Genomic DNA, 1,153,433 nt, shown 5'->3' on the forward strand with positions numbered 1-1,153,433 from the left:
AGTGGCCATCTTCAGTCCTGTGTCTTCTCCGCGCGGAGGAAATTAACAGACTGATTAAAGGGCCAGTAGCATTTTAATTCTTCATTACAATCTATGTCAAGAGCATTTGTCTACTATGGGGAGCAAAATTTTAAGTAATAACTAATTACATATTACCTTATATTTTACTGACTCATTTGTGTATGAATTATGCTGATTCCTGGAATACTCCTTTAATGGTTGCTTAAAACTGAAGCCACACTGTAGTGTCTTACTTAATGTCCTTCAGTACTATGTTTGGCTGAGATTTTTGTCTAGCGTGATGTTTTATATCTGTCTGACATCTACAGACTTTATTTGTTGTATCATTCTTCTTTCTGCTCTTTTAGGATATGCTATCTCTAGCTGTCTGCATTCTCTGTTTATCCGCAGGGCTGATGTTGTGACTAGTGGGTCAAAAACAATCTGCTAAAAACTTTTCCATTTCAGTCGTCTGCTTCATTATATTACAGGGTCTGAGCCAACAAAGTGCTGAACAGCTTCAAAACCAGATGTTGAAGTGCAGTTAATCACTATGGAGAACATTATTTCCTCTCATCATTTTCTTCAAAGATAAGCGCAAGTTCAATTCTCCTTTGTTGCCCAAGTGTTGAATTTACAAGGGACAATGTCACTGGTTTCTTTGTCTCATATGAGACATCCTACCCAGTGTCAATAGAAGAATGCACTTTATATTTGGCAAGAGCCCCACAGGATTCCCATTGTGGTTTTGGAGATGTGGTTATATGTAATTGCACATAAGTATGTATCATGGACCCATTGTACGGGATGGGGTTTTGTAATGAATGCCAGAAATACCATCCCACTCATAGTGATAAAACAGTCTACCCCACTAATAAAATGTATACTGCGTGCTGTGTATTTTCTACTGGAACTGGCTTGCATTTTATTTGACTATTTTTACTGATGTATACAAAGCACAAAGGATTTGTGGGATTATGTGGGTTTATATGCAGGATAATGCAGAATATTAGTTGATTGATGATCAGACTACAATTTTCTACTGCACTATAGAAACCAGTAGGTAAATAGATAGAGGATAGATACTGTAAGGCAGATTTGGAAATATGTAAAGGATTATTCCAATAATAAAAGTGTAAATAGAAGGCTGTTAAAAGTTTATCCTGCACCAGGGTAGTGACCCCAAACATCTAGACAGTGCCATTAAGAAATATTTTCTGCATAAAGTAAAACAAAGAAACTTGAAAGTAGTGATATGGCCCGCAGAGCCCCGATCTCATCATCAAGCGTGTCTGGAATTACATGAAGAGACAGGAGGATTTGAGCCAGTCTACATCAACAAAAAATTGCAAATGAACTTAGAAGAAGTGATTGGGGCACATTAAGGGTCCTTTGGACGCATTTCCGTTGGGTTTCCCGAATTTTTTAGTTTTGCACTGAATTGACCCGTTTTTTGCCGCACGCAATCGGATTGTGGCACCGGCTTTCACCGATATTTCACAAATAGGGGGTCATGGCCGTCGGGCAACCCGACTCATTCGGACAAACTGCGGAATTCAAAAATAAAATTGTGTCGCAAGATCAGCACTCACATGCAGCGGGAAGAAGAAGGTGAACTCCGGCGGACCTGAGCGGGGAAGCGAAATTGGACGCACGATCTTAGTGAATTGCAGCAGCTCCGAATCCTCGCCGGACTTTCCGAATTGGCAGCGTCAACAGGACAGGTAAGTAAATGTGCCCCATTATGTTTTGAAGTCAAAAGGTGGTTATACCAAATATTAGGTTGATCTTGTTATTCACTTTGCATTTCAGTAATTGATAAAAATAAACTGATTTAGCCTTTTTTTTTTACTTGTACTATATTTATCGTACTGCTATCTACTGTATGTGTACTATTTGTACTTTTTTCACTTAAGTTTGTAACTTTTTCTTCTAAAAGTTGCAGTGTGCCACAAAAAGAAATAGTGCACATGGATGTGGTCTATTGCACACAATCAACAAAAGGAGAATGACCTCCAAAACCCTCTAAATAGGGCCTATGTGGGTCAAAGGTCAAAAGCCTTCCTTCCTTAGTGAAAGCCCATCTTATTCCCAGCTTCCACTTGGGCTGTCACCTTATTCTCAAAAACCAACACATATTAGAAAGAGACTGGTAATCCACAATAACAATACATGTGACAAATCACATGTCAAACACTCAAACCTATTCAAAAAGCACCAAGGGCAAACATCCACAAAGCTTTGCATAATTCTGTGCTGCCCTATCTCGCTTCTCTCATCTCATACTATCACCCAACCTCTGCTCTTCGATCTGCCAGTGATATTAGATCAAATCTCTAGTTTAATTTGATCCTCTCACTCATGTCTCTAGTACTTCTTCTGAGCTGCACCAATTCTCTGGAATGCCCTTCCCCGGAGTCTGAGACATATACCTAACCTCCAAAGTTTAAACATGCTAATAAAACCCATCTCTTTAGGCAAGCCTATCACACTTACTAACTCCATTAAATGTCAACTATCCCTTTATTAATCCATCCTATGTTCTCCTCCGGTCTGTTATCCGGCAAACACCAGATATGCACCAAGCTCCAGGTTTCTCTGCAGTCACTTTCACCTTAGACCCTGTATATAAGATGTCGGCTGATGACTAGTTCAAGCAGCACAATTTTAATTTATTACATTATTTTATTCTGTTCCCTTATAAACAATGGCTGGACCATTATACAAGCTCTTTTACTTCTTGTGTCACTCCCTTCATCCTCATAGACTGTGAGCTCTTGCGAGAAGGGCCCTCTCTCCTATTGTTCCATTTGTACTCTAATGTAATATTATATTTGTATATGTTCCCTATGATTTGTAAAGCGCTACGGAATTCGATGGGCTATTTAAATAAAGATGATGATGATGATTATTATTAATAATAATTAAAAGGTGACATTGTTTGGCAATTTTTGACTTTTAGGCTCCATGTCTCACCATTTCCTACAGCTTCGTGAGACTACCATCATTTTATAGACAATCTTAGCTATCTAATACATAAATGTGACTTGCAACTATTTAGCATATGCTTGGTCATGTCATGTAATTGCATTGTTACTGTAAATCAGTAACAATGCAGACAGTTACATGCTAAGAGTCTGCCAAGATGATAGTTAAAAGCTGTAGTGGATGGTGACATAAGGAGCCTGGAAGTCCAAGTTTAAAACATTATAACTAGAGATGAGCGAGCACTAAAATGCTCGGGTACTCGTTATTCGAGACGAACTTTTCCCGATGCTCGAGTGCTCGTCTCGAATAACGAACCCCATTGAAGTCAATGGGAGACTCGAGCATTTTTCAAGGGGACCAAGGCTCTGCACAGGGAAGCTTGGCCAAACACCTGGGAACCTCAGAAAAGGATGGAAACACCACGGAAATGGACAGGAAACAGCAGGGGCAGCATGCATGGATGCCTCTGAGGCTGCATAATCGCACCATTATGCCAAAATTATGGGCAACAGCATGGCCATGACAGAGTGACAGAATGAAGCTAGATAGCATCTAAAACATCCAATAATTGACCCTGACACTATAGGGGACGGCATGCAGAGGCAGCAGCGGCAGGCTAGAGAGTGTCATGGCGACATACCCTAAATGGACTCAGGCTTCAAACCAATGGGTGGCAGAGAGGAACCAAAGGAGGTGAGCAAGAAGCGCTCAAATAATATCGGTACATGATAAAAGTTTGCCAGTATATTTTGTGGATTACACAGCAGGGTGGCGACAAAGTTAACATGGAAGCCATGAAAACAACCCAAAATTCTGCCTGACACAGCTCGTTTGATAAGGGGACCATGTATGGAGGCAGTGAACTAGTAGTAGATTAAAGGTGCTGCAGTTAAAACTATGTTAGTTGGATCTTGGCATGGAGCTGGCGCTCCGCTGCCAGGCGAGCTTTCGCCAATCCAAGCCCCTGTCTCTAGGCTACTCCCCAAACAGCACTTCTAAGAACCTTTTGTATAAGATCAAGTGTAGTAGCGTTCTTATAAGTTTAGGATATGGCGGGTGAGGGGAATGTAAACAGATGCGCAAGAAGCGCTGAAATAATATCGGTAAATGATAAAAGTTTGCCAGTATTTTTTGTGGATTACACAGCAGGGTGGCGACAAAGTTAACAAGTTTGTTGTGGAAGCCATGAAAACAACCCAAAATTCTGCCTGACACAGCTCGTTTGATAAGGGGACCATGTATGCTTACAGTTCATGCCAGTAGCTGCACTGGCTGCCAGTCTCCTTTCGAATAGTTTAAAATAATAACCCTCATCCATAAAGCTCTGTATAATGCTGCACCCCCCTACCTCTCCTCTCTTATCTCAGTCTATCGCCCAACCCGTGCTCTTAGATCCGCCAGTGATCTTAGATTAACCTCTACCCTAGTGCGGACCTCCCACTCGCGTCTCCAAGACTTCTCTAGAGCTGCACCAATTCTATGGAATACTCTGCCCTGGACTATCAGACTAATACCTAACCTCCAAAGTTTCAAACGTGCTCTTAAAACCCATTTCTTTAGGCAAGCCTATAACACTCATTAACTGCATGAAGTTTTAACTCTTCTACTAACCCGTCCTGTGTCGTCCTCCCATCTGTTATCCAGCAACCAACAGGCACCAGACTTCTCTACAGTCCCATTCACCCTGGACCTGGTATATAAGATGACGGCTGAGTGGTTCAAGCGACAGCAATTCCATTTATTATATTTTGTTCTATTCCCTAAGAAGAATGGCTTGACCATTAAATATTCTTTTACCTCGTGTTACCCCATCATCTTCATAGACCGTAAGCTCTGGCGAGCAGGGACCTCACTCCTGTTGTTCCATACAAATGTTGTGCTCTGTTACATTACATTTGTATTTGTTTCCTATGATTTGTAAAGCGCTACGGAATATGATGGCGCTATATAAATAAAGATTATTATTATTATTATGGAGGCAGTGAACTAGTAGTAGATTAAAGGTGCTGCAGTTAAAACTATGTTAGTTGGATCTTGGGATGGAGCTGGCGCTCCGCAGCCAGGCGAGCTTTCGCCAATCCAAGCCCCTGTCTCTAGGCTACTCCCCAAACAGCACTTCTAAGAACCTTTTGTATAAGATCAAGTGTAGTAGCGTTCTTATAAGTTTGGGATATGGCGGGTGAGGGGAATGTAAACAGATGCGCAAGAAGCGCTGAAATAATATTGGTAAATGATAAAAGTTTATTAGTATATTTTGTGGATAACACAGCTGGGTGGCAACAAAGTTAACAACTTTGATGTGGAATCCATGAAAACAACCCAAATTTCTGCCTGACACACCTCGTTTGATAAAGGGATGATGTATGGAGGCAGCTATATGGACGACTTTTGGAGGTAGCAATGGAGACAACGTGTGGAGGCTGCTATGGAGACAATTTAATTTGGATAGTGCCTGTATGTGGCAGTCCCAAAAATTTTTCAAACCAGAGGAGCAGGTAGGTGGCCCTCCAGAAAAATAGAATAGATTGAGTGCCTGTATGTGGCAGTCCCAAAAAGTTTTCAAACCAGAGGAGCAGGTAGGTGGCCCTCCAGAAAAATTGAATAGATTGAGTGCCTGTATGTGGCAGTCCCAAAAAGTTTTCAAACCAGAGGAGCAGGTAGGTGGCCCTCCAGAAAAATTGAATAGATTGAGTGCCTGTATGTGGCACTCCCAAAAATTGTTTAAAACAGAGGACCAGGTCGGTGGCCCTCCAGAAAAATTAAATGCATAAAGTACTATAGCTAGAGCCAGTGGGCCCTGTCAAAAAATAGCCAGTTTCCTCTGCTTTACTGTACAAAGAGGAGGAGGAGTGGATCAATTATTCAGGTTGAGCTTCCTTCACCTGGTGGAGATTGGAAATTATGAGAAATCCAGGCTTTATTCATCTTAATAAGCGTCAGCCTGTCAGCGCTGTCAGTCGACAGGCGTGTACGCTTATCGGTGATGATGCCACCAGCTGCACTGAAAACCCGCTCGGACAAGACGCTAGCGGCAGGGCAGGCAAGAACCTCCAAGGCGTACAGCGCCAGTTCGTGCCACATGTCCAGCTTTGAAACCCAGTAGTTGTAGGGAGCTGTGTGACGATGTAGGGAGAGTAGGACGATGGTATGGTCAGCTACGTACTCCCTCACCATCTTTCTGTAAAGATCAGCCCTACTCTGCCGAGACTGGGGACAGGTGACAGTGTCTTGCTGGGGTGACATAAAGCTGGCAAAAGCCTTGTAAAGCGTACCCTTGCCAGTGCTGGACAAGCTGCCTGCTCGCCTACTCTCCCTCACTACTTGTCCCGCAGAACTACGCACTCTGCCGCTAGCGCTGTCAGAAGGGAAATACTGTTTCAGCTTGTGAACCAGGGCCTGCTGGTATTCATGCATTCTCACACTCCTTTCCTCTGCAGGGATGAGAGTGGAAAGATTTTGCTTGTACCGTGGGTCCAGGAGAGTGAACACCCAGTAATCGGTGCTGGAATAAATTCTTTGAACGCGAGGGTCACGGGATAGGCAGCCTAGCATGAAATCTGCCATATGCGCCAGAGTACCAACGCGTAAGAATTCACTCCCCTCACTGGCCTGACTGTCCATTTCCTCCTTCTCCAACTCCTCCAACTCCTCTTCTTCTGCCCATACACGCTGAACAGTGAAGGACTCAACAATGGTCCCCTCTTGTGTCTCGCCAACATTCTCCTCCTCTTCCTCCTCATCCTCCTCCACCTCCACCTCCTCCGATATGCGCTGAGAAAAAGACCTAAGGGTGCTTTGGCTATCAACAAGGGAATCTTCTTCCCCCGTCTCTTGTGACGAGCGCAAAGCTTCCGACTTCATGCTGATCAGAGAGTTTTTCAACAGACCAAGCAGCGGGATGGTGAGGCTGATGATGGCGGCATCGCCACTGACCATCTGTGTTGACTCCTCAAAGTTACTCAGCACCTGACAGATATCAGACATCCACGTCCACTCCTCATTGTAGACTTGAGGAAGCTGACTGACCTGACTACCAGTTCTGGTGGAAGTTGACATCTGGCAGTCTACAATCGCTCGGCGCTGCTGGTAAACTCTGGATAACATGGTCAGTGTTGAATTCCACCTCGTGGGCACGTCGCACAACAGTCGGTGAGCGGGCAGTTGGAGGCGGCGCTGCGCTGCCCTGAGAGTGGCAGCATCTGTGCTGGACTTCCTGAAATGCGCACAGATGCGGCGCACCTTCGTGAGCAAATCTGACAGATTGGGGTATGTCTTGAGGAAACGCTGAACTATCAGATTTAACACATGGGCCAGGCATGGCACATGTGTCAGTCTGCCGAGTTGCAGAGCCGCCACCAGGTTACGGCCGTTGTCACACACAACCATGCCTGGCTTCAGGTTCAGCGGTGCCAGCCACAGATCAGTCTGCGCCGTGATGCCCTGTAATAGCTCTTGGGCGGTGTGCCTTTTATCGCCTAGGCTCAGCAGTTTGAGCACCGCCTGCTGTCGCTTAGCAACGGCACTGCTGCTGTGCCTAGAGCTACCGACTGATGGCGCCGTGCCCACGGATGGTAGTTCGGAGGAGGAGGTGGAGGAGGGGTGGGAGGAGGAGGAGGCATAGTAGGCCTGAAACACCTGGACCGAGGTAGGCCCCGCAATCCTCGGCGTCGGCAGTATATGACCAGCCCCAGGGTCAGACTCGGTCCCAGCCTCCACCAAGTTAACCCAATGTGCCGTCAGCGATATATAGTGGCCCTGCCCGGCAGCACTCGTCCACGTGTCCGTGGTCAGGTGGACCTTGTCAGAAACGGCGTTGGTCAGGGCACGGGTGATGTTGTCTGACACGTGCTGGTGCAGGGCTGGGACGGCACATCGGGAAAAGTAGTGGCGGCTGGGGACCGAATACCGAGGGGCGGCCGCCGCCATGAGGTTGCGAAAGGCCTCGGTCTCTACTAGCCTATAGGGCAGCATCTCCAGGCTAAGCAATCTGGAGATGTGCACATTAAGGGCTTGGGCGTGCGGGTGGGTTGCACTATATTTGCGTTTCCGCTCCAGCGTCTGGGGTATGGAGAGCTGAACGCTGGTGGATGCTGTGGAGGATCGTGGAGGCGACGATGGGGTTTTTGTGGCAGGGTCCTGGGCAGGGGGCTGACTATCAGCTGACACAGGGGAAGGAGCAGTGGTGTGCACGGCCGGAGGTGAACGGGCTTGTTGCCACTGAGTGGGGTGTTTAGCATTCATATGCCTGCGCATACTGGTGGTAGTTAAGCTAGTAGTGGTGGAACCCCTGCTGAGCCTGGTTTGGCAAATGTTGCACACCACAGTCCGTCGGTCATCCGGTGTTTCCTTAAAGAACCTCCAGACTTCTGAAGATCTAGCCCTCGCCGCAAGAGCCCTCGCCACGGGAGCTTCACTAGTTGACACATTTGGCGCTGATGCACCAGCTCTGGCCCTGCCTCTCCGTCTGGCCCCACCACTGCCTCTTCCAACCTGTTCTGGTCGAGGACTCTCCTCCGTCTCAGAAGCACTGTGTTCACCCGGCCTCTCAACCCAGCTTGGGTCTGTCACCTCATCATCCTCCGATCCCTCAGTCTGCTCCCCCCTCGGACTTCCTGCCCTGACAACAACTTCCCCACTGTCTGACAACCGTGTCTCCTCATCGTCGGACACCTCTTTACACACTTCCACTACGTCAAGAAGGTCATCATCACCCACAGACTGTGACTGGTGGAAAACCTGGGCATCGGAAAATTGCTCAGCAGCAACCGGACAAGTGGTTTGTGACTGTGGGAAGGGTCCAGAAAACAGTTCCTCAGAGTATGCCGGTTCAAATGCCAAATTTTCCTGGGAGGGGGCAGACTGGGGGGGAGGAGGCTGAGGTGCAGGAGCTGGAGGAGTGGCGATTTCGGTGACATGGGTGGACTGCGTGGAAGACTGACTGGTGGACAAATTGCTCGAAGCATTGTCAGCAATCCACGACATCACCTGTTCGCACTGTTCTGGCCTCAACAGTGCTCTACCACGAGTCCCAGTAACTTCAGACATGAACCTAGGGAGTGTAGCTCTGCGGCGTTCCCCTGCTCCCTCATAAGCAGGTGGTGTCTCACCCCGGCCAGGACCATGGCCTCTGACCCCTGCAGTAGTTGGACGCCCACGTCCCCGCCCTCGTCCTCTACCCCTAGCCCTCGGGTTAAACATTTTTAAAATGAGAGTTATAGCTTGAATTTTTTTTTTACTTTTTTTTGTGTTTTTTTTTTTTTTTTGTGTTTTTGAGTTTTTAAAACCAAACGATGCTATCCTATTGCTATGGCTATTTTCTAGCCAAGTATGAAAGCACACTACTATGCCAGATGAGATGACGCTGAGTTATTAAACAAAATAAACGTAAAATAAAAAAGGACAAATGGCAGACTGTGCCTAATTGAAATCCAACCCCTACTAAATTTTCCCACTTCGGTCTTTGCAATGGATATGTGCGTCACTAAGCGCAAAACACAGCGGTCGCAAGTCTCACTACAAATTGCTCACAATTGGCTAGTAGATGCACTGCAGCAAGTACAGCCACCAGCAGATCAACCAGAAATCAAATATATAACGCTACTGTAGGCGTAAGCCGTTTGGATTCTCCTATGGCTATTTTCTAGCCAAGTATGAAAGCACACTACTATGCCAGATGAGATGACGCTGAGTTATTAAACAAAATAAACGTAAAATAAAAAAGGACAAATGGCAGACTGTGCCTAATTGAAATACAACCCCTACTAAATTTTCCCACTTCGGTCTTTGCAATGGATATATGCGTCACTAAGCGCAAAACACAGCGGTCGCAAGTCTCACTACAAATTGCTCACAATTGGCTAGTAGATGCACTGCAGCAAGTACAGCCACCAGCAGATCAACCAGAAATCAAATATATAACGCTACTGTAGGCGTAAGCCGTTTGGATTCTCCTATGGCTATTTTCTAGCCAAGTATGAAAGCACACTACTATGCCAGATGAGATGACGCTGAGTTATTAAACAAAATAAACGTAAAATAAAAAAGGACAAATGGCAGACTGTGCCTTATTGAAATCCAACCCCTACTAAATTTTCCCACTTCGGTCTTTGCAATGGATATGTGCGTCACTAAGCGCAAAACACAGCGGTCGCAAGTCTCACTACAAATTGCTCACAATTGGCTAGTAGATGCACTGCAGCAAGTACAGCCACCAGCAGATCAACCAGAAATCAAATATATAACGCTACTGTAGGCGTAAGCCGTTTGGATTCTCCTATGGCTATTTTCTAGCCAAGTATGAAAGCACACTACTATGCCAGATGAGATGACGCTGAGTTATTAAACAAAATAAACGTAAAATAAAAAAGGACAAATGGCAGACTGTGCCTAATTGAAATCCAACCCCTACTAAATTTTCCCACTTTGGTGTTTGAGGTGGATATGTGTGCCACTAAGAGCTAAACACAACGGTAGCAAGTCCCCCTGCTAATTCCTCACAAAATGGTACTAGATGCAAATAAAAAAAAAAAAAAGTAGAACGTTATTGTAGCCCTAAGAAGGGCTGTTGGGTTCTTGGAGAATCACTCCTGCCTAACAGTAAGCTAATAGAACACCCTAACGCTTTCCCTGACCAGCAGCAGCTCTCTCCCTAGCGGCATCCAGACACAGAATGATCCGAGCAGCGCGGGCAGCGGCTAGTCTATCCCAGGGTCACCTGATCTGGCCAGCCAACCACTGCTATCGACGTGTAAGGGTACCACGTCATGCTGGGTGGAGTGCAGAGTCTCCTGGCTTGTGATTGGCTCTGTTTCTGGCCGCCAAAAAGCAAAACGGCGGGAGCTGCCATTTTCTCGAGCGGGCGAAGTATTCGTCCGAGCAACGAGCAGTTTCGAGTACGCTAATGCTCGAACGAGCATCAAGCTCGGACGAGCATGTTCGCTCATCTCTAATTATAACTTTTGCTTGTCAATGTAAATATACATCACTAGTGTAGCTTGCACAGCTGGGGATGATACCCCAACACATACATTTCAGTTGCTTTCTTAGGGGAGACCACCTTTGTGACATTTGAATTGCCTCAGCTTGGCTAAGGTTGGTGGAAGCCCCTGTGCAATATATTTATAGCGATAACTAGACCTGTGACTTCTATAGATCTGCTGGAATAGAAATTTTGTACAATATTAAAGGATCACATTTATGTGACAAGTATGTTATAGGTATATATACATAGAAAATACTTTACCCCCTAGAAAACATTTGTTGGAGTCCTTATAGTTCTTATAATGCAACCATATCTACTAATTACCATCTATTCTATGTACTGTACTGCTATGGACCTTCATTAAGTTTGTTGCATAACTATACTACTCTCTACTGTAACCACCAGTCCTCTTTTGTACTCTTCTGATACATATGGTGTACTTTAGTGACTTCTACCTGTACTACTGCACTATACATGCACTGTGCAGCTCTGCAGCTTTGTGTCTGTAGCTCTGGCTGCAACGCTTTCTTGGCCATTATAAATAACAAATGCATGATAGAAGTGAAATTTGCTCACTTGCAAGTGAAGAAAGTGTCTTCCGTTCACTATCAGTTCTAGATATCTGTTCTGTTTTATGCCATAATTGAATAAAGCAATGGACGATGTTGTGAACTCAGACTAAGGGTGCGAAGGGTGGCCGGCCACATCACAACTGCATCATGGCCGCACCGTCTATTCGCACCCATAGGGCAGATGCACACAACAGCACATGGAGAGCACTAATTGCAACAATTTAATGGATCAGTACCTCTACTTTAACGGATCGTGGTACCAAGATATTAATAAGCAGAACATATCTTAGTCAGATGTTTTATGTTTAATAAGGAACTTTGTAATAATATAATGTGTGAATTACAGGGAGTTTAACTTGGACAAGGACATCCAAAGACATGTTCTGCTTTATAGTTTCTTTCACCTGCAATGACAAATTCTTATTTCTTTGTAGTATAACACCATGTCTTTGATGTGATCTGCGTAAAGCAATTGTTTTAGATAGCTAGATAAACAAATTCCAGCATATGTGAGATACAGGAAGAATGGGATGAGGGTATTGAACCCCAGTATTAAAATTGCTGTGTTAACTGAAAGGACAGACATTCCAGCGGATTAATTCTTTGCTTCAGGGCAGATCCTGTACTATGGGAATGACTGTGCATTCAAGCAGCCACATTGCACTAATTATCAATGTTTGCTTAGTAAATCTGATAGCGATGGGCGATTTGCTTGACCAGCTTCATGTTAAACTTCCCCTGAGCCTACATCTGTCTTTGTCCATGTTATTGTAAGTTTAGTGTAAATGTGTCATGAGGGATATGTTCCAATCCTGACAACGCAAAATTCTAGAATCTGTGACTATATTCACTGACCGTTACACTACAGGGGGAATGTGCTACATGGTTTAGAGGACAGAAGAGTCACAGACGTTCCTGTCCTGCACCTGCCCCATTCTGGCGCATGTTAGGATGCAATTCTACACCAGGTCAGGAATGGGGTAGAAATACACCGCAGGTGCATCGCATCGCATCTGCCCACTGGGATGTATCAGTAGCCAGAGCCTGCTGATAGATCCAGCAGGGTTGGGGGCACCATGGCACGCACTTTGTGTCTGCGTGTGATAAATACACACAGCAAAAAGAGATAAAAACACTTAAAAAGGTGCAACTGAAATGATTGCACACTCCAATTGTGCTAATGGAAAATACTGTCCAAGGCCTCAGATAAATACTGTAATGGTCCATCAAACAGTCACTACAGATACAATTACCAGTGTAGGGTAGAACAATTGGAATCAGTGCCAAGCCAAGAAACAAGGCAGAAAGGGAGGAGAGGTAGACCCCTCATGTATATTCACGGTACAGTGACTTCCTCAGGGGTAAGTGAGTGTAAAGCTCTGTGTGCCTGTTAGAAATGTTGCCCCAGTAGTTTCTGCACTAACCCTCCGGTACCGAGACGCCCTGGAAATAACACATGCAAAAAACATTGATGCAGTAGATAAACAAGTCTAAAAAACCCTGATGTGCGCGTGACCAGAAGTGACACAAGTGGACTGTACAACAAAGGAGGCTGTCCCTTAATCCAGGAGATTATTAATCAAACCATTATAATGCATTTGGCAAACATCCAATCACATGCATGCGCAAAAGTGCCCAGTGCAAAAGGTATCAGCAAATTCAAAGTAAGTGTTAGTTAGGGAGACAGACTCAAACCCCCCACATTAAACTTTGCCATAGAATGGTGATATAGTTGAGGCCACAAGTGTTTTTGCAAGAAATGAGAATCACACCAAGAATTCCAACTTGCATGGAATATATAAAGGAATTTAAGGAAATTCCTGGTAACATAAGAATTCAATGGATTTTAGACGAGGAGAAGTGACCAGGAGCCACATACGTTACCACCCTGGAGCTCAGATAAAACTAAAAAATAATTTACAGAGCTCACAGAAATGTTAAAAAGGTATTCACATTTTATGATAATGAACACAGTAAATATATATTTGTTGTAATATTACTGACACTGGTGCTCCTGTCGCAGGATCCCACATGCTCGCTGGTGCGGCTCATCTGTCCTCGCTCCTGATTCCGGTCCATAGGCCGGCTTCAGAAAATTTAAAGGACCAGCCCACCATTAATTGGCGCTGGCTATTTCCCAGAATTCTATTTAAACCTGCCTCTCCTTGCACACTCTGCCAGATCTTTGTGCGTAGTGCCTCAAATAAAGCTGTTCCATGTGATTTACTGTGTTTCTGAATCCCCGTTGTGACCCGTTATTGACTCTGATTCCATGCTGCCTTCCCTGACCTTCTGCTACGTCCCTGACTCCGATCCTGTGCTGCCTGTCTATATCTCCTGCCTATTTGCGACCACGAGTTTGTCTTATATTTCTGCACTTCGCCTTGGCAGCCACCGCAGACAAAGTCGCACCGGTGGAACGACCTGGTGTTACCATGTCACAACAAGTCCAACCTGCTTCGGGTTGGGCTCTGTTGAAAACCTGGTCTCACTTAGACCCCAGTCCCAGGTGTCGGCTTACGTCATTGTCCACGGTGATACAGAGGATCCACTACCTCCGAATCCTGACAATTACAGTACAAAGGTAATGAATCAGGGATCTCACAGTACAGAAATAATTAAAGATAGTAATACACACAGCGATATAGCAGTGAAGAGATAATCAATGATGTGATGTGACAGTACAGAGATAATAAACACAGTGATCTCATAGTGCAGGGATTATAAAAGAGAATGATTTTGCAATAGAGAAATCTTCCACCCAGTAATTACATAGTATTTACATATTAAAAAGATGATGTCACAGAATAGGGATAAATGATGTAAAAATAAACATATACTTACCTTGTCCTGCGCTCCTACTGTCCTGCGCCACTCGGCTCCAGACTACCTGACCCGTCCAACCGTCTCTTGTCCCAGCACTTGCTACACATTGAAATTAATGCTGTTTCAGGCGCTGGGAGAGGGGACGGGTGGTCTTGCCAGGCTGTCAGTAGTTTTTTTATGCCAAGCGTGCCTGCTTCTGTAAACAAACAGGGGCATGGCACCAACAGATGGAGGCGCTGGATAACATAAGTATGCATTTATTGTTTGTACAGTCTCCCTTCCCCCTTACAGGCCAGCTATATTTTTTTTAACATGCTCAAACAACCCCTTTAAAAGGGCTTCACTCTGATTTCACTTTCACATTTCAAATAAGGAAATCAGCAAAGAAATTAGCAAGCATTAACTGACGCTCTGTGGTTACAAAACCAGTGAGTAGGTATCTTCACAGTACACTTTTTATCTCATGGTAAAGGGATCAGATTGTAAAATCTTATCCACTGTGCTGCTTCTGTACTTAATCCACTGCAAACCCATCCATAACCTTCATGCGCACAAATCATGCTGAGAATTATCCTGCGTGTGATCCAGTGTTTTCATGGACCCATTTACTTAATTTAAAATAGGTCTGACAGAGCAATGTGCAAATTAATAGTCAAAACAAATTTTATGGAGACCATGGACTTCATGTATGCCGAAAACTGGGGAGTGCATGTGAGCTTACACACATTTACCCAATAAACACATCGAAAACTGATCAAACACACATAATGCAAACAAATATTATTATTACACACATGTACAGATTTTTACTTATAGTTACTTTTGAAGATGGTAGAACTTCTGTGCAGAGGAGAAGATCAAGAAAACTGCAGCTATTGGGGGACTCACTAAAGGTATTTTACCTTCTGTGGTTGTCCTGCCTTGTTTGGTGACCCTGTACTTTGTAAGTAACCCACTGCCTCATTGTTATTTTATCAGCCCTGTACCTTGTGTATAGTCTCTGAACTTCTTCCATCCCTGAATATTGAGTGCAGATCCCTCACTGTCCTACTTTGAGCCCCCATGATGTTACTTGTTATGCAGCTTAGCTTCCTCCTTGTCTTCCCACTCCCTGCTCAGTACAGCCAGTGTAGCCTCCCTACTACAATGCAGCTACCTAATGTGCCCTCCCCTTTTCAATTGGCCTTATAGTAGGCATGCTCCTGGGTGGCATCATGGGACTCAGAAGAGAAGTCGCTTACCTCTGCCTACCCCTCATTCTGGCCCTGGCTATGACATTTTTATAAATCTTATTACTTATTAGGGGCGTAACTACAGTGGTAGCAGCCATAGCAGCTGCTATGGGGCCCGAAGTGTCAGAGGGCCCCAACATCTGACTTGACATACTTAATCATGGTCGATGTGCACCATTTTATACATATTATACTGCAAATCTAACAACATAATGATCATACCGACCCAAAGAATAAAGTAGACATGTCATTTGGGGCGCACAGTGAAAGCCGTAAAAAATCCAATCCCACAAGAAAACATCGCAAATGCGTTTTTTTTTTACCATTTTCACTGCATTTGGATTTTTATTCCGGTTTCCCAGTACATGGCATTGAATAATCAATACCATCACTATGAAGTTCAATTTGTTAAGCAGAAAACAAGCCATCACAGAGCTCTTTATGTGTGAAAATAAAAAAGTTATAGATTTTTGAAGGTGGGGAGGGAAAAATGAAATGAAAAAATAAAAAAGGGCCCGGGCGTTAAGGGGTTAATGAGGGGAGGCTGTTGCTGGACATTTTATTAATGAGTAGAGGCTGCTGCTGGATATTTCATTAATGAGGGAAGGGTACTGGCCATTTTATGACTTAAAGGAAACCTACCACCACAAATCTACCTATAAAGGTAGATCGGGTGGTAGGTGAATCAATGGGACGTGAGGATAGCCCTTTTAAGGGCTAATCCTCACGTCCCCGCACTGTTTTATAAACTTTTATTACCCCAATATGTTAATTTACTTATGTGGCTACTGGGGCGTGGAGTAGCCGCATCTGAGGTTACACGAGGCGGCTACTCCACGCCCCGGTAGCCACATTACCCCTCCTACTCACCATGTTCGGCGCCGATCCTGACGTCTGCGCATGCGCAGAACAGCAGGCCCGCGCCTGCGCGGTCACTGCTCTGAAGCCGGGGCTGCGCAGGCGCGGGCCTGCTGTTCTGCGCATGCGCAGACGTCAGGATCGGCGGACGAGGGCGCGCAGCTACGAGCAGCTGCGCGCCGAACATGGTGAGTAGGAGGGGTAATGTGGCTACCGGGGCGTGGAGTAGCCGCCTCGTGTAACCTCAGATGCGGCTACTCCACGCCCCAGTAGCCGCATAAGTAAATTAACATATTAGGGTTATAAAAGTTTATAAAACAGTGCGGGGACGTGAGGATTAGCCCTTAAAAGGGCTATCCTCACGTCCCATTGATTCACCTACCACCCGATCTACCTTTATAGGTAGATTTGTGGTGGTAGGTGCCCTTTAAGTCAGTTTTACCATTTTTTGTGGTAAAATTAGGTACCTCGGCTCAGTTTATATTTTTTTTTATTGCAGTGAAAACGCAAATAGGAGGGCTACAGAAAAATGAGCACTATAAAGGGGGCAAGAGAAAAGGGGCAGCTGATGAAAAGGGGGCATTTTAGATCAGGGGCTGCCAGAAATGGGACATTATATGGGTTGGGGGTTATATATGGAGTATTTGCTTGGCATACAATCTTTTTCAAATGGACCATGCTAAAGCGGTTACCTAACTTGGTCCCTGGAAAAAGATTTTGTGTACAACCAATCCCTGGATACAAAAAAGTTGGGGACCACTATTATATAGGATTTCAGTCTGCTGACTGTATACAGCTACTTCTATGTTTGCAGTTAATCCATTGCTATTTTAGTGGCCAGATACATTAAAACCTCTGGCCTTCAAGTGCAACGTGCTTATATTGGATTACAGAAAAAATTCTAAACATATGTATATTCTATACAGTTAACATCTGCTTAAAACATCCGGAGGTCATTATACAAATCCATAAGCACAGTATTGCTTGAGGCATTTCATAGTTAATAGCAAAGGTTAGTTTGGGTCATGTTGAAATAAATAGTTTATAGTCAAATGTCTTCTATTTTCTTAACTATCTTCTTAAATGTTTGTCATATCTTTGTACTTTTCCTGGTAGACAGCAAGAGATAAGATAAGAAAGTAAATACTTTACATTAATATTTAGAGCTGTAGGCTTAGGTTGATTTCTGCACAATTTTTCATAGTGTGACATTCTACGACAAAGGGGATCATTTACAAAGGGCCCGAATCGCGTTTTTATGGCGGGTTATCCAAATTTTTCTGATTTGCGCAGATTTTCCCTGAATTGCCCTGGGTTTTTGGTGCACGCGTATCGGCGCCGGCATGCACGCGACGGAAATTGGGGGGTGTGGCCGAACGAAAACCTGACGGATTCGGAAAAACCGCTGCATTAAAAAAAAAAAGTGTCGCTGGACACGTGCTTACCTGCACCCAGCAATGGATCGTGAACTCCGGCGGACCTCAGCGGACTTCAGCCCTTAGCGACACCTGGTGGACGTCGGAGGAACTGCCTCCGCAGAGAATGCGCCGCTGGATCGTGAATGGACCGGAATATATTTATATCTTTCTATCTCTTTATAGTGTACTTCTAGATCTGTCTCTACATATTTTTTGCAGGCATCTACAATTATATAAAAGGGGAAATTTGAAAGAAAATGTATCAAAAAAATTAAGTTTGGGGGGAAAATTTTTAAACCTACTTCAATAGAAAAAATAAACTTTTTTTCAAAAAGAAATCAGGATAAGTGACTACCGTACCTATTGTAAATTTCTACTCATTGTAAATTTTCAGCTTATGAACTTGGTTTGAGTGTGTGACTTGAGTCCTCATGCCCAACCATGTTCTCTTCTTCATTCAGTGAGCCATCCCTCGTGCCCCCCCCCCATTCAGTGAGCCCTTCCTGATTGTTCCTTCATTGAGTTTCCCCCCTTATTGTTCCTCTCTTCATTTAGTTAGCCCACCTCCTCATGCAATTTTTCTTACCAAAAAAAGCCATAAAATAGCTTTGTAAAAGAAAAAAGAAAAAAGTTACATCTTGTGGAGTGAAACATCTTAAATAGGTTACACAAACTTTCTCCCCTAAAATAAAAAATTGGAATAAACCCCACATCATCGGAATTGTGTCTGAATTGTCTTTTTAACTTATAGCGTTTGTCTAAGTGTTTCAGAATTTTTTTTTCACTGAGGGAAAAATTGTTTGTTCTGTGGCCAGTATGAAAATGAATGCGAACTAATCACTGGTGGTTGTTCAACTAGCAATCTACTTCAATGTAATCTGTTTGGGCATCTTTAGCTTCCCTTCCAAGAACTAAAAAGCATGTAAAGTAAATCTCTTGTTACAAAATTAATGGTTACAATTTTTGGGATGAAGATAAGCTCCTATGTTCTGCACTAGGGCCTTTCCAACATTCATATCTCAAGTCTTTGGTGGTAATCTCCAATTAACACTCGCAATTTCCTTTGTGCCAAAGCAATTCTTGCTAGAAGCATCAAGAATATTAAAAAAGACTGATACATATATGGGTGGATGGGTGAAAACATTCCAATTAAATACATATGGACAACAAAAGCCATACAATTGTGGATCTAAATAGGATTTGTTAGGATTAAACCTGTATTGGTCGAATGCCATTGACTTGTTTTACCATTGGTTTCGTATAACCTTATAATATAAAAGCTTAATTTTAAAGCTACTACTTAAGACCATTGGCATGCATACAGACATTAGACCATTGCTAAGATCATTTAAAATATTTCATATTTTGTATAGTTGAAATCTTTTTGTCCTTTATTAATTGGACTTTTATTGTGCACACAATGCGTTCATTACAGATTTGTACCTGTAAGTTTTAACTACTAAATAAAGTCCTCAGAAACCTGATCTGCTGAAGTTACATTGGGCTTACTGGTGATTAGAGGTAAATGAAGACATGATGAGTAGAGATGAGCGAACACTAAAATGCTCGGGTACTCGTTATTCGAGACGAACTTTTCCCGATGCTCGAGTGCTCGTCTCGAATAACGAACCCCATTGAAGTCAATGGGAGACTCGAGCATTTTTCAAGGGGACCAAGGCTCTGCACAGGGAAGCTTGGCCAAACACCTGGGAACCTCAGAAAAGGATGGAAACACCACGGAAATGGACAGGAAACAGCAGGGGCAGCATGCATGGATGCCTCTGAGGCTGCTTAAACGCACCATTATGCCAAAATTATGGGCAACAGCATGGCCATGACAGAGTGACAGAATGAAGCTAGATAGCATCTAAAACATGCAATAATTGACCCTGACACTATAGGGGACGGCATGCAGAGGCAGCGGCAGCAGGCTAGAGAGTGTCATGGCGACATACCCTAAATGGACTCAGGCTTCAAACCAATGGGTGGCAGAGAGGAACCAAAGGAGGTGAGCAAGAAGTGCTCAAATAATATCGGTACATGATAAAAGTTTGCCAGTATATTTTGTGGATTACACAGCAGGGTGGCGACAAAGTTAACATGGAAGCCATGAAAACAACCCAAAATTCTGCCTGACACAGCTCGTTTGATAAGGGGACCATGTATGGAGGCAGTGAACTAGTAGTAGATTAAAGGTGCTGCAGTTAAAACTATGTTAGTTGGATCTTGGCATGGAGCTGGCGCTCCGCTGCCAGGCGAGCTTTCGCCAATCCAAGCCCCTGTCTCTAGGCTACTCCCCAAACAGCACTTTTGTATAAGATCAAGTGTAGTAGCGTTCTTATAAGTTTAGGATATGCCGGGTGAGGGGAATGTAAACAGATACGCAAGAAGCGCATGATGCGCATGGAGCTGGCGCTCCGCTGCCAGGCGAGCTTTCGCCAATCCAAGCCCCTGTCTCTAGGCTACTCCCCAAACAGCACTTTTGTATAAGATCAAGTGTAGTAGCGTTCTTATAAGTTTAGGATATGCCGGGTGAGGGGAATGTAAACAGATGCGCAAGAAGCGCATGATGCGCATGGAGCTGGCGCTCCGCTGCCAGGCGAGCTTTCGCAAATCCAAGCCCCTGTCTCTAGGCTACTCCCCAAACAGCACTTTTGTATAAGATCAAGTGTAGTAGCGTTCTTATAAGTTTAGGATATGCCGGGTGAGGGGAATGTAAACAGATGCGCAAGAAGCGCATGATGCGCATGGAGCTGGCGCTCCGCTGCCAGGCGAGCTTTCGCAAATCCAAGCCCCTGTCTCTAGGCTACTCCCCAAACAGCACTTTTGTATAAGATCAAGTGTAGTAGCGTTCTTATAAGTTTAGGATATGGCGGGTGAGGGGAATGTAAACAGATGCGCAAGAAGCGCTGAAATAATATCCCTAAATGGTAAAAGTTTGCAAGTATATTTTGTGGATTACACAGCAGGGTGGCGACAAAGTTAACAACTTTGATGTGGAATCCATGAAAACAACCCAAATTTCTGCCTGACACACCTCGTTTGATAAAGGGACGATGTATGGAGGCAGCTATATGGACGACTTTTGGAGGTAGCAATGGAGACAACGTGTGGAGGCTGCTATGGAGACAATTTAATTTGGATAGTGCCTGTATGTGGCAGTCCCAAACATTTTTCAAACCAGAGGAGCAGGTAGGTGGCCCTCCAGTAAAATGGGATAGATTGAGTGCCTGTATGTGGCAGTCCCAAAAATTGTTCAAACCAGAGGAGCAGGTAGGTGGCCCTCCAGTAAAATGGAATAGATTGAGTGCCTGTATGTGGCAGTCCCAAAAATTGTTCAAACCAGAGGAGCAGGTAGGTGGCCCTGCAGTAAAATGGAATAGATTGAGTGCCTGTATGTGGCAGTCCCAAAAATGTTTCAAACCAGAGGAGCAGGTAGGTGGCCCTCCAGTAAAATGGGATAGATTGAGTGCCTGTATGTGGCAGTCCCAAAAATGTTTCAAACCAGAGGAGCAGGTAGGTGGCCCTCCAGTAAAATGGGATAGATTGAGTGCCTGTATGTGGCAGTCCCAAAAATGTTTCAAACCAGAGGAGCAGGTAGGTGGCCCTCCAGTAAAATGGAATAGATTGAGTGCCTGTATGTGGCAGTCCCAAAAATTGTTCAAACCAGAGGAGCAGGTAGGTGGCCCTGCAGTAAAATGGAATAGATTGAGTGCCTGTATGTGGCAGTCCCAAAAATTCTTCAAACCAGAGGAGCAGGTAGGTGGCCCTCCAGTAAAATGGAATAGATTGAGTGCCTGTATGTGGCAGTCCCAAAAATTCTTCAAACCAGAGGAGCAGGTAGGTGGCCCTGCAGTAAAATGGAATAGATTGAGTGCCTGTATGTGGCAGTCCCAAAAATTCTTCAAACCAGAGGAGCAGGTAGGTGGCCCTCCAGTAAAATGGAATAGATTGAGTGCCTGTATGTGGCAGTCCCAAAAATTCTTCAAACCAGAGGAGCAGGTAGGTGGCCCTGCAGTAAAATGGAATAGATTGAGTGCCTGTATGTGGCAGTCCCAAAAATGTTTCAAACCAGAGGAGCAGGTAGGTGGCCCTCCAGTAAAATGGAATAGATTGAGTGCCTGTATGTGGCAGTCCCAAAAATTCTTCAAACCAGAGGAGCAGGTAGGTGGCCCTCCAGTAAAATGGAATAGATTGAGTGCCTGTATGTGGCAGTCCCAAAAATTGTTCAAACCAGAGGACCGGGTAGGTGGCCCTCCAGAAAAATGGAATAGATTGAGTGCCTGTATGTGGCACTCACAAAAATTGTTTCAAACAGAGGACCGGGTAGGTGGCCCTCCAGAAAAATTAAATGCATGAAGTATAGCAAGAGCCAGTGGGCCCTGTCAAAAAATAGCCATTTTCCTCTGCTTTACTGTACAAAGAGGAGGAGAAGGAGGAAAATGAGGAGGAGGAGGAGGAGTGGATCAATTATTCAGGTTGAGCTTCCTTCACCTGGTGGAGATTGGAAATTCTGAGAAATCCAGCCTTTATTCATTTTAATAAGCGTCAGCCTGTCAGCGCTGTCAGTCGACAGGCGTGTACGCTTATCGGTGATGATGCCACCAGCTGCACTGAAAACCCGCTCGGACAAGACGCTAGCGGCAGGGCAGGCAAGAACCTCCAAGGCGTACAGCGCCAGTTCGTGCCACATGTCCAGCTTTGAAACCCAGTAGTTGTAGGGAGCTGTGTGATCATTTAGGACGATGGTATGGTCAGCTACGTACTCCCTCACCATCTTTCTGTAAAGATCAGCCCTACTCTGCCGAGACTGGGGACAGGTGACAGTGTCTTGCTGGGGTGACATGAAGCTGGCAAAAGCCTTGTAAAGCGTACCCTTGCCAGTGCTGGACAAGCTGCCTGCTCGCCTACTCTCCCTCGCTACTTGTCCCGCAGAACTACGCACTCTGCCGCTAGCGCTGTCAGAAGGGAAATACTGTTTCAGCTTGTGCACCAGGGCCTGCTGGTATTCATGCATTCTCACACTCCTTTCCTCTGCAGGGATGAGAGTGGCAAGATTTTGCTTGTACCGTGGGTCCAGGAGAGTGAACACCCAGTAATCGGTGCTGGAATAAATTCTTTGAACGCGAGGGTCACGGGATAGGCAGCCTAGCATGAAATCTGCCATATGCGCCAGAGTACCAACGCGTAAGAATTCACTCCCCTCACTGGCCTTACTGTCCATTTCCTCCTCCTCCAACTCCTCCAACTCCTCTTCTTCTGCCCATACACGCTGAACAGTGAAGGACTCAACAATGGTCCCCTCTTGTGTCTCGCCAACATTCTCCTCCTCTTCCTCCTCATCCTCCTCCACCTCCACCTCCTCCGATATGCGCTGAGAAACAGACCTCAGGGTGCTTTGGCTATCAACAAGGGAATATTCTTCCCCCGTCTCTTGTGACGAGCGCAAAGCTTCCGACTTCATGCTGACCAGAGAGTTTTTCAACAGGCCAAGCAGCGGGATGGTGAGGCTGATGATGGCGGCATCGCCACTGACCATCTGTGTTGACTCCTCAAAGTTACTCAGCACCTGACAGATATCAGACATCCACGTCCACTCCTCATTGTAGACTTGAGGAAGCTGACTGACCTGACTACCAGTTCTGGTGGAAGTTGACATCTGGCAGTCTACAATCGCTCTGCGCTGCTGGTAAACTCTGGATAACATGGTCAGTGTTGAATTCCACCTCGTGGGCACGTCGCACAACAGTCGGTGAGCGGGCAGTTGGAGGCGGCGCTGCGCTGCCCTGAGAGTGGCAGCATCTGGGCTGGACTTCCTGAAATGCGCACAGATGCGGCGCACCTTCGTGAGCAAATCAGACAGATTGGGGTATGTCTTGAGGAAACGCTGCACTATCAGATTTAACACATGGGCCAGGCATGGCACATGTGTCAGTCTGCCGAGTTGCAGAGCCGCCACCAGGTTACGGCCGTTGTCACACACAACCATTCCCGGCTTGAGGTTCAGCGGTGCCAGCCACAGATCAGTCTGCGCCGTGATGCCCTGTAATAGCTCTTGGGCGGTGTGCCTTTTGTCGCCTAGGCTCAGCAGTTTGAGCACCGCCTGCTGTCGCTTAGCGACGGCACTGCTGCTGTGCCTAGAGCTACCGACTGATGGCGCCGTGCCCACGGATGGTAGTTCGGAGGAGGAGGTGGAGGAGGGGTGGGAGGAGGAGGAGGCATAGTAGGCCTGAAACACCTGGACCGAGGTAGGCCCCGCAATCCTCGGCGTCGGCAGTATATGAGCAGCCCCAGGGTCAGTCTCGGTCCCAGCCTCCACCAAGTTAACCCAATGTGCCGTCAGCGATATATAGTGGCCCTGCCCGGCAGCACTCGTCCACGTGTCCGTGGTCAGGTGGACCTTGTCAGAAACGGCGTTGGTCAGGGCACGGATGATGTTGTCTGACGCGTGCTGGTGCAGGGCTGGGACGGCACATCGGGAAAAGTAGTGGCGGCTGGGGACCGAATACCGAGGGGCGGCCGCCGCCATGAGGTTGCGAAAGGCCTCGGTCTCTACTAGCCTATAGGGCAGCATCTCCAGGCTAAGCAATCTGGAGATGTGCACATTAAGGGCTTGGGCGTGCGGGTGGGTTGCACTATATTTGCGTTTCCGCTCCAGCGTCTGGGGTATGGAGAGCTGAACGCTGGTGGATGCTGTGGAGGATCGTGGAGGCGACGATGGGGTTTTTGTGCCAGGGTCCTGGGCAGGGGGCTGACTAGCAGCTGACACAGGGGAAGGAGCAGTGGTGTGCACGGCCAGAGGTGAACGGGCTTGTTGCCACTGAGTGGGGTGCTTAGCATTCATATGCCTGCGCATACTGGTGGTAGTTAAGCTAGTAGTGGTGGAACCCCTGCTGAGCCTGGTTTGGCAAATGTTGCACACCACAGTCCGTCGGTCATCCGGTGTTTCCTTAAAGAACCTCCACACTTCTGAAGATCTAGCCCTCGCCGCAAGAGCCCTCACCACGGGAGCTTCACTAGTTGACAGTGGCGCTGATGCACCAGCTCTGGCCCTGCCTCTCCGTCTGGCCCCACCACTGCCTCTTCCAACCTGTTCAGGTCGAGGACTCTCCTCCGTCTCAGAAGCACTGTGTTCACCCGGCCTCTCAACCCAGCTTGGGTCTGTCACCTCATCATCCTCCGATCCCTCAGTCTGCTCCCCCCTCGGACTTCCTGCCCTGACAACAACTTCCCCACTGTCTGACAACCGTGTCTCCTCATCGTCGGACACCTCTTTACACACTTCCACTACGTCAAGAAGGTCATCATCACCCACAGACTGTGACTGGTGGAAAACCTGGGCATCGGAAAATTGCTCAGCAGCAACCGGACAAGTGGTTTGTGACTGTGGGAAGGGTCCAGAAAACAGTTCCTCAGAGTATGCCGGTTCAAATGGCAAATTTTCCTGGGAGGGGGCAGACTGGGGGGGAGGAGGCTGAGGTGCAGGAGCTGGAGGAGTGGGGATTTCGGTGACATGGGTGGACTGCGTGGAAGACTGACTGGTGGTGGACAAATTGCTCGAAGCATTGTCAGCAATCCACGACATCACCTGTTCGCACTGTTCTGGCCTCAACAGTGCTCTACCACGAGTCCCAGTAACTTCAGACATGAACCTAGGGAGTGTAGCTCTGCGGCGTTCCCCTGCTCCCTCATCAGCAGGTGGTGTCTCACCCCGCCCAGGACCACGGCCTCTGACCCCTGCAGTAGTTGGACGCCCACGTCCCCGCCCTCGTCCTCTACCCCTAGCCCTGGGGTTAAACATTTTTAAAATGAGAGTTATAACTTTTTTTTTTTTTTTACTTTTTTTTTTTTTTTTTGTGTGTTTTTTTGTGTTTTTTGTTTTTTTTGTGTTTTTTGTTTTTTTTTGAGTTTTTAGAACCAAACAATCCTATCCTATTGCTATGGCTATTTTCTAGCCAAGTATCAAAGGAAGCACACTACTATGCCAGATGAGATGACACTGAGTTATTGCCTAATAGAAATCCAACCCCTACTGAATTTTGCCACTTCAGCCTTTGCTATGGATATGTGCGCCACTAAGCGCAGAACACAGCGGTCGCAAGTCTCACTACAAATTGCTCAGAATTGGCAAGTACATGCACTGCAGAAACTACAGCCACCAGCAGATCAACCAGAAATCAAATATATAGAACGCTACTGTAGGCTTCAAGAAGCTATTTGTATTCTCCTATGGCTATTTTCTAGCCAAGTATCAAAGGAAGCACACTACTATGCCAGATGAGATGACACTGAGTTATTGCCTAATAGAAATCCAACCCCTACTGAATTTTCCCACTTCAGCCTTTGCTATGGATATGTGCGCCACTAAGCGCAGAACACAGCGGTCGCAAGTCTCACTACAAATTGCTCAGAATTGGCAAGTACATGCACTGCAGAAACTACAGCCACCAGCAGATCAACCAGAAATCAAATATATAGAACGCTACTGTAGGCTTCAAGAAGCTATTTGTATTCTCCTATGGCTATTTTCTAGCCAAGTATCAAAGGAAGCACACTACTATGCCAGATGAGATGACACTGAGTTATTGCCTAATAGAAATCCAACCCCTACTGAATTTTGCCACTTCAGCCTTTGCTATGGATATGTGCGCCACTAAGCGCAGAACACAGCGGTCGCAAGTCTCACTACAAATTGCTCAGAATTGGCAAGTACATGCACTGCAGAAACTACAGCCACCAGCAGATCAACCAGAAATCAAATATATAGAACGCTACTGTAGGCTTCAAGAAGCTATTTGTATTCTCCTATGGCTATTTTCTAGCCAAGTATCAAAGGAAGCACACTACTATGCCAGATGAGATGACACTGAGTTATTGCCTAATAGAAATCCAACCCCTACTGAATTTAGCCACTTCAGCCTTTGCTATGGATATGTGCGCCACTAAGCGCAGAACACAGCGGTCGCAAGTCTCACTACAAATTGCTCAGAATTGGCAAGTACATGCACTGCAGAAACTACAGCCACCAGCAGATCAACCAGAAATCAAATATATAGAACGCTACTGTAGGCTTCAAGAAGCTATTTGTATTCTCCTATGGCTATTTTCTAGCCAAGTATCAAAGGAAGCACACTACTATGCCAGATGAGATGACACTGAGTTATTGCCTAATAGAAATCCAACCCCTACTGAATTTTGCCACTTCAGCCTTTGCTATGGATATGTGCGCCACTAAGCGCAGAACACAGCGGTCGCAAGTCTCACTACAAATTGCTCAGAATTGGCAAGTACATGCACTGCAGAAACTACAGCCACCAGCAGATCAACCAGAAATCAAATATATAGAACGCTACTGTAGGCTTCAAGAAGCTATTTGTATTCTCCTATGGCTATTTTCTAGCCAAGTATCAAAGGAAGCACACTACTATGCCAGATGAGATGACACTGAGTTATTGCCTAATAGAAATCCAACCCCTACTGAATTTTGCCACTTCAGCCTTTGCTATGGATATGTGCGCCACTAAGCGCAGAACACAGCGGTCGCAAGTCTCACTACAAATTGCTCAGAATTGGCAAGTACATGCACTGCAGAAACTACAGCCACCAGCAGATCAACCAGAAATCAAATATATAGAACGCTACTGTAGGCTTCAAGAAGCTATTTGTATTCTCCTATGGCTATTTTCTAGCCAAGTATCAAAGGAAGCACACTACTATGCCAGATGAGATGACACTGAGTTATTGCCTAATAGAAATCCAACCCCTACTGAATTTTGCCACTTCAGCCTTTGCTATGGATATGTGCGCCACTAAGCGCAGAACACAGCGGTCGCAAGTCTCACTACAAATTGCTCAGAATTGGCAAGTACATGCACTGCAGAAACTACAGCCACCAGCAGATCAACCAGAAATCAAATATATAGAACGCTACTGTAGGCTTCAAGAAGCTATTTGTATTCTCCTATGGCTATTTTCTAGCCAAGTATCAAAGGAAGCACACTACTATGCCAGATGAGATGACACTGAGTTATTGCCTAATAGAAATCCAACCCCTACTGAATTTTGCCACTTCAGCCTTTGCTATGGATATGTGTGCCACTAAGAGCTAAACACAACGGTAGCAAGTCCCCCTGCTAATTCCTCACAAAATGGTAAAAGATGCAAATTAAAATAAAAAAAGTAGAACGTTATTGTAGCCCTAAGAAGGGCTGTTGGGTTCTTTGAGAATCACTCCTGCCTAACAGTAAGCTAATAGAACACCCTAACGCTTTCCCTGACCAGCAGCAGCTCTCTCCCTAGCGGCATCCAGAGACAGAATGATCCGAGCAGCGCGGCCAGCGGCTAGTCTATCCCAGGGTCACCTGATCTGGCCAGCCAACCACTGCTATCGACGTGTAAGGGTACCACGTCATGCTGGGTGGAGTGCAGAGTCTCCTGGCTTGTGATTGGCTCTGTTTCTGGCCGCCAAAAAGCAAAACGGCGGGAGCTGCCATTTTCTCGAGCGGGCAAAGTATTCGTCCGAGCAACGAGCAGTTTCGAGTACCCTAATGCTCGACCGAGCATCAAGCTCGGACGAGCATGTTCGCTCATCTCTAATGATGAGACATTCCTATAAAGCTAGAAGAAGTGACAGAGACAGCTGGTTCGAAGTGTCGCTGTACTTGTGTGTTCAGCAGTTCCAAGAACAAGTGTTTCAGCACTTTCATAGTTTTAGAAAACAACTCCGGCTCATACAGAGAAGCAAGATGAACCTTAAATTTTCATTTTGAAGACCAAGCCAGCAGCATTTTCTTATACTTCAGCTGTTCCAATGGTTCTCCTTGAAAGTCATTATCAAAAGGGGGAATTGATGCCAAATAAGATTTCATATTTACATAAGTTTTTGGAAAACTATGGGAGCTAATTTTTCACATCAGCGTTCCAAGAACAAGGAGACTAAAGGACAAAGATCACCAGAAAAACCATCATCATTCAATTTATTGCCAGAATCCGATACACTGGGCAAAAAGGCCTCTGTTATCTTCAACTATGTCTTAATGGATGCTGAGGAAATCCCAAGTTTCATTTGGCACATGAAATCTATAGAAAAGCTCAATCTGTCACATAACCGTCTTTCAAAGGTTCCTGCAGCAGTGGCTAAACTGGAACAAATAGTGGTGCTGAATTTATGTGGAAATCGCATTGTTCACCTTCCAAGGGAGATCGGCCTATTGAGGAACCTCAAGGTTCTTTTTGTCAACATGAATTATTTATGTGAAATGCCAGAAGAAGTGGGCTTATGTAGAAAGCTGGAGGTCCTCAGCTTGTCTCACAATTTCATTTCAGGACTCCCGTCAACCTACAACGACTTGTCTAAACTGAGGAAGCTAAACTTAAGCAACAACCAGATAGTTAACATTCCTGCATGTGTCTTCCACATTAAGACACTGGATTTTCTACACTTGGGATCAAATAAGATTGAGAACATTGCGGAGAACATTAAATATCTGGAGAGGTTGAAAATACTGATTATCGACCACAACAACATTACAGTTCTTCCTCGTACGGTTTGTTTATTGACCACTTTGGAGCTGTTCAATGTGGATTACAATAAAATACAGACTCTTCCCAATGATTTGTACTTATTGACAAACTTAAAGAGAATTGCCTGGAATCCATTGGACAAAGGTCTCCACGTTATAAATAATCCTTTAGTGAAGCCGTTGTCAGAGTATGTAGAAGGGGGACTAGATATGCTGTTCAGTTACCTTAAAGACATAAAGAAGACATAAACTAATCAAGATCACATTGCTAGAAAGTCAACACATGGCTCAGGCAAATAGCAAACTGTTGTGCGTACAAATGTAGGATGGGAAATATTTTACTTAATGGCGTGTACAGTCTCATATAGCAAGTTATATATATGTTGTGATATTTAGCTCATGTTGATAGAGCTTTTAACTTTCATAGCCATACTTCAGATTTATATGTCTAAGAGAAGTTTGAGTTTTCAGATTATGTATTATAATATGTTATAGTACTTTATAAACTGTAAACTTATGACTGATTTTAATGTTATATAATATGGAGTAATCGCACATTAGCAGCACATTCAGTGTAATGGAACATAAAGGATACGTTAGGAAATGCTCTAGGGCCATCTGCTGGAGTTATGTATTATTGCTTTTATATACTGTAGGTACAACAAAGTTCTGTATGTTCTCCCTTAAATTTTTAAGAAATTAGAAACTTTAGCTGAGATTAAAGTTGGGGAATCACCCTCTACAGCATATTCAGAAAATAAGGTCATTCAGGGTACAGTTTACAGTTTGATTTTTATGACCAAATAAACTAGCATGAGTCTTTTTTTTTTTACTTTTTTGATTATAGGTTGGACCTACAAATATATTTAACGCAGTCTTCTCGATACTAGAGAGTCTATTAATACATGTGCTTGACTATTATTATTGACTAATATAGGCCCTGATTGTACTTGCCTCAAAGACAAGCAAGGCGTTTTATCAATCCTATAAGCTGTAGAATGTATTTCTAACATTGCATGTTTAATATAGGACTGAAGCACTGAAAATAAGACTGAAAATACCACAGCCAAAACCTCTTTATAAGCTGAAAAATCACTGCTTTAATTACTAAATAAATTGTTTAAAGGAATATAATTTCCTCTAATTAACAAATTTCTTCTACAGTAAGTGATACTGTACAAGAATTTTGTTAATATGGAAAATATTAAACAATCAATTGTAAAGAATATCATGAATTAAGCATAACTATTTTCTGTGATAGACAGAATAGGTACAACCTATTTATAACTGTTTCTCTTAAAATATGTCAAAATCAAAGTGCTAAGGATTAAACAACCAAAATGGGAAATCCATGAAACAACCTACAGCTCTTAAAGGAAACCTACCATTTGATTTGATACATTTTGAAGCAAACATACCTTGAAAATGCTATAGCTACCCTGATGCATGATCATATCTTGGTTAATCCTTGAGTTGAGTGGTTTTGCTGAAAAAACTATTATGACGTTCAGGAGCTTGAGAAAGATGGATTGCATGATTTCACAAATTACACACAGCTTGTATTACACACTGGGCTTTGTCCAGACAAGGCTAATCAACCTGAGCTGGATGACTCATACACAGCAGCTGGGGGATGGTGCAGGGATTGATCATTCTGCCTTCAGTCACAACCCGGGGATTACATCATCCTGTGAGCAGTGAATAACTAATGTGCTAGAAGAAATGCTGAAGAGACAGCTTCATTATCATAATTTTATAATTGTTTTAACAGCAAAAACACTCAGCTCAGGGATCAACCAAGATATGATCCTGCATCAGTGTAGCTTCATAATGCATAATGCTTCATAATGCATCAAATGATAGGTGTGATAGGTTTCTGTGGAAAACAATGACATTTTCTCTTTTAGATTGTCTATTTAATCTTTAAACTGCAACTTCTCGGGTTTCTTTTGTGTTTCTGTTTTTAACAACCTGCCTTCCAAAAGCCAAAACATTTTGATGTAGCTATAAGAGGGTTTGTTATTTGCAGGAGAAATTGCAGTTCTTAGTGTCAATTTTTAATATTCCATGCAATATACTATCCAAATGCAATACAATTGACACACTGGGGCTCATTTACTAAGGGGTCGAATCGTCCATTTTCGTCGGGTTTCCCAAATATTTCCGATTTGCGGCGAATTGCCCCGGGATTTTGGCGCACTCGATCGGATTGTGGCGCATTGCCGCCGGCTTTCACGCGACAGAAATCCACCCGTCGGACAACCCGCGTTTTTTCAGAATCTGTCGGAATTTAAAAAAAATTTGTGTTGCAAGAATAGCACTCACATACACTGGGATGAAGAAGGTGAACTCCGGCGGACTTCAGCGCAGCAACGACACCTAGTGGATAGCGGGCGCACGACCTTAGTGAATCCCAGCAGACCCGAATCAACGTCGGACAACGTACCGCAGGATCGCGAATGGACCGGGTAAGTAAATGTGCCCCAATTTATGCCATTTTTAGATGTCCTTTTACTTTGCAGATTTCACTGTACAGTCCAAAGGAAACCTCTACTTTATTCTTTGGACAGTATGATCATCTAGATACCAAATTTAGGATAGAATAGGATCAAACTTTAACCTCTTAACGCTCAGCGTCCGATATATCGGACGCTGAGCGCAGTGACTTAGCGCTCAGCGTCCGATATATCGGACGCTGAGCTGATGCCGGTTCAGCTCAAGATCTGAGCCGAACCGGCATCGGGAAACACGGGGTGCCGGCTGTGACTGATAGCCGGCACCCCAGTGTAACACCCGCGATCGGAGTTGTCTCCGATCGCGGGTGCTTAACCCGTTAAATGCCGCGGTCAGCGCGACCGCGGCATCTAACATGTATCTGGGGGATCTTTCCCCCACGATCGGCCCCCCCGAACCGTTTTCGGGGTGCGCCGATCGTTGCTATAGTAACTCTGGGGTCCGATCTGGACCCCAGAGCTACCTGCAAGAATTGCCAGTAAGATGGCGTCTGTGACGTCATCTTACTGGCACAGTGCCAGCCTATGCAAGTGTATAGGCTGACACTGATAATACTCTGCAATACATCAGTATTGCAGAATATTATCATGAAGAAGCAATCAGATGATTGCTTCTTCATGTCCCATGGTATAAAAGTGAAAAAGTAAAAAAAAAAAGTTATTCAATAAAAAAATAAAATCATAAATCACTAAAAATGCCCCAAACCCCCAAAACATATAAAGAGACATATAACTCAAAAAAAAGTCTAAATCATAACACAAACCCCACATATATAGTATCACCGCGTCCGTAACAACCCGTAGAATAAAAGTAAATCATTATTGAACCCGCACGATAAACGCCGTAAAAAAAAACTGTTATAAACCCTCCAAAAATTATGATTTTTACCTTTTCAATCCCACAAAAAAAGCTATAAAATGTGATCAAAAAACCATATGTACTGCGACATGATACTGGTGCAAAGTACAACATGTCCCGCAAAAAACAAGCCATCAACCAGCTCCGTAGCCAAAAAAGTAACAATGTTATGCTACTTGGAAGACGGCAATACATAAATGATAGATTTTTCCCCACATTAGGGTTTTATTTGACAAATTTAGTAAAACGTAAGAAAATATATTCATGTCTGGTATCCCCGTAATTGTATCGACCCATAGAATAAAGATAACATGATTATTAGTCTATACGGTGAACACCAAAAAAAAAAGAAGTAAAAAATCCAGTACAGAATTGATGCTTTTCTACTCCTGTCCTCAAAAAACGTTCCTAAATTTTCAACAATAGGTGATACAAACCCCAAAATGGTAACATTGGAAAAAGCATCTCATCCCGCAAAAAAAATGGCATCACATGGCCCCAATAACGAAAAAGCGAAAATTTTATAGCCTTCAAAAGGGGCCAATGAGGAAACTAAAATCCTGGCAGCTGCAGGGTGCTCCTTCCCTCCTGCGCCTCGCTGTGCCCCCATAACACAAGTCACAGCCACATGTGGGGGGTCTTTGTACTCAGGAGAAATTGCAGAACAAATTGTATGGTGGGTTTTCTCTTTTTATCTTTTGGAAATGTGTAAATTTTAGGGCTAAATGAACGTATAAGGGAACAATATGACCATTCTAAATTTCACCTCCATTTTGATTCAATTACTATGAAGATCTCAAGGGGTTAACAATCTTCGTAAAAGCTGTTTCTGATAGCTTGAGGGGTGCAGATTTGAAAATGGGTTGGTTATATACGGGGGTTTTGATGCTAAATATGTAAAATTTCATTCCAAACTGTATTTATCCCCAAAATAGTCAATTCTGAAAATCCGGAAAAGCGATATTCTATTTGCAAGCCGCGTGACATCAAAATAAATTATCCAAACATTTCAGAAATTATGAAAATGTAAAGTAGACAAATGGGAAATGTTATTCAGCAACTTATTTAGGTGGTAAATCGATCTGCCTGAAAACGCAATGATTTTGAATTTCGAAAATGGCAAATTTTTCCAAAAATTTATCATATTTTCTTTTTTTTTGTAAATAAATGCAAAACTTATCTGCCAAAATTTACCACTAAAATGAAGTACAACATGTGGGGAAAAAACAATCTCAGAATCGCTTTGATAAGTAACAGTGTTCAAAAGTTATAACCGTATAAAGAGACGCAAGTCAGAATCCAAAAAATCGGGCTGAGCCTTAAGCTACAAAATGGCTGCGTCCTTAAGGGGTTAATAATCTAACATGGGATTATTATTATTTATACAGTTTTGTTATGTTTTGACCCTTATGAGTACCCCAATGTGCTGTATTATACTGTGGTGGCACCTATGGCAGCAGTTAACCTGTTATGTGGTTGTCTTAAAGGGAACCTGTCACCAGGAGACCCATTTTTAGCACTCCCCCAGTCCCCACAGAGGACAGTGTACATACACTGCCAAAGTGTTTTTGTATAAAAAATAGGTTTTACAGAAAAAAAGATATGTTATATTGTACCTTTCATTATCATCTGCTGTGTGACTAGGCAGTTGCCAATTGGGAGGAGCTGGAAAGGAGCAATTCCCCTCCACCTTTGGGAAACATGTGACCTTTTCAAATATATGATATAACTCCTCACACTCGGGAGTGGCTGTAGAGGAGCAGGGGGCGTCGCTAAGCCCAGTGAGGGGTGTTTTCATATAATACAAAAACACTTTGGCAGTGTATGTACTATGCTCTGTGGGGACTGGGGGAGTGATAAAAATGGGTCTCCTGGTGACAGGTTCCCTTTAAAGCCTATTCTGTAACAATCTGGGTCTAGCTGGCTGGCTATATATTGGGGGGCAGGAGCGGGCTGGCTGGCTATATGCTGGGGGCATTGGCTGGCTATATACTGGGTGGCATGGGCTGGATATATACTGGGGAGCATGGGCTGCATATATATTGGAGGACCGGGGTCTGGCTAGACTTGTAGTTGAGTCAATGGTTTTTCTCAGTGTTTTGTGGAGCATGGGCTGGCTATATAATGGAGGGCAGGGGGCTGGCTAGACTTATATTTGGGTCAAGAGGTTTTCTAAGTGTTTTGTGGTAAAATTAAATACCTCATCTTATATTTGAGTCAGCTTATACTCGAGTATATAAAGTAATTGTTAAAGAATAAATCAAAGCCATTTCCATACAACACATATAAAATTAAACAAAATCAGAAAGATTTTCTGTATTGTAGCTTTCCAATATTCTATTAAAACTTAAACATGACTATCCCATCCTGTAACACCCTAAAGGAAAATAGCATCCACATGTCCAAATCACAGCTTTTTTGCCATTTTCCACCCATAAATGTTTGAATGAAAAAGTGATCATATAGGTCTCAAAATTATATCAATGAAACTGTCAATTTGTCATGCAAAAAATACACTTTACACAGCTCTGTACAACAAAGGGTGTATGGGTGTCAGAAAATGGCAAAACAGGTTATTTTTTCTGGCTTAGATTTAAAAAAAAATTTTGAGTTTTTTTGAGTTCTTACAATATGACAACATTATGTAAATTTGGTATCTCCATGACTTTACAGACCAAAAGAATAAAGGGGACCCATTTTATGGACCTTACAGTGAAAACTTTAAAAACCCATAAAAATATGCTGCAATTGCTGCATTCAGCATGGAATATTAAATTGTGCCACTAAAAGTAATGTTTATCCCGCAGATAACAAGCCCTCTTAGTTCTAAATAAATGAAAAGAAAATTGTTTTTTGAATAAAAACAGAAACACAAAAAATGCCTTTTTAAAGAAAACCTTTGAGTTTTTTTTTTGCTTTTTCACCATATCCTCAAACCAACAACGATTTTTTTATACTTCGATGTACAGAGCTATGTAAGGTGTCGTTTTTTTGTAGGTTGACATAATCTTTTTATTGCTACAATTTTGGACATTTTGTATGTGCTGCAAACACAACTTAGGAGGGCTGAATACATGTCACACTGTGCTGTGCTATAATGTAGGTGTCACAATTCTGCATCCTATCTCTCTCTAGTGGCAAGTATACTGATTGCTTGCTGTTATGATTCAGTATTCTGACTCCCTCTGGTGGCTGGTGCTTAGCATTGCAGCAATTCCTGGAACTTTCTCCTGTGGTCAAGTGATCTGCTCTGTGGGAAAGGCTGTAAATCAGCTTCCTGAATCATTAGTCTTTGCTTGAGTATAAGGTCTTTTTCCTCTGCTCCAGCCCTCCGCCTACTCCACGCTACAGTAACTATCAGACCTAGAGTTTGTGGCTACTACCCTGAAACCTGTTCCTGCCTTCAACTCTGGACTCTGCTCCGTCATCTGCCTGTCCACGGCCCCAGACTTGAACCAACCACTACCTGTCAAGTTAAGTTTAACACTTATGGCTTCCATGCAGGCTAAGCATCCTGCAAGCCCCTCGCAGCAAAATCCATCCTGCTTTGTGGACTGGTGGATTGGTAGGCTCTGCATGACGCCACTTAGGGAAGCTGGCGACTTGCAGTAGTTCACACTTTTTAATTTTTTAATGAGCAAATATTTGCCAAAGCACTTATAAGTTGTTTTACATTTAACAAACATCATGATACTTTTAAGATGTAAAAATTTCAAGGGATCTTACTTTTTAAACACACTGCATGTAGACTAAAGAGACAGTGATAATTCTATATTGTTACTATTATAATAATAATCTATATATATATATATATATATATATATATATATATACTGTATATACTCGAGTATAAGCCGACCCGAGTATAAGCCGAGACCCCTAATTTTACCACCAAAAACTGGGAAAAGTATGACGTCAGTAGCAGCGCCCGGGAGAAAGAGCAATGGCGGCGCCCAGCGCGATCTACAGAAGACAGAAGACGGGCGCGGAAGCCAGAAGAGGACCCGCGCGGACATCGGGGGAGCAGCGCTGCAGATCGGGGCCACCGGAGGGTGAGTATATAAGTTTATTATTTTTTAAGTGTTGTATTTTAACTTGTGACTCATGTATAAGCCGAGGGGACGTTTTTCAGCACATTTTTTGTGCCGTAAAACTCGTCTTATACACGAGTATATACGGTATATATATACCGTATCATAGACAAAAGTTCTTTACTGTAAGAGCAGTGAGACTATGGAACTCTCTGCCACAGGAGGTTGTTATGGCGGACTCTATGTACATGTTCAAGAGAGACCTGGATGCCTTTCTGGAGAGAAAAAATATCACGGGTTATGGGGATAAAACATTTATTTAATTCTTAAAGGTTGGACTTGATGCACTTGCGTCTTTTTCCAGCCTTATATACTATGATACTATGATACTATGATATATAGCGCCATCATATTCCCTAATGCTTTAACCCCTTAAGGACGGAGGGTTTTCCGGCTCATTTCTCGCTCTCCAACTTCAAAAATCCATAACTTTTTCATTTTTACGTGTACAGACCTGTGTGAGGGCTTATTTTGTGCGTAACAAATTTTACTTTCCCGTAATGTTATTTATTTTAACATGCCGTGTACTGCGAAGCTGAAAAAAAATTCCAAATGTGGAAAAATTGAAAAAAAACCGCACGTGCGTCACGTTCTTGTGGGCTCAGTTTTTACGACTTTCACTCTTCGCTCCAAATAACACGCCTACTTTATTCTTTGGTTCGGTGCGATCGCGGTGATACCAAATTTATATAGGTTTTATTGTGTTTTAATACATTTTCAAAAATTAAACGAATGTGTACAAAAAAGAAAAAAAATTTTTTGCCATCTTCTGACGCTAATAACTTTTTCATACTTTGGCGCACGGAAATGTGTGAGGGGTCATTTTTTGCGAAATTAGGCGACGTTTTCATTGCTACCATTTTGAGGTCTGTGCGACATTTTGATCATTTTTTATTTCATTTTTTATGTTATGTAAAAAGGTGTAAAAGTCGCATTTCGGACATTTGGGCGCCATTTCCCGCCTCGGAGGTCACCGCCGGCCGTAACCGTTTTTATATTTTGATAGATCGGGCATTTTGGTACCTAATACCTAATATGTCTGTGATTTTTACTGTTTGTTATGTTTTATATCCGTTCTAGGGAAAGGGGGGTGATTTGAACTTTTAATATTTTATTAATTTTTTTTATTTTTTAAACTTTTTTTTTTCTTTTTTTTTCCACTATTTTTTAGACCATCTAGGGTACATTAACCCTAGATGGTCAGATCGCTGCTACCATATACTGCAATACTACAGTATTGCAATATATGGCGTTTTTGCAGGTCTTACATTACAATGAGCCACTGGCTCATTGTAACGAACCTGCATAAACCATGTAGCCTCGTGTCAAGAGAAGACCCGAGGCTACCATGGTAACCGATCGCCGCCCCCCGATGACGTTCGGGGGCGTGGCGATCGAAAAAAAGATGGCGGCGCCCGCGCGCCGCCGTCTTTTAAACGCCGCCCGCGACTTTGCGGGCGGCGTTTAGAGGGTTAATAGCCGCGATCGGTGCAAGCACCGACCGCGGTTATTAGCGGTGGGGGTTTTGTGCAAAATGCAAAAACCCCCACCTCTGTATGAAGAGGACTCAGCCCGTGAGCCCTCTTCATACTTCCCTTATACCTCTGCGCCGTAGAGCTACGGCGCAGAGCGTTAAGGGGTTAAAACTCATAGGTAACATATACAAATAAAATAAGACATTACCGAGTACAAGCAGTCATATGGAACAATAGGAGTGATGGCCCTGCTCGCGAGAGCTTACATTCTATGAGGATGAGGGGGTGACACCAGAGGTATAAGAGCTTGTATAATGGTCCAGCCATTCTTTATAAGGAAACTAAATAAAATCATTTAATAAAGATGTTACTTGAATCAGCCATCAGCCAAACTTTAAGGTCAATGGGACCGCAGAGCTTGGAATCTGGTGTTTGCCAGATAACAGACAGGAGGAGGACACAGGATGGGTGAGTAAAGAGAGAGCTGACATGCTATGCAGTTATCGAGTCTTAAAGGCTTGCCTAAAGAGATGGGTTTTAAGACCATTTTTAAAACTTTGGAGGTTGGGTATTAATCTGATAGGCTGGAAAAGGGCATTCCAGAAAATTCCTGGAGGAAGGATTTAGAGGTTTGAATTAAGGTAGAGAATAATGTACTGGCAGATCAAAGGGCATAGGTTGGACTATAGACTGAGATGAGAGAGGAAAGGTAAGGAGGTGCCACACTTTGCAGAGCTTTGTGGATGAGGGTTATTATTTTAAACTGTATTTGGAAAGAAACGGGCAACCAGTGCAATGATTGACACAGACTGGAGGCATCCGTGTAGCGTTTGGACTGAAAGACAAACCTGGCTGTTGAGTGTTTAGTGAGCAGAAGACAGATTAGTAGGGAGTCACGGTAGTCTAGTCAATAGTGAATCAGCTCAACAATTAGCATTTTTGAGGTTTGATTGGGAGAAATGGGCGATGATAATTTTGCCCTTCATTTCATCCGTCAGAGTCTGCTTTCAATCGGTCAATAATCCATCATTATTGCTAAAGCCAAAAACAAACAGGAGTGGATCCAAAAGAGAGATGGCCAGTAAATGAGATATTTGCATGTCCTCTGTGTTCTGTATCCACTCCTGCTTTTGGCTATCAATCCTGAAGGTTTTCATTCTTTCTTACAGATGAAATGAAGGGGAAAACCAAACATAGTGGCAATGTCATAGATTTCTGGAGGGGGGGAACAGCATTATGGAAATCACAGGGTGTTCCATGGAGACAGCGGTCAGTTGGCAGCAGCATGAGTAGGCCGCAGGGTGGCACAATGACGAATTATGGAGATGACAGCAACATGGTTGGCCACAGAGTGGCAGAACGACAGAGTGTGGAGGTGGCAGCAGCACCAGGAGCAGAAGGTCAGAGAGTGGCACAATGACAAATTCTGGAGCTGGCAGCAACATGGTAGGCCACAGTGTGCCACAATAACAAAGCGTGGAGGTGGCAGCAGCAGCAGGAGGTAAGAAAGTGTCACAATGACAAATTCTGGAGGTGGCAGCAACATGGTAGGCCACAGAGTGGCACAATGTCAAAGTGTGGAGGTGCCGGCATCAGCAGGAGGTCAGATAGCGGCACAATGACAGTGTGTAGGTGGGCGGCAGCAGTAGCAGCATGAGGTCAGAGAGTTGCACAATGACAAAATCTGGAGCTGGCAGCAACATGGTAGGCCACAGTGTGGCACAATAACAGAGTGTGGAGGTGGCGGCAGATCCCATCCCTACACCATCAGATAGGGATCAACGCCTGGGGCTCCACACCAGGGACCCAGTAGATGACCCTACACTTGGGTTTATCAGACTATTTACTACACCCCAAGGGATGCTCCTCTACATTGGAGACCCCATGTTTTATTGATTCCACCGCAATCCCTCTGAAGAACCTACAGCAGGAAGAAACGCGTCAGGGAAGGGGAATGCAGGGTGTTTTTTTTTTTTTTTCTAAACTAGGGCAAGTTATTGGGACTGCCCTTGTCAGGGCGGGAGCTAATCACACCTGGGGACAGGGACAGTTGTAGCCTTGTTACAGTTTGTGACGTTTTTGGATCTAACATATACAGGTATGTCCTTTACCATCTTAATGCTCCCGTCAATACACGTACTTTGGAAACAGCACAGCTGACCACTGGACACAACTACAGACCAATACCAGTTGTGGTAAGAACCATCTTTTATTTCCTCTTTGCAAGGTATTTTTTGGATGGTATGGTGCATGGCACAGTGATTTGCAGGTACGTGGTATCCCCATTGTTTGATCCACAACCGTTGGGGGTTGTGGTGATCAGTATAGTCGCCTAGGTCGGCGTCTATAGTACGGATTGTTGTTGTTGTTTTTAGAATTCACAACCTGTGACCTTTGTATATTTTAAGGTATATCTAATAAAAATATAAGCTTTAGTTCACAGCCATGCTGATAAATTTTGAATATTGAGTGAACCAGAGGCAAAAACGTCCTTGATTTTGGGCCATAATAATACATGCTTTGTGTTTAGGTGGCGGCAGAAGCAGCAGCAGCATGAGGTCAGAGAGTGGCACAATGAGAAATTCTGGAGCTGGCAGTAACATGGTAGGCAAAAGTGTGACACAATGACAGAGTGTGGAGGTGGCAGCAGCAGCATAAGGTCAGAGAGTGGCACAATGAGAAATTCTGGAGCTGGCAGTAACATGGTAGGCCACAGTGTGGCACAATGAAAGAGTGTGGAGGTGGCAGCAGCAGCATAAGGTCAGAGAGTGATGGAAATCACAGGGTGTTCCATGGCAGCCGCATGAGTAGGCCGCAAGGTGGCACAATGGCAAATTCTGGAGGTGGCAGCAACATGGTAGGCCACAGAGTGGCACAATGACAAAGTGTGGAAGTGGCAGCAGCAGCATGAGGTCAGAGAGTGGCACAATGCCAAATTCTGGAGCTGGCAGCAACATGGTAGTCTACAGTGTGGCAGTGTGAAGGTGGCAGCAACAGCAGCGGGAGGTCAGAAAGTGGCACAATGACAGAGTCTGGAGGCGTGTTACAATTCCAGTCCCTGGTAAAGATGGTGGGAGGCAGATAGAGCAACTGGCAGCAGATGTGTGGCATGAGGCGGATGGCAGCATCAGAATAGTGGCTGAGGCACGTAGTTAGAATCCAGACTAATTTCTCAAAGTTTGGAAGAGGCGTCATTGCTGATTTAATCTGATGCATAAGGCGTTGCTGTGTTGAAATCCTGGCCGATCCCCACCTGATTCATCTTGACAAAGGTCAGTCTCTCCACAATCGGGTTCTCCTTGGGATGACGATGGCCCCAGCCACACAGAAAACCTTCACTGATGCCACACTATTGGCTGGGCAGGACAGCTTCTCTACTGCAAACTCCTCAAGTTGCGACCACACATCAAGTTTGGCTTCCCAGTAGTCCAGGGGATCCTCTACCTGGGGTGGTAGAGTGCTGTCCAAGTAGGCCACACAGTATTTCTCTATAGTACGCCAGTTGTTCCTCCCTCCTGGCAGCTGGAAAAAAAAACACCCATTTTGGACCGGTAGCGAGGGTCCAAGAGGGTGGAGAGTCAAAAGTCATCCCTATGTCGGATGTTTACTATTCGGCTGTCTCTAGTTAGGCAAAACAACATGCTGCGGGAAATCTGCCCAAGTGAGGGACTCCCGGCATCCATCTCCACTGTATACTGCCACGGTGCTTCTGGGTCATTTGCCTCGTCTTCTACCTCCTCAGGATGCTCCTGCTCCTCATCTTCTGTCACCTGAGTAGAAAAACCACTAACACCAGACTCTGCTTGTGCTCCAATGTCCTCCATCTCCTCCAGTTCAGGCCCCACCAGACTCATGTGGCCATGAGATGTAGTCACCACTTCTCCAGTGCCCTGACCAGACAGATTTTGCAGCATCTGTTCCAGGACATGAAGCAGTGGAATGATGTTATTCATCCCGTAGTCCTGGCGACTGACAAATAACGTGGTATCTTCAAAGGGCCTGAGCAAACGGCAGGTGGCTGACATCAAAGTTACACATGGGAGTACTCCTGTCCGCCTACATCATCAAAAAATCATTAATGGCTTTTCTTTGTTCATACAGGTGGTCGAACATATGGAGCCTGGAATTCCAATGGGTGGAAACATCGCATATCAGCCTATGTTGGGGGAGGCAGTTCTGCCACTGCAACTGGAGGAGGGTGTGCTTGGCTTTGTAAGAATGGCTGAAGTGCATGCACAGCTTCCTGGCCATTTTAAGAATGCAGATGGGTGGAAGACTTCAGGAACCTGTTGACAACCAGATTCAACACGTGCGCCATGCAGGGAGCATGGACCATCCCTCCTTGGTGCAGTGTGGACATCATGTTGTTGCGGAGAAAGCCACAGATTATATTCTTCTTGCATGAAGCAGAGCAGTTCCTCCCCTGTGTGACTTCGTTTGCCCAGGCAAACCAGGTGTAGAACTGCATGACACCGCTATGCCCTGCACATGTGGTACGATGGAGCAGCACTTGTGGAGGCTGAGGTGGTGGTGGAGAAGGCGGAGGTGGCAGACATTGGCGCAGGAGCAGCGGTTTGACAACTTGGAGGAGAAAGCTGTGTCTCCTGTTCAAGTTGTTGGTGTGGCTGGGCAGGAAGCACATTCACCCAGTCGGCCGTAAAGGACATGTATTGGCCCTGACAGTAGTTACAGCTCGACACATCCGCGCTGCTGTGCACCTTGGAAGAAACTAATATGCTCAAGGACTGGCCCAATACGCTCAAGGACTGGCTGGTATTGCCTTTTTGGAAAAGAAATTTGGCTTGGAACTCTCCACCTCGGTTCAGCACAAGCCATTAGTTCTCTGAAGGCTGCAGAGTTCACGACTTGGAAAGGGAGGGACTGGAGTACCAGAAACTTGGACAGGAGCACGGTCAGCTTCTGCACCTTAGAATGGCTGGATGCATACAGTTGTCTCTTTGTAATTGCCTCATTCAACTACTGGTGGCGCCATGCGTAGTGAGGAGCAAGAGCATCTGGACCGGTAGATGATGTCAAAGACAAACAGCTCCTTCAGGAGAGGTTCTGGAGCCTTGACTGACTGAAATGGCATGTGTGCCACTAGGTGCTGCTGCTGTTGCTGCAGCGGCAGGATGGACCACCACATCTGAGACATGTTTCTCCCAGGCAATTTGATGGTGACGCTGCATGTTTCGATGCAGGGCCATGGTGCCAACATTAGCTCCCTGGCCACGCCTCATTTTCTGCTTGTAGGTTCTACATATGCACACGCTCGGCTGCTCTGGTGTCTTAACAAAAAACTGCCACAACTGCATTTGACAGTCAGTTTTGGATGCAGCTCCTGACCTGTTGGTCCATCTCTGTAATGTTTGGTTAAAATATTGCTGGATCATTCTGTAAAATTTAATAGAATTGGCACTGAACATTTAAGATATCATTATTTCTAGCACTTGCAATTATTTAGCCCAATCCACCACCTTCATGCCAGTGGGGTGTGAAAGGGAGGACAGGAGTGGGCCGATGCAGGGTGTTACTGTCCCCACGCCTGTGCACTCAATGCAGCCAGCCACTTGCAGATGTAAAAATTCGCTGGCTGTGTTTATTTCTATGCCAGGCATGCCGACATACAAATAAACAGTGCGCAAGACCCCCCTGGATACATCAAGAGTGCTACTCCGGTGCACAAGCCTTTATGATATTGCTGGATAATGCTGTAAATTCTTATAGTACTAGGACTGGCCCTGCACTATAGCAGCCTATCAGTAGTTTAATGTATTTCTTCAGAGTACCCCCAAATTATCAATTATTTCAAATTTCCACTTGTCCCTAATTACAGCATCCTTCTTTTCCTACCAAAGTGCCCTGAAAAGGGCAATCATTGTTTATTGTCTCACTGACCCTATGAAGTGCAGCATTCTCTCCCTAGCTCTGTCTCCTGGACATGTGACCCTGCTAAGTGACCCATCTAATGTACATCACATGGGGCTAGACATCACATGTCAAGCTCTGCCAATCACAGGCATGCCTACAGAAGACATGTTAAACATTTGCAAGTTAACTGTCTGCTTGGTAGTCAACCAAGCAACTTGCTGTGATTCTTCTGAACACAAACCTAAAGCTCAAGCAGCGGCGGCTTCATGGTTTTGGGGGTCATTGGTGCCAAATCTGTCAAATTCGGTACAGACCCAGCCATCACTTCTCTCTACCTTTATTCAACCTACAAAAATTCAGTCCCTACACAGTAATTCTTAGCTTTTTAACACCTACAGAGTTACATTTTCCACTTTGGTTCCATCTGCATTACAATAAAATAACTCTCAAAATACGGTACAGCAGCACTTAGGATTCCTCCACATGGATAATTCCATTAAAACCTTCTTTATTGAATCTGGAATTATCCGTGTGGAGGAATCCTAAGTGCTGCTGTACCGTATTTTGAACGTATTTTGGATCGGGAGTCTGAGGATCTGGGAAGCATGCACCCCCCCACACGGCAAGAGCCTCTAGAGGAGGAGAAGCGTGATTGGGTGAGCGGACAGTTTATCTTCTTTGATACCATGTTTTGAATAAAATAACTTGAGAGCATTTTTATTGTTTGGCGAGTCGATTGAGTTCATTAATAGGATTATTCCCATCTTAGATGTTTACACTTCGCTGAGAGGGTTGGAAGCTGCAGAAACAGTATAGCTTAGTAAGCCAAACTTTGTTTTGTAACTCACTAAGTCTTCTATACTATTGACAAAACTATAAAGCACCTCTAGGAAACTTTGGAAACTGCATTTGGCAGTGGGGTTTGGATGTAACTTCTGATCTGTTGAGACAGAAAATCACTGTATATTTTCACCTCTGTCATGTTTGGTTTACATATGAATACCCCTTTAATATGCTCTTTCTTGTCCATATTCTTCTCCAATTATATAACTGTAAGGTAAATGAAGAAGGGTCTGTGGGAGGCTTTCCTCCACGTGTTCTTTTCCCAGCATGGCTTTATTTACCCCTATAAAATATTATACAGTACATAGACAGGTGTGCGTTCCGAACTTGTGTGCCTTGCTTTTTCCTCTTGCTGTGCATTTTATGTGACAATAATTGGCCGCCATCTCAGAGACTCTATGATCCAAGACCAGCATGTCATGTGTGTTGGCTGATCAGAGATATATGGAGGGGACAGGGTTGTGGACGGCTTTGTAAATAGTACAATAACCTGGTGCTTTGCTTGATAAGAAGTTATGTGGCTGCAGTGCTTGTCCATTGAGGGTATCAGACCTCTACTAATTTGATATTGACAACATATTTAACAGATATGTATATCTAATGTACAGTGGCGTAACTCGGAGAGACAGGGCCCCCTAGCAGTCTACTTGCGAGTTACAATCACATATAAATACACTCATGTGCACACACAGCATATACACAAACATACAGTGCCATATGCAACATACTCACATACAGTGTATACAGACACCATATATACACAGATACTGCATATATACATCATATTATACGTTATATACATATTATGCTGGACAATGTGGAGTACAATATAGATATAATGGTGGACATCCTCCATTTTTTATTGTGTCAGGTCGGATGAAGGGGCCCCCTGACACTGTGGCTGCTATAGCTGCTACTGCTGTAGTTACGCACCTGCTAATGTATGTATAAATAAAGATAGGTGAAAACCATTTCCCATAAACCTAAACCTGAGTTATTTCCAAAGAACACTGGTAATGATACTGACATTGCTAATGGTAATACATTGACTGGTAATGACATTTTCAGGACACCTTCTATAAATGTTTAGTTTATATAAATATATAATCATCCAATGATGATTTTATATACTATTCAAACTATTTTGTGATATTTCATTTTATGATACCAATCTCCATTTATTGTGACATTTAAGGACTATTTATACTTAGATAAAACTAAAGCAGCTTGTGAAGACATATTTTCTAGTGCCAAACGCTAAGGTTAAATTTAATTGAAAATATGACATTGTGCATGAAAAATGCAGAATATTCAAATTGCTCTTTGTTTGATATCTTATTTCTGAAACACATAGTACTAAAACGTTTAAATGCACATTATAGATACATAGTAATAAAGTGATGATTGATAGAAAGAAAAACAAAAAATAGCAACACAATGCAGGTACGCAGGTACTGCCATTTTTTGCATGATAGATGTTGGTTTAATATATTTGCCAGATGAAGCCACAGCCATGAAAGGTAGTATAAGAGATGCATAAGTAATAAAGAAATGGCAGTTATTAGGGGGATTTATCATGTGCTGGGGCATTGTACGCCAGTGTGTAATATGGCTGGGTGTTATGAGTATGGGGGGTGTATGAGTGAGGGGGTTAATCCCACCCCTACCACCTTCCCCAGACAAGCCGGATTCATCTAGAGACATGCAGCTGGCCAGTTCTATGCCAGGTCCTGCCTGGTGTCACAGCAAGAAAATGGTATATAGGTAACTTGATATAAAGACTTTGAAGCCATTTATCTAAAATTTCTTTTACTTTAGCTTCATATAGGGATATGTAAAAAAATATGTTCATAAGTTTTCCTGGATAGAAAAATTAAAACTGTGCCTCTAGTGCCACTTTATGGAAGGTAGGTCAGTGGGTGACTTTCTGGAAACCTTGTGATGTGACTTGGGATTGAAGTAGTTTTGATATGTGAGAGACCATCAACATCATCAGTAGAGGAGTTTCAGGTGGAAACACTGAGAGACAATTGTCTAACCCAGGGAAATGCTGGTTTGCCCCCTTAGTTCTATTAAAACATCCAAGATTTATTGTACAATCTATTTTTCAACCCTGCATCAGGCTTCATCTGCCTTGTATCCTTTCTCCTTTTAGAATTATCTTTATGCTCTTCGGTTTTTCCATCACCAGTATATTGAGCACTTTACATCTCAGGTGACAGGTAGACTCATGCATTATTGTATTTTAGTGCATGGAATGTCAGCATCTAATTTCTTGCCCTTAATAAGAACTCAGAAAGTTACTTGCATTCTTTCAGCATCTTTCCCAGTTTATTGGAAGGGCCAGTAATCTACTCTTTGCTCTTCTATTTTTTTCTCATCCCATCTTTTTATTTTCCCTCAGGGGCAAAAACCTTTGTATTCAAAGAATGGTCTAAATTAGTTTCCATCTGTTAAGGAGCCAGGTTGAAGAAGATGTGAATTCTGCTGTGAAAAATGTATATCTTGTAAGTGACCAGGGAATAAGAAACATCCTCCACAAACATCTATACTTCCATTTTTACCATGCCTAATATTAAGGGAGTGTTATACACAATTATTATGTTTTTGCTATTAGATTAGTCTCCTTTCAATGTATTTTTTTACTTATAATGGACGTGCTACTTGCCGATAAGACAAAAAAGAATAAGATAACTGCACCCTAGGATACTGTTGTCAGGCCCTAAACTTTTCTCCCATTAGAAATTTGTACCATTAATCAGCCCATTAGTTTATGTGACCAATGATAATATCGGCATCTAATGCATTTGTATATGCTTAAGCTTTTCTTAATGCTGTCTGTTTTTTTTTTTTTACAAAGATTTCTAGTCTACTACAACAGTCCACTATCCATCTGAACTGAGCCCGTTACTCCACTCTTTTGGACTGCCAATTATTTTCTGTACTGATATCTATTCTGAGCAGTTCCAAAGAAAATGAAGTGAGAAGCAGTTCCCAAGCAGTTGATGTTCCATTGCTCAGATAGTAATCCTCTATTTATTGGAAAGCAGCATCAACCATGCTTATTTAACTCTATAACAAACAAGGGTTCACAATTCTAACACAAATCCAAAAATCCTGTTATATGGCAATAAGTCTACATAGAGAGATATATGGAACTTGTTTACTGCTGTTTATATATGGAAAGGTTCTTAGATATTGGAATTAATCATTATAATGATCCCCTGTCATAGTTTGCATTGTCTGGCAGCACAATCTTATTTACAGGAGTGTATGTGATGCCGGCCAACAATAATTTCTGTGACCACATAAATGATCTAGTTATCCTTCAAATAACCATGTTGTTGTTTGTCAGGTGACTGATCAGGTCATGTTTACATGCGGCAATGAAGCGGGAACACATTTTCCTATGCACATTTGTTTGTGTGATCTTCAGCCGGTGTTGTGGCTAGTTAAGTTCCCTTTATAGTCTTAGAGCATCATATGTCAGCATTAATCAATGATAGATCATTTTGTCTTGTGGTTAAAAGGTGACTATTATTCTGTCTACACCACCTACGGTCATTGAGATGTGTATTATCTACAAGACAAGGCCGATTGTAGCCTTTTTGCTACCTGAGGCAAAAATTTTAAAATGCTGCCCCCCCCCACCCCCCACGCCAGATAATGCTACCTCACACACTAGTAGTCAGTCAGTGATGTGGCATCTAGTATGTAGTATCTTACAGGTGATGATCTGCTCCATTAGGAATAGGACTTCTTCACGTTTTCTTCCGGATATGGTTTCTCTGTGCTGAATTTACAATCAAATGTCTTCATCTCCATGAAGCACAACTCCACACAATGCCCCTAAAAAAACAGTCACAGTATAATGGGTCATGTTCTTAAATATATATTATCCTCACAACACGCCTGAACCCACTATTACCCACATAAAATATTGTTTATATAGTTCCTCAAAAAAATTATGACACCCATAATTTATTATATATGCACTTATAAATGCACACAGGATATATAATCCATGACTTAAGTCTAATAGGATATTTGCAATGAATCCATGAGACATAGACCCTGGTGACAATTGTAAAGCTCCAAAATAAGATCTCCCCCATTAACTCCTCTACTTTGCATCTTTTAGTAGGCATTGATTATGGCATAGATGGTTCATGTCATAGATTGAATTTGGGCATAAATCTGTTTTAGGGGCTTCACAGTGTAATAAAGTAAGGTGAGTCATGCTCTAACACATCCGTCATGTATTAGCACTGGGCTGATCTTATACTAACTAGATAAATGATAGCCAAATATCATGTAACGTGTGCCATAAATGAAATCTATTTTATTTCCACTTGTATGGTAACAATGTAAATTCTTATTTCTTATTTAATTTTAAATTTACATTGTGACCATACTAGTGTAAAGCAAATATATTTAATATATTAAAATAAAATAGATTAATATATGGTACATGTTACATGATATTTGGCTATCATTTACGTAGTTAGCATAAGACAAGACCATTGCCAATACTTCGCCATTTTTAAATAGGTGGAATATTCTCTCTAGACTCCTATTATTGAGTAATATCATAATTTCTATCTCAGTAATATCCTCTCCAGCTCAGCATCACTCAACTTACAGTGGAAAGCCTAGTTAGCATAGTTTCAGCATTTAATATGCTAGTTAAAAATAATGACAATAATTATTCAGAAATGAGTGGAGGGCTGAGAAGAATAAAAAATGGAACTATACCAGAATCAGTGGAGTGTCACCTATTAAATGAGAGGAAGTTGATTGAGGTGGTGAAAGGTCCCCTTTAAGTTAAAACCAAATAGTCTGAGCAATGGGAACAGCAACAGTAAATGGAAAAGTTTAGAAAATATTGAGTTACTTTCAAGCTCGATTACAAGAAAAAAAAAGTATTGACATCCATCAGGAGCAATTAATAAAGGAGAGAAAGGACTAAGGCTCTGCATAAAATAAAAACGATAAATTACTTTAAAATAGGAAAATTGAGCCAAGTGAGACAGCATGATATACATTACTATCAGGGCCATATAAATTATGGCTGTAAATTACTGACGATCTTAAACAAGATATACTGATAATATATCTAGCACCATGAACATGCTCACATGGTTAATTTAAAGTTGCACTGATTAGACTGTAGAAGCTCTCAATGTGCCAAGAGGTTATAATATAAATCTTCCTGTATTCATGTGAGAAGAAATCAGAGATTTCCAAACGAATGATAACAGCCTCTCTGTCTTCCCAGCTGGGGGAAGATTTACTATCCTTTTCAGATGCTAAGCATGTTGAGTCACTCTTCAGCCTCATCACAGATACCTCTAAATTAGGAGATGAGATATTTAGCAATTCTTGGAACTGTTATTATAACTTGTCTCATCTATCACAGCTTCCAGGTGTAATTCTCAGCATTAATTGTGTATGCTACAGATATAATGTGCTCGTGGGTATATGAGGTGCATCATTTGCATCATTTTGTAGCTTCCGAGCACAGATTTGTGTGGGTGTAAAATTGTTTCCACAATTATAATAAAAACAATTAAATAGAAAAGTAGCATTTGGTTACTACTGGAGGCTTAAAATACTTGAAGATTTGTCTGAAAATTCTCCATTTCTCTGGCGAAAGCCATACCCAACCTTCTACAAAATAAGCAAATGGAATACATACATTGCTCAATTAATGAATCTTCAAGAGACCTGCCTACTACAATAGCACATATACTTGTCAGGGGTGCTCCTGCGACCCATGTTGCTGGTTGCAGGAGCACCCGTGTGCCTCTGTGTGCCCCCTCTCGCTGGCAGCCTCACTTACCTAGCCCTGCTCTTGTGAGGTCTCCTCGCTTCAGCGTGCGTGTCCCCAATGCACTGCTAATTGGTGCTGGCCACCTTACAACCTATAAATACCCAACCTCTTCCAGTGAACCCTGCCTAATCTTTGTGGTTCTATGCCTAAGAGAAAACTGCATTCCAAGCCCTTTGCAATTATCCTCATTTCCCCCTGTGACCTCGATTCCTTTCCTGGCTCTTATTTCGTGCTACCTGCCCTGACCTACGGCAACGTGCCTGACTCTGATCCTGTGATGCCTGTCTCAACCTCCTGCCTCTCCCCGACCATGAGTTTGCCTTACGATTCTGTACTACGGCTTGGACAAAGTCGCACCTGTGGAACGACCTGCTGGTACAATGCCACAACAACCTGGTTTTCGGCGGCTCCAGTGAAAACCAGGTGCCACTCAGACACCAATCCCAGGTGTCAGCTTACATCATCGTCCGCTGTGTTACAGAGTATCCACTACCCCTGGTGCCTGACAATACTAAAACTAATCAAAACCAGTCATATACTACCCCAACTAAATTACAGTGACTGATGCTGGATAAACGTTCATATTATTAACCCTTTCAGGACCTGGCCCTTTTTTGTTTTTTCATTTTCATTTTTCACTCCCATGATCAAAAATCCATAACTTTTTTATTTTTCCATGTACAGAGCTGTGTGATGGCTTATTTTCTGCGTAACAAATTGCACTTCATAGAGATGGTATTGAATATTCCATGCCGTGTACTAGGAAGCAGGAAAAAAATTCCAAATGCAGTGAAATTGGTAAAAAAACGCATTTGTGCCGTCTTCTTGTGGGCTTGGATCTTACGGATTATACTGTGCGCCCCAAATGACATGTCTACTTTATTCTTTGGGTCGGTGCGATTACGGGGATACCAAATTTGTATAGGTTTTATAATGTTTTCATACATGTAAAAAAATTAAAACCTCCTGTACAAAAATCTTCTGGCGCTAATAACTTTTTCATACTTTGGTGTACGGAGCTGTGGGTGGTGTCGTTTTTTTGTGGATTTTGATGACGTTTACAATGTTATAAATTTTAGGACTTTTCAACCTTGTGATCACTTTTTATAGAATTTTTTTATTTTTTTAAATGACAAAAAAAGTGCCATTTTTGACTTTGGGCGTGATTTTCCGTTACGGGATTAAACGCAGTGAAAAACCGTTATCATATTTTAATAGATCGGGCATTTTCGGACGCGGCGATACTTAATGTGTTTATGATTTTTACTGTTTATTTATATTTATATCAGTTCTAGGGAAAGGGAGGTGATTTGAGTTTTTAGGGTTTTTTATTATAATTTTTTTTTTAAACTTTTTTTTATTTTTATTTTTAGTATTTTTCAGACTCCTTAGGGTACTTTAACCCTAGGGTGTCTGCACGATCCTATCATATACTGCCATACTACAGTATGGCAGTACATGTGTATTTTACTACTCATACATTACAATGTTCTGATAGCACATTGTAATGCATGGGTTAACCCGAAGTAGCCTCGGGTCTTCGTGAGACGTCACGGGGAGCGGCGATCCTCGAAAAGATGGCGGCGCCCATGCGCCGCAATCCTTTTGAAGCCGCCGGCAGCTTTGCCGGCGGCGATCAGCGGGTAAACACCCGCGATCGGTGCTGGCACTGATCGCAGGTGTTACCGGTAAGCCTTTGCTGCAATATGCAGCAAAGACTTACCGGCTATGGAGAGAGCTCAGCGCGTGAGCCCTCTCCATGCACCCGCGGCCGACCCGTGACGTGCTATTACGTCACGGGTCGTGAACGGGTTAAAGTTAAATTTGGATATGACTATTATATACTATTAACTTCTTAAGGACGCAGGGTTTTTTCGCTCATTTCTCGCTCTCCACCTTCAAAAATCCATAACTTTTTCATTTTTACGTGTAGAGACCTGTGTGAGGGCTTATTTTGTGTGTAACAAATTTTACTTTCCCGTAATGTTATTTATTTTAACATACCTTGTACTGCGAAGCTGAAAATTTTTTATTTTTTTATAGGTTTTATTGTGTTTTAATACATTTTCAAAAATTAAACGAATGTGTACAAAAAAGAAAAAAATTTTTTTGCCATCTTCTGAAGCTAATAACTTTTTCATAGTTTGGCGCACGGAGCTCTGTGAGGTGTCATTTTTTGCGAACTGAGCCAACGTTTGCATTGCTACCATTTTGAGGTCTGTGTGACATATTGATCATTTTTTATTCCATTTTTTATGTGATGTAAAAAGGTGTAAAAGTCGCATTTCGGACATTTGGGCTCTATTTCCCGTCTCAGAGGTCACCGCCGGCTGTAACTGTTTTTATATTTTGATAGATCGGGCGTTTTGGGACGCGGCGATACCTAATGTGTCTGTGATTTTTACTGTTTATTATGTTTTATATCAGTTCTAGGGAAAGGGGGGTGATTTGAATTTTTAATATTTTATTAATTTTTTTTATTTTTTAAACTTTTTTTTTCTTTTTTTTTTCACTATTTTTTAGACCATCTAGGGTACATTAACCTTAGATGGTCAGATCGTTCCTACCATATACTGCAATACTTCTGTATCGCAGTATATGGCATTTCTGCACACTATACATTACAATGAGCCACAGGCGCCGCCGTCTTTTAAATGCCGCCGGCGACTTTTCCGGCGGCAATGGAGGGGTTAATAGCCGCGATCGGTGCAAGCACCGACTGTGGTTATTAGCTGTGGGGGTTTTCTGCAATATGCAAAAACCCCCACCTTTGTATGAAGAGGACTCAGCCCGTGAGCCCTCTTCATACAGTCCTTCTACCTCTGCGCCGTAGAGCTACGGCGCAGAGCGTTAGGGGGTTAATAGTTATTACAGATAATGATAATCTATAATAATATTTGTTTATATAGTGCCATGATATTCCGTATCGCTTACAGATAACTTTCTACATCTACTATTAGTTGGCTTTGTTTAATATTGCTATGCAAAAGCAAGTTTGGTAACTTAGACCATCCCCACTTTTCCTGGAGCCATTCCTCTTTATCGGGAAGACGCTACCTTTTTTGGCACCAGTCATAAAATTTGTCCATAATCATTTCTTAGGGAAGTTAAGTCAGATCTGGAAGATGTAAAGAAGGAGGGTCTAAGCTTCAAAAGTTTGTAAACCTTAAAAAGACCATGCTTTTACCCTCTCAAAAGCATACACTATACAGGTAGCAGCAGGTTTAGCAGAAAATTTGCCCCTTCATTTACCTCTATTGGGACTGAGTAAACATTGGACTTTTGATAGCATGATCATAACAAACTTACCCATCCTACCCTAGGTGGTAGATAGACAGCTAGATGACATTCCCTAGACAATACAAACAAAGCGGGATGGTCACCAAATATGGTTCAGGACAATGAGGTACCAAATCACTTGGCAAAAAGATGTCAGGAATTCAGGCAAAAGGATCAAAGATACCAGAATACAGACAGAATGACAAAGATCTCCAATTACAAGACTATAGTAGGCAAAGAATACTGAATCAAAAGACCTTTTATAAGAATCCATAGCCCTGCTATGGTAGGGCAGGATAGCAATGGGAGTGAAGAGACTCTGTCAATCACAACAGGTTATCTGTTAATGAACTAGAGCAGAGTCTGCAGGAGAAAATTAAGGTTGCCTGGAAAATGAATACACCAGTGTTTAGACTAGGAAGACGCAACTGAAAACAAACTGATACTATCAACACATCCTCAGTCAAAGTAACACTTTGGGGGTTATTTATCTTTAAGCTGGCTTTTCCACAGTTCAATGTCTGTTTTTGGATATTTGCTGCCCGTAAGATGCATTTAAGTGGATTTGGCCCTTTAATAAATGTTATTATGTTCCGCTTGCTGTCTGGGATGTTTAATGATACAGTTTTAATAGTGATGCTTGAAACCAAAGCAATATATATAAATCCACCCATGGTAGGATAGTTTAAGCTAGAGTGGTACTTGGCAAGTCACAGTTCAGGCTTAGAGATCTGAGCAGCTTGTCAAGTCTATTGTATGACCTGTATAAAATTCTATTAATTTTAGCATAAAATCGCCCCAAAAACTGTATCCAAAAACTTTTCTTTATGGAGGATATAACTTGGGGCAAAAATTATGAGACATCTTCAAGACATCTTCCAATGAAAGAAATTTAAAGGGAACCTGTCATAAGAAATTGACCTACTAAACCATGTCCAAGATGTTGTCAAGCAGCTGAATACCTTCCAGAACATGTTTCTTTCAAGGTCCAGTGTGGCAGCATCATCCAGAAAAATCAACTTTGAAGTGAGATGTAAATTGGTTGTATAAAGTCATGGAGGCGGAAACTTGAACATATTGAACTATAAAAAGTGGAATAAGGACAATGAATGAGGGTTCAAAATCTTTATGGAAGAGTTAATGGAGCACTGCTTTGCAGCCCTGGGGTCCTGGGTTCAAGCCCATCCAGGTCAACATCTGCTTGAGTTTTTATGTTCTCTTTTGTTTGTGTGGGTTTCCTCCGGGTCCTCAGGTTTCCTCCCACTCTCCAAAACATACTGGCAAGTTGATTAGATTGTGAGTCCCCAGTGTATACAGCAAGCCAAGCAAGCCATACCCCCCCAGTGTACAGCCAGCCTGCCCCCCCCCCACGTATACAGCCAGCCTGCCCCCCCCTGAGTATACAGCCAGCCTGTCCCCCCCAGTATACAGCCTGCCCCGAGTATACAGCCAGCCTGCCCCCCCCCTGTATACAGCCAGCCTGCCCCCCCCCCTGTATACAGCTAGCCAGGCAGACCTCAGTATACAGCGAAGGGGGGGGGCCTTAATAAAATATAGAGAAGGGGAGGGGGCCTTAATAAAATATGGACAAGGGGTGGCCTTAATAAAGTATAGAGAAGGGGAGGGGGCCTTAATAAAATATAGAGAAGGGGAGGGGGCCTTAATAAAATATGGAAAAGGGGGGTTTTAATAAAATATAGAGAAGGGGAGGGGGCCTTAATAAAATATGGACAAGGGGTGGCCTTAATAAAACAGAGAGAAGGGGAGGGGGCCTTAATAAAATATCGACGAGGCGGGGCCTTAATAAAATATAGAAAAGGGGAGGGGGCCTTAATAAAATATGGACGAGGAGGTCTTAATAAAATATGGACGAGGGGGGGTCTTAATAAAATACAGAGAAGGGGAGGGGGCCTTAATAAAATATGGATGAGGGAGGGCCTTAATAAAATATGGAGAAGGGGAGGGGGTCTTAATAAAATATGGGGGAGGGGAGGCCTTAATAAAATTTGCAGGTTGGGGGGGCTTAATAAAATATGGAGGGGGCCCTAATCAAATATGGAGGGGGGTCCTTAATAAAATATAGAGGAGGGGCTTAATAAAATATGGAGAGGGTTGGGGCCTAATAAAATATGGAGGGGGGGTGGCAGTTTGCATGGGGGGGCCTTAATAAAATATGGAGGAGGATGACAGTGTGCATCGGGGGCCTTAATATAATATGGAGGGGGGGATGGCAGTGTGCATGGGGGGCCTTAATACAGTATGGATGGGGATGACAGTGTGCATGGGGGACCTTTATATAATATGGATGGGGGATGGCAGTGTGCATGGGGGGCCTTAATAAAATATGGAGGGGGGGTGGCAGTGTGCATGGGGGGCCTTAATAAAATATGGAGGGGGGATGGCAGTGTGCATGGGGTGCCTTTATAAAATATGGAGGGGTGGATGGCAGTGTGCATAGGGGGCCTTAATAAAATATGGAGGGGGTGGCAGTGTGCATGGGGGGCCTTAGTAAAATATGGAGGGGGGATGGCAGTGTGCATAGGGGGCCTTAATAAAATATGGAGGGGGGGTGGCAGTGTGCATGGGGGGCCTTAATAAAATATGGAGGGGGCAGTTTGTATGACATTGTTTTATTCAGGTTACATTATACTGTAAGTAATTGTGGTATTTTTAGGGGCGCAGTGAGGGGGATCTGCTTCCCAGAGCTGAACACATCTGCCAGAAAATTCTGCAAACAGATTTTACATCGATTCTGGCCATGAAGGAGAAGACAAGTCACCTGTGAGGTACTAGATCCTACTTCTTCCTGTGTCAGATCAGAATTGTATTCAGTGACTAACCCTCTACTGTGAGACAGCTCTCAGCTTATGTACTGTTATATCTATAGGGTCAGAAAGCCAGGTGTGACTTATCTATGTGGTGCGGGGACGCCATAGCAGGGTTATTGTCATCAGTTCTTATAAAGGTTTTCAGAATTAACTTATAGGAAGGTTGTTGTGCAGTGTAAACACTTACATCCATAACCAGGGGTAAGTCTTATACTATCCCTAACCACAGCCCAGCCACCGGCAGAAAGGCCGGGACACCAGGGGTAACTCTTATACTATCCCTAACCACAGCCCAGCCACCAGCAGAAAGCCCGGGAAACCAGGGGCAACTCTTATACTATCCCTAACCACAGCCCAGCCACCAGCAGAAAGCCCTGGAAACCAGGGGTAACTCTTATACTATCCCTAACCACAGCCCAGTCACCAGCAGAAAACCCCTGTACACAAATCAAGAGCCAAGCACTAGCAGAAAGGGAGGGAGAAAGGGCTTAGCTTATCACCTGCTTCACTGCCCCCGCTAGTGCTTAGAAACAGTGGCGTAACAACAGCCGTAGCTACGGGGCCCCGGCCCCCCCCCTGTCTCTGTCCGTCCACCTAATCCACCTGGCCGGCTCACTCCGTCCGCCCCCGCTCGGCCGGTCTAGTTCGTCCAGGGCCATCCCACTCTGTACTTGGCCGGCGCACACCTTCCGCGGCCTAGGCCACCTGCTGCTTCCCGGTCCAGTATGTTTGCGTCCGCAGCCGAACCCAATCCCCTGCCCCCATCCGTGACCAACCCCCCCTCCTCAACCGACTCAGCATGCCTGGCCGGCCCTCTCCTTCCCCGACCTAATCCGTCCGCCCGGCCATCCCACTCCATACGCGGGCGGCTTACTCCGACCACAGCCGCCCGGCGGTCGCTCCCGGCATCCGCGGTCGCCATCTGGCAGGCTTACCGCATCCACAGTCGCGCGGTCGGCCTACTACTTCTGTGGCTTCCCAGGCCCGTTGGCCCCCTACCCTCCCGGAGAAACAGCCTCCCACAGCAAGTCTGCAAGAAGTGTAAGTCCCTATGTATGTATAGTTAGATGTATGTATGTGCTGTACAGTATATACTGCATGTATGTGTGTATGTGCTGTACAGTATATGCTGTATGTATGTGTGTATGTGCTGTACAGTATATACTATATGTATGTATGTGTGTACATGCTGTACAGTATATGCTGTATGCATGTGTGTATATGCTGTATGTATGTGTGTATTTACTGTATGTATGTGTGCATATATTGCATGTATATGCAAATGTGTGCAAACGCTGTGTGTATGTGTATATGCTGTTTATACTGTATTTGTGGTTATATGCTGTATGTAGACACATGCATATAAATATATATTTATATGCATATGGTATATTTGTGTATCTGCTGTATATAGTGTATGTATGTATATAGTGTATGTATGTGTGTATGCTGCAGGTATATGCATTATGTATGTATACATTGTATATACTGTATGTATGTGTGTATATGCTGTATATAGATTCAGTATGTGTGTAGCGTGTTTTTATACTGTATGTATGTGTATACACAGTGGGTGTATACTGATGTAAAAGAATATGATGTATTTATGCTATATGCATGTATATAAAAAGTTTGCAAGCAACTTTGATGCACATAAACTGTATGTATATATACTATGAGTTTATATATATTGCATGTATTAGTGTATAAATGTATATATGAGTACATAAATGTGTGCATATGAGTGTATATGTATGTGTGTATGTGGGTACGAATATATAAAAGTGAGTGTAGAATGTTATGTGTGTGTATTTAAGAGTATAAATGTGTGTGATTGTATAAATGTGTGTGTATGTATGAATATTTTTAAGAGGGAGGGGACCCCATGCAGAAATCTGCTATGGGGCCCTCACTCTACTAGTTACACCACTGCTTAGAAATTCCCTTAACCCAGAATATTACATACTGGCAACATACTAGTAGTAGGTGGGCCCCTAAAATCAATTTCACTGGTGGCCCCCAGGCACCCCAGTCCGACCCTGCCTCTATGGATCACACATACAGGCAGGATCCCTCCCATAGACAGTGTTGACAGGTAGACCACCTCATAGATAACATATACAGGTAGTAAATTAGTAATTAGTTTAAATATCCCCACAGGCTTAGTTTGGCACTACTTTGCAACTCCCTATAGGCCAGACATAGGTGGTAATTACCCAAGCATTCCAGACTGAATAGTTACTAGGGTGGTCTTCCGGATAGATTAGAACAATCAGAAGGTGAACTCATACTATTACTGTGGAACCAGCCAATATGTCAATAATTAGGTGGCATGTCCACATATTTTTTGTAAGGCGGGATTCACATGGACGTATGTAAAACTGTCCATTTTGTTTACTTGAAAACTGACTTTTTTAAGTTCTGGAAAATTCCATAGAAAATTCTGAAGACGGACTGCGATACTTGGACTGTTGGATACAGCTATCTCAAAAGTTTGCTGTCCTCCAAAATTGGATTGTGGACAATCCTATAAAATGCAAAGACTTTTAATTTATTATAACCAATACATTATCATCTTCTGCTGGTTATTGGTGTTGAAATGAAATATAACAGTGGATGGCGCTCTTGTGTTACAGATAACAGAGGCTCCAATCTCCCTACAGTGGATAGTATGGAAAGAGTTTCTTTCCTCAGACACTTTGTATCAGACTGGCCACTGCATCAGTACATTTCACACATCATTATGCTTTCCTGTTATTACAACTGTAATGACATATAGTAATATATTCCAGTTCCACAAAATGTTTTGCAAATTAATAATTTTCTGATATTATTTTAATGGCAGCACAACAATTCCTCTGTAAGAGATATCATGCATATGCTTTAAGACCTCACTTTGATGAAAAGGAATAAGCCATTAATCTCAATTTCCGCATTTACCTTGAACGGAAGAAAATAGCGGCATCACACCTTGTTCCATTATTAGAGTTTAGTTTTCATAATGATGATAGGTAATGTTCTATCTTCTTCTATGAATATGAGTCTTTTATGTGCTTTTATAGGACTCTGACAATGAATGAATTACCAACTACTTGTCTAGTCCAGGATAGCACCCTTAGGTCTTTTCACCAAGTGAGCCTACTTTGCTTTTTGTGCCTTTTGGTCTAAAAGTGTATTGAAATGCCACATCCTTTCATGAATAATTTGCAGTTATATTGTGCTAAACTTGAAGGGAGTTTACCACCTCTCTACTGGCGTAGAAACTTAATATAATGGTTTGTAGGGCAATCTGACATTTTATATATGAACCTATTTTGTTGCTCCAAAATCCCTCATTATAGCCAGTCCCTGACTTATGTACAGGACAGGTTCTTTAGGTTTTTTCTTAAGTCGAATTTGTATGTAAGTCGGAACTGTATATTTTATAATTGTAGCTACATTCAAAAAATAAGTTTTGTTCCTGTGAAAATTTGAATTTCAAAATTTTGTGCTGTCATGGGAACAAGGATTGTCAATAAAGCTTCATTACAGACATCTTATACTGATCATTGCAGCCTGGGACTAAAGTAAAGCAGCCAGAGAGCTTCACCAGAGGTCACATGGGGCAGAGAGGTCCGTCTGTAACTAGGGGGCGTCTGTAAGTCTGCTTGTAATTCACTTTGATATTGTTTATGTAATGAAAAGTTATATAATTTTCCAATCTATGTCTGTAATTCAATTCCTCACGGTTTTCTAGATCTCTCATGGCTGACATTTTATAGGAAGTATCATTGTTTACTTCCTGTGGAGAAAAATGGTTCAATCGTCATGTGATGTCACACAGGTGTACGGCTCGTTATAACACACATCTCTGATTATGTCCTGTGATACTAACGAGGCGTACTCCTGTACGTCTCATGATCATGGACCAGTTTTTATCTACAGGAAATAAACATGTTATGTTCCTAAATAATTGCAGCAAGTAGAGATCTAGAAATGATAAGGAATTGATACAGAAAGTATATTGAAAAATTGTATTTTCATTACACAAACAATATCAAATATTATCTGGACAAATCCTTAAAGCTCATCTTAAGTTCATTTGCAGATTTCTTTTTCCACAGTAAAGTATGGAATTTGCGGGTGCTGGTCATCTCTGGATGGCACAGAGGTTCAAGCACTAGCAGGCAAGAGAACACCTCTGGTAATCTAAGATCCTCATTTTATAAAACATATAACAGATTTTTAGCAAAATGATACATTCAATTGCAGTACAAGAAAGTGTGCAAAGCTGTCAGGTTTTCTGTATAACTATTTACATTTAAGGAGTTAGCCGTTTTCCTTTGATAGGAAATATCCACCACACAATAACTACAAGCCTAGCTTCTCTACCTGATTTTTGGAATATTTTTTTTTTTTGTCTCTCTCTCTGCTGGCTGATTTGTGGGTAGCAGTTTTCAGGATTATACATGGCGCCAATCACTCCATCATTCCATCCTTTTAATTAAATGTTATCTTTATTAATGAGCTATGTAATACGCGTTTCTAGCCTGACCTAGGCTCTTCCTCAATTACATCAAGCTTAAAATTACATAAAAAGTATGTCTGGCTTAAAAACTCTTGTTTTTGGCGCGAAGATCTGGGAGACCTTACGTCAGCAAGTGAGCACTCCTCCAGCTCCTCCACCTCAACCTCTTTCCCCCAGTCTGCCCCCTCCCAGGAAAATTTGGCATTTGAGCCGGAATACTCTGAGGTACTGTTTTCTGGACCCTTCCCAGAGTCACAAACCACTTGTCAGGTTGCTGCTGAGCTCTTTCCCGATGCCCAGGTTTTCCACCGGTCGCAGTCATGATGACCTTCTTGACGCATTGGAAGAAATGTGTAAAGAGGTGTCGGACGATGAGGAGACACGGTTGTCAGACAGTGGTGAAGTTGTTGTCAGGACAGGAAGTCCGAGGGGGAAGCAGACTGAGGGATCGGAGGATGATGAGGTGACAGACCCATACTGGGTTGATAGGCTGGGTGAGCACAGAGCACAGTGCTTGTGAGACGGAGACGAGTCCTACACGAGAACAGGTTGGAAGAGGCAGTGGCAGGGCCAGAAGGAGAGGCAGGGCCAGAGCTGGTGCATCAGCGCCAAATGTTTCACGTAGTGAAGCTCCCGTGGCGAGGGCTAGATTTTCTGAAGTCTGGAGGTTCTTTAAAGAAACAGCGGACACCAGGATCAGCATGGGTTCCACCACTATTAGCTTAACCAACACCAGGCATATGAATGCTAAACACCCCACTCAATGGAACCAAGGCCATTCACCTCCGGATGGGCCCGAGCATCGGAAAAAGTTCTACTCGAGTATTTTAGTGCTCGCTCATCTCTACTCTTTACATGTTGAAGTTCACAAAACAGCTACTGTATGTCCACTTATATGATATCATTTTTTTGCTTTAAATATTGCAAAATCACAAAATCACAAAGCTGTTATCAATGACAGACTTAGATGGACACGTCCGGCCCGAGAGGATAGGAAAGTATCAGTATATTTACACAATATAAAACACAATATAAAACAAGTTAATATGCACATTCTGCCCTTTCACTGAAGTCTATAGAGTACATTTTATTCATGAAAATACAGCAGAATGACTATGGGGATAACATTTACATGTTTGGTACCAGTAGACAAGCTTTGGAAAGTTGTGCGAGATAGTGAACAAGTGTAAACAAACATGGTTGTCAGCATCAATGAATGTGTTCCATTATCACATTGTCAAAATTACATTATAACCACTACAGATGAAAAACGTATGCCAGATGTTTCAAAGACTGAGATCCCACTGAGGTGCAAACGATTTTTTTACTGTCAATAAATAATGTCTCTTTATTTGTGTCCTTCAGCCCAAATCTAATCTATAAGATGATGAAGCATATCCCGTTGTGTACAGCAGGCTCTCCTTTGGAAATATTTAATGAAGAATAAATGAACTCTAAATACTGTTTATTATTCCTGAGAAATACGGGGAAATTAGGTTGCCAGAGCATTTATAGCAACACACTGAGATTTAAATAACTTTATCACCTTGATAAAAAGTGATATGAAAACAAGGAAATATTGGCATGTTGTACAATGTAATAAGGACACGGTATCGAACACAGCCCAAGCCAATGCACCCCAGACAGTATGATAGTGAGAAGAGCTGAACTTTCCATTTCAGGTTTATCTTGTTATCTAACTGTCTCTCAAAACCAATTTTTAACAAGCAGCTTTCTCGACTTAAAAGCAAAAATAGAAATGTATTTGTTTCTTTCTTATATGTCATGTGTCTTTTTGCAAACTGCTCATTGAAGCCAGAAGCAAGTCTGCTGCTGAATATAAATCCTTCTCCTCTCTACTAGCGCCTCACACTTTGTCACCTTGGACTGTTGTTGTTTTTTTTTTTTTAGCTTTATGTTACATGTACACAAGTTGTGGAATAATCAGACTGGAAGAGGAAATGGTCTGCAACATGTGGATTAATGGGTCACATTATTTGAAGCAGGGCTTAATGTTCTCCATAGAAAATGTCCATGAAAAATGGGAGAAAAGAAGATGAAATGACAATTGATGCTAATTTTATTTGTCACAAATTTTTATAATTTTTTTTTTTTTAGATAATGTTTCCATTAGTTACCTGGAGTGTGCTATTGTTCTGTTTTTGCACAAAGATGTTTATTGATCAAAGCAGTACAAAGCAGGCATATGAAAACAAGTTTGGATAGTGAATCAAATGCACTGAAATATTACTGCGTGTAATCTCCAGGTCCATACCACCACTTTGACCTTCCACATGACATTTTCAAGTTTTCCTCCTAAAGTGAATGAAGATGCAACATGCATCATAGTAGAAACAACATATGAAAAATCTTTGCAGCATGTAGATTTGATGATGCTAGGCTATGCAGGTGGACTTTATGTTATAGATGTTATCAGTGAGATGTATTGATATAAACGTGCACCATTTACGGAAGAAGGCTTTGATTCGGTTGTTTCCCCTTCTTATCACCTCCAATCTATCGACCTCCAGATAGAGCTTGACCTGGGAGATTTTTTAAGAGAGCGTTGGTAGGGTGGACACCAACCAATGATTAATGAGGGTGCATTTAGCTACCAACAGAAAGATGTGGGCAATTAGGGACAGGACATGTCCGGTGTCCATGTCTGCAATTGTTCTTAAATCAGGTGTAATTTTATTTAGTAGAGCAGCTGCTGGTTTTCTCAAGTAACAGACTAGTTGTGTAACTAAGAGAGGCTGGGCCCCATAGCAGACTTCTGCATGGGGCCCTCCGTCCCCTTATAAAAATATATACATATTTGTAAACAGATTTATATACTTATATACACACATAAAGTTCTACACTCATAGACACACTTTTTACACTTTTACACTCATACATACATTTATTCACTAATATGCACACATTTATGCATTGATATACATTTATACATTAAAACAATAAATACACACAGTGGCCCTCATTCATTAAAGTGTTTGCGCCAGTTTTCATCTCACTTTGCACTGAAATGAAAAACATGAAAACTGCAGACAAAAACCTGGCGCAGGGCCATACTATATAGTATATACACATTATATACATACATACATATAGTATATATGTATCTTATATTTAGACATACAGTATAAACACACTATATACACACACATAGGGGCACATTGATCATAGGCTGGCATTAAATGCACCACCATATGATGCATCTTCCCCCCACCCAGGCAGTCGCCGGCTCTATGATAAGGCTAATGTGCTGCGGTGCCAGGTATCTAATGTGTCAGCTCCGACCTGGTTCAGAATTGCGCCATAGCCTGCTCCTGAACAGGCGCATGCTATAGGCAATGTGCAGGCACGGCAGGGAAAGAATGCAGCACAGTGCAGCAACTTCGCTTCCCTGCGGACTGGTAGACAAGGGGAATAAGTTGCAGTTCCTGGCCTCTGTGCCGGGAATTGAGACTAAATCTCAGTTTGTACACTTATTTCAGGTGTACAGGCTGTGATAAACGTGCCCCATACTGCGTATACACACATACAGAATATACATGACATACTCATACAGCACATATACACACGCACAAAAAAGATATGAACACATATAGTATATGCAGCATATAAACAGCTTATACACACAGATGTAGCAGATATACACATCATAAGCACACAAACAGCCATGCAGACATATATAGACATACATACATACATGCATAAAAACATACATAAATACATACATGCACACACATCTAAAGATACTTACATTTTCTGGTATGGAGGCAGGCGAGGCTTGGCTGTAGATATTGCTATGCTGGTAGCTGCAGATGAGCAGGCTGGCCGCGGTTAAAGCCATGGGTGAAGCTGGCCATGGTCTGATCGGGGCCCAGATGAGGCAAGGCGGCGCCTGCCAAGGGGGCACAGATGAGGCGGGCCGGTGGATGAAGAACAGGCCAAGGATGAGGCAACCCGGGTGCCACTCATCTGGCCATGGATGAGTGAAGCCGGCAACCACAGATCAGGTGCCGGCTGCATGTGTAGAGGGAAGGCGAGCACCAGCACATGCGGGGTTTGGCTGCTCGGCCACTGATGAAAGCCGGCGGAAGCACGTGCGTAGGGTGGAGGGTGGGAGATTGGGTGGGCAAATGAGGTGGGTGGATGCCTGGTACTATGGTCCACCGCCGGCTGTTGTTATGCCCCTGAGCACGGCAGTGTGCCAGGGCGGCCCTCTCCCGCCAACAGGCCCAGTCGTTTTGGTACGCCCCTGAACAGGACCCTTCACCCATAAAAGCCCAACAAAGTTGGTCAAAATGTAGATTACATGTGTACAATTGTGTGAATTTCATCTTAACAGGTTTTCCTGAGACTTTTATGTTAATTACCTATTCTGATGATAGCATTGTTATTTTATATTAGAAAAAGCAAGTTAAATAGAATAGAAACTAGCTGCACCCAAACATTCTCAATTGGATAAAACAAACCTATGTGCTGTTCAGATCCCACAGACATAGCACAGTGCAGTGGTCAGGAATTATTGCCTCGTAGTAAAATATGATGGAAGGAGTCTGTCTGCTGGACGGGCAGCAGTGCAGTTTCCATGGACCAAGCACAATTGTGTGCAGGTAGCATATGGTAGAAACTTGGTTCAACAGGATGGTGTGGATTTTTCTCTAGGTGTTAGGAGATTTGGCTTCAGTACCTCCTTTATTAATTTGGTTAAGTTGTTTTATGTGGAACCCAGGGCAGGGACTTAGCGCTTATCCGTCCCTGGATCGGAGCCCAACCGGCATCGCCCAACACGGGGTGCCGGCATCAACATATAGCCAGCACCCCAGTGTAACACCCGCGATCGGAGTGGGCTCCAATCGCGGGTGTGTAACCTGTTAAATGCCGTGGTCAGCACGACCGCGGAATCTAACATGCTTCTGGGGTGTCTTTCCCCCACAATGCCCCCCCCCGAACCGTTTTCGGGGGGCGCCGATTGCTGCTGTGGCATCTCTGGGGTCCGATCGGAACCTCAGAGATACCTGCAGGCACTGCTAGTAAGATGGCGTCTGTTACGTCATCTTACTGGCACTGTGCCAGCTTATGCAAGTGCATAGGCTGACACTGCTAATACCCTGCAATACATGAGTATTGCAGAGTATTATCATGAACAAGCAATCAGATGATTGCTTGTTCATGTCCCATGGTGGAAACAGTGAAAAAGTAAAAAAAAAATGTTATTCAATAAAAAATAAAGTAATAAATCAATAAAAATGCCCATAAGCCCCATAACATATAAAGAGACATATAACCCCCCAAAAAGTCAAAATCATAAAACAAACCCCACATATATAGTATCACCGCGTCCGTAACAACCCGTAGAATAAAAGAAAATCATTATTGAACCCGTATGTACTACAGAATAATCCTGGTGAAAAGTACAATATGTCCCACAAAAAACAAGCCATGAACCAGCTCCGTAGCCAAAAAAGTAAAAATGTTATGCCACTTGGAAGACGGCAATGCAAAAATTATAGTTTTTTCCCACATTACGGTTTTATTTGACAAATTTAATAAAACATTAGAAAAAATATATATGTCCAATATCCCCGTAATCGTATCAACCCATAGAATAAAAATAACATGATTATTAGGCTATACGGTGAACACGAAAAAAAAAAAGTAAAAAAATCCAGTACAGAATTGATACTTTTCTACTCCTGCCCTCAAAAACGAGTTCCTAAATTTTCAACAATAGGTGATACCAACCCCAAAATGACAACACTGGAAAAAGCATCTAATCCCGGAAAAAAAATTGCCATTACATGGCACCAATAACGAAAAACCGAAAATGTTATAGCCTACAAAAGGAGGCAACGAGAAAACTAAAAACATGACAGCTGCAGGGTGCTTCTTCCCTTCTGCGCCTCCCCTTGCGCCCATTAAACAAGTAACGTCCACATGTGAGGGGTCCCTGTAATTGGGAGAAATTGCAGAACAAATTGTATGGTGGGTTTTCTCTTTTTATCAGCACAATTTGACAATTCTAAATTTCACCTCCATTTTGATTTCATTACTATGAAGATCTCAAGGGGTAAACAATCTTCCTAAAAGCTGTTTCTGATAGTTTGAGGGGTGCAGATTTGAAAATGGGTTGGCTATATAGGGGGTTTTGATGCCAAATATGTAAAATTTCATTCAAAACTGTATTTATCCCCAAAATGGACAATTCTGAAAATACGGTAAAATCAATATATCCGATTTGTAAGCCGCGTAACATCAAAATAAATTATCCAGACATTATGAAAATGTAAAGTAGACATATGGGAAATGTTATTCAGCAACTTATTTAGATGATAAATCTATCTGCCTGAAAACGCAGTGATTTTGAATTTCGAAAATGGCAAATTTTTTAAAAAATTCATCATTTTTTCTTTTTTTTGTAAATAAACGCAAAACTTATCATCCAACATTTACCACTAAAATGAAGTACAACGTGTGGGGAAAAATCTCAGAATCATTTTGATAAGTAACAGTGTTCAAAAGTTATAATCATATAAAGAGATGCAAGTCAGAATCCAAAAAATCGGGCTGAGCCTTAAGCTACAAAATGGCTGCGTCCTTCATGGGTTAAAAGAAGCAGTTAACATCGTTTCGGTGATTGCTCCATTAACATAGGTGTGGGTGTTGATGAGGACAGGGCTGGAGATCAATCAGTCATGATTAAGAAAGTCATCATTGCACTCCACAAAACTGGCCTAACAGGGAAGAGTATCGGAGCTAGAAAGATTGCACCTTAGTCAACAATCTATCGCATCATCAAGGAATTCAAGGAGAGAGGTTCCATTGTTGCCAAAAAGGCTCCAGGGCGCCCAAAAAGGACCAGCAAGCGCCAGGACCGTCTCTTAAAAGTGTTTCAGCTTCGGGATCGGGCTACCAACAGTGCAGAGCTTGCTCAGGAATGGCAGCAGGCAGGTGTGAGTGCATATGCATGCACTGTGAGGCGGAGACTCTTGGAGCCAGGCCTGGCGTCAAGGAGAGCAGCAAAGAAGAAGAGAGTAGACTGCTGAGAACTGGGGAGAAGTTATTTTTTTTTTATGAATCCCCTTTCCGATTGTTTGGAACATCTGGAAAACAGCTTGTTCGGAGAAGACAAGGTGAGCAATACCACCAGTCATGTCTCATGCCAACTGTAAAGCATCCTGCAACCATTCATAAAGCATCCTGCAGCCAATCTTGTTTAGGGTTGCTTCTCAGCCAAGGGAATCGGCTCTCTCACAGACTTGCCTAAAAACACATCTATGAATAAAGAATTGTACCAGAATGTCCTCCAAGAGCAACTTCTCCCAACCGTTCAAAAGCAGTTTGGTGATCAACAATGCCTTTTCCAGCATGATGCAGCACCTTGCCATAAAGCAAAGGTGATAACTAAATGACTCAGTGAACAAAACATAGAGATTTTGGGTCCATGGCCTGGAAACTCCCCAGATCTTAATCCCATTGAGAACTTGTGGTCAATCATCAAGAGACGGGTGGACAAACAAAAACCAACAAATTGTGACAAAATGCAAGCATTGATTGTGCAAGGATGGACTGCCATCACTCACCAGAAGTTGATTGACAGCATGCCAGGGAGAATTGCAGAGGTCCTGAAGAAGAAGGGTCAATACTGCAAATATTGACTTGCTGCATTAACTCATTCTAATTGGCAATAAAAGCTTTTGTAACTCATAATATGCTTGCATTTGTATTTCTGTATGTGATAAAAACATCTGACAAACACACATAAAAACCAGAGTGCAACAGATCATGTGAAAATATAATATTTGTGTCATTCTAAAAACTTATGGCCTTGACTGTAGAAATCAACTAAATAGAAATCTATGTTATGTAAATTGGACCCATTTCAAAGTTTTGACTTTATTGGGATCATCAGATACCATTGATTACAATCAGCCTGTAGGTATCAGACTACATAGAACTTAACCTAGCCCACTTAATCGAGAAATCCAAAAATAAAATTAATGTTTGGGCCAAATTGTTATTATCAAAAGTCGTTAGGATAGCACTGATAAAAACAGCACTTCTTCCCCAAATTTTATATATAAAATAACCAACAGTCCATGCAGGATAAAGGATAAATATCTAAGAATCGTGAGACAAATTGGGAAACATGAATGTGATAAACAAGAGAGAGTAGCCACTAGTAAAATTGTAAAATTCTTGGAAATGGTATAAACACTTTTTTGGGATTATTTGGGCAACAGAATTCACCCCTATTTGGAATAATGAGCATTCGAAAGAAATCAAGAACATTTAAAATTTTGGTAAAATAAATGTATTATTTATGCATTAGCTTTTTTGGGGATGGACTCTATAATATAATATGAAAGATATAGATGTATTATAATATTTGCAAATTACACATGCAATAAGGGCAGATTTAAATAAAGAATGTAGATAAACACAAACTTTTTTATTTATTTTAAATTTATTTTGCTCTAAAAAATGCACCTATACATTTATCAAAAATATATAAAGGAATAATGCAACGGATAGAGAGTAGGTCATGACACCCAAACCAGGAAAAATGTTGCCATTTGTCGAAAATTGTAGTTAGAAGACACTAGCACACGATCCATGCAGACAGGAGGAACGGACAGGTCCACCGAGGAGAGCTGCTGGCTTGGAGACGTCTGGGAAAGCTGGAGACACGGGACACAGGAGCGTCTGGAAACGTTGGAGACACATGATACAGGAGAGCCTGGAAATGCTGGGAACACAGGAGTGTTTGGGAACACTGGAAACACAGGAGCGTCTGGGAACGCTGGAGATCTCACACCAGGTCAGCTTAGGGAAGCTAGGGAAGCTAGGTACGGAAACCACGTAAGTTCCTTTAGGCAACCAAGATAGGGCTTTCACTTAGATGAAAAAATGCTGAAGCAATGCTGAAGATCTGGCAAGCCAGGAAGGGAGGTGCTGGATTATAAAGGTGAGCCAGATTAGCCAGCGCAAATCAGGAGGATGCTGGCCCTCTAAGGCCCTAGTCTGGCTGCAGGCGTGTGGCCTAGTCGGGAAGCAGGAGCGCTGGAGAGGTGAGCCTGGGCTAGGGAGTTGCTGCGCCGCACGGAAGGGCATGAGTGTACCCGCAATCTTCTTCCTCTTCTTCCACCTCCTCCACTTCTTCTTGGTGACAGGACAACTGAGGCAGAGAACAGGAACTGTCATACTAGGAGACACTGTAAGGACACTACTGGTGGTCACTCCCAAGACCCCAAGGTGTTGGCGTCTCCTGGACAAGGAAGAAAGAACAGGACAAACCCCAATGAGGTGCTCAGCACTGGCATGAGACAGGCTGAGGTTATCCTGGGGACTTCTGAAACCTCCTATGGCCGTGAGTCTGACTCTGTTAACTTGCATTGACTCCCCTGCAAGTAGTATGGCTGGAGGCTGGAGTGGCTGTTGGCAAGCTGGAGGCTGGAGTGGCTCTTGGCAAGCCGGAGGCTGGAGTGGCTTTTGGCAAGCTGGAGTCTGGAGTGGCTTCTGGAAAGCCAGAGTCTGGAGTGGCTTCTGGAAAGCCAGAGTCTGTAGTGGCTTCTGGAAAGCCGAAAGCTGGAGAGGCTTCTGGAAAGCCTGAGACCGGAGTGGCTCTGGGAAAGCCAGAGGAGAACTTGGAAGCTATGGAAGCATGGCAATTGGCTAAAGTGGTTCTTGGAAAACCAGAGCCAAGCGAGGCAGATGTGGAAGCCGGACTTGAAACTGCTGGGAGTCAAACAGCTGTGGAGGTAAGAGAGCATGCTGAAGATGCTTTAGGGAAAGCGGAGCCTGCAGTTGCTGGGATTCAAGCAGTTGTTGAAGCAGGGAGGCAGCCACGTTGGAAAAATCAGCAAGAAACTAATGAGAATCCTTGCCAGAGTCCCTGATCCTGGCGGGATCCATGGCCATATCTTGTTGTGCACAGACACGGGACTTGAGTCTCTTTGGGAAGAGTCCAGAGGGAGGAGTCTGTGGACCCTTTGGACCACCGTGGGAGATGATGATGGTACTAGCCGACACCCGGGACAAGTGGCACCTGGTCTTCACTAGATCCTGCCGCAAAGCGGGATGGTCTTGCTGCAGCGGGGTTCCACCAGATCATTCTACCAGGTGCGACTAGACCCGCGGTGGCAGCCAGGGAAGCAGGGGGTGTAGGACACAGTCCGAGCCTGGGATGAGAGCAGGATTACGGTTTGGAAGGATGAGCTGGAACTCACGGCAGGCAAGCAGGCAGCTGGCACATGACCCAGGCAGACAGAAATGGACAGGTCCACGGAGGTGGCTTGGAGACGTCTGGGAACGCTGGAACACAGGAGCAACCAGGAGCGTCTGGAAACGCTGGAGACACGGGACACCGGAGCGCCTGGAAACGCTGGGAACACAGGAGCATTTGGGAATGCTGGAAACACAGAAGACTATCTCACGCCAGCTTAGCTTACCTAAGCTGATCCTGACCAGCGTTCTGTACCGGAAACCACGGTTCCTTTAGGCAACCAAGATAGGGCTTTCACTTACAGGAAACAATGCTGAAGCAATGCTGAAGTGAGGCAGGAAGGGAGGTGCCGGATTATAAGGGCGTGTCGGATTAGCCAGTGCCAATCAGGAGGACGCTGGCGCTTTAAGGCTAGGAGAGCCGGCGCACAAGCCTTAGTGAGGGGGGACGCGCAACCTAGTCGGGCAGCAGGAGCGTTGGAGAGGTGAGTCCGGGCCGGGGGGTTGCCGTGCCACAGGGAAGGGCACGGGTCTACCCGTGATCCATACCGAGGATCGCGGGTGCGGCAGTGACAGTATTGTTGCAATGTATAGTCTAGTTTATTTAGAATTCTAGGTTTGTAGTTGCACACCTTTGTCTGTGCCATGCACTCGCTAAGACCTTATATAATAGAGTGTAGAATGTTAATGAGGCCAGACTTGGACAAAGGAAGAAGCATAAACCTCACCAACAAATGCAAAATATCTCCATGATCCTTTAAAGAGCAAATAAAGTTTTGACAAAATTGCATAAATGAATAGTGCATATTATAATATATTTTATTAGAGAAATATGTTCATGTTTCCATCTCTTATCCCTGTCTTTCTGACTGAAAAGAGAGCTGAATCATCAAGTGAAATATGATCAAGGCTTGGAAATAGTTAATTTAGCTTTCTTTTCTTATCTCTGTGCTGTATAACTGCAGTTGGGGTATTTATCCTCCACTCAAAAAATCACCTCAATTAGTCAAGAATAGTGGTACAACTGGTCATATCTTAACCTTTATCTTCCACATGATATAACAATTTCTATAAAAGCATATATAGTGAAGTAATTTAAAAAGTATACATTCATAGTAGGAAAATGTAGAATTTTGCATAAAGATATTTGATTTATCTATAATTACTATAATTAAACAAATAAACAATCCCACACAATAGTTAACGGGTTTGTCATTGTGAAGGAAGTATGGGAGGGCTCATAGATGTATTTCACTGTGAAATACAGCCCATGAGCCCCCTCTATACATCCTTCAAAATGACCAGCCATTAACATATGTGTGCGGGTCCTGAAGGAGTTGAAGTTGAATTTGTATGTAAGTTGGAACATGTATATTGTGTAAGAGTAACTCCAGAAAAGTTTTTTTTGTCCCTGTAACAATTGGATTTTCCAACTTTTGTGTTATCATGAGAACAAGGACTAACAATAAACCTTCATTACAAACACTTTTGATTACTCTTAAAGCTATTACTTCCGTTCTGGGGCAAATTTTCTTTAAATTACCCGCATCCAGAGAGCTTCACCAGAGGTCACAGTGGGTAGAGAGGTCTGCCTAAAAACTAGGAGTCATCTGTGAATTGGATGTTCTTAAAGGAAATCTACCTCATAGATTACTTAGTTACCCTCATAGGGTGAGACAGTCTTACCAGATCACAAAAGGGCCAGGGTAGCCCCTAAGGCTCATTAGCATAATTTTAAAAGTCAAAATGCCTGGATCTATGAGTAGCTGTCCATGGTTTATCATGCTACAATTTGAAGTTAGAGACAGTTAAGGACTGTCTGTGCAAATCTATTTACCATTATCATAGTAAACCCCTGTGGTGCTAAGAAGGCAGTACCTGGCTATCTAGTGATGACTACATACTGGGATTCTGGGAAAACCCCAAAACCATGGGGTCCCTGATCCACCGACACCATCCCACCAACCCTGTTAATGCTAGGTTCCTGATATTGAGAAAAGTGTAGTCATGGGTGGTTGGAAAGTAAGGAAGATACCACTTATATATAACAAAGTTTCCTATATATACATACATCCCATTTATGGTAAATAATATATAAGTATATATAAACTTTAAACACATCAGCACTTTAAGAGTCTGATTGATAGTTTAAGGGCTGGCAGAAATGTTTACATGCAGTATTCAGCCAAGAAAAGTTGGCAATTGAATCTCAATTCATTTTATTGAGATCTGCTGTAAGTTGATTTAGCTGAGAACACTAAGATCCTCAGAATACTGCATTTCCTTTCTTTTCTGCTGTTTTCTGTACCTGTCCAAACCAAGTAGCTAAACAAATACGTTATCAAGTCTGTATATAACTTTTCTTTTAAATACATAAATAATTCATTTTACAAATAATTGCTTCAATAAGGGAGATTTTTCTCTTCTCCCAAGAGTGACACATTGAGGGAGGAATTAAATTACATTTCATCCAAGAATTTCTAACATGAACCGCAGGCCAGTTTATGTCATTCAGTTAAGTCTGCAAAAACAAGAATTTAGCTGAAAGCCAGAATGTTTAACCTTTTCTGAAAATCAAAAACTAATGACCATTATATTGTTAGGGCTGTCTGCTTTCCTGAACCGTCTAGCAGGTTTCCAATTATTGTTTATCATGGAGAATATTCTGTACCAAATGTACATCGGATGTAATACACATTTTGGTGGTCAAGGCATTACTTTTGTTATTTACTGATTTCTTTTATAAAGTTTAAAACTCAATGGTCCACATTTTTTAACTCCTTAAGGACGCTAACAATATATATATTTTTTTGTTTTTCGCAGTTTCATCCTGTGGCCACGGTAATGAGAATAAACTGAGGTCAAAACAAGACTAAGGCCCAGGTCAATGAAATAAGACTAGGCCTAGGTATCTGTGGAAACTTCATAAGAAGACATATTCCTATTATTAGCATGTGGTAGATGGGCAGCCATGTCACACACTTTGTATTCAAGTTATTTTTCTATCATCAGGTTCTCTTATGTGGGTTTTGCATTAAAATTTACATTTGCTACTGTTGGTCCTGCTTGTGTGCAACAACTAAGATGGTCAAAAGTATTCCACTGTTTGTCTTGTGCAGCACTGGTCTTGTGAAGGAAAGACACCAAAAATCTTAGTTGAAACCATTGTCAAGGCAGCATTCAATAAAATCGGATCAACCATCTTAAATGGAGTTTGACAGCTTGACCATGCTTGTTTTGGCTTCCTCTTGGTTAGATAATTTTCTCCGATAGTACAAGAACATTTAAGATAAGCGGACATGGCACTTTGTACATTGTGAATGTACTGCTCACTATTCTTCCTCTCAGTGTTAAGTCTTTGCAGCAAACAACTGAGATCCCAAGCACTAACGTATAGATTTTCTCTTCAACCTTCTACAAGGTAGAATTGCTTTTCATGTTCACAATCCTCCTTCTCTATGTGACTACTTGCAGTGGGTTGCCAAGTGTCTAGCGCATTCAGATGATTCCAACCTACTCTATTTTATACCAACTTCTGTTTCTAGATGTCTTCTGGTGATAAAGCTATGTTTCTTTACTGGTTGCTTTCCATTTACTGCCTTTTTTATTCTATTTAACATTAACCTTGTTCCTAACCACATCCCTATCTAGTCACGTTTAATTGTCATTCTACTCTAGAATCCTGAACGAAGCTTTGCCCTTGACCTTAATTCTGCCTTGCTTTTTGAATTCATGTCAGAAGAAAGAAAACATAGAGATAGCAAATATGTGAAGCAGGTATAAGCAGCTCTTACCCTTTTTATACACACTCAACATATGGTATTGTGGGATTTGAGACATATCTCCCATAAAAGCTTGTGAATTTGTATTGGATGCCGGTCCCTTGCCCCCTGACGCTCCCTTTTTGGATCAATCAATTGCAAAAATTCTGGGAAAGTCAGATGTGCCACAGCCTTAAAAGCAAACTGCTGTGAAAGGATGATCATGACATAAAGAAGTGGCTCATGGATTTTATAAGAAGAATAATACATGTAATTAAACACCTAATTGTTATGATCATCCTTATACACCAAGACAGCACCAATCCAAACCCCCAGCTTTCCCGGAACTTCTACAATTGTTCCTTTGATTATCTGTACCTGTTTGCACCCTGCTGGCTAAAATTCTTGTCTACTCTTTTGATATGTGTTCATCTTGTTGTCAAATACATCCTGTCAGTTCTCATCCTTCTGACCTTTAACTTTATTACAGACCTAAAATTGTACCTGGCAAACTCCTAAAAGGGAGTCCATTTCTTAATTGATCAGTACAGTAGTTGTTTGTGGGAATGATTATAAAATTTCCCCTCCTAAGGTCAGAGTAATATGTTGACCTCGTATTGTTCACATAACAATGTAATATGCAATCCATGTGAGGTTCATCATCCCTGATACAAACAGTTTTTATTATACCGTAGTTAAACCCTATGGAAATTCTATTTTAGGTGCTGAGAAGTTTTCTATTTACCTGGTTCATATCTGATTGACATTTCTATACAATGTGATGCGCCAAAGAAAACTAGACATTTTTTCTATTATGCCACTTTGAGACATTTTATATTAGTACAATATATGTATATTCTTCAGGAAAGAACCTACAATTATTTCCATATATATTCCATTAATTCTACATTGTTGTTGCTGAGCAGGTTCGCAGTGAATTTATGGTCATAGGTCAATTAAATGTTTGGTTACTGCAAACCTTGCAGGCTGCTGAGAAAATTTATTGTGTGCAGTCTGGAGAGATAATAAACAACACATCCACAATAATCAATTCATAGTCATTTTTTTGTACAGTGTAAATTTTATATCTGTAAATGACATACATTTGTTAAAATCTTCACATTATAGTATTTCAATTTGTATTGCCATGGCTAAATTATATCAGACACTGCTGTGTTCTAGCTGTCTTTATGTTTTATTCTTATGCATTTACATAAAATAAACCATAAAATATAGAGCCATAAAAAAATCTTCTGAGCATTAATTTTACAAAATTGGACATCTAGTGATTTTATTTGGTCATAAATCATAGAATACTAGATCATAAGGTTTGAAAACTCCTTTTTATTAAAATTAAGCAGCAACAATAGAGTCAAACATAGGGGTTACATATGAAGAAAAAGCCAATATGTTAAGATTAGCGATGAGCACACCCGAACCACCCAATGTTCGGGTTCCATTCGGGAACCCTAACCTGGACTGAAGCCAGAAGTTGGGATTTGGCCTTCAGCTCACCAATAATTCCCCCCACTGTTAACACCCGCAATCGGTTAAGCTTGTATAGTTGTGAAATATGAAGGAAAGTGATAAGTAATTGATATTTCTTTGCAATAACTAAGTCATTGCAATGAAGATAATCTGATATCCAGTTGGAATGTGAAGGGGATACCTTACCATTTTGCAGGGCTTTTAAAGGTTAAAAAAAAATATTTATACTTAAAGGGAATCTGTAAGCAGTTGTGATTATAAGTATTAGTACTGACATGTAGAAAGATTCCAGCACGATCACGGAGGACGCATGTAAGCTCCAAATTCTTTACTCCATAGTTAAAATCTCAGTCACAAACATGCAGCAAACAGACAATAGTAGACAGGTCTGTCTACTATTGTCCGTTTGCTGCATGTTTTTGACCGAGATTTTAACTGTGGAATAAAGAATTTGGAAATTACAAGCGTCCTCCGTGATTGTGCTGGAATCTTTCTACATGTTAATTTAAGCTATGCTCGTGTATGGCTTACAAGCTGTGACCGTGCACCTGGAGGATTGCAATCGGAGTCGGAACGGTGAGCTGGCTTTTTTTGTTTGTTTGCTACACTATTAGTACTGACAAGACTGTGAAAAAGAAATTATAATCCTGGCCTGCAGATCTTGCAAGGGTTTTGGATTGGTCTTTCATCCTATTCTCCCTGTTGTGCTGTTCCACTGCCACTCCTCTCTGATATAAGTAGGAGCTGTATCCGGATTCTGGTTGGATACTTAAAGCAATTGCAACATCCCCCACCGGGGCCTAGCCATTTCTTGAGGACCTAGAGGCAGCCAGGTCCCAGAATACCGGAGTGTCGGGCTATTGTGGCCTAGAGCACACTGTTGTCATGGTGCTTGGTATGGGGACCGGAGGACTGTCCTACAGCCTTGCAGGTCTCCAACTGCAAGAAACAAGGAGGGAGAGGCTAATGTACTTGTTTCTTCCTGGAGCAACCCCTGAGTGTCTGTAAGATAGGTCTCTGGGTAATGGATGGGGAAGCCCGTGGTGGTTACAGCCATTTCCAAGGATCAGACAGAGGCAAAGTTGTGCAAATCAATTCTTTATTGTTCTTTATTGAACAACAAGTAGCAGAACAGCAGATTTGAATTCTTTTACTGGAGTGGTGGTGGAGAGTGGTCTGCAGGAATAGTGCACCAGGCTGAGAGAAGATACAGGCTGGGAGAATTTAGATGGAGCTGTGTCCAAACTATGGAAGCTCTGGGTTCGAGTCTCCTGACTCAGTTTCTGGAATTGATTTCTGTGACCGCACTGAAGGTTTGCTGTCTCTCTCTGTTCACTGTGACTCTGCAGACTGGGCCATGTGGTCAGACTGCTGACAGACTCTGAAGGACCATGTGCTCCCACTGCACAGGGGTTTTATACTCCCCCTGGTCAGGTGGTAGCACCTCTCCAATCACACTCCAGTTTACAATACATCAAAGTAATTGGATAACATCCAAAACCCATTTAACTATTGCCTTTCCAGGCAGCTGCAAGTTCCCTAAGTTCTCCCGGCATTATACTCTGTGTGAGTTGCGCAGGCTGACCAGATGGATCCTGACAAGGAGAGGGCCCTATTCGCAACAACCACTTTGCCTATACGTTGGCAGGGGTGTTGCACAGTCCCTTCAAGCAGAGGGGAGGGGCCATGGAACAATTCATTGAAAAGACTAGAAAACTCTTCAGGCTGAAAGACTGCCCAGGGCACTTAAAGTAACTACAAACCTTTCATAATCCTGCTGTTACTTATTATGCACACAAAGGTATGATTACATAGATCTCCATGGTTTATACTTAGCACTTTTTGCAGTTTATTGAGGTCAAAACTGATGACAGATTTCATTTAAATGGGAAAAAAATCAGGCTTATGCCATGCAGATTCTTTTTATCCCTCATCACTCACCACACTGTGGATGACTGTGGGTGATTGATATTTACATATAAGTGGAAGTGTACTTTAAAGGAAATTTAAATTATAAACCAGACACACTTACTCATAGATCCAGGCAGTGACTGTGGTAATCTTCTTATATTTGTTATCCATGGCCTCCTCCCTTACTTCTAAATTAAACTTTTTAAATTATGCTAATGAGCCTAGGGGAGGGGAGCAGGAAATGCAGGGGGAGGGGAGCCATCTCCGCTCAACAGCCAGTGAAAAGACATCATAGAGGTGCTCTGGAAACACTCACCAGAGCCCCTCAGGCTAATTAGCATATTTGTAAAAGTTTATTTTTTAAGGAAGAGGCCATGGATAACAGATGTAAGGAGATAACCAAAGTCACAGTGTGTGGTTCTATGAATGAGTGTCCCTGGCTTATGGTGGATTTTTATGGAAGATTTTCTTTTACAATCAATTATCTAACAGCATGCAATGAGTGCAAATTCAACCAATAAGTAAAGAAAAAGCTAAATTAAGAATTAACCTTTTTTCCTATTTTCAGCACTGATCTAGCAAGTTTTCATATATCAGAATTATGGCAAATAAAAAATGCATTTTATTAAACAATAACACTAGAAGTCATTGAATTACCATATAATTAGCATTTTTGTAGATGGAGGAGACAGCATCATGTAATCAAGCATGTAATGAAAATATTTATGCATGATTATTGTATTGTTGACTAGCAAAGAAAAAAATTAGAGTAAAATGAAGGTAATAAAGTCTGAGCTGACCTTGGGGTATATGTTGCATGGCAAAAATAATGTTATACATGTATGTATCTGTTTGTGTATTAGTTCTATTTTCATGGTGAATTGAGTCACTTCTTGTCAAAGTAATAATCTGCCCTCATGTATGATTCTCTTTTATTTCTACCAATTGGTTTTTCATCAGTTCTGCATTGTGATTTCTCCAGCCAGCCTTATATAATAATATTCAACATAAACATGAAATGCGTGGTTCACACTAGCATCGGAATCTTCATCAGCAGTTCCGCCAGATTAGACAGGAAGCTCTTCCTGAAAAACAGACACCACAGTAAAACCGTGGCAGATGGAGCTAACATTGTCTGCTGTCTGACACCACCCTGCCTTCACAGTGTCTGCAATAACAGAAACCATGTCAGTAGTGTAATCAAACCTTTATTTTGTCACATAAAATGTTAATTTTTTAAATACTAGATTTACTATAAATGTGATGTATTATAGAAACTAGGAAAATATAAATATGTATAAATTATATTATTGCATAACTATGTTTTATTAACCAATAAGATAGACAAAATGTGGTCTGTTGTTTTGCAGAAATGCAGAAACAAATTTCTTTAATAAAGTATAATACAAAGTTTACTACTCTCATTTGCATTACAGTTGTATGATTTATCGAAACCTCGGTACTTGTTTGATATTTTTATACTCAAAACGGTTCAATATATTGTCCATTTTTGGTACTGAATGACTTATGCCATTCTACAGCCTTCTAGTAGCTGACTGCGGGGGAATCCTTTGGATAGATGTGTAGGACCATCGGCAGAGCAGGTTACCACATCATCAGGAAAATATCATGAACTGTCCATGTATGGTGTTTCTATATCTATGTGACTTCTGGTGTCATTTGTGCCAGAAAATGCTTCCCCCCCACATTTATCAAGGCTTTTAGACCTGTTTTCAACACTTTTGAAAACCTCGGCCTGAGGCTTGAGAAAGTGCTCCAGTGCGAGACGGCCTGTCGCCTTGTCACATCTCCCCTGCATGTTTGCCATATCTCCCAATAAAGACACAGTCAACTGTACCGGTGAGTGCCGTCTCTTTTATACTTTTGGATTGGAGAAAACTATATTACAAATTTCAAAACAGCTTAAAAAAAGCTACAGCTGCATCATGGGCAGAGTTGGGTCATAAATATTTTTAGCAAATATGTAAAGCTGCCACATGGTCTTCGGTGTCTACCATCTTATAATGTTACAGGCTTGATAATCTTGAAGCAGAAGTAGCTGATTGTGATAAAATAGTGCTCCAGTTGGCTTCAGCTATTCCGCCCTCTTAATGTATTGCTTGCTAAATCCCATTAGTATGAGCTTCTGGTTATGATCAGGAAGTGTAAAAATCTTCTTAGCAGAATTTTTTTTCCTGGAGTGTTAGGGCAGGACAAGACAGCTAGTTGCTGTTTCTTTTGTATTCGATTGCATACGGCTGGATTGGCTGAAAATTGTACTGCCTTTGGACTCCAGGAAATAAAAATTCTGGTCGGAAGAATTTTACACTTTTCATATCTTTTCCACTGTAGCTGGGCCCCCACCTACGGGTGAAGACTGCACTATTACAGTAACAGCTGCCATTGTATGGCCTGTGCTTGGTCTAGAAAGCCAATATTCCACACCAGACATTTGGCTACATGATAATAAGCGGGCTTTTTTCATCCTGGATTTCTGCCGTATATAATATATATACTTTTGTGTTGTCCTTCTGCTGGGTTTTATACAGCTGGGTTTACTTTCAAAAGTATACTTGCAAATCTATTGCAATGTTTAACAGAATTTGGTATTTCACTTAATGAGAAAGCAAAAATTAACCTTGATAAATTGCTTTATAGCCTTTTGTTGCTTATTCTGTCTAGTAAAAAAGGGATTAAGAAGAGAAATCACATATCTTATTTTCTCACATTGCCTAAGTATAATGAAACCATCTGGAGAGCTAAATGAGTACTGGTAGATGAGAACACAACTTATACTGTAATGAGCTGCTCATTTTAGTTTAAGTGTAATATACATATATGTGCAAGTAGAAGAAAGTGTGCAATCCTCAACAATAAATGAAGGCATTGATGGTCTGTGGTCTAGGCTTACGGTACTTTGATGTCATCAGAATGACAGCATACATAGCATATGGTCAGGCTCGGACTGAGCCACCGCCCGGTGGGCCCCAGCAGCTCTTGACTCCGCCCCCTCATTATACTATGCAGAATGCTGAGGCAGTGCCTCCTGCATCTGTGAAACCATGTATCCCTGTCAGTGAATGTGTCTGCTCGCAGCACTAGGTCTGGATTGGCTCCTATGATTGTGAGCAGACACATTCAGTAATCCCAGCAGGATGGGCACATTCACATAGCTCCCAACCGTCCAGATTTTGCCGGGAAAGTCGTTTTTCTTACTTCTGCCCCGCGTCACGGGCAGCTATGAGATTGTCACGGATTTTCCCCCCAGGTCCCGCTGTGTCCCGGCGCTGTGTCCGCATAGTAAATACTTTGAAAGCCAGAACTAATAGTACAGAATGGCTTCTACACACATCGGGAGGGAATCCTTTTCAGAGAAGTGTCGGGCTTAGCGGAGAGCAGGGACCACATCATCAGCTTCAGATCAGCATCTGTCCATATATGGTCACTGCATCTCCTAGGGTTCCCCAGAGCAGACATCGGGCAGGGAATCCTTTTCACAGAAGTGTCGGCTTAGCGGAGAGCAGGGACCACGTCATCAGGCCCAGATCTGCATCTGTCCTTATATGGTCTCCAGGGCTTCCCCAGACACAAGCTCTTTATATAATTAAATTAAATAAAGTTTTGCCCAGGCTGAGATTCGAACCTGGGACCCTCTGCACTGTAGACAGGAGCCTTAACTAACTGAACTATAAGCCCAGTGATACAGAGCTGAGGATTTCTGGTAACTAAGAAGTGTTATCTGCCAGTGTTACACTGTGACACAGACTTACTGCCCTGATATATAGAGAGGGATCTTCTCAGAGATTATTTATGTTAATTATTGAAACTATTATTATTATTATTATTATTATAAATTTTATTATTTTTATTATTATGGAGACGATTATTAATAATAGTAAAAATAATAATAATCATCTCAATAATAATAATAATAATCTCCATAATAATAATAATAGTCTCAATAATTACAATAATCTCTGAGAAGATCCTTCCCTATATACCAAAGCATTAAATCTGTGTCACAGTGTAACAGTAGTCATAGTAGTTCTTAGTTACCAAAATTCTACATCTAGATAATCACTGAGATTATAGCTTAGTAGGTTGAGGCACTGTGACACTGCAGGTTATGGGTTCAAATCCCAATGAGGATAATTTTTTTTTTTTTTTTTATTGAGATGATTTTTATTATTATAATATGGCTAAAATTTGGGGCGTGGTCAGGGAGTGATTGGGGGTGTGGCTTAGGGGGATCGCCGCGGCATGCTATGCGTGCCGCCATTTTGTCCCTCTTTCCCTTTCACAAATGTTGGGAGGTATGCATTCATACCTCCGGGAGCAGCAGAAGGCAGAATCAGCTGGAGAGCGGAGGAGTCTCTCATCTTCACACAAAGCTCCGGGCAGTGACAGTCACTGTGAGCACATTACACCTCACTGCCCAGTGCTGGGGGAAGATGAGAGTCTCCTGGCTCTGCTCCTAGCAGCAGGTAAAGAATGGGTTAATTGTACCTCCAGCTGCACTGAGCAGCCAGGCAGAGAGCACCAGCACTGGAGCTGCTGAGCAGACATGGGCCCACTAGATTGCACAGTGGGCCCACCCCTGCTCCTGACAGGCACCTGGGGCCACCAATGAGAAGGCAGCTTGTAGCTGAGGCATCATCACTCTGCCCCACCTAACCCTGAGCTGCAGGATTAACAATAAAGATTAATTACAGGCACCATTAAAAACTGTTACAGCTGTTTATTGTAGCCTAGGACTAAAGTACAGTAAATTACCAACATCCAGAGGTCCGTTTGTAACTAGGGGTCGTATGTAAGTCGGGTGTTCTTAAGTAGGGGACCGCCTGTAATACAAACATAAGCATGCCCCATAAATGACATCTTACCTCACCGAAGTATAAAAAACACAACTTCCTAATGATTTCCTTTCAGAAAAATTAAAAACAAACCCTTTTTTAAATCGCCATGATCGCACCGACCAATAGACTGTGTTTTATTCTATCACATCTGATTTTTTTAATGCTTCCCAATACATGACACAGAATAGGATATACTGACAGAAATGCGGGGCTAACGTATGCTAACTGCACATCTATGGCCTAGATTTATCAGAAGTGAGGCAATGTGCGGCATATACTGGCGCACGGTCTTCCATAATCTAACGCCCCCTGCGCTGCTCAGGAAGTGGCCACCAGCCTTTTTTTGGTGCACCTTTAGCATACAGCATGCAACACAATTCTGTCAAGTTGCAGCAATAAATTAAACTCTGACTAAGCAGTAACTCGCCCCGTTAGGTGTAAAACGCAGAGCAGCCGCGCCACAAAATTGGAGCAGACACTTTATAAATACCTGTGCAAGCTCCAAAATGTTCTTTCTAGTGCAAAGTCAATAGAAAAATTACGCAGCCAGAATAATAGACCCAGGCCTATGTGTTATCGGATTGTAGTCAGTTTCTGAGCCATGTGTAGTCTCTGTGTGATCTGTGTGTCATCCATTTTTGCAGAGTGACCAATGTTGCCATTACATGATTATGGACGGCACGGTGGCTCAGTGGTTAGTATTACAGCCTTGTAGCGCTGGGGACCTGGGTTCAGGTCTCATCCAGGTCAACATCTGCAAAGATTTTGTATGTTCTCTCTGTGTTTGCGTGGGTTTCCTCCGGGTCCTCCGTTTTGCTCCCAGACTCCAAAACATACTGGTAGGTTGATTAGATTGGAAGCCCCATTGGGGACAGGGACTGATGTGACAAGTTCTGTGCAGCGCTGCGTAATCTGTAGGCGCTATGTAAATAAAGGAATTATTATTATGATGTCACCTAGTCCCAACCATAGCCTTTACATTCCAACAGACTTCTATGCAATTGTCAATTTAACAGCCACTTAAAGGGGCTGTCCACTCGCAGTAAATAAATGGTATTGTTTGTGTAAGGAAAAGTCATACAATTTTCCAATATACTTTCTGTATCAATTCCTCACAGTTTTCTAGATCTCTACTTACTGTCCTGCTATGAAAGCTTCTCCGTTTACTTCAAGAAGATAGAGATTTGTCCATGGTCGTGTGATGGACACACAGGTGTGTGAGCCAATAATAATTGGCCATGCACCTGCATGACCATCACATGGCCAGGAACTGGTTTTTATCCACTGGAAGTAAACTTAGAAGCTTCCTATAGAATGACAGCAAGCAGAGATTTAGAAAACCATGAGGAATTGATACAGAAAGTATATTGGAAAATTGGATAACTTTTCTTTACACAAACCATAGCACTTATTTGCTGAAAGTGGAAGACCCCCTTAAAAGTTAATGGAGCACCATGGATACATTTAATAATAAATAATAATAATAATCCTTTTTTTTTATATAGCGCCTACAGATTCGGCAAGGACTGTAAGTAGCTTGCTAGATCAGTCCCTGTCCCCATGGGGCTCACAATCTAATCAACCTACCAGTATGTTATTGGAGAGTGGGAGGAAACCAGAGGACCTGGAGGAAATCCACGCAAACACAGAGGGAACATACAAACTCTTTGCAGATGTTGACCTGATGTCAAAGCTTTATTTACAGGGGTAATTTCATCTCTGTTAAACTACTTGTACCGCCAGTACGCTTACATTCAAACGAAATTCAATTCATCTTAGGCCCCTTCCACACTGGCGTTTTTCACGCGCGAGGTCTGCGCGGTCTGCGCGTGCAATATATATGTGTGAAGAACACATTGCAGATGTATTTAAACATCTGCAATGTGTTCTTCACACACATATATATTGTTCTTCACATGCTATTTTGGGCGCACCGTTCCGCGCGTATCTCCCGACAAGTAAGCAGATGTGCCGAACATCTGTAATCTGTTCTGCACTGTGTTCTGCACTGTGTTTTTCTCTTAAATGATCCTGTGTTCACTGTGTTCACTGTGTTCACTGTTTTTATTCTATTCTTCACTGTTCTTCACATCTGCTAACTTGTCGGGAGATAATATACACGGGGAACAGTGAAGAATAGATCGCAGATGTTTGCAACTTATCAGAAGACATTATTTTTCAATTAAATAACACATTTTAATCCCAAACCATGGTCCCTTTGAAAAATGCTCGAGTCTCCCATTGACTCGCGCGTGAAAAACGCGCCGAAAACGCAAAAAAACCGCTAACAACACGCGCGTGAAAAACGCAAAAACGCTAATTACTCCAAGGAAAAATGGAACAAAAACGCAGCCAAAAACGTCAGTTTTTCACGCATTGCACTCTGACGTGAAATGCAACGCTAGTGTGGAAGGGGCCTTACGCTACATTCAAACGGCGTTATGCCCGCCGGGCGGGCATACCGCCGTGCGCTGGACAGGAGTAGGGGGTGAAATATGAAACAGAATGGCAATAAATCTTGCTTATAATACCAGGATGTTTTTGGAAGAAAGTAGACAGGTCTTTAACCCCTCGGACAACCCCCTTAACATTTCTCTACCAAATGCCATGTTTGCATTGCTAAATTTAAAAAAAAGTTGTGATTGTAAGATGCGCTATAATCCACTTATTCATATGCAGAGGCCTAAAAATGGACATGTAATATTTCCATGTAGCAGTAGGTGGGCCCCCATAATCAATTTCCCTGGTGGGCCCTAGGCATCCCAGTCCGACCCTGCATATGGTCAAAACCCTCTCATGCCTGCTACTTTGTTTGGCAGTTGGCTTGGGAAGTCTCTTACATATAGTTTGTGGTTAGTTCTACATCACTGTGTAGATGTCAAGGCCAGGTAACTGCAGGTCTTCTTCCAGTCACTTAAACGGTATAGGTCATCAACATACAGAATCAGAGGTGTAGCTACAAGGTTGGCAAAGGGAGTGGTGGTTCCAGACCCTGAAACTTTGAGGGCCACTGAGAACCTTTTAACCCTATCAGTGTCCCTGGGGCAAAGAGAGAGAGAGTAATATAAAGTGACTAGTGAAGCCCTGCTCTATAGTAAAACATGTGTGCCTGGACAGTGCTCGAAAGGTCCTTTTTTGTAAGCACAGCAGGAAGACGTGACGTAAGTGTGAGGTAAGTATGAGTTTTATGATTGACTATGTCTGACTGTCTGTGTGTTTGTTTTTGGTCTTATTTGTCTATGTCTTCTTTGCAGCATTTCCTACTTTTTTAGCATATTACTGCTAATACACCTATCCTACATTAGGCTAATGTTCAGTACTACTACCCCTCCCCTGTATACATGGGCACTAGATGGGCACTAGATGCAATTTGACTCCTGGCCCTCAATCAGTGCTGTGTGCATCTAAGGGAGACACAGTACTAATCAGAACCAGATGGGACAGGCAATAAAAAAAATAAAATCACTACTAACCTACCAGCGCTTCCATGCAGTTCCTCTGACAGTCAGTGCTCTCTGACCTAGCTCTGCCTGCTCTACTGCTATGGAATATCTGGGAGAAGAGGAGCTGTCTGGGAGTGCCAGAAGGTAAGTTATGATTTCATTTTTGTATGTTCTGGGGCAGTGTGCGCTGGGCTAACTAACTTCTGGGCAAGGGAGGGTCAGAAAGTGCTGGGCTCCCTATCTACTGGGGAAATAGTATGTGCTGAACTACCTTTCTACTGGGGTGGTCAGAGTGTGCTGGGTTGCCGATCTACAGGAGGGGGGGGGCAGTGTATGCTGGGCTGCCTACCAACTGGGGGCAGTGTGTGCTTGATTACCTATCCACTGTGGAGGGGGCAGTGTGTGTTGAAGTACCTACCTTCTTAGGGGAGCAATGTGTGCTGCTCTACCTATCTACTGGGGGGGCAGTGTGTCTGAATACTTTAAAAAAAAATTGATCTTACCAATTGGCTGCAATCTGGTGTTAAAGAGAGGACAGTAGATTTACACCCTAACTGCATGGGGTTTACTTAATTAGAACATACAGATTGCAGGAGGGAGAAGGTTAACATCACAGACGATAGAAAGTATTTTAGTGGTTTCTAAACTGTCCTGGAATAATACTCCTGTAAATCACTTTGGTTTTCAAGGCCATCAGTAATTTTTTTTTTTTGCACTATATGTGATCAATTTCCACCAGCGCTTGCAAGGATCATGTAAGGATCTTTCTCATTATTGATAATACATTCATGCACAAGGCTACAGTTATACCCCCCAAACAGAGCAGATAATCCCTTATTCATTTGTGTTAACAATATTAAGTCCAAGGTTTTGAAAATTAAAATCATTCTACTAATAATTGATCACTGAAGCCGCACTGGGACATTTAAAAGATGTCTTAACAGACAAAAGAACAATTTATGCATAAATAAACACTCTAAATTATTCAGGAAAGATTTAATTACATTGACTTATGCTCCAACATGGTTTGTACCCTTTCTGAATGGTGCAATGGTCATGCAAGAAAACTACTGCTTCATTCATAACTATGGGAATATGCAGCACCATAGGATTTAATGAACCAGCAGCAGACCGGTTTCTTGGAAAAACTCCTAGTTGGGGTAACAAAAACAGAACCTGGGGCTGATTAAAAAAAACATACTTACCCTTGCATAGTTACATAGGGGGACATTTATCAGGGCTTTTACACCAGAAAACTGGCATAGAAGCTCTGATTTCTTGTAAAACACCAGTAACTGCAATTATTATCCCCTTAACACTATCTCCGTGTCAAGTGGGCATAGAGGGTCGTGACCAGAAGCTGGTGGGGCAGAATTGGGGGGCATATTTACATGGTATTTGTGCAAAACAATGCCTGCTAACAGCTGTCATAGTTTTGCCCAGCAGTTCAGATACCCACTGGATACATAAAGAGACCTAATGTATGCGACGGTGCCAGAGGCGAATGGCTTAAATCATATGCAGTTAAGAAAGACCCATATCCATCAGGCTCATCCAAGGAAGACAAGGGAAAGGGCTAAGGGGAAGGATGGAAGGCAACATTATTCTATATTATAACATAACCATCAATGTTATATGAGTAGTATCGTTGTATCATTGTATATAAGGTTGGAAAAAGACACAGGTTCATCAAGTCCAACATGCAAGATTAAACAAAAAGTTTTTTCCCAAAAACCTGTGATATTTTTGTTCTCAAAAAAGGCATCCAGGCCTCTCTTGATCATGTACAAAGTATCCACCATTACATCATCTTGTGCAGAGAGAATCCCCTCTCTTCTAGGCGAGGAGGATGTATACCAAAAGCCTATGTAAAGAAAGACCTATGGAAAGATCTCTGTACTGCCGTTTTGATATTTGTACATTATAATAAAATCTCCTATCAGCTGTCGTTTTTTTATAAGCTGAATAAACCTACTTTTAGAAATCTATCATTGTATTCTAGTAACTGTAAAATAGACAATATTCCATGTGTGGTCTGACCAGTGATTTGTTCAAGGGAAAAACTATGTCCTTATCATGAGAATCTATGCCTTGATGCATCCCACAATTTTATGTGCCTTATTAACAGCTGTATGGCACTGGTCTATTAAATTTAGATCACCATCCACTCAAATCTTACAATGCTAAAATTTTACCAGCAATTGACTGTTTAATTATACTTTTCTGTTTCCACTGCTCAAGTGCATAACCTTACATTTATATATATTGAACCTCATCAACCCTTTCTCTGCCCGTACTTCCAGCTTCCACAAATCCCTCTGTAATATTATATCGGTAACTGTATTAATTACTTTTCACAGCTTAATATTCAAACTCTAGTGTGTAAACACTCCATGGTCATTAATAAAAAAAAATTAAAAAGAATGGGCCCAATGCTGACACCTGTGGCACCCCACTGTTAACTTCTGTTAACATCAACCCAATTTTAGAATGTGCCATTTAGGTAATTACACCCATTTACACAGATTTTCCCTTAGTCCCAGCAGTCTCATATTAAGAACAAACCTTTTATGCAGCATTGTATCAAATGCCTCAGAAAAGTCTAGATACACAACATCCACAGCCTCCCCCAGGTCCAGCCTGAACATATTAGTCTGACAGGACTGATCCTTCATAAACCCATGCTGATGCTGTGTTATAAGGTAATGTACAGGAAGATACTCCACAATAGAATCATCTAACAAACCCCTCAAATATTTTAACTTCAGCCGGAGTTAAACTCACAGGTCTTAAGTTTCCAGGATCACATTTTTTTGTTTATTGGTACCCCATTTGCTATATGCCAGTCCTGTGGAACAGAACCTTAATAAATCTTCAAATATTAAAAATAATGTCTATCACAGTATATAATTCCATCAATAGAGGGATTGTATGCTATCTGGGTCTTTTTTAGTGGTTCTGAGATGGTGCCACACCTCAACCTGGCTTAAGAAGAGCCAGCAATTTAAATGAACACACCCGAAATAAATGCTTTATTAACCCCTTACCAATGTGTGATCTATTAGTATGCCATGCATCAGCTGTGGGTGTAGGGAGAGCGCTCACAGGCCAAGCCCTCTCCATACAAGGTAGGTGTTTGCTATTTATCGCAGCAAACACCCAACGGTAACCTCAGTGCTAGCACCGATTTCCAGTATTACCCTTTGATTGCCGCTGGCAGTCAAAAACCGTGCATTGATTGTCACTCCCCGTGATGTCATTGGGGATCAACGATCTGTCACCATGACGTTCAGTGGCACATTGTAATAGATCATGTGTAAAAACCCTCGCGTATTGCCATATGGCAGTACTGTCTACAATGGTAGTAAAGAAAACAGCATCTCGTCCCGTGAATATTGACAACTCTCACGATTCCATACACTGAAGTATAAAAACGTTTTAATGACAGAAGATTGCAAAACAAATAAATTTTTTGCTACAATAGGTTTTAATATTTGGAAAAGTATTAAAACACAATAGAACCTATATAAATTTAGTATCCCTGTGATAATTCCAACCCAAAGAAAAAAGAATATGGGGGACAATACATGATTGCCCCACCGCTGCATAGTCGCAGCGGGATACATCAAAAGGCAGAAAGTCGCAAGCGGCCGGCTGCACTACCCCTCAAGCCCCTTCACTGGCGTGAAGGTGGCGGAGGGGGCTAAATAGTCGCATGTGCTAGCAATAGGCACTGACGTGGCACAGAGGTTCTGATAAATATGCCCCTATGAGTGGCAAGGGCCCAAAGAGTGCCAAAAAATATTCCCCACACCATGACACCACCACCACCAGCCTGAACTGTTGATACAAGGCAGGATGGATCCATGCTTTCATGTTGTTGACGCCAAATTTTGACCCTACCATCCGAATGTCGCAGCAGAAATCGAGACTCATCAGACCAGGCAACGTTTTTCCAATGAGCTTGTGCAAATTGTAGCCTCAGTTTCCTGTTCTTAGCTGAAAGGAGTGGCACCCGGTGTGGTCTTCTGCTGCTGTAGCCCATCTGCCTCAAAGTTCGACGTACTCTGCGTTCAGAGATGCTCTTCTGCCTACCTTGGTTGTAACGGGTGGTGATTTGAGTCACTGTTGCCTTTCTATCAGCTCGAACCAGTCTGCCCATTCTCCTCTGACCTCTGGCATCAACAAGGCATTTCCGCCCACAGAACTGCCGCTCACTGGATGTTTTTTCTTTTTTGGACCATTCTCTGTAAACCCTAGAGATGGTTGTGCGTGAAAATCCCAGTAGATCAGCAGTTTCTGAAATACTCAGACCAGCCCTTCTGGCACCAACAACCATGCCACGTTCAAAGGCACTCAAATCCCCTTTCTTCCCCATACTGATGCTCGGTTTGAACTGCAGGAGATTGTCTTGACCATGTCTACATGCCTAAATGCACTGAGTTGCCGCCATGTGATTGGCTGATTAGAAATTAAGTGTTAACGAGCAGTTGGACAAGTGTACCTAATAAAGTGGCCGGTGAGTGTATATATGGGACAAATCCTTAGCACAAGTATTAGCCCAGTCTTAGCTATTGTCCATCCATGTTTCACTGCTACCCTCTATATCATATTTGCCCTCCAACATTAAGACTTCCAGTTCCTCCATATTCTTATTAAAACTTCTGGCATTAGTGTGCATACTCTTTATATTTTTCACTATCCCTATTCCCTTCTTTATTATTCCCTGATCTTATCCCAGCCCCTCTTCTTCCCCATGTACCATAACTCTTCCCAGTTTCTATGTACACTGTCTTGTTATGTTCTCCAACCTTCTAGCCTTTTCCCCATAAATAGCTGCACCCTCCCCATTGAGATGTAGACCATCCCGGCTGTAGAGTCTATAGCCGACAGCAAAATCAACCCAGTTCTCCATTAACTCAAACCCAAACCCAAACTCCAACAACAACTTTTAAACAACTTGTTTACCTTCCTGATCTCCCACTGACTTTGTGGTGTGGCATGTGGTACATTTCATAGAAAACTACCTTTACCCTGACCTTATGCCTTAAGCGCCTGATATAATTTTTGAGGACCTTCCACCTCTTACTTTGTCATTAGTGCCAATGTGGACCATGACCGCTGGATTTTCATCAGCCCCTCCCAGTAGTTGGTCAGCCCAATCTACAATAAAAGTCACAAAAATCAAATGCCGTATATATGACCCAAGTCAAAAATGATCAAACAAGTCCAAAACCCAGAAAAAAATAAACAACAACATGCAAAAATATCCTGACTACAGATACATGACCCCTATAGAATTTATTTGATTATTATTCACATTGAACTAAATTTTCCAAGTGGATGCCTAAACACTCTAACATGACTGGTTACCCTTCTCCTGCACCTAAATCACATTGCCGGTCAGTTCAACAACAGTCCTGACCGACTCATAAGTCACTTGTCCCATTGTTGGAGTGGATTCATCTGTAGTTCTTGAGTAGTTCAGCATACATAAAATTACTTTCAGGCGAACTCTGCACATTCCTTAATGTGCAAACTGCTTACACATGTATTTAAGAAGTGTCCGCCAATATATGTGTCGCACGCAACTCATTTGTGTTGCAGTTGCCCTATTTCCAATGCAACACAAATTTCTTCACTGAAATGGGTGTTCCTGAGCACAGTCAGCCCGTGCGCCACACTTATCATGCAAAGTCCAACATTTTGCACGCCCCATGTTAAAGGTGCACCAAAAAAAGTTGGTGAACTCTGGGCAGTGCAGGAAGTGCCAGATTCCTGAAGAATGTGCGCCACTTACCCTGAATCTGGCGCACCATGCACACTTCTTGCAGTTTGCACTTTTTTTTAGTAAATGTGGCCCTATGTGTATGTAACTATATTTATATGTATAAAATAATTTAGATCATAAATATCCCGTCCAAAAATGTCACTACAGCCCACAGTAGGGATGCAACCTTAGTGGGTCCAGAGGATACAGCTGTACCCAGGCACATGGGAGAGAGAGAACATAGTATGAACATTGCATTGTACATGTTTGGCAGTGTGGGGCCCAGCAGATTCATGTTATGCCTCTGGGCCACATTATACTTGACTAACTATATTTAAAAAAATGTCTTCATCTTTCTAGCTAGAATTATCTGTACTGCAGTGTTTATTTACCGCATAGAACTTTCCACTATCTTATTTAATGGAAAAAGTGATGAATTATCAAAAACATTTAATTTCAAGAATCATTTGCTCAGATGGTGAGAAGATTTAATGAGGACTGAGGCTACTAAATGTGAGCATGTAATGTGACTCGAACAGCTCTGCTATAGAAAGGAGTCAGGTGGAAGAAAGAGAAATCTTATCAATATAAACATACTCTTCTCTCTCATTTATTCCACCCAACTCTCATCAATGTCATCCCAAATTACATTCAGATAAAATATTCCCTGCTTCACTGAACAGTTTTACCAGACATGATTGGTGTGGAGGATTAGACGAAAAACTTACAAATGATAAAGAAATGCCAAGTTTGATTAGTCTGGGCAAGGAATTGCTGATGTGTACAAAATTCCAAGTTGCAACATTAAAAAGCCCATTTTTTTTTTCAAATGTTGGCATTAAACAGAAGTACTATCTAAATAAAATAAACAGATTTTAATCTAGGGCTTCACATTAAAGAAATTAGTTTCTTTGCTCTATGGTGATATTGACGTCTCGCTGTTGACCATCTCAGTCTCAGTATTAAAAGCTGGCAAAACAAAGTGCTGTGTACACATATTTATGGATGGAGATTAGTCCAGGGGGTGGCTACCTCTCTGACCAAGTTGTGTCTAGAACAACGTCATTTACAAAGTCACTGAAGCTCTTGCATCATGTGTTTTGTCACAACAGAGACCTTGTTGCAGGATGTTAACAGGGAAAAAAATTAGGTGTACAAGGTTAAATAAAAACCTTTTTGATGCAAATTTAGGAATTCTGTGCTATTTTATTTGAAAGTGTGCGCTTTGGAGTCAAGGATCCGTTGGCGGGCACCACCACGAGGATGGAGTGGAGGAGAACGATATATATGAGTGATTAGGTGAGCAAATCTAGTTTTTGTCGTTTTTCACAGGGAAAAAAAATTAGGTGTACAAGGTTAAATAAAAACCTTTTTGATGCAAATTTAGGAATTCTGTGCTATTTTATGTTTATGGGAAATGCTGCCTTTTGCAAATTGGATTAAATTGGTTTAACCCCTTAACGACTAGGCCCTTTTTTGTTTTTGCATTTCCACTTTTCATTTCCCACCTTCAAAATTCTTTAACTTTTTTTATTTTTCCATGTAAACAGCTCTGTGATGGCTTGTTTGCTGTTTAACAAATTGCACTTCATAGTGACAGTATTTAATATTCCATGCTCTGTACTGGGGAAAGGGAGAAAAAATTCTAAATGCAGTGCAATTGGTGAAAATTGGCAATTATCTTGTACAGGTGGTTTTTATGGCTTTTGCTTCATTTTGCCATTTTCTGGCGCTAATAACTTTTTGATACTTCAGTGTAGGGAGCTGTGTGGTGTCATTTTTTTGGGAGATGAGATGGCATTTTCAACACTACTATTTTGAGGACTGTACAACCTTTTGATCACTTTTTACTACATTTTTTATATGTCGCAAAATGGCAAAAAAGTGGCAATTTCAACTGTGGACACTATTTTCTATTACAGGGTTAATTGCTGGGAAAAACTGTTATTGTATTTTGATAAAATGGAAATGTTTATTATTGTAACAGTTAATTTATTTTTATATCAGTTCTAGTGAAAGGGGGGTGATTTGATTTTTAATGTTTTTTTTAAACTTTTTCATTTTATTATTTTTCAGAACCCCAAAGATACTTTAATCCTAGGTTGTCTGATTTATCCTATCATATACTGCCATAATTTTCTACATCATCTATTTCAATGTGCAAATCGGACATTGTGATAGATCGGCTAAAAAAAGACAGTCTCGGGTCTTTGTATGACCCATGGCTGTCATGATAACAGATAACTTCTCCCAGTTGACATCATGGGGAGTAATTTCCTAACCAATATGGCGGCACCTACGAGCCGCCTGCCTTTCGCCACCGCCGCAAGTGAATATACCACTGTTAGAATGTTGTTTAGCAGTGAGTTATATAAAGTTACTGAAGTGGAGAGCTCAACGCTGAATTCAAGCTGTTTTCACCTCAAAAGACCCTTCTGGTGTGATTGACAGCATGTACCGGACTTTAAAAAAGCCAATTATTGATGACCCTTGACGTAGAGGCATCAGTTACTGTAAAATAGTTAGGGAGGGTTGACTTCAGTGTAAGACTCTCCATGACTTTATACAGCCAATTTTCACCTCACTGCAAAGTAAATTTTCTGAATGAGGCCACCATACTCGTGCAAAAGTAAAATGATTTGGAAGGTGTGGACCTGCTTGACATCATCCTGGTAATGGTTTAGCAGGTCAATTACTGCTGACAAGTTCCCTTTAATAGTGGCAAGGTGCCCAGGGCCCTTCTCCACTATGTTTGATAGTTTGTATAAAAATATACAGTGTTTGGTTTCCCACAAAACATGGTTCTTTAAATTATGGCCACTATTTATTTTGCAAGGGAAAATTTGCACATTCTTTGCAATATTTGTGTATTTTTACTTTAACTCCACAAGTCCAAATGTTACAGAAAAGATAAAGAAAATATCAATTTACCCCATTTTTTCCAGACTCTTGCCTTTTCCCAAGTTGCAACCATGCCAACTTATGCCATGCAACCTTGCAGGGCCAAGACTAGGCGTTTTCATTCTTTAAGAAGACAAAACAGGGCCTCCCCTCCATCCAGTCTTCCACCAAAAATAGCATCAACAATCCTTTTCTTAAACCATAGCACCCCTCACCCTCATTATAAAAAAATTAAACTTCTTCCAATGTTTTTTCCCTTGTATGTTTCAACCACTAATGTCCCTATTTGCATGAAAAATGTGTAGCAGTATCATGTTAGCCAAGAAAGTAAAAATTCTCCTGTGTTGTTAAATACTAAGCAATTTTCTAGTTTACTGCAATTAGCTATCTGCAGGTGTTTAGCAGCTAGCAGAACTTTTACCTTGTCCCCTCAAACTACTCTCCTGTTGTCATGTTTTCTGGAGACCATGGGAAACCGTACAGGATGGCTGGAGAAGAGAGTAGGCTTGTTGGTAGGGGCATTATAGAAGAGTGCAAGAAAATAGGACCTGGAGTGATATCACAAGCATGTGACTCGGACAAAAAGGATTGGACCAGCACTACCCAGTAAGCAACATGAAGACCACAGCATGCCAAAAACTTACAAGATTATAATATGAAGAGAACAAGAGTGATGCAACAAAAGGTCAAATTAATCAAAAATGTTTTATTGGAAAAAATATTATCACAACACAAAGACAATAAAAACATTTAATAATGTGACCCATGTCATCACTAAACCGATCCTCAGGACAGTGTAAACGCATGATAACGCCCACTGTCCTGATACTCCAGCTCCCCCTGCTGGCCAAAACCTGAAAATTACACAATACACAACAATATATAAAAAACAGGCTGAAGGGTAATCCTGGTATACAATGCCTAAATAGGAACCAATATGACACCCATGCCAAGACCACCAAGACATTACATGTTTTACCTATAAAGTAAGGCCCAGCAGGAAGAGGGAGCTGGGGATGCGAGACTCATCACATTCTTCAGGACTTACAAATGTAAACATGCTGTCCTGATTTGTACAAATGTACAAATACCTGAACGGACAGTACAAGGATCTCTCCAAAGATCTTTTTATACGTAAGCCTGTGACCAGGACAAGGGGGCATCCTCTACGCCTAGAGGAGAGGCGATTCTACCATCAACATAGACAAAGGTTCTTTACTGTAAGTCTATGGAACTCTGTGCCGCAGGAGGTTGTTATGGCGGACTCTATGTACGTGTTCAAGAGAGGCCTGGATGCCTTTCTGGAGAGAAAAAATATCACGGGTTATGGGGATAAAACATTTATTTAATTCTTAAAGGTTGGACTTGATGGACTTGCCTCTTTTTCCAGCCTTATATACTATGATACTATGATTTCTGTGAAAGGCCTTAGGATCTTGAGTGATGTCACAAGCATTGACTTATCACATGCTTCAGGTCTTCCAATTAAGAACATGCTGTTCTGATTTATATAAATGCCCTTAGTGTTCTGGCCTCACTGCCCTTAGCTGATGTCACAACCAGGATGTGCCACGCACTTAGCTTAAAATAGCTAATAGGAATAGCTTAAAATAATTTTATAAGAAGGGATGATAGATATGAGGCTATATCTCAGGATAGGAAGAAGACAGAAGCATGATAAAGTTATCATTGGAATTGTTGTCAAAGTGTCTCTCCAGCTGTGCTAAAATTAATTTTTTGTTGGTAAGTTTACAGTTCCGCTTTAAATTAGTTGTGTCATTAATAATATTTATCCCTTATCCACGACTGTTGGACTACCCCACAATCAGCAGAATGAGGCATTGCAAGTTCCCCTGATCTGCTTCATACCACGGGGGCTTCTGGGTTTATACCGGCTGTAATCCTACCCAAATGTAGCGCTGGATTGAGCTTTGTCCTCTAACAGACCAGCTGAAACCCGTAAGCCCAGAGAGGATTAGAGGAATTTGCTATACTCGGTTCTGCTGATTTTATCCCCTATTCCTGTGGACTCACATGTACACATTACCTGCAGTAATTTGTATAATTATACACAATCAGGGGTGTACCAAGCCTGTCTGCTGCCTGAGGCGAGCCATAGAGAGATGCCCCCCCCACCCCCCATATATGTAATATATCAGGGAATGTCAGGACCAGATCCATCATATTGGTTTGATGTAAAAATAAAGAAATGCAAAATGCATACAGCATATCGCCATGTAGTATAAAATGCATACAGCGTACCGCCATGTAGTATAAAATGCATACAGCGTACCGCCATGTAGTACAAAATGCATACAGCGTATCGCCATGTAGTATAAAATACATACAGCCTGCCGCCATGTAGAATAAAATGCATACAGCGTACCGCCATGTAGTATAAAATCCATACAGCATACCCCCATGTAGTATAAAATACATACAGCCTGCCGCCATATAGAATAAAATGCATACAGCGTACCACCATGTAGTATAAAATGCATACAGCGTATCGCCATGTAGTATAAAATGCATACAGCCTGCCGCCATGTACAGTAAGATAGATGCAGCGAACCACCAAGTAGTATAAAATGCATACAGCGTGCCACCATGAAGTATAAAATGCATACAGCATGCCGCCATGTAGAATAAAATGCATACAGAGTACCACCATGTAGAATAAAATGCATACAGCGTGCTGCCATGTAGAATAAGATAGATACAGCATACCGTCATGTAGTATAAAATGCATACAATGTGCTGCCATGTAGTAAAAAATATAAGTTCTATAAATATTACAAACACAGCATATACATACAGCATATATACACATATACAGTCGATACAGCATATACACACACTGCACATACATATAGCAAATATACACACATATTCATCATATACACACACACGCATATACATATATACACACTCACACGCATATACACACACAAGCATATATACATATATACACACAAGCATATTCACATATACACACACAAATATACACATATCCACACAAATATACACATACACATATATACACACACATATATACATATACACACATATATATATATATATATATATATATATATATATATATATATATATATATATATATAAGATAAAATGCCATTACCTTTCTTTTATGGTCTTGGTAAGTTCTGCCTTGTCCTGCGGCAGCGGTGGATGGTTTCAGGCCTGGAGCGACGATAGGAAGGAGGGAGAGTCGGGACCGCGGGAGCGAAGGGGAAGGGGGGTCAGAGCCAGGAGCCAGCAGCCCAGCAGCGAGGGTTTGGGAAGGGGGGTTTGAAAGTCGGGACCGCGGGAGAAGGGTCGAAGCCGGGAGCTTAGTTTGGGGGGAGTGGAGCTGGGACCGCGGGAGCGGGGTCGGGAGCTTGGGCTGGGGGAGTGCAGCCGGGACCGCGGGGTCAGAGCCGGGAGCTTTCGTTGGGGGGACCGCAGCCGGGACCGCGGGAGCGGAGTCGGGGTCCGGAGCTTGGGCTGGGGGGAGGGGAGCAGGTGTGGGGGTAGCGGCGGAGTGTGGGGGTAGCGGCGGAGTGTGGGGGGCGGAAGCATGCTGGGAGCAGAGGTATGCGCGCAGGAGTGTGGGCCAGCGGCCGGAAGCACGGAGCTGGAGAGAGCACTGGAGTGCCGGAACCACGGCGCACAGTGCCAGCGGGGAGCATGGTCCCGGACGAAGGGCAGCAATGCGGTCCTGTCCGGCGACAGCGGGGGTCAGGGACACGGTGCCAGCGGCGGCGGGGAACTCGATGGCGGCTGACGGGGAGTGGGAGCACGGTGCCGCCCCCTCGTCAGGCAGGAGGCGCGCCGCCTGAGGCGAGATGCTCAACTTGCCTCATGGCAGGTGCGCCCCTGTACACAATAATATATAAATAAGACATATTAAAGGGTATTTGCAAAGCTGCATGTACAGGGAGCTGTTTGAAGATATATCATGGATATCTGGCGGTTGTGCTGTCTGTCCTCTATAAAGTCTACTACAGTCTACTACAGTCTTCCTACAGTCTAATACAGTCTTCCTATACTACAAAGTCAGTGCAGCAAGTGGCAGCAGAATCCCAGGACAATGAAGGGTGGACAGCTGCAGCTATACAGTCACTAATAATGATACCTGGGTGACATTCAAACCTTTCTGTGTTGTGTTAGCATAATCCTGAATGTTCCAGACCAGACCATAAACTGGTAAAACTTAATAATAACTAATAATAATTATTTATTTATATAGCGCACACAGATTACGCAGCACTGCACAGAGCTTGCCAAATCAGTCCCTGTCCCCATGGGGCTCACCATCTAATCAACCTACCAGTATGTTTTGGATTGTGGGAGGAAATCAACACAAACACGGAGAGAACATACAAACTTCTGCTTTTATAAAATTAGCCACACTTTCTGATAATCAATTTATCAGGGGTGTATGAATAGAGGCACATTGCTGTTAACTCAACCTCTGAATTCCTATTGAAGGTATCTACTAAATTCTTCATACATCATCATTTTGGCTAAATTTTTCTCAATTAAAAAACACAGCAGAATGTGATATGTTTTTTAACCCCTAGGCGCACCAGGACGTTATAGTACGTCCCCGGGGCTAGATGCTTAGCGCACGGGGACGTTCTATAACGTCCTGCTTCTGGCACCGGCTCACGAACGGAGCCGGTACCAGAAGCAGCGGCTGTCAGCTGTCTAGTACAGCTGACAGCCTGCGCTAACACCCGCGATCGGAGCCGGCTCCGATCGCGGGTGTTAACCCCTTACACGCCGCGGTCAAACATGACCGCGGCGTGTAAGGGTGTTTGCGCTGTGGATCGGATCCCCCGTGCCGCTTACCGGGGGATCCGATCCACTTCTGGGCAGCTCCGAGGACTGGCATGTGCCCCGGAGCTGCCCGGTCTCCATGGCAGCCAGACCCCTTCCGGGTCTGGCTGTAAACTGTCTGAGCATGCGCAAGCTTGCTCAGACAGTTTACACTGCTCTACAATAAAATAGTATTGTAGAGCAGTGTATTGAACTTAAACCAGTGATCAGAGCATCACTGGTTTAAGTTCAAGTATGTATAATTAAAAATATGCAAAAACAGTTAACACTACACATTATAATAAATAAAAAATAAATACATAAACATATAAGCCCCTAAAATGTCACTTTCCCATAAAAAACTTAATAAAGTATAAAAAACATAAAAACACAAAAAAGCCCTGCATATTTGGTATTGCCGCGTCCGTAACAATCTGCATAATAAAACAGAATTGTTACTGGACCCGCACGGTAAACGCCGGAGGAAAAAAACGCAAAAAACATTCCGAAAAAAGAAAATTTTTAATTAATACCCTATAAAAAATGCTCTAAAAAGTGATTTAAAAAACGTTATGCACTCCAAAATAAGCCCACTAAAAAGAACAACTGTTCTCGCAAAAAATAAGCCCCTAACAAGATTTATCTGCCAAAAAATAAAAAAGTTATGCATATAAAAAGATGGTGATGCTAAAATGAATAAGATTTTCTCCAAATTAGTTTTTATTCAGTACAATTGAATAAAATACACAAAACCCCCACATATTTGGTATCCCTGCGTCCGTAACAATCTGTATAATAAAACAGAATCGTTATTAGATCCGCAAAGTGAACCCCGTAAAAAACAACCTAAAAAAACTCTCTCTGATAAAGATGATTTTTTATTAATGCCCTTTAAAAATGCTCTAAAAAAGTGATTTTAAAAAGTTACGCAATCTAAAATAAGACCACTAAAAAGAGCTATCATTCTTGCAAAAAATAAGCCCTTAAACAGATTTGTGAGGTGAAAAATAAAAAAGTTATGCATATGAAAGACGGTGATGCTAAAATTAACAACAATTTTGCCAAATTACTTTTTATTCAGTAAAAATGGGAAAAAATAAAAAAATATATATAAATGAAGTATTTTCATAAACGTGGCGACCCATAGAATAAAAATAATATACTATTTTCATGGTATGGTTAACGGCCAAAAAAAAAAAACACATAAAAATGTTCCTAAAAATTGATGATTTTCATTTCCTCCACCAACAAAGAGTTAATTAAATCTCACCAATTAGCTATAGATGCCCCAAAATTATGTATTAGAAAAGTGCTTCTCATGTGGCAAAAGAAATAAGCCCCTATAGGTCCTCAATAAAAAAAAAGAAAAAAAATTATAGCCTGTACAATGTGACATAGCAAATCTGATTTGAATGGCGCCTCCTTCCCTTCTATGCCCGGCCGTGCGCCCATACAGCAGGTTACCACCACATATAGGGTATCCGTGCACTCGGGAGAGATTGGGTAACAAACTTTGTGGAGCCTTTTTTAATTTTATCCATTACAAATGTTTAATTTTCCACCCAAAATGAGTGTATTGTGAAAAAATATTACAATTTGCAGACTCCACCTCCATTTTGTTTTAACCCCTATAAAACACGTAAAGGGTTAACAAACTTCTTAAAAGTGGTTTTTCATACGTTGAGGGGTGTAGTTTCCACAATGGGGTAATTTACGAGTCTCGCTATTATTTAGGCCTCTCAGTGTCAATTAGAAGTTGAGCAGGTCCATCTAAATACAGGTTTTGGCGATTTTACAAAAAATGTGAAAAATGGCACCCAAATTCTGAGCCTCATAACATTCTAGTAAAATATGTGGAATCTGAAAAACCCATGCCAACATAAAGCAGACATTTGGGAAATGTAAGTTATGAATTTATTTGGGTGCTATGACTTTCTGAATCAAAAGTAGAGAATTTAGAACGTTGAAAATAAAGAATTTTTCAAAATTTTTGCCAAATTTTGTTTTTTTTCATAACTAAACGCAAAAGATTTCATCCAAATTTTTAAACTAATTTGAAGTACAATGTGTCACGAGAAAACAATCTCAAAATCCCCTGGATATCTCATAGCGTTCCCACGCTATAACCACTTATAGTGACACAGGCCAGATTTGAAAAATGGGGCCGCGTCCTTTAGGCCAAAAGATGCTGTGTCCCGTAGGGGTTAATTGTCTAAGGTTGTATTTATGTAATTTTAAGACATTCTAAGGGCCATATTTTTCTCATTATGCTCTAATATGTAAAAGCATAGTATTCAAAAAGGGTTAACTATCTCTTTCTCATGACTTTCTCATGCCAACTCTTTAACAGGTATTTTCACTTACTGCGCTATATGAAATTTTTAATAAAGCAACCTCTTGTACCTGTAGAGCCAGGTATCAACTGTATTACTCGTACCCCCCATGGCTACACATTTCTGCATTTTCTCAAACTTGTGGACTCCATGCTGGCTCGAGTACATGCTCTCATTATAGCAAAAAGATATACCAAATGCTAACCATTCAATGTTATAAAATAAAAAATTGAAGTAGCAGCATAATAGCGGCTCTGCAGGACACATTTCTATACACAACAGACCAGAAATATTCAGAATAGCTACTTAGTTCAAGTTCAGTCACATTAAGGCAGTTGATGTTTCCCCGGTACACAAACTGTGTAACAGATGGCAGGCATGTTTGTAGTCATTATATATAACATTTGTGGATTTGTTTCCTTTGGAGACCAGGGTTACAACCCAGATTGTCAAAAACAACAAACGATAAAACTTCAGGTCCCAAAATATTCATCTATATCTGCATCCAGGCTGGTAAATGTGCAGACTGCCTGATTACTTGGCGGCTGTTGTAGCAGAATCACAAATGGAAAGTACAGAGGATATCTCGGTAGCTGATACACATACTAATGAGCGCAAAGCACTCATCATGTGGCGTTAATTTAATAATGCAGCTTCTCTGTTGTCGAATGGTTTTCTAATATAGCAAATGATGCCTCATTGGTCATTTAATTGCTTTAACGACATAAAAATTTCACATTACTTTACCTTAGATTTTGTATTTTTTTGAAAATGATGAAACAAAGCATATCCAATGTATTCTTATGCAGCATTTTGAAGCTTTCTCCAATTGTCATGTTGCTGAAACTGTATAATAATTTGGAGACTGAGATGTAATATTACTGATGAAATGTAGAATCTCCGATATATTTCTATTGGTGGGAATACAGAGTTTTGGAACCACCACCTAAAATGATCTGTGCAATCCGGTTCAAATATTTAGAGGATAATTTCATCTGTGAATATTATCCGTTATATCGCAGATGTAGCACACACCAGCTTGTCTGTAGATGCCTGCTGATTCATAATGAAAAGTATTATTTCTGTATTAACAAATGGCATGGTGTAATGTTAATATGAGCCATCTGGTGGCAGAGACTTTAGCATCGGGTTGAGTTGTCTTCAATTAATGTGATCAGTAGGTACAGTATTAGATTGTTGATAGCCTAACATATAAATGAAGGCAGGGCAGCTCTTCTTTGTTATTTTGGCTTTTTTTTTTCGTAATTGAAACTTCAATAATAAAAGTTTGGTGTTCACATTTTGTTTTGTTCATTCCTTCATTCTGCAGTGAATGTGAATATGAAGGATAAGACTGGAACTCTCTGCTACATGCATAGACAATGACAGTACTAGGTGACACCTGCTTTCTTTTATTCCTTCCACTCTTCCACAGACTGTCACAGATAGGAAAATGGAAAATCCATTATTATCTAGGAACAATAGTAGAAGCTGAACCCAAGTGTCATGAAATAAGGAGGAGTTTTGAAAAATAAACTGCATAAAGTAAATTTATTTTATTTAAATGTAATAGAAAAGATATATTTTTGATATTTGACAACTCCTGTAGTCAAAAAATGTAATTATAGGACACAAACATATACATAAAGAAAGATTGGGTTTGAGTAGGGACTGTACATCCTCTGCGTTACAGCCCAGATTCTCTATTTTATTCCCCAGGTGAATACAGGACAGGGGTTTGCTGTACTGTACAGAAGATCCTGATCCTGTCACTATTTTTAGTGCCATGGTTGGACTTCGCCGTGGCACCTTTTATGTCTTTACACGCCGTTTTGGTGTGGAGATCACCTGAAGGGGGAAATTATCACAATTGCTGGTGGTTCACACAGATGCACAGCTCATTAGAACCAGAGACTAATCAGAGCTGAAACTGGACAATCTCTTTAACATCAATTAAAACATTGATTTCATTTGGCACAGGTTAGCCTCTAATTGTGTAATGTTGATCCAGCATCATTCATATACACATGGGCCCTTAAAATACAAGCTAATATGTAATTAGTTGTTATTTAAAATTTTGCTCCTCTTACCAGAAAAATATTGGTGACATAGACTGTAATGAAGAATTAAAATGCTACTGGCCCTTTAATCAGTGTGTTAATTTCCTCTGCGTGGTCCATTGTGGAGAAGACACAGGACAGAAGATGGCCACTGGTCACATGTCCACATCACATGTCCTGCACTTGTCTGGCAGGTCTTGTGATCACCACTACATTTGGTTGTAGTCAGTTGGTTGCAGTGCATACAGTATGGCCTGTGTTGTGGTAATGGCAGTTACACATCATTACTTATTTGGTGATAACTTTAGAGAGGCCATAGAACTTTGTGAATCATAAAATCAAACTATTTAAGCTCCATTTTGTAACAAATGACATTGAGTCTTGTTACATTCATTTATTTATAGCATTATGGGTTTTTGTATCAGACGTTCAAATTCCTGGGATACCCCTTTAAGGGATATCTATCATCAAAATCAAGGGTGAAAAACCAGGGGCACTTACTCAGATCCAGACACAGTGACTGTAGCTATCTTCTTATATGTGTTATCCATGGCCTCCTTTGTTCTAAATTAACTTTAAATCATGCTAATGAGCTAGAAGGGCTCATGAGGATGTTACCAGAGCCCCTCTGTTCCACAGCTTCACAGGCTGTTTTACTGTGCAAGAGCACTTCACCCTCCCACTGAGTGAGATTACAGCAGACAGAAGGAAGGAGTAAGTGCCCAGAGAGAATGGGGGAAGGTGAGAAGTGCTCCAGTGCACTGTACCCTGTGAATATCCAATACAGAGGGTATCTTTTAACAAACCCAGGAATTGGCTTCTACCTTTAAGAAAATCTACCTTCAAAATCAAGCATGATAAACCAGGGACACTTACTCATATATCCAGGCACAGTGACTGGTAATCTTTTTATATTTGTTATCCATGTGACTGTGACTATGGTAATCTTTTTATATTTGTTATCCATGGCTTCCTTTCTTCTAAAATCAACTTTTAAAATTATGCTAATGAACCAGAATGCACAGCAGAATTTCTCACAACCCCCTGCTCATTTGGCAATTACTCCCTCCTTCTGTCTGCTATAATCTCACCCAGTGTAATGGTGAAGTGCTCCTTCCCAGTGAAACAGCCTGTGAAGCTACGCATGAAGGGGCTCTGGTAACACCCTTCTGGCTCACTAGCATAATTTTAAAAGTTGACTTTAGAAGAAAGGACGTAATGGATAACAAATATAAGAAGATTATCATAATCATGGCGTCTGGGTCTATGAGCAAGTGTCCCTGGTTTATCATGCTTGATTTCAATGGTAGGTTTCCTTGAAGGTAGAAGCCAATTTTTATTATCTTATGACTTGAAATCTGGCATATTAAATTCTTGCATCAACAACCCATCTCCAGAATTCTAGTAATTATAAGCTTTATTAATGTTGCATTAAATTAAGGGTCTTTGGAACTCCTTAAGTGAATTCCCCATAAGTACTTCCTCTGGGAGAGAATTCAGCACTCTCACCACTCTTCCAGTGAAGAACCTCCATCTATAATAGTAAAGATTCCTTATTTCTGCTAAATGTTCCGGGTGACCCCTTGTTATAGTTACACGTGTGCTGAAAGCAAGAAATCACATACACATCATAGATAAATATTAGATTATCATGTAAAATATTGGAAAATTACACATTATACATTCACCTTAGAAATGTCTTCAAATTGATTTGCTAGATGTATATACAAACCCATTTTCCTGTCTTAAATGTCTCAGCAACCCGATAGATGACAAAACATCAGAGCCCTGCTGCAGTTTAGCTATTCATAAATAGGAAAAACATTACAGAAACGATATTTTGAAAGGTATGGTTTAAAAAACACATTCATCAATTTTCTGAACAACATGAGAAATGTCTCCCAGGAATTTGTGTACTGATGCAAAGGACCAATTAGAATGTAAGAACTGAGAGAGTTTTTCTTTTGATGTTTTCAGCAACTCCATCAACATGCTGCTATTTAATAGTGATTTAATGAATGAGTTTTTAGCCAAACAATAGAAAAGCAGTTCTGTAAATATTTTGTGATTGATAGGCAAAGATTAGTCTAAGCACACAATTATGGGTCTGTGCAGTCATTAATCAATATAGAGTAAATAGCCCACAAAATCAACACATAGCTCATGTTCGTGTCATAATGTGCAGTACAATGTGCAGGCACTCCACATCATATAGAGCTGGGAACATTTAATAACTTTTTAGGTTTTCCTCCAGTTACTTATCCAGTCTAACTTCACTTCACAATGGGGACTATTTGTTAGTATTTTTTTCTTTGACAGGAGTTTTGTCATAAAGGAACAGCACCCTGTAGCTATATGAATAAATGAATATGAATGCAAAGCTTCTGATGAAGACTTGGGTTGAATCGAGGTTGATAAAATGTTGTTGAGGGTTCCTTCCATATAACAGTTAATTCTACCTCAGTACCTTCTCTGGGGTATATGTGACTGTTCATCCACTACGTCTTTTTTGGTTCACCCTTATCAATCACAGTTGTAAGCAAATAGTGGAGAACATATAATATCATTTTAGATATCGATAGATAGGTCAGTCTCCAATCAGTCAAGGGATGACACCCAGACCCTACATTAAAGGGGTTTGCCTATGAAAGAAAATTCTCAAATTTCAATCTCCTAGTAATGTTTACTCAATAAAGATCATTTTAACCCCTTATTTTACAATTTTTGTCAGTTTTATTGCTGTTTAGCTCTTATCACTCCCAAGGTCGGTCAGTGTAAGAATCCAGAGTGTGGACAGAGACTCTAAGAAGATTCATGATTCATGATTTCTCTGTGCTTCTCAGTCTCAGACGTTGTGATTTCTCTGTGCTATGAGATGCTGTGTGCTGACAATGTGGTTACTTTCTCAGGGTCCAGGCTTATATACACTTTTATTTAGCTTCTGAACATTCACTAGTATCTGTCACATAGAAAGAAAGATGAGACCTATGAGAGATGAGAGGTAATGAGATCCATATAGAGAAGACCTAATCTACCTGTAGCTTGTACATTTAATCTCCTCCCACTTGTGTTTTACTGGCAGGAAGTGTCTGTGGGTGTGAGAGCTCATCTTGGAATGCAAGGGGAGGGGCTGATGAAGAGAGGAGCAGACCACCCTGCCCGACCCTAGACTTATGATTTATGGTCGGATCCTGGGGCTTCCCAAATTGTATACAAAAGGACTGATAGAGACAGGTTGGAATTACATCTCTGAAATTCTGTATTTTTGTTAATAACAATGTGTTATTTTGTTATCCTGAGGATATTTAAAGAGGACCTGTCACCCATAACAAAGCACTAGTTACTAGTTACTAAAGTAAGCAACTCCTAGCGCAATCTCAGAAGCAGCAGTGTTACACTGCTAGCTTTATCGGAACACTCTGATAAAGCTAGCAGACACTGCTGTGAAGTACAATAGGCACGCGGGATCACACTGCATAGGCCGGCGGAGACTGCCAAGTTTCATGTGGCAGTCACCGCCTCCTAGTCCCACCCCCTCATGAATACACCTGACCGTTCCTTCGCAGCAGTCTCTTCTAGCTTTATCGGAGGGTTTCAATAAGGCTAGCAGTGTAAAACTTCTGCATGCATCTGAGATAGCGCTAGGAGCTGCTTACTTTAGTAAGAAGCTCCTAGTGCTTTTTTTTATGGGTGACAGGTCCTCTTTAAGAATCCTCTATTCAGGGGAGTACCCCTTTAAAAAGCTGCTTCAGCAGCATTCACTGTATAGTGTTGGTACCAGACATCTGTAGCTTTGCTCCATGCCATTTGTTTGTTAACCATTTGTGGCTTTTCTCCGCAGTCTGCTTAAAGGGACTCAACCACCTCCCAACTCTTTCACTCATAAATATAACATGGAGAAGAGCACTTAAAAATCTTTGCCAACATACAGTACATTTCCTGTTTCCAAGCAATCTGTCATTTTTGAGAAGACTATGTTTCTATTTTTATACAAATTAAGGTCAATTGCATAAGATAAAATCAGTATTTTCTCTTGAATTAAAAATCACTGGGAAGAGAAAAGCTATGTCTGAAAAGCTTATAAAGTGCTCTATGCAATACTTTTTTTGTGGGTGAGTTGGGAGGTGTTAAGTTTCCTTTAAAAAACAGCTGCAACTTGGTTTATCCCCTACTAGTTACCTCGTGCCACCCAGCTAGAGTTTATAAGTAGTGGACTGTCTATTTGTTATTTTTCATTTTCCAATTACAATTGTGGATGAAACATTCCTACCTCTACCAATTGAGGAAGAGCATCACGGTATGGTGCAGGTACACAAGATGCTTACTATACACAGGACTGTACACTATACACAGGACCCCACAATATGGGGGCACATTTTGTGGGTCCCCTCTCATACTCCCCCCTTATTGTGGGCTCCCTCTTATACCCGCATCCATATTGTGGGCCCCCTATCATCCCCCCATATTGTGGCTCCCTCTTATACCCTTTCCCCATGTTCTGACCACCCCACTCGTCCTCTTTTCATTGTTTTAAAAGAGTTTTTTTTAAAAATCACATACATACCTGTCACAGCCCCCTAGCAGCTCTTCTCTTTTTGTCTTCCTCTGTTCTGTGATGTCGGCAGACAGAACAACATCATTACTCCACGACTGCGGAATCACAGCAGGCAAACAGTGAACATGCTGAAAGCTAATAGCTATTCAACTCTGTTTCCTCTCCTGACACAGATATAGTTGAAGTCGCGACTCAGACAACAGGGGGCTGAGTCAGCAGTGGCAAGATCAGGGCTAAAAGGTGTGCTTTCACCAGTACACCGGTGGGTCAGTCTGACCTTGTCAGACAGTGGTACACATTACTATTCTAAATTATCATTAATATTCTAAACTTTCTCCTACTTATATGTTAGCCTAGCTGGCACAGTTGCAGTAGTACTTACAACTAGTCCTAGTCACCCCCCAAGTCCCATGTGGCACTGCTTCAGAGTTTTATCCTCTACTCTCACAGATCAGGTCAAGTGACTGTCACTCTGCATGTAGTGCAGCTCCTGAAAAGCATAACACATGCAGAATGTGTTTGAGTACAGGTGGGCTGGCAGGCATGCTCTGACACACTCTCACTGGCTCCTGTCACAGCTTAGAGGCAGTCACCGCTGTGCATCACTCCCAGAGAAATCTGTCAAACATCACTGGCAGGGGCCCCTTATGAGTAAAGTGGTGTGGGCACTGGGGCATGCGCCACTATAGCCCTCCCTATAATCCAACCCTGAATGTCAGGTTGCTCTGAATGACACAGGCTGTCATGATGACAGGCCCTTCATCGCCAGTAATGAAGCCGCAACCCTGCAGAAAGCTGCAGCAGTGCACTACTGGAATGACCAAATTTTGCATAGTTGTTGCCTGTGACTCAGAGAACGTCTTAGACCAGGTTTTGGGCTGAAATTTTCAGTGTTTTCCAAAATCCACTTATTAACCACCATATACTGGAGCCATTTCTGCTGCTGCTGTGGCAGTTCGAATCTGAGCCGTGATTGGTTGCTGTTATGGCACAGGTCATTAATATGAGTTCTGAGCTGTGATTGGTTACTATAGGCAATCAGTATAAGATGCTAATATGTGAGATAAGATGGATAGGGATACAGAGATAGGGGGAGATTTATCAGAAATGTCTGAGGTGAAACTGTTCCAGTTGCCCATGGAAACCAATCAGATATCAGCTGTAATTTTATAAACAGCTGTGTAAAAATGAAACTTGAGCTCTCAGAAAGTCACTGAAAGAGACTACTGGCAACAGGCAGACAGTCACTGAAAGAGACTGCCGGCAACAGGCAAACAGTCACTGAAAGAGACTGCTGGCGACAGGCAGACAGTCATTGAAAGAGACTGCCCCTGACAGGCACACAGTCACTGAAAGAGACTGTGAACCCTCTTTATACAACCCACACAGCTCCGTGGCGGAATATCCCCTTCTGCATTTGCTGGGTTATTTTATAACATCTTTTAGCAAATACTTAATAAAAGTTACTTTTAATTGTATTAGTCTTCACCTATAATTTGTTTTTTGACTGTAAATGAGGCAAAATAACTTTATTTTATTTCAATGTTTTGAGTTATGTCTGCAAGTAATTGAGGTAAACTGAAGAAAGGTGCCCCTTTTACCTTATCCAATGATAATGTATCATGTATGTTTCTACTTACTGTAGCTGGTTCATCATGCAGTGTTTCCCACTCATGCTGACATCAGGGGTCAAAAGACACTATTTATATATGGTCCAAAAGGTATCCTTACCAATACAGCTGTGGTATATTCTGAAGCTCAGTGGGAAAATCATGTCTTCCACTCAAAAACCAAGTGAAGATCCAACATAGTAGAGTATTTTAAAAGTAATAGTGAGAAAATAGATAAATAATGTATAACTAATACATGTAGGAGTATGTATATATTTTTATTAATTTACTGGGAGGGTTTTAGATATTAACATTAATTAAATATGGACACAAACAATACGTGAGGGTGTGATTCTTCCCCTATTTTCCTGTACAGAATTCTACTTCTACCATAACCCTACTTCCCTACTTTAGTGCCTAATCAGATGGAACTCCCACCAGAACCTAGCCCTACAAAATGTAGTACTACATGGCATTTCAGGTGACAATATAATAATATTGCTGAAAACTAGACCCCAAATTTGAACCACAGTCCAGATACTGAAAGCAGAGTCATATGTCAAAACATGAATCAACACATACTGTATATAACAGGGATGTCACACACACCGGGGTATGGGAGAGTCTCTTGGGACTAAAGTCTGTGGACTCCCTGGACCACCGCGAGAGATGATGGTACAACCGCAATCCGGGACCGGAATCTAAGTGGACTCCTGGTCTTCGCCAGAGCCCGCCGCAAAGCAGGATGGTCTTGCTGCGGTGGGGAGCCACCAGGTCATTCCATGGGTGCGACTAGGCCTGCAGTGGCAGCCAAGGTAGAGACACAGGGAAGGCAGGTCCTCGGGTAGGCAGAACCTCGGGTAGGCAGGACCTCGGGTAGGCAGGACTTCGGGTAGGCAGGACTTCGGGTTGGCAGTACCTCAGGTAGGCAGGACCTCGGGTAGGCAGGACCTCTGGACAGCAGGACCTCTGGATGGAAGGACCTCAGGATGACCACTGGGATACAGGACCGCCAAAGGAACACGGAACTGCCACAGGAACACGGGATCACCACAGGAACACAGGACTGCCACAGGAACACGGGACCGCCACAGGAACACGGGACCGTCAAAAGAGCACCACAGGAACACAGGAACTCAGAAGAACAATGGAGAATAGACACACGGAGGAAACCTGAGAATGCTGGAACACGGGCTTTCACTTCAGGGAATGACTTGAAGATCTGGCAGAGAGTGTAGGAAGGTTCCGGATTCTAAGGGCGCGCCAGATTAGCCGGCACCAATTGAAGGGACGCTGGCCCTTTAAATCACAGAGTATCACCGCGCGCGCCCTAGAGAGCGGGGACGCACGCGGCCTAGTCCAGGATGGGACCGGGAGCCAGGACGAGGAAGATCGGGACCAGGACCAGGGAGAGGTGAGTGCTGGTCCTGGAGATTTCTGGAACAGCTTATTGGTGTAGGATCTACATGTTGGACCTCCATCAATTAGTTAATGATGAACTACCTGAAGATACATCATAGTAGAAATCTACTTTTGTGTCCATTCATGTATTTAGCTACTACTCCAAATATTTCATGTGTGATTGCACCCCCAAACAGTGTCCACACTAAGCAGTCTACAGTATGGGTTTCCACTGAAATTCTGAAAATGGTAGAAACAAACTTGCATTGTGTATTCTAACCTTTGGGATAATTTAGAATAGGGTTAATACTCACAAATGGAGTTAGTCAATAAAGTCTTCCAACAGTTTTGAACATGAACAATGCAGGCAATGTTAAGCAGCTTTTTTTACTTATCCTACCCACACAAATATTAAGACGTCCTTCTCCCGGGGAGGGCACACCGCCAGGTGGAGAAGGGATAGGGTGTGAGCATTCCTCACGTCTTTCTTTTAGTGGGCTGATCATGGGCCCCCATACGGCTGTGAAAATGGGACCTTAGTTGCATTTTCTACAAGTCCTACATATACAACTGACATTATTTTGCTTTTCTTATTTCTATGCAGCTTATTTATTGACATTGTCTCAGTTTTCTATGAAATTGTAATTCTCATATCTTGCTTTTGTTTTTATCTGTAGCAACATCGGTACTCTAATAATATACTATGGTAATTTATTATATATATATATGACTGTCATTAATTCCATACAACCTGTCCATATGACCAGACCCAATAGTCTTTATCTCCGAGACGCAATTTATAAATACAGTAAAATCTGATAGCGAGGAAAGTCATTTTATGACTAGAGATGAGCGAACATGCTCGTCCGAGCTTGATGCTCGGTCGAGCATTAGGGTACTCGAAACTGCTCGTTACTCGGACGAATACTTCGCCCGCTCGAGAAAATGGCAGCTCCCGCCGTTTTGCTTTTTGGCGGCCAGAAACAGAGCCAATCACAAGCCAGGAGACTCTGCACTCCACCCAGCATGACGTGGTACCCTTACACGTCGATAGCAGTGGTTGGCTGGCCAGATCAGGTGACCCTGGGATAGACTAGCCGCTGGCCGCGCTGCTCGGATCATTCTGTCTCTGGATGCCGCTAGGGAGAGAGCTGCTGCTGGTCAGGGAAAGCGTTAGGGTGTTCTATTAGCTTACTGTTAGGCAGGAGTGATTCTCAAAGAACCCAACAGCCCTTCTTAGGGCTACAATAACGTTCTACTTTTTTTATTTTAATTTGCATCTTTTACCATTTTGTGAGGAATTAGCAGGGGGACTTGCTACCGTTGTGTTTAGCTCTTAGTGGCACACATATCCATAGCAAAGACCGAAGTGGGAAAATTCAGTAGGGGTTGGATTTCTATTAGGCAATAACTCAGTGTCATCTCATCTGGCATAGTAGTGTGCTTCCTTTGATACTTGGCTAGAAAATAGCCATAGGAGAATACAAACAGCTTCTTGAAGCCTACAGTAGCGTTCTATATATTTGATTTCTGGTTGATCTGCTGGTGGCTTTAGTTTCTGCAGTGCATGTACTTGCCAATTCTGAGCAATTTGTAGTGAGACTTGCGACCGCTGTGTTCTGCGCTTAGTGGCGCACATATCCATAGCAAAGGCTGAAGTGGGAAAATTCAGTAGGGGTTGGATTTCTATTAGGCACTAACTCAGTGTCATCTCATCTGGCATAGTAGTGTGCTTCCTTTGATACTTGGCTAGAAAATAGCCATAGGAGAATACAAACAGCTTCTTGAAGCCTACAGTAGCGTTCTATATATTTGATTTCTGGTTGATCTGCTGGTGGCTTTAGTTTCTGCAGTGCATGTACTTGCCAATTCTGAGCAATTTGTAGTGAGACTTGCGACCGCTGTGTTCTGCGCTTAGTGGCGCACATATCCATAGCAAAGGCTGAAGTGGGAAAATTCAGTAGGGGTTGGATTTCTATTAGGCACTAACTCAGTGTCATCTCATCTGGCATAGTAGTGTGCTTCCTTTGATACTTGGCTAGAAAATAGCCATAGGAGAATACAAACAGCTTCTTGAAGCCTACAGTAGCGTTCTATATATTTGATTTCTGGTTGATCTGCTGGTGGCTTTAGTTTCTGCAGTGCATGTACTTGCCAATTCTGAGCAATTTGTAGTGAGACTTGCGACCGCTGTGTTCTGCGCTTAGTGGCGCACATATCCATAGCAAAGGCTGAAGTGGGAAAATTCAGTAGGGGTTGGATTTCTATTAGGCACTAACTCAGTGTCATCTCATCTGGCATAGTAGTGTGCTTCCTTTGATACTTGGCTAGAAAATAGCCATAGGAGAATACAAACAGCTTCTTGAAGCCTACAGTAGCGTTCTATATATTTGATTTCTGGTTGATCTGCTGGTGGCTTTAGTTTCTGCAGTGCATGTACTTGCCAATTCTGAGCAATTTGTAGTGAGACTTGCGACCGCTGTGTTCTGCGCTTAGTGGCGCACATATCCATAGCAAAGGCTGAAGTGGGAAAATTCAGTAGGGGTTGGATTTCTATTAGGCACTAACTCAGTGTCATCTCATCTGGCATAGTAGTGTGCTTCCTTTGATACTTGGCTAGAAAATAGCCATAGGAGAATACAAACAGCTTCTTGAAGCCTACAGTAGCGTTCTATATATTTGATTTCTGGTTGATCTGCTGGTGGCTTTAGTTTCTGCAGTGCATGTACTTGCCAATTCTGAGCAATTTGTAGTGAGACTTGCGACCGCTGTGTTCTGCGCTTAGTGGCGCACATATCCATAGCAAAGGCTGAAGTGGGAAAATTCAGTAGGGGTTGGATTTCTATTAGGCACTAACTCAGTGTCATCTCATCTGGCATAGTAGTGTGCTTCCTTTGATACTTGGCTAGAAAATAGCCATAGGAGAATACAAACAGCTTCTTGAAGCCTACAGTAGCGTTCTATATATTTGATTTCTGGTTGATCTGCTGGTGGCTTTAGTTTCTGCAGTGCATGTACTTGCCAATTCTGAGCAATTTGTAGTGAGACTTGCGACCGCTGTGTTCTGCGCTTAGTGGCGCACATATCCATAGCAAAGGCTGAAGTGGGAAAATTCAGTAGGGGTTGGATTTCTATTAGGCACTAACTCAGTGTCATCTCATCTGGCATAGTAGTGTGCTTCCTTTGATACTTGGCTAGAAAATAGCCATAGGAGAATACAAACAGCTTCTTGAAGCCTACAGTAGCGTTCTATATATTTGATTTCTGGTTGATCTGCTGGTGGCTTTAGTTTCTGCAGTGCATGTACTTGCCAATTCTGAGCAATTTGTAGTGAGACTTGCGACCGCTGTGTTCTGCGCTTAGTGGCGCACATATCCATAGCAAAGGCTGAAGTGGGAAAATTCAGTAGGGGTTGGATTTCTATTAGGCACTAACTCAGTGTCATCTCATCTGGCATAGTAGTGTGCTTCCTTTGATACTTGGCTAGAAAATAGCCATAGGAGAATACAAACAGCTTCTTGAAGCCTACAGTAGCGTTCTATATATTTGATTTCTGGTTGATCTGCTGGTGGCTTTAGTTTCTGCAGTGCATGTACTTGCCAATTCTGAGCAATTTGTAGTGAGACTTGCGACCGCTGTGTTCTGCGCTTAGTGGCGCACATATCCATAGCAAAGGCTGAAGTGGGAAAATTCAGTAGGGGTTGGATTTCTATTAGGCACTAACTCAGTGTCATCTCATCTGGCATAGTAGTGTGCTTCCTTTGATACTTGGCTAGAAAATAGCCATAGGAGAATACAAACAGCTTCTTGAAGCCTACAGTAGCGTTCTATATATTTGATTTCTGGTTGATCTGCTGGTGGCTTTAGTTTCTGCAGTGCATGTACTTGCCAATTCTGAGCAATTTGTAGTGAGACTTGCGACCGCTGTGTTCTGCGCTTAGTGGCGCACATATCCATAGCAAAGGCTGAAGTGGCAAAATTCAGTAGGGGTTGGATTTCTATTAGGCAATAACTCAGTGTCATCTCATCTGGCATAGTAGTGTGCTTCCTTTGATACTTGGCTAGAAAATAGCCATAGCAATAGGATAGGATTGTTTGGTTCTAAAAACTCAAAAAAAAAAAAAAAACACAAAAAAAAACAAAAAACACAAAAAAACACAAAAAAAACAAAAAAAAGTAAAAAAAAAAAAAAAGTTATAACTCTCATTTTAAAAATGTTTAACCCCAGGGCTAGGGGTAGAGGACGAGGGCGGGGACGTGGGCGTCCAACTACTGCAGGGGTCAGAGGCCGTGGTCCTGGGCGGGGTGAGACACCACCTGCTGATGAGGGAGCAGGGGAACGCCGCAGAGCTACACTCCCTAGGTTCATGTCTGAAGTTACTGGGACTCGTGGTAGAGCACTGTTGAGGCCAGAACAGTGCGAACAGGTGATGTCGTGGATTGCTGACAATGCTTCGAGCAATTTGTCCACCACCAGTCAGTCTTCCACGCAGTCCACCCATGTCACCGAAATCCCCACTCCTCCAGCTCCTGCACCTCAGCCTCCTCCCCCCCAGTCTGCCCCCTCCCAGGAAAATTTGCCATTTGAACCGGCATACTCTGAGGAACTGTTTTCTGGACCCTTCCCACAGTCACAAACCACTTGTCCGGTTGCTGCTGAGCAATTTTCCGATGCCCAGGTTTTCCACCAGTCACAGTCTGTGGGTGATGATGACCTTCTTGACGTAGTGGAAGTGTGTAAAGAGGTGTCCGACGATGAGGAGACACGGTTGTCAGACAGTGGGGAAGTTGTTGTCAGGGCAGGAAGTCCGAGGGGGGAGCAGACTGAGGGATCGGAGGATGATGAGGTGACAGACCCAAGCTGGGTTGAGAGGCCGGGTGAACACAGTGCTTCTGAGACGGAGGAGAGTCCTCGACCTGAACAGGTTGGAAGAGACAGTGGTGGGGCCAGACGGAGAGGCAGGGCCAGAGCTGGTGCATCAGCGCCACTGTCAACTAGTGAAGCTCCCGTGGTGAGGGCTCTTGCGGCGAGGGCTAGATCTTCAGAAGTGTGGAGGTTCTTTAAGGAAACACCGGATGACCGACGGACTGTGGTGTGCAACATTTGCCAAACCAGGCTCAGCAGGGGTTCCACCACTACTAGCTTAACTACCACCAGTATGCGCAGGCATATGAATGCTAAGCACCCCACTCAGTGGCAACAAGCCCGTTCACCTCCGGCCGTGCACACCACTGCTCCTTCCCCTGTGTCAGCTGCTAGTCAGCCCCCTGCCCAGGACCCTGGCCCAAAAACCCCATCGTCGCCTCCACGATCCTCCACAGCATCCACCAGCGTTCAGCTCTCCATACCCCAGACGCTGGAGCGGAAACGCAAATATAGTGCAACCCACCCGCACGCCCAAGCCCTTAATGTGCACATCTCCAGATTGCTTAGCCTGGAGATGCTGCCCTATAGGCTAGTAGAGACCGAGGCCTTTCGCAACCTCATGGCGGCGGCCGCCCCTCGGTATTCGGTCCCCAGCCGCCACTACTTTTCCCGATGTGCCGTCCCAGCCCTGCACCAGCACGTGTCAGACAACATCATCCGTGCCCTGACCAACGCCGTTTCTGACAAGGTCCACCTGACCACGGACACGTGGACGAGTGCTGCCGGGCAGGGCCACTATATATCGCTGACGGCACATTGGGTTAACTTGGTGGAGGCTGGGACCGAGACTGACCCTGGGGCTGCTCATATACTGCCGACGCCGAGGATTGCGGGGCCTACCTCGGTCCAGGTGTTTCAGGCCTACTATGCCTCCTCCTCCTCCCACCCCTCCTCCACCTCCTCCTCCGAACTACCATCCGTGGGCACGGCGCCATCAGTCGGTAGCTCTAGGCACAGCAGCAGTGCCGTCGCTAAGCGACAGCAGGCGGTGCTCAAACTGCTGAGCCTAGGCGACAAAAGGCACACCGCCCAAGAGCTATTACAGGGCATCACGGCGCAGACTGATCTGTGGCTGGCACCGCTGAACCTCAAGCCGGGAATGGTTGTGTGTGACAACGGCCGTAACCTGGTGGCGGCTCTGCAACTCGGCAGACTGACACATGTGCCATGCCTGGCCCATGTGTTAAATCTGATAGTGCAGCGTTTCCTCAAGACATACCCCAATCTGTCTGATTTGCTCACGAAGGTGCGCCGCATCTGTGCGCATTTCAGGAAGTCCAGCCCAGATGCTGCCACTCTCAGGGCAGCGCAGCGCCGCCTCCAACTGCCCGCTCACCGACTGTTGTGCGACGTGCCCACGAGGTGGAATTCAACACTGACCATGTTATCCAGAGTTTACCAGCAGCGCAGAGCGATTGTAGACTGCCAGATGTCAACTTCCACCAGAACTGGTAGTCAGGTCAGTCAGCTTCCTCAAGTCTACAATGAGGAGTGGACGTGGATGTCTGATATCTGTCAGGTGCTGAGTAACTTTGAGGAGTCAACACAGATGGTCAGTGGCGATGCCGCCATCATCAGCCTCACCATCCCGCTGCTTGGCCTGTTGAAAAACTCTCTGGTCAGCATGAAGTCGGAAGCTTTGCGCTCGTCACAAGAGACGGGGGAAGAATATTCCCTTGTTGATAGCCAAAGCACCCTGAGGTCTGTTTCTCAGCGCATATCGGAGGAGGTGGAGGTGGAGGAGGATGAGGAGGAAGAGGAGGAGAATGTTGGCGAGACACAAGAGGGGACCATTGTTGAGTCCTTCACTGTTCAGCGTGTATGGGCAGAAGAAGAGGAGTTGGAGGAGTTGGAGGAGGAGGAAATGGACAGTCAGGCCAGTGAGGGGAGTGAATTCTTACGCGTTGGTACTCTGGCGCATATGGCAGATTTCATGCTAGGCTGCCTATCCCGTGACCCTCGCGTTCAAAGAATTTATTCCAGCACCGATTACTGGGTGTTCACTCTCCTGGACCCACGGTACAAGCAAAATCTTGCCACTCTCATCCCTGCAGAGGAAAGGAGTGTGAGAATGCATGAATACCAGCAGGCCCTGGTGCACAAGCTGAAACAGTATTTCCCTTCTGACAGCGCTAGCGGCAGAGTGCGTAGTTCTGCGGGACAAGTAGCGAGGGAGAGTAGGCGAGCAGGCAGCTTGTCCAGCACTGGCAAGGGTACGCTTTACAAGGCTTTTGCCAGCTTTATGTCACCCCAGCAAGACACTGTCACCTGTCCCCAGTCTCGGCAGAGTAGGGCTGATCTTTACAGAAAGATGGTGAGGGAGTACGTAGCTGACCATACCATCGTCCTAAATGATCACACAGCTCCCTACAACTACTGGGTTTCAAAGCTGGACATGTGGCACGAACTGGCGCTGTACGCCTTGGAGGTTCTTGCCTGCCCTGCCGCTAGCGTCTTGTCCGAGCGGGTTTTCAGTGCAGCTGGTGGCATCATCACCGATAAGCGTACACGCCTGTCGACTGACAGCGCTGACAGGCTGACGCTTATTAAAATGAATAAAGGCTGGATTTCTCAGAATTTCCAATCTCCACCAGGTGAAGGAAGCTCAACCTGAATAATTGATCCACTCCTCCTCCTCCTCCTCATTTTCCTCCTTCTCCTCCTCTTTGTACAGTAAAGCAGAGGAAAATGGCTATTTTTTGACAGGGCCCACTGGCTCTTGCTATACTTCATGCATTTAATTTTTCTGGAGGGCCACCTACCCGGTCCTCTGTTTGAAACAATTTTTGTGAGTGCCACATACAGGCACTCAATCTATTCCATTTTTCTGGAGGGCCACCTACCCGGTCCTCTGGTTTGAACAATTTTTGGGACTGCCACATACAGGCACTCAATCTATTCCATTTTACTGGAGGGCCACCTACCTGCTCCTCTGGTTTGAAGAATTTTTGGGACTGCCACATACAGGCACTCAATCTATTCCATTTTACTGCAGGGCCACCTACCTGCTCCTCTGGTTTGAAACATTTTTGGGACTGCCACATACAGGCACTCAATCTATTCCATTTTACTGGAGGGCCACCTACCTGCTCCTCTGGTTTGAAAAATTTTTGGGACTGCCACATACAGGCACTCAATCTATTCCATTTTACTGGAGGGCCACCTACCTGCTCCTCTGGTTTGAAGAATTTTTGGGACTGCCACATACAGGCACTCAATCTATTCCATTTTACTGGAGGGCCACCTACCTGCTCCTCTGGTTTGAAGAATTTTTGGGACTGCCACATACAGGCACTCAATCTATTCCATTTTACTGGAGGGCCACCTACCTGCTCCTCTGGTTTGAACAATTTTTGGGACTGCCACATACAGGCACTCAATCTATTCCATTTTACTGGAGGGCCACCTACCTGCTCCTCTGGTTTGAAGAATTTTTGGGACTGCCACATACAGGCACTCAATCTATTCCATTTTACTGGAGGGCCACCTACCTGCTCCTCTGGTTTGAAAAATGTTTGGGACTGCCACATACAGGCACTATCCAAATTAAATTGTCTCCATAGCAGCCTCCACACGTTGTCTCCATTGCTACCTCCAAAAGTCGTCCATATAGCTGCCTCCATACATCGTCCCTTTATCAAACGAGGTGTGTCAGGCAGAAATTTGGGTTGTTTTCATGGATTCCACATCAAAGTTGTTAACTTTGTCGCCACCCTGCTGTGTTATCCACAAAATATACTGGCAAACTTTTACCATTTAGGGATATTATTTCAGCGCTTCTTGCGCATCTGTTTACATTCCCCTCACCCGGCATATCCTAAACTTATAAGAACGCTACTACACTTGATCTTATACAAAAGGTTCTTAGAAGTGCTGTTTGGGGAGTAGCCTAGAGACAGGGGCTTGGATTGGCGAAAGCTCGCCTGGCAGCGGAACGCCAGCTCCATGCGCATCATGCGCTTCTTGCGCATCTGTTTACATTCCCCTAACCCGCCATATCCCAAACTTATAAGAACGCTACTACACTTAACTTGGTGCAGGCTGGGACCGAGTCTGACCCTGGGGCTGGTCATATACTGCCGACGCAGAGAATTGCGGGGCCTACCTCGGTCCAGGTCTCAAAGGCCTACTATACCTCCTCCCACCCCTCCTCCACCTCCTCCTCCTCCGAATTACCATCCGTGGGCATGGCGCCATCAGTCGGTAGCTCTAGGCACAGCAGCAGTGCCGTCGCTAAGCGACAGCAGGCGGTGCTGAAACTGCTGAGCCTAGGCGATAAAAGGCACACCGCCCAAGAGCTATTACAGGGCATTCCACATCAAAGTTGTTAACTTTGTCGCCACCCTGCTGTGTAAGCCACAAAATATACTGGAAAACTTTTACCATTTAGGGATATTATTTCAGCGCTTCTTGCGCATCTGTTTACATTCCCCTCACCCGCCATATCCTAAACTTATAAGAACGCTACTACACTTGATCTTATACAAAAGTGCTGTTTGGGGAGTAGCCTAGAGACAGGGGCTTGGATTTGCGAAAGCTCGCCTGGCAGCGGAGCGCCAGCTCCATGCGCATCATGCGCTTCTTGCGCATCTGTTTACATTCCCCTCACCCGGCATATCCTAAACTTATAAGAACGCTACTACACTTGATCTTATACAAAAGTGCTGTTTGGGGAGTAGCCTAGAGACAGGGGCTTGGATTGGCGAAAGCTCGTCTGGCAGCGGAGCGCCAGCTCCATGCCAAGATCCAACTAACATAGTTTTAACTGCAGCACCTTTAATCTACTACTAGTTCACTGCCTCCATACATGGTCCCCTTATCAAACGAGCTGTGTCAGGCAGAATTTTGGGTTGTTTTCATGGCTTCCATGTTAACTTTGTCGCCACCCTGCTGTGTAATCCACAAAATATACTGGCAAACTTTTATCATGTACCGATATTATTTGAGCACTTCTTGCTCACCTCCTTTGGTTCCTCTCTGCCACCCATTGGTTTGAAGCCTGAGTCCATTTAGGGTATGTCGCCATGACACTCTCTAGCCTGCTGCCGCTGCCTCTGCATGCCGTCCCCTATAGTGTCAGGGTCAATTATTGCATGTTTTAGATACTATCTAGCTTCATTCTGTCACTCTGTCATGGCCATGCTGCTGCCCATAATTTTGGCATAATGGTGCGTTTAAGCAGCCTCAGAGGCATCCATGCATGCTGCCCCTGCTGTTTCCTGTCCATTTCCGTGGTGTTTCCATCCTTTTCTGAGGTTCCCAGGTGTTTGGCCAAGCTTCCCTGTGCAGAGCCTTGGTCCCCTTGAAAAATGCTCGAGTCTCCCATTGACTTCAATGGGGTTCGTTATTCGAGACGAGCACTCGAGCATCGGGAAAAGTTCGTCTCGAATAACGAGTACCCGAGCATTTTAGTGTTCGCTCATCTCTATTTATGACCTGTTGACATAAGGTAAACATTTTTCCTGAATCTGCAGATTTTTGATCATCTTTTTTTTTATTCTTAAAACAAACTGTAAAGCGCATAGGAATTTCCCGTATTTTCAATGAAAGACAACACATTTATCTGATCTTTTAGAATTTTAAGGTTTAAGCTTTTGTAGCTAGCAGAAATGATATGGGAATTGAAGGAAGAAGGGCAGAGGTTTTACCTAATGTGCATCATATTTGTGAATACACTTATTTATGCCATTTGAGTGTCTTGTATTTCAGTGTAGCAGTTTTATCTCTGTCTGAATAAGAGGATTGCATGCACTGGCAGGATTCATTTTCATCCATTTCCATGAATTTAAAATTTGGAGTACATGTTACTGTAGGATAAATGGCACTGATCTCATGAATGTCTAAAAAGTTAAAGTGAAGCTCCATAAGTCATATTAAATAATACCTCAATTGAGTGATCCTTGAAAAATATGTCATGCCAGGTGCAAGACATTGAGGGCGTTGCTCTCAAACTGTGACATTTCCAAAAAGATATGTCCCAAGTAACTTCCTAACTTCTGCTACACACTATAGTCTGTTCATGCTTTGAAGCAGTAGCATGAGACCCATTGACAAGCCCTTTGGTGTAATTTTTGTTTAATTTTTCCCATATGGATATAAATGTATAGGAATCAACATTTTTAACATGTTGGCTACAAAAACTGTATAATAATATAACAAAACAGATTTTCCAGGAAATTAGTTTCCAGTATAGATAAGTGAATGGCCCAGTTAGACCATTGGAGGAGAGCATGTCTGGCAGCCCCTGTCATAACTCTCAGCAATACGAGCATGTGGGGAATATTTAGGATATTTAAATTACAATACATGTAAGGGCATCAAAGTGTTGAGTGAGGGACCTCTGTCTCCCCTTTGACGAATGTCCTAGGAAGAAACTACTTCTACTGTAAGGTACTGCCGCAATTATACAGTATCTGGGGGTTATCATATGCCGATGCCATCATATTCTTTTGCGCTTTACAAATCAAAGGACACATATATAAATAAAATACAAACAGTCATAGGAAACCATAGGAGTGAACGCCCTGCTCATAAGATGTAACTTAATGTATCTGCTCTGTGCTTATTTCTACGTATTTGGTTAGAACCTGGGCCCACCGGGCTGGACCAGCCCAGCATGTAGTGATGGCATAACCCAATCATTTACAAGGACTTTATAAAATCTCTTAAATCAGGTCATATGGACATCAATCCCTTCATTTGATCTAAAAAGAGAAAACATTGTACAGATCATATATTAATATAAAATTATTCACTGTGTGTTCTTAGGAGAAGAGCAATATTATATTTCCTCTAGATATTCAACGAGCATCTTGTGGCTTGGATTGCCAGTTTATCAAGCTACATTACTTTGTATTCTCTGAAATGTAAACTGGGAATGTCAAACAGGAGAGTTAAGATCTGTGAAGCAGAATTTTCATCTAATGCATCAATGAATCAAATGCTGTCCATCATTTTATATGTCCCAAGCAAATCAATCCTCATGTTGGTCATGCAATCTTGCTTGTTTAATGATGTCTTACTAATGAATAGACTCCATATAATTGCTACTTTACAAAATTCATATCAGTTATCAATTAAAATGAAACTACATATGTATTAGAAAAATTATTGAAGTTCTTGCAAGATGAATGAATTCATATGCATTTATATTACTTTGAGCAGCATATAATCAAGCACACATGGGGAGATATTTATCATGAGAGGTAATTTTAAAAGTCAGTTTTGCTAGAAATGGAATTGCCATAATTTGGGCAAAATTTATTAAATGATGCATATATATATATTGCCTTGCATGCTAAAAAAAACTGGTAAGTTATGTAAAAAATTAATCACAATTTCAGGCATACGCAATTAAAATTGTTGAGGAGATTTATCAAAACTGTCGGAGAGCACAACAGGTTGTAGCTTGTGGCAACCAATCAGAGCTCCACTTCCAAATTCTTACATCAGTTTATAAAAAGAAAGCTGAGCTCTGATTGACCTTGAGTAAAGAACAATTTTGATCTCAGACACTTGTGATAAATGAGACTTTTTTTCTTTTGTCCAGCAATTAAAAAAAAGTTGGTGGCACATGCAAGGGATACAACAATTTTCTATAACTTGTGTGGTTCAAATCTATAATTTTTTTTTTAAATCCGACTTTCCGTTCTAAAAATATAGTCCATGAAAATGTATATGTGAATACTTACCTAAGGGGTGGTAAGGCTGATTTTCCTAACGATCACACTCCTTTTCTGGAGCACTAAACCTATAAATAAGAGTAGGAGCCTAATCACACAAACAGATCTGTGTCATTGTGGTGGAAATGGTTCCTGACAAACCTAATGATTGACGATAACAGTAGATAGACTACATTGCTTCCATTTTTTACAGATGGTTGAGAATTATGTTTTGCAGGTCTGAGGAAAAAAGTACAGGGTGGTATAGATTGATGCGCTACATCCAGAGTTAGATATGTTTTAGAGTTTTTATTAATAATTGTTATTTGACAACGGGTTTCAACACCGTATCGGTGTCTTTATCAGGTCAGAGTCTACACCGCGCCACATCTAACGTACAGCCAGCACTCCCAACAATAGAAGCACCATGGTTGGATAACAGCAGGAGATCGCCTTGCAGACTCTGACCTGATGAAGACACTGATACGGTGTTGAAACGTGTTGTCAAATAACAATTATTAATAAAAACTCTAAAACATATCTAACTCTGGATGTAGCGTGTCAATCTATTGCACCCCGTACTTTTTTCCTCAAACCTGCATACCCTTTCTAGACTACCTCCCAGCTTCGTGGGCTGACGGTGCAACTCCACCTAACCTGGCAATTACTCCGTTGTTTTTTCGTTATTGTGCACACATCTCTAGGCGCCTGGCTCAAACAAATCCCTCAAAAAACTCTTTTACCCTAACCCCAGAATTATGTTTCTAAACAAAGCATTGGGGAAGCTAGTTGTTTCACAGCCAGACACAGCAAGCTATTGCTGGTCAGACACAGACAGAAGAAAGGTTGGTGGAGCCTTGCTGGTGTAGATAGGGCCTCCGCTGATTCAATTTGCATCAGAAATTTGTGTAAATTAAATCCCAAATCTGTGACTGTTCATCACTTCTGTAAAGATCAATTTCTAGCACAAATGCAAAAAAATGTTAAGAACTGTATGACTTTGATATGGGTAAATCCTCTAGAGTTAGGGAGACTAGTGTTAATTTAGCTCCCCAAGTGATGGGGATTTTCAAGATATATTTAAGAAGGTTATATTTTAAACCAATATATTTGTATGTGAGTATAGGTCCACCAGGTGAGTAATAAAGTACCAATTCCATTTTGTTATAAATCTCCAACACATACTTGAGAACCCTTGAGAACCCTGAATAACCTTAATTTCTAAACCTTATTTTCTAATGCTATATCATTTCTTCTGTTATTTCTAATTCTATTCAAAAGGCAAAGGGGAACAAATTGATTATTATTTTTGTATAATACTATAATGCAACCAAAACTGTACTTGCCCCACGTGACATATTTTCTTATACATACTATTATATTACATTGTTTCATGCTGTATACGAAAATAATAAAAAAAAATATGTTAATAACAGGAGTGCATGTCTATTAATGATTTTGGCATTAATATATATACTGTATGACTTTGTATACAGTATATAGTACAGTCTGAGTATAAAGCATATTTTCTTACATTTCTAGTTAATACCACCATCCAATTTTCCAATCATGAACATTGCTCTGAAAATAATTTATTGTAGCAGGCACTGAGTAAAAATCACAATAAAATAGAACAAAGATGAGCGATCAACAAATGAAATGATATTTTCTTACCATTTATTGCACAGTAATTGCTGTTTACAGAGGGTTGAACCGCATTAAACGCAAAATCATTACATGTACTTTTCATAATATCTTTTAAGAATTTTTGGAATTCCTGAATACTGTGCATTAGGTTACATTCAAAGTATGTTAACTTATTTTTCTTTTTGTCACATTTTGCTTAAAAGTTTTAAATTGTTGTTACAAAATGACAGCCCATAAAATCTGCCTTTTTAACTTACTAATGTTATACTGTGCCTCCTGTTTATGGGTGGCATCTTGACTACATAACATCAATGGATGTCCATGTAATGATATCTACGGGGGCATCATGTGAATGGCTCATCCACAATTAGTCAAATGATGACCCTCTAGAGGCGGCAAAATGAGACTAGGTAGCTCCCTCTACATCAACAGCACCGTTTAACACCAGGATCTGGCAGGTTTTTCTTGTTGCATGACCCCCGGAATACAGAGTGGCTATGGAGCGAGACTGCCTCTGCTCTCTGCACCGCGCTCTATTTGACTGCTGTGTACAAAAGAAGGAGAAGACAGAAGAGGTAAGTACTTTCCATGTGTCTCCTGTCTGACCTTCGGCTGCCTGATCGCTTGGGCAGCTGCCTAAAGCCATGCCATAAATATGTACCATGGTGCAGGCATTAGAGACCTCGACTGGTCTTTAAGCAGTTAAGGATAGCAAACAGAATAAATGATGCATATCATGTCTGGCGATTATGATGAGTGTCACACTATTCTTTAGTCTTTTATTTTTCCACATGAGAAAAGGGATTCTAAATATTTATTTTAGACAAATGACTAGTCTTAAAGGGGGTGGCCACTTTACCCCATGTGTTTTGTAATGTGTGTTTAAGTATGTATGTGGGGGGTAATCTACCTATATAAATCCATTAAAAGTTCTGCTCCGCTTTCTTCATTAGTAACGTAAAACCTCCTGTAAAACCTCATCAGTCAGACATTCCTGACCATAAAAAGGCAGCAGATGGTGGATCATGTGATCTCAATCTGTCCATGAACAATTGCCCTACTAGGACCTAAGACCGGTTCCACACTTTAATCACACTCACAACACATGCTGTCCGATCTCCCGGCCCGAACACTGCAAAGAGGAACTTAACTGACATGCTGAGTTCAGTTTCTGTTCGCAGCGTTTGGGCCAGGAGACCCGGGCAGCATGCGTTTCAAGTGTGATGCGAGTTCATTGCCCCACACTCGCAAGTGTGGAACTGGCCTTAATCTTATATTCATGATTACAGTCATACTGACCAGAGCCATTATATGATAAGGAATATCTGGCTGATGAGGTAAAGGAGGCTTCACTTTACATATCAAGAAAGTGGAGCAGAACTATTAATATATGTATGTTGGTAAATTACCTAATATCCTCCCCAAATCTACATGTGGTTCCTCAATACGGGGCCATTTAAAGGGAACCTGTCATCAGTAATTGGCCTAATAAACCACTACCAGTATGTTGTCAAGCAGCTGAGCAGCTGAGCCAGGGAGTGGTGGCATTAACCAGAAATCAACTTTGAAGTGAGATGTAAAGTGGTTTTATGAAGTCAAGGAGGCAGAGAGTTTAACACTGAAGTTTCCCTGCCTTAGAACATCCCCTTTACTGTAATTAATGGTCTTGTGTCCAGGGACATCATTGATTAGATCTACTGAAGTACAGTGCATGATGTCAACTACATGGGAATAGGTGTTCAGAGGCAAAGAGAGCTTGATTTCAGTGTTTAACTCTCCGCCTCCCTGACTTTATACATTTAACTTAAATCTCACTTCAAACATGCTGGGCCTTGAAAGAAACATGATCTGGAAGCTGTTCAACTGATTACTAATATTTGGTTTGTTAGGTCAATTTCTGTTAACAGGTTCCCTTTAAGTCAATCATGAAAAAAATAATGGTTTTTTATTTTGGTTATAATGGTTTATTGATCGTGGTACAGCCCTTCAATTAAAGGTCCATATTATTTACGCATTTTTTGGCAGAAACTTGAATGGCATTTTTCCATTCCTGTCTAGAAAATGGGTGTGTTATTCAGACACATTTATAACTGTTGCCTTTTTAGAATTTTGAAAACAATTCAAAATTTACATTCCTATAAAATGTCAGCAAGCAGAAATCTAGAAAACCATGAGAAATGGATACAGAAAGTATATTGTAAAATTGTATAACTTTCTATTATACAAGCAATAACAGTTATTTTCTGAAACGAGAACACCCCTTTAACTCTTCTAATAAAAATATCCCTTTATTCAGGCTGCTTAACGTTTGATCCTCGCAGTATATTTCCTTTAACCCTTTGCCGCAAAGTGACCTAATATTACATTGACATGTGGCTCGGGGTGTATAGAGAGGGTGTTTTGCATGTTGCACCAAACACCCATTGTTAACACCCGCTATCGGTGCTGACTCCGATCATGGATATTAGCCCTTTATATACGGCCAGTGGCACATTGTAACAGATCATGTGTAAAAATGCCACATACAGTGCCTTGTGTAAGTATCAGTATAAATACACCTGATCTGTGATCTGTGAGTCTCAGGGTTCTGCATTATGAAGACCAAGGAATACACCAGAAAGGTCCGAGATACTGTTTTAGAGAAGTGTAATGCTAGATTTGGATACAAAAAGATTTAACAAACCTTGAAGAACCCAAGGAGCACTGTTCAAGAAACCATATTGAAATGGCAGGAGTAACAGACCACGGAAATCTACCAAGACCTGGCCCTCCCTCTAAACTTTCATCTCAAACAGGGAGAAGACTTATCAAAGATGATGATGATCCATCTGGATGAACTGCAGAGATCAACAACTGAGGTGGGAGAGTTTGTCAATAGGACAGCAATCAGTCGTACACTGCACAAATATGGCCTTTATGGAAAAGTGTCAAGAAGAAAGCCATTTCTCAAAGATTTCCATGAAAAGTCTCATTTAAAGTTTTACACAAGCCACCTGGTTGCTACACCAAACATGTGGAAGAAGGTGCTCTAGCCCTGCTTTTCGATAGCAGGGACAGGGAAGATGTTTGAAATTGATAGGGAGATGGATGAATGCAGGACCAATCTGGAAGAAAACCTGCTGGAGTCTGCAAAAGACCTGAGACTAGGACAGAGATTTATCTTCAAACAAGACAGTGTGGCACACAGGACTTTGGTACAGTTTTCTGTCGGACTTTGCACGCTCTTTTCAGTGGATGCCGGTTACACAGGGGTTTAAGAAGTGTCTGCACCACAAATGTGTCACACCATTTTATAGCGCAGCTGCAGAAGGCACCGCGGGACAGTACGGGGTTAAGGGGGGCAAATGATATTTCACACCTTACTTTTCAGTTTATTATGCGTTACAAAAGTTTAACATTTCCAATAAATTTCATTCCACTTTACAATTGCTTCCCAATAAAAAATAAAAGTTTAAATCATCCAACTTTCACTAGAATTGATTAAAAAAAAAATAAACAATAAAAATATAATATTAGGCATTACCATGTCCCAAAAGTCCCAATCTGTCAATACATAAAAGGATTGTCCCCAGCTAAAATGTATGAAATGACACTTTTTTGTCATTTTCCACACATAAAAAATTTAATAAAAAGTGATCAAAAGGTTGTACGGTCCCCAATATGCTAGCAATGAAAACAACATCATGGCCCCCCAAAAATGACACTTTCACAGCTCCTTATGCCAAAGTGTGAAAAACTTATTTGTGTCAGAATATGGCAAAATTAGGACATATTTAGTACAAAAGGTTTTAAGTTTTTAAAACCAATATACATTTGTTATACTTGTAATTGCACTGACCCACAAAATAAAGTACAGATGTAATTTGGTGTACACAGTAAAAACCGTAAAAGCTGAGCCCATAAGAAAAAGTAGCAAAATTGTTTTTATGTCAAGTTTATGCATTTGGAATTTTTTTCCAGCTTCCCAGTACAGGCAGTCCCCGGGTTACATACAAGATAGGGTCTGTAGGTTTGTTCTTAAGTTGATTTTGTATGTAAGTCGGAACTGTATATTTTATCTTTGTAACCCCAGCCAAATTTTTTTTGGTCTCTGTGACAATTGGATTTTAAAAATGTTGGATTGTCATAAGAACCAGGATTAACAATAAAGCTTCATTACAGACACCTGTGATAACTGTTATAGCTGTTTATTGTAGCCCAAGACAAAAGTACAATAAATTGCTAACATCCAGAGGTCCGTTTGTAACTAGGGGTCGTATGTAAGTCAGGTGTTCTTAAGTAGGGGACCGCCTGTACATGCAATGGAAAATGAAAAACCGCCACTAGGAATGACTATTTGTTATGCAGAAAACAAGGCCATTAAGAACTCTGTACACTGAAAAAATTTAAAAGGGGAGAAAAAACTAAATGCAAAAACGAAAAAGGCCATTGGTGTGAAGGAAATAATATTGAATGGAGAACTAGTGCAGAGTTTCATCTACGTGATTTGAGACATTTACACATACCTCCCAACCGTCCCGCTTTCGGCGGGACTGTCACGCTTTTTAACCCCAGTCCCGCCGCCCCGGGAGGATAAGGGAATGTCACGCTATTCCCCGCATTGTCCCGGGCCAGGAGACTGAGTCCCGTCTCCTGGTCCCGGGACCAGGGTCCGACTTGCCTGGCTGAGAGTAACCGCGGTTACCGCGGACGCGGTGACCGCGGTAACCGCGAGGGGGGGGGCGGGGGGTTCGGGTGGGCAGGGCACACCTGCTGGCTGCAGCACACACTACCTCTGGGGATCATCACAGCAGTGAATGTGGTCAAGGACCTTCGATGAGGTCATGACCATGTGACGCCTATGTGGGAGGAGCTACTGAAGACCCCGGTAGAGGTTGCTGCCATGCATGCCGAGGTATGTATGAGAAGTTATACAGAAGCAGTGCAAGGAGGTGAGACAGGTATATAATGTGGGGGTGGGGGGCAGTGTGACAGGTATATAATGTGTGGGGGGGCAGTGTGACAGGTATATAATGTGTGGGGGGGGCAGTGTGACAGGTATATAATGTGTGGGGGGGGCAGTGTGACAGGTATATAATGTGTGGGGGGGCAGTGTGACAGGTATATAATGTGTGGGGGGGCAGTGTGACAGGTATATAATGTGTGGGGGGGCAGTGTGACAGGTATATAATGTGTGGGGGGGCAGTGTGACAGGTATATAATGTGTGGGGGGGCAGTGTGACAGGTATATAATGTGTGGGGGGGCAGTGTGACAGGTATATAATGTGTGGGGGGGCAGTGTGACAGGTATATAATGTGTGGGGGGGCAGTGTGACAGGTATATAATGTGTGGGGGGGCAGTGTGACAGGTATATAATGTGTGGGGGGGGCAGTGTGACAGGTATATAATGTGTGGGGGGGGGCAGTGTGACAGGTATATAATGTGTGGGGGGGGCAGTGTGACAGGTATATAATGTGTGGGGGGGGCAGTGTGACAGGTATATAATGTGTGGGGGGGCAGTGTGACAGGTATATAATGTGTGGGGGGGGCAGTGTGACAGGTATATAATGTGTGGGGGGGGCAGTGTGACAGGTATATAATGTGTATATATGTGATCTAGTGAAAGGGGGTTGCTTTAAAATTTTTCTTTTTTTTCAATTTTTTAAAAAAAATGTTACCATTATTTTAGACTCTCTAATATAATATACTGGAATACTAGTGTATAGCAATATTACTGCTGATCTCTAATAGCCTCTCATCTGCTATTAGAGATCATTACACATGGCAGGCCTACTAGTCTCAATGGGACTTTAGGCTACCATGACAGCCGATCACCAAGAGGAGGAGTTTGGGAAATCAGGAGGCTGCTGGAGGAGGAGGCTGGGGACAGGAGGAGGAGGAGGCTGGGGGACAGGAGGAGGCTGGAGCAGGCTGGGGAGCAGAAGGAGGAGGCTGGAGGACAGCAGGAAGATAGAGGATGGAGGGGCTGGGGGACAGGAGGATGCTCGAGGCGGCTGGGGGACAGGAGGAGGCTGGAGGACAGGAGGAGTATGCTGGAGGAGGAGGCTGGAGGACAGGAGGAGTATGCTGGAGGAGGAGGCTGGGGGACAGGAGTATGCTGGAGGAGGAGGCTGGGGGACAGGAGGAGGAGGCTGGGGGACAGGAGGAGGAGGCTGGGAAATCAGGAGCAGGCTGGAGCAGAAGGAGGAGGCTGGAGCAGAAGGAGGAGGCTGGAGGACAGCAGGAAGATAGAGGATGGAGGGGCTGGGGGACAGGAGGAGGATGCTGGAGCAGGCTGGGGAACAGGAGGAGACTGGGGGACACGTGGAGGAGGCTGGAGGACAGGGGGGCTACAGGAGGAGGCAGGGGGGCTACAGGAGGAGGCTGGAGGACAGGAGGAGGCTGGAGGACAGGAGGAGGCGACAGGAGGAGGCTAGAGGACAGGAGGAGGCGACAGGAGGAGGCTGGAGGACAGGAGGAGGCTACAAGAGGAGGCTGGAGGACAGGAGAAGGCTGGAGGACAAGGGGATACAGGAGGAGGCTGGAGGACAAGGGGATACAGGAGGAGGCTGGAGGACAAGGGGATACAGGAGGAGGCTGGAGGACAAGGGGATACAGGAGGAGGCTGGAGGACAGGGGGATACAGGAGGAGGCTAGAGGACAGGGGGATACAGGAGGAGGCTGGAGGACAGGGGGATACAGGAGGAGGCTGGAGGACAGGGGGATACAGGAGGAGGCTGGAGGACAGGAGGCTACAGGAGGAGGACAGGGGGCTGGAGGCTACAGGAGGAGACTGGAGGACAGTCTATATGTTTTACATGTTACAGAGTTGCATTAGGGGATATTATATTGGTCCACGGGAAGGGGGGCAAATTAAGGGGCGTTGTAGCATTTGGGGACCATCAAGTTCGATATTATACTATGCTTGAGGGTTGGACAATGGGCGTGGCTTAGAAAAAGGGGGAGGAGCTTTGTGTCCCTCTTTCTCTTCTCCAAAAGTTGGGAGGTATGATTTACATATAAATGAAATCAGTAGAAAGATTTCTAAGCACAGTTAATTATAAAGTTTTGTAATAGCTGTGCCTGATGTTCTATGAAAATATATTGTACTAGCATCCAGGTGATCAAGAATATGTAATCATTTAAAGGTTAAGTATCAGAAAACGATTTATGACACCCTAAGAGGAGCTGCACCTGACTACTGCTAAACTGGCTGCTTTTCATTTTCCATCAATGAAGATGAAACAGGTGTTTTTTGTATCTTGTCTAAATTGATGATAGCTGTAATCATTACAAGGCCACAATTTTATGCATGTTAATAGATGTAATATCTGCAGCACGCCTATTCAGATATGACCTTACTTCTTACAATCACACTTTATTGAAATAATGCTTTATTACTATTATTGTCTGCCCTTCCAATGGCAGATTATTTACAACCATTATCATTCTAATAATAATTCCTTTATTTATATAGCATCTACAGACAGGCCCGGCGCCAGCACCCGTCTAACCCGGGCAAGTGCTGGGGCCCCGGGGTACTGGAGGGGCCCACTCGGGCCCCCAGATCAATTGTAGCAGTGTCGGGCGTCTCTCATCGCGATCTGTGTCTATCGGACAAGATTGCGATGAGAAAATTTGCAGTCACTCACTGCTTTCCTCGGCAGCAGCTGCTGCATCGGAGACTGAAGGACCTGCAATGATTTCATGGTCACATGAGGAGGGGAGGGGAGGCAGTGTGTATATAGGGGGAGGGGGGACAGTATGTATACAGGAGGAGGAGGGGGCAGTGTGTATACAGGGGGAGGAGGGGCAGTGTGTATACAGGAGGAGGGGGGCAGTGTGTATACAGGGGGAGGAGGGGGCAGTGTGTATACAGGAGGAGGGGAGGCAGTGTGTATACAGGGGGAGGGGGGACAGTATGTATACAGGAGGAGGAGGGGGCAGTGTGTATAGAGGGGGAGGAGGGGGCAGTGTGTATACAGGGGGAGGAGGGGGCAGTGTGTATACAGGAGGAGGGGGCAGTGTGTATACAGGAGGAGGGGGAGCAGTGTGTATACAGGAGGAGGGGGGCAGTGTGTATACAGGAGGAGAGGGGGGAGTGTGTATACAGGGGGAGGGGGCAGTGTGTATACAGGGGTAGGGGGGCAGTGTGTATACAGGAGGAGGGGGGCAGTGTGTATACAGGAGGGGGGGCAGTGTGTATACAGGAGGAGGGGGGCCAGTGTGTACACAGGGGGAGGGGGGCAGTGTGTATACAGGAGGGGGGGCAGTGTGTATACAGGGGGAGAGGGGGCAGTGTGTATACAGGGGGAGGGGGGGCAATGTGTATACAGGAGGAGGGGGGGCAGTGTGTATACAGGAGGGGGGGGCAGTGTGTATACAGGAGGAGGGGAGGAAGTGTGTATACAGGGGGAGAGGGGGCAGTGTGTATACAGGGGGAGGAGGGGGCAGTGTGTATACAGGAGGAGGGGGGCAGTGTGTATACAGGAGGAGAGGGGGGAGTGTGTATACAGGGGGAGGGGGCAGTGTGTATACAGGGGTAGGGGGGCAGTGTGTATACAGGAGGAGGGGGGCAGTGTGTATACAGGAGGGGGGGCAGTGTGTATACAGGAGGAGGGGGGCCAGTGTGTACACAGGGGGAGGGGGGCAGTGTGTATACAGGAGGGGGGGGCAGTGTGTATACAGGGGGAGAGGGGGCAGTGTGTATACAGGGGGAGGGGGGGCAATGTGTATACAGGAGGGGGGGGGCAGTGTGTATACAGGAGGGGGGGCAGTGTGTATACAGGAGGAGGGGAGGAAGTGTGTATACAGGGGGAGAGGGGGCAGTGTGTATACAGGGGGAGGAGGGGGCAGTGTGTATACAGGGGGAGAGGGGGCAGTGTGTATAGAGGAGGAGGGGGGGGCAGTGTGTATACAGGGGGAGGAGGGGCAGTGTGTATACAGGAGGAGGGGAGGCAGTGTGTATACAGGAGGAGGGGGGGCAGTGTGTATACAGGAGGAGGGGGGCAGTGTGTATACAGGAGGAGGGGAGGCAGTGTGTATACAGGGGGAGAGGGGCAGTGTGTATACAGGGTGAGGCGGGGGCAGTGTGTATACAGGGGGAGAGGGGGCAGTGTGTATACAGGGGGAGGAGGGGGCAGTGTGTATACAGGTGGAGGAGGGGGTAGTGTGTATACAGGAGGAGGGGGGCAGTGTGTATACAGGGGGAGGAGGGGGCAGTGTGTATACAGGGGGAGAGGGGGCAGTGTGTATACAGGGGGAGGAGGGGGCAGTGTGTATACAGGGGGAGAGGGGGCAGTGTGTATACAGGGGGAGGAGAGGGGCAGTGTGTTTATAGGGGGAGGAGGGGGCAGTGTGTATACAGGGGGAGAGGGGGCAGTGTGTATACAGGGCGAGAGGGGGCAGTGTGTATACAGGGGGAGGAGGGGGCAGTGTGTATACAGGGGGAGAGGGGGCAGTGTGTATACAGGGGGAGGAGGGGGCAGTGTGTATACAGGGGGAGGGGGGGCAGTGTGTATACAGGGGGAGAGGGGGCAGTGTGTATACAGGGGGAGGAGGGGCAGTGTGTATACATGGGGAGGAGGGGGCAGTGTGTATACAGGGGGAGAGGGGGCAGTGTGTATACAGGTGGAGGAGGGGGCAGTGTGTATACAGGGGGAGGGGGGCAGTGTGTATACAGGGGGAGGGGGGCAGTGTGTATACAGGGGGAGGAGGGGCAGTGTGTATACAGGAGGAGGGGAGGCAGTGTGTATACAGGAGGAGGGGGGGCAGTGTGTATACAGGAGGAGGGGGCAGTGTGTATACAGGAGGAGGGGAGGCAGTGTGTATACAGGGGGAGAGGGGGCAGTGTGTATACATGGGGAGGCGGGGGCAGTGTGTATACAGGGGGAGAGGGGGCAGTGTGTATACAGGGGGAGGAGGGGGCAGTGTGTATACAGGGGGAGAGGGGGCAGTGTGTATACAGGGGGAGGAGGGGGCAGTGTGTATACAGGGGGAGGAGGGGGCAGTGTGTATACAGGGGGAGGAGGGGGCAGTGTGTATACAGGGGGAGGAGGGGGCAGTGTGTATACAGGGGGAGGAGGGGGCAGTGTGTATACAGGGGGAGGAGGGGGCAGTGTGTATACAGGGGGAGGAGGGGGCAGTGTGTATACAGGAGTTGGGGGCAGTGTGTATACAGGGGGAGGAGGGGCAGTGTGTATACAGGAGGAGGGGGGCAGTGTGTATACAGGAGGAGGGGGGCAGTGTGTATACAGGGGGAGGAGGGGGCAGTGTGTATACAGGGGGAGGAGGGGGCAGTGTGTATACAGGGGGAGGAGGGGGCAGTGTGTATACAGGGGGAGGAGGGGGCAGTGTGTATACAGGAGTTGGGGGCAGTGTGTATACAGGGGGAGGAGGGGCAGTGTGTATACAGGAGGAGGGGGGCAGTGTGTATACAGGAGGAGGGGGGCAGTGTGTATACAGGAGGGGAGATGTGTCCACGCGGGGGAGGGGGGGCAGTGTGACTACTGAAGGGGGGCCCATAAAGGGGCCCACTAGGGCTTTGTCGCCCAGGGGCCCACTAATGCCGGGAGCCGGCCCTGTCTTAAGATTACGCAGCGCTGTACACAGCTTGCCAAATTGGTCCCAGTCCCCATGGGGCTCACAATCTAATCAACCTACCTGTATGTTTTGGAGTGTGGGAGGAAACCCATGTAAACGCAGAGAGAACATAGAAACTCATTGCAAATGTTGACCTGGGTGGGACTTGAACCCAGAACCCCAACGCTGCAAGGCAGAAGTGCTACCCACTCAGCCACCGTGCTGCCCACTAAGATGTGAAAACTTATATTGTACAGTGGTTTATTCAGCTGGGTGGTGATGGGGGGCTCACACCCTTTCCATTAACATAGTGAAGGAGCGGCAGTGTCTCAAATATGGGTAGGAATAGGACCTGCTCTATAATTTACCGTCTGACTCGGTCATGGTGCGGTGAGATACCATGTGCTCGCCACACTATAACTGTGCACAAGAGACCTCAATGGTTGCTGTGAGCTAGAAGCCGTTTTGATGGTTAACTCAAGGCCCTCATTTACGGTCCTGTGCACAAGGTCTTAAATGTTGAACGAGCATTCAGTCCACTCCATTCGCTAAACAAGTGAGACATATGTGAAATTAAAAGGCCTTTTGAAGTAACACTCCTAAATTCTAGTGCCCCTTTTCCTTCATTATACATAATTTATGGCCTTAAAGTCCTCCTCTTAAGTGTAGTAATGTGGTCTCATTGCTAGGAACTGCCAGAACTCTACAAGTCACAATCCCCCATCCTGCATTAAATAAAAATATGATGATGATACACAGTTATAATGAATACAAGGGGGGAAGCATATCACACCAAATTAAAAGAGGACCTGTCACCAGATTTTGACCACCCTGAGTAACAATGCCTGCTGCGAATGGTTTACAAGTCCTCCACATATCACCTAAAGTTATTTGCCAGTGAGGCACTGTGCCTTAATTCAAGACGTTATTGAGATGCAAATTAGCTTTTGTGACTCATGTTTGGTGTTTGTGACATATAAAGCTCTATGTACAGCTGGGAAATATTGTGTCATTTTGTTTACACTGTGCCATGAGTTACAATCATGACACGTGACCAGAGTGACATCATCGCACGTCCTTTAGCTTTCTAATAATAGCAAACTCTACACCATGCATGTGATTACATGAAATCACAGCAGCCTCCATGGAGAGGAGTAGAAGTCCATGGAGGCTTCTGTGACTTCATGCGGTCACATACTTGCATGGGGTACTGTTTGCTATTGTTAGAGGCAAAAGGACCTAAGATGAGGTCACTCTTGTCACATGACATGAACTGTGGCCAGCAAGGAGGCATAAGGAAAGTATTAGATGGGAGGGGTCGGATGAGCAGGACATGCCCCCTCTGATGCCAGGTAATAAGAAGGATGTAAGCAAAACAATTGTTAGCTAAAAGAAGGGTGTCCGTTTGTTAAAAGGGCTGTACAGGAACCAGTCACTGGCTGTATATGTGCAAATGTGGTGACAGGTTACCTTTAAGTTAGTAATTCTGCCACAGCGTAGCTGGTTTGAGCATGATATCTATGGGGTAGCTATGCCCTAGTGATAAAAAATGTATCAATTTTTTTGTGGGGGAAGTAGAAAAAACATAAATTCTGTAATTCATTTTTGACATTTTTATTTTTGATACCCTAAGTTATATTTAATCTATATTCTATGGGTCAGTATGATTATGGCAATACCAAATTTTTATCTTTTTTCTCACATTTTACTAATTTTGTAGAATAAAACTTAACATGCAGTGAATAATTTGCATCATTATTTTCCAAGTGGCATAATATTTTTAATTTTGGTCTATAGAGCTTATTTTTGTGCAGCACATATTGTAAAACAGTAACCATTCTGGTATAGATACCTTTTTGATCACTGTTTATTGCATTTTATTTGGGACAAAATAAGTAAAAATCATAATTTTTGGGGCGTTTTTGAAAAAAATATTTTTATGCCATTCATTGTTTGGGTTCAATAGTGTTCCTGTTTTATTGTATAGGTCATTATGGATGTGGCTATACCATATATGTGGGGTTTGTGTGGTGATTTTCACTTTATGTTATATGTCACTTATATGTATAGGGGCTTTGGGGGCATTTTTACATACTAATATTTTACATACTAACTATAATTTCAAGTGTATCCAAGGCTGGAAAGAGCAAGGTGCGGTATAGAGCCAAAGGGATGTGAGAAAACAACATTCTGTAAAGCTACTGGCTATACATCTAGTATGGCAGCAGAATCTTGTTAACATTCTGTGTCATGTAATAAAACAGAATATATGTGGTTCACTGAAGCTAAAAAGTTGCTTAGAATAAACCATTAAAACATAAAAGTTTTCAATATTAAGCTCTTTCATTGATGTTAATAACTTGTCTTGTCAAATAGAAGCCAGGAGATATTAATAGTAATAAAGCTATTAGAATGATTGGCAGAAGTACAGTATTATGTGAATAGCAGTACTGCAGATGGTTGTAAGTACTATAAAGCCCAACATAGAGGCATCTGAAGCTTCTCGTCTAGTAAAAAGTGGATGGAAAAAATAATAGTTGAACCCCACAAACAATATAGATTAGCACAGTGATTTGATGGACCTGGCAACAAAAACAAAGAAAAAAATTGCTAGAGGTTGTTGCAAAAATTGCTAAAAGGGACCATGTGGAGAATATTCTGCGACTGGCGCTGAATGTGTACCAATGCCAACAAGCTGACTGGTGGAAGGGGTGATGTGTGTGCCTGGCCCAAGGCTGGGGGTTAACCCAGTGTGCTAGGAAAGAGAATCAGGATAAAATAAGGACTCAAGTTTAGACTCGTTCAACACCAAAAGATAACAGTGGATAGAGGGCAACATGGATTTTATTGAGTTAATAAAACAACTTGTTTCAACACTGGATAGGCGTCTTCGTCAGGCATAAAACCACAAGCCCACTCTACACTCAGGGTCCCTCTCTGTCTCATCACCATACTGTCATAAGCCCTGGGATATAGGATTTGCGGACTTGTGCTTTTTGCCTGATGAAGACGCCATTCCGGTGTTAAAATGCTCTGCTTTTTTAAATCAATAATATAAAGCCATCTACCCACTGTTATATCTAAACATGTGCCCTTATTTTATCTTCATTCTCTCTCAAAGAAACAAAATGACAAGATAAAGTACACAATAAAAGTGCAAAAAAAGATTAGTGCAAAAAATATAAAATGATGCACAAATGCAAATGTATTAATGCACTAATAACAATGAATAAACAGAAATAGTAAACATAACCGATCACGTTGTAGTGTTTTTTTTAATCAATTTTATTGCTCCCCACCTTTAAAAATCTATAACTTTTTAATTTTTCTGTGTACAGAGCTGTGTTAATGCTTATTTTCCAAATTTTAATTGTCACTGATGTTATTTATTGTTCGATGCTGTGTACTGGAAAGATGGAAATAAATTCCAATTGTGGTGAAATTGGCAAAAAAAAATGCATTTGTGTCACTTTTTTGTGGGCTCAGTTTTTATGACTTTTACTGTGTGCTCCATATGATACATCTACTTTATTCTTTGATTTGGTATGATTATGGTTATACCAAATTTATATAGGATTTATTGTGCTTTAAAACTTTTCCAAAAATTAAAACAATCCTTCAGGTACAGAGGGTATACGTCAGGTCACAGAAAGGACTGAGAAAGCCACATGATATCACCACCAGGTTTTACAGGAATAGGTATTACCTGGTACCTTCCATTTGATGTTCTATACTCTGTGTTCTCTGTTTTACGAACTTCTAAAAAATATTTACTATATTACACATCAGTTTTCTTGTGTAATGTTAATTCATGTCCTTTCTACACTCACCGGCCACTTTATTAGGTACACCATGCTAGTAACGGGTTGGACCCCCTTTTGCCTTCAGAACTGCCTCAATTCTTCGTGGCATAGATTCAACAAGGTGCTGGAAGCATTCCTCAGAGATTTTGGTCCATACTGACATGATGGCATCACACAGTTGCCACAGATTTGTCGGCTGCACATCCATGATGTGAATCTCCCGTTCCACCACATCCCAAAGATGCTCTATTGGATTGAGATCTGGTGACTGTGGAGGCCTTTTGAGTACAGTGAACTCATTGTCATGTTCAAGAAACCAGTCTGAGATAATTCCAGCTTTATGACATGGTGCATTATCCTGCTGAAAGTAGCCATCAGATGTTGGGTACATTGTGGTCATAAAGGGATGGACATGGTCAGCTACAATACTCAGGTAGGCTGTGGCGTTGCAATGATGCTCAATTGGTACCAAGGGGCCCAAAGAGTGCCAAGAAAATATTCCCCACACCATGACATCACCACCACCAGCCTGAACCGCTAATACAAGGCAGGATGGATCCATGCTTTCATGTTGTTGACGCCAAATTCTGACCCTACCATCCGAATTTCGCAGCAGAATTCGAGACTCATCAGACCAGGCAACGTTTTTCCAATCTTCTACTGTCCAATTTCGATGAGCTTGTGTAAATTGTAGCCTCAGTTTCCTGTTCTTAGCTGAAAGGAGTGGCACCCGGTGTGGTCTTCTGCTGCTGTAGCCCATCTGCCTCAAAGTTCTATGTACTGTGCGTTTAGAGATGCTCTTCTGCCTACCTTGGTTGTAACGGGTGGCGATTTGAGTCACTGTTGCCTTTCTATCAGCTCGAACCAGTCTGCCCATTCTCCTCTGACCTCTGGCATCAACAAGGCATTTCCGCCCACAGAACTGCCGCTCAATGGATGTTTTTTCTTTTTCGGACCATTCTCTGTAAACCCTAGAGATGGTTGTGCGTGAAAATCCCAGTTGATCAGCAGTTTCTGAAATACTCAGACCAGCCCTTCTGGCACCAACAACCATGCCACGTTCAAAGGCACTCAAATCACCTTTCTTCCCCATACTGATGCTCGGTTTGAACTGTAGGAGATTGTCTTGACCATGTCTACATGCCTAAATGCACTGAGTTGCCGCCATGTGATTGGCTGATTAGAAATTAAGTGTTAACGAGCAGTTGGAGAGGTGTACCTAATAAAGTGGCCGGTGAGTGTATATTCAGCAAAGAAAATGTAAAGGGTTAATAGAAATGTGAACAGAAAAATCAATGCTATTTTTTATTCTCTTAATTAATTATCTCTGCAATCAAGACAGTAATGTTTAATGGTAGATTTGCGTATAATCTTTAAAATTGATAGGTGAGAAGTAACATATTGCAGTTTAATGTTTTAATGCCGCCATCTTCCAACTACATTATGTTTATGACATTTTTATGTTGTGTTTAAACTGTTTAAATCAGTTTTTATTATTTAGACATCAATTACTTTAATTTCTAGAAAAAAGCAGCAACAAACAAGATTCACTTTTTTTTTTCTATTTTGCTGGCTTCATTTGGAGCAACTGCAATAACAGACTTCAGTTTAAGACATGCAGATACACGAGTGCCCTCGGCAGACAAGGAAAATTCCGCCACTCTCCATCCAACCACTATGTGGCGGAATCAAAGCTGTTCCTGAAAAGAAAACTTTAAAGGAAACCTCCCTCATTAAAAATCATAAGAAAGAAATCTAAGATGCCAACTACTATGGGATGATTAACTATTAAGCCTAGCAACAGTAAATACAGCACACATAAATATGTACCTGGAGGGAAAATACTGCACATATAAATATATAACTGAAATGAATATCCTGTATATATAAATAGGTACTTACAATGAAAGTAGCAAAAACTTAAATATACAATGGAGATCAGACAACACACAATTTCCTAAATGTCAAGGCCATTGTGAATCCCTCTGTGAATATATCCTAACAGCACTGTTAAGCACTGAACAGGGTAAGAATCTGTCTCATCATAGTGTCTCAATGTTTCATAGCATTTGGACTGAAATCCCACTCTGCAGTGACCAAACCTCTCATTTGCAGAAAGAATCAGAAGGCTACACTAATCCTTGCTGAGGAGCATATTGTGTGGACAGAGTTTTGATTTATTTATATCTGATGGGAAACATCAGGATAAGACTGAACCAAAAGTGTGTATAGAAGTCAGTGAAAGGTGGTGGAGGAAGTGTTATGGTATGGGGAGTTTAACCTCTCATAAAGCGATGTGTGAATGCCTATGTGTATCAGAAACCTCTTCAACAACATATTGTTCCTTCCTAGCGTTCATCACTCTATCAGACAACAATTTTCTTGTAGGACAATGCCCCCTGTCTCACAACAAAATGGGAAAAGTAGTTCTTTAACCCCTTGAGGACGCAGCCATTTTATAGCTTAAAGTGTAACCGTCATTTCAAAAAACTTTTGATATGTTGTAGGGCAGGTAATTTTAAGCACTTTTGCAATTGGATTAGTTACCTGAATCTTGCTCCTTTCTCTTGCATTCTGCAGACAGTATACTCTCATATGTCTGTTGCTAAGCTCATCCCGTCTTCATAAAGAAGTTGAGACTACAGGCAGGAGACACGCCCCCATCCCCCTCCCTGCTCACAGATGATCACCTCATGTCTGCAGCAGTCATGTGCTGACAGGAACACTGACTAATGTAATAACCAAACACCTACACTTATCTCTCCTCTGCTTTCCCTACACCTGTATACTGTATAAACAAATAATCCACACAGACAGAAACTGCAGCCCCCCCTCCCCACATCACCTCACACAAGGAAGTGGCAGGAGAGAAGAGACTCCAAGCTGTGCCCTCATGTGCTGTGCTGAAGTTTTACTTAGATAGTAGGTACAAAAATAGACAGATAGATAGATATGAGATAGATACATAGATAGATAGTAGATAGATAGATAGATAGATAGATAGGAGATAGATAGATAGATAGATAGATAGATAGATAGATAGATAGATAGATAGATAGATAGATAGATACGAGATAGATACATAGACAGATAGTAGATAGATAGATAGATAGATAGATAGATAGATAGATAGATAGTTTGTGCTTCCTTGGTTCTCCTTGTCTATAGATAGATAGATAGATGGATAGATATGGTCTCATTGGTCAGCACCATGCGCTTGTGATGAGGTGACAGGAGGCAGGCTCCGCCCCTCCATCTTGCTGATTGTAGGTTTTTTGAGAGCTGGAAACCCTGGTTGCTATGGGCCAAAAGAGGTACTAACTGAGGACCGAGAGGCAAAATACTTTGAGGAATGATTCCCAGGGACACCTGGAGCAGGATTGTGTATTTTAGGTTTTTTTTCGCTCAGATGACGCTTACACTTTAAGGCTCAGACCCATTTTTTAAATTCTGACTTGCATTGCTTTATATGGTTATAACTAGAGATGAGCGAACATGCTCGTCCGAGCTTGATGCTCGGTCGAGCATTAGCGTACTCGAAACTGCTCGTTGCTTGGACGAATACTTCGCCCGCTCGAGAAAATGGCAGCTCCCGCCGTTTTGCTTTTTGGCGGCCAGAAACAGAGCCAATCACAAGCCAGGAGACTCTGCACTCCACCCAGCATGACGTGGTACCCTTACACGTCGATAGCAGTGGTTGGCTGGCCAGATCAGGTGACCCTGGGATAGACTAGCAGCTGCCTGCGCTGCTCGGATCATTCTGTGTCTGGATGCCGCTAGGGAGAGAGCTGCTGCTGGTCAGGGAAAGCGTTAGGGTGTTCTATTAGCTTACTGTTAGGCAGGAGTGATTCTCCAAGAACCCATCAGCCCTTCTTAGGGCTACAATAACGTTATACTTTTTTTTTTTTATTTGCAGCTAGTACCATATTGTGAGGAATTTGCAGGGGGACTTGCTACCGTTGTGTTTAGCTCTTAGTGACACACATATCCACCTCAAACACCAAAGTGGGAAAATTTATTAGGGGTTTGATTTCAATTAGGCACAGTCTGCCATTTACTTTTTATTTTACGTTTATTTTTTTAATAACTCAGTGTCATCTCATCTTGCATAGTAGTGTGCTTTCATACTTGGCTAGAAAATAGCCATAGGAGAATCCAAACGGCTTACTTACGCCTACAGTAGCGTTATATATATTTGATTTCTGGTTGATCTGCTGGTGGCTGTACTTGCTGCAGTGCATCTACTAGCAAATTGTGAGCAATTTGTAGTGAGACTTGCGACCGCTGTGTTTTGCGCTTAGTGACGCACATATCCATTGCAAAGACCGAAGTGGGAAAATTTATTAGGGGTTGGATTTCAATTAGGCACAGTCTGCCATTTCCTTTTTTATTTTACGTTTATTTTGTTTAATAACTCAGCGTCATCTCATCTGGCATAGTAGTGTGCTTTCATACTTGGCTAGAAAATAGCCATAGGAGAATCCAAACGGCTTACTTACGCCTACAGTAGCGTTATATATATTTGATTTCTGGTTGATCTGCTGGTGGCTGTACTTGCTGCAGTGCATCTACTAGCAAATTGGGAGCAATTTGTAGTGAGACTTGCGACCGCTGTGTTTTGCGCTTAGTGACGCACATATCCATTGCAAAGACCGAAGTGGGAAAATTTATTAGGGGTTGGATTTCAATTAGGCACAGTCTGCCATTTCCTTTTTTATTTTACGTTTATTTTGTTTAATAACTCAGCGTCATCTCATCTGGCATAGTAGTGTGCTTTCATACTTGGCTAGAAAATAGCCATAGGAGAATCCAAACGGCTTACTTACGCCTACAGTAGCGTTATATATATTTGATTTCTGGTTGATCTGCTGGTGGCTGTACTTGCTGCAGTGCATCTACTAGCAAATTGGGAGCAATTTGTAGTGAGACTTGCGACCGCTGTGTTTTGCGCTTAGTGACGCACATATCCATTGCAAAGACCGAAGTGGGAAAATTTATTAGGGGTTGGATTTCAATTAGGCACAGTCTGCCATTTCCTTTTTTATTTTACGTTTATTTTGTTTAATAACTCAGCGTCATCTCATCTGGCATAGTAGTGTGCTTTCATACTTGGCTAGAAAATAGCCATAGCAATAGGATAGCATCGTTTGGTTTTAAAAACTAAAAAACACAAAAAAAAACAAAAAAACACAAAAAAAAGTTAAAAAAAAATTAAAGTTATAACTCTCATTTTAAAAATGTTTAACCCGAGGGCTAGGGGTAGAGGACGAGGGCGGGGACGTGGGCGTCCAACTACTGCAGGGGTCAGAGGCCGTGGTCCTGGCCGGGGTGAGACACCACCTGCTTATGAGGGAGCAGGGGAACGCCGCAGAGCTACACTCCCTAGGTTCATGTCTGAAGTTACTGGGACTCGTGGTAGAGCACTGTTGAGGCCAGAACAGTGCGAACAGGTGATGTCGTGGATTGCCGACAATGCTTCGAGCAATTTGTCCACCAGTCAGTCTTCCACGCAGTCCACCCATGTCACCGAAATCGGCACTCCTCCAGCTCCTGCACCTCAGCCTCCTCCCCCCCAGTCTGCCCCCTCCCAGGAAAATTTGCCATTTGAACCGGCATACTCTGAGGAACTGTTTTCTGGACCCTTCCCACACTCACAAACCACTTGTCCGGTTGCTGCTGAGCAATTTTCCGATGCCCAGGTTTTCCACCAGTCGCAGTCTGTGGGTGATGATGACCTTCTTGACGTAGTGGAAGAAGTGTCTAAAGAGGTGTCCGACGATGAGGAGACACGGTTGTCAGACAGTGGGGAAGTTGTTGTCAGGGCAGGAAGTCCGAGGGGGGAGCAGACTGAGGGATCGGAGGATGATGAGGTGACAGATCCAAGCTGGGTTTATAGGCCGGGTGAACACAGTGCTTCTGAGACAGAGGAGAGTCCTCGACCAGAACAGGTTGGAAGAGGCAGTGGTGGGGCCAGACGGAGAGGCAGGGCCAGAGCTGGTGCATCAGCGCCAAATGTGTCAACTAGTGAAGCTCCCGTGGCGAGGGCTCCTGCGGCGAGGGCTAGATTTTCAGAAGTCTGGAGGTTCTTTAAGGAAACACCGGATGACCGACGGACTGTGGTGTGCAACATTTGCCAAACCAGGATCAGCAGGGGTTCCACCACTACTAGCTTAACTACCACCAGTATGCGCAGGCATATGAATGCTAAACACCCCACTCAGTGGCAACAAGCCCGTTCACCTCCGGCCGTGCACACCACTGCTCCTTCCCCTGTGTCAGCTTATAGTCAGCCCCCTGCCCAGGACCCTGCCACAAAAACCCCATCGTCGCCTCCACGATCCTCCACAGCATCCACCAGCGTTCAGCTCTCCATACCCCAGACGCTGGAGCGGAAACGCAAATATAGTGCAACCCACCCGCACGCCCAAGCCCTTAATGTCCACATCTCCAGATTGCTTAGCCTGAGATGCTGCCTTATAGGCTAGTAGAGACCGAGGCCTTTCGCAACCTCATGGCGGCGGCCGCCCCTCGGTATTCGGTCCCCAGCCGCCACTACTTTTCCCGATGTGCCGTCCCAGCCCTGCACCAGCACGTGTCAGACAACATCATCCGTGCCCTGACCAACGCCGTTTCTGACAAGGTCCACCTGACCACGGACACGTGGACGAGTGCTGCCGGGCAGGGCCACTATATATCGCTGACGGCACATTGGGTTAACTTGGTGGAGGCTGGGACCGAGTCTGACCCTGCGGCTGGTCATATACTGCCGACGCCGAGGATTGCGGGGCCTACCTCGGTCCAGGTGTTTCAGGCCTACTATGCCTCCTCCTCCTCCCACCCCTCCTCCACCTCCTCCTCCGAACTACCATCCGTGGGCATGGCGCCATCAGTCGGTAGCTCTAGGCACAGCAGCAGTGCCGTCGCTAAGCGACAGCAGGCGGTGCTCAAACTGCTGAGCCTAGGCGATAAAAGGCACACCGCCCAAGAACTATTACAGGGCATCACGGCGCAGACTGATCTGTGGCTGGCACCGCTGAACCTGAAGCCAGGCATGGTTGTGTGTGACAACGGCCGTAACCTGGTGGCGGCTCTGCAACTTGGCAGACTGACACATGTGCCATGCCTGGCCCATGTGTTAAATCTGATAGTTCAGCGTTTCCTCAAGACATACCCCAATCTGTCTGATTTGCTCACGAAGGTGCTTCGCATCTGTGCGCATTTCAGGAAGTCCAGCACAGATGCTGCCACTATCAGGGCAGCGCAGCGCCGCCTCCAACTGCCCGCTCACCGACTGTTGTGCGACGTGCCCACGAGGTGGAATTCTACACTGACCATGTTATCCAGAGTTTACCAGCAGCGCCGAGCGATTGTAGACTGCCAGATGTCAACTTCCACCAGAACTGGTAGTCAGGTCAGTCAGCTTCCTCAAGTCTACAATGAGGAGTGGACGTGGATGTCTGATATCTGTCAGGTGCTGAGTAACTTTGAGGAGTCAACACAGATGGTCAGTGGCGATGCCGCCATCATCAGCCTCACCATCCCGCTGCTTGGCCTGTTGAAAAACTCTCTGATCAGCATGAAGTCGGAAGCTTTGCGCTCGTCACAAGAGACGGGGGAAGAAGATTCCCTTGTTGATAGCCAAAGCACCCTTAGGTCTGTTTCTCAGCGCATATCGGAGGAGGTGGAGGTGGAGGAGGATGAGGAGGAAGAGGAGGAGAATGTTGGCGAGACACAAGAGGGGACCATTGTTGAGTCCTTCACTGTTCAGCGTGTATGGGCAGAAGAAGAGGAGTTGGAGGAGTTGGAGGAGGAGGAAATGGACAGTCAGGCCAGTGAGGGGAGTGAATTCTTACGCGTTGGTACTCTGGCGCATATGGCAGATTTCATGCTAGGCTGCCTATCCCGTGACCCTCGCGTTCAAAGAATTTATTCCAGCACCGATTACTGGGTGTTCACTCTCCTGGACCCACGGTACAAGCAAAATCTTTCCACTCTCATCCCTGGAGAGGAAAGGAGTGTGAGAATGCATGAATACCAGCAGGCCCTGGTTCACAAGCTGAAACAGTATTTCCCTTCTGACAGCGCTAGCGGCAGAGTGCGTAGTTCTGTGGGACAAGTAGCGAGGGAGAGTAGGCGAGCAGGCAGCTTGTCCAGCACTGGCAAGGGTACGCTTTACAAGGCTTTTGCCAGCTTTATGTCACCCCAGCAAGACACTGTCACCTGTCCCCAGTCTCGGCAGAGTAGGGCTGATCTTTACAGAAAGATGGTGAGGGAGTACGTAGCTGACCATACCATCGTCCTAAATGATCACACAGCTCCCTACAACTACTGGGTTTCAAAGCTGGACATGTGGCACGAACTGGCGCTGTACGCCTTGGAGGTTCTTGCCTGCCCTGCCGCTAGCGTCTTGTCCGAGCGGGTTTTCAGTGCAGCTGGTGGCATCATCACCGATAAGCGTACACGCCTGTCGACTGACAGCGCTGACAGGCTGACGCTTATTAAGATGAATAAAGCCTGGATTTCTCATAATTTCCAATCTCCACCAGGTGAAGGAAGCTCAACCTGAATAATTTATCCACTCCTCCTCCTCCTCATTTTCCTCCTTCTCCTCCTCTTTGTACAGTAAAGCAGAGGAAACTGGCTATTTTTTGACAGGGCCCACTGGCTCTAGCTATAGTACTTTATGCATTTAATTTTTCTGGAGGGCCACCTACCCGGTCCTCTGTTTTAAACAATTTTTGGGAGTGCCACATACAGGCACTCAATCTATTCAATTTTTCTGGAGGGCCACCTACCTGCTCCTCTGGTTTGAAAACTTTTTTGGACTGCCACATACAGGCACTCAATCTATTCCATTTTACTGGAGGGCCACCTACCTGCTCCTCTGGTTTGAAAAGTTTTTTGGACTGCCACATACAGGCACTCAATCTATTCAATTTTTCTGGAGGTCCACCTACCCGCTCCTCTGGTTTGAAAACTTTTTTGGACTGCCGTCTGCCACATACAGGCACTCAATCTATTCCATTTTACTGGAGGGCCACCTACCTGCTCCTCTGGTTTGAAAACTTTTTTGGACTGCCACATACAGGCACTCAATCTATTTCATTTTTCTGGAGGGCCACCTACCCGCTCCTCTGGTTTGTAAACTGTTTTGGACTGCCACATACAGGCACTCAATCTATTTCATTTTTCTGGAGGGCCACCTACCTGCTCCTCTGGTTTGAAAACTTTTTTGGACTGCCACATACAGGCACTATCCAAATTAAATTGTCTCCATAGCAGCCTCCACACGTTGTCTCCATTGCTACATCCAAAAGTCGTCCATATAGCTGCCTCCATACATCGTCCCCTTATCAAACGAGGTGTGTCAGGCAGAAATTTGGGTTGTTTTCATGGATTCCACATCAAAGTTGTTAACTTTGTCGCCACCCTGCTGTGTTATCCACAAAATATACTGGCAAACTTTTATCATTTACCAATATTATTTCAGCGCTTCTTGCGCATCTGTTTACATTCCCCTCACCCGCCATATCCTAAACTTATAAGAACGCTACTACACTTGATCTTATACAAAAGGTTCTTAGAAGTGCTGTTTGGGGAGTAGCCTAGAGACAGGGGCTTGGATTGGCGAAAGCTCGCCTGGCAGCGGAGCGCCAGCTCCATGCGCATCATGCGCTTCTTGCGCATCTGTTTACATTCCCCTCACCCGCCATATCCCAAACTTATAAGAACGCTACTACACTTAACTTGGTGCAGGCTGGGACCGAGTCTGACCCTGGGGCTGGTCATATACTGCCGACGCAGAGAATTGCGGGGCCTACCTCGGTCCAGGTCTCAAAGGTCTAGTACACCTCATCCTCCTCCCACCCCTCCTCCACCTCCTCCTCCTCCGAATTACCATCCGTGGCCATGGCGCCATCAGTCGGTAGCTCTAGGCACAGCAGCAGTGCCGTCGCTAAGCGACAGCAGGCGGTGCTCAAACTGCTGAGCCTAGGCGATAAAAGGCACACCGCCCAAGAGCTATTACAGGGCATTCCACATCAAACTTGTTAACTTTGTCGCCACCCTGCTGTGTAATCCACAAAATATACTTGCAAACTTTTATCATTTACCGATATTATTTCAGCGCTTCTTGCGCATCTGTTTACATTCCCCTCACCCGCCATATCCTAAACTTATAAGAACGCTACTACACTTGATCTTATACAAAAGGTTCTTAGAAGTGCTGTTTGGGGAGTAGCCTAGAGACAGGGGCTTGGATTGGCGAAAGCTCACCTGGCAGCGGAGCGCCAGCTCCATGCGCATCATGCGCTTTTTGCGCATCTGTTTACATTCCCCTCACCCGCCATATCCCAAACTTATAAGAACGCTACTACACTTGATCTTATACAAAAGGTTCTTAGAAGTGCTGTTTGGGGAGTAGCCTAGAGACAGGGGCTTGGATTGGCGAAAGCTCGCCTGGCAGCGGAGCGCCAGCTCCATGCCAAGATTCAACTAACATAGTTTTAACTGCAGCACCTTTACTAGTTCACTGCCTCCATACATGGTCCCCTTATCAAACGAGCTGTGTCAGGCAGAATTTTGGGTTGTTTTCATGGCTTCCATGTTAACTTTGTCGCCACCCTGCTGTGTAATCCACAAAATATACTGGCAAACTTTTATCATGTACCGATATTATTTGAGCGCTTCTTGCTCACCTCCTTTGGTTCCTCTCTGCCACCCATTGGTTTGAAGCCTGAGTCCATTTAGAGTATGTCGCCATGCCACTCTCTAGCCTGCCGCTGCTGCCGCTGCCTCTGCATGCCGTCCCCTATAGTGTCAGGGTCAATTATTGGATGTTTTACATGCTATCTAGCTTCATTCTGTCACTCTGTCATGGCCATGCTGTTGCCCATAATTTTGGCATAATGGTGCGATTAAGCAGCCTCAGAGGCATCCATGCATGCTGCCCCTGCTGTTTCCTGTCCATTTCCGTGGTGTTTCCATCCTTTTCTGAGGTTCCCAGGTGTTTGGCCAAGCTTCCCTGTGCAGAGCCTTGGTCCCCTTGAAAAATGCTCGAGTCTCCCATTGACTTCAATGGGGCTCGTTATTCGAGACGAGCACTCGAGCATCGGGAAAAGTTCGTCTCGAATAACGAGTACCCGAGCATTTTAGTGCTCGCTCATCTCTAGTTATAACCTTTGAACACTGTTACTTATCAAAGCCATTCTGACATAATTTTTTCCCCACATGTTTTACTTCATTTTAGTGGTAAATTGTTGCTGATAAGTTTTGTGTTTATTTACAAGAAAAATGAATTTTTTGAAAAATTTGCCATTTTTGAAATTATTGTGTTTTCAGGCAGATAGATTTACCACCTAAATAAGTTGCTGAATAACATTTCCCATATGTCTACTTTACATTTTCATAATTTTTGAAATGTCTAGATAATTTATTTTGATGTCACGCGGCTTACAAATCGAATATCGATTTTCCATATTTTCAGAATTGACTATTTTGGGGATAAATACTGTTTTGTATGACATTTTTTATATTTATATATTTTTTTTATATTTATATTTTTTATATACCTCACGAGGTGCTGGCCTACTGCCAGGCACCCCAAAACTCACAGTAAAAGTTGACTGCCACAGCTCCACAGACCTATGATGTAGCCTGTCTCTCCCCCAGGGTGGAACCAATCTGAGAAGTCTGCACCAGGTAGTTATGCAGGACTTCCAGCTGGATGCAAATTAATCCTCATTAGAGACAAAACACCCAGCTTTCTGTACTTTCTGTATAAATGTATCTGCAGTGTGTGTAGATGCTGTATAAAAGTATACGCAGTGTGTGTAGATGCTGTTTATACTGCATGTATGTGTATATGTTGTGTTTATATGAGTGTGCAAATTTGATGTGTATAAAAGTATGGATGTGTAAATACTGTATGTGTGTATATACTGTATGTATTGGTATATACAAGTATATAAAAGTGAATGTATGAGTTTAGAACTTTAAGTGTCAATATATAATATAAATGTGTCAATACCTCTCTATACTCTAGTAAGTCACAGGTCTGTAAGGGGTTAAAGGGACTGTCCCAAGTTTCACTCCACAGGATAGGAGGTAATTATCTGATCAATAGGGGTCCTAATGGGACCTCCATGAGAAAGGGGATCCGTTCTCAATAACTGAATTGCTGAGTTCAGGGGCCATGTTGCAAGGCAGTCATCAAGCAGGTAACTTATCTGCAACTTGACCTGACACGTTCTGTATCACATAGGTTATAAATATTTATAGAGAGTTATCAAGAGTATTTTGATTCGCTGATAAATAAGGTACCATGTTGATTGACAACTGGAAATACTTGTATCCAGATGTATGAGTAAATCTATATTGCTTAAAAGATAGCAATCAAAACGCCTCACAGTAGAGACATTATTATTGTACAATATTATTGTACATAGAAGAGCAAACAACACATGTCAGATATAACGCAGATAAAGAGTTGTAACATTTTCATTATCCTGTATTTCAGCTTCACTAAAAGAGCACCAGAAGATTTAACAGAAAGCTGTTGCAAATGGCGTCTTAATTTGTGAATTAGTAACATTTAAAATGTGCTGATTCTTGGATGTGTCCCAGTGACTTAGCAGATTCCAGCACGCAGTAAAGTGTTTTATGTGCCTTGTTGTTTTACATCATGCTATTTCCACTTATAGCTTTGCATTCTGCTGATTCTGCCTCTCCAGAAATTAGTTTTTGCTTAATCATGGCATTTTAGAAACTGCAAGAATAGTGAATAGTTTATATGACAACGATGCAGAATGTTATTTTCAGACTTGACAATTTAGCAGTGACAAAGTCAGCTTTAAGCAAGCGATGCTATGACTTTTGTCATTATGCTGCTTTCTAAACAGATGTAAATTCAAAAAAACAAATTAAAAACTGCTGTCATAAACTTTTTTTAAGATTTTGTTTTTCCCTAAATTGTAAGAAAATGACCTAAAACACCTCAAGAAAAACAATGAGGCGCCTGACAAAATAATATTGTCTATGTTTTAAGGACATTCACCATCAGTTTAACTAATGGCAGACTAGTCTTACTCACTTGCTCCTTACTCCAGGGAGGCAGAGGGAGGCACATCCAATCTGATAGTGTGAGAGTAGAGATGTAGTAGTGCTGACTGTGTCATTGGGGAAGATTTATCAAGTGTCTGAAAGACAGAATATTTCTAGTTGCCCATGGCAACCAATCACAGCTCAGCTTTCATTTTACCAGCGCTCATGAATATTTTAAAGCTGAGGTGTGATTGGTTGCCATGGGCAACTAGAAATATTCTGACTTTCAGACACTTGATAAATCTGCCCCATTGTGTGTAATATGCATCTCATAGATCTCATCTCTGATCTGTCTCATCTCTCTTTCTATGTGTCAGATAGTAGTAAAATGTTCAGAAGCTAAATGAAAGTGTAGATAAAGTGTTTACTCTGATAAACTAACCACATTTTCAGCTCACATAACTAGATGGAACATAATGTATGTGCTTAGAAAGTTCCTGCCCAAACTGATCAGCCTAGGGAGTGATAGGAGGTAAAAAAGCAATACAACTGAGTTAAATTGTAAAGTAGGGCTCTTCTCCCACAATTGCTTATTTTGTCTGAATGGCGAGGTCAAGGAAGAGTGGTGTTTCTCCCAAACTTCTTGTATTTAAGGATTACCGAGGCCACTGTGCTCGTAGAAACTATGAGTGCTGCAGAAATTCTTTTGTAACCTTGGTCAGATCTGCACCTGGCCACAATTCTTTCTCTGCGATTCTTGGCCAGTTCCTAAGACCTCAGGATTCTCATGTGCTCTGATATGCACAGTGAGCTGTGAGTTCTTATATAGACAGATGTGTGCCTTACCTAATCAAGTCCAATCAGTTTGATTAAATATAGCTGGACTCCAATGAAGGAGTAGAACCGTCTCAAGGAGGATTGACTGCATGTGAGTTAAACATGGGTGTCAAAACAAACAGTCTGAACACTTATTTGACCTTACCCATTGGCTGCAATGAAACAAAGAGTGAAAAATGTAAAGGGAACCTGTCACCACATTTTTCACAAATACAGGTATTGCCAGGTTCCCATAGGGCCCTAGTAACTAACTGACACCTTTCTTTTAGCCAAAAATTGTTTCCTGAAGATTTCCATATATTCAACTTTATAGTTTTACCTGGTATCTAAGCATGGCTACAGCGAGTGGATATGACTGTGGCTGAATACAGCAGCTCCTTTCCATTCTATCTCTATATGCAGCTATAATGTCATGTGACCAGGGTGACATCATTGCAGGTCCTTCAGCTTTTTAGCATTAGAAAACTGTCCACCAAGCATATATCTGGTGATGATGTCACCCTGGTCACATGACATTAGACCATGCATGCCCCCCGACTCGCTCCAAAGATGCATAGATACCAGGAAAGATTACAACTCTGATTTTATGGGGATCTGAGGAAAACTATTTTTAGCAAAAAGAAGGGTGTTGGATAGTTACTAGGGCTCTATAGGAACCCTCCACTACCTGTATTTGTGAAAAATGTGGTTCTGAGTACTTTCCTTACCCACTGTATATATGTAGGAACAATTATGTTACATTGACCCCTTAAAGCCCCTTTACCTCCATACCAATGCACAGTGTCTTTTGGCATCAAAAAGGTAAAAAGCATCCCTGATCTGCCAAGATGACACCATAATGCTCAGAAATCCAATGACCCCATAAAAATGTCAAGATCCCCCAAAAGGGTGATTTAAACAAGACACCCCTCCTCCATAACACCTCAAACATCAGGGACATACACACTCTGAGAGTAAGTATATATTACAGTTCTTAGTACTGTTATGTATGTGTGTTGCTATAATACTATAGATTTGTGATGATATCCTATCACTCTAGGCTTAGTATGTTGTTACCATACATGATCTATGAAGGACAAGGTGTTACTTTTTGGGCATTTTGTTTGTCTTAATTTTTCTTCTACTTTTCTCCATCATCTGAACCTAAACCTAACCTGGTCTTGGGACACATTGCAGAAAGCAGATGGAAGGAATACTAATTGGCTTTTGGTTTATAGATTAAAGTTTATGGCTTTCATGCTACATTTGTAGATTGCTCAGGACCCACAATTATGGAATCTTCTAAAATGTGACCTCATTTTGGAAACAATAGACTTAAAGGGGTATTCTCGTCTGGGCATACACATTCAGTTTTGTTAATCTGCCATACATTAACATTTCTTCAATTGGATGTTATTAAAAAAATTGTTCCTGTGTGAAGATAATTTCTCATAAATGTAGTCATATGGTCCCTTAGAAATGAGATAGCTTCCTCGGACACGACCACGTCACACTCTGACGTGGTCGTATCCGAGGAAGCTATCTTGTTTCTAAGGGACAAAATAACTACATTTATGGGAAATTATCTTCACACAGGAACATTTTTTTTAATAACAAAATTGTTAAATTTCTTGAGGCCTGTACATTTCTAAATTGGTCATTCAAAGAATGATGCTTGCCAAGCATATTGCATTTAAAATTCTTTTACTTTCTCATGAATTGTTTTACCATAGTTTTTAGACTACTGGACCATAAGACGCACCTATGTTTTAGAGGAGGAAAAGAAAGAAAAATGTTTTTTCCTTAAATGGCGTGCTCAAATATTTCATAAAGCAAAATTTCAACAATGTAAACATGAACAGCAGCATAAACTCCAACAAGTCCAAATTTACATTTTCTTAGTGGAAAGGGGTTGGAGGGAGCTAAAAAAGTTAGTGACACTGTAAACATGATGGGTGATTCCTTTTAGAGGGTATTATTAAAGGGGTTCGCCACTTTCTTTTGTTAGACTAGCCCAATGACATGTTTCTTGCTATATCCCCCGGCTATTCAAGCTATTCTATGGGAAACTAGTAGTAAGAGTTCAATTTCTCAATGAATTCGGTAAACAATGCTAAGTGTAGACTTTATGGCCAGAGCCAGGAAAAATATATACAGTATATTAACATTTGATCCATGTAGCAGGCTCCCACACTGTATGTTGCTTGTTATTTCACTAGCCAGACAGCAATAATACAAATGGTTTGGCCCCTGTCCTGTTTGCTTGGCAGACGGCAATAATGTATCCCGTGTGGTTCTAAATAACGCACTTCCATATATACTTCCAGCTAAGCTCCACAATTTCAGAATGAAAGTCCAAGTTTCTATGAGTCCCTATAAAAAGAAAGGAAACTATCCTATTATATGCCGCAGAGCTAGTACATTATTGCAATGAAAGCATTCGTCTTCCAGTGGGAACGTAAAAAATGTCATGTGCCCGTTTCCATCTTTTATATGTGATTAAAACACAGAAACAACGCTGTACTTTTTGACCCTGCTGTAACATTCTCACAATGAGCCCATTGCAATATTCTGAATAACTTCTGAAGAGCTCTGGTTATATACACCTTAGCAACTAAGCTGACAGACGTGAAATTGGGTTTCCAATTCCCTGTATGCCGATTCTCTCTCATTTGTTTTACTTGCAGAATCCAATTTCAGAAATGTGACAATAGATTTCACAAAGTGAGCCAGCTGAACTCAATGGAGACCTCTTAAATGTGCAGCTTAGATTTCCCATACTGCCATTTGTTTTGGATGGATTCACTATATGTTTAGCATTTACCTAGATTTCAATGTGCCCCATTCATATGATGAACAGTTTATTGTTTTTCATTTGACAAGCCATGTTATCATAGCACTGCACGCACTGCGGCTTTCACCATAGAGGTTAATGCCTTTGTTTCAAGTTCATTTATAGCACACCGGAAAATATTTCCTGCTGACCAATGGGTTTAAAAGCAGCACCATGTTTCTGTTTATGTGGAGTGTAATTACAATGGAAACTGTCCAGACAATAAAGTTTAGTTGCTTTTTCAACAAATGAAAGGTGGGAGAGAGGGTGAAGCACAATCTGGGACTCCCAACCGTATATCATCGGTCAGAGCCTATTAAATGAATGTGCTTTACAAGGGGCATCCACCTAATAAACAAGGAGGATACTTATGGGTAACAAAGTTTTATTCATATAATGTTTAGTACAGGGAACAAAGAATTATTTTATTACAACAAATGTGCATTATTAGGCTGCCCATCTCATTTCACAGATTACAGCAGAAAACTTTTGGATCATTAAAATTTGTACATTTTGCAGAAATTAGATGTGAATGTTTCCTAGGGACTTACCGATTAAAATAGCCACATGTATTATGTAATATTAGTAGACTGAGTGTTTAACAAAACCTTACCAAACTTAGAATTAATTGGCCATTTGAAGTGGGCCACTGTTTTCTATACACGTGCTATGTGCATGGGGTATGTGCAATTAGGATGGATACAGCCATATGGCAGCCATAAAGGGGTTATGGGAGTAGAATAACATCACCTTTATGGCATATGCTAATTACTTTGCACTGGAAATAGGCCTGATTTTCGTGAGTTGCCCACAGACAACTGACGGTACTACAGCTCTTGTGTGGAATCGCCCCCAATGCTGCCCCTTTATAGGTCATGGACCTTCCCTGCATCTGTCCACTTTGCAGCTGTCTATAGGCAAAACAGGTTCACACTTAGTGTACTTTCAGGCTTATTTGTATATCCATATAAAAATGTTTATCTCTGCATTGCTGTATCAGTTTATGGTATAAAGAGTATCCTTTATCAAGGCTCCGACATTACATCACAAATAGTAATTTATTACTCCTTACTGATCATATGTTCTGCATGTGCAATGAAATCAACAAAAAAATGGACTCCTTGCGAGGTAATTAACGGAAGTGACGGTACAAGTCCTGACAAACCTCCTCTGGTGTCACAATACTCTATTCTTCAGCCATGTGGCTACTTCTACAGTACAAGCACGTTTTTCCGGAGAATTGCACTGTTATCATTCTTGAAGAGCTACTAGGGGTCAGCTGTTTTATGCTGTTATGCTTGCACAATGTAGAAAAGCCATTTTGTTTTTTTATGTGGAGACCTGAGCGAAGTTTGTGGCCATTGAAAATATCAGGAGCCTAATGGGGCAGATAATGTTGCAAGGATTTTCATGCCAGAGAAAATTGCCCTAATGCATTGAAATAATGGAGGATGTATAAAAAATAATAAACTTTATAGTACTAGACATATTGGACAATGTACAATGTTTCTTAAAGGGGTTTTCCCATGAAAGAAAGTTCTCAAATTTGAATCCACTTGTGATTTATTCAGTTTTGTTCCTGATCCTGATCCAGTTTCCGTATTCTATTAGACAACATTACACATGTAATTCCAGTTTCATTATCTACTTAATACAATGCCCTTGTGGTTTGTTGTACGTAGACGAGACAACACAATTGTGTCGCCTGCGTATCAACCAACATAAATCCACGATAAGAACCCGAAAAACAGATTTACCTCTCCCAGACCACTTCGTTAAAAACCATCATCATATTGCACAATTAAGATTCCGGATTATTGACGGAATAACTAGACAACGCAGAGGAGGCGATAGGGAAAGTGCATTGAAACGACTTGAACTTAAGTGGATTTATGAACTTAACACTCTGGAACCAAATGGTCTAAATAGGGAATTCAAGATGGGTGGCGTCATTTAGGACCTCTCTGGATATGTCTGCATCATTTGTCTGTAATAAATCGTAAAGTCATTTTCATAAGTTTTTGGACCCGGTGACACTTTAGTCACTGTGATTTGCATATACTTTTTGGATTTTATCTATGTACTATCTATTTTTACAGATTTTCACTACAATTCTTCACTTGTGCATGAATCACACGTTCACCTCACTTAAATGCTGTCGTGTCTTTTCCATTCTGGTGAATATTGATCTAGGACGTTTGGATTCTCGTATTGGTCAGGTATGATACTTATGTGTCTCCCCCCAAAAAAATATCTTTTTTGTAGTACGGGGGTGTATGAGTATGTTTATCTAGTTTGAATGTATCTAGGGTATGAATACACCAAGTCCTAAGAATTAAGGACAGTACACATCCTTATGAGTGACTGATGGTCGAAGTACAAATACGCTAGCACATTACCCGTCTATGGTGGCCGGTCCGTACTTACGGACAAATCTGGCACAAATTACGGGGTGTACTATAAGCGTCGGGTACCGTTGACCTTTATGGGCCATTGGTTGGGGTATTGCGAGGAGTTATGGTACTGTCTAGTATTAGACCTAGTCCACTCTCGATGCACCCTTATAACCATGGATGCCCTTTTGTATAAATCTCTGATGACTGTGTGTACCCCCTAATTATTAACAATCATTAACAATTTACTTATCTTGGGCCTTTAGCCTGACATATTTGATTATACCTGCACGAACGACTATTCCGATTTTTGATTGAGACTAGAGATGAGCGAACACTAAAATGCTCGGGTACTCGTTATTCGAGACGAACTTTTCCCGATGCTCGAGTGCTCGTCTCGAATAACGAACCCCATTGAAGTCAATGGGAGACTCGAGCATTTTTCAAGGGGACCAAGGCTCTGCACAGGGAAGCTTGGCCAAACACCTGGGAACCTCAGAAAAGGATGGAAACACCACGGAAATGGACAGGAAACAGCAGGGGCAGCATGCATGGATGCCTCTGAGGCTGCCTAATCGCACCATTATGCCAAAATTATGGGCAACAGCATGGCCATGACAGAGTGACAGAATGAAGCTAGATAGCATCTAAAACATCCAATAATTGACCCTGACACTATAGGGGACGGCATGCAGAGGCAGCGGCAGCAGGCTAGAGAGTGGCATGGCGACATACCCTAATTGGACTCAGGCTTCAAACCAATGGGTGTCAGAGAGGAACCAAAGGAGGTGAGCAAGAAGCGCTCAAATAATATCGGTACATGATAAAAGTTTGCCAGTATATTTTGTGGATTACACAGCAGGGTGGCGACAAAGTTAACATGGAAGCCATGAAAACAACCCAAAATTCTGCCTGACACAGCTCGTTTGATAAGGGGACCATGTATGCTTACAGTTCATGCCAGTCGCTGCACTGGCTGCCAGTCTCCTTTCGAATACAGTTTAAAATAATAATAACCCTCATCCATAAAGCTCTGTATAATGCTGCACCCCCCTACCTCTCCTCTCTTATCTCAGTCTATCGCCCAACCCGTGCTCTTAGATCTGCCAGTGATCTTAGATTAACCTCTACCCTAGTGTGGACCTCCCACTCGCGTCTCCAAGACTTCTCTAGAGCTGCACCAATTCTATGGAATGCTCTGCCCCGGACTATCAGACTAATACCTAACCTCCAAAGTTTCAAACGTGCTCTTAAAACCCATTTCTTTAGGCAAGCCTATAACACTCATTAACTGCATGAAGTTTTAACTCTTCTACTAACCCGTCCTGTGTCGTCCTCCCATCTGTTATCCAGCAACCAACAGGCACCAGACTTCTCTGCAGTCCCATTCACCCTGGACCTGGTATATAAGATGACGGCTGAGTGGTTCAAGCGACAGCAATTCCATTTATTATATTTTGTTCTATTCCCTAAGAAGAATGGCTTGACCATTAAATATTCTTTTACCTCGTGTTACCCCATCATCTTCATAAACCGTAAGCTCTGGCGAGCAGGGACCTCACTCCTGTTGTTCCATACAAATGTTGTGCTCTGTTACATTACATTTGTATTTGTTTCCTATGATTTGTAAAGCGCTACAGAATATGATGACGCTATATAAATAAAGATTATTATTATTATTATTATTATGGAGGCAGTGAACTAGTAGTAGATTAAAGGTGCTGCAACTATGTTAGTTGGATCTTGGGATGGAGCTGGCGCTCTGCAGCCAGGCGAGCTTTCGCCAATCCAAGCCCCTGTCTCTAGGCTACTCCCCAAACAGCACTTCTAAGAACCTTTTGTATAAGATCAAGCGTAGTAGCGTTCTTATAAGTTTAGGATATGGCGGGTGAGGGGAATGTAAACAGATGCGCAAGAAGCGCTGAAATAATATCCCTAAATGGTAAAAGTTTGCAAGTATATTTTGTGGATTACACAGCAGGGTGGCGACAAAGTTAACAACTTTGATGTGGAATGCCCTGTAATAGCTCTTGGGCGGTGTGCCTTTTATCGCCTAGGCTCAGCAGTTTCAGCACCGCCTGCTGTCGCTTAGCGACGGCACTGCTGCTGTGCCTAGAGCTACCGACTGATGGCGCCATGGCCACGGATGGTAATTCGGAGGAGGAGGAGGTGGAGGAGGGGTGGGAGGAGGATGAGGTGTACTAGACCTTTGAGACCTGGACCGAGGTAGGCCCCGCAATTCTCTGCGTCGGCAGTATATGACCAGCCCCAGGGTCAGACTCGGTCCCAGCCTGCACCAAGTTAAGTGTAGTAGCGTTCTTATAAGTTTGGGATATGGCGGGTGAGGGGAATGTAAACAGATGCGCAAGAAGCGCATGATGCGCATGGAGCTGGCGCTCCGCTGCCAGGCGAGCTTTCGCCAATCCAAGCCCCTGTCTCTAGGCTACTCCCCAAACAGCACTTCTAAGAACCTTTTGTATAAGATCAAGTGTAGTAGCGTTCTTATAAGTTTAGGATATGCCGGGTGAGGGGAATGTAAACAGATGCGCAAGAAGCGCTGAAATAATATCCCTAAATGGTAAAAGTTTGCCAGTATATTTTGTGGATAACACAGCAGGGTGGCGACAAAGTTAACAACTTTGATGTGGAATCCATGAAAACAACCCAAATTTCTGCCTGACACACCTCGTTTGATAAAGGGACGATGTATGGAGGCAGCTATATGGACGACTTTTGGAGGTAGCAATGGAGACAACGTGTGGAGGCTGCTATGGAGACAATTTAATTTGGATAGTGCCTGTATGTGGCAGTCCCAAACATTTTTCAAACCAGAGGAGCAGGTAGGTGGCCCTCCAGTAAAATGGAATAGATTGAGTGCCTGTATGTGGCAGTCCCAAAAATTTTTCAAACCAGAGGAGCAGGTAGGTGGCCCTCCAGTAAAATGGAATAGATTGAGTGCCTGTATGTGGCAGTCCCAAAAATTTTTTAAAACAGAGGACCGGGTAGGTGGCCCTCCAGAAAAATGGAATAGATTGAGTGCCTGTATGTGGCAGTCCCAAAAATTTTTCAAACCAGAGGAGCAGGTAGGTGGCCCTCCAGTAAAATGGAATAGATTGAGTGCCTGTATGTGGCAGTCCCAAAAATTTTTCAAACCAGAGGAGCAGGTAGGTGGCCCTCCAGTAAAATGGAATAGATTGAGTGCCTGTATGTGGCACTCACAAAAATTGTTTCAAACAGAGGACCGGGTAGGTGGCCCTCCAGAAAAATTAAATGCATGAAGTACTATAGCAAGAGCCAGTGGGCCCTGTCAAAAAATAGCCATTTTCCTCTGCTTTACTGTACAAAGAGGAGGAGAAGGAGGAAAATAAGGAGGAGGAGGAGTGGATCAATTATTCAGGTTGAGCTTCCTTCACCTGGTGGAGATTGGAAATTCTGAGAAATCCAGCCTTTATTCATTTTAATAAGCGTCAGCCTGTCAGCGCTGTCAGTCGACAGGCGTGTACGCTTATCGGTGATGATGCCACCAGCTGCACTGAAAATCCGCTCGGACAAGACGCTAGCGGCAGGGCAGGCAAGAACCTCCAAGGCGTACAGCGCCAGTTCGTGCCACATGTCCAGCTTTGAAACCCAGTAGTTGTAGGGAGCTGTGTGATCATTTAGGACGATGGTATGGTCAGCTACGTACTCCCTCACCATCTTTCTGTAAAGATCAGCCCTACTCTGCCGAGACTGGGGACAGGTGACAGTGTCTTGCTGGGGTGACATAAAGCTGGCAAAAGCCTTGTAAAGCGTACCCTTGCCAGTGCTGGACAAGCTGCCTGCTCGCCTACTCTCCCTCGCTACTTGTCCCGCAGAACTACGCACTCTGCCGCTAGCGCTGTCAGAAGGGAAATACTGTTTCAGCTTGTGCACCAGGGCCTGCTGGTATTCATGCATTCTCACACTCCTTTCCTCTGCAGGGATGAGAGTGGGAAGATTTTGCTTGTACCGTGGGTCCAGGAGAGTGAACACCCAGTAATCGGTGCTGGAATAAATTCTTTGAACGCGAGGGTCACGGGATAGGCAGCCTAGCATGAAATCTGCCATATGCGCCAGAGTACCAACGCGTAAGAATTCACTCCCCTCACTGGCCTGACTGTCCATTTCCTCCTCCTCCAACTCCTCCAACTCCTCTTCTTCTGCCCATACACGCTGAACAGTGAAGGACTCAACAATGGTCCCCTCTTGTGTCTCGCCAACATTCTCCTCCTCTTCCTCCTCATCCTCCTCCACCTCCACCTCCTCCGATATGCGCTGAGAAACAGACCTGAGGGTGCTTTGGCTATCAACAAGGGAATATTCTTCCCCTGTCTCTTGTGACGAGCGCAAAGCTTCCGACTTCATGCTGACCAGAGAGTTTTTCAACAGGCCAAGCAGCGGGATGGTGAGGCTGATGATGGCGGCATCGCCACTGACCATCTGTGTTGACTCCTCAAAGTTACTCAGCACCTGACAGATATCAGACATCCACGTCCACTCCTCATTGTAGACTTGAGGAAGCTGACTGACCTGACTACCAGTTCTGGTGGAAGTTGACATCTGGCAGTCTACAATCGCTCTGCGCTGCTGGTAAACTCTGGATAACATGGTCAGTGTTGAATTCCACCTCGTGGGCACGTCGCACAACAGTCGGTGAGCGGGCAGTTGGAGGCGGCACTGCGCTGCCCTGAGAGTGGCAGCATCTGGGCTGGACTTCCTGAAATGCGCACAGATGCGGCGCACCTTCGTGAGCAAATCAGACAGATTGGGGTATGTCTTGAGGAAACGCTGAACTATCAGATTTAACACATGGGCCAGGCATGGCACATGTGTCAGTCTGCCGAGTTGCAGAGCCGCCACCAGGTTACGGCCGTTGTCACACACAACCATTCCCGGCTTGAGGTTCAGCGGTGCCAGCCACAGATCAGTCTGCGCCGTGATGCCCTGTAATAGCTCTTGGGCGGTGTGCCTTTTGTCGCCTAGGCTCAGCAGTTTGAGCACCGCCTGCTGTCGCTTAGCGACGGCACTGCTGCTGTGCCTAGAGCTACCGACTGATGGCGCCGTGCCCACGGATGGTAGTTCGGAGGAGGAGGTGGAGGAGGGGTGGGAGGAGGAGGAGGCATAGTAGGCCTGAAACACCTGGACCGAGGTAGGCCCCGCAATCCTCGGCGTCGGCAGTATATGAGCAGCCCCAGGGTCAGACTCGGTCCCAGCCTCCACCAAGTTAACCCAATGTGCCGTCAGCGATATATAGTGGCCCTGCCCGGCAGCACTCGTCCACGTGTCCGTGGTCAGGTGGACCTTGTCAGAAACGGCGTTGGTCAGGGCACGGATGATGTTGTCTGACACGTGCTGGTGCAGGGCTGGGACGGCACATCGGGAAAAGTAGTGGCGGCTGGGGACCGAATACCGAGGGGCGGCCGCCGCCATGAGGTTGCGAAAGGCCTCGGTCTCTACTAGCCTATAGGGCAGCATCTCCAGGCTAAGCAATCTGGAGATGTGCACATTAAGGGCTTGGGCGTGCGGGTGGGTTGCACTATATTTGCGTTTCCGCTCCAGTGTCTGGGGTATGGAGAGCTGAACGCTGGTGGATGCTGTGGAGGATCGTGGAGGCGACGATGGGGTTTTTGTGGCAGGGTCCTGGGCAGGGGGCTGACTAGCAGCTGACACAGGGGAAGGAGCAGTGGTGTGCACGGCCGGAGGTGAACGGGCTTGTTGCCACTGAGTGGGGTGTTTAGCATTCATATGCCTGCGCATACTGGTGGTAGTTAAGCTAGTAGTGGTGGAACCCCTGCTGAGCCTGGTTTGGCAAATGTTGCACACCACAGTCCGTCGGTCATCCGGTGTTTCCTTAAAGAACCTCCAGACTTCTGAAGATCTAGCCCTCGCCGCAAGAGCCCTCGCCACGGGAGCTTCACTAGTTGACACATTTGGCGCTGATGCACCAGCTCTGGCCCTGCCTCTCCGTCTGGCCCCACCACTGCCTCTTCCAACCTGTTCTGGTCGAGGACTCTCCTCCGTCTCAGAAGCACTGTGTTCACCCGGCCTCTCAACCCAGCTTGGGTCTGTCACCTCATCATCCTCCGATCCCTCAGTCTGCTCCCCCCTCGGACTTCCTGCCCTGACAACAACTTCCCCACTGTCTGACAACCGTGTCTCCTCATCGTCGGACACCTCTTTACACACTTCCACTACGTCAAGAAGGTCATCATCACCCACAGACTGTGACTGGTGGAAAACCTGGGCATCGGAAAATTGCTCAGCAGCAACCGGACAAGTGGTTTGTGACTGTGGGAAGGGTCCAGAAAACAGTTCCTCAGAGTATGCCGGTTCAAATGCCAAATTTTCCTGGGAGGGGGCAGACTGGGGGGGAGGAGGCTGAGGTGCAGGAGCTGGAGGAGTGGCGATTTCGGTGACATGGGTGGACTGCGTGGAAGACTGACTGGTGGTGGACAAATTGCTCGAAGCATTGTCAGCAATCCACGACATCACCTGTTCGCACTGTTCTGGCCTCAACAGTGCTCTACCACGAGTCCCAGTAACTTCAGACATGAACCTAGGGAGTGTAGCTCTGCGGCGTTCCCCTGCTCCCTCATCAGCAGGTGGTGTCTCACCCCGCCCAGGACCACGGCCTCTGACCCCTGCAGTAGTTGGACGCCCACGTCCCCGCCCTCGTCCTCTACCCCTAGCCCTCGGGTTAAACATTTTTAAAATGAGAGTTATAACTTTATTTTTTTTTTAACTTTTTTTTGTTTTTTTTTTGTGTTTTTTGTTTTTTTTTGTGTTTTTTGTTTTTTTTTGTGTTTTTTGTTTTTTTTTGTGTTTTTTGTTTTTTTTTGAGTTTTTAAAACCAAACAATGCTATCCTATTGCTATGGCTATTTTCTAGCCAAGTATCAAAGCACACTACTATGCCAGATGAGATGACACTGAGTTAGTTCCTAATTGAAATCCAACCCCTACTAAATTTTCCCACTTCGGTCTTTGCTATGGATATGTGCGTCACTAAGCGCAGAACACAGCGGTCGCAAGTCTCACTACAAATTGCTCAGAATTGGCTAGTACATGCACTGCAGAAAGTACAGCCACCAGCAGATCAACCAGAAATCAAATATATAGAACGCTACTGTAGGCGTAAGTAAGCTCTTTGTATTCTCCTATGGCTATTTTCTAGCCAAGTATCAAAGCACACTACTATGCCAGATGAGATGACACTGAGTTAGTGCCTAATTGAAATCCAACCCCTACTAAATTTTCCCACTTCGGTCTTTGCTATGGATATGTGCGTCACTAAGCGCAGAACACAGCGGTCGCAAGTCTCACTACAAATTGCTCAGAATTGGCTAGTACATGCACTGCAGAAAGTACAGCCACCAGCAGATCAACCAGAAATCAAATATATAGAACGCTACTGTAGGCGTAAGTAAGCTCTTTGTATTCTCCTATGGCTATTTTCTAGCCAAGTATCAAAGCACACTACTATGCCAGATGAGATGACACTGAGTTAGTGCCTAATTGAAATCCAACCCCTACTAAATTTTCCCACTTCGGTCTTTGCTATGGATATGTGCGCCACTAAGAGCTAAACACAACGGTAGCAAGTCCCCCTGCTAATTCCTCACAAAATGGTACTAGATGCAAATTAAAATAAAAAAAGTAGAACGTTATTGTAGCCCTAAGAAGGGCTGTTGGGTTCTTTGAGAATCACTCCTGCCTAACAGTAAGCTAATAGAACACCCTAACGCTTTCCCTGACCAGCAGCAGCTCTCTCCCTAGCGGCATCCAGACACAGAATGATCCGAGCAGCGCGGGCAGCGGCTAGTCTATCCCAGGGTCACCTGATCTGGCCAGCCAACCACTGCTATCGACGTGTAAGGGTACCACGTCATGCTGGGTGGAGTGCAGAGTCTCCTGGCGTGTGTTTCTGGCCGCCAAAAAGCAAAACGGCGGGAGCTGCCATTTTCTCGAGCGGGCGAAGTATTCGTCCGAGCAACGAGCAGTTTCGAGTACCCTAATGCTCGACCGAGCATCAAGCTCGGACGAGCATGTTCGCTCATCTCTAATTGAGACACCAGTTATTGAGTTGATAACTCTCCTCCGTATTTTTTGTATTATTAAGCCTGTAGTGACTATACTCACCTGTGGTTACATAACTGAATCTCGTAGCTATATCGGGAGTTCGTAGGACAGTCACATGACTGAAATCTCGTAGAGATATCGGGAGTCCGTAGGACAGTCACATGATCAGCAGGAAGGAGGTTGTCCCACATACACAGACCTCGTGACCAACTCGGATCGTCATGACTACGAGAATAACCACGCATGCGCATACAAATCGAACCTGGAATCCGACACTGACACGCTGTTTTTATATGTTCTATATATAATTCATATGAGAAATACTAAATTGCATTTTTATATTGATAGGAATTGTTAAAATATCCTCTGGTACACCACTGCACTTTAATATTCTGTATTTGTATATATTTTCACTTACGTATATTTTGCATATTGCATCACTGAAGGAAATGATGTCATCACACACCTGTGTATATATATGGGCCTATATCGGCCATTTTTTTATGCTTGAGAAAGATTCATTGTGAATCGAAACGTTGCGAATTCTATGCTTTCTATGTAAATAAAGCCTTTATACTTTGGATTTCCCGGTGTGCTGCGGTTTCCTCCATTGATGTCCCGGACTACAGGTTCAGGTACCAGAACCTTTGGCTGCGAGCACCCAACTATTTGAACTCACGTGTAGGTTATGGATTGCTGTCTTTTTTTCTTTTTTCTGTTCCTGATCCTATCACACCCTAGACAGGTAGGTAAAAGAATCCAGTTTGGGTGGGGACTCTCTAAGCAGACACTTCATGATCATTCTGTGCTATGAGATGCTGTGAGCTGACAATGTGCTTAGATTGTCATAGTGCAGGGTTTATCTACACTTTTATTTAGTTTGGGTCTTTGGGAGCCAAGAAAATAGCTATTACAGCATTGGGCCAACATTTTATAATGGTGTTTGGCATTGTTGGATTTGTTGTTGGGAATTGTTCTGGGCAGATCTTCTCCTTAGGAGACCCATGGAAGAAGATATGACATAATTAGGAAATATGACAAACCTCCCCTAGTGTCGCAATACTCATTAGGAAATATGTCCCCAACTCCTTCATATGTCCCCAACTTTCCACCTTGATTCAGTTTTATGTAGGATTCAGTTTTATGCACACTCCTCACATGATTAAGGGGGTTAGTCAAAAACAATTTCCTTTCAAAGGATCTCTATTAGAGATGAGCGAACATGCTCGTCCGAGCTTGATGCTCGGTCGAGCATTAGCGTACTCGAAACTGCTCGTTGCTCGGACGAATACTTCGCCCGCTCGAGAAAATGGCAGCTCCCGCCGTTTTGCTTTTTGGCGGCCAGAAACAGAGCCAATCACAAGCCAGGAGACTCTGCACTCCACCCAGCATGACGTGGTACCCTTACACGTCGATAGCAGTGGTTGGCTGGCCAGATCAGGTGACCCTGGGATAGACTAGCCGCTGCCCGCGCTGCTCGGATCAGTCTGTGTCTGGATGCCGCTAGGGAGAGAGCTGCTGCTGGTCAGGGAAAGCGTTAGGGTGTTCTATTAGCTTACTGTTAGGCAGGAGTGATTCTCCAAGAAAACAACAGCCCTTCTTAGGGCTACAATAACGTTCTACTTTTTTTTTTTTTATTTGCATCTAGTACCATTTTGTGAGGAATTAGCAGGGGGACTTGCTACCGTTGTGTTTAGCTCTTAGTGGCACACATATCCACCTCAAACACCAAAGTGGGAAAATTTAGTAGGGGTTGGATTTCAATTAGGCACAGTCTGCCATTTTTCCTTTTTTATTTTACGTTTATTTTGTTTAATAACTCAGTGTCATCTCATCTGGCATAGTAGTGTGCTTTCATACTTGGCTAGAAAATAGCCATAGGAGAATCCAAACGGCTTACGCCTACAGTAGCGTTATATATTTGATTTCTGGTTGATCTGCTGGTGGCTGTACTTGCTGCAGTGCATCTACTAGCCAATTGTGAGCAATTTGTAGTGAGACTTGCGACCGCTGTGTTTTGCGCTTAGTGACGCACATATCCATTGCAAAGACCGAAGTGGGAAAATTTAGTAGGGGTTGGATTTCAATTAGGCACAATCTGCCATTTGTCCTTTTTTATTTTACGTTTATTTTGTTTAATAACTCAGCGTCATCTCATCTGGCATAGTAGTGTGCTTTCATACTTGGCTAGAAAATAGCCATAGGAGAATCCAAACGGCTTACGCCTACAGTAGCGTTATATATTTGATTTCTGGTTGATCTGCTGGTGGCTGTACTTGCTGCAGTGCATCTACTAGCCAATTGTGAGCAATTTGTAGTGAGACTTGCGACCGCTGTGTTTTGCGCTTAGTGACGCACATATCCATTGCAAAGACTGAAGTGGGAAAATTTAGTAGGGGTTGGATTTCAATTAGGCACAGTCTGCCATTTGTCCTTTTTTATTTTACGTTTATTTTGTTTAATAACTCAGCGTCATCTCATCTGGCATAGTAGTGTGCTTTCATACTTGGCTAGAAAATAGCCATAGGAGAATCCAAACGGCTTACGCCTACAGTAGCATTATATATTTGATTTCTGGTTGATCTGCTGGTGGCTGTACTTGCTGCAGTGCATCTACTAGCCAATTGTGAGCAATTTGTAGTGAGACTTGCGACCGCTGTGTTTTGCGCTTAGTGACGCACATATCCATTGCAAAGACCGAAGTGGGAAAATTTAGTAGGGGTTGGATTTCAATTAGGCACAGTCTGCCATTTGTCCTTTTTTATTTTACGTTTATTTTGTTTAATAACTCAGCGTCATCTCATCTGGCATAGTAGTGTGCTTTCATACTTGGCTAGAAAATAGCCATAGGAGAATCCAAACGGCTTACGCCTACAGTAGCGTTATATATTTGATTTCTGGTTGATCTGCTGGTGGCTGTACTTGCTGCAGTGCATGTACTAGCCAATTCTGAGCAATTTGTAGTGAGACTTGCGACCGCTGTGTTTTGCGCTTAGTGACGCACATATCCATAGCAAAGACCGAAGTGGGAAAATTTAGTAGGGGTTGGATTTCAATTAGGCACAGTCTGCCATTTGTCCTTTTTTATTTTACGTTTATTTTGTTTAATAACTCAGCGTCATCTCATCTGGCATAGTAGTGTGCTTTCATACTTGGCTAGAAAATAGCCATAGGAGAATCCAAACGGCTTACGCCTACAGTAGCGTTATATATTTGATTTCTGGTTGATCTGCTGGTGGCTGTACTTGCTGCAGTGCATGTACTAGCAAATTCTGAGCAATTTGTAGTGAGACTTGCGACCGCTGTGTTTTGCGCTTAGTGACGCACATATCCATTGCAAAGACCGAAGTGGGAAAATTTAGTAGGGGTTGGATTTCAATTAGGCACAGTCTGCCATTTGTCCTTTTTTATTTTACGTTTATTTTGTTTAATAACTCAGCGTCATCTCATCTGGCATAGTAGTGTGCTTTCATACTTGGCTAGAAAATAGCCATAGGAGAATCCAAACGGCTTACGCCTACAGTAGCGTTATATATTTGATTTCTGGTTGATCTGCTGGTGGCTGTACTTGCTGCAGTGCATGTACTAGCCAATTCTGAGCAATTTGTAGTGAGACTTGCGACCGCTGTGTTTTGCGCTTAGTGACGCACATATCCATAGCAAAGACCGAAGTGGGAAAATTTAGTAGGGGTTGGATTTCAATTAGGCACAGTCTGCCATTTGTCCTTTTTTATTTTACGTTTATTTTGTTTAATAAATCAGTGTCATCTCATCTGGCATAGTAGTGTGCTTTCATACTTGGCTAGAAAATAGCCATAGCAATAGGATAGCATCGTTTGGTTTTAAAAACTCAAAAACACAAAAAAAAAACAAAAAAAACAAAAAAAAACAAAAAACACAAAAAAAAAAACAAAAAACACAAAAAAAAAGTTAAAAAAAAATTAAAGTTATAACTCTCATTTTAAAAATGTTTAACCCGAGGGCTAGGGGTAGAGGACGAGGGCAGGGACGTGGGCGTCCAACTACTGCAGGTGTCAGAGGCCGTGGTCCTGGGCGGGGTGAGACACCACCTGCTTATGAGGGAGCAGGGGAACGCCGCAGAGCTACACTCCCTAGGTTCATGTCTGAAGTTACTGGGACTCGTGGTAGAGCACTGTTGAGGCCAGAACAGTGCGAACAGGTGATGTCGTGGATTGCTGACAATGCTTCGAGCAATTTGTCCACCAGTCAGTCTTCCACGCAGTCCACCCATGTCACCGAAATCGCCACTCCTCCAGCTCCTGCACCTCAGCCTCCTCCCCCCCAGTCTGCCCCCTCCCAGGAAAATTTGGCATTTGAACCGGCATACTCTGAGGAACTGTTTTCTGGACCCTTCCCACAGTCACAAACCACTTGTCCGGTTGCTGCTGAGCAATTTTCCGATGCCCAGGTTTTCCACCAGTCACAGTCTGTGGGTGATGATGACCTTCTTGACGTAGTGGAAGTGTGTAAAGAGGTGTCCGACGATGAGGAGACACGGTTGTCAGACAGTGGGGAAGTTGTTGTCAGGGCAGGAAGTCCGAGGGGGGAGCAGACTGAGGGATCGGAGGATGATGAGGTGACAGACCCAAGCTGGGTTGAGAGGCCGGGTGAACACAGTGCTTCTGAGACGGAGGAGAGTCCTCGACCAGAACAGGTTGGAAGAGGCAGTGGTGGGGCCAGACGGAGAGGCAGGGCCAGAGCTGGTGCATCAGCGCCAAATGTGTCAACTAGTGAAGCTCCCGTGGTGAGGGCTCTTGCGGCGAGGGCTAGATCTTCAGAAGTCTGGAGGTTCTTTAAGGAAACACCGGATGACCGACGGACTGTGGTGTGCAACATTTGCCAAACCAGGCTCAGCAGGGGTTCCACCACTACTAGCTTAACTACCACCAGTATGCGCAGGCATATGAATGCTAAACACCCCACTCAGTGGCAACAAGCCCGTTCACCTCCGGCCGTGCACACCACTGCTCCTTCCCCTGTGTCAGCTGATAGTCAGCCCCCTGCCCAGGACCCTGCCACAAAAAACCCATCGTCGCCTCCACGATCCTCCACAGCATCCACCAGCGTTCAGCTCTCCATACCCCAGACGCTGGAGCGGAAATGCAAATATAGTGCAACCCACCCGCACGCCCAAGCCCTTAATGTGCACATCTCCAGATTGCTTAGCCTGGAGATGCTGCCCTATAGGCTAGTAGAGACCGAGGCCTTTCGCAACCTCATGGCGGCGGCCGCCCCTCGGTATTCGGTCCCCAGCCGCCACTACTTTTCCCGATGTGCCGTCCCAGCCCTGCACCAGCATGTGTCAGACAACATCACCCTGACCAACGCCGTTTCTGACAAGGTCCACCTGACCACGGACACGTGGACGAGTGCTGCCGGGCAGGGCCACTATATATCGCTGACGGCACATTGGGTTAACTTGGTGGAGGCTGGGACCGAGTCTGACCCTGGGGCTGGTCATATACTGCCGACGCCGAGGATTGCGGGGCCTACCTCGGTCCAGGTGTTTCAGGCCTACTATGCCTCCTCCTCCTCCCACCCCTCCTCCACCTCCTCCTCCGAACTACCATCCGTGGGCACGGCGCCATCAGTCGGTAGCTCTAGGCACAGCAGCAGTGCCGTCGCTAAGCGACAGCAGGCGGTGCTCAAACTGCTGAGCCTAGGCGACAAAAGGCACACCGCCCAAGAGCTATTACAGGGCATCACGGCGCAGACTGATCTGTGGCTGGCACCGCTGAACCTGAAGCCAGGCATGGTTGTGTGTGACAACGGCCGTAACCTGGTGGCGGCTCTGCAACTCGGCAGACTGACACATGTGCCATGCCTGGCCCATGTGTTAAATCTGATAGTTCAGCGTTTCCTCAAGACATACCCCAATCTGTCTGATTTGCTCACGAAGGTGCGCCGCATCTGTGCGCATTTCAGGAAGTCCAGCCCAGATGCTGCCACTCTCAGGGCAGCGCAGCGCCGCCTCCAACTGCCCGCTCACCGACTGTTGTGCGACGTGCCCACGAGGTGGAATTCAACACTGACCATGTTATCCAGAGTTTACCAGCAGCGCAGAGCGATTGTAGACTGCCAGATGTCAACTTCCACCAGAAGTGGTAGTCAGGTCAGTCAGCTTCCTCAAGTCTACAATGAGGAGTGGACGTGGATGTCTGATATCTGTCAGGTGCTGAGTAACTTTGAGGAGTCAACACAGATGGTCAGTGGCGATGCCGCCATCATCAGCCTCACCATCCCGCTGCTTGGCCTGTTGAAAAACTCTCTGATCAGCATGAAGTCGGAAGCTTTGCGCTCGTCACAAGAGACGGGGGAAGAAGATTCCCTTGTTGATAGCCAAAGCACCCTCAGGTCTGTTTCTCAGCGCATATCGGAGGAGGTGGAGGTGGAGGAGGATGAGGAGGAAGAGGAGGAGAATGTTGGCGAGACACAAGAGGGGACCATTGTTGAGTCCTTCACTGTTCAGCGTGTATGGGCAGAAGAAGAGGAGTTGGAGGAGTTGGAGGAGGAGGAAATGGACAGTCAGGCCAGTGAGGGGAGTGAATTCTTACGCGTTGGTACTCTGGCGCATATGGCAGATTTCATGCTAGGCTGCCTATCCCGTGACCCTCGCGTTCAAAGAATTTATTCCAGCACCGATTACTGGGTGTTCACTCTCCTGGACCCACGGTACAAGCAAAATCTTTCCACTCTCATCCCTGCAGAGGAAAGGAGTGTGAGAATGCATGAATACCAGCAGGCCCTGGTGCACAAGCTGAAACAGTATTTCCCTTCTGACAGCGCTAGCGGCAGAGTGCGTAGTTCTGCGGGACAAGTAGCGAGGGAGAGTAGGCGAGCAGGCAGCTTGTCCAGCACTGGCAAGGGTACGCTTTACAAGGCTTTTGCCAGCTTTATGTCACCCCAGCAAGACACTGTCACCTTTCCCCAGTCTCGGCAGAGTAGGGCTGATCTTTACAGAAAGATGGTGAGGGAGTACGTAGCTGACCATACCATCGTCCTAAATGATCACACAGCTCCCTACAACTACTGGGTTTCAAAGCTGGACATGTGGCACGAACTGGCGCTGTACGCCTTGGAGGTTCTTGCCTGCCCTGCCGCTAGCGTCTTGTCCGAGCGGGTTTTCAGTGCAGCTGGTGGCATCATCACAGATAAGCGTACACGCCTGTCGACTGACAGCGCTGACAGGCTGACGCTTATTAAAATGAATAAAGGCTGGATTTCTCAGAATTTCTAATCTCCACCAGGTGAAGGAAGCTCAACCTGAATAATTGATCCACTCCTCCTCCTCCTCATTTTCCTCCTTCTCCTCCTCTTTGTACAGTAAAGCAGAGGAAACTGGCTATTTTTTGACAGGGCCCACTGGCTCTTGCTATAGTACTTTATGCATTTAATTTTTCTGGAGGGCCACCTACCCGGTCCTCTGTTTGAAACAATTTTTGTGAGTGCCACATACAGGCACTCAATCTATTCCATTTTTCTGGAGGGCCACCTACCCGGTCCTCTGTTTTAAAAAATTTTTGGGACTGCCACATACAGGCACTCAATCTATTCCATTTTACTGGAGGGCCACCTACCTGCTCCTCTGGTTTGAAAAATTTTTGGGACTGCCACATACAGGCACTCAATCTATTCCATTTTACTGGAGGGCCACCTACCTGCTCCTCTGGTTTGAAAAATTTTTGGGACTGCCACATACAGGCACTCAATCTATTCCATTTTTCTGGAGGGACACCTACCTGCTCCTCTGGTTTGAAAACTTTTTGGGACTGCCACATACAGGCACTCAATCTATTCCATTTTTCTGGAGGGCCACCTACCTGCTCCTCTGGTTTGAAAACTTTTTGGGACTGCCACATACATGCACTCAATCTATTCCATTTTTCTGGAGGGACACCTACCTGCTCCTCTGGTTTGAAAACTTTTTGGGACTGCCACATACAGGCACTATCCAAATTAAATTGTCTCCATAGCAGCCTCCACACGTTGTCTCTATTGCTACCTCCAAAAGTCGTCCATATAGCTGCCTCCATACATCCTCCCCTTATCAAACGAGGTGTGTCAGGCAGAAATTTGGGTTGTTTTCATGGATTCCACATCAAAGTTGTTAACTTTGTCGCCACCCTGCTGTGTTATCCACAAAATATACTGGCAAACTTTTATGATTAACCGATATTATTTCAGCGCTTCTTGCGCAGCTGTTTACATTCCCCTCACCCGCCATATCCCAAACTTATAAGAACGCTACTACACTTGATCTTATACAAAAGGTTCTTAGAAGTGCTGTTTGGGGAGTAGCCTAGAGACAGGGGCTTGGATTGGCGAAAGCTCGCCTGGCTGCAGAGCGCCAGCTCCATCCCAAGATCCAACTAACATAGTTTTAACTGCAGCACCTTTAATCTACTACTAGTTCACTGCCTCCATAATAATAATAATTAGAGATGAGCGAACACTAAAATGCTCGGGTACTCGTTATTCGAGACGAACTTTTCCCGATGCTCGAGTGCTCGTCTCGAATAACGAACCCCATTGAAGTCAATGGGAGACTCGAGCATTTTTCAAGGGGACCAAGGCTCTGCACAGGGAAGCTTGGCCAAACACCTGGGAACCTCAGAAAAGGATGGAAACACCACAGAAATGGACAGGAAACAGCAGGGGCAGCATGCATGGATGCCTCTGAGGCTGCCTAATCGCACCATTATGCCAAAATTATGGGCAACAGCATGGCCATGACAGAGTGACAGAATGAAGCTAGATAGCATCTAAAACATCCAATAATTGACCCTGACACTATAGGGGACGGCATGCAGAGGCAGCGGCAGCAGGCTAGAGAGTGGCATGGCGACATACCCTAATTGGACTCAGGCTTCAAACCAATGGGTGTCAGAGAGGAACCAAAGGAGGTGAGCAAGAAGCGCTCAAATAATATCGGTACATGATAAAAGTTTGCCAGTATATTTTGTGGATTACACAGCAGGGTGGCGACAAAGTTAGCATGGAAGCCATGAAAACAACCCAAAATTCTGCCTGACACAGCTCGTTTGATAAGGGGACCATGTATGCTTACAGTTCATGCCAGTCGCTGCACTGGCTGCCAGTCTCCTTTCGAATACAGTTTAAAATAATAATAACCCTCATCCATAAAGCTCTGTATAATGCTGCACCCCCCTACCTCTCCTCTCTTATCTCAGTCTATCGCCCAACCCGTGCTCTTAGATCCGCCAGTGATCTTAGATTAACCTCTACCCTAGTGCGGACCTCCCACTCGCGTCTCCAAGACTTCTCTAGAGCTGCACCAATTCTATGGAATGCTCTGCCCCGGACTATCAGACTAATACCTAACCTCCAAAGTTTCAAACGTGCTCTTAAAACCCATTTCTTTAGGCAAGCCTATAACACTCATTAACTGCATGAAGTTTTAACTCTTCTACTAACCCGTCCTGTGTCGTCCTCCCATCTGTTATCCAGCAACCAACAGGCACCAGACTTCTCTGCAGTCCCATTCACCCTGGACCTGGTATATAAGATGACGGCTGAGTGGTTCAAGCGACAGCAATTCCATTTATTATATTTTTTTCTATTCCCTAAGAAGAATGGCTTGACCATTAAATATTCTTTTACCTCGTGTTACCCCATCATCTTCATAAACCGTAAGCTCTGGCGAGCAGGGACCTCACTCCTGTTGTTCCATACAAATGTTGTGCTCTGTTACATTACATTTGTATTTGTTTCCTATGATTTGTAAAGCGCTACAGAATATGATGACGCTATATAAATAAAGATTATTATTATTATTATTATTATTATGGAGGCAGTGAACTAGTAGTAGATTAAAGGTGCTGCAACTATGTTAGTTGGATCTTGGGATGGAGCTGGCGCTCTGCAGCCAGGCGAGCTTTCGCCAATCCAAGCCCCTGTCTCTAGGCTACTCCCCAAACAGCACTTCTAAGAACCTTTTGTATAAGATCAAGTGTAGTAGCGTTCTTATAAGTTTAGGATATGGCGGGTGAGGGGAATGTAAACAGATGCGCAAGAAGCGCTGAAATAATATCCCTAAATGGTAAAAGTTTGCAAGTATATTTTGTGGATTACACAGCAGGGTGGCGACAAAGTTAACAACTTTGATGTGGAATGCCCTGTAATAGCTCTTGGGCGGTGTGCCTTTTATCGCCTAGGCTCAGCAGTTTGAGCACCGCCTGCTGTCGCTTAGCGACGGCACTGCTGCTGTGCCTAGAGCTACCGACTGATGGCGCCATGGCCACGGATGGTAATTCGGAGGAGGAGGAGGTGGAGGAGGGGTGGGAGGAGGATGAGGTGTACTAGACCTTTGAGACCTGGACCGAGGTAGGCCCCGCAATTCTCTGCGTCGGCAGTATATGACCAGCCCCAGGGTCAGACTCGGTCCCAGCCTGCACCAAGTTAAGTGTAGTAGCGTTCTTATAAGTTTGGGATATGGCGGGTGAGGGGAATGTAAACAGATGCGCAAGAAGCGCATGATGCGCATGGAGCTGGCGCTCCGCTGCCAGGCGAGCTTTCGCCAATCCAAGCCCCTGTCTCTAGGCTACTCCCCAAACAGCACTTCTAAGAACCTTTTGTATAAGATCAAGTGTAGTAGCGTTCTTATAAGTTTAGGATATGGCGGGTGAGGGGAATGTAAACAGATGCGCAAGAAGCGCTGAAATAATATCCCTAAATGGTAAAAGTTTGCCAGTATATTTTGTGGATAACACAGCAGGGTGGCGACAAAGTTAACAACTTTGATGTGGAATCCATGAAAACAACCCAAATTTCTGCCTGACACACCTCGTTTGATAAAGGGACGATGTATGGAGGCAGCTATATGGACGACTTTTGGAGGTAGCAATGGAGACAACGTGTGGAGGCTGCTATGGAGACAATTTAATTTGGATAGTGCCTGTATGTGGCAGTCCCAAACATTTTTCAAACCAGAGGAGCAGGTAGGTGGCCCTCCAGTAAAATGGAATAGATTGAGTGCCTGTATGTGGCAGTCCCAAAAATGTTTCAAACCAGAGGAGCAGGTAGGTGGCCCTGCAGTAAAATGGAATAGATTGATTGCCTGTATGTGGCAGTCCCAAAAATTTTTCAAACCAGAGGAGCAGGTAGGTGGCCCTCCAGTAAAATGGAATAGATTGAGTGCCTGTATGTGGCAGTCCCAAACATTTTTCAAACCAGAGGAGAAGGTAGGTGGCCCTCCAGTAAAATGGAATAGATTGAGTGCCTGTATGTGGCAGTCCCAAAAATGTTTCAAACCAGAGGAGCAGGTAGGTGGCCCTGCAGTAAAATGGAATAGATTGAGTGCCTGTATGTGGCAGTCCCAAACATTTTTCAAACCAGAGGAGCAGGTAGGTGGCCCTCCAGTAAAATGGAATAGATTGAGTGCCTGTATGTGGCAGTCCCAAAAATGTTTCAAACCAGAGGAGCAGGTAGGTGGCCCTGCAGTAAAATGGAATAGATTGAGTGCCTGTATGTGGCAGTCCCAAACATTTTTCAAACCAGAGGAGCAGGTAGGTGGCCCTCCAGTAAAATGGAATAGATTGAGTGCCTGTATGTGGCAGTCCCAAACATTTTTCAAACCAGAGGAGCAGGTAGGTGGCCCTCCAGTAAAATGGAATAGATTGAGTGCCTGTATGTGGCAGTCCCAAAAATTTTTTAAAACAGAGGACCGGGTAGGTGGCCCTCCAGAAAAATGGAATAGATTGAGTGCCTGTATGTGGCACTCACAAAAATTGTTTCAAACAGAGGACCGGGTAGGTGGCCCTCCAGAAAAATTAAATGCATGAAGTACTATAGCAAGAGCCAGTGGGCCCTGTCAAAAAATAGCCATTTTCCTCTGCTTTACTGTACAAAGAGGAGGAGAAGGAGGAAAATGAGGAGGAGGAGGAGTGGATCAATTATTCAGGTTGAGCTTCCTTCACCTGGTGGAGATTGGAAATTCTGAGAAATCCAGCCTTTATTCATTTTAATAAGCGTCAGCCTGTCAGCGCTGTCAGTCGACAGGCGTGTACGCTTATCGGTGATGATGCCACCAGCTGCACTGAAAACCCGCTCGGACAAGACGCTAGCGGCAGGGCAGGCAAGAACCTCCAAGGCGTACAGCGCCAGTTCGTGCCACATGTCCAGCTTTGAAACCCAGTAGTTGTAGGGAGCTGTGTGATCATTTAGGACGATGGTATGGTCAGCTACGTACTTCCTCACCATCTTTCTGTAAAGATCAGCCCTACTCTGCCGAGACTGGGGACAGGTGACAGTGTCTTGCTGGGGTGACATAAAGCTGGCAAAAGCCTTGTAAAGCGTACCCTTGCCAGTGCTGGACAAGCTGCCTGCTCGCCTACTCTCCCTCGCTACTTGTCCCGCAGAACTACGCACTCTGCCGCTAGCGCTGTCAGAAGGGAAATACTGTTTCAGCTTGTGCACCAGGGCCTGCTGGTATTCATGCATTCTCACACTCCTTTCCTCTGCAGGGATGAGAGTGGGAAGATTTTGCTTGTACCGTGGGTCCAGGAGAGTGAACACCCAGTAATCGGTGCTGGAATAAATTCTTTGAACGCGAGGGTCACGGGATAGGCAGCCTAGCATGAAATCTGCCATATGCGCCAGAGTACCAACGCGTAAGAATTCACTCCCCTCACTGGCCTGACTGTCCATTTCCTCCTCCTCCAACTCCTCCAACTCCTCTTCTTCTGCCCATACACGCTGAACAGTGAAGGACTCAACAATGGTCCCCTCTTGTGTCTCGCCAACATTCTCCTCCGCTTCCTCCTCATCCTCCTCCACCTCCACCTCCTCCGATATGCGCTGAGAAACAGACCTGAGGGTGCTTTGGCTATCAACAAGGGAATATTCTTCCCCTGTCTCTTGTGACGAGCGCAAAGCTTCCGACTTCATGCTGACCAGAGAGTTTTTCAACAGGCCAAGCAGCAGGATGGTGAGGCTGATGATGGCGGCATCGCCACTGACCATCTGTGTTGACTCCTCAAAGTTACTCAGCACCTGACAGATATCAGACATCCACGTCCACTCCTCATTGTAGACTTGAGGAAGCTGACTGACCTGACTACCAGTTCTGGTGGAAGTTGACATCTGGCAGTCTACAATCGCTCTGCGCTGCTGGTAAACTCTGGATAACATGGTCAGTGTTGAATTCCACCTCGTGGGCACGTCGCACAACAGTCGGTGAGCGGGCAGTTGGAGGCGGCGCTGCGCTGCCCTGAGAGTGGCAGCATCTGGGCTGGACTTCCTGAAATGCGCACAGATGCGGCGCACCTTCGTGAGCAAATCAGACAGATTGGGGTATGTCTTGAGGAAACGCTGAACTATCAGATTTAACACATGGGCAAGGCATGGCACATGTGTCAGTCTGCCGAGTTGCAGAGCCGCCACCAGGTTACGGCCGTTGTCACACACAACCATTCCCGGCTTGAGGTTCAGCGGTGCCAGCCACAGATCAGTCTGCGCCGTGATGCCCTGTAATAGCTCTTGGGCGGTGTGCCTTTTGTCGCCTAGGCTCAGCAGTTTGAGCACCGCCTGCTGTCGCTTAGCGACGGCACTGCTGCTGTGCCTAGAGCTACCGACTGATGGCGCCGTGCCCACGGATGGTAGTTCGGAGGAGGAGGTGGAGGAGGGGTGGGAGGAGGAGGAGGCATAGTAGGCCTGAAACACCTGGACCGAGGTAGGCCCCGCAATCCTCGGCGTCGGCAGTATATGAGCAGCCCCAGGGTCAGACTCGGTCCCAGCCTCCACCAAGTTAACCCAATGTGCCGTCAGCGATATATAGTGGCCCTGCCCGGCAGCACTCGTCCACGTGTCCGTGGTCAGGTGGACCTTGTCAGAAACGGCGTTGGTCAGGGCACGGATGATGTTGTCTGACACGTGCTGGTGCAGGGCTGGGACGGCACATCGGGAAAAGTAGTGGCGGCTGGGGACCGAATACCGAGGGGCGGCCGCCGCCATGAGGTTGCGAAAGGCCTCGGTCTCTACTAGCCTATAGGGCAGCATCTCCAGGCTAAGCAATCTGGAGATGTGCACATTAAGGGCTTGGGCGTGCGGGTGGGTTGCACTATATTTGCGTTTCCGCTCCAGCGTCTGGGGTATGGAGAGCTGAACGCTGGTGGATGCTGTGGAGGATCGTGGAGGCGACGATGGGGTTTTTGTGGCAGGGTCCTGGGCAGGGGGCTGACTAGCAGCTGACACAGGGGAAGGAGCAGTGGTGTGCACGGCCGGAGGTGAACGGGCTTGTTGCCACTGAGTGGGGTGTTTAGCATTCATATGCCTGCGCATACTGGTGGTAGTTAAGCTAGTAGTGGTGGAACCCCTGCTGAGCCTGGTTTGGCAAATGTTGCACACCACAGTCCGTCGGTCATCCGGTGTTTCCTTAAAGAACCTCCAGACTTCTGAAGATCTAGCCCTCGCCGCAAGAGCCCTCGCCACGGGAGCTTCACTAGTTGACACATTTGGCGCTGATGCACCAGCTCTGGCCCTGCCTCTCCGTCTGGCCCCACCACTGCCTCTTCCAACCTGTTCTGGTCGAGGACTCTCCTCCGTCTCAGAAGCACTGTGTTCACCCGGCCTCTCAACCCAGCTTGGGTCTGTCACCTCATCATCCTCCGAGCCCTCAGTCTGCTCCCCCCTCGGACTTCCTGCCCTGACAACAACTTCCCCACTGTCTGACAACCGTGTCTCCTCATCGTCGGACACCTCTTTACACACTTCCACTACGTCAAGAAGGTCATCATCACCCACAGACTGTGACTGGTGGAAAACCTGGGCATCGGAAAATTGCTCAGCAGCAACCGGACAAGTGGTTTGTGACTGTGGGAAGGGTCCAGAAAACAGTTCCTCAGAGTATGCCGGTTCAAATGCCAAATTTTCCTGGGAGGGGGCAGACTGGGGGGGAGGAGGCTGAGGTGCAGGAGCTGGAGGAGTGGCGATTTCGGTGACATGGGTGGACTGCGTGGAAGACTGACTGGTGGTGGACAAATTGCTCGAAGCATTGTCAGCAATCCACGACATCACCTGTTCGCACTGTTCTGGCCTCAACAGTGCTCTACCACGAGTCCCAGTAACTTCAGACATGAACCTAGGGAGTGTAGCTCTGCGGCGTTCCCCTGCTCCCTCATCAGCAGGTGGTGTCTCACCCCGCCCAGGACCACGGCCTCTGACCCCTGCAGTAGTTGGACGCCCACGTCCCCGCCCTCGTCCTCTACCCCTAGCCCTCGGGTTAAACATTTTTAAAATGAGAGTTATAACTTTTTTTTTTTTTAACTTTTTTTGGGGTTTTTTTGTGTTTTTTGTTTTTTTTTGTGTTTTTTGTTTTTTTTTGAGTTTTTAAAACCAAACAATGCTATCCTATTGCTATGGCTATTTTCTAGCCAAGTATCAAAGCACACTACTATGCCAGATGAGATGACACTGAGTTAGTGCCTAATTGAAATCCAACCCCTACTAAATTTTCCCACTTCGGTCTTTGCTATGGATATGTGCATCACTAAGCGCAGAACACAGCAGTCGCAAGTCTCACTACAAATTGCTCAGAATTGGCTAGTACATGCACTACAGAAAGTACAGCCACCAGCAGATCAACCAGAAATCAAATATATAGAACGCTACTGTAGGCGTAAGTAAGCTCTTTGTATTCTCCTATGGCTATTTTCTAGCCAAGTATCAAAGCACACTACTATGCCAGATGAGATGACACTGAGTTAGTGCCTAATTGAAATCCAACCCCTACTAAATTTTCCCACTTCGGTCTTTGCTATGGATATGTGCGTCACTAAGCGCAGAACACAGCGGTCGCAAGTCTCACTACAAATTGCTCAGAATTGGCTAGTACATGCACTGCAGAAAGTACAGCCACCAGCAGATCAACCAGAAATCAAATATATAGAACGCTACTGTAGGCGTAAGTAAGCTCTTTGTATTCTCCTATGGCTATTTTCTAGCCAAGTATCAAAGCACACTACTATGCCAGATGAGATGACACTGAGTTAGTGCCTAATTGAAATCCAACCCCTACTAAATTTTCCCACTTCGGTCTTTGCTATGGATATGTGCGTCACTAAGCGCAGAACACAGCGGTCGCAAGTCTCACTACAAATTGCTCAGAATTGGCTAGTACATGCACTGCAGAAAGTACAGCCACCAGCAGATCAACCAGAAATCAAATATATAGAACGCTACTGTAGGCGTAAGTAAGCTCTTTGTATTCTCCTATGGCTATTTTCTAGCCAAGTATCAAAGCACACTACTATGCCAGATGAGATGACACTGAGTTAGTGCCTAATTGAAATCCAACCCCTACTAAATTTTCCCACTTCGGTCTTTGCTATGGATATGTGCGTCACTAAGCGCAGAACACAGCGGTCGCAAGTCTCACTACAAATTGCTCAGAATTGGCTAGTACATGCACTGCAGAAAGTACAGCCACCAGCAGATCAACCAGAAATCAAATATATAGAACGCTACTGTAGGCGTAAGTAAGCTCTTTGTATTCTCCTATGGCTATTTTCTAGCCAAGTATCAAAGCACACTACTATGCCAGATGAGATGACACTGAGTTAGTGCCTAATTGAAATCCAACCCCTACTAAATTTTCCCACTTCGGTCTTTGCTATGGATATGTGCGTCACTAAGCGCAGAACACAGCGGTCGCAAGTCTCACTACAAATTGCTCAGAATTGGCTAGTACATGCACTGCAGAAAGTACAGCCACCAGCAGATCAACCAGAAATCAAATATATAGAACGCTACTGTAGGCGTAAGTAAGCTCTTTGTATTCTCCTATGGCTATTTTCTAGCCAAGTATCAAAGCACACTACTATGCCAGATGAGATGACACTGAGTTAGTGCCTAATTGAAATCCAACCCCTACTAAATTTTCCCACTTCGGTCTTTGCTATGGATATGTGTGCCACTAAGAGCTAAACACAACGGTAGCAAGTCCCCCTGCTAATTCCTCACAAAATGGTACTAGATGCAAATTAAAATAAAAAAAGTAGAACGTTATTGTAGCCCTAAGAAGGGCTGTTGGGTTCTTTGAGAATCACTCCTGCCTAACAGTAAGCTAATAGAACACCCTAACGCTTTCCCTGACCAGCAGCAGCTCTCTCCCTAGCGGCATCCAGACACAGAATGATCCGAGCAGCGCGGGCAGCGGCTAGTCTATCCCAGGGTCACCTGATCTGGCCAGCCAACCACTGCTATCGACGTGTAAGGGTACCACGTCATGCTGGGTGGAGTGCAGAGTCTCCTGGCTTGTGATTGGCTCTGTTTCTGGCCGCCAAAAAGCAAAACGGCGGGAGCTGCCATTTTCTCGAGCGGGCGAAGTATTCGTCCGAGCAACGAGCAGTTTCGAGTACCCTAATGCTCGACCGAGCATCAAGCTCGGACGAGCATGTTCGCTCATCTCTAATAATAATCTTTATTTATATAGCGTCATCATATTCTGTAGCGCTTTACAAATCATAGGAAACAAATACAAATGTAATGTAACAGAGCACAACATTTGTATGGAACAACAGGAGTGAGGTCCCTGCTCGCCAGAGCTTACGGTTTATGAAGATGATGGGGTAACACGAGGTAAAAGAATATTTAATGGTCAAGCCATTCTTCTTAGGGAATAGAACAAAATATAATAAATGGAATTGCTGTCGCTTGAACCACTCAGCCGTCATCTTATATACCAGGTCCAGGGTGAATGGGACTGCAGAGAAGTCTGGTGCCTGTTGGTTGCTGGATAACAGATGGGAGGACGACACAGGACGGGTTAGTAGAAGAGTTAAAACTTCATGCAGTTAATGAGTGTTATAGGCTTGCCTAAAGAAATGGGTTTTAAGAGCACGTTTGAAACTTTGGAGGTTAGGTATTAGTCTGATAGTCCGGGGCAGAGCATTCCATAGAATTGGTGCAGCTCTAGAGAAGTCTTGGAGACGCGAGTGGGAGGTCCGCACTAGGGTAGAGGTTAATCTAAGATCACTGGCGGATCTAAGAGCACGGGTTGGGCGATAGACTGAGATAAGAGAGGAGAGGTAGGGGGGTGCAGCATTATACAGAGCTTTAAGGATGAGGGTTATTATTATTTTAAACTGTATTCGAAAGGAGACTGGCAGCCAGTGCAGCGACTGGCATGAACTGTAAGCATACATGGTCCCCTTATCAAACGAGCTGTGTCAGGCAGAATTTTGGGTTGTTTTCATGGCTTCCACAACAAACTTGTTAACTTTGTCGCCACCCTGCTGTGTAATCCACAAAAAATACTGGCAAACTTTTATCATTTACCGATATTATTTCAGCGCTTCTTGCGCAGCTGTTTACATTCCCCTCACCCGCCATATCCTAAACTTATAAGAACGCTACTACACTTGATCTTATACAAAAGGTTCTTAGAAGTGCTGTTTGGGGAGTAGCCTAGAGACAGGGGCTTGGATTGGCGAAAGCTCGCCTGGCAGCGGAGCGCCAGCTCCATGCCAAGATCCAACTAACATAGTTTTAACTGCAGCACCTTTAATCTACTACTAGTTCACTGCCTCCATACATGGTCCCCTTATCAAACGAGCTGTGTCAGGCAGAATTTTGGGTTGTTTTCATGGCTTCCATGTTAACTTTGTCGCCACCCTGCTGTGTAATCCACAAAATATACTGGCAAACTTTTATCATGTACCGATATTATTTGAGCGCTTCTTGCTCACCTCCTTTGGTTCCTCTCTGCCACCCATTGGTTTGAAGCCTGAGTCCATTTAGGGTATGTCGCCATGACACTCTCTAGCCTGCTGCCGCTGCCTCTGCATGCCGTCCCCTATAGTGTCAGGGTCAATTATTGGATGTTTTAGATGCTATCTAGCTTCATTCTGTCACTCTGTCATGGCCATGCTGTTGCCCATAATTTTGGCATAATGGTGCGATTATGCAGCCTCAGAGGCATCCATGCATGCTGCCCCTGCTGTTTCCTGTCCATTTCCGTGGTGTTTCCATCCTTTTCTGAGGTTCCCAGGTGTTTGGCCAAGCTTCCCTGTGCAGAGCCTTGGTCCCCTTGAAAAATGCTCGAGTCTCCCATTGACTTCAATGGGGTTCGTTATTCGAGACGAGCACTCGAGCATCGGGAAAAGTTCGTCTCGAATAACGAGTACCCGAGCATTTTAGTGTTCGCTCATCTCTAATCTCTATGCCAATCTAATTTGTAAGAAGTCTGTTTTTTCTTTATTTTATCCCCTTTTATTTTACTGTTTTTGCTTTTATGTATGTTTGTTTATTTTACCATTTAGAGGAGTGTGTATCTGGGTATATTTTTGCGGTCCTGGTGCACAATTCCGAGTGGAGGCAGCTAGGAGGTGTATGGAATAAGCATGTGACTGTATCGGGTGCAGAGTGGCTCTGTGCAGTAGTGTTCCATGGCATTTAAGAGGTAGGAGAGTACATAGGGTGGTTGTGCGCCCCCTGAGCTGTGCGTGCGTGGTGTGAAGTGTCTGGGATTCTGATGTGTTTGGTGTCCCTGACAAAGTTGGGTTGACTGAGTGCTGTTGTGCTGAGCACTTGGGAGTGGAAATTAGTTCAAGGAACCCTTTTTGCATAAGTGCAGCCTGTAATTGAACTGTAGGGGTTCATCACACAGCCGTATATTCTGGGCTATCCAAAGCTTTTCAGATTTCCTGATGTTTGTTCTTGCCTTAAAATGAATCATAGATGCCTTCACCTCTCTGCTCCCGCACCCCAGATGAGTCATTGTTTGTATATTGTTATTATGATGTTTTTAAGAATACTGTGCTTGTCACATCTCAAAAAACACTTGTAACTAACAAAGCCAATCTAATTTGTAAGAAGTCTGATCAAGAAGATAATGATCAAAAGCGAATTTGCACATTTTGATTATAGTTGTAGGGTGGATCTAGTATTCCCAAGAAGTCCATTTAGATGCCAAAGACACAAGTATACTTTGGGGGAGATTTACTATGCCTTCTCTGCCAGTTTTCTAGCTGAGAAAACATATAAATCTCCCCGTTCCCACCAGTTCAGAGCTTTTCACGACCCTCACGCAACTTTGGGTGCCGGACTATAGTCTGTTGTTCTATAGTCTATGAGTTTACTGTAGACCAGAAAACTAGTGTAGACCATACATGAAATGTTTACATGTGGTCTAAACAGGTCCGACCTGACTGGAAATTGAGGCCAGAACTTCATAGTAGATCTAGGTTTGCTGACGAGGGAGGGGGGTTTAAGATTGGCATTTAAAATGCCAGTCTTAATAAATGGTGTGCTGAATTTAGAGCTATATTTTTCACTTCTATTTGGAATATGCTTACATTGTAACTGTGGAGTCATAGTGGACGATATAAAGTCAGACACTGTTCCCAGTTCTTTTCATGATTTTTCAAAGCAAAATCTGTTTTACCCAGCGGTATCAGTATGTGTGAACAATAAATATTTATATCAGATTATAAAAGTCTTAAGAGTAGTAGTTACAGTTAAGAATAGTAGCTGCATACAAAATGATATAACATACTCACTTATACAGTAACGCTAACCAATCCTTAGGCTATTTAACAATGGGACACAGCTAATACCTGCATTACAGCATATGCTTCTGCCAAAAATCTGAAATATTACACATTATGTTCACTTTCCCTTGATGTAAAACAATTGCTTACTTAAAATATGGAAATGATATCACGTCATTATAGCTGTAAACCTTCTGTGGCTGCAGCATGGAAGCCCAATGGGAGGACAGTTTTAATTTGGTTCATGCAGTGTGCACATGCCAATCAAATATTATTTATGGGATTAGTAGGGCATATTTGCTTGTCATATCCCCTTGAACATCCATCTGTTACATCAAAATTATTTTTATAATACACGGTTATATAAAAATTACCACAGGGATGGAGAGACAGACATTAAATTGTTTCCATATTTCTAGTACATTGACAAATTTCACAGCTTAATAGGCCTTCAAAAATACAAGGATCAAGAAGAAACTTGTAATGCAGGGTCTGGGAACAGAACAAATACAGTAGGCCCTTAGAATAATTCCCAACTGTCCCTATCTACTTGCCTCAATACTCTAGGCATTAATAGGTAGCTTTAATACATAGGGAGACATTGCCTCCCTACACCAGTGTTTTTCAACCTTTTTTGAGCCGCAGCACACTTTTTATACTTAGAAAATCCTGGGGCACACCACCAACCAAAATGACACTAAAACAGTCATATTATACATATAGTTAATAATATAGATTCTAAATTTATTTTTCTCACTCATTGGGAAACCTGGGCCTGTTTCGATAAACACAAAAGGGATATCCTGGCAGGAATGGTGGAAAGACACACACAAAGCTCTTCCTCAACAGTTCTCAGTTTCTCCCTGTTTTTAGTATATGGTGCTGATTATTATGTGGCTCATATACTGCAAAATAAAGGGGTACAATGAGAAGTACTATGGCCATGAGGCCAGAGTACAAGTGGCAGCTGATATACTCAGCATATGAGCTGGTACTTGTAGTACTCCAGCCTCATGACTATAGTATTTCTCATTTTACATTTCTCATTGTTATATGCAGTATACTGCTGGAGTACTAAAAGTACCAGCTCATATGCTGAGTATTTTGCCAACAGTTCATATACTCAGGCAAAAGCTCATATAGTCAGCATTATTGGTGGGCATTACCTTGGTGGTGGGCAATTGCGGGAGTCTCTCCGCTCTCATGATGATGCACCGGCCTCGGTGACGTCATTTTGTCGCACGAGGTTCAAAGCTTGCACATGTGTTATTGTACACGTCTCCTACATTGTAAGAAGCCGTGACTGCGCATCGCTGCGCATTGCCGGGAAACAAAACACAGGGGGCACCATAGTTTGGGGAAATTTCCCCGCGGCACACCCGACCATGTGTCGCGGCACACTAGTGTGCCATGGCACACAGGTTGAAAATCACTGCCCTACACCATACAGATATCAGGAAAAACACAGGAGCTTAGTGCAATCAATAGAATATAGAAAGCAGATAACTAAATTTGAGCAGATGATTAATGTGACACCAGAGCCCCAAGGAATGATTGGAGCTGAGGTCTGAGATCCAAATCAAACTGCACAGCAAAAGAGTGATATGAGTGTATAGAGAACCTATCAGTAACAGTGGGTAACTGCTGGAGAGCTGGAGCCAAGCTACAGGAGAGTGACAGGTTTGGCACAATCAAAGTATTCTGCAAACATAAACTTCTGTTAACACAAGCGGTGTTAATCAAATAATCTGATCATCCTCAGTTGTACACCGGGGACATTTTCTGGTCTAGTTGAGCTTTGAACAAGTTCAGTAAGGGTGCTGAGATAGATATTAAATAATAATGAGTAAATCTTTATAAAGCGCCATTATAACCTGCAGTGCTTTACAGATCATGATGTACATATGCAAGTAAACCAAGACATTAACATGGTTAGATGAAACAAAAGGGATGAGGGCCCTACCAACAAGAAGTCAAAGTGATTTGTGGGTCCCCAATTGCTGTCATCTGCCTTTTTCTTTCAGGTTATCTGTTCCTACAAAAAATATTGTTTTTTCTATAAGAACTTCTTTCCCATGTATGGGAAAAGAGTGCACAACTGCCACTAGTGTATTAAATCAACAGGGTCAATAATCTAATGAAAGATCTGGCAACTTCTACAATGGAAATATATAGTGAATTCTACAAAATTTGGTTTCATTGTAAAGAATTTCAACAGACCCGCTTTTATCATAGAGTTCTGTAGCCTGTCCTGACTAGTGGGACATACTGACTCCACACACATATATATACTCCTTTGTAATGAAAACCAGTTTAACACCCACTCACTTCTCCATAGTTTCTCTTTTGTTGTTTTATACTTCCTTTCTCATTTCCTTTTCTGATTGTTGGCCACCCTTCAACTTTGGATAAAAATGCCATCATCTGCAAGGACTTGTAAAAAAGCTACACATGAAATCAAACATATGACAAATATTGCAGGTCATTTGAATCCCAAATATATGCCTGGCCTCTTCAAACTTTGAGACCAGGACCACATTCACTATTTAGACCACCGTTACCCGGAACATCAGGAAATTTCTTACTGCATTTTAAATTCTGTCTCAGAACATGGAAAGATCTTTAGAAAAATAGATGACAATGATCTTTTATAGGAACTAAGAAATGTTAAGCAGTTCTTTTTTCTTTCAGTAGCACAATGTGCTTATAATAAGGGATATTGCCAGTCCATGGAAAGGCATAACTATTTGCATAGAAAATATGTATTTTCTCCATCATGTAACATAAAAGCTATTAATGAAGAACAAGAAGTACTTTTATGTTCAGTGTTTTTTTTTTCTAAAATGAAGCCTTGGCAGGGATGGTTGCCTGTACCATCTTAATTCATCCATTTTACAGTTAATGCAAGGAAATGCTAAAATGTTTTCCATTCATAAGCCACAAACTGAACAAGGAGGAAATTGGAAAATAGAAAGAAACAACATTTCGGCTTTAAAAAGCTGCATCTTTTTTCTTGTAACAACAATCACTGGATCTAGGAATGTAAATGCCACTGGTTTGTGAATTAATGGGCATCATCAGTTTCCTGAACATCCCATTATAGAGTTCAAATAGCCTTTGCACATCACCTAGCTGCGCCTCATTTGGTAAAGCTTTTTTTGCCATGAATTCTGCTATTTGCAATTACAATTGGAGATGATTGCAACAACAAGCTAAATATGTGTTCAAATGTATGAAATGCTCTACACAAGAAGAAGAAGCCCACTAGAAGGAAAATAATGAACTAACTTCTCCTTATGCCCAAGGTCAAAATTTAGAAATGGGCTCAAGCTGATTTATGTAACAAAAATAAATTCTAGCTTATAAACATGGATGTTTTAATGATTTTTTTCAGCACTCCATGCATTATTTAGATATTAGTGACATAGCTAAAGGGGTCATAAATGTCACAAGATAAATTAGTATTTGATCCCCTCCTAACCATTAAGAGTTCTGGCTCCTACAGACCAGTTAGACTCCTAATCACCTCATTACCTGCAGAACACAGACAGCATCCTATATGTAACCTTTATAACAGACTCAATTTGTCAGTCAGACTTTAACCTTTACAACATGGGCAAGACCAAAGAATTTCAGGGATCCTAGACCTGCACAAGGATGAAATGGGCTACAAAACCATAAATAAAATGCTGGGTGAGAAGGAGACAACTGTTGGTGTAGTAGTATGAAAATGGAAGAAGTACAAAATGACTATTAATCAACATCGATCTGGGGGACAATGCAAAATCTCACCTCATGGGGTCTCTTTGATCATGAGGAAGGTCATGTTGATGATCTCAAGGCAGCTGGGACCATAGTCACCAAAAAAACCATTGTTAACATATGAATTCATAATGGTTTAAAATCCTGCAGTGTATGCAGCGTTCCCCTGCTCAAGAATGCACATGTGCGGGTCCATCTGAGGTTTGCATTGCACACCTGCATGATTCTTTGCATGATTGGGAGAAGGTGCTGTCAAACATGGAGGTGGAAACATTGGGGCACATTTACTTACATGGTCCTTGCGCGATCCCCAATCCGGACTGTCCGACAAGAATGAACTCTGCCGCAATTCATGTAGATTGTGTGCCCGATTTCCTACATGTGTCGCTTCCCCGATCAGGTCCACCGGAGTTCACCTTCTTCTTCCTGGTGCATGTAAAGTGTACTTTACTGCAACAATATGAGAACAATTGGATACATGTAATCCTTACTGACAACTTCCTTCCCTCCGCCAGGACATTAAAAATAGTTGTGGCTGGGTCTTCCGGCAAGACAATGACCCAAAAATACAGCCAAGACAACAAATGAATGGGAAACAAAGAAGCACATTAAAGTCACGGCGTGGCAGTTTCCAGACCTTAATCCCCAAATTTATGGAGAGAGCTGACACTCAAAGTTGCCAAACAAAATCTTAATGAATTTAGAAATGATCTGCAATGAGGAGTAGACCACAATCCCTCCTGACATGTGCGCTTATCATCAACTTCAAAAAACATTTGACTGCTGTGCTTGCCAACAAGGGTTTTGCAACCAAGTATTAAGTCTTGTTTAAGGTAATCAAATACTTATTTCTCACTGCAAAATGCTACCAAATTTTATGGATTTTATTTTTGATGTTCTATCTCTCAATGTTAGAATTAACCTACCCTTAAAATTATATGTTTGTCAGGGGGCAAACTTACAAAATCAGCAATGGATCAAATAATTATTTCCTTCACTAAACAACATTGGTCACAAGATTAACCGCTTCCTAACGCATGCCGAATAGTACGGCATGCCTTGGGTGCGGGTACATGGAAAGGGTTCATGGGCTGAACCCTCTCCATAGCCGGTAAGTCTTTGCTGCATATTAAGGGATTAATATTCTTCTGATGCTGAAACTCAACCAATGGTATCCGTATCAAATAATGCAAAGCTAACAGGTTCATATTCATTTAGAAACAACAATACTAATGTTTTAAGTCAGGAAGAAGTCAATATTTGGTGGTGATTTTAAATCACAGCTTTCATGTGTCTTGGCATGCTTTCCAACAGTCTTTCACCCTGCTTTTGGGTGACCTTATGCCACTCCTGGCACAAAAATGTAATCAGTTCTTCTTTGTTTTATGGCTTGTGACTATCAAGCTGTATGTCTACACTGTATAAAAGTGTCAAGTGGGCACCGTTTAATGATTATATTTAGACTGAATGTTATGTGGACCTACCACTGCCATGTTGTTGGAATTATTTGAAATTAGTTTAAAAATGTGGTGTTACAATATCAGCCAGTGAAATGCAAAGGTAGCTCTGTAATTCATGATGGCACCAAGTCCTTTTGAAGACCATTGATGTTTATATCTAAAGCACCTTTACTTCCATACTAACATACAATGTCCTTTGGCATCAAAAAGGTAAAAAGCATCCATGATCCACAATAGGGTGATTTTAACTAATGAAGTTAACCTCCAAATGAAGCAACCAGGAAAAAAGCAGCTCAAACATCAGGGACATACATACTCTGAGAGTAAGTATCTATTACAGTTCTTAGTACTGTTATGTATCTGTGTGTTGCTATAATACTATAGATTTGTGATGATATTCTATCACTCTAGGCTTTGTATGTTGTTACCATACATGATCTATGAAGAACAAGGTGTTACTTTTTGGGCATTGTGTTTGCTTACCTTTCTTCTACTTTTCTACATCAGCTGAACCTAAACCTAAGCTGGTCTTGGGGCACATTGCAGACTGCAGAAAAAAGGAAAACTAATTGGCTTCTGTTTAATGGGTTAAAGTTTTTGGCTTTCGTGCTACATTTGTAGATTGGCAAGAACCCACAATTGTAGAATCTTTTAAAATGTGACTTCATTTTGGAAACAGTAGACTTAAAAGCATTTATCTAGGATAAAGTGAGCATTTTCAATTTTGGAAAATACCTTAGGGGTCCAAAATGCAGGCCTTGTTAAATTCCTTGAGGCCTGTACATTTCTAAATTGGTCATTCAGAAAACGTTGCTCGCCAAGCATATTGCATTTAAAATTATTTTACTTTCTCATTTATAGATTTACCACAGTTTTTAGACTATAAGACGCACTGGACCATACAATGCACTGGATCATAAGACACAGAGACACATAAGACAACAGTCCTGTTTGAGGGAACATGAAATGTTAAAGGGACTTCATCCATATTCCCAATTTTGCCTACTTCAAAGCCTGTTTCTTCCTTTGATCAAGTACAAATTTGAGAAAAGAAACGATCTCAGACTAATATTTTTTGAGTGATTAAAGTTTTTGTGCACATAGCAAGACCATATCTTGTCATAAATCTGTGGCACCATACTAAATTTCTGGGTGTTTATCTGGACGAGTACCTCGACTGTAAGTTTAACACTGAAAAACTTCATGCGAAATGTGTTTTTTTCACATAAGCTCTGCTCTTTTAATGTAACTTACATATGCCAAATATCTGCTATATGTTGGCATGGTTTTTTAAGATTCCATGTATTTTACTAGAATGTTATGAGGCTTAGAATTTGGGGGCTAATTTTCCCATTAATTGGAACATCTGTATTTATAGGGATCTTATCAGCTTTTAATTGACTGTGATACGCCTAAATAATGAAAAAGCACCTTTAAGAAGTTTGTTAACCCTTTAAATGTTTTATAGGGTTTGAATTAACAAAGGACCTGTATCTATTCTGTAGACAACTTATGTTTAAGGTCTTATACCACCAACCATCCATCTTGGAGACGATACCGGAAGGTGATAGACCAGTGTTTCAAGACCTGCTGGAATTGCTTCAAGAGAACGAAGGCGAACTGGGTAATTATAACAACAAGAGGTTCCCATCCAGACTACCGTCACAGGCCACTCCATCTCTGAGCCTGTGTCCGGCAATCAATATTTTTTTCAACTCTGCTTACAGGGACATACAAGAACTCACCCCAAAAAAGGAGAAACACTATAACATTACTAAGGAAGAAAACCAGGCATTGAAAACTTTACAGAAAAATGAAAATATCATCATACGTGAAGCAGATAAAGGTGGGAACATCGTAATATGGCCGGTTGAAATGTATGTTCAAGAAGCAAAGAGACAATTACAGGATAAAATCTCTTATACAGACTTACCATCAGATCCCACAAGTATATTCAAGAAAAAACTGGACAGATTGATCGACTCTGCTCATCACTATAACATCATCACCCAGCAAGAGGTAAAGTTTTTAAAAACGGATTACCCTGTGACACCCACATTCTACTTGGTACCTAAGGTACACAAATCCCTGTCTAATCCCCCGGGAAGACCGATTGTCTCGGGCATAGACAGCTTGTGCGAAAAAGCGTGCATTTATCTAGATTTCTTTTTACAGCCCCAGGTCCTACGCCTGGAATCGCATCTCAGGGACTCAATGCATTTGATGGAACTGTTGCAGAACATACAAATAGAACCAGGTATGTTGTTGGTCACAATGGACGTTGAGTCCCTCTACACCAGCATCAGACATGATGTTGGTGTAGCAGCTGTAACTCATTTCTTGAACAAACAAGAAGACTCAGACAGAAGGCACGATTCCTTTATTTTGGATTTATTGTCTTTTGTGCTTAACCATAATTATTTCATATTTGATCGGACTTACTACAGGCAAACTTCGGGGACAGCGATGGGCGCTAGGTGTGCCCCCTCCTATGCCAACCTATTTTTGGGTTGGTGGGAGGAGGTACACCTGCGCCCATCCAGGGCCTACAAAGATCATGTGATCAAATGGTACCGATTCATAGACGATATAGTGGTATTGTGGAAGGGCACGGAAGAACAATGTCATGAATTTATAAAAGAAATCAACTCCAACATATTGAATATTCGACTTACCCCACAGATATCCACAAGAGAAATCGAATTCCTGGACCTACGATTGAGGATACAAGGGGACAAAATTGAGACCACACTATACCGGAAAAAAAAAACCCACAAATAATATCCTTCACTACTCAAGTTTCCATCCAAAACACCTCAGAGACGGTATACCGGTGGGACAATTCTTGAGACTTAGACGCAACTGCAGCAGCGAAGAAGAATTCAAAAATCATGCGAAGGATCTGACCCAAAGATTGCGAGACAGAGGATATCCAAAAAAAGTGATTTCGAGAGCGTACATACGAGCTAGAAATAGCAACAGAAATGAAATCCTACATCCAAAGAAGAGAAATAGGACCGGATAAAGAAAATTGCGCTTAATAACAAATTACAATAATCAGTGGAATGAAATACACACAATAATGAGAAAAAACTGGAACATCCTACTATGCGAACCCAAACTTGTTTCCCATATCGACACAAAACCAACAATCACAGCTAGGAGGGCAAAGAATCTAAAGGACAAGATCACCAAAAGTCACTTCACAAGGCCATCACAGAGAACAACAAGGGGCTTTAAGATAAAAGGAAGCCATCCATGCGGCAATTGCAATATTTGCCAATACATGGCAGGCCAGGAGACCTTTAAAGATCCGACTAATGGTAAGATATACCCTTTGAATGAATACATAAACTGTAGATCTAGAAATGTAATATATGCCATAGTCTGTTCATGTCCCAAGGTATATGTAGGACAAACCGAGCAAGAATTAAGAAAAAGAATCCAACATCATTTATCTACAATTAATACTGCCAAACGAGACCTGACAAAAGATAAAAAGTTAACATCAGTAGCGACACACTTTCTTCAACAACACAATTGTAAGTATGGAGATTTAAAAATCGTCGGACTTGACAGAATTCAAACAAATATTCGGGGAGGAGAAGTAACAAACAGATTATTACAAAGGGAAGCACGCTGGATTTATGAACTGCAGTCGATGAAACCAAATGGACTAAACGAGGAACTCCTATACACGGGATTCTACAAGAAAAAATAAGCAGGTAATCTATATAACAGCTTAGCACTAGTACTGTACAATCACACAATAGCAATAATTGCACTCACTGTCTCATCTTATTTTACTTGGTCCCTTCACTTAGGCACAATATTACCTTCACTTCACTATAACCTCACCCCCCTAATACAACTGCACGGACCATCACTGTATAGGCACTGTTATGCCCCTTTACTTGGCACAATAGATCCAGTCACGAGCATAGTACAGGAATAACGGACACTTCACCTTTCACCATAACCCCCAGCACACTTTTTGCACCACACACCACCCAATCTGATCACGTGCACAACCCAATATTGACTCAAGGCCCGAGGGCACACAGCACACAGAGCACTTTTTCAGCACACCTGTCTGTCACCCCCGATCACCAGCACTTTCACTCATCTCCAACTCTTCGATATACCAAAATCATTAATCCTGATGCAATTCCCATAGATATACTCTCAAACTGTCTTCTCTTTATAGTTAACGGTCTCAAAATGGAAACTTGCACATTGTGGGGTATACAATGCATGATATGAAATCAGGATACAGCATTGGCCCGAGGAACCATATCCAGCCTTGCCAAGGAAATGCCCCAAGAATACTGAAAACCCAGGACAAAGAACCCATCAGAACAGAACAAATATTACCTTTTCAAAAAAACTGACAGCACGGAAACTGCACACGTACGCTCAGATTATCGCTTACCAGACCTGTCACCATGGAGATCCCGGAGCGTCGGCGCCTCCCCGCGCATGCGCGGTGCACGCACAAGGAGGCAGGAGGAGTGTGGCACCGCGCGTGCGCGCGGGGGTGACGCGGCGCCCGGGGTCTCGCGATACTTCGCGACCCAATAGCGGGGAACTTCCGTGACACACGCTAGGAATAAAAACCCGACCTAAGATATGCAGCTTACCCCTGACGAAGCCACAGCGAGGTGGCGATACGCGTGGGGCAGCCAGCCTCCCCCCCCTGCGACCTGACCCATCGGGTAAAGTTATTTGGCTCTAGTGATTTGTTACATTGTATGGTACCCTTTGTATGCTTTCACTATTTCCTGTGGGTCACTCTATTTGTCTGCATTTGGACTGTAGGGGGAAGTGAGCACACCAGCCAGCCCGCATCAGGGGCTATTGGTGGTCTGCATCCAATTGATGGATGTATGGCATGTTTTTAAATGTTTTTAATGCATATCAATAAAAGTTTATATTTTTATATACAGACAGTATTGTCATTTAGGCTCCATAACATCAGTTCCCGGTTGGGTCCTTTTTCATATACTTTCAGTTTTTACTGATGTGAGAGCCGTGTTCATCAAGGGTTAGACAGTCTGTGACACAGTATAGAATATATATACTTATGAAACGGGCATAGAACGCCACCCCAAAGCAGATTTGCCTTGTCAAATTGTACAGGCTACAATTTTTTTTTCTTTTTTAATGTGGACTAGAGATGAGCGAGTATACTCGTCCGAGCTTGATGCTCGTTCGAGTATTAAGGTACTCGAAACGGCTCGTTGCTCGGACGAGTATTTCCCCTGCTCGAGATCGAGCATTTAATTAAAAAAACACAGTGAAGAACAATGAAGAATAGAATAAAAACAGTGAACACAGTGAACACAGGATCATTTAAGTGAAAAAGACAGTGAAGAACACAGTGAAGAATAGATTACAGATGTTCGGCACATCTGCTTACTTGTCGGAAGATACGCGCGGAACGGCAGCAGGGAGACATCAAGCAGCAGGGAGACATCAAGCAGCAGGGAGACATCAAGCAGCACGGGCAGCGGGGAGACATCGGGCAGCACGGGGGAGACATCGGGCAGCACGGGGGAGACATCGGGCAGCACGGGGCAGACATTGGGCAGCACGGGGAGACATCGGGCAGCGGGGAGACATCGGGCAGCACGGGGGAGACATCGGGCAGCACGGGGGAGACATCGGGCAGCACGGGGGAGACATCGGCCAGCACGGGGGAGACATCGGCCAGCACGGGGGAGACATCGGCCAGCACGGGGGAGACATCGGGCAGCACGGGGGAGACATCGGCCAGCACGGGGGAGACATCGGCCAGCACGGGGGAGACATCGGCCAGCACGGGGGAGACATCGGCCAGCACGGGGGAGACATCGGGCAGCACGGGGAGACATCGGGCAGCACGGGGGAGACATCGGCCAGCACGGGGGAGACATCGGGCAGCACGGGGAGACATCAGGCAGCACGGGGAGACTTCAGTGGAAGAAGAGGAGCGATCCCGGGACAGCGTATCACCCCGACAAGTAAGCAGATGTGCCGAACATGTGAACCTGTGTTCACTGTTTTTATTCTATTCTTCACTGTTCTTCACATCTGTTAACTTGTCGGGAGATAATATACGCGCGGAACAGTGAAGAATAGATTGCAGATGTTTGCATACATCTGCTAACTTATCAGAAGACATTCTTTTTCAATTAAATAACACATTTTATTCCTGAACCATGGTCCCTTTGAAAAATGCTCGGGTCTCCCATTGACTTCAATGGGGCTCGTTATTCGAGACGAGCACTCGAGCATCTGGAAAAGTTTGTCTCGAATAACGAGCACCCGAGCATTTTAGTGCTCGCTCATCTCTAATGTGGACCTATGGTGGCTTATTTTTTTGGCACATGAGATGCACTTTTCAGGTACATAAATTTGGGGTATCTATAGCTATTTCATAGTATCAGTTTATACTGTTGAAAAAAGACACTTGTCCATCAAGTTCAACCAAGGAAGGGAAGGGATTGCATGAAGAAGGGATTTAGGGGGAACAATTCTATATAACATAACCATCAAGGTTATTTAGGTGTAAAAAGGCATCCAGGCCTTTCTTGAAGCTCTCTGCTGTCCTTGCTGTGACCAGCTCCTGAGGCAGGCTATTACACAGATTGACAGTTCTCATAGTAAAAAAGCCCTGTCGCCTCAGGTGATTAAACCAAATGGAGACAGTGCCCCCTCGTCTTTTGATTTGATTTAATCTGAAACAACTTACCACCATATTTTTTGTATGGGCCATTCATATATTTAAATAAATTAATCATGTCCCTTCATAGTCGTCCCTTTTCGGGACTAAATAAATCTAGGGTATAACTAAGACCCTCCATACCCCTTATCATTTTTGTGGCTCTACTTTGAACCCTCTCCAGCTCCAGGGCATCCTTTTTATGGACCGGTGCCCAGAACTGGACATCATATTCCAGGTGAGGCCGAACCAATGCCTTGTACAGTGGTAATATTACATACCTATCACGAGAGTCCATACCACTTTTGATACATGATAAGATCCTACTGGCTTTAGAGGCAGCTGATTGACATTGCATGCTATTATTCAATTCATGATCTACTAGCACCCCAGGTCCATCTCAACAAGGGACTTTCCCAGATTTACTCCCCCAAGGACATATTTTGCCTTTGAATTATTAGCAACCCAGGTGCATAACCTTATATTTATCCACATTAAACCTCATTTGCCAAGTGGATGACCAAACATTCAGTTTGTCCAAGTCACCTTGCAGCCTATGAACATCCTCTATAGACTGTATTACACTACACAGCTTGGTATCATCTGCAAAAATAGACACAGTACTATTAATTCCTTACTATATATCATTAATAAATATATTAAATAGTAGTGGGCCAAGCACAGAACCCTGGGGTACACCACTCATAACTGGTGACCATTCCGAGTAGGAATTATTGACCACAACTCTCTGGATACGATCCTTCAGCCAGTTCTCCATCCAATTGCAAATGATTTCTGCCAAACCAATAGCCCTAATTTCAGCGATCAGGCGTTTATGAGGGACAGTCTCAAATGCCTTTGCAAAGTCCAAGAACACAATATCCACAGCTGTTCCTCCATCCAGGCATCTGCTCACCTCTTTATAGAAGCATATCAGGTTGGTTTGACAACTTCTATTCTTAGTAAACCCATGCTGGCTGTCACTTATTATTCTATTTGATGTCACATACTCCAGTATATACTGTATATACTCGAGTATAAGCCGACCCGAGTATAAGCCGAGACCCCTAATTTTACCACCAAAAACTGGGAAAACCTATTGACTCGAGTATAAGCCGAGGGTGGGAAATGGATTGGTCACAGACCCCACCCCCCAGTATATAGCCAGCCAGCCCCCTATAGTATACAGCCTGCCCCCAGTAGTATACAGCCATCCCAGCCTGCCCCCAGTAGTATACAGCCTGCCCCCAGTAGTATACAGCACTGCCCAGCTTGCCCCCAGTGGTATACAGCACTGCCCAGCTTTCCCCCAGTAGTATACAGCACTGCCCAGCTTGCCTCCAGTAGTATACAGCACTGCCCAGCTTGCCCCCAGTAGTATACAGCACTGCCCAGCTTGCCCCCAGTAGTATACAGCACTGCCCAGCTTGCCCCCAGTAGTATACAGCACTGCCCAGCTTGCCCCCAGTAGTATACAGCACTGCCCAGCTTTCCCCCAGTAGTATACAGCACTGCCCAGCTTGCCCCCAGTAGTATACAGCACTGCCCAGCTTGCTCCCAGTAGTATACAGCACTGCCCAGCCTGCCCCCAGTAGTATACAGCACAGCCCAGCCTGCCCCCAGTAGTATACAGCACTGCCCAGCTTGCCCCCAGTAGTATACAGCACTGCCCAGCTTGCCCCCAGTAGTTTACAGCCCAGCCCAGCATTAAAAAAAATAATAAACTTATATACTCACCCTCCGGTGGCCCCGATCTGCAGCGCTGCTCCCCCGATGTCCGCGTGGGTCCTCTTCTGACTTCCGCGCCCGTCCTCTGTACATTGCGCTGGGAGCCGCCATTGCCCGGGAGACAGCAATGGCGGCGCCCAGCGCGATGTACGGGAGGCAGCAGAGGCGCCAGGAAGCCAGAAGAGGACATCGGGGGAGCAGCGCTGCAGAAGAGGACATTGGGGGAGCCAGAAGAGGACATCGGGGGAGCAGCGCTGCAGATCGGGGCCACCGGAAGGTGAGTATATAAGTTTATTATTTTTTAAGTATTTTTTAACTCGTTGTGACTTGTGTATAAGCCGAGGGGACGTTTTTCAGCACATTTTTTGTGCTTAAAAAACTTGGCTTATACACGAGTATATACGGTAGCCTTTTACTAACCCTTCCAATATTTTCCCCACAATGGAAGTTTAGCTTACAGGCCTGTAATTGCCTGGCAAAGTTCTAGAGCCTTTTTTATATATTGGCACCACATTTGCCTTGCGCCTGTCACTTGGCACCACACCAGACATTATGGAATCCCTGAAGATTTTAGACAGCAGTACAGCAATACTAGAACGGAGTTCTTTAAGAACTCTGAGTGTAACCCATCTGGTCCAGGAGTCTTGTACACATTGATTTTATTGAGTTTAGATTGGATCATGTCTACATTTAGCCAGTCTAGTATATTTCAGGATGCATGACCCGCACTGGCACCAACCACATCAGAAGTACTTTCTTCTATCATATAAATGGAGCTAAAAAACCTATTAAGTATCTCCGCCATCTCTTGGTCTCCAGTCACCGATGCCCCATTTTCAGAATAAAGGGGTCCAACCTGTTCTGATCCATTTTTTTTGCATTGATATACTTAAAAAATGTCTTTGGATTTGTTCTGCTATCTTTAGTCACCCGTCTTTCATTTTGTATTTTGGCTGATTTGATTTCCTTTTTACAGATTTTGGTAAGTTTTTTGTAAGTATTGAAAGCCTCAGATGACCCGTCAGATTTATATTTTTTTGAATGCCCTCTTTTTCTCATTAATTGCCCTTTTAACTGTAGCTGTAAGCCACGCGGGGTGTAATCTAGCCCGTCTATACTTGTTACCTATTGGAATGAATTTAAAAACCCAGGATCCCATTTAACATTAGTATCATCATTTAAAAGTATCTGATCACAGTCTATATCCTGTATTGCAGCCCTGAATTTCTGGAAATTAGCCCTCTTAAAATTCAAGGTTTTCGATTTTTCCACCTGTTTCTGCTTTTTACAGTTTAAGAGGAAAATAATTATATTATGATCGCTGTTCCCAAGGAGTTCCCGGACACTGACATTTTGGACAATCTCCTCATTGTTAAAAATCACAAGTTCCAAGAATGCGTCACCTCTTGTGGGATCTTCTACAAGCTGCACCATAAAATTATCCTGCAGAAAGTTGATAAAATTTCTCCCCTTCACAGATGGGGAGATTTGATTTTATTTGATTAACTCCTTAATGCTCTGCACCGTAGCTCTATGAAGCAGAGGTGCAGGGAATGTATGAAGACAGATCACGGGCTGAGTCCTCTTCATACAAGGGTGGGGGTTGCTGCATATTACAGTAAACCCCCACTGCTAATAACCGCGGTCGGTGCTTGCACCGATTGCAGCTATTACTCCTTCCGTTGCCGCCGGCAAAGTCGCCGCCATCTTTATTTCGATCATCACTCCCCGGGGGCGGCGATTGGTTGCCATGGTAGCCTCAGGTCTTCGTTTGACCCAAGGCTAAATGGCTTCTGCAGATTCGTTACAATGAGCCAGTGGCTCATTGTAACGGTAGGAACGATCTGACCATCTAGGGACCAATAGTGAAAAAAAAAGAAAAAAAGTTTAAAAAATTAAAAAAATTAATAAAATATAAAAAATGTAAATCACCCCCCTTTCCCTAGAACTGATATAAAACATAATAAACAGTAAAAATCACAGACACATTAGGTATCTCCGCGTCCCAAAATGCCCGATCTATCAAAATTTTAAAACGGTTACGGCCGGCGGTGACCTCCGAGACGCCCAAATGTCCGAAATGCGACTTTTACACCTTTTTACATCACATAAAAAATGGAATAAAAAGTGATCAAAATGTCGCACAGACCTCAAAATGGTGGCAATGAAAACGTTGGCTCATTTAGCAAAAAATGATACCTCACACAGCTCCATACCCCAAAGTATGAAGAATTTATTAGCGTCAGAAGATGGCAAATTTTTCCACATTTGGAATTTTTTTCCGGCTTCGCAGTACACGGCATGTAACAATAAATAACATTACAGGAAAGTAAAATTTCTTACTCACAAAATAAGCCCTTACACAGGTCTGTACACGTAAAAATTAAAAAGTTATGGATTTTTGAAGGTGGAGAGCGAGAAATGAGCGAAAAAAACCTGCGTCCTTAGGGGGTTAATTTGATTGGGGTATTTTTTGGCCTTACACAATACCAATAAAAAGTAATTTGGTGAAAATGTTGTTAATTTTAGCATTAGCATTTTCAAATGCATATCTTTTTTATTTTTTGGCTGACAAATCTGGTTAAGAGATTATTTTTTGCGATAAGCATTGTTCTTTTTAGCGGTCATATTTTGGAGCATGTAACATTTTTTAAAGCCCAGTAATGATCCTGTCTTATTAAACAGATTGTTATAGATGCAGTGATACCAAATATGTTGGGGGCGGGGGGTTGTGAATTTTATTAAATTTTACTGAATAAAAATTAATTTGGAGAAAATCTTGTTCGTTTTAGCGTCACCATCTTTTCAGATGCATAAATTTTTTAATTTTTTGCTGACAAATCTGGTTAAGGGTTTATTTTTTTTGAGAGAAGAGTTGTTCTTTTTAGTGGTCTTATTTTAGAATGTGTAACATTTTTAAGTCACTTTTTAGAGTATATTATTAAGGGTATTAATTAAAAATGATCTTTTTTCTGCATGTTTTGGGTTTATTTTTTGAGTAGTTCAACGTGCAGGTCTAATAATAATTCTGCTTAATTACACAGATTGTTACGGATGCGTTGATACCAAATATGTGTGGGTTTTTTTGTGTATTTGTGTTAGTGTGGGCAGGGGTGAACCAAGCCTTTCTGCTGCCCGAGGCGAGCTATACAGAGACACCCCCCACCCATATATGTAATATATAAGGGACCAGATGTGTCAGGACCAGATCCATCCTATTTGCTTGGTGTGAAAATAAAGCAACGCAAAATGCATACAGCGTACCGCCATGTGGTATAAAATGCATACAGCATACCACCATGTAGTATAAAATGCATACAGAGTACCGCCGTGTAGTATAAAATGCATACAGCATGCCGCCATGTAGTACAAAATGCATACAGCATGCCGCCATGTAGTATAAAATGCATACAGTGTACCACCATGTAGTATGAAATGGATACAGCATACCGCCATGTAGTGTAAAATGCAAACAGCGTACTGCCATGTAGTATAAAATGCTTACAGTGTACCGCCATGTAGTATAAAATGCATACAGCATACCGCCATGTACTATAAAATGCATACAGCATACTGCCATGTACTATAAAATGCATACAGTATACAGCCACGTAGTATAACATGCATACAGCGTACCGCCATGTAGTATAAAATAGATACAGCATACCGCCATGTATTATAAGATAGATACAGCGTACCACCATGTAGTTTAAGATAGATACAGCATACCGCCATGTAGTTCATCAATACATACATCCCCATATGTTTGTGTGAATTCAGCGCCATCAAATTCGGTAGCACTTTACAAATACACACATATATTGTATATACATACAGCATATGCATACAGCATATGCACACAAACATAAAACATATACATACACACCATATACACTCATACAGCATACACAAACACACATACAACATATATATACATATATATATATATATATATATACACATAGAGAGAGAGAGAGAGAGAGAGAGAGAGAAAAAAGAATAAAGTTAACAAAGTTAACACATAAAGTTACTTGCTCTTACTTGCTCTGGGTGGGCGGGTGGCTATGGCCGGGTTGCAGAGTCAGAGTCAGTGGGCAGCTGGTTGGATATGTCGGCGTGCTGTCGCGCTGGTGGGAGCCCTGTTGGCCGACTGGGTGTCTGTGTCAGCAGACGGCCGACTCAGTGGCCGGACGGCAGTGTCGGCAGGTGGCTGAGCAGACATGCCGGCGGCCGGCTGGGTTACAGGGTCAGCGGGCGTGAATGGCTATGTCAGCTTGCGGCCATGCTGGCTGGGTTGCAACGACGCAGTTGGGAGGCAGTGTCAGCAGGCGGCCGGGTTTCAGACTCAGCAGTGTGCAGCCAGGTGTCTGTGTTGGCAGGTGGCCATGCGGGCTGGGTTGCAACGCTGGCAGTTGGGTGGCTATGTCGGCTGGCGGCCAGGTGGCTGCTCCAGCAGGCGGCCCTGTAGCAGCTGCTGCAGCACGATTCCGCCCCCTCGTCCAGCAGGAGTCGCGCCGCCTGAGGCGAAGTTCTCAAAGCGCCTCATGGCAGGTGTGCCCCTGAGTGTGGGAAAGTGACATTTTAGTGACTTATATTCTATTTATTTATTTTTTTACTTTATTGTTTTAAACTTTTGCTTTTACTTTCTTTACTTTATACAAACTTGAACCAGCGATGCTCTGATCACTGGTTCAAGTCCAATGCACTGCTCTACAATACTAATGCATTGTAATCCATGTAATCCATTTGTGAACTGTTGCTAGAAGCTGGGCATAATAGAAAGTCCCAGGGATGTAATATCACGCCCTGGTGCGCGTAGGGGTTAATTATATTGTGTGAATGTGATTCCCTAGATGCTGACGCCTTGTCCACCATATGCTGTTTATTGTCATTATAACACTATATGTATTTCAAAATAGGATCACTCTAAAAATGACAGGTTCCCGTAGAGGTCTTCTTACTGCTTCCTATTTAGTTTTATTTAAAAAAACTGACTGCTTATATGTTTTTTAAAACATTTTTAATGCCATAAGGGGCATGTTTCCTCTTCTCTAATATCTGTCTCATCTCCCTCATTCCTGAATTACACAACAAATGGTTGAAGAGAGATTCCTGATAGAAAGGGGTGAGGGAGCTGATGGAGACTTTGGAGAAAAGCAAACATGCCCCTTGTTACAGTAATACGGTAGCTGCCCTTTAACCCCTTAGAAAAATATAAAAAATTACATTTTTAAAGGCCCATGTTGATAAATTCTGTTCTAGCAAAATCTGTTCACTGGGCGTCCCTAAGCTAGGACCTCTTGAAATTAGCTGTGTTTAGCCCAGGAACCCTGAAAATATTCTGTTTGCAGTGTCACTGTAGGTCAGATCAATCATTCCATACAGCGCTGAACACTACGATCATAGACATAATGTTCTCTGTTCCTGTTAATTGATGGAGATTCCAAAAAAAGGACTCCAGACGGTCCAAATTTCCCTATAGGATATTTGAAAGTGAGCTTTCTAAACTTGACAGGTTCTTTAAATATAAATAATCCGTGTTTAGCCAAGCTGGGAATTGTCAAATATTCAGACTTGGATGTAACATGCGGGGAAACATCTGCCAGGAATAAAGCATAGTGTAATAGGCATTCATCAATAGATAGCACGTCTTGTCTATGTCTATGTGTTTTTTAGTTGGGTTTGATTTCATGGAGTTTTTTCCAACCCAGGATAAATAGGTTTTGTAGAAAAACTCTGGATCTAATACAAGTAGGATGCAAGAATATGTAAGGAAAAGCTTCTAGGTTTACTACAGAAATCTGACAATGGTCACACGGATGCACCTGTGTGACCATGGTCAGATTTTGTTCACTAGTAGTAAACATAGAAGCTTTCCATAGAATGACAGCAAGCAGATATCTAGAAATCCACGAGGAATTGATGCAGAAAGTATATTGGAAAATTGTATAGCTTTTTATCATAAAAACAACAACAATAATTTGATAAAATGGGAATACCCCTTTAAGCTTTTTTTAACAGATTCCATTTCTATTTAGAGTTAAGAAATAATGAGAACCAAATGCTGCCCTGTAACAGTATTTTTACTGTACCAACAACTGGGCCCTACATTCACATACTATACAATTATCTATTGCCGCTAGGCTACATTTACAAAATAAACACAAGGTTCTTAGTTACATTTTGATCAAATTGTATAAGTTCACTAACCACTTCACGGTGACCTCGTTGTAGTGGGTCTCTACGCTATTGTGTGAGGTATCACATGGCATCCACCGCAGCTGCATCACAGCACCAGCAGGCACCATGTCCCAGTTGCCCCCAGAACCCATATTGGCAGGCATAGCCCCCATGGCTCTGGGCCTCGGGTCCCCACCAGCACCGCACCACAGAACAGCAGATGCCATGCAACACCGCAACATGTGAACAGGACTAAAATACACACGTTGTGTGAACAGCTCTTGTTCCATGTGGCCTCAGACAGGAAGTAGGCGACCACTATATGCAGCGCCTTGCTAATTTAAAAACACCTGGGTCAAATGGGCTGGAGTGCTGGTACCAGGCAAAAACTAAATAAATGAGGGGATAGAATGGAGCTAAACCAATATTGGGAGAGAAAAGAACTGAACCGCACATCCACACACTATACAATGATCTATTGCTGCTTGGCTATATTTTTAATGGAAAGCTTCTAGGTTTACTACTAATCAGGGGCGGACTGGCCATTGTACCCACCGGGAATTTTCCCGGTGGGCCGGTCGGTCCTGGGCCGGTCTGGGGCCGGTCAGGCGCTGATCCGGGCCGCCCGCACTCCCTCCTTACAATTTTTGATTTAATGTATAGTACCTGCATCGTACGATCGTACGATGCAGGTACTATTAATCAGTACACAGACGCAGCGCAGCACCGCTGCTTCTGCGTCTGTGTATGCCCGCAGCTACACAGGTCGCGCAATCGACGTCATTGCGCGACCTGTATAGAGTGGAGGAGGCTGACTCTTACCACCTCAGATGTCCGGCCCTCCCTGCAGCTCCGCGGCTTGGTGTGGAGGTGCGGAGCAGTGACGTCACTATCCCGCGCCTCTACACCAAGCCGCCGAAGACCGAGGACAGGAAGAAACCTGCGCCAAAGGGGTGAGTATTATGTTTTTTTTTTTTAAATTATAGAAAGGGGGACATTATTCTGCATCTGGGGCCCGCAGGGGGCAATAATTATATGACAAGGGGCATTCTATATCTGGGGCTGGCAGGGGCATTATTTATGTGTCTGGGGCAGGGGGGGGACATTATTCTGTATCTGGGGCCCGCAGGGGGCATTAATTAAATGATGGGGGGCATTCTATATCTGGGGCTGGCAGGGGGCATTATTTATGTGTCTGGGGCAGGGGGGGGGACATTATTCTGTATCTGGGGCCCGCAGGGGGCATTAATTATATGACTGGGGGCATTATTCTATATCTGGGGCTGGCAGGGGGCATTATTTATGTGTCTGGGGCAGGGGGGGGGACATTATTCTGTATCTGGGGCCCGCAGGGGGCATTAATTATATGACGGGGGGCATTATTCTATATCTGGGGCTGGCAGGGGGCATTATTTATGTGTCTGGGGCAGGGGGGGGGGACATTATTCTGTATCTGGGGCTGGCAGGGGGCATTAATTATATGGCGGGAGGCATTATTCTGTATCTGGGGCTGGCAGGGGGCATTATTTATGTGTCTGGAGCAGGGGGGGGGACATTAATTATATGGCGGGAGGCATTATTCTATATCTGGGGCTGGCAGGGGGCATTATTTATATGGCGGGAGGCATTATTCTATATCTGGGGCTGGCAGGGGGCATTATTTATGTGTCTGGGGGGGGCATTATTGTATTTCTGGGGCAGGCAGGGGGCATTAATTAAATGTCTGGGGTGGGGGGGCATTATTGTATATCTGGGGCTGGCAGTGGGCATTAATTATATGTCTGGGGAGGGCAGGGAGCATTAATTATATGGTGGGGGCATTATTGTATATCTGGGGCAGGCAGGGGGCATTAATTCTATGTCTGGGGCAGGCTGGGGCCATTACTTCTATGTCTGGGGTGGGCAGGGGCCATTCATTCTGTTTCTGGGGTGGACAGGGGCCATTCATTCTGTGTCTGGGGTGGGCAGGGGCCATTCATTCTGTTTCTGGGGTGGGCTGGGGCCATTCATTCTGTGTCTGGGGTAGGCTGGGGCCATTCATTCTATGTCTGGGGTAGGCAGGGGGCATTTATTATATGTCTGGGGTAGGCTGGGGCCATTCATTCTGTGTCTGGGGTAGGCTGGGGCCATTCATTCTGTGTCTGGGGTAGGCTGGGGCCATTCATTCTATGTCTGGGGTGGGCAGGGGGCATTCATTCTATGTCTGGGGTAGGCAGGGGGCATTTATTATATGTCTGGGGTAGGAGAGAAAGAAGAAATAAATTACCCTTACCATTACAGTGTGTTACATTATGGGGCACTATTTGTGTGGTACTAATATTGTAGGGGGCTCTATTACAGTATTTGGGGCACAGTATTGGTGGTAGCAGAAGAAGGGACAATGGGAAAGTGCAGAACATAAGACGTCTGTGTGGTAAACTCTGCAGGAATGCTGTGTACCTGGAGGAAGAGACAAGGTGATGGTGGAACTAATGGAGAAGAGGAACGAGTACAATCCGAGGAGACGTCACCTGATGTCACTGGATGCAATAGGTGAGGATCTCATGTGTTTTCTGTAGCTGTATATGATACATACTGATTTTTTTCATGTTCGCTTCTGTGTATATATGTAGTATTATAGTAGTTAAATTCCTGTACATAGGGATCAGTATTATAGTAGTTATATTCTTGTACATAGGGGGCAGTATTATAGTAGTTATATTCCTGTACATAGGGGGCAGTATTATAGTAGTTATATTCCTGTACATAGGGGGCAGTATTATAGTAGTTATATTCTTTTACATAGGAGGCAGTATTATAGTAGTTATATTCTTGTACATAGGGGGCAGTATTATAGTAGTTATATTCTTGTACATAGGGGGCAGTATTATAGTAGTTATATTCTTATACATAGGGGGCAGCATTATAGTAGTTATATTCCTGTACATAGGGGGCAGTATTATAGTAGTTATATTCCTGTACATAGGGAGCAGTATTATAGTAGTTATATTCCTGTACATAGGGGACAGTATTATAGTAGTTATATTCCTGTACATAGGGGGCAGTATTATAGTAGTTATAGTCCTGTACATAGGAGGCAGTATTATAGTAGTTATATTCTTGTACATAGGGGGCAGTATTATAGTAGTTATATTCTTGTACATAGGGGGCAGTATTATAGTAGTTATATTCTTGTACATAGGGGGCAGTATTATAGTAGTTATATTCTTGTACATAGGGGGCAGTATTATAGTAGTTATATTCCTGTACATAGGGGGCAGTATTATAGTAGTTATATTCCTGTACATAGGAGGCAGTATTATAGTAGTTATATTCTTGTACATAGGGGGCAGTATTATAGTAGTTATATTCTTGTACATAGGGGCAGTATTATAGTAGTTATATTCTTGTACATAGGGGGCAGTATTATAGTAGTTATATTCCTGTACATAGGGGGCAGTATTATAGTAGTTATATTCCTGTACATAGGAGGCAGTATTATAGTAGTTATATTCTTGTACATAGGGGCAGTATTATAGTAGTTATATTCTTGTACATAGGGGGCAGTATTATAGTAGTTATATTCTTGTACATAGGGGGCAGTATTATAGTAGTTATATTCCTGTACATAGGGGGCAGTATTATAGTAGTTATATTCCTGTACATAGGAGGCAGTATTATAGTAGTTATATTCTTGTACATAGGGGGCAGTATTATAGTAGTTATATTCTTGTACATAGGGGCAGTATTATAGTAGTTATATTCTTGTACATAGGGGGCAGTATTATAGTAGTTATATTCTTGTACATAGGGGGCAGTATTATAGTAGTTATATTCCTGTACATAGGAGGCAGTATTATAGTAGTTATATTCTTGTACATAGGGGGCAGTATTATAGTAGTTATATTCTTGTACATAGGGGCAGTATTATAGTAGTTATATTCTTGTACATAGGGGGCAGTATTATAGTAGTTATATTCCTGTACATAGGGGGCAGTATTATAGTAGTTATATTCCTGTACATAGGGGGCAGTATTATAGTAGTTATATTCCTGTACATAGGGGCAGTATTATAGTAGTTATATTCTTGTACATAGGGGGCAGTATTATAGTAGTTATATTCTTGTACATAGGGGGCAGTATTATAGTAGTTATATTCCTGTACATAGGGGGCAGTATTATAGTAGTTATATTCCTGTACATAGGGGGCAGTATTATAGTAGTTATATTCCTGTACATAGGGGCAGTATTATAGTAGTTATATTCCTGTACATAGGGGGCAGTATTATAGTAGTTATATTCTTGTACATAGAGGCAGTATTATAGTAGTTATATTCCTGTACATAGGGGGCAGTATTATAGTAGTTATATTCCTGTACATAGGGGGCAGTATTATAGTAGTTATATTCTTGTACATAGAGGCAGTATTATAGTAGTTATATTCCTGTACATAGGGGGCAGTATTATAGTAGTTATATTCCTGTACATAGGGGGCAGTATTATAGTAGTTATATTCTTGTACATAGGGGGCAGTATTATAGTAGTTATATTCTTGTACATAGGGGCAGTATTATAGTAGTTATATTCCTGTACATAGGGGGCAGTATTATAGTAGTTATATTCCTGTACATAGGAGGCAGTATTATAGTAGTTATATTCCTGTACATAGGGGGCAGTATTATAGTAGTTATATTCCTGTACATAGGGGGCAGTATTATAGTAGTTATATTCTTGTACATAGGGGCAGTATTATAGTAGTTATATTCTTGTACATAGGGGGCAGTATTATAGTAGTTATATTCTTGTACATAGGGGCAGTATTATAGTAGTTATATTCCTGTACAAAGGGGGCAGTATTATAGTAGTTATTTTCCTGTACATAGGGGGCAGTATTTTAGTAGTTATTTTCCTGTACATAGGGGGCAGTATTATAGTAGTTATATTCTTGTACATAGGAGGCAGTATTATAGTAGTTATATTCTTGTACATAGGGGGCAGTATTATAGTAGTTATATTCCTGTACATAGGGGGCAGTATTATAGTAGTTATATTCCTGTACATAGGAGCAGTATTATAGTAGTTATAGTCTTGTACATAGGAGGCAGTATTATAGTAGTTATATTCTTGTACATAGGGGGCATTACTATAGCAGTTATATTCTTGTACATAGGGGGCAGTATTATAGTAATTGGCTTGTATATGGGAGAAGGTATTGTAGTAGTTTTATTTTGTATATAGAAGGCAGGATTGATTGTGTTATTCTAAATGTGTTATTGTAGCATTATTACTGTACATAGGAGGCAGTATCAATATATTCTTTCTCTGAATTGTACATGTATGGCACAGGGGAAAGGTATGTAAGGCTTATCGGGTCGTGTGTTTGCATCATTTACTGATCGACAGGTCACATTCCTTGTACATTAGATTCACTTACTAGCAAAAGATGTTTCATGTTTTGCATTAAGGCCATCTACCAACAATTTGTCTGTTATAACCCCACCCACATTATCTGACCACACCCACTTGTTTTTACTCCGCCCATAAAATGGGGCCACTTTTATAGTTTTTTCCAGGGCCATTTTAAATTCCCAGTCCGCCCCTGCTACTAATGGACATAAATCTGACCATGGTCACACTGGTGCACAGCTTATTATAACACACAGCTCTGATTACTGTCTGTGATATAAAGAGCCGTGCACCTGTGTGACCATGGCCAGATTTCTGTTCACTAGTAGTAAACATAGAAGCTTTCCATTGAATGACAGCAAGCAGAGCTCTAGAAATCTGTGAGGAATTGATACAGAATTGAATCATATTGATATTTTTATCATAAAAACAATAACAAACATTTGCTGAAAGGGGAATACCCCTTTAAGCTTTTTTTTTTTTTTTTTTTTAAGATTCCATTTCTATTTAGAGCTAAAGGGGTATTACGGCAATATAAGCGTCTGATATAAAAACCCATGATGCTATAAATAAATGAATATAACAAAACTCAATGTCATTAGTTATAAAATGAAGCTTAAATAGTTTGATTTTATGATTCACAAAATTTTATGGCCTCTCTAAAGTAGGCAGAGTTATCACCAAGATGGCCGCCACTGGAAACTACAAGACCCATGATCCATTTAACTGCCATCACTGCACATCACCAAAATGCTAGTCACACTGGATACACTGCAACCAACCGACTGCATTCAAATTTTGTGATGATCACATGATCTGCCCAGGCAGGTACAGGGCATGTGATGGGGTCATGTGACCAGCGGCCATCTTCTGTCATTTGTCTTCTCCGCGTGGAGTAAATTAACGGACTGATTAAAGGACCAGTAGTATTTTAATTCTTCATACAGTCTATGTCACCAGCATTTTTCCGCTAAGGGGAGAAAAATTATAAACAACTAGATATTAGCTTATATTTTAATGATCCATTTGTATATGAATTATGTTGATTCCTGGAATACTCCTTTAAGAAATAAGAAGAACCAAATGCTGCCCTGTAACAGTATTTTTTACTGTTTACATGGTAAAGAGAGCTTTACATGTCATGAAGTTAATTTCTCTCAGATCAGCTTGCGCATTATACACTGCTTAAAAAATAAAGGGGGCACTAAATTATCACATCCTAGATCTCCATGAATGAAATATTTCAGTTGCAATTATTTATTCATTACATAGTGGAATGTGTTCAGAACAATAAATATAAAATTCATCAATCAAAATTAGTAATACATTGATGTCTCTTCAATTTAAAAACTAAGCATTTTATCATATGTTATCATATGGTGTCTACATTGTAGAGGTAAATAGCATTTTTAAAAATCTACAGTGCTCAAAAAAATTAAGGGAGCACTTAAACATCACAAACTTCTGTGAAATCAAACTGTCCACTGACAATTAATTTCACAGGCAGTTAGCAAGACACACCCAATAAAGGAATGTTTCTGCAGCTGGGGACCTAATTTGTTGGTGCTTTCACACTTGTGGTAGTGTGCTGCCCACTGGCAAATGTTATGCAGGTTAAATGATGTTCATAATTTGTCCATTATGTAACATATGTTTATTTGCAGGCGCCATCTAATGGCCAAAGTTAGTAACTACTTACATTCTGTTTTCCCCACCCACTAGCAGATACAAAGGATTGTGGGTAGGAGAAGGGCAGTTCCCTTCATGTCTACACAGAGAGAAGACCTATATTCAACCATCTTAACCCTTGTTGTAGTATAGCCGGTAAGGAGACTGTCTATAAGAATATATAGCTACTAGCAGCTATAGGACCACTCTGTATAAAGTCTCTTATATGAAGTGTGATGTATAGATCTGTAATTGCACTGTAATTGCACAGATAGGCCCAACCTCATGGTCGGCCATGTTTGGTCCCAGACTGTATATGTATCAGCTTGTTTCCTGTTATATGCTAATGTAATGTATGTAACATGCTCCTGTTATATTATTGTACTATTCTAATAGATTGTACATTCCGGTTTTTCTTCAGTTTCACCCTAATCCTACATCAGTTTAATAAAGCTACGGACTTTCAACCAGTCTCATTTGTTGAACTGTAGGAAGGCGTTTAACTGCCTGTCGAGCTCCGCATAGACCCCGGGGGTACGTGAAGTGGGGGCAGGACAGTGAAACGGCTGCTTGAAACAAGCGGGAAGATTTAGACTACACAGAGGTCTGCTACTGTCTACGCAGTCACCTGCAAACAGGAAACACAGCAATCTATAACCGGTCAAAGCATGTCACAAAGCCAAGTGTCTTCTATTAAGACAAGATCACGGGCCAGTTCCTCAAAAGCATCTACCACTAGCAATGCAGCCGCCATCGCCCGCGCAAAAGCGGAAGCAGCGAGGACACGGGCTACCTTTGCTGAACAAGAGATGCAGCTGAAATTACAACAAGCCTCCTTAGAAGCAGAGAGGGCACGACAACAGGCTTCCTTAGAAGCAGAACAGGCTTCTCTAGACTTAGAAAGAGCACGCCTGGAAGCAACACTCGAGAAGCTGACAATTGAGAGGGAAGCCGCAGCTGCCATGGCGGAAGCAGAAATCTTAGAGGCAGCCGTGTTCTCTCACAGCGAGCCCAGCAGACACAGTAGCATGCCTGATCTGGAACAAGAACCCCAGGATACACTAGAACGCACTTCAGAATATGTCCTTCAACATCCTGCGTGTAATCCTCAGACTACACATGAAACAAAGGTTACCAACTGCGAGTCAAGTCCAAGGCATCATATTTTATGTCAAGAAGCGGACCTCAGACCACATTTCTGCAAGCAAGAGAATGCTACGGCTCAAGTCAACTTCCCTGCCTACCAGAGAACCCAAGCTTCATCCCAGCATCCAGGAAGTTACTACACTCCCAGAAAGTGTGGCACTGTGAAACCTAAAGCAGAGACTTCTGACAGGTATGGCTACACACCACACTCTCACCAAGGCAACCATTTGCCAACCTGTCTCAGCACAAACCAAGCCACTATAGACTTTGCTAAGTTCTTGCTAGACGTGAGCTTGTCACCAAAGGACTTGTAAAGTTCAATGATCGCCCCGAGAACTATAGGGCTTGGCGATCCTCATTCCAGAGTTCCAGAGTTAGATCTGTCTTCTAGGGAAGAGCTAGACCTACTGGTGAAATGGCTTGGGGATGAATCTGCTGAGCATGCTAAGAGGATCAGAGCCATTAACATAAACTATCCAGAAACAGGCTTAAAGATGATCTGGGATAGACTCGATGAGTGTTATGGCTCAGCAGAGGTTATAGAAAATTCATTATTCAAAAGAATTGATGACTTCCCTAGAATAGCTAGTAAGGGCTACCAAAAACTTAGGGAACTAAGTGATCTGTTAACTGAACTACAGGTTGCCAAAGCAGAAGGAGATTTAATGGGACTTGCATTTCTTGACACAGCCAGAGGTGTCAACCCCATAGTGCAAAACTTCCTCACAACCTACAAGAAAAGTGGGTCAATCATGGTTTCAAGTACAAGGAAATCCATGATGTACAGTTTCCACCCTTCAGTGTATTTGTGGAATTTATTACTCAGCAAGCAAAAATCAGAAATGATCCCAGTTTCGATTTTACTCTATCCTGTGCCACTCCATCTGGTCTTAAACAACATAAAACTCCGGTAGCAGTTCACAAAACTAATGTTTCTTCTAAAAGTAATTCTTACAGGCCTTCAAGCTCCTCCCACCAGGATGGAAGATCCACGGACCCAAGTAAGCAGTGTCCCCTGCACAAGAAGCCACATTCCCTACTGAAATGCAGAGGCTTCAGAGAGAAGTCCATGGAGGACCGCAAAGCTTTCCTCAGGGAGAACAAAATCTGCTACAAGTGCTGCTTAGCAACATCACACTTCGCAAAGGACTGTAAGGTCAGTGTTAAATGTACAGAATGTGACAGCACAGATCACAACTCAGCTTTACACCCTGGGCCACCACCGTGGGCCTCGTCTCATATAGAAAGTGGCCAGGAACAAGGTGGAGAGGAGGGAAATACTGAAACAGAGACACCAGACGTTACTTCTCAATGCACTGAGGTCTGCAAAGGACTTGTAGGTGGCAGGTCCTGCTCAAAAATCTGTCTTGTCAGAGTTTACCCAACGGGCTGCAAAGACAAAGCCTTCAAAGTATATGCCATTCTTGATGACCAAAGTAATAAATCTCTGGCTAGATCTACTTTCTTTGACATTTTCAACATTAAGGGACCCAGCTCTCCCTACTCCCTAAAGACTTGTGCAGGCACTGTTGAGACGGCGGGGAGAAGAGCTACTGGGTACACAATAGAGTCTATAGATGGTCGCACCAGCCTGACTTTACCAACCATAATTGAGTGTAACCAGATCCCTGATAACAGGTCTGAAATCCCTACACCAGATGTTGCAAAACACCAACCCCATTTGAAGCATATAGCTCATCTCATACCCAAGTTAGATCCTCAAGCTCAGATAATTCTGCTCCTTGGAAGAGATATCTTGCAAGTTCACAAGCCTAGACATCAAATTAATGGTCCTCACAATGCTCCATTTGCCCAGAAACTTGACCTAGGGTGGGTGATTGTAGGTGATGTTTGTATAGGTGGTGTGCACAGACCCACTTCGGTGAACAACATGCTTACCAGCACATTAGAGAATGGACGCCCTTCTCTCTTTCAACCATGTTACAGTAACATCTTCATAAAAGAGCTTCCACACAGCATTCCTCTACCCTGTCATATCACTAGCAACCTTTGTGACAACCATACTTGTACTAGTGACCATGACCACTTAGGATGCACAGTCTTCCAGAGAACAAAGGAAGACAATCAACTGGCAATGTCCTTTGAGGATAGACTGTTCTTAGAAATAATGGAGCAAGGAATAGTTAAAGACGAATCAAATAGCTGGATAGCACCTCTTCCCTTCAGACCCAAAAGGCAGTGTTTGCCTAACAATCGAGAACAAGTTTATAAACGCTTTGCTTCCCTTAGACGGAATCTTCAGAAAAAGCCTGATATGAAAGACCACTTCTTTACATTTATGGAAAGAGTATTTGAGAACTCCCACGCAGAGATAGCTCCAACCTTAAAGGATTCAGAGGAATGTTGGTATCTACCTATATTTGGAGTTTACCACCCAAAGAAACCAGGACAGATAAGAGTAGTATTCGACTCTAGTGCCAAATTTGAGGGTGTTTCCTTAAATGATGTCCTGCTGCCAGGTCCAGACCTCAACAACCGACTCCTTGGAGTGCTTCTCAGATTTCGCAGAGACTCTGTTGCATTTATGGCTGACATCCAACAAATGTTCCACTGTTTTCTTGTTAAAGAGGAACACCGAAATTTCCTTAGGTTCTTTTGGTTCAAGGACAACAACCCCTTGGAAGAACCCATCGAGTATCGCATGCGTGTGCACATCTTTGGTAACAGCCCTTCCCCATCAGTGGCTATATATGGACTTAAACATTCAGCCAGGGAGGGTGAAAAAGAATATGGTTCAGATGTTACACAGTTTGTCAAAAAGGACTTTTATGTGGATGACTGTTTAAAATCGCTACCTACAAATGAGTCTGCAATCAGTCTTCTTAAGAGAGCTCAAGAAATGCTTGCTAATTCAAACCTGAGACTCCATAAAATTGCCTCCAACAGCAAAAAATTGATGGAAGCATTTCCCTCTCATGATTACAGCAATGACTTAAAGGACTTAAGTACTGACACTTTTCCAATGCAACGTAGTCTTGGACTGCTCTGGGACTTAAAGTCTGACACCTTTACCTTCCAAGTCAGCGAGGAAGAGAAACCCTTTACTCGGAGAGGAGTACTATCTGCTATAAACAGCTTGTATGATCCTTTAGGGTTTGCAGCTCCTGTTACCATCCAAGGTAAAGCAATACTTAGAGATTTGACTCATGATGCCTCTGACTGGGATGAACAACTTCCCAATGAAAAGAAAGTACTGTGGGTAGAGTGGAAGGACTCTCTAACAAATCTCTCTCATCTTCATGTTGCACGCTCATATGCCCCTGTGCCATCTACAGAGGTTCAGCTACAAAGACTTTATGTGTTTTCTGATGCTTCTATCAAAGCCATTGCTGCTGTGGCCTATCTTAAAACAGTAGACATTAAAGGACAATGTCATATAGGATTCGTCATGGGCAAAGCAAAACTTGCACCACTCCCTGAGCACACTATACCGAGACTAGAACTTTGTGCTGCAGTATTAGCAGTTGAGCTAGCTGAGATGATCGCAACAGAGATGCATTTGGAGATCAAAGATGCTGTGTTTTACACAGACAGCAAGGTAGTCTTGGGATATATCTACAACGAAAGCCGACGCTTCTACGTGTATGTCAACAACAGGGTTCTACGAATTAGGAGGTCAACTTTGCCAAAACAGTGGAATTTTGTTCCTACTGATCAAAATCCTGCAGACCAAGCAACTAGATCTGTTGCTGCCAACCGCCTTAAAGACACTACATGGTTTACAGGTCCTGCCTTTCTATACAGCTCAGAACACAGCACTACGGATCTTAAAACATTTGAACTTGTGGACGCTGACAAGGATGCAGAAATCCGCCCCAAGGTGTCAACACTACACACAGTGACTTCAGACAATTACCTTAAGTCTCACCGATTCAGCAGGTTCTCAACCTGGAAATCACTTGTTCGTGCCATCACTTTCTTAACCCACATAGCTCGTTCTTTCAAAAATACCAAGCTTGCTGATGTTAAGGAGTGTAAAGGCTGGCACCTCTGCAAAAATGTTCATGCAGTGACTGAACTAGATCAGTCAAAGAATGTAATCATTCGGACTGTCCAACATGAAGTTTATGCTAAAGAAATTGACAGTATCATTAATCACAGACCTATTCCTAAAGATAGTGTCTTAAAGAAACTTGATCCCTTCATTGATGCAGATGGCCTATTAAGGGTTGGAGGCCGCCTCAACGAAGCAAGAATAGACTTTGAAGGAAAACATCCGATATTAATTCCTGGGCATCATCACATTTCCTATTTGCTTGTCCGACATTACCATGAACAGGTAAAACATCAGGGCCGGCTGTTCACAGAAGGGGCTTTACGAGCTGCTGGACTGTGGATTGTTGGAGCAAAAAGATGTGTTAGCAAGTTCATTTTCAAATGTGTCACATGCCGCAAACTTCGGGGTATTTTCAAAACACAGAAGATGGCCAATCTTCCATCTGACAGACTGAGTACAGAACCTCCTTTCACTAATGTCGGGCTTGATGTATTTGGTCCATGGTTTGTGGTTACCCGACAAACCAGAGGAGGTCAAGCAAACAGTAAGCGCTGGGCAGTCTTGTTCACCTGTATGTCTGTCCGGGCCGTGCACATAGAGGTAATTGAATCAATGGACACCTCAAGCTTCATAAATGCTCTCAGACGCTTTATTGCCATTAGGGGGCCTGTGAAACACATTCGCTCTGACAGAGGCACCAATTTTGTGGGAGCAGCCAAAGAGTTACAGATTCCTACAAACCTGGATACTGTCAGTGTAAACAGATACCTAAGTGAACAGGGTTGCACTTGGACTTTCAATCCGCCACATTCCTCCCATATGGGTGGAGCTTGGGAGAGAATGATAGGCATAGCCCGTAGAATTCTGGACTCTATCTTCTTACAAGTGGGTATGGCTAGACTAACCCATGAGTGCCTAACTACTTTCATGGCAGAAGTATCAGCCATCATTAATGCCAGACCACTAATTCCAGTTACCAGCGATCCTGATGATCCGACGATACTTACTCCTGCAATGTTGCTTACTCAGAAGACTAAGACAACCTGTTCTCCAGCTGGAGAATTTACTACCAAACATCTCTATAAATGCCAATGGAGGCAAGTACAAAGTCTTGCCAATACCTTTTGGGATAAGGGGAAAAAGCAATACATCTCCACACTACAACCAAGAAATAAATGGCAGAAAACCAAACCCAACCTCAAAGTCGGTGATGTTGTGCTGATGAAAGACTGCCAGTCACACAGAAACGCGTGGCCTTTAGCTCTTGTTACTAAAAGTTTCCCTGGGGAGGATGGGAACGTCCGCAAAGTTGAAGTCAAGGTCCATGATCAGAATGAAACCAAAATGTTCTTCAGACCAGTAACTGAACTAATCTTATTGCTGTCATCTGAGGACTCTTATGGTGGCATCGATTGACGCCAGGCGGGGAGTGTGCTGCCCACTGGCAAATGTTATGCAGGTTAAATGATGTTCATAATTTGTCCATTATGTAACATATGTTTATTTGCAGGCGCCATCTAATGGCCAAAGTTAGTAACTACTTACATTCTGTTTTCCTCACCCACTAGCAGATACAAAGGATTGTGGGTAGGAGAAGGGCAGTTCCCTTCATGTCTACACAGAGAGAAGACCTATATTCAACCATCTTAACCCTTGTTGTAGTATAGCCGGTAAGGAGACTGTCTATAAGAATATATAGCTACTAGCAGCTATAGGACCACTCTGTATAAAGTCTCTTATATGAAGTGTGATGTATAGATCTGTAATTGCACTGTAATTGCACAGATAGGCCCAACCTCATGGTCGGCCATGTTTGGTCCCAGACTGTATATGTATCAGCTTGTTTCCTGTTATATGCTAATGTAATGTATGTAACATGCTCCTGTTATATTATTGTACTATTCTAATAGATTGTACATTCCGGTTTTTCTTCAGTTTCACCCTAATCCTACATCAGTTTAATAAAGCTACGGACTTTCAACCAGTCTCATTTGTTGAACTGTAGGAAGGCGTTTAACTGCCTGTCGAGCTCCGCATAGACCCCGGGGGTACGTGAAGTGGGGGCAGGACAGGTAGCATGAGACACCCAGACACAAGTGGCTCAGGTAGTGTAGCTCATTCATGATGGCACATCAATGCGATCTGTGGCCAGAAGGTTTGCTGTGTCTGTCATTATGGTGTGCTTCCAGGAGTTAGACCAGTACACCAGGAGACATGGAGGTGGCCATAGGAGGGCAACAACCCAGCACAAGGACCGCTACTCTATACTTTGTTATCTGGAGGAAAAGGATGCACAAATGGTTACAAACTGACTCCATGAGGATGGTATGAGGGCCAGACGACCACAGATGAAGGTTGTGCTCACAGCCCAACACCCTGCAGGACACTTGGCATTTGCCAGATAACATCTGGATTGTCAAATTCGCCACTCACTGAGCACATGTGACAAACAAGACAGCGTCACCATGGAGAGTGAACTGCTGATTTCATCATGACCACTTTGGGAGTGGGACAGTAATGGTGTGGGGTGGCATTACTATGGAAGGTCACAAAGCCCTCCATGTGCTCGCCATGGGTAGCCTGACTGCCATTAGGTACCGAGATGGGATCCTTAGACCCCTTGTGAGACTAAGATGAAGGCATTGAAACTATGGACAGGCCTTCTTGTTCCCCAGACCTGGATCCAATTGAGAACATCTGGGACTTCATGTCTAGCTCCATCCACCAACGTCACATTCTACCACAGACTGTCCAGGTGATGGTGGATGCTTTAGTCCAGATCTGGGAGGACATTCCTCAGAAGACCATCCGCTACCTCATCAGGAGCATGCCGAGGTGTTGTAGGAAGGTCCTACAGGCATGTGGAGGCCACACACAATACTGAGCCTCATTTTGACTTGTTTTAAGGACATCACATCAAAGTTGGCTTAGTCTGTAGTGTGTTTTTCCACTTTAATTTTGTGGATGACTCCAACTCCAAGCCTTCATTGGTAATAAATTTGATTTCCATTGATGATTTTTTTGTGATTTTGTTGTAAACACATCCAACATTGTACAGAATAAAGTATTCAATGATAATATGTCTTTCCTTCAGATATAGGATTTGTTATTTGAGTGTTCCCTTTATTTATTTGAGCAGCGTATATTTACACTAAAGCTCAAAAGTTTTGGGTTACTTAGAAATTTTCGAAAGAAGAGCACATTTTCTTTAAAGGGGTATTCCAGGAATCTGCATAATTCATATACAAATGGGTACTCAAAATATAAGCTAATGTTTAATTAGGTGCGTTCCCGCAAAATGCAGTAATAGTACGTCAAGCTTCTGACGCCGGCTCCTGAACGGAGCCGACACCCACCTCTAACACCCGCGATTGGAGATTACTCCGATCGCGGGTGTTAACCCCTAACATGCCGCGGTCGCGCTGACCGCGGCGTGTCTGGGGCATTTAGCTGGAATTGGACCCCCCCCCGCGGGGCTTACCGGAGGGTCCGTGGCTCCGATCGCAGCCCCGGGACTGCCAGTGCCGGGGCTGCGCGATCTGCTTCCTTACCATGAGAATGCTGTAGCTACTCTGATGCAGAATCATATCTTGGCTTTCACAAGGCCTCCAGTAACTTTTCACTCAGCCAGCTGCGCTCCGCCCCCTTCATGCCCCTGCACGCCCCACTAGCGTGAAGGTGGCGTAGGGGGCAAAATAATCGCAAGTGTAGTGCAAAGGCCCTGATAAATATGCCTCATTATTTTTATGGTAAGTGAAAAAAAAAGAAAAAAATCCTAAATGAGATTATGATTTTCTTTTCTTCCTTACATTCATCTCATCAATAAGCTAAATAACCTAGATCACTAAAATGAAGTATTTTGAACCCCTTAACGACATGCTCTGTAATAGTACGGAGAGCGTCGGGTGCATGGAGAGGGCTTCAGGCTGAACCCTCTCCATATCTGCATATTGCGGTAGCACTGATCGCGGGGGTTATCCCATCCATTATCCCATCTAAGTGAAGATTGTCACTCCCCGTGACATCATCGGGGGCCGCGATAGGTTTGACAGCCATGACAGCCTCGGGTCTTCTGAAGACTGTCTCATTTTAACCTATTCATTGCAATGTGTGATTTGCACATTGTAATGAATGAGGAGGAAAATCCCCATATACTGCCATACTGTAGTATGGCAGTATATGGTAGGATCGATCAGACAACCTAGGGTTAAAGTACCCTAGGGGGTCTGAGAAATAATAAAAATAAAAAAAGTAAAAAAAAAATATTAAAAAACCCTAAAAATTCAAATCACCCCCCTTTCCTTAGAAGTCATATAAATATAAATAAATAGTAAAAATCATAAGCACATTAAGTATCAACGCATCCAAAAATGCCCAATCTATCAAAATATAATCATGGTTATTCACTACGTTTAACCCCATAATGGAAAATAGCACCCAAAGTCGAAAATGGCACTTTTTTGCCATTTTGAAAAATATTAAAAATTCTATAAAAAGTGATTAAAAAGTCGTACAGTCCACTAAAATTGAATATGTCATCAAACATCACAAAAAATGACACCACCCAGAGCCCTGACACTAAAGTATGAAAAAGTTATTAGCGCCAGAAGATGGCAACATCGAAAAGAAATTTGTACAGGAGGTTTTAAATTTTGTAAATATATGAAAACATTATAAAACCTGTACAAATTTGATATCCCCTTGTTGGAAATATGACATGATGTGGCTTGAGACAGTGTAAGGGTCTTTGTGGACAGAGGAAGAACTAAGCCATAAATGTCTACATTGCCCCTAATAAAGATTGTATAAACAGCCTTCATGTGATTACAATGGACTGTGCTATTACATCTGGAGGCTAAGGCCATCCTGACAACACTGAGGACAGCTGCATGTCATTGCCCCCTGGAGATTCTCCCAGATCCTGTTGGAAACAAAGACTCAAGTTACTTGTCCTGCAAGTTGTGTGATAAGAATGTATTGACTCTACATCATCATTGGATTGGCCAAGACTGTGGTGGAGGTGGGATGATGGGCAATATGTGTGTGTGTGAGCTACGTGTGTGTGTGTGTATATAAGATGATATACAGATCCTGAGTCAGAGCACTTCCTCCCCTACCCTCTCTCTGTCCTTTAGTTAGTTTACCCTCTATCTATATTTCACTGTATTGTACCCTTAATAAATCTTCTATAAAGATCCATTGAATATTGTTGTTAATTTAATATTAACTGGCACCCCAAAACCAAGCAAATTTTACACCCCTTGATTGCATCGACCCAAAGAATAAAGTAGACATGTCATTTGTGCCGCATAGTGAAAGCCGTAAAATCCAAGCCCACAAGAAAATGTCGCAAATGCATTTTTTCACTGCATTTCACTGCATTTGGAATTTTTTTCCCACTTCCTAGTATCGGCATGGAATATTAAATACCATCACGCAGAAAACAAGCCGCCACACAGCTCTTTACGTGATGGTGGGGAGCGAAAAATGGAAATGAAAAAACAAAAAAGGGCCATGTCACCAAGTGGGTAAGTGCATCTATTCTGGCAGAAAATAAGCCCTTATGTCCAAATTAACCAAAACATTTTTTGTATAGACTTAAAAAAGTGCTAACTTTTGAAGTGTTGTGGTTTTTTATCCCATAAGAATGTGCAAATTTTTTGAAACAAAAATGAAAAAATGATCTTACCTGATTTTATTTTAACCCCTGTGAAACAATTAAAGGGTTAACAAACTTCATAAAAGTTGTTTTACATACTGTGTGGTGTGTAGTTTCTAAAATGGGTTAATTTATGGGGTTTTACTATTATGCAGGCCTCTCAAAGTGACTTGAAAGCTGAGCCGCACCCTCAAAAGTTAGATTTAGCGTTTTTTATGAAAATGTGAAAAATCTCACCTAAACTTCTAAGCCTCATAACCTTCTACAAAAATAAAAAAACATGTCAACAGAAAGCAGACATTCGGTAAATGTTAGTTATGAAGTTATTTTGGTGTTATGACCATGTGTCAGAATGGTAGAAAATTTTTAATTTTGAAAAAGTCATAACCACTTATATGTCACATATGTCAGATGTCAGATTTAAAAAAAATGTCCTGTGTCAGGAAGGTGCAAATGCCAATGTTGTTAAGGGGTCAATTGCTCAAAGAACACTTTACAGTATACAAAAAAATATCCAACAAGCATTTGAAATATTCTTAAGCCGATAAAGGTCAAACCTTACTAAAGTAATAAAACTAAACAACATGTTTCTGCTTCAGTAAAATTACTTACCACTATCAGAGAAATAAATACCGTAAGTCTAAAACTGGAACAGGGAAATGTACTTACACAATACTATAAAAACAAGGTCTTGCAAATGGCAGTTATAAATCAGAAGTATTAGGAATACATTATGCTGATGTATAAAAACAATACAACACATAAGAGTTATTGTCTTAAAGAAATGTGTAACCATCAATGCAAATGTCACAGTAACACTAGCACTAGAATTTATAGTATTTTTCTACACATTGATACATACACATACACAAACTGAGACCCGGCTATAGAGGAATACAAATAGCACTTTATGTGCCTTTGTGTCTATTGTTCATATAAAGGGAATCATACAAATAATGTCAGTAGCAGCAGTACTGTAAAAATGCACTCTCTCATAGCTTGACTTGGAGCACTTTGTTCACAGCATAGCCACTCTCTCTGCTGTTATACCTTACCAGAAACCTGCTAGCAGAGCAGAGTGACTATGCTGTGTTCTGTGATAAGATCTGATACTCCAGTCAGGGACGGATCTGCCATGAGGTGGGCTGAAGTCCTCACCTCAGGCGGTAGATTGTGGACCTTTTCTGGGGGGTGGAAAATCGCTGTTAGTACAGACAAATACTGACAAGTCCATACTACCTGAAAATCCAATGATATTGACGCCTTTAAGTAATTTACAGGCAGAGCTGTGCAGAGCAGTGCAGCGCGCCTGTGTGACTTCAGGACATAGGCGAGCGTGACAGAAGAAGAGGACAAGGAGCTGCAGAGGGAGTGCCAGAACTGGAGGTAAGTACTAGGTTTATTATTTTTGGAGGTTTCATGGCTGTATGTTATATGACTGGGGAGGCTTTGTATACTAGGGGGAGGGTGTGTATACGGGGTAAGCTGTGTATACTGGGGGGAGGCTGTGTTTACTGGCGAGAGGCTGTGCATACTGTGGGGAGGCTGTGTATACTGGGGAGAGGCTGTGCATACTGGGGGGAGGATGTGTATATGGGGTAGAGGCCGTGTATAGTGGGGGAGAGGCCTTACATACTGGGGAAGGCTGTGTATACTGGGGGATGCTGTGTATACTGGGAAGGCCATGTATATTAGGAGGTGAGGCCATGTATACTGGGGGGGAGGGCATACGCTGCTGGCGCAGGCCATGTATCCTATGTGGGGTGTGGCTTTATATACTGTCTAGGGGGGATCTGCATATGTGGGCTGGATTTTAATTAAACTGGATGCCTTAAATGGAGTAGGGGAACTGAATATAAATAAAACAGGTATGTATATAAATTAGCAGGGTTCTGTAGCTCAGAGGGTTTAGGTAAATATAATATATTATGGGTGCTGTAGATACTATACAGGCGGTCCCCTACTTAAGAACACTCGACTTACATATGACCCCTAGTTACAAACGGACCTCTGGATATTGGTAATTTATTGTACTTTAGTCCTAGGCTACAATGATCAGCTGTAACAGTTATCAAATGTGTCTGTAATGAAGCTTTAGTGTTAATCCTGGTTCTTATGACAACCCAACATTTTTAAAATCCAATTGTCGCAGAGACCAAAAAAGTTCTGGCTGGGATTACAATGATAAAATATAGTATATGGTGCTGATTATTATGTGGCTCATATACTGCAAAATAAAGGGGTACAATGAGAAGTACTATGGCCATGAGGCCAGAGTACAAGTGCCAGCTCATATACTCAGCATATGAGCTGGCACTTGTAGTACTCCAGCCTCATGACTATAGTATTTCTCATTTTACATTTCTCATTGTTATATGCAGTATACTGCTGCAGTACTAAAAGTATCAGCTCATATGCTGAGTATTCTGCCAACAGTTCATTTACTCAGGCAAAAGCTCATATAGTCAGCATTATTGGTGGGCATTACCTTGGCGGTGGGCAAATGCGAGAGTCTCTCCGCTCTCAGGATGATGCGCCGGCCTCGGTGACGTAATTTTGTCGCGCGAGTTTCAAAGCTTGCGCATGTGTTATTGTACACGTCTCCTACATTGTAAGAAGCCGTGACTGCGCATCGCTGTGCATTGCCGGGAAACAAAACACAGGGGGCACCATAGTTTGGGGAACTTTCCCCGCGGCACACCCAACCATGTGTCGTGGCACACTAGTGTGCCACGGCACACTGGTTGAAAATCACTGCTCTAGTACACTAGAGAGCTACAAGTCCAGCCCCAATCCAGGAACATAAATATGAATGCAATTTTCAGTCATTCTTCTGCTCTACATGACTGCTATTTAACAATGCTGGAAGCTTTTTGACAGATTCCCTTTAAGATGGTCACAAGGTCCCTATGACAAAACTTACAAACCTACCAATTTAATTTCCCATCTGCAGCTAATTTGGTAGGCTGCATTGCCGCCATTGGCTTTATGCCCTTTAAAATAATTGTCACATGTGCTCCTGTGACCCATACCCCAGGTCGCAGGCGCACTGTGTGTCTCCCTGTGCCCCTGGATCGTATCTGCAGCCTCACTTACCTTCCATAGCTCCAGTGGTGGTCCCTGCACCGGCAATTGGCACTGGCCGGCCGCCTGCCCTGATAAATTGCCTGTGTCCCCTGCCGGATCTTTGAGCCTCGTGTCTTAGGTAAAGCTTGTTCCCTATGTCCTGTGCGTTTATAGTGATTTCTCATTGTGACCTTGATTTTGTTCCTGTTCCTTTGCCTATATATTGGATAGAAGAAATAGTACTGTGCTATTGCCATAAATGCATTGACCTTATGCTGGAAAGAATACCCTTCTACTACATGAATATAATTGCCAGTGTAGTTCACACTATGGGCATTGTGAGGACGTAGATAGAGTTGAAATAAGGACTAGCATTTGGTCCTACACAACCCTAGGGCCAGATATATCAGTGCCAGATTCAGGTAGTTGGAGGCCCCTAGGTACAACATCTGGATTGGTCCCCCCATTAAATGTAGCTGAGACAGTGGTATATATTAATATTCTAAATTATTATTAATATTTTTAACTTTCTTCTGCTTATATGTTAACCTAGCTGTTGGCCTAACTGGCACAGTGGCAGTGGTGTTAGCCAGTTTTAGACACTGATTGACTAGGACATGGCTGGCAACCAGTTCAGCCAACCAGTATTATGTACTAAGGGGGAGCAGGGATCAGGTGTCACTCCGCTCCTGGAAAAGAACAATGCAGAATGTGACTAGAGGTGGGCTGGGCGGGCACGCTCTCATTGCCAGAGCCAGTGAGTCATGGTCATAGCTTAGAGGCATTCGCATGTACGACATGGTGGCACCACCACTGACTGTCAGATTTTGCTCCTTATGACTAAAGTGTCCCCTCCTTTAATCTGGCCCTGCCAACACCACTTTCCTAGGCTATGTTTATAGTGTCACATACTAAGCCTCTGGCCCATAAGAACCTGGGTTGTTTAGTCATATATAGACCTCAGAGGTTCCCTTTGAGAGAAAGGTTTAAGATCACTGAATTCGATTGCATAAAGTAGTGTGCAGATGCCTTGTTCCTACTTCTGCATTACTGTATGGCAGCCATTTTGGTCTTTGTGTAGAGGTTTAGCCCCTTTCAACACTTTTTCATAGTGGGTGTGTCGGGACAGGGAATGCAGGCTATAGCTGAAATCTATGCCGTGACCTGCTGTACATTTTATTTAGAAACACAGAATTACTCAGAGGCCAGAACCCCTGAGGCAGTAATTCTAGTGCTCCATGCACATGAAACATAAGAGATGGCACATGATGCGGTACAGCTTACCATACCATAAAAATCTTCATTCAGCAACAGAATGCGAAGCCTTTAAGCGTGGCAAAATTTCCTGTTCTAATCTAAGCGATTTAATCACCTTTACATACCCAAATTGCTCACTAGGTAAATCAGTTACACTTGTCTCTTTAAATCACAGGTGTAATTCATATGCAGAGCGATGCAGCACTTATCCTGCTATGTACGTCCTACTGTACTATTCAGGGACACATTCAGCGTCACTGCACGGAGCCGTGGCCAACAGTAGAGCCTGGAGAAGAAGAGAGCCACACAGTGTGGGAGAACATTTACAGCAGTAATAAACTGGGGGTGGCTATATGGAAGGCTGTACATAATTGAACTGGGGGGCTTCTGAATATGATCAAATGGGCTGTATATAGTCAAACTTAGGCTGCATTCACACTACAGTATGGGGGACGTATATACGGCCGACGTATATACGGCCGATATACGTCCCCCATACACTTCTATGGGCTCGCGGCGCCCTACGGCAGCGGTACGGTGCAGCACACGTGCGGGACCGTACCGCTCCGTAGCCCGGGAAAAGATAGGACATGTCCTATCTTTTCCCGTATTACGGCGCCGCGGCCATACATCGCTATGGAGAGGGGCGGGGGTGAGCTGCGCTCACCTCCTCCTCCTCTCCCCGCGCTGCCGTGTGCCCGCCGTGCTACGGTGCGGCGGGCTCACGGCAGTGTGCATGCAGCCTTAGGGGGATCTAGATAAGGGTCCTGATTAGAGATGAGCGAACATGCTCGTCCGAGCTTGATGCTCGGTCGAGCATTAGCGTACTCGAAACTGCTCGTTGCTCAGACGAATACTTCGCCCGCTCGAGAAAATGGCAGCTCCCGCCGTTTTGCTTTTTGGCGGCCAGAAACAGAGCCAATCACAAGCCAGGAGACTCTGCACTCCACCCAGCATGACGTGGTACCCTTACACGTCGAAAGCGTTAGGGTGTTCTATTAGCTTACTGTTAGGCAGGAGTGATTCTCCAAGAACCCAACAGCCCTTCTTAGGGCTACAATAACGTTATACTTTTTTTTTTTTATTTGCAGCTAGTACCATATTGTGAGAAATTTGCAGGGGGACTTGCTAGCGTTGTGTTTAGCTCTTAGTGACACACATATCCACCTCAAACACCAAAGTGGGAAAATTTATTAGGGGTTTGATTTCAATTAGGCACAGTCTGCCATTTACTTTTTATTTTACGTTTATTTTTTTAATAACTCAGTGTCATCTCATCTTGCATAGTAGTGTGCTTTCATACTTGGCTAGAAAATAGCCATAGGAGAATCCAAACGGCTTACTTACGCCTACAGTAGCGTTATATATATTTGATTTCTGGTTGATCTGCTGGTGGCTGTACTTGCTGCAGTGCATCTACTAGCAAATTGTGAGCAATTTGTAGTGAGACTTGTGACCGCTGTATTTTGCGCTTAGTGACGCACATATCCATTGCAAAGACCGAAGTGGGAAAATTTATTAGGGGTTGGATTTCAATTAGGCACTGTCTGCCATTTCCTTTTTTATTTTACGTTTTATTTTGTTTAATAACTCTGCGTCATCTCATCTGGCATAGTAGTGTGCTTTCATACTTGGCTAGAAAATAGCCATAGGAGAATCCAAACGGCTTACTTACGCCTACAGTAGCGTTATATATATTTGATTTCTGGTTGATCTGCTGGTGGCTGTACTTGCTGCAGTGCATCTACTAGCAAATTGTGAGCAATTTGTAGTGAGACTTGCGACCGCTGTGTTTTGCGCTTAGTGACGCACATATCCATTGCAAAGACCGAAGTGGGAAAATTTATTAGGGGTTGGATTTCAATTAGGCACAGTCTGCCATTTCCTTTTTTATTTTACGTTTATTTTGTTTAATAACTCAGCGTCATCTCATCTGGCATAGTAGTGTGCTTTCATACTTGGCTAGAAAATAGCCATAGGAGAATCCAAACGGCTTACTTACGCCTACAGTAGCGTTATATATATTTGATTTCTGGTTGATCTGCTGGTGGCTGTACTTGCTGCAGTGCATCTACTAGCAAATTGTGAGCAATTTGTAGTGAGACTTGCGACCGCTGTGTTTTGCGCTTAGTGACGCACATATGCATTGCAAAGACCGAAGTGGGAAAATTTATTAGGGGTTGGATTTCAATTAGGCACAGTCTGCCATTTCCTTTTTTATTTTACGTTTATTTTGTTTAATAACTCAGCGTCATCTCATCTGGCATAGTAGTGTGCTTTCATACTTGGCTAGAAAATAGCCATAGCAATAGGATAGCATCGTTTGGTTTTAAAAACTAAAAAACACAAAAAAAAACAAAAAAACACAAAAAAAAGTTAAAAAAAATTAAAGTTATAACTCTCATTTTAAAAATGTTTAACCCGAGGGCTAGGGGTAGAGGACGAGGGCGGGGACGTGGGCGTCCAACTACTGCAGGGGTCAGAGGCCGTGGTCCTGGCTGGGGTGAGACACCACCTGCTTATGAGGGAGCAGGGGAACGCCGCAGAGCTACACTCCCTAGGTTCATGTCTGAAGTTACTGGGACTCGTGGTAGAGCACTGTTGAGGCCAGAACAGTGCGAACAGGTGATGTCGTGGATTGCCGACAATGCTTCGAGCAATTTGTCCACCAGTCAGTCTTCCACGCAGTCCACCCATGTCACCGAAATCGGCACTCCTCCAGCTCCTGCACCTCAGCCTCCTCCCCCCCAGTCTGCCCCCTCCCAGGAAAATTTGCCATTTGAACCGGCATACTCTGAGGAACTGTTTTCTGGACCCTTCCCACACTCACAAACCACTTGTCCGGTTGCTGCTGAGCAATTTTCCAATGCCCAGGTTTTCCACCAGTCGCAGTCTGTGGGTGATGATGACCTTCTTGACGTAGTGGAAGAAGTGTCTAAAGAGGTGTCCGACGATGAGGAGACACGGTTGTCAGACAGTGGGGAAGTTGTTGTCAGGGCAGGAAGTCCGAGGGGGGAGCAGACTGAGGGATCGGAGGATGATGAGGTGACAGACCCAAGCTGGGTTGATAGGCCGGGTGAACACAGTGCTTCTGAGACAGAGGAGAGTCCTCGACCAGAAAAGGTTGGAAGAGGCAGTGGTGGGGCCAGACGGAGAGGCAGGGCCAGAGCTGGTGCATCAGCGCCAAATGTGTCAACTAGTGAAGCTCCCGTGGCGAGGGCTCCTGCGGCGAGGGCTAGATTTTCAGAAGTCTGGAGGTTCTTTAAGGAAACACCGGATGACCGACGGACTGTGGTGTGCAACATTTGCCAAACCAGGATCAGCAGGGGTTCCACCACTACTAGCTTAACTACCACCAGTATGCGCAGGCATATGAATGCTAAACACCCCACTCAGTGGCAACAAGCCCGTTCACCTCCGGCCGTGCACACCACTGCTCCTTCCCCTGTGTCAGCTGATAGTCAGCCCCCTGCCCAGGACCCTGCCACAAAAACCCCATCGTCGCCTCCACGATCCTCCACAGCATCCACCAGCGTTCAGCTCTCCATACCCCAGACGCTGGAGCGGAAACGCAAATATAGTGCAACCCACCCGCACGCCCAAGCCCTTAATGTCCACATCTCCAGATTGCTTAGCCTGGAGATGCTGCCCTATAGGCTAGTAGAGACCGAGGCCTTTCGCAACCTCATGGCGGCGGCCGCCCCTCGGTATTCGGTCCCCAGCCGCCACTACTTTTCCCGATGTGCCGTCCCAGCCCTGCACCAGCACGTGTCAGACAACATCATCCGTGCCCTGACCAACGCCGTTTCTGACAAGGTCCACCTGACCACGGACACGTGGACGAGTGCTGCCGGGCAGGGCCACTATATATCGCTGACGGCACATTGGGTTAACTTGGTGGAGGCTGGGACCGAGTCTGACCCTGCGGCTGGTCATATACTGCCGACGCCGAGGATTGCGGGGCCTACCTCGGTCCAGGTGTTTCAGGCCTACTATGCCTCCTCCTCCCACCCCTCCTCCACCTCCTCCTCCGAACTACCATCCGTGGGCATGGCGCCATCAGTCGGTAGCTCTAGGCACAGCAGCAGTGCCGTCGCTAAGCGACAGCAGGCGGTGCTCAAACTGCTGAGCCTAGGCGATAAAAGGCACACCGCCCAAGAACTATTACAGGGCATCACGGCGCAGACTGATCTGTGGCTGGCACCGCTGAACCTGAAGCCAGGCATGGTTGTGTGTGACAACGGCCGTAACCTGGTGGTGGCTCTGCAACTCGGCAGACTGACACATGTGCCATGCCTGGCCCATGTGTTAAATCTGATAGTTCAGCGTTTCCTCAAGACATACCCCAATCTGTCTGATTTGCTCACGAAGGTGCGCCGCATCTGTGCGCATTTCAGGAAGTCCAGCACAGATGCTGCCACTCTCAGGGCAGAGCAGCGCCGCCTCCAACTGCCCGCTCACCGACTGTTGTGCGACGTGCCCACGAGGTGGAATTCAACACTGACCATGTTATCCAGAGTTTACCAGCAGCCCCGAGCAATTGTAGACTGCCAGATGTCAACTTCCACCAGAACTGGTAGTCAGGTCAGTCAGCTTCCTCAAATCTACAATGAGGAGTGGACGTGGATGTCTGATATCTGTCAGGTGCTGAGTAACTTTGAGGAGTCAACACAGATGGTCAGTGGCGATGCCGCCATCATCAGCCTCACCATCCCGCTGCTTGGCCTGTTGAAAAACTCTCTGATCAGCATGAAGTCGGAAGCTTTGCGCTCGTCACAAGAGACGGGGGAAGAAGATTCCCTTGTTGATAGCCAAAGCACCCTTAGGTCTGTTTCTCAGCGCATATCGGAGGAGGTGGAGGTGGAGGAGGATGAGGAGGAAGAGGAGGAGAATGTTGGCGAGACACAAGAGGGGACCATTGTTGAGTCCTTCACTGTTCAGCGTGTATGGGCAGAAGAAGAGGAGTTGGAGGAGTTGGAGGAGGAGGAAATGGACAGTCAGGCCAGTGAGGGGAGTGAATTCTTACGCGTTGGTACTCTGGCGCATATGGCAGATTTCATGCTAGGCTGCCTATCCCGTGACCCTCTCGTTCAAAGAATTTATTCCAGCACCGATTACTGGGTGTTCACTCTCCTGGACCCACGGTACAAGCAAAATCTTTCCACTCTCATCCCTGGAGAGGAAAGGAGTGTGAGAATGCATGAATACCAGCAGGCCCTGGTTCACAAGCTGAAATAGTATTTCCCTTCTGACAGCGCTAGCGGCAGAGTGCGTAGTTCTGCGGGACAAGTAGCGAGGGAGAGTAGGCGAGCAGGCAGCTTGTCCAGCACTGGCAAGGGTATGCTTTACAAGGCTTTTGCCAGCTTTATGTCACCCCAGCAAGACACTGTCACCTGTCCCCGCCATATCCTAAACTTATAAGAACGCTACTACACTTGATCTTATACAAAAGGTTCTTAGAAGTGCTGTTTGGGGAGTAGCCTAGAGACAGGGGCTTGTATTGGCGAAAGCTCACCTGGCAGCGGAGCGCCAGCTCCATGCGCATCATGCGCTTCTTGCGTATCTGTTTACATTCCCCTCACCCGCCATATCCCAAACTTATAAGAACGCTACTACACTTGATCTTATACAAAAGGTTCTTAGAAGTGCTGTTTGGGGAGTAGCCTAGAGACAGGGGCTTGGATTGGCGAAAGCTCGCCTGGCAGCGGAGCGCCAGCTCCATGCCAAGATCCAACTAACATAGTTTTAACTGCAGCACCTTTAATCTACTACTAGTTCACTGCCTCCATACATGGTCCCCTTATCAAACGAGCTGTGTCAGGCAGAATTTTGGGTTGTTTTCATGGCTTCCATGTTAACTTTGTCGCCACCCTGCTGTGTAATCCACAAAATATACTGGCAAACTTTTATCATGTACCGATATTATTTGAGCACTTCTTGCTCACCTCCTTTGGTTCCTCTCTGCCACCCATTGGTTTGAAGCCTGAGTCCATTTAGAGTATGTCGCCATGCCACTCTCTAGCCTGCCGCTGCTGCCGCTGCCTCTGCATGCCGTCCCATATAGTGTCAGGGTCAATTATTGGATGTTTTAGATGCTATCTAGCTTCATTCTGTCACTCTGTCATGGCCATGCTGTTGCCCATAGTTTTGGCATAATGGTGCGATTAAGCAGCCTCAGAGGCATCCATGCATGCTGCCCCTGCTGTTTCCTGTCCATTTCCGTGGTGTTTCCATCCTTTTCTGAGGTTCCCAGGTGTTTGGCCAAGCTTCCCTGTGCAGAGCCTTGGTCCCCTTGAAAAATGCTCGAGTCTCCCATTGACTTCAATGGGGCTCGTTATTCGAGACGAGCACTCGAGCATCGGGAAAAGTTCGTCTCGAATAACGAGTACCCGAGCATTTTAGTGCTCGCTCATCTCTAGTCCTGATAGTAATCAAACTGGGGGGTGGGGACCTTTATCAGAAGCTGTATATAATTAGACTGAAGGGGTGGACCTATTGGTTATGGGACACAATAAATTACTGAGATCACATGTCGGATTTGCATTGTGTTTTGAAACGCTGTGCAGATGAATTTGGAAAAAACGAATAATCAAATGCGTCATGTGTTATAAGTACAGGCGGTCCCCTACTTAAGAACACTCGACTTACATACGACCCCTAGTTACAAACGGACTACTGGATATTCGTAATTTACTGTACTTTAGTCCTACAGTAATCAGTCCTACAATAAACAGCTACAGTTCCAACTTACATACAAATTCAACTTAAGAACAAACCTACAGACCCTATCTTGTATGTATGTGTTTGTTGAAGTGTTTCGTGTGATACCCAACTGTTAGGGGGGTCTATATTGATAAATTAGGGGTGCTGCACACTATACTATAATTTTAGTAGATTAAAATATATGTATATATACAGGCAGTCCCCGGGTTACATACAAGATAGGGTCTGGAGGTTTGTTCTTAAGTTGAATTTGTATGTAAGTCGAAACTGTATATTTTATAATTGAAGTTCTAGACAAATTTTTTTCTTTTGTCCAAGTGACAATTGGAGTTTCAAAATTTTTGCTGTAATTGCACCAAGGGTTATCAATAAAGCTTCATTACAGACACCTTACAGCTGATCATTGCAGTCTGGGACTATAGTAAAGCATCCAGAGAGCTGCACCAGAGGTCACAGTGGGCAGAGGGGTCCGTCTGTAACTATGAGTTGTCTGTAAGTCGGGTGTCCTTAAGTAGGGGACCGCCTGTATATATATATATATATATATATATATATATATATATTAATCAAGGGATTTTATATGTAGGGGAAAGTGTGGTCATTTGTTTTGTGAGGGGTATATATAGTGTTTAGGAGCACAGTGCTGTTATCCAGATGAATTTGGACTATAAGTGGCTGTGGTATTTTTAGGGAAGTCGGGTGGAGATGTGCTGCACAGAACTGGAGACATCTGGCTGTGAATTGAAGAGTGATACATCATGGATGGGAAAGCCCAAAATAAAATCCTTCGCCAATGACTTTCAGAATGTGTAGTCAGTCAGAGTTTCAGTGAACCTGCCTTTGGGATGTTAACAATTATTAGTAAAGTTTTCAGCATTTACTGAACAGGGTAAGGGAGTTTTTAAAAGATTTGTCAATGAAGGGGGTAGGATTCTAACTTTCGCCTCAGGCAGCAAATACGTTAGAATCGTCCCTGGCGGACAGTTATTAATGTACCTACCAGTGCTTTCTCCTGCTGGGTGGAGCTAGGACAGGTAAACTTCTAGTACAGATGTTTTTAGTAGGAAAAGAAGTATAGTGTGCACAATCCAGCGAAGAAGAAGAACACGGCACTCACCGGCACAGGTAACGTTGGTATAGTGTGCACAATGCTCCAGGCAATTCAAACATAATACATTTTTTCACATTCCCATCACCACTGATGTACATACACCCACTCCACCTTCTCCTATGGAAGTTCATTGATAAGTGGAAAAGTGCATTACAATGAAGCAAAACACTTTGTGCACATTATGACGTTTGTAATAATTAGCTTTTTTTGTAATTGCTGCAATTTTTAGTTTGCAGACGTTTGGCTGTAATTGAGAATAATCCCAGTCTTAACATGTCAACGCCATTGAATGTCTAGATAATGACAAAAACAATACAAGTCTATAGATGTTTCATCATTATTCAGGGTTGGATATGGCTGATTTATTACACTGATAAGTATGTATGTTGTGTTGCAGCAGCGCTTGCTCAGAATGCATGATTCATAAGCAGTAACCTGGTATACACAGAGACCTTACTAAGCGAGCAAGAGAAAATAATCATGAGACAATTCTGCATTATGCCTCATGCTAGTGAGATGCAAATTACTGTGTCAGTAGCAACAGCAGCTACAAATTTCTGAAACATCCAGAGACAGTGTGAGATTTCCAAATGTGTTAAAGGCAGATGCAAACTAGAACTCTCCCGTGTGTTTATAAAGCATGCCATGGCATACGGGGTTAAAGACTGTTTCGCAGAAACCTTCAAATCTTTGCTGAACAATTTGTCCTAATGCGCTTAGGGCAACAGTGAGGTACTTTTGGCCAATTTTACAGTATGACCCCGCAGCTATCTGTAAATAATCCTCCAGTCTCCCTGAAATAAATCTTCCTGAAATACCAAGGAACATATTGAACCCTGTGGAATAGATTAGAATTTTGCTTCTTATACAGCTGCATGTAAATCAGATATTCGGTGGGTGACCATACACTTGCTGTGTAATTTATAGGCATGTGAGAAGTGATTTTTCCACATTGATCATGTTTCTGTGATTTAAAAGGACTCTCAGTTGCTGGGCATGAATACTTGATCTTCCCATTTCATGTAACTGTTACTTATAAAAGGGGCTAGATAGGAGCACAAACAATAACACAAGCCTCAAATCCAATCCAGTTATGTCTGAAAGACACTCTCAGCTGCTGATATATTTCAGAACATGCCCCATTCTTCTCCTGAGGCTGGTGATATAGGTTTTCTTTCATTCTTTGTACCACAAATTGACTTTAAAGTTACTTTTCTACACTATAAATTCACGACAGAGGAAGTTATTCCTACACTGAAAGTTGAACATGAGAAGAATTACTTGTCTACTATTCCCATTGCATCTGACTTGTATTCTGGCCAACCGTCATTTGTTCTTCCCAATAATTAAAATATGAGAATAAAATCAAATAAATATAAAAAAAAACTATTGAATGAGAAATGTGACTTTTCTGTGAGTCAATTCCCTTACCTGGGATTTAATGTGGTTTGACCTGGGAAATACGCTATGATGGGCCTTGGCTTCTGCTATGTCTATAACAAGAAAATCCGCACACTGGGACAGATTTATTTACCCGGTCCTGTCGCGATCCAGCAGCGCGTTCTTTGTGGAGGATTCGGGTCTTCCGGCGATTCACTAAGGTAGTGCGCCCAATGTCCACTAGGTGTCGTTGCTGCGCTGAATTCCGTCGGAGTTCACTGAAGTTCACCGTCCTACCCTGGGTGCCGGTAAGCGCGTGTCATGCGACACTTTTTTTAATTTTAAATATGGCGGTTTTTCCGAATCCGTATGGTTTTCTTACGGCCACACCCCCCGATTTCCATTGCGTGCATGCCGTCGCATGGGGGGGCTAGAACTGGCGGCAGCAGGGGAGGGCTAGAACTGGGGGCTGGAGGGGAGGGCTAGAACTTGGGGTCGGAGGGAGGGGGAACTAGACCTAGGGGGCAGTATTATGGTAGTTATATTCTTGTACATAGGGGGGCAGTATTATAGTAGTAGTTATATTCTTGTACATAGGGGGCAGTATTATAGTAGTTATATTTTTGTACATAGGGGGCAGTATTATAGTAGTTATATTCTTGTACATAGGGGAAGTATTATAGTAGTTATATTTTTGTACATAGGGGCAGTATTATAATAGTTATATTCCTGTACATAGGGGGAAGTATTATAGTAGTTATATTCTTGTACATAGGAGCAGTATTAAAGTAGTTATATTCTTGTACATAGGGGGCAGTATTATAGTAGTTATATTATTGTATGTAGGGGGCAGTATTATAGTAGTTATATTCTTGTACATAGGGGGCAGTATTATAGTAGTGATATTCTTGTACATAGGGGACAATATTATAGTAGTTATATTCTTGTACATAGGGGTCAGTATTATAGTAGTTATATTATTGTATGTAGGGGGCAGTATTATAGTAGTTATATTCTTGTACATAGGGGGCAGTATTATAGCAGTTATATTCTTGTACATAGGGGACAGTATTATAGTAGTTATATTATTGTATGTAGGGGGCAGTATTATAGTAGTTATATTCTTGTACATAGGGGGCAGTATTATAGTAGTTATATTCTTGTACATAGGGGTCAGTATTATAGTAGTTATATTATTGTATGTAGGGGGCAGTATTATAGTAGTTATATTCTTGTACATAGGGGGCAGTATTATAGCAGTTATATTCTTGTACATAGGGAGCAGTATTATAGTAGTTATATTCTTGTACATAGGGGGCAGTATTATACTAGTTATATTCTTGTACATAGGGGGCAGTATTATAGTAGTTATATTATTGTATGTAGGGGGCAGTATTATAGTAGTTATATTGATGTACATAGGGGGAAGTATTATAGTAGTTATATTCCTGTACATAGGGACAGTATTTCTTCCCAAAAAGAAGCTAATTTTTTGTTTAATAAAAACCCCATCACACCTATCTTTCACGGATTGCCAAAAATCCACAAACCTGTTTTCACCTCCCCTAAGACCCATTATTGCGGGTATTGGCTCCCTGAACGAGGGGCTGAGTAACTGGGTGGATTTGCACCTTCAGCCCCTTGTTCAATGAGCCCCTGGATATCTAAGAGATACAACATCTGTACTTCAGGCAATGCTCAATATTGCGTGGGATGAGGGATGCAGGTGGGTGACTTGTGATGTCACAGCTTTATACTCCTGCATCCCCCATCACCTGGCTATGGAAGCACTCAAACACCACCTATACAAATACAGTGGGTATGATAATAATTTGAAAGAATTTCTTTTGTCAGCTGTATTCCACTTGTTTCAGACTAACTACTTTTGCTTCAATGGTGATTTTTCTCCTACAAACAGAGGGAGCCCCGATGGGGTCAAAATTTAGTCCATCAATAGCTAATCTATATATATCCTGGTGGGAGGAGGGTGTCATCTATGAATCTGCCAACCCTTTTATAGGTGATATACTATGGTATGGCAGATTCATGGATGACATCCTCATTATTTGGAAGGGACCAGAGGACAGAATAAGTTCATTCAGGCAATATATTAATAATAATTCCTGCAATCTGGTGCTCACAGGAGATATGGCAAAGGATACGATATCTTTTTTGGATCTGCTCCTCACAGGAGATCCTAAATGCAGATCAATCCTCACAGAGACATACAGTAAACCACAAGCAGCCAATTCAATTTTACAGGCTGATAGCTGTCACCCGAGCCACACGATAAAAGCAATCCCACTAGGTCAGATGCACAGACTAACACACACTTTATTAGAGTCTGAACAGGGTGCAATAAGAAAAAAACATAAAAAGGAAAAAATCACCTTTTCAACAAATTTTAACAGCAACTATGGGCAAGTGTGTAATATAGTAAAAAAAAGTATCTGCCAATGCTGAATAGTGACATAAAATTACGAACTATCTTAAAGAAGGGAGTGCAATTTGTAGCCAGACGAGGTAGAACCATTGGAAGCATAGTGTCCCCTAGTCTTTACAAAGAACAAAAAAACAAAAAAATTTGATTCTCACAAAAGGGCTTTTTTCCTTGTCATGGGAGTAGGTGCAATATGTGCGCATATGCCAAAAAATTTAACATTGTGATAAGCAATGACAGATCCTTTGATATTGAAACATTTATTAATTGCATATGCATATGCATGTCAGTCCACTTTTCTTTTAAATATGGTTGTGCATTGAGCAAAATGTTACCATGATTAAGGGAGATTATTCTCCTGAAACGCGTTGGTCTTTGCTATGGACTTTTTAATTTAAATGAAATAAAGAAGAATGGATTTTTACTACTGATGCTGAGCTATTCCTTTCATTTAAATTTTCACTATTTGTGTCCGTGGCTGGCGGACTAGGCTCTCTTGCATCCCAGAGGAGTGTAGACTGGATTACAGACTACATAGGGGGCAGTATTATAGTCGTTATATTCTTGTACATGGTTTGGGGTCACCGCAATATGAGGAACTGTATTGCGGGGTCACAGCATTAGAAAGGTTGAGAACCACTGGCATAGGCAGACAGAAATCTCTGCTGCACAATCTCACACAAAAATCCAAGATGGCCGCCACCTGAGGGACCTTCATAAAATGTTTCCACTATTTATCACAAAGCTGGAGTCCTAGTATAGCAATTGTCTATTGATAAAGTTATGGAAAAGCCAATAGTCCATGTGATATGCAAACAACCACATGTAGAGAGAATAATTACTAAAAGCATAACAATAAGCCACTTTAACACAAGATGAATCTCTTCTGGGCAATTTATAAACTATATCACACCAGAGATTAATGGCTGATTAACCAATCTACTAAAAAGTGTGTAACACAGAATATCAGTAAGAGGCGACCTTGCTCAAAAAATAACTGATACTGAGAATGTGAGAATGTATTTGGACACTTAGGGGCAGAACAGCCTGCTCTTCTCATTCAGTTGAAAAGAACTTTCTAGATGCAGAACTTAATAACACTTTTCAGCTCCCAATGATCTGTGGTAAGTGCACTATCAGCGGGAAAAGAATTACTGTACTGAGAAATTGTGTCCATTTCTGAGAACTTGAGGAAATTGTTGGAAATTGGTGATAAAAATATACTGACCAATGTACAGTGGTTTAATAAGTAAAAGTTGATTTTAGGTATTTTCCTTTAACTGCTTTGGACGTCAGCGGGTGCAGGTCCGGAGTCTAATGCAATGTTTATTGACGTTTCTGCAGTTTCTCTTGCTCCCACGCTAAGCATGTGAGCAGGGCCAAGTCTCTGGCTGTTAGACACAGCTGAAGACCCTAGGAAGAAGCTAGAAGCAGTTTATTACCGCTTCTGCCTTCTCCTCTCTTCACTGCAAAGCTCTAAATAGCGGTCATCTGGTCTGCAGGGGTTAATCAGAGCTAAATGTTCATTTTGAGTTATTTTGAAAATTAAAAAATACTAAGCATGACAAAAATGTAGATTTGTAGAGCTAACCCCAAAAAGTAAATATGAAAAAAATGTCCTTAAACATTTAAGTTTTAACTTGACCTATTTGCCATGAAAAAATTCCAAACAACTTTAAGGTAGAACACAAAACAAAGACATTATGGCCCTTAAACTGCTACATATGAAACTTGAAAATACCCTGGTCATTAAAGCCTTTTCAGGTCTCATCATTAAGGGGTTAATAACTTGTGATGTTATTTCTTGTGTTACTTTCTTTGTATACAGAGAAGTACAACTTTTTTGAACATTAAATAATACCTCCTATTAGAACTGTAGTACAGCTGTCTCAAGGTGATATGTAAATCTGATTATACATTTCATCATTAAACCCCCTCCCCCCTCTCCAGGTACTCTATGAAAGGTTTTGCAGGGGTTACTAGCAGTATTTGGTAATGTACCTCTGATAGATTGGTCATTGATTGCAAAGAAATGTTGCCCAGTTGACAGACTTTGTGAAGGGACTAGCAATGAGTGGACCCATAAGAATTCCAGTATGGCTGAACTTTAAGGTTCGTTTTTGGTTAATGAACCCAGACTCCAACCAGTAAAACCTGCCAGCACTGTTCACAGGCATTAAGAGTTTGCTGCTGGCAAATTCATCCTACCTGGTGTAGAAATATACATTCACTTGTGACAGGCATGGGGCAGAAACACCCAGCACCAGCCCACTTCAGCCCTCTCCCTCCGCCGAGAGCCCCCACACACACACATGCCACCCACATGGCAAGATTTTTGCCATAGAAGCCCTGATAACTGCCCCCCTACATCAATTTTTCATTTGGCCTATTAGCATCGGCTGAAAGCACTAGCACTGATGAAGTATTTATTTCATGTTAATCTGATCAGTGGGTATCTCACCAGCATAATATGGTTGAGTATGTAATCAATGGATAGTTTGCGCCTGTGTCCTACCACTCTATACACTGTCTATACAGTGTAAATTATATTATGTCCTATGTAGTTGCCTATTTTTGGCACTCAGATATACAGCAGCAGCAGGCTTGACCTGTGCCCCCATTCTTGTGATTGTGAGGGTTCCAGCTATCGGACTCCCGCCAAACAAACTCTTATCTCCTGTGGTTACTTGATAATAATCAAATTTCCTATAGTCCCTTTAACTTACAGTACATTTACCTAAATTGCTTCTAATTATCTCCACAAAACAAAGTAAATAATTTTCCTGTTTCAATTGTTGAATGGATAAGCGCAGTTGTTTATCTATAATCTGATATTGTCTCATGTAATTTTGGATCCCAGTCTTGGGAACATAGTACAGTCAGTAAGAAACACTGTATTGAGGTCCAATTATTACAATATAATTATATGCTTTGCATCTAGCAACTAAATATAATACTTAATCATTTGAGAACCCCTTTATCAAAACAGAATACAACACAAGAAAAACAGATTTTATTTTCCTTTAACCCCTTCACGCTCCGTGGCGAATATATCCGCCACGGAGCTGTGAAGGTTGTATGAAGAGGGCTCACGGGCTGAGCCTTCTTCATACAGAGATGGACTTTGCTGCATATCGCAGCAAAGATCCATCGCTATCACCCGAGGTCGGTGCTGGCACCGATCGTGGGTGTTAACCCTTTCTTTGCCGCCGGCAAAGTCGCCGACGGCACTTTAAACGGCATCTTACCTCCGATCGCCGCTCCCCGAACGTCATCGGGGGGCAGCGATCGGTTGCCATGGTACCCTCGGGTCTTCGTTTGACCCGAGGATACATGGCTTCTGCATATCCATTACAATGAGCCTGTGGCTCATTGTAATGTATACAGTGCAGAAATGCCATATACTGCGATACAGTTGTATCGCAGTATATGGCAGGAGCGATCAGACCATCTAGGGTTAATGTACCCTAGAGGGTCTAAGAAATAGTGGGAAAAAAAAGGAAAAAAAAAGTTTAAAAAATGTAAAAAAATAATAAAATATTAAAAGTTCAAATCACCCCCCTTTCCCTAGAACTGATATAAAATATAATTAATAGTAAAAATCACAGACACATTTGGTATCGCCGCGTCCCAAAATGCCCGATCTATCAAAATATAAAAACAGTTATTGACAGCGGTGACCTCCGGAACGGCAAATGGCGCCCAAATGCCAAATGCTTTTTAGATGACATAAAAAATGTAATAAAAAATTATCAAAATATCGCACAGACCTCAAAATGGTAGCAATGAAAAAGTTGGCTCATTTCGCAAAAAATGACCCCTCAAACAGCTCCGTGCACCAAAGTATGAAAAAGTTATTAGCATCAGAAGATGGCAAAAAAATTTTTTTCTTTTTTGTACACATTCGTTTAATTTTTTAAATTAAATGTATTAATGTATTAAAACGCAATAAAACCTGTATAAATTTAGTATCACCGTGATCGCACCGAACCAAAGAATAAAGTAGAGGTGTTATTTGGAGCGCAGATTGAAAGTCGTAAAAACTGAGCCCACAAGAACGTGACGCACATGCAGTTTTTTTTTCAATTTTTCCACATTTGGATTTTTTTTATGGCTTCCCACTACATGGCAGGGAATAATAAATAACATTACGGGAAAGTAAAATTTGTTACGCACAAAACAAGCCCTCACACAGGTCTGTACACGGAAAAATGAAAAAGTTATGGATTTTTGACGATGGAGAGCGAGAAATTAGCGAAAATACCCTGCGTCCTTAAGGGGTTAATCATGTAAATAAACCCTATAATAGACTACAGCCTATGCTAGCATCCTGCAATATGCCTTGGAATAAGGCTTTGGGTATTGGATGAATGTTATAATAATAGTTTCTTTAAAGTATTTTTATACCTTCTTTGAATTAAATTTTCATTTTTAGACAAATTACAGATACAGAAGAAAACAGTGCTAACAAGTGTGACAACTAAGGATTGTCTAGGGCCGGAAACAGGATCAAATTACTGTTCAGTGTTACTTTGTATTCATTACATCAGACTTTCACACATTCAGTATTTGGTCAGGATATGCTATAGTGTTTCTATGTTGAAACCCCGAAGTGGTACAAATTCCCAAAATACTTTTCTTTTGATGAAAAACACTGACCAAATTCTGAATGTGTGAAAAGCAACCTTATGCACAATTCTCATTTCTATCTTCTCTACTGGGCATTTGGTGTTTTGATCTGAGTTGTCACTACAAAATTGCATAGTGCTTCTACAACTGGCATTCTAAAAATTAGTTTCTTTAGTACTCTGGAAATAAAGTTTTATCAACAGCTAGCATGAAAGTTGTTTCCCTAAAACTTTATACCTTTTTGTAAACCCTTCTATAAAAGGCAGCATATTTCAGTATATCAGTGTTACATGTTTGTAAAGGTTTCCCACCAAAATTTTATATCTACTGTTCTTTGGTATAATCCTCACTTCAGAAAACACACAAATGACATTGCACACATCACTGTGCCTTTGGGCTACATTCACACAGTCATACGGGGGACGTATATACGGCTGACGTATTGGCTCCATACAGTACCGTACCCGGGAGAAAGATAGTACATGTCCTATTTTTCCCCGTAACTATGCGTCGTGGGCTATACATCACTATGGAGAGGGGATGGAGTGAGCAGGGCTCACCCCCTCCTCCTCTCCCGGGCACCGACGTGTACCTGCCGTTCTACGGTATGTCAGGCACATCACTGTGTGAATGTAGCCTTAACCTGTAGTTAAATGTATTCAAATCCAAATTACCCAAGTGTGAGAGTAGTGTGAGAATCTCCCTGACCAACTGGGTTGTTATTTCTCTCTCTTCACATTGAATTGAAAATACAAGAGTTTATCTTCAAAAATATGATATGAATTGGATAGGAAAAAAACAAGTCAATGGTATCTTGTTCCCCAATTGTATATGTGTTTTTAGGTATGATTGATTGATGGATGAATGGACAAAAGTACTGATACAAGCAACAAGCTAATAAAAGTAATAGAACCATCTACCAAGATGATAAATATACAGGGTTGAATATTTAAAAAAATCTATGATTATGATCCCAACTCTCCATCTCTAGGTTAGTTCCATAGAAAGACAAAATAACACCCAGAATCTCCCATCCAATCATGTGACCTGAATCCAATTGTAAATCTTGTGGAAAGAACTAAAGCTTGAATTTTCTTAGAAGGAGCCATCTGAAAATTCAGGATGTGAAAAGTTTTTCTGTGGAATATGGGCCAACCAGTTTCTCCATACAGGAGGTACCATGAAGCTGTCATCATCAACACAGGCTTTTGTACAATGTATTATATAGATTATAATTTAGTAAGTTTGTTCAATATCATAGCCCTGTTTTATATCTCATTATTACACATTCTATGAATATTGATAGCTTGATATCTTTGCAGTGTGGATTGCATGAGTTGAACCTGACATCTGGCACAGTTATAAATAGATTTGCTTAAAAAATTGTTTGCAATTTCAACACATATTTTACCTATTACAAGTTAAGATTCTTTTCCTAAAAGAAAAGACTTTATGAGTTATGGTATCTTTCTGTTCTGAATCTACTAGTTATGTTCTTTTATTAAGTAACTTAGCAGCGAATCTAGTAAAGTTCCTCTAAGCAAATCCACATAGTCTGTATATACAGGGTATACACAGTTACTACTCTCATTACATGGAACATGTAATAAGTAGTTGAAACCAGCAGTGAAATAGTTAAAGTGTAGTCTGTACTGAGTAAGCACCAAGGGTTAAAAATATCCCTTTTGTGAAAAAAGTGTCAAAAGCAGAGAAAGGTTAAAGGGGTATTCCAGGAATCAGCATAATTCATATACAAGTGGGCACTCAAAATATAAGCTAATGGGTAATTAGTTGTTATTTAAAATTTTGCTCCCCTTAGCAGAAAATGCTGATGACATAGACTGTAAAGAAGAATTAAAATGCTACTGACCCTTTAATCAGTCCGTTAATTTCCTCCACTCGGTCCGTTGCAGGACAGAAGATGGCTGCTGGTCACATGTCCACATCACATGTCCTGTACCTGCCTGGGCAGGGTCATATGATCACCACTACGTTTGGCTGTAGTGGGTTGGTTGCAGTGCATCCAGTATGGTCAGTGTTGTGGTGATGGCAGTTACACATCATTACTATGGTAACAGAGCAAGAAAACCTGTTACATCATCACTGGGAGCAGAGCATAAGAGGTAGGAGGAGTTACTGAGTACTAAAGGATCATGGAACTTGTAGTTTCCAATGGCGGCCATCTTAGTGATAACTCCACCTACTTTAGAGAGTCCATAAATTTAGTAAATCATAAAATCTAATTATTTAAGCTCTGTTTTGTGACTAATGACATTGAGTATTGTTGTATTAATTTATTTATATCATCATGGGTTTTTGTGTCAGACGTTCATATTCCCGGAAAACCCCTTTAAGTGAGGAGTCCATGACACAGCTTGAGGCTAATAGACATACAAGGAAAGTTCTGAAAAATCACAGACTTCGGTGTACAAAGAACACTTTCAGAGAGATAAGCAGCACAGCCAGAGGAGACAGTTACTGCAGGTACAGGTTACTACAGGTTGGAAAAAAAGGCTACTGCAACATAGTAGGAGAGTTGTACTACATAAAGGGAATATGCATCTATAAAAGTACCTAAATTGTAAGCCAAGTTTGGATTTAAAAAAAAATAAACTTTTTGGGATTTTTTAAGGTTTTTATTTTGCTGTCAATATTTAATTTACAGTGTATACCCTCTCTTTTCCACTAAGTTTCCTCTTTAACATCCCAAACAGGATTACAATAGAATAGAACACCTCCATAAAGCACACAGTTGTTTACACCTCTAATCTGCAGTCAACATAGATACAGTTCAATCTAACGTAACTTTTGCAGTTTATCACTAAATGCAGTTAACAGCAGCTTATATAAGATGGCAGCCTCCATATCTATGTACAGACGATAGAATAACAAAATCTGAAAAAAAACAGATTATAGTGATATATTTTGATCTATTTTTTTAATTAGTAAAATACGATATTTGGTGATATTTATGAAAAAGTAACATGTTTCCAAAACATCCTTATGGGATCACACTGACTTACATTAGGATCCATTAGGTACATTGAAATCTAGGATGGCTACTGGTTAGATGATTCTTGCCACGAAAACTTAGATATCTTAATAGTATCTGATAAATTGAAGACAATCGAAGGGGCCTTTAAGATGAACAATAATCAGACGAACAATCGATACATTTCATATCATAGCATGGGTATAAGAACCTAGGATCATCTGTTAAAGGTTTCTTGGCTGATCACATGAGTGTTCCATGTAAAAAGAGATGCCCACATTATGCATACCTTCCCCCAGGATACATGCAGTATAATTGCTGGAATCAATGGTCAATCAACAGCATCATGATCGGTGGTCAATCAACAGCATCATGATCGGTGGTCAATCAACAGCATCATGAATAAGATTTACACAAAGTTTAGAATCCACAACAAATCAACTACTACTATGGATTCTTGGTGCAGATATCCACCTTTGCAATTCAAAATTTGAGTTCTGCCTTAATACCACTATAGCAGTAAAAGCACAGCTAAAGGCCTAACATTACAAAATGATTCCACCCTTTGCGTTCCTTCAGTGGACAAATGAACATTATTTGTTGGCACCTTTTGCATGATGAAATCTGCCCATATTAAAAAATCCTTCAATATCAATTTTTATTTTATCTGATATAAAATAAAAGACTACACAATTAATAACAATGAATGGATAATGAGCCATGACTGCTGCTCTACACTGTTACGTTAGTTTAGTCATTTAAAACGTTCCCGCTGATGGATCTGAAACTTTGTTATGACTTACACTACATATAATTGGAAGTTTTGAAGAGTAGGGTCCTAAAATAAATGACTCTTCATCATTATGTAAAAGTTGATCAGCAGTTTTATTGTAGATGGTCATGTTTTCTGCTGAGCTGATTGAAATTACCATTTTAAATTCTGAAGAAATACCTGTAATTAGCTCGTATTAATGTGCAATCTATTTGCCGTTCGGTGTAATTATGAAATTAATAATTAAATAGATGATGGGCAAAATGCCCTTTGGAGCATTCAAGTCTGATATAAAACGTCAGCCTTTTCCTCTGTCATAATTAAAATTTTATTGATAGCTTTTTGTCTCCACATATTTTAATTATTCCAATATTTTATATACTACTCTACATCATTACATCATTACATTTTTTCACTAGTTTATAAATGAACTTTTTATGAATTCACATTTTCCTAAACACTGTGGCTTAAAGTTATAGTAAACCCCAGTAATCTAATTATCATGAAAGGAGAGATAAGTACCTCATCTCTTGATGCAACTGCCTCTCCATTATTTGATTAAAAAAATTCATAACTTTTTTATTTTTCCACGTACAGAGCTGCATGAGGGCTTGTTTTCCTTTGTAACAAATTGTACTTCCTATTGACAGTATCTAATATTCCATGCCGGATATCCAAAAAATGTGATAAGGCGATAAGTATAAAGGTGGTCTTTATTCCCCCATGGCAATATAAGGTGCAATGTTTCAGCTCATCTATAGAGTCATTATCAAGCATACAAACATGTGTTACAAGGTGGGTTTTTATGCCCCCAGGAAATCACATCAAGAATGACATCAATACATTGGATAAACATCAAATCTTAAAATATATATATATATAATTTTAATAAAGTGAACAGTGTGCGATGGCCTGCAGAGAAGATAGAAGAGAGAAGAAGCCACCGGGAGCCGCAACAGGGATCGTGAGCCGCGAGGAACATCAGTGACACTGGAGGGTGAGTATTATTTTTTTATCTGTATATTACATGGGGGCAGGCTGTATGCTACACGGGGGCAGGCTGTATGCTACACGGGGGCAGGCTGTATGCTACACGGGGGCAGGCTGTATGCTACACGGGGGCAGGCTGTATACTACACGGGGGCAGGCTGGCTGTATACTACACGGGGGCTGGCTGTATACTACATGGGGGCTAGCTGACTATATACTACATGGGGGCTTGCTGGCTGTATACTAAACCCTCGGCTTATACTCGAGTCAATAGGTTTTCCCAGTTTTCTGTGGTAAAATTAGTGGTCTCGGCTTATACTCGGGTCGGCTTATACTCAAGTATAGACGGTACTATCTATCCATATTCTAAGTGACAGTTTTAAACAAAGTCTATATATGTCCATAATCAAAATGTAGCCATGTATACGGGTTGCTCGGATACCATAACATCAAACAAGATCGAATAAAAGACGTCAGATCGGGCATTATGCTAATTACTGTGCATCACCGGATCAACCGTCTGAAGAATCACAGATGATGTACATGTGAGTAGCGTCACTATTTAACCAGTCATGTGACTCTAATAGTCATGTGATACACTCGTTGCCATTTTTTATTAAGGGAATCCATGCCCATATTGTTAAATCGACAAGAACTGTGGGTCGGAGGTATGTACCGCTTATAGCCTCACATATTTTATTCATAAGGTCACTTTATTCTAAAACAAAGTAACTATTATAAGTAAAAATCGAAACAGACACTTTTAAGATGGGCTACAGTACATAATATCCTCACGATATCTGTATGTCAGTTTAGAAGTCACACCCCAAGGGGTTATCCCTATGATAAATATGCATTATAATAAGATGTTTACACTAAAGTCAACATTAAGTCCGTTTGGCTAAATGTTTTTAATCAATCGATCCATTCAATCTCTCACTTCATAAGTATTTTTTTTGTCTGTCACCTCCACGTCGGGGGGACGTGATCAATGATGCAGAATTTAAGTTAATTGACGTTATGACCATACTTAACAAAGAATCTGGGGACAGGTTATTCGATTTTGTGTGTATTGGAAAAGGAACGGTGATTATTGCTCCCTTTAATCATATGATTGCAGTTGTCAGAATTTAAGCATGGGTAACTACCAGTTTTTATAGAGGAAGCTAGATTTTTTTCTCAAGGGATCTATGTCACTTTTGACCAATTTGTCACGAATATTTGCAGTTCTCCTATATGAAAGGAGAGGAGGAGTTTGAAATTCTTCAACATCCTTATAATATTCTATTAGTACATGCCAGTGTTTGCGTACCAGCCAGGAAACTGTAGCGGCATATAAACCATAGGTCATGACAAAGGGGATATGTTTTTTTATCAATGGTGGATTGCTTCCTACCAGATAGTAAATTACCTCTGTCCTCGTTTTTTTGCTCGTAATTTAAGTTTTTTCAGATAACCTCTCTTTATGAACTTATCGGACATCTTATCTTGTCTACGGTCAACCAAACCTGGATCATCCACAATTCTTATTATGCTGATCATCTGACTATTAGGCAAGGATTCTACAGTCTTCTTTGGATGTGCACTAGTAAAATGCAACAAATTATTGCGATCTGTTTGTTTCACAAATAGGTCTGTTTTTAGACTAGATACCTCCACATATACTGTAGTGTCAATAAATTGTATAGATGTGGTGGAGTATGACATGGTAAACTTAATATCACAGAATTTAAAAAAGAAAAAAATAGTAAAAATTGTTCCTCACTACGAGTCCAGAGCATGAAGACGTTGTCAATAAAACGCCACCACCTGAGTACATGCTCGAAGAATGGTGACTGATTCCTCTTCAAGCCTGGACATGAAAATATTGCCATACGTGGGGGCCATATTGACCCCATCACTTTCCCTCTCAACTGTAAATAATAATCACCATAGAAACAATTGCATTTTAAAATTATCTCTAACAGACCTAAAATAAAGCTCTGACATTCATCTGAATATGTAGTGGCATGTAAGACATGTTCAATACAAGCTAGACCTCTCTCATGATTGATGCTTGTATATCAGCTAGAAACATCAAACGAGGCTAAGATCACATGTTTGGAATAATCACCTCTCCTAGTTTTAATAAGAAATTGGATGTGTCCCTAATTAAAGATTTAGCGGAGGTTGCAAAGTGACATAAGATCTTATCCATCAGTTTTGCAGATGGTGACAAGAAGAAATTCATCCCAGACACAATTGGTCCACCCAGAGTTGACTCCAGTCTCTTATGTATCTTAGGCAGACAATAGATGACTGGAGTCACCGGTTTATCTGGAATCAAGAAAACATGTGTAGATCTGTCTATGATATTGTTATATGCATTGTCAAGGAGAATTTTTAGGCGCTTTGTGATCCAAGGAAGTGGGTTGTGTGGTAACTTTCTACATACCTCACTGTCACCAAGTTAACCCTCAAGCTCAGACTTATATTCTGAACGGTCCATATGCTGTCGCCATGGACCAATTCAGACAGAGCTGACCTAGCTGCTTGAGACAGATTGGATAGTTCATCTGCTCATCTCGTGTTGATTCCTGGGTAAATCAACATCTTGTCTAATTAATGACATAAAGGTTTCAATGGCATAAGAATTAAGGAAGGGTAAAAAGTTATTTTTATTGTGTAACCCCCAATCTTTTAAACATATTTCGGTGGTGGATACTTGCCCACCATGAGCCAGATACTGTTGTGAAAACCAAGCTTTTAATTTAATATTTCTAAAGAAATTACACAATTCCGATTCAAACCGTAACCAATTCACATCCATAGATGGACAGAAAGATAGTCCCATCTCAAGCAACTTTAGCTGTGTATCAGATAGAATTTTAGAGGAAATATTTACCATGAGCAACGCGTACACACTTCATTTTGATTAGGACTCCCACGGGCTGATAATCCTTATGCACATATATAGACTTTTTTTTAAACTGTCACATAGGATATGGATAGATAGTATATGCACCTGTTCACTTTATTAAAACCTACCTTGCAACACATGTTTGTATGCTTGATAATGGCTCTATAGATGAGCTGAAACGTTGCACCTTATTTTGCCATGGGTGAATAAAGACCACCTTTATACTTACCGGAGTACTGCCTTTTCACATTTTTTGGATATCTAACCTTACAAACCTGCAGATTGGGTTTGTTGGAGGTGTGCACCCACTTTTGGACTTGATCCATTATACTTGCTGTGCTGCTCCACAATCGGACTGTTTGCTAATATTCCATGCCGTGTAGTGGAAAAAATTTCAAATGCAATTAAATTGCAGAAAAAACTACATTTTTAGCATTTTTTAGTGGACAGCTTTTACAGTTTTTATTGTGGGCTCCAAATGACACAGGGATGTCACATTTATATAGGTTTTAATAGTTTTAAATAAATTAGAACATGTTGTGTAATTTTTTTCATTTTGCTGTATTCTGAAGCTAATAATCTTTTCATACTTTGGTGTACAGAGTTGTGTAAAAGGTCATTTATCATTGCTGACATTTTGAGGACTATACGACTATTTGATCATATTTTATTTAAAATTGTATGTGTAAAATAGAGAAAAAGGGGCAATTTGGATGTTTTGTGCACTGTTTTACTTTATAGGGTATACCGGGGGAATAACTATTTTAATATTTTCATAGATTGGGATTTGTTGGACATGTTGATACCTAACATTTCAGTGAAAGGGGTTTGATTAGAATCTTTATTTTTTTATTTCTTTGAAATATTTTTTAAAGTTTTTTTTTTTTTAATATGTGCTACTTTTTTAAATTTCTTGGGAGGTCTTATCACCCATGCAACAAACTGCAATCGAACTGTATTACAATTTATTTTGAATATGAGTCTTTTTTACCTCATTTGTCTTTATCAAATACTTTTTTTTTAGACTTTGTAGGTGCAAATGTTTGTAAAACTAATATCATTTTTCCTAAGCATGGTCAAGACTGAAGTGTTTTTGCTTGATTATTAGTTTGATTTTAGGCACAAATTATTGTGAAAACAGGGGCAAACATCTGAGAGCAGGAAAATACTAACACAAATTAGGAGCAATTCAGGTTTACTGCTATATGGCAAACTCCGATGCACAGCTTGATAACCCAGTGCACCCTGAATGTCACTAAAATACAACCAAAACACCTGTATCAGACTAAGATAAATCTGCCCCTTGGTGTTATTCAGTTTACAAAATGATGTAGAAATACCTGAATGGGCAGTACAGATATATGATCTTTTTACATTTAAGCCTGTGGGCATCAAATACCCTTTGGTGCTGTGACCGCTGAGTCTACATACCTGGTGAGGGAGGGGGCGTAGGAGACTGATCAAAGATGCAACCAACAGGCCCATGATCACTCCAGATGTCACGCCAGAGAGATCTACAGCTGGGTTCGGAGAGACTGTCCATAGAACAACAATCAGTCATACACTGCACAAATCTGCCCTTTATGGAAGAGTGGCAAGAAGAAAGCCATTTCTCATATAAAAACTCTTGTTTAAGGTTTGCCACAAGACACTTGGGAGACACACCAAACATGTGGAAAAAGGTGCTCTGGTTAGATGAAACCAAAATCAAACTTTTTGGCCACAATTGCGTAAAAACAACACAGCTCATTACCCTGAACACACCATCCCCACTGTCAAACATGGTGGTGGCAGCATCATGGTTTGCGCCTGCTTTTCTTCAGCAGGGACATGGAAGATGGTTAAAATTGATGGGAAGATGGATGGAGCCAAATACAGGACCAAAAGAGTCTGCCAAAGACCTGAGACAAGGACGACAATTTGTCTTCCAACAAGACAATTATCCTAATTATAAAGCAAAATCTACAATGGAATGATTCACAAATAAACTTATCCAGGTGTTAGAATGGCCCATATAGAGGGGCCTGACTAAATAAGAGGGAATATAAATATGAGGGGTTATATATCTTCGGGGGCTGCTAAAAATAGAAGGGTCCTGCACAGAAATTAATAATAAAGTGGCCAATATTAATTAGAGGACACAATGGGGTTTATTTACTAAGGGTCTGCGGAACACACTTTCATCGGATTTTGGAAACTTTGGGGATTTGCGCCGCTGGGACAGGTATTTAGCTGGGGATTGTGTCGCACACGATCAGATTTTTGGCGCCGGCTTTCATGCAACAGAAAACGGGGAATGGGCCGTCGGCGTATCAGACTGATTTGGACTGAGCGCGGGATCTTATATCACTTACATACATCGGGAAGAAGATGGTGAACTCCGGCGGACCTGAGTGGGGAAGTGACAGATGCAGGAAATCAGGCACACAATCTTTGTGAATCGTGGCACGGTGCATTGTCGTTGGACAATGCACTTCAGGTGAACTCCGTCAGCCGGGTAAGTAAATGTGCCCCAATATTTCAGGAGTGCACAACCAGTCCAATAATTATGGAGACCCTAGAACAGACAAATTACACTGGAAACCCCCAGAGCAGACATATAATACTAGAAACCACCAGAGCAAATGTATAATACAGTTGACCTCCAGAGCAGATGTGTATTACTGGTGTTCCCCAGATCAGACATATAATACAGGAGACCCTCAGAGCAGAGTTATAATACTAGAGACCCCCAGAGCAAAATATAATACTGGAGACCCCCAGAGCAGACCTATAATACTTGATACCCCCAGAGCTTACTACGATACTTAAAGGGGTATTCTGGGAATATGAACGTCTGATACAAAAACCCATGATGCTATAAATAAATGAATATTACAAGGCTGAATGTCACAAAATGGAGCTTAAATAGTTTGATTTTATGATTCACAAAATTTTATTGCATCTCTAAAGTAGGTGACGTTATAACCAAGATGGGCGCCACTGGAAACTACAAGTCCCTTGATCCTTTAGTTTTCAGTAACTCTTCCTCCGTCTCATTTTCTGCCCCCAGTGATGATGTAACAGACTGCCCTGCTCTGTTACCATGGTAATGATGTGTAACTGCCATCATGGCACATCACCACAACACTGGCCATACTGGATACTGGGTTTTTGTCAATTGTTAGTAATGTTGTCATCCTTTTCTGTTCAGGTAGTGGGCTTGATTTGGATAACAATAGCTGGGGATCATGGGTAGGCTCCTGGGGATGGAGAGGCAGAATTTCAGTTTTCACATCAGTCAGCACAAAGACTAGAATCAACACTATTCTAACAAGGCATAGAAGATGCAAACATTAGGGAAAAGATACACCTATGATAAAAGTATCAAGGGACTTCTCTTAAGTATGGTATTTGGAGGAATAAATTGATGCAAACTTTGGAAGAAATTGAAATCTTCATCTTGGATACACATTACTCTTAATGGAGATACGTATAATCCCTTCTCTGTAAATCACTCCTATAGGATGGAAATGCTATGCCATACAACTAATACAATATGTAAAGTTGAACTAAAGTCTTAGTCAAGTGTAAACAGGAACATTGTAACTGCTGAAACAAAATGAATCCAAAATATTAAGACATCATAATGCGGAAAATATGTAAAATGCTGTGTTTATTACTTTTAGTTTTAACAAGGTTAGGTAAGTATATCTTCTTTGTGCATATTATTTTTCTCCAGACTATGAAAAGATTTCATTCAATTTAAAATGGAAACATTACAGAAAATATTAAAGTCAAGTATTTGCTCGGAATGCATAAATCCATAAAGTACACTAAGTTAGTTGAAATGTATGAGAACACTTTCCGTGATGTCTAGAAGAAGAAAAAAAATCACAATTTATGGCTTATCTGGCCTTTGCACAAGTTTTGGTGTTTGATTAATAGGCCCTCGACATTCACCTTGAACAATATCCGAATGTTAATCTTGATACAAAATTGAGATTAGAAGCAGCTTCCTCTACACACCTGATGTTTTTCGCAAGACCTTTAATTTTTCGTTGGAAGTCATTTAATCTGTGGAAATATTTATGACTGAGTACATGAAGAAGAGCCATCTGGTTCACTGCTCACTATGCTTTCTACCTGTAGACTCACAGACTTGCTTTGCCAGTTGCATCCTAAAAGTATTATTTATACTATTGGATATGTACATTTAATTGTGCCTCCCGCCTCCTTTCAGCAGCAGGCATACCAGATGGCATAGAACATACCCCTTGAAGTTCAATGGATTATATTGTAGTACATTGAAAAGCTACTTTGATGGGGAAATCCTAAGCCAAATGATATTCTTATAAATGTCACTGTGTTCAAACTAACTGTGTAAAATACCTTGGTACAGTGGGTTATGTAATAAGACACTTCAAGACAACATTCAAAAACCTTTTTCTTGACTAGAGTTGGTGTAATAATAATGAAACACATGTTAAGACATTGTGATACCTAATGGTTAAATAAACATAAATTATGATTGTTGATAACTTTTATTAAATTAGTTAAAGTATATTGTCAACCTGGCAACTGACAATCCTGCCCCCTTAAATAGTATGCAAAGTATGATAAGTCATTCTGTAGTCTTTGGGCACTTCCAGTAACAATCTTAATTAATTTGCTTAAGAAAGTGTAAATGATACATAATACTGTCAACAGCCAAAATAAAGGTGGATAATTTACTGTTCTGAAAAGTCCTAAAGAAAAAAAACATAATAACATAAATAAATGACTACATGCCTCAAAATTGGCTGTGCAGGCACCTGAGGGTAAGGGAAGTGACAGGCTTGCAGGTGTGGATCCTCTAGACCACTGCAGACGATGTCTAAGTCTAAGTCTAAGTGGTACCCAGTTTTCACCAGAGCCCGCCGCAAGGCGGGTTAGACAAGCTGCGGCGTGGTACCACCAGGTCGTTCCTCAGACGTGACTTGTCTGCAGTGGCGGCCAAGGTTGAAGTACAGAGACGGCAGACAATCTCGTGGTCGAAGTCCAGGCACAAGGTCAGGGCAGGCGGCAGAGGTGCAACGTCAGAGTCCGGTCCAGAGTCAGCAACGGGAGGTCCAAGCAGAACAGTATGGGAACACAGCACACTGGACAGCAGCATGGAGGAATACTGGTACACAGGAACACGGAGGAGGTCAGGTAACACAAGAACACGAAGGAGGTCAGGTAACACTGGAACACGGAGGGACTCAGGTACGCAGGAGACACGCAGGAGCAGAATAGCTTTCTCTCAGGCTGTGAGGCACAAAGATCAGGCAAGGGCTTGCAGGGAGAGGCAGGCTTATATAGAATTAGTGAAATGGCCAGCGCCAATTAATGGCGCGCTGGCCCTTTAAATCCTAGCAAGCCAGCGCGCGCTCTAGGAGACCTGCGGAGGACGCCGCTGGAGCCGGGGAAGGTAAGTGAAGCCGGCCCCCGAACCAAGGAGAGGCACGGGTATACCCGCGATCAGAGACAGGGATCGCGGGAGCACCCATGACAGGAAGTATCACCTGTGCATTGCTCACCAACTGCAAAAGAAGACTGACTGGTCAATAAGATCTTCATTCTCTTTCCTCCTTCACATAAATGGTCCACATTTCTCTCTAGTGAGAGATAGGGTCTCCACTGAACTTAAAGGGAACCTGTCATCAGAAATTGACTTAATAAACCACTATCAGTCAACAGTTGTCAAACAGTTGAGCAGCTTCTAGATGATGTTTATTTCATGGTAGGGTGGCATCATCCAGAAAATCAGCTTTACATTGAGATGTAAATTGGTTTTAAGAAGTAAAGGAGGCGGATAATTTAACACTGAAGTCAAGCTTTCCCTGTCTTGTGACACCCCCTTCATTGTAATTATGGGCCTGCATCCAGGGACATCATAAACCAGATCTTTTGAAGTCCAAATTAGATGAGAGGAGGTCTTCAGAGGCAACTCCCTGCCTTCATGACTTGTTACAACCACTTAACATCTCACTTTAAAGTAGATTTTCTGGATAATGCCACCAAGCTGGGCCATAAAAGAAATATGTTGAAACTGTTAAGCTGCTTGACAACATACTTATATTTGTTTATTAGGCCCATTTCTGATGACAGGTTCCCTTTAGCCTAACTAAATTGTAATGCCATTGTATGTTAAGCAGCAAAAATGCAGTGCCACTCTGAGATCTCCTTAAAGCCCCTCATATATCCATTCAACAATTGAGCCGTCTTTCACCAACATAAAGTCACAAATAATCACATCTATATGCTCCGAGGATATGTTCATATGCTATATGCTCTGAACTCCAGAGGACTCTACAGCAACAAAAGCACCAAAATATGTCACCTCCCATGACAAAAAGCTTTTACAACATTTTTAACATATTTATTTTTTTCTTTTCCATTGTTCTAATTTGTTATTTGAGCAGAACAACGAAAATAAAAGTATTGATGGATCTTTTATATGGCAGACCCCATAACGGTTAAAGGGTGTGCAAATAACATATGATCCTGGGTGGTTATTCTGTATATATGAGCTCTCATAACTCGGTATTGGGGAAAAAGTAGTCCAGCAGTCACTTCTCACCTCACTAAAATCTTCAAACTCTCTCTCTCTTCTGGTGGCATACTCTCTTCTTTCAAGCATGGAGCTGTTACCCCATTACTAAAGAAACCTTCCCTGGACTCATCTAGTGCTACTAACCGCCAACCAGTTTCTAATCTCTTTTTCATCTCCAAACTCCTGGAACGACTGGACTGTTCTCGACTAACTCGCTATCTCTCAGCTAACTCCCTCCTTGACCCCCTACAATCTGGTTTTCGTACTGTGCACTCCACTGAAACTGCTCTTACTAAAGTTTCCAATGATTTTCTCACTGCTAAATCCAGAGGTGACTATGTTCTCCTCATTCTTCTGGATCTATTGGTAGTGTTCGATACTGTGGACCACCAGTTTTTTCCTCAGGATGCTTTGCTCCATTGGCCTAAAGGACACTGAACTCTCTTGGTTTTTTTCCTATCTCTCTAACTGTACTTTCAGTGTCTCCTTTTCTGGATCTTTCTGTTTTCACCTTCGTCTCACTGTTTGGGTTCCTCAGGGCTCAGTCCTAGGTCCTCTTCTCTTATCCCATTATACTACCCCCATCAAAAAAACCATCAGCAGATTTGATTTGTCATCTCTATGCTGATGACACCCAGCTATATACTTCTGCACATAATATCACCAGAACAATAGTGAATGTCTCTCTGCTGTCTCTAACATCATGTCCTCTCTCTTCTTGAAATGTAATCTTTCTAAGACAGAACTCCTTATCTTTCCACCATCTACTAACCGACCCAACCCTGACCTCTTCATCTCGTTGTGTGGGATCACTATAGCACCAAGGCAGCAGGCCTGCTGCCTTGGGGTTGTGCTGGACTCTGACCTCTCCTTTTCACCATATATTCAAACTCCTGCTCACTCTTGCCACATGCATCTCAGATACATCTCCAGAATCCAAACATTTCTGACAATTGAAACCTCTAAAATGCTAATTGTTGCACTTATTCACTCTCAACTAGACTACTGTAACTTCCTACTAATCGGTCTTCCACTCGCTAAACTCTCTCCTCTACAATCTATTCTTAATGCAGCAGCTAGGCTTGTCTTTCACACCAAATGCTACACGGATGCCTCCAGTTTGTGCCAATAACTGCACTGGCTCCCTGTCTCCTTCTGAATTCAGTTTAAAATAATAACCCTCATCCACAAATCTTTGCATAATGCTGCACCTCCCTATCTCTCTTCTCTTATCTCAGTCTATCACCCAACCCGTGCTCTTAGATCTGCCAGTGATATTAGATTAATCTCTACCTTTATTTGAACTTCTCATACACCAAGTAGCACCAATTCTCTGGAATGCCCTTCACCAGACTCTAAGACTCCACCCACTACACCTCTAACCACTCTCCAAAGTTTCAAACGTGCTCTTAAAACCCATCTTTTTAGGTAAGCCTACCACGCTCGCTAACTGCAAGAAATGTCAACTCTCTTTACTAATCCATCCTGTGTTCTCCTCCCGTCTGTTATCCGGTAAACACCAGATACCAAGCTCCAGGCTTCTCTGCAGTCACTTTCACCTCGGACCCTGTATATAAGATGTCAGGTGATGGCTGGTTCTACAGAATTTTTATTTATTAAACTTTATTAACTAAAGTATTGGGGTAAAATCAGGCACATGTTTTCTCTTTAATCTTTATCCACCGTTCACACACATAAAAATATACTGAAAAAATCATTATCTACTGTACATCATGTAGGGGAGGCTGGGACATAATAGACATAAAACTATATGATACAAGGGCAAAATCTTAAGCCCCCAAAATGTGATGAATTGAATTTCCAGCTTTTTTTCATTTCACACAAGGACTTTCTTTCTTTATTCTGCACAGGTAATACTAGAAGTGATTCGTTTTGATGTACCCTAACATTGTGATGGATAGGGTTATGCTCTTTTATTGACTGGACTAAAATGAAATGGATTAGAAGTAGATTGTCACCGACAAATATTTAAATTCCAGCTCCAAATTTTGTGTCCTTTTTTATTGTACGAGGCATTTTGTATTTCATCAATTCTTTCCGTTCAGTCCATGTATAACAGTATAGCAGTTCTCTGTAATATGAAAGTCAATCAAAGTATAAAGCTGAATTTAGACTTTGAGTTATTTATTATTTCCAGGAATGAGAATAAGGGAAATAATTGCATCTAATATAAATATAAATTAGATGTGACAAGCTGCATTGACTCTCATTAGCCTTCAGAAATATTTACTTTTTTCTACAATTATTTATAATGTTGTAACCTCCGCTGTATGTTCTGTAAAGTAAAGCAGGTGTTCATGCTGCATTGCTAAGCATGCTGCTGTAAAATATTAGCATGGTGAAATAATAGCACTCTATGGCGCCACTTAATGAGGCACCATAGAGTGCTATTATTTCACCATGCTAAGTGGCTATTAGGTGTGTTTATTTGGCATGTCCAGAATGGCTTCAACTAACTTCAAGGAAGAGATCTGTCATGCAACACTGTACCATTCCATGGCCCGTAGAAAAATAGGACGTGTAACATCTTTCTACGGAATACGGCGCAGTTGCGCTGTGTATTTCTATGGAGAGGGGCGGGGGTGAGCAGCGCTCATTCCCTGCTCCTCTCCCCGGCACCGATGTATGCCCACTGTACTACGGTACGGCGGGCATACATCGTGTGTAGCCTTAGACTTACTAAGCCACATTTGCTGAAAATATGGTTTAATGTGTACCATAAACTGGTACATACTGTACATATTTCACTTGTGCTGTATACACTTTTTTGGCCATGCCATACAAGAATTTTGTTTAAATTAGAGTTGTGTGTATAGAATTCCAGAAACCAAGTTGTAACTTTAGGGGGTATGGATGATGTAGTCATACATGTATTCAGGCATCCAGATGGAGTCACATCCTAATATTAAAAGACCAGAACAATAAAAAATTTATTTTAATTCGGGTTTCCCTGTAAAAATTTTGCATCAGGGACCAGCAGCAGCAATTAATGCCTCATGGCAGAATATGAGGGAATTAAGATATAGTCATTTATAATAGAATTTCTGCAAAATTGTGTCATGTCATAATCTAATAGTCGTAGGCTACATGCATAGGGACTTGGCTTATTCTATGAGAATAAGCCTGAATGTAATCTGATATTTTTAGTGACCCCTTCAATAATAAAAAAGCTTACTATTAGCATCACAAGCAGCTCTTGTCATGTAGAATAACTATGTCTTTTAGTTTCACTACCTGCGGCCAGCAGTTTCTTTGCTATTCTCCTCTGTTTGGCCTGATGTAGTTGTCCCCTCTGTCCATCTGTGAAATTATCTGTATCTGTAGGTAGTTCAGACAAGAAATTCTTAAGACTAACTACTGGAGGAAAGTGTTTTCTGCTCCCTTTGGAGGGAGGGGGAGGTCATGTGATGCTGCTCTGAATAGCTAGCTGAATAGCTGAATAGCGAGCAGGGGAGTAACTACAGGAGTAGAAGCCATAGCAGTCGCTATGTGGCCCACAGTGTGAGGGGGCCCTAGCATTTGCCGTATGGGGTGTGTGGGTTGTATATACTGTACAAATGTGTATATGCTGAATGTCTTTATATGGTATTGTATGCATTTGCTGTGTGTGTATATGTGATGTGCATATGATGAATGTGTGTATGTGATGTATATGTGGTGTGTTTATTCTCTACGTATGCTATGCTGTATGTCTGTATATGGTGTGTATATACTGTATGACCTTATATATAAGTACATAAGTGTATAAGAGATCATTGTGTCTGTGCAGTATACTCTCTTTCTGCACATCAAGCTTTATTGTAGACTTCTCAATCCTGCAAAAGAATAGTGCATCCACATCCTTTGTGGCTCAAAGGCAGCACATAACCAAAAAATACCAATGAATGCATGTACACTAGGCTAAAGATGCACTAAATTTCTCACCAGACCACTCATAGCTTTTTGAGCCACTCAAAAGGGAGCTCACTGCATAATGCCTCCCAGCAGAAAGATGTCATTTAAAAGGGTATTCCCACAAAGACAAGTTTCTTATATGTACTTACATGTGCTATTTTTGGATGACAAAATAACACATTCTCTAATTCACTGTTATTTTTTAAAAAATGCTGCTTGACATGCACTTACCTGCACCAAGAAATAGAAGGTGAACACGGCGCAGCAGCGACACGAAGTGGATATCGGCGGACGGACCTTAGTGAATCCCGGCCGGACCCGAATCAGCGTCGGAGAACCCGCCGCTGAATTGCGACTGTAAGCAAGTAAATCTGCCCCTATGTGTAATAGGCATCATGCATCTCCTGCACCTCTGATCTGTCTCATCTCTTTCTATGCATCAGTGTGTTAGAACAATGTCAGAAGCCAGATGAAAGTGCATATAGACCTATACCCTGATAATCTAACCACAATGTCACCCCGCAGAAATAGATGGATTATACAGTAATGTAAATTCAAAAGAAATGGTCACAAAAATGCAGTCGATACTGTGTTCACGGGTGAGAGGGAATATATAAAAGAATCTGTGAATTACTAACACTAGTTTGTCATTTACAGATTCTAATACAGTAATGTGTCTGCTTAGAGAGGCCCCTCCCACACCCTGGGATTTTTGCACTGAACTGCCTAGGGAGTGATTGCCAAAGGCCGCCTTCCAGGCACGTGGTAACTTACCTCTGTAACCCCCACCCTGTTTTAACTACAGTGCTCCTTCATAGGTTGCATGGATCTCATGTGCAGGCTGCTTAATTCATCCTTTTACAATAAAATGACAAATTATTAATGAAATCGCTCCAATTATCTCATCTTCAATTAAATTGAAAAAAATATAAGCATGTATAAAAATAAAAATTGGTATTAAAATGAAAATATGTTATGTTATCTGCAATCTTCAATATTTTCCAAACTGGAAACTAAACTAATTGTTGAATAAACCTTGGGCTGCTGCATGAGGGACCTGTGTATTTTGTGGTGTAAACCCAATAATATCAATGCTTTAGGAGAATGGATGCAAGTTTAAAAAATTCTTCATTTCATATCATATATATATATATTCAATTTCAGAATGCAATTTCAGATAACAAAATTCACATAGCTTAAATTGAAACACGCTTATCTCTATATTAGGAATAGCGGTCACATATTCAGACCATATTTTGTTTCCTTCAGTCTGGTTTATCTAGCTTAAGGTTCACAAGCGCGGATTGCTTTCTGAGGTTCTTACTATTGGTTGGGGATTGATATCTCAATAAAATGAAGTAGAAAAACATATTGCTATCCATATGCATCATTTTACAAAACTTTCTGATTAAAATGTTTTAAAATGTTCTTAACTGTATATGAGTCTCAACAGATGGAGGCTCTACAAATGTCCTAATATAACTCAGCAGCTGCTTCCAGATGAAGCAATTACAAGATATTGTATGTTAAAGAGGACTGGTCAATTTAATTTAGAAAATCTGTTATTAAAATACTTTTTAATGTGATTATATTAATGTTGAATAGTGTAATCAAACTGTTGAGACAGAGAGAATGCATGTTAAAGCAGGGTCACTTGCTCAAAGATCCAGGCACAGTAACTGTGGTAACCTTCTTATGTATGTTATCCATAATAACCTCATTCATTGTAAAATTAACTTTTAATATTATGCTAATTAACCTGAAGGGTTCTAGTGGGTTTTACCAGAGCCCTTCACAGTCTTCACAGTCAAGTGCCCATGGTTTATCATGATTTCTTTTGGTGGTAGATTTCCTTTAACAACATAAAACCAAGACAAGGACAGTGAGCCCTAATATGAGCCCTCCAACCTGTTATTGGTTCCATCCTATACAGTGGCCAATAATAGCCCGTCATTCCCTTCATGCACCACGGTATAAACACCTAGCAAAACAGACAAACAAATAACACAAAGGGGAGGTAAAAAATCCAAGTCACAACTAGATAGCAAGTAAAGTGCAGAATTGAGTAAAAGGGAGAATAGGATAGAATAAGATAGAATGGGGATATAGCCAATATACACTCACCGGCCACTTTATTAGGTACACCTGTCCAACTGCTCGTGGCGGCAACTCAGTGCATTTAGGCATGTAGACATGGTCAAGACAATCTCCTGCAGTTCAAACCGAGCATCAGTATGGGGAAGAAAGGTGATTTGAGTGCCTTTGAACGTGGCATGGTTGTTGGTGCCAGAAGGGCTGGTCTGAGTATTTCAGAAACTGCTGATCTACTGGGATTTTCACGCACAACCATCTCTAGGGTTTACAGAGAATTGTTCGAAAAAGAAAAAACATCCAGTGAGCGGCAGTTCTGTGGGCGGAAATGCCTTGTTGATGCCAGAGGTCAGAGGAGAATGGGCAGACTGGTTCGAGCTGATAGAAAGGCAACAGTGACTCAAATCACCCCCCGTTACAACCAAGGTAGGCAGAAGAGCATCTCTGAACGCACAGTACGTCAAACTTTGAGGCAGATGGGCTACAGCAGCAGAAGACCACACCGGGTGCCACTCCTTTCAGCTAAGAACAGGAAACTGAGGCTACAATTTGCACAAGCTCATCGAAATTGGACAGTAGAAGATTGGAAAAACGTTGCCTGGTCTGATGAGTCTCGATTTCTGCTGCGACATTCGGATGGTAGGGTCAGAATTTGGTCATCAACATGAAAGCATGGATCCATCCTGCCTTGTATCAACGGTTCAGGCTGGTGGTGGTGGTGTCATGGTGTGGGGAATATTTTCTTGGCACTCTTTGGGCCCCTTGGTACCAATTGAGCATCGTTGCAACACCACAGCCTACCTGAGTATTGTTGCTGACCATGTCTATCCCTTTATGACCACAATGTACCCAACATCTGATGGCTACTTTCAGCAGGATAATGCGCCATGTCATAAAGCTGGAATCATCTCAGACTGGTTTCTTGAACATGACAATGAGTTCACTGTACTCAAATGGCCTCCACAGTCACCAGATCTCAATCCAATAGAGCATCTTTGGAATGTGGTGGAACGGGAGATTCGCATCATGGATGTGCAGCCGACAAATCTGCGGCAACTTTGTGATGCCATTATGTCAATATGGACCATAATATCTGAGGAATGCTTCCAGCACCTATCAAAAAGGACTGACAGAGATCTCGCAATAAACAGTTTGACCAGCAAGGGAAGATGTTCAACAGGAAAAATGTGCATGGGTGCAGTGGAAAGGAGTCCCTGTATTATATAGAAATTTAAATATAATGCAATGACGTCCCGTCTGCAATGACGTCCCGTCTGCCGCCCAACAGCTGCACTGGAAATGTAATAGTTAAAGGGGTATTACGGGAATAAGAATGTCTGATACAAAAACCCATAAAGCTATAAATAAATGAATACAACAAAATTCCATGTCATTAGTCACAAAATGGAACTTAAAAAGTTTGATTTTCTGATTCACAAAATGTTATGGGCTTTCTAAAGTAGGCGGAGTTATCTCAAAGATGTTCACCACTGGATACCATGATCCTTTAGTTCTCAGTAACTCCTCCTCCTTCTTATGCTCTGCTCCCAGTGATGATGTAACAGACTGTCCTGCTCTGTTACCATAGTAATGATGTGTAACTGCCATCACTGTCTCACCGCAACACTGGTCAACACTGGAGGATGAACCGCAACCAACCGACTACAGCCGCACATAGGGATGGTCACATGAGCTGCCCAGGCAGGTGCAGCACATGTGGCCAGCGGCCATCTTCTGTCCTGTATCTGCTTCACGCGGAGAAAATCAATGGACTGATTAAAGAGTCAGTAAAAAAAAATTTCGGCAGCATTTTTCCGCTAAGGGGAGAAAAATTTTAAATAACAACGAAATATAGTGGAATTCTTTTCCTGGAATACTTTTTTCAATACAGTTACACTATTAAAATTCGGGCTCGGCTGTTCCGCAAACAGGCAGGACATTCTTGAATTATATTTATACATAATGCAGGGACTCCTGTCCACTGCATTATATACGGCCTGTGGGATCGGGCCACCATATAGCCAGTTACACAGGCTGCACACATAAACCCCTAATCAGAGTGCTCCAGGTGAGAGAGGCAGAGCTCAGAAGTTTTGTGAGCCTTAACCCTTGATGGTCTGGAGCAAGGGTTGCAGATTTCCACCAGTCCAGAAATAGAGCGCTGGACAGCCGACTGTCGACTGAAAAGCACCTAATAATATTGAGCGCCTTCTCAGCAGAAGACTGAGACACAGATATAACATGCTGTAAGGTTATGTTCACAACTGACAAACTTAGGGTTCTTCTGAACGGTGAGGTCAGATTTTAAAAACCCTTTACAAGGTTTCTATATTCTCGAAAATGTATAAACCAAGAATTCCAGAACTTGGTTAAAAATAATGCTCAAATTGTGAAGTCCATCTTTGGCCCTGCATTTTTGGTCCTGTCTCTGCACAGTCTGATACTACCAGCACTTATTAGACAGTATAAAAGTATGCATAGGCACACCCCTCCCCTAAATGGCAATACTATCTTGGTTTGCTACTTATACATTTCCAGTAGGAATAGCAAAACACACAACATAGAGGTGCATGAAAGGTGATTCAAGAATGTGAAAGGATTTCAGGGAAATTGCAATGATTTAATTAAACAGCTACAGTAATTCATGAGATCACAGGTCCTCTAGGTAAAAAAAACAAACAAAAGTTCCTGAAAACTTTTAAATTAAATGTAAATGTACTCAGCTTATTAAAGACATGCAGCAAGTGACAGTTCTCCTCTGTAATGCATGATGTATGTTTTGCACAATAATATGTTACTTTATATGTGAGTACCATGTAAATAAACATTTTTTACTACTGTTATTTTATGAAAATGTATTCTCTTATAAGTTGCCATATTGTACAGAATATTCATTTAGTGGAGGGTTTTGTTGACATTTTGACAATGTAAGTTCACTATTCCTAATAAATGTAAATAAATGTTCTGATTAATATTAAATCAGAGGTTTTAACATTTTGGCGCTCCCACTAGTCCCGCTTATAGTGCTCTACGTCATTCTAGTACAACACCTTCAGTAAGAGCGAGCTCCGATCATGAGTGTTAACCCTTTAAATTCTGCAGTCAACACGACAGTGGCATACCTTAAGGGGGATTGCCTGCATGATTGTTGCTCCATGAAGCATTTTTGGGGGCTCCAATCAACACTATGGCAACCCTGGGGTCTGAGCTAAAACTGAGCTGTTTACATATTACAATTACATAAAAAATTTTAAAAAGGGAAAATCACTATACTAACCCCCAAATAAGGTATCGCAATTTCTGTAATGACCCATACAATTAAAGTCACTATTAAACCCAAATGTAGTATGAGTAAAATATATGAAAAAAACACCAAAAACACTCGCCCCCACAAAAAGTATCCCTGAAAACAATCTCATCCAACAAAAAATAAGCCCTTACATCGCCAGATAAACAGAAAAACAAATATTTTATAGCTCACGAAAGTGTGCCCATGAACCAACTAAAAACCACTAAATTGTATAGGGCAAAACTGGCTAATATATGACCCTCCTTCCCTTCTGTGCCTTGCTGTGCATATTGCAGCAAACACTTACCAGTAACACTTGCAGCTGCCATCGGCATTAAAGAGCCGGCGTGGATTGGGGGCGTCCACCATCTTGGCTCGGATCTTTGCTCCCCGTGACGTAGTTGGGGTGTGGAGATCCGTTGCTATGACAGCCTTGGGTAACACAAAGACCTGAGGCTATCATGTTTTAGGCTGTCTATTGCATTGTGCGATTTGCACATTCAAATAAATAATGTGGAAAATCCCCATGTACTGCCCTACTGTAGTATGGCAGTATATGGTAGGATCAATGAGACAACCTAGGGTTAAAGTACCACAGGCTAATTTGGATATCTTATAAACTTATTTTTTTCAGAAATGCGGCCATGCAAATATATAAGAAATGAATCTTGCGATACACGGAGACGGGACAGGGAGGTAAGTAATAGTCATCTACCATCAGGTAATCTCATGGTAGATGTCCTTTAAGCTATAAACTGGCTATGTCCCAAAGGGGTTAAAAACTTGGAGAGAAATAATGTTCTGCTATTTCCTATGCAAATGATAAACCTGTCAGTACCTGTCCAGCAACCGCGTAACCACAACCAGGCTAGGCACTAGCTGTCAGACTAGGTAGGTGGTGGCGAACTCACCCTGCGATGTCCCTGCGGGCTAAGGCCCTGCCTACAGCAGATAAACCACCCTGACGAGGGGGAACCCACTGTCAGGAAACTAAATGACGGTCCTTGAGTGACCCTACAGATGACAGGAAAAACCTACTTTGTCTGGCAGCTCCTGGATGGTGGAGCGGACAGGTAACCGGAATACAGATATAGGTCAGTGTTCACACTTGTAACAGAAACCGACACTAGACAGACTGGAAGGTGGGGTCACACTAGGAGAAAACGATACTGAGGAACAAACAACAGATACAGACAGACAAGCGGAGTCAAACAAACCAGGTCAAAACCAAGATGGTGGCAAATGTACAGAATCGTATAGCAAATAGAATGGTCAGTAGGCAAAGCAGAAGTCAATACACAGAATAGCAAGAAACGCAATGGCAAGAGCAGTAGATAAACATATAGGGGCACATTTACTTACCTGGTCCGTTCGCGATCCAGCGGCGCGTTCTCTGCGCTGGATTCGGGTCCGGCCGGGATTCATCAATGCAGTTCCTCCGCCGTCCACCAGGTGGCGCTGCTGCGCTGAAGTCCGCTGGAATGCCTCGAAATACACCGGCCTACCCAGGATGAAGGTGAGTGAAATTTTCGCGACACAATTTTTTTTTTAAATGCGGCGGTTTTTCCGAATACGTCGGGTTTTCGTTCGGCCACGCCCCCCGATTTCCGTCGCGCGCATGCCGGCGCCGATGCGCCAAATTCCGATCGCGTGCGCCAAAAACCCGGGGCAATTCAGGTACAATCGGCGCAAAACGGAAATATTCGGGTAACACGTCGGGAAAACGCGAATCGGGCCCTTAGTAAATGACCCCCATAGACTGCAATAACCAGCATCTAATGAAGGGCTGGGCAGAATATAAGGCAGAAATGGACAAAACCTCGAGCACTGACTGGCTCAGATGTCCATCACTCAAACAGCTGCATGCAAAACTAGTTCAAAGACACACCCAGCTTTCCCAAGATCAGAAATTGAGCTGTCAATAACAGGCATCTCTAGGTGTGGTTTTCCAGCAAGAAGCCTGAAACCTGATCCCATCAGTACAATTTGCGAGTTCTGACAAAACCAAAAAACAAAGAGTTAACTTTATATTAGTGCAAAGGAAGTGACTGTCATTATTTTTCACTTGACTCATCCTCTAGGTTACAGAAAAGAACTTCCCTTAAGTCTGCCTTCCTATCCTATTTCAGCAGAACAGGCAGTTCTCAGCATTGTTTGCTGGGCATGCAAGCTCTTATTTGACTCCAATGAAACCACCAATCAATAAATGTAGCATTTACCCTAGTGTAGAGGACAATGTTTACTGCTATTACTTTAAACTTTAGCTAGAATTGTAGCATACTTAATAAACTATATATCTATTGTACCAGGAGTTATAACATTGTTTTAATAAGGAGTTGCTCAGCAACTTGGAATTCAGATGATCTAAAGAGAAAACCAAAATAGTAAGAATAGGGCTGCTGCTAATTTAAAGCTCCTGCCTGATAAATTTTGTGGACCCCCTCCCTCTCACTTTATTTTCCCATCTTATACTACACCACATCACAAACAAATATTTTAAGACTACAATAAGGTTGTAATATTGGTAGGATGCTAGAACTAAGTAGTTTATGGACACAGCCTTATGTACTGTTCTTGCAATGTATTAACATCATTATCCTATGCAATATCCACCTATAAAAGATCACATGCACTGTAAACTAAAGGCGGTCGGAGGGGGCTGCTTCAAAAAATAAAGATCTACTTACCTTCTGGCGCCCTCCGGGTGTCACGCTGGGATGCAGGCTCGACTCTGGATCGGAGCCAAACTGGCATCGGCAAACACAGGAAACATATAGCCGACACCCCAGTGTAACACCCGCGATTGGAGTGGGCTCCGCAGCATCTAACATGTCTCTGGGGGGTCTTTCCCCCACGATCGGCCCTCCCAAACCGTCTTTGGGGGGTGCCGATCGCTGCTTTGGCATCTGTGGGGTCCGATTGGGACCCCAGAGATGCCTGCAGGCATTGCCAGTAAGATGGCGTCTGTGATGTCATCTTAATGGCACAGTGCCAGCCTATGCATATGCAAAGGTTCACACTGCTAATACCCTGCAATACATAAGTATTGCAGAGTATTATCAAGAACAAGCAATCAGGTGGAAAAGTTAAAATAAAAAATGTTATTCAATAAAAAATAAAGTAATAAATCAATAAAAATGCCCATAAGCCCCATAACATATAAAGAGATATATAACCCTCCAAAAAAGTCTAAATCATAACACAAACCCCATATATATTGTATCACTGCATTTGCAACAACCCGCAGGATAAAAGTAAATAATTATTGAAACCGTTAAAAAAAACTGCTAAAAACCCACCAAAAATTATCATTTTTACCTATTCAATCATACAAAAAATGCAATAAAAAGTGATAAAAAAACATATGTACTCCAGAATGATACTGGTGCAAAGTACAACATCTCTCACAAAAAACAAGCCATCATCGAGGTGCATAGCCAAAAAAGTAAAAATGTTATGCCACTTGGAAGACGGCAGTGCAAAAATGATAGATTTTTCCCCACATTACGTTTTTATTTGATAAATTTAGTAAAACATAAGAAAAAATATTCATGTCCTGTATCCCCGTAATCATATCAACCCATAGAATAAAGAAAACATGATTATTAGGATAAACGGTGAACACGAAACAAAAAAAAGTAAAAAATCCAGTACAGAATTGATGATTTTCTACTCCTGCCCTCAAAAACGAGTTCCTAAATTTTCAACAATAGGTGATACCAACCCCAAAATGGCAACACTGGAAAAAAGCATCTCGTCCCGCAAAAAAATTGCCATCACATGGCCCCAATAACGACAAAGCGAAAATTTTATAGCCTACAAAAGGAGGCAACGAGAAAACAAAAATCCGGGCAGCTGCAGGGCGCTTCTTCCCTTCTGCTCCTCGCCGTGCGCCCATAAAATAAGTAACATCCACATGTGGGGGGTCCCTGTAATCAGGAGAAATTGCAGAACAAATTGTTTGGTGGGGTTTCTCTTTTTATCTTTTGGAAATGTGTAAATTTTAGGGCTAAATGAACGTATAACCGGTACAATTTGACCATTCTAAATTTCACCTCCATTTTGATTTCATTTCTATGAAGATCCCAAGGGGTTAACAATCTTCCTAAAAGCTGTTTCTGATAGTTTGAGGGGTGCATATTTGAAAATGGTTTGGTTTTATAGGGGGTTTTGATGCCAAATATGTAAAATTTCATTCAAAACTGTATTTATCCCCAAAATAGTAAATTCTGAATATACGGAAAATCGATATTCGATTTGTAAGCCGCATGACATCAAAATAAATTGTCCAGACATTTCAAAAATTATGAAAATGTAAAGTAGACATATGGGAAATGTTATTCAGCAATTTATTTAGGTGGTAAATCTATCTGCCTGAAAACGCAGTGATATTGAATTTCGAAAATGGCACATTTTTCAAAAAAATCATCATTTTTTCTTTTTTTTGTAGATAAACGCAAAACTTATCATCCAACATTTATCACTAAAATGAAGTACAACATGTGGGGAAAAAACTTTTTCACAATCGTTTTGATAAGTAACAGTGTTCAAAAGTTATAACCATATAAAGAGACGCAAGTCAGAATCCAAAAAATCGGGCTGAGCCTTAAGCTACAAAATGGCTGCATCCTTAAGGGGTTAATGATGTTTTTCAAAATAAAGAATTGATTTATTTTACCTGAATACTCTTTGTTGTCTTTTGGTTTTGGAAGGTTGTAAAGAGATAGTGGCCACCCCAATGATCTAGAGTTTTTAAAAGATCTGAAGTTTGGTGCATAAAAACAGTAACATAACAAGGACTGGGGCCACCGTAGCCCATATGCATAGAGCCAGAACAGTAGCCAATACTCACAGTGCCCCCACAGGATAGCCAATAGTCACAGAAATCCTACAGTAGCCTAAAGTCACAGAAAACCTACAGTAGTAAACTGTCACAGTGCCCCCAGTTGCCAATAATCACAGTGCCCCCAACAATAACCCAGTCACAGTACTTTCTATAACCAATAGTCACAGTGACCCCTATAGCCCATAGTCACAGTGTCCCAACAGTAGCCAATAGTCATAGTGCCCCCAATAGTAGCCCATTGCCACAGGGTCCCAACAGTTATCCATAGTCATAGGCCCCCTCACTGTAGCTAATAATCACAGTGCTACCCATTTGCCAATAGTCACAATGCTCAGCCAATAATGTTGCATGTAGAGAACAGAGTTGGAATAGTCACAGTACTTTATCTAATTTTGGAACTTTCTGATTCTGTAATCCATAATTATATATATATATCTTATAGTAAACTAAGCTGCTAGGCCTTTATAGGAGTTCACAGTACTAAGCATTGTTTATGCTGTTATTGCTCTCCGCTTAGTCGTGATTTAAGGTTATGATTGCTTTGCTTTAGGAAATTTATATGTTTGCCATCTAAACCTCTACCTGATGGTACATTGCCTCATTTGTATTTTGTTTTTGATGGGCTTATGTACATGAAAGCACTTATTATTTAAAGGTTTGGATAATAATTTAACTAAATAGAGATAAATATGTGGAGTTGTTTGTAGTTCTAAGTGAATAAAGAGCTGTTATTTCTGTTATTATAAATTAGAGCATTAAACTGAATATTCTGAAAGCTTTTGACACATAGGTCTATGTATCTTTGTAAATTGAATTAAGTGCCTGCTACTTGCAGGTTCGGTGAAATAAATTAATTATGTACCTAATGAAAAACGCAGCAGAGTTTGTAGAAATAATTGTTCACTATTAGTTAAATCAAACATAACTTTTATGCTATTATATATTTGCTAGAGAAAGTGAGTGCATTTTTTTCTACAAAAACACAGAACATTTAAAGTATTTATAAATACAGGCAGTCCCCGGGTTACATACAAAATAGGGACTGGAGACTTGTACTTAAGTTGAATTTGTATGTAAGTCAGGTATATTTTGTAAATGTACAGTAACTCCAGACAAATTTTTTTGTTTTGTATGGAATATGATACTGTGAATAACCCTGTCAAGTTGGTTTTGATGCCCTTGTTCAGATTTTATTTTACTTTCTGTCACTGTGACAATAAGATTTTTTGCGCATGAAGTACTGTACAGAATAGCTGTAAGGGCTGCCATCTTAATGTGATCCCTACCCAAATATGCAAATCGCTGTATTTAGAACAACCCACAGGTTGCTGATAACTAAGGAAGCATTAGCTGGTGCAATCTTATGCTTCCTTAGTTACCCGCAACCATCAGCTTGTAGTTTTTCTGTGCACTGGAAGCCCTCCGGCCACTGACTGACAACTAAGGAAGCGTGAGATTGCGCCAGCTAAAGCTTCCTTAGTTACCTAAAACCTCTGATACTGCCGCCATGTACTTATTGCATACATCGGCATCAATCGCCGGCATCTCTGTTTCCCGCTCCATCCTTTCGCTCTGTCCAATGAGGAGGCAACATTGAAAATCACTGTACGTAAAAATAGCCACGAGATCTCGGGGATCGCATACAGTTGCCAGTGTATGCAGTAAGTACATGCCGGCAATATCGGAGGTTTCAGGTAACTAAGGATGCATTCGCTGGTGCGATCTCATGCTTCTTAGTTACCCGCAACCATCAGCTTGTAGCTCTTTCTGTGCACTGGAATCCCTGGTATAATAGGCACAACATCTGTTATGCCATCTGTAACAGGTATTATGAGGTCTAGATGTTTCTGCCTTCTCATAGGCTATGTTCAGATCCTGATCGAGCTGATCCGTGGTCGTAAAAAAAATGGACCACTTGCATCCTTGTGTGTTTAACTAATCCTCATAAAACAGTTCAGACCAAGGCATGCTTTATTTTTTAACAGAATTTACACACAACCATTGGGGGGGTCAGACTATGGTGCTTTAGCTGCTCATGAACCAAGTATTGCCAATATCAGGGGCAATGTAAAGGATTTGGGAATCCAATTTGGCAGGGGGTGTGTAGGGCAATGTGTGTGTTGTGGGATGGAGGGTGTGGGCACTGAACAGCAAAGTTGCAAAGATCCAGGCAGGTGAATTTTTGATCAAGTCACCACACATGACAGTTGGCTTTGGCCACATATATACTTCCCTTGGCCCAGAGCTCTCGGCACCTGTGTCAGTGAGGGCTGTGAAGTGCACCCCAACTTCACTGGCAGTATTGCACAGCAACAAGAGATTTGGACCAAGGAAAGTATATATGTTGCCATGGATAGCAGTCATACAGGGCAATTTGGGACACTAAACAGGACCTATAGTTGTTTTGTGTCCCAAAGCCAACTAACAGGTCCTGTTTAAGAATTTACAACTTTGGATACTCAACTGCTGCCTGTGAAAAACACACAGCTCCTACTGCCTGGCAGGTCTCTAGCAGGGGGTATGTGCAAGAAATATGGAGGGAGAGGCTGATGTACTGGTTATCCCTGGGGCAACTCCTAAGTGTCTGTAGGATAGGTCCCTAGGTAATGGATGGGGAGCACGTGGTGGTAACAGCTGTATCCAGGGATCAGACGGAGGCAACGTTGTGCAAATTAACTCACGGTTCTTTGTTGAACATCAGCAGGCAATGGGTCTAAATAGTCTCACAGCAGATTCTGGTACTGGAGTGGTCATGGAGAGCGGTCCTCAGGAATAGTGCACCAGAATCTGCAGGCTGGGAGAATTTGGATGGAGCTGTGTCTAAACTGTGAAAGCTGCAGTTCTGAATCTGAGACTCCTGACTCTGGTCCTAGGATTAGGTTCTGCGTCAGTACTAAAGGTGTACTGACACTGTCTCTCTAACTTCACTCTCAGTTCATGTGCTGAGAGCATGTACTAAGACCTTGTGCTCTTCAAGAGAGCTGGTGGTAAAGACCTCATGCTCCTCTCTGCCCAGGGGCTTTATTCTCCGAGTCAGGTGGTAGCACCTCTCCAAACACACTTCAGTTTACATTGCAGTAACATCATTGGTCAATAACTTACACCCACTTAACCATTGCCTGTTCAGGCAGAATCTACAGCTGCTGTTATGTAATGACCAGGTTCTAGAACATTCCTAGAGGGTTCATGGCTCCCTCTGTCAGCTCCTAACCTGGAGAGGGCATTATTCGCAACTACCAGCCTGCCTATGTGTTGGCAGGGGTGTTGCATTAGCAAGAGAAACTTTCACTCATGTGTCCTGCATTTGGGGCCTAATGATTTAACAACCTAAGTACGTCTCTTCTCTTCTCCCTCTAAACTGCGCCCATTGGAAAAACCATCAGCAGATTTGGTTTCCAATATCATCTTTATGCTGATGATACCCAACTATATACTTTGGCACGTAACATCACCCCTGGCCTAATCAAGAACACTAGTGATTGTCTCTCTGCTGTCTCTACAATCATGTCCTCTCTCTTCCTGAAACTTAATCTTCCTAAGACCTAACTTCTTGTCTTTCCACCATCCACTATCCTAACCTCTCCATTTCAGTCTGTGGGGTCACCATAACCCTGAAGCAGCAGGCCCGTTGTCTTGGGGTTGTGCTGGACTCTGACCTCTCCTTTGAACTACACATTTAATCTCTTGTTCACTCTTGCCGCATGCATCTCTAGAATATCTATCGAATACATTTTAAAATAATAACCCTCATCCACAAAGCTCTGCATAATGCTGCTCCCTACCTCTCCTTTCTCATCTCAGTCTATCGCCCAACCCGTGCTGTTCGATCTGACAGTGATCTTAGATAAACTCTACCTTAATTCAAACCTCCCACTGCCGTCTCCAAGACTTCTCTAGAGCTGCACCCATTCTATGGAATGCTCTGCCCCGGATTATCGGACTAACAACGAACCTCCAAAGTTTCAAACATGCTCTTAAAACCCATTTCTTTAGGCAGGTCTGTAACACTCGTTAACCACATATAGTTTTAACTCTCTTTACTAACCTGTCCAGTTTCCTCCTCCCATCTTTTATCCAGCAACCACCAGACACCAAGCTTCAAGCTTATCTGCAGTCCCATTCACCTTGGACTTTGTATACAAGGTAACGGCTGAGGACTTGGTCAAGCAACAGCACTTCTATTTATTATATATTTTTTTGGTTGTATTTCCTTATGAAGAATGGCTGGACCATTACATAAGCTTTTTACCTCTTGTGTCACCCCATTCTTCCTCATAGACTGTAAGCTTTTGTGAGCAGGGACCTCACTCCTTTTGTTCCATATGAATGTTTGTGCTCTGTCATATTTTATTATATTTGTATTTGTCCACTGCTGGCCTCCCTTTAAAGAAATGTCCACAGCATAGGCCCCATTTATTGAAAATTTCCACAGAAGAACCACCCTTTAATAAAATGTCCACTTCAGAGCCCCGCTTTAATTAAATTTACACTGCAGGGCCCCCTTTAATAAAATGTCGACAGTTGAATCCCATTTTAATGAAATATCCACTGTAGAGCCCCCCTTTAATGAAATGTGCTCTGCAGAGCCCTCCCTCATAAATGAAATGTCCACGGCAGGGCCTTCAATAAATGAAATGTCCACTGCAGGGCCCCCATAAATGAAATATTCACTGCAGGGCCCCCATAAATTAAATGTCCTCTGCAGGACCCCTCCCTTTACAGAAATGTCCACACTGAGTCCCCTTGGGAAAAAAAATGCTATATCTTGCCCTCTCTGCACATTACACTATGACATCATATGGCCGCTATACCAACACCAGACGGAAGAGGAAAAGGCGGAGCTGCGGGGTTGGGAGAAGCCGGAAGGTGAGTATAGATTTATTTTTTTAAACCTAGCAATTTAGTTTTAAGGCCCAGGCATGAGGGGACATGGGCCCCTAGGAAGCCGAAGATCCCAGGCACCCACCTGTACGAAGGTTCTGCCTAACTCTCCACCATCTTCCCAGAATACAGAGGGTTAGGGAGTAGAAAGCTTGGAACTGATCTGCTGCTGTTACTGTAAAGCAGCATTAGTGAGAACAAAGCAGGTCAGATGCAGCCTACAGTATGATAAATCACTGGAGCTCTTGGCGACCAGCTGCATTTCCTGCCTGGTCAGAGCTCCAATGATGAATATAGAGAAGGCAGGGGAGATTGTGCACATGCCCACACAGAGGGCTCTGTGTGCCCCCCCTGGCACATTTACCATAGGTTTTTCACCACTGGTCTAAAGTTTTTCTAAGAACAGCAATACAGCAAAACTTGTTTCACAGAAACTAGAACATAAGTAAACATTTTACATGTGGACAGTACCAAAACCAATATTACTATACAGATACAACAGCAGGACCAAGTTTTCTACATAAATATGATACCAGAACCAACAGCAGTACCGTTTCTTCACAGAGCTGGGTCACACTACTGCTCAAGAAGAGGGAAGAACCAGAAGGCTACCTATATTCTGAGGGGCGCTGCAGTGTGCTGGATACTATACATACTGGGAGTGGGGGGCTGTAGTGTGCTGACTACCTATATACTAGGGGTCTGCAGTGTGCTGGCTCCCTATATACTGGGGTGGCTGCAGTGTGCTATTTATATATTAGGAGGAGGGGGTTGCAGTGTGTTGGCCCACTATATACTGAGGGGTGCAGTGTGCTGTCTACCTATATACTGGAGGCAGTTTGCTAGATACCTACATATGGGGAGCAGTGTGCTAGGTCCTATATACTTGGAACAGTGTGCTGGATACCTATATTTTAGGGCAGTGTGCTGGATACCAATAATAATTAATTATAATAATATTTTTTTATTTATATAGCGCACACAGATTAAGCAGTGCTGCACAAAGCATGTCAATGTATTTCACTGTGTTATGTTCACTGCTGCGCATGCTGGATCCAGTGCCAGAAGCTGGTTCTTAATGGTACGTCACAATGCGGGAAGTCACTGGGAAGGGGTTAACCACTGTTCTGCCTTCTAATCAGTTTTATCTCTCAAATGCCATTATTTTTCTCAGATGACATGCCTAGGTTGCTCCTGCAGGTTTTATATTTCTTTCTATTAAAAGCTATCAATAAATGATCAATGCAAAAGATGAACCCATATTGCAATTTGTCAATGTCATGTGAATAAGTCTGATGGTTAACAAAGAAGATATGAAAAATAAATATATCATTTATTCATGGCCAAACCTGCCTGCTCTCTCCCAGTCCTCCCAACAAAAGTGACAAAGAAAAACAACAAATATGTCATTAACCCCTTAACGCTCTGCGCCGTAGCTCTACGGCGCAGAGGTAAAAGGGAAGTATGAAGAGGGCTCACGGGCTGAGTCCTCTTCATACAGAGGTGGGGGTTTTTGCATTTTGCACAAAACCCCCACCGCTAATAACCGCGGTCGGTGCTTGCACCGATCGCGGCTATTAACCCTCTAAACGCCGCCCGCAAAGTCGCGGGCGGCGTTTAAAAGACGGCGGCGCGTGGGCGCCGCCATCTTTTTTTCGATCGCCACGCCCCCGAACGTCATCGGGGGGCGGCGATCGGTTACCATGGTAGCCTCGGGTCTTCTCTTGACACGAGGCTACATGGTTTATGCAGGTTCGTTACAATGAGCCAGTGGCTCATTGTAATGTAAGACCTGCAAAAACGCCATATATTGCAATACTGTAGTATTGCAGTATATGGTAGGAGCGATCTGATCATCTAGGGTTATTGTACCCTAGATGGTCTAAAAAATAGTGAAAAAAAAAAGAAAAAAAAAAGTTTAAAAAATAAAAAAAATTAATAAAATATTAAAAGTTCAAATCACCCCCCTTTCCCTAGAACGGATATAAAACATAACAAACAGTAAAAATCACAGACATATTAGGTATCGCCGCGTCTCAAAATGCCCGATCTATCAAAATATAAAAACGGTTACGGCCGGCGGTGACCTCCGAGGCGGGAAATGGCGCCCAAATGTCCGAAATGCGACTTTTACACCTTTTTACATAACATAAAAAATGAAATAAAAAATGATCAAAATGTTGCACAGACCTCAAAATGGTAGCAATGAAAACGTCGCCTCATTTCGCAAAAAATGACCCCTCACACATTTCCGTGCGCCAAAGTATGAAAAAGTTATTAGCGTCAGAAGATGGCAAAAAATTTTTTTTCTTTTTTGTACACATTCGTTTAATTTTTGAAAATGTATTAAAACACAATAAAACCTATATAAATTTGGTATCACCGCGATCGCACCGAACCAAAGAATAAAGTAGGCGTGTTATTTGGAGCGAAGAGTGAAAGTCGTAAAAACTGAGCCCACAAGAACGTGACGCACGTGCGGTTTTTTTTCAATTTTTCCACATTTGGAATTTTTTTTCAGCTTCGCAGTACACGGCATGTTAAAATAAATAACATTACGGGAAAGTAAAATTTGTTACGCACAAAATAAGCCCTCACACAGGTCTGTACACGTAAAATTGAAAAAGTTATGGATTTTTGAAGTTGGAGAGCGAGAAATGAGCCGGAAAACCCTCCGTCCTTAAGGGGTTAATGGTTCTTTTTACATGCCTTGTTTACAAACTTATCTGCTATTGTCACATTCAATAGAATTATTCAAATTATAGCTTAGGAAAGTACAAGGCAAAGATACTCCAAGCCAGAAGCAATGGTGCCCAGTTTGTGCTAATCCTCATAAAGGTAAAGGTTCTAAGAAGTTTGGCTTTTAATTTTTACCCTTATTACAAATCCTTTATGGTTTCAAATTGCAAAAACGTAAAGCACTGAATTCTTAAACAACTTCATAAACCAACAAAGAGAAGTTATACATAAAAAATATGATAAATTGGTCTTAGCTTAAATCCAGTTTAAAAAATAATTTCTATAAATAAAAGACAAGTCTATAAAGTGCTGTCTAGTGACCCTGTCCTTGAATTGCTTTTTTGAATTTATCGTGTTAAAGCATCCGTATGTTATTTAACATGACAGTCTCCAAGTCTCCATTTCCTATTTGCTGTGACCTTAGACTGTTTCCAAATGACAGGTGACATAAGAAGACGTCTTGCAACAATAACTATTGGGATGTTTTGAGATCGTTGACGGTAATGATTCACAGGATATATTGTTAGAACAAGACATCCTGCGTGATAGAAGGGCATCATATGTTTTTCAAGGTAACTTTTCAGACAGCTCAGATATTTTAGCACTTTAATAAAGAATATAAATAGCATTCCAATAAAGTGAAAACTGAATAGACCTGTGGTATACAATACCATCCTCTGGATCTAGCTGTATGGCTATTATTTTTGGTAATTGTAAGGAATAAAACTAGGTTTTCATTGTGTTTAATGCAGGTGATTGCAGATGACCTTGCTAGAGAACAATCTACTTACGAGCTGTGGATAGAAGGAGATTGTTGAATTCCAACAGGATGAATTTTAAACAAATTTGTCCTTGGTATACTGCTAGGCTTGGTAATACTAGGTCTTTAGAGCTTGTGCCATCTGAAGATAAAATGTCTCAGGAAGGACTTAAATTATGTCTACCCTTGTAATATGACCTCCTAATTAACTGATTGTCCTTTAAAACATGATGCTAAGTGCTTCACCAGTGAATTATACATAAGGATCCTGAACTTTAATTAAAAGCATCTGTTAATCTTAAGAATCCTCATAGTTATATTACCATCAAACCATTCCTGATTTTTTTTTACTTAAATACATAGATCTGTCTTATGAATTTAAGTTAAAAATAACATTTGCGGAATACAAGACTAAGCCATGAGCTCATCAAAGCAAAGCATATAATATTATTATCAGCCGGGTATTAGAATTGAAACAGTTATATTACTGCCACAAAAATCTGTAATATAGCAATGAATTTACTGCCATTGCATGACACGCCATAAATGAGTCTCTTTTTTCCAGCTTTGACTGCTCTGTTCTTAAAAATACAGACTGAGAATATTTAATAAAATTTAATTGCAATTTTTATGAGATCAAATATATTGAAGGAAGTGGGGAAAAGATAAAAAGGATACAGCAACGCCACTTTACAAACTATTTATGAGGTCTCACCTGGAGAACTGTTTCATTATTGATGACTGCATCTTAAAACGGGGAAAAACAGACTGGGAATGTTTCTGTAAGAGTTCAAAATGGCTGTTGAAGTGGCATATAAATACATAATTATGGAGGCCATGTTATGAACTATGAATGAGAATAAGGTAAAAGAAATATGAGGATGACTTTCAGTTGATCTTTACTGATGCTGAGCTTTAAAAAAGGAAATGCTCATGCTTTGAATAAAGAACATTTAAATTATTTTTATCATGCCGATTATAGACCACACACCTTCAAGTTAAACATTATTCTATTAAATTGTTTTTCTGGGGCTGAAAACAGCTTTGATGATATGTATTTCAATTATATGGGAGGCATTTAATCTGAAAATATATATAATGGATACCTTGGTTATTGTTATTGCAGGTTTTTCTCAGTATGAGACCTAAAATACTATTACATGAGTTTCTCAGTGCACCTGCCATTAGACAGTTATATCTCATAGTTTAAAAAAAAAAAAAAAGAAAATAACAGCTCACTCTCTGGTCATATGAATGTTGCCCAGGATCCAAGAAGAACCAGCACTCGTGAAGTTAAAAAGATAGCGGTCCTTTATTTCATGTAATTTTAAAATAGAATTGCAGTAGAGATCATAATACATTGTACATAAAGCTTGTATCCATTAAACAAGAAAACAAGAAAGCCTACGTGTTTCAGACAAAAAAAGCATATGCATTTCTTGTCCTTTTCAATGGTACCATTTTGATAACACAGAGTTCACCAAGCAGGTCCAATAATGATTCTGATTTATTGTACACGCCAAATATGTGTCATTTTTTTGTGATTTAGTGTTTGATGTACTTTTTTAGTTGTGTATATGATTCCCTATTGTACAGGCAATCTTCTGATCGCTTGTTCAAGCTCCAATGGGGCTAACACAGTGCAAAACATATGCATTGCGCTGTGTTATGTAATCCACTGGGCATGCTGCGCATGCTCATTAGATTATAGCCGGGACCTGTCAGAGGGCAGTGATGGCACCCATAGAAGGTCACGCAGCCTCGGAGCACTTGCCGGATCCCGGATCTGCCATTGGAGGATCAGATCCCCCCCGGTAAGCGTGGGGGGGGGGGCCCGATCCACATGAAAAGCCCATTGCTGACTGAAGGTACTTGCCGATGTGGTGACGGCTCATAGAGGCATGTGCAGCTGACACTCATTCTGCATGGTGCCGTTGATAACATGCACAATAATAGTACCACGCACATTGGCAAGTACATTCAGTAATACTATTACGGGTCGGGTAGGAGTTAATATCAGCTCTTTCTATAATATAAGCTTCCCCCAATATGAATATTTGTGGAATAAAATCATGATAGTTTATTATTTCTTTATAACCTCTTATCCCTCTTTATAAACAATACTTAACCAGATGCCATACCTTATAAAAACATTTACAAAACAGGATTTTAGAAAAACCGGTTGTGCCAAGCTTATCTGACTCAAATAGTTCAAAATATTTCCCCTCTTATCTTCGGCCATATATAAAATGAAGGCTCTTATATCAGCATATTCATAAATGACCATAAACCCCTCTGAAAGCATCTGTTCTTATATCGTAGTTAGTTCAGAAGCATGTGGCCAGCATAAATTTTCCTGAAAAAGTAAATGTCCCCCTTCTTCCTCCTTGGCATGGAGTGTCTGAATTTGTCCTCAAAGTGACTTTTCAGACCCTATTGGTCTTCTCTTTGGTCTGTCTCACGTTCCAGCCTCAGTTCTGATGGTTTTGCAGGGATCGCAGCTGTCGATATAACCCTCTGAAGTTCCTCTTTGCTTCAAACCCCTGACACTTGCTTTTGTCCTGGAAGGAATGAAAGATTTGAAACTAAGCATGCTCCCATTATTCATTGACTGTAACAAATAAACATTTGTCATTTGCGAGCACCATGTAGACCTCTCTAAGTTCCACCTTGGTTTCCTCATCCTCAATCAAGGCACAGTTCGGTTTCCAGGAGGGTGTGCCAGTTTAAAACCATGACCCAGAACTACCTGAACTCAGATGCCCCTATGGTTGGAGAAGAAGCAGGGGAACATAGAGTTTCTGCACGGTTTGACAGATTGGAAGGTGATCACAAAGTCTATCCGGGAATATAATGAACGATCGGGACAGCTCCACATATAATTTATGCAGCCACACCAATGTAACCCATCATGTCCTTTAAGGATATTTCAGTTGCCAACTTGCACATGGGATCCAGTCTGCTTGCTGTGCTGAAACTGTGACCATCCTCTACTATGGGGCAGATGAAGTCGCCGGCCAACACGACCAGCCTAGTGGTGGCAAGATGGGATCTCAGTTTCTGGAAAATCTCCAGATGCTCATGCCGGTCAGGGGAAACTTGCACATTGATGAGCCGCACAGCTCACCCATTCATGAGGCGTATACAATCAGAAGTCGACTGCAGACAAGCTCCTGGAAGGAATAAAGCATGAAAGCACTACCACTTAGAGGGATGGTGATGCCTGCAGACCTGCAATCACCTCCACTAGACCAGAAGGAAGGACCTTTATTCCAACACTCCACCGGATGTTAGTAGGACCAAGAAGAGGGGAAAGCACAATCTTGCAACATGAAAAAATCGCTAGACTGGGAGGCAACAAAGTACTGTACAGCAACAAAACTTGTCTCTAATACACTTAACATTGATGGAGAAAAAGGTTAGGTCTGCTATAATTTAAGATGGAAAAGAGAGTTAGGTTAGAGAAGGTAAACGAAGGCTAGGAATAGCCGAAACGTGCGTCAGGGACAGCTTTACTGTGGCTACGTTGCTGCCATCATTAAACATGGTTGAGTGTTAGTTGTTTATATTACTTGGTCAGTGCAATAGGGTCCTGTATGTTTTACATAGATAATATTCCTGTCATTCATTGGGATGCCTGATTATTTTGTCATCTGATCATGATATACCTACCATTGTTGTATAAATAAATAGATCTAGTTTGCACCCAATGTAGCATTCTTTCTGTAGGGGTAATTAACTGTCTGCTTCAGACTTTTCTGCTGCTAATATTTTTTTAAATTTTTTAAATTAAATTGTTATAATAAAAGTGATATTTATTTAGTTTTTCCTTTGGTCTTGTTCTTCCCATCAATTGGATTAAAGCAGGTATCATGTTCTGGTTCACCAGATCAGGGCATGGTGTTAGTAGGGGTTTTCTCTTTTTTTGGCCAGTAAGGCATAAATACTACATTACATTACAAGGTGCATGGTCCTATGCCCCCCTTAATTGTTAACAATTTGATACTATGGGGCACATTTACTTACCCGTCCCTGGAGTGTTCCCAGATCCGGAGTGTCCGACGATAATGAACTCTGCTTAGATTCACTTAGATTGTGAGCCCGATTTCCTGCATCTGTCGCTTTCCCCGATCAGGTCCGCCGGAGTTCACCTTCTTCTTCCTGGTGTATGTTAGTGCATGTCTTGCAACACAATTTTAAAGTTAAATCCCGTGCGTCAGCCTCAACTCATATTTAGTTGTTTTCAAAATTAAGGCTATAAAGGTTTGTAAAGATTCATTGAATCTGGTAGGGATCCATTACCAAAAGTCTCATTTAAGACCTCCAAGAGCATCGGCAGCAATAAATCTATATCTTTTATATCTTTCAAATGGAAAGCCATTGAGAATTTTTATATATATAAAAAAAACCACTTCTCTTAGTTATTTTAGTAACATGGGGTCTTCGAGTCTACATAACTGACTCCATTGCTCCCTAAACTCCCTTCCACTCTTCCCTTCAAAACTGGTACCCTAAGAGAACCACTTAAACATTTATATAGGAAAAACAAAATCCACAAGCCCTTTATGTCCAGGCTGGTATAGTACAACTTTTCAAAGTGCTTTCATGTTAAGCCTTTTCTAAGCATTCTCAGGAGGCTAAAAGAATAATAGCTGGTCATGAAACACCACTATCAATTTGGCTTGAAAAATTAGTTCACAATTTCCTTCTCGCTCATAGATCTGAGGACAGCTTCCCTATCTTTGAAATACAACAATTTAACCATTATTTGCCTTGGCAAACTACCTGGAGGGTGGGATTTATTTGGAATCTTATGGGCTCTCTCTACACAAAAAAAGCTGAAAAATACTCCTTCCCAACTGTCTCCAGTAGCCATTTCTCTATGAACTTACATGGTTTATTGCCCTCTTCCACAATAATGTGGAGGTTGCAACACCAAGATCTGTTCTCCATATCATTATGCTTAAGTCATTTAAACAGAGTTTATAATGTTCCGTTAAACAGCAGAGCAAGTTCCAGTCACTATAGTCCTAGGTTATAGCTTATGAGGATCTATGAAAAAGGAATGCCAGAGTGATGCAAGTCGGCCATCAAAGTTTGCGTAAGCGTCTGTTTTTCATGGCTGATATGGCAACATGCATGTGAAGATAGCCTTAGATGTTAAGTTTTTGTGTCAAATTAATTTTTTTGAACCAAACCTAAAAGGCACTGTTCACACTGGCACAATGCTTACATTCTGTATGGAATCCATCACCCTAAAAGGCAGGGTACAGCACAGTAGTCTGATATACTGTATTGGTGTAAAAAAATATGATCCCTCAAGATTTGTCTCAAAGTGGATCAGGATTCTGTAATATTGGCATCCATTGGCATTGGCATGACATTCCTTTTGTGTAATAGTGAAAAGCCTAGGATACTGTGGGTGATTTTCTCCAGTCAAAAATATGAGTTCTAAAATCTTGAACTTGAGAAGAACTCCTTTCTTTTCCAAACATTTCTGACATGGAAATAATTATGTTTCAATGTTTTACAGCCTCTTATAAAACACCAACATCTAACATTTAGTATATATTTATTTTGTCACATTAGTACTTTACATTCTGGTAGTAAAATATTGCACCTTTATCAAGCATATATGTTTGTTATAGTGAAGAGCAGATGCGGTATTATAATACCATATGCTACTAGATATTGTATTTTTTATGTAAGTACCACTTAAAGATGAAATGGGACTGCAGGGGATTCAATTAAACTTGTCCTTCTTTGTAATCATTTATTCAAGTGCATGTCCTTTAAAAACATAGCTAAGTGCTTTTTGACTGCTTTGTGTATCTGTTGGTGGCAGAAAATTTATTACACAAATAAATTCTTTCTGATGTACCAATAGTTATCACCACTTTGCTGCAAGAAAAGATAAACCAAATTATGGATGAAGATCCAGCGAGATGTAAAATAAAACTAGCAGCAAATCTTCCTCTATTCAGATGGGGATTTACTGATGAACAGAGTTATCTACAAGTTATGAACATTTTTTTGGTAAGTTTGTTCTGGGCTATAAAATTACTAATTTCTTTTCTTTACACAATATATTTTCTGAAGTGCTTATCTGGGGCTTCTATGTAGAAAAGCTGAAAATACACAATTTTTTTATTACAGTTTATAAAAGGAAATTTATCAGATTCATCCATTACACTGAATATATTTGCTGGGTTGTTTGTTCTTATGAAATAATCATTGGCTGATATATTCATATATTTCTGTGTGGTGTCGGCACTCAAAGTAAGGAAAGAAAATGTGATGTAGCACTTGTGAAGGTTTGTACTCTTTAATTGTAAGTAAGAAAATAGAAAAATATCATTTAAAAAAATGTGAGAAATACAAAAAAAAGTTTTTTAACAATTACAATTATACTCTACCAATTACAACACTTGATTGCAACAATATCCAGCACCGTTCCTTTATATTAAAAAATGCCATATTTTATCAAAGGTTAAGAAAAAATACTGCTTACACAAAGGGGATTAATACCAATCTTGGGGTCCCATAGCATCATTCAGTTTTTGCCCCTCCCTCTACATTCTCCCTTAATGAGGTCAAACACACGGCCCCCCTAATTTATTTTTATACAGCTCCCCACTATATACAGTGCCATCCTCTACACAACCACCATTATACAGTGCCCCTCACTAATTTATATGATTATGTTCCTTAATAAACTAATATATGCTATAGACTTCCCCCTGTATAGTTGTATACAGCAATAAAACCCCCTCCTCCAATAAAGTAAATCTTTAAAGGGGTATTCTTATCTGGGCATTAACATTCATTTTAATCCGACTGCCATATACAAACATTTCTTCAATTGCCTTTTATTTTAAAAAAATTACCGGTGTGAAGATAATTTACCACAAATCAGCAATAGTAGGGAAAGAGGAGCACTGCTACAATGTCCAAATGTGGGGTGTACATGAACCTAGCTCCAAGATGCATGTAAGCGACAAATGAAAAATTCAAGGAAGCAGCACTCCAATGAAGTATGAATGGCTTAAAAAAACATACGTTGTTTCTCAGAAACTAGATAGTCGTCTTTGGATATGACCACCACGGCACTTGTGGCCAGATATGCGCTGCTGATTTGCCAGACCTGGGTTCAGCGTTCATTGCCACAGGACGGCTATGAGACATGCAGTTACCACCGTAATTTCATAAGCAAAAACTATTTGTTTCTTTGCTCAATCACTCCAGTAGAGGTGATCATATCTAAGGACAGTTGCCCTCAGTTTCTAAAAGACCATATGACTACATATGGAAATTATGAAGGAAATTATCTTCACATGGGTACATTTTTTTAAGAACATGCAATTGAAGAAATGTATGTATTTGGCTGTTAATTAAATTAAATGTTAATGCCCAAATGAGAATACCCCTTTAAATGTGGCCAATCAGAACATAATAAAACCAAGCAGCCCCCTGAGTCATGGCTTTTATATTTGAAAATTCTGGGTAATGGATGCCTACTGTTTCTTTTTACCAATTTCCTGCTGCTCCTGTGCCAGTGCTTTTGTGTGCCAAGCTGTTTTCTGTTTCTCTTCCAGTGGTGATATGTTATTTCTTACAGCAGTAATGTTTCAATACCAGTGATTGGCGGTGGTAGTTAGATGGCGTGAAGCACAGAAACAAAGACAAAAGCAAATGCCACAAGACTGTTTCTGTTATTTATTAATATTGTAATGGATTTGTCGTTTTAAATTGATTTTACCTTTTGTTACCCTCTTTTATATATTGTGTACCCCAATTTAAAAACTGTAAATGAGGCATTAACATAATCATGACATGTTATATAAAATCTGCACAGCTGGGAAAACTTTGGAGCAGTTACACAAATACACTGGCATAATAAATTGTAAATTTTGGTGAGCAACAAATAAAAGTGGTAAGAAAAGTGGGGGGGGGGGGGCAGGGATGGTAAACTAGGGTAATTAATTTACTGCACCTCTTCAGAAATAGTAATTTAAAATTCTTACACCAACACACTTTAAATTAAGATCATACTAAACAATAAAAAGTTGTCTGGTTTAAAATATTTTGAGTGCCCAAAATGCACTGCAACCCCCAAGGTTCTTTGTTATGGGTGAGGCAGCGTGTGACCTCTGAAGCTGATCATCAGCTGACCACTACATTCAATTAGTGTCTGACTCATTATAGTCATTGGGCATTGCTTGTAACCATAAGGCCAGTGAATGATAATTCTCCTCTTCTCAAGTGCTTCTCAATACATTAGAATACTAGAAAACTAGTGAATTTTTTCAAGTATTTATTTATGTTAATGTTGATGATTATGGCTTATAGCCAAGGAAATCCCAAAAGACATTGGCCCACATTTATCAAAAACAAAGTGGAACAACTTTTTTGTTGCACCTCTAGCATAGGACGTGCAACACATTTCTGTCGGACAGTGCATGATTAATGTCTCGCACACTTAGACTGTGCACCGGAACGCTTCCGTTTGTGTCGCTTCGGGTATAGTGCAACCGCAACACAAATGAGTCACGTGCAACATATATGTGGTGCGGACACTTTTTAAATACATGAGCAAGCAGTTTTCACTAGAAAGAACAGGCAAAGTCTGACAGAAAAATGGCGCAGGGGTTTTAGTAAATGTGCCCCATTATCTCAGAAATGTGAGTGATTAGTGAAAAACACTTGCAAAGTCTTCGTAAGTGTTTTAAAAGGTCCTTTAGTCTGGTTCACAATCATGGAGAAGTCTGCTGACTTGACAGATGTCCAGAAGGCAATCATTGACACACTCCACAAAATGTCATCTCTAAAGAAGCTGGCTGTTCAGAGTGCTGTATCATAGCATATTAATCAAAAGTTGCGTGGAAGGTTCACTGTGTTTGTAATGACTTCATATAATATATGAGTTTCCCTTTGTAAATTACATCGCTGAAAAAAATAACTTTTTTTATATTTTATTGTATTGTGAAGCAAATATATAAAAATAAAACATATATGCTGCTTTTTCTGTAGTATTAAGACTATATTTATTGCTAACAGCTATAATTATGTTGCATAGCTTGTAACTTTCGCCGTTCTGCTATGATAAGAGACCTCAAACCAATCCTGGTTAATTTGTGTTCTCCACAAAATGCTTGTTACACGTTGTAATTATTTATATTTTCTTATTTTCTGTACTCTCGTGGGTTTGTATTTGCATTTCAAACACTATTTGTTATTTGTGTACTTGTTATATTACTGTATAATACATAATCTTCACTTGTTCTTTCACATTGTTTACACATGATTTGGAACCCAAACAGTATCCACGAACTTATTTGTTAAGGCTACATTCACACGGACGTATAAAAACGGCCGTATACGTACCGTTTTTTTACGGGTTACATACAGCCACATTCATTGCAATGGACAATACATCCAACCATTTATATTGCCGTTTTTGACACTGGAGTGTACGTACCGTATACTGGCCGTATAAAAATATAGAGCATGTCCTATTTTCTCCCGTATTTCAGTTCTGTATGCCCTAAAAGTCTATGGGCATGTATAAAATACGGGTTAAATACGTGCTGCATACGGATGAAAAACGTCACGTATATACGGGCTCATACGGCCCGTAAATACAGGACTGGAGAAATCATAAGGTCGTGTGAATGTAGCCTAAGAATGCTGAAAACTACCATCATGAGTTGTTCCTCATTTCAGATGAATATAATTCTATTTTCTGATAATCCCAATTTAATCAGTTTATTACACCTTTTTAGATTCTCCCATTATAATATTCTATATTTGAATATATGCTTTTAAAAAGTCCCTAACAACTTTTCAGATGAAAATGTCAAATATGCATATGAGGAGCAATATTGTTACTGGCATATGGCCTTTACAGTATGCTCCCTTTTTTCTAGTCAGCAGGGTCCTTTACAGATGATAATAATAATAATAATTCTTTATTTATATAGCGCCTACAAATTACGCTGCGCAAAGCATGACAAATTGGTCCCTGTCCCCATGGGGCTCACAATCTAACCATTATGTTTTGGAGTGTGGGAAGAAACCGGAGGACCCAGAGGAAACCCACGCAAACATGGAGAGAACATGCAAATTCTTCGTAGATGTTGACCTGGGACTAGAGCCCGGGTCCCCAGCGCTGCAAGGCAGAAGTGCTACCCACTAAGCCACCATGCTGCCCATGATACATTGAATTTACAAAATACTGCAATACTGTAGTGTTACAGTATATTGTATAAGTGATCAGACCCCTTAGGGTTAAAGTACTCTATGGTGTCTAGAAATACAGTAAAACCTATTTTTTTATACAGTTGAAATTAAAAAAAATATGTAATCATGTCCCACAAAAATTACACCTTACACAGCTCCATATCCCTAAATATAAAAACCTTCTTAGCGTCACAAAATGGCCAAATGAAGACCTTTTTTGTACAAAAGGTTTTCATTTTTTGAAACCTATTAAAACCAAATAATACCTATATAAAATTGATATCCCCATAATCACTCTGACCTAAAACATAAAGGGAAGATGTCATTTAAAGTGCACAGTCATAGCTGTAAAAACAGAGTCCATATGTAAATGGTGAGAAAGCTCTTCTTTCGTTAAGTTTGTTGGATTTGGAATTTTTTCCCCCGCTTCTGCCTCTGCCACAAGTAAGTACCATTGTTAATGCAGAAAACAAGCCGTTAAAAAGCCCCACACACATAAAAACGTATGGGTTTTTAAAGAAGAGGAGCAAAAAACGGAAATGGAAAAATGAAAAAGGGCATTGGTTGGAAGGGGTTAAATATGTGTCCTAACGAAAAGACTGATCGCTATTGTAGGCTGCAGACAATGCTGAATGCCCCATTATCATAGCAACCAATTAAGTTACATGAATGATAATACAATTATGAAAATAATAGTTTATATTCTCCTATATGAACTGAATACAATCAGTATCTGACATACAACAGAATGTACGGAATGAGTCCTTCCAGGTCCCTAAGCTTCTGTGATGAGTAAATGCTTGCTAAGCTTATCCTTGTCAGATGCATCGTTATCACTACTCCATTAAAAAATGCAAAACCACAAAATAATTTCAGCGTTTTTTCCATGAAAAAAAAAACTATGGCAAATTTCAGTGCAAAGCTGGCCAAATGAGAGCTTTGGATAAAGATGCAAAATAATTATTTTGTCTCATGTCCAAGTCATTTGTTAGATTTGTAAATGGCTAAAAACTAGCAAAATATTTTTACAAAAACATGTATTTTGAAGCTGTATGATGCTGCTGTGCTAATTTAGGCCAAAGTTCTAGCAAACAACATAGAACGGTGTGTGAGTGCTAATGAGAGCTTGGGGGTTAATTAACCAACTTATGGATCTATAAATAGTCAGGACATTCTTATTATCCCAGAAGCCATGGCAGGGAAACCACTGCAGGAGGAGATAATTAACCACTTCAAACTTTCTGCATTTATAATGCTGCTATCATTTGCATGTTCCCACCATATGCAGCTTAAATTTAAGGAACTGTTTTTTTTGGGGGGAGGGGATATGAATTATTTTTTGTCTTTAAATCAGTCATTTAAAATAAGTCAATATGTTTACTGTGCCTTGGACAAGACTTCTCAAAGTCTGACTTCTAACCTTTTCATTGAAATGTCAAAATTTGACATTGATTTTATATTTTTTTCTTCATGGGGAATTACATTTTGATCTTACATTACTAAGGCCACCTGAAATCTGAGTATGGAAAGGCAACATTTATCACACATTTGTAAAAGAATCTGATAGTGGGAAAATAAAAAAATTATCTATCTATCTATTATCTATTTTTCTAGTCTGTGAGATTACCCACATAATGGGGCACATTTACAAACCCGTCCGGAGGAGTTTACAGAAAGTGCATTGTCCGACGATCATGCACTCTGCTGTGATTTACTAATATCGTGCGCCTGATATCCTGCATGTGTCGCTTCCCCGCTCAGGTCCACCGGAGTTCACCTTCTTCTTCCTGGTGCATGTAAGTGCTTCATCTTGCGACACAATTTGAAAGTTAAATCCCGCACTCAGTGTGAATCCATTGGATTGTCCAATTTCTGTCACATGAAAGCCAGCGCTGCTGCGCCATAATCAGATCGCATGTGACACAATCCCCTGTTAAATAAATTTCACAGCCATGCAAAACCATGAAAACATCAGAAAGTGCATCTGCAGACCCTTAGTAAATAAGCCCCTATGTGTTGTTACAATCATACACCATGATGCCAATGAGAATGCATTGAGAGGGCTCCATACAGGGCATTATTATCTGTATTATACAGTTGGCACCTTCTGTTAATCTGTTAGGTGCTGCAACCATGGTACCAAAATGGCCTTGGCCCATGATATCATTAGAGGGCACTAATTGGATGCATTACAGACTGGAGCCTCTAAGAGGTTCCAAGGCTTGTCACTCGACAATTTCTACTTACAGCCTGCCAGGGGTGTATATTGCAATATAGATGTATACAAGTTTATATATTTGTTGGAGTGGACAGATCCCTGAGGGGATGTAAAAAAATAGTATATAAAAATATTAAATCTCTCCCTGTTTTTTAGAAAACATTGGTAAAGATATAAAAAAATAAACCTGACGTATCAAAGTCTAAAAATCTTTATTCAATACTGTGAACAGAAAAAAAGCACAAAACATCACTTTTTTGCCATGTTTAAAGGGTAAATGGTACTAATGAAAATATCAACATCAAAACATCATTGCTCCACCAAAAATTATACTTTATGCAGCTTTTGCTAGAAAGTAGTGCAGCTGGAGTTTTTGTCAATACCACAATGTTTGGAATCTTTTTCCAGCTTCCTAGTACTAGCAAGAAATACTGAATGGTGCCACTATGAAGTATGATTTGTCTCCCAGATAACAAGTCCGCATATGGCTCTGTAAATGAAAAAATAAAACTGGCCTTAAAGGTTAATTTGGTATATAAGGGATTATTCTTAAACTGTAAAAAATATAAGCATGAAAATATAGAAAGGGACTCAGCGCAAGATACCTTGTTGAAATTGTCATCTCGGTTTCCAATACCAATACCTCCATTGGCAAATTAGAACATGGTTAGTTTGCACAACCGTGTGACCCAAGGCTGAAGGGGCCCACAAAACATATAAAAATCATACCAAAAAAATAAACCATTTAAGTTAGATGAACTAAAAAAGAAAGAAAAAGAAGAGGAGAGTACAGGGGAATCAAAGACATAAAATTTGGCTACAAAATGAAGACAGTAGTCCGTAAACTATTGATTCCGTGCAATTTTAGGGCTACATCTCCCATGAGGCAGGATGAAGTCCCTGCCTCACACAGCAGACTGTGGACCAATTTTTATGAGCAGCATACTTCCACTGGTAGTACAGAATTGCCAGACAGACTTGCCACTACTTGAAAGATAAATTATATTTGCGCCTAATTGATTAAACAGAGCAGTGCAACGCTCTGCAGGACACAGGCTGGCTTGTGTCACTACACAGTAGACACAGCTGTCGACAGGAGTACAAGAGGTAGCTGTGGGGGAGTGCCTAAGCTGGTGAGGAGAGTACTAGGTTTATTATTTTTTTAGGTGTCATGGTTGTGCATACTGGGAAGGCTACGTATGCTGGGGGAGGCTGTGTATACTGGAGGAGGCTGTGTATTACTGTGGAGGCTGTGTAAAATAAGAGAAATAGGCTGTGCAACACTTGTATCATTATGCAATTCATAATTTATTGTAGAAGTGTGGACTTTTCGGCCCCCTGGGCCTCTGTCAAACACAATGAGGATATTGGGGCGCTGAATGTGTTGTGCATTTAGCACGCTGGAATAGGTTAATGGAGGCTGTGTAATAATGTGGAAACTATGTACTTTTGGGGAGACTGTGTGCTGCTGGGGGAAGCTGTGTGCTGCTTGGGGGCTGTGTATATTGTATGCTACTGGTGGTGGCATGGTTCTATATAATGTCTATGGGGGATCTGTATGTAGGGGCTGGATTTTAATTAAACTGGGTGGCCTTAAATGGAGTACTATATATCATTTAATTTGGGAGTATGTATATGGTGGCTGTTAAAATAAATTAGAACACCCAATAAATTGTGGATGCTGTATATCCTATAATTTATTCAGGTGACTATATAAAGGATGTTTTATGTTCAGTCATGTTGCGAGGATAATATATATAAGGAATACACTTCATCATACAGTAAGTGACTGTGGGTTTTTTTAGAGGCGCAGTGTGGAGTGCTGCATGAAGCTGAAGATGTCTGACTGTGAACTCAGCAGAGAAAAACCATGGCTGGTGAAATTGTAAAGAAGTCTTCTTTCTGATGGAGCAGATCATAACCTGCAAGGTACTATATACTACATGCCATTAATGCCTGTGTCATTGAATGACTACTTAGGTAGCAACCTTGTAAGGTAGCAACATTGGGCAAGTGAGGGGCAGAAAAAAGGCTAGAATCAGCCCTGCATGCAATATATAAACTATAACAGGATAAGATAAGACATTTTGTACATCCGCTCCCTGTGGCTCATGGCATGTCATAGACTAGGTTTTGAATTGAAATTTTCACCTTGTAATCTCCATAATACACTTATTAACCACCAACAGGTGCCATGGGCTGCAGTAAGCAACCAATCACAGCTCAGCTTCTATTTTCCAAAGGGCATTAATGTGAGCTATGAGCTTTGATTGGTGACTAGAGTCAATGAGTGTAAGCAGCTCATGTGTGAGGTAATATAGAGAGACAGAGAGAGAGACAGACATAGTGAGTGAGATGAGCAATGGAAACACAGAGAGAGACAGAGATGTAGAGAGACGGCAGAGGGAGAGAGACAGAGAGGGAGGGTGACAGAGAAGGAGAGAGACAGAGAAGGAGGAAGACAGAGAAAGTCAGTGAGAGAAACCAAGAGAGAGAGACAGAGAAAGAGACCGAGAGATGGAGACAAAGACGACAGAGAAAGAGACAGAGACAGAGAGATAGAGAGACAGAGAGAGAAAAATAGACAGAGACAGACAGAGAGAAAGACAGACACAGAGAGAAAAATCCACGCCACTACAAAAATATCACACCAAATCAACCTGCACCTGCAATAATTTTGTAGGAAGGATGGATGCCTTAAAGTCTAATAAACCTTCAGTAAATTTTACTTTTCATACTTCACAAATGCATCAGCAGTGTAAATGGATGAACTCTACTTTATTGTCTTTGTACTTTACAAAGATGTTCCTGAAGATGATGGCACTCTGAAGAAATGTAGATCCCAAAACCACATATTTTCCTTGCTCAAGGATATCACTACAGAATAATGTATATAGGCTTAGTTCCTAGTACATAAGTATACTGACCGCACTGGGTGAACAGAATTTGCAATTTTTACTTTGGTGTTAGGCTGTGCATCTGAGCTTTATTCTGAAAAACAACTACAAAGTAAAAGCCATCAAAACACATACACAAAGGAGTTCTTACTGTCAGAAAGTGAATGTAGCGTGTTATTTAAAGGGAACCTGTCCGGGCCCCAGTCATATATAAACTAAACATGTGACCTTGGTGAAGTGCTCTGCATCTTAAACAAGCATTTCTTGAGAAAATCTTTCAGAGAAATGTATATGTAAAGATAATTTAATTGTACTATGGACACGGCTATTGCTTTCCTGACAACTGTCTACACTCTAGAGTGGTACTGTCTGACCCCACTCTAGTTGGTGTAGCTCTAACTGCCTAAACTCAGATTGTATTCCAGCATCAGTGTTCTGCAGCACTAGCTACCCAAATTCCAATTGTTCCGTAGCTTTAGCTTCAAACATTCAAGTTTCTCTATAATAGTGACTGCACTATAGTTTTAGCTGAACATTTTTTACGTATTCAGGAAGAGCAGGGCACCATCATTCAGGTTTTGTGGGAGATACTGCGTCTTGAAATTGGGCAAATGACAGTGCTTCCAGCTTTGTAACCAGGCCCATGGTCTACTGAGGGAATGTTCTGAGCCTGTCATATATTGCTCCCTAGCATGAAGATGACCTGACCCGCTGGCATCCTGAGTGTTTGTGCCAGCGTGCCATGTTTCTGTGCTGGTGTGTGTGGATGATTGCTGATTACTGTTGTAAGCACTGCGGTCTGTGCCAATGCACGCTCTGCTTGTGCTCTGGCCCTTGGTGTTATCATTTCTGAGTGTTCCGGACCATGATACTACCATCTCTGAAGGTGCTTCTGCCTCCCCTAATGCCTTTTCAGTAAAGTCTTCTCCTAATCTGCCAGCTTGCTAAGCATTCGTGCTGGTGTGCCATGTGTCTGTGCTCGTGTGCGCGGATGATAGCCGACGACTGGTGTGAGTTCCCTGGTCTCTACTGATGTCCTCTTCATATGTGCTTTGGCCTCTGCTGCTGCTACATCTCTGTGGGCGCTCCTGCCTCTGCTGATGTCCTCTTTTTGATGTCCACTTCATTGCTGAACTAACCTGCCGGCTTGCTGTGTGTCTGAGCCAGCGTGCGTAGATGATTGCTGATTACTGATGTGAGCAGTCTGGTCTCAGCTGATGTCCTTTCCATGTGTCTTCTGGTTCCTGCTGCTACCATATGTGGGAGCTCCAGCCTCTCCATAAGTGTTCTGGTCACTGTTGCTAACATCTCCTTGAATGGTCCAGTCCCTGTTTTTACCATTTTTGTGGGGGCTCAGGTCTGTTGTTCCCTATGTGGCTGTCTGTTCCAGTCTTAGTTCCTGATTGTGTGAGATTAATTTTACTGTCTCAAGGAAGACATAGAAAGTGTGTTGCAGCCATCCCCTGGAAGTGCCTTTGCTGTCACTGTAGACGTAGATAGTTGGAAAGATGTACTAGGTTCCGTTTCTGTATACTTGGAGAAATCTGGCTACATAGCTTTGGTGGAGGAGCCATGTGTGCTGCTTGATTCACCAAGCAGTGAGGGCCAATGCAGCTGTTCAATTCTATACCCTCCAATATGTTGAATCTGTTGGCCATTTTGTTTATGGAGCACTGCCGGGGAAGTGGTGGCTGCTACAATACTCCTCGTTGTACTGTTTAATTATATTTCATCTACTAAGAGCACATTTCCAAACTAATTTGCAACTTCATCCTTCTGCCCCTGAATTATCCCATAATTAATAACTAACTCCCTCTGCTTTCTAATTTGCTTTGGACTTGTGGCATGTGGACTAACCCTGGTGTGTGAATTTTGATGAATTATTACTGTCGTGTATGCAGTTATTTGTACTAGTTATTGCCTCTTAAAGGCTGTTTAGTAAAGATACAAGATGACTCCAAAGAAAGGAGATAAAATTTCCTCTTGGCTATAACATCAATGGCTAGCCTATCTCCAATGAAGAAAAAGTGGAATATTGATAACTTCAGTCTCCTTCCTCGGGCCCCAGCAGAATTAAGAAAACAGTTGAGAAGAAGAAGGTTATGAATGTCCATTCCTCTCTAGACGTATCAATAGAAAATATTTTTGATCAGAAAATAAGTTGGTGTAGGGGGTTTGCTCAGGGAGTTAGGGGGATTAAAGCTGAGGTCTCCTTTATTAGAGCTGATTAGAATAAAGTATGGGAGACAGCATGGGTGAAATCAGGGTGGACCAGGTTGAGGAGAAGGACGCCAAGCATGAGGGAAGGATTACTGCACAGGGAAAAGCTGAAGAGTGGGCTAGGGTAGGTGCAAGTTATTATGTTATGGACTATTTTTCTATGCTTGAAACATTTGAAATTGAGATGTTGATGGATGGGGGAAAAGACCTAGAACTTATTATTGTGTAATATAATGAAAACTAGAATTTGCATTACTTTGGTACATATACAGTGATTTTAATGCTTTATAAACTTCTTTTTCTATCTGTTTACACATAAAAATGTTTTAAAAAATTGGCCAGAACCCCACCTGAGCAATATATGTGACTAGTTTCTCCATATTGATGATATCTTGAAGTTGTTATCACCAACAAAAGTTTTCGTAAAAAATTATTGAATACATATTTGGCAGTATATGGAGAATTTGTTATAGATCTCTAAAAGTGTGACAATGGCACATTGTTATAGATCTTCACCAAGTCCTTGAGTCTTATAAAGATTCCACCATGTCATGGCAACCGATCATCTTGATGATGTCATGGGGAGAAATGAGAAAAGAATATATGTTGGCGCCCATGCACCATTGTCGTTTAACTGAAACACTGGCTGCTTTGCCAGCACAGATCGTGGGTGTTATCAGTGGGTGTTTGCTGCATTATGAACCCCCGTGAACCCTCTCCATTCTCCCTTAACTGTCTTGTGACATACTATTATGTCATGAATCTTTAAGGGGTTAAGCTTCAATGGGTATAGCACACACAGAATATTTAGGGCAGTAGAAACGCTGCTGCAGGTGCAGGGGTTGAACTTTGTGAGTCAGAGCATGTTAAACATTGCTGGTCCACAATGAAGCAGAGAACCAAGCATGACAAATTCAATAAACAACCCAGCACTAGAGCAATGTTCAGACTGTAAACTTTAGTGACTCAGACTGAAATGCAGCATTTCTTCAGACTGATAGAACTGAAGAACTGAAGATGATACTGACACACTTGTAACAGTACACTCTCCCCTCATTAGGACCAGGTATGGAAGAGTTCTGGCGATGGTACAACCTGAGGAGATATGGGGCATAAAGATCTCTGCCAGAGACCCATGTGCACTGCTACAGCCATATACCTTCCAATACACTAAATATTGTACATCTCTTTAAACCCTGCAAGAATCAAGATTTTTGTCAATTTCCAATTGTCACTAAATGATAACAGGAATGGCAGTTTAGAGCTAGGCAAAACAGGATGGATGTTTTTTTTTCATCATTGATTTATAGGACACATGTATACAGAGGGCACAGGGCAACAGCAAATCTTAAGGACACTGGATTGATGGTTTCAATTATGGTCCCACCTAGTCAAGACTGGACTTTAAGAAACAGGTTCTTGGTTGATAACCACACCTGCTGTCTTGAGAGCCTGGCCCCAGACTGAGCTCATTTGGTGAGAAATATTAAGGGTTGAAATCCATATGTACTGTATAAAGCAACACTTCGGTGGACGAGTGTTCTCTAAACGAATCAGAGGCATAACACCTTATAAATTGTTCCAGAGCCTGATTTAGTCTCCCTGTCTGTCCATTCATCTCCCAAACAACCATAGAACTTTCTCCAAAACTTAGAAATAACATTTCATTCAAAAGTAGTATGTGGCTAATAAACAAGGAAGTTAATACCTTAGCACTAGGGAGTTTACTCAGGGGTATCAAATGGCTCATCTTTGAAAACTCGTCACACACCACTCAAATAACTGCTGTTCCCCTGGTGAACCGGATAAGTCTGTAATAAAGTCCATGGAATTATGGGTCCAGTGCATATTAGGGAGAGGAAGTGGGTGGAGGAGCCCCTTAGAAGAGCGATGGGGTGCACACATTTCGCAAGCGGTTACAAAACCTTGAACTTAATGTGAAAATGATGCCCACCAATAGGAGTTAGATAACAGAAACTTCCAGCGTATTCCAGCAATGCCCGGATGTCTTGCTAAAACAGCTGTCTTTCTTCAAATACTTGAAGATTGGGTGGAGAACATAGCCAAGGGATATTCTCAGGAACTGAATCTGGAGCATTAGCAATTTCCAAAACATTGCTGGAAATCTGCAAGAAAGGGCATCAACCTTAACAATTTTAGTGCCAGGACGGTATTTGATGACAAATTCAAAATGAATAGAAAACAATGCCTAACAATCCTTCCTGGAAGATAATCCAGATACAGTATATTCTTGTGGTTGATAATTACAGTAATCCGGTGTCTCTATTCCTAAAATGCCCATTTTATGGCCAGGAGTTCACAGTTACCCACATCATAATTGCACTCTGAGGGGGAGAACTTTCTTGAGAAAAAGGCCACTGGCTGAAGACTGGTTATTGGGTCTGGACCCTGGGAGAACACTGCCCCCATCCCAAACTCTGAAGAGTCAACCACCACGACAAAAGGTCAATTTAGATCAGGTAAAATCAAGACAGGTCCCGTTCATAAATCTTTTCTTTAGCTGTACAAACACTCTGGAGAACAATTGTTTACATCAGCACCTTTCCTGGTAAGGTCTGTCAATGGCTTTTCTAGCACAGAAACATTTTATACAAATTTTCCATACTAGTTCAAAAAAACAATTGTAAACAATGGTAAGATGTTGTCAGTTCTCAATAGCCATAACCTTGATGGGTTTCATATCAAAAGATTCAGGAGTGATAATGTAACCTAGGAAAGATGATTGATTCTGAGAACATTATTGACACATGCATGTCAAAAGGATACAAATAAAGGGCAATGAAGAGGAACTTAAACTTTGAATAAAATGGAGGAATTTCAACATCAGATTACTGATTCCACTCCAAATCCAGTATGTAAATTTAAATAATAGTTAATACGTAAAATACAATGCACCCTTCCTCAGATATAGGACAGGGAGATCTAGGATGCTTTAGAACATCTTGGTCCACAGTCATCTAAAACCTTAAGAACATACTAGTACGCAACTTTCTTTTCTTCCCAAAACAATATGGAGCATTAGGTGTGGGCATGCACAATGAAGGTGCCGTGAGACTACTAAACATAGAAAGTCTTGCTTTCCATGTTTTATTCAGGTCCATTCGAGGACTAACAAATGCTCCAATTCACAAATGCAAACTCGAAGGCCTCACACTTGCAAGCAATCTTACCGTGCGTTTACTGAGGCCCGACATCACACACTGTTGTAGATCGAGTCACATGTGCACAGGCATGAGTGCCTGACATCATATCCTGGTAACGGAGTGTCCCTTTACTGTATAATTGAAGGAACCTGAATTTAAGTTTTGTTTTTATTAGTATGTTATAATTATTTGGCGAAAGGGTGGAGCTATTATGTATCCAAGCAACACACAGACATTTAGTGATTAAAAGTATGATACAATTGCATTGTCTCCACCTATCTGAAATAGAGACAGCTAAATTTCGTTAAAGGGAATCTATTGACCACACATATTTTATGAAACTTTCATGGACCAGGAAGTTGCCTCATACAGAAAAACAACTTTGCAGTGAAATGTAAACTGGTTGTATAAAGTAAAAAAGATAGAGATTTAAGCACTGAAGTCAAGCTCTCCTCACATCCGACCCACCCTCAGACTTCAGAGCCGGTTACTGATGATCGTGAATGAAGGGACATCAGTTACGACAAAGGGGCATTCCAAAGCAAATGTAACTTGACTTAAGTGGTAAATTTTCTGCCTTTGACTTTTTTAAGCCAATATACATTTCACTTCAAAGTATATTTGCTGCAAAATGCCACAATGCAAGTCCCTAAAAGAAACATGATCTGGGCGGTTATTTAGCTGCTTTACAACAAACTTATGGTTTATTAGGGAAATTTGGCTGATCGGCTTTCTTTAAAGTTTAATAAGCATTATGGAGACATTGAACTCTAAGACACCAGTGACGGTTAAAATCTGGTCCATTTTCAATGTACTGGGGTTGTCAAACAAAATATTTTTCATTGTAAAACAGCGGACTTCACATCAATGACAAACAGGCCACAAACAGACTGCAGATCTGTTGATTTTGCCAGAGTGCAGCCCATGTTTGTAACCTTATACTATATTTTTGCTAAGATAAAATAACTTTAAATAGAATAAAATGTTGACATTCTGAAATGTTTAGGCTAATATTAACTTTTAATATTGAACAATAATATATTTTAATTTAGCCTTTATTCATTAGCTTTAAAAAAAATGTATGAACATTCTGCCAAATAGTCCCATAAAAATGTTTGGGATTATTTGACAGAATGTTTATACATTTATTCAATGGAAAAATAAACAGCAAATACACCATTTCTTATTGGATAAAAGCCAAAGCATTATATCAATTCCAAAAGAAACAAATTCGCAATTGTAGACAACAATGTTACATTGGGGCACATTTACTTACACGGTCCAGCGGCGCGTTCTCCGACGCTTATTCTGGTTCTGCCGGGATCCACTAAGGTCGTGCACCCGATGTCCACTAGGTGATGCTACTGCGCTGAAGTCCGCCGAAATTCACCTGCTTCGTCTCGGTGTATGTGAGTGCTATTTTTGCGACACAAATTTTTTTTTTTAAATCCGCAGTTTTTCCGATTCCGTCGGGTTTAGCGACAGCCACGCCCCCCATTTCTGTCGCGTGAAAGCCGGTGCACCGATGCGTCACAATCCGATCGCGTGTGCCAAAATCCCGGGGCAATTAGGCGTAAATAGGAAAAATTCCTGAAACCCGGGGGAAAAATACGATTCGAACCCTTAGTAAATGTGCCCCAATGTGTTTGCAAATCCTCAGGACAGTATAGGGAGCGGTTTTTGAATGTGAGTGAGAGGCTTTTCCAAATAACATATTTGTTATATGTGTTTCCCAGAATATACCAATAGAAAATCAATAGCTGAAAAACTTCACTTTCCTGGAAAGTGGCCTGGCAAAGTATCCATAAGGATAGATACTTCCCTGATCTAGTCAAATGTTTTATTAATTTGCTTCTATGAGAACTTGGGGGTTGTTAGCGAAATTCAAATTAAGGTTATAGGTAGAGTTATTGTACTATTAAAGACAGCAAAACAATTATATTTTTGGAGGACAGTTCCAATTCCTCTATCTTCCAGCTGATCAATCATACTGTGCTTGGTTGAAGCCCTTGCTGTCTGCTCATAATACAGGATATGTATCTAGTTAAGGCTCCATGCCCGCACAGCTATGGTCAGGAAGGCTCACGTCGGGCATGGAGGAGAGGATGAGAAGCGAATAGAGAATAGAGGTGAATGCTATGCTTATGGCCGACCATAGAGAAAGCTCTATCTTTTTTTCAGCCACAGCTCGGTACGGTGAGCACACGTTTTGCTCACTGTACCGCGCCCGGGAGCTATGGACAACTATGAGGGACATATATGTGTCCGTAAATTTGCAGCCGCATATACGTTCCCCATACGTTCATGTGCATGGAGCCTAAGGATTAAAAGAATCACTAAGTATCTGTCTACCCAAAGAATCAAAGTTTAGAAAGCAAAAATAAAGAAAAACATTTTGCAAATGCTTGGTATGACCTCATTGTCAATTTAATTTCACATTCTATTTTTTGTTAATAATATTTTTAAAGATTTTAAACATTCCACACTTTTTGGAGACGAATCCAGTGTGTTGACAATTCATTTCCATAAGCTAGAGGATATATGTTTGGAGTATACAACATTGTTAATATAAATGTTAACAAGTTTTTTTTTTTTAATAAAGATGAAAATGTCCATGTATTCCAACATACAGAAAAAGACCTTTAATTTTGAAGTAGTTCTTGAAGGCTTTGGACCCCAGAGACTAGAGGAAATGACGGCACTGATGATTTGCAAACAAATCAACATGTAACCTTTGAAGTAGCTGGGAAATGTCTAGGTCCTGCCACTGCAAAGGTTACTTTTAACACCAGATACACAAACGAAGCTCCTTACAAGATGAAACAAATGAACACTTGAAAGTTGGTTGTGATCTATAGAAGAAATATATTCCCATAAACTGTCCATTTCCTTTCCAATAGCTATTAAGAATTTTTAAATTGCAGTAAGTATGGTATAATTTCAGCAACAGGTCATTAATATGATTGCTTGGCTTTGATTGGTTATTATAAGGAATGAGTATAAGACCCTTATGTGTTAGGTAATATGGATAGGGATAGAGACAGAGAGATAGGAAGGGAGAGTGAGTGAGTGAGAGAAAGAGAGACAGGCAGGGTGAGTGAGTGAGTGAGTGAGTGAGTGAGTGAGAGAAAGAGAGACTGGCAGGGAGAGTGAGTGAGTGAGAGAGAGAACGAGAGACAGGCAGAGAGAGTGAGTGAGAGACTGACAGGGAGAGATATACATATAGATAGATATAAAATATTTTGCTATAGCTAAGAGAAGTTATTTAATATCCTGGGCAATGCCGGGATCTACTGCTAGTTTAGGATAAATTGGATGTAAACTTGTCAGTTTTTCATTGACCTTCAAAATTTCAGTATCATAGTTGATATGATGTTAACCCCATCCTGGCTTTATCTACTGTTCAGCATTTATCATCTATCATCTTTACAGGGATTTACTATTTGAAACACCAATAACAGCCCAAAGTACACTGAAGTAAAATCATAGCCGGTCTCTGAACCAGAAAAGCAGATATTTCATTATAGGTATAAATTATTCAGTGAAATAGGGAATAGGGTAACATTTTTGCACAAATCCCACCTCGTCCCATACATTTAAGGAGACTAAAGGCAGGTTTTTTTTATTTCCGTTATGCTATACATTTAAGTCACTGATTAAAATAAAGAAGTGCTAAAGTCAAGTTTAGCAGTCAAGTGATGAAAAAAACTACCTAAACATCACCCACAAGTATTTACTCTTAAGTGGAAAGCTTACATAGCACCTTGCAAAGCATCTATGTATATGTAAATTCAATTTTGGAATTATGCAAATATATGTAAATATGCACACAAAAGAGCATTTTTCATTTCAAGTAAAATATCATCTCTCTGCTTTGCTTGCAGTATATATTACTGTACAGTATTTAGTGTATGAAAATCTAAATAGCTTGAGGCATTAACAACAGTTGTTCAAGGTCTCTGAAACAATGGTTATAAAGTAAATCTATCCTTAAAATCAAGTAAGATAAACCAGGGACATTTAATCATAGATCCAGGTACTGTGACTGTGGTAATATTCTTAGATTCCTATAACTTTTAGAATTATGCTAATGAGCCAGAAGGGCCCTGGGGGACATTACCAGAGCTCCTCTGTGCTGCAGCTTCACAGCACAGCATCAAATGAACCAGGTCACATTATTGCTGAACCAGGGTTCCCGTGAGACTGGAACAGTAATGGGAGAGGTAATAAATTATAAAACTGTGACGTAAGCCAGAACGCCCCAGACTGATTAGCATCATTTTTATAACTCCATATTGCCGAAATCGTGGCACACATGGTTATAATAAAAAAACTTCTGAGAAAAGAGATTCCTCTGGAGCTTGTAAGTAGGACTAGTCTACCAAAAGTTAATCTCATGGTAGGTGTACCTTAAGTAAGGACCACTTTCCAGGCCCTTATAGATCAGGAACTAATGACACAACAGTAAAGCAATATTACATCACTTCTAAATGGAAACTTCTTCAACTCACTGGGATATTATGGTTTCTTATATATGAACCACATGTACAGACAATACGTACTGCCGTGAACTGTGCAAAGATCTGCCACCTGCTGGTCATTTATTGAGCTGCTCCTCATAATCCGATGCGCCTTATAATCCGGCACGCCTTATATATGATCCTAGACGTTTTAGCAGGCATTTACTGACTTATAGTCCGAAAAATACGGTACATGGCTGGTTGACTATAGTGATCTGTAATTCTAATAGAATCTATTTTTCCTTGCTTGAGTCAACTTTCAAGGATGCTATTTTTATTTCAGTTTTGCTGACAAAATTTATAATGATCTTACTGAGAAATGAGGAACATATTGAGAACTTCTTCATTAAGGAGCAGTTTAGAAGCAGTAGAAACATGATAGTATCTTAAACTATGTCACAGTGGCAACAGTTAGACAGTCGAAGAGCCAAGGTAAACGGCTTTCAAGGCCAAACATTTATGTTAAACATCTGGCGTTGTTGCACTTTCGCCACGTTGTTTCCCTTGGTGCCTTGTTTATAGTTTTCTGCAGTAAGGGAGCACTGATATCGTTTTCTTAAATGACTATAAATAGAAGTCTTGCAAAAGTCTTGTAATTTTTCTAGTTTCGTAAAATAAAATCTGCTGAGTTTGTTGAACAAGATGACTGTTTTTAAATTTAAGACAAATAAGAAAACTATAGTTAGATGCTTGGTTATACTCTTCTTTATGGTCCTTTTGTTCAACAAAATGTTGAATTATTATTCAGCAGATATTAGGGATATTTTCTCTGCCCAATATATATTTAGATTCCAAAATATAGGCATGATAACAAGGACCTGCACAGTGACAATGCAATTGCTTTTCATTTTCTGCTTTATGGTACCTTTGTAACCTCTTCATGACCGTCCATCGTAAAATATACAGTGGCGGTCGTGAAAAGAAGTATGGGGAGGACTCACAGATGGACTCCTCTCCATAGGTGGTGGATGTCATCTGTATTACACAGCTGACACGTGTCGGGAACTGCCTGGTTGGTGCTGACACTGATTGCGGCCGTTAACAGCTGGGTGCTGCCATCTTTATATGGTGGTTGGCGCCCTCTATGACGTCATTGGAAGGCAATTGGTGCAATGACAGGTAGGAGTCTATTAAATGATAGTGATTCTATATTGACAGGTAGGAGTCTATTAAATGAAAGTGATTCTATATTACAGTGTATACATACATACATATATATATATATATTGTGGGGAATTGCTCTGGTAGTTGGCAGGTAGCAGTGCAAGAAGCAGTGACACACGCAGGTTTAAAAGTCCAACTTAAGTGTTTATTCACACTCGCAAAACAGAACACAAATTCAGCCTTGGCTTAGGCACATGCAAAAACATTATAAAAGTAATTCCTGCCCGGCTAGGCGCTGTCTAATACATTTTGAGGACCCTAGCTATCCGGGTACCAGGCTGCCTGGCACACGCTCTTGGCCAGCAGCAAGACAGGAGACCCTCAGTTACCTTTTGCTGTGAGAATGCAATCTCGCTTTCAGCTCTCCAGGTAGGGCCTCCCCTACTGCTTCTGGCCTGCAGACTAAATCAGACCCTAACGAGGCCTGTGACCTGCACCTGTGGGCTATACAAAAGCCCAGGACCGAAGCCCGGGTGGAGTAGGAGTCCCACTACCAGCCTACCCCTACTCCATAATAAGCAGCCCAGTACGGACATTACAAATGTGTCTGTGTTAGCTAGGCCAACACAGACAAAACAGACTATTCCTGCTTATCATGTCTGCATTAACCCTTGGGTTACTGCAGACAAACCCAGGGCTTTTACCACCAGCATTTCATCTGCCTGTAAGACAGATAGCGGTTTTCCCACACAACACCTCTCACTTTCTCACATACCCTCCCCCTCAGTTCAGACCCACCGGGGCGAACTCCTGACATTAAGCAATGCGTTCGGGACAAGGCATCCGCATTGCCCTGTAGCTTCCCGGCTCTGTGCTCCACCATGAAACTGAAATTTTGGAGGGACAAGAACCACCTAGTGACCCTGGCATTCTTCTCCTTAGTTCTACTCATCCACGTGAGAGGAGAGTGGTCAGTTATGAGACGGAATTGTCGTCCCAGCAAGTAGTACCGTAGGGACTCCAATGCCCACTTTATCGCCAGACATTCCTTCTCTACGATACTGTAATTTTTTTCAGCTGGCGTGAGCTTCCTGCTCAGGTAAGTAATGGGGTGTTCCTCGCCATTCACCTCCTGAGACAGGACAGCTCCCAGTCCTACATCTGACGCATCCGTCTGCACAATAAACTCTTTCTTGAAGTTTGGCGCAATGAGGATGGGAGATCCACACAACGCAGACTTCAATGCCTGAAAAGCACCTTCTGCTTGTTCATTCCACCGCACCATGACCGGCCTTTTACCCTTCAGCAGGTCTGTCAGGGGAGCGGACATGGTGGCAAAGTTTGGTATAAACCGTCTGTAGTACCCTACAATGCCCAGGAATGCCCTGACTTGCTTTGTGCTCACTGGTTGAGGCCAACCCTGTATAGCGTCAATCTTGTTGATCTGAGGTTTAATTATACCTCGACCGATCACATACCCCAAATAGTGTGTCTCCTCCATTCCCAGCGCACACTTCTTGGGGTTTGCAGTCAGGCCCGCTGCCCTTAGAGAGTTCACTACGGCCTGTACCTTGGCCAAGTGACTCGCCCAGTCTTGGCTGTAGATGATAATGTCATCTAGATAGGCGGAGGCGTATCTCCTATGTGGCTTTAACACTATGTCCATTAACCGTTGAAAGGTAGCGGGGGCCCCATGAAGCCCAAACGGTAATACAATATAGTGAAAAAGGCCCTCAGGGGTGATAAAGGCTGTCTTTTCTTTAGCCCTATCTGTCAGGGGTACCTGCCAATATCCTTTAGTTAGATCCAGGGTGGTGAAGTACCGAGCACCCCCTAGTCTCTCAATAAGCTCGTCCACCCGGGGCATGGGATAGGCATCAAACTTAGACACCTCATTCAATTTTCTAAAATCGTTGCAAAATCGCAACGTCCCATCCAGTTTGGGAATTAGAACAATTGGACTGGCCCACTCACTTTTGGACTCCTCAATAACCCCTAGCTTCAGCATCTTCTGAACTTCTTCTGATATGGCTTGTCTACGAGCTTCAGGGACTCGGTACGGCCTTAATCTTACCTTTACCCCTGGCTCAGTGACAATGTCATGTTTAATTACAGACGTGTAACCAGGCAACTCTGAGAACACATCTGTATTTCTTGCTACAAACTCTCGAGCCTCTCGCTGTTGCTCTTTGGTAAGGGTATCGGCTATTCGCAGTTCTGCCTCCGGCACAGGCTTATCTGCGGCCGGTGAGGGTATCGCAGGAGGTGGACTAGCCAGAACCATCTCTGTATGCAGACTCTCTCTGTCTTTCCAGGCCTTCAACAGATTTACATGATAAGTCTGCTCGTGTTTCCTCCGTCCGGGCTGACGTATCCTGTAGTTCACCTCTCCTATTTTCTCTATAACCTCATACGGTCCTTGCCATTTAGCGAGAAACTTACTTTCTACAGTGGGGACTAGCACCAACACACGATCACCGGGACTAAAGCTCCTTACTTTTGCTGACCTGTTATAAACCCGGCTTTGAGTTCTTTGTGCCTCCTCCATATGCTCTTTGACAATGGGCATGACGGCCGCCACCCTGTCCTGCATATCTGCGATATGGTCTATTACACTTTTGTGGGGGGTGGGCTCTTGTTCCCATGTCTCCTTGGCTATGTCCAGGAGACCCCTGGGATGTCTGCCATACACTAACTCAAACGGTGAGAACCCAGTAGAGGCTTGTGGGACCTCTCGGATGGCGAACATTAAATATGGCAACAGTACATCCCAGTCCTTCCCATCCTTGTTTACCACCTTTTTTAGCATACTCTTTAAAGTTTTGTTGAACCGTTCTACCAATCCATCCGTCTGAGGATGGTACACAGAGGTGCGTAACTGTTTAATATTAAAGAGCCGACATAGCTCCTTGGGAAGTCTCACCCGGCAGAACATGGCAAACAACTCTTTAGCAATTAGTTTCGCAGAGGTGTGCCGCAGTGGGATGGCCTCAGGATATCGGGTAGCATAGTCCATGACTACCAGGATATGCTGATGCCCCCGAGCAGATTTAACTAAAGGACCGACCAAATCCATGGCGACCCTTTCAAAGGGTACCTCAATAATGGGCAGAGGTACCAACGGACTTCGAAAGTGTACCATGGGAGCATGCAATTGACAATCAGGGCAAGTTTCACAATACCTTTTTACCCTATCATATACTCCTGGCCAGTAAAAACGCTGCAAGATGCGTTCCAGAGTTTTTGTGGTACCTAGGTGCCCTCCCATCACATGCTTATGTGCAAGGTCTAACACCATCTGACGATATGGCTGAGGCACCATTAACTGCTCCCGGGTTTCACCGTGGACCTTATCAATGCGGTACAACAACTCCTGATTTACCACCACACGAGGGAACAACTTATCCGCACCTGGGTGCTGAGGTACGCCATTAATTTCTACCACATTTTCTCTGGCGCGGACCAGATTGGGGTCCTGGAGTTGGGCAGTACCAAAGTTGTCACGGGATACCTCCAAATCAGACAACTGCGGTCCTGTCACTACCTCCTCAGTTTCGCCTGCCATAACATCTAGGGGAAACATTACACTTCCATCTTCTGTGGCGGTCACCCCTACGGCAGGAACTCCAGAGTCTGGGTCATCAGGCTCAGCTTCAGAGATCTGACCAGACAACACAGGAGAACAACCCCCCAACTCTTGGTTTCCCCGCCATAGAGTCCAGAACATGGGGAAGTCCCGTCCCAAGATAAGGTCATGGGGCAAGTTCTTGACAACCGCTGCCTCATGTAGTGTCTCTCCACAAGAGGTCTGGAAGTTAATAACTGTGGTGGGGTAGTCCTTTACGTCCCCATGGATGCACAGGACTCCAATTGTGCGCCCTGTGACCGCCTTGGGGTCTGTGAGGGACCCATTAATCAAGGTCACCCGACTGCCTGAGTCCTGCAGGGCCAACGCTGGATGCCCTGCCACAGTCACCCGACACAGGTGGCGCTCATCAGCAGAGTCGGGGCTAGTAGCTGTGTAGGCAGGGGCAGCATAGAGAGAAACCCTTCTGGCGGAACTGCAGTCCATGGGCTCTGAGGAATTGGGGCAATGGGCTGCAATATGACCTGGCTCATGGCAGGTCCAACAGGTGGGAGCCTCCCCCCTCCTCCTCCCCTGGGGTACTTCCCGGACATTGGGCGTTGTCCTGCCCCGGGAATTTGTGGGTGACAAGACCTTCCGTGCCTTAAGGCCTGCCTTGGTATAAGGGGCTTTCTTTGTTAGGGCCTGAGTGGCACAAAACCTCTCCACCAACCCCACCAGCGCATCGGCATCAGACGGGTCCCCGTGTCCCACCCATTGTTGGATCTCATCCGGCAAAGCCCTCAGGAAACGGTCCAAAACAACCTTCTCGACCATCTGGGCTGGGGTTGATGTCTCCGGCTGAAGCCACTTGCGGACCAAGTGAACAAGTTGGTGCATCTGCCCCCTCGGTGGTAGCGCCTCCTGGTATCTCCAGCTATTCACTCTTTGAGCGCGTAGATGCTGATCCACTCCTAGTCGGGCCAAGATCTCTGCCTTTACCTTGGAGTAGTCCCGGGCATACTCCTCGCTCAGGTCGTAGTATGCCTGCTGGGGATCAGCGACGAGGAAGGGGGCCAACACCTCTGCCCAGTGTTGCTGTGGCAACCTCTCTCGGGTGGCCACCCTCTCAAAGCCTGTCAGATAGGCCTCCACATCATCCTCGGCGGATTAACTCCTCCATGGCTGTGGCTTGCAGCTTCAGTGCTGTCAACTTCCAGGACATGCACTAGTGTATACTTCACTGCACTTTGCCCGCTCCAATCCACCATATGTGGGGATTTGCTCTGGTAGTTGGCAGGTAGCAGTGCAAGAAGCAGTGACACACGCAGGTTTAAAAGTCCAACTTAAGTGTTTATTCACACTCGCAAAACAGAACACAAATTCAGCCTTGGCTTAGGCACATGCAAAAACATTATAAAAGTAATTCCTGCCCGGCTAGGCGCTGTCTAATACATTTTGAGGACCCTAGCTATCCGGGTACCAGGCTGCCTGGCACACGCTCTTGGCCAGCAGCAAGACAGGAGACCCTCAGTTACCTTTTGCTGTGAGAATGCAATCTCGCTTTCAGCTCTCCAGGTAGGGCCTCCCCTACTGCTTCTGGCCTGCAGACTAAATCAGACCCTAACGAGGCCTGTGACCTGCACCTGTGGGCTATACAAAAGCCCAGGACCGAAGCCCGGGTGGAGTAGGAGTCCCACTACCAGCCTACCCCTACTCCATAATAAGCAGCCCAGTACGGACATTACAAATGTGTCTGTGTTAGCTAGGCCAACACAGACAAAACAGACTATTCCTGCTTATCATGTCTGCATTAACCCTTGGGTTACTGCAGACAAACCCAGGGCTTTTACCACCAGCATTTCATCTGCCTGTAAGACAGATAGCGGTTTTCCCACACAACACCTCTCACTTTCTCACAATATATATATATATATATATATATATATATATATATATATATATAATAAATATATTAATATGGACATTACATACATATCATGTACAAATATTACATACATGTTGTTGGCATGATGGGGGGATTGTCACTATGGCACACACTGATAGTCAAAAATGATTCGAAGAGTACTTCACAACAAATCTGTTTATTGGTGTCTCGGTAACACATGTTGTTTGTATACCTCTTATGCTATTAAAGTTTACACAGTTTCAATTAAATATAAAAATCTGTCCTTCTTATCCATCACTTGGCAGTAACTGACAGCAGACAACTCATGGCTGTCCAAACACAATAGAGAAAAAAATTGTGTATATTGGTTCGAAATACAAAAACCACTGCAATACTTTAAAATAGTCAGTTTTATTAACAATTGCTAAAAACCTACACAATAATAAATAAATTCATAATCTCAATATATCAAAGTTCCATATATACTACACCAAATACTTCATAGACATATAACTCGATGGGGCAGATTTATCAAGCTGTCTGAAAGTCAGAATATTTCTAGTTGCCTATGGCAACCAATCACAGCTCAGCTTTCATTTTACCAGTGCTCATGAATATTTTAAAATGGAGCTGTGATTGGTTGCCATGGGCAACTAGAAATATTCGCAAATAGGTATATACAGTAGAATTGCAGTATATACCTATTTTACTATGATTTTTAATAGCCTGCCCTCTACAGTAGTATTGCAATATATAGTATTAGCAATCGGACCCTTCAGGGTTAAATTACCCTGGGGGATCTAAAATAATGGTAAAAAAAAAAAATTAAAAATGAAAAAAAAAAATGAAATAATAGTAAAAAAAAGTAAAAGTTTAAATCACCCCCCTTTCCCTAGAACTGATATAAATAAAAATAAAAAATAAAAATCATAAACACGTTAGGTATCATCGCGTCCCTAAATGTCCGATCTATCAAATTTATATTAGCGATTTTTCCCGCCGTTTAACCCCGTAACGGAAAATGGCGCCCAAAGTCAAATATGCCACTTTTTTGCCATTATAAAAAATATAAAAAATTCTATAAAAAGTGATCAAAAGCCCATACAGTCCTCAAAATGAAAGCATTTAGAACGTCATCAAAAGTCACAAAAAATTACACCACCCACAGCTCCGTGCACTGAAGTATGAAAAAGTTATTAGTGCCAGGACATGGCAAAATGAAGAATTTTTTTTTTGTACAGAAGGTTTTAATTTTTTTAAATGTAAGAACACATTAAAAATTTGGTATCCTCGTGATCGTACCGAACCAAAGAATAAAATAGACATGTGATTTGGGCGCTTAGTGAAAGCTGTAAATTTGAAGCCCACAAGAAAACGGGGCGAATGTGCACTTTGCCTTAGCCCGCACCAGTCACGCAGCCCCATATAACATACACTTCAGCCCACACCAGACACGCAGTCCCATGTAATATACTCCTCAGCCCGCACCAGACACGCAGCCCCATGTAACATACACCTCAGCCTGCACCAGACACGCAGTACCATGTACAATATACCACAGCCTGCAACAGACACGTAGTCCCATGTAACATACACCTCAGCCCTCTCCAGACACAGTCCCATATAACATATACCTCAGCCCGCACCAGACACGCAGCCCCATGTAATATACACCTCAGCCTGCTCCAGACATGCATCCAGATGTAACATAAACCTCAGCCAGCATCAGACACGCAGTGCCATGTAACATAAACGTACGGCCCACAGCAGACATGCAGTCCCATGTAATATACACCTCAGCCCGCACCAGTCACACAGTCAAATGTAGCATACACCTCAGCCCACACCAGACACACAGACTCATGTAACATACAGCGCAGTCCACACACGCACAGTCCCATGTAACATACCCCTCAGCCCGCAGCAGACACACAGCGCCATGTAACATACACCTCAGCCCACACCAGACACACAGCCCCATGTAACATACAGCGCAGCCCACACACGCACAGTCCCATGTAACATACCCCTCAGCCCGCAGCAGACACACAGCGCCATGTAATATACCCCTCAGCCCGCAGCAGACACACAGCGCCATGTAACATACACCTCAGCCCGCAGCAGACACACAGCCCGATGTAACATACACCGCAGCCGCATTCAGTGAACAACGTCCAAAAATATGACCACACAGGTAACTTTGCACAAATGTGTTATTTTTACTTCATGAATTCACTTCCATACATTAACCATTAGAACTTTCATTTGTTCCATCAATACACATAGGAAATTGTACTTTTCTCATTAATGTTCATTTGCTTGCAATGATATTAATACCTTCGGATCATATGCACCAGTTACTGCTTCAATTATTCAAAACTTTGAGTCCGATATATACGGTACATACAATAGTAGCATACTGGGCTAGACTCACGTCAACTTGATCCCCAGGGCAGACACTCAACCTCATTCAAACACCGAGCCACGATCTAGTAAGCTCCATGTTGGTTGTGACGTTTCAAGGGACACGCCCCCTTCCTCATACATGGCAAGCTCTCATTCCTTACCACAAGTTATAGTTACCACTACCGGAAACCCCTGTGTATATATAACACTATATATATAAAGTTAAAAACATAATAAGTATTATCCTTATGCATAACCTAACTATACTAACATCATAATAATCATAATACTATTAATGAGTCTAATCACAGATAAACATTAAAGTTACATTCTTCATTCAACCCTTTCAGGCTTTTTGTCTCCAATCTGCAAATCCAGTATACCTCTCTCTGTAGGAGGCGTTTCTTTACCTGTTCCTTATCATTCCCAAAAACCTCACTGTCTCGCCACTGTAGTTTCTCCATATTTTCTCTTTTCTAATTTCCCTTTATTTATATTAGAGTCAGCAGCTGTCATTACACTATCTTGTTTCCCATATATTCTAATCGCGGACCTATGTTCGTTTATTCGTAACTTAATCGATCTCGAGGTCTGCCCTACATACATTTTGCCACAGGGGCATTTCAGTGCATAAATTACATTCATGCTGTTAGATGAGTTCCACCCTTTAATCATTATACTTGTACCATACAGGGGATGCGATAGTTTTTCCCCTTTAATAATGGAACTACAGTTCTGGCATGACAAACATGCATGAGTCCCACTTTGTCTAGCTCGTAGGACTTGTTGTCTATTCAGATTACCCTTCTCAATGTCTGCTCGTATAAGCCGACTGGCTAATAATTTGGTCTTTTTAAACACAAATCTAGGTTTTTCTTTAACCCGTAACGCTCTGCGCCGTAGCTCTACGGCGCAGAGGTATAAGGAGTGTATGAAGAGGGCTCACGGGCTGAGTCCTCTTCATACATGGGTGGGGGTTTTTGCATATCGCAGAAAACCCCCACCGCTAATAACCGCGGTCAGTGCTTGCACCGATCGCGGCTATTAACCCTTTCATTGCCGCCGGCAAAGTCGCCAGCGCCGCCGATCGGTTGCCATGGTTGCCTCGGGTCTTCGTTTGACCCGAGGCTATGTGGCATCTGCAGATTCGTTACAATGGGTAACAATAGAACTGATATAAAACATAATAAACAGTAAAAATCACAAACATATTAGGTATCACCACGTCCAAAAATGCCCGATCTATCAAAACATAAAAACGGTTACGGCCGGCGGTGACCTCCAAGGCGGGAAATGGTGCCCAAATGTCCAAAATGCGACTTTTACACCTTTTTACATCCCATAAAAAATGAAATAAAAAATGATCAAAATGTTGCACAAACCTCAGAATGGTAGCAATGAAAACGGTGGCTCATTTCGCAAAAAATGACACCTAACACAGCTCCGTGCGCTAAAGTATGAAAAAGTTATTAGCATCAGAAGATGGCAAAAAATTTTTTTTCTTTTTTGCACACATTCGTTTAATTTTTGAAAATGTATTAAAACACAATAAAACCTATATAAATTTGGTATCACCGCTATCACACCAAACCAAAGAATAAAGCCGAGGTGTTATTTTGAGTGCACAGTCAAAGTCGAAAAAACTGAGCCCACAAGAATGTGACGCACGTGCAGGTTTTTTTCAATTTTTCCACATTTGGAATTTTTTTTCAGCTTCACAGTAAACGGCATGTTAAAATAAATAACATTACGGGAAATAAAATTTGTTACGCACAAAATAAGCCCTCACACAGGTCTGTACATGTAAAAATGAAAAAGTTATTGATTTTTTAAGTTGGAGAGCGAGAAATGAGCGGAAAAACCCTGCGTCCTTAAGGGGTTAAAAAGCTGTCCATATTGTGGATCGTATTTAAGCATATCCCAATGTTTAAGGATGGTGTTCTTAATCAAATTGGAATGGTTATCATATGTTAAAACGAAAAGATGTCCCTTAGCATTTCTCTTCTGGTTTGGACCTGGTTGTCGTAATTTTTGCCAGTTCTCCTGTGCTACCTGTTTACTAACTTTAACCATTTCCTTTTTACAGTAACCCTTCTCAACAAACTTCTCTATAATTTTTTGACTATGTAGTTCGTGTTCTTAAAAATTGGCCCTTAGGGATCCCTCTGAAGGTACCTGGATGGTGGAAGCTTGATCTATTTAAGAGGTTATTTTTGTCTGTCGGCTTTGAATACAGTGTGGTAGTAAGTCTTCCCTCTTTTAAAATAACGTTAACATCAAGAAATTGGATATTAGTAGTGCTAGATTCTGCTGAAAATTCAATTAGTGGATGACATTGGTTAAGATATGCTATCCATTCCATAAGTTCAGACTTAGTGCCGCAGCCCGCTCCAGATACAAAGCCCCATGTAACATACACTGCAATCCGCACTACACATGCAGCCCCATGTAACAGACACTGCAATCCGCATCAGACATGGAGCCCCATGTAACAGACAGCTGAGCCCACACCAGACACGAAGCCCCATGTAACATACACCTCAGCCCGCTTCAGACACACAGCCCCATGTAACAAACACCTCAGCCCGCACCAGACACACAGTCCCATGTAACAAACACCTCAGCCCGCACCAGACACACAGTCCCATGTAACAAACACCTCAGCCCGCACCAGACACACAGTCCCATGTAACAAACACAGCAGCCAGCACCAGACACGCAGTCCCAAGTAACATACACCTCAGCCCGCAGCTGACACACAACCCAATGTTGCATACACCTCAGTCCACACCAGACACACAGCCCCATGTAACATACACCTTAGCCCACACCAGACACGCAGTCCCATGTAACCTACACCTCAGCCCGCACCAGCCCCATGTAACATACCAGTAGCTTTTTGTAATCAAGCTTATTTAGGTCCATGCACTTGTTTCAATAAAATTTATTTTTATTTAACCAATTTAAAGGAATACATCATTCATCTCCTCCTCCTCCAATAGTCATGGATAAATCACTGTAAAAACATGCCTAGACATGTCTAATAGAAACGCATCTGTTTTTCATGTATATGGGGTCTTAAATCAAGCAATGTATACCTTACCTGTTGCTCGTTCAGGGATCTTGTTCAACACCTGATACATCGCCATACCCCTTTGTGAAGATGGCATAATTATGTAATACTTGTGAATGCATTTAAATGTTGCTTTTTTGTGATTAGCTGCATCTGTTCAGGAGGGGCATAGCTATAGGCTTTAGGGGCAAAATGTTGTGCACCAATGTTGTGCCCTTACTGTGCAGTAAGTCATAAACCCCAGCATAAAGATATGACAGTGCTATCAGGCCTCTGAGCATGTTTGACCAAATTATTAACTTGTATGAAACATAGCAAATTATATTTACATGGTGGCATAAAAAAAATCCACTAATGATTTGGCCCAACACTTTATTTTCAGGAAGAAATTATACCTCACGGTTTCCTATGAAATTTCTCCTACTGCAGTTTGGGCACAAAGATGTTTATTTATTTATTATACTAGTTACTTTGACGCTGTTAAAAGTAAGGTCTCTATTAGAGATGAGCGAACACTAAAATGCTCGGGTACTCGTTATTCGAGACGAACTTTTCCCGATGCTCGAGTGCTCGTCTCGAATAACGAACCCCATTGAAGTCAATGGGAGACTCGAGCATTTTTCAAGGGGACCAAGGCTCTGCACAGGGAAGCTTGGCCAAACACCTGGGAACCTCAGAAAAGGATGGAAACACCACGGAAATGGACAGGAAACAGCAGGGGCAGCATGCATGGATGCCTCTGAGGCTGCTTAATCGCACCATTATGCCAAAATTATGGGCAACAGCATGGCCATGACAGAGTGACAGAATGAAGCTAGATAGCATGTAAAACATCCAATAATTGACCCTGACACTATAGGGGACGGCATGCAGAGGCAGAGGCAGCGGCAGCAGGCTAGAGAGTGGCATGGCGACATACCCTAATTGGACTCAGGCTTCAAACCAATGGGTGTCAGAGAGGAACCAAAGGAGGTGAGCAAGAAGCGCTCAAATAATATCGGTACATGATAAAAGTTTGCCAGTATATTTTGTGGATTACACAGCAGGGTGGCGACAAAGTTAACATGGAAGCCATGAAAACAACCCAAAATTCTGCCTGACACAGCTCGTTTGATAAGGGGACCATGTATGCTTACAGTTCATGCCAGTCGCTGCACTGGCTGCCAGTCTCCTTTCGAATACAGTTTAAAATAATAATAACCCTCATCCATAAAGCTCTGTATAATGCTGCACCCCCCTACCTCTCCTCTCTTATCTCAGTCTATCGCCCAACCCGTGCTCTTAGATCCGCCAGTGATCTTAGATTAACCTCTACCCTAGTGCGGACCTCCCACTCGCGTCTCCAAGACTTCTCTAGAGCTGCACCAATTCTATGGAATGCTCTGCTCCGGACTATCAGACTAATACCTAACCTCCAAAGTTTCAAACGTGCTCTTAAAACCCATTTCTTTAGGCAAGCCTATAACACTCATTAACTGCATGAAGTTTTAACTCTTCTACTAACCCGTCCTGTGTCGTCCTCCCATCTGTTATCCAGCAACCAACAGGCACCAGACTTCTCTGCAGTCCCATTCACCCTGGACCTGGTATATAAGATGACGGCTGAGTGGTTCAAGCGACAGCAATTCCATTTATTATATTTTTTTCTATTCCCTAAGAAGAATGGCTTGACCATTAAATATTCTTTTACCTCGTGTTACCCCATCATCTTCATAAACCGTAAGCTCTGGCGAGCAGGGACCTCACTCCTGTTGTTCCATACAAATGTTGTGCTCTGTTACATTACATTTGTATTTGTTTCCTATGATTTGTAAAGCGCTACAGAATATGATGACGCTATATAAATAAAGATTATTATTATTATTATTATGGAGGCAGTGAACTAGTAGTAGATTAAAGGTGCTGCAACTATGTTAGTTGGATCTTGGGATGGAGCTGGCGCTCTGCAGCCAGGCGAGCTTTTGCCAATCCAAGCCCCTGTCTCTAGGCTACTCCCCAAACAGCACTTCTAAGAACCTTTTGTATAAGATCAAGTGTAGTAGCGTTCTTATAAGTTTAGGATATGGCGGGTGAGGGGAATGTAAACAGATGCGCAAGAAGCGCTGAAATAATATCCCTAAATGGTAAAAGTTTGCAAGTATATTTTGTGGATTACACAGCAGGGTGGCGACAAAGTTAACAACTTTGATGTGGAATGCCCTGTAATAGCTCTTGGGCGGTGTGCCTTTTATCGCCTAGGCTCAGCAGTTTCAGCACCGCCTGCTGTCGCTTAGCGACGGCACTGCTGCTGTGCCTAGAGCTACCGACTGATGGCGCCATGCCCACGGATGGTAATTCGGAGGAGGAGGAGGTGGAGGAGGGGTGGGAGGAGGTATAGTAGGCCTTTGAGACCTGGACCGAGGTAGGCCCCGCAATTCTCTGCGTCGGCAGTATATGACCAGCCCCAGGGTCAGACTCGGTCCCAGCCTGCACCAAGTTAAGTGTAGTAGCGTTCTTATAAGTTTGGGATATGGCGGGTGAGGGGAATGTAAACAGATGCGCAAGAAGCGCATGATGCGCATGGAGCTGGCGCTCCGCTGCCAGGCGAGCTTTCGCCAATTCAAGCCCCTGTCTCTAGGCTACTCCCCAAACAGCACTTCTAAGAACCTTTTGTATAAGATCAAGTGTAGTAGCGTTCTTATAAGTTTAGGATATGCCGGGTGAGGGGAATGTAAACAGATGCGCAAGAAGCGCTGAAATAATATCCCTAAATGGTAAAAGTTTGCCAGTATATTTTGTGGATAACACAGCAGGGTGGCGACAAAGTTAACAACTTTGATGTGGAATCCATGAAAACAACCCAAATTTCTGCCTGACACACCTCGTTTGATAAAGGGACGATGTATGGAGGCAGCTATATGGACGACTTTTGGAGGTAGCAATGGAGACAACGTGTGGAGGCTGCTATGGAGACAATTTAATTTGGATAGTGCCTGTATGTGGCAGTCCCAAACATTTTTCAAACCAGAGGAGCAGGTAGGTGGCCCTGCAGTAAAATGGAATAGATTGAGTGCCTGTATGTGGCAGTCCCAAAAATTTTTCAAACCAGAGGAGCAGGTAGGTGGCCCTCCAGTAAAATGGAATAGATTGAGTGCCTGTATGTGGCAGTCCCAAAAATGTTTCAAACCAGAGGAGCAGGTAGGTGGCCCTGCAGTAAAATGGAATAGATTGAGTGCCTGTATGTGGCAGTCCCAAACATTTTTCAAACCAGAGGAGCAGGTAGGTGGCCCTCCAGTAAAATGGAATAGATTGAGTGCCTGTATGTGGCAGTCCCAAACATTTTTCAAACCAGAGGAGCAGGTAGGTGGCCCTCCAGTAAAATGGAATAGATTGAGTGCCTGTATGTGGCAGTCCCAAAAATGTTTCAAACCAGAGGAGCAGGTAGGTGGCCCTGCAGTAAAATGGAATAGATTGAGTGCCTGTATGTGGCAGTCCCAAAAATTTTTCAAACCAGAGGAGCAGGTAGGTGGCCCTCCAGTAAAATGGAATAGATTGAGTGCCTGTATGTGGCAGTCCCAAAAATGTTTCAAACCAGAGGAGCAGGTAGGTGGCCCTGCAGTAAAATGGAATAGATTGAGTGCCTGTATGTGGCAGTCCCAAACATTTTTCAAACCAGAGGAGCAGGTAGGTGGCCCTCCAGTAAAATGGAATAGATTGAGTGCCTGTATGTGGCAGTCCCAAAAATGTTTCAAACCAGAGGAGCAGGTAGGTGGCCCTGCAGTAAAATGGAATAGATTGAGTGCCTGTATGTGGCAGTCCCAAACATTTTTCAAACCAGAGGAGCAGGTAGGTGGCCCTCCAGTAAAATGGAATAGATTGAGTGCCTGTATGTGGCAGTCCCAAAAATGTTTCAAACCAGAGGAGCAGGTAGGTGGCCCTGCAGTAAAATGGAATAGATTGAGTGCCTGTATGTGGCACTCACAAAAATTGTTTCAAACAGAGGACCGGGTAGGTGGCCCTCCAGAAAAATTAAATGCATGAAGTACTATAGCAAGAGCCAGTGGGCCCTGTCAAAAAATAGCCATTTTCCTCTGCTTTACTGTACAAAGAGGAGGAGAAGGAGGAAAATGAGGAGGAGGAGGAGTGGATCAATTATTCAGGTTGAGCTTCCTTCACCTGGTGGAGATTGGAAATTCTGAGAAATCCAGCCTTTATTCATTTTAATAAGCGTCAGCCTGTCAGCGCTGTCAGTCGACAGGCGTGTACGCTTATCGGTGATGATGCCACCAGCTGCACTGAAAACCCGCTCGGACAAGACGCTAGCGGCAGGGCAGGCAAGAACCTCCAAGGCGTACAGCGCCAGTTCGTGCCACATGTCCAGCTTTGAAACTCAGTAGTTGTAGGGAGCTGTGTGATCATTTAGGACGATGGTATGGTCAGCTACGTACTCCCTCACCATCTTTCTGTAAAGATCAGCCCTACTCTGCCGAGACTGGGGACAGGTGACAGTGTCTTGCTGGGGTGACATAAAGCTGGCAAAAGCCTTGTAAAGCGTACCCTTGCCAGTGCTGGACAAGCTGCCTGCTCGCCTACTCTCCCTCGCTACTTGTCCCGCAGAACTACGCACTCTGCCGCTAGCGCTGTCAGAAGGGAAATACTGTTTCAGCTTGTGCACCAGGGCCTGCTGGTATTCATGCATTCTCACACTCCTTTCCTCTGCAGGGATGAGAGTGGAAAGATTTTGCTTGTACCGTGGGTCCAGGAGAGTGAACACCCAGTAATCGGTGCTGGAATAAATTCTTTGAACGCGAGGGTCACGGGATAGGCAGCCTAGCATGAAATCTGCCATATGCGCCAGAGTACCAACGCGTAAGAATTCACTCCCCTCACTGGCCTGACTGTCCATTTCCTCCTCCTCCAACTCCTCCAACTCCTCTTCTTCTGCCCATACACGCTGAACAGTAAAGGACTCAACAATGGTCCCCTCTTGTGTCTCGCCAACATTCTCCTCCTCTTCCTCCTCATCCTCCTCCACCTCCACCTCCTCCGATATGCGCTGAGAAACAGACCTGAGGGTGCTTTGGCTATCAACAAGGGAATATTCTTCCCCTGTCTCTTGTGACGAGCGCAAAGCTTCCGACTTCATGCTGACCAGAGAGTTTTTCAACAGGCCAAGCAGCGGGATGGTGAGGCTGATGATGGCGGCATCGCCACTGACCATCTGTGTTGACTCCTCAAAGTTACTCAGCACCTGACAGATATCAGACATCCACGTCCACTCCTCATTGTAGACTTGAGGAAGCTGACTGACCTGACTACCAGTTCTGGTGGAAGTTGACATCTGGCAGTCTACAATCGCTCTGCGCTGCTGGTAAACTCTGGATAACATGGTCAGTGTTGAATTCCACCTCGTGGGCACGTCGCACAACAGTCGGTGAGCGGGCAGTTGGAGGCGGCGCTGCGCTGCCCTGAGAGTGGCAGCATCTGGGCTGGACTTCCTGAAATGCGCACAGATGCGGCGCACCTTCGTGAGCAAATCAGACAGATTGGGGTATGTCTTGAGGAAACGCTGAACTATCAGATTTAACACATGGGCCAGGCATGGCACATGTGTCAGTCTGCCGAGTTGCAGAGCCGCCACCAGGTTACGGCCGTTGTCACACACAACCATTCCCGGCTTGAGGTTCAGCGGTGCCAGCCACAGATCAGTCTGCGCCGTGATGCCCTGTAATAGCTCTTGGGCGGTGTGCCTTTTGTCGCCTAGGCTCAGCAGTTTGAGCACCGCCTGCTGTCGCTTAGCGACGGCACTGCTGCTGTGCCTAGAGCTACCGACTGATGGCGCCGTGCCCACGGATGGTAGTTCGGAGGAGGAGGTGGAGGAGGGGTGGGAGGAGGAGGAGGCATAGTAGGCCTGAAACACCTGGACCGAGGTAGGCCCCGCAATCCTCGGCGTCGGCAGTATATGAGCAGCCCCAGGGTCAGACTCGGTCCCAGCCTCCACCAAGTTAACCCAATGTGCCGTCAGAGATATATAGTGGCCCTGCCCGGCAGCACTCGTCCACGTGTCCGTGGTCAGGTGGACCTTGTCAGAAACGGCGTTGGTCAGGGCACGGATTATGTTGTCTGACACGTGCTGGTGCAGGGCTGGGACGGCACATCGGGAAAAGTAGTGGCGGCTGGGGACCGAATACCGAGGGGCGGCCGCCGCCATGAGGCTGCGAAAGGCCTCGGTCTCTACTAGCCTATAGGGCAGCATCTCCAGGCTTAGCAATCTGGAAATGTGCACATTAAGGGCTTGGGCGTGCGGGTGGGTTGCACTATATTTGCGTTTCCGCTCCAGCGTCTGGGGTATGGAGAGCTGAACGCTGGTGGATGCTGTGGAGGATCGTGGAGGCGACGATGGGGTTTTTGTGGCAGGGTCCTGGGCAGGGGGCTGACTAGCAGCTGACACAGGGGAAGGAGCAGTGGTGTGCACGGCCGGAGGTGAACGGGCTTGTTGCCACTGAGTGGGGTGTTTAGCATTCATATGCCTGCGCATACTGGTGGTAGTTAAGCTAGTAGTGGTGGAACCCCTGCTGAGCCTGGTTTGGCAAATGTTGCACACCACAGTCCGTCGGTCATCCGGTGTTTCCTTAAAGAACCTCCAGACTTCTGAAGATCTAGCCCTCGCCGCAAGAGCCCTCGCCACGGGAGCTTCACTAGTTGACACATTTGGCGCTGATGCACCAGCTCTGGCCCTGCCTCTCCGTCTGGCCCCACCACTGCCTCTTCCAACCTGTTCTGGTCGAGGACTCTCCTCCGTCTCAGAAGCACTGTGTTCACCCGGCCTCTCAACCCAGCTTGGGTCTGTCACCTCATCATCCTCCGATCCCTCAGTCTGCTCCCCCCTCGGACTTCCTGCCCTGACAACAACTTCCCCACTGTCTGACAACCGTGTCTCCTCATCGTCGGACACCTCTTTACACAATTCCACTACGTCAAGAAGGTCATCATCACCCACAGACTGTGACTGGTGGAAAACCTGGGCATCGGAAAATAGCTCAGCAGCAACCGGACAAGTGGTTTGTGACTGTGGGAAGGGTCCAGAAAACAGTTCCTCAGAGTATGCCAAATTTTCCTGGGAGGGGGCAGACTGGGGGGGAGGAGGCTGAGGTGCAGGAGCTGGAGGAGTGGCGATTTCGGTGACATGGGTGGACTGCGTGGAAGACTGACTGGCGGTGGACAAATTGCTCGAAGCATTGTCAGCAATCCACGACATCACCTGTTCGCACTGTTCTGGCCTCAACAGTGCTCTACCACGAGTCCCAGTAACTTCAGACATGAACCTAGGGAGTGTAGCTCTGCGGCGTTCCCCTGCTCCCTCATCAGCGGGTGGTGTCTCACCCCGCCCAGGACCACGGCCTCTGACCCCTGCAGTAGTTGGACGCCCACGTCCCCGCCCTCGTCCTCTACCCCTAGCCCTCGGGTTAAACATTTTTAAAATGAGAGTTATAACTTTATTTTTTTTTTAACTTTTTTTTGTTTTTTTTTGTGTTTTTTGTTTTTTTTTGTGTTTTTTGTTTTTTTTTGAGTTTTTAAAACCAAACAATGCTATCCTATTGCTATGGCTATTTTCTAGCCAAGTATCAAAGCACACTACTATGCCAGATGAGATGACACTGAGTTAGTGCCTAATTGAAATCCAACCCCTACTAAATTTTCCCACTTCGGTCTATGCTATGGATATGTGCGTCACTAAGCGCAGAACACAGCGGTCGCAAGTCTCACTACAAATTGCTCAGAATTGGCTAGTACATGCACTGCAGAAAGTACAGCCACCAGCAGATCAACCAGAAATCAAATATATAGAACGCTACTGTAGGCGTAAGTAAGCTCTTTGTATTCTCCTATGGCTATTTTCTAGCCAAGTATCAAAGCACACTACTATGCCAGATGAGATGACACTGAGTTAGTGCCTAATTGAAATCCAACCCCTACTAAATTTTCCCACTTCGGTCTTTGCTATGGATATGTGCGTCACTAAGCGCAGAACACAGCGGTCGCAAGTCTCACTACAAATTGCTCAGAATTGGCTAGTACATGCACTGCAGAAAGTACAGCCACCAGCAGATCAACCAGAAATCAAATATATAGAACGCTACTGTATGCGTAAGTAAGCTCTTTGTATTCTCCTATGGCTATTTTCTAGCCAAGTATCAAAGCACACTACTATGCCAGATGAGATGACACTGAGTTAGTGCCTAATTGAAATCCAACCCCTACTAAATTTTCCCACTTCGGTCTTTGCTATGGATATGTGCGTCACTAAGCGCAGAACACAGCGGTCGCAAGTCTCACTACAAATTGCTCAGAATTGGCTAGTACATGCACTGCAGAAAGTACAGCCACCAGCAGATCAACCAGAAATCAAATATATAGAACGCTACTGTATGCGTAAGTAAGCTCTTTGTATTCTCCTATGGCTATTTTCTAGCCAAGTATCAAAGCACACTACTATGCCAGATGAGATGACACTGAGTTAGTGCCTAATTGAAATCCAACCCCTACTAAATTTTCCCACTTCGGTCTTTGCTATGGATATGTGCGTCACTAAGCGCAGAACACAGCGGTCGCAAGTCTCACTACAAATTGCTCAGAATTGGCTAGTACATGCACTGCAGAAAGTACAGCCACCAGCAGATCAACCAGAAATCAAATATATGGAACGCTACTGTATGCCTAAGTAAGCTCTTTGTATTCTCCTATGGCTATTTTCTAGCCAAGTATCAAAGCACACTACTATGCCAGATGAGATGACACTGAGTTAGTGCCTAATTGAAATCCAACCCCTACTAAATTTTCCCACTTCGGTCTTTGCTATGGATATGTGCGTCACTAAGCGCAGAACACAGCGGTCGCAAGTCTCACTACAAATTGCTCAGAATTGGCTAGTACATGCACTGCAGAAAGTACAGCCACCAGCAGATCAACCAGAAATCAAATATATAGAACGCTACTGTATGCGTAAGTAAGCTCTTTGTATTCTCCTATGGCTATTTTCTAGCCAAGTATCAAAGCACACTACTATGCCAGATGAGATGACACTGAGTTAGTGCCTAATTGAAATCCAACCCCTACTAAATTTTCCCACTTCGGTCTTTGCTATGGATATGTGCGTCACTAAGCGCAGAACACAGCGGTCGCAAGTCTCACTACAAATTGCTCAGAATTGGCTAGTACATGCACTGCAGAAAGTACAGCCACCAGCAGATCAACCAGAAATCAAATATATAGAACGCTACTGTATGCGTAAGTAAGCTCTTTGTATTCTCCTATGGCTATTTTCTAGCCAAGTATCAAAGCACACTACTATGCCAGATGAGATGACACTGAGTTAGTGCCTAATTGAAATCCAACCCCTACTAAATTTTCCCACTTCGGTCTTTGCTATGGATATGTGTGCCACTAAGAGCTAAACACAACGGTAGCAAGTCCCCCTGCTAATTCCTCACAAAATGGTACTAGATGCAAATTAAAATAAAAAAAGTAGAACGTTATTGTAGCCCTAAGAAGGGCTGTTGGGTTCTTTGAGAATCACTCCTGCCTAACAGTAAGCTAATAGAACACCCTAACGCTTTCCCTGACCAGCAGCAGCTCTCTCCCTAGCGGCATCCAGACACAGAATGATCCGAGCAGCGCGGGCAGCGGCTAGTCAGGGTCACCTGATCTCACCTGATCTGGCCAGCCAACCACTGCTATCGACATGTAAGGGTACCACGTCATGCTGGGTGGAGTGCAGAGTCTCCTGGCTTGTGATTGGCTCTGTTTCTGGCCGCCAAAAAGCAAAACGGCGGGAGCTGCCATTTTCTCGAGCGGGCGAAGTATTCGTCCGAGCAACGAGCAGTTTCGAGTACCCTAATGCTCGACCGAGCATCAAGCTCGGACGAGCATGTTCGCTCATCTCTAGTCTCTATTTATTATGCCTTCTTGATTTTTCCTCTGCCTTTGACACTGTTGACCATTCTCTCCTGCTGCAGACGCTTTATTCTCTTGGCATCACTGACCTGGCACTCTCCTGGATCTTTTCATACCTTCCTTTCAGTGTCTATCCCTATCATACTACCTCTTCACATCGTCCCTCAAGATTCTGTCCTGGGACCACTACTCTACTCCATTTACACCTCTGGCCTAGTACAGCTCATTAAGTCCCATGGCTTCCAATACCACTCTTATGCACACAGAGATCTATATTTGTGCTCCAGATATCTCCTCTCTTCTAGCTAGAATACCTGAGTGTCTATATCTTTCCTCCACCTAATACATCCCTCCCACCAGACCTAGCCGTCACAATTAATGGCTCCACACTCTACCCAGTCCCTAAAGTCCGCTGCCTTGGAGTTATCTTTTTCTATGAGTTATATTTTAAGTCTTACATACACACGCTTATTACAACCTGTCACCTCCATCTCAAGAACATATCGCACATCCGACCCATCCTCAATCCAGAGTCTACAAAATTACTAGTCCATGTCCTTATTATCTCCTGATTGGACTACAGCAGCATTCTTCTTTGTGGCCTCCCAGCAAACTCTCTAATGCCCCACCAATCTATCCTAACTCTGCTTTCCAGCTGATCCATCTGTCTCCACTCTACTCCTCTGCCTTTTCTTACTGTCAGTCTCTCCACTGGTTACCCATTGTACAACAAACTCAGTTTAAAATAATAACAATGACTTACAAAGCCATCCACAACTCATCCCCTCCTTACTGTATATCTCCGAACTAATCAGCCAACACGTCCCACACAAAATCTACATTACTCACAGGACCTTCTGCTTCACTCCATTACCATCCAGGTCAGAAAGTAAGAGTTCTCCTTATGGAGAGTTTGCCAATTAAGGCCACCTTGTAGGCATATTAAGACTTATAGTCATTGATACTTCACTAGGGGATTCTGGGAAATATGCAATTATGTTTACAGAGTGGGAAAAGGAAAACAATGCCTTTTTTCGCTACCTTGAAAGGCAGCCCCCTCAACACCAAGCATGACGTATGTGATATGCAACATCACAAACCATTTACTGTAATTGAGCCTACAGGGTGCCTAGGAGTTTGTAGCAGCAACAGGGTTATTCTATGTTACTCCATATATCAACCTTGTTTTACATAATACTGTAATTTCTAAAGTGTCCGGCCTGTAAATCTAAATTTTATTTTTATAACATTTTTTTATCTTTTTCAAATAAAATGCATCTGAAAATCTTCCATTTGTTACTGGGCAACGCTGTCATTTTTATGCAAAACAATTCATTTCATCCCAAACCTTCCCTCCTGTTAATTGAATACACATAACTGTGATGTAGATACCGCTAAATGATAATTGTAACTGTAGCATTCTAGTTGCTTCATACCAGGTGTTTGAATTAGAGTTTTCACGTATTTGCAGCCTCCAGATACACTTTAATTGTTTACATATCAGTAAATCTCAGAAGTGCAATTTATGTAAAAATCAATCAAGGCAATTAAATGTGATTTCCATAAATGAGAAGTAATGGATTGTAAATTGCAGACTCTTTTTAAAAAGAATGTGATATGCCTATTTAATACAGTAGCTGGAATATACAAGTGATGCTTTTCTTTTCAGCTGCCGACTTAAAAAAATGACCACCTTCAAATCTCCTCTGGGATAAAGATGGTTCTAGTAGCACGGGCATTTTAGATGAAACTGTCACAAGAGTATTGAGATTTTGCAAATGGAACTTGGAAAACATGCAACAAAAATCTCTTGTCCTTCCTTCTCAGATAGATTGTTGAACAAGCTGATTTATGAGATTAAAAGATGTCTAATCTCATGCAGGAACAACAAAGAACTGCTACTATATTTCTTTAACGCTTTACAATTCCTTGTCATCTTTGGCATATCAATCAAAAGAACAGAGACACCTCTCTTTCATTAGGTTGCCAGTATACCTGTGAGTAATGTCAGAGGTTTGCACTATTAACTACTGAAAAATATATGCCTCCAAGTTCATTTCAATGTCTACTACAGCACAGCAACATGTCTTGCAATTTGTATGGAAGTAAAAACAAGGAAAGATAATACAGATATTTCTTTATTACCTTTTTTCAATGTCCTGACAAAGTGTAATCAAGTCTCATCCCATACACATTAGACCGTATACATATATTTATCTTCTGCTGCAAATGTGCTATTTTGGTTGTAGAATAGACCCAAGATTGCAACCGTACATACGCCATCCCCCAGAGGTGCAAGGAGCAATACAGTGCTGCACAGGTGCGGTACCGCACTGCTCCGTACATGGGGAAACAATAGGACACGTCCTATCTTTAACCGTGTTACGGCCTCTTGCATGGCTATAGAGAGGGGAGGGGTCACTACTCATTCTCTCCATCACGGTGAACGGATGCCTGCATACGTTCATGTGAATGTAACCTAACAGTATAATTCTGTTGCACTACTGATGTTTAAGTGCACAGGTCCAAAACCGTGAAGGTACAGGAAATGATTATTGTACATTATGATGTAACATTGTGGAAACTATATACACAGTGCTGTGACAACAGGTATGAGATCCAAAGTAATGTCAATGCTAAACACAAGGTTCAGGAGTAATAGTAGATAGAGTAGATAGATCATATTAGATAGACCATATCATAGATAGGTAGAGTAGATAGATCATAGTTCATAGATCATAAATAGATCACTGGGGGGGATGTATCAGAAGTGGCTGAGGTGAAACTGTTCTAGTTGCCCATGGAAACCAATCAGAGCTCAACTTTCATTTTATAAACAGTGGGAACTGTGGGAAAATTAAAGCTGAGTTAGGTATTGGTTGCTCACAGACACTTCTGATAAATCTCCTCCAGTAAATAGATCATGACAATACAAGGTGGGAATAAAAAAAAAATCTTTCAGTTGAAGTATACAATTATACTAGAATTGGCCACTGGACCCCATAAGGCCCACAGGCCCAGGTGGACTTGTAGTGCAACACCCCTGCCGACGCAAGGCAGAGGGGTTGTTGTGAATATGTCCCAATATGTAGCTTGCAACCTGTGTAGAGTCTGATCAACCCCACAACAGGTCACTACACAACACGGGGAACACTGCAGCGGTAGATCCTGCCTGGTAAGGCATGAGTTAATTGTTCAATGTGATGTCATTCCATCAGACAATCACAGCTGTTATAATATTGTATTGTAAGCTGGGATGCAATTGGAGGAGTAACCCCCACCTGACCATTGGGAGTAATAAAACCCCTGGTCAGGAAGTTTTAGATCAGTTAGTCTCTGATGGAGACCAGTACAGTACAGCCAGTACACCAGATCAGACCAGAGTGACAGGAGAGACAGAGAAGGGTCAGTGAGACCAGTCAGTCAGGCCAGTCAGACAAAGCAGAGCAAAAGAGCCAGCTCCTTGCTTGAGCAGCTCTGAGAAGTTAGTGAGAGTAAAGGGGTATCATCCTACCTTCAAGGGTGATATCTGAAGTAACCCAGGACAAGCTGAAGCATCTTACAAGGACACAGCTACCTCCCAGCCTGCCCTTGCATCCAGGCTGGTGATCAATCCCTGTGGTTCCCTCTCCAAGTGCATCCCCAGCCTGCTATCATTGTTAAGATTCATTTGGCACGTTATCCACTGTTCCTGTTGGTTCCAATAAAGAACTGTAAGTTGCTTTTAGACAACGTCTGCCTCCGTCTGCTCCCTGCTACTACGGCTGTCACCATCACGGGCACCCTATCCACTACACAGGGACTTATATTCCAGACCCCAAAGGGTTGCCCTAGGGAGAACTACTATAACAGTCTCTCCCTCATCATTTCTTGCCAAAACCACCTGCTGGAGACCTGCCAGGCTGTAGGACAGCCCTCCAGTCCCCATACCAACACCGTGACACTAGCGTGCCTAGGCCGCAACCGCCAGCCACTCCGTTATACCGGGCACTGGCTGTCTCAAGGCCCCAAAAAGAAAAAGGCTAGGCCCCGTGGGGGATGTTGCAGTAGGAACTGCACCCTTTCTAGTTTCACCTCTGACCCCAACCAAAAGTCAGGTTGCTAATGGATTCCTATTTGTACTAAAATCAATACCCACATGTACCTAGGATATAATACAAATTGTTAGTTGGTATACGTGTCCTTACCCATGGACAGAACCGCACGCCGACCCCGACGTACGTTTCAGCCGTCAAGCCTTCATCTGGGGGTCTACCCCAGGGATATTGTCTACCCCCAGATGAAGGCTTGACGGCTAAAACGTACATCGGGGTCGGTGTGTGGCTCTGTCCATGGGTAAGGACACATATACCAATTAACAATTTGTGTTACCATATATACCCGAGTATAAGCCTAGTTTTTCAGCACAAAAAAATTTGCTGAAACCTCCAACTCGGCTTATACTCGAGTAAAAAAAAAAATGTTTTACCAGGTTTTTGTGGTAAAATTAGGGGCCTCGGCTTACACTTGGGTCGGCTTATACTTGAGTATATACAGTATATCCTAGGTACATGTGTGTATTGATTTTAGTACCCACAAAAAAGTGTAACTTGATGTACATTTGTCCGGACCCTTCCATGTTTATACAGTATCTTATGAATGTTTGTTCAATTGATAGTTATATGGCAATTATTTGTATCTCAACCCACGCTGTTTCTAGCCTGGGATATTGTCACCTAGCAGATGTCTAATTGTAATATGGTATATTTTATGATGTATTTACAATAAAATTGAACCTTTTTAACCTCTATATGATCAATGTGTAGTGGAATCTCTTTCCTTTGGTGTACTTAGTAAATCTGGCACAACTGACACAGACCAAAAAACATAGGATCACCCAACAAAAAACTGCCTCACAAAAATTAATACATTCCCCCCCAAAGAGGCTGATTCTATACGACGTTTTTTCCACCAATGTAACAACACTTTGAAGGGCATAAATATATTTAGAGTTTGTCAAGGTCTCATTAGGAGCCTCATATAGTAAGTTGTCAGGAAATGCTCCAGGTCAGTCTATTTATAAATGCATGAGTTACTGTAACATCCTCATTATTCAGTCTCAGACTTGTATGCTGTTGTCAAGAACTCACTGACCAAATTACACCCAAGATTGAACCATAAAAAAGATAACACATGTTCCAAGGAAATTTACTCTTATCAAGAAGTACACAATAATAAGCTTGCACACACCTGTAACTTTGCTTCTCAGTTGATATTAGATGATACAAATTGCTGGCATCTAAAGTAAGACTTTTGGTCACTGTCTGTTGATCCCATTAATTAACTCCCATAGGAGGCAAATTCACTTTGCCGCAGGCTGTAACTGCTGATATGGATGGGCTCTGCTTAAGTTCAGTCTCTATCACTGTCTGCTTTCCTCATCTTTTCCCTATTTTTCTTCATTGCAGAAATCAACTATATGTTTTTATATCTAAACAATTTATAAAATGTGTCTATTTCAGATCATTTGAAAATGTTTACATATATTGATCTCTCTGAATTCACTCCTTCTGCACCTTCCTTGTGATTCTTCTGATATACTACTAGTATTTTCCCCTTTGCCTGAACTTTGACTGTTCTTCTGCTTCATAATTTTGTACCTTGCCACCATCTTGATTTTGGCTTAGCTTGTTGGAATTGTTGTCTGCCTTGTCTGGTGTCTGTTTGCCTGTCTATCTCTGCTGTGCACTTATTTAGGGTAAGGAACTTCATCCACTTGTTGCTCGCGGTTTAGCACAGGACCAGCAAGTAGGCAGGGACGCCAGGTGTGGGACTCACACTTTTTCCTGGTATTGACAAATTAAATCTCAAATGGATGTAAGCATAGATATTTAATTATTTTTACTAAATTGTTATATTTGATTCCCTCTTTCTGAACAATCAGAATGATGCCCATATGGTGTTGTGTTCCTTTTTTTCTTTCTATATTAAGGCATTTTTTGTGTTCTGAAGCTACTTGTCAAAAATATTCCTCAGCGGCAGAGATGTTTAACCTCTTCCTTTGTTTGTTTTTAAGCCGAGACAATCAAATCCTGCCAGCAATTCCTATGATGACTTATTTTCTCTCATGAAGGATCTTAGCTGCAAATCCAATGAGATTCTACTGAGTAAATCAACTGAGCTCTGCATAGTCTCTATTTACAGGATCTATATATTACAGCATCGTGCATGGAATAAGGACTAGAAACCAACAGTGAAATAGCACTAAGCACTAAGGGCTAGAATCTTCCATGTTGTGTAGATGTGTGTGCCTGGAGAGCAGGACATGGGAAGGAGCTTCCAATGAGAAATAAGTCTGTGATACCACCTGTAGTGCAGAGAGGGATACATATAAAGTTTTACAAACAGTCCGATTGTGGAGCAGCACAGCGAGTATAATGGATCAAGTCCAGTGTTGGGTGTACGCCTCCAACAAACCAGATCCGCCGGTTTGCAATGAGGCAGCACTCCGGTAAGTATAAAGGTGATCTTTATTCACCCATGGCAAAATAAGGTGCAACGTTATAGCTCATCCATAGAACATGCTTCGAAATGGCTCTATGGATGAGCTGAAATGCTGCACCTTATTTTGCCATGGGTGAATAAAGACCACCTTTATACTTACCGGTGTGCTGCCTCATTGCATTTTTTTAGAATGTTTTACAGATTCACTGACTTTGGTGGACGGTCTGAAAGGGAACAGGTAAGACCCTCTACCACAACTATTCTTTGACGGAGACTTCTGCATTTGCAAAGAATAAAAAGGATAAAATTACTGCACTATATGACAGTATGTAATGTGGCATTTTCAGTATTTCTATATTAGTTTTAGCTAAATTAATATGAAGTACAAACTGTAGATTGCATGTACAGTTGTCCTATTTAATGTTTTAAACTGTACGATCTATAATTGTGCTTGTAACTTTGTTATGAATTGATTGTATGAATGTTTGTTTTTATAAAATTACGGGTTTTTTTAAATATTGATGAACATTGTTATTATAATAAATATAATTAATTATAATAAATTCATTTGAGTACAACAATAAGGAATGTGCCAGAAAAATTAAAGGAATATATGATAATACCCTATTTAACATTTGCACTTTTTGCATTATATTTTTCTATGGTATAAGAACCATCTAAAAAATTAAGACTTTAGATGTTGCCTAAATCTCTTGGGAATATGTATGCCCATATCCTCTCAAGGTCTACTATCGAGCAAAACCTGATCTTTTTCAATAAGACTATTGTCTATATGTGTTGCTGACTCCTATCAGGTAGTAATTTGACAAGTCCAATGTAGAACTTATCTTTCCCCACCAGATGGCTTACAGTGTTACATGCAGACTTCATGCAAACCGGAATAGGGGAGTAGTGAAGATGAGTCAGAAGACTTGGCTTTAATAAAATTAGAACCTTAACCTTCAATTTTATATTCGTACGACATTTGTTATATACTACAATAAATGCCAATCTATCCAGAACAACAGTAAACTGAAGTGAAGTGGATGAACTTTATATCTATCCAACTCATCTGACTTTACCTTCAACTTCCTATCTTTGCATAACAAGAGAAGAATGTCAAGAAACATCAAAGAAAACAAGCTAATCACTTAGCAAATCTCCATTTTGAATGTCCTCTACAAGGTCTTTACTATTACAAATTCACAAACTTTCTATGTGATTAAATCTGTAAATTGAAATCTTGTTATTTTCTTAAAAGCATAGACACATATTAGAATATCCATGTGTAGATGTGAGATTAGTGGAAAACACTGGGTAAGTGACTTTGATGTGTAATGTGTCTGGCCTATCCTGTTTGCATGCATGCACCTTGCTGTATGTCCTTGTTGAGTGATCTGTGATACATCAAGATAGGGCGCAGGATGCATTGTAATTTTCTTCAGTGCATTACATAGCAATGTGGAGAGATTAAGATCAGCATATTTATTAATCCAGTAAGTAACCAGAGAAGTATCTCTTCACTTTGTTTTACCCCAAAGTTGTTCAATCTATAAAACAAATTAAAGTGAAGAAAAAAACAAATGAGTTGACTATTTAAAGGTAAAGCAGAGCATGTCAAAACATATGATTTTTGCACCATTTTATTCAGACTTTTGTAAAAATAAAAAAAGCTAGTCTTTTTGGTTTATTCATTATTTGATTAAATATTCAATATTTTGTTAATTTTTTTTTATAAAAATTTTTACAGTATGTTACTTGTTTGGTTTGGCATAGCAATAGTAATAGTACAATAGTAGGTACATTTATGAAAATAAATCATTTTTCGACATGTACAAACAGATATAAAATAAGTCCAGATGACTGCAGTTAATGCATAGGAAAAAAAAGGTAACAAGATAAAGGGCTTTTCCAGGAATAAGTATAATTCATATTCAAATGGGTCTTTAAAATATAAGCCAATGAGTAATTAGTTGTATTTTAAAATTTTGCTTGTGGACATGCACTATGATGGAAGCCCTTTAATCAGTCCTGTGACTTTGTCCCTATGGGGGAAACACTGGACAGAAGATGGCCTGTACACATCACATGTCCTGTACCTGCCTGGGGAGGTCATGTGATCATCACTATGTTTTTTTTTGCTGTAGTTGATCACTTGCAGTGCATCCAGTATGGCCAGTGTTGTGGTGAGATACCATCTCAGTGAGGTAATGTGCAGTCATGGCAGTTACACACACCATTACTATGGTAACAGAGCAGAACAGTCTGTTAGATCATCGCTGGGTGGAGTGTATAGGAGGGAGGAGCTGTTACTGAGAACTGTGAGAGTTGAAGTGTCCTCTGGAGGCCTGTTGAGTGTATTTGCAGTCATTTATATATGGCATTGTGGGTTTTTGTTCATATTTTTGGAGAACCCTTTTAATAATAATAACTGCTGTGTGATAGTTGTATACTTGGGTCACTATGGACATGGAAAACACCAACAGATAAAATTTTTATTTCCATATAAAACACACTTTTGAGATTTTGTAAGTTACTATTTTATTTATTTATTTATTTGCAGTATTGTGCAGGCAGACCTCCAATAGACAGAGAAAGGCAAAGTGTCGGTCACCACTGATACTTTAGCGTTTCCCTGTTTCAGAAGCACGTTGGTCCACATCAACAGCCCATTGTGTACAATATTCCAAAGGTATTGACCAATGAGCCGATATTTCTTTCTCATATATGGCCACCAATAGACACCTCGGCTGCCAAGTGACATAATTGTCATCCCACAATTGGACGGATATCTTACAGAGAAAGCCTATTCCCTCCATCAAATCTATTATAAACCCTGCATAGACAGCTCAACCACATAACTTCATGCTCAGCTGTGAACCACACATTAACTCTGTAGGACCTGCAAGTATATTGTCTACTACTGGTCTGGAATTGGTAAATATAAATTTATGTAACAATTGCTAAAAAGCTATTACCCAACTAGCCCAAAAAGCCTATTGACATTTCTCTGATCAGTAATTAGTTTTTCCAATGGTACTTTTGTGAGCTGATTTTCATTACACCCATATATATAATTTTTTTAATGTACTGTATCTAAAAGTGGAATTGAAGTTCATATAGCTTTGTATACAGCATACCTACATACATTTAACTCGAGAACTACAATGATTTTTTTAATAAGAAAAGCCAGATTTTACCTGCTGCAGAAGAAAAAATCCCATATTGTGACCGAAGCAACAAAGGAAATCTCAGAATATATGTTTAGGTTTAAGTCTGACAGTAGCGTTTAAGGAGGAAAGCCACACAGTAATGAACAGAACTCTATCTACAATAACACTAAAATGCTGGGGCATCGTATTCGTTTTAGTATTTTAGCACTGGACCTGTTTCAAGTTTTGGGTAGTTGAAGCCAAATGAAGCTAGTTGCAGGCAAATCATTTGCATTACAGCTGGCACTGCTATGGTACCTCCTGGAGTCATTGTCACCGTTGATTACCCAGAATCATATAAATGTAAGTAAAGAACCAGATTCACAGATGGGATGAGCAAGCAGGCAAAAATTAGTAGGACTAAAATTTGATCCTGTTTTTTTAACACTAGTAACTTGTCATTACTTAACCCCTTTCTGTTTTTATTAACAACATGGATTAATGTTTTTCTGAACCTAGAAGTAATACTCACACAGTAAACAAAAAAGCTGAGGGCAAGACAGTCGTTAGTTTTGTGTTGAAGAAGACTTACAAGCCAAGTGATTGATAGAGAAGAGTATGTTGTGAGCATCAGCTGATCTCCTCATGTGGCTTACTGTGTTATCTGATTTATAACATTACATTTCATTGCAAATAATCTTTGTTTGATAATGGTTTGTTTGTAGTTTGTAACCACAGAAATGCATACAGTAGTTCTGTACACAGAACACATACACAGTGGGGCTTATTTACTAAGGGTCCGCAGCTGCACTTTTGTCGATTTTTCAGACGTTTTCGGTATTTGCGCAGCTAGGACAGGTATTTAACTGGGGATTGTGTTGCACACTTTGGATCATGGGGCAGCTGCGCTGGCTTTCATGCAACAGAAATCAGGGAGGTGGGCCATCGGACGATTGGACTAATTCAGACTGAGCGCGGGATTTCACTTTCAAATTGTGTTGCAAGATCAAGCACTTACATGCACCAGGAAGAAGAAGGTGAACTCCGGCGGACCTGAGCGGGGAAGCGTCACATGCAGGATATCGGGCGGACGATCTTAGTGAATCGCTGCACAGTGCATGATCGTCGGACAATGCACTTTTGTGAACTCCGTGGATGGGTAAGTAAATGTGCCCATAAGTCCATATTTATCCTTTGACCACTGCAGCCTTCTTCTTTTTTTGAGATTCGGTTTTTAACTTCCTGTTGTACTACATAGCTGTTTTTTTCTCTGCATTGAACTGAGAAAGTGAAAAAAATTTTAAAAATTCTTTGAAATTGACCAAAAGTACCATTTGCTTATGGGTTTTGTTTGTATGACTTTTACTGTGTGGTCTAAATGATGCCTTAGCTTTGTATATGTATAGTTTGAAAAAAAATTTACATTTGGAAGTTTTTGGGGGATCCCAAAGTGCTGACATGTGATCAGTGGTGGCATTGGTGTATATTATAACATTCATGTCTTAATTGTGTTCTGCTCATGAATTCTCTCCACACGGCTTTCATAACCATGCACTTTTAAAAGGTTAATGTTCATGCTCAATAAACATTTTTCAGTTCATAAAGCAAGTATCTCTATTTGGACATGGCAATCACATGAAAGACACACATCAGTTCTGCATCAATGCCAATTGAAAATAAATTTATAAAAGTAAACAGAATGTGAATGAATGTATCACGAAGAAAGAAGAAAGCACCATCAATATGCTAATTATTGCCATAGCCACCCCACTTTCAGGGTGCAGTCACATGTCGCGTTTACTGCATGTGTTTAAAAACGCATTGGAATAGCTGAAGAGGGATTTGCCAAATTAAACAGCTGTTAACACTTGCGTTTACAAAACACAACTGTTAACGCTTGCGTTAATGCACGTGTTAACATTGCGCAAAAAACCGCAGGTGTTAACCACAATGTTAACATATGTGTTAACAATGTGTTAACATTTGCGTTTTGTAAACGCAAGTGTTAAGAGCTGTTTAATTATGCAAATCACTCTTCAGCTATTCCAGTGCGGTTTTAAACGCATGCAGTAAATGCGACGTGTGACCGCACCCTCAGACTACAAACATTAGGTATTGAAAAAGACCCACACAACATAAGGAACTCATTTTGATTTATTTTGGTAAAGAAAATGCAGTATACCATCTAGAAAAAATAGTGTCAACAAAAATAGTAATCTGTGTGCACTATATAAATAATTATTATTATTATTATTAAACAAATATTAATGTTCAGTAGCCTATTAAATAAAATACTTATGGCCACCTAATACACTAAATTGCTAAAATATGTGTGGTCATTTTCAGTCTTGTTCAGTAGTTGTCCACAGAAACAGGATACCATCATGATTGCGGAGGTTAAACTGCTGAGAACCCCACTAATCATGAATAAAACAATGATGGATATGGCAGATCAGTGCATCAAGCTGCTCCAATCACTGTCTATGAGCTGTCAGAGATAGATGAGCAAATATTTCCTGCGGTGCCATAGAACAATAAGAGCCACTTAGCTATCATATACTGTAGTTCACACTGCATTTACAGAACGTTCCCAATTCTAGATTTGTAGTACAAAAGCAGGATAAATGGAGAATAAATGTAAACCCTTTCCCCCTCTAAGGCCCCATCAAACTTCATCATAGCACATTAATTGAATGTAAAAAATTTTAAAATGTATTTACATCTACACAATTGCATAAGTTTAAGTTCAGTGATAACATGTCATGTAAGCAACACTGTAAAATTTAGAAAGCTGAACTGTCTTTTAATTGTTGAACTCCAGAATCCAGGTGCAGATGCTTCTCTTCTCCAGAGGTCTCCACCTTTTGTGCTCACATGAAAGAAAATAAACTGCTTTTGATGCTGAAAAAGAATATGAGTGTTTGTGATCAAAGCAAGTGAAAGCTCCTCTCAAAATGAATTGACACATTGGATTAAGAAGATGGGAAAGTATAAGTTAACTCTATCATGCCTGCTGACATCAATCAGTTTGGACAGTGGTGAAGGTTTTTCAAGCTGAAGAGAAAGAGCACATTTTTTTCCACTCATTGCGTGGCCCTTGGATCATGTTTGAATCTGATTTAAAGCCCACTTTGAAATATGTGCAAATGTTAGCCCCCCTGAGGAATCATCCACCTAATCATTCTCATTACCATTTTAAACAGTTCCTTAAAATATATATTTTAACGTAGCACAGTTATCCATTTAGAAGCCAACAGAGATATAAATCCCATCTCATGCATACAGATAAGGCACTCACATACGTTTCACCTACATTTTGATAAAAAGAAAACATCATATGGCCATGAATCAAATTTGCCAGCTACGGTTATGATAAATCTTTCCCAGGAGTCACCAAATAAATGCATGCATATGAAATACAGGGGGGATATTTCAGGTCTTCTACCAAAACTGATATGAAAAAAATAATATTAAAAAATAATAATATTAGCATTGCATGGCATTCGAAATAAAAGGGATCAGTAGGTATATCTTTCTCCAAAAAGAGGTTGTGGTCATATACTGTGATCCCTCCATCATCCTTCATCATATGATTTTAAAATGGCAAAAAGGGTCATTCTGTTATTGAACATCTTTGTGTGGCTTGTGTAATTTAGGGGCCTGGAAGAGGTACAGTGGGTACAGAAAGTATTCACATCCCTTTAAATTTTTCACTCTTTGTTTCGTTGGAGCCAATTGGTAAGAGCAAAAAATGTTTTTTTCTTCTCATTAATGTACTCTCTGCACCCCATCTTCACAGAAAAAAAACAAATATAGATATTTTTGATAATTTATTAAAAAAAGAAAAATGGAAATATCAGATGGTATAATTATGACCCTTTGTCTTGGCGATCATATTTAATTCACATGCTGTCCATTTCCTTCTGATCCTCCATTAGTCAGTTCTACTTCTTCATTGGAGTCCAGCTGTGTTTAACTTAACTGATCGGACTTCATTAAGAAAGGCACACACCTGTCTATATATAAATTGTCACAGCTCACAGTGCATGTCAGAGCAAATGAAAATCATGAGGTCTAAGGAACTGCCCAAGAAGCTGTGAAAAGAATCTCGACAATTTAGCTATATAAAAAAGAAGAAAAAAGTGCTTATAGTATAACACTGTATGGCTGGTGCAGGTGTGGAAATATTGTAATTGCTCACCTGGTACAGTTATGCTAAGCACATAACTGCTTTAAGGGTGTTGGAAACGAAGGATTATCACCGTCACAGGTCAGCTCCTCTCCTTGGATCTCCTCTGATAGGTCCATTTCATATAAAAAAACATATCTTGGAATCTTGGAGCACTCCACATGTAATAGTGTCTCCCACACTCCATTTAAGGAATAAAATCTACAAAGGGGTAGATCAAAAATTAAGTTCTATTTTAGTTTTTAAAAAATGTACAATCCATGCATAATTTAAAAACTACAAATATATGATAAAAAGACCTCTTAGCTATGCGTTTCAAGGCTTTAGTAGTTCTGCACTACTCAAGGCTCCTAACAGCACAATGGCCTCCATAATCGTTAAGTGGTAGAAGTTTGTTCGACCACAACTCTTCCTCGATCTGGCCGTCGAGCAAAACTAAGTAATCATGGGAGAAGATTCCTTTGTGTCAGAGGTTAAGGAGAACCCCAAGATCACTGTTCATGAGCTCCAGAGATGCAGTAGGGCAATGAGAGAAAGTCAACTATCACTGCAGCCCTCCACCAGTCGGGGCTTTATGGCAGAGTGTGCTGGCGGAAGTCTCTCCTCAGTGCAAGACATATGAAAGCCTGCATACAGTTTGCAAAAAAACACATAAAGGACTCTCAGACTATTCGAAATAAGATTCTCTGATCTAATGAGACATGCCTGTATATACTCGAGAATAAGCCGACCCGAGTATAAGCCGAGGCCCCTAATTTTACCACCAAAAACTGGGAAAACCTATTGACTTGAGTATAAGCCGAGGGTGGGAAATGCATTGGTCATAGCCCCCTGGGTCCTTTTTTCTTAGTGCTGTGACCAGGCCCCTTACTGCATAATGCTAGTTTTGCCCTGATTATGGCCCTCATAATACAGTTCTCAGCATGTGTAGTATCAGTTACAGAGTTGCCTTCTGGGTCAGAGTGACTATAATATTTTCAACATTTTCTAATTTGGGGCAGGTACCTTTTTTTAGATTTACCTGGTAATTTCAATGGATATTGCCAAAACCTACATTGCTTTGGATAAGACATGGAAACCTAATAAAGTCGTTAGAAACTGTTAAAATCTTTTGGCAAAAACAGTGTTAACAGTGTAGAATGGGAAACTAATGTGTTCCTGGGAACAGGAAGACTAAAAATATTCCTGTGTAGGACCCACAGAATCCTTATATGCATCTGTTGACCGGGTAAGTAAATGTACCCCACTGGGGGTCATTTAGCCTTATATCTCATTGCATACTTTTGAGCAATTACCGTAGCTTTTTGCACATGTTGTGCAATTTTTCCATATTTGCCCCACAACTTGGTATGCACAGCTTTTGGATGGATTTGCTTTATTTATCTAAGAAATCCAGCTGTTTAGACTAAAGTTGGTTGTATTGACCATTTGCGACTTGCATCCAAAAGTTGCATCCTCCACACCAGGCAGCAATGTTAGACTAACAGGCACAGACGGTCCGGGGCCGGTCCTGGACTGGTGGGGCCGGTGGAAATATAAAAACACATGAAACTCACCTCTCCGATGTCCCGACGCTGCTCCCCTGTTTGATCCCAGTCCGCCCGCACCCGCGTCGCACAGACCATGACGTCGGCAAGCGGCTGACGTCATGGTCTGTGCGATGCTGGCCTGTACGGAGCTGACACCGCGGCCGGACTGGGATCAAGCAGGGGAGTAGCGTCGGGACGTCGGAGAGGTGAGTTACATGTGTTTTTATTTTTATGTACTGGGGTGGGGCTGTATACCAGGGGCAGGCTGTTAACCAGAGGAGGCTGTACAGAGGGGCAGTGTGGCTGTATACTGGGGCTATGAGATGTCTGGCTGTATACTGGGGCACTGTGGCTGTATACTGGGGCAATGTGGCTGTATATTGGGGCACTGTGGCTGTATACAGGGACAGTGTGGCTGTATACTGGGGGGGGGGGGGGTAATGGCTACTAGTAATAGTAGCTGCATTCCTGTACATAGGGGACAGTGTTATAGTAGTTATATTCTTGTACATAGGGGGCAGTATTATAGTAGTTATATTCTTGTACATAGGGGGAAGTATTATAGTAGTTGTATTCATGTACATAAGGGGCAGTATTATAGTAGTAATATTCTTGTACATAGGGGGCAGTATTATAGTAGTAATATTCTTGTACATAGGGGGCAGTATTATAGTAGGCATATCCTTGTACATAGGGGGCAGTATTATAGAAGTTATATTCTTGTACATAGGGGGAAGTATTATAGTAGTTATATTCTTGTGCATAGGGGCAGTATTATAGTAGGTATATTCTTGTACATAGGGGGCAGTATTATAGTAGTTATATTCTTGTACATAGGGGAAGTATTATAGTAGTTATATTCCTGTACATAGGGACAGTATTATAGTAGTTATATTCTTGTACATAGGGGGCAGTATTATAGTAGTTATATTCTTGTACATAGGGGGCAGTATTATAGTAGGTATCCTGGCCAATTTATACATGGCCTTGTGAGTATTTGCTCAATACTTCCAACCCATACATGTAACACATCTCTTGGTATGGCAGATATATAGATGACTGTCTCCTGGTCTGGAATTCGGACCAGGAGACAGTCACTAAGTTCATTGAATTCATTAATGTGAACCCTTACAATCTCAAATTCACATATGAGTACCAAAAGAAAGAGATTTCCTTGAAGGGGGACCCCAACACAAAGAAAGTTTACACTTCCCTTTTTTGGAAAAAAACGTCGGGAAACACACTGTTGCATGCTTCAAGCTGCCATGCTCCACATACAATAAAAAATCTCCCTATCGGCGAGTATATCAGGGCTAAGAGAGCCTGTACAATTGACATTGACTTTAAACATGAGTGCAACATCATTACCCAAAGATTGAAGTCCAGAGGCTACACAAAAAACTCTTGTAAAAGAGTCATTAACATCGTGAACAAAAAACCCCGGGCCGTTTACTTACAACCTAAACACTGGGCAAATCAACACAAAGCCAGCATAACAATCAGCACAAAATTTTGTGCCCAATTTTATGCCATTGTCTCAATAATAAAAAAGCATCTCCCCATTTTACACCATGAACCTACTCTCAAAAAAATTATATCGGAAGGCATTGCTTTTGTATCTACCAAAGCTAGAACACTAGGGGATATATTATCCCCAAATGTGTTTACAGACACTAAACCCAAGGCTTCTTGGCTCCAAGTCAAAGGTAACTACTGTTGCGGTGGCGCCAGGTGCAACATCTGCAAGTATATGAATAAAAAAAACACTTTTTCTTCCTTGAGCACTAGCATGGTTTTCCACATCAAATCATACATTAATTGTGAGTCAACATATGTGGTTTACCTAGCACAGTGCAATAAATGTTCCCTACAATACGTAGGATGCACTGTGTGCAAACTCAAGGATAGAATAAGTGAGCATATCACGGGTGCCAACCCCAACACGATAACAAGTACCATTTTAAAGATGCATTTTAAAGATGTACATACTGGAAACATGAGTGGCCTTACCGTTATAGGCATTGAATATGTTGCTCGTCCAAACCGAGGCGGTGATTGGAAGAAGGCTCTTCTATCTAGAGAAGCCTTCTGGATCCTGAGCCTCGACACCCGATATCCCAAAGGCCTTAACTAGAAACAAGATCTACTCTATTTTTACTAAGATTAAAACATTCTATCTGTGTCATTCTCTACCGTCATATTACCTGTGGGTTAAATGTCATGTGATGCACTGCCACACCCCCTTCCCCGAGCCTCATGTGATGCACTTTCACCCCCCCCCCCCGAGGGCGTGTTTGCTACACGCCAGAAACTCGCAATGGGCCATAGAGCCAGTTTACTATTTAAATGTAGAAGCGAGGTCATGCAGACTAGGTATGATGTAAAAGATGTAATAGTCCGAAACACGTTACTCTTCTTTTTTTCGTTTTGTCTCGTGTTTTTTTGTTATATTTTTTGTGTCCATGTTTCTTACCAACATGTGTGAATTTTTAAATGATGAAGATTAAAATTTGGATGAAGTTTTAACCTAACACGTGCATGTACTATTGGATGCTGGAACCCCACTACCCGCTTTCCTTTCCTTTTTGCTGCAATTATAATAGGTATATTCTTGTCCATAGGGGGGCAGTATTATAGAAGGTATATTCTTGCACATAGGGGGCAGTATTACAATATTTTACTTAGGGGCAGTAGTATTATAGTAGAAACATTCTTGTTTATTGAAGTAGGTATTGTAGTATGTTTTTAGTGTACATATATGGCAGTATTAAGTTGTGTGCTCTTAAAATAGAAGTGTTATTCCTTTACAAGGGAGGAAGAATGAGTCTCTTTCTCTGCACTGTACATGTTGATTTAGACCATCTATTAACAGTTTGTATGGAGTTTAGTAACTTCACCCACATCACAAGGCAACGCCTACTTGTTTTGACCCTGCCAACAGAATGGGGCCACTTTTACAGTTTTTCCAGGGCCACTTTAAATTCCCAGCCCGCCCCTGGGCACAGGTGCAATTTAACATTAACTAGACTAAATAACAAGTTAGCAAAGGACCTAGACTTACATGAAAACTAGAAAGAGAAAATATAAATCTCCCCCAATAGTCACAGACTAAAAATAGGAACAAATAAAAGTGCTCATGGGATGACCTCTTTCTTGCAAAATATATCTGTGTATCTAACATATGGTACTGCTCACCTTCGTTGGTTATACCCAGTGCTTAACTTCTTAATTGAAAAAGAAGGGGAAATTCCAGCTCACCTCTAGCCACTTTATACTCCGGAATCGGCACGGGCTTTACCTCGTTTGTTGAGGTCTCAAATTACATGTAAAAAACTCTTGACAGACCAGCCACGTTCCAGGAAAACTTCAAGACTTTATTTGGACAAATCCATACATCCACAGTATTGTTTCCAATGCTCCCTTTCCAATCCAACGCGTTTCGAACGGGTTAACCGTTCTTAGTCATGGTGTATCTGAGGAGGAGACGCGCACTCGACTTTATATTGTCCATGATGGAATGCTTACACCTGTGAAGAGGTGTGTTGTGTCGAGATTATGCACGTGTGCCCCTCCTATACTCCATGTTACAAGAGTTTACATGGAATTTTACATATACAAAAGTTAAAACATACCAAACTTTATTCTAATACATTGTAAAACAACGAAAAAACCTAAAATAGTAAAAATGCACACTTTGAATATCAAAAGTGAAAATGGAAATGAAAACCTTTGTTGTTTCCTACTCCCGATCCAACTTCCGGTGTTTCCCTTCACCAGGGCAACGGAGGCGTCTCCAGAGATGGTTGTTAGGGGATGTTATGCCGAAACCTTGTGTGACGTGTTGGCGAGGCGTGGGTCTGGGAAGTCACGTGTGTCATCACGTGTTAGGTTGCCATGGTGACCCATGTCCAATGGAATGAATAGCAAAGTGTGGGTCTCGAAATTACCCGTGGCATCACCTGTCCGAAAACCCCGGAAATTCCCATATAACGGGAGGGAATAAATCCTCCTGTGCGGTGTTTGTTGGCAATATGTAAGTAGATTGCTTCGGCAAATATGGGGTGTAATGTGCGTCCACGCTGCCCTGGTGTTCCGGGAGCACAATCGGATGTAAGGAGATACAACTAGGATAAAAGGAAATGGAAAAAATTATTATCGTTCTGTGTGCATTTGGTTCTTTATCATGAGATCTGATACAGAAGTAAAATGACATCACAGCCTTAAGAATGTTAAAAACAAAATCAAGAACAGGATAGTTTCAAGTCTATAGTGACATTACTCTAGAGCAAACTGCCTTATTCATATGTAATAACATTCCAGGCCTAGTTTCCTCACTTTCATGTCTGTTGACTGCCACTAATGATGTCTAGTATGTAGGTCCTGGGTGCTCTATCTATGACTCTGTGACAGGAATTACTGAAAAGATGTTCATGTGTGAATTATCCTATATGTTTCATAGAGAATTACACAAAGGAAATGCATTGCTGTTGAATATGTTAAATTGAAAATGCACTAATTCGCTGTAACAAAATATGTAAAACTTAATTGATATCTGTATAATGATTTATTGTAGTGAACTGTTCCAGTTTAGTCATAAGTTAAATCTGGACATGAGAAATGTTTTGTGTGTACAGCCTTCGCAAAAATAAACATATAGTGATTACTTACAATAAAAATTTGTTACATTGACTGTACACTAATTCTGGATATGAAAAATATTTTGTTGCTCCCTAATAATTTTCAGCACACCAAGTACTCTGATAATTTTCTACACTTTAATAGTGATACATGAATTCTTTTCTATAATTCATACCCTTTGGGTATCGGGTGTCTAGATTAAAAATCCAGTATGCCTCCCGGTTATATAGTTTTGAGTTGATATTTCCCCCTCTGACGGGTTTGAGTACTGTTTCAAAGGCAAATGTACGAAGGGATCTAGTATCTTTCTGGTGGATGTTTACAAAATGTCTAGAAGCCCCGGACAATGATTTTGTGTCTGTTCTATTAATTCCATTTAGATGTTCTAAAAATCGTGTTTTAAATTTGCGTCCTGTATGACCCACATAAATCAAATCGCACTCTATGCATATGATGGCATAGATAACATTGATCGTGTTACAATTGATGTAACTTTTTATGTGGTATTCCTTCTCATGATTACTGCTGAAAAAAACATTGGTTTTCTGTACATATTTGCATGTGTTACAGCGATTCATGCCACATTTAAAAAAACCTTTTTGCGTTAACCAGGTCAAATTAGTTTTGGTGGTATATAATGAAGGTGATAAAAAATTACCTAATGTCTGTCCTCGTCGTGGTATGATGTTACAACCTGTAGTTAGAATTTGTTCCAAGATTGGATCTGCGTGTAATAATGGAAGATGTTTACGCACAATATTGGATATATTTCTGTATTGTGGACTGTAAGTCAATATCAATGTAGGTTTATTAGTTGTCGATTGATTTTTCGTCTGTTTATGGACCGTAAGCCTCTCGTCATGTTTTTTATCTACTATTTTTTTAGCTCTAGTGAGCATCCATTTAGGATAATTCCTATCTTGGAGTCTATTGCTTGCTTTGACTATTTCCTCTTCATACACATCATCTTTGCTGCAGTTGCACCTCAGTCTCATAAATTCACCCACTGGAATAGCCTTTATAGTGTGTTTGGGGTGCTGTGAGTCAGCATGCAGTATGGTATTGCCTGCTGTGGATTTGCGGTGTGGGGAAAACTGTACCTGTTCTCCCTCCCTTGCATGTAGGCTGAGATCCAGAAATACCATATTACTTGGGTGACTATTAAAAGTGAAACCCAAATTGTACTCATTGTTATTCAAATACTCTATAAAGAGCGGTATGGCAGGCACATCGCCACTCCAAATGATCAAGACGTCGTCGATGTACCTGCCATACCACTCCAGGCAATGAGAAAAGGGATTGATATCTGTAAAGATAAACTGCTCCTCCCACCACGCCATCGTAAGATTTGCCAGCAAGGGGGAGAACTTGGCCCCCATACTGACACCCCTGACCTGTAAGAAATATTCACCGTTAAAAAGAAAAAAATTGTGTGTTAACAAATATAGGCATACATCAATGTTAAATTCCTTCAGAGCCGGTTCATAATCACTGTATTTGTCAAGGTGAAAACTTAATGATTTTATGGCTATATCATGGGGTATCGATGTGTACAATGAAATTACATCGCAACTGAGCCAGGTGTAATTACTCACCCACACTATATTGCGCATGGAATTTAATACATCATTCGTGTCCTGGAGATAGCCCGGCACTCTCTGTACAAGAGGTTGAAGTAATGAATCCAACCACCCACATAGATTTTCATTTAATGAGCCTATTCCAGAGACTATTGGTCTCATTGGTGGTGGTTGTGTCCCTTTGTTAATTTTGGGTAGGGCGTGCATGATGGGAGTGACAGGATCTTTGATATTAATAAGATCTGCCTGTTTCTGTGTTAATACTCCCATCGCTAAACCCTCATCCAGCAGCTTGCTGATCTTATCCTTGAAGCACATAGTTGGATTTGACTGCAACTTTCTGTAAGTGGTGGAATCCTTTAACAGAGCATACACCTGGTCGCAGTACATGTCTTTATCCATTACTACCACCATACCCCCCTTATCCGCCATTTTGACAATTATGTCATCCCATGTCCTCAGTTCTTCCAGGGCTTCCCTCAGGTGTGAAGAGAGGTTATAGGTCTTTTTCTTATGTATTTCGTATAAGTTTTTCAAATCCCTCTCAACACGTTCCTGAAAGAGGTCCATGGAGTCACTTCTCGACTGTATGGGGTAAAAGGTAGGATTTTTTATATTAAACTTCTTCACTTGATCTAACCCTATTTTGTGTGTAGAGCTACTGTCCAAGCTCAATAGAGTAGACATAGTTAACTGGTCACGGAAAGACAAATCTTTAAACATGTTAATCGATGATTGCATAGGTGAAATATTATCAACATCAACATTATAAAAATGCTTCTTAACTGTCAAATCCCGTACAAACTTGTTGATATCCACTATCGTCTTGTATAAGTCAAAGTCCCTGTTGGGTACAAAATTGAGACCCAATGAAAGTAAATGTTCCTGATTGTTAGTTAGACTATGTTTGGACAAATTCATAACGTCAAATACCTTTAATTGTGTCTCTGGCTGCGCAGATTCCTCTTGGGGATGCCGTCTCCGGTGTTTCCGCCCCCCTCGATGTTTTTTGCTGCTTTTCTTCTATTTCTAGGTTTTTTATAATATGATGATTGATTTGTGGGTCTGTCCGGGGACTCTAATTCAGAGTCTTGTGTGTGTCCTTCTGAAGATTCTTGATCAGACGATGTAAAATTGACTCTGGGTATAGATCCTTCATAATTCTTTCTGTTGTTTCGTCTGTGTTTAAGAATAGATTTAGGCGTGTGAAAAGGCTTCACCCACCTTCCCCACTCATACACCTGGTTGTTTTTGTAATCAAATTGGTCACGATGGAATTTAGACCTTTTGGTGGATGAAATTTTCTCCTCCAGTGTGGAAATGCGTTTGTCCAAATCTGTACAGATAATCTCTGCATTTTCCAAAGGTAATTTCTCTTTTATCAGTTTAATCTCTGACTGTAATTCCTGTAGTTTTAAATCTTCCTGTTCGATGATAAGATCCATGAGCTGTAGTTAGCATTTCGAAAGGACATCATTCCATTTTTGTACAAATGTATCCGAATAAACCGTAGATGGGATCTTCTTAATCCTAAGACCTCTCGGTATCATTTGTTTGTCCACGTATGTCTGTAAGGTTGTCCTGTCCCACCATATTATCGTTTCTGTTTCCATGAGTTTGAACAAACCCTTTTCATTGTTGACTTCGGTGTGAACAGGGTTGATAACTTCTGTGTCAGAAAATACCGCAGCTGCTCTCTCCAGACAATTCATTATATGTTCAGTCTTATATGACTTTAATTCTGTATGGGTTGAGCAGGTTCAGTATGTATGGGAGGAAAACATACTATCGTGGATGAAATTTCGGAGGCGAGGTGTGCATGGTAGACAAACTGATATCTCACGTGAAAAAGAAGGGGAAATTCCAGCTCACCTCTAGCCACTTTATACTCCGGAACCGGCACGGGCTTTACCTCGTTTGTTGAGGTCTCAAATTACATGTAAAAAACTCTTGACAGACCAGCCACGTTCCAGGAAAACTTCAAGACTTTATTTGGACAAATCCATACATCCACAGTATTGTTTCCAATGCTCCCTTTCCAATCCAACGCGTTTCGAACGGGTTAACCGTTCTTAGTCATGGTGTATCTGAGGAGGAGACGCGCACTCGACTTTATATTGTCCATGATGGAATGCTTACACCTGTGAAGAGGTGTGTTGTGTCGAGATTATGCACGTGTGCCCCTCCTATACTCCATGTTACAAGAGTTTACATGGAATTTTACATATACAAAAGTTAAAACATACCAAACTTTATTCTAATACATTGTAAAACAACGAAAAAACCTAAAATAGTAAAAATGCACACTTTGAATATCAAAAGTGAAAATGGAAATGAAAACCTTTGTTGTTTCCTACTCCCGATCCAACTTCCGGTGTTTCCCTTCACCAGGGCAACGGAGGCGTCTCCAGAGATGGTTGTTAGGGGATGTTATGCCGAAACCTTGTGTGACGTGTTGGCGAGGCGTGGGTCTGGGAAGTCACGTGTGTCATCACGTGTTAGGTTGCCATGGTGACCCATGTCCAATGGAATGAATAGCAAAGCGTGGGTCTCGAAATTACCCGTGGCATCACCTGTCCGAAAACCCCGGAAATTCCCATATAACGGGAGGGAATAAATCCTCCTGTGCGGTGTTTGTTGGCAATATGTAAGTAGATTGCTTCGGCAAATATGGGGTGTAATGTGCGTCCACGCTGCCCTGGTGTTCCGGGAGCACAATCGGATGTAAGGAGATACAACTAGGATAAAAGGAAATGGAAAAAATTATTATCGTTCTGTGTGCATTTGGTTCTTTATCATGAGATCTGATACAGAAGTAAAATGACATCACAGCCTTAAGAATGTTAAAAACAAAATCAAGAACAGGATAGTTTCAAGTCTATAGTGACATTACTCTAGAGCAAACTGCCTTATTCATATGTAATAACATTCCAGGCCTAGTTTCCTCACTTTCATGTCTGTTGACTGCCACTAATGATGTCTAGTATGTAGGTCCTGGGTGCTCTATCTATGACTCTGTGACAGGAATTACTGAAAAGATGTTCATGTGTGAATTATCCTATATGTTTCATAGAGAATTACACAAAGGAAATGCATTGCTGTTGAATATGTTAAATTGAAAATGCACTAATTCGCTGTAACAAAATATGTAAAACTTAATTGATATCTGTATAATGATTTATTGTAGTGAACTGTTCCAGTTTAGTCATAAGTTAAATCTGGACATGAGAAATGTTTTGTGTGTACAGCCTTCGCAAAAATAAACATATAGTGATTACTTACAATAAAAATTTGTTACATTGACTGTACACTAATTCTGGATATGAAAAATATTTTGTTGCTCCCTAATAATTTTCAGCACACCAAGTACTCTGATAATTTTCTACACTTTAATAGTGATACATGAATTCTTTTCTATAATTCATACCCTTTGGGTATCGGGTGTCTAGATTAAAAATCCAGTATGCCTCCCGGTTATATAGTTTTGAGTTGATATTTCCCCCTCTGACGGGTTTGAGTACTGTTTCAAAGGCAAATGTACGAAGGGATCTAGTATCTTTCTGGTGGATGTTTACAAAATGTCTAGAAGCCCCGTTGCCCTGGTGAAGGGAAACACCGGAAGTTGGATCGGGAGTAGGAAACAACAAAGGTTTTCATTTCCATTTTCACTTTTGATATTCAAAGTGTGCATTTTTACTATTTTAGGTTTTTTCGTTGTTTTACAATGTATTAGAATAAAGTTTGGTATGTTTTAACTTTTGTATATGTAAAATTCCATGTAAACTCTTGTAACATGGAGTATAGGAGGGGCACACGTGCATAATCTCGACACAACACACCTCTTCACAGGTGTAAGCATTCCATCATGGACAATATAAAGTCGAGTGCGCGTCTCCTCCTCAGATACACCATGACTAAGAACGGTTAACCCGTTCGAAACGCGTTGGATTGGAAAGGGAGCATTGGAAACAATACTGTGGATGTATGGATTTGTCCAAATAAAGTCTTGAAGTTTTCCTGGAATGTGGCTGGTCTGTCAAGAGTTTTTAACTTCTTAATGCATGGTTTGTGTAGAAATAAAGGCTTCTTCCCCTAGCTGCTGGCTTGCTCTTCTGTCGGATCCCTCGTGGAGTCCATTTTTCATGTAGATTCAATGCAAAAATGTCACCCTTGATGCTATTGCTTCTCTACGCTGAGCAATGGATTCTTCAATAAGATCAAATTAAATCCTGACTTGGCTTGTGTTGATGAAGTCAAATCTATCATATTATATGAGAAAAAGAGAAAGTTTAACCAGTAATTGACCCAAAAACTGTCATTTTCTATTGAATCATCTGAACAATGACATCTTTTTTGGGGAGGTACCGCTTTACTGACGGCTGTTGTATGCTGGGTGGCTGATTCACACGTCCATATACTTTATTAGACCTGCCTTTCATACTACTGATGCACAGTAACGGTTTCACTTCTCAGAAAGGAATAGCTCTGCATGTTGCTTCAAAACATAGTGATGGAAACTGTGGCATGCAGTTTACACATCAAAAAAAGTGCAGACACTTTTTATAGAGTAACCCTTTAAGATTGTAAATTCATATGGTCATCAAATTCTACCAGGTTTATATTTCAACTTGTGTGACTCTATACATTTACTGGCAGTCCCATACTTAAGAACAACCGACTTATAAACAACCCCTAGTTGTCGGTAATTTACTGTACTTTAGCCTTAGAATACAATAAAGAACTACCGGTATAATAGTTATTAAATGTATCTAAAATGAAGCTTTATTGTTAATCCTGGTTTTTATGACAATCCACCATTTTTAAAATCCAGTTGTCACAAAGGGGGTTACAATGATAAAATATACAGTTCCAACTTACATACATATTCAACTCAAGAACAAACCTACAGTGCCTTTCTTGTACGTAACCAGGGGACTTGCCTGTACACTGTGTTATTACAGCATAACCTGTAAATAGTCCATTATTCTTGTAAACTGAAGTATATACTTTTTCCATCCTTGATCTGAAAAAATATTAGACTGATTTGCTTTAAAACTAATAGAACATATTCGTGTGTAGCAATATTAAATTAAGTCTGTGCCTAAAATAACGCAACTGTTGAGACTGATAGTCACAGGCTGTGCTTACAAGTTCCTTTGACATATGAAATATGTAAGAGCTTTTTAATACAACCAGTCTCAAGAGTCCCTTTAGCAGCTGAAACACTAAGCAATCATGTGCCCCACTAAGAGATGGTTATTACTGAACTGTAGTGTCAGATTTTTTCCTCTGTAACACTTTCATTATATAGTATTTATTCATGAATCTCTGGTGAATACATTTCCTTTAATTTTACTTTAGGTCTCTTTTGTACTTCCCACACTTTAAGACTTTTTCTACAATTTTATTTAAGCTCCATCAGTAGCTGATCAGATGTTATAACTTAGCATACATTGTTTTTTTGGGTTTTTTTTTTTTTTATTATGCCTTGGATTTATGGTTTGGTAAGACCATGATAAATTAGTACGAAAATTCAGTGGATGCAAAATAATCTGCCGTTCAGTCACTACAGTCTAGTGAAATAACCAACCTGGCAGAAAATTTTTTAAAACATAACGTTTTCCATTAAAATAGGTCACATTTCTCAATGTCAATCAAGCAAAATAGCTGAGATACCCTTATTGCTGTTCCTTGGATTTGCAAACTTCTACCATAAATTCATTTACACTTCTCTTCTGTTGTGGCCCCATCTCTTCCATGACCAAGAAGGGGGTGAATGAAAATACTTGGACTGCTGAGGCTGAAATAGCTTGAAGAGAACCTGTCCCAGGGTTTTACCCCACTAAAATACTATTCCCCTTTGGTATAGAATGAAAAGCCCTTTCTAAATTCCCTCTTTTATGTGAAATTTCACCCACTTGCCTAAAAAAAATCTCCTTCAACGTCAGGCAGATATAAAGCTTCTCTCTTCATTTTCACATTAGATGAGTCAAGTTTAGTGGTTGCAGTTGTAGTGTCAATTCACAAGCCCTATCATCTGTTCTATAGGACCTAGAAACATGTTTTTGTTTTGGCCCATTAAAGCTAAGGAGTAAGGACCTCATCTTTCAGATCACATAAGGCTTATGGCTTTGAGAACCAGAGATCCAGACAGCTATAGGCATAGCTGGAAATACAAGCTGCATATAAAGTACCAGTTACCACCTATTTATTTACTACCTGTGTTTTCAGGCAGAACAGCTCCACAGAACTGTAGGCTTATAAGATGAGATTCTTACCTTTCATATGACTCGATAAACTTAATATGACTCTGCATCTTTGGTGTTATGAAACCAAAAATACAGGCTTCTGAAGTGACTCTACCCTTGAAACCACTAAACTGGCTCATCTCATGTGACTTTGGGGGAGACTTTTTATAGATAAGCCTGCTTTCTCCTCTCCTTCCAATAGCGATGCTCTATCTTTTTCCCGCGCACATAATAGTATGGTGCAACACATTTGTGGACGCCGTACCGCTGGTGGACGCCATAGTCTTCAAACTTCAGAGTATTTCAGACTCTTCCAGAGGGAACTAGTAGTTTAGTGAGGTAGAACCTGGTGATAGGATCCCTTTAACCCTGTATAAGTGTGTAAGCCTCTGCCTTTATTCGCCACCATCACAATTCTCCAGTTCTTCTTAGAGGTAGGTGCCTCTTCAGTGTGTGCAGGCGCTTCACTATCTCATACATACTCCATGGGGAGCTACTTCAAGTTTCCTGCAACATCTTTACACAGCTATTACTACTGATCAGTAGTACAAAGCACAAGGTATAATCACAAAGCTTATAAAAAACATATGCACCATACTGAAAGTTTGAAGTCATAGAGACACCATCATCTGCTACCTATGGGGGCATAAATCCTTCAACATTACCCTATGCACTCACATTTGTGATGGCAAGCTGTCAGCTGTGTTATCCCATCACCTGAGATGATCTTTAACCATTTAACGTCAAAAATAAAATTTCAGCACTTTATGTAGTCAAATAACTGCGGCTTAACAGAAATATGCAGCTGCAATGGTTACATTCTTCTCCCTTTACTCCAATCTCACTACATTCAGAGAAAATGTCCCAAAATGTAACAACATTATAGAGGTGCCTATTTTACATAGAGCTAAGCTGCTGTATGTAAACTGATGTGTTACTTCCCATGCTGTTCACCAGTGTAATGTACAAACTGAATTTGGCAGATCAGAATGTTCAAATAATTACCGTGCTACAAAGTTACAAGTTACAAAGAAATATAAATACTGTAACTGATCATTATAAATAATGCTAGCTTTTTAAAAATCTTTTTACTTAGATTATATCTACAAAATGCATATAGACAGATAGGCCAGAACTGTAAACTGACCCTGAGGGTTTCTTAAAGGGAACCTGTCAGCAGAAATTGACCTAATAAGCCACTACCAGTATGTTTCCAAGAAACTGAACACCTTCCGGATCGTGTTTCTTTCATGACCCAGTGTGGTGGCATCATCCAGAAAATCACTGTTGAAGTGAGATGTAAATTAGTTGTATAAAGTCAGAGGCAGAGATTTTAAGTCAAGCTCTCTCTTCCTCAGAAAGCCCCTTTCACTGTTATTGATGGTCCTGACTTCATCTCCTGAAGTCCGAGCATGATGTTAACAGAGGAGGAGGCGTTCTCCAGACTTTGACTTCAGTGTTAAGCTCTCCTCCTCCTTGACTTTATACAACCAATTTACCTCTCACTACAAAGTTGATTTTCGGATGATTCCACCACACTGAGACGTAAAAGAAATAAAAATTAGTTGTTACACTGATTGACAATATACTGGTAGTGGTTTATTAGGACATTTGCTTATGGCAGGTTCCCTTTAAGCTTTGATTCCCTAAAGAAAGAAAAATCTACATAAAGTAGAAATGAAGAAAATGTACCTTTGCTGCATTAGTAACAATTTTATCAGATGTAGAATGGATCTAATCTAAGCATTTTGTAGGACTGTGCCTTGTGATATTTATTTCTGATTACCAGTTGGAATAATACAGACATATATCTTGTCATAATGGAGGGAAAAAACAACAAATTTTTCCACAAGTAACAAGACAAGTGACAAATGCTCTGATGACTGCATTTCTATTTTACTGGTGAAATGAATGTTGATTTAGAAGAGAAGTATTCGGCATGATAGAGTATTTGTTATTTAATCAACAGAAGGCTTGTGTGAGAAAAGTTTATTAACTGGGCTGTAGAATTTGTCTTTGCACAATGAGGGAACAAAGGCTAAAGGTTTAATAAATCATTTCAAGAAATTCCAACTTTTACAAGTTTCATTTCTTATTTGTCAATTGTATGTTTCACAATTTATAGTATTATAAATTAACCCCTTCATTATTGCCATACGGCTGTGTATGTCCTATTTGCACGTGCCCCGTGCAGAAAGGACAGTAATAAACGTCATGACAGTGATTAACTTCAAACAGTTATATCTCCTGAACCCTGGAACCTAGAAACAAAATTATGGTGCCATATTTAACAATTTAATAATCAAACAATATTAAACCATTTAATAGAATATGTGGGATTTGTATGGATGCTTCGCAGAACCAGAGATATCCACTTTTATATGCAGCTATATCTGAGTGTTCCAATTGTAACTTGGAGATTCTGTTAATTATGACAGAATTGTGTTTCTAGGTGCCAGGGTTCAGGTGATATAGGCTTCTGAAATTTGCCCTCCTCCAGCCTGTTAGCTGAAGGCAGAATGTGAAAGGAACTGCAGGAAATAATTAGCTTACAGAATTGTAGAAGTAAATGCACCCTCTTCTGAATTTGGGCAAAAGGTGATGAAATGATGCTGTACATATTCATAACATATTTTGGAAAAAAAATTATTCAGTTTTTATCAAAAATATTCCAATTTTTTTTTTCACATTTGTAGTGAAAATAAAGAATTTAATAAAGAAGAAAATATGTTACGTTAAAGTATCAAATGTTATGGAAAAAAACAAAGTAACAATTGTTTTGATACATAAAGTTTTTTCAAAGATGATTTAATGAAGCGCAGAACTGCAGAAATTGACCTGGACATTCAGACATCAATGACCCTCAATCAAAAAGGGGTTAATATAAAGTAATTGACAACATTGTAAACGTTTGGCATCTAGGATACAAATTGTGTTATTGGTAAGTAAAGTGTAGGTTTATAAAATATGTTGACCCAGGATTATCATTTAGAACTTGGAATACAACAAGTTGTTAATGCATATGTTAATGGAAGCTGCCAACACAAAAATGCACTCAATGTAGCATGTTATAGAGATAGAACCCCGGGATTTAATAAGGCAAAGAGACAACTATTATAAATTACAAGACAAGAAAAGAATAAACCAGGCACAAAAATAGGTGAACTTGAGACACAGTGGGGTACATTTACTAAGAACAGTGCAAACTGCATTTTATACAGTTTGTCTGTGTAGTTTGCAGTGTGCCAGATTCAGTATTTCTGGTGCCCCCTGCACAGCTTAAGCAGAGAGCACAACTTTTTTTGGTGCACCTTAAAAATGGTGTGTGCAACACAATTCTATCAGACTTTGCATGTTAAACCTGGAGCACAGGCCCTTTCCTGTTTTTTCCTTTCCATTTTTCACTCCCCACCTTCAAAAATCTATAACTTTTTTAATTTTACACGTAAAGAGCTGTGTGATGGCTTGTTTTCTCCATAACAAATTGCACTTTATAGTGGTGGTATTGAATATTCCATGCTGTATACTGGGAAGAGGGAACAAAAATACCAAATGCAGTGAGAATGGTGAAAAAAAACACATTTGTGCCGTTTTCTTGTGGGCTTGGATCTTATGGTTATCATTGTGCGCCCCAAATGACAAGTCTGCTTTATTCTTTGGGTCGGTACGATTACAGGGATACCAAATTTGTATAGGTTTTATAATGTATTCGTACATTTACAAAAATGTAAATCTCCTGTACAAAAATTTTCTCTTTCTCGTTCCTTTTTTTGCCTGGTTTCTTAGCCTTATTTGTCTTAGGTGGATTCTCCTTGTGTTAAATTGCACCTGTGCCTAATAGTCTAAAATTGCTCACTGGTGTGGTGGATACAACTTTAATAAAAAACAAAAAAAAAGGTTGCAAAATTTTGTGCAAAAAAGTTGCACAGACAGGTGTCTAATTGTCCGCCTTTCTTTATATAATGCTTTTCTTTTTATAATGCATTTTTTGCCATAACAAAGTGGCACATAAATCGCTAAGGGGTTATTTGCAATTTTTTTACTCCAAGAAATCACAAATAACCCCTTATCAATTTTTGTACCACTTTTTATGGCAAAAAGCCTTTTCCCGCCACTGGCTTAAACATAGAACCATTGCTAGTGCAATGCTGTGCCAAACCAGATTTTTTTTTTTTTTTTAAATACTCACAAAAAAGTCGCAGGTCACTCCACTCCCCTCCTGGTGTATGTGCTGTTGTGATTATTTTACTCTACATTTTTTTTAATCCCAGAGAGCCTTTGTAATAAATCTGAAAGGCAGAATAGCTCCAAAGGCAAACATAGAACTATCGCATAGAGCCTGCATAATTATAAATCTCCCCCTATCTGTTAAAATGGACCTCAAAATCAATATACTAACCTATTTTGGATTAATTTATAATACTAAACTCATAGGGGGTAATTTTATCTTTAGTCGTGATATTTGTGCTCGTGTTTTCTTGTTTTCTTACTTTTGGACTTGTTTGATTTATTTTAGAGGTTGATATATCAGGCAGCTGTATCTGTAGGGTTTTTGTGACTTTTTATTAAAAACTCACACAAAAGTCTCAAACTCTTCTTCAACGTCCATTAAAGGTTTTCCTACGCATGGTCAGGACTGGATTTTTGTGACTTTACGTGCACATCTGAATTTTAAAGATATATCAGGCACAACACTGAAAAATTCTTGTGTGGCTAGTTTTGCTAGGCAAGTAAAAAAGTCGCAAATTTAGGCACAAATATATATATATATATATATATATATATATATATATATATATATATATATATATATATATATATATCTTGACTATTGACTATTGATTATTTTGATTGGTTAATAACATGTTTTCTCTTCATTATTACCTGAGGTGGTACTTTCATGTTCGTCCTGGATCTATGAATTATTGAAAACATGTATTAGCAGGATTCATGAAAGACATATAATATTCATCAATTCTGTGACATTAGATGCATATCATGTTAAATAATTTTATTCATATATGTCTGTACTTTATATATACACTATATATTTTTATCTAAAAATTTAACAACAGAGTGTGAATGAACTATACACATAAACTGATGTGGCTGCAATTGGCAAGTTTGGTTGACTCTTATCTGAATTCTATGGCTTTGAGTTTCAGGGTATCTGATTGGAGAACATATGGTAAAATTCGGTGAAACAAAAGTTTTGATGCACATAAATAGGAGGAACCATATGTGAATAATAACAATCAGTCCAATCATGTAAGTGGTTATTTTGGATGAAGCATGCATGAAAAATGAACCATTGCCTCATAGATGAGCGCAGCTATGGAATGTCAATGTCACCTCTGATTTCAAAAGACTCTTCTTGCATGTAAATATTCTAGACAGAGCCTTCTTGAAAACTCCAATTTTACTGTATTTTACCTGCTATGCAGTTAATGTAAAACTGTTGTAAAACCATCAAGACCTTATATCTTAGCTACATTACTGAGAAAAAAAGAAAATGTAACCAAATAATTATTGCAGTTTTACAGAAATGTAATTGCTAAAAAGCATTTTCGGAGAACATTTAATCCATGGTTTCCTGAATCATATGCATATTTATCTTTTAGATATCTTTTAGATGTGAGCAATGAGAATAATGTACCATTGCTTTAGAATGCAATATTTTTGGACTATTAGAAGTTCCTTACTTAATATAAGTCCATAACAGGATTATATAGCGTGAGGTACCAACCCGGCAGCATGTACACTCACCGGACACTTTATTAGGTACGACAAGCTACTAACGGGTTGGACCCCCTTTTGCCTTCAGAACTGCCTCAATTCTTCGTGGCATAGATTCAACAAGGTGCTGGAAGCATTCCTCAGAGATTTTGGACCATATTGACATGATGGCATCACACAGTTGCCGCAGATTTGTCGGCTGCACATCCATGATGCGAATCTCCCGTTCCACCACATCCCAAAGATGCTCTATTGGATTGAGATCTGGTGACTGTGAAGGCCATTTGAGTACAGTGACCTCATTGTCATGTTCAAGAAACCAGTCTGAGATGATTCCAGCTTTATGACATGGCACATTATCCTGCTGAAAGTAGCCATCAGATGTTGGGTACATTGTGGTCATAAAGGGATGGACATGGTCAGCAACAATACTCAGGTAGGCTGTGGTGTTGCAACGATGCTCAATTGGTACCAAGGGGCCCAAAGAGTGCCAAGAAAATATTCCCCACACCATGACACCACCACCACCAGCCTGAACCGTTGATACAAGGCAGGATGGATCCATGCTTTCATGTTGTTGACGCCAAATTCTGACCCTACCATCCGAATGTCGCAGCAGAAATCGAGACTCATCAGACCAGGCAACGTTTTTCCAATCTTCTACTGTCCAATTTCGATGAGCTTGTGCAAATTGTAGCCTCAGTTTCCTGTTCTTAGCTGAAAGGAGTGGCACCCGGTGTGGTCTTCTGCTGCTGTAGCCTATTTGCCTCAAAGTTCGACGTACTGTGCGTTCCGAGATGCTCTTCTGCCTACCTTGGTTGTAACGGGTGGCGATTTGAGTCACTGTTGCCTTTCTATCAGCTCGAACCAGTCTGCCCATTCTCCTCTGACCTCTGGCATCAACAAGGCATTTCCGCCCACAGAACTGCCGCTCACTGGATGTTTTTTCTTTTTCGGACCATTCTCTGTAAACCCTAGAGATGGTTGTGCGTGAAAATCCCAGTAGATCAGCAGTTTCTGAAATACTCAGACCAGCCCTTCTTGCACCAACAACCATGCCACGTTCAAAGGCACTCAAATCACCTTTCTTTCCCATAAAAAAGGTTGCAAATATGACAAAAGTCTCAAAAATGAGACAATTTGACTAGCAGAAATAATGATACATGTCCCCATTGTCTCCTGTTTAAAAATTGGAGGTAAGCCTCAGAGTCACTGCTACTGGGGAAATGCTTTGAAGTAGTGTTAGAGAACACTTTAGCTAGCTCCATTATGCTAATTGGGATGAGGCTAGAGGGAAGGGGGGATTTCAGTAGTATAAGGCCCCTTGGCCGTATTTATCACAGTGATGTAGTAAGCATGTGATCTGTCATATGCTTCTGACATTACTGTAGGTTCTATGTGTTACAGCTTGGACATCCGGGAGAGAGCAGTGCAGATGCTGTACTCTCTAAGAGATCAGGTGAAGCGCAATGTCAGAATATCACCCAATCTCCATTACAGGAGTCAGGAGGGTCTGGCACCGCTAAATCCTCCTGACCTTTGGACTATAAGACACAGGCACTTTTTAGCATGATTATTATGTCTTATATTCCGAAAAAATATGGTACTTCCTTTTTACAGAACGTCTGTTTGGTGGAATTTCTAGTGCCCCACGGAAAATTATACCTGGAGGTCCCCTCCAACGCACAGAACAGAGATCCTATTGCCCCTGTAGCCATAAACACCATTGGTGTGATATATCGGTATCCCAATTAAGGAGTTTCTTAAAATGGCGCTGGAAATTTTTGGTTTTAGTCCATTAGAAGGGTAAAAAACATTAAAAAGTATCTGAACAACGCGTTTCGCGCTTCATCTGTTTCATGGTTGGATGAACCGGACAAAGAGTATTGCACGATAGCAGCGTCCCTTGTCTTGCCTGTTATCTTTACTATTGGTGTGACATGAGGATGATGCAAGTCAGCATCCTGCTTCTGCCCTGTCCCTCTAACCAGCTATTGTTTTTTTTAAAACTATTCACCACCTCTATAAATTAAAATAGTTACATTTTAAAACTAAATAGACAATTTAGAAATGGAAAATTACATTAAAAAGTTTGAAATTTGTAGATCTCTTGTTTCCATCATTATACTTCTAGGCAAGGTTTTGGGGACTGTTACTAATTCCCATTTGTTCCAAAAGAGGTTTGAAATTTACATGGCCCATATCAATCAGTTATAAGATCAGGGGATTTTGGAAGAAAGTTTTTCATTCTCCTGCAGCATGTGAAAGGGAAGGCTGAGTATATTACTGACCATAGCAATAAATGTTCAATGTTTGGTTTCTAAATCACCTGTCCCAGCAGCACAAATCCCGAAAAAGTCGGGAAAACCGACAAAACTGTGCCCGCGGACCCTTAGTAAATAAGTCCCTATGTGTATAATTGTTAATAAGAAGTATATTGAAAAAAGGCAGATACAATACCGACATTATTGACATACATGTACTGTACTAAATACGGTAACTGTGTAATATAAATTTTTTAATGTTTTAAAAGATACATTTGATTATTAGGTTTTTGGTACCCAAATATTTTTTCATGTTTATGACCTATCCTTAGAATAAATTATCATTAAGTGTTCATTGTCCCAACTGGCTTTTGAATCGTCTGATCACATACTGAAATGAGTCAGGAAAAATACCTTAAAATCCTGTGTTGGATAATATAACTTAGGTTGTCATAACTGACCTGTAAAATAAAATTATTATGTCACCTTGGAACATTTTGCCATAAAGAAACATCAACACATTCAAGTCTGGGAGGAATCTTCTGCTATAACAACTTAATTTTAATTACAATGTATTTGCCTTTTTATATTATGGCATTTGTACAGAGATATGAACGCACTTTCAAGAGAAGCACTGGCTCTATGTCATGCAATTAACCTGCAAACGGTCCAGATTACCGTTAGTATTATCATCTCACACATGCTGTCACCAGGAAAGGGAACAGTTTGTGCCCGCACAACAATGAAAATGAAGCCACAGGACATCTTATTGGCTGTTAATATAGAAAGAACTCCCATCTGCATTCACTTTCCAGAATAACTTTGATGCAAGCATAAATCAGGTTGACATTTTCTAAATTCATACATTTAGAGATTAAAAAGACAAATACAGTAGCTATCTTCACTGAATAAAAAGTAGAATACCACTGCTTAAGATGCAGCCAGTATTGTGCATTTAATCATATAGAGAGGATTTAATTCATAACTAAGTGCCTCTAGCCCATAGATACAGGAAATCATAAACTATACATATTTCATCAGCCCAGCCCTGTCCCCTTTATCACTTGCCATGTGAGTTCTTCCATAGTGACCAGACTTTTAGCTTTGGAGATACAGTTGTAATCTTACTGTATTTTTTTTTCTATTCGAATGACCCTTTACATAGATCTCTCAGCATTCTTTTTCATTTATATAATGATATCTTGTAAAAACTGCCCTTGTCTTTAACCCCTTAATGACTTGGCCATTTTGCACCATTTTTCCAGAAACGGCCCATTCTTTCAAATGTGACATGTTTATTACTTCGGAAAACTTCTAAATATTAGGATGACTTTGAGATTTTTTTCTCAAGAAACATTGGACTTTGTGTTAGTTGAAAAATCTTGGTGATATATTTTGTGTTTATTTATAAAAAGAATGGATACTTGGTGAAAATTTGGAGATATTCAAAATAACTTGACGACTAATAATTACTAAATGACTGCTTTATGTTTGAGTGTTTTTTTAAGCATCGTATAATATTTGTAGGATATTATAAGGCTTAGAACCTTGGGTGCGATTTTTCACATTTTTGCTAAAAAGGCGGAATCATACTTTTGAGGGACCTGCTCAGCTTTCAAGTGACTTTAAGAGGTCTAAATAATAGCAAAACCCCATAAACTGCCCCATTGCAGAAGTTACACCCTCAACGTATATTAAAAAAAACTTTCATTAAGTTTGTTAACTGTTTAAGTGTTTAGCAGGGGTTAAAACAAAATTGAGGTGCAATTTTGAAATTTACATTTTTTTGGCTGAATGAATGCATTTTTCAAAAAAATTACACATTCTCGTTGGATAAAATACCAAAGTGCTCCACAAAGTTTAATACCCAATTTCTCCTGAGTATGCCTGTGCCCTATGGGCACACACCATAACATTGAAGGGAAGGTACAACATTCAGAGCAGATTTGCATTGTCACTTTTTACAAATCTATACCTTTTCTTTGGCAATTTGGCCATGTGATGGCTTTATTTTTGTGGGATAAGATGTACTTTACAAATACTGTGGAGGAAAAGAAAATCATACATTCATGCTAATTGTTTTAGCCTTTAGAGAGTGGGTTGTTTACTGTCGATAAAAATAATATACTATCTTTATTCTATGGATCACTACGATTATGTGGATATCTCATATATAGTTTTCTTTATATTTGTCTTATTTTACTAAAGAAAAACCAAAATAGAGAAAATCTTATATGCTTTAGCACCATAATATTTTCAGAGGCATAATTTTACTATTTTTGGTTCCACAGAACTGGTTGAGGCCTTATATTTTGTGTGACGAGTTTTTCTTTTCAATGGTACCATTTTGACACACATAACTTTTGGATCACTTTTCAGAACATTTATGTAAAGGGATTTGATGAAAAATTAATATTTCTAAACCTAAAGTTTTTAGGGTTTTTTTTCCACTGCATTCACTGAGCGGTTCCAATAATGTTTTGGACTTATTGTTCGATTTGTTACAGATTCTGCAATACCACATATGTATCTTTTTTTCTTTATTATATGTTTACATGTTGGTGTTTTGGGGGACTTTATTAACTTTTTAAAACATTTATTACCGTATATACTCGAGTATAAGCCGACCCGAGTATAAGCCGAGACCCCAAATTTTACCACCAAAAGCTGGGAAAAACTACTGACTCGAGTATAAGCCGAGGGTGGGAAATGCATTGGTCAAACCCCCCCAGTAGTATACAGCCTGCCAGCCCCCAGTAGTATACAGCAGCCCCCAGTAGTATACAGCAAGCCCCTAGTAGTATACAGCAGCCCCTAGTAGTATACAGCAGCCCCCATATAGTATAGAGCAAGCCCCTAGTAGTATACAGCAGCCCCTAGTAGTATACAGCAGCCCCTAGAAGTATACAGCAGCCCCCAGTAGTATACAGCAGCCCCCCTGTAGTATACAGCAGCCCCCTAGTAGTATACAGCAAGCCCCTAGTAGTATACAGCAAGCCCCTAGTAGTATACAGCCAGCCCCTAGTAGTATACAGCAGCCCTAGTAGTATACAGTAGCCCCTAGTAGTATACAGCCTGCCCCTAGTAGTATACAGCCTGCCCCTAGTAGTATACAGCCTGCCCCCACGGCCCTTAAAAAAAATAAACTTAAATACTCACCCTCCGATGTCAGCGCGGCTCCCCGATGTCGGCGCAGCTTACCGATGTCCCCGATGTCAGCGCGTCCCGTCTTCTTTCTTCTCTGCGGCTCCTCTTCACTCTTCCGGCATGGACGCGCCCATGTTTTCTTCTAGCAGGCGCATACTATGACGTGGCCGCTGCTGACGTCATAGTATGCGCGGCCACGAACAAAACATGGCCGCGTCAATGACAGAAGAAAGAAGAGAGAAGAGGAGCCGCGGAGAAGAAAGAAGCCGGGACGCGCTGACTTCCAGGACATTGGTAAGCCGTTCCGAGGTAAGCCGTTCGGGGAGCCGCGCTGACATCGGAGGGTGAGTATTTAAGTTTATTTTCTTAAGTGGGTAATTTTTTTTTGGTAATAGACTCGTGTATAAGCCGAGGGGACGTTTTTCAGCACATTTTTTGTGCTGAAAAACTCGGCTTATACACGAGTATATACGGTATTTATTGTTCTATGTTTTTTCCCTCATGCTCAGTAAGTTACAGTCGGCTCCTGCCCAGAGAGAGGGCTTGACATTTAAAGGGAACCAGTCAGCAGAAATGTACCTAATAAACCACTACCAGTATGTCATCAAGCAGCTGGACAGCATTTCTATTTCAGGGTCCAGTCCAGTGGCATCGTACAGAAAATCAACTTTGAAGTGTCATGTCATTTGGTTGTATAAAGTCAAGGAGGTGGGGATTTTAACACTGAAGTCAAGCTTCTCTCACTTCAGAATGCCCCCTGTAATTGATAGGCCTACAACCAGACATATCACTAACCAGATCTCCTTCATTTTGAGGTGAGGAGAGCTTGACTTCAGCGCTGAGCTCTCCACCATGACTTTATACAACCAATTTACATCTCATTTCAAAGTTAATTTTCTGAATGATGTCATCACCCTGGACCATTAAAGAGACATGATTTGAGAGGTGTCAATCTGCTTCAAAACATACTGGTAATGGTTAATTAGTCAAATCTGTGATGATGTTCCCTTCAAGGTCATCAAGCAATAATCAGTACAGAGGGGATGAGTGAGAAGCACCAGCCTTGACATTTTTGTCTGCGGGACGGAAATGAATCAGCAGGTTGAAGCGTGAGAAAAACAATGACCAAAGGGCTTGCCTGGGATTCAGGCGCTGGGCTGTCTGGAGGTACAGTAAGTTCTTTTGGTCTGTGTACACACAAACGGGATGGAGAGCTCTTTCCAGTATGTACCGCCATTCTTCCAGAGCAAGTTTGATAGCTAACAGTCACCAATCGAATAATTTCTCTCTGCGGGAGAAAAAGTCTTTGAAAAGAAGCCACATGTGAGAGTTCAGCCCTTAGGCCCTTTCTGGGTGAACACCACTCTACCTCCTACGGAGGATGCATACACCTCAGGGTGAAAGGGTTTGTTCGTGTGAGGCCTATTGAGCATGGGAGCCGAGGCAAAAGAGGACTTCAAACTGGAAAAGGCCTCTTCAGCTGCAGAAGGCCAGGCATGTGGATTGGCTCTCTCCACGAGAGAGACCAGAGTGGAGAAATGCCAAATAAACTGCCAAAACCCAGGAACCTCTGTATGGCTCGTAGATATTCTGGGCGTGGCCACTGTATAACTGCAGACAGTTTCGCAGGATCCCTCTGGAGACCTCTGTCGGAACTTATGTAGTCGAGGAATGGAAGGCTGCGTTGGTGAAACTGACATTTTTCCAGCTTGGCGTAGAGATGGTCAGTACGGAGTCGGCCAAGAACTTGACGTACGTGTGCCTGGTGGGACTCAAGGTCTGGAGAAAAGATGTCATCTAGATAGACCACGACACATGTACAGAGAATGTCCCGGAAAATGTCATTTACAAACCCCTGAAAGCCAGCAGGGGCACTACACAGTCCAAAAGGCATCACCAAATATTCAAAGTGGCCATCACGGGTGTTAAACTCCGTCTACCACTCGTCACCTTTGTGGATCCGGATCAGATTATAAGCACCACGGAGATCCAGCTTGGAGAATACCCTGGAACTGCGCAGTTCTGTAATCAATGGCAGGGGGTAGCGGTTTTTAACCTTGACCTTGTTCAGCCCGCGATAGTCTATGCAGGTACATAAGAAGCCTTCTGTAATGATCTGGGTCTGGTTTTGGAGTCTAAGTGTTGTAACTTACTTGAGCTATTGCAGGCAGGAATCGTAGTCAGTAAGGCCAGAAGTCGGAACACAGGAGAGGCTTAGCAGTACAGAGGAGCAGGCAAGCATCATAGTCAGGAGGAACCTGGAGGTTGTAGCACAGAAGATCAGCGTCAGTTTTGAGGGAGCAGGCAGGTATTGTAGTCAGGAGGAAGCCGGTGGTTGTTGCACAATAGAGGAGTCAATCACATGAGAGACAAGCTAGACTACAGGCTGGAGGCATAATAATCTTGCAAGGATATATAGGCAAGGCTGGGTTTAAATAGGAAGTCCAATCTAGGAAGGGGTGGAGCAAGGCCAGGGAAACAGGAACTAGGAACTGGAAAGTCAAAAACTAGGCCAAGGATCAGCACTGGAGCTGTCCAGAGTGTTGCATAGCTCAGTTGGTAGAGCTGCAGACTGGGACAGCGGAGTAAGCCGGTATCAAGTCCTGACACCTTCCTTCTTGGTGACAAAGAAGAAACCTGCACCAGCTGGAGAGGAGGACTTGCATATGAAGCCCCTTTGCAGGTTCTCCTTGATGTACTCGGACATGGCAGCTGTCTCAGGAACAGAAAGAGGGTAGACACGGCCTCTGGGAGGAGAGGCACCTGGTAGGAGATCCACAGGGCAATCATAGTGATGATGTAGTGGCAAAGTCTCTGCTTGTTTTTTGGAGAAAACATCCGTAGAGTCCCGGTAACAAGCTGGCAGACCCTCCAGAGACTTGGGAGACACAGAAGAAGTCAGGACCGGAAGTGGTGCCATCAGTGGCATTCAGTGCCCCAATGCAGGCTCTCACCAGTTTTTGGAGCATGGAGTTGCAGCCATGGAAGACCCAGGAGAAGAGATTATGTGGAGCATGGCAAGACATAGAAGACCAGTATTTATTTGTGTAGGGATCCAATTTGAAGATGGATAGGCTCTGTGCGGTATCAGACCAGATCGGGGAGAAGCTGTCCGCTTACTGAGGAGATAACAAGGGATTGCTTGAGGGGAACCACTGGAATGTGATGCTGAGAGACAAGAGCGGCATCCACAAAGTTCCCCACTGAACCAGAGTCCAAGAATGCTGAGACTTGCACTGGAGCGCTGGTACCGACACTGAGGAGCACTGAGGAACAGTCAGGCGTGGAGAAGCTGAATTCACACCTAGGGATGCTTCTCCGAGAAGCCCTAGGTGCTGGGGTTTCCGGATGTTGGGGACAGACAGGACAGGTACCGATGAGGTGCTTGGGACAGGTACAGTACAGGCAGAGGTTTTCTAGACTACGTCTGGAACGTTCCCTGGCCGTGAGTCGGGCTCTGTCAAACTGCATTGGCTCCACTGCAAACTGTGCGGCCAAAGCCTGGAGCGGCTTTTGGAAAACCGGAGCCAAGCGAGGCAGATGTGAAAGTTGGACTTCTGGTTGCTCGTCATACAACTCTTCAGCACGCTCCATGAACTGCACGTCTATCCGAGTGGCCAGGGTGATGAGACCACTCAGAGCAGCCGGCAGATCATGGGCAGCCAGTCCGTCTTTGACCCATGAAGACAGTCCCATTTTGAAGGTTGCTGATAAGGCCGCATCGTTCCAAAAGAGCTCAGAAGCTAGGATGCGGAACTTGACAGCAAAACAGATGAGTCTCCTTAGTGCAGGTTCAGCAGCGGCATTTCAGCTGAGGAAACTCATGCGGGTTCCTCAAACACGGAGCGGTATTCAGCCAGAAAGGTAGTATGGGTAGCCATGATTGGATCATTTCTGTCCCATAGAGAGGTAGCCCAGGCCAGGGCTTTCCCGGAAAGAAGGCTGAGGATAAATGCCACCTTGGAGCGTTTGGTGACAAACTGAGATGGCATCAGCTTTATATGCTTCAAGCACTGTGTAATGAAGTCCCTGCACAGTTTGGGGTCACCGTCATATTTATCAGTCATAGAATGTCTGAGCCTTGGTTCTGCTGCCAGTGGACAAGCCGGGATGACTGGAGAAGTTGCAGGAATGGTCGCAGGAACTGCTGCAGGAGTAGATGCTGGTGCTGGGAGTCAAGCAGCTGTTGAAGTGTGGCGGCAACTTGGCCTAGGAGCGGGAACACTCGGGAGCACAGGAACACTGGAACGCAGGAGGGCTTTCACTTCACAGGGAAAGACTTGAAGATCCGGCGAGGAATGATGGGAGCTGCCGGATTATATAGCAAACCCGGAAGTGGCCAGCGCCAATCAACAGTGCGCTGTCCCTTTAAATCCCTAGGGGGTGAGGACCATTGGATCACAGGGGCACCTGTGACACTCTATCTTTACCCCAGGGTACAGCATGGTGGGCAATACTTCCATCAAAATGCATGGAGGATCATTGAAATGCATGGGGGATGTATGAATATATGGGTTGCATACCGCCGTGTTCACTAAGAAGCTGAATAGATGAAATCTAATTAGAGAAAGAAATTAGATTCCAGGCATAATATATCTTTTTATAACCATAAGAATAAAGTTTATTCTAAGGTTTTTGTAATGAAAAGGTTTTACAATATACGTTTTGGGTTGATTCCTCACGGTTTTCCAGGTGCTGTCATTCTATGGGAAGCTTCATTGTTTACTTCCAGTGGAGAGAAATGTATCCAAGGTCACACAGATGCGTGGCTCTTTATAGCCAACAGTAATCATAGAAGCTTTCTATAGAAGAACAGCAAGCAGAGATCTAGAAAAGAGTGATGAATTGATACAGAAAGTATAATGGGAAATTGTATAACTTTTCATTGCACAAACAATGTCAATTATTTGCTTAAAGTGAACAATCCCATTAAAGTTAAAAGTCCCATAAAAATATGTGGAAATCTAATATAAATACAGTAGACCCTTTCATATACATTCAGGCAGTCCTCGACTTACACGGTTCCCAGTTACGAACAACCCGTAAATATGAACGGGGACCTGGCCAGCGCATGCGCAGCAGAGAACCCCGTTTGTACCCAGGAGTGGCCCGTAACTCAGGACCGCAGTATCTTATTTCTGTGCCCGGTGCCCCACTTCATGCCGCTGGTATCGCAATCTCAGGGGAGGGTAGCTGTAACTAAGCACTTAGTGATGGCAGCAGTATCGCGATCTCGTCGGCTTCGCAAAACAATGAAATAACCTTGAGGGAGTTCTGGAAGAGCTTTAATATTTATGATGCCATCAAAAATATTGCTGATTCTTGGGATGAAGTAAAAGAGACAAATATGAGAGGAGTTTGGAACAAGTTGTGCCCCCAATTCACTCAAGAGTTTTTGGGGTTTACAGATGATGAAGTCGCTGAAACCATAAAAGCTGTGGTTGCTATTGGTAATGATCTCCAGTTGAACATCAATGAAAATGATGTTGAAGAGTTACTGAGCTCCCATGGCAAAGAACTAACCAATGAAGACCTTATGGAACTTTAGCAGCAAATCTCAGAATTTAGTAAGGAAAACCAGGACATGGAAACTCCAAAATCGAAAAAATTTTGTACAAGAGACTTAGCCGATGCGTTTAGTCTCATTGAAGCATGTATGGCAAAATTAGAGGAGCAAGATTCTGATACAGAGAGGTTCAGTAAAGTGTACCTTACAGTTACTGAAGGCCTAAGATGCTACAGGGTTATTTATGATGAGAAAAAGAAAGGCAAACCTCCCTTGATGCCTACTTCAAAAAATCTACTCCAGCCGCAGAGTCAGACTCTGACACTCTAATACCAATCCCATCCTCTCCAACAAGTCCCTCATATTCTACCATGATTGTTTAAAGAGGACCTGTCACCCAATTTATCGGCTTTATACTAAAGTAAGCAGCTCCTAGTGCTTGATCAAACGCCGCAGTGTTAGAGTGATAGCGTTACCGGAAACCTCCGGTAACGCTATCTAACATTGCGGCGGAGTACAATGTAATCATCGGACAGCTCGCAAAGCTGTCCGATGTATTCATGAGGGGGCGGTCTGAGGCGCTGCCTCTTCCCCGGACTGCCCCGCTCACTCCATAGGCTCCATAGGCCAGCTCCCTCCATAGGCCCCGCTCGCTCCATAGGCTAGTCACCGCCCCTAGCCATGCCCCAACCCCGCCCCCTCATGAATACATCGGACAGCTTTGCAAGCTGACCGACAATTACACTGTGCCCCGCCACAGTGTTAGATAGCGTTACCGGAGGTTTCCGGTACCGCTATCACTCTAACACTGGGGCGTTTGATCGCGCACTAGGAGCTGCTTACTTTAGTAAGCAGCTCCTAGTGCCGATAAATTGGGTGACAGGTCCTCTTTAAGCTTGTAACAGTAGAGTACATATACGGTTTTGAAAATGTTTGAGTTTATATGCGCAGTGTAAAAATTAAATTGTTAAGACAAACTGTTGTTGAAGTTGCATTTAATTTGCACCATGCAATTTATTTATCTCTATTTTGTATGTGGTGAGCTTAAAGCCACTGTGAGGTCTTTACTACAACAACAAAAAAATTCGACTTACATACAAATTCGACTTAAGTACATACCTACAGTCCCTATCTTGTATGTAACCCGGGGACTGCCTGTACTGGTTTAAATAAGTTTAATGCTTACTACATGAGCTTTTCTATTGTCTAATACAGAGTAAATATTAAAAAAAGTTAAAAACCTTCTCATTGTGAAACTGGTAAAGATCAATATACAGCGTGTAAAGGAGCACCTTAGTCAAATAGGTGTTTTTCCAATAAAATGGTTGAGTCTTTGAGCCAGTCATGCTTGCTATAGATCAGCAGAGTCTGGGCATTAGATGTGCAATCTTCTTTCATGTTACAATGACCTGCATACATTATTGTATTGTATATCAAAAATTGTGAAATCATTGCCATTGTAAATTGTGGGACCACTATACTAAGTTAGAAGCTCCCCCTGGTGGTACATGTAAAAAAATATTAGTCACATGCCCTATGACAGTGGTGGCGAAGCTATGGCACAGGTGCCAGAGGTGGCACTTAGAGCCCTTCCTGTGGGCACCCAGGCCTTCATCCCAACACAGAGTTTGACAGCTATGGCTCAAGGATTTCTCCTGTGATCCAATAAAGCCCAGGACGTGCCAAACTCAGCGCTATTTTAAAGCGACAGCCTTGGCTGCCTGGACTACATTAGGAGCAAGAAGGTGTGGATAGAGATGAACTCAGGACACCAATACAATTAAAACCTGTGTTACATCAATAAGTTACTGCCTAAATTGTCATGTTGGCACTTTGCGACATATAAGTGAGTTTTGGTTGTAACTTGGGCACTCTGTCTCCAAAAGGTTTGCCATCACTGCCCTATGATATAATTAAGACTGCATTTGCATGTACACATCTGTCATTGTCTCCAAACAATCTAAATCTCTAATGTTATCATTTAAATTGTACAACGGCAGCCACTGACTTACTGATTGCTGGACCAGGGGTCCACTGAACAGGGTTCTGAGGACTTCCTTACTGGTGACTGGTGCAGGTGCCAGAGGTGTATACCATGTATAGCAGATAATAAAGCCTGACAAGCTCACTCTGTGCGCATGCAGGATTTTCATGCCAAACCTAGAATCAATCAAATGAACTCAGTAGTAGTAGGTGATTCAAGGTTCAGAATGATCATCTGTGTTTACATAGCATTTACATGAATGCGATGTAAAAAAATAAACGATGGTTAACGTTAATTAGAAGGCAAAAACCTTGTTCCAGTATCCCCAATAAATAGAAACTGACTGCAAACAAATACCATCAGTTTTTATGTGGTCCATATATAAAAAAATAGGACATTCTCCAAAATATTTTCAACAGATTAATAATCAGTTGAAAAACATGAGTTTTTTGGATTAAATGAAAATGAGAATAAACACATAGAGGGGTATTTATAAAGAATAATAGAACATTCCCCCAGTGAATGGATGGAATTTGTATTGTGGATTGTACTGACCTCTGTAGATGACAACAAATTGGAATTCAGTGAGGTCTAATCGGCTTTATTAGGTTAAAATACACCCCAAAAAATAAGAAAATAAGAGTCCACTTGTTCCACTCTATTTTTTGTATTTTGAACTTGCATTTGATCCCTTCTTAATTTAATGTATGTATACTGTATACTGAATGTACAGGACTATGGAATTAATGGTGCTCTATAATATATAATAATAATAGTAGAGAGTCTAAGCTTTCTGTATGCTGCTATATTTCAAAGCCACCCTACAACATCATTTATTCTGCTCTGAGTTTTGAATGGTTTCAGGAGGCTCTGCATGGGAATAGCAAATTATCTGAGTGCAGCAAACATTCTTAAATGTGTTTTTCCAGTTTTATGTGTAAAATATTTTTTTACTTCAGTCCAACAAATATAACTTTACAATAAGACAAATAAAGGTGGAGAAGGGAAAGTTTAGTTAAAGCCATATACATTATTGATTTTCCCAAGACATGCTCATTTGTTTAACCTTGCAGCATTGACTTTTACAAGTAGTTCTGTGATCAAAGGCTAATGTGAGTTTTTATTTTGATTTCTTTTAGTCTCAATTAATAAGTTGTATGTAGAAATACTAAGACCTGTAAACATGATTATCCTGATACATTTTAAGCAATGATTATTACTGTGAGTGTGATAAAAAATATATGTAGGTACAGTGTTAGAGATGAAAGTATAAGTTTACTGGAAAATAATTACAATTTTATAAGAGGCTCTAGTACCCTATTGGGCTACCTCTAGTCTGGGTACTAATCGGATATCCTGCATATGTTGCTTCCCCAATCAGGTCCGCTGGAGTTCCCCTTCTTCTTCCCTGTGTATGTGAGTGCATGTCTTGCGACACAATTAGACATGCTAAATCCCGCGCGTTGTCTGAATCTGTCAGATCGTCCGACTGCCCGCTCCCCGATTTGTGTCGCGTGAAAGCCAGCGCTGAGGCGCCAAAATCTGTTTGCGTGCAACACAATCCCCGATGCGATCCCCAAAAACGTCGGAAAACCCAACAGACCTTAGTAAATGAGCCCCAATGTCTGATGCTGGAAGACAATTCTGGTGTAATATAGGACTGTCTAGTCTAGCTTTGCACCTCCTATTAGTTGGCACAATTGGCACAACTAATACTATGAATAATGATCTGTTTAAATGTATGAAAAATCTACTTGATTGCTGTATTTTAATGTAGTATTGAAGAAAATATTGATCACATTCTGCTACTAAAGCAACTGAAATTTTTAGACAAGAGAATAATGAATTAATTGCCTTGTTATGGATAAACAGCACGTATTTAGGTCAGGTTTCCATCTTCTGTATTTAAACATTCAATGCCAGCAAACAGAGATGCTGCACATTGCCGATATTTCATGAGGTTGAATTATTTATACATAGTCTCTGAAGATTGCTGTTTATTTACATAAGCCTGGAAACCGTGTGTTTAACGATTATCACAATTTGTCAATAATGTAGATTTATATCAATAAATAGATTTTTGTATCAAGGGATTTACACTATTCTATTGATCATAACAAACAAAGGGATGGTATTAGATTTTCTTTATTTTATAAATGCTGCAGCTAGCAAATTACATGACAATGCACTGGAAAAACGGTTTATTATTAAAGGGCATCTGCCACCAAGATCAAGGATTGCAAGCAAGCACACTGACATATTGTTGTGTGCCCCTCTGACAGGATACACTTTAAATGGGTATCCCCACTTTGGCAAATCAATAATATGTTTGTATGATGAAAAATAATACAATTTTCCAATGTACTTTCTGTAACAATTCTTCATGGTTTTCTAGATCCCGGCTTGCTGTCCTTCTATAGAAAATTATAGAAAACATTGTTTATTTCCAGTGGACAGAAATCTGACCAAGGACATACAGATGCTTGGCAAGTTAGTATCATATAGAGCAGTGATGGTGAACCTTTTAGAGACTGGGTGTCCAAACTACAACCAAGACCCACTTATTTACCATCAGGTGCCAACATGACAATTTAAACAATAACTTATTGCTCCCTGTTCTTCCACTACATTTACTTGTATCTACCCCCTGAGGACACCAATGCAGTTGAAAGCAGGAGGGCAAATTAAGCCATCATTGTAGCTTCTCTTCAAGTTCTCTCTGTACAGGAAGAATCATGGGGCCAGCAAGGGGACCTCCAAAGATAATTCAGCCCTGTTCACACCTTCTCACTTTTCCTGCAGTTCCAATCAGTCAAGGATGATTAAAAGAGCATTGAGAGCAGCATCTTCTGCAGGAAGATTTGAGTCCTGTCTGGTGAGCTCTATCCTGTCTCTAAATGTCTATATAGCAGCTAGAAAAAGGTTCTAAAGTCCTTCTGTATGTGAGCATAATCTGGGTGCTACAAAACCATAGATACATGATTGTTAATGTTTAAAGGGGATTTACCCGAAAAAATATATTTTTTCTCTAATAAAATCAGTCTCTCAAGAAAAACTGTTCCTTCTCTGAATTATATATATATACATTTTGCCACTAGTAACATGACCATAAGGATGTTTTTTTTTTCTTAAGATCATTCCCTCCATACAAACTTCCAACTCCTTTAGGATACCTGGTTTGGGCAGAAGTTGGACATTGCTTTATTATTGAAAAATGACTTTTATCAACTATTTGCTTGTCAGTTTAATAAACCATGTTTCTCCTAGTTGGATGAATTAATCTCTCAAGAACAGTTTAGTAAGTTCCAAGTGAAAGTTTATGGTGGAAAGTTTTACTTAGAAAACCCCTTTAAATAAACACAACTTTGTCCTTGTCTTTCATAGAAGTGTCACTTTAAAATTATAATGGTAGGTAGGAAATCTACAGGAAAAAAACAGAATCAGTTTTTAACCACTTCTGCAGTATGTCCAACTTGTGAGTACTAAAAAGGGCACTCAAGAAGCTTCAGAGCACTGACATGGAATAATGAGGTGATTTCTGTATACCCCCAATGTATGGAAGAGTTACTAAGACTTGGAAGTCTTGGATCAGTCACTACAGGGAGCTGTTTTCCTCTTTAACAGACCTATGTATCACAACATAAATCACAAAAACTTGTTTCAGTAGTCAAACAAATAAAAAGTTAGGGCTGTTAGATGACAATGTGAACAAAATGTTCAAAGACCCTTCAAGGCTTTGTCATAAAGGAGTTTATATAGCAATGTATATTGCTACTAATAAAAGTAATAAAAACTTGGAATCAATTGAACACATGGAAAGTGATCTTCACTTTCTTTCACTCTTCTATAACCCATTCATTTATTTGACATCACATATATTTTATCCTGAATGTCTGCTTCATGGTTACTATGTGTCCTTACTCGCTCTGTTTAACCTGTAAAATAGATTTCCATTATAACATTTTCTATTTAATTTTCAACCAGAGGTGGCAGCATTCACCACTTTTCAGATTCTCTCCTCCATTGTACTGTAAATGCTCCTACAGGAATCAGCAGAATCATAGGCAGAATAGCAGTAGAGAGCTGATCACCATCTCATGACTGAAGGCTGTGATATGATGCCAAGGAATCAGCAGAACCACATTATGATTATAAAAAATGTGTATTTCATCCTACAAAAAGGACCAGTAAAAGACAAATAGAAACACTTTACCAAGTTATTACAATCCAAACAGCAGACATAAAGTTTCAGTTACAAAATTACCAAAGTATATCAACATAAAACCTTTATTTTGCCAAAAAATGACTGTAGCTCAGAGAAAGATTGTACATTAATTTTGAAGGTTACAATTGTTGTGGGTGTCTTGGCCATAACATTGTCACCAAGGATTTTCCAAGGTTTTCTGTTGGGTTTTGATCAGGACACTGGGCTGGCCATGTCATTGTTTCAATGTTTTCTGCTTCAAAGAAATTCCATACCCGTTTTTCTGTGTCACAGGGGGCACTGTCCTGCATGAAAACTTCTAGCTGATTAAGTGATAAATGCAAGGAAGTAATCACAAGATCCACTTCCTGCTGCAGAAAACATTCCCCAACCTATGACACTTCCTCCATCACCTTTCAATTACTTCTTTATACACTTTGGGTTCAGTCCTTCCTCAGTTTGTCAATAAACACAATGGCCCAGATTTATAATGGCCTTACATCAATTTTCAGGCAAAAAAAGCCATATATATGTCCCAACATTTTTCATGTTTCTACGACCTGCAAGCTACTTTGGGGCGTGTTGGGGCATAGAAGGGGCAGAGGGTGGGTCTGTCACATTTACTATAGTCTCCGCAGGAGTTCAGGTGGAGAGTAGATCAATAAACTCCACCTGTGGTTGAAACTGTCGAAGTTTGTGCCCATATTCACTGAAGCTTCTTATTGAGTACCTGCACAGGACCGTTAGCAGGGGGAATTTTAAGACTGGCGTTATAATGGCTAGTCATAATAAATTTCCCTCCAATGTGTCCCCATATACGGTGGATGGACATACCCCCATATGCTCCCAGTCCTCATCCACTTTGTACACTAAAGAGAAAAGATGGTGGAGCGGCACCGTGTGAAGGCAGTAGGGTGCAGGTCTTCGCCAGGGGTCCGACAAATCCCACCAGTATTAGCAGAGATCGATGGATGAAGCAGCAATCCAAAGAAAATAAAGTGAAAAATTTTTATTCCACCGTGGATACGACGTTTCCTCTTTTCTATAAAGACATTTTCAAGCTTTGTACACTGATTGTTTGGCTTGAGAAAGGCTCAATGCAAGTAGGAACGTCTACGGTTACACATGAAATAAAGAGGACCACTTTTTCCTTATTTGGATGCCTGGAGTGCTGCTCATTTTCTGTTTTTTATTGATGGAGGATCTTTGACCCAATCCTATACAGCTTGCACCCATTGTTGCTTAAATACAGCATGAGGCCTGGACTTTCTGTTTGTATATAAATATATATAACCATTCATTCAAAGATGTGCTGTTGCATACCACAATTAGGTGACTCAGGCCTGCTTTTCAACTGCAGTATGGAGAGCCCCATACAATTGCGATATTTGGTTACAGAACTGACCAGTAGTTGACATAATACTCTCATGCCAGCCCTATACTATAATAATAAATAATAATAATTCCTTTATTTATATAGTGCACACAGATTACGCAGCGCTGCACATGTCTCGCCACATCAGTCCCTGTCCCCAATGGGGCTCACAATCTAAACAACCTACCAGTATGTTTTGGAGTGTGGGAGGAAACCCACGCAAATATGGAGAGAACATACAAACTCTTTGCATGTTGACCCTGGGACTTGAACCCAGGTCCCCAGCACTGCAAGGCTATAGTACTAATCACTAAGACACCGTAAAATCAGCAAAATGTCAGGAAAGGTGGTTGGTGGCTTATTACAGTTTAGGAGAATGGGTATTGGACTGATCTTTTATTTTGCATTTTCTCCCACCTATTAAATTGTTTCCCATTTGTACTAGTTGAGTTGTGACCTGGTCCCCAATGAAATCTAAACTGCAACCTAACATCTGTTGAACAAAACTCCCTACTATTGATTGGGGTATGAAATCCCTAACTAGTTTGGTGCTGAAAGAAGAACTTTGCTTCTTCTTTCTATATGTATGCCTCCTCCAAATTGTTATTCACTGCTGTTGGGTGTCTGATTCTACCAGGATGGAAACTGATGGCCCCTCACTCTTTTATTGATTTATGAGTACTAGAGTTTCGCACTGTAGAGCACTTGATGGCCATGTTCCAAAATAAAATAGAAAATTGTATTCTCTATGGCTGATATAATTTTATTGTTCGCTGTAGTACCTAACTCCCTTATACACATTCCTAACTTTTGTTTCTTATCCCTGGTTATATGTCTCTTTGCATTAAACTAAAATAAGTGGGTTCTCCCCTTGATTTCTCTTGCATATGCTTCAATAATCAATTATTCAACTTGGGAGTCCCACCGACACATTTGAACCTATTGTTTATAATGTATCTGAAAATGTATTTTTAATAATATGCAACCAAATGGTGCAAACTTGCTGAAGTTCTTGCCAGTTCTAAAAAGCAACAAAGAATTATAGTGCCTAAACATCACTTTACTTGGGTCCATTCTTGGCTATTTTTTCATGTTTAAAGAGAACCTTCGCCAGGCTTTACCTCACTAAACTACCAAACCCCTAAGGTAGGGTGTGAAATGGCATTTCTAGAATTCCTTTTTTTTTGTGAAATCTCCCCAAAGTTAGGCAAAAATGACTCTACTGACCTCATTTTCACATGAGATGAGTCAAGTTTACTGAATGTAGGGAGAGTGTCAAAAGCCCCTATATTTCGTTCTATAATGCCCAGAAGCTTCCATTTTGTGTCATAATGAAAACATGAAGAAAATAATTTAACTTTCAGATCACTTCAGGCTTATGGTTCTGTGGGCTACAAAACAAGAGTTCCATACCAAAGCAGAGCAAATAATAGGTACTACCGTATATTCCGGCGTATAAGACGACCTGGTGTATAAGACGACCCCCCTACTTTCCTGTTTAAAATATAGAGTTTAAGATATATTCGCCGTATAAGACTACCCCTTTTTCAACGCATTCAAAACACCGGTAAAAATTAAAATTATGCCCCCCTCCCAGTAGCTATAATTAATGTCCTGCCCCCCAGTAGCTATAATTAATGTCCTGCCCCACCTCAGTAGCTATAATTAATGTCCTGCCCCCCCAGTAGCCATAATTAATGTCCTGCCCCCCCCAGTATCCATAATTAATGTCCTGCCCCCCCAGTAGCTATAATTAATGTCCTGCCCCCCCCCAGTAGCTATAATTAATGTCCTGCCCCCTGTAGCTACAATTAATGTCCTGCCCCCCAGAAGCTATAATTACTGTCCTGCACCCCCAGTAGCCATAAATAATGTCCCCCACCACCAAACAGGGCCCTATATATTTAAGCTAAATAAAAAACATAATTCTTACCTTATCCCGCTCCTCTTCATGCTGCCTCTCATCAGGGGATCCGGCGCAGGCGATGGCTGATGACGCGTCTGCAGGTCAGGTGCCGGGTCATAGACCTCAGCAGACCCGGCGCAGGCAGACGCGTCACATCTCCTGCGTCAGCGATGGGGTCGATGGCGGGTAAGTAGTGTGAGGTGGGTGGGACGGGGGCGGATCGGGGGCCCGTTCTAATTTTGAATTATGACAGCTCCGGGCCCTCCCTGATCCAGCGCACGGACCAGATGCAGAACAGTCCGTGCGCTGTAACAGGCAGGCCCGTGGCTGTCACAATTCAAAACATCTGCCTGCTGTGCTGCGCCGAGTTATCAGCGCAGCGCAGGGGTCAGGTGCGGGCCTCTGACTGACCGGCAGCGGAGCTTCAGTGGATCGTGGGAAAGGTGAGAAACATTACCGGCGTATAAGACGACCCCAGACTGGACAGAAGATTTTTAAGTCTTCAAATGTCGTCTTATACGCCGGTATATACGGTACTTCCTTATTAGGGCCACATGTGTCAACTACCGAAAATTCAGTTTTATAATCCAAAATGCAGTGCCATTAACCATTGACCCCATGCTCCAAGCAGTGGGAGGTGGGAGGGAGGAAGAGGCAGAAAGCTGGCAGAGCAGAGAGAAGATAATGATGATGACAATGACAATGACAAGGCACCTATTACTTGATGGAGTTTTCTGGCAGGAAGCCAGGTATACTTTTATTAAACTCTCAAAATAGAGTGAAACCATTAATATTAATTATGAACTGGCTCTCGACCGCGCGCCGTGCATTCACGGCGGGCAGCGGGTTCCGGTGCATGGAGAGGGCTCAAGGGCTGAGCCCTCTCCAAAGCCAGTAAGTCTTAAAAAAAAAAATTATAATAAAAACACCTAAAAATTCAAATCACCCCTCTTTCCCTGGAACTGATATAAATATAAATAGCAGTAAAAAGTAAAAATCATAAACACATAAGGTATCAACGCGTCCGAAAATGCCCGATCTTTCAAAATATATTATCGTTTTTTCACTGTGTTTAACCCCGTAACGTAAAATAGCTCCCAAAGTCGAAAATGGAGCTTTTTTGCAATTTAAAAAAAATGTAATAAAAATCTATAAAAAGTGTTCAAAAGGTCTTACAGTCCTAAAAATTATATCATTGATAATATTATCAAATGTTGCAAAAAATTGAAAATGTGTATGTCAGCACCCGTCCAGCAAACCGCGCAACCACAACCAGGCTTGGCGCTAGCTGTCAGACTAGGTAAGTGGTGGCGAACTCACCCTGCAACGTCCCTGCGGGCTAAGGGTGAACACGTGGCGTTTTTAGGCCATTTTTGGGCCGTTTTTAGTTAATGCGTTTTCAGATCGTTAAAAACGCATGCGTTAAAAAACGTATCCGTTTTTTAAAAACGCATACGTTTTTAACGATCTGAAAACGCACTAACAAAAAACGGCCCAAAAACGGCCTAAAAACGCCACGTGTGTCTTCACCCTAAGGCCCTGCCTAAAACAGATAAACCGCCCTGGTAAGGGGGAACCCACTATCAGGAACCTAACTGACGGTCCCTGAGCGACCCTACAACATGTCAGGGGAAACTGACTTCGTCTGGTAGCTGCTGGATGGTGGAGCGGACAGGTAACGGGAATACAGGAATAGACCAGTGTTCACACTGGCGCACAGAAACCAACACAAGACTGAACAGGTAACCGGAATACAGGAATAGACCAGTGTTCACCTGGCGCACAGAAACCAACACAAGACTGAACAGGTAACCGGAATACAGGAATAGACCAGTGTTCACACTGGTGCACAGAATACAAACACAGGACTGAGACAGGGAAAAAACAACAGATATATACAGGTCAGGTCAAGATACAGGTACAGGCGGGATATACACAGGTCAGGTCAAGATCAAATGGGTTATATACAGGTCAGGTCAAGATCAAGCGGGTAATATACAGATTAGGTACAGATACAGGCAGACAAACGGAGACAGGTAAAACTGAACTAGAAACACAGGTAAGACTAGACTAAAAATAACCATCGAGGTAAGATGGGAATTGGCAGGCATATGAGGCCGATCCCGCACACACCTCCAGCTGCACACTGGGGAAACTGTCCATCAGGCTAGTAACCCTTGCTGGGCAGGACAGAAATGCAAGGAGCAGGGTGTGGCTCAGTTAATCCAAACACAAGCATTAAGCCACAGTTCACACACAAATAAACGCCATGTATTCCGCCAACTGCGGGATAGAGCGACATTCAGGCACAGACGTTACAGTGTGTCTAATTGACAGGTTCTTGTGTCTAATTGACAGGTTCTCTCTAAGTAAATTAGTAACCTTTAACACTGCTGGGTCCCCGCAGCGCCCCTGTACTTAATGTATGAAATCAACTTTATTTTTGTGCTATTAAATCACAGGTGCTCAGGGGGCCATCACCAGGGCCTCCCTCAGCGATCCCTCTCTGTGCCGGAAATATTTTGGCAGCACAGAGCTAGTACTTTGTGCTGCCTGGAGATTTCAGGCAGAGCGAGCAGGGAGGCGAGAGTGCAGTGCTCAATAGCATACAAATTACCTTGGGAATATCTTGGAAATTAAAAATTCACTGAAAGGTATGCTGGAAATCACAGTGATTTCTCTCCAACATGCCACCAGCAGATTATAATACTTGCTGGAGAAGATAGATTACGCTTTAACCCCTTGCCGCATCATGACGTTTTCCAATGTCTTGATGTGGCAGTAGGCATTTGAAGAGGTTTTTACGGGCCTAGCCTTCATCAAATACAATGAGTGTTTGCTGTATAATGTAGCAAACACCCACTACTAACACCCGCAAAGTAGCATGCACGCTGCCATTTTGGGCCACAGCTGGGAGTCTATGTGAGACTTTTAGACATGTGTGAGACTCTTATAACACTGTTATAGGTCTGTATGAAAATCCCTACGCAATACAGTACAATTGCAGTATGTCTTAATGGCACTCCATTTTTGATTCTAAAACAGAATAATGGGTAATTGCCACATTTGGCCCTTATAAGGAAGTTGGATCCGTTATTTGTTTTGCTTTAAGGTATTGATATTATTCTATGTTTAGCTAGTGGATTTTTAGTGTCATTGCCACATAAAATATATATGTTCTAATTAGACAGTTCGATTAATTTAACAATACACGGCATAGACCATGGTGCTGTACAAGCAGTAAAGGATTCACATAAATTACATTAGGACTAGAACAAATGTAAGTACAAATGCAAAATGACAATGATCTGGAGACAAGTGGAAGGGGTACCCTGCCCATAAGTCCTCAAAATCTATATGTGAGGGTAGATGGAGACACAAAGTGAGGGAGCAGAGCAGTGCAGTTACTGTGTATTGTAGGCAATCCTGAATAGGTGGGTTTTCAGGTTAAATTTGAAGGATTGGAAGGTGGGAGACAACATGAGACATTGTGCTAGAGAGTTTCAGTGTATAGGAGATGGAAGGGAGAAGTCCTGGATATGAGAGAGATGTCCTGGATGTGAGAAGAGCGGATAGTAATAGATTAAAGTTAAAGGTCCTGTGAGGAACAGAGATTACGTGTGGGACGGTGTTGGCTATTTAGTTCAGAGGGGAGGGGACAGGTTGTGAAAATCTGGGAGACCACAGAGAAGAATGTTGCAGTAGTCCAAGCGGGAGATGAAGAGGGCATGGACTAGCAATTTCGTAGACTCTGGATTCAGGAATGGTGGAATTCAAGAGATGTTCTTCAGAATGAGGCGGCAGGATGTAGTAAGGGCCTGGATGTGAGGCTTGATAGAAAAAGAACACTTTCTGCTGTCAACCATTCCAAACAAGACATTCAAGTTCAGTCTTCTTCTAAATGATCTGTCATGAACTTGAACATTTACCATGTTAACTATTGGGAATGAGAAGTGTCTCTGGTTATCTTTTCAATTGTTCCTAGCATTGCACGGTCTGATCCTATTATGAATTTTTTTGATCATCCACTCCTTGAAGGATTTCTATTTGTGAATAATCTTTCTCAGTGTAGATTGAAGAACTCTCAATTGTTTGCAAAGAGCTTCATAATCCATCCCAAAGTAATTGAAAGCAACAATTGCTTCTCTAAATTAACTGCCAATAACTTCTGGTCATTGTGTTAACAAATACAAAAATACTCCAGACCCTTACTGGTTTTATAGTAATTTTCTCTCATGACCCTATGAAGATAAACACAAAATATATATATAATAAGGTCTGTATTTAATAATAAATGATTTGCTTCATGTCACAACCAACACAGAAATTGTTCAGCACAGACTATTGGACCCAAAAATAGCGTGAAGTCAACTCTTGATATCAGCAGGACCTTTAAATGATCTAATGTGAATGGGGAGTATCTGACTATCACAGAACAGAAGAGGAGGGAAACTTCAACTTATTCAATTTACTGGGCTTTATAGAAGCATAAAACTAAAGAGTGTACAGTAGTTAAAGAGGACCTGTCACCAGATTTTGACCCCCCCCCCCCCCGACTAGCAATGCCTCCTGATCAAAGCTTACAAGTCCTCCCCATATCACCTAAAATTAGCTGCCAGTGGGACACTGTACCTTAATTACAGACGTTTATTTGATTAGCTTTCTGACTCTTCTCTCTCTCAGACAGTCAGTGAGCCACACCCCATTATTATGACTGACAGCTCTGTGTCTCTACAAATCACTGATCTGCCTCCTTGTACTTAGGCACCATCTGCTAATATTCAACTACAGACATATAAAGCTTGATGTACAGATGGGAAATATTGGGGCTTATTTACCAAGGATCCCGCGGCTGCATTTCCATCGGGTTTTCTGACATTTTCGTGGATTGCGCCGTTGGGACAGGGATTTAGAAGGGGATTATGTCGCAACGATCAGATTTTAATGTATCGGCGAAGGCTTTCATGCAATAGAAATCAGGTGGCGGGCTGTCAGACGATCTGGCTAATTCAGACAGAGTGGGGGATTTGACTTTAAAATTGTGATGCAATCCATGCACTAGGAAGAAGATGGTGAACTCCGAAGGACCTGAGTGGGGAAGCGACACATGCAGGATATCGGGCGCACGATGTAAGTGAATCGCGGTAGAGTGCTTGAGCGTCAAAACGCGCAGGACCGGGTAAGTAAATGTGCCCCATTGTGTCAATTTTTTTACACGGTGCTTTGTGTTACCCTCATGACATGTGACCAGTGACATCATCGCATGTTCTTCATTCTTCTAAGAATAGCAAACTGTACACCATGTATGTGATGACATGAAATCACAGCAGCACGGCTCTATAGGAATCTATCACTGGCTGTATATGTGTAAATGTGATGACAGGTTACCTTTAAATGCCCATAAAAGACAATATTCACATTTCAAACCCCTGGTGATGTTTACACAATAAATAGAATTTTTAAACCCCTTACTTCACAATTTTACTCCGTTTCATTGCTGTTTTAGCTCCTATCACTCAATGATGGCCCGTGTAAAAATTCCAGAGTGTGGGCAGGGACACTAAGCAGAAACATTATGAACCCTGTGTTCTCACAATGTGGTTAGATTATCAGGGTACAGGTTTATATACACTTTCATTTAGCTTCTGAACATTCACTAGTATCTGACACATAGAGAGATGAGAGATCCACAAAATGCATATTACACGACATTCTCAGCTCTGCTATCACAGCCATAACATACACTGTGAGCTTTGCTATATGCTATGTGGTGGTCAGTATGTAAAGGGTATATGCAACACCCCTGCCGATGCAAGGCAGAGGGGTTGTTGCAAATACGTCCCACCATGTAGCTTGCAGCCTGTGTAGGGTCTGATCAACCCCACAGCAGGTCACTACATAACACAGGGGAACACTGCAGCGGTAGAGTATGCCTGGAAAGGCAGGAGTTAATTCTTTATGTGATGTAATCTGTGTTGACCAATCACATGTGTTATATATTGTATCTGTGAGCTGGGATGCGATTGGAGGAGGAACTACCACCTGACCAGTGGGAGTAATAAAACCCCTGGTCAGGAATGTTCTAGAGTTCAGAAGAAGAGTTCAGTCAGATGAGGGAGTCTGAACAGTTCCAGTCCCAGTCTAGTTAGACAGGGAGACAGACTAGAGCAGCCAGAGCTCAGCTGACTGCCTGAGCAGCTCTGAGGAGCTAGTTAGTGAAAGGGGTATCATCCTACCTTCAAGGGTGATATCTGAAACAACCCAGGATAAGCTGAAGCACCCTACTAGGACACAGCTACCTCCCAGCCCGCCCTTGCATCCACGTTTCTACTGTTTCTGTCTGTTCCAATAAAGAACTGTAAGTTATTTTTGTTCAATATCTGCCTCCGTCTGGTCCCTGCTACTATGGCTGTCACCATCACAGGCACCCTATTCAGCACACAGAGACACATACTCCAGACACCAAAGGGTTGCCCCAGGGAGAACCGCTATAGCAGCCTCTCCCTCATCATTTCTTGCCAACACCACCCTGCTGGAGACCTGCCAGGCTGTAGGACAGCCCTCCAGTCCCCATACCAAGCACCGTGACACTAGCGTGCCTAGGTCGCAACCGCCAGCCATTCCGGGCCCCGGCTGTCTCTAGGCCCCAAGAAAAGGCTAGGCCCCGGTGGGGGATGTTGCATATACAGGGCACATTGTTGTGTACACGGGGGAGGCTAGCCCATACTACAGCCCATACTACAGCTATTGCTTTCCATTAGGTAGTTGTATGGTTCTGGCTCAGTATACAGGCAGTCCCCGGGTTACATACAAGATAGGTTCTGTAGGTTTGTTCTTAAGTTGAGTTTGTATATAAGTCAGAACCGTATGGTTTATTATTGTAACCCCAGTCAAAATTTTTTTGGTCTCTGTGACAATTGGATTTTAAAAATGTTGGATTGTCATAAGAACCAGGATTAACAATAAATCTTAATTACAGGCACCATTGATAACTGTTACAGCTCTTTATTGTAGCCTAGGACTAAAGTAAGTAAATTACCAAAATCCAGAGGTCCGTTTGTAACTAGGGGTCGTATGCAAGTCAGTTGTTCTTAAGTAGGGGACCGCCTGTTCTGTATGTTTGCCTTTTCCTTCTGTTCCAGCATCCTTACAACACAGAGGATAGCAGCCTGGTGCCCTGTCCCTGGTACAGACACTGTGTATAACACAGGAGTGGAGGGCACAATACAGAGGATACCAGCCCGGTGCCCTGTCCCTGGTACAGACACTGTGTATAACACAGGAGTGGAGGGCACAATACAGAGGATACCAGCCCGGTGCCCTGTCCCTGGTACAGACACTGTGTATAACACAGGAGTGGAGGGCACAATACAGAGGATACCAGCCTAGTGCCCTGTCCCTGGTACGGACCCTGTGTATAACACAGGAGTGGAGGGCAAAATACAGAGGATACCAGCCCGATGCCCTGTCCCTGGTACGGACCCTGTGTATAACACAGGAGTGGAGGGCACAATACAGAGGATAGCAGCCCGGTGCCCTGACCCTGGTACCGACACTGTGTATAACACAGGAGTGGAGGGCACAACACAGAGGATACCAGCCGGTGCCCTGTCCCTGGTACAGACACTGTGTATAACACAGGAGTGGAGGGCACAATACAGAGGATACCAGCCCGGTGCCCTGTCCCTGGTACGGACCCTGTGTATAACACAGGAGTGGAGGGCACAATACAGAGGATACCAGCCCGGTGCCCTGTCCCTGGTACGGACACTGTGTATAACACAGGAGTGGAGGGCACAATACAGAGGATACCAGCCCGGTGCCCGGTCCCTGGTACAGACACTGTGTATAACACAGGAGTGGAGGGCACAATACAGAGGATACCAGCCCGGTGCCCTGTCCCTGGTACGGACACTGTGTATAACATAGGAGTGGAGGGCACAATACAGAGGATAGCAGCCCGGTGCCCTGTCCCTGGTACGGACACTGTGTATAACATAGGAGTGGAGGGCACAATACAGAGGATACCAGCCCGGTGCCCTAGCCCTGGTACGGACACTGTGTATAACACAGGAGTGGAGGGCACAATACAGAGGATAGCAGCCCGGTGCCCTGTCCCTGGTACAGACACTGTGTATAACACAGGAGTGGAGGGCACAATACAGAGGATACCAGCCCGGTGCCCTGTCCCTGGTACGGACCCTGTGTATAACACAGGAGTGGAGGGCACAATACAGAGGATAGCAGCCCGGTGCCCTGTCCCTGGTACCGACACTGTGTATAACACAGGAGTGGAGGGCACAACACAGAGGATACCAGCCGATGCCCTGTCCCTGGTACAGACACTGTGTATAACACAGGAGTGGAGGGCACAATACAGAGGATACCAGACCGGTGCCCTGTCCCTGGTACGGACCCTGTGTATAACACAGGAGTGGAGGGCACAATACAGAGGATACCAGACCGGTGCCCTGTCCCTGGTACGGACACTGTGTATAACACAGGAGTGGAGGGCACAATACAGAGGATACCAGCCCGGTGCCCTGTCCCTGGTACGGACACTGTGTATAACACAGGAGTGGAGGGCACAATACAGAGGATACCAGCCCGGTGCCCGGTCCCTGGTACGGACACTGTGTATAACACAGGAGTGGAGGGCACAATACAGAGGATACCAGCCCGGTGCCCGGTCCCTGGTACGGACACTGTGTATAACACAGGAGTGGAGGGCACAATACAGAGGATAGCAGCCCGGTGCCCTGTCCCTGGTACGGACACTGTGTATAACACAGGAGTGGAGGGCACAATACAGAGGATACCAGCCCGGTGCCCTGTCCCTGGTACGGACACTGTGTATAACACAGGAGTGGAGGGCACAATACAGAGGATAGCAGCCCGGTGCCCTGTCCCTGGTACGGACACTGTGTATAACACAGGAGTGGAGGGCACAATACAGAGGATACCAGCCCGGTGCCCTGTCCCTGGTACGGACACTGTGTATAACACAGGAGTGGAGGGCACAATACAGAGGATACCAGCCCGATGCCCTGTCCCTGGTACGGACACTGTGTATAACATAGGAGTGGAGGGCACAATACAGAGGATACCAGCCCGGTGCCCTGTCCCTGGTACGGACACTGTGTATAACACAGGAGTGGAGGGCACAATACAGAGGATACCAGCCAGATGCCCTGTCCCTGGTACGGACACTGTGTATAACATAGGAGTGGAGGGCACAATACAGAGGATACCAGCCCGGTGCCCTGTCCCTGGTACAGACACTGTGTATAACACAGGAGTGGAGGGCACAATACAGAGGATACCAGCCCGGTGCCCTGTCCCTGGTACGGACACTGTGTATAACACAGGAGTGGAGGGCACAATACAGAGGATACCAGCCCGGTGCCCTGTCCCTGGTACGGACACTGTGTATAACATAGGAGTGGAGGGCACAATACAGAGGATACCAGCCCGGTGCCCTGTCCCTGGTACAGACACTGTGTATAACACAGGAGTGGAAGGCACAATACAGAGGATACCAGCCCGGTGCCCTGTCCCTGGTACAGACACTGTGTATAACACAGGAGTAGAGGGCACAATACAGAGGATAGCAGCCCGGTGCCCTGTCCCTGGTACAGACACTGTGTATAACACAGGAGTGGATGGCACTATAAGGAGCTAGTTCCCTGAGAGTGAGCGGAGGCTCCGCTATAGACCGGCGCTTGTTCCCTGAGAGTGAGCGGAGGCTCCGCTATAGACCGGCGCTTGTTCCCTGAGTGTGAGCGGAGGCTCCGCTATAGACCGGCGCTTGTTCCCTGAGAGTGAGCGGAGGCTCCGCTATAGTCCGGCGCTTGTTCCCTGAGTGTGAGCGGAGGCTCCGCTATAGTCCGGCGCTTGTTCCCTGAGTGTGAGCGGAGGCTCCGCTATAGACCGGCGCTTGTTCCCTGAGAGTGAGCGGAGGCTCCGCTATAGTCCGGCGCTTGTTCCCTGAGAGTGAGCGGAGGCTCCGCTATAGTCCGGCGCTTGTTCCCTGAGTGTGAGCGGAGGCTCCGCTATAGACCGGCGCTTGTTCCCTCAGTGTGAGCGGAGGCTCCGCTGTAGACCGGCGCTTGTTCTCTCAGTGTGAGCGGAGGCTCCGCTATAGACCGGCGCTTGTTCTCTCAGTGTGAGCGGAGGCTCCGCTATAGACCGGCGCTTGTTCCCTGAGAGTGAGCGGAGGCTCCGCTATAGTCCGGCGCTTGTTCCCTGAGTGTGAGCGGAGGCTCCGCTATAGTCCGGCGCTTGTTCCCTGAGTGTGAGCGGAGGCTCCGCTATAGTCCGGCGCTGGAGGGATGTGTGACGTCACAGCTGGAGTGCGGGGGGCGGCGCTGGCAGTGCCACAGACAAGCTGCAGCAGGACACACGTTACTACCACAGCGAGCAGCGGGCACAGCAGCGCTGCCCACACACAGGACTATCTGCACTCGAGGGACTTTCCTGTTCTGGGACTGAGGAGACTTATTTGTCCGGCAGCCGCCATGGGGAAAGTGTTTACAAGTTGCCTGCTGACTTTAGCCGGACTTCTGCCCGCTGTGGCGTTTGGACCGTACTCCGGTGAGTGCGCATTACTGGGTGGGCGCGGGTGTCAGCTCCCTGCACCCACAGCCGGGCACGGGCAGAGCCGGGGAGGCTGCCGGGCACAGCGCCAGGTGCAGAGTTCGGGGAAGTTTGTATGGAGTATGATGATGGCTTCCTGCTTCTTCCCATGACATGTGTATGGCTGTATACAGCGCGGTGTGATGTGCTGCCCCAGCTCCATGCACTGCTCAGAGAAGTAACGGATCGGTACCGCTAGACCAATGTAAACACAGCCTCCCCCTCCTAGCAGACCCGGTGCCATGAGCTTGTGCCCAGAGTATCAGCACGGGCTGTGGTAAACAGGCACACATGGCACAGGGGGCAGCGGGGAGGAGTGCGCTGTCATCATAGCATGGGGTATAGGCTGGTGTGTACATACTACATAGTTTACATACTACACACATACTACACACTGCACTGTACATACTACACACCTACTATGTACTTCACTGTACATACTACACACATACTACACACTGCACTGTACATACTACACACATACATAGTACATGGCTGGCTGGTCCATCCCTGCTGAGAAGCTCCTGACATCATCATGGCACATGTATGCGATAGGTTACACATCACCTTCACACTTTCAGCAGGTAGTGCCCACCTTGTCTACATGCTGTGCCATACATAACAGTAGTGGGGTAGATACTTCTAATACATGACTAGTATTTTTCACACCTCCTATCGCTGCTATAGGCTGACCATGCTTATGGAAAGTGATAGAGAGTGATTACACATGGCTGGACATACTTCCAGGTGATATACTGGATTTTCTAGGTCTGAGATAGGTGACAAGCCCAAAAATGGCCAGTACCTCCCATGCATTCCCTGGCATTGTTCTGTACTATCATACTTATCAGCACACCTCCATGTACTGGCACTTTCAGGTATCTGGTTATACTTCCACTGCTGTGGCTCTACAATACCCATCATGGCACAGATGTATAACATGCCCCTAGTACCACAGGGTAACTTTTCTCCAGCACATGTTATATATAGATGCTTCCATCATAGTGCAGGCAGTGATTGTGAACCCCGGGCTGGATCATTATCTGCTCTTGCAGCTTGTTCTCATGATTTCCCTTTTCCTTTTTCATTTCATCCACTTTTCAGTCTCCTTATTCTCCACCCTATTTCCTCTGCTCTCTTATCTTCCCAGCTGCTTTCCTGCACCCCCTCTATTAGAGTAAACAGGGTAATTTCCTCTTGGACTTGTCATGTCCTGCTTAGACACCATAGTCCTGGAGAACAATGCCGTATGGGCTTTGCGGGCGAGCGGGAAGAACCAGGTGCATTGCCTGGGAGACGTGACTATGCTGTCATGAATACTGCCAGTGTCACATAATAACAACCTCTGCAAAGTTTTCTGAGCCGCCTTGTGCTGCTGAATGGCTGGCTGCTGGAGTGTATGTCATTCTATCTAGTGCAGCTTTATAACTCCATCAGCGGCTTAATAATCCATAGGATGTAGCTGGGGAGACACCATGTCCTTTGAATCAATCACATTGTTATAGCGACAACTTCTTATTAACCTATTGGGCACTAAGTCTGAGTCCGAGACAGAAAGCCTGTCCTGTACATAACAGTATACATGAAATATTATGGATAATAATCAGGTAATGGCTTATTGTAGATGCACTTTGTTATACCCTGCTATGCGAATCTCAGTTTAAATCCACCAGTTCTTAGCTCACTTTAAGGTTATATGAAACAGAATATCCCTAACCACATCTTTATTTTGGACCCATTCATGGGGAGAATTACAGGACATTACCATAACATTGCAATTATAGTCATAGCAATGTAGGTCCAGCCAAAGTCCACAATAAAAGCATCTTCTCCTGAGCATGGACACTGGAATACTGTATTACTCCAATCATATGTACAGATGTAACACACTGTAAATGGAGTTGCATGTTATGTGTTAAATGTTAGTTTCAACTTTGCTACTTCTTATACTTGTATTGTTATGTTTCTGCAATTTAGTTACAAATACAGTAGAAAGTGTGGATATTTGTATTGTATACTGTTATATATAGAGCTAATATCTAGAATCCCAGCTACACAGCACTATCTTGTAACTGTCAGGTGGGTCGGGGGGCGAACAAGTTTGAAATGGTTGATATTCTCAATGTTAGGTCATGTACAGTATAGTCCCAAGGTAGTTACAGCATCTCCCTATACATGCAGTCCAGGATAGGTTCTGCAGGTTTGTTCTTAAGTTGAATTTGTGTGCAAGTCTGAACTGTATACTTTATAGTTGTAACCCCAGTCAAAAATGTTTCTGGCCTCTGTGACAATTGGATTTTAAAAATGTTGGGTTGTCATTAGAACCAGGATTAACAATAAAGCTTATTTGTAGGCACCTTTGATAACTGTTATAATTGTCTATTGTAGGGCTAAAGTACAATAAAATACCAACATCCAGAGGTCCGTTTGTAACTAGGGGTTGTCTGTAAGTCAGATGTTCTTAAGTAGGGAAACGCCTGTAATTCTTTTACTCCTGAAGTGCCTGTTATTCACGGTACTGTTATAAGATGAAAGTCAGTTGTAGTGCTATCCAATGTATGGCGGCTGATAAGTGCTGGCTAGAGGATATAATGCCAGCAGCTCTTTCATTCAGTTAGTGAAAAAACACTGTGAATAAGTAAAATGCTGGGATTTTAGAAAGTCGCCCCTATATTGTACTCTTCAGTAATCTGCTGTTTTCTTCACAAGGGAAAAGGAGGAAACTGTTGCTATTGTTATCCCTATTGTTTACTTATGATGTAGACTTTTCTCTGCGCATTAACAAATAACTAACAATTTCCTGAGTTTGAGTTGTATCCTGATATTTTCATCCGCTCATGTTTATGGTCCAGGCATATAATGTATCTACCTATCAGGTCAATTATACCATTGATCTGTATTGACTTCTTGTCATATATAATGTCACTAAGTTTTATAGTATCATAGTAGATGAGGTTGAAAAAAGACATTGATCTTTCAAGTCCCATCTATAAATCCTAAATATTTGATATTGCATACTCCAGAATGAACTTCATATGACAATGACATTATAAGAAGACCTCGGTGGTTGCATAGATAACAATTCCATAATATAATAAAATTATCCTTATGAGCCCATTGCTAATGACTTTGGGAACTACTTCACCCATCATTTACGAGATTCCTAGGCTAATAGCGTTTCCAATGATTGATTGCAATTTAGGAAATATGATTTATGTATTTTGCATTCATAATGAGATCTTTAAAGGTACATGTTCACTTTAAGGACCATTTTCCAGTTACCCACTGAAGTGTCTATTAAATGCTCCTCATCATTAGTGAGAGGGTTAATTGAGAGGGTTTGCTGGTCTGTATGCAGAGCTTTAGATTGGATTGGCATGAAGAAGCAGATGCAAGTATGAAGCAAATAAAGTTAAGCTACCTTAGAATGAAGCATAGTTTAGTTCTGTCATACCTCTAGAATTCTTCATATATGTCTTGCACATATATCATTATATTGATTTATGATTTATGATATTGTATGGTATATGGTATGTAGGACAAATGACTTTGACAACTATTATATATCTATTATATGAATGAAACACATGATTCTATGACTTTGCAATCTTTCCACAACCCTGCAGGCCAGTACAGGATGAGAGTATTTCATGTAGCAGCATCCCGCTTGTTCTCACAGTCCAGAGTATAGTTCTGAGCTAGACGTTACCTCTCATTGTGCTAGAAATGAGAAATGCATCAGCCCCAGTGTCTGTCTTCTCTTCCTTTCATCCACACGTCTTTCTCCTGCCTGCAGTATACGGCTGTGCTTTGTAATAGCCTGCGAGACCCTGAACTGCATTTTGTGAAACTCCAAAGTTTCCCTCTTTCATAATAGTCTGTCTGTGAATACATGGCAGAGATACTGTGTGCAGCGTTCCAATTTTCCATTGCATTGAGAGGGAAGGCTCCATCAGACATTCTTTACAAGCTGAAGTAAGCCAGATTGTAACATTTCTAAAGAAAAGCAAACTCAGTGTGAAATATCCCAACTCACTACCCCTGAGAGCAGCGGGTCTGTATTACTTTGTCATTTATTTCTAATTACTCGGTAAAGAACCACAGAATACTGTGTAGATAGAAGATGGAGTAATGCTATTTTCTGGTTGGATATATCTATTATCTTATTCTGTTGGGTCTAGTTCAGTGTGTTACCTGAAGTGTCCCATTCGGCGCCATAAGTCAGAATCCATGTAACAGCATATAAAAAGGTAAAAAATATAATGAATTAAAGGAAATGACAGAAGAACTAGTACGTGCCAACTTTCCACCCTTACAGTCATCCCGGTGGACATTACAAAGGTGACTGCTTGGGGAGCCTATACTTGCTACTTGTACTGATTGATTCACTTTTCCAGCAAAAACTCACCTGCTCTGCAACTCCCAAAGGGTATGTTCGAAACAGCAAAGCCTGGATATGAGATGCTGTGCACATTCTGCATATAAAAGCAGCGAAAATCTGATGTGTTGTTGATGAACATTCAATAAAAAAAAGGAGTTATTGCAATCAATTGTGAGATAAATAAAGATTCCTGTAAATTTGAGGAAGTGTGCAATTGCAGCCCCATGATCCATTGTTTTCATGTCATCAGCTCTCCAGCAAATGACAGGAGATAAAAGACTCTATAAGGCTCTATTATTTGCAGCTTGGACATACACAAGGCCTGGAAAACAAGGTCATGTGCATGAGCCCATAGATATTAACGGGGAATCTGTGCTATCTAGATCCAGGCACCACGACTGTGGATATCTTCACGTATTTGTTACTCATGGCCTTCTTCCTTTTAATATCAACTTTTAAAATTATGCTAATGAGTATGAGGGGTTACCCTAGCCCAGTGTTGGCAAACCTTTTAGAGGCCGAGTGCCCAAACTACAACAAAGACCCGCTTATTTATCGCAAAGTGCCAACACAGAAATTTAATTTGTGATTTATACTCCCTTCTCTGTCACAGTTTTCATTGATACCGGCACCTGAGGACACCAATAAAGCAGAAAATAGTCCCAGGTAGCGCTGTCACTTTAAAATACCTCTGCGCACAGCAAGTCCTGGGCTGTCTGGGACTGCAGGAAGATACCTGGAGTCATCTCTGGTGATGGCCTGAGTGCCCACAGAAAGGGCTCCGAGTGCCACCTCTGGCACCAGTGCCATAGGTTAGCCATCACTGCCCTAGCCCCTCTGTGATATGGCTTTTTCAGACTGTTACACTGTCTCACAGCAGGAAGTGCTCACAAGTGCTGAGAGGGTGTGTGTGTGTGTGTGTGTGTGTGGGGGGGTAGTGTAACAGTGTATAAAGCCAGATCACAGAGGGGCTAGGGTAGCCTCTCATACTCATTAGCATCATCTTTAAAGTTGATTTTAGAAGAAAGAAAGAAGTTAGAAAATCAGTCACAGCGCCTGCAACATCCTTGGTTATCATTCTTGATTTTGTTTGTAGATTTCCTTTAATCCTAAGGAAAAAAAAACTCCTCATTCCTCTTTATGAAATCAGAGGCGTGCAGTGGTACAGTTTGTCCCCGACATAGTCTGGTGTATTACAGAATATGTGTATCAGAGGTTGTAAAGAATCATAATAAAATTGTTTGCTTGAGCCCAAGGTTAGATGGAGACTTTTGTCTGGGTAGAACTTTTCCCTAATCAGAACATAAAAGTAGCAGAATTAAAACCCATCCATTAACTGTATAAGGCAGCAATGCGAGGAAATAATGACAAAATGACAAGCAATTGAATAGATTCCCGTAGACTGTGATTTGTGAAGAGTCACAGCTAACAGTATTAGGATACTTGTTGTTGGCTTTTTTCTTGTTCAAGGAACACGACTAAAAACCTCAGTAGCGGTCCATTGTATGAGGTTTCCTGAGGAAAAAGGAATGTAAGGCATAGTTTCCATTCATCTTGTGTAAGTAACGTAACCCTGAGCTTTAGATGAATCCTCTGCTTTATAGCTGCTCTTCTTAGAGGGATAGGTAATACAGTAGTAGATAAGTTGGTGATAACTAAGCAGCCACAGCCCCCATGCTGTGTCAGGTTATCCGTTCATTCCTGACTGCTAAAACTTTGCCAACTTTTTAAAAAACATAAAAAATGACAAAACCATACAGAGGCATGGCACAGCTTATAAAGGACGAGCCTTATGTAATGGCAGATTAGAGATTTGGGTTATTGTCTCATTTCGGTTTGTACTAAGTCTTGTGTAATAGCACTTACTCCTCTCAGTATTAACTTTTTCCATTCACATACATAAGGGCTTCAATTGAGTTGTTGATTTGATTTGTTTTGACGTGATGCTATTTATGTAATGATGGAGAGAAAACTGTGTATGGGTGCATTTGTTTTCTTGAACCTTGATAAAATTTAATCTTAAAGGGGTTTTCCAGTTTCCAGTTTGGACAGGGGGAAGGTATAAAGATGCACTTACCTCTCTTCAACTACCCCCTCCTTTATTGCCATGCTCCCTTGCCTCATAGGTTATGTATACCTGGATCATAGCTCATATAATTTTTTGGTTCACACTGCAAAAAGCTGGTCTATGGAGTTCTATTTCACCTACACGAACGCATGAAGCTTTAACTTCCTCCAGCTACTCAAAGGGGATTTCCTACAAAAAAATTAGGAGTACTGTGGATCACTGAGACCACCACAGATCTTGAGAACGGGGAGTCCAATGTACCCCTGTTGGATCCCTAGTCACTCCCTGAGTTGAGCGGAGCAGTCGGTCACACATGGCCGGGCTTCTCCGTTCATCTCTATAGAGCTGACAGAAATCACCAAGCACTGTACTCCATAGAAATTAGTGGAGCAGCCATGCATGACCTTGGAGCCTTGCGGGATATGATCGACGCACATCGGAATCCTTGTTCTTGTGATCTGTGGGGGTCCCATCACCCCACAGTTCTGTGGATAGGACCTAACTTGTGTTGTGGGAAAGCCCCTTTAAGTATAGTTTATTATATGTTCTTCAACCTTTTTTTCCAATGGAATCCCTATAAAGGACTTTTTTACTTTTAAATAAACATTGTATAACATAATATAAAATGTGGCCCTGCATTTCAGGGACCAGGTCTGTTCAATATATCTGCAAGTTAATTACAGACTACAGAACATTAGAGCATGTTACTTCTTAGTACTCTAGAGTGAATCATTCTGACATCTCTAATATAGCTGTCTAAAAGGTTGACTTTATAAGGTCTAAAAAAGGCAGGTTATTCGCCTTCCATTCATATTTTTCATTTTCATTGGCTGCCTTTCAGCTCTGTTCCATTAGGGGGCAGCTATGATCAGTAGCTTCATCTAGAAAGGCAATTTAGTCATTTTCAGGTACCAAAGAGGGAATAGCTGTACTTTAGATGGGATCTGACTGCTGGGACCACCACTGATCACCAGTGCGGAGGTCCCTTGTACCTCTAAGTGAATTGAGCAGCTGCTTGTGTATTTACTGCTGTTTTATTCACTTCTGTGAGAGTGCTGCAGATAGCAAAGCACTATTCTGCTAGTTCCCATTATATTTGTAGCTTATTATTCTTTAGTCTCATTTTGAATGGTTGCAAACATCAGGATTTTCACAGAATATTATTGCACTTCCTGACTTGTATTGGGGACATAGGATGTGCAATTTATTTATTTTGTGTTTTTTTTTGCCAGTTAGAAGGAATCATATAAAGCCTGTATATGATGTAGAATTCTGTATAGCCTAAATGTATTTAACCCCATTTAAATGACTGTGAGTTAAAGAGCACTGAACCCTGTGGCACTCAGATAAATCGCAGCCTCGATTGAAAAGCTTTGCCTGCTGTGATCTGTCGCTGATCACTAGGTGTAGCTGCATCTCCAAATCCACTAAAGACAATACGGGATGGAAACACCAGGCTGCCGAAAGCTGCTGAGGCTGAACTTCTATCATTCCCTGCACAGTGATCAGATAGATAATACACTGCGCACCGAACGTCTTCTACAGTATTCACAAGGAATGTATTCAGAAGTATTCAACTTATATAAGTATTTTAAAATAAGATTTTTAGCACTTCCAGTTCTACTTTAATGGACTTGCCCTTCTGTGACAAATACTATTGTACACCGGATTACATTGTATCTCAGATCACTATTAGTTTATGATGTCTACTGGGACGGTAGAAGTAAAATACTATGAAATCTAACATTCATCTGACTTTTTCTTTGCTATATACTTGGTGCAATTATTATGTATATTCGTTTTTTTTTAATATGCTGATGTATCTATGATCTTTAGTGAACTTGCGACTTATTAAAACAAAAGTTGCAAATAGTCTTCAAATGTCGCAATCATTTCCAAGCTGATCTCTACGCCTGACTTTTTGGTGACTTTTTAAAAAAGTAGCAGGTTGACCATTTTCGACAAATTTCCTGCATTTGTAAAAAGTGGACAAAGAGGGGCAGATATGAAAGTGGGCCACAAACCCAATTATTGTTCATCCACGTCTATACAGCGGTGGGGTCGCACAAAAACATATAGCACACAGTATAATTTTACAGGGTGGCCTGGTATTAAATAACTAACCATAATAACCATGAATATTCCATATAATTAACAAAAAGTATGCTGGCACTTTAGGAACACCTATTACAGAGGGCCAACCGGTGCTGTCCCTTTGCTGCATCAAACAGTAATTCTTGAATGTTAATGGTTACTACATTCCTAAATCCAAGTTAGATCATTTCTTTAGCACCAGATGGTATAGTCTTGTTGGTATTTCAGAAATAGTAGGGGGCACAGGTTGAATTCATGTATAGAGGACAAATATAGCAGTGTCCACCTTGTATATCAGCCAAAAAGGTCAATTGACCATTTTAGCTTCTTTTAGCAGGATAAATTGTTGCATCTGAGTTTATAAAATTCCGTCTGGAAAAAAAGCAGAATTCAGACATTCAAAATGAACAGGCAAAATTTGCTAAAACATCCATCTTCACTAGACATGAAGGTTAATGTTTAATGGACGTTGACTTCTATCAGGATGTCAACCTAGGGCAGATAAATCTTGGTTTTGTTAGCAAAGCACTTAGAGTTACAAAATGTAAAAAAATCCATAATAGCAACAGTTTGTTCCTGCCCATTGCCTGCACAATGGCCTTATTTCCAGCCAGTGGTCATAGCTCTTGCATAGGGACGAAAGATTTGTTCTTATCTATAATCATTTTTTATATGATCACCCAAAATAAATGCCATGCACCTCATGGGGATTATTTAGTTGCTAAGTACTTGTCTTGGTCTATATTGGAAGTCTTGAGCTAGCTGAGTGTTTAGCCAAATGCTCTTCCTCTGTTGCCTTTTTTCTATCCTGAAGCATAACTTGAGAAGAATACTGAATGTATAATTCTGACAGAAGGCTGCAACATATGCTACTGTATACAATACATCAATAGAAGAAGCAACACTTCAGAGCATCGTAGAATAGTTTCAGCTGAAGTCGTATGTAAGGCAGTAGGGGTATACAGTCTTATATATACATCATCTATTGACTTCCACTGTAAAAATTGTGCAGTTTGTTTTTTAATGTATCCACCTGTATGCTTTCTTAACAGTACACATGTGTGCCAATGGGTGCAGACACAGCATTGCCGAAACAACTCTCCTGGCATACCCTTGGCATACATTGGTGCCAAGTGAAAAAACTAAAAATGTTATTATACTAAAGGGGTTGTCCAGTGTTAACAGGTTATCTTTTGTCCACAGGCTAGTGGCTAACCTCCTGATCCAGGGGCTCTCAGTGATAGGAGCAGTATGGATCACAAGAATGGGGGCCTGTTGTACCTCAGATAAACAGAGCGGCTGTCAGTCAGGGGTGCATACAGCTGTTCTATTCATCTGTATACTGTACTCAGCTATCTCTGCCAGTTCCATAGACAGTGAATGGAGCAGAAGGGAGCAAGGGCGACCGGCTGCTCCATTCTTTTGCCATGCAACAGGTCTCATCACTGAGAGCCCCACCCATTAGCAATTTAGCCCCTACCTTCAGGATATGGGTTTCCTTGTTGTCACTGGACAACTCATCTGCAAAATGTTTCTTCTCACAGATTTGATAAAATCTTCCTATATTTTACTTTTAGCTTTTATATTTATATCTTTATTTTGTATACTGAGTATGTTAGGTGACTTAGTACAGATTTCCACCATAGCAGCTGTATGATTGTAGAAAGGCATTGAGTTTTACAGAACAGTGAGGGGATTAACACCTGATACCCTGCAGTACATTATAAAATGTATCCATATAGGTCAAGAACTATTACTTTGTTGACGTGTAGCTCTGTGGCTCGGGTTATTGAAGTTGTCAGTGTTGGATTGTTCATATGGCTGCAAAATGTTCACATGTTGGCATCTTTCCTCACATTTTCTAAAACATTTTGTAACTGTGATGAAATCTGAAAACAAACTGTTGGTGCAAATCCAGTACAAGTACAAGTCTGACTTGTATATTTTAAGACTCCTCATATTACAGGATGACAGATGGAGCTAATTTTAAATCCATCTTGGCAAGAAATATAATGTCTCAAAACGGGATGAGGAGGACTTAAGACGTTACGGGTGTAGACATCACTATTTATAATTGTATCAGATTCCTATCAGACTTTTGTAAGAAATTCTCTGAATTACATAATGCAAGTATAGTCAGTGATGGGTCACGGATCTTTAATTTTTCTGTAAAGCATTTTTTTTTATGTAGTTTGCAATCTTATCTTTACTTTCAATATCATATAGTAGTTGTTTATAATAATAATAATATGATCCCGATAAGAGAAATAGTTACCAAATGAAGGCCCACAAGTCCTCTATTGAATATATGTAAATGTAGGCGACAGGACCTTCCGCTGGTTTTCATTATGAAAGATTTCATATTCGTTCATATTGCTCATTTCCCATCTTATTACTTTTGTTTTATAATGCCCCCTGTATATTGATTCTGTCTTGGAAGGAGATAAGGAGAATATTGTACCTTTATGGAACATGGTAAAATATGCAGAACTTAAAGGTCACTTTGTCTCTTTTACTAAGCCTTGTGCTTTGTTGTTTTCTGGAGATGTCGGTAGTTCATTGTCAGAGCAATATCCTCATGCATCACATGTAAAGCAGAGTCAGGAGGATCATCATCTAAATAGGAATCTGCCAGGCTCATATGTTTTATGCATATGAAGACATATACTTTGATTAAATCTGGAAGTCTTTCCTACGGAATCACCCTCTTCAATTTTGGAATGTGTTGTAGTACGGGCATAAAATCTGAAGCACTAGCACTCGAAATGTAATAAATGAACCCAAGAGCGAGAAGCGTAGGGAAAATACTCTCCTTAGTTGTATTGTAACAGTGGGAGAGATTTATCAATATGTAGGCTCCAAAAATGAATTACAACAAATTAGTTACACAATTTGATATTTGGTGTCATTTTTTTCTCATAATCACATCATCGCATGGCAAGTTAACAAAAACATCTCCATGCACATGACTTGGCTACGTAATATTATTCTTGTGAAAGGCATCATTATAAACAGGATTTCCAGACCTCCTGCTTGTAGTTGGATTTCTACATTCAGGGTGTTACCCAGAAACTGGACTGCTGTACACTGCCTGAGGTTACATGCACGCAAAAGTCTTTTTAAGCTTCTTGCTAGCCAGTGTTTTAACGGCTAGCTCACAGCCTCATGCATTTCTATGGGATCAGATGTATTTCTGTGCGTAAGTTACAAATTTTGGAGCAACTCCTTTTCCTACCCATATTTGTGGTTTTGGATGTCCCATCAAAGACATTTTCTCAATGTGATGTTAGTGCTTGCCCATAGAATCAGTCGCCCAACAGTCACACATAGATAGATTTGGGTAGACCATCAAATATTTTCCTGGAAATTCCCGTTAAGAGATATTATATAAATTAGACCAATGTGGGCCGAACCCACTGATTTTTGTGGGTCAATTGATCTTTATTGTTTTGCGGGTAACCTAACTTTTTTTTAGGAAATATAGCTCTTACACCCCCTTCACCCTCACAGACTGTAGGCTCATGCGACTAGGGACTCCTACTCTGTAATGTGTTCTTATATTTGTATATGTCCCCTATGATCTGTAAAGTGCTACAGAATATGATGGTCCTATAGAAATTATACAAAGATTATTACTGTTATTATTATTATTAAGATCTTAAATATCACCATGTCCCGTCCTTTTTGAAGTGGGGTTTCTTGTTTCTTCGCTTCTTGATGACGTGCACTCGGGCAAGCCCCTATATTTCTTTAGAGGGAGAGATATCTCTGACATTTTTCTGATAAGTATGCTTGGCCTATGGTAACCATTGAGCCAAAACACACTTGTGTTACTCTTATTGCGTCATGAGGAGGTAATTTATCCAAATGCAATGCAATATAATGCTAGATACTCCCTCAACCCTAAAACTTGTCTGACTATGAAGCAGTTCTGAAGATAATGGATTTTTTATGGATTATCCTGATTTTCAGATCATCGGGTGCTAAACTATTCTAATTTTATGTGGCTCGGAATTACTGGGCCTATCCTTTATGTAGTATTTTAATATTTTGAATATTCAGAAATGTAGTAAACATATATTCCCTATCCATTTAGACCAGTGTTGCAAACCAAGAAGAAGCGATTGCCAGTTCAAGGATTTTGATCATTCCAGCTTGTGGAGACATGAATATGTATGACCGTCATGTTATAAATGATAAGGATGTTATTCAGGAGAATCTGTACCATGTAAAGAAGTGATTGTTTATTAAAGAAATCAACGTTGCACAAAGGCTGCATAAAACTGCAATTAGTTTTCAGATAATGTCTTAGGCAAATATGAAAATCACATTGTAATTTATACACATGCTGGGTGCAAGGATGTGGGTTCCTTTGAAAATTAAAAGGTACATACTTTATATACATTCTCCATCAGGATTTGCACCTACTGTAGTAAAAAGTTGAACTTTACGCTGAGGCCTGGCTGCTGGTTTATCGTTCCTTTTGTAGTAAAAAGTTGTACATTGTCTTTTCATCACTGCTCTGGCAACAACAGTTTTGTTACCAAAGTAAGAAAAGTGGACAGGAAATTCCTTAAGACTTCAGTTTTCTGGTGGAGAAAGCACCCCCTCCCCGCCAGTTTTCTTGCTTCTCCGCCTCGCATTCCACTTTGGAAGTGGGCACTACAGCTCATCAAGTCCCATCCAGGTCAACATCTGCAAAGAATTTGTATGTTCTCCTCATTTGTGTGGGTTTCCTCCGGTTTCCTCCCACACTCCAAAATATACTGGTAGGTTGCTTAGATTGAGAGCCCCTGTGGGGACAGGGACTGATTTGGCAAGCTCTGTGCATCGCTGTTAATATTATTATTTTTAAGTGGATGGGTAGTGGTGCTATGGTAGCGTGCAAAACTGCCAGAGACTGTAGTAATAAACTCTGCCAATTCAGACCTGGTCTTGGGCTCCGAACTGGCAGTAGACATGGGTGCTGGACCAACAGCAGGGAACATTTTAAGACTTTTTAAGAATTTAAAGACACCAGTCTAAATGAACTCCCCCTCTTATGTGCATCTTATTTTATTGGATGTCATGTTAACACTGGATTTTATAAATCCTATGTTAATAAACATTTATTTGTGTTTATGTGCTAACACAGGCAGGCAGGGCACTGTTCTATAATTCTTACTGTTTGCAGATTGTGGTAGGTGCCTGATCTCTATGACTAAACAGCCCTAAAAAAACAGCCCACACATGCTGCCAAGATAGAAAGATATTTTAATTTTATTTATTACTCCATCATGTGTGTATACATGAGTGTAAACATTCTTTCAAAACTGCTGGTGATAGTACATTGTAAATATATGCTACAGGATACAATACATCTTGTCTTATCCAGCCTACTAGTATTATGCTGGTACACACACAGTACAATATGTATGTCACCCTAGTACATATATACTTGTGTTGTACATATACCACACTCATACATAGTGTTTACAGGAGAAGTATAGGCTAAAAGAATTTTGAACCTAAGAAATGGATGTTGGATCCCCATGAGGATGGTGATACCAATAGGTTGGGGTCCAGCTTCTGTGATTCTTACCTGTTTGGAGAACTGGGGACACTGGACTGGTTTGCCGCTTTCTCTTACTCCCAGTGGGGGGAATTTTCATGGCTTGTAATGGCGTACAAGCAAAAGTCGCTATTTCTGGCAACCTTATATCACCTCCATGCCAAGTGGACAGAGAGGGGTGTGGAATGGGTTATGCGGCTGCACACAGTGGGCAGGGATGCCTCATGACGGTGCATCAGTTATAGCCTTTACCAGTTACTGACACTGGTTATGAGGTTATGGCTGGCATAGAATTGATCAGGGCTGGAGACTCTCAGTATATCCACTGTGAAGTGTGGGGCAGGAAGAACATAAATCGTCCCCAATAACTTTAATAGATTGAACATGCTTAGTTACCACTGAAATCACTCTATGGCTGGTTGCAGTGGCTGACAGGATCGGGGTTTAGGATACTCTCATTCTAACGATGATTGAGGTCCTAAAGTTTGACCATAGCTGAGCTCTACCTATGATGTCAATTACAGACCTCTCTCATCTTTTTAAGTGGGAGAACTTGCACAATTGGCTGACTAAATACGTTTTTCCCCAAGGTACACATTAATGTATAAGTACAGAAAATACACACACATTTTGATGTTGTTGAGTGTGAATTTACAATTACAGTTGTACAAAAATTCTCTGGATAGTGCCCCTGGTGGTGTTTCCATAAGCTGCAATTAATATCAAAGCCAAATTATCCAATAAAATGCCAAATCTGTGTAACTTGTACCAGGAAAGTGGATGTTTGTGGGGTTTGTAATACAGACAGCAGTAAAGCCTTTTAATTAATACACTTCAGGAGCGGCTGAGTGAGCAATCACATGGCTACAGAATACAGGCATGGAAAGGCTTTAACAAATCTATCCTCATCTACAGAGAGCCCTGAACAGCATCCTTGGGACCTGAGAGGGAATTATCTTTTGACTGTGAAATAAGTTAGTGGAGTTTCTCATTGCTCCAAAGCCCGACATAGAAATTGCTTTTCTCTGTAATCTGAAGAGCAATGAGTCTGGGAGGGCACTACAGTTTTATTAGGCTGTGTCGCCTCTGAGTGTAGGGGATGGAAAATGTAACACATCTGTAAATAGTCTTCTACAACGCTGTTCAGAGATACATTGGTACAATGCATTAGTCCTTTAATCCGCAATCTTGTTTCATTACTTTGTTTATTTGATTCTTATATTGTATTTGTTCCCCTTATATCCCAGCAATGTTAATAAACCGCCTCTGATCTTGTTAAAGGAGAGGCATGCACAAAGCTGCACCGTGTGATTATGGTTATCAAAAAGCATCTGTGAAGTGTAATAACCATAAATAATTTTGTCCCTTATTGTCATTATCCCCTTTTATAGTATATTCATCATTATGAAATGGCGATTTTTGAACAATGCTTACATTGCAATATTTTTCTGTTTTGAGAACATAATAATATGGGAAATCTTTAACTACTAGCCCCTGGAGGTTGGGTATGAGATGTCCTTTCTAGAATCTCCTCTTTAATGTGAAATTGAGTGAAAGGGTTAATAGTTTTTTTAATATATTTTTGAGGTGGTTGGTGTCCTTTAATGCATTATTTCATATGGATTTACTACTTCCCATATCGCTCAACCTTAGTCATATACTTTTTTCTCACCTACTGTTGATGTCTTCTGTACATTGTTTTCAAAGTTTATATTGCTAATAACCTTGTGATCAATACATTTTGCTTTGTTCCCTTCTAATCTTTAGAAGGGCTGATTGGGACTAGACTCGCTCTGCATTTTCAAGGTTCATGGATTGATAATTTGTCAGTTACATTACTAATTGCATTAGGTCTAAGCCTTTGTGTACAAATTAGAGACTGAGAGCTGAGAGCTGAGTATTGGCTGGTCAAAGGTTGGCTCATATTAAAGCTCTGCTTCAGAGAGGGAATGTCTCAAGCTCCTTAAATGAATGAATTCCACAACACAATTTGTGCTCTACAGAGCGCTCTTATATTGATTTCAAATGACTTAAAAGTAACGCTTCTTTCACATTGCTCCCTGGGTGCAATACATCACTGCGATCTGGATCTATTGCTATATGTCTGTTTACTGCACCTCATTAATGCCTACATTAGCAGGGACAGACATCGTGTATAGTTACACCGACTCCATGGCTTCAGACCTCACTCATCAAGTAGTATTACAGCTTTCCATTACTGAGCATCTGATTGTTGTATGTTAAAGAGAAATAGAGGGAAAATGATGACAAAAACATGTACCAAAATAAGGAGTCCCTAATCCTGGCTTCTCAGCTGCTTTTCAACCTAGTCAAAAAGTAGTCAATTATTTGTCTCTCTGGCTGGCAGTATTATTTCTGATTTTGTAAAGCTTACAAAAGCAGAAATAGCCTTTTGAACAACTTTTCAAGTTAACATGAGAAATCACGATTTCTTGTCATTATAAAACTTTTGGATTTTAGAAACTTCCCATCCTCAGTTTTTCTCAATTATTTTTATCTACTGGATAGTAACGTTTTTTTATAATGTATCACATAAACTAGACAACACAAAAGAGGGAAATATAAAACTGTGGGGTGAGATAACAAACTTACTGTTAGCTCCAGCAGCAAGTCTGAGTGTTTCAGTGCCTGTATTTATCTTTTTCTTGAATTAAGCTACTAGATATTTTTGTTTTGAGATATTATTTGACACTTCAGTCAGCTGCACTCAATCTTGTGATGGATACAGGAGGGCAGGAAAGATCCTGTAAATGGGGAAAAGGGTATTTTTCTGTTATAATATACAGTTTTGCTTGTACTGCAATGTTTGAACTGTAGTAGGCAACCCCTCAGCATATAGACATTAATACTTTTGTCTTGCATTACTTAGCTTCCTTACTCTATCATTTACAGGAAAGCAGCAGCATTAAGCATATTATACAGCATTTAAACTATGGGGGAGATTTATCACTGCTTCTATGCCAGTTTTCTTTCATAGAAGCAGTGCAAGAATTTGCGATACTTACAGCGACTACACCACCTGTGGCGTGAAGGGAGCAGAGAGGGGTGCGGCGGCCGGAATCCTTGCATAGTTTTGAGAAACCTGTGAACGTTCATTCACAGGTTTTTACGCAAATCTATGCCAGGTCGTACCCAGCATAGTTTTGCCTGGTGGCCGCGCAACCCACCAGATGCATTAAGAGGCCTAAGCGTGGCCAACATCATATAATCTCCCCCTGTAAATCTAGGACTGGAGTGATACAGAAATATGTGTGTATGTGTGTGTATGCTTCCTCCTTCCGTTTCTCTTCCATTTCCGATTACTTTATCATTATGATAATCTGATGCCATCTGTCTCCCTCATAGAAGACAGTGACATAATATTTTTAGCATATCATTATTATCATTATTACTTATAATTATAACTATGGTTTTCTGAGGTGACTGAAATAAAACATACCAACTCCACAAATGTCATACAGCTCAACTTTAAGGGGCTGCACCCGTAAACAGCATCCTAGATGCACCAACAACCAAAGTGCAGCAATAAATAGCACCCCAGGAACGACATACTACATTCAGAGTAGAGAATAATAGTGGAGACCCCAAAGCAGAAAATTATTATAGCTGAGGTCCCAGAGCAGACAGCATTAATAATGGAGAGAACCGAGACAATGATAATACTGGAGACCCCCAGAGAAGACAAAAAATACATTCCTGGCATCTCTTTTGCTCCCTGCACCACACTGCAGCTTCTTCTCCTCTCCTTGTCTCGCGCTGCTCTCTGCCCCACGCTGGCTATATGTGCCACATTGCACCAGGAGCAGGAGAGGACCAGGGAGCAGTTCACATGGCGGGCTCCATGTGGCCTGTCAGTGCAGGTTGTGCACTCCTGATACCTCTTTTAGTAGAGATAAATGTATGTTGCACTTTATATAGATGCTCAGGAGTGAAGCTCCTCTGCTATAGGTCAGGAAAAAAGGCACTGACAATGAATGGCTGCACTCATCTTAGAACTGCTAGAATGACCAGGAAAACAGGACTGTGAAGTTGGAGTCATTTTGGCAGAGCTGGAGTTACGGAAATTTTTGAGTCAGTAGTTTGGCTTACCAACTCCACAGCCCTGCTTGTGGTATCAATGTGCAAGTGGATTGGCCCATTATCATTCAGTGGGGATACTAAACAGCATTTTTTTCTGCAGTGACTAGGGTATAAACTCATTATTGACTTGAATTAGCTTTCAGTGGATTCTGACAGGTTTTATGTATGGAACCAGAAAAAAAATTGATTCTGCTGTAGCAAATAATTAGATTGAATTAAAAATATTGCTACATTAGAATGGAAACCAGATGTTTTTAAATTGTGAACGTAAAATGACACTTGACTGCTAACAGGGCACATAGAGCAGGGAAAAACTCTATGCTCCCATACACTTGTATAACATAAGTGGTTGTGACACCTGTGTTACATCTAAGACCACAAGAATCAGCTCCTCGTGGCTTAACAAATGTTATCCGCCAGGTACATTTCACCTAATCCTTTTTTGTGTCATTGACATAGTGTCATAGATTTTTGTGAGAAATTTAAAATGGTGGTGTCACATTTGTATGCTACAAACCCAGTAGATTTGTATTTCCATGTAAATTAAGAACTACTTGCAAGAAATCCTATTCTCTTGAGAGGGAGTAATGCGGTTGTGTCCATCTTATAGCAACTTTACTTTTATAATATAGAAAATCTAACTAAAGCTTTGAAGGAAAGAAGAATTGTATTAATATCTTAGGAAGAGTGTCTTGGAGGGATTTGCACTATGATCCAAGACATTGCTGGCATCTGTAGAGGCATGCATGTCCAGAGCATGACTGGTGATTCATACTTTAGTTCCCATGTAATCTGGGTAAACACTTGCATTAAAATAGATCAGGTTTTATCTTCTTATAAGCTTTGGAACAAATGCTTCTAGGTAAGGAAATGTAATCTACGCATAAATTGGATGCGTCTTCAATCTGTTACTAGGGAGTCAACTGCTTTTTACTACTTGTGCTCTTAATTGGATAAAGCGAATGTACCTTATGTATATCTAGGACACGGCAAGTATTTAATGGGTGGCATAACGTCTAAGAAAAGAAAAGCTTTGCCATTAACATAATAAATAATTATTGCTTCCAGGGTTTTGTTGTGAGGATAATAAAATGTTAAAAAGCAAAGCACTTGAGTAGAAAGTAATTGCAGTGACAAGCACCGCACAGCCAGCTTTACAATACAACAAACCTTGCCTCAATGTCAGACCAATTTTCTACCCACATAAATGCTTCCTTGCATTATGGAAATGCGTTTTTCCTATCAGCGGAACTGAATCAAACCAGAGGCATTTAATTAATCTTGTCTGACAACTGATTCTAAGCCCAGGTTAAAGGCAAGAGGCAGGTAGGTCGTTTCTTGCTCCCCTGTGCATGACCACAGGCAAATTTCTCCATTAACGTCACCCTGCATCTTGTGCGTCTGCGTTGTGCTGCCACACGCCAGTCATTAATGCATTACTCTGCTTGCATCCAATTCATATGCATCAGTTTCTTTGACTTGAGGGCTTGGCAGAAAAAGAGAGTCATGAAGGAGACTAAGTGCACGCTGCAGTTTTACATTACTAGCATTTCACCTTGAACCTTTATGCACTTACTTCTTTTACTAAAATGCTGAAGTAAGAATCGTGATGATTTATGGTTCCCTAGCACGAGGAAAAATTGTAATAATGAGAGAATACAACGTAATGAAAGAGCTGAAAAATATTGCAGGATTAATAAAAGTGGTTTGTCAGGGCTATCTATGTCTAGATGGCCTATTACACCACAACTTATAGATGCCCCCAATTCAAATCAATCCCCACCTCACTAGCTTAAACAGATTTTACCCTTTTAAACTACCCTCAGAATTCCCTCTTTTATGTGAAATCTTGCTTGATTACCTATTAAAAAAATCTCCTCCAAAGTTGTGAAAAGTGAGCAGAGAACAGTTATGCAATGCCTGAGATGAGTCAAGTTTAGAGGCTGCAGGGGTTTGTAATGTCAGACACCGCTATCTTCGGTTCTATAATACCGAGAAAAAGGTTGCATGCAGCCACATGAACAAAGATACATACAGTTTAAAAGTATCGACTAAACAATGTGAAGTAAAATATAACTTTTAATTCTGAATTTTAAAAAAATGTATAGAACGAGTGTAGAGGGTGTGTAGTACCACACCAATTTCGTGTGCGTTAAAAACAATTTTTTTTATTTTTTATTGGCCCCAGTTCATAGGACTAGTCAGGGACAGACTATACCAGGGTCGGACGGTATTGCAGGGGTTACAGGATAGTGGATAATGGAGAGCCTTTATATGTGCCGAAGGCAGGCTAGTGCACCTCTTATCCGGCCAACACCTCTTGCTTGAGATAACAATTATAATTTATTGAAAATATGTATCAGGTCCCAACCACAGTGCAGAGCAAAATGTGCCCCCTGCGCCAGGAAGGGAGAGAAATAAGGTGGAGGCTATCAGCTGAAAAGATGTAGGAGAAGGGTCAGCTAGTCGGCTAGACTGAAGCCACAATGGGCTAAAATCAGCTGCTAACCTATTATCAAAGCTTTCTACAGCCCTAACTCCTCAGCGAGCACTCCTAAACGATACTAAGATCCTACGCGTTTCCTGACAACTCTCATCAGGGATCAGATAAATTTGTCATATTAAGATTGAAAGTATAACGCATTGTGATAAGTGCACATTCGCACAGCGTATCCCCGTATTGATATCAACGGCAGCGTGCACGGGGACACGCCGGGTATTTAAACTTGAGACCCCGCCCACCTGTGACCTCACAGGGTGGCTAGGAGCCAATGCAAAGAGCCGTATCAGACGAGCCCTCTCATTGGAGGGCTACCCACGTAGCGTCAGGAAGTTCCGGCCCCTAAACACAGCCGGGGGCGGAGACCCACCGCCGGTCATGTGATCACGGATCTGGCGCGTCACTCGGACCGCCCAGATTCCGTGTCGACTGGGGCTATTGGACGACTACGAGGTGGACCAGATACCGATGATGGGAAGCCACTCCTGTTGAAAGAAGAGAGGTAGGTACAGGGTACCAAATAGATAAATGGGGAATCAGATCGGATGCCCGTCATTTGGCATCCTCGGTCAGGTACAGATGTGTAAATAGCAGGCCACTGCAGCACGAATAATGTGAACATCACAGAGCGGTAGAGATCTTACAGCAATGTGTATATGTAAATATGAAAAATGTAAACCGAACTCAACAAAAGATCAAACAATTGATAAGGGGACTATTGTTTCACAGAAAAGGGGAAGACACAGCAGACACAGGAAAACTTTAAGACAGACATGAAAAACAGACATAAAAAAGGCACACAGACCATAGATTAATAAATGAATGGCTGAGGAATGGCAAAGTGGACGGGAAAGGAGATTAAAGGAAGCTCACAAAGGAAAGCTTCTCATTTAGACCGTTGGGGTCCACTGTGTTCAAGGTATAGATCCACCTTGTTTCTTTTTGTTGTATTAGTCTATCCCAATTGCCTCCTCTTTTTGGGGGTCTCACTCTTTCTATCACCTGAAAGCGTAGTAATTTGGGATTGCTGTTATGGTGGATCTCAAAATGTCTAGCTACAGTGGTATCCCGTCGGTTCCTAATATCTCCTACATGTTCCTGTATCCTGATTTTAATTTGGCGATGTGTTTTACCCACATAATTTAGTGGGCAGGGACATGATAACATATAGACAGCACCTTCTGTCCTACAGTTTGAATATTCCCTGATGGAGTATATGGCACAAGTGCTAGCACTTTGGAAGTTGTTCCCCAGAAGCACCAGTGGACATATACTGCAGTTTCCACATTTGAAGGTGCCAACATTTTTTATTGTCGTCAGCCATGTCTGGGGGGGGCGGACAGGTTCAAGATGGCTATGAACCAATCTGTCACGAAGGTTTTTCCCCCTACGGTACGTGATAGATGGAAATGATGTTAGGCATTCCTCCAAATCCTGATCTTGTCTCAAGATCCGCCAATATTTACTGAGGATTTGTTTGACCGCCACAGCGTTCTTATCAAAAGTGCCAATCATCCGCACGATGTTATCATTCTCCCTCGTTTTAGGGCTCAAGAGATCTTCTCTTTTTGAGCCAAGGGCATGCTGAAAGGCTTTCGTGACAGTTCTTTTAGGAAAGCCACGCTGTGCGAACCTGTCACTGAGATCCTTGGCTTGTGTCAGGAAATCCTCAGTTTGGCTACAGTTTCTGCGCAATCTGAGAAACTGGCCCTTCGGAATACCCCTTTTAAGGGGTGGAGGGTGACAGCTCTCCCACCGCAGTAAACAGTTAGTTGCCGTTTCCTTTCTGTGTACCTTCGTCTGCAGTTGTCCGTCCACGGATTTCGATATACGTAAATCCAGAAAAGCTATGGATTCCTCATGAATTTCACTTGTAAATTTTAAGCCCAGGTCATTCACGTTGAGTGCCTGGACAAATGCATGAAACTCACCGGGGGTAGATGACCAAAGAATCAGTATATCATCTATATACCGAAGCCAGATGGACAAATGCGATGTCCATCTGGCATACTCCTCTGAAAAGACTATTTGGTCCTCCCACCAGCCGAGGTAGAGATTCGCGTAGCTGGGGGCCATCGGGCTCCCCATAGCGGTCCCCCTCAGCTGGTGGAAGAGCTTGTTCCCAAATAGGAACACATTCCTTTCCAGGGTGAATCTGAGAAGGTCCACCACCAATTTGTTATGGTTAGAGAAGTGAGTGCCTCTCATACTCAGGAAGGTCTCCACAGCCTCACATCCTTTAGAGTGTGGGATGGAGGAGTACAGAGCCTCCACATCCAAACTTGCGAGATATATGTTCTCCTCCAGGACAATTCCCTCAAGATGCTTAAGGACGTCCGTGGTATCTCGTACATATGAAGGCAAACTCGTGACAAATGGTCTCAAGATCTGGTCCACATAAATGCTGATATTCTGAGAAAGGCTATTTATCCCCGAGACGATTGGTCGTCCTTTGAGTGGGGGATAGCCTTTATGGACCTTTGGGAGGCCATAAAAGGTTGCCATGGTGGGAAATTTTGGGAGCATAAAGTTATGTTCCTGATCACTGATCAAGTGATCCCTTAAGGCCCTATCAAGAATTATCTTAATTCAGAATTAAAAGTTATATTTTACTTCACATTGTTTAGTCGATACTCTCTTTATACCCCTTCAGTGATGTACCTTTAATTCAGAGAGGTGAACAAATCCTTATCTCTGTACAGTGAATAATACAGTTTAAAAGGCAAGAATTAGATTTTTTAACTGCAGCTCACAGTCGCAGTCAGTTCAAAGATGTGTTTAACAGTCTATATCTCTGGTTTTCTAGATTACAGAACCTCAAGCCTGGTGTGTTGGAAGATGAGGCATATATCACCTTTCTCTGCCTACCTTTTCACATTGGAGGAGATTTTTTTAAAATTTTTTTATAGGTAAACAGATATTTCCCAAAACAAGAGTGGATACTAGAAAGGACATTTCATACGTTACCTGAGGAGGCTATTAAAATGGTGTAAAATTTTTTGACAGTGACCCTTCAACACACCTTTTGGACTCAGACATGAATGAAGCATTTGGATGTCCTCCATGTTATGCTGCTACAAAAACACATGTTCATGGTCAGTCTGTGAATCCATGAATGTGTGGAGGCGAGAAGTGATTACAGTGCAGAGGACGGGAATATTACATCATAGTGATATACAGTGGGTACGGAAACACCCCTTTACATTATTCACTTGTTGTTTCATTCAGCCAGTTGGTAAGATCAAAAAAGGTTTTTTTTTTGCTCAGTAATGTACACTCTGCACCCATCTTGACAGAAAAAAACTTAAGTTTAATAAATTAGCAAAAGTATCTACAAGAAAAACTGAAATATCACATTGTCATAAGAACTCAGACCCTTTGCCGTGAAACTTATATTTAACTCTGATGGTGTCCATTTCCTTCTGATCCTCCTTGAGATGGTTGCACTGCTTGATTGGAGTCCAGCTGTGTTTAATTAAACTGATTGGACTTGATAAGGAAAGGCACATACCTGTCTCTATAAGACCTCACAGCTCACAGTGCATGTCAGAGCACATGAGAATCATGAGGTCTAAGGAACTGCCCATTGGAACTGTTCCTGAAACTAGACTTCAGCCACAAGTCTGGGTTCAGCGTTTGGCTCCCCCTTCCTTTCCCACTGGTAACACCTGCAGTCGATGCTGGCAGTGATCATGAATGTTGCTGATGTCACAGGCATTTAAAGAGTCAATATTTATGAACAGTTCCAGCAGCAATTGCGGGCGTTTCCTGCAGGGGTGTGTGTGTTTGAACTAGGCCACAAACAAATCTTAATGGGTCTGCTCATCCTTACTCCTGAACTGTATACATTTTATTTTCTTTATCTGTACTTTTCACTCTTACTGCATCTACAGTATGATCCATGTCATGGGTTGGGGAGATTGAAGTCTGCGCAAAAGCTAGTGCTTGGTTGTCAGGTTTTTATTTGTAATCTGTGTTTTGATCTATGGAAATTTTTATCACATGCATATGTTCCTTTGCAAAGGAACATTTGAAAATAATGTTAAACAAAACATCTCCTTTAAGAAAAGAGCCCTTTGACATCTATTGATGTTACTTAGAACACTCAGCAGTCAATCTCATTTTTTATTATAGAGTTGACAAGATATTCAGAACTTGAATGGCAGGAAAGTAAGAATTACTTTAATTCCTCATTTTGTTCTGTAACGGCATTGTACTGAATCCTTACATTCCACACACTTCATAATAAAAGATGAAATTATAATAAATTTTAAGTAATTGTTGTCATACTCTGTGCACTAATAACATAGATCTCGTAGGTTTTTTTCAGTAGCAAGAACAAAGTGCAACCAGCGACCTAATTTAGTACACTTAGGTAGATGATGCTGACTTTGAGCGAGCCTTTGTCATTCACTTTTAAGTGTATTTATTGAGGGGCCATTTATTTAGTAATATGATTGACATTTAGTTTTGGAGAAATTCGGATCTTGATTTCATTAATACATTGAATTAATCTGACTTTAAATGAATCATGGGTTATGATGGGCATAATAACAGTTCCTGTCAATTTCTGAAATATTTCAAGAATACTACACCTACATATTAATATGTGCAATTACCTTAAGTGCCATCAAAGTGACCCATTATTTCCCTTGCCCTACAGAGAAGGCTTTATTTTTAATGAACAAAGAGGATTTTATTATGATCTTATTGTAGGACTGTGTCTGTCTTAGAGAGCTTAAGATTGGTAGATCAGAAGAATTTAAAATCAGGTAGATACCCATTAACTCCACTTTTAAAAGGGTTATTAACCTTATAAATCAGGCTTGAAGGGGTGACACCAACTTTTATTGTTACCAGCTATAAACATGAGAATATTAATAATAGTCTTTATTACATATAGCCGTCACATTCCAAAGCACTTTACAGATTGTAGAAGACAAATAGAAATACTGTAAAATAAGAGCTTACAGAGTAAAAACATTTGAAACAAGTGGTGACACAAGATGAATAAGAGCTTGTATAGTTGCTTGCACCAGTCATCAGCCACCACCTTATATAGAGACCCCGAGGCCAATGGGACTGCAGAGAAGCCTGGAGTCTGGTATTTGGTTCTTGCCATAAAACTGACAGGAAGTTGGGTTAATAAAAAGTTGAAGTTTCATGCAGTTAAGGGAATGTGATAAACATGCCTAAAGAGATGGGTTTTAAGAGCTTGTTTGAAGGTTGGATATTAGTTTGATAGGCCAGCATCGGGCTTTCCAGAGAATTGGTGCAACTCGTCAAAAGTCCTGGATGTGAGTGGGATAATCTAAGATCACTAACAGATTGAAGAGCACTGTTTGTGTGACTAAGATGAGAGAAGAGAGGTAGAGGAACTGCAGCATTGGACAGAGCTTTGTGGTGAGGGTGAATGGTTTAAACTGTATTCAGAAGGACTCAGACAACCAGTACAATGACTGGTACCGACTGGAGACAACTGCAGTGTTCTTCAGGCCAATGGAGCAAAGCATCCTGAGGAGGAGCTGGTGGTGCTCGGTATGAAACACTGAGGAGATATCCAGGAGAATGAGGAGAGAACAGTCACCTTTGGATTTAGCAGTGAGGAGATCATTGGGGATTTTAGAAAGAGCAGTTTCAGTGGAGTGCATAGTGTGGAAACCAGATTGTAGGGGGTCAAGGAGGGATGTTAGCTGAGTGATAGTTTAGAGATGAAAGGGAAATTAGAGTCTAGATGGTGAACAGTGGGGGTTCAACTACTGGGACACATACTGATCACAAGAACCTCGCAGTTCAGGAAAACCAGTGTCCCATATTTCACCAATTTAATGAAGCGGCAGGTCGAGCTTGTGTCCTGCTGAACTATTCAATATTATGAGAGTGCCAGAAATCGCAGAGCACTCGGGTTCTCTCCAGAGTTCTCACTGACTGAATTAATAGGAGTGGAAATACTTTCCAGTACTCCAGTAGTATTGAATGGAGAGACAGGACACATGCTCAATGTGATGAATGGCGAGAATATGTTCTCATGATTGGTGGGGGTCCCAGCAGGTGGTTAGGGGATAACAATCAAAGTTAGCCATAGAAATAGAAAACTTGGCACTTAATGATAAATTTGGCACAGGCCAGTGATTACAGCCTTGCCATGCCCCCACCATACCCCATTTTCAGAAAGTGACAGGAGTGATAAGAAACCTCTAGTTGCTAGTTGTGGCTAAAGGACAAAAATTCTAAATTCTATGGTTTGTAACTTTCGTTCAAAACAGACATGATAAGTCTTGCCTAATGTTTATATCATATAGGAGGGCATGTTAAAGTTTTATTATGCAAGCTCATATTAGCCTCATTTTACAAGATTGGAAATAGAGAAAGAATAGACACCTGTAGACAAACCATACATAAAATGTACATTATTGTATGATAGAAGCTTATGGATTAAAATGTATCGACGAGCCAGTTGGGATTTGCTCTAACTGAAATAATTGCATTAAAAGAGGAAATAATTAGATGCAATTCACCATGGTGTTGCCAGGGCTCTTGTAGGGATATGCTGCTTCTAGTATATGTCATATAATCACCCCTCAGGAAAATAATTGTCTTTTTTCTAAATACCATTAGGTTGCTTAGCACGCTCACTGTTTCTGCATGTATTTACCATGGTATTATTAGTCATTATTGTTTATGTGTAATAAAAGGATATAAATGCAGAGTACCTTGTGGATGCAGACTTGTTTATTCTCTACCAGATAATAAGCATTAGTTAACGGTTTCTTTTCCCTCTTGGAAACAGTAACTTTTCTTTTGCAGATCTCTAATGATGTATAGGCACCCCAGGTCACAAATTGGTTTGTGTGATAAATGCTACTATCTTGTGCATAATTGCTTTCACCAAGTGATTTAGTATTTCCATTAGTCCTGTGTGTCTTTTTACATGGCACTTCAACTAAGCGTTCGATGCATGTGTTGTTTTGGGGGGAGGAGGGAGGTGGGGAGATAAAATGGATTGCTGCTGATCATTGTTATTAATAGCGGATAGATGTCCAATTAAAATGAATGTAGGCTACACATCCCGAAACACGGTGATTATTCCGTTACTAGTTATCTACAATAGGCAAGTCTCACAGATTTATGGCCCAGGGTAGATATATCTGCTTTATAGTTTGCTATTTTTTTTATGAACTGTGTAAATACTCAGAGAGACAAAATATTTTAAATTATTTTATATGCCAAGTCAGTGTAGCTAGAATTAACCCCCCCCCCCCCCCCACACACACACACACACACATTTTTATAATACTATTTATGGAGATTGAGTTACTTCATAACGACTAACTGGGAATTTATTAAGGTTTTACGCTTATGTCCTACCAACGATCATTGGAAATGTTCTCTAAGATAGAGCTAAGCTGTTTCTTATGGTCTTGTAAACATTAGCTGAAGAGGTAAGGTTGAGGAGGATGCTGCTCTATTGTAGCTTATGTGTGGAGGTGCATAATGACTTAGGGACCTTAATTATAGTCACTGGTGAATGTACTAGCAATGAGACCTCCGGAAACGAGACAGGGGCATCCTGTAGATAGGTGTCAAATGTTGATTATATATAAAAAAAAAGATTTCACTCTAAAAGTATAGGACCTACACCCAGTTCTCCATTAGGTCTTTAGTTATTTTCATCAGTTATTATGAACCAAAACAAGGTGGGGTCAAACACAAAGAACATCTTTCCATTTTACCGTACCTCTGCATGGTCACTGAAAAGACTTGTACCTGGTCTGTGTGTTCAACCACTCCTGGTTTTGGCTCACAAGACTTTTGAGAGTGTATAGCAAGAAGGTTTGGCATTTTGCCAGTGGCATTTTCTCAACACTAACATGACTGGCTGAGGAGTTCAGTGAAATAACTAGCCAGGCCTCCTCTCGGTCTGTGCCTTGGTTGCTATAAAGCAGGCTGCTGGCTATTGCTTTTACATTGAACCAGTCATTCAGGCTCCTTCAGATGATGCAGATGACGCTCTTCAACATCTGTTGAACATAGGACAGAAGTTGCCCTAAAAGGAACTAGTATCTCGAAAATGGAGTAGCTATACCTCAGAAAACAATATAATATGCTTTTCTTATTTTAGTTATTTTACCAAAAAAGGTAAATTCCTGATTGTTTTAACTTTTAGCTGAAGAACAGTACTGTTGACCTGTCCATTTCCCAAGCTGTGTTGCTGAAGAAGGATTACCATCCATATTAATGTTAGTTCTGGAATTACACAGCTTCGGGAAGTAAACAGTTTATTTTAATCAGGGATCAAAGTAAATAAGATAAGTAAACATAAGCCATACTGTGCGCCATAGCGGAGACGTAGGGGGAACAAACGATAAATATGTCTGAAGAAATAGAGTTGATGGAAGATGTACACATAAAAAGTTCCTGGTGATTATATGTATGTGACCCTTGTGAGAAAGATTCCTTTCAATTATTATCTGAGATGTCTTATAAATGTACTTGGTACAGCTACAACTTTCCTCACCATTGTTAATTTGTCTCCCTGTGCTACGGCAGGGATTGTTTAACCTAGAAGTCTCTAGTCACTCCTCCATTTTGTTCTTATTTTATCCCTTAAGACTTAGTTGGTCAAGAGGGCAAGTAATGACTGCAGAAGTAGGGAGTATGATCTGTGTCCGTGACCGAAGGATAGAATCAAAGCTTTGTACAATATCAATTGGACGGAAGATGAAACCTGCTCAATAAGGAGGCAGAGTGTGTAATAAAAACACTGCCTGACCAATGATTTATGACTTGTAGGTTTGTAAACTGTAGGCATAGTCAGGAAATGACATGGGAATGTCCCCCCATTCTAAGATTCTTACAAATATTGATCTTATTTAAAGGGGTATTCCAGGAATATGAACATCGGACACAAAAACCTATGATTCTATAAACAAATGAATATAACAAAACTCAATGTCATTAGTCACCAAATGGAGCTTAAACCGTTTGATTTTATGATTTACAAAATGTATGGCCTCTCTAAAGTATGCAGAGTTATCACCAAGATGGCTCTGCCATCAAGACACATGATCCTTTGGTTCTCAGTAACTCCTCCTCCCTCTTATGCTCTGCTCCCTGTGATAATCTAACAGACTTTCTTGCTCTGTTACCATAGTAATGATGTGTAACTGCCATCCCTGCACATCACCACAACACTGGCCATACTGGATGCACTGCAACCAACCGACTACAGCCAAACATAGTGCTGATCACATGACCTGCCCAGGCAGGTACAGGACATGATGTGGACATGTGACCGGCGGCCATCTTCCTTTGGCTGCTCCGCGCGGGGGAAATCATCGGACTGATTAAAGGGCCGGTAGCATCTTAATTCTTCATTACAGTCTATGTCACCATAGACTAATTACAGATTAGCTTATATTTTGAGTACCCATTTGTATATGAATTATGCTGATTCCTGGAATACCCCTTTAAGTTATGCATTTTGGGCAGGTGCAGATGGATGTTTTTTCTGTTGGGAAAAGGAAAATCCGGAGAGGTTTTCTTCTGCAGATTTGTAGTTTGACAATGGTGCACATATCAGGACTAATGGTGAGCATATAGCTTTTAGCTTAAAACAAACCTGTCACCAGGAATGTGCTTTTCGCCTGTTGACAGGTTTCAATAGCCTATGCTATGCTGACAAATATCTTTGTCATCATTCTGAACCATTTCAGTAGTTTATATAAGTTTAATTCACATTATCTGGCTAGGGTAGAGAGGGATGGTGCAGCTGCCCCTCCCACAGAACTCGCCACACGCTGCTGGCAGGGAGCCAGGTAATGTGAATTAAAGCTATATAAAGTACTGACATGATTCAGAATGTTGACAAAGGTATTTTTAAAAAATCAGAATAGCATATGCTATTGGAACCTGTCACCAGCTAAAAATCACATTCATGGTGACAGTTTCTCTTGAATGTAATTGGATGTTGTCAATATGAACCAAATAAAGAAATTAAGCAACACATTTTAAGGAATAATTGCAGGGTGCTGGTCATCTGTACATGTTTCTTGTGGGAACTGGTTGGACCTTGCACCACAAGGTGTACTGGGGAAATCTTCTTTATTTTTAATGTACCAAGTGGTTAGTTCCTGCCTGACCCTTTCCATCGCTCAAAGTGGGAAATTGCAAAACCATATAGCTACTTTGAATAATTGAAACGCCCAAAGCTCTAAGGCCTTGTCCACATGAAGATTTGTTTTATAGATTTTTGATCAGGAAAATATGTGGAAATTATGATTTTTGTTCAGAATCTACATTAGAAAGCCCGTTGTGTGGACTTGCTTTTTATATGATATAATTCCTATCTTTCATGTTTTAGAACGTTATTAATTTTCATACTACAGATTGATGATGTGACATATGTTATCCTCATATAACAGCATAGAAGAGTTTTTAAATGACGACATACAGAATAGTCTGCTTTCTATTATTGTGGAAGTAAAAAATTAATGAATTTGGATTGGGACTTGACTCAATATAAATAGCTCGAGCTGTGGGTGGAACTGTAGTGAATATGTTTTATTATTATTTCTTATTTTTTCACACATTCATAGCAGGATGAAATCTAAATCGCTGGGGAGTGAGTAATGAACATTTGTTTTCTATTCTAGCATGTCACGTGTCATCTGGACAGAACGTCTCATTGGATAGTGGTATTAAGTTTTTGTAACTGTGGGATTGGACCCAGTTCACTGATGCACACAGTAGATTAAGTCCTGACACACTCATTTTATTGTTTACAGTGAAATGTATCTGTGTGATTAATATTGTAATCACATTCAAGGAAATCTACCATCAAAATCAAGCATGGATAAACCCAGTACACTTACTCATAGATTTCGATACTGTGCTACATTGTGCAGAAGCACTTCCTCCCTCTCGCTGTGTAAGATTACATCAGGCAGAAGAAGGGGGAGACAGTGTAACAGTCGAGGAAGCTGCAGCACAGAGGGGCTCTGCATACACCACCAAGAGCCCTTCTGTCTCATTAGAAGGCTTGATTGATTTTAAGAGGAATGAGGCTATGGATACCACATTTCTGGTTTATCATTCTTCATTTTGATAGAAGATATCCTTTAAGCTGCGTGCCATATCTTTTTTTCAGATACTCGTATCTCCATGTAATAACTACTCTATTCTGGATAATGTATTTCTCACAACTTTGTCTTGTGCAGTTCCTATACAATTCCCACTGCATATTAATATACAGGCGGTCCCCTACTTAAGGACACCCGACTTACAGACAACCCATAGTTACAGACGGACCCCTCTGCCCACTGTGACCTCTGGTGAAGCTCTCTGGATGCTTTACTATAGTCCCAGACTGCAATGATCAGCTGTAAGATGCCTGTAATGAAGCTTTATTGATAATTCTTGGTCCAATTACACCAAAAATTTTGAAACTCCAATTGTCACTGGGGCAAAAGAAAAAAAAATGTCTAGAACTTCCATTATAAAATATACAGTTTCGACTTACATACAAATTCAACTTAAGAACAAACCTCCAGACCCTATCTTGTATGTAACCCGGGGACTGCCTGTATACATTGGCATAACTTGACTCCATAAATTTGCAAATGAGGCTAACATGCTTTGAGGGGATTCGACACTCAAGGCTGTGGCTCCTGTGTCAGTGTGTGTATAGTGGTGTTGTTATTGCTCTCTGAGGAGCTCTGCTGACGCTTCCCAAAGCACTTCAGCTTCAATTATATATCTGCAAAGTGAAGTTTTGACACAGAAGGAGAATGGATATCATAGTCCTGCATGACATGGCAGTTGCTTTGGGTTGGTAAATCATGGTGACCAGATATATAGCAGTGAATATTATCTATTTTACAACATATGGGCATAAGAGCATTTTGCAGAAACACTTTTTGCTGTGTTCTTTATCTCTGAATCAAAGTCAGTTTGATATAACAGTGGTTGCCAGTTTTATAAGGCTCAGCCACTTGCTATCACATCCTGTCACTCTTATTAAACGTTTACCAAACTGGAAAGAAATAGCTTTGAAACATACAAGCCATTGCATTTAATCCGTGTCTTGCAATTGTGTGTGGGATTGGGTATTGAGAAGCAGCAGGGCAAATAATGAAGGCATATGTTTACCTATAATTCTTTTTACCTTGGGAGAAGGATTAAATAGGAACCGTTTGGCTGTTGTCAAATTCTTAACAGTTGCTTTCAAGCATGAAACAGTCCTGAGGCTCTCCAAGGATTTATGCAGCAGTAAGAATAGGGAGGTCTTCAGCGCTAATGGCGTGGAGATGTCAGGCGTAAGCAATGGGGTGCTTTGCAGTCTCTTTAGTCACTTAAGAAGATAGAACATCAAGAAGGAGAAATGTATTGGCCTCTACTGGTGTTTTGGGAGTGGTGCAAACACTGGTGGATTAATAATTCACGGATGTGCGAATGTCTTGATGCTGACGTCTGGAAATAATCTAAAGGCACGATTCACAGAAGGACTAACACCCAGAGAATTTTTATTTTGGTTCAAAAATCAATCTTGCCTCCAGGGAGCATTTAGAAATGTAGCAAACAAATGCATGCTGATAAAGAGTAACGCGTGTAATGATTTCCACAGCACCAATACTTTATCAGCTATTTAGTAGTTAGTCAGAACTTCGATTAACGTTCTCTAACATGAGATCCCTGGTGTTAGAAGACATTTAAGTAAAGCTTACTTTAATTGATGTAAATGCTGCATACATCTTCAGTGGGTTGAGCCAAAATGCCATACAAGTATGGTGAAATAAGGACTTTTTTACCATCTCAACTTTTTTGTCTATTTTTGCAACTCTTGTTCCACATGACCACCAGCAATGACATATACACCACAGTCTTTTTCCTATGTTCTTTGCTATTTAACTGAAAGTCAATGGTTACCAAAAAAATCATCTTGAGGTCTGAATATCATTTTACTTCTAAGGGAGAATACGCATAGATTGTAAAGGAGCCTGCATGGTGGTTTTGGAAGCTTTCTGGGATACTTTATCGTAAACCCCATGGACCTTTGTTCCTGTCTGACTTCCCATTACTATTGATGAAGAGCTATGATATAGTCTAGCCCCAAGCTGCCTTGATTCAAGCCTAAGGCCCAGGGAGACTGTGACAAAGTCTTCAAATTCCTGGTCCTTACCTTTAATTTATATCACATCTCCTGTCTACCGCCAGTAAATGATTGTTAAATGTAACTTGAAATGACAAAGAAACTAAGGTGTAAAAATATAAAAATGTAAAAAATGCACCCGCTGACCTGCATACTTCTAGACATCTGCTTGAAAGAGCAGAAAATGAAATAAAAATGCTTTTCTGAAATGCATAGTGCCTGCAAAACGTACTGGGAAGCATTAATGTTCTGTGACCCCTGGTATCAACACTAATTATTAAACTGCATATATGTATTTGGTGAGCAGGAGAATCTACAGCTTTGTTCTCTACAAGCAGCTTTTTCAAAGCTGATAGAAATCTGTCATCACAATTGACCTTCCCAAATTAAAACCTATGCTATATAGGGCTATGCCCACACATGCCACTCGTGCATGTTTTTATTTTCCAGCTGCTCCTTTCATGCTAAAACTTTACTTTAGAAATCTGCGAATGAGAATGAAGTGCTTTGTGGGTCTACACTGCACATCAACCCCCCTGGCTTCACGCGCTAGAACCAGGAATGACATGGTTTGAAGGGGATGGATGATAAAAGAAGTTGTGCTATGGCAGTGTAGCAAGGGGTATTATTATTGTTGGAGAGCCAGAGCTACAAGGTGTTCTGCTAAACCCCCCTTAAGAAGTTCAGCCTCATTTGCTTATTGCTGAAGTGAAGTTAGCAAAATTGAAGCGATCCAAGCGATCCAAAGGTTACACATTGCTCTCAGAAATGAGTAGACCCGAACACCCCATTCAGGTGCACCCCATGGGTTAAAATGAGTCCAAATAGGATTAAGGGGTATTCCGGGAATATGAATGAATGTCTGACACAAAAACCCATGATGATATCAATAAATGAATGTAACAAAACTCAATGTCATTAGTCACAAAACGGAGCTTAAATTGTTTGATTTTATGATGTAGGTGGAGTTATAAATTTTACATTACAACTAATTACACATTAGCTTATATTTTGAGTACCCATTTGTATATGAATTATGCTTATTCCTGGAATACCCCTTTAATGAATGTTGCAAGTGCCAAACAGCCAATCCGGTACATTAACGCACATAGTACCTAGGCTTGGCTCAGATTGGCAAGAGGTGTTCCCTTGGCCAATCACACCCATAGCTATTAGCTAGGGGCATTAATGTGTCGGTTTGGCTGTTCGGGACTTCCAACATTCTTTAAACCTATTTGGACTCATTTTAACCCATTAGCAAACAGCGCTTAATGCATTCAGTTTCCTTTAACTTCTTGTAGAAAACACCATCATAAATCATATACCAAATGTTTCAATTCATGAAAATGTTTAGCCACTGTTGTCTCACAATAGTATTTCTTTTTAGTGTTCTCCTGTGTCTCTTTCCTCCTCTTTTCTCATTTTAGCCTCAAATGTCTTTTATCGCTGAGCGATGCTTGTTCAGCCTTAATTTTATCGGGCGAGTGGTATGCCCTACATATATTTTACCACAAGGGCATTTCAACGAGTAAACCACATTGCTTGAATTGCAAGTAAAAAAAAATGTACGGGGATAGAATATCCCTAAAAGTGTCTAGTGATTTAACAGATAGTCCCTGGATAGACTAATTACCATAGATAGCTTAATCATGAAGGTAAATAAGCTCCAGGTACTTAAAGGAAACCTACCACTTGGGATAGGGCTTATAAGTAGGACATGCCGTGCACCAGCTCAGGGTGAGCTGGTGCCGGCACTTATCTCTGTTATGTTTTTAAACTGTTTTAAAGTGTTTTAACAGTTTATTAATGTTTATATCCTTACTAGCTTCCCCGCACCGAGGTCCGTGCTCGGCGCACCATGCTTGCTTCCACTTCCTATTCAGATGCGCGCATGGTGCGCCGAGCGTGGACCTCGGTGCGGGGAAGCTAGTAAGGATATAAACATTAATGAACTGTTAAAACAGTTTAAAAACATAACCCGATAAGCGCGATAACGAGATAAGCGCCGGCACCAGCTCACCCTGAGCTGGTGCACGGCATGTGCTGCTTATAAGCCCTATCCGAAGTGGTAGGTTTGCTTTAACTGAAGTGGAAGGACCTTAGAAGGTTTTCAATGTCACTGCTCATTGCAGGAGAAAGAACAGAAAAACGGCACAACCTGTTTTTACATACTCTATTTCAGTTACCGGCTCTACTCATGTGTAAATAAAAACAATAGTTTATAAGGTTTACTTACTCTTTAATCACTTTAAGACACAGGACAAGTATGCTCATCCTAATTTACTACTTCTTGCATGGGCATACTGATCCAGAAGATCGGGCTGGCAGATCGGCCAGTTTGCCAGCCTGATCAGCAGTAGGAGACTGGCTGTTATATACAGCCTGGTCCTTGCTGTGATCCCTATGCAGGGCATTTCATCCCCTTAACTACTGTGATGAAGACCCCAGACTCCCTTCAATGTGATTTTTTAAAAAAATTTGGAGTAATCTAAGTAATCTACTCAGCCGTCCGAATGTGTTAAGGATCCTCAAAGTTTCTTATTAATAGATTTTGCCTTTATACTATAGTTTCAAGGGTTCCCCTTTGTTAACAAAGCTAATTATATCTGTCCCTGCATTATATTTTTTAGAATATATAGTCTGATGTGGTATGGGATAAGTCTTAACATTTCAGTAAAGTAAGTAGCATGTGTTAATCTTCTGCATTTGGGGAGGTCAAACTGGATTTTTATGACTAAAAACCTTGAACACACTTATTTTTCATTGCCATTTGTCAAGCAGTAAACAACATCTTTGTAATTGAATGGCTTTTACAAATTCTTTCACATTTATGTGAAAGGCAGCAATTCTCCTTTCACCATTAAAATGATTTCATTTTTCTTTATTATCTTTTTTTTTAACTTTTGACTTTTGTATTTACCTGCTTAGCTTGTAAGCTTTTGAATGAAATTACTTCTTTGTCAAGAAAAAGGCATTTGTTGACTTTTTTATTAAGTGACCTTTTTTGACTTGTGTGACGTAGACCAACTTAACTTTTAACATTTTAAATCCTTAATGTACTGTATACCTTTCCTTTTTTTCTTACATTAAGAAAAGCTATCTTCTAGCTAGTTATTTCAGTTGTAGTGCTGGCTGATGATACATGTATACAAGTTATCGGTACTTGTAAGTTTTAGTTTTTTTGGAACATTCTCACAAATGTAAAATATTGCAGAACTTCTCGCCATACTTGGTGATGTTACCAGTTGGGGTATTCCCACAAATGGAAAATTCTTAAAAATACTCAGAATGACTAAATCACATATTCTCTAAACAAAAAGACAGCAATTAACAGCTATAATTGTAACCTTTCTTTATTAGTCCTGATGCTGTGTGATTTGGTTGTCCATGGATACGGACAAAATAGTTCAGTACTGACTATGGTCATGCAGGTCTTCCTCTCCGGTCAGATTCCCACAATCTCCTGTAATGGAGCATGTGCATAGGGTTTCCTTCCCTATAGCTGATGTCCCGGCGGATCACTTTACTGTCCTTCATCCCTATGCCCAGTATTATATATACACTGGATGAACTACACGTGAAGGAACTGATTTGCACAATATCTAATTCACAGCACCAATAACGTAGCGTAGGCTCCTCTTCCTGCTCTTGTCTTCTCATAAACTTGTGACTGAAGTCACATAATCGTGACATCACTGAAGGTCCCTGAGCTGAATGGATGAATTATCTGCAGTGGGATATCAGGCAGTGGAGGGAAATAGTAAACATTGTGGTGCAGTGTCCACGCAGGATCCCTGCACCCTGTGATAGGTGGGCACATGTAGTTATATGCATACTGCACTGTATAGTTTCTGCTGGGCTGACATCTCAGTCCAGCTACATCCCCTTCACATTTCCCAGCAAAGAGTGTGATAAGTGGTTAAAAATTGTCTTTTTCATGTTAGGATCACTAGGGGATTAAGATTTGATAACTTTCTTTTGTGGGCAAACCCTTACAAATATACAAATCACTGTTTTGTTTTTAAAGAGATGCTATGTTGCTATTAAAAGTACCTTTGTCAGCATTTTGAATACTTTTTAATACTTTATTTCACATTACCTGACTCCTTGCCAGCAATTTGTGGTGAGTCCCGGAGTCAGCCCCCGGACTCACCACACACTGCTAGCAGGGAACCAAGAAATCTGAAATAAAGTTTTATAAAGTTGTGGCAGTATGCAGAAGACTGACAAAGGCATTTTTTAAATCAGTATAACATAGGCTAGTGGTACCTGTCACAAGCTAAAAATGACATTTCTGGTGCACTTGTAGTAAGATGTAGTCCAGGATGTATAGATAACCTACCTCAAGCTACATTCACATCCTGTTTATGCATGTTTATACAGTGGGGTATGTCCAGTTCCGCTCCTACCCCCTGAATGCAAGAGGAGGTGTGGACATCAGCAGCAAGCAGATGTTCATAGTATCTCCCTAGTGATATATTTGTCTTTACATACAATATCCTTTCATCACTGGGGAAATACCCACATGTATGCTCATAGGAGGCTGGAGATGGATGCCATATAGTTGCATCTGTCTTCCATAGCATCTAAGAGCCCCTAAGACTTAGAGCTTTCCTGTCCAAAAATGAGGTGTGAACACAACCTTACTTTATCATACTTGTTTTTGAGAATTTTCAGGATTTCTTGGTTCTGGTGCAAAGTGCCAAAGAACTGTCTGAGTTTTTCAATCTTGTCATTTACTGTATGTCTGCCAACTACAGTCAGCCCAACAGATCAATTGGCTAAAATTGCCACTGGTTGGTTAAAATGGCAAAAATCATTTTGGTGACTTTTCTCCCCGATACCTCTGCAGCTTTAGTTTTTATGTTTTTCTTGAACTAATGACTAATTTGTCTTAAGTACAAAGACATAATAGCCTTATATTAGAGGTTGATTTTTTTCCATCAGAAAACTTCCCACATATTGGTTTTGTTAAATTCACCACAATATCCTTTTGTTTCCTTTCACTACATTGTATTACAACCATACCCTTATGTGAGAAATATGTCAAGGTTTCATTCTTTGAGTTTTAGTCCAGAATGACTACTTTTAGAGTTTTTGGATTTGTAAAATACTCTCACAGTTCCAGCTAATGTAAGTTAGATTGAAACCTAACTAAAACATTCATTAGACCTTTGAATAGGTTGATAACAGTTGGGTATTTAATAAGGCAGGTTTTCTAGAATTGTGGTATCTATTATGTGTTTCAGACTTGTTTTTCAATTTCTCCCACACTGTGTGGGTGTTTTATTAATTAATATTCAATAATATATTTGCTGCAATAGACGAGCACATAGTAATACCAGCTATATGTTATACAAACCAGAGAATTTAAAGTCTGTCACATTGTCTTTTTTTAAATACAATATATTTTTTTTCACTTTAATTAGGTAGAACAAGTGTAAAGAAGAATACAGGCAGGTTACGTACAGGATAGGTTCTGTAGGTTTGTTTTAAGTTGAGTTTGTATGTAAGTCAGAACTGTATGCTTTATTATTGTAACCCCAGCCAGAATTTTTTTGGTCTTTGTGACAATTGGATTTTAAAAATGTTAGGTTGTCATAAGAACCATAATTACCAATAAAGCTTCATTACAGACACATTTGATAACTGTTACAGATGCTAATTGTAGCCTAGGAGTAAAGAACAGTAAATTACCAACATCCAGAGGTTTGTTTGTAACTAGGGGTCGTCTGTATGTCGGGTGTTCTTAAGTAGGGGACCGCCTGTAATGTAAAAATAGGAAATTTACTTTATAAAACTTAGTGTTACCGTAGTATACAAAACTTGTGTTCTTTTTTTTCACTCACATGTTTTTATAATAATGGTGTTTTTTGCTTTTTTGAGGGGAAATGATTTATTCAAAAATGTGCACCACTCCATTTTATTCCTCCATAGGGCCCCCAAAGTTCCATGGCTCGTCGTCCAAAAATGCATTCTGCTCAATCCCAGAAAGTGCCAATGAAGTTAGCAGAGTTACCCTCTTCACTCAGATCTGTTTATGTGATGTGACAGGAGTATATTTGGTATAAAGTTTTGTACAGACAGTCCCTGGGTTACGCACAAGATAGGTTCCATAGGTTTGTTCTTAAGTTGAATTTGTATGTAAGTTGAAATTGAATTTTTATAATTGTAGATCCAGACCAAATTTTTTTTGCCCCAGTTACAGTTGGACTATGGATTACCAATAAAGCTTCATTACAGACGCCTTACAGCTGTAAGGCTCATTGGAGCCTGGGACTAAAGTAAAGTATTCAGAGATCTTCAGCAGAAGTCACAGTGGGCAGAGGAGTCTGTTTGTAGCTAGGGGTTGTTTGTAAGTTGGTGTCCTTAAGAAGGGGACCGCCTGTACATAGCAAATTTTTTGGTTCCATATAATCACCAAGATGTAAGGCAGTGCTTAGAGGCAGATAGTGACTAAAAGGTTTTAATAAATGTGAAATTATGGCGTCATCTATATACTACAGCCTTAAAGGGGTATTCCCATCAGGGAATTTACATTTAATTAAATTTATTTGCCATATGTAAAAATTTCTTCTGACCACAAGGATTCAGCGATCATTACCACAGGACGGCTGTGGGACCTGCAGTAACTCCCGGATATTTCATATACAAAAACAATTTGTTTCTTTGTGCAGAGGTGGCCGTATCCGAGAAAGCTATCTCGTTTCCAAGGGACCAAATCACTACATTTATGAGAAATTATCTTCACACAGGAACAGAATTTTTAATAACATCTAATTGAAGAAATGTATATATATGGCAGATTAATGAAACTGAATGTGAGTGCTCAGACGAGAATACCCCTTTAACAGGGGAGCAATACGAGAGTACATCGAAGGCCTGCAGCTCAATTTCCCTCATTCCTAATAAAGTAACAGGAAAAAAACATCTTAAGACTCTAATTGCACTCATAGATCTCAGTAGAAACTTCTTAATTGATTTGTTTTTCGAAGTCTTAATTACCTTTCCAAATCTGAGTGTTAAGCGATGGCTTCCACACACACAGGGTTGAACCTTTGCTAAATAAAAATAATAGATATAAGAAGCTCCATTTACTTATTCTATACATACTCCACATATCAAGTCTTTCAGACAAGACACAAAAAAGTTGTTTCTCTAAATACCTTGTTTCCCTGAAAAGAAAACCTAGTGGAATTTTTTCAAGCTTAGAAATATAAGGCCTCCGCTGAAAAGGACCTAGCGGTAGTCATTGCTACAACTCCCCCCACACCATACATAATTCTAAATGAAAGGGAGTCACAAGGAATTTAACATGGAATTCAGAGTTTGGAGATATATACAGGCAGTCCCCGGGTTACATACAAGATAGGGTCCGTAGGTTTGTTCTTAAGTTGAATTTGTATGTAAGTCGAAATTGTATATTTTATAATTGTAGCTCCAGACAAAATTTTTTTTTGCCCAAGTGACAATTGGAGTTTCAAAATTTTTTGATGTAATTGGACCAAGGATTATCAATAAAGCTTCATAACAGACACCTTACAGCTGATCATTGCAGCCTGGGACTAAAGAAAAGCATCCATAAAGCTTCACCAGAGGTCACAGTGGGCAGACAGGTCCGTCTGTAACAAGTCGTCTGTAAGTCGGGTGTCCTTAAGTAGGGGACCGCCTGTAATGATGTCCCAGAAGATTATGACATGACTGTCTTTAAATAAAAAAATCTTTCTTTTTTCGTTCCATAAATACCAGGATCATTTCATGTAATTGTACATGAAAATAGATTCTTGGAAAATTCTTGATGGAATCCAGAGTTTGGCTGGTTTTGCTGATGTATGTGATGGCATCACTACAGTATATGAATAAATGTAGATTTTTTTGTTCAACAATAAATGTGAGTATTTGGTGATGGAAAAATAAGACATCCCCTGAAAATAAGACCTAGTGCATCTTTAGGAAGAAAAATTAATATAAGGCACTGTCTTATTTTCAGGGAAATTAGCGAACTTTGCATAAACATTGTCCTTTTTTAACCCCTTCAGTACTAAACCATTTTAGAGCTTCAGGACCAAACCAGTAACAATTTTATTTTTTGTACAAATTGTTACAGACTTGTTGATACTCAACATGCAGTGTTTTTGTGTTGTATATGATTTTTACATAGGATGGAGTAAGAGGGAGAATTTTATTCTTTTTTTTGTATTTCTTTTTTATTTGCACTTTTTAAAAAAACTTCCCCCATGAAAGGGGTCACTTGTTCACCGAAAATATCAGAGTATTGCAGCATATAAGATTAGTTAGCCTATGCATTCTGAAAGCACAATCTAACATCCATTTGATGGAGAACCATTGAAACAATCGGCAACCCCCAACCCAGCATGAAAGATGGCAAAAGTCCAGTGAGTAACTGGTAATGCGGTACTAATGGGTTAAACAGACTAGATCACGACTAGCACAATCCCAGCTGTTACATACAGCCAGGATTCTGCAGTGCTATCCTGGGCTCAGAAGTGTCCTGGTGCGGTAACTACCTGTCCCTTATGACATACAGTTACGCCAAGGTGCAGGAAGGGGTTAAAAAAACCTAAAGTCATCTGCTGTAACCCCACCAAACTACTGGCTCCCTAGAGAAGGGTCTATTGTTTCTATAATTCCCTCTTTTATATTAAATCTTGGATGTTTACCTATGGAAAATTATCTGCATAGTCATATGCAAAGGAGCAGAAAAGATGAGACACATTAAGATTTTAGATGAGATTCTGAGTTTCCTGATACTATAGATCCCAAGATATGGGCTTCTCAAGTGATCTTCAGCCATATAATAAAAGACTTAAACTCAAACATCCCAGAGAAATGACACTTTTGTAACAGTAGAGGTTAAACAGTCAGTGACAGGAATATCACGCTAATATCAGTATTTTCTCCTATTAGTAAGTATTAGTATTTCTTTCCATGCTTTTTAGGCTAAATAGGAGGAGGCAGTTTGGAATAAAAGTAAAGACATGAGGCTGAATATCAGCTAATGTAGCGTGGCTGCCATGAAATGTACATAGGCATTGTTATGACATCATGTTCTACGTGCATATGGAAAGTATTGCTTCTTTGTCTATTTTTTGCTTTTTTCAATAATATATATATATATATATATATATATGTATATATATATATATATATATATATATAATTCATTTATGCATTCATACAAATTGCCACTCAAACTAATGATCTCCATTGGATATTTTACCAAGTGCCAGGTTTATATCACTGCTAGTGGTGTCTTAGCTATCAGTTCACGATTTGTGCTTTAATCCTGGGCTAACACCAGCACTGCTCATGGCATCCAGTAGGGTGATGCATGAGAGGCTAATCCGGAGGTTTTACACAAATGATTTCCTATTATCTCTTGGTCTTAGAATGTGCCACATCAGAACTCTGATGGATTAATGAAACACTGCTCCTGCTAATTGCTGACATAAGTGTATTTAGGACATCACACAAATTCAAAGAAGTTGCTTATATAGAAGTGATGTGCATTTCCAGCAGTTTCTATGTCAAACAGACTTTTAAAAAATGAACAGTTTTCCTCCTGACATATTTATGCAAGATGTAATTCAAGGCTTCTGATTTACTGCTTGGAATGAAAATGCTAATTAGTGCCATGAGATATTGGGCATTACCAGATCCACTCTGTGCTACCTTCACTGGCTGTTACACTGTCTCACCCATCCTTTGTTCCCTCAACAACACTTCCACCTCCTTCTGCCTGCTGTAATCTCACTACAGTATAAGAAGTTTCTGCATACAGTGGAAGGGGGTCATCTGCACGGTGTAACAGCTTGTGAATCAGCAGCACAGAGGGGCTCTGGTAACACCCCACACAGCTATTCTGGATCATTTGCATAATTTTAGAGATTGATTTGGAAGGAAGGAGGCAATGAATAACAAATATAAGAAGATTACCAAAGTCACAGATCCTAGGTCTGTAAGAATTGTCTCTGGTTTATCATGCTTGATTTTGATGCTAGATTTTCCTTAACATATGTTTGTAGAACTGAATTTTTAGTGTTTTTAAGTAAAACAACACCATAACAGGGCTTTATATGGGGCACTTATATAGGAAAGATGAGACATTACAGATTGTTATTAGTTTACACCTAGGTGCAAGAGCTTACAATCTTGAAAGGAAAAGGGGTGACACGAAGTAAAAGTGCTTTATAAGGTAAAAATAAATAATAATAATTAATAGAGCTGCATAAACTAGTCACAAAGTGATACACATATGTATATGCAAGGTTATTTATATGAAGAAATTAGCTCCTGAGAGGGTTCATTTGACTAGATCTGTTTCTACAGGTCTAATGGCACAGGAACAGCTCAGAAAGTAAAGGTTTTCTGGGAAACTAAAAATAAATCACTTGTCCCCATGAAATATGACAAGAGCCTTAAAAAAAACTATAAGAAAAAGCTGCTCATTTTGTCTAGGGAGACATAAAGTATCCTCCTGCTATTGTAAATCATGAACTCAACAAAGATGTAAAGAGGAAATCACACGATAAAGTACAGTATAATGCTCTATGGGGCATATTTATCAGGACCTCTGCGCACCGCCAGTGGCGCAGAGGCCTTGAAATAATCGCAAATGCTAGCTTATTGCTAGCTTTCGCGATTGTTTTCCCCAATTCGCCACCTTCACGCCAGTGGGGCGTGAAGGGGGGCGCGGGCGGACGGGAGTGGGCCGGCGCGGGGCGTTACTGTCCCTGTGCCTGCGCACTCGCTGCTGCCGGCGACTTTTCATCCGTGAAAAGTTGCCGGCTGCGCTCTTTTCTACGCCAGGCCCTGCCTGGCGTAGGAAAAACGCTGCGCAACTGGCAGCCCGATACATGAAGAGGCTTCTGCCTCTTCATGTATCGGGCTGCGAATTTGGAGCGGCGGGGCGATCATACGCTGGTGCACGAGCGCCAGCGTATGATAAATATCCCCCTATGTGTCTATACATGTACCTGAGATCACACAGGGAAAGACTCTGGTTATGATATGATTATCAAAAATGTAGGTATTACTAATTACATTGATCATTTATAATACTGTAGCTTTAAAAATATGTACAAACTTAAAAATAAATCCTTTAAATTAAAATGTCTTCTTCCCTGTGAAAGAAACTCCTAGATTGTTACTAGGACAAATTTTGTGCAATTGGAGAACTACAACTCCTCCATGTCAATTGTATGTTACAGCTGGAACACGTCTCTTGTACCCGTCTCTAGCACCATGCGTGACCGTGGCGTGCAAGGGTCTTCTACAGAAGATCGGACCCCCCCAGCGGTTACCGGGGGGTCCGAACCTCTGCTGGCAGCCCCAGAGTCTGCCATCTGTATTACACTGTGTTATAAGAATTAGAGCTTGAACAAGCGATCAGAGCATCGTTTTTTCAAGCCAACCTGTAAAAGTAAAAAAAAAGTTCAAAAGACTTTTTAATAAAAAGAATGAATTAAATAAAGTTCTAAATAAACATATGCATATAAACATATGCATATCTAATCACCAAAACCCCCCACATATTTGGTATCCCTGCGTCAGTAATAATCTTTAAAATAACTCAGAAACTTCATTGGACCTGCTCGGTGAGCGCCCTAAAAACAAAACCCGAAAAACTTGCCAAAAATTTACATTTTTCATAAAATCACTTCACAAAAATGTTCTAAAAAGTGAAAAAAAGTTACGTGCACCAAATTGGTACTACTGAAAGGGGCAACTCAGCGTGTGAAAAATTAGCCCTAAACCACCTCTGTCAATCAATATTAAAGTTATGTCTCAGAAAACATGGCGATATTTAAATAAATGAGATTTTCTCTATAATAGTTTTTCTTCAGTAAATTTGTAAAAATATCTAAAAAAAAAAAAAAAGCTATATAAATGAGGCATCGGCGTAATCGTACTGATCTATAGAATAAAGATATGTTATTTTGATGGTACGGCCCCAAAAAAACACAAGAAGAAAGGAAACCAGAATTTATGATTGTCTCTTCCTCCATACATTCAAGAGTTAATAAAATCTCATCAATAAGCTACTGACCTACTAAAATGAAGTGTTTGTAAAGTGCATCTAATCTGGCAGAAAATAAGCCCTTATATGTCAAAATTGCCCCAAAAAATAAAGATTGTATAGCCAATAAAAAGGGAAAATGTATAATCTGCTCCGAATGGCACCACATATGGGTATTGTTACTCAGGAGAAATTGGGTATCAAAGTTTGTGGAGCGTTTTGGTATTTTATCCACTGAGAATTTGTAAATTTTTTGAAAAACACATTCATTTAGCCCAAAAAAATTAAAATTTCAAAATTGAACATGATTTTGTTTTATCCATTACAGGGTTAAGAAACTTCATGAAAGTTGTTTAACCATACGTTAAGGGGTGTAGTTTGTTTAGTAGGGGGATTTATGGGGTTTTACTTTTATTTAGGCCTCTTAAAGTGACTTGAAACCTGAGCAGGTCCCTCAATAGCAGGATTTTGTGTTTTTTTTATGAAAATCTGAAAAATCACACCTAAAGTTGAAAGCCCCATAACATCCTACAAAAATGAGGGGATGCATAAAAAACCATGGACACCTAAAGTAGAAATTCGGTTAATGTTAACTATCAAGTTTTTTTGTTGTTATGAACATATGTGAAAAAAGTAGAAGATTTTGAATTTCGAAAATCAAGATTTTTTTCAAAATTTTCACCAAATATCCATATTTTCATAAATAAACACAAAACGTACCACAACAATTTTTTACCAAACATGAAGTGTAGTTGGATCATGTTAGAGCGTTCCAACGTTATAACCAATTATAGTGACATAGGGAAGATATTTAAAAAATTGGCTGTGTCAGGAAGGTTAAAAGTGGCTTGGGCATTAAGGGGGTAACACAAGGAGAACCCACCTAAGAGAAATTAGACTAAGAAACTAGTCAACTAGAAAGAGAAATTTCCCCCAATGATTTCAGTTTCCTATTAAAGATTTTTATGACAATATTTAGGCTCCTTGACCATGTTATAAAATGAATGTTTTTTTTTTTTATATTTTCATGGAATTTCCTTTAACCCCTTAAGGACGCAGCCATTTTACAGCTTAAGGCTCAGTCCCATTTTTTAGATTCTGACCTGCGTCTCTTTATATGGTTATAACTTTTGAACACTGTTACTCATCAAAGCGATTCTGAGATTGTTTTTTCCCCACATGTTGTACTTCATTTTAGTGGTAAATTTTGGCTGATAAGTTTTGCGTTTATTTACAAAAAAAAGAAAAAAATGATGAATTTTTAGAAAAATTTGCCATTTTCGAAATTCAAAATCACCGCGTTTTCAGGCAGATCGATTTACCACCTAAATAACTTGCAGAATAACATTTCCCATTTGTCCACTTTACATTTTCATAATTTTTTAAATGTTTGGATAATTTATTTTGACGTCACGCGGCCTACAAATCGAATAGCGATTTTCCGTATTTTCAGAATTGACTATTTTGGGGATAAATACTGTTTGAAATAAAATTTTAGATATTTAGCAACAAAAACCCCCTATATAACCAACCCATTTTCAAATCTGCACCCCTCAAACTATCAGAAACAGCATTTACAAAGATTGTTAACCCCTTGAGATCTTCATAGTAATTGAATCAAAATGGCGGTGAAATTTAGAATGGTCAAATTTTGTCGGTTATACGTTCATTTAGCCCTAAAATTTACACATTTCCAAAAGATAAAAAGAGAAAACTCACCATAAAATTTGTTCTACAATTTCTCCTGAGTGCAGCGACCCCCGACATGTGGACATTACTTGTGTTATGGGGGCACAGCGAGGCACAGAAGGGAAGGAGCACCCTGCAGCTGCCAGGATTTTAGTTTTCTCGTTGCCCCCTTTTGAAGGCTATAAAATTTTCGCTTTTCCGTTATTTGGGTCATTTTACGGCTTTTTTTTGCGGGATGAGATGCTTTTTCCAGTGTTACCATTTTGGGGTTGGTATCACCTATTGTTGAAAATTTAGGAACTTTTTTTGAGGTCATGAGTAGAAAAGCATCAATTCTGTACTGGATTCTTTACTTTTTGTTTTTTTCGTGTTCACCGTATAGCCTAATAATCATGTTATCTTTATTCTATGGGTCGATACGATTACGGGGATACCAGACATGAATATTTTTTCTTATGTTTTACTAAATTTGACAAATAAAACCCTAATAAATCTATCATTTTTGCATCGCCGTCTTCCAAGTGGCATAACATTGTTACGTTTTTGGCTACAGAGTTGGTTGATGGCTTGTTTTTTGCGGGACATGTTGTTCTTTGCAACAGTATCATTCTGGAGTACATATGTTTTGTTGATCACTTTTTATTGCTTTTTAGTGGGATATAATAGGTAAAAATCATAATTTTTGGCGGGTTTTTAACGGTTTTTTTTTTACGGCGTTCATCATATGGGTTCAATAGTTATTTAGTTTTATTCTATGGATTGTTACGGACGCGGTGATACTATATATGTGGGGTTTGTGTTATGATTTAGACTTTTTTGAGCGTTATATGTCTCTTTATATGTTTTGGGGCTTATGGGCATTTTTAGTGATTTATAAAGTAATTTTTTATTGAAAAACATTTTTTTTTACATTTTTTTACATGATCCACCATGGGATATGAATAAGCAATCATCTGATTGCTTGTTCTTGATAATACTCTGCAATACTAATGTATTGCAGGGTATTATCAGTGCCAACCTATGCAGATGCATAGGCTGACACTTTGCCTTTAAGATGACGTCAAAGACGCCATCTTAAAGGTAAACCCTCCAGGCTTCTCTGGGGTCCCGATCGGACCCCAGAGGTGCCAAAACAGCGATCGCCCCCCCCCCCCCCCCGAAAACTGTGCGGGGGGGCCGATCGTGGGGTAAAGACCCCCAGAAGGCATGTTAAATGCCGCGGTCGCGTTGACCGCGGCATTTAACGGGTTAAACACCCGCGATCGGAGCCCACTCCGACCGCGGGTGTTAGCCGGAGATGTCAGCGGTAAATTACCGCTGAAATCCCGCGGCTAACGATGCCGGTTCGGCTGCTGAACCGGCATCGTCTCTGCGCCGTAGCTGTACTGCGCTGAGCGCTAATCGTCGGAAGCTGCGCAGTTCAGCTACGGCGCGGAGCGCTAAGGGGTTAAGTGATTGGGGCCATTGAAAATAGCAAGGATTTCAGTGTGATCAGATAGTGACCAGACAAAAGATGTGTCTTAGTAATTACTCTGGTGAAGGTGATTTTTGTACAATTCTCTCAAAAGAGACTGGTGATACATCACAGACGTCACTTTATTGTTGTAAAGTATAATCAGCCGAATGTATTAAAACCTCGAAGCAACAAAATGAATCCATATTTTTCTGGGTCATGGCTTCTTCAATGCGAGCAGCTGCTTCCTCCTTTTCTCATCTTCACATTCAGATGATCATCGAGGATGAGAAACCCATTGTCTTTATTGTTGAGGGAAGTGGGTAAAAACCTTGTGATGGATAACATCAAAACAAAATGTCAATTTTCTGCTTAAATTCTTCTCAGGCACCCTCCCACTCTTTCATATGGAGATTTATGGTGAAACTCAATATTTCACATAATCCGAGAATAGCAAATAAGCTGCATCAGAAATAAGCTGACGAGCTGTTCTTATTTGCACACTTAGTTCAAGTAGAAATTGCAAAAGTCACCTTTTAATATTGTGATATAATAACCATCTGCCTTCAATTTCTTCATCAGAAAAACAAAGAAGCCTCCATAATAAGTAACCAGTGCCTGTGCTATAAGAATTAGATAGTTTGATATTTTATGTGTAAATTCAAGTACAGGCAGTCCCCGAGTTACATACAAGATAGGTACAAATGTTGCAAATCACTTCTTTCCATTTCCTTAAGTATTGTTTAGTCTGAAGTTTTTTGCACCAAAAAATGTTGCAAGTTTGAGACAATTTGAAATGATATGTCGTTTGCGACATTTGGCACATCTGGAATAGAAGATAAATGTGACTTGCTGATGGAAAAAAAAATGTCCTGACATTTCAAAATGTCCCCCAAAATAATTGCAATGGGGCAAAAATTGTCTCAAAAAAGACATAAAAAACAGGAATAAAAATAAAGATAAATGACTCCAATTGTGTTTTACAAGCATCTCAAAGATCTCATCTTTCATCTCTGATCTGTCTCATCTCTCTTTTTCTATGTGTCAGATGCTAATAGAATGTTCAGAAGCTAAATAAAAGTGTAAATAAACCTGTAGCCTGATAATCAATGCACATTGTTAGCACATAGCATCTCATGGCACAGAGGAATCATGAAGCGTCTGCTTAGTGACCTGAGTTACAGGAGCTAAAACAAGTAAAATTATAAAGAATGGGGGTTAAAATGATCTTTATTGTGCAAACATCACTAGGGTATTAAAATTTCAGAACTCTCCCAAGTATTTCCTAGTATTTTTAGTATGGTAATTTTATGTTATCTCCTATCCACTATAGAATGAATGTTTAAAAGCGTACCCGTGCAATACCCGTTTTCTCAGAGCTACATGAGTATAAGCACATGATTCTCAATCGGACTGCATAGCCAATCCCAATTTTGTTTTTTATTTAAGGCCTCTTTTAATAATTCAGTTTTCTTCATTTTGATGTACTCTTAAAATCTCTTTAGGCAAAACTGTTGAATACCTTCAGTCTGTTCAGTCCTTTGAATTGTCCCAGCACATGATGTTAAATAGTCCTATTTTATTACTATTTGTTAATGAGTGCACATAAAATAAAGTTATTAATAATTAACAAAGCTTTTAATGAATTGTACAGTGCAGGAGCATTGGGGTCCCTGGTGTCTGTTTTTTTTAGCAGTACAAACATAGATAGAAACTACAGGTGTCTCATGCTATTAAGATTACATTAGTTAGTTTCAGCATAATTTCAGAGTTGTGCAGGGAAAATCAGACGAGGATTTAAGAAAGTTTCTGAATGTAATTTTCCATGAATTCATTAGGCAGATTTTGCCATGGCGATCATACATATTGTAGATTAATATATTAATTCATAGAGCTGTAGACCAAAGATTCACTGATAATGTGGAAACAAAGAATGAACAGAATTATAGAGACAAAAATGTACAGCTTCAGAGCGGTGTTATAAATCGGATACTACAGCAATGTTTCCTGTTGGGACTTCTACTGTTGTGTGGCTACGTGGGTTATTTCCATGTTGATTATTAATAGTTGATTGTATGTATAATTAATGTCTACCAAGTAGAACAATGCATGCCCATTTACCCTGTTAGGGCAAAAAGATGCCCATATTTGAGCCAAGTGGAACTTTACTAACAAACAATGGATCAGACTTGTGCCATATTCGAATCAACTCTCATATTAAAGTAGTGTTGTGTGACATAATGCCTTTAAAAGTTATTAATACTTTTAACAAATTATATAGCACCGTTAATTTCCTGGTGCTGTACATGCTGTAGCTGTAGTTCTGATGACTTTGTACATGTAGAGTAACATCCAGGTCCATACTTTTCAGAAGGGCGCCATGCACAGGGAGCTGGCCAACCGAGTAAATAAAGTGGGCACCATAGTAGGAACCTGCACAAGGTAAACCATAGAGAATATATACGAGTATAGTATATTAGTACAGGCGGTCCCCTACTTAAGAACGAACACCTGACTTACATACGACCCCTAGTTACAAACGGACCTCTGGATTTTAGTAATTTGCTGTACTTTTGTCCTATGCTACAAAAAACAACTATAACAGTTATGACAGGTGTCTTTAATTAAGATTTATTGTTGATCCTGGTTCTTATGACAACCCAACATTTTTAAAATCCAATAGTCACAGAGACGAAAAATTTTTTGACTGGGGTTACAATAATAAAGTATACAGTTCCGACTTACATACAAACTCAACTTAAGAACAAACCTGCAGAACCTATCTTGTATGTAACCCGGGGACTGCCTGTATAGTGTATAACAGAATACACCATTTGTTAGTATCCAGGATACCAGTAGAAAGTTTAGTGGTCGTATAAATAAACCAACTTTGCTTTAACTCATTTGAAGATTAGCAGAAGCATTTGTATAATAGGAGATATCACTGAAAGATTAAGCATTCATGTTTGCCCTTGAGGGTGTCATAGGGCTGTGCCCCGTGTTAAACATTTGTAACAAATGTAATTAAAATAAATGCAATTAGTCACAGAAGCTGAGCCACAACAAAACAATTTCATCTACTGCATCTTATGGAATGGTTAACATATGAATATATTATTGCTGTCTGCAAAGAGACTCAACCATTCTCAAATGAAGTGAAAAAGTGCATGGTAGTATAATGTGAGTAGTATAATGTGAATCTTATACAGTACAGTGCAATGCATTGATCCTTATGGCTTTTATATATTTCAGTTTCATTTGTTATACAGTAAGGAACTCATGCAAATCTTAAAGAGAACCTGCCATTTAAATTAACCCTCCTGAAGTCAATATTTCAATAAAAATAAATTACTATCAAATCCTTTGTAAACCTCATGTGAGTCCATTACACTAAGTGAGTCCTGCATAGTAAATTTTACTTGCACTGCTCTTATCTCTTACTCTGCACTGATATCATCTAAGGTCCTGTTACATTTGCAACGTCTACCCTGTGTATTTATCTGCTCCCATAAATTCACAGCACGCCTCTATGTACTTATACTCCTCTCCATCCTCCATGGCTGTGTAGGCTGTGATTTCATGTGATCAGATACATACATGAGGTAGAAATTACGTGAAAATGCTGTGTAAGATAAAGTTGATTTATGGGGATGTGAAGGAAACAATGCGTAGCTAAAAGAAGGGGGTCAGCTTGTTCCTGGGGCTCTATGGGAACCTGTCGTTAGCTGTATTTGTGAAAACTTGGTGGTGCCCTTTAAATTGGCCTGTAAAGTCCACAGGAAACCAGTTGTATGTACTCGTTAGAATCACTGTGCAGTGTATGCTTGTTTTCCCTATAGCAGTTGGCTTAGTCACCTAACAAAGGGCTGGACTGCCTTTAAAACCCGAAAGAAATTATGCCGATCCTCACCAATCGTCGACTTTGCCCTCTTCCAGTAGTCTCTGCTTCCTGCTATCTCTTGACATAGCTGAATGCCTTCACTCAGATCTGTCAAAGACACCTCTATTGATGCTTACTTTACTCCATTTAGGGATAAGCCATTTTAGAGCTTCAGGATGAAGTCTGTTTTTTTCAATGTGCCCTGTGTCAGTATAAGTGGTCATAACTTAGCGAGGCCTGACCTTACATTTATGTAGCCTTACATACTGGCTATACAGACTATACACGCTGAGTTGGGTGCTCCAGAGCAAGAACCCCTCTTTATTAGAGGCTTTCCCCTCCAGCTTATACAGCCTTTTATCTCAGTTTGACGCACCATTGTTATGTACTGTACTTGTTTTGCAATACTTTAAATCAGTAACATTTAGGTAACATTAGGTACAATATCTATAAGGTAAATTGTGGATGTCCTTTTATAAATAACATTTCATTTTCAATACCACACCCAACATAACGCAAGTCATTGTTTTTTTTATATTGTCGTGTATGTAAGTATCACCGGATATAAAGTCATTGGCGTGTATTAGATGCCTGTAATGTGTGTTTGTGACAACATTTTTCGGACAGGAAGGAAATTATCTTTCATGTCTATTGTTAGTGAAATGAAGAGACGCCAGCTTCTTGGTGTATGAGCCTTGGGAAAGAAAAACAAGACATTCTCATCTGTAACGGGATGCAAATGAAGGGTTACTTTAGGGGTGACTGAATCCCAGATAAACAATTACTGTGACAAGTTGTAGAAAAACAAATTTCTTTGTGACCTGGACTGCTCCTTTTAATGTGCTGTTTACCTTGCGATCTTGTTGCTGGTGATTATGATATGCAGATAGTGATGGTATACCAGAGGTCACTGATCTGTGCTTCAGATTGTTCTGTACTTAATAACATATCACATATGCAGACAACGCTTATAATAGATGTTATTCGCAACAAAATGACTAACACCGGTGGGCGCTGTGTCGTACAGGAGCGCGAACACTGTAATTCTGATTTACCCTGATGAGTTGATTATTTTATCCCCCTTCAACAATGGTATCATAGGGACAGATTGTTATCCAGCTCATTTTCCAGGTGGGAGACTTCAATCTTAGAAATTGTATCGTCTTTGCACTCTAATTCCTTATTTGTGGTTGCAATTTCCTCCTCTAATCCCCAATCTCTGCACTTTGATTGCATTGGTTAAGGGCTCTCAGTGCTGTAACAGCAACTGGACAAGACATAGATGACATTTTAGGACAGACAGGAAAGGGAAGCCGTTTATATGGTTAAAAGATTTAGGAGTTTAGGAAGAAGATAGGGTAAATTAATGTGCAGGAGCCGATAAATGAAAATACAGTGATAAAGCCTGCTGCAGCCACAGGCATCAGAGAAGCTTATAGTATCATGATTGGGAACAAACCAGGGCAGTCTTAAAGGTTGGAGATCAAAAAGTACAAGCCAGGGGACTTAGAGGGACCAAAAAGCTAGCCGCAACCTCGAGTAGGGAATGAAATATCCTTTTTAGCATTGCATCTTTAATTATTCATATGCAAATTAGTTGCAAAGTGTCACTTTTTGCATGCGATGAGTCATGCCGTGAGGCTGGAGGGACAGCATTAATTCAGATGTACCTAGTTTAGGTTCTGTAGAAGTGAGTATCATGCTTCTAAATGTCATCTTTTAAATCGCATCAGGATTGTTCTTTTGTGCGTTATAGAACTAAAAGCGATTAAAGAAAAGGCAGCAATTATATCTTTATCTGCAGGAGAACTCCCAACATTCGTGTTTTTACATAGAAAAGGTAATTCTAGATAGGATCGCTCATACACTACCTGAGGGGGCTGCTGGTTTGGTGGGGTAATAGCTATGGTCCAAACACATGAGGGAAATGGGAGCGAATAATGGGAATAAAGAAGTGATGTGAACTCTATTCTGCCAAAGCCTTGCTGCTGATTTCTTTATAAATACTTCCTCTTAGCTGGTCTTTCCAGATCTACTTTTGAGGCATATAGTTAAAATATCATCATTTGTTGGTCAGAAATAAAAAGCAAGAATTGTTTTTCCAGAGCGTTTGACAGAAGACAGATTGTATTTAAGTCCACAATATGACGGCTTACAGCAAGCATGCCTTTGCTTGAGGCTATCAGTGATGTAGCCCAGTGTAGCATCTTGAATGTGGACATTCATCCCTCCTGAGGTTCCATGTCCTTTCGGGTGATAGATTTATAGAGACAAGTAGCACATGGGTGGGCAAACACCTCGCCTGGGCACTGGCTGCCATTTAGCACAAGCCTTCAATTGACATTTCCATTCCCCTTCTTCACCTCTCAAGTCATTGGCAATGTCTATCTTATATGCTGTTCATGTTGCTAATGCTTTTTGACAGGACATCACCCCTTGCACGCATAACATTACATGGGTGATATTTAGTCAGGGGTTTCTATGTATTTTTAGTAACTATATACAGGCTTTAATGTGTATTACAATACACTGTGGCATTCACAGCAGTAGTGTTTTGATAAGAACTCTTTATAGCTAGTTAACTATTTGTTACATTTATACCGTTATCTCTGCACTAGCCTTGCCCCGCAGACTTTAAGTAATAGTGGGACAGTGGAGGTGCTAACAGGTGATATACAGGTGCCTTACCTGTACCAATATACAAAAAGGGATTGAAATGAAATGAAAAAACCTAGCACCAACTCACACTGTACACCAGATATACAGTAAAAATGTTTATTGGATCTAAAACTCGAACATATGAGTAGCATATAATTCTATGTTCAAAATGGGAGAACGTATAGGACCTGCAACAAACATAAAAAATAATAATAATAATTCTTTATTTATATAGCGCACACAGATTACGCAGCGCTGCACAAAGCATGTGAAATTGGTTCCTGTCCCCATGGGGCTCACAATCTAAACAACCTAACAGTATGTTTTGAAGTGTGGGAGGAAACCGGAGTACCCGGAGGAAACCCACGCAAACACGGAGAGAACATACAAACTCTTTGCAGATGTTGACCTGGGTGGGATTTGAACCCAGGTCCCCAGTGCTGCAAGGCAGAAGTGCTACTCACTCAGCCACCGTGCCGCCCTAAAGAAATATAGAAAAAGAAATATATATCTAAATCTTTACTTAAGTTTTATGTTGTGAACTATGTAAACTATGTAAACTAACTAAACATATATCATTAAATGCGTTTAAGATCACAGGCTGGGCGAGGGGTAGGGTGGCACTGAAGGGCCCCAGTGCATTTTCGTAGAATTAACTTATTAATGCTCCTTGGTGTACCTGTCAAGGATGTATGAAGAGTGCTCACCCTGTGATACAGACATGGGGTTTGCAGCATAATACAGCAAACACCCACTGCTAACACCTGCGATCGATCCTAGCACCGTTTGTGGGTGTTAACCCTTTGATCGCCGCTGGCCATTTGAAAGACGGCGGCACGTGGGTGCTGCCTTCTTTGTTTCGATCATTGCTTCCTGTAATGTAGTATGGCAGTATATGATCAATCAGACAGAGTTAAAGTTTCCCTAGGGCAGTGATGGCGAACCTTTTAGAGACTGAGTGCCCAAACTACAACCAAAATCCACTTATTTACCGTGAAGCGCCAACGAGGCATTTTAAGCATTAACTTACTGCTATGTGTTCTTCCACGTTTCAATTTTATCGGCCGCTTAATGCCACTAATACAGTTAAAAGATAGAGGACAAATAGCTTCTCTCCAGGGTTTCTCTGCAGAGGAAGAATAGTGGGACTAGCAGAGTGACCTCCAAAGATAATGCAGTTCTGTCAACACCTTCTCACTTTTCCCGCAGTTCCAAACAGCCAATGAAGTGTCACGTTAAAATAGCGCTGAGAGCAGCATCTCATAAGTTGCCTGCGACTGTAGAAAGATTTGGTGGATTTGGTCCTGTTTGGTGAACTCTGTCCTGCAGTGATGACCTGAGTGCCCACAGAAAGGGCTCAGAGTGCCACCTCTGGCGCCCATGCTATAGGTTCGCCACCACTGCCCTAGCAAAAAAAAAAAAATAAATTAAAAAAAAATAAATATATATATATATTTTATATATATAAAACCTAAAAGTTTAAATCACCCCCTAGCCCTAGAACTGATATAAAAAAATAAACAATAAACATGTAAGTTATCATTATGTCCCAAAATTTCCAGTCTATCAAAATATAACTACGGTTATTTATGGTGTTGAATGAGTGGTGTGGTTAGCGGCAGTAGACCCCACCAATCTGACACTTATTATTTATCCTATTGATAGGTTAGTAGACATTACATTCATGATTTGTGAATCTTTGTGTCCAGAGAGGACAGTGCTTGGACTGTGCTGGACTGTGCTTGGTATTGATGGCAAGTGCTTGGCCATATGTTTCTTACACACACTGTACAGCCTGGACGGCTTAGAATTTCTCCCAACTGTATTTTAAAAATAAAGTTAATATATGAACAGTTACATTTAATAACTCGTTTTCTACAGTTGGGATGTATACAGCCAAGAAACAATGCTAGCCATAGCCAATTTGCATTTTAATGATGTGTACACATTTTTTGAGATCATCTTCAAGCAGTGTTAGCTTCAAGTTTTTTGTGTGTGTTTCTGTTTTGTTTTCATAAGAAAAAAACTGAGGAAAGCAAACCTGAATTTCACAGGCAAGTAATAGTAGAAAACCTCACATTTAACATCTCATCAATCGCTTTAAGGATGTTTGGACTTTTTGCACAATAATGAATTATTGAATACTCCATGGTATAAAGGGAATCAGATGAAAAAAAAATATTTGTCTTTTTCTCTAACTCTTGCTAACTGATAGAGGCTCTTACTGTGCCATCCCCAGGCAGGAGAAGAAAAGGATCATTTGCATAGAAGTCACTTGCAAGTCATATTTTGCCTCAAAATGATCTAGAGTTATATAATGTATTCACAGACCTGTAGGGATACATACTATCTGTATGCCATCCAATACATTATTTATATTAGCCCAGAGGTCTAATTATTCATTGAAGTGGTAACTAAGGAAATTAGTATCTTATTAATATTTGTTGGACATGATTGCAGGATTTATGTGCTCTTGTAACATATCCAGAAAAATGGGATAATGACAATTATAGGACATTTTCTGGGGGGAGTTGATGTAGTGCTGCACTTTAAAATTCCAGCCTAAAAAGTTGAAAAATAATAATTATAAATGCCTCCCTCTGTATTGTCTCACAATAAAAGAAGCACTTCCAACACCCCCTCCCCTCCATCATTTCAAAAAACTTTTGATATGTTGTAGGGCAGGAAATTTTAAGCCCTTTTGCAATTGGATTAGTTACCCAAATCTTGCTCCTTCCTCTTGTATTCTGCAGCCTTCCCCCTGTTGTCAGTGACTCTTTATATGGCTGTTGCTAGGTACATTCCGTCTTCACTGAGGAGCTGACTACGAAGGAGATTGAGACCTCCCCTCTCCTCTGTCTGCTGTCACCTGTTTACCTCATAGCTCAGTGCTCCAGCACTCATGTGCTGCCAGGAGCACTAACTAATGTAACCAAAAAACTACACTCCTATCTCTCCCTCTGCTTTCCCTAAACTTGTATATAAATAGGTAATCCACACAGACACAAGATGCAGATCCATCACAATCCCCCCTCCCCCATTCACCTCACACTCCACAGCAGGAAATGACAGGAGAGACTCTCCAAGTCTCCAAGCTGTCCTATCATGTGCATTGCTGAAGTTTTACATAGATAGGTAGATACATAAGGTTTAGGAAGAGGCAGCACTCCAAAAGGTAATTTCAAAAAAGTGGGGTGTCTTTATTCCATGAGCGACGTTTCAGCTCCTTACGAGCCTTTTTCAAGCATGGTGAAAGGAGGCCAGCAATCAAACATATAAAGGCCTGCTATGCATTTCATTGGTCCACATGGACCGTGTGTGCATACATAATAATACAAGTGTTACATCATATGATATATACTAGTGTTAACATAAGATCAATATCACAGTTAAACAGTGAAAATACATAGTGAAGAGTGAGATAATTCATTGTGAAATCTTACACCTAAGTAAATGACAACCAATCGGCTACCGGATCCTCCCCATCTCGGCACGTTCATTCATAAATTCCGAGATGGGGAGGATCCGGTAGCCGATTGGTTGTCATTTACTTAGGTGTAAGATTTCACAATGAATTATCTCACTCTTCACTATGTATTTTCACTGTTTAACTGTGATATTGATCTTATGTTAACACTAGTATATATCATATGATGTAACACTTGTATTATTATGTATGCACACACGGTCCATGTGGACCAATGAAATGCATAGCAGGCCTTTATATGTTTGATTGCTGGCCTCCTTTCACCATGCTTGAAAAAGGCTCGTAAGGAGCTGAAACGTCGCTCATGGAATAAAGACACCCCACTTTTTTGAAATTACCTTTTGGAGTGCTGCCTCTTCCTAAACCTTATATTGCAGTCCCCCTGCCTGGGGACTTACGGACTTGCACCCACCGGAGTTGCTGTGCTGCTCTAAACTTTCCTTTTTCTAGGTAGATACATAGATAGATATGAGATAGATCCATCTTGCTGATTGTAGTTTTTTTGAGAGCTGGAAACCCTGGTTGCTATGAGCCAAAAAAGGTACTAAATGAGGACCGAGAGGCAAAATACTTTGCGGAATTATTCCCAGGGAAACCTGGGGCAGAATTATGTATTTTATTTTAGATTTTTTTTGCTCTGAATGACAGTTACGCTTTAAAGAAAATATACCATCAAAATCAAACATTCTTGTGGTAATATTCTTATATGTGTTATCCATGGCCTCCTTCCTTCTAATATAAACTTTTAAATTATGTTAATAGAGTCTGCCCAAAGTTAATTAGTTATATATGAACGTATTCATAGAATATATACACAGCCAGTCTGTAGCACCAATCCTCAAGGCAAAAAATATACATATTGCACAGGCCCCAAACATGAACCTATAGCAAAGGGCGAAACAGTACAAAGTACAAACCCGGGCAGAGTAGCGCCAATACATGTGCTGATCGTGCTTAAACTGAATGCACCACTTTTTTATTGGTGTGCTCAGTTTAACAGCCATGCGCTACTTTTATGTCAGTTTGCTGTAATAAATGTGGTACACCGTCAGACTTTGCACTGCAACGTTGTGGACACAGTGAAGCCACACCCCAAATTGGCGCACACACTTCATAAATACATGTGCAAGCATTTTGCACTTTCATTTCAGCGCAAATTCATATAGAAAACTGGCACAAACACTTTAATAAATGCGGCCCAAAGTGTTCATTCTGGAGCTGCAAACAAAGAGCATGCGGCCCAAATGTCATCAGTGTGTGAGGTCTGCTCTTATGTCCATTACAGAAGAAGAGACTGCTGGAGCTGCAAGCATGGACAGGAATATGACCTGCTATAAAAATGTGTGGCACAGGCAGTCAGGTCAAACATAGGGCCATGTGCACCATCCATAGAAAAGCATTTGTCTCTGGACTGTCCTTGAATCAATGGTCAGCACACAGGTAAATCCTACGTTTCTGTGCTTGTAGCCCTCGCAGGAAGGATTGTTGGGAATGCCTCTTTACAAACAACAATAAAAATGTAGGTACCAGCTTGGCAAAGTGGAAGTAACCACAGAGTAGCTTGCCAAAAAGTTCATTGATTGGTAACAATGTTTGGGGAAACTGCTGCAATAATCTGCCATACGCTTAAATTCTAAAATATATGATTGTAACAGAGATTCATGTTCCAGTACGCTAGGTGTTCACTGGCATTCACCTTGACTCAATGGGAATCATAGCCTGGCAATACATTTACTGGTGAAGTGTTGTGGATGAACTGCAACATTCATCTTATTCATTCTTCAAGCCTATGGGAAAATCATTTAGGAAATAGTGAAAAGTGAGAGAAAAATGTGTAATTTCACATTATGGTCAAAGGATCGCAGCATAATAACTACAGAATAGTAAAAATAGTGTAGATTCTACCACATATAACAATAGAAATGACAGAAGTATATAAACACTTCACTACTGCTTTTGTACAACTGTAAAATGAATTTGGTAACTGGTACGGTATCACTGATCGTCAGATCATCAATATGTAAACTTTGTAAATTTCAGAGATTTAGGACCCTCATATACTGAGTGCACAGAATGGAGCTGGAAGTAGTAGCTCTGTCCATTGTGTAACATCCATTGAGACTTGTGGTGGCTGATCGGTGAGGGTGCAAGGTATCGGACCACCACAACCCTATGGATCCTATTGATCCTTAATATTTTTTGTTGAGATTGTAAAAGATTTAGTTTGTTAGAAATAGATTGGTAGCAGGGCCCTCGTTCCTGTGGTTTCATTTGGGCTGTATAAAAAGATGAACTAGTACTTACGTCATCCAGCGCTCCCAGTGTCCAACACCCTTTCTGAACCCCTGTAAACAAATAGGGCTTGGCATGGAGAAGGCATGGGACATCAAGAGCACCGGACCAGGTAAGTACTAGTTCTTTTTTTATATATATAGTCCCCAGCCACCCCATTTATTTTAGTTAATCTTGGACAACCCCTTTAATTTGTTTATATAAATATCCCCTGATCGGGGAAGCAATGCAGAAAATAATGGCACAATATAAATAAAGATTTATTATTGTTATTAGTATATTATATTGTTATTTATTATAGTATTGTTATTATAATTGTAGTTAAATTTTAAATACTGACAAAAACCATCTTATGTTAGTAGTGATAAATTAGTATAATGCATTATATATATATATATATATATATATATATATATATATATAATTATACACTGTCATCTAAATTACTATAATATGTGTTAGCTGATAATGTATCTCCTTTCACTTTATTAGACCATAGATCCTAGTCCTAGTTGTTTAATACACTATTTTAGCATTTTTCCACCTATTTATTGCTTTATACAAGGACATTTTGCTAAACAAATGTCAGTAAACTAAAACATAAAGATGATAATGAAGACTGTCTAAACCTTTCCTGAACAATCAGCAACTATCAGATTCATTGCCATGGAAAGCTTGTGATCATAGATCTTAGAGTGACGCCATGTTGCATATGTGCAGCCATCTGTGTGACTTTATTGACTCTATTTTGCATTTTAACTCGCTAAGCAATTTCAAGTGACTTAGGTCTTTTTTTACATTCAATCTTGAGGTTTACACGAAAAGGCACCACATCAAAACAATGTGTGAATAACAAGGCAGTGATAGAACAATAGTATGGATATTACATTATGTTTTACCTTATAGAATGCATAATCCAGCCTTTAGGATATCGCAGTTTCCGTAATGGCGGATAATACAGCAATTGTCATTGCGTGAAGTGTGGTAGTCACAACAAATAATTCTGATTTATATGGCAATATAAAAGGAAACATACATCTGCATTCATTGTGTATGGTTGTAGATTAACAGCATTTAATCTAAGTGCAGGTAAACATGGAGCAAAGTTAAATGTTATTATTCAATAATATATACATATAACATACACTGCAGTGCTGTACAAATCATAAATGCACAACCTATTAGACCTCAGCAACAGTATAATAACTACATCAAACAATAGGGCCCTGCAGGTAAGAGCCTCCAATCTCTGGGTTTTCAGCGCTACATTATGGTGTCTATGAAGCTGGTTTTCAATATTCACATGATAAAGATTTAGCATTGAGCATTTGTTGGCAATGTAGGGGCAGATTTATCAAGCTGTCTGAAAGTCAGAACATTCCTAGTTGCCCATTTCAACCAATCACAGCTGAGCTTTCATTTTACCAGTGCTCATGAATATTTTAAAGGGGAGCTGTGATTGGTTGCCATGGGCAACTAGAAATATTCTGACACACACAGATTACGCAGCGCTGCACAAAGCATGTCAAATTGGTCCCTGTCCCCATGGGGCTCACAATCTAATCAACCTACCAGTATGTTTTGGAGTGTGGGAGGAAACCGGAGTACCCAGAGGAAACCCATGCAAACACAGAGAGAACATACATCTTTGCAGATGTTGACCTGGGTGGGATTAGAACCCCGGACCCCAGCGCTGCAAGGAAGAAGTGCTACCCACTGAGCCACCATGCCACCATTTAAGCAGTCTTCTGGTGCCAGCTTTTTTAGACAATAATAAATTCTACAAGTGGAGCCTTATGTTGCCCCTTCCCCTTCCAAGGGGGAGAAGTTGATGGCTTGGCACCCAAAATTGGTTAAAGTTATGTTATTAGAGTATTAAAAGTTCAGTTTGTTTTTTTCTGGAATTGTGGCAGAACAGTATTGCTCTTATACTTGTCTGGACTTGTATGGCACTGTTACCAGGATATCTTACTTTATGATGCTGTAATGAGGCATTGTATGGGATGGTTAATAGTATAGGAGATGGTTACCAACAGCTACTACACAGGGCATGGTAGCCTTCTTCTCAGACACAGAGGTTACTGTATGGTAACCCTGAAAATACAGTGTTGTCTGAAGGCAGCTTCCTAGAGAGGAGGTGATGCATGAGGATTAAGCCCTTCCTAGGAAGTTGTGGGTTAATAATCTATGAGTAATCCTTTTTTTATAGTATGTAGCAGAACATATGGATTATTCAACCATTTCTGTGTCGCTTCTTCACGGCTGAACAATTGTGTGTACACAGTCGTGTATGACAGCCTGCTATACCAGCGGACATCTCCCAGCAAACAGTCTGCCACAGATAAGGGCAATAAATAGAGTAATTGGGATGAGATAAGCATATGCAGCGTAAATATAGATGGAATGAGACAGATCTCCATAGTACTGTCTGTAACATACGCTTCCAGGCCGCTAAATGCTTGTGACACTAACTTGTTTAATTTGAAAAGTTTGCGGAAAGCCTGCCCGTGCCAACCCAGACATCACATCGCATTTTCCACCAGCGAAGGAACCTTCTAGTTTACACTTTGTCAACTTGCCTTTCCTTCTCTTTTCATTTTAACAAATGATCACATGCACACCAGCTAAATGTCTAATAAATCCTGAGGCGAATCCAGGATGGTTTGTGTGGAACTGACTTTAAAAATGTTTGATGGAACATTGCCCTAGTCTGTGAATAGTTGTCAGATTGGATTTATTACTTGTGCTGCCATCACAAAGATGTGCACTCAGGTCCCTAGGGATCAGTCTTTCTATAAAGAATATGGCTTTGACTATTGCGGTGTCACAGTCAATCAATTATTTACAGTGACGCTCTCCAGCAACTTTGTTAGCGCCCCCACAGAACAAACTTTTTTTATTCTGTTGACTTGGTTTGCACATAGCGGATAAGGATTTCTAGGATTGATTGAGTGATTTACAGCGGAGCAGCATTCTGACCTCTCATCTGTGATCCTTGTAAGAGAATGTATCTACAAGAAACACAATTTATTTTGTAATCCAATATAATTTAATGTGTGGTGCAGAAGGGTCAGAAGCAAAGCCTCTTTATTTCTAAATCATCCACTTGTGCTGATACAAAATGAGGGAAATTAACTGGAGAAGCCAATGTTTACATGAATATCATTTGTTTTCCCCCTTAGAAATCCTCATATTCCTATCACTTCCTCAGTATTAAAACAACAACTATTGTTAACATATGGAAATGTTTGAAGATAAGATTGTGGTGACTTTGATTATGATATATCATACACTTAATCACAGCCCAATGAATATTGGTGAATAGACAAATGGTTCAGGATAGGTTAACACATGGTGGTTACCTGTGACGATAGACGATTTGTGGTGCCAATAAAAGTGATTTCCACTGTTGTCAATCGATTCAATATGTCCTATTAGAAGAGACTAAGGGTTAGTCATAGTGATATCATCAGCAGCTAACACATAGTGATTTATACTCACAGATTAATGTTTGGGATACAAAAAATATTCCCATCCATCACCCATTCCCATCACATCACATCTTTCATCACAAACAAACTACAGCTTAGATCATTTAGTGGTATTGATTCCCACTGTGTAATTCAGCTTTTGCAATACAAAGTTGAGCCATACAACCCTGAGGCAAGCATATTGGGGCTTATTTACTAAGGGTCCCGCGGTTCGCACTTTTGTCAGCTTTTAGAAATTTTCGGGATGTGCGCTACTGTGACTGCTATTTAGAAGGGGATTGTGTCCCACGTGGCCAGATTTTGGCGCAATTGCGCTAATTTTCATGCAACAGAAATGGGGGTTGGGGCGGGCCATCGGACAACCAACAGATTCGGACTGAGCGCGGGATTTAACTTTAAAATTGTGTGGCAAGACATGCACTTACATACATCGGGAACAAGAAGGTGAACTCAGGCGGACCTGAGTGGGGAAGTGACACATGCAGGAAATTGGGTGCACTATCTTTGTGAATCGCACCGGAGTGCATGATCGTCGGACACTCCGTATTTTGGGAACTCCGTCGCCGGGTAAGTAAATGTGCCCCAATATTTCAGTTCGGTGACCAGTTTTTTTTTTTTTTATGCCTGGTTTCTGCCTATGAATGTCTGCAGTGATTCCTCAATGTCAGTGTTCTTGTCTATAGATAAATAGGGGGCTCTCATATACTTTAAGATAATTAATTGTCCTAAAGCCACTTCAGATTTCCTCTCACATGTCATATTTGTTTCATTTACCTGGTTTATTGCCTGGATTGTAATTGGATACACTAAGCAGATATTTTCTCTGTAAGAATTTTCATAAAATGCTCCTTTGGTATAATTTTTCTATATATTTTATTTACATATAGTAAATTTTACAGGGATTTCCAAAGCATTACTTTTGGTGGAAAAGAAAATGAACATTATACATTGTTAAGCCATTGTAAGTTTGGCAGCCTTTCAGTAAATATGTTCAGTAGAGAACTAAATACAAAATCTTTGGCAGGCCCCTCATAGTGTCTTCATATGGGAAGAGATCTGGCTCTCGGATGTGACTGTCCTCTTTGTACCCACATAAGTTGTGTCCCTTGGGTCCAGTGAAACATACCGTAAATGCTTTTTTCACTTTTGTTTTCCTGTTCCAAATTTATAAGCAAACATGGCTGGCGACTGTACAGAGCAGCCCTCACAAGGGAAGACTCAATGCGGCCGCGTATGACATACAGTATATGAATAGATGTACTGATACTTGTACTGCCACTTACACATATAGTGTGATGCCATAACAAAGGAAAAAAAACACAAAGAGATTTATGAAAAGATGCATCAGAATATCTATGAAATACAGACAAATAGTAAGGCCTTATGCACACTCACACACATATATTTGTGTGCCGTGAACTAGCTGCAGAAACGGTGACTTATTCCCTGCACTCTTGATTTCAGTAGCACGCACTGCATATTACCACAACGTGAATGTGCCGCTTGGTCGTGGCGCTAATAATACAGCAGGTCATCTTCCTGCTCAGAATTGAGAATTGAAGCCATTGTCATTCCCTATGGACATCCACTCACCATGCCGATTTCAGACAGGCCGCAGGCAATGGCAGATGCAGCATTTGATGCAGCCTGGAAATTGCACAGGCCTCTTTAATATGTACGGTAGTTGTAATACCAGTTTGCTACTGATCCGTTATAGATATGATCAGAAAGAAACTGCTTTATAAGTCTTTTGTACAGTTGATTTTTTTATTGACTTCTTGTAGTATATAGGTAGTAGAGGCATCAGTGTACATAGACTTGTAGGACAAAGCCCTTATCCTCTGTACACAATGTTAATCACCAACACACTATATGATAAAATAATGGTCTCAAAGTTTCGCTTAATGTTTTTTGTGCTGTGTATTTTAAAATGAACAGTGGGTGCACTTGATGCAACATTTGAGAGTTTACAATTTATGAGTAAGCTATCATAGTGTAATAGCATTGTACCGAAAGCGGCTTTTCTTCATAAACCCTTACATTTAATCCCTGAAGCCAGTAAGGAGCATGCCGCCCTGGGAATTAACTTGAGATTGAAGATAAGAAACGGGCCAAAGTTAATGACAACCACTGAAAGCAACTGATAGATAAATAATATCATTGCAACATGGCATAACATTTCATGAAGCTTCTAAATAAGCAGAGGAGAAAATCATTGTTTAAGGGTCAGCTCAAGAGATATGTGTCTTTTTCTCCAAGATGTGACCTTGAATGGGATCAGTGAAAAATAGAACAGGCAAAACAGTTACATTGCTGCAGTATGAAGGCAATACAGTGTATAGCTATAGACAGTAGACAGTAACAGTGCGTAAACTGCATGTATTATTGGTATTATGTGATCAACAAAAAGTTGAACATAAAAGAAATACGTATAAACCCCTCTCCCCCCAAACAGTGCTTTGTATGCCGGGCCGGCGCCAGGACTTCGGGGTCTTATAGCTGCTGGGGAGGCCCACATAAGGCTGTCGCACTCGGCCTACTATACTGTACACTGAAACTGCGAATGGCTCATTAAATCAGTTATGGTTCCCATGGATAAGGAATCCATGGGGGTGAGGGGGGCTGTATCTTATGAATCCATAGGGTATAAGGGGAGCTTATATAAAATAACCATGAGGGGGCTGTATATAAATAACCATGAGAGAATAAACTAGGTAACATTTTAGGGAACAGGAGACTGCCACGCGAGTTCACTGCAAAGGGGAGCACTGAGTCTCTGTCGCCCAGGGGCCTACTGAAACTTGGAGCCCAACCGGTTTGTAGGGCCCTTTCATAGAAGCAGAAACATACCTTTCTGGCCTCAAACAATAAAACAATGATTCATGAATCATTTTGTATTCATTTGTAAAACACCCTAAAGAGCTATGGCTATTAGCTAGATATGTTACCACTGCAATCAAAGGCCCTCACAAAACTAAATTTTTGGTTTGGGGGGCATTTTGGACCTGCTAGACCCCCTGTAAAGGGGTTAGCAACTGTTACAACCTTTACCAGGGTAATAAGACCCTTATAGGGACATCGTTATTATACTTAATCTGGCAAGGTTTTTGTGTAGATGCTAGATGCTTATAAAGGACGATTATTAGCTGTAATTGCAAACAAGGGTTATTCCACAAAATATTAAACCTAGGGGTTGAATAATAATTGACCCACACTTTTATGTTTAAAATTTATTAAAATTTAACTGAGCAACATAACTTTTTGGTTGGTAAGATTAATGCAACCGGTAATAAATCCTGCTCTTGTTTGAAGTTTGAAGGCTCTAACTTATTTGCTTCTTATCAAACCTGCTAAATCTGCAGGGGGTTGAATACTACTTGTAGGCACTGTATGTGATCTCCTGACTGGTGTATTGCTTTAATTTTGGTTACATCTAAGAACGCTAGATGACTAGTATTAGTCCTATGATAACATTGCCATGGATCTTGTGAGATTCCACAATGGCAGAAGTGCAATCTAAGGTCCCGCATTTATTAAAATGACCATGTGCTACCAATACCTGACTGTTTTCATACAGGTAACATTCACTACAATGGGCAGTACATGGCTGTATTGCCAACTGTACCGTACTGTGAACGTGATGTAAAGGAATATACAGTACATCCTATTTTCTCCAGTATTTCTATTCTGTACTCCCCTTTGAAGTCTATGGAAGCCTTTAAAATAATCATTGCATGTGATTGTGCACCGTATGCTGCTGTATGTATTCGTGTGGCATCCAGGGATTTGGGGGTTTAGCAAACTATTAACATCATTTTTCTACCTCCTATATTTTATATGGATACAGTGACATACTGTTATAGGGAACCTGTGAAGGCAATTTGGGACACTTCCACAGGTCCTTATGGAAAGATGGATTAGTGTCTCAAATCAAATGTTTGATTTTCAGGCATTGAGAAAAAAAACACTACTTATATATAATTGCCTTGTCCATTGTTTCCCTAGCGTCTGCGCACTCTAGCAAATGAAGCCGGAGTATTACATCCTGGCTTTACTGCAGGCACGGTGCATGCACAGTCAAGTCGGGCTTTACTTTTTTGTCCTGGCTTTACTTCCCACATCACGAGAAGAGGCAGCGTTTCCAGATCTTGTATTTAAGTTTATTTTGTTTTTACATAGAATGGCTTCCGAAAGGTCAATTTAGGACCCTAAACCAAAGGTCCATAAGACCTGACAGTTCTTCTTTAAAAAAAACGCCATGTATGTACGGCTAAATACGGCACTGAAATAACATGACTGAAAAAACATACAGTGAAAGGAGCCTCACTGTACTAAGTAACAGAGAAAGTTTGTCACACAAATAATAGCAGTCATCAGTTGTCACTCTCATGTGACAGACAGGGCTTGTTAAGGACATATTTACTGGTGATTTTTTAATTGTATTTTAAAGAGCTTGATATCTCCAGAGTTCAGCCCTTGCTTTGTTACGCCAGCTCCACAGTATGTATAGCAAGACAGAATATGAGATAGACTCTGTCTCACTAACACATTATTTATGTTGCAAAGCCGCTTTTGTTCCTGAGCTTCTCTTTTCATGGAGTTTCTGGCTGCCTTTGTTCTGCAGTTCTGGTGATGTCCTAGCTCACATCAGCTGCAGATGTAGAGGTTACGCTGCGACAATTACAATGTCATAATTACCCCATGAATGAAGCATTTGGAAACAAATACAGTCCTTTTCCTATTATCATTTCTTTTTATTTTGCACAGATGTAATATAAAACTAAAAATTACTCTGGCAAAGCTTAAAATTACAATAATTTTTGAAGATTCCAGTGTAAAAAACATAATCAGTCCTATCAAGTATATTATAATGCTCTCATTGCAGCAGCTCCATTGAACTCGCGTTCTGTGTAAATGGGGGATAGTGGGTGGCTTGGCGGTCTCAAAATCTCTGCATTTATACTGCGTTTTTATGAGGATAGAAAGACAATTTGCTAGGTTTTTTTTCTTTCTCTCAACACTGATATTATTGGATTATATGATACGTTTTGGTGATTATTTTATGTAGAAATTGCTTTAACAGTGAATGTAGTGGGAAAAAGTAGGCAGATGGATTATAGTTTGCTGTACTTTTTCTAGTTTTGATGGTATGAATGCAAATTAGTATTTTCTTTACCTGTATGTAGCTCCCATAAATTAAATATCAATAACAACAACCAATGAATATTGGAATAAGGTTAAGGATGTGGTGATGGTGGCAAGTTCAGAGACTCCTACCTCAACCTATGGGGAGAGGTGATTCATCACCATTTGTTTGGTTTTGTTTCTTTTTGAGACTTTCATTGTCTCAACTTTTTCAAAAAGTCTCAATTGAGACAAATAAGTCTCGAAAAGAAACAAAACCAGACAGAGTGGGGATAAGCATCCTCCCCCGTATGTATGCAAACAGTAGGTGTTAAAACTGGTGCTATGTGCTTGCATCTTAGACGCCTACATTGAAATCTTTGTCAGGACAGGGTCAAAAAACTGAAAAAGATTATAGTAAATTTGGCCCTGTCCTGACCCATACTGTTCCATACCAGGTCCTGCTGATAATATGTCAAACAAATCTATTAATAAATGTGCCACAGTTCATACTACATACTTTTTTATACTGGCTTATAAAATCCCTTATACAGGCTGTCCCCGGGTTACATACAAGATAGGGTCTGGAGGTTTGTTCTTAAGTTGAATTTGTATGTAAGTCGAAACTGTATATTTTATAATGGAAGTTCTAGAAAAAAATTTTTCTTTTGCCCCAGTGACAATTGGAGTTTCAAAATTTTTGGTGTAATTGGACCAAGAATTATCAATAAAGCTTCATTACAGACATCTTACAGCTGATCATTGCAGTCTGGGACTATAATAAAGCATCCAGAGAGCTTCACCAGAGGTCACAGTGGACAGAGGGGTCCGTCTGTAACTATGGGTTGTCTGTAAGTCGGGTGTCCTTAAGTAGGCGACCGCCTGTATCTTAAATCTTATGTTAAATCTTGTGGGCCCTTGTGTTTTCAGACTTCCTGCTTGTTGTCAATTAATGGGAACAATCTTATTTAATTCCTGAGACTTCTTCTAAGAGTGCATTTTGACGGCAATGTGCTTGTACAGACTGGATCCCTGGGCGAGCACAGGGCCGGGAGGAGGAGGTAGGATGGGTGAGCGCTCTTCACCCCTCCTCCCTCTGTAGGCAGACAAGTGGCCACCATGTTCTCACCTCGCTGTGATTGGGAGCTTTAGAGTACTATGAGGGCCGTGATCTGGTTGCAAATTATGTGACCAGATCACGGCCCCCATAACGGCTGTCTGAATGAGGCCGAACTCATAGTTACATTGATGCCAGCAGGGCTATGTGTGAAAAACCAACCCATTTAGGCTGCTTATTGCAGAAAACCAAAAAACAATCAATGTCGCCTCAGTCATAAGGTTCGACTTTGGGCTCCATGCACACATTTGATGTATTTGTCCATTTGCTGCCCGTATTCAATGGATAATAAAATAAAAAGAGAAGAATTCTAGGGGCTTATACGCACGGCCTTGACCCCCTATCTCAGCCGACTGCCTTAGCTAAAAAACTAAGAGCATGTCCTATTCCTGTCCGTGTTTATGGCTGTGACGGTCTTTTCTGTTTTCAATGAGTGAGAGGATTTCACACACTTATGACACATCGGCCTCAAACAATGGGCCAACAAAAAGTGGAATCATTGTTTGAATAAGTTGGGTTATTTTAATGACCACAAATTTGGCTACAAAGACACTGCAGGTAAATGCAGGAAAAGCATTGAGAGAGGACATGTCCATTTTGGGAGCAAAAAAGAAATATAGCTCCTATCCAATGACATATTGTGTATGTCCACTGCAGGTAAGACTTAGGTCTTACTCTACTGGATTGTTTAGATCACTCACTGCCTTAATGCTACAATTTCAATGGTGTTCTGACAAAATTAGTGCCCTGAAGTCCAGTGTGGCACTACATTGAAATAGCCTCAGGCAGTCTGTCCCTGAATCATCAGAGGTTACAAAACTCAACAATTACAAAAATAATGTTTCCGTCTTATGGTGTCTGGACATTATAAAGAGACACATCTGAAAATTATAGGTTGTGGTGAAAGCGCTGAGATCTCCAGCCGTCATTGTCATACTTAATTACTAATGGTAAAAATAGTAAAATGTACAAGCCACAGTTTCTGCACAGTTTTGTTCAGTGGGAACCTGAAAGAGAGTGTAGTACGAGGGGTGACACACTGATCCACTACTTATACATTACTAATTTATGTAAGAAAACAGCATGTCTCATATAGACCAGAAGATTAAGAGAATATGGATTGCTATTAATTTGCATATCATTAGAATATGTTTGTCATGATCATAGGGGTTGGAATACAAAATGTCATCTTACAAGAGCCAAACAAGTGAATTTCTCCTCTTTGTTACAAGAATAAATGCATTTAGCTTTTTTTGAACAAAATTGTTGAAGATTCGCCTATCTGTAGAAAATCAACCCCCTGGTAAGACAATCAGATAGATTTATGATTCACTCACCTTTGTATTGTGGTCCCTGATCACAGGTCAGGATGACGGGTCTATTCCACTTTACTTGCAGATGTGTTGTGCATTATGAACACATCTCTGATCTTCTCTTAGAATATAGGATGTCATAAATGGCTTTGCAAAATGTATGTAGTTGATCATGTATTACTTGTTGCATTTTAGTCTTGTTGCATTTTAGTCTAGTCCTCTTTAAATAAAGATTGTACAGTCAATATGGAAAGTTCAGAGCCCTTTAAATTTTTCACTCTTTGTTTCATTGCATAGTCATATTTAACTCAGATTCTGTCCTTTTCCTTCTGATCCATCTTGAGATGGTTCTACTCCTTCATTGGAGTCCAACTGTGTTTAAATAAGCTGATTGGACTTGGGTAAGAAATGCACACACCTGTCTATATAAGACCTCACAGCCCTCAACGCATCCCTCAACTATCACTGCAGCCCTCCAACAGTCGGGGCTTTATGGCAGAGTGTGCTGAAGGAAGCTTCTGCTCAGTACAAAACATATGAAAGCAGCATACAGTTTGCAACAAAACACTTGAAGGACTCCCAGGCTATGAGAAATAAGATTTGCTGGTCTGATGAGATGAAGATTGAACTTTTTGGTGTTAATTCTAAGCCAAGCTCTGCTCATCACCTGCCGAATACAATCCCAACAGTGACACATGGTGGTGGCAGCAGCATCATGCTATGGGGGTATTTTTCATCTCCAGGGACAGGATGACTGTTGAACGGCTGAATACTTATGTCCATGTGATATTTCAGTTTTTCTTATATAATAATTTATAAATAATATCTACGTTTCTGTTCTTTTTATGTCCTGGTGGGGTACAGAGTGCACATTAGTGAGCAAAACAAGAACTTTTTTGATCTTACCATTTGACTGCAGTGAAACGAGTGAAACATTTGCCCTAATTGTACATACCCCGTGCAGATGGCATGTGCACAGATGTCATGACAGTTTCCCACTTGAAATGGCATTATTTTCTGAACCGTGATGTCTGCTGTTATTTTGAAGTGGAGAATCTCCCATTCATATTATATGTGTTGGGTGTGTTTCTAGGTGCCACAGAACTGGAGATATCTATGTTTAAATTTGCAGTGAGAAACACTCCTACTGCTTACTATAACTTTAGCAGTGGATATCTCCAGATTGTACTTACAAAATGTGCTCTAATTAGGAAGATCTGGGCATTGTCTCTTGAAACCACTTGTTGGACCCTTGGTTCTGTATTGATTTAGAAGAGTTACAGTCTTATCAATTCAAATTCAACTCTGCACCAGTTTTCTGGTGGAATTTGCACGTTCTTTCTAGTGGAAACTGCTTGCACAGGTATCTATACCACAAATGTGTGGAACACGACCCTTTTGTGGTGCAGCTGCACTCGGCATCATGCGACTCAAATTAGGGGGCGTTCCGGTGTTCACTCAGACCGTGCACCAGATGTACCATGCAAGTCCGACAGAAGTTTGACGCACCCCCTATGTTAAAGATAGACCAGAAAAAAAGTGATGCACTCTGTGGGGCCAGTTCAGGGAGCGCTAGATTAATGAAGAACGGGCGCCAGAAATCCTGAATCTGGCGCATTCTCCATTATACACAGGCAAACTGCGATGAGTGCAGTTCTAACTATTATTAGTAAATGTGCCCCAATATATCACTCTTTTTCTACCTAAAACATTTATGTAAATACATTTTATATTTTGTAGCAGATTTTTTGCAAGTAAATATAATGTACAAGCCCAGGGAGGATGGGTAAGTTTCTGAATGATGCAATAACTGGTACTTTACTCCTGTGGTATCTGCATAAGCTGCGCATGCGTAATAAAGTGCACGTGGATGGACATGAGGAGCTCTGTAAGGCAGGCCTTGCGGGTTTCCCTGATTATGGTGCCTTCCCAGCAGTGATGCGCTGATGACTGGGCTGTTGCTTGTGGTGTGTTTTTTTCTTCCACCTGCACATATCTTACCTGGCTGCCTGCATAGCTTTTGGAGAAGATGTTTCAGTAACGAATACGGATGACTTTTCATGATGAGTGGAAGTGTTTTTCTTGCTGTATATGACATTATTCTTACCCTAGTAAACTTTCCCCTTCTTCTCGTCCAAAGCATGTGCCCACCAGCAGACACTTTTGGGACTATCTGTGACCCGTGGCTCCAATATTCACCAGGGTATGTACTACACTCACCGGCCACTTTATTAGGTACACCTGTCCAACTGCTCTTTAACACTTAATTTCTAATCAGCCAATCACATGGCGGCAACTCAGTGCATTTAGGCATGTAGACATGGTCAAGACAATCTCCTGCAGTTCAAACCGAGCATCAGTATGGAGAAGAAAGATGATTTGAGTGCCTTTGAACGTGGCATGGTTGTTGGTGCCAGAAGGGCTGGTCTGAGTATTTCAGAAACTGCTGATCTACTGGGATTTTCACGCACAACCATCTGTAGGGTTTACAGAGAATGGTCCAAAAAAGAAAAAACATCCAGTGAGCGGCAGTTCTGTGGGCGAAAATGCCTTGTTGATGCCCGAGGTCAGAGGAGAATGGGCAGACTGGTTCGAGCTGATAGAAAGGCAACAGTGACTCAAATCTCCACCCGTTACAACCAAGGTAGGCAGAAGAGCATCTCTGAACGCACAGTACGTCGAACTTTGAGGCAGATGGGCTACAGCAGCAGAAGACCACACCGGGTGCCACTCCTTTCAGATAAGAACAGGAAACTGAGGCTACAATTTGCACAAGCTCATCGAAATTGGGCAGTAGAAGATTGGAAAAACGTTGCCTGGTCTGATGAGTCTCGATTTCTGCTGCGACATTCGGATGGTAGGGTCAGAATTTGGCGTCAACAACATGAAAGCATGGATCCATCCTGCCTTGTATCAACGGTTCAGGCTGGTGGTGGTGTCATGATGTGGGGAATATTTTCTTGGTACTCTTTGGGCCCCTTGGTACCAATTGAGCATCGTTGCAACACCACAGCCTACCTGAGTATTGTTGCTGACCATGTCCATCCCTTTATGACCACAATGTACCCAACATCTGATGGCTACTTTCAGCAGGATAATGCGCCATGTCATAAAGCTGGAATCATCTCAGACTGGTTTCTTGAACATGACAATGAGATCACTGTACTCAAATGGCCTCCACAGTCACCAGATCTCAATCCAATAGAGGATCTTTGGGATGTGGTGCAATGGGAGTTTTGCATCATGGATGTGCAGCCGACAAATCTGCTGGAACTGTGTGATGCCATCATGTCAATATGGACCAAAATCTTTGAGGAATGATTCCAGCACCTTGTTGAATCTATGCCACGAAGAATTGAGGCAGTCCTGAAGGCAAAAGGGGGTCCAACTGGTTACTAGCATGATGTACCTAATAAAGTGGCCGGTGAGTGTATATGGGTCAATACAGTCCCTACACCAGTTTCTGTAGTTATTTTTATCTATTTAGTTCTTGTGTCACAATAGGAAGGACATTCTCACCATCTTACATGAAGAGGTCATAGAAGTGGAGATCATCTCTATCTCCCGCCAGCTTTCCCATCTGTTTCTCTATTTCTAAGCATGCATACATTGTAAGATATGAAGGCTGAGCCAGGAATGATTGCAAGAAATGATTTATGTGGATGACTTTACTTTATCTTATTAAATGCTATGATCATGACCAGGGGCAGATGTGGCCATAATGCATCACACACACCTGTATTGGGCCAAAGAGAGAGAATTATTGGTTTTGCAGATTTAGCGCCTCCTATACACCCTGTCATCTCAAATCATTGAAGCATTGTTCTTATTTCCTTGTTCTTTCCAATTTAATCCTCGCACTAATATTAAAAGTAAAAGTCTAGCACTTGCTGCAAGTCAATAGCTAATGATGGGGTGTAATGTCACCATCATAATAGATACATCAATCCAATTAGATGGATTTCATTTCTCACTGACACTAAATTTTCACAATTTGACATCTTTAATGAAGCAAATTAATGTTGACAGAGATATCGACAGGGCTGGCACTGCAACGAGATGAGTAAAATATTAGATACATTTCCAAATGGAAAATAAGCTGCCACACAAATGATCTTCTCGTCACTGGAGGTATTTCATTAATCATAATGTAAACTCTCCTGTCAGCAGCACCTTTCAAGGGCTCTAATTTGTTTAATGGATAAGGATGACATTTAGGGTTATCACACCCCTCACTCTAGTGATCTCACCTGGCTCCTTAATGCTGATTCCAGTTTTTTTGTATCGGTTTCTGGACACTTATGGCATTAAGACAAGGGATGAGTCTATTGTTCTTGGAAGAGACTGACACTTTCTGATTTTTAGTTGTTTAGTATCATCTTTGTAGAAGCAAGTTTTATCATATTTAAACAGCACCCTTTACCTCTCCTGGTTTGGCTGCTTTGTGAAATATTTCTAAATCTGTGCTGGCATCTTCTTCGGATCATGCTGGGAGACGGAGGAAACACTCATTTTTTATGTGCCTCTCTTTCTTTTGCTGTGTGAATGCTGGTTTAGTTGTGGGGCTGCTAATTGAATTCACCACAGTCATCCCTGTGCAGCCTTTCTCTGGATCAGAAATCACCTCGGTCAGAGTTCTATCTGTCCACAATGATCCTATGTCCAGGATTCTTCTGTTCCAGTTAAAAGTTCTCTTTACCTGCTTCTCCTTTTTGTGTGTATTCTGGTCTATCATCTGTAATTCTGATTCCTTCGTCTCTTGTTTTGCAACTTTCCCTTTGTATCAACGATTTTGTGCTTTATATGCTATCTCTATTGTGACCCAGACCACTCATTACTTTTTTGGGTTATTTGTCCGTTTGACCTCTTACGTATCTCCACTTTGGCATAGGGAAGGAATTACGTCCAGTTACTGGTCAGGGGTTAGGGTGGACCAGGTAAGTAGGCAGGTGGCAGTATGGAGGCTCAGTTTTAAGGCTCACTGTCCTTATCTGTGTCTGGCCATCGATAATACTTATGCTCCATGTCAAGAGAGTTGACAGATCTTTTACTTTTAAAATAAGTATGTCTATATTTTATTTTCTTATAATTTTATGTTTATATATAGTTATATTAAGTTGGAAGCCACAGCTATCAGACTTGTGTGGCATATCTTGTATTATAAGTGTACTTCCATGTTAGATTTATGGCACATGAAATCCCCACTATAAAGAACTGAGAACGAGGAAACAGGATGGTGGCCAATACATTATATAAACACAATTGGGGCAGATTTATCAACCTGTCTGAGAGTCAGAATATATCTAGTTTCCCCATGGCAACCACTCACAGCTCCCCTTTAAAATATTCATGAGCACTGGTAAAATGAAAGCTGAGCTGTGATTGGTTACCATGGGCAACTAGAAATATTCTGACTTTCAGACACTTGATAAATCTGCCCCAATGTGTAAAATGAAGCTACAGGTATAATTTATACAAGAAAAAATCCAGCACTTGATTCATATCCATCCAGAGAAAAATGATTTTCTTATAAATTTGAAAACATGAAATTTATTATCTTCTAGTTAAAAACATAGCTGTAATGCGTCATGACACATATAGAAAAAATGTACGTGTTTCAAATCTTACTATTATTAACATTGTTAAGGTATAATTTAACATAGTAGTAGGTCCTCACCTTCCCAACTGTGCGTGGAGTATTTTATATAAAACCATAGCAGATTAGGATTTGTATGGTAACATGATTTCAGAACAAATAATGAGTATTTATAGGACAGTCACAGAAGCAATGCTCATCCCTTATTAACAGGTGGATAACCAACCAAACTTTGAGAGTGCATAATGGTAGCAAAATGTAACAGATGACAGGTACAGCACAATCGTGCAGCCATTGGGTGTGGCAGGTGCTTGGGTGCTAATGAATAGAGTGTTGATGATCCATCACAAACTTTTCTGCATTTTGCATTCTATTCTAAGAAAAAAAAATTTTCTGCAAAGTAAAGTAAATCATGGGAATAGTTATCATAAATGACTAAAAATAGGAAGTAATATTGAGCAGAAAAGGGAAGAAGTGTGGGAAATGCAGCATGTCAGCTCATTACAAATACATCCAGATATTAGTGAGAGCACAAGTAGTAGTAGTTGACAGTCACATGAGAAAACATTTCCCCTCGTTATCAGTAAAAGCATTTACAGGAGCACTGATATTTTTTTTTCTTTCCCACTGAATCAGTTTGTCTGATTCTAAATAAAATCCCAGTTTTAGTGTTATTAGTTTAGGTCATATAAGTGGTGTTAGAGAATGACTTCATAAAATGAATTGGTACTGCATGGCCCTAAATCCCTTCCTTCATCTCTAACTACCTTCTGCCAATGATCCATGATTCATTATTTTCAGAAATTAACCCCCCCCCCCCCCGCCCCCACACACACACCTTCTTCTGATTTGCTCTTCTAGAGCTGCTTCAGTTCTCTGGAATGTGTGACCATAATAACCAACATCCACAGTCTAATTCAGCTAAATCACTTGAACATGCTCAGTACATGAAACACTTGAGATTAAGAGCCACCACTGGGGCCAAATAAGGAACCTTTATTTAGGTAAGTGTTTGCATTGGCCTAATCGGACCATTTAATAGTTTCCAGAGATAAGGAATTTTTATGAACATAATTTCACTTTGCCGTAAAGAGTCATCCTTTACGTACCCTACCCAGTGCCAGATGTATAAATGTAAAATGAAAGAATCAAAATATAATTGCTTCATTTTCTTACCAAGGTAAACAGACAATCAGCTGTCACTCACATGTCAGTAGTTGTGCTGGAAATAGGCAGATGAGTCTTATGTTTCATTATTAATCTTCTCTATTGTCTCTGAACATTGCTAATCCACTCTTTTTATCAATGCTGTTTGGTAGTATGTGAAAAACAAGTCAAGATGAAAGTGATAGACTTGTTAAAGACAAACATGAATTCCTCATCCTTTATTGGGCTCACCTGCAAGAGTTATTTTCCAGCTCATTTCCAGAATAAAGCAAGATGAAAAACACAGATATTTTTTCAAAATCTTTGTACTATGCTTTATATGAACAGCCATACATGAATAGTGGAGGTAGCAACAGTGGGGCTCAATATAAAATATTACCTTTTTTAAGCAGCCAATTACAGTTGAGCTTTAAATTTTTTACCTTCTCAGACGTGATTTTGATATGTGAAACTCAGTGATAAGATACCAAGTGCCCCTGGTTTATCTTACAGGCAGTCCCCAAGATAGGGTCTGTAGGTTTGTTCTTAAGTTGAGTTTGTATGTAAGTCGGAACTGTATATTTTATCATTGTAATCCCAGCCAGAACTTTTTTGGTCTCTGTGACAATTGGATTTTAAAAATGTTAGGTTGTCAAAAGAATCAATATTAACACTAAAGCTTCATTACAGACACATTTGATAACTGTTATGGCTGTTTATTGTAGCCTAGGACTAAAGTACAACAAATTACCAACATCAAGAGGTCTGTTTGTAACTATGGGTCGTATGTAAGTCGAGTGTTCTTAAGTAGGGGACCGTCTGTACTTCATTTTGAAGGCAGATTTTCTTTAATGCAAAACAGAGTCTTACAATGTTTCTTTTCTTAGACAATTTGTGTATTTTATCTGCTTTTTTGCACAAGCTAAACTACACTAAAGATGGCCATGGACCTACAATACATCCTTGGCCACTGTGCACATATATGCCTAGCTTGTCAATAACACATGTGTGTACAGCGAGAACATGAAAATGTAGGATTGATCATGCTCAATTCTTTCTTCTCCCAATGTCATCAGTTAGGTGACAGTTTAGAAAGTCAGGTTTTTTTTTTTATGGGGAAGTATAAAAAAAAAGTTTAAATTGTGGTAAAATTGTACAATTTTGTTGTAAAATTGCCCTGAACAGGTATAGGTAAAAGGGGGTTGCAGAAGAATGTGCTACTGTTTAATCTTAATCTTGATTCTGGTGCTTGTCTTTGCTAATCTTGACACTCAGGGATCACCTAGAAAAGAGACTTATAAAAAGCAGGTCGGAGCGTGGGGACAATATGGCTGACACTCCCATGCTAGGAGAAGGAGGTGATGTCACATAAGAAGTGTGAATTCAAGCCTCCTGCTTGATAGATGCCTCCCTCTCCCATGTTTAAGAGGAAGATGACATCACACAGGTGGCGTGCATAATTAGCAGAATGGACCCCCAGACATCTCGTCCCCATGCTCAGGCCTGCTTTTTATAACTCTCTTGTCTAGGTGATCACAACATACTGAAGACAAGCAACAAAATCAAGATGAAGAGGAATGTGGGTGATTTTATTTTTACAACATTTTTTTTAAAGGAAATCAACCAGTATGAAAAAGAACAGACTCAGCTGTCTGATATGACCATCTCAAATGAAAGTCCTAAACCCATAAAAATAAAAATAAAGAAAACATGCACACAGGTCCGACTAAAGATAAATGACCCCAATCTATGTAATTATTGTAACTTTCAAATTACTTTCTTATTTGTATGGTTAGAAACATCTGCAGCAGTAACACTGTTACAAAAATACTGCAAATACTGTATGTCTTTATGACTGGTCCTGTATAACATCGAGGTTCTCTTATGTGTTACTGGGCTCTTCATTCTCCATCATACAATGAGACTTAACCGGTTAAGGACCGGGCCCTTTCCTGTTTTTTCATGTCCATTTTTCACTCCATACCTTCAAAAATCTATAACTTTTTTATTTTTACACGTAAAGAGCTGTGTGACGGCTCGTTTTCTGCGTAACAAATTGCACTTCATAGTGATGGTATTAAATATTCCATGCTATGTACTCGGAAGCGGGAAAAAAATTCCAAATGCAGTGAAAATGGTGAAAAAACGCATTTGCGCCATTTTCTTGTGGGCTTGGATATTACGTCTTTCACTGAGCGCCCCAGATGACATGTCTACTTTATTCTTTAGGTCGGTATGATTAAGGGGATACCAAATTTGTATAGGTTTTATAATGTTTTCATACATTTACAAAAATTAAAACCTCCTGTACAAAAATTTTTTTTTTTGATTTTGCCAATTCTGGCGCTAATAACTTTTTTATACTTTGGTGTACGGAGCTGTGGGTGGTGTCATATTTTGCAAAATTCGATAATATTTTCAATTATATCATTTTTAGGACTGTAAAACCTTTTGATCACTTTTTATAGATTTTTTTAGATTTTTCAAAATGGCAAAAAAGTGCCATCTTTTACTTTGGGCGCTATTTTCCGTTACGGGGTTAAACGCATTGAAAAACCGTTATCATATTTTGATAGATCGGGCATTTTCGGACGCGGCGATACCTAATGTGTTTATGATTTTTACTGTTTATTTATATTTATGTCAGTTCTAGGGAAAGGGGGGTGATTTGAAATTTTAGGGTTTTTTTATTATAATTTTTTGTTAAACTTTTTTTTATTTTTATTTTTACTATTTTTCAGACTCCCTAGGGTACTTTAACCCTAGGTTGTCTGATCGATCCTATCATATACTGCCATACTACAGTATGGCAGTATATGGGGATTTTCCTCCTCATTCATTACAATGTGCTATCAGCACATTGTAATGAAGGGGTTAAAACGAAATAGCCTCGGGTCTTCGGAAGACCCGAGGCTACCATGTAGACGTCACGGGAAGTGGCGATCCCAGTTAAGATGGCGGCGCCCAAGCGCGCGGGTGTTACCAGTAAGGCTTTGCTGCAATATGCAGCAAAGACTTACCGGCTATGGAGAGGGCTCAGCCCGTGAGCCCTTTCCATGCAGCGGGACCCGACCGCCGCCGTGAATACACGGGGGGGGGGGGGGGTCGCGAACTGGTTAAAGGGGTTACCTAGGATGGATGAATAATTATTTCATTAGCATTAGGGCCGCTGTGACAAAACAAAATATTTACTGTTCACCTCCATCTTCCTGCTCTTTGTTGGTATACTGAGGCCCAGGGCTGATGTCCCATAAACAGAGGTAACAGTATACTAACCTTAGCCCACAGGGATTTGTTGTCGATGCCCTGTAACCCCAAACACAGTAAGAGAGACTGAAAGTGACAGGAGGCATTGGGCTGGACCGCTTGTCCCACCAGAGGTTTGTATAACTATCCTCCCTACCAGTAAAAAATTATTTATCCTATATAACACCTTTCAAGGTATCTCCAAGCTCTACAATCCCAGCTTTCAGTGTGTTTTCTATTTAAATCCTTTTTAGATTTCTATATCTGTTTTGGGTCTTCAGTTTTCTTCAGGAACACAACACATCTATAGGCTCCATAGTTTATTTCATAAGCTTTTATTATCGAATAATAACAGTCACTACAGCAGAAAAAATGAATGTATTTTATTTAGGTTTTCTCAAATGCTAGGAGAGTAACATCTGTCAAACATCCACAATCTGGTTTATCTAAAAGGCTAAAATATGAGCATTTTATTTTGAGTGTTTTTATTTTGAGCATTATAACCAATCTACTAGTTAGTGCCTACCTAGAGTGCAGGAAATAGCTTGCTAATAAATTTCCTTTTAATGCATGTTTAAAAGAGGCAAATCTAGCAGTAGGGAGTGGAAGGTACTCCTTGAATTGTCCATTAAGCTGTATTTGTAAAGATTACAAGTATATATGTTTGTTCCTTTTGGTTGCAGAACTGAAACATTTTGTCATCAGTGTAGAAAAGTTACTGAGAGATGAAGATTTTGTGCATTGGTTATAAGGGGATATGACATTTTAAGCCTCAAGGCTATTGACATTTGGTAAAAAAGTTCTCGGAGACTTAGTTCTACTGCGTTTAAGCGTTAATCCGTGCGGGCATACTGCCGTGTGCTGGAGAGGAAGAAGAGATAGCTCCTCCTCCCTCCATAGAGAACAACAGCGGACAGCCACACACTCGGAAAAAGATAGAGCATGCTCTATCTTTTCCCGGTGTACGGCGCGGAACGGTATACAGCGCGGCCATTGCCGTCAGTGGAGATGTATATTCGGCCGCAAATTTACAGCCGCATGTATGTCCCCACAGACGGTCATGTGAATGAAGCCTAAAGCCTCATGCACACGTTCAGATTTTCCCCTTCCAGTATTTGTGGTCCCGTATTTACAGACCGCAAATACAGACTATAAGAAACTGGTATGCAATGTATGTGATCCGTGTCCGCAAAAAATTCTGCTCTGATGCTCTGCAAATCCCTGCCAGACTATGCCCTTCCACCTGCTGGTCTTCCTGCAAACCATCTGCAAATACAACTCACGTACGCCTCACAACTTGTGTGTGCCGTATGCATCCCATATTTTTTACGTTCCCGCAGACTTCTATGGGGCAGATCAGGTTCAGATCTGGAAGAGAATAGGATAGCAAATGATGCAGCAACGAGGCCGGGAAGAAGGACTACAGGGGAGTGTAATAAACAGAGGCTCAGAGGGGCACTGGTGACGCCCCTGGAACTCTTGCACCTTGTTTCCATAAAAATATAGTAGTATACCGGAACAGAGCTGATAATAAACATATTATTAGAATTACAAAATAAGTGGTACATTTTCTTCAAAGAACTCCATGCTGTTTCATATAAAAATGCCTATAGAAGGTTAAACTCATGACCTGACTCCAAGTCCTGCAGTAAACTCAGAATACTTCAGTTTGTATAGTCTGATGCCAATTCATCTCAGCTTCGCTTCATCCCTCTCCTCCAGATGTGCCTGCAGAAACCACTGTTGCTTACAACTCCTAGGGGTACATGTATCTTTTATTTGGTTTGTCTTTTTTTCCTTTTTTGCACCTAAGAGGATCTCTCTTCAAAGTGCGCTATGAGCAAGTTGTCTGCAGTATTCCCTGTTATCACCCATTTCTAGATGTGAAAGTTGGGTCTTTTTTTCTTTTTTTTTTTAAGTTGCTAATTTTGCTACTTGCCACCCTAGCAGACATAGGAACTAGCTTAGAGCTGTTTGGGCCTTTTTTAGACTGTATAAAGACCGTTACTATTAAAATGTCACATGTATTAATAAGGAAAAACCTTACATCTGACCAGCAGAAACAAAAAAACAAGTGCACAAAGCCAGACAGAAGATAAATGTGTCCCTTAGGATGACTGTGACACAGGACACTATGTGAAAAGGTGTGGAAACCCCCCATGGGTCTTTTATGATAAAGGACATATTAAGTGTAAAAACATCATCGTAGCCACCCCGTTTGGCAAGACTATACACATTCTATATTAAAACGATAACGATACTCGATAATTAATTTATTATGGTCATTTTGAGTTAATTTGAAAACAAAAATATATATATATACTATACATTACAAAAATAATTTTCAGGCCTGGTCAGAAAGAATTTAAGTAAGACTACATGCATGTGAATGCTGTTTTCTTCCATCTCCTATCAATTTTTTTGCAGGTGACACACTGATGCATTAATTTCAAAGAAGAGGGCTATGTTTTTCAAGGATCCATGTGGAAGCAGGAGACAACCCAGAGCAGTTCCCATTCTTTGAGAAAAACAGATATCACACGGATGACATACTGGTATCATCCACGTGTGGACCACTTGCTAGTGGATACAAATATGTGACCCTCCAAGTAGTTGGGACAAGCTAATGGCCATCCTTTGGTTTGTTACTGGTGGTGGCCCGAGACCAGCACATTTTTATTTGCAGGTAGTCTAAGACTCAAGAAAATATCCATTATACCAATATACAGTATAAGAGACATACAAGTATGGAAACCCCTATTTTGAGGCATCATGTGGCTATATGCCATAGTTACTAAAGTTCTGCACCAGCCCAAACCACAGGCTTTCTACCTATTTCTCACCACAAAGCCGTCTACTTATCCTTATACAGTCATTGAGATTCTGCAGCTATATCATACACTGTCTTATGATCAATTTATATGGTAATGTGATGGAAAACAATATTAAGGCTGAGGTATATACTCATTAGGAAAAAATAATTATTCGATGATAATTGTAAAGATTCTCGTTGATTCGTAAGGAAAAAACTCTATTAACCAAACTGCTGATGCATTGAAAGAATGTTTCTTTTGCTGCATTGTTTAATATGCACACGTGAACGGATTCCCATTGTTTGGTATAAAATTATTTTAACTGAAAGTTACATTTTGGTTGGAAGTTTCTTCTCATTGCCTTACAGACTGTGTGCGCTGAGTGCAGTTTTACCCTTGGTGAACCTACACATATATATCTCGGAAATGGGATAAACAGGAATTTCCTAATATTAACTATCATATGCTTTTCATCATAAGTGCTCACTTTAAAAGCAGGAACCATACAATAATAAACTTGCTAAGTAGCAGAGAAGGCAAATTCAGAAAACTGTAGCTTTAAAGCGGTCTATACCTTTTATGATAACAGCTATTAAAAAGAGCATCATCTTCCAGACATCAGTGCAGACTATGGAAGTTTTCATACTGGTTGCCCTGGAGACCTAGATCATATCATTCATTTCTCATATAGTCTAATATATATATATATATATATATATATATATATATATATATATATATATATATATATATTCACTATATCAAATACACAACAGTTCATAAACATTCAGAAAAAATATACCATAAAAAAAAGGAAATAGAAAAACTTGTCCCTGGACACAGCCTTGGCAACCAGAATGAAAATACCGAAGACTTCATTGGCGATTACAGGACAAGAAAACAAGTTATGGAGACTATTGGGTTCCAGAATTTCCGTAATAAAGCTTCAGCATTCGTGATACTGCACCCTGATTCAATGGACTAACAGAAATGCATGCATTACCCTACTTCTGATGGGTTTAGATCAGCGAGGTGGGTTACCTAGTAATCAGACAAATTATAAATCCTGTGAATAATTAATTCACTGTTTCCACAGCTTCACAAGCTTTTTCACTGTTGTACCGTTACATCATCCTGTTCTGCCCCCCCTAAAAGTCGGAGTAGTAGTGAACATCCGCAGAAGCCAGTGAGTTCCCCCAGTGATGACGCTGTCCATATATGGACATTAATATAACTGGGGACCTCCCTGCATTGACTCTCACCGGAGCCTGCGGGAGGGATTTAATACTTTGCATCCATCCACTATGGCCTCCAATTCCCACTCTGACCATCTAACTCGCTCAGCAGCCAAGAGCAGGATGGAAAGACATAGATTTCTGCGTCTTTACATCCTGTGTTTTCCATAGTATATGACATATAATGAGCAGACAGAGGAGAAAGGGATGCCGCTGTCTGCTAGTATGTGTCTATGTTTATGTGTCTATGAGCATATGCAAAAGAAATGATGTGAGTGTAGCATTACTGGATACAAGCCAGGTCCAGGTCTCAATAAGACCTAAAAGTCTCAGTCACACAGGTGTGATGGGGAAAAGTAGGTCAATCCAGCAACCAGGCAAAAAATATATTAAATCATAAGTATAAAACTTAGTTTTTATTTCATCCTTTTAAAAGTAGGTTAAAAAGGTACCATGGTAATGACAGAAACTGACGCGTTTCGAACTAAATGCTGTTCTTAATCATAGTCAACACATCACCATACTATATAAAAAGTTATATGGAAAAAGGAAAGGAAGTGGGCGGAAGAGGGAGTCGACAATACGTCACAAATCAGGTGCAGCTGAGTGGCAACAAGAACACATCAAAAGACAGAGCAAAGAAAAGCATGGTCAAAACATGATTAGTAAATGTACATTACATCATTCCTGGAGTTTAGACCTAGTGGTATTCTAGTTTTCATGGTTAATATCCAATAGGCTTCCCTATTTCGGAGAGCTTTGATCCAATCCCCGCCTCTTGGATCAAAGCTCTCCGAAATAGGGAAGCCTATTGGATATTAACCATGAAAACTAGAATACCACTAGGTCTAAACTCCAGGAATGATGTAATGTACATTTACTAATCATGTTTTGACCATGCTTTTCTTTGCTCTGTCTTTTGATGTGTTCTTGTTGCCACTCAGCTGCACCTGATTTGTGACGTATTGTCGACTCCCTCTTCCGCCCACTTCCTTTCCTTTTTCCATATAACTTTTTACATAGTATGGTGATGTGTTGACTATGATTAAGAACAGCATTTACTTCGAAACGCGTCAGTTTCTGTCATTACCATGGTACCTTTTTAACCTACTTTTAAAAGGATGAAATAAAAACTAAGTTTTATACTTATGATTTAATATATTTTTTGCCTGGTTGCTGGATTGACCTACTTTTCCCCTGAATATGCACTGAATCGGCTCAGTTTGTCCGAGCACCGGCTCTCAACACGTGGCTACAAGAAATGGGTGAGCTGAAAAAAACTTTTTCTCTTTTTGTCCACACAGGTGTGATCTTCAATGTGCCTCTGAATAAGACTCGAGGTGGCTCCTTTAGAGGGAGATTTATCAGAACTGTCTAAGAGCAAAACTGTTGTAGTTGCTCATGGCAACCAATCAGAGCTCAGCTTTCATTTTATAAACTGCTGTTTTTCAAAATTTTCTTCTTCAGACTTCAGTAGAGCTACAATAGAAAAACAATACAAATGCCACTAATACACAAGAAAAAAAGCACATAGTAAACCTCCCTGAATCTGCATCACATAGTAAACCTCTCTGAATCTGCATCACATAGTAAACATCTCTGAATCTGGCATCACATAGTAAACCTCCCTGAATCTGGCATCACATAGTAAACCTCTCTGAATCTGGCATCACATAGTAAACCTCTCTGAATCTGGCATCACATAGTAAACCTCTCTGAATCTGGCATCACATAGTAAACATCTCTGAATCTGGCATCACATAGTAAACCTCACTGAATCTACATCACATAGTAAACCTCTCTGAATCTGGCATCACATAGAAATCCTCTCAGAATCTGCATCACATAGTAAACCTCTCAGAATCTGCATCACATAGAAAACCTCTCTGAATCTGGCCGCACATAGTAAACCTCTCTGAATCTGGCATCACATAGTAATCCTCCCTGGATCTGGCATCACATAGTTAACCTCTCTGAATCTGGCCTCACATAGTAAACCTCTCTGAATCTGGCATCACATAGTAATCCTCCCTGAATCTGGCATCACATAGTAAACCTCTCTGAATCTGGCATCACATAGTAATCCTCCCTGAATCTGGCATCACATAGTAAACCTCTCTGAATCTGGCATCACATAGTAAACCTCTCTGAATCTGTATCACATAGTAAACATCTCTGAATCTGGCATCACATAGTAAACATCTCTGAATCTGGCATCACATAGTAAACCTCTCTGAATCTGGCATCACATAGTAAACCTCCCTGAATCTGGCATCACATAGTAAACCTCTCAGAATCTGCATCACATAGTAAACCTCTCAGAATCTGCATCACATAGTAAACTTCTCTGAATCTGGCATCACATAGTAAACCTCCCTGAATCTGGCATCACATAGTAAACCTCTCTGAATCTGGCATCACATAGTAAACCTCCCTGAATCTGCATCACATAGAAAACCTCTCTGAATCTGGCATCACATAGTAAACCTCCCTGAATCTGGCATCACATAGTAAACCTCTCTGAATCTGCATCACATAGTAAACCTCTCTGAATCTGCATCACATGGTAAACCTCTCTGAATCTGCATCACATAGAAAACCTCTCTGAATCTGGCATCACATAGTAAACCTCCCTGAATCTGGCATCACATAGTAAACCTCTCTGAATCTGGCATCACATAGTAAACCTCTCAGAATCTGCATCACATAGTAAACATCTCTGAATCTGGCATCACATAGTAAACCTCTCTGAATCTGCATCACATGGTAAACCTCTCTGAATCTGGCATCACATAGTAAACCTCTCAGAATCTGCATCACATAGTAAACCTCTCAGAATCTGCATCACATAGTAAACATCTGTGAATCTGCATCACATAGTAAACATCTCTGAATCTGGCATCACATAGTAAACCTCTCTGAATCTGCATCACATAGTAATCCTCCCTGAATCTGGCATCACATAGTAAACCTCTCTGAATCTGCATCACATAGTAAACCTCTCTGAATCTGCATCACGTAGTAAACCTCTCTGAATCTGCATCACATAGTAATCCTCCCTGAATCTGGCATCACATAGAAAACTTCTCTGAATCTGCATCACATAGTAAACCTCTCTGAATCTGCATCACATAGTAATCCTCCCTGAATCTGGCATCACATAGAAAACTTCTCTGAATCTGCATCACATAGTAAACCTCTCTGAATCTGCATCACATAGTAAACCTCTCTGAATCTGCACCACATAGAAAACCTCTCTGAATCTGCATCACATAGTAAACCTCTCTGAATCTGCATCACATAGTAAACCTCTCTGAATCTGCATCACATAGTAAACATCTCTGAATCTGGCATCACATAGTAAACCTCTCTGAATCTGGCATCACATAGTAATCCTCTCTGAATCTGCATCACATAGTAAACCTCTCTGAATCTGCATCACATAGTAAACCTCCCTGAATCTGCATCACATAGTAAATCTCTCTGAATCTGCATCACATAGTAAACCTCTCTGAATCTGCATCACATAGTAAACCTCTCTGAATCTGCCTCACATAGAAAACCTCTCAGAATCTGCATCACATAGAAAACTTCTCTGAATCTGCATCACATAGTAATCCTCCCTGAATCTGGCATCACATAGTAAACCTCTCTGAATCTGCATCACATAGTAAACCTCTCTGAATCTGCATCACATAGAAAACGTCTCTGAATCTGCATCACATAGTAAACCTCCCTGAATCTGGCATCACATAGAAAACGTCTCTGAATCTGCATCACATAGTAAACCTCCCTGAATCTGGCATCACATAGAAAACTTCTCTGAATCTGCATCACATAGTAAACCTCTCTGAATCTGCATCACATAGTAAACCTCTCTGAATCTGCACCACATAGAAAACCTCTCTGAATCTGCATCACATAGTAAACCTCTCTGAATCTGCATCACATAGTAAACCTCTCTGAATCTGCATCACATAGTAAACATCTCTGAATCTGGCATCACATAGTAAACCTCTCTGAATCTGGCATCACATAGAAAACCTCTCAGAATCTGCATCACATAGAAAACTTCTCTGAATCTGCATCACATAGTAAACCTCTCTGAATCTGCATCACATAGTAAACATCTCTGAATCTGGCATCACATAGTAATCCTCTCTGAATCTGGCATCACATAGTAATCCTCTCTGAATCTGCATCACATAGTAAACCTCTCAGAATCTGCATCACATAGTAAACCTCCCTGAATCTGCATCACATAGTAAACCTCTCTGAATCTGGCATCACATAGAAAACCTCTCAGAATCTGCATCACATAGAAAACTTCTCTGAATCTGCATCACATAGTAAACCTCTCTGAATCTGGCATCACATAGTAATCCTCTCTGAATCTGGCATCACATAGTAAACCTCTCTGAATCTGCATCACATAGTAAATCTCTCTGAATCTGCATCACATAGTAAACCTCTCTGAATCTGCATCACATAGTAATCCTCCCTGAATCTGGCATGACATACAAAACTTCTCTGAATCTGCATCACATAGTAAACCTCCCTGAATCTAGCATCACATAGAAAACTTCTCTGAATCTGCATCACATAGTAAACCTCTCTGAATCTGCATTACATAGTAAACCTCTCTGAATCTGCACCACATAGAAAACCTCTCTGAATCTGCATCACATAGTAAACCTCTCTGAATCTGCATCACATAGTAAACCTCTCTGAATCTGCATCACATAGTAAACATCTCTGAATCTGGCATCACATAGTAAACCTCTCTGAATCTGGCATCACATAGTAAACCTCTCTGAATCTTCATCACATAGTAAACCTCTCTGAATCTGCATCACATAGTAATCCTCTCTGAATCTGCATCACATAGTAAACCTCTCTGAATCTGCATCACATAGTAAACCTCTCTGAATCTGGCATCACATAGAAAACCTCTCAGAATCTGCATCACATAGAAAACTTCTCTGAATCTGGCATCACTTAGTAAACCTCTCTGAATCTGCATCACATAGTAAACCTCTCTGAATCTGCATCACATAGAAAACCTCTCTGAATCTGCATCACATAGAAAACCTCTCTGAATCTGGCATCACATAGAAAACCTCTCAGAATCTGCATCACATAGTAAACCTCTCTGAATCTGGCATCACATAGTAAACCTCCCTTAATCTGGCATCACATAGTAAACCTCTCTGAATCTGGCATCACATAGAAAACCTCTCTGAATCTGGCATCACTTAGTAAACCTCTCTGAATCTGCATCACATAGTAAACCTTTCTGAATCTGCATCACATAGAAAACCTCTCTGAATCTGGCATCACATAGAAAACCTCTCTGAATCTGGCATCACATAGTAAACATCTCTGCATCTGGCATCACATAGTAAACCTCTCTGAATCTGGCATCACATAGTAAACATCTCTGAATCTGGCACCACATAGTAAACATCTCTGAATCTGGCATCACATGGTAAACCTCTCTGAATCTGGCATCACATGGTAAACCTCTCTGAATCTGCATCACATAGTAAACCTCTCTGAATCTGCATCACATAGTAATCCTCCCTGAATCTGGCATCACATAGTAAACATCTCTGAATCTGGCATCACATAGTGAACATCTCTGAATCTGGCATCACATAGTAAACATCTGTGAATCTGGCATCACATAGTAAACATCTCTGAATCTGGCATCACATAGTAAACATCTGTGAATCTGGCATCACATGGTAAACCTCTCTGAATCTGGCATCACATAGTAAACCTCTCTGAATCTGCATCACATAGTAAACCTCTCTGAATCTGCATCACATAGTAATCCTCCCTTAATCTGGCATCACATAGTAAACCTCTCTGAATCTGGCATCACATAGTAAACCTCTCTGAATCTGCATCACATAGTAAACATCTCTGAATCTGGCATCACATAGTAAACTTCTCTGAATCTGCATCACATAGTAAACCTCTCTGAATCTGCATCACATAGTAAACATCTCTGAATCTGCATCACATAGTAATCCTCTCAGAATCTGCATCACATAGTAATCCTCCCTGAATCTGGCGTCACATAGTAAACCTCTCTGAATCTGGCATCACATAGTAAACATCTCTGAATCTGGCATCACATAGTAAACTTCTCTGAATCTGCATCACATAGTAATCCTCCCTGAATCTGGCATCACATAGTAAACCTCTCTGAATCTGCATCACATAGTAATCCTCCCTGAATCTGGCATCCCATAGTAAACCTCTCAGAATCTGTATCACATAGTAAACATCTCTGAATCTGGCATCACATAGTAAACTTCTCTGAATCTGCATCACATAGTAATCCTCCCTGAATCTGCATCACATAGTAAACCTCTCTGAATCTGCATCACATAGTAAACCTCTCTGAATCTGCATCACATAGTAAACCTCTCTGAATCTGGCATCACATAGTAATCCTCTCAGAATCTGCATCACATTATCATTCTGCCCCTATTCACTTTGCTGATCTGTGCCTCACTATTTCGTTTCCAGGTTTGTTGCCTAGAACATTGTCTTTCCTTTTCTGTTTTATCGTTCACATAAATGTAATTTGGAAGTGTATGGATCGGCTTGTGACCCCTGTTCTCCTTCTAGACGGAAATGTCTGTGGTAATAACACGCTGTCTTGCATGATGAATATAAACCATAAACATACTTCTTAGGCCCAAGGACATTTTACATGATCACTTTTACTTTATTTGCCTTCTGGTTTCTCAGGAGTTTGTGAAGCAACTGGAGAAAAGAATCCATTTCCATGTAGAATATGGCAGGACCAGTAAATATATCTACAAAGTTTGCATCTAGAATTGCCTCTTGTCAACTTTTCCTGTGTAGTGCGGTCCCTCATGCATAGCACATCCCTGGTGGTTGTGGGTGGTGGTGGTCATAATGAGGAACGATAATGCAATTAAGATTTCAATCAATTCTACACGAGTTTAACAGCAGGCAATTATGCTGCTTAACAGCTGGTAAGTGAGTGTAATTGCAGAGTGCAGATCACAGTTTATCAGATTATTACACACAGTTATGTATGGAAGGTAAACATAACAACACTAGATATTTAGAGACGTGCAAAAACGCAGCCTTAAGCATTCCTAATTATCCTTCTGTTTTTATTCAATATATTTCTCATGTATGAATACATTCACTGCACATCTTTGTGGCTGTTCTGCTAAGGAAAAAGAAGCAAGTCTAAGACACTACAGTTATGGTTCTGTGTGTTCTTGTAACATACAGGTCCCCGGATGTGACCTCTGCACCCTCTAAGCTTATGTGATGTGCTATAAAGAAAGACTAGACAAACACATCATAGGCAGGAAACGGTCACTTAGAGATTTTGGACAAAACCTCCACCATGTAGGAGACAGAGAATGTCATAACATGCCTGGTTGTTAAGTTTATAAAGCTGTAACCAGCCACACATCACACTGTTTGTTCACAGCGCATCCTCACAAAATCTACAAGGAGATGTAGAGTAGATTAATGCTGATACAGAACACTGAAAAGTTCCATTCATTTTAATAAATCTGCTCTATTAAGACGAATAGGACAGAAAATCTGCTCATCCAAGATAGGAAAGAATGAGACACTAATATTGATAGTTACCAAACATCTTTATTTAGCGATATTATATTTTCCAGCACTTTACAGATGATGGGTTACATATACAAACAAAATAAGACATTACAGGGCAATTACATGGTCAAATGGAGCTTACAAGGGCTTATTTTTTGCGTAACACATTGAACTTCCTAGTGGCAGTATTTAATTCCCAATGTCGTGTACTGGGAAGCAGGAAAACAATTCCAAATGGCTTTTGCACCATCTTCTGTTATGCTCTGCTTTACGGCTTTCAGTGTTCACTCCAATTGATACCTCCTCTTCATTCTTTGGGTCGATGTGATGACAGGGACACCAAATTTATATAGTTTTTATTAGGTTTAAAAAAACCTTTTGTACAAAAATAATCTTTATTTTGCCATGTTCTGGCGCTAATAATTTTTTCATACTTTGTGTATGGAACTGTGTAAGGTGTCACTTATTTGCAGGACGTACATTTGATACCATTTGTGGGACTGTATGATCTCTTGATAACTTAAAAAAAACACATTTTTTATCAGTTGCAAAATTACAAACAAGTGGCATTTCGGACAGCAGTACACTAATTTCCATTACAGGATTTACCTTCGGAAATAACCATGTAATAAACACTCACCGGCCACTTTATTAGGTACACCATGCTAGTAACGGGTTGGACCCCCTTTTGCCTTCAGAACTGCCTCAATTCTTCATGGCATAGATACAACAAGGTGCTGGAAGCTCCTCAGAGATTTTGGTCCATATTGACATGATGGCATCACACAGTTGCCGCAGATTTGTCGGCTGCACATCCATGATGCGAATCTCCCGTTCCACCACATCCCAAAGATGCTCTATTGGATTGAGATCTGGTGACTGTGGAGGCCATTTGAGTCCAGTGAACTCATTGTCATGTTCAAGAAACCAGTCTGAGATGATTCCAGCTTTATGACATGGCGCATTATCCTGCTGAAAGTAGCCATCAGATGTTACAGGGTACATTGAGCTCATAAAGGGATGGACATGGTCAGCAACAATACTCAGGTAGGCTGTGGCGTTGTACCAAGGGGCCCAAAGAGTGCCAAGAAAATATTCCCCACACCATGACACCACCACCACCAGCCTGAACCATTGATACAAGGCAGGATGGATCCATGCTTTCATGTTGTTGACGCCAAATTCTGACCCTACCATCCGAATGTCGCAGCAGAAATCGAGACTTATCAGACCAGGCAACGTTTTTCCAATCTTCTTCTGTCCAATTTCGATGAGCTTGTGCAAATTGTAGCCTCAGTTTCCTGTTCTTAGCTGAAAGGAGTGGCACCCGGTGTGGTCTTCTGCTGCTGTAGCCCATCTGCCTCAAAGTTGGACGTACTGTGCGTTCAGAGATGCTCTTCTGCCTACCTTGGTTGTAACGGGTGGCGATTTGAGTCACTGTTGCCTTTCTATCAGCTCGAACCAGTCTGCCCATTCTCCTCTGACTTCTGGCATCAATAAGGCATTTCCGCCCACAGAACTGCCGCTCACTGGATGTTTTTTCTTTTTCGGACCATTCTCTGTAAACCCTAGAGATGGTTGTGCGTGAAAATCCCAGTAGATCAGCAGTTTCTGAAATACTCAGACCAGCCCTTCTGGCACCAACAACAATGCCACGTTCAAAGGCCTCAAATCACCTTTCTTCCCCATACTGATGCTCGGTATGAACTGCAGGAGATTGTCTTGACCATGTCTACATGCCTAAATGCACTGAGTTGCCGCCAATGTGATTGGCTGATTAGAAATTAAATGTTAACGAGCAGTTGGACAGGTGTACCTAATAAAGTGGCCGGTGAGTGTATAAAGCCTTGTATGTGTGTATGTATTTGTGTCCGCTAAAGGCATCTGTACCCATTTACAATTACAGCCACTCTCTGTGACTCAGGGAATGTCATAGACTAGGTTTTTAACTGAAATTTTCACCCCATGCTTTCCAAAATCCACTTATTACCCACCATATGGAGGAGCCATTGTCTGGCTGTTGTGGCAGCTAGAAGCTGAGCCATGATTGGTTGCTGTTTTGCCACAGGTCATTAATATGAGCTCTGAGCTTTGCTCGGTTACTATTGGCAGTGAGTATAGGGCAGCTCATGTGTGAGGTAATATGGATAGGGGGAGTTCTATTAGAAATGTCTGAGGTAAAACTGTTCCAGTTGCCCATGGAAGCCAATCAGAGATCAGCTGTAATTTTATAAACAGCAGTGAGAAAACTTAAATTGAGCTCTGATTGGATGGTCTCAGATACTTTTGATAAATCTTCCCAGAGACAAAGTGACAGTTAGAGACAAATACAGAGACAGTCAGAGAAAATTAGAGTCCTAAACAGACAGAGAGAGCTAGTCGGAGACAGAGACAGTTGGACACAGACAGACACAGACCGAAACAGTCAGAGACAATTAGAGACAGTCAGAGACAGAGTCAGTCGGAGAAAGAGACAGTCAGAGATAGAGACACTTAGTGACAAAGATTGCCAGTGACAGAGAAAGTCAGATACAGAGACAGACACAAACAGAGACAGAGAAAGGCACAGCCACAGAGACAGTTGGAGACAGTCAATCAGAGACACAGAGACAGTCAGAGAAAGAGACAGTGAGAGAGAGAGAAACAATATAAAATATTTTTTGTTAACCCATTCTATTTTGTTAAATTTATAATCAGTTTTTTACTATCGCGGGCAACACCGGGGGCCATCGCTAGTTTTTATATATTAAAAGATGAGGACGTATAGGATGTGACGACAAACATGTTTATGATTTTTACTGTTTATTTTTATATCAGTTCTATGGAAAGGAGGGTAATTTGAACTTTTAAGGGTTTTTTTTTTTTAATTTCTTAAACTACAGTTTGACAATATATGGGGATTGTGCACGTGATCTTCAGAAATGAGTCCTTGTATCTTGAGGCTCTCATGGTGACAGATCATCTAGATCATCTCTTCCTGATGAAATCACGACGAGCGACAATCACAGCTTTGTCGCCAACACTTAAAGGTTTAAAACCTGCAATTGGTGTCAGCACCGATCACTGGTGTATGCTGTAATATGCAGTCTTTATACAGGAGGCTCAGCCAGAGAGCCCTCTCCATAGAACTCTAGCTGCATGTCGATATACTATTACGTCGATTTGGGGCAAGGGGGCAAAGGTTACAAATACGGTAAGCCAAAGTGGGTAGTTAAATATAGGCCACAAAGACTCCCTATTTTATTATATTTTGCCCAGTTATTTGGTGCAGTGTGTTCCTACATACATCGTATTAATAAGTCTTTCCTTTTGTCTTTTAATAAGATCCATCTTGTAATATCCCTCAGGCCTCCAGTCAAAAAGCGTTATGTTGTGGGATATGTTGTATGATACATCAGATTTAATGAAGATAGTGTTCATCCTTGCCTGATAAATATTAATAAATTTGTTGATGTCAACACATTTCTCTTTATTAAGTGGATTTATAGCTTTCACATCATGTCCCCCATGGGATGTCAGTGACATCATGTCCTCAGGTGTGGGGGAATGATTCTCAGTCATTGACATGACAACATACAGTTCTCATATCCTTCCTTATTTCTTCACACAGCCTTTCAATAATTCATATTAATTCACACATTATCCTTGTAAAGAATCTCATTTCCTAGAATTATCATAATACGTTCACTTGAGAATTAATTTAACTGCTTCAGAACTATAAAAGATTCTGGAGCTATGCAACAGGAATAGTATTTCTAAGTCCTGAAATTAGTGTACAAAGTGAATATGTAATTTGGGGTGTTATCATTACCTCTGTGTTTTTGGAAATAGATATAGAGAAGATGACCTTATCTGCAAAGACTTTTTGTAGCTTTTGAGTGTTGGCTGCATCCACAAGATTGCATTGTAATACACTGGCAGCTTAAAAGTTAAAATAAACCAGTAGTGCTGCAGAGATTCTCTGGCATTGCAACTTTTGTATTGTACATGAGAAAGTGTACTTGCACGCCATTCATACAGTAAACTTGGCACTCCATGCAGTATTCTGACGCTTGCAATACTTTATACAAACCTGAAGTATGTTAATGCAGTCCAATATTACAGTACCCTTATCTGACATTTAAGTCCCCCAGACTTTTCTCAAACATGAGTTGCATAGGTAAAACAAGATATGTTAATGTCCCACATTTATTAAAGTGTTTGATAGTGACAGTGAGATAGTATCAGGCTAAGGGAAGGGAAAGTGCTGGGTGAGCTGGGGGAGAGTGAGAAAGAGAAACGGCCTGTAAAGCTACAGCACAGAGGAGCTCTTGTAACGCCCCCAGTATCCTTTTGGCTTATTAGCATAATTTTAAAACTTGATTTTAGAAGGAAAGAGGCCATAGATAACCCAATATGAGAATATTACTACAGTCACGGTGCCTGGATATATGAGTAGGTTTCCCTGATTTATCATGCTTTTATAAACCCTAGTTAAACATGCTTTTATAAAGGTTTATAAAGTGGTACTAAAATTCTAGCAGAGTTGTATAAATGAAGTGCAGGTGATAAAAGAAAACTTTGTGGGTAGGTAAGAATGGTTTGATGCTTTGTATCTTGTATTCTTTGTTTCTCTGTGTAAACGAAAAATAAGGAGATGGTGTCCAGTAAAAACAATCAGATATAAAAGAAAAAGTTCCCTTTGCAATATATCTTATTAAAGAAATGTGTTCCTGTGGCCATCCTTTTCCTCTGTCATACTTCCTTTAAGCAGTTTCTGTAAGTCTGCTTTCTATCCTGTATCCACTGAGAAATAGAGGGACCTGATGAAGTGTCTAATGATATAATTCTAAACAGAGAGTCCCTGTATAGTCTAATCGATTCAGGGAGCTGAATAATCAAGGGAAATGTGCTCTAGATATGTAAAGAGTTAATCAGTAGCCTTCTTATCTGTCTGATGTGGATGGAGCTCAGGTGGCTTTCAGATACGCTGCTCACTGTAGGAATAAGAAGCATAAAAGAAGCAGCTTTTCTGTATTATCACCTGTTCTTACATCTTCAGGAACAGGTGCTTAAAATACACAAGCACATGGCACTGATATTTACTACAATATCAAAGATTTGACAGCAGAATTGTGGAGGACATCTGACTTCCTCCTACAATGCCACTACTACTTTATCCTATAAATGTGATTCATGTTGTAATTACAAGGAAAAAGAGGAAAGTGGCTCTTTACAAATGTTATCACTTCTAGGGTCTCTCATTTGAACCCTGTCATATGCTTTGGTGTGATGAAAAGAAAAAGAAAGACAAGCTGAGCTTAGTATTCTGGAATGCTCCTCTCCTGTCTCAGAGAGTTTTTAGTCACTAGAATGTATTCTGATTTCCGTTCTTTCAATTTTCAGGATTTCCTATGAAGGGAGAAGGAATCATAACTAATTATTCTGCTGCTCCTAACTGTCTTTTATTTTACTGTGAGTCATGATGTTTCAACGCGAAACATTTATTCAAAGAACCCGGCAAACTACTTAATTGAACGCTGAAATTGTGGAGAATTTGTTGAAACAGTCACACCACTGTGACACTTTGAATGCTCTTCACATCGCACATATTATCAGGGGACCTATTCTGTAACATTTAAGGCATTCTCCTTCTTTATCATAATTGCAGAGTGTCACATTGTTCTGATGGAGATAGATTTAGAACAATTGTTGATTGCAAGTTCTTTATGAAAACAGAGAGAATGAGCGACAGAGAGTGTGCATTGAAATTCAGCAATGTACATCACTCATCCATCATAATTTAACAAATGGAAAGCCCTCAGACAAGCTGCCATCCGTCATATCTTTTTAACCGCACTCCAGAGTGAATTAAATTGTATTTAACAACCTTTATGTTTGGCGTGTTAGCGAGAAAAATCATCCCGCAAAAAAATACATTCCCCGGAAAAAGTTATTGCCGCCACGTGTAAGATTGGCTCTTTGAGGTTCTCGACAACATTAAGTGCACTTTGCTAGATCACGGGCAGGACTGTTTTATAGCAATTTGGAAAAAGTGAAAAATATACAGCTCAGTGCTATAATTTTCCATGTCATAACCATAGAAGATGATGAGCGACGCCAGGCTGTGCTAGTGAGACTTGTACAAGGTGTTTATCTTGTGATAATGGACTGTCAGTTCTTCAATGTGATAGCTGTCAATGGTATCCCATTAACCTTGTAAGTCTTGTTAGGATCACACACAGGCATTTATTGTTGGTGTTGGATTTGGTTGGATTTCCAGAATTCAGGGTAAAATTAGTTTGCAAAGTGTTAATTTCTGTCACTTATTTACACATGACCAAATTAATCATATGGATTAAAGGGGTTGTCCAGCCATGTCAAGTCCACAGGATAGGGGAAATCTATCTGATCATTAGGGGTAGGGCTCTTACGGATTATAAGTACGGGGGTCCAAAATGAACTGAGCAGCTGGTCGTACTTAAGAAAGTTGCTTTTTTCTTTTCTATGGCACTGTTGGAAATAACTAAGCAGAGTACTTGGTGAATGGAGCCACAACACGCATGTCTGACCTGCCATTCCATTCATTCATTCATTCTTGTGATCCATAAGGGTCACACCACTGGGACTTCCACCAATCAGCCTTCTATTATTGATGAGCCTGGCCTACCCCTTTAAGTAGCACCCATTTGCACAGACCAACAAGCAAAGTAATCATACAATGGTTTTAACTGGCTAAGACTATCTGTAGGTAGGGGGTCTGACTCCTGTCACCATAAGTCTAAGAGCGCTCTGTTGCTTGTCCTTCAGACATACAGGCAGTCCCCGGGTTACATACAAGATAGGGACTGTAGGTTTGTTCTTAAGTTGAATTTGTATGTAAGTCGAAACTGTATATTTTATAATGGAAGTTCTAGACATTTTTTTTTCTTTTGCCCCAGTGACAATTGGAGTTTCAAAATTTTTGGTGTAATTGGACCAAGAATTATCAATAAAGCTTCATTACAGACACCTTACAGCTGATCATTGCAGTCTGGGACTATAGTAAAGCATCCAGAGAGCTTCACCAGAGGTCACAGTGGGCAGAGGGGTCCGTCTGTAACTATGGGTTGTCTGTAAGTCGGGTGTCCTTAAGTAGGGGACCGCCTGTATATTATTATTATCTAATTGGTTCAAGTTTCTGATTTTTCAAGGTTAAATGGGTTTTGAAGATAAAACCTGAAACTACATAGTCATTAAAATGTACATTTCCAATCATTTGGTCCCCACTGGACTTGCATAGTTATATGTAACAATATTCACCCTACAGCTATTCTGAATGGTCAGTACCATATATATACTATAGACTGTAGCTGCAGCATGTTACATCATTGCGGGGACCACTGGAGCATCGGGAAATGTAATAGGTAATTATAGGCATTTTCTTTATTTTGTACTATTTTCTGCTTGTACAGAAATTACAGAAGTCTTGGACAACTTTTTTAATATAAGAAATAAATGTACCCAAAAAAGATTTTTTATTTTTCTTAAATCTTGCTAGTAACGCTACATCTTGCTACACTGTAGCTTATATTCTGCATCATGATGAGAGCATTCTGTACATTATCACAAGTGTTGTCTATGGATGCCTTGCTTCATGGTACCATGGCTCCAGTAGATTTTGGGATAGTAAAACCTCACAGAGAGCAGATTTCCAGTAAAGAGGGCAGATGCTATGTAAAGATTTACACAGCGTGCGGCAAAGAGTCAGGAGGATCTGGTGGCTTTTATATGGGAAACAGAAGGGTAATGGAGTATAATAAACATTTTCTGTTGTAAGCAAGGCCTACCTCCTTGTAAATGTATACAATGTAGTGAAAGATCTCTGGGACTCAAGCAGGTTTATTCAAGCAGGTACTGTACACATAACTCTGCATGATACAAGTCACAATATAGGAAGAGGTTTATCTATTTGTATACTTTCTAACTTTCTTCTGGTTAAAGGATTATTTAGGTTCTAGGAACTCCCCAAATTCAGGCAACTTTTTCTGCAAGCCCTATCCTTTTTCCTGTACAAGACAAGCCTACTGACTTGCTGTTGTGTGTAGAATCTAAGGGAATACCTGCCTGAATTGTAGGAGGTGGACATCTGAGAAACATTTGTCTTCAGCGGTCCATCACAACCTTGAAAGAACTAGTTCTGTACCACTATATTTTATCTGACAGATTGACTAGTCACTCAGTGGAGCACATGTATCATAAAAGTCTGTCTTTTTCCGTCTTTTTCAATTTTTATGCAATTTCCTGCTGGTCAGATGTATCTAAGCAATTTTTCCTTATTGATACATGTGGCGTTTGGCCTGTGCGCAATTTTTTTTTGCAACTTTTTAAAGAAAAATCACAACTTTCACATCTGGATGTAGGTGATAACTCAGGGATCACTGCAGAAAATGAAACAATGGCAAACTTTGAAGGGAGAAGGCAAGCCAAAAGTTAGATACGTGTTCCCCAGTGTGTACTGATTTGGATTTCTTTCAGTCTAGAAATTTTCAAGCTCTGCTACATCTGTGTATGTCATAGTATACTCTGGAGGAAGTGTGTTCCTGAGAGGAAGTTGCTGTCTGCCTGATTATACTGTATCTGTCGACGTCCACATTATTTCCTGAGGAATTCTGGCTTCATCTTTCCCACCACATTGTTCAGTACAGAATAGGGTGTATGTGAGAAACCAAGGGTAAAAGATGCATTAACTGGTAGCATTTCATTTCTGTATTGTCATCTCTGAGTTTTCCTAGGTCTTAGGGTACATTTAGACGGCCGTCTGTGGGGATGTATATGTGGCCCCATGCTCTATCTTTCCCCGTGTGTGCGGGCTGTGCGCCGCTTGTCTCTATGGAGGGGTCGCCTCCTCCTCCTCTACAGTGCACAGCGATATGCAGTGTGTATGTTCCCTTAAATAATAAACTCACTTAAAGGGGAATTCCCATTTCAGAAAATAAATTTGTGTGATAAAAAGTTATACAATTTCATAAAGTTTCAGAAAGTTGTTAAAATGATTCTCTGGGCACACCTCCTCCTCACTTCCTTCTATATAGCCACCTATATCCGTCAAATTGCACCGTCTTTTGCTGAATATGTCATTTTATTAGTTATTCTTAGGTACATATGTTTCATTCACTTGTTGCACAGTGTGGCATATTTCCATGGGCATAGGTCAGCATTGTCAAGAATGAGCCCAATGACATTTGTAAATCTCGCTATTTTAGCCGTGTATTTGTGCACATTTGCAGTGCTGTACATAAATAAGCAACATGTGACACACATTGATCCTATAAGCCAAAACAGTTTATGGAGACTAAGAACTAACATTGTATATGTATATGGATCCATAAATATTCAGTTTTTCATTGGTGCAGGGGATAATATTGCATGCAAAACCAGAATGGCCAAAGGCAAAATACATTAGGTGGCTGACATGTCATACAACATCATTTTAGCTAAGAGTAGCTCATAGATTGTTAGCTCTCGAGAGCAAGGTCCTCATACCTATTATGTCATTTGGTTGCTTTATTGTTCTGTAGTCTCTTATTTTGATCTAAAAAGTACTCCAGAATATGATGGTGCTATATAGATAAAGATATGTAGATGCAGGCGTTACATTTTACTCATTGCCATAGATCTGGCCATCTTACTATGTGAGTGGTAAAACATTTGGATGACCATATCTAAAGATGGTACAATGATAGCCAAATGATGCCACCCGTGACAACTTCTCAAGAAAGTTGAATATAGTCTTCAGAAATATCTTTAGGAGGTTTAGGAGTAGAGTCAGGGAATAAACACCTTTATGAAACTACCAGGAAAACAGAACAACATGTCCATGATAATTAGACTTATTAATCTCCAAGGAAAATATTGTTTGGTGGCGTGTTGTTTTCCTTGTGGATTAATACGTTGGATATTTTACCCTGTTGGTGGTGTAGAGTCAGTGCATGTAAAATTCCAGCTTAAAACAGTTACTTTGTGCACAGGAGGGTGAATATTTATTATTATATGTTGCTTTTATATTCCGTGATCTACCTGTGATGTTTTTTATGGCTTCAATATGAGTTTTAACGGCACAATAGGTTACATAAGGATAGAAACTATTATGCTCTTGAGTTTCAATTTGTTGTCAATTCTAGAAAGATGAAGTAATGTGGTCTAGTGTTCAGTCTTTATATATTAATGCGGAGAAGCTCTGTGTGGCATTGAAAGATATAATTGTATTCTTGTTATAGGCAAAGCAGTATTTCTGCAGCATTGACCAATACATTGTCCAGTGCATAGAAATAAGATGTACACAATTTGACAAGAACAATGCAGGTTGCAGGCCAAAATGTCTTGTGGTTTTGTTCTTTATTATGTCCCTTAGTACAAGAAATGCATAAAGTTAATCAGTCATTAATAGACTATGGAGCACTGTGGAACTCTTAGCAACCATCCAGCGTGCTGTGGGTATGCCAAGCCTGCCCTGCCAAGTTTAACAATGCATCTTGCCTCGAAGCTCACACAAAATGTCATACTAGCTGACTCTAAAATACCACCACAATTATTTTATTGATTGATTCATTCACCAAACACCTGCTATTTTCTTCCCTAAATGATTACAAGGTTGTTTTGTTAATTTGGAGTAAAATTCACAAAATAATGAAAAAATTTTTTTTATTATTATCATAATTAATATCATTATTATTATTACATTTATGTTTTCAGCCAAGTCATAAAACTGGATTGCCTGGATAAATCCGTTGTTAGCAGAGAGGAGTCTAGTAGTGGAGTAGGTAGGCAAAAGTTACAAAAAAAGGCACAGAAATGATGCAAAAAGGATAATGCTACAATATAGCGACAATCAAAAGCTAGTAAAGTTGCGTAACAGCAATGATACATTCCCATTATGTCTATATTAAATAAACAGGCAATCAAAATCTATATATTAGTAGCACTCAGACATACAGTCAAACACTTTGCAATGGAAGCAATGAAGTTGACAGAGCTGGAATCAGAATTATCTGTCCATTACACAGCGACAGTTCTGGGGAACTGCAATACACCTCGTATTCTTTATGTAGGAGCAGAGCTGTAGTTCCCCAGCACTATATATTGTTAGAGGTAAAGTTTGATTGTGGGGAAGTATCTGCAGGGGACCCCCATGGGTGTGTGCCCAGTGCCCATGGATGTTTCCTTAACTTCCACTTTAGAATGAAGCATTCACATCCACCTCTTTATAGGGAAAAAGGAGACCTGGGACCCTTTTACCTAAGATTGTGTTACGTGGTCTTCCATCAGTTGTATTATACTATATGCAGTCTTATGCTGTAAATTATTGTAATGGAAAGCTCTGTCTTATTAAAACCTCTTATTCCTCTCACGCTCTGTTTCCCCAGTTGCAATTACATGTTACATATTCATTTTTTATATTTAAATATATGTCATAACAATTGCATTTTTTTAATGAAAATCTACACAAGAAAATAGCAGTGGAGTAAAAAAAAAAATCCTGGGGAATTGAAGATTTTCCATTATAAATGGCGTGCGCGCTCTCAGCCGCTAACACACTGACATTTGTCTAATAGAATGGGTGATTGTTTTGAGGCATCTGCAGCGCTCATCAAGCAAATGGAAAAGATTAGTCATTAAATCAGGCTTCAAACTTTTTTATTTTCTCACAATCAATGGAAAAGCAATGCACTTGGATTTCTAATGTTATTGAGATTGGCTTTTCAAATCCTTTCTGGAGTTCAAAGCTTGGAACAGACAGTATGTACAAGCAATTCACAGCGGAGATCCTTCTTAGTAAGGGCTTGTGATAAATAAGTGAAATTGGGTTTGACTGAAATGGCCCAGCAGTCCCTCATGGACTTAACAGGAAGATTTCAGCTCAAAAAAGGCAGTAGTTAGGGGAGGCATCAGGCGCTGCCTTTAAATTACCTGAGATTGCTCTGTGCGCTTTGTCTTAGGAGACACAAGAAGACAAGACGCTCATTAAAAATGTGAATTCATCGTAGATGATGATTGAGTGTCGAGTACGCTTGTGCTTCTTGGCTTGAGCAGTTAAACAGTGACAATATCTAAGAGAAAGCTATATTTTCTCTCTTACTATAACAGCCTAAAGACGGAAAAAGAAGATTGTGAAAGCGAATCGAACTCCTCAAGGGCCAGATTCATAGCGTTGGATTTTGGAGACAGTTTGCGGAGATTCTTTCAGTTCACACGAGTTGTAATCATTTTTTTTTAGCCTTGTTTTCAATGTGTCAAGTCATGTATTTAGTGTATTGATTTTACTTCAAGCACAATAGAACTTAGGTCTATTTATTAACACGTCCACATACATGCTGGGAATTGTTGTTCCACAATGTCTAGAGGTCTCAGTATACAAAGGTGTTGAACTGTAGCTATAAACCGATTTTTTGCATTTACATTTTTTATACATAGTTTTTCAAGAAAAATGAAGGTTTGAAATTGAAATTATTCACCTGCTCTTTGAACCTATCCATGGATAGGTATTTTTTTAATGCAGGCAATCCATGGTTTATGTACAAGATCTGTAGGTTTGTTCTTAAGTTGAATTTGTATGTAAGTTGGAATTGTACATTTTATAATTGTAACCCCAGCCAAAATGCTGGATAGATTTCAGGTGTTAGCCGTTTCGATTATACTCCTCCACACTAACAGCAGTGGCAAGCTCTTGTTGCTTGATTTCTTAGAGCAGGATACTTAGCGATTTGACCAGACGGTCTTAATGTTGTAATGTAAGCATTCTAATCTGTAGTCAATCAGTCATCAAACTCGTTTTGGAAGTAACTATTGGAAGTAAATTGGGAGTATTTTGGAAGTAAAATAAGGTGAGTAAAACTCACCTTTCCAAAGCCTCCCTCGGATCTTCTCTACTTTCGTTGGCGGCAGCAGGTCCATGCGCCGGACGTTCAGACTATGACATCAACCTCCTCTGTCATCATATTGGGTGTGGGCGATGGATATATACTCTGGGAATGCTGGCTGGCTATAAACCAAGGGCAGACGCTGGCTGTATACTTTGGCAGGGGGCTGGCTATATACTGGGCCAAGGGGCTGGCTATACACTGAGGGCAGGGATTGGATGGCTATATACTAGGGGGGAAGGGGACTGACTATATACTGGCTATGACCAATGCATTTCCCACCCTAGCCTTATACTCGAGTCAGTTGGGTTTCCCAGATTTTTGTGGGGCTTTGGCTTATATTCGGGTGAACTAATTCTCAAGTATATACGGTATACATTTCCATATTCGTTCTTCTCCTGGCTTTTACTGATAAAATGACTCTAAACAGTGACTCAAACATATATCAAATATATGTGTCCACGCCTTTGATGTAACTTTTGAAGCCAATAACAGGATTGGATGAAAGAAGAAGCGATGTAACATCTGCACAGCTGAATTTGGCTTTAAAAACTGCATTAAAAAAACCTGAACATGTGAACACTACCGTCAGAAGGGTCCAGTGGAAGACTAATTAGGACTCCCATAATTGAGTTTGTAGTTGTTTGTGTCTGCGGGATTAACTGGCCAGAGGGTACAGTCACACGTGGCATTTAACGCATGCAATTCAAAATGCATTGCAACAGCTGAAAAAAAATTTCCTTAATTAAATAGCTGTTAACATTTCTGTTTACAAATGTAGTTCCTATCAATCATTGTAAAATTCCAAAGTGTGGGCAGGGACTCTTTAAGCACACACTTCATGATTCCTCTAGTTCTCTTTGCTGACAATGTGGTGATAGTAACAGGATACATGTTTTAATACACTTTCATTCAGCTTCTGAAAAATCTTTAACATATTTTAGGGAGCCGGAGACTATTTTAGTTTCTGAATGCTTAATCCTGCCATGTGAGTTCACTGCCTACTGAGGCTGTCGCCCAGGGGCCTAGTGAAACCTGGAGCCAGCCTAGGTAGGACCTATAGGTGTATTGCCTTATTACTTACTGGAAAGTTTACCAAAGATTACATCTAATTACTAATTACCCATTCAGAGTAGATTTAGAGGAAGCACCTTTATATTCTGCTGTCTTTACATAGGATTTCGCTTTACCTTGATAGATCTGCTTTAGGTTTACTTAAGCTTTATAAGAACAAGAAAGAAAAAAAGGTAACAGTACTTGACTAGAGCACCTTACAGTGTAAAGATTCATTCTATAACTGCCTCGTCTGTCAAAGAAAATGAAAGGCATTAAATGAGGAAAATCAATGTATGCCATAATATGGTGGAAATAGCAGGAGAACAAGAATAAGGGCAGATGCAGGGAAGGTTAACAAAAGCTGCTGACTGTTTCCAGGTAATTGGGGCAGACAAATACTAATCCATGGGAAATACAAATCAAAATTAAATGCGCTACAAAGATGGCAATTACTCTCCCCATAGGACTACTATTGTATAGACTTTTAATTGTATTGTATGATCGCTCCTGTCCAACTTTATGACAGTTTGCAGAATGGTATCCTCTGGTACAGAGACTTAAAGAAGTAATTGTCCTGTACAGAAGAATCTTGTTCTATGTCAGAGACGGCTTTATTTTATAACTAAAGATGTCAGCGGCACAGAATACAAATACAATTGAAACATAAATGTTTATTATGTTCTAAAAAAACATATATATGTGCAGTGGCATAATGGTTTCCATCTCTTAGACATGATGTCAGTAAATGCAGAACTCCACCTTGTAGCTGCTGGAGCTTGCTTAAAAATAAGTACATTTTAAGCTACTATTTGAATGCATTTTGGTCCTTTTAAAGTATTGAAAACACAGATCACTCCTTGTTAGTAGTATGTGTGGCTTTAAATTGCATCTGTGTCATGTTAGCATGTTTTCACACTACATCTGCAGTGTATATTTTATATCTACACCAGTGGGCTAATGATCTATAACTTTTCTCCTGCTACGCTAACATCTTTGCATATAAAACGCAAATCTGTGTGAACTGGGCTTTTTCTACTGTCCATTGTTATGGGACTTTTTTGGTTTGTCAGTTTTATAATATGGAAGTGATGGTTAGTCATAACTTTAAAGAGAACCTGTCACTAGCGCCCCACCCCCCACCCCATAAACCACACACACAGTAGTTTTCTAGTCTTTTTTACATGTTTCAATGATGCCTCTAACCATGGGATTTGGGCCACCTTTTATTGATGTCCACTGTTCCAGTCATGGAGGCGGGAGGTGCAGTATACAGTCATGCTAGTCTGCCCTCCTCAATGACACTTGACACTACCAAGCTGACGAGAATTCCTGAGACAGAAGGTAAGATTGAGGGTGATAGTTGCTGGGTGAAGCAAAATCCACCATGCTCCTCACCCCTCCCTCAGGAACTCCCTTAGCCAGTTATCAGCATCAGCTCAGTGAGGAGGACAGGGTAGCTTGCCTGCACCCTGCCTCTGTGATCTGGAACAGAGAACATCAGTAAAAGTCCTTTTAAGAAGAATGCTGGCTCTAATCACATGGACAAGGACATCAGTGGATTATGTGTAAATATATATATAAAAGGTGTGGTTTGCGGGGCGAAGAGGGGTTACTGGTGAAAGTTTCTCTTAAAGAAAGTGGTATGTAGTTCTTTTAGGACATAGATTGCTGTGAGTTTTTTAACATGTTTTTATAGTTTACAGCCAAATTGTAACAAATTATGTTGGAACATTTCACTAGTTATGCAGATTCTGCACTATAAATAGCCACCTACAAAATGCATTAGAAAATTACATACACAACAAAGTGTTTAAGACTGCGCTGAAGTTCTGCTGCGGGATAATAATCTTAGTTGAGGGTACAAACGTACTTGAAGTAAGTCTCTGATCATATTCCACGGATCTGTCAAATTTCACATTAAACTAAAACCTCTAACTCTAAAGTCATGTATATATATATATGAATTCAGAAATGCCTACTGTCTTATGTAGTGAGCATTAGATTGTCATAATTTAACCTAGTGTATAGTTATAGTGCTCTGGTGTAAGGAACTTTTAGCACAAGAGTTTACAGTTCATTCTATGTATGTAGCAGTCTCTGATTTTGTTACAAATCTAAATTATTGTTGGTCTTTTCATATGTGCAAACTATTGTGGGTTTCAGGAAGCCCCATGTGAAGCCATGGTGTAAAGTCTGTATGAATGGCAGTGGCAGTCAATGACATATGATAGTGAACATCAACTTTGGTAATAAAGTAAACCCCATTCAGTGGAGGAGATATAGTTTTGTGACTGTCGTTAGACCAGTACAGAGTAGATTGAGACAGTTGTCTTCTGCGCTGGATTAATCACTGTGTCTGATGCTGGACAATTAATCTGGTGCAGTATAACAGTGGTACCCAACCTTGTTTTGCCCAGAGACCAGCTGTGAGCATATATTTTCTCCAGGGACCAATGAGTGGGGGGATGAGGACTGGGGTCATTGTTTCATAGCCAAAAATGTATGTTTGCATGTGCCACCATAACTCGTGGTGTGCCCAGCTTATATTGTCCCCTTTCCTGTTGCATGACTCCTCTGCTTCCATAGTCCCCTTTCCTGTAGCACGCCTTCCCTACTTCCATTTCCCCCTTTCCTGTAGCACGCCTTCCCTACTTCCATTTCCCCCTTTCCTGTAGCATGCCTTCCCTACTTCCATTTCCCCCTTTCCTGTAGCATGCCTTCCCTACTTCCATTCCCCCCTTTCCTGTAGCATGCCTTCCCTACTTCCATTGCCCCCTTTCTTTTAGCATGCCTCCCCTACTTCCATTGCCCCCTTTCTTTTAGCATGCCTCCCCTTCTTCCATTGCCCCCTTTCTTTTAGCATGCCTTCCCTACTTCCATTGCCCCCTTTCTTTTAGCATGCCTCCCCTACTTCCATTGCCCCCTTTCTTTTAGCATGCCTCCCCTACTTCCATTGCCCCCTTTCTTTTAGCATGCCTTCCCTACTTCCATTGCCCCCTTTCTTTTAGCATGCCTCCCCTACTTCCATTGCCCCCTTTCTTTTAGCATGCCTCCCCTACTTCCATTGCCCCCTTTTTTTAGCATGCCTCCCCTACTTCCATAGTTCCCTTTCCTGTAGCATGCCTCCCCTACTTCCATAGTTCCCTTTCCTGTAGCATGCCTCCCCTACTTCCATAGTTCCCTTTCCTGTAGCATGCCTTCCCTACTTCCATAGTTCCCTTTCCTGTAGCATGCCTTCCCTACTTCCATTGTCCCCTTTCTTTTAGCATGCCTTCCCTACTTCCATTGCCCCCTTTCTTTTAGCATGCCTTTCCTACTTCCATTTCCCCCTTTCCTGTAGCATGCCTTCCCTACTTCCATTGCCCCCTTTTTTTTAGCATGCCTCCCCTACTTCCATTGCCCCCTTTCTTTTAGCATGCCTACCCTACTTCCATAGTCCCCTTTCCTGTAGCATGCCTCCCCTACTTCCATTGCCCCCTTTCTTTTAGCATGCCTTCCCTACTTCCATTGTCCCCTTTCCTGTAGCATGCCTCCCCTACTTCCATTGTCCCCTTTCCTGTAGCATGCAACACTTGATATTTCAATTATGGTTAAAGAGGTTAGATAGGGTAACAATGAACAGTAGGAAGCCCTCATATAGCCCTCATTCTTGGTAACTAGAAAATATATATTATTGGCTAGTAATAATTAGCACAAAAAATAAGGCATTCTGGCAGGGGTTAATGTGAGAGGGTTAAGAAGGCTTTTATGTGCTGGAGAGGACAGATTGGCAATGTGTTCATTTTCTTGCTGACATCAAGAATTTTGCGCTTCAGCATCGTTTACTCAGCATTTGGAAGACGTTGCAAAGTGGTATCATTTATGTAGTACTTGCAGTTCTCTCAAGAAAATCACACCAATGAATATGTGACTGGATGTCAAAGACTCACACAGATATTTGTCATAATCACATTTGTCTGAGCATCAGCAGGGTAGACAGTACTTAGCTGTCTCATCATGCGCACTCGTGACACTCAACTTGTGGTCTGAGAGCTAGCAGAGGCTTTAGTGGGTTTGTCAGCACATCTCGTTTAAATCTACAATACATTTATTAAAACAGCAAAGAACATAATAGAAAACGATACAAATGTCAAGTGTGGAGATTACATAAAGCGGAGCAATCAAATTGCAGTCAGAGCAGAGGATGCTGGAATAGATAATTGAAATATGGAGCCTGGAACCTAACCACAACTTCAGTTTGTTATTAATTCTCATCCAAACCCTCAGTCCTCTCCCTAGCTGCACCTGTAAATGTATCAAAGATAATGTATATCAGTCATTACTCTGCTTTACTAAGTTGACAAAGCTTTCCTTGCTCATAGTTATGGAAAACAAGGCTACATTCATTTCTGTGTTAAAGAGAACCCGTCATGCAAAATAACCCCCCTAAACTAAATATATTTTCATAAACTGCCATTAGAGAGCATTGCCTCTATCCCTTTATTGTCCCTCTACATGCCTGTAAACCTAAGCAATGAGGCCCTAAAGCTGTATGCAAATGACCTGTGAGATGTCCAATGAAGTATTAGCATATTCAAGCTGTCCACTCTATTCATGAGTGGGAGGCACAGACACACCCCCAGTGCATGACTGACAGCCTGTATAATGATGTGCTTCCTGGTGCTGGTGGCCACGCCCCCTTCAGCCTGTGTGTGCATGTGTGTGTGTGTATAGGACAGGTACAGCAGCTCCAGGATGCAGCCATGTTACAGCAGAACATGTCAGATTCATGTGTACCTGATGTCTGTGTCTCTCACCTGTATATTAGGAGGATGCAGCATGTCAGCAGATGCAGCACTCACACTAACTATACATTACTATACATTACACACAGACATGAGCAGGGGGAGGAGAGGGGAGGGGGGACAGGGGTGACATCACTGCCTCTGACCATGTGACCAGCCTCATTTACATGATAAAAAATAGATGATTTTACAATGAATAATGTATGAAATAACTAGATAAAGGCTGGGATGGATCCTTGTGAGCTGCTCCAACAGGTAGTAGTGACAGGACTAGTGGCACAGACCTGATGACAGGTGTCCTTTAAGGCCTTTTTATCATCCCCTTCTGGCAAAATCATTTTCGTCAGAAGTATGAATGAAAGTAACCATCCACATGTAGAGTTGTTACATATCAAAAATAATATTAATTCAGAATGTAACAGATGCCTTACCTGTGTGGTGTTCAGCGGTTGCAAACATATATATATTTTTTTGTTTGCAGCGCTTATGTCATCTACCTGTACATGTGAGGTCCGCTCAGAATGATGACAGGAAAAAAGACTGCCAGGCCCGCAAACAAGGGTAGGAATAGGACCTGCTCTAAATTTTTTGCTCAAGCAGTCAGCACTCACACGGAGGTATAGAAACAATAGCCATGTGTTTGAGCCCATAGGAATACATGAAGAAATGTGTTAGCCGTGGAAACGACCACTGCACATCTATACGGGAGTCTTTTTATGTTTTATGCAACAAGGTCTATGAAATATATTTTTTAATAATAATAATAATAATTCTTTATTTATATAGCGCACACAGATTACGCAGCGCTGCACAAGCATGTCAAATTGGTCCCTGTCCCCATGGGGCTCACAATCTAAACAGCCTAACAGTATGTTTTTGGAGTGTGGGAGGAAACCGGAGTACCCGGAGGAAACCCACGCAAACACGGAGAGAACATACAAACTCTTTGCAGATGTTGACCTGAGTGGGATTCGAACCCAGGACCCCAGTGCTGCAAGGCAGAAGTGCTACTCACTCAGCCACCGTGCACCGTTAAAACACACAATGGGGCAGATTTACTTACCCGGTCCGTTCGCGATCCAGCGGCACGTTCTCTGCGGTGGATTCGGGTCCGGCCGGGATTCATCAAGGTAGTTCCTCCACCGTCCACCAGGTGGCGCTGCTGCGCTGAAAAACATCTGAACGCACTCAAGTTCACCGAGCCGGACCAAGTGAAGGTAAGCGCGTCCCAAGCGACACTTTTATTGTTTTAAATGCGGCGGTTTTTCCGAATCCGTCGGGTTTTCGCTCGGCCACCCGATTTCCGTCGCGTGCATGGCGGCGCCGATGCGCCACAATCCGATTGCGTGCGCCAAAATCCCGGGGCAATACAGGGAAAATCGGCGCAAATCGGAAATATTCAGGTAACACGTCGGGAAAATGCGAATCAGGCCCTTAGTAAATGACCCCCAATATGTCAAGATCAATTAAAATCAATATCTTATGTAGTTAATATTACACTTGTAATATTTCCATCACCATCTGTATTGTAGTGGTGGTGGAACCACCGCTTCACTAAACTGATTTGACTACTATGGTCTAAGTGTCCCACTGGTATATACACAGATATTGTACTCCTCTCTAGTGGGACCAACTAGGTCGCTTCTTCATGACTTCCAACAGTTACTGTAACTAAGTCACAACGGAACAAGATGGGTCAAGTAACAGGCAAGGACATGGTCAGAAAACAAACCAAGGTCAGGGCAGTTAGAATTCTACCAAAAACCTGCTAACCAAGTTTGTAAGAACTGTGGTGGTGGTGGTGCTATAGATTTCTGAGTTGTAAGGCAAGTGACAGATTATTAAGCTTATCATCCAGTATAAATATGGTGTCAGATGTATAACATGCCACATGCTTTCTAGTTGCCCAAATAGGACATATAATATTATCAATAAAGCTATTTGCTAATAATGAGAGCTGTTAAATTCACTGAACCATAATTAATTTAGCAATCTTGGCTTCCCTGTGTTTTCTCTTTGTAAAGAAAATGTCAATTCTATTTCATTTCAATGACCTCATAAAATTATAGATTGATTCAGCTGGATGTTTAGAGACACCAATAGGGAAATCTGAATTTCATTTGGGCTGTTGATAGAGAATCAGCACTTATGACATCTTTCAATGCCGTACCCTGATCTTCTCACTTTTCACAAATATCCATCTTTGTTTCATCTTACTTGCAGCCTGTGCTTCTTTGAACCTCTTTTCTGAAGGCGTATAACTTTTTTACTGCCATTTGTGTTATCAAGAAGCTTCGTCACAAATCAGCAGTCAACTTGTGAACCGTTCTTTTGAAATTTCTTTGGTCACATTTGATATCTTCTTAGACACTCTTAACCTTCATCTGTTGGAAAATTGCATTTCTATATTTTATTTATAGGTTAGTAAGAGGGCTGCCATGGCATCTCTAGGTTGATATACTCACAGAAAGAATTCTCTGCCTCCCTAAGATTGATATAAACATGGAGAGGCTCAAATCTAAATTATATCCTTTGCTCTTATTTCTCTTTTGCATATAGTGCCAGAAAATTCCATAGTGCCTTACAGTCATTATCATCACTCAGTATGCAAAGTAGGAAACACAACAAGGCCCCATTCCCATGACAAAACATTGTGGTCGAAAATATATGTCCCCTTAGATGGCTGTGGTGACCCTATGGGGAGGAAGCGCTCAACCCTCCTCCTCTCCAGCTTGCCGCCATATGCTCGCCCAGCTACAGCCAGGCAAGCATATGTTGCACCCTAAGTTGCCTTTCAATGTTTGTTTGAATGTGGAAAGATGCCCAAAGAAAAAACATGCTAGCAGAGGAAGAGCTTACAAAAATGTTGCCCTTGCTCATATTTGAATAGAGTGACTAATCTATTAGGGTCACTACTTTCATTTGGGATTTTACACATCCCCTTTGATATACGTGTATACGTGTACTGATCCAGTTGTATGGAGAATACAAAGTGCTAATTATGACTACCGTATAAACTTGAATATAAGCCAACCCAAGTATAAGCCTATGGTGGGAAATGTATTAGTCACAGCCTCCCCGGTATATAGCCAGCAAGCCCTCAGTGAAATATAGCCAGCCAGCCCCTTGTAGTATACACCCAGCCCCCTGTAGTATATAGCCAGTCCGCACCCAGTATGGCCAGCATATAAAAAAATAAGCTAAGTACTCACCTTTCCGACCCCCCCGGCAGGTCCTCTTCTTATTTCATGTGCGCTGGCGCCAGCTCCAAGTCGCTTTGTATTCTGTGTTCCACATTGATGTAACTTAGCGCTACATAAATGACGGAAAATTGGCAAGGTATCTTTGGTATACTAATTGGCTTTATGTGTGTGTCTGCTTACAAGGTATACAACTACTAGAGCCATTGTCCAGGATTACAAAGCTGCTTTGCTTTCTTCCACCAACAGCACATCAGCAATGCCGCATACAAACTGTGGACCGTTTTTTATCTTGTACCATCCATTAAAGCTTGTTGTATTTCCTGCACTATGCACATTTTAGATGAAAATGAAAATGGCATTTCTAAAAATCATTCATTGTAAATGTTATAGTGTCCCCCCAAGGATCCAATAAAATGTAATAACAGACAAAACAAGCATCCTACCTTATACTTTATTCTGTGTGGCTGCTTATGATGTGCATTACACATCCACTTGCACATATCTGCCATTATTTGGTTAGTGTACTGTAAAGCCATTTTCTAAGGTTGAGACAGTTTTAATTCAATTTACTGTTATAATCATAGCATTTCCGAGCCGGTTTATAATTTATTTAAAAAGAAATAAAGCATGACCATCCCAGCTGCTTTAGAAATGAAATCAATGTTTTTACGACTTCTACTAAATTAAAGGAGGAAAGTTTTCAATAGTTAACTTGGTCTGCACTCTCAGATGAGAATGCAAACAGTAGCTCTACCAAAGCTTAAACTTTAGTAAAGTGAAAAAGTTACACCATAGAGGCAATGGCAAAGCTTAAAATAATTCTACCATCAGAATCAAGCATAGATAAACCAGGGGCACGTATAGATCTAAACATTTGTCATTCCTTCTAAATTCAGCTTCTAAAAATTCCAAAATTATGCTAATAATGGAGTTCTATAAATGTTCTATAATTTACAATGTATTACTTAAAATGTATTTCTGTCCATTATGCCGAGAAATTCACATTTTAATCCATATGCTAATGATAATGCTAGTAGATTATAATAATATACCATATATACTTTAGTATAAGCTGAGTTTTTCAGTACAAAAAGACAACACCAGTACACACCTTTCTGGCGCCCCCCGCAGGTATACTTCTTTATTACGGCAGCTGAAGTCTGTTCACACAGGCCATGTGCAAAGTATGGCCACCGCGCAAGGACCTGACGCTGCCAGAGCACAGGAAGCAAAAAGAGGACCTGCAAGCTGAATAATGAGTTTATTTTTTATATACTGGGGGCTGACTATATACTAGAGGCTTGCTGGATATATACGAGGAGCTGACTGACTATAATTTGCGCTGGCTGGCTATATACTTGGAGCTGGCTGGCTATATACTGGGGGCTAGCTGGCTATATATACGAGGGGCTGGCTGGCTATATACTAGAGACTGTCTGGCTATAAACTAGGGGCTGTCTGGATATATACTGGGGGCTGGTTGGCTATATACTAGAGACTGTCTGGCTATAAACTAGGGGCTGTCTGGATATATACTGGGGGCTGGTTGGCTATATACTCAGGGCAAGGAGCTGGCTAGCTATATACTGGGGGAGGAGGTTGGCTAACTATATACTAAGGAGGGCAGGGGGCTGAATAGCTATATAATGGGCGCTGCCTGGCATGCAGTCTATATACTGGGTGGAGGCTGTGACCAATACATTTTTCACCCTAGGCTTATACTCTGGTCAATAGGTTTTCTCAGTTTTTTATGGTAAAATGGTATCTCAGCTTATACTCGGGTCGGCTTATACTTAAATATATACGATAACACTTTTTTGAGACTGATGAAGGGTACCAGGAGAGGAACCCACATCTATATGGGTTCATTATTAGTACAAATGAACAACCTTGTTAATAGAATCAGTATATCAGTACAGTCTACTTGTACACTGTATACTGTGTTATTGAAACTTTTTTTTATTCCTGTAAAAAAAAAAATAAAGGTGCACATGAATGGAAGGGACAGGTGGGAAAAAAGTGTAAATTAATTTTTCTGAGTCTCTTAATGCCTGTAAGAGAAATTCATAGTCAATGTTGTGTATCTGTATTTATGTATAACCTGATTTGCTTTGAATACTGAAAGTTTGTTTGCAGTTCTGAATGTACTGTATAGATATGTATGAAATCATACTCTACCTACAGACATTCTGAATACCTGTAGCCTTGAAATCCATTAGTTGACACTTTCTGTGCCTCCTTCAAAATAAAATGGACTGTAAAGTACTTAAAGTGTATGTTTTGCAGATAACTATGAAATACTTTATCTCTGAGAAAGGTAATGACATAAACTTATGTGCTGTTTCTGCTTCTTCTGTCCTCAGGTAGCTGTTCATTTGATGAGCCATACCAGTCATGTGGCTACAGCCAGCTAGAAGTCAGTGACCTGAAGTGGGAGCAGGTGAACACATTGAGACGGCCGCATACAGATTCTTGGATGCCATCAGGTTTGTGATAGTAAAGCTCTTGATAGCATGCAAATTGCTTCATCCATCTAACAATTTACTATCATTTCCTTTACAATTATACATACACAGGACTTGATTCCTGCAAAATATTTTACACATGACACATTATTAGTACCATATAAAATCCTGTTAGACATGTATAAGAAGTCCTGTGTATAGTATTGTTTTGCTGACCTATAAACACATAATTATACATTAGTTATAACAATGCAGATTGTGCTATATGTGCTACACTACACTTATCATATCTTATCACAATATTATATCTTGTATCATTTAGGAAACATTTTCGTGCAGTTCAGTTAATGACGTGTGGGACTTTTGGCAACCTACCTGTCAAACCATGTAGTCTTTTCCTATTACACCAAACTGGCTGGATTTAATCAATCCATATAGGAGCAGGTTAGCTCTAGAGTCTAAACCATCCATATAAAAGCAATCTGGGTGTGCAGTCTAGACCGACAGGTAACAACATTTTTTGCCATTTTTTCCCTTTAATAGTTGTAGGAACCAAAAACTATGACAGCAGTCTGATTTGGTAGTCTGGACTGCCACCCAATAGCAGCATGGACATGTAGTCTTGACCAATTTACTGTTGGGCAGAGTTTAGTGGATCTAGTCTAGTCTGGATCAGCTCAGTTACAAAAGTTTTGTTCTGTTCTCTAGATTTGTATCTATAAAATCAGTCTCAATCTATAGTGTCACCTAACCTTTATAACAGCAGTCTGACAGAAGCAGCTGTCTTTAACATGCGGCAACCTGATCACTGACAAAGTATATCACAGTATTTAAGCTGTGTAGCCTAAGCCATAAGATGACTCTTTTGTCTGGACATGTGGCTATAAAAGTTGCATCATCAGAGTCTCCACCAATATAGACAGGCTGACTTTATAGTCTCGAACACTCCCTACGTAGCCTGTCGGGCTATATAGTCTGGACCACCCTTATAACAGTAGTCTGGCTGTGTAGTCTGGACGGCCCCCCTCCATACTACTGTTTACTCTGGATTACCCAAGATTATAGTCGATTGGGTGTTTTGTCTGGATTTCTACATATAAGAGCGGTATGGACCATTAGCTCAATGTATAGTTTGATATTTTGTCTTGTTCATTTTTATGGGCATAGAGATGGATGTCGAAAGTGTTGATATTTAGACTGATTGAATGGCAAGGTTTTTTTTGCCTTCTTATAAATCTTTATTGTTTTACCAAAAGCAATATACAAACATTTTTATATAAAATATTAATTAATTACCAATACATCATAAACATTATCATTTTTTTTCGAAATGATCCCATCCCAAAACCCACTCACTAACAAACCATATATGATCTGGGGGCAGGAGGGTAAAAAATACCCCAAAAAACTGATTGGTTGAATGTCAAGTTAATTATGGATACTCTTAACGATGCCCTAGAAACAAAAGATGAATATGGAAATATGAGTAATTAATGTCAAATGGCGATTGCAGAATAAAGTAAATGTCACTGCACCCCTTTGCCACCAGCATCTGTCACTCAAATATCTGCCATTTCATCATTCCATCTATTACTTGACAAAGAAAACCATTGAAGTTTGTCTTCTGATTCACGTGTGACAGTGCAGCATGCTTGGTGTAATATTTTGAGAACTATAAAAAAACAAAATAATTCTCATGCCTTTATATTGGCATATGTATTGCCATTATAAAAGAGAAAACACTCAAGTGGCCATCTGGTTAACGGGCTTGAAATATTTGTATATATACTGCTGCTTCACCAACACCAAGTTACCCCTGAGGAAGCCACGGAGGTGGCGATATGCGTGGGGCACTAGCCCACACTTCTCCCCTATGCAAGTCTGAACTAGGTAATATTGGATCTCACTGGCAATTGTATATGGATATATAGAGGCTATTTTAGCCTTCATGCACTGATGATTGTGATACTTTGTTTTTGCCAGTTTGTATCTCTGCTTGTATGTTCTTGCACATGTTCATATAGGGGATAGTGTGGAGGGGAAAATTACTTGTTGCATCATAATCAATTCCCTTCTGTGGCACGTATTCTTACACGTGCGTTTTTAAGTGTTTTTATCGGTGTTGATCTAATAAACTTCAGATTATTTGGAATGCATTTACGGCATGGACCTTTCTTTGCACACCACCCTGTTGTTTTTTGAATTCACGTCCTCTGAAACCCCTCATTATTCCTACATATTTTCTCTACTCTATAGAGGTTGTGGAAACAGAAGGAAATCATAATAGGATTCCATTATCCCCAGGCCACTGGTGGGGAGAAGTACTGTACAGGCTGTCCCCTACTTAAGGACACCCCCGACTTACAGACGACCCCTAGTTAAAGACGGACCCCTCTGCCCACTATGACCTCTGGTGAAGCTCTCTGGATGCTTTACTATACTCCCAGACTGCAATGATCAGCTGTAAGGTGTCTGTAGTGAAGCTTTATTAATAATCCTTGGTCCAATTACAGCTAAAAATTTTGAAACTCCAATTGTCACTGGGGCAAAAAAAATTTTTGTCTGGATCTACCATTATAAAATATACAGTTTTGACATACAAACAAATTCAACTTAAGAACCAACCTACAAACCCTATCTTGTATGTAACCCGGGGACTGCCTGTATTCAAGCCATGCTTGGCTAAAGTGGGAATATCACACTGAAGGGAACCTGTCAGCAGAAATTGACCTTATAAACTACTACCAGTATGTTGTCAAGCAGATGATCAGATAGTAGTATTAGCAATAGTTGTGTTGCTGCACAATAGCATTACTATATAAATTTGTGAGGGCTTGCTGCTTAGTTGTAATGGTTCTACCACATAGGTGGGAATCATTTGTTCCATACCATGTGTCCTATATAAAATATTCATTTATGTATTATGTGTAAATGGAATAGCAGCTATTATAGATTGCTTTTAGGGCTCTGACAGTAGAAATGAGATCATCCAGATGCATGCCGGCCTGCTGTGTCATATCGGTTTTTGCATAGCATGAAGCCACGGTTGAGCAACATGTCAATACATCATCTGATAAACAGCAGTTCCCTTCAACTTTGTAAACTGGATCTAAGAGCTCCAGTGTCTGTTCCTGTACTGTGTGACATTTGGTTTTATTGTGTCGGTCAATATTTCATCTCAGAACATAGATACTTATAATTATTTCAGTCCATCACACTAACCTCATGTGCAAATCAATGCCTTCACTAATGCATCTGCCTGTATAAACTCTATCCATGATCTATTGCAGATAAAAGTTTCTGAAAGTTTCTTTAAAAGTCCTTGTCACTGGAGATGAGTATATCTGAACTTTCTGTTTGGGTGCATCCTGCACGACCCAGACATATTGATGAGCAACCAATATGGCACATTGATGCCCCTGGCCCACAAGCCATAGCTCTGAATGGCTGGGGGACACCTCTGAGACTGTTCATCTCTACTTGTCACCCATCTTCTAGAAAATCCACCTTTTAGACATTTATCATTGTTTTTTTGTAAACCGCAGGAAAGTTGCCATTTCCTTGTCCTATTAGTGGGACGTAGACATGGACATAACCACACTGGCAGTACAGTCAGTAGAGAAAACTTCTCTGCTCACATTCAAATTCAAAGAAGCTTTATTGGCAGGACCAAATATAAGTTAGCATTGCCAAAGCATCAATAAAATATTGGATTGCGGGGAATAAGGTGGGGTACAGGGTCATGGGGAACAGGATGAAGGGGGACATGGGCTTAGGGGGTTATTATAGTCCATGGTATCATATGTCTCTAGGAAGCAGTGACATATTGTGTGGCTATGGCCATTGTGATCTCCTCTTCCCCCAGGAGGATGGAGATCTTCTCTCCACCCCCACCACTGCTATATAGGATCCTTGACTTGACTGGAAAATTTCACACACATTCTGCTACCAATTTGACCTAGAGCTTTGTTACAAAGAAAAATGGTCAGAAATTCCAGCCTGTATAAATGCAAAGCTGGTAGAGACATACTCCAACAGACTTGCAGTTGTCATTGCAGCTAAAGGTGGTCCTACTAAGTAGTGTACCATTGTACATATATGCTGCAATATTCCAGATAACAGAAAATTCCAGAATGTTCTTTGTCTTTTACTAACCTGTAATCTAGAGAAAATGATATGTAATGCAGTTGAATTGACATACTGTTAGTCATAGCTATAAGTAGTTATAAATATCCCCTACCGGTTTCTAGCAAGGTGACGCCACCATGTCTTTGTCTGTTGACATGAAGAACACAATCTATTCCAGAGGACGTCACCACTGCAATTACACAGTTATACCAGTAATTGACTGAAACGTGTGTGGATGCAGCTGATTGTCTTTATAAGGGCTCCACTACTTTCCCTTGATCATGGAAAAGCAGCACCTAGGTTTATGGACCAAGGATATGTGATTGCATCCCAAGGTTGTGATTGACACCGCTCCTGCCTATCTGAGATAATAACCATGGCTTGTTTGCGATCACTTATATTGGCTTGTCAAATCATTGTCAGATTAATGAGCTGGCGCCTCTGCGTGATATTGTTTTTCTTAAGCTCAGAAGATGTAGCGACATTCCAGATAACTGCTCCTGTTTTCTCCTTGTTATTATAAGATTTTATTTAAAGGTTTCATGAAATTAATCATATCATAAAATATTATTGCACCTAAAGAAGAAATAAAGTTTGTTGATAATATCAGGGACAATGGTCCTCCTGAAGTAACATAATATAGTGACTTCTAGTTCACGCTGTACTATACCTATATCTAGGCATTTTAATAATTATATTAGATGCCACAATGCTTCTATTTATCAAGTACAACATGTATGCAGAGCATGTTTTCATCCCAAAATCATATTTCCATAAACATATTGTACATAGAAAGTAAAAGGAGTTGTCAAACTTAGACACATTTACCCTTCAATTTTAGAGCTGAATGCCCAATGCCCTCTGTGTTGTCATGGGCCAAGTCACTGGTTCAGCCAATCATTAGCATCAATGTTGAGGTCACCACTTAGACCAGTGATTATGTCAGGTTTCCCTTACTTACATAACCTTATTTATCTATTTTTATACTTTATATTGGCTGCTGAGTGAGCTCATAGAAATCACACCAAAACTGAAGTATGGTATAAAGATCTTCCTCAGCAGAAAGTGCTACTGACCAAAAGAGGAAGTAATTCTGTGATTTATTTCTGACACATAACATTATATACAAACTATTTTGGGGCGGCACTTCCAGTTAGCAAGGAGTGATTACATAGATAATTGGTTGTCTGATCACATGGTCATCACAAAGCCACATAGCACTGTAGCATCATTTCCCCCTAGTCCATATATGGTTGTGATAGTGCCGCTCATGTTCAGTGGATCTGTGACGTTGGTAGCAGAACTTCTCTGTAATTTCCAGGAACTGACTTGGTACAATACACCCATCTATTCCATCTATGAAGGGTGCCACCAGTATAATTCACATGCTGGGGGTTGATCCACAGGCAGGCACTGCTTAGTACCAGCATTTAGCAAGCGTGTAAAATAGAAAACATTTTCATTAATCATACAGTAGTACTTCACTATTGCATGGATCAATATCCTGTCAAAGGATGGCTTTATGATTAAATAACACCTGTCAGTTAAACTAACTCACACTAACGAAAATATTTTCGAAAACTGTTATTATACATCAGTAAAACTATCCCTATATTGTTCCTCTCCATGCCTGAAAATCTACACAGTCCAGTCGTAAAGTTGACTTACCATCTATGCAAATAATCCTATGAGTGTCCAATCATTGTCTTTCCTTTGAACTGAGTATGGTGTATTCATGTCTTCGATGCTTAGCTATGCCTCCAACTTCTTCGTAGAGAAACTGGCTGTGTAATTCACTAAAGAGAATTCCTGAGGAAGGGGGAATGAGGGAGTTGAGAGAGATGCTGACTAGCTGAAGAGAAATCAAGTCCCTCATTTTCCCTTCCTCAGAAATTCTCTTCAGTGAGTCACACAGTCAAAGTCTTCCTCATTCATGGCTCAACTAAAGAGAAAGGTTACCCCTTGACAATCAGGAATCTGGAGGCATGGCTGAGGTAGAAAAACATGTATATACACTCACATTCATAGATGGTGAGTGAACTTTATGAATGGACTGTGGAACTTTACAGGCATGGAGAATAATAATATAGGGATTGTTGTACTGCTGCATAATATTTGTTTTCAAAGATATGTTTAGTTAGTGTATGTTAGTTTCACAGACAGGTTCCCTTTAAGTTAGACAACCATTTCAATTTGTTTAGTCATAGATTCAACACACAATAGAGTAATTTATTTGTCAGAGTAATTTCTTCCTGCATAGTTGCATATGAGAGATTTATTAATATATTCATACCATACCAAGACATTGAAAAATAGTGTTTAGAATGAGCACCATAAGCAAAAGGCAGGTGGTAGATGCTACAACACTTTTATACAACATTTACATCTGCCTGCTACTGGCACTATATTTTAAATTCTAACCTTTATAACAGACTTGAAAAGTCAAATGATAAAATATAAAAGTCATGATGTAACCCCTGCCAGTGCATGATGTGCCCAATATACAGTAATAAAAGGCTCCAGCCTCTTAGTATATTGAGCTTATTCAGTGAATTCTTTTCTGAGTGTAGATTTCTGTTATGACCTGCGCCAGGACCCTGGTGAAGGCTTTAGTAAATGTCCACTCCCTACCCACTTGATATGAGAGTTCTGTAGGAGTGAAAATGTTGCAATTCCTGGCTGTGCGCCAGGAATTGCAACTTTTTTATGGGTTGTTTACCAGAAGTACGAGCAATGATCATTTCCCCCACTGTTTCTATGTATTATGTGACTTGTTCCTTTGGCAGTTTGGCAGTTTCCCCCTCTACAGCTAGTTTTTCTCAAAGCTGTTGGCTAAAGTCCTAGCTGCTGCAACTCAGTCCTGTGCTTCTTTGCAATCTGACAGAATTCAGCCTCCTTTTAAAAGCCTCCTTTTGTAAAAAAAAAAACAGGGCATAGGAAGCTAAGAGAAGAGCAGATCCTTCCAAAGGGGGCACACACCAGTATGTCAGTGTGCTTGGTTTACAATCCTTCATCTTGGTGGTAGATGTCCTTTCAGCAAAGTTTAGTGACAATCTTCTCTTTGGAATTAGATGTTCTCCAGATTATTATATGTTATACATACCCTTACATAAGTGTTTATGAATATTAAGTAAATATATAAAACTTACTCTTAAAAATATGGGAACATAGAGGCAGCCTAGCAAAAAATGTAAATGAATGAAAATAAGTATTTTATTGTTTGGTTTCTCAGTAATGGATTGTAATGAGCAGTGTTCTAGTAAAGGACAGGTGTTACCATCTGAAGACTGCCAAATGTTGTAGCCATTCCTAATAGAGAGTGATCCAGAACATTTACTGGATGCCTAGAAGAAGGCTTTACAGTCATCCTTTCCTTTACTACACATATCACCCGGGCAGCTGCATCTATTAATACTTCATTATGATAGCTACATTACCATCATTTCATTTATTTGAGGTATTCGGAGGTGTCACAGGTAATATCACTCTCTAAGAATGATTAATTGCTTGATATTAAATGGCTAATTGAATGGGGCTTGTTTTTATTGGCGTCAGTAAATGATTAAGGAAGCCGCAGGGTTGAAAGAACAAGTCGTATTATCTCCAGGCTTCTACATCGCTGTGCTCCATGTTGTGTGCCGTGCCAGGCATATCAAGTGCTTTCCATAAACCTTAAGCGTTCCCTTAATGGATACTTAGGTGCAGTATGTGGTCCTCTTAGGTTCTCCTTCAAGTAGTAACAACTTCATAGAACAAAGTTTGTTTTCACTTCTTTTGGAAAAGTTTTGACTGCAATTTTCAATTCAGATATTTTTTTTTATATAACTGGGCAATAGCTGTGCAGTATTACATGATAGTTGGATAGAAAGCAAACAGAAATTCTCTTTCCTTATAGCCTGATATTCACATGGATAGAAGAAGGACATTGGGAAAATCTGGGCCAATCTGCCAGTCATGCCGTTCTAAAACACAAATGTAGTTACAAGTAGATTACTAGAGAGATTTTGATAAAGGGAAGAATAATCTTAGCAGGTATTACCAATTTTGTTAGTAAAATGTCATAATTGAAATCATGTAATCTATCAGATATTTCTTTATCATATTCTTAGTGTTTCTGTAGGCCTCCTTCTGAAAAATAGATATTTCTTTGGCATAGTGTTAGTATTGCAATCACTATTACTATATTCACTTTAGCAGAACTCCAGCTGAAATACCATCTATTCATGTGTGTATCTGTGTGTGTATCTGTGTGTGTATCTGTGTGTGTATCTGTGTGTGTATCTGTGTGTGTATCTGTGTGTGTATCTGTGTGTGTATCTGTGCGTGTATCGAATTAAGGACATCTTGTCTCAACTTTGTTATTGTTATTGTCTTTTTGTTTACATTTTGTTTGCATTACTTCTCTGTTCATTGTGTATAAAATCTGATGAAAGGACCTAAGATGTCCCGAAAACATCTTATATTTCTCTTAAAGAGGACTTGTCACCCAAATTTTCGGCACTAGGAGCTGCTTACTAAAGTAAGAAACTCCTAGTGCTTGAACAAACGCCGCAGTGTTAGAGTGATAGCATTACCGGAAACCTCCGGTAACGCTATCTAACACTGCGGCGGGGTACAGTGTAATCATCGGCGCTGCCTCTTCCCCGGACCGCCCCGCTCGCTCCATAGGCCGGCAATGACTGCCGCGCGCCAGGCGGCAGTCACCGCCCCTTTTCACGCCACAACCCCGCCCCCTCATGAATACGTCGGACAGCTTTGCGGTAACGCTATCTCTCTAACAGAGAGCTGCTCTTCTGTTCACGCTGCCGGACAGGAGTTGCCTTTGACTTTTCCTCCCCTACTCCTGCTGTGCAGTGTTTATGTGAGAGGAGTCTGACCAGTCCAGAAGACCTCCCCAGCCATAGTCAGGACTTGTATACTTGTATCCCGTGCCAAAAAATAGCAGGGCTGATAGAGACTGGTTACAATTATATCTGTGAAATGCTGTATTTTAGTTCATGTTAAAGTTATGTTTTCCATCCTGAGTATATTTAAAGGAAACCTACCGCTTGAAATGGCAGGTTTAAGAAGAAAACACCAAGCACCAGCTCAGGGTGAGCTGGTGACGGAGCTTATTTTTGTTAGTGTTTTAAACCGCTGTATCGCGGTTTAAAACACTTTTTAAACTTTATAGCAGGCGCAGGGAGGCACACGCTCGGCACTTACCATGCTACATAGGAAGTGAAGGAGAGCCGCACGCATGGTAAGCGCCGAGCGCGTACCTCCCTGCGCCGGCTATAAAGTTTAAAAAGTGTTTTAAACCGCGATACAGCGGTTTAAAACACTAACAAAAATAAGCTCCGGCACCAGCTCACCCTGAGCTGGTGCTCTGTGTTTTCTTCTTAAACCTGCCACTTCAAGTGGTAGGTTTCCTTTAAGATTTTATTCCTCATGGGAATACCCCTTTAATGTCTGTGTGTAGGATCCATTTCAGATTTTGGCTCACAAGCTTTCATGCAAATCAGAAATGTTATTTTCCATTGTACATTAAATAGATGATTAGATCTTTGTTCATTACTTGACATCTATGGCATAAGTGAGGTTCTGCATGTATTTCTGGTATTAAGTCACTAAGTAGGGAGCCTTAGTAACCATCCAGTGGAATTATAAAGAGTCTTACCATTACGTGTTAAGCGTCTGTCTGATCAGATTAATAGTATGTGTGAGGGCTGCTCCCAGCATGCAGATACTAGCGTGTGTATGAAGAAATTAAATGATATAGCTGCAGATTAGAACCAGAGATTAGAAGTCATGGATCTGCGATTAAATGTGAGATTTATAAACATTTGATTTATTAAGATCTTTTTAATGTGTCATACTTTTCTGATTTGCCATAATAGAAGTAGAATAATGCTACTTTTAGATTTAGAAACCGGTCAAAGTCACAGAATCTGCATTTGGACAAAGGTAATTTATCGGCATGATGAAGTGCTGCAGTTGCCATGGACAAAGCACAGTATGAAACAAGAAAAATAGGTTTCCAAGTTATTTTATAGTAACAAGTGAAAGCTATGCCCTCTGCTTCCACTTAATTCAGAAAAACTCACAACAGTATGCCACCCTGTGCCAGGGAAAAACATTGTTTAATGGAACCCTATCTAGATTCTGCTCATTATTACTGGCACAAAAGTTTAGGTGAGATTAGCAGAGGCAAGAACTTTTTCAATTATTTCCATCTACTGTAGCTGGCAATTCATGTTGTGTGTGTCAGAGGTAGCACTCAGATGTGTCCTGGTCAGCGTGTCCAAAATGTCATTAACTTAAACTTCTCTGTTAACTATGCAGAATAGTAATATTCCAATAATTGCCCGAGCTCAGCACCATTACTTATTTCTCTAGACAATAATATAGTCCTGGGTACCTAAAAGGATATTCCCACAAAGACAAGTTTCTTAAATGTACTCAGGATAACAAAATAAAACATTTGCTAATTCAATGTTATTAACAAAAATGCAGCATTTCACAGATATAATTCCAACCTGTCGCTATCAGTCCTGGTGTACACAATTTGAGTGGCCCCTAGACCCGACCCAGTAACTTCTGACTTCAGGGTCAGCAACCATCTTGGATTTCTGTGTGACGGCCAGGTAGCTGAGTTTCTTTCTCTCTGCTCCCTGCATTCAAGCCCCACCCCCTGCAGTCCAGGACGAAGCCCACAGAGACATACACTGCCGGCAGCAATGTGAGGAGAACTATAAGCTTCAGACAGATACGTTATTTATCAGGGAAGGGGGAGACAGATCTAGTGTGTTGTGGAGTAGCAGAGAGCTGACTGTGTAATTGTGTGCAGTAGACATGTCATGTATCTCATCATCTCTGATCTGTCTCATCTCTCTTTCAGTGTCAGTGTGTTAGTACAATGTCAGAAGCCAGATAAAAGTGTATAAAAACCTGGACCCTGATGATCTAACCACATTGTCAGCTCATAGACCAAGAAGTATCATAATGTGTCTGCTTAGAGAGGCCTGGCCACACCCTGGGATTTTGCACTGAGCACCCTAGGGAGTGATAGGAGCAATAAAACTGTAAAATTGTGAAATAAAGGGTTAAAAGGTATCTTTATTGTGTTAACATCACTTGGGGATTGTAATTTGAGAATTATCTTTCTTTATTCTGCAGCATTGGACAGAGATTGACAACATTTGTGTAAATCTTGGTCCCCACTATGATTCATAGTTTTATTTCACCCGTCATCAGTAACTTACCAGCATGTTTTACTAGACTATCCTTAGTACACATCTAGTGAGGAGATTTATCAGGACTTGTAGGTCATTATTCTAGCATGCAAGCTCTGAATTAATAGCAAACTGTCATTTATTGTGATTATTTCCCTCTGTACGCCACCCACGAAAATGGGACATGCATTCACACTCGCTACAGCCTACATAAATTCAGGACGAAACGTTTGCATTCAATAGCACAATTCCACACCAGACAGGGCCTGGCATAAAGTTATATAGGGGTGGGGCTTTCATCATACATCGATGCACAAGCACCTGCGTATCTTAAATGTCCTCCTGAGGCTTCATTCAGATGCTTCCATGATTTGGTTAAGACCAAAGGGCATAAATGCTGCATATGGGAAAGTCATGGGTAATTGTGCTTTCAAAATAAAAATGTTTATGAAATAAATGGATGATCATTGGATGATAATAAAATACAATATTACAATATTCCCCAAAATACTTTTATTTAAGAAAAATAAAAATCCAATAAGCCATGTAGTCAGGCAGGAGTAAATTTGGTCATATTTGTGGGGTGCAGTGTCTTGTGGTGACACAATTTGTACCATACTGGTATGATAGCTATGTGCATACCAGTATCACTCTAACCATTTTACCTCTTATAAATATTACATATTTAGCTACAAGATACAAATGTAATTGTGCTTGCTTTTTAGATAATTGTGTGATTAGTCTAGATGAATAGTGCGGTGCTACAGTTATTACATGATTTTAGCATCTAATTGATTGAGTTGTAAAATCTTTCATCTAACTTTATCACCTCATTATTTAGTTGATACATATTACATCTCTGGCTAGGAAACCGAAGAATAATAATTTTATATTTTCATAAAGCCACAAAGATATAAAGTTTATATGATATGTGCCCTAGGGCATATCCACATAGAAGGTTGCCAGCGGAACAGCGATGCATACAGGTCTGTTCTTTTCTATGCCTGGTGGTCATGGGAGGTTTTATCATTGTTTGATGTCATTTTTTTTTTATAAATTTAATTCCATCTATAGAACAGCACTTCTGATGTACTCATACGCAGCTTGGTATAACCAGGAGAATACTAGTATTACAGATATATAGAACCATTTCCCTGACAAATTATGCCGTGTTACTTAATATAATTGTTGGATTATTTATGGAACTATTACTAACTAGAACCAAATAAAGGAAATGGATACCTGTAATCAAAGACAAGGCCACATTACTGATTTGAGAACTTATAAGACCCACATAAATTTCATTTAACTAGGGTTTATATGTCTATTTAAATTTATTACACTATCCCCTTATTGTAGGTATGTATCACTTCTGTAAGTGCTTCTGTTATTGCAGTAAAAAATTGGACAAAGGCTTCCGTGTTATTTTTTCAGTTGCAAAAAACAAAGTAAACAAAAGTGGTCCAAATAGACACCAACAGAAGCCAATAAAAGTTGATTGCAAACAATGGACATTTTAACAGATGTATTATTATCTTTTAGTGCCATAAGAAAATAACAGAGGTCCATATGCAATTCTTAACTGGGAATTAGAATCATTCAGAATGTTGCTATGTAATGTTGCATTGAAAGGTTTTTCCAGCGCTTAATGAAATGGATTACTTAACTACCCATAAAATATGGCACATATTTCATATGTATTTCATAGATTCTATGAGTGAGACAGTTTTCTGGCATGCAATGCTAGGAATTACAATTAGTCTCTTCCTTATGCCACCTCCACGGCAGGTGGGCATGGAGGGGTGTGAAGGGGGCTATACCGGGCCCATTCAGGTATATGCTGTAGTGCAATTCTCCAACAGACACCCTATAAGAATGTAAATTATACAGATAGTTGTGTAATTGATCCTTTTGTTCCTTCTGTCGTTAGTAATCCATTGCATACATTTGAAAAAGTAGAATATGTAGAAAGTGAATAGGTCATTAGTGAATAGGGAACACCCACTAATCAGCTGATTGCAGAATGGATACAGAGAATGGAACTGGCATCTCAGTTTTCTGTGTAGTAGCTGCCCATGGTTATGACCATTTAGATGAAAGGAAGTGAGCTGCAGACACTACATTGGGAATCAAGGTTTTCTTCCAACTCTATTCTCTGTGATGATTTCAGAATCAGCTGATCAGTGGGGGTCCTGGGTTATGGACCACTCTCATAATGAGAATCTAACACAGCTAGAGATGAGCGAGCACTAAAATGCTCGGGTGCTCGTTATTCGAGACGAACTTTTCCAGATGCTCGAGTGCTCGTCTCGAATAACGAGCCCCATTGAAGTCAATGGGAGACTCGAGCATTTTTCAAAGGGACCATGGTTCGGGAATAAAATGTGTTATTTAATTGAAAAAGAATGTCTTCTGATAAGTTATCAGATGTATGCAAACATCTGCAATCTATTCTTCACTGTTCCGCGCGTATATTATCTCCCGACAAGTTATCAGATGTGAAGAACAGTGAAGAATAGAATAAAAACAGTGAACACAGGATCATTTAAGTGAAAAACACAGTGAAGAACACAGTGAAGAATAGATTACAGATGTTCGGCACATCTGCTTACTTGTCGGGAGAGGAGATACGCTGTCCCGGGATCCGCTCCTCTTCTTCCACTGAAGTCTCCCCGATGTCTCCCTGCTGCCCGATGTCTCCCTGGTGCCCGATGTCTGCCTGCTGCCCGATGTCTCCCTGGTGCCCGATGTCTCCCTGCTGCGCGCGATGTCTCCCTGCTGCGCGCGATGTCTCCCTGCTGCGCCCGATGTGTCTCTGCTGCGCCAGATGTGTCTCTGCTGCGCCAGATGTGTCTCTGCTGCGCCAGATGTCTCCCTGCTGTGCGATGTCTCCCTGCTGCCGTTCCGCGTGTATCTTCCGACAAGTAAGCAGATGTGCCGAACATCTGTAATCTATTCTTCACTGTGTTTTTCACTGTGTTTTTCACTTAAATGATCCTGTGTTCACTGTTTTTATTCTATTCTTCATTGTTCTTCACTGTGTTTGTTTAATTAAATGCTCGATCTCGAGCAGGGGAAATACTCGTCCGAGCAACGAGCCGTTTCGAGTACCTTAATACTCGAACGAGCATCAAGCTCGGACGAGTATACTCGCTCATCTCTAAACACAGCCAATTTATTAGGATGAAATGATCATAGGAAGAATTGTTCCTGATAATCGCCACGTTTAGTTCTGCTATGGATGAGCGATCATTTGTTTTTTTGACCATTTGCCTGTTTTTTTTTTAGACAAAGCTGTTTGGTTAGGTGGTCCTGTGTATACACAGTTAGTGAAATGAATTGGAGGAAAGTTAACAATAGCATTTATTTCATTGGCCTATCTGAAAGTCCAGTGCAAGAGGGCACCAAGCAATATTTTCTATTCTAATAGTATGAAAATAAATTATACATCTCTGTTGAAGATAAAAATATGTAGAAAAATCATCTAGTTTTAAAGTCCATGTTAGTGTATATTCTAGTGTACATATTCTAAATTGAAGGACTTATTTATATAACATGGCATCTTGTATTGTTACCACATTCTACATTTATCACAGCACTGTCGTGTGATAACCCTAATGATCGCTTATGTGGCACTATGCATACAGGAATACCTGGGCAACACAGCTTAAATTATGCTATAATACAATGTGTGGTTTTCTCCTTCCATCTACATTTTTTAAGAGCATCTGTTCATTTTACGCTTGACGTTTTCCATCTGTCTCCACACATCTTAACTAGAGCTTGTCTAGACCCATGACCTAGGTGCCCTCATATTATCCAATGTATTGTAGTAACTTAACCTGTCGTGACCAGTCGCACCACCTGTCTCTTCTATTAGATTTTTCTTATTGCACTAGGGGCATCTTAGGTATTACATTAGCTCTTAATCGTCCTTACACCTGGTGCTTTTAATAATTCTGCCTCATAATCGTCAGGCTTCGGCATGATTTACAACAATGTTTTGTTATATGCCTGAGAGTGTGTCCCAGATATATGTTATAAATGTATGGTAAGAGATTATTAGGATTCCTCAAGCCTGGAATGTGGGTTTATGGATATTTATTATTTCCAATATTATTCTTTGACAAAGATGGCAATGAGAAAATGACTGTGGTAGTGAGAGGAATACATTCTCTTGGTAAGATACCCTTCCTCACATAGGTTTTATATTTGTATGCTATGTGCAAAAACTTTTTTTAAAATAATTGATTGATTTGTGACAAGTTACAAGTACCTCGCTCTGACCCTGACAAAATGTAGAAAATGAGCAGGAAAGGGTTTACACCAGGTAAATAAACACAATGCTATTTAGTCATTTTGTAAGAAACATAACGGATTATTGTTGCCGGCTGTGTAACCTAATATTAACTTTACTGTTTTCATTTGTTTGGTGTTTTTCTCAAATTAATGGATAATAATATACTATTTTTTCTGAAGAATAAGCCACATATTTCCAGTGGGAGAACGTCAGTAGTGCATTAGAAATAGGAAACATAATTACATATTAAATATAATAGTAATAAAAAACATATAACAAAGAACCCTCCAGGATGGCAGAGTGCCACCATTCAAGGGTAGGAGGCTAGCAATTATTAGATAAGGAAACATCGGTCTATTCTTACCAGAAAGCAGCAGAAAAGAAAACCAGTATTTTGTGATGGTAAGTGGGTGGCACATTTATACATACGGGTAGTTAAGTAAAGAAAAAAATATATAGTCATTGTGTGTAGTTGTAACATGGCATTAACACAGCAGGGGTTGCTACGGAGAAAAAAGGCTTCAATGTTGTTTTTAGGGCATTGATTCTGGGCTAATATCAACTTATTCAATTCTGTATGATTCCTTATAACATGCTAAATGCAAACGTTCTAAATATGATTAAAATGTAAGAACAGTCTTAGCTGGGAAGTCGTAGCACTCACTACTACTCTGGTAATAGATAATGTGCCCATGTGCTTATCATAGTTTCTTTGTACCACTGTTGAATCGAAGAAAAGACTATAAGAAACTAAACTAACATTGGAAAGTTTTACATTGCAAGATCAAAATGCTTATTTTAGGAACACTTCTGCTGTATATTAGGGAATTGATTTGTTCAGTAATTACAGATACAGGTGGTTCCCTACTTAAGAACACCAGACTTACAGATGACCCCTAGTTACAAACGGCCCTTTGGATGTTGGTAATTTACTCTACTTTAGCCTTAGGCTGCAATAAACAGCTCTAACAGTTATTAAAGGTGTAATTAACCCTTATTGTTAATCCTGGTTCTTATGACAACCCAACATTTTTAAAATCCAATTGTCACAGAGACCAAAAAAATTCTGTGTGGGGTTATAATTATAAAATATACAGTTCCGACTTACATACTTACTTACACATTCCTGTGTTAAAGTTTTTTTTTGTTTCATTGGAAAATCAGGGAAAAAAATAAATAAAGGGTACTTACAATTCACTTCCTATTCTCAAGATGCAGTCTCCAGTCACTTCTAGCCAAGCCAAAAATGTCAGTCACTGTGTGACTTAATGATAAGGAAATGTGTATATGTCGTCTAATGTGTATATAGATGATATGTCAATTGTTGGAGAGTCCCTTTTGATGCCAGTTTTATGACTGAATGTATGAACATTTAAGTGGTGTAACTTATGGTATATTTCTAGTTTCATAGTAGCTGGAGAAAGATGTAGGTCAATCAAGTCTACAAGCCTGATGCCAATTGGCCCAAATTAGGAGCAAATTCTTTCCTTACCCCGATGTGGCAGCCAGAAGAACTCCCTGGACTGCCTGAGCATTGAATTTACAGGATGTTTTGTTCCCATAGCGTGATATTTTTGTTCTCAAGAAAGAACATGTACAAATTATCAGCCATTACAAGATCCTGTCACAGATAGTTCCATAGTCTCACTGCTCTTATTGTAAAAAAAATCCCTGTCTATGGTGAAGGTAGAACCGCCCCTCCTTTAGGGGATGCCCCCTGTCTATGGCTATGTTAGAACCACCCCTCCTCTAGGCGTAGGGAATGCCCCTGTTTATGGTGATGGTAGAACCACCCCTCCACTAGGCGTAGGGGATTTCCCTTGCCTATGGAGATAGTAGAACCGCCCCTCCTCTAGGGGATGCCCCCTGTCTACGGCTATGTTAGAACCACCCCTCCTCTAGGCGTAGGGAATTCCCCTGTTTATGGTGATGGTAGAACCACCCCTCCACTAGGCGTAGGGGATTTCCCGTGCCTATGGAGATAGTAGAACCGCCCCTCCTCTAGAGGATGCCCCCTGTCTATGGCTATGTTAGAACCACCCCTCCTCTAGGCGTAGGGAATTCCCCTGTTTATGGTGATGGTAGAACCACCCCTCCACTAGGCGTAGGGGATTTCCCGTGCCTATGGAGATAGTAGAACCGCCCCTCCTCTAGGGGATGCCCCCCTGTCTATGGTAGAACCACCCCTCCTTTAGGCGTAGGGGATGCCCCTGTTTATGGTGATGGTAGAACCGCCCCTCCACTAGGCGTAGGGGATTTCCAGTGCCTATGGAGATAGTAGAACCGCCCCTCCTCTAGAGGATGCCCCCTGTCTATGGCTATGGTAGAAACACCCCTCCACTAGGCGTAGAGGATGGCCCCTTGTCTTCTCCAAAGGCCTTGGTATAAAAGGATGATTTGAAAAGTCAATTTTTGATGAACCATCCCAAGTTTTGTAATCTATCATTGTATTCTAGCCCACCAATTACATGAATAATCTTGGTTGCTCTCCTCTGCACCTGTTCAAGTTCTATTATGCCCTTTTTATAAACTGGTGCCCAAAATTTAACAGAATTTTCCATGTGAGTTCTGACCTATATGTGACTATGATAGAATGATGGAGGGATGCCACCATCATAGACATAAATGGTATCACTTCACAAAACATATTAAAAGAAATGTATGTGAAAAAATGGGTTGAAATGTGAGTGTATAGTCTACTAGTGTTGTAGTTGCAGATTAGTAAAGAAGGCTAAACAATGTTTTATGGCTTTCTTCTGCTCTATCTTAATTACTGACAAGTTTTATACATTAAGGTATGACCTCAATGTTTGCTTCATTGACTTCAATCCCCTAGCAAAGATAACACTAATATAAAAAGCATTACAGGTAATTGCAAGCATAGGGTATAATTAGCTAAATTTTTCTCCAGATTACTATTTGTTACCAAGCAGCTAAACTCTATTTTCTCTGATGGTTATAAAACCACACCGGGCTTTAGATGACTAGGTTTGCCAAATTTCGCCACTGCTTATAAACTAGGTTTTGACTAAATGTAAGAGCACTTTTACGTTTGCTCATGTATTAGGCAATTGCAGCAGTAGCACGGAATATTACTCTGCTGCTCTCTCATATTATACACATTGTTCCTGATCATGATAGAATACATTTGTTGTTGAAAGTTCAACTGTTGTCCAGAATTAAAAAACATTTAATACGTATCTCCAGGGAAGTGGGGTTGTTAAAAAAATTATAAAAAGCTGATATGTAGCTTCTCCTTTGCTACTAATATTATACTATTAGTATACTAATAACTGCCAGTCTCTGTTTATATATAGAGGCCAGTGTTGATGTCATGTCAATGTGACACTATGGGGCAAATTTACTTACCCGGTCCATTCGCGTTCCAGCGGCGGCTTCTCCGCTCTGGATTCGGGTCCGGCCGGGATTTAATAAGGTAGTTCTTCCGCCGTCCACCAGGTGGCGCTGCTGCGCTGAAAGTAAACTCATCGCGCCGGAATGCACCGAGCTGGACCAGGTGAAGGTAAGCGGTCCTTATGCGACACATTTTCGGTTTTTAAATGCGGCGGTTTTTCCGAATACGTCGGGTTTTCGTTCGGCCACGCCCCCCGATTTCCGTCGCACGCATGCCAGCGCCGATGCGCCACAATCCGATCGCGTGCGCCAAAATCCCGGGGCAATTTAAGTACAAGCGGCGCAAAACGGAAATATTCGGGTAACACGTCGGGAAAACGCGAATCGGGCCCTTAATAAATGACCCCCTATGTGTGTTCTACAGCCTAACACTCCTGCTGTAGCAGGCTTGCAGCTGTTGATATGACATCATCCCCAACCTCTGCATACAAGGGAAAGAATTAGGAGTGACAGGTGGCACTACAGATAAATGGGAGCGCAGGTTAAAGTGAGCTATTTATTATTTACTTACTTTTGGGGCCACTGCAGCCCTTAATCCACATAACCTTAGCTTTTCCATTCCACACATTTTCACAAAGTTTTATTTGTTTTTACAGTTTCTTTCACATTTGCCATATGATTATTAGATAAACCATCACCTCTCTCATTCTGCACTACCAGAATAGTAGTACCATATGGCCATCAATGGATTTAAACAATGGATTTAGACACTGTTAACAAACAGAGGCACGGATGAGCGAGACAGCAGCATGGGACTGCAGAGGTAAGTAAGTGTTAATTTTTTTTTTTTTATGCAGCCCTGCCCAGCAACATAAAAACTTACATACTCACCTTCCAGATACTCTGTGCGGCTTCCCGATGCTCCACTGGCCTCCTCTTCTTTCTTCTCTTTGTGTGTAACGGTGGGCAGAGAGGCTATTGCACGCAAAGAGAAGAAAGAAGAGAAGCCTCAGGGAGCATGGGAGAGACGCTCGGAGCATCTCGGAGTGCTGGGAGGTGCGTATGTAAGTTTATTCTTTTATACGCAAAGGGACTGCAGGTGGCATTTCATCAGAGGGGGGGGGGAGGCTGGCTGCATGGGACATTTCATAACTGGGGGAGGATGTGACCAATACATTTTCCACCCTAGACTTATACTCAAGTCAATAAGTTTTCCAAGTTTGTGGCAAAATTAGGGACCTCGGCTTATATGCGGCTCAACCTGTACATTTCCAGAATGTCTGCTTTATTTTGGAATGATATTTTATGCGTCCTCTCATTTTATTAAGATGTTATGATGCCTAAAACTATAGGTGTGATTTTTCATGAAAATCATCAAGATTCACGTTTTGAGGGACAACCCCTCGTCCAACCTGTCTGTATCAGTCCTGGTGTACACAATTTCAGTTGCCCCTAGACACGACCCTGTAACTTCTTATTCCGGATTTCTGTGTGAGATTATGCAGATGAGATTTCTGTCTCTCTCTGCTCTGGGTCTGTAGCCCCGCCCCCTGCATGGAGCTCAGAGACTCTCACTGATTGCTTCCTCCAGGAGATTGTGAGCAGAGAGAACAGCTGTAGACTACAAACTACAAGGAGATGTCTGTGAGATGTAGCAGAGCACACAGTGTAACATTGTAAAAATCTGTCAGCCTCTGTCTATCATGCCTCTGTGTAATGGGCATTTCATGGATCTTATCATCTCTCATCTGTCTCATCTCTCCTTCTAGATGTCAGTGTGCTAGTACAATGTCAGAAGCCACATGAAAGTATATATACACCTTGTACCCTGATAATGTAACCACATTGTCACCCCACAGAACTAAATGGATCTTAATGTGTCTGCTTAGAGAGTCCCTGCGCACACCCTGGGATTTTGCACGAGGGAGAGATAGGAGCTAAAACAGAAATAAAACAGTAGGGGGTTGTAAAGTAGGGGGTTAATATGATCTTTATTTTGTTAACATCACTAGGGGATTGAAATGTGATAATTTTCTTTTGTGGGGAAAACCCCTTTAAGTGTTTGACAGGGTAGAAACAAAATGGAAGTGCTATTTAGAAACGTAAAATTATTTGGGGAAAATTACACTTTCATTATGAATTAAATGATTAAATGCTCTGCAAAGCTTAATACCCAATTTCTCTTGAGTGTGCTATTACCCCGTATCTGTTGGTAAACGGCCGGCCATGGAATGTATGCAGCGCCATTCGGAGCAGATTTCTATTGTCACATTGTACAGGCTATATAATGTTTATGTTTTGGTAATGCGGATATATGAGGGTTTCTTGTTTGAGGGATGTGATACAATGTACAGATAATTTATTTTGGGGTCTCAAAATTCATGGGATTTTATTAACTACTTACACAAAATCTTCAGTTTTTATGTAGGATTTTTAGCACTTTTTTTTCGGCCACTCACTGTAATATAAACATAATATTTTATCTTCATTCTCTGGTTCACTACAATTACAGTGATGTCTCATTTATATAGTTTTTCTTATCTTCACACAATTTTACTGAGCACAACCATTAACATTTTTTTAGTATCAACAACTTTTCAGAGGTTTTATTTCTGTATTTCATTGTTGACAGCTTATTTTTTTATTATTTATATCTCAAGTAAAGATAAGTTACATTTTTTTAAAACTAGTCTTCACAAACAGATGAAAATGACATAACAGATGAGACTCTGTCATCATGGACACCAGAGCAGAAGAAAAGATCCCATCGACTATAATAGGGTCCATTCAGCTTCTGTTCTGCAAGTTGTCATTTTGCTACATAATCTGCAGCTTCAACAAACTCTTAGGGGGACATTTATCATACGCCAGCGATTGTGCCCCGCCGCTGCATATTCGCAGCGGGATACATTGGGGCAGGAGGATGCCCAGCGTTTACTTTTACTGGTGTGAAGGTGACGGATTGGGGCAAATAATCACAAGTGCTGACGTGGCGCAGAGGTCGTGATAAATATGCCCCTTAGAGAGAAAGTGAATTTACCTCCAGACGAGACTAAAAAGAGCCTCCTCAGCCTTTTGTGCACTATTAGCTATCTATCCAGCTCAAGAATTTAGTATAAGTGGTATTTTCCATGAAGTTTCTCTGGAAAATGCAAGGTCTACAGAAGGTCTGCACAAAACAGATATCACTGTATACACAATATAGCATCTCACCAAAAGTCAAAAATATTCTTTGCTTTATTCAATCAAATGAAGACAAAAGAGAGCGGCACTCACCCAGAAATCTTCTTTATTCAGTTACTGCATAGGACAGGGAGGTGCAGCACAAGAAAGGCTTCGGCGACGGGCCGTTTCGCGCACTCCTGCGCTTCGTCTAGCCGTATGAGGGACGCCGGTGGAGTCGGGGTTTTAACCGTCCTCCCTCTGACGTCACTCATAGAGAGATCATGTGATCAAAGGAATCATGTGATCGGGAAACAAGGGGGTGTGTATGTGTGTGTGCAAAGGTGTAGGCGGCGCCCGCACAGGACCGTCAGCTGACCAGTCAAGTTACGGACGTCGCCGACGGGCACAATCCCTCAAGCCGCTGTGTATACAAGAAACAAGGAAGGGTGAAACAAGAAACGGCAAGTTGCACATAATCCTAATGACATCACATAATTAAAAACAATATTCTATGCAGTGTGGTATATCAAAAGGTTGCAGGGTGCAAGTCGGCTTGCTCCATATCTCTCTTCTAGCACCTAATACGTCTACAGGAAAACTGCCATGTCGTTTTTATCATTTAGTCCTACTGGACCTTCTGCTTCTGTCTTAAGGATCCATCTAGCCTCGCACCGCAGGAGCTCTCTATGTCTATCTCCTCCGTTGGTATTAACTGTTACTCTTTCTATTCCCGCAAAAGATAGTGCATCAGGGTTACCTGCATGCGCTGTGTGCACATGTTGTATCAATCTAGGGGAACCTTTCCCTGTGATGACTGAGCGATGGTGCTCCCTAAACCTAATGTAAAGAGGTCTAATGGTTTTTCCTACGTAGAATCGTCTACATGGGCAAAAAACAACATAGACTACGTAATCGGTTTTGCAACTAGTAAAATGCTTCACAGTAGTTGTGACTCCTCCTATCCTGAGAGTCTTGTCCCTTAAATGGAATTTACAAAAATTACAATGGTGACATGGAAAATTACCTTGTGGACTCGCTTTGTCTAACCATGTGGTTTTATCGTCTCCAAATCTACTTCTAACCAGAAGGTTCTTAAGAGTGGGGTTCCGTCTGAAAGCTATCATGGGTCTATTGACCGTGAGTGTTTTAAGCTCCGGGTCCCTTTCTAATATATTCCAGTTTTTCTGGATGGCCTTACGGATATTATTTTCATTGGGTCCGAAATCGAAGGTGAATGTAAATCTATCCCTCTCGTATTTTTTATTATTATTCCGACCCCCGTGTATTAGTTGCCTCCTCTCTAGCCTCGACGCCCTTTCAAAGGCCTTTCCAATAATGTCATCGGGGTACCCTCTGGTTCTTAGTCTATCCCTCAGTTCCACCGCTTGTTTTAGAAAGGATTCGTCTGTATCATTGATACGTCTCAAGCGGACGAACTGACCATAAGGGATGGCTCTCTTGACGTGATCTGGATGGGCACTATCGTAGTGTAATAATGCATTGGTGGCTGTGGACTTACGAAACCCACTCACTTGGATGTGATCACGCAGTGTGTCCACTTGAACATCTAAAAATTCCAGATGTGTATTGCCGAAAACACTAGTAAAACGCATATTCATTTTGTTCCCCTCGTTAAGGTAGTCTACAAAATTATTGAATTCCTGCTCAGATCCGGACCAGGCCATGAACACGTCGTCCACGTACCTTAAATAAGTGTGTATGTGTTTGATGAATGGATTGGCCGTATTGAGGATATACCTACTTTCAAACACGGCCAAAAAAATATTGGCAAAGGTACATGCGACCGGTACATGCGGAAACATAGTGATCATGCAGGTAGACTACTATGTGGCAGAGGCCGAAAGGCAACTTAACGACACCTCTACCTATATACGATTGGCAGGAGACCCCACATCTAAGTATTTGTCACTCTTACGCTCGGTCCTGAGACGGGCAGTGGAGAAAGGGGTATTAACAGATAAAACAGCCGAGAAGTTGCTCCCTAAATTCCCCAAAAAACCCTCGTGGTATTTTCTCCCCAAGATTCACAAATCACCGAGTCGACCCCCTGGACGACCAATCGTCGCGGGGATCGGCTCGGTGACAGAATCCTTGTCACAATTTGTGGATTGGTTGCTTAGACCTATCTTAGCCGATATTCCATCGTATTTGAAAGACACTAATTCATTTTTTCGGGCCGTAGAGGGTATCCCCTGGCGAGAGGACCTTAAGCTTACATCCATTGACGTTGAAAGTCTCTACACTAGGATCCCACACCAGGAGGGAGTAGAGGCTATCTGCCTCGTCCTACGTAAGACAAACAAAAGTGACGCTCTTATAGAGTTTGTACGAGAAGCCTTACTATTCATCCTTACACACAACTCGTTCCTGTTCAATAACCAATGGTTTAACCAGATTACAGAAACGCCCATGGGCACACCGGTCGCATGTACCTTTGCCAATATTTTTTTGGCCGTGTTTGAAAGTAGGTATATCCTCAATACGGCCAATCCATTCATCAAACACATACACACTTATTTAAAGTACGTGGACGACGTGTTCATGGCCTGGTCCGGATCTGAGCAGGAATTCAATAATTTTGTAGACTACCTTAACGAGGGGAACAAAATGAATATGCGTTTTACTAGTGTTTTCGGCAATACACATCTGGAATTTTTAGATGTTCAAGTGGACGCACTGCGTGATCACATCCAAGTGAGTGGGTTTCGTAAGTCCACAGCCACCAATGCATTATTACACTACGATAGTGCCCATCCAGATCACGTCAAGAGAGCCATCCCTTATGGTCAGTTCGTCCGCTTGAGACGTATCAATGATACAGACGAATCCTTTCTAAAACAAGCGGTGGAACTGAGGGATAGACTAAGAACCAGAGGGTACCCCGATGACATTATTGGAAAGGCCTTTGAAAGGGCGTCGAGGCTAGAGAGGAGGCAACTAATACACGGGGGTCGGAATAATAATAAAAAATACGAGAGGGATAGATTTACATTCACCTTCGATTTCGGACCCAATGAAAATAATATCCGTAAGGCCATCCAGAAAAACTGGAATATATTAGAAAGGGACCCGGAGCTTAAAACACTCACGGTCAATAGACCCATGATAGCTTTCAGACGGAACCCCACTCTTAAGAATCTTCTGGTTAGAAGTAGATTTGGAGACGATAAAACCACATGGTTAGACAAAGCGAGTCCACAAGGTAATTTTCCATGTCACCATTGTAATTTTTGTAAATTCCATTTAAGGGACAAGACTCTCAGGATAGGAGGAGTCACAACTACTGTGAAGCATTTTATTAGTTGCAAAACCGATTACGTAGTCTATGTTGTTTTTTGCCCATGTAGACGATTCTACGTAGGAAAAACCATTAGACCTCTTTACATTAGGTTTAGGGAGCACCATCGCTCAGTCATCACAGGGAAAGGTTCCCCTAGATTGATACAACATGTGCACACAGCGCATGCAGGTAACCCTGATGCACTGTCTTTTGCGGGAATAGAAAGAGTAACAGTTAATACCAACGGAGGAGATAGACATAGAGAGCTCCTCCGGTGCGAGGCTAGATGGATCCTTAAGACAGAAGCAGAAGGTCCAGTAGGACTAAATGATAAAAACGACATGGCAGTTTTCCTGTAGACGTATTAGGTGCTAGAAGAGAGATATGGAGCAAGCCGACTTGCACCCTGCAACCTTTTGATATACCACACTGCATAGAATATTGTTTTTAATTATGTGATGTCATTAGGATTATGTGCAACTTGCCGTTTCTTGTTTCACCCTTCCTTGTTTCTTGTATACACAGAGGCTTGAGGGATTGTGCCCGTCGGCGACGTCCGTAACTTGACTGGTCAGCTGACGGTCCTGTGCGGGCGCCGCCTACACCTTTGCACACACACATACACACCCCCTTGTTTCCCGATCACATGATTCCTTTGATCACATGATCTCTCTATGAGTGACGTCAGAGGGAGGACGGTTAAAACCCCGACTCCACCGGCGTCCCTCATACGGCTAGACGAAGCGCAGGAGTGTGCGAAACGGCCCGTCGCCGAAGCCTTTCTTGTGCTGCACCTCCCTGTCCTATGCAGTAACTGAATAAAGAAGATTTCTGGGTGAGTGCCGCTCTCTTTTGTCTTCATTTGATTGCATCCATCTGGTTGAACAAGCTGTGCACCACCTGTATACTTTGGTTAATTAAGCCCGATAGCACTGTGCCTGTGCCCTAAAGCCATCAATTACTTACACTCTTGGTCTGGCAGTGCCGACATCTCGCTGGGAGACTTGCCGGTCCCCGGCGTTTTTCCTGTTTTATTCTTTGCTTTATATTTGCTAATCAAGGTAATAAATTGAGACAAATTAGGTCAAAGGTCACCCAATTGGATGCACTGGAAATAGCTTACTGTTTAAATGATCCCCTAGTCGGGCCGGATTTACTTTCATATATCAGTTTTGATTGGCTAGAAAGGTGGTTTTCAGCAAGCATATAGTCCCACTCAAAATTCAATTAAAAAAAACAACAACATTTCTTACAGTATTCTCATAAAACAGCTGCCCATCTGATGAGACTATATACCCCAAATCAGCCACGTGGGCCTGCACTTACTACTTTGTCATGTCATGCAATTCGGAATATGGTTTATTGATCTTTTTCAGTTACTGTAAGTCTGAACCCTATCAAAAGAAAAGAAGAAGTGATTTCCTCTATCCTTCCTCTCAAGCAGTTGAAAGTTAAATTACTTCACATTATAAACTAACCCCTATAGCTAGTAAAAATTCCTAGCTGTACAAAAGTAATAAGAGTTTGCCTACCATTGACATTTTCCAGTCATTAATTCTTCTCTTTCTCACTATGACCTCTGTGATTCTTATTACTGAAATACAAGAAATGGTGACAGAGGATTAGAGAACAGATGAGGGAAATCAGTAGACTTTAAGCCCAAACTGATATCCTGCCCTCCATTAACACAATGGTATTCGCTAGCCTGTTAATATGGAGGAAAATGAACTTCAAATGATCAGAGCTCGGTCCAGAGTTCTGTTCTGCCTTTTGACAACCATGCATAATATCTGCAGCTGCATGGCTTATAAAGTAAGCAGAACATTAAATTGTCATTTAGAAGAGCTTTCAAATAGATCGTATTTCATACAAATGCTGACCAAATTATACAGAATCAGGCTGCAGTGTTGGTACTTACAGTAGAGGACTGCACACAGTGCGATAGCGCTCATCTGCTGGCAGCTTTCATTCATCCGCTTGATTTTGAGTGGATAATTATTGAGCTGGAGGGTTCTATAAAGACCATCAGTGACATTCCAGCCTAGCTGCTTCATATACATTGGATATAATGCTGTATGTCTTGCTTTATTGCCCTATTCACTTAGATTACGACAGACGTCTATCAGTACATCTACAGGATACAGGTTTAGCAATCATCAAAATTGGAAGACAGACCCTTTTTTTACCTAAATGGTCACCAACTTCTAGAAATTTTGTACATATCAAATGTGACAATAAGAAACTTTGTAATAAATGTAGTGAGAAAAAATTATTTACTTGGAGCCTCTCATTCCCCCACCTTTCTGATTAAATGGAAACTGTCAGTAAATTTGACCTCATCCATAAATTGTTCCTCCTCATGCCTATAAACTTTTGCATTCTGTTCCCAAAGTTATCTCACCATGTATGCAAATCACACTATGTGAGTCCAATCTGTGTCTTCCTCAATGCTGGGTCCAGCGTATTTATAAGTCTCTTCCACAGCAGTGCCTACAGCATGATGAGGGAGCTGGTTTCTCTTTAACGAGTCACACACAGCCAAAACCTCTGTCAGCTCCCTCATTACCCCCTCCCTCAGTAATTATCTTCAGTAAGTCACACTTAGCCAGCATCTCTCTGATTTCTGGGGAAGGTCAGCCAAGTTAAAGGAAATCAACCATTTGGTTTAATGCATTGTGAACCAGAAATACTTTGAGAATGCTGTAGCTAAACTGATGCAAAAACATATTTTGTTTAATCCTGGAACTAAGTGGGTTTGCTTAAAAAAACTGTTAGAAAATTATGATAATGAGACTATGTTGCTCCTGTGGATGCCCCGGAGCTTTTTCTCTTACCCTAATTATGCACTGCTACAGCCTTTTTCTGTTCAGCATAAGCTAAGAATACATCATTACTGTGTTGTCCCTGACAAGCAGAAGTAATCAATCGTTGCACCATCACCCAGCTACTGTGTATGAGTGATCCAGCTTAGGCTGATGAGTCCTGTCCTCTGCATATCGAAGTAATGTGTTTATGTACAGCAGCCAGCCTGCACCCGGCTTTCCCAAGGTCATGAATTTTATAATTGTTTTTTTGAGCAAAACGACTCAGTTCAAGGAATAAACAAGATATGTTTCTGCATCGATGTCGCTATGGCATTCTCAAGGTATCTTTGGTTCACAATGCAGAACAACAAATGGTAGATCTCACTGTAAAGCATACAGTAAATTTTATTAAATTTACCACATTCTCACTTCTCAGTGCATATGACTAGCTCTGATGTGGTTGTGTTTGGCGAATACATCCAGCTTTTAGGTCTTCTGGATTCACATCGCTCAACCCTTAACAGAGATTTGTATTCAGATGAAAGAATATCATTCTCTAAGTTATAAAGTTTCTGCTATGTGGAGATTGGTGTCATTATACCTCGAACAAAATGCAGGACCTTTTCAAGTCAATTATCTCATGAAGTCATGATCTATGGGCTTCCCTGAGAATCTACCGCTTGTCTTTCTTTTACCTGTGTCATTGGCTCCTTATCTATTTACTGATGTGACATGTCAGTCATGTCTGTAATGATTGACAGATTGTGTAACTGTGGAAGACATGTGATTGTCTTCCATGGACTCCGATAGTGTTCTCAGCCTTCATTAATGCCGATTGGATGTCTGACGAGTGCATTGGATTGATAGAGATAGACTTCACACCATTAAGAAAGGGCAAACCCATTTGTATTTGTATTGCTGTGATTGATGAACGCTGTGTTCACTGTGTAAAAGCCTCGAAAATACATTTGTTTATGGCATTATCTGTTTATGCAAATTCCCTGCAAGCCATCGCATGCTGGTCTTCACAAGGCAAAATCAAATCTATCGAAAATATGTATTAGACCTGGCTAATGGATATGGCAAGTTATTCAAAAGTGTAATCAAAATCTGAGATAGCAGGGCTCAGGGACCTTGGCCTATAGGTCATTTATGATGAAATTGAGAACAAGCGTTTTCTAAGTTGCAGTTCTTTTCGATATACAGAAAAGTACAAATAGCTGGAGGGGTTTATGGAAATAAATCTAAACATTTGGCACAGGCCCCCTTCACTGTACATTCTGTGGAAGATTGAGCTGTGCAGATAGTGAGTGGTCTGTCTGTTAATATTAATAACACATTTATAGGTGCCATTTACAGAGCTGTAAGGAGTACATAGTAACTATTTAAGAAGCAAATTAAGCATGATCTGAATACCGAATGAATATAGCGTTCTGGTAAGTCCGAAAAAAACACAGTCTAATGACAAAGGTGCGTGTTCCATTACAGAGATGTAACCAGATGGCCAATTTATAGGGTTCATAAGGTTTTGACTTATTCACATTCACTTTAACAATATACTGATTTTTTTATTTTGAAGTATAAACTGCCAAAAATATGCATTAAATAGCTATGAAGGGAATTTTGTACTATTTTTATATACTGAAGGGTGTATCTGGAGTTATCTAAAGAAGCTAAGTGTGAAAAAACATATATTTTACATATTAAAAAAAGGAGGCTACTGGCCAAATTGTTACGGGATTCATGGACTAGGCTGATAGGTTACAAACTATAGATTAATAGCGCTCAATAACATTAATAAAATATAAGTTACACATCAAATGCCAATGTATCAAAAAATAAATAAATGAATAAGATCCACTAAACCTTGTCCATAGTTAAGTCATCAACCATTACACAATGTAACAATTAATACAACTTTAGGACACGGTTATCGTACCACATGACTTTATGCAATAATAACTAAGCCCGAGCAAAGATCATTATAATGCAGCAAATGATTGGTCCACATTTACCAAAGTGTTTGCCCTAGTTTTCTGTCTGACTTTGCACTGAAAAGAACATGGAAACAGATAAAATATGTGTAAGTTTGTAGTCTGAGTTTATGTCACATTTATTACTGACCTGCATCACAATTCTGTCTTTACCACAATTCTGCAGCATGAACAAAATGCACCACAAAATGGTGCACACTTCCGGAGCAGTGCAGGGGGCACCAGATTAATGAAGACAATGCGCCAGTTTTGATTGATCTGGCGCACTCTGCACACTCCCCAGGCAACTTCACAAACTGCTTCTATCTAATAATATGCCAGGTATTGACTAATACACAAGTGGAATGGATAATGTAATCCTGCAAAATCAACAATATGCCGGCCACACGCTAACAAGCATTTCACCTACCGCTTCCTAACTTCACGCTACAGTGCCAGGTTAAATGTAGGAAGGGGAAGGGTTAAAACTAAGGTCAACCAATGGTCACAGTTACATACAAGCATCACCTGGACTATAGTCTCCTATGCCCAAAGTCCCAGGAGTGTCATTGGGGCTCATGTTCATATATCTTTGAACAAGACAGTGGGGCTTATTTACTAAGGGTCCGCAGATCGCATTTCCGTCGAACTTCCCAACATTTTGATGATTTGGACCGCTGTGACAGGGATTTAGCAGGGAACTGTGGTTTCATGTGATTTTGGTTCATCGGCACCGGCTTTCATGCAAAATTAATAAAAGTGTACCAAAATAATTTTTTTTCTTGAAAAAAGCCAATTGTGTTTAAGACCCAAAGGCTAAAGCTTAAAGTATGAATTGTTTAGCAATGAACATCACCTCTCTGCTGCTGTACATAAAGGGGGGGTGGGGGGTGATAGTTCAGCACCACATTCAGCTTTCTCCGTAAGTGCCATAGACATTAAATCAAGCAGCACCTTCAATGTCAGTCTTGCAGTTCTAGTCATTTTGGGTACAACAGTCCTTGTGCCCCTTTAAAACTGCAGCCCTTTTTTGTTTTTTAATCGTCATACCTTTATGATGTCACGCGGCTTACAAATAGATTATCGATTTTACGTATTTTCAGAATTGATTATTTTGGGGATAAATACTGTTTTAAATGAAATTTTACATATTTAGCATTAAAAAACCCTATATAATCAACCCATTTTCAAATCTGCACCCCGCAAACTATCAGAAACATCTTTTAGAAAAATTAACCCCTTGAGATCTTCATAGTAATTGAATCAAAATGAAGGTGAAATGTAGAAATTTTGTCGGTTATACGTTCATTTAGCCCTAAAATTTACACATTTCCAAAAGATAAAAAGATAAAACCCACCATACAATTTGTTATGTAATTTCTCCCAAGTACATAGACCCCCACATGTGGCCATTACTTGTTTTATAAGCGCACAGCGAGGCGCAGAAGGGAAGGAGTGCCAGGATTTTAGTTTCCTCATTGCCTCCTTTTGTAGGCTTCAAAATTTTCGCTTTTCCGTTATTTGGGCCATGTGATGGCATTCTTTTTGCGGGATGAGATGCTTTTTCCAGTTTTACCATTTTGGGGTTGGTATCCCCTATTGTTGAAAATTTAGGAACTTTTTTTTGAGATCACTAGTAGAAAAGCATCAATTCTGTACTGGATTTTTTACTATTTAATTTTTTCGTGTTCACCGTATATCCTAATAATCATGTTATCTTTATTCTATGGGTCGATATGATTACTCGGATACCAGACATGAATATTTTTTCTTATGTTTTACTAAATTTGCCAAATAAAAACCTAATGTGGGGGAAAATCTATCATTTGTGCATCGCCATCTTCCAAGTGACATAACATTTTTACTTTTTTGGCTACAGAGCTGGTTGATGGCTTGTTTGCTGTGGGACATGTTGTACTTTGTATTCTGGAGTACATATGTTTTGTTGATCACTTTTTATTGCATTTTTAGTGGGATTCAATAGGTAAAAATCATAATTTTTGGGGGGTTTTTAAAGTTTTTTTTCACGGCATTCATTGTATGGGTTCAATAGTTATTTCATTTTATTCTACGGATTGTTACGGACGCGGTGATACTATATATGTGGGGTTTGTGTTATGATTTAGACTTTTTTTGAGCGTTCTATGTCTCTTTATATGTTTTGGGGCTTATGGGCATTTTTAGTGATTTATAAACTTATTTTTATTGAACCTGTCAGTGGAGCATCTGTGTTAAGCCGGTCTTTCCACTGCCTACAGCTTGTCTCTCTTTGTTTATTTAAATAAACATGTACTCTACATCATTCCATTGATACATGTTTATGGAGGAGATCACTGCCAGTTTTGTGTTTTTTTCGAGTTTTTTTTTTTTTGTGTATGACCAGCTTTAATAATAATTTTTTTTCTTAAATCTCAGTGTTGTCTTGTTGATATTGTCTTAACAATGGCCAAATACCAATAATGTAATAGCAGAATTTCTGAAACGTGACTGGTGACCTCATGCAGATCAGACTGATGGATCTAAGTATGCTGTTGTTTTTTCATATATTACAATGTGTATATTACAGATGGCTAAAATAATAGAAAACAGCGTGCATTTAGTATAGGAAGCTTTTTAGGGAATATGCTTCGTATTTAGAAGTACTTAGCATATTGTTCACTACACCCCTTTCCCTCTATTTTCTAATGTAAGGATTTAATATGGTCTACAGTAGTCTGCAAATACTTTGTTTCTTACAAAACAAAAAGCTTTTATTCCTGCTGCTAGAGGCATTTAGAAAATTAATCCATCTGAAGCATTTGTTCTGAAAATGCAATGCATTATTTTTATTACAGTCTTCATTTTCCGTCCCAAAGTTTGAAAATCCACGCTCTGTACATTTAATAGGTCTGACAAGCTCAGAGGTTTAGAGCTATAATGAAAGATAACAGTATACTGGGCTTATATTTTATCGCCATTTACTTTGGGATTCTGAAATGCTTCAATTTTCTAAAAATATGTCTGTGTTCATGGTATATTTGCATTTGCATGCCTACTGTGCTAAGTCTTCACAGGCAAAGGTCAGCGGGCTTGGGAATGGCTATGAGAGAGTGCACAGGATTACCGAAAAAATTGGTTTTAGTCTTTTGAGTGAAATATAATTTTTTTCTTTGGAGTTGGCATACCTTTAAAGGGATACCTCCATCTGAGCCAGCGGTTACGGCTCTATAGGGCTGTTCTGTGCTGTTTCTGTTCATTCCTCTTTACCTCTATGGGAGTTACAGAAATAGCTGTGTATCTCCCAACCAACTCAGGTACTTGATAGTCTTCTTTCCATTTCTAGCAGAATAGTAATTACTTTATAATCATTTCCTTGCTATAATATAGATCAGATCTCCTTGCACTCACTCACTATAGACTTATAATTATTACAGCAGCCAATCAGAGCAGCAGAGCTACAGTGGAAATAAGTTTCTGACTACCTCGGACCCCCTGTATGTATGTAGCTAAGTTGTACTTAGTAATTACATCTGTGCCCTAATGGAACAAAAAAGCAGCAAGCAGCATGTATGCTACACAGGTTATGGTATGATACGCAGGTTATGGTATAATATACATGTTATGGTATGGTCCACAGGTTATGGTATGGTCCACAGGTTATGGTATGGTCCACAGGTTATGGTATGATACACAGGTTATGGTATGGTCATCAGGTTATGGTATGGTCCACAGGTTATAGTATGGTTTGCAGGTTATGGTATGATACACAGGTTATGGTATAGTGCACAGGTTATGGTATGATACGCAGGATATGGTATGGTACACAGGTTATGGTATGGTGTGCAGGTTATGGTATAATATGCAGGTTTTGGTATGATAGGCAGGTTGTGGTATGATACACAGGTTATGGTATGGTGGACAGGTTATGATATGATACACAGGTTATGGTATAATACACAGGTTATGGTATAATACACAGCTTATGGTATAATACACAGGTTATGGTATGGTCCACAGGTTATGGTATGGTCCACAGGTTATGGTATGGTCCACAGGTTATGGCATGGTCCACAGGTTATAGTATGGTTTGCAGGTTATGGTATGATACACAGGTTATGGTATGGTGGACAGGTTATGATATGATACGCAGGATATGGTATAATACACAGGTTATGATATGATACACAGGTTATGGTATAATACACAGGTTATGGTATAATACACAGGTTATGGTATGGTCCACAGGTTATGGTATGGTCCACAGGTTATGGTATGGTCCACAGGTTATGGCATGGTCCACAGGTTATAGTATGGTTTGCAGGTTATGGTATGATACACAGGTTATGGTATAGTGCACAGGTTATGGTATGATACGCAGGATATGGTATGGTACACAGGTTATGGTATGGTGTGCAGGTTATGGTATAATACGCAGGTTTTGGTATGATAGGCAGGTTATGGTATGATACACAGGTTATGGTATGGTGGACAGGTTATGGTATGATACACAGGTTATGGTATGGTGGACAGGTTATGGTATAATACACAGGTTATGGTATGGTACACAGGTTATGGTATGGTACACAGGTTATGGTATGGTACACAGGTTATGGTATGGTGCACAGGTTATGGTATGATACGCAGGTTGTGGTATGATACGCAGGTTGTGGTATGATACACAGGTTATGTTATGATACGCAGGTTGTGGTATGATACGCAGGTTATGGTATTGTACACAAGTTAAGAAATAGCACTAGTCAATGCATTACATCTATACAAAGATATTTATTATCTGATTTGCATTGATACATTTTACACTTATTCTTTTATGTTTCAGGTTCCTTTATGATGGTTAATACAACTGGAAGACGCATCGGGCAGAAAGCTGTCCTGCTCTTACCGCAATTAAAAGAGAATGACACACACTGCATTGACTTTCATTACTTTGTGTCGAGCAAGAGTGGAGCTCTACCCGGATCTATGAACATTTATGTGACTGTAAACAATGGGGAAAAGGGGAGCTCAATCTGGAATATATCAGGACCAGCAACAGGAACGTGGAACCGAGCAGAACTGGCAATAAGCACCTTCTGGCCCAATTTCTACCAGGTATGATAGTCAACTTGTGAACCTTAAGAATTACATGAGCAAAAATACAAAGCAAATGATTGTATGGGAACCTTATACATAGTAATCTGTCAACTGTATTATGTACAGATAAATCATTATAAGATGGTTATAAGTAAACTGATATCATTCCCTACTCTGAAGTAGGATCTGTAGGTTCTTCCAAGAAGGATTACAGCACAAATCCAGAACATAGATGCCCCCTGTAGGACAGAAGTAGGACTCTTAGGCTACATTCACATGACTGTAGGGGGACGTATCTACAGCTGCAAGCTTGTGGCCGTACATATGTCCCCCATAGACCGTCAATTTGCGCACAGAGTGATACGGTGCTGCATAAGAGCATAGATAGGACTTGTTCTATCTTTCCCCTTGTTATGGCACCGTGCACCGCTATGGGTGACCACTCCTCTTCTCCATTGTGATGAATGCATGCCCTTCTGGCTGCAGCCTGTCGGGCATACGTTTGTGTGAATGTATCCTAAAAGGTATCACCAAGTGCTAAACATACTTTTTAGAAATTTTACAAACATTTTCCATGTCACATATACTTAATCTTAGTATTATATTCTGTGATTTTCAATCTGCCCGTTAATCCCAATAATAGAGGTCTGCTAATCCACAGTCAATAGATGGTGCCATTGGTTATCTACACCCTGTGCCTGCAGGGTATGTCTGAAAAACAATCCAGTCCATTGCTGCCTATGGTGATGAGGCCGCTGTAAAGTTTATTATCAAATGCTGTTAGAGCTTAGGCCAGTGGTTCTTAATGGGGTTTTGGTGTGTCGTTCTCATAGGGTTCGGCAAAGCCTCCGCCATGGAGGCACACACGTTTTTGACTAAAGAAGGGTGAATGTGCATATGAAACTGCTGGGTTCGGTACCTCGAACAAGGGTAAGAGCCACTGGCTTAGGCAAAATTGGAAACCCCCATAATCATAGACAGTCAAAAGAAACCTACATTTAACAAAATAGAAAATTGTGACACATTCCCTTTAAACCAGCATCTTCACCCTGTTTGAAGTCAGAATTCTCCTGCTTTTCAGTTGCTCTGCATTACAGAAGTTATACATTTATAAGGACTATCTATAGAACTAACCCATGAGCACAAACTCTAGTTATTACATAAAACAGACAACATTGCATCTTTGTCATAGCCTTTAGCACAGTGATGGCGAACCTATGGCACTGGTGCCAGAGGTGGCACTCAGAGCCCTTTCTGTGGGCACTCAGGCAATCCTCAGAGAGGACTCCAGGTATCTTCCTGCAGTCCCAGACAGCCCAGAACTTGCTGTGCACAGAGCTACTTTAAAGTAACAGCTGTACCTGGGACTATTTTCTGCTTTATTGATGTCCTCAGGGAGCTGGTATCAATGAAAATTGTGACTGAGCAGGGAGTATAAATCACAAAATTAAATTTCTGCGTTGGCACTTTGCGATAAATAAGCGGGTCTTTGTTGTAGTTTGGGCACTCAGTCTCTAAAAGGTTCGCCATCACTGCTTTAGCATATTAGCATTTGAAATCCTTTACTGAATTTACTGCCATGACAAACTTGGATTTTTATTTTAGAAGAACCAAATCCCCCTCACATTTTCCTGTTATAATTGAATTACTTTACATATCTGAGCACAAGTCGCCCTTTAAAGAAAGTGTATGATGTTTTCTGTAACAAGGAGAGATGACAATAGATATTGTGGCTGTGGGAGGTGATGAATGTCCTTTACATTTAAATGCTCTTGAACATATAATTAAGATAGAAGCCGGTGTGAACTTTACGCCCATCACCATCACAGTAATCACTGGCGCCGCTCCTCCATGTACCATATACACGACCGTTCTGAGAACACAACAATTTGCCAGATAATTATCATCCGCAGCAATTTAAGATGGAAATTATCCAGTGATTAGGCACAAGCTCAGTATCTAATTAATGCCAACTTTTATTTGACCACCGTAATATAATTTCCTTTCACATAAAGTGAGAGTAGCGTCTATCCCTTCACTGCTGTATGGCAGCGACAAATGCAGCCATGAAACGAGAGGAGTTTATGTTTGTCATCATCTTGATTATAAATCATAGAAACATAATTGAGCTTCTTGTAAATATTTGTTGCTTTGCTAAATGAAATATTGCAAACTATAATTTCTACCTGATGTAAGTTAGTTGATGCTGAAGTAGCAGAATGTTCACAGTCCAAATTACAGGGAACCTGTGTAACCACCAGCAGGTCTCTCTCCACTGAAAATGTCTCAGTTGTACAGTAGCTTTGGGAATTAAAAATAGGATTTATCATTAGGAGGCTCCTTTGGACAGTTCTGTGTCTAAATTTGGAGCTCCGCTGCCTGTCAGATTAATTAAGGTGGCTTTGGTTCATTAACCTCTTCGCGGCCGATGGTCATTGATGTCCAGGTCAATTTTTGCAGTTCTGTTATGCGCTTCTTTAAATAGTGATCTCTTTGGAAACGCTTTACATATCAAAACATTTTTTGCTTATTTTGTTTCATGACATGTGAGACTAAGATAGTTTTGTAAATTCCTTTTTGTTTCTTTATAAAATTATCCGCTGAATGACAACAAATGTAAAAAAAGATGTATTTTTTTGTCATTTTTCCAATTAAAGTGTTTTTAAAGGACATTTACCACCAGGATCAAGGCTTGTAAACCAAGCACACTTATCTGTTGTTGTGTGCCGACCTCTTGGGAGAATCTACTCTTCTTTTAGCTTTCCATTGCCTGTTTTTTACCAAAAAGCTTTTAAAATTATGCAAATGAGCCTGAGGGGCTCCATTGGTGTTAATGGAGCCTGGAGTCCCTAAAGCTCATTTGCATACATTTTAAAAGCTTTTTGTTCTTAAAAACAAGAGCATAGGAAGCTCAAAGTAGAGCAGATTCTGCCAGAGGGGTCACACAGCAGCATGTAAGTGTGCTTGGTTTACAATCCTTGATCCTGGTGGTTGATTTCCTTTAAGAATTAGTAAAACTGAATAAACTTTTACAAAAATATGGTATAAATGTACAGTATCGTTCCGTCAATCTTTCCCAGGGTCAGCTACAGATGCAGAGTGTGCATGTACTGTAACTGTAAGCTAATTCTCTCCTACAGCTCCTTCTATACTCTCCCTTATACTAACAGGCTGGAGGGGGCACACTTCAAACGCCTATATCTCCTGAACCCTGGTTCCTAGAAAATAATTCTGGTGTCATATTAAAGAGGAGAATGCTTCACAGAACCAGATATATCCACTCTTTTAGTAACAATTGGACAACTGAGAAATAGAAAGCTGTATATTAAAATCAATTTTTTCCTACAATTTTAAGAGTGGATATCTTTGGTTATATGAAGCATCCATACACTACCTGCATATCATATTGAATATATATATATATATATATATATATATATATATATATATATATATATATATATATATATGTATGTTTAATATGTCACCAGTATTGTGTTTTTAGATGCCAGGGCTCAGGAGATATAGCTGTTTGAAGCTGCTCACTGTTTGGACGTTCATGTACTGAAAAAATGTGCAAATAGAATGTATGGCAGTCATGAATGGGTTAATAAATGTTCTTATGCTCTGATTGCTGGCTAGAATTTTATTCCCCAAAAAGTTACAAAATGTATAAAAGGTCCCAACAGAGCACTGGAGTGACTATACACCTTTTTTGGCAACTTTTGAAAAAGTCATAAATGTGGCTTTGCACGGCGTTGCACTAGAAGTAGTTCCATGTTTACATCAGAACAGTAAAGAGGCATAAATAGTCCTATGCAACTTTTTAGCAGTGAAAAGTCACAAAAAAGCTCAATGCTAAAAAAAAGCCAGACAAGACCTACGATACATAACCCCCGGTGTGTGGCTGTTTACCCCCTATGCATTGGTTTCTTCTATACACTGCATAAGCATCGGGGGCTGCTGACCACTTATGCAAAAGGTTCCTTCTCATACAGCGTATGATGTGAAATAACTTTTTTTATACCCAATTCAACATGGGAGAATTTTGACGGTATAGACAAATGTAAATTGTGTTCTGTACAAAAGAAAGTTTATTGAAGGTTTCGTTTAAATAGAATAAAAGAAAATGTGCACAAATGTTCACACAAAGAGGAAACATTTTGTAGCAGATTTTGAAAGTGGATTTTTAGCCTCTATTCATCAGAAAGAGTCCCTGCACAGAATCCACTTGAAGATAGGTTATGGCCACTAGGTCACTAGTGGGAAAACACTTATTAGGCCTCCCATTTTAATAAATTGAATTATGCACTTTTTGTTATCCCCCATTTGAATAAAACCTTAAAGGCATTTTTAGCTTATCAATATACAGGCAGTCCCCGGGTTACGTACAGGATAGGTTCTGTAGGTTTGTTCTTAAGTTGAGTTTGTATGTAAGTCGGAACCGTATACTTTACTAATGTAACCCCAGTCAAAATGTAGCCTAAGGCTAAAGTACAGTAAATTACCAACATCCAGAGGTCCGTTTGTAACTAGGGGTCGTATGTAAGTTAGGTGTTCTTTAGTAGGGGAACGCCTGTAATATTGTTTGAGGTCCAAAATCAGCATCCCTGAAATCAGCTCCATTCTTAGTGTAGTGGTTGAATCGAATCATTGCAGCTCTCTCATGCACTCTCTTCAATAAGTGAGGGGTATAAGAAAGGGAACAAAGCTTCTGGCACAAAGGACTCATAAGCTAACTAAAGAACCCCATCCTATCTTCACCTCAACAAGTTTGAAAAAAGTAACATATAAACCCAGAGAACAGGTTGATTATCAATAATTGGAGTATAAAATGGATAGACCACCCACAACAGCTAGGGGTACCTCCCGAGTGGCACTCATACCTCCATAGCAAACATTAAGAGCTTATCTACAGACATGGTTTGTAGGAGTGAACCAAATCCCTGTAGCTTTCAACATGTTAAAATGAATATGAGGTGATCTGCAGTAACCTACTTCGATCACTACACAGAGAATGGCGCTCTCTGCTTTCTGTTGCATTTTCTGTTTATTAGATACTTGGTGCTGCTGGTCTGTGGAAGTGCTGGACTTTGTCCCCCAACCAATCTGATAATGAGGGTTTTGACTATGTATAGGCCAGGAAACCACTTAAAAATACTAGTTTTTAATAGTTAAAATACTTTTTTGGGTTGTTTAGCAGAAGGATTGTTATACAGTCTTTGCCCTGCATTGAAACATTTACACCTCTTAGCAGTTTACCACAACCTTCTCAGCAGAATACAGCATCTGGACCTGTATCTTGGGTCTGCTTTCTGATACATATACTGTTTATCCAACTGTAGGAAGATCTGAGTATATCACATGTTTTGGGGACACTCCCTTCATCAAACAATAAGACCATCCTATAACCTCCACAATGGGGGGGGGGGGGGGGCACAAAATAATATTACAAACTATATCTGGTGAAAAAGACAACTCATGAGGGATCTAACAGCTCAGACTTCCTGAATTAGATTATTTAGGAAAATGGGACTTTTTCTCATATATTCTGAAAAAGTCCTGTGAGAAACACATACCTTATGGAAAAAAGCATAAAAGGAACAAGAAAAAGCCTATGTGGCTAACTAGTCTTGTAAGGAAAGCAATAAGCGAGAAAGATAAAGCGTTTAAGGTGCTAAAACGTGAAGGTAGCGATGAGGCATTACAGGATTATAGAGAGAAAAATAAATCCTGTAAAAAGCAGGTAAAGGCCGCAAAAATAGAGACTGAAAGAAATATTGCCAGGGAGAGCAAAAATAATCCCAAATTATTTTTCAAGTATATAAATGATAAGAAACTAAAAACAGAGAGTGTGGGTGCCCTTAGAAATAACATGGGGGTCATGGTGGAAGGAGATGAGGAAAGGGCCAATCTACTGAATGTCGCCTTCTCAACTGTCTTTACCCGGGAAAATCCCCTGGTGGAAGACACAATGAGGAATAATGTTAATTCTTTTTATAATGTCAACAGTTTAACCCAGGAAGAGGTACGGCGCCGCCTCGCAACCACTAAGATAGATAAATCACCTGGGCCAGATGGCATACACCCCCGGGTTCTGCATGAATTATGTACGGTGATAGACAAACCGTTATTTTTAATATTTGAAGATTCACTGAGGACTGGTTATGTTCCACAGGAATGGCGCATAGCAAATGTGGTACCAATATACAAAAAAGGATCAAATAGCGATCCTGGAAACTACAGACCCGTGAGTCTAACTGCTGTGGTGGGGAAAATATTTGAGGGGTTTATTAGAGATGCTATCCTGGAGTATCTCACTGAGCACAACCTTATAACCCAGCGTCAGCATGGGTTTATGAGAGATCGGTCCTGTCAGACTAATCTGATTGATTTCTACGAGGAGGTAAGTTCAAGACTGGATCTGGGGGACGCTGTAGATATTGTATATTTGGACTTTTCAAAGGCATTTGACACCGTGCCACATAAAAGGTTGGTATATAAAATGAGACTGCTGGGAATAGGAGAAAATCTGTGTATTTGGGTAAGTAATTGGCTTAGTGATAGAAAACAGAGGGTGGTCATTAATGGCACATTCTCAGATTGGGTTGATGTTACCAGTGGAGTGCCACAGGGGTCAGTATTGGGGCCACTTCTTTTTAATATTTTTATTAATGACCTTGTAGTGGGTTTACACAGCCAAGTTTCAATATTTGCAGATGATACTAAGCTGTGTAAAGTAATAAATACTGAGGTCGATAGTTTTGCATTACAGAGGGATTTGTGGAAGCTTGAGGAGTGGGCAGAGAAATGGTTGATGAGGTTTAATGTAGATAAATGTAAAGTTATGCACTTGCGCCATGGAAACAAAAAGTATAATTATGTTCTAAACGGTCAATTACTTAGTAAAACTGAAACTGAAAAGGACTTGGGGGTATTGGTGGATGGTAAACTTAATTTTTGTGACCAGAGCCAGGCGGCTGCTGCTAAAGCAAATAAAATAATGGGATGTATCAAGAGAGGAATAGATTCTCATGATAAAGACATAGTTTTGCCCTTATACAAATCCCTGGTCAGACCACACATGGAATATTGTGTACAGTTTTGGGCACCAGTGTATAAAAAGGATATAGTAGAGCTGGAACGGGTGCAGAGGAGAGCAACCAGGATTATTAGGGGAATGGGGGAACTAGAATACACTGACAGACTAAAAAATTTGGGATTATTCAGTTTAGAAAAAAGACAACTGAGGTGAGACCTCATTACAATGTACAAATACCTGAACGGACAGTACAAGGATCTCTCCAAAGATCTTTTTATACCTAGGCCTGTGACCAGGACAAGGGGGCATCCTCTACGCCTAGAGGAGAGGCGATTTTACCATCAACATAGACAAAGGTTCTTTACTGTGCGAGCAGTGAGACTGTGGAACTCTCTGCCGCAGGAGGTTGTTATGGCCGACTCTATGTACATGTTCAAGAGAGGCCTGGATGACTTTCTGGAGAGAAAAAATATCACGGGTTATGGGGATAAAACATTTATTTAATTCTTAAAGGTTGGACTTGATGGACTTGCGTCTCCTTCCAGCCTTATATATACTATGATAGAGAGGGGTAAATACAGTGTCCCTCACCAAGAAAGAAATGGTATTGTCTTTAGCTGCCCATGTGAATCTGTGCTGATGCATGATAAGCAAATGTAGTAAAATGTGGAATTGAAAATTAAGTTATTACTGAACCATATTTGCTTCTTTATTGAGGCTTTCAAGGAAGATATGAACTGAAACCAAAGCATTATATTTGATGTCACATTGGATGGATCAGCCGCTGTCACATTGGATGGATTGACCCATGTATATTGATTTTTGAGGGAACTCCATACTTTGCGGCAAGTGTTTATTTCTTTGGGCAGGAAACGTATTCCATCTTTTTGAGAGGGAACAATATTCCCATTACTCTTGAACAGTGACATGCTGTCTTTGGGCTCCTGGTTGGATGGGTTATGATAATGTACAGCAAGTCCAGCACAAACAGCTGGGGAAAGTTGTGAGGATGAAAGCTAATTTTGCTCTTCAGTGATGCAGGGAGGATCATTGCTGTGGTACGTTGATTCACGGCTTCCTGTTTGGCACATATCTGATGAATAACCTCATGTAAAGCATCTCTCAAAGAGGCGTTCAACCTAGCCAACTGCTGGGGAAGTCAAGCACCACTTTCACACTGTGGTTGAACTGATATTATATGTGAATTTGTGATAAATAATGGAATAAGTATTACTTGAGCACATCCAGAGCCAGGTTAAAGGTTGAATGCCCTTGTGAGACACACCATAGCTTTTTAGAAATTAATGTTTATATTATGTTTTTATTTGTTTTTTTCTTCAGGTATTAAATAACTTTTTTTTATTCCTCGTTTTTTAAGTTTCTATTATAAGACAATAGTAGAGTAGAGTAGAGAGATCCTTTAATATTGTTCTGCATAGCTGCAGACAAAGGAGCCCTGATAACTTGGCTGATATCACAATCATGTATATTAGGTCTAATTAGAGAATGGTCACAAAACTGGATTAGTACTGAAGTAGCATAGCCAGTTAGGGTTTTTTCATATCATCAATTCTTTTTCTTCCTGTTTTTTCTGTCTTTTTTGGCGCATTGCAATTTTTGCACCTTTTTGGGGACATTTTGAAATTTACACCGGGCATTTGTTTATCGTCAGTAAGACACATTTATCTTCAATTCCAGATGTGCTAAATGTCGCAAATGACATTTATCATTTCAACTCTAAAATTTGCAAAATTTTTGGCACAAAAAACTCCAGACAAAACCCTACTTAAAGGGTGATTCTCACTTTGGCATATTAATGTTATTGTTTGTATGATGAAAAATAATAACATTTTCCAATATACTTTCTATATGACTTCCTCGCAGTTTTCTAGATCTCTGCTTGTTGTCCTTCTATAAAATTGTCCTTCATTGTTTATTTCTACTGGACAGAAATCTGACCATGGTCACACAGGTGCAGAGAAAAAAACTAAATATTTTGAAGTTAAATAAAGAAAATAAAAATACGTTAAAAATAAATATTTCTGTTTCTTAATTTTCTACCTCTCTACAAAGGAATTTTCTTTCCTTTTTGTACCTGCTGAAGTCAAGGCTGGTATGATAAAAGGTGCAGGGATGAGGATAGAATAAAAATATCATTTGGCAAGCTAGACAAGAGATGGAGCATAAATGATGGAGAACACAGCACTGGAGTAAGTCACACATTTTCTCTCCAGAGATATATTGGAAGTGTCAGCTTTGTTTTAGTATAACTGCATTAAAATGCCACTCTAATGACTGTCATATTTCTTTCATGATGTCTTTAATGTGTAAGCACTCAAAATGGGATCTAAGCTGGGGGTACTGCAAACATTTGCATCCACCATCAATTTAATATAGTCTAGAACTCAAAACTCTATATTCTGTGTGAGCACTTCACATTTTATTTACTGGCTGACAAATGTTCTTGCCCATTACATTGTATTCAATTATAACAAATATTTATTAGTTACATCATCATTTTTGGTATGTACTGTAATAATGTATGCAAATGGTAAAAATGGAAAAATATTTGTAGAATGCAATATTCGAAGACCTGCTTCAAACAAACATGTTAAGCCTTTGAAAATAGAATCATAGGGGAATATTTATCATACGCCGGCGCTCGTACGTTGATGTATGATTGCCCCGCCGCTGCACTTTTGCAGTGGCATACATTAAAAGGCTTCTGCAGGTCCTGGCGTAGAAAATGTGGAAAGTCGCCGGCAGCAGCGGGTGTGCCACCGCGAGGACAGGAACGCCCCGTACCAGCCCACTTCCAGCGTGAGGTGGCTCAGAGGTCCTGATAAATATTCCCAATAGGTTCGGTGGTCTGTTTGTGACTACAGCTTCTGTAACAGATGGCAACTGTAACACCAAAGTTGAAGACCGAAGGGGCTGTATAAAGCGGATATACCGTAGTTCTAACACAACGCTGCAGTCCCTTCATTCCTTCTTTCTCAAGACCAGTGGAGATCTCAGAAAACAAACACCCGCCACTCATGGGCCCAGATTTGTTAATGCGCCTGCACCAGTTACCGGTATGACTTTGCACATTCTTTTCAGTGCAAACTGCTTGCAAATGTATTTAGAAAGTGTCCATGACACATTTGTGTCGCAACTGCACTACACCCGTCGCAACACAAAATTCAGCACTAAAAGGGGCGTTCCGGTGAACGGTCGGACCGTGCGCAACATTTATCATGCAGTGTCTGACAGAATTGTGTTGCGCATCCCATGTTAAAGGTGCACCGAAACAAAGTTGCTGCTCTCTGTAAGAGGAGTGAAGGGAGCATGAGATTCATAAAGAACGTGTGCCCCAATTCATGAATCTGGTGCACCCTGCACACTTAACAGGCATATTGCACCTTGCCTATTTCGGCTTTATGTTTGATCACTCAGTTTAGGCTGTAAAGGATGCTATTCCACTTGGAATAAAAGTGTAAAAAGATGTTCTTTATTGCAATTTTTAATGTCACATCCCGCCTTAGGCAAGTGCCTATTCCTGCTTGTGCCTCGGCCTTGTTCGGACTACATTGTGACTTTTCAGTGTATTTTCGGCCCCTTGTTCTCCCGATGACTTTTGTTTTTGATTGGGTATAAGTTTGTGGCATTACATCACAGTACAGTTTATGACTTGCAATATTACAGGTTGGGCTCATTCACACTGCCGTCTGCGGGGCCGTACATGCGGCTGCAAATTTGCGGCCGCATGTATGTCCCCATAGACGGCAATAGCGGCGCGGCACAGATACGGTGCCACACATGTGTGGCACCGATCCGGCCCGCACACCGCAAAAAGATAGAGCTTGCTCTATCTTTCGGCGTGTGTGCGGCCGTGCGCCGCTATTCTCTATGGAAGGAGGAGGGGTCACCTCCTCCTCCTCTCCAGCACACGGCGGTATGCCCGCAGGGTGGGCATACCACGTGTGAATGAACCCTATAGCTCGCACCTCTGTATGTGCAGTAGTAGTTCTTGTCAGATTTATAATAGTGGAAGGACCAGCAGCTTGTCATAGAGAGTAATCTCTGATACTGATGCTACAACTCATGTCATTGATCTTTGTTAGACAACTGAGGCATATCTGCATAGAGGCAGATGGAACATTAAATATTCCAGATATTGATAAACCTACGGGAGTAGCACTGGGACCTTCTCACATTGTGCTCTCCAGAACCGACATGATATTGATGCATCTGTACAAACAGTTTCTCCTTCCAGTGAAGTCCCCAGACATCAGTCACTTCTCCCTGGGCTTTCATTAGTAGATACTTGGCAAACATGTGAAGGGGTTTTACTTTTTTTTTTATTTTAAAGACAAACAGAGCAGAACGCTTATCTATTCTGCTAGCTTTCCCCATTACACTGTCACAGGGGTGATTGTAAGACCCCTGTGGTGACAGCTGATTGGTGTTAATGCTTTGATAGTTAACTAGGGCACTCCCTTCTTATTGTTTATTAGTATTACATTATAAAGGCCTTTACTAAACAAAAAATTAATAAAAATAGAGCTATCTTTCTGAATATTTTTGTATTTATAAACCATAAATTCTTGTCCAGGAGACAGAAATCCCATGTCCATTTTTAGATGTTCATCTTCATTACTGTATGGATGATATGGTTACACATAACTGGCAAATGCTGTAACATCCTAATAGACAGGGACCTAGAAATAATGGATAGTAATAGAACTATTATTGTGACAATGTAAGTAAGAAACTGAATTACTTAAATCTGAACATATATACATTAGATAACATGTGCATCCAGCAGCTATCTCAACAGCAAATTCATAGTATGTCTTGTAGGCATTTTCATCCCAGAGAAGACTTTAGGTCACATTTACTACAACCCCCGCCCCAGTTTTCTGTCGGACTTTACACGTTCTTTTATGTGCAAGCTGCTTGCACATGTATTTAAGAAGTGTCTGCGCCACATGTGTCGCACGCAACTCATTTGTGTCGGGGCTGCACTATACCTGACCCAACACAAAATTCTGGACCGAAAGGGGCCTTCTGGTGCTCAGTCGTGCCGTGCACCACATTTATCATGCAGTGTCGCATACCTCATGTTAAAAGTGCATCAAAAAAAGTTGGTGCACTCTGTCGGAGCGGAGCAGGGAGCGCCAGATTCATGCAGAACGTGATCCAGAAATCCTGATTCTGGTGCACTCTGCACTATACACAGGCAAATTGCACATAGTACAGTTTGGACCGTTTTTGAAAAATGTGGACCATTATGTTAAAGCATTTTTGCCACTAATCTTTACTAGATGCTCTTGGCACACCTCTCCAACCTCAGTTATGGGAGTGGTTATGATGATGGGGTGTGTATACAGTAATGTCTGCACCCACTATTCCATCTGCTAGAAGCCAGCAGGACATGGGACGTCACAGGAAATACTATGTCCTGCTGTTGGAGGGTCATATCATGTGGCAGTCACAGCTGCTTTACACCAACTTTACCAAGATTATAGTACTATATGGGTGACCCTGGTAAAGTTTAATAGTAGTGGACAACCCCTTAAAATCTACTGCTTATACCCAAATATTCTCTAACTATATTTTGCATGTTTGCACAATGATAAAAGACTGATGCATTTATCCCTTTTTTGTTTTACAGGTTTATTTTGAAGTGATTACCTTTGAGCAGCATGGATACATAGCTATAGATGAAGTTAAGGTCCTAAGGCACCCTTGTGGTGAGTTTTATTTGTATCATTATTGAAAAGATATGCACCCTTATAATGAAATGAGCAGTGAAAACCTTCAATCATTACTAACCTACTACTAGAAATGAATAGAGCAGGTGAAAATAATAAACTTTATTATATACTTCATAAAAAGACATCTACCACCAGGAACAATAATAGTAAACCATGCACATTGACATACTAGGGTGTGCTCCTCTGGTAGGATGTGCAATTCTTTTAGCTTTTTATGCAACACAAAATTATGCAAATGAGCCTGAGGGACTCCAGGCTCTATAGGTCTTAATGGAGCCTGGAGTCCCTCAGGCTCATTCAAATGATTATTTTCTTAAAAACAAGGGCATAGCAAGCTTAAAGAAGAGCAGAGTATGTCAGTGTGCTCCGTTTACAATCCCTGATCCTGGTGGTAGATGTCCTTTAAGTAAAACAGCTGTTCTGTTCCTTTTTTGCTCTTATTTCTCTTGTAGTGAGCAATGTATCTGAGTTCCCCTACAAAGCATAGCTATAAGGGGGAAGTCTAAAGATTAACTCTTTCCATACCTAGAGACTATTTCTCTTGATAAAAGACAGAAAGCTGATTTACACAAACTTCTTAAATTAGGAGAAAGGTAGTTTAAAAAGATGGAACATGTTTCTTTAATAAAATGTATTTATACTTTTATCATCTTCACTATTGATTTATGGAATTTTGTTAATGGTTAGTTACTTTTTAAGACCTTTTTGATCAGAATTGGCATTCCCATTACAGTAGATAGGTAGTCAGATTTGTTGAATACAATAGATTATATTAGAATCCCAAATACAGAAATACAATGAAAATATTACATTAGCAATGTTACTACCAAGGTTTTCTTTTATTCCAGTATGTGAATAATCTTTTGTAAATTAACAATGTAAGAGATTAAAGGCTTCAGTTTTGTCCGGATAAACATGTAGAATTTGCCTTTAGCCTGAGTTGTGCTAAATGACTTTGGCAACTTCTTTGTTAGTAATCAGTGTAAACTTTGAACAGACACTGGAAGATATCCACAAACAAATGTTTCTGGATAGAAGATAATAGAATGTGAACCATCATAACCAGCCACCAGCACATCCTCCCAGCCAGATTTTCATTGTTGTTTCATAGGAAAGAGGGTAATAAGTCAATGCCATATCCAGATCAGGCATGATGACAGAATTTGTTATTATTCTTACCCTTGTTGCCCAAGACACAGACGTTTAATACTGCAAACATATTTTAAAAGCATATCCCGACAATAGTCCAATATTGAAATCTAACTTGTTTTCTTAACAGTATATGATAGCTAACTCATTATACCAGCATAAAAAATTAAAAGGAATCACCATGAAGTAAATAGAGGAAGCATTAAGGCAATATTTGTCTTAAAGGACCTCTACCACATGGATCAAGGATTGTAAACCAAGCAAACTGACATACAGTATATGTAACCCCTCTGGCAGGAACTGCTCTTCTTTTCGGATTTAAAACGTTTTTTAAAATTATGCAAATGAGCCTGAGGGGCTCTAGGCTCCATAGATATCAATGGAGCCTGGAGCCCCTCAAGCTCATATAATTTGTACAAAAAAAATAAAAACAGGGGCTTAAGAAGCTAAAAGAAGAGCAGATCCTGCCAGAGTGGGCACACACGAGTATATCAGTGTGGTTGCTTTACAATCCTTCATCCTGGCGGTAGATATCCTTAAAAAAATTATATACAAGCATACATAGAAGTAAATAGTGTTCATCCTAGGTAGTGTGCAGACTTATGGATGATTATAGATTCTTTATTAAACTGACAGCAGCAGGGGAGAAGGTGGACTGTGTGGGAACATGAGAGCAGAGTGTACACAGAGCAGACATGACAAAGCTGCTTCCTGTACTTACTGAGCAGAGACCAGAGATAGCTCAGTGGATGGTCCCGAATCCTTCTTAGCAACCAAAATACCAAGCAGTCGGGAGAGATCTGAAACAGGATGATAGCAAAAGATTAGAAGGGAAGAAGCCTAAGTAAGGTAATAAATGTACCTATTGGAAAAATGTTAATTTTTTAATTATTGCAGCTATAGAAACATTTTTAATCAAATTTGCAGTTGCAATTTAAAAGGTGTCCATGAAAAGTTTTAACATTTGAGACAATGACTTCATCAGGATCTACTACATATCATCTTGAGATGGCTGTAATGCAGACACACGGATAGCATAGCGCCTATACTAACTTAGTGATTCACATAATAATTGAATTGCAGTCTTATTTTTTTTCTTTTTTTTTACGCAACACAACATGTTGTTTTAAGGATAATTTCATAACAACTAGCCAAATTAGCTTTAACTGTGGTTTACTTTACAGTAAATGTTCTTTTACTGTTGTTTTTCAGGTAAAACGCCTCACTTTATACGGGTAAAAAATGAGGATGTTAATGCAGGAAAGTCTGCAACCTTCACATGTGTGGCAAATGGAAAGACCACACCAAGTGACAGACTGTGGCTTCAGGTACTTTATTTCTAAAATGTTATTATCTCAAAATAATATATCATTGTTTTGGTCACCTGTGCTGTTAAAAAGTCTTTGAGGTATAAGAAAACCAGGAAAGTACATGTTCTAAATGCTATATCAAGCTATATATTTGATCTATTTGATCTCCATGTAGCCTGATCTTACAGTCATTGTGGCGTAACTAGGAGAGGCAAGGCCCCATAGTGGACTTCTGAATGGGGCCCCATTTACCCCTTAAAAATATAAATACAGCATATATATGCATATATATAACCATATGCATCATATACACAGCCATACAACATATACACATCATATATGCATACACATTTAGAGCATATATACGCATCACATATAGCATATTCAGATGCAATACCCCAGTTGCCTGGGGCCCCTGACACTATGGGCCCCATAGCAGCTGCTATGGCTGCTACCCCTGTAGTTATGCCCCTGCATGTAGTCTTCCGAGTGCCTCCTATCCTTTTCTCAATTTCTAGCTGGGCTACTGATTTCTGTAAAATTTCTTGGACAAACATTTTAATTTGCCCTGTCAAGGGGAAGGAGGCACAAATATAAGAGAAAGTGAGTGAAAGACTACAGACTACAAATACTGTTCTTTGTTGGGTGTCTGCCCTGAGTGTCTGCTTATGAGCTATTGACTGGAAATGGTAAAAAATTACTAATCAGTTACTGACCTTTTTTATTTATTTTTATTGTTCAAAATGATGAGCTGAAACTATAAAAAAATTATAAGGCTACATTCACATCTCGTTTTATGTATACATGCTGTGTATATGCCAGGAAAGTTCCCTGCAAACACACTTCCAGTGAACATATGTACGCTAAACTTATCCATACACATATAACATGAAGTTGGAGGCATTTGCTTGCCTATGTCTGCTTAGACATATGTTGTATCCAGCAGCTGCCACGTGACATATATTTTCATCAGTGGCCGTAATAGTCTGGGGTGGGATGCAGGGGCAGATGCAACTGTATTACATCCATCTCCAATCTCCGCTGAGCATAGGGACATTTAAGGACAGTTGTATAACTGGGGAAAAACCCTGAACATGGACATTAGTAAGTCACTGCCTGCTGCAGATGTCCATTCCATTTCCCACTTTAAGGGGGTAAGAAACAGAAGAATACATGTGTATACATTGGGATACAGTCTAGCTCTTTGTTCAGATATATCATCAATCCGCCTCACATATCCTTATATTGAAGAATAATAACCAGATGTGAACGTAGCCTAACACATGTCACCATATAGGAAGTCCAGAACTATTGTCCAATCATTGTTCTAAAAATTGTTCACTTAGAGAGCAGACCAATCATATGTAGAAGCTGTCTTGGAGATTTTGCCATTGAAACTTAAACATCAACTTCTTACCTGATTTCAGAAAATATGTTTAGCTGGTATATCCGTAACAAAAACTTGTCGCTTCACAATTTTCTCTGCAGTGAATAAACAAACATGTTGTAAAATAGTGGCATTACCGATCCAGACTGCAGTGTAAATCCAATGTTCTCATTAGCTGATACACTAAAAAATAAACTTGCCACCAAATAAATGTGAGGATGGCACTAATGAAAGGATGTTTATGATTAACAGATGTGTCCCATCTGCTTCGATTTTCTTTGTCACATCTGCTGACAACACAAGCAAGCACTAAAATGGGCATAATATTTCTTTTGTATTGACTCACTAAACAAGGAAAATAATTATATTGCATATGTTGATAGAGGTGTTTATATCTCACTTGTAGTGTGCAATTATGCTACGGGCAAAGGAAAAGACTGGGTATTAGCTGAGGCTTGTCACCATGGAAATTTGACTGCAGCGCTCTGTTTGTGTAAGATCAGACAATGTCATTTGCAAGCCAAAAAGTAATTAATAAAAGTTGAAGAGGATTACATGTCAGTTTATTTTGTCTGCTTCTTTTTTTGAAGCTTTCTTCACTCAACTTTTGTTATGTTGTCTGCATCTTGAATTTTTCTTTCCATCAGTTTGTATCTCAGCTGTCACAAGGTGTCATAACAGAAATGATACAGAAATATTTTCATCTCCCAATTACAGTCATTCATAGAATCTTCCATGACAATTATATTAACACTCTGCAATTAGCTGCTGCATGACATGAAGAGAAGCGCTTTCCAACCAGAATATTCCCATGAGTGCCATGGTAATGTGTATATTATAGCGTATATCTTAAAGACAAAGATCTAAAAATGGAAAGCCATTGGATTCAGAACCAGAGGGATCCTGTTGACTTGAAGAAAAGCTAATCCTTTTAATGAGTTACCTCCTATCTATTTCTGTCTTCAACCAAGAAACTTCTGTAAAGCTGCTTATGAAATTGTATACCAATGACAGCCGCCATTATAGGAAAATAAGGCAAATCAGGAAATAAATACATGAAAAAGTGATTTCCCTTTACCTGTTAGTATCACAGTGTTGTTGTAGGGCTGTGAATTCAGTAATCCAAAAGATAAGTACTCAGAATCCTCTGATTACCCATATTACAACTTCTCCATAAATGAAATAAACATTTAAAATCTGTATATGCAATTTTAGCTACTTTATACTAGCAGCACTAAGATGCCTGCAAGTCTGCCTAGTAATGAACTTTCTTCCTGTTTCACTGTTCTTGTGCAGAACTTGTTTGGACATTGGATTAAGGCCCCTAATTTGTCTAATGAAGAGGAAAGAACAAAGTAGAGTCAATGAGGGAAATATATCATACACCAGTGCTTTGTGCGTATGATGAAAGCCCCGCCCCTTCAGCAAGCCAGATACATCAGGAAGCTCCTCCAGCAACCAGGCTAGAAGGACCACGGGCTATAGGGAGTGCACAGGTGTGAGGCAGGAACGCCCCCTTCAAGCCCACTCTGCCGATGGCCACATCCCCCTTCATGCCCCTCCACACCCACTTGGTGGCTCACAAGGAATTGGGATTATTTCAGAAAACTAGCCTACAATCCCTGATAGCCTTGTTTTTTTACCAAAAAAATGAATAGAATTGAACATATATTTATAATGCAGGTTAATGCAGTAAGGCTTTTTTTTATATAATATACCATACAATATATATGGTTAAAGCTCCGAAAGACATTTCATATTTGTAAAATAATAGATTGCGAGCAGTTGACAGATGCATCTCTTGTGGAGCACTTGTGCCATTTGTCATGAATAACTCTCCAAGTTTGCCAATGTCTGCACCACACAACAGCCAAATAAATCCAACACAGAGGAATTATTTTTGGTTTTGGTTGTCATCTGTCCTGCTCTTTCATTTCACAAAATTTGGCAAAAATTGATCTAAAGTGGTTGTTATCTAAAACCTCTAGTTTTAGAAGCACGAGTTTAAAGGGATTTCCCTCTGAGGATCGGTGGTCTATACAGTACTATATGTATTAGAGAAAACAAAATGTTCATTATTATTAATGGTGGCATTTTGAAATTGAAATAATGAATGTATCAGAAACAAAAATGCAAATGTGCAGTATTAAATCTTTATATTACTGAATTCCAATATATTGCCAGTTCATGGGTAGTTAAGTGGGAGAGGTGAAAGTTACTGTCAGCAGTGGCTTATCGTGTCCTGAACAATGGTTTCTTCCCCTTTACCACATAAAATAAATTTTGTTTAAAATGCAGGGAAGCAAGAAATGGTGTAAGAAAATAGGGTAGCATTGTGTCACTAACAGATCTGCACTTTCCCACTCATAGGAATCTCTGGCAGCATCAAAGCAAAGGTTCTGTACAGAGCTATACAAAATAATGGCGGTAAATTGGGAAAAAATTTTTATGTTTGAGCTTTAGTGGCATCATATAGAGAACTAATACAGATTTAGGTACTTTTCTCTACTTTTTATGAGCTCAGAAAATCTTGTTTTTTTCTAATTTGATTTATGTTTCAGTTTCTATTTCCTAAGAAGTGTCTACTTCAGATGTCAAAAATGTAATTAATGATAATACTTTATAAAATATAGACACCAGCTGGCTGTCCAAAAATATCCTACTCTGCATATATTGGGTTAAGTAAATTTTGCTGTGTAAGTTATTGTGTAGACTTAAAGCATTATATTTTATTAATCTAAGAAGCCTGTACTGGAATGAGGTTATTCTCATGCAAATTAGACTTATAGCTACTTTTGTGCAATGTGCGAACTCTTAAGATCTTAACACATGAGTAGTAATTTGCTAAAAAAAATACTTATTATGCAGTTTCAGCAATAGTTGTAGCAATGATCAGACTCATAATTTAAATAAATTGAAACTCCAGGAGCAGCATTACAATAAGTAAATCAATCTCTGAACATTGTACAAGCAACTCTTCAGCTTCACCACTGCTGTTTTATGGGAAGTCCAGGTCAATTGTCTGTTACTGTCCGCATTGCTAGATAAAGGAGCTTTTCACTTTGCTATTACTCCACATTACCTCACTTAGAAAATGACTGTTTCTTAAATTATGGCATAGTTTATGCCACTGAAACATTTAATCATGTCATCTGTTCTCAGAAGTAATTTTGTTTAATACATTTGTATCGTTGGAATCGTACAGTAATTTAATGTCTTGGCCAAATGCCTCCTCGGAGTTTAGCTTGCCATTTGAAAATTGCAAGTATTAAAACATCAAATTCCTAAAATTGCAGAGATATAAGTAAAAGCTGGTTATCAATTGTTACCCAAGGATTAACTTTGTGGATTATATTCAGCTTGACGATGAAATATGGCAAGTGCTTAAGTCATAAGCTCAATAGTGGATTGGAAAATGGGATTTCACCTCACAGATAGCAGAATCCCTGAAGAATGGTCTTCTGGGGCCATAAAATGTTAGCATTGGGTCTGACATTTCAGACTTTAATGTTGCACATTTCTGACATGATAATTATAGTTTACTTGAGATTATTTTTCACTTTCACTCAAAATTCTGGTTCATCTTTAAGTTTTTTTTTTCTTTTACCTGATCAAGGATAAAGTTGTGGATGGAAAACCTCACTAATAAAAGAGCCTAAACAAGTTCATCATATTACCAATGTCTCTCGCCATATTCAATGCATAATGAAGCTAATTGCAGTACAGGTAATGTCATATTTTGAAGAGTTATTAGCTGTGATGCTTAAAGGGGTAGTCTGACCACTTAATTTTTACATTAATAAAGGATAGGAGTATAAAATCACAAAATAAGTCCAGCATTACCACTTCAGCACTTTTCCCATCCAATATGCCCACCACTGATCTGTGTTTCCACATTTCTCCTGACACACAGGAAATGATAGTTCAGCCAATTGGAGGCTTCAGCAGTGACTTGATTGGCAGAGAAGTCATTTCCTGTAGATGAAGATAAAAACAGGAAGTTTAGACATTTGTACAAACCATGAGCATATGAAATGTTGTTTTATTTTATAATTATATACCAAACTATTACTGGATGTAATAAAGCAAATGACTGATACCCAGTTGTGTTCTCCCTCTATAGACTAGAGTTGAGATCAACTGCAGATAGTGCCTTTGCCTAGGATATATTTAAAGTTAATGGCCTATTGCTTTCAGTATAACCCATGTAATATAAAAAGAATCAGTCTGTCAGCTTCACTGACAACAATGCAAAGCTGTCAACTCTTTAATGAGGAGAATTCAGTCAGTTTATATTTTTCTGATGATGATGTAGTTGCATAAAGGACCATTGCATGTCCACCAATGCTTGTACTGTAAATAGAATTGATGGACCCTATAATAATAAGACTACAGTCAGTCCCCTATCTACATACAAGATAGGTTGTGGAGTTTTGTTCTTAAGCTGAATTTGTTTGTAAGTCGAAACTGTATATTTTATAATTGTAACCTCAGACAAAAAAATGTTGGTCTCTGGCACATTTGGATTTTAAAAATGTAGGGTTGTCATAAGAACCAGGATTAAGAATGAAGCTTCATTGCAAACAACTTTGATAACTGTTAGAGCTGTTTATTTTAGCCTGCGGCTCAAGTACAGTAAATTCTCAACATCCAGAGGTGCGTTTGTAACTAGGGGTCGTCTGTAAGTCGGGTGTTCTTAAGTAGGGGACCACCTGTATAACTAGTTTCCAGAGAAAATTGACTACATAAATCATAAACCACTTTACAGAGATTCTCTTATTAACCCCTTATCACCGACACTAGTTTTCAGCTCAATGACCAGACTCGATTTTTCAAATCTGACATGTCTCACGATAATTGGTTATAACTTCGGAACGCTTTAACATATCCGGGTGATTTTGAGAATGTTTTCTCGTGACACATTGTACTTCATGTTAGTTGTAAAATTTAAGTGATAAGTTTTGCGTTTCGTTCTGAAAAAAAGTAAAAATTTGGCAAAAGTTTGTAAAAATTCTTCATTTTCCAAGTTTGAAATGTTCTTGTTTCCAGACAAGATGTAAAACTACCCAAAAAGTTTGATAATTAACATTTACAGAATATCTGCTTTATGTTGGGGTGATATTTTATGCTTCTGGTCATTTTTCTAGGATGTTATGAGGCGCAGAACTTTAGGTGCGATTTTTCTTATTTTCATGAAAATTGCCAAAACTCACATTTTGAGGGACAACTCAGCTTTCAGGTGACTTTGAGAGGCCTAAATAATAGTAAAACCCCATAAATTACCCCACTATAGAAAGTTCACCCCTCAATGTATGTAAAACAACTTCTATTAAGTCTATTAACCCTTTAAGTGTTTCACATGGGTTAAAAAATATGGACCTGCGATTTAGAAACTATAGAATTTTTTTGGAAAATACATTCATTTAGGCCAAAACTGACATTTTCAGAATAAATTAAATGATGAAACGCACTGCAACGCTTGATGCCCAATTCCTCCCGAGTGTACTGATACCCCATATGTGGTGGTAAACTTCTATACGGGCGCACGGCCGAGTATAGAATGAATGGAGGCGCCATTCACAGCAGATTTGTATTGTCACATTGTACAACCTATAAATTTTATTTTTTTTGGTAATGCTTATTATGTACGGGATGAGATACAATGTATAGATAATTTATTTTGTGAGTCTAAAGCTTATTCATGAGATTTTATTAACTATTTCAAGGGGGCACAAACAAAATAATCAATTTTTATTTTGGATTGTTAGCATTTTTTTTCCCCCGCTCACCGTAACATAAAAATAATATTTTATCTTTGGTTCACTACAATTGCAGTGATACCTCATTTATATAGTTTTTCTTATTTTTGCTCAATTTTTCTGAGCAAAACCAATATTGGAGAAAATCGCATTGTTTTTACTATTGACAACTTTTCAGGGCCATAACTTCTGTATTTTTCTGTTGTCAGATCTGGTTGAAGGCTTATTTTTTCAGTCGTATCATATTAGGGAACGTAGCTTTTTTTGATCACTTTTTAGAACATTTTTTGTGATGGTGTTTGATGGAAAATGGTATATTATGGGAAGTTTTTTTTTTACGTAGTTCACTGAGTGGGTTCAATATTGACTTAGATTTATTGTAAAGATTAATACGGACGCGGTGATACCAAATATGTACGTGTTTTTGTGTTTTATTTACTTTATTTGCATTTTATGTGTTACTGGGGAGATTATGGGACTTTTATTTTATTTATTTATTTGATTATATTATAAAAAGATAAAAAAAAAATTTTTTGAACTTTTTTTACATTTTCTACTTCTTGGCTTGAATAAGCGATCATCCGATATCACAGCCCGACACCGGCACCAGCGAGACCCGGTGTGCCGAAATCTTCTTCTGACGCGCCGCCATAGAAAGGCGTACGCGTCAGAAGAAGTACCCTTAATGACCGCCGTAAAAAGCCGATACGGCGGTCATTAAGGGGTTAAACAACAACAATAATAATAATAATTCCTTTATTTATATAGCACATACAGATTATGCAGCTCTGCACAGAGCAACAACATTGTTGACAACTGCCCAAAGATTTAAAGGGAATTTATCATAGAAGGTTTTGTGATGTTTCCACTAATCTGGAATGCTCCAAAAGAAGCACCTTGGAAATGGAACACTGGAGGTTTTCTTTTTTTTGTATATATATGTTATACCTACCCGGCCACCATGGGATTTACCAGTTCTGTGGACTGTGTAACAGTCCTTCTTATCTAAATGACACATGTATCAATCTTTGTGCCTGCCACCAAAACAGCCTTATTCAGATGAACAGAACAGAACTTGATTCCATCAAGTTTTCGGCAACAAATCTGCTGCGTGTGGATATACAGTATCCTTGCAACCTTTCTACCATCATCTATTTTTTGTATCTAGTTTGCTTTATACTTTTACAGCAATTAAAGTCGAACTTTGCTTCATGAATAAATATTATATCATTTCTTTGCGAACAACTTTTACTGAATTTCTAATTTCTTACTCTTAGATATCTAAGATTTATTTCCATAACAATAGTCTCATTAGTTTTACAGTCTGCACAATTGAAGATATTGTTCTTGTTACAAGGCTAAGTTATAGATAGTTTACATATCATTAAATCCGTTTGGCCTTCATGTGTTTACAAAGGCTACACAGTATATGTTTTTTTTTCTTTCAAAAACACATGGATATGCATCAATAGTATTCAATATTCAGACAATTCTGCAGACTGATAGAAGATTCGGGGCTCTCAGTCTTACAAACTGGTAAAGGAGTGAAAGGAGAATTGCAGAACCGAAGATACCGGGGTTATGGAATACTTTTTCATAAGAAGCTTCCATTCCCATTCCTAGCTGACTCCCAACTATGAGGTTACCTGCCCATATCTCCAGTTCTGTAGCTCACAGAAACATATACCTGTCCTGGCAAAAGTATTCTTCTTATGTTCACATGAGTTTGGAAGAGAACCTGTGAGGCAAATTAATGCCCCAAAACAAAATATATTTTCATAAACTGCCATTAGAAAGCATTGCTTCTATCCCTGACAGCATGTATAATGAAGTGCTTCCTGGTGCTGCGCCCCCTGCAGACTGTGTGTCTGTGAGATACTCCTATACACAGGACTGACAGCCTGTATAATGATGTGAGGTATAATGGTGTAATGGCTCCTGGTGCTGGAGCCCCCTGCAGCCTGTGTGTATGAGATACTCCTATACACATGACTGACAGCCTGTATAATGATGTGAAGTATAATGGTGTTATGGCTCCTCCATGTGCTCCTGGTGCTGGCGTCCCCTGCAGCCTGTGTGTATGAGATACTCCTATACACAGGACTGACAGCCTGTATAATGATGTGAGGTATAATGGTGTTATGGCTCCTCCATGTGCTCCTGGTGCTGGCGTCCCCTGCAGCCTGTGTGTATGAGATACTCCTATACACAGGACTGACAGCCTGTATAATGATGTGAGGTATAATGGTGTTATGGCTCCTCCATGTGCTTCTGGGAACTGGCACCCCTTGCACCCTGTGTATGTGTAGGAGATACTCCTACACACATGACTGACAGCCTGTATTATGATGTGAGGTATAATGGTGTAATGGCTCCTCCATGTGCTCCTGGTGCTGGTGCTCCCTGCAGCCTGTGGGTATGAGATGCTCCTATACACAGGACTGGTAGCCTGTATAATGATGTTACACTCATGGTGATGGCTCCTCTATGTGCTTCCTGGTTCTGGCGCCCCCTGCAGCCTATGTGTGTATGAGATACTTCTATATACATAGCTACAGCCTGTAGCAGTGGTAACAGCCTGAACTGCTGTTACTCCTATACTCTACTTGTGTAGCTGATGACTGTGTCGCTCACACAGACACTAGCAATGCTATACTATTCTTTACACAAAGACATGAGCAGTGGGAGGGGAGGGGTAACAGGGGTGATGTTACTTTCCCTCTCCATGTGCCAAGGCTCATTTGCATAATAAAGACAAGATGATTTTAGAAATATTAATGTATGAATTAACTAGATAAAGGCTGGGATGGAATCCTTGTGATCTGCTCTAGCAGGTAATGTGACAGAAATAGTTACAGATACCTGATGAAAGGTGTTCTCTAAGTCAACAGAGCCAACTAAATTATTGGGTCAGAATATGTCTGTATTTGCAATAATGAATAACATAGCTTGCAGAGAATTTTCATTAACAAACACATATTGAAATGGTATGTGTGAACCTATAAATGCATCCCTATTCAGTGGCATCAATTAAAGTTTTATCATTTAATCATTCCTACATATACATTAAGAATAGAACACACGGTTACAGGCAGTCTCTGACTTAAGAACACCTGACTTAGAGACAAGTCCCGGGAGTCATGGTGGCTGAGTGGGTAGCACTTCTCCCCTGCAGCGCTGGGGTCCTGGGTTCTAAGGTCAACATCTGCAAAGAGTTTGTTTTTTTTCTCTGTGTTTGCGTGGGAGTCCTCCGGTTTCCTCCCACACTCCAAAACATACTGTTAGGTTATTTAGATTGTGAGCCCCATTGGGGACAGGGAACAATTTGCCATACTCCTTTTTAAAGGAAATCTACTATTAAAACCAAGCACGATAAACCAGATGCACTTACTCATAGATCCAGGTACTGTGACTGTGGTAATCACCCTTCTTAAATCAGCTTTTAAAATTATGCTACTGATTATAATGCAATGAAAACAATGCTAAAGATTACCACAGTCAAGGTGTCAGGATCTATGTGTAAGTGTCTATGGTTTATCATAGTTGATACTGATGGTAAATTTCCTCCGTACCTCTGTACATTTCAATGATGAAAGGTGTTATATCACAGCTGGTGACTGGACAATTAAACTCACATGGTGGCATCCATTTCTGCAGTGCCAGCTTTTCTCCAGTTCTGAAGCTGTCACTACATTCAGATGATCTATCTCAAATCTAAGCTTGTCTCCTCTCAACAGGTCTGCTGTCTGGCTGGTTTTGATAACAGCCCTGTACAATATCAAAGTGTCGCATTATTCCATCCTCAGAAGTACAGAAATAAAAGTAAAATATACCAGCTATGTGAAGTGTGCACTTTTAAACTCCTAATTCCCCATAACTTCAGTATCTGTGCAATGTCTTGCCCTGACAATAGTCCAGTCATTATTTCTATAACATTATGAAGTTGCAATTCAGTGACATATAAGATTATTGTAAAAAAAAATAAATTAAAAACAATTAAAAACATTATTATGAATCTATTTGTACACTAACATTTAAAAAATGGTATTAAGTACTGATTTCAGTTATTAGGATTCTAATATCAATGTGCCATTAAGGCATATGGACATGCACATTAAGTGGGTTGTTGTTTTATTCTAATCCTGTGGTTCTATCCTCCAAGGATGATGACAAGTTCCTGCTGACCAAATGCCAAGGAGATCATTTTCCTTCAATGCAGATATCAGTATTGAGTTAAATAATACACAGGACATATTTTCACGGCCATATATGCATCCTAAACTCTGAAAATTACCTAATACAAGTATTTATCAAGTATCTATAGCCGGTTGTATATCTTTCATTTCCATTAATGTAGAATCTTTGTTATTTTAAGAATTATGATACTTTAATTTAATGATATTTATAATTAAGCACAAAGATGCAGCTTTATGTAAAACTCTATTCCAGTACTGCATTATTTTCAGCTGTTTTACATATCACATGCTCTTTGTGGTCTTGGCTCTGAAATTCCATGTGTGTAGAGATCACTTCCGAGGCCGTTGATAGTGACCTACCATAAACTGCACCTACGTGGGATGCAAGTGCCAACATTGGAATGGAGGGAGCAGTTTGGTTTGTTCTGATACATTCATATTACGTTTTAGCCCATCGTTGTAAGGAAATGTCAGGAAATTCCCAAGAAGGGTGCAATCTATATATTGGGGTGCTGTATAATACAGCACTCCAATATATATAGCATTTCTCTAATACATATACAGTACCTCCATTTATATACAGTACCCTCGAATATATCTATAGCACCTTCATATAAGGACCCATATGTGTATAAAGTGTGTGTGTATATACATATATATATATATATATATATATATATACCGTGTATATATATATATATATATATATATATATATATATATATATATATATATACTGTACATACAGCATTCCCTTGTTATAGATATACAGGCTGTATATAAGGGGATGTGCTGCAAAATAATTTTATGATTGGGGGTCACCACTAGATAAGGAACTATATTAAAGGGTTGTGGCATTAGTAAACTTAAGAACCATTGTTTTAAATGATCTATCAACACCTTTATATTGACTTGTATATCCTGTTAATTGAAAACTGTGTATATATTTCATATGTGAATACATGTTCTAAGATTTTAAACAAATGTATGTCAATATATATACAACATGTTCAATAAAAATGATTGTTATTTATTATTATATGTGCCTTTGCCTGTATCTGATTCACTTCCAGTTTTTATTCCATTGGTCAGACACTGTCATAGCAGCAAATGTGTCTTTTCTTTGAATTGTTATAAATATGTCCCCTTTTTTGAATGCGTTGCCAGCTGGATGTATGAAAAAACAGGGCAAACATAATAACAACAAAGCAATCAATCAGCTATTCTTTCCTGCCGCAGCATCTGTTTCAGAAACAGAAGAATGAATATTCAATGTACAGTTATGGAAAATACAAAAATTGAATATGGTTTTTTCCTTTTTTCTTTTCAGGGCGTAAATGGAAGAGATGCTCCTTTAAAAGAGATAACCGTGAATAATGATCGTCGATTTGTGGCCATATTTAATGTGGTGAACACAACAAAGAGAGATGCTGGCAATTACCGTTGTATGATCCGCACTGAAGGAGGAGTTGGAGTCTCAAACTATGCTGAATTGGTTGTTAAAGGTACTCTACAATGTAATGTGTGCTTCTAGTCAGCTCTTTATACTCACGTCAAGGTTATCTTTCCTGCTCTTTCATATGTTTACCTTGGAGAAGATCTGAATAAAGTGTGTGGGGGGGGGGTTCTTCTGTGAATTGATTTTAAAGTGATTTATACCAGCCATTTTCTAGAAACAAAACATTAAGGAGATCTGCCGCTTAGACATTCTCCAGCCATGATAAATTAAAGTTCTAAGCTATAGCGAACAACATTGCACTGAAGACCCAAAAGTAGAGACATATTTATGGAAATAATCAATATTAATAGAAAAGTGATGTGTAGCCAGCTACAGTCTGCTTAAAATGATTGAGATGAGCAAAGCCAAAGAACTAGTCATCAAATAGTCTTCAGAAGAAACAATAATATAAATGCCTCCTGGGCTGCAACATCAAAATCACAGGAGCTCCATTTTTCCAAATTAGATTTACTTGTTACCTTCTCAATCAAAAGCTGAAAAATTTTATGTAGATAATAAGTCAGTCCTTAAAGAGTAGCTGTAAAGGTTTTTTCCCACCAAATCAATAGCTCTTGGAATGTAAAACAACTGTGCCTATTATCTTTGTTACCTATATGAAGTAGTTTCTTTGCTATACCCCTCAGATTACCTCAGAGATGCAATAGCTGCTTCCTCTCTCTCTGCTGACAAGCCCTGCTATCCCATACTTTGTTTATAGTTTGTTTTTCAGTCGGTTTCATGGGAGGGGCTGCTGCTCCCTGCTCATTGAAAGGAGGTCAAGATCTCCCCTGTTCCTTATCAATCCCTCCATCCAAGTCTGTGATTCTACAGAACTTTCTCTGTCTCTCTCTGCATATCATGCTGCAGCAGTCAGCACACAGTGGGAGGAGGAAGTGCTCCTTCAGAATGTAACTGCATGTGAATCCAGATAACCCCCCCCCCCCCCCCCCCCGAGAGCCATCCATGTTTATTAGCATATTGTTGATTTTTAGAAGGAAGGAGGCCAAGGAAAACAAATATAAGAGCATTACCCCAGTCATAGTGCCTGGATCTATGAGTAAGTACCCCCAGTTTATCTATGCCTGATTTTGATGGTAGGTTTCCTTTAAAAGATCAATAGTTACAAATCAGTAAAACATATGTTTTCCCCCAAACCACCCCTTTATAATATTTCATTGGGTCTTGATATTAATCTCTACATGTGTATACAGACATCACAAGAAATGTAAATAGTAACCTTTCTGAACCCCAATTTTTCAATGTGGTCGGATTTGACCAAATGTTGCAAATCACATGTTGTAAATCACATATTGTGACAGTGACCAATGTACAGACGTAGGACACTACAATAACTTTGCTCTGAGAAAGATTTTCTCATGAATCCAATACATCAAATAGTACAACATGATAACATTCTTGAATGACTACAACAAAGAGTGGCCACACATTGGTATATATACAGGCAGTCCCCGGGTTACATACAAGATAGGGTCTGTAGGTTTGTTCTTAAGTTGAATTTGTATGTAAGTCGGAACTGTATACTTTATCATTGTAACCCCAGCCAAATTTTTTTTGGTCTCTGTGACAATTGGATTTTAAAAGTGTTGGATTGTCATTAGAACCAGGATTAACAATAAACCTTCATTGTAGGCACCTGTGATAACTGTTATAGCTGTTTATTGTAGCCGAAGGCTACAGTAAATTACCAACATCCAGAGGGCCGTTTGTAACTAGGGGTCGTGTGTAAGTCAGGTGTTCTTAAGTAGGGGACCGCCTGTAATTGAATAACATTGTATTGAAAAGCTGGAGTTCCCATGACACTTATTTCTCATTAGAAGGAAAGGTAAGGCAGGGCATAGCTGTTTGTTAAAAATATTGTAACCCAAGGTCTGAATAGACCACTGAAAATAGATGGGAATTTGGGTTACTCTATACTTTGCAGAAGGTTGTGCATTTATGGGATTGTTTAGTGGATTAAATGTAAAAGAGCACCTTTATCTTATTGAAGGTGGAATCTGCAGGTGATAAACAAATGAATTATCCTGAACTGTTTATTTCTTTGTTTTTATTCACTAGATGGAAAACTAAATTAAAAATAAGAATTAAAGCATCATTAAAAATATTTACAGTCCTATTACTTTCTAATAAACCTTACAGTATCAGCGCTGGTAGAAAAAAATGTGTTCTCTTTCTTTGTGAAATGTAGAAAGGTTATTAAGAAGTTTTATTGCCGACTTAGCATATAAACTAGTCCAGGGCAAGAAATAAATCTAGACCGCATTGTGGAAGGTCAGGATGTTCTGTTAATGTGGAAAAGCTCATCTGGAAATTCAGGCAATGAGCAGGTATCATCCTTAGGCTGGATTTACACGACCGGTACCCGCTGTACCGTAGCACGGCGGGCACACGGCAGCACGCGGGGAGAGGAGGAGGGGGAGAGCGCTGCTCACCCCCGCCCCTCTCCATAGGGATAAATGGCGCACGGCGCCGTATGCCCTGAAAAAATAGACATGTCCTATTTTTTCACGGGGTACGGAGCGGTACAGTACCGCTCCCGTAGGGCGCCACGCGCCCATTGCCGTCTATGGGGGACATATATCGGCTGTATATACGTCGGCCTTATATACGTCCCCCTTGCGGTCGTGTGAATGCAGCCTTAGGGTGATCTGCACTGTGGACCTCAGCTCTTATCTACTGCATAGACTGTAAATGCATTGTGCAGTGCTATACATATACAGGCGGTCCCCTACTTAAGGACACCCGACTTACAGACAACCCATAGTTACAGACGGACCCCTCTGCCCCATGTGACCTCTGGTGAAGCTCTCTGGATGCTTTACTATAGTCCCAGACTGCAATGATCAGCTGTAAGATGTCTGTAATGAAGCTTTATTGATAATTCTTGGTCCAATTACACCAAAAATTTTGAAACTCCAATTGTCACTGGGACAAAAGAAAAAAAATTGTCTAAAACTTCCATTATAAAATATACAGTTTCGACTTACATACAAATTCAACTTAAGAACAAACCTCCAGACCCTATCTTGTATGTAACCCGGGGACTGCCTGTACTGGGGCTACCAAAATAAAGTAAGCGATAGTATCCCTTATTATTATTTGCTTTATGTGCACATTAACATTGACATGGGTAGTGAGTTTTAGTCACATGACATACAAAGTGGGCTCTTGTGATGTTGGCAGAAGGTGTTGTGGCATTGCACATGACTCCCATTGGTGATTCTGATTAAGCTAATGTACAGAGCCTGGTTTACTGCAGCTTCGAACACTTTCACATAAATATGAAATGACCTATGGTGCTGTTCAATACTGTGGGGAACCATATACATCTCCACACTTTAGAGTGTGTTGCCCTGAAATCGCTTCACACTCGCAGCGAGTGCTGCCTGGATCGCCCGACCCGAATGCTGCAAACCAGAACTGAACTGACATGCTGAGTTCAGTTTCGGGCCGGGAGATTCAGGCAACACTGTGAGTTCAGCGCATCACAATCGCAAGTGTGTAAGGGGCCATAAGGTTCTGGCACAGTGACTGCTGATATCAAATGATGATTATACTAGCTTATTATATCTTAATGTCCTTTTAAAATCATTGGGTGTCCAATATCAGAACTGTTTATTTTTCACAGATAAGATAAAGTATTGAGATTTCCCATGGCCGAAAATCTTACCTAGTCTGCTCCACACTTTGATAGCCTCAAGGTCTCTTCACATCTGTATTCACCAATTCCATGGTTCTGTTCTACAGTAAAATTAGAACAATGGAGTAAATGAAATTGCTGAATCCCTTGACTGAAACCAGCGGCACTTGACAAACCTATTGACTTTTAATGGGATTGTTGACTTTTCTATTATGGTGTCATTTTTCTGGAAATAAAAGCTATTTTCCCAGCATTTCTGATGGAAGCTGTAACAAAGTCAGCGGTGCAGATGTGAACAAAGCCTTACACTGAGAGGCTTTTCTCCTACGAATAAATGTGAACACTCTGCTAGGTGCGATTCTGCTATTTCTTGCACTTTCAGATTCTTTTGTCCCTAATTTAATATCTGTCAGTTTTCAGTGACTGCTGAACAATGAGCTATGAACTGTCACAATTATCTGATGATGAAAGTCGAGATTTGGCTAATCTCTAATAAAAAAAAAATGGATGTGAAAAGTTATTTCTGTGCTAAGCTCCTCGAGTTATGTTATTGCTTCCTTGTATAGATGGGAATCTTAGATTATGATGTACAGGACCGGATTTCTCTAATACGACAGCAGACCTTTTCTCCGAGCTGTTATTAAAATACATAGGAACAAAAGGCAGGCAGCAGGGCAGTATTGATTTAATACGTTTGGAGAAGCATATTAGTCTTCTACATATGGTTCACTGGCTAAACTTTTCTAATACTGGCATGGCCACAGGTGCATTATTAACCAGACAAAGAGCACTGTAATAGTGCCTTCTGAAAAGACATCCGCTTATTGCAGGGTTCACCCTACTTATTGAGTTCAGGCAAGGAAAAGCTAGGTGTCTCTCGGCTTTTAGAAGTTGGTTTTCAGCATTTAACAGAGGGCATGTAGGGGAAACCATCTGTAGCTTTGGTGACCCACTTCTATTCAAAGCTCAGCTTCTTCTGCAAGAACTTAACTTTTTTGCTTCTAAGAAGAAAAACCCCTCATTCATTCTGCAGCTTAGTCATTTTCATTTTAAGCCTGCAGGATGATTCAAGATAATATCAGAACACTGTATGTTTTTCCCCTCCTATAAGCGATGGAGGCATTTATTGAAACATTGGCTTCTTATATGTTCTTTGAAATAGTAAGATCTGCAGTATTATTTGCGTTGTTGAAAGAAATAGTCTAAATGCATTCTTTGTATTTGTTAAAGAACTGAGTAAGCTCTATTTAGCGATAAAATGTGTTACTTATCACAAACATGAAAAATATTATGACATTAAAAGATAAGGCTTCGGCTAGGACTGTGCTCTGTGTAATATCTGCCATTTTCCAGAAGTATTAGTGAAATGTCAGTTCAATTGTCCTCTAAAAACATTAAAGAACAGTCTTTCTAAATAGGAGCCGCACGGGGCTGTAGAAAGTAGAATCCAACGTCTTGCCCTATTTTTTTAATGTTAATGTTTCCATTAATATTCTATATAATAACATTTTCAAAAAGCTGCTACAATGCAGATAGGAAGATGCTGATGGACATGTTTCTTAATTTGTACTATTTATTGTGTGTTCACTATCTACTCTGACATTCACATGTTTTAGGATTAGATAGGCTGATGATAAGGAGGGGGAAGGACTGACAGAATAGTGAGTCCTGAACTAAGCCCCCCAAGCTGTCACCTGCTTATGTACTGGTCACCACCCCAAGCGGTGGGCAGTAACTGGGGGATGGTCCCTCCATAAGTCACAGGGGAGACACAAGACAAAACTTTCAAATGAATAACACAGAAAGCGAGGTCAGGGGTCCTGGTCACAACAGAGATAGTGTATACGGTACAGAATCAGAGTCCAAGAGGGAAAGTCAAGGTTACAATAGCCAAGATCACTAACCAGAATAACAGTAGTATAGCAAAACCACAAGCAAGAAACAAAGCTGAGATCTAATATATAAAGCTGACTGTATGTATGTGTGTATAGATGTCCACTAAAGGAATCTACACTGTAGCATTTACAATCACCAAATTTTGCAGAAACAGTCAGAAACAGAGACAGTTGGTGACAGAGACAGTCAGAGACAGTCGGAAACAGAGGCGGTCAGAAACAGTTTGAGAAGGTCAGAGACGGACAGAGACAGAGAGAGAGAAAACAGTGCTGAACTGCAGAGTGAAGGGTGCAGCTCAGTCAATCCAAAACAGCAGAAACCTAAGCTGCAGTTCACACACAGAAAATGGAAACAGACATTAAGCCACCTATTCTGCCATCCGCGGACAGGTGAATGTCTTGGCACCTACTTTACATTGATATTTACCTCAATGTTTGCAGTTTCTCACTTAATGAAGTAATCTGATTTTCTACAGCTTTTTTAGCTAGTAAGAAAAATATGAAAATTATTTTCTTACAAGAATTAGTTTGCTGCAGTTTGAAGTACATTTACCCTGTGTTGCCTATGAAGTTTTATATAAACTTGTAATGTAGTTCTCTATGCTCTCCAGTAGTAGGCACTCATCTGTTTTTTTTTTGCATGTTTATATATAGAACTAAATTAAATACAAGAAAAGGAATTATAAAATGCCCCAAATGTTATGTATGCTAATGCACTCATAGGTCCTTATCAGGCTTATCAGTTTAATGTTAAAAGTGTATTTTACAAGGAGGAAGGCCATGGATAACAAATAGTGTTCCTAATTTATATGGGTGGATTTTGATTGAAAATCATTGTTACAATGAGTAGAACATTTCCCTCCCCCCTGCTCTCTCTGCTCTCTCCCTCCTCCCTCTGCCTGTGTAATCTAGCAGCAGCAGGAAGTACAGGGGGAGCCTGCTCAGTATAAAGCCTGTGATAAGACATCAATGAGGGGCTCTAGAAACATCCCCCAGAGCCCCACAGGCTTATCAGTTTAATGTTAAAAGTGTATTTTACAAGGAGGAAGGCCATGGATTACAAATAGTGTTCCTAATTTATAATGGTGGATTTTGATTGAAAATTTATTTTGAATGACTTCCACTTAATCACCTCTTCATATGTTTAGCACTGTCCACTGCCTGGATCTGCTTTTAAAAGGGGGACAGGTATCAGCTATTATGCAGCCAATAATATTCACTATTCGCTTTTAGCCCCAGTTACTTAACCATATACTGACCTACTGCTACTTCTGACAATAAAAGGTTCATTATATCATAAGCGGGAAGTGAGACATGTCTGGCAGCTTGTGTCACAAAAATTAGTGTGCTGAGTAAAGTTAAGCTATTTACAGTACTTAAATTGGAACATATCACATTTGATCAAAGCTTATGAACCAGGCATCGATATGAGCCATATACTTAATGGAGTATTCTCATCTGGGCATTTACATTTAATTTAATTCATCTGCCAAATATATACATTTCTTTAATTGCATGTTATTAAAAAAAATGTCCCTGATGTAATCATGTTGTTCCTTAGAAACTAGATAGATGTCCTTGGATATGACCACCTCCACCCTATTCTAGCAGTGGCCAGACACAGGACGACTGTGGGACATGCAGTAACTCCTGGCCATTTCATATGCAAAAACTATTTGTTTCTTTGTGCAATCTCTCCAGCAGCCGTGGTCATATTTAAGGACAGCTGTCCTCTTCATCTACGGGACCATATGACTACATCTATGGAAAAAATTATATTCACACATTTGTTTTAATAACATCCAATGGGGGAATTGTATGTATATGGCAGATGTATTAAATGTGAATTTTTATTACCCCTTGTTTTATGCTTTGTTGGTAGACCTCTTATGATTTAAGAACTCCGCTTTCTGCTCTGATCCATCACTTGTATCCTCTTTTCTACTTCACCTCTCTTCTCTCCCTCTTGCCATTCAAGTAAAAAAAAACTGTGAGAAGCAGGAGCTGCAGTTCCCTCTCCCCTTCCTCCTTTTACTATTGGCTGTGTTTTAGTTGAGGGAGATACACAGTATGCCAGTAGGTATCCTTTCTCAGAAAGTGTTTTACATAGACTCTTATATAATACATATTGTACATAGCTCATTCCAGCTTATTGTAGGTGAAGGGGACACTCTTGCCATTTGTGAGTTAAATATGTATATACTCTGTCTTTATAGTCTTTGTAGCAGGAGGTGTCGGTATCTAGGTTTTGTCTAAGAATAAGCTGTCCCTGTGCTTTGTTTAGCCTCTGGGATAGTACTGCCTCATTGCTTCTCACTACCCACTATGCACAAGTGGCTGCAAATAGCTTTGGGGTTTCCACAAATAATAGAATACAGAAGCTCTGAATGTCTTGTAACACTGTTACCTAATTGCTGTATCCTGTAACCCTTTCGACCTTACCTTTGCATCTCAGCTCAGCAGTTCTTAATATATAGATCAAAACAAGAAAGTAATTAAGTGATCTTTCAGCATGGTTACACTCTTGCCTTAGGATCTCCCATGCAGCATTGTATTGCGTCCTGGTTCAAGAAATAGCTTAATCACTTAAATTGATGTTAAATGATTTTGAGTTGGTGCGGAAGTGTTTTCAGCACACGGCTCCTGCACATGGCATTCACTCAATCATTACTAACGCAACAGCCAGTGGCTAAAAAGAGATCATACAGGGTGATTTCATAGAAATTATTGTACATTTTTCTTATTATGTTTCTACTAATAAATTCAAAGACTATAGGCTGTAAAAGATTACATTTTCCTTAATCAAAATGTGCCCCAAACCCTCAATTTATAGAAGTGTACAACTGACCCTTAAAGGGATTTCATGGATTTTTGTAAACCAAGCTTAATCTCTGTATAATTATTATCATCGATTTTTAGAGCACCTTTGCATTGCATTCCATGGTGCTGTAGATTTTAAAAGGGTTTTACACTTATAGAACTAAATAGTACATCAGCAAGTACAATGGATGCTAATTTAAGTAGATGGCTTTACTCATCCAAATAACAAAATAGTCATTCTAAAGTGGGAGGAGGCAATAGGTGAAAGAGGAGGTTATGTTATGGTAGGGTAACCATGGCAAATTTTATGGCAAGTCCAGTACCACAGTAGCAGGGAATCCTAGGAGAAGCCTTCAAGTTGGTTGTGAAAAGAAAAGATCATGAAACTCTGTTTAGTGAAAATCTATGTATTTCAATCATGTGAGAGATCTTCACTGCACGCATCGCAGCCCCTCCCCCAGGTTATTGCTGTCCTGTTACAACAGAAGCCAGCCACTGCAGTGACTCATAGCAGAGGGGAGGGGCTGAGCCACAGTCCAGCTACAATCCTCAAATATAAATGCATCCTGCTACTTATTATATACAAAGGTATTGTTACACAGATCTTCAGGGCTGCTACCTAATTCTCTCTGCAGCTTTCTGTAGTCAAAACTGCTGACATATTCTCTCTAGCTTACCATAGGGAGTGTCCACTGTATTACCGAATACTTCAGACTCAGATATCATATCTAGCTGAGGAGTTTAGCCAGTCCTGCTGAGAAGTGCTACATCTGTATACATATTGTCAATTTGTGAATGTCATGTATTGAAATGTATGTAGAATGAATACTGATACATCCTGGACTTTATTGCAGAGCCACCTGTACCTATTGCACCACCTCAACTTTCATCTGTTGGAGCAACATATTTGTGGATACAACTCAATGCTAACTCAATAAATGGAGATGGCCCCATCATTCAGCGTGATGTGGAATATCGTACTACCAGCGGGTCCTGGTCTGATGTCCAGTCTGTGGATTCATCCAGCTATAAGATTGGACATCTTGATCCTGACACAGAATATGAAATAAGTGTCCTGTTAACAAGACCAGGAGATGGTGGAACTGGATCACCTGGACCTGCATTGAGGACAAGAACTAAGTGTGCCGGTGAGTGGAAGCAAATAGAGTATTTGATTTCTCTGGTTATAAGAACTTCAGCTTCTTCCAATGTCATGAGTGTTAGTACAGCGTGACCTTGAAGCTTTGCTGTATGCTGGCGTTTTTTATCATAAGATTTATATGTAAAGATGATAGCTAAAGAAGCAGTGTTTCAGCTGGAGCATTATGCGTATTGTGCAGTATAATCTTAAGCCTCTCAATTGTTACAAGCCTTACGGGAAGAAGAGGGGTGGGGGGCACATGCATTAATGCAAAGTTGGCTTACAGGAAGAATTTTTCTTCTCTGGTTAAAATAATGCAATATTAAATTATATGACTTGCGTAGTGTTTTACTGTCTCCTTGCACATACTGTAAGAAGAGAAAAAAGGTGCATCTGGCATTGCTCATACAACTTCTGAGCAGTTCATTTTCAGATCACTCCAGTCAATAAATTAACCCTTTATTTATATCATGTTAGAAATGAATTTCTCTTAAATTGAAATTGTGACCTTGGTATAGTCACCAGTCGTTAAAGGTAATCTGCCATGAGGATTTTGGCTTACGTGCCATCATTAAGCCATTTTCCATGTTGGCTACAGGACTATATACTTCTATTTTCTGGGAAGTTCAGCTTTATGCAAAAGGGGAACTTTGAACACAGTATACAAAAAATCGCAAGAAGTCATGGGGACAGAGAAGAGTCCCCCTCATGATTCCCTACAGGCCATTTGTAAATAATAAAGGAAATCTACCATTTGATTTCATGCATTATGAAGCCAACATACCTTAAGAATGCTGCTGCTACACTCATGCAGGAACAATTCTTGTTTAATCCCTGAGCTGAGTAGTTTTGCTGAAAAATCAATTATAGAATTATGATAATGAGGCTCTGTCGCTTCTGTGCCTGGCACCAGCGCTTCTCATATTACATTAGCTATGCACTGCTCCAGAGAATGATGTAATCACTGTGTTGGGCCTGACAGGCAAAAGTAATCAATCACTGCACCATCCCCCAGCTGCTGTGTATGAGTCATCCAGCTCAGGTCAATTAGTCCTATATGGACAGTTCAGGAAGGTCAGTGTAAAGTGTTTATAAATGGCAGATTAAACAAGATATGTTTCTGCATCAGTGTAGCTACAGTATTCTCAAGGTATTTTTGGGTCATAATGCATGAAATCAAATGGTAGATTTCCTTTAAGTTCTAAATTAAGAAAGAAACTACACATCATTACTCAAGCAACCTGATGTTCCTGGTTCTATGGACTCAATATTATCAATCCAAGGATAAGGGCAACAACACTCCAAGGTATCAGTATGACCCCATTGTGTAAACAGTGATGTTTACACAATGGGGCAGATTTACTTACCCGGCCCATTCTCGATCCAGCGGCGCGTTCTCTGAACAGGATTCGGGTCCGAACGGGATTCATGAAGGTAGTTCCTCCACCGTCCACCAGGTGGCGCTGCTGCGCAGAAAATCATCTGCACGCGCCGGAATACACCGAGCTGGACCAGGTGAAGGTAAGCGCTTCCCAAGCGACACATTTTCGGTTATTAAATGCGGCGGTTTTTCCGAATACGTCGGGTTTTCGTTCGGCCACGCCCCCCCGATTTCCGTCGCATGCATGCCAGTGCCGATGCGCCACAATCCGATCGCGCGCGCCAAAATCCCGGGGCAATTCAGGTACAATCGGCGCAAATCGGAAATATTCGGATAACACGTCGGGAAAGCGCAAATTGGGCCCTTAGTAAATGTTCTAGCGTCACCCTGTGTCAAAAATAATAAATGCCCCTCTTCATCTTTTGAATCAAGAATAAAGCCTCTTCCTTGGAATTTTGGAGGCTTGCTTAACTACATCAAGATGATGTGATTATAGCTCAGAAGTTAGCAGGTGCTTGGTGATTTCTAGGTGGGGTGTTGCCATCCTGCCCATTTTTTTAAGTCTAAGCGGTGTTAACTTTGATATGTAATGTAGAGTATGTTTGTTATTGATATCAAGAGAGTCCAATTTGTCCTTGGGCAATGGGATAAGCAGAGGTCGCACTAAAGTTGTTCTTGCAGAGTAAAAATATGCCTCTTTGTATTTTTGAGGAGTATTAATGGCCAAGGAAGAGTGCAAATAGGATTTGATCTAATGGGTTTAGTCATTTGATGGACTCATCACTTAAAAGTGCTTAAAATGCTTATGTTATGAAGCAGAAAACTGAATGGAGGAGATTTTGATCAGGATAATCTGTACCAAAATCCACCATGTGAACAAGCACTAAGGCCTGTGATTCCAAACACTATTCAAGTGCAATAAGGAAGAGCAGGACTGAGATAATGGGGGTCATTTACTAAGGGCCCGAATCATGGTTTTCCGACGTGTTTCCGAAATATTACCATTTTTCCTGAATTGCCCGGGTTTTTGGCGCACACGATCGGATGGTGGCGCATCGGCGCCGGCATGCACGCAATGGAAATCGGGGGGCGTGGCCATCAGAAAACCCGACGGATTCGTAAAAAACGCTATTTTAAAAAAAAATGTGTCGCTTGACACGCACTTACCTGCACCCAGCCTAGCTTGGTGAACTCTGGCGGACCTCGGCGCACTACCTTAATGAATCGCCGGAAGACATGAATCAGCATCAGAGAACCCGGCACTGGATCGCGAATGGACCAGGTAAGTAAATTTTCCCCAATGAGTTCAGTTCTGGTTTTCAGCGTTTGTGCCAGACTTTAGAACCTGCACACACTGTAAATGCCATCAGGTTGGATGCATCATACACGCTAGTGTGCAAGGGGCCTAAATCCTCATCAAAAAGCCTGACAGATTGTGGTACCAAAAGTGATGTGGATTTTCTTAATGAAATGTGAACAGATCATTAAAGCAGGTTACTGTGAGTGGGAATGATGGCATTTTTAATCCGTGCTCGGGCAAAAAAAACACTGTAAGTGCCACATGAAGTATTTAAACAGTTAGAGACTTGTACAGGCATTATTGCGACTTCTGGGGATAAGGAATTTCCAAGAATCAGGGCAAATAAAAGGCAAATAACGCCAGCCTTTCCTAGGTGACTTGTGGATAGATAATAAACCATTGATATTGTTCCCTCTAATACAGGCCATACAGAGGTTGTCCCAAAACAGGCCAAGCAGGGGAGTGACATTTACATATGTTGATGTACGTGGGTGCCTGGTCAGTGTGATACCCAGATATTTGAATAACTCAGCCACTTTAAGTCATGGATGAAGATGGAAGGAGGCGAGGAATGTAATACAGGATTTATTCCAGTTAATATGTGAATAATGGCCATAAGTATTAATAACATCAGTAATACGGGGGAGGGAGATATCAGGATGGGACATGGAAGATCGTACACGTATAAGACTTAACAGTCTTGCTCTGAGCCTCGAGGAATACTTGAGTAAGTGGGGTCAGCATGCAGTTGTATATTAACTGTCTCAATAGAAAGACCAAGTAGAAGGAAAGACAAGGGACAAAGGCCCAATCTTTATCCAATGCAACTCCAATTTGGGCAGACATAGAACTGTTGACAGGAGCCTAAAGATAAATTACCCCCATAGAGTTTTTATGTTATACAGTACAAATGACAAAAGCATAAGTCTCCTTACACTTGTTGTGTCTGAGAAGTTGTACCATCTATGCCTGGCACTCTATACCCAGCAATCCATTACTAGAGATAGCTTCATAATAAGAAGGAAGTCCTTTATTATCTGTTATCACTTATCAGATATCTACTGTATATCCTGGTTGTTCATTGGAGTGTAACCTTCTGCAGGCAATTGTATGTAGGGTATGTAGGGCCAGTGTTTAATGTAAAAAGTATTTTGAACACACAATAAAGGAGGTACAATGGCCCCTTGTGCACTGTGCCAGTTTCAATATTTTGCCTGTGCCCCACATCCCATAATGGCGGTTGATAAAGGATAGTATGTAACAGAGCAATGGGTCTAGCCCAAAGATGTTAAGATTGCCTCCCTCCCAGGGTATTCCTTGAATTATGTAATGGAAACCAATGTATGAAATGTGAATTATACCAGTCAAAGCAACAGTTTCTACTACTGTTTGTATATTATGTTATACCTTATTTGTAGGAAAACTAAATAAAATGTTTTTCCAAAGAGGAGCTTATGACCAGATCCATCTACCTTATTTCTCTAGTGAATAACACTTCAATTTCTTTATTAGATTTTCTATGATGTGTCATTTCATGGAGGCCATACACAGCTTTTGTCACACCTTGTTTGGCATTTTGGTGCACTCTTGTTGCAGCTAGACTACAAAAGTGGAGGGGGGCAATGCTGATGGATCTATTACAGTGCCTGTGCTTATAATCCTGCTACCTGGGTTAGAGTAACTTGTACATTTATGATTTCAATTTCTATATAGAGCTGAAGGCCTGTGTCAGGTCTTAGTGTTGCAGTTTGAGTTTTCTAGGCTGAAAAACACACCCAGGTTACTCTTGTTATCTGTATACTCTTTGTGCGTTTGCTGTGTATTAGATCCTTTGCTTGTACCTTGATTGTTCTTTGCCTTAAAATATTGTGCCTTAGTACAACCTTGGTTTTAACTCGGTTGTCAACTTTGCTATTTTCCTGTCTATTGCTCTTAGTACATTTGTTTTTCTGTTCTGTAAACTAATCTAGAGTAAAGTTTGTCACTCAGTGGTCACCTGTAATTTAGCATAAGACTGACAAGTAGCCAGGGAAAAATGTTTTAGGGAGCGCAAAGCGTGTACTTCTTCTCTTTTTTGACAGCCTGGTCAAGCTGTCCTCGATCAACCGTTTGAGGAAGAATTATATCATTAGACTAGTGAAGTGTATGACTAGACTAGGATTGCACAGATACCAGAATTTTGATTGTGATGTGTTACCCAGAAAAGTATCACAATACTCTATACTGATGCAATACTTTCAGGCTGCATTCACACATGGCATTTTGGATTCATCAAACCGCGTGCATTGAAACACATTGCGCACATTGCGTTTTTAAATGTTACAATGCATTTGGCTACTCTGGAAACGTTTTGGCGCATCCAAAATGCCACATATGAATGCAGCCTGAAAGTGTAAGCAGATGTGAAAATGTTTACACGGCTGCTTACACTTACAGCGATGAAGAAAAACCCTTCCAGAGTAGCCAAATGCATTGTAACATTCAAAAACACATGCATTTTGACGCATCCAAACACCACATGTGAATGTACCCTCAAGAAAAGAAAGGAATTTTCAGAATTTTACATTATGTTTAGAAATGCAATGCAAATATCTGTGGGCGCGGCTCAGCCCAATTGCATTTGCATTTCCATTGAAAAACATGCAATCAGTAATGGTCAACCAGTGATTTGCGAGGAGAAACTTTAGTATTTTATGACAGTGAAGTAAATGTGTGGCAAAAGTTATCCTGGTAATGTTAATATAAAATAGTATACTAAATAGTATGATTTAGGGCTCATCTAGACGGGCATTTTTTGATATCCGTACGCTATCCTTTTTTTGTGAATGGCAAACGGACCCATCGTTTCCTATGTCACAAGTCTGTTTTTTTTTCACAGATGAGCAGATGATGATATTTCCCTGGTGGCTTGGTCCCTGCTCTGACGCTAACCTGTCCGATATCTGCTCTATGGGACTTCCCTGCAGACAGAGTCTGTACAACACTAGAAGTCTCTCAGTACCACAAGTGACAGAAACCCAGTATTAAACCGTTCTCACTTTGAAAGTATTGCACAAGTACTGAGATTTTGATGCATTGTGCAACCCTAGAATAGGCAGTCTTCTGCTGTGCCAGATTTATTACTTTGCCTCATGCTGGATGATTGATCTCGAGTAGTTTAAGACAATTTATACTTTGTACCATCTATTAGTTGGTATAGTTTACTGCGCCATATTTTGCCACACCAACATTTATTTGGTGCACAAACTTTTTGCCGTGAGGATATGCCTCCTTTGTTACCCTAGTTGGAAAAGTGTCAAAAACTAGTTTAAAAGCCTTGATAAATGTTGCACAAGGCATTTTTAGGCAGTTTGTGGTTCCAAAGACACCAACATTCTGGTGCATGTAGATTGACAAAAAGTAGATCAATCTGTACTAAGTGCAGTTTGTCTTGTGACTGTGCAAAATGTACCTGATTATTGAAAACTGGTGCACAATCTTCAATTATCTGCCACACTCTGCACTGGTTGGGAAGAGTGAACCAGCTTTTTTTAGGTGCATCTTTAACATACAGCATGCGACACAATTCTTTTGGTTTGCTTTATTAAATGTGTTGCAAACTCCGTCTAAGCAGTAACAAACCCCTTTAAGTGCATATTTTTTTCTTTCTTGTCGGACATTGTAAAACAAATCTCGTGCAGACACTATATAAATGCATGTGCAAGCTCCAAAGATGTTCTTTTATGTGCAAAGTCAGACAGAAAACTGGTGCAGCCAGAATAATAGTTGCGGCTGCACTATTCTTCATGCAACACAAATTTCTTTAATGTAGAGGACGTTCTGGTGCTCAATTGGACCTTGCACCACATTTATCATGCAAAGTCCACACAAATGTGTTGCACTTCCCATGTTAAAAGTGCACCAAAAAAAGTGGTGCACTCTGTCGGGGCAGTACAGAGGGCACCAGATTCATGCAGGACGTGCACCAGAAATCATGTATCTGGCGCCCTCTGCACACTACACAGGCACACTACACATAATGCAGTTTGCACTGTTCTTAGTAAATGTGCCCCACTGTGTCTAAACTTTGTGGGGTTTCTCTTTTCAGTTACACATTTCATTTTGTTACTTCATTATCATCTAACTTCATTTTAAGCTGCAACAATTCAATTTAGATCTCCTACCAGCTAATTTGGTTTGTTGGATGAGTTGCTTCATTGAAATAGTCTTTATAGAGAATATAGTTGTTTATACTGTTCTATAATTGGACAGGAGTTAGAAAAAAATAATAATTTTTGCTTCTTGAAAAAATGTCATCAAATGAAATTAACCATCAAATACAGAACGAAAATTACAGTACTTGTGATACATGGTGAAGGTGTGTGGTGTCACAGGTCACCAATAACTACAGCAATATCTGTAATTGTCTGGCTAATTTGACTATATTACTTTTTCATGGTAATTGTGGTAATTATGTCTTGTTTGGGGGAGTTGAGAATTGGAAAATAAATGTGAGTGTATGTTGTATCTACTATTGAATTAGGTATATGCTGTCACTTTTCAGCGTTTTTTTAGAGCGATCTTCTTCTTTAGAACTTGAAATGTGTTAGAATGTTTGCACTTATTTCAGTTTATTGAATGGATTTTTTCCAGGTCACATTATACGCACACTATAGAAATTTATGGTGCACTTTGAATAGATTTTCTCACAGTGCAAAATGTATAATGCATAAAATATTGAGTGACTGCTGAAGAAATGTGGCAGGAAAGTGTCACTTCAGTGTTCTGTGACGTTCCGTGACATCGATAATTGGGGGGCTGCGGGATTTAAACGACTTCCTAATCACTAGTTAATGGGGTTAGTAGATGCTGAAGAGCTAATGACAAACACATTAAGAATGGAAGGTGTAAAACATTGCCATCCTCAGATGTGCTTCTTCCAATTAACAACGGGAGTCAATTTAAGGGAAGAGTCATTGCACCTGGTTAATGACAGTGATAATTACATGCTGCCATTCTGAAACTATGGGGACTAGAACAACTCCACATTCACATCACCATTCTTATGGCTAGGAGATCTCTGCTGCAGTACTTAAAGGAAACCTACCACCACAAATCTACCTATAAAGGTAGATCGGGTGGTAGGTGAATCAATGGGACGTGAGGATAGCCCTTTTAAGGGCTAATCCTCACGTCCCCGCACTGTTTTATAAACTTTTATTACATTAATATGTTAATTTACTTATGCGGCTACTGGGGCGTGGAGTAGCCGCATCTGAGGTTACACGAGGCGGCTACTCCACACCCCGGTAGCCACATTACCCCCCCTACTCACCATGTTCGGCGCGCAGCTGCTCGTAGCTGCGCGCCCTCGTCCGCCGATCCTGCCGTCTGCGCATGCGCAGAACAGCAGGCCCGCGCCTGCGCGGTCACTGCTCTGAAGTCGGGGCTGCGCAGGCGCGGGCCTGCTGTTCTGCGCATGCGCAGACGGCAGGATCGGCGGACGAGGGCGCGCAGCTACGAGCAGCTGCGCGCCGAACATGGTGAGTAGGAGGGGTAATGTGGCTACCGGGGCGTGGAGTAGCCGCCTCGTGTAACCTCAGATGCGGCTACTCCACGCCCCAGTAGCCGCATAAGTAAATTAACATATTAGGGTAATAAAAGTTTATAAAACAGTGCGGGGACGTGAGGATTAGCCCTTAAAACGGCTATCCTCACGTCCCATTGATTCACCTACCACCCGATCTACCTTTATAGGTAGATTTGTGGTGGTAGGTGCCCTTTAAACCCATTCATCTTATGATGAACTCTCTTATGTAATCTATTGCCAAGGTGAACAACCTGATTTTTATATCTTCTGCTTTATGTGTCCGAAAATTTCAAAATAAGTTTTTACAGACACATGAAAATGCAATAATGAATAATTCTTTAGCTCAGAATACTCATATAAATATATTACAAGCATTTACTGTGACATTTAAAACATGGTAATTATTCCCCATTACTTATAATCATCAGAACATGCTCTTCCTGTTTCCCATTGCGTTTTCTATTACTTAGTTATTTGTATTACTTTTTATCTATCGTCCTTTAAACAGGACCAATTTGGCAAGCTCTGTGAAGCGCTGCGTAATCTGTGTACACTATATAAATAAAGAATTATTATTATCATTATTATTATTTGTCATTTGGTTAGATCTGTCAAGTGAAAGCTAAACTTTCACCTAGTGTAGCGTTACCAACTACTGATTTTGAAGGAGCAGTTCTAACCATGCAGCTTTAGCAACCTTTATGTATGTTGTTAGTAGCAGCAGTACTGTGAAAATCCAATTACGGTATATTCCTGGATTAAAGGAAACCTGTCATCAGGTCTCTGCCACTAGTCCTGTCACCTCTACCTGTTGGAGCAGCTCACAAGGATCCCATCCCAGTCTTTATCTAGTTATTTCATACATTAATCATTATAAAATCATCTATTCTTTATCATATAAATGAGGCTGGTCACATGGTCAGAGGCAGTGATGTAACCCCTCCCCTCTCCTCCCCCTGCTCATGTCTGTGTGTAATGTATAGTAAAGCATGGCTAGTTTCTGTGCTTTATCTGCTGACATGCTGCATCCTCCTAATATACAGGTGAGAGACACAGACATCAGATACACATGAATCTGACATGTTCTGCTGTAACATGGCTGCAGCCTGGAGCTGCTGTATCTCTCCTATACACACACACACACACACACACAGGCTGCAGGGGGCGTGGCCACCAGCACCAGGAAGCACATCATTATACAGCCTCACATCATTATACAGGCTGTCAGTCAAGCACTGGGGGTGTTGCTGTACCTCCCACTCATGAATAGAGTGGACAGCTTGAATATGCTAATGCTTCATTGGACATTTCACAGGTCATTTGCATACAGCTTTAGGACCTCATTGCTTAGGTTTACAGGCATGTAGAGGGACAATGAAGGGATAGAGGCAATGCTTTCTAATGGCAGTTTATGAAAATATATTTAGTTTAGGGGGGTTATTTTGCATGACGGGTTCTCTTTAATGTTGGACTCAGGGGACTTTGGTTCTCTGCTGTGTGAGATATCTTTATTGAACAGCTCCACAAAAGCATATACACAGAATAGGGGGGATTTATCACCCTACTTGCAATAAAATTCTGGTGTCATTTGTGCCAAAAATTAAAAAAATAAAAATGCTCTGCGTCACATTTTTCTAGACTTTTTAACAATTTTTTGACACAGCATAAACAGCATGTAGAGGGCTCTGTATAAGCTTTTAAGACATACGACATATTTTGTGTTTCTAATGACCTCTCAAGAAAGAAAATCCATTTTTATCTTTTTGCAAATTAGCTTTTTTGGTGCACCAGGAACGGGGCTATATTTTCTAGTGTATCTATTTGTTATTTATATGCACCACCCAGCTCCTTACCTTTACCCAATGATTGACAGCTTTTGCGGAAACACAAATATAAAGGTATGTGTAGAAAGCAGATGAAATAGCGTACACAATTCTGCTTTTACTTTTAGAATTGTTAGACACCTGGGAGACTCCCTATAAGTACAATACTTTGATTATTATTTCTAATAGATTTTATTATATATTCTGTTTATTCTTTTTTATATAATTAGATAGATTTTTTAATGAATATATATTTCTATCTTATAGTGACCCTAAAATGTATCCACACGGAATGTCAAAGCGGCAGATTTTCTATCCCTCAGCTTTTCTAATATAAATTCCAATTGTGTGATTTTTATGTAGATTTTTTGCATATTTACGTCATGTAATGCTTAGGGTGTAATCCTCAGTGAATAATAACATTTCAGGTCCACTTGCGTGGCGGTTTATTAGTGGCAGCTTGTGAAAGACATCTGGTTCAGTTTTTACCAGTTTGATGTTACTATAAACTTTAAAACAATTCTGCAGCAAAAAATCCACAGTTATGTATTGTTACCTTTCTTTACCTTGTGTCTTTTCCATCCTGTCATTGAATAGAATCAGATTTAATGAAATTATCATCACTGCATATTAAATCAATGCAACCCTGTACACACCTATCCTGAGCAATAAATCACTGCAAGAGACTGCATAATTTTACAGATAACCTTGAGACTTTTCCATTGTCAGCACCAGCTTGCCACAAATCCAGCCCCTGTGTGGCATTTTTTACTTGACTATTCAGACTCTCTTTCGGCATGTGTATTACGGTAAAATGGAATAAAGCCAAACAGGAAGGAGAAAAATATCGTCCCTGCAATCATTTCTCAACTTCAAGAATCAATAACTCCTTGCCCTGAAGACACCGTCATGCCGACACTCGTGCCGCTGTTTGGAAGAAGAAAAAAGATGCCAGATAAAAAGGATAGATGTCTCTTCTGTGTTTTCCATTTACTTCTTTCTTGTAAATACATGAACTGAAAAATAGTTTTTTTCCATTAGTTTCCTGAAAGGAATTAGGATGGGCCTGGGGTCTAGGCTTCTATTTAGCTTCAACTGGACGTCATGAAGCCACATGAGGATTGGGAAGGTGTTGGTTATATTAATAACTTAGATGTAGATGATGACTTTATGGAAGTCTTTGTAGTGATGAATAGTTCTTTACTGAAACAAATTCTTATCCTTGTGGCTAAGCCACGTTGGAGCATTAACATTTGACCTTCATTTGAACAGTTTCAAGTTCGACATTACAGCAGAAAATTTCAGACGAAAGGTTTATCAAGGACATATGAAACATCCTGGATAATATGCAGTTTCTATAATGTATTTAAAAAGACAATTGGAATGAATAATATAAGAATATTTCTTCATTTATGGTATATTATTCATATTTTCTTTAAGTAGAAAGTCAAGGCAATTCTATGACTATTTCTTCATAATCTAAAGTTTCTATTCCTTTCTTTTTTTTATCAAGAAAATGTTGGCTTCCCACATATGTAATCAACGGGAAGTGCAAAGTGAATTCAAAGTGTACAGCCGCACACCCAAAATAGCTGGTGTGGGTGCTCAGAACTAGGGTTCCCACCACTCGTACAAATGTTTAGAAAAAGGAACAAAAATTTTTCATTTTCATTCTGGTAAACATAGAAGCTTTTTTATTGTTGGTGAAAATATTTTTTGTGTGTAAAGTTTCAGCTTTCTTTCAGCTTTTGTCAACCATATAGACCACAATTGGGAGTAATGGCCTCTTCTACCTTCTACCTTACTTTTATCATGCGTCTCTCTCATGTACATGTATTACAGCTTGAAGTGCTGAGGCTGCTATAATCACATGACTTCAGCAAGGAAATTCCCACTATAAACATACAGGAAGCTTATATTTCTCTGGGGGGTGGGGAGTAACTGTTAGAGCATTTTATTTGCATGTTAAGCAAAAACCTGCTATGTACTAACCACATCAGCATCTTATTGAAAAATTCAAACACAGTGGTTTTGACCCCACACAAATTAGCAAAAATTCATTTAATTTAAAAACTCTGCCACATAAACATAGTCATATGGCCCCTTGGAAACAGGGGACAGCTGTCCTTGGATATGACCACTGCTGATGCTGGAGTGATTGCACAAAGAAACAAACAAATAGTTTTTGCATATGAAATGGCTGGGAGTTACTGCATGTCCCACCACCATCACTGCTGAATCCTGAACACCGGAACACCTTGTCATGAATGTGGGGGTGGCTTTATCCAAGGACAGCAATTTTGTTTCTAATGAACAACATGGCTACACTTAAGGAAAATTAACTTTACACAGGTTTATTTTTTAATTACATGCAATTGAAGAAATGTATGCAATAAAAACACATTTTTTTACTGCTTTGACTGGATTCCCCAAATATGTTACAAGGACATCCAACCGTGCCTGGCTCTGGCCCTTTTCAACATCTATCCAGACGATATGCGTGAAATAGAAAATGGCTGATCAATAGGATATGTGCAGCAATCAGAGTTTGGATTACAAAGAGTTGAAAGATACCCCTTATTTCTACCCTGTACCAAAAATGTATGTGGGAACAAGCTTAAACAGTTTAAAGATAAGCTTATTGGGATATAAAGGTAGAAATCATACATTTTAATTCTTCTGATCCCCATTTGCATTGTGTTTCCGTTTTTGGCATGTATATTGTACTTTTTGTACTTTTGTACTAAAAATAAATAAATAAAAAAATGTTGTCAAAGAAAGTATACACGTTAAACAAGATCTAAGATAGAATTTTTGCTGTATAGACGTCTCACTTGCCTTACCATGCTTTTTACCATATTATAATGTGTAGAGGTAAGAATTGTTTTTCAATAGATTAAGTTATTTAACCCCCTTTATTGTAATATGTGTTCTAATCCTATCAAATAAGCCTCTATAATTCCTTATTTATTCCTCCAATTCCATTAACTTGTTCAGTTTTATGTTATTCATGAAACAATTAAGCATATAAGAAATTTCATCTTGGGTGAGTGTTTTTAAAAACATCCTTAATAGGTTATTGATTTATGTCATGGAACTTGAAAGAAAAACGTTTTCATCATTAAAATCATCTGTACTAGTAGCGTTAAAGGTAATTAGAAATCGTGACTATGTCTGACACTGACGTTTTTAGGTATATAGATAGAATCAAGGTTTGTAGAAACCTTTCTATTTGAATAATGTTTTTCCTTCTTTGGCTTTTTTATATTTATCTGCTGCTGTAGTTTTAATATTTCCCTCTTAAAGGTAATCTACCATCAAAATCAAGCATGATAAACTGGAGCAAGGCACTGTGACTGTGGTAATATTCTTAAATCTGTTATCCATGGCCTCCTTTCTTCTAAATTATGCTAATGAGTCTAATTGGCACCATGGGGTATTACTAGAGCCCCTCTATGCTGCAGCTTCACAGGCTGTTAGGCTGTTTTCCCCCTCACAACAACAGAAGCTCACTGTGGGGCATATTTATAGCCCCGCCGCTGCATGTTCGCAGCCCGATACATCAAGAGGCTTCCACTAGGGCGTGGCATAGAAAAAAAAATGCAGCCGGCGACTTTTCACATATTAAAAGTCGCCGGCAGCAGCGAGTGCAAAGGCGCGGGGACAATAATGCCCCGTGCCGGCCCACTCCCGGCCGGCTGTTTGCGCCCCTTCACGCCCGACTGGCGTGTAGATGGCGGATGGGAGCAAATAATCGCAAAAGCTAGCAATAAGCTAGCATTTGCGATTATTTCAGGGCCTCTGCGTCCTGATAAATATGCCACTGTGGCTGTGGATTGCAAAGATTGCATATTAATATGTTAATGTCACTGCAGCTGACCTCCTTAGGCTCAAAAGATGCTTTGAAATATAGAGCCCTTTTTGGTATCTGCCCTTAAAAATAAAGGTACAGATGCACATCAATGTGAGTAGGTGCTTCTATTTTGGGTTTCCACTCCTTTCCATATGATAAGCAAGAATAGAGCAAGTGTTAATCGATTGCAATTAGAAATTTTTATTCAGGCTCCAATAATCTAGTGACATTTGAGATTTACTTTGTATTCATTATTGTTTTGTATGTATTTATTCACAGTTTGACAAAGGCCAACTAGGCCGAAACCTCACTAGATTTTTGGAGCCTGAATAAAATTTCCTAACGGTATGCTCTATTCTGGGGATAGAGGAGGTACCCTCATTTACAGTAATATGTCCTTTATACTGAAGCTTTGTTATTGTAGATTAGTGGATCGCATAGTAACTATTTTATCTCTCCAAACGCCTTTTTATGAAAGTGGGTAATTATTTTTATAGTTTAAAACCCCCATGAATACTTTCATCAGGCAGAAAACTGAGCAAATAGTTTGAGCACTTCCTCCTGTAGTGGTTAATTTTATGGAGTGACCTTCTGTTTTATTATAACTGGCATGTTTGACCAAGCGTTTGACAAAAAATCCTTTTGCCATGACCTATGCATCATTAGCGATGCCGCCAAATGACAAGTGTTTAAAATGGCACTACAATTACTTTTCCATTATAAAACCTGGAGCTCCTTTTTGACAAATGAAAAGCTCAGTAGTGATGAGTCCCTTTCTATAGGAGCTATAATTTTCACCTCAAGTCTTATCTGCCAAACACTGCTGGTTCTTTCAGTGAGACATTTAGCAAAGGTCTTTCAGATATGAAAGACATTACAACTCAATGTGAAATCAAAGAACCTTACATGAAGTGAGACCATTAGGCTGCTTGTTATTGATGCAGTCTTAATGTTTTACAAAACCTAATTTTCCTTTTTTAATCAAATTCACTTGTATAGATATCAACCCACCTTAAAATAAAAATTAATGGCTTTTAATAAGAGTTTATTTTCATAAGAACAGGTCAAACAACAGCTCTTCATCTAATAACTCAAATACCATAGCAATATGTCAAAACTTCTCTTTCTATGAGTCCCATGATCTTCTTGAGATCACCGGTTTAACAAATTCAATCAGTAAAAATACATTTATGTATTTACGAATACGTACTGTACCATGTGGCTATGTATGATATCCTTCTCTGTCCATGGAAAATGTTATAAACTTTTAAGAGACATAAACAAATTGGGGGAAATTTATTATAGCTTCTCCACCAGACACTGAAATCTCCCCTGCCCCCCAGAGTGTGCATGCAGTGGGCAGGACGCATCTTCTATAGTCTCCAGAAAATCAGATCCTCTTAGTAGATACAGTGTATTCAGTATTGACGTTTAAAACACTAGTCTTCATAGATTTCCCCCTTGGATTTTGTATTTCATTAGTAGTAAACAGCAGAAAACATTAGCAAAAGGACAGGTATCTTCTTGCAAAATCTATTTTTATTAAAAAGTTTTTACAACATGAAGACATAAATAGACCATAGATCTAGTGAGTCAATAAAAATTAGAGCTACGACTTAAACAGCAAACCTTGGAAGGCAGCTGACAAGTAAAGATGTGGATGCTGATATAACCTATCACAAAGATGGATGCTTACTGAAAATCTAAGCAAACAGGATCCTAAAAAAGGAAACAACAAGACCTTAAGAAATATCTTGTCTTAACCTCATAATAAACTAATATGTTTGCCTTTTTAAAACTAAGGGGTGAACAAAAGGGTAGGATTGTGGGCTTTGTTCCTACTGATCTTTGGAAGTTTTGTAAATATTGGCAGGAATGCTCAAGGGGTATTTATTGCTCCCAAATGTACTGGTCCATGACATGACACTAGGGGCTCATTTATATAAGCATTTCAAGGGACTCTGTCTCCAGGTTTATGATGCCCAATCTGTTGTAGTGCTAACAGTGCTATGCATTTGCAGGATAGACTAAGGATTCATTAACTGCTAAATCCCCCCAACCTTTAACTGATTGAAAGCTTTCTTACTTTGCACAGAATAATGATAAAGCAGTCAATCTGCTTTATGAGGCCACGGGGTCAACAGCTACTAAATACTAGCACTGAGTACTTGCACAACATCCCCTTCTCTGGGGGGTAAACAGTATTGATTGTGTGAAAAGTACAGCTCCAACAGAGGAGAAAACAAGTAGCCTCAACTTCTTGAAGGGGTTCGGGCCTGAGTAGAGGTCTTGGGAGACCGAGGACAATATCTTGGACTGTGGTCTCTTGAAGAGGTTCCTCCAGGCCAAGAAGAGCGGAGGCCGCAAGCTGGGGGGGGGGGTGTTACTGTCACCCATGTCTTGGCCACACCCGTGCTCCCCACCGGGTCCCAACACCCCAGTAGTCTAACGTACTCGCCCTCACTCTTGCTCTGGGTCCGGCGGATTGGTGTCCCCCTGCCGGTTCTCGAAGATTTAAAGGGCCAGCGCACCATTGATTGGTGCTGGCCATTTCCGGAATCTGTGATAAGCCAGCCTCTTTCTTCATACCCCGACGGATCTTTGTGCCTCGTGCTTGAGATAAAGCTTTGACTCTATACCTAGTGATTGTCCGCTGAATTCCCTTTGTGACCCTGGTTCCCGACTTTGCTCCTGTGCTGCCTGACCTGACCTTCTGCTACGTCGCTGATTCTGATTCCGTGCTGCCTGTACTGAACTCCTGCATATCCCTGACTTCGATTCTGATCTTTGACTCTGTACTTCACCTTGGCTGCTGCCACAGAATGTGTCACGCCTGTGGAGCGACCTGGTGGTTCCCCGCCGCAACAAGTCCAAACTGCTTTGCGCCGTGATCTGTTGAAAACCGGGTACCACTTACACTCCGTTTCCAGATGTCGGCTTACGTCATCGTCTACGGTAGTACAGATGGTCCACTATCACTGACCCTTACACTTTAACTTACTTATGCTGGACACTTCAAATGTAAATGAATGGATGAAAGTGAATGGGCACCAGAGGACAAAACTTGTATAATATGCTGCATCAATGACATAAGGCAGCAAGTAAAAAAATGTACCACCGGCACTATCCCGTCCTCTATAAACAGTGAAGTGGTCTCTAGGAAGCAGCATGAAACACACGACCCTCTGAAAAATGCACTCAAAGTGGTGCTCAGCTCACGCAGCATAGGTCCAAATTAATCCAAATTGTAAGAAGATAGGCAGCACTCACCGGACTCTTGTGCAAACAGCTTAATTGAAAGCATGCAGTACAGCAAGGGTGCGGGGGCCAGGCAACGGGCCATTTCGCGCTACACTAGCCCATTCTCAAGCCGCTGACCGATCAATGACATAACCATAAGACATGCATGAGATATGGGGAACATCTGGGACTTATAAGGCCTGCATAAGTTTTTGGTCTGGGTTAGCGTGCTGAGAAATGACCACTATGATGCATGGATCACATGTACCGTCTAGGTTTGGAAAAGCCCTCTGTAAGTGGCCGGTTGCATGGAGTGATGATCCCAGTCTCTTCTCCTGCCTACTAGCTGGGAGCACAGGAATCACAGGAGAAAAATTATAGTTGCCTGTTGCCCCAATTTCCTGAATTGACCAGTGTGACCACACTTCCCCCCCAATGCAGTGACGGTTGGCAGAGAAAAAGTTTCTCACCCTTAACACAGGAATTTAAGAGATGACAAAGAAAAGGCTCCTGGTTTTTACTGACACTCAACGAAGCTCAGTGTTGTGGATTGATGCTTGATGATGAATACCTTTTGGTTGGCTTACTTATTGTAGCAGTGGAAAGAGGCATTTGCTGGATATTGGTAGACACATTAATCTTGCTCTTTCCTTATTTCTTATGTGCTGGTAATTGGCAGAATATCACGAATATTCACACACTTAACTAATTTTCTTCTATTTTTCCCATCACCTTTCATCCTAATATCAGTTGACAATTAACCCTATATATTTTACATCTTATAAATGGTATAAAAATGCACTTGAATTCAGCAACAATAATCATAATGCATTCAGATTTTATCTCCTCATTATCTCAGCCCCAGAACGACAACTAAACATTAACTGAACCGACATAATGTATTGACAGTCGTTAAAAGACATTGACATCTATTGACATTTTACTGACCTGAAAGTTGAAGTTATCTACATAATGATGCCTCATGTCATTGCTGCCAATTGGAGCTGCTACAAAACACTTGGACAGTGTATAACTTTACACTTAATAAGAGACATAATCAGTTCTTCATTTTACTAAATTAATATGTTTTTACTGACTTTCTAAAAATTGTATTAAAGAGAAAATCACTAGCATTTACAACAGTTCCTTCTTCCATAGTTGTTGCCTGAATTGCTACATATACAGGCAGTCCCCAGGTTACGTACAAGATAGGTTCTGTAGGTTTGTTCTTAAAGGGTTATTGTCTGGGCATTTACATTCAATTTAATTAATCTGCCATATATAAACATTTCTTCAAATTTTTTTTTACCTGAGTGAAGATAATTTCTCATAAATGCAGTCATTTAGTCATTTAGAAACAATACTGTGTCCTTGGATATGACCACCTCTGCTGGAATGATTGCACAAAGGAACAAAAAGGTTTTGTAAATGAAATGTCAGGGAGTTACTGCAGGTCCCACAGCTGTCCCATGGTAATGATTTCTGAAGACAAGTGGTCAGGCAGGGCTTAGTAGTGCATGCCTGACCACCCCTGCCAAAGTGCGAGGTAGTCGTATCCGAGGAAGCTATCTTGTTTCTAAGGGAAAACATGGTTACATTATGAAAAATTATCTTCACACACTTCAAACATATAATAGAAGAAATGTCCCCCTTGGGAGTAACCCTTTAAGTCAGCCAGAATTTGTTTTGGTCTCTGTGACAATTGGATTTTAAAAGTGTTGGGTTGGATTAACACTAAAGCTTCATTACAGACAACTTTGATAAATGTTACAGCTGATCATTGTAGCCTGAGAATAAAGTACAGTAAATTACCAACATCCAGAGGTCCGTTTGTAACCAGCGGTTGTAAGTCGGGTGTTCTTAAGTAGGGGACCGCCTGTATAAGAAAGAACAAAATGGGTAATGGACAGATAAGACTTGAGAAAGTCTGATGCCTTCAGCGGAATACTAGTGCCATTTACTACTGTAATCTGTCAGAGCATAGAAGGGCAAACCATTAGTGCTTTCCACCATTGAAGAATGGTCCGAGATGAGCAGCTTTAAAAAATAACTCATTTTTTGCCATATTCTGTCTAAAGATGTTTATTCTGTATGTTCATGTGCATCAATCAATTGGTTGTGATGTGAATAGCTGCATTTCAAGGGTTTTGTAAGCAAGTCCGAATATTGTATTGAATTTGTGTCCTGTTAAATTGCCGTCCTAAAATTTAGGATTCAGATTTACACTAGGTATGAATTTTATCCTCCACCTAGTTTTATTTTAAGGTCTTGACCTGTCTTAAGTCTAACACAATTGATAGAGTACAAGCCCTGTCTTGACCTCATTGCCACTAAATCACAGGCAATAACTGGGAAATGGTGACTACACTGGATTCCTAGACGCATAAACGAGAGGAACAGACAAATATCGAGGTCAGACAATTTGAGTCAAAACCAAGATGGCCTTGAGGTCCAAAATTCATCAGACAGAGGAAAAGTTTAGGTACAGGAAAAAGATCAGGTACAGCAAAAGCACAGTAGAGTATAAAGATAACCAGAGACAAATGACTTGTCAAACAGGCACCTATTTTTGCTGTGACTGGACACTGCCCCAAAGCTGATTGCTGATACACCCAGCACTCTGATAGGACCGTGTACACTCACAATCCTAGCTGGGAGAGGCTCCTGGCAAAATCTATCAGCTACTCTCTGCAGAGCATACACCTGGGTGTGCTACTTCAACAAGGAGAACTCAGACAGTTGACCTAGATCCTACAGGCGCTATGACGCAGGGTCTTCTTTCAGTATAATTGTATCTAAAATCACTATAAAAACTGTATAATCTAAAAACAATAACTATAAATAAATTATATCTAAGGTGGCAGCAGTTAGGACATGCTATGGTTGTACGGTATGCAGTCTATGTTGCTCCACTGATAAGCATTGAATGTGATCGAAGGAGATCGTGTTTGCTTCTGAATCACATAATAAGTAGGGTAAGAAGTGTCCATTTTGATTACAGCATCCCTACCCCAGGCAAGGGGCATCACTACAGCAGCCATCTTTGTGTATTTTCTGCTTGTGCAGGAGGTTACAGGTTATTGTGGTTTCTCTTGCATCAAAATTGTGGGTTTATCGTAAAAAACAATCTTCTGGCATTGATGCAATGGAACGCCACATGAAAACACATGAAGGCACATAGAGCTCATATTGTGACAAGTCAGTGTATCTTTCTTCTTGGAAAGACCATGCTTTTTATCATTTGTAGTCTATAATGCCGGTTTGTTATACAACACCATCTGCTGTTTGTATATGAAGAGGGACTTTGCTAGTAAATATTACATGTATAATCCTAATAGGAGTTGTTTTGTAATATTTAAATGTTTTTAGAAAATAGAGAAAAAAGTTTTCATGCATGAGACCTAGTATGTCTATTTTATACATAGGTAACATGTTTAGTAATGCATGCATACTCTGAGAGTTGCTACTTGCCCACCTTCCACCAGTAAAATCGTTCCCAAAACCTTTCCGTGCTCCAGCCATTTCTAGTCAGAATTTGACTCATTGCTATTATAAAAACAGCTGTAATTAAGGTACAGTGCCTCAGTGGCAGGACTTTTAAGCCTTTTCACGCAGGTATTACTGGCGTAAGGGGCAACATTCTAGTGACAGGTGTTCTTTAAAAGAAATCTACCTTGAAAATGCTGTAGCGACATTAATGCAGAAACATATCTTGTTTAATCCCTGAATCGAGTGGTTTTGCTCAAAAAACAATCATCAAGTTAATGGCTTTGAAAAAGCTGAGTTGCATTCAGGCTGCCATTCATAAACACATTACACGGAGCTTCCTGGACTGTCCAGACAGGACTAATCAAACTGAGCTGGATGAATCAATTTGCCATGCTTTGTGCAGCGCTGCATAATCTGTAGGCGCTATATAAATAAAGAATTACTATTATTATTATTATTACTTCTGCCTGTCAAGGACAACACGGTGAATTCAGCGTTCTTTGAAGCAGAGCATAATTAGGGTGAGAGGAGTAGCGCCAAGGCAGCCACCAGAGCGACAGAGTCTCATTATAATTTATTATTGTTTTTTCAGCAAAACCACTCGGATCAGGAATTAAACAAGATATGTTTCTGTATCAGTGTAGCTACAGCATTCTCAGGGTATGTTTCGTTCATAATGCACAAAAGCAAATGGTAGATTTCCTTTAAGGCTTCTGTTCTAATTAGTTTCAGGACTCAGAGACTAAAGAACTCCACTGATAAATTCAGGTGGCAGCATTATTGATAGCAAAAGATTAAAAAGCAAAGTAGACTGGACCGTCCACCAGTGGATGATGTAATAAGACAATTAAATACCACGTGTGCGTATGAAAAAGCCATAGCTATACAAAATGGGAGAACAACTGACTTTGAAGCCCAATGGGAGACTTGGACCAGTTCCCAATGCTACACTGAGTGACTTAGCTATTCGCCACCAAGGCACCATGAGGCAAGATCACCACCACAATAAATTATAAAGAATGTTTGTTTTCTTTCCCAATTGAAGTTGATGGACAACTTAAGGAACCGGACTCCAGTGATACTGACCGGCCTAAGTAAAGTCCAAGTTTTAGTTAAATTAAGAAGCACTACTACACATGTTCTAACCTAACTAACCAGCATAATTGCAAACTAGCATAACTACTGATGTATCGGGATAGACATGTAAAATGTTTATTATATACAATTGCATGTATACTTCTTTTTTTTATTTCCAATAAAATATAAAAAAAAAAAAAAATACTAGTAAACTTCATATAACTCCATAATGCAAGTGTAGGCAGAATCTCAGAGTGGATCTACATCCATGATCCGTTTTTCTTAATGAAGCTTGTAGGAATTCATATACTTGCCACCAATACCACCAATGTAGTCTAGTCTAACTTGGCAATCTTCATCCAAAATGTGTTGTCCAAAATCTTAATAAAAAGGAAGTTTTCACCTCACTCTGAGTAAATGTACATTGGGAGCACATCAATACATGTATGCTTTGCAACTGCATCCCATCACTTGCTAGTTTCTATAATTGGAACATAAGTGACATAGCGACCATCATCCTAAAAATCTTCACTTACAAGATTTGGCCTGCTGCAGGCTGAGCAACCCCTCCATTTGGTGACTGATAGCAATGCTCAGATCAAATGTTGCTGGCCTAAAGTGCACTGTGTTAATACTTCTTGTCCAATGCAGATAGTTATATTAAGACATAAAGGGGTTTGCCCATGAAAGAAAGTTCTCAAATTTTAAAGGGGTGATCCCTTTATTAAAAAAAACAAAAGGTGGCTGGGAGGGAACAGATTAAAAAAATCAAGATGTACTTACCTCCCGGTGCCCTCTGGGTGTCCCCCGCTGCTATCGCTCCAGTCCATGTAAACAAATATGACCGCCACACACAGCCATCCCTTTTCACGGCATTGTATTTGTGGGACAGATGAGTGTCGGGTCCGGGCAGAGGCTGAATGCAGCGCTGCTTCCACAGCCATGTCTGTTTACATGGCGCACAGACCAGAGTAATAGCAACGCAGGACACCTGGAGGGAGCCTTGGAGGCAAGTACATCTTTTTTTGTTTCTTTATTTAAGCAGCCCCCTCCCAGCCACCTTTTGTTTTTTAATAAGTCTCTGACAAGCCCTTTAATCCCTTAGTTATGTTTACACAATAAAGATCATTTTAACCCTCTTACTTTACAATGTTACTCAGTTTTTTGCTGTTTTAGCTCCTACCACTTAGCGATGGTCAGTGTGGGCGGGGACTCTTTAAGCAGACACTTCATGACACCTGTGTGCGATGAGTTCATGTGTGCTGACAATGTGCTTATATTATTAGGGTACATGGTTTATCTACACTTTTATTTTGCTTCTGAACATTGTACTATTCTATCTGGCACAGAAAAAGAGAGATGAGACAGATCAGAGTCATGTGATGGATATAAAACACTATTCCCTTCCTATCAGATACTCTTGAGGAAAAGCACAAGCTCATTGTGTATCTTGTTTATTCAGTAATTTGTGGATTCATAGTGGAGACATCTATTGATTTAATATTAATTTGGATGATTATCTGTATGCAAAAATGGATATTATTTGACGGGAATTCGTGTACAGTTGTTTTGTAAGTTGTTTATCAGTCTTTGAGGTGTTTCAATTGGAACTGTCAGTAATGGAAAATAATTTAGATTACAGCATTTTCTTCAAAGGAAAGTTGTAATCTATCCAGCTCTTTTAATTTGTGCAGAGATGATTTATTTGGATGAGGTAATTAGCATTGTACAGTGTTATTCTGCTCTAGGTTATGCCTTTTCCTTTTCTAAATGATACTTTTATTGGACGGAAAATGAAATATTAAAGCCCAGCAATGCAGGGCCCTGAACAGAGACAGCGATGCAGTGAAATAGGATTGTGGACAATAATATAACAGAAGACATAAAAGGCATTCATAATTGATAAATGCTTTACACACACACTAGTGTTTTTGCAGAATACATAAATTGTAACCAGCAGTACAACCTAGAACTATATTACAAGTCGTTAAGGATTTTAATAATTAATATCTGTGAGTTAATAGATGTAAGTATATGCATATGGCATGAACTAATAAATAACATTTATGAGCCCTCTATTGGATTACTGTGAGATGACTGCTAAAATCATTTATCCCAAGGAAAAGCGGAACAGGGAAATGAGATTCGATAGAAAAGGTCAGTGTATCAGTGGAGGTATAGCAGAAGGAATGAAATTCTCTGTTGTTAAGCAGAATTGGTCAATTTCTTTTTGTGTGGACACAGTTTATTATTGAGGCATATAATAAATGAGTTAATAAGGTTTTATTGTTGGTTGTCAGTGTCTAATCATTTTGTAATGTTCACAATGATTCATAATATATATGAACCATTTTTGTAATAAATTAAACTTCCAGTAGTTCCATTTAGTTTTTTTTTATATGCAGTGTCTATAAATTCAATAATATTTTTTTCCAGCCACATCTTCTACACAGTGTATTCTACAATATAGCCCTGGAGTCACTTGAGTGGGGTCTACAGTTTAACATCTCTGTATAAAGATTTGACTTTCTGTCCCTCTGAAGAATTGGCCCATGTTGCCAAAATGTTACTTTTAAAAACTGCATCTCATTCTGCAAAAACTAAGCCACCACACAGGTACATTAACAAAGAAGTAGGGACCTATTATTGCCCTGAATGTACCTGCAGGGTCGTATGGACTATATATACAGTATTTGGTATCACTACAAACTTAGTGATATACAGAATAAAGATAATGGGGCAAATTTACTTACCCGGCCCATTCGCGATCCAGCGGCGCGTTCTCTGCTCTGGATTCGGGTCCGGCCGGGATTCATGAAGGCAGTTCTTCCGCCGTCGACCAGGTGGCGCTGCTGCGCTGAAAATCATCTCCACGCGCCGGAATGCACCACCTCGGACCAGGTGAAGGTAAGCGGTCACCAAGCGACACTTTTTCGGTTTTTAAATGCGGCGGTTTTTCCGAATACGTCGGGTTTTCGTTCGGCCACGCCCCCCGATTTCCGTCGCGCGCATGCCGGCGCCGATGCGCCACAATCCGATCGCGTGCGACACAATCCCGGGGCAATTCAGGTACAATCGGCGCAAATCGGAAATATTCGGGTAACATGTCGGGAAAACGCGATTCGGGCCCTTAGTAAATGACCCCCAATGGGGCACATTTATCAAAAACAGTGCAATCTGCAGTATTTGCAGTTGTCTGTGTAGTGTGCAGGGTGCATCAGGTTATATTCTCCAAGAATCTGGCACTCCCTGCACTGTTCCGACACGAGTACAAGTACACGATACGACACGAGTACACAAACTTAATTTTTTGGTGCACCTTTAACATAGGGCATACAACACACTTCTGTCGGACTCTGCATGTTAAAAGTGGTGCACTGTGATAAAGGGGGTTTTGGGGATTGGGTTTTTTCTCAGTTCCTTTAGGTTTCAGTCCCTTAGTCTGTACTATTTACCATAAGCACCTACTACAGTCCTTCGTACATCAGAAGAGTAACATACAACCCTTGCAAATACTTATATATAAAAAGACTTTACTAACAACATGCATGTGACAAAGTAACTACATAAAATACAATACAAATTACATAGAGAACACAACTACACACAAACCTCCTTTCCTAACCCCTCCTGGACCACAGTAATGTGTATGTATATAAAATATATTCTATTACTACAGCACGTCCTGGATATATCCTGAAGCAGGAGTCACACCCAGTACCTAACCATATACATGTACATATAGAGACTCATGCGCAATAGCATCCATATCTCTACTCCTCCAATACACATGCAGGGCACAGATCCACATGTGAATGGGATATGGCTACAGGTTATGCATGTAGTTACACTGATATATACACACTCACTGCAGACACTTAGTTATGTATATATGGTAAAACACATAACACCTGGAATATCTATAGGTACACGTATAAAGTCTACTATATTATAATAAGTACTATCTTAGAATTACTCTTATAAAGTTATATACATACATAGAAAGCTCACACAATACAACCTGGTTCCTAATGTTAAGTGCTGGTTGTCCAGGGAGGGTCAGGAAAACAAAGAGCGAGATTTCTAGTTTCAACAGCCTAAAAATCCATATAATTATAGAGCAGAGCGTCAAGTCCAGTTAGGAACAATGTTCCCCTGTAACACATGATATGACTGAGCACCAGAAAAACCCTAACTCGGCTTATACTCGAGTCAAGGAAAAAACAAAAAGTGAACTCACCTTCTGATGCTCCCCGGCATCCATCGCAGCTCTGACATCGGGTCCTGGTCCGTCACAGTCTTCGTGACGTCAGCTGCATCGGCAAACATTATGATGTCAGCTTGCGGCTGAAGTCATGGTACCTGCGACGGACCGGGAGGGGCTGGCAGGCTATATACTCGAGGGGGCAGGCAGGCTATATATTGGAGGGGGCAGGCAGGCTATATACTCGAGGGGGCAAGCAGGCTATATACTCGAGTGGGTAGGCAGGCTATATACTCGAGGGGGCAGGCAGGCTATATACTCGAGTGGGCAGGCAGGCTATATACTCGAGGGGGCAGGCAGGCAGGGTATATACTTGAGGGGGCAGGCAGGCTATATACTTGAGGGGGCAGGCAGCCTATATACTCCATGGGGCTGGCAGGCTATATACTCCAGAGGGCTGTCAGGCTATATACTTGAGGGGGCAGGCAGGCTATATACTTGAGGGGGCAGGCAGCCTATATACTCCAGGGGGCTGGCAGGCTATATACTCCAGAGGGCTGGCAGGCTATATACTTGATGGGGCTGGCTGGCTATATACTCCAGGGGGCTGGCAGGCTATATACTGGGAGGGCTGTGACTAATGCATTTCCCACCCTCGGCTTATACTCAAGTCAATAGGTTTTTCCATTTTTTGTGTCAAAATTAGGGGTCTCGGCTTACACTTGTGTCGGCTTATACTCGAGTATATACTGTATTCTAAAATTGTGTCAGGGAACCAGCGATATCTATCTTTAAATGAGAATTTCGGGTGCAATTTTTATATATAAAAATCACTCCCGATGGCACTTTAACAGTGCCGGTTCCCTGGCACTTAAAAACACACAAGTTAGATTTATATGAAAGAGGCGATACCCTTTGTGGTTGCATATTTTGGTGAATATACACATGTGGGGTATATATGAACTCCTTACATCTTACTGGCCCACATTTATTAAAGCCCTTGCGCCAGTTTTTTGTCTGCAAGTGAAAACTACTTGCACATGTATTTATAAAGTGTCTGCGGCACATTTGTATCACAGCTTCACTATACCCAACGCAACACAAAATTCTGCACTGAAATAGGCGTTTTCGGTGCTCAGTCAGACTGTGTGCCACATATATCATTCAGAATGCAACAGAGTTATGTTAAAGGTGCACCAAAAAAAATTGGAGAGCAGTACAGGGGGCACCAGATTCATGAAGAATGTGCGCCACATTTCATGGATCTGTCGCACACTGCACCCTCTACAGGCAAACTACATATAGTGCAGTTTGCACTAGTTTTGATAAATGTGGGCCACTGTTGTACATATTTTCATGGAAATTTCAAATTTTCATGTAATTTTTGTATTTGATCACTGTTTGCTGCAAGTTGCATGGAGGTGATATTGTGTATGAGTTAAATAGTTATTTTTGTATACATGGTAGGCAAAAAAATATATATTATTTTAACAGAATAGGAGCTTTTTACTTTGTGTGTTATATATGTTTAAACACATTTGTGAATTGCAACCAAATATTGCACAGTTTTTGTTTTAGCATTCTTCGGAGTGTAAATTCTTGTTGATGTTGTTTGATGTGGTATTTAGAAATCTGCTCTATTTGTGCATAGACCTCCTCTTGAATATGAGTTTTATGCAAAAATGTATGTTTTCATTGCAGTTTCAATGCTTTTTTAAAAAAATAATTTGTCACAAAGTTGCATGATGGCGGCACAGGTTATCAACTGTTAATCAAGACAAATGCAATCGCATGGTTGTCTGCTTTCAAAAAATATGTAGGTTTTACGGGTGCCTTTACATTTTAATCTTTTTTATTGCTATAATTTATCTAAAAATGTCTAACTGAAATGCAGATGATTTCTGGTTAATCTCAGTTTTAGTGATATTGTGATGATTTATTCAAGTAAACATATGATTATGAGGTATTTGTGAAATCTATTCATATTCATTAATGTTCATCTATTACATATAGGAGATGTGTAGCTATATATTTTTTGTTTGGGGCACATTTTTGGCCATCAAAGTAAATTGTTATAAAATGTTACTCTTTGAATCAAAATTGCCTGAAGGTTCCCATGTCTATAAACTCTTTAATGCAATTTTGAAATGGGCCAGGTGTCTGCTTTCAGAAAATATATGGTTTGTTGGGGTTTAATACAATTCTTTATGCTGTAATTTTGGTTTTATTTGTACATGTCAAAATTGTAAAAATTGCTCTGGCCAAAAACGCAACAAAATTTCCAGAAACACCTGCCAGAGAAAGGACTAAAGGGACTCTGGAAAAGGGGACAAGGCTCTGCCCATGTGCCAAAAAAGTTAGCCTGTGCACATTGAAATGTGTTATTGTGGCGCAGCAAAGTAAGACCGATTAATAGGAGGTGCAAAGTTTTTGATTAAACAAATATTTTCAACAAAAACTTTCAACAAATATTTGATATTGTTTTTGGAAGGAAAAGTTATAGAATTCCACGGTTTTCTAGATCTCTGCTTTCTGTCCTGCTATAAAAGCTTCTATTTTTACTTCCAGTGGATAGAAGTCTGTCCATGTGATGTGATGTCACACAGGCGCACAAGTCGTTCTTATCGTACAGCACCTATTACTCTCTGTGATAATAACGGTTCATGCACATGGACCTTCATCACATCACATGGACAGATTTCTATCTACTGCAAGTTAACAAAGAAGCTTTCTATGGCAGGACAGCAAGCAGAGATCTAGAAAACCATGAGTAATTAATACAGAAAGTATACAGACAGTCCCCGGGTTACATACAAGATAGGGTCTGTAGGTTTGTTCTTAAGTTGAGTTTGTATGTAAGTCGGAACTGTATATTTTAATATTGTAACCCCAGACGGAATTTTTTTGGTCTCTATGACTATTGGATTTTAAAAATGTTGGGTTGTCATAAGAACCAGGATTAATAATAAATCTTCATTACAGACACCTGTGATAACTGTTACAGCTGATTATTGTAGCCTAGGACTAAAGTACAATAACTTACCAATATCCAGAGGTCCGTTTGTAACTAGGGGTCGTATGTAAGTCGAGTGTTCTTAAGTAGGGGACCGCCTGTATTGGAAAATTGGATAACTTTTACTTAGACAAACCATATAAAATATTTTCTGAAAGTCATATTTGATTAACCCCTTTAATCATCCAGCATTCGACACAATGATAATTCTGATCTAGTTCTACCCTGCACTGATCTAATGACCGACACATTAATACATCTCCCTGACTCAAAATATTAAAAAACAAAATACAAGTGCAAAATTGGGAGTTTTTCCCATTCTCAAAAAGCTAAAGTTAACAGGAGTTAGAGAATAAGTCTGTCCCAATATGGTAGCATTAAAAAAAAGAACTTGTCTTACAAAAAAAAAAGCTTTTACAATGCAAAACTAACAAAAAAAAGTTATGTCCTGAAAGCTAAACTTGTCTATGTCCTCAAGGGGTCAAGTTGTCCCATATAATGGAACCTGCACGTATACAAGGGAACCTGTCATGAGCATTAGTCCCACACCCTATCACCAAGCTGTTATTCAGGACAGTGACAGGATCACATTGATCTCCTTATATATTTTGAGAGATTCAACATTATACATAAATAGAATTTTGAACACCGCATATAAAAGACCTAAGGAGTCAGAGATGTGGAGAAAAGTCACACTGATTTGACTCCTCCTGTTTCTAAAAATTCCATTGAAACAAGTTGATCAGCTTCCAGCCAAACATCTGATGATCTGCCTGAACTATGGGATGCCAATTAAGCCAGGAGGGGACACCGTAGTATGACTCTAGCCTTGGACACCTTACTGGTCATTGAAATACAGCGATCAGATATCTATTTGTGAAAGTAAATCTCCCAGAACAGAGAAGGACATCAGTTTGTTCCTGACACTGTCATGGATAATGGGTTGGTAGCTGTATCTGGGCCTAAAACCTCATGACCGTTTCCCTTTCAATTATGTTTTGATAACCATTATAAGTAAAGTTTTAGGTCATTGAGCCATTTCAGAAGGTTAACTTGACCCTTGTAATACATAAATCTAAAAGCTAATGGACTAATGTTAACTTTAGCAATATCTAATTTACATGCCACATAGTAAACATAAAGGATCCAATATAATTGTGTATAATTGTCAGCAATAGTGTATTACTAGAGAGCTGTCTTTCCAAGCTGTTTTGGCTTGTTAAGATTCTACTATTTCTGGATATTTCTTATAATCCCTCATTGTAAAATTATAGACTGATGCATAAGTCTCATTTTATATGTAATGCAACTTTTATGTTTATCTTGTATACTTTAACCACATGAAAAACAGTAGGTGAAAATGCAGTGGTAAACAACATTTCTAAAGCCTTACATCCAATTATAATGTCATTTTCCATGTAGACAAAAAGGCTCTGTTTGTCTAGGTGGAAGTTTGTTCCCTAAATTAATGTCAGTACGACTGTGAGAATGCTAACAATATGCAAGTGTGAACATAAAAAGTATACCCAAGAAAGCTGTTAGAAAATGTCACCGAAACTTTGAATTCCATTTACTGTCTCACTGTTATTTTACTGAGGTAATTTTATAACATATCAGTCGTGTATCAGGGAGACATTACTAAAACCCTTTAGGTGCCAGGGGGTTTGCAATCATTTTGCACCTTCTGTGGCCAGAGTTTTTACCATAACATGTACAAATAAAACCAAAATCACAACATGAAAAATCATACAAACCCTTAAATAACCAGACATTTCCTATTTACTTAATAATTAATAACCACTCATAACCACATTCTTGCAACTTTACAGCAAGTAGTTCTGAAATTCAAAAATTACACGAAAATTACAATTTTTTACTAAAATATGTAAAATTCTGACTCCTTGTAAAATCTAAATGCACTCGCCAAAAAAAAAAAGTTGAATGTAAGGGACTAATCCATAATCCCATATGTTTATTTTCACTATAGCTTGTATCAAAAAGAATAAATCTGGAAAACAAGATTTTAATAAAATTTCACTGGAAATCACAGAGGTTAATATTTTAACACCCTTTGTACAACTGTACACTTAAAGGGGTATTCCCACAAAGACAAGTTTCTTAAATATACTTTGGATAACAAAATACCATTTTCTCTAATTCACTGTTATTAACAAAAATACAGCATTTCACAGATATAATTTTAAGGCTACATTCACACGGACATATGATTTCTCCAGTCCCGTATTTACAGGCCGTATATACGTGACGTTTTTCATCCGTATGCAGCACGTATGTAACCCGTATTTTATACGTCCCCCATAGACTTCTAGGGCATACGGAACTGAAATACGGGAGAAAATAGGACATGCTCTATATTTTTATACGGCCAGTATACGGTACGGTACGGAACGGAACGGAGTTAACAACGGCAATATAAATGGTCAGACGTATTGTCCATTGAAATGAATGTGGTTTTCATACGTCTGTGTGAATGTAGCCTAACCTGTCTCTTTCAGTTCTGGTGTTCACAATTTTGGTTGTCCCTGGATATGACTGTAAATCTTCTGACTATGGTCAGATTCTTCTCATGAATAGCTGCTTTTAGTGCAGAGACTTTTTCTACAAGCTACAGACAGAAAAGGTCTTTATCTAGGTGAGGGAGGCATATAGCAGAGCTGACTCTGTTTGTGTTATAGGTGGGTTAGCAGTGCTGAGAGTGTCAATGTGATTTATATCCATCTCATGGATCTCATCATCTCTGATCGTTCTCATCTCTCTTTTTCTATACTAGTAGAGGGTTCAGATACACCTGTACCCTGATACTCTAAGCACATTGTACACAGTAAACAGAGTCATGCCATCCACATGATTGAACCACAATTTGTAATTTTAATCATTCATTTCAAATCAGGATGGTGTTTCTAGCCAGAACATATGAGATAAGTCCTTAGCTATCTAAGGGCCAACAAGATGTGCACACAGTATAACATGCCCAAATTATGATACTAGCGGCAAAGGCAATGAAAACATCTTTGTCCTTGCAATCCTGCAATGCACACTCTCGTGTTGCAGGATCATAATGGTGGACTCATGAACCTCTAGCCAATATGAGAAAGGCCTTTAGTTGCTTAGTGGCTACCTTGGGTTCCTTTGTGACCTCATGGACTAGAGATATTGGGGGATATTTATCATACGCTGGCATTTCTGCGCCGGCGTATGATAGCCCCGCCGCTGTAAATTCGCAGCCCGATACATCAAGAGGCTTCTGCCTCTTGATGTATCGGGCTGCCAGCAGCGCAGCGTTTAACCTACGCCAGACAGGGCCTGGCGTAGAAAAAACAGCAGCCGGCGACTTTTCACGTCCGTTCGGCCGGCCGCGCCCCCCCTTCACGCCCCTTCATGCCCCACTGGCGTGAAGGTGGCGGATTGGGGAAAATAATCGCAAAAGCTAGCAATAAGCTAGCATTTGCGATTATTTCAGGGCCTCTGCGCCAGTGGCGGTGCACAGAGGTCCTGATAAATATCCCCCATTGACTTTTGGATTTTGTTACTATTTTCATCCTGATGAACATCAACTCTTCTTCTGAGGTCCTCAAAAATGTTTGTCCACTTCCACGTACATGTGTTTCTCATATTTTAACATTGCTCCCTTATCCTTTTGTCAAAGAGGATCAAAGAGGATTGAGATGGCTATTTCACTAACAATGTGCCAACTCTGTTACATAAGCTCTTTTTTGTGAGCTACCCTGTGGCTAATAGCTGCTTGAAGAGCCACAGGTCTTAAATATCACGAACACAGATGAGCGGCCCCAACATTTGCATCCTGGTTCAGTTGCAGAATCTGAACATATTGCTGTATTGGGGCCCATATGATCTGCCAGGGGCTGAACTCAAACCCGAACACAAACATCAGACCCTTGCAATCCGCTGTATCCATTTTTCAAGAAGCTGCGCAAAATTATCATAACAGCCTTCATAACGGCAACATCCATTCTTCGTGGTAACAATAGACTACTTTTAGTACTGAAGTGAGTTGTCCATGCCAGAGTATGTGGTATACACAACTTAAAAGAAACAGCAGACCTAATAGCCCTCTACCAGTATATTATCAAGCAGCTCAACACCATCATGTTTCTCTCATGGCCCAGGTTGGTGGCATCATCCAGAAAATCTGAAAATATATTATTAGTTTGTATAAAGTCATTGAGTTTAGCACTAAAGTCAAGTTTTCCTTCCGTAGAATGCCTCCTTCACTGTAAATGATGTTCTTGCATTACTGACCAACTCTTGAAGTTTGGTTGGGCATGATGTCAATCACAGTGCAGGGTGTTTTCTGAGGAGAGAGAGAGCTCGACTTCTTGACTTTTCGCTGCCACCATGTAAGCTTTGAAATTTCTGCTGGCAGGTTCCTTTTAAGATGCCATAGCCCTGTAAATAGATTTAGTGTTAGCTAGCATCCATATTCTCGTACACTATGTATATCCAACACACCATCTGTGTATTTGTTGTTGAAAATTATATGGACCACAGTGTTTTTATGTGAAGTTTTGTCTAACACACAAGTAACCATGTTAAAGGAAAAAAACAAAACAAAAAAAAACATGATATATTTTCTATAATGGAACATCTGACAGTGTTCAGAAAAATAGAAATCAAATATTTCTATACCATCATCTTGGAGGGAAAGATAGAATACTATCATGTAGGATAATTAAGGCTGTATACATAAAAGATACTTCCCGGTTCAATTTACATAAATGAAATGGTGAAATGTGTGTACTAAGAGCGCAGAGAGAATGTCGGCATGAAGCAGGGCTTGATTGCTCAAAATTTTGATTGAGAATGTCTCATAAATGGAAAAGTGGTTTCTGTCTGGCTTCCATAGCAGGGCTTGATCTGTTCTCAGTTCTGATGGCACTTTCTACTGTGCAAAGTAAAAACTGTGACTATTCACCCTTCAAATCTATTTCCCAAAGGTGCAGATAACACATGTCAATTAAATGAATTTGCACGCATGCTCCAGTAGTCAACCATCTAGGTACAGAAAAGGTCTTGCTCTTCCCTGTCCTTTAGATTCTTGTTGGCTGAGTGGTAGATCTTCTTGGATGAGTTCAGTGAGCTGTGGAAATCATCTCATTTAAAGATATTCAGGCTTGTGTGTTGTGTTCATGGTTGACCAAATCACAGTCTGGTACAAAATACAAATGCCTTGCTGACAAGAATAGTAGGGTGTGGAAAAGGACCCTTAGTTATTATGACAAATTTTGCTTAAAACTCCTGCACAACACACCGATCATCCATATGATTAAAGGATGTGTAACTATAAATTAACTGAAAACATCTTTGTGTTCTGATATCCCAGTTATCTGCCACTTTCTCAAATTAGCTTCTCAGTGTGGCTATGTTGCTGGTGTACTCGTGTTTCTATGCCTCCTTAAAGGGGTTTGCCCATGAAAGAAAATTCTTAAATTTCAATCCCCCAATTTTACTCAGTTTAATCGCTGTTTTAGCTCCTTTAACTCAGTAATGGTCAGTGTAATGGGGACTCTCTAAGCAGATACTATGATTCCTCTGTTCTGTGTGGTGACAATGTGCTTAGATTATCAGGGAACAGGTTTAAACACACTTTCATTTAGCGTCTGATCATTCACTAGTATCTGACACATAGAAAGAGAGATGAGACAGATCAGAGATGAGATGACGAGATCCATGAGCTGGATATAACACACAATGACACCCTGCTCTTGTATATAGCTGCCTGCCCCTCACCCTCCCCTGGATAAAGATCTTATCTGTCTGTAGCTTGTAGCTTTACTCTCCTCACGATGCCTATGTTTGACAGCAGGAAGTCAGTGTCTGAGCTTGTCCTGGAAAGCAAGGGTGGGGGCTGGAGGCAGAAGCAGAGAGGAGCTCACGCAGTGTCAAACAGAAGAACAAGATGTCTGCCCATCCTAAACTCAAGATACATGGTTGGGTCTTGGGGCAACCAAAATTGTGTAACAGGTTGGTTCTATATACTGACAGGATGGCACAAGGTAAACATAGGCTATTATTTTGATTCTTATGAGTCCTATTGCATGGTTTTACTTTGTTGCAACTTACTTTTAGGAGGTGGTATATCACCTGGTTATTTTTGTAGTTTACAGTTTTATATATAGTTATATAGCTGTAATATATAGTTTTATAAGAGGGTTATTTCATGGTGACATATTATAACTGGTATTGTCTCCATTCATTTCCACCTTGGTCACCAGTGAGCCATTGATCCACGTTGTGGAAGCTTGGGTGTTCACCCACTTTTTAGTCAGTTTTTTCTTATGCTATATTTCTGACTCTCTCTCCGTGTGATATGTAAAGTGATTTATTGATGTTATGTGTTATTGCGATATATTAAAGTATTGACTTTTTATCTATTTTGCGTTGTGTTTGTTGTGTGCTCTCATCTGCTTTTGGTGGATACACATTGGAATTATATCTGTGAAATGTATTTTTGTTTTATTTTGTTATCCTGCGGACATTTAAGAAACTTGTCTTCGTAGGAATACCCCTTTAATGGGGATGTCAATAATTGTATAAAGAGACAATGGAGGGCAGTATGGGAAGATATAAAATTGGTACACCAAGAAAATAATTTGTTATGGAAGAATAAAGAATACATAAGTAAGTCAGAGCAGATTTAAAGAGAACACGTCAGGCAAATTAACCCCCTAAATAAATATATTTTCATAAACTGCCATAAGAAAAATTATCTCTATCCCCTCATTGTCCCTCTAAATGCCTCTAAACCTAAGCAATGAGGTCCTAAAGCTGTATGCAAATGACCTGTGAGATGTCCAATTAGTCATTATCATATTCAAGCTGTCCAGCTTATTCATGAGTGGGAGGCACAGGCACATCCCCAGTGCTTGACTGACAGCCTGTATAATGGTGTGAGGTATAAGGTGTAATGGCTCCTCCATGTGCTTCCTGGTGATGGCGGCCACGCCCCCTGCAGCCTGTGTGTGTATAGGAGAGATACAGCAGCTCCAGGCAGCCTTGTTGTAGCAGAACATGTCAGGTTCTTTCACATTTGTCTTAGAGAGCATTAGAGAGCATTTAAGCAGATAAAGCACAGACACTGGCAATGCTTTACTATACATTACACAGAGACATGAGCAGGGGGAGGAGAGGGGAGGGGGAACAGGGGTGACATCACTGCCTCTGACCATGAGACCAGCCTCATTTACATAATAAAGAAAAGATGATTTTACAATGATTAATTTATGAATTGACTAGATAAAGGCTGTAATGGATCCTTGTGAGCTGCTTCAAAAGGTAGTAGTGACAGGACAAATGACACAGACCTGATGACTGGTGTCCTTTAAATATGTGTCCCCAATATGCAGTTATTGGAAGGAAGATCAGCAAACAAGTAATTGATGCACATCCATGTGCATTGAGCTACCATAGCACATACCGCTTCGTAAAGTTAATATGATGCCTTTCCAAGGATAATACTCCCGCCACATAAACTGCCTGGGGCTGACAAGTAACTTTACGTTAATCTGTTCTGGACTGTTGTTCAATATATAAGATAGTTTGCCTGATAAACATGCAGTAATTCACATTATGTATGTAGGATCCATTTTTTAGGACCTTAAAGGAAACCTACCACTTGAAGTGGCAGGTTTCAGAAGAAAATACCGAGCACCATCTCAGGGTGAGCTGGTGCCGGAGCTTATTTTTGTTAGCGGTATCGCGGTTTAAAACACTTTTTAAACTTTATAGCCGGCACAGGGAGGTACGCGTCGGCTATAAAGTTTAAAAACTGTTTTAAACCGCGATACCGCAGTTTAAAACACTAACAAAAATAAGCTCCGGCACCAGCTCACCCTGAGCTGGTGCTCAGTATTTTCTTCTGAAACCTGCCACTTCAAGTGGTAGGTTTCCTTTAAAAAATCCAGCTGCTGGTTGAGCTGTGACATATAACTGACTTGGACAAAGGTAAAAATTAAGACCATGCATCGAGCTCTGATTTGATCTATAGATACTTATATGTCAAAAAGAGAAAACACACAAAAAATAAGTAGAAACAGAATAACTTCTGCTCACAATGCAGCCTATTGGTAACCTGCAACTTTTCTGTTTTGCTAAGTTATCTTCTGGTGGAATTGGAAGTTTAGCCTGGCTGAGGCCGTGTCTGATAAATGTGCAGCTACTCTAGTCTATGTCTAAATCAATATGTGGATAAAATAACACATCACCTATTAAGATATATAGCTTTTTATTGTCAAGTTAATACCTGTCTGTGGTTCCAAGTTCCAGAGTGCATTGCAAGCGGAGGTGAACTATTCCTTCTATAAATGCAGCCTGAGAAATCATTTGCAGGTTATGGAGAAATGTAGCCTTATTTTATTTGCCTCTATTTGTTACAGTACATTAAGTTTATTCTCCTTCAGGCAAAACCTGGCATCTGCTTCTTTGTGCCACTTGTAGGGAACACATGAAATCTTCATCTAAATGACATCATTATTTTCTTAGAATCACTGGCGTTGTGGAAGAACAGTCACAGGATGTGTCTGATTATTAAAATATAATGGATCTCTCCAGTAACTATGACCCCTTCTAAAACAAACTATTCTGTACGTAATTAGAATTTACTACTCAAATTCTGTAACAAAAATATGAAATGCATCTATTTACATAGGACGGCATACAATACAATCAGAATAATTGGAGCATAATCTCCATTAATACTGTATTATTCATGGCATCGACTGGAGGAAATGTAAAATCCTACAAAGTTGTCAACATCATTTGCTTATATCGGATGTATTTAATTAAAGTGACACATGCTAGCTGAGGCGTGTTTTCCTGAGTACATATGTGGCATTCATAAACATATTATTTATAATTTTTTTAGGCAATTTTTAGTCTGTATCTTCTAATCATTTTCTCTGTGCTGTAATGGTAATCAGCTTCCAATGCACCTTCTGGTTAGCTTTGTGGTTATACATTTAAAGCGACAATCTGATGGGTCATAACTGCAGTGCAGATGATAATGGCAATGTATTGACAAGGTTTGACCAAACCGTCTTGTCATCAAGGTAATTAAAATATGATGAAGTAGGACTCCTCAAGCAATGTATCAAGCATCCGCACATGCGTATGAAGCATGCAGTCATATGACCTAGGCAGCTTCAGCTAGAGGCTTGGCCGTCCACATGCCAGATGACTGCTGAATCTTAGTTGTTTTTTTTTGCTGAAATTGAAAATTACATCACTTCCCACATGCATTGTTAATTAGAAACATTGCTATATATAAACCTTCACCTGGTAATGCCTTCATTGAGAAGGTGAAACGTTGCATGTCTGAACACTGGTGGAATAAAAAACACATTGCTTGAGGAGTACTGCTTCATTGTATTTTATTGATCTGGTGGGATAAGGAGTTTTTCTGACTACCTCAGGCTCCCTACATGCCCTGGAACTAAACTCCACAAAGGCAAATAAGTGCCAGCCAAGTATCTCTCTCAGACCCATCAAACTAATCTGAAGCATAACGCTTCCATTAAAAGTCATAATATTGTTAAAAAGCACTAGAATTTATAAAAAAGAAAAGTTATTATCTCTGTCTTTTATGAAAAATTCTGTGAAATTCCAATTTTAATCTGTATGTTAATGAGCCAATTGGTGCATCCAGGGCACTGCTATTCCTGCCTGGACCATTGCCCATTGTCAGATGAGTAGAAAATTTGACTTTGGGGCCAGTTATTTAGGCAGAAATAACAGTGCTCCAGGTACTGAGCACATGACCTGGGTGAACAAACTTCTTCCTTACCATACAGATTCATTTGGGAATATCTTGGCAATGGCATAATGATCAGAAATAATAAAAGTAATTTGGAAACCACAGATAATTTCTCTACAACATGCCACCAGCAGATTATAACACTTAAAGGGGTTGTCCCATCGTAGTAAGTTAGGCCCTATCCACAGAATAGTGCCTAACTTGCTGATCAGTGGGGTCTCAATGATAAGACCTCCAGGGATCACGAGAATTGGAGTCTAATGTATGCCCAACCAGCTGCTTCGGTCATCTCAAGGTGCGACGGGGGTACATCCGACCCCTGTACTCGTGATCGGTTGGGGTCCCATTATTGAGAACCCTACGCAAGTTAGGTTCCCTCTTCAAGTTACATGGTAGACACCCATGTATTAGTACCCCTGACTTATGGTTTCTCAATTACTATATAAATGATTTTTAAGCTGTAATTTAATCAAGTAGAAACAGTTATGTAAGCAATCAAAGACATCTTGACTGAATGTAAAGCCACAAAACTTTTTGTTACAGCAATGTATTAATTAATCCCATAATTAGCAACACTTATACCAGAGTGGGATTTTATTACTGCACACCCTCGATGAAAGGAAGGTATAAATAAATGTATTTTTACACATTGCATTTTTTTGTTATAGAAGTAAGTTGCTTCGTATCATTTTTGACTAATTGGTAGAAGTGCAGTATAGTAAACTGTGCGCTTCTCTAGAACAACCATTTGTCAGACTCCTACTATGTAGCTATTGATATATTTTCTTAATTATTACCTCAGAGAGTGTTGTAACAATTAGTCTGTGACTTCATTGTTCCCTGTAGGACGACTTGTTGCTGTGACTTATCTGCATTTTATATCTACATCTAATTGTCGCTGCCCTGGAAACAATGAACTTTCTTACAATCTAGGAAAGTAACTGGTACTGTTCTCTCTTCAATAAGTTTTTTCATTGATTAATTTAGATAAAATATTGCAGTTAACTGAAGCTGTGGGTGTCTACAAGGTATCTAACCGCTGTAGCCATATCTTTGGAAATATAAAATAATCTCACTTACCAAAATTTCAGCATTTTTGGCAATTTTCTTATTTTTCCTTTCTATTTTTTCTTATTGCTTGTGACATTTAATAATAAACTGGTTTGTAAATTTACTTTATACACTTTCCTAAAATTATCGATCTTAAAGCCAAATGAAGTACCTCAAGATCTCCCATTATATTGTGATGGTATTCAGTTTATGCCTATTGTCTTATCTTACTGCAATTGAGTGGATTCTGCCAGACAAAGAGGAGGGAATCATCAAAGATTCAATCTGTAAAGTTTTGAAATACCGTATTTTCTGGACTATAAGACGCACTTTTTAGCAAGAAAAAATCTTGCTAAAAAGTCCCTGTGTCTTATAGTCTGGAGGTGAGGAGGATCCAGCACTGCCAGACCCTCCTGACCGCTGTAAGGGAGATCGGATGATGCCCTGATGTAGAGCTGCACCCGATCTCCCAGAGAGGAGCCTCCGGACTGCTCTCACCTCTCCCCGATGTCCTACTGGTACAGGACCTGCGGTGATGTCAGAATCATGTGACTGATCACATGATTCTTACATCACCACAGGTCTCATACTGTCTGGGACAGGGTGAGAAGAAGAGGAATGGGGGAAGTATGTCTGTGAGTGTGTGTGTGTATAGGTGAGCTGAGTGAGTGTGTATAGGTGAGGTGAGTGTGTATGTGTATGTGTGTATAGGTGAGCTGAGTTAGTGTGTATAGGTGAGCTGAGTGATTGTGTATAGGTGAGGTGAGTGAGTGTGTATGTGTGTGTGTATAGGTGAGCTGAGTTAGTGTGTATAGGTGAGCTGAGTGATTGTGTATAGGTGAGGTGAGTGAGTGTGTATGTGTGTGTGTATAGGTGAGCTGAGTTAGTGTGTATAGGTGAGCTGAGGGAGTGTGTATAGGTGAGCTGAGTGAGTGTGTATAGGTGAGCTGAGTGAGTGTGTATAGGTGAGCTGAGTGTGTATGTGGATGGATGATGCAGAGCTGAGTGTGTGTGTGGATGATGCAGTGCTGAGTGTGTATGTGGATGATGCAGAGCTGAGTGTGTATGTGGAAGGATGATGCAGAGATGAGTGTGTATGTGGATGGATGATGCAGAGTGTGTAAATCTATGTGTGCACTGTGCTTTAGTGCGACCAACAGGGATATTTTAATTGGTGTAAAATATATTTTTCCTTTTTTTGGAAGCCTAAATCTGGGGTGCGTCCTATAGTAATAAGCGTCTTATTGTCCGAAAAATACGGTATTTGGTTAGTTTCGAATTTATTCCATTCAAACCAATATTACTCTAATTTTACTGTAAGTTGGTATATAACCCCATCTAGTCTTCCAAGGCACAGATTTCTCATGTAAAAACCCTATCTCGTTTAGTCAAAATTTTAACAATTAATTTTTATTTTCCATCACCCAACCGCCTCTCTAACCTCTGGGATGACTACAGTAGCTCGTCGCTGTTTTGTCCAAAGTGATTAAAATTTTATTTGGTTCCTAAAAAATGCTAGAATTGTACAACATCTACAAACCGATGACTAGATTCCCTCAATTGTACTGCCAGAGTTCGACAAGCACAGCATCCAGTGGTTTCCAGTAGTCTCTGTACATATTCCTCTACCTAAAGGACCTTGTACTGTTATAGTCGCTGTGTCCGTCAGTAGATATATTTCAGGTGTAGTGTGTCCACTCAGTGTTGCACCTCTTTGCCACCATGTTCATTTTCTGAGCTGTCATTTCTGCGCTCTTCTAGAAGCCATTTAGCTGAAGTCCAGTATCATTTACATCTTGGCTCCTTATTTCAGGCGGTGATAATTGCTGTCACATAGCCTGTCTTTTTGTGTTACTATCAGTGTGTATTCAAGGAGCTATATGTCGGTGAACATTTTGGACTGTATAATGATTTCCTTTGTATCTCCAGCCGGCTGGTGATAACCAATGTAACCTGCTGGAAATTAAGGTTACATATTCTCAGGTGGGGATCTTAGACTTGCAGCAATCAATATTTGATGCTGATAGTGCTAACAGTTTATTCCAATGAAATATGTTGACTGGACTGTGAAAAATCAATGCCTGGAAATGAAAAACAAGTGTCAAGCTCAACGGGGCCTCGTGTGTCTTTGATGCTTGGAGGCTGTGCAGTATTTTCTGCACAGCAATGAATAATTTTCAAAACTACAAAATGCACAGAAATAATAAAAAGAACAGCAAGATTGGTCTAAGCTGTGGATTTACTGTATAAATACAAATACTATTTTACTGGACAGTAGGCGAACCGCAATTTATTAAATATTTCCCTTTTAAAGTGAAAGATTAATTAAATAAGTTAATTGCTTTATTAGAAAAGTGTGTAATGTTACAGAAGAACTTTTAGAAGGAAAGGTATTTAGTTAAAAATCTCTTGCAATCCAACATTGCTGCTTCTGATTACCTACCATCTGTATGAGGCCTAAAAACTTGTCCTACCGGCTGTATTCCTAGGTGCGGCATCTGTGAGAGCAATACAGTTTCTTTTAAGATAGATGATTTATTTGAGATTCTTGGCTATCTCGCGTCTGGGAATCCCATAAATCTGCTCCCTGAAGTGGTTGTGGTCTTCTGGTGAGCGCTGCTTCTATATCATCCGTCAGTGACGACATGTCCATTTACGCCATGACCTGCTCAGTCCATTTCAAATACATTATCTCTTCATATTAATATATCTAACATCTCAAGATATATTGAATAAGAACCTTTACCAGGATAAGTACAATTCCCTCTATGGGTCAACCATATTGACAAACTTTTTAATTTTTTCCATCTGTGAGTAAGGCCCGTTCCACACTTGCGAGTGTGATGCAATGAACTCGCATCACACTCGCAATGCAAGCTGCTGGGAACGCACGTCCCGAACGCTGCACACCAGGAGTGAACTTGCATGCTGAGTTCACTCCCGCGGTGTAGCGTTCGGGACGTGCGTTCCCGGCAGCTTGCGTTGCGAGTGTGATGCGAGTTCATTGCATCACACTCGCAAGTGTGGAACGGGCCTTACTCACAGATGGAAAAAATTAAAAAGTTTGTCAATATGGTTGACCCATAGAGGGAATTGTACTTATCCTGGTAAAGGTTCTTATTCAACTCGCAAGTGTGGAACGGGCCTTAGGGGGTGGGGCACTTATTACTGAACAAGTAAACACTGCTCCTTTATCAATGGTTGGAGGGGCATGCAGATTTTCTAGATGATCATTGTAAAGGAATGCATTTAGTAATGAGCACAATGCCTTCTGTCCCAGGAGAAGTCCACAGGACCCGGGACTTCACAGGAAGTCTGGAAAATGGCTACTGCTCTACCGGACAGAAGGGGAATGTGTATCAGTGTTGGGGTAGGATTTAAGATATGTTCTTTTAGTGTGCGTTGGCTGCGTATTTCTAATCAATAACAAATTGCTGATGTAAGATTTGCTAATGCTGTTACCCATTGCAAAAATCTGCACTGCACAAGCTTTATTTGGTTTCAAAAAATGTTTGGCAATTTAGAAGGAAGCAGAAGGGGGCGGAGAATTCCCAGTTTATGTAGTCTCTTGATTGGAGAACTTCCCTGCTGTCGCACATTGAAGTCTTATTGACATTCCTTAGCTTCAAAACTTTTCTGTCTCGGCGCCATCTTGGGTTTCTATTACAGTATATTTTAGGAAAATAAGAAAAGTACAAATGACAGGATTTGATCTATCAGCTAGGTTTACCTTAACAGTCCCCCCTAAATCCTAGAATTTCTCTCAGTTACTCTTAACATCAGGATCAGTACAATATGGGCTACCTTGTCAAACTTTCTCATTCGTACCCTTTTCACCCTTTTATGGAAAACCCCTTAAGAAAAATCTTTCTCAACAGATATTCAAATACAACATTTAGATATTTCTTGATACAATCCATACATCTTGATACAAAGTACGGTAGTTTTGAATCTAAAGAAGGATTCTTGCACTTTCAGCAATTATATAGTTAGGCACAACTGAGAGCAGAAAATTTTAGTTTATGGTGTGGAATAGCACACATGACCTCCAGGCACTAATTCCTTGGCAAGACTAAGACTTACAAGATGAGTAAATCTTTTATACTGCTGCATTAATAAGATTATATTTTCTTTGAACAATTATGTCTGTAGAAAGTTTTAATAGAGTGGTAAGAGATGGGACTGGTAGATTACACTCAGGTCCTGGTGAGCTTGTAATGTTTAGTTTCTGATATATTTCAGGGTATTAGCTCGCTTCACATACCGGATCTTACAGGCACTGCTTGAGAACAGCCCTGCGGTCTCAATTGGACCTCAAGGCTGCCATAGAAATTATTGGGGGGGTGTTGTGGGGGAAAGACCACTGGCGGGCAAGTCATGTAGACCACGGCATTTAACGGGTTAAACACCTGCAATTGGCGCTCACTGTTACAGCTCCGATTAACCCCTTGACGACTTGGCCTTTTTTTAGTTTTTTCACTTCCATTTTTCACTCACCACCTTCACAAATCTATAACTTTTTTATTTTTCCACATAAAGAGCTCTGCGATGGCTTATTTTCTGCGTAACAAATTGCACTTCATATTGACGGTATTTAATATTCCATGCCGTGTACTGAGAAATGGAAAAAAAATTCCAAATGCAGTGAAAACGGTAAAAAAAACACATTTGCGACATTTTCTTGTGGGCTTGGATTTTACAGCTTTTACTGTGCGCCGTGAAACGCAGTGAAAAACCGCTATTATATTTTGATAGATCTGGCATTTTCGGATGCGGCGATACCTAATGTGTTTATGATTTTTACTGTTTATTAATATTTATATCAGTTCTAGGGAAAGGGGGTGATTTGAATTTTTAGGTTTTTTTATTATTATTATTTTTATTTTTTTTTACTTTTTTTTAATTTTTACTTTTACTATTTTCCAGACTCCCTGGAGTAATTTAACCCTAGGTTGTCTGATCGATCCTATCATATACTGCCATACTACAGTATAGCAGTATATGGGGATTTTCTTGTGCAATTAGCACATTGTAATGAATGGGTTAAAACGAGACAGCTTCGGGCCTTCGTGAGACCCGAATCTGTCATGGCAACAGATCGCCACTCCCTGTGACGTCATCGGGGAGCGAAGATCCACGGCAAGATGGCGGCACCCATGCGGCACCATCTTTTTGAAGCCGCCGGCAGCATTGCTGGCGGAGATCGATGTGTAAACACCCGCGATCGGTGCTAGCATTACTATCCTATCCCATAGTTTACATGTATTGCTTTATGTTTATTTTTAGTCATTATTTTGGCTCAGCACATAGGGGCAGATTTATCAAGCTGTCTGAAAGTCAGAATATTTCTAGTTGCCCATGGCAACCAATCACATCTCCCCTTTAAAATATTCATGAGCCCTGGTAAAATGACAGCTGACCTGTGATTGGTTGTCATGGGCAACTAGAAATCTTCTGAATTTCAGACAGCTTGATAAATCTGCCCCATAGTGTCATGAATAAAAGTGATACTTCTATTTATGATCAGGGACAACTGACAAGACTCCTGACCATGCTGTGGCTTCTAACTCAAGTCACTAAGAGTTTGGGTCTGCAGAGCCCCATTATGGTGCATCAGGCGCCATTGATGTCCACTATCTGATGGATCCGGCTGTTGTCTGTGTTTTTCATATCTTACGTGCAGATGTGAGATCAGCCTTAATTTGACATACTGTAAATCTTTCACTTTGGTTTTCATATTTTCCTTTCCTGCTACAGTACATAACAGGCCTCAGTGGCATTGCACTCTTATATTTTTTATTCTTCTCTTGATTATTCAGTTCCTTCTCCTTCCAACATTTATTATCTTATAATGATGCCCTTTTACAGTGTTCAATGGGAGTGTTAGAAATTCATACTGCGAAGCGCATTTCCTTTTTTCTTGCTCCCATACCTTACTTGTGTTTATAATTGGTTCCCTCTTTCCTTTGCTCGAGGATAACTATAGTACTTATGATGTAATTATAAAGTATGCTGGTTAACTTTGTATTAATCCTTTGCTCTTTCCTAATGCCTGACTTTTGTTTGTTGCTCTTGACTTTGTGTTCTGTTAAAACATCTGGTAAATCTCATACAGGCTCTAAATTGTACAGTAATACTATATTTTGCAGGTAGCCTATATCAGGAAAAGTAGCACTGGAAAAATCGGCCACAGAATATCTCAGATTAAAGCCAGAGTTTGCAGAATAACATGCCACAGATCTGTACATGTACTATATGTAGCTCCAATCAGTTGACTGACCAATTTTTATTTTTTTGTGATGCAGATTTAACTATTTGTAAATTCTGTACAGGTATGAACAGTAGTGCAGATTCCCATTAAGAAAAAGTATAATTTGATAATCTGAACATGCTATATAGACATGCAAACATTTCCTCTACTGCAGGGGTGTCAAAGTCATTTTCACTGAGGTCCACATCAGCATTATGATGAAATTCTCCTTAACGCACTACCCCCAGGTCTGAAACACATCAGATCATACTGGATCACTCTCATGGCTGTATATTTTTAGTGCTTCTTATCCTGAATTCATAAAGAAAATCCACATTTTTATTCGAACTGTGAGTGCTGATCCAACTGTTTTTGGTTACCCCGCACTCTCTAGCAAAGATATTCTCCATCATGTACACCACCACCCCGTCCAACCCAGAAGGACATTTCCCTTGTTATGTCACCACTTATCCCTCCTCAAAAAGGGATATTCATTATTGCACACAATTTACGCAACCTAACTCCCATCAGCATCTGCAGCAGGTTAGAGAATGATGTGCCAAGAATTGCCCGCCTGGTGCACTTTGTCAGTCCACGCTGGACAGTACCAATATGATCAGGCCTTGTTCGACAGCCACTTAACATGAGACAGCATGAGAGCGCATTGACCATGAGTTTGACACATGCGCTCTGCTGTAAGAACTTCATTGTTGGGAATTAATATGGTCAGACACTGGATATTATTGCACACTCTTCTGCCATGTACTATACAGTTTAGTTTACACTACCGGGGTTACATACTTATGGGCACTAATGTCTGTATAAGATTGTCACTTTTTATTTATTGCAGAATCCACAATTTTGTTTTTCCCTACATTTCAGAAACTTCTCTTTGCTGCAGTCCAACAAGCTGTAAATGTTTTTACAGCAGTTCCTCGCTGCCTCTGTTTAATGTAGTGTACAGACTCTGAAAACATGTAATCTATCTGTAATTGCACCATGCAGATGTAGGGTAATGCTTGGCAAGAGCTAACCCATTTTACAGATGCTCACCAGTCTGCTGAACAGCTATTCTGTGACCATGCAGCGTTCCTGATGGTTCACATCCCTTGCTTCGAGCTTTTGCATGCGGTAAGTCATAGCTATGTGGGAAGCAGTATGGGCATCTATTAAAAAAAGCTATATAAAACTAAAACTGTAGAAAGAGCTGAAATCAAGATCCGTAAAGTAGAATGTGAAACAAAATGCATTCCACATCTTTATACTTTATACACAAAGCTGATGTTTTAGACTGCCGTCCATGGACATAGGACGAGAGTGTATGCAACACATATCTGAAACAGTGATTCCAATTTTGGAAAGTTTTTACCCACAAATCTCTCACTAGTCCCATTTCTGGTTGTACATGACAATGCTTGGCATGATTAAGTACAATGTAGAACTAACAACATTGCAACTACATGCAGTCCCTGGGTTACGTAGCAGATAGGCTCTGTAGATTTGTTCTTAAGTTAAATTTGTATGTCGGAACTGTATATTTTATAAGTATAACTCGAACCAAATTTTTTTGGTCTCTATGACAATTGGATTTCTAATATGTTGGGTTGTCATAAGGACTGAGATTAACAAAAAAGCTTAATTACAGACACCTTTGATAGCTGTTACAGTTGATCATTGTAAAGTACAGTAAATTACCAACATCCAGAGGTCCGTTTGTAACTAGGGGTCGTCTGTAAGTCAGATTTTCTTAAGTAGGGGACCGCCTGTATAGAGGTGTTTCTACAAAAATTTTTAATAGTTTACACCAAGTTATTGCATCCTATTATATATTCTAGACATTTCAGGATAATGCTGTTTATTTATATAATACAAAGCATCCATTTGTCCATTTTTCTTATTGGAGCAGAACACTGAAAATAACATAAACCATCACAGTTTAAAATTATCGACACTGATAGGACCTAAGAGATTCCATTGACTACAATAGGATCTGTGGAGGAAATGTTTAAGGCCGCGGTCACACGTTCCGCTAGGCGTCCATTCATAACGCAACGCTAGCGCACAGGTGGCGGTCCTCGACCTGAACGCACATGTGTTTCCAGGGAAACACATGTGATCGGCTTATCAATTGCATGCGTTTCCCCTGTGCGCTAGCATCACATTATGAACGGACGCCTAGTGGAACGTGTGACCACAGCCTAAGTTTCTGTCGTTTTGGATGGAGGAATGGTGATACCATAGAGAGAAGGTGCAGGGAACTCTAAGGTCGCGGTCACACGTTCCGCTAGGCATCCGTTCATTACTAGAGATGAGCGAGTATACTCGTCCGAGTATACTGCTCGGTCGAGTATTAGCATACTCGGACCGGCTCGTTACTCGGACGAGTATCTCGCCGGCTCGAGATCGAGCAGTAAATTAATAAAATAAATTGAATAAAAGTATTTTTATTGTAAAAAAAAAATATTACACATGTTTCCATAGGTTTTACTTGTAAGAACACATTGAAATAACACTATTTTTCACTTTGCAGGTGTTTGCGCGTGGCTCCCGCTAATTTAGGAGATGTTCGGAACATCTGGAATGTGAAGAATAGTGTTCTTTCAATGTGTTCTGCACTTAAATGGTCCTGTATTCACTGTTTTTAATGTTTTAATTCTATTCTTCACTTTGCAGCTGTGCGCGCGTATCTCCGAACCTATCGGGAGACACACGCGCACACCTGCAATGTGAAGAATAGAATTAAAACATTAAAAACAGTGAACACTGGAGCATTTAAGTGCAGAACACATTGAAAGAACAATATTCTTCACATTCCAGATGTTCGTGCACATCTCCTAACTTAGCGGGAGACACGCGCGAACACCTGCAAAGTGAAGAATAGTGTTATTTCAATGTGTTCTTACAAGTAAAACATCTGCAAACATCTGGAATTTTTTTTTTTGCACTGTTCTTTTACTGTTCAGTTTTATTAAAAAAATGCTCAGGTCTCCCATTGACTTCAATGGGGCTCGTTATTCGAGACGAGCACTCGAGCATCTGGAAAAGTTTGTCTCGAATAACGAGCACCCAAGCATTTTAGTGCTCGCTCATCTCTATTCATTACGCAACGCTAGCGCACAGGGGGCGATCCAGGGAACCGCATATGATTGATAAGCCAGTTGCATACATTTCCCTGGAAACGCATGTGCATTCGGGCCAAGGATCGCCACCTGTGCGCTAGCGGTGCGTTATGAACGGACGCCTAGTGGAACGCGTGACCACGGCCTAAACCTCAACTTACATTTTTATGCTGGAAGATTGAGATGGAAGTGCTCCATAGAATAGTGCTGTGCACCATAGCAGCCTCTGTGGATGCCACTGCGGTAATTATACTAATTTAACAGTGTTAACAAAAAGCTATTGTTTATTATATTGCATTTTTGAAAAAAAATTATTTTAGGAAATTCTTATCGAACCTAAAAAATTGTGATAAGGGATTTAACTTCCGTCTAAAGGTCTCCTGCAAGCTTTCTGAGGCTTTCCAGCTGATAATAACTCCATAATTGTAGGTTCTCTTACTGAGTCAGTATTAAAACCCTTATGTGCACATATTCCCTTTTTTTGTTTAGTTACCTGTCAGAAAGCTTTTTGTGTTCCCTGGTTGCAATCAATATGGCATATATTCACAAGATTAAAACAAATGCAGGTCTCTCCATAGAAACAGCTTTATGAGCAAATAATAGTTGGCTGAGCCCTGAAGTTAAAAAACCCAGCAACAGTTTTTCATTTCCTAAAGTGTATTCTGAAGGCTCCGAGTTGTAAGGGCGGTGTCGTCCTCAAAATATACAAAGCCAGATTTCCCTGCCAATAAAAGCAAAACAGCTCTTAAAGGGGTATTCCCCTTTCAGTAAATTAACCTTAATGTTTTTATGATAAAAAGTTACTTAATTTTCCAAAATACTTTCTGTATTAATTGCTCATGGTTTTTTAGATCTCTGCTTGCTGTCATTCTGTAGAAAGCTTCTATGTTTGCTTCCAGTGGACAGAAATCTGACCGTGGTCACACAGGTGAACGGCTCGTTATATCACACAGAGCTGATTACTCTCTGTGACACTAACGAGTCGTGCACCTGTGTGACCATGGTCACACAGGTGCACGGCTCGTTAGTATCACAGCAAATCATGAGAGCTGTGTGATACTAACAAGCCGTGCACCTGTGTGACCATGGGCAGATTTCTGTCCACTGGAAGCAAACATAGAAGCTTTCTACAGAATGACAGTAAGCAGAAAACTGTGAGGAATTGATACAGAAAGTATATTGGAAAATTGTATACTTTTAATGCAAACAATAACATTAATTTGCTGTAATGGTAACACTGTTTTCATTGTAACTCCATTAAAATACTAGTACCCACAGAAATGGTTTCTCTTCAACTATAGACATAGTTGGAAATAATAATAATTGCTTTATTTATAAAGTGCACACAAATTATGCAGCGCTGCACAGAGCTTGCCAAATCAGTCCATGTCCCCAATGGGGCTCACAATCCGATCAACCTACACGTACGTTTTGGAGTGTGGGAGGAAACCAGAGGACCCGTAGGAAACCCACGCAAACACTGAGGGAACATACAAACTCTTTGCAGATGTTGATCCCGGGACATGAACCCAGGTCCCCACCACTGCAAGGCTGTAGTACTAACCACTGAGCCACCGTTGTGTGAGCGTCTTATATAGATCCACTTTCTACCTATTTATTTACCTGTCTCTATCTCTGCTTCTGTAAATCGCAGAAACTAAAACCTTATGTGATCAGAAAGGTGAAATTCTTATTTTAGCACAGTTGAAACACTGAAAGTGCGTTTGGTGCGTTTGAAGTGGCACTCCCCCCCCTCATTCAGCAAAATATGACCCTTCTCTGCTCATTTTCACATGACTTTAGAGGGCATTTTCATTTATAGGCAAATGGATGAGATTTCGCATAGAAGAATTCAACTAAAGACATTTCATACCTTACCAGAGGTGGCTAGCAGTTTAATTGGGTGCTTCTCACAAAATAATGTGACAATGCTGTTTTTCGACACTATCCTGTGGTGATTGGATATCACACTGCTCTTTCTTATATTGGTGTATTATATTTGGAGTCACTATCTTGACAATGCTGGTGTCGAGCTGCTCAATGACTTGCATGTTCCTTAAGTTCACTATTATGCATCTGGTGTTGAACGGGGTTCTGTATTATAAGCCTCAGTTGAAACCCTTTACCTAGGTAGTAGATGTATTTCCAATCTACCTTCTGTATTTTGTTAATATTGATTTGCATATCTGCCGATGGCACCTGGAGTCCGGTTTATAGAAAATGTTGCTGGAGGATGGGTAAAATGGAAATGTATCTTTGCACTCCTCCACTTTTCATTTATCAGCAAGAAACATGCTTGCTCCATAGCAAAAAAAAGAATGAAATTACTTATGCACATGGTTGTCTGTCTTCAGACTTCTCTAGATTTAGGCTGTCAAGGAATGCGAGCCTAATGTGCACTTGTAGCAAGGAACGTTTCTCTACTGCAAGCTGATGTCTAAGTAGATTTGAAAATGAAAGGGGTTATTATAAAGTGATTGCAGCATACAGAGGTATGTCATTTTTACAGGACTCCCGTTTTTTTTCCCTCCAGAGATGTTTTGTTTTATATCATTTATATTTATTGTCTAGTTTTGACTATGAAGAAGTAGGAAAAAATTGCTGAAAATAGAAAAAAAGAGAAATTGGGCATTTAACAAACTCTATAAGGTGTTTGTCGATCTAAAGTGTTTTCAACAGTAGGGAACATCCAGGTGTTTTATGGATGTGCAGATTATAGGCACAGGTACCATTACTTTATAATTACCATTTCAGAGGGGGCGGATAGCTGCCTCCTCAAATTATGGAATTTACTGTGATTTTATTCTTAAGCAGTTCTCTCACGCACAGCATAGATATCAATCTTTGTTTTGGAGAGAATAACACTTGTTGGCAGCTAGCACTGTGCTTAGTTCACATATAGGCCTGTGTCTGTGGGAAGACCTTTCACAAGTTTGACTGTGTTTCAGTTTCAGAGTGAGGTACAGCGAATAAGAATTCAACTGGGACCAGAGAGAATTCCTCTATACATACTTCGGCCCCCTGCACACAAATGTGTTTGGTCTTCGGAAATTGTACCATTTGCTGGTCATATCCTACGGACCAAGCACAGTGTAATGGATGGGAGTCCTTGCATCATAGTGAAATATCATGCAAAGCGCTGCTGTCTGCCGGCCAAACAGCAGCACGCCAACACTGTAGCAATTGTTACAATGCCAGCACTGCAGTTCTGCTGGCAGACAGGGATTCCTTTAATCATATATCACTATGATGCAAGGACTTCTGTCTACTGCACTAGTCCATGGGATCTGACCAGCAAATGGGTCTGTTTCCCCAGACAGGGGTCTGATAGAGGGGGGCCTGACAGAGCCTAGACACTATGAAAATGGCACATGGTAATCCAACCTATTCCTATCATCCGCCGCACCATATTGTAACAATTCATCAGGGCCTGATGAAGAGACCTGAATTGTCTCGAAAGCTTGGAACTTACGTCATCATTTTTGGTTAGCAAATAAAAGATATCAAAAACTGAGGACTCTCAACTTTCATCCAATAATGGATGATAAAGATGTTTAGCCATAAGTGTCCAAAAAATGTTGTTAAAGCCAAAGCATTTAAGATGTTGAGGGTAATGTACCATTGTTTTGTTTGTCTATGTTTGACGTTGTTTTGGCGCAGTTGTGGTACTATTGTATTTGTGGTGCTATTGCGCCAAATGAAAATAGGACAGTGAAAGTCACCTTGACATAGACCCTGCATTTTGTGCAGCAACTTTTGGTGCATATTGACAACAGTCCCTACCCTGGTCTAAGTTCTGCTGCTTTTGATGGTTTTTATGTGACTTTTCATGCTACTGTCACAAACAACTCATATAGTAGAAGACACCGCCAGCAGATTTATCAATGGCCACAGCTACTTTAATGAATCTGACGGCAGTGGAGCTCCAAAGACAGACATAGAGCAGTCGTAAGGAGCCGCCTTATGATAAGTTACCTCCATTTTCTGTCTTTGGGTTTCAGTGCTTTCCGCCTATTGTATTGTCCCCATCTCTGTAGTCAGTAGTCCACAAATTTCATGGCTTGGGTGGACCGATGTGATTCTGCAGCGCAGCTGTGCAGTAATATATGGGACTGCCATAATAACACTCATGTGACCGATGGTGCAGAAAATAAAAAGGATGGCTGTGCCAGCTATCCCAGCGCCGACCTGGAAAGGTGACTGGGCAGGTTTGTTGTGAGATAAAGAAGAGCATTTGCATTTTGGTCATTGCTGAAGCGCTGGCGACATCCCATTCTCTGTCATTAAAGCCATGTTTTGGAAGTAAATTAAAGACTTACTGTATAAAAAGAAAAAAAAGCAAAATGTCCCTGGTTTGCATATTTCTATCTCTGCACAGAGCCAGTACACAAACTAAAGAGGAATTGAGCCCCTGCAGCAAGATCTTTTCTTCCTAAGCCAGGTTTTGATTATCATTGGCAGTATCCTCAAATTACACCTTAAACATCTCAGAGATTTGGAAATTGAGTTTCATGGGAGAAAACACCACAGTTGTAATAGAAGCTAAAGTGTAAATTCAGAAGAAATGAACTATGAATCGTACCTGCAATGGAAATTGATTCTATCAGTCAGTTGCCGTGCCATATAGCAAACTTAGAAACAGCTAGGATGTCTGATTAAATAGAATTCTGAAGTGCCACAGGCTAAATATGGGCCTGCTACTCCCTCAGGTCAGAGCTGCACCTGTCAGGCTTCACTGCTTGATACCCAGCTTAAGCTGGCAGGAGGAAAGCACTGGTGGATGTCGGATGCTACAGGCACAGTCAGGGGAATTGATAGGCATTACCTGACTGAACTTCAGGCATGATAAACATTGCTCTCTGCAGGGAAGCAATCTGCCTTCCTTATCATGAATCAGTGGATCCAGAGTGTCTCCGCTGACCTCATGATTCATGCCAATGGGGCCTATCATAAATGGAGATAATTCCGAGAGAGACACTGCTAGTTTATCAAGGAAACTGGGCCACAGTAAAAAACAGCTTTGTAACCTATAACTAAATTAATAGAAAATAGAAACCTATCACTCATAGCACAGTGGCTAAAACAATTCCATAACAAAGTTAACTTTCTCTAAGGAACCTTGGCTCTTGTTTCTCACTACTACTTAAAGGGACCAATGCATCCGATAATAGCCTATAGTTTCGATTATGTATTTATTGTAAACCTTTTTGAGAAGTTTCTCCCAAGTAATTTCATCTGTTTATTTCCCCAGAATACAAACTTTAAACATTTTATCCTGTGGCTGCTCCCTCTCTCTGAGCACCATAAATGGGTTATCAAGTTACTACAAATTTATCCTGTGGATAACGGATGACTTTCTGATCGGCTGGATCCCCACGGATCATGAGCCAGGGATGCATTGTACCTCCATATCAATAGAGAACTTGTTTATCCATGTGCCTTACTCTCTATTCATCTTGGGTTTAAGGAGATAACCAAGCACAGTATTAGGCTACTTCCGTCAGTAGAGTGGCAGCATGCATGTCTAACCTGTCGCTGCATTCATTTGCGGTACAATAGATCCCCGGTCTTTTGATCTTAGGATTCCCACAATTAAAATGTTAGACAGTTATGTATTTTTATAATTCACTTAAGTTATACAGTTTTAACTAGTTTTCCTTTCCTGTGGATAGAACATCTGCAAAAAGAAAATAACATCACAAAAACATATTAGAAAGAAACATTTAGGCTTCATGCACATGACCTCTATCGTTGTCGTGATCGGGTCACATCATGGGCACAGTAGAGGTCTATGTCTCACTGCACTGTGACCTGGCCGGGCGGAAACACTGCAAAAGATAGGACATGTCTTTTATATTTTGCCGAATCGTGGCTGCTCCGCCTCCTATGAAGATAGGATGGATTCAAAGCTCTCTCCTCTTCTGGACCCAGTCGCATGCTCACCCAGGATCTGACTTGAACTTTACCTACTAGTACAATGCAGTACAATAGTTAGTCTCAAACTCATTCAGTTTGCACATTTTCATTACCATTGCCTTTTTTTCCATATTGCATACATCTTTTTTATTAGTTATTTAGAATTGTGTCTTATACATCTTCGTAAAAAATAACACATGGGTAAAGTGAACAGAGGTAGAAACCCCTATCATGGGAGTCAGTATATACTACTGTCAATAGGACCAGCACAGCATAACTGTGAGACAATAACTGTAATAATGCCATTTTGTTGTTTGTAATAGTAAATATACATATATTTGTTTGGCTTACAGATCCAATGCACGGCCCACGGAAACTGCAGGTGGTTGAAATGAAATCCAGGGAGATAACCATTCGTTGGGAACCATTTGGATACAATGTTACACGCTGCCACAGATACAATCTCACTATTCAATACAGGTATCAGATTGGAGGGCAAGAGCAAGTACGTGAAGAAGTAAGCTGGGATATGGAGAGCTCACATCCCCAGCACACAATCACAAAACTGACACCTTACACAAATGTCAGCATCAAACTTGTACTCATGAATCCTGAGGGCCGGAAGGAAAGTCAGGAACTAGTAGTACAGACGGATGAAGATGGTAAGTTGTTCCAATTTTTAGCAGTGCCTGAATTTGTGAGTTATCTGCTCTGCTGCTGCGTCATGTGACAAACTGACAAGCACCTTATGTGTGGAGAATAAGTCAGTTTTTCTGGTCATTCTTAAGAGTATTCAATTTAGGCTTTTCTTTCTTTCATTTTTTATATTGCTTTTTTCCTTTTTTTTTTAAATTAGACTGTTGCATGGTGAGTCAGTGCTTGATGTTCCCCCCACCCCTTGCTGCTGCGCTGGATATATATCCAATTTTATGCCAGGTCCTATAGCTAGTGCGCACTTCACCAGGAATTGGAATTGGTGGCTTGTATGCCATAAAACTCACAAGCTTTGATAAATATCCCTCTATATTTGGAGAGGCCTCTGTAGTTCAGTGCATGGTGCTAGCTACAGTTTTAGGGGTATGTGTCATTGGATCGCGCGGCCCGAATGCTGCAAACCGGAACTGAACTCAGCATGTCACTTCAGTTCCGGTTTGCAGCGTGTGGAGTGGGTGATCCAGGCAGCACACAGTGCGAGTGTGGAAGGGGCCTTAGAGGCATCATTCCAGAGTATGTTGTTAGCCACTTTATTATAGAACAGATGGATTGTAAGCAGCGAGCAGCAACATGCAGTAGACCAGGTAAGTGTAAAATACATGTTTAATGTACAATTTATTTTTAGCAGGTAGAGGGTCATGTGAAATTATCTTTGAAAGTGCTTCCTACAGGTACACCCTCATTCACATAAATGGAATTGGCTTCTGATTACACTTATTTTAGTTAGGAACCTGCAACATGTGATTATACTAGAAATTAAGTGAATACTTATTAGTAAATAAAAAAATCATTAAGGGCCAAAATGCCACAAAGAAGAACCATATAAATGTGAGAAACCTTTTTGAACAACCAAAGAGAAGGTCCTTTAGAGTACCCCAAATTGAAGTCTCAGATCATCGACCTAGGCTCCTAGTCTACATGGATGATTTTGCTCTGGAGGTCCCGTAGAAGTGAAGGGAGCACGCGGAGCACTCCAATCTTTATGGATCGCTCTCAGTCTGTTGATCCTTATTGCTGGGGGTTCCAGAAGTTGGACCCCCAGTTGTCAGACTAGTTTTTCCATCATGTGGATGGAGAATAAGTGCCTTTTGTAGAACATGGATGACTAGATGCTTTGTTGTTATTCTGCAATGTTACAAAAGTCACTAGATAATGAATTTTCTTCAATCACCTCTTAGCTGGCTTTTTATGCATGTATTGTATATGTAGCAGAAGCTCAGGTTGTTCCATGCCTGATGTGCACCAAATTATATTAAACATCAAATGGTTTCTTGTAAAACACCTGCTTCTTCCTTCTTGTCTCACACACGTTTTATGTGTGTTAAAATAAATTGAATTCTTTTGAAATTCATATTATATAATAATAAGAATATGTTCTAAGATGTGTGGAACAAATCAATCATGTAGAATAGTGCTCCTAAAACCCGTGAGGGGTCCCACAGTTGTTAGCAAGGCTAGGAAGGTGGTTGTGATGCTACATGCCTTTTCCTGGCCGCACTTATCTCTTTCACAACCTATTTGTGATAATCGAATGTACATTGAAAAAATTAACTTTTTATTTTAAAATAGACTTGAGCCACCTTGGATAGTAAATGCATTACATGCAGATAACTAAGACCATTAGAAATTGTTTCAAATGGATTTAGTTCTTTAAATGGTTCAGATCCAGGGTAATTTGAGTCTTCAGAACCAGACACCAGGGGGCAGATTTATCAATGCATGTTCACCGTGTGCCAGAAAGTATGGTGACATTTGACAGTTTTATGGACACCAAAAGAAGGGTCAACTAGAAGTTGTTATATGCTTATCCAAATTGGGCCAGAGAAGGGGAGGGAGAGTAGGGCCATCAAGAATCTGTCATCAAAAATAATGATATATAAAATAAGTACCGTAATTGTAAATGCCCATGCCACATGATGATTTTTGTTTTTGTAGTGCCGGGCGCTGTACCTTTAGAGTCCATTCAAAGCAGCACGTTTGAGGAGAAGATTTTTCTACAGTGGAGGGAGCCTGCACAGACTTACGGCATTATTACATTGTATGATGTAAGTGAAAGTCATCTAAAAGTTTCTTCCTTGTACAGAAGATTTATGTGGAAAAAAAACTATATTTTAATGCATTGAAATGTAAATTTTTTTTAAGGCCCGTATATATTTGAACATTTTTATTGCCACTATTACTATGTCTTAACTATGTATCTCTAGTCACTGTTTCTCTGGACTGTCTGTCACTTTAATGGAGCTGAGCCACAAAACCTATAACTATAAAAACAGAAGTAGAAAACAGATACACTGTATGTGTAAGAGGGAACAAAGTCTTCTTACCATTCCCAAATAGTTACACTTGGTCTCTTTTCCACAAAGCATGGGTACTAACTGATATTAAAAGCCATTGGCCATTTACTCAGGTCTCTGTGTCAGTTTTCTGTTGGACTTTGCATGATCTTTTCAGTGCAAGCTGTTTGCACATGTATATAAGAAGTGTCAGTGCCACATATGTGTCACACATAACCCCCCTTTTGCGGCACGGCTGCACTATTCTTTATGCAACCCAAATTTCTGCACTGAAAGGAGCGTTTCAGTTCTCAGTTGGACGGTGCGACACATTTTTCATGCAAACTCCAACAGAATTTGGTGCACTGTGTTGGAGCAGTGCAGGGGGCTCTAGATTCATGAAGAACGTGCGCCAGAAATCCCGAATCTGGCGCCCTCTGCACACTACACAGGCAAACTGCACATAGTGCACACTGCACGGTGTTAAGTCAATCTTGGCCATTATCTCATGACATGACAATTCATATGCATCACTTTTTGTCAATGCTTCTATAATCCCATATTTCCACAGACATTGTTCATGTGTGAGACACTCTTGAACTTTCTTTATGACATTCTCAATTGTGGAAATTCATTCAGATTTCCACTTGCAAGACCCTTGCAGCTGCACTATGGTAGCATGTTCCTTTGTTCTAAGGATAGGACCACCAATGTATATTCCGTATTATAAAAATACATTTGTTAAAAAAACAAAACAAAACACCAAGCACAATACTGTCCTCAATTATGACATGGTTCAAGCTGGATGGATGAAAGCTGTTTTACAGTTTTAGGTACATCCTCAGAGGTGGGCACTAAAAGCTGATATGTAGGAGTCTTTCTTTAATACATTGGGGCTCATTTACTAAGGGTCCGCGGACCGTGATTCTGTTGGGTTTCCCAAATATTTCCTTTTTGCGCCGAATTGCCCCGGGTTTTTGGCGATCGGATTGTGGCGCATCGGCACCAGCCGTAGGACAACCTGACAGATTCGGACAAACCGCGGAATTTAAAAATGCAATTGTGTCGCTTGATCAAGCACTTCATGCACCAGGAAGAAGAAGGTGAACTCCGGCGGATCTCAGCGGAGAAGCAACACGTTAAGGAAATTGGACACACAACCTTAGTGAATCGTGGCAGACCCGAATCCTCATCGGACAACGCTACGCGGGGATTGCGACAGGACTGGGTAAGTAAATCTGCCCCATAATCTTCCTTTTGGATGTTCTCTTCAGTCTTGAATCCTAAAATACTTCCAAAGTACAGTGCGTTTAGTTTTACTTTTAATTTGTGTAAAAATAAAACATTTTATTGCTAATGATACTTCCATCTCATAGGCATATCGCTAGGTCCTAGAGGCTTCACTTTACAAGAAAGAGGAGCAGAACTGTAATTAGATGTATATTGGTAAATTACCTAATATCCTGCCCCCAGGGCCGATTCTAGCATATTTGCTGCCTGAGGCGAATATTAAAATGCTGCCCCTCCCGCTCCCTGTTCAGTAAATACTGAAAACTTTACTAACAATTAACATCCCAGACGGCTTACTGACACTGTGTGACTGACTACAGGATCTGAGAGGCATTAGTGGCATCTAGTACCTTATAGATGACAATCTCTTCCATCAGGAGGACTTTATTCCGGGTTCTCCAATCCATAACATATCACTGCTGAGCTCACGGCCAGATATCTTCAGCTCCGCGCAGCATCTCCACCCGGCGTCCCTAAAAATACCACAGTCACTTACAGTATGAAGTCTCCTGGATAACAACACTGTGCTCCTAAATAATATATACCCCTCACAACGTAATGGACGTCACTCTCCCCACATATAAAACATCCCTTCACTATAATATATACATTCTACTGGAATTATAGCATGCACAGCAGCAATCAATATACAACACCTCCAATTTATTAATATAGACCCCCCCCCCAACATTTGGTTTACACGATGCAAAGTTGTATCCTATTGTATCCTATAACTAATATATCCCACCCTTTTACATAAGATTTTATATATATTTTAATGCACAGCACCCCCCCCCCTTCCCAGATAAAAGGATTATGGCCCCATATAAAATGCACAGCACCCCCCCCCCCACCCCAGATAAAAGTATTATGGCCCCACATAATATTAATAGCATCACCCCCCCCCCCAGAGAAAAGGATTATGGCCCCATATAAAATGAACAGCCTCCCCCCCCCCAGATAACAGGATTATGGCCCCATATAAAATGAACAGCTCCCCCCCCCAGATAAAAGGAATATGGGCCGATATATATAAATATATAGAAAAACCTCCCCACCCCTACACAGCTATATTAACTATATAATCCTATATCCCCCCTTATTGGCCACATTTAATTAGTAGCGGGACATCAAAAATAATAAAACTTATACTTACCTCCGGCAGGGTGCTTCCACGGAGCGCAGCTCCCATCTTCTCGCGGCTCTCCTGTCAGCCGCGGCTCTGATCAGAGACACAGGCGGGTGACGTCATCATCCGCCGCCTGTGTCTCTGCTTAGAACGGAGCGACGCCAGCAGCAAGATAGGCGCTGCGTCGCTCCGCTAATAAATCGCGTCTGTCTCTTAAAGAGACAGGCGCGTTTTATTTAGCTGGTGGGCAATTCGGGCGGCAGCGGGCGCCCGAATCACCCACATTAGAGCAGCGAATATCGCCGCCCTTTACAGGGACCCGCAATCTGCCGCCTGAAGCGAGATTTTCATCTCGCCTCATGACAGATGCGGCCCTGCCTGCCCCCACACTTATACATATATTACAAAAACCATGAGGTACAATGACCAAACCCCTTTAAAGCTTGCATAATCTTTCTGATAGTATTTCAGAATAAGCTGGTAAAGACTGGCAGATACATCTCATAAGTAAAACGCTCACTGTAAGCTACTAGAGGACATCCTAGATCGGTCCTGGAGTCAAAGATGGATCTGTCAGACACTTTAGAGTAAATTACAGATTAGTAGGAAATAGCAGGGAAAGAGTCTGAGAAATGGAGAAGGATAAGTTATACACTATTAAAAAACATTGTATATTCCCTTCTTCTATATAATTATGAAAAGTTTGCGAAAAGTTAGTGACCATTTAAAATGTGAGCTGTTGGAGCTTGTGTTCATAGTTCTTGTAACTCGTGTTTTTGATTGTACATGATCATAAGCTTTTAAGAACATAACCTGCTTTTAGCAGCTGCAGACATACTGTAAACCAGTTCTTAGAAATACATTATAATTCACAACACTAGTATTTGTTCATGTCTAACCTTTCCTTATATGCCTATGCCAGTCGAACAAGATGAATGATAAGGATGACAATTTGAATGGATTTTCTGGGACAATGAAGTTGAAATAGCATAATGGTCACTTTCATTGCATTTAGCGTGAGTTTCTTTCTATGAGGCCTATTATAAGAGAAACAAGCAGGTGTAATTTGGAAAGCTACCATGTATGTGAATGCAAATTCCTCACAATTATAAGCTGCTTGGTCTCTAACAACCATTCCCTGTCTAACAAGGGGCCCTTACCTGACTACATTGGAAGTCTTCTGACAAAGAAAGGAACAGTCTAAGCTGTCAAGCTGTAATCACAAGAACGGCCTTCACCTCAACCAACAAGCTGTTTTGCTGCTTTTTGACTGGCATTGTAATGAGGAAATTATCCCATTCAAGAGAACAAAAGTACATGACAGCTGAAGCATTTTCTTACTGCTTCAGAAACTTTTAATAAATGTAGGGGTCCGTCACATAAAATATATCTCCACCTAAATATTAGCCAAATTAAATAGGTGCTGGGCATAAAGACTGAACTATTTCCACAGAGAAATCTGTAATTTTGAAAAATAGGACTTTTCTTTAATATTTTGCACACAAGAGGTTTCTATGAGAAGCACGAATAGTGAAGCTGCGGAGGAAGAAAACTGTACTTTTCACCTGTCAATCAGACTCTTGACAATTGGTGGGACTCGAAAGTCACAGATACCTTTGCCAAGTCAAAAACTGTCATTCCTGACAGTTAAAAAGGGAACTAAAGGATACTGAAATATTTATTTTTGTCCTTTACTATGCATATAGGTGTCCTTAAAAATGCACATGAATTGGGAGCGCTTGAGGAAGTAGACAGTAATATTGGGATAACTACTGAAGAGGTTTTCTGCAGCTATGACCAATGTGAATGAATTGGATGAATGCTAATAGGCTCAGATTGACTTATTTTGATAGCTCCACTTCTAATTATGCTCCAATTATGTTCACAAAACATAAGATGTAAATATCACTAAGAAAATACTTGGTAATGAACTTCCAAGCTTCAGATTTCCATCATTGTATTAAGTGATAAAGAAGAGATTTTCATTATCTCCTTCTAGGATGATTGGATTCGTTTGAATTGTAAAGTGAACAAACTGTAGCAGTGATTTTAGCATTTTTAGGGAATTTTTGGGGATATTAAGGAGACTTAGTCATGGGTATCAAACTTTCCCGAGGGGCCCCAACAGCGGCCACAGTGCCCCCATAGCTGCCAGAGTGCTACCACAGTAGTCACAGTGTCCCCACAGAAGACACAGTGCCTGCCACAGTGCACCCCATAGTAGCCACAGTACCCCCACAGCTGCCAGAGGGCCATCTACAGCAGTCGCAGTGCACCCAATAGATGCCACACCTCCCCCCATAGTAGTCACAGAGCCCCAGAGCTGTCACTGATCCCCCCCAAAGTAGCCAGCAGCCTCCCCCCTACCCAATATATGTCCATCTGCATCGGAGGGGGTGGGAAAAGGTGAGGATAGTAATTATCCTGCCCTGTGATTGACACCCATGGTCTAACCTGCAGTTTCCAGACACATTATCTCACTTAGTTAATAATTAATACTACTATTTAAGGGAACCTACCACACCTATTCTACCTATAAAGGTAGATCGTGTGGTAGGTGGATGAATGGGACGTGAGGATAGCCCTTTTTTGGGCTAATCCTCACGTCCCGGCTATCTTTTAGAAAAGTTTAATGCCGGCATATGTAAATTTTTTTATGCGGCTACTGGGGCGTGGAGTAGCCGGACATGAGTCGCGGCTACTCCACGCCCCAGTAGCCACGTTACTCCGCCTACCAGGTAATCTTCGGCGCGCAGCCCTCATCCTAGTCCCCGGCGTTCTGCGCATGCAGAGTGCCATTACCACTAAGAATATAAGTATACTATTACTAAATACAAAACTCTATACAACGTATAATACTACTGCACAAGGGCTAAAAAATGTCACCACACCTTTACTTTGAACAATACCACTAGTGGCTCAGTATTAGCAACTCTGCATTTTTGCAGAATACCCTACAATCCAAAGTTCAAAGATAAATTTTAACACCATAAAGGGCCATTTTAAAATTTGAACCGAGGTGTCCCATCTCTGCAATCCTGGCAAGGTTCCATATCAATTCAAGCAATAGTTGGAATGTCGTTACTACTCAATTTCACCTTTGTTCCAGTAGCACCAACTGCAATTTGTGTTCTTTATTGCAAAATATTACCATTATATTGCCAGTCATTAAACCTAGTTAGTATCATGCAGTTTTCCGTTTTGTTGTATCATTTATCCCTCATATTGCCCCTACAGCCAGTACTGCCGGAGTATTTGGCCCAAGAGTGGTAGCTTCCTTTATTTGCAAATGGTTTCCTCATAATACCAGATGGTTCCATCTTCCGCTCACTTATGTCATCTTTAGCGTGAGGGAATGGAACTTGGTAATTCCGTGCCAGCACTTGGATCTATCACTTAGTGACGTGGTATAAACGTTTATCAGTAGAAATACATCATTTATAATAAAAATGTCAAGATCTGGTTTTGGCAGTACAGAATGGGTTACTCATATCAGTCATGGCTCACAGCATGCATCCTAATATACTGTATCTAAAGAACTGTCTGTCAAGCTTCCGCTATCTCTGGTCTTGAATCTCCGTTTGTACATAAATACACAAAAATTAGAAAATCTAATATGTGAAGTCAATTTAATTATTAAAGGACAGAACAGAAAATTGTGTATATGACATGTAAAAGGCAGACAACTTGTAGGTATTAGGCTAAGCCAAGAGCCATCTTTCACATTAGTAATCCATCTGGCTTGTATCTATAAAAGTAATAGCTCAGAACGGTTTTGGCTGAGTTCCTTCATTGGATTCAGGTTTTGAAGAGTCTAGAGGAATATGATCTGTTATCATAAAAGTCTGACGGTTCATGCATCAGAAGGGTTTACTAGATAAAGATGTAACACAAGCCAACACAAGCCTTTCCATTGACTTTCCATTAATTCTCCTTGCTTCTTTACACAGATCTCCTACAAGGCCGTCAGCTCCTTTGACCCAGAAATAGATTTATCCAATCAAAGTGGACGGATTATAAAGCAAGGAAATGAAACGCACTACTTGTTCTTTGGATTGTATCCTGGCACAACATACTCTTTCACGATACGAGCCAGCACAGCCAAGGGCTTCGGCCCCCCTATTACTAGTCAGTTTACAACCAAAATCTCAGGTATTACTTTGAATGATGGCAATCGTTTGTTCTCTAATCTTGCTATCTCTCCTTGTACATCACCATCTGGCTTATGAAGAAAATCCTGACTTGTAATAGTCATCATGTCAAAAATGTCATGAAAACGTGAACGCTTTCCTTCTGGGATATAATACTTCAGACATAAATGCATGATAAATATATGCAAAGTTCAGTGTGACACCTGAGCTTCCCTTTGTAATATCAGCTCCACCAGTAAGCACGTTACAGTTATATTAAACTTTTATGTCTTGCTGGACTAATATGGGCTTTTATCATAGCCTTGGGATCTACACGTAAGCTTACCTTTATTAAGTGCATCTCCTTACATGAAACTAGGTCATTGCCTCATAACACATTACCTAACGGAAACAGTATGTGAGGGGTCAAATCTCAGCGCATGAGAAGCCATTGAGTTAACAATTGCTAGGTTTCTCTCTAAAGAGCTCTATTTGCATAATTACCGAAAAGGCTTTCTGTATGCTTTTTTCATTAACTGTTGTGCCCATCGCAACTATTGTGCCCAATGTACCGTAGGTCATCCACCATATCATTTTGTTCAGTACATCATGAGTATAGTGAGTTAGTGAGTTTGATAATTGTGCTTACCCTCTTAATTTTTTATCCTCTTGGGTAAACAATCTTTGGTAACTATCTCTATCTCAGTACTTACTTTATTACCTGCAATTTTTCGAAATATTTGACATAACAGAATAACATATCAGACATTTTCAATGGTGTTGATCTGAAACCTAACAATTGTTAAATGAAGAGACATTAGGAACTATGGCAGTTTATTTCCGGTTATTTCCAAGCAGATGCCATCATAAAAGGCTGTATTTCTCACCCTTTGGAAAGACTGTGTGGTACTGTTAAGATAGTTAAAGTTTGAGGAAGTAAGAGTGAGACATATGCTCAAATGCATGTAATTCTGAGCAGATCATAATAGGATTACATGATCTGGATGAAATAACGCATCTTTGGAATTTTCAGATAAAAAGTTATAAGCTAATATGCCATCACCATATTCAAGGCAGAGCACATCCTTCTCTCTCCATTGGCAAAAGAGTGGCCATGCTGAAAATTGGTCGATACATAGTACCTGCTTTATCTTTTGCGGCACGGCCATCTGTGTCTGTCATAGTGGGGTGAGATCCAGAGCGCTCAACACATTGTAACCGTGAGGCATTGACCTCTATGGGAGTTGTGATCTGGTTGCAGTATATGAGGCCCGATCACAATTTCAATGCGGTCATGTGCATGAGGCCTAAGTGTGTCTAAACCCTGCTCAAGCTCCAAATTAGCGCCTAACATGAAATGCATGATGTAAAAGAATAAAAATTTTGGCATAAATGCATAATATGTATGTCCTAGAGCAGATTATACATAACATTAAAAAAGCTCAAACATGTTGAAAAATGTGAACCATAAACCCTTTTATTAGCTAGTATTATGGGTAATATTGGATCATAGAGTATTCATTTCAAGGGTAAACCTTTACTGTGTGAGGCGAGCTATAGAGTGGCGCCCCCTCTGCGCCATCCAGTAGTAATATATCAGGTTATTTTTTGGTGGGTGTATCCTCCATGAAGTGACACCAATGCTGACATGGTATGAGCAGACCCTTTTTTAAGTAGTAGGTCCTGCTCTGTAGTAGATAACTGTGCCCCTGATGCTGCCCCCCATCTTCCTTCAAGTGGTTCTGCCTGAAGAAAGAGGCTCAACTTGCCTCATGACTGCTGCTCCCCCTCCCAATAGTTATAGTGACAGAAGACTGGACAAAAGTAATCTAGTATAGAAATGAGAGGTCTATAATATTTAATTTCTATAAGATAAAGAGAAATATGAGTTTGTTGTGGGATTGCTGATTTGCAAACTGTATATGTAGATATATAAATGTCATTTTGTAGCTAAATCTCAATTTTGTGTATCCCAGCCCCATCGATGCCCTCATATGAACTGGAGACACCACTGAATCAGACTGACAGCTCCTTGACAGTTCTACTAAAGCCGGCTCAGAGCCGAGGCGCTCCTATCAGGTATGAGGAACAAAAAAAAGAGGAAAAGATCTTCTTAAAAAAATGTAATTGATTAATTTCTTGAATATGTTTCTAGGGATTACTTTTCACGCAGTGTACACTGTGTAAATCCGTGTCTGTATTAGGACTAATTAAATTAAATAACAGTAAAAGGGAAGGCACTTTGATGAGTGTCTGAGAATTGTTTTAATCATTTGATCCAGATGCAAGTGGTTGATTCTTTGAAGATGGAGAACAAAGCGGCAGCTTCGGTGTGTGGGTGGCTAATTCGCCCCGGCAATGTAATTGCTTGCTGTTATCAGCAAAATTCATGGTTACTGCAAATTTTTAATCTGGATTGTTTTACAGTTACCTTTCAGTATTAACCTATGTAAAGACTTTGCTTGGGTTTATTTTACCTTTGTGTCACAATAAAACAGGAGGGGGTCTTTTTAATGAACTTTTCTTTATAACCACTTCCTTATGTACAGTAGTTGCTTACACCATAAACGCAATCCGTTTCAGTTTAGTTTGAGGTGGGTTAAAGTCAAACAATAGCATGGAACTTTACTCCAGAACGTAGAATTATTTTTTGCTGGATTTGCATAAATTGAATTGTTGTGCAATTCTTAATTTGTATATGAAGTTTCCAGAGGGCACGTGACTTTACCTGCTACAACTAAGGGTTTCTTGAGATTTTGTATAAATGATAACCATTCTTTGCTTCACTTCCAGTGGTAACTAAACAAAGTACTAAGCATCTTTAATGGGTAGTTGTGTCTAGTCTTTACATGATCTGATATTCATTGTAGCACTGCATTATGTAATATCAGGTCATCATCTTGAAATTTAAGAACAGTTTACTTTGCATTTACAGTAAATGCAAAGTCCACAAGAGACTTTATAATGACAGCCTTACGTCAATATGTATGATCATCCTATCCTTCCTTTACAATGTGTAGTATACAGCTTTGTCAGGTCACATCATAAGCACCTAATCCCTGCTCATAACTCATTTACATAGATAATGCCATTCAAAGGGGTCCTACAAATTTTAAAAATTGAATGTGAGTCGTTTACTTACAGTAAGATAAGTTGCTTCCTGGTGTACTGTAGCTGAGATGTAAGCCCACCATACAGCCATACATGTTCCTGGTGGTAATCTCTAGCTTGTGTGATGTCCTGTACACTGAACATGGGGTCATTCTCCCATTCTCCATCCCTTCATGTATAGATTGTCCTCTTTACTTCTTCATGCACAGGGCTTTATAAATCACATCCTCTTGAATTCCATTGCTCCGAGCTCTCCTCCTGATCTCAACTCCTATATGTACAGACATGGCACATGCTGCTCCCCGGCCCTCGTCTTACTCTTTCCCTGAAGGGATTGTGTTTCTCATGCTGGGCAGCGCAAAAGTATGAGTAGCAGAACTGAGTTGTCTTGAAGACCAAAAAAATTACACCACTGCTTTGTAAAAGAAAATAAATATAGGGGCAAAATGATTAAATGATACACAGAGCACAACAAGATCATTAACATTTTTAAGAATTAATTTTTAGCCATGGTGGCTTCTTCGGATAAGTATTCAGAAAAGGGAACAAATACAAGCAGTTCTACGGTTACATACAGAATAGGTTTTATAGGTTTGTTCTAAAGTTGAATTTGTATATGAGTTGGAATTGGTATATTTTAAGTGTAACTTCAGACTTTTTTCTCTGTGACAGTTTATAATTTTGGGGTATCATGGGAACATGGATTAATAGATTAATAAGAAAGCTTCATTCTAGATGCCTTTGATAACTCTTATGTTGACCCTTCCAGCCTGGGGCTATAGTTCAGTAAATTACCTACTCCCAGAGAGTTTCACCAGAGGTCACAGGACACAGAGGTTTGTTTGTAACTAGGGGTCGTCTATAAGTTTGGTGTTTTTAAGTCAGGGACCAACTGTATAACATACATATGTGCTTCATAGGGTAGAAATAATGAGTAGTTTAATTGAAACATACCGTACTTGACTCAGACTCTCTATTCAGAACAGACTCCTTACAGGCAACACCTTATTGCATATCACATAAAAAAGAGAAAGTGTGATTCATGTTAAGCTTTTAGAGGTTTGCAGAGGGATATTGGTTTCGGATGATGAAATGTCTAGAGCCATCTAAACAGAATAATCCAGGTCATGAGGTAAACTTGTTGATTGAATATTATGGTTTGATCTCTATGACACACTATGTGAAGTTTGCCTGTGTAGTGTGCAGAGGCCACCAGATTCTTCATGAATCTGGGGCTCCCCTACAGAGTGCACAACTTTTTTTTGGTGCAACTTTAACATGGGACGTGCTGCACATTTCTGTCGCACTTGACGTGATAAATGTGTCCCATGGTCCAACTGTGAACAGGAACACCCATTTCTGTGCAAGATAGTACAGCTGTAACACAAATGTTTCCCGTGCACCAGAAATGTGTCTCTGACACTTTAGAAATACCTGTGCAAGCAGTTTGCACTGAAAAGAATGTGCAAAGTCAAAAAGGAAAGTGTCGCAGGGGCATTAGTAAATGGGCCTATGCATATAGAACAATAGGAAACGTGACATTGCTTATAGAGAGGTCACAGTATTTTATATATATATGTGTGTGTGTATATATGGCATATGCATATTAATTGTGTTGGTCTGACGGGGTCATGTATTATAATCAACTTATGGAATAGCTTGTTACCAAAGGTTGTACCAAATGTTTATGGATCAACTTCATTAGCCTTACTTTCTATTTATGGTGTGGTTTCAATGGCAGATCTACATATAGGTGGTATGGGCGGGCGCCCGGGCCTTTGGCATCTGAGGGGGATGGGTTGTAACAGCATGTTTGAGGTTCATCATTAAATTACTTTTGTGAACAATACAAGATTAAGGATATAGAGTATACAGAGGATAAAGAGTAGTACTTAAGTCCTAACAACCGGGCACATGTTGGTTTGAATGCTGAGGGGGCCCTAGTCATGTGAACAGCCCAGGGCCCGTGGGACACTTAATCTGCCACTGTGTGGTTTACATTAGATAGTCTTATTATACCACATATGGATGCATTTTGTATACAATACATATAAGGCAATCTATAGTGTCACAGTAGGTTGCCACATAACCTACCGTGACACTATAGATTGCCTTGTAGTGTATAAAAAATGCATCCATATGTGGTATAACGAGACTACCGTATATACTCGAGTATAAGCCGACCCGAGTATAAGCCGAGGCCCCTAATTTTACCACAAAATACTGGGAAAACCCATTGACTCGAGTATAAGCCGAGGGTGGGAAATGCATTGGTCACAGCCTCCCCAGTATATAGCCTGCCGAACCCTGCCCCATAGTATATAGCCAGCCAGACCCTGCCCCAGTGTATATAGCCTGCCAGACCCTGCCCCACTGTATATAGCCTGCCAGCCCCTGCCCCAGTGTATATAGCCTGCCAGACCCTACCCCAGTGTATATAGCCTGCCAGACCCTGCCTCTGTGTATATAGCCTGCCAGCCCCTGCCCCAGTGTATATAGCCTGCCAGACCCTGCCCCTGTGTATATAGCCTGCCGCCGCTGCCGGACAGATCGCACAGAAGATATACAGGGGTCGCCGGAAAGGTTTAGATATATTTATTTTTTTGACTCGAGTATAAGCCGAGTTTGTTTTTTTCAGCACATTTTTTTGTGCTGAAAACTAGGCTTATACTCGAGTATATAAGGTATATATTTTTATTTATATTTGTATGAATTAATGTTGGTAGATGGAATTCAGTAGTGCATGGTTAGTGTCATTTCTATATACCGAGAGACACACGGTACAACCATAGCAAGTTTAGTGCTGTTTAGAGTATATTTGCTATGCACTGTGCACTGATGTTATATTATTAAGGACTGCTTTGGAATGGATTTGAATGATTAGCCTGCTTTCAGGCACAATCCCATATACTGCATAAGTAGAATCATTTCTATGCTGTCAGAAATGTATTACCTTCCTGCAGTCAGATGTGATCCAGTCAACTCCCATAAGATTATTTTCCATTATTTGCTGTATTAAGTCTATCTTTTCCCACCTTCAACATGGCCACATATTGAGAAATTCATATATTTTATGTCCCTTTTATAATACAATATTTAATCGGGTAATATTATCTACTATTACTAGTTTACTTTGTAATTCAGAATAGGCTTGTATTGTGTCTCGTTGTTTCATGGGATCAAGATTAAAGTCTATATCATAAAATTACATTTCCTGCTTCTGTAATGCTAAATCTTTGTCTATTAAATCTCACATTTCTGTATAATCATGAATCTAGACAGGAAATCAAACCCTTTCTGGCTGAAGTATCTCTCATAAATTTATTCTGTTTACTTCCAGCCAATAAAAAAATATATGCAAACTGAAAATAAGAAAAAAACAACATCAAATTACATTTGGAAGGAAAATCTTGAAGTGGTGTATTGTTGAATACAAAATATATGAAAAAAGGTCCATATTTCCCGGTAGTATTGTAGTTCAAACTAATATAGCAATACCAAATGCAGGTACATTCAATTTTTCGAAGCCTTAAAAGCCGACTTTAGTCATGCTTGACTACCTCCAACCATTAGAGGGAGCGCAAGAACTAATTGATATATATAAATGGGGACAAACTTACCCTGTGACGTCCCTTCAGCTAAGGCCCTGCCTACAGCAGATAAACCACCCTGACAAGGGCGAACCCACTCTCAGGAACGTAACTGAGTGACCTTACAACATGACAGGGAAGACTTACTTCGTCTTGCAGCTGCTGGACGGTGGAGCTGACAGGTAACAGAAATACTGAGTTAGACTAGTGTTCACACAGGTACACAGAATACTAACACAAGTCTGAGAAAGGGAAAGCGGAATAACACCGGGAGAGACGCAACACTGAGGGACAAGCAACAGATCCAGACAGACAAGCGAAGTCAGATGGAACCGGGTCAAAACCAAGATGGCAGCATAGGTACAGAATAGTATAGCAATAAGAATGGTCGGTCGGCAAAGTAGAAGTCAAAACATAGCAAACAGCAAGAAAAACCGTAGATACAGAGATGAGACTGAATAACCAGCAAGGTCTGATGGGAGTAGGCAGGTATATAAGGCAGTTCCCAGACATACCATCAGGCTAGTAACCCTTGCTGTGTAGGGCTGAAATGCAAAGAGCAGGGTGTGGCTCATTAATCAAAACAGAGAAAAATAAGCCACAGTTCACACACAAATTAACGCCACCTATTCTGCCAATTGCGGATAGAGGAACGTTTTGGCACGTACGTTACACATGTGGCATTTTACTTCTTTGTTTACTCATCAGATCTGATGCACTGTATTATAAAAACAAATTCACACTGGTAAGAAAAATGTAAGAAAAACTAACAGTTGTCCACAAATTTTGATTGCTAGAAAATAAATCTCTCAAATTTATAATGGGAGTGATGTTAGCAGTTATGCCACCTGGCTACTACACAGAACATTGATCAACTTAGTCTTCTGTATTTTGCCCTGCTGGAGAAGGGGATGTGGAACCCTGCCACATACGTGTGGCACCGTACTACTGCCGGGCCGCCATTGTTGTCTATGGGGACGTGTTTGTGGCCGCATATACATCCACCTAGACGGCCATGTAAATGCACCCTTAGCATGTTTAAAAATGCAGCGGTTATTAGTCTACTTTCAAATCTCTTTTTTTGGACATGCATGAATGTGTGCAAAAACGATATTGGCTTCCTTCTGGCATCTGTTTGACACCTTGAACATCCATCCAATCACTGGCTGCTGACAATGTTCACCCGTCCTCTAACTTTCAGGCGAGGGTGCTGAACTAGAAGACATCTCCCACTCTATGGGCATACAGTGGACTACACTGCTATCCCTCATTGTAAGGATACATTAGGTAAAAAATATGAAGCACTTGAAAACTAATGTGAAAGCGTGGTCTGACTGTTTCTGACACATAAACCAAGAAATAATGTAATAGGGACAAAGTTTTGGTCACATGATCCGACTGTTTTATGCAAACCGGCTGTGTTGACTTTCGGATGATGTTGGGAGAAGGAGAAGCAGGCATTCTGTATTTTTAATCTCCAGTTTTCACAGAAGATAAGCCACAAGCTATGTGGGGTGTCTGCCAGCAGCTTGCTTTTGTTTCTTCACACACTTGCACTTTCAGCCTAACCAAACATATGTTTATCTATGCTGGAGTTACAGGGGTAGCTGAAGGCTGATGAAGCATTTAGGTGCCAGCCGCCTGTAGTGCACGGCCAGTGTAGGTACAAATAACCTGTCATGACCAGACCTCTCTCTACAATAAGTGATACTCTTACATTTATGCATTCTGGAATGTTGTCCTGGTGACTTTCTATACTTGCAAGTGCAATTTTGACAAGTAGCTGATACTTTAGGATGATTGATTATAAGTAAACTACACATCAAACCTGCAGCTGCTTTCAGAATAGTGCAAGTTCTATACAAAATCCCCAACAAATCCCAAGCTCTGAACTGGTATAAACATTTTCCCACATTGCACTGTGGGAAAATTTATTATATTTTTGTTCAAGATAATATCTTGTTTTTAGCAGATCTTGATGCAGTTTCCATAGTAACCACCACAAGGACAGTATTGGTGCAGCTTGTTAACTTTGTGTTAGCGTCTTGTTTTATTAAATCACTTTAGGGAAAAAGGATTTACAGGATTTATACCATGTCTGCGGGAACACAAGCAAACTGTTTAATTCACTGACATTAGGTGGCTATGTATTCTGAGTTGTCTTCCTACGATACATGGATAGATAGAGGATATATTTCTCTTTCTGGTCACCCTAATGTATTCAATTAAGACATTCTTCGGGCGATCACTATATTTCATTTATTCCCGGGACCCGAAAGAGGTGTTATTAAGTAGGTGCAGAAAAGAAGGGCACACTCATCACATTTATTGGTTGGAAAGTGTATCCACTTCACACGTTGCTTCAGATCATGTATAGCATCAGTATATCATACCCGTATTGTCACAATCTATATCGGTCACTGTCACCAGTTCAGTTTATCTATCTCAAACCCACCCTTGAGGAAACCTATATACATTAGTCAAAAGCAAAACTGAAGATACCATTCATTCCTGGTCCCAGTTCTGCAAAACAACTCCGCTTACTATTGAGACTCCCTATGTAACTTATCTGACACAGCACAGTCTTGGGTATTATGCTGTTTTGTTTTCTTCTCCAATCATTTGCTTACGGGCAACTATAGAATAACAAATTCATGTGAGAAGCAGCTCTCTCTTCACTCTCGGAAGGGGAAGCAGATATAACGTCTGTTGATATCCAGGGGATGTTACATTAATGTCCATTGCTCCACTAGGCTAGATACTTGTCTTGTTTTTTACTCCTTTGAAAGGATAAGTTCGGAGGATTCCCAATTTATCCTTACAACAGAGGGCACCAGTGTATCCTATCGTAAGCTCATAGAGTGGGATATGTTATCTGGTTTAGCCTGTCCCCTTGAAAGGATATTTACATTACCAGGGAAACACCTGCAGTTTTCCGCTGAGCATACCCCAGTGATGGATGCCATACAGTTGCACCCGTTCCTCATAGGCTGTTATGGCCTTCACTGAGCATATACCGTTACTTCCAGCATTAAAAAATGCAGAGTTTTTGCATGTGTTTCATCCAGTGTTTCCTGTGCAGATGGTGGCATAAGGATGTCTCTGTTTGCCAGTAGAAGTCTATGGACACTTTTACTGTGTAAGTCAGAAGCTTTCCTTGTGTATATGCTAAACGTGTACAGAAGACAAGATGTAAATGTAGCCTTAGTCACCGCCTAAGTTTTCAGCATCCTGTAGATTTAACATACTGGTAGGTTGATTAGATTGTGAGCCCCATTGGGGGCAGGGACCGATTTGGCAATCTCTGTATAGCGCTGCGGAATTTGTGTGCGTTATATAAATAAAGGAATTATTATTATTGATAATAATAATTATAATATCGCACAATAATTAAGACTACAGCTGTTCCTGGACCTCTAAAACCAATTTCAGCAAAAACTACATTATCTTTCTTAGCTAAGTTACCGTAGGCCCTGACAATTGATTAGTCACTTCTCTATAGAGACCCGGCTTCCTTCTTTTTTTCCACTAAGCTGCTTGTTAGAATATTATTCTTTTCTGAGACGTGTACAGGATTTCAGCTATTGATCCAGGCTGCTAGGTCAGCCTAAGATTGGAATAAAAATCATTGTGAACAAACGGCATTATCTTTTTTCCTAGTTTGCCATGGCTAATGGTAGGATTTGATAGTTACATGAACATTAGTTGAGCAGTTGTGAGAATGGAAAGAGGGATTTATAGGAGCGCTGACCTGTACAGTTCACAAGGTAGGATAAACAGTGTAGAGCTGTCTGCGAACCTCTGAGTACTTGTAGGAAATAATAAAGATGGCATTGACATTCTGCTGGTGTAGGAGACACAGAACATCTCAGACTAGGCCAAGCGGCATTATTTATTTACATTTAACATCACACATCTCGGCAGCTGTGGCATCAGTCATCAGATAATGAAATGGAACCCCCATAAAATGCTGACTTCTCACTATATCTTTGATATGCAACAGTAATAGTAAGGTTTGCATCTACAGATTACATTAAAGGCACAGTAAACACCTAACATGTTTTTATTCCATTCTAAGGAAAGGATTGTAATTTTTTTAAACTTTTAAACTTTTTTGTTTTTATTTTTTAGGCCCCCTGGGATAATTGAATCCTAGGGAGTCTGATTGCTCATTCAATATACTGCAATACTACTGTTTTGCAGAATAAAGTTAATCTGCAACATCTGAATAAGATCCTATGTCTGGAATTGTCTGATTTAGATTGCTCTGTTACAGCCATGCAAGTCTTGTATGTATTCTGCATAATGCAGAAACAATCCGCCATGTATGGAGAAGGCGCAGCCCGTGCACCATCTCTATTCCTCTTAATGATGAGCTTAAGGGGTAAAGTATTTTAATTTCTTAATTTAATTGTGATTTATATCTTTGTAAGGCCCAGTTCACACCTGTGTCCATTTAAGAAGAGTGTAACAGAAGCTGAAAACAGAAAAGTAATCCGTTCACCTTCCCCATAGAATTTAATGGACCTTCCGATGCATTTTGTTACGCATCAATTACTAAAACGCACAGTTCGTAATGTGGAATGGAATATGCTGAACATATATGTGAGCTTAGCCTAACAATGTTGTAATGAAAGTGAAATCCAATTGATAAACATATTGAACAGGCTTAATCAGACTGGGGGGGGGAGCCTTTTACAAGATTGGGAACATGGTGCATCAGGCTTGACATTCCCCACCACCGGCTTCAGCCTCTTAGTATATATTCTGTGCGTAGATTAATTCTACTCCAGGTCTGGCCTGGTGTAGAATTTAGCATTTACAACTTAATTTTTAGTAGATATGGGTTAAAACATAAATACATACATAAAACATACAACGACCACTAGTACCACTTTCCAAGCCAAACTTGGATCAAACTGTAGATCAAGTTATACAAGGCTTTAGATCTAGCTATACAAGGCATGGTAAATGCCCCATTGTAAATATAAAATAACAAGGCTATTTAAAACATAAATAATTGGAAAGAAGAGATTGAAGTTTCTAAACCTTTTATTAATGTAAAAATGTGCCCATGTCACTACAGCTGGCATTTTAACACAGTAAAATAGTACTTGGTTGCTAAGCACCATGCCAGGAACCTGAAGAACATCACTCGACCGGAAAGTTTGAGAATTCCTCAAGATACACAATAGATTGTCTTAACTTTTTTGTCAAAGTGATAAATTATTATTTAAGGGAAATAATTTATTTTAAGTACGAATTCAAGGAAGTAGATTGGTTCCAAAGAAAGTGGTTTAAAGGCTGGCACAAGGTTGATGAATCTTTGTATCATGACCTCCTCAGTTATTGCTTACGGTTAGCTTTTTAATGCTAATGTAAGAAAATATGTGGCTACACAGTAAATTCCCCCAACTCAAACCATTGAGCAAAGGTTACAAAATTTGTCCATTTTGCAGCCTCTGTGACCTTGTTCCATACATACAGATATTTGGATAAGATATTGTATTTGGGTCTGGCAGTGACTCCCTTCTACCTAGTGTTCACAGCATTCCCCTGACAGCTATTGAAGGTGTGTAGCCATCTTTAATGTGCCCTTATGTTATATATTCAGCAAAACCAGAGACTTTTGGAAGGACCACATGACATTCTAAGGTTTGTCCCACTGCAGCCCTGATAGGAAACACTGGAGGTAGGAGATTTTCAAGATACTCAGAAGAGATATAGGTCCTCAAGAGTGGGTTCAGAATAAGCATTCAACTGACAACTGTAGAAGGTATATGGCCACTTTAGGCTGTTATTGATGCTTAAGCCATATTCATGTCCGTTTTTACCTCTCTGTAATTGAAAAACAATCAAGTCATGGCTTCTGTTCAAAGGCCCAAGCATTCTCTTAGTTTAATTGTGGCAAAACAAAATGCCTCATTGTTCTGGGCCTAGTAGTCACGTGGGCAGTCCTGTGGGTGGTAATTGACAATCTGAGGTCAGTTGCCTCTGAGCGGTCCAAGAAACTCACAAAGTGTGCTGGTGAAACCGAACCTCATATCACTGAACTAAACTCAGTATGTCAGTTAGGTCCAGTGGTTCGAGGTGCAGTCCAGAGTGGTGAGGCTTTTTTATATATTTACTATTGATTTTGTTGCATAAAAAAACAACCATTTAAATTCAGATAAGGTCCTTTTACTTGCTAATTGCAAATAAAGAAATTCCGTATACAGTTCAAAACATAAGCGTTACAATAAGAAATATGCTTTTCGGTTCACCAGAACCTTCATCAGCTGGTGACTGCTTGGTTTCTGTGAGTTACATAAGATCCTAGTATGCAAGACTTCCTCTTCCGGGGAGGCTGGACTCCGTATTAGTCATGGTATATGGAATAAAAGAAGAATTTTTGTCTTTCACCATCCTTGAGGTCCCGGGAATTTCTGTATTCACAAACAACTTGGTATCCACGATCATGGGGAACAGTGAGCTGGGTGCCGGCCCATTCTATATTGTAAACAATTTCTAATTGCAACCAGATCTGTGATCCTTCATAGATGGCAATCCACTTCACCACCCTCCATATCTGATTGGGCTCAAGAAATGCTGCAAACATTCCATATGGAAGAACTTATGGAAAAAGTTGCCAGTTCTTCAGAAAAATTCTTGAAGGTGTGGCGGCCATGGATCATGTTCTGGGGCTCTTAAGGTTTTCAAGACTAGCTAGAGGGTGGTTGAATGACCTAAGGGGTTGGAGAGGTAGTAAATTAGTTCCCTTTCCCTCTCCATTCCCTTTTGCCTGTTACTTTATTTCCTCTCTGTTCCGTTGCTACTTATGCCCCTCTGAATTCCCTTTTATCACCTCATTCCTTATTTTATTTTCCTCTTATGTATGTGCATTCTGATTCTTCTTTACCCTTTGAAGCCGCATTCTCAGAACCATTGAGGTGTAACAAGATTTCAAAGGCCCTACTGTCTTTTCCTTGTTATGTCTCCATTATACATCATTTGACCTCCCTTATTCTCAGAATTACTACCTTCCCTGCTGACCTATCCTAAAGACCAGTGGTGGCAAACCTATGGCACAGGTGCCACAGATGGCAGTCAGAGTTCTCTTTGTGGGCACCTAGGCCATTACCAGAGAGGCATCTTCCTGCAATTCCAGAAAGGCCAGGACTTGCTTTGCTAAGTACTATTTTAAAGCAACAGTGCTGCCTGGGACTACAAGAGGAGTGGAAAGGTGTGGACACTTCTGGCTTATCATTGGTGCTCCTGCTCCAGGCCTGACAGTTCTTTCTCCTTCTTTCTACTGTATTGGTATACATTAGGTTACTGATTAAATTGCTGTTTTGGCACTTTGCGATAAATATGTGGGTTTTGGTTGTAGTTTTGGTCTCTAAAAGGTTCATCTTCACTGCTATAGACCTTTTTGGACTCTGAATGCATCATCCATCTGGTCACCTTTATCTTACTGGATTACAATCCTCCATAGATTAGAAAGATACAGGAATACTCAGACAGGTACATAATCTACCTGTTGAATGATTTTTTCTTTAGCTCCATGTGACTTCTTGTGGCCCTGCGAGACTATATTTACAAATTCTACCTAATGTTCTTGTGATTTTCTTATTTACTATATGGCTTTGTTACTGTATATACATTTAAAATGCTCAATAAAATTGATTGGACATAAATATAAAAATTGTCATGAAGCATTCCATAAATTCTTGAAAAATAATTATAAAATAATTATAGGGTACATTCCTATTATGCATTTCTACTTTGGAAATCAAACTTTTATGTTTGCAAATAAAACATTGAATCCAAGAGCACTTGAAAGTGGCCACAGATGGTGGCCTATTGCCTTGTTTCACGTAAAACAGTATGTTTGATTTACAGCTTAGGGGTCCATTTCCTTTTTATTGAAGTGGGACTGAAATAATCGCTTGCAGTGAGAAATGTAATTCTTTATGTTTTTGTTGTCTAGGATAACCTATTCCTAAATCTCTCCTGCAGCATTGTTTTTGGCACCATGAATGAATCATTTTTATAGACAACCATTTGATCTGTTTGTTGTCCAGTGTGAACTCATTATGACTGCTAAAATAGAGAGGTTGCGTGTAAAGGAAAATGTCTTTGTCTCTTGAGATAAGAAACTGTGCAGCTCATTTTTTCTTTGTGTTGTATTGAGATCTATGTTGTTAAAAAAACTAAAAGAAAATTCACATATTGTATTAATATGTAATATGTTATAAAAGAAAACACAACAAAGTCTTTTTGTTATTAGTACGTATCATTCTTTATGGTTTCTAATAACTAGAGATTAGTGGACCCAAACTTTGTGTGCATCCTGTATTGCCGGATTTGCGGCCATACAGCCAAACCTGGCGAATTGATGCCCTTATTTACTTGGCAAAGCTGTAATTGGACAGGGGCCTACCCTGGGCAATCACAGTCATAGCTTGTAGGTAGGGGCGTCAATTTGGCGGATTCGCTGTACGGTAGCACTGGATGACCTGAAAACCTGACCCAAACCTTTATGTTGAGTCCGCTCATCTCTAATATTTACATTTAATTCATCTTTCTTTTTAATGTATTTACTATTACTTACTGTCAGCGTATCTAAACGCTCTTGCCAAACTTTGCAGTCTGAAGGGATTGTTGCTGCCAAGTTTATACAGTCTTATTGATTAAAAATCAAGATACAAGTAGGCACATGCAGTCATGCAGGATAATGTTAAAGATCTCAGCCTTGGAGCATGAATATGTGATGTTTGCCGTTAGATAAATATTTTTGTTCAGATATTGATAAATTCAGGTCATTTGATAACAAGAGCCAGCTTACAATCAAGCTCCTACTATAAAATAAAGAAAATTATAGAAATAATAGAAAATAAGCTGAAATGTTATAGTCTTTATACATAAGAAAGTGTCTAAAATTTTCCATCTATTGAATACTGCCACTTCTCCTATTTCTCAGAAGTATAGCCCTATTGGGAATTGGAGCAGTGAGATGTGACCAATTACTGGTCACCATTTTCAGTCCGATAAAGAGGGATATATATATATATATATATATATATATATATATATATATATATATATAGTGAATGGGCTTTGTATTTTTTCAAGTACATTTGCACTTGAAATCTTTACTGCTTATTTAATGCAGAAAAGATAATTTGCTTTACAGTATGTGAATTGCTCTAGGATTCCTTAATCCTCATTTATCTCTATGATTTTATGTAAAAGGACATAAGAGGAAGACATCAGCAATGATCTTGTAGAATTATAATGGAAAGGGATATAAGCATTTCAAATCATTTAACCCCTTCCCAACATTTGACGCAATAGTACTGCATGGCGGGAGGTGGGTTCCAAGCTATGTAGTGTAATGCAGTCTATGGAGTATGTTCATAGGCTGCAGGGTGACTTGAACAAACTGAATGTTTGCCCACTTGGCAAATGAGGTTCATTGTAGTTAAATGTAAGGTTATGCACTTGGGGGCTAATAATCAAAAGGCAAAATATGTCCCTGGGGGAGTAAATCTGGGAGAGTCCCTTGTTGAGAAGGACCTGGGGGTACTAGTAGATCATATATTGTATAATAGCATGCAATGTCAATCAGCTGCCTCTAAAGCCAGTAGGATCTTTTTATGTATCAAAAGTGGTATGGACTTTCGTGATAGGGTTGTAATATTACCGCTGTACAAGGGATTGGTTCGGCCTCACCTGGACCGGTCCATAAAAAGGATGCCCTGAAGCTGGAGAGGGTTCAACGTAGAGCCACAAAAATTATAAGGGGAATGGAGATTCTTAGTTATGAGGAAAGATTAAAACAACTAGATTTATTTAGTCTGGAAAAGAGATGGCTACGAGGGGACATGATTATTTTATATTATGTGGGAGATTTGGCCCAGCAGAGACCGTGGTAGCGGGGTGCTGTGATGCAGTTCAACACAGTGACACCAAAGTACAGTCCAAAACAGGTCTCGCCTGCGTTTATTGTAGCAGCAAAATAAAACAGCCTTTACATTCAGGCATTAAATAAACAAAAATCCTACCCGTCAGGGTGCTAACTATACAGGTGTTCACTAACTCACCACTATAGAAAATCACTTGGCTGCTCCAGGCACAGAGGTCAGGGCTGTGTGCTCTCCAGCCTCCTTCCAGAGAGAGACAACACTTCCAGCTCTGCTGAGCGGTTTTAAAAAGGCTGATTGGGCTGTTCCCACCACCTGTGTCCAAGGTGCTGGACACCCAACCTCAGCACTAAGGCCTTGCATAATAGCAAAACCTAGGGGAAACATACCGCCCATCCACAGTTAACCCCTTCAGTGTCTCACAATAAATATATGAATGGTACATACAAATAATATGGTGGTAAGTTCTTTCAGATTAAATCAAATCAAAAAAATAAGGGGCACTCTCTTTGTCTGGAGAAATCAAGGTTTAATCACCAGAGGCAACAGGGATTTTTTACTATGAGAACTGTCAATCTGTGGAATAGCCTGCCTCAGGCGCTGCTCACAGCAGGGACAGTAGAGAGCTTCAACAAGGGTCTAGATGCCTTTTTTACACCTAAATAACATTGATGGTTATGTTATATTCTTTCCCCTAAATCCCTTCCTCATTCAATCTCTTCCTCATGTAATACCTTACTTGATTGAACTTGATGGACATTTTTCAACCGTATAGACTATGATACTTTGAACCCCTGTAAAACAATTAAAGGGTTAACAAACTTTATAAAAGTTGTTTTGCATACGTTGAGGGGTGTAGTTTCTATAATGGTGTAATTTATGGGGGTTTACTTTTATTTAGGCCTCTCAAAGTGACTTGAAAGCAGGTCCATCAGTAGCAGGATTTAGCGTTTTTTTATGCAAATGTGAAAAATCGCATCTAATGTTCAAAGCCCCATAACATCTTACAAAAATGAGAGTATCCATAAAAAACCATGGACACATAAAGTAGACATTTGGTGAATGTTATTAAGTTTTCTTGCAGTTTTTTTGACTATGTGTGGAAAAAGTAGATCATTTTGAATTTCGAAAGTCAAGAATTTTTCCAATTTTTCACTAAATATCTGATTTTCTCATAAATAAATGCAAAACATACCACCGAAATTTTTTAACTTACATGAAGTACAAAGTGTCATGTGAAAACAATTTCAAAAGCACTTGGATATGTTAAAGCGTATCAGGAATGGCCCGTGTCAGGAAGGTGAAAAGTGGCTTCAACGTTATGGTTACATCCATCATTCTGTAGTGAGATAGATTATCTGCAAGGAGAAAATATTTAAGAGAATTTACCCACCCAAATGTAACCCAAATTCAGAAAAACTGCAAAGTGGAGTTATTTGGTACATCACATTTCAGCACAAATACCTGCTGTCAAGTTCATTGGTGGGTGGGGGGTGAAGATTTAGGACTGTTTTGCACCCATAGGACCATTTCACCTTGCAGTCTTGGGGGACTGTATTAATCCATTTCGGCCAGACTTTTGGCACACCTTTACTTAAAAAAAATTTCAAAAATGCCTTACGCCATATTTATGAGGTTTTTAGACTTTTTTTTACACTTTTGCAACATGTGTGAATGAGGGTGTGTGTGAAAATAAGTCTAAGCTGCACTAAACCACCTAAAAGAAGGTCTACAATAGGATGTTTAAACTCTACAAAAGAGTTTGTCTAACTCTACACTATATTGATAAATTTCCTTTCCCTTGGAGTCCACCATGAACTGCTCTGTATCTCAAACTAGTCTATAGTGAAATGTAAGGCTTTATGGTCAAAATCTAAAACGGGATCATGCAATGGACAATGAATCCAAGCAGACCAGAAAATCTACAACAAAATGGCGACAAAAGCCACCGGTTCGAATGCAAACCTCAAACTAATGAGCATGCTGTGGGGAGCTGTGCATAAATGAATGGCCATAAACCTTAAAGAACTGAATCGCAATTGAAAGGTAGAGTAGGCCCAACCTCTTCGACAATCTAGTCATAAAGAAAATGATGACTTCATGAAGGTGGTTCTATGAGCTATTAATTCATGGGTGGGGAATAGTTTTTCACTCATGACTTCTCAATATTGGCTTCATTTTTGTTAAATTAATTGTGACTCTGGAAACTTTTTTGTAATGTGTATCTGAGGTTGTGGTTACCTTATTTGTAGACTTTTTAAGGACCAGGTATTTTTATTGATTTAGTATGTTCTTATACTGACAAATACTATAAAAAAAAACTATAAAATCCAATGTTGTTTTAATGCCTTTATACCCCAATGGATGATGGGCAGAGGGGAAGTATAAATAATGTATCATTTAAATACACAGCAATACATACATACATTCTAAATGTTTAGCAGCTTTAATTTTTATAATTTTTACACTGTAAATTGCTCAGTTTTTCAGGATTTGAATAGTTACTGTCTTTTCATCTGCCATGTTACATCGTGGGAAGACAGTTAAAAATGCTTTTACTTTATGTTTTCAAGATCTGCTATAAACATAAATCTGAAATCTGAGATCTATGTTTTCAGCAAAATGTGTCTAGAAACTGGTTCGCTCAAGCACCATAACCTAGAACTGAACACTATGAAACAAAGACACTCACATGAAACTGTTCTACTACTTAACACTACGCTAATTTTTAACTTTAGTTTTGTAGAGTACTATAAGAGATATTCTGTAAATGTATCCGTGGGTACTTTAGATGTGTTCTTTTGCCTGAATGCACAAGACTATTTGCTTCTTTTAACTCAGCCTAAATCTGGCTTTTCATCTAAACGAGTATTTTGTTTTTAATCACCTGCATATTTTTTACCATAGATCTTGTATAAAGCATATCTGTTAAAGGGAATCTGCCACAGGTTTCGTCCGCCCCAAACCATCGTCACTGTCTGTTAGGTGTCTGAATATACATATACCAGAACAAACATATAGATGCACTGAGTAGTCAATCGCTTATAAATTCAATTTTTATATTTATGCTTATTAAGAAGAAATGCTAATTAGGCAGTAGTGCACAACCACCTAATGCACACTCCCACTTCACTTCTACCCCAGCCCTCTGCCTTCTCCAATGAATCCTCCCATTCACTTACGTTATCTAGCGCTCTTCAATTTTCAAGCCGGTGCAATATATGTTGCTGTGCACTACCTCCTTCTCCACAATTCAGCTGCAATTCCCACCGTTCTCTTCTCTTAGGTTGTAAAGACAGTACCAGATGATGTCAGTGAATGGGGGAGGCTTTGGAGGAAGTAGAGGGGCTGGTATGTTGAGGGGCGGTTGAGCTGGAGCCCTGAGGGCTAATTGGCCTAATTTACATAAACAACTGGATTTATAAGGGATGGACAATGGATTTATAAGGGTCAGAACTTCTATATAAAAGTACATCTGGCATAGTCAGGGCCGCCGTCAGCACTGGGCATACCTGTGTAAGTGCCGGGGCTTAGCGCTGCTGGGGGGAACCACCTAAGGAAACCATGGAGGTAAGGGGGGCTGTATCTAATGAATCCATAGGGGTGAGGTAGCTTTATATAAAATAACCACGAGAGGGCTGTTTAGCATGATAAACTAGGGAATATTCTAGGGAACAGGACTGTTTTAGTTTGTGAATTTTTAATGCCGCCACATGAGTTCACTGCAAAGGGGCCTACTGAGGCTCTGTCGCCTAGGGGCCTACTGAAAACTGAAGCTGACCCTGGGCATAGTACATGGGGTATAAATGAATGCCTGGATACAGATACACACAGTGCAGCCTGCATCTGGACTGTCTTAAGGAAAAAAAGATGTTTGAAACTAGTTTGAAAAAAGACAAGTTTCATTATTTGTTCCAAAAAAAGTGTCTAAAATTCTTCACACTTAGACACTTTTACAACTAGTATAACAATAGGGACATGGGTTGCCAAAAGGGGGCAGGTCATATTTTGTGCAAAATATTTTCCACAGTTGGACATATCTTTTCTGGCATGATCTAAGCCAACAAATTAAAAAATCATAAAGGCTTTAACCCCCACACAGAAAGCATGTTTTTTTTACCCCATAAACCTCTCTAGTGCCATTGAGAAGAAATTGAAGTTTGAAACCTCACTGCCAATGATGTAGGCGAGCTATAACAGGTTTTACAGAACCCTTCGAGTTATTGGGGGTCATTTATCTTTAGTCTGGGACTTAGCGCCTCTTTTTCTTCCATTTGGGTTTTCGGCTAGTTTAATATATCTTAGAGGGATATATATTTGAAAGTGTTAGTTTTTGCTAGGTGTTCTTGAGACTGGAGTCTATTAGCACCAAAATTTGTGACTTTTTCATACATCCTCATCTGAATTTTAAAGATATATTAGGCACAACAATGAATTTAAAAAAAGTTGCAGGGAAAACCGCTGCCCTGGGTGACCATCTAGCACATTTTTGACCAAATATAAAAAAGTGCTCAAAATGGCACAAAAATAAGAGAATAAAAGTGACCCCCATGGAGTCCCTTTTCCCTGTTCATAAAATCTCCTTGCACATCTCAAATCTTGCACTGAGAAGAAACCGAAGTTAGATGTTCATGTACAAGATTTAAGAACTGCAAGACAACAAGAAGGGAGGTTGTTGAACAGGAACATGACATAATGTCATGACTCAAATGCTTCGTGAACCGCCCCAATGACTCAGCTACATCTTTGGTAATAAGCTAATTAACGCTTCAGACTTGATTTTCTTCTCAGTGGCACTAGATAAGTTTTTGAGGAAAACATGTTTGCTGTGTGGGGATAATATGATACAGGAACCTGTCATTAGGTTGCTAGGTCAGAACCTGATGACAGCTTCCTTTGTAACAACACCATAATCTGCCACAGTGCATGACTCTCTAGTATAACTTTGAAGTAAAAAGTTTTCAAAGTGTTTTGCTAGTATGCATGCTTTTTTGTACACATATAGCAGGGACAGTTTTGTGGCCTTGTAAGTAAACTATGCCATTGACCCTTGAATCTGGTTTGCTTTACACTTCTCCTGTATATTATTACTAACCGTATTTCACAATAAATTAAGAAAATCCATGATCAGCTAAAAGCGTCCATTGAATTCTGTCTTTGTTGCCTGTTTATATAACTTTATTTGGATTACTAGCAGACTGTACTGACACCACTTATGAGTTTTCATTATAAAACTTTTCTGAAAAGTTGTATTTCTAATTCTCCATTTTTTCTGAATAAATGTCAACCTTTTCTGAGCTATTTCTCCCAGTAAGCTAAAGAAAATATGATTCAGTAAGCCTTTTTATGTAAGCTTAATTTACTGAATCAAATACTCTCATTTGGGCTTGTTTGGTTTCTTTTCCTCTGCATTGATAGTTTGTCTGGTGCACTGAGGGCAATCTCTTCTATTGTATAACTACGAAAAATTTACTTTTTCTGCTGCATGTGAACAACTGAGCAATTCTCCTAAATAACATAATTCACATAATTTGTAATATTGTTTTGTTCAGTTATTGATTTTCTTCAGAGGATTTGAGGCAGTTATTAGAAAACTTTTATGGCGCGGCGAGAACATTGAACGTGGAATATGTCAGCGTTGTGGAGATGTTTAAGTGCAATCTGCCAGTCGATTAACTTCACTAAGCAGGCGATTGTAAGAGAACTGTAATAATAACAATTTCACTATAAATACACACAAATGCTAAACAACCTTTTACAGCTGCTAATAATTTGTCGTTAAAATTGCCTCAAGAGGTAAAACTAAAGTCATTTAGGATACAGTGTTTGATGTCTTTCCTTTGGCTTTTACATGGAGAGAGATTGTGTTGTGTATAATCACCATTGAGTCTACATTTGGTTATCTTAAAAATGATGGTCCCACAGGCCTACTGTTACTTAAACCTCAACCTCATTGCCAAATCTGACGCAAAGCATATACCTACCTGTGCAATTTGTAATACTGACATCTTATGTTTGTATCTTTTGGGTACTAGAGTCTCCAAACAATATTACTTTTTAGTATTAGATTTGCTTTAGCTCCTCCCAGTGATGAGGTCCTGCACGCCTGACACATTTCTGATTGTAGAAATTTTTTTAGTGAATTAAATTTAAAGTCAATCATTCCATTTTTATTACGTAATTGTAAAGTTTTATAAAAGCCATCGCCACAACTAATGCAAATCTACCAGCGTTAAGACAGTTTTGCCATCGGCCAACATGTCACATAATTGTGAATCCTCAGTCAATATGTGGGTCATAAGGAAACCTACAACCATATTACAAATGTGGAAGCATGCGGTGGGTGAGTAGTCGCCTTTTTTATGGGTTTTGCGATTTCTATATGTTCTAAATGTAATCAGTATATATTTGAAATAATGTAGAGGCTGCAGCACTTGCCAGAGCACCATAACGACTGGCAGCTAATATGCAAGCGTGTAGGTGTCAGATACCCACCAATATGATACTCATTGCATATCCTATGGATAGTGCATTGATAAAGTCTTAGGAAATTCTTGCTTGTTGTAGTCATAATTTTAGATATGGAAACAGAAGCTAATTTTGGGGGTGGGGAAGAAGAACCATTTAGACCAAATTACCATGAACCTCAAAACTCCAGTATTTGTTAGTTTAACCTCTTCAGGACTGCTCCAAATAAACATACAGCAGCTTTTACTGTGACAGATCGCAGAAAGGTTTATTCAAGTCATGACAGTGAGCTACCTCAAATGGCTATATCTCTCGAACCCTGGCATCTAGAAACACAAATCTGGTGTCGAATTAGGAAAATTTCCCCTTCAATGTGATATATGGATTGTGTATGGATGATTCACAGAGACGGAGATATCAACCTTTAAATTTATACTAAAAAAGTTGATTGTTATTGCAGCTTTCTATTGCCGATGATAACTTAAAGAGAGGATATATCTGGTTCTGGAAGGCATCCATACACAATCCATAATAGAGGGGAAACTCCTGTTTAATATTATACCAGAATTTTGTATTTAGGTGCAAGGGTTCAGGAGATATAAGCGTTTGAAGTGCGCCCCCCTCCAGACAGTCAGCAGAAGGCAGACTGTAGAAGGAGCTGCAGGAGACTTTCACTTTTCATTATTGCAGAAGTGCAATGATGGAAAAAGGCTGTACATATTTATTAGTTATAGTTTGGTAAAAGTTGCTTTTTAAAAAACAATTGCATTGGAAAAATCACAAAAAAGCTTATTTTTCACATTTGTGGTTAATTATTGGGAAATTTTAAATATGTCATTATTAAGATTATGGTATCAAGATAAAGTCTTGCTTGTCTTGAAAAAAAAAGTAAAATTTTTTATGATATGTCAAGCTTTTCCAGAGATATCATCATTTAAAAAAAATGCATAGCAGAATGTAAAAAATTGACCTTGTCATTCCGGCACCATTGACCATCGGTACTGAAAGGGTTAATACTTTATTGCATGTTTGTTCTGTGGACAATATTTTAATGTGTAATGTATGGAACATGTGTCAGATAAATAAGTTTGATACATTGTCTGGGTATTGTACTCCCTCATTTCTATTTATTATTAAACCAATTAATGTATGCATTTATTAATATTTTACTATATTTACTTTTAACACTTTGAACAGCATTACTTTAGTGTGAATCAAGAGAGGTGAATTACTGCTGGTGTGAACAATGACATCGCCCTTCCACATTGACATTCGGAGCTCGGGCCTTACCTTACACTAATAACCCCTTTCATTTCTGTGATTGTAAGGCTAGCTACAGTCTCTGGCAGTGTTTACTTCCCCTGCACTGTGCATTTTCTGTGATTTATGTAGATTGTTGGAAAGATTATGACAGTATCTACTCCTGGAGATAAAGAGGTAGAATTAGCACTCGCAGACAACATTTATCTCAGAAATATACTTTATTTGAAACAGACTGAAAGTCTCATCTGCTTATCTGTGATGCACAGATTTTCTTAGTAAATTGGACAATGTTTCAATCAGTCAACATAAAACTTCAATTAACTATTTCATGCCTAATAATAGCTGGTAAAATTGATTAAAAAATGAATACTATGACACAAGGACTTTTTGTTAAGAAAAAATGCTATACAACAAATATGTCCTGGCCCTTAGGGAATGTCTTATGTCAGGTTCTCAGGTAGCAATGGCAAAATATTTAAATCAAAACTTTTGACATTTGTCCTTTGCAGATTTTGCCTACAGTTTGTAGACATCCATATTTGCTTTAAAGGACTTCTACCGTCATACTTACTGATGGTAGACTGCCCAAACATACATGCTCGTTATGTCTGTGAGGGGATGGCACAATTTTTCCTTATTGCTGGGATAGATCGGATTCTTCTAAAAATGAGAGATGAAGTGGAGGTACTCTGGCCTAAATAACTGCAGCACCTCTGGACTCCGCCTTTTAACCATCCATGCATGCCCCACTCTCTTAATTTTAGCCTCATCCTGCCCACCGACCCGCAGACAGCTGGTGACTTCACAATTTCCGGGCAGTACCAAAATGAACACCAAACCCATAAAATGAACAAATTACGGACATGCATATATGATCAGAAGGTGGGGCCATCAGGCTCATTTCCATATGTTTAGAATGTCATTTTTAGAAGAAACTCCAACCTCATGCGCCATGATAAATTCTTCACCAGACCCTGCATTATAACCTCTCTATAGACCAGCTAGGGATCATGAGTGTGGCCACTTCACTTGAGCCCCCACTGCAGAGTACTTATCACTATATTAGTCACTCTGCACATTTGATACCCCTTAGTGACTCCATAACAGGGGCCACTGTATTTAACTGTTAATGTCTGCATTTCACCGATGTAGACCCTCTGATGAATCGCATGTGTGAAGAAACGCGTCAGGGTGGGGGGATGCGGGTTTATTTTGGATTTTTCATAGGGCAAGTCTGAATGATACTGCCCTTGTACGGGCAGGAGACAACTCCGGGACGATAGGGAGAGTGTAGGGGCAGCTTTGATTTCTCCTCACATCCATATCTCCACAGACACCATCATGTATGGTAAGATGCAAATATTTTCTACTACATCTATGTGTCTGTAAGAGATCAAGAGACTTTCTATCTGAGGATTTGGTGTGTACATTGTTTGATCCCAGTGATACTGTGACCATCCGGGCTGGATGCACTGGATGATTTTACTGTTATTTGATATTATTTAGATGTTGGTTTTTAACACATATCTAATAAAAAGTTATGCATTTTAGTTATCTCACTTGTATGGCTGGTATAAGACTGCATTTTGACCTAAGTCAAGAACTCCCACAGGCTATAACTAATGCACCATCTGCCCCTTCTCTGTACACGTAAGGAGTTGGGACTCAAAACTGTATACCAGTACAAGTCTTGATAAATCCTCCCCCTATATATTGTATTATATCAACCTCACCCAGCAGACCAAAGGACAACAGAAATTAAATTGAAGTATTCTGGTCAGAGTTAAGTAGTGTGTAGGTGTTGATGGATTGTTTATGTTTCTATTGGTATATATTGGTTCAACCCATTGAGCACATTGCAGTCCCAACCTGTTCTGAAGTTTTGAGAAGGCTATAAAAAGGATATTATGATTGCAAAACCCTTGTCATGTATTTGATTTTTTTGTGGTCCAAAAAAACGATTAATATTATTTATTTTGTTTATGTAATTGTTTGTGTAATGTACGATTGTATTATATATAGAATAGTGGTTTATTGTCTGCTGAGCAGCATTTCTCAAAAGGAATGAACAATTAACATCTGTGAACAAGTAGAGCCGCACAAGCTGGTGGTTTAAAGGACTATTACAAAGGATTTTTGATCTATATTGATAATTGAGATTAATTTACTATTTATGTTATGACATTTTGTTATATATATATATTCTTAGAATATGTTTGTTGAGGGCACCGATTATTGTGGGTCAGTTATAATGTGCTCTACATTTTATTAAGGCAATAGAACTAGTATATTGCAAATGTAATAGAGGGAAGTATTTCTCTCACTCTGTACTCACATGTGAATGTATAACGCTCAGAAATAGATGAGGTGAAGCAGTGGTCACATAGAATTTGCTCAATAAATGCATAGGTTTTATGTTGCTGACGCTCTCACATTGAAATACTACTTATGTTTTCATAAAAAGTATAAATAAACTAGTAATGCATTGACTAGGAATAGTTTAGAATGCCCTTGATTTGTCTGCCAGGAAATGTAAACTTCTGTCATTATTTATTTTCTGCAGTTTTTTTCCAAGGAAATATTTTATAAGTGATTAGGGCAGATTAACAGCTTAATGTTTATTAATAGAGATGAGCGAGTATACTCGTCCGAGCTTGATGCTCGTTCGAGTATTAAGGTACTCGAAACGGCTCGTTGCTCGGACGAGTATTTCCCCTGCTCGAGATCGAGCATTTAATAAAAAAAACACAGTGAAGAACAGTGAAGAATAGAAAAAAAAATAGTGAACACAGTGAACACAGGATCATTTAAGTTAAAAACACAGTGAAAAACAGAGTGAAGAATAGATTACAGATGTTCGGCACATCTGCTTACCTGTCGGAAGATATGCGCGGAACGGCAGCAGGGAGACATCAAGCAGCAGGGAGACATCAAGCAGCAGGGAGACAGACATCGGGCAGCACCACGGGGGACACAGACATCGGGCAGCAGCCCGGGGAACACAGACATCGGGCAGCAGCCCGGGGGACACAGACATCGGGCAGCAGCCCGGGGGACACAGACATCGGGCAGCAGCCCGGGGGACACAGACATCGGGCAGCAGCCCGGGGGACACAGACATCGGGCAGCAGCCCGGGGGACACAGACATCGGGCAGCAGCCCGGGGGACACAGACATCGGGCAGCACGGGGGACACAGACATCGGTCAGCACGGGGGACACAGACATTTGCCAGCACGGGGGACACAGACATCGGGCAGCACGGGGGACACAGACATTTGCCAGCACGGGGGACACAGACATCGGGCAGCACGGGGGAGACTTCAGTGGAAGAAGAGGAGCGGATCCCGGGACAGCGTATCACCCCGACAAGTAAGCAGATGTGCAGAACATCTGTAATCTATTCTTCACTGCGTTTTTCACTTAAATCATCCTGTGTTCACTGTTTTTATTCTATTCTTCACTGTTCTTCACATCTGTTAACTTGTCGGGAGATAATATACGCGCGGAACAGTGAAGAATAGATTGCAGATGTTTGCATACATCTGCTAACTTATCAGAAGACATTCTTTTTCAGTTAATTAACACATTTTATTCCCGAACCATGGTCCCTTTGAAAAATGCTCGGGTCTCCCATTGACTTCAATGGGGCTCGTTATTCGAAACGAGCACTTGAGCATCTGGAAAAGTTCGTCTCGAATAACGAGTACCCGAGCATTTTAGTGCTCGCTCATCTCTATTTATTATCATTAATTTAAAAATGTCATGTTTTCATACCTTGTGATATAAGATCTTAATTTGTTAGTGGATATCAAAGAGAGGGGCTATACCCTACTCCCTGCACTATACACTGGGAGAGAACTTCCCTGTCACTGCTGACTCGTGTAGCATATGGGTGCCCCTGTACATTGTACAGACTATAAGATAAGTATGGACTCCTGTGCCACTGCATTCTTCACTGGAAGCTTTAGATAAAGTCCAGGTTTTTATCCAGAATTCTATCTGCAGTTTCAGTTCTACTGAATGAGTACCACACTCAGATACATCTTGTGCTTTTTCTCTTTATGTAACCCTTGTTTTTTCTTTGCCTTACTATTATGTACCTCGCCAGCGTCTTTTTTGTTTTGTTCTATGTGCGACCCTAATATAGGGATCATTTCTCAGTTGTCGCTTGTAATTTGCTTCAGAGCAGTAAGTAGTCAGGGATAGAGGTTGTGGGAAGCACAGTGCATGCACTTTCCCCTTGACAGCTTTTATGTTGAAATATAAGCCATGCTAATATGTAGAAGACCAAAATAGTACACGTAACTGTACAGCGCAGGGTTTGATTTTTTTTTGCACTTTTTTATTGTACAGCCTGGGGAGAGCCTATTTCTCACCTTATGTCTGTGGATGTGTTGGCTTTTCTGTGGTCTACAATTAATGTGTGTTATTATGTTTATCTTAAAGAAACGGAGATGTTGAATGCTTAGCAATCAATCCATCATTAATACTTGTACAAAACTCTATTTCTCATAGATTAGGTGCCAGTATTAGATTTACCAGGGTGGTGGCTATAAGAGACTAATAGAAAGATGCATAGAAGTCCGAGTTAAATGAATTAAGTGTTCAAGTAGTTAAGGAAATATTACTTGCTAGCCTCTAACTCACAATACTCTGCCCTGGAAATTTATAACCACGGGCTATTAGGCATTACTATTATAAAATTGATTATTATTATTACTTTTACTATTGTTATCTATGCACTTTGCTCACAATACAGGTCTATAATTGAGTTCATATTTTCACCCAACCTTTCAGCTGTAATTAATATTTTATTACATTCTCTCCCTAAATAGCACAGCAGCGGTGTATTGAGCCTCACAAAAAATGAGCAATGGTGACTTATTGATGCAGTGTGAGATCTTTGTAATAAGTTCTGGTTGAAAGAACACAAAATACATTAACGGTACCAAGCTAATATTCCAGAGCTATTTATGACTGATCTAATCTTGGTCAAAGCGGGACATGAAAAAATTAATGTTTTAAAATTAAATATTAACCACTGTCATCCTGTTTATGGGACGTCAAGCATAGAGAGGTCCATGAAAAATGAGCGCTAAATGGTAACTAATGATTGGTTTACTTGGGTTTGTTTGCACTGTGTTTATGACTTTATAGAAGAAGAAATTACTTTGTTTTGTTTGAGATCATCTGAAGCTTTCATAGAGAATTGGATTTTTCATTTTGCTAAAGCTTTGTAAGAAACAATTGGGGAGATTGAAAATAATAGTAATTATTATCATCATAATAATGTAGAATTCTATTTGTATACAAGATAGGATGTGTTCATCTAATAATTTTAAGAAAATAAGATTAGTGTTTTCCTGATCTTTAATTTCCTTTTCATTGAGCAGAAATGTTTATTTCTTTTTTAACCCCTTCACGCTCAGTGGCAGATATATCCGCCACGGAGCGCAGTGACTTAGCGCTCAGTGGCGGATATATCCGCCACGGCGCCTATGCCGGCTCGGCTCTGGATCAGAGCCGAACCGGCATCGGGAAACACGGGGTGCCGGCTGTAACTAATAGCCAGCACCCCAGTGTAACACCCGCGATCGGAGTTGTCTCCGATCGCAGGTGCTTAACCCGTTAAATGCCGCGGTCAGCGCGACCGCAGCATCTAACCTGCATCTGGGGGGTCTTTCCCCCATGATCGGCCCCCCCGAACCGTTTTCGGGGGGCGCCGATCGTTGCTATAGCAACTCTGGGGTCCGATCTGGTAAATCTATCTGCCTGAAAACGCAATGATTTAGAATTTCGAAAATGGCAAATTTTTCAAAAAATGTATCATATTTTCTTTTTTTTTGTAAATAAACGCAAAACTTATCTGCCAAAATTTACCACTAAAATGAAGTACAACATGTGGGGAAAAAACAATCTCAGAATCGTTTTGATAAGTAACAGTGTTCAAAAGTTATAACCATATAAAGCGAAGCAAGTCCGAATCCAAAAAATCGGGCTGAGCCTTGAGCTACAAAATGGCTGCGTCCTTAAGGGGTTAAAATCAAGTAGTTTTTATTTACATTTTCAAACTTTTTTTTGTAACAGCACAAGAAAAATAAATGCATGCAAACATACATACATAACCCCACCTCCACCCTGGAAGAAGGGTTTACAAATTTTTTATTTCTAAATTTCAATATAAAAACCATATGCAGTATATCTGCTTAAAACTGGTTTTCTGGTGGAATGCATTGATTTAGAACAGGGAAAGTTTGAGTTAAAATCTGAAATAAACATTAGTCAATTGAGTAATCTAATGCTGTAGTACTTCCTAGATCAGTGATGGCGAACCTTTTAGAGACCGAGTGCCCAAACCCCACTTATTTAAATTCAAAGTACCAACATGGCAATTCAAGCAGTAACATGTTGCTAACTTTTTTTGTCACTGCTTTTAATTGTATCGGCATCCTGAGGACACCAATACAGTTGAAAGAAAGAGAAGAAATTCAGATTATCATTGCAGCTTCACTCCAGGGTCCCCTGAATAGGAAGAATTGTGGAGCCCAGAGCAGGAGTTTTATTAATAACACAGCCTTGTCTGCACTTCCTTGCTCCTCCTGTAGTCCCAGACAGCTAAGGATGTGTAGCTTTAAAATATATCACTGATCACAGCATATCCTGGGTGGCCAGGGACTGCAGGGGGAGGTTTTGAGTCAAGTATGGAAAATCTGTGCTGGGTTGATGGCCTGGGTGCCCACAGAGAGTACTTTGAGTGCCACCTCTGGCACCCGTGCCATAGGTTCGCAACCACTGCCCTAGATCCTTCCACTGTCAACTGTCAAGCAATAACTAACTAAGGTGGAAACTTTCTGTTACTGTGATGTAGAAACATCTGGGACTATGAATGGTTCAGTCTTTCCCACATACCACGACTATAGCACATATGGATCATCTGTCCTCATACAGACTCAGAGGAGCAGGAGAGGGCAATCTAACTTGGTGCCAAGTACCCCAATCCGAATGTAGGAATATATCACATCACTGTTTTAAGTATCCACTATTAACTAACATAGGCCTACAGAGTTTTGGGGATACAAGAAAAACAACTAAAGCAATAGGGGAGAACTGCCAGGCCCACTGCATTTACTACATATAGCACCTGTATCTACTAAGACAGTGGTGGCGAACCTATGGCACGCGTGCCAGACAGACACAGACAGGCACGCAGAGCCCTCTCTGCTGGCACGCATGCCATGGTCCTCCACTGTGTGTGCTTCATTAATGGAGCTCCGGCGACACCACAAGCTGCTGCTGGGTGCCGGAGCTCCAGTGATTCTCTGTGCATCGGAGAGGCAGAGCAGAGAGTAACACACTCTCTGCTTTGCTACACACCTCAGCTGACGGGCTGTAAGCTTCCCAGTGCAGGCTGCAGCTGACCTGTCCTGCCATCACTTGTGGAGCAGCAGCGGGTCACTGGCTCCCTCTTTGCTCCCTCCCCTCCTCCTCCTCACTGAACCTGAGCCCGGAAGACAGAAGCTGGCAGCCAGAAGTGCAGAGCAGCAAGATGATTGACAACGAAGATAAGGGAATGAAGTCCCTCACTACAGGCAGGGGAAGCCAGGTACTCCATTGTCTGCTGTCTGTGTAAGCAGGCAGCAGCTTAAGTGTTAAATAATTGACTTCAGTGTTTTGTGCCCTCCACCCCACAACACCCACTTTGCCCCAGTGAGGAGATCTTGCTAAATAGGTTTCCCCATCCCCCTCAGTGCCCTGCTAGTTTGTTTTTATTTAACCAGGTTGGATTTGGACCTCATTTAGTCACTTTTCCTGGCACATTCAGTCCCTGCCCCTGTTTCCCTCTCCCACAGTGCTGCTTTCACCTTCTAAATTTTGACAGATTAAGACCCCTTTCACACTTGCGAGGGTGATGCGCTGAACTTGCATGCGCTGGATTGCCCAGGCCGAATGCTGCATACCAGAGCTGCACTGACCTGCTGAATTCAGGTCCAGTTTGCAGCGTTCGGGCCGGGAGATCCAGGCAGCACATGCTGCGAGTTCAGCGCATCACACTCACAGGCGTGAAAGGGGCCTTAAACCTAAATTCTTGTAATAGAGATAGAGACACAGGGTGCTAGTTGATGATTTAATGCACTTGCATAGAAATGCATATCTAATGGTGTAGCAGTAGCATTGGTGTCCTTTTACATGATGCCATATCTTCACTATATGGCGGTGATAATTATCACTATATGGCGCCAATGTTCATCACTGGCATTAAAAGCAATTACTGTATGACGGTAATATTAAGCATGATTCCATTTATGTTGTTGTAATAGTGATGCTCATCATGTGCCAGCATTATTTGGCGTTTAAATAGTGTTATTGTGGGTATTATTGGTCTAAATTACCATGCTGGCACTTTGCGATAGATAAGTGGGTGTAGGCTTGCAGTTTGGGCACTCGAGTTCTAAAAGGTTCGCCATCGCTGTACTAAGAGGTCAAAGCCTCATTGTATGCACTGAATCCCTGTTTCCCGTCTGCAGGGAGTGCGCCGGCATGGGGACAGGAACTTCCCTTGCTTGCTCACTCTTCGGCCATCCACACCCTGGATGTGGAAAGTGTAAAATAATTGCAAGTGCTAGTAATAAGCTACCATTTGCGATTATTTCAGGACCTCTACTTCACTTTTGTGGCATAGAAGTGGCATACATTTGAGAAGCACAGACTGCGACTTTCTCACTATGTAGGGTATTGAAGACTTGGACATGTATGTTTGATGAGAAAATATAATGTAGCAAAGTGTTTACTGGTTACAGACTGTTTAATAAATCTTCTGATGAGATGACAGATTATGGTTTTGTAAAATACCCCTCTTCTTTTCTTAGCTTCTTGGTCATTTTAGCAATTATTTGTAGAGGTTCCGTATTTCCTACCAGGAGAAAATCACATTATATATGTAGTGCTTTTAGACAGGCTGTTGCAAAATGTCCTTGTCATAGAAGCGGACTTCTAGCCAAGACAAATGTAATGTAAAAAACTATTTGACAAATATATCAATCATGAGAATGTAAAGTATCAGATGGCTGAATTCTGGTACAGTGCTTAGTTAGCTGACATAGAGATCCACCCTATTGTGGAAAAAGAGAAGATTCCAGATCATGTTTTATGTCAGTATAAGCTGAACAAACATTTAAGAAATAAATTATATATGATCTTGCACCGGTAGTCTGCATCAATCACATTGCATTCAGCTTTTGCCATAAAGAAAATCTACCATCAAAATCAAGCATGATAACCCTGGTATACTTACTGCTATATCCAGGCACTGTGACTGTGGTCATCTTCTTATACTTGTGAGCCAAGCCTTTTAATTATGCTAATGAGCCTGCTGAGCTCTGGGGATGTTACCAGAGCCCCTCAATGACGTACAACAAGTATATGAAGATTACTGCCTTGGTCTATAAGTGAGCGTCTGGTTTACATGCTTGATTCTCTTTAAAACAGTTTTTCAGGCTGTAAAATCTCAAACTGAATTATACTCTTTTTCTCTTGGTCTCCACTCAGTTATTCCACAATTTCTTTAGTTACCAACCAGTATCTGTATCTCACAGTGACAGTTGCAGCTAAAAAATGTGTAGCATATGAAGGTGTAGAAAGACGTTTATGTACCTGTGATATAAGCTTCATTCGTACATAGTATAATAGTAGATAAGGATAACAAAAAGACATGAGTCTGTCTATTAAGCAAAACCTATAAATCCTTTAGTGTTGATCCAGAAGTAAGCAAAATAAACTCTACAATGCCTATTTGGGAAGAAAGGAAGAAAATAACACTAAAATGGCAATAAGAATAATGCTCTGAATCATGAATTAACAAATAATTTGCTTCCAAAACCTTTGATATTTGTGTTCAACAACTGGTCTTGGTGTACAGGTCAATGCTAAGGCCAGTGTTTGTCTACATTGGTGGCCTGAAAACAAATTAAACTGTACCACTTCTAGTTCAGTAAGAGCCAATAGTGGCAATGAATATTACAGGTGAATTACGGTATTATTTAACTTTTTGAGGATATCAGAAGATCTTTTTGTTTGGCAGTATTTTTGGCCCAGTATAATGGAAGAGAAGCTTCCATTATACTTATTTCTTTCTGTGTACAGTATTCTACTCCTGGCTATGGTTTACAAATCCTGATGCAAAATAATAAGAAAACACTGACATCAAAAAGTGACTTTACTACATGTTTTTCCCGTCTCTGTTTTTTATCATAGGAGATATATCATTAATCATATATCATTAATATACTGTTTACTGAGGAATCCTACTTTGTATTTCACTGTATTTCCCAATAGAGCAATGGATTAATTTACCACTTCGGAGTTTAAGCTGAATTTTGTCATTTTATACTCAGTAGATGAAAACAAAATGTTACTAAACTGCTATTTTAACCATTTTGCTAATTCAAAATGACTGATACCTTGCAGTGACAAATTGATCTATGACTTTCATTTCCAGAATTCGCACCTAATGGTATTACACGACTATAGCAATCACCTGAGAATCTTAGAAGTGTCACTTTTTATTTTTGTAAATTGCAATGAATTATACAGATACTCTAATTTGGTTTTTGTCTTTGTCACTGAAAGTGACAGCAAATTGGTTGGATTTAAGTGCATCCGGAACAACCTCATTTCTGTATCCTTGCTACCAGGTCCAAGCTCTCAACTACAAATATAAAGACAAAAGACTAACAATTATTTGTAAAACAATCCTCCACCAGTACCATTGTCTGACTGCACACCGCCTCTCAGACTTAGATTAATAAGAATCCACATCATAATTGTATCTGTTCCAGACACAGCTTGTGCAATCACTCGACAAGGTGCCCAGGTGGCACAAGTAGCTTTCTCTAAATTAATTACCAATTTCACTGTCAGACGAACTTGCTGAAACCTTCTTCCAAATAATTTCTGTTACTTGCAGCTAAAATAAATGTATTTCTATTTTTGCTACTGCTCCATAAATACAAGTAAGCTAAAGATGAATGTGACTGTCAAGCCAAGAATGACATGTGCTTGTGTAACAAGAAAGCTGTTTACTAAGAGAAAACTGACAGTCTGAATAAGAAGACACTGCTACAATTTCCCTAATTGTATCTTATAACCGTCATGAGCAGCGATGATAATAGGAATAATAATACATCATAACAATACATCAAACTAGCATCACTTTTATTACTATTCCCCAGCCCAATTCCATGACTTTTTCCTTTGTTTCCAAGTATTTGCTTCAAACTTTTATTACTTTTTAACTTTATATTATCATACTTGTACAGTTTTATTTAAGATACAATGTTCTCCATGTGCTATTGCCAGTAGGGTAATGATTACTGTATTTAATGTGTTAATTTGCGGGTCCATTCATGAACCTCTTAATGACCTCTTCATAGGGGTTTTACTCCAGCCATTAAGAGTACTTCTGATGCAATTACTTTCTACAGCACCGCATCATAAGAAGATTTTAGGACCTCGTATACTGCTGGTGCTGGACTGTGTTATCAGAGCCCAACCCCAGCACTGATCCCAGGTTCTCCCATTTTCTATTTGGCAATGCCAGAAAGCTTGTGAGTAAATGACAGGATAATGCACTGCACTACATAAGTTTTGCATTGCATTATAAAAGAGATCGTGTGATCTCCTCTCAGTGCCCCCTTGTGGGGAAAAGATTTTGAAAAAGGAAGAAAAAAGAAGTATGTTAAAAAAAAAATACAGACACAGAATCGCCTGCCCCTTTAAAAAAAAAAAGTAAATTTATCAACCAGGGCTAAAAATCTATGATAGTATTTATCCCAAACAACAAAAAATGTAAAAAAAAATAATAAATAAAGGAAAAACAATGTATCAAAAAATCATATTAAAGAACATCAGATTTACTGATTGTAGACTGCCCTTACTCATTTGCTCCCAATAAATAATTATTAGAAAAAACAGATTTGCTTTCTTTTTTAGATATAATGCACAGAAAGGGTCAATAAAAAATAAAAAAATGTTTCTATCTCAGCCCGATCTGTGTAACAACATTGTGGAAGACATCACATATGAGAGATCATAAGTCAAATACAGTGGCATCAACATAATTCAGCGTTCTACCCTTTAACTTTACACCTAAGCCCCATTTTTATTTTATTTAAGGTCCATGCTCAAAACATTTAGGACTCTGAAGGTGAGTTTCCACCTTACAGGTAGAGGCACCTCGCAGAGGATATAGGACACAAAGGGGGAGTGAAACATGCTTTGTCCAGCTTTTCTGGCAGGCAAGTCATGTAAAAAGCTGAATTTCTGGCATTTTGTTTCTGCAAATTGAGTAAATGATAACATTTGCCCGTTGTTGTTTTAGCTGACCGGCGACTCTGGCAGGCATTGTTACTATGAGGGCAGCTGAATTTACATACGTTCTCCATTATGCCTTTGTGACAAGTCATTTCTGTGATGAAAACTTCTTTTCCATACCTGGGCTCCTTATTAGTCGGCTGCACACAGCGAATGTTGATACAATCTGGGTTATTTGTGTACTATGAGCACTATTTCCCATGGAGATATTTTGTGGATAATTTCTAGCACACATCAGGGGTTGTGTAGGAGGGAAGACAGGTAAGATAAAAGAGACTAGTAGTAGGGAGCTTTAGCTAGAAAGTAGGAGAGTGGTAGTCGCATCATTTGTGCTTTGCTTTATAATTGTGTGACTTCTGAAATGGAAATGAAAGAGTAATGGGGATAATGATGTACAGAGAACAGATAAAATCTATTCACACTCCCTGTGTAACCATGATTTCATTTTAAGGTATAGTACAGCCCTGTGAGTATGCAGGGGCACAGTACTAGCCAGCTTCCATAGTGGGTAGTATTACATGGTACTAGTATTATATGGGCTGCTTCTTTCCTCAGTGGTGTTTTTTATGATTTTTATTTTGCTAACTGGTGCTGTGTGTGAATATAGATGAAGCAGAGATTACTGTGTTGGGGCTGTTCTTAATAATTATAATGTATTGTTTATCCTGAATGTGTTACTTTTTTATTCACATTTATTATGGAATTATATTATTGTCAGTGAACACAGTCCATTGAAGTTATCAATAGGATACCATTGTCATGCTCACGAACATCCGGAAATAAATGTAAAGAATATAGAGTATTACATGAAAAGCAAAATAAGCCATTATAGATGTAATACTTTTGTGAGTTGACCCCACACTGTGAAAAGAAAATTACTTTACATTGATGTCTTTTATATGCAACAACCTTCCCTTCCATGTCTTCAGTCTCATCTCCAGAGTTACGGACCTGTAAATCTGCCACCATCAAGTCCTGTATTAAATACGGACAGGATTTAGCTTCTCTGTATGGCTGTAGTTCATTGCTAGGATTCAGATGTAGAAGAATGAAATAAAAATCCTGAATACTGAAAACTGTGTGACATAACACAATGTTGCACAGTTCCCGTGCCATGCTCTCTCCATGCCGAGCCCGTTTGTTTACTCATGCCAGCTGCCCGCTAGCCGGACATGCCCACCCCATCCAGTCCAAGCAAAGTTTCCGTGCCCCTGTAAACAAACAGGGGCACGGCACGGATAGAGCGAGGCGTGGGACACTTGCAGCCCAGAATAAAGTAAGTACCAGTTAATTGTTTTATGCAGCCCACCCTATAAATTTTTCTGTGTTATATTAAAGATAAGGATCTCATCTTTTTAATGGAGTGTTAGTCTAATCCATTGAAAAAGTAGAGCATGTTGTAGTCAGAAACTTTTTTCCATAGATCACTCATAGACTATAGTTTATAAGGATCAATTAAAAATGGATACTATTAATGTAGTTGTTGTTAGGTCAGCACAGTGGCTGAGTGGTTAGCACTACAGCCTTGCAGCACTGGGTTCCTGGGTTCCACCCAGGTCAACATTCAATGAGTTGGTATGCTCTCTGCGTGTTTACATGGGTTTACACTGGGTCCTCTGGTTTCCTTCCACACTCCAAAACATACTGGTAGGTTGATAAGATTGGCTAGCTCTGTGTAGCGCTGCGTAATCTGTGTGCGCTATATAAATAAAGAAATATTATTATTATTGTCTGCATATTTTGGCCACATCTTGTAGTGGTAGCCTCATTGCCTTGTGACTTTCCATTAAATTTGGTTGGGGATAAACAGCAGAGATTTGCTTTCTGCTTATAGATATCAGTATAACAGACATCCGTTTTAAGTTTTTATGTGTAACAGCAGCACAAAATCATTTTATATTGTATGTTTTTGAGAATTCAATGAGATTTTTTCATGCATTGCATTACAATTTAGTAGTAATTTATAATATATTAATATATTTTCTCTTGCTTAGAGATAAAGAATATTTGACTATTGACATGAATTCTTACCACATTTTAGCACATTCTGTAGGGATTTAAATTTTTTTAAACTTAACCTCAAATAAAATAACCTAATCAACGTTTAAAGGATTTTAGGTTTAAAAATCCTGTTTTTCTCCAGTGTCCTCCCTTTCAAGTAATAAAAATACAGAATTGTCTCTAAGTACCAGCTCTGGCACAGGAGGTAATCATGTGTTAATTTGCATCAGGTAGTCGGCGCTGGGTGGAAATTAGACAGACGATGGGATTTAGTTATTTTTCATTAGCACTTGGACTGTGATAAAGGAGAACAGAAAAGAGCTGCTTGACCTTTAAGTGCTTAAATTATTAAAGAGCAAATAGATTTGAGGTCTGGTTACTCGCTAATCTAATTTGTCTTGTGGTGAAAAGATGAAAAGACATTTTGGGTTTGAAATATCTACAGTCAACTTTCTTTTTCTGCTAATGTATCTAGAGACAAATAGATGGCAGAAATTTCTTTCAGGGTCAGGTATGTGGTGACCCATTGACGCTCTCTTTCCAGAGCAGAAAATTATTGAAGGACAAGTATTAAACCAAATAAATACATTTATTATGCTGGAATGAATCTGTTTATATTACATACTTTTTATGCTGATGCAGATACATTGTTTAATTCTTGATATGAAAAATACATGATCACAGTTAATATGAATTCAAATGTATTCCTGAAAATCAATCTCCAGCGTTATAAATAATCAGTTGCACTGACGCAGTTTGGATGAATTCATACATATTCTTTGAAATCAATGTCATACATTAAATGATCAATCTTATTGTTTTTTTGTATTTTCTCAGTGTAGTGTATGTTTATTCTCCGGAGCCAGAATTTCTACTCACAGGGCCAGTTTAGCAGTCATCAATAGATGTGTTCATTATTAACATTTCTTTGTCACGAGATGAACAGCTTGTCAAAACAATATTATTTTGCAACATTGTAATCACATTTTATTAACATGTATTTGCTTGCATCTACCCAATATTTGTGTTGTAGTTGTGTGATAGCCTTACAAATGCTTAGGGTTAGCACATTTAGGGTTGGACTAAGACGAGGGCATCTGCACGCAGTGTATTCTCCCTTAAATTTGGTCAGTAGCTTCTGTATGTGTATGATGACTAGATAGGAGATCATTTATGTGCAGAGGTTTCCTGCCAGTGTCCTAAACAAACAGTAAATTAAGAGATTTATTTATTTTTGGCAGAGCCCCAGCCCTCCTACTGTCTCCTTACATGCCAAAACCCACATACTCTCCCTTGTACTCTTCATACTGCACCCACAGCCTTCTGTCGCTCCACTTCTGAAAGCTTCCATACTATCCTCTCACTATACCCAGCCCACCTAAATCTTTTCATTCCTCCCAAGCCCGCATGTCATCTCTCTACCGCCCCCACAGACTCCTGCTGCTCAACTTCCCCCAGCGTACCTACTATGCTCTCATTATGCCCAGCCCACCTAGAATCTCTTCATTCCTCCCAAGCTCACATACCGTCTCCCCACAGCCTACTGCTGCTCCACTTCCCCAAGCGTACATAGTGTCCTCACACTATGCCTAGCCCACCTACTGTCTCTTCACTCCTCCCAGCTCACCTTCTGTCTATTAACTGCCTCCAAGACCACATGCTGCCTTACCACTACCCCCACGGCGCTCTGTTATTTCTCTCCCCGAATGCCCCACACACCCACTGTTTACCCAGAATACCCAGTTTACTTACTATCTCTCAACCACAAGCCACCTGACATCTGCCCAGTTCTCCCAGCACTCACCAAGCCCATGAAACCCGTTTCCTAATAAGGAAAGTGGCACAAAACTACAGATATATATTTTTTATTGCCTTGTTCATGAGTTGTATTGTATTGTCAGAATAGATTCAGAGATATATTCTCCATGCACTATGTCTATTCCCAGCACTACTATGTCTCAAATGCATGTGCAACTTATTTAATATGCAAAATACTTTACTCTCCTCACTGACCTTAATGTTCTGTATTATATAGTTCCAGGCACCTCTGTAAGATTTGCTGCAGAACCTAAAATGTCATTTTCTTTAAATCAAATTTACATACTTCTTGGAAGAACACCCAAGGGTGCTGTGTGAATTAACATTTTAAGCAAAGCTGTGCCCTGGAAGCAGCTGCAAGGTACCATCATTTACAGCACAAGTATTTATATTTCATATATTTTAGCATTAGAGACGCAATTTTAAACACAAGAGATTTTCTTTTAAGGTCGTTGCTTTAAGATTCCAAGACCACAAAGGCCTTATAGCCTTTACAGCTATTTAAATAAGCCAATTTCCTGAGGTCACTGAAAACACAGAACAGATCGTGCCTACAGCTAAGGAATTATTCATTCATTTATGCTACAGTTCACAGAATAGGGTTAAATAACATTTTTCATTTTTAGATTGGATGATTTTTTATTAATATATTTTTTCATATTTTACTTAAGTTAAATGTTCAAAGTTTTGTTGTTTTTTTTAGCTATATTAACGGCCTCACTTAAGCCTTTGTTCACACAGTTTTGGTTATTAATTTTAGCTCTGTAATGTACAACAACAGAACCCTGGAAATTTTTAAGCCTACACCGCGCACACGATTTTATGTTTTGCCACATCGGGTCTGTAAAAAATTGTGCATTCCCTTATTTTATTTCAGAACAGAAATACAATCTGATTTACAAAGACTGAGTGATGCATTAAAGTCAATGGATTTGTGTAAATAATGGGCACACAAGGTCTGTTTTTCGGTGTGGATGAGCCTTTACACTAAGCCTTAGTTAGTGTAAATGCTTGTTCTCTGTAACTACCTTCAAGTGGAAAATATAAAAGCTGTTTGAGAGAAGGAATGAACCTTTTTTAAGTACATTAGGGAAACATCTGCATGGACCTTGAACTTTCCCTCTATGTGTTGTGGCTTTTTTTTTAGGTATTTCACTTTCCTCCTACACTCAATAAAACATAGTAAAAGTTTACTTGACTGCCTATGGAATTGACCCTAATGTGAACTTTACTGAAATGAGTAATCCTCTGAGGTGTATGGTAACCATCTCTGTACTTTGCTGCAGAATATGTAGGTGCTACAGTATATAAGCAAAGGGAAACTACAGGACTAACATGTCCTTAATTTGTATGATTCCTATGGAATCTATGAGCACTCCTTATCATTACTGTTAAATCCATCATTTATATATTTACCTACTTAAATAAAAAGATTATATGGAATGCATCTACTTTTTAACCAAATGCAAAAATGTTTGGGAGAGTTTTCTAGGCACGGCCAGCCGAGTCCTTGTAACTGCTAGGACTCAATCTTTAAGTCTGGCGGTGCTCTGCTACAAAGTTAGATAAACAAATCCCAATATAGCATACACATAGAAGATATGATTAGAGTCACTCGCATCAGTAGTCCATTCTTTATTTAGCACTTAGGTACTTAGAAATAAAACCAGCACATTTATGTTTGCACTCCTTGCACTTTCTCAAGCAATCGTGCAATCAGCAGTTTTCCACGGGCCTGAGGACACAAATATTTTTGAAAGAAGGAGGGTAAATTCAGTTGGTCATTGGAGCTTCAGAAAGAATCATGGGTCCCAGTTCTGGTACTTATATAATCTGAACCTGTCCACACCTTGTTCTTCAGGTAGACCAGGAGGTTCTCTTGAGTCTTGTCTGTCGGACTCTGTGCTGATACAACTGAGTGGCCTGAGTGTCCACATAGTGGGATTTGAGTGCCACCTCTAGCATCCCTGCCATAGGTTCTACACCACTGTTATATTGTAATTCTGCTTGATTTGGCCATGGTGTAGATGATGACTGCTGCATAGTAAATACCTATAAAATTAGCTTGAGAAGTGTCAATATATTATAAGACTCAAGGATGATAAAAGGATACCACGCCTCTTTTGCTACCTTTAAGGCAGCCCCCTTACCACCAACATGACTTTCAATTAAGATCGCCTTGCAGGCATCTGGAGACTTATTGTCATTGATGCTCCACAGTTGGGAATTTGTTCTTCCTGGAATAAATATGCTGGTTTGGATTCCTTCCGTCATGATTCATGGTAAGGGGGGCTGCCTTACAAGGTCACAATAGAGGTGTGGTTTGCCTTGTCCCATCCTGGAAAACTTATTTGCATATTTCCTAGAATCCCCTAGTGGAGCATCAATGGTTATAAGACTCAACATGCCTCAAAGGCAGGTTTCATTGGCAGCATCTCTATAAGGAGAACTTTTACTTTGCGACCCTAATTTTCTGTTGACACATTCCTAGCAAAGGACTGAACCACCCTTATCATTATGAAGTAACCTATGTAAAATCTACTACTGTTTTTTTAACGTTTCTCCTTATATTGGAATACAGTCAGGAAACTAGAGAAAGTTAAGTTCTGCTTTCTTGTTGAGTTGTTTTTCTTGTCCACTTTTAGAAAATAAGGAAAGTGCTCTATCACATCCATCTCAAATGTTAAAGTGTTTCTTGTCTGAGGAGAACAATTTCTCTCCTAATACGGAATTGTGGGACCTGATTAAATGTTCATTTGGAACGTACATTACATGATTTAATGCATTTCCTAACCTGATTTTTCAATTTATATTTATTTTATTCCTGTTCGAGCACCTTGGATAATTACTTTTCTCCCTGCTCAAGTACCTGAGATAATTACTTTTCACCTGAAATAGTTTCCTGGAGACTTACCACATTTGTAATTCTCTGTCAGGGAGCTACCAACATTTGGATCCTTTTCCAAATCAGCTCAAATGAAGCTGCAGTTTTTATGTGTTATTATGTATGTTGTTGTTTTCAGAAGCATAGAGTTGTTCTATACACTTTTGTGAACAATTTTGCAGTAGTCCTAGTCAGGAGCTATTTCTTGCAGCGGAGGATAACACATGAGGATAAAGTTTTGCCATTCTAAACAACCCCTTTAAGAATGATCACATCTGTAGTAGAAAATGTAAACACACAAAATAACAGCATGGGGAACTCTATTCTGATATACTTATTTTCTTAACCCCTTCCCGCACCCTGACGTGATACTACGTCATAGGATGCGGGTCGTTCCCGCACCTTGACGTAGTATCACGTCATGGCGATCACCCGGGCTCAGAAGCTGAGCCCGGGCGATCGCCGCGGGATCCCGGCGGTACGCGGTAGCCGGGATCCCGCAGTAACAGCCAGGATCGCGACTATCGCGATCCCGGCTGTTTAACCCTATAGACGCCGCGGTCATTGTGACCGCAGCGTCTATAGTGAATCGCCGCGACGATCGGCACCCTCCGTGCATGGCACGGAGGTGCCGATCGTTGCCATGGCAACCCTGAAGCCCGATAAGGCCCCCAGGGTTGCCTTCACTAGAAGCCTGTTAGGATCGTGCTTACAGCACGATCCTAACAGTGCTGATGTCAGCCTATGCAGAATGCATAGGCTGACTATGTAATATGCTGCAATACATTAGTATTGCAGTATATTACAATGAACAAGTGATCAAATGATCACTTGTTCATGTCCCACCCTGGGACAAAATAAAACAGTAAAAAAAAGTTAAAAAAAAAAAAGTGCAATTAAAAAAAATTATTAAAAAATAATAAAAGTCCCTTGAAGTCCCATCCCATGCAATAATACAATAAAACATAAAAAAGTGAAAATCACAAAAAAAAAGACAACATATTGGGCATCACAACGTCCGTTACAACCCGTACAATAGAATAAAATCGTCACTGAACCCGTACGGTGAACGGCGTAAAAAAAAACACAAAAAAACTTGCAAAAATTATGAAATTTTCACATCTGACCTCATAAAAAGCGCATAAAAAGTAATCAAAAAGTAAAATTTACCCCGACATGATACCAAGAATAAGTACAGCTTGTCCCGCAAAAAATAAGCTATAAACCAACTCTGTAAACCAAAAAATATAAATGTTCTGCCCATTGTTACACGGCAAGCAAAAACAAGCAAATTTCTCACAAAATTAGTTCTATATTCTGCAAAACAAGTTAACCATAAAAAAGCCATATAAATGGGGTATCGCTGTAATCGTGATGACCCGTAGAATAAATATAACACATTATTTTTATGGTATGGTGAACGTCCGGCGAAAAAAATGCTAAAAACCATAAACAAGAATTGATTTTTTTAACCACCACCAAGAAAGAGTTAATAAAATCTGATTATTGGCTATTGAGCCCCACCGTAAATGATGTCCCTGAAAAGTGGATTTCATCCACAAAAAAAATAATCCCCCATATGTCCAAATTACAAAAAAATAAACATTTTATAGCCTGTAAGATGTGACATTGCAGATCTGTTCTGAATGGCGCAGCTTCCCTTCTATGCCCGGCCGTGCGGCCGTACAGCAGTCACCACCACATATGGGGCATCCTTATACTCGGGAGAAATTGGGTATCAAACTTTGTGGAGTTTTTTGTCATTTAATACTTTGTGACGGTTTAATTTTTGGCCAAAATTAATATATTGTCTAAAAAAAATGACAGCTTGTAAATTAGACGTCCATTTTGTTTTAACCACTGTGAAGCATCTAAAGGGTTAACATACTTCTTAAAGTTGATTTTTTACACATTGAGGGGTGTAGTTTCTAAAATGGCGTGATACATGGGGTTTTACTGCTGTTTAGGCCTCTCAAAGTCACTTAGACCTGAGCATGTGCCTCTAAATAAGGGTTTTGGCGATTTTCATAAAAATGAGAAAAATTGCACCCAAAATTCTGAACCTCCTAACAACCTAGAAAAGAGAGAATATGCATAAAACCCTGCGCCAATATAAAGCAGACATTCGGGAAATGTTAGTTATAAAGTTACTTGGGTGCTATGACTATCTGCCTGAAAAGCAGAAAATTTTGAACTTTGAAAATGAAAAATTTTCAGAAATTTTAGCCAAATTTCAATTTTATTCATAACTAAACACAAAAGATATCATCAAATTTTTTCTATTACTTTGAAGTACAATGTGTGACGGTAAAACAATCTCAAAATCCCCTGGATATGTTAAAGCGTCACAAAGTTATAACCACCTATAATGACACAGGGCAAATTTAAAAAATCAGGCCTGGTCCTGAAGGTCTAAAATGGCATAGACGCGAAGGGGTTAAATCAATAAAACTGTCTTCTAGGTTCATGACCTAACACAGAAGAAACATGTAGGTAATTTTCAGGTGCAAATGAATACATTTATGATTGTCAAGAATGTTTCCTGGGAAAGTTTGATGATATAATTCAGATAATGTATGGGCTACTAGTAGAAATGAATCATTAACTGCATTATACTATTCAGTATATGTAGCATATATTTATAAAGAGCAGTGCAACATTCTTCTGTTTCATACTTGTATCTGATAGCTGTACTTGTATCTGTAGCTGTACCGTATCTGATCTGATGTCTCTGAAAAAGAGCAGGTTGACCAAAATTATTGTTGTATGTCCGCCTCCTGTAAACAACCCTTCTCTTTTTCACATATATATATGCAGTTGAGTAAACATTACCATGTTATTTTATAACACTGTTTCTTTTGTAATAAAATACTTTTCATAAGTATTGGGAGCTTGTTTGCTCACTTGGCAAACACTTATCCGCTTACAATTACCCTGGTAACCACCAGGAAGAGCTGAGCACAATCAAGTACCCAATGAGTGGCAGAGTAGTACGGCACCTGGTGACGGGCAAAGCATATTGATATCCTTAATCATGACATGAGTGAAAATGCCTTGATCTGTTTGGTCTTGTCCTGTCTTGTACTCTGTTTCATTAAAGGGGTTTACCCACAAAACCAAATTAGGTCCTATCCACAGGATATGGCCTAACTTGCTGATTGATGGGGGTCTCAGTGATGAGACCCCGGCAGATCACGAGAACGAGGGGTCCGATAGGGTCCCAGGTACCTCAGTTGGACCCCCTCAGTCAGACGGCCCCACATTACCGTTCTGTTCCAAACATCTCAATGGAGCTGACGGAAATTGCCGAGTGACGCGCTCTGGGGTCGCCGTCAGCTCCATAGAGATGTATTGTGCAGAATGGTAATGCGCGCTGGTCTGCTCCATTAATCTCCGGGAGCAACAAGGGGCCTGTCTGAGGTACCTGGGACCCCATTGGACCCCTCGTTCTCGTGATCTGTGGGGGTTGCATCACTAAGAACCACACAGATCAGAAAATTAGGCCCAATACTGTGGATATGACCTAACTTGTATTCGTCTGAAAACCCTTTAAGAAAGAAAGAATTTTTTACTCCTACCAGTGCTGGAAACCATGTTTTGTTTTTGTTTGTGGGATTGAATATTTAGCACGTGAAAAGCAAAAGAGCCAAAGGGGAGCTGGACACAGAGGCTTGTTAGATTTACTATAGTGGTTCATTTTAAACATTAAAACTCATTGTTGCATATGTAACCTAACATCTTACTACTAATGACAGTTTATCATATCCAAAATAGATTCTACTGAATTCTGTGTACATGCCTTCCCTGACTTAAGAATACCCGAGTTACAGATGACCCCTAGTTACAGACAGACTTCTCTGGTCACTGTAACCACTGGGGAAACTCTCTGGATGCTGGTGATTTACTGAACTTTGAGGGCTGCAGTTATGAGTGCCTGAAATGAAGCTTATTGTCAATCCTTTTCCCCATGACATCCCAAAATAATGAAAATCCTACACCTACACCTATGAAATATACCAGTTCCAACTTACATGCAAATTCAATTATTATAGATGTAAAATGAAATGCACAATACAGGCAGTCTCTGGGTTTCATACAATGTAGTTTCTGTGTTCTTAAAGGTAACCTGTCATATCCTCCACCCTGAAGAAACCATTCCATCATGCGTCTAATTCAAAGTTTAAAGACACCCATATCCCTCCTATTTGAAATAGACGCATGATGGAGCATGGAACATGATGGGGGGGGGGGGGGGGGAGGATTCCTCACTGGCCAGAAAAAGGGCTGCCGCTGACAGGTTACCTTTAAGAACAAGCCTACAGAACTACAGGACTAACCGTATTGCGCATTTCACTTACCTCTATGGTTATTTCCAGAGCTTCCTTAGCTATACAGAAAAGATTGTGCAAAGCACCTCAATGTTTCTACTGTGATTTGTACTGTAATGTTAACCCCTTCCCGACATTTGACGTAATAGTACTGCATGGCGGGATCCTTAACGGAGCCGGTGCTAGAAGCTGTGGGTGTATGCTGTAAATCCCTCTGATTGCAGGTGTTGACCCCTTCATGGCAGTCGGACCCAACCCCCCTGTGGTGCTTACCGGGGGGTCCGCTGCTCTGATAGCAGCCCTGGGGTCTGCCAGTGCCCTACGGCTATGTGATCCTCTACCGGAGCCGGGTCCTGCCTTCTAGCAGGACCCGGCTGTAACACACTGAACATGTGCAGCTCAGATTCAGCTATTCCTGATGTGGGTGGGCACTTCCATGTTGTGACATCGGCTTAGGGCAATGAAGCTAAACCAGGACATCAAGTTTGCAAGCAGCCGATCTGAAGCTTGGGATGAGTCACATGCTTGTGACATCACTGAAGGTCCTTTGCATTCACATTAAGTACTTTCAAATGATGTAGGACATATTGTTTGTAATTGGAAGACTGGAGGCATGTGATGAGTCACAAGCATGTGACATCGCTCCAGGACCTACAGCCCCTCTCAACAAGCCTCCTATCTCCTATCGCAGTGATGGCTAACCTATGGCACTGGTGCCAGAGGTGGCACTCAGAGCCCTTTCTGTGGGCACTCAGGTCATCACCAGAGATGACTCCAGGTATCTTCCTGCAGTCCCAGACAGCCCAGGACTTGCTGTGCACAGAGCTATTATAAAGTGACAGCTCTACCTGGGACTATTTTCTGCTTTATTGGTGTCCTCAGGTGCAGGTATCAATGAAAACTGTGACAGAGAAGGGAGTATAAATCACTAATTAAATTTCTGTGTTGGCACTTTGCGATAAATAAGTGGGTCTTTGTTGTAGTTTGGGCACTCGGTCTCTAAAAGGTTCGCCATCACTGTCCTATCGGATCTAGATGTTTTTCCATAGCAACCAGAAAGCATGGTCAGGGGGCAAAGTAAAACCTCTGCTAGCAGCTAAACTGCTGCAGATAGCTAATTATAGTAAAGTAGGGAATTGCTTTTTTTTTCTTAGTGCATAGGTAGGCTAAACTTTTTATACTTTATAGTAGTACTTCAAGGTTTGCCTCATTCTAATCTTGAATTTACAAAATGACGATAAAGATGTACCGTAATTGTCTCTAGAAAAAGGTTGAATTATTTTGTTTCCTTTCTAATAAACAATTTCATTCTTTATTACTTGCAGTGTTTACCAGATTATTGTTGAGGAAAAGAAGTCTCGTCGTGTCAGAAAGACATCTGAAATGCTAAAATGTTTTCCAGTGCCCATACATTACCAGAATACATCATTGCTGAATGCACAGTACTACTTTGCTGCAGAATTTCCTCCAAATCTTTTGTCATCTGTCCTCATCTTTACAATCGGCGATAATAAAACATATAATGGGTACTGGAATCCTCCACTTCTGCCGCAGAAAAGCTACAGTATCTACTATCAAGCTGCCAGCCGAGCCAATGGGGTAAGCTAGTGCAGTAAAAGAATTTTAAGAGACCACATTTTGAGAATCAATGGGAAACTGGCGAAAAGTTTTGCATGTACGGTACATTGTAAAGTTTTACACATTTATTTATATTGTGAAAGGTAAAAGAGTGTTTTGATTACTGTCCATTTCTAGTATGGGATGACTGTAAAATACAGAGTGATATGTGAAATGACAAACACTGCATTTCACTCAGTCATTAATGTAAGAGGATAGCTGTATGTCAGCACGTTGTAGTGTGACTGGTAATGAAGGTTAATCCTAGTTTTTATTAGTTTGCAGCTAGTATGGGTAATTTGCAAGACTTACCTATTACCGTATATACTCGAGTATAAGCCGACCCGAGTATAAGCCGAGACCCCTAATTTTACCACCAAAAACTGGGAAAACATATTGACTCGAGTATAAGCCGAGGGTGGGAAATGCATTGGTCACAGCCCCCCCCCCAGTATATAGCCAACCAGCCCCCTATAGTATACAGCCAGTCCAGCCTGCCCCCAGTAGTATACATCACTGCCCCCAGTAGTATACATCACTGCCCCCAGTAGTATACAGCACTGCCCCCAGTAGTATACAGCATGGCCCCCAGTAGTATACAGCACTGCCCCCAGTAGTATACAGCTTGCCCCCAGTAGTATACAGCACTGCCCCCAGTAGTATACAGCACTGCCCCCAGTAGTATACAGCTTGCCCCCAGTAGTATACAGCACCCTAGCCTGCCCCGTGTGGTATACAGCCTGCCCCCAGTAGTATACAGCCCAGCCCAGCCTTCCCCTGGTAGTATATGCCTGCCCCCAGTAGTATACAGCCCAGCCCAGCCTTCCCCTGGTAGTATATGCCTGCCCCCAGTAGTATACAGCTTGCCCCAGCATTAAAAAAAATAATAAACGTATATACTCACCCTCCAGTGGCCCCGACGTGCAGCGCTGCTCCCCCAATGTCCGCGCGTCTCGTCTTCAGGCTTCCACGCCTGTCTTCTTTCTTCTGCCGGGCGCCGCCATTGCTCTCTCTCTCGGCCGGTGCCTAGTATGACGCGCCGCTACTGACGTCATACTAAGCGCCGCCCGGGAGAAGAAAGAAGACGGGTGCGGAAGCCTGAAGACGAGATGCGCGGACATCGGGGGAGCAGCGCTGCACGTCGGGGCCACAGGAGGGTGAGTATATACGTTTATTATTTTTTAAGTATTTTTAACTTCCTAGATGACTCGTGTATAAGCCGAGGGGACGTTTTTCAGCACATTTTTTGTGCTGAAAAACTAGGCTTATACACGAGTATATACGGTACCTTGTGAAACTGCAAGTTTCAAGGGATCCTGTTGTCTTATACCTGAGATCAATCCAAAATGTAGAGAAGCAACAAGCAAATGTGCAGCATCTGAGTAGGCTGCAGTGACATCACAAGCCTAAAAGGAACATGTTTCAGGTCATGCAATCCATTTACCAAAATGTGTACAAGATAAAAAAGCATTGCTGTGGTCTGCCTAGCTCCGAGCCTAGACCCTATAAAGGTCTAGGCATATCAAAGGTCTTCTGTGCATATCAGCATAAAAGGTATTTAACCTATTTATCCAGCAAATGAGGGATTTTTATGAGTGAAGATAAATGAGGTCTTCATTAGATTCCTACTCACAATAATTTGTTGAGAGAAGAGTTTAAGTTTAAAGTTCCGCACTATATATTTGCAGACTAGAAGACTATCTCACAATTATGAAGTCTCATCATTACATTAGACTTTTTATAATACATCACTAAGCAAATGTACTCCTTCAACAACTAGTAAATATGCATCTTCAAAGACACTTTCTTTTTCTCCTTTTGTCACAGGAAACAAAAATTGACTGTGTGAGAATAGCCACAAAGGGTAAGTTATAATATAGTGATATATCTATGTGGCAAGCTTTACTATGAGAATGTAGCAACCAATATGTGTACATTACACTTCATTTAAATGGGCCAATGGTTGGTATGAATATTTGCATGCCTGATCATTGACTGGTTTTAAAATTGATACTATACACCAAAAAAATAAGCAAATGAGCAGTTTGTCTTCTGATTTTTTATGTGGACATGAAATGTTTGCTAGTCTGCAGCACATCAACCCTTTAACCCCTTCCCGACATTTGACGTACTATTACTGCATGGCGGGAGGTGCGTTCCCGCAAAATGCAGTAATAGTACGTCAAGCGTCAAGCTGCGGGTGTCGGCTATATATTATAGCCGACACCTGCCTCTAATACCCGCGATCGGAGATTTCTTTGATCGCAGGTGTTAACCCCTAACACGCCGCGGTCGCGCTGACCGCGGCGTGTCAGGGACATTTAGCTGGAATCGGACCCCCCCGCGGCGCTTACTGGGGGGGTCCGCTGCTCCGATCGCAGCCCCGGGACTGCCGGTGCCTGGGGCTGCGCGATCCTCCTGCCGGGAGCCGGGTCCTGCCTTTTGGCAGGACCCGGCTGTGACACACTGAGCATGCGCAGCATCTGTATTACACTGTATTAGGTGAAGAATAGCTTGAACAAGTGATCAATGGATCACTTGTTCAAGCTAACCTGTAAAAGTAAAGAAAAAAGGTAAAAAAAACACTAATAACACACTTTTGAATAAAAATAATTAATTAAATAAAGTTAAAGTCCCCCTAAACACAAACATTCCCTATACACATCTAATAAAGTGAAAAAAACTGAAAATTTCCAAAATACCCCACATATTTGGTATCGCCGCGTCCGTAACAATCTGTACAATAAATCAGAAACATTATTGGACCCGTATGGTGAACGCCGTAATAACAAAACCCGAAAAACTCGCCAAAAATGTAAATTTTCATAAAATCCCTTCACAAAAATGTTCCAAAAAGTGATTAAAAAAAAGTTATGTGCACCAAAATGGTACCACTGAAAAAGACAACTCAACACGTAAAAAATAAGCCCTAAACTAGCACTGTCAACAAAAAAAATATTAAAGTTATATCCTGGAAAGATGGCGATGCAAAAACAAATGAGATTTTCTTTACATTCGTTTTTTTCCTGTAAAATATATAAAAAACTATATAAATGAGGTATCACCGTAATCGTAGTGATCTAGAGAATAAAAATATTATAGTATTTTTAGTGTGCGGTGTACGACCCCCAAAATATACAAAAAAAAAGAACCCAAAATTGACAATTTTCTTTTCCTCCATACATTAAAGAGTTAATAAAATATCATCAAAAAGCTACAGACCCACTAAAATGAAGTATTTGTAAAGTGCATCTCATGTCGCAAAAAATAAGCCTTTATATGTCCAAATTGCCAAAAAAATAAAGATTGTATATCCATTATAAAGTGACAATGCATAATCTCCTCTGAATGGCGCAGCTTCCCTTCGATGCCCTGGCGTGTGCCCATACAGCAGGTTAGCACCACATATGGGGGATTGTTATACCCGGGAGAGATTGGGTATCAAATTTTGTGGAGCGTTTTGGTATTTTATCCACTCAGAATTTGTACATTTTATGAAAAACACATTAATTTAGTAAAAAAAAAAAAAAAAAATTTCAAAATTGCATCCGATTTTGTTTTAACCCCTGTAAACCAATTAAAGGGTTAACAAACTTCATAAAAGTTGTTTTACGTACGTTGAGGGGTGTGGTTTCTATAATGGGGTAATTTATGGGGTTTTACTTTTATTTAGGCCTCTCAAAGTGACTTCAAACCTGAGCAGGTCCCTCAATAGCAGGATTTTGCTTTTTTTATGAAAATGTGAAAAATCGCACCGAACATTCAAAGCCCCATAACAGCTTACAAAAATGATAGTATGTATAAAAAACCACGGAGGTATAAAGTAGACATTTGGTGAATTTTAGTTATTATGTTTTCTGGGGTTATGACTTATGTGTGGAAAAAGTAGAACATTTTGAATTTTGAATATTGAGAATTTTTCCAAATTTTCACCAAATATCTGATTTTCTGATAAATAAATGCAAAACATACCACCAAAATTTTGTAACTAACATGAAGTACAAAGTGTCACAAGAAAACAATTTCAAAATCACTTGGATATGTTAAAGCGTTCCGAAGTTATGACCACTTAGGCCCCTTCCACACTAGCGAGTGTGATGCGATGAACTCGCATCACACTCGCAACGCAAGCTGCCGGGAACGCACGGCCCGAACGCTGCACCGCGGGAGTGAACTCAGCATGTCAGTTCACTCCCGCGGTGCAGCGTTCGGGCCGTGCGTTCCCGGCAGCTTGCGTTGCGAGTGTGATGCAAGTTCATCGCATCACACTCGCTAGTGTGGAAGGGGCCTTATAGTGACACAGGGCAGATTTGAAAAAAATGGGCCGTGTCAGGAAGGAAATGTGGCTTCAGCGTTAAGGGGTTAAACAGGCAGGTCTAGTTAATGTAATGTGACAGAATCAGGGAGAATAATGGTCTTTCATGGGCCCAGGTAAGTAAGCATCAATTTGCGTGTCAGTCAGTACCTGCTTCCACTTAAGTATTGGCCCATAGAATTAAATGCTCTGCTAAAAAAAAAAAATATATTTGACCCATGAGATACTGGCGGACACCAAGCTTATGTTAAAGGAGTCCTTTTACCTTTTTGTCCACTCAACCCCTTTGCATCCTTTAATAGGTGCCACTCTACTGATTGTGGCATCAATGGAATGTTCTTCCGTAGCCCCCAACATCCCTGTGTGTCCTAATTTTCAGCTCTCTACTATCAGATAAGCTTTGCCAATCTTTGTGCTCCAGACCAGGACCACCTTTCAGTCAGTAGAGCAGCTCATTCTTAGGGTAGTTTCAGTAACCAATATTTTAAAAATGTTTAACCAAAAAGTGTCACTCCCACAGTCCTAAGATACTTATACACATTGCTATCTTCATAAAGCCATTATCTCTGTGTAATACTTAAAATCCATAGAATTACGAATATTGTGACTATTATAGTGGTGCTCAAGTCCCTTGATAACGTGTCCAAACACCAATACAGAAAGAAATTCAAAGAATGTGATGTCACTTACTTCACCTTCAGAACAACCTCATACTTTATTATAGAAACATATACTCGCACAATGTAGGTAGCAAAACATTTTAGAATGGAAGCTGCCTCACTACAGGACTGTTTGTCCTCCCTTACCTACTATATGTAAGTATATGTTTCTATAATAAACTATGAAGATGAGGTGAGTGCCATCCCATTCCTTGAATTTGTCTCTGCATTGGCGTGTACAAAGCAATGTTTTAATCAGTCTCCTCTGTGAGGTCCTGGGCTGAAACAGTGAGTCTTGCACCTTCCATTTGACAATGGAGAAAATATTGACTTTTATGGCTGAAAACAAAGAATAAACCCTACTAAGGCTTAATCAGTGGAGTGGCAGCTATTAAATGGCTAATGCAAGTTGAGAAAGGTCTTAAAGGGCACATTCACACCTTCCTCATGCAGCCAATGATTCCACAACCATGGCAATAACTTAGGTGTTCCCTAAATATGTTCCTGTCGCTTTACTGTATAACTGAAGCTCACATTACTTGTACATATAACAGTATACACTTTAAATAGTTTTACAGATGAAGAGCGGACATTTGGCACTTCACTATAGTTATGTTTATCGCTACTGTAAATAATACTTCACTTTGCAACTTCTAATTGGTCACATTTTTCAAAATGCTATTCACTAGGCATATTAGCCATACTTCTCTCTGACATGACCTTTAGGAATTTGACATCTTTTATGATTTTCTTAGGTCTTGCTCTTTTATCTAGTTGTGAAAAGTATAAGATAGGCGGGATCAGTGTGAAAATGACATTATAATTTTGGGGCTCACCATATATACTTTTTGTTAGCGATTTACAACACAAGACTTTTTCACTGGATTTCTGTGATTCAGGCAGAATTGTCACTTTTAAAAAATTTAAAGAAAAGTAATAAAAAGAACAGTCTACGGATGTAACTCACATTTCGGCCAATAGTTAAATAAAAATAAAATTATTCTACTAAGTTTCAAGCACTCATGGAAACCCATACAGTGGCAAATGAGGTTCAATGTGGATAAATGTAAGGTTATATGTAAGGTTAAAATATCTTGGTAAGTTGTTCCCGATTAAATCAAATCAAAAGACGAGGGGGCACTGTCTCCATCTGGAGAAAACAAGGTTTAATCACCAGAGGCAACAGGGATCTGTGGAATAGCCTGCCTCAGGTGCTGGTTACAGCAGGGACAGCAGAGAGCTTCAAGTAGGGTCTAGATGCCTTTTTACACCCAAATAACATTGATGGTTATGTTTTATAGAATTGTTCTCCTAAATCCCTTCCTCATCCTATCGCTTCCCTTCCTTAGTTGAACATGATGGACATGTGTCTTTTTTCAACTGTTTAAACTTAGATACTATTACTATACTACTAGTCCAAACTGTTTACATTTGATATAGCAGAAAGTGGTTAATTCCTGTTAACAGTCATTTCTGTCAGAAATACTCCATGGTCAAGGGGGACTATGTTTGAAGATTAGCCTTTACCATGAAGTTTACTTTCTTTTTGTTTTTATGGATTTACTTAACCCCTTAAGGACACCATCGTCTCTGCGCAGTAGCTGTACTGCTCTGAGCGCTATTCGCGGGACTCGGCGCAGTACAGCTACGGCGCAGAGCACTAAGGGGTTAAAAGTTCTTTTTTCACTTTTTACCCTCTACACCATCTCCATTGAAACCAAAAGTCATCTACTGTATGTGTTTGAGGAACTAAAATTATACTGACCCTCTTTGACTGTTGGTAGCACCACCATTATAGAAGCTTATGCATTTCTATAAAAAACTAAATAAATAAATGTATTTATATATAATTTATGGCCTCTCTAAAGTAGATGGAGTTATCAATAAGATGGCCGCCACTGCAAACTACGAGTTCCATGATCCTTTAGTTCTCTGTAACTCCTCCTCCCTCTTATGATGTAATAGACTGTCCAACTCTGTTACCATAGAAATGATGTGTAACTGCCATCCCTGTACATCACCACAACACTGGCCATACTAGATGCACTGCAACCAACCGACTACAGCCAAACGTAGTGGTGATCACATGATCTGCCCAGGCAGGTACAGGACATGTGATGTTGAAATGTGACTAGCGGCCATCTTCTGTCTTGTGTAGACTCTGCCACGGACTGCGCGGAGGAAATTAACGGACTGATTGAAGGGCCAGTAGCATTTTAATTCTTCATTACAGTCTATGACAGCAGAATTTTCTGCTAAGGGGGAGCAAAATTTTAAATAACAACTAATTACACATTAGCTTATATTTTGAGTATCCATTTGCATATGAATTATGCTTATTCCTGGAATACCCCTTTAACCATAGATCCTTACAGTCTTGTAGTTGGTTTAGGGTCCCAAATTGGTCTAAGAGGTTCTCTTGTAGTTATAGTTTCATTGTATTTGGCAAGTGAAAGCTGTTAGCTTCTTGCCTTGATCCAGTGTAACAGTTACCATTAAGTTGTACTGCACAAAGCAGATAAGAGGTAGATGTTATTAAGAAAACTTTGAAGGATTTGCTGTAATAATGAGACCCAAACAGGCTCATATCCATTTTCTAATAGCCAAATTAATATTTTAAGTTCACATTTTCTCAGAGTGAATGTTTAACACATTTATTAATAGAACTGACATCGAAATTGTACCTTGCGCTCTATTAAAGGCAAATTAGAAAATGAAAGCCTTTATAATGGATGACAAGATGCACACCTTACTTGGCCTTCTCTTTTTGGCGCTAATTAAAAGCTTATACACATAACCTATTTTTGGAAGGCTTTATAGAAGAAATCTGTTGAGATCTGTGATCAAGTCCTCCTTTTGGTAAAGTTTTAGGCATAATATTTATCTCATTATGTGTTATTTCAGGCTAGCACTGCAAGAATAAAATATTGTATACATACAATATAATAACAATCATAATATTAAGGCTCCATGCACACGACTGTGTTGGAGCTGTGATCTGACCCCCCCACTGTGAAAATAGGTCGTATTATGGCCGGCCACACCCCGCAACTGATTTGCTGCATGGTCACTCTGCTTCCTATGCTTCCCCTCCCTTCTTCAATTGGCCTTATTATTTTCCTTGGTTACAGCTTGGTTAAGAATAAGGTCATGTGCATAGACCCAAGGGGGATATTCATCAGGGCTTCTGCTCCACGTCAATGGCATAGAAGCCCCTAAATAATGACAAATGCTAGCTTACAGTTAGCACTTGCAATTATTTTCCCAAGAGAGGAGCGTGAAGGGGGGGAACAGCTGGCCGTGGGTGTGGGCAAAATTTCATATTGAAAATGTGATGGCTGTGTTTATTTCAATGCCACGCAGGGCCTGGCGTAGCCATATTCACTACACAGGACCCTGCCGGATACATCAAGAGGCTTGCGCATGATAAATAACCCCATAAATTTGTATTCATATTGCGTCAAACAGTGCTTTACAGATCATGAGGTAAATATACAAATAAAATAAGACATTACAGAGTAATAACAAGGTCAGATGAAACAATGAGGACTCTTCCTGCAAGAACTTAATTGTTAAATATATAATTTTTTTATAGTCTGCATATATTTTTTATTTACTCATCTAACTTGAAATTAGTTTATGATACAAGTTCATGATATTTAGCAAAAATATTTTGCCATGTAGCAGAGGCTTTCAATTATGGTATCCAACACAATTTGGCCTTTTTTAACCCCTTACCAACATGTGATGTAATAGTACATCACATGCCTGGTGAGGGTGCATGGAGAGTGCTCACAGGCTGAGCCCCCTCCATAGACGGTAAGCCTATGGCTTACCGGTAACACCCGTGGTCGGTGCTAGAACCGATCACGGGTGTTAACCCGCCGAACTACGCCGGCAGAGCTGCCAGCGGCTTAAAAAAAATGGTGCCGCATGGGGGAGTGCCAATCCGTTGCCGTGACAGCCTTGGGTCTTCCTAAGGCTGTCTCGTTTTACTCGTATTACTATGTGCGATCAATTTGAAAAAAAAAAGTTTTTAAAAAATTTATAATAAAAAAACAAAATCATAAACGCATTAGGAATCACCCCGTCCGAAAATACCCGATCTATCAAAATATAATAACGTTTTTTCACTGCGGAAAATACCGCCCAAAGTGGAAAATGTCACTTTTTTGCCATTTAAAAAAAAATTTATTTATTAAATATATTTTTTTTTCTACAGGAGGTTTTAATTTTTGTATGTACTGTATGTATATATGAAAACATTATAAAACCTATACAAATTTGGTATCCCTGTACTATGGGTCGTACTGACCCAAATAATAAAGTAGACATGTCATTCGGGGCGTACAGTGAAATCCGTAAAATCCAAGCTTACAAGAAAACGGTGTAAATGCTTTTTTTCACTGCATTTGGATTTTTTTCCCGCTTCCCAATCCACATCATGGAATATTAAATACCACAATTTTGAAGTGCAATATGTTACTCAGAAAACAAGCCATCGCACAGGTCTATACATGGAAAAATAAAAAAGTTATAGATTTTTGATGGTGGGGAGTGAAAAATTAAAAAGGAAAAATCAAAAAAGGGCTGCGACAGGAATGTAATATAATGTACTTTCTCAATATTACAGAATAATACTTCCAATAGTCAGTGCCAGATTTGTGCCTTCTAACATTGTATTTTTTATGGTTCTAAACTCTATTGTAAAATTGAGTAGTAGGTAGAATGATTTAGCTTTCTCTGATATTTGTGAGGACAGTGGACAGTACATGATTCATATAGTAATTCAGATAAAAATAAAGAAATTAATATAAAAGAAAAATGGCATAAAGAGAAATTGTTTCATCACCTGTAACCTTGAAATCGTAGGTTCAATGTAATTCTATGTGGCCTTTCCAGAGATGTGGCCCTGACCAAACATGAGGAATTTTTTTGTTTTTTGAATGTATACTTTTTCATGGATACTATTACAATAGTATTTAAATGATATTGTTATGAAAGTATGTGCAGCAGGTCAGGCCATCTCTCTGCACAGCAGGTAACCATAGCAGCAGTACACTGGTTTGTGGCCTTTTCTGTTCTCTATTGATTTTCTTCTTGTATCTTTTATTGTTTTGAAAGTTGAGTTTTAAAGGAAACCTACTATGAGAAATCTACCGTCAGAAGTAGATCTGATGGTAGACTCCTCCTGCCTGCCTCTGCCCTAATCTGTAATTTAATAATCCTGGAACCCAAGATAACTAGTTAAAAACTTTATTTTTGTTTTATGTAAATTAACTCCAGAGGCTAATGGGGCGTGTACTAGCCTGGTCAGGAAATGCCCATGCCCCAGAAGCCTCTGCAGTTAATTTACATATTGCTAAAATTATGTTTTTAACAAGTTAGGTTAAATTCCAGGATTATTAAATTACAGATTAGGGCAGCGGCAGGCGAAAGGAATATACCATCAGATCTACTTCTTATGGTAGATTCCACATGGTAGGTCTCCTTTAAGTAACTTGTTGAGGTTTAAAAAATAAGTGCTAACACACACATTGAGTACAGTAAGGAAACACAAATGATTTGTAGTCCCGAGGCAACATGTATCCCCGTAGGAGATGCTTGACAGGCTTGTTTTTAGATGATGCCACGATTGTTTGTAGAAATTATATCTATGCTTTGTTGCATTTGCTATTTAACAAGTAAAGTGAAAGTAAGCAGGGTGTGAAAACACTTTTGTATCAACCTCTGATGAGCGTAAATGACATAGCAAGTAAACTTCATGGGTACTGAGCTTTACTGATTAAAATGTGGAAATGAGGGCACCCCTTTGGGGTTTTTGCACAATAGCTTTCCCAAATTTATTGGATTCTGACCCTACAAAACTGATTTTAGAAACTGAAGTCTGATTTCATATTTCATATTTGTCTTTTGCAAACTAAGTAATAATTTTCAATTTGAAAGTGGTTTTTCCATCATAAACTTACCCAAGCATAAGTAATGACCTCATCTCTGGTGACCCTCATGAAGTGTTTTTGTTGCTGAAAACTGAAGATATAAGATTGTAAAACCATACATGTTCATATGTACATTTGCTCTAACTAGTTACAGGGGCAGAGAGCTGCTTTATGTAGGCATGTAACCATCTTTCTAAATTTAGCTGGCAGGTCAGATGGGCACCAGGATGATGCCAGACAATCAGGGACATGTCTATGACTAGATGAAGCTACACTATGCCCCCGAGACTAGTTTTGGTAAATTTGTAAATCAAAGGTTTTAAACACATATAAATTACTTTGCAGCAAAAGATAGTTTAGTGAGAGACATCAAAGAAAAGGTCAATACTGGACACACATTTTCACAGCAAAAATATACACAATGCAGGTTATAGTTTCAAATGGAGCCTTCTCCACACATCCATTGATGCTCAATGAATGATACATTAGAAAGTAAAGGCCATCTAGTAAATGTTTGGGATATTTTATATATTTTTTAATTTTCTGTGAAAACCCCTTTAGTTTGTATGTAGGAGACATTCGAGTACACTGAATACTTAAAGAGGTATTCCCATCTTGGCATTCACATTTAATTTTATTCATTTGCCATATGTAAACATTTTCTTCAATTGGATATTATTAAAAAAAATGTTCCTTTGTGATAATGTTCCTACATTTCTCATAAATGTAGCCATGCTGTCCCTTAGAAACGAGATAGCTTCCTCGGATACGACCACCACACACTCTGGCAGCAATGGCCAGACATGCGCCATTGAGTCCAGCCTGACCACCAGGAATCAAGGCTCATTACCGCAGTGTGGAACATGGAGTAACTCCCGGACATTTTATATACAAAAACCTTTTGTTTATTTGTGCAATCTCTCCAGCAGAGGTGGCCGTATCCAAGGACATAGTCTTGTTTCTAAGGGACCATATGATTACATTTATGAGAAATTATCTTCACACAGGTAATTTTTTTAAAGAAATGCATATGTATGGCAGATTAATGAAATTGAATGTGAATATCCAGACGAGAATACCCCTTTAAAGTGGTTCATGTCATAATTGATCATGGAAACAAAATTCGGTAACACACGTGTGCTGAAGGCAGTCTTCAGCAATTCCAGCTGTGGCAGGTAGAAGTTAAAATGGCTGATTCATTAAAAAGTAGTGCATTTAGAGCAGCCATGCGCCAGTTATACCAAAAATTGTGCATCACATGGCCGATTGTGACTGTTGTGACATCTACACACCGATCTATATAGACTAGTGAATCTGAAAACTGCAGAAAGCAGAAGGAAATAAAATTCAACAATACTTAAATACAATCTCTACCCATATATGTAAAACACATATGACCTATAATAGTTGACTGAAATATTGCAGTTTATAGAATAGCCATAGTCTTATAAAAAGTTAGCACAGATTACCAGCCAAAGAATCAGAAGATTATATTTTATGTGAGCTCAGAATTCAGAATTTTACAGTTTCTTAGTGTTTCAATAACCTGAAGCAATTAATATCAGCATACTTTAAAGAATAACTTTTTGTTATCAAACCCCCAAGGGGCAGCTTTTCGGAGTGAAGGCGCTTAAATTTAATCTATTTACTTCTTTACTCTTTATGAAAATTTTATGAACTGTATACCATATAAAGAAAGGATTCTGGCAGGTGAGAGCCACAGTTTAGATCTGTTTGGTAGCCTAGCCAGGACAATTGACCGTTTCTTGTGGTCTTCGGCGTTATATCTTGAGGAGTCTTAATCCCTTGAGTAAACAGCGGGATCCTGATAAGATATTTAAGGCACGTAAAATGCAGTAACATCACTCTTTCTGAATATTGCAGAGGGATATTTTAAAATATTATGCCGCAGCAGTTTTGAGTTTAATCGTCTGCAGATGGTAGATGATCTATTTCTCTCGCTTGTTGCCACAATTCTAATAGCATTCAGGCTGTTCCATGTAAATTAGAAATCTTTCAAAAAAAAATCTTTCCTTAATTTTCTAGTGTCTTCTTGTGTCATTTTCCAGCTGCCGTTTTTGACCTTTTACATTCTTTTTAATAGTTTCTTAAATCAAAGAGAGACACGACAATATAATGTATGAATGACAGTAAATACCAGTACTTACTGTAGCCACAGGTTCTCTGGCATCATTCTACTGATACTGTCATTTAGCAAAATGAGAGACATTAAAAATACACACTGGTTTCAACATATAAATACAATTCTTTCTACAATGAGAAGTAATACACTTTATCATTGTTTTTAAAGGGAACCTGTCAGCAGATATGGACCTAATAAACCACTACCAATATGTAATGAATCAGTTGAACACCTTCCTAGATCATGGCCCAGCGTAGTGGCATCGTCCAGAAAATCAACTTATAATTTGGTTGTATAAAGTCATGGAGGCAGAGAGTTTATTACTGAAGTCAAGCTTTCCTCACTTCAGAATGCCCTCTTCACTGTAATTGATGGTCTTACATCTAGACACATCACTAGCCAGGTGAGGAGAGATTGACTTAAATCCTGAGCTCTCCGCCTTCATGACTTTATCCAACCAATTTATAACTCATTTTAAAGTAGATTTTCTGGATGATGCTACCACACTGAGCCATGAAAGAAACATGATCTGGAAGGTGTTAATCTGCTTCACAACATATTGGTAATGGTTAATTAGGTCATTTGCTGATGACAGGTTCCCTTTAAGATCTTCAAATCACTTTCATTGATTACTCCCATGAGGATATACATTTGTCTTGGTCATGTGTTGGACACACATATGTATGTTTTGCTACTAGATACAACTCTACTACTCAAATCACTTACTTCCTTGCATCATAGTGAGATATACTGTTCTGCCAGCAAGCAAAACCTATTATTTCACTATTGCTCAAGGAATCCTGTACTCGGCCGTGTGCTTGGAACGGTGAATGGATCAAGCATTTCATGTGGTGCTGACCTAACCCAAAGAGCACAGTAGATCCTTGTGGAATTGCAATGAAAAAATAAATAATTTGCAATGAACTTGAATGTCATGTTACATTGTTACCCAGATTTACAGATTGGTATATTTCTGAAAATTATATTCATTTTGCCGCTGTTGTAAACATTGATTTTCTGCAATCACATTCCTGATGAAAAAACTATGCAGGCACGATATTGTCCCTTTTGGACATTTTCCGAAAAGTCAAGCTACTCTTGTAAGTGATCATGACATGATAACAGATTGATAACAGGTACTATATGTTTTCCAGCGCTATGGACCTGTGTGTTTCGCACACAAAAAGGTTGATTTTGATCCCCTAGAAATAATCAATAGAAATTGACTACAAGCTTCTTTCTTTATGAAATGCTTCTGAAAGGCTTTTATTTCAAATTGCATAATGTACCACAATTAAATGAAGTACCCTTATTTATACATAATACTGATTTAACTGCTTGACACACCATGAGTATGTCCAGTCTTCATCTAACATTCTATGGTGCAGATTTATAACCTAGATGTTTTAGATGCCTATGGAAACCAATCAGAGCTCAGCTTTAATTTTCTAAACAGCTGTGGGCAAATAAAAGCTGAGCTCTGATTGGTTGCCATATGCCATAAATCTCCCCGTATGTTACTATCTAACCATTTAAAATAACCCGCCCTCACCACCTAATTGGTGGAGGTGTAAACATTCCCTTAATGGTAAAGGTGGGTTATTTTAAATTGTTAGATAGTAGCACAGAATGTTAGATAAAAACATCTCCTGGACCGGGAGAGGCCTGGGAGCAGTGAGTACTTTCAATGCCTACTCACTACTACCTGCAGCTCCAGCACCAATGAGTGCTTCCATCATTAGTGGAAGCAATATTTAGGAGGGTGCAGGCCATAGGCTATGCACCCATGTTTTACACCATAGGTAAGCTTATAAAGTGGAGCAGATTACATTTTATTCATTAAAGATATTTCATGTTATTAAGTAAACTTTTTACATTTAGAAGAATATAAGGTTCCAACCAATGCTTTAGCTTCAGCATTAGATAATTCAGATGGGATTCATGATTTATTACTAAATATACCAGTCATTAATGTGTGCTCTAAACTTTTACTGTTTGGCTATTTTTATGAAGTGCATTATAAAGAAACCTGAACATTTTGTACTTGTGTGTAATAGAGCCATTAATGAGGCAGTTCACAAAATGGAACAGGTTACAGGTTGTATATTAGTCAGGAATCATAACTAAGAGAAATAATATTTTGTATGTTGCATCTAACTGTGGGCCCTATTTAGACAACTTAGATCAATTGTATTGACTCCTGTATACACTTTAATTTTTAATACCATCCCCAGTACATCAATAAAAACATTAGAATTATATGAAGTCAATCTTTGCTATTTTGGGTTATATATATAAAATAAAGAATTAACTACACCCTCTGTGCATTCTATTCTGCTACATATCAGGACATCATTTAAAATATCTGTGTCTTCAAAGGTCTTATCTATTCAATCAAAGCCAAAATGGAGAAGCAACATATAAAAAATGTTATATATAAAAAATATATACTCTTGCTGCTTCAATAGTTATTATCCAGGTGCTGCTAATCACCCTTCTACAATAAGCAGCAGTATAAGATCTGTCTATAATGTTAGTAAACTTTGCGTAGGATATACCGTGATAGACTTGCTAATGTAACCATCTTTAGCCAACCAACAGAAATTATAGCTGGAACTTACTTGCTATTGGATTTGATCTTGCCTACTACATTAAAGGGGACTGGGTGGATCTTAAAGGGGTAATCCTCAAGCCAGTGTGTTCAGAATATTGCTGAATAAAGGAAATATACCATTTCATGCATTATAAACCAAACATCCCTTGAGAATGCTGTGGCTACACTGATGCAGAATCATATCTTTTTTAATCCCTGAACTGAATGCTTTTGCTGTAAAAACAATTATAACTTTCAGGATCTCGGGAAAGCTGCATTGCCTTTGGCCTTCATGTTACACAGAACTTCCTGAACTGTCCAGACATGACTAATTAACCTGAGCTGGATCACTCATACACAGCAGCTGTGGCAATTGCAGCAATTGATTATTTCTGCTTGTCAGACACAACACAGTGATTACATCATTCTCAGGAGCAGTGCATACTTAATGTGAAAGGGGAAGTGCAGAGCCCAGGCACAGAAGCAACAGAGGCTCATTATCATAGTTGTACAATTTTTTTTCAGTTAAACCACTATGTTCAGGGATTTAACAAGAAATGCTTTTGCATCAGTGTAGCTACAGCATTTTCAAGGTATGGTTGGTTTATAATGCATGAAATCAAATGGTAGATTTTCTTTAAATGACAATTAGCTGTAGCATTACTGACCCCTCAACTTGGAGACTGGAAACATCACAAGAGATTTACTCAGGTGATTAATTTTCCTTGTGTATTACGGGGACACTGAAAAAAAAAGGATCTCAAACAGCCAGTTAAAGAGTGCATAAACAAACGCCACCTACCTCAATAAACTGATCGATAAATAAGTGCAAATAAAAGTAGATAAAAAAACCGTCAGAGCAGTGTGAGAGACTGAAAGGGATATGGAATTAACTGCTTAAAATTATTGCTATCACGCTATAAATGTCTGGGGTTTACTCAATGTTCAGACCATTGAACATTATTGTGTCCTAAAATATTTTATCATAGAATTAGAGGAGACTCTATCTTCTTTTTTTACATGACTGTACATGTATTGTAGTAAAAAAATGTAGCCAAATCTACCATCAAAATCCGGCATAATAAACCAGGGACACTTACTCATAGATCCAAGTACTATTACTGTGGTAATCTTATATTTTTTATTCATAGCCTTCTTCTTTCAGCTTTTAAAATGATGCTAATGAGTCAGGAGGGCTCTGGGGTGTGCCCGGATCTATAAATAAGTGTCCCTGGTTTATCATTCTTGATATTGATGGTCTATTTCCTTCAAGTTTATGTTTGGTTAGTACACTTTATTACATAACAAATGGGAGAAAGCAGATATGTTTGGAAAAATATTGATAATCTTTATCAAATATACTGACAAATGTTAAAAGCAATTAAAAACCCATACTGGGTACACATAAAAATCATCCCAAAGCCTGACCGAAGGGTGGCAAACAGCTGCCACCAAATGTTATATGTAAATTATGAAAAATGGTCACATCAATCAGAATGTATAAACTGTGACAGCAAAAGGTGAATCAGTAATCATAGCAAAATTAGTCACAATAGAGAGTAACATGTAAAAATGCAGCCCAGAAAATAGTCCAACAACAAAATGTACATAAATACAATTATATTACTGTAAGTATGATCCTGGAAGGGGAGAGGGAATGCCCCACGCGTATCGCCCGTCTAGCGGGCTTCGTCAGGGAATGACTATGATAAACCTTTAACTATAAAAAACATATTACAACTGTTTGAAATAAAGAATACATATCCCAAAAATGTATTGAAATTTCGTGTCATAAGGTTATTATGTTATTGCCTTAATCATTTTTACAGGTGCAATTATATTATTTGTTTTAAAGAGAAACTGTCTATGAGATCTGCCAATTTCTGTGAATTTAATTAAAGGGGTTTTCCCACAAAGGCAAGTTAGGCCCTAACCACAGGAAAGGGACTAACTTGCTGATCAGTGGGGGCTCAGTGCTGCACTCGGCGATCTCCGTCAGATCCATAGTGATTAATGGAGCAGAACCCCTAGTTTTCACGATCTGTGGGGGTCTCAGAACCGAGACCCCCACTGATCAGCAAGTTAGGCCCTATCCTGTGGACAGGACCTAACTTTAGTTTGTGGGAAGACCCCTTTAAGGGAACCTGTTTACTTCCCAGGCACATATGACCTATTTGACCACACATATGGCCATATAGATGAAAGCTCTTGACCATGTCAGACCGTGTGCATCTATCTATCTGCATTATAGAGATTGGGAGAGATTGCTGCAGCTATTTTCCTTTAGTTAACACTAGACCCAATATTTTGTGGAATACACTCACATTGTTATTTTATCACATATATTCACATTTTTATTCCATATTTTGAAACAATGTAATTGCTTTAATGACGTGGAAGAAATTAAATAGCAGAAAAACACAAAAGAGCAAACACGTTAAAGCCAAGTAAATCCTAAGAAAATCGACAAAAGAAGAAAATAATACAACACAACAAATAGATACAATATAACACTGTGGTTATTTGATTTCCCTTTGTTTTGCAATACGTAGCAGTACTCATTCTATCAGCTGCTATGTGTTTGTGCTTCATTGGCTTTGTGAGTTTGTGAATGGAGCCACAAATATTAAAATTATAATAGCACTCATTGTAAGGAGAAGCATAGTCTTGGTAGGAGTCTGCAGTAAATTGCATGTCTTCATTATTCATAATTTCTAACCAGAGATTTTCTAAACCATTTTCGCAATGTTCTCTTTTCTTTTACTTTCCTCCATGCTGTTTTAAACTTTCAGCTAGAAATGTGGTGTTTTGGTAGTATAATGTTGCAGAGTTGGTGAAACATTGACAGTATTCTTGTCGGCCTTGCTTCAGTCTGGCTTTTCTTCTCCTCCTCATGCATGCTGACCCGGAATTCTTCCTTTGCCTTAGCTGCGATAATCGTGACTCAGCTTACAACACCATACATTCGCATCGCCCCTGCTGCAGGCGACGACCAACTAACAGGTCAGACATTCAAGAATACACAAGTCATATTTCATCTCCTCTACCTCTTCTCATCATCACCATTATCACAACCATTCTGCTGTCTTATCTACATGTGATTATTAATTTGCCTTTTCTTTTTAGCTCTCTTTTTAGCTTTGCACTTGCTCTTGCAAATGAGAAATGTAGTATTACAAAATCATTTCATTTATGTGTCATGAATTCAATGTTACTCACTGCATGCAATTATTATGTGTGTATTGTGTGAGATGTTTTTTACTTTCTTTTTTTTTTTTTTTTAGCTTCTCCTGATTTTTTTTATTTTGAAGTTCTTTACACGTGGCTATAAATGGTGAAAAAAACATAATTATTTGTGTGTTATTACCATTGTGCATAGAAACTAAATATATCTTAAATTTCCAATCAGTTCTTCACATACTTTGGATTCCATCTTGGCCTTAATATAGAACTGAAGATGAATTATAATGTGCTACACCATCACCAAACTTATTTAACATAGAATTTAAGATTGAAATTCCTGGAGAATAACATATTTTTAAAAGCTTTACCCATAGTTTTCATATAGGAAGTACCTTACATCTTACTATAAGATGCACCCCAGATTTAGCCATCCAAAAAAGGGAAAATATATTTTACACCAATTAAAATATCCCTGTTGTTTGCACTACACCGCACACACAACTTTGCTACACCCATACATTTACACATAAAGCTCTGCTACATCCACACATTTACATGCACAGCTCTGCTACATCCATTCCTTCAAACACACACACATTGGGCATTACTATACACAGAAACACACAGCTTTGCTTTACACACACACACACACACACACACACATAAGGAACACACTGGGTACTGCTATACACAAAAACATGCACACTCTACTATACACACACAGGAAAACACTGTGCACTACTATACACAAACACACACAGCTCTGCTTTACAAACAAACACATAAGAAACACACTGGATACTGCTATACACAAAAAAGTGCACACCTCAGGCTCATTTGCATACTTTTTAAAGCTTTTTCTTCGTAAAAAGGGCATAAGAAGCTATAAAAAGATCATATGCTGACAGAGGGAGCACACACCAGCATGTAAGTGTGCTTGGTTTACAATCCTGATGGTAAATGTCCCTAAGATGTATAAACTGACACACAGATCAATGATTTCTGCTGAAAGTTTTAACTTCAGTGGTGTTCTTTTCTTAAAGGAAACTTACCATGAGGAATCTACTATCGGAAGTAGATCTGATGGCAGAATCCCTCTTTCTGCCTCTGCCCTAATCTGTAATTTAATAATCCTGAAACCTAACCTAACTTGTTAAAAACTTTATTTTAGTACCATATTTTTCGTACTATAAGGCGCACAAAAAATCGTGCCTTATAGTCCAGTGCGCCTTATATATGAACCGTACTTGCAGACAACACGCACTGTATAACATTTAAGAGTGTTTAAGAGCGCCTCGCCAGCAATATCCTGCACCAGCCCACACTGTACACCGGGCACAATACTCCACACTGGCAGGGCCGGCAATACCACCAGCGCCATAGTGCCGACCTCGCAGCAACCCTCATCGGCCGCCTGAGTAAGCAATTTTACCCCTATACCTGACAGCCCTGTAACAGGGGAAAGAGAGGGAGCCATAGGGAACCCCACAAGACTATCACCCTGCTTGAGGAGGGAAAGAGAAGGGGCAGAGGGAGACAACTTAACCCCTGCAGCTTTACCCTTGCAACATTAACCCCTAACAGCCCATACCTCTGAGATTTGAGCTCTATGCACTGGAGACACGTTTGCCTGGAACTGCAGCTGCCTTGAACGGTGCACTGGTCTGCCTCTTGCTGGTCATTCATCCTTATAATCAGGTGCACCTTATATATGAGCCTAGATGTTTTAGCAGACATTTATTGATGGTGCGCCTTATAATCTGGTGCGCCTTATAGTCCGAAAAATACGGTAATATGTAGATTAACTGCAGAGGCTACTTGGGCTTGTAAAAGCCTTAGCTCCCAGTATGTCCAGCACCTAAATTTTTCACTATAGAGAGAGATAGACACTATTTATAAATGACCTAATTGGATACAACTAGAAATGAAATGCCATCTTATATGAACACAATACAGACAATTAAAGAAGCAGAAAAAGAAAAATTATGGATGCAAATTGCATTAACCTTTTTAAGTGGACATTAGCATTACCGTCCCTTATAATTGTCCCCATTTATCAATCTGATGGCCATTGTGAGTGGGATCCACGTTTGAATGCCAATAAAGATAATTACAATTCTCTGTATATACAAATTGTTCAGTTTTAGGGATGTTTTTAAAATATTTTTTCAGGATCTAATGTTGAATAGAAAGAAATTAGGGCAAAAGTTTGCAGGAAATCAGTTTGCTTCTGAAGCACATTTCTGTTGCAGAGGCACTGGAAATAAATTGTCTCAGTGAGACTCATGTATTATCTGCCTTCTGCAGACAACATTTTTGGACAGTGACAAATCATTCATGAATGGGTCACCATGCGTTTTGTAACCATGATATGGAAAAGCACCCAGACTTGCTTGCATTTATGCACAATATTTTCTCAGAACAACTAAATACACTCTAATTAAACTGAACGGCTCCTGTAAAACCAATATTATTTAATGCATTACATTAACGAATGTGGACTGGTAACTGTAGGAAAAGGATGTATGAGGATCTTGTTAATTTTCTACTTTAACCTTTTAGTAATTAACCTGTTAACTACTCACTTCTAAATATTTATTAGTGATACACTAAACTGATATCATATGTGCCATGTCGCATTGAAACAGAAGAAGGACAGTTAGATCTTAGAACATAGCAGTTAAAGTAATTCTACCATCAAAATCCAGCAAGATAAACCAGGGATACTTACTCATAGATCCAGGCACCGTGACTGCGGCAATATTCTCATATTTGTTATCCATGGCCTCCTTTCTTCTAAAATCAACTTTTAAAATTATGCTAATTCGCCTTAAGGGCTCTTGCTGTGTTACCAGTGCATTCACAGGCACTTATACTGTCTCACTCTTCCCCTATGCCCCCTCAGCATTTACCCCTTTGTCTGTCTGATGTCATTTTACTTCAGCAGAGGAAGTTTTAGCACATAGTTGGTGGGGGAAGTACTACTTAGACACTGTTACAGCCTTAGAATCTGCAGCATGCAGGGGCTCTGGTAAAAAACCCCAGAAGCCCTTCAGGCTCATTAGTATAATCTTAGAAGGAAAGAGGCCATGGATAAAACATAAAAAAGGATTAGCACAGTCACAGTGTGTGGATCTGAATAAGTGTCCCCGGTTTAAGATGCTGGATTTTGATACATTTCCTGTAAGCGGTAAAATGCTTCAGGTTTATGTCTGTCAAGCTACATAACACAATCTTTGGTGAGTTGGGCACACTTACTGGGCATATTGTGCGCCAAATCAGTTTTATGCCAGGTTCGGCCTTTTAGGCGTGCTTTCAGGTATACAAGCTGTGATAATCCCCCCATTAGTTTCAGCTTGTTTTCATTGCTCATTTACTGATAATTTGTGTTTATTTTGCTCACAATTCTAAAAACACCTTTCAGAAATTGGAAACTATTTTTGTTTTTGAGCTAAAGGAAAAATCTGCAGTCCTGAAACTCCCGAATGCTCATTTTCTTGTTAGTATATTGCTTTATAGATGAAACTGTCAAAGCACAAAAATGATAAACATTACATGCATAAAAAGGCAATAAGTCACATGTGACATTATGGCACATCAAAGTGCATTGCATAGCTGACTGCTACAGCACTGAAAATATATTCCTCACTCAGAGCTCAGTAAGACAAGTACGGATTCATCTTTTACTGTATGGAAAAGAGAGCATCTTATGCAAAATGCTAGCAAAGTGTCCAATTTAAGACAGTGTAGGTAAAGCTGTTCACACATTTGTAATTTTGATAGATTGTATATAGTGGTGCATTTGTTTGTATTATCTACCTATTAACATATTACTGTAATTTAAAAAGAAAATAAGATGCATTGTAAAATATGGAGGCTATACAGTAGAAGTCATATATGTAATTATTGCCTTTCAGTGTTTATTATTGTTTATTACTGCAATTCATGGATCTGTCAGTGTCACAAGTCCCCCATCGCACTGGCATGGGACTCCATGCCACAGATAGATCCTTGAGCTGCCCCCATTACTCAGCTGCAATATTGGCAATGAACCTGTTAGATTTTTTTAACCCCTTAACGCTGAAGCCACTTTTCACCTTCCTGACACGGCCCATTTTTTAAAATCTGACATGTGTCTATTTAAGTGGTTATAACTTTGGAACGCTTTAACATATCCAGTTGATTTTGAGATTGTTTTTTCGTGACACATTGTACTTCATGCTGGTTGAGAAATTTAATCAATATATTTAGTATTTATTTATGAAATAAATGGAAATTTGGCAAAAATTTTGAGAAAAACAATGTTTTCCAAATTCAAAATTTTCTACTTTTTGGAAAGTGGGTCATATCACTAAAATAACTTGATAACTAACATTTTCCATATGTCTGCTTTAACTTGGCATCATTTTTCAAACATCTTTTCCTTTATTTAGGATGTTAGGAGGCTTATAACTTTAGGTGCAATTTTTCAGATTTTCACAAAAATCATCAAAACCTACTTTTGGAGGGTCAATTTAGTTAGAAGTGACTTTATAAGGCCCACATGACAGAAAACCCCCACAAATGACACCATTTTAGAAACTACACCCCTCAAAATATTCAAAACAACCTTTGGGAATTTTGTTAACCCTTTGAGCGTTTCATGAGGGTGAAAGATAAATGAAAGTGAAATTAGAGAAATGTAATTTTATCTCACTATAGATTCATTGAACACTAAAATTTGCACCTTCACAATGGGTTAAAAAGGAAAATGCATTTTACAATGTTTAGGTCAATTCCTCCTGAGTATGCCAATACCCATTTTGTCACTGTACACTGCTGTACGGGCACAGGGGGGCACCTGGAAGGGAAAGAGCGTTGTTTCGTTTTTGCAGGGCAAATATGGCTGAAAAAGTTTTCATGTGTCAGGATGCATTTGGAGAGCCATAATGGTACCAAAACAGAGAAAAGCCCCAACATGAGACACCATTTTGGAAAGTACACCCCTTGGAGAGTTTAGCAGCGTGTAATTTGTGTATTTTCCCCAACAGGTGTTTGATTCAATTAGGCCCCAAAAGTGAAAAAAGGTGAACATTTTCTCAAAAAAGTCACTTTTACCCCAAATTTTTGTAAGCCACAAGGGATAAAAGATAAAACAACCCCATAAATGTGTAGAACTATTTCTCCTAAGCACAGAACTGCACCACTTTTGCATATAAAGTGTTGTATGGGTGCACAGTAGGGCTCAGAAGGGAAAGAGGGGCTTTGGCCTTTTAGAAGCCAGATTTGACAATCATCCTTTACATGTGTCAGGATGCATTTGGAGAGCCCTAGTGGTACCAAAACAGAGGGGAACCCCAACAAGTGTCACCATTTTGGAAAGTGCACCCTTTGGAGAATTCAGCAAGGTGTGATATGTGTATTTTCCCCTACAGGTGTTTGCTTCAATAAGGTCCCTAAAAGGAAAAAAGTGAACATTTTCCCAAAAAAGTCACTTTTATGGCTAATTTTTGTATCCCATAAGGCATTAAAGATGAAACAACCCCAAAAAATGTGTACTAGCATTTCTCCCGAGTATAAAATTGCCCCACACATGCAAATAAAATGTTGTATGGGTACGCAGTGAAGCTCAGAAGGGAAAGAGGGGCATTGGCCTTTTAGAAGCCAAATTTGACAGACATCCTTTACATGTGTCAGCATGCATTTAGAGAGCCGTAGTGGTACCAAAACAGAGCGGAACCCCAACAAGTATCACCATTTTGGAAAGCACACCCCTTAGAGAATTTAGCAAGGTGTAATATGTGTATTTGTCCGTAAAGGTGTTTGATTTAATTAGGACTTAAATAGATAAAAGGTGAACATTTTCCTATAAAGGTCATTTTACTCCTAATTTTATATAGCCACAAGGGATAAAAAAATGTAATAACCCCTCAAAATGTCTAAACCTATTTCTCTCAAGTGTAGAAGTACCCCACATGTGTATATAAAATGTTGTATGGGCGCACAGTAAAAGGAAAGGGGAATGTTTGCCTTTTAGAAGCCAGATTTGACAGAAATGTTTGACATGCATTTGGAGAACCCTAGTGGTATAAAACAGATAAGAATCCGAAAAGTGACCCTAATCTTTGAATGCACACCCCTTAGAGAATTTTGCAATGTGTAATATATGTATTTGCCCCTACAGGTGAATGATCCAATTAGGCCCGAATCATTAAAAAGGTGAAAATTTTCCTATAAATGTCACTTTACCTCTAATTTTTGTAAGCCACAAGGGATAATATATTAAATAACCCCAAAAAGGTGTAAAACTATTTCTCCCGAGTGTAGAAGTACCCCACATGTGCATATAAAATGCTTTATGGACGCACAGTAGAGGAAAAGAGGAATGTTTGTCTTTTAGAGGCCAAATTTGCAAGAAATCCTTCACATGTGTCAGGATGCATTTGGAGAGCCGTAGTGGTACCAAAACAGAGGAAAACCCGAAAAGTGACCCTAATTGTTGAATGTACACCCCTTGGGGAATTTAGCAAGGTGTAATATGTGGTGTAGTGTAATACACGTGGTGAAATGAGCATTTTGAACATATAGGTGGTTTCCAAATATGATGTGCAATGGAGTCCAAGATGGAAATTTCAATTATTTCTGGAAAGTTCAGTGCCCGTTATGTGGCGCCCCTTATGAAATAATGGAGGGGTGTAGGGAGCAACAGGAAATAACAGTTGTTACAATTATTCATTTTACCGAAATTAATTCACAATAGGTTGGGCGTGAATTGTGAATGTCTAGTGTATAAGGAGGTAGTATATATCAAGGGACCAACTAAACTTTTGTCACTCTGGAGTTGTCGCAGGTCTCTTAGTAGTATATAGTGTCCATCCTTAGTATATAGTGTCCATCCTTAGTATATAGTGTCCATCCTTAGTATATAGTGTCCATCCTTAGTATATAGTGTCCATCCTTAGTATATAGTGTCCATCCTAACTCCTCTTTTGGAACAGACTCTTTATTGAGTCCTATCATTAGAAGCAGCAGAATTCACCGGGAAAATGCTGTCCTGGCAAAACACAGAAACATCTAAACCAGAGGTACTGGGGCCCCGTCCTTCTTGTCCCAATATTAGTTTCCTAATATCTTTCTCTTGAAATCGGAGAAATGATACGGCAGGACATGCACATTGGAACAGCTCGTAAGAGTTGTACAGCATCATCTGAACAATGTGCACAGCCAGCGCTTTTCTTCGTTTTAGTAGGGAAATTATCGCCAAGTGTTGCTCTTATTCACCTTAGCGATGCCCATTGTGACGAATATTGCTGCTTTTGGCTGGACCAAATCGACCAGCCAATAGCGGCAAACATGGACAGAGGGGGGCAACAAAACCCCTCTGGACCGCAAGGCACAATTGGTGGCTTTCAGGAACAGCCGCCACCCTGCCCCGATCACCGTGTCTACAGACATAGTGACCGGTATTACTGACGTCATAAGTAAATTCGCTGCTATTGGCTCGTCTGAATTGATGAGCCAATAGCAGCGATAATAAACTGGGGTTGTGTGGGGGGAACGTAACCCTTCTGGTCCATGGGGCAGGATGGATGGCTGTCAGGAACAGCTGCCGTCTTACCCCAATCAGTGAACAGCCGCCGTCTTACCCTGACCGGTGTTGTAAAGTCACTACTCGCCGCACCGTTCTATAACAACGCTCGTTGGGAATAGGCTATACAATCTTTATTTATTTTTTAAGCAATTTAGACAAATAAGGGCTTATTTTTTGCGAGACGAGATGCACTGTAAAAAAAACTTAATTTTAGTGGGTTTTTAGCTTATTGAAGCAATTTTATTAACTTTTTACGTGTGGAGGAAAATAAAATCATCAATTCTTGTTTTGGATTTTTAGCATTTTTTTGGGGGGTTGTTCACTGTAGCATAACAATAATATATTATCTTTATTCTACGGATCACTACGATTACGGTGATACCTCATTTATATAGTTTTATTTTTATTTTTCCAATTTTATTGAAGGAAAACTAGAATAGAAAAAATTGCATTTGTTTTAGTATTGCCATTTTTATAGCGGCATAATTATAGTATTTTTTGGTTTACGGAGCTGGTTGTAAGCTTATTTTTTGCGTGACAAGTTGCTCTTTTTATTGGTATCATTTTGGTGCTTGTAACTTTTTCGGATCACTTTTTAGAACATTTTTTGTAAAGCAATTTGATAAAAAGTTTTAATTTTTGGCAAGTTTTTGGGTTTTTTTTTTTACCATGTTCACCGAGCGGGTCCAATTATGATTAGGATTTATTGTACAGATTGTTACGGACGCAGCGATACCAAATAAGTGGGGTTTTTTCGTGATTTAGTGTTTTTTATACTTTATTACTTGTGTAAAGGGAAATGTGGTGTTTGGGGGGACTTTCACTTTCTTTTATTATTTATTTTTACTGTAAAAAACCTTTATTTATTTATTTTTACTTTTTTTACAGGTAATTACATCTAAGCTTGAACAAGTGATCTTCTGATCACTTGTTCAAGCTTTTTTACAGATTACACAGTGCAATACAGATGTATTGCACTGTGTAATGTAAGACACTGAGCATGCTGCGCATGCCCAGTGTCTTACAGCCGGGTCCTGCCAGAAGGCACGGACCCGGCTTCCGGATCAAGATCTTGCAGCCCCGGGCACCGGCAGTCCCGGGGCTGCGATCTGAGCAGCGGACCCCCCCGGTACGCGCCGCGGGGGGGTCCGATTCAGGTAATATAGACATTTAAATGCCTCTGACACGCCGCGGTCAGCGCGACCGCGGCGTGTTAGGGGTTAACACCCGCGATCGGAGAAATCTCCGATCGCGGGTGTTAGAGGCGGATGTCAGCTATAATATATAGCCGACACCCGCAGCTTCTGGCGCCGGCTCCGTTCAGGAGCCGGCGCCAGAAGCTTGACGTAATAGTACTGCATTTTGCGGGAACGCACCTCCCGCGATGCAGTACTATTACGTCAAATGTCGGGAAGGGGTTAAACTTCACTTTCTTCTCAATGGTGCTTGATACATTTTTGTGGAAGGGGTGTTTGCTGTGTCCAATGCTTTAAAGCGAACCTGTCACCAGGATTGTCATTTATAGCTGGTGTCAGGTTCCAATCGCCTATGCTATTCTGTTTTTAAAAATACCTTTGTCAGCATTCTGAATCATTTCAGTAGTTTATAATAGTTTATTTTACATTACCTCGCTGACCTGTGCTGAGTCTTGGGTAAAGAGAGGAAGTTTATTGGGAGGCTGCAGCCTGTGTGTGCCTGTGTTTTTTCATCCACTCATTCAGCTCATCATGTTCATTGAAGAGGCAGGGGAGGGAGGGGGATGGTGTGGAGGAGATTAAGAATGAATGAGAACATATAGGCCGATACAGACTGCATCTGCCCCCTCCCAGCTACGGGACCACACACTGCTGGCAGGGATCCAGGTCATGTAAAATAAACTATTACAAACTACTGAAATGATTCAGATTTTTGAAATCAGCATACCGTGGGCTATTAATATTTGTCACGATCTAAAAATAATATTCCTGGTGATGGTTTCACTTTAAGGTACAGAAATCTCTTGCCAGATACAGTATGAAAAAATGTGAACATCGTGTAACAGGGTATGTTACTGCAAAAATATAATAGAATCTGTCGGGTCAGCATGGTCCTTTTTAGCGTGAGACCACGCCCCATTTTCATATGCCACACCCCTTTTGTTGAGCTATTTGTAGGAGAGCCAGAAAACTGTCTCAAACCCTTTATAAATGTGGTGCAGACAGTTTTTAGTGCAAAGTATGACTGAATTATGTTGTGTACAGATTAATAAATATCTCCAATATTCTTTATTTAGATTCCATTAATGATATTGGACAAAACCTCTGCCAGTCTATGTAGTGCTTTGTGAAGTCTTAAATCCTTTCACACAAGCCTTATGCATTTATTTTATGTACTCTGCTATCTTTCAGTAACATTAAATGCACACAAAACTTCATTTGACACTAACCATATATTGTGCCGCCCCCTATTACGCCACCTTCATGTCAAGTGGACGGGGAGGGTGCAGAGTGGGCACAGCCATAACACGCAGATGCCTGGGCTGCGGACACCCTGTGTCGGCGCATTAGCTATGGCCCATGCTAGTTCCTTGCATAGGGTATAGCGCAGTTCTACCACAGACCTCTTATTATTCTAATCTTAGTATATCATAGTATTAATGCCAGAGCGTCATTGAATATCTAAGGCAAGGGGAACATCAAGAGCTGGAGACAATGTGCCAGCTCTTTATTAAACTTACAGGTAATCTCCCCTATTACGTTAGAAAGAAGTAGAGCTATGCATAAAACTACTCCTTAATTGATGAAATCCTGCAGGTCTGAATAGGATGTGTAGGGAATTTTACTTAAGACTTCAAAGTGGCAACATTTTTCATTTTCAAAAGTGAACATTGTTGTGATAGTTATCATATCAATTAGTGTACACAAAATCTATGTAAAGTGTATCTAAAATGCCTTGTGCCAAATTGCCCCATTGTTTTAGATAGTTTTGAGACCCTTTTACTCTTTGTATGACAAAAAAGTCATAACTTCACAGTAAGGAGTGTGACTTTTGTTTTACAAAATGATGGCAATGTTCTGTACCTAAGGTTAGATTGGACTCAAACTTAAGCAGATTTATCATTTTGCATCAGACACCACTATTAAATCTGCAGCATAAACTTTGTAGAAAATTGAAGTGAACTTTTGCAGTTTCATCCTTTGCACAATGCATTAGCGAATCCTGTTAAAAGTGATCTAGGGATATGGCTTGTAAAAAAGGCATCACTTTCAGACTTTCTGAAATAAATTCCGATTTCCAGACCATCCTTCTTCTTTTTGACGACTCTCATGATGAATACTGTCACACTTTGATTAAAAAATTGGAAGCCTTGGTAAAAATACTACAAGGGAGAGGCTTGACTGCAGTGAATTGAACATGCATCTCTTATATTTTTCATCTTAAATTTATTTAGAGAATTGATATTCCATCAGAAGACGGTTTGACATTCCATCACATTATGCAATAAACAATGTAAACAAGGCCTTAGAAATAAGGGAGCTGGAGAAAGACAGTACCCGCTGCAAGGCACTGGTTATCTCATTTAGGCAGATATTAAATGTGGGTGCCAGTGGTATGATACTCAGCTGCTTCCCACTTTGTGAATAAATTGCTTAGAAGGAGTCTTTTGACTACCAGATGTGACCTAGATTTTAATTTCCAAAGGCAAAAATAGTCTATTGTACTGAAAAACAATTGCTGATGAAATGCATAGAACATGAGCTTATCACATATTTCCAGGTGTTTCAGCTAATATGTAATAGAATTACAGCTTCACTTGTGAGAAATAATTAAGGAAAATCGTTCAGCAAATCATGTAGAGGGAAAGGCTAGACACTTATTATGTTGTAGATGTGTGGTGTATTTGTCAGGAACAAGAAAGCATGAGATGTAAATAGGATGCATGAGATGATCTGAAGTTTGGGCTTTGCTGTATGTGACTTACAGACACAGGACAAGTTGTGCTTTCTACGCCTGGTGCACTTGTTACACGAGAGATCAAGGACTCCAGCGTTTTTCACAGGACCTTTATGGTTTTATAATAAGGACACAGACTCTTTCACATTGCCAGGCACACATGAATACATTTTCCTTGTAACACTGCTGATGTTCTGAGCCACAACCTGGAATAGCACTGATAAGGTTCTGGCACAATGGATGTAGGCTTTTTAAGGTTAGATATGCAACCTGCCAACCTTTATGTAAGAAATTCAATAAAACTGTATTCCATAACGCTTCTTTATTGTATGATTTCTAATAAAGGTTTATAATAAATCAATACACGTTATTAATTACATAAAGCACCGAAATCTCCTGTCATGCCTGCTTCACATGTCCACATAAAGGTTAGATTAATTTATTATGTCCAAAATGTTCACAAAGATATTACCCCACACGAAACACAAATCCAAATGCAATGTGCACATTATAATTTATTATTTTTTATAATGCAAATTATTGTGTCGCCTCCTAACATCACATTCACTCTCAAAACGTCATTCTTTCTAGTGCTAGACTGATTGATGTACCAAAGCTACCACATTACAGAAGTCTTTAGAGAATGTAGGGGAGAAGTGGACAGGAGTTGAGTAGGTTTCTGTCTCAACCAAGAACCTTATTATTTATAAAAATTTAGATTACCGTATATACTCAAGTATAAGCCGTCCCAAGTATAAGCTGAGACCCCTAATTTTACCACCAAAAACGTGGAAAACCTATTGACTCGAGTATAAGCCGAGGGTGTAGTATACAGCCAGCCAGCCCCCATGTAGTATACAGCCAGCCAGCCCCCATGTAGTATACAGCCAGCCAGCCCCCAGTAGTATACAGCCAGCCAGCCACCAGTAGTATACAGCCTGCCCTGCCCCAAGTAGTATACAGCCTGCCCCAAGTAGTATACAGCCTGCCCTGCCCAAAGTAGTATACAGCCTGCCCCAAGTGGTATACAGCCTTCCCCAAGTGCTATACAGCGTGCCCTCAATATGCAAAGCTAATAAAAAAAAATAAACTTAATACTCACCCTCCGACGATACTCGCCTTTGATACCCGGCACGGCTCCCGGTCCTCGGCGGCGGCTCCCTTCTCTTTTCTTTCTTCACTAGCCGGCAGTCGCGTCCATGCGAGCTCCGATGACATCATCAGCGCGTGCGCCCGTCGGCAGATTGAATGGACGCGACTGCCGGCTAGTGAAGAAATCAGAGAGAAGCGGAAGCAGCCGCCGAGGACCCGGGAGCCGCTGCCGAGGATCCGAGTGCTGGAGGGTGAGTATTAATATTTTTTAAATTGACTCGTGTATAAGCCGAGGTGAGGTTTTTCAGCACATTTTTTGTGCTGAAAAACTCGGCTTATACACGAGTATATTCGGTACTAATTTTCTATGATGTCCTATTTGATCCCACTGAGTGACTGAGAGATGGAGATGACCAGGGTCTCCTCTGTTTTCCTTGTGCAGTGTATGGGAGACATCACAGCTACTCTCCACCCACCTTGAGGGTACGTTCACATACAATGTAGGTTCCCCAGGGTAGCAGACAAGGACTACCATATACAATAACAGCAAAGTGAATGAGAACACTCTGCATTTACAGCATGTAGAGGGAACAGTAGAATGGCACTCACCCAAATCTTCTTTTTCAGTCCGGTTTATTTAACAATACTCACACAAAAATTGACGTGTCAATACATAACAAAGGGAGGGATGAACTCAGGGATGAACACAGGGACTCACGATAAAACAAGGTACATGACAGCTGTTCCCTCTACATCACAACCAATATATTGCTTTGAATAAGAGCACCACCCTGCCGGACTCCCTATCCTCTTCACCTTCCTATAGAAGTCTGACCACCAGAGACTGATAATTCGAATATACGAAATGGGGCCACCCATCCCCCCTTTTCCTCTCTCTGTTACACTGCAATTACAGCATGTTGCAGATTTTCCCTTTGGCTTTCAATCTTTGCAAAATATAGATTGAAGGAGTGGAAGATTTGCTTTGTGGCTAAGATTTCAGCACAACCAAATAGCACCATAAAAAACATTCAATTTCTGACTTTTTTCCGGTAGTGTATTTCAGGCTAAACTGCTGTTGAATTTCCATTTCATAAATTCAGCATAAACCTCCCATTGGGACATGCCCATTGAAATTATAGGTGTAAACAATGGGAAGCAAAAAAACACAGATTGTATGACATAAAAAATACACTATGGACAGGATGGACTTTTAGGTCAGAATTAACAATGTGTGTGACAAAGACATCCTGTGACCTTTACAGGTCTCCCTTCTAGTTTTTACATTAGCAATACCATTTGTGATGCGAAGTTAACAGATTCGTTAGACATTTTACTGGTTCATTGGAGGAAAAAAAAATAAAAGCAGCCTTCATCCTTTGTTATCAACTTTGTCAAGGCATATATTCACAGGCATAGTACATTACTGGAGATATTATAAGGTATTTCCAATAATGAAGACTAGGGGTCATCTGCCACGAATACTAGTATTTCAGAATATATAGGGATAGGCGTGTAAGAAATTCCATTACAAACATTTTGTTGTTTCTCTGCCATGCATGTCACTTTAAGTGTGGCATAGAGTGGGAGAGGCAGTCTTAATAAATTCCCTTCATAACGCCCAATGTTTCTACCTTGTTACCCTTAAAATAAAACAACCCCCCCCCCCACACACACACAAAATAAGACCTAGTAAAAAAAATTTCAAGGCCTCCCCTGAAAGTAACAACTAGCAGCAGTCATTGCTACCCCCCCCCCCCTTCCTCATGTCATAGTAATATTGGTAGATCATTTATATACTGCCAGAAGTTGTGACATGAGTGAATGGGATAAAATCACTTATTGTCGCACTGAAAATGTGAAAAGTTAGCAAAACAAGAAGGGATCATTAAAGGAATGTGTTATTACTAAACATGAGAGATTGTGGCCAATGCTTCCAATAGAAATAGAGTCACATGAAATTCCAAGTTTAGAGAGTTATAAGGACAGAGAAGTTTTTATTTTTTTTCGTTCATGGAAAAATAAGACATCCCCTAAAAATAAGCCCTAGTGCCTCTATAGAGGAAAAGTAAATATAAGACACTGCCTTATTTTTGTGGAAACATGGTGATACAAACTTCAGATCTGTAGGAGATTTCCATGTTGTAATATTAAGATACAGACAGTTCCCGGGTAATGTACAAGATAGGTTTTTTAGGTTTGTTCTTAAGTTGAATTTGTATGTAAGTTGGAACTGTATATTTCATAATTGTAACCCAGTCACATTTTTTTGTCACTGTTACAATTGGATTTTGCAAATGTTGGGTTGTCATCAGAACCAGGATTAACAATAAAGCTTAATTGCAGACATCTTTAATAACTGTTATAGCTGTTTATTGTAGTCTATGGCAAAAGTACAGGTACAGGTACAGGTCCGTTTGTAACTAGAGGTTGTCTGTAAGGCAGGTGTAAGTAGGGGACCACCTGTATTGGCAACTATACAGCAGTTCCCTTTCATGAGGGAAATAACAGCTAGAGATGGGATCATGTTAAAGTGCCGGTCAATTGCAGGACTTCATAGGATTAGTCAAATCATTTATGTGTCACCTATGCAACATATTTACAATTTTTTGGAAGATTTTTTTCATTTGAAGAGTTTTGTTTTATGCTTTACATCTACTAAATGGAGGGAAGGAGGTTGTGACTTTTTTCATTTATAATAAATAGAAATTGTATTTTATTTCTCTCCTGTGATTCTCAAAACTTCTTTTCCTTTTTAAATACATCCATTTAGGTTCTGCAACTCGCAAGCCAGATCCTGAACCTGAAAAACAGTCAGATCACACTGTGAAAATAGCTGGAGTCATTGCAGGAATCCTTCTGTTTGTTATCATATTCCTGGGCATCGTCTTGGTAATGAAGAAAAGGTGGGTGGCTTCCTAATGTTTTCATATGCTTTTATATTGTACAATCATAATAAATGAAGCTCGGACATATGAATGAAAAATGTATGATAAAAAGCTTGATGAAATGGCTTTAGTAGTTAGATATTACAGTTTTTAAATTCAATGCCTTCCAAAAGCTATAACTCTCACTATAGCTGTAGGGGAATTTGTTTTTTTGCAGGACAATGTGTAGTTTTTAATAGCACAATTTTATACTGTATAGTTTTAAAAGATCTGATGCTATTTAAAAACACAACATAAATAACATAAAACCATTTTTTTCTCTGGATCAATAATTATACAGCAATACCAAATTGATATGGTGTTTTAGTATTAGATAACCTATAATGAAATCATTTTTTTTTGGGGGGGGGGGGGGAGCACTTTTTTATATCATCTACTCCCAAGAGCCATGGCTTTAGATTTTTTTTCCATTGTAGCTTCGTAAGGGGTTATTTTTTTGCTTACTTTGTAGTTGAAAACTTTTAGTTTTCATTTACACAACCTTGGCATATAGCATATACTTTGTGATCACTTTTAAAATCATTTTTTTATGTGATTGATGACAAGGGACAGGAGTGGATGTAATAAATTATGTGTGATTTTACATGTTTTTTTTGGAAAGTGGGCATTTTTTTTACTTTCTTTTTAAAGACTTTTTTTTCTCTATTTATTTATTTTGTCCCACAAGGGGACATGAGATCACTTGAAAATATTCTACCTGGCCATACATCTGTTATGGCCTGATGGAAATATGTTACAGGCAGTCCGACCTAAAGGAACACACTGTAGGAACCCCAGCTACAGTGTGACACCGTCGGCACCACACAGTCAGGGTGCTGATGAGTGACAGATGTGGCATGTGTGACCACTGTGTCTAAGAAGTTAAACACTGGGGATTGCAGCTTTCTAGTCCCAGTGTTAGTGACCTGGTGCTTGGTTGTAATAATTAAAAGCTACATAATTGTGTTGTTGTTATGTTTTACTGTACTATTTTTCTTCTTGTAACAACTTTGAGTCTACTTTAAAACTTACCTTAACTAAAGAGAACCTGTCAGCAGTAATAGAGCTGATAATCTTATACCAGTAGATTGTTATACACTGAGGTCAAGCTCTCCCTTCCACTGAATGCCCACTTTGCTATAGCTGAAAGTCCTGCATCCAGTGACCACAGGCTCTCCAGAAGTCTGGTGAATAATGTTAATCATAGCCTAGGCAACATCTTGAGGTGGGGAGAGCTTGACTTAAGTACTAAACACTCTGCCTCTTCTAATTTATACATCACATTTCATAGTAGACTCTTTGGATGATACCACCATGCTGATCCATAAAAGAAACATTATCTGGGAGGTAGCTGATTGAAAACGTAATGTTAGTTGTTTAGTAGGTCAATTTCTGCTGCCAGGTTCTGTTAAAGTTATATGCCTAAGCGCTGCAGAATATCATGGCATATATAAAGATTATTATTACTATCATATAAAACCTATTGAAATACAGTTGATAATCAGTAAACAAGGGTTTAGCTTCTCCTTTTATACTTGCTTATCAAATGTGTGTTTTGTGCATTGTATATCAGCCTAAAATGCACATATGACAGTGCTTATTACCATTCAATGCTTGACCCCAGTATATGATTTCTTGAAAAAAGTCAAGCTGGATTTATTTCATTTCTGTAAAAACAGTTTTATGCAATCAACTATATGTATGTGTTGCTGGTCTTCATGGTGTATTTATACCAGGTGGAACGTGAGCAAATAAATGAATTATTTGTATATCGACAGGAATTGTCTTTATCAGATGTTCTTTTTTATATCAGTCTTTTGATTGCCTGGAACGCTATACCCTTTTACGGTATATTACAGCAATATTTTTAAAAAACACACGAAGCTCTGTCATACCATCTGTGCGTGACAAATTGTTCAGGGAAACTATGCTATCCACGACTACAACTTCCCTTGTACCTCTCATTGTTATAAAGCGATTCCAATTAAAATATTTAAAAATACCTCAAGAAAAGAAATGTTCAGGTTTTGTGTGTTTTGCCTTGAGCACGGTGATAAATTTCCTTTCTACATTATGTGCTTTTTCATCAGTTTCTCTTTAATGGCTATTTATCTCAATAGCTGCATATGTAGAATTCAATGTAACTCCATTCTCCCAGTCTGGTTATTTTGATAAATTATATTTACAGTACACTTATAAAATGAACGCCTTCTCCTCTCCGGCACAAACACGTGTGGTAATTATAACAGTCGCTAATTACAACTACTGATACTTACATAGATGCCCTCCCGTCTCCAGCCTTTTCTTCATTTCTTACTGTCTTGCTGTTTTATAAGAAAAGGCTGTATTCAAGAAAATGGTGAGAATTATGGGCCTAACAATAATATAGTATTTAGAGGGAGTTACTCAGACATTATTGCTAAGCAATTGCATTATTGGCATTTCCTTAATGTGCTCTATTAAAAGCTAAAATCTCCTGACAGGGTGGTCCAGTACTTCCCAAAATATTGGGTATAAAAAAGATATAAATTGTCATTTTGGTGAAATGCAATAATAGTCAATATTTTACCACATCCCTGACACAGAGTGTCCTGTACAAGGAAATCTACTATCAAAATCCACTTACTCATAGATCCAGGCACAGTAACTGTGTTATTATTTTTATCTTTGTTATCCATGGCCTTCTTCATACTAAAATCAACTTTTAAAAATAGCATGATGGGGGGGGGGAGTGTCAAGAGAGCAGGGGGACTTACTTTTTGTAACTTGATTTTAGAAGGAAAAAGGCCATTGATAACAAATATAAGAATATTACCACAGTCAAGTTCCCCTGGTTTATCATATCTTTTTATGGTACCTTTCCTTGAAATGTAAAAAGTGAAGAGTGGCAAAGTTTCGTCCACAAGGCAAAGGCAGTATCAGTCATATGACTTAAGCATATATAAGTACTGTTTTAGAATGTAACTTTATGTAACTTGACAGTGCATGCTCTGAACTGTAACATAATGCAGGAAATTGTGAAGGGATTCAGGGAGAGCCTAAAGGTATAGCGACATGGATACATCAAATGACCACCATCTTGTATCCTATGGAAGGGCAATACAGGCAGTCCCCGGGTTACATACAAGATAGGGTCTGGAGGTTTGTTCTTAAGTTGAATTTGTATGTAAGTCGAAACTGTATATTTTATAATGGAAGTTCTAGACAATTTTTTTTCTTTTGCCCCAGTGGCAATTGGAGTTTCAAAATTTTTGGTGTAATTGGACCAAGAATTATCAATAAAGCTTCATTACAGACACCTTACAGCTGACCATTGCAGTCTGGGACTATAGTAACATCCAGAGAGCTTCACCAGAGGTCACAGTGGGCAGAGGGGTCCGTCTGTAACTATGGGTTGTCTGTAAGTCGGGTGTCCTTAAGTAGGGGACCGCCTGTACACTTGTCTTCGCTGTTTGCATTTATGATTCCACAATAGTCAGGGATCCTCTGTGTATAAGCTCTGTATAAGTATCAATATGTAAGATGGGCCCAATCCAGCACCAGATACATTTTTTTAATTCGTTATTGGGAAAGAAAAACACATAACAATCAGGCCTTTGCCTTTATATACAGATTCATTGGTGCCTTGAGGTCATGTTCATATTCTTTTTGCTCCACAATAAAGTGGTGGATGAAGTTACTGTATATACTCTCAGTCTAGTTTTTAAGTGCAATTTTTGTGCTGAAAAAGCCCCACTCATTTTATACCTGAGTATATAAAATTAAAATTACTAACCTCCCATGCTCCCTGGAGCTCTTCTCCTCTGCGCGGCTCCAACTTCCACGCAGCACAGGCAGAGTCATGTCTGTGCGCTCTGCCGCTGCACACACTATGGCGTGGTGGGGAAACTGCCTGATTACATAGCGCATAGAAAGCCCGAGCTGTGGGGAGAAGAGGAAGTAAGAGGTGAGTACACAGTTTATTATTTTTAAGGGGAACTCTGCACATCATATTAGTATTAGTGGAGGCTTTGCTTGACATTCTCTTATTAAGGGGGGCTCTGTTGGATATTTTGTTATTTAGGGGGTTGCTTCTCAACATTTAATTAAGTTCCTCACAGCTTTTTTTGTAAAATTAGAGATGTAATGTTTGGGGATGTTGGGGAGGGCATTGGAGGATGTGTCATTGCATTTAGTTCAGTTTTCTGTATTTTACGCCTCAGATTTATTATATAAATCCACATGCCGTAGACACCATTCATGTTGGGTGACTTGTCGAAAATTGCTAATTAAGTAATTAATAATTCTGATGTACATAGTATACTGAAAGACCTCCGAAAACCTTGCATATTGGTAAACCCGTCCTTATATTTATTTAGGGTGGTGTATAAAGTGATCTTTAGTTGTGTATTGCTATTAAGGTCAAAAACTGAAAGTGAAGCTTTGGTGTGTGTGTCAAGTTTTGTCACAAATATACAAATTCACGTTTTATTTTCTTGTTCGGCCAATATCTGTTTTGTTGACAATATTACAACTTTTGGTGTTCATCAAAATATACAACGATATGTTTATATATATAACAAGAACAGTATCGTTGGTTTGTGGACAGGCTTTATGGTAGTTGTTCTTGAGCTGGGCATAAAAGAAGCTGCACAATGCTTCAAGATGATGGGACCCCTAAGCATGATTGAGAAAGTAGGTACAGAGGAGAAGGGATACTGTTTACCTAGATACTGAAGTTAGATGTCATTCAGGCTCAGATTGACCCCCATGGGAACAAGTGCATCTGCTGGTGGTGCACAGTAGAGTAACCTCCATGTATGATACATGTTGCAAGCAAGATGGGCAGAAGCACACTAAGGTGCCAGGTTCAATGAAGTGATATGCAGTAAGGAGGGGGACGAATGAGTTACAGCAGATAGGGCTCTTCCCAGCAGAACAGAGTGCAGATTTACAGAGACTACAGAGATAAGAAATGTTGAGTTTTACCAAATGTGTTAACATGTGAGGTAAGCTGTAAGCATCCATTTTATTTACTAGGTTAATCTGAGGTAATATTAAGTTTTTGGGTAGTTTAAGTGAAGTCTTCCATGAAAAGAAAATGATATTTCATTACTCTCTTTCTGAGTTGGCTTTTCTTCTCTGTCTGCTGTTGGCTCCGTTAGCTTGTTGGTAGAATGTACACATATAATGTACACGTAAAAGAACAGTGCATTTATGCAGTAGTATATCCACACATGCTTTATTGTGCGGTTTTAAAGCCTTCTAAACATTTGAGCTCTTAATACAACCCTGTCATAAGCTTTTACACTCCTAAGCTACCAGCACGCCTAGAAAGGGTATGAAATGTCTTTTTAAAATAATTTCTTATAAGTTAAATCTCACCCATTTACCTATTTTAAAATTGCATCCAAAGTCAAATGCTAATGAGCAGAGATGAGTCAGATGAGGCCGAAGGAGGGGAGTGTCACTTCAGACAGCCCATTTCTTGGGCGCTGGTGCTATGCTTCAGGTATTATATTAAAAAAATTAATCCACAGAACAAGAAATAATCAAATCAAGCATTATACTTTTACCTGTGTCTGTGGTAATCTTTTTATATGTGTTATCCATGGCCTCCTTCCTTCTAAAATTAACTTTTAAAACAATTCAATTGAACCAAAAGGGCTCAGGGCTGGATGTGCAGGAGCACTTGCCTTCCTACTGTGTGCTGAAACTTTCTCTGCTATTACATGAGGCAGAGGGAGGAGGAAGTGTAGAGCAGGGGGTAGCGTGAGACAGTGTAACAGGCTATTACTCTGCAGCATGGAGTGGCTCTGATAACGCCCCTCAAAGCCCTTCTGCCTTCTGGTATAATTTTAAAAGTTGATTTTAGAAGGAAGTATGCCATGGAAAACAAATATAAGAAGATTGTCACAGTGGCTGGAGCTGGAGCCCCTGGCTTATCATGGTAGATTTTGACAGTAGATTTCCTATAATATGAGACTAGAAGCATGTTCCTAGGTACTATAAAGCTGAATATGGCGTAAAGTGACTTCAATCTCTCAGTTCGACTAGTCTCCGGCTCTCTCCAACCATTTTCTCCATTTGCATATGACTATGGCTGTATTTCAGGTAAACTGGGGGGTTTAACATAAAAGAGGGAATACTAGAAAGGATATGTCACGCCATACCCGAGTGGGCTGCTAGCTTAGTGGAGTTAAAGCTGCTTACTTTGTCCCTTTAAAGCCCCTATACACAGCCCTGTTATCCATACTGTCATTAACCAGTTTAATGTGCATAACATCATAAACCTACAACAAGCAAACCTTTGTTTGTGGGGTGTTCACATAAATTATGTTGTATTATTATCAGCTTGAATAATTTATTCATCCATCAATCAATCAATCCCCATGCAGTAACATTGATGATAAATGAGAACTCGAGATTCTCCTAGAAATGTCCATTCCTGACAAATGCCTGGTGGATGGACCTGTGTAAAGGGCACTTAGTTGTACAGTTGCCTAAAGCTTATAGATGAACATGTGCACAGGGTTACTGAACTCTGGAGGAAAAAGTCATTAACATTTTAATTACCTGTACTTATACAGGACATGACATTTTATGACTGCTTTAAACGCTGATTTGATTTCACCAAGATTGACTTATAAGTTCAATATCTTTTCCCAAAAATCACATTTTGTCACATTTTAAATAAAAGGAAAATTAAATTAAATAATGACAGAAAATCAATGTACAGAATGAAAGCAGCCAATTCTTATGATCATCATTGGAAAGGCTACCAAATAAAATGATTGTAGGAAATCCCGACTGCATTTGATGCTTGAAAATAGATATTGCTTCTAGAATGTATATCTAAAGCCATCCCAGAGAAACTAGATAAGACAGAAAATTCAATGAATGCCAATATTTCAAGGAGATGAACATAATGTGTAGCCAAAGGCAAGGTACGTGGGTCAGATTCCTCAGCATACCGTGATGCACATAGAAAGAAAAGAAGGCAGCCTGCAACTTCTTCCTAACCTTAACATATTATTGCCTTTATAAAACTATTAAAACTATTTACAACTAGAATGAAGAACAGAATAGTCAATAATGGCCAAAATGTATTTCCATACAATTAGTTTAATTAAATGCATTTACTTTTACAAATTTGCATCAAACATGTTCTTATTGTTTGTTATCTGTATTCTTGCATCCAGAAAGCAAAAAGCTGCATTTATTGTCAAATTACAGTGTCAAAAATAATGGAAAAGTTGTAGCTTCTTCCATCTACACTTGTTGCAAATTCTCCTGAAAAAGGAGACTCTACACAGTAGATATTGGTTTTCTGGTTCTCGGTATAATGTATATTAAACAGTGGGTGTTTGTTTGTGTCTTCTACTCCCACTGGCAGTTTTCATACAAATAACCTAATACTAATGACCTACCTGGGAATCGTCCAGGAATATCTCATCAGATGGCTTTGACACTAAGAAGCTGCACCTGTCATCTTTTCTAGCCACTCTGGATCAGAAAGCAATACAGGAGGATGCCTCTGTGCACTGCATAGGGGCTGTGCTGGGGTAACACAGCCCTGCTACCATTCACCTGAATGCAAACAGAGCTCCTGTACTTCAGTAAGACTGATACACATTGGGCACAGCCATCCATCTACCCTATGGCTACTGGCACCTGTATTGTTGATGCTGGAATCCAGTTGTAGAGCCATCCACAGAGAGTGATGATATAAATAAAGGTTAGGTCATCATTTTTAAACTTACTGTAGTGCAGAGAAAAACCATTTAAAAATGTTATGTACCTGAATATATTAAAACTACGGTAAAACCAAATTAAAACCATCAATATCCAGCATGATAAACCATGGGCACCTATCATAGACCCAGGCACTGTGACTCTGGTAATCTTCTTCTGGTGTGACCACACTGTACTGTGGCTTTACAAGCAGAACCCTGCTCCATCGGCTCTTCCCTTCTCCTTCACTCATTGAGAGAGGGAAGTGAGCCTGCACATTTTAACAGCCTGTGAATCTGCAGCACAGAGGGGCTCTGGTATTGCCCCACCGAGCCCTTCTGGTTCACTGACACAGTTTCAATAGTTGATTTTAGAAAAAAGGAGGCTGTGGATAACAAATATAAGAAAATTATCACAGTCACGGTGCCTGTATCATTGAGTAAGTGCCCCCAGGTTATCCTTGATTTTAATGGTAGATTTCCTTTAAGCTACAACTCTACAACTACTACTCTACAACTCTAATGCTGAGTGATAAAACTAGCTGATCTTTAGATTGTCTAGTCTAACTTTACTTCTAAGAGAATCTAAGACAGATAGCTCTACATTGCAACATCGGAATGATGTCTTCTCCAGGTCAAAAAGTGATCTTAAGTTGATGGACCAGTACAATTGCAGCTAAGTACTTGTTCTTTATCAGCAAGGAGACAGATGATGATCCTAATGTTCAAACGCATTGGCGTGTTCTTTCAATAAAATCCACATAGACCCTCGTTTGTGCTGTCATTGTCCTCTCGCATTGCCACTATAAGCATCTTCACCATATTCTTCTACATTATTGATCTCTGGAATGGTGCATAAGTAACTGTGATATCTGTGTAGATTAAAACTTACAAGCATTTATTGGAGTTATGTTTTAAACATTAAAGCGAACCAGTCACCAGGAATGTCATTTTAAGCTGGTGAAAGATTCCAATAGCCTATGCTATGCTTATTTTAAAAATGTCTTTGACAGCATTCAAAATAATTTCAGTAGTTTATATAAGTTTTGTTCACATTACCTGGCTCCCTGCCAGCAGCGTGTGGTAAGTCCCTGGGGAGGGGCAGCTGCAGGTTTTGTGTCCCTGTGTCAGTCTCCTCCCCTCCACACTCATGCAGCTGCCCCCCACATCCCCATTTATTTTGAACAGGTAGGGGAGGGAGGTCATGTGGAGCAGCAGACAAATGTGTAGGTAATGTGAATAAAACTTATATAAAGTACTGAAATGATTCAAAATGATGACAAAGGCATTTTTAAAGTCAGCATAGCATAGGCTATTGAAACCTGCCACCACCTAAAAATTTCATTCCTGGTGACATGTTTGCTTTAAGTGCAGCATTTACATACATGTTATTTGACACTAGTCTAATGTAACACAACCTATTTGCTCACTTTGTGATCAACAAAATATTCACCCAAAAGTTTGTTTCATATCATAACCCTGTCGCATTGGTTAAATCATAATCATTTTCTAGCCCCATTCCAGTTCTAAAAGTAGCTAAAGTAGCTAGAACACATAATTAATGTATTCCAGTTCTTGGTGCAATCTATGTTGGAAGTATTACACATTATTAGAAGTAAATCTACCCCTATCCATCTGTTTGCAATGGCATATTTCTAGGGGAGAATACTCCTGTAGTGCATGGCTCCATGGATTAACTACACTTCAGTAGCGGTGAGCCACAGGTACTCCTATTTGTTTCCATGCCACTTAACAGAAAGTCTTATACAAGAGATGTTAGTTTGCAAAGGCCTCATAGCAATCCTAATAATATAGGTGTAAAATAAAGCTTCCCAAATAAAGCAAAAAACTCCCTTGTTTGAATCTTGTATTTGTAAAGCTAAATGTAAATGTCACAAGACATGTGAGAAGTGACATATTCAGAGTAATTCTCCAGTGTAACTAGGTCCTTTAGGCTACAGCAGGTGATAAAGATATAAAGCTGTAATGTTTGTTTGGTAGTATGTTCAGTCATTGACTCTGATGTGTTGCATGTTGTGTATGTGATAAAATTTGCTTCTGGAATCTCATTCATGTCATCTTATCTGTTCTCGTTCATCCAGATTTTTCATACATTAATATCTGGCTTTTCTTTCCTTTCATTTCATCTTTTCTACCACTGCCTATATCCTTGCTTCATCATGGCAGAAGAAGTTATAACTCCTACACATATTACCTGTAAGTAACTTTTTGTGCATAAGTAGTATCATGCTTTCTGCCATGTTTATTCATGCATGATTATTAAATGTCAGTAATACAGTCCATGTCAGCTCAATAATAAAACATTCATCTCTACCCTTTTAACACCGCTTGCTATGTGGACAAAAATGTTAATAAACAAAAATGATCAGGCATGTTGGCCTGAAGACATGTTCAATATTTCATGACTTCGTGATGGCCATGTCTTCTACCCTTGTTTCCTATGCCAATTTGGTCCCAGATACCAACCTATGTTTGTCACATGTCTGATTGAAGTGCCACAACAATCTGCTACTGGAAAACCCACTGAGATCGGAAGAATATATGAGCGAACTATGGTGATGACTAAGGGGGAGCCCATACGTGAAATTAGAAGTAACTGTAGTGGGGGAAGGAATGTTTGATCATTTTTTGCTTCAGGCGATTGGTGAATTAATTTCCCATTCCTTTACTGTGAATGGCTTAGTTCCCCTTTGCCATAGATGTGGTCTTTGATAAGGGAGATAAATGAGATTGCAGAAATGTTCTTTGTAAAACCAAATTTTAGTATTTAGGTTATATGGCTGAGAAAACTAATTACCAGCTCCGAATTGCATCTACTCATTTGTTCCACACGATGAATATAAGAGCTGAATGTTTGTGCACTTACTGTACGCTCTTATTGCTCACGCAGATGAAATCCATTTTAGAGACTCTAAATTGCATTTCAAAAACTCTGAACAGAACTGATATTTTACATCAAATATCTTAACCCTTCAGTTTTTCAATCTTTTTGAGACTTGTGTATTGTAGTAAGAAATCATCAGGTTCTTCTCCAGCGCAGTAGTAGTCAATCTTTCATACCTGGAGAGCCTTCACTGAGAGGTATTAAACATGACCAACTTATATGTTTTCCTATTTTTATAAATAGGGCACTTGCTAAAAGTTTTGATGGTGTTAGATGGTTGTATTGGCATTAAAAGCTTCAGCTACGAGCCAAGTGGGCCTATACCAACATGAAAATGACCTTAGATTTAATGTCTTGTGCTACATCAATGAAAGGCTTGGCTTAAAGAGTAACTTCGATGTTATAATAATTTTTACCAGATTGTCATATGTGACTTCCCCTTTAAAAACAAACAGAACAAAACAATCCTTGCCATTTTCTTTCCAGATCTATGTAATTTCCTATTCAGCTGCATTGACAAGGGCAGAAACTAACCTCTTTCTGCAAGTCCAATCGAAGTTGCAATTTCCCATGACACCATGTGTTCTCCAAATCCTCTGAACACTGCGCAGTGAAACATCAAGTGTACAGTCTGTGCTGTGCGAGCACTCAAGGTCTATACCTCGCAGAAGGTGCAGAGTAGAAGGTTGGGGAGGGGATGCAGCATGAGGTGCAGAGAGAGACAGGAAGTCCTTTAGAGTCACAGACTGGGATGGAGGGACTGATAGCAAATAGGGAAGATCTTGTACCTCACTATTCTGTGTAGGAGACTTCTGCATCTACAGAACTGAACATACTCACCTCTCTGTGCTACACAACAAGTACCTGTCCAAATGACCTCCCATTCCTCTTCTGCAAACAGGGAGCCCCTTTCCCTACTTCAGTATGTACATTGTCTACAACTCTACTGATCATAAGAGACATCAGCACAGCCAGGAGACAAGCTAGTTCAAGAGTCTTTTAAAATGAGAATGATAGCAATGAAACTTGCACATAGGTAATCAAGATAATATGCAAAGCTTGTTGTGCTTTAAAAAAATGCAGATGATCAGTTTAGTTTAGATAAGTAATACATTGCCTATACACCCTATACATTACCCTATTCTATCATTTGTAAAATATAATGGAAAAGGCAGCACTCTTGTAGTGTGAAATATCAATATAAAACCTTTCAAGAAACATTTTATATCAAAACCATGCACATGGCTTAAAAGCTTTGCCTTTGTCATTACCGCCGTACGCATGTCTTCATATCTCCACAACAAGCCTGCTCAATGTGTTTGTGATCTATCAGAATATAAAAGCCTAATGAAGGAGATTATTGAGGAGGAAAGATGAGCAGTTCAGATGAGAGAGGAGAGTCAAGCTTTACCATTATAGAGGCTTCACATGCCTAGTGGGGAGTATGGAGCATATCCTCCTAACCATTTCATTCTAAACCTGTGATGCAGTGAGTAATATTTCACCCAAAAGAAGGAGGCAGAACATGGTTCCTCTTTTGTTTTAGCTATTGCCATTTACTGCAGTACAAAAATATGTGTCCTCTGTCCAATAGACTTTCACAGGTGGCATATATTTACCAAAACCCTACCCATAAAGGGTATCTTTTCTCACTGTGCATTGAATCTAATCATCTTTAGATGATCAGACAGTATTCACAGCTACACTCTGTTTGTCATTAACAAAATATGTTATGAAATAATGGCTCATCTATAGCCTATTAACACCTTGAGGACAGAGGCCTTTTCAGCTTAAGGACAGAGCCACATTTTCCGACATGCATTACTGTATGTGGTAATAACTTTTGAAGGCTTCAATATAGTGATTTTGAGACAGTTTTGTTTTTGTTACATATTTTACTTTATTATAGTTTTTTATATAATGCATTTTTTATGTTTGAAATATATCCAAAAGAATTACTTTGCCATATGTTCCCTTTTTGTTGGTATCATTTTTTTAAACATCCTTTTATTATTTAAGGATGTTAGACAGTTAACAATTTTAATTAATTAGTATATTTAGAAATTTTCAGGAACATTGGGGGATTTTTATCATAAACCTCATTAAATCCCCCAATTTTGTGAAACAACCCCCTTAAATTATGCAAAAGAACTTTTAGGTTGTTTTTCAATCCTTTATGTGTTTTGTAGTAAAAAAAAAAATTTAAAGCAAGAAGCAAGTAACAGCTCCCAGAATGGGTTAACTGGGAAATATAAGGGGTTAACAAGTATGTAGGAAGGTGTGTTTGTGTTTTAACTGTGATGGGTACAAATCACCTCAGACAACTCTTATCACCAATCTACTGGCAGCCATGAGGAGGTCAGAGCTACTGAGGCAAGATACTCTCTTTCTTTTAACTTTTTAGCTATGACTGACCAATCACAGCAATCACTGTGCAGGGACAGCTGTGAAAGGTCTTGGTAGTGATGATCCTGACGATCAGCCATCTGTGACAGCTTTCGCCACTGTTCTATCACCCTGTGTTTACACAGGGTGACACTTTAACTACATGATGATATACACTCACCGGCGACTTTATTAGGTACACCATGCTAGTAACGGGTTGGACCCCCTTTTGCCTTCAGAACTGCTTCAATTCTTCGTGGCATAGATTCAACAAGGTGCTGGAAGCATTCCTCAGAGATTTTGGTCCATATTGACATGATGGCATCACACAGTTGCCGCAGATTTGTCGGCTGCACATCCATGATGCGAATCTCCCGTTCCACCACATCCCAAAGATGCTCTATTGGATTGAGATCTGGTGACTGTGGAGGCCATTTGAGTACAGTGAACTCATTGTCATGTTCAAGAAACCAGTCTGAGATGATTCCAGCTTTATGACATGGCGCATTATCCTGCTGAAAGTAGCCATCAGATGTTGGGTACATTGTAGTCATAAAGGGATGGACATGGTCAGCAACAATACTCAGGTAGGCTGTGTGCTCAATTGGTACCAAGGGGCCCAAAGAGTGCCAAGAAAATATTCCCCACACCATGACACCACCACCACCAGCCTGAACCGTTGATACAAGGCAGGATGGATCCATGTTGTTGATGCCAAATTCTGACCCTACCATCCGAATGTCGCAGCGGAAATCGAGACTCATCAGAGCAGGCAACGTTTTTCCAATCTTCTACCGTCCAATTTCGATGAGCTTGTGCAAATTGTAGCCTCAGTTTCCTGTTCTTAGCTGAAAGGAGTGGCACCCGGTGTGGTCTTCTGCTGCTGTAGCCCATCTGCCTCAAAGTTCGACATACTGTGCGTTCAGAGATGCTCTTCTGCCTACCTTGGTTGTAACGGGTGGCGGTTTGAGTCACTGTTGCCTTTCTATCAGTTCAAACCAGTCTGCCCATTCTCCTCTGACCTCTGGCATCAACAAGGCATTTTCACCCACAGAACTTCCGCTCACTGGATGTTTTTTTTTTTTTTCGGACCATTCTCTGTAAACCCTAGAGATGGTTGTGCGTGAAAATCCCAGTATATCAGCAGTTTCTGAAATACTCAGACCAGCCCTTCTGGCACCAACAACCATGCCACGTTCAAAGGCACTCAAATTACCTTTCTTCCCCATACTGATGCTCGGTTTGAACTGCAGGAGATTGTCTTGACCATGTCTACATGCCTAAATGCACTGAGTTGCCGCCATATGATTGGCTGATTAGAAATTAAGTGTTAACGAGCAGTTGGACAGGTGTACCTAATAAAGTGGCCGATGAGTGTATAAGCAAGACACGGATGTGGGATTCATGGATCGGGATAAAAGACCAACACATGTTAAATTTTATATTTAATTGCCTTAAGGGCACACTAGACAAACAGTACATACAAAAGATACAGTTAAGGGAAGTACAAAATACAAAGGTAGCACTACAAGTATCAAAAGTTCAGTAAGTAGATCGTCCAAATTGTCCACAATAGTTGGCTAATCATGACGAGTTATCTTGTCCTCTGTCTTCTACCAGTTAAACGCTAGTTATTTTTGATTATATTATTGGCCTCGGGTGACAGGTGTAAATAAACAAAAGAACTAATGTTTACCTCTTTCCTTACCTCTGGTCCAGCATAGTGTCTGCTGTAACCACCAACCTCTGTTGTTATACAGAGGCTCAGTGGTGACATCACTTTGCCTCTAACAGGTATACCTTGTCATCGCAGCATCACTAATAAACCTCTCTATACCAACAATAGCAGCAGTGATGGGAGGTGCCATGCTGAAACATATGTAAGGACTGAGTATTAGTATTAGTTCTATTGTTGTTTTACACTACCTGAAGCCAATGGCAAAAAAATTGTTGATCCCAGAAGCATCAGAAATATGAACACTTTACATGCCAGTAACAAAACTGCTTGGATTTTTCCCTATGCCTCTATGATGTTCAATACTAGTTCTTTTCTCGGTTGTGTCTAAATTATACAGGATATAGCCTACAATATTTTTTTTATCAAGATATTTTCTAATTATTTCAGGGTATGATAAATCACTCAAATGTCATTTTAGTTGGCCATAATACATACAACCATGATTATGTAAGGGAAGAATAATGTTTCTGAATTATGTGCTCTATTAGAAAGGGACTAGAATTCTGGCTTATGGATTTCTGTACCAATATCTCTGCAGCGACAAAGCACTTATATTACCAACTAATGTTCAGTGCTTAATGGAGTGAGAGGACTCATGACACACATAAAGTATGTCTGCACAAAGAGTCACACATAACCTTACAGAAACTCTTCTGAATCCTGAAAAGCTTTTTATAAGATACTTACACTCCACTAAAACAATGTTGTCATAGATCATCAGATAATGTATAAAAATGCCATTTCTTGTGGAGAAATTAGAGCAGACAGACATACATTTTTTTTATTTAGTTGGAAAGAAGTCAAGCCAGGTAACAGCATGAGGAGCCAAAATGTGATGTATTTATAAGATTCTGACAGTTATACCCCGTTTGTTTGTCACTTGGTTAGGTGACTGGTCCATCCTCATCCCCTTATGTTTGCTTGACATAAGCACATGTTTACCATACACTAAAAGGTAGAATACCTTTCCAAAATTGATTGCATAACTGGGTATCACCATGTATTATAGCCCATTGCTGCACTCACAGTCCTGATGGAATCAGAGCTGAATATTCCCACTAGCGTGCTAGTTTGCTACCTGCCTGTTGTTAGCTAGGGCATGTTTTATCCTTCAAGTCAGTCCACATGAATCTGATATACAACTATCTTACTATGCAGTTGTAGTACATCATCACAGTTAAGATGTATCTGACAACAGTTTTGTCAATTATTTTATATACCCACCAGCAGAATAGTGAATGTTGCCCTTGAGTTTAATTCAGGCCGCAACTCACGGGGAGTATTTCAATTTATTTTTAGCCAACTTTTTATGTGAATTAAATGTGCTTACAAACTTCAATTCACTGCCTCAGGTTTTACACTCAAAACATAAAACCTGAATTATATATCAATAAATGATCATATTATATATCCATATATTTTATAAAAGATGCAACCCTGTGTAATAACATTTGTAGGTATCTGTGTCACATTATGTAAAAATAATTAAAATCTCTGCTTAGCCACCAGAACTGAACATGTATTATTTAGGATTTAAAAAGGGCTGTTCCTTTTCTTAGAAAAAGACCCATTTTTATTAGTAAAGAACCCATTTAACATTATATGCAGATTCAAAATGGTATGTGTTTCAAATATGTTATGTTTTTCACAGCTACCTTATGACTTGTCCACCACTTTGCCACTATGCCGCTAGGCATAAAAAAGGCCATCTTTGAAACTTTTTTTTTGGTTTTCCTCTAAGGGCTTGTCAGGGTGCAGAGCAGACAGGAGTCGGACAGGGACGTGAACCTGCCAGCTTGACACATGTACTTTAGACTTTCCATGTGTTAAAAGTACAAAATACTGACTTATTTTATGATTTCTAGTTCCCCTGTCTCTTCTAAGGTGTGAGGTAACGGGGCACCCAGTTGATTGGGGGCAATTGTACCATCTTAACATTTTGCTGTCAAAAGTTAAAAACAATACTTGCAAAAAGGTAATTTACCGAGAGGAGGATCAGTCAATTAGTATGTGAACAGCCCCTCTCTGTGGCATCTCAAGCCTAGGGCTGGAAGAAAAAGCCCACTGGGCATAAGTTAGCAGGCAGCACATACCACTTTTGTCATTGGGGATCCATATGAGCTGGACAGGCTGCCCAAATTTCTTCTTCCAAGCCCCACCACCGAATACATTTTCTATTACAATTGTAAGGTTTATTAGTTTTTATCCTTTTTATTTCATAACTCTTTGCATTTGTATTATATGTAAAATTCTGTGTAAGCATTTTTCTATTTTTATCTTACAATTATTTTTATTATTATTTTTTGCACGAAATACCTGTGGATTAATTCTTTAACACTTAATAAGTTTCCACTTGTAGTCTTAAAGAACCTGTGTTTCTGAGGAGATTGTTACCATTGTTAACTTAGCATATCTAATCATCTTTGTTCATTGTGAGTTACTAGCGTTATACATTAGTACAAGGGAGGGCCCTATTGCCTTAACTATTTTGAAGTGGTGGCTGCATATTTTGTATGATTACATATAATCATATGAGTGCTGGGAAGCTAGGGGAGTAATTTTAGGGCAAATGTGCCATCTTGGCTTTATGTAGTTGCGTCCTATGATGAGACCTGGAGAGAGGGAGTACGTCACAATATGTTTTTAATGTTGTTTTGGTTTTGTAGGGCTTTTAAACGCCTATTGGAACGTCTTTTATGTGCATGATTATGGAAAAGATATGCTTTTTATTCCAGATTTTCAAAGCTGGAAAAGAAATGAAAAGATTTCATTAGATTCCCTATATTGTATAATACAAATTGTGCTTGTGCCATAATTTAGATTTCTTAGACTGCAGTTTTTTAATAGATTGAGTTATGCTCCTTCAGTGCAGTTTAATGAAATATTGAACCATCTCCTAGTGGTCTGCCAGACAAAGGTGTTTACTGTGAGAAATGAATTTTAGGCTGCTTTATAGGCAAGTCCAAAACTGAAATTAAGACTGTGCTTTTTCCTAACAAATGTTCATTTCTGATGTACTATCATATTACCTTAAAGAAAACTGTGATCCGTGTCTAGTGCTCAGAATGTAAGATTGGATTCAAGGTTTAAATGTTTCCAAAACTAGAAGAAAGAGACATTTTTTTAGAACAACTGAAGTCACTGAACAGTGGCTGATATGTTAAGATATTTCTTTTTTCTGCATGCGGTATTGAAGAAGGTTTCCAATATTTAATCATTACTGACTGACCTATCATTAGGATAGATTAGTACTAGATAGATCCCTGCCAATCCGCTGCTTGTGGTACTGCTATACTAAAGACACAGAAGCAGATCGTTTCATTCGTAGCGTAAGGTGAACTTTCCCAAGCCCTTTGAAAATGTGCTACATTTATCACAATGTCTCAGGTTGCACATAAATAGGGTAAGATTTCGGTATGATTTGAATTTTGGTGCATAATGTCAAACACAATGCAACACTTCCTTTAATTTTAGTCATGTGTCATCATTTAGGATGTTATATGTACAGTACTGAACAGCTAGGACTGGATGATGGTGTATTCTCAGACAGTATGATACATATGACATATAGATTTCTTGATTACTTTCTATTTTCAGTAGGAATTTAACCAACCAGATTATATTCCTCTTTTCTTTTTACTAGAATCCCATAATCCTTTAAATTTATTCTATTTTCCACCTTTGTTTTCAGTTTCATCTAACCTGCCTTGTAATAGTCTTCCAATCCCTGTTATCCCTTGTTATGATTGGGCTTTGATCATAGAGCTTACTCCTTAAATTGAAAGGGCTGTTATTTCTATGTTAGATGTTACAGTAGATGGTCGCCCATGTCCCAGTGTGTGGAATGTGTCCTGCCTGGTCTGACATTTACCCATATTTGTCTGAACTGTCTTCTTGAATAGAATTGACAAAGACAAAGGACTCTTGGCATTAGCTTTGTATTTGCCTGTCTAAGTAACTCTATTTTAATTTAGCATTGAAATCCATAATCCCTTGTGTCTAAAGATGCCTAAAGTGAACTGCATTTTACTGACCTGAAATCAAAGATTACTAGTAATCTGTCCCAAGACAACATCTGCCTGCGTTCATTCTTTAGTCTTTAATGTACCATCCGTTTTCCCCCCCTTTCTACTCAAATATGGAGCAAAGCAGTTCAGAACATATTCATGTAGAGGTTCAGTAAGGATATTCTTAGGTCTTTTCACAGTATTGGGGGCTTGAAAGGACAGACCATTATAATCAAGGCTAAGTTGAATATAAATATGCAGTTAAATATACAGTTATCTAAGTTATATCTACAGTTATATACCATACATAAAACCTGTCACCAGATCAAATCATCTTTTCCAGTATTAAAGCTAGAAAGCTGCATCAGACAGGACACCAAGAAAAGAAGAATAGCTGTGTTTTTAGCCAAGCATGGCTCTTCACCGCTAGCACTGTATAGAATACTCCGAATGAGCAGTATTATGTGTAATACTGAAATGAATGGATTTGACATCAACATATTAAAAAAGGAATTACTTGAAAGTAAACAATTTTAAATAATAGATTCTAGGGGAGCGTTCTGCATCTTCCGGTTAAAAACTTTGAGTCCCCCTGGTGTCATCATCTCCTCCCTGCTCTGCTAGTACTTCCTATTTAAGTATTTTTCATTAATATTTCCAATTGAACCAATTGAGTGCTGAGTTTATATGATTTATTGAAACAAGGATTGGTATCCTACTCATGATTCTGCTGCATTTTTGTTCCACATGGTGGAGTGAATCGTATTAATATTCTAAGTACTCAGGTGATAGACTACAAATAGACAACAATTTATATTTATTGTCAGGACATGACCTGAGCAGTAATAACTTTCATGAAAATGCACGAAATTTGGACAGAAAGAAATGCACATGTAACTTGAAGTTTGGAAAACATACAATAGGTGAAGCGATTTATACAGTTTAGCAAATTGAAGTTCAAAGAAGGGTTGTCTGCATCTTTTCTGACTGGTACAACCTTCAAGTAACACAAATAACCTCTTAATAACTTAGCAACAGTATTTTTTTTTACTTTTATGTACAGCTTAAACAGTCTTTCTTAAAGATTAAGAATTATAAACCAACACACTCCTAAACCATTATTTACGAAATCATAGCTGTTATAATATCACAGGAGCTGATTAAGAATTGATTCATTTTCCTGACTTCTGGACTGAAATTTCATTTATTCTTAATAAACTCTTTGATGAAAATACATCAGTTGGTAAGAGGGCAGCATTAATCATTGTCATGGAATATGGCTGAGTTGAAAATAACATTATTGTATATAATAACTTTACTGTATCGTTATTACTTGGAGATCAAGCTGTTAGAAAAAAACAATGAGTATGGAACCAATCACCAATTTACAGGATGACGTGGCATAAACATAATTTCTGTTCTATTACACTGCATGTAAATAAATGCAGATGCAATAAGCCCCATATTAGTCAATAATTTTGGTACATATGACTTTATCCCCATCCAGCCACGGCCACTTTTTTGCCAAATATATGGCACTAGTTGGTTGGGAACACTGGGGATTTGAGAAGAAAATCCGATTGTGACGTAACATATGGATCACCACCTATTAATGGAAACAAAAGAGTTGAAGTTGGTGGAGATGCTAATAGTTCCTCTTAAAAGGGAACCTGGCATTGTAACCAAGTGGGTTACTTTATGGAAACTGCTTTATATATAACAATAATAAACACTCAACACAATTAGGCTGCATTCACACGACTGTATGAAAATGGCTGTATGCTACCTGTACGGTATCACTTCCTTACGGGTCACATACAAGCACATTCATTTCAATGGACAACACTTCCAACCATTTATATTGCTGTTGTTAAGACTGTGCCGTATACTACCCGTTTAAAAATATAAAGCATGTTCTATTTTCTCCCGTATTTCATTTCCATATGCCCTTAGAAGTCTATGGAGATGTAAAATACAGGTTTAGGCCTGAGATTTGTAACTGACTTTTCATGGAGATACTAAGTACACAGAAGGATGCTTGGATGTAAATGTGACAAGGGAAGGTGGGGAAAGAAATACAATGACAACTGGTCATCATTTTATACAGACTGAGAAAAGATAGAGAAATAGATACAATGACAACTGGTCACTTTCTGTAAAAGCTCCCAGGTCAGTGACCTTTCAGAGAAAGTAGACTATGGTGATATGTAGTGTCACATACACAGCAAAATAATCCAGCTAGTTAGAATACAGGATGTTCACATAGGCTTTACAAATGTATCCAAAGCATTTAAATGACAGAATAATAATAATAATTAAACTATTTGATTTACGGTAAGGTATATCATATTGATAAGGCAAATAAAAATCAACCCTGGTACAGTTATTAGGAAGGTGAATTGTACACAATGATAGCCTGGCATGTTGATTTAAAAATGCCTTTGTCATTCATCTGACGATGTAAGCAGAGAGAGGGAGGAGGGAAGATGCAGGGGGGAGGGGAATGCAATGAGTTAGGAGGAGGGATCAAGGAGAAGACCCCTTGTGCTGTTGGAACTGCCCACCTCCCTTCCCCGAGGACTCACCATCTACTGCCCATATACTGCCGGCAGGGAGAATAAATTTTAGAATGAATTTTGCTGTAGCTATGGGAAGTTCATATATCAGCGCTCATATATACCTTGCAATGTCACAGGATGTATATTTTACTGATTGTACATACCGTATATTCCGGCGTATAAGACCACTTTTGAAGACAGAAAAATCTTCTGTCTTCTCTGGGGTCGTCTTATACGCTGGTAATTGTCTTATACGGCGGCGGTCGGGTCGCGCTGCAAGGAGAGGGCTCACGGGCTGAGCCCTCTCCATAGCCGGTAAGTCTTTGCTGCATATTGCACATGCTAGCACCGATCGCGGGTGTTTTCACAGCATTGGCTGCCGGCAAAGCTGCCGGCAGCCTCAAACAGTGGCCTACCGATCGCGGTACCAAGGCCCGCACCTGACCCCTGTGCTGCGCTGATAACTCGGCGCAGCACAGCGGGCAGATGTTTTGAATTGTGACAGCCGCGGGCCTTTCCCTTACAGCGCACGGACTGTTCTGCATCTGGTCCGTGCGCTGGATCAGGAGGGCCCGGAGCTGTCACAATTTAAAATTTGAACGGCCCCCGATCCGCCCCCGTCCCACCCACCTTCCCACCCACCTCATCCATCGACGCCGGCACGGGCTTAATGACACGCCTGCCTGCGCCGGGTCTGCTGAGGTCTATGACCCTGGCAGACGCGTCATCAGCCGTCGCCTGCGCCGATCTTTAGAAGAGAGAGAGGGCGCGAAGAGGAGCGGAATAACTAGGTAAGTTTTATTTTTCATTTTGCTTAAATCTATGGGGCCCTTGTTCTATTGGGGGGGGGGGAGGCATAGGTGAAAGTTAGGAAATGGCTATTTGGGGGGGGGGGATATTACCTATGGGGGACATTAATCACGGCTACTGGTGGGGGGGGCATTGATTATGGCTACTGCTATGGGGGACATTAATCATGGCTACTGCTGGGGGTGGGGACATTGATTATAGCTACTGCTGGGGGTGGGGACATTAATTATGGCTAGTGGTGAGGGGGGGGACATTAATTATGGATACTGGTGAGGGGGGGGGGCATTAATTATGGCTACTGGTGAGGAGGTGTTCAATGTTTTTATGCATACCGATGGTAATGTTGTTGTTGTATGCCTTATGTTTATGAGCGACAGTTTTCCTGCTATATACCTGCATGTCATAAGAATTTAAATTAAAAAAAGGGCCATGTTAAATTCAAATCTGTTTTTTTTTTTAATTTTTACCGGTGTTTTGTATGCGTTGGAAAAGGGGTAGTCTTATACGGCGAATATATCTTAAACTCTATATTTTAAACAGGAAAGTAGGGGGGTCGTCTTATACACCAGGTCGTCTTATACGCCGGAATATACGGTAACAATGGGGAAAAAAAACGAAAGCGAGATTTTAATTTCCCTTTAGCACGTGAAAATTGATGCAATACAAAGATCCCCTGGCATTATCCTACCAAAACGGTTTTTGGTAGGCATTCTTTCGTCTGTGTATAGTATACACATATATAATGATTATATATATATATATCATATAACAATCTCATTTATATTATAAATATATATATTTATATATATCTCATTATATATAATAACGATCTCATTTTCTATTATTATGAAAACGCACACTTCTGTTCCTATAGCCTCAGAAAAATAATATTTAAAAATCCATTAATTATGAATATTTTCCTGCGCTGTGCCTGGTGAATGAAAGTTTTAATTAAATCTACAAGAAGTTATTTAAAAGAACAAGAATCAAATTAATTGTAAAGAGAGTCCCACATTTGTTTCTGTGACAAGCTGTTTTATGCTTTGGTTGGAGTCGAGGCAATCTTTGTATCTCTTTGTGAATTAGGATCATTTTTCATTAGTGTGATGGGTCAGTACTATTTTTCTCGTTCCGTATTTTTCCTTATACAATTTTATTTTATAGGTGAACTGCTGTAATTACTGTAAATCAGAGATGGAGCATTACCATAATATGTTACAATGAAAAGTGTAAACTATTGATTAACACATTAAAGTCCTGCTTAGAATGTCTTAGAAAGTGTATTTTTAACGTTTATCAGCTGCTTGAATCAGTTATTACAGCTTTAATTATATATATATAGTATAAATATATATTTTGTTTTATTTACAGTATATATATTTGCCATAACATGGTGGTCCCATTCTCATTTCTACAGTACACATTTTTTACATACATATTCCTAACAATGGAATATTTACTTTCAGACCAAACGCTACACGGGTGCCTCAGTCTGTGTCACTTCACTGGTTTGCTGTCTCCTTCTGAATACAGTTTAATCTATAAAGCACAATGCTTCACCTCCCTACCTCTCCTCTCTCATCTCAGCCCAACCCATGCTCTTTGATTTGCCAGTGATCTTAGATCAATTTGGACAGGAGCAATAATTCATATACATATATATGAGGGTCTCCTCATAAGGAAGTATCCTACCTCAACACTACCTTAGGCTGGATTCACACGACATGGCGCCGTATGCCCTGAAAAAATAGGACATGTCCTATTTTTCACGGGGTACAGAGCGGAACGGGCTGGATTCACACGACCGGTGCCCGCTGTACCGTAGCACGGCGGGCACACGGCAGCGTGCGGGGAGAGGAGGAGGGGGAGAGCGCTGCTCACCCCCGCCCCTCTCCATAGGGATACATGGCGCATGGCGCCGTATGCCCTGAGAAAATAGGACATGTCCTATTTTTTCACGGGGTACATAGCGGAACGGTGCCGCATATACGTCGGCCGTATATACGTCCCCCTTGCGGTAGTGTGAATGCAGCCTTAATTCGATCCTTTCACTCATTCTCCCGAGCTGCACCAATTCTCTGGAATGCCGTTCCCCGGACTCTTAGACTAATACCCAACCGCCAAAGTTTCAAACATACTCTTAAAACTCCTCTCTGTAGACAAGTCTATCACATTCCATAACTGCCTGAAACTTCAACTTACTTTATTAACCCATCCTGTGTCCTCCCATCTGTTATCTGGCAAGCACCAGACACCAAGCTACAGGCTCTGCACTTCTACTGACCTTGGACTTTGGCAGCTGATGACTGGTTCAAGCAGCTGCATCTTTATTTTTTAAATTATTTTATTTCTATTTACTTGTAAAGAATGGCTGGACCATTAAACAGGCTCTTATACTTCTTGTGTCACCCCTCATCCTCATAGACCAGTGATGGCGAACCTTTTAGAGGCCGAGTGCCCAAACTACAACAAAGACCCGCTTATTTATCACAAAGTGCCAACACAATAATTTATTTTGTGATTTATACTTCCTTCTCTGTCACAGTTTAATTGATACCAGCACCCTGAGGACACCAATAAAGCAGAAAATAGTCCCAGGTAGAGCTGTCACTTTAAAATAGCTCTGTGCTCAGCAAGTCTGGGACTGCAGGAAGTTACCTGGAGTCATCTCTGGTGATGGCCTGAGTGCCCACAGAAAGGGCTCTGAGTGCCACCTCTGGCACCAGTGCCATAGGTTAGCCATCACTGTCATAGACTGTAAGCTCTTGTAATCGTGGCCCTCACTGCTATTGTTCCATTTGACTATGTAATGTCTTGTTTCATTTGTATATATCCCCAATGACTTGTAAAGCGCTACTGAATATTATGGCACTATATAAATAAAGATTATTATATACTTCTAAGTCTGCATGTGGCTGCAAACCACCATAGAAAGCTTTCACAGACAGTACCATGAATGTAGATTTTGACAATTGGGACCACACTGATCATCTGATAATCAACACTGGGAACAGACACAGGGAGATTGCACGTGTGCATGTAGCATTACTTTTAGTAAGATGTCAGGCATACATCATATTCATTGTTCTATATCTTATACTACTCTATAATGATAGTGCTATTTGGTGTATACTTTATTTTGGACCCGATTGTTAAAATTTTTCTACAGTGAACACATTTTGTATAAAATCATACAATGAAAAAAAAAGTTATTTTCCTGACTGAGAATAAAGCCAAAACACTAAAAACATCCGGTGAAGTTTCTGACTGGCGAAAATCTTCTTAGCATATTTTTGTTTTCATGTTGCGATTTGCATTATTTGAAATAAACATTTTTGCAGTACGCCGGTGTGGATGTGTTTTCACAATGCCATGCTAAGTATCGGCACCACACGCTTAGCAGTTTGCGTCCCACTGTCTGATTTGACATTTCTCCAGCTTGATTGTTACTTGTTAGTTGCAATGAGACCACATAGAAATAAATTGCTAGTCCCTTGATTGCTTAGCATGTCGTGGAAAGATGTACATGGTAACCTGATATGAAAATTGCTTCTGAAATGAAGACCACACTGGAAAAATGTATAATTGAAAACAATTGCAAAGTGTAAGAGCCTTGTATAATTATGACAATTTGAAGTCCCAATCAGGTTGAAATTACGGCTGTTTTTAGTTCCTTCTGTATAGGATGTCCGGTAGTTTGCAGGGAACATCTCTTGTATTTGAGAGTTGAGTTTATTTATCCTGCTACTGGGATTCTTTGTCTCATTTTCTAGTGACAGTGTTCTTGTTATATAGCATACATGGAGCTGTGTGCCAGGGCTGTCTTCTATCCTAATGAGTTTGAAATGACTTTTAGAGGATGGGATAGTAAATAGCATGAATAGAACTAGAGGCATTTCTTTTCTTTATAACTGTTGTGGTCCAGAAATATTTAGGCTTCTCAACAATAGTATTGTAGGTAATTAGCATAAAAAGAGAAATAAAAGAAATACCTCCATGTAGACGGTTGCATTAGATCAAACAACATTATCACACTATGAAGAAGAGTCATCGTTGAGCAACTATTATACTCTTTACTGTCTTTAGAGTGTCTTTCTTACTGGTTTGGTGGCTTTTGCAAGTTAGATTTCTTAAAGCGGCATATACTGCTTAATAGTATGGAGTGAAATTGCAACTTTTTTAATTTAACAAAATACCGTGGAGGGGCTTTTGTTAGGATCTTGGCTGTCCTCCATTGTAGGCAATAGCCTCCGGTCACATTGCAGAGGGTTTCCCTGGAAAAAGAAAGAGTGAACCTGTCAGCTCAGCTCTACTTTTGTCTACTTTTGTCTGACTTTTTATTTGCTGTTAGCATAGAACTAGTAGGGAAGTGGTGGCGAACCTATGGCACGGGAGCCGGAGGTGGCACTCAGAGCCATCTCTGTGGGCACCCAGGCCAGAGAAACTTCCTGCAGGAAGAGGAAGTAGGTGTAGATGGGGCTAAATTATCATTGGAGTTTCTGCCCACGATTCTTCTTTCTCGAAAGGAACCTGGAGGAAAGCTACATTGATTATCTGAATATCCCCTCCTTCATTTAATGTTATTGGGGTTCTCAATATGCCAATACGATTGAAAGCTGTGGAAGAGCAGTGAGCAATAAGTTGCTGACTAAATTACTTTGTTGGCACTTTGTGAAAAATAAGTGGGTTTTTGGCTGTAGTTTGGGCACTCGGCCTCTAAAAGGTTCGCATTCACTGTAGTAGGGGATAGGGTAGTCTGGTAGGAGAGGATTCACCTGGGGTGAATAATGCACTGCCTATTCAGGTCCTGATAGAATTATTTTTATTAAGGATATGGATAGGCAGTGCATGGTACTTTTGATTCACTATAGATAGTAAATAGAGATGAGCAGACACAATCTTTAAAGGAAACCTCACAGTTCAAATGGTCGGTGTAAGCTGTAAATATCGAGCACCAGCTCAGGGTGAGCTGGTGCCGGAGCTTACTTTCATTAGTGTTATAAACCGCTGTATCGTGGTGTAAACACTTTTTAATGTTTATAGCTGTAGCTGCTTCGGCGCTTGGTGCGCACAATCGTGCGCGCGCCTACATAGGAAGTGCCGGAGACGTCACACGCCCACGGTCGCGCTCAGCTCTGAAGCAGCTGAGCTGGTGCTCGGTATTTACAGCTTACACCGACCATTTCCTGGCTTCGAACATATTCCCTGATTGGCGGCTGTGTAGACATTCTGGCAAATTGATGGCCCAGCTACTAGCCATTGCTGTGATCAGGGGGACATCTCCACTGCAACCTTCCACTGGGACCGCTCATCTACAATAGTTGATATATATGAATTCTTGATGAAAATATTTCTGTTTGAAATGTCACCACAAAACGTAAAAAATCTCAGTTCAGTAGGGAATTAACATAAAAATGTAAAGTTAAGTAAATTCATTTACCAGTTTGAAATAATTTGTACTAAGTGACCTTGTTATCATATTGTATTTCTGAAGGATATTGGCACACTTTCCAATATTATGAAAAAAACGGTGACATTTTTTCAAATCAATTTGCTAAAGCTTTTTCCTAAAATGGATTTTTTGCAGTGTCAGACTATTCAAAACATTGGATTATTTTTCAGATGAAAATTTAGAATAAATTATGGAAAATACAGGACAACTTCTTTCATTTATGTAAATGCATGAATGGTGATCTCTGTGTTGGTAATGAAATTGGATTGTTTTGACTTTTTTTTTAGCTTTTACTTTGCATAATCATTGCATATTATTTTTACCTATCTGGGGGCTTTTCCTAGTCTATTAAAAGCATTATAAAAAGAATTTAGTAGTGCTATTTACATATATGTAGGTCGTATAGGTCTTAAAGGGAACCTGCCAACAGAAATTGACCTAAGAAACCAATTTGTTGTTAAGCATCTCAATACATTTCAGATCATGTTTCTTTAATTGCCCAGGGTGGTGATATCATTCTGAAAATTAAGTCGTGGCACCGGAGAATTTAGTACTGAAGTCAAGAGACATCTGTAACCTGCTTTCCTGAATTCTGGTGCTTTATGTCAAAAAAGTATTAAGCTGCTGGATAACATAGTAGTAGAGTTATACTAGGCCAGTCTCTGCTGACAGGTTCCCTTTAATTATTCTATGCTGGCAATGTAAGTTCTGTATACTAATTTTATCTCTATAACATCCTACAGTATATTCTGTGAATTCTCCTGGGTTGCAGTTTATAGATTATCCTATACTTTTTGTGTGAAGTGTAAGGGAGACATCATAGAAGTTAGTCTCCACTTACTAGCTCAGAGAAAACCAATAATTATACTAAGAGCCTATAGAGGTGGAATTCTATTTGCACTCATTTGAAATTTGTTTAAAGGTTAGGTTATGCTTCTAGCGGATGAGGGGGCCATTTACGTGAACCATAAAGGATTCTCTTTCGCTTTGTGGAGACCATCATGTAGGCATGGGAGGAATATCTACCATAAAAATCAAGCTGATACACCAGGGTCACTTACTTATAGATATTTCAAATATTTCTTAATCATGGTGGGTGGGTGTTTTCAGAACCCTTCAGTACTGTAGGTTCACCGGCTGTTACAATGAGCATAACAGGTCTCCCCCCCCCCCTGTACCTGCTGCTTCTGCTAGATTACACAGACAGAGGGAGGAGGGAGATGACAGGGCAAGGGTGAGACTGGTCATTGTAACAGCCATTGAATCTGCAGCACTAAGGGGCTCTGATAACCCCCATGGCCCTTATGGCTCATGGCTCAAATTACCACAGTCACTGTGCTTGGATCTATGAGTAAGAACCCCTGGTTTATCATGATGGATTTTGATGTTATGTTTTTTTTAATGGCCATAGAAGCTCAAGCACACAATTTGGTCTCTTTTTAAACTTGATTGTGGACAGTCCAACCCATGTTACTAAATATTTAGTTCAAGTACTAAGTAATGTCATGACCATATTTGTCAGAAATTACTACTCAATGTACCATAGTATCATAGTATATACGGCTGTTTAAACAAATGTTTTTCCCCATAACCCGTGATATTTTTGCTCTCCAGAAAGGCATTCAGGCCTCTCTTGAACATGTACATAGAGTCCGCCATAACAACCTCCTGCGGCAGAGAGTTCCATAGTCTCACTGCTCTTACAGTAAAGAACCTTTGTCTATGTTGATGGTAAAATCGCCTCTCCTCTAGGCGTAGAGGATGCCCCCTTGTCCTGGTCACAGGCCTAGGTATAAAAAGATCCTTGTACTGTCCGTTCAGGTATTTGTACATTGTAATGAGATCTCCCCTCAGTCGTCTTTTTTCAAAACTGAATAATCCCAAATTTTGTAATCTATCAGTGTATTATAGTCCCCTAATAATCTTGGTTGCTCTCCTCTGCACCTGTTCCAGTTCTTCTATATACTGCATGTTCTATCCCAGATTTTTCTTTAGTCTGGAAATAGATTAAAACCCTGTATAGAGATTGCATTTACAGGTCACTGCTGACAATCCTGAGTAAAGTATTTGCAGGTTTTCCAGGATGGGTGAAGGAAAACTATGCCTTCACTGCTACCTTCAATAAGGCAGCTGACTAAAGACTTTCAAGAAACCTTGTGCCATAGCTTGGGATGAGGCAGTCTCATATAGGCAGCTATATTCTCAAGTAACTAGACCAGTTCCCTACAGTGTTCTGACATGATGAACTTACACACGGCAACGCTATCTGCAGTTGGCTGTATTATTATGGGTTTTAGTCATGATCCCAAATCATGTCACAAGGCTTCTTGAAAGTTGGTCATTGGTTTATAGGGGCTGCCTTTTTTTAAAGGTGGCACTAGAGGCTTCGTTTACTTCACATTCGGTAAAACATGCATATTTATTACCCATTTGGCCAGGCAGATTGGGGTACTTTTTGCATTTAAGTCATTGGCAATGGCCTACAGCAGTTGTGGCAAACCTATGGCAGGGATGCCAGAGGTGGCACTCAGAGCCCTCTCTGTGGGCACCCAGGCATCACACCGGCACAGAGATTGCCAGACAATACTCAGGGTATACTCCTGCAGTCCTAGGCAGCTCAGGGTGTGCGGTGTTCAGCACTATTTTAAAACAAATCATCCTTGGCTGACAGACTGTAGAAAGTTGCATCATAGTTTGTTTCTCAGAAATTATATATTGTAAACTGTGAACTTTCACTATTGATAAATGTCAAGAGTAGGGAGTCCAGTCTTGGTGTCATTGAGACAACTGCTCAATATTTTTTTTACTCTATAAGCTTTAGAGATTCTTGCACGTTTCATTGCATTTTCAGTTTCTCAGTCATATAAAACATTATGAAGCTCAAAATAAGTTTTCTTTACTTATGGCCCACTTTATGATTGACAGCACTGAATGATGGCACATTCATTTGAAATACTGCAATCCTGGATTGCTTACTTCCTTTCACTGTACAGCTTTGTTCTGTTCTGGTTTCAGACACTTTATAAATGATGGCAGAAACAGTAGGAGATTATTATTTTTAACTGCAGTAGTGAAATGGCCATGCATATGTATATTGTATAAGATGCTGTAGTCAGTAAAATAAATTATGAGAATATATGACCATGCAAGACACATATCATTTACTATTCTGACAATAAATACAGTTATGTTATGGGATGTAATAAGCATCATGTGTCCCAAGTTACGATAGATTGTGAGCCCCATTGGGGACAGGGACTGGTCTGGCAAGCTCTGTACAGTGCTGCGTAATCTGAGTGCGCCATAAATAAAGGAATTAGTATAGTAAACAGCACCTAGATATGTACGGGGATGATTTAAAACCATAGGGATCAAATACTCAATAACTAACTCCAGACATGGGAACCAAATGTCAGCGTGGGCAAAGAGGTCCGTCTGTAACTAGGAGTTGTCCGTAAGTCGGTTGATCTTAAGTTGGGGACTGCCTGTACATGCAAGTGTTATGTTTGGGAATGTTTTACAACTAGTTACAACTACAGAGACTATTGTACCTAAGAAAAAGTGGCCCTGTAAATATGTGCTAATCGCCAAGCGAAGACCTATAAGTGGCAAGATTGCCACCTTTGGCCTCTAGCAAAATCAGCATTCTTACCAACTTGTACTTCTTAAAAAAACAGGTATTACCATCTTCTCCTGGGACCATTGCCGTCCTTCCCAGGAACATCTATGTTTTGTGGAGGGCTTGAACAAACAAAACATTCTTTCACCTGACAAATTTGGGACTGTTGTCCAGTATGCTAATATGTTCATGTCTATTGGTCTGCAATTTAACAATAAGCAATCAGAAGAATATTGGCAGGCCTCTACATAAATCTATTAGTCAATAAGAGAAAATTGAGGCACATTTACTAAGGGTTGTGCGCCAGTTTTCTGTTGGACTTTGCACACTCTTTTGGTGCAAATTGTTTGCACAGGTATTTAAGAAGTGTCCACGCCACATTTGTGTCAGTCAGACTGTGCGCCAGATTTAACATGCAAAGTCTGACAGAAAAGTGCCACACGCCCCATGTTAAATGTGCACCAAAAAAAGTTTAATGAAGAACATGCAACTGAAATCCTGAATCTGACACACTCTGCACTATACACAAGTAAACTGCACATAGTACAGACTGCACTGTTCATAGTAAAGGTGTTGCCCATGTGTGTATGAACCAACCCATACACCCAACACCCACTGCAAATTCACTTGTATTACAAGGATGCCTAAAATCACATACAGGGAAATACAAAGTAGGATTTTATCTTTGAAGTACATGGATGAATATAGTCGTACAAATCAGGGGATATAGATAGGGAGTACTTTAAAGAGAATGGGGATCATTTATCTTGGGCTTTTCTCTTTTTTTCTCATATATTTGCAACTTTTTTTCGAGCATTTGCATCAAAATTTGCGACTTTTCCTTTCACTTAGCAAAGTTTTTTTTTAAATTAGATATTTTTATTGAAATTTTTTACTTTTCCCCCCCTTTTACAAACCCAACAAGTACAACAATGAAGGAAATATACATTGCAGCAAATATGATCATTGACATGCATATTCAGTGTTACAAATATACATTACAACCGAGTAATACAATCAAAAGTGGGCCAGACTTTATACTATATTTTTGCAATGTCTCCAATGCACTCCAGCATACGCAAAAAAGTATAACAATATCTACCCTACCCCAAGCCCCCTCCCCTATGAGCCAGCTCCCCCTCCAACACCCTTGTTTCCAATTATTCTGTTTACAAAGGGAACCTCCGTTGCCTATTTCACCAAAGATAGCTGATATTCCAAACTTGCCCTTAAGCGCATCAGGGATGTCGATGGCAGGCCTGGTGTGTCCATCCACTTGCCCCATATCTTTTCAAATTTTGGAATGCAATTCCGTTTTGCGTAAGTACTATATTCTAATCGTATAATCGCGTTTAGACGATTTACAAATTCCCTCTCGTCTGGAGGCCGAGGCCTAATCCAGTGAGCGGCTATGACCTTCCTGGCTTGGTATAGAGAGCGCTGAATTGCGATGTTATTTGGTTCTGTCAGGTTATCGACGCTTAAGACCCCTAAAAAACATGCCAGAGGGCTTGCTTCTATAGCAATGGAGAAGACTTTACGCACTATCTCCAAAATAGACTTCCAGAAAATTGAATGTGCAAGAATTTTTCAGTGTTGCACCTAATATATCTTTAAAATCGATATGGGGACGAATAAAAACTAAATTTTGCAGCAAATCATGGTTAAATTGTAAGATTTTGGCACAAATAAACTCCAGTCCTGAGCAGGCATGGGCAAAAGTTTAAAAGAGGGTTGCAGAAGAATTTGTGACCTTTCTTCAACTTTTAAAAGAAAAGTTCAAGAAATCAGCAGACACGCATGCCTCATATATCGCCTTCTAAGATAAATGAAAGAAGTCTAAAACCCAGAAAAAGCAACAAATGTCCTGACTGAAAATAAACGACTCCCAATGTATCCCTTCGCCAAAGGCCCCTGTGATGCTGAACAAGCTGCAGATATGATAATTCTGTCAATGTTATACTGGAGTTCATTGCTGGCTGAATAATGTAGGATCTCTCATCTCAATGATCTATCACACTGATAAACTCATATAGCAGGGCTCCTTGCTCTATGCCTCCTATAGTTCCAGAAACAATAAACCTTTCTCTAATTATACATTGCCAGGTTGAGAGAGACCAGATCCTTACATCTCCCTAATTAAATTACATCCAATAGCTATCTGCATTTTTCACACTTGACTTCAATGGCAAAGTTAGATGTAATTTAGAATTCTAATAAACTTGAAGTATTACCTTTTGTAGGTTACGGGAAAAGAACTTGGTGTGGTCACCTGAAGCTATATTAAAGCCTTAGAAGTCTCAGAAGAACTGGGGCACAGAAATTTAAGATGAATCATCCTAGTCACTGGGAGTGAAGTGAATGTAACTTTGCTCCTTTGTTTTAGTATTAATGGCTTCTACGTGATGTTGTGGTGTAGGCTGTTTATTCTTCCCATTGTAACATCTCTGCTCTGTTCAGTCTCACTCTTTCTAGTCGAATGACTATGATTACAACCCACCTCTGACTGTTCTATACAGTTTCATCAATAGCAATCTACCTCGATCTGACATCTTTGATTGGTAGGCCTCCTCAACATTTTTGGATGCATTTATCCATCGCTTTGTACGCTCTGAATGGCATGCTGAGGTGAATTGCATCTTGACATTTAAAGTGAAATAGTCTTGTTTTCTTTCCCAAATCCCTGTAGCAGTTTAGCAGAGTGCCGCAATGAAATTTTTTTTTTGTGTGTGTGCTGAGATATATATAAAAGAATCATTTTAAAGCCACAATGGTTTGAGAATACAAAAGCGTCTACATAAGAAGACTGAACTCCAATGTCCGTAACAGCTGTCACAAAGAAAAGAAAAACATTTAAAAATGAAAGCCAATTGTCTGGACTTAATAGCCATGGCTGTAAATTGCTCCCTGGTCTTCATGGGCATGGAGGGCATTCTCCAGGTATGAAAGATGAAAAGCTGATGATATTCATTGTTATTGGCTATGTAGGAAACCAGTCATTAATTACCAGAGAAAATAAACATACGTTTTTATATTAAAAGATTCCAGCCTCATGTTTGGTACATTGGTAGTGGAGCTGTGCAGGAACCCCCTCCCTTCAGCAGTTCTAAGCTGTCATATACAAAAAATATATAATGTGAATTTAACTATATACCTGCTTTATACATGTCACTCAAACCACCAGCACTTACATTGAATACATCCCACTTCACAATGGACACATGCTGCCCACACAATTTGCATTCATGAAAAGGACATGCTACTCAAAACTTGACACAGACTGAAACCCAACGCCTACAGATCACTTAAAGGATCATTACGGGTTCAGCAAATAACTTTATAACAGTAAAGAAAGGTTGTTCATAGATTTATAAAATATTATTTACTTTTCCCCATGTACTTTTTATAAAAAATCCTCATGTTATTTAAACATCTTTACTTAAAGTCATTCATACAATGGCTTTACTTATAGGTTGGTCTCATGGTTGCTGTCATTGACATTCTTATATACTTTCCAAAGCATATTTTTATTAAAGGGGTTGTTTTAATATCATTTATAAATTTCACTAACAGCAATTAATGTGAAGAAAAATAACCATTACTCATATGGTGACGTCATTGCCGCTGCCGCAGTTCCCTCTGATCTTTGTTTACTTCACATTCAATTATTATGTTATGAAAAAAAAATCTAAATCCTGAACAGCCCCATTAATGGGGGAATTAATGTGTTGTCTTTCTTTGTGGCAGAGTCTATTAGTTTATTGTGCAATTCTACATTCACTTTGCTGAACAGTTTCTATAAAAACATTTTCTTTTGATCCAGAGGCTGGAAATATCATAATGCCAAAAAAAAAAAAAATGTCCAGGGGTCAGACCCATGCAGATTGGTTTAATTGACAGATCATGAAAGTGCAATATGTCCAGTCAAAGGTCAAACTATTTAACCCTTTTAAGAAATTATATATCAACGGTGAATTTATTTGCACATTAAATATGCAGTCATCTAAAATATTACTTTAGATAAAGATCTGTTAAGACGGTTTTGTGCCCTGCAGCCAGTTATGCAGAATGTATCACTGGTTTTATTTTTAAAATAGACGCTTTTCAAACAATGTATTCATTTATTTTCCCAAAAATTACACTCACTCAGCATTCTGTAGTCTTCGAAGGACCTACAGACTTTTTCATTCTGCTCCTTCTGGTTCATGCACAGAATACCAGCACTACAGAATTGCAAAAAATATTGTGAAGTGGCAATTCTCGTGGGATTCCTGATAGTTAGAATGGTCGGGCATGTTGGTTTTTAAACATGCCCAATGTTTTGTTGTTTGAAATTTGACTGGCAGATGTTGATTCCCTTCTCCCTTGTGAGAACTTGTGCAGGTTTGGATAAGAGGTAAGAGCGGTGTATGGGCACCGTACAGTGGGAATGATAAAGAAAATCACTGTAACTACTAAGTGTTTGGATAATAATACAGAATTGTACAGCATTTAGCTCTGATGTAAGAATCTGAAGAGATGTGAACGAAGTCTAAATTAAAATGTATTTCTTGAGCATAGAATGACTTAAATGCAGGACAACTTAAAAATATTCTTTTATCTATGATCTTTCATGCTTAGAATTTTCTTTCTTTTATTAAAGGGATTTTCCAGAAAAAAAGATATTTATATCTGGTCCTTAGGATAGGTCAAATGCAGTGGTAATAGTAAAGTACTGCAGTAATCAAAAAATGACCACTAGACAAACCCATTGACAGTTCCCAATATCAGCTATTCAGTGGAGGGGGACAAGCTATATATGACCTTACCTATCAATTACCTTACCTTAATTACCTTACCTTGCCCCTTCCAAACTTGGAGGGACATGGCTATCTTTCTCTCTCTCTCGAGTCCTGTCTGCATTCAGGCCCCTTTTATCACTGTCCAGGTGAATGACTGCAAGGGGATGGGTTATGGACTTCACAGAAAGCCAAGTGTGAGCACAATCAGGCAACAAGGAAGCACAGCCTTCATGAATATTCCCTTCTCCCATCTGGGTTTGACACCACAGATAACATGACAGCACGGGACTGACAATTACAATACAACCGCAATGCTAATTTTTCTGTTCTAATATACGACTGTCGTTTTTTGGAAATAAACAGTGTGATTTGAGTGCATCTGAAGACCGGTCTGCGTCTTTGTTCTACTCTGTCATCTCGCTGCCAGCAGCTATCTCATCCTCCCTCAAAGGGTTAATTAGGACTCTCCTTACAAAGGCAAGAGGGCTGTTGTGGCCCTGCATAAAAAATCCCTTTCATCCCACAAAGACAAGATTCTGTAATATACTAATTCATTTTAATTAACAAAAATACAGCATTTCAAAGATATAATTCCAACCTGTCTCTATGGGTCCTGGTGTTGGTCGTCCCTGGATATAACCATAAATCTTCTGAATAGGGTCGGATTCTTCTCATTAATAGCTTCTCATTTCTGCACACAGCAGTGCACTCTCACTCATACTCCAACCCCTTGCATTACAAGACCAGACACAGGCACTACCAGCCAGTACTGTGCATAGACTGACTCAACAAGCCACAGACAAAAAAAGGCCTTTATAGCAGAGCTGACTGTGTGTTTTATTAATTAGGTGAGGGAGCAGAGCTGAGAATGTCATTGTGTTTTATATCCATCTCATGGATCTCATCATCTTTCATTTCTGGTCTGTCTCATCTGTCTTTTTCTATGTGTCAGATACTAGTAGAATATTCAGAAACTAAAAAAGTATAGATACACCCTGTACTATGACAATATAAGCACATTGTCAGCACACAGCATCTCATAGCACAGAGAAATCATTAAGTGTCTGCTTAGAGAGTCCCCAGCCACACTCTTGATTCTTGCACTGGGAGTGATTGGATGATAGGACCAGAACAGAAATAAAACTGACTAAAATAAGGGGTTAAAAATGATCTTTATTGTGTAAACATCGCTAGAGGATTAAAATTTGAAAACTTTCTTTCATGGGAAAACCCCTTTAAATATTGGCATTTTAATTTGATACAGAATGGTAGTACAAGCTATAGTATCGACATTTGTTATTTTTTTGATTTGTATTCTAACTGCTAAAATTTAAAAAAAAAAAAGAAAAATTGCTGGGTCAATGTTTGGCCATGAGGCTTTGAATATATTAAAAGTGTAGATTTCTAGATAAGCAAAAGAACAATAGGTAGAGTAGTGGAAATTGTAGGCAAAGTAGATTTTATGCTTTGTTCTCCATTGTACCAAGAGCTTTATACACCAAACCAGACAATGAAAAAGAACACAGGATACTAGAGAACATTATCTACTCAATACAATTAGAGCTTCCTAATCATAATGAACTACTCATATGCAATTCACAATATTCTTTTAAATATGGATACTAGTTTAACCATTTGTGAATTGGGCAAAGACGGAACGCAACATTTCTTTTGATCGATCAACTGTATACTCTGTCTAAATATATTTTTGGAGGACCCCTCACCTTTCCTGACTTTGCTAAATTAAATGATTGCAATATAAAAAAATGTGGCAACCCTGTTGCGCTGTTCCTTTTTTTGGCAGTGGATTTGGGCAGTAGCAGAAACCACCCACCTAGAAGGGCCCTCACGCATGAAATCTTCCTACACCTGTTCCTGCTCTTAATACACATGAGCCATTTCAGGAACTTTGTAGGTCCGCCAAAGGTCTTAAAACTGTAGATTAAAAGCAGGCAGAAGGGACACATCCTTCACTCTCCAAGAAGCTTTATTCTAGTACAATATGTAGGAAATGATTTCCAGACTTGTAGGGGCTATAATATTCATACAGTCCAGGGCCCATGGCCGTACAATATTATATCACAAATTGCAGTATATGACAACAGGACACGATGTGTTGTAAATCTTTATGCTGTCCAACTTTTAGATATCTTTTTGTGCCATATTGCATTGGTTTGAAAAAAGTTGTCTGCCTTAAGCAAATTAAATCTGTTTGTTCTCTGTTGAAGGGTGAAAATATTTATTGCTGTATATGATGTGCTTTGTATCCTCATGTTTCATATATACTGTACCTATTAAAGCACTAGTATTGTAAATGGCACATGGGTGATAGTGGGGACTTGGTTACATATTTTGCATTGTACTTCACTTCTACATATTTATTATATAATAATAAAGGAGTATAATATGGCCCTAATTAAATTGGTGGACAATAATGGGTATCTGATTACTTGCTTAACAATTAGTACTAGGCCTGGACTTGGACCTGGACACTTGTGGGGAATATATTGGAACCAAAGAGTTTTACCGGTTATGGAAGTGTTTAAGTGATGGATGAATCATTAGACTGTTTAATTCTGATTTAATAGCATGGTATTGTCAGCTGCTACAGATTTAATTTCCCAACAATTCAAAGTGTGGCAGATTTTATGTCAGTGACAAATTTACAGCTACCTCAATGGCCCTAAAGCATAGCCCTCTCTTCCCCATGTGAAAGCTCATTAATTTATGAGACATCTCCTTTCTCGATTGTCTCAATACATTTCTAGCAATCCCTCTGCAAGGAACATATTTTATCCCTAAAGCTAGTATGATTATCTAATTGACAAGCAAATTAAATAAGCTGGAACAATTTAACTTAGCGATGTTTCACTTGATAGAGGCAGAAAAAGTTACCATGTAAACAAGAGTCACCGAGATTCCCCTGAAATTACATGTTTCATCATAAATAAATCAAGCTGTTGTATTGATAACAGAAAATAATAGGAGGGATACTGTAACGGTAGGGATGTATAAAAAATTATGCTGATGTAGTTGAGGGCTTGTCTAGAAAAACATAGCAAAAACAACACCATATCCTACAGGTTGTAAATGACATTATAGTAGTATCAAGGAGAAGGTTCAATAAAAATACAGGTCCATCATGCCCAAAAAACTTCATAAGACTGACGCCAATTGACCCAATGGGGCACATTTACTTACCCCGTCCAAGGAGTTCACTTGTCCGGCGATAATGCACTGTGCAGCGATTTACTAAGAACGTGCACCCGATATCCTGCATGTGTCGCTTCCCCAGTCAGGTCCCCCGGAGTTCACCTTCTTCTTCCTGGTGCATGTAAGTGCAATGTCTTGCGACACAATTTGAAAGTTAAGTCCCCCGCTCAGTCGGAACTAGTCGCATCGTCCAGAGGCGCGTCCCCCAATTTCTGTTGCATGAAAGCCGGCACTGCTGTGCCAAAAAACGATTGTGTGCGACACAATCCCAGCTCAGACACCTGTTAAATACCTGTCAAAGCTGTGCAAATCCTGAAAACAGTGGACAGTCCGATGAAAGTGCTTAGTAAATAAGCTCCATTATGTGAAAAGAAAAAACCTTCCGAGACATAAACAGGTGTGATTCTTATACAATGTGGTCACTAGTAATTATCGTACACTGAGTTGTTCTGGCACCACTACTACTGATACAGCCTAAGCATCGGACACACCTAAGGAAAGAATACCATCAAACAACTGTACACGTAGTATATAGAGTATATGAGCTCTCTCTATGCTCATCTTGATGCTGTGTATTGTTAACATTCAGTTAACATTTTGTTTACATAGTGTTTACAAAAACACAATTTTTCTAAATGAAATGAAAACCCCCATCTAAATGCATACACCATGTAGATGTCAACACCCCGCAGATGTCATGTAGATGCAAATGCTTTGAAAACACAATGTAAACACGAATTCCATGAAAACAGCAGGTTAAACAGCACAGAATGATAAACCTCTTGAAGGTAGATTCATTACAACGTAAACCTACAGACATAAGCTAGTTTATACAGAGGTATAACATGTCTTCCTGCCCTGTTGAGCCTACAATTTACATGGCCAGTATAGTGGCCTGGTGCAATGATATCCTGGCTTGGTGTAAATAGGACTGATGTAGAATAAGATCCATAACAAAACTAGTACAGCGTGTCATGTGGATGCAAATGGATTTCACCATTATCAGTCCTATGCAAATGATGTCTTACAGAAGAGGGACCTCTGTTGTGGTGGTACTTAGACTGCCTGGACTTGAGGAGCTCCTGCCTACACATACATCGCTTTCATTTAATACTTTGGCAAGGTTAATAGCATTTATAGATTTTCCTGTGTTTTGAGATGCTGTTGAGAGTAAGGACGTGCTGGCCTGATGTGTTGTAAAATGAGCCAGTTTATCTTTAGTGTAGGTTGCATTCACTGAGGAGAGCTCCTTTCCTCTGGGATCCAGGAGTAACATAACTGAAGCAGATTGAAGATGGCATTGACTAATGAAGTCTTCTGCAGGAGTCACGCAAGTCAGTGGGTTGCTACACAGCATGTTCTATGGAGAGTGAGCAACAGACAGAAGTATCTTATTCTTTGAGAGTCTGTTTGTTAACCCCTTGTTTATTCCAGTGACCTAAGCTTTCCCATAGATCACACAAGTTATAATCTGAAGAGTAAGGTGGTTAATGAGTCGTATAGTGTATCACTACCTAATGCATTATTGCTCTTTAGTCATGTGTAGGATTTCACTTCTCATGTATCTGCCTTGTTCATATTTGTATCAAGCAACCATCTCTGTACATCAGACAGCAACCATGCAACCCCAGTCCTAAAAACTAAGATATATGATCAATTTATTTAGATACATGATGGTGTAGAGAGAACATCCCTCTGGTGGATAGTACAATTTAATGTGCAAAATGGGTTAATAGATTCTTCATAAAAGTCAAGTGAGACTGTAGAATTATACGTACAGTACAATGTGATAAACTTTTATTTGATTTCAAAATAGAAATGGGCTATTATGTTAAAGAAAAATAGAGAAATAGGGTAACCCCTCTATTTTTTATTGCAAGTCCGATGAGCCAAGACTTTCATCTATACTCATAATTTGAATACTTAAATTAAGACATAAGCCCTTTTATATTGTATCTGCAGATTTATATTTAGTTGTTTTCATTCTTCTTTGTCTATAAATGCATGTTTTGTGTTATTGATGGATACCACATAAGAGTACACAGGAGATGGGATCTGATTTTATTAAAACTAAAATGACTGATAGCAAGTTTTTAAAGGGAAACTGTCATCAGGATCAAACATATTAACCTAATGCCAGGTTCCAATAGCCTTTTTAATACGTAAATAACCAATCTACTTTTATTATTATTACTGCTTCCACTGACTTTCAAAAGTTTTTTAAAGTATACCTGGCTCCCTGCCAGCAAACTGCATCGAGTTATGAGGGTATTTGTGCAAGGCTGAAATCATCATCATTATCTGCTCTGCTAGATCTTTGGCAAATATACAAAGTTATCCATGATGGGATAAGGAAAACCATGCCTATTTTAGCTACATTGTTAGTTAGCCCCCTTGAAATCAAGCATGACTTTCAGGAAGCCTAATGACATGATGGAGGATTAAACTAAACCACTATATCTATTCCAGAAGGAACAGATTCCCAACTATAGATAGCACTGTTTTGATGTGGTTGCATCTCTTCGGTACAGTGTAGGAAACTAGTAAAACTGTGTGAGAGGATTTTGACTAGGGTCAGAAAGTAAGAGTTCTCCTTACAGATCCTTTAAAACTTATTTGCATATTTTCCCAGAATCCCCTAGTGGAGCGTCAATGGCTGTAAGTCTCCACACACCACTGGCAAAGTCTCCGTAATGAGAACTTTGACTTCCCTGCTAGAGCTTTCATCTTTCCTCCCTATATTCTCCCTCAGGTAGCTGTTAGCTGACCCTGTGCTTTAAACAAATCTCTGTCAGCTCATGTCTGCATGAGGGAGGGGGAAGGGAGGAAGGATGATGAGAAGGCTGTGAGAACCTGTCATTAGCTGATAATGTGTTTCCTGATGACTGAGTTCCTTTAAGCCTACTGCACTGTATGTCCCAGCCAGGAAGGAGTTTATAGGTAGCATATTCAGACTAGTTACATTTGGAAGCACAGACACATTTAGAAGAACAGTTAAAGTTCCCTGGTGTTAGTCATTTTTCTCACTTCCGTAGAGTTTTTCCAGCAGCAGGGTAGAGCACCATATGGAAGCCTTCCAGAGCTGAATAGGAAGAGCTAGATGAATGAGTAGATATCACACTAGACACACTCCATTAGTTTATAACTGTCTATTGACTTCTGCTGGTGTCTTTGAATAAACAGCAGCGATACCCCCTCCCAGTCATAGGGACCTCATATTAATATCATGGCAAAGCATTGCAGAGAAGAGGCAGGAGCCACCGCAACAAAGTGATTACTGAACTTATTTGTACAAGAAAACATTAAGTATCTTCATTCCAATTAAACATCTTACTCACAGTTGTTATGTCAGACTACGAAGCTATCACCTAGTTGTATAATGCTGAAAATGATCCGGTACTGATGGCACATTGTTAACAGCAAAGCTATGAATCTTCCTCCCCAACAATATACGGCTTCTGATGTCGTCACTCTGCAATAAATACTTGGAATGTAATGTCATTATATCGTCAACACCTGTTGTCCTTCTACCACTATATTATAAGTATGGGCACCAGTCCAAAATTAGTGCAAATAAGTGGATTCTAGTGTCGCATCTGTTCTTTGTTGTTAAATAGTCAGCTGGAAATGGGATGGTACTGGAGCTATTTGCCACATGTTGTTATCAATTCAATGTCTTTACTGTGTGGATATTATTTTAGTTTTTTCTTTTTTTCATTGCTCTCTCTACGTTATTCCTGCTCAACAAGTAAATCATCTTGTATCTTGTATGCAAAAAAATGTCATAATGTCAATAAATAGTCATTCAAATATATGTCCGTAAATAAATGTACGGCGTAGATTTACTAAATAGACTTGTAGCGCTCAGTTTTCTTGCATGCTGTTATTTCATTTATGATCTACTAGTACCCCCAGGTCCTTCTCAGCAATGGACTCTTCCAAATTTACTCTACCAAAGACATATGTTGCATGTGGATTATTAGCCCCCAGGTGCATAACCTTACATTTATCCACATTGAACCTCGTTTGCCAAGGGGATGACCAAACATTCAGTTTGTCCAAGTCACCCTGCAGCATATGAACATCCTCCATAGACTGTATTACACTACACAGCTTGGTGTCATCTGCAAAAATAGACAAAGTGCTATTAATCTCTATGTCATTAATAAATAAATTAAATAGTAGTGGACCCAACACAGAACCCTGGGGTACAACACTTATAACCAGTGACCAATATGAGTAGGAACCTCATTGCAGTAGAGGTGGTCGCATTGAAGGACAACAATCTTGTTTTGAGGGATATATATATATATATATATATATATATATATTTCTTCTACTGAATAATAATAATAATAATTTATAATAATTCCTTTATTCATATAGTGCACACAGATTCTGCAGCGTTGCACAGAGTTTGCCAAATCAGTCCCTGTCCCCAATGGGGCTCATAATCTAATCAACCTACTAGTATATTTTGGAGTGTGTTATTGTATTTATATATGTATGCATGTAAAATGAATTAATGCATAAGTTTGGGCCGTAATGGGAACAAGAAATAAAGCAACACAACAATAAAGCTTAATTTTAGACACCTTTCATAACTCTTCTGTTGTCCAGATATATTCACCAGAGGTCACAGTTACTGTTTGTAACTAGGGTCGTCTGTAAGTCGGGTTTCTTAAGTCAGGGACTGCCTGTATATTTACAAAGTTCACATTTTCTATTGATATCTAAAATATATTTAAAAAATGATTGAAAGATTTAGGTGTTATTTAAAATTGGGTAAAACTGAATATTTTTGGCGGCAAGAGTATTACATTTCTCCATACATTATCTAGATGTGCATTTAGGGGACAGTAGGGTCAAAATAGTGAACCAGTTAGCATTATTGATGAACATTTTAATTGAGAAAACTATTGGAAGTAGCTTGTAAAAAATAGTTACCGGTATGTATATATATTTTTTTCTTGTTGTTTAAGGAAGAGCTTTTATATCTTCAAATTTTTATTTAATAACTGCATACATTGTACTGTAAATTGTGGCTAATCTAAAGAAAGACCTTACCTGAACATGGCCTTATGGCTGATGACAGGATCCTTTCTACTTATATGCCACCCACTCCAATTCAAATGTTTGTTAGTATTTTGGAACATTATATGAAATATAAAAAAGTAATGAGATTTTCCAATAATGAATTATACATGCACAGTGTGACTCCAAATTGCACTGATTAGCATAGAGAAATAATGTTGAAAATCCAGAATGAATGGAACATGATTGACAGAATAATATTACAAAAATATATGCCGAAAAGAAAAGCTACTTACAAAATCTATTTAGATATGGTCTGTATACCTAGGATATCAGTGATTATCAAGACATTCTGCTTCCAGAGATGGGAAATATGAACAATGCAGATAAATAGCTTTTTCTTTGATAAATCATAACTGGATTATCTATACATTTCAATAGTAATAATACTAGTTGAGATTAAAGTGTATCAGGATATAAATGGCAGAAGAGAACAAAGCAGTTTGCACAATGTGCAGTCTATAAAACACATATTTGTATTATAACATTTTCTAATAAGTTCTTTCTTCATGAAAATCAATTATCCCCTGACTATTCCTGCAGCTGCATTTAACTTATTTCAATAAATGGGAAATTTAGCTCTGGAGTTATAATTGTTCTCAAAAGATGGTAGAAAACCAGAGAAAGTAAAATCCACAGTCATATTCCATCAGAAAGAGATGCAAGCGGCTATATTTATAAATTGGTGGACTTCATTCTCCTCTCCTGGGTGCCGCAGGCTCCGGCCTTCTGATGTATCGGGCGTTTTCAGCCATAGGCAATTGACATAGTGTGCTTTAACTTGCCATTTTAGCCTGAACGGCCACATCCCCCTTCAAACCCCTCATGGCAACTTGCCGTGTAGATGGCGTAAAGGGGGAAATAACCCACTTATTTCAAAGAGCAAGCGCAAGACATCAGCCTTGTAATTGGCGACATCTACTTGAAGTCAAGTGGATGTGGAACATCACAGGAAGTACCCCATGGTCACATGACCCATGGCCCCTAGCAATCATTAAACAACAGGTATTATAAGTTTAATATGAGTGGCCCTTTTAGGGTCTTATACTTAAAGGGCACCTACCACCACAAATCTACCTATAAAGGTAGATCGGGTGGTAGGTGAATCAATGGGACGTGAGGATAGCCCTTTTAAGGGCTAATCCTCACGTCCCCGCACTGTTTTGTAAACTTTTATTACCCTAATATGTTAATTTACTTATGCGGCTACTGGGGCGTGGAGTAGCCGCATCTGAGGTTACACGAGGCGGCTACTCCACACCCCGGTAGCCACTTTTCCCCTCCTACTCACCATGTTCGGCGCGCAGCTACAGCAGGCATGCGCAGAACAGCAGGCCCGCGTCTGTGCAGCCCCGGCTTCGGAGCAGTGACCGCGCAAGCGCGGGCCTGCTGTTCTGCGCATGGTGAGTAGGAGGGGAAAAGTGGCTACCGGGGCGTGGAGTAGCCGCCTCGTGTAACCTCAGATGCGGCTACTCCACGCCCCAGTAGCCGCATAAGTAAATTAACATATTAGGGTAATAAAAGTTTACAAAACAGTGCGGGGACACGAGGATTAGCCCTTAAAAGGGCTATCCTCACGTCCCATTGATTCACCTACCACCCGATCTACCTTTATAGGTAGATTTGTGGTGGTAGGTTTCCTTTAACCTGTTCAAGTTTACTATAAGTGGTCAATGTCTTTAAGTTCTCGGCTGGTTTTCTAAGCATGACAAGCTTTTAAAATCTTCTCATTGCACCTTTCACAATGCCTTCCCCTTGCTATGGATTGACAACTTTAACTTTGTGCCAACAAAATTACATTTCCACATATGCTAAAGTGAAGTCCCTTACCTGCAGGTGTAATTACTATGTTGGCCATAATTCATCTGATAGACTTTCCATAAAGTATGGCCACCACCTGCCATGTACCATTCATTATATATTGAAAAAATAATGTTTGATTGAAATTATTTTGCAGGAAATTAGCAAAGAAACGGAAGGAGACCCTGAGCAACACTCGTCAGGAGATGACAGTGATGGTGAATTCAATGGATAAAAGCTACACCGAGCAAGGCACTAACTGTGATGAAGCTTTCTCTTTTATGGACACTCACAATCTAAATGGCAGATGTAAGTTGTAAATGATTTCGCTCCAGCACTCTGTTTTAGTTTTACTAAGAAGAAGGAACTAATTGAAGTGAATATGAGTGACTTTGAAGACATTTCTCTACCTCATTAACCAATCAATTTAATGGACAAAATAGTCAGTTATGGAAAATCAGGCTCTCCCATGCTGTGCCTTAAATCACTTTGCGTTTCTGAACAGCCGCTGATGCATTCAGCATTTTCTCTAAATAATCATAACAAGTTTTAAAGTGTATAGCCAGGAGCTTGATGTGCTTTCTTTAGCATATGGAGTGCATTATATTCATTTTGCTTATTTAGGAATATTATAGGAAATTGTACTTCTTTTTAACAGACTCTGGTATTTTGTCTACGTTAGACTGTCAGCCTTTAAAAGAAGCTTGTCAAGTAAACATAGTGCAACCCTCCAGCAAAATAGTAAAGCTACACTTATCATTGTGAGCCAGGAAATCAAATATTCAGAGAGCAGTAAATATATTGCCTTTATCTATATCAGAAAGTTGTTTTAAAAACCAGGATAATTTTGTGCACCCTACACTGGGGGTGGGGGGGTCTAATTCTTTTGTCAATCATATATGACAAAATTCTATTGACATAATTGTTTTAAGAGAACTAAATAACAAACCAGTAAAAATCCATTGACCATGTTATATGTATAAATACCACATTTTTACCCAAAAACTCAATGACATGTTCCATTAGCACTATACTAATTCATACCTACACTAGACCCATCCCCAGAAAATAAAGTTTGTAGGCTTACTTGGAATCCTGCCTGAAGGAGCAGCAGATCCCAAGGGCATGTGTTATTTATGCGAGGCAGTGTGTCTCTCAGCTCATGTCTTAGCGCAAAACAGAGGATGGCATCAGCTGAAGGGAGGGGGGATGAGGAACATGCACTGAGAGACCTCACTGCCTCACATGAATGACTCATGCCCTAAGGACTCACTACTCCATCTAGGCTTGCAAAGTTCATTTTTTGGGGATTGAAAATATGCATTTTTAGATCTGCTAAAAAATACCACTTAATCATTTGGGCTGATATATTAATATGGTCTTAAATTTAGACAAGTTAGGATAAGAGTTGAAGCTTCAAATCTTTTACAATGGTCCATACTTCATGTTACAATACATTTGGCACATCTTTAGACACTGTGGGGAACATTTACTAAGGCCCTAGTGCCAGTTTTCTGTGACTTTTCACATTCTTTTAGGTGCAAACTGCTTGCACATGTATTTAAGAAGTGTCGCACGCGAACCTTTTGTGGCGCAGCTGCACTAGTCTTCATGCGACACAAATCAGTGGGCGTTTCGGTGCACAGTCGGACTGTGCGCCAGATTTTACATGCAAAGTCCCACAGAAGTGTGTTACACGCCCTATGTGAAAGGTGCACCAAAAAAAATGGTGCACTCTGTTGGGGTAGTGCAGGGAGTGCCAGATTCATGAAGAATGTGCACCAGAAATCCTGAATCTGCACACTACACAGGCAAACTGCATTTAATGTTTAATTTTTTGTGTCCATCTCTTTGGTTATTATTATTTTTCAAATTTTCTGGAGTGCTCCTTTAAATAGTGTTCCTTGGAGGAAGTTTTGAACTTGATAAAAATGGATAAAAACTATAAATTTAAGGTTTGAATGAAATGCCTATTAACTAGTATACACATATGTACAATTCTGCTATAAAATGTAAAGGCCCACAAAGAAATAACTTTAGGACACATCAAATGGGCTTTGGGGTACAAATAATATTCCACCTCTTTTAATGTACATTGTTGTTTGCAACTGGCGCTATATGTGACTTTGTAGTCATAAATGTTATAAAGTCGAAGAAACTAAATTCCTTTCAGGTCACCTTTATAGGCATATAGAGAATTATAGGCCATGAGTTTTCTGGGTAAAGAATATACAAATAAGTTTTCCAGGGAGTGAACAAGGATGTCTATGCCGCCATTGCTAACTTAAATAAAATAGTTCTGTATATATCAATGCCCAAATATCAGGAATTCTTGTGAGATTATATGGGATTACAGCCAAACCAGTAAGAGTCTTCCTAAAAAAAAAAATAGACAACCCAACTGTAGACAGCACTGCTTCATAGTCATTTCATTTTGTCAGTACAGTGTCGGCATCTGGTTGGTTATGTGAGAGGCCATAAGTAAGGGATAAAATCTAAACTCCTGGTGGAGTGCAGGCCATCTTTACAGGTATTTAGAGTTTTAAAAGTCATGCTTGCTCTTCTGAGGAGGCACTTGAGGCAAAGATTTCCTTTTCCTACACTGGAAAACTTATTTACATATTCCTTACCCAAAACTCTATGGTTGATATTTCCTTGTGTTATATGTGTTGTTTTGTGGAAATACTTTTACACAGAAGATTTGGGTTTTGATGTCAATGATAAACGACATTTGCTGACTCTCATTGTGGATAATATGTTATATGTAATATGTGTCTCTTTCTACAGCTGTGTCCTCACCTTCATCATTCACTATGAAAACAAATACCCTAAGTACAACTGTGCCTAATTCTTACTACCCAGGTAAGCAATACTCTTCATCTTCTGTAATTTTTCTCCTCTCAAAAATAGCAAGTGGCACCACCGCCTACTAAAATGGGTAAGAAATCTTATCTTGCATAAATGAAAAACAAATTACCAGGGACCTAACTACTAAAGGCAGTTCCCCATGATTATGGATGTCCCTCCCAAGTACAGGTGCAGCCTGACAGTGGCAAGAATGCATTATGTATAGGCAATGTATTATGTCTACAGTGTTGTGTTTTTGACCAACATCACAGATGATTTTGCCAGGGTAAGAGGATTGTGGAAGAAACGCTGCATTTGATAATCTTGTACATCTTTTACTCATCAATATTTGGTGCCGACTAGTCTGGGCTGCCAAACCCACTTGGCACCTCGGTCCCCTTTTAGCTGATATGGCTGCTGCAGTGGTAATTATACCCATGTTAATTACATGGTGTCAATAATTTGATGCTTTCATATGGACAACAACATCACAAAAATGTCTCGTAGTCGTAGAAAATTATAGATAGATAGATAGAGATATATGCATGTCATTATGATGTAGTGTGACAGTGGAAGACTTTCTTCTAATAAAATTTGGTAACATTGTAGCTTACGTTAATATTTGATAAGTGCATCCGCTCTATGGACGCTCCCATAACCCTGTTTATTTCCACAGATATTGATTTCGTCTTCAGGGCTCTAATACAGTACATGACATGCAGTATATTTATGACAGCATTTTGTTTTAATAAGCACAATCATTGTAGGAGCAGTCGTCTCTGGGAACAACATCACTTGACCTTGTCACACTTGGAATATTTAGTGAGTAAAGTTCCCTAAAGCCTTCCAGCTAAGGTCCATAATGTCAGTGATGCTTCCAGTGGAAACTGCTCCTAAAATGTCATGACTTATTTACAGTGTATACTCATCATGGGGAAAGCAGCAAAAATCTTGATGCTATTTTCTGTGTCTGTTTAACCTAATGTGAAACCTGCAGGTAAAAACTGAACTTGTTCCATTTATAATACAGCCGTCTGTGTTAAAGTGCATATGTTGGGAGTACCAGCCTTTGTGTCAACTATTATCTATTTTCTCTCTCCTTGTGCTCTCTTTTTCTCATTTTGCTTGGCCCTGCTTGTGGTACATGGCAGATCCATTTGTGCCAACTGCAATTTTAGGTGAGATCATTTCCCTTCATAAAAGTTATCTGTACAAATGACTAGCATAGACAGTGATAGCAGAAGAGACTTTCCCATGCGTCCTGTGTTTGGCTCTTCACAAAGCAGTGACTGTAGTGATTCTTACACATGCAAAATGCTGAAAATGTTCTGAAGAAAAGTATTTTTGTTTATTAAATGGTGCTACTCAAATTTTTTTGTATATGTGGGGGTCATACAAACCTATCACAGCTTTTGCCCCTGTGGCTCGTTCTCAAACTGATACTACAACATTTTGATGGGACATTTTTTTTTTTTTCATTGAGACTGCTTGTCGAAGATGAATACTTTCTAAAGTTAAATATGTAACAGAGGGGGTCAGCATGCAACTTTCTCTCTTTTGCTGGACTACAACTCCCATCAACCTGTCTTGGATAGGAAATGTCAAGGTTGATGGGAGTTGTAGTCCAGCACTTGCTGGAAGGTGAAATGCTGGCTCCCTCTGATGTGGAACGTTTGTCTGGAAATGCCATGCCTCTGTCTTTTCTTCCTTGAACATGGATAGCCCAGTGTCAGTATTTAGTAGGTATTACTTTTGTCACACTTGTGTATCCCCAGCTTTCAGTCAGAAATTGTAGTAGATATTCTTTTCTCTTCATTGAGAACACTTGTGCTGCCAGTCTCTATTTACATAGCATTGTTTTAATCGATGAGATCAACTTCTAAAAAAACTATTCAATCAACACAGAGCAATGCTGAAATGTTATCAGACTGCTGATCAATATAAATCTACCTTATTTAATGGACATCTGCCATTAGGTTTACTGATGGTAGACTAGTCCTACATACAGGCCCCTGAGAAAAATCATGTTAATCAGTCTGGAGCACTCCGGGGAAGTCACCGAAGCACCTCAGCTTTTCATGTATTCACTCCCCCTCACTTGTCCACTCATGACTGGTCCCTGACGTCACCGTCTCTATGTAATGAGAAAGGCAGGACCAGGTGTGACTGGAAGATTAATGGGGAGTGAATTAATGGGGGTGACTGAGTAGCATAATTTTTATAACTGAATATTGACAAAATAGCGGTGTACAAGTTCTAAAAAGAAGGGTTCCTCAGGAACTTGTAAGTAGGACTAGTCTATTATTAGTGAACCTTTAGGTAGATGTCCTTTAAAAATGTAAGATGTCTTCAAGGCTCAGCTCCTCTCAATTACTTCTTAGCTTTCCTGGCATCAGGCAATTTGGAAATTGTAGACATTTGAAGATACCATATAATCAAATCTGTTCTATGGGAAGCAAAATTTGAGAGATTTACAGTATTTTTTCTGCTATGAAGTAACTTTTTCTGGGCCCTTGGCCTTTAACAATATGACTTATTACACCTGTAAGTAGCTTTAAAAACCATGCTTTTAAGATTATTTATGCAGTAGCTCATAATTGGTTTTTTTTTTTATAAAGGTTGTCCAGTAGACAAGTGTTTGTTACTGTATAAACTTATAAGTATATAACGAACCATATAACATATGGTTTAGCTACAGAATGTAAATAACCTCTCCTTAGGAAACTACAAATGATCATTCCTCTTTAAGTGGTTGTCTGGGATATAGTCACCACTCTTCTAACTCTGTTTGTGAACAGATGCTAAGTCTTGATGTAGAGGGGACACCTGTGCACCCATTACAGCTGTAATTGCAACATGCTGTCGCTGCTGAGCCTCTGTACACAAATAGATGCTGTATAGGCATTACCTCGCTGGACTGGAGGGGTGGCTACATATAGAACGCCAGAACTGAGGAACTGAGAGCTGCAGTATACATTACAGGCAGTCCCCGGGTTACATACAAGATAGGGTCTGGAGGTTTGTTCTTAAGTTGAATTTGTATGTAAGTCGAAACTGTATATTTTATAATGGAAGTTCTAGACAATTTTTTTTCTTTTGCCCCAGTGACAATTGGAGTTTCAAAATTTTTGGTGTAATTGGACCAAGAATTATCAATAAAGCTTCATTACAGACATCTTACAGTTGATCATTGCAGTCTGGGACTATAGTAAAGCATCCAGAGAGCTTCACCAGAGGTCACAGTGGGCAGAGGGGTCCGTCTGTAACTATGGGTTGTCTGTAAGTCGGGTGTCCTTAAGTAGGGGACCGCCTGTATATATGTACATTTTATGACTAGAAACCACTTTCAAGTATAGCAGTCAAAAACAAAATGGGGAATTGTCCAGTGGCCTAACTTCTACCATAAAAATGCAACCTGCATAAGAAAAACACACATGTAAGCCATTAAATCATAATAAATCTTTACTTATATTCTGCCATGCTTTACAGATCATGAGCTACAAATAAGACATTACAATAACATGGTAAGATAGAAATTAGTTTGGGGTAAATATAGAAGCAGAAAAGTGTCATGCTAGAAAGATTGAAAGGCCTCTAAAGTTCAACTAAACGAGAAATAAAGTCATTTATTATAATTTTCCTTATGTACCCCGAACGTCTCGCTCACACTTCTAGTTTGCAGGTTATTAAGAAAGTAGAGTGACTAGAGAAAACTCCTCCAAATCATAGATTCCATTAAAAATTTTGTGTATTACAAGGTTAATACATTAGTCTCTGATGTTTTACATATTTACTGTATTTTAACCATAAGACACAACAGACAAACAAATATATCGGCCCATATTTAAGTGTTTGCGCCAGTGTTTTGTCTGACTTTCACTGAAAAGAATGTGGAAACTGCTTGCACATGTATTTATGAAGTGTCTGTGCCAGTAGTGTGTTGCGTCTGCACTAGGCCTGACGCGCCACAAAATTCCTCACCTAAAGGGGCGTTCCAGTGCAGAGTCACACCGTGCACCATATTTTAAGGCAGCCTATCAGCAGGAACCTCACTTTCACTAGCGGCAGGTTGCAAAAGCCTATTACAGCTGCATTGCACATATGCTTTTCTGCTTTCTTTAAGCATTTGCATTACAATATAATTGTATGTTATAACTTACCTTTTTTTTTTTTTTTACACACCATAGAAAATGCAGATCATACAAACATTTAACAATGTTATAACTTACCTTGTACCCTGACAGAATCTGCTATTTAGTCCCAGGGGTTGGGCTCTGGTTTCAATGCATTCCAAAAAACAACATGTGACTTGTCTGTGCTGCAGACTGCTCTTGGCCCCCACCTTTCTGCTCCTCCCTACAGCTCCTTCACAGAGCTCACAGCTCACGGCTGAGATCGGAGGAGTCTGCAGCACAGACAGGTCACATGTTGTTTTTTTGAAATGCAACCAAACCAAAGCCTAACACCTAGGACAACACAGGATTCTGTTCAAATACAAGTTAAGTCATAATACACAATTATATTCTGATGCAAATACTTACAGAAGGCAGAAAGGCATATTTACAATGCAGCTGTAATTGGCTTTTGCAACCTGTCTTTAGTGAAAATGAGGTCCCTGGTGACAGGTTCCCTTTAACACTGCCACGCGAAAGAATTGTGTTGCATGCTCTATGTTAAGGTTTCACCCAAAAAAATTTGGTGCACACTTCCTAATCAGTGCAGGTTGCACTATATTAATGAAGACCATGTGCCAGTTTTGATTTATAGGGCGCACTCTTCACACCCCAGAGGCAAACTGCACCTAGTACATTTTTGCAATAGTTTGATAAATGTGGTCTTGTGTGCCTAGAACATTGTAACCAGATCCCATACTGCAACAATACTGCAACAAAACTTCTAGTATGCACATTTCTCTCTGGTAAGGATTTTTATCTAGCAGATATATGTCCCTTGAGGGAAGAAAGACAGAGTTTGGGTGAATAAATCTATGTGATTTAATTGCAGGATTATACTAAGCCTATTAAATAAAATCTTAGATTTGATTTTGTCATTCCCTTATCTGTGCCCAACACTTATGACATTGAACATATGATTATGGATATTAAAGAATAAACAATGAATTTTTTTGGGGTATGACATACAGTTTAATATTTTATTGTATACATAGTAGTGTGCCAATGTTCTGTCAGTAATCAATTGAGCCTTGTACGTTACACTGATACTGTACCAAATGCTGTATGTGTTTTCTTCAACTTCTACTATGTAGATGTTATATTATATGTTGATCATTGATTATGGAGCCAAATTTGCCTACTGTGAATTAAAATTAACATTCAATTAGCAAGATGGGTTGAGGAGATGGGCTATGGATTTATACATTTTGGATAAGCAAGTCATATTGAAGGAGACCTACCAACAGGAATCTACCTATTAAGATAGGTAGACAGTAGGTTTGTACTAACATGCTAAGCCCTAAACTTCATTTTTGCTAATTCTATAACACTTTCTAACCTGAACTACACTTTATATAATGAATATGTAAATTTTTGGTAGGGGCTAACGGGGTGTGGAGTAGCCTCTCTGGGCAAAGGCTGCTCCTTGCCCGGTAGCCTTTGCCATCCCACCTACCTGCAGGTCCTCAGCATTGCTAGGCACGCTCCTTCTCTGCAGGCTGCAGAGCGAATGCACATATCATGGCAGCCGCCGGCACTAGAGTGGTTACTGCACATGCGTATATCATTGCAGCTGCCGTCACAGGATGGTTTACTGAGCATGTGCAGAACCTAAAGAAGCCATCGGTGAGAAGGAGGTTGCAGGCCGGATGGCTGGCAGAGGCTACTAGGACGTGGAGTAGTCATACCCCGGTAGGGCTACTCCACACCCAAGTAGCCTCTTCTAAAAATGAGCGTATTAGTTATGTATAGCATAGTTCAGGTTATAAAGTGTTTTAGAATTAGGGAAAGGTAGTTTAGGGCTTAGGATGTTAGTAGAAACCTACAATCAGATCTATTTTAATAAGTAGATTCCTGCTGGTGGGTTTCCCTTAATGTGTGAAACTTGTCCATTGAAGTTGGTGGGTGCATGGAAGAAAACTCAGATGTCATCCTAGTACAATCAGTTTTTCATGTGTTGATAGGAGATGCTGAACAAAGAGGAAGTTAAACAGAGCTGTGAAAATTTGACACAACTCAGTTCATACTAGAACTGCAAAAATGGATAGGCATGAGGATTGAAGTCCGACCTCATCAGAATTGAATGATTTTCACTGGTTAAAAACGCTTGATTTTAGACTTGTTTGTGGGCAACTTGTCTTAGAATGTATATAGCACTAAATTAATAGAGGCCGGGCCTGTTTGGAGGCAGAGGGGACTATCTGTCCTTCCCTTTCTATCTCCTCTCAACTCCAGGTCAATGCCACATGGCCAAGGCTTGCGATGAGACAGACAATGGATTACATGTTTCTCAACAAATACAAACATAAGTAGAGTTGCAGATTTTTATACCAAAAATGAAATGTTCTCTTTTCATATACCATCACACAAATCAAAAACCCTGTAGCTACTGTAGTTTTTCTCTTCATAGCAGAAAAACATCTCCAAAGTATAGAAAACAAATATCTGCTAACAAAAGATGCAAATTATAGAGTATAAAGAGTGGTTACAAGTGGACTAAACGCATCTGTAAATAGAGTTTGCAACTTATTTAATCATGTTTTCAATGAAGGAAAAGAGCACTGTAGTTATTCTACCTTTATTTCCCATTATAGTGTATAATACAATTGTAAAAGCTTCAAACTATATGTGCTGCTTTGAGACTATTATTAAAGATGTTGCATGATATGTAGTTCCTAATATAAGAAATGATTTTTATGCATTATAAAATTGTACATATACATATATTTTTTAATATTAAATATCTTCAGTGTTACATTTTGTACGAAAGGCTTTGTTGGGGGATGGGGGGTTGGATTCATTTTCTGTTACTGATTTTGTGTTTCAAAATGTTCTGTCTTTTCGATGCATTCTGGTCATGGCATTTTTAATTTTCTGTAGAAAATCTGGAATACCAGGACCAGAATGGGAGTTTGAAAACCAGGACTGGACCAGAATCTCATGAGGATATGGAGTTAGGTTGGATTTGCTGTGATACAAAAATTTGATGGATTATTTGACAATTAAAAATAAACAAATTAAATGACGTTGATTTTTTGTCCTTTGTGTCGTATCTTATTTTTAGGCATGTACTAGACTGTCTCAGAGTATCTGAACTTAATTTAGTTTCCCTGCATAGAACTTTACCTCCATCTTGCACATGCATGAATGCATTAATTTTTGGATACTTCATACTAGAGTTTCAATTCCTTGAAAATACTGATTGTGATCTTATTATTATGCCCTTAACAACAAAACACTGTGCAGGGACAAGTGACATTTTGACTTCAAATATAACAAAGGACCAATTTGCTGCACTGTTAATAGTAGATCACCCCTAAATAAATATGTGTTAACCAAATGGTTACATATATGTAAAACTTTAAGAAATGAGAAGGCCATATGGAATGTTATAGATCTATATTCATTCTAGGTGTATGACATCAACATTTTTAGCTACCCCTTTACCTGGTCCTTCTATTGTGTGGCTTTATTTTTTGGCCTTATACCCTTCCTCTTTATTTTATTTTGCCCACTGTCAGGAGCCAGACTGTTGATGCTGAATACATTTTAATTGCTTATGCCCTGTCTCATTTCTTTCCTGCTCTTTTCCCTCCTGATATGTATCTTCTTTAAAGTGCCAATTAATGGTAAGTCGCCCTTCTCACCCTCTGAAGAAACATGAATGGGGAGGTTGGTAAACTTTTCCAGTGTTGGTTGATGATGCCATGTCTGCACTTTACATATTCTTCCAAAACTGGATAAGTTTTTTGTGGGAGCCTTCCACGTCTTTGTTCTACCACAAATTCTTTTTTTATGTTGGTTTGTGTCTGAGTTTGGTTTCTTTTGTTGTCCAATGACCTTGGAATACTTCCTGTCCTTGTTAGTTGCATGAGAATGAATGTAAACTCCAAATCCACTTCGTAATGTATGTCAGCCATGCCGAGAGTGCAACCATTGTGTTTCATATTGTCCCTTAGGTACATGATATATTGTGATTACTTTCTTATTATTGTAATTCTTTGTCCAGCCCAATCTTGTTTACTATGGAAGGATTTTAATGACGTGTTTTTTTCATTAAAAATGAATGCATAATATTTCCAACTGTATGATACATGCTATATATTTTTCTCATAACGTTCTACCATATTTACTTTCATAATTTCATTTCCACCAAGAAAGCCTTGTTTATATTAGGGGGTTAGTTACATAATTGGAATATACCAACCAGTCATTTTTTATTTCTTTCTATTTATAGATGAAAACCACACCAACAGTGAGACAAGCAGTTTGGCCCAATCCCATACATACAAGAAACGGGAGACAGCTGATGTTCCCTATCAAACAGGCCAGCTTCACCCAGCTATTCGGGTAGCTGACTTGCTGCAGCACATCACACAGATGAAGTGTGCTGAAGGCTACGGATTCAAAGAAGAATATGAAGTAAGTATAAAACTCAAGCACAGTGCCATGGCAGGAGATGCCATAGTAAGGTATAATGCAGCAGAAACTTCAAATGCCTGTTTCATCTTCTGTAATTTCCAAAAAGAACTTTCAATATTTTATTTTGAACATTCATTATTAATATTTTAAGTTCAACTAGATAGCTACATAACAGGTTTGAAGAGTTGACATCGTTGCCTTTCATCTCCTCTCCAGCTGACAGGATATGAACTTTGAGGATGTGTGAAGTCTGAATTCTCTCATTGTTAAATGTTTATTTGCTAGGTAGGCAGCTCACATTATATTGATTATGTCCTCGGACACAACCTTTTTGAAGAATCTTCCTGTTTTAAGATGAACATGTGACTTTAGTTATCCATTTAGTAAACTTAGGTTCAGGTATATGTAAATAGAGTTTTACGTCACAGATTTACAGGTCACTGTTTGGTAGTTGGTGCAGGAACAGTTAAGTGACCTTCAATATTTGTGGGGGTAGTTCTTTCTTTTTTAATCCCCTCTTCATTTCTGTAAAAATGACCACCGGCTTCTCATAGTGCTCACTCTGCTATGGTAGTCTGATATACCTGGGGCTTTCAGGTGTTGCGTACAAGTGCATTTGTTTGTGACTTAGACACATGAAACCTCTTCATAAGACCGGGTCGACACGCATGTTATTGATAGGTGTTTGCTTTATAATGCAGCAAATACCCAACATGCGTGTAGACCATTTCAATGCCACCGCAGACATTTAACATTCTGTGTCACGCCTGGTGCGCCATCTTGGCGGGTTTTGTGGCCTGTACATGACTCCAGGCATTGTCATTTAAGTAGACCTGTTATGGTGGCACATTGAGGACAGATAATCAGTAAATTCACCATATAAAATAAAGATTCTATGGTAGGAACCATATCATATTATCATAGTTAAAGTACCCCAGAGGTACCCTATATAAACCTATAGAAATTTGGTATTCCTGTGATCGTTCCAACCCAACGAATAAAGAGGAGGTGACATTTGGAGCTTAAAGTGAAAGTCGGAAAAAAAAGTGCAAATGTGCAATTCTACGACTTCTCTGAATTTAGAATGTACAAGCTACCCAGTACTTTGGGCAGCACAGTGTCTCTGTGGGTAGCACTACAGCCTTGCAGCGCTGGGGTCATGGGTTCAAGACCCACCCACCCACTGTTCTTATGTACTCTCTGTGTTTGCGTGGGTTTCCTAGGGGTCCTGCGCTTTCCTCCCACACACCAAAAAACATACTGGTAGGTTGATTAGATTGTGAGCCCCATTGGGGACAGGGAATTGTGCAGCGCTGCATAATCTGTATGCGCTATATAAATAAGGAATTATTATTTTGGCATGGAATATTAAATACTATCTTTGGGAACTACAATTTTTAAGTAGAAAGCAAGCCCTCATAAACCTCTGTATACAGAAAAATGCAAAAATTTTGAAGTGGATCTTTGAAGATGGGAAGCCAAAAGTGGACACTCAGAATCGAAAAAAGACAGTGACAGGGTTAAAATGTGCATCTATTGGAGATTTTTTTTTTTGAAGGTTCTTTAAGTATGCTTAAAGAAGACCTGTCACTATAAATAATCCTTCTAGAAGCTGCTTACTAAAGTAAGTCCCTAGCTCTACCCCAGTTATAGCAGTGTTAAATCGTTAGCTTTATCGGAACATAGAGATAAAGCTAGAAAACACTGCACTGTTTAGCCCCAGAACGTCGGACCAAACAGACAGCAGTCCGGCGTATTCATGAGGGGGCGGTGTGAGGCACTCCCCTCTGTGTAGCTTCTCCCGCAGACCGCCCGTCCGTAACCATATGCTGGCTGTGACTGCCAGGCTTCATGTGGCAGTCACCGCCTCATCGGACTGCCCCCTCAGAAATACGCCGGACCGCCGTAAGCTTGGTCCGGCGTTCGGGAGGCTACGTAGTGCATTGTTTAACATGGCTTTTACTGGGGTAGGGCTAAGGGAATTATTTAGCGTGACAGGTCTTTTTTAGAGATAGACAGAAGATATAAATACATCTAATACAGAAAAGCAAATGTTTTACGGCAAATAAATTGACATCCTGTATAGGTTGTTTGTAATGTGAAATGATCCAACACCCATCCTCAACTTCACAGACAACTAGAGATAGTGAGAACAAATTACACCTTCAAGCTTACAAATAGGACCTGAGACAACTACCAGAAAAGGATAAAGGGCTAGGAATGGCTAATGTTACATTTAATAATAAAATGTATCAAATATAGCTTTATGCACATGGCCATTTTATGTAAAACTCCTGAATTGTGTAGAGCTGTAGGTCACGCAAAGAGTTTTATAAGTTTATGTTTATGTGTCTTATGGAGTTTTTTTTATTGTCAAATCCAACAGTAATGACATTATTCTTTGATTTATTATGGAGTATTATGTAGAGTTTTTTTTCTGTCAAATCCAACAGAAATTAAATAATTCTCTGTACCATATTAAAAGCTATAATAGGGAGTCACACAGCTCCCCACACTTATACATAGAGACCCTGTAGTGCCCCATTGTTTCCAAGATAAGGGTGAAATATCTGACATGAAATGTTCTCGTGCACTTTTCCCTTACATACTGTCTGTGGAGCCTTAGGCAATCCTCTCTGGTTCCACTTCCAGGAAAACTGTGATCAATATTTTAATTTTATTTAGAACACTTCAACACAGCCACACAATGGATTTGTAATAAAACAAAAGTTTCATTGCACTTATTTTCCAAACCCCATTTCCTACATTTTGAATGAATGACAAATTGGTTCCTTTGCTTCTTTTTGCAGCTCTAGTTTTCGTTGTGATATTTCATTTTTGCTCAATAATTTAAGTGTTCATTACAAGTGAGCTTTAAACACCTGTTCCATTACCATTCTTTATGGGAACAGGTCTGAATCTAAGGAGATATTTCTAAGCACTAATGAATTAAGCCCCAGGCTTTTACAGAATAAATGATTTACTTTTGCTTCCTTGCATTTGATCTTATGTGCACTATTGTAGCAGAATAGAGATAAGGTAGGATCAGAGAGACAACTGTCAAAGGGAAAACTGTGTCAGAAATGGAAAATGCAGTTTCTATTTGGTATGGTGCTGTTTTTTTTAATTTGATTTTATGTTTTTCCATCTTCAGTCAGCTTCATAAAATAAGTTTGCAACAGAAAAATATTATTTAAAACTATAAAACACCTGAAAAGTTTCTGTGATGACTGGCAGGCACCCCAATGTAAAACTGAACAATGTGTTGGTCATTGGAATGTGATGTTTTTTGTACAAGGACCCTACAGTAGTGCCTTTCAATATGTATTACACTCTTATGTAAAGCCCAAAGATCATTACTCCCTATGACATCATAGGGGATAGACAACACTTGAGGATGCAAGCCATCAGCATTCAAATGCCGGTGGCTGCTTTGTCAGTGGCATTTAATGGGCTAACATCTGCGGTTGTTGCCAGCATCAATTGCAGCTGTTTCCAGTAGGGGTGAGTATTTTGGTTCGGTACCCAAAACCAAACAGAGCCCACACATCCACTTATCTCTACAGAATACATGCTTACATGTGATGAATTAGTATGTCACACATAGGCTGTGGGTTTATGGAGAGGGGTTATGGTATGAGCTCTCTCCATACAAGGTGGGTGTAATACCCAAAAATAGCGCAATGCAGATGTTAACTAATGGGCGCCACCAACTTGCTGCCTGTGATGTCATTGTAGAGTGACGATCGGTCTTCATGAAAGCTTCAGGTCTTTGTAAGAATCAAGGCTGTATGTTTTCTGATCATGAAAAAAAACCACAAAACATTCATATTAAAATATTTTAAAAAGATATTAAAAATAAACGGAAAAATTCCTAAACATTTTAGGTGTCGCTGTGTCCCAAAATGTCCGAAGTATCAAAATATAATAAGTTATTCCTGTCGTCTAACCCTGTAATGAAAATACAGCCCAAAAGACCAAAAAGGCACTTTTTCGCCATTTTGCCATATTTAAAAATTTTTATAAAAAGTGATCAAAAGGCCATACAGTTCTCAAAATGGTAGCAATGAATATGTCATCTCATCTCACAAAAAAAATTACATTTCACACTTACGTTTCACAAAAAATGCGCTGTCACACAGCTCCGTGCACCGAAGTATGAAAAAGTTATAGATGAAAAATGAAAAAGGGTCTTGTTTTTAAGGGGTAAATACAGAAACCAAGTTAGTACATTATTACAACATCCTTACAAAAGGCTGCAGTTTATAATACAACAAAGGTCATAAAAAGACAAATATAAGATAACCCTTTTGTGATGCAATATTATAAAATTAAATTTTCTCCCAGACGCTGATCATATCATGTCACACATATTTGTCCAGCTCTTACCAAATCAATCTGTATTACTTATTATCTATTTTTTATATCCCTGAAACTTTATTTATTCCTTGTTTCACAGTTCACTCTTGTGCCGCTGGCCTTATAATATTACACAAAACAACCTAGGATTTGTTTCACACCTGCCATTTTAGTGTTTTTGGCTGCTTTTTCAATGTGGCAGCCAGGTGTCTTAAAAATAATTAAAAACCATATATACTATTTTCAAACACAGTAGCAGAATGTAAAGGATTAGCCACTCTTTTACACGAATTGCCCATGTGCCTTTACCCTAATAATAATCCCTGAGTCCCAGATGATTTAGCATTTCTGATACTGACATTTTTGCTGTCTGCAGACTTTCCGTGATTCTTTGTTTACATTTGTGAGCATTGATGAATAGGAGGGGGTGCAGCAGTAGAGATATAAATCATCCTGCTCCCCCTCCCCTTTTCCTGTGTCTGTCAGTAAGGGCGGACAGTGAAAAGAGAGACACATTAAGAGATGCCATGAAGAAGGGCTGGAACTGTGAGAGAGAGAAAGCTGTATTTATGCAGAGAGGAGCATGGTGAGAGAAGGAAAAGACTAAAGCTTTCAAAGGAGGCAAAGGTACAAATACATAATGGAACACGTTTATTGAAAAGTGGTCAATCCCTTTAAGAATGGCGCTTAGTGCGCCAGTCTTAATATGTCCCCCCCTCATATTCTTCGCTATTTGGCATATAATCGCATTTGATGAATTGAAGACAGACTACAAGAATCCTATAGACCAGTGTAACACCCTCAATCCTCTTGTGCTTCCCGAGTATCTCATCCATGCATTCTTCTGTGTCATGTTTCTATGTGCCGCAGAGTGGTTAACCCTCAGTTTAAACATGCCTCTTTTGGCCTACCATATTTGGAGGTACATGAGCAGACCTGTGATGAGCGGTCCTGGCCTTTATGATCCAACAACTATTATGAATGCAGACATTCTTGCGTATTGTCAAAAGGAGGGATGGTGTAAACTAGCCTTTTACCTGCTCTCATTTTTCTACTATCTTTATGGAATGATTAATATGTCCCCCTCTGGTTCTGCCTGCAAAATTTATTTGATAACAATATAAGTGCTGGAAAGCAGACTGGCGGAGATTTCATCCATAGCCTTTAGACAATACGTGCACAACCCCCCCCCCCCCCATCCACCCTGCTCCCCACCACTCTCATTTATGTTAATAATTTTAAGCCATTTGTACTCTCTGTCACTACTGATCTTTGTATGCACTTAGTAATTGATTTGGCTGCTATTACTCTCTTACACATAATAACAGATCGGTTGGCATGCTGCCACTTTCTCTAGTTTAGACAGTACATCCACATTCAATGGCATACGTTTCTCAATACTCTGCCTTATTTGTATGCCCTGTTAATATAGGGATATCCTTTCAAAGTCAAAGCTAATAAGTTAAATATGTATATTATTCCATGAATAATCGCTTCACTTAATAGTCTAATTACTATTACAAATTATTTATGTGAAAACAATATGGTCACATAATGTAAAAAATGTACTGTATACATTCAGGTAAAAATAAAAAAAATATATAGCTGTTCTTATCTTCCAAGTGGGCACATGAGGTCTGGCTTTGTCTGTCTGTTTTTTAGGATTTTTCTTGGCTTTTCTGCTGGTCAGATGTATCTTAGCGGTTTTTCCTTAGTGATACATGGGGAGTTTGGTCTTTAGTTAATTTGTGACTTTTTTGTGACTTTTTAAAAAATTTCCAACTTTCACATCTCGGTTCAGATGATAACTCATAGAACTTTTTTGAATGGAGGCTGTCTTAGGTGCAAGAAAGGCACAAATGAGCACAAGCACCATGAGAAGTCTTAAAAATGTAAGAAAAAGGCAAGCCAAAAGTTTGATATATGTGCCCCAGATACATCTTTTTTAGTATGATCAGCATGCACCGTATATACTCGTGTATAAGCCGAGTTTTTCAGCACAAAAAATATGCTGAAAAACGTCCCCTCGGCTTATACACGAGTCAATACGAGTAAAAAATAATAAAAAATGGACTTAAAAAATAATAAACTTATATACTCACCCTCCGGTGGCCCGGATGCGCAGGGCTGCTCCCCCAATGTCATCGCGGCTCCTCTTCTGGCTTCTTGGCTCCTCTTCTTGCTTCAGCACCCCTCTTCTGTCTTCTTTAACAGCGTGCTGGGCAGCACCCAGCGCGATGTTAAAGAAGACAGAAGACGGGTGCTGAAGCAAGAAGAGGAGCCGGGAAGCCAGAAGATGTGCCGCGATGACATCGGGGGAGCAGCGCTCCCCGGAGGGTGAGTATATAATTTTTTTAAAAATTCTGGGCTGACTGTATACTACTGGGGGCACACTGTATACTACCAGGGGGCACGCTGTATACTACTGGGGGCAGGCTGATGTGGCTGTATACTACTGGGGGGACGCTGGGGTGGCTGTATACTACTGGGGGCAGGCTGCGGTGGCTGTATACTACTGGGGGAAGGCTGGGTTGGCTATATACTACAGGGGGCACGCTGTATACTACTGGGGGCACGCTGCAAACTACTGGGGGCACGCTGTATACAACTGGGGCAGGCTGGGGTGGCTGCATACTACTGGGGGCAGGCTGTATACTACTGGGCCCAGGCTGGGGCAGGCTGTATACTACTGGGGGCAGGCTGGGCTGGCTGTATACTACTGGGGGCAAGCTGGGCAGGCTGTATACTGCAGGGGGCAGGCTGTATATTATAGGGGGCTGGCTGGCTATATACTGCGGGGGTCTGTGTACAATGCATTTCCCACCCTCGGCTTATACTCGAGTCGATAGGTTTTCCCAGTTTTGGTGGTAAAATTAGGGGTCTCGGCTTATACTCGGGTCGGCTTATACTCGAGTATATACGGTATATACTTTTAAAAATTAAAATTTTACATATATTTGAAGCTATGTAATATATGAAGCATAAGAATAAATGTAATTATGGAGAATCTTTCCAGAATTTACCCCTGGGTAAAATGTACTAACATAATGAATATGAGTCCAAACTGTCCACCGGAGAGAAATATGTTCATTATGCCTTCAATGTGATGGAGCAAGACAGCAGAATCCAAATGCATAAGCAAACGGAAAAACCAGGGATACCGAATAAGACCAATACAGGCGATCCCCTACTTAAGGACACCCGACTTACAGACGACCCCTAGTTACAGACGGACCCCTCTCCCACTGTGACCTCTGGTGAAGCTTTCTGAATGCTTTACTATAGTCCCAGACTGCAATGATCAGCTGTAAGGTGTCTGTAATGAAGCTTTATTGATAATCTTTGGTCCCGATACAGCAAAAAATTTAGAAACTCCAATTGTCACTGGGCCAAAAAAAAATTTTTGGCAGGGACTACAATTATAAAATATACAGTTCCTACTTAGATACAAATTCAACTTAAGTACAAACCTATGGAACCTATCGTGTACGTAACCCGGGGACTGCCTGTATTCTGTTATTACAGAAATACAAGCGACCACTACCATTAGTAAGTATTAGAGATGCACCAAAATCATAGTATAATACAAGTTTTTCAATCATAAAGGTAATTAAAAAAACAGGGGTACATACAATTCAGCGAAAATTAACGCTCCCCACCTTAAGATAAAGCTTGTATTATACTATGATTTTGGTACATCTCTAATACTTGCTGATGGTAAGGATGTGGGTTTTGTAGTGGGGGTATTTCTGTTCTCCTGTTTGAGTCTTGGTGCTTTACAACCCACAATAATAATATTTTCACCATAGTAATTGCCTACACTGGTTCTGCAATCTCCCATCAATCCACATTACGTTAAAGAAGTTTTCTCACAAATTAAATTTATCGCCTTTTCACAGAGTATGTAATGCCAGCAACCCCTGATTTATTAGTCCCAAACCTCTGTTTCTCCTTGCTGTGGTTGGAGATTGATTGAAGTGAAGTCACGTGTGTATGTTGTCTGTTGGGCTAAGGAAGGGAGTACACGTTCTCCTAATGGAGATGTTGCCAATTAAGGCTACCTTGCAGGCATATGGAGGCTCATTGATACTTCAATGGGGCATTCTGGGAAATATGCAAAAGTATTTTCCAGGAAGGGACAAGGAAAACCACGCCACTTTTATTACTTTGTAAGGCAGCTCCCTTTACCATCAAGCATGACTTTTAAGCCAAACCAGTATATGTAGAACTGTTTCCCAACTGTAGACAGGGCTGGTTCAACTCTTCAGTACCGTGTACTGGTTTAGAGTGAGAGGATTTTGACTTGGATCAGGGAGAAAGAGTTCTCCCTTACGGAGACGTTACCAATTAAGGCCGCCTTGCAGGAGTGTAGAAACTTATAGCCATTGATGCTCCACTAGGAGATTCGTCCCATTGGCAGAGGAAGAGATGAGGAAGATGGCAGAGACTTGGGGTCCCTGGCGTCATTATTTCTGGCGTGTGTTATTCATGTGAGTCACCGTGTGACGTACCCCAAGTCTCTGCCACCTTCCTCATCTCTCCCTTCGGTTGATGCCATCCACTGCTCTCCCAAAGGGAAGGGGGGAAGAGTAAGATGCCAGCGACATGGGCTGAGTCACACAGTAAGTAACAGAAAAACACATGCCCTGGGGACATTTTGGTAGGGTGCCAGGTCGGATTACCAATTTCATTTTCTGAGAATGGGAGCTATGCATTTTGTAGCTGAAAACTGTGTGGGCAATAGTTAGTACAGTGAAATTGGAACCTGTTATTAGTTAATCTGGTGACAGGTTCCCTTTAAGTTTACAACATATTTTTGTCCTGTAGTTTATACTATGATATATATTAATATTGATAATGCTTTTTAGATGTTTTATAAAACGTTCCAGCTTTTCATACAAGACCAACATCAGTGTTAGTTTATTTATTTTTTATCTGATGATTTTCATTCTAACGTTGTACTGTAATGAGCAGTGAAATGGTATCTCAGGGACAAAATATTCATCACTTTACTCTAAATAACCTCTTCAATCCTTTTATATTTTATTATTTGCCAGTAAGTGGACATGAAAAACCTTTCTTCGATTTGTAGCAGCTTAAATTATGCAAATGATTTTCAATGTAATTATAATGCACCCGTTGTTAATTATAAATACAGCCTTTATTTTCATATAGATAGTATTTATGTCATTTGAATAATTAAGTATTCAAGTTCATTGCCAATTTTGTGGGCAAACTATAATTCTTGTCTGTTTACTTGGGAAAAAAAGACAGTCTCTGGTTATTGCCCTGAATTGTTCTACAAATATAATTCACGGAAAATGAAAGAGTAATTATTCTTTTATTTTATATACTTGGTTAGTGATACAGGATATAACTTTTTTGTTCATATCAATGGGGTAGTATCAAAGTAAACTAAAAAATAAAATGTATATTATCAATCTACTAAGATGTCTCCAAGTTTCCAACACTCATAGGGACAAAAGCAATAAATCAGAGTATAACTAACAGGGCGAGCTAAAACTTACTTCCATATGCCTTATTAGGACATAAAATACAGGCAGTCCCCGAGTTACATACAGGATAGATTCTGTAGGTTTGTTCTTAAGTTGAATGTGTATGTATTTAGGAACTGTATATTTTATAATTGTAACTCCAGCCAAAATGTTTTTGGTCTGTGTGACAATTGGATTTTTAAAATGTTGGGTTGTAATAAGAACCAGGAATTACAATAAATCTTAATTACAGACACCTCTGATAACTGATATAGCAGCTTATTGCAGCCTAAGTATAAAATACAACAAATTACCAACATTCAGAGGTCAGTTAGTAACTAGGGGTCATCTGTAAGTCAGGTGTTCTTACCAAGCACACTGTCATACTGGTGCATGCAGGAGCAACTCTTCTTTAAGCTTCCTATACCCTTGATTTTACAAAAAAAGGGCTTTAAAAATTATGCAAATGGAACTGAGAGGCTCCAGGCTCCATTAACACCTATGGAACCTGGAGCCCCTTGGGTTCATTTGCATAATTTTATAAGGCTTTTTTTTAAAAAAACCAGGGCAAATAAACCTAAAAGAAGAGTAGATGCTGCCAGAGGGGGCGCACATCAGTATGTCAGTGTGCTTGGTTTACAACCCTTCATCCTGGTGGTAGATGTCCTTTAAGAAACAGCCCATGCTCAACCATTAATTGGAATGGTCAGCATATAATACTACATCACTGCCGTACATTGTTGAGACCAACTGGTCGCTGGGGGTTAAAGATGTTGATAACATGGATCAGTAGTAAGGAATTGAAATTATTTATTATTTAAAAAATTACTATATTGTGGGTTATAACTACTTAAAGTGGTTGTCCACTTTCAGTAAATATTTGAAATTTTTTGCGTAATAATAAGTTATATTAAACTGTATCAATTCCTCATGGTATTGTAAATCACATCTTCCTGTCATTCCAACGGGAAGATTCATTCTTTACTTTCTGTGGATAAAGACTGCTCCATGGTCATGTGATGTAACAGGGCTTGTTATAACACAGCTCTGATTACCCTCTGTGATACTAATGTGCCATTCTCCTGTGATATCACATGCCCATGGACCAGTCTTTATCCACAGGAAGTAAAGAATGAATCTTCCTGTTGAATGACAACAAGCAGAGGTCTAGAAAACAGTGAGGAATTGACACAGAAAGTATATTGGAAAATTTTATTACTTTTCATTACACGTATATCAATAATTTACTGAAAGTGGACAACCCCTTTAAATTACACAGTCAGTTCTATAAAAAGCAAAGAAATTCTTTTGCATTGTCGCATATTCTGTATGCATTTAAAGTCACATACTGATTATTATTTTGAGTTTATTAAACTGGCACTGTGCTTTTGGAATAAGTAGCCTCTGGGTATATGGCATCATCTTTTTGCATATTTTTTGGATCAGCCATTATAGAGAGAATTACTCTCAGAATTAATAGCTTCTGCATCTGAAAGACGTAGTTTTTGGCATGCTCATACTTCTGACGGACAATTTTAGGTGGCCAATGGCCCTAGGTAAGATCAGGTCCTAGGCGACAGCCAAAAATTTCCACCAGACGTATGAGCCTGCCGAAAGCTAAGTTTTACAGATGCAGATTGATTTTGAGAGTTTATCTAGACTTCTGATGACCATGCCATCAGTGTGCACAGCACTGGCTTCAAAACCCTACAACTCTATCTCTACAAAACTGAAATACAGTAATTGGGGAATGTAGTTACATGGAAATGATAAAAAAACATAAACATTTGGGCATCTGTGGAAAGAGAGAAAGGTAACGTAAACTTAGAAAATAGCTTACTATTAAAGGGGATCTACCACCAGGAGAAATGACTATATGCAAATGAGGGGTTCCAGGCTCCAAAGGTGCTAATGGAACCTGAAGCCCCTAATTTGCATACAGCTTTTCATCCTGGTGGTAGATGTCCTTAAATAGTAAGTTTAGATTATCTGTCTTTCTAACCAAAGATGTCTCTAGGGAATAATACTACAAACATAACATAACGTCATAAAGACATTTTATTTTTCTTCTAGATAACCCACTATAAATTTGGAAAGAAAAGTTTTATTGTATTAGATGTATGTATTCCACCTTGATAACTGCATGTGTCTCCAGGCTTAATTAAAAATCACTACTCACACTTATGCCTGTTACTCCAAAGGACCATTTTAGGACCTTTAAAGGACCTGAAATGGCTGTTGTGTACATGTGTATTAAAAGCAGGAACAGATGTAGATTGATTTCATGAGTGAAGATCCTTCTCAGTATAAATCTGATAGGTGGTTTGGGTGGTCATGGGCCCCCTAGAAGGCTTGGGCCACGGGCTACTGCACAGACCCTCCATATTATAATTCATTACTGCTCCACAAACTAGCTTATGATACTTTTCATATAAACAGGTAGTTTTATTTTTTGCTATGATAAGGTAGTTCAATAAATGTTGTGTGCTATTCACTGTTCTCTAGTATGTGTCAAGGCAGCTCTCTGTTGTCTACCACCCATTCTGCATTGCATTCATGTAGAAAGGTTAGAGTTGTTTATCACTGGACTATATTAGCTGATGATTTGTAAAAAAAAAATGTTCACATCTTTTAGAAGTCATTGTCTGTCAAGTGCAACCATTTCTGATGTATTGTGATCCTGATATTTAATACAAGAGATTGTTTGTGGATGGTAAAAGAATGCTATAATTTTTGTTGTTAGGATATGTCTTTCTAGTGCAGTCACAGCAATATGTCATACCCTGAACCTTCCTTTAGCAATGATAATATAAAGGTCTTTATTTTTACTAAGTAGCGTTTTTAACCACTTCTGTGCTGGTTTACCCATGCATCCATTTGGCATACCCCTTATTTATTACATTTTAAGCTTAAACCTCTTCTGCTATCTACATCTCAATGCTCTTAGTTAAAATGGTGAAAGGGGTGAAAAGTTGTAAATTATAGAACTATGATATGACATAATTTGCACATTTTTTTAGATTGCAACATACACAGGGTTTTTCACTAGATGATTAAATAAGCAAAGGGTTTGTTGGGTTATGCTGCATCTGTTCCTTTTTACTATTCCTAACTCTAATATTCTACTTTGTAATTGGAGTGGGTACAGAGGGTAGGTGTCACTGGAAGAAGAATAAGTAAAGGGTCACATGACTATTGGAAAATAACCTCACCGTCTTCATCAGGCCAGTAATATATACAGCTCAAGTGAATAGTGAGGCACTGCAGAAGACGCAGTACACGTTATTCATTTCTCCAGTATATAATTCTGGCCTGATAAGGATACCTAACCATTGTCAAAATGCTTTGCTATAACAATCAAAATAATTTATCTTCTATAACACACTCCTTCTCTGGTAGCGCTCATAAAATCTTACGTTTGTCCACACATTCCTATTGTTATCATTCCTGGATGTCAACAGACCACAAAGCTCAGGGAAGAATACAACCACCAAAAGTAATACCAAACCCTCACCATTGCAAGGTGAGCAGGCTTCTTATAGTACTGTATTTTTCGGACTAAAAGACACAAAAAAAATCCTTTGATTCTCTAAGAAATCAACGGTGCGCCTTATAGTCCAGTGCACCTTATATATGAACCATACTTACAGACAACAGCCGCCTTGAGCTGTGCACAGGTCTGCCCCCTGGTCATTCATCCTTATAATCAGGTATGCATTATAATCAGGTGCGCCTTATATATGAACCTAGACGTTTTAGCAGGCATTTACTAAAGGTGCGTCTTATAATCCGGTGTGCCTTATAGTCCAAAAAATATGGTAATTGGGTCGTACTATACCGTAAGGCATCCTTGTCTCCTTTTACTTATGCATTTGATCCTCATTTTTCTTAGTTCTCATCCTGGCCTTAGAGCCAAGTCCGTTTCTGTTGTGACTTGATCTACATGAATATTGTTGTAACGTATCATAGTCTTCTGAATATCCATTTATCTCCCTATTATGGCTTTCTGTAGTCTCATTATCTAAAGAGGAAGCATGGGTGGTATTGCTTTGAAAGGCATATGTGATACTGACAACATAAATTGTACCTTGCATATAGCACAAATGAAGCAGACATGATTGTTCGGAAAGATCTTCAGATAATTAAATCATTGTGAGCAGCCAAGGCAATCATTTCTAGCATTTCAGTCAAACTGGCATTTCCATTATTTTTGGAAATTATTGCTGCAATTCTTCCCATAACCTTGGACTACATATATATTTTTTTGCTATATGGCATAACATTTAGTGACACTTTTTTTTACAGAGCTTCTTTGAAGGACAGACAGCACCGTGGGAGTCTGCAAAGAAAGACGAGAACAGAATGAAGAATAGATATGGGAATATCATAGCATGTAAGTGTTGACAGTATGATAGTGACACTGCATATCATTCCCTTACAGTGCCGGCTCTGATACTAATGACCGGAAACATTTCCCAGCATGCATTTGGAGGACAATTATATTTAAACCTCCCCCTGAGCAAGATTGTGTTTGCCTAATGAATTCTTAAGTCTACAAATTAAATATATATTAACCCTCCTTGACCCTGAGCAGAGTGGACTTTTTTTTGCCTTTATTTTTGGTAATTTAGCTTGATTTCATTTATTTTGAACATCAGATAATTATGCAATCATTTATCTAAAACTACAGTATTTTTTTGTCTCAAAGAGATTTAGGCCTTAAATTAAATAATTCATTACACAGGCAAATTTATAACCTTTACAAATGTGAGACATCCGTGCATCGTTCAGAAGAAAAGGTTACAAATTTTGCGCCTGTTAAATAAATCATCTGAGTCCAAAGAGCAGGCATAGATTTTAAAATGTCCTGTCGCATAGACAATTATGCTGGAACTCACATAACAGAAATAGTTTCCTCTTTTAAGTTTATACTGTTATCAAAAAACAAAAAGTTTTTTAAAAAAGATGGTAAATCAGAGATACCATGTATGCATGATAAGCAGACAAAAGTATAAGCAGAGTTACCTAATTTTTCAAGAAAAAAGTAGTAAAATGTATTGACTAGGTTGGGAAATGCAGCCGCTACTCTTTAATAACAATATCCAATAGTCTCCCCTCATGAATCAAATGTTCAAAGCAGCCCCTCCAATTATTAAAATTTCCAGTGCACGATTAATAAAATGTCCAGCAGAGAACCCCCTTAATAAAATGTCCAGTAGTCACCCCTCATGAATGAAATGTCCAAAGCAGCCCCTCCAATTAAAAAAATGTCCAGCAGAGTGCCCTCCTTAATAAAATGTCCAGAAGAGTACCCCCCTTAAACAATGTTCAGCAGAGTTCCCCCCTTAATAAAATGTCCAGTAGAGTACTCCCCCTTAAAAAATAAAGTTAATATTCACCCTCTGGCTCTGACTCCCGTCGTCCTCTTCTCCCCACAGCATGTCTTTGGGTTCCTAGTTATGCCATCAGTTCTACGTCTAATTGATTTTCCGGCGCACAAACTAAGATGTCAGCGGGCAGCGACACTGCCACATCTTAGTCTGCTCCTGCAGAACGTATAGACATGCATCTGCTGACGAGGCTGGGAACCTGAAAATGTGCTGCAGGGAGAAGAGGATGCCGGGGTCCGAGTTGGAGGGGGGGGGGGGGTACCAACTAAATTTTTATATATACCTGATTATAAGCCGAGTGGGTTTTTTTCAGCACAAAAATTGTGCTAAAAAATTTGGCTTATAATCCAGCATATACAGTAATTATATATTATTAAAGAGCTGTTTGCACAGGTTTGTAATTGCCCAAACAACTGATTGTATGAATCTCTGTTCCTCTTTTATGTGTATGGGCATATAAATATTTTACTTCTACAAGTCCGGAATTCACTTCCTACATATGGTACTAGAATCAAGCTTCTTGGGGAGTAGAGGATGTGTCCCTTTCAATCTGCGGTTTCAGGACCTTTGGAAAACCTTCAAAAAGGTCCCAAAATGGCTATTGTGTACATGTGTATTGAGAGCAGGAACATATATATGAGGATTTCATGGGTTATGGATCTTCTGATTATAACATTTGGGGGTGGTTTGGGTAACCATAGGCTCCCTAGAAGACTTAGGCACACACCTAGACCCACAAAAAGCAAGTCTACCAGGTTCTATAAAACCTTCATGAATTTGGAGAGTAATTTAATTTCAGGTACAACATTCTATTGCTTGTTATTAATAATTTAGACTCAAGATATATTTGTATGTATTATTAGACGTACTGGGGCATATTTATCAGGACCTCTGCGCACCGCCAGTGGCGCAGAGGCCCTGAAATAATCGCAAATGCTAGCTTATTGCTAGCTTTTGCGATTATTTTCCCCAATCCGCAATCAGAGAGTGGCCGCGGCCGGACTGGAGTGGGCCGGCGCGGGGCGTAGGTTAAACGCTGAGCTGCTGGCAGCCCGATCCATCAAGAGGCAGAAGCCTCTTGATGTATCGTGCTGCGAATTTGCAGCGGCGGGGCGATCATACGCTGGCGCACGAGGGCCAGCGTATGATAAATATCCCCCACTGTGTATTTTGTTCTATAAATATTCACAGCCTGCATATATGTAGTATATTCCATATTATGACATAATAGATTGGTTCCATACAAGCAGAAATACAGCCTTGTATTTTGTAGTCATCATAAAATCCATATACAAATCTTCAACAACACACAATCTTAAGCTATATTCACACGAATGTATGGTTTTTTTTTTCATGGACCCGATTTTAACATGTAAATTGGAATTATTTCACATGCTTTAACTGTTTAACATTTTTCACAGTAACCTCTTTTGTCAAAATTCTTAAATTTTTGATTTTTTTTTTATTGGTTACTTCTAAGGGTCAGGTCACACGTAGTGGTTTAATCGCGTTTTTAATGCATTTTGAAACTAATTACAACAGCCGAGGAGAGGCGATTTGTCTTATTTCATTACTGTTAACAGTTGTGTTTACAAAATGCAATATAAATGCCACATTAACATATGTGTTAACATTCAATTTACTATGCGTTTTGTACATTCAACTGTTAACAGTAATGTAATTAGGAAAATTACCTCTCCTCAGCTGTTGTAATAGATTGCAAAATGCATTAAAAATGCAACATGTTCAATCTCAAATTAACAGTAGTGTCCAATCCTGTATCCCCTCACGTGGCTTATGTCCACTCCTGCATATACCCCCCTCACGTGGCTTGTGTCCACTCCTGCATATACCACCCTCACATGGCTTGTGTCCTCTCCTGTATATAACCCCCTCACATGGCTTGTATCCTCTCCTGTATATAGCCCCCTCACGTGGCTTGTATCCTCTCCTGTATATAACCCCCTTACGTGGCTTGTGTCTACTCCTGTATATAACCTCCTCACAAGGCTTGTGTCCACTCCTGTATATAATCCCCTCACATGGCTTGTGTCCACTCCTGTATATAATCCCCTCACATGGCTTGTGTCCATGTGGATTTGTGACATTTGCAACAAAAAGTATCATACAGAAGACAAAATTTGTGCCTGCCAGGATAGGAAAAACTGAACATGTATCACAAGTAAACAGACAGGCTCATACATAAGGTGCAAAAAGAGCCGCCAAATGTCTCAAAAATTCACCACAGAAAGACAAAACTATGATACATGTGCCCTATTGTGCTCTCCGTACCGAGCCCAGGCGCCATATACAACTATTGGAGACGTACTTGTGGCCATATACACTCACCGGCCACTTTATTAGGTACACCTGTCCAACTGCTCGTTAACACTTAATTTCTAATCAGCCAATCACATGGCGGCAACTCAGTGCATTTAGGCATGTAGACATGGTCAAGACAATCTCCTGCAGTTAAAACCGAGCATCAGTATGGGGAAGAAAGGTGATTTGAGTGCCTTTGAACGTGGCATGGTTGTTGGTGCCAGAAGGGCTGGTCTGAGTATTTCAGAAACTGCTGATCTACTGGAATTTTCACGCACAACCATCTCTAGGGTTTACAGAGAATGGTCCAAAAAAGAAAAAACATCCAGTGAGCGGCAGTTCTGTGGGCGGAAATGCCTTGTTGATGCCAGAGGTCAGAGGAGAATGGGCAGACTGGTTCGAGCTGATAGAAAGGCAACAGTGACTCAAATCGCCACCCGTTACAACCAACGTAGGCAGACGAGCATCTCTGAACGCACAGTACGTCGAACTTTGAGGCAGATGGGCTACAGCAGCAGAAGACCACACCGGGTGCCATTCCTTTCAGCTAAGAACAGGAAACTGAGGCTACAATTTGCACAAGCTCATTGAAATTGGACAGTAGAAGATTGGGAAAACGTTGCCTGGTCTGATGAGTCTCGATTTCTGCTGCGACATTCGATTGGTAGGGTCAGAATTTGGCGTCAACAACATGAAAGCATGGATCCATCCTGCCTTGTATCAACGGTTCAGGCTGGTGGTGGTGGTGTCATGGTGTGGGGAATATTTTCTTGGCACTCTTTGGGCCCCTTGGTACCAATTGAGCATCGTTGCAATGCCACAGCCTACCTGAGTATTGTTGCTGACCATGTCCATCCCTTTATGACCACAATGTACCCAACATCTGATGGCTACTTTCAGAAGGATAATGCGCCATGTCATAAAGCTGGAATCATCTCAGACTGGTTTCTTGAACATGACAATGAGTTCACTGTACTCAAATGGCCTCCACAGTCACCAGATCTCAATCCAATAGAGCATCTTTGGGATGTGGTGGAACGGGAGATTCACATCATGGATGTGCAGCCGACAAATCTGCAGCAACTGTGTGATGCCATCATGTCAATATGGACCGAAGTCTCTGAGGAATGCTTCCTGCACCTTGTTGAATCTATGCCACGAAGAGGCAGTTCTGAAGGCAAAAGGGGGTCCAACCCGTTACTAGCATGGTGTACCTAATAAAGTGGCCGGTGAGTGTATATACTCCCCCCATACGTTAGTGGGCATGGACCCTTACAGTGGAAAAGTAAAATGTAAAAAAAAAAAATATGTTCTGACCAAAAGTAAAAAGTGAATACATAAATAAAAATATATCACAAAAATATGTTTTAACCCTATAGTTACCCTAAAATAGCTTTCTTATATATTACCTTTTGTAGCATAAAGTGCCAACACTTCTTAAATACCTGTGCAAGCAGTTTGCACCTAAAAGAACATGCATAACAGAACAACAGAAAAATGGTACATGGTCCTTAGTAAATGTGCACCATTGTCCTGAAGTGGCAAATTAGCCTGGTGCTGAATCGCTTAAATGCATCAGTATAAACTTTCATTCAAAACTTGTCCTCTAGCTATGGGGCTTTCTGATTCAACTATAAAATCAATCTTTACATCTATCTTCTTGGAGTTGCAGGATAATTAATGTGCCATTCAGTGAAATGGAATATGTTTCACTACTTGCCTTCCTGTTTCAAAATTTAGTATCCAGACATAACTAAATAACTTGGATGCATGTAGGTGTCATCAAGTATGTCAGCTTTTTCTCTCATATTGACGTGCACATAACTTTGAATACAAATCTTCAGATTTCAGTATTACATTAGAATAAATGTCACTTGCTGACATTGTTGACTTTTTGGTACAAGAGCTTAATTAAGCCCTGTGGTGCATTAGGAACTAGCTTGTATCTTATCTCCGTGCAAGGGAAGGACGCAATAAGGAACTGTGCCATCAGGAAGAAAAGTAATTTATTACAATGAGTAAGAGGAGCTAGCACAGAGCACCTGGACAAGACCCATTTTAATTTAATTCAGCAGACAGATAGACCTTTTGGGAGTCTGCAAAGATTTAAGTTAGCAAATTCCAGTCTTCATTTCTCTAGCAGCCAGGAAATTCTAGTAATTAAACCTGTTGTGTTTGTTCATCTGCTAATTTCAACACAATTCAATAGTAAAATATAATGTAAATCAAATATGTTCAATATGTTTATGTTTTTATTCTGGTCATTTTGATCAAACATAATAAACCAGGGACACTTACTCGTAGATACATGCACTCCTTCCTTATAAAATCAACTTTTAAATTTACACTAATGAGCATGACGGTCTCTGGGGTGGGGGTGGGGGGGGGGGGGTTCAGCACCAAAGCCCTTCTGTGCTTCAGGTTCACAGGATGTTAGACTGTCTAACTCCTCCCCTTGCAACCTCAGAAATTCCCTCTCCATCTGCCTGTTGTAATCTTACTGCAGCAGAGGAATTTCCGCACACTGTCGGAAGGGGAAGTGCTCCTTGCTCACTGTAACAGTCTGTGATTATGCTGCATGTAGCTGGTAAAACTTCAGGAGCCCTTCTAACTAATTAGCATAATTGTAAAAGTTGAATTTAGAAGGAAAGAGGTCTTAGATAACTCATATTAGAAGATTACCACTGTCAGTGTCCCTGGTTTATCATGCTTGATTTTGATGATAGAAAATAGGCTAAAAATGCTATATGTAGAAATTCTGTCACTGTCATAAACCCTGAAGCCACATATATTGCTATATGTCTGAAGTGTTAAAGGGGTATTCCCATCTGGGCATTCACATTTAAATACATTCATTTGTCATTTTAAAATATATCTTCAATTGGATGTTATTTAAAAAAATGTTCCTGTCTAAAGATCATTTCTCATAAATGTAGTCATATGGTCCTTTAGAAATGAGATGGTTTCCTTGGATACGACCACCTCACATTTTGACAGTGGTTGCCAGACATGCAGTATTGAGCCCTGCCTGACCTCCTGAATTCAGCGTTCATTACCACAGGACAGCTAAAGGATATGCCGTAACTCCCGCACATTTCATATACAAAAACTTTTGTTTCTTTGGGCAATCACTCCAGCAGAGGTGGTCGTATCCAAGGGCACAGTCTTGTTTCTAAGGGACCATATGACTACATTTATGAGAAATTATCTTCACACAGGAACATTTTTTTTTAATAATATCTAATTGAAGAAATGTTTATATATGGCAGAATAATGAAACTGAATGTGAATGCTCAGACGAGAATACCCCTTTAAGCTTGTAGAAGTAATCACTATGAGTAAGAGTTTTTAGGGAAATAAATTACTTTATTTCTACAATATTTCTGCTTTTATTACATAATTTTTTTTGAGAAATGCGTTTTGACAAATGACTGTGTGTGTGAAAAGGAAAGAAATTGGTTTTTTTCTTGGAACTTAACCAAGGCGCAGAGGTACAGGGACTGTATGAAGAGGGCTCATGGGCTTCATACAAGGGTGGGGGTTGTTGCATATCTCAGCAAACCCCCACCACTAATAACCGCGGATGGTGCTTGCACCGATTGCGGCTATTAACCCTTTAATTGCTGCCGGCAAAGTCGCAGGCGGCTTTTAAAAGGCGGCGGCGGGTGGGCGCCGCCATCTTTATTATGATTGTCTCTCCCCCGAGCGTCATCGCAGAAGTATTGCAGTATATGGTAAGAGCGATCTGACCATCTAGGGTTAATGTACCCTAGATGTTCTAAGAAATAGTGAAAAAAAAAAGAAAGTTTAAAAATAAAAAAATTTTATAAAATATTAAAAATTCTAATCACCCCCCCTTTCCCTGGAACTGATATAAAACATAATAAACAGTAAAAATCACAGACACATTAGGTATCGGCGCGGTCCCAAAATGCCCGATCTATCAAAATACAAAAACGGTTATGGCCAGCGGTGACCTCTGAGACGGGAAATGGCGCCTAAATGTCCGAAATGCGACTTTTATAGCTTTTTACATGACATAAAAAATGGAATAAAAAATGATCAAAATGTTGCACAGACCTCAAAAAGGTAGCAATGAAAATGACGGCTCATTTTGCAAAAAATGACCCCTCCGCCAGCTCCGTACCCCAAAGTATGAAAATGTTATTAGCGTCAGAAGATGGCAAACATTTTTTTTCTTTTTTGTACACATTCGGTTAATTTTTGAAAATGTATTAAAACACAAGAAAACCTGTATAAATTTGGTATCACCGCGATCGCACCGAACCAAAGAATAAAGTAGGCGTGTTATTTGGAGCACAGTCAAAGTCGTAAAAACTGAGCCCACAAGAACGTGACGCACATTCTGAATTTTTTTCCTGCTTCCCAGTACACGGCATGTTAAAATAAATAACATTACGGGAAAGTAAAATTTGTTACGTACAAAATAAGCCCTCACACAGGTCTGTACACGTAAAAATGAAAAAGTTATGGTTTTTGAAGGTGGAGAGCAAGAAATGAGCGAAAAAACCCAGCGTCCTTAAGGGGTTAAAAATGTTTTATCCTTTCTCTTTGGCAGATGACCATTCCCGAGTGAGACTGCAAAGCACTGAAGATGAATCCAGCTCAGATTATATCAATGGAAACTACATTGATGTAAGTAAACAACGTCACATGTTCACAGAATATCTTGCTTGTATTTTTATATTTATGGATATAGTGGAAATGTTATTTCTTGCAGAATGTGAGTTTATGCTGTAAAATGATCTAAATAAGAAATAATGATCCAAATGTAGTAATAATCCAAAACCCTGCTTGGATAAAAATGTTTCCTCTAGAGATGAGAGGACCCGAACCCCACACAACCCGGACATATTGACAGATTGGCTGCCTAACAGCTTAACGTCCCTAGCTACTAGCCATAGCTGTGATTGGCTAAGGGGAAACCCCTGGCTAAGAAAAGCCAGCTAGTTGCAGTGGGGCACACCTGAACCCAAATGGGAAGTTTGGGGCCGCTCATCTTTAGTCTTCTCTGTACAGTGGTTATGGAAAGTATTCAGACTGCTTTCACACTTTGTTTCATTGCATCCAACTAGTAAGATCAAACAAGTGCATTTTTTGCTCATAAAGGCACACTCTGCACCCCATCATGACAGGAGAAAAGCAGAAATGTAGATATTTTTGCTAATTTATTAAACAAGCAAAACTTAAATATCACATTGTGGGAGGAGAGCCTTGGTAAGTAAAGAAGCCCAAGTTTACTGTGGAGGAGCTCTAGAGATGCAGAAGGGAGATGGGATAAATAAATTATTTCAAGAGATTTCTATCTAATCTACATTTCAAGATGGGGTGCAGAGTGTACATTAATGAGCAAAAAAAAAGAACTTTTTTGATTTTATCAAATGGCTTCCATAAAACAAAGAGTGAAACATTTAACCCCTTCCCGACGCGCACCGTCCTAGTAGACTGGGAAGTGTCTATATCAGTACTGTATAACATACTTTATAAATGCATGTACAGTTTGTTGGGAACAATAATAATCGGTTTACATGACCACATTTTCTAACAGCATATTATTGGCAAAAAGTTTGTCCTCCTAGCATAGATAGGGAGAGAATTTTACCTTTTAAAATTTCTGGGACCTGTCTATAAATATCAGTAGATGATAACATAGTCATAGCACTTTTTGGTGGCTAGTCTACCCTACTTCCAGACATAAGCATGGACATAGTAAATGTTATGTCTCTCTTCTGTCACCAATTTTCATTAACTAGAAAGCTGTTTGCATATTAATGTAACAAAACTATGTAATTCCTAATGCTGTGATTTGCAATCTCTTGTCATCTCGGCACTTTTAAGTTCCCTTCAAAGGAGTGTGCAGCTGTTAACCAATGCTTCTAATGCAAGCAAGCCATTTCATGAAATATGTAAACCCTTTAATTATTCAGCACCACTTCTTTGTTCGTATTGCATCATGTTAACTGAATGTTTTACATTAGAATGAACTAGTTGAGGAATGGGAAGTTTGGAGATAAATCAATTAGTTTAAAATTCTAATTGAAAATTATGGCAAACTCGGTGTAAATATACAGAAATACTTTCAGCAAATAGTTGCTTTGTGTGAAATACATCAGCCAGTAATAAGCACTCACTACACAATGGTTCATCTTGTAATCCATCACACTGGTTAGACTTTAAATTGTGTGATAAAAGCCTCCTTATCTGCTTGTGTTATTACGTGACCTATCCGGGAACCTTGGAGAACAGCAGATTTTCTCTAATTTTAGGTCTATGATCCTAATTGCTTAATGTGAACACATTATCAAAGTGAACCTGTCTCCCTTATACATTAACAGACATTAACTGAGTTATCATTAGCCAGGGTCCAGACCTCTAAGTGAAATGAGGTGATGTGAATTTTTTTGTGACAGATTTTATTCAAGGAAATGTCATGTCTGCCACACACTTCTCTCAGCAGTGAGTTCTGGGCATTCAGTTTTACTATGATGGCCCCCATCATGCATCTCCTAAAGACCCAGAGCTGGCAGGGAGAGTTATAGTAAGCTGTTTCGCAATTAGTGTTAACACTTGTGAATATGCAGGTAGAGTTTTAATACATTTTCGTTTTATATAGCAATGGCATAATATACATTCCAATGATTCAGGGAGAGCAGAGGCAACTTACAGAAGCCTGAAACTGCAGTTAATAGTCACGCCAGTAGTGAGAAAATGAATTAAAAAATAAAATTTAATACGGTAATGTTTATAAACTTTCCACTAATTTGAAATTATTTAAAACAATCCTCATAATTTTGTCATGGAGGTTTGTGCCTTGGAGAAAAGTTCTCTTTAGATAGTTAGATTAAAGATTTTAACTTCATTTTAACTTTTAAAAATGGGAGAATGCCACCAGCAGGTACTATCGTACACCCCATGACTCTAGCCAAGCCCCCCAAAATGACATTTAAGCATGGTCATATGACCACTGCAGCCAATAGGCAGTTTTGACAGTGGTCACATGACCATTTTGAAAGGTCATATGACACAACAAAACCTAGTTGGAAGGGTTCATAATTGTACATTGCAGTTTTACTTTGCCCTCCAATTCATTATCTTAATCACTTAGTGCTTACTTTTTCTTGTTTATGTTTCTATATTTGTAATTTCGTTATCTTTTTAACAGCATGGCCCAGAAATTTTGGAGTTCTTATTGGCTCCTGATTTACTCTTCTGTAGAGATCTATTCACAGTAGTCATCTAAGAGATTAGGATTACAATAAAATACAACATCAAAATTATATAGTTACATACAGAAGCACAGGGCAATAACACTCTCCATAGGTAAAAGTCACAATATGACCTCTACACAGGCAGTCCCCGTGTTACGTACAAGATAGGGTCCGGAGGTTTGTTTTTAAGTTGAATTTGTATGTAAGTCAAAACTGTATATTTTATAATTGTAGATCCAGAAAAAATTTTTTGGCCCCAGTGACAATTGGAGTTTAAACATTTTTTGCTGTAATGGGACCAAGAATTATCAATAAAGCTTCATTACAGACACCTTACAGCTGATAATTGCAGCCAGTGACTATAGTAAAGCATTCAGAAAGCTTCACCAGGGGTCAGAGGGGTCTGTCTGTAACTATGGGTTGTCTGTAAGTCGGGTGTCCTTAAGTAGGGGACCACCTGTACAGGTTATAGAGCACAGAAATCAATTTGCCAGACTAAAAGTTTCAGTTGCCCATGTGTCCTTTCTTTGCAAATGTCTGAATTACTAGTTATGCAGCAGAGTAACAGATCCATCAAGATATCTCATAATAATGCATACAAATCATTTTTAAAAATAATTGTCAAAATACCTACCGTACCTCTCAGGATGCAGCTTTGATAAGAATTCTAGTAAAATAATATATAAATATACATTTTGCATTCCTCATAACAACTGGCTGTTCCAATATTCAAGCTAAAATGCTAAACCAATCTTTAGATACAAAGTTCCCGATAATTCCAGCAGGTCATGCAGACCTTCTGACAGTAGTTCAGTTAAATAGCTGATCAGAGGTGTAGCAGAAGGTCAGAAGGCCTAAGTGAGCCCCCAACCCTGATAATCTTACTATAACATCATAAGCCTTGCACTGCATTCTTCTCAGGATGAAGCTGCTGTGTACTTTAATATTATCCTAACTTAGGCAGTTACCATCTTACATCACAGCTCCCCCTAAATGGTTTAGGCAATGTTATCAGGACTGCATTTTTAACTGGTATTTGCTGATAAGACTGGTCATTGCTTCATAAATAGATGGTATCATAGTGGCAGGTCTTCAATTTTGCCGTCAACTTTTTGTGCTGCCCTGCACCAAGTAACATCACCCATTTGCACCATAATTGACATCCCTTTCAAAAAAGAAATGTATGAAGAAATGAATTTATGCCCCATCTAGATTACTAGGAAACCAGAAAGCTATTCCTAGATATTTTATAAAGTGTCCTACACAAGTTTTTTATTTTTCAGGGAGTTGGAAGGTGGTAGACTCATAATAAAAACACCCAATCTCACTATGGTAGATGCTGGTCTGTCGTGTGAATCTATTTTCTTATGTGATATAATAACTGTAGTAAAAATGAAATTATAATCTGGCAATTTTATCATAGTATTCCAGAAGCAAACATGATCAATCAAAATACTTTACTATGAAATGTTACAGGAATGTAGAATGAATGCCTAATCAGGACGGAGCCCTGCTGGTTCTCATATAGCATGGGCCTTATCTGTGTGTCCTTCTGTAGTGTCACTATGCAGGCTTGGACACATCCTAGGTTTCTATGGCCAAACACATGGAATCAGAATGCGCTGGCTACAAATAGTGAGTCGTGTCAGATTATATAAACTGCCAGTCCTAGTTAACATGTTATCAGTACAGAACAGATATTTTTCTGAAATCCCACTTTCTGGAACTCAATAGGTAAAGGAAATCTACCATCAAACCCAAACATTATAAACCAGGGGCACTTACTTACTCATACATTCAGGCATGTGACTACAGTAATCTTCTTATATTTGTTATCCATGGCCTCCTTCCTCAGATCTGATGGTGGATTCATCCTGCCTGACCCTGCCTTAACTTAACTTGTAATAATTACTAAAATTAAGTTTTTTAACAAGTTAGGTTAGGTTCCAGGATTATTGAATTACAGGTTAGGGCAGAAGAAGGAAGGAGGAATCTACCATCAGATCTATTTCTGATAGTAGATTCCACATGGTAGGTTTCCTTTAAAATTATGCAAATAAGTCTGTAGGGCTTCCCTAGCCCCTCTGTCATCTGACTTTATGTATAATCAACATTTATTGGGGTAAACACAAGGAGGAAGATTACAAGTAGGTGATGGCATTATATGACTGTTTGTGAAGGATCAGATACATTATTAAATATTGTTTGAAGCACAGATCAAGAAACCCCATAATTCCATCCCAAATGGGTAGTTGTTGCAACATATGGATGAGTTAACAAAGATGATCACAACAAAAAGGAAACAGGTGTGGGGGGGCTGAGGAAGAGATGGGGAGCACCGAAGACTGGGGTACTGGAAGAGCAATGGTGCACTCTATTTATGGCAGGAGCAGGTCTTGGAATTCCTGGGAGCTTACATATATGTGCCATGAGGCCCATGCAGTGCTCATCTTCCCCAGGTCTGCAGAATTATTGGCCATCAACTCCTCCATTCCTGTTTCCCTCCTTCTCCCTCAGCCTTTCATATCATATCCCTCAGCCCTCAGTCTATCAGCCCTCAGTCTATCGTGCAAAGTTCAATGCTGACAAACTTTAAATTTCCAAATGTAGGTTACACCATGCTTCACAAAATTGACAAGGGGTTGTTTACAATTATATGTCCCTTGCACTGACCAGTCATGGTTAACAAAATGTAGAGAGGTACTTGTCCCATTTCTACATCCAATAATTTGCTGGTGATAACACTGCCGCAGTCAGCTGTTTTGCATCACATCTCCACATATAAACACGGCATGTGTTCCTGGGAGAAGTCCTTTCAAATGAATGGCAATATAATCGCGGACTAGTTGATTGGTGCACATTGGTGTTTTATAACTGCCATGGGCTCTGAGATGTATAGAATTCACTTCCTACATATGGAACAAAAATCAAGCTTCTTGGGGAATAGAGGATCTGTACCTTGTGCCTGCTTTCCATCAGCAGTTTCAGGTTGGAGGACCTTCAAATGTCCTGAAATGGCTCTTGTGTACATGTGAGAGATCTAAAACAGATGTATGAGGATTTCATAGGTTAAGGTTCTTCAGAGTATAACATTTGGTGGGTGGTGTGGGTCGCCTGGATGGCCATGGGCCCCCTAGAAGGCTTGGGCCCTGGTCTACCAGCCATAACACCAATATTATAATCCACTACTGTTGGTGCACCTTAACTCTGATGCTCAACCCACCTATATGAGTCATAATCCTTCTTCTTTCTCTTGTTACTGTACTTGCTTCTATCAATTAACTTGCACATGTATTAATTTTAGCATGCACCTACTTTTTTCAGGTACATAGTCCCCAGGCTAATCTAGTTGATGTTAAATTGTTGTATAGGTCTCTCATTTACCCATTTAAGAGTAAATTTGACAAATTTGACGTGTAATTAATGCACTTCTCTGCCTCTGAACATCTCCATAATAGCTGCTGTTTGTGGTTTTGCAGTACATTCTTTACAACATCTAAACTAGGACACAGCACTAAACAGTCACTATTTCCTAGATGTCATTCTGTTTTTCCTGTCTACATAACTACAATTCTTCTCTAGCAGTGGCAGCAGTTCGTCTTGCTCAGCAAATACTGCTGGCTCACAGACCTTGTTGCCATCCTTTTAATGTTCAGCAGGGACCGATTACTTTATTTGTCTCAGAATTATTAATATTTGTGAGCATTATTTTGCACATTGAACTGCAGCATGCCATTAATTAGTGCCAATGCGTCTTGCTACAAATTGCTGTGTATCTTTAGGACAGCAGGTGGTGAATAGCTTCAAAGAGAACAGAAATTAGTCCCATTTTCTGTCTCTAAAGGATGTGTTTCGTTTAACATTCAGCTCATGTCCCAACATTGCCTGCCTGAGATCTCATGGAGAGAGATGTAACCATGAAGCAGGCGATGAATGTACAGTTCCCCAGATCTCTTCCTGTGAACTCTGTCTCCTGCTAGGATTAGCTTTATTACCACGGCATACTTGTCAACTTGTGCTGATGTTTTTTTTTCTGACTATAATTTGGAATGAGGCTCTGAGTTTATACATCAGCACTCTCCAAAACTTCTGTGATGTCTTACTGCGTCTTCAGCTCGCATTTCTTTTATTGATGGCAATGACAAAAACCTCCAAGGCCTGGTTCCTATAGGTTCTGCTTCTTTTATTTGCACTTTAAATCAGATTAAGGTCAACAGGAATATCAAACTGTAGGGATTTAGGCCATGAAAGTATTACTTGGCTCAAGCTGGCCTAGCAACTTCCCCTTAGAGTATTCTCGCACTGCTTATTTTTCCAGTTAGGAAAAAGAAGCCATGTGATGCCACAGTTGAACTGGTGTTGGTCTTTATGATCATATAGTAGCATTCAGTGGGATAAGGCAATTCTATCTGTAACCAACCACTCTGGGTTCTGCACACTTTCAAGAATTAAGTAAAAAATTGGCATGCCTATCCGTCCCCTTGAGAAGGAATCCATCTTTGGTATATAACACATTTCAATCCCCCAGCGATGTTAAGACAATAAAGATCATTTTAATCCCTTACTTTACAATTTTACTCAGTTTTATTGCTGTTTTAGCTCCTATCACTCTAGGCTGCTCAGTGCAAAATCCCAGGGTGTGGGCGGGGCCTCTCTAGGCAGACATTATAATCCATCTAGTTCTATGGGGTGACAATGTGGTTACATTGTCAGGGTACAGGTGTGTATACACTTTCATCTGGCTTCTGACATTGTTCTAACACACTGACACATAGAGAGGTGAGACAGATCAGACATGCATGAGATTACACAGAGGCATGGCAGACGGAGGCTGACAGACTTTTACACTATTACACTGTGAGCTCTTCTACATCTCACAGATATGTTCCTGCATCCCCCTTCCCCTGGATCACTTATATCCTTGTAGATTGTAGTTTGCATCTTCTTTCTGCTCACAATCTCCTGGCAGGATGTTAGTGTCTCTGAGCTCCATGCAGGGGGCAAGACACAGGCACACAGCAGAGAGAGACAGAAACTCAGCTCCAGGATATCACACAGAAATATAAGATGGTGGCCCAACCCAGTCAGAAGTTACAGGGTTATGTCTAGGGGCAACTGAAATTGTGTACACCAGGACTGATAGAGACAGGTTGGACTTATATCTGTGAAATTGGACTTATAACAGTGAATTAGAGAATGTGTTATTTTGTTATGAGTACATATAAGAAACTTGTCTTTGTGGGAACACCCCTTCAAGAAGCTCTTGAAATTGGGTAAATTTTAAAATCCCTGATCAGTTAGGGGCGTACTTCCTGTGAATTAGTACTTTATCTTTTAAGTCTACGTCTTATGCAGTCCTAGTCCTCGTACTAGCGTTTTTTTTCCCGTTTTTTCAGTAGCTAGCATGTATCCCTGTGAATTCTATAGGCTCATATATTCCATGGTCCCATGTATGAGCCAACTACCTGAGCAGGTCCTTTTCCTGCCCCTGTTTGGGGCTTAGTTCTTTTCTACTGTGATCGATTTCACCTGCCAATGGCACACAATGATTCACTGTTCCATTGTTTGCGGCCCAATATTGCATACGTTTGTGTGCAGGATTCTTTATACAGTCCAAACATAGACTACAAAGCATTATTAATTACTACATTTATTATATCTATTGTATCTTATTCTGTGTCCATTCCTAAGCTCTACCAACTTGTTGAACAATCCCTAAAGGGTGGAATGCAAAATGAATGTAATTAACAACATGTATTCCAAATGTTTCGTGCAATTGTGAGCCCCAAAATTTGGCACAATTATAAAATTTCCCCCAGTGTTTGGTCCCCATTACTCTTCATTATATATTTATGTTTTTGACTCCTCCTGAGTTTGGAGAACATGCTCTTCTGATGGTAACAAATCACATATCACATATCTGAAGTCCAGGATAGCATTCTGATATTCATTCTTTTTTTTTTTTTAAATTTAACTGTATTTTTATTGATTTTTTCTTTTATAGGCATTCCAGGTAACGTAGCAAAGTATAGCATTGTACATTGTATTATGACAGGAATACCTCTGGTCGCAGCCAGGATAGTATATTATTATAAAACATCAAACCATACAACAAGAGAACAGTGTAACAGTAAGGCAGTGTTATCTGAACACTATATGAACACGAGACAGGGGTAAGACACAGAAGGGTTGTTCTTAAGAGGAAAATCTTGATAGATATGGCAAACATATTATGGATTTTACAGATTTTTTTCTTTCTTCTGATTTTAGGGCTATCACAGACCAAATCACTACATTGCTACTCAAGGTAAGTTGAATTTATTGTGTCTGTAATCTGGACTTGCTTTATTTTTTTACTTGCATTAATGTCTAGTTTGCATCAACTCTGAGATTTGTAAAGCTTTTTAAGACAGGTTGTGTTAAGAGCAGTAACATAGCATTATTTCTGACAGTGAGATTTGTGTAAAATCGTTTACTTATCCACACTGCAGTATACCCAGTGCACAATTAAATTGTCAGCGCCGTTTGTAGAAAATAGTATAATTACAATGCTGCGCTGTTACTTAAATGCTCGGTGATAGCTCCTCAAGTTGAGGAAACAGAAAAATCTGGTGTGTGTTAATAAACACAGTATGTACTTTATTTCCCATTTAATGGACTGTGTAGCACTAAAACTTGCACATAAAATAAGTTACAGAAACTAAGACAATGTAAGCCTTCCCTGTATATGTTTCTATTGTCCTGTATGTAAAATGAATGCAGGTTTTCTCTTTTGCATACACCTTAAAAGAAACTCTGCTTATAAGTGAAGTTCATCATGAGTCAATCTCTCACCTGTCTTTCTTCTTTATACATCACACTGTATCTATTCCATAATAAATTTCTATGGCATTACCCATTATTACTGATTACTCTTGGAGATCTCACTTGTACAGGCATCATAAGAAATTCCAAGGACATGACCACAGTGTCACAATTTAATTCTGTAGTAATTCTGTAGTAATATCAAGGCCTATATGTGGCCGCATTGCTGCCATAATTTGAATAAATGGAGTACAAATATAATACAAAATATAATAAAAATATAATATGATATAAAACCTACCATAAAAATGAAGCATGATAAACCACGGACACATAATCATAGACCCAGCCACTGTAATATTTGTTATCCATGGCCTCCTTTCTACAAAAATAGTCATTTTAAATTATGCTAATGAGCCAGAAGGGCTTCACTAACCCCTCGGTGCTCTGACTTTACAAGCTGTTGTTACGCTGTGCAGCAGCAAGTCTCAGACTCCCCTCCCCCTGCACTTCCTGTAATCTGGATCTATCAGCAAGTGTTTTTTTTACATTTTTTTACATATTGTGATACAGTAGTTTACCAGTTGATATAACCACGAATACAAGAATTTGCTAGGGTGTGGCACATTTCATCCATGATTTTCTGGTTATGTTTGGTTAACTTCGTGTTCATGCGCTGTGCTGGCCACAATTAATAAAATGGTTCAGTTATTGATTGATAAGTGATAGAACATTGAAAGTTCTTGTTTCACGGAACAAGGGTGAAAATGCCCTGAGGATTCACACAAAGGCTTTTAGCATAAAATTTCTACCAGAAAAATGTGTATAAAATCCACCTCTGTGCACAAACAAGGAAAAATGAAAGACATAGCCCATATTCTGGGAATTTAAATGTAGGACAATATACAGATTTTGTTATATATTCCATCGTAAATTCTATGCTACATTTCCCAGTGTGATGGCCATTACCAATAAACAATCGGTTAGCGGTTCATTTTCAGACAGCTTGTGAGAAATATTTCTTTAATTACCATTCCGTCTTCACGGCTATAGTACACACAACACTATGCTCAGTAGGGAACAATTAAGATATCAAGGTTAAATATGTTGTTCTGACAATTGCTCAACTGATTGAAAAGAATGAAAAGTTTTCATCATTGTCATTTCTACATGCTGAACATTTTTGTCTTGTGAAAAATCAAATTGCACAAATACATTAATACATCAAGATATCCTGGATTCTAATGAAGCATAAGGGGATATTGTCTTCTTCTCTTCTTTGTATAGCTAACATAGTGCTTCTAGAAATTTCTTTGCAATCTATTTCATCCATGGCACCTTATGACAGTGGGGGCTAGATCATAGTATACCTTGTAATGCAATGTCAGTGGAGTTTATTTGCACAAAAATGTAACCTACATATTTACGCATGTGATCTATTATATACTTACACATGTGTTCTGTTATATACTTACACATGTGTTCTATTATATACTTACACATCTGTTCTAATATACATTTACACATGTGATCTATTATATACTTACACATGTGTTCTGTTTTATACTTACACATGTGTTCTATTATATACTTACACATCTGTTCTAATATACATTTACACATGTGATCTATTATATACTTACACATGTGTTCTATTATATACTTATTTACAAAATGTCCAAAAAAGTTTTTTTATGTAGACCACATTGTGACTGGGTTTAAGTCAATTATAAACCAAAGAAGATTTGATCACTATTATATACTTACACATGTGTTCTAATATACATTTACACCTGTGTTCTGTTATATACTTAAACATGTGTTCTAATATACATTTACACATGTGTTCTAATGTACATTCACACATGTTTTCTATTATATACTTACACATATATTCTAATATACATTTACACATGCGTTCTAATGTACATTTACACATGTGTTCTGTTATATACTTACACATGTGTTCTAATATACATTTACCCATGTGTTCTAATGTACATTTAAACATGTGTTCTATTATATACTTACACATGTGTTCTAGTATATACTTGCACATTTGTTCTAATATACATTTAACATGTGTCCTAATATATACTTACATGGATCATTTAATATGTATAGTCTGAAGTGAATGATGTTCCTATGTTGATATTTTGGGGGACATGTATAAGATAATTTAATAAATTAAAATTCTGCTGCTTGAACCAGTCATCAGCCGCAATCTTATTGACAAAGTCCAAGGTGAAAGTGACTGCAGAGAAGCCTGGACCTTGGTATCTGGTGTTTGCCAGATAACAGACAGGAGGAAAACACAGATGGATTAGTAAAGAGAGTTGACATTCCATGCAGTTAGCGAGTGTGATAGGCTTGCCTAAAAATCTGGGTTTTAAGAGCACATTTGAAACTTTGGAGGGTGGGTACTAGTCTGAAAGTCTGTGGGAGGGCATTCCAGAGAATTGGTGCAGCTCAGAAGAAGTCCTGGAGACGTGCGTGAGAGGTTTGAATTAAGGTAGAGATTAATCTAATATCACTGGCAGTTCTAAGAGCAAGTGTAGGGTGATAGACTGAGATCATAGAAGAGAGACAGGGAGGTGCAGCATTATGCAGAGCTTTATGGTTGAGGGCTATTATTTTAAACTGAATTCGGAAAGAGACGGGCATCCAGTGCAGTGACTGGCACAAACTGGAGGCATCTGTGTAGCATTTGGTTTGAAAGACAAGCCTAGCTGCTGCATTAAGTTCACTCAATTAGTTAATTGGTAGAGGTGCCAGAAGTTGAACCCCCATTGATTTAATATTGATGATCTATCCTGAAGATTTGTCAACAATATGATTGTCCCAGAAACCCTCTATATATCATGTACCGGTTTAAAATTTATTGTATGACCTTCCAAAAGAAAGCTTAACAGTGCAGTACACTTCTTCTCCATATACCTTTCTGAATGTTCACACCTACATTAGTGTCGTATAAACTTATAGTAATACAAAAATTACATATAACTACATTCTTCTCAGTGCATTTCTATGTAAATATTTGCCCAGCACCCATGGTACACCCCAGTCCAATGTACTTATGGGTAACATCAGTGTGAATAGGGTCTTCTTTGTATTCTCTTCGGACAAGTAAATGTTTTTACAGGTGTATCTGTAACCCACAGTGTTCTTGCCTCTCGTCCAAGCTCAAAATGAATATTTATGATATTTACCTAGAAAAGTCTTTTTTTCACCAAAATCTTCATGTAAATGCCATGTGTGCAGAAAGAAAATAAGTCCTTATATTAATTAAAATATGTTTTTGAGTTCTCACTTGACAATATTAATAATTTCATTCTGGCACCGAACGCTATCTGGAGTGCAACCGGATTATTTACTGTATGCAGTGATGTTGACAGAACACAGCCTTTCCTAAGAAGAGGCTGAGAGATTGAAAATGTGTAAAATGTGATTATCCTATCACTGCAGGAGAGGATTATTCTTAGATTTTTTCTATAATATAAAAGTCTCTGCTCGCCTGCAGATATAGAAAGAACACAATGTAGCCCCGTGACTTGTGTTCAAAATAAAGTCTGCTTACTTATTTCGTTACATGGGAAATTGATCACATTGTGCCTGAGTGGTCGGGCAAGATGTCATGTTCTTAGATATGGTCTGAGCTGGCCTAAGTCATACGCCAACCAAATCTGAACGTACAGGACGACTATGAGAGAATAACAGGGAATGTAATTATACTTTGCAGCACCATGCTGCCGAGTTATCAGCTAACCTTGCTGCAGTGTGATAAATAAAAGCGAAATGTGCTTTGTGAGATGTACATGGGGTTTACTTCAGATGTCCTTAAAGATCAGGGAGAAAGACAAAACATAGGGGTTTTTTTCCAGTGTACAATTTATGGCCAATAAATACCTACCAATTTAAATTGCAAAAAAACTGATAAAATATTAAAGAGGACCTGTCAAGGCAATTTGGGGCACTAAACCACCTACAAGTCCTCATGTGGTTTAGTGTCCCAAATCTTCCTTTACCAAGTTCTTACTTGGTCACTATCATTAAAAAAACCTTTATATTTACCTAGATATGGGTCCGATGAGATGCATCGCACCCATCTCTTGAGCTTTATACCACGCCTTCATTGGGCAAGCGCTGTAGCTATGGCGCATGCGCAGTGTTGTTTGCTGGCTTAACTATGTGACAGTGCAGGCACCGGGAGCAAAAGTATAAACTTTTAATATGGGGCACATAGGGACATGGTATAGGGCGATTTGGGACACTTAACCACCAGTCCAGGTGGCTTAGTGTCCCAAATCAACCTTACAGGTCGTCTTTAGGGGTGGTACATTTACTTATCAATGCTCAATTCTAGGTCTTAGGTAGTGCTGTGGATGGAAGGTAGAAAAGGCCAGCAGTACATAAGCCAAGTGGGAGAAGGTTCAAGTCAGTTTAATGTCTTTCTATTTTAAATAAAGTGATGGAACTTTATACTGGTGAGTTCTTTCTTTTCATTTACACTATTACACTAAAAGTATTAAAGAGTAACATAACATAATAAAGTTAACTTACCTTTTATTTTCCTTTCAATCTAGCTCTAGCTTGATCCTTGGTTTGTGACACCAGCTAATCAGGAGCTGAGTAGTAATGTTTTGCACCCACTGGCATAATTCACCTGAGGGTAGGGGTCATCATGCCAGTAGAGTAAAACATCTCTGCAGTGGCTTTTATCAGATATAGCATTTATGTGCCATCCGCTCCATAACAGAGACATGCACCATACACTAAGTAACTTGTATGAACCATAATGAAAATGGAATCGTAAAGGAAATATATACACAACCTTATAGCTAAGATTCCAAAGGAAACAAGGCAATCCACTTTAAATTTCCAGAACTAGAGTTTAAAAGAAGTAAACCACTTAAAAAAACAAAGCAAAAAAAGGACACTCACCTCCGCTCTTCTTCTTCTTGATCCGGGTCCTGTCCATCGCTGATCTTGACATACCGGAATGATCTAAAAAACAAACTTATTATTAGCAGCATGGAGCTTGGGGACACGCTAATTATGCACACCACCGTACCTCCTGCTCCTATGTTGGGAGCATGAAAGAGGGAGGTGACGTCACGCCAGAGGGGTGAATCCAAGCATGAATGACGTCATGTGACGTGACGCCTCTCAGGTGCGGGGGTGTGCAAAATTAGCTTGTCCACTGTCACTGTGCTACTAATTTTAAGTTTGTCTTGTAGGTGATCCTGGCGTGTCAAGATAAGCGACAGACAGTGCCAGGATCAAGATGAAGAGGAGCAGAGGTGAGTATTTCTAGCATTAACTTCCATGGAATTCTATAGCAATTTTTTCTATCACATTTACCCATTTGGCTGATGGACCCCTTGCTGGAAGCCACCAATGTCTATATGAACAAAGCCTATGTGAAATATTAATACTTCTGCTTTATAAAAAGTTATAACTTTTATAGTGTTACTGTGGGTTTATGGTGTTGTACATCTTATACCATCGTATGCGTCTAGGGTTTCTTGGCAGCCCGGTTTTGACAACCTTCTCAATGTTCATTTCTGGACTGAAGCCTAATTTCCATCCAGAAAAAGGAAAACATTTCATAATGAAATATCTTTGTTTAACTTGATGTTAATACTTTGGAAATGCCATACATCCATCTTCTAGCAATCTTCAGAAGCCAAAAGGAGATAATTAGTCTTTGCAGGGAAATAGCATTTGAGCAGTCATCTTCAAAGCTCTGTGGAATTATTATGATTGAGATTTAATTGTTCTCATACTCTTCTTCATCTGCATTCAAGCTATCAAGTGTTAATGAGCAAATATAATTGTAGGCAGCCAAAATGTGGCAAGAGTAATCAGTTTATAATAGACAACAAATCTGGCCTTAACAGAGCAGACAGTTGTAGTGTTGTGTGCCTGCTGGAGTGTTGTCAGATATATTTGAGTGCTAGATTGTAATAGAAGTAAATTGAATCTGTATATGGAGGACATGACTGTAATATATAGTGCATTTTTATACTATAGCAATGTATTGACAATTATAGACACATATAAGCCAAAAGATCGATGTATAGATGCATAGATTGTAGATAAATGGGTAGATATATAAAAAAAATAGATGTTTCTCAAAAAGTGCCCACAAAAGTCCACATGCAGGGGGGCCCTTAAGGACAGGAGTCTCTGGAGAAATGCTCAGTATGCCGCCCCCTAACGCTTGCCCTGGACCTGTTGCCAGCAGGACTCAAGGCTTCCTGTGACATCCTGTGTCATCCCGACTTTAGGCAGTTCAAGGTAAATGCAACCCATTACGGTACTGTGCACCAAGGGCACTCACATACGGTTCAAGCATAGTATAGAATTGGGTCAATTGTTGAATTGTCAGCACTAGAGTTGCACGATACATCACGGTGCAATACTTTCATACTCAGAACAGTTTAATACCGGGATTCTGTCATTTATGGTAATCCATTGTATAGATGTGTCTGGTGGCAGAGCATGAGCCAGTCTTCAGGGAAATACCATAATCTGCCCATATATGTTGTTTCTACATCTCCCAGGGCTTTCCCATTTATATATTTATACATTTACTAAAAACAGTTCAAACTGCACACAGTTTGCCTATGTAGTGTGCAGGGAGCGCCAGTTTCATGAATTGTGGTGCCCATTCTTCATGAATCTAGCACTCCCTTCTCTGCCCTGACAGAGTGCACCAACTTTTTTCTAACATGGGGCATGTAACACATTTTTGTCAGACTTTGGATGTTAAATGTGGCACGCGGTCCGACTGAGCACCGGAACGCCCATTTCATTTGAGAGATCTCTATATATATCACTACATTACCTGGGTTTTTCTTTTTTTTAACATATAATTAATACACTTAAATTAAATTAATACAAATGTATAAGATACAAAATGAATTAACATTTTACCAGGACAACCTTCACCTTGATTGTTACTGATCGCAGGCGTTTTACTGCATATACATATAAATACACAATTTCAACAAAGTGTTATCATGTGATTTAACATACATGAATCTACTTAGATTGTAGGAACTCCTAGATGGGAAAAGACAAATAATTAATGTAGAATGTTTTTCAAGTTTTCCACTGGTTGGACATAGGCTGTACATCCTAACATTAGGAGACCTGCTAAAACAGTTTTTTGCATTTTTGTAGTGCCAAATTGTGGTTGAAATGAAATGTATTATTTCCTGTATTTTATTTTATTAAGGGATTATGCCTATTGACAGTAACGGTTGTACAGAATACCAAAAATTGTCAAATGTTATGCTGTAATCAAAAGTGATAACTCTAAGTAAAAGGTCATGCAGGACAAATGGCAGGCAATTACAGGTATCAATAGCGCTATTTAAGGCCAGGTTTTCATTTCATTTTTATTCTGTTACTTAACTATTACATAGCAGCGGAACGGCTCTGTTTCAGAGGAGCAGAGACTTTATACCAGTTTAGATATCTGTGTAATGTGTCATACAAGATGCTTGGTCAATTTACTTAAATCAGATGCTTAAGGTGAAGATGCTTGAAAAGAAAGTGTAGCAAATTTTTCATCAAACAGAGATATAGACGGCATGTGGACTAAGCGCAGTGATTTTACTCATCTAAATTAATGGAAAAAAATTTCTTCTGTGCTTGTAATCAATGATTTTATTGAAGTGCACTTTAATGCAGTATCTACTTCAAGAGTTGTTAGTGTGGCTGTCTGGGCTATCTGGCCTATGTTACCTATGATAAATTATCAAGTAGTTAGGAGCCAAAGTCTCTATTGCTCTAGAGTATCTTGGTGGAGGATTTGGATGAGTCAAGGTGATTTTTTGGACCTAAATGATAACTAAGGTGACCATATTTGTAGATACTTGATTCAGTTTTCGAATGCACCATCTCTTCAAATTTATAAATCTCATTAATCTTTCTGCACACCACACATGACAAAGTTTTGTTGAAGGAGCAAAGGGTAACCTGGAGTGAGAAGGAGCTGGTTTTCAATGTAAAATGGCCATGTGGAGGAGGAGAGAGCTTGACTTTATGGTTGAGCTCCACGCCCCCATGACTTTATCTTACCTGGGAAAAAGGGGAATAAAAGTAGTTTTTTTCAACAAAGATGCATCAGACACAAATACACCACTGGATAAGGTAATACTGGGGGTTTGTTATGGAGACGGGAGGTGACAGGTTCCCCTTTAAGGGTGTGACTGCAGACATACATGGCACTTCTGTGCAGACACTAAAATCTCAGCATAGAATTTATGGACTACCATTCACAACATCTCACAATAATGTATTCCATTCAGGAAACTGAGCTATGTATCTGAAAAATGTGCAATCACTGTAAAATATATTTGAGAATCTTTAGCAGATTATATTACCATATAAATGTCATGAGAGCAAGGAGAGGTAGACATAGGTGAATGTGAGTAGGTTTCCTGCAGAAAAGGACGAGGTTAACTTTGTCAGAAAGTAAATGACAGGATTCTTTATAAAAGAAACATGAATATTTCCTTCTCCTCATCGTTAAAAAAATATGTTTTGATTTGTAATCAGGTTCCATTCATGTGAATTTATTCCTCTAATTCTGATGCAAATATCTGAGCTCACCTTAGCTCTTGAAACGTCTGTTTTTCGTGGTTTCATTAGCATAGATGCCAGGAGAGCTCAAATATAACAATGCATTCACTAATGTACATGCTCTTGAAATGATAACTGTTGCCTAAAATATCAATTACGTCTTTATTGTAAAGGGTATTATTGTGTGGCAGCGAGAATTGTGCTGACATATTCAGGCTGTGCCTCTTCTAAATTACGGAAGCAGTAAAATATATGCATATGCAAGAGTTTATGAAAGTCTAATGGTTGGTCTTTTCAGCGTTTGGCAACTTTTTTGTGTCTAAAATAACAGTTAATTGCTTAGCACGTACAGCCCATGTCAATGGACATGCCGAAGTTCGGATGGCAGACCGAGAGTCCTTGCGTCAGATTTTTGTATAAATCCCATCCTGTGCAATGTGTGCGGTCCATAGGCCCGGACCAATATACAAGTCCATTTCCAAAGGTTGCACATGTCCTCATAAAGATGCACCACATATGTATTTTAATAGGGACAAAACAGAACAAATAAGCTATCATGAGTCTCCCGGGAGGTGGAGACTAGCCCAAATGCTACAGAAAAAGAGAGACAACAACAGAGGAGAACATAGATGATAATATCTGTGAGAAATATAGTTGTAACTACATATCATAGGTAACAGTGGCCACACCAGAGTTCATGCTTTGGCGTGAAGAGTAGTTACATGCTGAGACAGCTAGGGTTTTCTATACATTTCTTTGAGTCAGTCTCCATTAAAGGGAACCTGTTACCACACTTTCACATATACAGCTAGTGACAGGTTCTTATAGAGATCTATTAACTAACTGACACCCATCTTTTAGCTAAAATTGTACATTATATTTAGACAAAAAGAAAAAATATATCCACTCTGTCCGCACTGTTAAAAGGTAAAAAAGTTCAGCAGAAGTTTATTAAGTTCAGTGATACATAAAAAAGCAAAAGAACATCACTCTAAAATGCATGGGGTAACGCGTTTCGGACAAAACATTATGCTAGTCCTTAGTCATACCTAAAGGTGAATGGAAGTGAGTGTGTTTAAAAGGCAGCAGGAAGTGGAGACCTTCCCACAAAATTCGTAACAGGTGTGTAGTGAGGTAAAGATTGAGGTAGAAGACACAGATCCCATAGGTGATCCCACAGGTCCAATAGTGAAAACCCCATTTGGAGACCCGGAAGGGAAACTGATGTAAACAGGTTGTAACCTGGCAACAGAGATGTGTTAAGACAAACGGAGTTGCAAAGGTCCGATCATGTGATCAGTGTATGTATGTAAATACAATGTAGTACAAACATAACAATATGGTAACATTTATAAAGTTAAATAGCATCATGATGTGAAAAAAGACAGCAATTGGAATGAAATAAATGGGACATATAGAATCGTAACTTGGACTTAAGGACACAGTGGAACACATCAGCATTATATGACTGCAGATATATGAAAGTCAAAAAACAGAATTAGTGATGAATAAGCATTTAATAAATGTTCATCAGACTATTTTTGTGATTCATACCTTTGGGGAATCGTGTGTCTTAGCGCATTATCCAATATGCTTAACGCATATGCAGTTGTTTCTCTCGATCCCCACCTCGTGTGTTATATTTTATATGTTCCATAGCGATGACAGTCATATTTTGTATAGAGCCACTATGTGTGTCCCGAAAGTGTCTGGAAGCCCCAGTCACATTACGTGTGCTATTATGACAATTTGGATTGGCACCGTTGATATGTTCTGCTATACGTGTTTTAAGTTTTCGGATAGTACATCCTACATACAGTAGATTACATTTGGTGCACGTAATTAAATATATGACGTATGTGGACTCACAATTGAGATGTTTTTTAATATGGAACAAGGAATTGTTAGCACAAGATATAAATTGAGAGGTTTTGTGCATGTAGTGGCAAATATTACATCTTATGCCTCCACAGCACACACTCCCATGAAATTTTAACCAGTTACTTTTGGACCTTTCTCTTTGGAATCAATTAGGAGAGACTATGTTACCTAGAGTAGGCGCTCTGGTAGATACACACTGAATCCCATTTTGTAAAATCTGGGCAAGTGTGATATTGCGGTTCAAAATAGGTGAGTACCTGATGATGATGCGTGTCACTTCCTTATAGTCCACACTATACTGAGTAGTGCATACTGGTTGTCTGGTGCTAATGTCCTGTTTTTTATGGTTGCCCTCATTATATTATAAATAATGAGCTCTGCTTCTTGAATTTGTTATGTTGCGGGCTCTGTTGCATAGTCTAGTGCTATAGCCTCTTTTCTGTAAACGGTTGGTTATGTTCACACATTCAGTTGTGTAGGCTACGTCACTTGTTGAAGCCCTTTTTGCTCTCACATATTCCCCAATGGGTACGTTTTTTGCAGGATAGCAACTGTCGGCTCTGAGTGTGGTATTTCCAAATGTGGGTTTCCTAAATAATTGAATATGTATTCTATCCGAGTTGATGTCTCCCTGTAGGTGAATGTCTAGAAAAGGAATGGAAGTTTATGTTCGTAAGTAAATGTCAAATTAAAATCGTTGGTGTTGAGATATGACAGAAAATCGACGATTGCCTTCGTGTTGCCACGCCAGACAAGGAGGCAGTCGTCGATATACAGACAGTCCCTGGGTTACGTACAAGATAGGGTCCGAAGGTTTGTTCTTAAGTTGAATTTGTATGTAAGTCGAGACTGTATATTTTATATTTGTAGATCCAGACATAAAAAATTTGGCCCCAGTGACAATTGGAGTTTAAACATTTTTTGCTGTATTGGGACCAAGGATTATCAATAAAGCTTCATTACAGACACCTTACAGCTGATCATTGCAATCTGGGACTATAGTAAAGCATTCAAAAAGCTTCACCAGAGGTCAGAGGGGTCTTTCTGTAACTATGGGTTGTCTGTAAGTCGGGTGTCCTTAAGTAGGGGACCCCCTGTACCTGCCATACCATAGTATATGAGATAAGAACGGGTTGTTATCAGAAAACAAGAATTCCTCTTCCCACATGGCCATGTAAATGTTTTCCAGTGTCAGAGAGAACCAGGCCTGCTGCTCAGCCAGCCCCTCCCATCTACTCCTTATACCTTATGCCTCCTTACTATTCAGCAGTTCATGTCATGTGACCAGAGTGACGTCATCACAGGTCCTTTAGCCTCCCAACATTAGTAAACTGTATCACATGTATGTGATCACATGAAATCACAGCAGCCTCTATGGTGATTTGAAAAGACACACTGCTGTCAGTCAGAATAAGGGGCATGGTTCACTGGCAGCCTGGGAAAGAGAAGAACACAGACACCAGACATGAGTCAGGAAAGCTAATTTACATATCAGAAAATGTCTTGATTAAGGTACAGTGTATCACTGGCAGCTAATTAGGTGATATGGTGAGGACTTGTAACCCTTTATCAATAGGCATTGTTTATCAGGGTAGTAAAATTCTGGTGACAGGTCTTCTTTAAGCCTAAAGGTCAAAATAGCAGCAACTTAGGTGAAGCAGTATAGCATATTCATCTTGTGACCAACGTGATACATTTTTTCCATGTTTAGAATTTTCATTACCGTACATGAACTATAATCTACTAATGGTCTTTTTCTCTCATTGACAGTAATAAAATTTAGAATTTGATTATTAGAATGCATTTGTGAAATGAAACCTATATCTGGCTTTTGTGGGTAATAGTTTATTGGTTATTTTTCTATATTGTTTCTTGCTATACTCTGCTATATTACTTAATATAATAAACGTCTGTGTCCATGTAAGGAAAAGTATAAATCATTCACTATTCATTGTGAGTGCTTTTGTAGTTCTCCTCCCATATTGTTCAATGGAAAATGTAGACGCCAGGTATAGATAAAGACCAGAATCTGTTAATAGAAAAGAAGAAATGAAACAAACAATCTTAAGTTCTACTGTAAATCGGAAACATGCCTAAATTGTCATTGTACCCTGTGCTGTAACCAAATAAATTCTTTAATACTTTCTAGTATTTCTTCTTTATATATACACTGCTTACCGGAATATAGCATACGTAAATTCCTACAACAAAAATATAAATCTATGAATATAAATATAATGTCCCAACTAAAAATATTCACATAGGAGAAAAAGTAATATTATAACAATGTCATTCCTCATCACTACATTCACTGAAACTGTGGCACTCCGAAAATTGCAATGTGAAGCATTTGTTCCTGTGAGGCATTTAAATGATGCTAAGTGCCGGTAGAAAATGTGACACATTAAGCAGATCAATATTTGCCTTATTATCGAGTACTAAAACTCTGGTAACCTTTGCCATATCATTACTGCAGGTACAAATGAGCATTGTATTCAAGCTTTTGATAGCACTGATGGTCATTTGATGAATCATCTGCAATCAGCATACAAATAAACTGAACAAATAGAACAGAAAATTCTAAAGATATGGTATAGAGGGGGGAGAGGAAATGTAGTGCATTTACTTAAAATATAGAAGTACTGATATGTCTTGAAATAATACAATTTCAAAGGTATTATTATGGAATACATAAAAAACTCCCCCATAATATTCGGAAATGGTGTTACTCCTCATGTATGCACCACTTGAAATTAAATGACTTTAAGCAGAATAAAACTGCCACATAGTGTGAAGGTGAGCATATGTGGTCGGATAACTATCATATATTCTCATTTATAAACTGACCGAATATAAACTGAGGCACTTCATTTCTACCACAAAAAACTGTGAACACTTATTGATTTGAGTATAAGCCTAGGGTGGGAAATGCATTGGTCACACTAATGAAATGCCCAGCAGCCTTTCCTCACTAATTAAATGCCCAGCAGCCTCCCCAGCTAATGGAATGCCCACAAGACTCCCCTCATTAATGAGATCCCCAGCAGCCTCCCCTAACAAATGAAATGCCCAGAAGCCTGCCCCTAGTAATGAAATGGCCAGCAGTCTTCCCCTACTCATGGAATGCACAGCAGCCTTCTCTAACTAATGAAATCTGCATAAGCCTCTCCTCACTATTTAAATACCCAGTAGCCTACCCTCACTAATGGAATGCCCAGCAGCCACCACCACACAAAAGAATTGTCCAGCAGCCACCCCTCATGAATAAAATGCCCAACATCCTTTCCTACTAATAGAATGCAATGCAAAGTCCCCCAGCAATGAAATACCCTGCAGCCTCCTCAAACTAATTAAATGCCCAGCAAACTCACCCACAAATAAAATATCCAGCAGTCTCCTCTCACGAATGTAATGCCCAGCAGCCTCTCAAACTAATGAAATGCCCTACAGCCTCACTCACTAATGAAACACCCAGCTACCTCGCCCAGTAATGAGATACCCAGCAGACCCCTTATAATGAAATGCCAGCGTGTTGTTATTACGTATTACTTACCACCCGTGCTCACCACAACTCCTCTTACCTCTTGGCTTCCTGTGTAACAGGTAGAGACAGATCCATGCACTCTGCCTGCGCACACACTATGATGTCATCAGATGGTGACACCGCCGCCTCATAGTGTGTGCATTGGTAGAGTGCATAGACCCATCTCTACCCTACGCTGTAACACAGGAATCAATAAAGGGAAGAGGAGCTGCGGGTAGAACTGTAGGTAAGTACTAGGTATATTTCTTTTATATACGTATAAGCTGAGTGGGGCTTTTTCAATACAAAAATTGTGCTGAAAACTTGGCTTATACTCAAGGTTATGAGGTAATATTTTTTTTATAGTGTAGTAGTGCAATGTAAAGATCGATCGGTCTTAAAATGTATCAAACCACAGTATCACAGTGATGTGATACCTATGGATACTATGGATACCTTTGAGCAAGAAAAGAAATAAACACAATTGGTGCTGAGTTCCTGTGTTAAAATAAGTTGCATTTAATTATAAATCATCATTTCTCCTTTGGACATTTGACAGTAGGGCGCATCCTTTTATTGCCAAAGTGTTTGCCTCACAACAACATTCTGCCCTCCACACTTTCTTAGTGTTATAGATACTTGAGACTTTTACGACCAGTACAGAAGGCGTGTGATATATTAGGAAAGTGGTTTGGCCTCACATAAAGTGGGTGTAGCTTAAGTTGTGACACCATGTACTGTAGTACTAGGCCAACTAATAAGAGGACTTATAGAGGACCTGTCAGGTCACTTTGGGACCCTAAACCATCTACGCGTCAGTATAAACCTATGATTTACGGTCCCAAATTGACTGGTATATAGCTGTGAGTGGCTGCAAAAAAGCAACATTTGTACTGAACTGGATTGGAATCTGATGAGGCACATTGGACTCACATCAGCAGGTCTCGCACGAGGGTCTCCTCTCACATAGTATCTTGGCTTTCACTACGGTTCTTGCGCAGTGAAGCTGGGGTACGCTAAGCCAACTTCATTAGTCGCAATGCGTAAGTGTCAGGGGCTTGGGAGGAAAGTAAGTATAATTTTTTTTTTCTTTATACCATCTTGTAGGGGCAGTTTGGGTGGTTTGGGACTCAAAACCACCTACCAGATCTTATGGATTGGTGGTTTAGATCCATAAGATCCGGTGGGTGTTTTTGTGTCCCAAATCGTGCTGACAGGTTCTCTTTAAAGTCTGAAATATCAACATATTTACTAAGCCTGAAAACCTGGTGTGGTCTAATACTGTCTAGGCTAACTTTGGACTGTCTTTCTTTTAGAAAGTGTATCTCTTTATTGTTTGTTATATAGCACACAGCTTATTTCTAGTGTAGTGTAGCGACTTTATAGTAACATCGTATGTAGCAGTTTGCTGGTAACTTATTACTTGTATAAGTTGAATAAAATGAATCCTGCAATAATTATGTGTGTGTTCACAGTATGAATGAAATCTCCTTAATTTCAATTCAACTGGTTCATTCCTGGCTATCGTGCACTATACTTATAACATTCATTTCCACATAACATCTTCTATTTCCTGCAAGGGACATACAATATAACGTCTATATATCTACAAGGATTTCTGCGGACAGCTGTGTTTTGTAAGGTTTAATTAAATAAAACCATGTAGACATGACCCAGACTAGTTAATGTAGACAATGGGCTAATGAGCTTGTGTGGTACCAGGATCAGCAGGTAAGATACAATAATCACGTTCTTGGGAAGCCTGATCCCTAGAGCGAGGAGGTTTTTAGAGGTTGACTCTGTTTAGTCAGCTGCAGTATCTGTACAGATTGCTCATTGTCAGGAAAAGTTGTTGGACAGCGTGTGAAGATGAGCCATGTTTAATAATAGCTATTAAATACCAGAAGGAAGCGGCTCAATTGTTACAAAGAAGTAAGTGAGCGGACCGGATGGTTAGATGTAAAGATGAAAAGAACAAAATTGATAGTACTTCCACAAAGAAGCTCCACGTCAGGGAGCACCACAGTCATTGTGGAGATATAGATAGTATGAATGAATGAAGTAAATGAATTCTAGTCTGCTGAGGAAAGGATCTGCTAAAAGGTATCTCTTACAGTTAAAACCACATATTGAGGAATAAGCAGGAGACTCCAAGGTTCATGACCCAACAATTGCACATGGATCTGCAGACCATTATTTCGTGTTCGCATGTAGAAAAAAAATGTAATCTTTTTCACTGACCTGAATACCTGAAACTGCACTATTTTATTAAATTAACAGATGGTAAACTGCTTGGGTTTGTTTGTGGCTCAGGGAAGAACCTGCTCCGTGTTCACTGAAGAAAGACTTATCTCGGTCAAAGGTTGACAGACAGCAGCACTGAAGCGGGGATTTGGGAGGGTGCAAGTATATGTAATGCAATGGTAACGGTTTATGAAAGTAAAAATGATGAAAGGGCAGATGGAGGAATGGGAAATGCAGGTCACCTGCTCGACAACAATGTGCAAGTGTTGTCAACTGTGAAATAGCTTTGCACAAGCATAAGTTAGTTGTCATGGGCTTTAGTTCATACCTTACATTGTCATCATAAAAGAAAGGTGCGAAAATGCACAAAAAAATTTACTAATGGAAAATGTTCATCTGCTGCAGCATTTATAGTAGGATTGCAGGCACCTCTTCTTCAAATTGTATATTCTTCTCTTTGACCTTTAGAAAAAAGAGTTTTTTCCTACTGTAGTAAGTTATGTACCAAGCTAAATTCAGAATCTAGAATTCAAACAGTTCCTATCACAGGAACTAAAGGACTAACTATTTAACACCCGCCAGTTACTGTCTGAATGCAGCAGATGGGCTTCCTTTAGTTCAAGCATTTTATTGTTCATGTAATCTGCAGATACTGTATGTTCAACCTCAGTTTAATTTACGCTGAAGGGATTGAATTGTAAAAAAAAGAACTAATATTTAATGGGATAACCACTATCAGAAAACTTTACCAGGGTACAAAAGCCTAATAGGGTCACACATATACCCAGCTTTGAAAAGCTGCCAGGATTGGCAGTTCATGTGGACACAGGATGGCTTGGTGGATGGAGGCTTTACTGTCTGCACATCCCCTCCGTCATAAGCACTCCAATAGCAGTGGTTTGAGGGGCTTGCCAAAAGCATCTGCAGCAATCACTGCATAACCCTCTTCATCTGCCACAAGGCAGCAGGACACGAGATGTCACAGGAGGTCCTGAGTCCTGCTGACGTTGGGTCACTTCATGGTCACAGAGGCTTTAAAGAAACCTAACCAGGTAAATACTGCATGGTTGACCCTATTAGGATAGTCTACTTACCCTGATAATGTTTTCTGATTGTGACAGACCAGTCAAAATCTGTGCTTATCTCTGGTCCAGTTTGGCCCCTCTTATCATCACCTTCCTTTGTTGGTTTAAAAGACTGAGCAGTATAAAAGGCTAACATACCCTGAGACCACTTATAATAACATTGCTGTGCCTCTCCATGTGTACAAAGGCCACAGGTGCCGTCCCGACCACTTCTATGTGTCCACTGTAGGAGGTTCAGGCTAAAGCATATGCGTGGCTATGGTTGTAATGTCACCGCCGACCTTTGTATACAAACACAGGCTGCTATGACAGGCATTGTATTTGCCTCTGTATGGTGTATCAGAATACATTGTATTAATGAAATATTCTATTGGCATCACAAAAAAATTTAGAAAATATTTTTGCAGGTTTTCACTTCTCTAAACATCGATTGAATTTTTAAAATTAATAAACATTCTATATCTTTCCTAGAGGTCATGCCACCTCCCCTTCACAGTCCTGTATCTGTCTATAAGACAACTGGCTACTTCATAAACCTTTCCTCTATGTGCTGGCTGACGTGGTAAAGAGCAAGGCCTGTGTTCTCTATAGCGTTTTTACAAGAATATTTATTTAAGAAACATGGAAAACATGCTGCATAATGACAAACAGTGGAGCCAGGATTATCTCCTGATTCTTGCATAATTCAATTGAAGGTTTAGTGTTCCTATGAGCTGGTGGGGGCTTATGCACATGATTCTCATTACATTTGTAAAAATAAGACAAATATATGTGTTTAATGACATAAAATAAGGTAAAATTAATAAACTGAACCACATGCTGTGAATAGTCATATTTATTGGGCTGTGATTTGTGGACGTTTGTGTGCGGCTCTTCACAATCTACATGCTGGCACAACTAGCTGTAAATCCCTCTCTGCCCTCCAGGCTTCATTGCATTTTAATTTATGCCCAAGACAAGTGGTGCTAAATTCATTTATTAAAATGTCAGGCTACAATTTGAAATTCATCAATGTGAAAGAAGATAAAGCTTTTGAATAGAATTATGTTCCAAACGGGCCATTCGCTGGGAAGAATCGCCTTTAAGGTTGGAACTGACTGTCATATGGGGTGAGATTGTGAAGGCATCAGAGTATCCCAACATAACTTTCACCCACGGCCGATGTTAGGTTGCGGAAAATTGTGCCTTTCCTAAAGGGGGCCCCTGCATGTGGATTTTTGTGGGCAGAGGATGTATTGCTCCTTTATACCCCTTGGTTGAATGCCCTAGGACAGTGATGGCGGACCTTTTGGAGACAGAGTGCCCAAGCTACAACCTTAACCCACTTATGTGTCGCAAAGTGCCAACATGACAATTTAAGCAGTAACTTATTGATCCCTGCTGTATCACAGGTTTCAATTGCATTGGGATCCTGAATTCACCAATACAAGAGAAAGATTATGGAGCAATTTGGATTGTAGATTCCCTTCAGGGTCCCCTGAAGAGGAAGGATCAGGGGACCCAGAGCAGGAGCTCCAATGACAAACCATCTCTATCCACACCTTCTCGCTCCTCCTGTAGTCCTGGCAGCTAAGGATGTGTCGCTTTAAAATAGCGCTGAGCGTGGCACTTCCTGGGCTGTACTGGATCACAGGAGAAAGCCTTGAGTCCAATCTGGCAAACTCTGTGTTGGGGTGAAGGCCTGGGTGCCCACAGAAAGGGCTCTGAGTGCCACCTCTGACACCCGCGCCACAGGTTTGCCACCACTGCCCTAGGAGAAGATGGTTATCATCTATCTAACTATTTATCTATCTGATTTTTTTTATCTGAAAACTCTTCTGTTGAAGTGAGGTAACATCAGACAGAGGGAGGAGGAAGTGCTGGAAGAGCAGGGGAGAGACAGTGAAACAGCCTGTGAAGCTACAGCAGAAATGGGCTCTGTTAACACTCCCAAAGCCTTTTTGGCTCATTAGCATAATTTAAAAAGTTGATGTTAGAAGAAAGGATGCCATGAATAACAAATTTAAGAAGATTACCACAGTCAGAGTGCCTAGATCTATGAGTATATGTGCCCCTGGTTTATCATGCTTGATTTTGATGGTAATTTTCCTTTAACATAATCATCTGTTCCCATAACCTTTTTCTAGAAAGGCATCAAGGCTTCTCTCAAACATCTGCAGAGTCTCATCCATAGCAACATCCTGCGGCAAAGGGTCCCACTGCTCTCCTCTAGGAGTAGCATTCACATATATATATATATATATATATATATATATATATATATATATATATTGTAATGAGGTCTAGCCTTAGCTGTATTCTTTATACTTTGAATGACCCCAAGTTATGAAGTAATCTGTCATTACATTGCAGTATCACCATTCCCTTAATAATCTTGGTTGCTCTCCTATGCAACTGTTTCGGTTCAGCTATGTCTTTTGTATACACTGGTCACCAAAGTTGTGCACAATATTCCATATGTGGTCTGACCTGTGAATTGTATAAGGGCAGAACTACTGTATGTCCTTCTCATAATAACCTAGGCCTCGCTAAATACATCCCATTAGCAGTTGCCTGGCTCTGGTCACTAAATGAAGTTTACCATCCACCAATACCCCCAAGTCTAATTCTGCTACAGATTTAACAAGTAATTGACTCTTTAAAACATTCTTTGTATTTCCTCAGCCCAAGGGCATAACCTTACATCTATTTACTTCATTTATGACAACCCCCCTTTTTCTGTCTAACATTGTAATGTTTTCTATCAAACCTGTCCTGTAGTGCAGAAAAGCCACGCCCTGGGCAGAAATGGGGGCCCCAATTATATCACATACCCAGGGGATAGATAAGAAATTTGATTTGGATGGGTTGTGACTTCTGAAAAATTGGTAGTTGTCAACATATGGTATTTCTAAAGCATAGGCTACTAATCCTTCCAATACACGACCATCTCACAAACTTTGATAATATACTATTAAAGTAAATACAAAGTGTATAGCACTTTAGAGAGGATTAGAGGTATATAGAGGATTTTGTAACAAAAAGAAAAACAACTAGAGTAATAAATAGTGGTTTTGGAATATTTTTATTTTTTTAAGTAGGATGTGTGTCTTATTTACTTGTGTGTTATTTGCTTGCATTATGTTTATGGTAATAGAGGCAAACTTGCTTTGTATCAAATGAAGGTCCTGATCCACTTTTTTCCTTTGATGTTTGGACCTGGTGCCCAAAATACAAAAAGGTCCATAGGCACTGCTCTTGCTAGAATTCTGTATATTAGACCATACTGTGAATAGATGGACCGCTGTTATCTATTTACGGTACACAATGGCCATAATAGCTGCAAAGCTGTAGGAATAAGAAGTGCATCTCTTAGAATTTTCCAGCTGTCATAATTCATATGGACCTCCTTGTTTGTGAGACATGTTGCGTGCCTTCATCTCCTAAACTCTTGAGGGAAAATAATTATTTACAGCGATAGATAAGATCTTGTAAGTGGGTAAATTAGGAAGAAGTACAATCTGCATTGTCGTAGCTTTTATCTTGCCTTTATTAATAGAACATCTTTTGGGAACACAAAAAGAAAACTGCAACCAGGGTAATAGCGAGGAATAACAATACCTGGTAACACTGTGAATGCTAGTCATGAATCTCTTCTCCTTTAGTATTCTCTCTACCTTATACATTTTGTGGCATCATGTATTAAGAAACATTCTTTCCACTTTTTTCTTTCTGACTTTTTGTTCCTTTTTTATATACCTGTACAGGCCCAATGCAGGAAACAGTGTATGATTTCTGGAGGATGGTGTGGCATGAAAATACCGCCAGCATAGTCATGGTGACCAATCTAGTAGAAGTTGGCAGGGTAAGCGATGTTTATATCTTTTATAGAATTTAATATTTTGTATAATTTCTGAAAGGTACAACATTTGATATTTATTTGATGTGAGCTAGATGCATCAATATTGGTCATTCTTCATTCTAATTATTTTATGTTATTACATATTAACAAAAGCCCTTCTAAACAAGGGAAACTGGGAGCCAATTAATCAAAACTGTCCAAGAGAAGAACTGTTCTAGTTGCTCATGCCAAACAATAGAGCTCAAGAGCAACAAGAGCTCAGCTTTAATGCTGTGGAAAAAAATAAGCTGAGCTCTAATCGGTTACCATGAACAGCTAAAACTGTTTTGCTCTTAGGCCCCATTAACACTGCTGTCATAGGGAACTATACAGCCGAATATATGTCCCCATAGATGGCTATGGGGATCCAACGGCAGTATGGTTCCACGTACACAGGGAAAAGATAGAGCATGCTTTATCATTCCCCATAGTACAGGCTCATAGTACAGGCACTGTGCATACATCAATCAAAACATGTAAAAAATGTAAAGCATTAAAAACAAGTGATGTAGAAATGGGAGTAGGAACAAGGGGATATGGAGGCAAGTCACAGACCTAAAGCTTTGTTTAAATACAGATAGAACAAGGAGGGAAGAGTTTCACCCTCCTCTTTGTAGTCAATGCCCTGGCTGTCTCAGTTGTTGCAGTCCAAAAGTGAGCTATGCACTAGCCTGTGACAATCCAGAATGAACACCCTCTTCCTGGCAAGCCAGAAAACATACTTAAAACAGTTCATATTGCTACTGTCTTCCTGGATAGCCCCAAAATAGCCCCCAAAACACAGAAGGGCACATCATGGTGTTGTATGGCAAAGAGTATCTGAATTTCTTTCTTATTGGAGCACCCACCGGGGGCCGGACCAGATTTTATACAAGTTGCACATGTGACCAGAGAGGCAAGCCACCCTGGATGGCAAATCCTTGCATTCGTTGGTCAGAAATCAGAAGTCCTTCCAGGTGGTGTTCCTTCACAAATCGGACAACCCCACTATAGCACCATACATTAACCCAGTTGAAGGGGAAGGAGCTTTTCCACTTGTCTCATCTGAGACATTGTCAGAGGAGCAGAAAGAAGAAGCGAAACATGGACTTTCCGTAAAAGCTGTTGCAGGGTGAGCAAACCTGGCAATTGCCCAAGGCCTTAAACCTCTGGAGGGTCCCCTTAGTCTGGCTGATCACACTGCACCAACTATGGGTAGTTACAAGTTTCGCAGCACTAAACCGCTGCTAGCAATGCCTTCAGACACCTCCTCATTCTGATGACTCATCTTCTCTCTTACTGATCCTTGTGCTTGCCGTTGTTTCAATGGCCAGCACCAGACCCCATGTATTTCAGTGATATCCCACACATATAGCCGTGGCTTGCAGTCTTTTGCAGGTAGCCTAACTAAGGATTATTACAGTGCAAGGTGGAATTAGATTTAGCTCCCTTATTGGTTTACCCCTGGTTATTAAAGCCTGGTCTCTGCACCACATTAATGCAGTGTCTGAACCTACACTCTTGTTAAACCACAATAATATGTTATGGCATTGTGAATGCTCAGTGCTTTACCACTTCTTATAACACCTTCTAAATTTTAGAATGTGACAAACAGTCAATCATTATTGGGGGCCCCTATATCCAATTTTGCCCAAGGCTCCATGTAAGTGTAGTGTCCAGAGGCTGGAAGTGCTACCAGGAGAGAGTCCAGTAGACCAGGAGACGTGGAGGAGGCCATAGGAGGGCAACAACCCAGCTGCTACCTCCGCAATTGTGCAAGAAGGAAAAGGAGGAGCACTGCCAGAGCCCTGCAAAAAGGGCACAAATGTGTCTGCACAAACGGTTAGCACCCAACTCCATGAGGATGGCATGAGGGACCGACGTCCACAGATGGGGGTTGTGCACACAGCCCAACGCTGTGCAGGATGCTTGGCATTTGCCAGATAACACCAGGTTTGGCAAATTCGCCACTGGTGCCCGGTGGTTTTCACAGATGAAAGCAGGTTCATACTGAGCACATGTGACAGACATGACGGGTCTGGAAATACAGTAGAGAGCTATCTTCTCTTCTGCCTGCAACATCCTTCAGCATGAGCAGTTTGGCAGTGGGTCAGTAATGGTGTGAGTTGGCAGTTCTTTGGAGGGTCGCGCAGGACAGACTGTCCAGGAGTTGGCTCCTTTAGTTGGATACTTTAGTCCAGGTCTGGAAGGGGATCCCTCAGGAGACCATTTGCAACCTCATCAGGAGCATGCTGAGGCATTGTAGAGAGGTCGGACAGGCATGTGGAGGCCACACACAATACTGAGCCTCATTTTGCCTTGTTTTACGGACATAACATCATAGTTGGATCAGCCTCTAGTGGGTGACTCCACATCTAGGCCACCAATGGTTAATAAATTTGATTTCCATTGAGGATTTTTTTGTGATTTTGTTGTCAGCACATTTAACTTTGTACAGAACAAAGTATTCAATGAGAATATTTAATTCATTCAGATCTAGGATGTATTATGTAAGTGTTCCCTTTATTTTTTGAGCAATATATTTGCCAAATTTTTACTAATTTATGTCATAGTACAGATGCTCTAATCTGGAGAAGAGCATTGTGCTAGGCTATTCATTTATGGTGTGTGGTTGGTATTAAAGGAAACCTACCACTGCTCGCATGATAAAATCATGCGAGCAGACCACCTGGTAGGCTATTTAATACTGATGCCGGCACATACTTTAGTTAGGCACGGCAATCGTTAGTTTAGATTAAAAAATGTTTTACTTGCATATGAAAATATTCCTCCGGTGCTACCCCTACGTCATCTTCAGAAGGGAGATGCCTTCCGATCTTTAATTATTCACGCCTCCTTCATTGTAGCCGTTTCCTTCGGGTGCCGAGAGCCGTGACGTCACCAAGCTCTCGGCACCTATCGCGCATGCGCAGATACTAACTCTCACACAGCCAGACAGCGATAGGTGCCGAGAGCTTGGTGACGTCACGGCTCTCGGCACCCGAAGGAAACGGCTACAATGAAGGAGGCGTGAATAATTAAAGATCGGAAGGCATCTCCCTTCCGAAGATGACGTAGGGGTAGCACCGGAGGAATATTTTCATATGCAAGTAAAACATTTTTTTATCTAAACTAACGATCGCCGTGCCTAACTAAAGTATGTGCCGGCATCAGTATTAAATAGCCTACCAGGTTGTCTGCTCGCATGATTTTATCATGTGAGCAGTGGTAGGTTTCCTTTAAATGAATTGGATATTGGTCATTTTTATATACAGTATTTTGGTACAGATCTTTTTATGAAGTACTACAGCATCTTCTATTAGTTTATTTGTACCAATATTTTTTTGTAATAGGATTCTTTTAAACTTTCTATCAAATATAGTACTTTTAAGTATTATATTGTATATATATAGTATTTTTGTATTAAAGTTTGTGATATATTTGGCATTATTGGGTATTAGTGGGTATTTCTTTTGGTTATCTAAGGGTAGCCATTCCCTGGCAACAATTAGCCTTTGACAAAATGATGGAGTGGAAACATGTCATAGGGCAACATAGAAGATATTACCGATAAGTGTGTGACTATGTTCCTTACATCTGTTTGCATTTATACAGGGGAGAGAAGTAAAACTAATGTGTAAACTAGTTCACTTCTGAGTCTGTTTCTTTTGCAGTAAGTTCCGCTCAGGAGCAGTTTCTTGTACACAAAGAAAAACACTTTAATTTTCTGATTACACCTTTGTGTCTTCAGGCTATTGAAGAAGTTAAAGTACGTTGCTCCAGTGCAATGTAATAGCGAAGCAATGAAAACAGATATGTCTCCTGATAATTGTGCTGGAAGCTGCTTCCCATCTCATACTGGAGCTATCAGTCTTTAAATCTGCATAATGATTTCAATTGATTTCTGAGCTTCATTTTCTCTCGCCGCCTGCCTGCATTGTGTGAAATCCCATTTACAGATCATCTTTGTTCCTGCACTCTCAAAGCGCAATGCATACCTTGGCTAAGTAAGGGTTGATGTCCGTGAGCGTTTATTGTTTCTCCACTTGGCAAGGGCAACGGTGAAAGGCTACCTGTTACCCTGGTGTATACACAGATGTATTCTTGGCAAGCGATGTGACACTTACTTCTCACCTGTATGTCACATGGGACCTTTGGCATTCAGATCATAGTTTTCTGCTCTGAATTTTTTACCAAAGCGCATTCTTTTTTTAACCACTTCCCCCTCACTCCCACGTGTGATTTGAAATTTGCTTATATCTTGTAAACTTTGTTTTATTAATGTTCATTTTTGTTTGTATATAGAGACATAAACGTCTTTTGTACTTTTCCGCTGATTCACCCACCCAGCGGCATGCAGTGCAATCTGTATGGCTCCCACAGGAGACTTTTGCGCTGGTAATTTAAGCTAATGATTTCTAAACATGTTAAGTCAGATTTGAAAAGACCTCATTAAACTGTGACTGTTTATTAAAAACTGAAAATGGAGCCTTCCAGGCATTTCCAGATATTATTAGTTTGCCCTGCACAGAGCTGATAACGGGTGATAAAATGATTTCATTCATACAAGAGGCTTATACTCCAAGGAGTAAACACATTAGTAAAGTCTTGTGAATGAAGTGCCTCACACAGTATTGATCTTTGCCTTGTCATTCATGCAGGGTATTCTTTTTCTCTGTGGATCCATATTATGCTGTTTTATCCTACTGGATCTATTGTGACAAACTGAAGAGACTAGATGAGAAAAAGTGCAGGGTTATGGCTTTTTGTCATATTTGAAGACACTTTTTCGACTGATGACATAAAGAGGTTGAAAGTAAAAAAAATGCTGTTACCTTATAGGGATGATAAAAAGCCAGGATGGTAGTCAGGCATATCTGAATTTCAGTGTAGCAATCATTTCCCCAGTGGTTTTAATGATTATTGCTTGGTCTACTAAAGGAGCAATGAAAAAGAATAAAAAAAGTTTCAAAACAATCATTGCTGTGCCATAGTTACCAGAAGCCACTGAATTGCCAATGGACATTTCCATTAAAAGAGTATTAAAGGGTATTAGAGTAATTCCAGCTGATACTTGCAATTTTGAATAGGTCCAATCCCCTGTGTAATAGGTTTGAAGGCCAAATATGTCACAATGAGAATGACAGTGTGGTTTGATTTTATTGTTCCCAGTCGCTTCATAAGAATGTCTTATTTACTCAGTTTAAGGCTACATTCACACGATGTTGGGGGACATATATCCGGTCCCATAGGTCGGCAATGGGCTCATGGAGCGATACGGTGCAGCACACGTGTGGCAACGTACCGCTGCGTACACGGGGAAAAGATAGGACATGTCCTATTCTTCCCGTGTTACGGCGCCGTGCGCCATGCATCACTGTGGAGAGGGGAGGAGTCACCCATCGTGGTGAACATATGTCCACCAGGCTACGTCTTGGTGGGCATACGTTAATGTGAATGAGGCCTAAAAAAACACAGTGTGCATGTATATAGGGGTTCATTCATGTTTGATACACAGTTTCTGTTCTTGTAGTCAGTGTCAGGCCAGAGGATCCTCCGGTGGACGCAGGATTTAATCAATTACTGGAACCCCAGAGATACAGCAGAAGACAATTGGTCCAATTTGGAAACAAGTAACATTTCCTAAGGGATGATAGAGAGTTTAATAATTTTCTGTGTGTCCCAAAGAACTCCAGCCTGACACTGCTTGTAGTCTTCCGTCTCTGTAATTTTGCAGACCTCTTTATCTGCTGTTGGTTGGTCACCTAGCTGCTGTGATTCACTGCCTTCTTCTTAGAGCTTCTATGTAATCTGAGATCTAAGTGAAATTTTTTCCAACTTTCTAGAAAATATGGCATGCAGAAATGTTATTTTAATTTAAAGCATTATGATTATGAGTGTACAAAAATGAACCAGCAATGGGAAGAATATGGCAAACCAGACGTCTGCATGAATATAAAGATGTATAAATGGGATCTCTATATATAGTTAAATCACTAAACTGAAACACCATTGTTGATGTGTTTTTTTAGTTTAAATCCAGATAAAGATACATGTTGATAGAAGAACTCGGCAGGAATTGGGTTCCAGCAGAGCATGTGGGAGTATGGACAGAAATGAAAGTTATATACAAGCAGCCATATAATCACTGTTGTATCTTTTTCTCCCTAACATTTATTATCTTCAGCTCAATATTATAAATTGTCTTAGGTGCGATGTTATTTTTTCTCATTAAGTTTATTAAATCATTAAACCCTGTAATTAGGAATCCTCCATGTCCTGGATTATCATAACAGAATTTAGGCCAACAAGAACATATGCACAGAATTTATAAACTGTTTATCACATTCACTCTGAGCAGAGAACAAGTCCTGGCAACTGTGTTACAGGCAGTGGCAGGTCAGTAAAAACCATGGAAAATAAGAAACACGGAGGGTTATATTCCTTGAATGAACGTGTCATCATAAATGAAGTATATCCTTCTAAGGTCAAGCAGCAAGCGAGCTGATGTGCTGTGGTCAGTGGAGCAGGACCAAAAACGCTGGAAAAGCCAAATATTTCTCCTAGTAATTCCAGGAGTGCTATACACAGAGAAAACGTCTGGTAAAATACTTCTGATTTTTTTCTCCAAGAGTGTTCAAGAAGGGAAATAGCTGCCATTACAGAGCTATCTTTCTCCGCATCAGGATGGACATCTGAGGCATTTTATTTCTCTTTGATGAAGTGGGCCTCTTGTTGTTGCAGCTTTACCCTAGATTTGTTGACAGGAAACTTTCATCCATAACCTACTTTATGCTACGAATGAAATATTGCTAGGCTTGAGCACCTAAAGAGCAGCTATTTTAAGATTGTTCTTTTGGCTTGAAAAATTATATCAGAAACAACAGGCTCTATGCAGTATAATTGGTTAGACTCTTACTTGAGCGTGCTGTGTGGTTTGGAATTACTCCTCTCAACAGCTACTTGGCGGCCTCAATTTCCTCTAAGCTAGACAGTCTGGTAAAGATAGTGTTAAGCTAATTGCAAGAATGAATAGATATATGTCCCCATTCTGGAGGCATTTTTGAATATCAACCCATAAATTTGACATAATAGTCATTTTTAATCACTCCCTTTCTACCCAGCATATTATTCTTGCTTTTGTTAGGATCCGTACAAATAAAAAAAAGAATTACAGATATTGAATTGTAAAGGGTATGTGTGCATGCTAGGGAATCCTTCCCATCCCCAGCTCAGTATTACTTAATCTAGATACAGCTAATACTGATTTCTTAATGGGGTAACCTGAGACTCCTTACATATCCACTCATAAACAATAAGACTAACAATGAAATTAGAATAGCCCCGCTCATTTCATGTACAGCCCAATGTATGTACATTGTATGCTTTCAACATTGAAAGCATTTTCAACTATGCCACCGCCTGCCACTATCTTTATATGTATACAATAAGCATATACGTCGGGTACTTTCCAGATATGTGCAACACCCCTGCCAATACATAGGCAGGCTGGTAGTTGAGAATAGTGCCTTCTATGAAGGTTTCAGAACCTGGTCATAGTTTTTATAGCAGCGGTAGCCTCTGCCTGGAAAGGCATTAGTTAAATGGGTGTAAGATGTTATCCAACTATGTGGCTGTATTGTAAACTGGAGTGTGATTGGAGAGGTGCTATCACCTGACCAGGGGGAGGATAAGACTCCTGTGCAGAGGGAGCACATGGTACTTCAGAGTCTGTCAGCTGTCTAGACCACATGGTCTGAGTGAAGAGAAAGTCAGTGTACAGCACAACTTTATTGCTGTCACAGAAACCAATACCAGGAACTGAGTCAGGAGACTCTAACCCAGTTTGGACACAGCTCCATCTAAATTCTCCCAGCCTGCATATACCATCAGGCTGGTGCCTTATCCTGCCGACCACTCTCCACGATCCCTCCAGTACCAGAATCTGAATCTGCTGTTTGACCTTTCTGGTCCATAACATGCTACCTGTTGTTCAATAAAGAACCGTGAGTTGATTTGCACAACGTTGCCTCCGTCTGATCCCTGGATACAGCTGTCTACCTCCACGGGCTTCCTCATCCATTACTCACGGACTTATCTTTCAGACATTCAGGGGTTGCCCCAAAAACAAGTACTCCAGCCTCTCCCTCCATATTTCTTGCATACACCACCTGCTGGAGACCTGCCAGGCTGTAGAACAGCCCTCCGGTCCCCATACCTCTTCTGCCCCCCCTCTAGGGGGTGTGATGCTAGAGCCCAAAAAGCCTCTGGTAATGCCACCTAGACGAATTCAGCCTAATTTGCATAAATATAAAAGTAATTTTTATACAAAATGAGCTGGATGATATCCCTATAAAAGGAATGCCTGCTATAAAGATGTTACCCTGGTGGTGCAGTGTGGAGGTTAATTTAAGTGGTGGATTTACTTTACACATGACATATTTTTTATTAAACATTCTGTATCAATGAGCGCCATCCATTTTTACCCATTTTTTTGTGTGCTTGGTTTTGCATCTACTACAAAATATAGATAAAGGGAGCTGCAAATAATTCTGATATAGATGTTTAGTAAAAAGATCTTGAGCCTGTTAAATCGCTGTTCATTTCTGCCAAAACCTGAAAGTCAACAGTTGGCAGGAGCGATCTCCAGACATCTTTGTTTTGCCTCGGCTGTGTTCCTGATCCTCCTGCAGCTGCTTCCTGTTATGTTCTTTGAAGTTATTTACAATATGTGGCGAATGTTTCCCTACGACAAACGCATCCATCAGGACATACATGATTATATAATGTGAGTACTTAGCCATTGTGATGGTAATGGCGTGACCTTTGTTATTAAGCTGTAATATTCTAGCATAGTTCTATTATAGAATAGAAATGACCTTCTCCTAGTAAAATAATATTGATTTTCTTATTTATGGATTTTCAACACATTCATACACATACAAGATCGCTGCACAATATCTGCAAAATCCAGTTATTACATAGAATGTTTGGCTGTCTGTAACACATAATACAGCATTAAATGTATCATTATGAGAAAATCCAATGTAAGCAGATGTGTAGGGCTACATAACAAGTGGATCTAGCAGAAATGAAGATTGTTACATGTTTCCCTTTATTATCATATAATGTTACAATATAACAATACATCTACATATGTCAATATTTTTTCTTGGCATATTGATTTCTTATATGAATCAACTTTTATATTAAACATCAGTTTGAACATTCACCCTATATTTTTATGTAGCATTTCCCTCACCCAGGCAGTGCCATTGATCACACTATTAAAATAGATAAAAACATTCACATTTTAGGTTTTAGTCTTGTCACCTAAACTGGATGTTAGAAGAACAATTGGATGGTTTAGGAGAATGTTGACCAGGTATACAATAGAATTCCAAAGATATTTACAACTTCTCTGCTTTCTCTATATTATTCTGGATTTACTTCTGGCTTTTCTCTATGGTTCAACCCTACTTTTCTTCACAGCAACAGAGTGTAAAACTTAATATTGACACTGATGTCACCTTTTCTCCACACAACACCAAGTGTCTTGTATGGCAAAACATTATCTGCATTTTCACTGTGGCTAATGTCAGTGAAATAGCTTATCTTGATCAGGCAGCACAGCTTAAAAGCTACCAACTTAAAGGAAATCTACCCTGTGGTAATCTTCTTATATTTATTGTCCGTGGCCTCCTTCCATCTAAATTCAACTTTTAAAATTATGCTAATGAAGGGATCTGTGGGTTTTTCGAGTGTTTTTTTTTTTGCATTGCTGGTTATATTGTTCTTACTAAATAAATCAATTGAAGTTGAGGTAGAGATCTGTTTGTAGAATAGTGGATATCAGACTCCAAATAAACCCTGTGTAGTCTATACTTTATGTCTTCTGAGTATTGCTAAATAAAATATATAGTATGCTACTAACAGGAGACATACAGATTTGATTTACTGATTTAAAGATTATAGTTTGTTACCATGAAGATGTATAAGTCTGTATAAGAAATGCACAGGGGTGTTACTACAGGGGTAGCAGCCATAGCAGCTACTATGGGGCCTGAAATGTCAGGGGGCCCGGGCATCCTTGTGCACTATTGTATATATTATGCTGCACATTGTACATATATATATATATATATATATATACACACATATATATATATATATATATATATATATATATATATATATATATATGTACAATGTGCAGCATAATGTACATGTTATATATAACATTGTGCATCTTCCACAGTACACAGCTGAGCTAGTAGCTGAGATTAAAAAGAATGGGGGCGGGAACAGCAGGACTAGGAATCTGTCATCTCTACTTCCTGCCATTTACTTCCCCCATGTGGTCACCAGCTGCTGGGACAGTATAAATATAAAAGTGTATTAAGGTATATATCAGCACATACATGTGTGTGCATGAGTGTATAAATGTGTCTAAAATACTACATTTGTGGTTGCATAGGTCTTACACAGCCTTAATATGAAAAATAATCATGCTTATTTGGGTAAAGATGATAATGTATGGTGACTAGTATACATTGTCTGCAGCTTTGTATGGTCAAAACTGTTGGTAGACTCCTTACATTTTTGGCACTTTATAGATTTTGTAAGTTCTCTCCTGAGTGTTCTCTCTTAAGTTCTCTCTTACATGAATGAGCTTCCAGAAAAACTTTACTAATGATTATGGGGTTTTTCATCCACAGGTAAAATGCTGTAAATACTGGCCAGATGATACAGAGATCTATAAAGATATTAAAGTGACGCTTATTGAAACAGAATTACTAGCAGAATATGTAATACGGACTTTTGCAGTAGAAAAGGTAACTTCTTTATAATGTTGTATTGCATATTATAAGACAATATTGTACAGATGTTTATACTGATGGCCAACACGTCATAATAGATCAGGAGGGGTGAAACTCAGACTTCATACCAATGAGTTGTTTGGCTCTGCATAAACAGAAAAGCACAGACTAGGAAGCAGTTTGCTCTGTGTCTCTACAGCAACAAAGTCACAGATTCAACAATTTCTGAGTTCTTGTTATATAGCACCAGACAGCTCATCACATATCTGGCAATTAATGATAGATCCATGGTAGTATACATCCCATCAACGTCTGACGTTCAGACAAGCATTGCGTCTTTTTGTTAGTGACTATGACATCATATCCAACAATCACATTGCTCCCCTGCGGCTCAGTATAGAGCGCTAATGCTAGTATTTAGTGAAGAGGCTGCAGTGCCTGCCCAAATGTGATCCCTATTAGCTGATCATGACCTGGAGTCAATATCTGCCAAATGTCATATTTATGACTTATCCTAAAGAAAGGTCATCAATGTAAAAGACTTATAAAACTCCTTTTAGCTTTCTGGTTTAATTAAAGGGCTTTTTGAGATTAAATATGTTGATGATATATCTATATTAGATCAGAAAGGCCCAACACCAAGATTCCTTCCCCCATTCAACTACTCCCATTAGCCTGAGAACTTCCAAACATGGAGTAGACAACTGGTCCCGGTGCTTGTTTGCCAATGCTGTCCTAAGGATAAATCACAGTAGGAGGCACTAAAGGAGGATTTCTAACTTAACATTTGTAAATACTATTCTATTAACTGAAGTGGAAGAAAACTACAAAGTGTCCCATTCTGGAACATTTTTTGGATCCATGGATTACACAGATATTGATTTTACAGGAAATGTTTGCCCTACAGGGAAACAGAGCATTTGCTGATTGGCTCCCCTCATTGTTTACACCTTGTAGCTGAGATTTTGTCTAACAAAAAGAGATTGTTAAAAGCCAAAGTGGACACAAGTTAAAACTTTTGGCTGTATGTATGATCTTTTTTTCAATTTTAGTTGCCCTTGTAAATTAACGCCGTGATTAACTGTATCAATCCAGATGACGATGAACATGGCTCTTCCAAAGCAAATAATCTTTTATTCTGAACCACCATACACATTCTTTAAAGATTGACTGATGGTAGACTAGTACCACTCTCATTCTGGTTCTGACTTTTTCTGCTAGGAACTGCTTTTCAGTCTGCAAATCAGTCTCCTGAGCGTTACCTGAGCGCTTTATATCATTTATTACTCATCACTCACCTGGTCCTGCCCTTAAAGTGAATAAATTATATGCCAGTGAAATTCTTTTTCATCAAAATTGTGCCGTTCTGGATTATAATAAAAGCCGTTCCTAGCAGAAGAAGTTATGACAAGCATGTGAGTAGTACTAGTCAATTAGTCATTAGTCAATCTGGTAGTAGATGTCCTATAAGCACACAATCATATATTTACAGTAACATTTGTATACTACTCTATCACTGCTTGAGAAACGCCCATTGTGAGCTGAAACGTTGCATATGCTCCGTCTGAATAAAAGTTGCTTTAGAAGTGTTGTCCTTGTCATTTAGATTTATACGTATCATCAGACCATGTGTATGACTATCCAAAAAGAAGGGGGGTGGAATATATCGTATATGTTGTTAAAATATTACAAATAAATTCTTACAAGGTTACAAAATTGATATCCGAGTTGGGCACTTAAAAAGCAGAGCAACTTCCGATCCTTGTATTAATTTTTTTTTTTTTTGTATTGTCGCAATATGTAAATTTAATGGAAGTGGCATCTGTTGGATGTTGGTGGTAATCAAATGGTGGTGAGCAGTGAATTGTCTTATATGTATAATATATCCATATCCAGGTGCATACAATGCATTATTATCGCTGTATCTAATTAGTTCAGAAATCTTTTCCTGAGTTGGACCCAACAGTCTGAACAGTCTATCTTCTCTACTCCAAAATTTCTATCTGGCTTCACATGACATGTAGTATTAAATTGTTCATTTCTTATCACCAGTACATTCTTTTACTCTATTAAAGAAAGGAACGTTGCATTTTCCTGACCACCCTGCTTCCCACAGATTCTTAGCTAACTTTTTTTTGCGAACTGAAACTCAAAGTTCTTTCCCAGCCCTGTGAAGTGTGCAAATTGCACTGAATAGCATATGTTTGCATTGATGAGGGAAGTGTGAAGACCTCCAGTTGGAGATGTTTCTTATTTAATCTTGTATAGACTCGATTCATCTGTTGAACAGATGGAGTCCCATTCAATCCCATTAGAAATGGTAGCACTGTATTAAAATGTCGTATTTATTGAGATTTATGAAGATTTTCTAGAATATTATCTTTCTGGCAGAGTATAAGAGATTGCAAGAAGTGGGGTAAATTCAGTTCATATAAAAAATGTTTCAACTTTTGTTCATTGTGACGGTGATTACTGCATTTGTGTTATTTTTCTGATATTTAATAGGATTCCGCAAACAGAGAATAGATGTTTATAATTATGTTGAAGGAAATATCTTCACATTTGCTTTCTATGACAATAAGGAGCTTTATAAAAAAAAATATCATTCTTGTATTTTGGGTTCTACAATGATTAGTCTTTAGCTATGATAATTATTTTTGTAGGAAAATAAACCATTTACTATATATTTATATGCTTTTTTTAGCTTTAATGCATTTTTTTAATGTTCCATTAATCTGTATATCTGTTTCTTGTTTTTATTATGGACAGAGGGGTGTACATGAAATACGAGAAATCCGTCAGTTTCACTTCACTGGTTGGCCTGATCACGGTGTGCCATACCATGCGACAGGACTTTTAGGGTTTGTACGGCAAGTCAAATCAAAGAACCCAGCCAACGCAGGCCCACTGGTTGTACATTGCAGGTAAGACTTATAGATACAGTATGACATAATGATGCTGGGTTTCAGTAAAACAGTTATATCAATTATTAAAATAGTATAGACATAAAGAATAGAATAACCAGTTAATATGATGGTATGAGGTGATGACGATGGGCAAACAGCATAACTATATAATAAAAAATGAAATAAATAAAAGGGCATTTCCAACTTTAAGTACTTAAAGTTTATATGTTGTACTATAAAAAATGTATGTTATAAAAACCTTCATCAGTGGATGAACATTGTCCTGGTCATATCATTCCCAAAAGGGTGCAAAGTCACCTATTATTTTGATACCAAATCAAAGCTCCGTCAACCAGTAGACCAGAACAGGTGAACAGAAAGAATGACCAACACAGTAAATTGCATAAATTGTATATTTTTTTCATAATGGCCATACATATTTATTTACAGGAGCACCAATTTTAAGGACATTAATAAATGTATGTTATGTTATTATGTAGTATTGATCTGCTTAAAAACAATTCTGGCTGAGTAGCTCAGGTTCTAGTACCTCAAAAATGCAGCCATTGATTGCATGATGGTCCAATTTGTAAATTCCTAGGGGCAGAATGTACATATAATGCTTGAGAAAATGAATTTGGTAAATTTATCATGTACACAGAAGGGATATGCTCCAATAAAGCCGGTTTTTATGAAATACAAAGATATAGGGACTCCTGAAACATTTTTCCCTGCAAGGCTTTTACATTTCATTACATAGACCTTGTAAGATACTTGTCTAATATAGATTTCATTATTTGGTCTTTTCTCATCCCTTTTCTTTTGCCTGTTGATGTTTACAAACTTTACAGAATATTCTTAGATAGTTGTTTATGTAATAGTGAAATATACTGTACAGTCATTAACTTTTTTTCTTTTTTGTGTCTTAAGGCAAGGTACACTAAAAATATTAGTTTTATTTCGAAAACGTATTGCTGAATCCCATCTTATTGGTAGCTGCATGTGTGATCATTATTGGTTTTATTATTGGTGGTCAAGAAAAGTTTAGCAGCCTTTGATATTACAAGTAGAGTACATTGTAATAGTAATAGTAGCCTCTGATAAATCACTGGTCCTAATGACTCAAGAAAAAATGAAGAGACTAAAAAGTATGCAAGCATTATTATGTGGTGGTTGTATCTATTATAGAAGCCTTCATTTTTGTCAATGCTGGAAATATTAAATCCCATACACTTATAGAAAATGTGCATACTTAAAGGAAATATATCATCAAAACCATTCATTATAAACCAGGGACATAGATGCTGGCACAGTGGCTATGGTATTTTACTTTTAAAATTATGTTAAGGATCTAGAAGGGCTTGGCGTGTTACTGAAGCCCTCTGTGCTCCGGCTTCACAAGCTGTTGATATACTGTGTAGCAAGCCTCAATCTCACCCTCCCCCCTGCACTTCCTGTGATCTCAGCAACAGTAAGCACACAGGGCAGGGGAGAAGTGCTCCTTAAGAATTTAACACTGTGATTCTGCCGCACTGAGGTGCTCTGATGACATTCCCATAGCCTTTCTGGCACATAAGCATAATTTTAAAAGTAGATTTTAGAAGAGTGGAGGGTAACAAATATAAGAAGATTACCACAGTCACAATAGTAAAGGACTGCACGTCACTCCACTGGGTGTGCAAGAGGGTGCTCAAGTAGCATACCAGTTCGTTAAGTATAAATTTATTTATACTTTATTATTACCACAGTCACAATGACTGGATCTATGAGTAAGTGCCACTGGTTTATCATGCTGAATTTTGATGGTAGATTTGTTTTACGCACCACAAATTGCATGGGCTTCTCTATATTAACCCAGTAGGAAACATGTTGCTTTCAAATATCCTTTTTTGCTGTTTTATGTCTTTTCTTTTTTTTTTTATGCCTTTTCTTTTTTAGTGCTGGAGCTGGCAGAACAGGTTGCTTTATTGTCATAGACATCATGCTGGACATGGCTGAAAGGGAAGGAGTTGTAGATATTTACAACTGTGTGAGGGAACTTCGCTCTCGTAGAGTGAATATGGTACAGACAGAGGTAAATTGACTATATGTTATTATATGTGCAGAACTAACATAATGGCCCAGATTTATCAAAATGTTTGCACCAGATTTCTCTCTGACTTTGGACTGAAAAGAATATGCAAACTGCTTGTGTATGTATTTATGAAGTGTTTGCGCCAGTATTCAATAATCTTGTACACTCAATAGTGAAGCAAACTGCACATACTGCACATAGTTTTAAGCTTGTACCTTATCATAAAGGTCTACATGACTTTCACTGGGTTTAAAAGCTGGTAACAAGGTTTGGTAAACTTTTTTTCATTGCGGATCACCAAAACTGTACGAAATATGGATGATGCAAAGACTATTTTGTGGCTGTACAGCACAAGCCCTGCACAACCCTTTAGGATTTTTTGTTCTTAACCCCTTAGCGCTCTGCGCCGTAGCTGTACTGCGCAGCTTCCCACTATTGGCGCACTATTGGCTAACACCCGCGGTCGGAGTGGGCTCCGATCGCGGGCGTTTAACCTGTTAAATGCCGCGGTCAACGCGACCACGGCATTTAACATACCTTCCGGGGGTCTTTATCCCACGATCGCCCCCCCCCCCCCCCCCGCGCGCCGTTTTCGGGGGGGCTGATCGCTGCTATGACACCTCTGGGGTCCGATCGGGACCCCGGAGAAGCCTGAAGGCAGTGCCTTTAAGATGGCGTCTGGGACGTCATCTTAAAGGCAAAGTGTCAGCCTATGCATCTGCATAGGCTGGCACTGCTAATACCCTGCAATACATCAGTATTGCAGAGTATTATCATGAACAAGCAATCAGATGATTGCTTGTTCATATCCCATGGTGGATCCAGTAAAAAATGTAAAAAAAAAATGTTTTTCAATAAAAAATAACTTTATAAATCACTAAAAATGCCCATAAGCCCCAAAACATATAAAGAGACATATAACGCTCAAAAAAGTCTAAATCATAACACAAACCCCACATATATAGTATCACCGCGTCCGTAACAATCCATAGAATAAAACTAAATAACTATTGAAAAAAAAAACGTTAAAAACCCGCCCATAATTATGATTTTTACCTATTATATCCCACTAAAAATGCAATAAAAAGTGATCAACAAAACATATGTACTCCAGAATGATACTGTTGCAAAGAATAACATGTCCCGCAAAAATCAAGCCATCAAACAGCTCTGTAGCCAAAAATGTAACAATGTTATGCCACTTGGAAGACGGCAATGCAAAAATGATAGATTTTTCCCCACATTAGGGTTTTATTTGGCAAATTTAGTAAAACATAAGAAAAAATATTCATGTCTGGTATCCCCGTAATCGTATCGACCCATAGAATAAAGATAACAGGATTATTAGGATATACGGTGAACACGAAAAAAAAAAAAAAAGTTAAAAATCCAGTACAGAATTGATGCTTTTCTACTCATGACCTCAAAAAAAGTTCCTAAATTTTCAACAATAGGTGATACCAACCCCAAAATGGTAACACTGGAAAAAGCATCTCATCGCGCAAAAAAACTGCCGTCACATGGCCCCAATAACGGAAAAGCGAAAATTTTATAGCCTTCAAAAGGGGGCAACGAGAAAACTAAAATCCTGGCAGCTGCAGGGTGCTCCTTCCCTTCTGCGTCTTGCTGTGCCCCCATAACACAAGTAATGTCCACATGTGGGGGGTCGCTGCACTCAGGAGAAATTGTAGAACAAATTTTATGGTGGGTTTTCTCTTTTTATCTTTTGGAAATGTGTAAATTTTAGGGCTAAATTAACGTATAACCGACAAAATTTGACCATTCTAAATTTCACCGCCATTTTGATTCAATTACTATGAAGATCTCAAGGGGTTAACAATCTTTGTAAATGCTGTTTCTGATAGTTTGTGGGGTGCAGATTTGAAAATGGGTTGGTTATATAGGGGGTTTTTGATGCTAAATATGTAAAATTTAATTTCAAACAGTATTTATCCCCAAAATAGTCAATTCTGAAAATACGGAAAATCGCTATTCGATTTGTAGGCCGCGTGACGTCAAAATAAATTATCCAAACATTTCAAAAATTATGAAAATGTAAAGTAGACAAATGGGAAATGTTATTCGGCAAGTTATTTAGGTGGTAAATCGATCTGCCTGAAAACGCGGTGATTTTGAATTTCGAAAATGGCAAATTTTTCTAAAAATTCATAATTTTTTTCCTTTTTTTGTAAATAAACGCAAAACTTATCAGCCAAAATTTACCACTAAAATGAAGTACAACATGTGGGGAAAAACAATCTCAGAATCGCTTTGATAAGTAACAGTGTTCAAAAGTTATAACCATATAAAGAGACGCAGGTCAGAATCCAAAAAATGGGATTGAGCCTTAAGCTGTAAAATGGCTGCGTCCTTAAGGGGTTAAATGTCATAAAAACAATTAATTCCAATGTTATATTTTTTATCCAATAGGAACAGTACGTGTTCATTCATGATGCCATATTAGAGGCCTGTTTGTGTGGGGACACATCAATCTCTGCATCTCAGGTCCGATCAGTCTACTATGAAATGAATAAAGTGGACCCTCAAACCAACTCAAGTCAAATTAAGGAGGAATTTAGGGTAAGTATATATTGACTTAATTTGTTAAATCAGTGAGAGGCATTCAGCACCTAAAAGTCCTTTATAATAAAGCTTGTGAGGTCTTGGTAGTCTGACCTGCACAGATCAGAAATTGATGGCATGACCTGGCAAAATGCCACCATTTTCTATGAGTTCCATAAATATTTACTTTTCCCAGATGTATTTTAAGGCAAAGTAATGGTGTACTGTAGCTAAAGTAATAATCTGACCTTCAGTTTCTGTGTTATTGTTTTTGCAGACACTGAACATGGTGACTCCAACTCTACGGGTAGAAGACTGTAGTATAGCACTCTTGCCTAGGAACCATGAAAAGAACCGTTGTATGGATGTCTTACCTCCAGACCGTTGCCTCCCTTTCCTCATAACAATAGATGGAGAAAGCAGTAACTACATCAATGCTGCCTTGATGGATGTAAGAACATTTTTATGGTTCATACTAATGAGAATATAATCTATAATCCCACAAAATGAAATCTCCCAAGTAAGAGAAAACAGCCTTGAGCACCCATCAGGGTACACTTTAACAATAGTTAGTGACAGGTATTGTAGAGAAAAGCAATGTCATCTAAAGTTCTACAATGCCAGTAGAACATAAGGACATTGATGAAGTACAGGATAGAATGCCATCTCTACATTATTTCCCTTGATACTAGATTGTCTGTTCTCTAATGGGCCCTGTAGACCTGTTACTTTTTGTTGCATTACAGTACTTTACTATTAGGTTATTTTTGTCTTGTATATATTATTCTTTTTAAATTTAAACTAAAACTATTTTTTTTCTTAGCAGAAAGGAAAAAAGAAGGGTGGGTTGGGGAGTGTAACAAAAAAGCCGGTATAAGAGGGCTAGAAAAATTGAGGCATTATGGCTAATACAGAAAAGGGGACTACAAAACCAAAAATTGAGCATTAGAAGTGGAGAAACGAAGACATTGGAGCATATTTAACAGGACCTCTGCACCACATTAGTGGAGAAACTGAGAAATTGGGGCATATTTATCAGGACTTCTGTGCCTATTGCTAGCACTTGCGACTATTTAGCCCTCTCCGCCACCTCCACGCCAGTGGGGCGTGGGGGGCGTAGCTGGCGACTTTTAAGTTGGCAGTTGCGTTTATCCCACAAGAAAAAGAAAAGATACATGCCAAGTGACCAAGACAATACATTCTTTATTCATACATCAAAAAACACCACAACACAAAAAAGAGAATAAAAACCATTAAAAATGTAAACAAATAAACGCGGCACAGCATCCTGCCCTGATACATCAAGAGACTTCCGCGAATATGCAGCGATGGGGCAATCATGCTCTGGCGCACGAGCACTAGTGTATGATAAATGTCCCCCATTATATTCATGGGACTAGAGAAATTAGGGCATTTAAAATGGGGGTCATTAGAAATTTGGGCATTAAAAGAGGGAGCTACAGAAAAGTGGCATTATACAGGGGGGTGTCAGAGGAAGGGATCTTTGTACTATGTGGGGGGCATTATGGAGGCTAGCAGGCATTATTATAATTTGTGGAAACACTAAGGTGTGATGTGGCAAGGCTCATGGACTGGAAATTTTGATCGCTATCCTTTACTGGTCCCTGTGTACAGCAGGTCTCTGGTTCATAGAAGGTTGGGGATATTACCACACATGTCCATGGCTTGTTTTTGCTTCATGCTTTTTTAAAGATGGATGGAACTGAGCTGGCACAAATGATTGACAGTTGTGCTTTTTTGGGATAATGCAGGCCTAATTTTTTTATTGTAGTAAAACCCCTATGAATGGTTCTGTGTATTAGATCATAATAAATAAACACCTGGTCCTTAGATTGTCTTAAAGTGTAACTGTCATTTCAAAAAACTTTAGATATATTTTAGGGCAGGTAATTTTAAGCCCTTTTGCAATTGGATTAGTTACCCGAATCTTGCTCTTTTCCTTGTATTCTGCAGACCTCCCCTAGATGGCAGTCATCTCTCATATGTCTGTTACTATGGACATTTTGTCTTCATAAAGAAGCTGAGACTATGGGAGGGAGAGACACGCCCTCCTCTCTCTCCGTCCAATCAGCTGAGCACCTCATGGCTCAGTGCTGCATTAGTCATGTGTCACTACTCCTGCAGTCAGTCATGTGCAGGGAGAATCCCTGACTAATGTAGTGACCAAACACATACACTCTTATCTCTCCTCAGCTTTCCCTACACCTGTATACTGTATAAAGAAATAATCCACACAGACAGAAACTTCAGCCCCCCATCCACCCATCACCACACACAAGTAAGTGACAGGAGACACTCTCCAAGCTGTGGCCTCATGTGCTGTGCTGGAGTGTTGCTTAGATAGATAGGTACATAGCTAGATAGATATGAGATAGATAGATAGATATCCAAAAAAGCAGTAAGTCCAGCTTGACAAAGGCTCCCTGTGAGCTGAAACATTGCACATGGAATAAAAGACACCCCGTCACTTTTTGACATGAACTTGAGTGCTGCCAGTTTTTTTGAAACTTTACTACCGAGGCTCTCGTGCCAGAGAGCATCTGGGCTTTGCACCCACCAGCATTGCGGTGCTGCTCCGAACTTTCATTTTTGTATAGGTACATAGCTAGATAGATATGAGATAGATAGATAGATAGATAGATAGATATCCAAAAAAACAGTAAGTCCAGCAGCACAATCAAAATAGAAAAAATGATAGGGTGCTATCCTCAACTCTCACCAACAGAGTCCTAGATGCATATGAAATCGAAAACGGCAGCACTCCAATTCAGTGAAAAATCTGTGTTTTTATTCCTACCTGTGCACAGGTTGGAATAAAAACAGTTTTTTCACTGAATTGGAGTGCTGCCGTTTTCGATTTCTTAGATAGATAGATAGATGGTCATCACCATGCGCTTGTGATGAGGTGACAGGAGGCAGGCTCCGCCCCTCCATCTTGCTGTTTTCTAGTTTTTTATGAGAGCTGGAAACCCTGGTTGCTATGGGCCAAAAGAGGTACTAAATGAGGACCAAGAGGCAAAATACTTTGAGGAATTATTCCAAGGGACACCTGGAGCAGTATTATGTATTTTTGGTTTTTTTTTTTGCTCAGAATGATGGTTACACTTTAAGTCTACAACTTCAGACAACACCACATAAGATTCTACCATGTCATTATTTATTTCTCAAAAATAAAGCTTAGAATGGAAAATCACCACCCGATAAATGAGTAACCACCTTTACCAGTAATCACTTGGCATAAACTCTTCAATGGATACCTTTATATTTGTCCTCTATCATAGAGCACCAGAGTCCATTACATGGACACATAATATATGTATATGCATTACACCTACTGTAACACATATTGTACAGTATCTTGTCCTGTTGAAGGCTGTACCTATAGAGACAACATGCCAGGTACTCTTCACTATGGGAAGGAAACCCCAGTCACTACTTCGCTCCTGCAGGCTGCAGTCTATTCGGTTAAGAATTTGCAGACATTATAACTGTCTTTTAAAGCTCAGATACAAAACTTTCCACTGTGACAACCATTTAATACGTACAAATGTTAAAAGTTAACCTTCACCTTCCTTAGAGAATGTGAATATCTCTACTAAAAATAAAACTGTAAGAAATACCACATTGACCTCACAAATCAATTTTTTGTCCAATCCTTTGTTAAAAAAAATGTCTATATTGTTATCACTTGAAGATGAAAATGTTATAAAGTGGTGGCATTTCTTACAAGAAAAAAGGAAAAACCTGTAAAGGGGCCCTGGTCGTTCTGTTAATCTTAACAATGTCTTGGTTTGTGACATTCAGCTTTTGAACATACTTGATTTCCGGCTTCTTTGCTATCATTATAATTTCTTCTGGTTTCTTTAGAGCTACGTGCAGCCCTCAGCTTTCATCGTTACACAACATCCCTTACCGAACACAGTAAAAGACTTCTGGAGGCTGGTCCTTGACTATCACTGTACCTCAATAGTAATGCTAAATGATGTAGACCCTGCACAGGTATGTCAGCCGAAACCATTCAAGCACTGGCAGAATTCATTCCAACAAAGCCATCCATAGGCTATTTTCTGACTATGAACACAATACGCCTTTTTATTGTGTTACCTCGATAGAAGTCACTTGGTCAATGCAAATAAAAGTGCTCTATGCAAAAAACACATTATATTATTATACGATATATTTTAGAACGTCAAGCTTATTTGTTACATTGTGCATTGTGGGTGACAGCCATCAATTTGCTGTTGCAATAGCCAAATATGTATGAGAATGAAGTCACACTGCAGAGTACTCCATCTTTATCAAGTACTGATTCTGGAATGATGATATTCCAGCAGCTTTCTTATTTTCTAAGTTAAAATCATTCTAGTAATTTATTATCAAGTTTTAATTAGTCAAAACTGTTCTGCAGAGAAATTGTCACCATTTACATAAACCTCAGCATGGTAATGGAGAAATGGAGAAAACATGAGAAAACACAGAGGCAAAATACAAACTTCATGAAGTTGATGACTTTGGTCAATTTCAAACAGCTCGTTAGTATCACATAGCATAACCAGAGCTGTGTGATATAATGAGCTGTACACATATATGACATCAAATGACCACGGACTGATTTCTATCCACAAGTAAACAATGAAGTTTCCAATGCTATCAATTTAGAAAACTATGACAAATTGATACAGAAAGTATTTTTGAAACTTGTATAACTTTTCATTTACAATTCTTAACATTTATTTACTGAAACTGACGGTCGGTGGCGGTGACGTTAAATGTCCAGCACTTACGTGCCTGTTTCTTCACGCACTAGGTGCAACAGTTTTTAGTGCAAAAAATGATGTAAATTAGTTGGCATTGGCAGGTTCTAATTTATGTATGCCCCACAATGTAATTGTACCTCCTACTCCTGTCCGAGGAACTAAGAGCCGCGACTTGGAGAGAGCAGGGCGTGTGCTCTCTCTTAGCTTCTCAGATGGGAGCAGGAGGTACTATTACACTGCAGGGTGTACATAAATTAAAACATGGTGATGCCGGGTGATGTCAGCCTGAGGGCCTCCAACTAATTTACACATTTTTTAAATTTACACACAAATTACACAAGTTTTTCCTTTGTTAAAGCGCTGTTAGTTTCTTTATGCACTAAAAACAGTTCCACTTAACGGGCATGTAAGTTCTACACATCAGCCATCAGTGAAACTGATGGTAGATGTCCTTAAACTTCATATTTCCTAATGGCTTACCACAAAGCCAAATATTACATTAATATGTTAAAAGTTAAGAGCTATAAATTTTCCTGTCCTGATCCCATTTTTTAAATTTCCATGTCCATACTTGTAAGGAAGAGCCAAGAGCAGCACTGCCCACATACATTTTTCTGAAAAAAGTTGGCAGCCAGTGTAGCAAACCTCATGTAGTATACAAAATAAAGAAAGGTATGGGTGAATATCAGGTGGTGTATTCCGTGGCCACTTTATTAGGTACACCTGTCCAACTGCTTGTTAACACTTAATTTCTAATCAGCCAATCACATGGCGGCAACTCAGTGCATTTAGGCATGTAGACATGGTCAAGACAATCTCCTGCAGTTCAAACCGAGCATCAGTCTGGGGAAGAAAGGTGATTTGAGTGCCTTTGAACGTGGCATGGTTGTTGGTGCCAGAAGGGCTAGTCTGAGTATTTCAGAAACTGCTGATCTTCTGGGATTTTCACGCACAACCATCTCTAGGGTTTACAGAGAATAGTCCGAAAAAGAAAAAACATGCAGTGAGCGGCAGTTCTGTGGGCAGAAATGCCTTGTTGATGCCAGAGGTCAGAGGAGAATGGGCTGATAGAAAGGCAACAGTGACTCAAATCGCCACCCGTTACAACCAAGGTAGGCAGAAGAGCATCTCTGAACGCACAGTACGTCGAGCTTTGAGGCAGATGGGCTACAGCAGAAGAAGACCACACCGGGTGCCACTCCTTTCAGCTAAGAACAGGAAACTGAGGCTACAATTTGCACAATCTCATCGAAATTGGACAGTAGAAGATTTGAAAAACGTTGCCTGGTCTGATGAGTCACGATTTCTGCTGCGACATTGGGATGGTAGGGTCAGAATTTGCCATCAACAACATGAAAGCATGGATCCATCCTGCCTTGTATCAACGGTTCAGGCTGGTGGTGGTGGTGTCATGGTGTGGGGAATATTTTCTTGGCACTCTTTGGGCCCCTTGGTACCAATTGAGCATCGTTGCAACGCCACAGCCTACCTGAGTATTGTTGCTGACCTTGTCCATCCCTTTATGACCACAATGTACCCAACATCTGATGGCTACTTTCAGCAGGATAATGCGCCATGTCATAAAGCTGAAATCATCTCAGACTGGTTTCTTGAACATGACAATGAGTTCACTGTACTCAAATGGCCTCCACAGTCACCATATCTCAATCCAATAGAGCATCTTTGGGATGTGGTGGAACGGGAGATTCGCATCATGGATGTGCAGCCGACAAATCTGCGGCAACTGTGTGATGCCATCATGTCAATATGGACCAAAATCTCTGAAGAATGCTTCCAGCACCTTGTTGAATCTATGCCACGAAGAATTGAGGCAGTTTTGAAGGCAAAAGGGGGTCCAACCCGTTACTAGCATGGTGTACCTAATAAAGTGGCCGGTGAGTGTATGTAGGAGATGCTTCGTTAATACAGTGATGACATCATAATCATGTTTATAGTGCATATAGTACAGTACATATAGTAAATTACAGTGTCATTCCTATATATATATATATATATATATATATATATATATATATATATAGATATATATATATAGATATATATATATAAAGCTGAGTATGTGTATTTATGTCCTCTAAAAAAATATGAAACATCATGTTTACATTCACCAAATTTTGCACAGCCGCTCTCTGTGATTCAGGGAACGTTAAAGACTGGGTTTGGAGCTGAGTTTTTCACCCTGTGCTTGCCAAAATACACTTATTAACCACCATATACAGGAGCCATTGTCTGCTGCTGCTGCTGAGCCAGTTAGAAGATGAGCTGTGATTGGTTGCTGTTTTGCCACAGGTGATCAATATGAGCTCTCAGCTTTGATTGGTTACTATAGACAATGAGCATAAGACACTTAAGTGTGAGATAAGATGGATGGAGGCGGGGAGACAGGGACAGAAATAGAGACAGTCAGGGATAGTGACAGAGAGAGACAGACAGGCAGGGATAGTAACAGAGAGATGCAGGGAGAGTGACTGAAAGAGAGAAAGACAGACCAGCAGGGAGAGTGGCTGAGAAAGAAAGACAGACAGGCAGGGAGAGTGACAGAGAGGGAGAGACAGACAAGCAGGGAGAGTGACAGAAAAGGAGAGACAGACAGGCAGGTAGAGTGAATGGGAGAGAGATAGATAGATTTTTGGAGCACTTTACTACAGTATGTAAATAAATAGTTAAGACTGCTAGATTTTTTACTCCACCTTGTATGAATTCTGTAGAAATTATGTGCTCAGACGTGGAGCCTTTAAATGTAAAGTGGTTATGTATGCTGCGTGGTTAGCAGTACCAGTAAATATTTCCTAACATTTTTTCACTGCTAGCAAAATATCTGAAGAGATGATCCAGGTGATTACATCTTTCCTCGATGATGAACATGGAGACAAACATGTTAAGAGCTGAAATTGTTTACTTTGTGTTATGCGAGGGCCCTGGAGACATCAATGTGCTGGAGAAAGCATTTAACATGCTGCCATTTTATGGATTGGATCAAACTTGCATATAACTGCATGGCTGAACAGACACAGATCTCAGTAATCTGCACTTTTTCCTAAGCATTTCCAAAGTTAAAAGTTGACCTTTTTAGTGTGCAGTAAATGAGTACACAGGAGCATGTGTAACTTCCAGTACAGTGATTGTATCCATGTAAAGGGGTGATTTGTTCTGCACAATTTAACCTCAGTACAAAAGGAAAACTACTTTGTTTTGGAACCACAACCTCCTCATGCATGAAACTGTATGTAACAAATGGCCTTATAATCACAAAGGCAGATGTTACATTATAGATCCTATTAGGGAGAACTGCAGTGATATAAAATGGTCCTTTTTTGATGTACGGTTTAAGGGTTGAAATAAGGGTCAAATGTGCTCCAAGATTTTAGTGATTCAAGGCTCAGAACTCTGTTATAGTTCACTTTAACATTTTATACTAGTTCTGAAACCTACACCTTAATACTTTAGTAAACTTTTGACTTTTTAATTTTGAGCATATTGGGTATTAACAGTATTATTTTAATGTAAAATAAGTGCAATCAAATTGCACTTATAGGGAAATATTTGTAACTTTTCTCCCTTTTTGTTTAGCTTTGTCCACAGTACTGGCCAGAGAACGGAGTACACAGGCATGGCCCCATTCAAGTAGAATTTGTATCTGCTGACTTAGAAGAAGACATCATAAGTCGAATTTTTAGGATTTATAATGCTGCACGGGTAATTAGTTTTACTGTATGTAATGTGATGTCATGTATTTATGTTTCAATTAATCACATGTGAGATACACACTACTTAAAGATTACGTGACATCACACACTGCACACATGTTCACCAGGGATATTATTTCCTCGGTATTGGGGATTGATGAATAACTATATAATTATTTTATGAAAATAAGATTACCATTGTCCATCAACTTTTTTTACTGTCATTCTGTTTCTTCTCTGAACCCTTATCACATGATCCCTTTGTTTTTACGAAAAGCTATATGATACAATTTTCTAGCATGTCATGTGATTTCAGCCTCAAGATGGTTACAGAATGGTTCAGCAGTTCCAGTTCCTGGGATGGCCAATGTACAGAGACACTCCAGTATCAAAAAGGTCTTTTCTCAAGCTCATTCGCCAAGTAGACAAGTGGCAAGAAGAATACAATGGAGGAGAAGGCCGAACAGTTGTGCACTGCTTGTAAGTAATGATAAATCAAAAAAGGTGTATTTCATGACAACATTTTCTAATTATGGTGGACAAGTTTAAGCTATACATGTAAAAGGTCCTTGTAAATAGTTTATTGAGACACTTTAGTGATTTATTTCCCCTTTATCCAATCATCATATCCCTAGTCCCCCAGTGTAATCAAGTCAAAACATATTATAGCTTTATAGCTTCCCTTTATTATCCAGAATAAAGGAAAACTAATATAAAATAAGAGTTAAAAAAAAAGTTAAAGTTACAATGTCACCAGATTTTACCCCAGATTGTACTACTTGCCCCCTCTTGTAGAGTATGTTTTTTTTTTTTTTTTTGGAAATAGCTCTGATGATGAGCTCTGAGATGAGTCAAGGTTAGAGGCTACAGGGGGAGTGCCACTTCAGACACTCCAATACATGACACTTCTCCGAATATTTTTTTTTTGGAAATAGCTCTGATGATGAGCTCTGAGATGAGTCAAGGTTAGAGGCTACAGGGGGAGTGCCACTTCAGACACTCCAATACATGACACTTCTCCGAATATTTTCTCATAAAATAGTGAATTCCAAAAAGGATATTTCCTACCTTATTTGTGTGTGGGGGGGGGAGCTAGTAGTTTACGGAGCTAAAGGAAATTGCCAAACACCACGCTCGGCGATCTCTGTCAGCTCCACAGAGTTTAATGGAGGAGACCGGTCATGCGCGGCCGTCTGCTATTAGGAGCGACAAGAGGTATGTGGTACATCACTGAGACACCACTGATCAGCAAGTTAGTGGGAAAACACCTTTAATGGAGTAAAACCTGATGACAGAGTGCCTTTAAGACATTTGGCAAAAATTCAACTTAAACAATGCAATGTCTGGTAGATGCACAAAGCCACAGATTCGGTATACGTATATTCTACTCCCCTCTGCCCTCTTAAAATCACGTGACCTCAGATACCGTGTTGCCATTACAAAGCCTTGATTATTTTCTAGTCCAGTCATCTTTAGCTGTTAAATGGTTAGCTTACCTTATAAATTAAACGTGTACGTCACAAATTGTCATAAGGAGAAAGTATCAAAGTGTAGCAAAAGGTTCAATTATATGAAAAATACTATGCATAACCTATATACAAGCAAGTAGAGATGTCCTGATGTCACTGGAGCCATCCATATCTTAATATCACCAAATCTAATCTCATGTCAAGGTTTAAGAGAGAAAGCTTACAGTACCTGTGTAAAGGTGTACACGTTTAATGTCAGATTGACAGGGGTCCGACACCGAGGCCCCCTACCCCCGACAATAATCAGTTTGAGGTAGTTATGGAGATCTGGTAAGAGTCCTGCAGATTACTATGTCTAGTCCAGGAATAACCCTTTGTCATCCATTGAAACTATTGAAGTTGTTCTATTTCTGTTTAACCATATGTTAAAGCAACAAATGTAGTAGTTATATATGGAATATAATATCTATTTCAGTATATTAGTGTTAGCAATTTTATGCTGATCACTTTAACCATTAGGATGTTCTGGCTTCTTTACACAAGTAAAATGCACCAGAGACTTTGCCTCCAGACTATTTTCTTCCACTCTGTTTGACTATCAGCAGGAAGCCCCTTCAGCTTCTCCTATTGTTCCATGTAAATCTCATGGATTATAAAAGTGATTTTACATTTGAGAAGGCTCCGTCAAGTTTGTATCCCTTAAGGTCAGACGTGACCTTTTAGTTGCATTGAAAGCTTTGAAACAAGCAGTGAAAATGCTTGAAATCCCTTTCATGTAAGTGACTAACCTTCTAGTAAGATTGAAGTATGTTCTGGTTTGTGGAGGATGACTGAAGTAACCTTTAAAAACTGAGTTTTTCAAGGCGATTGAAATAGAAGTCTGACTGTAAAGGCGCGAGTGTTTGTGTTTTTTAATTGTAATTATCTTAGAAGAAGGTCAGAGGTGACGTTCTATGTCACTAGTTACAATATTCATATGTATTTATGTAAAATACGAGACTTACTTTTGTAAGGATAGCGATAAGACAGAAAATTATGAATTCTACCTGGAAATATTTCTTTGATGTTCAAAGCTGCAGTTGCTGATCCTTTGTAAAGGGCGTCATTACTTCTCTTTATAAGCAGATTGTAACCACTGACATTCATTCTGAATACAGTGGTCAATGTTAGGATAATACAGTATTTCCTCTTGCTGTCTTGAACAATACAGACCATGATAATCCTATCATCCTCCCTTTAATAAATATGTTAGTAAACTGGTTTATCAACAATTCCTCAAAGGAGTTTAACATTGATGGCCATATCCGGATTTGAATGAAAAGAACATATTGAAAGTTAAATCCTCAAATCTCCAAATCCTTATGTCCAGTATTTGGTGTACAGTATAGGGGATATTATTCTAAATATCAGAGCAATGTGACTGCTGCTCTCTCCATCAGTTTATAGAATACAAAAAATAGTTTGCGTTGTAGTATTTTTTTTTATACTTATTACTGCTCTACTTATAATAAACCTGGCCTTACGCCATCTCAGGGGACTTCCAACTTTGTACCAGAATAATCCGGCATACCCTGAATTATAGACCAGTTTTTATCTAATGCACGGGTTATTAATGACGAAAAATATTCAGACATCACTGTGTGCACAGACAATTACCGTAATAGAATTGGTGCTATGTGGGGATATAAGGCATAGTGGGGATGGATAACAGATAAAAATCTATAATGTTACATACGGCTATGCCCACAAGTCACCCATGGATTTGTATGTATATTACATTAGGTTACCTGTAGAAGTATGCAAGCAAGGCTGTAGTGCTTTATGGAGCACCTCTGGGCAGAATCTCCATAGCAATAATAAAGCTATAGTTGGCATGTATGGGTATAGCCCTATGTAACACAGAAGTTCCACTAAATCATGGTGACAGATTCCTTTGTGGCTGCTATACATTAGACTAGAGTGGATTTATGCCTAAATTGGTGATTTGATTATAAAGATTATGAAAATGCACTTCATAAATGTGCTTTGCACATCTGGATTAATTTGATAAATCAGGTATAAGTTGGTTGAAGGGTAAAGTGGATTGGGTAGGCAAAAGGTGCAAAAAATTGCAATAATTGTGCAAAATGTATACACCAGACAACAACTACAATGACCGCCCCCCCTCTCTTTCCATAGACTTTAGGCCTGTCCCTTTTATACATGCCCCAAGTTACACTATACACATATACAAAAGTTAAACCTGATCTCTCCTGTGTACAGAATCCACTCCAGCTCATACATTGCATATACAAAGGCTCCTGTGTTAACAGACCAGCAGAAATAAATCACACATTCCTAATTCCATATAGATATTACCATCTGGTTACCTGAGATTTAGTATGCACCTGGGTGGTGGGGGGGTGCATGCTATTTATGGACTTCTCAGGGACCCACATATTTGTGGTTCTACATATATAAGTTTGTCATTCTTCTTGGGAGGTTATGAAACTTGTGAAATTCTTAGTTGTGTCTGTAACCCCCATAAAGTACAATGTTCATAGCCTAGTTTGTATCTGCTTACCTCCTCCTCTCTACATTTCTAAATGGTGGACCCAGAAATACTACCTCTTAATATCAGTGATTTCTGGCAAATTCTGTTAATAATCCATAATCAAAGCTAATGTCTACTTGAGACCAGTACTATAAAGAAGCCATTATAGTTGGGAGCCTGGTAAATATTTTCCATTGGGGCTGAGCAGCTTTATAGGGGTACTCTTGTAACATCATGTTATCACAGAAGGAACCCCCACTGATGAGCAAGTTATAACTATAACTTGATTTTACCGGAGTACCCCTTTAAGTTACATCTCTAGGGCTCTAGTATAGTATTGTATCTATCTACCATATCTACCCTCAGCTTTCACATTTTACAGCTTTCTTTAAAATGTTACATTAATTCCCATTGATTTGATAATGTAGGAAAATGCCTGTGTCTTGGCAATACAAGTAGCAGTGCCATCTCCTGTAGATTATAATATATGCAGTTCCATTTGTTTTATGTGTCTCCTGTTAACTAAATGGCAGTGATAAACATTACACAGCGTATGACAATTACATTGTACTGACAGTTTCCCTTGAAAGCAATTATACACCATTTCTAACCCAAAAGTGACAGGTTGGTAAGTTATAGTCCTCAAATGGCAGGTTTCTCCAAGCAGAGATAAATATATTCTACTGTATAAAACAATCTACAAATGGTCTCAATGTTAGTGTTTGTGACTTTACATGTTACTTTTCTGGGGGGCTGTTTAGAATTGGGCGCAGCAGTGCACTACTTCTAGGTTGATTCACTTTTAGCTCTTTTTTGCTCAGGAACGGAGGAGGCCGCAGTTTTTTTTAAAATTAGTGTTAGTAACTTTACATTTGTTACTATTCTGGGGGGATGTTTACTTTAGGGGGCAGTGTAAGGATTGAGCAGTACTCTCAGTACACAGGAGCCTGAATCACCTTTCACTCTTGTTTTCTCAGGAATGGAGGAGGCCGCAGTGGTACTTTCTGTGCCATCAGCATCGTGTGTGAAATGCTGCAGCACCAGAGGGCAGTGGATGTTTTCCATGCTGTGAAGACACTTAGGAACAATAAGCCTAACATGGTGGACCTTTTGGTAAGTTCTTCTAATTATGTCACTGAATAGAAATGTCTCATTATCTCCCCTGCAGCAGATATCCTGATATGGAGCAGCAATGCCTGACAACATGATGAGCATTTCCTCTCCACGGGGATGGTTTTTCCAAATCTAAAGACAGATCCTAAGGCCTTGTAGAATTAACTTCAAGGTGTAGGATATAAAGCAGTAACCCAGCATCCTAGCGGAATACATGCATCCTATTATTTCCTCTGTATTACAAAGAGCATGTCTACCTTTGTACAAATGGATATAAAATTCATATTGTATATTCTCATCTTGGCTTCTTCACTGCACACAGTCAAGAACATCATGAACAGATGTACTGTTATTTCCAAAATAAGGCAATATTCCTGATTTAGGTAGGAGAATGTAGGGGGCAGATTATTTCAGTCTATCAGGGTATGTAATTGAGCATTCACATTGTGCAGGGGTGGTCCTACAATGGTGTAACCTGTGCAGCTAAACTGAGGCCCAGTAACTAGTGGGGCCTTATGTCACCCTTGAGATGCTCATTATTGTCTATTAGATTGTACGGCTGTAATGTATGCACACAAACGTAGAATTTGTACATGTGCTATAGGTTCATTCATATGGCATGCAAAGTTCTTATATATCGTTCTTTCACAGAGGTCGTTTACTGCACTGCTTTTGTTGTAGCATATCATCAACTCATCTTCCGAGCAGTTGGCAGAACCAGATAACCGCCAAAAAAGCAGGCACCAATTGTGCAATATAGTTTGCTTACCCGATTAATAGCAAGAGTTCTTATTCTTATTCCACACACTTTGTGCCCATTTAGCTGCATATTAAGTAGTAAGCCTCCTGTCCGGTAGTCCATGTCCACATGGTGCCCATCCATTCTAATCATACATTGCAATAAGCATTACTGTTATCATTAGTTCAGCTACATTTAGGGCCTGTTTCTCAAGTGTTAAAATGACCTTCTGAGCCCCGAGCTGATGCGGCTCTTAGGCGTGGGTTATTTTCTAAGTCTTCTTTTTTTTAATCAGAATGAAAAGATCATTGATTTTTCATTCCGGCAGTGCAGCCTTTGTCTGTGAAATACATATTTGTGGCAGGTGCACAGAGCTGAAAGGGAGAATTCCTGCAATGTAAATGCAATGCTTTTTATATTCTCTGACTATGAAGCACATCACTTTTGCTGGAATCATAATGCAGCTCATTCTTGTTCATAATATAAGGGCGCTATTTAATTAATAAGTGATAACAAGAACACAGTCATAACATAGTGTCACCAGAATACTAGTATAAACTTCTGGCTGCGCTCCAGGGGAGGGGGCACTAATTCTATCTCCATGACGCTTGTATCAGGATACAATAGATTGTGTTCCTGAACCATAAACCTGGCGTCTGTTTATCTCAGAACCGGGGCACTTCACATTCCCCAATTGTATGGCTGCTTTATTCAAAAAGTTCTCTCTGTTTTTTTTTTACTTTTTGTTGAGGATAGTTGTTAATATTCTTTGAACAAAGCAAAAGAGAGAACACAGGGAAATGCAGAGCCAGATATTGACATAAGACACTTTATTATTTGTTCCTAGTCATCAAATATTAAAAGAAAAATACGATTTCCGCAAATGAAGATTCATTTGTAAAATTCATTGTATATTCATCGTATAATGAAAAAGTTCTGGAATGCTTTAGAATGTTATATCTGTTCTTTGTGGAACTTTCCTAGTTTACTAGTAAGGTCATATGATGATCACACAGATGCCTTTGTTAAAATACACTGCATTCAATACATGTAGTATTGGAGAGACAATACTACCACACACGGTGCCACATTGTCCACATGTGAAAGCAACATGGGAAGAGAAAAACAATTGGACCGCACATCCACATATCATACAACAATCTATTGCTGCTAGGCTAAATTCTATGGTTCCGCTTGTGCTGAGCTATAGTACCAGCCAGTGGCAGACTAAGTAGGCCAAAGTTGTGACCCGCTTCCCCTCTTTTGCCCTCCTATAGAAATGTTGACTACCTGCACAAAACATATGTATCTTTTGCCCATAAGCAACAAACCATTGTTTTTTTGTTGGTAGCCATTGTGTCATCAGTGTGTGAGGCTCAGTCACATGAAGTGACAGTAGAAGTGACTGTCTGAGCCACAAAAACAGACAGAAACAGGACCTTCTCTATAACTTGCAGCTCTGGCAGTTACACAAGGGGCCTTGGAAACCACAGACATGTGCTAAGCCCATAGAAAAGCATTTGTCCAGCGTACAACAGATAACACATGGACAAGTTCTATGTAGGGTTTTCTGGCAGGGTTTTTGACATACATGTCCTGTATTACAAGTAGCATACGCCCAGTTTTGGCTCAGAATGTAGGACTCACAGGAAATGGATCTGGGACATATTTCCCGGATGGTAAACGTATACTAAGGCAGCAGAGGGCATTAGATCACAAAGTCAGGGACCCAGATAACTAGGATTCTGGATAGAGGGGAAGACAAAGTAACTAAAGGATGGAGCAGAGATGGGAAACTTAGCAGGTTGCAGGATCTCAATGGGGAACAGCAGTGAGGACAAAAAGTAGTTGGGAGCAGATCTAAAGTAGCAGAAGACTGGATAGATGGGCCCTGTGTGATATTTGGTCTGCGTGTGTGGGGATATAATAGATGTTAAGCTCAAGCTAAGCTCAAGTTACTACATATTAGCTGCTGTCTGTCTGAAACACATACAGGCATCAGCCACACAACTCCCTGACTCCCTTCCCAAAAGAGTGAGCAGAAGTTGCAGAACAGGAAAAAAATGTACAGTGTTCCTGCTTCTGCTCACATGCCTGCTGCTGCATTACTTCCATGTTTAGCTCCTCCTCCTTTCCTCTGCAGTCATGTCAGTGTGAGGAAGGGGGGCAGGGGGCGTCTGCCAGATGGGAAAGTATGATGCTGCTAGTGACATTGGGCAGTACATGCTGCCATGCTCCAATTCCCTGACAATGCTCGGTTATCTTAATGGTCAATTTTGAGCAGCCTTGAGCCCCTTCAGGAGCCTTAGGTGCCCAAAACATCCATATGATAATCTGCCATTGGTTGCAGCTTCCAGAAGAAAGCTGTATTGCTTTTCTAATCTTGTGAAACCTCTATAACAAATGTCTGTAAGGCTGGCTGCAGACAGGTGTGTTACATTCATGAAAAATGTTGTCTTTCTGTCCAGTACTTCAGTACTATATATGAATGTGCAGTCCCACATTGCAGAAAGGTACTTCCAGTATAATAGATGACTATGATACTGAGGGTCCACATCCCAGGAAATAGTCCCCGGCAAGGGCACTGTCAGGGACCTACTCCTAATATAAAGTTCATAATTCTAGGACTGAATAAACTTCTAAAGTAAGTCTTATTGTTGAGGAATATTAAACTAGTGAACTTTTCTTCCCATATAAAGCAAATCTTCTAAGCACATCCAATTTCCAGAGTTTTTCTAGTACACTTTTCCTGTCTGGTAATAAAGCCGACATTAATATTCTGATTTGATTCCTGAATTCTTTAAGCAATAAAAAGCTTCAGCTAGAGCAAACTTCAACCGAAAAGGGACAGATTGCATTTTTATATCATGTTTGCCCAGTGAGATGAAAATCAGGGAATAAAACTTCTTATAAAGAAAGACAACAACATAGAGTTAGAGTAGTATATAAAGAAATAACATCTAAGAGATTGAAGTCACCTATTACTTCATATTTTGTCTCTGATTTAGTTTATATGTCTAACACAAATGGAAATACAGTATATATGACCAGAAACTGTTAACTGCATTGGGTGTTGGAACATTGATCGTCCTGTTTCAGCAGCTTAAGGGTGTTCGGGTCCAAAGGTAATTGTGGGTGTCCTCGTAAGGATAACAGACTAGTTGGTTTCAGAGGAAAACTGTACTTGCGTTCCCCTAAACATTAACTGGAAGATTTCCGGGATAAGCGATCAGTAAAACTCACTTGCTGCAGTAGGTGACATCAGGGCCGGTTCTAGACAAAGTGGAGCCCTGGGCAAAACTAAAAGTGGGGCCCCAAAATAAAACTATTTTATGACCAGTCACAGTCAGCAAGAGGCTCCCTTTAGTATGGTAAAACAAACTGTAATATGGGAGAATTTTATAGGAGATAGATGATAGGGAGATTTATGGGCAGCATGGTGGCTCCGTGATTAGCACTACAGCCTTGCAGCGCTGGTCAACATCTGCAAAGATTTTGTATGTTCTCTCTGTGTCTGCGTGGGTTTCCTCCGGTTCCTCCGGTTTCCTCCCACACTCCAAAAAATTACTGGTAGGTTGATTAGACTGTGAGGCCCATTTGGGAGAGGGACCGATATTTTCTGAAAGCAGACACTTGCCCCATTTTCAAAATTGCATCAAAGAGTTTATAGACATAGGCGCCTTCATGCAATTTTGATTCAAATTGAAACATTTTATAAAAAAAAATACTTAAAATTTGACTTTGATGGCAAAAAATTTGATCCAAACAGAAAATATTTACCTTCACATCTCCTAAATGTAATGCATGGACATGTGTAGAGTTCACAAATGTCCCATATTTATATGTTCACATAAATAAATCCACATAATATCACTAAAACTGCAATAACTAGATATCTGCTTTTCAGCTAGACATTTTTAGACAGTCTAAACCTCTCTAATTAGATAATAAAAGTCACTTTTAGATGTGCGCCATTGTATTAGCTGCACAATAACAGAACCCTCCGCGCTTCATAAGAATGAGAGTGAGAACGTCAGGTGTAAATAATGGAGGATGATGGGAAATAAAAACTTTATTCCAGAACATGTGTATGTTTTTGGTGTTACATATAACTTTATGGACATGTTCTGGTCACGGTGTAGTCACATTAGGCGAAGAGGATCGAATGTTCATCGTATCAGTCAATTTTCCCAACAAGAAAAAACTATCACAAAATAAAAGGGAATAAGAGAGAAAGGGCCACATTTATCACTTTTGTGTGCCTAAGTGTAGTAGTTGCGCCTAAATTCTGGCGCACTGTTTTCCAGAATTATCACAAGCTACAACCATCTGTGATAAGGTAATTTCCTGCCTCGTATTAATCACTTTACTTTAACACAGTTTTGGCGCAGTTTTGGCGCAGTTTAGGCGCAATGTTAGATTCGGGCACTTACATGTGATCCTGCTACAAGCTCCTCTCTTCTTCTCCCACATCCCAGAATGAAGATAACACTCACAGCAGCACCCAGGTGTGTGACACCCTGCACCCAGTGACCTCCTCAGCAGGGGCTTCTCCTGGAGGGGATCCCCCAGTGCTGATCTCCTACTGCACCCCTGTAATTCTGTACAGTATCCCCCTCAGACACACTGGTGATACTGTGCAGAATTACATGGGGGACACTTGTCTGTAGTATCTGCAACATTCTGCAACGTTCTCAGCTCTCTTGGTTTGAGCTCAGGATTCTGCAGAATGTTTTGTAAATAGAAGGTGATGAACTGTAAATAGAGTCTGCAGCTCCTGTCTGCAGAGCATCTAATGTCTGTATGATCTGTTCTAGTGTCTGCAGAGTATCTAATGTCTGTATGATCTGTTCTAGTGTCTGGCTGAGCTTTGCTGCTAGAAATGAGCTGTTCTGCAAAGGGGCTCAGTGCTTTCTTCTCAGTTAACGCCACCTTCGGGCTGGAGTGTTTTTGCGCCCATTTTTGCGCCTAAATGAAAAGTTGCAAGTGATGAATATCATAAGGCGCAGCAAAACATCTGGATTGTTAGGATAAATGAGGTAAAGCTGGTTATTTTTGCTGCGCATCTAGTTTGGCAAAAATGGCGCAAAAACGGTGCGCCTGAATGAAAAGGCCCAAAAACAACAGAAAAAAAACAATTGATACATGTGGCCCAAAGTGTGTTCTTCGATAGTTCTGCATAGAGAAGGGTTAAAAACATGAATATTAGTTGATATTATCCATTCTCAAAATGTAGTAACATATAGAGTGAATATTTCCATTATCTGTGAGGTGCAGCAGCTCCTGTGTGCAGCAACTTCTCCCTGCAGCCTGATGGCTAAGAATCTGGAGGGGGGGGGACACTTCAGGGGGCTGTATCTCTGGTTCTGTGACACATAGAACCTCACTTTTTTTTCCTATGAAAGAAGAGAGTCTCCTCTTTTGTATGAATTTAAATTTGTGTTTCTAAGTGTCAGGGAAATGGAGATAATAACTGTTAAACTGCCATCGGGAGTGATTTTTATATATATAAAAATGGCACCTGATATTCTCACTTTAAACCGATCCATGGCACCTAGAAACACAATTCAAGATTCATTTGAAAGAAGAGATTCTCCTCTTCCAGGGGGCAGGGGGCCCTGGGCAATTGCCACCTTTGCCTACCCATAGCGCCGGCCCTGGGTGACATGGAACATTCTGGAATGGGTTGCATCTTAAATTAGAACAGTGCATTTCTGGAGATTATTGACCAACAATCAATGTATGAAATTTTATGCCAAACATTTTTGCCTCTTTGAAGTTTAGAATTGTCTCTGTAAATAAGAACAATGGGGGGAATTTATCATTGGGTGTTTTTGTCTATGTTTGGTGTTTGGCACCAGTTGAACATAGGACAGTGCAAAGTCACTTTAAAATGCACCAAATTCATTATTTGCATAGACTACGTTTCACAATACTGAACTGAATTCATGATTTGCAAATGTTTTGGGGCAAATTGACTCCAGTCAAGCCCTGGCATAGAAATAGGAGAAAACCACTACTAAATTTATCAAGATCAATACGCTCCTTAGAGGAACATGTGCACCAAAAATAAGAACATTTTGCAACAAACACAAAAAGAAAACAATATTATGAGACAAACCAAAAAAACAAATACAACAACATACATAGATTCACTTTATGAGATCAGATAAAACAAAAATGGAATTGAACATAGACGATTCTTTTCTTTTAAAATATATTGAGAATTATATAAAATCATTTATTCATGAAAATATAATTGACCTCGCTGAAGAGCAATGGCAATTCTGCATGAGTTCAGCCCGTCTGCGTCCTACTGCGTGGTCATTGTTGTAATCAGAACATTTGTATTCTCTCTCCTCTTCCAGGATCAATACAAGTTCTGCTACGAGGTGGCTCTGGAATATTTAAATTCTGTCTGATTGCATTGGTGAGACAACAAAAACTTTTCATCCCCATCACTCCCATGAACGATGCAAATTGTTCCTTGATATTTGTGTATATACAATGAGGACTTCAGTGTTCTGCTTACTTTGCTTTCTTATAAATGGCTCTTTGAGGAGCTGGAGAAAAGTGATCTGGGAGCTGTCTGCACTGCCTTTTTCCCCCCATGGTCTTGCTGCCTTCCTGACACGGACGCATCTTGAAGTTTATGGATCGTTTATCCACAGCTACCAAGTCGCCGGATAGAAGCAGCAGATTTTGGCAAATGAATGAGCACAATTACATTCTTATGAAGGATCCATGTTTTGTTGTTTGACTGACTCTTCTGTTATTGTCTTATCTACAATAGTGTTGATTTTTTTTCTTTGTATTATTTTTTGTTCTGTGGAACATGAAGATCGGCACTATGATACCATACAGTTTTTGTTACATTTGTACCGCAATGTGTTAAAAGGAAATGTGACCTATGTATTTATCTGTTTTTAAACAGCATTTTAACAGGTCACCCTTTGTTGAATTATTATAACTTTATTTGTATCATTTGGAGGAAAAAAAAACTAAATAATTAATTTGCAAAAAAAAAAGTAAAGGATAAATAAAAAAAAGATATATCCACATTTTTGTAGTGTGTTACTCACAGTATAACTAAACTGGTTGCTCCATAGAGGTAGGAGACTTTGCTCCTTTAACGGACGCTATCACCTCCCAACTCAGCCACAGGTAAAAGCAACTTTTTGTAGGATACTTTATAAAATGTACAAATGTAGAAATTTATTTTTTATGGCACAGTAAAGAAGACCAACTGAAAGACGGTGCAGAGTACAACTTGACAGTCTTAAACTACTCCAGATTTATCAGCATCAAACACAGTGAGAAATCAGTTGCAGCAGGAAGTCTTATGTGCGACACACTGATAAATCTCCCCCAGTGTATCTCCACATTAGTGCCAACACTCTTTAGTGCTCCTCCACATTCCATCAACACTATCCATAGCTTCCTGTTCATAGTGGTGCTCAAGAAAACTACCCTATTCAGAAAAAGAGTGAAAATTTGGTACATGCTTACAGACGACCCTTAGTTACAGACGGACCTCTCTGCCCAATGTGAACTCTGGTGAGGGTCTCTGGATACTTTACTATATTCCCAGGCTGCAACGATCAGCTGTAAGGTGTCTGTTCCCTTGACAGCACAAAATTTTAAACTGGAGCTACAATTATAAAATAAGTCTGTTCCGACTTACATACAAATTCAACTTAGGTACAAAAATAAAGAACCTATCCGAACATAACCCGGGGACTGCCTCTACTCCCTTTTTATGTAATGGCTTTATGTAATTGACTTATTTTGTCATTTATGACTAAAATAGCTCTTTGTAGGGTTTCCACTAGTTAGACCTTCTGCAATCATTTCGCCTTACAGGATTACAGCATTTTTATTTTTCGTTCTTCATATGCCATAAGGCCACTTCAGATAATTACACCATTGGACATTTACAGCTTATGGTTTGAGTAACATATAGTTAGAAGCTGAAAGTTGCAGGATTTCAATAACTATTTTACCAATCCTGACTGTTATTGTCGATACTGGGTAGAGCAATTTCCTATAGACTTCATCAGGAAAAACATGAACTTTTGTCAAATTTTAATACATGTAAGATTCGTCATCTACTTCCAACATGAATTGCTGCACTGCAGCATTGAAACATTTTCCACATGCTATAAACAACTCAGACAAGTCCAATGGGTGCAATAAGAATCTCAAAGGCAGCTAAGTTCTGTATTTCTAACTATGGCGATCCATAATATGATATGGGAGAGCAACAGCCCTTCTGGGAAAAAAAGCGAAGAATACAAAGAAACTTAGGTTATCAATAAATTGCATGTAAATAATGGAGAATTTATCAAAATCAAGCATTATAAACCAGGGACACTTACTCGTACTACCCAAATCTTTAAACGACATGGTGTCGTCATGGGCATTGCATTGTCTGTCCACTCACACATCCTCAAATGGTGGAAGTGAAATAGCAGCAAAAACATATGCTATCTCATAGAGGTTCACATCGTGTCTTAGCCCACTGTGTCTGAGCCATGCTGCCTTGCCTCAAAAGATAGGTCCTAATCATGTCTGTATGTGCAGCGTGGCCGCACAGCTCCCTATAGAGAGGGGAGGGGTGAGTAGCTCCTACCCTTCCCCCCTCATTCACATATCTGAAACCAGGCTGCACCAAGCTCAGTTTATGGCCCGGTTTCACAAACAGAAATGTGAAAGAAACCTAATGGTGACAACCCAGGGAACATATGACACGACTTATCCTGGGTAAGATACCACCACAGAATAGATTCATTGCATGACAGACAGGGGAAGATTTCAGATACAACCTGAGGGTAGGTATGTAGCACCAAGAGTTTTCTCCAAAGCCAGATATGGAGCAGAATTCATCAAGGAGGCTATAAGCCTATAGGGTGGCTTTAGTCCACTAGGGGATGTGAGTTGTCGGGACCTGGTAGAGGAAAACATCATTTCTGCACCCGTGTGCCCAGGAAGTCTACGGTAAGATCTGTGCAGAAAAGAACTGCTGAACTTTTAGAAAGTAAAAAGTTTTAGTATTAATGAATTTCAACAACATGGATGAGCTGCTCTAAATAAAATGCAGTCAATCCCATTTGTTACAGGATGAGATGACGATCAATTGAATTACCAATAAATATGTTCTGCTTCAAACCAGGAGGAATCATCAGTTGAATGACAATAAGTCTTGAAAAATACTTTCTCCTAAATACAGCAAAGGTTCTTGAAAAATGGAACATGGGAGCTATGAAATGCGCAATATATACTATGTGAACATAATTTACAATGTAATAAAAATTTGAAAAATGATGTTTTGGAAGGTGTACCTGATGGGAAACATAAGCACGTAGGAAAATGGTTAGTAGTCTGATAAATGCTGAGCAGCAGTCTCTCTGATAGATTCATGTGTTCAATATACTATTGTTAATGTAGAGGAATGTTTTAAAAATGTGCATTTCTTAAATTTATGACTTTCCTGATAATACATCCTAAAGGGCAATATATTTCCTTCGCAATATGAAAGTGTAAATGATCAAAATCACAACTGTATAGTTATGCATTATTCAGGTTTCATCATTCAATAAAAGTCATGAGTCACTCACCAGTCCTGTAAGGCTCAGAACAGATATAAGAACTGTTTATGCAAGGTATTTGTTTGGCTTAGCTGGAAGTTTAGTTATAGTGTGATGCTGGGCGATCTTACTGATGGTATCACAATTTGTTGGGAACTGTTCACCCATGATACCCGGAGCGCTGGAGGAGGTAAGTACAGCTTTAACAGCCCACCGCAACCCACCTCTAAATTTTTTTATCAAAGTCCAATAACCCCTATAATGTTTTTGATACTCTGAGGTCAGTGGAGAACATACAATAAGGTGAGCAGAGCCTCTTGTCTCAGGGTGGAACAACCTGCAGGAAGAGGAGGGGTGGCAGAGTCATGAACATATTCAGCAGGACCTTCCTTTTAAAACAAAAGTGCTAAGGGTAGGACACAGGTAGCCAGTACCCGTTACTTAAAGCTCCCAGGTGGCTACAAAAATGGTTTTCACTATACAATATTCCAAAGGTTCGAATATCTAAACTGTATGAAAGGTTTTTGAATATAGTGCTAGATCCTACCCCCAAAATATATGAAAATGGGAATCTGAACTCGCATGTACCTAATGTACAAATTATTACAATCACCAAATCTTCACTAGGATTCATGAAATGTGTCCACACTCAGGAGAAATTATAAAATATCCTGAATTACCAGTACAGTCCTCTGGTTGACCTCGAAGGAGAGGACTGAGTGACTTAGATAGGTGTTGGGAGTGTGGGGGTCCAGGAGGATAATGGGGGGGGGGGTATATTCTGTAATTTACAAGGTTCTGGAAGGAAATAGAAAGCTAAATACAATGGGCTAATTAGCCCAATTAGCCCAAACTCCCGATGAAGCCAGTTGTACTGGCGAAACATGTCGGGGGCTAATGTTTGAAAAATTTTAATTTGCAATGTGGCATAGTCATTAGCAGGCAGTGCAACTACCATTCTATCACTATCTGAGATAGGGACAAATAGATCCATTCTAGACCTTCCAGCCTATAAATCGCTGTCTACAGGGTTAGAATCTTTATGCAGTATTCACTACAACACAGCCTTGCTGGCATAGCGGCCCCTGCTGGGGCAGTAGAGGCAACACTCTAGTCCACTCGGTCTAGGGCAGTGATGGCGAACGTTTTAGAGACCGAGTGCCCAAACTACAACAAAGACCCGCTTATTTATCGCAAAGTGCCAACACAGAAATTTTATTTGTGATTTATACTCCCTTCTCTGTCACAGTTTTCATTGATACCAGCACCTGAGGACACCGATAAAGCAGAAAATAGTCCCAGGTAGTCCTGTCACTTTAAAATAGCGCTGTGCACAGCAAGTCCTGGGATGTCTGGGACTGCAGGAAGATACCTGGAGTCATCTCTGGTGATGGCCTGAGTGCCCACAGAAAGGGCTCCGAGTGCCACCTCTGGCACCAGTGCCATAGGTTAGCCATCACTGGTCTAGGGCTTCAGTTTAGGGCTTTAGTCCACACTATAAGCTGCATTACCCTAGCTGACAGCGCTGTGTAGGACAGTCCACGACATTTGGCCAACAGTGGACTTACAGCAGTCAATTTAGATGGGCATAGACCCCCTATTGTGTCCACTATTTCATATATGTTACTATTGACTGCTTGCAACTGCCTGTGACCTAGTTCACACTGTGTTCTTAACTCACCTTTTGTCCTGTGCACCTAGTGGTCCATGCCACATCAGTTTGAAATATAGCAAAATTACTTTTAATATTCCTAATAAAAGTGATGTTTTATTTTTTCACCTGTCCGGATATGGGTTAATTTTGACTGCCTAGAGGCATGTTCTCCAGAGCTGAACAAGATCAAGGAAATTTTATTTAGTGGTCACTTTTTATGGTCTGAACATATTTAGAGGGTCTAGTTCAGAAAGGGGAATATTTCTTGCTGTGGTTTTATTTCTTTCTGAGGGAAGAGATATTGGTCGACCCATATTTTACATGGGAGGATTTAGGAAAATTTAAAAACAGTCGTTGCAGCCTATAGCAACCAATCACAGCTTAGATCCATAAAACTGTCTTAAAGATGGAAGAATCCAAACACAGTTCGTCTTTGATTTTTGAGGAGCAGAATATTAAATAGAAGGCCCCATTTTGAATGGCTGCTTTTAGACAGTTTTATAGATCATCTGGTTCACAGCCTCAGCCATCAGATGTCAGTTGAGCTGGATGTCTTGAAGGACATAAGTGCAGGTAAGTATTTCCTCACTAAGTGGGCGCTGCAGGACAAACTGCAAATATGGCAAAGGAGATGCCCTCTCTCCTGGTTGCCCCATCCATGGCTGTCATAGCTAAACCATATAAGTTGTTTCAAGAGTTTAGGTGGGGCGTTAGGTATTCTTAATGCTATGTTACTGTTATCTATTGTATTAATCATAATGTTAATATGAATAAAGATTATTTACATCTAAAAACTACTTTCAACAAAGAAAAATTTAAGATCTCATTTGCCAGTAGTCAAGAAGAAGTCAGAAAAAGACTGAGCTGAACACTTCATTCCCCATCTTGGTGCCATATTTCTTCATTGGAAACAGGCGGCTCAAACAGCCGGAATCAACTGCAAGGGGACCAGTCCAATATAATCAATCACTGATAGCTAGGGAGAGAGTCGGGAGATTAGGTTAGGTATGAGGTGCGGTATGCTCTACCTTTATGAGCAGTCCTGTAGCTGAGGGTCTAGACTGAGAATGAAGAGATACAGGGATAGATTAGGGACTGATTTTTTATAATCATCAGAGAGAAATTGAAAGAATATAGATTAATATGGTTTTGTAAGGATCTGATACTGTAAAAGGGAAAGCTACGGTGGAGATGGGGCTACAAAAATAGGGCCCTATAAGTTGGGGCTATAATAAATGGGGGTGTAAACTAAAGATGATCTAGAAAAATAGGGTATCATAAGTGTGGAGGGAACTTCAGAAATGGGGGCATTAGAAGGAGGGAAGGGGCAAAAATAAGTAAGTGGGGCCACATTAAATGGATCATTACTAGTGGGACGCCACAGAAGGGGGCAATATAGTAGTGATAACAGAAGTGACCATTATAGTATATACTTGGGCCAAATTTTACCTCTTTCACTGTCTCCAAAGGAAGGAATGTTTTACCAGGAAGTTTATGGGGATGGTCCTTTTTCATTCCTTTATTGGTTTGGGGGGGAGATTTGGACCTTGCACAGATCAGCTGTTTGGCCCGGCATAAATACAGAGCATTGAATAGGGTGCAGTTGGCTGAAAGCTGTAACTTCAGCCTTGGTTTCTATTCAGTACTAGGCATCTACCATTCGGATCAATGACTGATGGGGAGAGCACAGGGAGAGTGTCAGGAGATGAGGTACCAGATGCGGGATGCTTTACCTGTAGGAACAGTATTAATGCAGAGGATCTAGTCAGAGAAAGAAGAATGTGGCAGTGTGGCTTTTGTGCTGTTTGTTGCCCAAAGAAAAGCTGGAAAAGCTGATGGCTGACCTGGAAAAGTTGGGACTGTTTAATTGGTTTTAATTAACAGACAGTTAGAAGCTTCAGAAATTCCTGGTCTAGACCTCCCACCCTGGGGAAGAGACAGGTCATGACAAAGGCCTGTGGAGCTGTGGCAGTTGTGGACTGTGGAACTTTTGGTGCTTTGCTTGCTTCATTCCTAGCAGCTTGCTCTGCAGTGCCAGCCATTCACCTGCTTTACTGTAACAAGAAAAAGAAAGAAGCATAATGGGCCACATTTATCAAAAGCAGTGCAGTCTGTGCAGTTTGCCTGTGAAGTGTGCAGGGTGCGCCAGATTCATCACAATGACACACATACTTTATTAATCTGGTGCACCTTCAACATAGAGAGCGTGTAACACAATTCTGTCGAGTCGCTGTATTAAATGTGGTGCATGGTCCAACTGTGCATCGGAACGCCACTTTAGGTGCAGAATGTTGTGGTGCGTCGGGCATAGTGCAGCAATACACAATACTGGAGCAAGTACTTCATAAATACATGTGCAAGCAGTTCAGTGCAAACTGGTGCAAGCACTTTAATAAATGTGGGCCAATGACTCCACCCTGGTTCCAGATTCCTCTGTTGTGCACCATTACCGTAGATCCCTTTAAACTTCAAATTTTAGTTTGAAGGAAAAAAAAAAATCAGATTTTCTTTCCTTGTTAAATAACTAGCAGCTTATGTGCTCCTGTAGTGAAGTTACAGAAGTCAGGAGTAATGTATGTGTGTGGAAGACATCAGCCCTTACACTTTAATAAAGGATTATGGCACAGTTGGGACTCGCTTTAATAATAACAGTTTATTGTGCATAGCAATAACCTATATTGTTTCCCAGCCCTTTATGCCTTAGCAGGTGGTGATTTCTAATGACATCCCATAATAATGCCTTATATTTATAAGTATGAGAGAGGCTCATAAACCCCACATTTTGTACATGTAATGGAAAATTACAATGTATTGTGTATTCACATGTAGCAGAGCCTAATCATCATTAGAGAATTAGTTGTTCCAGATACCTGGGGATGGGGTAGATAACACCTTCATTTTGACTTTAATTTTCTTGGATTTAGGTGTTTTGTCCATTTACATATATATCAAGTTTCAATATTTGCAGATGATACTAAGCTGTGTAAAGTAATAAATACTGAGGTCGATAGTTTAGCATTACAGAGGGATTTGTGGAAGCTTGAGGGATGGGCAGAGAAATGGTTGATGAGGTTTAATGTAGATAAATGTAAAGTTATGCACTTGGGCCATGGAAACAAAAAGTATAATTATGTTCTAAACGGTCAATTACTTGGTAAAACTGGAGCTGAAAAGGACTTGGGGGTATTGGTGGATGGTAAACTTCATTTTAGTGACCAGAGCCAGGCAGCTGCTGCCAAAGCAAATAAAATTATGGGATGTATCAAGAGAGGAATAGATTCTCATGATAAAGACATAGTTTTGCCCTTATACAAATCCCTGGTCAGACCACACATGGAATATTGTGGACAGTTTTGGGCACCAGTGTATAAAAAGGATATAGTAGAGCTGGAACGGGTGCAGAGGAGAGCAACCAGGATTATTAGGGGAATGGAGGGATTAGAATACAATGACAGATTACAAAATTTGGGATTATTGAGTTTAGAAAAAAGACGACTGAGGGGAGACCTCATTACAATGTACAAATACCTGAACGGACAGTACAAGGATCTCTCCAAAGATCTTTTTATACCTAGGCCTGTGACCAGGACAAGGGGGCATCCTCTGCCCCTACAGGAGAGGCGATTTTACCATCAACATAGACAAAGATTCTTTACTGTAAGAGCAGTGAGACTTCGGAACTCTCTGCCGCAGGAGGTTGTTATGGCGGACTCTATGTACATGTTCAAGAGAGGCCTAGATGCCTTTCTGGAGAGCAAAAATATCATGGGTTAAGGGGATAAAACATTTCTTTAATTCTTAAAGGTTGGACTTGATGGACTTGCGTCTTTTTCCAGCCTTATATACTATGATAGGGAAATAATATAAAATCCAGCTCACCTCCCAACAACTCAGAGTGCCCAGTTTGGCACGGATCGCCCCTCTGTTAGGGCAAACGTAGTCAACGAAAAACTTTCGCATCCAGCCATGTCAAGAGCAACTCTTTCTTTATTAAGGCATATCATTAAAATCCATAGCATTAATATTGCCAAAACATTTCAAACGGACTAGCCATTCTTAGTCATGGCTGACTAAGAACGTCGAGTCTGCTTGAAGCACGTCGGCAGGATTAATGCTATGGATTTTAATGATATGCCTTAATAAAGACATGGCTGGATCTGGAAGTTTTTCATGTGGACAGAGAACTATACAGTGACAAATTGTGTTTTATTTTCTATTCTCACACTTGTTCCCATTGTTGTAGTCAAAGAAGCTAAAGTCAAAGAAGCTGGTGTGAATATATATATGTATACAGTGTGGGCTAATAGTATTCAGACCCCTTTATATTTTTCACTCTTTGTTACAGCAAAAAACCTGAAATGTAAATATTTTAATTAATTTATTAAACAAGAAAAACTGAAATATCACATGGTCATAAGTATTCAGCCCCTTTCCTCAGTATTAAGTAGAAGCAGCTTTGGAGCTAGTACGGCCATGAGTCTTCTAGGGAATGAGGCAACAAGTTTTTCGCACCTGGATTTGGGGATCCTCTGCCATTCTTCCTTGCAGATCCTCTCCAGTTCTCCAGTCTGAGGAAGAGGTTTTCATCCAGGATATCTTTGTGCTTGGCCGAATTCATCTTTCCTTCAATTGCAACCAGTCGCCCTGTCCCTGCAGATGAAAAACACCCCCATAGCATGATGCTGCCACCACCATGTTTCACTGTTGGGATTGTATTTGGCAGGTGATGAGCAGTGCCTGGTTTTCCCCATACATATCGCTTAGAATTAACACCAAAAAGTTAAATCTTCATTTCATCAGACCAAAAAATCTTATTTATTATTGTCTGTTAGAACCTCATGTACGTTTTTGAAAACTGTATGCATCTTACATGTTTCTTGCACTGAGAGGCTTCCATCAGCAGACTACCATAAAGCCCGAGCTGGTGGAGGGCTGCAGTAATAGTTGACTTTTTGGAACTTTCTCCCATTTCCGTACTGCTTCTCTGGAGCACTGCCACAGTTATCTTGGGGTTCTTCTTTACCTCTCTCACCAAAGCTCTTTTCCCACAATTGCTTGGTTTGGCTGGATGGCCAGGTTGAGGAAGAGTTGTGGTCGTCCCAAACTTCTTCAAATGTCAGGATCATGGAGACCACCTTGACTCTTGCAGAAATTCTTTTGCAACCTTGAGCAGATCTGCCTTGCCACAATTCTGTCTCTTAGCTCCTTTGGCAGTTCCTTAGACCTCATGATTCTCATGTGATCTGACATGCACTGTGAGCTGTGAGGTCTTACCAATTGGCTGCAATGAAACAAAGAGTGAAAAATGTAAAGGTCTCTGAATACTTTCCATGCCCACTATAATATATATATACATATATATATATATATATATATATATATATATATATATATATATATATATATATATATACACACATTATAAACATATAAAATACTGTAGTGATAAATGTATATGTGGATGCATGATGGATTGGACCTCCTAGAGTCTCCATATGAATAATTCTTGCACAACAAAAATGAAACATAATAGGAGAATATTTTTAATGCTATTGTGAATTATGTCAATTCCTAGTGTTCAGTTAAGGGGCAATGTAAAATGTCAATGGCTTTCTTTTGTCCACAAAAGATTTGTATTGATTGTACAGCGCGGCATTGTTTGCTAGTGTTAGGGAAATATTCCCATCTCTTGATGTGATGTGTGGGTCCAAATAATTGTATAGTATGAGCTGCTCGGCGAATCACTCAGACCTTCACATGTTTGAGAGAATTCCAATTTATTTAGGTAGCAGACAGTTTTATAGGTTCTTGGGACAAAAGAACCTACTGCGCATATCCACATTCCAATAGCCTCTACAGGATGTAACTGAAAGATGATCTGTGTACACGGGGGGGGGGGGGGTACTTGAGTATAGTAAAACACATGGTATGTGAACACAATAGAGAATGGATTATATTCCCTCACAATTCCTCCCTTTTGTGAATAATTTCAGGTATTGCTCAGGTGGTACATTGACATATGCTAATCACACATCCAGGACTTATCTGACCACTTCACCTGCTTCCCTCCTGAGCATCCTGAACATTACATCACAACACAATTCATGTAAATCCTCTGTAAAGGGCAGAATCTCTACATCCTAATGGTGTATATCCTTATACATGTCACCCTACCAACCCCTGAGTACTATTAGACATAGTACAGCGCACACACTGTCACAGCTTTCTTTTGCATAACCCATGAAAGATATTATGATCACAATCTTTCTTAGTGATGCTGCAAGTGTTAAGAGTAACAATGTCCATAGCAGCATCAAGATACACAGATTCATGTTCTGTAGTCTCTGGGTACTGTGCTCTTCTTCAGCTGTCGCAGTCTCATAGTTTCTACACGTTGATGTGTCAGAGGTACTTGGGATGACCCTTCAAAAGACTTTTCAGGTGTCACATCAGGACGATCTCATCACCTGGGTGCAGGTCCTGTGCTCTAGCTACTTTAGGTTCTGGAAGTAAAACAGATACTTGGTTATCCACCTAAGAAAAATGTCACTGCAGGTTTTTGGACACCCCACCAGTTCTCCATGACACCTCTGGACAACCTTAGGGAAATATATGTTCAGCCATGGGGCAATTCTAAAAACAACCTCAGTAGGTGAAAAGCCTTTTTAAACCCTAGAGCTGTCATCAACTATATTACTGCCCCAATAGGGATTTTTACTTTAGTCTCTAGAATAAGTGGACTAACATATTCCTCGATCCCTGGCTGTGGTCTTTACAATTGCTTTAGTTACAGGATAGGGTTCAGATTACCCAGAAAAGAGCTCTACACACACAAGTACATGTTCATAGCTACTTACCTTTGGTAGCTGTACTTAGCCAATCTGCAACCTCTGGAAGGGGTAAAAGCGGCTTCGGAGTGTATATATGAGGGTTTTCACTACTCTCCCTACATTGTACTAAGCATATATAAACTTGTGTAAATGGACAGTAGCAAAAGTGAATCTAAGTGATAGTCAATACTTATCTACCATGGAGCATATAGAGTCTTAGACTGGTGTCTCACCCTCTGGGTGCACTCAACCATCATAGGGTGAAAGGCCCTTGGCAGACATTGCTTGTCACCTCTTTGCCGTAGTCCACCCTCCATCCATTGGGTCCCAGTTTACTCCAGTCTTGCTTCCTCACCTGTGAAGCCTGTTTCTATAAAGACAGGAGTATAGATAACCCTACTGGGCCAGCGAGGGTCACGGACTGTACTGATCCAGGCTCCTTTCCCCTAGGCTTTCTAGTAACCAGTATGGTCACTTCATGTGTTAGAGCTTTAGAGGTTTTACCTTCTAGCATGGACCTTTATTGTAACACTAAGGCCTCTATCAGCTATTTCAAAGTCTCATAGTTGTTGATATACTTACTATATGATATTAGGAATCATAAGGAATCCCAAAAGAGTCACATTCTTACCCTCTGCCACTTTACACCCCTCCATCAGTGCCTTCACCTCCGCCTCCCGTACAGACAGGTAGGTCAGGAGTGGTTCTGCTGCTGTTACCTCATGTTGTGTGACCACTGCATATCTGATGTAAAATTAACCTCATTCCTGGTTTCTAAAGCCATCTACAAAAAACTCAAAATGCAGATTAATGATATATTCAGTTTTGACATATTAAAAGGTAACTGGTTCATTTATCCTTCAATTAATAGAAAATTTTAAATACAACCCGTCTACCTCATGTCTCCCCCCTTTGAATCTAGCGAAAGTAGGGGAGCTGGATTCAATGTAATACATCATAAAGAGGGCACATTGTAACCAAGGTTTCTAGTCATGAAGCGGTGAAATAGTAACAGGATAGTCCAAAACTACTACAGAAGCTTTTTATACACAGGCAGCAGTAGGATACAAAACCAAGAAGGGTCCAGGTTGAGTCATGTTACACATGATCAGCAGAGCTTCTGGACTGTTTCCTCTTCTCTGAGGTGCTTGGCTTAAACTTAAATGAGAACAATAGAAAATGAGAAATATACTCCAGAAAAACACAGTTTTGGGACCAATGCCGATGTATCAATGCTGTATAATAGGAGACATACACTATACAAATTCCTTAGATCTTATTATAAACTATACAGTCATACTGGGGGCACATACTGGGGACACATACTTGGGGGCACATACTGGGCAGAAGCATCACTAGAGCCAGTGACGTAGGAGGCTTCTAGGGGTGTTATAACTTCTGCCTAAAAAGCTCCTAATAATAATCTCAGTCATAGCTGCTGAATAGGACTAATAGTGTGGGATCATAGGGAGGTTTTACTCCTGGTTAAAACATTAAAATTACAGAAGTTGCAGCGAATCAAACCCAAAATCTGCTTATGGCCATCAGGGTTATCAGTCCTCAGTAATGAACACACATTCTCATTGTTCCTTTCGTCTCTTAACATTCCATCATGTCCTCCCCCCACTCTCCCACTGTGTTCATTGAGACAAGGGGGGGAGGCAGCCCCCTCCTTCTCCCTGTGGTGTCTGTAGTACTAAGTGTCCCAGCATACCAGGAGAACAAAGAAGGAATCTAACACACCATTGTAAAATCTAAGTTCACTGTATCATCCTACCCAAAAACTTTTGACCACACCCTTCAAACTCTAGGTGTATTTATAAAGTTTTACACTACATTTCTGATGTTATTAAACATACATCATAAGGTGTCTCAGGTCCAAGCCTGCAAAGGATAATGTCCACAACTGTGTGCTGGACTTTCCTCACATCTGGTAACTCTGATAAAATACCACTAGCACTTTACATCATATAGACAAAACACATATTTATATATTTGCCATAATCTGCAGGACTGTATAAAGGAATAAACTCATAGAACATCTACAGTATCTGGCAAGGGTCAGCTCTGGGACTGCACAACCGTCCAGGAGTTCTCCCCACAGAAGACCAAAATCCGTAACAAATATGTTACTACCCGGGTTTTTGGACTTTGAAGTTCTGAGAGGTGACTCCTAGATAAGCAGGCACAGTCTCCCACATTTATTCCCTGGGTACTATATCTTAGTTCTCCTCTAAAGTTACAACAATAGCCAAATACAGCTAAATACAGCTGAGCGGACTGTGGGTGCAAATCCAAAGATCTTTAGGCAATGAATCATTCTCCATACCACTGGTCTACTAAAGTATGTCAAATTGGGATGCCCCCTGCAGGAGAAACATCTGAAGACTATGTCTTTGTTCTTTATTGGGAGTCCCCACTTTTTCTAATCTAGTCTCGACCGGATATATTCCAGTGTGGGGGTTGGGTCTAGGTGCCACACTGCACGTGTCTCCCGCCAGTCTGTTTCTTTGTTTCCATACACTCTGCAATTCATCCACCATTTTAGGGTGAAGGTAGAACTTTTCTTGAGTTTTGTCTTTGTCTTTTGTCTGTCCAACGTTTTTGTCCGTCATCGTCATAACACTCATACAACACACAATTTTCTATGGCTGTTTCTTTATAACCTCCTCTGGTCACTTCCTCTGTAACTTTCTTCTATCCACTTGCAATTTTCATCATATCATTATTATGCAACCAGCCTTTGTTCTTTTAAGAACCTTTTCCATTTATTAACATCCAAACTACCATCTTTTGGCATACTTGTCTTTTCCAACATTCTCTGACATCCTTTTACAGCCTCTTTTCCCTCTCTCTTTCACGATCTGTAGTACTGGTTTCCCTCCGAATTGCCTCATAATTTTCTATATATCTCTAGTGCCGGCACACACTCGCAGTCACTCTTCCTTAGGGCAGTTTTAACCACTTTTATTTTAATTTTTTTTTCCTAAACCGTTTGCCTGTCAAGAAATGACCGCAGTCCCCTTCCTTCAAGAAGCTTTGGATCCTACCACACAAAATAAATTTATAAAGTCTGACTGTCCAAACTCAGTCTCCTTTGTCTCACGCGAATTACGATCCACCAACTGCTCTTCTAGGCTGACTCTTTAGGTAGGGGCTATTCTAGGATGTTATCTTTCTTAAAACCAGTACATTACAGTATCACAACAAAGTGCTATCAAACACATATGTTCAAACTCACACAATACCCATATACACTACCACACATCACATGGAGTTTTTAAAATAACAATAACAAGATTCTTTGGACTGGGCAATATTGGCATGCAACTCACCGGACGTGGGATAATCCAAACAAGGAGAGACACAGCAAACTGTAAGAAAAAGCTTCTTACCTTTTTGTGCAGCTGCATTGTCTGTCTGTCCTGAAAGGATGATCCCTAAGTTGTCCGGTAGGCATCATGCAAACCCATGCCGCTGTTCGAGCGCCAATTTATGTTGGGGAAATATCCCCATCTCTTGATGTGATGTGTGGGTCCAAATCATTGTATAGTACGAGCTGCTCGGTGAATCACTCAGACCTTCACATGTTTGAGAGAATTCCCATTTATTTAGGTAGCAGACAGTTTTTATAGGTTCTTGGGACAAAAGAACCTACTGCGCATATCCACATTCCAATAGCCTCTACAGGATGTAACTGAAAGATGATCTGTGTACACGGGGGGGATGGTACTTGAGTATAGTAAAACACATGGTATGTGAACACAATAGAGAATGGAATAGTACAATTGAACAATCCTTTACCAAAATATGTCAAAAATATGTTCGTCATCAATCCGTCACTATTTCCCAGGTTCATCTACAGATGCAAGGTGTGCATGTACTTCTGCAAGCTGTCAGCTCTGTCTCTCTTGCAGCTCCTTCTCCCGCTGAATATCCAATCAAGATTTTTTTTCTAGGTGTCACAGACATGAAGAGATCTATTGTTAAAGTCAGGACTGGAGATTTGTTTATAAAAACAGTGATGATGAATTCTGGTGCATTGTCCAACTGTTCCATTCTACATTTAGACCTTCTTTTAATTGGTTTAAACTTCTTACGTTTCTTTTCTTAAATGGACTATGTTTCACCTTGCCACACACCGTTTTTGAAAATTAACATGCTCCTTTTCCAGAGGCATTTAAGAGACTTTTTTTGCTGCAAATTATTCTATAAGTCTGATGCAAGGGCAATAATACATTCACCCCCAAAGTGTTTCTAGGTGCCACGGTTCAGAAGATATAGCCGTTTGAAGTGGGCCACTGTATTGACATCTTTACACATAATGGGGCACATTTACTTACCCGTCCCATCGCGATCCCCGATGTGCGTTGTCCGACGAGGATTCGGAGCTGCCGCGATTCACTAAGATCGTGAATCCAATTTCCTTCATGTGTTGCTTCCCCGCTGAGGTCCACCGGAGTTAAACATCTTCTTCCCGATGCATGTAAGTGCATGGCTTGCGACACAATTTTGAATGTTAAATCCCGCACTCACTTCGAATCAGTCGGGTTGTCCGACGACCACACCCCCTATTTGTGTCACATGAAAAATCCAATTGCGTGCGCCAAAAACCCCAGTTAAATGATGCGCAAAACGGAAAAAGTTTGGAATTCCGACAGAAATGTGGTCCGTGGACCCTTAGTAAATGTGCCCCAATATCTACACTGGGTATGCACAATTCGGATGGTTAAAGCCTAAACAATGAATAATTATTTGAATTCAGGATACAGATTTTCTTAAAAAAAAAGCAAACTTATAATGCAGGACAGTTTATCTACCAGGCGTAACTTATATGCAGCCTGGAAGAACATTGACTAGACTATATATAGTAGTCTTTACAGCTTGTATGGATTCACTGGCTCTGTCAACAAAAATATTTGTATTCCTTCCCAAGAAATAAATGGTGATCCCAGTGAGAAGCTGAAGCCCGAACATTGTTGGTTACTAATAAGTTTATGCAGCGGCAGGGGGTTATTGTCCGGCTTTGTGTATTTTCCTATTATGTCGTTATAGCCGTTTGAAGTGGGCCACTGTATTGACATCTTTACACATAATGGGGCACATTTACTTACCTGTCCCATCGCGATCCCCGATGTGCGTTGTCCGACGAGGATTCGGAGCTGCCGCGATTCACTAAGATCGTGAATCCAATTTCCTTCATGTGTTGCTTCCCCGCTGAGGTCCACCGGAGTTAAACATCTTCTTCCCGATGCATGTAAGTGCATGGCTTGCGACACAATTTTGAATGTTAAATCCCGCGCTCACTTCGAATCAGTCCGGTTGTCCGACGGCCACACCCCCTATTTGTGTTACATGAAAAATCCGATTGCGTGCACCAAAAACCCCAGTTAAATGATGCGCAAAACGGAAAAAGTTTGGAATTCCGACAGAAATGTGGTCCGTGGACCCTTAGTAAATGTGCCCCAATATCTACACTGGGTATGCACAATTCGGATGGTTAAAGCCTAAACAATGAATAATTATTTGAATTCAGGATACAGATTTTCTTAAAAAAAAAGCAAACTTATAATGCAGGACAGTTTATCTACCAGGCGTAACTTATATGCAGCCTGGAAGAACATTGACTAGACTATATATAGTAGTCTTTACAGCTTGTATGGATTCACTGGCTCTGTCAACAAAAATATTTGTATTCCTTCCCAAGAAATAAATGGTGATCCCAGTGAGAAGCTGAAGCCCGAACATTGTTGGTTACTAATAAGTTTATGCAGCGGCAGGGGGTTATTGTCCGGCTTTGTGTATTTTCCTATTATGTCTTGCTGAAATGTTGCAATATATTTTATTAGCAATCAGTAGATTTCACTGTGAGTTTCCACAGAGGGGAAAAAAGGCAAAAAAATAAACTTAAATGTCTTAAAAATACATGATATGAATGTAAACATACAGTATCAACATATTGACATAAATCATAATGTCAAATCTCTACTTATCCTAAATAATAAATGTCATGGATTCCAATTCTAAAGAACAGTTACAAAATTATGTTCCCCCCCCCCCCCGTAAAAAGCATCTTTAAGCCATGGTGAAATTTTCTACGGAAGCGTTTTACTGTGCAAAATAAGCTAAATATTTGTTAAAAAATGTATACGGATGTAAATATAACTAGCTGTAGAGATTATAATATATACCATATTTTTTGGACTATAAGTCACACTTTTTAGCAGGAAAGAGGGGAGGAGGGGTCTCTGTGTGTAAAGTAGTTATCAATGTGTTCCTTGTTTGTGTATGTCAGAGCTGTGTATGTATTCATGTGTATAGTAGTCCCAGTGTGTTCTTTATTTATGTATAATAGAGCTGTGTGTGTATTCATGTGTAGAGTAGTTCCCTGTGTGTTCCTTATGTGTGTATAGTAGAGCTGTATATGTATTCATGTGTATAGTTGTTCCCAGAGTGTTCCTTATATGTTTATATCTGATCTGTATGTGTAAATGTATGGATGTAGCAGAGCTGTGTGTGTAAATGCATGGATGTAGCATGGCTGTGTGTGTGTAAACGTATGGACGATGCAGAGATGTGTGTGTAACTGTATGGATGAAGCAGTGCTGTGTGTGTAATTGTATGTATGAATCAGAGCTATGTGTGTAAATGTATGGATGAACCAGAGCTGTGTGTGTAACTGTATGGATGAAGCAGTGCTGTGTGTGTAAATGTATGGATGTAGCAAAGCTTTGTGTGTAAATATATGGATGAAGCAGAGCTGTGTGTCCAAATGTATGGATGTAGCAGATCTGTGTGTTCGGTGCTTTAGTACGACCAACAGGGATATTTTAATTGATGTAAAATATATTTTTCCTTTTTTGGAAGGCTAAATCTGGGGTGCGTCCTTGAGTATAAAGCCTCTTATAGTCCGAAAAATATGGTAATCACTAGCATAATATAAAATACACCATGGCGGGATTACTGCGTCTTTTAGTTTCATTCCTGCTGTTGTAATATATGAAAAAAAAACTTGACCAATGAGGTAAAGGAATCCTGATATGGTAGATTTTAAAAACAAAACTCCTCCTGTAAAATATAAGACCTCTCACAAAAATGCCAATAGCAAAAATAAAAATTGCCTCTGGAAATTCTATGTCTTGGATCTTGGAAGTTAGAAAAGTGAATTCAGCAAATGGTTGACCTCCGTTGGGAAGACTGGTTGGGAAGACTGGCTGAGAATGAGGTCAATTTTGTTCAAGTGTGCAAGGAAACAGAAAACCAGAAGGGTCTTCTTCATCTGGAGGAGAAGAGAAGATTTTTCATCAGCAGTGCCATTCTTAGTGAATAATTGTTGTTTTCTTTCAATATTGGAAAGAAAATTACATGTTCTAATCATTTTATTGGAAAAATTCTTATCTAGTTCATAAGTCTATAATCAATAAACATGGCTGACATTGTCCTAGAAACACACAATATGTGTTTCTAAAAAATCTACTGTAAACCATTTAGCAGGAAAACAATACTATTAAAATGAATTGTGTAGGTAATTTGTAATCTACACTAAGATTGTAACTAAGGCAAGAACTTTCTGATTAGAACAATGGAAGAAGATGTCCCAATCCATCACTAGGTTGAGCGTGTATTTCTATGACACAGGCTTGGAATGGGACCTTGATGTGGTCACAGAACCTTATAAATCAGGGTCATACTTCACACAGTACAGTCTGAAATCTATGAAGTCACATTGCTTAGGTAAGTAGATTGTGCGAGGAGCAAGGTATTAGGAAACGTCTATCAGATTTGCCCCTCAGTGGGTTTTTCACACCCAGATTCTTATGATCTAATACTGTGCATCAGTCCTAATATTTCTGAGCCATACAACTACTAGACAGACGCCTCGACCAATGTGCCATACAGTGCCCAGAACATCTACTATCCAATTGATGCCTTGTGCTTAATAGGGGGAACGCCCCTGATTTCCCTGTGCAGTAGTTTTGATGCGTTTCTCATATATGCAGTGTTATTTGTAGTATAGTCTATTATATACTGTATTTTGCTAGAAAACCATGCAAAGAAAGGAGAGTTGGTAACTATGTAGAAGTATCAAAAAAATAACAAAGCGTGAAGTGGTTTTAAGGGTCTTGACACAGCAGGTGATTTTCTGTATTTATTCAGTAAATCATCACATTAGCCTTCGTTTATGTTCTCCCAATGATTGCTGCTAATTGGTAAGCTACAATGCTTCCTCCGGGGAGCAAAAGTTATCTAATAATATTCATCAGAGTCACCTACACTGCTTAAACAAGCCCAAGCAACATGTGGCCGGCATGTCAATAAATGAAAATAATTACGGCATCAACATCTCCTGAAAATTGGATTAATAAAGATGTACAAACATAAGAAAGTCTACTTCCATCCGCAGTCTTTTCTTTGCCATGATTTTAGTGAATTGTGAATATATTACTTTATTTGTGTTTATACTGTTTGGTTAATTAAACTCATTTGCAGTGGGATACGGCACCCTGGTGATTGCAGCCACGTGCCTGTACTACATAACTACTGTTATCGGATGACTGTGCATATTAAATATGAATGAGTCACAGAGCAGGTCACTACAACGACATTACAATGAATATACTAGTCACAATTACAATGTCTGTTCCCTCATTAAGAAAATGATGTATTTTAACAGCAGAGGTAGAAACCACAGCTAGATGCAATAAAAACTTTCCATACAATAAGAAAAAAAAATAATAATAAGAGAAATCTAGGTATAGCCCAGAACCTTTCTCTCTCATCTCTCTGGAATGATGCAGTAAAAGAGAGTCACGAACTTCTTACACCGGAGTCCAAACGTGTGGTGCACTTACGCCAGGGAACCACACAAATTAGCTCTTAAGCTCTGCCCACTTACACAAAATGGCGTCTTTGCGCCAGGGGCGTTGCTAGGGTGGTAAAACATCCGGGGCACGGGCCCCAACGTATATACATAACACTTTCAGTAATGCCCACTCCCGTACACAACACATACAGATACATAAAACACAGGAAAAATCCCTACCTGTTACCTCCAGTGCCAGGAGGCCATAAAACCTATATACAGGCGGTCCCCTTCTCAAGAAGACCCGACTTACATATGACCCCTAGTTACATAGAGACCTGGATGTTGGTAATTTACTGTACTTTAGTCCTAGGCTACAATAATCAGCTATAACAGTTATCACAGGTGTCTGTAATGAAGATTTATTGTTTCTCCTGATTCTTATGACAACCCAACATTTTCAAAATCCATTCGTCACAGAGACCAGAAAAATTCTGTCTGTGGTTACAATTATAAAATATACAGTTCCGACTTACATACAAGTTCAACTTAAGAAAAAACCTACAGAACCTATTTTGTACGTCACCCTGTATATATTATACACATATACAGGCAGTCCCCGGGTTACATACAAGATAGGGTCTGGAGGTTTGTTCTTAAGTTGAATTTGTATGTAAGTCGAAACTGTATATTTTATAATGGAAGTTCTAGACAATTTTTTTTCTTTTGCCCCAGTGACAATTGGAGTTTCAAAATTTTTGGTGTAATTGGACCAAGAATTATCAATAAAGGTTCATTACAGACACCTTACAGCTGATCATTGCAGTCTGGGACTGTAGTAAAGCATCCAGAGAGCTTTACCAGAGGTCACAGTGGGCAAAGGGGTCCGTCTGTAACTATGGGTTGTCTGTAAGTCGGGTGTCCTTAAGTAGGGGACCGCCTGTATTCTGGTTTACACACAATAAAGCTGACAATTACTGCCCCAAAACAGTATAAGGCCCCATAATTTACATTACACCCCTCAGTGTGCCACCTACTTAATAATGTTCCCTAATCTTGAACTAACAGTTAGAATGCAATTTACACTTAATAACTGTGGCCCCCCACTAATTAGCTCTGAACATGGCCCTAAACTAAATAATGTCCTGCCTAATCATGCGCACATAAAGAATCCCCTCACCTTAAACCTACACTAAGTAATGTCCACACAGCCCCCAATAAAAAGTTTCCCAGAGCCCCCTGTAGATCTTTTATTTTATATAAAAGTAAAAAACATAACAATACAAACCAAACATAATATACAATATATACAATATCTTACCTGCTGGTCCAGCCCCATTCATATCTAGCAAAAACAATAACTTACAATACACCAAAATGAATAAACACCAAATACCACAACCCCCACAGCCCTAACTAAGAACTCCCCCTCGGCCCAATGCCGTCACAGCCCCCGATGTCCCCCACAGCCCCCAATAATGTCCCCTGTGTTCCCTCAATGTCATCACAGCCCCCAAGTAATGTTCCCAAAGCCCCCCAATGTCGTCACAGTCCCCTGTAATGACTCCCACAGCTCCACTAAGAAGTCCCCCACAGCACCAAGTAATGTCTCCAACAGCCCCCCCCCCCAATGTCTTCACAGCCCCCCCAGTAATGTTCCCAAAGCCCTTTGTAATGTCCTACACAGTCCCCCAATGTCTTCACAGCCCCCAGTAATGTTCCTACACAGTCCTCCAATGTCTTCACATCCCCCAGTAATGTTCCTAAAGTCCTCTATAATGTTCTCAACATAGCTCCCTAATGCCCTGACAGCCCCAATGTCCCCCACAGCCCCCAGTAATCTCTCCAATATCCCCTCAATAATGTTCCCAAAGCCCTCTGTAATGTTGCCTACAGCTCTCCCAATGTCTTCACAGCCCCCTGTAATCTCTACAAAGCCCCTTGTTATGTTCACCACAGCTCCCAGTAATGTCCCTAACAGCCCCCGCACCCCAAAGTCTTCACAGCTCCTGGTAATGTCCCCAAAGCCCCCTGTAATGTCCCCCACATCCCCCTCAATGTCTTCACAGCCCCCTGTAATGTTGTCAAAGCCCCCTGTAATGTCCCCCACATGCCCCCATGTCTTCACAGCCCCTTTTAATGTCCTCCACATCCCCCCAATGTCTTCACAGTCCCCGTTAATGTCTCCAAAACTCCCTGTTATGTCCCCCCCCCCAAAGTCTCCAAAACACCCTGTAGATCTTTTATTTTATATAAAAGTAAAAAACATAACAATACAAACAAAACATAATATACAATATATACAATATCTTACCTGCTGGTCCAGCCCCATTCATACCTAGCAAAAACAATAACTTACAATACACCGAAATGAATAAACACCAATTACCACAACCCCCACCCAACTGATTATTACATCCTAAACCAAACCAATAAACAAAGACAAGCCACACCCGCAAATAAACAAAAATGACTATAAATATACATAAACCCACCCCACACCCTTTTTTATTTATTTTTTTTAAATATATAATAACAAATACACACAACACTACACTAAACTAAACTAAATCCCTTGCCCGCACCTTCCCTTCCCCCCAGACACTGGTCTAGCGTCCAAAGTTTGCATTAAGTAGTCCAGACCAGTGCCCAGGGTCATAGAGTCCAAGGTCAGTTCGTAAATCCCACCACCATCACCCCCCGCCCAACCTAACACTGCGTCCCAAAACCCACTGTAATGTCCTCCACAGCACCCCTCCGCAATGTCTTTACAGTGGATTTACTGTCCCCCAAAGCCTCCTGTAATGTAATGTTCCCCATAGACACCATAAAGTCCCCAATGTGTCCCATCCACCTTGCATAATTAAAAAAATAAACACTGCTACTCACCTCTGTGTCTCCCATGGCTGCTCTCCGTTCACTGCAGCGCTGAGGAGCGGTGACGTCATCACCCGGCGTCTCCTGCTCCCGGCAGCTGTGGTGAGGATGTAGATAGCGATGAGAGTAGGGAAATATGCCTGGACACCAGGACATTCGGGGCACAGGTCAAAAGATCCGGGGTACGGGCCCCGGATCTTTTGACCTAGTGACGCCCCTGCTTTGCGCTATTCCCAAGCGCTCAGCACACACAGTCAACCAGATTCTTGAGTCAGGGAAACCAAACGCATCCGAATCCCAGACACTACACACCATGCACGCACAGCCCAGGGGGCACACAGCCACACTATGTACCCCCTACCACTTACATGCCTATGGAACAATACTGCGCAGAGCTACTCTGCACCTGATATAGTCACACTTCTCACAGCTGCCACCACTCGTAATTAGGGCTTACAAGACGCCCACAACAGGAACGCACATATACACCCAGATACACACTCTTCTAGGTCCCATAAAGTTCCTACACTGCCTACAGCTACTACTAGAACACAAACACACACAAGGTAACAAGGCTTAGCGGGAATTACCCAATCCAGAGTTATGAGAAAGTATAGAGCACAAGGAAAAACATATAAAATGACAATTTAATATGCATAATAGACACAATGCTTAATAGTTAAGAAAAATAACAGACATACAGAACAGCAAACTGTAAAAAAGAGACAAAATAAAGAAAAGACAGACCTCTTACGAATTGGATTGGCATAGAGATCCTCAGTGGAGGAACTGATGAAAAACCTTGGACCTCCCTGCAAACCTAATGCATTCTTCTTTGAGGTATAATTTTGCCATATTCTTAAGCAGCCATTTAAGGCACATGGCACAGACTGGAGTAATGACATCTCGGTCAAATAAAAATTCCATTCAAGGGACACAGAAAACCAATTAACGTTTCTTTTGAGAGGGAATAGGGGGATAAAGGGAATCAGAGAGGGGGGTGGGAGCAGTTGGTCTATGGACCAGGTGCTAATTATGTTATCTCATAAGGGCAAATTGATTTCTCCTCATCACATGACTGGCAGAGAGAGTGCATTGTAATCCATAATTTAATACAGAATATAAGATTAAAAAAGTCTAAAAAAAATTATGGATCCAGGAGTGATAGCAGTCACTTGGGAATACGGAATATGGCATTTCAATGTTAGGCAGCATTCACACGACCGTATGAAAATGGCCGTATGCTACACGTACGGCTACATGCATTTCTATGGACAATGCGGCGAACCATTTATATTGCCGTTGCTATCACTGTTCCATACCATGTCCTATTTTCTCCCGTATTTCGGTGCCATACGCCCGAAGTTTATGGGAACATATAAATATGGGTTAAATATGTGCTGCATAGAGTTGTGCATCGTATGCTGCTGTATATACGTGCAGTATACAGGGTGGCCAGAACCAGTGGGAGGGTAACCAGAACCAGTGGGAGGGTGACCAGAACCAGTGGGAGGACCCTCCTGTCTGTTTTTGGCAGAAGAGGAGAAGATAGTGCTATTGGTGACAGCATGTCTTTTGTGTCTATGGAGTGCTTCCTTGCACTAGTCCAGACTAATCCCTTTTTGTCGAATAAGTGCATGGACACCTATTCCAACCATGGGCAGAAGGCAAGAGTGTGGGACAAGGTGACTTCCCAATTGATGGCTGTAGAGACCGGAGCGCAGCAAAAACTGCAAAGCAGAAGTGAGTGTGATTGTGTCCCCGTGTCCCTATCATGTTCCCTAAAGCCATGTGCAGTTCCCATTTTCCCGCGACCATATCTATCTAGTAGATGCGTCCCTTGCTGCCATTTGCATTCTACATTTGTCCCATCAAGCCATGAGCATATGACTTATGCAGCATTGTGCATTATACATGTAACTGCTGCAGGCATGTGCCTTATAGATGTGATCCCTGCAGCATTGTGCATTATGCATGTGACCCCTGCAGTATTGTGCATTATAGATGTCACCCCTGCAGCATTGTGCATGATACATGTGACCCCTGCAGTATTGTGCATTACAGATGTGACCATTGCAGCCATGTGCAATATAGATGTTACCCCTGCAGCATTGTGCATTATGTGACCCTTTTATTATACAGTGCAAATAATAACAAAATGCTGAACCTCAGCCAGGGACCAGTACATGCGTGAAAAAAAGTCTCAAAATCAAAAGTGCCAGTGGCAAACTTACCAAGAAGCCATATATTTACAGCTGATATATGCCATTTTTGGATGCTGTGATGGATGTTGGAGAATGATATCCCTCTTCTACGAACATTCATTCCGCACGGTGCACACGAATCCCTTGCATATGCACATCAATTGCTAATCTATGATTACACAATTGTGTAAAAATTGCAATTATCCCTTATTATCCACCACTCACCCAATAAAACACAAAACACAAGAGTTTTTTAAAATAATTTATTTTCCATTTTCAACCCTAAATAATGAGGTCTTGGTCAACTTTTTTGACTCATTTGTAATCTTGTAATCAAAATCCACAAATCAAAAATGGGCCAATGGAGTTTTAAGCTTGCAACCCTCATCAAGGAACCCCATCTCTTGTCGAGTCCCTACTCTAAACTAACAACAACAAAAAACAAGAAAATAAAAAAATGCTGATATAGATAGTCCAGAACCTTAACATCCACTAATAGGGGCATATTTATCAGGGCCTCTGTGCCACATCAGTCTCTGTTCATCCAAACCGTGCCGAGAGAATGGCCACATCACATGACGGGTAAGTCCAAAGCCTTCATCAGCGACGATCACAAATGGAGCAGTAGGTCCAGTAGTTTCAGATAGACATCTAAGCTCTGGCAGGGTATGCTGTTTGGAACTAAGGCGTTCACCCTGAAGACCGCTGCATCCGCAGAACTTCCATATAACTTTCATATCACTTCGCAGGTCATTCGCACAATCAACGAAATGATGGAATTACCCAGCAGGAACCCATAATGCAGTGAATCAAATGAATTCCCAGTGGCAAGAAACCTAAAAAAATAATAGAAAAAATTATTATTTAAAAAGATATTACTAGAATTATGAAATGTATATACTGGAAAAAACTTACCGGAGGGTCACGTTGAGCCGTTCCTCAGGTGTGACAGAACACCTCATGTTGGTATCCTGTAACCAGAGCCCCGATCGCAGGTCCTCCAAAAGACGGTCAACCAAGGAAACAGTCTTCCAAACCTAGCTGTGAAACTTGTCCGGATGCCACCGCATGTAAGCATACAAGTTCCTGAAGTGACCCCTCCTAGGCCGCTCAGCGACAATGGGATGAACTCAAAACCGCCTAGTTCTCTTCGGCTTCTCCGCCAGCATTGCAGAACACCTTCGGAGAAGCGTCGCAAGGGCCCAGGCCAGGAGCAAATCATCTGTAGTATAGTACAACATTGCAAGGGCTATAAACGCCAGAAACCACAGGCAGAAGCAGCAATGGAGTCTAACCTTGGTCTCAGAAAAGACAAAATGAAGTCTGACCCGGGTTGGGCAAGTTTTTGTCATCATTTGTCATTATTTTCCAGCCCACCTAATTTTATACGGATATGGTGACATCTGTGCACATACGGATGAAAAATGTCCTGTATATGCAGGCACATACAGCACGGAAATACGGAACTGGAGAAATCATATGTTCATGTGAATACAGCTTAGGCTACATTCTCATGAACGTATGGGGGACATACACTCACCGGCCACTTTATTAGGTACACCATGCTAGTAACGGGTTGGACCCCCTTTTGCCTTCAGAGCTGCCTCAATTCTTCATGGCATAGATTCAACAAGGTGATGGAAGCATTCCTCAGAGATTTTGGTCCATATTGACATGATGGCATCACACAGTTGCCGCAGATTTGTCGGCTGCACATCCATGATGCGAATCTCCCGTTCCACCACATCCCAAAGATGCTCTATTGGATTGAGATCTGGTGACTGTGGAGGCCATTTGAGTACAGTGAACTCATTGTCATGTTCAAGAAACCAGTCTGAGATGATTCCAGCTTTATGACATGGCGCATTATCCTGCTGAAAGTAGCCATCAGATGTTGGGTACATTGTGGTCATAAAGGGATGGACATGGTCAGCAACAATACTCAGGTAGGCTGTGGCGTTGCAACGATGCTCAATTGGGCCCAAAGAGTACCAAGAAAATATTCCCCACACCATGACACCACCACTACCAGCCTGAACCATTGGTACAAGGCAGGATGGATCCATGCTTTCATGTTGTTGACGCCAAATTCTGACCCTACCATCCGAATGTTGCAGCAGAAATCGAGACTCATCAGACCAGGCAACGTTTTTCCAATCTTCTACTGTCCAATTTCGATGATTTTTGTTCTTAGCTGAAAGGAGCGGCACCCGGTGTGGTCTTCTGCTGCTGTAGCCCATCTGCCTCAAAGTTCGACGTACTGTGTGTTCAGAGATGCTCTTCTGCCTACCTTGGTTGTAACAGGTGGCTATTTGAGTCACTGTTGCCTTTCTATCAGCTCGAACCAGTCTGCCCATTCTCCTCTTACCTCTGGCATCAACAAGGCATTTCCGCCCACAGAACTGCCGCTCACTGGATGTTTTTTCTTTTTCGGACCATTCTCTGTAAACCCTAGAGATGGTTGTGCGTGAAAATCCCAGTAGATCAGCAGTTTCTGAAATACTCAGACCAGCCCTTCTGGCACCAACAACCATGGCACATTCAAAGGCACTCAAATCACCTTTCTTCCCCATACTGATGCTCAGTTTGAACTGCAGGAGATTGTCTTGACCATGTCTACATGCTTAAATGCACTGAGTTGCCGCCATGTGATTGGCTGATTAAAAATTAAGTGTTAACAAGCAGTTGGACAGGTGTACCTAATAAAGTGGCCGGTGATTGTATATACGTTCGACTTAAATACGGGGTATATACATCCCCCATACACTTCTATGGCCTCATGGAAACACCGTGCGGCTGACGTCACAAAGACTGGGACGGCCCGGGAGCTCATGTCGGAGCCAGGATGGATGATGGAGGGCGTCGGAAGGTGAGTACACTTTTTGTTTCGTTTCTTGACTCGAGTATAAGCCAAGTTAGGGTTTCTTTGCACATTTTTTGTGCTGAAAAACTCAGTTTATACTCAAGTATATATGATAGGTTTTACGGGTGCCTTTACTTTATAATCTGTTTTATTGATCTATTTTGCAGGTTGTGAAAGTCTTAAAATTTCTAGCTGAAAAGCAGATATTTAGTTATTTCGGTTTTAGTGATATTATGATGATTTATTCATTTAAACATATCAATATACGGCATTTTTGAACTCTACACATGTCCATTTATTACAGTTAGGAAAGTAAATGTTTTCTGTTTGGAGCACATTTTTTGCCATCAAAGTCAAATTTTAAGTATTTTTTATCAAATGTTTCACTCAATCAAAATTGCATATTTCAGAAAATATGTGGTTTGTTGCGGTTTACTTTAATTCTTTTTGCTGTAATTTCGATTTTATCTGTAAACGTCAAAATTCTAAAAATTGTTCTGGCCAATAACACAACAAAATATACAGAAATGCCTTGCAGTGAAAGGGTTGATACTAGAGATGAGCGAACATGCTCGTCCGAGCTTGATGCTCGGTCGAGCATTAGGGTACTCGAAACTGCTCGTTACTCGGACGAATACTTCGCCCGCTCGAGAAAATGGCAGCTCCCGCCGTTTTGCTTTTTGGCGGCCAGAAACAGAGCCAATCACAAGCCAGGAGACTCTGCACTCCACCCAGCATGACGTGGTACCCTTACACGTCGATAGCAGTGGTTGGCTGGCCAGATCAGGTGACCCTGGGATAGACTAGCCGCTGGCCGCGCTGCTCGGATCATTCTGTCTCTGGATGCCGCTAGGGAGAGAGCTGCTGCTGCTCAGGGAAAGCGTTAGGGTGTTCTATTAGCTTACTGTTAGGCAGGAGTGATTCTCAAAGAACCCAACAGCCCTTCTTAGGGCTACAATAACGTTCTACTTTTTTTATTTTAATTTGCATCTTTTACCATTTTGTGAGGAATTAGCAGGGGGACTTGCTACCGTTGTGTTTAGCTCTTAGTGGCACACATATCCATAGCAAAGACCGAAGTGGGAAAATTCAGTAGGGGTTGGATTTCTATTAGGCAATAACTCAGTGTCATCTCATCTGGCATAGTACTGTGCTTCCTTTGATACTTGGCTAGAAAATAGCCATAGGAGAATACAAACAGCTTCTTGAAGCCTACAGTAGCGTTCTATATATTTGATTTCTGGTTGATCTGCTGGTGACTGTAGTTTCTGCAGTGCATGTACTTGCCAATTCTGAGCAATTTGTAGTGGGACTTGCGACCGCTGTGTTCTGCGCTTAGTGGCGCACATATCCATAGCAAAGGCTGAAGTGGCAAAATTCAGTAGGGGTTGGATTTCTATTAGGCAATAACTCAGTGTCATCTCATCTGGCATAGTACTGTGCTTCCTTTGATACTTGGCTAGAAAATAGCCATAGGAGAATACAAACAGCTTCTTGAAGCCTACAGTAGCGTTCTATATATTTGATTTCTGGTTGATCTGCTGGTGACTGTAGTTTCTGCAGTGCATGTACTTGCCAATTCTGAGCAATTTGTAGTGGGACTTGCGACCGCTGTGTTCTGCGCTTAGTGGCGCACATATCCATAGCAAAGGCTGAAGTGGCAAAATTCAGTAGGGGTTGGATTTCTATTAGGCAATAACTCAGTGTCATCTCATCTGGCATAGTACTGTGCTTCCTTTGATACTTGGCTAGAAAATAGCCATAGGAGAATACAAACAGCTTCTTGAAGCCTACAGTAGCGTTCTATATATTTGATTTCTGGTTGATCTGCTGGTGACTGTAGTTTCTGCAGTGCATGTACTTGCCAATTCTGAGCAATTTGTAGTGAGACTTGCGACCGCTGTGTTCTGCGCTTAGTGGCGCACATATCCATAGCAAAGGCTGAAGTGGCAAAATTCAGTAGGGGTTGGATTTCTATTAGGCAATAACTCAGTGTCATCTCATCTGGCATAGTACTGTGCTTCCTTTGATACTTGGCTAGAAAATAGCCATAGGAGAATACAAACAGCTTCTTGAAGCCTACAGTAGCGTTCTATATATTTGATTTCTGGTTGATCTGCTGGTGACTGTAGTTTCTGCAGTGCATGTACTTGCCAATTCTGAGCAATTTGTAGTGGGACTTGCGACCGCTGTGTTCTGCGCTTAGTGGCGCACATATCCATAGCAAAGGCTGAAGTGGCAAAATTCAGTAGGGGTTGGATTTCTATTAGGCAATAACTCAGTGTCATCTCATCTGGCATAGTACTGTGCTTCCTTTGATACTTGGCTAGAAAATAGCCATAGGAGAATACAAACAGCTTCTTGAAGCCTACAGTAGCGTTCTATATATTTGATTTCTGGTTGATCTGCTGGTGACTGTAGTTTCTGCAGTGCATGTACTTGCCAATTCTGAGCAATTTGTAGTGGGACTTGCGACCGCTGTGTTCTGCGCTTAGTGGCGCACATATCCATAGCAAAGGCTGAAGTGGCAAAATTCAGTAGGGGTTGGATTTCTATTAGGCAATAACTCAGTGTCATCTCATCTGGCATAGTACTGTGCTTCCTTTGATACTTGGCTAGAAAATAGCCATAGGAGAATACAAACAGCTTCTTGAAGCCTACAGTAGCGTTCTATATATTTGATTTCTGGTTGATCTGCTGGTGACTGTAGTTTCTGCAGTGCATGTACTTGCCAATTCTGAGCAATTTGTAGTGGGACTTGCGACCGCTGTGTTCTGCGCTTAGTGGCGCACATATCCATAGCAAAGGCCGAAGTGGCAAAATTCAGTAGGGGTTGGATTTCTATTAGGCAATAACTCAGTGTCATCTCATCTGGCATAGTACTGTGCTTCCTTTGATACTTGGCTAGAAAATAGCCATAGGAGAATACAAACAGCTTCTTGAAGCCTACAGTAGCGTTCTATATATTTGATTTCTGGTTGATCTGCTGGTGACTGTAGTTTCTGCAGTGCATGTACTTGCCAATTCTGAGCAATTTGTAGTGAGACTTGCGACCGCTGTGTTCTGCGCTTAGTGGCGCACATATCCATAGCAAAGGCTGAAGTGGCAAAATTCAGTAGGGGTTGGATTTCTATTAGGCAATAACTCAGTGTCATCTCATCTGGCATAGTACTGTGCTTCCTTTGATACTTGGCTAGAAAATAGCCATAGGAGAATACAAACAGCTTCTTGAAGCCTACAGTAGCGTTCTATATATTTGATTTCTGGTTGATCTGCTGGTGACTGTAGTTTCTGCAGTGCATGTACTTGCCAATTCTGAGCAATTTGTAGTGAGACTTGCGACCGCTGTGTTCTGCGCTTAGTGGCGCACATATCCATAGCAAAGGCTGAAGTGGCAAAATTCAGTAGGGGTTGGATTTCTATTAGGCAATAACTCAGTGTCATCTCATCTGGCATAGTACTGTGCTTCCTTTGATACTTGGCTAGAAAATAGCCATAGGAGAATACAAACAGCTTCTTGAAGCCTACAGTAGCGTTCTATATATTTGATTTCTGGTTGATCTGCTGGTGACTGTAGTTTCTGCAGTGCATGTACTTGCCAATTCTGAGCAATTTGTAGTGGGACTTGCGACCGCTGTGTTCTGCGCTTAGTGGCGCACATATCCATAGCAAAGGCCGAAGTGGCAAAATTCAGTAGGGGTTGGATTTCTATTAGGCAATAACTCAGTGTCATCTCATCTGGCATAGTACTGTGCTTCCTTTGATACTTGGCTAGAAAATAGCCATAGGAGAATACAAACAGCTTCTTGAAGCCTACAGTAGCGTTCTATATATTTGATTTCTGGTTGATCTGCTGGTGACTGTAGTTTCTGCAGTGCATGTACTTGCCAATTCTGAGCAATTTGTAGTGGGACTTGCGACCGCTGTGTTCTGCGCTTAGTGGCGCACATATCCATAGCAAAGGCCGAAGTGGCAAAATTCAGTAGGGGTTGGATTTCTATTAGGCAATAACTCAGTGTCATCTCATCTGGCATAGTACTGTGCTTCCTTTGATACTTGGCTAGAAAATAGCCATAGGAGAATACAAACAGCTTCTTGAAGCCTACAGTAGCGTTCTATATATTTGATTTCTGGTTGATCTGCTGGTGACTGTAGTTTCTGCAGTGCATGTACTTGCCAATTCTGAGCAATTTGTAGTGGGACTTGCGACCGCTGTGTTCTGCGCTTAGTGGCGCACATATCCATAGCAAAGGCTGAAGTGGCAAAATTCAGTAGGGGTTGGATTTCTATTAGGCAATAACTCAGTGTCATCTCATCTGGCATAGTACTGTGCTTCCTTTGATACTTGGCTAGAAAATAGCCATAGCAATAGGATAGCATTGTTTGGTTTTAAAAACTCAAAAAAAAACAAAAAACACAAAAAAAAAAAAAAAAACACAAAAAAAAACAAAAAAAAGTAAAAAAAAAAATAAAGTTATAACTCTCATTTTAAAAATGTTTAACCCGAGGGCTAGGGGTAGAGGACGAGGGCGGGGACGTGGGCGTCCAACTACTGCAGGGGTCAGAGGCCGTGGTCCTGGGCGGGGTGAGACACCACCTGCTGATGAGGGAGCAGGGGAACGCCGCAGAGCTACACTCCCTAGGTTCATGTCTGAAGTTACTGGGACTCGTGGTAGAGCACTGTTGAGGCCAGAACAGTGCGAACAGGTGATGTCGTGGATTGCTGACAATGCTTCGAGCAATTTGTCCACCACCAGTCAGTCTTCCACGCAGTCCACCCATGTCACCGAAATCGCCACTCCTCCAGCTCCTGCACCTCAGCCTCCTCCCCCCCAGTCTGCCCCCTCCCAGGAAAATTTGGCATTTGAACCGGCATACTCTGAGGAACTGTTTTCTGGACCCTTCCCACAGTCACAAACCACTTGTCCGGTTGCTGCTGAGCAATTTTCCGATGCCCAGGTTTTCCACCAGTCACAGTCTGTGGGTGATGATGACCTTCTTGACGTAGTGGAAGTGTGTAAAGAGGTGTCCGACGATGAGGAGACACGGTTGTCAGACAGTGGGGAAGTTGTTGTCAGGGCAGGAAGTCCGAGGGGGGAGCAGACTGAGGGATCGGAGGATGATGAGGTGACAGACCCAAGCTGGGTTGAGAGGCCGGGTGAACACAGTGCTTCTGAGACGGAGGAGAGTCCTCGACCTGAACAGGTTGGAAGAGGCAGTGGTGGGGCCAGACGGAGAGGCAGGGCCAGAGCTGGTGCATCAGCGCCACTGTCAACTAGTGAAGCTCCCGTGGTGAGGGCTCTTGCGGCGAGGGCTAGATCTTCAGAAGTGTGGAGGTTCTTTAAGGAAACACCGGATGACCGACGGACTGTGGTGTGCAACATTTGCCAAACCAGGCTCAGCAGGGGTTCCACCACTACTAGCTTAACTACCACCAGTATGCGCAGGCATATGAATGCTAAGCACCCCACTCAGTGGCAACAAGCCCGTTCACCTCCGGCCGTGCACACCACTGCTCCTTCCCCTGTGTCAGCTGCTAGTCAGCCCCCTGCCCAGGACCCTGCCACAAAAACCCCATCGTCGCCTCCACGATCCTCCACAGCATCCACCAGCGTTCAGCTCTCCATACCCCAGACGCTGGAGCGGAAACGCAAATATAGTGCAACCCACCCGCACGCCCAAGCCCTTAATGTGCACATCTCCAGATTGCTTAGCCTGGAGATGCTGCCCTATAGGCTAGTAGAGACCGAGGCCTTTCGCAACCTCATGGCGGCGGCCGCCCCTCGGTATTCGGTCCCCAGCCGCCACTACTTTTCCCGATGTGCCGTCCCAGCCCTGCACCAGCACGTGTCAGACAACATCATCCGTGCCCTGACCAACGCCGTTTCTGACAAGGTCCACCTGACCACGGACACGTGGACGAGTGCTGCCGGGCAGGGCCACTATATATCGCTGACGGCACATTGGGTTAACTTGGTGGAGGCTGGGACCGAGTCTGACCCTGGGGCTGCTCATATACTGCCGACGCCGAGGATTGCGGGGCCTACCTCGGTCCAGGTGTTTCAGGCCTACTATGCCTCCTCCTCCTCCCACCCCTCCTCCACCTCCTCCTCCGAACTACCATCCGTGGGCACGGCGCCATCAGTCGGTAGCTCTAGGCACAGCAGCAGTGCCGTCGCTAAGCGACAGCAGGCGGTGCTCAAACTGCTGAGCCTAGGCGACAAAAGGCACACCGCCCAAGAGCTATTACAGGGCATCACGGCGCAGACTGATCTGTGGCTGGCACCGCTGAACCTCAAGCCGGGAATGGTTGTGTGTGACAACGGCCGTAACCTGGTGGCGGCTCTGCAACTCGGCAGACTGACACATGTGCCATGCCTGGCCCATGTGTTAAATCTGATAGTGCAGCGTTTCCTCAAGACATACCCCAATCTGTCTGATTTGCTCACGAAGGTGCGCCGCATCTGTGCGCATTTCAGGAAGTCCAGCCCAGATGCTGCCACTCTCAGGGCAGCGCAGCGCCGCCTCCAACTGCCCGCTCACCGACTGTTGTGCGACGTGCCCACGAGGTGGAATTCAACACTGACCATGTTATCCAGAGTTTACCAGCAGCGCAGAGCGATTGTAGACTGCCAGATGTCAACTTCCACCAGAACTGGTAGTCAGGTCAGTCAGCTTCCTCAAGTCTACAATGAGGAGTGGACGTGGATGTCTGATATCTGTCAGGTGCTGAGTAACTTTGAGGAGTCAACACAGATGGTCAGTGGCGATGCCGCCATCATCAGCCTCACCATCCCGCTGCTTGGCCTGTTGAAAAACTCTCTGGTCAGCATGAAGTCGGAAGCTTTGCGCTCGTCACAAGAGACGGGGGAAGAATATTCCCTTGTTGATAGCCAAAGCACCCTGAGGTCTGTTTCTCAGCGCATATCGGAGGAGGTGGAGGTGGAGGAGGATGAGGAGGAAGAGGAGGAGAATGTTGGCGAGACACAAGAGGGGACCATTGTTGAGTCCTTCACTGTTCAGCGTGTATGGGCAGAAGAAGAGGAGTTGGAGGAGTTGGAGGAGGAGGAAATGGACAGTCAGGCCAGTGAGGGGAGTGAATTCTTACGCGTTGGTACTCTGGCGCATATGGCAGATTTCATGCTAGGCTGCCTATCCCGTGACCCTCGCGTTCAAAGAATTTATTCCAGCACCGATTACTGGGTGTTCACTCTCCTGGACCCACGGTACAAGCAAAATCTTCCCACTCTCATCCCTGGAGAGGAAAGGAGTGTGAGAATGCATGAATACCAGCAGGCCCTGGTGCACAAGCTGAAACAGTATTTCCCTTCTGACAGCGCTAGCGGCAGAGTGCGTAGTTCTGCGGGACAAGTAGCGAGGGAGAGTAGGCGAGCAGGCAGCTTGTCCAGCACTGGCAAGGGTACGCTTTACAAGGCTTTTGCCAGCTTTATGTCACCCCAGCAAGACACTGTCACCTGTCCCCAGTCTCGGCAGAGTAGGGCTGATCTTTACAGAAAGATGGTGAGGGAGTACGTAGCTGACCATACCATCGTCCTAAATGATCACACAGCTCCCTACAACTACTGGGTTTCAAAGCTGGACATGTGGCACGAACTGGCGCTGTACGCCTTGGAGGTTCTTGCCTGCCCTGCCGCTAGCGTCTTGTCCGAGCGGGTTTTCAGTGCAGCTGGTGGCATCATCACCGATAAGCGTACACGCCTGTCGACTGACAGCGCTGACAGGCTGACGCTTATTAAAATGAATAAAGGCTGGATTTCTCAGAATTTCCAATCTCCACCAGGTGAAGGAAGCTCAACCTGAATAATTGATCCACTCCTCCTCCTCCTCCTCATTTTCCTCCTTCTCCTCCTCTTTGTACAGTAAAGCAGAGGAAAATGGCTATTTTTTGACAGGGCCCACTGGCTCTTGCTATAGTACTTCATGCATTTAATTTTTCTGGAGGGCCACCGACCCGGTCCTCTGTTTGAAACAATTTTTGTGAGTGCCACATACAGGCACTCAATCTATTCCATTTTTCTGGAGGGCCACCTACCCGGTCCTCTGTTTTAAAAAATTTTTGGGACTGCCACATACAGGCACTCAATCTATTCCATTTTACTGCAGGGCCACCTACCTGCTCCTCTGGTTTGAACAATTTTTGGGACTGCCACATACAGGCACTCAATCTATTCCATTTTACTGGAGGGCCACCTACCTGCTCCTCTGGTTTGAAACATTTTTGGGACTGCCACATACAGGCACTCAATCTATTCCATTTTACTGCAGGGCCACCTACCTGCTCCTCTGGTTTGAAACATTTTTGGGACTGCCACATACAGGCACTCAATCTATTCCATTTTACTGGAGGGCCACCTACCTGCTCCTCTGGTTTGAAACATTTTTGGGACTGCCACATACAGGCACTCAATCTATTCCATTTTACTGCAGGGCCACCTACCTGCTCCTCTGGTTTGAACAATTTTTGGGACTGCCACATACAGGCACTCAATCTATTCCATTTTACTGCAGGGCCACCTACCTGCTCCTCTGGTTTGAACAATTTTTGGGACTGCCACATACAGGCACTCAATCTATTCCATTTTACTGCAGGGCCACCTACCTGCTCCTCTGGTTTGAAAAATGTTTGGGACTGCCACATACAGGCACTATCCAAATTAAATTGTCTCCATAGCAGCCTCCACACGTTGTCTCCATTGCTACCTCCAAAAGTCGTCCATATAGCTGCCTCCATACATCGTCCCTTTATCAAACGAGGTGTGTCAGGCAGAAATTTGGGTTGTTTTCATGGATTCCACATCAAAGTTGTTAACTTTGTCGCCACCCTGCTGTGTAATCCCCAAAATATACTGGCAAACTTTTACCATTTAGGGATATTATTTCAGCGCTTCTTGCGCATCTGTTTACATTCCCCTCACCCGGCATATCCTAAACTTATAAGAACGCTACTACACTTGATCTTATACAAAAGGTTCTTAGAAGTGCTGTTTGGGGAGTAGCCTAGAGACAGGGGCTTGGATTGGCGAAAGCTCGCCTGGCAGCGGAACGCCAGCTCCATGCGCATCATGCGCTTCTTGCGCATCTGTTTACATTCCCCTCACCCGCCATATCCCAAACTTATGAGAACGCTACTACACTTAACTTGGTGCAGGCTGGGACCGAGTCTGACCCTGGGGCTGGTCATATACTGCCGACGCAGAGAATTGCGGGGCCTACCTCGGTCCAGGTCTCAAAGGCCTACTATACCTCCTCCCACCCCTCCTCCACCTCCTCCTCCTCCGAATTACCATCCGTGGGCATGGCGCCATCAGTCGGTAGCTCTAGGCACAGCAGCAGTGCCGTTGCTAAGCGACAGCAGGCGGTGCTGAAACTGCTGAGCCTAGGCGATAAAAGGCACACCGCCCAAGAGCTATTACAGGGCATTCCACATCAAAGTTGTTAACTTTGTCGCCACCCTGCTGTGTAATCCCCAAAATATACTTGCAAACTTTTACCATTTAGGGATATTATTTCAGCGCTTCTTGCGCATCTGTTTACATTCCCCTCACCCGGCATATCCTAAACTTATAAGAACGCTACTACACTTGATCTTATACAAAAGGTTCTTAGAAGTGCTGTTTGGGGAGTAGCCTAGAGACAGGGGCTTGAATTGGCGAAAGCTCGCCTGGCAGCGGAGCGCCAGCTCCATGCGCATCATGCGCTTCTTGCGCATCTGTTTACATTCCCCTCACCCGGCATATCCTAAACTTATAAGAACGCTACTACACTTGATCTTATACAAAAGGTTCTTAGAAGTGCTGTTTGGGGAGTAGCCTAGAGACAGGGGCTTGAATTGGCGAAAGCTCGCCTGGCAGCGGAGCGCCAGCTCCATGCGCATCATGCGCTTCTTGCGCATCTGTTTACATTCCCCTCACCCGGCATATCCTAAACTTATAAGAACGCTACTACACTTGATCTTATACAAAAGGTTCTTAGAAGTGCTGTTTGGGGAGTAGCCTAGAGACAGGGGCTTGAATTGGCGAAAGCTCGCCTGGCAGCGGAGCGCCAGCTCCATGCGCATCATGCGCTTCTTGCGCATCTGTTTACATTCCCCTCACCCGGCATATCCTAAACTTATAAGAACGCTACTACACTTGATCTTATACAAAAGGTTCTTAGAAGTGCTGTTTGGGGAGTAGCCTAGAGACAGGGGCTTGCATTGGCGAAAGCTCGCCTGGCAGCGGAGCGCCAGCTCCATGCGCATCATGCGCTTCTTGCGCATCTGTTTACATTCCCTTCACCCGCCATATCCCAAACTTATAAGAACGCTACTACACTTAACTTGGTGCAGGCTGGGACCGAGTCTGACCCTGGGGCTGGTCATATACTGCCGACGCAGAGAATTGCGGGGCCTACCTCGGTCCAGGTCTCAAAGGCCTACTATACCTCCTCCCACCCCTCCTCCACCTCCTCCTCCTCCGAATTACCATCCGTGGGCATGGCGCCATCAGTCGGTAGCTCTAGGCACAGCAGCAGTGCCGTCGCTAAGCGACAGCAGGCGGTGCTGAAACTGCTGAGCCTAGGCGATAAAAGGCACACCGCCCAAGAGCTATTACAGGGCATTCCACATCAAAGTTGTTAACTTTGTCGCCACCCTGCTGTGTAATCCCCAAAATATACTTGCAAACTTTTACCATTTAGGGATATTATTTCAGCGCTTCTTGCGCATCTGTTTACATTCCCCTCACCCGGCATATCCTAAACTTATAAGAACGCTACTACACTTGATCTTATACAAAAGGTTCTTAGAAGTGCTGTTTGGGGAGTAGCCTAGAGACAGGGGCTTGGATTGGCGAAAGCTCGCCTGGCAGCGGAGCGCCAGCTCCATGCCAAGATCCAACTAACATAGTTTTAACTGCAGCACCTTTAATCTACTACTAGTTCACTGCCTCCATACATGGTCCCCTTATCAAACGAGCTGTGTCAGGCAGAATTTTGGGTTGTTTTCATGGCTTCCATGTTAACTTTGTCGCCACCCTGCTGTGTAATCCACAGAATATACTGGCAAACTTTTATCATGTACCGATATTATTTGAGCGCTTCTTGCTCACCTCCTTTGGTTCCTCTCTGCTACCCATTGGTTTGAAGCCTGAGTCCATTTAGGGTATGTTGCCATGCCTGCCGCTGCTGCCGCTGCCTCTGCATGCCGTCCCCTATAGTGTCAGGGTCAATTATTGGATGTTTTAGATGCTATCTAGCTTCATTCTGTCACTCTGTCATGGCCATGCTGTTGCCCATAATTTTGGCATAATGGTGCGATTATGCAGCCTCAGAGGCATCCATGCATGCTGCCCCTGCTGTTTCCTGTCCATTTCCGTGGTGTTTCCATCCTTTTCTGAGGTTCCCAGGTGTTTGGCCAAGCTTCCCTGTGCAGAGCCTTGGTCCCCTTGAAAAATGCTCGAGTCTCCCATTGACTTCAATGGGGTTCGTTATTCGAGACGAGCACTCGAGCATCGGGAAAAGTTCGTCTCGAATAACGAGTACCCGAGCATTTTAGTGTTCGCTCATCTCTAGTTGATACCCCTTGGCTGAATTCCCGGGTGAAGATGCTTATCATCCATCTCCTGTCTATATATCTATCTGTCTAGTAATCCATCTCATATAATCTGACCATTTATATATCTTGCTTTTTCTCTATCCATTTTTCAATCAATCTTCTATCTCTCTTCTACTCTATTCATCTCTCATAGCTATCTACTGTATATATCATCTACTTTATAGTTCTGCATCTAGAAATCTCTATCATCTTTCATATTTATCTTCTATCTTCTAATTCTCCCATATTACAGTTTGATTTAAATAGAGCCTCTTACTGAAAATAGTTTTATTTTGGCTCCCCACTTTTAGTTTTACCCAGGGCCCCACTTAGTCTGGTGGCAAAGTGCATTGTTGTTGGACAATGCACTTTCGGGAACTACGAGGGACCGGGTAAGTAAATGTGTCCCATTGTGTCAATTTCACAGTGCCTTGTGTTACATTCAATTAATGTGACCAGGACAATGTCATCTAAGGTCCTATACTGTTTACATTTGCAAAATGTACCCCATCCATGCATCTGATGACATGAAATCACAGCATGTGAGGCTGCAGTGTTTTTATGTGAAAAGATACATATAAGGGGGACATTTTGCAAATGAAAAGGATATAGGACCTTATATGACTTCACCCTGGTCACATGACATGAACTACTGAATAGTAAGAAGGCATAAGACATGGTGATTAGCAGGATGTCAGGTAATATAACATAAAGTTATGTGGAAGTAAGGGAAACAATTTTTAGCTAAAAGATGGGTGTCAGTTTGTTACAATGGCTCTATACGAAACTGTCACTGTCTGTACATGTGCAAATGTGGTGACAGATTCCCTTTAACAAGCTGCATGTGGGCTTGTACATGGGACAGTATGGGAAAGACGTCTGTACAATTTACTGGAAAAGAACTATGAAAAATTCCTGATGTGGTGTCATTGAAAAAAAAGAACCTGGCTATGCTATTTTCCAATGGGTTTTGTTATAATGACATTGAGTGGTCAACCACTTACCCTGACTGATGCAAAGTATTTGTGTTCCCCCTCCCCCAATTTGTTTTGCTGCTTGGGTTTTTTCTGTTTGTGCCTTTGTTTTGTTATTTGTTTTGTAAAAAAACCTCTATAAAAATGTTATCAATCTCAAGGTGATGGGCAGAATGTATACATCATAAAACAAAATGATGTACACAAAATTACAATCAATTAAGATGTTTTTAGAAAAGAAACCATCTATAAGCAAAAGAAGACGAGTAAGACTTTTCCAATGAAGTTTAATGAATCCCAGGGAGAGAAAATTCCAAAGTGAAGATCTAACTTTGTCCAAAGATTGATATTACCAGAATAGTAAGATTTAACTTCAGCCAATTAAACCAGCTTTACGGTCTGTGTTTTTAGCTTTCGATAACAGGTAAATTCTCTACTGCTTAACAGAACAAGTCTGAAAAACCTTTATCTCATGGGCCTGAAAATGGAAGCTTGGTTGAGTTTTTATTTCTCCACTTCATGAAGCACAACCTCCGAGGATGTGATGTGTGAGCAAAGGCAAAAATGCCTACAAAATGAAATCAAGTATATTTCATTGTACTAAATCAGCAATCACTTGCATATAGTAATATATTTACTTCTATTATTACAAGATTAAAACATGCAATAATAAACAAGGAAACAACATTTTATGTATATTCTTTTTATTAAGTACCAAATACAAAAGGACAGCACACAAGATAAATAAAATCAATTAAAAGGTGAAAACTCACCAAAATGACATCTCTAGGGAAAGCACAGCATGCGATAGTGTGTGCAGGCCTAGTAGTCCAGCTCCCCCACCTGGCCAGGGACCATAGAAACTAGAAAAATAAGCAATTGTGCAGATTTTGTCACAGCACTTATGGGATAGTAAACTATTCACAGTGCAGGTGCTCAAGAAGGCACAACATATTATTAGTACTTAATCCACCATTCACCATAAAGGCCCCGAACAGTACGATTACCTGATAATGCAAGTGTCTGTCCAAATGGGAGAGCTGGGGCAGAAACCCCATGCGTATCTCTACCTGCAGTGGCTCCCTCAGGGCTTTTATTTGAGCACCTGACCATAGCCATCCACAAATCCCTCCACCCAATACTGGATTGTACTGTGGACCCCAACGACAGATTCCTCCTCCTAACCATTGATATCAGTGATCTCAACCTGGCACTGGGCCTTACCCTAGACAATTCTTCAGGTAGATCTGGTATTGTGTACTGAGCTCTGAAAAAGGTGAAACCAGCTCTCAGGCAATTACAACTTTGTGATGCCTGGAGAATACAGAATCCCTCGGACAGGGCTATAGCTTTTACTCCTCTCCACACAGTGTTTATAGCAAACTAGATTACATCTTAGCCCAACATAACACTCTCTGTGGCTGGTGTCCATGGCCATTGGCAATATCCTCCTCTCAGATAATGCACCTTTAGATTACCCCTTTTTGTTTAAACGAGAATCGTCATGGAGGTTAAAACATCACTGCTGCTAGATAACCTCTCTGTCCAATTTTCCATTTTTAATGGTATCCCTACTCCTTTTAAGGGCCAAAAGCATTAACAAGTCAGGGTGTTCCGATCACTGGGGTAGAATATAAATGCTCTGCCTTCCCTAAAGACCTACTGATCTACATCACTACCCCCCAAAAATCCCTACTAGCCCTGATGTCCACCCTCTCTATTTTTGGACAGTGGTCCTACTTTAAACTCAATATAAGTCATGAATGTCTCGATTCCTCCCTCAGAGGTAGCTATCCTTAGGTCCAGCCTTTCTTTTGCATGGCCCCCTGGAGGTGTTGCCTACCTGGGCATTAAGGTTTACTCCAACCTGTCAAAATTGTTTGGCAACAACTACTGTCTACTATTATATAGATTTATCTCAGACTTCGACACATGGAGGAAGGAAATTTCATGGTTTGGTAGGCTAAATATCCTAAAGATGACCCTCCTCCCACGACTTTGATACCTCCTGCAAACCATCCCTGTTGCTATCCCTTCCTCCTTCGGGGAGAAAACTATACAGTGCTTTGCTAACTTCATCTGGTTTTCGGGTCACCTTAGAGTGAAAAAGGACATAATGATTCTACCAAAGACATGGTGGGAATGGGCCCTCCAGGATTGCCGACTCTATTATCCGGTAGCTGCGCACACACTAGGCACTTCTTCCACCACAAACACTCTAAGGCTTGGGTCTCACAAAGTATATGCCCCAGAGAGCTCTCTTGGACCTGGTCCCCAGCCCCTAGTGACTCCATCCCCCTCCTTTTCTCCACTGATCATACATTGCCCATTCTGAACTGGTTCAGGTAGTGTTTTTCCCTTGTTGTCACACAAGAGCCTCTCACTCCTATCACAGACAACCCTTCTTCCCCGCCGGGCCTCTCAAAGAGCTCTTTTCTCTCTGGAACAGGGCACAAACCCCTCTGATTTTCACATGTGCTGGCGTTTAACATCCATGCTTCTCACCGGTAACAGGCCCAATGTCACCCACCACTTTCAATTTACTCAATTGCAACACTTTTATGACTCACTTAAGACTCATACTCAACTCTTGCTTCCCCTGACAAAATTTGAACAGCACCTGCTTATACACCACATTCCCTCTCAGTGACATACAAGATGCTAATCAACTTGAACCGCCCACCTATGCTTTCATTGTGGAAAGCATGGGAATCTGAGTTAGGGAAAAGGCATTGTTGCTCACCAAACTGCTCTTGGATGATTGGGAGAAGTTGCTCTTGAAGGACATTCTGGTACCATTTTGTATTAATAGTTATGCTTTTAGGCAAGACTGTGAGAGAGCCGATTCCCTTGGCTGAGAAGCAACCCCACACATGAATGGGTGCAGGAGGCTTTACAGTTGGCATGAGACAAGACTGGTGGTATTGTTCACCTTATCTTCTCCCAACAAGCTGTTTTCCAGATGTTCCAAACAATCGGAAAGGGGATACCTTTTGCAGAATATCAGTCGGTCCCTGATGTTTTTTTTGGAGAGAAGTGGCTCCTTTGCTGCCCTCCACGACACCAATCTTTCTAGCTGCGATACTCTTCCCTATTAGGCCAGTTTTGTGCAGTGCAATGATGACTGCACGTGTTTCTTTAGAGATAACCATGGTTAACAGAAGAGAAACAATGATGCCAAGCACCAGCCTCCTTTTAAAGTGTCCAGTGGTGTGATTCTTACTTAATCATGACAGATTGATCTCCAGCCCTGTCCTCATCAACACCCACACCTGTGTTAATGGAGCAATCACTGAAGCGATGTTAGCTGCTCCTTTTAAGGCAGGCCTGCAATGAAGTTGAAATGTGTTTTGGGGGAAAAAGTTCATTTTCTAGGCAAATATTGACTTAGGCCAGTGCCACATGCAGCGCTTTGTCTACGTTTGAAAACACAAACGCAGACAAAGCCGCGACTACCAGGGCGGGCCGCGGCCCAATCGCATTGAAACGCCTATGGAAACGCCTGCGATCGGGAACAAGCCACCAGTGTTTTGCATTAAATTAACGCAAAACAACGGCGGCTCGTTCCCGATCGCAGGTGTTTCCATAGGCGTTTCAAACACAGACAAAACGGTAAAATAGTAAATATTATATAGTATATGCACATTGCCATTATAAAACCTGATGCAGACTTTGTAAAAATTAACATTTGTATCATTCTCAAAACTTTTGGCCATGACTGTATATGGAGTGACGTTGTGGTTTGTCTCTTAGGTCGGCTAGGCCAGGATAATTTGGAAGATGGGGTAACTATTGGAATTAATAGAATGCTATACAAGGGTATGAAGCTCATTGCTATGTATTGGCTTCAGCCTGTTGCACCAGGGCTGGAGGCATACGTCAATAAACTGAACAACGTTATAAAAAAAATGTTTATTGCAAATGAAGAGCAAATGTAAAATTTGAAGGACATGGGGTGCATGGCTGGATTCGCCAGGACTCCCACCTATACATCTGAGATGTCATTCCTTTTCGGCTTTTATGTAATACATTTATGTTGGAACGATTGTTAAATACTGTATTTTTTGCTGTCATTTGTGTAAAATTATCCAGTTATACATCCATGTCACATCAGAATCCAATAATGTTTGTGGTACTATGCACCTGATGCACATTGTTGTGGGTAGCAGGGAAGAAGTTTGTCTTTGAGGAAGAGAGGGTTTCTGTTTCTGTAAAAATGCTTAAAAAATAAAAAAAATTCTAAACAGGTGGTACAGGGTACCTTCACTACTACATAAATGGTTTCCATAAGTTCTATATGTATACTCGCGTTGTGGGTCCACTTGTGGTACAATGTCCCACATCTAGTGGAATTGTCCGAGCTTACAAGGATTTCGGTCTAATGTTCTCCGTGTGACTGAGGAAGTAACAGGTTTTAAAATCCCCAGTACCCCCGAGGCAGTCCTTCTATACAAGTTTGACATATCCGTGTCAGCTTATAAGAAATCACTGACCAGGCATCTCTTGCAAGCAACCAAAACAATAATTCTGAGGAAAATGGAAATCTGACTCTCCTCCCACAATGAGTGGCTTGAGAAGATAACCCTGACCCAGAGAATGGAGGAACTCATAACACAGTCCCCAAGATCCTGCACAGGATTTTCCAAGACTTGGTTTCACTGGCAACAGTTTGTGGGCTCCTCGGACTACCACACACTACAAGATTAAAGTCTCTGTGCTGGTGGTGAGGCCCTGGTACCAGCTCTTCTCCTCCCCACTAGTTTCCCTGACAACAGTTTTGAAAGGGTAATATGGCTATTTCCATTTAAAGTCCATCATATGCAGAAAAGATTGTTTACAAGCAGGGCCAGTAAAAAGGGCAAGCAAAGTGGGCAATTGCCCGGGGTCCCCATTCATTGGCCACCCGAGTGGGTGACTCGGGTAGGCGTCTGAATCACCCACCAGGAGTATGAACCTGCCGTACATATATCAATAGCACCTTTGTTAACACACAGGTGCTATTGATATGCAGAACATGTACAGTGAGGAGATCCCCGGGAGCATGTGATGGTCATCACACACTGCCCGCGTCCTTGTACAGACACATACAACAGGTAAGTATTAATTTTATTATTTTATTAATTGCCACATGAAGATTGAATAGGATTATGGGGAGGGCTGTACATAGTTGGGAGGATGTATATAAATTGTGAGTGGGGCTGCTTATAGATTATTAGAGGGGTGCTATAACTACACTGGGGAGTGTACATTAACTGTGGGGGCTGCATACAAAACGACCAGGGGGTTTTGCTGTATATTGACTGTGGTGGGTGGTGGGGGCTGAATATAGACTGTGGGGGGTGGAGGGCTGTATATAGATGGTGGAGGGCTGTATATAGACTGTAGGGGGCTGTATAAAGACTATTGCGATCATATGATGCATTTCTATTGTGTTTTGAAATGAGAGAATCGAGAGAATCGCATCATCAAATTCATATGTGTTATATTAGTAGAAACATGTGTTTTACATTGTCAATCCTTATTATTAAAGGGGTATTCCCTTTTCAGCAAATTACTGTTATTGTTTTTATGATAAAAAGTTATAAAATACTGTCTTTATCATGGTTTTCTAGATATCTGCTTGCTGTCACACTATAGAAAGCTTCTATGGTTACTTGCATTGGACAGAAATCTGACAATGGTCACATAGGAGCACAGCTATAACACAGACAGTAATCAGAACTGTGATATAACGAGCCGTGTGACAATGGTCAGATTTATGTCCACTGGTAGTAAAATAGAAGCTTTCTATAAAAGAACAGCAAGCAGAGATCTAGAAAACCATGAGGGATTGATATAGAAAGTATAATGGAAAATTGTATAGCTCTTTATAATACAAACAATAACATTTAACCCTTTAATGTTAAAACACAGAACACGTTGTTACATGTAAAAAAAACTTATACATATATGCGTCTGGTTACAGGCAGTTCTCTAGGATTGTTCTTAAGTTGAATTTGTATGTAAGTCGAAACTGTATGTTTTATAATTGTAACCCCCAGACACATTTTTTTTGGTTTCTTTGACAATTGGATTTAAAAAATGTTGGACTGTCATAAGAACCAGGATTAACAATACAGCTTAGTTGCAGACACCTCTGATAACTGTTATAGCTGTTTATTGTAGCTTGGGACTAAAGTAAATTAAATTACCAATATCCAGAGAGCCGTTTGTAACTTGGGGTCGTTTGTAAGTCGGGTGTTCTTAAGTAGGGGACCGCCAGTATTTGTTTTGTCTTGTGTGTTAGAACTAGGCTTCAAATCACATTGGGGCAGATTTACTTACCCGGTCCATTCGCGATCCAGCGGCGCGTTCTCTGCGCTGGATTCGGGTCCGGCCGGGATTTATTAAGGCAGTTCCTCCGACGTCCACCAGGTGGCGCTGCTGCGCTGAAGTTCCCTGGAACACGCTGGAATACACCGAGCCGGGCTGAGTGAAGGTAAGTGCAAGCTTCGCAACACATTTTTTGTTTTAAATGCGGCGGTTTTTCCGAATCCGTCGGGTTTTTGTTCGGCCACGCCCCCCGATTTCCGTTGCATGCATGCCAGCGCCGATGCGCCACAATCCGATCGCGTGCGGCAAAATCCCGGGGCAATTCAGGGGAAATCGGCGCAAATCGGAAATATTCGGGTAACACGTCGGGAAAACGCGAATCGGGCCCTTAGTAAATAACCCCCAATGTATATATATTAATAATAATATTAATTAGGCATTCCTGTAAGTAAGCACTATTATCCCAGTGACATTACACTGTAAGTGACTGGTATTTTTAGGGGTGCGATGTGGAAATGTGCTGGACAGAGCTGATGACAACTGGCAGCAAATTCAGCAGTGCTAAGTCAAGGTCTGGGAAATGTTAATGAAGTCCTCTTCCTGATGGAGCAGATCGTATCCTGTAAGGTACTAGAGGCCAATAAAATCTGTTTCACTGACTGACTACTAGTGTGTGGGACAACATCATCATTTGTAGTGTCGGCCATTAGTAATGTTGTCATCTTTTTTTGATCAAGGTGTGGGTGGTTTTCAACCCCTTCTCACTCCATGCCGTAATAGTACCGTGTGGAGCCAATACAGATTCAGCTCTGCACTGGAGCTGAGCTGACGTCGGAAATCGTGGGGCATCAGTAGAGCTCACTCAAGGGTGTTAACCCTTTAAATGCTGCGGTCAGTGTGATTGAGGCCTTTAATTGGCTGCAGTGGGGTGCTAATAGTTGCAATGGCACCCTTGCAGTCTGAGCTGAGACCCCAGGGCTGTCCATAATAAATGCCTGTAAGGTCTTGTTACAAATGGGACCTTACAGTCAGTGGGGAACATTTACTTACCTGGTCCTGTCTCAATCCCCGAGGTGCGTTGTCCGACGAGGATGAATTCCGGAACGATTCACTAAGATCGTGCGCCCGATATCCTGCATGTGTCGCTTTCCTGAAGAGGTCCGCCAGAGTTCACCTTCTTCTTCTCGGTGTATGTGAGTGCTTGTCTTGAGACACAATTTGTGCGCTTAGTCCGAATCAGTCGGGTTGTTCGACGGCCATGTCACTGATTTGTGTCGCATGAAAGTCGACGCGATTGCACCAAAATCCGGTCGCTTGTGCCAAAACCCCTGTTAAATGCGGCGCAAATCGGAAATAGTCGAGAAACCCGACGGAAATGCGGTCCGCGGACCCTTAGTAAATGTGCCCCAGTGTGTCAGCCCAGGGCCAGCTCCAGGTTTAAGTGTGCCCCTGGGCAACAGAGCTTTAGCGGGCCCCTTTTCAGAAAACTCACTTCCTGGTGTATTCCTTCCCCCCACCCTCGGTAGCCACATTGCCCTAACCCAGCCCCCTCACCCTTGTAACCACACTGTCCTGACACTCCCTACCCCCAGGAAGTCACACTGTCTTCCCACTCCCACTGTGGCAGCCACACTGTCCTCACCTAATCCCCCAACGGTTTCAACAATGTCCTCTCACCCCACCCCAGTAACCACACTGTCCTGACACCCCCTACTCCCTGTAGCCACAGTGTCCTCCTACCCCCCACTCTGGTAGCCACACTGTCTTCACACCCCCATTCCCCCAGAAGCCACACTGTCCTTTCCACTCTGGGGGGAAAAACTCACTTTCCTCGCACCCTGAAGCAGTGCCAGCAACCGCCTTCTTTCTTTGGCATACGCCGCTGTTTGCGTTGTCTGTGAACCAGGCACACGTGATGTGATTACATCATCATGTGTGCTGGCTTCAGAGCCATCACATAAAGTTGGGAGAGCCGCTTCAATGGAGCAAGGAAAGGTGAATTTTGGATTTTGCCCCTATGCTGCGATCCTTACTAACTCAGCATTGGAGCGCATGACAAGAGGAACTGGATGGTGATCATTTGTACCAGTGTCTTAAAGCGACACTGGTACAATTGATCCGGAGGTCAATTTTTTTTTTCAGTGGCCAAGTGGGCATTAGCATAGGCTGACAGTGCTTATACCCTGCAATACATCTGTATTATAATGAACAAGAAATCAAACAATTGCTTGTTCATGTCCCATAGTAGGACAAGTAATAAAGTAAAAAAAAGTCAAGCAAATAAAACAAAAATTTATAAAAAAGCCCCCAAAGCCCTGTTACACATGGTAAATAAGATTTTCTAATAAAGACTGTAAAAAAAAAGAAAGTAGATGGTGTAAAGCAGACGAGTCATCCCCTGGATCTTTTGGCCAGAGCCCAGATGTCCCAGGGACACTATCCGGGCAGCTTTCACTTATCTCACTTCTATCTGCATCCTCAAGACGTAGATAGAGGTGAGTACTGTAGTGGAGAAAGGACCCGTGAGTTTCACTCCACTACAGAGAGCAGGAGACATGCTGACATCATTACAACGCAACTTCTACTTAAAGCAGTTGACTACAAGGCCGGGAGCAGGAGGTGCGGTATAATGACATCACCACGTCTCGTCCCCCACACCGTCAGGAAGAGGAAGAGGAGAAGCTACAGGAGTAAAGACTGGTGAGTATTATGGCTAGTTATTTTAAGTTAGTGTGGGCATTTTTAGCTGGGGGATCCTTTAACTGCACATGGTGACAAAGGGGCCCCAATTATTGGGCATTAAACGTAGGGGCGTTGATCACTTGCAGTACAGGGATGGAATAGGTAGGGAACTCTCCTTGGTTTTCATTTGTTTTTGGCGCAAGATAAAGTGAGGGCAATTATGTACAGGAATGGTAACTACTGAAAAATTCAATACATATTTATTGTGGTCCATGCTCCAGATCCTTTATGTCCCAAGCAATTCCCCTGGTATAAAGTATGGCTATACAGTCACACAGTACAACAGTTATTTTAATCTAGCATGAGACACTTTTATATTTTTACTGTCTAGTCTGACTGTGCACTACCACTGACTGTGTACCCTGCACCGTGTGCATTAATCGGGTCAGCATGATAATGTTGACAAGTGAATAGGGATCAAAAATTGTAAAGTCAAGGAGCTATTATCCAATAGACTTATTTTTATATTATGAAGTTATTAGTCAAATTTCAACATACTGTTTGTGTGTGATCAACCAGGCTTTAAAAATAATCTGAGAATGGTTATATTTGAGCCACAACCCCACAACATGTGTGTCATCATTGTGTGTCATTTGCTCACTCACTGATGACTGAAGAAAAACCTGTCAGCAAACTTGGGCCACGATAGGACGTGCTCTGAGTTTTGTGGCTCGGGCGGTCAGCTCATATACAGGGACCAAGAAACAGGGCCGGCACAGCACCGGGCATACCCGGGAAAGTGCTGAGGGCAGGGGTTCCTGGAGGGGCCCACATAAGGCCGTACATAAGGAATCCATGGGGCTTAGAGGAGCTGTATGGAATGAATCAATGGCGGTGAGGGGGCTGAATGAAAGGAATAAATGGGGTTGAAGGGGACTGTATCTAATGAATCTATAGAGAGTGAGGGGGAGCTTTATATAAAATAACCATGAGGGTGTTTGGTATTATAAACTAGGAAATATTTTAGAGAACAGGAGACTGTTTTAGTTTCTGAATTTTTAATGCAGCCATGTGAGTTCACTGCAAAGGGGCCTTTCACCCGGGGGTCTACTGAAAGCCGATCCTGGAGATGACCCTGCCTAGAAACCACAGCTTTGTGTATTTGAGCCCATAGAAATACAAAGGGATGTATTGAAACAATGGCTACAATGCCTCAAAAAACTATGTTCATGTGCATCAGACCTATTGTACCAACTGTGCAAGATAAAAGATTATGTATGTTTTAACTGTTCTGCTTTCTGCCATGTAGCTGAATGATGTGACTTTTATTGATATGCGTCCTGTCTTAGAATAAAGGATTTGGATTTATGTTTGAAACCTCTACAATAAACATTTGACAACTATTCATATTAATTGTGAATACATCATTTGTTGAAATATGTTTAAAAAACACAAGAACCTCATTAAAGAACATTTGAAGATTTTTCAATGTCAATATAGTGAAGTTGTGCGCCATTGCTGGATTTTCCTATTCCAACCCGTTTTACAAATCTTTCCCTGAATGATGTATTATGTAATGCCATTCTTTTGTTATGCTAAAAAGACTTCCAAAGCTTTTCAATTTCTCACCTGAAAAAATAAAACAAGATTACTGCCGCTTTTGAAATACTCGGCGCATTGCCTTCTGAGTGTTTTTATAATCGTCTGGAAATCATTTATTTTTGAGAGATATTTTCTAAGTGCTCCACGTTGTCACGATAGCTATATCACTGCAGTCACTTCAGTTTTATTAGGTTTTTAAACACATTTATGTCCTGTTTGTCCATTTCAAAAACAAACAATGAAAAAAATGTAAAAGAAAACCTAATTTGTATGGTACAAATAGTAAACAGCAATGATTTTGATTCTGCCATTATTGTCATACCTTTTAAAATCAGGAGGACATGAGCTGATTATAACACATTGTATAGAAGAGTTATGTTCTTCCAACATTTTGATATTTTTGACAGTTCACTGTGTTTTTCTTTAGTCATCATTAGTGGTGTCAGTAATGCTCATCTGCTGAAGAAAGACGAGCAGTAAACAAGAGTTCATGTTTTCTTGATTGTGGCTAACAAAGAGCACATGTTTTTGTGCATGTGGTCGTAGTCTATCAGATCTTCCAGTAGGAAACTAACCCTTTGAGCCATGGATTAGTATTAGATGGTATTAGTACTTTGAAGTACCCAATTAAGAGTAGTAGTACTGTTTAGTGTCCAAATATAGAGTAAAAGAACACATGGACAGACTTCCCTCATACATGTTCTCTGCCTGCTCTCCAATGTGGTGCAAATTTGAAGATCTTAGTTGTACCTATACAGGCGGTCCCCTACTTAAGGACACCTGACTTACAGATGACCCCTAGTTAAAGACAGACCCCTCTGCCCACTGTGACCTTTGGTGAAGCTCTCTAAATGTTTTACTATAGTCCCAGACTGCAATGCCCAGCTGTAAAGTGTCTGTAATGAAGCTTTATTGATAATCCTTGCAAAGTACAGCAAAGAATTTTGAAACTCCAATTGTCACTGGGGAAAAAAAATTTTTTGTCTGGGGCTACAATTATAAAATCCCAAGTTTCGACTTACATACAAATTCAACTAAAGAACAAACCTATGGAACCTATCTTGTATGTAACCCGGGGACTGCCTGTATAAATGCCAACAACGTCTGCATACATCTATGTTGGGTAGCAACCCACATATATTCACAGGTACCAGGGCATACAAAGCCCATCATAGATAAAGGGTGGGTGTTCAGCATCATCACTTCTAGAAAACCCAAGATACTTAATTTCCGCACTAGTGAAGACTCTAGGGTCAAACCAGGAGCCCATAGTAACCGTCAGAAGGTTTTGGAGAGTCCGGGGAACTGCAAAAGAAGGGGTCACTTAAATAAATAATTTACAAATAAGAAAGTTTACTACATAGTGAATAATGGTTACTTTTTCCTCTTCTAGTCATAATTACTTAAACTAGTTTAATACACTAACAAAAAACTTTACACAATCAGATTGAAATTCTCTTTTACTTGTTTATAAGATACTGGATGAAGAAATAAATTAGTCAATTGGCAGAACTGACTAATGAGCTGGAGGACAAGTTAGTAATGAAGGAGGGTGTAAATAATTTTATATAGGAATAATAGTGATTGATATGAATATAAAGGGCTTTTGAAAACAATTTTTATAAATCAAAGTATGCAAGTAAGCACTATCTAATAACGTTGTTTTTACAATTCCATGATTCACCTTGACAGAGAATTACTTTCATAATTGCCTGAGCAGAAAGCAGCGAATTCAGTCAGAAGAACCCAATTATATACACAAACCAAGAACGAAAATCCTTAATTGATCTGCACACACTCCAGTTTTAAGGTTTGCATGTTAAAAATTGCATTTCAGCATTTAAATTGCCTTACTTCTAAATCACTCCATGACTTTTAATAAAGAGGAATAGGTGCGGTATAAATTAAAACATTACTTTTAATGCATTTTAAAAATGGCCCAAACACTCACAAGAGATCAATAAAATAAAACCATGTAACTATCCACATCAAGGGTAACCAACAATTCATAGATAGAAGGAAGTAAATAAGTTGGGAGAACCAAGGAGGGAAAATGATGGGGAGAGCTGTACCAACGTATTTACATATTTAGTGCATAAGACAGGGAGGGGCAGCACAAGGGAGACTTTGGCGACGGGCCCTTTCGCGCACTCCTGCGCTTCGTCTAGCCGTATGAGGGACACCGGTGGAGTCGGTCTTATATCCGTCCTCCCTCTGACGTCACTCATAGGGAAAGTCATGTGACCGGGAAAAAGGGAGTGTGTAAGTGAGTGTAGGCGGTACTTATGCAACACCGTCAGCTGACTAGTCCCGCTACAGATACAGCCGACAGGTGCGATCGTCCGGACTACAGCTTTAGAGAATGAAAGAAAAGAAAAAACAAACCAGTAAGTTACACAACATCCTACTAACATCACATTTTTATAAAAACAACTTCATCGCAATGTGACCTACGGAGAGATTATAGGGGGCAAGTTAGTCGAATATGTTTATTCCTACATTTTTACAAAGCTACAGGAACACTGCCATATCATTTTTATCATTCAATCCTGCGGGACCTTCCGCTTCTGTTTTAAGGATCCATCTGGCCTCTGGCTATCTCCTCCGTTAGTATTCACCAATATCCTTTCGATCCCTGCAAAGGATAATACATCTGGATTGCCTGCATGCGCTGTGTGTATGTGCTGTATCAATCTTGGGGAGCCTTTTCCTGTGATCACCGAACGGTGATGCTCCCTAAATCCCCATTCGGTGATCACAGGAAAAGGCTCCCCAAGATTGATACAGCACATACACACAGCGCATGCAGGCAATCCAGATGTATTATCCTTTGCAGGGATCGAAAGGATATTGGTGAATACTAACGGAGGAGATAGGCATAGAGAGCTCCTCCGGTGTGAGGCCATCGAATAGTATTAGGAATAGTATTAGGACTCATAATATTTGACAGGTTTGTAAACTCTACCATCACATTCAGCCAATACTTTAGAGGTGACATTTTTAAAATTATTATTATCATGGTACATTGACATGAAAAGTACGGTAAGTTATTCCATATCTCATACATATCACAACATCGAAGAAGGCATTAACACAAAGAGTTACCTAACACATGTTGTATTGTATTGACCTTGCAGTCAAATATCTCTAAATTGGTCTTTTATTTCTTCCTCTTTCTAGGATCTAAATACAGTCCCTTTATGTTTATGAAGGATTTATACTTACAGTATTTATGGAATAGAGGAATCACAAGCACATGTGTCAATTAGGGATTTCTAATTTGTACAGATTAGGGAAATTTGAGATCTTTTCAGTGACCCTCCAGGATTTTAGGACAAGGAGACGTGAAGCTCATAGCAGGAGAGAGACTCTGCTACACAACCCCCAATGCTCCCATCTCACCAACCACTGAAGGTTTTCACTATCCTCTCTAACAATCTCCCATCCAATCTTCACCTTATGGGGTGCTGTTTGTTGGCAGCCCATTTTGTGACACGGAATCCATTTCTTAAAAATACATCACAATGAATTTCGATTATACACAAAAATATTCATCTAATTTTAGTGAACACATTTTTGACCTGATTTTCGTTACCCGAGAATGATTTTTTTGTGATCAACAGAATAAACTTTTGTGGAGATAAAACTTATTTTGTGACACATTGGGGCACATTTAATTACCTGGTCCTGCCTGATCAATGACCCAGAATGTCCACCGGAATGCATAACTGCCACGATTCAAGAAGATTGTGCGCCTTATTTCCTGCTTGTGTCGCTTCCCCGCTCAAGTCCGCCGGAGTTCACTTTCTTCTTCCCGATGCATGTAAGTGCTTGGCTTGCGACACAAATTTAAATGTTAAATCCCGCGCTTAGTCTGAATCCGTCGGATCGTCAGACGGCCCGCCCTCAATTTGTGATACAACCTGATCACGTGCGACACAATCGATCCCCAAAAAGTCGTGAAACCCTACGAAAATGCGGCCGTGGGACCCTTAGTAGATAAGCCCCATTCTGTGTGAAGGTTTACAAGACAAAATAATATTCTGTGTGACAAATTTTATGTCACAAAATAGCACTTTGTAAAACTAAATGTTATTATGTGCCAGAAAATTATATTTTGTATTACAAAATGCAATTCAGTCTGAAAAACTAACATTTTGTTCAACAAAATGCAATTCTGTATGACAAAGTAACCCTTTTCTTGACAAAATACATTTTGTACACAAAATACTATTGTGTGTGACACAATAACATACTATCCAATAAAAAGTCATATTGTGTGACAAAATTGTACTATTTATGATTAAATCCCATTGTGTGTGACAAAATTCTTTTTTGTGCAACAAAATTAACTTTTATACCACAAAATGCCTCTGTGCAACAAAATAGCATCCTGGGTCATAAGTTAGTAAGAAAGCATTGAAGCTGTAAGACACATCACTGTCCGGCTGGAACTTGACTGAAAGCGGCTCCTTCACTTCTCCGTTTTTGGCAGCATGACACTGGATGTTCTCCTGTTCACTGAGTATTTTCTATAGAGCAGTGAATGTAGAGCAGTTCCAGTGACTGTCAAGAAGTTGCTGTGTGGAAAGTAAAAGAAATGTGCAGAAAACATAAAAAAAATGTGCAGTTTTTATCCATCCATTATACCTTTCCTTGTCAGTTATATATTATGCCTTCTGAAAGGGTTGCTCTTCATTAGCCAAGGACATATTTAGAACATCCTTGCTACCCACACCCACAACTTCTGATCACTTAGCACTGAAAACCACTGGGGGCCGGGGTAAGATGATTGTTTTTCATGTTATAAAGCCTCTCTTAAGCTTAGCAGAGATACCGATATATACTTGCATACTTCTCTGTGCTTCTTCAGGCCAACGTCTGGATTATTATCAACAATGTTACACCAAATATGGAACTCACACACAAGAATGGAACTCACACACAAGAATGGAACTCTTTGCCGTTGTTATGGTGGACTCTATGTACATGTTCAAGAGAGGACTGGATGACTCTCTGGAGAGCAAAAATATCACGGGTTATGGGGATAAAACATTTATTTAATTCTTAAAGGTTGGACTTGATGGACTTGCATCTTTTTCCAGCCTTATATACTATGATACTATGAATAAAGTTTATTTTACACTGACTCTTCTCTGCAGTCATGTTAGTGTAAAATAACATGACTGCTTTTCTAGCAGTATCTGTTACAGGAAACAGATTATTAGCAGAGAAAATTTCAAAAACATTATGCAGCACCCCTGCCAATACAGTGGCAAGGGGGTAATTGCGAGAGTGCCCTCTCCAGGTTAGGAACTGACGTGAACAGTGAAAGCCGTAAAAACCAAGCCCAACAGAAAATGTCACAAATGTATTTTTCCACCAATCTTACTGCACTACACTGCATTACACGGCATGGAATATTAAATAAAGTCACAAAGAAGTGCAATATGTTATAAATAAATATAAAAGTTACAGATTTTTGAAGGTGGGGAGTGAAAAATGGAAACTCAAAAACGAAAAAGGGCCAGGTTGTTAAGGGGTTAAAGGGCCAGTAGAATTTTAATTCTTCATTATAGAGTCTGTTCACATTTCTTGACCACTAAATGACAACTAAATGACAACACATTGGGGCACATTAACTTACCCGGCCACTTGAGTTCACATGGTCCGGAGTGTCCGACGATTCAATAAGAACCGTGTGCCCAATATCCTGCATTCGTCGCTCCTCTCGGAGCCGGAGTTCACCATCTTCCTCCCGATGCATGTAAGTGCTTGGCTTGCTACACAATTTTGAAGTTAACTCTCACGGTTTGTCCGAATCCGTCAGATCATCCGACAGCTTGCCTCCTGGTTTTTGTCGCCTGAAAGCCGCCACGATTACGACACAATCCGATCGCGTGAGCCACAATTGCCTTCTAAATACCTGTCCCAGCGGCGCGATCCCCAGGACCCTTAGTAAATAAGCCCCATAATTTTATATTTTAATGACCAGTTTGAATATTAATTATGCTTCTTTGTGGAGTACCCCTTTAAGCTTTATGGCACCTTCACAGAAAATAGAGCTGCTTTTCAAGCTTTATCTATTGGATTGAATGCAATGCTTAAAGGAAACCTACCACTTCTGAAGGTAGGTATGAGATACAAACACCGGGCACCAGCTCAGGGTGAGCTGGTGCCGGTGCTTAGTCTCGTTAGTGTTAAAACCGCGGTATCGCGGTTTTAACACTTTTGAAACTTTATAGTAGAAACTGCTTCGGCGCTGCGCGCGACCGATCGTGCGCACGCAGCGCCGAAGCAGTTTCTGCTAGAAAGTTTCAAAAGTGTTAAAACCGCGATACCGCGGTTTTAACACTAACGAGACTAAGCACCGGCACCAGCTCACCCTGAGCTGGTGCCCGGTGTTTGTATCTCATACCTACCTTCAGAAGTGGTAGGTTTCCTTTAAGGCATCCTAACTGATTATCGGTGGTCCTATGTGTGGGACCCTAACTGATCTAATATCGATTACCTATGCTCTAAATAGGTCATCAAACTCAATGTGCTAGAAAAACCCTTTTAACTTTCAAAGCAATATATTTAAGAGACTTATTGCATAGAAAACCAAGGAGCTGAGTATTATTGTTACAGTGCTGTCAGTTGCTGTGAATATTCATATACATAAACACTAATCAATTTAATAAGAAATTTTGATACGAACTGAAAGATATGTTTAATAGAAATAGGTCATAAATCATTACATGGCAGCTCACAACACAATTATAACAGCCTTGTACACTTCCACCTAATAGTAGTCATATCTTGCCAATTAATGCTTCATTGTATAATGTAGACAGTCACAACATTTTTTTTAATTAGAAATAGCAAAGCCCAATGCTGCCACCCACAGGTGACGTACTGTAAAAAGTAATGGTGACCAGTCATGCTTTATTATTTTTGCCCCTTGTAAAATATTGGAAATGCAAACTCACACAACACTAACACCAGAAGGGAAAAGGAAAAGCTGTGTGATACTGATCCTGAGATATGAACCAAAAACAAAATATTGCATATTACTGTACATTATTGGTCTATATGCATTTTGTTGTGGATTATGATTCATTATTTATATAGATTTAAAAAAAACAAATTATTTTATGAAATAATTGAATAATTTTTGTTGAAAAAATGTGGTGTATTCAGGCATTGTAATATTCAGCAACTCTTCTGACACAAATCCATACACCATGTACTATTTATAATAAAGCAAATAGCTGCAACAAGGAAAATGTCCACGGGCACATTGCACAAGCTGTACCCAGTGTATACAAAGGGAGAGATTTATCATACATACTGGGGGAGATTTATTATACAACTAGGGGGAAATTTATCATATTCCAGTGATCAAGGGATGGCATATGATGAAATCACCACCCCTATGGAGCTGCCGGTACATCAAAAGGCTCCTGCCTCATGACGTTTCTGTCAGCTGGGCCATGCAGCATATATTTATATGCCAGGTCATACTAGGCATAGAATTACGTGCAGCATGCACACTTTCACTTGTAACTTCACTAGCTGCACAAGTGGGCAGGAATGCACTACACTGGCCCCCTCCTTCACTCCTCCACCGGCTTTGCTCCCTTTCACACACTCCCCATGCTCCCTTGGTGTGCAGATGACGTTAAGAGGATAATAATCGGAGCTGTTGGCGGTTCGCTAGCAATTTTGATTATTTCAGGGACTCTACATTTATTGGACTTGAGTTCAAGCAAGACAGGAAACACAGGAGTCCAAGCAAGGCAGGAAACACGGGAGTCCAAGCAAGGCAGGATACACGGGAATCCAAGCGAGGCAGGATACACAGGAGTCCAAGCAAGGCTGGATAAACGGGAGTCCAGGCAAGGCAGGATACATGGGAGTCCAAGCAAGGCAGGATACACGGGGGTCCAAGCAAGGCTGGATACATGGGAGTCCAAGCAGGGCAGGATACATGGGAGTCCAAGCAAGGCAGGATACACGGGATTCCAAGCAGGGCAGGATACATGGGAGTCCAAGCAAGGCAGGATACACGGAGTCCAGGCAAGGCAGGATACACGGGATTCCAAGCAAGGCAGGATACATGGGAGTCCAAGCAAGGCATAAAACACAGGAGTCCAAGCAAGAAAGGATACACGGAGTCCAAGCAAGGCAGGAAACACGGGAGTCCAGGCAAGGCAGGATACATGGGAGTCCAAGCAAGGCAGGATACACTGGAGTCCAAGCAAGGCAGGACACACAAGAGTCCAAGCAAGGCTGGATAAATGGGAGTCCAAGCAGGGTAGGATACAAGGAAGTCCAAGCAAGGCAGGATACACGGGAGTAAAAGAAAGGCAGGATACACGGGAGTCCAAGCAGGGCAGGATACACAGGAGTCCATGCAAGGCAGGATATATGGGAGTCCAAGCAAGGCAGGATACATGGGAGTCCAAGTAGGGCAGGATACCTGGGAGTCCAAGCAGGGCAGGATACACGGGAGTCCAAGCAAGGCAGGATACACGGGAGTCCAAGCAAGGCAGGATACACAGAGTCCAGGCAAGGCAGGATACACAGGATTCCAAGCAAGGCAGGAAACATGGGAGTCCAAGCAAGGCAGGATACACGGGAGTCCAAGCAAGACAGGATACACGGGAGTCCAAGCAAGGCAGGATACACGGGATTCCAAACAAGGCAGAATACACGGGAGTCCAAGGATATAAAGTAAACTTGGCACTCATAAATTGGCACCTTATAATTTTGCATCAACTTATGAGTGCCAAGTTTACTTTACACATGACTGAAGGATTGCTTACCCTAATTGAGCTCTATGCAATATTCTAACATCTAAGTGGAGTGACACACAGCCCCGTTACTATGATTATTACATGAATTAGAGTATGGTTCAAAGTAGTTTTCCAGATTTACATGAAAACCCCTGGTGGGACAAGGAAAGTGGAACATAAATGTAGGTTCTGTCTGGAAGTCTAAACAAGGACGCCCTGTGGCATGAGGGCGCACAGCTACAGCGAGCTGCACGCTAAAGACAGGATGGTAGGAGAGACCCTGAAAGGCTGCTGGGGCGTGGAGTGGCCATAGCTCCAAGCCCCAGTAGCCTTTACAGAAAATTTGCATAAATAAAAGAGAGGTTTTACTTTATTAAAAGTTTAAAGCAACCTACCATCTAATCTACTTTATTAGGTAGATCCAAGATGTTAGGTTTCCTTTAAGAAACTAGACAAGGTGTAGCTAAACAGGATATTTTCTTGAATCCATAATGAAGTTCACAGAAATTGCTTTTCCTACATGTGACCACTGGTACAAATTGCCAAGGGACATCATGGACGACGAACAGGCAGCAGTAAATGAAACTCTTAACTAAGTATTTATGGTAATTTACATGTTGAGATGTCTAGGTAATGAAATAAATACAATCTTGTCAAGTACATACATACATTTCATTTTACTTTGCATATAGATTATAAATAATATTACGGTATTTTAAATTGTAAGCAGAATTAATTTAAAAATAAAAAGACAGCTTTTAGCGCACACTAGTTTTATGTCCACAACTTTTTAAAACATTTTTAGCAGCCCTCACCAAATTTAAAAAAGAATGTGGCAGAACAGATATCACCAAATTTGGCAATAAAAAAGGACCCACATCAAATTCTTAAAATAGGTAGACACCGCAAACCTTGCCACCAGGACCAAGTAGAAAATGCTAAAAGGCAATGATAATTTTATTGCCATGAAGAAATGGACCATGAATTATATATTTCGGCTAGCTAATTCTAGCCAAGGGGGTGGTTTATTTTAATACAGCACGCACAGAACCCCTTCCCCCCCACCCAAGAGAAAATAAAGTGTTATCAATATTATGACCAGACATATTTGTAAGAAACAACAAAGTATGCTATTTAGCATTTTGTGCTTGGTGACAGGCGCTCTTTAACCCCTTAGTGATCACACATACTGTATGGGTTTCTACATCGGTCACTAAGAGGCCTCAGGCTAGGCCAACGGGGACGTGATGAACATCCCCGGGTCTGTCCACAGCATGTGCGTGCTGGATCCAGCCCTGCTTGATCCAGTGCATAGGCTGACATTCCTAATGCACTGCAATACATGGTTTTTGCAGTGCATTCGTATGAACAAGTGATCAGATGATCACTTCTTCATGTAAATTAAGGTAGAAATAAAAAAAGTTTAAAAACACAAAAAATGTAATTCAATAAAATGTCCCAAAAGCCCATATATTCCTGTTGCTAGGTCAAATAAAGTCACCTTCTTGAGATTGTGATACCTTTTAATGGCTAACTGAAATATAAGATGTTACATGCAAGCTTTTGGGACAGCTTAGGTCCCTTCATCAAGCATGATATAACAGGCTTTCTGAAGTGATATAGATAATAATATCCTGGCCAGAATACCATGGATATGAATTTTTGGTCACAAAATGAGAGACGAATTTGGGAATACAAGTTTATTACCCTCTTTGACACCCTCCACACAGGACTCATTTTATCAGGGATTCATGGCCCACTACATCAGAGACTGCAGAGTCATTAACTTGGAGGCAGGCAATAAACCATCACACTGCCCAAGTAATCTAATTAGCCCCTTAGTGATGCGACCTGAAAAGGTTCTAGTGACCGGACGTTTTAGCGAATATTCGTAAGGGACATTACTTTTTTGTTTGCGTTACCTTAAAAAGTTTTGCAATGGTTTTTTTGGGACACATAGAGCTAGTTAAAATGTAATACAAGTTTACAATTCTTTTTTTTTAAATGTGGAAAAAAGTCTTTTTTTGTAATTTATAGTTTAATTTTTACACTTTAAATTAACTCGAAATTATCATTATTAATGAATTCACTATTTTATTTTGGTCGTTTTGATATAATGGGGCACATTTACTTACCAGGTCCTGCGCCACTCACAAAAGTGCATTGTCCGATGATCATGTACTGTGCCGCAATTCACTAGGATTGTGTGCCCGATATCCTGCAAGTGTCGGTTCCCTGCTCAGGTCCGACGTAGTTTACCTTCTTCTTCCCGGTGCATGTAAGCGCTTGATTTTGTAACACAATTTGAAAGTTAAATTCCGCACTCAGTCCAAAACCGTTGGATCGTCCAACACCTCGCCCACCTAGATTTCTGTCACATGAAAGCCGGCGCAGCTGCACCACAATCCAATCACATGCAACACAATCCCCTGTTAAATACCTGCCACAGCCGTGCAAAACCCGAAAACATCGGAAAGTCCGATGAAAGTGCCTCTGCGGACCCTTAGTAAATAAGCCCAATTAACTTGGACCAATAAACCAATACACTGCCCAAGTAATCTAATTAGCCCCTTAGTGAAGCAGCCTGAAAAGATTTTAGTGACCGGACAAACTTTTTTTTTTGCGTGCTACCTTAAACATTTTTGTGGTGGTTTTTTTTAGGACACATAGATTTTCCTACAAACAGGATAGGGCCTAACTTGCTGATCAGTGGGGGTCTCAGTACTGAGCAACAGTAAAATCGCCAATACAATTGAAACCTGTGATACAGAAGGGATCAATAAGTTTCTACTTAATTTGTCATGTTGGCACTTTGCGACATATAAATGGCTATTGGTTGTAGTTTGGGCACTGTGTCTCCAAAAGGTTAGCCATCACTGCTCTAGAAGTTACTTGTGTGGTTCCAGCGGTGTCTCCCGCAGGTCGTCACATGCGTGCCCGCCAGCTGATAAATTCTCAGCCCCATCCTGTGTTCCCTGCCAGATCTTTGTGCCCCCCAGCCTTAGAAAAAGCTTGTTCCCATGTCCTTTGCATTTATAGTGATTTCCTGTTGTGACAGTGATTCCGTTCCTGACTATGCTTCTCTGCTGCCTGCCTTGACCTGTTGCTACATCCCTGACTCTGATCCCGTCCTGACCTCCTGCCTGTCCCCGACTACGATTCTGCCCAAAGTCTGTGTACCTCGCCTTGGCTGCCACTGCGGACAAAGTTGCACCTGTGGAACAACCTGGTGGTACCACGCTGCAACACACTGCAATTTTCTGTACTTTACTCCCCTCTTTACAAATGCCATAACTTTTTTTGTTTGCATTTAGAGTTGTATGAGGGCTTTCTTTCAGCATAACAAATTTTACTTCTAAGTGGAACCAATTAATATTCTTTGTTATGTACTAGAAAGCTGGAATACTACAAATTACAAATCTCCCAAAATTGGCGGAAAAACGCAGTTGCTTTTGTTTGACATCCACTCTATAATTTGGGTCATTACAAACATATAGTTTTGTTATGTTTTAACACCCTAAAAATTCTCAAAACTTTCAGAAATAGCTGTTTTCCCACTGTATCGCCATTTTATGACACCAGTAACTGTTTTGTACTTTGGTGTACAGAACTGGCTAAGGTGTTCTTTTTTGTGGGTCGAGCTGATGTTTTAATTGGTACCTATTTGATTACATTTTTTAACTGTGATTCATCACTTTCAATTCAAATTTATTTGGGTGGTGGAATAGCAAAAAGGCATTGATTCTGACATTTGGCTGTTATTCACTACACAATTTTATATACTATGATAGATTTTGGATTGCTGGGATACCTAACATGTTTAGATTTAGTTTGTTTATACAATATTAGTATGTGAGTTTTTAAAAAACTTTTAAAAAATGTATCTTTACTTATTTTAAGACCCTCTAGTGTGCTCAAACCCTGGACGGTCTGATCGTTTATACAAAATACTACAATAAACTTAATATTTATTAATTTATTAATAATATAATAAACTTCACTATTTACTATGCACTATGCACAAGAGTTCTAGTCTGTTTTTAATTTCACAATTGAATGTACACAAAAAGTAAATTCTTTCCTTTTTTTAAAAATAATTTGATTAAAAGTTACATTTTATTGGTTACTTGGTAACTATAGGTCATGATTAAGGTGTTATCAAAGAAGCACCCCTTTTTGTCTTATCCGGTAATCTTGGTTCCTCTATTGCTTGATTCTGGAATCCATATCTATGTAGTATTCTTGATTCTGGTAATGTTTCTATATAGTAATCTTTGTTTTTGTAATGTATATATGTAGCAATCTTGGTTCTGGTACCTATGTAGTAATCTTGGTTGTTGAACTATATCTATGGTTGGTTTTGATACTCTCCTCAAGTAATATGTTTAGTTATCCAGTAGTTTATACGGAGCTAGTTTTGTTATATGACTGTTTTTATAGGTTTAAACTTATGTATGCTATGTGGTAGCATAAGATGATAATGTGTGAAGGGGGATTTGGACCCACACAAGTCAGGGGCCCCCTAATTTCCAATGACAGCCCTGACACTGCCCACAGTTGAATAGTATACAAGACAAGATAAATGTCCACACGGAGGGTATTCTTCTATGCTGTAATGTGTGGGTTAAATAAAAACACAAGTGTGGCTTGGCAACTTGGCCAGCTGGCTTTCAGCCCAGGCTCCAGAATGTACATTTTTATTCAATCAACAATCAGAAAAAGTTGTGTGGGTAGAACTCATAAAAGGTAAAATCATCCTTGACAATGCCACTGTAGGTAGCACAATGCTTTTATCAAATTCAATGCTGCACAGATTGCTAAGCGTAATACCTTAGGCTATGCTAATCTTGGAGTTTGGCAAAAATTAAAATAAACAAATTAAAAGTATTTTTTTTTGCTAAGTCAAAATCTCTATAACTATAAAAGCCGAAATGAGAGATATATATAATGCATGTTTCACACAGGAATGTCAATGAGTCATATCTTACATTTCAGGCATGTTCAGCTTTCTTATCTATTTTTTATATAGAAGAACCTATTTTGGTCCTTTTCACCTCATTCGAAGGCATAAAATACCAACCGACGACATTACCTTTATATTACAGGCTTGAAAAATTTTCTATTGTACCTCATTACAAAAAGAGTATTTTTAACATGCTTACACCCAATCAGGCAGCATCATGCTCTGTGAAGAATTCAAGGTCGTAGCTCAAACACAAAGGATTCTGCAATCACAAATAACTGGGCGCATAGTTTTCGGATAATGGCAGAGGAATGTTAGTCGGTAAAGATGTCTGTGCTCCAGAATAACACCAAAAAGAAATTTAAAAAAAATTCTCTGTAGATTCTCCGTCCCTTCCAAACTACAGGGCTGATCTCTCCTTGTCTTGAAAGCTTTCATCCATATATAAAGAATTTCTTCTAACTTTGTAATGTTCAACCATATGAACAATTTGCCTCGCAAACTGCAAATCCTAAAACAAACTGCTCGGAGCAGTGTAAAGGCATTAGTGAGGAATGAGAGTCTTCTTGAGTGCACTTTGCAGTATTACATGCCTCATTTCCTTAGGGTCATACTCAAGAGCTAACCAGTGTACCTTAGTAATGTTCACATAAGATCTGTCACAAGTTATATGATGCTCTGGTGAATGATGTGGCATAAAAAGTGCATAGTCGGCAGATTATATAGACTAATGAAAGAAGAACTTCTACCAGCCATTTTCATGTTTCAGTAAAACATATAATAAAACATATCATAGTATTGTGTGGTCTAACAAGGCTCAATGACCAATTGGTGTAAGAAATGAAAGACATTATTTAAATTTAATGGAAAACAAGAAAGTCCAAAACAGTCCAATACAGTGGGGCACATGTATCGAAACCGCGTTTTTCCACCGGGTTTCCCAAATTTTTCCGATTGCACCGAAAACCCAATGGATTCGGAAAAACGGCAGAATTTTTTAAAAAATTTGTGTCGCAAAAATAGCGCTCACATACACCGAGACTGAGAAGGTGAATTCCAGCTGACTTCAGCACAGCAGCGACACCTAGTGGACATCTGGCACACGACCTTAGTGAATCCCGGCAGAACATGAATCAGCGTCGGAGAACGCGCCGCTGCATCGCGACTGGGCCAGGTAAGTAAATCTGCCCCATTTTGTAGTGGTAGCAGTGTGACAGTATTATTATAAATGCTATATCTGCCACAAACAGCAAGACAACATTATTGTGTTACAGACTTTACACTGGATGTTCAGTTTACACCTACGTTTTTAAGAAAACAAATATACCCCCAACAGGGACAAAGAGGGATGAAGAGGGACAGACTAGAAAGATGAACTTTACTCCTACTTTACTACTTTACTACTGTAGTAAACTGCTACACTTATACTTCAAAGGGGTTTTCCCACAAAACAAGTCATGCCCTATTCACAGGACAGCCCGCGCTTGGCCGAGCTCCCCCGTTCATCTCTATGGAGTTGCACATGAAATGACGGGAAGTGGCAGTGAACGCTGAATCCAGATAGTCGGGAAGATCCTTCATAGCGCCGGTATGGCCACTGCTGGATGAGTGCAGTGGTGGTCATATCCAAGCACAACAATCTTATTTATAAGGGAGAACATTTATGGGAAATTGTCACATAGTTACATTTTTTTTAATATCATGCAATTGAAGAAATGTATAAACATGCAGATTAAATTTTAAGCAATTGCCCACATGAGAAAACTTTTTAAACTATGTTTTCCTCGAGATGTCCAGTGCATCTATAGATATGTCCTGAGTTACTCTATTTTCCAAGAAACCTGAAACCTGGTAAAAATGAACCAATATTTTACACTTTTCAAAATTTGTCTTTATTATTATTGTTTTTAATACAGGGAAAAAAATAAGGGGCAGCACTTTATTGCATAATGCCACCTTAGCACTATGCCATGAAGTACTTCTACTTTCTCCCTAGGGGGTATGGCCCTCACTGCAGATTTGAGGAAGAGAGGAAAAAATTGTGAGGGATTTGTCTAGAGCCAGGCGCCAAAAGTATGCACAAAATGGGGGAGAGAGATAATGGAGTGGAGTTGCAGCGTCAAACCCCGGGGCTGGATGTGGATCCAGATGTGTTGTGTAGAAATAGAGAAAAAACGGGGTCAAAGAGTTAGACGCGCTACATCCGAGGTGTATTATTGATTATTTTTATTGGAAATGTGACTACGCGTTTCAACGCCGTAATGGCGTCTTCATCAGGTCAAACACTGTGGGGTTGCACAGTAAAGAACATAAAATATCATAGTTAGTAGTTAATAGTTAATAGGTTAGTAAACATAAACATAGACATAAACATAAAATGCGAATTTAAAAGACAAAATGAATGTAAAAGGGTTAAAACAAGAGTTAAAGCCAGGGTTAGGATGAAGGAGGTGTGTATGTGTAAAATGTAAAATGTAAACCGGGAGTCTAGTTTGAGATTGGACAGGTATTTGGTCAAATAGTTCGTTAGTAATGAGCATAATGGTAATAGTAGTAAATATAAATATATGAACAAATAGATAAATATATGAGTTAGATGAGCTAAAGAAGGGTAAATTAAATGGTTGGTGATGAATGAATAGGTGAAGGTATATGGTAATATAATCGGTGTGTATAGAGGGAAATACCTGCAGTGAGTCCTGCGGTGTCTTAAGGCAGATGCTGTGCTGCCTAAAGGTCCAATCCTGAGGAATGTAATGCAGAATGAGATCGAAAAATGATAGCGGTGGGGTCAGATGGAGGATAGAGCTAAGAGCTTACTTACCGCTGCGTTCAGTGTGACGGGGAAGAGGGCTGCGTGCTGTCACCGGCGCGGGATGGACTGAATACGCCCCGGGAAGACACGCGTTTTTTTATTGATTGGTAGGCGGCTGGATCAGGGAGATGTGGGGGCAATGCGCCTGCGCGGGTTACGGAGCGGAGAAGTGAAATATGTACGAGGTGAATCATGCCGGTGGGGTGATGAGATTGTGTGGTTACAATGGTGGAATTGATGGAAATAAATAAATAAGAAAATAATGAAGAAATAATAATAAATGAAGATATGATAAATAGATGAGAGTCTTGGCAGACTGGGGTGTATGAGTGGATGAGCATAAATGGATAAATGGATATAATATAGGCTACATGAGTGGATAAATTAACCAAAAATTAAATACAGAGTTAAATGCATAGATGGATAATTAAGTAAATAAATAAATATATAAATAAATATACATAAAATATATATATATATATATATATATATATATATATATATATATATATATATATATATAAACATGTAAATATATAAATATAAACAATTGGATGGTTGGTTAGATAAATAATTAGATAGTTAAGTACAGGATACAAGAGTGGACAAAGTAATAAATTGAATTAGTATAATGGAGGCATTAAAAATGACAAAAATGAGCCGAGACAATACAGATAGTTCTTAATAAAGATTAAAAATTAGAAATTAGATTAAAAAGTCATTGTTCGTTGGTTATTAATTAGTTGATTAATTAGAGTCTTGTTAGGGGGTAGTCAGAGGAGGTCCGTAGTGGAATCCAGAGGAAGGGGAGGTGTGAATATGGGGTTAGAATGATGTTTCGACCATATCATTAAGACCAGCGGGGGAGAGGGTGTCCAATTTGTAGATCCAGTATGATTCTCGTTGGCTGAGTTTTTGAAATCTGTTGCTGGTGGTGGAGGGGATCTCTTCAATCGGGGTGATCCGTGTTTGAGAGCAAAGTGGCTCGAGACGCTGTGTTTCAGATAGCCGTTTGTAATGTTGGACCTGTGATTGTTCATACGGATGTGTAATTCCTGGGTAGTTCTGCCAATGTACTGTAGGTTGCATGGGCATTCAAGCAAATAAATGATAAAGGAAGAGGGGCCCTATGCTTCTTACCTACCGAATTTTCAGGCAGAGAAATTCCTTCCTGTATAGTATAATACCCCCATTAGTGCGTCCCCCACATATTGTGATACCAGCTCTGTGTCTAGGCTCGCTGTAGCATGTGAATTACATGTGCTGTACTGTGCAGGCAGCAGAGCCATGTCCTGCTTTCTGAGGCTGCTTTTGATCCACAAATAGTAGCATAACAGAGGTTGGGTCTCTGCAGTATAAAGATTACACCTGCAGTTTAGTTTGTCAGCTTCTGTCATGCCAGCAGTCTGTTGTTTTATCCACTATAAAATATGGAAGCTGCCCTGTACACAGCACATACCTATTACACACGTATATAATATATAGTCACATAAATACATTACATACAGCATATACCTATTACACATATAATATAGACACACGTACATGGTACAGGTAATGTACAGGTACAGGTTACGAATATCTATTACACATAATTAACATCACTCACACATATATCCCCTTCACGAAAACACATTGGGGCACATTTAGTTACACCATCCTGCATGATCCCCACTGTGCATTGTCCGACGAGAATGAACTATTCCGCGATTCACAAAGATCGTGCGCCCGATTTGCTGCATCTGTCGCTTCCCTGCTCAGGTCCGCTGGAGTTCACCTTCTTGTTCCCGGTGTATGTAAGTGCATGTTTTGCGACACAAGTTAAATCCTGCGTTCAGTCCGAATCCGCCGGATCCAATGGCCGGCCCCCCGATTGCACCGCACAACAGTAATCCAAACTTTGCTGGTTTTGCAAAAGAAAGTAGGCACAGTGCGGAAAAGCCCCGTTCCCGCCCCCTCCCCTCCGTTGCCGCGCCCTGCTACAACGCCTCCACTCCCACATGTTGTGGAGGTGGCATATTCGCTATTTCAATTGCAAATTCTTGCACTGCATATATTCCACTGGTTCTACGCCAGAAAATTGGCATAGAAGCAATGATAAATCTCCCCAATTATTTGTCAGTGTTTCTCTGCTAAGTGCACAGGACTACTTCCCCACATCAATGGGAGAATGAATGGAGCCATGTACCGTAAAATCCTGAGCGACAACCTCCTCCCTCCGCCAGGACATCAAAAATGGATTGTGGCTGGGTCTTCCCACAAGACAATGACCCAAAACCTATATTGCTAAGGCTAAAAGGAGTGGCTCACAAAGAATCACATAAAGGTCAAGGAGTGGCCTAGCCAGTCTCCAGACCTTAATCCCAGAGGAAATTTATGGAGGGAATTTAAGCTCCATAATTTAAGCTTAAGAGTTGGGAAGAGGAGCTGACCAAAATTCCTCTGGACATGTGTGCAAACCTCATCATCAGCTTCAAAAAATGTCTGACTGCTGTGCTTGCCAACAAGGGGTTTGCCACCAAGTATTATGTATTTTTTTGCCAGAGGGATCAAATACTTATTTCTCACTGCAAAATGCAAATATATTTATATAATTTATGTAATGTGATTTTCTGGATTTTGCTTTTGATATTTTTTTTCGATCTCTCAATGTGAAAATTAACCTACCCTTAAAATTATAGACTGTTCATGTCTTTGTCAGTGGGCAAACTCACAAAATCAGCAAAGGATCAAATCATTATTACTTTGTGCTGGTAGTTGACTACTGCTGTGGACTCGGTATAACGGGTATAATCTGACCTACTACCCTGAGAGAACACACTATATATGCTATATGTGTATATGGTGTGTGTATATACTGTATGTGTGTATATATGCTGTAAGTTTGTATATGCCACTGAATTTGTGTGTCTATTATATGACAAGGCCTAGCTTACAGATACAGACGGTCCCCTACTTAAGAACACCTGACTTACAGACGACCCCTAGTTACAAACGGACCTCTGGATGTTGGTAATTTAATTTACTTAAGCCTTAGGCTAATATTATCAGCTATAACAGTTATCACAGGTGTCTGTAATGAAGCTTTATTGTTAATCCTGGTTCTTATGACAATCCAACATTTTTAATATCCAATTGTCACAGAGACCAAAAAATTTTTGTCTGGGGTTATAATTTTGAAATATACAGTTCCGACTTACATACAAATTCAACTCAAGAACAAATCTCCGGAACCTATCTTGTACGTAACCCGGGGAATGCCTGTATTGTGGTTGTGAGGATGTTACTACAGTGTTTTTATTGCATGCACCACATTATGTTTTTTCTTTGAGTAATTGATTTAAATGTTTGGCTTGTCATTAGCTTTGCATTGATTTAATGCACTAATAAAGACTTATTGTGTATATAATATAATGTATATATATGTATCATAATATTAATAATAATTTCTTTATTTACATAGCACAGAGCTTGCCAAATTGGTCCCTGTCCCCATGGAGCTCACAATCTAATCAACCTATTAGTCAACTACTATCAACCAACCTACTAGGAGTGTGGGAAGAAACCGAAGGACCTGGAGGAAATCTACCCAAACACGGAGAAAACATAAAAAAACTATTTGCAGATGTTGACCTGGGAGGGACTTGAACCCAGGACCCCAGCGCTACAAGGCTGTAGTGCTACCCACTGAGCCACCGTAGGTTTTGCTTGTTTTTTTGGTGTAAAAAAAAAAAGTCTCAAAAATTTTCAAGCCACAATTTTGGATCAAATCAAAGCTTGGTGGATCTCTGATACCACCAAACATTAGGTAGTAATGGAGACAGATATGCTACACCAACTAAACCTGAACCCCCTCCAATGGCCTACCACAAACCCCTCCAATTTGCCACCACAAACACAATTCCCAAATGCATTTCACCCACAAAAAAGGAGGATTAGAGTTGTGGATCAAAAAACACCCCACTATAGAGTTGATTCCATATCGTACCGTACTGATGCCCAAGAATGACTTCTCAAACTGGGTGTCATTAGGCATCCATAATTTTGGACAACTTGGTACAAATAATTCATTGAATACTTTTAGAAGCATTATGAGTACACAAAAAATTCCCAAGGAAGATTTATTCAAATATCTCTGACTAAAGGAAACCATACATAACCTAAATTTAAACACAAACATGACAAAAACTCCATACGGTACCTTCTTCGCAAATACAGAACTTCACAATAAAGATATGAGTAGACGGTACAAAGAAGTCCTAGGACTGGAAAACTCCCATTCCAATTAAAATGGGAAAATGAATTGAATATGGAATATATAGACATGTTCTATCCACCACTTCCCAAACTTCTAGTTGTACAAACCATCTAGAAACATCAAGAAAACTAATGTATAGATGGTATCTCACACCATATAAATTGGTTCTTATGTATCTCAATAGGTTCCCTATTTCATGTATGGTGAACCTGTAATCAGGTACAAACCCTCGGGAGATCAATCCCATCCCTGGGACTAGAAAAACTACCAATTCCTCATCTCACCATACTTTCCCATATATTTAACTCCACAAGAAACCTAATAGCCACAAATTGGAACTCAACCACACTACTCTCTGCACATCAGATACTAACTGTTGTCAACAACAACTATGATATGGAATCCCTACTAGCAATCCACAAAGGGAATAAACCAATCTTTACAAAGAAGTGGGTGGACTGGATAAACTATGTCTCCATGAATCACATATAATGCAAAACCCCTCTGTTATATATCATGCATCATATATTTTAACAATATACCGACTGACAGGCACTTGTTATTTAAAGTTTGTATGTTAAGTTATATGTTAATATTGCATATGCAATGAACCCACATATCAGTGTTCATTGTGTTTCACTTGCTTCATGACATACGATGTGGTCTGTATATGATTTGTATTTTCTACCATTCTAAAATTAAATAAAAATAAAGTTATAAAAAGATTCATGACTTGGGATATTTTAAAACAGTTGCATAAAAAGTGCATTATCCCTCCAGTCCCCTCCTGGCATATGTGAGGCACTTTTTATCCATTTTGCAATTTTATTATGTTACTATAAGTTACCATGGATATGGGTATATAAAATCAACTTATAATATTATACACTTATGTAGCATTGCAAAACAAAATGCCTGTCCCTTTCAGAGAGTTTTCATTAACACTTACAAAAGCTTTGAGACAGGAAAACCATACATTGCTTATTCATTTCCACACATGAATTTGGCACTAGAGACAGATGAGCAATCCAAGCCATATGTGCTGTAAAACGGTATTACATTCTTCATGTGAGGAGACGCCCTAGTGTTCTTCCATTTATTCCCCTTCATGATTCCTGATACACATATGTATCCTTTACAATTTTCTTAGAAAAAGCACTATTTGGTTATCACATGAAAATCCAATTAAATCCAGTCCATTATGATAATTTTCATATATACTAACACTAATAAATGTATTTATGTCCAGATGTTCCTAGTATTACTTTAGCATGGTACCACTTGCTAAAGTCTAAGTTCACACTGACTTTTTGATAGTACTCATAAATCGGCCCCATTGTTGTCACATGATTGGATTTCCCATGAATCAGCTTACTTTTCATATTTGCAACCAGTACACTGAATCTCACTGAGTTAAAAGCTAAATCTTATGTACTGCAGCACAGAACAAGAACAAAGCTCAAAAGTTTTGTTCCACAGAAATCCTGAATTCTTTAGTAATTCCCATGAATCATAATCTGTGTACAGTAATTGTCTAATTCTACCATGATATTACTACTATGAAATAATACAATACAATAAATAAATACAATAAATATTTAGCATAGTTTTTGAAATAATACAATACAATAAATAAATACAATAAATATTTAGCATAGTTTTAAGTTTACAAATAGATAAGTAGAATTTGACAAAACTTCAGTGAATTTTAAATTTGTCCATGTTGCAGTGGATGGTTTGTGTTGTAAGAGAGCCACCTAGTGGTGATAAGCTGCACGGACATGCTGACATATTTTATATTAGAGTAAGATATTTTTATACAAGAGTAAGGCTGCATTCACACTAACGTTGCCCGCCGTACCGTAGCACTGCTCACCCCCGCCCCTCTCCATAGGGATACATGGCGCACGGCGCCGTATGGCGTGAAAAAAATAGGACATGTCCTATTTTTTCACGGGGTACGGAGCGGTGTGGTGCCGCATGTGTGCTGCACCGTGCCACTCCCGTAGGGCGCCGCATGCCCATTGCCGTCTATGGGGGACGTATATCGGCAGTATATACGTTGCCCGTATATCGGCCATATATACGCCCCCCTTGCGTTAGTGTGAATGCAGCCTAACTTAAGTGGTGGTTCCACATAGACAACCTAGGCCTGTTCTTAGGATTCTTAGGACAACAAATGCATTTATAGGGTGAAAACTAAATTTGGGACATTAGTCAAATATAATTAAATTGATGGTGAGTATATGCACTGTAAAAAAAAAACAGAATACTTCCATAATTGGAACATCTGCATTGAAAACCAAACTACCAAAAAAATAAAGTCGAGAAGAAGAACAAATATTCACTATAAAACAACAAATGATCTTTATTCAACAATTAAAAATACATATAATAAAGCATACCAGGTGAGACATAGGACGATTCAGGCAGTGTGTCCACATGTGTTCAATGCAAAATCAATGTTATGCAATATACAATAAATGGTCAAAGTACAACTGTAAAGTATAAAAAAACTTTTGCCTAAGCCTGCACTAAGCAAAAATAAGCAAATCTCTAATTTACTATAATTAGATATCTGCCGGTTTTTATCAGCTAGCAGAGGTTTTATCTTGCCCCCCGGGCTAAGTTCCATTTGCCATGCTTTCTGGTTGCCATTAGAAACCGTATAGTAAAGCTAGGGATGACAGGAGGCCTGTTGAGAGGGGCTGTAAGACCTGTAGTGATGTCACAAGCATGTGACCCATCACATGCTTTAGGTCGTCCAAACACACTGTTCTGCATCATTTAAAAGTCTTTAGTGTTCTGGCAAGAGACCTTCAGTGATGTCACAAGCATGTGACTCATCACATGCTTCACATTAGCCAATTACAAACATGCTGTCCTGCTCTGGCTTCACTGTCCTGAGCTGATTCGACAACCCCTAAATACCCACTAGTGATGGGAATTACGTTCTAGGGAAAGGGGAGTGATTTAAATTTTTTTTTTTTTTTACTATTTTTCAGACCCCCTAGAGTACTTTAACCCTAGGTGGTCTGATTGATCCTACCATATACTGCCATACTACAGTATGGCAGTACATTGGGATTTTGCACAGCATCTATTACAATGTGTAAATTGAATATTGCAATAGATAGCCTAAAACATGACAGTCTCGGGTCTTTGTGTGACCCGAAGTTGTCATAGCAACGGATCACCGATCCCCGATGACATCACAGGGAGGGACAATCAAAGCCAAGATAGCAGCGCCCATGTGCTCGTTAATGCCGCCGGCCGCCCCGAGAGCCTGCTTCATTCAAATGCCGTAAGGGGTTAATATTCAAGATTTTACACTCTTTCGGAAAGACAGGGCAAATAGGAGAGGAGGTGGTCTATATCAATGAAAAGTGTGAGGAGGGTTGAAACTCAAAGCCAGGAGAGCTTTGAGAAAATTATTTTTGGTGTAATTTATAGACCCCCTAGCATCTCTGAAGAAATATAGGGTCACCTATAGAGATGAGCGAGCACTAAAATGCTCGGGTGCTCGTTATTCGGTACAAACTTTTCCCGATGCTCGAGTGCTCGTACCGAATAATTAGCCCCATTAAAGTCAATGGGAGACCCGAGCATTTTTTCACTAACACAACACATTTAAAGAACAGTAAATAATAACACATTCCACATCTTTCCAGATGTTTTAATTGTAAGAATACATTAAAAAACACTATTCTTTACTTTACAGGTGTTCGCGCATGTCTCCCGCTAAGTTCGGAGATGTGCGCCGAACATCTGGATGTGAAGAATAGTGTTCTTTCAATGTGTTCTGCAATTATATGGTCCTATGTTCACTGTTTTCACTGTTTTTATTCTATTCTTCACTTTGCAGATGTTTGCACATGTCTCCCGCTAAGTTCGGAGATACGCGCTAACATCAGCAATGTGAAGAATAGAATAAAAACAGTGAAAACACGAGCATTTAAGTGCAGAACACATTCAAATAACACTATTTTTTACATTGCTGATGTTCGGCGCACATCTCCGAACTTAGCGGGACACACGCGCGAACACCTGTAAAGTGAAGAATAGTGTTTTTTTAATGTATTCTTACAATTAAAACATCTGGAAACATGTGGTATGTGTTGAAGAACAGTGTAAACACTGTTCTTCACTGTCTTTTATTAATTTAATGCTCAAACTCGAGCTGGCGAGATACTCGTCCGAGTAACGAGCCGGTCCGAGTATGCTAATACTCGACCAAGCAGTATACTCAGACAAGTATACTCGCTCATCTCTAGTCACCTATATAAACAGATGGAGCGGGCAGCACAGGAGGGGACAGTAATGATAATGGGAGACTTTAACTTTCCAAATATAAATTGGGGTCAGGGCTCTTCTTCATCTGTGAAGGAGAGACATTTTATCAACTTTCTGCAGGATAATTTTATGATGCAGCTTGTAGAAGATACCGCAAGAGGTGATGCTTTCTAGGACCTTGTGATTTCAAACAAAGTGTCCGGGAAACCCTTGGAAACAGCGATCATGGCATAATTATTTTCCTCTTAAACTGAAACATTGGAATTTTAGCCCCTTAAGGACGCAGGGTTTTTTCACTCGCTCTCCACCTTCAAAAATCCATAACTTTTTCACTGTTTTTATTCTATTCTTCACTTTGCAGATGTTTGCACATGTCTCCCGCTAAGTTCGGAGATACGCGCTAACATCAGCAATGTGAAGAATAGAATAAAAACAGTGAAAACACGAGCATTTAAGTGCAGAACACATTCAAATAACACTATTTTTTACATTGCTGATGTTCGGCGCACATCTCCGAACTTAGCGGGACACACGCGCGAACACCTGTAAAGTGAAGAATAGTGTTTTTTTAATGTATTCTTACAATTAAAACATCTGGAAACATGTGGTATGTGTTGAAGAACAGTGTAAACACTGTTCTTCACTGTCTTTTATTAATTTAATGCTCAAACTCGAGCTGGCGAGATACTCGTCCGAGTAACGAGCCGGTCCGAGTATGCTAATACTCGACCAAGCAGTATACTCAGACAAGTATACTCGCTCATCTCTAGTCACCTATATAAACAGATGGAGCGGGCAGCACAGGAGGGGACAGTAATGATAATGGGAGACTTTAACTTTCCAAATATAAATTGGGGTCAGGGCTCTTCTTCATCTGTGAAGGAGAGACATTTTATCAACTTTCTGCAGGATAATTTTATGATGCAGCTTGTAGAAGATACCGCAAGAGGTGATGCTTTCTAGGACCTTGTGATTTCAAACAAAGTGTCCGGGAAACCCTTGGAAACAGCGATCATGGCATAATTATTTTCCTCTTAAACTGAAACATTGAATTTTAGCCCCTTAAGGACGCAGGGTTTTTTCACTCGCTCTCCACCTTCAAAAATCCATAACTTTTTCATTTTTACGTGCGTAACAAATTTTACTTTTCCGTGATGTCATTTATTATTCCATGCCGTGTACTGGGAAGCTGGAAAAAAATTCCAAATGTGGAAAAACTGAAACAAAACCAGCATGTGCGTCATGTTCTTCTGATGCTAATAACTTTTTCATACTTCAGTATTCGGAGCTGTGTTAGGTGTAATTTTTTTGTGAAATGAGCCGACGTTTTCATTGCTACCATTTTGAGGACTGTGTGACATTTTGATCACTTTTTATTACATTTTTTATGTCACGTAAAATGGTGTCAAAGTCCCGTTTCGGACATTTGGGCACCATTTTCCATTATGCAGGTCACCGCCGGCAATAACCATTTTTAGATTTTGATAGATCGGACATTTTGGGACGCAGTCATACCTAATGTGTTTGTGATTTTTACTGTTTATTATGTTTTATATCAGTTCTAGGGAAAGGGGCGTGATTAGAATTTTTTATATTTTATTAATTTTTTACATCTATTAAACTTTTTTTTTTTCACTACTTTAAATTTACTTTTACTTTAACCCTAGATGGTCTTATCATTCCTACTATATACTGCTATACTACTGTATGCATTTTTGCATAGGATTCTTTACAATGAGCCGCTAGCTCATTGTAACGAATCTTCATGACGTTCCGGGTGCAACGATCTCAAGAAAGATGGCGGCGCCCATGCGCAGCCATGTTCTAAGTGCCGCCGGCGTCTTTGCCAGCGGTATACAAGAGGTTAACACCCACGATTGGTGCAAGCAATATACAGCAAAGCCCATCTCTGTATGAAGAGGGCTCAGCCCGTGAGCTTAAGAAAGCTAATTTGCCAAAATTCAGGGTTGCACTACAGGATATAGACTGGGATCAGATACTGTCACATGATGATACTAATGTTAAATGGAAGACATTCAAATTTATACTTCTAAATCTATCTAAAGGTAACTAGTATAGACGGGCCAGATTACAGCTACAGTTAAAAGGGCAATCAATGATAAAAAGAGGGCATTCAAAAAATTAAAATAAAATAAATATGACGGGTAATTCAATAACTACAAAACACTTACCGTATATAGTCAAAGTATAAGCCAACCCGAGTTTAAGCCATTTAAGCCGCTGGCCAGAAAAACTGGGTAAACTTATTGACTAGAGCAGTGGTGGTGAACCTATGGCACGGGTCCCAGTTGGCACTCAGAGCCTTTTCTGTGGGCACTCAGGCCATTGACCCCAGGACAGAGTTCACTAAACAGGACCAAATTCAACAAATTTTCCTGCAGACCCAGACAATTTAAGATGCTGCAATCAGCGCTATTTTAAAACGACACTTCATTGGCTGTTTGGAACTGCGGTAAAAGTGAGAAAGCGTTGAACTGCAGTATCTTTGTAGGTCAGCCTACTGAACCCTAAATTCTTACTGTACAGAGAGACCCTAGTGAAAAGCTACAATGATAGTCTGAATGTGCCCTCCTTCTTTCAACTGTATTAGTGGCCTCAAGGGGTCAATACGATTGATAGATGTTGAAGAGCAGGTAGCAATAAGTTACTGCTTAAAATGCAATGTTGGCACTTCACGGTAAATAAGTGGATTTTGGTTATAGTTTGGGCACTCGTTCTCTTAAAGGTTCACCATCACTGGACTACAGTATAAGCCAAGGGGGAAAAATGCAGCAACTGTTCTTGGCCGGCAGTGCCCCCCTTTAGAGAACTGGCCAGCAGGCGTTCATCCCCGGAGGCTTCTCCCCCGGCTCGTCTTCTGCGCTCATAGCCTGAATTCAGAAAGTGAGGGCAGAGGCACTTCTATGCTCTCTGCTTGCATGCACATGCTGAGACGCGGCATGTCGCCGCCTGGTGACGTCACACCATATGTGTGCAGGCGGACAGAGAGCATGGACGTGCTTCTGCCCTCACTGCTCAGAAGTCGGAAGATACAGAGAGAAGTTGAGAAAAGAGTTTGCCAGGGGTGAGTACTATTTTTTTTTATATACCCGAGTATAAGCTGAGTGGGGCTTTTTCAGAACATGAATTGTGCAGAAAAACTTGTCTTATATACTCAAGTATATACGGTATTAAAATCTGTACAAAGGAAATAAAATCAGCTTGAATACAAAATAAAAGACAGGTGGCCAAAGATAGCAAAAAAAATACAAAGACATTTTTAAAGTATATCAATGCAAAAAAAAAAAGCAGGTTGGACCCCTATATGAGGCATTGGTGACTGGAGCCCAAGAGAAGGCGGAGATACTAAATGGGCTTTTTAGCTAGGTTTATACAATAGAAGAAAGAAATTCTGGCGATGGTGGTGCCAGTGTGGGCTCCATAAATGTTAAATACTGGACACCCCAATCTTTATTAGCCACCTGAACCATGTGTATTTAAAAAATTTAAGAACTAATGTGCGTACCTCTGCCTGCTCCATGGATCCTGCGTTAGTAGGGCTGGATTATCATTAGCGCTATTGGAACACCAGCGCTGGGTCCCACAATCTATATTATATCAGAAGGGTCAAAGCAGGTTGGACCCCTATATGGGGCATTGGTGACTGGAGCCCAAGAGAAGGCGGAGATACTAAATGGGGTTTTTAGCTCAGTTTATACAACAGAAGAAAGAAATTCTGGCGATGGTGGTGCCAGTGTGGGCTCTATAAATGTTAAATACTGGACACCCCAATCTTTGTTAGCCCCCTGAACCCTGTGTATTTTAAAAAAAATTTAAGAACTAATGTCCATACCTCTGCCTGCTCCATGGATCCTGAGTCAGCCGGGCTGGATTATCATTAGCGCTATTGGAACACTAGCGCTGGGCCCTACAATCTATATTATATCAGAAGGGTCCCTGTCCGACAGCTTTAATAGCGCCAGTGATTTTATGTTGTGCGCGCTGGGCCCCCACACTGCACATTTTCCTATACTCTACAGGTCAGTCTGCTGCAGCATGCAGACTTACCGGTCCACCCTCTTATCTAAATACCTAACACTGATTGGCTAGGTTTTGGCTGGCAGCCTGCTCAGCCAATCAGCGATGGGTATGTTTCCTCACTGCTCCCCTGTGCTTTGATATCACTGCATATTAACCCCATGTGCTGTGACATCGATATGTACTAACCCCCTGTGTTGCGAGATCACTGTATATTAACCCCTTAACGCCGAAGCCACTTTTCACCTTCCTGACACGTCCCATTTTTTCAAATATGCCCTGTGTCACTTTAAAAGGTTTTAACTTTGAAACGCTTTAACATATCCAAGTGATTTTAAAATTGTTTTCTTGTGACACTTTGTACTTCATGTTAGTTGAAAAATTTTGGTGGTATGTTTTGCCACTGATTGCTTGTTCAAGCTCTTTTTCACCTTACACAGTGTAATACACATCTTCGATCGCGGGCGTCAGGGCCGGCGCTATGGGTAGGCAAAGGTGGCAATTGCCCAGGGCCCCTGGGAGAAAGGGGAGAATCTCTTCTATCAAATCTTGAATTTTGTTTCTAGGTGCCAGGGATCCAGAGATATTCAGGTTTAAAGTGAGAATATCGGTGCCATTTATATATAAAAAAAATCACTCCCAACGGCAGTTTAACAGTTAATATCTCCGTTTTCCTACATTTTAGAAACACAAATTTAGATTCATATAAAAGAGGAGACTCTTCTTTCATAGGAAAAAAGTAAGAAGTAAGGTTCTATGTGTCACAGAGCCAGAGATACAGCCCCCTGAAATTAACCCCCCCCCACCCTATCTTACCAATCCAGATGTTTTGCTGCGCCTAATGATATTCATCACTTGCGACTTTTCATTTAGGCGCAAAAACACTCCAGCCCGAAGGTGGCGTTAACTGAGAAGAAAGCACTGAGCCCCTTTGCAGAACAGCTCATTTCTAGCAGCAGAGCTCATCCAGACACTGCAGACACTAGAACAGACCATACAGACATGAGATGCTCTGCAGACAGGAGCTGCAGACTCTATTTACAGTTCATCGCCTTCTATTTACAAAACATTCTGCAGAATCCTGAGCTCACAGCAAGAGAGAAGAGAACTTTGCAGAATGTTGCAGATACTACATACAAGTGTCCCCCATGTAATTCTGCACAGTATCACCAGTGTGTCTGAGGGGGATACTGTGCAGAATTACAGGGGTGCAGCAGGAGACCAGCATTGGGGGATCCCCTCCAGGAGAAGCCACTGCCGAGGAGATCACTGGGTGCTCGGTGTCACACACCTGGGTGCTGCTGTGAGTGTTATCTTCATTCTGGGATTTGGGAGAAGCAGAGAGGAGCTTGTAGCAGGATCACATGTAACTGCCTGAATCTAACATTATGCCGTAACTGCGCCAAAATTGTGCCTAAACTGTGTTAAAGTAACGTGATTAATAAGAGGCAGGAAATTAACTTATCACAGATGGTTGCAGCTTGAGATAATTCTGGAAAACAGTGCGCCAGAATTTAGGCGCAACTACTACACTTAGGCGCACAAAAGTGATAAATGTGGCCCTTTCTCTCTTATTCCCTTTTATTTTGTGATTGGGAAAATTGACTGATACGATGAACATTCAATCCTCTTCGCCGAATGTAGCTATACCGCGACCAGAACATGTCCATAAAGTTATATGTAACACCAAAAACACACACATGTCCTGGAATAAAGTTTTTATTTCCCATCATCCTCCATTATTTACACCCATGTTATGACGTTCTCACTCTCATTCTTATGAAGCGCGGAGGGTTCTGTTATTGTGCGGCTAATACATTGGCGCACATCTAAAAGTGACTTATTATCTCATTAGCTTGGGTTATGGATATATAGTTATTTATTTGGGCTACCATTGTCTAAGGAACAGACAATGATAGATTTGTGTGAATTTTCTGCAGTTCCCTTTGCTGCATATTTTGGTGAATATACACATATGGGGTCTGTATGATCTTACTGTTTTAGGAAAGTATATTTTTTTTATATAAGTATCTGGATTTGTACATATTTTAGAGGAATTTTTGAATGTTAATTGCCAAATGCATCGCCTGGTTGTCTGCTTTCAAAATTATATAGGTTTTATGGCGCCTTTACTTTTTATTCTGTTTTATTGCTATATTGTGCAGGTTGTGACTGTCTAAAAATGTCTAGCTGAAAAGCAGATATCTAGTTATTACAGTTTTAGTGATATTATGTGGATTTATTTATGTAAACATATCAATACAGGCAGTCCCCGGGTTACGTACAAGATAGGGTCTGTAGGTTTGTTCTTAAGTTGAATTTGTATGTAAGTCGGAACTGTATATTTTATAATTGCAGCCCCAGCCAGAATTTTTTGGGTCTCTGTGACAATTGGATTTTAAAAATGTTGGGTTGTCATAAGAACCAGGATTAACACTAAAGCTTCATTACAGACACCTGTGATAACAGTTACAGCTGATTATTGTAGCCTCGGACTAAAGTACAATAAATTACCAATATCCAGTGGTCCGTTTGTAACTAGGGGTCATCTGTAAGTTGGGTGTTCTTAAGTAGGGGACCGCCTATAGGGCACATTTGTGAACTCTACACATGTCCATCTATTACATTTAGGAGATGTGAAGGTAAACATTTTCTGTTTGGATCAAATTTTTTGCCATCAAAGTCAAATTTTAAGTATTTTTAATAAAATGTTTCAATTTGAATCAAAATTGCATGAAGGCGCCTATGTCTATAAAATCTATGATGCAATTTTGAAAATGGGGCAAGTGTCTACTTTCAGAAAATTCGGTCCCTCTCCCCAATGGGCCTCACAGTCTAAACAACCTACCAGTAATTTTTTGGAGTGTGGGAGGAAACCGGAGGACCCAGAGGAAACCCATGCAGACACAGAGAGAACATACAAAATCTTTGCAGATGTTGACCAGCGCTGCAAGGCTGTAGTGCTAATCACGGAGCCACCATGCTGCCCATAAATCTCCCTATCATTTATCTATCGCCTATAAAATTCTCCCATATTACAGTTTGTTTTACCATACTAAAGGAGCCTCTTGCTGACTGTGACTGGTCATAAAATAGTTTTATTTTGGGGCCCCACTTTTAGTTTTGCCCAGGGCCCCACTTTGTCTAGAACCGGCCCTGGCGGGCGTTAGAGGCAGGTGTCAGGTGCCAGAAGCATGACATAATAGTACTGCACTTTGCGGGAATGCACCTCCCGCAATGCAGTACTATTACGTCAAATGTCGGGAAGGGGTTAACCCCCTGTGCTGCAACATCACTGTGCATTAACCTCATTGTGCTGCAACATCAGGGTGTATTAATCTTCTTGTGCTGTAACATCACTGTGTATTAACCCTTTGTGCTGCAACATAACTGTGTATTAACTCCCTGTGCTGCGACATCACTGTGTATTGACCCTCTGTGCTGTGACATCACTGTGTATTCACCCCCTGTGATGTGACATCACCATGTATTCACCCCGTGTTGTGACATCACTGTGTATAAAGCCACTGTTCTGTGACATGAGTGTCTGTGTATTAACCCCTTGTATTATTAGATCAGTGTGTGCATTAATACCCTTTAATGTGACATCAGTGTGTTTATATTGATTCTTATGTGCTGGGACATCATTGTGTATTAACCCCTATTTGCTGTGACATCAGAATCTATTCACCCCCTGTGCTGTGACATCAGTGTGTATGTTTTAACCCCCTGTGCTGTGACATCACAGTGAATGGTGACATATGTGTAACTTATATATAGTGTGGTCATTTATTGGTATGAGGGGCAAATATGATATATGTAGGGGCACAGTGTGATCAGGTGTGATGTGAGGGGTATATATGCTATATATGGGGTACAGTGTGGTCAGTTGTGGTGTGAGGGGTATATATGATATATGTGGGGGGCACAGTGTCATCAGTTGTGGTGTGAGGGGTATATATATTATATGTGGAGGGCACAGTATGGCCAGTTGTGATGTGAGGGTGATATTAATAGGGACACAGTGTGATTATTTAAGGTGTGAGGGGTATATATCATATATGTGGGGGGGGGGGGCTGTGTAGCCAGTTGTAGTGTGAGGGGTATATATCATATATGGGGGGGGGGGCAGTGTAGCCAGTTGTGGTGTTAGGGCTATATATGATATGTTTGTGGACACAGCGTGGTTAGTTGTGGTGTGATGGTATATATAGGATGATGCTAACCATTTTATAAACCTGCAGAGATGAGTCATGGCTGGAAGAAGTTGCCTGGAAGACAAAAAAATTGAAGGGAAGAGACAACAGCAGGGACGTGATCTGTAAGTCATTGGATTACACTGCAGCCTCTGTGCAGGACTGGTATCTACTACTATATGATTACTATATTGTGGTACATACAGGTCTGTGTGTGTAGGTTTGCATTCAGTCATTATATAGTGGTAATTACCCTGGGGGAGTGTACAATTTGTTTGTGCATTTTAAAGGTTTTTATATTTTGCTCTATGTACTTTTGTGTATTTGATTAATAAAATTATAAGTGTATATTTTAAATGATTGGCTATTTACTTCATACTTCTGTCTTTTTTAGGTAATTCACCCGTGACTTGAGTGATGGAAACCCAATCAAGTCAGCTGCTGGGAACGGCATCCAGGAACTCCTTTATCTGCCCTTACACCTTGCAGGTTTTAGTAGTCTCCTTACACTTTCATCTCTTCTTTGCTTGCTATTGCTTGTGCTATTCGGTGTATCTCACTTGTGCCACATTATTAATAAATACTCTTTGTATTCTGTGTTTTGTCACCAACTTGGATTTGAACCTCCTCTCTCTGATTCTGCTTGTCTGTCTGTTATCTGTTGTTTGTCCATGTGTTTTGGCATATTTCCTGTGTACTATGTAAGCAATAACCAATAGGGTTTGCAAGGCTTGTTAGATATGTGTCAGGGGTTGTGGGTGAGTTTAGGACCTCCACCCCCTTCTCTATTGTGACACCAGCAGTACAGCTCTTCAATCTTTGCTACTGCTTCATTCACACATAATGTATCTAGGCAATGGACTGTGGTCAACTCCCTAGTAATCTCAGCAAGAACTTCTTTGGGATGTGTTCCTTGCTGTAATTCTCAAATACCAACCAGTGGTTTGCACCTTTTTCTATCCCAATCTGTGATTAACAAATGATCCACATTGAGCCTATAGGCCCTGGTGGAGTGTCGGCTTATGAAGGGGGGGAAATAATAATTATTTCAGTGATTCTATTATTTCAGTACTAATAAATACCCCCACTGTATGAGAGATATCAAACCCTGCTATCCAAATTATGATAATTTTCTCCCAAATTATACAACAGTTCAGATTTTTGTATGGTAGGTGAGAAAATATACAATATTAACCTGAGTAGCTTTCTGTACACCAGAAATTACCAAATGTACCCTTTTAAATGTTGTAATTTGTTGAAAAACTATTCCAGTGGGTGAAGTAGAAAGTGGAGAAAACTACCTCAGGACAGAGTGCTAGCCTTACAGATACACCAAAAACATTGTGCACAGTGTAATAAATCACAAGCATTATTAGGCATAGCTTCAAAAGAACCCCAACTGTTTGCATCCTCTATTAAGTATTGTTACACTGACACGATTCTTCTACAGTCCACACCATTCCCAAGAATAAATGCCAATTTCTAATCTCTGCTGTGAAATGGGTGGAGCCAGGAAGTGTGCTACAGCTAAGGGCCAGACACTAATTAGCATATATGTAGTATAGTTTCAATACACAATATGCTCAACAGGCTTTCTGCTACTAGATGGGTGGTCCCGGGCTGGAGAAGGTAGTCTAGCTCTGCCCATCTGCTATTAGAGACCTAACACATTTTTGCTTTGCAATTGTGCAGGATTGTTGGGCAAACACAAGAGTGATTCTAAAGGTTATTATACCCGGATGTCCTCTACAAGTCTCCAGCGTGCTCCAGTCTAGTATCACAAGAGGAGATTTATTATGAAGATTATTTATGGAGTCAGTATTGCTGGAGTCTGAGATGGTGTTATTTATACAAAATGTATTCAATTTTGTCCAATATGGCATATAGGGTATGGTGATGTCACAAAGAAGCATTGTAATACCATACAGAGGTATTGTTATGTCATAATGAGGCATTCTGATGTCACAATGGGGCATTTTGATGTAATTGAAGGCCATAATGATGTTATGTGATAGAAGGACACTTTGAAGTCATATTGGGACGCTGTAAATTCAAAAGTAAATTGGCCCACATTTATGCAAACTGCACTATGTGTAGTGTGCAGAGGGCACTATATTCATGATTTGTGGCGCCACCTTTTGATGAATCTGTTATCTGCTAACATCTAGGTATGTTATTGTAACTCCTGATGTGTCATAGCAAAATTCTGATTATAGCACAATGCACAATGTGGCATTTTAATCTCCCTGAAGATCGATTTATGCTCTCAATTTAAGAAAATTCACTTTCTTTTTCCATTTGGCTGAATTTTTCTTAAATGCTTCAATATATTGAAGAAAATAAACATTTTACCTTTTCATGCTCAAGAAATTGCACTTAGCAGAATATACATATAAAGTAGTTGGGCTGATGGGTTCTAACAGCATTACATCACATTTAAAGTGCTCTAACCCAGAATTGCTGATGGTGTACAGTCCTTCAGCTCACTCACACGGTCCATTGCTTGCATTCCATTTATGTAATATGCCTATCTTACAGTTCTTACGTCATTATATAAAATGCTACATGTGTTCTTATACACATTTATGCTTTAATAAGTATTTGCATGACTTTCTTTGTTCTTTATGTATGTGTTCAGATAAAAGTTAACATAAAGGATTTGGACAGTTTTTGGTAAGTTAGAATATCTGAAATTCAATTGTAAACCAAGCACACGGACAATACTGGTGTGCGCCCCCTTCTGGCAGGATCTGCTCTTCTTTTAGCTTCTTATGTCATAGGAGTTAATGGAGCCTGGAGCCCCTTAGGCTCAACTGCATGATTTTTAAAGCCTTTTTCTCAAAAAAGGGCATAAGCAGCTAAAAGAACAGCACATTCTGACAGAGGGGGAGGGGGTGCACGCCGGTATGTCAGTATGTTTGGTTTACAATCCTTGATCTGGTGATAGATGTCCTTTAACCCCTTAAGGACCAGGCCCTTTTTCGTTTTTGCATTTTTATTTTTCACTCCCCACCTTCAAAAATCTATAACTTTTTTATTTTTCCGTGTACAGAGCTATGTGATAGCTTATTTTCTGCGTAACAAATTGCACTTCGTAGTGATGGTATTAAATATTCCATGCCGTGTACTGGGAAGCAGGAAAAAAATTCTAAATGCAGTGAAAATGATGAAAAAACACATTTGCGCCATTTCTTGTGGGCTTGGTTTTTACAGCTTTCACTGTGCGCCCCAAATGACAGGTCTATTTCATTCATTGGGTCAATACGATCACGAGGATACCAAATTTGGATAGGTTTTATAATGTTTTCATACATTTACAAAAATTAAAACCTCCTGTACAGAAAAAAAATTCTTCATTTTGCCGTGTTCTTGCGCTAATAACTTTTTCATACTTTGGTGTATGGAGCTGTGGGTGGTGTCATTTTTTGCGACTTCTGATGACGTTTTCAATGCTTCTATTTTTAGGACTGTGCGACCTTTTGATCACTTTTTATGGAATTTTTTCTATTTTTCAAAATGGCAAAAAAATGCCATTTGCGACTTTGGGCGCTATTTTCCGCTACGGGGTTAAACGCAGTGAAAAACGGTTATTATATTTTGATAGATCGGGCATTTTCGGACGCGGCGATACCTAATGTGTTTATGATTTTTACGGTTTATTTATATTTATATCAGTTCTAGGGAAAGGGGGGTGATTTGAATTTTTATGTTTTTTTAATATAATTTTTTTTTTTTTACTTTTTTTATTTATTTTTTTTACTATTTTTCAGACTCCCTAGGGTACTTTAACCCTAGGTTGTCTGATTGATCCTACCATATACTGCCATACTACAGTATGGCAGTATATGGGGATTTTGCATACTATCTATTACAATGTGCAGATCGCACATTGTAATAGATAGCCTCGATCATGACAGCCTCGGATCTTTCTGTGATCCCAGGCTGTCATGGCAACGGATCGCCGCTCCCCGGTGACGTCACGGGGAGTGACGATCGGAGCCAAGATGGCGGCGCCCACGCGCCGCCGGCTCTTTAATGCCGCCGGCAGCTTTACCGGCGGCGATCAAAGGGTTAACACCCGCGATCGGTGCAAGCACCAATCGCGGGTGTTAGCGACGGGCGTTTGCTTCATTATGAAGCAAATGCCCGGTGAGTATGAAGAGGGCTCAGACCGTGAGCCCTCTTCATACTCCCCCATGCGCAGTAAGACGTAAGGGTACGTCTTATTGCGCTATGGGGTTAAGGCCTGTGTTCAGGGGCCTCTGAGTAATAGACAGAGCCAGACCTCCCCCCCTCCCCGATGCGATCATGGGGTGCCATCATCACGGCTGGGCCTAATCAAGGTCCCCTGATCTGCCATCGCCACATGCCTGCTCAGTCCAGCCTGAGTAGATGCCTTTTAGCCTAGTCTGACACTTCTAATGCACTGTAATACAGGGTTATTGTAGTGCATTAGTATGAACTAGAGATCACATGATCACTAGTTCACATGATAGTAATGTGCAAATAAAAAAAGGTTAAAAAAAAAAAGAAAAAGAAAATTCATAAAAATGTCCCAAAAGCCTCTAACACATATAAAACAATAAAAAAATATTTTGGAAAAAAGTTTAAAATAAACCACAAGGTGTTAGGTATCACCGTGTCCCAAAATGTCTATAAAGATATAAATCAGTTATTCACGGTGGTGAACTCTGTAACAGAAAAATGCCCTCAAATGTCCAAATCGACACTTTTTTTGCAGTTTTGCAACACATTAAACAATGGCATAAAAACTGATCTAAAGGTCGCACAGTCCCCAAACTGATAGCAATAAAAACGTCAGCGGGTCCCAGAAAAAAATTGGTATCCCTGTGATCAGACCAAACCAAAGAACATATTAGAGATGCCATTTGGAATGTACAGTGAAAGACGTAAAAACAGAGCCCACAAGAAAATGCGGTTTGTCAATTTTACCGCATTTTGAATTGTATTTTCACTTCGCAGTACAAGGGATGGAATATAAAATACCGCCACTAGGAAGTACAATTTGTTACACAGAAAACAAGCTCTCACACAGCTCTGTACACGGAACAATAAAAAAGATTTTTGAAAGTGGGGAGCGATAAACAGAAAGTAAAATGGAAAAAGCCCATCAGTGGCAAGGGGTTAAAAGGCCCCCGATACCACATGATAAAAAGTTCACAAACTCTCTAGGATAAAGTTTTGTGGTACATGAAGTCACGTTCACACGTGGCATTTTGGTTACCTTTGGAAACGCAATCCAAAGGCTTCATCCGTGGTAACATATTTTGGTAACATTGTGTTTCCAACACATTAAAGGAAACCTACCATTTAGAATGGCAGGGGTAAGCTGTAAGTACCTCAGGGTGAGCTGGTGCCGGTACTTACTTTCGTTAGTGTTATAAACTGCGGTATTGCGGTTTTAACACTTTTTAAACTTTAGAGCAGAAGGGGTTTCTGCTCTTAAGTTTAAAAAGTGTTAAAACCGCGATACCGCAGTTTATAACACTAACGAAAGTAAGTACCGGCACCAGCTCACCCTGAGCTGGTGCTCGGTACTTACAGCTTACCCCTACCATTCTAAGTGGTAGGTTTCCTTTAACTAAACACAGAGGAAATGCAATCTTACCCACCTAACAGTTGGTTACATCCACATATTGGGGGTCCTCTTACTCGGAAAAAAACGACACAACATATTCTTAGATGCATTTTCTACTTTTATTCAGTTTATGTGGGTACATTTTGTGGCTAAATTAATGTAGTAATGATAAATATTAGCGAATTCCACATCAAACCTTCATTTTGTTTTAATTGCTGTAAAATACATAAAGGGTCAACAAGCTCCCTACCTGCTGTTTTGTATAGTTTGAGGGGTGAAGTTAATAGAATGGGGTGATATGTGGGGGGTTTCTATTAACAGAACTTCCAAAACCCCTTAGAAATGAAATGTTACTTAAAATAATTGATTCAAAAATTTTCTTGAAAATTTGAGTTCAATTTGTGCTAGCGTTGTAATTAAACAAAAGGACATTTCTAAAATGACGCCAACACAAAGCTGAGATATGGTAAATGTTAGTAACTAATTCGGGTAGTAAGACTATCAGTTTGAAAAACAGAACATTTTGATGTTTGAAAATAGCTAATATACAGTATTAAAACATCAAAAACTCCCTATATAACCAACCCATTTTCAAATCTGCACCCCTCAAACTATCATAAACAGCTTTAGGAAGATTGTTAACCCACCGAGATCTTCATAGTAATAAAATGAAAAAGGAGGTGAAATTTTGTTGGTTATAGATTCATTTAGCCCTAAAATCTACACATTTCCAAAAGATAAAACCCATCTTACAATTTGTTATGCAATTTATCCTGAGTACAGAAACCCCCTACATGTGGCTGTTACTTATTTTATGGGTGCACAGCGAGGCGCAGAAGGGAAGGTGCCAGGATTTTAGTTTCCTCATTGGCCCCTTCTCTCTATGGAGCTGTTGGAGATCGCTGAGCGCGGCGCTGGGCAATTTCTGTGACCTCCCTCGTTTTTGCGATCTGTGGGAGCATTGAAACCCCCACTGATCAGCAAGTTAGGCCCATCCCATGGAAAGGGTCTGACTTTCGTTCGTGGGAAAACCCCTTTTAGATGATATCACAGACGTCATCTTACAGGCACTGCCTGCAGACAGCCCTGGGGTCCTGATCAAATCAGTGAGGGTTTCAATGCTCCCACAGATCGCAAAAACGAGGGAGCTGACAGAAATTGCCCAGCGCCGCGCTCAGCGATCTCCGACAGCTCCATAGAGAGAAGGGGCCAATGAGGAAACTAGTGCATGCTTTAAAACGGACTAAAAACGCCACATGTGCCATCACCCTGAGAAGGACGGCTATTAAACGCATTACAACAGCTGAGGAGAGGCGATTTGCCCAATTACATTACTATTAACATTTGATTTTACACCCCCTCCTCATCCTGGCAGTGGGACCGCTCCTCAGCCTTCCAGTGGCACCCCTCCTCTGCCTAGCAGTGGCAGCCCTCCTCAGTCCGGAAGTGGAACCACTCCTCAGCCTGACACCCCCTCCTCAGCGCGGCAGTGGCACCCTAGTGGCAGCCCTCTTCTGCCCGGCAGTGGCAGCCCTTCTCACCCCGGCAATGGCAGCCCTCCTCAGCCCGATAGTGGCACCCCTCCTCAGCCTGGCACCCCCCCCCCTCTGCCTGGCAGTGGCACCCCTCCTCAGCCAGGCAGTAGCACCCTAGTGGCAGCCCTCCTCAGCCCGATAGTGGCACCCCTCCTCAGCCTGGCAGTGGCACCCCTCCTCAGCCAGGCAGTAGCACCCTAGTGGCAGCCCTCCTCAGCCCGATAGTGGCAGCCCTCCTCAGCCTGGCACCCGCCTCTGCCCGGCAGTGGCAGCCCTCCTCACCCCGGCAGTGGCACCCCTCCTCAGCCCGGCAGTGGCACCTCTTCTCTGCCCGGCAGTGTCAGCCCTCCTGTGCCCGGCAGTGGCACCCTAGTGGCAGCCCTCCTCTGCCCGGCAGAGGCACCCCTTCTCAAAGAAGCAGTGGCACCTCTTCTCTGCCCGGTAGTGGCATCCCATCCTCAGCCCGGCAATAACACCCTAGTGTCAGCCCTCCTGTGCCCGGCAGTGTCAGCCCTCCTGTGCCCGGCAGTAACACCCTAGTGCAGAGGTAGGGAACCTATGGCTCGGGAGCCAGATGTGGCTCTTCTGCTGGCTGCATCTGGCTCTCAGACAGATCTTTAATAAATAGTGATGGCTGCTATGTGTCTGATCACTGGACACATGGCAGCGATTTCACCGCTGCCTGCTTCCTTTGTACGACCCAGGCGCCATCTTCTAAGCCTGGGTCAAAGAGAAGAGTGTGGGAGCGATGAGGAGCAGGCTGCAGGGAGCGTTGGTAAGTGAATATTCTTTTTTTTTTTTTTCTGTGACTACCTATCTACTGGGGGGCATGTGCTGTGGCTACCTATCTACTGGGGGAATGTGCTGTGGCTACCCATCAACCTGGAGTATGTGCTGGAGTTACTTACCTACTGGGAGTATGTGCTGTGGCTACCTATCTAACGGGAGTATGTGCTGCGGATACCTATATACTGGGGGCGTGTGCTGTGGCTACCTGTCTACTTGGGGCATGTGCTGTTGCTACCTATATACTGTGGACATGTGCTATGGCTACCTATCTCTACACACGCTGGTCAGCTGGGACGGGAGACGGAAAGTGGTAGGTTGAGTGAGGTCGGACAGGGGCGCCGCCACAGAGAGGGGCACAAGTGTGCCTGGGATCCAAGACCTAGATTGCAGGGGCACCTGTGACACTGGGACTACCTATCTACTGAGGGGCATGTGCACATGGTACGGCTCTTCAGGAATAACATTTTAAAATATGTGGCGTTTATGGCCCTCTTGGCCAAAAAGGTTCCTGACCCCTGCCCTAGTGTCAGCCCTCCTGTGCCCGGCAGTGGGAGCCCTCCTGTGCCCGGCAGCCCTCCTCAGCCCGGCGGTGGCACCCTAGTGGCAGCCCTCCTGTGCCCGGCAGCCCTCCCCTGGCCTGTGAGGCTGCAGTCTTCCACATCCATAGAGGGAGCCTGCTATCTGGCTCTCAGCTATGCACTTCCCCATCCCGTTTCCTCCCAGACATTTCCTTGTGGAGAGCAGGATTCCCTCCCGTGCCCGCCGCTAGGACAGGCCGGCCTCCTTCTATCTGCACCCGGGCAGGAGCTGTCGGGCCCGGCTCCGCTCTGACGTCGCATCGTGTGAACACGGTTCGGATGTGTTAAATGGATTCGCGGCCCGGATATCACAGGGGACTCGGAGGCGGCGGTAATAACCTCTCATACGGCGGCTCGGCCTCCAACTCCCCGGCGCTGACTGGAGGCCAGGCCCGCAGGAGGAAGCAGCCGCCCCGGCCCGCGGACTTTAAGCTGCAGGTCATCATTATCGGCTCCCGGGGAGTGGGAAAGACCAGTCTGATGGAGAGGTTCACGGACGACACCTTCTGCGAGGCGTGCAAGTCCACAGTGGGTAAGAGACATGCTGGGGGTTGTAGTGCCGCATTCACATGTAATACCGCACGAGCCCATGCTGAGTTATCTTGTGACTAGTTCGCCTCTGTTCACAACTGCTTCAGGGGCAAAGGTTCTGTCCTAAATAATAGGCTACAGTTCACATCTGTATGTATGAGCCGCACACACTATATATAACAGGTGCGGATACCACAGACTATCATGGGCGCTGCCACTACATGGTGTGGGCAGCCCAACCACATTTGGGGTTTATTGCTCCATAGACCGGAATGGACGCCGTACCTTGTGATGGGGCATTAGACCACCCAATCCCGAAATAGATGCAACTTTAAGGAGTTTTCTTCCCCTTCTTGACTCTTTCAGCTATTTCTAAGTAGACTAGTGGATGGACCATTGTACCTCGTGTACTGAGTCCTAAGACATCCTTATCAGCTGGTGGGAATTGTTATTCTTGTGGTTGAGAACACGTCTCCTCATGTAAACAGGGGGCAGGCTGCCAACTAGGAGGATCAGCACTGGGTAGGTCCTTACATACACATTACTGACTGGGTTTGCTCATTTTACAAGTTCGGGCTGCGAAACGTGCTCCGTCCACTGGTGGGATTTCATGTTCAGTCCAGGAAACCAGGAAATCAAAGCGCCAGACAGGCTTGGTCATAGACAAGCACACTCTGTCCCCCCGTCACACGTGGCATCCCCTGACCTCTTAATGCTAAGAGGCATAACTACATTTTTGGCTGTCCAACAGCCTGGGGCTCTAGATGACAATCTGTAGTGGAGCTGGAAGGGTAGGTTCACATATTGATTGCTCATCTGGCCAGCAGTTTCATAAGAGACGGACACAACTGATGACCTTGTTTGTGACCAATAATGTTGGATTGTTTGTCACTGTCACTCGTGATTGCAACCACTTGCTCAAGTCTAGTCAGGAGTATTTGCGATTGGAGCCACAAAGCTGCAATAGGCAGCCGGAGAACAGGAAGTATAACTTCCACTGGTCCCAGTCCCTCGGGGTTTTCTGAAATTGTTGAAAGGCCTCTTTAATATATTTGATTGGAGATGAGCAGATCCAAAGTGTAGGTTTGGCGTTTAGCGTGTCTCTCCAAGCCCAGACATATCGCTGGATCGGATGCCTAGCAGCCAATCTGCCAAATTAACACCCCTAACAACTAGCTATGGCTATGAATTGTCAAGGGGACACCCAAATCTACACTTCGGGTCTGCTCATCTATATATTTGATATCTGAGCGCTTTTTAGAATTCAGAAAAAAAAAATCTCACCGAGTGTGTATCCAGTCTAGGGAATATATATTACAGTTTTGCTTATTTAAGGTTTCCCTTCAGTCTCGCTTTATGTCTGGGACTATTTTCCTGTTGAGCTCCAGTAGAAATGCACAGTAATGGAACAGTAACCTCTATTAATGCCAACACAAACAAGGTTTTCATGGCATCTCAGCTGCACTTTTCTCCCCTCCCCATCCTCATCACTATGGGTATTATCTTCTCTGAGAGACATGAGTATTAGGAACAATATATATTTATCTCATCAATAATCATAGCTAATATTCTAACTTCCCTCTTGTTGTTGTGGTTGCTGCATATTTCTATGCTTAGACGTTCAGATGTAAGTAAAAGGTGCGATCACAGATGGTGAACTCGTCTATGTGTGTGATAATTACACGGGCACATGATGCTGAGATCATAGGCTGAGTATATCTGGTGTATATGGCGGGTGATGCATACATGTACATAGCAGTATCTATGGATGTCCTTGGGAATGTTTTCTGTAGGCCCATCCTGCCTTTGTGACTGCACAGATTAGGAGGAGGGGGCTCTACAAGTGCAGAACACATGTTCCCTAGGCCGGGCATGGAAAGCATGTTTACTAATGTTACGGACCTGACCTCCCTTACCAGGCTGTGTCCTGGTGTCACCACCTGTTCCCTGCCTTGTGACTGGGGGTGGGGGCCGCATACTACATTTCACTGAACATATTGTCAATATAGTGTTACCAAGTGGAAGGATCATAACCCTGTAACATTTAATATTTCTAGTTATAGTATGCTAAGTAATAGGATGTAAACGCACAGCATAGAGGGGGCAGCTGAGGGGTGTGGATGCAGTTTAAAAGGGTTTTCCAGTTAAGTAAATTTTAAAAATGAAAAACAAGGCAGTAGGAGCACTTTAGAGGTACACACAAAACTGGGTGACTTTAGTTTCCTGCTGACTGCACAATATACTGTATATACTCGAGTATAAGCCGACCCAAGTATAAGGCGAGGCCCCTGAATTTGCCACAAAAACCTGGTATTTTTTTTTACTCGAGTATAAGCCGAGTTTGGGTTTTCAGCACATTTTTTTGTGCTGAAAAACTAGGCTTATACTTGAGTATATATGTTTTTTTACTACACTATGGAACAGGCTGCTCTGCTCTATCATGTAATGGAGACCACCTGGAAAGAGGTTCTTGTGGTCTCCATTGCTTCAATGGAGCCTATGGCTTCATATAACGTATGTATTGGGTGATTTTCCAGCAAACATTTTAAGGCTACTTTCTCAATGACATATGACAGCCTGGGTGAGAATACAGCCGTGTTTTGGAGAGACGGAGAGATCATCACTGCTCATCCCTACCCTCTCCACATCGAGGCTGGCGCCCGGCCGTACATACGGGAGAGATAGCACATGCTGTAACTGTTTCCCAGCGGGGTTACACATGTGCTCAGCGTACCATGCACCTATGGGGACGTTTAACCGACCTGATATATGTCCCTAGATTGTTCATGTGAAAGGGGCCTTATGTAGTCTTATGTAGAAGTCTGGAGGTTAAGTATCATATAGGTATGTTTATTGCAAAAAATATGGTCAATATCTTCTTGTTTTACATCATTCATATGGTTTGTTTTCTTTATAGGTGTCGACTTTAAAATAAAAACTGTAGACTTAAGAGGGAAGAAAATTAGGTTACAAATTTGGTAAGTAATATATATATATAAGTGTATAAAGAAAGTATAATTCTATCCATTTCAGAAATAGTAATATACCCCTAGGTCATTGTTATTATAGAGGTGCCTAAACATTGCTACCTATTAAGGCTTATCCTAAATCATTGTGTTTGTGTGGTGCATTTCATGGACTGAACATTACTGCGGGGACACAACCCCAAGTATCATAGTTATGTATGATGCAAGGAGTCCCTGCATCCTTGTCAGATAACGGGGCTGTACAGATTATAGGGTTTGATCCATGGAAAGCACCAACCACATGGTTAGTGCTCTAGTGACCGAGCACATTTGTGTGAATGAGTGTAAATTATTATTAGTAGTATGTCATGGGTAGGTTACACATAAAATGATTTATTTCTAACATCTAACTAGAGCACAGTGTGTGAGCGAGCAGACAGGGCCGTGTGGGACAATGGCACCACCATCCGGCTTCGTCACACTCTAGATGATCTATAGTATTTACTGATCTTGCTTGATAACTTTGATTGATCAAAACACTGTTACTACACTACAATATGATCTATCCACTATCATACCTCATTCATTTACATTGACTTTTATTGTGAATGTCAACCACTGGACCTTTCTATTGATAGCACACAGCCAATGGCTGAATTTGATGCTATTGTTTTTAAGAATAAGACCAGCTGCACATGAATGTGTGCAGCTCGTGGAAACAGACCTGTATGTTGGTCCAATCCCATGGACTGCACACATTGCACAGGGTGGTAGTCCTTGCATCATACAGAATTATGACTCAAGGACTCCCCCATCTGTCAACTTAGTTGCAGTGCTGGTGCAGTACAGTTACAGTACCGGCACTGCAATCCAGCCTGAGACCTATTTTTGTATGATACAAGGACTCCCTCCCTGCACAATGTGTGCAGTCCATGGGATCGGACCAACATATGGGTCCATTTCCACGGGCTACACACCTTTGTCCCATTTGTGTGCAGCCAGCCTTAATCTGTAAGACAGGACATCAGTTTCCTGCTTGTCAGGAACCCGCCTGCAGTTCCCTGTCACTGTACAATGCACAGAGCCATCATCTTGAAGTAACCTCATCTAGTCATGCAGTCATCATGATGTTCCTACTAGATGTGTCCTTTAAAAAAAAAAAAAGTTTAGAAATCTGTTGCCATCTTTAACCATTCGCGTGCCACAAAATGTTTAGATTTCTTATGTTTGTTTCTGCTTGAATTCTGTCAGTAAGCTCCAGTTTTAATCGCCTGTCACCACCAGCATGTTTTTCACGTTTCCCTTGTGTAGCCATGTGACTAATATGTTCCCTTGTTGTTAGTGTCTATGCACGTGTCTTACATACAGTAGTCTAACGTTTTTTCCCCCGTCTGTTACCATTTCATTTAACTCACCATTTGCTTATTTTGCTTTCACCTTACTACCCTGATGCTTTGTCAGTGGCTGCAGCCGTCACCTAATACTTGAATGTGTATGTACCATGTGTTGGTCGTTCATCTGTGTGTTCCTGTCTGGGAAGCTGCTCCCACATGGCTGGTTATGTAGCAGCACTTGTCTGCGGGCACATCACCAGGTAACGTTTTTTTCTTACATCTACTTTCACACATTGTAAGTGTTTGTCACTCTTTATAAATGTCTTGTGGCCTCTTATTTTATTTTATTGTATTGCATAGCCAGGGCAGAATATTTCCCTATGCAGCATTACTGTTAGACAGAATATAGCACAGCAATATGCTCCGATTTTCCACTCCCATAATAGAAGTGGTTTAAATGGAAGCCATTTAAGGGAACCTACCACCACGAATCTACCTATAAAGGTAGATCGGGTGGTAGGTGGATCAATAGGATGCGAGGATAGCCCTTTTAAGGGCTAATCCTCACGTCCCCGCGCTGTTTTGTGAACTTATATTATCGCTTTATGCTAATTTTGTTATGCGGCTACTTGGGGCGTGAAGTAGCCCCAGCCGTGGCTACACGGCGCGGCTACTCCACGCCCCAGTAGCCACTTTACCCCTCCTACCCACAATCTTCGGCGCGCAGCTCCTTGCAGCTGCGCGCCCTTGTCCGACGAACCTGCCATCTGCGCACGCCGGGCCTGTGCGGTCACTGCTCCGAAACAGGCGCGGGCCTGCTGTTCTGCGCCTGCGCAGACGGCAGGTTCGTCGGACAAGATTGTGGGTAGGAGGGGTAAAGTGGCTACTGGGACGTCCCAGTAGCCACATAACAAAATTAGCATAAAGCTATAATATAAGTTCACAAAACAGTGCGGGGACGTGAGGACGTTTTTTTAAATTTGTTTTACGTTCACCAAGCAGGTTCAATATTGTTTTAGATTTATTATACAGATACGGATGCGGTGATACCAAATATGTACTTTTTTGTGTGTTTATATATACTTTGGATTTATATGTAATTGGGCTGATTAGGAGACTTTTATTTTATTCTTATTATAAAATGATTTTTACAGTTTAAAAAATTTTTTTTTTTCTTTTTCCACTCTTGGGCTTGAACAAGCGTTTATCCGATCAATTGTTCAAGCCCTTACACTGCAATACACTTGTATTGCAGTGTACATGCAGCTCATGCTCAGTTGCAGCCTGGTCCTGCCAGTAGGCGAAACCCGGCATCAAGAGGAGCCGGCAGTCCTGGGGGTCCCTGCTAAGCACACCATGGGGGACACACTTGCATGCTTGTAAGGGGTTAGAAAGGCTTCTAAATTAAAATTTGCAGAATAATGTTGACAGCAACCCACATTAACCCCTTATTGACCGCCCTAGCGGCTTTCTACGGCGATCATTAAGGGGTTAATGCTGGTTACTGTCAACTTTATTCTGCAAATTTTCATTTAGAAGCCCCCAATATAACCATTAATACAGAGACCTTGCACTGCAGCTATTTTGTGCAGTCAGCGCCAAGATGCTTGTGCTCCTTTCATGCTGGTACAATTGGGGCTTTGTTTTGCACAGTGCGAGTAGGTGTGAAGCTGAATGCTAATAGCTTCTCTTTATGTGGGATTTGTCCTGCATCTTTTTCTCTGTTTTCTACCATCCTCTTGTTGTTTTTTGTAGGGACACAGCTGGCCAGGAGCGCTTCAACAGCATCACTTCAGCCTATTACAGAAGCGCCAAGGGTATCATATTAGTCTATGATCTCACTAAGAAAGAGACTTTTGACGATTTGCCAAAATGGATGAAAATGATTGATAAGGTGGGAATTTTGGATTGTGGGTATATCATAATAATAAATCTTTATATAGCGCCAACATATTCGGCGGCATTTTTAAGATCATGAGGGACATATACAAGACATGACAGAGTAATAACAGTCATATGAAACAATCTATATCATCTAATCGGTACGACAACCTGTTATCAAAAAATATTAAAGTGACTATATTCCTAAGAAATTGCAAAAATAAAGTTCTGGCTTATGCAGGAAGCCAGTTGTTATGGCAGGTGTGAATTGTAGCTATTCCAGGACTCCTCCGATCATAACGCCAATAATACTGTTGATACAAATGTGCAGGCTACCTATACTTTTATAGGAGTACATTGGATATATGCACAACTCTGCATAAAGTAGAACTGGAAATTCCCAGCACACACTTGGCTTTGTAATGAAAAGAGCTGTTTATGTCCTTCCTTCACACATAAAATATGATTTGTGGAGAAGAACAGATTATAATGAAGTTACACCTTTGTGACGGTCTCTTTGTGTTCATGTAGTATGCCTCTGAGGATGCAGAACTCCTTCTAGTTGGAAATAAGCTGGACTGTGAAATTGACAGAGAAATCACTCGGCAGCAAGGAGAAAAGGTAAGAATTCCACTAACCTGATATCATAGATTAGTTATATACAGTATAATGTATACGTGTATAGCTTTCGTAGTTCCCCTAGAGCACCGAGTATTTCTAGCAGACATAAACCTTTTCACTTCACTGCTACATTCACACGACGTGTGCCTGCCGTACTGCATAGCGATGCATGGCGCCGTATTCTGGAGAAATAGGACATGTTGTATCTTTCTCCTGGCTACGATACGGCACTGTGTGCACATTGCCGTCTATGGGGGGCGTATATATGGCCCCCATGAGGTCTTCTGAATATAGCCTTATATTGTACGGAAAATGTAAAAAGTCTGGCATGTGACAAAGCAGAAAAGGAGATGTTTAACTTTATTCTCTGTGTAGCTGCTAATGCCAGGAGTGCAGACAAGTTCCTGGTCGCTTCGGTAGAAGTCCAGCTGTAATTCCTGGTGTCGTGTAGACTATGGAGCTGGACTTGTAGCTCCATTGTCTGTGCGCCAGGAATACCAAAAGGGCTAAAACCACATTTATATGGGATACAAACAATGGTCCCATGGTCTGGTTTGTATCCCAAACCAGACTTGCTCTATATTTTTGTGGCCCAGGCTGTCGGCTACTGCACGAGACGGTTAAATCACAGCAGCGCGTGCATGATCCTATACAGAGGTATGGAAATGTGTGCTAACTATAAGAATACATAAAAACTTGTGTAATGTGAAAGTGGAAAATCTCTTTTAAAAAAACTGCTATTTGTTTTTATGCTTTGTGACCCAAACATACCTTGAGAATGCTGTATCTACACCGATGCAGAAACATATCTTGTTTAATCCCTGAGCTGAGTGGCGCGTACCCTAATTATGCACTCCCCCACCGTGCTTAAGGCTGCCCCATCGCCACCAAGAGCCTGTGACATCATACAGCTTTCCCAGTATTCTGCAGATCATTATGCTGCAAAGTCATTCAGGGACTTGGGAAAGTTGGGTGCTGTAGGTGGATGTAGACTGGCTGCCTACATTACTTTACTTTCACATACTCAGAGCTGTCTGCACTATCTAGGTAGGACGAATCAACCTGAGCTAGATGACTCCTACACAGCAGTTGGGGAATGGTGCAGTGATTGAGTTCTTCTGCCTGTCAGGGACAACACAGTGAATATAGTGTTTAGGTTTATGCTGGGCAGGACAAGGCTGAAGGAGCGCATAATCTGGGTATTAGGAGAGCGCCTGGGGCCCTATTTAGGCCACAGGAGCACTAGAGCCTCCTTATCATAATTTTAGAATAGCTTTTTCAGCTAAACCACTCAGTTCAGGAATTAAACAAGATATGTTTCTGCATCACTGTGTAGAAACATATGTTACAGCAGGCTCAAGGTATGTTTGGTTCATAATGCTTAAAAGCAAATGGTAGATTTCCTTTAACCCCTTAACGCTGAAGCCACTTTTCACCTTCCTGACACGGCCCATTTTTTTCAAATCTGCCCTGTGTCACTATAAGTGGTTACAACTTTCTCGTTGCACTTTGTAATTCATGTTAGTTGAAAAATTTTGGTGGTATGTTTTGCATTTATTTATGAGAAAATCAGATATTTGGTGAAAATTTGGAAAAATTCTTGATTTTCGAACTTCAAAATGTGGACATGGTTTTTTATGCATACTCTTATATTTGTAGGATGTTATGGGCCTTTGATGTTAGGTGGGTTTTTTCACATTTTCATAAAAAACACAAAATCCTGCTATTGAGGGACCTGCTCAGGTTTCAAATCACTTTGAGAGACCTAAATAAAAGTAAAACCCCATAAATTACCCCATTATAGAAACTACACCCCTCAACGTACGTGAAACAACTTTTATGACGTTTGTTAACCCTTTAATAGTTTTACAGGGGTTAAAACAAAATCGGATGCAATTTTGAAAGTAACATTTTTTTGGCTAAATGAATGTGTTTTTCAAAAAATTTACAAATTCTCAGAGCAGATTATGCATTGTCACTTTTTATTGGCTATACAATCTTTATTTTTTTGGCAATTTAGACATATAAGGGCTTATTTTTTGCAACATGAGATGCACTTTACAAATACTTCATTTTAGTGGGTCATTAGCTTATTGATGAGATTTTATTAACTCTTGAATGTATGGGTGAAAAGAAAATTGTCAATTTTGGTTTACTTTCTTTTCGTATTTTCTGGGGGTCGTACACCGTACACTAAAAATACTATATTATCTTCATTCTATAGGTCACTACGATTACGGGGACCTATAGAATATAGTTTTTCATTTATTTTTACAATTTTACTGGATAAAAACTAATATAGAGGAAATCTCATTTGTTTTTGCATCGCCATCTTTTTTGAGACGTAACTTTAATATTTTTTGGTTGACAGAGCTAGTTTTGGGGCTTATTTTTTACGTGTTGAGTTGTTCTTTCAATTAGCACTATTTTGGTGCACATAACTTTTTTTGATCACTTTTTAGAATATTTATGTGTATAGATTTTATGAAAAATGTACATTTTTGGCGTGTTTTTCGGGTTTTGTTTTTACGGCGTTCACCGAGCGGGTCCAATAATGTTTCTGAGTTATTGTACGGATTGTTACGGACGCAGCGATACCAAATATGTAGGATTTTTGGCAATTTTGTGTTTTTTTCAATTTATTGCATGTGTATAGGGAATATTTGTGTTTAGGGGACTTTAACTTTAATTAATTCTTTTTATTAAAAAATGATTTTTTAAAAATGTTTTTAACTTTTTAAATTAACTTTTACAGGTTATCTTGAACAAGCGATCCACTGATCGCTTGTTCAAGCTCTTCTTCACATTGCACAGTGTAATACAGATGCATGCTGCGCATGCACAGTGTGTTACAGCCGGGTCCTGCCAGAAGGCAGGGACCCGCCACACAGAAGAGGATCGCGCGGCTCCGGGCACTGGCAGTCCCGGGGCTGCGATCGGAGCAGCGGAGCTGGTGCCAGAAGCATGACGTAATAGTACTGCATTTTGCGGGAACACACCTGCCGCAGTGCAGTACTATTGCATGAAATGTCAGGGAGGGGTTAAATACTCTGGTTCAGACAGCACAGATACCTCATGTATCAAGGCAAAATATAACATGTAAATTATAGCACACAGTGAAAATGAATTTGTTGTGTTATGCCATGTGGCATGTGTATCAGTGGTCATTTCTATATCCCATATTTAGGATTGGCACAACTTATAGGGTATTATTATCCCATCCTTTGTGTTGTGACCCACATCTGCATGGCCTTTGTGGCATATCTCCAGTGATGGGTGAACTACCATGTTGACATTATAAGTAAGAGAAGTATATGGGTAGACATTAGGTAGGTACATGAATGTATGTGTGCATGAGATAAACTTGGGAGTCTGAGGAGAGAAAATATTTACCTACATTAATCTCTTAGGCTACATTCACACTTCCGTATGGGGGACGTATATATACGGCCTATATATATTCGCTATTGAAGGCAATGGGCCCACAGCGCCGTACGGGAGCGCACATCTTATCTTTACTTGGCATGCGGCGCTGTGCGCCATATTTCCCTATGGAGAGATGTGAGGGGAGCAGCGCCCTCCTCCTCCCCGACACCGCCGTATGCCTGCCACACTATGGTACGTCGGGCAACAGCAGTGTGAATGTAGCCTTAAAGGAAACCTACCATTTCAGATCGTCGGTGTAAGCTGTAAACACCGAGCACCAGCTCAGGGTGAGCGGGTGCCGGTGCTTAGTTTCGTTAGTGTTATAAACCGCGGTATCGCGGTTTTAACACTTTTTAAACTTTATAGCAGAAACCGCTTCGTGCGCGCGCAACGCCTGCGGCATTTCCTATGTAGGCGCGCGCACGAAGCGGCTTCTGCTATAAAGTTTAAAAAGTGTTAAAACCGCGATACCGCGGTTTATAACACTAACGAAACTAAGCACCGGCATCAGCTCACCCTGAGCTGGTGCTCGGTGTTTACAGCTTACACCGACGATCTGAAATGGTAGGTTTCCTTTAAGCTGAATGCCCAGGTCAGTTTTTGCAGTTCTGATCTGCTCTTTTTTAAATTATGATATATTTGAAATTTTTACTTATTTTTTTATGCCATGTGAGACTAGATGGATATTTTTATTAAAGGGGTTATCCGGGTGTTAAAAATTATTTCAGGCCGGGGTGTGCTATTTAAAAATAATAAACATCTACTTACCTTGTCCGGCACTGCCGATGTCCCACGCCACGGTCCGTCTCATCTGTGCGCCGGTTTGTTTACACAGGTGCACAAGGAGCCTCCAGCCGGCCGGCTTACGGCGCTGAGAGATAGGGACGGATGGGAGGAGCCGGCCACATCGTGGACGGGAAGCTCCCTGTGCGCGGCTTCTGTGCTCCTGTAAACAAACAGGGGCACAGATTGAACGTACCGCGGGACATCGGCGGCGCCGGAGGAGGTAAGTACATGTTTATTATTTTTAAATAACCCCCCCCCAGTCAGGCCATAAGTAATTTTTAACACCCGGATAACCCCTTTAATTCCATGTGTTTAAAGTACTAGTAGCCTACTAAAGGTGTGAAAAATAGACTTTCCACTGCCATGACTTCTACACACCTGCTTCTACATGGGATATGTGCAATCAGTCATGAAAGGGTTAATTACATTGTCATTGCTCATCAACTGCACTGTATTGTTCCGAATAATATACTTTCACTTTATCGATAATTTTCTTCTATCTCTGTGACTTAGTTTGCACAACAGATAACTGGGATGCGGTTCTGTGAAGCAAGTGCCAAGGACAACTTTAATGTAGATGAAATTTTTTTAAAACTGGTTGATGACATATTGAAAAAGGTAAAAAAAATTCTCTTTATATCCATTACGTTATTGTACAATCATCTTTAACCCCTTAACACACCAAGAATGGGGCAGAAACAGGTGTATGGAGATGGCCTAAGCCCTTGTATACACAGCAGGTGTTTGCTGCATAATGCCGGCTACTATCTTGGATAAGATCTTAGCATGGACACTTCAGTCCTGGCTGCTCCACATTTGGGCTGGACATTCCAGGAAAGAACTTTCAGTGATTGTGACTGATCAAACTTGCTTCTGTGAGAGCGGCCTCATTTCTCTTTTCTTTTATTACAGCATTTCTGCAATCTCAGCTCTCTCTGACGTGAATAGATAGCTTTAATCTCTTTTAGTGTTTTTTCCCATCTGTAGCATTAATATTCCATATGGTAACCCCTTCATGTGTCTTTTGCAGATGCCTCTGGATATCATGAGGAGCGGGTTATCCAACAGCGTCCTATCTCTTCAGCCAGAGCCTGAAGTCCCCCCAGAGCTGCCTCCACCACGACCTCCAGTCCGATGCTGTTGATCTTCTCCTGACACAGCAGGACGGTGACATTCAGTCCGCGTCCTGTGATACAATGATTAGAAAGGTCCCATTTTGCACTTGTTTCTCCGAAAAATCTGTAAATATCTAATCGACAGGCAAAGGTTTTAAGTTTGAGATTCTTTCTTTTGCTGACTGGAGCAGTAGTTCGGAGTGTGCACTCTACTATGTATGGGCTCTGGATCGAAAGGATTGGCCCATCTCTCCAAGCGCTGTACCGCAGTGGTTCCTGCAATGCACTTTATTTCAGGCTCCACTAGTTGTGTAGTATCTAGTGTTGAAATGATAGCGTTTTCAGCGCAGAAGTTTGGTCGCTCAGTTACCAATCTCTTTTGTATTTTTTTATTGTATCTAGACACATATATGGTGCTTTGCTAATTGTATTATCACTCCAAAATATTTAACTATTTAAGGTTTCCAACAAATAAATGCTTCCATATACAGTATTATATTTAGTTGTAAACAGTGCAAATTTTTTTTGAATTGTAGCAATAGTTGATTACTGGACCTGCCACCAGTATGAAATGCCATGTACAGCTTACAATGCTTTTATATTGCATTGAGCCTGTTTTAGGCTATAAACAAAATTTGACTATTAGGTTTTTATTAAATTTAAATTACATTTTGTTTGTCTTCTATAGCGTGAAATGTGTCTCATGCAGCTCATACTTTTCAGGCCACTTCACTTTAAAAGAGATCTCTCCTTGGGTTCTCATCAAACTGACCATAATTTAAGATGAATGAGCAAGGTAGGTACAAGTGAAGGTACAGAACAGCCATTAGACCCGCCCTGTAAAGAACAAACATAGCGAAATATTTTAAGCCCATAATCGGTTCAATGCAATAATAATAATCCCTAATATTATTACCCTGAAGAAGAACAAAACTTTTATTTTTTGCTCCAGTTGTTTTTATTAGCATGAAGGATGTTTTGTTTTTTTTTGTGTTCTTTTTATTTTCTCTTTTGTTTTTAGAGTTACATTTTAAGCTGTCAATGCCCCATCCTTTTTTCTAATGCTCCTTGCACAGGATTTTTGTGGATTAAAGGCACAGTGAAGAAGCCTAACAGAGTATGTGGTTTTTAAACCCTGCAGAGACGTCCTTGCTCACATCGTTTATTGGGCTCACATGTAAATCATGACTGAACAGGAAAGCAGCACAACTCTGCCATTGGGGAAGGGAGATAAGACTGTCCATTTTTATTAGTGTTCACCTACTAATCTGAGCATTTAACCATGCCACCTTAATTGGGGGGGGGGGAGGTGCGGGTGGAAAAGTTAGATATGACACCTTAATGGTGCACACTGTTTTTTACAATGGTGGTTTTGTGAATAACGTATTTGATATCTTTATTAATATGCACTGTATAATCCGCCATGGACATAACAGTGACAGATATGCATTTGGAGAAATGTGTGTCTTTGTGGTATTTGAAGCAACATAGTATTTCTAACTAATGAAGTGAAAATAAACCTTTTTTATTTATGAATTTTGTGTTGTGTTTTTTTGTCAAATGCTAAAAGTACCTTTTACTACAGTGTTCCATTTTTTATTAAACCCTTATTTGGGATGTTTACATAAGCCCCTTGTTGACCTAGGTGGTCATGTGCTTTTGTTTGTCTTTTTCCCCTTTTATTTTTTGTAACTGTCAGCAGGATTTTTAACCCTTGGATAATTTAGATTTTTACATCACAAATATTATTTAATGCCCATACCCCCACAAACAACTATGATAAAGGTGAGTGTTGGGCACCAAGGATCAATGTCAGTGTCAGCGCTACTTAATGGCTGGCAGACAGGGACTCCTTTCATCATGTATCACTATGATTTGACCCCTCTGGGACTCCTATTTTGGGCCTATTTTGGCCTTTAGGACGCGGCCCCATTTTTCAAATCTGCCCTTTGTCACTATAAGTGGTTATAGCTTTGGAACGCTATGAGATATCCAGGGGATTTTGAGATTGTTTTCTTGTGACACATTGTACTTCAAATTTGGATGATATCTTTTGTGTTTAATTATGAAAAAAACACAAAATTAGGAAATAATTTGGAAAAATTCTTTATTTTCAAAGTTCTAAATTCTCTACTTTTGATAGCAGATAGCACCAAAATAAATTCATAACTTGCATTCCCTAAATGTCTGCCAGTATCCTCCTGCTCCCCTGAGGCCTGGGCTGTGGTGCACGTCCAGCAGGGTAGAAGCAAATGTCTTACCAGTGGCAATCTTGGTGAAACTACATTCTGAGGCTGTCCTTCCCCCCGTGGTGGCGGAAGTCCAGTATTTTCGGAGTTTCTGGATAAACTCCCCTCCTACTGCGTCTCCCATTGGAAGCGGGAACCGCTGTATTCTCAGGTACGGCTTTTGAATAAGCAGAGAAGTGGAGGTCAGATTTGTGTTGCACTCAATACTTTGGGATATAGCTGCTGTTTTGCCGCATCTCCCCCTTCCTGAAGCCACCATCTACAATGTACCGTAAGGTGGTTTCTATATTGTTGTGAACAAAGCTCTTGCTAACCTTAGGGCTCAGCGCGTCCCCTGCATCCTTTTCTTATGTTAGAAGGATTTGGTTGTTAGCCCGGGTGTCGCCTCTGAGCAGGTGCATTGCATTTCCTGTTGGGAATGTTTTAAGGCTGTACTGCTCAGGTATGCTCTCTGCACCTGCCAGGCAGCAGAGTCAGTCTGAGCTTAAGGTTTGTTCCTTTCATGAGTGCCCTTGTTCCTTCATTTGGCATGTCCTAACACTTGTTGTTTGTGTTACAGATGTCCAGCCTTGGTAAAAGGAAGAGAAAGTCTCATCATAGAGACTGTATTAGCTGTGAGCAGCCTATACCGGATGATTGCCCTGATGATGTTTGTGCCCCTTGTGCAGCTCCTGCTCAGACTTCAGGAGGAGACGTATTTTTTCAGTGGATGAAGGAAAAAATGTCTGCTGTATTTGATGAGATGAGTTCAAAGAAAAAGAAGTCTAAAAGACATCATAAACGTAGAAAACATCATAGGCAATCATCTTCTATATCTTTACCTTCTAGTAGCTGCTCAGAAGCACAGATAATTTCTGGGGATAGCCCTGAATCGGAAGGTTCTGGGCCAGATGTATCTGAGGATTTTTTTTCTGTTTCACAAAGATAAAACCTCTAAATTGATAAAGGCGGTTAAAAGTGTAATGGAGACAGATAATGATGACTCTGTTAACCAAGATGCACTTTTTTATTTTCCCAGAAAAAAAGCCAAAGTATTGCCTAGTCATCCTGATCTTAAAGTCCTCTTTGAACAGGGTTGGTCTAAGCCTGAAAAAAGATTTGATTTGGGGTCTCGTTTTCGAGCAGTATACAAAATCGACCCTAAAGAATCTGAAGAATGGGAATTGCCTCCCAAGATTGATATCTCAGTGGCTAAACTATCTAAAAAATCTATTTTTCCTGCAGATGAATCTTCTTTACTTAAAGACCCTCTTGACAGGAAAGCTGACGCTATGCTCCGCAGAAGCTATCAACTCTCAGCAGCCATGGCTAAGGCATCTCTTGCTACTGTGCCTGTTGCACGAGCCTTAAGATTATGGCTAAGCCAGATTGGTCGGGACATTTTGGATGGAGTCCCTAGAGAAGAAATTTATGAGAATTTGTCTTCTGTTAAACTTGCAGGCGATTTTCTGTGTGATTTTTCTCTTGACTCTTTAAAACTTGCATCTAAGAACATGCTAACGGCTAACTCTGCACGTCGTGCCCTGTGGATAAAACCCTGGACAGGGGATGTAGCCTCCAAACATCACTTCTGTTCACTTCCCTTCCACCCATCTTCCTTGTTTGGGAAAGACCTGAAGGAGGTGTTGAAGAATCTTAGTGAAGATAAGGGGAACTCTTTTCCACAAGTAGCCAGTACCTCCAAAAAACCGAGCTTTCCACCTAGAAAAGCAAGACCGGAAAGACCTTTTCGTGCATTTCGTAACCGACGTAGAGGAGTTCAGAAGTCTAAAGACAGAACTGTCTTCCACAGTAAAAAAAAACGAGAAGCCTGACTTCTGACGCCATGCCAGGTCTGTCTCCAGTAGGTGCAAGGGTGGCAGACTTCGCTCACTTATGGACAGACATCACATCCGATGCTTGGGTACTGTCCACAGTAAAAAACGGATACGCTTTGGAATTCGACAAGATTCCGCCAGAAAGATTTTTGAGTACAAAAATCGAAAAATCTCAGATCCTTCCCTTGTTGCACGAATTTATCCAAAAAAGAGCTCTAGAAGAAGTCCCTTTGTCAGAAAGAGGAAAAGGAGTGTACTCCGCCATATTTGCTGTACCAAAGCCAAACAACAGGTGGAGATTAATTATAGACCTCCGCTATCTAAACAAATTCTTGACCAAAATTGCATTCAAGATGGACTCCATAAAATCAGCCACCGCCATTCTACAGCAAAGCAACTACATGGCCAAAATAGACCTGGCCGATGCTTATCTCCACATTCCCATCAGGAGAGGTCACAGAAAATATCTGAGAATAGCAATTGTGACCAATTCAAGAACTCTTCACTACCAGTTCACCTGTCTGCCATTCGGCATTACATCAGCCCCTCGCGTCTTCACCAAGACCACCATAGTTCTGGCGGCTGCACTGAGACTTCGGGGGATACAGATCGTGCCCTATTTGGACGACTGGCTGATCATAGCAGAGAATCAATCTCTCTTGAAACTTCATCTTCAGATGACAATCGATCTTCTACAACAACTGGGTTTCCTAATCAATTGGGAAAAATCCCTTCTTATTCCAACAACCAGAATTCAGTTCCTGGGGTATATTCTCGACTCGTGCAGTATGACTATTCATCTTCCTCAGGAGAGAATCTTGAAAATCAAGCAGTCCGTGCACTACCTTATCAAGACAAGATGCACAACGGTCAGAACAGCCATGAGGGTCCTGGGTCTGATAACTTCAATAATAGAAGCAGTTCCTTGGGCAAAGGCACATTTCAGACAGCTACAACTCAACATTCTGGCTGTTTGGAACAAATCTCCAGCACGATTCGACAAACCGATTGTACTAACTCCTCAGACCAGAGTCAGCCTCGGTTGGTGGTTGAGGAAGAATTTGGCGTCCGGCAGATCTTTACGTTTTGTTCAACCCCAGATCCTGACAACCGATGCCTCATCCTCAGGTTGGGGGGCCCACCTCGGCAATCTCTGGGTTCAGGACAAATGGAATTACACAGACAGGACTCTGTCCTCAAATCAAAGGGAATTGAAAGCCATTTATTTAGCCCTGAAATTCTTTCAGACCCAGCTGAAAAAACAGCATGTGAAGGTACAGACCGACAATCTGTCATGTGTTTATTACATAAACAAGCAAGGGGGTACCAGGAGCACACCCCTCATCAAACTGTGTCAAAAGATTATCTCCTGGGCCGAGGAAAACCTTCAGAGTCTGTCAGCAGTCCACATTCGAGGGTCTCTGAACACTCAGGCAGACATTTTAAGCCGCTCTCAACTAAGACCAGGGGAATGGTCCCTGAACAGTGTTATCTTCCAACAGATTGTCAGTCGGTTCGGTTGTCCACAAATGGACATGATGGCGACCAAACAGAACTCGAAGTTGCCAATGTTTTGCTCTCTTTACAGGTCAGACCAACCCTATGCAGTGGATGCCCTGTCTCTTCCCTGGACCAACCTGTTCATTTACATATTTCCTCCGATACTGCTCATTCAGAGGATACTTTACAAAATCAAAGAAGAGAAACCGAATGCAATTCTGATCCTACCATTTTGGCCACGCAGAGTATGGTTTCCTCTTGTAATGAGGTTGTCCAAGGGCGAATATTGGAAACTTCCTGCAGTTCCACATCTCTTGGAACAGATGGGGTTTTTCCATCCATCACCACAGAAGCTACAGCTTACGGCCTGGAGATTGAGAAGAAGACCCTAACAGGTCTAGGTCTTTCATCCAGAGTTATAAAGACATTGTTGTCAGCTAGAAGACCAGCGACCATTAAGTCCTATGGTAGAGTTTGGAAAGTCTTCACATCCTGGTGTTCAGATAATTCTGTATCTGAACCTTCAGTCTCAGATATTCTTACTTTTCTACAGGATGGCCTTGATAAAGGTTTAAAACCTGCAATCTTGAAGCTTCAGTTTGCTGCAATCAATGCTTTAAATAACAATAGATTCTCATCTAATCATTTAGTACGGAGATTCTTCAAGGCTTTAAGGAACATCAAACCTCCTATTAGACCACCATGTCCACAGTGGGATCTTGCCTTGGTCCTACATCATCTCACAGAACCTCCCTTTGAGCCTATACAGGAAGCTTCTCTCAAATGTTTATCGTGGAAGACCTTCTTTTTAGTTGCCGTTTCCACTGCTAGAAGAATTTCAGAGCTGCAAGCCTTATCCTGCAAAGAGCCATACTTACAGATAAGACCAGACTGCATCATACTAAGAACCGTTCCATCGTTTCTTCCTAAAGTGGCCTCAGTTTCTAATTTAAATCAGGAATATTATCTTCCAACTTTGTGTCCAACTCCTGCTAATGCTCATCAGCAAGTTCTGCATCTTCTGGATGTTAGAAGATCCGTCTTGACTTATCTAGAGAAGACAAAATCTTTTAGAAAATCTGAATCTCTGTTTCTCCAATTTCAAGGTCCAAGAAAAGGGATGAAGGCCTCTGCAGCCTCTCTCTCTCGATGGATAAAGCATAGTATTTCTATGGCTTACAGAGCCTTGGGACAACCTTCACCTTTACATATTAGGGCTCATTCTACAAGATCTACTGCTACTTCCTGGGCAGAGTATGCAATGCTCTCTATAGATCAGATCTGTCAAGCAGCTTCTTGGACTTCTTCTAATACTTTTGCTAAACATTACAGGCTGGATGTCTCCTCAGCTGGCTCAGCCTTTGGCGTATCGGTGCTATCTACAGTGGCTTCGAAAATTTGTCCCCCCCTTTGATTTGCTACCTAAATCCCATCAGTGCTGCCTGTAGGACGAGAGGAAGATCTAAATTTTGCTTACCTGAAAATTTCTTTTCCTCGAAGTCCAAAGGCAGCACTATTATATTCCCTCCCAATAAAATAATTTTTTTGCTGCATAAAACACGCCTCTTCCTTGACTCCTAGGATACTTATAGGGCAGTCGGTTAATTGATTTATTGTTAATTAACATTGTTATTGTGTTCTTCTGTCATAATTAGGACTCCAGACTCTTACCCATCAGTGCTGCCTTTGGACTTCGAGGAAAAGAAATTTTCAGGTAAGCAAAATTTAGATCGTATTACACTGTGTAATGTAACACACTGAGCATGCTGCGCATGCTCAGTGTGTTACAGCCGGGTCCTGTCAGAAGGCAGGACCCGGCTCCCGGCAGGAGGATCGCGCAGCCCCGGGCACCGGCAGTCCCGGGGCTGCGGTCCCAGCGGACCCCCCCCGGTAAGCGCCGCGGGGGGGTCCGATTCTTCTGAAATGCCCCTTGCACGCCGCGGTCAGCGTGACCGCGGCGTGTCAGGGGTTAACACCCGCGATCGGAGAAATCTCCGATCGCGGGTGTTAGAGGCAGGTTTCGGCCATAATATATAGCTGACACCTGCAGCTTCTGGCGCCGGCTCCTTTCAGGAGCCGGCGCCAGAAGCATGACGTAATAGTACTGCATTTTGCGGGAACGCACCTCCCGCGATGCAGTACTATTACGTCAAATGTCGGGAAGGGGTTAAAGATTCCATATATTTTACTAGAATGTTATAAGGCTCAGAATTTGGGTACCATTTTTAAAAGTTTTTGGGAAATCACCAAAACCCATAATTAAATGGACCTGCTCAACTTCTAATTGACTGAGACTGAGGCCTAAATAATAGCTAGACTCGTAATTGACCCCATTATGGAATCTACACCCCTCAACGTATGAAAAAACACTTTTAAGAAGTTTGTTATCCCTTTAGGTGTTATAGGGGTTAAAACAAAATGGAGGTACAGACTACAAATTGTAATATTTTTTGACAATACTTTCATTTTGGGTAGAAAATTAAACATTTGCAATGGTTTAAATGAAAAAAGGCTCCACAAGTACACCAATACCCCATATGTGGTGGTAACCTGCTGTATGGGCGCACGGCCGGGCATAGAAGGGAAGAAGGCGCCATCCACATCAGATTTGCCATGTCACATTGTACAGGCTATCATTTTATTTATTTATTTATTTTTATGTGCACCTATAGGGGCTTATTTCTTTTGCCACATGAGATGCACTTTTCTGGGGCAATTTTGGGGCATCTATAGCTAATTGGTGAGATTTTATTTACTCTTTTTTTGGTGGAGGAAATGAAAATCATTAATTTTTAGGAAGATTTTTTTGTTTTTTGGCTGTTTACCATACCATAAAAATAGTATATTATTTTTATTGTATGGGTCGCCACGATTACGAAAATACCTAATTTATATAGATTTTTTTTTATTTTTTTCCCATTTTTACTGAATAAAAAGTAGTTTGGAGAAAATGTAGTTAATTTTAGCATCCCTGACTTTCATATGCATAACTTTTTTATTTTTCGCCTCACAAATCAGGTTAAGGGCTTATTTTTTGCAAGAAGGATTGTTCTTTTTAGTGTTCTTATGTGCATAACATTTTTTAACCAGTTCACGACTGCCCGCCGTGTATTCACAGAGGCAGTCGGGTCGCACTGCATGGAGAGGGCTCAAGACCCGAGGCTATTTCGTTTTAACCCCTTCATTACAATGTGCTGATAGCACATTGTAATGAATGAGGAGGAAAATCCCCATATACTGCCATACTGTAGTATAGCAGTATATGATAGGATCGATCAGACAACCTAGGGTTAAAGTACCCTAGGGAGTCATAAAAATAAAAAAAAAGTTAAAAAAATTAGAATAAAAAAACCCTAAAATTTCAAATCACCCCCCTTACCCTAGAACTGACATAAATATAAACAGTAAAAATCATAAACACATTAGGTATCGACGCGTCCGAAAATGCCCGATCTATCAAAATATAATAACGGTTTTTCAATGTGTTTAACCCTGTAACGGAAAATATCGCCCAAAGTCTAAAATGGCACTTTTTTGCCATTTTGAAAAATATAGAAAAAAATCTATAAAAAGTGATCAAAAGGTTGTACAGTCCTAAAAATGATATCATTGAAAATATTATAAAATTTCGCAAAAAATGACACCACCCGCAGCTCTGTACACCAAAGTATAAAAAAGTTATTAGCGCCAGAAGTTGGCAAAATAAAAAAAAAATTTGTACAGGAGGTTTTAATTTTTGTAAATGTATGAAAACATTATAAAACCCATACAAATTTGGTATCCCCTTAATCGTACCGACCCAAAGAATAAAGTAGACATGTCATTTGGGGAGCACAGTGAAAGACGTAATATCCAAGCCCACAAGAAAATGGCGCAAATGCGTTTTTTCACCATTTTCACTGCATTTGGAATTTTTTTCCCGCTTCCGAGTACATGGCATGGAATATTTAATACCATCACTATGAAGTGCAATTTGTTACGCAGAAAACAAGCCATCACACAGCTCTTTACGTGTAAAAATAAAAAAGTTATAGATTTTTGAAGGTGGGGACTGAAAGATGGACATGAAAAAACAAAAAAGGGTCCTTAACCGGTTAAAATCCCTTTTTAGAGCATTTTTTTAATAGGGTATTGATTAAAAATTATCTTTTATGGAGCGTTTTTTTTTGGGGGGGGGGGTTCCTCCGGGCACTCCGGTTTCCTCCCACATCTCAAAAATATACTGAAAGGTTAATTGGCTTCTCTCCAAATTGTCCCAAACATTAATGATGGTTGTCCCTGCACAACACCAACATCAACAGCAGGAGATAGATCCATCATAAAATAAAAGATACATTTGATGATTTTAAATACAATTCAACTTCATGAATACAGCATCTGGGTATATACATCATAGGATAATTGAAGAGACGTTCTGAAGGTAGCCTCTGGCACCCTTACCCACCGCAAATGGACTGCCAGCAGGTAGTGTAGCATCTTGCATTTCCTGCAATGAGCAGAATTAAACCAGGATTGAACCGGATTTGAACACATCATACTTTATGTAAGTAACACATCACTAATCTTGGCCACAAATAATGCTGTTTATAGCAATTACTATCATCTTCCCCCCCTATTCTTATATCTCCACCATTATCCCAATATTCCCCCACCTACTAATGAATTCTCGATATCAACATCTTGTCACGGGTGCTCCCGCGATCCATGTCGCGGATCGGGGGTACACCCGTGCTCCGCTGCCTGGCGGTCCCTGTCTCCCTGCCCTCACTTACCTCTCCTGGCTCCTGTCTGTGCTCCGGCTCCCGGCGTGTAGGCCGCACGCCTCCTTGCCTGCAGTCGCACGCTCTCACCACTAGAGGGCGCGCGCGCGGACTTCTCAAGCCTTAAAGGACCAGCGTCCTCCTGATTGGCTCCTGCTAATCCGGCTCGCCCTTATAATCCGGCACCTCCCTTCTCTCCCTACCGGATCTTCTCCTAGGATCTCCTATGGTTTCCATGCCAGGCTTCCCTAAGCCGTTCCTGTGGAAGAGAAAGCCCATTAGCGTTTCCAGACGCTTTCCTGTGTTTCTGTGTGTCTCCAGCGTTCCCATACGCTCCTGGTGTGTCCTGTCTTCCAGCGTTTCCAGACGCCTCCGTGTCTCCTGTCTCCAGCGTTCCCATACGCTTCCTGCTGTGCCTTTCAGGGTTCCAGTCTAGCTGTGTCTGCAGTCCGTGCCAGCGTTACCAGTGTTCCTCTGTGTTGCTGCTGTCATCCCAGGCTTGGACTGTTTCCTGCACATCCCTGTACCTTGGCTGCCACCGCAGGCCTAAACCATCTCCTGCGGTGGTCCAGAGGGTCCACTGGTCCACAGACTCCTCCCTCCCTACTCTTCCCATAGAGACTTTTAGTTCTGTTGTCTGTGTGACCCGTTACAGCAAGATCCGGCCATGGATCCTGTCAAGGACATGGACTGTTCCAATGACTCAGACCAATTGCTGGCAGAGGTCCTCACCCAGCAGTCTCAACTGATTTTTTTCTTGGAGAATGGATCTGAGCGGGGTTACCACCCTGCTCCGACAGCTGCTAGACTCCCGGCTACCGCAGACTCTACTTCCGCAGCTTCCCAGTGCTGCTCCGGCTTTCCAAGAGCCACTCCAGCCTGCCTCCATGCCTCTGCAGCTGTTTGAATGCCAGCAACCACAAGTCCGGCTTCCATGTCGGCCTCGCTTGGCTCCGGTGTTCCAAAAGCCGTCCGCCGTGCTTCCTCAGCTTCCAAGCTCTAATCTGGTTTTCCAAGAACCACTCCAGTCGGCCGCCATGCTTCCACCGCTGCCAAGTTCTCCACTGGCCTTCCCAGAGGTCGCTCCAGTGTCTCCACCGGCCTTCCCAGAGGCCACTCCAGTGTCTCCACCGGCCTTCCCAGAGGCCGCTCCAGTGTCTCCACCGGCCTTCCCAGATGCTGCTCCAGTGTCTCCACCGGCCTTCCCAGAGGTCGCTCCAGTGTCTCCACCGGCCTTCCCAGAGGCCGCTCCAGTGTCTCCACCGGCCTTCCCAGAGGCCGCTCCAGTGTCTCCACAGGCCTTCCCAGAGGCCGCTCCAGTGTCTCCACCGGCCTTCCCAGAGGCCGCTCCAGTGTCTTCACCGGCCTTCCCAGAGGCCGCTCCAGTGTCTCCACCGGCCTTCCCAGAGGCCGCTCCAGTGTCTCCACTGGCCTTCCCAGAGGCTGCTCCAGTGTCTCCACCGGCCTTCCCAGAGGCCGCTCCAGTGTCTCCACCGGCCTTCCCAGAGGTCTCTCCAGTGTCTCCGGCTTTCCTAGAGCCGCTCCAGCCTCCGCAGCTTCCTAAAGCTGTTCCAGCTTTCCAGTGCTGCTCCGGCCTCCCAAGAGCCACTTCAGCCTCTGGTTGTACTGCTTGCAGAGGAGTCTATGCAAGTTTGTCCTGTCTCTGCTTTTCTCCTTAGGTGTTCCGTCACCAAGATGTATTGGAGGAGGCGAAAGAAGAGGCTGAAGAAGAAGAGAAGAGGGGCCCTAAAGGGGGGTACTGTCACGGGTGATCCATGTCGCGGATCGCGGGTACACCCGTGCTCCGCTGCCTGCCGGTCCCCGTCTCCCTGCCCTCACTTACCTCTCCTGGCTCCTGTCTGTGTTCCGGCTCCCGGTGTGTAGGCCGCACGCCTCCTTGCCTGCAGTCGCACGCTCTCACCACTAGAGGGCGCGCGCACGGACTTCTCAAGCCTTAAAGGGCCAGCGTCCTCCTGATTGGCTCCTGCTAATCCGGCTCGCCCTTATAATCCGGCACCTCCCTTCTCTCCCTGCCGGATCTTCTCCTAGGATCTCCTATGGTTTCCATGCCAGGCTTCCCTAAGCCGTTCCTGTGGAAGAGAAAGCCCATTAGCGTTTCCAGAAGCTTTCCTGTGTTTCTGTGTGTCTCCAGCGTTCCCATACGCTCCTGGTGTGTCCTGTCTTCCAGCGTTTCCAGACGCCTCCGTGTCTCTTGTCTCCAGCGTTCCCATACGCTTCCTGCTGTGCCTTTCAGGGTTCCAGTCTAGCTGTGTCTGCAGTCCGTGCCAGCGTTACCAGTGTTCCTCTGTGTTGCTGCTGTCATCCCAGGCTTGGACTGTTTCCTGCGGGTCCAGAGGGTCCACTGGTCCACAGACTCCTCCCTCCGGACTCTTCCCATAGAGACTTTTAGTTCTGTTGTCTGTGTGACCCGTTACACATCTCTTCTGACTACTCTAATCTACAAACTATCCACCTGACCTGCTCTCCACCACCTCCTCCACCCTCTCTCTAGAGCATTATGGAATGCACGTTCCATATGCAACAAAGTCACTGATATTCATGACCTCTTTATTTCTTGGAAACTGTCTTTCCTGGGCCTGGCGGAAACATGGCTAAATTCTCCAGACACTGTTTCCTCTGCTGCGCTCTGTTATGGTGGCCTCCACTTTACCCACACTTCCCGGAGCTGCAATAAATAGGTATTGGAATAGAATAGCCCCTGGTTCTTTCACCCACCACAAATGGACTGCCAAAAGGTAGTATCTTGCATGTTTGCCTAGCGTCCATAGACCTTCTGAAGGTAGCCTCTGGCTCCTTCACCCACTGCAAATGGACTGCCAACAGGTAGCATCTGGCATGTTTGCCTAGCGTCCATAGACCTTCTGAAGGTAGCCTCTGGCTCCTTCCCTTAACTTTTCTGACTAATAAAATATAAAAACATATATGGATGTCCTGTATAAATTATATGCATATATAGATCTCATCGCAAAATAATTAGGGAGAGAGAAGATATCTCACCTAGGGATTATCTAAAATATCTATGGTCTTTATGTAATTGTTAAAGGTAAGCCAATCTCTTTTCTTAACAACATGCAAAGTTGCATTCTCATCCAGATGTCTTCCTAAATAGTGAAATAACTTTTGTGGAGCTTTAGCACAGAATTGCCTTAAATATTTCCCAAATTCATAAACATGATTTCATATTATAATAGAAGTTTCATATCCTGGAAACACTCTACTGTTAAAGGAAACCTACCACTTGAAATGGCAGGTTTAAGAAGAAAACACTGAGCACCAGCTCAGGGTGAGCTGGTGCCGGATCTTATTTTTGTTAGTGTTTTAAACCGCTGTATCGCGGTTTAAAACACTTTTTAAACTTTATAGTCGGCGCAGGGAGGTACGCGCTCTGCGCTTACCATGCGCGCGGCTCTCCTTCACTTCCTATGTAGCCGCGCGCACGGTCGCGTGCATGGTAAGCGCCGAGCGCGTACCTCCTTGTGCCAGCTATAAAGTTTAAAAAGTGTTTTAAACCGCGATACAGCGGTTTAAAACACTAACAAAAATAAGCTCTGGCACCAGCTCACTATGAGCGGGTGCTCGGTGTTTTCTTCTTAAACCTGCCACTTCAAGTGGTAGGTTTCCTTTAATGTTCCTAGAGGTGCTACAGATAGTTGTGACCACATTCTGGTCAGTGTCTCAGTGGGTATGGGGGGAAGCTAGTTTTGGGGTTTCTTGCTCATCATGTATGTGAGCGTTGGATGGAGAACAAGATAATTAGCCAAACATCAGATAACATCTGGTTGAAAGCATTTTATGGATCAAACAATGCTCCACATCTACTTTTGTTGTTATATGTTGCTTTGTTATCATGTACATCAAATGATGGGCAAATCGCACAGCAAACATCAGCTGGGTAGTGGATTACATTCAAGTAACGTAGGTTGTTGTATAAGAGCACCCAAGAGTCTCCACCAACAAAAAAATTACAGCTCCCATTAGGAAAAAGGTCATCATGAACCAATCTTTTCACCCCATGTCACTTTTACCTTTGGTGTGTCCTGATTCGCTGCTAGATGCTATAACATATTATGGTTCAACATCAAACTTTATTGATTGTTGCATAGCGTGACAATATATGATAAGTCATTATTCCTTTTGCAACATTCATATATGCGTATACACTTTACAATATCGGTATATGTGTACATATGAATTGGTATACCTCACAATTAAAATGAGAAGTAGGTTTTATAACAGTAATAAGTAACAAGTAACAAAATGACAGTGTGACCTGTCAACAGCATCTAAAGGAACTTGAAGGTGGATCACAGACACGAGACAAGACAGAACACAGAGGGGGTAGTGGGGTTCAGGAAGAGGCGGGGAAGGGTAGGGTGGTGTGGGGAATGGGGGAGTGGTCAGCGTGAGTGCTTGGTATTTCACAATTACACTCGCGATTCATGTCGGCCGCCGCCTGCGGTCAGCCAATCATGTAGAGCGGGTGTATTTCGGTAATCAGTCCAAACAGACCATATCTTATTAAATTGTTCATATTTACCTTCGTCACTTGCCTTTAATTACCCCATACGCCTGATTGAGTCTAGCGCCTCTATCCACTGTAGTCTGGTAGGTGTTTCTGTCGACCTCCAGATTCTGGGAATTATTTGCCGCGTAGCCATGAGAAAGTGGCGCAGCAAATTTTTTTTGTATTTAGCGATGGGTCCAAGAGCCATGGATAGAAGCGCCAGCTCAGGGGTTGGAACTACTTTTCTCTTGCAGACGCTGTTATAGAGGTCAAAGACGGCTCGCCAGAGATCTTGTATGGGCTTGCATTCCCACCATATGTGGAGCATGGAGCCCACCCCCCACTACAGCGCCAGCAGGTGTCTGGGACACCATTGGGTCAGAATTTTATAATTTAGCTCCTGCATGCGGCAGGAAATTGACGACTGGTGCGTCAGGATCAGCGCCTTTTGCCATTGCGCAGGAGTAAATGACTTGTTAAGGTCCCTCTCCCAGGCACCTGCGCAGTCCGGGCGGGTGTCCACCATATCTACACGTGTCAATATAGAATAGATCAAGAAGATCGCGTGTGGAGTTGTAGAAGTAGAGAGGCAAAGATCTTAAAATGAAGAATTGGTTAATAACCGTCCCACCTCTCCTAATGAGGAGACATAGTCACAAACCTGAAAATATAGGAGCCATCTGGTTGAGGGGACACCGAGTATTGTTGTCACCTCGATTTGAGGTTTAATTCCCGTATCCGTGACGATGTCCCTCAGTCTGGGAAGATGTGAAGAGTTTGCCTGTGGCAGTGAATGGAGTCCCACTATGGCTGGCTTACCAATTAGTGGTGTAAGTGGGCCCAGAATTTTTATTAATCCCGAAGTGCGTGCAAATTTTCGCCATGAGGTTAGAAGAAGTGTTAAAAGAGGTGATAGATTTGCATTATGTGGTAGTGAGGGCCACCAAAATGCTCCCAGCGGCTGTATGGGGTTATGATCTTGCTCTATCTCCACCCGAATTTCGAGGAGCGTTTGTGAAAGATATCCAGTACATAAATGGCAATTGTTGCCTTATAATAAGCAAAAAAGTCAGGGAGCCCTGTCCCTCTATCAAGTTTGTGTAATGCAAGGGTAGCATGCCTGATGCGGGGTTGCGTGCCCCGCCATACAAAGTTTTGGGTTATGCGTCAGAGTTTATTGAAGTACAATCTGGGAAGGGGGATCGGTGTTGTTTGGAAGAGATATAAGAGACGGGGAAGCACGTCCATTTTGAGGACATTGATCCTACCAAACCATGACAAAGGGAGTTGTGCCCATTTCTCTAGGTCTTTTTTTTAATTGTCCGAAGCATGGGTTTGTAGTTAAGGTCTAAAAGTGAGGTAGTGTACCCAAATAATGTATGGATTCAGTTGCCCACTTGAAGGGAAAGGTTGTGTCATGGGCACCCCCGCGATCCATACCACGGATCGCGGGTGCACCCGTGCCTCCGTTGCGGGCACCCCCGCGATCCATCCTGTATTCCTGCGTTCCAGTGTATTTCTGTGTGTTCCGGTTCCTGAGTCCTGTGTTGCCGTGTTACCTGTGTTCCTCCCTGTTGCTGTGTGCCTGTGTTCCCGTTCCCACCTGCCTGGACCTCCTGTTGCTGACCCCGGACTTGAACCTGACGTTGCATCTCTGCCGCCTGCCCTGACCCTGTGCCTGGACCCGACTACGGGTTTGTCATCCGCTAAGGTACCTCGACCTCGGCTGCCACCGTGGGCTAGTCACACCTGGGAACGACCTAGTGGTATCCTGCCGCAGCAAGTCCAACCCGCTTTGCGGCGGTCTCTGGTGAAAACCAGGTGCCGCTAGGCTCCGGTTCCGGGTGTTGGCTAGTTACATCTCCCGCGGTGGTCCAGAGGATCCACTGATCCTAACAGGTTGCTTGTAGCCACGCTTGCTCAATGGCAGTGTCCCATTGGTAATACGAAGTGGGTTAGAAAGTGTGCCATTGACTTGGACTAGTGCTGTTGGGTCACGATAGAGTGCCAGGATGGCTTGTAGGAATTTAGGGCCCAGGCTGAGTCTTCTAAGTACTGCCATTAGGAACTCCCATTGCACCCTATCAAAAGCCTTCTCCGCATCTACCGTGAGAAGGCATAGTTTACTACCACTCTTGCGTGCTCTCGCCATTAGGGATATAGTTTTTGCTGTATTATCTTTGGCTTCCCTTCCTGGCACGAAGCCCACTTGGGGCTGGAGGCGAAAGGCCATCATTTTTGTGAGCAATTTTATGTCCACATTTAGCAGAGATATAGGTCTAAAGTCCCCGCATGTGGACAGGGATTTCCCCGGTTTGGGTAGGACCATGATTGTTGCTTGTAGGGATTGAGCCAGGAAGGGAGTGCCGTTTGCTACCGCACCTGTAGTAGTATGGGTGTGATATCTTCCTCAAACATTTTGAAGAACCGTGGTGCAGTGAAGCCATCTGGACCAGGACTCTTTCCGGATTTCAGATCTTTAATGACCCTTTTGATTTCATGTTCCGTGAAATCCTGGTCTAGGGATTCAGAGCTCTCTCGTGGGCTTAGGCCCACATTTTGATAAATATTCCTCAATGTTCGTGGGTTTGGGCTGTGGAAGCTGTTGCTTATTATGATCTAAGTTGTAAAGGCGTTCATAAAAATTACGGAACTCGTCTACTATGCCCCGTGGCGAGTGGATTATGCCCTTGTCTGTAGAAGTGATAGAGTGGACATGTGTGCCTGGAGCCTTTGGGTGTAATGCCCTCGCAAGCCACGAGCCGCATTTATCCCCATATTCGTAATAGCTTTTACGCAATCGGTTACGTGCGCATTGGGTTTTTTGATCTAGAATTGCCAGAATCTTTTGTATCACTGCAGATAATTCTGCTTTGACAAGGTCAGATGGAGAGGTTTTATTGTTAGATTCGAGTCTCTCTAGTTTGGATAATGATGTTGCTAGTGTGAGGGAATAGAATCCCAGTTTGAATCTGTTCTTCTACCATCTTCCCCCAAGTACACAAATCATCTTTCAGAGGCTATTGGAATGTGGGTATGGTCAGTAGGTTCCTTTGTCTCAAGAACCTATAAAAACTGTCTGCAAACTAAATAATTTGGAATTCTCTCAAACATGTGAAGGTCTGAGTGATTCACCGAGCAGCTCCTACTATACATTGATTTGGACCAACATCACATCGAGATATGGGGAGATTTCCCTAACAGAACTTGGCGCTCGAACAGCGACCTGGGTTTGCATGACGCCTACCAGACAATTCAGGGATCATCCTTTCAGGACAGACAGACCATGCAGCTGCACAAAAAGGTAAGAAGTTTTTTCTTACAATTTGCTCTGTCTCTCCTTGATTGGATTGTTCCACGTCCAGTGAGTTGCATGCCTATATTGCCCAGTTCAAAGAATCTTGTTAGTTTATTTGAAAACTCCATGTGATGTGTGGTAGTGTATATGGGTATTGTGTGAGTTTTAACATGTGTGTTTGATAGCGCTATTGTGATACTGTACTGTACTGGTTTTAAGAAAGATTACATTCTAGAATCACCCCTACCTAAAGAGTCACCTAGAACAGTGATTTTCAACCTTTTTTGAGCCGCGGCACACTTTTTATACTTAGAAAATCCTGGGGCAAACCACCAACCAAAATAGCACAAAATGACACTAAAACAGTCATAAAAGGCCTCCCTTTACTAATAAAAAAACCCCTAGCGGCCTCCCTTTACTAATTAAGAGCCCCTAGCGGCCTCCCTTTACTAATTAAGAGCCCCTAGCGGCCTCCCTTTACTAATTAAGAGCCCCTAGCGGCCTCCCTTTACTAATTAAGAGCCCCTAGTGGCCTCCCTTTACTAATTAAGAGCCTCTAGCGGCCTCCCTTTACTAATTAAAAGGCCCTAGAGGCCACCTTTTACTAATTAAAAGGCCCTAGAGGCCCCCCTTTACTAATTAAAAGGCCCTAGAGGCCCCCCTTTACTAATTAAAAGGCCCTAGAGGCCCCCCTTTACTAATTAAAAGGCCCTAGAGGCCCCCCTTTACTAATTAAAAGGCCCTAGAGGCCCCCCTTTACTAATTAAAAGGCCCTAGAGGCCCCCCTTTACTAATTAAAAGGCCCTAGAGGCCCCCCTTAACTAATAAAAAGCCCCAGCCTCCATTTACTAATAAAAAAAGACCCTAGCTGCCTTCCCTATACAAAAAACAACCTTATATACTTACCCTTGATGTCTTCTTCTGCGTACCTTCACTCCAAATGGCGATCCGCCCACCCCGCGCCGGCGATCGGCCCATCTTCTGTAGCTCCTGCAGGAGTATACCTACAGCACTACACAGGGGCGACATAGTTCGGGGGAATTTTCCCCGCGGCACACTCAACCATATGCGGCACACAGGTTGAAAATCACTGACCTAGAAGAGCAGTTGGTGGATCGTAATTCACTTGAGACAAAGTACACTGAGTTTGGACAGTCAGACTTTATAAATTTATTTTATGTGGTAGGATCCAAAGCTGCTTCAAGGAAGGGGACTGCGGTCATTTCTTGACGGGCAAACGGTTTAGGAAAAAAATTATTAAATTAAATAAAAGTGGTTAAAACTGCCCTATGGAAGAGTGACTGCGAGTGTGTGCCGGCACTAGAGATATATAGAAAATTATGGGAAAAATTGCTAGGTAGGATGAGAGGCAATTCAGAGGGAAACCAGTACTACAGATCTTGAAAGAGAAAGAGGCTGTAAAAGGATGTCAGAGAATGTTGGAAAAGGACAAGTATATCAAAAGATGGTTTTTTGTATGTTGGTAAATGAAAAGGTTCTTAAAAGAACAAAGGCTGGTTACATGATAATGATATGATGGAAATTGAAAGTGGATAGAAGAAAGTTACAGAGGGATTGACCAGAGGAGGTTATAAAGAAACAGCCATAGGAAATTGTGTGTTGTATGAGTGTTATGACGATGACGGACAAAAGACAGACAAAAGACAAAGACAACATTCAGGAAAGGTTCTGCCTACACCCTAAAATGGTGGATGAATTGATGTATGGAAACAAAGAAACAGACTGGCGGGAGACCTGTGCATGCAATGTGGCACCTAGACCCAACCCCCACACTGGAATATATCCGGTCAAGACTAGATTAGAAAAAGTGCGGGCTCTGCACAGAACAAAGACATAGTCTTCAGATGTTTCTCCTGTATTACATTGAATCCAGCTCCACTACTTTCGCTAGGGGGGAGACATGAGGTAGACGGGTTGTATGGTTATATTTAAAATTTTCTATTAACTTAATGATTAATGAACCAGTTACCTTTTAATATGTCAAAACTTAATATATCATTAATCTGCATTTTGAGTTTTTTTGTAGATGGCTTTAGAAACCAGGAATGAGATTAATTCTACATCAGATGTGCAGTGGACACACAACATGAGGTAACAAAAGCAGAACCACTCCTGACCTACCTGTCTGTACAGGAGGCGGAGGTGAAGGCACTAATGGAGGTGGGTAAAGTGGCAGAGGGGAAGAATGTAGCCAGATCTTGTGCAGCCAGATCTTGTGCAGTGAGCTCTGCAGATTTTTGTGGCAGATAACTTTTAAAAAAGCATTAGCAAAGCGAGTGTATGAGCTTGGCGGCGAATGTGCATTGATCTGAAGTGTGTGCAGTGTCTTAAGTGTGACTTACGTTTAAGGGAAGGAGTACTTTTTGGATCCAGCAACAAATAGATAAGTGCATCTACATTTTTTATTTCCTGATATTCATTGTGTGATTTTTATTGCAACCAAGTAGATCTGAAGGTATTTTACTTGCATAATCTGTATATTGTGTGGGGGGTATAGGGAGGCAGTCACCTTGCTTATCTAGACAGTATAGTTACAGGTGCTGCCTAATTAATAGTGGGGTGTGGCTATCTAATTAGCAGCCTTTATATACTTCTGTGGTCAGTTTGTTTGGTGGTTTGCAGCCAGATCTTGTGCAGTGAGCTCTGCAGATTTTTGTGGCAGATAACTTTTAAAAAAGCATTAGCAAAGCGAGTGTATGAGCTTGGCGGCGAATGTGCATTGATCTGAAGTGTGTGCAGTGTCTTAAGTGTGACTTACGTTTAAGGGAAGGAGTACTTTTTGGATCCAGCAACAAATAGATAAGTGCATCTACATTTTTTATTTCCTGATATTCATTGTGTGATTTTTATTGCAACCAAGTAGATCTGAAGGTATTTTACTTGCATAATCTGTATATTGTGTGGGGGGTATAGGGAGGCAGTCACCTTGCTTATCTAGACAGTATAGTTACAGGTGCTGCCTAATTAATAGTGGGGTGTGGCTATCTAATTAGCAGCCTTTATATACTTCTGTGGTCAGTTTGTTTGGTGGTTTGCAGCCAGATCTTGTGCAGTGAGCTCTGCAGATTTTTGTGGCAGATAACTTTTAAAAAAGCATTAGCAAAGTGAGTGTATGAGCTTGGCGGCGAGTGTGCATTGATCTGAAGTGTGTGCAGTGTCTTAAGTGTGACTTACGTTTAAGGGACTTAAGTTTGAGGGGCTTTAGCAGGTAACTTCTGTGTTCTGTGTTACTTTGACTGTAAATTCTTCTTTCTGTGCATAATTCTATTGTAATCCCCATTAGAATAATGGACTCCATAAGTGGCATTGCTACACGGTGTACATCCTGTGCCATGTATGCTTTCCTTGAACAGCCGTTCGAGGGGGAATACTGCTGTGTGGGGTGCGTGAAAATTGCTCATCTGGAAGCCCAGATTCTGGATCTAAATGAGCAAGTTTCAAGGCTACGGGCAATTGATAATATGGAACGAAGTTTGCTGCTCCTGGAGCACAAACTCTCTGGGGAAGATGGTTGTGGGGAGGGAAGTATGGAGGTGCAGAGTGAGGGGGCAGCTAGTTGGGTAACATGTAGAAGGCGGGGTAGAGGGAAGAGTTGTAGAGAGTCTAGTCCTGATCTGGTGCACCCCAATAAGTTTGCCAGGCTGGCGGATGAGAGGGATATCAGCTCTGGGGTAGCAATGCTGCAGAAAGATGTGGCCGCTAGCAACCAGGGGAATGTGTGCTCCAGTAAGAAGGGTAATGGGAGCACAGGCAAGGTCAGACAGGTGCTGGTAGTGGGAGATTCGATTATTAGGGGAACACACAGGGCAATCTGTCACAAAGACCGTGCATACCGAACAGTGTGTTGTTTGCCGGGTGCTCGGGTTCGGCATGTTGCGGATCGGGTTGACGGATTACTGGGAGGGGCTGGTGAGGAACCAGCGGTCATGGTCCACATTGGCACTAATGACAAAGTAACAGGTAGGTGGAAGGTCCTTAAAAATGATTTCAGAGATTTAGGCAATAAGCTCAGGGCAAGGACCTCAAAGGTAATTTTCTCCGAAATACTGCCTGTACCACGTGCCACACCAGAAAGGCAGCGGGAGATCAAGGAGGTAAATAAGTTGCTCAAAAATTGGTGTAGGAAGGAGGGGTTTGGGTTCATGGAGAACTGGGCTGACTTTTCTGTGGGCTACAGGCTCTACAGTAGGGATGGGCTGCACCTCAATGGGGAGGGGGCTGCTGTTTTAGGGGAAAAAATGGCTAGAAGGTTGGAGGAGTGTTTAAACTAGAGACCTGGGGGGAGGGCAACTACACTTGTGCAGGGCAAATAGACGGTGTACATAGAGAGCTGGGAAGAGCCATAGTCCATGGAGGAGGAAGGGGGGCTGGAATGAGATTGGGGAATAAGGACAAAAGGAATACGGACAGGGAAAACCATATAAAGTGTATGTACACAAATGCCAGAAGCCTCACAAACAAAATGGAGGAACTGGAACTCTTGATGTTGGAACGGAAATATGATATAGTGGGTATCAGCGAGACATGGCTGGACAGTAGCTATGACTGGGCTGTTACTATAGATGGTTATAGTCTTTTTAGAAAGGATCGTATAAATAAAAAAGGGGGAGGGGTTTGTTTATATGTGAATTCTTGCCTCAAGCCCGTCTTGCGAGATGACATCAGTAACGCAAATGTGGAGTCCCTATGGGTGGAGATAAGAGGAGGGAAAAATAAAAATAAAATATTACTAGGGGTTTGTTATAAGGCTCCAAATATAATGGAGGCAGCAGAGGAAATGCTGATAAGTGAAATGGATGCGGCTTCAAAGCATGGTGAAGTACTTATCATGGGGGACTTCAATTACCCAGATATTGACTGGGGGGCAGAAACCTGCAGGCCCTTCAAAGGTAGCAGGTTCTTGTCAACAACAAAAGACAATTACCTGTCGCAACTAGTCCTGGAGCCAACAAGAGGGGGGGCACTGCTGGACCTTATCCTTACCAACAGACCTGATAGGGTATCAAAACTACAGGTTGGGGGGAACCTGGGGAATAGTGATCATAATATCATTGATTTTGTATTACGCTTTACTAAGCACGTTAGTGAAGGGGCAACCAACACTCTAAACTTCAGGAGGGCGAATTTTCATCAACTAAGGGAAGACCTTAAAGGCATAGACTGGGATAATGCTCTCAAAGACAAAAGCCCCCCCCAAAAATGGGACTTTTTCTCATATATTCTGAAAAAGTTCTGTGAGAAACACATACCTTATGGGAAAAAGCATAAAAGGAACAAGAAAAAGCCTATGTGGCTAACTAGTCTTGTAAGGAAAGCAATAAGCGAGAAAGATAAAGCGTTTAAGGTGCTAAAACGTGAAGGTAGCGATGAGGCATTACAGGATTATAGAGAGAAAAATAAATCCTGTAAAAAGCAGATAAAGGCCGCAAAAATAGAGACTAAGAGAAATATTGCCAGGGAGAGCAAAAATAATCCCAAATTATTTTTCAAGTATATAAATGATAAGAAACTAAAAACAGAGAGTGTGGGTCCCCTTAGAAATAACATGGGGGTCATGGTGGAAGGAGATGAGGAAAGGGCCAATCTACTGAATGTCGCCTTCTCAACTGTCTTTACCCAGGAAAATCCCCTGGTGGAAGACACAATGAGGAATAATGTAAATTCTTTTTATAATGTCAACAGTTTAACCCAGGAAGAGGTACGGCGCCGCCTCGCAACCACTAAGATAGATAAATCACCTGGGCCAGATGGCATACACCCCCGGGTTCTGCATGAATTATGTACGGTGATAGACAGACCGTTATTTTTAATATTTGAAGATTCACTGAGGACTGGTTATGTTCCACAGGAATGGCGCATAGCAAATGTGGTACCAATATACAAAAAAGGATCAAATAGCGATCCTGGAAACTACAGACCCGTAAGTCTAACTGCTGTGGTGGGGAAAATATTTGAGGGGTTTATTAGAGATGCTATCCTGGAGTATCTCACTGTGCACAACCTTATAACCCAGCGTCAGCATGGGTTTATGAGAGATCGGTCCTGTCAGACTAATCTGATTGGTTTTTATGAGGAGGTAAGTTCAAGACTGGATCTGGGGGACGCTGTGGATGTTGTATATCTGGACTTTTCAAAGGCATTTGACACCGTGCCACATAAAAGGTTGGTATATAAAATGAGACTGCTGGGAATAGGAGAAAATCTGTGTATCTGGGTAAGTAATTGGCTTAGTGATAGAAAACAGAGGGTGGTCATTAATGGCACATTCTCAGATTGGGTTGATGTTACCAGTGGAGTGCCACAGGGGTCAGTATTGGGGCCACTTCTTTTTAATATTTTTATTAATGACCTTGTAGTGGGTTTACACAGTCAAGTTTCAATATTTGCAGATGATACTAAGCTGTGTAAAGTAATAAATACTGAGGTCGATAGTTTAGCATTACAGAGGGATTTGTGGAAGCTTGAGGGATGGGCAGAGAAATGGTTGATGAGGTTTAATGTAGATAAATGTAAAGTTATGCACTTGGGCCATGGAAACAAAAAGTATAATTATGTTCTAAACGGTCAATTACTTAGTAAAACTGAAGCTGAAAAGGACTTGGGCGAATTGGTGGATGGTAAACTTAATTTTAGTGACCAGAGCCAGGCGGCTGCTGCTAAAGCAAATAAAATAATGGGATGTATCAAGAGAGGAATAGATTCTCATGATAAAGACATAGTTCTGCCCTTATACAAATCCCTGGTCAGACCACACATGGAATATTGTGTACAGTTTTGGGCACCAGTGTATAAAAAGGATATAGTAGAGCTGGAACGGGTGCAGAGGAGAGCAACCAGGATTATTAGGGGAATGGGGGGACTAGAATACAATGACAGATTACAAAATTTGGGATTATTCAGTTTAGAAAAAAGACGACTGAGGGGAGACCTCATTACAATGTACAAATACCTGAACGGACAGTACAAGGATCTCTCCAAAGATCTTTTTATACCTAGGCCTGTGACCAGGACAAGGGGGCATCCTCTACGCCTAGAGGAGAGGCGATTCTACCATCACCATAGACAAAGGTTCTTTACTGTAAGAGCAGTGAGACTGTGGAACTCTCTGCCGCAGGAGGTTGTTATGGCCGACTCTATGTACATGTTCAAGAGAGGCCTGGATGACTTTCTGGAGAGAAAAAATATCACGGGTTATGGGGATAAAACATTTATTTAATTCTTGAAGGTTGGACTTGATGGACTTGTGTCTCCTTCCAGCCTTATATACTATGATAATGTGAGTCTTTTGGGATTCCTTATGATTTCTAACTTCATATAGTAAGTTTATCAACAACTATGAGACTTTGAAATAGCTGATAGAGGCCTTAGTGTTACAATAAAGGTCCACAGTAGAAGGTAAAACCTATAAAGCTATAACACATGAAGTGACCATACTGGTTACTAGAAAGACTAGGTGAAAGGAGCCTGGAGCAGTACAGTGCGTGACCCTCGCTGGCCCAGTAGGCCAGTATACTCTTAACTTTATAGAAACCAGCTTCACAGGTGAGGAAGCAAGACTGGAGTAAACTGGGACCCAATGGTTGGAGGGTGGACTATGGCAAAAAGGTGACAAGCAATGTCTGCCAAGGGCCCTTTACCCTATGATGGTTCAGTGCAACCAGTCTAAGGCTCTATATGCTCCGTGGTGGATAAGTATGGAGTATCACTTAGATTCACTTTTGCAACTGTCCATTTACACAAGTATGTTTATATGTGCTTAGTACAATGTAGGGAGAGTAGTGAAGACCCTCATATATACACTCCGAAGCCGCATTACCCCTTCCAGAGGTTGCAGATTGGCTAAGTACATCTACCAAAGGTAAGTAGCTACGAACATGTGCTTATGTGTGTGGACCGCTTTTCTGGGTAATCTGAACCCTATCCTGTAACTAAAGCAACTATAAAGACCACAGCCAGGGATCGAGGAATATGTTAGTCCACTTATTCTAGGGACTAAAGTAAAAATCCCTATTGGGGCAGTAATATAGTTGACAAGAGTTCTAGGGATTAAAAAGTCTTTTCACCTACTGAGGTTGTTTTTAGAATTGCCCCATGGATGAACATATACTTCCCTAAGGTTGTCCAGAGGTGTCATAGAGATCTGGTGGGATGTCCAAAACCTGCAGATACATTTTTTCTTAGGTGCATAACCAAGTATCTGTTTCAGTTCCAGAACCTAAAGTAGCCTGTAGGACCTGCACCCAGGTGATGAGATGGTCCTGATGTGACTAACCTGAAGGGTCATCTTTTGAAGAGTCATCCCAAATACCTGTGACATATCCACGTGTAGAAACTACAACAAGACTGCGACAGCTGAAGAAGGGCGCAGGACCCAGAGACTACAGAACATGAATCTGTGTAGCTCGATGCTGCTATGGACATTATTACTCCTACCACTCCTACCACTCCTACTACAGTGTGTGCGCCGTATACCATGTCTAATAGTACTCAGGGGTTGGTAGGGTGACATGTATAAGTATATACACCAATAGGATGTAGAGATTCTGCCCTTTACAATGGATTTACGTGAATTGTGTTGTGATGTAATGTTCAGGATGCTCAGGAGGGAAGCAGGTGAAGTGGTCAGATAAGTCCTGGATGTGTGATTAGCATATGTCAATGTACCACCTGAGCAATACCTGAAATTATTCACAAAAGGGAGTAATTGTGAGGGAATAGAATCCCAGTTTGAATCTGTTCTTCTACCAACTCCCCCTCCCCCCCAAGTACACAGATCATCTTTCAGAGGCTATTGGAATGTGGGTATGGTCAGTAGGTTCCTTTGTCTCAAGAACCTATAAAAACTGTCTGCAACCTAAATAAATTGGAATTCTCTCAAACATGTGAAGGTATGAGTGATTCACCGAGCAGCTTGTACTATACATTGATTTGGATCAACATCACATCGAGATATGGGGAGACTTCCCTGACACTAGCTCGTGCATTCGAGCTCTTTTAAGACGTGAGGCGTGGGACATTAAGACACCCCAAATATTTCCCTTTAATGTTTCCCATAACAGGGGGGCGTTGGAATTTTGCATATTATATTGTATAAGAAATGCCTGAATGGTGTTCTTGATGTCTGTCACACACAGCGTACTCGAAACTGCTCGTTGCGCGGACGAGTATTTCGCCAGCTCGAGAAAATGGCATCTCCCGCCGTTGTGATTTTTGACGGCCAGAAACAGAGCCACAAGCCAGGAGACTTTGCACTCCACCCAGCATGACGTGGTACCCTTACACGTCGATAGCAGTGGTTGGCTGGCCTGATCAGGTGACCCTGGAATAGACTAGCCCCTGCCCGCGCTGCTCGGATCATTCTCTGTCTGGATGCCGTTAGGGAGAGAGCTGCTGCTGGTCAGGGAAAGCGTTAGGGTGTTCTATTAGAATAGTGTTAGGCAGGAGTGATTCTACAAGAACCCAACAGCCCTTCTTAGGGCTACAATAACGTTATATATATTTTTTTTAATTTACTTGTGGCTGGGCTTGCTGGCACTAGTAGTGCAGCTAGTACCATATTGTGAGGAATTTGCAGGGAGACTTGCGACCGTTGTGTTTAGCTCTTAGTGACACACATATCCACCTCAAACACCGAAGTGGGACAATTTATTAGGGGTTTGATTTGAATTAGGCACAGTCTGGTCATTTATTTTTATTTACGTTTATTTACTTTTATAACTCAAAGTAATCTGGTAAAGCAGTGTGCTTTCAGTGTAGGCTAGAAAATAGCCATAGGAGAACCCCAACGGCTTACTTAGGCCTACAATAGCGTTATATTTTACTTTTTTTTGGTTTGCTTGTGGCTGGGCTTGCTGGCACTAGTAGTGCAGCTAGTACCATATTGTGAGGAATTTGCAGGGAGACTTGCGACCGTTGTGTTTAGCTCTTAGTGACACACATTTGATTCAAGAAAAAAAGGTGGTATGTAAAGCGGTTCATACATGCAACTACCATATATGAAAAACAATCAATTTTATTTAGTCAAAAAACACCATTAAAAACACTTAAAAACTCACGTGTATATAAACGTGTACAGACGTTTATTTTTTTTTACAACTCAAAGTCATGAGGCACAGCACAAAATCCAGTTGTGTGCTGTCAGTGTAGGTTAGAAACTAGCCATAGCAATAGGATAGCATCGTTTTGTTTAAAAAAAAAAAACACAAAAAACAAAAAAAATTTACAGTTTACACTTTAATTCTGAAAATGTTTAACCCTAGGGCTAGGGGTAGAGGACGAGGGTGTGGACGTGGGTGTCCAACTACTGCAGGGGTCAGAGGCTGTGGTCCTGGGCGGGGTGAGACACCACCTGCTGAAGAGAGAGCAGGGGAACGCCGCAGAGCTACACTCCCTAGGTTCATGTCTGAAGTTACTGGGACTCGTAGTAGAGCACTGTTGAGGCCAGAACAGTGCGAACAGGTGATGTTGTGGATTGCGGACAATGCTTCTAGCCATTTGTCTACCAGTCAGTCTTCCACGCAGTCCACCCATGTCACCGAAATCAGCACTCCTCCACCTCAGCCTCCTTCCCCCCAGTCTGCCCCCTCCCAGGAAAATTTGGCATTTGAACCGGCATACTCTGAGGAACTGTTTTCTGGAACCTTCCCAGAGTCACAAACCACTTGTCCGGTTGCTGCTGAGCTATTTTCCGATGCCCAGGTTTTCCACCGGTCGCAGTCTGTGGGTGATGATAAAATTATTGACGTAGTGGAAGAAGTGTGTAAAGAGGTGTCGAATGATGAGGATACACGGTTGGTGGTGGTGAAGTTGTTATCAGGGCAGTAAGTCCGAGGGGGGAGCAGACTGAGGGATCGGAGGATGATGAGGTGACAGACCCAAGCTGGGTTGATAGGCCGGGTGAACACAGTGCTTCTGAGACGGAGGTGAGTCCTATACCAGAACAGGTTGGAAGAGGCAGTGGTGGGGCCAGAGGGAGAGGCAGGGCCAGAGCTGGTGCATCAGTGCCACATGTTTCACGTAGTCAAGCTCCCGTGGCGAGGGCTAGATTTTCAGAAGTCTGGAGGTTCTTTAATGAAACACCGGATGACCGACGGACTGTGTTGTGCAAACTGTGCCAAACCAGGATCAGCAGGGGTTCCACCACTACTAGCTTAATTACGACCAGTATGCGCAGGCATATGAATGCTAAACACCCCACTCAATGGCACCAAGCCCGTTCACCTCCGGCCGGGCACACCACTGCTCCTTCCCCTGTTTCATCTGCTAGTCAGCCCCCTGCCCATGACCCCGGCCCAAACACCTCCCGTGCGAAAACCCCATCTTGACCTCCACGATCCTCCACAGCATCCACCAGCGTTCAGCTCTCCATACCCCAGACGTTGGAGCGCAAAAGGAAGTATAGTGCAACCCACCCACACGGCCAAGCCCTCAACGTCCACATCGCCAAACTGCTTAGCCTGGAGATGCTGCCCTATAGGCTGGTAGAGACCGAGGCCTCACGAAACCTCATGGCGGTGGCCGCCCCTCGGTATTCGGTCCCCAGCCGCCACTACTTTTCCCGATGTGCCGTCCCAGTCCTGCACAAGCACGTGTCAGACAACATCATCCGTGCCCTGACCAACGCCGTTTCTGACAAGGTCCACCTGACCACGGACACATGGACGAGTGCTGCCGGGCAGGGCCACTATGTATCGCTGATGGCACATTGGGTTAGCTTGGTGGTGGATGGGACCGAGTCTGACCCTGGGGCTGGTCATATACTGCCGATGCCGAGGATTGCGGGGCCTACCTCGGTCCAGGTCTCTCAGGCCTACTATGCCTCCTCCTCCTCCCACCCCTCCTCCATCTCCTCCTCCCCCGATTTACCATCCGTGGGCATGGCGCCATCAGTCGGTAGCTCTAGGCACAGCAGCAGTGCCATCGCTAAGCGACAGCAGGCGGTGCTCAAACTGCTGAGCCTAGGCGATAAAAGGCACACCGCCCAAGAGCTATTACAGGGCATCACGGCGCAGACTGATCTGTGGCTGGCACCGCTGAACCTGGAGCCAGGCATGGTTGTGTGTGACAACGGCCGTAACCTGGTGGCGGCTCTGCAACTCGGCAGACTGACACATGTGCCATGCCTGGCCCATGTGTTAAATCTCATAGTTCAGCGTTTCCTCAAGACATACCCCAATCTGTCTGATTTGCTCACGAAGGTTCGCCGCATCTGAGCGCATTTCAGGAAGTCCAGCATGAAGTCGGAAGCTTTGCGTTCGTCACAAGAGACGGGGGAAGATTGCCTTGTTGATAGCCAAAGCACCGTCAGGTCTGTTTCTCAGCGCATATCGGAAGAGGTGGAGGAGGATGAGGAGGAGGAAGAGGAGGAGAATGTTGGCGAGACACAAGAGGGGACCATTGTTCAGTCCTTCACTGTTCAGCGTGTATGGGCAGAAGAAGAGGAGTTGGAGGAGTTGGAGGAGGAGGAAATGGAGAGTCAGGCCAGTGAGGGGAGTGAATTCTTGCGCGTTGGTACTCTGGGGTATATGGCAGATTTCATGCTAGGCTGCCTATCCCGTGACCCTCGCGTTCAAAGAATTTATTCCAGCATCGATTACTGGGTATTCACTCTCCTGGACCCACGGTACAAGCAAAATCTTTCCACTCTCATCCCTGGAGAGGAAAGGAGTGTGAGAATGCATGAATACCAGCAGGCCCTGGTGCACAAGCTGAAACAGTATTTCCCTTCTGACAGCGCTAGCGGCAGAGGGCGTACTTCTGGGGGACAAGTAGCGAGGGACAGTAGGCGAGCAGGCAGCTTGTCCAGCACTGGCAAGGGTACGCTTTACAAGGCCTTTGCCAGTTTTATGTCACCCCAGCAAGACACTGTCACATGTCCCCAGTCTCGGCAGAGTAGGGCTGATCTTTACAGAAAGATGGTGAGGGAGTACTTAGCTGACCATACCATCGTCCTAAATGATCACACAGCTCCCTACAACTACTGGGTTTCAAAGCTGGACATGTGGCACGAACTGGCGCTGTACGCCTTGGAGGTTCTTGCCTGCCCTGCCGCTAGCGTGTTGTCCCAGCGGGTTTTCAGTGCAGCTGGTGGCATCATCACCGATAAACACACACGCCTGTCGACTGACAGCGCTGACAGGCTGACGCTTATCAAGATGAATAAAGCCTGGATTTCTCAGGATTTCCATTCTCCACCAGGTGAAAGAAGCTCAACCTGAATAATGTATGCACTCCTCCTCCTCATTCTCCTCCTTCTCCTCCTCTTTGTACACTAAAGCAGAGGAAACTGGCTATTTTTTGACAGGGCCAACTGGCTCTAGCTATAGTACTCTATGTATTTAATTTTTCTGGAGGGCCACCAACCCGGTCCTCTGTTTTAAACTATTTTTGGGAGTGCCACATACAGGCACTCGAGGACCACCTACCTGCTCCTCTGGTTTGAAAACTTTTTTGGACTGCCACATACAGGCACTCAATCTATTTAATTTTTCTGGAGGACCACCTACCTGCTCCTCTGGTTTTAAAACTTTTTTGGACTGCCACATACAGGCACTATCCAAATTTAATTGTCTCCATAGGAGCCTCCACACGTCGTCTTTTTAGCGGCCTCCACACGTTGTCTCCATTGCTACCTCCACACATCATCGCCATAGCTGCCTCTAAAAGTCGTCCATATAGCTGCCTCCATACATCGTCATCTTAGCAAACGAGCTGTGTCAGCCAGAATTTTGGGTTGTTTTCATGGCTTCCACATCAAACTTGTTAACTTTGTCGCCACCCTGCTGTGTTATCCACAAAATATACTGACAAACTTTTATTATTTACCGATATTATTTCAGCGCTTCTTGCGCATCTGTTTACATTCCCCTCACCCGCCATAACCCAAACTTATAAGAGCACTACTACACTTGATCTTATACAAAAGGTTCTTAGAAGTGCTGTTTGGGGAGTAGCCGAGAGACATGGGCTTGGATAGGCGAAAGCTCGCCTGGCAGAGGAGCACCAGCTCCATCCCAAGATCCAACTAACATAGTTTTAACTGCAGCACCTTTAATCTACTACTAGTTCACTGCCTCCATACATCGTCCCCTTATCAAACGAGCTGTGTCAGGCAGAATTTTGGGTTGTTTTCATGGCTTCCACATCAAACTTGTTAACTTTGTCGCCACCCTGCTGTGATATCCACAAAATATACTGGCAAACTTTTATCATTTACTGATATTATTTCAACGCTTCTTGCGCATCTGTTTACATTCCCCTCATCCACCATAACCCAAACTTATAAGAACACTACTACACTTGATCTTATACAAAAGGTTCTTAGAAGTGCTGTTTGGGGAGTAGCCGAGAGACAGGGGCTTGGATAGGCGAAAGCTCGCCTGGCAGCGGAGCGCCAGCTCCATCCCAAGATCCAATAACATAGTTTTTACTGCAGCACCTTTAATCTACTACTAGTTCACTGCCTTCATACATCGTCCCCTTATCAAACAAGCTGTGTAAGGCAGAATTTTCAGGTGTTTCACCAGATACATAGTGGATCTCGGCCCATCTGTCGGCGCCATGCTGGAGACCTGAAGTTGCAATCATAGCAGCGCAATATGGATGCCCCATACTGTCGCTCTTAATCATGGAACCATTTCCGTAAAAACAATTAAAAATAGAACCACTATGCTATTCCATTATTCCTAGGTGAAATATTCAAACGACCCGGCCTGCTTTGAAAATTATAATGTTTTCAAAGTAAACGCTTCTGGCCCCCAGGCCCATTTTGGGTGGGGAGGAGCCGAGAGACAGTGGCTTGGACAGGCGAAAGCTCGCCTGGCAGTGGACCGCCAGCTCCATCCCAAGATTAGGCAGCCTCAGAGGCATCCATGCATGCTGCCCCTGATGTTTCCTGTCCATTTTGCCTCCACGATCCTCCACAGCGTCCACCAATGTCTCCATGCGCAACTTTCAACTCTCTATACCTCAGACGCTGGAGCACGAGAGGATATACAGCACATGATCCCCTTATCAAACGAGCTGTGTCAGGCAGAATTTTCAGGTGTTTCACCAGATACATAGTGGAACTCGGCCCATCTGTCGCCGCCATGCTGGAGACCTGAAGTTGCAATCACAGCAGCGCAATATGGATGCCCCATACTGTCGCTCTTAATCATGGAAGTCGTCTCCATGGCTGCCTCCACATGTCGTCCCCTTATCAAAAGAGCTGTGTCAGGCTCATTTTTTGGGTGTTTCACCAGATACGTTATGGAACTTGGTCACTATGTCGCCACCATGCTGTGTCATCGACTAAATATACCGTCAACCTTTTTTTCACATAGGAAATCATTTCAGCACTTCTTGCTCACCTCCTTTGTTGAAGCCTGAGTCCATTTAGGGTATGTCGCCATGACATTCTCTAGCCTGCCGCTGCTGCCGCTACCTCTGCATGCCGTCCCCTACAGTGTCAGGGTCAATTATTGCATGTTTTAGATGCTATCTAGCCTCATTCAGTCACTCTGTCATGGCCATGCTGTTGCCCATAATTTTGGCATAATGGTACGATTAAGCAGCCTCAGAGGCATCCATGCATGCTGCCCCTGCTGTTTCCTGTCCATTTCCGTGGTGTTTCCATCCTTTTCTGTGGTTCCCAGGTGTTTGGCCAAGCTTCCCTGTGCAGAGCCTTGGTCCCCTTGAAAAATGCTCGAGTCTCCCATTGACTTCAATGGGGCTCGTTATTCAAGACGAGCACTCGAGCATCGGGAAAAGTTCGTCTCAAATAACGAGCACCCGAGCATTTTAGTGCTCGCTCATCTCTAGTTAAATAATCTTGGGGAAGCTGAGATCATGATGGATCCCATTACTGCCGCGTGGTCTGACCACACTAAGTTTCCTACAGAGCATTTAGGTGTTAGATCAATTAGGTGGTGGGAAATAAACAGATGGTCTATCCTGTGGTAACTATTGTGTGTTAAGTAATGATATGAGTAGTCTTTTACGTGTGGGTGTAGAATTCTCCACATGTCAATCAAATGCATCTCTCTATGCGATCTCCTCAATCTATTCAATCGACCTAACGGGATGGCAGACTTACCCGTTGTGGAGTCTAGCGATGGATCAAAAGAGAGGTTGAAGTCTCCGCCTAAGATGATCTGTGAGCTGTCTGCAAACTCCGCCAGCTTCTGTAATGTGGAGACACCAAAGAGGATTTGTCCCTGGTTAGGAAAATAAATGTTAGCAAATGTATACACTTTGTTGGCATATGACAGTTTTATGAAAACATATCTACCATTAGGATCTGTGAGCGATGTTAGTACTGTATGTTGCAGGGATTTGTGGATGCCTATTGAGGCACCTCCAGCCTTGCGGTCAGGATGAGGACTATGGAACCAATATGAGTAATAATTTGTGGGGCATTTGGGCATATGTAGTGCACAAAAGTGGGTTTCTTGTAGCATAACTATCATTATGCGTTTACGGTGTAGATGGTAGAGGATCTGGCCTCTCTTATTAGGGGCATTGAGACCTCGTACGTTGAACGTGCAAAAGGAAAGTTGAGACATACTAGATTTTGGTCTGTTGGTGTGAAAGGGAAGAGAAAAGGGGAGGGGGACTTAAAGGAAGGAGATACTAAGGGAAGTACAATGTGGTGGGGGAAAGGTATACGCAGGACACAACAAACTGGGGGTTCTAAGATATGTAGGTTATTGACAACCAAATACTAGCGTAAGGTCCAAATTGACCTACAACAACTCGTCTGAGTTTACTTTGTGTAGTCTCAAGAGCTACTGTCCCTATGTGGAGGAAAGGGAAGCTGTGACCTGTGGAGCCTCCCAGGTCTCCCCATACCTGCTAGAGTGGTCCCTGTTAAAGGGGTTGGTTATGAATAGGCAGCAAGAATAAAGTGTATGAAATATTAAATGTTAAACAAAAACATTTTGTGTCATTCCTGTTCATGGCCTGTGAGAGCTTTTCTCTTCTTTTTCGGCTTCCTCCTCGGTTTTGGTTCCACTTTCTGCCAGGCCATATTTGGTGGGGCAGGAGGTAAGCTGGGAATAGTGGGCCAGTCCAGCAGGTTAACCATAGGGAGTTCTAATGCCCCCAGGAATTGTGGAACGTCTCCTAGTGATTGGAAGGTTGCAGATTTCCCACCATGACGGGCAGTTAATTGGAATGGGTATTCCCATCTGTACGTGATGTCTTTCTCACGAAGAAGGATCAGTAGTGGTTTAAGGGCTCTCCGCAGTTGTAGTGTGCGTCTTGCCAAATCAGGTAGTATTATTAGCGGGCGGCCTTTGTAAGATAATGGCTCTGCAGCCCCGGCTGCTCGTAGGATGGCTTCTTTTTCCTTAAAAAAATGGATGCGACAAATGATAACTCAGTGCCTTGAGCCATCTGTAGGTTTGGGGCCCAGTGCCCTATGTATGCGGTCAATTTCAATAGGACGCTCCTTAGTGTCAGGTAGAATAGATGCAAAAAAGCCTTGCGCCCATTTTTCTAGCTGAGGGGCCTCCATCTCTTCACTCAAGCCCCTTATGCGAATATTGTTTCGCCTGTGGCAATTTTCATTGTTGTCAATATGTGTCAAGATTTCAGAGAGTTGGTTGGAGTGGGCCTGTATTACTTGATGGTGCTCCGCTATAAGTTTAAGTGTGTGTTCCTGAGACTCCTCCATCTCCATCACTCTAGTGCCCACATGGTGTATATCTTGCCGCAGAATATCCATATCCCGCTTATGCAAGGTCTCAAGTTTGGCTAAAAGAGTCTTGCCAGTCCCATGCAGGGTCTTGTGGTAAAAGATTTGGTGTTGCCACTGGTATATATGGCGGTGATGGTGAGGCCGCAGCCCATGCTGGCGATGAGCCCTGAGATCCCTCTGGGCTGAACGTAAGGCTAGGTGTGCCGCTAAGGTGGGGGGAAGTCGGGTGATCCCCTTGGGGGCTGTTCATGTTGCGGTCTGATTCGGGCCATGGCTTGGGGTAATGGCCCCCTTGTGCAGATGGGGCTTTGGGGTGTTGCGCCGCCATTGTGGACACTGCTGCCTTTTAATGTGGGGTTGGGGCCTGCAACGGCGGATAATTTTTGCCCCCCAGGTTCATGTGGGCTGGGGATAGGTCATGAGGTGTTGGGGAGCATAACTCCATGTTATTCTGCCCCTCTCCGGTGGAGACCGTGTCGGCTGCCGGCTTCGCCGGTATGTCGGAGCGAGCTATGAGCGCTGGGTTCAGCTCCCGCTCGCATGGCGTGATGGTCGGCGCCTCGTGGTCCAGCGCCATCTTGGGAGTGCGCACGGCAGGTCCGGGTTCCTGAGAGGTGTCCAGGAACTGGACAATAGATCCGCAGACCGCGCCCCGGAGGGTTGAGCGACGGTTCCCCGGTTTCCGAGGACCCATGGTTGCCTGCTGGGGGTCGTGTGCTGTCTGTCAGACGCTGTTATGAAGGTATGGGTGCCGGAGCTCTCCTGAGACGCGTCCTCACTCAGCCATCAGCAAGCTCCGCCTCTTAACATTTAGATGCTATAACATATTATACATGGAATTTTTCTGACTAGTTGTCAAAATGTGGATTGTCAGATATGTCTTTGGACAAAGCCAGGATGCTGTGGAAGTTATCATCTTGGAAGCAGTGGTTTTGCTTGACCAGAATTGCATGATTACATTTTCCAGCGTGACAGAAATGCCTTTACCATTTGCCTCCAGATGTTATCAGCTATTTGCAGCATACTGCTCCCCTAAAAATACCACACTCACTTGCAGTATAGAATCCCTGGATAACAAATATATCCAAATATATCCTAAATAAGAAATGGTCCTTTCATTACACGGACCAACCTGAGCACCCTACATGTATATAAAAACACACTTTGCCCTTTGATTTCCCCTTCAATATGTATTTCAATATTCACTACTTATCCTATAAAACAATACACTTTTCTCCCGGAATAAATTATATATAAACTCACCGGCCACCTTATTAGGTATACCATGCTAGTAACGGGTTGGACCCCCTTTTGCCTTCAGAACTGCCTTAATTCTTTGTGGCATAGATTCAACAAGGTGCTGGAAGCATTCCTCAGAGATTTTGGTCCATGTCGACATGATTGCATCACAGAGTTGCCGCAGATTTGTCGGCTGCACATCCACGATGCGAATCTCCCATTCCACCACATCCTAAAGATACTCTATTGGATTGAGATCTGGTGACTGTGGAGGCCATTTGAGTACAGTGAACTCATTGTCATGTTCAAGAAACCATTCTGAGATGATTCCAGCTTTATGACATGGCGCATTATCCTGCTGAAAGTAGCTATGAGGGTACATTGTGGTCATTAAGGGATGGACATGGTCAGCAACAATACTCAGGTAGGCTGTGGCATTGCAACGATGCTCAATTGGTACCAAGGGGCCCAAAGAGTGCCAAGAAAATATTCCCCCCACCATGACACCACCACCACCAGCCTGAACCGTTGATACAAGGCAGGATGGATCCATGCTTTCATGTTGTTGACACCAAATTCTGACCCTACCATCCGAATGTCGCAGCAGAAATCGAGACTCATCAGACCAGGCAACGTTTTTCCAATCTTCTACTGTCCAATTTCGATGAGCTTGTGCAAATTGTAGCCTCAGTTTCCTGTTCTCAGCTGAAAGGAGTGGCACCCGGTGTGGTCTTCTGCTGCTGTAGCCCATCTGCCTCAAAGTTCTGTGCGTTCAGAGATGCTCCTCTGCCTACCTTGGTTGTAACGGGTGGCAATTTGAGTCACTGTTGCCTTTCTATCAGCTTGAACCAGTCTGCCCATTATCCTCTGACATCTGGCATCAACAAGGCATTTCCGCCCACAGAACTGCCGCTCACTGGATGTTTTTTTCTTTTTCGGACCATTCTCTGTAAACCCTAGAGATGGTTGTGCGTGAAAATCCCAGTATATCAGCAGTGTCTGAAATACTCAGACCAGCCCTTCTGGCACCAACAACCATGCCACGTTCAAAGGCACTCACATCACCTTTCTTCCCCATACTGATGCTCGGTTTGAACTGCAGGAGATTGTCTTGACCATGTCTACATGCCTAAATGCACTGAGTTTCCGCCATGTGATTGGCTGATTAGAAATTAAGTGTTAACGAGCAGTTGGACAGGTGTACCTAATAAAGTGACCGGTGAGTGTAATGCACCCGGTAATCAATTTTCTGAACTGCTTATAAATGATTTTATATATTGCAACCCCCATTTTGAATTATGTCATATTTAATATGCTCTCATTGAATTATTTTATATCAAATGCATCTTTTTTATACACTGCATCCCCTTCATATATTGTATTACATATTATGTGACTGTGGGTCAAAATTGTATAATAAATGATGCCATTGTGTCTTCTGTATCAAGTAGATAAAGGACCCCTGCCATGCCCCTACCATCACCAATCATATCTTTATCTTTCTTAAGCCGATGCAAAGAATTATTTTAGCCCCCACATCAATTGTTCTATCAACATGGATTACTATAACTAGCAGTGGCAGGGGCCCTCTGTGGGGATAGGGGCCCTGGTCATAGAGTAAGTGGCAAGACGAAAAATGAAGAAACAGCAGCATTTGTCCAAATTCTCCTCTTGAAGCAGGCTGACCATCCATAAAGTACATTACAGCCTATTCATATGATTGTTCTCAGTGTCTCAGGCTCCCCAGAAGAGCTGATGCTAATGGCCCATCTTCTATGTGCACAATGATACTGTAGATTTAGTTCTTCCTGCCCTTGTTTGTTTTATATGCAGGATAGATGTTTTCATAAGAGCGGATTATAATAGATAGAGTATCTACTATACAGGCAATGTCTTTGGGGCCCAGCACTGATCATTGGGGGTCAATTACTAAGGGCCCGATTCGCGTTTTCCCGACGTGTTACCCGAATATTTCCGATTTGCGGCGTTTTCCCCTGTATTGCCCCGGGATTTTGGCGCACACGATCAGATTGTGGCGCATTGGCGTCGGCATGCAAGCGACGGAAATCGAGGGGTGTGGCCGAGCGAAAAACCCGACAGATTCGGAGAAAGCGCTGCATTTAAAAAAAGAAATGTGTCGCTTGGGATGCGCTTACCTTCACTTGGTCTGGCCCGGTGAACTCCAACGTGTTCAGATGCTTTTCAGCGCAGCAGCGCCACCTGCTGGATGGCGGAGAAACTACCTTGATGAATCCCAGCCGGACCCGAATCCACCGCAGAGAACGCGCCGCTGGATCGCGAACGGACCAGGTAAGTAAATCTGCCCCAATATCTCCTTTCTCCTAGAGAAAACCTTCTTACTTTCCTGCAGGTGCCACTAGCTCAATGCAATTATATCATTCCAGCTTCCATTGAGTTCAGTAGAAGCTGCATTAATCGCGATTTACTGCTCTCTAGTGGGGGCAATTGTATCATTATATATAATATAATCAATGTAATTATAGCAGGTAAATTGTTTGGTGTAAATATAGTGAAAGAATGTGGTGTTTAGAATGAGCGCCATATTAGGCTATGTTCACTTGCTAGATATTTAATAAAGATAATGGCGTTTGTAATATACAGTATAAAATTCCCATGTACCTACTGACTTTAATCTATCCATAAAATCCAAAAAAAAGAAGCTGAACCCCAGATCCAAACAGATAAAAGTGAAGAAGAGTTTATTCCAAAACTGGTGAAGTTTCGGTGTGTTACCCCCTTTCTCATTATAGCTTTAATCAGTGGCTACATAGTGAGATAAATTACAGCCTAAGGGGGAAGATAATTTGGGGATAATTCTCTCTATGTATTCTTCTGAAGATGATGTGTGTGATGTGCATGGAACCAAACCAGGACATACACAATATTAATATACCATGTAACATATACATAGTGTATACAGTATGTACACACATACATAAATCCAAATGCAGTAACCATACTGTAAAACACATGAATGATGATGTCACAATAACAGAGAATCTCCCACAATGGCTGATGACATCATAATGCCAGATCAATTCCAGCTGACTGTCCAATCAGGAGGCAGGAAAATAGCCACGCCCATTGAAAATTGACCAATCTGGAGCAAGATAGTGTAGTCCCGCCCCCTGGCTAAGGTATAAAAGGCAGCACACGCAGCCAGGTGGTCAGAGACAACATGGATCTTCAGACAGGCAACATGGTGGAGCAGGTCATCCTGAAAGAATATAACCAGATCCAGGAGCAGCTCCACAGCCTGGATGAAGTGTACATCCAATACTACAGCAAACAGGATGAGGACAGCAAAAATGGTGAACAACTGGAGAATAAAATCTCAGAGGATGAAGAAACAGAGGCAGAAGTGCAACCACAGGCATCAAAGAAGCTGGAGAAAGCTATGGGTAGACCAAGAAACCGCTGTTTAGCCCTGCTCCGGAGACCACGAAGGTGGATTGCTGGTCTCAAACACAGAGGAACCTATATCGTCAATGAGGAACCTTATAATGAGATCCCTGGACCCAGTCATACCAACATGGAGGACAGTATGGCCGACAGCAAAGGTAGAAAATTACTAAGGGTCAGCCAGGTGGTCAGAAAAAACATGGATCATCAGGCAGGCAACATGGTGGAGCCAGTCATCCTGACAAAATATAACCAGATACAGGAGCAGCTCCACAGCCTGGATGAAGTGTACATCCAATACTACAGCAAACTGGATGAGGACAGCAAAAATGGTGAACAACTGGAGAATAAAATCTCAGAGGATGAAGAAATAGAGGCAGAAGCTGTGGGTAGACCAAGAAACCGCTTCTTAGCCCTGCTCCGGCGACCACAGAGGTGGATTGCTGGTCTCAAACACAGAGGAACCTATATCGTCAATGAGGAACCTTCTAATGAGATCCCTGGACCCAGTCATATCAACATCGAGGACAGTATGGCCGGCAGCAAAGGTAGGAATTTACTATTTCTATGTCAAAGAAGTGTTTATTGCACATAGCACAATCGGTGTATGTAGTTCATATGGATATTTAATCTGTTGGCTGTGAACCTTTGGCACAGGTGCCAGAGATGACACTCAAAGCCATTTCTGTGGGCACTCAGACAATCAGCCCAGGACAGAGTTCACCAAATAGGACCAAATCTTCCTGCATTCCCAGGCCACTTAAGCCACACTTCATTGGCTGTTTGGAACTGCGGGAAAAGTGAGAAGGTGTTGACAGAACTGCATTATCTTTGAAGCTCATCCTTCTTTATCTACAGAGAGACCCTGGAGAGAAGCTACAATGAGAGACTGAATTTTCTCTCCTTCTTTCAACTGTATTGGTGGCCTCAGGCGGCCGATACTATTGAAAGATGTGGAAGAACAGGTAGCAGTAAGTTACTGCTTAAAATGCCATGTTGACAATCCACGGTAAATAAGTGGATATTGGTTGTAGTTTGGGCACTCGGTCTACAAACGGTTCGCCATCATTGGTTTAGACCATGTTTACACTGCACTGATTAAAAGAAGCAGCGATTGGTTGACAGTAAATTTACATTTATACATAGTGACACATATTGGACACAAATCTATTTGCTAAAATGTATTATCACCCTGCAAAATGTGGTTTTATTTACCGCGATAATATGCCATGTCTCATTCCACTGACATGATATATATATATATGTTTTTTACAGCCAGTATGTCACATACAGAAGACCAGAAGGATGATGAAGAGAAACAGCACACCATAAAATCTAGCAGAAAGAAGATGGATACTTGTAGATCTGCACAGGATGTCCACCGTAACCCCAGCTTTATTGACCCTACTACCAGAGAGGAGCTCCGCAGGTCTGCACAGTCATCTTCGAGCATCGGATACCAGGACACCACAGCTGAAATCTCTGTGGTAGAAGCCGGCACCTCTGCCCAAGCATCCGCTGCCACCGTGCCCCTATCACTGGAGTCCTTCACGTTCCACCGCTCACTGGGTCAAGGAGGCTTTGCTCAAGTCTACCTGGCGACAGATAGGATCCGCAGAGAGCGCGTCGCCATCAAGGTCATCGATAAAAGGGTTTACACTGAAGCTGGCAGCAGCTTTGAAGAGCGCCACATCCTTCAACTCTCCCATGCTAGCCCATTTCTCATCCATGGGCTGGCCGCCTTCCACACCCTTAACTTTGTCTATTATGTGATGGAAGTGGCCACTAGAGGGGACCTGTATGATCTTATCGTAAAAATCAGTCCTCTTGATACAGCGACTGTAAGATTCATCATAGCAGAAGTGGTCTGTGGCGCAGAATTCCTCCACACACTTGCTCCTTCACACACCGCAAATGGACTGCCTAAAGGTAGCATCTAGCATGTTTGCCTAGCGTCCATAGACCTTCTGTAGGTAGCCTCTGGCTCCTTCACCCACCGCAAATGGACTGCAAAGAGGTAGCATCTAGCATGTTTTCCTAGCGTTCATAGACCTTCTGAAGTGAGCCTCTGGCTCCTTCACCCACCGCAAATGGACTGCCAATAGGTAGCATCTAGCATGTTTGCCTAGCGTCCATAGACCTTCTGAAGGTAGCCTCTGGCTCCTTCACCCACCGCAAATGGACTGCCTAAAGGTAGCATCTTTCATGTTTGCCTGGCGTCCATAGACCTTCTGAAGGTAGCCTCTGGCTCCTTCACCCACCGCGAATGGACTGCCAAAAGGTAGCACCTAGCATGTTTGCCTGGCGTCCATAGACCTTCTGAAGGTAGCCTCTGGCTCCTTCACCCACCGCAAATGGACTGCCAAGAGGTAGCATCTAGCATGTTTGCCTAGCGTCCATAGACCTTCTGAAGTTAGCCTCTGGCTCCTTCACCCACCGCAAATGGACTGCCAATAGGTAGCATCTAGCATGTTTGCCTAGCGTCCATAGACCTTCTGAAGGTAGCCTCTGGCTCCTTCACACACCGCAAATGGACTGCCTAAAGGTAGCATCTAGCATGTTTGCCTAGCGTCCATAGACCTTCTGAAGTTAGCCTCTGGCTCCTTCACCCACCGCAAATGGACTGCCTAAAGGTAGCATCTAGCATGTTTGCCTGGCGTCCATAGACCTTCTGAAGGTAGCCTCTGGCTCCTTCACCCACCGAGAATGGACTGCCAAAAGGTAGCATCTAGCATGTTTGCCTGGCGTCCATAGACCTTCTGAAGGTAGCCTCTGGGTCCTTCACCCACCGCAAATGGACTGCCAAGAGGTAGCATCTAGCATGTTTGCCTAGCATCCATAGGCCTTCTGAAGGTAGCCTCTGGCTCCATCACCCACCGAAAATGGACTGCCAACAGGTAACATCTAGCATGTTTGCCTAGCATCCATAGACCTTCTGAAGGTAGCCCCTGGCCCCTTCACCCACCGAAAATGGACTGCCAAGAGGTAGCATCTTGCATGTTTTCCTAGCATCCATAGACCTCCTGAAAGTAGCCCCTGGCTCCTTCACGCACCGCAAATGGACTGCCTAAAGGTAGCATCTAGCATGTTTGCCTAGCATCCATAGACCTTCTGAAGGTAGCCTCTGGCTCCTTCACCCACCGCAAATGGACTGCCTAAAGGTAGCATCTAGCATGTTTGCCTAGCGTCCATAGACCTTCTGAAGTTAGCCTCTGGCTCCATCACCCACCACAAATGGACTGCCAAGAGGTAGCATCTAGCATGTTTGCCTAGCGTCCATAGACCTTCCGAAGGTAGCCCCTGGCTCCTTCACGCACCGCAAATGGACTGCCTATAGGTAGCATCTAGCATGTTTGCCTAGCGTCCATAGACCTTCTGAAGGTAGCCTCTGGTTCCTTCACCCACCGCAAATGGACTGCCAAGAGGTAGCATCTAGCATGTTTGCCTAGCGTCCATAGACCTTCTGAAGGTAGCCTCTGGCTCCTTCACCCACCGCAAATGGACTGCCAAGAGGTAGCATCTAGCATGTTTGCCTAGCATCCATAGACCTTCTGAAGGTAGCCTCTGGCTCCTTCACCCACTGCGAATGGACTGCCAAAAGGTAGCATCTAGCATGTTTGCCTGGCGTCCATAGACCTTCTGAAGGTAGCCTCTGGCTCCTTCACCCACCGCAAATGGACTGCCTAAAGGTAGCATCTTTCATGTTTGCCTGGCGTCCATAGACCTTCTGAAGGTAGCCTCTGGCTCCTTCACCCACCGCGAATGGACTGCCAAAAGGTAGCACCTAGCATGTTTGCCTGGCGTCCATAGACCTTCTGAAGGTAGCCTCTGGCTCCTTCACCCACCGCAAATGGACTGCCAACAGGTAGCATCTAGCATGTTTGCCTAGCGTCCATAGACCTTCTGAAGGTAGCCTCTGGCTCCTTCACCCACCGCAAATGGACTGCCAATAGGTAGCATCTAGCATGTTTGCCTAGCGTCCATAGACCTTCTGAAGGTAGCCTCTGGCTCCTTCACCCACCGAAAATGGACTGCCAACAGGTAGCATCTTGCATGTTTGCCTAGCGTCCATAGACCTTCTGAAGGTAGCCCCTGGCTCCTTCACCCACCGAAAATGGACTGCCAACAGGTAGCATCTTGCATGTTTGCCTAGCATCCATAGACCTTCTGAAGGTAGCTTCTGGCTCCTTCACCCACCGTAAATGGATGTTTGCCTAGCGTCCATGAAAATCTCCATCAGTGACCATCGGGCTCTTCCATTAGCGAGAGCATAGACCCAATCAAGAAGGTAGCACATGAAGAAGTCATAAAGACCTGTGGTATTTTCCACCAAGACGTCTTCTAATCCTTCCTGGGGCAACACAGAGGTTCAGTGGTTAGCACTGTGGCCTTGCAGCATCTGGGTCCAGATAGTTCATGGACAGCACTGCATGGAGTTTGTATATTCTCCCTGTGTTTGCGTGGGTTTCCTCCGGGCACTCCGGTTTCCTCCCACATCCCAAAAATATACTGAAAGGTTAATTGGCTTCTCTCCAAATTGTCCCAAATATTAATGATGGTTATCCCTGCACAACACCAACATCAATAGCAGGAGATAGATCCATCATAAAATAAAAGATTCCTTTGATGATTTTAAATACAATTGATGATTTCTGTCATTCATTATACAGATCATTCACTGCAATATGTGTCCGTAGAGTTTAGGCTAGAAGAGACAGCTGTTTTTCAGCATCTGAGGGGTTCATTATAAAGGTATTATGTAAAACAAATGTATTGTATTGTGGCAAGGTATATAACATTTACATCCTCTTTAAATAAAGAAGTTAAATACGGGGTTAGCTGGATGGAAATAAGAATTCCCCAGCCCAACTTCATGAATACAGCATCTGTATCCATCATAGGATAATTGCAGAGACGTTCTGAAGGTAGCCTCTGGCACCCTTACCCACCGCAAATGGACCCCCAGCAGGTAGTGTAGCATCTTGCATTTCCTGCAATGAGCAGAATTAAACCAGGATTGAACCGGATTTGAACACATCATACTTTATGTAAGTAACACATCACTAATCTTGGCCACAAATAATGCTGTTTATAGCAATTACTATCATCTTCCCCCCTATTCTTATATCTCCACCATTATCCCAATATTCCACCACCTACTAATGAATTCTCGATATCAACATCTCTTCTGACTACTCTAATCTACAAACTATCCACCTGACCTGCTCTCCACCACCTCCTCCACCCTCTCTCTGTAGAGCATTATGGAATGCACGTTCCATATGCAACAAAGTCACTGATATTCATGACCTCTTTATTTCTTGGAAACTGCTTTCCTGGGCCTGGCGGAAACATGGCTAAATTCTCCAGACACTGTTTCCTCTGCTGCGCTCTGTTATGGTGGCCTCCACTTTACCCACACTTCCCGGAGCTGCAATAAATAGTTATTGGAATAGAATAGCCTCTGGTTCCTTCACCCACCGCAAATGGACTGCCAACAGGTAGCATCTCGCATGTTTGCCTAGCGTCCATAGACCTTCTGAAGGTAGCCTTTGGCTCCTTCACCCACCACAAATGGACTGCCAACAGGTAGTATCTTGCATGTTTGCCTAGCGTCCATAGACCTTCTGAAGGTAGCCTCTGGCTCCTTCACCCACCACAAATGGACTGCCAACAGGTAGTATCTTGCATGTTTGCCTAGCGTCCATAGACCTTCTGAAGGTAGTCTCTGGCTTCTTCCACCACTGCAAATGGACTGCCAAATGGTAGCATCTGGCATGTTTGCCTAGCGTCCTCAGACTTTCTGAAGGTAGCCTCTGGCTCCTTCACCCACTGCAAATGGACTGCCAACAGGTAGCATCTGGCATGTTTGCCTAGCGTCCATAGACCTTCTGAAGGTAGCCTCTGGCTCCTTCCCTTAACTTCTCTGACTAATAAAATATAAAAACATATATGGATGTCCTGTATAAATTATATCCATATATAGATCTCATCGCAAAATGATTAGGGAGAGAGAAGATATCTCACCTAGGGATTATCTAAAATATCTATGGTCTTTATGTGATTGTAAAAGGTAAGCCAATCTCTTTTCCTAACAACATCTATACATCTATTAATATTTGAAGAAATATGCACATAAGGTAAATTACTTTTGAAATAAATATACAGTAATTAATAGATAAATTATAAATTGCATAATTAGTGTATATACATAGTATATATTTAAAGTCCCTTTAAAGTCCCTTTAAAGGGCCAAAATTGTGCATTTTTTGCTAAAAAACTAAACTTTTTCGTGAACAGAAGAAAATGTGAGCCTGAATTTCAAAAATTGTTACGTGAGTCTTTTATAAAGTGTCTTCCTCTGTACTCTCTTCTCTTCTTTTATTTTTCATCTTCTTGAGTGACTGTTTTGATCTCTTGTGGGTACTGTTTTGTGGTGTTCTTCGTGATTCCTTACTTCTTTGTCGTGTCATCTGGTAAAAAATTCCTCTACTCGGTGTGTCTTAGTTGAAGTGTCTGAAAAAAATCAAAAACTGGTGACAATACATGTGAAAAATCAATCATAAAACTTTTAACAGTGAAGACCTGTCTTAGGCTATATTCACACTAACGTATGGGGGACGTATATACGGCCATACCGTACCGGCACACGTGCGGCACCGTACCGTTCCGTACCCGGGAAAAAGATAGGACCTGTCCTATCTTTTCCCGTAATACGGCGCCGTGCGCCATAGGTTGCTATGGAGAGGGGCGGGGGTGAGCTGCGCTCACCTCCTCCTCCTCTCCCCGTACACTGCCGTTGCCCGCTACGGTACGGTACGGGTGGGCAACGGCAGTGTGAATATAGCCTCAGTCTGTGAATGATGTTTGGCTTTATGGGTGTTTGTTGGTATGTGTGACTGTAGGTATAGTCCAAAATCATTTGTTTGGGTCTTGTTGTAGTGCCTTTGTGCATGATGCTTGTAGTACACTGTAGGGGATATATGGGATATATGTCTGTTCTGTATTAGTTAAAGTGTGTTTCATACCTGTTTGTAATATCCTGTAAATAGCCATTCTTCATTGAGTCCCTGCGGTGTTAGTGTTTTGAGGTCATAAATCCACCTGGATTCCCTCTGTAGCAAAATGGGCATAGTTTTGCCTCCTCTGCTATTTGTGGTGATTTTTTCCAGACCATAGATTTTTACATTTTTGTAAGAGCTGTTATGATATTTTAGAAAGTGCATGGCTACTGAGGTTAAGTGCTTCTCCTTCTTGAAATGTCTTCTAGCTGTATTAATTGTTGAGAAGTGCTGCTGAACTCGTTTCTTTAATGGTTGTGATGTTTGTCCCACATAGATTTTTGAACACGGGCATTCGATGGCATAGATGACATTCTTCGTTTTACAGTTAATGTAATCCTATGCTTTGTAATTTGTATTGTGGGCAGGATTTGTGAATGTATCTGTATTTGCCATATATTGACAAATATTGCACTCCCCACATGAAAATGTTCCTTTTAGCCTATGTCCTCCTGTTGTTGTAATCATGGGTTTGACAAAGTGACTTCTTGTTAACTTGTGCAACATCCCCCACCGGGGCCTAGCCTTTTCTCGGGGCCTGGAGTCAGCCGGGGCCCGCAGTACCTGAGTGGCCGGCGGTTGCGGCCTAGGCACGCTAGTGTGTCACGGTGCTTGGTATGGGGACTGGAGGGCTGTTCTACAGCCTGGCAGGTCTCCAGCAGGGTGGTGTTGGCAAGAAATGATGAGGGAGAGGCTGCTATAGCGGATCTCCCTGGGGCAACCCTTTGGTGTCTAGAGTATGGGTCTCTGTGTGGTGGACAGGGTGCCTGTGATGGTGACAGCCGTAGTAGCAGGGACCAGACGGAGGCAGACGTTGAACAAAAACAACTTAGTTCTTTATTGGAACCGACAGGAACCGCAGCAACGTGCCTTAACAAAATGGTGGAGTGCTGAGATGCATTTGGAGGGAGCCACATTAGGGATCATCACCCTGGATGCAGAGGGCAGGCTGGGAGATAGCTGTGTCCTAGTAGGATGCTTCAGCTTGTTCTGGGTTGCTTCAGGTATCACCCCTGAAGGTTGGATGATACCCCTTTCCTCTCACTGACTAATTCACTACACTCTATTGTCTCACTGCTTGATCTGACTGGCTAGTCTTTCTGACTGAATCCTGTCAGACTCACTTCTCTGACTGAACTAACTGTTGGAAATCTCCAACCGTCACTTTTTCTCAGCTCTTGGTCATGTGGTGGTTACTCCTACAATTACATCCCAGCTTACAATACATTAGGATAACACATGTGATTGGATGACACATCTTACATCACATCGAAGAATTAACTGCTGCCAGGCAGGATCTACCACTGCAGAGTTCATCTGTGTTATCTAGTGTTATGTAGTGACATGCTGTGAGGCTAATCAGACCCTACACAGGCTGCAAGCTACATGGTGGGACGTATTTGCAAACAAAGCTATGCCTTGCATCGGCGAGGATGTTGCACTTGTCTTTGAGATTTTTTGCCCTTCTTGCTGTCAAGGATGGTCTATTGCTAATAAACTCTTGTAATCTGGGTTCGCTTTTAAGTATCCCCCAGTTCTTGCCCAATAATTTATGTAGTTCTTGCCATTGATTATTGTATGTTGTAATAAGTCTTACTTGATTTTGAGCTGATCCTCCTTTATTTTTTGGGATAAGTAACTGCTCCCTATTTATTCCTTAGGTTCGCATGTATGCGTTGGAAATGATTTGCCGGGGATAGCCTCTAGCTTTTAATCGACTTGTTAGTTCTTGAGCATGTTGTTTAAAATCTTGCGGATTTTGACAATTTCTTTTTAATCTGAGAAACCTGAGATACCTGTCTTGAGGTGTGGGGGGTGGAAGCTCTCAAAGTGTAGTATATTGTTAGTGGCTGTTTCCTTACGATGTGTGTGTAAGGAACATGTGTGATGTTATAATTCGGTTTCCTTCTTTAATGAGCTTTAGATCCAGAAAATCCACCATCGTGTCCGAAATATTGGGGATCAGCTTGACATTGATATTGTTTGAATTAAGCTCTTCTATGAAGGCTAAGCAGTCTTCCCTGGATCCCTGTCACAAAAATACAATATTGTCAATAAATCTGAACCATTTTTTGACCTAAGTCTGAAAGGCTGTCAATGGGCGCACGTGTGTCCCCTCCCACCAACCCAAAAATAGGTTTGCGTAGGAGGGGGCACAACACGCGCCCATCACCGTCCCCGACACCTGTCTGTAGAAATTCTTGTTGAAGACAAAGTAATTGTGGTTCAATACAAAAAACAGTAATTCAAGAATAAAAGAGACATGCTTACTTTCCATAGTCGGTTGATTTTGTAGAAAATATGTAACCGCTTGCAGTCCTAAGTCATGTCCTATATTCGTATATAGCGATTCTACATCCATTACCACAATGAGTGTTTCTTGATCAATTTCTACATTTTGCAGTTGTTCTATAAGGTGCATAGAGTCTCTGATGTAGGAGTCCAGTTTGAGTACTTGAGACTGCAGAAAGAAATCCAAATAAATACACGCTCTTTCACAGAGCCCTCCTATGCCCGCCTCTATTGGTCTACCTGGTGGTTGTTGTAAAGATTTATGCACTTTGGGGACCAAATATAATGTTGGAATTATCGTAGCTTCTACTGTTAGATAAGTTGCTTCTCTTTTGGTTATGATGTTTTGTGACATTGCCTCCGTGATTAGGCGGGCCAATTTACGTTTGAATATGTCTGTGGGGTCTGCTGGTAGTCTGGAATAAAAATGTTGATTATTGAGCTGTTTATTTGCCTCTGTTATGTAATCTTCCACTGCCCATAGTACTATATTACCTCCTTTGTCTGATTCCCTGATTATGAATTTATCGTTGTTTCCCAATGATGTGATGGCTCTTTGTTCCTCCTTGGAGATATTATTGCCACGTATTGGATTGGGGTTTAGTTCTAGTATATCCTGTAACACTGTTTGAAAAAATATATTTATTGCGGGACAGATGGCTAAAGACGGAGTAGATTGAGAAGGCAAGCGGCTAGGAAATGTGTTACCTCGTATCGGCTGTGTTCCTTCATTTTCTTCCAGCAGATCCATCAAATCCATGAAGGCCTGTCTTTCTGTTTCATCCAGGTTGTCCAAAAGAGATGGCTGTCGGTGTATAATTTTGAATGTTAATTGTCGACAAAACAGGTATACATCTTTAATGAATGTAAATTTGTCCAATTTTTGCATGGGAGAAAATGTTAGACCTTTTCGTAATACATTGGTTTCTGCTTCCGTTAAAATATGTGAAGATAAGTTGACAATTTGAAGTTTTTGGTCATCATTAGTCGTACTTACTTGTTCATCTAGCGTTGATAGTATTTCTTTCTTGATTTTTGTCCTGGTGATGTGTCTCTGTGTTTGGGGCTTCTTTTGCGAGTGTTTATTCTGTCTGGGCCTGTATCCACATCGCTGACATCCGTGGATAAAAAATCACTTGATGCTGATTCTGTTAGTCCCTCTGCAATAATCTGTTTGCTAGAGTTTTGTTTGTAAGAAGCAGATTTGCGTGTTCCTCGTCTGTTGCCTTTATGTATCCATTTGTATTATTTCTTGGTTTGATAATCTTCCCTGTCTCTGTTAAATTTGTTTCTTTTTCCCTCTTTTATTTCCTTCTCGTACTTTTCCAAGATTTCTTTAAGTTTGTTTTGAAACGGTATAACCTGATTTTGTGAATTGAATTGAAGCAATTGTGTTTCTGTTCTCTGTATTTTATCTTTGATTTGACTTAATAGATTACGATCATGTGTTAGTAACATTTGAATTAAGATAATAGAGCATTGTGTAAGACCCTGTTCCCAAGTTTTTCTGAATGACTCTTCTACTTCCCAGGATGGGAAGATTTGAATGCGTAGGCCTCTGGGCATGATGCCCTGTTTTAGGTACTCCTCTAAGCTTTTGATGTTCCACCAGACCCTTATATATGATTTTTGTAAGTCTGTCAACTCTCTCGATACATGTTTGAATTCTGGGTCTGTACTATTGTCATTGTCGCTTGAAAATACAGAGGCTACTTGAGTATTCCATAGTGTTTCCCTAGCATTCATATCTAGTGCCATAATGGGACCCCTGTCATATGTGTGATATGCTAGGTAAATGATGTTGTGTTTTATTTGTCTAGAAATGGGATCACTTGGGTATAATACCAGTGATCCCTAAAAGCAAACTTGATGTATGCCTGTGGACTATAAAAGCCACATAATGATTGCATATTTAAAGATTCACATATCCACAACATTAATTGACTGATATATTCCATTTCAAATTTGTACGTAACCATACCCTCTAATCATAATACAACACAATCCTCCATACACCTTCATTTGCATTAGTACACGGTACCTGTTTTCCAAGTAAACTGACTCTGTTACCTAAGCAACACACGCGCGGGTGGGTGGACCGAGTGTGTGCCGGTCGGGTCACGTGAGGCAGACACAAGAAGGAGGTGGAGGATTGTGTCCGTCTCGCGGGACTTCGGCCGGCGCATGCGCGGGATATCCACACCGCGCGCTCAACTACCAGCCCACCCACGCCAACATCTACACAGGTGAGACCCCTTAACTAACCTCACTATAGAGGTTAAATACAGCACTCTTTAACTACACATATTTACCCCTGAGGAAGCCAGACGGTGGCGGACGGTAGCGGACCACATATACTACATATGCTCATCATACATTATACAGCACACTTTGAACACCAACACCAATAGGCACACCAGGGGATAGGTAGCTGCAGCATGCCCTGCAGACAACCCAAACAGGCCATGCTCAGATTTAGGCACATCATGTTTGTGCTTTTTAAGTGTTTTTAAATGTTTGTCCAGTGTGAAATTGCTATTACACAAATAAACAGCGTGAGTGCTTGGTATTTCACAATTACACTCGCGATTCATGTCGGCCGCCGCCTGCGGTCAGCCAATCATGTAGAGCGGGTGTATTTCGGTAATCAGTCCAAACAGACCATATCTTATTAAATTGTTCATATTTACCTTCGTCAGTTGCCTTTAATTCCTTCATACGCCTGATTGAGTCTAGCGCCTCTATCCACTGTAGTCTGGTAGGTGTTTCTGTCAACTTCCAGGGTCTGGGAATTATTTGCCGCGTAGCCATGAGAAAGTGGCGCAGCAAATTTATTTTGTATTTAGCGATGGGTCCAAGAGCCATGGATAGAAGCACCAGCTCAGGGATTGGAACTACTTTTCTCTTGCAGACGCTGTTATAGAGGTCAAAGATGGCTCGCAAGAGATCTTGTATGGGCTTGCATTCCCACCATATGTGGAGCATGGAGCCCACCCCCCACTACAGCGCCAGAAGGTGTCTGGGACACCATTGGGTCAGAATTTTATAATTTAGCTCTTGCATGCGGCAGGAAATTGACGACTTGCGCGTCAAGATCAGCGCCTTTTGCCATTGCGCAGGAGTAAATGACTTGTTAAGGTCCCTCTCCCAGGCACCTGCGCAGTCCGGGCGGGTGTCCACCATACCTACCCGTGTCAATATAGAATAGATCAAGGAGATCGCGTGTGGAGGCGTAGAAGTAGAGAGGCAAAGATCTTAAAATGAAGAATTGGTTAATAACCGTCCCACCTCTCCTAATGAGGAGACATGAGACATAGTCACAAACCTGAAAATATAGGAGCCCTCTGGTTGAGGGAACACCGAGTATTGTTGTCACCTCGATTTGAAGTTTAATTCCCGTATCCGTGACGATGTCCCTCAGTCTGGGAAGATATGAAGAGTTTTCCTGTGGCAGTGAATGGAGTCCCGCTATGGCTGGATTACCAATTAGTGGTGTAAGTGGGCCCGGAATCTTTATTAATCCCGAAGTGAGTGCAAATTTTCGCCATGAGGTTAGAAGAAGTGTTAAAAGAGGTGATAGATTTGCATTGGGTGGTAGTGAGGGCCACCAAAATGCTCCCAGCGCCTGTATGGGGTTATGATCTCGCTCAAAGTTTCGAGGAGCGTTTGTGAAAGATATCCAGTACATAAGTGGCAATTGTTGCCTTATAATAAGCAAAAAAGTCAGGGAGCCCTGTCCCTTCATCAAGTTTGTGTAATGCAAGGGTAGCATGCCTGATGCGGGGTTGCGTGCCCCGCCATACAAAGTTTTGGGTCATGCGTCAGAGTTTATTGAAGTACAACCTGGGAAGGGGGATTGGTATTGTTTGGAAGAGATATAAGAGACGGGGAAGCACGTCCATTTTGAGGACATTGATCCTACCAAACCATGACAAAAGGAGTTGTGCCCATTTCTCTAGGTCTTTTTCAATTGTCCGAAGCATGGGTTTGTTGTTAAGGTCTAAAAGTGAGGTAGTGTACCCAAATAATGTATGGATTCAGTTGCCCACTTGAAGGGAAAGGTTGCTTGTAGCCACGCTTGCTCAATGGCAGGGAGAGAAACATTGAGAAGTTCCGATTTATGAGTATTGATTTTAAAATTACTCACCCCTCCATAGGAGTCAAACTCCTTTAATATTGCGGGTAATGTCGTGTTTGGGGATGTGATATACAGCAGTAGATCATCTGCGAACAGTGATAATTGACAGTGTTTTTCGCCCACTTGGAGGCCACGTATGTCAGGGTTTGATCTTAATGCATTCGCTAAGGGTTTCCATCGCTAGCAGGTATAGAAATGCGGACAGGGGGCAACCCTGTCGTGTCCCATTGGTAATACGAAGTGGGTTAGAAAGTGTGCCATTGACTCGGACAAGAGCTGTTGGGTCACGATAGAGTGCCAGGATGGCTTGTAGGAATTTAGGGCCCAGGCCGAGTCTCCTAAGTACTGCCATTAGGAACTCCCATCGCAGCCTATCAAAAGCCTTCTCCGCATCTACCGTGAGAAGGCATAGTTTACTACCACTCTTGCGTGCTCTCGCCATTAGGGTTATATTTTTTGCTGTATTATCTTTGGCTTCCCTTCCTGTCACGAAGCCCACTTGGTCCAAGTGGATGAGTTTTGGGATATGGGGCTGGAGGCGAAAGGCCATCATTTTTGTGAGCAATTTTATGTCCACATTTAGCAGAGATAGAGGTCTAAAGTCCCCGCATGTGGACAGGGATTTCCCCGGTTTGGGTAGGACCATGATTGTTGCTTGTAGGGATTGAGCCAGGAAGGGAGTGCCGTTTGCTACCGCACCTGTAGTAGTATGGGTGTGATATCTTCCTCAAACATTTTGAAGAACCGTGGTCCAGTGAAGCCATCTGGACCAGCACTCTTTCCGGATTTCAGATCTTTAATGACCCTTTTGATTTCATGTTCCATGAAATCCTGGTCTAGGGATTCAGAGCTCTCTTGTGCTATGGGCTTAGGCCCACATTTTGATAAATATTCCTCAATGTTCGTGGCTTTGGGCTGTGAAAGCTGTTGCTTATTATGATCTAAGTTGTAAAGGCGTTCATAAAAATTACGGAACTCGTCTACTATGCCCCGTGGCGAGTGGATTATGCCCTTGTCTGTAGAAGTGATAGAGTGGACATGTGTGCGTGGAGCCTTTGGGTGTAATGCCCTCGCAAGCCACGAGCCGCATTTATCCCCATATTCGTAATAGCTTTTACGCAATCAGTTACGCGCGCATTGGGTCTTTTGATCTAGAATGCCAGAATCTTTTGTATCACTGCAGATAATTCTGCTTTGACAAGGTCAGATGGAGAGGTTTTATTGTTAGATTCGAGTCTCTCTAGTTTGGCTAATGATGTTGCTAGCTCGTGCATTCGAGCTTTTTTAAGACGTGAGCCATGGGACATTAAGACACCCGAATATTTCCCTTTAATGTTCCCATAAAAGGGGGGCGTTGGAATTTTGCATATTATATTGTATAAGAAATGCGTGAATGGTGTTCTTGATGTCTGTGACACACAGCGAATCATTTAGTAGGTTTTTGTTAAGTCTATATGTGTTAAATCGTCTTGGGGAAGCTGAGATCATGATGGATCCCATTACTGCCGCGTGGTCCGACCACACGAAGTTTCCTACAGAGCATTTAGGTGTTAGATCAATTAGGTGGTGGGAAATAAACAGATGGTCTATCCTGTGGTAATTATTGTGTGTTAAGGAATGATATGAGTAGTCGTGTGGGTGTAGAATTCTCCACATGTCAATCAAATGCATCTCTCTAAACGATCTCCTCAATCTATTCAACCGACCTAACGGGATGGCAGACTTACCCGTTGTGGAGTCTAGCGATGGATCAAAAGAGAGGTTGAAGCCAGATCTTGTTGCAGTGAGCTCTGCAGATTTTTGTGGCAGATAACCTTTAACCCCTTAACGCTCTGCGCCGTAGCTCTACGGCGCAGAGGTATAAGGGATGTATGAAGAGGGCTCACGGGCTGAGTCCTCTTCATACAGAGGTGGGGGTTTTTGCATTTTGCACAAAACCCCCACCGCTAATAACCGCGGTCGGTGCTTGCACCGATCGCGGGTATTAACCCTCTAAACGCCGCCCGCAAAGTCGCGGGCGGCGTTTAAAAGACGGCGGTGCGCGGGCGCCGCCATCTTTTTTTCGATCGCCACGCCCCCGAACGTCATCGGGGGGCGGCGATCGGTTACCATGGTAGCCTCGGGTCTTCTCTTGACACGAGGCTACATGGTTTATGCAGGTTCGTTACAATGAGCCAGTGGCTCATTGTAATGTAAGACCTGCAAAAACGCCATATATTGCAATACTGTAGTATTGCAGTATATGGTAGGAGCGATCTGATCATCTAGGGTTAATGTACCCTAGATGGTCTAAAAAATAGTGAAAAAAAAAAGAAAAAAAAAAGTTTAAAAAATAAAAAAAATTAATAAAATATTAAAAGTTCAAATCACCCCCCTTTCCCTAGAACGGATATAAAACATAACAAACAGTAAAAATCACAGACATATTAGGTATCGCCGCGTCCCAAAATGCCCGATCTATCAAAATAAAAAAACGGTTACGGCCGGCGGTGACCTCCGAGGCGGGAAAAGGCGCCCAAATGTCCGAAATGCGACTTTTACACCTTTTTACATAACATAAAAAATGAAATAAAAAATGATCAAAATGTCGCACAGACCTCAAAATGGTAGCAATGAAAACGTCGCCTCATTTCGCAAAAAATGACCCCTCACACATTTCCGTGCGCCAAAGTATGAAAAAGTTATTAGCGTCAGAAGATGGCAAAAATTTTTTTTTCTTTTTTGTACACATTCGTTTAATTTTTGAAAATGTATTAAAACACAATAAAACCTATATAAATTTGGTATGACCGCGATCGCACCGAACCAACGAATAAAGTAAGCGTGTTATTTGGAGCGAAGAGGGAAAGTCGTAAAAACAGCCCACAAGAACGTGACGCACGTGCGGTTTTTTTTCAATTTTTCCACATTTGGAATTTTTTTTCAGCTTCGCAGTACACGGCATGTTAAAATAAATAACATTACGGGAAAGTAAAATTTGTTACGCACAAAATAAGCCCTCACACAGGTCTGTACACGTAAAAATGAAAAAGTTATGGATTTTTGAAGTTGGAGAGCGAGAAATGAGCCGGAAAACCCTCCGTCCTTAAGGGGTTAAAAGAAGCATAACAAAAGCGAGTGGGCCGCTGTTTTAGGGGAAAAAATGGCTAGAAGGTTGGAGGAGTGTTTAAACTAGAGACCTGGGGGGAGGGCAACTACACTTGTGCAGGGCAAATAGACAGTGTACATAGAGAGCTGGGAAGAGTCATAGTCCATGGGGGAGGAAGGGGGGCTGGAATGAGATTGGGGAATAAGAACAAAAGGAATACGGACAGGGAAAACCATATAAAGTGTATGTACACAAATGCTAGAAGCCTCACAAACAAAATGGAGGAACTGGAACTCTTGATCTTGGAGCGGAAATATGATATAGTGGGTATCAGCGAGACATGGCTGGACAGTAGCTATGACTGGGCTGTTACTATAGATGGTTATAGTCTTTTTAGAAAGGATCGTATAAATAAAAAAGGTGGAGGGGTTTGTTTATATGTGAATTCTCGCCTCAAGCCCGTCCTGCGAGATGACATCAGTAACGCAAATGTGGAGTCCCTAGGGGATGAGATAAGAGGAGGGAAAAAGAATAATAAAATATTACTAGGGGTTTGTTATAAGGCTCCAAATATAATGGAGGCAGCGGAGGAAATGCTGATAAGTGAAATGGATGCGGCTTCAAAGCATGGTGAAGTACTTATCATGTGGGACTTCAATTACCCAGATATTGACTGGGGGGCAGAAACCTGCAGGTCCTTCAAAGGCAGCAGGTTCTTGTCAACAACAAAAGACAATTACCTGTCGCAACTAGTACTGGAGCCAACAAGAGGGGGGACACTGCTGGACCTTATCCTTACCAACAGACCTGATAGGGTATCAAAACTACAGGTTGTGGGGAACCTGGGGAATAGTGATCATAATATTATTGATTTTGTATTATGCTTTACTAAGAGCGTTAGTGAAGGGGCAACCAACACTCTAAACTTCAGGAGGGCAAATTTTCAGCAACTAAGGGAAGACCTTAAAGGCATAGACTGGGATAATGTTCTCAAAGACAAAAGTACCCCCCAAAAATGGGACTTTTTCTTATATATTCTGAAAAAGTCCTGTGAGAAACACATACCTTATGGGAAAAAGCATAAAAGGAACAAGAAAAACCCTATGTGGCTAACTAGTCTTGTAAGGAAAGCAATAAGCGAGAAAGATAAAGCGTTTAAGGTGCTAAAACGTGAAGGTAGCGATGAGACATTACAGGATTATAGAGAGAAAAATAAATCCTGTAAAAAGCAAATAAAGGCCGCAAAAATAGAGACTGAGAGAAATATTGCCAGGGAGAGCAAAAATAATCCCAAATTATTTTTCAAGTATATAAATGATAAGAAACTAAAAACAGAGAGTGAGGGTCCCCTTAGAAATAATATACATGGTATATATGGTACCAATATACAAAAAAGGATCAAATAGCGATCCTGGAAACTACAGACCCGTGAGTCTAACTACTGTGGTGGGGAAAATATTTGAGGGGTTTATTAGAGATGCTATCCTGGAGTATCTCACTGTGCACAACCTTATAACCCAGCGTCAGCATGGGTTTATGAGAGATCGGTCCTGTCAGACTAATCTGAATGTTTTCTACGAGGAGGTAAGTTCAAGACTGGATCTGGGGGACGCTGTGGATGTTGTATATCTGGACTTTTCAAAGGCATTTGACACCGTGCCACATAAAAGGTTGGTATATAAAATGAGACTGCTGGGAATAGGAGAAAATCTGTGTATTTGGGTAAGTAATTGGCCTACTGATAGAAAACAGAGGGTGGTCATTAATGGCACATTCTCAGATTGGGTTGATGTTACCAGTGGAGTGCCACAGGTGTCAGTATTGGGGCCACTTCTTTTTAATATTTTTATTAATGACCTTGTAGTGGGTTTACACAGTCAAGTTTCAATATTTGCAGATGATACTAAGCTGTGTAAAGTAATAAATACTGAGATCGATAGTTTAGCATTACAGAGGGATTTGTGGAAGCTTGAGGGATGGGCAGAGAAATGGTTGATGAGGTTTAATGTAGATAAATGTAAAGTTATGCACTTGGGCCATGGAAACAAAAAGTATAATTATGTTCTAAACGGTCAATTACTTAGTAAAACTGAAGCTGAAAAGGACTTGGGGGTATTGGTGGATGGTAAACTTAATTTTAGTGACCAGAGCCAAGCGGCTGCTGCTAAAGCAAATAAAATAATGGGATGTATCAAGAGAGGAATAGATTCTCATGATAAAGACATAGTTTTGCCCTTATACAAATCCCTGGTCAGACCACACATGGAATATTGTGTACAGTTTTGGGCACCAGTGTATAAAAAGGATATAGTAGAGCTGGAACGGGTGCAGAGGAGAGCAAACAGGATTATTAGGGGAATGGGGGAACTAGAATACACTGACAGATTAAAAAATTTGGGATTAATCAGTTTAGAAAAAAGACGACTGAGGGGAGACCTCATTACAATGTACAAATACCTGAACGGACAGTACAAGGATCTCACCAAAGATCTTTTTATACCTCGGCCTGTGACCAGGACAAGGGGGCATCCTCTACGCCTAGAGGAGAGGAGATTCTACCATCACCATAGACAAAGGTTCTTTACTGTAAGAGCAGTGAGACTGTGGAACTCTCTGCCGCAGGAGGTTGTTATGGCGGACTCTATGTACATGTTCAAGAGAGGCCTGGATGCCTTTCTGGAGAGAAAAAATATCACGGGTTATGGGGATAAAACATTTATTTAATTCTTAAAGGTTGGACTTGATGGACTTGCGTCTCCTTCCAGCCTTATATACTATGAAGTCTCCGGCTAAGATGATCTGTGAGCCGTCTGCAAACTCCGCCAGCTTCTGTAATGTGAAGACACCAAAGGGGATTTGTCCCTGGTTAGGAAAATAAATGTTAGCAAATGTATACACTTTGTTGGCATATGACAGTTTTATGAAAACATATCTACCATTAGGATCTGTGAGCGATGTTAGTACTGTATGTTGCAGGGATTTGTAGATGCCTATCGAGGCACCTCCAGCCTTGCGGTCAGGATGAGGACTGTGGAACCAAGATGAGTAATAATTTGTGGGGCATTTGGGCATATGTAGTGCACAAAAGTGGGTTTCTTGTAGCATAACTATCATTATGCGTTTACGGTGTAGATGGTAGAGGAGCTGGCCTCTCTTATTAGGGGCACTGAGACCTCGTACGTTGAACGTGCAAAAGTAAAGTTGAGACATACTAGATTTTGGTCTGTTGGTGTGAAAGGGAAGAGAAAAGGGGAGGGGGACTTAAAGAAAGGAGATACTAAGGGAAGTACAATGTGGTGGGTGAAAGGTATATGCAGGACACAACAAACTGGGGGTTCTAAGATATGTAGGTTATTGACAACCAAATACTAGCGTAAGGTCCAAATTGACCTACAACAACTCGTCTGAGTTTACTTTGTGTAGCCTCAAGAGCTACTGTCCCTATGTGGAGGAAAGGGAAGCTGTGACCTGTGGAGCCTCCCAGGTCTCCCCATACCTGCTAGAGTGGTCCCTGTTAAAGGGGTTGGTTATGAATAGGCAGCAAGAAAAAAAAACATAAAGCGTATGCAAATATTAAATGTTAAACAAAAACATTTTGTGTCATTCCTGTGCATGGCCTGTGAGAGCTTTTCTCTGCTTTTTCGGCTCCCTCCTCGGTTTTGGTTGCACTTTCTGCCAGGCCATATTTGGTGGGGCAGGAGGTAAGCTGGGAATAGTGGGCCAGTCCAGCAGGTTAACCATAGGGAGTTCTAATGTCCCCAGGAATTGTGGAAGGTCTTCTAGTCAGGGCCGGATTAAGGTTGGTGGGGGCCCCTGGGCGCAAAATGTGGTGTAGACCCCCACTGAGTGTAGCGTACATACACGTCCCCCTGCTTCCTTTCCACGATCCCAGCAATAACACAGCTACATACAGCCGCCTCACCCCCAGTAACACAGCTTCATACAGCCGCCTCACCCCCAGTAACACAGCTTCATACAGCCGCCTCACCCCCAGTAACACAGCTACATACAGCCGCCTCACCCCCAGTAACACAGCTACATACAGCTGCCTCACCCCCAGTAACACAGCTACATACAGCCGCCTGGCCCCCAGTAACACAGCTACATACAGCCGACTTACCCCCATTAACGCAGCTACATACAGCCGCCTCACCCCCAGTAACACAGGCTAGAGCGTGGCAGGCACATGTCTGGCGTGCTGAAGAGGAATAGAGGTGATCGCAGCTCACCCCTCCCCTCTCCATAGAGAATAGAACCGGCTCTATCTCTTTTGCGGCCATGGCTCGAAACAGTGAGTACTCATTGTGCTCACCGTATCAAGCCCAGGCTATAGACCCCTATGAGGGAAGTATATCCGGCAGCAAATTTGCAGCCAGATAAACGTCCCTCATACATTCTTATGAATGTACCCTTACACAGACATGTTTATACAATTACACACATTTATACACTGATATATACACACCTTTATATACTTATATACACACAGATAAAGTTCTACACTCGTATACTCGCACCCATATACATACAAGTATACACACACATTTATGCACTCATATACATTTATACACTAATACACAGAGTATATACAAACTCATAAGGTATATAAACACATACAGCAAATACACACACATTCAGTATATACAGCATATACACACACATACGGGAAACAAACACACACATTCAGTATATAGAGCATATACATACATACCATATACCTAGCATAATATATAAAATTTAAATGTACATATATATATATATATATATATATATATATATATATATACATCTTATGCATCTATACACAGTAGATGCATATATACCCATATACACAGTATATACACATAAACAGTATAATCACATATACACAGTATGTACAAAGTAGATTCATATATATATATACACACCTATACACAGTATATGTACATAGATAAACAGTATTTACACATATACACAGTAGATGCATTTATACGCTGTACATACATATATACACAGTATATACCCCTATACACATTATATGTATTTATACACATATACACAGTAGATGCATATATACACAGTAGATGCATATATACACAGTACATACACAGTAGATGCATATATACACAGTATATACACAGTAGATGCATATATACACAGTATATACACAGTAGATGCATATATACACAGTATATACACAGTAGATGCATATATACACAGTATATACACATATACACAGTAGATGCATATATACACAGTAGATGCATATATACACAGTACATACACAGTAGATGCATATATACACAGTACATACACAGTAGATGCATATATACACAGTACATACACAGTAGATGCATATATACACAGTACATACACAGGAGATGCATATATACACAGTATATACACAGTAGATGCATATACACACAGTATATACACAGTAGATGCATATACACACAGTATATACACAGTAGATGCATATACACACAGTATATACACAGTAGATGCATATACACACAGTATATACACAGTAGATGCATATACACACAGTATATACACAGTAGATGCATATACACACAGTATATACACAGCAAATGCATATACACACAGTATATACACAGTAGATGCATATACACACAGTATATACACAGTAGATGCATATATACACAGTAGATGCATATATACACAGTACATACACAGTAGATGCATATATACACAGTACATACACAGTAGATGCATATATACACAGTACATACACAGTAGATGCATATATACACAGTACATACACAGTAGATGCATATATACACAGTATATACACAGTAGATGCATATACACACAGTATATACACAGTAGATGCATATACACACAGTATATACACAGTAGATGCATATACACACAGTATATACACAGTAGATGCATATACACACAGTATATACACAGTAGATGCATATACACACAGTATATACACAGTAGATGCATATACACACAGTATATACACAGTAGATGCATATACACACAGTATATACACAGTAGATGCATATACACACAGTAGATACACAGTAGATGCATATACACACAGTACATACACAGTAGATGCATATACACACAGTATATACACAGTAGATGCATATACACACAGTATATACACAGTAGATGCATATACACACAGTATATACACAGTAGATGCATATACACACAGTATATACACAGTAGAAGCATATATACACAGTATATACAATGTAGATGCATATACACACAGTATATACACTGTAGATGCATATACACACAGTATATACACTGTAGATGCATATATACAGTATATACACAGTATATACACAGTAGATGCATATATACAGTATATACACAGTATATACACAGTAGATGCATCTATACACAGTATATACACAGTAGATGCATATATACACAGTATATACACAGTAGATGCATATATATATATATATATATATATGCCTATATACAGTATATACACAGTAGATGCATTTATACGCTGTACATGCATATATACACATATACACACCTATACACAGTATATGCACATAAATAAACAGTATTTACACATATACACAGTAGATACATATATATATACACAGTAGATACATTTATATGCTGTACATACATATATACACAGTATATACCCATATATACATAAATAAACAGTATATACGCATATACACATTATATGCATATATACGCTGTACATACATATATATATACCCTGTATATACACATATACACATACAGATAAATACATATGTATATTCTTACCTTTTAGGATGACCGGCCGTGGCTTCAGGCAGGCGTTCGGGCGGTGGGGGGGTCTTTTGGTTGTTGTTCGGTCGGGGAGGGGGTTGGTGGTGCTTCTTCAAGCGCGGGGGGGGGCTGAGGGGGGGGTCGCTTATTTGGCCGGGGAGGGGGTGGGTGGCGTTTGCTTGTTCGAGCAGGGGGCAGCGGGTGCTTGTTTGAGCAGCGGGCGGGGGTCAAGCGAGCAGGCTTTCTTGTTCAGGCGGGCCGCCGGGGGTTGGTTGCTCGGCCATGCATGGCTGGGGTGCATGGACGGGCATGGGCTGGCCGGCAGGTGGTAACCTGTTGCGGGAGGGGGGGTGGGCCGCTAGTTGGAGGCGGTGTCACCTGTGCCGAGTGGGCAGCCTGGGAGGTGGAGGCGGTGTCACCTGTGACGTGGCGTCTCTGTCATGCGGGGAGGCGGTCACCTGTGTCTAGCGGCGGTGGGTATCTCAGGCGGGGGAACGTGGGTTGCGATCTGGTGGGGGCCCTTGGGGGGGGGAAATGGTGGGGGCATTGGGGCTCGAGCCCCGGGAGCCCCGCCTATAATCCGGCCCTGCTTCTAGTGAACGGAAGGTTGCAGATTTCCCACCATGACGGGCAGTTAATTGGAATGGGTATCCCCATCTGTACGTGATGTCTTTCTCACGAAGAAGGATCAGTAGTGGTTTAAGGGCTCTCCGCAGTTGTAGTGTGCGTCTTGCCAAATCAGGTAGTATTATTAACGGGCGGCCTTTGTAAGATAACGGCTCTGCAGCCCTGGCTGCTCGTAGGATGGCTTCTTTATCCTTAAAAAAATGGATGCGAAAAATGATATCTCAGTGCCTTGAGCCATCTGTAGGTTTGGGGCCCAGTGCCCTATGTATGCGGTCAATTTCAATAGGACGCTCCTTAGTGTCAGGTAGAATAGATGCAAAAAAAGCCCCTTATGCGGATATTGTTTCGCCTATGGCGATTTTCAATGTCGTCAATATGTGTCAAGATTTCAGAGAGTTGGTTGGAGTGGGCCTGTATTACTTGATGGTGGTCCGCTATAAGTTTAAGTGTGTGTTCCTGAGACTCCTCCATCTCCATCACTCTAGTGCCCACATGGTGTATATCTTGCCGCAGAATATCCATATCCCGCTTATGCGAGGTCTCAAGTTTGGCTAAAAGAGTCTCCAAATCACCTTTGGTTGGGATAGAGCGAAGGTGAGCTCGCCAGTCCCATGCAGGGTCTTGTGCTAAAAGATTTGGTGTTGCCAATGGTATATATGGCGGTGATGGTGAGGCCGCAGCCCATGCCAGCGATGAGCCCGGAGATCCCTCTGGGCTGAAGGTAAGGCGAGGTGTGCCGCTATATACATATAATGTGACTGTGGGTCAAAATTGTATAATAAATGATGCCATTGTGTCTTCTGTATCAAGTAGATAAAGGACCCCTGCCATGCCCCTACCATCACCAATCATATCTTTATCTTTCTTAAGCCGATGCAAAGAATTATTTTAGCCCCCACATCAATTGTTCTACCAACATGGATTACTATAACTAGCAGTGGCAGGAGCCCTCTGTGGGGATAGGGGCCCTGGTCATAGAGTAAGTGGCAAGAGGAAAAATGAAGAAACAGCAGCATTTGTCCAAATTCTCCTCTTGAAGCAGGCTGACCATCCATAGAGTACATTACAGCCTATTCATATGATTGTTCTCAGTGTCTCAGGCTCCCCAGAAGAGCTGATGATAATGGCCCATCTTCTATGTGCACAATGATACTGTAGATTTAGTTCTTCCTGCCCTTGTTTGTTTTATATGCAGGATAGATGTTTTCATAAGAGCGGATTATAATAGATAGGGTATCTACTATACAGGCAATGTCTTTGGGGCCCAGCGCTGATCATTATCTACTTTCTCCTAGAGAAAACATTCTTACTTTCCTGCAGGTGCCACTAGCAATTATATCATTCCAGCTTCCATTGAGTTCAGTAGAAGCTGCATTAATCACGATTTACTGCTCTCTAGTGGGGGCAATTGTATCATTATACATAATATAATCAATGTATTTATAGCAGGTAAGTTGTTTGTTGTAAATATAGTGAAAGAATGTGGTGTTTAGAATGAGCGCCACATTAGGCTATGTTCACTTGCTAGATATTTAATAAAGATAATGGCGTTTGTAATATACAGTATAAAATTCCCATGTACCTACTGACTTTAATCTATCCATAAAATCCAAAAAAAAGAAGCTGAACTCCAGATGCAAACAGATAAAAGTGAAGAAGAGTTTATTCCAGAACTGGTGAAGTTTCGGTGTGTTACCCCCTTTCTCATTATAGCTTTAATCAGTGGCTACATAGTGAGATAAATTACAGCCTAAGGGGGAAGATAATTTGGGGATAATTCTCTCTATGTATTCTTCTGAAGGTGATGTGTGTGATGTGCATGGAACCAAACCAGGACATACACAATATTAATATACCATGTAACATATACATAGTGCATACAGTATGTACACACTTGCATAAATCCAAATGCAGTAACCATACTGTAAAACACATGAATGATGATGTCACAATAACAGAGAATCTCCCACAATGGCTGATGACATCATAATGCCAGATCAATTCCAGCTGACTGTCCAATCAGGAGGCAGGAAAATAGCCACGCCCATTGAAAATTGACCAATCAGGAGCAAGATAGTGTAGTCCCGCCCCCTGGCTAAGGTATAAAAGGCAGCACACGCAGCCAGGTGGTCAGAGACAACATGGATCATCAGACAGGCAACATGGTGGAACAGGTCATCCTGAAAGAATATAACCAGATCCAGGAGCAGCTCCACAGCCTGGATGAAGTGTACATCCAATACTACAGCAAACAGGATGAGGACAGCAAAAATGGTGAACAACTGGAGAATAAAATCTCAGAGGATGAAGAAACAGATGCAGAAGTGCAACCACAGGCATCAAAGAAGCTGGAGAAAGCTATGCGTAGACCAAGAAACCGCTTTTTAGCCCTGCTCCGGAGACCACGAAGGTGGATTGCTGGTCTCAAACACAGAGGAACCTATATCGTCAATGAGGAACCTTCTAATGAGATCCCTGGACCCAGTCATACCAACATGGAGGACAGTATGGCCAACAGCAAAGGTAGAAAATTGCTAAGGGTCAGCCAGGTGGTCAGAAAAAACATGGATCATCAGACAGGCAACATGGTGGAGCCAGTCATCCTGACAAAATATAACCAGATACAGGAGCAGCTCCACAGCCTGGATGAAGTGTACATCCAATACTACAGCAAACTGGATGAGGACAGCAAAAATGGTGAACAACTGGAGAATAAAATCTCAGAGGATGAAGAAATAGAGGCAGAAGCTGTGGGTAGACCAAGAAACCGCTTCTTAGCCCTGCTCCGGCGACCACGGAGGTGGATTGCTGGCCTCAAACACAGAGGGACCTATATCGTCAATGAGGAACCTTCTAATGAGATCCCTGGACCCAGTCATATCAACATGGAGGACAGTATGGACGGCAGCAAAGGTAGGAATTTACTATTTCTATGTCAAAGAAGTGTTTATTGCACATAGCACAGGGGTCCCCAAACTACGGCCCGCGGGCCACATGCGGCCCGCGGACCGTTTCTAACCGGCCCCTGACGCTTGGAGCATTCGACTGTCGGGCAGGGGCTTCCGTCCGTCCGGACAGGAAGCTCCTGCCCGTCACTGTATAGTGCTCGATGCGGCTGGAAACGGCCGCTCGAGCACTATTACTGGAGCGATGAGGCCGGAAGACAACCCCGGCACACATCGCTCCAGGAACTAGGATGCGCGGCCGTGTGATGACGTCATCACACGGCCGCGCACCCCTTCCTGACCGGACGCAGCAAAAAGATAGAAGAAGCGCAGAGAGGTGAGTATACCTAAAACGGCAGGAGAAAGGTTGTGGCGGCCGGGGGCCTTAATATATAACATTAATTATCAGGGGAAACAAAGGAAATAATTAGTTAACAGGGACAGCATGGGAAATAATTATCAGGGGCAGCACAGGAAATAATTAATTATGAGGGGCAGAATAGGAAATAATTAATTATGACCGGCAGCATAGGAAATAATTAATTAAGAGGGGCAGAATAGGAAATAATTAATTAAGAGGGGCAGAATAGGAAATAATTAATTAAGAGGGGCAGAATAGGAAATAATTAATTATGAGGGGCAGAATAGGAAATAATTAATTATGAGGGGCAGAATAGGAAATAATTAATGGTGGGGGGGTATAAGAAATAATTAATTATGAGGGGCAGTCTAGTAATTAATGGGGGGGCATTATTCGATAATTAATGGAGAGGGCTCCCAGTATATTTAATAATAATTTGATCCATTAATTAATTAATTGGGCCAATATATAAAAATAGTTCACAAGGGGGTGCAGTATATTAAATAATTTATTGAGGGGGCCCCAGTGTATTACGGATGCGGTCACATGTACCGCTATTTATTTTTAAACGTTAGTCCGGCCCTCCAACGGTCTGAGGGGGACAGTGAACGGCCCCCTATGTAAAAAGTTTTGGGACCCCTGACATAGCACAATCGGTGTATGTAGTTCATATGGATATTTAATCTGTTGGCTGTGAACCTTTGGCACAGGTGCCAGAGATGACACTCAAAGCCATTTCTGTGGGCACTCAGACAATCGTCCCGGGACAGAGTTCACCAAATAGGACCAAATCTTCCTGCATTCCCAGGCCACTTAAGCCACACTTCATTGGCTGTTTGGAACTGTGGGAAAAGTGAGAAGGTGTTGACAGAACTGCATTATCTTTGAAGCTCATCCTTCTTTCTCTACAGAGAGACCCTGGAGAGAAGCTACAATGAGAGACTGAATTTTCTCTCCTTCTTTCAACTGTATTGGTGGCCTCAGGCGGCCGATACTATTGAAAGATGTGGAAGAACAGGTAGCAGTAAGTTACTGCTTAAAATGCCATGTTGACAATCCACGGTAAATAAGTGGATATTGGTTGTAGTTTGGGCACTCGGTCTACAAACGGTTCGCCATCATTGGTTTAGACCATGTTTACACTGCACTGATTAAAAGAAGCAGTGATTGGTTGACAGTAAATTTACATTTATACATAGTGACACATATTAGACACAAATCTATTTGCTAAAATGTATTATCACCCTGCAAAATGTGGTTTTATTTACCGCGATAATATGCCATGTCTCATTCCACTGACATGATATATGTATATATGTTTTTTACAGCCAGTATGTCACATACAGAAGACCAGAAGGATGATGAAGGGAAACAGCACACCATAAAATCTTGCAGAAAGAAGATGGATACTTGTAGATCTGCACAGGATGTCCGCCGTAACCCCAGCTCTATTGACCCTACTACCAGAGAGGAGCTCCGCAGGTCTGCACAGTCATCTTCGAGCATCGGATACCAGGACACCACAGCTGAAACCTCTGTGGTAGAAGCCGGCACCTCTGCCCAAGCATCCGCTGCCACCGTGCCCCTATCACTGGAGTCCTTCACGTTCCACCGCTCACTGGGTCAAGGAGGCTTTGCTCAAGTCTACCTGGCGACAGATAGGATCCGCAGAGAGCGCGTCGCCATCAAGGTCATCGATAAAAGGGTTTACACTGAAGCTGGCAGCAGCTTTGAAGAGCGCCACATCCTTCAACTCTCCCATGCTAGCCCATTTCTCATCCATGGGCTGGCCGCCTTCCACACCCTTAACTTTGTCTATTATGTGATGGAAGTGGCCACTAGAGGGGACCTGTATGATCTTATCGTAAAAATCAGTCCTCTTGATACAGCGACTGTAAGATTCATCATAGCAGAAGTGGTCTGTGGTGCAGAATTCCTCCACAGCAAAGGGATTCTTCATCGTGATCTAAAGCCAGAAAATCTGCTCCTGACCACAGAAGGCCATATCAAAATCACTGATTTTGGCCTGGCTGTGAAAGGTGTTGCTAAGATGATTACAGATGACTGTAGGGGGACGCCAGGATATGCAGCCCCAGAAATAATCTGTGGCTTACCACATGGAAGAGCCGTGGATTATTTTGCCATTGGTGTTATCCTCTATGGGCTGGTGACAGCAACGTTACCATTCCCTGGAGAAGGACCAAGAGATTGTGAGCAATCTGTCCTCAATCATGAACCACACTTCCCAGAGTCTCTTCCTCCTGACACAGTCAGCATTTTACAAGGACTGTTGTGCAAAGACCAGTTCCATCGCCTTGGAGTCAAAGGAGACATCAGGGAACATCAATTCTTCTCTGATATAAACTGGGAAGATGTGGAAGCTAGGAAGATGGCACCACCAGAGATCCTGAGGTCAGAAGCCATTAACCTCAATGTGGAAGATACTATGGACTATGCTGAACCACCACACTACATAAAATCTAAGTACCAAAATATGTTCAACCAGTTCAGCTTTGTATGTCCAGAATGGTCAACACAGTATCACCCTGTCATCACCAGGAACTGGGTGGCCACACTCTTTAGCAGATGGTCATCCCAATAATAAGAACAATCCAAGGACAATGGTGGTGGATGGCCCATTGCTCCCAGCCGAATTCTTCATCCCAATCTCCTAGTTCCTCCATAACTCCATCAAGAGGCCCATGTAGCTTGCAGCTTGACCACCAGTATAGTATAATCAGTGGAAGCAACACAACTGCAATGGAGCAGGTAAGTAGTAGGACGACATCCATTACTCTTCTCATTGTAGTGCGCAGTGCAAAGATGTGTATATAATGAATGATTTTTCTTCAGGTTGTGTATTAATGTGTATTAATCATTAGAAGTATCTGCTGCCGCCTTATCTTAACACACTGACAGGCAGAGGGTAACCACAATCAGTTAGATGAGTCTCTTGCCTGTAAGATGTATAATATGGAAATGATAGGTGTCCATAGCCATTGCTATATAAATGTGCATAGAATAAACTAGTGATTTAGGATCCGCTACTGAAATCCCAAATCTAGAATGAGCAGAGACTTCAATAAATCAATTATGAGGTCTCTGGATTTGTATGGTAGAAGATGATGTGTCATGTATATTTGTATCCTGAGCTCCATGTTTAGTCATAATCACTTACACACATTTTCTGTTGTTTCTGTAGATCACCGCTCCAGTTCAAGTCCTCGCTGTATCCTCCATAATGTGTGACATTTACCGAGCTTGACCTGCAGGTTGCGTCATGCACCTTCACCCCCGTGGATTTGACATGAGGTAGCAACTTGCTCCTTCACACACCGCAAATGGACTGCCTAAAGGTAGCATCTAGCATGTTTGCCTAGCGTCCATAGACCTTCTGAAGTTAGCCTCTGGCTCCTTCACCCACCGCAAATGGACTGCAAATAGATAGCATCTAGCATGTTTGCCTAGCGTCCATAGACCTTCTGAAGGTAGCCTCTGGCTCCTTCACCCACCGCAAATGGACTGCAAAGAGGTAGCATCTAGCATGTTTTCCTAGCGTCCATAGACCTTCTGAAGGTAGCCTCTGGCTCCTTCACCCACCGAAAATGGACTGCCAATAGGTAGCATCTAGCATGTTTGCCTAGCATCCATAGACCTTCTGAAGGTAGCCTCTGGCTCCTTCAAACACCGCAAATGGACTGCCTAAAGGTAGCATCTAGCATGTTTGCCTAGCGTCCATAGACCTTCTGAAGTTAGCCTCTGGCTCCTTCACCCACCGCAAATGGACTGCCAAGAGGTAGCATCTAGCATGTTTGCCTAGCGTCCATAGACCTTCTGAAGGTAGCCTCTGGCTCCTTCACCCACCGCAAATGGACTGCCAAGAGGTAGCATCTAGCATGTTTGCCTAGCGTCCATAGACCTTCTGAAGTTAGCCTCTGGCTCCTTCACCCACCGCAAATGGACTGCCAATAGGTAGCATCTAGCATGTGTGCCTAGCGTCCATAGACCTTCTGAAGGTAGCCTCTGGCTCCTTCACCCACCGCAAATGGACTGCAAAGAGGTAGCATCTAGCATGTTTTCCTAGCGTCCATAGACCTTCTGAAGTTAGCCTCTGGCTCCTTCACCCACTGCAAATGGACTGCCAATAGGTAGCATCTAGCATGTTTGCCTAGCATCTATAGACCTTCTGAAGGTAGCCTCTGGCTCCTTCACACACCGCAAATGGACTGCCTAATGGTAGCATCTAGCATGTTTGCCTAGCGTCCATAGACCTTCTGAAGTTAGCCTCTGGCTCCTTCACCCAACGCAAATGGACTGCCAATAGGTAGCATCTAGCATGTTTGCCTAGCGTCCATAGACCTTCTGAAGGTAGCCCCTGGCTCCTTCACGCACCGCAAATGGACTGCCTAAAGGTAGCATCTAGCATGTTTGCCTAGCGTCCATAGACCTTCTGAAGGTAGCCTCTGGCTCCTTCACCCACCGCAAATGGACTGCCTAAAGGTAGCATCTGGCATGCTTGCCTAGCGTCCATAGACCTTCTGAAGGTAGCCTCTGGCTCCTTCACCCACCGCAAATGGACTGCCAAGAGGTAGCATCTAGCATGTTTGCCTAGCGTCCATAGACCTTCTGAAGGTAGCCTCTGGCTCCTTCACCTACCACAAATGGACTGCCAACAGGTAGCATCTAGCATGTTTGCCTAGCATCCATAGACCTTCTGAAGTTAGCCTCTGGCTCCTTCACCTACCACAAATGGACTGCCAACAGGTAGCATCTAGCATGTTTGCCTAGCATCCATAGACCTTCTGAAGTTAGCCTCTGGCTCCTTCACCCACCGCAAATGGACTGCCAAGAGGTAGCATCTAGCATGTTTGCCTAGAGTCCATATACCTTCTGAAGGTAGCCCCTGGCTCCTTCACGCACCGCAAATGGACTGCCTAAAGGTAGCATCTAGCATGTTTGCCTAGCGTCCATAGACCTTCTGAAGGTAGCCTCTGGCTCCTTCACCCACCGCAAATGGACTGCCTAAAGGTAGCATCTGGCATGTTTGCCTAGCGTCCATAGACCTTCTGAAGGTAGCCTCTGGCTCCTTCACCCACCGCAAATGGACTGCCAAGAGGTAGCATCTAGCATGTTTGCCTAGCGTCCATAGACCTTCTGAAGGTAGCCTCTGGCTCCTTCACCTACCACAAATGGACTGCCAACAGGTAGCATCTAGCATGTTTGCCTAGCGTCCATAGACCTTCTGAAGTTAGCCTCTGGCTCCTTCACCCACCGCAAATGGACTGCCAAGAGGTAGCATCTAGCATGTTTGCCTAGAGTCCATATACCTTCTGAAGGTAGCCCCAGGCTCCTTCACGCACCGCAAATGGACTGCCTAAAGGTAGCACCTAGCATGCTTGCCTAGCGTCCATAGACCTTCTGAAGGTAGCCTCTGGCTCCTTCACCCACCGTAAATGGACTGCCAAGAGGTAGCATCTAGCATGTTTGCCTAGCATCCATAGACCTTCTGAAGGTAGCCTCTGGCTCCTTCACCCACCGCAAATGGACTGCCAACAGGTAGCATCTAGCATGTTTGCCTAGCATCCATAGACCTTCTGAAGGTAGCCTCTGGCTCCTTCACCCACCGAAAATGGACTGCCAACAGGTAGCATCTTGCATGTTTGCCTAGCGTCCATAGACCTTCTGAAGGTAGCCCCTGGCTCCTTCACCCACCGAAAATGGACTGCCAACAGGTAGCATCTTGCATGTTTGCCTAGCGTCCATAGACCTTCTGAAGGTAGCCCCTGGCTCCTTCACCCACCGAAAATGGACTGCCAGCAGGTAGCATCTTGCATGTTTGCCTAGCGTCCATAGACCTTCTGAAGGTAGCTTCTGGCTCCTTCACCCACCGAAAATGGACTGCCAACAGGTAGCATCTAGCATGTTTGCCTAGCGTCCATAGACCTTCTGAAGGTAGCCTCTGGCTCCTTCACCCACCGCAAATGGACTGCCAACAGGTAGCATCTAGCATGTTTGCCTAGCGTCCATAGACCTTCTGAAGGTAGCCCCTGGCTCCTTCACCCACCGAAAATGGACTGCCAACAGGTAGCATCTTGCATGTTTGCCTAGCGTCCATAGACCTTCTGAAGGTAGCCCCTGGCTCCTTCACCCACCGAAAATGGACTGCCAACAGGTAGCATCTTGCATGTTTGCCTAGCATCCATAGACCTTCTGAAGGTAGCTTCTGGCTCCTTCACCCACCGTAAATGGAATGCCATCAGGAATCATCTTGTATGTTTGCCTAGCGTCCATGAAAATCTCCATCAGTGACCATCAGGCTCTACCATTAGCGAGAGCATAGACCCAATCAAGAAGGTAGCACATGAAGAAGTCATAAAGACCTGTGGTATTTTCCACCAAGACGTCTTCTAATCCTTCCTGGGGCAACACAGAGGTTCAGTGGTTAGCACTGTGGCCTTGCAGCATCTGGGTCCAGATAGTTCATGGACAGCGCTGCATGGAGTTTGTATATTCTCCCTGTGTTTGCGTGGGTTTCCTCCGGGCACTCCGGTTTCCTCCCACATCCCAAAAATATACTGAAAGGTTAATTGGCTTCTCTTCAAATTGTCCCAAACATTAATGATGGTTGTCCCTGCACAACACCAACATCAACAGCAGGAGATAGATCCATCATAAAATAAAAGATACATTTGATGATTTTAAATACAATTGATGATTTCTGTCATTCATTATACAGATCATTCACTGCAATATGTGTTCGTAGAGTTTAGGCTAGAAGAGACAGCTGTTTTTCAGCATCTGAGGGGTTCATTATAAAGGTATCATGTCAAACAAATGTATTGTATAGGGGCAAGGTATATAACATTTACATGCTCTTTAAATAAAGAAGTTAAATACGGGGTTAGCTGGATGGAAATAAGAATTCCCCAGCCCAACTTCATGAATACAGCATCTGGGTATATCCATCATAGGATAATTGCAGAGACGTTCTGAAGGTAGCCTCTGGCACCCTTACCCACCGCAAATGGACCCCCAGCAGGTAGTGTAGCATCTTGCATTTCCTGCAATGAGCAGAATTAAACCAGGATTGAACCGGATTTGAACACATCATACTTTATGTAAGTAACACATCACTAATCCTGGCCACAAATAATGCTGTTTATAGCAATTACTATCATCGTCCCCCCTATTCTTATATCTCCACCATTATCCTAATATTCCCCCACCTACTAATGAATTCTCGATATCAACATCTCTTCTGACTACTCTAATCTACAAACTATCCACCTGACCTGCTCTCCACCACCTCCTCCACCCTCTCTCTGTAGAGCATTATGGAATGCACGTTCCATATGCAACAAAGTCACTGATATTCATGACCTCTTTATTTCTTGGAAACTGCTTTCCTGGGCCTGGCGGAAACATGGCTAAATTCTCCAGACACTGTTTCCTCTGCTGCGCTCTGTTAAGGTGGCCTCCACTTTACCCACACTTCCCGGAGCTGCAATAAATAGGTATTGGAATAGAATAGCCTCTGGTTCCTTCACCCACCGCAAATGGACTGCCAACAGGTAGCATCTAGCATGTTTGCCTAGCGTCCATAGACCTTCTAAAGGTAGCCTCTGGCTCCTTCACCCACCACAAATGGACTGCCAACAGGTAGTATCTTGCATGTTTGCCTAGCGTCCATAGACCTTCTGAAGGTAGCCTTTGGCTCCTTCACCCACCACAAATGGACTGCCAACAGGTAGTATCTTGCATGTTTGCCTAGCGTCCATAGACCTTCTGAAGGTAGCCTCTGGCTTCTTCCACCACTGCAAATGGACTGCCAAATGGTAGCATCTGGCATGTTTGCCTAGCGTCCTCAGACCTTCTGAAGGTAGCCTCTGGCTCCTTCATCCACTGCAAATGGACTGCCAACAGGTAGCATCTGGCATGTTTGCCTAGCGTCCATAGACCTTCTGAAGGTAGCCTCTGGCTCCTTCCCTTAACTTCTCTGACTAATAAAATATAAAAACATATATGGATGTCCTGTATAAATTATATCCATATATAGATCTCATCGCAAAATAATTAGGGAGAGAGAAGATATCTCACCTAGGGATTATCTAAAATATCTATGGTCTTTATGTGATTGTAAAAGGTAAGCCAATCTCTTTTCCTAACAACATGCAAAGTTGCATTCTCATCCAGATGTCTTCCTAAATAGTGAAATAACTTTTGTGGAGCTTCAGCACAGAATTGCCTTAAATATTTCCCAAATTCATAAACATGATTTCATATTATAATAGAAGTTTCAAATCCTGGAAGCACTGTACTGTTAATGTTCCTAGAGGTGCTACAGATAGTTGTGACCACATTCTGGTCAGTGTCTCAGTGGGTATGGGGGGAAGTTAGTTTTGGGGTTTCTTGCTCATCATGTATGTGAGCATTGGATGGAGAACAAGATAATTAACCAAACATCAGATAACATCTGGTTGAAAGCATTTAATGGATCAAACTATGCTCCACATCTACTTTTGTTGTTATATGTTGCTTTGTTATCATGTACATCAAATGATGGGCAAATCGCACAGCAAACATCAGCTGGGTAGTGGATTACATTCAGGTAACGTAGGTTGTTGTATAAGAGCACCCAAGAGTCTCCACCATAAAAAAATCACAGCTCCCATTAAGAATGAGGTCAACATGAACCAATCTTTTCACCCCATGTCACTTTTACCTTTAGTGTGTCCTGATTCGCTGCTAGATGCTATAACATATTATGGTTCAAAAATAGAGAGACAAAAGGGGGCAATTGTATCTGATGGCTAAAAATGAACAATTTAAAGTATAACGTTGTTAGTGAAAAAATGTTTATTTTTATATTAGCAATTTCGCACTGGACAAACATTTAAAAACACTTAAAAAGCACAAACATGATGTGCCTAAATCTGAGCATGGCCTGTTTGGGATGTCTGCAGGGCATGCTGCAGCTACTTATCCCCTGGTGTGCCTATTGGTATTGGTGTTCAAAGAGTGCTGTATAATGTACGATGAGCATATGTAGTATATGTGGTCCGCTAGGAATATAAAAATTCTATGCTCTCAGTTAAAAAAAATGCAGCACTAAAACAGTAAACGGTCCATGTAATATGAATGAGACAATATCACCATGTCCAATAGTTAGGGATAGGGGCTCTGCTCCCCACGCGTTCCGCCACCGTCTGGCTTCCTCAGGGGTAAACGTGTGTAGTTAAAGAGTGCTGTATTTAACCTCTATAGTGAGGTTAGTTAAGGGGTCTCACCTGTGTAGATGTTGGCGTTGGTGGGCCGGTAGTTGAGCGCGCGGTGTGGATATCCCGTGCATGCGCCGGCCGAAGTCCCGCCAGACGGACACAATCCTCCACCTCCTTCATGTGTCCGCCTCACGTGACCCGACCGGCACACACTTGGTCCACCCACCCGCGCGTGTGTTGCTTAGGTAACAGAGACAGTTTACTTGGAAAACAGGTACCGTGTACTAATGCAAATGAAGGTGTATGGAGGATTGTGTTGTATTGAGATTAGAGGGTATGGTTACGTACAAATTTGAAATAGAATATATCAGTCAATTAATGTTGTGGATATGTGAATCTCTAAATAGGCAATCATTATGTGTTGCATGGCTACAGGTTAAAAAAGGTCACAATACAGAAAAAAGTATACATCTATTAATATTTGAAGAAATATGCACATAAGGTAAATGACTTTTGAAATAAATATACAGTAATTAATAGATAAATTATAAATTGCATAATTAGTGTATATACATAGTATATATTTAAATTGCCCTTTAAAGTCCCTTTAAAGGGCCAAAATTGTGCATTTTTTGCTAAAAAACTAAACTTTTTCGTGAACAGAAGAAAATGTGAGCCTGAATTTCAAAAATTGTTACGTGAGTCTTTTATAAAGTGTCTTCATTAGAGATGAGCGAACATACTCGTCCGATCTTGATGCTCGTTCGAGCATTAGCGTACTCGAAACTGCTCGTTGCTCGGACGAATACTTCGCCCGCTCGAGAAAATGGCAGCTCCCGCCGTTTTGCTTTTTGGCGGCCAGAAACAGAGCCAGTCACAAGCCAGGAGACTCTGCACTCTACCCAGCATGACGTGGTACCCTTACACGTCGATAGCAGTAGTTGGCTGGCCAGATCAGGTGACCCTGGAATAGACTAGCCCCTGCCTGCGCTGCTCGGATCATTCTGTGTCTGGATGCCGCTAGGGAGAGAGCTGCTGCTGGTCAGGGAAAGCGTTAGGCTGTTCAATTAGAATAGTGTTAGGCAGGAGTGATTCTACAAGAACCCAACAGCCCTTCTTAGGGCTACAATAACGTTATACTTTTTTTTTTTTTTTATTTGCAGCTACTACCATATTGTGAGGAATTTGCAGGGGGACTTGCTACCGTTGTGTTTAGCTCTTAGTGACGCACATATCCATCGCAAAGACCGAAGTGGGAAAATTTATTAGGGGTTGGATTTCAATTAGGCACAGTCTGCCAGTTTCTTTTTATTTTACGTTTATTTTTTTAATAACTCAGCGTCATCTCATCTGGCATAGCAGTGTGCTTTCATACTTGGCTAGAAAATAGCCATAGGAGAATCCAAACGGCTTACTTACGCCTACAATAGCGTTATATATTTTATTTCTGGTTGATCTGCTGGTGGCTGTCCTTGATGTAGTGCATCTACTACCATATTGTGAGGAATTTGTAGTGAGACTTGCGACCGTTGTGTTTAGCGCTTAGTGACGCACATATCCATCGCAAAGACCGAAGTGGGAAAATTTATTAGGGGTTGGATTTCAATTAGGCACAGTCTGCCATTTCCTTTTTATTTTACGTTTTTTTTTTCATAACTCAGCGTCATCTCATCTGGCACACATAGCAGTGTGCTTTCATACATAGCAGTGTGCTTTTCATTTGGTTTCAAAAACTAAAAAACACAAAAAAAAGTTAAAAAAAATTAAAGTTATAACTTTCATTTTCAAAATGTTTAACCCGAGGGCTAGGGGTAGAGGACGAGGGCGGGGACGTGGGCGTCCAACTACTGCAGGGGTCAGAGGCTGTGGTCCTGGGCGGGGTGAGACACCACCTGCTTATGAGGGAGCAGGGGAACGCCGCAGAGCTACACTCCCTAGGTTCATGTCTGAAGTTACTGGGAATCGTGGTAGAGCACTGTTGAGGCCAGAACAGTGCGAACAGGTGATGTCGTGGATTGCCGACAATGCTTCGAGCAATTTGTCCACCAGTCAGTCTTCCACGCAGTCCACCCATGTCACCGAAATCGGCACTCCTCCAGCTCCTGCACCTCAGCCTCCTCCCCCCCCAGTCTGCCCCCTCCCAGGAAAATTTGGCATTTGAACCGGCATACTCTGAGGAACTGTTTTCCGGACCCTTCCCACAGTCACAAACCACTTGTCCGGTTGCTGCTGAGCAATTTTCCGATGCCCAGGTTTTCCACCAGTCGCAGTCTGTGGGTGATGATGACCTTCTTGACGTAGTGGAAGAAGTGTGTAAAGAGGTGTCCGACGATGAGGAGACACGGTTGTCAGACAGTGGTGAAGTTGTTGTCAGGGCAGGAAGTCTGAGGGGGGAGCAGACTGAGGGATCGGAGGATGATGAGGTGACAGACCCAAGCAGGGTTGAGAGGCCGGGTGAACACAGTGCTTCTGAGACGGAGGACAGTCCTTGACCAGAACAGGTTGGAAGAGGCAGTGGTGGGGCCAGACGGAGAGGCAGGGCCAGAGCAGGTGCATCAGCGCCAAATGTTGCCCGTAGTCAAGCTCCCGTGGCAAGGGCTAGATTTTCAGAAGTCTGGAGGTTCTTTAAAGAAACACCGGTTGACCGACGGACTGTGGTGTGCAACCTTTGCCAAACCAGGATCAGCAGGGGTTCCACCACTACTAGCTTAACTACCACCAGTATGCGCAGGCATATGAATGCTAAACACCCCACTCAGTGGCACCAAGCCCGTTCACCTCCGGCCGTGCACACCACTGCTCCTTCCCCTGTGTCAGCTGATAGTCAGCCCCCTGCCCAGGACCCTGGCACAAAAACCCCATCGTCGCCTCCACGATCTTCCACAGCATCCACCAGCGTTCAGCTCTCCATACCCCAGACGCTGGAGCGGAAACGGAAATATAGTGCAACCCACCCGCACGCCCAAGCCCTTAATGTCCACATCTCCAGATTGCTTAGCCTGGAGATGCTGCCCTATAGGCTAGTAGAGACCGAGGCCTTTCGCAACCTCATGGCGGCGGCCGCCCCTCGGTATTCGGTCCCCAGCCGCCACTACTTTTCCCGATGTGCCGTCCCAGCCCTGCACCAGCACGTGTCAGACAACATCATCCGTGCCCTGACCAACGCCGTTTCTGACAAGGTCCACCTGACCACGGACACGTGGACGAGTGCTGCCGGGCAGGGCCACTATATATCGCTGACGGCACATTGGGTTAACTTGGTGGAGGCTGGGACCGAGTCTGACCCTGCGGCTGGTCATATACTGCCGACGTCGAGGATTGCGGGGCCTACCTTGGTCCAGGTCTTTCAGGCATACTATGCCTCCTCCTCCCACCCCTCCTCCACCTCCTCCTCCGAACTACCATCCGTGGGCATGGCGCCATCAGTCGCTAGCTCTAGGCACAGCAGCAGTGCCGTCGCTAAGCGACAGCAGGCGGTGCTCAAACTGCTGAGCCTAGGCGATAAAAGGCACACCGCCCAAGAACTATTACAGGGCATCACGGCGCAGACTGATCTGTGGCTGGCACCGCTGAACCTGAAGCCAGGCATGGTTGTGTGTGACAACCAGGGCCGCATCTGCCATGAGGCGAGATGAAAATCTCGCTTTAGGCGGCAGAATGCGGGTCCTTGTAAAGGGTGGCGAAATTCGCCGCTCTAAAGTGGGCGATTCGGGCGTCCATTAACGCCCGAATCGCCCACCAGCTAAATAAATCGCGCCTGTCTCTTTAAGACACAGGCGCGATTTATATGCGGAGCGACGCAGCGCCTTTCCGGCAGCTGCGTCGCTCCGTTCTAAGCAGTGACACAGGCGTCATGACGTCACGCGCCTGTGTCACTGTGCAGAGCCGCGGCTGCCGGAAGAGCCGCATGAGGACGGGACCCGCGCGCCGAGGGAGCAGCTGCCTGCAGGTGAGTATGATTTTTATTATTTTTCATGTATTTAATTAATTAAATGTGGCTAATAATTAATAGTGGGGGGGGGGCGCTATATATATATCATATGGGGCCAGAATTATTTTATACTGGGGGGGGGGCTTGATGGAATGCTATGTATTTTATTTGGGGCTATAATTATTTTATACTGGGGGGGGGGGCGCTATATATATCATATGGGGCCAGAATTATTTTACACTGGGGGGGGGGGGATGATGGAATGCTATGTATTTTATTTGGGGATATAATTATTTTATACTGGGGGGGGGATGCAATATATATTTATATTATTTGGGGCTATACCGTGATTATTTTATACTGGGGGGAATGCTATATATATATATATATTATTTGAGGCTATGATTGTTTTATACTGGGGGGATGCTATAGATATTATATGGGGCCAGAATTATTTTATACTAGGGGTGGGGTGGGGGGGGTTCTGTATATTTTATTTGGGGATTTGGGGCTATACTTATTTTATACTGGGGGGATGCTATAGATATTATTTGGGGCTATAATTATTTTATACTGGGGGGGGATGCTATAGATATTATTTGGGGCTATAATTATTTTATACTGGGGGGGGATGCTATAGATATTATTTGGGGCTATAATTATTTTATACTGGGGGGGATGCTATAGATATTATTTGGGGCTATAATTATTTTATACTGGGGGGGATGCTATAGATATTATTTGGGGCTATAATTATTTTATACTGGGGGGGATGCTATAGATATTATTTGGGGCTATAATTATTTTATACTGGGGGGGATGCTATAGATATTATTTGGGGCTATAAATATTTTATACTGGGGGGGATGCTATAGATATTATTTGGGGCTATAATTATTTTATACTGGGGGGGGGGATTCAGTATATATTATATGGGGCCAGAATCATTTTATACTGGGGGGTGCTGTATATATTATATATCACTATATCACTAGGCTGTATATCAGGTACAGTATATTACTAAGCTGCAGGGGCTGTATATGGGATACAGTATAGTACTAAGCTGGGGGGGGCATATAGCAGGTACAGTATATTACTTAGCTGCAGGGGCTGTATATGGGATACAGTATATTACTAAGATGGGAGGGGACTGTACATGTGGGGCTAGATTTTATCCCTTTATAATGAAGGGATGTGTTATATGTGGGGTAGCGTGCGGTCAGTTGTGTTGTGAGGGGTATATATTATTTAGGAGCACAGTGTTGTTATCCAGGAGACTTTATACTGTAAGTGACTGTGGTATTTTTAGGGACGCCGGGTGGAGATGCTGCACGGAGCTGAAGGTATCTGGCCATGAATTCAGCAGTGATACGTCATGGATTGGAGAACCCGGAATAAAGTCCTCCTGATGGAAGAGATTGTCATCTATAAGGTACTAGATGTCACTAATGCCTCTCAGATCCTGTAGTCAGTCACACAGTGTCAGGGAGCTGTCTGTAGGGATGTTACTTGTTAATAAAGTTTAAGGATTTACTTAACAGGGAGCGCGGGGGGGGGGCAGCATTTTAATATTCGCCTCAGGCAGCAAATATGCTAGAATCGGCCCTGGTGACAACGGCCGTAGCCTGGTAACGGCTCTGCAACTCGGCAGACTGACACATGTGCCATGCCTGGCCCATGTGTTAAATCTGATAGTTCAGCGTTTCCTCAAGACATACCCCAATCTGTCTGATTTGCTCACGAAGGGGCGCCGCATCTGTGCGCATTTCAGGAAGTCCAGCACAGATGCTGCCACTCTCAGGGCAGCGCAGCGCCGCCTCCAACTGCCCGCTCAACCGACTGTTGTGCGACGTGCCCACGAGGTGGAATTCAACATTAACCATGTTATCCAGAGTTTACCAGCAGCGCAGAGCGATTGTAGACTGCCAGATGTCAACTTCCACCAGAACTGGTAGTCAGGTCAGTCAGCTTCCTCAAGTCTACAATGAGGAGTGGACGTGGATGTCTGATATCTGTCAGGTGCTGAGTAACTTCGAGGAGTCAACACAGATGGTCAGTGGCGATGCCGCCATCATCAGCCTCACCATCCCGCTGCTTGGCCTGTTGAAAAACTCTCTGATCAGCATGAAGTCGGAAGCTTTGCGCTCGTCACAAGAGACGGGGGAAGAAGATTCCCTTGTTGATAGCCAAAGCACCCTTAGGTCTGTTTCTCAGCGCATATCGGAGGAGGTGGAGGAGGATGAGGAGGAAGAGGAGGAGAATGTTGGCGAGACACAAGAGGGGACCATTGTTCAGTCCTTCACTGTTCAGCGTGTATGGGCAGAAGAAGAGGAGTTGGAGGAGGAGGAAATGGACAGTCAGGCCAGTGAGGGGAGTGAGGGGAGTGAATTCTTACGCATTGGTACTCTGGCGCATATGGCAGATTTCATGCTAGGCTGCCTATCCCGTGACCCTCACGTTCAAAGAATTTATTCCAGCACCGATTACTGGTTATTCACTCTCCTGGACCCACGGTACAAGCAAAATCTTTCCACTCTCATCCCTGGAGAGGAAAGGAGTGTGAGAATGCATGAATACCAGCAGGCCCTGGTGCACAAGCTGAAACACTATTTCCGTTCTGACAGCGCTAGCGGCAGAGTGCGTAGTTCTGCGGGACAAGTAGCGAGGGAGAGTAGGCGAGCAGGCAGCTTGTCCAGCACTGGCAAGGGTACGCTTTACAAGGCTTTTGCCAGCTTTATGTCACCCCAGCAAGACACTGTCACCTGTCCCCAGTCTCGGCAGAGTAGCGCTGATCTTTACAGAAAGATGGTGAGGGAGTACGTAGCTGACCATACCATCGTCCTAAATGATCACACAGCTCCCTACAACTACTGGGTTTCAAAGCTGGACATGTGGCACGAACTGGCGCTGTACGCCTTGGAGGTTCTTGCCTGCCCTGCCGCTAGCATCTTGTCCGAGCGGGTTTTCAGTGCAGCTGGTGGCATCATCACCGATAAGCGTACACGCCTGTCGACTGACAGCGCTGACAGGCTGACGCTTATTAAGATGAATAAAGCCTGGATTTCTCATAATTTCCAATCTCCACCAGGTGAAGGAAGCTCAACCTGAATAATTTATGCACTCCTCCTCCTCCTCATTTTCCTCCTTCTCCTCCTCTTTGTACACTAAAGCAGAGGAAACTGGCTATTTTTTGACAGGGCCCACTGGCTCTAGCTATAGTACTTTATGCATTTAATTTTTCTGGAGGGCCACCTACCCGGTCCTCTGTTTTAAACAATTTTTGGGAGTGCCACATACAGGCACTCAATCTATTCAATTTTTCTGGAGGGCCACCTACCTGCTCCTCTGGTTTGAAAACTTTTTTGGACTGCCACATACAGGCACTCAATCTATTTCATTTTTCTGGAGGGCCACCTACCTGCTCCTCTAGTTTGAAAACTTTTTTGGACTGCCACATACAGGCACTCAATCTATTTCATTTTTCTGGAGGGCCACCTACCTGCTCCTCTAGTTTGAAAACTTTTTTGGACTGCCACATACAGGCACTCAATCTATTTCATTTTTCTGGAGGGCCACCTACCTGCTCCTCTGGTTTGAAAACTTTTTTGGACTGCCACATACAGGCACTCAATCTATTTCATTTTTCTGGAGGGCCACCTACCTGCTCCTCTGGTTTGAAAACTTTTTTGGACTGCCACATACAGGCACTCAATCTATTTCATTTTTCTGGAGGGCCACCTACCTGCTCCTCTGGTTTGAAAACTTTTTTGGACTGCCACATACAGGCACTATCCAAATTAAATTGTCTCCATAGCAGCCTCCACACGTTGTCTCCATTGCTACCTCCAAAAGTCGTCCATATAGCTGCCTCCATACATCGTCCCCTTATCAAACGAGGTGTGTCAGGCAGAAATTTGGGTTGTTTTCATGGATTCCACATCAAAGTTGTTAACTTTGTCGCCACCCTGCTGTGTTATCCACAAAATATACTGGCAAACTTTTACCATTTACGGATATTATTTCAGCGCTTCTTGCGCATCTGTTTACATTCCCCTCACCCGCCATATCCCAAACTTATAAGAACGCTACTACACTTAACTTGGTTCAGTCTGGGACCGAGTCTGACCCTGGGGCTGGTCATATACTGCCGACGCAGAGGATTGCGGGGCCTACCTCGGTCCAGGTCTCAAAGGCCTACTATACCTCCTCCTCCTCCCACCCCTCCTCCACCTCCTCCTCCTCCGAATTACCATCCGTGGGCATGGCACCATCAGTCGGTAGCTCTAGGCACAGCAGCAGTGCCGTCGCTAAGCGACAGCAGGCGGTGCTCAAACTGCTGAGCCTAGGCGATAAAAGGCACACCGCCCAAGAGCTATTACAGGGCATTCCACATCAAACTTGTTAAATTTGTCGCCACCCTGCTGTGTAATCCACAAAATATACTGGCAAACTTTTATCATTTACCGATATTATTTCAGCGCTTCTTGCGCATCTGCTTACATTCCCCTCACCCGCCATATCCCAAACTTATAAGAACGCTACTACACTTGATCTTATACAAAAGGTTCTTAGAAGTGCTGTTTGGGGAGTAGCCTAGAGACAGGGGCTTGGATTGGCGAAAGCTCGCCTGGAAGCGGAGCGCCAGCTCCATCCCAAGATCCAACTAACATAGTTTTAACTGCAGCACCTTTAATCTACTACTAGTTCACTGCCTCCATAATAATAATAATCTTTATTTATATAGCGCCATCATATTCCGTAGCGCTTTACAAATCATAGGAAACAAATACAAATGTAATGTAACAGAGCACAACATTTGTATGGAACAGGAGTGAGGTCCCTGCTCGCCAGAGCTTACGGTTTATGAAGATGATGGGGTAACACGAGGTAAAAGAATATTTAATGGTCAAGCCATTCTTCTTAGGGAATAGAACAAAATATAATAAATGGAATTGCTGTCGCTTGAACCACTCAGCCGTCATCTTATATACCAGGTCCAGGGTGAATGGGACTGCAGAGAAGTCTGGTGCCTGTTGGTTGCTGGATAACAGATGGGAGGACGACACAGGACGGGTTAGTAGAAGAGTTAAAACTTCATGCAGTTAATGAGTGTTATAGGCTTGCCTAAAGAAATGGGTTTTAAGAGCACGTTTGAAACTTTGGAGGTTAGGTATTAGTCTGATAGTCCGGGGCAGAGCATTCCATAGAATTGGTGCAGCTCTAGAGAAGTCTTGGAGACGCGAGTGGGAGGTCCGCACTAGGGTAGAGGTTAATCTAAGATCACTGGCGGATCTAAGAGCACGGGTTGGGCGATAGACTGAGATAAGAGAGGAGAGGTAGGGGGTGCAGCATTATACAGAGCTTTATGGATGAGGGTTATTATTTTAAACTGTATTCGAAAGGAGACTGGCAGCCAGTGCAGCGACTGGCATGAACTGTAGGCATACATGGTCCCCTTATCAAACGAGCTGTGTCAGGCAGAATTTTGGGTTGTTTTCATGGCTTCCACAACAAACTTGTTAACTTTGTCGCCACCCTGCTGTGTAATCCACAAAATATACTGGCAAACTTTTATCATTTACCAATATTATTTCAGCGCTTCTTGCGCATCTGTTTACATTCCCCTCACCCGCCATATCCTAAACTTATAAGAACGCTACTACACTTGATCTTATACAAAAGGTTCTTAGAAGTGCTGTTTGGGGAGTAGCCTAGAGACAGGGGCTTGGATTGGCGAAAGCTCGCCTGGCAGCGGAGCGCCAGCTCCATGCCAAGATCCAACTAACATAGTTTTAACTGCAGCACCTTTAATCTACTACTAGTTCACTGCCTCCATACATGGTCCCCTTATCAAACGAGCTGTGTCAGGCAGAATTTTGGGTTGTTTTCATGGCTTCCATGTCAACTTTGTCGCCACCCTGCTGTGTAATCCACAAAATATACTGGCAAACTTTTATCATGTACCGATATTATTTGAGCGCTTCTTGCTCACCTCCTTTGGTTCCTCTCTGCCACCCATTGGTTTGAAGCCTGAGTCCATTTAGGGTATGTCGCCATGCCACTCTCTAGCCTGCCGCTGCTGCCGCTGCCTCTGCATGCCGTCCCCTATAGTGTCAGGGTCAATTATTGGATGTTTTAGATGCTATCTAGCTTCATTCTGTCACTCTGTCATGGCCATGCTGTTGCCCATAATTTTGGCATAATGGTGCGTTTAAGCAGCCTCAGAGGCATCCATGCATGCTGCCCCTGCTGTTTCCTGTCCATTTCCGTGGTGTTTCCATCCTTTTCTGAGGTGCCCAGGTGTTTGGCCAAGCTTCCCTGTGCAGAGCCTTGGTCCCCTTGAAAAATGCTCGAGTCTCCCATTGACTTCAATGGGGCTCGTTATTCGAGACGAGCACTCGAGCATCGGGAAAAGTTTGTCTCGAATAACGAGTACCTGAGCATTTTAGTGCTCGCTCATCTCTAGTCTTCATCTGTACTCTCTTCTCTTCTTTTGTTTTTCGTCTTCTTGAGTGACTGTTTTGATCTCTTGTGGGCAGTGTTCTGTGGTGTTCCTCGTGATTCCTTACTTCTTTGTCGTGTCATCTGGTAAAAAATTCCTCTACTTGGTGTGTCTTAGTTGAAGTGTCTGAAAAAAATCAAAAACTGGTGACAATACGTGTGAAAAATCAATCATAAAACTTTTAACCGTGAAGACCTGTCTTAGTCTGTGAATTGTGTATATGATGCCAATGTTTGGCTTTATGGGTGTTTGTTGGTATGTGTGACTGTAGGTATAGTCCAAAATCATTTGTTTGGGTCTTGTTGTAGTGCCTTTGTGCATGATGATTGTAGTATACTGTAGGGGATATATGGGATATATGTCTGTTCTGTATTAGTTAAAGTGTGTTTCATACCTGTTTGTAATATCCTGTAAATAGCCATTCTTCATTGAGTCCCTGCGGTGTTAGTGTTTTGAGGTCATAAATTCACCTGGATTCCCTCTGTAGCAAAATGGGCGTAGTTTTGCCTCCTCTGCTATTTGTGGTGATTTTTTCCAGACCATAAATTTTTACATTTTTGTAAGTTATGGTTATTTTAGAAAGTGCATGGCTACTGAGGTTAAGTGCTTCTCCTTCTTGAAATGTCTTCTAGCTGTATTAATTGTTGAAGTGCTGCTGAACTTGTTTCTTTAATGGTTGTGATGTTTGTCCCACATAGATTTTTTAACACGGGCATTCGATGGCATAGATGACATTCTTCGTTTTACAGTTAATGTAATCCTTTGCTTTGTAATTCGTATTGTGGGCAGGATTTGTGAATGTATCTGTATTTGCCATATATTGACAAATATTGCACTCCCCACATGAAAATGTTCCTTTTAGCCTATGTCCTCCTGTTGTTGTAATCATGGGTTTAACAAAGTGACTTCTTGTTAACTTGTCTTTGAGATTTTTTGCCCTTCTTGCTGTCAAGGATGGTCTATTGCTAATAAACTCTTGTAATCTGGATTCGCTTTTAAGTATCCCCCAGTTCTTGCCCAATAATTTATGTAGTTCTTGCCATTGATTATTGTATGTTGTAATAAGTCTTACTTGATTTTGAGCTGATCCTTCTTTATTTTTTGGGATAAGTAACTGCTCCCTATTTATTCCTTAGGTTCGCATGTATGCGTTGGAAATGATTTGCCGGGGATAGCCTCTAGCTTTTAATCGACTTGTTAGTTCTTGAGCATGTTGTTTAAAATCTTGCGGATTCTTTTTAATCTGAGAAACTGGCTGTATGGTATACCTGTCTTGAGGTGTCGGGGGTGGAAGCTCTCAAAGTGTAGTATATTGTTAGTGGCTGTTTCCTTACGATGTAGTGATGTTATAATTCGGTTTTCTTCTTAAATGAGCTTTAGATCCAGAAAATCCACCATCATGTCCGAAATATTGGGGACCAGCTTGACATTGATATTGTTTGAATTAAGCTCTTCTATGAAGGCTATGCAGTCTTCCCTGGATCCCTGCCATAAAAATACAATATCGTCAATAAATCATAATACAACACAATCCTCCATACACCTTCATTTGCATTAGTACACAGTACCTCTTTTCCAAGTAAACTGACTCGTGGCAGACACAAGAAGGAGGTGGAGGATTGTGTCCGTCTCGCGGGACTTCGGCCGGCGTATGCGCGGGATATCCACACCGCGCGCTCAACTACCAGCCCACCAACGCCAACATCTACACAGGTGAGACCCCTTAACTAACCTCACTATAGAGGTTAAATACAGCACTCTTTAACTACACACATTTACCCCTGAGGAAGCCAGATGGTGGCGGACGGTAGCGGACCACATATACTACATATGCTCATCGTACATTATACAGCACACTTTGAACACCAATACCAATAGGCACACCAGGGGATAGGTAGCTGCAGCATGCCCTGCAGACAACCCAAACAGGCCATGCTCAGATTTAGGCACATCATGTTTGTGCTTTTTAAGTGTTTTTAAATGTTTGTCCAGTGTGAAATTGCTAATATACAAATAAACATTTTTTCACTAACAATGTTATACTTTAAATTGTTCATTTTTAGCCATCAGATACAATTCCCCCCTTTTGTCTCTCTATTTTTGTAGCATTTGTGGATATTATAGTCCACAGGCATACATCAAACATATTATGGTTCAACATCAAACTTTATTGATTGTTGCATAGCATGACAATATATGATATGTCAATATTCCTTTTGCAACATTCATATATGCGTATACACTTTACAATATCGGTATATGTGTACATATGAATTGGTATACCTCACAATTAAAAAGAGAAGTAGGTTTTATAACAGTAATAAGTAACAAGTAACAAAATGACAGTGTGACCTGTCAACAGCATCTAAAGGAACTTGAAGGTGGATCACAGACATGAGACAAGACAGAACACAGAGGGGGTAGTGGGGTTCAGGAAGAGGAGGGGAAGGGTAGGGTGGTGTGGGGAATGGGGGAGTGGTCAGCGTGAGTGCTTGGTATTTCACAATTACACTCGCGATTCATGTCGGCCGCCGCCTGCCAATCATGTAGAGCGGGTGTATTTCGGTAATCAGTCCAAACAGACCATATCTTATTAAATTGTTCATATTTACCTTCGTCACTTGCCTTTAATTCCTCCATACGCCTGATTGAGTCTAGCGCCTCTATCCACTGTAGTCTGGTAGGTATTTCTATTGACAGGGTCTGGGAATTATTTGCCGCGTAGCCATGAGAAAGTGGCGCAGACGCTGTTATAGAGCTCAAAGATGGCTCGCAAGAGATCTTGTATGGGCTTGCATTCCCACCATATGTGGAGCATGGAGCCCACCCCCCACTACAGCGCCAGCAGGTGTCTGGGACACCATTGGGTCAGAATTTTATAATTTAGCTCCTGCATGCGGCAGGAAATTGACAACTTGCGCGTCAAGATCAGCGCCTTTTGCCATTGCGCAGGAGTAAATGACTTGTTAAGGTCCCTCTCCCAGGCACCTGCGCAGTCCGGGCGGGTGTCCACCATACCTACCCGTGTCAATATAGAATAGATCAAGGAGATCGCGTGTGGAGGCGTAGAAGTAGAGAGGCAAAGATCTTAAAATGAAGAATTGGTTAATAACCGTCCCACCTCTCCTAATGAGGAGACATAGTCACGAACCTGAAAATATAAGAGCCCTCTGGTTGAGGGAACACCGAGTATTGTTGTCACCTCGATTTGAAGTTTAATTCCCGTATCCGTGACGATGTCCCTTAGTCTGGGAAGATATGAAGAGTTTTCCTGTGGCAGTGAATGGAGTCCCGCTATGGCTGGATTACCAATTAGTGGTGTAAGTGGGCCCGGAATTTTTATTAATCCCGAAGTGAGTGCAAATTTTCGCCATGAGGTTAGAAGAAGTGTTAAAAGAGGTGATAGATTTGCATTGGGTGGTAGTGAGGGCCACCAAAATGCTCCCAGCGCCTGTATGGAGTTATGATCTCGCTCTATCTCCACCCAAAGTTTCGAGGAGCGTTTGTGAAAGATATCCAGTACATAAGTGGCAATTGTTGCCTTATAATAAGCAAAAAAGTCAGGGAGCCCTGTCCCTCCATCAAGTTTGTGTAATGCAAGGGTAGCATGCCTGATGCGGGGTTGCGTGCCCCGCCATACAAAGTTTTGGGTCATGCGTCAGAGTTTATTGAAGTACGACCTGGGAAGGGGGATCGGTATTGTTTGGAAGAGATATAAGAGACGGGGAAGCACGTCCATTTTGAGGACATTGATCCTACCAAACCATGACAAAAGGAGTTGTGCCCATTTCTCTAGGTCTTTTTCAATTGTCCGAAGCATGGGTTTGTTGTTAAGGTCTAAAAGTGAGGTAGTGTACCCAAATAATGTATGGATTCAGTTGCCCACTTGAAGGGAAAGGTTGGTTGTAGCCACGCTTGCTCAATGGCAGGGAGAGAAACATTGAGAAGTTCCGATTTATGAGTATTGATTTTAAAATTACTCACCCCTCCATAGGAGTCAAACTCCTTTAACCCCTTAAGGACCAGGCCCTTTTTCGTTTTTGCGTTTTTATTTTTCACTCCCCACCTTCAAAAATCTATAACTTTTTTATTTTTCCATGTACAGAGCTGTGTGATGTCTTATTTTCTGCGTAACAAATTGCACTTTGTAGTGATGGTATAAAATATTCCATGCCATGTACTGGGAAGCGGAAAAAAAATTCTAAATGCAGTGAAAATGATGAAAAAACACATTTGCGCCATTTCTTGTAGGCTTGGTTTGTACAGCTTTCACTGTGCGCCCCAAATGACATGTCTTCTTCATTCATTGGGTCAATACGATCACGGGGATACCAAATTTGTATAGGTTTTATAATGTTTTCATACATTTACAAAAATTAAAACCTCCTGTACAGAAAAAAAAATCTTCATTTTACAGTGTTCTTGCGCTAATAACTTTTTCATACTTTAGTGTACAGAGCTGTGGGTGGTGTCATTTTTTGCGACTTCTGATGACATTTTCAACGCTTTTATTTTTAGGACTGTGCGACCTTTTGATCACTTTTTATAGAATTTTTTCTATTTTTCAAAATGGCAAAAAAATGCAATTTGCGACTTCGGGCGCTATTTTCCGCTACGGGGTAAAACGCAGTGAAAAACGGTTATTATATTTTGATAGATCGGGCATTTTCGGACGCGGCGATACCTAATGTGTTTAGGATTTTTACTGTTTATTCATATTTATATCAGTACTAGGGGAAGGGGGGTGATTTGAATTTTTATGTTTTTTTATTATGTTTTTTTTTTTAACTTTTTTTAATTTTTTTTTTTACTATTTTTCAGACTCCCTAGGGTACTTTAACCCTAGGTTGTCTGATTGATCCTATCATATACTGCCATACTGCAGTATGGCATTATATGGGGATTTTGCATACCATCTATTACAATGTGCAGATCGCACATTGTAATAGATAGCTGAGATCATGATAGCCTCGGATCTTTATGTGATCCGAGGCTGTCATGACAACGGATTGTCACTCCCCGGTGACATCACGGGGAGTGACGATCGGAGCCAAGATGGCGGCGCCCACGCGCCGCCGGCTCTTTAATGCCGCCGGCAGCTTTGCCGGCGGCAATCAAAGGGTTAACTCCCGCGATCGGGTGTTAGCGACGGGCATTTGCTTCATCATGAAGCAAATGCCCGGTGAGTATGAAGAGGGCTCAGCCTGTGAGCCCTCTTCATACTCCCCCATGCGCAGCAAGACGTAAGGGTACGTCTTATTGCGCTATGGGGTTAATATTGCGGGTAATGTCGTGTTTGGGTATCTGATATACAGCAGTAGATCATCTGCGAACAGTGATAATTGACAGTGTTTTTCGCCCACTTGGAGGCCACGTATGTCAGGGTTTGATCTTAATGCGTTCGCTAAGGGTTTTTCCTGTCGTGTCCCATTGGTAATACGAAGTGGGTTAGAAAGTGTGCCATTGACTCGGACTAGTGCTGTTGGGTCACGATAGAGTGCCAGGATGGCTTGTAGGAATTTAGGGCCCAGGCCGAGTCTCCTAAGTACTGCCATTAGGAACTCCCATCGCAGCCTATCAAAAGCCTTCTCCGCATCTACCGTGAGAAGGCATAGTTTACTACCACTCTTGCGTGCTCTCGCCATTAGGGATATAGTTTTTGCTGTATTATCTTTGGCTTCCCTTCCTGTCACGAAGCCCGCTTGGTCCAAGTGGATGAGTTTTGGGATATGGGGCTGGAGGCGAAAGGCCATCATTTTTGTGAGCAATTTTATGTCCACATTTAGCAGAGATAGAGGTCTAAAGTCCCCGCATGTGGACAGGGATTTCCCCGGTTTGGGTAGGACCATGATTGTTGCTTGTAGGGATTGAGCCAGGAAGGGAGTGCCGTTTGCTACCGCACATGTAGTAGTATGGGTGTGATATCTTCCTCAAACATTTTGAAGAACCGTGGTCCAGTGAAGCCATCTGGACCAGGACTCTTTCCGGATTTCAGATCTTTAATGACCCTTTTGATTTCATGTTCCATGAAATCCTGGTCTAGGGATTCAGAGCTCTCTTGTGCTATGGGCTTAGGCCCACATTTTGATAAATATTCCTCAATGTTCGTGGCTTTGGGCTGTGGAAGCTGTTGCTTATTATGATCTAAGTTGTAAAGGCGTTCATAAAAATTACGGAACTCGTCTACTATGCCCCGTGGCGAGTGGATTATGCCCTTGTCTGTAGAAGTGATAGAGTGGACATGTGTGCGTGGAGCCTTTGGGTGTAATACCCTCGCAAGCCACGAGCTGCATTTATCCCCATATTTGTAATAGCTTTTACGCAATCAGTTACGCGCGCATTGGGTCTTTTGATCTAGAATGCCAGAATCTTTTGTATCACTGCAGATAATTCTGCTTTGACAAGGTCAGATGGAGAGGTTTTATTGTTAGATTCGAGTCTCTCTAGTTTGGCTAATGATGTTGCTAGCTCGTGCATTTGAGCTTTTTTAAGACGTGAGCCGTGGGACATTAAGACACCCGAATATTTCCCTTTAATGTTCCCATAAATTTGCGTAGATCAATTAGGTGGTGGGAAATAAACAGATGGTCTATCCTGTGGTAATTATTGTCTGTTAAGGAATGATATGAGTAGTCGTGTGGGTGTAGAATTATCCACATGTCAATCAAATGCATCTCTCTAAGCGATCTCCTCAATCTATTCAACCGACCTAACGGGATGGCAGACTTACCCGTTGTGGAGTCTAGCGATGGATCAAAAGAGAGGTTGAAGCCAGATCTTGTTGCAGTGAGCTCTGCAGATTTTTGTGGCAGAAAACCTTTAAAAGAAGCATCACAAAAGCGAGTGTGTGAGCTTGGCGGCGAGTGTGCATTGATCTGAAGTGTGTGCAGTGTCTTAAGTGTGACTTAGGTTTAAGGGAAGGAGTACTTTTTGGATCCAGCAACAAATAGATAAGTGCATCTACATTTTTATTTCCTGATATTCATTGTGTGATTTTTATTGCAACCAAGTAGATCTGAAGGTATTTTACTTGCATAATCTGTATATTGTGTGGGGGGTATAGGGAGGCATTCACCTTGCTTATCTAGACAGTATAGTCACAGGTGCTGTCTAATTAATAGTGGGGTGTGGCTATCTAATTAGCAGCCTTTATATACTTCTGTGGTCAGTTTGTTTGGTGGTTTGCAGCCAGATCTTGTTGCAGTGAGCTCTGCAGATTTTTGTGGCAGATAACCTTTAAAAGAAGCATCACAAAAGTGAGTGTGTGAGCTTGGCGGCGAGTGTGCATTGATCTGAAGTGTGTGCAGTGTCTTAAGTGTGACTTAGGTTTAAGGGAAGGAGTACTTTTTGGATCCAGCCACAAATAGATAAGTGCATCTACATTTTTATTTCCTGATATTCATTGTGTGATTTTTATTGCAACCAAGTAGATCTGAAGGTATTTTACTTGCATAATCTGTATATTGTGTGGGGGGTATAGGGAGGCATTCACCTTGCTTATCTAGACAGTATAGTCACAGGTGCTGCCTAATTAATAGTGGGGTGTGGCTATCTAATTAGCAGCCTTTATATACTTCTGTGGTCAGTTTGTTTGGTGGTTTGCAGCCAGATCTTGTTGCAGTGAGCTCTGCAGATTTTTGTGGCAGATAACCTTTAAAAGAAGCATCACAAAAGTGAGTGTGTGAGCTTGGCGGCGAGTGTGCATTGATCTGAAGTGTGTGCAGTGTCTTAAGTGTGACTTAGGTTTAAGGGAAGGAGTACTTTTTGGATCCAGCCACAAATAGATAAGTGCATCTACATTTTTATTTCCTGATATTCATTGTGTGATTTTAATTGCAACCAAGTAGATCTGAAGGTATTTTACTTGCATAATCTGTATATTGTGTGGGGGGTATAGGGAGGCATTCACCTTGCTTATCTAGACAGTATAGTCACAGGTGCTGCCTAATTAATAGTGGGGTGTGGCTATCTAATTAGCAGCCTTTATATACTTCTGTGGTCAGTTTGTTTGGTGGTTTGCAGCCAGATCTTGCTGCAGTGAGCTCTGCAGATTTTTGTGGCAGATAACCTTTAAAAGAAGCATCACAAAAGTGAGTGTGTGAGCTTGGCGGCGAGTGTGCATTGATCTGAAGTGTGTGCAGTGTCTTAAGTGTGACTTAGGTTTAAGGGACTTAAGTTTGAGGGGCTTTAGCAGGTAACTGCTGTATTTTGTGTTACTTTGACTGTAGATTCTTCTTTCTGTGCATATTTCTATTGTAATCCCCATTAGAACAATGGACTCCATAAGTGGCATTGCTACACGGTGTACATCCTGTGCCATGTATGCTTTCCTTGAACAGCCGTTCGAGGGGGAATACTGCTGTGTGGGGTTTGTGAAAATTGCTCATCTGGAAGCCCAGATTCTGGATCTAAATGAGCAAGTTTCAAGGCTGCGGGCAATTGATAATATGGAACGAAGTTTGCTGCTCCTGGAGCACAAACTCTCTGGGGAAGATGGGTGTGGGGAGGGAAGTATGGAGGTGCAGAGTGAGGGGGCAGCTAGTTGGGTACCATGTAGAAGGCGGGGTAGAGGGAAGAGTTGTAGGGAGTCTAGTCCTGATCTGGTGCACCCCAATAAGTTTGCCAGGCTGGCGGATGAGGGGGATATCAGCTCTGGGGTAGCAATGCTGCAGAAAGACGTGGCCGCTAGCAACCAGGGGACTGTCTGCTCCGGTAAGAAGGATAATGGGAGCACAGGCAAGGTCAGACAGGTGCTGGTAGTGGGAGATTTGATTATTAGGGGATTACACAGGGCAATCTGTCACAAAGACCGTGCATACCGAACAGTGTGTTGTTTGCCGGGTGCTCGGGTTCGGCATGTTGCGGATCGGGTTGACGGATTACTGGGAGGGGCTGGTGAGGAACCAGCGGTCATGGTCCACATTGGCACTAATGACAAAGTAACAGGTAGGTGGAAGGTCCTTAAAAATGATTTCAGAAATTTAGGCCAGAAGCTCAGGGCAAGGACCTCAAAGGTAATTTTCTCCGAAATACTGCCTGTAGCACGTGCCACACCAGAAAGGCAGCGGGAGATCAAGGAGGTAAATAAGTGGCTCAAAAGTTGGTGTAGGAAGGAGGGTTTTGGGTTCATGGAGAACTGGACTGACTTTTCTGTCGGCTACAGGCTCTACAGTAGGGATGGGCTGCACCTCAATGGGGAGGGGGCCGCTGTTTTAGGGGAAAAAATGGCTAGAAGGTTGGAGGAGTGTTTAAACTAGAGACCTGGGGGGAGGGCAACTACACTTGTGCAGGGCAAATAGACAGTGTACATAGAGAGCTGGGAAGAGTCATAGTCCATGGGGGAGGAAGGGGGGCTGGAATGAGATTGGGGAATAAGGACAAAAGGAATACGGACAGGGAAAACCATATAAAGTGTATGTACACAAATGCTAGAAGCCTCACAAACAAAATGGAGGAACTGGAACTCTTGATGTTGGAGCGGAAATATGATATAGTGGGTATCAGTGAGACATGGCTGGACAGTAGCTATGACTGGGCTGTTACTATAGATGGTTATAGTCTTTTTAGAAAGGATCGTATAAATAAAAAAGGTGGAGGGGTTTGTTTATATGTGAATTCTCCCCTCAAGCCCGTCCTGCGAGATGACATCAGTAACGCAAATGTGGAGTCCCTAGGGGATGAGATAAGAGGAGGGAAAAAGAATAATAAAATATTCCTAGGGGTTTGTTATAAGGCTCCAAATATAATGGAGGCAGCAGAGGAAATGCTGATAAGTGAAATGGATGCGGCTTCAAAGCATGGTGAAGTACTTATCATGGGGGACTTCAATTACCCAGATATTGACTGGGGGGCAGAAACCTGCAGGTCCTTCAAAGGCAGCAGGTTCTTGTCAACAACAAAAGACAATTACCTGTCGCAACTAGTCCTGGAGCCAACAAGAGGGGGGGCACTGCTGGACCTTATCCTTACCAACAGACCTGATAGGGTATCAAAACTACAGGTTGGGGGGAACCTGGGGAATAGTGATCATAATATTATTGATTTTGTATTATGCTTTACTAAGAGCGTTAGTGAAGGGGCAACCAACACTCTAAACTTCAGGAGGGCAAATTTTCAGCAACTAAGGGAGAACCTTAAAGGCATAGACTGGGATAATGTTCTCAAAGACAAAAGTACCCCCCAAAAATGGGACTTTTTCTTATATATTCTGAAAAAGTCCTGTGAGAAACACATACCTTATGGGAAAAAGCATAAAAGGAACAAGAAAAACCCTATGTGGCTAACTAGTCTTGTAAGGAAAGCAATAAGCGAGAAAGATAAAGCGTTTAAGGTGCTAAAACGTGAAGGTAGCGATGAGGCATTACAGGATTATAGAGAGAAAAATAAATCCTGTAAAAAGCAGATAAAGGCCGCAAAAATAGAGACTAAGAGAAATATTGCCAGGGAGAGCAAAAATAGTCCCTAATTATTTTTCAAGTATATAAATGATAAGAAACTAAAAACAGAGAGTGAGGGTCCCCTTAGAAATAACACGGGGCTCATGGTGGAAGGAGATGAGGAAAGGGTCAATCTACTGAATGTCGCCTTCTCAACTGTCTTTACCCAGGAAAATCCCCTGGTGGAAGACACAATGAGGAATAATGTTAATTCTTTTTATAATGTCAACAGTTTAACCCAGGAAGAGGTACGGCGCCGCCTCGCAACCACTAAGATAGATAAATCACCTGGGACAGATGGCATACACCCCCGGGTTCTGCATGAATTATGTACGGTGATAGACAAAAAGTTATTTTTAATATTTGAAGATTCACTGAGGACTGGTTATGTTCCACAGGAATGGCGCATAGCAAATGTGGTACCAATATACAAAAAAGGATCAAATAGCGATCCTGGAAACTACAGACCCGTGAGTCTAACTGCTGTGGTGGGGAAAATATTTGAGGGGTTTATTAGAGATGCTATCCTGGAGTATCTCACTGGGCACAACCTTATAACCCAGCGTCAGCATGGGTTTATGAGAGATCGGTCCTGTCAGACTAATCTGATTGGTTTCTACGAGGAGGTAAGTTCAAGACTGGATCTGGGGGACGCTGTGGATGTTGTATATCTGGACTTTTCAAAGGCATTTGACACCGTGCCACATAAAAGGTTGGTATATAAAATGAGACTGCTGGGAATAGGAGAAAATCTGTGTATTTGGGTAAGTAATTGGCCTAGTGATAGAAAACAGAGGGTGGTCATTAATGGCACATTCTCAGATTGGGTTGATGTTACCAGTGGAGTGCCACAGGGGTCAGTATTGGGGCCACTTCTTTTTAATATTTTTATTAATGACCTTGTAGTGGGTTTACACAGTCAAGTTTCAATATTTGCAAATGATACTAAGCTGTGTAAAGTAATAAATACTGAGATCGATAGTTTAGCATTACAGAGGGATTTGTGGAAGCTTGAGGGATGGGCAGAGAAATGGTTGATGAGGTTTAATGTAGATAAATGTAAAGTTATGCACTTGGGCCATGGAAACAAAAAGTATAATTATGTTCTAAACGGTCAATTACTTAGTAAAACTGAAGCTGAAAAGGACTTGGGGGTATTGGTGGATGGTAAACTTAATTTTAGTGACCAGAGCCAAGCGGCTGCTGCTAAAGCAAATAAAATAATGGGATGTATCAAGAGAGGAATAGATTCTCATGATAAAGACATAGTTTTGCCCTTATACAAATCCCTGGTCAGACCACACATGGAATATTGTGTACAGTTTTGGGCACCAGTGTATAAAAAGGATATAGTAGAGCTGGAACGGGTGCAGAGGAGAGCAAACAGGATTATTAGGGGAATGGGGGAACTAGAATACACTGACAGATTAAAAAATTTGGGATTAATCAGTTTAAAAAAAAGACGACTGAGGGGAGACCTCATTACAATGTACAAATACCTGAACGGACAGTACAAGGATCTCACCAAAGATCTTTTTATACCTCGGCCTGTGACCAGGACAAGGGGGCATCCTCTACGCCTAGAGGAGAGGCGATTCTACCATCACCATAGACAAAGGTTCTTTACTGTAAGAGCAGTGAGACTGTGGAACTCTCTGCCGCAGGAGGTTGTTATGGCGGACTCTATGTACATGTTCAAGAGAGGCCTGGATGCCTTTCTGGAGAGAAAAAATATCATGGGTTATGGGGATAAAACATTTATTTAATTCTTAAAGGTTGGACTTGATGGACTTGCGTCTCCTTCCAGCCTTATATACTATGAAGTCTCCGCCTAAGATGATCTGTGAGCCGTCTGCAAACTCCGCCAGCTTCTGTAATGTGAAGACACCAAAGGGGATTTGTCCCTGGTTAGGAAAATAAATGTTAGCAAATGTATACACTTTGTTGGCATATGACAGTTTTATGAAAACATATCTACCATTAGTATCTACCATTACACAGTAGATGCATATATACACAGTACATACACAGTAGATGCATATATACACAGTACATACACAGTAGATGCATATATACACAGTACATACACAGTAGATGCATATATACACAGTACATACACAGTAGATGCATATATACACAGTACATACACAGTAGATGCATATATACACAGTACATACACAGTAGATGCATATATACACAGTACATACACAGTAGATGCATATATACACAGTATATACACAGTAGATGCATATACACACAGTATATACACAGTAGATGCATATACACACAGTATATACACAGTAGATGCATATACACACAGTATATACACAGTAGATGCATATACACACAGTATATACACAGTAGATGCATATACACACAGTATATACACTGTAGATGCATATATACACAGTATATACACTGTAGATGCATATACACACAGTATATACACTGTAGATGCATATACACACAGTATATACACTGTAGATGCATATACACACAGTATATACACTGTAGATGCATATACACACAGTATATACACTGTAGATGCATATACACACAGTATATACACTGTAGATGCATATACACACAGTATATACACTGTAGATGCATATACACACAGTATATACACTGTAGATGCACATATACACAGGATATACACAGTATATACACAGTAGATGCATATATACACAGTATATACACAGTATATACATAGTAGATGTATATATACACAGTATATACACAGTAGATGCATATATACACAGTAGATGCATATATACACAGTATATACACAGTAGATGCATATATACATATATATATATATATATATATATATGCCTATATACAGTATATACACATAAACATAGTAGATGCATTTATACACTGTACATGCATATATACACATATACACAGTATATACACATATACACACCTATACACAGTATATGCACATAAATAAACAGTATTTACACATATACACAGTAGATACATATATATACACAGTAGATACATTTATATGCTGTACATACATATATACACAGTATATACCCATATACACATAAATAAACAGTATATACGCATATACACATTATATGCATATATACGCTGTACATACATATATATATATATATACCCTGTATATACACATATACACATACAGATAAATACATATGTATATTCTTACCTTTTAGGATGACCGGCCGTGGCTTCAGGCAGGCGTTCGGGCGGTGGAGGGTCTTTTGGTTGTTGTTCGGTCAGGGAGGGGGTTGGTGGTGCTTCTTCAAGCGCGGGGGGGGGGCGGAGGGGGGGTCGCTTATTCGGCCGGGGAGGGGGTGGGTGGCGTTTGCTTGTTCGAGCAGGGGGCAGCGGGTGCTTGTTTGAGCAGCGGGCGGGGGTCAAGCGAGAAGGCTTTCTTCTTCAGGCGGGCCGCCGGGGGTTGGTTGCTCGGCCATGCATGACTGGGGTGCATGGAAGGGAATGGGCCGGCCGGCAGGCGGTAACCTGTTGCGGGAGGGGGCGTTGGCCACTAGTTGGAGGCGGTGTCACCTGTCCCGAGTGGGCAGCCTGGGAGGTGGAGGCGGTGTCACCTGTGACGTCGCGTCTCTGTCATGCGGGGAGGCGGTCACCCGTGTCTAGCGGCGGTGGGTATCTCAGGCGGGGGAACGTGGGTTGCGATCTGGTGGGGGCCCCTAGGGGGGGCAAGATGGTGGGGGCAGTGGGGCTCGAGCCCCGGGAGCCCCGCCTATAATCCGGCCCTGCTTCTAGTGAACGGAAGGTTGCAGATTTCCCACCATGACGGGCAGTTAATTGGAATGGGTATCCCCATCTGTACGTGATGTCTTTCTCACGAAGAAGGATCAGTAGTGGTTTAAGGGCTCTCCGCAGTTGTTGTGTGCGTCTTGCCAAATCAGGTAGTATTATTAATGGGCGGCCTTTGTAAGATAACGGCTCTGCAGCCCTGGCTGCTCGTAGGATGGCTTCTTTATCCTTAAAAAAATGGATGCGAAAAATGATATCTCAGTGCCTTGAGCCATCTGTAGGTTTGGGGCCCAGTGCCCTATGTATGCGGTCAATTTCAATAGGACGCTCCTTAGTGTCAGGTAGAATAGATGCAAAAAAAGCCCCTTATGCGAATATTGTTTCGCCTATGGCGATTTTCAATGTCGTCAATATGTGTCAAGATTTCAGAGAGTTGGTTGGAGTGGGCCTGTATTACTTGATGGTGGTCCGCTATAAGTTTAAGTGTGTGTTCCTGAGACTCCTCCATCTCCATCACTCTAGTGCCCACATGGTGTATATCTTGCCGCAGAATATTCATATCCCGCTTATGCGAGGTCTCAAGTTTGGCTAAAAGAGTCTCCAAATCACCTTTGGTTGGGATAGAGCGAAGGTGAGCTCGCCAGTCCCATGCAGGGTCTTGTGGTAAAAGATTTGGTGTTGCCAATGGTATATATGGCGGTGATGGTGAGGCCGCAGCCCATGCCGGCGATGAGCCCTGAGATCCCTCTGGGCTGAAGGTAAGGCGAGGTGTGCCGCTAAGGTGGGGGGAAGTCGGGTGATCCCCTTGGGGGTTGTTCATGTTGCGGCCTGATTCAGGCCATCCCCTTCATATATTGCATTACATATAATGTGACTGTGGGTCAAAATTGTATAATAAATGATGCCATTGTGTCTTCTGTATCAAGTAGATAAAGGACCCCTGCCATGCCCCTACCATCACCAATCATATCTTTATCTTTCTTAAGCCGATGCAAAGAATTATTTTAGCCCCCACATCAATTGTTCTACCAACATGGATTACTATAACTAGCAGTGGCAGGAGCCCTCTGTGGGGATAGGGGCCCTGGTCATAGAGTAAGTGGCAAGAGGAAAAATGAAGAAACAGCAGCATTTGTCCAAATTCTCCTCTTGAAGCAGGCTGACCATCCATAGAGTACATTACAGCCTATTGATATGATTGTTCTCAGTGTCTCAGGCTCCCCAGAAGAGCTGATGCTAATGGCCCATCTTCTATGTGCACAATGATACTGTAGATTTAGTTCTTCCAGCCCTTGTTTGTTTTATATGCAGGATAGATGTTTTCATAAGAGCGGATTATAATAGATAGGGTATCTACTATACAGGCAATGTCTTTGGGGCCCAGCGCTGATCATTATCTACTTTCTCCTAGAGAAAACATTCTTACTTTCCTGCAGGTGCCACTAGCTCAATGCAATGATATCATTCCAGCTTCCATTGAGTTCAGTAGAAGCTGCATTAATCATGATTTACTGCTCTCTAGTGGGGGCAATTGTATCATTATACATAATATAATCAATGTATTTATAGCAGGTAAGTTGTTTGGTGTAAATATAGTGAAAGAATGTGGTGTTTAGAATGAGCGCCACATTAGGCTATGTTCACTTGCTAGATATTTAATAAAGATAATGGCGTTTGTAATATACAGTATAAAATTCCCATGTACCTACTGACTTTAATCTATCCATAAAATCCCAAAAAAAGAAGCTGAACTCCAGATGCAAACAGATAAAAGTGAAGAAGAGTTTATTCCAGAACTGGTGAAGTTTCGGTGTGTTACCCCCTTTCTCATTATAGCTTTAATCAGTGGCTACATAGTGAGATAAATTACAGCCTAAGGGGGAAGATAATTTGGGGATAATTCTCTCTATGTATTCTTCTGAAGGTGATGTGTGTGATGTGCATGGAACCAAACCAGGACATACACAATATTAATATACCATGTAACATATACATAGTGTATACAGTATGTACACACATACATAAATCCAAATGCAGTAACCATACTGTAAAACACATGAATGATGATGTCACAATAACAGAGAATCTCCCACAATGGCTGATGACATCATAATGCCAGATCAATTCCAGCTGACTGTCCAATCAGGAGGCAGGAAAATAGCCACGCCCATTGAAAATTGACCAATCAGGAGCAAGATAGTGTAGTCCCGCCCCCTGGCTAAGGTATAAAAGGCAGCACACGCAGCCAGGTGGTCAGAGACAACATGGATCATCAGACAGGCAACATGGTGGAGCAGGTCATCCTGAAAGAATATAACCAGATCCAGGAGCAGCTCCACAGCCTGGATGAAGTGTACATCCAATACTACAGCAAACAGGATGAGGACAGCAAAAATGGTGAACAACTGGAGAATAAAATCTCAGAGGATGAAGAAACAGATGCAGAAGTGCAACCACAGGCATCAAAGAAGCTGGAGAAAGCTATGCGTAGACCAAGAAACCGCTTTTTAGCCCTGCTCCGGAGACCACGAAGGTGGATTGCTGGTCTCAAACACAGAGGAACCTATATCGTCAATGAGGAACCTTCTAATGAGATCCCTGGACCCAGTCATACCAACATGGAGGACAGTATGGCCAACAGCAAAGGTAGAAAATTGCTAAGGGTCAGCCAGGTGGTCAGAAAAAACATGGATCATCAGACAGGCAACATGGTGGAGCCAGTCATCCTGACAAAATATAACCAGATACAGGAGCAGCTCCACAGCCTGGATGAAGTGTACATCCAATACTACAGCAAACTGGATGAGGACAGCAAAAATGGTGAACAACTGGAGAATAAAATCTCAGAGGATGAAGAAATAGAGGCAGAAGCTGTGGGTAGACCAAGAAACCGCTTCTTAGCCCTGCTCCGGCGACCACGAAGGTGGATTGCTGGTCTCAAACACAGAGGGACCTATATCGTCAATGAGGAACCGTCTAATGAGATCCCTGGACCCAGTCATATCAACATCGAGGACAGTATGGACGGCAGCAAAGGTAGGAATTTACTATTTCTATGTCAAAGAAGTGTTTATTGCACATAGCACAGGGGTCCCCAAACTACGGCCCGCGGGCCACATGCGGCCCGCGGACCGTTTCTAACCGGCCCCTGACGCTTGGAGCCTTCGACTGTCGGGCAGGGGCTTCCGTCCGTCCGGACAGGAAGCTCCTGCCCGTCATTGTATAGTGCTCGATGCGGCCGGAAACGTCATCACACGGCCGCGCACCCCTTCCTGACCGGACGCAGCAAAATGATAGAAGAAGCGCAGAGAGGTGAGTATACCTAAAACGGCAGGAGAAAGGTTGTGGCGGCCGGGGGCCTTAATATATAACATTAATTATCAGGGGAAACAAAGGAAATAATTAGTTATCAGGGACAGCATGGGAAATAATTAATTATCAGGGGCAGCACAGGAAATAATTAATTATGAGAGGCAGAATAGGAAATAATTAATTATGACCGGCAGCATAGGAAATAATTAATTATGAGGGGCAGAATAGGAAATAATTAATGGTGGGGGGGTATAAGAAATAATTAATTATGAGGGGCAGTCTAGTAATTAATGGGGGGGCATTATTCGATAATTAATGGAGAGGGCTCCCAGTATATTTAATAATAAATTGATCCATTAATTAATTGATTGGGCCAATATATAAAAATAGTTCACAAGGGGGTGCAGTATATTAAATAATTTATTGAGGGGGGCCCCAGTGTATTACGGATGCGGTCACATGTACCGCTATTTATTTTTAAACGTTAGTCCGGCCCTCCAACGGTCTGAGGGGGACAGTGAACGGCCCCCTATGTAAAAAGTTTTGGGACCCCTGACATAGCACAATCGGTGTATGTAGTTCATATGGATATTTAATCTGTTGGCTGTGAACCTTTGGCACAGGTGCCAGAGATGACACTCAAAGCCATTTCTGTGGGCACTCAGACAATCGTCCCAGGACAGAGTTCACCAAATAGGACCAAATCTTCCTGCATTCCCAGGCCACTTAAGCCACACTTCATTGGCTGTTTGGAACTGTGGGAAAAGTGAGAAGGTGTTGACAGAACTGCATTATCTTTGAAGCTCATCCTTCTTTCTCTACAGAGAGACCCTGGAGAGAAGCTACAATGAGAGACTGAATTTTCTCTCCTTCTTTCAACTGTATTGGTGGCCTCAGGCGGCCGATACTATTGAAAGATGTGGAAGAACAGGTAGCAGTAAGTTACTGCTTAAAATGCCATGTTGACAATCCACGGTAAATAAGTGGATATTGGTTGTAGTTTGGGCACTCGGTCTCCAAACGGTTCGCCATCATTGGTTTAGACCATGTTTACACTGCACTGATTAAAAGAAGCAGTGATTGGTTGACAGTAAATTTACATTTATACATAGTGACACATATTGGACACAAATCTATTTGCTAAAATGTATTATCACCCTGCAAAATGTGGTTTTATTTACCGCGATAATATGCCATGTCTCATTCCACTGACATGATATATGTATATATGTTTTTTACAGCCAGTATGTCACATACAGAAGACCAGAAGGATGATGAAGGGAAACAGCACACCATAAAATCTTGCAGAAAGAAGATGGATACTTGTAGATCTGCACAGGATGTCCGCCGTAACCCCAGCTCTATTGACCCTACTACCAGAGAGGAGCTCCGCAGGTCTGCACAGTCATCTTCGAGCATCGGATACCAGGACACCACAGCTGAAACCTCTGTGGTAGAAGCCGGCACCTCTGCCCAAGCATCCGCTGCCACCGTGCCCCTATCACTGGAGTCCTTCACGTTCCACCGCTCACTGGGTCAAGGAGGCTTTGCTCAAGTCTACCTGGCGACAGATAGGATCCGCAGAGAGCGCGTCGCCATCAAGGTCATCGATAAAAGGGTTTACACTGAAGCTGGCAGCAGCTTTGAAGAGCGCCACATCCTTCAACTCTCCCATGCTAGCCCATTTCTCATCCATGGGCTGGCCGCCTTCCACACCCTTAACTTTGTCTATTATGTGATGGAAGTGGCCACTAGAGGGGACCTGTATGATCTTATTGTAAAAATCAGTCCTCTTGATACAGCGACTGTAAGATTCATCATAGCAGAAGTGGTCTGTGGTGCAGAATTCCTCCACAGCAAAGGGATTCTTCATCGTGATCTAAAGCCAGAAAATCTGCTCCTGACCACAGAAGGCCATATCAAAATCACTGATTTTGGCCTGGCTGTGAAAGGTGTTGCTAAGATGATTACAGATGACTGTAGGGGGACACCAGGATATGCAGCCCCAGAAATAATCTGTGGCTTACCACATGGAAGAGCCGTGGATTATTTTGCCATTGGTGTTATCCTCTATGGGCTGGTGACAGCAACGTTACCATTCCCTGGAGAAGGCCCAAGAGATTGTGAGCAATCTGTCCTCAATCATGAACCACACTTCCCAGAGTCACTTCCTCCTGACACAGTCAGCATTTTACAAGGACTGTTGTGCAAAGACCAGTTCCATCGCCTTGGAGTCAAAGGAGACATCAGGGAACATCAATTCTTCTCTGATATAAACTGGGAAGATGTGGAAGCTAGGAAGATGGCACCACCAGAGATCCTGAGGTCAGAAGCCATTAACCTCAATGTGGAAGATACTATGGACTATGCTGAACCACCACACTACATAAAATCTAAGTACCAAAATATGTTCAACCAGTTCAGCTTTGTATGTCCAGAATGGTCAACACAGTATCACCCTGTCATCACCAGGAACTGGGTGGCCACACTCTTTAGCAGATGGTCATCCCAATAATAAGAACAATCCAAGGACAATGGTGGTGGATGGCCCATTGCTCCCAGCCGAATTCTTCATCCCAATCTCCTAGTTCCTCCATAACTCCATCAAGAGGCCCATGTAGCTTGCAGCTTGACCACCAGTATAGTATAATCAGTGGAAGCAACACAACTGCAATGGAGCAGGTAAGTAGTAGGACGACATCCATTACTCTTCTCATTGTAGTGCGCAGTGCAAAGATGTGTATATAATGAATGATTTTTCTTCAGGTTGTGTATTAATGTGTATTAATCATTAGAAGTATCTGCTGCCGCCTTATCTTAACACACTGACAGGCAGAGGGTAACCACAATCAGTTAGATGAGTCTCTTGCCTGTAAGATGTATAATATGGAAATGATAGGTGTCCATAGCCATTGCTATATAAATGTGCATAGAATAAACTAGTGATTTAGGATCCGCTACTGAAATCCCAAATCTAGAATGAGCAGAGACTTCAATAAATCAATTATGAGGTCTCTGGATTTGTATGGTAGAAGATGATGTGTCATGTATATTTGTATCCTGAGCTCCATGTTTAGTCATAATCACTTACACACATTTTCTGTTGTTTCTGTAGATCACCGCTCCAGTTCAAGTCCTCGCTGTATCCTCCATAATGTGTGACATTTACCGAGCTTGACCTGCAGGTTGCGTCATGCACCTTCACCCCCGTGGATTTGACATGAGGTAGCAACTTGCTCCTTCACACACCGCAAATGGACTGCCTAAAGGTAGCATCTAGCATGTTTGCCTAGCGTCCATAGACCTTCTGAAGTTAGCCTCTGGCTCCTTCACCCACCGCAAATGGACTGCAAATAGATAGCATCTAGCATGTTTGCCTAGCGTCCATAGACCTTCTGAAGGTAGCCTCTGGCTCCTTCACCCACCGCAAATGGACTGCAAAGAGGTAGCATCTAGCATGTTTTCCTAGCGTCCATAGACCTTCTGAAGGTAGCCTCTGGCTCCTTCACCCACCGAAAATGGACTGCCAATAGGTAGCATCTAGCATGTTTGCCTAGCATCCATAGACCTTCTGAAGGTAGCCTCTGGCTCCTTCAAACACCGCAAATGGACTGCCTAAAGGTAGCATCTAGCATGTTTGCCTAGCGTCCATAGACCTTCTGAAGTTAGCCTCTGGCTCCTTCACCCACCGCAAATGGACTGCCAATAGGTAGCATCTAGCATGTTTGCCTAGCGTCCATAGACCTTCTGAAGGTAGCCTCTGGCTCCTTCACCCACCGCAAATGGACTGCCAAGAGGTAGCATCTAGCATGTTTGCCTAGCGTCCATAGACCTTCTGAAGTTAGCCTCTGGCTCCTTCACCCACCGCAAATGGACTGCCAATAGGTAGCATCTAGCATGTGTGCCTAGCGTCCATAGACCTTCTGAAGGTAGCCTCTGGCTCCTTCACCCACCGCAAATGGACTGCCAATAGGTAGCATCTAGCATGTTTTCCTAGCGTCCATAGACCTTCTGAAGGTAGCCTCTGGCTCCTTCACCCACCGAAAATGGACTGCCAATAGGTAGCATCTAGCATGTTTTCCTAGCGTCCATAGACCTTCTGAAGGTAGCCTCTGGCTCCTTCACCCACCGAAAATGGACTGCCAATAGGTAGCATCTAGCATGTTTGCCTAGCATCCATAGACCTTCTGAAGGTAGCCTCTGGCTCCTTCAAACACCGCAAATGGACTGCCTAAAGGTAGCATCTAGCATGTTTGCCTAGCGTCCATAGACCTTCTGAAGTTAGCCTCTGGCTCCTTCACCCACCGCAAATGGACTGCCAATAGGTAGCATCTAGCATGTTTGCCTAGCGTCCATAGACCTTCTGAAGGTAGCCTCTGGCTCCTTCACCCACCGCAAATGGACTGCCAAGAGGTAGCATCTAGCATGTTTTCCTAGCGTCCATAGACCTTCTGAAGTTAGCCTCTGGCTCCTTCACCCACCGCAAATGGACTGCCAAGAGGTAGCATCTAGCATGTGTGCCTAGCGTCCATAGACCTTCTGAAGGTAGCCTCTGGCTCCTTCACCCACCGCAAATGGACTGCAAAGAGGTAGCATCTAGCATGTTTTCCTAGCGTCCATAGACCTTCTGAAGTTAGCCTCTGGCTCCTTCACCCACTGCAAATGGACTGCCAATAGGTAGCATCTAGCATGTTTGCCTAGCGTCGATAGACCTTCTGAAGTTAGCCTCTGGCTCCTTCACCCAACGCAAATGGACTGCCAATAGGTAGCATCTAGCATGTTTGCCTAGCGTCCATAGACCTTCTGAAGGTAGCCTCTGGCTCCTTCACGCACCGCAAATGGACTGCCTAAAGGTAGCATCTAGCATGTTTGCCTAGCGTCCATAGACCTTCTGAAGGTAGCCCCTGGCTCCTTCACCCACCGCAAATGGACTGCCTAAAGGTAGCATCTAGCATGTTTGCCTAGCGTCCATAGACCTTCTGAAGGTAGCCTCTGGCTCCTTCACCCACCGCAAATGGACTGCCAAGAGGTAGCATCTAGCATGTTTGCCTAGCGTCCATAGACCTTCTGAAAGTAGCCTCTGGCTCCTTCACCTACCACAAATGGACTGCCAACAGGTAGCATCTAGCATGTTTGCCTAGCATCCATAGACCTTCTGAAGTTAACCTCTGGCTCCTTCACCCACCGCAAATGGACTGCCAAGAGGTAGCATCTAGCATGTTTGCCTAGAGTCCATATACCTTCTGAAGGTAGCCCCTGGCTCCTTCACGCACCGCAAATGGACTGCCTAAAGGTAGCATCTAGCATGTTTGCCTAGCGTCCATAGACCTTCTGAAGGTAGCCTCTGGCTCCTTCACCCACCGCAAATGGACTGCCTAAAGGTAGCATCTGGCATGTTTGCCTAGCGTCCATAGACCTTCTGAAGGTAGCCTCTGGCTCCTTCACCCACCGCAAATGGACTGCCAAGAGGTAGCATCTAGCATGTTTGCCTAGCGTCCATAGACCTTCTGAAGGTAGCCTCTGGCTCCTTCACCTACCACAAATGGACTGCCAACAGGTAGCATCTAGCATGTTTGCCTAGCGTCCATAGACCTTCTGAAGTTAGCCTCTGGCTCCTTCACCCACCGCAAATGGACTGCCAAGAGGTAGCATCTAGCATGTTTGCCTAGAGTCCATAGACCTTCTGAAGGTAGCCCCAGGCTCCTTCACGCACCGCAAATGGACTGCCTAAAGGTAGCACCTAGCATGCTTGCCTAGCGTCCATAGACCTTCTGAAGGTAGCCTCTGGCTCCTTCACCCACCGAAAATGGACTGCCAACAGGTAGCATCTTGCATGTTTGCCTAGCGTCCATAGACCTTCTGAAGGTAGCCCCTGGCTCCTTCACCCACCGAAAATGGACTGCCAACAGGTAGCATCTTGCATGTTTGCCTAGCGTCCATAGACCTTCTGAAGGTAGCCCCTGGCTCCTTCACCCACCGAAAATGGACTGCCAACAGGTAGCATCTTGCATGTTTGCCTAGCGTCCATAGACCTTCTTTAGGTAGCTTCTGGCTCCTTCACCCACCGAAAATGGACTGCCAACAGGTAGCATCTAGCATGTTTGCCTAGCGTCCATAGACCTTCTGAAGGTAGCCTCTGGCTCCTTCACCCACCGCAAATGGACTGCCAACAGGTAGCATCTAGCATGTTTGCCTAGCGTCCATAGACCTTCTGAAGGTAGCCCCTGGCTCCTTCACCCACCGAAAATGGACTGCCAACAGGTAGCATCTTGCATGTTTGCCTAGCTTCCATAGACCTTCTGAAGGTAGCCCCTGGCTCCTTCACCCACCGAAAATGGACTGCCAACAGGTAGCATCTTGCATGTTTGCCTAGCATCCATAGACCTTCTGAAGGTAGCTTCTGGCTCCTTCACCCACCGTAAATGGAATGCCATCAGGAATCATCTTGTATGTTTGCCTAGCGTCCATGAAAATCTCCATCAGTGACCATCAGGCTCTACCATTAGCGAGAGCATAGACCCAATCAAGAAGGTAGCACATGAAGAAGTCATAAAGACCTGTGGTATTTTCCACCAAGACGTCTTCTAATCCTTCCTGGGGCAACACAGAGGTTCAGTGGTTAGCACTGTGGCCTTGCAGCATCTGGGTCCAGATAGTTCATGGACAGCGCTGCATGGAGTTTGTATATTCTCCCTGTGTTTGCGTGGGTTTCCTCCGGGCACTCCGGTTTCCTCCCACATCCCAAAAATATACTGAAAGGTTAATTGGCTTCTCTTCAAATTGTCCCAAACATTAATGATGGTTGTCCCTGCACAACACCAACATCAACAGCAGGAGATAGATCCATCATAAAATAAAAGATACATTTGATGATTTTAAATACAATTGATGATTTCTGTCATTCATTATACAGATCATTCACTGCAATATGTGTCCGTAGAGTTTAGGCTAGAAGAGACAGCTGTTTTTCAGCATCTGAGGGGTTCATTATAAAGGTATCATGTAAAACAAATGTATTGTATAGGGGCAAGGTATATAACATTTACATGCTCTTTAAATAAAGAAGTTAAATACGGGGTTAGCTGGATGGAAATAAGAATTCCCCAGCCCAACTTCATGAATACAGCATCTGGGTATATCCATCATAGGATAATTGCAGAGACGTTCTGAAGGTAGCCTCTGGCACCCTTACCCACCGCAAATGGACCCCCAGCAGGTAGTGTAGCATCTTGCATTTCCTGCAATGAGCAGAATTAAACCAGGATTGAACCGGATTTGAACACATCATACTTTATGTAAGTAACACATCACTAATCTTGGCCACAAATAATGCTGTTTATAGCAATTACTATCATCGTCCCCCCTATTCTTATATCTCCACCATTATCCTAATATTCCCCCACCTACTAATGAATTCTCGATATCAACATCTCTTCTGACTACTCTAATCTACAAACTATCCACCTGACCTGCTCTCCACCACCTCCTCCACCCTCTCTCTGTAGAGCATTATGGAATGCACGTTCCATATGCAACAAAGTCACTGATATTCATGACCTCTTTATTTCTTGGAAACTGCTTTCCTGGGCCTGGCGGAAACATGGCTAAATTCTCCAGACACTGTTTCCTCTGCTGCGCTCTGTTAAGGTGGCCTCCACTTTACCCACACTTCCCGGAGCTGCAATAAATAGGTATTGGAATAGAATAGCCTCTGGTTCCTTCACCCACCGCAAATGGACTGCCAACAGGTAGCATCTAGCATGTTTGCCTAGCGTCCATAGACCTTCTAAAGGTAGCCTCTGGCTCCTTCACCCACCACAAATGGACTGCCAACAGGTAGTATCTTGCATGTTTGCCTAGCGTCCATAGACCTTCTGAAGGTAGCCTTTGGCTCCTTCACCCACCACAAATGGACTGCCAACAGGTAGTATCTTGCATGTTTGCCTAGCGTCCATAGACCTTCTGAAGGTAGCCTCTGGCTTCTTCCACCACTGCAAATGGACTGCCAAATGGTAGCATCTGGCATGTTTGCCTAGCGTCCTCAGACCTTCTGAAGGTAGCCTCTGGCTCCTTCATCCACTGCAAATGGACTGCCAACAGGTAGCATCTGGCATGTTTGCCTAGCGTCCATAGACCTTCTGAAGGTAGCCTCTGGCTCCTTCCCTTAACTTCTCTGACTAATAAAATATAAAAACATATATGGATGTCCTGTATAAATTATATCCATATATAGATCTCATCGCAAAATAATTAGGGAGAGAGAAGATATCTCACCTAGGGATTATCTAAAATATCTATGGTCTTTATGTGATTGTAAAAGGTAAGCCAATCTGTTTTCCTAACAACATGCAAAGTTGCATTCTCATCCAGATGTCTTCCTAAATATTGAAATAACTTTTGTGGAGCTTCAGCACAGAATTGCCTTAAATATTTCCCAAATTCATAAACATGAGTTCATATTATAATAGAAGTTTCAAATCCTGGAAGCACTGTACTGTTAATGTTCCTAGAGGTGCTACAGATAGTTGTGACCACATTCTGGTCAGTGTCTCAGTGGGTATGGGGGGAAGTTAGTTTTGGGGTTTCTTGCTCATCATGTATGTGAGCATTGGATGGAGAACAAGATAATTAACCAAACATCAGATAACATCTGGTTGAAAGCATTTAATGGATCAAACTATGCTCCACATCTACTTTTGTTGTTATATGTTGCTTTGTTATCATGTACATCAAATGATGGGCAAATCGCACAGCAAACATCAGCTGGGTAGTGGATTACATTCAGGTAACGTAGGTTGTTGTATAAGAGCACCCAAGAGTCTCCACCATAAAAAAATCACAGCTCCCATTAAGAATGAGGTCAACATGAACCAATCTTTTCACCCCATGTCACTTTTACCTTTAGTGTGTCCTGATTCGCTGCTAGATGCTATAACATATTATGGTTCAAAAATAGAGAGACAAAAGGGGGCAATTGTATCTGATGGCTAAAAATGAACAATTTAAAGTATAACGTTGTTAGTGAAAAAATGTTTATTTTTATATTAGCAATTTCGCACTGGACAAACATTTAAAAACACTTAAAAAGCACAAACATGATGTGCCTAAATCTGAGCATGGCCTGTTTGGGATGTCTGCAGGGCATGCTGCAGCTACCTATCCCCTGGTGTGCCTATTGGTATTGGTGTTCAAAGAGTGCTGTATAATGTACGATGAGCATATGTAGTATATGTGGTCCGCTAGGAATATAAAAATTCTATGCTCTCAGTTAAAAAAAATGCAGCACTAAAACAGTAAACGGTCCATGTAATATGAATGAGACAATATCACCATGTCCAATAGTTAGGGATAGGGGCTCTGCTCCCCACGCGTTCCGCCACCGTCTGGCTTCCTCAGGGGTAAACGTGTGTAGTTAAAGAGTGCTGTATTTAACCTCTATAGTGAGGTTAGTTAAGGGGTCTCACCTGTGTAGATGTTGGCGTTGGTGGGCCGGTAGTTGAGCGCGCGGTGTGGATATCCCGTGCATGCGCCGTCCGAAGTCCCGCCAGACGGACACAATCCTCCACCTCCTTCATGTGTCCGCCTCACGTGACCCGACCGGCACACACTTGGTCCACCCACCCGCGCGTGTGTTGCTTAGGTAACAGAGACAGTTTACTTGGAAAACAGGTACCGTGTACTAATGCAAATGAAGGTGTATGGAGGATTGTGTTGTATTGAGATTAGAGGGTATGGTTACGTACAAATTTGAAATGGAATATATCAGTCAATTAATGTTGTGGATATGTGAATCTCTAAATAGGCAATCATTATGTGTTGCATTGCTACAGGTTAAAAAAGGTCACAATACAGAAAAAAGTATACATCTATTAATATTTGAAGAAATATGCACATAAGGTAAATGACTTTTGAAATAAATATACAGTAATTAATAGATAAATTATAAATTGCATAATTAGTGTATATACATAGTATATATTTAAATTGCCCTTTAAAGTCCCTTTAAAGGGCCAAAATTGTGCATTTTTTGCTAAAAAACTAAACTTTTTCGTGAACAGAAGAAAATGTGAGCCTGAATTTCAAAAATTGTTACGTGAGTCTTTTATAAAGTGTCTTCATTAGAGATGAGCGAACATACTGGTCCGAGCTTGATGCTCGTTCGAGCATTAGCGTACTCGAAACTGCTCGTTGCTCGGACGAATACTTCGCCCGCTCGAGAAAATGGCAGCTCCCGCCGTTTTGCTTTTTGGCGGCCAGAAACAGAGCCAGTCACAAGCCAGGAGACTCTGCACTCTACCCAGCATGACGTGGTACCCTTACACGTCGATAGCAGTAGTTGGCTGGCCAGATCAGGTGACCCTGGAATAGACTAGCCCCTGCCTGCGCTGCTCGGATCATTCTGTGTCTGAATGCCGCTAGGGAGAGAGCTGCTGCTGGTCAGGGAAAGGGTTAGGCTGTTCAATTAGAATAGTGTTAGGCAGGAGTGATTCTACAAGAACCCAACAGCCCTTCTTAGGGCTACAATAACGTTATACTTTTTTTTTTTTTTTATTTGCAGCTACTACCATATTGTGAGGAATTTGCAGGGGGACTTGCTACCGTTGTGTTTAGCTCTTAGTGACACACATATCCACCTCAAACACCAAAGTGGGAAAATTTATTAGGGGTTTGATTTCAATTAGGCACAGTCTGCCAGTTTCTTTTTACTTTACGTTTATTTTTTCATAACTCAGCGTCATCTCATCTGGCATAGCAGTGTGCTTTCATACTTGGCTAGAAAATAGCCATAGGAGAATCGAAACGGCTTACTTACGCCTACAATAGCGTTATATATATTTTATTTCTGGTTGATCTGCTGGTGGCTGTCCTTGCTGCAGTGCATCTACTACCAAATTGTGAGGAATTTGTAGTGAGACTTGCAACCTTTGTGTTTACCGCTTAGTGACGCACATATCCATCGCAAAGACCGAAGTGGGAAAATTTATTAGGGGTTGGATTTCAATTAGGCACAGTCTGCCAGTTTCTTTTTATTTTACGTTTATTTTTTTAATAACTCAGCGTCATCTCATCTGGCATAGCAGTGTGCTTTCATACTTGGCTAGAAAATAGCCATAGGAGAATCCAAACGGCTTACTTACGCCTACAATAGCGTTATATATTTTATTTCTGGTTGATCTGCTGGTGGCTGTCCTTGATGTAGTGCATCTACTACCATATTGTGAGGAATTTGTAGTGAGACTTGCGACCGTTGTGTTTAGCGCTTAGTGACGCACATATCCATCGCAAAGACCGAAGTGGGAAAATTTATTAGGGGTTGGATTTCAATTAGGCACAGTCTGCCATTTCCTTTTTATTTTACGTTTTTTTTTTCATAACTCAGCGTCATCTCATCTGGCACACATAGCAGTGTGCTTTCATACATAGCAGTGTGCTTTTCATTTGGTTTCAAAAACTAAAAAACACAAAAAAAAGTTAAAAAAAATTAAAGTTATAACTTTCATTTTCAAAATGTTTAACCCGAGGGCTAGGGGTAGAGGACGAGGGCGGGGACGTGGGCGTCCAACTACTGCAGGGGTCAGAGGCTGTGGTCCTGGGCGGGGTGAGACACCACCTGCTGATGAGGGAGCAGGGGAACACCGCAGAGCTACACTCCCTAGGTTCATGTCTGAAGTTACTGGGACTCGTGGTAGAGCACTGTTGAGGCCAGAACAGTGCGAACAGGTGATGTCGTGGATTGCCGACAATGCTTCGAGCAATTTGTCCACCAGTCAGTCTTCCACGCAGTCCACCCATGTCACCGAAATCGGCACTCCTCCAGCTCCTGCACCTCAGCCTCCTCCCCCCCCAGTCTGCCCCCTCCCAGGAAAATTTGGCATTTGAACCGGCATACTCTGAGGAACTGTTTTCCGGACCCTTCCCACAGTCACAAACCACTTGTCCGGTTGCTGCTGAGCAATTTTCCGATGCCCAGGTTTTCCACCAGTCGCAGTCTGTGGGTGATGATGACCTTCTTGACGTAGTGGAAGAAGTGTGTAAAGAGGTGTCCGACGATGAGGAGACACGGTTGTCAGACAGTGGTGAAGTTGTTGTCAGGGCAGGAAGTCCGAGGGGGGAGCAGACTGAGGGATCGGAGGATGATGAGGTGACAGACCCAAGCAGGGTTGAGAGGCCGGGTGAACACAGTGCTTCTGAGACGGAGGAGAGTCCTTGACCAGAACAGGTTGGAAGAGGCAGTGGTGGGGCCAGACGGAGAGGCAGGGCCAGAGCAGGTGCATCAGCGCCAAATGTTGCCCGTAGTCAAGCTCCCGTGGCAAGGGCTAGATTTTCAGAAGTCTGGAGGTTCTTTAAAGAAACACCGGTTGACCGACGGACTGTGGTGTGCAACCTTTGCCAAACCAGGATCAGCAGGGGTTCCACCACTACTAGCTTAACTACCACCAGTATGCGCAGGCATATGAATGCTAAACACCCCACTCAGTGGCACCAAGCCCGTTCACCTCCGGCCGTGCACACCACTGCTCCTTCCCCTGTGTCAGCTGATAGTCAGCCCCCTGCCCAGGACCCTGGCACAAAAACCCCATCGTCGCCTCCACGATCTTCCACAGCATCCACCAGCGTTCAGCTCTCCATACCCCAGACGCTGGAGCGGAAACGGAAATATAGTGCAACCCACCCGCACGCCCAAGCCCTTAATGTCCACATCTCCAGATTGCTTAGCCTGGAGATGCTGCCCTATAGGCTAGTAGAGACCGAGGCCTTTCGCAACCTCATGGCGGCGGCCGCCCCTCGGTATTCGGTCCCCAGCCGCCACTACTTTTCCCGATGTGCCGTCCCAGCCCTGCACCAGCACGTGTCAGACAACATCATCCGTGCCCTGACCAACGCCGTTTCTGACAAGGTCCACCTGACCACGGACACGTGGACGAGTGCTGCCGGGCAGGGCCACTATATATCGCTGACGGCACATTGGGTTAACTTGGTGGAGGCTGGGACCGAGTCTGACCCTGCGGCTGGTCATATACTGCCGACGTCGAGGATTGCGGGGCCTACCTTGGTCCAGGTCTTTCAGGCATACTATGCCTCCTCCTCCTCCCACCCCTCCTCCACCTCCTCCTCCGAACTACCATCCGTGGGCATGGCGCCATCAGTCGCTAGCTCTAGGCACAGCAGCAGTGCCGTCGCTAAGCGACAGCAGGCGGTGCTCAAACTGCTGAGCCTAGGCGATAAAAGGCACACCGCCCAAGAACTATTACAGGGCATCACGGCGCAGACTGATCTGTGGCTGGCACCGCTGAACCTGAAGCCAGGCATGGTTGTGTGTGACAACCAGGGCCGCATCTGCCATGAGGCGAGATGAAAATCTCGCTTTAGGCGGCAGAATGCGGGTCCTTGTAAAGGGTGGCGAAATTCGCCGCTCTAAAGTGGGCGATTCGGGCGTCCATTAACGCCCGAATCGCCCACCAGCTAAATAAATCGCGCCTGTCTCTTTAAGACACAGGCGCGATTTATATGCGGAGCGACGCAGCGCCTTTCCGGCAGCTGCGTCGCTCCGTTCTAAGCAGTGACACAGGCGTCATGACGTCACGCGCCTGTGTCACTGTGCAGAGCCGCGGCTGCCGGAAGAGCCGCATGAGGACGGGACCCGCGCGCCGAGGGAGCAGCTGCCTGCAGGTGAGTATGATTTTTATTATTTTTCATGTATTTAATTAATTAAATGTGGCTAATAATTAATAGTGGGGGGGGCGCTATATATATATCATATGGGGCCAGAATTATTTTATACTGGGGGGGGGGCTTGATGGAATGCTATGTATTTTATTTGGGGCTATAATTATTTTATACTGGGGGGGGGGGGGCGCTATATACATCATATGGGGCCAGAATTATTTTACACTGGGGTGGGGGGGATGATGGAATGCTATGTATTTTATTTGGGGATATAATTATTTTATACTGGGGGGGGGATGCAATATATATTTATATTATTTGGGGCTATACCGTGATTATTTTATACTGGGGGGAATGCTATATATATATATATATTATTTGAGGCTATGATTGTTTTATACTGGGGGGATGCTATAGATATTATATGGGGCCAGAATTATTTTATACTAGGGGTGGGGGGGGGGGGGTTCTGTATATTTTATTTGGGGATTTGGGGCTATACTTATTTTATACTGGGGGGATGCTATAGATATTATTTGGGGCTATAATTATTTTATACTGGGGGGGGGATGCTATAGATATTATTTGGGGCTATAATTATTTTATACTGGGGGGGGATGCTATAGATATTATTTGGGGCTATAATTATTTTATACTGGGGGGGATGCTATAGATATTATTTGGGGCTATAATTATTTTATACTGGGGGGGATGCTATAGATATTATTTGGGGCTATAATTATTTTATACTGGGGGGGATGCTATAGATATTATTTGGGGCTATAATTATTTTATACTGGGGGGGATGCTATAGATATTATTTGGGGCTATAAATATTTTATACTGGGGGGGATGCTATAGATATTATTTGGGGCTATAATTATTTTATACTGGGGGGGGGGGGGATTCAGTATATATTATATGGGGCCAGAATCATTTTATACTGGGGGGTGCTGTATATATTATATATCACTATATCACTAGGCTGTATATCAGGTACAGTATATTACTAAGCTGCAGGGGCTGTATATGGGATACAGTATAGTACTAAGCTGGGGGGGGCATATAGCAGGTACAGTATATTACTTAGCTGCAGGGGCTGTATATGGGATACAGTATATTACTAAGATGGGAGGGGACTGTACATGTGGGGCAAGATTTTATCCCTTTATAATGAAGGGATGTGTTATATGTGGGGTAGCGTGCGGTCAGTTGTGTTGTGAGGGGTATATATTATTTAGGAGCACAGTGTTGTTATCCAGGAGACTTTATACTGTAAGTGACTGTGGTATTTTTAGGGACGCCGGGTGGAGATGCTGCACGGAGCTGAAGGTATCTGGCCATGAATTCAGCAGTGATACGTCATGGATTGGAGAACCCGGAATAAAGTCCTCCTGATGGAAGAGATTGTCATCTATAAGGTACTAGATGTCACTAATGCCTCTCAGATCCTGTAGTCAGTCACACAGTGTCAGGGAGCTGTCTGTAGGGATGTTACTTGTTAATAAAGTTTAAGGATTTACTTAACAGGGAGCGCGGGGGGGGGGGGGCAGCATTTTAATATTCGCCTCAGGCAGCAAATATGCTAGAATCGGCCCTGGTGACAACGGCCGTAGCCTGGTAACGGCTCTGCAACTCGGCAGACTGACACATGTGCCATGCCTGGCCCATGTGTTAAATCTGATAGTTCAGCGTTTCCTCAAGACATACCCCAATCTGTCTGATTTGCTCACGAAGGGGCGCCGCATCTGTGCGCATTTCAGGAAGTCCAGCACAGATGCTGCCACTCTCAGGGCAGCGCAGCGCCGCCTCCAACTGCCCGCTCAACCGACTGTTGTGCGACGTGCCCACGAGGTGGAATTCAACATTAACCATGTTATCCAGAGTTTACCAGCAGCGCAGAGGGATTGTAGACTGCCAGATGTCAACTTCCACCAGAACTGGTAGTCAGGTCAGTCAGCTTCCTCAAGTCTACAATGAGGAGTGGACGTGGATGTCTGATATCTGTCAGGTGCTGAGTAACTTCGAGGAGTCAACACAGATGGTCAGTGGCGATGCCGCCATCATCAGCCTCACCATCCCGCTGCTTGGCCTGTTGAAAAACTCTCTGATCAGCATGAAGTCGGAAGCTTTGCGCTCGTCACAAGAGACGGGGGAAGAAGATTCCCTTGTTGATAGCCAAAGCACCCTTAGGTCTGTTTCTCAGCGCATATCGGAGGAGGTGGAGGAGGATGAGGAGGAAGAGGAGGAGAATGTTGGCGAGACACAAGAGGGGACCATTGTTCAGTCCTTCACTGTTCAGCGTGTATGGGCAGAAGAAGAGGAGTTGGAGGAGGAGGAAATGGACAGTCAGGCCAGTGAGGGGAGTGAGGGGAGTGAATTCTTACGCGTTGGTACTCTGGCGCATATGGCAGATTTCATGCTAGGCTGCCTATCCCGTGACCCTCACGTTCAAAGAATTTATTCCAGCACCGATTACTGGTTATTCACTCTCCTGGACCCACGGTACAAGCAAAATCTTTCCACTCTCATCCCTGGAGAGGAAAGGAGTGTGAGAATGCATGAATACCAGCAGGCCCTGGTGCACAAGCTGAAACACTATTTCCGTTCTGACAGCGCTAGCGGCAGAGTGCGTAGTTCTGCGGGACAAGTAGCGAGGGAGAGTAGGCGAGCAGGCAGCTTGTCCAGCACTGGCAAGGGTACGCTTTACAAGGCTTTTGCCAGCTTTATGTCACCCCAGCAAGACACTGTCACCTGTCCCCAGTCTCGGCAGAGTAGCGCTGATCTTTACAGAAAGATGGTGAGGGAGTACGTAGCTGACCATACCATCGTCCTAAATGATCACACAGCTCCCTACAACTACTGGGTTTCAAAGCTGGACATGTGGCACGAACTGGCGCTGTACGCCTTGGAGGTTCTTGCCTGCCCTGCCGCTAGCATCTTGTCCGAGCGGGTTTTCAGTGCAGCTGGTGGCATCATCACCGATAAGCGTACACGCCTGTCGACTGACAGCGCTGACAGGCTGACGCTTATTAAGATGAATAAAGCCTGGATTTCTCATAATTTCCAATCTCCACCAGGTGAAGGAAGCTCAACCTGAATAATTTATGCACTCCTCCTCCTCCTCATTTTCCTCCTTCTCCTCCTCTTTGTACACTAAAGCAGAGGAAACTGGCTATTTTTTGACAGGGCCCACTGGCTCTAGCTATAGTACTTTATGCATTTAATTTTTCTGGAGGGCCACCTACCCGGTCCTCTGTTTTAAACAATTTTTGGGAGTGCCACATACAGGCACTCAATCTATTCAATTTTTCTGGAGGGCCACCTACCTGCTCCTCTGGTTTGAAAACTTTTTTGGACTGCCACATACAGGCACTCAATCTATTTCATTTTTCTGGAGGGCCACCTACCTGCTCCTCTAGTTTGAAAACTTTTTTGGACTGCCACATACAGGCACTCAATCTATTTCATTTTTCTGGAGGGCCACCTACCTGCTCCTCTAGTTTGAAAACTTTTTTGGACTGCCACATACAGGCACTCAATCTATTTCATTTTTCTGGAGGGCCACCTACCTGCTCCTCTGGTTTGAAAACTTTTTTGGACTGCCACATACAGGCACTCAATCTATTTCATTTTTCTGGAGGGCCACCTACCTGCTCCTCTGGTTTGAAAACTTTTTTGGACTGCCACATACAGGCACTCAATCTATTTCATTTTTCTGGAGGGCCACCTACCTGCTCCTCTGGTTTGAAAACTTTTTTGGACTGCCACATACAGGCACTATCCAAATTAAATTGTCTCCATAGCAGCCTCCACACGTTGTCTCCATTGCTACCTCCAAAAGTCGTCCATATAGCTGCCTCCATACATCGTCCCCTTATCAAACGAGGTGTGTCAGGCAGAAATTTGGGTTGTTTTCATGGATTCCACATCAAAGTTGTTAACTTTGTCGCCACCCTGCTGTGTTATCCACAAAATATACTGGCAAACTTTTACCATTTACGGATATTATTTCAGCGCTTCTTGCGCATCTGTTTACATTCCCCTCACCCGCCATATCCCAAACTTATAAGAACGCTACTACACTTAACTTTGTTCAGTCTGGGACCGAGTCTGACCCTGGGGCTGGTCATATACTGCCGACGCAGAGGATTGCGGGGCCTACCTCGGTCCAGGTCTCAAAGGCCTACTATACCTCCTCCTCCTCCCACCCCTCCTCCACCTCCTCCTCCTCCGAATTACCATCCGTGGGCATGGCACCATCAGTCGGTAGCTCTAGGCACAGCAGCAGTGCCGTCGCTAAGCGACAGCAGGCGGTGCTCAAACTGCTGAGCCTAGGCGATAAAAGGCACACCGCCCAAGAGCTATTACAGGGCATTCCACATCAAACTTGTTAAATTTGTCGCCACCCTGCTGTGTAATCCACAAAATATACTGGCAAACTTTTATCATTTACCGATATTATTTCAGCGCTTCTTGCGCATCTGCTTACATTCCCCTCACCCGCCATATCCCAAACTTATAAGAACGCTACTACACTTGATCTTATACAAAAGGTTCTTAGAAGTGCTGTTTGGGGAGTAGCCTAGAGACAGGGGCTTGGATTGGCGAAAGCTCGCCTGGAAGCGGAGCGCCAGCTCCATCCCAAGATCCAACTAACATAGTTTTAACTGCAGCACCTTTAATCTACTACTAGTTCACTGCCTCCATAATAATAATAATAATAATCTTTATTTATATAGCGCCATCATATTCCGTAGCGCTTTACAAATCATAGGAAACAAATACAAATGTAATGTAACAGAGCACAACATTTGTATGGAACAGGAGTGAGGTCCCTGCTCGCCAGAGCTTACGGTTTATGAAGATGATGGGGTAACACGAGGTAAAAGAATATTTAATGGTCAAGCCATTCTTCTTAGGGAATAGAACAAAATATAATAAATGGAATTGCTGTCGCTTGAACCACTCAGCCGTCATCTTATATACCAGGTCCAGGGTGAATGGGACTGCAGAGAAGTCTGGTGCCTGTTGGTTGCTGGATAACAGATGGGAGGACGACACAGGACGGGTTAGTAGAAGAGTTAAAACTTCATGCAGTTAATGAGTGTTATAGGCTTGCCTAAAGAAATGGGTTTTAAGAGCACGTTTGAAACTTTGGAGGTTAGGTATTAGTCTGATAGTCCGGGGCAGAGCATTCCATAGAATTGGTGCAGCTCTAGAGAAGTCTTGGAGACGCGAGTGGGAGGTCCGCACTAGGGTAGAGGTTAATCTAAGATCACTGGCGGATCTAAGAGCACGGGTTGGGCGATAGACTGAGATAAGAGAGGAGAGGTAGGGGGGTGCAGCATTATACAGAGCTTTATGGATGAGGGTTATTATTTTAAACTGTATTCGAAAGGAGACTGGCAGCCAGTGCAGCGACTGGCATGAACTGTAGGCATACATGGTCCCCTTATCAAACGAGCTGTGTCAGGCAGAATTTTGGGTTGTTTTCATGGCTTCCACAACAAACTTGTTAACTTTGTCGCCACCCTGCTGTGTAATCCACAAAATATACTGGCAAACTTTTATCATTTACCAATATTATTTCAGCGCTTCTTGCGCATCTGTTTACATTCCCCTCACCCGCCATATCCTAAACTTATAAGAACGCTACTACACTTGATCTTATACAAAAGGTTCTTAGAAGTGCTGTTTGGGGAGTAGCCTAGAGACAGGGGCTTGGATTGGCGAAAGCTCGCCTGGCAGCAGAGCGCCAGCTACATGCCAAGATCCAACTAACATAGTTTTAACTGCAGCACCTTTAATCTACTACTAGTTCACTGCCTCCATACATGGTCCCCTTATCAAACGAGCTGTGTCAGGCAGAATTTTGGGTTGTTTTCATGGCTTCCATGTCAACTTTGTCGCCACCCTGCTGTGTAATCCACAAAATATACTGGCAAACTTTTATCATGTACCGATATTATTTGAGCGCTTCTTGCTCACCTCCTTTGGTTCCTCTCTGCCACCCATTGGTTTGAAGCCTGAGTCCATTTAGGGTATGTCGCCATGCCACTCTCTAGCCTGCCGCTGCTGCCGCTGCCTCTGCATGCCGTCCCCTATAGTGTCAGGGTCAATTATTGGATGTTTTAGATGCTATCTAGCTTCATTCTGTCACTCTGTCATGGCCATGCTGTTGCCCATAATTTTGGCATAATGGTGCGTTTAAGCAGCCTCAGAGGCATCCATGCATGCTGCCCCTGCTGTTTCCTGTCCATTTCCGTGGTGTTTCCATCCTTTTCTGAGGTTCCCAGGTGTTTGGCCAAGCTTCCCTGTGCAGAGCCTTGGTCCCCTTGAAAAATGCTCGAGTCTCCCATTGACTTCAATGGGGTTCGTTATTCGAGACGAGCACTCGAGCATCGGGAAAAGTTTGTCTCGAATAACGAGTACCTGAGCATTTTAGTGCTCGCTCATCTCTAGTCTTCATCTGTACTCTCTTCTTTTGTTTTTCGTCTTCTTGAGTGACTGTTTTGATCTCTTGTGGGCAGTGTTCTGTGGTGTTCCTCGTGATTCCTTACTTCTTTGTCGTGTCATCTGGTAAAAAATTCCTCTACTTGGTGTGTCTTAGTTGAAGTGTCTGAAAAAAATCAAAAACTGGTGACAATACGTGTGAAAAATCAATCATAAAACTTTTAACCGTGAAGACCTGTCTTAGTCTGTGAATTGTGTATATGATGCCAATGTTTGGCTTTATGGGTGTTTGTTGGTATGTGTGACTGTAGGTATAGTCCAAAATCATTTGTTTGGGTCTTGTTGTAGTGCCTTTGTGCATGATGATTGTAGTATACTGTAGGGGATATATGGGATATATGTCTGTTCTGTATTAGTTAAAGTGTGTTTCATACCTGTTTGTAATATCCTGTAAATAGCCATTCTTCATTGAGTCCCTGCGGTGTTAGTGTTTTGAGGTCATAAATTCACCTGGATTCCCTCTGTAGCAAAATGGGCGTAGTTTTGCCTCCTCTGCTATTTGTGGTGATTTTTTCCAGACCATAAATTTTTACATTTTTGTAAGTTATGGTTATTTTAGAAAGTGCATGGCTACTGAGGTTAAGTGCTTCTCCTTCTTGAAATGTCTTCTAGCTGTATTAATTGTTGAAGTGCTGCTGAACTTGTTTCTTTAATGGTTGTGATGTTTGTCCCACATAGATTTTTTAACACGGGCATTCGATGGCATAGATGACATTCTTCGTTTTACAGTTAATGTAATCCTTTGCTTTGTAATTCGTATTGTGGGCAGGATTTGTGAATGTATCTGTATTTGCCATATATTGACAAATATTGCACTCCCCACATGAAAATGTTCCTTTTAGCCTATGTCCTCCTGTTGTTGTAATCATGGGTTTGACAAAGTGACTTCTTGTTAACTTGTCTTTGAGATTTTTTGCCCTTCTTGCTGTCAAGGATGGTCTATTGCTAATAAACTCTTGTAATCTGGATTCGCTTTTAAGTATCCCCCAGTTCTTGCCCAATAATTTATGTAGTTCTTGCCATTGATTATTGTATGTTGTAATAAGTCTTACTTGATTTTGAGCTGATCCTTCTTTATTTTTTGGGATAAGTAACTGCTCCCTATTTATTCCTTAGGTTCGCATGTATGCGTTGGAAATGATTTGCCGGGGATAGCCTCTAGCTTTTAATCGACTTGTTAGTTCTTGAGCATGTTGTTTAAAATCTTGCGGATTCTTTTTAATCTGAGAAACTGGCTGTATGGTATACCTGTCTTGAGGTGTCGGGGGTGGAAGCTCTCAAAGTGTAGTATATTGTTAGTGGCTGTTTCCTTACGATGTAGTGATGTTATAATTCGGTTTTCTTCTTAAATGAGCTTTAGATCCAGAAAATCCACCATCATGTCCGAAATATTGGGGACCAGCTTGACATTGATATTGTTTGAATTAAGCTCTTCTATGAAGGCTATGCAGTCTTCCCTGGATCCCTGCCATAAAAATACAATATCGTCAATAAATCATAATACAACACAATCCTCCATACACCTTCATTTGCATTAGTACACAGTACCTCTTTTCCAAGTAAACTGACTCGTGGCAGACACAAGAAGGAGGTGGAGGATTGTGTCCGTCTAGCGGGACTTCGGCCGGCGTATGCGCGGGATATCCACACCGCGCGCTCAACTACCAGCCCACCAACGCCAACATCTACACAGGTGAGACCCCTTAACTAACCTCACTATAGAGGTTAAATACAGCACTCTTTAACTACACACATTTACCCCTGAGGAAGCCAGATGGTGGCGGACGGTAGCGGACCACATATACTACATATGCTCATCGTACATTATACAGCACACTTTGAACACCAATACCAATAGGCACACCAGGGGATAGGTAGCTGCAGCATGCCCTGCAGACAACCCAAACAGGCCATGCTCAGATTTAGGCACATCATGTTTGTGCTTTTTAAGTGTTTTTAAATGTTTGTCCAGTGTGAAATTGCTAATATACAAATAAACATTTTTTCACTAACAATGTTATACTTTAAATTGTTCATTTTTAGCCATCAGATACAATTCCCCCCTTTTGTCTCTCTATTTTTGTAGCATTTGTGGATATTATAGTCCACAGGCATACATCAAACATATTATGGTTCAACATTAGAGATGAGCGAACACTAAAATGCTCGGGTACTCGTTATTCGAGACGAACTTTTCCCGATGCTCGAGTGCTCGTCTCGAATAACGAACCCCATTGAAGTCAATGGGAGACTCGAGCATTTTTCAAGGGGACCAAGGCTCTGCACAGGGAAGCTTGGCCAAACACCTGGGAACCTCAGAAAAGGATGGAAACACCACGGAAATGGACAGGAAACAGCAGGGGCAGCATGCATGGATGCCTCTGAGGCTGCTTAATCGCACCATTATGCCGAAATTATGGGCAACAGCATGGCCATGACAGAGTGACAGAATGAAGCTAGATAGCATGTAAAACATCCAATAATTGACCCTGACACTATAGGGGACGGCATGCAGAGGCAGAGGCAGCGGCAGCAGGCTAGAGAGTGGCATGGCGACATACCCTAATTGGACTCAGGCTTCAAACCAATGGGTGTCAGAGAGGAACCAAAGGAGGTGAGCAAGAAGCGCTCAAATAATATCGGTACATGATAAAAGTTTGCCAGTATATTTTGTGGATTACACAGCAGGGTGGCGACAAAGTTAACATGGAAGCCATGAAAACAACCCAAAATTCTGCCTGACACAGCTCGTTTGATAAGGGGACCATGTATGCTTACAGTTCATGCCAGTCGCTGCACTGGCTGCCAGTCTCCTTTCGAATACAGTTTAAAATAATAATAACCCTCATCCATAAAGCTCTGTATAATGCTGCACCCCCCTACCTCTCCTCTCTTATCTCAGTCTATCGCCCAACCCGTGCTCTTAGATCCGCCAGTGATCTTAGATTAACCTCTACCCTAGTGCGGACCTCCCACTCGCGTCTCCAAGACTTCTCTAGAGCTGCACCAATTCTATGGAATGCTCTGCCCTGGACTATCAGACTAATACCTAACCTCCAAAGTTTCAAACGTGCTCTTAAAACCCATTTCTTTAGGCAAGCCTATAACACTCATTAACTGCATGAAGTTTTAACTCTTCTACTAACCCGTCCTGTGTCGTCCTCCCATCTGTTATCCAGCAACCAACAGGCACCAGACTTCTCTGCAGTCCCATTCACCCTGGACCTGGTATATAAGATGACGGCTGAGTGGTTCAAGCGACAGCAATTCCATTTATTATATTTTGTTCTATTCCCTAAGAAGAATGGCTTGACCGTTAAATATTCTTTTACCTCGTGTTACCCCATCATCTTCATAAACCGTAAGCTCTGGCGAGCAGGGACCTCACTCCTGTTGTTCCATACAAATGTTGTGCTCTGTTACAATACATTTGTATTTGTTTCCTATGATTTGTAAAGCGCTACGGAATATGATGGCGCTATATAAATAAAGATTATTATTATTATTATTATGGAGGCAGTGAACTAGTAGTAGATTAAAGGTGCTGCAACTATGTTAGTTGGATCTTGGGATGGAGCTGGCGCTCTGCAGCCAGGCGAGCTTTTGCCAATCCAAGCCCCTGTCTCTAGGCTACTCCCCAAACAGCACTTCTAAGAACCTTTTGTATAAGATCAAGTGTAGTAGCGTTCTTATAAGTTTAGGATATGGCGGGTGAGGGGAATGTAAACAGATGCGCAAGAAGCGCTGAAATAATATCCCTAAATGGTAAAAGTTTGCAAGTATATTTTGTGGATTACACAGCAGGGTGGCGACAAAGTTAACAACTTTGATGTGGAATGCCCTGTAATAGCTCTTGGGCGGTGTGCCTTTTATCGCCTAGGCTCAGCAGTTTCAGCACCGCCTGCTGTCGCTTAGCGACGGCACTGCTGCTGTGCCTAGAGCTACCGACTGATGGCGCCATGCCCACGGATGGTAATTCGGAGGAGGAGGAGGTGGAGGAGGGGTGGGAGGAGGTATAGTAGGCCTTTGAGACCTGGACCGAGGTAGGCCCCGCAATTCTCTGCGTCGGCAGTATATGACCAGCCCCAGGGTCAGACTCGGTCCCAGCCTGCACCAAGTTAAGTGTAGTAGCGTTCTTATAAGTTTGGGATATGGCGGGTGAGGGGAATGTAAACAGATGCGCAAGAAGCGCATGATGCGCATGGAGCTGGCGCTCCGCTGCCAGGCGAGCTTTCGCCAATTCAAGCCCCTGTCTCTAGGCTACTCCCCAAACAGCACTTCTAAGAACCTTTTGTATAAGATCAAGTGTAGTAGCGTTCTTATAAGTTTAGGATATGCCGGGTGAGGGGAATGTAAACAGATGCGCAAGAAGCGCTGAAATAATATCCCTAAATGGTAAAAGTTTGCCAGTATATTTTGTGGATAACACAGCAGGGTGGCGACAAAGTTAACAACTTTGATGTGGAATCCATGAAAACAACCCAAATTTCTGCCTGACACACCTCGTTTGATAAAGGGACGATGTATGGAGGCAGCTATATGGACGACTTTTGGAGGTAGCAATGGAGACAACGTGTGGAGGCTGCTATGGAGACAATTAAATTTGGATAGTGCCTGTATGTGGCAGTCCCAAACATTTTTCAAACCAGAGGAGCAGGTAGGTGGCCCTCCAGTAAAATGGAATAGTTTGAGTGCCTGTATGTGGCAGTCCCAAAAATGTTTCAAACCAGAGGAGCAGGTAGGTGGCCCTGCAGTAAAATGGAATAGATTGAGTGCCTGTATGTGGCACTCACAAAAATTGTTTCAAACAGAGGACCGGGTAGGTGGCCCTCCAGAAAAATTAAATGCATGAAGTACTATAGCAAGAGCCAGTGGGCCCTGTCAAAAAATAGCCATTTTCCTCTGCTTTACTGTACAAAGAGGAGGAGAAGGAGGAAAATGAGGAGGAGGAGGAGTGGATCAATTATTCAGGTTGAGCTTCCTTCACCTGGTGGAGATTGGAAATTCTGAGAAATCCAGCCTTTATTCATTTTAATAAGCGTCAGCCTGTCAGCGCTGTCAGTCGACAGGCGTGTACGCTTATCGGTGATGATGCCACCAGCTGCACTGAAAACCCGCTCGGACAAGACGCTAGCGGCAGGGCAGGCAAGAACCTCCAAGGCGTACAGCGCCAGTTCGTGCCACATGTCCAGCTTTGAAACCCAGTAGTTGTAGGGAGCTGTGTGATCATTTAGGACGATGGTATGGTCAGCTACGTACTCCCTCACCATCTTTCTGTAAAGATCAGCCCTACTCTGCCGAGACTGGGGACAGGTGACAGTGTCTTGCTGGGGTGACATAAAGCTGGCAAAAGCCTTGTAAAGCGTACCCTTGCCAGTGCTGGACAAGCTGCCTGCTCGCCTACTCTCCCTCGCTACTTGTCCCGCAGAACTACGCACTCTGCCGCTAGCGCTGTCAGAAGGGAAATACTGTTTCAGCTTGTGCACCAGGGCCTGCTGGTATTCATGCATTCTCACACTCCTTTCCTCTGCAGGGATGAGAGTGGAAAGATTTTGCTTGTACCGTGGGTCCAGGAGAGTGAACACCCAGTAATCGGTGCTGGAATAAATTCTTTGAACGCGAGGGTCACGGGATAGGCAGCCTAGCATGAAATCTGCCATATGCGCCAGAGTACCAACGCGTAAGAATTCACTCCCCTCACTGGCCTGACTGTCCATTTCCTCCTCCTCCAACTCCTCCAACTCCTCTTCTTCTGCCCATACACGCTGAACAGTAAAGGACTCAACAATGGTCCCCTCTTGTGTCTCACCAACATTCTCCTCCTCTTCCTCCTCATCCTCCTCCACCTCCACCTCCTCCGATATGCGCTGAGAAACAGACCTGAGGGTGCTTTGGCTATCAACAAGGGAATATTCTTCCCCTGTCTCTTGTGACGAGCGCAAAGCTTCCGACTTCATGCTGACCAGAGAGTTTTTCAACAGGCCAAGCAGCGGGATGGTGAGGCTGATGATGGCGGCATCGCCACTGACCATCTGTGTTGACTCCTCAAAGTTACTCAGCACCTGACAGATATCAGACATCCACGTCCACTCCTCATTGTAGACTTGAGGAAGCTGACTGACCTGACTACCAGTTCTGGTGGAAGTTGACATCTGGCAGTCTACAATCGCTCTGCGCTGCTGGTAAACTCTGGATAACATGGTCAGTGTTGAATTCCACCTCGTGGGCACGTCGCACAACAGTCGGTGAGCGGGCAGTTGGAGGCGGCGCTGCGCTGCCCTGAGAGTGGCAGCATCTGGGCTGGACTTCCTGAAATGCGCACAGATGCGGCGCACCTTCGTGAGCAAATCAGACAGATTGGGGTATGTCTTGAGGAAACGCTGAACTATCAGATTTAACACATGGGCCAGGCATGGCACATGTGTCAGTCTGCCGAGTTGCAGAGCCGCCACCAGGTTACGGCCGTTGTCACACACAACCATTCCCGGCTTGAGGTTCAGCGGTGCCAGCCACAGATCAGTCTGCGCTGTGATGCCCTGTAATAGCTCTTGGGCGGTGTGCCTTTTGTCGCCTAGGCTCAGCAGTTTGAGCACCGCCTGCTGTCGCTTAGCGACGGCACTGCTGCTGTGCCTAGAGCTACCGACTGATGGCGCCGTGCCCACGGATGGTAGTTCGGAGGAGGAGGTGGAGGAGGGGTGGGAGGAGGAGGAGGCATAGTAGGCCTGAAACACCTGGACCGAGGTAGGCCCCGCAATCCTCGGCGTCGGCAGTATATGAGCAGCCCCAGTGTCAGACTCGGTCCCAGCCTCCACCAAGTTAACCCAATGTGCCGTCAGCGATATATAGTGGCCCTGCCCGGCAGCACTCGTCCACGTGTCCGTGGTCAGGTGGACCTTGTCAGAAACGGCGTTGGTCAGGGCACGGATGATGTTGTCTGACACGTGCTGGTGCAGGGCTGGGACGGCACATCGGGAAAAGTAGTGGCGGCTGGGGACCGAATACCGAGGGGCGGCCGCCGCCATGAGGTTGCGAAAGGCCTCGGTCTCTACTAGCCTATAGGGCAGCATCTCCAGGCTAAGCAATCTGGAGATGTGCACATTAAGGGCTTGGGCGTGCGGGTGGGTTGCACTATATTTGCGTTTCCGCTCCAGCGTCTGGGGTATGGAGAGCTGAACGCTGGTGGATGCTGTGGAGGATCGTGGAGGCGACGATGGGGTTTTTGTGGCAGGGTCCTGGGCAGGGGGCTGACTAGCAGCTGACACAGGGGAAGGAGCAGTGGTGTGCACGGCCGGAGGTGAACGGGCTTGTTGCCACTGAGTGGGGTGTTTAGCATTCATATGCCTGCGCATACTGGTGGTAGTTAAGCTAGTAGTGGTGGAACCCCTGCTGATCCTGGTTTGGCAAATGTTGCACACCACAGTCCGTCGGTCATCCGGTGTTTCCTTAAAGAACCTCCAGACTTCTGAAGATCTAGCCCTCGCCGCAGGAGCCCTCGCCACGGGAGCTTCACTAGTTGACACATTTGGCGCTGATGCACCAGCTCTGGCCCTGCCTCTCCATCTGGCCCCACCACTGCCTCTTCCAACCTGTTCTGGTCGAGGACTCTCCTCCGTCTCAGAAGCACTGTGTTCACCCGGCCTCTCAACCCAGCTTGGGTCTGTCACCTCATCATCCTCCGATCCCTCAGTCTGCTCCCCCCTCGGACTTCCTGCCCTGACAACAACTTCCCCACTGTCTGACAACCGTGTCTCCTCATCGTCGGACACCTCTTTACACACTTCCACTACGTCAAGAAGGTCATCATCACCCACAGACTGTGACTGTTGGAAAACCTGGGCATCGGAAAATTGCTCAGCAGCAACCGGACAAGTGGTTTGTGACTGTGGGAAGGGTCCAGAAAACAGTTCCTCAGAGTATGCCGGTTCAAATGCCAAATTTTCCTGGGAGGGGGCAGACTGGGGGGGAGGAGGCTGAGGTGCAGGAGCTGGAGGAGTGGCGATTTCGGTGACATGGGTGGACTGCGTGGAAGACTGACTGGTGGTGGACAAATTGCTCGAAGCATTGTCAGCAATCCACGACATCACCTGTTCGCACTGTTCTGGCCTCAACAGTGCTCTACCACGAGTCCCAGTAACTTCAGACATGAACCTAGGGAGTGTAGCTCTGCGGCGTTCCCCTGCTCCCTCATCAGCAGGTGGTGTCTCACCCCGCCCAGGACCACGGCCTCTGACCCCTGCAGTAGTTGGACGCCCACGTCCCCGCCCTCGTCCTCTACCCCTAGCCCTCGGGTTAAACATTTTTAAAATGAGAGTTATAACTTTATTTTTTTTTTTACTTTTTTTTGTTTTTTTTTGTGTTTTTTTTTTTTTTTTGTGTTTTTTGTTTTTTTTTGAGTTTTTAAAACCAAACAATGCTATCCTATTGCTATGGCTATTTTCTAGCCAAGTATCAAAGCACACTACTATGCCAGATGAGATGACACTGAGTTAGTGCCTAATTGAAATCCAACCCCTACTAAATTTTCCCACTTCGGTCTTTGCTATGGATATGTGCGTCACTAAGCGCAGAACACAGCGGTCGCAAGTCTCACTACAAATTGCTCAGAATTGGCTAGTACATGCACTGCAGAAAGTACAGCCACCAGCAGATCAACCAGAAATCAAATATATAGAACGCTACTGTATGCGTAAGTAAGCTCTTTGTATTCTCCTATGGCTATTTTCTAGCCAAGTATCAAAGCACACTACTATGCCAGATGAGATGACACTGAGTTAGTGCCTAATTGAAATCCAACCCCTACTAAATTTTCCCACTTCGGTCTTTGCTATGGATATGTGCGTCACTAAGCGCAGAACACAGCGGTCGCAAGTCTCACTACAAATTGCTCAGAATTGGCTAGTACATGCACTGCAGAAAGTACAGCCACCAGCAGATCAACCAGAAATCAAATATATAGAACGCTACTGTATGCGTAAGTAAGCTCTTTGTATTCTCCTATGGCTATTTTCTAGCCAAGTATCAAAGCACACTACTATGCCAGATGAGATGACACTGAGTTAGTGCCTAATTGAAATCCAACCCCTACTAAATTTTCCCACTTCAGTCTTTGCTATGGATATGTGCGTCACTAAGCGCAGAACACAGCGGTCGCAAGTCTCACTACAAATTGCTCAGAATTGGCTAGTACATGCACTGCAGAAAGTACAGCCACCAGCAGATCAACCAGAAATCAAATATATAGAACGCTACTGTATGCGTAAGTAAGCTCTTTGTATTCTCCTATGGCTATTTTCTAGCCAAGTATCAAAGCACACTACTATGCCAGATGAGATGACACTGAGTTAGTGCCTAATTGAAATCCAACCCCTACTAAATTTTCCCACTTCAGTCTTTGCTATGGATATGTGCGTCACTAAGCGCAGAACACAGCGGTCGCAAGTCTCACTACAAATTGCTCAGAATTGGCTAGTACATGCACTGCAGAAAGTACAGCCACCAGCAGATCAACCAGAAATCAAATATATAGAACGCTACTGTATGCGTAAGTAAGCTCTTTGTATTCTCCTATGGCTATTTTCTAGCCAAGTATCAAAGCACACTACTATGCCAGATGAGATGACACTGAGTTAGTGCCTAATTGAAATCCAACCCCTACTAAATTTTCCCACTTCGGTCTTTGCTATGGATATGTGCGTCACTAAGCGCAGAACACAGCGGTCGCAAGTCTCACTACAAATTGCTCAGAATTGGCTAGTACATGCACTGCAGAAAGTACAGCCACCAGCAGATCAACCAGAAATCAAATATATAGAACGCTACTGTATGCGTAAGTAAGCTCTTTGTATTCTCCTATGGCTATTTTCTAGCCAAGTATCAAAGCACACTACTATGCCAGATGAGATGACACTGAGTTAGTGCCTAATTGAAATCCAACCCCTACTAAATTTTCCCACTTCGGTCTTTGCTATGGATATGTGCGTCACTAAGCGCAGAACACAGCGGTCGCAAGTCTCACTACAAATTGCTCAGAATTGGCTAGTACATGCACTGCAGAAAGTACAGCCACCAGCAGATCAACCAGAAATCAAATATATAGAACGCTACTGTATGCGTAAGTAAGCTCTTTGTATTCTCCTATGGCTATTTTCTAGCCAAGTATCAAAGCACACTACTATGCCAGATGAGATGACACTGAGTTAGTGCCTAATTGAAATCCAACCCCTACTAAATTTTCCCACTTCGGTCTTTGCTATGGATATGTGTGCCACTAAGAGCTAAACACAACGGTAGCAAGTCCCCCTGCTAATTCCTCACAAAATGGTACTAGATGCAAATTAAAATAAAAAAAGTAGAACGTTATTGTAGCCCTAAGAAGGGCTGTTGGGTTCTTTGAGAATCACTCCTGCCTAACAGTAAGCTAATAGAACACCCTAACGCTTTCCCTGACCAGCAGCAGCTCTCTCCCTAGCGGCATCCAGACAGAGAATGATCCGAGCAGCGCGGGCAGCGGCTAGTCTATCCCAGGGTCACCTGATCTGGCCAGCCAACCACTGCTATCGACGTGTAAGGGTACCACGTCATGCTGGGTGGAGTGCAGAGTCTCCTGGCTTGTGATTGGCTCTGTTTCTGGCCGCCAAAAAGCAAAACGGCGGGAGCTGCCATTTTCTCGAGCGGGCGAAGTATTCGTCCGAGCAACGAGCAGTTTCGAGTACCCTAATGCTCGACCGAGCATCAAGCTCGGACGAGCATGTTCGCTCATCTCTATTCAACATCAAACTTTATTGATTGTTGCATAGCATGACAATATATGATAAGTCAATATTCCTTTTGCAACATTCATATATGCGTATACACTTTACAATATCGGTATATGTGTACATATGAATTGGTATACCTCACAATTAAAAAGAGAAGTAGGTTTTATAACAGTAATAAGTAACAAGTAACAAAATGACAGTGTGACCTGTCAACAGCATCTAAAGGAACTTGAAGGTGGATCACAGACATGAGACAAGACAGAACACAGAGGGGGTAGTGGGGTTCAGGAAGAGGAGGGGAAGGGTAGGGTGGTGTGGGGAATGGGGGAGTGGTCAGCGTGAGTGCTTGGTATTTCACAATTACACTCGCGATTCATGTCGGCCGCCGCCTGCCAATCATGTAGAGCGGGTGTATTTCGGTAATCAGTCCAAACAGACCATATCTTATTAAATTGTTCATATTTACCTTCGTCACTTGCCTTTAATTCCTCCATACGCCTGATTGAGTCTAGCGCCTCTATCCACTGTAGTCTGGTAGGTGTTTCTATCGACTTCCAGGGTCTGGGAATTATTTGCCGCGTAGCCATGAGAAAGTGGCGCAGACGCTGTTATAGAGCTCAAAGATGGCTCGCAAGAGATCTTGTATGGGCTTGCATTCCCACCATATGTGGAGCATGGAGCCCACCCCCCACTACAGCGCCAGCAGGTGTCTGGGACACCATTGGGTCAGAATTTTATAATTTAGCTCCTGCATGCGGCAGGAAATTGACAACTTGCGCGTCAAGATCAGCGCCTTTTGCCATTGCGCAGGAGTAAATGACTTGTTAAGGTCCCTCTCCCAGGCACCTGCGCAGTCCGGGCGGGTGTCCACCATACCTACCCGTGTCAATATAGAATAGATCAAGGAGATCGCGTGTGGAGGCGTAGAAGTAGAGAGGCAAAGATCTTAAAATGAAGAATTGGTTAATAACCGTCCCACCTCTCCTAATGAGGAGACATAGTCACGAACCTGAAAATATAGGAGCCCTCTGGTTGAGGGAACACCGAGTATTGTTGTCACCTCGATTTGAAGTTTAATTCCCGTATCCGTGACGATGTCCCTTAGTCTGGGAAGATATGAAGAGTTTTCCTGTGGCAGTGAATGGAGTCCCGCTATGGCTGGATTACCAATTAGTGGTGTAAGTGGGCCCGGAATTTTTATTAATCCCGAAGTGAGTGCAAATTTTCGCCATGAGGTTAGAAGAAGTGTTAAAAGAGGTGATAGATTTGCATTGGGTGGTAGTGAGGGCCACCAAAATGCTCCCAGCGCCTGTATGGAGTTATGATCTCGCTCTATCTCCACCCAAAGTTTCGAGGAGCGTTTGTGAAAGATATCCAGTACATAAGTGGCAATTGTTGCCTTATAATAAGCAAAAAAGTCAGGGAGCCCTGTCCCTCCATCAAGTTTGTGTAATGCAAGGGTAGCATGCCTGATGCGGGGTTGCGTGCCCCGCCATACAAAGTTTTGGGTCATGCATCAGAGTTTATTGAAGTACGACCTGGGAAGGGGGATCGGTATTGTTTGGAAGAGATATAAGAGACGGGGAAGCACGTCCATTTTGAGGACATTGATCCTACCAAACCATGACAAAAGGAGTTGTGCCCATTTCTCTAGGTCTTTTTCAATTGTCCGAAGCATGGGTTTGTTGTTTGTTGTCTAAAAGTGAGGTAGTGTACCCAAATAATGTATGGATTCAGTTGCCCACTTGAAGGGAAAGGTTGGTTGTAGCCACGCTTGCTCAATGGCAGGGAGAGAAACATTGAGAAGTTCCGATTTATGAGTATTGATTTTAAAATTACTCACCCCTCCATAGGAGTCAAACTCCTTTAACCCCTTAAGGACCAGGCCCTTTTTCGTTTTTGCGTTTTTATTTTTCACTCCCCACCTTCAAAAATCTATAACTTTTTTATTTTTCCATGTACAGAGCTGTGTGATGTCTTATTTTCTGCGTAACAAATTGCACTTTGTAGTGATGGTATAAAATATTCCATGCCATGTACTGGGAAGCGGAAAAAAAATTCTAAATGCAGTGAAAATGATGAAAAAACACATTTGCGCCATTTCTTGTAGGCTTGGTTTGTACAGCTTTCACTGTGCGCCCCAAATGACATGTCTTCTTCATTCATTGGGTCAATACGATCACGGGGATACCAAATTTGTATAGGTTTTATAATGTTTTCATACATTTACAAAAATTAAAACCTCCTGTACAGAAAAAAAAATCTTCATTTTACAGTGTTCTTGCGCTAATAACTTTTTCATACTTTAGTGTACAGAGCTGTGGGTGGTGTCATTTTTTGCGACTTCTGATGACATTTTCAACGCTTTTATTTTTAGGACTGTGCGACCTTTTGATCACTTTTTATAGAATTTTTTCTATTTTTCAAAATGGCAAAAAAATGCAATTTGCGAATTCGGGCGCTATTTTCCGCTACGGGGTAAAACGCAGTGAAAAACGGTTATTATATTTTGATAGATCGGGCATTTTCGGACGCGGCGATACCTAATGTGTTTAGGATTTTTACTGTTTATTCATATTTATATCAGTACTAGGGGAAGGGGGGTGATTTGAATTTTTATGTTTTTTTATTATGTTTTTTTTTTTAACTTTTTTTAATTTTTTTTTTTACTATTTTTCAGACTCCCTAGGGTACTTTAACCCTAGGTTGTCTGATTGATCCTATCATATACTGCCATACTGCAGTATGGCATTATATGGGGATTTTGCATACCATCTATTACAATGTGCAGATCGCACATTGTAATAGATAGCTGAGATCATGATAGCCTCGGATCTTTATGTGATCCGAGGCTGTCATGACAACGGATTGTCACTCCCCGGTGACATCACGCCGCCGGCTCTTTAATGCCGCCGGCAGCTTTGCCGGCGGCAATCAAAGGGTTAACTCCTGCGATCGGGTGTTAGCGACGGGCATTTGCTTCATCATGAAGCAAATGCCCGGTGAGTATGAAGAGGGCTCAGCCTGTGAGCCCTCTTCATACTCCCCCATGCGCAGCAAGACGTAAGGGTACGTCTTATTGCGCTATGGGGTTAATATTGCGGGTAATGTCGTGTTTGGGTATCTGATATACAGCAGTAGATCATCTGCGAACAGTGATAATTGACAGTGTTTTTCGCCCACTTGGAGGCCACGTATGTCAGGGTTTGATCTTAATGCGTTCGCTAAGGGTTTTTCCTGTCGTGTCCCATTGGTAATACGAAGTGGGTTAGAAAGTGTGCCATTGACTCGGACTAGTGCTGTTGGGTCACGATAGAGTGCCAGGATGGCTTGTAGGAATTTAGGGCCCAGGCCGAGTCTCCTAAGTACTGCCATTAGGAACTCCCATCGCAGCCTATCAAAAGCCTTCTCCGCATCTACCGTGAGAAGGCATAGTTTACTACCACTCTTGCGTGCTCTCGCCATTAGGGATATAGTTTTTGCTGTATTATCTTTGGCTTCCCTTCCTGTCACGAAGCCCGCTTGGTCCAAGTGGATGAGTTTTGGGATATGGGGCTGGAGGCGAAAGGCCATCATTTTTGTGAGCAATTTTATGTCCACATTTAGCAGAGATAGAGGTCTAAAGTCCCCGCATGTGGACAGGGATTTCCCCGGTTTGGGTAGGACCATGATTGTTGCTTGTAGGGATTGAGCCAGGAAGGGAGTGCCGTTTGCTACCGCACATGTAGTAGTATGGGTGTGATATCTTCCTCAAACATTTTGAAGAACCGTGGTCCAGTGAAGCCATCTGGACCAGGACTCTTTCCGGATTTCAGATCTTTAATGACCCTTTTGATTTCATGTTCCATGAAATCCTGGTCTAGGGATTCAGAGCTCTCTTGTGCTACGGGCTTAGGCCCACATTTTGATAAATATTCCTCAATGTTCGTGGCTTTGGGCTGTGGAAGCTGTTGCTTATTATGATCTAAGTTGTAAAGGCGTTCATAAAAATTACGGAACTCGTCTACTATGCCCCGTGGCGAGTGGATTATGCCCTTGTCTGTAGAAGTGATAGAGTGGACATGTGTGCGTGGAGCCTTTGGGTGTAATACCCTCGCAAGCCACGAGCTGCATTTATCCCCATATTTGTAATAGCTTTTACGCAATCAGTTACGCGCGCATTGGGTCTTTTGATCTAGAATGCCAGAATCTTTTGTATCACTGCAGATAATTCTGCTTTGACAAGGTCAGATGGAGAGGTTTTATTGTTAGATTCGAGTCTCTCTAGTTTGGCTAATGATGTTGCTAGCTCGTGCATTTGAGCTTTTTTAAGACGTGAGCCGTGGGACATTAAGACACCCGAATATTTCCCTTTAATGTTCCCATAAATTTGCGTAGATCAATTAGGTGGTGGGAAATAAACAGATGGTCTATCCTGTGGTAATTATTGTCTGTTAAGGAATGATATGAGTAGTCGTGTGGGTGTAGAATTATCCACATGTCAATCAAATGCATCTCTCTAAGCGATCTCCTCAATCTATTCAACCGACCTAACGGGATGGCAGACTTACCCGTTGTGGAGTCTAGCGATGGATCAAAAGAGAGGTTGAAGCCAGATCTTGTTGCAGTGAGCTCTGCAGATTTTTGTGGCAGAAAACCTTTAAAAGAAGCATCACAAAAGCGAGTGTGTGAGCTTGGCGGCGAGTGTGCATTGATCTGAAGTGTGTGCAGTGTCTTAAGTGTGACTTAGGTTTAAGGGAAGGAGTACTTTTTGGATCCAGCAACAAATAGATAAGTGCATCTACATTTTTATTTCCTGATATTCATTGTGTGATTTTTATTGCAACCAAGTAGATCTGAAGGTATTTTACTTGCATAATCTGTATATTGTGTGGGGGGTATAGGGAGGCATTCACCTTGCTTATCTAGACAGTATAGTCACAGGTGCTGTCTAATTAATAGTGGGGTGTGGCTATCTAATTAGCAGCCTTTATATACTTCTGTGGTCAGTTTGTTTGGTGGTTTGCAGCCAGATCTTGTTGCAGTGAGCTCTGCAGATTTTTGTGGCAGATAACCTTTAAAAGAAGCATCACAAAAGTGAGTGTGTGAGCTTGGCGGCGAGTGTGCATTGATCTGAAGTGTGTGCAGTGTCTTAAGTGTGACTTAGGTTTAAGGGAAGGAGTACTTTTTGGATCCAGCCACAAATAGATAAGTGCATCTACATTTTTATTTCCTGATATTCATTGTGTGATTTTTATTGCAACCAAGTAGATCTGAAGGTATTTTACTTGCATAATCTGTATATTGTGTGGGGGGTATAGGGAGGCATTCACCTTGCTTATCTAGACAGTATAGTCACAGGTGCTGCCTAATTAATAGTGGGGTGTGGCTATCTAATTAGCAGCCTTTATATACTTCTGTGGTCAGTTTGTTTGGTGGTTTGCAGCCAGATCTTGTTGCAGTGAGCTCTGCAGATTTTTGTGGCAGATAACCTTTAAAAGAAGCATCACAAAAGTGAGTGTGTGAGCTTGGCGGCGAGTGTGCATTGATCTGAAGTGTGTGCAGTGTCTTAAGTGTGACTTAGGTTTAAGGGAAGGAGTACTTTTTGGATCCAGCCACAAATAGATAAGTGCATCTACATTTTTATTTCCTGATATTCATTGTGTGATTTTTATTGCAACCAAGTAGATCTGAAGGTATTTTACTTGCATAATCTGTATATTGTGTGGGGGGTATAGGGAGGCATTCACCTTGCTTATCTAGACAGTATAGTCACAGGTGCTGCCTAATTAATAGTGGGGTGTGGCTATCTAATTAGCAGCCTTTATATACTTCTGTGGTCAGTTTGTTTGGTGGTTTGCAGCCAGATCTTGTTGCAGTGAGCTCTGCAGATTTTTGTGGCAGATAACCTTTAAAAGAAGCATCACAAAAGCGAGTGTGTGAGCTTGGCGGCGAGTGTGCATTGATCTGAAGTGTGTGCAGTGTCTTAAGTGTGACTTAGGTTTAAGGGAAGGAGTACTTTTTGGATCCAGCAACAAATAGATAAGTGCATCTACATTTTTATTTCCTGATATTCATTGTGTGATTTTTATTGCAACCAAGTAGATCTGAAGGTATTTTACTTGCATAATCTGTATATTGTGTGGGGGGTATAGGGAGGCATTCACCTTGCTTATCTAGACAGTATAGTCACAGGTGCTGCCTAATTAATAGTGGGGTGTGGCTATCTAATTAGCAGCCTTTATATACTTCTGTGGTCAGTTTGTTTGGTGGTTTGCAGCCAGATCTTGTTGCAGTGAGCTCTGCAGATTTTTGTGGCAGATAACCTTTAAAAGAAGCATCACAAAAGTGAGTGTGTGAGCTTGGCGGCGAGTGTGCATTGATCTGAAGTGTGTGCAGTGTCTTAAGTGTGACTTAGGTTTAAGGGACTTAAGTTTGAGGGGCTTTAGCAGGTAACTGCTGTATTTTGTGTTACTTTGACTGTAGATTCTTCTTTCTGTGCATATTTCTATTGTAATCCCCATTAGAACAATGGACTCCATAAGTGGCATTGCTACACGGTGTACATCCTGTGCCATGTATGCTTTCCTTGAACAGCCGTTCGAGGGGGAATACTGCTGTGTGGGGTTTGTGAAAATTGCTCATCTGGAAGCCCAGATTCTGGATCTAAATGAGCAAGTTTCAAGGCTGCGGGCAATTGATAATATGGAACGAAGTTTGCTGCTCCTGGAGCACAAACTCTCTGGGGAAGATGGGTGTGGGGAGGGAAGTATGGAGGTGCAGAGTGAGGGGGCAGCTAGTTGGGTACCATGTAGAAGGCGGGGTAGAGGGAAGAGTTGTAGGGAGTCTAGTCCTGATCTGGTGCACCCCAATAAGTTTGCCAGGTTGGCGGATGAGGGGGATATCAGCTCTGGGGTAGCAATGCTGCAGAAAGACGTGGCCGCTAGCAACCAGGGGACTGTCTGCTCCGGTAAGAAGGATAATGGGAGCACAGGCAAGGTCAGACAGGTGCTGGTAGTGGGAGATTCGATTATTAGGGGATTACACAGGGCAATCTGTCACAAAGACCGTGCATACCGAACAGTGTGTTGTTTGCCGGGTGCTCGGGTTCGGCATGTTGCGGATCGGGTTGACGGATTACTGGGAGGGGCTGGTGAGGAACCAGCGGTCATGGTCCACATTGGCACTAATGACAAAGTAACAGGTAGGTGGAAGGTCCTTAAAAATGATTTCAGAAATTTAGGCCAGAAGCTCAGGGCAAGGACCTCAAAGGTAATTTTCTCCGAAATACTGCCTGTAGCACGTGCCACACCAGAAAGGCAGCGGGAGATCAAGGAGGTAAATAAGTGGCTCAAAAGTTGGTGTAGGAAGGAGGGTTTTGGGTTCATGGAGAACTGGACTGACTTTTCTGTCGGCTACAGGCTCTACAGTAGGGATGGGCTGCACCTCAATGGGGAGGGGGCCGCTGTTTTAGGGGAAAAAATGGCTAGAAGGTTGGAGGAGTGTTTAAACTAGAGACCTGGGGGGAGGGCAACTACACTTGTGCAGGGCAAATAGACAGTGTACATAGAGAGCTGGGAAGAGTCATAGTCCATGGGGGAGGAAGGGGGGCTGGAATGAGATTGGGGAATAAGGACAAAAGGAATACGGACAGGGAAAACCATATAAAGTGTATGTACACAAATGCTAGAAGCCTCACAAACAAAATGGAGGAACTGGAACTCTTGATGTTGGAGCGGAAATATGATATAGTGGGTATCAGTGAGACATGGCTGGACAGTAGCTATGACTGGGCTGTTACTATAGATGGTTATAGTCTTTTTAGAAAGGATCGTATAAATAAAAAAGGTGGAGGGGTTTGTTTATATGTGAATTCTCCCCTCAAGCCCGTCCTGCGAGATGACATCAGTAACGCAAATGTGGAGTCCCTAGGGGATGAGATAAGAGGAGGGAAAAAGAATAATAAAATATTCCTAGGGGTTTGTTATAAGGCTCCAAATATAATGGAGGCAGCAGAGGAAATGCTGATAAGTGAAATGGATGCGGCTTCAAAGCATGGTGAAGTACTTATCATGGGGGACTTCAATTACCCAGATATTGACTGGGGGGCAGAAACCTGCAGGTCCTTCAAAGGCAGCAGGTTCTTGTCAACAACAAAAGACAATTACCTGTCGCAACTAGTCCTGGAGCCAACAATAGGGGGGGCACTGCTGGACCTTATCCTTACCAACAGACCTGATAGGGTATCAAAACTACAGGTTGGGGGGAACCTGGGGAATAGTGATCATAATATTATTGATTTTGTATTATGCTTTACTAAGAGCGTTAGTGAAGGGGCAACCAACACTCTAAACTTCAGGAGGGCAAATTTTCAGCAACTAAGGGAGAACCTTAAAGGCATAGACTGGGATAATGTTCTCAAAGACAAAAGTACCCCCCAAAAATGGGACTTTTTCTTATATATTCTGAAAAAGTCCTGTGAGAAACACATACCTTATGGGAAAAAGCATAAAAGGAACAAGAAAAACCCTATGTGGCTAACTAGTCTTGTAAGGAAAGCAATAAGCGAGAAAGATAAAGCGTTTAAGGTGCTAAAACGTGAAGGTAGCGATGAGGCATTACAGGATTATAGAGAGAAAAATAAATCCTGTAAAAAGCAGATAAAGGCCGCAAAAATAGAGACTAAGAGAAATATTGCCAGGGAGAGCAAAAATAATCCCTAATTATTTTTCAAGTATATAAATGATAAGAAACTAAAAACAGAGAGTGAGGGTCCCCTTAGAAATAACACGGGGCTCATGGTGGAAGGAGATGAGGAAAGGGTCAATCTACTGAATGTCGCCTTCTCAACTGTCTTTACCCAGGAAAATCCCCTGGTGGAAGACACAATGAGGAATAATGTTAATTCTTTTTATAATGTCAACAGTTTAACCCAGGAAGAGGTACGGCGCCGCCTCGCAACCACTAAGATAGATAAATCACCTGGGACAGATGGCATACACCCCCGGGTTCTGCATGAATTATGTACGGTGATAGACAAACCGTTATTTTTAATATTTGAAGATTCACTGAGGACTGGTTATGTTCCACAGGAATGGCGCATAGCAAATGTGGTACCAATATACAAAAAAGGATCAAATAGCGATCCTGGAAACTACAGACCCGTGAGTCTAACTGCTGTGGTGGGGAAAATATTTGAGGGGTTTATTAGAGATGCTATCCTGGAGTATCTCACTGGGCACAACCTTATAACCCAGCGTCAGCATGGGTTTATGAGAGATCGGTCCTGTCAGACTAATCTGATTGGTTTCTACGAGGAGGTAAGTTCAAGACTGGATCTGGGGGACGCTGTGGATGTTGTATATCTGGACTTTTCAAAGGCATTTGACACCGTGCCACATAAAAGGTTGGTATATAAAATGAGACTGCTGGGAATAGGAGAAAATCTGTGTATTTGGGTAAGTAATTGGCCTAGTGATAGAAAACAGAGGGTGATCATTAATGGCACATTCTCAGATTGGGTTGATGTTACCAGTGGAGTGCCACAGGGGTCAGTATTGGGGCCACTTCTTTTTAATATTTTTATTAATGACCTTGTAGTGGGTTTACACAGTCAAGTTTCAATATTTGCAAATGATACTAAGCTGTGTAAAGTAATAAATACTGAGATCGATAGTTTAGCATTACAGAGGGATTTGTGGAAGCTTGAGGGATGGGCAGAGAAATGGTTGATGAGGTTTAATGTAGATAAATGTAAAGTTATGCACTTGGGCCATGGAAACAAAAAGTATAATTATGTTCTAAACGGTCAATTACTTAGTAAAACTGAAGCTGAAAAGGACTTGGGGGTATTGGTGGATGGTAAACTTAATTTTAGTGACCAGAGCCAAGCGGCTGCTGCTAAAGCAAATAAAATAATGGGATGTATCAAGAGAGGAATAGATTCTCATGATAGACATAGTTTTGCCCTTATACAAATCCCTGGTCAGACCACACATGGAATATTGTGTACAGTTTTGGGCACCAGTGTATAAAAAGGATATAGTAGAGCTGGAACGGGTGCAGAGGAGAGCAAACAGGATTATTAGGGGAATGGGGGAACTAGAATACACTGACAGATTAAAAAATTTGGGATTAATCAGTTTAAAAAAAAGACGACTGAGGGGAGACCTCATTACAATGTACAAATACCTGAACGGACAGTACAAGGATCTCACCAAAGATCTTTTTATACCTCGGCCTGTGACCAGGACAAGGGGGCATCCTCTACGCCTAGAGGAGAGGCGATTCTACCATCACCATAGACAAAGGTTCTTTACTGTAAGAGCAGTGAGACTGTGGAACTCTCTGCCGCAGGAGGTTGTTATGGCGGACTCTATGTACATGTTCAAGAGAGGCCTGGATGCCTTTCTGGAGAGAAAAAATATCATGGGTTATGGGGATAAAACATTTATTTAATTCTTAAAGGTTGGACTTGATGGACTTGCGTCTCCTTCCAGCCTTATATACTATGAAGTCTCCGCCTAAGATGATCTGTGAGCCGTCTGCAAACTCCGCCAGCTTCTGTAATGTGAAGACACCAAAGGGGATTTGTCCCTGGTTAGGAAAATAAATGTTAGCAAATGTATACACTTTGTTGGCATATGACAGTTTTATGAAAACATATCTACCATTAGTATCTACCATTACACAGTAGATGCATATATACACAGTACATACACAGTAGATGCATATATACACAGTACATACACAGTAGATGCATATATACACAGTACATACACAGTAGATGCATATATACACAGTACATACACAGTAGATGCATATATACACAGTACATACACAGTAGATGCATATACACACAGTATATACACAGTAGATGCATATACACACAGTATATACACAGTAGATGCATATACACACAGTATATACACAGTAGATGCATATACACACAGTATATACACAGTAGATACATATACACACAGTATATACACTGTAGATGCATATATACACAGTATATACACTGTAGATGCATATACACACAGTATATACACTGTAGATGCATATACACACAGTATATACACTGTAGACGCATATACACACAGTATATACACTGTAGATGCATATACACACAGTATATACACTGTAGATGCATATACACACAGTATATACACTGTAGATGCATATACACACAGTATATACACTGTAGATGCATATACACACAGTATATACACTGTAGATGCACATATACACAGGATATACACAGTATATACACAGTAGATGCATATATACACAGTATATACACAGTATATACATAGTAGATGTATATATACACAGTATATACACAGTAGATGCATATATACACAGTATATACACAGTAGATGCATATATACATATATATATATATATATATATATATGCCTATATACAGTATATACACATAAACATAGTAGATGCATTTATACACTGTACATGCATATATACACATATACACAGTATATACACATATACACACCTATACACAGTATATGCACATAAATAAACAGTATTTACACATATACACAGTAGATACATATATATACACAGTAGATACATTTATATGCTGTACATACATATATACACAGTATATACCCATATACACATAAATAAACAGTATATACGCATATACACATTATATGCATATATACGCTGTACATACATATATATATATATATATATATACCCTGTATATACACATATACACATACAGATAAATACATATGTATATTCTTACCTTTTAGGATGACCGGCCGTGGCTTCAGGCAGGCGTTCGGGCGGTGGAGGGTCTTTTGGTTGTTGTTCGGTCAGGGAGGGGGTTGGTGGTGCTTCTTCAAGCGCGGGGGGGGGGGCGGAGGGGGTGTCGCTTATTCGGCCGGGGAGGGGGTGGGTGGCGTTTGCTTGTTCGAGCAGGGGGCAGCGGGTGCTTGTTTGAGCAGCGGGCGGGGGTCAAGCGAGAAGGCTTTCTTCTTCAGGCGGGCCGCCGGGGGTTGGTTGCTCGGCCATGCATGACTGGGGGGCATGGAAGGGAATGGGCCGGCCGGCAGGCGGTAACCTGTAACGGGAGGGGGCGTTGGCCACTAGTTGGAGGCGGTGTCACCTGTCCCGAGTGGGCAGCCTGGGAGGTGGAGGCGGTGTCACCTGTGACGTCGCGTCTCTGTCATGCGGGGAGGCGGTCACCCGTGTCTAGCGGCGGTGGGTATCTCAGGCGGGGGAACGTGGGTTGCGATCTGGTGGGGGCCCCTAGGGGGGGCAAGATGGTGGGGGCAGTGGGGCTCGAGCCCCGGGAGCCCCGCCTATAATCCGGCCCTGCTTCTAGTGAACGGAAGGTTGCAGATTTCCCACCATGACGGGCAGTTAATTGGAATGGGTATCCCCATCTGTACGTGATGTCTTTCTCACGAAGAAGGATCAGTAGTGGTTTAAGGGCTCTCCGCAGTTGTTGTGTGCGTCTTGCCAAATCAGGTAGTATTATTAATGGGCGGCCTTTGTAAGATAACGGCTCTGCAGCCCTGGCTGCTCGTAGGATGGCTTCTTTATCCTTAAAAAAATGGATGCGAAAAATGATATCTCAGTGCCTTGAGCCATCTGTAGGTTTGGGGCCCAGTGCCCTATGTATGCGGTCAATTTCAATAGGACGCTCCTTAGTGTCAGGTAGAATAGATGCAAAAAAAGCCCATTATGCGAATATTGTTTCGCCTATGGCGATTTTCAATGTCGTCAATATGTGTCAAGATTTCAGAGAGTTGGTTGGAGTGGGCCTGTATTACTTGATGGTGGTCCGCTATAAGTTTAAGTGTGTGTTCCTGAGACTCCTCCATCTCCATCACTCTAGTGCCCACATGGTGTATATCTTGCCGCAGAATATCCATATCCCGCTTATGCGAGGTCTCAAGTTTGGCTAAAAGAGTCTCCAAATCACCTTTGGTTGGGATAGAGCGAAGGTGAGCTCGCCAGTCCCATGCAGGGTCTTGTGGTAAAAGATTTGGTGTTGCCAATGGTATATATGGCGGTGATGGTGAGGCCGCAGCCCATGCCGGCGATGAGCCCTGAGATCCCTCTGGGCTGAAGGTAAGGCGAGGTGTGCCGCTAAGGTGGGGGGAAGTCGGGTGATCCCCTTGGGGGTTGTTCATGTTGCGGCCTGATTCAGGCCATCCCCTTCATATATTGCATTACATATAATGTGACTGTGGGTCAAAATTGTATAATAAATGATGCCATTGTGTCTTCTGTATCAAGTAGATAAAGGACCCCTGCCATGCCCCTACCATCACCAATCATATCTTTATCTTTCTTAAGCCGATGCAAAGAATTATTTTAGCCCCCACATCAATTGTTCTACCAACATGGATTACTATAACTAGCAGTGGCAGGAGCCCTCTGTGGGGATAGGGGCCCTGGTCATAGAGTAAGTGGCAAGAGGAAAAATGAAGAAACAGCAGCATTTGTCCAAATTCTCCTCTTGAAGCAGGCTGACCATCCATAGAGTACATTACAGCCTATTGATATGATTGTTCTCAGTGTCTCAGGCTCCCCAGAAGAGCTGATGCTAATGGCCCATCTTCTATGTGCACAATGATACTGTAGATTTAGTTCTTCCAGCCCTTGTTTGTTTTATATGCAGGATAGATGTTTTCATAAGAGCGGATTATAATAGATAGGGTATCTACTATACAGGCAATGTCTTTGGGGCCCAGCGCTGATCATTATCTACTTTCTCCTAGAGAAAACATTCTTACTTTCCTGCAGGTGCCACTAGCTCAATGCAATGATATCATTCCAGCTTCCATTGAGTTCAGTAGAAGCTGCATTAATCATGATTTACTGCTCTCTAGTGGGGGCAATTGTATCATTATACATAATATAATCAATGTATTTATAGCAGGTAAGTTGTTTGGTGTAAATATAGTGAAAGAATGTGGTGTTTAGAATGAGCGCCATATTAGGCTATGTTCACTTGCTATATTTAATAAAGATAATGGCGTTTGTAATATACAGTATAAAATTCCCATGTACCTACTGACTTTAATCTATCCATAAAATCCAAAAAAAAGAAGCTGAACTCCAGATGCAAACAGATAAAAGTGAAGAAGAGTTTATTCCAGAACTGGTGAAGTTTCGGTGTGTTACCCCCTTTCTCATTATAGCTTTAATCAGTGGCTACATAGTGAGATAAATTACAGCCTAAGGGGGAAGATAATTTGGGGATAATTCTCTCTATGTATTCTTCTGAAGGTGATGTGTGTGATGTGCATGGAACCAAACCAGGACATACACAATATTAATATACCATGTAACATATACATAGTGTATACAGTATGTACACACATACATAAATCCAAATGCAGTAACCATACTGTAAAACACATGAATGATGATGTCACAATAACAGAGAATCTCCCACAATGGCTGATGACATCATAATGCCAGATCAATTCCAGCTGACTGTCCAATCAGGAGGCAGGAAAATAGCCACGCCCATTGAAAATTGACCAATCAGGAGCAAGATAGTGTAGTCCCGCCCCCTGGCTAAGGTATAAAAGGCAGCACACGCAGCCAGGTGGTCAGAGACAACATGGATCATCAGACAGGCAACATGGTGGAGCAGGTCATCCTGAAAGAATATAACCAGATCCAGGAGCAGCTCCACAGCCTGGATGAAGTGTACATCCAATACTACAGCAAACAGGATGAGGACAGCAAAAATGGTGAACAACTGGAGAATAAAATCTCAGAGGATGAAGAAACAGATGCAGAAGTGCAACCACAGGCATCAAAGAAGCTGGAGAAAGCTATGCGTAGACCAAGAAACCGCTTTTTAGCCCTGCTCCGGAGACCACGAAGGTGGATTGCTGGTCTCAAACACAGAGGAACCTATATCGTCAATGAGGAACCTTCTAATGAGATCCCTGGACCCAGTCATACCAACATGGAGGACAGTATGGCCAACAGCAAAGGTAGAAAATTGCTAAGGGTCAGCCAGGTGGTCAGAAAAAACATGGATCATCAGACAGGCAACATGGTGGAGCCAGTCATCCTGACAAAATATAACCAGATACAGGAGCAGCTCCACAGCCTGGATGAAGTGTACATCCAATACTACAGCAAACTGGATGAGGACAGCAAAAATGGTGAACAACTGGAGAATAAAATCTCAGAGGATGAAGAAATAGAGGCAGAAGCTGTGGGTAGACCAAGAAACCGCTTCTTAGCCCTGCTCCGGCGACCACGAAGGTGGATTGCTGGTCTCAAACACAGAGGGACCTATATCGTCAATGAGGAACCGTCTAATGAGATCCCTGGACCCAGTCATATCAACATCGAGGACAGTATGGACGGCAGCAAAGGTAGGAATTTACTATTTCTATGTCAAAGAAGTGTTTATTGCACATAGCACAGGGGTCCCCAAACTACGGCCCGCGGGCCACATGCGGCCCGCGGACCGTTTCTAACCGGCCCCTGACGCTTGGAGCCTTCGACTGTCGGGCAGGGGCTTCCGTCCGTCCGGACAGGAAGCTCCTGCCCGTCATTGTATAGTGCTCGATGCGGCCGGAAACGGCCGCTCGAGCACTATTACTGGAGCGATGTGGCCGGAAGACAACCCTGGCGCACATCGCTCCAGGAACTAGGATGCGCGGCCGTGTGATGACGTCATCACACGGCCGCGCACCCCTTCCTGACCGGACGCAGCAAAATGATAGAAGAAGCGCAGAGAGGTGAGTATACCTAAAACGGCAGGAGAAAGGTTGTGGCGGCCGGGGGCCTTAATATATAACATTAATTATCAGGGGAAACAAAGGAAATAATTAGTTATCAGGGACAGCATGGGAAATAATTAATTATCAGGGGCAGCACAGGAAATAATTAATTATGAGAGGCAGAATAGGAAATAATTAATTATGACCGGCAGCATAGGAAATAATTAATTATGAGGGGCAGAATAGGAAATAATTAATGGTGGGGGGGTATAAGAAATAATTAATTATGAGGGGCAGTCTAGTAATTAATGGGGGGGCATTATTCGATAATTAATGGAGAGGGCTCCCAGTATATTTAATAATAAATTGATCCATTAATTAATTGATTGGGCCAATATATAAAAATAGTTCACAAGGGGGTGCAGTATATTAAATAATTTATTGAGGGGGGCCCCAGTGTATTACGGATGCGGTCACATGTACCGCTATTTATTTTTAAACGTTAGTCCGGCCCTCCAACGGTCTGAGGGGGACAGTGAACGGCCCCCTATGTAAAAAGTTTTGGGACCCCTGACATAGCACAATCGGTGTATGTAGTTCATATGGATATTTAATCTGTTGGCTGTGAACCTTTGGCACAGGTGCCAGAGATGACACTCAAAGCCATTTCTGTGGGCACTCAGACAATCGTCCCAGGACAGAGTTCACCAAATAGGACCAAATCTTCCTGCATTCCCAGGCCACTTAAGCCACACTTCATTGGCTGTTTGGAACTGTGGGAAAAGTGAGAAGGTGTTGACAGAACTGCATTATCTTTGAAGCTCATCCTTCTTTCTCTACAGAGAGACCCTGGAGAGAAGCTACAATGAGAGACTGAATTTTCTCTCCTTCTTTCAACTGTATTGGTGGCCTCAGGCGGCCGATACTATTGAAAGATGTGGAAGAACAGGTAGCAGTAAGTTACTGCTTAAAATGCCATGTTGACAATCCACGGTAAATAAGTGGATATTGGTTGTAGTTTGGGCACTCGGTCTCCAAACGGTTCGCCATCATTGGTTTAGACCATGTTTACACTGCACTGATTAAAAGAAGCAGTGATTGGTTGACAGTAAATTTACATTTATACATAGTGACACATATTGGACACAAATCTATTTGCTAAAATGTATTATCACCCTGCAAAATGTGGTTTTATTTACCGCGATAATATGCCATGTCTCATTCCACTGACATGATATATGTATATATGTTTTTTACAGCCAGTATGTCACATACAGAAGACCAGAAGGATGATGAAGGGAAACAGCACACCATAAAATTTTGCAGAAAGAAGATGGATACTTGTAGATCTGCACAGGATGTCCGCCGTAACCCCAGCTCTATTGACCCTACTACCAGAGAGGAGCTCCGCAGGTCTGCACAGTCATCTTCGAGCATCGGATACCAGGACACCACAGCTGAAACCTCTGTGGTAGAAGCCGGCACCTCTGCCCAAGCATCCGCTGCCACCGTGCCCCTATCACTGGAGTCCTTCACGTTCCACCGCTCACTGGGTCAAGGAGGCTTTGCTCAAGTCTACCTGGCGACAGATAGGATCCGCAGAGAGCGCGTCGCCATCAAGGTCATCGATAAAAGGGTTTACACTGAAGCTGGCAGCAGCTTTGAAGAGCGCCACATCCTTCAACTCTCCCATGCTAGCCCATTTCTCATCCATGGGCTGGCCGCCTTCCACACCCTTAACTTTGTCTATTATGTGATGGAAGTGGCCACTAGAGGGGACCTGTATGATCTTATCGTAAAAATCAGTCCTCTTGATACAGCGACTGTAAGATTCATCATAGCAGAAGTGGTCTGTGGTGCAGAATTCCTCCACAGCAAAGGGATTCTTCATCGAGATCTAAAGCCAGAAAATCTGCTCCTGACCACAGAAGGCCATATCAAAATCACTGATTTTGGCCTGGCTGTGAAAGGTGTTGCTAAGATGATTACAGATGACTGTAGGGGGACGCCAGGATATGCAGCCCCAGAAATAATCTGTGGCTTACCACATGGAAGAGCCGTGGATTATTTTGCCATTGGTGTTATCCTCTATGGGCTGGTGACAGCAACGTTACCATTCCCTGGAGAAGGACCAAGAGATTGTGAGCAATCTGTCCTCAATCATGAACCACACTTCCCAGAGTCACTTCCTCCTGACACAGTCAGCATTTTACAAGGACTGTTGTGCAAAGACCAGTTCCATCGCCTTGGAGTCAAAGGAGACATCAGGGAACATCAATTCTTCTCTGATATAAACTGGGAAGATGTGGAAGCTAGGAAGATGGCACCACCAGAGATCCTGAGGTCAGAAGCCATTAACCTCAATGTGGAAGATACTATGGACTATGCTGAACCACCACACTACATAAAATCTAAGTACCAAAATATGTTCAACCAGTTCAGCTTTGTATGTCCAGAATGGTCAACACAGTATCACCCTGTCATCACCAGGAACTGGGTGGCCACACTCTTTAGCAGATGGTCATCCCAATACTAAGAACAATCCAAGGACAATGGTGGTGGATGGCCCATTGCTCCCAGCCGAATTCTTCATCCCAATCTCCTAGTTCCTCCATAACTCCATCAAGAGGCCCATGTAGCTTGCAGCTTGACCACCAGTATAGTATAATCAGTGGAAGCAACACAACTGCAATGGAGCAGGTAAGTAGTAGGACGACATCCATTACTCTTCTCATTGTAGTGCGCAGTGCAAAGATGTGTATATAATGAATGATTTTTCTTCAGGTTGTGTATTAATGTGTATTAATCATTAGAAGTATCTGCTGCCGCCTTATCTTAACACACTGACAGGCAGAGGGTAACCACAATCAGTTAGATGAGTCTCTTGCCTGTAAGATGTATAATATGGAAATGATAGGTGTCCATAGCCATTGCTATATAAATGTGCATAGAATAAACTAGTGATTTAGGATCCGCTACTGAAATCCCAAATCTAGAATGAGCAGAGACTTCAATAAATCAATTATGAGGTCTCTGGATTTGTATGGTAGAAGATGATGTGTCATGTATATTTGTATCCTGAGCTCCATGTTTAGTCATAATCACTTACACACATTTTCTGTTGTTTCTGTAGATCACCGCTCCAGTTCAAGTCCTCGCTGTATCCTCCATAATGTGTGACATTTACCGAGCTTGACCTGCAGGTTGCGTCATGCACCTTCACCCCCGTGGATTTGACATGAGGTAGCAACTTGCTCCTTCACACACCGCAAATGGACTGCCTAAAGGTAGCATCTAGCATGTTTGCCTAGCGTCCATAGACCTTCTGAAGTTAGCCTCTGGCTCCTTCACCCACCGCAAATGGACTGCAAATAGATAGCATCTAGCATGTTTGCCTAGCGTCCATAGACCTTCTGAAGGTAGCCTCTGGCTCCTTCACCCACCGCAAATGGACTGCAAAGAGGTAGCATCTAGCATGTTTTCCTAGCGTCCATAGACCTTCTGAAGGTAGCCTCTGGCTCCTTCACCCACCGAAAATGGACTGCCAATAGGTAGCATCTAGCATGTTTGCCTAGCATCCATAGACCTTCTGAAGGTAGCCTCTGGCTCCTTCAAACACCGCAAATGGACTGCCTAAAGGTAGCATCTAGCATGTTTGCCTAGCGTCCATAGACCTTCTGAAGTTAGCCTCTGGCTCCTTCACCCACCGCAAATGGACTGCCAATAGGTAGCATCTAGCATGTTTGCCTAGCGTCCATAGACCTTCTGAAGGTAGCCTCTGGCTCCTTCACCCACCGCAAATGGACTGCCAAGAGGTAGCATCTAGCATGTTTGCCTAGCGTCCATAGACCTTCTGAAGTTAGCCTCTGGCTCCTTCACCCACCGCAAATGGACTGCCAATAGGTAGCATCTAGCATGTGTGCCTAGCGTCCATAGACCTTCTGAAGGTAGCCTCTGGCTCCTTCACCCACCGCAAATGGACTGCAAAGAGGTAGCATCTAGCATGTTTTCCTAGCGTCCATAGACCTTCTGAAGGTAGCCTCTGGCTCCTTCACCCACCGAAAATGGACTGCCAATAGGTAGCATCTAGCATGTTTTCCTAGCGTCCATAGACCTTCTGAAGGTAGCCTCTGGCTCCTTCACCCACCGAAAATGGACTGCCAATAGGTAGCATCTAGCATGTTTGCCTAGCATCCATAGACCTTCTGAAGGTAGCCTCTGGCTCCTTCAAACACCGCAAATGGACTGCCTAAAGGTAGCATCTAGCATGTTTGCCTAGCGTCCATAGACCTTCTGAAGTTAGCCTCTGGCTCCTTCACCCACCGCAAATGGACTGCCAATAGGTAGCATCTAGCATGTTTGCCTAGCGTCCATAGACCTTCTGAAGGTAGCCTCTGGCTCCTTCACCCACCGCAAATGGACTGCCAAGAGGTAGCATCTAGCATGTTTGCCTAGCGTCCATAGACCTTCTGAAGTTAGCCTCTGGCTCCTTCACCCACCGCAAATGGACTGCCAATAGGTAGCATCTAGCATGTGTGCCTAGCGTCCATAGACCTTCTGAAGGTAGCCTCTGGCTCCTTCACCCACCGCAAATGGACTGCAAAGAGGTAGCATCTAGCATGTTTTCCTAGCGTCCATAGACCTTCTGAAGGTAGCCTCTGGCTCCTTCACCCACCGAAAATGGACTGCCAATAGGTAGCATCTAGCATGTTTTCCTAGCGTCCATAGACCTTCTGAAGGTAGCCTCTGGCTCCTTCACCCACCGAAAATGGACTGCCAATAGGTAGCATCTAGCATGTTTGCCTAGCATCCATAGACCTTCTGAAGGTAGCCTCTGGCTCCTTCAAACACCGCAAATGGACTGCCTAAAGGTAGCATCTAGCATGTTTGCCTAGCGTCCATAGACCTTCTGAAGTTAGCCTCTGGCTCCTTCACCCACCGCAAATGGACTGCCAATAGGTAGCATCTAGCATGTTTGCCTAGCGTCCATAGACCTTCTGAAGGTAGCCTCTGGCTCCTTCACCCACCGCAAATGGACTGCCAAGAGGTAGCATCTAGCATGTTTGCCTAGCGTCCATAGACCTTCTGAAGTTAGCCTCTGGCTCCTTCACCCACCGCAAATGGACTGCCAATAGGTAGCATCTAGCATGTGTGCCTAGCGTCCATAGACCTTCTGAAGGTAGCCTCTGGCTCCTTCACCCACCGCAAATAGACTGCAAAGAGGTAGCATCTAGCATGTTTTCCTAGCGTCCATAGACCTTCTGAAGGTAGCCTCTGGCTCCTTCACCCACCGAAAATGGACTGCCAATAGGTAGCATCTAGCATGTTTTCCTAGCGTCCATAGACCTTCTGAAGGTAGCCTCTGGCTCCTTCACCCACCGAAAATGGACTGCCAATAGGTAGCATCTAGCATGTTTGCCTAGCATCCATAGACCTTCTGAAGGTAGCCTCTGGCTCCTTCAAACACCGCAAATGGACTGCCTAAAGGTAGCATCTAGCATGTTTGCCTAGCGTCCATAGACCTTCTGAAGTTAGCCTCTGGCTCCTTCACCCACCGCAAATGGACTGCCAATAGGTAGCATCTAGCATGTTTGCCTAGCGTCCATAGACCTTCTGAAGGTAGCCTCTGGCTCCTTCACCCACCGCAAATGGACTGCCAAGAGGTAGCATCTAGCATGTTTGCCTAGCGTCCATAGACCTTCTGAAGTTAGCCTCTGGCTCCTTCACCCACCGCAAATGGACTGCCAATAGGTAGCATCTAGCATGTGTGCCTAGCGTCCATAGACCTTCTGAAGGTAGCCTCTGGCTCCTTCACCCACCGCAAATGGACTGCAAAGAGGTAGCATCTAGCATGTTTTCCTAGCGTCCATAGACCTTCTGAAGTTAGCCTCTGGCTCCTTCACCCACTGCAAATGGACTGCCAATAGGTAGCATCTAGCATGTTTGCCTAGCGTCGATAGACCTTCTGAAGTTAGCCTCTGGCTCCTTCACCCAACGCAAATGGACTGCCAATAGGTAGCATCTAGCATGTTTGCCTAGCGTCCATAGACCTTCTGAAGGTAGCCCCTGGCTCCTTCACGCACCGCAAATGGACTGCCTAAAGGTAGCATCTAGCATGTTTGCCTAGCGTCCATAGACCTTCTGAAGGTAGCCTCTGGCTCCTTCACCCACCGCAAATGGACTGCCTAAAGGTAGCATCTGGCATGTTTGCCTAGCGTCCATAGACCTTCTGAAGGTAGCCTCTGGCTCCTTCACCCACCGCAAATGGACTGCCAAGAGGTAGAATCTAGCATGTTTGCCTAGCGTCCATAGACCTTCTGAAGGTAGCCTCTGGCTCCTTCACCTACCACAAATGGACTGCCAACAGGTAGCATCTAGCATGTTTGCCTAGCATCCATAGACCTTCTGAAGTTAACCTCTGGCTCCTTCACCCACCGCAAATGGACTGCCAAGAGGTAGCATCTAGCATGTTTGCCTAGAGTCCATATACCTTCTGAAGGTAGCCCCTGGCTCCTTCACGCACCGCAAATGGACTGCCTAAAGGTAGCATCTAGCATGTTTGCCTAGCGTCCATAGACCTTCTGAAGGTAGCCTCTGGCTCCTTCACCCACCGCAAATGGACTGCCTAAAGGTAGCATCTGGCATGTTTGCCTAGCGTCCATAGACCTTCTGAAGGTAGCCTCTGGCTCCTTCACCCACCGCAAATGGACTGCCAAGAGGTAGCATCTAGCATGTTTGCCTAGCGTCCATAGACCTTCTGAAGGTAGCCTCTGGCTCCTTCACCTACCACAAATGGACTGCCAACAGGTAGCATCTAGCATGTTTGCCTAGCGTCCATAGACCTTCTGAAGTTAGCCTCTGGCTCCTTCACCCACCGCAAATGGACTGCCAAGAGGTAGCATCTAGCATGTTTGCCTAGAGTCCATATACCTTCTGAAGGTAGCCCCAGGCTCCTTCACGCACCGCAAATGGACTGCCTAAAGGTAGCACCTAGCATGCTTGCCTAGCGTCCATAGACCTTCTGAAGGTAGCCTCTGGCTCCTTCACCCACCGCAAATGGACTGCCAAGAGGTAGCATCTAGCATGTTTGCCTAGCATCCATAGACCTTCTGAAGGTAGCCTCTGGCTCCTTCACCCACCGCAAATGGACTGCCAACAGGTAGCATCTAGCATGTTTGCCTAGCATCCATAGACCTTCTGAAGGTAGCCTCTGGCTCCTTCACCCACCGCAAATGGACTGCCAACAGGTAGCATCTAGCATGTTTGCCTAGCATCCATAGACCTTCTGAAGGTAGCCTCTGGCTCCTTCACCCACCGAAAATGGACTGCCAACAGGTAGCATCTTGCATGTTTGCCTAGCGTCCATAGACCTTCTGAAGGTAGCCCCTGGCTCCTTCACCCACCGAAAATGGACTGCCAACAGGTAGCATCTTGCATGTTTGCCTAGCGTCCATAGACCTTCTGAAGGTAGCCCCTGGCTCCTTCACCCACCGAAAATGGACTGCCAACAGGTAGCATCTTGCATGTTTGCCTAGCATCCATAGACCTTCTGAAGGTAGCTTCTGGCTCCTTCACCCACCGTAAATGGAATGCCATCAGGAATCATCTTGTATGTTTGCCTAGCGTCCATGAAAATCTCCATCAGTGACCATCAGGCTCTACCATTAGCGAGAGCATAGACCCAATCAAGAAGGTAGCACATGAAGAAGTCATAAAGACCTGTGGTATTTTCCACCAAGACGTCTTCTAATCCTTCCTGGGGCAACACAGAGGTTCAGTGGTTAGCACTGTGGCCTTGCAGCATCTGGGTCCAGATAGTTCATGGACAGCGCTGCATGGAGTTTGTATATTCTCCCTGTGTTTGCGTGGGTTTCCTCCGGGCACTCCGGTTTCCTCCCACATCCCAAAAATATACTGAAAGGTTAATTGGCTTCTCTTCAAATTGTCCCAAACATTAATGATGGTTGTCCCTGCACAACACCAACATCAACAGCAGGAGATAGATCCATCATAAAATAAAAGATACATTTGATGATTTTAAATACAATTGATGATTTCTGTCATTCATTATACAGATCATTCACTGCAATATGTGTCCGTAGAGTTTAGGCTAGAAGAGACAGCTGTTTTTCAGCATCTGAGGGGTTCATTATAAAGGTATCATGTAAAACAAATGTATTGTATAGGGGCAAGGTATATAACATTTACATGCTCTTTAAATAAAGAAGTTAAATACGGGGTTAGCTGGATGGAAATAAGAATTCCCCAGCCCAACTTCATGAATACAGCATCTGGGTATATCCATCATAGGATAATTGCAGAGACGTTCTGAAGGTAGCCTCTGGCACCCTTACCCACCGCAAATGGACCCCCAGCAGGTAGTGTAGCATCTTGCATTTCCTGCAATGAGCAGAATTAAACCAGGATTGAACCGGATTTGAACACATCATACTTTATGTAAGTAACACATCACTAATCTTGGCCACAAATAATGCTGTTTATAGCAATTACTATCATCGTCCCCCCTATTCTTATATCTCCACCATTATCCTAATATTCCCCCACCTACTAATGCATTCTCGATATCAACATCTCTTCTGACTACTCTAATCTACAAACTATCCACCTGACCTGCTCTCCACCACCTCCTCCACCCTCTCTCTGTAGAGCATTATGGAATGCACGTTCCATATGCAACAAAGTCACTGATATTCATGACCTCTTTATTTCTTGGAAACTGCTTTCCTGGGCCTGGCGGAAACATGGCTAAATTCTCCAGACACTGTTTCCTCTGCTGCGCTCTGTTAAGGTGGCCTCCACTTTACCCACACTTCCCGGAGCTGCAATAAATAGGTATTGGAATAGAATAGCCTCTGGTTCCTTCACCCACCGCAAATGGACTGCCAACAGGTAGCATCTAGCATGTTTGCCTAGCGTCCATAGACCTTCTAAAGGTAGCCTCTGGCTCCTTCACCCACCACAAATGGACTGCCAACAGGTAGTATCTTGCATGTTTGCCTAGCGTCCATAGACCTTCTGAAGGTAGCCTTTGGCTCCTTCACCCACCACAAATGGACTGCCAACAGGTAGTATCTTGCATGTTTGCCTAGCGTCCATAGACCTTCTGAAGGTAGCCTCTGGCTTCTTCCACCACTGCAAATGGACTGCCAAATGGTAGCATCTGGCATGTTTGCCTAGCGTCCTCAGACCTTCTGAAGGTAGCCTCTGGCTCCTTCATCCACTGCAAATGGACTGCCAACAGGTAGCATCTGGCATGTTTGCCTAGCGTCCATAGACCTTCTGAAGGTAGCCTCTGGCTCCTTCCCTTAACTTCTCTGACTAATAAAATATAAAAACATATATGGATGTCCTGTATAAATTATATCCATATATAGATCTCATCGCAAAATAATTAGGGAGAGAGAAGATATCTCACCTAGGGATTATCTAAAATATCTATGGTCTTTATGTGATTGTAAAAGGTAAGCCAATCTGTTTTCCTAACAACATGCAAAGTTGCATTCTCATCCAGATGTCTTCCTAAATATTGAAATAACTTTTGTGGAGCTTCAGCACAGAATTGCCTTAAATATTTCCCAAATTCATAAACATGATTTCATATTATAATAGAAGTTTCAAATCCTGGAAGCACTGTACTGTTAATGTTCCTAGAGGTGCTACAGATAGTTGTGACCACATTCTGGTCAGTGTCTCAGTGGGTATGGGGGGAAGTTAGTTTTGGGGTTTCTTGCTCATCATGTATGTGAGCATTGGATGGAGAACAAGATAATTAACCAAACATCAGATAACATCTGGTTGAAAGCATTTAATGGATCAAACTATGCTCCACATCTACTTTTGTTGTTATATGTTGCTTTGTTATCATGTACATCAAATGATGGGCAAATCGCACAGCAAACATCAGCTGGGTAGTGGATTACATTCAGGTAACGTAGGTTGTTGTATAAGAGCACCCAAGAGTCTCCACCATAAAAAAATCACAGCTCCCATTAAGAATGAGGTCAACATGAACCAATCTTTTCACCCCATGTCACTTTTACCTTTAGTGTGTCCTGATTCGCTGCTAGATGCTATAACATATTATGGTTCAAAAATAGAGAGACAAAAGGGGGCAATTGTATCTGATGGCTAAAAATGAACAATTTAAAGTATAACGTTGTTAGTGAAAAAATGTTTATTTTTATATTAGCAATTTCGCACTGGACAAACATTTAAAAACACTTAAAAAGCACAAACATGATGTGCCTAAATCTGAGCATGGCCTGTTTGGGATGTCTGCAGGGCATGCTGCAGCTACCTATCCCCTGGTGTGCCTATTGGTATTGGTGTTCAAAGAGTGCTGTATAATGTACGATGAGCATATGTAGTATATGTGGTCCGCTAGGAATATAAAAATTCTATGCTCTCAGTTAAAAAAAATGCAGCACTAAAACAGTAAACGGTCCATGTAATATGAATGAGACAATATCACCATGTCCAATAGTTAGGGATAGGGGCTCTGCTCCCCACGCGTTCCGCCACCGTCTGGCTTCCTCAGGGGTAAACGTGTGTAGTTAAAGAGTGCTGTATTTAACCTCTATAGTGAGGTTAGTTAAGGGGTCTCACCTGTGTAGATGTTGGCGTTGGTGGGCCGGTAGTTGAGCGCGCGGTGTGGATATCCCGTGCATGCGCCGGCCGAAGTCCCGCCAGACGGACACAATCCTCCACCTCCTTCATGTGTCCGCCTCACGTGACCCGACCGGCACACACTTGGTCCACCCACCCGCGCGTGTGTTGCTTAGGTAACAGAGACAGTTTACTTGGAAAACAGGTACCGTGTACTAATGCAAATGAAGGTGTATGGAGGATTGT

At 41.3% G+C, this 1,153,433-nt stretch overlaps 8 protein-coding genes and 1 long non-coding RNA gene across 15 annotated transcripts; all 9 read left to right on the plus strand.

Moving 5' to 3' along the window:
- Positions 1-28,530: 28,530 nt before the first annotated feature.
- LRRC30 (leucine rich repeat containing 30) lies at positions 28,531-30,521 on the plus strand. The gene has a single exon (XM_072154687.1). It carries the CDS (start codon positions 28,768-28,770, stop codon positions 29,644-29,646), a length of 879 nt encoding a protein of 292 aa, XP_072010788.1. The 5' UTR covers positions 28,531-28,767; the 3' UTR covers positions 29,647-30,521.
- A 185,981-nt stretch (positions 30,522-216,502) lies between these two features.
- On the plus strand, positions 216,503-223,063 carry LOC140134117 (uncharacterized). The gene is made up of 3 exons (XM_072154749.1): positions 216,503-217,170; positions 217,671-222,668; positions 222,934-223,063. Exons 1-2 carry the CDS (start codon positions 216,503-216,505, stop codon positions 222,412-222,414), a joined length of 5,412 nt encoding a protein of 1,803 aa, XP_072010850.1. The 3' UTR covers positions 222,415-222,668; positions 222,934-223,063.
- Positions 223,064-395,525: 172,462 nt separating this feature from the next.
- Positions 395,526-885,542, plus strand: PTPRM (protein tyrosine phosphatase receptor type M). Of its 7 annotated transcripts, XM_072152202.1 has the most exons (34): positions 395,526-395,775; positions 514,150-514,272; positions 549,307-549,578; positions 562,262-562,340; positions 564,726-564,841; positions 577,496-577,670; positions 586,891-587,184; positions 642,605-642,913; positions 644,901-645,010; positions 651,608-651,809; positions 653,764-653,866; positions 700,852-701,125; positions 702,971-703,007; positions 719,721-719,795; positions 735,344-735,476; positions 745,397-745,426; positions 781,729-781,880; positions 784,359-784,433; positions 785,570-785,596; positions 792,828-793,012; positions 807,172-807,259; positions 815,158-815,234; positions 824,078-824,114; positions 845,686-845,783; positions 856,517-856,633; positions 859,388-859,542; positions 861,463-861,598; positions 864,029-864,178; positions 864,438-864,611; positions 868,049-868,180; positions 872,530-872,655; positions 872,962-873,125; positions 877,625-877,760; positions 884,868-885,542. In XM_072152202.1, the coding sequence occupies exons 1-34, from the start codon at positions 395,700-395,702 to the stop codon at positions 884,919-884,921; spliced, it is 4,491 nt and encodes a 1,496-aa protein (XP_072008303.1). In that variant the 5' UTR covers positions 395,526-395,699; the 3' UTR covers positions 884,922-885,542. The 7 variants fall into 7 exon arrangements, with proteins under 7 accessions (XP_072008303.1, XP_072008308.1, XP_072008304.1 ...); XM_072152207.1 differs by lacking the exon at positions 719,721-719,795; XM_072152203.1 differs by lacking the exon at positions 785,570-785,596 and having other exon boundaries at positions 395,527-395,775.
- Positions 885,543-960,537: 74,995 nt separating this feature from the next.
- LOC140134022 (uncharacterized) lies at positions 960,538-970,369 on the plus strand. Its single transcript, XR_011856028.1, has 3 exons — positions 960,538-960,600; positions 969,872-969,948; positions 970,218-970,369. It is a non-coding gene; the product is annotated as an uncharacterized lncRNA (long non-coding RNA).
- Positions 970,370-978,280: 7,911 nt separating this feature from the next.
- Positions 978,281-992,520, plus strand: RAB12 (RAB12, member RAS oncogene family). Its single transcript, XM_072152210.1, has 6 exons — positions 978,281-978,856; positions 981,773-981,833; positions 984,911-985,049; positions 985,568-985,657; positions 990,383-990,487; positions 990,900-992,520. The coding sequence occupies exons 1-6, from the start codon at positions 978,613-978,615 to the stop codon at positions 991,011-991,013; spliced, it is 753 nt and encodes a 250-aa protein (XP_072008311.1). The 5' UTR covers positions 978,281-978,612; the 3' UTR covers positions 991,014-992,520.
- Positions 992,521-1,031,280: 38,760 nt separating this feature from the next.
- LOC140134023 (uncharacterized) lies at positions 1,031,281-1,033,908 on the plus strand. Its single transcript, XM_072154688.1, has 2 exons — positions 1,031,281-1,032,044; positions 1,032,772-1,033,908. The coding sequence occupies exons 1-2, from the start codon at positions 1,031,294-1,031,296 to the stop codon at positions 1,033,434-1,033,436; spliced, it is 1,416 nt and encodes a 471-aa protein (XP_072010789.1). The 5' UTR covers positions 1,031,281-1,031,293; the 3' UTR covers positions 1,033,437-1,033,908.
- A 23,703-nt stretch (positions 1,033,909-1,057,611) lies between these two features.
- On the plus strand, positions 1,057,612-1,062,522 carry LOC140134024 (uncharacterized). Its single transcript, XM_072154689.1, has 3 exons — positions 1,057,612-1,058,362; positions 1,060,084-1,061,524; positions 1,061,958-1,062,522. The coding sequence occupies exons 1-2, from the start codon at positions 1,057,612-1,057,614 to the stop codon at positions 1,061,355-1,061,357; spliced, it is 2,025 nt and encodes a 674-aa protein (XP_072010790.1). The 3' UTR covers positions 1,061,358-1,061,524; positions 1,061,958-1,062,522.
- Positions 1,062,523-1,094,871: 32,349 nt separating this feature from the next.
- On the plus strand, positions 1,094,872-1,099,601 carry LOC140134026 (uncharacterized). The gene is made up of 3 exons (XM_072154690.1): positions 1,094,872-1,095,634; positions 1,097,152-1,098,592; positions 1,099,026-1,099,601. Exons 1-2 carry the CDS (start codon positions 1,094,884-1,094,886, stop codon positions 1,098,423-1,098,425), a joined length of 2,025 nt encoding a protein of 674 aa, XP_072010791.1. The 5' UTR covers positions 1,094,872-1,094,883; the 3' UTR covers positions 1,098,426-1,098,592; positions 1,099,026-1,099,601.
- Positions 1,099,602-1,141,447: 41,846 nt separating this feature from the next.
- LOC140134027 (uncharacterized) lies at positions 1,141,448-1,146,261 on the plus strand. The gene is made up of 3 exons (XM_072154691.1): positions 1,141,448-1,142,210; positions 1,143,821-1,145,261; positions 1,145,695-1,146,261. The coding sequence occupies exons 1-2, from the start codon at positions 1,141,460-1,141,462 to the stop codon at positions 1,145,095-1,145,097; spliced, it is 2,028 nt and encodes a 675-aa protein (XP_072010792.1). The 5' UTR covers positions 1,141,448-1,141,459; the 3' UTR covers positions 1,145,098-1,145,261; positions 1,145,695-1,146,261.
- The last annotated feature ends 7,172 nt before the right edge of the window (positions 1,146,262-1,153,433 follow it).

Source organism: Engystomops pustulosus, chromosome 5 (genome assembly GCF_040894005.1).
Source record: "Engystomops pustulosus chromosome 5, aEngPut4.maternal, whole genome shotgun sequence".
Classification (NCBI taxonomy): Eukaryota; Metazoa; Chordata; class Amphibia; order Anura; family Leptodactylidae; genus Engystomops; species Engystomops pustulosus.

Excerpts from the sequence above, each read along its gene's own strand:
- LOC140134117 (XM_072154749.1), top strand. The coding sequence starts at position 216,503 with ATGTCACAAAGCCAAGTGTCTTCTATTAAGACAAGATCACGGGCCAGT. Across the intron at positions 217,171-217,670 it reads AAAGCAGAGACTTCTGACAG|CCAGAGGTGTCAACCCCATA; the intron begins GTATGGCTACAC and ends TTCTTGACACAG.
- RAB12 (XM_072152210.1), top strand. The coding sequence starts at position 978,613 with ATGGATTCGCGGCCCGGATATCACAGGGGACTCGGAGGCGGCGGTAAT. Across the intron at positions 981,834-984,910 it reads AAAATTAGGTTACAAATTTG|GGACACAGCTGGCCAGGAGC; the intron begins GTAAGTAATATA and ends TGTTTTTTGTAG. Across the intron at positions 985,050-985,567 it reads GGATGAAAATGATTGATAAG|TATGCCTCTGAGGATGCAGA; the intron begins GTGGGAATTTTG and ends GTGTTCATGTAG.
- LOC140134026 (XM_072154690.1), top strand. The coding sequence starts at position 1,094,884 with ATGGTGGAGCAGGTCATCCTGAAAGAATATAACCAGATCCAGGAGCAG. Across the intron at positions 1,095,635-1,097,151 it reads CAGTATGGACGGCAGCAAAG|CCAGTATGTCACATACAGAA; the intron begins GTAGGAATTTAC and ends TGTTTTTTACAG.
- LOC140134023 (XM_072154688.1), top strand. The coding sequence starts at position 1,031,294 with ATGGTGGAGCAGGTCATCCTGAAAGAATATAACCAGATCCAGGAGCAG. Across the intron at positions 1,032,045-1,032,771 it reads CAGTATGGCCGGCAGCAAAG|CCAGTATGTCACATACAGAA; the intron begins GTAGGAATTTAC and ends TGTTTTTTACAG.
- LOC140134027 (XM_072154691.1), top strand. The coding sequence starts at position 1,141,460 with ATGGTGGAGCAGGTCATCCTGAAAGAATATAACCAGATCCAGGAGCAG. Across the intron at positions 1,142,211-1,143,820 it reads CAGTATGGACGGCAGCAAAG|CCAGTATGTCACATACAGAA; the intron begins GTAGGAATTTAC and ends TGTTTTTTACAG.
- PTPRM (XM_072152202.1), top strand. The coding sequence starts at position 395,700 with ATGGGGAAAGTGTTTACAAGTTGCCTGCTGACTTTAGCCGGACTTCTG. Across the intron at positions 701,126-702,970 it reads CTGCCAGCCGAGCCAATGGG|GAAACAAAAATTGACTGTGT; the intron begins GTAAGCTAGTGC and ends CTTTTGTCACAG. Across the intron at positions 735,477-745,396 it reads GTCTTGGTAATGAAGAAAAG|AAGAAGTTATAACTCCTACA; the intron begins GTGGGTGGCTTC and ends TCATCATGGCAG.
- LRRC30 (XM_072154687.1), top strand. The coding sequence starts at position 28,768 with ATGGGAGCTAATTTTTCACATCAGCGTTCCAAGAACAAGGAGACTAAA.
- LOC140134024 (XM_072154689.1), top strand. The coding sequence starts at position 1,057,612 with ATGGTGGAACAGGTCATCCTGAAAGAATATAACCAGATCCAGGAGCAG. Across the intron at positions 1,058,363-1,060,083 it reads CAGTATGGACGGCAGCAAAG|CCAGTATGTCACATACAGAA; the intron begins GTAGGAATTTAC and ends TGTTTTTTACAG.